The 1,153,433-nt window shown below is 42.2% G+C and overlaps 1 protein-coding gene across 1 annotated transcript; it reads right to left on the bottom strand.

Annotated features, from left to right (window-relative positions):
• Positions 1-295,224: 295,224 nt before the first annotated feature.
• On the bottom strand, positions 295,225-1,145,979 carry cdh22 (cadherin 22). The gene is made up of 12 exons (XM_043710157.2): positions 1,145,851-1,145,979; positions 1,006,387-1,006,791; positions 957,961-958,255; positions 757,953-758,072; positions 630,085-630,252; positions 618,448-618,635; positions 563,813-564,066; positions 538,754-538,890; positions 371,765-371,886; positions 369,150-369,267; positions 301,695-301,946; positions 295,225-298,327 (listed from the first exon to the last, which is right to left on the bottom strand). Exons 2-12 carry the CDS (start codon positions 1,006,606-1,006,608, stop codon positions 297,831-297,833), a joined length of 2,373 nt encoding a protein of 790 aa, XP_043566092.2. The 5' UTR covers positions 1,006,609-1,006,791; positions 1,145,851-1,145,979; the 3' UTR covers positions 295,225-297,830.
• Positions 1,145,980-1,153,433: the final 7,454 nt, after the last annotated feature.

Here is a 1,153,433-nt window from a genome sequence, read left to right as displayed (position 1 = left end):
TTCAGGCAAAAGCCCTTCATCAGGAATATTCCTGATGAAAAGCTTTTGCCCGAAACGTCGATTTTCCTGCTCCTCTAATGCTGCCTGAACTGCTGTGCTTTTCCAGCACCACTCTAATCTAGACTCTGGTTTCCAGCATCTGCAGTCATTGTTTTTACCACTTTTTATCAGTCCCCATCTTCCCACCTCACTAACCCTACAATGACCTCCACACTGCCAGGGACTGCTACTGTGGTTGCCAAGACAACCATGCTCCAACACCCTAGTTAGTGCCACTTTCCATGCCTCTGGCCCAGTTTACATTAACCAGGCATCAAACACCGTTACTGACGAGAGGCTGCTGCACCTTCTGCGTCTGTCTTACAGATACAAACTCACAAGCATCTGCCTTTTCTGCTGCTAGTTATGCAGTTTTAACTCTTTGCTCTTCCACATGAGTTCTCACTACTTCACGAAGTGCATTTTTCAACTCCTTCAAAATAATCGTCTAATAGTATTGTATATTTGAGCTATTTTCAATGTCCCTATCCACCTACCAAAATTACTTTGTTTGATTCTTTCAAGTCTAATGTACATTTGACCAGGTTCCCTCCTGAAACATGGTCTGTGGGCATCTCGCACTAGTTCACATGCACTTATGACGTCTTTCATCAACTCATCATACTCCGCAGATACCTCCTCTGATACTGATGCAAATACCTCACCAGCTCTATCTACCAGCTTTGTTTGAATTGACAATACCCGCATGTTCATTGGCCATTTCGTTTGTTTAGTCACTTCCTCAAATGAAGTTAAAGAAGGCTTCTTCATCCTTCTCGTCAAACTTTGACTGCAATGGGAACGCTGTCCATGACTGTCCTCATCACCACGCCTATGTTTCATCTCTACCTCTGCCATTTTAAGTTGATTTTGAATTCTCTGTTCAAATCTCTAAAGTTCAAAAACTCTCTCTTTCTCCCTCTTTTCTTTCTCATTTCTCCCTTTCCTCTCTCTCTTCCTCTCTTTCTTCTCTCTCTCTCTCTCTTTTTCTCATTCTTCTGCGAGGGACTTCTCCTTTTCTTGTGCTTTTAACAATAATTCAAACTGTTTCATTTCCTTTTCTTGTTCAAGCTGTTGTATTTTCAATTGAATTTTAAACATTTCCAAAGATTCCAATGGCATTCCTGGCAATTGTAAACGCTGCACAATTGTTACTACGATCTCCCTTTTCCTCACAGGCCTGGGGAAACCCATCTCCAGTTTATTTGCCAATTTGGAAAGTGTTGCCTTGCTCCCTTCCTGTAAAACTCCCAAAGTGACTTCTTCCAACCTCAGGACCCCCTTAATGACTGAAAGAGCCATTACTACATAAAGCACACCCTGTTTAAACCAACCGTATGCAACATCAGAAACAAAAGACACTAACACTTGCCACTTACTAACATTGACAGTCCTCAACCCCACCTGGAATTAGAGATTTTATTCCCAACAAGAGCCACCAATTTGTTATGGATTGGACTAGACCAGACCCCCTTAAAATATATTAAGATTTTAGTATAGATCCTAACTTATGCTTATTTTAAAAGCAAATGTAACGTGCTGTGTTCCAGATGCAATTCAACTGGTCAAACTAATCAACATTAAGCAAAGCACAGTTTATTCAAGTACTACAGTTAAAATATAACCAAAGAAAGAGGAACTCGAATAACTTAACTCTATTGGAAACCTTAACAGAAGGATAGACACAATAATTATTATTAATTAACTGTATCAATCTAGTAATAGCCTGTAAACACAATCCTTGGCAAAAAGGAAAATTCATAAACAGGTTTTCTCACATGCTATTCAGCTGCGGAGAGAGACAAAAATATCAATTAAAAGCTCAGAGAGAGTAGCAGCCAGGATGCATTTACTACAGCTTCCAACCCTGTTGCAAATCCAAAAACAACTGCTGAAAACAAACTAAAAAATCTTGATTTGTGAGAGTTTGGCCACATCAACTCAGGGTGCTTCTGTTGTTCCAACTTTAACAAAAAACAAAGCCACACACATTGTTTATCCCCTCATGGACTGCTTGGTACCTGTTCCTCAATCTCTCTCTCGAAAGGAAACCAGGACAAAACACACCTCTTAAAGCCACAGTATTGTCACAGCCTGTTATTACCCAGTCTCTGCAGACCAGTGATCGCTCATCTCCTTCCATGGACAGGTTAGTGGCTACCATGGTTAGACACACCTAACTCCACCAAGGATATGCAGATCTTTGGACTCCTCCATCGCCAGACCACAACAACACGACGGTTGGAGGAAGAGCACCTCATCTTCCGCCTAGGAACCCTCCAACCACAAGGGATGAACCCGGATTTCACCAGTTTCCTCATTTCCCCTCCCCCCACCTTGTCTCAGTCAAATCCATCAAATTCAGCACCGCCTTCCTAACCTGCAATCTTCTTCCTGACCTCTCCGCCCCCACCCCAGTCTGACCTATCACCCTCACCTTGACCTCTTTCCACCTATCACATTTCCGACGCCCCTCCCCCAAGTCCCTCCTCCCTACCTTTTATCTTAGCCTGCTGGACAAACTTTCCTCATTCCTGAAGAAGGGCTTATGCCCGAAGCATCGATTCTCCTGTTCCCTGGATGCTGCCTGACCTGCTGCGCTTTTCCAGCAACACATTTTCAGCTTAGACACGCCTAGCCCTAGAATTGACAGCAGTTGCACTCTGTTACCCCACACCTTGATCCTCAGCACTGAAGACAGGGCAAGTGTGGGATGGAAACCTTTACTGTAGATCAGCTGCTCCCTTTTTGTGAGGAGACAGGTACGTCCCTGAAGGTCAAAGGAGGAACAAGACACAGGCCCTTCCACAGTTTCCAGCCTTCCCAGCTTCAATCTGCCGACTCCTTCCCAACCTTTGGAAGGCCCAGCCAACGTAGGTCAACTTGTCTCCAACGTGGATCTCCTGGAGCAAGCAGAGAGTTCAACTCCCCACCCTGCTTTCGATGTTGAGTCTTCCTGATTGTTAGCATTCATAGTGATTTCATAGTGAGTTTGGTGAGGTTGAAACCCATTGTGAGTTGTGCTGTTAACCAGCAATAAGAGTGACATCTGGGCATTTGCTATGTCTTGGCAAGTAGCTCTATGTGCCACTTGAGCAAAGGGAGAAGTTATGACAAGATGAATTTGATATTAAAATAAACATCTTGCCTGCTTCTGCCCTCATTTCTCTACAGCCCACACTATTCACAGCCTGCTAAAATTCCACGCTTAGAACCTCACTGCTGCTTCTATTTTGTAAATGTTGGATCCCACAGGAACCACCTGCAATACTGTGAGTAGATCCACTCCCACCAATTCTTCTTATTGGTATGAGTCTAGATATTGCCCTATCTATTAAAGAAATATTAGTAGAAGCCTCTGGAGTGGGGTTAGGTGGTCTTGAATCTGGGCCTCCTGGCCAGAGATAGGAACACTACCACTGCATTTTAAGTGCCCTTGGTATGACTCTACAATACTGATGCCAACTGGGGAATGATGCCCATTCAAAGCCTTAGGTAGAGATGTCTCACTGTTGAAAACAACAGTAAAGCATTCTTATATATTACTAGCTAGTTCCATTTCGCCTGAAATACATGATGACATTTTGTTTTTATATTGGGCTCAGTTGAAGAATACGTGCACATAACATATGGTTGAAACATTATCACATAGAACTGATAACAAGTGCAGAGTTGAACAACGACAATTAGCTTCCTCCTGGAACAGTCTTCCATTGACATTTTCTAAGCAACCTGTTCAGACATGTTATTGCACACCCGTAGAGCAGATGGAACCTGAGGTTAGGCCTCCTGGCTCAGAGGCAGGGACACCGCCAAAGTACCACAACAGCCCTCCAGTCTTTATATCCAATGGTTTGAGCTACTCTCAGCAAGTCACCATGTGAGGTGAGAGTGACAGCCCTTGACATCAAGGCTGCATTCCACCGAGTGTGGCATCAAGGAGACTGAGCAAAACTGGAATCAATGGGTATCAGGGGGTAAACTCTCTGGTAGTTGGAATCTTATCCAACACATAGCAAGGTGGCTGAGGTTGTTGGAGATCAGTAATCTCAGTTCCAGGATATTTCTGCAGGGGTTCCTAAGGGTAAGGCCCAACCTTTTTAAGCTGTTTCATCAAAGACCTTCCCTCCATCATAAGGTCAGAAGTGGGAATATTCACCGATGACTGCACAATGTTCAGCAGCATTCACGACTTCTCAGATACTGAAGCAGTCCATGTTCAGATGCAACAAGATCTGGACAATAGCCAGGCTTGGGCTGACAAGTGGCAAGTAACATTTGCCAAACACAAAGTAAATGACTATCTCTAATAAGTGACAAGTTAATCGTTGTTGTGGTTCTGTTCGCCGAGCTGGGAATTTGTGTTGCAGACGTTTCGTCCCCTGTCTAGGTGACGTCCTCAGTGCTTGGGAGCCTCCTGTGAAGCGCTTCTGTAATGTTTCCTCCGGCATTTTTAGTGGTTTGAATCTGCCGCTTCCGGTTGTCAGTTCCAGCTGTCCGTTGCAGTGGCCGGTATATTGGGTCCAGGTCGATGTGCTTATTGATTGAATCTGTGGATGAGTGCCATGCCTCTAGGAATTCCCTGGCTGTTCTCTGTTTGGCTTGTTCTATAATAGTAGTGTTGTCCCAGTCGAATTCATGTTGCTTATCATCTGCGTGTGTGGCTACTAAGGATAGCTGGTCGTGTCGTTTCGTGGCTAGTTGGTGTTCATGGATTCGGATCGTTAGCTGTCTTCCTGTTTGTCCTGTGTAGTGTTTTGTGCAGTCCTTGCATGGGATTTTGTACACTACATTGGTTTTGCTCATGCTGGGTATCGGGTCCTTCGTTCTGGTGAGTTGTTGTCTGAGGGGAGCTGTTGGTTTGTGTGCTGTTATAAGTCCTCGTGGTCGCAGTAGTCTGGCTGTCAGTTCGGAAATGCTCTTGATGTATGGTAGTGTGGCTAGTCCTTTGGGTTGTGGCATGTCCTTGTTCCGTTGTCTTTCCCTTAGGCATCTGTTGATGAAATTGCGCGGGTATCCGTTTTTGGCGAATACATAGTATAGGTGTTCTTCTTCCTCTTTTTGCAGAGAACACCGAACGGAGAATTCACCACAAAGGTATACAGGAAAGCCACACACACAGACCAAGTCCTGAACTACGAAAGCAACCACCCCAACACACACAAAAGAAGTTGCATCAAGACACTATTCAAAAGGGCCACAACACACTGCAGTACACCAGAACTGCAAAAAGAGGAAGAAGAACACCTATACAAGGTATTCGCCAAAAACGGATACCCGCGCAATTTCATCAACAGATGCCTAAGGGAACGACAACGGAACGAGGACATGCCGCAACCCAAAGGACTAGCCACACTACCATACATCAAGAGCATTTCCGAACTAACAGCCAGACTACTGCGACCACGAGGACTTATAACAGCACACAAACCAACAGCTCCCCTCAGACAACAACTCACCAGAACGAAGGACCCGATACCCAGCATGAGCAAAACCAATGTAGTGTACAAAATCCCATGCAAGGACTGCACAAAACACTACATAGGACAAACAGGAAGACAGCTAACGATCCGAATCCATGAACACCAACTAGCCACGAAACGACACGACCAGCTATCCTTAGTAGCCACACACGCAGATGACAAGCAACATGAATTCGACTGGGACAATACTACTATTATAGAACAAGCCAAACAGAGAACAGCCAGGGAATTCCTAGAGGCATGGCACTCATCCATAGATTCAATCAATAAGCACATCGACCTGGAACCTGGCCACTACAACGGACAGCTGGAACTGACAACCGGAAGCGGCAGATTCAAACCACTATAAATGCCAGAGGAAAGATCACAGAAGCGCTTCACAGGAGGCTCCCATGCACTGAGGATGTCACCTAGACAGGGGAAGAAGCGTCTGCAACACAAATTCTCAGCTCGGCGAACAGAACCACAACAATGAGCACCCGAGCTACAAATCTTCTCACAAACTTTGAAGGCAAGTTAATCATCACCCCTTGACATTCAATGGTGTTACCATCACTGAATTCCCCACTCTCATCATCCTTCAGGTTGCACTTAACAAGAAATTCAACTGGACTCATCACATAAATACAGTGGCTACAAGAGCAGATCAAGACGCTGGGAATACTGTGGCGAATAACTCACTTCCGAACTCCCAAAGCCTATCCACTATCTACAAGCCACAAGTCAGGAGTGTGATGGGATACTCCCCGTTAGCCTGGATGGGGGCAGCTCCAACAACTCTCAAGAAGTGTGACTCCATCCAGGACAAAGCTACCCACCTGATTGGCACCACATCCACAAGCATCCTACTCCTTCACCACCGGGTATAGTCAGTGTGTAGTATCTACAAGTGGCACTGCAGAAATTCACCAAAGATCCTTACAGAGCACCTTCCAAACCCACGGCCATTTCCATGTAGAAGGACAAGGGTAGCAGATACATGGGAAGACCACCACCCTGCAAGTACCCCTCCAAGCCACTCACCATCATGACTTGGAAATATTTTGCTGTTCCTTTAGTGTCGCTGGGCTGAAATCCTGAAATTCCCTCCTTAAGTGTATTGCGGGTCAACCTGCAGCATGTGGACGTCAACGGTTCAAGAAGGAAGCTCACCACCACCTTCTCAAGAGCAACTAGGGATGGGCAATAAAATGCTGGCCCACCCCAAATCCCACAAGTACATTTAAAAAGTCTGCTTTATACAAGTCTGAGCATTGTCACAGCAGCATTCCTTGTAAATCTAGAAGGTTTGTTTTGTAGATAGTTTCAGGTAATTTCTTTGACTTTATTCTTCAGATGTTCATGGTGAACAGGAGTCACTCATAAATATATTCAGTTAGGATCATCCTTTCATCTCTCACCGTCAATATTGATATGTAATCCTTTTTGGCACTGGGATTGTCCAGCTGGGTTACATGGTGTGTGGGTTTAGAAGTTCAATATTGTCTGGTGCACCCATCCCGCTAACTCTGTGTATATCTTTTCGCAGAATTTGGTCCAGAATACAAAAGACCAAAGCTTTAGTGAAGCCCTGAAGAAGGGTTTATGCCTGAAACGTCGACTCTCCTGCTCCTCGGATGCTGCCTGGCCTGCTGTGTTTTTCCATTGCCACATTTTTCAACTCTGGTCTCCAGCATCGGCAGTCCTCACTTTCTCAAAGCTTTAGTGGCACAATCGATGGCATTGGCACAGATAAAGTGGTGAGATGTGGTTGTTAGCAGACCATCATTGTATTGGTTGAACAGGTTTGGAGCTAGCATGAGCCCTTTGGTAGTCCCTTGGCTAGTCTTCCTCATGCACCTTCTCCTTGCCCAATTATCTACTGTGAAGGTGTGTCTCAACAACTCTCCCAACAGCTTTAGGACCAGATCAGTGTGTCACACTGTACTGTAGACAGCTGGGAGATGTAGCAACACTATATCATAGGACCGTCATCTGGACCCTGATATAGGAGGTGAGTGCCAGAACCTGATCATGTGCTTCATCCCTTACAGAACGAGCTTAGGCTCCATTAAAAATGGCCTGTATTTCTGGAGATCGACATTGCAGATAATACACTTAAAGTTCTTAAAGCACTCAGAAAGCAATGAAACCAGTCAATTACTGACCTTTTCCAAGTTTCGGAATGGCAGTGATTTTGCGATACAACGTATGTTTGGAAGTGTGTTTGGGCAGGTGTTGAACTCAGTTAGCCAGGCACATGCATGGGGGCTCTCTGTTTCAGGAAATCTGGTGCAATGCCATCCACATCCCACTGATTTCCCACATTTCAGTCACTTTATTGCATTATCCAGCTCTGTCATCTCAAAGGAATCTGTACTGCGTGTTTTCTGTGACCTCACTAAAGATTTTACTCCAGTGATACATCTTATTGCTTCTTTTGCTTTTGCTACAGGAAGCAGATGACTGGAGATTTTGTACAGGGAGACTGATGCCAAGGTGAATTACAGAAGTCCTGATGAAGGGCTTATGCCCGAAACATCGATTCTCCTGCTACTCGGATGCTGCCTGACCTGCTGTACTTTTCCAGACCACACTCTCGACTCCCATGATGAATTACAGCAGATTCTTTGGCTGTAGCATGTCTGTCTGGGGTGAGCCTCAATGAAGCGATCTGCCACATTGGAGTCTTCAGAAAATCATATCAGTTAGGAGTGCCACAAATCCTGCATCAAGCTATAGGATGTAAATGGGTTCATTGTGCAAACAAGTTTGTAAATAGCACAACAAAGACACCAATGTAATTCTTCCATGAAGTGTAAGTATGATTAAATCTAAGATAGTGTCTCTGTTTGGCTTTGTGGAGGCTCCACTGCATCTTCCATGCACTGTTGGTGATTGGATGTCAAAAGTCAATGTGAATAGTCAATACCCAGTGTTAACTTTGTGTCCAGAACTAAGCACTGTACAGGCTGGATCCGTCAAGGAGCTGACCCAGCAGAGATCAGGTGAGTATTTCTGACTTGATCTGACTGAATGGGGCATTCCTTGTTGGGAGGGTTCATGTGTCAGGGCAAGGTCTTCTCTGCACACTCACTCTAAGAGGTGTTTGCCATTTCTGTCTGGTACGAAGTAATCTTGATCACTGTGATGACTATTGAAGTCTCCCACTTAGGTGGCTGGGTATTGCAGTATTGACAGGCCTCACCATTTCCAGGTAGCACTTGAAGGCTGGTATGCATTCACAATATGGTAACCACAACTTTTATCACAACGTGGCGGATGACAGACAACTGCCCATCAGACATTGTTGTCTTGCCATGTTTATCATGAGGGGGGTCACACAGGATGCCAAATAATACAATATAATAGTAATCTGCTTCTTCAGTTCCAGTATGAGTCTCTTGAAAACAAATTATCTTCCTGGAGTGTTGGGTGGGAAAACATCCTGTCATGATTTATTTGGGAAGAATGTATTAGATTAGATTAGGTTACTTACAGTGTGGAAACAGGCCCTTCGGCCCAACAAGTCCACACCGACCCGCCGAAGCGCAAACCACCCATACCCCTACATTTACCCCTTACCTAACACTACGGACAATTTAGCATGGCCAATTCACCTGACCTGCACATCTTTGGACTGTGGGAGGAAACCGGAGCACCCGGAGGAAACCCACGCAGACACGGGGAGAACGTGCAAACTCCACACAGTCAGTCGCCTGAGGTGGGAATTGAACCCGGGTCTCTGGCGCTGAGGCGGCAGTGCTAACCACTGTGCTACCGTGCCGCCCAACTGTGCCACTGTGCCGCCCAACTGTGCCACTGTGCCGCCCATTGATAATCATTTTCAAAATGTATATATGTTTTATATATATATATATATATATATATATAATGACTAATTTGACTGACTGACTGCTACTCACAACAAAAGCAGTTCTTGTGAGTTATAGTCAATAACTGTAAAATGACTCTGTACATCGTAGCATAGTCAACTTTAGCAAGAGCAGAGAAAGGAAAGGAATTCTAATCTGCTACAAAGCAACTTCAACTATACCCCATCAACCACCTCAAATACACACACTCAGCCAAGAACACCTTTACAAGACAAACAGTTTAACACACAGCCAATGGATGAGAAAAGAATATCTACAGAATCTAGACCAGAAAGAGGAAAGATATTTTCTCACAATCCTTTTGAATTTTGCACTGATGATGCAGTTATCTATAAGTTAACAATCATTCTTCAATTCGTTGATATAAACTGAAACATTGAACTATGGATGCTGGACATCTGAAAATAAAAAGAAATTTCTGGAGAAACCCAGCAGGTCTGGCTGCATCAATGGAGAGAAAGCAGAGTTAACATTTCAAGTTCAGTACCCTCAGTCAAAAACCTTCAATTAGATGATTGATCAGATGGATCTAAGTCACAGAATCATAGAGCTGTACAGCATAGAAACAGACCCTTCTGTCCAATTCATCCATGCTGACCAGATATCCTAAATTAATCTAGTCTCATTTGGCCATATCTAGCATTTGGCCATATCCCTCGAAACTTTTCCGATTCATATACCCATCAGTTGATTTTTAAGTGTTATAATTATACCCAGTCCACCACCTCAAATGGCAGCTCATTCCATGCACACACCATCTTCTGCATTAAAACGTTACCCCTTAGGTCCCTTTTAAATCTTTCCCCTCTCAACCTAAACCAAGCCCTCTAGTTTTGGATTACCCTATTCACCCTATCTATGCCCCTCATGATTTTATATGCCTCCAATGGTTCAGGGAAAATAGCCCAGCCTCTTCAGCCTCTCCCTATAGCTCAAACCCTCCAACCCTGGCAACATCCTCGTGAATCTTCTCTGAACCCTTTCAAGTTGCATTTTGGAAAAACGGATCTTAGCAGGACTTATACACTTAAAGGCAAGATCCTAGGGAGGATTATTGAACAAAGAGTTCTTGGAGTGCAGGTTCATAGCTCCTTGAAAGTGGAATCGCAAGTGATAGGATAGTGAAGAAGGCATTTGGTATGCTTTCCTTTATTGGTCAGAGTATTGAGTACAGGAGTTGGGAGGTAATGTTGTGGCTGTACAGGACATTGGTAAGGTCAATGTTGAAATATTGCATGCAATTCTGGTCTCCTTCCTATCGGAAAGATGTTGGGAAACTTGAAAGGATTCAGGAAAGATTTACAAGGATGTTGCCAGGGTTGGAGGATTTGAGCTATAGGGAGAGGTTGAATAGGCTGGGGCTGATTTTCCCTGGAGCGTCGGAGGCTGACGGGTGACCTTACAGAGGTTTATCAAATCAGGAAGAGCATGGATAGGGTAAATTGACAATCGGGGAGTCCAGAAGTAGAGGGCATAGGTTTAGGGTGAGAGGGGAAAGATATAAAAGAGACCAAAGGGGCAATATTTTCACGCAGAGGGTGGTGTGTGTATGGAATGAGCTGCCAGAGGAAGTGGTGGAGCCTTAGTGCAATTGCAACATTTAAAAGGCATCTGGATGGGTATATGAATAGGGAGGGTTTGGAAGGATATGGGCCAAATGCTCGCAGGTGGGATTAGATTGGGTTGGATATCTGGTTGGCATGGATGAGTTGGACCAAAGAATCTGTTTCCATGCTATACATCTCTCTGACTCTATGAATCTAAGTTTAACAAAATCCTTCCGATAACAGGGAGACCAGGATTGAATGCAATATTTCAAAAGTTATCAAGTCATAGAAATATACAGCATGGAAACAGGTCCTTTAGTCTGGCTCATCTCTACCAGCTAGATATCCTAAACTGATCTAGTTCCATTCGTCAGCATTGGGCCCACATCCATCTAAACCTTTCCTATTCATAGCCCCATCTAGATGCCTTTCCAATGTTGTAATGTACCCACCTCTACCACCTTCTCTGGCTGCTCATTCCATATACATACCACCCTCTGCTCCTCAGGTCCCATTTATATCTTTCCCCTCTCACCTTAAACCTATGCCCTCGAGTTTTGGACTCCCCTACATGGGGAAAAAGACCTTGGCTATTCATTCTATCCATGCCCCTCCTGATATTATAAACCTCTATAGGGTCACCCCTCAGCCTCCGACGCTCCAGGGAAAACAGCCCCAACCTATTCATCTTCTCCCTACAGTCCAAACCTTCCAATTCTGGCAACATCCTTGTAAACCTTTTCTGAACCTTTTCGGTTTAACAATATCTTTCCTATAACAGGGAGATCAGAACTGAATACAATATTCCAAAGGTGGCCTAACCAACGTCCTGTACAGAGCAACATGACCTCCCAACTCCTATACTCAATGCTCTGACCAATGAAGGCAAGTGCCAAATGTCTTCTTCACCACCCTGTCTACATGTAACTCTACTTTCAAGGAACTATTCATCTGCATCCCTAGATCTCCTTGTTCGGCAACACTCCACAGAGTCCTACCATTAAGTGTATGTGTCCTGCCCTGGTTTGCCTTTCCAAAATGCAACATCTCACATTTATCTAAATTAAACTTCATCTGCCACTCTTTGGCAGATAACACCAAACAGTGGGACCTTCATCAGATTGGCCCATCTGATGAAGGTCCCACTGTTTGGTGTTATCTGCAAGCTTACTAATCATCCCTCCTATATACACATCCAAATCATTTACATAAATGATGCAAAGCAGTGGACCCAGCACCGATCATTGTGGCACACCGCTGGACACAGGCCTCCTCTCTGAAAAGCATCCCTTTACTACCACCCTCTGTCTCCTACCTTCAAACCAATTTTGTATCCAATTGGCCAGCTCTCCCTGTACTGTATGTGATCTAACCTTGCTAACCATGCGCAACCTTGTCGAACACCTTGCTGAAGCCCAAATAGAGTTTTATTTTGTTAGAAGCCTTTTGTTAGAATGCTTTTCTTTTAAGCTTTCTTGGTTTTCTGTCTTTTTTCACAGATTGAAAAAGTGTGGGTTCGGCGGATGGTGACTGTTTGCAGGCTGTGGAATGCTGCCTCTACTCTGTTAAACACTCTGAAGCTCAGCCAATCAGAGCTGGCTTCAGACAGAATTTCCTCAACTATAAAGGCTCTTGTGCCACTCAGTTTTGAAATTGCCCTCTGATTGCGTCAAAAGGCAACAATATATCACACCAGAGCTCAACAATATGAAGTGCCTGATTGTCAGGTTGCAAAACCCTCTTGTTTTTTTTTTCAGTTATGGCAGTTAAAGTTCAATTTCAATCTTTATTTCCAAAGAAAAGGAAATATGCAGTGTCTTACCGTCCATTAAGAATGAATGCAGTTGATTGAAAGTTGAAAATATCTACCTGTTTTAGCAAACCTTGAGCTGATGCTGAGACAGAATGAATGTTTGTACTATGTGTGTCACGTATTGCTAGAACATTCCGATCAGCAATCCCACTGGATTCAATGAGAGGACTGTCGAACAAATACTAGAGTTCTCTTGGAGTCATAAAATCCCTATAGTGCGGAAGGAGGCCATTCGGTCCATTGAGTCTGCTTGAACCTCTGAACAACACCCCACCCAGACCCATACAACCACCCTACACCTTCCCATGGCTAACCCACCTAGCCTGCACATCCCTGGACTGTGGGAGGAAACCAGAACACACTGAGGAAACCCACGCAGACAGTTACCCAAGTCTGGAGTCAAACCTGCGTCCCTGGTACTGTGAGGCAGCAGTGATGACCACTGAGCCACCGTGCTGACCCAAAGATGGTAAATCTCTGTGAGGTTTCAGTCAAAATACCTGCAAAATGTCCTAATAGCTGAAAGGAACATATCTCCTGCGAGGTTCTGTTTCTCAACTCTGAACTGGCCAGCACTCCAGGAAGGGACAAAGAAAATACTTCAACATATTCTCTGAAGCTCTCCTTGAAGTGTAGCAGCATTAACCTTAATGACTAGGAAGATCATTAAAAATAATGACAAATTGTCCATTAAGATGTACCAAGCTTTGAGTCCAAATGCCATAATGTGAAGGCAGGGTATTAACAGAGAAAGGAAGCAATTCCTGCATTCCAGATCCCACTGCTTCATCAATCATCCTTTATGTAAAGGTCATTGCCTCAAACAGCCTGCTCTGTCCCATGAAAAAAGCAGTAGAAGCTTGTGACCCTGTGCATACATTATCTTCAAATAAAGTGACAGTCAATGGTCACAACTTCTAACTTATTAAAAACTACTTTCTACTCATAGGGAATTTCTGATATTCATAAAAATTGCCTTCAGAGTTTATAAAATGAACGTTTTCTGAACTGCGTTCACTTCTAAAACTATGCAAACCTCCCCTTGATTTAGTCACACAGTAAACCTCATATTTATTTACATGAGAATGGCTAGAAAGTGCAAATGGACATTTGTAGGAGCGTTGTCACCAGGCAATCAAATGCTAACTGTGTGTGTCTGAGATAGAGAGTCAAAACTGAACTCTGAAATGTCCAAATCAGATTGGCCAAGGCAATGGGTTGGTTCCAGCTTTTCTGAACTGAATAGGGAACATAATTCCTCGGGTTCTTGGATTGTATCTCCACTTTTGGCCCCATCTGTTTCTTGCCCTTCTTTCCATTGCCTTACACCAAAGTACTCTTCACTTCCAATTCCTCCCTCCTGCTTCCCTGGATCCCAATACTTTATTCTTTAAATAGATTGATTGCTTTCAGTTTGGCAGAAGTTAGTTCACTTTATTATTAAAAATAGGAGCATTGTCTTTAAATAAAGCTGCAAATCTGTCCTATTAGACCACCTATGACTGTCATGGACAGTGACATGCTGTCAATTAATGTACAATTAGCGAAGCCAATGATTAGGCCATCGAAATGACTGATTGTACTATTTTTCAAGGATGGATGGAGAAAGCTATTGAGTTTTGATGAAAATGATGTAGCTAGTTTTTCTTTTAATCTGTATTCGAGTTGGACAAGGGTGCATTCATATTTAACTAAAACTGTTAGAAATCTTCTTTATGCTGATTCTGATGAGTTTTGGACAGTCTGAATTAGCTGGAAGTGTTCACGGACACAGCACAAAGTTCCTTCTGAATAAGGGAAGCCGTAGTGGTGGCAGTGGGGATGTTGGTACACATAACAAAATCTGCCTCTTGGTCAGTATGGCATGATCCATGGATAGATTGGCCCCCACAAATCCTTTGTATTGGTACAAAGTAACGTAGGGCAGGACAGCCACACAAATTCTTCAGTAAAAGATAGGCTCAATCTTGGAAAAACAGAGTGGGTTATAAAAGCATTTAATAGCTTGTTACCTTATACCTGGGTCACATGACGTTACAAGAGACATGATATCTGTGAGACGTATCCTTGTTGCAAATGTTGTTTAAAATTAAATTTGCCTTTACATTCGAAACATTCTTCACTTGTTAATTAATATTGGAATTCTTTTCATTTCAATTAGTTTGTTACAGCAAAAGCTTTAAACAGTGGAATCTTGTCCAGCTTTTCATTAGCGTTGTGGAAATTGCTCTTTGCAACGTTAATGGTGTCATTGTGAATCATATCGTTATACCATTCCAAGAAAGTTTTGTCGAACGAGTATTTGAGTGTGAAACATGTACATTTTTGGTTTAACATTTCTAGACAAGATCTAATAATGGTATTCAGAAATTTGGACAAAATTGTCACTAAATCTTATTGGCATGTTGTGCAATTAGCATTGTGTTTCACCTTTGATCTGAAATTAATCCTTTCTACATTTTACTGACCCTCAATTGATAAGACATTTTGCAAGTCTTCCTTTGTTCTCCAAGAGGTACCTCAGTTCATGTTTGCTTGTTACTGGCCAGTATAATGTTCTGATGCTTAACCCTGCACACCTTTCCATTCACTTTCAAAGCTTTATCCCTCTCTTAATATTCTCTGTACCATTTTTAAGGCCTTCCTGTAAACCGCTGTTCTTGTGTTGACCGAAAGTTGGTTAAGGGAGCTCAGGGAACAGAGGGATCTTGGGGTGCTTTTCCCACAGCCCCCTGAAAGTGGCAGGGCAGGTTAATAGGATAATTAAGAAGGCATGGAGGACACTTGCCTTCCTCATTGATGGTATGGATTATAAGAGCAGGGAGGTTTTGTTGAAGCTGTACAGGACTTTGGTTAGGCCATAGCTGGAGTACTATGTGCATTTCTCGTCACCATACTACAGGAAGGATGTGATTGCAGTGGAGGTGCTGCAGAGGAGATTCACCAGGCTGTTCTCTAGGATGGAGTGGTTCAGCGATGAAGGAGTGGCTGGATAAACTCAGACTGTTTTTTCTGCAGCACAGAAGGTTGAGGGGAGACCTCATGGAGGTGCATAGAATTATAAGGGGCATGGACAGGGCAAAAAGAAAACAGCTTTTCTCCTTAGTTGAAGAGACAATAAAAAGAGGGACATAATTTTAAGGTGAAAAGCAGGAGGTTTAGAGGGGATTTGAGGAAACATGTTTTCACCAGACAGTGGTGGGGGCCTGGAATTCACTGCCTGGGAGGAGCTAAACTCACAATGTTTATAACATACTTGTTTAGCACTTAAAATATCATAATAATCAAGGCTATGGGCCTAATGGTGGAAAGCTGGACTAGTTTAAATTTCGAGGAGGTTTGGTAGTATACACTTGATGGGTGAAGGGCCTCTCCTGTACAGTAGGATTCTATTATTCTATGAGAGGCACACAACAGATGCAGCAGAGACAAAGCACACCTGGAAATGCTTCATTCTGGGTTCCTAGTACACAACTTTGGTAATTTCACAAGGTTTGTGAAGGTTTGTGACTCAGGTTGAGGTTTAGGGTGTAGGTTTGCTCACTGAGCTGTAGGTTTGATATCCAGACGTTTCATTACCTGGCTAGGTAACATCATCGGTGGCGACCTCCAAGTGATGCAAAGCTGTTGTCTCCTGCTTTCTATTTATATCTTTATGGCGTTGTGGTTGGAGTGCCAGGCCTCTAGGAATTCTCTGGTATGTCTTCGCTTAGCCTGTCCCAGGATAGATGTGTTGCCCCAGTCGAAATGGTGGTTTTTACACACGGATAGATCTAGATACTATCTATCAACCCCTCAGAAAACGAACAGGAAATGACATCCCACAAACCCCAGGAACCCCATCCAGGAGAAAGATATAAATAGAAAGCAGGAGACAACAGCTTCACTTCACTTAGAGGTCGCCACTGATGATGTTATCTAGCCAGGTAATGAAACTTCTGGATATCAAACCTACAGCTCAGCAAGCAAACCTACACCCTAATTGGTAATTTCAATCCAAGGACAAAAGACACACCAAAGAGGAAGAAATTAGAAAGAATAAGGTAGAAATACATTCATATTAGTTGGTGTCTGTTAGACAGTAACAATGTGTGGGCAGATCAATTACAAACATTTTGAACTGCCTGAAATTACACATCACAGGAAACAGAGAAGTAATTGGACTTCCCGAGGAATAATAAGCAGAAGAGGATTACCAAAACTACAGTAGTTGGATAAACTGGACTTAATCTTTCCATTTAGCAGTCTGTTGAATAGTTTCCCAATCATTTTCACTGAATACTGTTGTACATCCCCATCAACTGACTGCACAGACAGATCATACTTGCTAATTTCCCAGATTCTCATTGACTAGTCACATCATAATTCCTTTCTTTGTACCAACTTCGATTCGGTATCACAAATCTGCACAGCGAAATAACATTGCACACCAAGAATTCATTAGGCTGTGTTTGCTGAACCCCAGAAGAATGCAAAGTATCAGTGAAATCGCTAAAATAATTTGAGATAAAGAATGATTAAATCCAATAAGAAGCCCTTAAAAAGTTTAAAAAATAAATAAATGGTGGAAAGAAAAGATGCTAAATAAAGTATATTTCTTTTAAAAGTTTGAAAAATTGACTTTATGTTGTGCATATGCATTCATTAAAAGTTCAGAAGTGAGCATGCAGTTGAATTTAATATCAAATGGTTGATATCAACAGACACTTTCGACTCATCAAGGAATTATTTCCTTTTGTGGGGAAAGTTAAACGTAAGTAAATGTGTTGCTGGAAAAGCGCAGCAGGTCAGGCAGCATCCAGGGAACAGGAGAATCGACGTTTCGGGCATAAGCCCTTCTTCAGGAAGGGCTTATGCCCGAAACGTCGATTCTCCTGTTCCCTGGATGCTGCCTGACCTGCTGCGCTTTTCCAGCAACACATTTTCAGCTCTGATCTCCAGCATCTGCAGACCTCACTTTCTCCCTAAACGTAAGTAAAGCCTATTGTTCTGGTTAAAGTGAGTCTGCTCAAGGATGACTTGATTTGAATTTATTATTGTCACATGTACCTAAGTATAGTGAAAAGTTTTGTTTTGCATGCAGTACAGGCAGCTCATACCATACAAAGATCATAGGGTGCGTGGACAGAATGAGGAATTTAAAGTTACGGCTGCAAAGAAGGTTCACAAGAGCACAATCAACATGGGATTTGAAATTTGAGAGGTCCATTCAGAAATTTAATAACAGCGGGAAAGAAGGAGGTTGTATGGCATTGTGGTAGTATCCCTGTCCCTGAGCCAACAATCTCTGAGTTCAAGTCCAGCTCCAGGACTTGACGGCTGAAGAAAAGATATGTTCACATGATTGGGTATCAACTTGTAAACCCATGTAGCTTCCAGCTTCCAGAGAGAATGCTGATCAGTCTTGGGATTCACTTCCATGTGATGGAATGAAAATTGGATCTTCGACCATCACTATTCAGGAATATAACATACATGTTGATTGTATCATGGACTCCTTCAGTGGTGGAGGTGGATGTTGAATGGATTAGATCTGCATTAATTAGCATGGGGTTTATTCCCTTCTCAGGGCGGGTTTGGGATCTTCCTGCACCTGTGGTGAAGGATATTTTGCTGGTGATAGTGTACACCTTTGTTTAGAGAATTCAAGAAGTTTCTCACACAGAATGTTGTGGAAATTGAGAACTCTATGTTGTAGGTAGTGAATCAATGTAAAATTTCAAACTGTTAAGTTATATTACAATAAGACATTAAGGAGATTATTGCTGTGGGTACCCATTTTAGATGCTACCTGTATTACTCACCCTCATTTCCAGTACAGTCCACATTGACTGCTACCTTGGTGAAGGAGGTATGGCTATGAGCAAGAAATAAGCAGAACATGCAGGTTTTGATATCGGTCAGCTCCTAACACTGAATTTATGTTTAATCTGCCATTCTGGGCCTCGCTGCCATTGTCAATGCCTTCTACGAAGCTGACTGAACTCCTTTCAAAGAGATCATCATGAACTTGGAGGTTAGTAACTGATTACTTTCCACTGATTCTGTGCGAGGTTATGGAAAAACTAGGAGTTGGTTACATTTGGTGAACTCTGCAAAGAGTGGTGCTCCATTGAGGAGAAGGCGATACCTGTGATTGCACGATCTCTCAGCACACCACTTGCCCCTAGTTTAGGTAGCTCTTGGGCTGTAGTATGAGATTGAGATGGAGTAGAGATTGTAACTAAAACAAGCTATTCACAGAGGGGTGGAGAGGAGAGGGGCAAGATCTCTCAGCATGATACCTCGTCCACTTAATATCTTCCAGTAGTGGTTCTCTTATCTCTATCTAAACCAAGAGCAACATTCCCATTATTTATGGTTCATAAAAGAGATGTGCTATCATCAAGGCAGGCCTGTAGCCTTGGAACATGGTGAGGTCAGAGCTAGAAGTGGCAGTGAAGGTGATGGACTTTGTGTCAGATGGCAAATCTAACATCCTCCGTTGCTGAATCAGGGAGGTGATAATGGGATCCTTCTGCCAAGAGAATTGTATGCTCCCTCCGAACAGAGAGAGAGAGAGAGAAGCCAACAGAGAGGTCAAGTGGCCTTGTCAGGATAGTGTGGTGCTGGAATTCTGATTCCTGATGAATGGCTTATGCCCGAAACGTCAATTCTCCTGCTGCTCAGATGCTGCCTGACCTGCTGTGCTTTTCCAGCACCACACTCTTGACTCTGATCACTAGCATCTGGAGTCCTCACTTTCTCCTTGCCAGGATCATGCCAGGATGCCAAGGTATCATCAGCTTTGCAATGGTCTCATTTTAAATGCTGAGGCGTATCAGAACCACAATGGTTTCCACTCTGAACAACTTGCTGGCAACTATGCTCAGCTCTTTGCGCAGGTCAGTGCTCGGTATCCCAGTAACAGGATGATACCTCCTTTCTGCCCCAGTCCAACAGCTTTTGTCACCACACTGAACTGAAAGGCAGCTACTCAGTGACAAGAACTATCCACTCTACACCTGTCTGATGCCTCTCCACCTCACAACGCTGTCACATGTGGCTGGCATTTGCCCAATAGAACCACATTTCTCTGATCATTCTCCTTTTCCCTCCACAACTTTTATTTCACTGAACGTCTCCTGAAGAGTGATGAGTAGTAAGTTCAGCCATTTGGAAAAAGTGCTGGAGAGGCGCAATCAATTTTACATGAAAGCAAAACACTGTGGATGCTGGAAATCTGTAACAAACAAATCTGGAGACACTCAGCATATATGGAGAGGGAAACAGAGTTAATGTTTAGAGTCTGGTTTGACTCTTCAGAACAGAGTTCAGGACTCTGAAGAAGACTTATACTGGACTCAAAACATTAACCCTGTTAAGTGCACTGGCAATAGAAAGGTAATTTTATATACAAGGACAGACACACAGCTCACAGAATGGACTGAGATGTAATGCCTGGTTTCAGGAGGCAGTGAGAACAAGAATTTCAATATGGTGGCTGTCCATGTTGGAGGGGTTGGTGGAGATGGGCTGTGGGTTGTGCGCTGTGTGAGGTAAAAGGAGACATGGAGGATCGGGGTAAGGTGTACTCAGTGATCATGAAGGACTCAAAACTGATGGTGTCCACCACAAGTTGCATTTCTGGTCATCACTCAGCAAAGTGCTACTAGAAAGTGACTGGAATAATGCTAAGGGTAGGCAGAGAAAGTGTCAGTTGTATGGGTGAAAGTGCAGGATCCATATTTGCTAGATGCCAGTATGTTGTAGTAACAATGACAGTAAACCAGCCCTTGTGAAGTGCAGCTATCATTGCATTCCCCGTATGTTATGGTTGAGTGAGGGTGCTGGTCAAAGGCAATTGGTTGCCTGTCATTGGTGATGGCAAATTGAACCTCAGTACTTCAATGATGTTGCAGTTAGCAGCAATGACAGTGCAAAAGGCTGAAGGGAAGTAACTGTTTATTCAACTTCCTGTGTGAGGCACATAAGTCGAGGTTACATTAAGTATTATGATTGTCTGTGTGTTATTACATATACATAGAACATAGAACATAGAAAAGTACAGCACAGAACAGGCCCTTTGGCCCACGATGTTGTGCCGAGGTTTAATCCTAATGTAAAATATAATAACTTAACCTACGCACCCCTCAACTCACTGCTATCCATGTGCATGTCTAGCAGTCGCTTAAATGTCCCCAATGACTCTGCTTCCACCAGCACCGCTGGCAACGCATTCCATGCATTCACAACTCTCTGCGTAAAGAACCTATGTAGTGTGACAGCCAGTATTTGATACACAGGGTTTGGAAGGTGGTGTTGCACCTTTTCACTGACACTGGTTGTGGCCACTCAGTTGCCCTAAGGACTTTCCCTATGTGACAGCACATGCTGAGGTGGAACTTGGTTGCCTAACATTTGCCCCATTATCCATGATGACTCACTGTACATGGTGGAATGAGGGCCATATTACCAAACTGCTGAAATCACCAATGGGAAGGGGTTCCAATCCCTAATGTTCAAACAATTTGAGATCACCTTTACCACTTCCTGGAGGTGTGTGTCCACTACCTTGGCAGCTACCCCCAATACTACATCCTGAAGCTCTCTCATGTGCTGGTTGTGTGCGAGAGTCTGTGGACTCTGCAAGGCCAGTTATAGCGAGCCAAGGGCTACCCATAGTGACCAGGACTCATGAAAGCATTACACCCACCTCCTGGCTGATGTAGGGCACAGATTTAGTGCTACTTTTGCTTTGAGCAGGTTGGAGCAGACGATGGAGCTGCTAAAGATATGGGTTCTTTTGCTTAGATAGATTCCTCCAGAAAAGTCCAGTCAGAGTGTGTCTCATGATCCCATCAGTCTGTGCCCTGCAACAGAAAATGAGGAGGTGCCCCTGGGTGCTGAGCAACTGGGAGAATGGGAGTGTAGAGGAGGATTGGGGAAGGGCATGGTAAGTTGGGGTGGAAACCAGACTTGAAATATATGGTGAGTAATTATTGAGATGAGTTTGTTAAGATATGGCAAGGCAACTCAGTAGCACTCCAAATGTGGTGAATAGTCCTTCAACCAGCTCAACAACACTCGGATTTAGACAAAATAACATTCAATCCCATCTTTTATTGAAATGCATAAGATGGGCCGCACAGTGTCTCAGTAGTTAGCACTGCTGCCTCACAGCATCAGGATTTGATTCCACCTTTGGATGACTAGAGTTTGCACGTCCTTCCCGTGTCTGTGTGGGTTTCCTCCCACAGTCCAAAGATGTGCAGGTTAGGTGGATTAACTGTGCTAAATTGTGTAGGGATGCGCAGGCCGGATAGATTAGCCATGGAAAATGTACGGTTACTGGGATTGTATCAGGGAGTGGGTCTGGATGGGATGCTCTTCGGAGGGTCAATGTGGACTGAATGGGCCAAATGGCCTGCTTCCACATTGTTGGGATTCTAAATGACCTTGAAGGGGTAAATGCTGAGCTGCTACATTTTCTTTTCTCATGGGGAACCTAGAATCAGGGACACAATTTTAAAATAAGGATTTATTCCCATTTAAGGTGGAGATTAGGCAGAATATCTTTCTCTGAGATTGTCATTAGCATTTGGATTTATCTTCCCTAGTGAGCTGTGTAGATTGGGCATTGAATATATTTAAGCCTGAGTTTGATAGATTTTTTATTATAGACGTGAGAGTCAAGGGTTCAGGGAACAATTGACTAGAAAGGGATAGAAAGTACAGATTAGTCTAAAATCCCACGGACCATGATTCTATTGACTGATGGAGCAGCCTCAAGGAAATGAAGGTCCTACCCCCGCTCCTATTACATATGATCTTCTGATTTCATGAGGATGGAGGGATTTTATTTAAGGAGTATCTTCCTTTACAGGCAAGTGCAGCTCAAAAACCAAAACAAACACCTTCTCACAGTTTCGCCAACGAATAAGATAAAATTGCACTAAAGTATCACCACAAGGATAGCTTTACTTTTAAAGGCTTCTGACTATAATAATTATTCATGCAGAAGTGGAAATGTTTGTACAGATTTGAACTGGTGGCAGGCTAAGGCTTTAAATAAAGATAAGCAGAGTTTGTAAAATAGTGAGAGGAAAGGACAAAATAACAAATGAAATCCAAAGCAAGAAATCTAAACACACAACGTATGCAACCTTTCATCTGAATGCAAGAAGCTGTGTGGTTGAATTGCTTGAGGTAAAGGCAGTTTTCATAACAGGGGATTAAATATTCAAGGAAATGTTTTAAAAAGACTTAGCCCAGAGGTAAGAATGAATTCTGAGTGTATTATCACTCATCTCTCAGTCCTGCCTCCTAGGTAGTTCCCTAACTAATGTTAATAGATTTATAGAATCCCTACAGTGTTGTAGCAGGCCATTCAGCCCACTGAATCCACTCTGACCCTCCAAAGAGCATCCCACCCAGACCCACCCCCGATCTTAATCCTGCAACCCTGCATTTCCCAAACCACATAACCTGCACATCTTTAGACTGTGAGAGGAAACCCACGCAGATACTTGGAGAATGTGCAAACTCCACTCAAACAGGGGTTGGGATCGAACCTGGGCCCCTGCCACTGTGAGGCTACAGTACTAACCATCGATGTAAATTTCATAGATGTTCCATGTGCTCTCATTTATGTTCACAGTCTTGTATCAAATCTAATCAAGTGCCTCTAGAAATCGTATTAATTATATTGGTTGCCTTCTCAAAAATGTGCCTTTTTGTTCAGACTTACAGTCGCTTGATCCTTACAAATCCATGCAGGATCTGATTAATCAGCCGGTATGGTGGAACAGTGAAAACCAGGATGTTCAGGAGGCCAGGATTAGCAGGAATCTGTGAGAGTTGTGAGGATGGACCAAATTATTGAGGTAGACAGGGGGTGAGACCATGGAGAGAATTTTAAGATTGAGCCATTCCTATTGGCAAGAAATCTCAGATGGCATCTTTTATCAAATATGATCATGAGTGCTGTTTAAGACTCATCTCATTGAGCTCCTTGCCTCTTAAATATTTGTCCAAAATCTCCCACATTTTCACGGTGACAAAATGCAATATTAGCATAGTCAATTTTATAATACACCTATTTAGGGAGGTTAGTTTTCTTTTCTTTCTGCAGTTTGTTTGGAATATGGGTTTTTCTTGCAAATCTGGTCTTTGTTGCTCATCTCTAACTGTCCGTGAGGGTAGCTCAGAGGCAGTCACATGTTTGTGGGTCTGGAGTCACATTTAATCCAGACTGGGTAAAGATGGTAGATTTGTTGTCCAAAAGGACATAAGTTATTATTAGCAAAATAAGGAATTGGAGGAACCTTTACATCTTTAGCTGAGACAATGACAGGGTATGTGTTCAGGGGTCAACAGTCTATTCAGCTTCGTTGCCCTATCAATCCTCAGATTATCCTAACTTTATGCTGTAATATAAGGAGAAAATATAGGTCATGAGATGGTGATGTAACTCTGACCCATAGTTACATGCTGTTGAAACTCTGAGGTAAAGAATGGGAGAATTCTAAAACAGAGCAAGAATGAAAAGATCAGGATCCTTCATATTATTCTGAAAATGAAAGCACTTATAGGTACCCCTGTGAGAAAATAGTCACTCCTGTTGTACAAGGTCAGTTCATGGTTGGGTAGATTGCTGCCCCCATCCTCAGGTTCTGACTTGGTCATGGGACCTATCAGTCTACAGTGAAGGAGGAAATACAGTGGGTAATCTACTAAGAAGAGGCTTGTGTATTTAACAACGTGCAGTTTATTCCATGATGGCAACCAGTTCTAAGTTGCATTAGTAAGATGCGCAGTGTTACTGAGAATATTGAGAGATTGAGGACAGCATCTCTTTTTTTTTTGAAATCCAAGTACTTAGGACATCATCAGATTGTATAGCGTTTAAGCCAGTCTTTTCAGAACCATAACATTAGACAACATCTTCACACAAGCTTCTTTTCCCATAAATGTATTGATGTAAATAATTAAAGCTCCCTCGACACGAAATCCCCTCAAATCTCTGATTTCATTGGCGAAACGTTGACTCGGGATCCTCCAACTGACCTCTGATACAATCTGTAACTGCCTTGGGAGGGATAATGCTCCAACTCCGTGCAGCCTCTAGCTCACACTCGCCCCTCTGATTCTTTAACCAAGTTTGAAATGCTACACTGTTCCCTTTGATTGAAGATTCTACCTTGTAGACTCTTGCCCCAGGCTTGGCTGTTGCTGACTGACTGCCTGACCAAGTCATTCTTAAAGCTGTATCTAGTTTTCTTCCGCATTTGCTGGAACTCACCCTGCACTGCAAAATCAAATCCCAATCTACACCTTTACCTACCACATAGTTTGACCATTTCTGAGAAGATTTGTAGCTCAGATTGAGGTTCAGGTTGTAAATTTGCTCACTGAGCTGGTCGGTTTATTCTCAGATGTTTTGTCACCATGCCAGGTTGTGCCATCAGTGAGCCTCCCTTGAAGCATCACCGGAGGCTCACTGATGATGTCACCTAGCATGATGATGAAGCATCTGAGAACAAACCTACCAGCTCAGCGAGCAAACTTACAAGTTGAGTTTGACCATGCAATACCAACCACTGACAATATGTAGAAGGGAAGGGAGCTGACACCATGCTCTTTTTCTGACTAGGGTTAGGGCCTACAGGGCCTAAAGTGGCAGAAGAAACCACTAGCTAGTCAGATCAGAAGATGCAGTTGTCGTAAAAGATGTAGTTTATTACATGACAGTAATCAGATCTAAGCTCTGCAGTCCTGCCATACCCAGTCATGAATGATGGTGGACAATTAAACAGCTCACTGGAGGGGGAGGAGGCTCCCAAAATATCCCCCTTCTCAATGATGAAAGAGCCAAACACATCAGTACAAAGGACAAGGCTGAAGCTATCTCAGCAATCTTCAACCAGAAGGGCCAAGTGGATGATCCATCTTAGCCTCCTCCAGTGGTCCCCAGCCTGACAGATACCAGTCTTCAGCCAATTTGATTCACTCCATCGATATCAAGAAATGGTTGGACATATTGGATACTGACAACATTTCAGCCCTAGCCAAGCTGTTCCAATACAGTTACAACACTGGCATCTACTTGACAATGTAGGTATTGCCCAGATATGTTCCTTACACATAAAACAGGACAAATCCAATGCAGTCAATTACCACCTTGTCGGTCTACAGTCAATCATTAGTAAAGCGTTGGAAGGTCTCATCAACAGTGCTAACAAGCAACACCTGCTCAGCAATAACCTGCTCAGTGACACGCAGTTTGTGTTCCCCGGGCCATTCAGCTCCTAACTTCATTACAGTCTTAGTTCAAACATGGACAAAACAGTTTAATTCCAGGGATGTAGTAAATCCAACTGGCCTTGACAAATATGGAATCAGCGAGCTCGAGTAAAAGTGGAATCAATGGGTCTCAGGGGCAAACCCTCTCCTGGTTGGAGTCATACCTGGCACATAGAAAGATGGCTGTGATTGTTGGAGGTCGGTCATCTCAGCTCCGGGACAACTCTGCAGGAGTTCCTCAAGGTCGTGTCCTAGGCGCAACTATTTTCGGCTGCTTCATCAATGACCTTCTCTCCATCGTAATGTCAGAAGTGGGGATGCTTGCTGATAATTGCACAATGTTCAGCAACATTTGTGACTTCTCAATACTGAAGCAGTTTATGTTCAAATGCACTTAGATTTGGATAATATCCAGGCTTGGGCTGACAAGTGGTAAGCAACATCCAAAACAAAGGCCATGTAGTAACCATCTCCAACAACAGACAGTCTAACCATCATCCATTAACATTCAATAGTGTTGCCATCACTAAATTCCCCCACTATCAACAATCTAGGAGTTACCATCGACCGGAGCCTGAACCTATCCACCCATGTAAATACAATGGAAACAGGACCAGGTCAGGAGACTACTGCAATGAGTAACTCACTTCCTGTCTCCCCAAACTCTGTCCAGTATCAATTAGGCACAAGACATGAGTGTGATGGAATATTTGCTTGGTTGGGTGCAGCTCCAACAACATTCAAGGAGCTTGACACCATCCAGGACCAAACAGCCCATTTAATTGGCACTACATCCACAAACAAACACTCTCTCTGCCACCAATGCTCAGTAGCAGCAGTGTCTGCCATCTATAAGATGCATGGCAGAAATTCACCAAAGATTCTCAGACAACACCTTCCATACACACCTAGCAGGACAAGGGCAGCAGATACATGGGAACACCACTACCTGCAGGTTCCCCTCCAAGCCACTCACCATCCTGACTTGGAAATATATTGCTATTCCTTCAGTGTTGCTGGGTCAAAATCTTGGAGCTTGCTCCCTAAGTGCATATTGATCAAACTATAGCACATGGACTGCAGCAGTTCAAAAAGACTCCCATTGACCAATGGCCAGACCCTATGAGTGAATAAACAAAAGGAAGAAATTGCATTAATAAGATATACATTATCGCTTGTATTATTGGGAAACATAGGTTTGTCCTCTTTAAGATGTTCTACCGTTCTCCAACCAAGTCATTAGATCATTATAAGACTGAGTTGAACATTAATGTCATCTTAAGGATCATCCTTTCAGAACCATTACCTTACACAACAACCATTAGATAAGGCAGAGACAGTAATTCAAGCAGAGTCAGGCTGAGACTGTCTCATTTTAAAAAGAAAAAAATTGGATAGGATGTAATGTGTTAGATGGGGACTAACATGACAACCCACAGGTGAAATAATTGACCACATTGTGTCTTTATCAGCTCTTTAAAAGTTTCTTTAAGAGCTGATAGATAGAAGCACATTGACAAATGCCTCCCTCTATCAGGCTTTGACATTTGAACGTCCAGTCACTAGAAGCTGCTTCCAGTGAAGGCCCAGCGATTCTGGATCCTAGGACCTCCAGTCCTACTCAGAGAGAACCCAGCAGTTAAAAAAGATAATGACTTCTTTCTCCTTCTTGCAGTGTTCATTTGATAGGGACTGAGGCAAGGATAAAACATTGGTTTTCAGAGGTTGCCCTTTTGCTATCCTCATGCCTTCAATAGCCCCAAACTGGGGCATTGGAAGCCTACCCATCTCAGCATGGAGAAACTAGCTACCTTTCTTGCCTGTTGGGGAGGCAGGTGTCCATTAATTGACCATTTGACGGCCCAAACTGCTGGTGAGTTGTGAGGATTGCTTGTGAGCCTTCTTATCCAGCGCAGAGCTGCAAGTAACTCTGCGAAATTGAGGACTGCAGATGCTGGAGATCAGAGTCAAACTTAGAGTGGTGCTGGAAAAGCACAGCAGGTCAGGCAGTATCCGAGGATCAGGACAATCAATGTTTCGGGCAGGAACCCTTCATCAGGAATCATTCCTGATGAAGGGCTCCTGTCCGAAATGTCAATTTTCCTGATCCTCGGATACTGCCTGACCTGCTGTGCTTTTCCAGCACCAGTCTAATCTTGACTGCAAGTAACTCATTGAGCTATTTTCTCCTGTTATCACTTTTCTTGCATCTTCCAGGAAGGGGTGGAATTGGGAAGTCAAGTTGAGGTTGAACAGGATGTTAGTGAGACCTCTTCTTGAGTACCGTGTTCAGGTCTGCCTGTCCTGATATAGGAAGGATACGACCAAGCTGGAGAGGGTTCAGAAAAGATTGAACAGGATGTTGTCAGGAATGGAAGGTTTGAGTTATCGGGAGAGGGTGGATAGGCTGGGACTTTTTTCACTAGATCTTAGGAGGTTGTGGGATGACTTTTTCGAGGTTTATAAAATCATGAGGGACATAGGTAAGGTGAATGATGGGTGTCTTTTCTCTAGAGTGGGGTATTTCAAGTATAGGGAACATATTTTAAAAGGAATGAAGGGCAATTTTCTTTTATACAGTGTGGTTTGTGTGTGACATGAACTTCCAGAAAAGTGGTGGATGTGGGTACAGCAATGATGTTTAAAAGACATGTGGATAAGTAGATGAATAAGAGAGGTTTAGAGGGATATGTGCAGCGTGGGGCTAGTTTAGTTTGGGATTATGGTCTGATTGGACTGAAGTGTGTGTTTCCATGCTCTAAGACTCTATGAGAATTTTGTCCTCAGCAGAGTGTAGTCAATGAGCAGTCTCAAGAGCACAGGTCAGAACTGAAATGCTCAGTCTTCATTGTAGGCAGAATCTGTGAACGAAATAGAACAGAGGCATTGTTCCTTGAAAGTGGAGACACAGGTAGATAGAATAATGAAGAAGGCATTTGGTATGCTTTCCCTTCTTGGTCAGAGCATTGAGTATAGGAGTTGGAAGGTCATTTTGCAGCTGTACTGGACATTGGTTAGTCCACTTTTGGAATATTGTGGGCAGTCCTGGTCTCCTTCCTATCGGAAACTTGAAAGGGTTCAGGAAAGATTTATAAGGATGTTGCCAGGATTGGAGGGTTTGAGCTTTAGGAAGAGGATGAATAGGCTGGGGCTATTTTCCTTGGTGGCTGAGGGGTGACCTCATAGAGGTTTATAAAATCATGAGGGGCATGGATGGGGTAAATAGACAAGTTCTTTTCCCTGGGATGGGGGAGTCCAGAACTAGAGGGCATGGGTTTAGAGTGAGAGGGAAAAGATTTGAAAGGGACCTGAGGAGGAACACTTTCAATGAGAGGGTGGTGTATGCATGGATTGAGCTGCCAGAGGAAGTGGTGGAGGCTGGTACAGTTACAACATTTAAAAGGCATCTGGATGGGTATATGAATAGGAAGGGTTTAGAGGGACTTGATTAATTTGGGATATCTGGTCGGTGTGGATGAGTTAGACTGAAGGTCAGTTTCCGTCTCTATGTCTCTATTGTATCCATAGTTTTAGAAAAGCACTTAGAAACATTTTGAATTGGATTACTGGCTTCATAACATACAGCGAAGTAAACATTTTTGCCTCTGTTCTTTTTCTTAAGCAGAAGCTGTAAGTTCACTTCTAAAGTTCCACGGCATAAACACTCACAGGATCACCTCGAAGGAATCAAGCTTCAATGACCCAGCGAAGACATTTCTGTAACGAATATTAACATTGGTGAGACTTCTTTTGTATGTAATTGGGGAAAAGCTGCAGAGCTGCCCAGGATCAGTCAGCAATAGTGTACCAAGGGTCATCTTGCAGGAATAGAGCAGTCCCATTGTGAGTTATTTGGCGATGCAAAATGTTTCTTTTCTCAGGCAAAGGGAGCTCTCTTTTCTGTAATAGTTGTTCTTGAGATTTAGAATAAGAGGAAAGATCTGCTGCACCAAAGCACAAGTGACCACAGATTCAGATATCAGACCTTTAAATGCAGACATTGATAAATGGCTTCCGTGGTCGAACCCATTACCCGCAGGGACTGTGACACATTTGTGGCTCAACAAGCACTTACACTGAGAGGTTTGCTATGAAGGTCAAACAAAAACTAAATGATTCTGTCAGTAGCAAGTCAGTTTGCAACAAAGCAATCAGAAACGTTGTGAAATATTCTGACAGAATAATTAGAGTGCAGGCAACCTGCAGTGACTGAAATTAAATGGAATCTTTGAAGTATAATTATTGTTGAGAGGGTTCAGGTATTAGCTTTGAGTCCCATTCAGAAATTAACATCACTTGCAATAAAAGTAATCATGATATTTATGACTTTATGCACAGGAGGTATTAGCTGGGCCATAATATTACATACTGTAGCTTAACAAGAAAGAGATATTTATTGAGCTCATTTTGGGGTCCATTAGACCTAAAGTCCTATGATTGAAAATCCTTTCTGAAAAAGTCCCTGCAGCAAACAGCCTGCAGCATAAACATGCTTCTGGCAGAGTTGTGGGAAGTATTCTGAGAATTCTCCTTATGTTTGCTGTTTATTCTATTGATTGACACGTACTCTTAATCGCCTCGGTTTTATTTAAGAAAATGCTGAAGAACATAGCTTATAAGACCCATACCTTTGTCTGCCAGTGCTTGGCTTTGCAAGGTGCTTTTGAAGGAAGTACAGTGAGCACGTACACACTATTGTCACTGTGCCCCTGTGCCGGAGGGAGCGAGAGTTTCACATAATACATGGGTGCCTGTCAAACAGATTGCTTTGTCCTGGATAATGTCGAGCTTTTTGGTTATTGTTGGAGTTACACTCATCCAGGCAAGTGGAAAGCATCTCATCACTCTCCTGACTTGTGCCTTGGAGGTGGTGGGAGGCTTTGGGGAGGCTGGAGGTGAATTACTCACTGCAGGATTTCTAGCCTCTGATCTGCTCTTGCAGTTACAACAGGCTGGTTCAGCTCAGTTTCTGGACAAGTTCTAGCTCCCTGCATGTTGACAGTGGGGTATTCATTGAAAGTCAAAAGAGATGGCTTGATTCTTAATAATATGTTTGGTAAAGATATTCCACAAGGTATTTATTCATTTAATTGCTCTTTATGGGCTCTTCCTCTGTGTAACTTGCTGTTTCACTCACTGTCCTAGTGACTCAAGTTCAAAGATAATCCATTGAGCCTTTTGCCTTTTAGAAGATTCTAAAGAAAAGATAAATTATGCTGAAAATGTAAATTGTTCCTTTCTTGTTTTCTTTGTTTGTGTTGTTCCCGTGCTGTTTCATCTTACTGTTGCCCATTTTCTTTCCTTTTTGAACACACCTCACATATCATTTTTACTGAGCTTCAACCTACAGCTTACAAACTTTCCCAACACTGTTGCTTTTCCCAGTTATTCTCTCCAGTATTGGTCCATACCTTGTATAAGTAGATGTTCTTGAAATATCTTCTTGCTACAACACTGTTCGTTCTCACTAATTATAACCAATGCTATAGGTTTTTTAAAACATTTCTATATCTTTTGATGTATTAATCATGTTTTATACAGATTCACCATACAATGTACTTTTTGTCCTTATTTTTCCACAAAGAAGAACTGTAATATTAACTTACAATGCATTTTTAATTTTCTATTTATATTAGGAACAACAATGATGTTTTACATTTAACTTTGTTTCTCTTTGTTACTACTTGTGCCCACGTTTTGTACTAAGATGCCTCTGTAGGGCGGCATGGTGGCTCAGTGATTAGCCCTGCTGCCTCACAGCATCAGGGTCCCAGGTTCGATTCCAGCCTCGGGCGACTGTCTGTGTGGAGTTTGCACATTCTCCCCGTGTCTGCGTGGGTTTCCTCCGGGTGCTCTGGTTTCCTCCCACAGTCCAAAGATGTGCAGGTTAGGTGAATTGGCCGTGCTAAATTGCCCATAGTGTTAGATGCATTAGTCAGAGGGAAGTGGGTCTGGGTGGGTTACTCTTCGGAGAGTCAGTGTGGACTAATTGGGCTGAATGGCCTGTTTCCACACTGTAGGGAATGTAATCATGTACTTGAGAAGGTGCCGTGTGTGGCAACATTGTACACTTCTCGCTGTACTTCTGTTATTGAGCACGTGACAATAAAACTTCAATCAAAATGTGGCAATAACATTTGGTCGAAAAGTGTGGCTTTGAATGGGCAACTTTATCCCATTCCTGGTGAAGGGCTTATGCCCGAAACGTCGACTCTCCTGCTCCTCCGATGCTGCCTGACTGGCTGTGATTTTCCTGCACCCTACTTTTCGACTCTGATCTCCAGCATCCGCAGTCCTCACTTTCTCCTAGTAGGGTTCATCTCCCAGTCCAGTGTAGGAAATAGACTTCCATCATACTCCGTTGCAAATATTCTCTACTTCCATGGCTGTTTCATCAGTGTAATGACACAAACTCTCTCAGGTGATGCTACAACAGATGTTAAGCTCTATTCTCAGCAGCTTTACTTTCTTAACCCCTTATCAAATGCTTCAAGTTTAGCATATTTACAAAAGTATTCCACTCGATCTCCCTTTAAAGCTCATGTGAGATCATTCTCTGCAGGAATGCTGTCATTTTGAAAAGTTTGTAACTCATTTAATAAAAAACAAATAACATTTATTATCTGTCTGAGTCACCTACTGTGTCGATGAACCTGTTTTTAACTCCCATCACAGCCATTTTAATGATCTACCAGAATCTGAATAACCAATTAATAAAATTTACTGCCAGGTTATCAGCTGTACTCTGCTCTGTGCAACAGATCTGGTGGGATTAGCCAAACACGTTCGACCAGCATCTGTCACATGGAGCCACTTTCATCCTGTTTGTTTTGGCTAGAATTGAGCTGCACTCCCAAAGGTGAAAAGATGGCATTTTATTATTTCATTTATTTACCATTTGCACTTGGTACATCTATCCACTTGAGAGTGCAGTCAAAACATTCCAAGTTCTGCCAGTTCTCAAACTGGGAAATAATGAGGCAGACAGATGGGATGGGCATGGTGTTCTCTCACTCTGACAGCTATTAAGGGTCTTCTATCAAATGAGTCAGATGGGATAGATATTATGACTCTTACCAGCTGCTGGTGGTACAACATTGATGAAGATTGGAAGAGAACAGCTCAGTTGCTAGTCATGATGTATCTGTAACATGGTGCAGTACACGTGCCCAACATTAACATCCAACAATTCAGTATTGATGTTGAGCAAGTGGATGGGGAAATGGAACAAAGGCAGCTTCTAATGCAATTTATATCGCCTGAGGGAGTCTAGTTGAAGTTTAACACTGCTGGCATATTGGCCAGCAAGTATGCAGTGAGCAACTAGTTTGTAATGAAATGACATAACTTCCCAATGTAGCACTTTGAGATTACATTGATGGGCTAAAGGGCTTCTGCTGTTGTGTACTACTCTCTGACTCCATCATTTTTTGTTCCTTTGTCAAAAGGGAATGTATGGTGTTCATTCATTGAATATAGCATTTGATGTACTAAAATGATGCAAGGAACTTTAGAGGAGTATAATCAGACAGAATTTATGGGCATCGTAAAGCAGATTATTAAATGTTTGATCAAAAGGGTTAGGTTTTAAGCCACATCTTAACAGGTCAGAAAGAGGTAGAGAGGAGAGGTGTGAGGGAGGCTTTTTTGGAGTTTAGGGACTAGGTAGCTGCAGACTCATATATTAATGATTCTCCAAGAAACATTTTTAAAATTGTGAACAGAACTAGTTACTGTAGCTAATGCTGTGTGCCTAGACCAGAAACTGTGCACTTATAAAGATTCAGATGCACTCAGAGATTGAGAGTGTTTGCTGGTATCATTATATTGAAAAAGCGTGACCACAGTACCACCAGTTCCCAGGAGTTTTAAGTGTATTATTACTACTTGTTCTGTAGATGAATAGGCAGCAGTGCTGAGACCTACATGAGCTGTGCAGTAAAGGTTAAAACCACTCAAGCTCCTCCCTTGAGTTGGCTGCTTTCCCATTTCTCGTCTGCATCATGTGAGACATTTGGCAAAGTGATTCTCTGAAGGGTAATAAGCTTGCTGTGAACCTTGATAGCTGATATAGTGCCGACATACAAAGAGCTGACTTGTTAGATACCAGTTTTGAATTCTACAGAGTAAGGCAAGAGCAGAAGTGAAATTAGGAGCCGGGGGTGGGGAATCAGAATCCCAAGAAGGCAAATAGAATGAGGACAGTAGGCAGATCAGAAACAAATTCCTGGGTGATAGTAACAAGTGCATAGTACTCATGGATTTCTTTGATGTTGAGGCTGAGACCATCAGATCAGGTGTGTCTGCCATGTCCCTCTGTTCCAGTAACCCACTGAAACCCAGCACATTTACCCAACAGGACTACAAATTAAAGTGATGATTTTCATGGAAGCAGTGGTGACATGAGGAGAAACTTCTTCCTGCAGTACATGGTTTGGAATCACAGATGTATCATCCAGGGCTATGTTGGTGGCAGGTTGAAAGGGATAATTATCAGGATATAAAAGACTAGCAATTCCATGGGTAAACATAAGTGTGAAACGAGCGGAGCGAATCTTACGAACTGAATGGTCTCTCTCTGTGTTTCGATCCCATTCTGTGGTTCTATAGTTCTGAGATGTTATAAAGTGCTTCACTGCATCGGGCCTGCCTGATCTTGATCTTTTTTCAAATTTCTATCCTACCTCTCCTCATGCTGTCTCTGAATCAATTTCTCCTCAAGACCCAACTCCCTTTCTCTCGATTCTATTTCCACTAATCAGCTGTGCACCTCATTTCCCTTCCTGGCCTTGCTATTAGGAGGGACATTGTGGCTCAGTGGTTAGCACTGCTGTCTCACAACACCAAGGAACCCAGGTTCAATCCCACTCTCAGGCTACTATCTGTGAGGAGTTTGCACATTCTCCCCATGTCTGCATGGATTTCCTCCGGGTGTTCCAGTTTCCTCCCATAGTCCAAAGATGTGCAGGTTAGGTAGTTTGGCCATGCTAAATTGCCCATAGTGTCCAGGAATCTGCAGCTGAGGTGGATTAGCCATTGGAAATGTATGTTTACTGGGATAGGGTGGGACTGGGTAGGATGCTCTTCAGAGGATTTGTGTGGACTCTATGAGCCAAATGGCCTGCTTCCACATGATAGGGATTCTATGATTAAGTGATATTGGAAATGGTTCTCTGGCCTTTATATCTGCCATCATCAACTCACTCCTTAAAGAGCCACCACTTGAACCCAACTTCCTTGGGAATTATCAGCCTACTTCCATCCTCCTTTTTCCTCTCCAAATGGTCCACAGCATATTGTAACCTCCCAAACACATGCCCATCCTTCTCAACATTTCTGCGTCTTTTCACACAGTTGACCACATCTCTCCTTCCCCCAACTTGAGAGGACTAGTTCTGTTCCTCGCAGTCTAATCAGGGAGAGTATCAGTTGCAATGGCTTCCTTCCCTCTCTGGTATCTCCCAAGGATCAATTATTGGTTCTCTCCTGTTTCTCAACTATGCTGCTCCTCAGTGACATTATCTGGAAGCGCAGCTTTAGTTTTCACATACAGACTGATGCTAACCAACACCACCTTGATACCAACCCTCTCGACTCTTCCACTGTTGTTAATTTATCCAAAATCAAACATTGGATAGGCCAGGCGTATCTTCCAATTTAATATTTGGATAACTCAAGTTTTTTTTGTTTTGGATTAAGCATTTTCAAGGTTTTTTCTGATGTTCCATGCGTGGTGATTGGCACGGTGCCAAACATGGCATGACCTCCAGTTCCAGAAGTCACTGATGCATATTGCCCTCGAAGGCACAGGCTGCTGTTTGGAATATTAGAAGGAATGCTGATGTTAAATATCTTGGATACGATGTGCTTTATCCCAGGGTGCTGAAGGAATCAACAAAGATTTTATTGAATGGATTGATAGTTATCTATCCTAATTTTGTACGCATGCAGGTGCAGCAAGCATTGGGAAAGCAAATAGTATGTTGATATTCATTTCAAGAGATTTCAGTACAGAAGTTGAGATGCCCTGCTGTTGTTGTCTCCTGCTTTCTATTTATATCTTTCTCCTGGTTGGGGTTCCTGGGGTTTGTGGTGATGTCAAATTAGTTGTTGATGCAAATAAAATGAGGGCAGTGGCTTTAACTGATGGCCCAGGGACTCCCCTAGTGTTGCTGTATTGCTGAGACACACCAGCCAATAAAACAGAAGCTTTGATTCCTATACAGTCCAAGCCACCTGCCTTGATGCTGCATTAGAGTTGAAAGTGTGGTGCTGGAAAAGCACAGTCGGTCAGGCAGTATCTGAGGAGCAGGAGAATCGATATTTCCAGCATAAGCTCTTCATCAGGAGAGCTTGTGCTCAAAATGTTGATTCTCCTACTCCTCGGATACTGCCTGTCCTGCTGTGTTTTTCCAGCAACACACTTTCGACACTGATCTCCAGCATCTGCAGTCCTCACTTTCACCCTGATGCTGAATAATCCTGGTGCTCGGTCTAGTACAAAGTCTGAACAAAGAGACCTTGGAGTGCAGGTTCATAGCTACTTTGAAAGTGGAGTCACAGGTAGATAGGATAGTGAAGAAGGCTTTCCTTTATTGGTCAGAGTATTGAATACAGGAGTTGGGAGGCCATGTTGCGGCTGTACAGGACATTGGTTAGGCCACTTTTGGAATATTGTGTGCAACTCTGGCCTCCTTCCTATCAGAAAGATGTTGTGAAACTTGAAACATTTCAGAAAAGATTTACAAGGATGTTGCCAGGATTGGGGGATTTGAGCTATAGGGAGAGGCTGAACAGGCTGGGGCTGTTTTTCCTGGAGCATCAGAGGCTGAGGGGTGACCTTACAGAGGTTTATAAAATCATGAGGGGTATGGATAGGGTAAATAGACAGTCTTTCCCTGAGGTGGGGGGGAGTTCAGAACAGGAGGGCATAGGTTTAGGGTGAGTGGGGAAAGATATAAAAGAGACCAAAGAGGCAACTTTTTCACACAGAGGGTGGTACGTGTATGGAATGTGCTGCCAGAGGAAGTGGTGGAGGCGAGTATGATTGCCATATTTAAAAGGCACCTGAATGGGTATTTGAATAGGAAGGGTTCGGAGGGATAAGGGCCGGGTGCTGGCAGGTGGGACTAGATTGGGTTGGGATATCTGGTTGACATGGATGAGTTAGACTGAAGGGTCTGTTTCTGTGTTGTACATCTCTATGACTCTATGACCCTAGTAAAATGTTGGGGTGGGAAAATTAATGTGGGTGACAACTGGGCTCTTATGAAAGTTAGTAGGCAAAACAAAACCATGTCAGTGGCCAAATTGATTATATTCTTTCTCGAAAATATTTATACAAAATTAGAAAGGATTCACATGCCATTTGGCTCAATAGGTCCATTCTCAGTCCATGTAAGACTCCTCTCACCTTAATTCATCCAACGGTCTCACATTATCATTCCACTCTAGTCCTCCTCCTGTGTGTCCATTTAGCTTCCAGCTTCCTTTCAAATGCACCTTCACTGTTTGCCTCAACTATTCCCTTGAGGCTGTGGGTTCTACTTTCTAACTACTCTGTAGTTAAATAAGATTCCTTCTGTATTCCTTATCAGATTTATAAATGAGTGCTTCATCTTCATGATTCCTAGCTGTAGATTCTTCATAAAGGTGCACTTCATGGAATCCCTACAGTGTGGGAGCAGGCCATTCGGCCCATTGAGTCCACACCAATCTTCTGAAGAGCATACCACCCAGACCCACTCCCCCTACTCTCTCCCTGTAACCCTGTATTACTATGGCTAATCCACCCCAACCAGCATATCTTCGGACCGTGGGAGTAAACTGGGGCAACTGGAGGAAACCCACACATGGGGAGAATGTGCAAACTCCATACATTCCTTCAGGAGTGAAATATTTCCTCCATGCTTTTTGTAACAAAATCTTTCATAATTTCTATCAGGTCACCCATCAGTTTTCTCTTTGCTCCCTTTCTGAAGTTGTAAGGTGTGTTCTTAATGGGGAATGTGGGGTGGAACAGGGCGATGGATCATTTCCACTCCAGGAAGCAGTTCTTAAATAATCTATTGTACAGCCTGAATATTCCACTGGCTCCCTGTTATTTTAATCCTATGGCTCATCTGGGACAATGTTAATCAAATTTTAATGACTCTGTAAAGGTAAAATGATAACCAAGTTGAGGCAGTAACCAGAAACTCAGTGATAATTTGTGCTTAGTATAATGTGCCACATTTAGTTGAAATTGATGTTAGGTATGATTGTTCAGAACCTCGTTAGCAACTGATTGGCATCTAACGTACCTGCTGGTGCCCATTAATTAGACTGCATGGTATTTTCCCGGCCAGTTATTCAAACACTGTCCTCCTGTAATGGCTGGGAGTGATGTCAATTTCAAGTGGCACTTAAAGGGATACTCACAAACTCTGTGCTCAAGAACAGAGCCTTCTGAAGAGTCCTGGAGAGATTTCACTAACCCTCAAGTAATATTTATTTCAAAAACTCTTTGAGAATTTCAGCTACATCCACCTGTTTAGACAGATTCTATGAATCACCAGAGAAATGGCACTTGTTTTGGGTTACTCTTGGTCCCAAACAAAGCAAGGGAGATATCAGAGACAAACTTTTTCACAAGGCAAGTGGTTAGGGTCTGGAATGCACCATCTGGAAAAATGGTGGAGACAGGCTCAGTTGAAACATTCAAGGGAGCATTGGATGATTATTTGGGTAGAAATGATGTGCAGGGAGGACGTTAGCACTAAGTAACTGATGAAAGAACTCCAGGACCTTAGGCTCATCCGAGAGAACGAGATCTTTCTGGACAAGACCTTCAGCGAGGTTATTACACCAACCATACCAGAAGAGAGCAGAAGAGAGAGAGGATGAGGAAGGCAGAGAGGAGACAGGTGCAAGAGACCCCGGGGGAAGTACCTGTCAGGAACAAGTTGAATCTTTTGGAAACAGTAGAGACAGATGACACTGCCAGTCCGCGAGGCGGCCAGGTCTGTCAATCAAAAGTTGGTGCAGAGGCAGAGTGGAAGAGTCGGATATCGCACAGAGCTGTGGTAATATGGAACTCCATAGTGAGAGGAACTGACCAGGGTTTTTGTGGCAGCAGGTGGGACTTAAGGATGGTGTGTTGCCTTCCTGGTGCCAGGGTTAAAGACATCACAGACAGAGTGCAGGAAATCCTCAAGGACGAAGGTGAAGAGCCAGAGGTGGTGGTACATGTCGGCGCAAATGATGTCGGGAAGAAGAGGAGGAACATACCACAGCGGGACTTCGGAGAACTAGGAAGAAGGCTGAAAAGCAGAACATCCAAGGTGGTTATCTCCGGTTTGCTTCCAGTTCCTCGGGCTGGTGTGGCCAGAAACAGGGAGATAATGGACTTGAACGTGTGGCTGGGGAATTGGTGCAGGAAGCAAGGATTTAAATTCTTGGATCATTGGGGTATATTTTGTGGTAAGCATAAATTATACAAGAGAGACGGTTTGCACCTTAATAGGTTAGGGACCAGCATTCTGGCAGGCAGGTTTGCTACTGCAACACAGCTACGTTTACACTAAGTAGTGGGGGGGAGGGGACAAACTGGATGTTTAAGAAGGAAATTGAAGGGAAAGTTAGAACAAGGGAAGTCAAGAAAGACAACTGTATCAATGAAACAGAAAACTCAAAAAGGGATCATGCTGTAAGGTTGAGTGAAATAGGAGTTGATGGGAAGGGTGAGGGCAGTAACAAATTAAAAATACTATATATGAATGCATGAAGCATTAGACATAAGATGGATGAGCTTGAGGCTCTTTTGGAAATTGGCAGATACGATATTGTGGGGATAACTGAGACGTGGCTTCAAGTGGACAGGGCCTGGGAAATGAATATTCAAGGCTACACGTGCTATCGTAAGGACAGACTGACGGGCAGAGGGGGTGGGGTGGCCATGTTGGTAAGGGATGATATTCAGTCCCTTGCGCAGGGGGGCCTAGAATCAGGGGATGTAGAGTCAGTATGGATAGAGCTGAGAAATTCTAAGGGTAAAAAGACCCTCTTGGGAGTTGTCTACAGGCCCCCAAACAGTAGTATGGATGTCGGATGTAAGTTGAATCAGGAGCTGAAATTGGCCTGTCGCAAAGATGTTACTACAGTTGTTATGGGGGATTTTAACATGCAGGTAGACTGGGAGAATCAGGATGGTATTGGACCTCAAGAAAGAGACTTTGTGGAGTGCCTCCGAGATGGATTCTTAGAACAGCTGATGCTGGAGCCTATCAGGGAGAAGGCAATTCTGGATCTGGTATTGTGCAACGAACCAGAATTGATCAGGGACTTCAAAGTGAAGGAGCCATTGGGAAGTAGTGACCATAATACAATAAGCTTCAATCTACAATTTGAGAGGGAGAGGGTATAATCAGAAGTGACAATATTTCTGTTGAATGAAGGTAACTATGGAGCTATGAGGGAGGAGCTGGCCAAAGTTCAATGGTGCAATACCTTAGCTGGGATGACAGTGGAGGAACAATGGCAGATATTTCTGTGTATAATGCAGAAGATGCAGGATCAGTTCATTCCAAAAAGAAAGAAGGATCCTAGGAGGAGGCATGGGTGGCTGTGGCTGATGAGGGAAGTTAACAAACATATAAAGTTAAAAGAGAAAAAGTATAACATAGCAAAGATAAGTGGGAAAACGGAGGACTGGGAAGCTTTTAAAGAACAACAGAAAATTACTAAGAAGGAAATACGCAGAGAAAAAATGAGGTACGAAGGTAAACTGGCCAAAAATATAAAGGAGGATAGTAAAAGCTTTTTTAGGCATGTGAAAAGCAAAAAAATGGTTAAGACTAAAATTGGGCCCTTGAAGACAGAAACAGGGGAATATATTACAGGGAACAAAGAAATGGCAGAAGAGTTGAATTGGTACTTCAGATCTGTGTTCACTGGGGAAGACACAAGCAATCTCCCTGAGGTAACAGTGGCTGAAGGACCTGAACTTAAGGGAATTTATATTTGCCAGGAATTGGTTTTGGAGAGACTGTTAAGTCTGAAGGTTGATAAGTCTCCGGGGTCTGATGGTCTACATCCCAGGGTACTGAAGGAGGTGGCTCGGGAAATCGTGGATGCATTGGTGATTATTTTCCAGAGTTCGATAGATTCAGGATCAGTTCCTGCGGATTGGAGGGTGGCTAATGTTGTACCACTTTTGAAGAAAGGTGGGAGAGAGAAAGCAGGAAATTATAGACCAGTTAGTCTGACCTCAGTGATGGGAAAGATGCTGGAGTCTATTATAAAGGATGAAATTACCTCACATCTGGATAGTAGTAACAGGATAGGTCAGAGTCAGCATGGATTTATGAAGGGGAAATCATGCTTGACTAATCTTCTTGAATTTTTTGAGGACGTAACTCTGAAGATGGACGAGGGAGATCCAGTAGATGTAGTGTACCTGGACTTTCAGAAAGCTTTTGATAAAGTCCCACACAGGAGGTTAGTGAGCAAAATTAGGGCGCATGGTATTGGGGGCAAAGTACTAACTTGGATTGAAAGTTGGTTGGCTGACAGGAAACAAAGAATAGTGATAAACGGCTCCATTTCGGAATGGCAGGCAGTGACCAGTGGGGTACTGCAGGGATCACAGCTTTTTACAATATATATTGATGATATAGAAGATTGTATTAGTAATAACATTAGCAAATTTGCTGATGATACTAAGCTGGGTGACAGGGTGAAATGTGAGGAGGATGTTAGGAGATTACAGGATGACCTGGACAGGTTAGGTGAGTGGTCAGATGCATGGCAGATGCAGTTTAATGTGGATAAATGTATGGTTATCCACTTTGGTGGCAAGAACAGGAAGGCAGATTACTACCGAAATGGAATCAGTTTAGGTAAAGGGACAGTACAAAGAGATCTGGGTGTTCTTGTACACCAGTCAATGAAGGTAAGCATGCAGGTACAGCAGGTAGTGAAGAAGGCTAATAGCATGCTGGCCTTCATAACAAGAGGGATTGAGTATAGAAGCAAAGAGGTTCTTCTGCAGCTGTACAGGACCCTGGTGAGACCATACCTGGAGTATTGTGTGCAGTTCTGGTCTCCAACTTTGAGGAAAGACATTCTGGCTATTGAGGGAGTGCAGCGTAGGTTCACGAGGTCAATTCCTGGAATGGCGGGACTACCTTACGCTGAAAGATTGGAGCGACTGGGCTTGTATACCCTTGAGTTTAGAAGACTGAGAGGGGATCTGAATGAGACATATAAGATTATCAAAGGATTGGACACTCTGGAGGCAGGAAACATGTTTCCGCTGATGGGTAAGTCTCGAACCAGAGGACACAGCTTAAAAATACGGGGTGGACCATTTAGGACAGAGATGAGGAGAAACTTCTTCACCCAGAGAGTGGTGGCTGTGTGGAATGCTCTGCTCCAGAGGGCACTGGAGGCCCAGTCTCTGGATTCATTTAAGAAAGAGTTGGATAGAGCTCTCAAGGATAGTGGAATCAAGGGTTATGGAGATAAGGCAGGAACAGGATACTGATTAAGGATGATCAGCCATGATCATATTGAATGGTGGTGCAGGCTTGAAGGGCAGAATGGCCTACTCCTGCACTTATTGTCTATTGTTTATTGTAATCAAACTGGTGCAGGTACAAAGGGCTGAATGGCCTATTTGTCTCCAATATTAACTCTGTGATTCTTTGGTCTGGAAAAGGAATGGGAGATGGACCTGAGGCTAAGTACCAGGCACTGCAGGCATGTGGCAGGAGGGTGTAGATAATGAGGTGGCATTCTGCCAGTCCAAAAGCACAGGCTGTCTGTTCGCCTCTTCCTGAGGCCAGTCTGACAACCTGTGTTAGCCCTCCCAGTGTCATCTGACTGCAAATCCAGCCATGGCCATCGATCCTGCTGCCCAGAGTGAAGAATTGCTCACCCTCTAATTGGCTGGAAGCTATGAAGGTGCGTTATCTGCCAAAAAGAAATTACGTGAATTCAAGAAACAGTTGGTTATAGCACTTGAGGCTAAAAGGTCAAAGGATGAAAGGGAAAAGCAGGATCGGGCTCTTGAGTCAGATGACCAGCCATATTGAATGACAGAGCAGGCTCAAAGGGCCGAATGGCCTTCTCTTACTTCTATTTTCCATATTTCTATGCTTCCCTATTTTCAAATGATTAATTACTGGACGACTATGAACTCCTTTCATGGCTTCCAGGGCTGATGAAGGTAGACTTATCCCCTACTCTCCTTGTGTGTTAAATCCCAAACATTACATTCGATTGATACAGCCAGTGACCACTGCCAACACCTCCTTTAGTGCCTTCTCTATCTTTCCTGATTAACTTTTTTTCTGGGAACATTGACATTCCCTCCTCCCTTTGTTGGAGCTAGGTACCTCTGATTGCCTCTTTAGTTATAGTCCCAGGTGATGACTTGCAGCTTACCAACCCCATTCCCCATGCTCACCCCGAAAGTGGGTGTTATCTTGAATTTGCATGAAGGCCAATTGTACCATTAGGAAGATGAAGATGAAGAGGGAACATCTAACCAACCCCCTGCGACCAATGCTCCAAGGAACAGTAACATAGCAATTACTGATAACTTTGCTTTGTACCAAGAGTGCATCAACAGGTCTGCAGTGCAACAATTTGTGTTTATATAGTGAATTTAATGTTGCAAAATATCCTAAATCTCCAAAGGAGCTTTCTCAGGCAGTTTGTGACTGAGCCACATGAGATATTCACCCAGCTTATGTCAGCAAGGTAGGCTTTATCGAGTGTGGAAAGGAGGAGGTTTGAGGCCTTGGGTTTTAAGGAACAATTTCTAGCTCTTACAATGTTGGAAGCTGAAGGGAATGGACAGTTTTACTGGTGTGGGGATGGGAGAAAATGCTCAAGATGATAGAATTGAAGAAACAGAGGCCTGTTAAGCTGGATGAGCGTAAAGAGGTAGAGATTTTCAAAATAGTGAAAATCCTGTGTGTGAAATCTATTTAGCTTTCTCCATGTTTTAGTGCAGAAGGATTAGTTGCTGTCCATACATTCCTATTGTGGGTATAAGACTTAAACATACTGAAGGACTCAATAAGATTGTGTGTATTACAGTATGCATGTATATTTGGACTTTATATAAAATGGTTGACTTCTATGAAATGATCTTCTGTGAGTTAGTTTTTTTCAAGTGAATGTTTTTTCTAATGGGAGGGATAAGTCTGACTGGGAAATGCCCTGTGTATAAATCTGGAAGGCCTGAGTGATATCTACCTGCTTTTGCTGCTCCAGGCCCAGATGATTTGTCCTGGTCTCCTTGGCCATGGGGAATGGCACATGCAGAGGCACTCTTGGTAGGGGGGGGAGGGGGGAGCTGATACCAGTGTGAGAAGCCACTGCTTGCTGCTGTGCTGCTGCCTGCTGCTTGGGTCAGACACTGTACGTTTGACAGCATTCTGGGTGAGCATATTACATTGTGTTGTCCAAGGTCTCTGAACACCTACTTCTAAAGTTGTCTGCAATGTGTGCAGAAGTTCCCGACAGCCAGTGGCCTGAAAAGCATTACACTGAATTTACAGAGCGAGAACATACCTTTTAGTCCGAATGCTTTGTGCAGTTTTGTGTCTTCCATCATTTTTCTGTTTAATTTAACCCCATCAACACCTCAAGCATGACCCCCAAAGGAAGACATGTGCCTTGAAAGACCTGCTGTGTGCTTATGCAAGAAGTCTTATCTTCAATTGCCTGATATGTTCCTATTCATGGCAGGATGCAGGACAATGACCTGTTTCAGTCAATTGCATTGGTCTGTGTGCTATATTTGCTGAATGTAAAGCAATGGCTGCTTTGTCTTTTGCTCCTCATGGACCACCCTTCTTTTCAATGCAAGGTCTTTCCTGAATGGAATGCTGATGCTCCCTGCTCTTCCAACATTCTGTCTTCTGGAATTTGACATGTATCCACTCCATAATGCAACTCGTCCTCATTGTATCTTATCGATGATGACCCATCTTAATATTAGAATTACTTAGTGTATGATGTATAGCCACTATAAGATAAGAGGACATTTTAGCCCACTGTGCCTGATCAATACAGGCAGGGTATGCAGTTAAAGTTGTGTCTCATATTGACTGGTCACAGAACAATGTTGTTGTTAAATGTCTTTCTCCAAAGATTAATATAGTCCTTTATACGCATTTTGATTTGATATGGATTCTAGGAGATTGGGGTCAATAAACCAACTTTTCCAACCTTATTAGAACACAAAATCTGGCTATCTTGTTTTCCTGCAGAATTACATTTAACCCAACCTGTTCAGTAGTGGAGAGTAAAGTGGATATTGTCATATTCTGTCATTTGCACTGATTAAAATAATGGTCAAAATAGTTGTGAGATACTGAAGTAGGTTATAATCCCAGATTAGGATTCTGTGCTGAGGCAATTGTGGTGAAGGAAATGGAGACAAAGCCTGGAGGCATTTTGGTTGGTTACTGCTGACATTTTGTCTTTAATGTGCATTAGCAAGTGCATGCAGTAGTGATCTCAACTTGATTATCAACTTGATAGCCAAGTTGATTATTTAAAACATTTATTTATGCAACTATCTACTTTTAACCTGAGAGCAAGATACTCAAAGACTGGGCAACATGGTGGCTTGGTGGTTAGCACTGCTGCCTCACAGCACCAGGGACCCAGGTTTGATTCCACCTTTGGATGACTGTCTGTATGCGGTTTACACATTCTCTCCTTGTCTGCGTGGGTTTCCTCCGGGTGCTCCAGTTTCCTCCCTCAGTCTAAAGATGTGCAGGTCAGGTGGATTGGCCATGCTAAATTGCCCATAGTGTCCAGGAATGTGTTGGTTCAGTGGATTATCCATGGAACTACAGGGTTATGCAATAGGGAGGTGGGCCTTGGAGAGATGCTCCTGATGTGGACTATTGGGCTGAATGGCCTGCTTCCACACTGTCAGGATTCTATGGCTGCACCCCACTTAAACATTGCTTTGCTTGTTGTAATGTATGGGGCTGTAAGGTTTAGGAATAGTATAATAAACAATTAGGATGAAGAAAGTTGCTGTGTTACAAAGAATAACCAGGTAGCAAAGGAGCTCAGTAAGTTATTTTTGTTATTCTGCTATTGCTATCATCTGTTGCCCATCTCTATTTGCCCTTGAACTGATTGTCTGTCTGGCCCATTTCAGATGATTAGATTAGGTTCCCTACATTGAGAAAACACGCAACTTGGCCCAAAGTCCACACCGACCCTCCAAAGAGTGACCCTTCCCCTACAATTACCCCTGACTAAGGTACCTAACACAATGGGCAATTTAGCATGGACAACTCACCTGACCTGCACATCTTTGGATTGTGGGAGGAAACTGGAGCACCCGGAGGAAACCCACACAGACACAGGGAGAATGTGCAAACTCCACGCAGACAGTTGCCCGAAACGGCAATTGAACCCAGGTCCCTGGCGCTGTGAGGCAGCAGTGCTAACCACTGAGCCACCGTACGGCCCTAACGACGGTTATGAATCAAATGCACCATTGTGGGTCTGGGATCACAGGTAGGCCAGATCAGGTAAGGACCTATCCTTCTGTCTGTGCATTATCACAGGCCTCATGCTTATGAGGCAACAACACAAATATATGCACATTGTTGTGTCCAAAATAGAGTTTCTCCTGGTGAAACACAGGTCAAAAATTTCCAGGACTGTTTATCCAGAACTTTAAGAACTTAGTAATGTTTGTAAAAAAAAAATCTGTGGAATATGTAATCATTGTTCAGAATGTTTGAAAAGGACTTTCAAAGATTTGCATCAATTGTTCAGATACAACAAGATCTGGACAATATCCAGACTTGGGCTGACAATTATCAAGTAATATTCACACCACACAAATACCAGGCTATGACCATCACTGTTTAAGGGACATTCTAACTACCACCCTTTGATATTCAATGGTGTTATCATCATTGAAACCCTCACTATCAACATCCTGGAGGTTACATTGAACAGAAACTCATCTGGACTCACCACATAAATACAGCGACTACAAGATCAGTTAAAGGCTAGGAATAGTGTGGCGAGTAACTCACCTCCTGACTGCTCAAAGCCTGGCCACAAGGTACAATTGTGTATACTATCTACAAGATGCACTACAGAAATTCACCAAAGATTCTTACAGAGCACTTTCCAAATTCATGACCACTTCTATCTAGAAGGACAAGAGTAGCAGATACAGGGAACACTACCCCTGCAAATTCCCCTATAAATCACTCGCCATCCTGACTTGGAAATATATCACTGTTCCTTCACTGTCACTGGGTCAAAATGCTGGAATTTTCTCCCAAAGGGCATTGTGGGTCAACCCGCAGCAGGTGGATTGCAGCAGTTCAAGAAGGCAGCTCACCACCATCTTCCCAAGGGCAACTAGGGGCGGGCAATAAATGTTGGTCCAGCCAACAATGCCCATGTCCCACAAATGAATTTAAACAAAGGCATCCTGTGTGCCTATGCCATCTTTGAAAGGCTGCTGTTTACGTGGGCAGGGGTTGGCAAGCTGTCATTGCTGTTCACTGGCACTGTACTGCCACAATTCCCACAGTATATAGCCAGCATGGCTGACACTCCATCTCACATACAACCCCATTCTCTCACCTTTGTTACTGTTTCACCACCAGGCCACACAGCTGATTTGTCTTTTAACAACATCTCATGCAAAAACTTTGTCTCAGTCACAACTACTCAGATACCAATGCCCACCGGGCACCTGTGCCCTGCCAGATCACTCTAAACTGCGGCACTGTACCCTCAGCAGCCCTATTGTCTGCACCACTGTAGCCCTGATTGGAGAATGGGCCAACTTGGTGAAGTAGCACACATTGCATTCAAAAGGCAGTGCCTGCTGCATTCTGAGCCCCTTTCCCATCCAAGACCCACCTCAATCAGGCCATCATGCTCCCAAACCCTTCTCCCGACCCTGAGATCTCTGACTGACTTTGATGAACAGCCCATTGACATGCAGATCCCTGGCCCAATATCAGTGTAGCTCCCCAACTGATGAGATGCGACTTCCCTTGACTGTTGCCACTGCTTCTACATGACAGACCACACCCCAGACAGCAGTTGGACAGGTCTCCTGACTGTGAGTGTCCAAAGCTGACTGTGGCCAAGCCCCTGGACTCTATTCCTGACTAATGACGCTGCAACCCCGATCTCCGCCCAACTCCTTCACTGAACGAACTGACATCTTAGTGTGCATCAAGACAGACTCTTATTCACAAGTATCTTCTCCATGTGTCTGTGTGAAAAGACTATGTTAATATGTAATGCTGATAGCCTTTGGTTCTGGCTGAAATGCCAATGTGCCAACAAATATGGCATGACACTGTGAGGCATAGATGCTGTGAGTGAGCTCTAAAACAACAAGCAAGCAGCCCTAAGATGCAGCCTAGTCCAATCCATGAGCTGTAGGCCTGGTCCTCCATGTGGTTGCCCTGCTGCAGCTTTGCAATGCTAGTTGCTCAGGTACACTGTAGTGCACATCTGTGTTTCCCAAGCCAGTGGATCCGAGAGTGCCATGAGGATCCTAAGAGGTTGGCAAATGCCAGATGCCAGTGTCTGTGGGCAAGGGGTGCATGCCAGTTAGTATTCATGGATTTTGCCCTGAGATAGTCTGTTCAGTTTCGTGCAACATGGAGACTCCCTGCAGCCAGCGATGAGCTAAAGTGACCAACTACCCAGTCTGACTTCCACATCGAGACATTCAACAACTAATTCACTTGATAAGATACAAAGCAGAATATTAATGATGCTTGTTGTGTCAGTAAGATGTTTAACAAGCTCTAACAGGGAGGCAATAGCCTAATGGTATTATCGCTGGACTGATAATCCACAGAGATGGAAATGTGTTGCTGGAGAAGCGCAGCAGGTCAGGCAGCATCTAGGGAACAGGAGAATCGACGTTTCGGGCATTAGCCGTTCTTCAGGAATGAGGTCCCTCCAGACCTACCCCTCTCCGAGGATGAAAGATCAGTCCTCAGCAGAGGCCTCACCTTCATTCCCCTATGCTCCCGGATTGATGAATTCAACACGCGGCGTGACATTGAACAATTCTTCCGCCGCCTTCGCCTCCGCGCCTATTTCTTTAACCAAGACTCCCGCCCACCCTCTGACGACCCCTTCTCCCGCCTCCAACACACCCCATCCACCTGGACACCCCGTGCTGGCCTCCTACCTGCCCTCGACCTGTTCATATCCAACTGCCGCCGCGATATTAACCGCCACCTGAACTCCCCCACCCCTCTCACCCACTCCAACCTCTCACCCTCGGAACGCGCAGCCCTCCACTCCCTCCGTTGCAACCCCAACCTCACTATCAAACCAGAAGACAAGGGAGGTGCAGTAGTAGTTTGGCGCACCGACCTCTACACCGCTGAGGCCAAACGCCAGCTCGCAGATACCTCCTCCTACTGCCCCCTTGACCATGACCCCACCCCCCACCACCAAACCATCATCTCCCAGACCATCCATAACCTCATCACCTCAGGGGACCTCCCATCCACCGCCTCCAACCTCATAGTCCCACAACCCCGCACCTCCCGCTTCTACCTCCTGCCCAAAATCCACAAACCTGACTGCGCCGGCCGACCCATTGTCTCCGCCTGCTCCTGCCTCACCGAACTCATCTCCGCCTACGTTGACACCGTCCTGTCCCCCTTAGTCCAAGAACTCCCCACCTACGTTCGGGACACCACCCATGCCCTCCACCTGCTCCATGATTTTCGCTTCCCCGGTCCCCAACGCCTTATTTTCACCATGGACATCCAGTCCCTGTACACCTCCATCCCCCATCACGAAGGACTCAAAGCCCTCCGCTTCTTCCTTTCCCGCCGTACCAACCAGTACCCTTCCACTGACACCCTCCTTCGACTGACTGAACTGGTCCTCACCCTGAACAACTTCTCTTTCCAATCCTCCCACTTCCTCCAAACGAAAGGAGTAGCCATAGGCACCCGCATGGGCCCCAGCTATGCCTGCCTCTTCGTAGGATATGTGGAACAATCCATCTTCTGCAACTACACTGGCCCCACCCCCCACCTTTTCCTCTGCTACATCGATGACTGTATCGGCGCCGCCTCGTGCTCCCACAAGGAGGTGGAACAGTTCATCCACTTCACCAACACCTTCCACCCCGACCTCAAATTCACCTGGACAGTCTCAGATTCCTCCCTCCCCTTCCTCGACCTTTCTATTTCCATCTCAGGCGACCGGATCAACAAGGACATCTACTACAAACCGACCGACTCCCACAGCTACCTGGACTACACCTCCTCCCATCCTGCCCCCTGCAAAAACGCCATCCCATTCTCCCAATTCCTTTGACTCCGCCGCATCTGCTCCCAGGAGGACCGTTCCAAAAACGCACATCCCAGATGGCCTCCTTCTTCAAGGACCGCAATTTCCCCCCCGACATGATCGACGATGCCCTCCACCGCATCTCTTCCACTTCCCGATCCTCCGCCCTTGAACCCCGCCCCTCCAACCGCCACCAGGACAGAACCCCACTGGTCCTCACCTACCACCCCACCAATCTCCATGTACAGCGCATCATCCGCCGTCATTTCCGCCACCTCCAAACGGACCCCACCACCAAGGATATATTTCCCTCCCCTCCCCTATCAGCATTCCGTAAAGACCACTCCCTCCGTGACTCCCTCGTCAGATCCACACCCCCCACCAACCCAACCTCCACTCCCGGCACCTTCCACTGCAACCGCAGGAGGTGCAAGACTTGCGCCCACACCTCCCCTCTCACCTCCCTCCAAGGCCCCAAAGGAAACTTCCATATCCGCCACAGATTCACCTGTACCTCAACACATATCATCTACTGCATCCTCTGTACCCGATGTGGCCTCCTCTATATTGGGGAGACAGGCCGCCTACTTGCGGAGCGTTTCAGAGAACACCTCTGGGACACCCGGACCAACCAACCCAACCACCCTGTAGCTCAACATTTCAATTCCCCCTCCCACTCCACCAAGGATATGCAGGTCTTTGGACTCCTCCATCGTCAGACCACAGCGAAACGACGGTTGGAGGAAGAACGCCTCATCTTCCGGCTAGGAACCCTCCAACCACAAGGGATGAACTCGGATTTCACCAGTTTCCTCATTTCCCCTCCCCCCAGCCTGTCTCAGTCAAATCCATCAAATTCAGCACCGCCTCCCTAACCTGCAATCTTCTTCCCGACCTCTCCGCCCCCACCCCAATCTGTCCTATCACCCTCACCTTGACCTTTTTCCACCTATCACATTTCCGACGCCCCTCCCCCAAGTCCCTCCTCCCTATCTTTTATCTTAGCCTGCTGGACAAACTTTCCTCATTCCTGAAGAAGGGCTAATGCCCGAAACGTCGATTCTCCTGTTCCCTAGATGCTGCCTGACCTGCTGCGCTTCTCCAGCAACACATTTCCATCTCTGATCTCCAGCATCTGCAGACCTCATTTTCTCTTCTCTGATAATCCACAGAGCCAGCTTATATCTCAGGGACCTGGGAAATTCTGGGGACCCAGATTCGGACCCCACCAGAGCAGATGGTAGATTTTGAATTCGGTAAAGAATCTGGAACTCAAGATCGAATAGTGACTGTGAATTCAATGTCAATTGTCAGGAAAATCACTAATGTCCTTTTGGGACTGAAAGTGCCATCCTTACACCTGGTCTGACCTGTATGTGACTCCTGACCCACAGCGATGTGGTTGAATCTTATCAATTAGGGATGGGCAATAAATGTTGATGACCAGTGAGTTCGTCATCAGGTGAATGAAGTTTTAAAAAATCTATAGTCTTCCTTAATTACAAACTCATGAGTGAGAAACTTGCCTTGTCTCTTGTGAAAAGCATGGAAGCTGCAGTGAGATTCTCTGCCAGCAAGGTAGACCTCATTGGACTTCTCATCTAATTCCACCCATGTTTCCACACACAGCCTTAAATAATCACGCACACAGAACTCAGAACAGACACATGTAATTAAACCCAAAATAACAGAACAATTCAACACTACATGGCGGTTTACACATACTCGAAAAGTTAAAACCAGAAGCCAGCACATTGTCAACTCACAGCGTCAATCCTAAACCAAGTTCAAATGATCATGAAAACAGAGGTTTACCAGTGTCAAATAGATAATTGGCTCACCAATACATCTTTCTCAAAATCTATATCAAAATACAGTGAAGTATAAAAATAGCTTGACTTTGTTATACTCTGACATTCAAATCACATGTACTTCCATTTCAGGATCTCAGCAGGTCCCAAATTGTCGTGTGATTGTGAATCTCGCACCCATGCTGCCACTCAATGTTTGATGCATACATTCTGTTGCTCAGCAGGTTTGAAGTGGTGCTTTCAGCAATGTTAAATCCCTGACATTGAAGTGTGAAGACAAATAAGCCTAGAGTTCAGAAAACCTTTGTATTACATTCTGTCTCATCTTTGGAACTGAAGTCTTCCCAGGAAGAGTCTCAATGTCTCACTGGCTTGTGATTTGAGGCTGCATTTGTCAAAGTTTATATAATTGATCTCTGCCAAGTCACTTGTAAAATCTATGGGGCCATGGCCATGCGAACAGTCAGAAAGTGAAGCAGGAATAGGGGCTTGAGCTGAACACATCCTCCCAGAAGCTCAGGAGAAAACCCTTAATTTTAGATGAAAATCTTTCTAGTTTCATAAATCGCTTGTTAGTTTTGAGCGTGGAATTGTAGGGAACAGCCTAATGTGTATTTGTCACCTTTCTTCTGAAAACAGAACCATAGCCAGCAATCAGTGTCAGTGTCATTATCCGCAGTTGGACAATTCTTGCCAAAGTATGACTTGTGTAAAGCTTGACCACTTAATTTTGCCTAAAAGTTTGGTCTCAAAAATGTGATTCTGTTAGTTTTGGAACATTGTTCCTTCTGCAGCCCACATAGTGCAAAATGAACAGGACAAAGTGATGATGAACCACAGAAATGTTACAGCACAGGAAGAGGCCATTTGACCCATCATGATTTCACCAGCTCATCAAGCGAACATCTTTACCCAACATCAATCTCCTACTTTCCCCCTGCCCTTCCCTAGCACATCCAAATAATTAACCAATGCCGTTTTGAATGCTTCAATTGAACCTACCTCCAACACATTTCCAGGCAGTGCACTACATATCCTAACTATTCGCTGTTTTTCCTCAAATCACCTTTGTTTCTTCTGAAAATCACTTTAAACGTTTGTCTTGTCGTTGTGGATCTTTTTTGCAAGCAAGGAATGGTTTCTCCCCATCCATCCTATCCAGCCATGCATGACTCGAAAAACTTCGATCAGATCCCCTCTCAGTATTCTCTCCGAGGAGAATAGGCCCAATGTTTGCAATCTAACCTGTGACTGCGGTCTCTTACTGCTGGAACTGTTCTTGTAAATCTCTTCTGCAATCTCACACTCAAACATGCTCTCTCTCACACACACGCACATGCACATGCACACAGACAGACAGACGGACACACACACACACACAGGTCTATGGAGTAAATTTGCAATTGCAGATATATTCTATTTTATTCAAAAAGCACACAAACTGTAGGCAGTCACTCAATGTGACATTTTATACATTCCTACTTTGGAAATAAAATCAGTCTGACTCCAGGTTAGGAGACAGACAGACTCTAACCTCACGCTTTTAATGCATTGTCTGAGCTGAGAAGTCACGTTTTTTATCTACTGATCAAATCTTAAGTTATCTCGGGGCTGTGACTTGAAAGAAAAATTGGGATTTACATATTAATCAATTGAATCCTGCATCCCCATTCTAAGTGATTAAAGACTTAACAGCAATCTAGGTTTGTCTAATACATTGCAAGTGTTGTATGACACTTTGATCTTTTACTTATAAATTCTGTGCCCTACATATCCTGCCTTACTGGGTATCTGACAATGGAGCAGTGCCCCAGAAACTTGTACTTTCAAATAAACCTGTTGGATTATAACTTGATGTCGTGTCATTTTTAACTTTGTCCACCCCACTCCAACACCGGCATTTCCACATCATCACCTCATTCCTGTAATGTACAAAAGAACTGTGCAGAGTCCAGAAGGTAAGGGCCCATGGTGTCAGAGGCAAGGTGCTAGCAAGGATAGAGGCTTGGCTGTCTGGCAGAAAGCAGAGAGTGGGGATAAAAGGGTCGTTCTCAGGGTTGCAGTCGGTGACAAGTGGTGTTCAGCAAGGCTCAGTGTTGGGACAACAACTTTTCACTTTATGCATTAATTATCTACATGAAGGAAGTGAGGGCATTCTGGCTAAGTTTTCAGATGATACAAAGGTAAGTAGAGGGACAGGTGGCTTTGAGGAGGCAGGGAGGCTGCAGAAGGATTTGGACAGGTTAGGAGAGTGGGCAAAGAAGTGGCAGGTGAAATACAACGTGGGAAAGTGTGAGATTATGCACGTTGGTAGGAAGAGTAGAGGCATGGACTATTTTCCAAATGGGGAAAAAAATTCAGAAGTCTGAAGTGCAAAGAGACTTGGGAGTCTAGTCCAGGATTCTCTCAAGATAAATTTGCAGGTTGAGTCAGTAGTTAGAAGGCAAATACAATGATGGTATTTATTTTGAGAGGACTTTAATATAAAAGATGAGATGTACTCCTGACGCTCTACAAGGTCCTGGTCAGACCATGTTTGGAGTACTGTGCACAGCTTTAGGCTCCATATCTCAGAAAGGATGTACTGGTTCTGAAGTGTGTTCAGAGAAGGTTCATGAGAATGGTCCCAAGAATGAACAGCTTGACATATGAGGAATATTTGAGACCTCTGGGTTTATACTCTATGGAGTCTAGAAGGATGAGAATATTGAATGTCCTGGACAGAGTAATTGTTGGGAAAATGTTTCCATTGGTAGGGGAGACTAGGACCTGAGGGCACAGACTTAGAGTAAAGGGAAGACCTTTTAGAATGGAGATAAGGAGAAACTTCTTCAGCTAGAGAACGGTGAATCTATGGAATTCATTGCCACAGAAGACTATGGAGGCCAGATCATTGAGTTTATTTAAGACTGAGATAGATAGGTTTTGAGTATCAAGGGGATCAAGAGTTACTGGGAGAAAATGGGAGAATTGGGTTGAGAAATGTATCAGACATGATTGAATGGTAGAGAAGACTTGATGAGATGAATGTCCTAATTTCTGCACCTCTGTCTTAGGGTCTTATACTACAGCTGAGGCCAACGAGTGTTTTATACTGAGCAAGTCTCAACTGTGATCATTGATCAACCTCAAGTAGGCATGAAATAGTACAACTGAAGTCAGCACTCACTTTTGCTTAAAGATAAGAAGCAGAAGGAGAGCCTCCTAAATTTGTGAACTCACTCGGAGAGTCATGGAGATGTACAGCAGAGAAACAGACCCTTCAGTCCAACTCGTCCATGCAAACCAGATATCCTAAATTAATCTAGTCCCATTTATCAGCATTTGGCCCATATACCTCTACACCCTCCCTATTCACATACCTATCCAAATGCCATTTAACTGTTCTGATTTGGAGGTTACAGCTTTTAAACGTTGCAATTGTACTAGCCTCCACCACTTCTTTTGGCAGCTCATTCCACGCATGCACCACTTTCTGCATGAAAAAAAGTTATCCCTTAAATCACTTTTAAAGCATTCCCTTCTCTACTTAAACCTATGCCCTGTAGTTTTGAACTCCCCTACTCTGGGAAAAAGACTTTGGATATTTACCCTATCCACACTTCTCATGATGTTATAAACCTCTATAAGGTCACCCCTCAGCCTCCGAGGTTCCAGGGAAAGTAGCCCCAGCCTATTTAGCCTTTCTCTGTAGCTCAAACTCTCTAACACCAGCAACATCCTTGTAAAGATTTTCTGCACCCTTTCAAGTTTAACAACATCTTTCCTCTAACACTCGTTCATATTACTTTTGCTAAACTGACTCGCGTCTAACAGTAATTAGATATTTTCTGCTATATTTTCATGAAATGACTTATAATACTTTCCCCTTCCCCAGTTTCAGTCATGATAAGATAGAAAGCACTATTTTAGTTTGAAATGAGCTTCTTAAAAAGGCAATTCCTATATTTTGATAGTCTTTTCATAATAAGAATGAACAAAATGTATTTAGGGGATAGATATTTTGCTATGTAGAACCATGTATAAAGTTAGATGTCCTTTAAAGTTCGACATCGAATTGTTAAAGAGGTAGACACCTAAGTAAACGACAAGTTATTGCTCAGAATTGCCTCTTTTGAAAGGACTTGCATACCAAAGTCCTTCCAGTTTATTTATACTCTCAGGCTTTATTATCTTTATCTCCAAGTGCCTTTTGTTCAGCAAATGGGTGCTGCTGGAAAGATTGTACCATCTGTAGTTGCCCAGAGAAGGAGATTGTGGACCTACTTGGAGATCACCTTTGTGACTTGCTAGACCATCATGGAGGACAGTTAGAAACCCATTTACGTCATTAGGCGACAAACAACACCATCTGGGCCCAATAGTGAAAGCATGTTTCCATTAGTGAAGCAGTTGGGTTTTTATGATAACTTGAAAGCTTCATGGACACTTGTATTCATGCCAGCTTTTTAATTCCAGATATCTTTTTTAATTAGATTATGTACAGTATGGAAACAGGCCCTTTGGCCCAACAAGTCCACATTGACCCTACGAGGAGTAACCCACACAGACCCATTCCCCTAGCCTATATTTACCCTGACTAATGCACCTATCACCATGGGCAATTTAGTGTAGCCAATTCACCTGACCTGCACATCTTTTGGATTGTGGGAGGAAACCGGAGCACCCGGAGGAAACCCACGCAGACATGGGGAGAAAGTGCAAACTCCACACAGACAGTGGCCCAAGGCGGGAATTGAACCCGGGTCGCTGGAGCTGTGAGGCATCAGTGCTAACAACTGAGCCACCGTGCCGCCCCACTTAAACTTAATCTTAAACCAAATTAAAATTTTCAAGCCACCACACTGGGATTTGAATTAATCCCTGATAGCAGATTCAGTCACATAACCTCTATCTACTGCACGTGGACAATTCCTGTAAGACTTCATTAGTTGACAGGCATGGCAGTGGTAGTTGTAACCAAACTCAAAACTGGATTCTGGTCTCGATCAGATCTAGTTGCAATGGCAGGTTCCCTTTCCTGAAGTATGTTAGTGAAGTAGTTGTGTATTTATAACATTGATGTGTTTATTTTGCTCTCAACCACACCTTCTTTGTATCATCAGCAGCTTTCTTCTTCCCTACATTGGTGATGGCATGTTTTTCTCCTCCAGTTCACTGGACCCAGCAGTAATCCAGGCTGCACTGAAGGCACGTCCACTGAGAATTCATACTCTGGTGGTTAAAACCTCTAGCTCCTCCAACTTCAGGACTCCCCAGATGCGATCATGTCATGGAAGTCAGCACAATGCTGGTATACAATGACAGTAAACAGCAGCCAGTACTTGTCGGCTAGACAGACCAGTGGAAACCAAGATCAAAGAAGTTATAAAAGTTCAAGGGCAACCAGTTACAACCAACCCAAGGGTTTTATATTGGAGAAGTGTAAATCAGAGATCCTGGCATTTAAACTGCCTGAATATGTGCACTTTACACCTCCCCAGCATGTTAACAGTGAACGATGTTGGCATGATCTCATTGGATGATTTAATCCCAACTGTACACATATGTCAGTATTATCATAGCAGGGACTAAAGCATTGTAACCTCTTAATATCATTCCTCTCTCCGATGCCCCCTTTTTTTATATTTCTGTATTATTAATCCACACCTGTAACCAACTATTTTCCATTCAACCAATATGTCAATGACAGGTGTGCTAAACATGCCAGACTTGCCCCTTGACAGCAAGTTAAGGTGTGAATGATACTCTGAAATGATTAAAATTCAGTCCTGAGCTGAAATTCCGTGTGTGCAGTGCAGGATGCTATCTCAGTAAAGAAGCTGAAACCTCCATTTGGAACAGCCACGAGTAAGTTTTAAGTTAAAGAGATGCTTAAAGGGGTTCTTGCCATTTCACTTTGCCTTTTGGTTGGAGTGGGAGGCGGATCTACAAAGGAACTTAGGAAGCTTTCTGAGACATCCAGTTGAGATGTTGCCAAAGCTTAAATAACACCAGGGCTAATGTCCTCCCGAAGACAGTATATGGCATGGGCTGCATCACAATGTGCCAATGTGACACGCTTCCATTTTGATGTGGACATTTTAGTTGTTGCAGACCCCAATTATGCAGATTATATGCTTTAATGATCCTCAGTGTTAGGAAATGAATATGTATCTCTAAAGTATCCAGTTGTTCTGATGGTGATGTGGCTGTCTGTTCCCTTGTTAGATATTTGTACATCAGTGGAAATACCTGTTACTATTTACCTCTCAAAACCTTGCATAGTGCTGAAATCTCAGGGATGAAGCCAAAATATTCTCTGAGCTAATGAAAAAAACTTAAATTTTACAAATCTTACACAAGCCTACAACCCCTCAGTTCTTGTACTGAATCTTCCTGGGAAGCTCCCAGACCCTTCTTCCTGCATACATTTTCCAATAATGTATTATTGTCTTTATCAATATTTTACATAAAAAGTTTATGGAATGTATCTCCTGATGCCACTGGCCATAACTTTCAAACATAGCAGATAATTCTTAAAAATATCTCAAGCTAGCATTAAAAAAATGCAGTTTGAAAATGTGCACTCTACCAGCAAGTAGTTCTGCACAAATAATTGATTGTGTATTGCTGTGGTGCCTGGTCTCTCAGTCTACATAGCAATCTCAATGGATAACCACATTCCCCACTGGTTGACATAGGGGCAACTCTGAATGAGGATGAAAGTGAAAAATTCCACCAAATAATAAAACATCAGAATCAGCTCTTTTTTTTTGGACACATCAAACAAAAAACTAGTGAAATCGGACAAAGAGAATTTCAGTTAATGGTGTACTCTAACTCCCTCATGTATTATTGCCTTTCAATCTTCGCTTTGATCTGATATTCCATCTGTAGATCTTTGTATACCTTCTGTTTATTCAACATTAACTATGTTTTAGCTTGTTTTTTTTAGAATCAATAGACTGTGACCAAGTGACTACAGGGCCAAAATTGGACATTCTAAAGCTAGATAAATCAGGCCTCTCAGAAAAATGGTGAAACTAAATTATTAGCTACAAAGTAGAAACCAAGATCAAAGAGGTTACAAAGTTTCAAGGAGGACCAGTTGCAACCAAACCGAGGGTTGTGTATTGGAGGAGTGTCGATCAGACTTTCTGGCACCTTGACTGCCTGGGTATATTCACTATACACGTCCCAGCATGGTAACAGTGAAGGGTGTTGGCATGATCCCATTGGATGACTTGAACCTAGCTCATGACTCCATTGGCCAAAAGCCACAGAATTTTCTGGACGTTCAGGGGCTAGGTGGGGATAAGAACATATATACCTAGAAGCCAGCTGCTCAGTGAAGACTCAGCAAAACTTGCATCAATGACTCGACCAGGCCCAGCAGCAGATATCCGACCACCTGGAAGGAGGAAACGGGTGGCAGAAGATCTGGCCTGACCTGTGAGACCCATCTTCGTGGGAGAGAACGAGCCCTGCATCGAAGAGGAAGAAGATTCCAAAAGCCCCACTCAAACACATGGAACATTGCAGGTAATATCCCTTCATAGACAGATAGTGAGCAAATATTGGAGGAATTTGAGAAACGGTTCACATGATGTTTTGATAAGGAAAATTTTGTTGATAAAATTGAGTTGAACTGCAAACCTAATTATGTCTTTTTGTCCGTCTCTCAGATGGCGCTTAGGGTACTGTGGTTTTAATACATAAACTGCTCAAAACATAGAACATAAAACATTACAGCAGAATACAGGCCCTTCAGCCCTTAATGTGTGCCACACTATGAAACCACTCTGAAGCCCATCTAACCTACAACTACTCCATTCTTGTTTATATGCCCTTCCAATGACCATTTAAATGCCTGTAAAGTTGGCGAATCTACATCTGTTGCAGGCAGTGCATTCCATGCCCATATTACTCTCTGACCAAAGAAACTACCTTTGATATCTGTCCTTAAAACAATCACCCCTCAATTTGAAGCTATGCCCCCTCGTGCTAGCCATCACCATCTGAGGACAAAGGGTCTCACTGTCCACCCAATGTAACCCTCTGACTATCTTAAATGTCTCAATTAAGTCACCTCTCAACCTTTTTCTATCTAATGAAAACAGCCTTAAGTCCTTCAATCTTTCCCCATAAGACCTTCTTTCCTGATGAAGGGCTTTTGCCCGAAACATCAATTTTCCTGCTCCTCAGATGCTGCCTGACCTGCTGTACTGTTCCAGCATCACTCTAATCTTGATTCTGATCTCCAGCATCTGCCCTACTCACTTTCACCTAACATCCTAGTAAATCTCCTCTGAACCCTTTCCAAAGCTTCCACATCCTTTTTATTGGTCAACAGTATGATTTTTCACAGTGTTTAGCATAGAATAACATTCCAATATCCCTCACAGAGAAACAGGCATGCAAAGTGTAGGATTCAGGAGTGTGAGATCCAAAGATAGGAGGCTTTCAAAGGCAGGAACGAAAGGAGCAGGTTGAAAAAGATTCTGGGGTTTGGGGAGATCCTGATGGTCAAATGAGCTGAAGAGAGTCCAGTGGAAGTTAGAGCTGAAAGGAAATAAAGGAAGGCTGAAGTGATGTTGATGTTGATGTGTGGGTCAGAGCTTCAGAGGAAGTTTTAAGTAATCTCCAGGAGAGGAATTTGAGACACTGACAGACAGGGTCCCAGCAAAAAAAAAAGCAATCTGGAAATACTTCATAATTTTCAACAAAGACACCTTCCATTTGAAAAGAAAAACAGCTGAATAAAAATCCAACATCTGTGGCTAACGAAGGAAGTGAGAAATGTTATGAAATTGAAAGGAAAAGTGTACAATGCTGAAAGGATTAGTGAGAAGGTTCAAAGTATTTGATCAACCAACAAAGGATAACTAAAAGCTAATGAACAGTGAGGAATGGAGTATGAGGGAAAATTAGCAAAAATTACACAAAAAAAGTTAAAGCTTCTACATAAAAAAGGAGAGTAGCTAATATAATTATCAGTCTCTTCAGAGGGAATCAATAATTGGAAACAAGGGAATGGCAGACATTATTATTTATTTTTCATTTGTCTTCAGGTCAGAAGTCACTGAAGGCTCTCAAGGATTGTGGAAAAGCAGGAGGCAAATGGAGTGAGTGCAGTCAGGTGACCCATGACCTTCGATTGTAGTCATGATGTGGAGGAGCCGGTGTTGGACTGGGGTGGACAAAGTTAAAAATCACACAACACCAGGTTATAGTCCACCAGGTTTAATTGGAAGCACTAGCTTTCGGAGCGCCGCTCCTTCATCGGGTGATAATGGAGGACACAATTGTAAGGCACAGAATTTATGGCAAAAGTTTATACTGTGATGTAACTGAAATTATACATTGAAAAGTACCTTGATTGTTTGTTGAGTCTTTCTTCTGTTCGAATACCATGATAGTTTCACTTCTTTCATGTGTAAATCACAAAACATTTTTTAAAAGTTGCATTCTCAGGTTAACTGTAACAATTGGTGTTAGCTAGACAATATGTTGAAGGTGTTAGCCCCCTGTGTTCTCTGTCTGTGCCATGATGTTTAGATTGATGCTAACCTAAAAAGTGAGATAACAGAGTTTTACATGAATTCATGCAGTTTTTGAGCAAATTACAATTTAACTCTGCAAGTACAAATTCACCCCACAAAATATATGTGTGCATGTGGGTCTTTGTGTCTGAGTATGTGTTTGTGTGTGTCTGTCTGTCTGGGTTGGGGGGTTGTGAGTGTGAGAGAGTGTATATATGTGTGTGTATGTGAGTGTAGAGTGTCTTAACTCTGTGAGGGAGTGCATGTGTGAGTGTGGGAGTGTGTGTGTGTGTCTCGGGTGGGGGTTGTGAGTGTCTGTGAGAGAGTGTATATGTGTGTGCATGAGTGTAGAATGTTCTAAGTCTCTAAGAGGATGCATGTGTGAGTGTGGGAGTGTGTGTCTGCAAGGGTGTGTGTGAGTGTCTGTGTGTGTGTGTCTGTGTATATGTGTGTCCATGTATAGGAGTGCCTGTGTGTGTGTGTGTGTGTAGGAGTGTCTGTGTGTGTGTATAGTGCAATGGTAATAACCTGTAGTGTGAGATGAACCCAAGGTCCTGGTTGAGGCCCTCCCTATGGGTACGGAATTTAGCTATCAGCCACCTTTTGCTGCTGCATGTCCCGAAGTCTGCCTTGGAGGATGGTCACCCGAAGGTCTGAGGTTGAGTGTCCTGGGCCGCTGAAGTGTTCCCCAACTGTTGATTGTTGTGCGGTGCCCATTCATCTGTTACCACAGCCTTTGCTCAGTTTCCCCAATGTACCATGCCTCAGGGCAACCCTGCCTGCAACGTATACGATAGACAATGTTGGCTGAGTCACATGAGTACCTGCCACGTACATGGTGGGAGGTGTCCCCACATGTAATGATGGCATCCATGTCCAATCCGGAACTGCCTGGCAAGGTGCTAATGCTCATATTGTGGAGGAACTTCCTGATGAAGGAGCGGCGCTCTGAAAGCTAGTGTTTCCAAATAAACCTGTTGGACTATAACCTGGAGTTATGTGATTTTTAACAATGGCCACATTGTTTCTGTTGTTTAAATCTCCAGTAAATCTGATTTGTGAGAAGGATGTTATGCAGACTTGGTGGCACCAGCTCAGCAGGAGAATAGAAGCACAGCATGACAAAGACAGCACTGACAGTTGAAGGTTCAAAACCATGTTCTGTGATCTCCAAATGAGGAAAGGAATCCACGCATTGGATTTTCCTGCCCTGCCTGATGCCAGTATTGGACACAGGCCACAGAATCTTCGAGATGGGAATGGCCAGGGGGATCAAAGGGGCAACCAGGTACATCAGCTGTCCCTGCTTTTTACCATTTCTTCAATATCTCTGGAGGCCTCCCTCGACTGGCAACCGGGCTGCATAGCATCTCCAGCCACTTTCTACCTCAGGGCAAGCATCGTCAGGCTGATCAGACCCAGAGTGACCACCTCGGCGAGACAACCCGAAGACCAGTTCCAGCCCTAGACGAGATGGGAAGCTTGATTTAACGACTGAAGATCCTGAAACATCACCCAACTCGCAACGATTGAGGACCGGTTGTCCCAGCTTTATTAAACAGGAATTATCAATCCTTTCAGTCAAACAATTCAAATACAGCATTAGGGACCTGTGGATAGGGTGTAGTGAATCTTTGGAAGCATGTATCAGATGTAGATTTTGGCTTGTTTACTTAGAGATTTAAGGCTGTTTACTGAAGTGTTCTGTGAAGAGATTAATAGAGTTTAATTAAAGTCTGATAAATATTGTTATTCCTTGATAAAGTGTTGAAAATAAAGGTGTGTTGGGCCTGCCACCAGTTCTTGTCCTCTATATCTCACCATGATTTAAAACCGGTTCCTGCAAACTGGTCAAGATTAGTCAGGATGCATTTACCCACCCTCTCACTTTACAACAAGTGGAATGTAAAATAAGCAGGATCACTGCAGAAAGCATTCTAGACAAGCTAATAGCTCTAAAGGCTGACAAGTTGCTTAGAGCGGATGGCCTGTACCTTAGTTACCTAAAGGAAGAAGCATTATATAAAATGGATGCGCTGGTGGTCATCTTCCAAAGCTCCCAAGATTTTTGAAAGACTTTGTTGGGTTGGAAACCCACAAATGTAAGAGGAACTTGTTTTATGATGGATTCTATGTTAGAATCCATCATTAAGCAAGTTACAGCAGCACATTCAGAAAATCACAATAGAGCCAGATAGAGTCAACATGGGCTTGGGAAAGGAGAATTTTATTTGACAATTGCCTCACAGCGCCTGGGATCCAAGTTCGATTCCACTTGTCTGTGTGAAATTTGCACATTAGAGTCATAGAGTCATAGAGTCCTACAGAATGGAGACAGGTCTTCAGGCCCAAACTGGCCCATGCCGACCAAGATGTCCATTCTCGTTAACTCCATTTCCCTGCATTTGGCCCATATCCTGCTAATTCTTTCCAAGGCGTTCGACAAAGTTCCCCATGGGGGATTGGTGAGCAAGGTTAGATCTCATGAAATACAGGGAGAACTCACCATTTGGATACAGAACTGGCTCAAAGGTAGAAGACAGAGGGTGGGGTGGAGGGTTGTTTTTCAGACTGGAGGCCTGTGACCAGTGGAGTGCCACAAGGATCGGTGCTGGGTCCACTACTTTTCATCATTTACATAAATGATTTCGATGTGGGCATAAGAGGTATAGTTAGTAAGTTTGCAGACGACACCAAAATTGGAGGTGTAGTGGACAGTGAAGAAGGTCATCTTAGATTACAATAGGATCTTGATCAGATTGGCTAATGGGCTGAGAAGTGGCAGATGGAGTTTAATCTAGAGAAATGTGAGTGTTGCAAATAGACAATGTTTTTTCCCTGCGATGGGGGAATCCAGAAGGAGGGGGCATAGTTTTAAGTTGAGAGGGGAAAGATATAAAAGAGATTTAAAAGGCAACTTTTTCACGCAGAGGGTGGTACATGTGTGGAATGAGCTGCCAGATGAAATGGTGGAGGCTAGTACAAATGCAACATTTAAAAGGCATCTGGATGGGTATATGAATAGTAAGAGTTTGGAAGGATATGGGCCGGGTGCTGGCAAATGCGACTAGATTGGGTTGGGATATCTGGTCGGCCTGGATGAGTTGGACCAAAGGGTCTGTTTCCGTGCTGTACATCTCTATGACTCTATGACTCTTTCCATGTATTTGTCAAAATGTCTTTTAAATGTTAATGTATCTATCTTAACCACTTCCGAAAGTAGCTCATTCCATTTGTGTACCATCCTCTGTGTTACAAAATGTTTCCCCTCAGGTTCCCTTTTATTCTTTCCCCTCGAACCTTAAACTGATGCCCTCTAGTCCTCGATACCCCAACCATGGGAAAACGACTGAGTGTATTCACTCATGCCTCTCATGATCTTATACAACTCTATAAGATCCTCCTCAGTCTCCTACACTTTGAAGAAATAGGTCCCAGCTTGTCCAACCTCTCCCTGTAACTCAGACCCTTGAGTCCTGGCAACATTCTTGCAAATTTCTTCTGCACTCTGTTCAGTTTAATAACATCCTTCCTACAACAAAGTGACCAAAACTGAATGCAATACTCCAAGTGCAGCCTCATCAATCTCCTGTATAACTGCAATGTAACTTCTCAACTTCTATCCTCAATGCCCTGACTGATGAAGGCCAGTGGGCCAAAAGGCTTCTTCACTGCCCTGTCTACCTGGGACTCCACTTTCAGAGAACCGTGCACCTGAACATTTAATATAGTTCTGTATTGCATGTATCTATTCACAGTTTTAACTGTAAAATGTTGGAAAAACACAGATGGCACGGTGGCTCAGCGGTTAGCACTGCTGCCTCACAGCACCAGGATTCGATTCCAGCCTCGGGCAATTGTCTGTGTGGAGTTTGCACATTCTCCCCGTGTCTGCGTGGGTTTCCTCCGGGTGCTCTGGTTTCCTCTCACAATCCAAAGATGTGCAGGTCAGGTGAATTGGTCATGCTAAATTGCCCATAGAGTTAGATGCATTAGCTAGAGGGAAATGATTCTGGGTGGGTTACTCTTTGGAAGGTTGGTGTGGACTTGTTAGGCTGAAGGGCCTGTTTCCACACTGTATGGAATTATTCTAAAACATAGTAATCAGCTCCTGGTAAAATATGGATTTCATTGAAAACAACAAAATGACTGTTATCACACACCTTTCAGGGAAGGTGTGAAAATGAGGCCATAAGGTTAAACTAAGATAACATTAAAAAAAAGCTGGAAATCTGAAACAGCCCAAACCAGGAAGTGTAGAGAAAAAAACTCACTTAACGTTTCAAGGTCCAGTCCCCCTTCATCAAATGATGAACAATGAGTGAGGAGAGGCAGGGGGTCATAGCTGAAATATCAGAAATAGGGTTCGAACACAAGTCATTCTTTACACTGTGCTCACTGCAAATTGCTGGATGTGATTGCCAGCACACTGGAATAAATCCAAGAACATATAATAACACACAATTTTACTTATTCACTTGTTCTGAGTCAGCAGCTGTAATAATATGTTGCACATTTATGTTCTAAAAAGCAGCAATATCTTCACGACTCAAAGTGACCATTGAAGTGGGACATCGGCTCGTAATATAGAAATTTTATATGTGCATTCATTTGCTGCCTGTCACTCTGCTTTAGCCATCGCATTGTCTGCAGCATATTTGTCAATTCTATTCGTTTCCAATCCAGTGAAAAATTCTAGGAGCTTGTCAGAGAATCAATTTTTTTTTTAAAGGCGACAATATGCCTTTCATAAACTATCAGCTCTTTCTGAGGTGAGCAAAGTTCATGCTTGGTACATTTTTGAAGTGTTTACAATTGAAAGCAACAGCTTGCCATTATATCATGTAATTTTGAGACTGGGAATGTCCAAAAGCAATTTTTCAAGTAAAATGATTTGTTAATGCATCTGTTATTTCTTTATCTATCTAGCACAAGGAGGTAAAGAAAATGCTGCTAATTATCCAGAAGCCAATCTGCTATTTTTAACAGTTTGTTACAAACGTTTTACTCTGGTTTCAAGCATTTCTCTTGTTGTTTTGCTCTCCTTCTCAAGGTTAACTTCTTCCTATCTGCTCAGTCTTCACTTCTGCCCTCCTCCTCAAGATACTTGAAGTGTGTAGATGTAAAAATTCAAGTCTTTGTTTTTAATTCTCTCATTGGACGTGGACATTGATGGTTTCAAGCTTCATGGCTGTAGTTGAAGCTGCACACATTCAGACAAATGGAGTGTATTCTGTCACACTCCTGACTTGAGCCTTGTAGATTGTGAACAGGCTTTGGATAGTCAGAAAGTGAATTGCTCACCGCAGGATTCCCATCTCTGACCTGCTCTTGTAGCAACTGCATTTACAATGTATAGCCTTTATGGCCAGTTAACATTAACCGAGAGATCTCATCCCACTGCCAGAGGTACAATCAACATCAGGCAAGGGCTTTGCTAATGTGGAATGCAGTGCAAGCAAACCCTGATGTGTTTGTTTGTCGGCTCCTAGAATTATAGAATCCCTACAGTGTGGTAGCAGGCCATTCAGCCCAATGAATCCACTCTGACCCTCTGAACAGTATTCCACCCTGACCCACCCACTACTTGTAATCATGTATTTCCCATGGCCAACCTACACATCCTTGGACACTATGGGCAATTTAGTATGGCTAGTCCACCTAAGCTGCGCAATTTTGGATTGTGGGAGGAAACTGGAGCACCCGGAGGAAACCCACGCAGGCATAGTGAGAATGTGCAAACTCCACAAAGACAGTTGCGTGAGGCTTGAATTGAACCGGGTCCCTGCAGTGGTGGGGTAGCAGTGCTAACCACTGAGCCACCGTCCTGCTTTCTGCTGTTCTGGTGTAGAGTGTCTCTCATTCCAAGGCAGTCAGTGCTTGATCGAGGGACCAGCATCTGGAAAGGAAGAGTCTTTTGAGAACTTCTCTATGTCAATTCCGCTTCCCCTCATACCCCCTCACCCATCCTGTAGCCAATATCCTGCCATCCTTTACCTGTGCCATGGTATCTACTTGATCCAAAATCTTGTGTGTACTTAATGTTGGGCATGATCGAGGATATATTAGGTAGATTTGCTGCCACCATTCCTTTTCACTGGTATGAATCTTGGTTACTGTTATCATGAGGAGGAAGATGTTGACATGCCTTTCCCCAGGCAGAAAATAGGCTCAGTTCTCTAAAACAAAGAATAGTGTTATTCCATATCATTTAATAGCCAGTTACATTGCATCTAAGATACATGGTTATCTCTTACGAGGCATTAGGCTCAACGTAAGAATAGGTACTACTTTAGTTACATGCTATTGGACTAAGAACAGAAACTTGGAAACCAGTCAGTTCTTCCCAAAGAACAGGCCTTTATACCCTGAAGGTTCAGCTTACCTTCCAAAATCTGCTAACCCTCTCTGGCCCTGACTGCCTTATACATCGCTCCTCAAGAATTATTCCAGTTATTTGATCTTTTATACCTTTGTTTAAAATAGGTTATGCAAATTTATCACTGCCCCTTCTCACCCCCAAGTCTTTGGATGTATAAATCAGTGTGCTGCTGTTTGTGATGAGATACTCAGGTACAGCTTGTTATTACACTGAGATATTGATGGAACTCTAGATTCCTGGAAACTCTATCTTGATGACATCCTCTGGAATGGATGTTGCTACTGAGCATTTGTCTCCCACGGAGGATCTTTAGTTTCCTCAAATCTTGTCAGAAAAGAAATATGCATTTCTGAAGTAATTAATCTTAACTTTCTGATGCCATAGCAAGGCATATTCACATAGGATCTTTATTCTCTCACCTGTATTCTTTTGGTCAACATCATCATTTTATCAGGTACAGTCATAGACAGTAAAGCTGACTGTGCAGTTTTAGCTGCTTCTTCTCAACAGTTGTATTATCCATAGCACAAGTTCATTGCTAAATGCTGGTAGCTGAAATATCATGGATATCAAATGCTGAGGTTTTGAAGATTTATCAGTGATAGGAAAGCAACTGAATGATTCCTCCAGGCATGTGAAAATAGTAGCATCTTTCAGTCCTGAAGAGGTTTCACTGGCATGATTAATTTGTGTGTAACATGTTTTCTCTTAAGTTTAGCAAACAATCTTTTAAGACGTGTACAGTTCCTTTCTTGCTGAGCAAGGTTACATTCAATACTTATCTTTTTAACTGGTTGATATTCTTAAGCATACTGTAGAAGTTTTAGAATGAAGCACCGATTTCTGCTCAGAATTGAGAAGTGATGGTCTCTGATACAAATGTTCCACATTTTAATGCTACTCTCAACATTTATTTGATCTTGAGATATTTTCTGCCTGCACCATCCCTATCAGAAGACTACAGTTTCTATTCTCAACATAAGAACAACCACGGATTTGTTTCAACTAATACAGTAACACTCACCCCAGTTTGAAATTAGTTGTTTGAAGATCATTAGCCTGTACAATGTGTGTCAGATTTAGTTCAGATGAATCATCCATTACCCCTAAGAAAGATTGATTTGTAACTTCCAAACGTAACATATCATACTGATGTTGTGGTTCTGTTCGCCGAGCTGGAAATTTTTGTTGCAAACGTTTCGTCCCCTGTCTAGGTGACATCCTCAGTGCTTGGGAGCCTCCTGTGAAGCGCTTCTGTGGTGTTTCCTCCGGCATTTATAGTGGCCTGTCCCTGCCGCTTCCAGTTGTCAGTTTCAGCTGTCCGCTGTAGTGGCCGGTATATTGGGTCCAGGTCGATGTGTTTGTTGATGGAGTTTGTGGATGAGTGCCATGCTTCTAGGAATTCCCTGGCTGTTCTTTGTTTGGCTTGCCCTATAATGGTAGTGTTGTCCTCACAGGAGGCTCCCAAGCACTGGGGATGTCACCTAGACAGGGGACGAAACGTTTGCAACAAAAATTTCCACCTCGGCGAACAGAACCACAACAACGAGTATTCGAGCTACAAATCTTCACCCAAACTTTGAATATCGTATTGATTTGAGTGCTAGTGTAGGTACGGTTTCTATGCTTTCTTCTGAAGAGACTTGCTGAAAGGTGTGAATCTATTGTTGCACTTTAGCACTATTAATTCTGTGGTTGAACAACCATTTTTGGAAATGTCCCATTTTCTTACGTTACCATGAACTTTCCTTCAGTTTGTGTTTTGTAACTCCACATCTAAAACAGTGTGTTCTAACAGCAAAAGATGTCAACAGTTAGCTCTTCCATTTTAAAATTTTAAACTAAGATCTGGGACTGGATTTATAGTGGAGAAACGCATTGACTTTTTCTTTTCCGAAATTATTGTACAAATCTGAAGCAATGTTTTCACATCTTCCAGACAGTCCAGCATAACTGCCTGTCTGAAGGATTTGTGATGTTAAATTTGCATGGAGGTGTAACATTTTTCTTTACGGTTGTTAAATTTAACTGCTGTTTCCCTTATTTACATGATTCACTTGAAAGTACTTGCAGGAATTTTTATAATTGTTTCTACACGTTAATGATTTAATTGCTCAGTCTCTCAAATTATTGAAGCATTTCAATTGCATGAATCTTCTTCAGCCAGTCTTCTAAAGAGGATAACTGTTTTTTAAATTACTGCTTTAAATTTATCCTAAAGAATTTTGTTACTTCCATGAAAGTTTGTTTAAATTTTAATATTCCTTGCTCACCTGTTTCCTTTCCAAATATTCTCCTAAGTTGCTGTTAAATGTTGAATGACTTCAAAATGCTTCAGAATTACCCTTGCACTTTTTTTTTTCTGCAAGATTGCTTTCATATTTCATTGCAATGCTTCAGGCTGGACTAAATGCTATGCTATAGCTTTCAATGCATAGTGAAGGAGACTCTCTTATTTTTGATCCATTTTTCCACTTCCTCTCCATGACTTTCATGCCCTTTTTTTAACTCTGTGGAGAACTCCTGGCCTTTCTGCTTCTTGTAGAAGCTTTTGGTGTGTTTACATTAATAGAAATGGTTTGCACTTACCTTAAAACAATTAATTTAGTTGAAGAGTAGCAATTTCTTTTCCCTTTAAATGTTATTTCTAATAAATTCTTCTCTGCCTTTTTGCCCCCTCCCCATTTCTCTTCAATTTAAACTGCTATTTTCCTAATTTTCTTAACAAGTATCCTTTTTTGTGATTTAATAAAAGACGAAAAGAAAAACACTTGTTTGATTAATGTAGATTTTCAAGCATCTTTTAGATTCTCATCCTAAATGTCTCCTTTTAAATGCAGGATTTTCACCTTTCCTATAAAGGATTTAACTCATATTAGATATGCTAATCTGTGCACAAGGATTATAACTCAGAATTGTTTTCCCATGCATCTTTGGTGAGTTGTCAGTTGGTCTCTCAAGATATTTCAACATTTGTGACTGATTATAGTTGATTTGAGATTTTGTATGAAAGCTGCATTGGCTTCTGCTGCTTTTACTGCTGGCTGCTATTTGCGTAGAAGCTCTTAAGCTTTCGAAATGAAAAGAGATGTTTGCAGTTTTCAGACTGGACTTATTTTCCTTTGCATTGCTTGGCTTTTCTGATCTGGATATCATTCCAATTGGACACAGGCTGGTCAACGTCTGCACATTTTCTAAGTGAGATTGGTGCCCTTTGTTGTTCCCACATTTCTAAAATTTGGTACAATCTGGGATGTATTGGCTAGATTTACTATCACCATCCATCTTGCTTGTAATAGTTTGGGCTACTGATATCATATGGAGAAGCTTGCCTGTGCAATATCCCAGGAAGAAGAACGATTCAATCTACTTTGGGTGGCTCACAGTGCAAGGGTTTGATTCCAGCCTTGGACAACTGCTTGTGTGGAGTTTACATGTTCTCCCAGTGTCTGTGTTGATTTTCTTCGGGTGCTCTGGTTTCCTCCCACAGTCTAAAGATGTGCAAGTTAGGTCGGCTGGCCATGCTAAATTGCCCATAGTATCCAGGAATATGTAGGCTAGGTGGATTGGTTACGGGAAATGCAGGGATAGGGTAGAGGGGTGGGAGGCTCTTTGGAGCGTTGGTATGGGCTGAATGGCCTACAGGGATTCTGTGATTCATAAACAGTAATATGTTTATTCCAGAAATAGCTAGTTACATTACATCTAAGATACATGAGCTTCTCTAACAAGACACTCGGCCCAATTCAAGAACCAATACACATTTCTACTTTAGGTATAGACTAAGAACGTAACACTAAGAACAATTCAGAAACTAGTTAGCTTCTCTCAGGAAGAGTCCTTTATATCCAGGTGAATGGAGCTTATCATGTAATGTCAGTCAACCTTTTTGAATTAGAAGTATCTCTTAAATCTGGGTGGGTACCATACAGGGAGCAGCTACCACTGTCTCAGCATTGCTGAGTGCTCTAAAGAGGTAATGTGGGGCTCTCCACAGTACACACTCAGACAGCATTATTTAAGAATGAGGGTTGTTCTTCTCTTTCGAGTTGCAATTTTCAACTCAAATCCCAGCTTTTCAGGAAGCTGTCAAAATAAAAAATATGAATGAAATTACGCCGAAGGTATTTTATAAGAAGCCATTTTTGGTCAAAATGTAAAATTAATGTTGACATAACAGTTTCAATATTGTGATATGTCAATTATTAAGGTGGAAAAAGTGCCCAAAATGATTGACATTTTGAATGTTTAATCTTTGTTAAACTGCAGAATGTCCTCACTTCTCATAGTTTTGATTTCCCGCAGAAGTATAGGATATTTTTTTGAGATATTTGATTGGACTTGATACTATTCACAGAATGTGCAATTTAGACTAATTGCACCAAATTGACAGGCAGAACTTTGCAGAGAAACAGTTCTTTCAACTCATCTGAAACAGTAATGCCATTCCTCTCTCTCTAGACATGCTGCTAGACCTGCTGAGTATTTCCAGCATGTTGTGTTTAACCCATTAGTTGTGTTGGTCCATAGAACCTGACATGCTCATGACCCATCTTCTGCTGTCCACACAAAGGTTTTCCTACTTTATCACAGGCAAAGTAGACACTTTCTCAACCTGTCACAGCTTACGGTTTACCTCATGTCCCTCTCCCTGATTTTTCAAATAAACCTCTATGACTGCAGCCTTCATGAATCTTCCTGCCAAATCCAAGCCATTAAATTATATACCTTCTGATATTGATATAGTCATACAATTCTTCTAACTGCTGCCTGCGGTTAGTCTCAATCCTCAAAGTTTGTGAGAAGATTTGTAGCTCAGATGCTCGTTGTTGTGGTTCTGTTCGCCGAGCTGGGAATTTGTGTTGCAGACATTTTGTTCCCTGTCTAGGTGACATCCTCAGTGCTTGGGAGCCTCCTGTGAAACGCTTCTGTGATCTTTCCTCCGGCATTTATAGTGATTTGTATCTGCCGCTTCCAGTTGTCAGTTCCAGCTGTTCACTGCAGTGGTCAGTATATTGGGTCCAGGTCGATGTGCTTATTGATTGAATCTGTGGATGAGTACCATGCCTCTAGGAATTCCCTGGCTGTTCTCTGTTTGGCTTGTCCTATAACAGTAGTGTTGTCCCAGTCGAACTCATGTTGCTTGTCATCCGCGTGTGTGGCTACTAAGGATAGCTGGTCGTGGCGTTTCGTGGCTAGTTGGTGTTCATGGATACGGATCGTTAGCTGTCTTCCTTTTTGTCCTATGTAGTGTTTTGTCCAGTCCTTGCATGGGATTTTGTACACTACATTGGTTTTGCTCATGCTGGGTATCGGGTCCTTCGTTCTGGTGAGTTGTTGTCTGAGGGGAGCTGTTGGTTAATGTGCTGTTATGAGTCCTAGTGGTCGCAGTAGTCTGGCTGTCAGTTGGAAATGCTCTTGATGTATGGTAGTGTGGCTAGTCCTTTGGGTTGCGGCATGTCCTTGTTCCGTTGTCTTTCCCTTAGGCATCTGTTGATGAAATTGCGCGGGTATCCGTTTTTGGCGAATACATTGTATAGGTGTTCTTCTTCCTCTTTTTGCAGTTCTGGTGTACTGCAGTGTGTTGTGGCCCTTTTGAATAGTGTCTTGATGCAACTTCTTTTGTGTGTGTTGGGGTGGTTGCTTTCGTAGTTCAGGACTTGGCCGATGTGTGTGGCTTTCCTGTAGCCACACACTCAGATGACAAGCAACATGAATTCGACTGGGACAACACTCCTATCATAGGACAAGTCAAACAGAGAACAGCAAGGAATTCCTAGAGGCATGGCACTCATCCACAGATTCAATCAATAAGCACATCGACCTAGACCCAATATACTGGCCACTGCAGCAGACAGCTGGAACTGACAACCGGAAGCGGCAGATTCAAACCACTGTAAATGCCGGAGGAAACAACACAGAAGTGCTTCACAGGAGGCTCCCGAGCACTAAGGATGTCACCTAGACAGGGGATGAAACGTCTGCAACACAAATTCCCAGCTCGGCGAACAGAAACACAAAAGTCTCAATCCTGTAAATTGTTTAAGTTTCCCTTTTGTCAATTTGAATCTGCTGCAGCCTTGGAATAAATTAATTTTGTGCCTCTTCACTACACTCCTATAGCCTTGCCTTATGGTGGGTACTCATGGTGACAGCAACATTTACTGTCAAAAGTAAGTGCTCCTTTTTCTTCTATTTTCCCTTATCTTAAGCTTTATTGCCTTGCCTACTTCAGTGTCATCCTTACAAGCCAAACCTCAAATCAGGACTGCCACTTCAGACCCTTCCTTTGCTAAGGACTGTGTATCTGAAAGTGTGACATCTTTATTAACTCTTTTCCTAACCCCCATTTTCCTTTGTGCACCCCTGAGCTGAGGTTTTCACTTTGGAGCATTGTTACTGGTCTGCCCTGTCTTTCACAGGTCCTGGTTTTAGCTTGTCAGTTCTATCTATTGGTTGACTGTCTGAATATTCTTGAAGCAGTAATGTTTTTACTTCTCCTCTGCAAATATATTCTCCTAGATCAAACAGATTGTTTTCACCATCATTGCCCTCAGGTATTTAAGCAGAAGTCCCACCGCTGATTATTGTATTATGGAGTCGAAGAGTTGTAGAGATGTACAGCATGGAAACAGACCCTTCAGTCCAACCTGTCCATGCTGACCAGATATCCTAAACTAATGTAGTGCCATTTGCCAGCATTTAGCCTGTATTCCTCTAAACCCTTTCCTATTCAAGATGTCTTTTAAATGTAATTGTGTGAGCCTCCACCACCATCCTCTGCATGAAAACGTTGCCCCTGAGGTCACTTTTACATTTTTCTCCCAGCACCTTAAGTCCATGCCCTTTAGTTCTGGACTCTCCCACTCCAGGGAAAATATCTTTACTATTTACCCTATCCATGCCCCTCATGATTTTAAAAACCTTTATAAGGTCAACCCTCCGCCTCCGCCGCTCCAGGGAAAACAGCCCCAGCCTGTTCAGTCTCTCCCAATAGCTCAAATCCTCCAACCCTGGCAACATCCTTGTAAATGTTTTCTGAACCCTTTCAAGTTTGACAACATCCATTCTATAGCAAGGAGACCAGAATTGAATGCAATATTCCAAAAGTGGCCTAGCGAATGTCCTGTACAGCCACAACACGACGTCTTTGCGATCATTGGTAACTTTTGGTTGGGATTGGGTGCTCCCCCTTTTTAGTGCTAGATCAGATGATCTCTTCTTTCAACAGCAGTTGAGTCATCATGAAAAAAAAAATGCTTATTGTAGCAACAGAATGTCATTTATTGCTTGGTGTGTAATAGGTACAAGGAGAAAGTGAGGACTGCAGATGCTGGAGATCAGAGTCGAAAAGTGTTGCGCTAGAAAATTACAGCAGGTCAGGCAGCATCTGAGGAGTAGGAGAATCAACAGGATGATGGGATTTTGCCAGAAATGTCAATTCTCTTGCTCCTCAGATGCTGCCTGATCTGCTGTGCTTTTCCAGTGCTGCACTTTTCAAAAGTAATAGATACAAGTTACATTAGCTAGTTACTAAGGTTATCAGGAGCCAGAGATAATGTGTCTGATCCCATCGGGATCTCGAGCTAGACTCGTCATTGTCCCCTACGAGACAGTGAGGTCTGCAGATGCTGGAGATTAGAGTTGAGAGTGTGTTGCTGGAAAAGCACAGCAGGTCAGGCAGCATCCGAGGAGCAGGAAAATCGACGTTTCAGGGCGGAGTGCTTCATCAGGAATGAGGCTGGGAACCCTTGGGGGTGGAGAGATAAATAGAAGAGGTGGGGCTGGGGAGAAGGTAGATGAGAGTGCAATAGGTGGATGGAGGTGGGATGAAGGTGATTGGTCGGAGAGGAAGGTGGAGCGGAGAGGTGGGAAGGAAGATGGACAGGTGGGACAGGTCATGAGGATGGTGCTGAGCTGGAAGGTTGGAACTGGGGTAAGGTGGGGGGAGGGGAAATGAGGAAACTGGTGAAGTCCACATTGATGCCCTGGGGTTGAATGGTTCCAAGGCAGAAGATAAGGCGTTCTTCCTCCAGGTGTCGGGTGGTGAGAGAGTGGCGGTGGAGGAGGTCCAGGACCTGCATGTCCTTGACAGAGTGGGAGGGAAATGTTCAACCACGGGGCAGTGGGGTTGGTTGGTGTGGATGTCCCGGCGATGTGCTCTAAAGTGCTTTGTGAGAAGGCACCCTTTTGCAACGGATGCTCCTGATGTGATCTTCTCTACATTGGGGAGTCTGGACATCTTCTTGTAGAGTGCTTTAGAGCACATGCCATTTAATGTATCCGTTACTCCCGATGCGGTCATGCTCCATTGCCATTCCCTCACCAACTTCCCTTTCAGAGGCATAGGCTCACTTTGCCAAGCGCGGGGATACAGTAATTGCACTCGTTTTCCACTAAGTCTGGACCCCCACTCTGTAGGACACTGAATGCTTGATGCAGGTCCTAAAATGTTTCATGGGGTCAGTATCATAACATAATGTCTGTGCTCTTTATCAGATATTATTAAATTATTGCCAACTCCATGCTCAAGGAGCTGGGAAAGCAAACTGTAGAAAACAACAGGGTTTTAAAAAAAAGGTTCAATGATTTTTTTTCCTGATTATAAACTTGAATGAAATCTGATTTGATCTCTAACAGCTTGTTATATTTTGCAACGAGAGCATTTTCAGCACGGTGATCTGCTGGCGAGTTTTGAGTTGGCGCAAACAACTAGTTATGCGCAGTACTTTCAGCTCTAGCCATGTGTTGTATCAAGTGGATCAGGGACACAATCTTTTTCTCACCCTCATGACCCTTCTGGTTGTCTTCACGGCTTTGGTTGTTCTCTCATGAGCCATATTATGTACCACAGATCCCTCACCTAATTCTCTGTGTGCTGCAGTGTGTATGTGACGAATTTGTGGCATCTCTTATGTTCAGGGTATAAACCCATACAACAATGACTCAAGTGGTACAGCTGAGTTGCATTTAATCAGGTTGTGTTATTGGATGTGCTGATATAACTTGGCTTAGCCCTTGGAGTTGTGAGTTTCTGGTTGTTTCGGTACAGTGTCATCAAGTTAAAAACAAAATGGCTGGGAAAATAAATGTCCTAACTGCTTGACTGACTCCCTGGAAATTCCTCTTGCTGGATTGTGAAGCAATTACAGGGTAATGGGAGGAGGATGGGAGAGAAGAGTCACTTTGTTATTTGTGGACATGCAAAAATCAACTGAAAATGAATACATAGAATTTATGGTGCAGGAATAGACCATTCAGTCCGAATATACCCATGTAAGCTACTGGGGCAGCCTTCTGGCTGCTAAAGCACAGATAGATTGCTAACTTAGCCAAACAGCAAAAAATGCTGAGTACGTTGGCCAAGTTAAACTCTGAAATCACAAACCCACATACCAAAGAATGAAAAATAAAGAACATTACAGCACAGGAACAGGCCCTTCGGCCCTCCAAGCCTGCACTGATCCAAAGCCTCTATCTAACCCTTTCACCTATTTTCCAAGGATCTTGTATCCCTCTGCTCCCTGCCCATTCATATATGTGTCTAGATATATCTTAAATGATGCTCTTTTGCCCGCCTCTATCACCTCCGCTGGCAATGCGTTCCATGTAGCCACAATCCTCTGCATCAAAAACATTCCACGCATATTTCCCTTGAACTTTTCCCCTCTCACTTGTGACCCCTAGTAACTGAGTCCCCCACGCAGGGAAAAAGCTTCTTGCTATCCACCCTGTCTATACCTCTTATGATTTTGTAGGCCTCGAATAGGTCCCACTCTCAACCTCCATCTTTCTAATGAAAATAATCCTAATCTACTCAATCTGTCTTGATAGCTAGCTCCCTCCATACCAGGCAACATCCTGGGGAAACTCCTCTGCACCATCTCCAAAGCATCAACATCTTTCTGGTAATGTGGCAACCAGAAATGTACACAATATTCCAAATGTGATCGAACCAAAGTCCTATACAACTGTAACATGACTGCCAACTATTGTACTCAATACTCTGTCCGATGAAAGGAAGCATGTTAGGATGAGAGATCATAGTCTTAGGATAAGGGGTAGCAAATTTGAAACAGAGTTGCGGAGAAACTACTTCTCCCAAAGGGTTGTGAATCTGTGGAATTCACGACCCCAAAGTGCGGTGGATACTGGGACAGTGAGTCAATTTAAGGAGAAGTTAGACAGATTTTTAATTGGTAATGGGTTGAAGGGATATGGAGACAAAGCAGGAAAATTGGGGTGAGGAGCATATCAGCCATGTTCGAAAGATGGAGTAAACTTGATGGCCAAGTGGCTTAATTCTGCTCCTATATCTTATGAACTTATGAACTCTCTCTTGAATCTTGTCGAAGCCTTCCAAGGAGACTAACATGGCAAGTGGTAGAGACCAGCTGACCACCCAGTCAGAGAGAAAGAGAGGAAGAGAGAGAGCAGCTTCGTAGACCTACAGACAAAGATAGAGAGATAGAGAGAGACAGAGAGACAGAGAAAGACAGACTGCTTAAATCAATAAGAGACTCAGGAAGTGTTGTAAGCTTAAGGGGCCAAATTGGCTGCGAGAAATTATGTTTCTCCTGATAAGGTTGGAATTGTTTTGCATTGGTACCAGCTTATATTCGTATTGAATTGATTGCTTCAGTATTGTGGGGCACCTGGACAAATTCATTCCTAATGTTCTGGTTGGAGTTGTCAGACTTTTTTCAGGAGGAACTAGACAACATTACATTGTGGTCTTTCAGCATTGGCCTCATTCTACCATTAATCATTACACCTTGATTGAATGCGTAGTATAGAACAGCTTGGCAGGAACAGAACCAGGCATTCAAAAAATGAGGTGCCAAAGTGGTGAAGCTGCAACATATCACCACATGCACAACAAGGGAAGCAACATTTTATAAAGATGGAGGTAAGTGATCCCACAACCCAGAGATCAGGTCAATAGGCTACATAACATCACATTCAGTCAAAAGTGCTGGAGAACGTCAACCAGTTAACTGAAAGAGGAGGTTCCAAAAATAGGTTCATTCTCAATGACAGGCATGGAGACCTTAAATTCTTGGTGGTGCAGGTGGTAGAAGGTGCACTTGTAGGAACCTTGGGTGGCTTCGGCAGTGCATCTGTACAAGAAGGTTAATACCTGAAAGGGTTAACTGACACCATAAGATAAGCTTCATTTATTAGGTATAAAGACCTGTTGCTAAGAGGAGTTAACCATTGATGAAATGTTGATGCCAGTTCAGTGCTAGGTCTACGTAGCTAACAATAATGTCTGCCTACTTTTAAGTCAAGCATAAGTTCTTAGAAAAGGCTCTCCGTAACTCAGATGCAATGCAACTAGCTATTAAATACTATGTGATAAACCTTTTTTCCAGAAAGATAGAGCTCCATCTTTATGGAAGAAAAGGTTTATCACATAGTATTTAATAGCTAGTTGCATTGCGTTTCCTCTGAAGACATCGTGTGGGCATCTTTCGTATCAATAATTTAAACTGATACCAGTAAGAAGGATTGGTGGAAATTAGTCTAGCCAAGGCATGTCAGATAGTTCTGACAGACACGATTTACTACATTTATGCTGCTATTATCAGAAAATATACTATATGGTATGGACTGTGATTACTGTGTGGAGGGGGCAAAGTGAGTGAATATTGAAGGTATTGAATGGGATGGCAATCAAGTCAGCCATTTTGTCTTGGATGGAGTTCACTCCCTGATTGTTATTACAGTATACTGTAATATACTGTCGATGGAGTTACACTCCATTACATTTCTGACTTGAGCCCTTAGAAATGGTGGGCAGGTCGCATGGAATCAGAGGGATGAGCTATTCACCATAGGATTCCCAAACCTCTGACCTGCTCCTGGGTGGGATGCTCTTTGGATGATAGGAGTGGACTCAATGGGCTGAATGGCCTGCTTACACACTATAGAGATTCTGCAATTCTGCATTTGATCTTCTTTCCTTGGACAGGGCATAACTGGACAATTTTTCATTCTGCTGGGGAGATACCCTGTGTTGTACCTGTACTGGACCAGTTTAGCTAGGAATGCAGTTACTATCCATTCTTTCCCAGTATATGCAACACTTTTCCTTTCACCTCCTCCCTCCTCACTTTCCAAGTCCCCATACATCTTCCAGGTGAAACAGCAACTTACTTGTACTTCATTCAATCAAGCCTATTATATTCATAGCTCACAATACAGACACTCTATACTGGTAAGACCAGACCCAAACTGAATGGTCACTTTGCAGAATGCCTCTAAACTGTATGTGAGAATGACCCTAGTCAATGCACCACCTTGCTCTCATGCTCACTTATCATCATCAACCTGCTGCAATGCTCCATTAAAGCCCAATACAAGCCAAAGGAATAAAACCTCAATTTCAATTTAGCGACTGTATAGCCTTCAGGATTCAACATTGAATTGAACAACTTCAGACCATGAACGTTGTCTCCCACTCTGACTACATCCCCTCTCCTCCTCCCCAGTTGACCTATTTTCTGCTATTAACACCCATTGTTGACATCTGTTTATCAGGTATATCTCTCCTCTACTGCCATTAGCACCTCCTTTGGCTTTTATTCTGGGCACTTTTACCATCTGTATCATTTGGTAATCTCTCCTTTTCAAAAACTTAAACGCTATCACTTTCCCAGCCTCCTTCAGTTCTGTAGAAGTCATATTAGACTCAAAATCTGTTTCTCTCTCCACAGATGCTGCCTGACCTGCTGAGCTTCTCCAGCAATTTCATTCGTTATTTTGATCCACTGACGTAATGGGAACAGCAGTTATGCTGGGCCATGGCTTTATAGATTATGGTTGAATACAATTCTGTGCCTGCTGATGGATTACAGCACTCCCTGGGTACCCAGGATTTTGTTGCTAGATTTCTTTGAAGTTTATCCCATTTGTCCCAATGGTAGTGCTACGCAGAATGATGGATAGCATCCTCGATGTAAAGACAAGACTGTGTCTCCACCAAGACTATAGGACGTTAATTTTATCCTAGATTATCATTTCTAGTAAAATTCTCACCAGCAAGATTAAGTTCACTACTCTCTAATTGCTATTTTTATCTTAACAGTCTTTTTTGAACAGAGTATAGAGTTTGCAAATCTCTTGCCCTCTGGAACCACATTAGTATCGATCAAGGATTAGAAGATATGGCCAGGACCTTCATAACTTTCACCCTTCTGTCCTTAAGCATTATCGGATACACCTATTAGTTGATGGTGATGTGACCAGTTCAGTACAGTTAGCCTTTTAATAACCACTTTATCAACTTTTAGACGCCTCTGTGTCTGAGCTACCTACCCTTCTTACTTGGTAACGGTAAATGTAAAATGTTCATTTACTACTTCAGCCATGCCCTTTGCCTCCATGAATGGATCCCTTTTTGGTCCCTAACTGACCTAACAAATCCTCTGACGTCCTTTATATTATTTCTGTGCCTGTGGAGGACTTTTGGTTTTCTTTTCTTTTAACTGCCAGTCTATTTTTGTACTCTCTATTGCCACTTTTAATTTCTCATTTCTCTCAACTTTTAACCTGGTTGTCACTTTTGAGTTGTCTCTGTCGATTCTGCAGACAACGTGCCAGGAAGAATCTGGGACTGTTTTGCCTCTCAGTTAATCACTTTGGGTGACAATTTACAATACTAGGTCAGATAAAAACTTCCAAAAATGAGTACAATCTTTAGACTTTTTGTGCGCCTTGCAGCTGCCTAAAGGTTTACAGCTTCTGTTGTGAGGATTTACAAAGAAGTTTAGAATTTGAAAGATCACAATAATTGAAGGTTATTTCTTGAGAGTTAAACCAAAGCACCTTCCTCATTCTTGATGTAAATTAACCTCACACAGCAGCTTTAATAGGGCTGGCCGACCATCAGACTGCCTCTCTCCTAATAAAACACAGAAGTAAGTTTTGCATTTATATAGCATTGGTTTGGTGACCTCCAATTATCGAAAGTGCTTCACAGCCAATGAAGTTCTGAACAACCTATTCAATTGTAAGAGATGAGAGGAAATTGCAGGGTCTTGGGGTAAAATATCCTGGCATCAATATTTCATGAAAACAGGGACAACAAGGTGAGAAAGAGGAATCTAATCCCTACCACGTGCTTTCAATATTCAGGAGACCATCGGGACACAGAGTCTGACGAAGAACTGGAAATCCATTGAAGGTTAGTTTGGATTCACCCCCCAAAGATAAAGCGATGGTATTGACTCTTGCCCCCAGTACTCCTTCCAGTCTGATTTTCTCTTTATTCTTTGTGGGATGTAGTTATCATTGACAAGGCCAGTATTTGGTGCCCGTCCCAAATTGCTCTTGAAGAGCTGGTAGTGAACAGCCTTCTTGATTGGTGCAGTCTATGAGATCAAAGTGCTGTTAAGGAAGGGATTTCCAGGATTTTGATCCAGCAATAGTGAAGGAACAGTGATACAGATACAAATCAGAAGTAGAACATAGAACATAGAACAGTACAGCACAGGAACAGGCCCTACAGCCCATGATGTTGTGCTGAATATGCCACCAAAATAAACTAATCTTTGGTCTATTTCCCTTCATCCCTTGCATATTCATGTGCTTATCTAAAAATCCTTCAAATGCCACTATCATATCTGCCTCCACCATCACCCCCAGCAGCACGGTCCAGACTCCTACCACTCTGTGTGAAAAACTTGCCCCTCATATCTCCTTTGAACTTTCCCCCTCTCACCTTAAATGCACGCACCCTAGTTTTAGACATTTCAACTCTGGGAAAAGATTCTCACTATCAACCCGATCTACGCATCTCATAATTTTATAAACTTCTAACAAGTTTTCCCTCAACCTCTGGTGCTCCAGAGAAAACAACCCAAGTTTTTCTAGCCTATTCTTATAGTTCATACCCTCTATTCCAGGTTTGTGATTTGGAGGGGAATCTGTATGTGATGGTGTCCCCATGTATCTGTTGACCTGGGTGACAGAAGTGGTAGGTTTGGAAGATGCCATCTAAAGTACTTTGCAACTTGTTTCAGTGTGTCGAGTCATTGAGTCACAGAGATGTACAGCACGGAAACAGACCCTTTGATCCAACTAGTCTATGCTAACTAGATATCCTAAATTAATCTTGTCCTATTTGCCAGCATTTGGCCCATATTCCTCTAAATCCTTCCTATTCATGTACACCAACTAGCTTCCTTTTAAGTATTGTATTAGCCTCCACCATGGCTGGCACGGTGGCTCAGTGGTTAGCACTGCTGCCTCACAGCGCCAGGGCCCTGGGTTCAATTCCTCAGGCAACTATCTGTGTGGAGTCTGCACATTCTCCTCGTCTCTGTGTGGGTTTCCTCCGGGTACTCTGGTTTCCTCCCACAGTCCAAAGATATGCAGGTCAGGTGAATTGGCCATGCTAACTTGCCTGCAGTGTTAGGTGCAGGAGTAAATGTAGGGGAATGAATCTGGGTGAATCACTCTTTGGAGGGTCAGCGTGGACTTGTTGGGCTGAAGGGCCTGTTTCCACACTGTAGGGAATCTAATCTAATAACCTTTTGGAATTCATTCCATATGCGCACCAAGTTCTGCGTGAAAAGGTTGCCCCTAAGGTTCCTTTTATATCTTTCCTCTCTCTCCTTAAACCTATGCTGTCTAGTTTTGGACTCCCCTACCGTGGGAAAAAGTACCTTGATCATTCACCCCTCATGATTTTATAAATCTCTGTAAGGTCCCTTGCTGAGATAAAGTCTTAGGTAGATAGGATAGTGAAGAAGGCGTTTAGTATGTTTTCCTTTATTGGTCAGAGCATTGAGTATAGGAGCTGGGAGGTCATGTTGTGGCTGTACAAGACATTGGCTAGGCCACTTTTGGAATATTGTGTGCAATTCTGGTCTCTCTCCTATAGAAAGGATGTTGTGAAACTTGAAAGGGTTCAGAAAAGATTGACAAGGATGTTGCCAGTGTTGGAGGATTTGAGCTATGGGGAGAACTGAATAGGCTGGGGCTGTTTTCCCTGGAGTATTAGAGGCTAAGAGGTGTCCTTATACAGCAGAGGCTTATAAAATCATGAGAGGCATGGAAAGGGTAAATAGACAAGTTCTTTTCTCTGGGGTGGGGGAGTCCAGAACTAGAGGGCATAGGTTTAGGGTGAGAGGGGCAAGATTTAAAAGGAACCTAAAGGGCAACCTTTTCATGCAGAGGGTGGTGTGTGTACTGAATAAACTGCCAGAGGAAATGGTGGAGGCTGGTATAATACAACATTTAAAAGGCATCTGCAAGGGTATATGAATAGGAAGGGTTTAGAGTGATATGGGCTAAGTGCTAGCAAATGGGACTAGATTAGGTTAGGATATCTGGTCGGCATGGATGAATTGGACTGAAGGGTTTGTTTCCGTGTTGTACATCTCTGTGGCTCTATGACTCTATGACCTCTCAGCCTCCGATGTTCCAGGGAAAAAAAACCTTGCCTATTCAGCCTCTCCCTGCACTTCAAAATCTTCAGCCCTCCGAGTCCTTGTAAATCTTTTCTGCACTCTTTCACGTTTAACAACATCTCTCCTATATCAGGGAGCCCAGAATTGAATGCAGTTTACCAAAAGTGGTCTAACCAATGTCCTGTACGGCCGCAATATGATATCCCAACTTCAATACTCAATGCACTCTTGGATATTAAGTCCTATTCAACTTAAAGCATTGCCCACCTACAAAAATCCTCTCTGACATCTGCAACAATATCAACCAGTGCACAACAGAAGTTGTAACAATTTGACACCAAATTGCCAGTCATGTTTCGAGAATCAATGATAAATGTTCCTTGGAAAGATGATATTTCACAGCAGTAGTAACAGGGATAAACACATCTGGGATGAAGTAAGAAAACATTGTTAACTCTGAAGCAGAGTCGACTTTTGAGCACTTAACAGTGATGTTAGCCCTGGACTGCATATTAATGAGCACTAAAGCCATTGAAAAATTAAGGTGGTGGTTGGTAAATGTGGTGTCTGCCAGTATAGCACCTTGTCAACAGTCACAACAACATTTATAATGATCACATCAATCTGCTTCTGTTTCATTTACATCGACCTTCTCTGTGATTGTAGCCACATGATAAAACACTTCCAATTCTTCCATTTAAACTGGCAATCTTTACATTTATCAAACAGGATCAAAATTGTTTTTGTAAAACAAAAGATGGCATATTAGTATTCACATCCTATGCAAACTCCTAAGTGAGCAACACTGATAAGTGTCTACAATTTCCCAATAAATAGGTTCCCATGCTTAAGTAGCATTGACAGCACTTCTGAGATGAAAACTTAATAAATTGTGTTAAAAATGTATTCATTTGTTCGTATCCAGTGTGAGGGATTGCGTTTGTGTCTTTCTTTCTCCCTCTCAGCGGACTGTGCAAAGGCTGCCAACAATTAAATGAACTGATGTTATCAGTAATTGCAATCGCCAGGCTTTATAGGACAGCCCTCCCTGCAGTACATCGGTTATTCAGAGATGGTGCTATAGAATCAGAAACATCCACAAGCGATATCCCTAAAGCCTTCATAAGCACAAATTAAGCTGGATTCATCAGAAGCTTTTCCAATCTGTAATCTGCATCATCCTGAATCAAATAGACATATCACTGGACTTCCAGGTCACTTGATAATTTGTTTTTGGAGAGGAGGGGCAATTCATCAGTTGTTCTGAATTTTCATTAACCCTGAAAGAGGGATCATAATTGAAATGATTTGTGGTTTTTTATATATTAGCCCATATAACATACATAAAATTGGATTTGTATTGAGACAGCTATCTAGAAGTTTATTAACAATTAACTACGTACACTCAAAGGCTGCAGTTGACAGTCTGGGATGTCTGCTTTCATAGATTATTGTTACATTCTATACCTAGTTGATTGGCCGAGTGTAAGATGGTGACATCTTATATGAGTGTTACATTTTGTGATATCTTCTTGCTGTTTTAGAGGTATTGCAATTTTCTGAGATTTGTACAATAATACAAATTCCACTTTTCTTGAAAAATAGGAAATCCATTCTGATAAATATACAATAATATACATTGTTACAGTATTTTTATGCATTAAGATAATGCTTTGGAAGACATACAACACAACTGAATCGATTCACTCAATGATTGTCTCATGTGTTATAGATGTCTTATTGTTGTCAGGTGTGATACTTTCAATATCACAGTTAGCATTTAGTATGATAGGTAATTGGCCATGGTCTGTCATCTGCTTTATTTGAGCATTGTTTTTGACAAAGCCAATTGACATCAAGGTTGTAGAACCTTTTCACGAACACAGGTTTTTGTCTCACGATCCCAAATATTGTTGCTTCATTCTGGCTCAAATTGGACTAAATTGTTTACATGCTCATTGATCAGGCTGTTGTACTATTTTTACCTTTTTGTCAACAAGGTAGCATGTGCATGTGGTTTGGTGGTATAAGTGTGTGAGAAAAGTACTGTGAGGATCTGTCTTTCAAACAGAAGAGCTGCCGGTGAGGGTAAAGTGATGCCTAGAGAGTGGCAAGTAGATTTATCATGGCTATTTAAAAAAATCTTGGCACTAACTTTGCATTTAGCCATCACAGACTCCACTGTACAATGTGTTTTATGGGACACTACATTGAGATAGTGAGGAGAGGTAGAATGTTTTGAAATCCCTCACTTTTTGCACACCTCTTGGAAGGTGTGCTAGTGTACTGTGGACTGTTGTCACAAATGTACTGAGGAACACCAACCAGACTGATTATGGTGGTTGACGTTGCACTCATGGTAATGTTGATTTGTCTCAAAAAAGAAAGAGGATTTAGTGAAATAACCAGCCACCAGAATAGAATCGCATCCTTGGACTTGGAAAAGATCAGTTGCAACTTTATACTGTGGTGGAAGATATCTCATGTGGAATAAAAGTTTTTTTTTGATTCAGTTTAATGGAATTGACAGGTTTCTCATGAATTGATCAGTTGATTGACCTCCTTATGGATACCAAGCCAATAAATAGGCTCATTTGCCAATGTCTTGTTTAATTTCTTTCCCCATGTGACCTTTGTATGTATGGTCAAACATATCTCATCATAATGCTTACGGATTAATCACTTGCTCGCCTTTCAAAACACCATTCTTAGGGAGTCCTGGTTCTTCTCTGAATGAGCAGAAAGAACATACTAGCGAAAGGGCCTGTAGAATGTGTTTGGGCCATCCACTAATGATGATCGTTTTGATTTGTTACAAGTGGACACCATCAGATGTATTTTGGTGACTGGTGTGCTTGACTATGGATTGAGACTGATATTTGGACCATCTTCTATCTCAGATTTGAAAGCATACTCCTACGTCAGAAGGAATATCTTCATTCTTAGCCGGATTTGGAAGTTTACTAGCAGAATTGAGAGTAGCTGTCTGTGTCTGGTTTGTGTTGAACAATTAAAATCCTATCCTTGGATCTTCACAAACAGCTGTTGGAGTCATCAAGGTATCAATGGATCATCTCCAAAGATCTGTGGCCAGTATAAACAATGAAATAGTTGCTGCATGAGCGTGTGTGCAAACTTTGTATACCAAAATAATTAAACTGGGCATTTCCCTTATTATGTTGGAGTGGTTAGCCGGAGCTGTCATAAGAACTTTGAAGCATATGAACACAGAAAGTAAGAGGAGCAGTCGGACAGTCAGCCCCTCAAGCCTTCAATAATGTCATATCGGATCTGCCCCAAACCTCAACTCTTCTTTCATGACATATCCTTACAATCCTCAGCTCCTCAACATTTCAAAAATCTATCTTTAATTACTTTCAATGATTTAGCCTCCATAACTCTCTGAGGTGAAGAATTCCAGACCTGCCCTCTGGGTGAAGAAATTCCTGTGCATATCTGTTTTAAATGAATGCCCCCTTATTCCCTAACTTATTCCTTATTTCCACACAAACTGATTCCACATTACGACTTATTTCACCTGTATCACTAATCACCAATGCGTTGATACATTTTGTCTATTCACAACACTAGTCTCCTTTTGCCCTTTGGCCAATTGATTCCTCTTGAATATTGAGTTCTCAGTGTTGGTCATCTGGCAAACTTCATTTTCATAAAAGCTTTGTAAAAGTCACAGTCATTTATGTGTATTTGGGCCATCAACTCATCCGTCTTGTTAGGAATACTGAACGCATTTAGCTAAAGCGCCTTAGACTTTAATACTTTATGATCATTCCTCTCTCTGGTTCTAAATTCTGTTTCACATATATTTTCTGTCCCTTCTTAACATATCTTAATTCACCTCTTCACTGTACTGAACCTCTGTTGTCTCATTTCTTTTTTGATTTTTTAAACTTCCATTCAAATGAACTCTCCCCCAACTAATTATTTTAAAGCCCTTAGCTATAAGACTCAGTAGGACACTGGTCCCAGTGCAGATCAAATGATGTCACTTCCAGCAGAACACTCAGCAGCAACACCTCACTTGTTCAGCTACTTCTGTTCTGTTTAATTAATTAATGAGGAAATTAATGATTTCAAAAGGAATTTCTAAATTGTAGCTCCAATTCTGTCTCCTGTTTTAAACCACTTGGTCAATCAAAGGACACGCAGAAGAAATACTCACCTATTTTCCTGTGGTGTCACACTTCAGTGCTGACGGGTAGAAATGGGTTGACCAGACTCTCTGCCACTGGTTTTAATCTCCCACCGATGGCCTTCTTACAAAGGTCCGTTCTCCCAGTCTGCTTCACAGTGATGATTGTTGCACAGCCTTCCCAGTCTCAAATGCAACTAATGGCAAAAAGGCTGGTCATCTTTTAGTGCTTTCCTTGAATGGGTCTATTTCCAAAATGGTAAGCTCAAAGGGATGATAATATTGAATATACTTGATGTTGCTGTCTGGTGTCTTTGGTGTGTTATTTGAAGTGCTGCTTATCTTGTGGATCATGGTAATTTGTAGATCTGTGCAGACTAGTACATTTTTAACAGAGGGTCCTGCTGTACCAATGATGCAGTATCTTTCAGGTGTCTACCTTGAGGCGTTGTATTTGCAGGTGGTTCTCCTATAACATGGCAGTTCTGTTCCCACGTGACACCGTGTTATAGAAAATTGTGCAATATAAATAACGGGGCCTGTGGAAAAAACAGGGTTGGGGCGAACCACCAAAAATACCAATGAAAATCTAAACAAAACTAATAGTTAGCCTAACACAAACGATAGCACAGCCTACGTAAATTTTTAAATCATATATTTTAATGAAATAATACAGTAAATTTAACACTTTAACACTAAAATCACTGGCTACAGCCCTGTACCCTTCATGAAGCTCTCCACCAGAAAACACGTGAGCCAACTGACCATGTGATGCTGATGTGAAAGTCTAGTCCACTTCAAGATTCTCCTCTGGTTTGGAATAAAGTTCCTTCTAAACTCCCAGTTTCAAGCTAAGTTTCAAGGCTTGCAGAGCTGATTGCATTCCTGTTTTAGTTGAACACCGCATTTTGCAGACTGAGGCTAGATTTTGCTGTTCAGGTAAGTGCCGGGAAAGCAATTGCGTTAACATTCATTGGTTAAATTGCTTTGTAAAATAAAGGTCCACAATTCACAAATCGCGTTACAACCAAAGTGCATCTAATAAATACATGTTATCGGAGAACTACTTGAATTTTTAAGTGGATGATGTCAATGCATGCTATGTCAGACCCATTGCAAATAGTTAGCTTATTACTTATGCCATAGATTCCTTTTTTGTGTTCTTGTGTCTTTTCGGAGAAGCAAGATGGCGGAGTTGACTAATATCTGGAAATAGTTAAATTCTTTTTAATACCGCAAATGACTTTCTGGCTGCCTTTATTGGCATTTTGCCCTTGGGTTGCTTTCTTAAATTGAAATTATCCTTCAGCACATTTAAAACTGCTGCTTTATTTATAAATCAGATTAACAACAGTTGAGAGAGAGAGATAGAGAGAGAGAACGAGAGAGAGAGTAATCACCAACTGATTTTACTTTCGTACAATTGTCATCCTCAGTCTCCATGCCAAACATGAACAACAGCTTTGAAATTGGGCATACTGGACATAGTGGCTGTTAGAAAAAGATCTTTTCACAACTGCTATCACATTCTCAGCTTTCAAATCCAACTTGGTGTCATTAGCTTCCAGTACCGACTTACTACCAATGCTTTCTTCACGATGGGGTTTGTGACTTTCTACATGTTGGCTCATGTAACATAGCAATAGGTTCATATTGAGACAGTTCTTTAACAACAAATATGACAAATCATACTTACAGTCTGGCTGTATTAGCTCAGTCTACTATTGTGTTCCATACATGGTTGGCTGGTCCATGAGTGGACTGACCGTATGATTGACAGGCTGCTTTCTAATAGACTTGCTTATTGAATGACATAGTCAGATTAGTGCCCTTGTATGTGAGGCTGTGATTTGTAACTGTCTCAAAAGTGAGATGCCTTTCTGTGATCTGAACAAAAGCACATCAATAATCAAGAGCACAATCAGGAGGACTATTAAAGGGAAGATGAAACCTGGAAATCTGAAAACGTCTATCGATTCTGACATAATCAGAGTTAACAAGACTGAGACTGAAGCATTTCTCTTCAGTTAACTCACCAAGGAAGTGGAGCTAAAGAGCTCAAAGCAGTTAGGAACAGAGTGACATGGATATATTTGGAGTCATTGCCTGACACATAGGAAGATGGTTTGGTTGTTGGAGATCAGTCATCTCAGCTCCAGGATATCTCTGCAGGAATTCCTCAGGATAGTGTCATAGGCCCAACCATCTTCAGCTGTTACAGCAATGATCTTCCCTCCATCATGAGGTCAGAAGTGGGGATGTTTGCACCAGTCATGACTCCTCAGATACTGAAGCAGTCCAGTTTCCAATACAAGATCCAGGCTTAGGCTGACAAGTGGCAAGTAATGTTTATATGCTACAAATGCCAGGCTATGACCATCACCAATAACAGACAATCTAGAAATCACCTCTTGTTATTCAGTAGTGTTACCATCACTGAATCCCCCACGACCAACATCCTGGGAGTTACCATTGACCAGAAACTCAAATTGTCTTGCCACGTGAACACAATGGCTACAAGAGCAGGTCAGAGGTTAGGAATATTGCAGTGAGTATCTCACCTCTTGACTCCCTGAAGCCTGTCTACCATTTACAAGGCACAAGTCAGGGGTGAGATGGAATACTTCCCAATTGTCTGGATGAGTGCAGCTCCAACAACACTCAAGAAGCTTGACACCGTCCAGAATGAACAGCCTGCTTCATTGGCACCACATCCACAAGCATCCACTCCATCCTCCACCAACGCTCAGTAGTAGCAGTGTGTATTATCTACAAGACATCATCGAATCTCTACAGTGTGGAAGCAGGCCATTTGGCCCATTAGGTGTACACTGACCCTCTGAAGAGCATCCGAATCATACCCACCCTCCTACCCTATCCCTGTAACCCCACATTTCCCATGGCCAACCCATCTAGCCAGCACATTCCTGGACACTATGGGCAACTTAGCAAGGCTGATCCACATAACCTGTACATCTTTGGACTCTGGGAGGAAACCGGAGCACTCAAAGAAAACCCATGCAGACACGGGGAGAATGTGCAAAGACCTCCCTGAGGGTGGCATTGAACCCGGCTCCTTTGTGATGTCAGGCAACAGTGCTAAACACTGAGACACCATGCTGCCCTCTGTACTGCGAGATGCACTACAGAAATTCACCAAAGATCCTTCCAAACCCGTGCCAACTTCCACCTTGAAGGAAAAGGGCAACAATACATGGAAACACCTCCACCCTACAAGTTCCCCTCTGAGCCAGTCACCATCCTGACTTGGAAATATATCACCGTTGTTTCACTGTCGCTGAGTCAAAATCCTGCAATTCCCTCCCTCAGGGCATTATGGGTCAACCTCCAGCACATGGACTGCAGCAGTTCAAGAAGGCAGCTCACCATCAGCTTCTCAAGGGCAACTAGGGATGGGCAATAAATACTGCCCAGCCAGCAATGCCCCCATCCCGTGGATGTATATAAAAAGAATTGTAGGAACACCCAGGTGGGTATTAGATGAGGCCAAGATGAGGATTCAATGTGTTATTGCTCTTGGAGTCAACATTCATTAAGTTAAAGCATACACCTAGGGGTTCAACACTTCATTATTACAGTGGAATTCTTGTTTAAAAAAAATTGTCTTCAAAGACATACCTTTGAAGATCTAAATTCTCTTTGATGAACATTCTTATTGCTATAGGTCATTGAGATCCAGTTGATATATTCATGATATGTGGGTTTCAGTGACTGAATAATCTGTCTCATCTTATTTTCCAAATAAGGCAGCCAGTTCTTGCTTTGGGTGTGTGCTAACATTATACAGCATTACATTTATTTTAAACAGATGGCTTATGTTTGTCTGCTTCCATAAACTGTAATTCAGATTTATTAAAAACTAAATTGTACATTACATTCACATCAGTTACCCAACACAGCCTAAAAATATTCCCAAAGTTTTATTATAACAACGCATTTATAGCTTTGATAAATTTTGTACAAGCCTATTATAAAAAAGAAAGCAATGAAATGCTGCAGTCTTTGTGGCCATTACAGAACCAGTGTATATACATCATTAAATATTCTAAGTACAATAGGGAAGTTTTCTGTGAAGATGACAGTGTATTAGAAATGAAGTTATCATTATATAATTTTGAGTACTCTTGACATAGCATTCCATAAAATCCAAAGGGAAACTCTCTCATTAAATGTAATCTTATTTCAGTGCAGAATTGCAAGCGAAATAACAGGTAATTTTCCCAGTGCTTATGCAGAGAACTCAGAATAAATCTTCAGCATTTTACATTATGTTGGAAAGGTCAGCAACTATCTGAAGCATGTCGGAACTTTGCATGTATCATAAAAAGGTACATTTCTTCACAAAAGATGGTTTCCTCGAGATTTTCAGAGCAGTAACAACTTTCACTCAGTGCAACCCACAGTGAAGACACTGATTTGTTTATCAAATAGTTCCAGTTCCATCTGTTGAATCTATTAGCAGGGTCTGCTGATTTTGAAATGTTTTATTTTAATAGTTACGTCATACAGTTACAATTATTTTCATATGTACTTTAGATGTAAAGGCTCCTATTAAATAAAATTTGGACATATTTTAAAAAACTGTATTTTCAGTTGCAGATGGCTATTATTAATCTGTACACTTGTGAAAAGATCTGTTTGGCTGTCTAGTTCTGGATCTGTTAGTGGTGGGCAATCATGAGAGGAAGTTAAGAACATAATTAAAACCTAAAAGCTTAACTTCACAAGGTACTCTGTTTGGTCTATAGGTCTGATTGGTCTGTATTGATGATTATACATTCACTGAGTGTTAATTGTATGGAGGTAACCTGTGAATTACATAAATAGCAAAAGTAGCAACATCAAACTGTGATCCCTTCACTTTCTACTCCCTCACAGAAGACCAGCAGACACTCAATTGAAGGAGGAACCACATACAATATTTGTCCTGCAGAAGACTCTTCTAAGGACATTCCAGTAGTGCCTGGCATCTCCTCTTCTTCCTCAGGAGGCGTCAGAAATTCGACATGCCCACAATGACCCTCACCAATTGTTGCAGATGCACCATAGAAAACAATCTATCCGGGTACATAATGACCTGATATGGAAACTTCTCTGCCCAGGACCGTAAGAAACTACAGAAAGATATGTTCACAGCCCAGAACATCACAAAAGCCAACCTTCCACCCATGGACTCCAACTTCAGTTCTTGTTGCTGTGGAAATGCAGCCAACATCATCAAAGACCCCTCCCGCCCCAGTAATGCTTTCTTCCATCAGACAGAAGATACAGACACTGAACCAAGCACCAACAGGTTCAACAGCAACTTCTTTCCCGCTGTGTTTAGACTTCTAAATAGGCCTCTCAAATTTCAAATCTAATGTCAATTTTGCTTTTGTCCACCTCCATGCAGCTGTAAACCTGTATGCCTCACTTTGTCTAAAAACGCTATGATCTGTATGTCCTTTTAGGGTATGATTTGCCCGTATGCTCACAAAATAAACTTTTTACTGTGTCTAGGTACAACAATAAATCAGATCAAATCAAATCTTCCACCTCCACACTGCCAGTGACTGACAATCCTGGGGAAATTAAAGCTGAAGAAGCCTGCCTCTCGTGAGGATACTGTCAGCACGTCTAGGCCCTTTAGCCCTGGGGTCAGACACCTAAGGTCAGCAGACTCCACTATCAGGGAGTTTCCCTTCCATCCCAGCTGTCTAGCCTGGGACCACTCTCCATGTGGTGGAGGGAAAGGAAAAGGAAATCTTTCTGAGGAGGTGATGTACATGACACCTCTTTGGAAACTATGTTAATAAACTGGTACCTTACATCATTCCCAGTCTGAATAATTCACTTTTAGCTGTGGGTACAAGACCAAAGCTAATGGGGCTCCCCTTTCTTACTATCACATATCCATGTGAAGAAGTGCTACTCTTTCTCTAATACCCAGCTCTGTAATACATCATGTCATTGATGAATGTGGGAGATCAAATGTTGTGAAGCCTTCCAGCAGTTGTTCATGTTAACTTTTATTGCACAACAGAAAAGATAGTACACACCAAAAGAAATGCACTTGCATTTAGAAATAAGCAGGGGCTGTTTGTCTTTCCAACAACAATATATCTGCAGTCAATGAATGATGACTTCATGTAGTTCTGTTCCACTATGCTAGTCAAATAAGCCCTGTCTGGTTAGTTGCATCCAGTGCTGCTGCATTGTATTATAGTGAGGATGAGTTCCTCCTGTAGAATGGGGTGAGCATGGGACCTGGCAGTGGATTTGGCAGATGCTACTTTGGTGGAGGCAATGTCAATAAGGTAGGCCTAGTGGTGTAAGATGGTGCCTGAGGATCGGTGACTTCAACATTGGTTGGGTCTGGTGTAGACAGTAGAAGGAGGGATGGCGGTGCAAGTGTCATTGACGGTGATAAGCTGGCACAGGACTGATGGACTCTCTTTAATCTATGTCTTTATTTTTCGCTTATTCTTAGATTATTCAAAATAGCACTGGATCATAGCAAAATTGAAAAAGCTTTTCACTGTATTTTACTGTTCTTCTCATTGTAAGATACTTGTGCCAATAATTCATTCATTCATTCATTCATTCATTCATTCATTCATTCATTCATTCATTTCTCATCTTCCTCCTCTGAAGAATGCTGCTTCTTTCCCAGCTCCTCATTTGTCCAGCACACCTCCTTCTTGCTTGCTGCAGTTGCCCATAGTACCATGTGCAAGAATTATGCAGGGCACTTGCCTGTAGGGCACGACAGGGAACCCTGACACTTGGCCGAGCATTGGAAACTCATCTTGAGGAGGTCTGTCATCTGATCATTGCTGACCCTGGTGGATAAATGTGTTGCATTGTATCAGGAATTATATAACAAAATCATCCAACACTGATGGAGTGGGGAGCTGAGCAGCATCCTTGTCATGTATCAGCCCTTGGAATAGAGCAGGAGTCTGAATATACTTGTGAATATAGGCACCATGGAAGCTTCCAGGATACCTTGCACATGCTTTTAATGGTCGCAACAATCATAGATTAGTTGGACCTTTACTCAATGGAGGCCTTTCCTATTAATGATATTGATTGTACTATTTTATGGCATTCTCAATCCTATGTGTGTACAATTTATAGTACCCTGCACATAGAGTGTCACGGATGTCACTTGTTAAGGACAAGATCAGATCCTCTCAAAATATATTAAGAAGGTAGTCTCGACTCTAATGTTTTCTTATTTTAAAAGTAAATGTCAGGTGCTGTATTCCAGAGGCAATTTGATCGGTCAAACTACTTGACGTTCAGGAAAATACAATTTATTCAAACACTATAGTTAAATTACAACCAAAGAAAGAAGAACTTAGAATAACTTAGGTCAACTGCAAAATTTACAAAACAATAGGTACAGTAGCAATTACTAATTAATTGTTCCAATACAGTCACATCCTACTAACACAGCCATAGCAAAAAGGCAAATTCAGAAAACAGATCTGTCTCACATGCAATCCAGGAGCCCAGGAAGAGAACCCCCAGCTTTTGGCTGTAATTGGAATTGGGGAAAAAATAGCTTCCACTTCTTTAGGCCCACAGCAGCAACAACCGAAAGCTAAATAAAACTCCTTGAGCTTGACCACACCCATTCAGGCTGCTTCTATTGTTCCAATGTTAAAAAAAATTCAAAACCTCGCAAGTGGTTTATCTTCTCATGGACTATTTGTCACCCTAAAGTTAACAGGACCCCTTTAGTGCAAGGTAGTTGGCAAATGTCAAACCATAGGCCCTTATCTAAAGCTAACTAAAAATCCTAGATCTGTGGGAGCTTGACCACACCCATCACACCCATTCAGGCTGCTTCTATTGTTCCAACATTAAAGAAAATCCAAATCATCGCAAGTTGTTTATCTTCTCATGGACTGTTTGTCACCTGCCACTTCCCCCTCAACCCCCCATTGTCTCTCTAAAAGAAATCAGGACAAAACATGCTTCTAAAAGCCATAGCATTATCATATACTGCATTGGCCTTTAACACAGTAAGTCTGATCCAGATGTACGCTGCACAAGCCATGTCATGTAAATACATTAGGAAATTCTAAGTGTGGCAGAATCATGCCATGGCCCCCTAATTCCCATTTCCCACTTGACCTACAAAAGACATTAATGTATCTTGTGAAATACCTGTGTTTCAATGTGTAAAGAAAGGAGCTGTTGGTCATTACAGAGCTTATAAAACCTTCAAACATGTTTGTGAATTGTGGACCATAGGGATGCTTTATAGGTCACCACTTACTCCTTCGGCTTCACAGAGGTTCACAAACCGGTTTCATTTGTCATGGTCAATGACATGGTTAAGATGACTTGTGGTTACAATGTATAAGAATGATAGTTGGTCACTGCACCAGGTACACAGACAGAAATTTGTGATTTCAGATGTTGTTAAGGTGGAATGCATGAGTTTGTGATTTATACAACTGTCATCTAGGTGCCTCTCAAATCTTCATGTTCCCTTGTGGTTGTCAATCCCTTTGGATTTTAGCCTCTCAACACTGTTAAGTCTTTATCTCCCCTCTTTAGCTTCTGTGTCCCCAACCAACAGCTTTGTTATGTCAAATATTGTATTGCACTGTCCCTATTGAAGACACGGTAATGGTTCCCAGAGAAGATAGCTCAGCCATCTCGCACCCGTATATGTTGAATTGCTCGATTCACAAATACTGTCCCCTCGACACCACAGCATGCTATATTCATTGGGGTTCAGAAGAATGAGGGGGTTCTCATAGGACTACACAAGGTAAATGCAGGAGGGATGTTCCTGATGAAGGGGGTGGGTGGCCCAGGACAAGGAGTCTTAGTTCAAAGACATGAGGTAGGCCATTAGGATTGGGATAATGAGAAATTTCTTCATCCACAGAGTGGTGAGCCAGTGGAATCCTTTGTCACAGAAAGCAGTTGAGGACAGAATAGTGAATGTTTTCAAGATCAAGTTAGATATAGTTTGTATGCTAAAGTCATCAAAGGGTTTGGCGAGAAAACTGAAACAAGGGTCCGAGTTGGATGATCAGCTATGATCATATTGAATGGTGCTGCAGAATTGAAGGGCCGTATGGCTTACTCCTGCTCTTGTTTCTATGCTGCCTCAAATTCCACAATTGACTTGATTTAAATTGCAGAATGTGGCAATTATTGCTGTGATAAGGAGCTGTGGTTTGACATTTGCCAACTACTTTGCACTAAAAGGGACCCGTTAACTTTAGGTTGATGAACAGTCAATGAGAAGACAAACAACTTGGGAGGATTTGGATTATTTTTAACGTTGGAACAATAGAAGCAGCCTGAATGGGTGTGGTCAAACTCCCACAGATTTTAGTTAGCTTTTGGTTGTTGCTGTTGTGGGCTTGAAGAAGTGGAAGCTATTTTCTCCCTCTCCCAGTTACAGCCAAAAGCTGAGGGTTCTCTTTCTGGGCTACTGGATTGCGTGTGAGACAAATCTGTTTTTTGAATTTGCCTTTTTGCTATGGCTGTGTTTGTAGGATGAGATTATATTGGACACTCTAGAGGCAGGAAACATGTTTCCGCTGACGGGTGAGTCCCGAACCAGAGGGGTAGGCCATTTAGGACAGAGATGAGGAGAAACTTCTTCACCCAGAAAGTGGTGGCTGTGTGGAATGCTCTGCCCCAGAAGGCAGTGGAGGCCCAGTCTCTGGATTCATTTAAGAAAGAGTTGGATAGAGCTCTCAAGAATAGTGGAATCAAGGGTTATGGAGATAAGGCAGGAACAGGATACTGATTGAGGATGATCAGCCATGATCATAATGAATGGTGGTGCAGGCTCAAAGGGCAGAATGGCCTACTCCTGCACCTATTGTCTATTGTCTATATTGCTGAAGGAGCCATGATCAGAACTTGCCAGAAATCTGGAGTTCTGTCTCACTTTAAAAAAAAAGGAATGGAGTGGCTATTTGTGTGTGATTGCCTCTTGTCAGAAAAACCATACCAATTTATATTCGTAAAATATGCCTTTATAAATGTTTCTGGATATTGTGAACAGTGGACCATCTAGAACAGATCCCAGTGCAAACTTATTGGTCTCTACCATCTCACAAACATTGTTTTCTTGTTATTTATGATTCATTTGTCAATTAGGGTCAGAAGTTTTTTTTTTGCAGTGAAGCTGGTTAATTTGTCACTAATTCAATGAGGCTTAGCCATCTTTGAAAGTTGTATGTGTGTATGTGCGTGAGCAGCTTCATTAACCATCTTCTGAAATCAGAAATGTATTGAAAGCACTGCATTAACTCACTTGTATCCACTCTGGTTATTGAAGACACATTCTGTGGTTTATCAGAAGCAACATCACACTCCAATTTGACTTGAGAGTTCACTGAGGTGAAACACTGGAGCATCAAATTTATAAAACTATGAGGCTATAGATAGGGTTAATGATAGGTGTCTTTTCCCTCGGATGGGGAATTTCAAGAGGAGACAGCTTATTTTCAAGGTGAGAGCAAGACACTAGGGGCAAATCTTTTTTACACAGAGAATGGTTTTCTTGTGGAATGGATTTCCTGAGTAAGTGGTGAATGAGGGCACAGTTATCATGTTTAAAAAGACACTCAGATGAGTACATGGATGGGAAAGGTTTGGAGGGATATGGGTCAGGATCAGGCATGTGGGATTAGTTTAAAGTTAAAAATCACACAACACCAGGTTATAGTCCAACAGGTTTAATTGGAAGCACACTAGCTTTCGGAGCAACACTCCTTCATCAGGTGATTGTGGGTGAAGGAACGTCGCTCCGAAAGCTAGTGTGCTTCCAATTAAACCTGTTGGACTATAACCTGGTGTTGTGTGATTTTTAACTTTGTACACCCCAGTCCAATACCGGCATCTCCGAATCGGGATTAGTTTAGTTTGGGATTGTGTTCAGCGTGGACTGGTTGGACCATGCTGTATAACTCCACGACAGGATTTTAGAAGGATGCCTATGATTTTTGGGCTTGTACTGTGTATGTTGCCACATTGGCGATAATGGAGAGAATACCCAAATAAATTTTAGTTGTGTTTAATTATCCTGTTCTGATGCATTATAATGCCCTTGTGAAGCAGGTGGGACTTGAACCCCAGCCTTGCTGGCACTGAAGTGGGGATACTTTCACTTCACCACCCATGAAAGCTCATAGTCTGCTCATTCCAACATGGAAGTTATTTTTTATTATGTTGACCTGTTCAAACCTACTATGACACCTGTCTGGGTGGGTGGGATTCGAACTCAGAGGTACAAACGCCACCACTGCTCCACAAGACCCTCATTCTGAAGTCAAGTTTCACCATCTGCCAAAGTGGTATTCCCACTCATCTGTCAGGAGTAGGAAAGGGATGCTCATTTTTACCAGCCCATGTGTAGGTGAGGAGAGTAAGCCATGGTAAATGGGGAGTTCTGGGGGTAGGATGGTAGGGTGGGTCTGGATGGAATGCTGTACAGTGGGTATGTGCAGACTTGGTGGGCTGAATGGCCTGCTTTGCACTGTAGGGATTTTATTATTCTTATATTCCATGATGTTACCACCCCAGTGATTCATACATTGAGTTATTCAATTCTTAAAATTTTGAGATAACAAAAACTTTCTTGCCTCTGCTCTGCTGGTGAGTGTACAACACAAAAATCACAGTTTTTTCAGGAGATTCCCATTAGTTTTCAGTCAAGTGGGAGTCTAGCACTTACCAGGAGTCAGATCAGGGAGACATTTTCCCCCAAAGGTGACTTTCAAATTGCCTGCCTCCACAGTTGGACTATAACCTGGTGTTGTGTGATTTTTAACTTTGTACACCCCAGTCCAATACCAACATCTCGGAACGGGATTAGTTTAGTTTGGGATTGTGTTCAGCGTGGACTTACCACCCAGTGGAGCCCTGCGCTAGGAACTCTACAGCCTGGCACTTCCACCAGGAGAGGCAGCAGCTGCTGAACAGCTCAAAGAGTGTGTGAGGCTAAGATAGAATAAAATAATTGCATTGCATGCGGTGGCCAAGCGCATATCTGTCCCAATTGAATTGGAAGTCCCTTCAGTAGCAGTGGTTGGATTGTAGTTGTGTTCGCATCAATATAAACCCCTAATTTAAAGGATGGGACCTCTGGATCTGATGATCTCCCAAGTCTGCCTTCCCTAGGATCATCCCAAGTGGCTCTTTTGCCTTTGGTAAAATGCCAATGAGCCCTCTAAAGAGCCTGTCATTGGGAACTAAGTTAATTAAAGTGGCTGTTTGTTTCCGTTCAGCAGGAAGCATCCCATTGGCCTGTCAAGCTCCTTACTCGCCCCACCAGTTTCAATGAAAAGTGCACATTTGTTCCCAGGTTCCTGAACCCCCTTAGAACCACACCTTCTATTTTACATAGCCTCATCTCAACATGGGAGCATCACCACCTACAAGTTTCTTCCTAAGCCACACAACATCCTGACTTGGAATTATATCTCTGTTGCTTCACTGTGGCTTGTTTAAGATCCTGGAACTCCTTTATTGATATCCGTGATGGTACACCTATCCCACTATACAAGAAATAACTCACTACTACCTTCTCAAAGGGCACTCAGAATTGAGGAATGAATGCAGGCCTTGACAGACACTGACATCATAAGAATGAATTAGCAAAATAATTCCTATTGTGCTTTTGAGACCAATCCCAGGGGATTCCGGGACTGTCATCGCCTTTACTCTTCTTTCCCTTGTGTAATATTGATTTTAGATTCATGAATTTATGAGAGAAAGATTACAATTCATCATAATTCTCAACCAACGTGTGCCTGCCCTGCCATCTATCTTAGAAGAAAAATCATTCACAAGTTCTTGTATCTTTCCCTCATCCTGACATACAAATCTTAAAAAGCTAAATCTGAAAGTAAAGTAGAATTAAAATTGCAGTAAGCAAATAATTCACAACAATTTTTTTGGTTAAATCAGGAGCAAAAGTCCTTATTACATTGCAAATAAAATTGTGGGACTTAACTCTTCAGCTTTCTGTACACAAAACTCATTTCAAATCTCTCTATAATTCATCACCTGAGTTTTCTTCATTTGACTGAACACCTTCTGGTCCCTATCAAAGCTGCATCTTTCAAATTTATTTCTTCTGAAGTTTTTGACAAGAAATAAAATGTAAGTGGAAGGAGCTTACTCCTTACGAGAACATATTTGATGAGCTTATTTCTACAATCTATAATTGTTGAATTCAGTGAGGGGTCCAGAAGACTCTAACTTCCTCAAAATCAGAAGTAACTCCTCATTTTCTGACTCAGCACTCTGGATTCCATGTTGAGTTCCTGTAATTTTAAATTATAACGTTGCTTTGTACTTTTTTGTTGGTTTATTTAAAATCCTTTTAATCTCATCACATTAGGCTTGTTGTTATTCTGCCATTCACATCTTGTATTTTTGTTTCTTTACTCTGCCATTCCCTTTGGCTCTGTGCCATGAAATTCTCTATCATTTAATCTTTTCTGCCCTAATACAGGTCATTTCTATTCTCTTTTACTCATAGAAATATCTCTTCTCCACTTTATATCAAGGTCTATGCATTTCATTCCTATAAATATTCATTCCACCTTACCCCTTGTCACCTGTTTAAACTCTTTGCTTAGTTCCAATGAGTTTTCAGAAATTGAAACACCAGCCAGACTTTATCCTTGTTGGCCAGGCAACATGTACACAGGCAGTGGTCAAGGTGCAAAGCGAATTTATAGGAATGAAAGCAGAAATGTGTAGGCTTTGATATAATGTGGAGAAGATGGTTTCACTAGTAAGAGAGACTAGAACTTGAGGGCACAGCCTCAGAGTAAATGGACCACCCTTTAGAACTGAGATAAGGAGGACTTTTTCTGCCTTTGGGTGGTTAATCTGTGCAACCCATTGCCGCAGAGGGCTGTGGAGGCCAAGTCATTGAGTGTATTAAAGTTAAAAATCACACAACACCAGGTTATAGTCCAACAGGTTTATTTAGAAGCACTAGCTTTTGTGGTGCTGCCTCTTCATCAGGACAAAGATAGAAAGGAACTTGATTGATAGGAGGATCAAGGGTTATAATAGAAAGTGTGGACAGCAGATGCTGGAGTTCAGATTCAAAAGGTGTGATGCTGGAAAAGTACAGCCAGTCAGGCAGTATCTGAGAAGCAGGACAGTCGATGTATTGAGCATAAGCTCTTCATCGGGAATGCCTGATGAAGGGTTTACACTTGAAACGTTAACTCTCCTGCTTCTCGGATGCTGCCTGACCAGATCAAGGGCTATGTAGACAAGGCAGGAAAATGGGGTTGGCAAACATATCAGCAAAGCGTGGTTGAATGGTGGAGCAAACTCAATGGTTCAATTTTGCTCCCATATCTTGTGGTCTTATGGTCTGGACAAAAGGGGTCTCTTTCCTCTTGTAAAAAGACTGAACTCATCAAGTTCTTAAAAACTTTGGAATATTTTGAGAGAGTGAATACAGACAGAATAGCTCCATTTGTGGAAATAAGAGACTATTAACATAATCTGGTCACCAATTAATCCAATAAGGAATTGAGAAGAAAGTTCTTCTTCCAAAGAGGGATGAGAATGTGGAACTTGTTATGACAGGCATTGGTTGAAGAGAAGAAAATGCTAATATGAAGATATGAAATGGGAGAATAACGGATTTTGCTCAGAGAGTTAGATGAAGAGAAGTGACAAGAGACTTGAGTGGAGCTGAAGAACTCCTGGAACTAATTGGATCAACTAATGCCAATCTTCTATGTCATCCAATGATGGCAGGCGTTTGTCTTTTGGGAGATGGACACGTTGGAAGATAGGCAAAAGCTTCTGGTTTGTGATGAGCCTTTAATTCTGTATCCTGTTGTAGCCTGCACTGACACACTGCAAAGTGTATCATGAAACTCCATTGGAATTCTGTCTGCTCATCAGAAACTATAGTAAGCTCTCTCTCCTTTTCCTTCTTTTTGTAACTGAGAAAAAAACCTGCCATTTCCCACAATTCCTAACTCTGCCAGAGCTTCAGGTTGCAAGAATGAGTCAGAATTATGCTTTGATTGATCGAAGTTGACACTTAGGTTCTTTAAATTCTCTTTCACCTTCCCCATCTAGCTTTGCAACACCCTCTTAAAAATGCTGACGGAAAGAAATGAGGCAAATGGTTTGTCAGTGGAAGCAAATGGGGCATGTGGCGTAACTTCATTTGTACCCTCCACCTAAATGAGGCAGATATGTCTGACAGTTGTTGGAATTGACAGGCAGGAAGGGAAATGAGATATGAAAATGTTGCCAAAAAGAAATCCAGCCAGGTTTTCCTGTAAATCTGAACTGTCAATTTTCTTGTTTTGCAGTTTACTATAAAGACAGTCATAAAGGCCTGTACTCCTTGACATTATACATATTACAGATACATTGCAATGAGTTGCAACCTATAACTCCCTTTGAAATCCCCAGTGAAAAGCCATTGGTAGCAGTAGCAAAATTAGCTGAAAAAAAATTCCTGCACGCAGTGTTGAGGAAGGAATTGATATTTGCTTTGTCAAACACTGACAAAGGAAAAATTGAACAATAGGCATGATGAATAAGAAAGATTACAGACATCATAATACAGGGTTGCAACCCGAAACTAACATATTATTTTCATGCCATACTGAATATTCCTGAGAGAATGAATTCTGCACCTCACAGATATGTGAAGCTATTAACGCAGACACCTGAAGGCCAGCTGGCAAGTTTCAGATATAAATCGACAGTTATTATAATCACAAATATCTCTATCTTCCTGTGGCAATGTCAGAGAGAGATCAGCATCGCACTTGGTCAAAGGCTCTAAGACATGTCTTGCTAACTCCTGAAGCCTGCAGGCCACATAAAATCAGTCTATTCAGATTAATATTACAGCAGTGCCCTTGTATACAGGGAAAGGTCCGTGAGACAGCTAACTAGCTGGTGGCAAGTAATGTTTTATTCAGAGCACGTCAAGGTTGTCTGTTCTGCCAAGGTTTGAAAATTATATTTCTAATATCTGTTTGATTGGGATCATCTCCTTTGCTCTCAGCTGTCTGGTGTTTCTTGACTGGCAGTATATATTTTCATCAACATATTATGAGCAGCACACCGGGGCATACTCCCTTTGGAAGTTGACATTCAATAACCATCTGATGCCAAAAGGTTTTACAGCAGTGTTGAAAAAGTGGGGTTGTACCAGGAAAGGACAACTGGCCAAAATTTGCTGTCAATATAACAGTGAGGCTAATCGTGCGTGCTGCTTTCTTTTCTTTTATGGAGAAATGGTGCAACAACTTTGTGAACGCGGATATGAAAAATGTGCCATTCAGGTAGGCCTACTTACAGCTTTGGAAAATTGCATCTCAATGTCTGGCGCTCATTTGAAATGCATTGGTTGCTATGATATTGTTGTAGCTGTGCAGAATGTACAAAATAAACTTGACCGAAGAAGCTTGAGGCCGGTTTGAAGTTATGCAAGGAGCCTGCCTTGGCATCGTTTAAGGTCATAGAAACATCAAAAATAAGTGCAGGAGTAGGCCGTTTTGCCCTTTGAGCCTGCGCCGCCAATCAATATGATCATAGTTGAACATGCAATTTCAGTATCCCACTGCCGCTTTCTCTCCTGATCTCTTGATCCCTTTAGTCACAGGGACACGGCCAGCTCCCTCTTGAATATAGCTAATGAACTGACTCCAACAACTTTCTATGGGAGAGAATTCCACAGGTTCACAACTCTCAGAGTGAAGAAATTCTTCCTCATCTCAGTCTTGAATGGCTTACCCCTTATTCTTAGAGTGTGACCCTAGTTCTGGACTTCCCCAACATCTGGAATATTCTTCTCACATCTAGCCTGTCCAGTCCCATCGGGATATCATATGTTTCTATGAGATGTCCCCTCATTTTTCTAAATTCCAGTGAGTACAAGCCCAGTTGCTCCAATCTTTCTTCATATGTCAGTCTTGCCATCCCGGGGATCGCCGATCCGCACATTAAGATTAACTTTAAGCTAAGGAAACTTTTTTAACCAACAGGGATTCTTTGTAGAAATATTTATCAGATTTTATGTCATGTTTATGCAACTATTTATCAAGGCCTGTTAGACAATACAGAGGTTTGTTTAATTGAAGATGCATGCAGGCTTTCGTTGTTAATTATTTTTATTTTCAAAACTGTCTCTTCCATTAGCAATAAAAGATCCGTGAAGTCTTTTCAAACCTATAAAGCTTGAAAGCACATCTTCTTGCTTTAGGTAGGAGAATGGCATTAAGAAAATGCAAGGCACAGCCATACTTGACAATGTAAAACATGGCACATCACAATTATGTACCACAACATCAAACGATTACTCATTGACTTTTACTGTTAATGAATATCCCTATCGATTAAAGTTTCCCCTAATACTGACCAGTTTGAGTTTGAGTAATTGCTTTTAATGAATAACACCTATCTTTCACAGTGAATGTACATTATTGTGCTTTTTACAGTGCACTTAGAATGCTAATTTCACAAAGAAATCAAGGACATTGGTTAAGCTTGAACTTTCCCATTTGAATTCATGTTTACCTCTGGCTATTTGTTAACGTTACAATCTTCATGTTTACATTCAATCACCTAAAGTATTATTTCACATGGGATAGAGTGATGGATTTGTGACTGACAGAACTGCTTTGTTCACAGTTATGATGAGAAACTACCTTTTCAACCATCTTCACCTTGAAAATATCTCAGCTGATCACCACCTTACACAGTCATAGAGAACACGACAGATAGGTGAACGACACCATTGTATTGATCACTGGTGCCTGTTTCTCTGGGGGATTCCATTGAATGTCAAAGCCAGTGACACAATTAACATCTGGGCTTGAAACTACCTTCATTTCAGACTAAAGCTGTGAAGAATCTACAACAGGATCTTGACCAGATGGGCCAATGGGCTGAGAAATGTCAGATGGAGCTTAATTCAGATGAATGCGAGGTGCTGCATTCTGGGAAAGCAAATCTTAGCAGGACCTATACACTTAGTGGTAAGGTCCTAGGGAGTGTTGCTGAACAAAGAGACCTTGGAGTGCAGGTTCATAGCTCATTGAAAGTGGAGTCGCAGGTAGATAGGATAGTGAAGAAGGTGTTTGGTATGCTTTCCTTTATTGGTCAGAGTATTGAGTACAGGAGTTGGGAGATCATGTTGCGGCTGTACAGGACATTGTTGGAATAATGCATGCAATTCTGGTCTCCTTCCTATTAGACAGATGTTATGAAACTTGAAAGGGTTCAGAAAATACTTACAAGGATGTTGCCAGGGTTGGAGAATTGAGCTATAGGGAGAAGTTGAACAGGCTGGGGCTGTTTTCCCTGGAGCGTCGGAGGCTAAGGGGTGACCTTGTAGAGGTTTACAAATTTATGAGGGGCATGGACAGGATATATAGACAAAGTCTTTTCCCTGGGGTGGGGGAGTCCAGAACTAGAGGGCATAGGTTTAGGGTGAGAGGGGAAAGATATAAAAGAGACCTAAGGGGCAAGTTTTTCATGCAGAAGGAGCTACGTGCATGGAATGAGTTGCCAGAGGAAATGGTGGAGGCTGGTACAATTGGGATATCTGGTCGGCATGGACGGGATGGACTGAAGGGTCGTTTCCATGCTGTACACCTCTATGACTCTATGACTGTCAGTTTGCTGTCATAGATGAATTCTGTCAGGAAGCTACCAATAGAGAATGAAGCTAACTGCTGTGTGCTTTCCTGTATGTTAGCATCTCTCTTAAAGGATGAAAAGATTGGACCATAATTACTCCAATTTGCTCCACTGTGTAGAAAACAAATAACAGACTAAACAATAGGTTTTAGATTTGAGATTTGAAGGTATAACAGTGATTGCAAGGAGGAAAGATGGGAATTTCTGCTGGGAATTTGTGCCAGTGAATTGGCTGCTTTCTTTATGCCTTTCTCATGAATGGAAATGAAAATTGGGAGAGATGTAAAATGGACAGCTGATTTTCTATTACCCATTTAACACATGCACCAAGTCATATTCTACTTTCAAAGCCCTTACGCGAATCCTCCTGGATTCCACCAAGGGAATCTGAATGGTATTTGAAATAATCTGGTGTATTTGTGTGAGATGTTCTGTACAGATTGCAATTTGTGAATTTGCTGGTTTTGGGAGAACATGAATGTTTTCATTGGTTAGAAGTGTTGGCTAATTTTCTCCCATTGAATATAGTGGAAGTGAAAGTTAACCTAATTTCCTTTTAGCCTCTTTGGTGGCTCTCTTTGTTAATGGGAACATCAAGGGCCCTCGAACACAAATAATATCCCAGAATATCTCATTATTCATCGACTGCCTGCATAATGGAAAGTGTTATATTCTTATTCTTGTTGTGATACAAATAAATATATACAGAGTTTGTTGAGGTGAGGAAAACACTAATTTCATTTAAGAAACATCCTACTATGGCTTCATCTTGCACAAGTTTGCGAGAGAGATCAAGATCACATGACATAGGAAGACGATCGCAGGAAGAGATACAACATTGCATTAGCATATCACACAGTCAGACTGAGGTCCCTATACAACAGAAAACTCCATAAGCTGGGTTCATTGATTCTTCCAAGACATGTGCACCTGAAATGTAATAACATATTTCAGTTGCGGAACTAGTATTTATTTCAATCATTCTCAATCCTGTTCAAAATGTTTTCGCTATGCATGTTTTGTTTTGTAAAAATACAATCCTGAGAATAGTTTGCTGTCAAATCTTAGCATTAACAAGTTTCTAAAGTATTTCTTGTACCTTATTTTGATCACCTCTCAAGCTTCCAATTCTGAAGAAATACCTCCCAGTTTATTCAATATCCCAACGTAAATAAACTACCCCGTTCTTCATACTGAATATTTTGTACCTACTTCAGTGCTAATTTTTTTTGTAATATGACCAGTACAAAACAAACGCAGTGTGCTCTGTTCAAGGTTTTATTTAATCTTAAAACCATTGCATTCAAGTATGTGTTTATTTATTTTGCATTGTTATGTCTTTTTCTCATTACTATTTTTGCCGATTTATTAATCTTTACCCCTGAGTGCCTTTAACTTTTCTATCCCATTTAACATCTTGATTTTCTGAGCCATAAAACATCAAAACATGCGACCTCACACCCTCAGTTTTTCATTTATGTTGCTATATAAATTTTTATTGAGTTTTATTTTATTCACTTGTGGGATGTGGGTTTAGCTGGCTGGCCAGCATTTATTACCATCCCTATTGGCCCTTGAGAAGGTGATGGTGAGCTGCCTTTGTGAACTGCTACAGTCCACGTGCTGTGGACTATAGCTTGGGTGGGCCTTGGGTTGACCCTTAGAGAGGGAATTCCAGGATTTTGACCCTGTGACACTGGTCCTATCCTTCCTCTTCAGCTGCTCATAAGTGCCTTTCACTTTCATCTGCAAGAAGCAATAAGTAATCTGACTCTTTCTCAATATTAGTGATTGGTGTCATTCACAAATGTTGAAACTGTATTTCCAATCCTTAATTGCAAATCCCTTGTGCAAAAAGTAAACATGAATGACCCCGGATCAGATCCTTATGGAACTAAACTTCCTAAATTCCCCCAACCTGAGAAGCTAGAGTAAATCTTCATCTTTCTGGAGAGATTCGGGAGATAGATCCCTTCTTTCCAGCATTGTCCTGACTCCTGTAATCAGTGCCCACCCAAGCTATTTTCATGGAGGAGTGATGATGTCAGGACACTGTCTCTGGACCCATTCCCTGAGGCTGCAGTGGAGGCAGGTGGATGCAGACTGGGACTGTTCAAAAGGTCTGAATTTGCAGGGACATGGATCCAGTTTAATGGAGGTATCTGGTCCCTTAACTCTCATCCACATACCCAACTACCCTTTCAATCCTTATATGTCCCTCACCTGCATGCCCTCCTCATACCCATTCTTGCCACTCACATATGCTGCTCAAACTCTCCATGGTCTGCCATATTTCCCTCATCCATATTATACTGCCAAGGTCCCTAAATCCTCCCTCAGCGCTTCCTTACCTGATTCATCCATATCCCGCTTCATACTGCACCAACGTCCCTTTCCTCATATTCCATTCACCCTTGATGTTCTCCTATTTCCCACATATCGTCTCCCATTCCCATCCCCATTCCCCACTTACACAGTTCCCCATACCCCCGCAACACTCCCCCATATTCCATTTACTCAAATAGTATACAATATGCACAGGTCTCTCGAGCCTTATAATAATATTGGGAATTATTTGGGATAGTCATAAAAATGGAGAAAGTGAGGTCTGCAGATGCTGGAGATCAGAGCTGAAAATGTGTTGCTGGAAAAGCGCAGCAGGTCAGGTAGCATCCAGGGAACAGGAGAATCGACGTTTCGGGCATAAGCCTGAAGAAGGGCTTATGCCCGAAACGTCGATTCTCCTGTTCCCTGGATGCTGCCTGACCTGCTGTGCTTTTCCAGCAACACATTTTCAGCATAGTCATAAAAATATCAAGGTAACCACTTCAAGTTGATTAACAACTCAATGGTCATACAACTGTGAAACCAACAAAACTGAAAATAGCCTCTTTAACACGTGCTTATAAATTCTGTTTAGTGGAATTCTTTTTTTATTGATTCACAGGATGTGGGCATCACTGGCCAGCATTTATTACCCATCCCTAATTATCCCTAAGACTATTAAGAGTCAACCACATTGCTGTGTGTCTGGAGCCATATGTAGGCCAGACCAGGTAAGGATAACAGTTTCCTTCCTTAAAAGACCTTAGTGAACGAGATAGTCTTTTTTTGACTATCAACAATGGATTCATGGTCATCATTAGACTCTTAATAGCAGGTTTTCTTTAATGGAATTCAAATTCCACTATCTGCCATGACAGGATTTAAACCCAGGTTCCCAGAACTTGGGTATCTGGTTAAAAGTCCAGCTATAATACCACTTGTTCATTGCCCCCCCTTTGCAATTCATTTGTGGAGCTTGGTGCTCAGCCAAGCATGAATTATAAGATTTTATTGGATGAATATATCAACAATCTCTGCTGTTTTGGATACATTAGTGGGTTTTGAGCTCAGCCAAACACTTATAATGCGATACTATTGCACAGCTGTGTCAAGAAAACCTGCAGAGCTGAGTATTTTAATGTCATTGAAATCACTGAAGGAGCTCAGCCATGTGTTCATGCTTTGAAACAGGGGAACAGTTGTCTGAGCTGTAATTCAATGAAACCATTAAATCACGAAGGACAATTGATATTGTCCAATTTGATTATAGATGTTGTTCAATGAGGAAGAAGACTTTATCCTGAAAATAATGTATTTTAAAGCACGAGAAGACTTTTACCTTTTGCAATGTTGGTTAATTTAATGGTGACTTACATTTTGAAACAAAGTCAACTAATGCATTAAAAGTTGTCATTTAGCATTTCACGATAGCATGTCAATTTTGACAATACCTTTTGTGTTACCTTTAAAAATGTTCCCAACTCCAGATTAGGGTCTTCCTCCGTGGTTCACAATACCTCAAAGCTGGTGTGAATCCTTTCACCTTCAGAAATCAGCCTGACTTTATTAAAATTGTGGTTGAGTCTGAAATGCCCACCTTTACTGTAGGGACAAAAAAAACTGCAGATGCTGCCTGTCCAGTAGACAGGCAGGACGCTGGAAGAGAACAGCAAACCAGGTAGTACCAGGAGGTGGAGAATTCAACGTTTCGAGTGTAATCCTTCTTCAGGATTGGGGATGGGGGTAAAGGGAGCTGCAGATAAAGGGGGTGGTTGGGGCAGGGTGGTGAAGTGGGGGTAGGTGAAGACAGGTAGAGGATATGAGCTGATTGGTCAATGGGAGGAATGAATGCAATTGGTGGCAGGAAGGAGTGGAAAGGAGGGACAGGGTCGGGGAAGAGTGTCAGGGGATGGAAAGGGAGTTTATTTGAAATTGGAGAACTAAATATTGAGTCCTTCATTCTGAAGGCTGCCCAGGTGGAAGATGAAGTGCTGGTCCTCCAATTTGCGGTGTGGTTCATTGTGACAATGGAGGAGGCCAAGGATGGGCATGCCAGAAAGGGAGTGGGAAGGGGAATTAAAATGGGTGGTGATTGGGAGGTCCAGTCAGCCCCTACAGCTCGGCTGAGATGCTCAGCAAAATGTTTCCTAAGTTTAGTCTCGGTCTCTCCGATGTAGAGAAGACCACATCGGGAGCACTTAATGCAGTAGTCATAGAGTCATAGAGATGTACAGCATGGAAACAGACCCTTCAGTCCAACCCGTCCATGCTGACCAGATATCCCAACACAATCTAGTTCCTCCTGCCAGCACCTGGCCCATATCCCTCCAAACCCTTCCTATTCATATATCCATCCAAATGCCTCTTAAATGTTGCAATTATACCAACCTCCATCACTTCCTCTGGCAGCTCATTCCATACATGTACCACCCTCTGTGTGAAAAGATTGCCCCGTAGGTCACTTTTATATCTTTCCTCTCTTACCCTAAACCTTTGCCCTTTAGTTCTGGACTCCCCCACCCCAGGGAAAGACTTTGCCTATTTACCCTATCCATGCCCCTCCGATTTTGTTAACCTCTGTAAGGTCATCCCTCAGCCTCTGACGCTCCAGGGAAAACAGCCCCAGCCTGTTCAGCCTCTCCCTGTAGCCCAAATCCTCCAACCCTGGCAACATCCTTGTAAATCTTTTCTGAACCCTTTAAAGTTTCACAACATCTTTCCGATAGGAAGGAGATCAGAATTGCATGCAATATTCCAACAATGGCCTAACCAATGTCCTGTACAGCTGCAACATGACCTCCCAACTCCTGTACTCAATACTCTGACCAATAAAGGAAAGCATACCAAATGCCTTCTTCACTACCCTATCTACCTGCGATTCCACTTTCAAGGAGCTCTGAACCTGCACTCCAAGGTCTCTTTGTTCAGCAACACTCCCTTGGACATTACCATTGCTATGATTTGCTTTCCCAGAATGCAGCACCTCGCATTTATCTGAAGTAAACGCCATCTGACACTTCTCAGCCCATTCGCCCATCTGGTCAAGATCCTGTTGTAATCTGAGGTAACCCGAGATTGGAAGAGAGGCAGGTGAACCTCTGTCTCACCCTGAAGGACTATGTGGGGCCCTGGATGGAGGTGAGGGGGGTGGTGTACTGGCAGGTTTTGCATCTTTTCTGTTTGCAGGAAAAGGGACCTGAGGTTTTGGGGGAGGTTGATGGGGTGTAGTTGGAGTTGACGGGAGTGTTTAAAGATAATGCATTGGATGCGGAGACTGGTAGGATGGCAGGCGAAGACAAGGGGGACTCTGTCTTTATTATGTTGGGAGGGAGGGTTTAAAGCAGTGGAATGGGGAATGGAGGTGGTGCGGTGGAGGGCTGTCTAGATGATGTAAGGAGGAAAAGCACATTGTTCGAAATAGGTGGACATCTGGGATGCTTGGGAGTGGAATATCTCCTCGTCACAACAGATGTGGTGGAGCGGAGGAATTACAGAATACTGAGTGGGAGGAGGTGTAGTCCAGCAAGTTATGTGAGTCTGTGGGTTTGTAGTAAATGTCCGTCTGGAGACTGTTGCCAGAGTGGAAATGGAGATTGGAAGAGAGGCAGGTGATTTAAGGGGAGGTTGTCTAATAGGGACCTTTTCCGATACTTCCAGATAAGGGACTGTATACAAAGGAAGACCACGCTCCTGGTCCAGTCTTACAAATCAGATGTGAAGAAAAGAATACTCCGTTGTACAGGTTCTCTTTCACTCAGTACTTTATATCATTTACAGAAAGGTCATGCCCTGGGGGACATGGAAGGACTCTGTAGGACGTGGAATTGAGAGGAGAGGATATTTCATCGGAGGTATGGGAAGACATCTGGGGGAATGTAAGGAAAATCTCAGTATGTAACAGAGCGCAGGCCATGCAATTGAAGATCTTACGCAGGGCTCATATGGCACCAGAGACCCTAGCTAAGTTCAAGAGAGGAGTGTCATCAGAGTGTCCCAAATGTAACATTAGTATAGAGACTCTCACACACTGCTACTGGTCTTGTTGTAAGATCCAGAGATACTGGAGTACTATAGTAAGGGTGCTAAAGGACATCCCGGGGATTGAAATTAACGTGCATCCAGTAATTCTTCTTTTGGGGCTGCCAAATTTGCCGTCTCCAGGGGAACATGGGAAGAGATTGCGTAACATTCTTACCCATTGTGCAAGGAAGAACATTCTACTGAATTGGATGTCAGAAAAACCACCAGGTCTTACGAGATGGCATAAGCTGGTGATGGAGCATCTCCCCCAAGACCACCTCACAAATATGGTGCACCACAAAACAGAACAGTTTTACAAGATGTGGCAGCCCTTTTTAAATTATATTGATGCAGACTTATCGGCAATATTAATTAGGGCCATGGTATAGCTGTGGGAATCAGTATGGGTGCCTGTGGGGCCCGGGAGGAGGAGACTGGGGCAAAAGGAATATGGCTGAAAATGTGTTGCTGGAAAAGCGCAGCAGGTCAGGCAGCATCCAGGAACAGCATCTCCTGTTCCCTGGATGCTGCCTGACCTGCTGCGCTTTTCCAGCAACACATTTTCAGCTCTGATCTCCAGCATCTGCAAACCTCACTTTGGGTACTGTAGATGATGCTGCCAGGGATGGGAGCCTCAGTGGAGGTGTGATGAGTTAGACAGAATGAAGCACTGAGATATTATTTAAGATAAGTTATTTGAATTTAGTTTAAGTTAGTATTTAATTAATATGTTTGTAGTTTAGTTTTTGTTAAGTACATGTGTTTGTTCTGGTAGAATAGTAGGTCATTCATTAACAATAGTACTGTGTTACGGCTTTGTTGTACTATCGTTTTTTTCTGTTTTGGTGGTGTTATTATTTTGTTTTGTATATAACTGTTTTGTGAAAGATTTTAAAAAGGTTTCCAATAAAAATATTTTAAAAAAAAGAAAGGGGAAGGATGCATCTGAGATGGACCAAGTGAATTTGAGGGTGGGATGGAAGTTGTGGGTGAAGTCAGTGAGTTGCTCCAGTTCACACTGGGTGCTGGCCACTGCACCGATGCAGTCATCGATGTAACAGCAGAAGAGATGGGGCACAGTGCCTGTGTAGGTACTGAAGAGGGACTGTTCGAAATAGCCAACAAAGTGGCAGGTGGCCATCCCCTGGATTTGGAGGAAATGGGAGAGTTAAAGGAAAAGTTATTAAGGGTGAGGCCAGTACGGTGAGGCAGGGGAGGGAATTGGTGGAAAGGGGACTTGATGAGTCTGTTAGAGACGAAGAAGCAGAGAGCTTGGAGGCCATCTTGTAGGGTATGGATGTGTATAAGGACTCCATGTCCATAGTGAAGGTAAAGCACTGGGAGCCAGGGAAGTGGAAGTTGCTGAAGAGATGGAGGGTGTGGTTGGTGTTACGGATGTAGGTGAGAAGTGCCTGAACCAAGGGGGAGAGGATGGCGTCGAGGCAGGACGAGATGAGTTCAGTGGGGCAAGAGCATGCTGAGACGATGGGTCAGCTGAGGTAGTTGGGCTTATGGATCTTGGGGGGCAGGTAGAACCAGGCAGTATGGGTCTGGGAAACTATGAGTTTGGAAGCAGTAGGGGGAGATCACCAGAGGCAATTAGGGCATGGACAGTACGGGTGATTTTGGCCTGATCAGTCGTGATGGGGTCATGGGCAAGGGGGACATAGGACATGGTGTCGGGGAGTTGGTATTTGGCCTCTGCAACATCGAGGTCTATTCTCCAGCCCCACCTTTATCAGCAGGTTTGATGGTGAACCGGGGGTTGGTGCCCCCGGTTGGGGCACCCCGTACCTTCACTGTTGAGCTGATAAATTCAAAACTACTGCATATAGGCCTCCACCAATACTCTTAATCCCATGCTGCTAAGATTTGCTGGTGATTGGAACACGGGTGGGAATCCCAGACTGATTCCCCATTGCCATTTTTATTGGTTCCAACACAGACAGAGGGAAGAAATTCCAACTCATTATCCTTAACCAAATCTCATCTCTTTTTTTACGCGCACTTTGCAATGTATCCCTATCATCTAACTCCACATGCTCTGAACTTGGTCATGGACCATTATGCAATATTTCATTCAAGGGCCTTGCAAAATTTAACATGTTAAATTCACCACATTACCTTTGTCTACTCTTCCTTCTACTTTGTTAAGAATTCAGTGGGATTGATAATGGCAGTATCTGACGGCTACTCTCTTTTTCATTTTTCCAATTTCTAAATGTTTTTTCATTACATCCTTTAACAATGATTTCAGTATTTTAGCCACTAGTGAGAATTTACATGCTTTAGTTCTTGAAATTCATCCATTTCTGTTTTTAACTGCCACAATAATATTTTCTGTGCACTGGTCCACTGAAACTATCGTCTTTCCTAATATATGTATAAACTTCTGTAATATATTTCATAACTCTTTTAATATGCTCTGAATCAATCCATTTGACAGGAGGTATCCTTGCTTGGTCTTATTATCTTCTCAATTATCTAACCAATTTCCATATTAAATACCTTTGTATCTTCTGATGTCTGCTGCTAATGTCACTATATTCACCGTGCTAGTCTCTTTGGTAACTAGGAAGCAAAGCAATCATTCAATTTTGCTGCCATTTTGCTATCATATCAATTCATTATTCTTCTTTCCCACTGTGGTGGAGGCAGCGGTGATAGCCATGCTGACGGTCTGGCGCAATGCTGCTGGTGTGACGCCGCTGTGGCTTCTTCGAGGTCTGGAGCACGGAAGCAGCTTGGTGTTGCACCAAATCGGTATTCTGGCAATCTACAGTGAGGTGACGGGCAAGCCCAACTGGTGGCAAGGTGCCTGGTGAGCTGGGCTGGTCTCTCGCGGTCAGAGGTGGGATAGCATTGCAGAGGATTGCATGCCTAGTACGGGGAGATTGATTCATGCTGAGGAGGGATTGAGCCTAGCGTGGAGGAGTGTCTGCCTCATAGGGAATCCCAGCACAGACCATCTGCAGACCCATAGCTAAAGGAGATGTGTATTTTTTTTTTCTGCTTTGTACAAAAAGGGCTGTAATGTTTAACTTATAACTTATTTCTTTATTTTTCTACTTTGTACCTAAAATGGCACCAGGATTGGCGACTTTGTATATTTTTCACTGTACTTCTACATCCTGTACTTGAGTACACATGTTAATAAACTTAATTCCAATTCTAATTCTAATTCCAATTCCAATTCTAATTCTAATTCCAATTCCAATTCCAATTCCAATTCCAATTCCAATTCCAATTCCAATTCCAATTCCAATTCCAATTCCAATTCTAATGCATCTACTTGTGGACCTATCCCTATCTTAATTTGCCTTTTGTTCTTTATTTGTCACTTCACTGTTCCCTTTCATAATATTTTGATAGTTTAGTTTGGTAATTTCCTCTGTGTTCCTAATGTGTTATCCTAATTTTTTTGCTAATATTAACATTTATCCTAGATTCTTATATTTCCTTTAAAAGGAAAAATAATCTAGTCCCATTTGCCAGCAATTGGCCCATATCCCTCTAAACCCTTCCTACTCATGTACCTTTGATTGTCTATGCTTTTCTCTTCAGTTTCATATTTAAGCTTTGTTCATCCAAAATATTTCATGTTTGGCTAGTTTATTCCTGTTTTGTTGAAGGGATATGGTTCTGACTTCCATTAGAAACTGTTTCTAAATATTTCCCACCATCATTCTACCATGATAACTTGCAATTTTTGTTTCCAGTTTCTTTATCCTAGTTTCATTCTCTTTCCTTCAAAATTTGCCTTTGTCTAAAATTGGCTAATTTGGTTTACACTTAGAACCTTCTCAATCTTCATCTTTATCTTCCCTATGTTGTGGTCACTATATTTCAGTTGCACTTACTTTCCTTGACTGCTTAATCATGTCTTAAATGAGTTTATTTAGAAAGATTTGACAGCATCTAGCCCCCCCCTCCCCCCGACTGACCCCCAATCCAACCTCCAACCATTGATGAATCTCCAAACATCCTTATTCCTCACATCTATTGAGTCTTATTTTTTATTAAATGGCTGATTGCTAAATGTAACTTCTGGTGCTAGCTATTGATTGTGTGTCCCATAGCTGTCCATGTCTAATTTGTATTATCACGTTGAAATCAGAGCCAGAACCATGTTGGTGCGAAGAGATGGCATATAAATCAGTGTGTCGCTGGAGTGACATGCCTGAGATATTACAGAAGAGGGGGCTGGGCACATTACTTCCATCTGATTTGACTGATGGGACACTGACATAACCAGATCAGACATCTGTTTTGCAGTGAGACTGACTTTTATCTGCTGTAGTGAAAACTAAAATGGGGCAGTGTTTATAACAGAAAAGTGTTCTGATGGCACCATTTTCCCATCTCCTTGACAGAGACATTATGGAAAGACAAGTAGCATTTGCTTGAGAAGCAGCTGGTCTTTATTTCCTATTTTCAAACTGCCGACTATGTGGAAATTAAAAGCTTGCTGTTTCCATGACTATGACTGCAAAAATATTAGAGTCATAGAGATGCACAGCGTGGAAACAGACACTTCGGTCAAACTCATCCTTGCCAACCAGATACCCTAAATTAATGTAGTCCCATTTGCCAGAATTTGGCCCATATCCCTCTGAGCCCTTCCTATTCATATACCCATTCAGATGCCTTTTAAATGTTTTAATTTCACCAGCTTCCACCACTTCCTCTGGCAGTTCATTCCATACATACACCACCCTCTGTGTGGAAAAGTTGCCCTTTAGGGCCCTTTTATTTCTTTCACTTTAGAATTATGCCCTCTGGTTTTGGACTCCCCTACCCTACCCCTACCCTCCCCTACCTTGGCTATTCACCCTCATGATTTTATAAACTTCTATAAGGTCACCCCTCAGCCTCCAGGGAAAACAGCCCCAGCCTATTCAACCTCTCCCTACAGCTCAGACACTTCAACCCTGGCAACATCCTTGTAAATCCTTTCTGCACCCTTTCAGGTTTAACAGCATCAGTAGAGAGACCAAAATTGAATGCAGCACACCAAAAGTGGCCTAACCAATGTCCTTTACAGCTGACTTCCCAAAGTCTTGTTTACGTAGGGCAAAATGTTATATTTCTTTGAGCTGCGTCGAGTTACTTGGGGGCTATTTGCATCATGAGATCTAATGTGATTTCTCACCGTAGGTTACAGACAAAAAAGACTGCAGATTTTGGAATCCAAAAAAGACAGGCATGAGTCTGGAAAAACACACCAAGCCAGGCAGCATCAGGAGGTGGAGAAATCGACGTTTCGGGTATAACCCTTCTTCAGGGTTGCAACCCACATAGCTTAGCTAATCGGGCCAAAATTCCTTCATAGATGCAAATCCACCTTAGTCACAGTTTAACCACCAGGCCACATACTTTACCTACCTGTAGCTATATCCCATCTGAACACTCTCTCTAACTAACCACCACTCTATCTCCACTGTGGACCTGCAGTTTGTCGTTGTTCAGTGGACAAACATTGTGTGCATGAAAGTGATCAGCTAAGTTGAATTATGAGTTTTCATTTACAGGAAGCTAAAAGAATCACAAACAAAACTAAAGAGACTGAAGGTCATCTCCATATTGTAAACCAGATTTTAGCATCATGATCTATGTCTATTTTACACTGTCTGCTGCATCCAGCTCTCATCTAACGATAGTGGGTCTCAATGAGGTTCTGTCTGGCCTGAAACACCTGACACAATTTCTCTATTATAGACCTCGACAGCATCCTTCTCCGCACTATGTCTTTGTCCCCTGTCTTGGAAGACTGATCTCATTCCTTCAGTTCCTCAGCATCTATCACAGCGTCAAGTTAACTGATCCAGAGGACAGCATACTCTGTTCGGATAATACCAGAGCAAACACCCCAGAATGGTCTAAGCAGCAGAAATACATCTTCAGCATTTATTCATTTTTGTGGTATGTGGGTGTTCCTGGCAGGCCAGCATTTATTGCTTGTCCCTGGAGAAGGTGGGGGTGAGCTGCCTTCTTGAACTGCTGCAGACTCATAATGCCCTGAAGGGAAGGAATTCCAGGATTTGGACCCAGTGACAGTTCCATATATATGCGGCCCTTGTCCTTCTAGATGGAAGTGGATTTGAAAGCGGCTGTCTGAGGATCTTTGGTGAATTTCTGTAGTGCATCTTGTAGATAATACACACTGCTACTACTGAGCGCCGGTTGTGAAGGGAGTGGATGCTTGTGGATGCAGTGCCAATCAAGCGGGCTTTGACGGTGTCAAGCTTCTTGAGTGATACTAGAGTGGAATCCAATCAGGTAAGTGGGGAATAAACCATCACACTCCCGATTTGTGCTTTGTAGGTGATGGACAGGCTTTGGGGAGTCAGGAGGTGAGTTACTTGCTGCAGCATTCCTAGCCTCAGACCTGCTCTTGTAGCTACTGCATTTTTGTGGTGAGCCAAGTTGAGTTTCTCATCAATAATAACTCCCAGGATGTTGATAGTGGAGGATTCAGTGACAGTAACACTATTGAATGTCATGGGGCGGTAGTTAAATTGTCTCTTATCGGTGATGGTCATAGCCTGGCATTATTGTGGCACAAGTATTACTTGCCACTTGTCAGCCCAAGCCTGGACATTGTCTGCTCTCCCATGGCCCTGGTTGAAGCATAGACAACATTGTAATATTAATGTTCAGATCGCTTGAACATAAATGGAATGGAATCCTTTCCTACTGGTGAATTATTTTGTGTTGTGATAGGGTCCTCTCAGTGCCACGTGTGGACAGTCAATGGCACCCTGCACCCAGGGGATGCCAGTTATGTTCCCGAATCCTACTGCCTGATCTGCAGCACTGACCCCACTATGGGGAGTGCAATGATCCGGTGTGATCTTGCTCAGATGGTATTGGTCACTGTTCTGATGTCTCTGTGGGAGTGTGCCTCAGAGACCTCCCACAGATCACCATCATTCCCTGGAAAAAGCAGTTACAGAGAAGCTCAAAGCAATTGCCACCTCCGTAGACAATGGGAGAGGATGGTCTCCCACTCCTGCAACCCTCTGGTCCCAGTCCAGCATCTGGGAGAGTGTCCCAGGATATACACAGCCAGCATCAACACTGCACTCCATTCATCCACAGGGAATGGGACCCCAAGTATCCTGAGGGAGCCTGCAGTAGCAGCTTCTTCCTGAGCTGGTTGCTCCTTGTCCTCTGTAGGGGGGCTCACTGCTGGTCCTAGGCTCGATGTCAATCCTGGTCCTACTGGACCTGCCTTCACCTTCGCAGGTAGGCAGCCACAGTGAGCAGTACCCTACCAGGCACAGAACCCAGAACTCTCACTGGAAATGACCTAAAATCAGAGCAGAAGGAGTGAAAGAGTTTGTTAGTTACGGACTCATAGGGTTGTACAGCATGGAAGCAAACCTTTCAGTCCAACATGTCTATGCTGACCAGACATCCTAAATCAATCTAATCTTATTTGCCAACACTTGGATCATATCTCTAAAGACCTTTCCAATTCGTATACCCATCCAGATGCATTTTAAACATTGTAATGGTACAGAGCCTCCACCACTTCCTCTAGCAGCTCATTGCATACACATACCACCCTCTGTGTGAAAATGTTACCCCCTAGAACCCTTTTATATTTTTCCCCCCTCACCTTAAACCTACAGTCTCTGGTTTTGGACTCTCCCATCCTGGGGAAAAAACCTTGACTATTCACCCTATCCATGACCCTTATGATTTTATACACCACTCTAAGGTCATCCCTCAGCCTCCAATGCTACAGGCAAAATAGGCCCAGTCTATTCAGCCTCTCCTTGTAGCTCAAACCCTCTAACCCTCGCAACATCCTTGTAAGTCTTTTCTGCACCTTTTGAAGTTTAACAAATCTTTCCCAACTGCCGCCGGGACATTAACCGCCTCAACCTGTCTACCTCCCTCCCCACTCCAACCTCTCACCCTCACAACGCGCAGCCCTCCAATCCCTCTGCTCTAATCCCAACCTGACCATCAAGCCAGCGGATAAAGGGGGCGCAGTGGTAGTCTGGCGCACTGACCTCTACACCGCTGAAGCCAAACATCAACTCGAGGACACCTCTTCCTACTGCCCCCTTGACCATGACCCCACCCCCCATCACCAAACCATCATCTCCCAGACCATACAGAACCTCATCACCTCAGGAGATCTCCCACCCACAGCTTCCAATCTCATAGTCCGGGAACCCCACACTGCCCGGTTCTACCTCCTTCCCAAGATCCACAAGCCTGACCACCTTGGCCGACCATTGTCTCAGCATGCTCCTGCCCCACTGAACTCATCTCTACCTACCTCGACACTGTCCTATCCCCCCTAGTCCAGGAACTCCCCACATACGTTCGAGACACCACCCACGCCCTCCACCTCCTCCAATACTTCCGTTTCCCCGACCCCCAAAGCCTCATCTTCACCACGGATATCCAATCCCTCTACCTCCATCCGCCATGACCAGGGCCTCCAAGCCCTCCGTTTTTTCCTCTTCAGACGTCCCCAACAGTACCCTTCCACCGACACTCTCATTCGTTTGGCCGAACTGGTCCTCACCCTTAACAATTTCTCCTTTGAATCCTCCCACTTCCTCCAGACCAAAGGGGTAGCCATGGGCACACGTATGGGCCCCAGCTATGCCTGTCTCTTTGTTGGCTACGTAGAACAGTTAATCTTCCGTAATTACACCGGCACCACTCCCCACCTCTTCCTCCGCTACATTGATGACTGCATTGGCGCCACTTCGTGCTCCCGCGAGGAGGTTGAGCAATTCATCAACTTCACCAACACATTCCACCCTGACCTTAAATTTACCTGGACCATCTCTGACACCTCCCTCCCCTTCCTGGACCTCTCCATCTCCATTAATGATGACTGACTTGACACTGACATTTTTTACAAACCCACCGACTCCCACAGCTACCTGGATTACACCTCTTCCCACCCTACCTCTTGCAAAAATGCCATTCCGTATTCCCAATTCCTCCGCCTCCGCCGGATCTGCTCCCAGGAGGAGCAGTTCCACCACAGAACATACCAGGTGACCTCCTTCTTTAGAGACCGCTATTTCCCTTCCCACGTAGTTAAAGATGCCCTCCAAAGCATCTCATCCACATCCCGCACCTCCGCCCTCAGACCTCACCCCTCCAACCGTAACAAGGACAGAATGCCCCTGGTGCTCACCTTCCACCCTTCGCATAAACCAAATCATCTGCCAACATTTCTGCCACCTCCAAACAGACCCCACCACCAGGGATATATTTCCCTCCCCACCCCTTTCCGCCTTCCGCAAAGACCGTTCCCTCCATGACTACCTGGTCAGGTCCACGCATCCCTACAACCCACCCCCCCATCCTGGCACTTTCCCCTGCCACTGCAGGAACTGTAAAACCTGTGCCCACACCTCCTCCCTCACCTCTATCCAAGGCCCTAAAGGAGCCTTCCACATCCATCAAAGTTTTACTTGCACATCCACTAATATCATTTATTGTATCCGTTGCTCCTGATGCGGTCTCCTCCATATTGGGGAGACTGGGCACCTCCTAGCAGAGCGCTTCAGGGAACATCTCCGGGACACCCGCACCAATCAACCACACTGCCCCGTGGCCGAACATTTCAACTCCCCCTCCCACTCTGCCGAGGACATGGAGGTCCTGGGCCTCCTTCACCGCTGCTCCCTCACCACCAGATGCCTGGAGGATGAACGCCTCATCTTCCGCCTCGGAACACTTCAACCCCAAGGCATCAATGTGGACTTCAACAGTTTCCTCATTTCCCCTTCCCCCACCTCACCCTAGTTCCAAACTTCCAGCTCAGCACTGTCCCCATGACTTGTCCAGACTTGTCCTACCTGCCTATCTCCTTTTCCACCTATCCACTCCACCCTCTCCTCCCTGACCTATCACCTTCATCCCCTCCCCCACTCACCCATTGTACTCTATGCTACTTTCTCCCCACCCCCACCCTCCTCTAGCTTATCTCTCCACGCTCCAGGCTCACTGCCTTTATTCCTGATGAAGATCTTTTGCCCGAAACGTCGATTTCGAAGCTCCTTGGATGCTGCCTGAACTGCTGTGCTCTTCCAGCACCACTAATCCAGAATCTGGTTTCCAGCATCTACAGTCATTGTTTACACCTCAACGTCTTTCCCATGGCAGGGGGCCTAGAATTAAATGCAGTATTCTAAAAGTGGCCCAAAAATGTCTTGTACAGCTGCAACATGACCTCCCAATTCCTACACTCAGTGCATGACCAATGAAGGTACCAAATGCCTTCCTCGTTATCCTGCCTACCTATGATTCCACCTTCAAGGAACTATGAACCTGCACCACAAGGTCTCTTTGTGTGGCAACAACAGTTCTCAGAAGAGTCATCTGTGTGAGGCTGAGCTTCACCACAGAGTCAGGTATACATTTTTTCTTAAACATCCACACACAGGCTCAGAAAGCACAATAAATTGGTGAAGGTGTCAAGCCAGCTGAATGATCCCTCACTTCCACTAATCAAACTGAGAGTCACTCCATTATCCGTAGGCATTGCCTCGTGGTTATTCACATCTAGAGAATGAAAAGCAGTGCGGCCGAACACAGTGAACACCATCAACACTGGACTCCACTGGACTCACAAGGTACACCGTTCCCCCGCCAATCCTTGATGTTCCCCTTTACCTGACACTATCTGACAGCCCATTTCCAGCCATCCCCACCATAATGAGACCCACCACACTGAACGTGGTACATTACTGTCCTTCTTACTCCCTCCGTGTCAGAAATGCACTTGATTAATGCCAACCCTGCTCCAGCACAAGGTTGAGGCTGTATCTCTGATACTTACTCTCAAAGCATTCATTCACTCTGAGCCTCCCGTAAAAATCACATTTTCCCTGCTTGGTATTGTCCAGCCCCTTCAGCTGGAGATACTGATATTACTAATGTTTTGCTTGTCTTGAGACACAAAGGGCTTTTTAAAGTGGCTCTAGCAGCAGAAATACTGGCTAATTCTGAGTCCCTCAGTGAATAAGGCGTTCTGGAAATGCCACATGGTCAGATGGGACAGAAATTTGCTATTGGAGTGGCAATAGCAATTAAGGCTGTGAGTTTGATGAGATTTGGACAGAAAACTCAGACAATGTTACAGCAAGAATCACTCCGCCAGTCATGACATGACGTAGACATTATCAAATGAACCATATGAACCATAATTTTATTCAACTCATGTTCAGAGTGTTGCACAGCACTGTCAAGGCCAACATTTGTCACCCATCCTTAGTTGTTAATGGAAAGGTGTTCATGAGAGTCCTCCTTGAAACACTGGGGACATTGTGATGAAAGTTCACCAACAGTTCTGTCAGTCAGGGAATCTCAAAATGTTGACTAAATGATGCTGAAAGAACAGTGTTAAATATCCTCGACAGAATGATGGATAACGCGAAAGGGAACTTCAAGATAATGTTAGTTTATTCATGGCACCTGCTGTTATTGTCCTTCAGGAGAACATAGGTTTAGGATAGAGTGCTGAAGAGGTGTGATGTTAAACTATTTTAGAAAGGATGAATAGGCACCGTATGACAATCAACAGACAGGAATGTTCCCTCCCAGTTGGAGAACACTTCAGTGGTCCAGGACATTCAACCTCAGACCTTCGGGTGACCGTCCTCCAAGGTGAACTTCGGGACAGGCAGCAGCGAAAAGTGGCCGAGCAGAGGCTGATAGCTAAGCTCCGTACGCATTGGGAGGGCCTCAACTGGGACCTTGGGTTCATGTCACATTACAGGTGACCACCATTGCACTTTACACACACACGCACACAGGCACTCCTATACACAGACATTCACACACACCCTTGCAGACATACACTCACACATGCACCCTCTCACAGACTTAGACCACTTTGCACTCACACACATACACACACACATATACACTCTCTCTCACAGACATTCACAAACCCTCCACCCCAGACACACACCCCCACACACGCACACACAAAAACCCACATGCGCACACACACACACATACACGTTTGTGAGGTGAATTTGTACTTGCAGAGTTACATTGTACTTTGCTCAAAAACTGCATGAATCCATGTAAGACTCTGTTAACTCACTTTTTAGATTCGAATCAGTCTAAACATTATGGCACAGACAGAGAACACAGGGGGCTAACACCTTCAACATCTCAACATTTTATTTGTGCTGACACTAATTGTTACAGTTAACCTGAGAATGTAACTTTTTAAAAATGTTTTGAGATTTACATATGAAAGAAGTGAAACTATCATGGTCATTCTAACAGATGAAAGACTTAACAAACAATCAAGATATTTTTCAATGTATAATTTCAATTACATCACCCTGTAAACTTTTGCTATAAATTCTGTGTCTTACAATTGTGTCCTCCACAATCACCTGATGAAGGAGCGACGCTCCGAAAGCTAGCGATTCCAATTAAACCTGTTGGACTATAACCTGGTATTGTGTGTTTTGTAACATTTTAGAATTGGTTTAGCTCAGTTGGCTGGCTCGTTGGTTTGCGGAGCAGTGTGATGTCAACAGCGTGGTTTCAATTGCCATCACCGGTTTGAGGTTACCATGAAGGACGCTCCTTCTCAACCTCTTCCCTCGCCTGAGGTCTGATGACCCTCAGGTTAAATCCCCACCAGTCGCTTCTCTCTCAAATGAGAGAGCAGCCCCTATGGTCTGGTAAGATGATGGTGACACAACAAACAATCCTGAGTTGCAGTGATTGAATTGCTCCTATTTACCGTTTCACCTTGGAAGCTTAGATGAGTTGAGGCACAGATATTAGAAATGGCCTTTCTTTACTGAATGACAAAATATTATAATCTACCATTCTAATTCATTGGCAAACCAATGTGTTGATCAGGATTCAATTGCAGAAGTAATTTGGACGGCATCATGTAATGGCGCCAGGTTGAACAGAAATCTTGGGCACCTTTTAGAAGACCCTGACAAAAGTAATTATCCCTTTAAGTACACATAAGATCTAATCCTGCTGACACAGCAAACTGGATTCAGTCAATTAAAAGCCCACTCTCACAATAAAATCCAATCCCTTGCAGTACATGCCTGTTTGTTATTTGTACCCTAACCCATGTTTCAGTCTGCTTATAGATGTCATCGCAAATAACACCAAATTCTACTGAGAAATCTGCTACTGATATGAGAACAAATATCTTATCTATAGGTATTTAGGTAGCATATATTGGGAAGACCACTTAGGATTGCTGAGAAAAATCTGCTCATATCGAAGACTCCAGAAATATACCCAGTGAGCAGATAAATCATTGAATTGATCTCCAATTTGACCTCTGTTTCTATAACTCATATTAGGCACAGGTTGCACAGATTCCACAGGCTACAGGAGTCTTCTGGTTTCTGTCAACTGGCTGCTTTGTGTTTCAGAAGTACAAGTGTTTATCATCTTCTATGCACCATTGAATTGGGGAGAAGTGTGAGATAATGGTTAATTAACCAATGACTTCACCAATGGCCCAAACAATCTCTAAGTGAAGACCACCTGGAATTCTCTGGTTTTCAGAGGCAGAGCTTGCATCTACATCGATATCCTCAATACCCTACTAATTATGCCTGACCAAATGCACGTGTACTTAGTGTATCTTGAAATAAACCTCTTGTAACCTGAGAATGGTACCCCTTCTGATGATACTTTACAATGCTGGTTCCTTGATTACTAATCACAAGGTATGCACAAGACAAAGGGCAGTGGACAAGCTTAACAAGTGACAGAGACAGAAAAGATACCACAAGAGTGCCAGCAATAGCAATCTGGGAGGATACCACACGGTTGCAGTGGTGTACATCTGATCCCACCAAGAGGAGAATACATCCAGAAGACTCAGAGAGAAAAAAAATTGCATCATTTAATTACTTTATTGCTTTAAGAGCATTACTGCTTTAAGAAATCACAGAAGTCAGTACTGATAGAGAAAGGAAGCAGGAGCTATGGAAGCAGCACAAAGACAAAGCACTGCAATAAGAATGTGGCCTAGAAAAAAGGAGAAAAGTTAAGGGCGACACAGTGGCTCAGTGGTTAACACCGCTGCCTGACAACATCAGGGGCCCAGATTCAATTCCCACCTTGGGCGACAGTCTGTGTGGAGTTTGCACATTCTCCCCGTGTCTGCGTGGGTTTCCTCCCACAATCCAAAGATGTGCAGGTCAGGTGAATTGGCCATGCTAAATTGCCCATATTGTTAGGTACATCAGTCAGGGGTAAATGTAGGGGAATTGGTCTGGATGGGTTGCTCTTCCGAGAGTTGGTGTGGACTTGCAGGGTTGAAGGGCCTTTTTCCATACTGTAGGAAATCTAATCTTAGTCTCACTTAGAAAGTTCAGAGAGTTTAGTGAAGGAATCACCGATAAGAAGAGCTGAAGTCTCCAGGGAGGAATGTTAGATATTCCTAAGGGACAAGGGAATAAGTTAATGAGAAATAGTTTGAAGATATGAAAAGGAAAGCAAAAAGAAGACGGTTCTTATCTCTCACAATGAACACTGTTGCCATTGACATTCAGCTGCCCAAGAATTTATTTAAGCTGAACATAAGCGAATTTAAAGAAAACTGGTTGAGGAGTTTAGCAGAAGAAGAAAAGTATGGATAACTTCAAGATTTGAAACGACGTGTGCACAGTGATTATACCACAATTTTGGCTGGATGATTTATAAAGGCCATGGAAGGATAATTTTATTCAAAAAATTACGTTGAAGAAAATGTTTGGTGCTTAGGCCATGAAAGGAAAGAAAATAAAGACAGAAAATGCCAGAAGAACTCAATAACATCTGTGAAGAGAGAAACAGAGCAAGTGTTTTGAGTCCAGTACAGATTTTCTTCAGATAATTATGATTATATAAAATAAAATTTTACCTAGGAAGTGAAATAACTCCACAGAGGCCGGGATCCTTTCAGTAAGTCACCTTTTGTTTACATGTGCAAAGTCCTTGACACTGATCCAGCTCCCTCAGAGCCAGCACTCAGAGTGAACAGAACCTCTGACATTCTTGCTTATATTCTGGATCAGTGGTGCTGGAAGAGCACAGCAATTCAGGCAGCATCCAATGAGCAGCAAAATCGACGTTTCGGCCAAAAGCCCTTCATCAGGAATAAAAGCTTTTATTCCTGATGAAGGGCTTTTGCCCAAAACGTCGATTTTGCTGCTCATCGGATGCTGCCTGAATTGCTGTGCTCTTCCAGCATCACTGATCCAGAATCTGGTTTCCAGTATCTGCAGTCATTGTTTTTACCTCCACTCTTGCTTATATATCTGTCAGCCAGGGCTTCCTGATTGGACCAGATTAACAGCCCCAATCAGGGAACTCATATTCTATATGGATCACCTGGCTGACCTCATTACAATCACTACAGGAAGAAGTGGGAAGATGTCATCTTGAATATAGAAGATAGAAAACCCCTCGTAAAGAGAGGGTAGCCATTAATTTCACTGTTAAGAAAGATGGAACAACCTGAATATGTGGGAAAATCCAGCAAAAAAGGACAGCGATATAGATTTAAAAAACAGATTTAAAAATCTTGAAGGGCAAATTACTATTGAAGAGCTGGTCATGCGGTTTAAAGCTTTATTGAAAAAATATCAATACAGTGTTTCAGAAACACAGAGTTAAAAAGGCTGACAAATAAAGGAAATACTGAACATTGCTGTGGTACAGAACCCCAAAAAAACTTTAAAGCAAGAAAGTTAATGCAGCACTGAGTAATGCATGAATATTAGCTTATATCTATTATGTTTTTCCAGTACTTTGGTTTTTCTCCAGCACCACCTTATTATTAATAGCTTGTGATGATCTCTCCAACTCAATTAATCAGTTTATAAGTCATCCCCATGCTTGCTATTTACTGTAGACACTTTACTCACATCATCTGACACTCATGATCACCTGCAGAGACCTATTATTCAGCCTGTGACACTCCACTTGTACACATCATTTGTATGATCTTTTGGTCTCTCTAATGATAACGTCTGTGCCTGGGCGCTCTCTTCACTTTACCCGATGAAGGGGCAGCGCTACGAAAGCTTGTGATTTCAAATGAACATGTTGGACCATAACTTGGTGTCATGTGACTTTTGACTTTGTCCACCCCAGTCCAACACCAGGACTTCCACATCATTACAAGCTTAGACACAGCAAATTAAAAACAACAACTACTGTGAGACAACGCCAATGCTGTAAAACAGGAAAGCCTCAGAGACGTAAATGATGCTCAGCCAGGACAAAATAATTCCAATTCACTTGAAACATAGGCCTCCTTCACAGAATGTGAAAAAGCAGGATGGTTCTAGGGCAAAAATATGTTGAAGATATAATATGCAAACATATCAACACTGCTGACCTCCTGCTTCAAGCACATTCATCCTGACATTCCAACGGAGATTCATGATCCAAGTCATCCACATTTAACAGAAGCTGTTTAAAATAATGGACATCCTATACTTTAAAATTTGACACAGGAGCATGTGTCACTATCCTTTCAGACAAATTCCATGGCTGAAGGAGGCTGTGTGGGGTAGGAGAAATATCTCGCAACATTAAAAGAATGCTACGGGTTACAGTACACATAGAGTCATACAGCATGGAAACAGACCCATGCCAACCATAATCCCAAACTAAACTGGTCCCACTTACCTGTCCTTGGCCTATATCCTTCCAAACATTTCTTATTCATGGACTTATCTAAATATCTTTTAAATGTTATAATTCTACCCACGTCCACCACTTCTTCTGGCTGTTCATTCCACACACAAATGACTATCTGTGTAAAAAAGTTGCCTCTTGTATCTTTTATATAAAATCATTCTCCTCTCACCTTTAAAATATGCCCCCTAATATTGAAATCTCCCACCCTAGGGAAAAGACACTTGCTATTCACCTTTTCTATGCCCTTCATTATTTTTACACCTGTGTAAGGTCACCTCTGAATCTCCTATGCTCCATCGAAAAAAGTCCCAGCCTATTCAGCCTCTCCTGATAACTCAAATGCAAGATCTCTTCTGAACCGTCTCCAGCTTAAAAGTGTTCTTTTCATAACAGGGAGACCAGAACTGGACACAGACAAGAATGCCAGAAAGTAGAGTTATACCATTCAAAATGAAGAAACCTTCTCCTTGAACAAGAATTCATGTTTGGCCCCAAACATTATTCGAAAATTCAAAGTGCTGCAACAAAACAACGGTGAGAGTTCCTTTGAGATACAATAGACCATAAGATCATAAGACATAGGAGCACAAGTAAGTCATTCGGCCCATCGAGTCTGTTCCACCATTCAATCATGGCTGATAAGTTTCTCAACCCCATTCTCCCGCCTTCACCCCATAACCTTTGATCCCCTTAACAATCAAGAACCTATCTATCTCCATCTTAAATTCAAGATACCAAGAATTAATCACAGGATTAGGCAAATTCAGTACTTAATACAACATCATGTCAAGGAACAAAGCTGAGCCATTATGTCTCTACACATCCAGGAAGATTATCCCTCTCTTAATGAATCAAGTTCAGAAACAGCTTTGGGAAATGACTAGGAATAACTTCATTTCCTTGGTTATCAAGTCATGTCAGTGGTTCTTGGGCATGGATATTGCACCCAAACCCAATGGGTCCATCAGAATGTGTATTGGCCTTTCACAACTTGGACATGCACCTAAGGTGTACAGTTGATGGAAGTTGAGCCAAATTGTCTAAAGGCAGAATTTTTACTTGTGTTGATGCTAGATCACTTGAAACAGATATATAATTTATTCCTCAGTTAAAATCAAACCTGTCCATGAATAGATAGTCATTTACTTAAGCATGTTATGCCGAACATGCTAGATCTTTGTTAAGTCTTAATCCTGTCCTGATCACCACCATTTTTTAAAACATTTTTAAATAGTTATCCACTTTTACCTTAAAAGATACAGTGACATCTGCTTCAACTAGACCATATATCAAAGTACTCCATGCTCAAATAATTTTTGTTGACAGCATTTTCTTATATTTCGCTTAGTAACAATCACAAATTGATGACCAGTCATCAACAACTTTGTATTCAGAGGAAATAATCTTTGCTCATTCATTCGATTAAAAGCCTTGACAATGTTAACAGCCTGGAGTAACTCTCCTCTGCCCCAATAAAAATTATCCCAATATATCAAACCCTATCTCCTTTTTGGTAGCAGTTTCTTCTCTTAGGAATCATCTCTGTAAATAGCTTTAATTTTCTTCTATCACACAGTAACCCAAACAATGGACAATATTCGAACCATAACCTGACCATATTTTTCTTCTCTCTTCTTGTACATCACTCTTATATTTATAAGTTGACAATGCTCTTTTTATGTCTTTATCTATCTGCAATTTCAAGGGATTATGGATTTGAACACCTAAACTGTTCACTCACAGCCATCAGTGTCTATTAGGGGAATATTCCTTTCATTTGTTTTCAGAATGTATTCCTTCACACCATTAAGCATTAAGTTGCAAGTGCCACCCATCTATCTATTTATTAATTTATCATTTCTTTCTCTTGTTTTCATAATCCATCTCTGTGCTTGCTAAGCTGTCTAATTTTACATACATACCTAATTTCATTATGTAGTGCATTTTCTATGTCCAAGTCAAGAATCGTAACCAACTCTGAACAACACCTTTACCTGAATTCTATTTTTGTCTTTCATACAACTTTATTTTCAAGATGTGACAGTTCCGCTTACATGGCATACCTTAATTGTTGCAACAAGCCATATAATTTCCCAAGTCAGCCTTCGCTTTTTAATAAAGGTAATTTGTCACTTTATTTGCATACTCTTTTATGTGTTCTGTATTATTTACTCGCCATGTTAGACCTCTGATTCAGTTCTGATGTCCTGAATCTGTTCACTGTCAAACCTGGCTTTTTGGGGTGACATTTACTCATCGTCCTTTCATTTCAAAAGCTCAATTCTGTTTTAGTTTACATGACTTCTAATTTCCTCTGCTCTTACCGCCTCATGACATGTAACTCAGTCGCCTCCAACCTCCATCTCCTTTACTCCTATTTCCCAACCTGACTTCAATCTTCTCTGCAGCCTGAAAAAATACTCTTCTTTGCCAGCTTCACTACAAGACCATAGCCTCTCAGCTTCTATTGAATGAGAATTAGACTTTGGTTTATTATCTCGTGTACTCAAGTAGAAAGTACAGGAGTACAGCAAAATGTGTACAATGTTGCCGCACACGGCGCCATCTTAGGTACAAAGTACTGAGGTACACATTTTAGGTACTAAAATATATTAGGTACAAAAATAGAGCAATAAAGAGGAAAAACTAAGAGTTCTAATTGGAGTTCTGCACAGTACAAATTAGGACAATCAAGAAATGAAGTTAAAAGGTTACAGTCCTTCTACAACCAGCAGTCTCTCCACGCTGTGGGCTTTCCACATGTGCTCTCACTCTCCCCTCACTGTTGGCTTTAGGATCTGTGACAGTTTGACTGCATCGGGCCCCAGAGATTTAAAACTTTATTTGTGGAACTTGGGCATCGTTGGCTGGCTAGCTTTGATAAGGTGGGGATGAACTGCCTTCTTGAATTGTTGGAATCCATTTGCAGTGGGTTGACCCACAATGCTGGTAGGGATGAATTGTGGTATCGCTTAACTCTGTCTATCACCTCCACCGTACCTGCTCCCAGGAGGACCAGTTCCACCACAGAACACACCAGATGACCTCCTTCTTTAGAGACTGCAATTTCCCTTCCCATGTGGTTAAAGATGCCCAACGCATCTCGTCTACATCCCGCACCTCCGCCCTCAGACCCCACCCCTCCAACCGTAACAAGGACAGAACGCCGCTGGTGCTCACCTTCCACCCTACCAACCTTCACATAAACCAAATCATCCGCTGACATTTCTGCCACCTCCAAACAGACCCCACCACCAGGGATATATTTCCCTCCCCACCCCTTTCCACATTCCGCAAAGACCGTTCCCTCCGTGACTACCTGGTCAGGTCCATGCCCCCCTACAACCCACCCTCCCATCCTTGCACATTCCCCTGCCACCACAGGAACTGTAAAACCTGCGCCCACACCTCCTTCCTCACCTCTATCCAAGGCCCTAAAGGAGCCTTCCACATCCATCAAAGTTTTACTTGCACATCCACTAATATCATTTATTGTATCCGTTGCTCCCGATGCGGTCTCCTCTACATTGGGGAGACTGGGCGCCTCCTAGCAGAGCGCTTTAGGGAACATCTCCGGGACACCCGCACCAATCAACCACACTGCCCCGTGGCCCAACATTTCAACTCCCCCTCCCACTCTGCCGAGGACATGGAGGTCCTGGGCCTCCTTCACCACCGCTCGCTCACCACCAGACGCCTGGAGGAAGAAAGCCTTATCTTCCGCTTCGGAACACTTCAACCCCAGGGCATCAATGTGGACTTCAACAGCTTCCTCATTTCCCCTTCCCCCACCTCACCCTAGTTCTAAACTTCCAGCTCAGCACTGTCCCCATGACTTGTCTGGACTTGTCCTACCTGCTTATCTCCTTTTCCACCTATCCACTCCACCCTCTCCTCCCTGACCCATTGTACTCTATGCTACTTTCTCCCCACCCCCACCCTCCTCTAGCTTATCTCTCCACGCTCCAGGCTCACTGCCTTTATTCCTGATGAAGGGCTTTTGCCCGAAACGTCGATTTCGAAGCTCCTTGGATGCTGCCTGAACTGCTGTGCTCTTCCAGCACCACTAATCCAGAATCTGGCTTCCTGTATCTGCAGTCATTGTTTTTACCTCTGTCTATCACCTGCTGTTTATGCCATTTGGCACGCAAATTGTCCTGATTGGTAGTTTCACCAGATTGACACCTCAGTTTTTGGTCTGCTTGATGTTGTTCCTGGCATGCCCTCCTACACTCTCCATTGAAACAGGGTTGATCCCCTGGTTGATCTTTGAGGAGAAAGTGAGGTCTACAGATGCTGGAGATCAGAGCTGAAAATGTGTTGCTGGAAAAGCGCAGCAGGTCAGGCAGCATCCAGGGAACAGGAGAATCGACGTTTCGGGCATAAGCCTGAAGAAGGGCTTATGCCCGAAACGTCGATTCTCCTGTTCCCTGGATGCTGCCTGACCTGCTGCGCTTTTCCAGCAACACATTTTCACCCCTGGTTGATCTACCTATACTACAGAACCGCATTATCATAGCTCACATCCTCACCTCTAAATAAAGAAATATGACTAAAGAAATATCAGCTCCTCCATTACCTCTGTTCACTTCAATCTCGCAAACTCCCCACTGCAGCACACCTGGAGACTCCAGTATTACCGGAAATGAGATCCATGACCAGGTAATCTGTTTTCAGTGTGGTTGGCTGATAAATGAGCACTGACTAGGATGCCATATGATCTCTTCTATTCATCTTTGAATAAATCAATGGCGTCTTTGACATCCATTTGAAAGACCTTGGATTTAATTTCTCATATGAAAGACAGCACTTCTGATAATGTAGCACTTTATCAGTGCTACCCTGAAGTGTCAGCCTGGATTATGTACTCAATTCTGGATGGTAAATTGAAACCACTTCATCAAATATGTAACAATCGAGACAATTCTGCACATGAGTTGGATCCGCAGTTGCTTTTGTAGAGATGGGCTAATCCAGAAGACAGCTCACTGCCATTTTCGCAACAGCAACTAGAGACGGGCAATAAAAATACTTGTCAGCCAGCAATGCCCAAGCCCCATGAATGAATTTTAAATAAACAGTGGGTTCTGGCAAGTGCCATTAGATGAGCAATCAAGTCTGTTGATAAAGGCAGGAAATCCAGTAAGCAGGACAGAGTTACAGGGTGGAATCTTATAGGACAATAAGCAAAATGAATAGAATTCTGGGAAAATCACGAGAAGTCCAGTGAGGCTATTCTCGATACCAGGAAGAAACTTGCTGCACTTTCCAACTAAGATCCAGATGTTAAAACAAAGTTGGCAGTATGGTGGCTCAGTGGTTAGCTGAGTGCTGCCTCACAGTGCCAGGGACCTGGGTTCGACTCCAACTTTGAGTGACTGTCTGTGTGGAGTTTGCACATTCTCCCTGTGTCTGCATGGGTTTCCTCTGGGTGCTCCAGTTTCTTCCCACAGTCCAAAGATGTGCATGCCTGGTGATTTGGCCACACTAAATTGCCCATTGTGTTTGGTGCATTAGTTAGAGGGAAATGGGTTTTGGTGGGTTACTCTTTGGAGGGTCAGTGTAGACTTGTTGGGTCAAAGGGCCTGTTTCCACACTGTAGGGAATCTAATCTAAAATCATTGGTAGGCTCCAGTGAGTTGCTTATTAAATGAAGTTCATTGCTTGCTATCGGTTTCATTAACTGCACATCTCTCCTCATTTTTATGCAATTTCTTATCATACCACTCATCATGAGAAGAGAAGATGCCTAGAATGTTTGACATGAAAGTTTGAGTGAATGCCTCAACTCCACCTTCCCGCTTGCCCATCTGGGCTGACATCTTGGACACCTGGTAACAGCATCTCAGGGCAGGCTCCAGGGCAATGGCCAACTTATTTCCCTCCCCCGACCTCACCCACGAAGACTGGCATCCGTCATCTAGCAGCATCTCAGTTTCCTTGTGCCAACTCGCCTTTCCACTGAGGGGTTGCTCCTGCACATTCTTCACTGGGACACACTGACAAATCACCATGTAATGCTGCTGTAAGGACACAGTACATGCAGAGACACCAACCCATCTCCTGGGTCGCATCTGGCTGCATCTCAGGGCTGCTCACTTGCTCTCACCAAGTCCCCGACTCACCTTGAACTTACCAGAATGTTCACAGCCTCCCTATACTGCCTTTTTATACTGCTCCCCCTCAGCTAGAAATACGGGAGTCGTATGCCTCTGGTTAACCTTGAGTAAAGCTGTGACGCCTGTCACGTCGGCCTCGGTCGGGTGAAGGGAGAAACCTGCATTTAGGAGGTTCAGTAAGTCAAGAGCAGCCAGCAATGTTAATGCAGAGGCTACAGCACAGTCAGCATCCCCCTGTCATAACGGGTGAGGAACTGGACGTGAGAGAGCCCATCGCCTGTCTTGGCTCTTTCTGCCCTATTAGGGGACACTTTATCCAGGAATGAGAGAAAGGGAGTGATTCAGTGAAATTAAAATGAATGGTACAGCTGTTAGTGCAGGTGAGGAAATGTGCTGAGGGGGTGTAGATAGGGTGATTACCAAGGGTCTTTTCTCTACATTGAGGGAGTCCAAAATTAGGAGGGCATATTTTTAAGGTAAGAGGAGAAAGATTCGAAACGGAAATGAGGAGCAACATTTTACACAGAGGGTGGTTCATATGTGGAATGAACTTCTATAGAAATGGATGCAGGTACCATTGCAATGTTTAAAAGACTTTTGGATAAGTATATGAATAGGAATGGTTTGGAGGGATATGGCCAAATACAGGCAGGTGGTTCTAGTTGTTTTGGGAACATGGTCGGCATGGACTGGTTGGACTGCAGGCTCTGTTTCCGTGCTCTAAATGACTCTATGACTCCATGAGCAGGCATTGCAAAGGACATATAGGGTTAGGAAGGTGAGGGTTTGGAGTGGGCAATAGTAAGTGAGAGAAGATCTTCTGGATAATAGTGAGAGTGATACAGCCTGAGCCTTAGTACTGTAGATTGAGGGTGAGGTCACAGAAAGTGGATGATCCCATTTACACTGATGGAACAGAGAAGGACATTGAGCTTCTGGCTTCACTGCTGGGAATTCCTCCAGATAGTTACGATGGCACTGATGTCAATGTTGGCCAATGGACCGAGTTGGCAGAATCTGCTGGCCTGGTCTCCTCTTGGAGAGTGGAGCCAGAGGACATAATTTCCCTGCACCACCAGGATCTCCAGCTGCTTATCCACAAGGTTGGAGGAACTAACCTTCCCTACCTGCCAGGGCAAATGTCGTGATGTCAACAGAAATGGATCTCTTAGGTCAGGGGTTCGAGATAAGAGGCTGTGGTTGGATGGTCTCAGTCACAGCTTGAGCTGATCCTCACATTCCACTTGGGCAACAAGTGGCCATGTCTTCCCCAGCCTATTCACCCACAGTTTTGCCTGCATTTACCTCAGAAGGTTGAAACCCGGGACTTCAACATTCAGGTCAGTTCCTAGGTTGTAGGTGGTGATGTTTGCAATCAACCAGGAGGCCTGCCATTTTGAATTGGGGCTTCGCACATGTAGAGTGTTGGTTAATATTTTGAAGTCCTGTATGAAAGCAGGTGCTTTGTCAGTTTTCTGTTGGTAATGTTCTCTGAAGAGATTGTTTATCATGCTGACACTAGCAAGTTCAATGTTCATTGACACAGAGGCATACTTGAGTTGTGCTTATCTCAAAATAGAGCCATAGGGTCATAAGACACGGAAACAGACTCTTTGGTTCAACCAGTCCATGCTGAACATAATTCTAAACTAAATTAGTCCCACCTGCTTGCTCCTGGCCAATATCCCTCCAAATGTTTCCCAGTCAAGCACCTATCCAAATGTCTTTTAAACATTGTAATTATGCCCACATTCATCACTTCCTCACGAAGTTCATTCCACATGCGAACCACCCTCTGTGTAAAACTTTTGCCCCTCTCTCGTTTCACCTTAAAAATAAGCAACTACCATTAACTCTACCTATGCCCCTCATTATTTTATAAACTTCTATAAGGTCACCTCTCAACCTTGTATGCTCCAGTGAAAAATGTTACACCTATCCACGGAACATAGAACATTGAACACTACAGTGCAGAACAGGCCCTTCAGCCCTTGATGCTGCGCTGACCTGTGGAACCAATCTGAAGCCTATCTAACCTACACTATTCCATTCTCATCCATATGTTTATCCAAATGCCATTTAAATGCCCTTAAAGTTGGCGAATCTACTACTGTTGCAGGCAGTGCGTTCCATGCCTCTCTAAGTAAATAAAACCACCTCTGACATCTGTCCTATATTTATCACCTCCAATTTCAAGCTATGCCCCCTCATGCTAGCCATCACCATCTGAGGAAAAAGGTTCTCCCTGTCCACCCTATCTAACCCTCTGATTATCTTATAAGTCTCAATTAAGTCACCCCTCAACCTTCTTCTCTCTAATGAAAACAGCTTCAGGTCTTCCCTCCATACCAGGCAACATCCTAGTAAATCTCCTCTGCACCCTTTCCAAAGTTTCCACATCCTTCCTATAATGGGGTGATCAGAACTGTACACAATACTCCAGGTGCGGCCATACCAGAGTTTTGTACAGCTGCAACATGACCGTGGTCCCGAAACACAATCCCTCTACCAATAAAAGCTAACACACCGTACACCTTCTTTGTGGGCGGCACGGTGGCACAGTGGTTAGCACTGCTGCCTCACAGCGCCAGAGACCTGGGTTCAATACCCGCCTCAGGCGACTGACTGTGTGGAGTTTGCACGTTCTCCCCGTGTCTGCGTGGGTTTCCTCCGGGTGCTCCGGTTTCCTCCCACAGTCCAAAGATGTGCAGGTCAGGTGAATTGGCCGTGCTAAATTGCCCGTAGTGTTAGGTAAGGGGTAAATGTAGGGGTATGGGTGGGTTGCGCTTCGGCGGGGCGGTGTGGACTTGCTGGGCTGAAGGGCCTGTTTCCACACTGTAAGTAATCTAATCTAATCTAACAACTTTATCAATCTTGGTGGCAGCTTTCAAGGATCTATGTACATGGACACAACCAAGAATCTTACCATTAGCCCAGTATTCTTTATTCCTGTCACTCCTTCCAAAGTGAATCACCTCACATTTTTCCGCATTATACTCCATTCGCCACCTTTCAGCCCAGCTCTACAGCTTATCTATGTCCCTCTGTAACCTGCAACATTCTTCAGCACTATCCACAACTCCACCAACCTTAGTGTTATCCGCACATTTACTAACCCATCCTTTTATGCCCTCATCTAGAAGAAAGTGAGGACTGCAGATGCTGAAGATCAGAGTCGAGAGTGTGGTGTGGTCATAAGTCCTCCATCAGGAATTTCAGGCTTATGCCCGAAACATCAATTCTCCTGCTCCTCGGATGCTGCCTGACCTGCTGCACTTTGCCAGCACCACACTCTTGACTATGCCTCAACTCTGTCATTTATAAAAATGACAAACAGCAGTGGCCCCAAAACAGATCCTTGCGATACACCACTAGTAACTGAACTCCGGGATGAACATTTCCCATCAACCACCACCCTCTGTCTTCTTTCAGCTAGCCAATTTCTGATCCAAACTGCTAAATAACCCTCAATCCCATGCATCTGTATTTTGTGCAATAGCCTACCGTGGAGAACCTTATCAAATGCCTAACTGAACTCCAACATATTAGAAATTATCTTTGTGTTTTCGAAATTATCCTTGTGTTTTAAGACCAGAAACAGCAGAAGTAGGTCATTTGGCCCATTAAGTCTATTGTACCATTCAGTGCAATCCCCGGCTGATCTGATAATCCACATAACCAGACCACAGTCCTTTCCGAAATAGGAACACCTTGGAATCGTGTTGCACAATGCTAAAAGGACCAACCTCCTGTAATGGATGGGCCCCAACAATGACTCTGAAATTGGCAGCACTCTGAGAGATCGGTTTACCAGCCCGAATTGTGTGGCTTCTGCTGAACCATTAGTGATGCTTTTGCGCCATTACAATTAACCTCATTTGCTGTGCTCACAAATGATGATTTCGGCAAAATGGAGGGCTACTTGCCAAATTATTTTCTATTGTTCAGGAAAGAGTGGTGAAAACCTATGGAGAAAAAAAAAGAACACATTGCAATTACACTCATGATATTCAAGCAACGATCCTCTGGAAAATATACCAAAGCTTACAGTTTAAGACGAGCAAGCATCTCTCTTTCTCTTCACCCACTATTTATTTTTATTTTAAACAGAGCACATAGATCTGAGGCACAGAAAGACACAAAGGCCCAAACTAAGCATAAAGACCATTAGATAGAGCACAAGAATAAAGGTAAGAAGAAAAAGCCAATCAAAATTCTTGAAATACAGAGATGGCTGAAATGTAAACCGAGCAGCATGAATAGACATTGAAATAAATAATCTGATGAGATTTATGCTAAGTTTCAGTCACTGCATTGTCTGTTGAATAGATAGTTGACAATGTGGTGCTGGAAAAGCACAGCAGGTCAGGCAGCATCCGAGAAGCCGATGAAGGGCTTAAGCCTGAAATGTCGATTGTCCTGCTCCTCGGATGCTGCCTGACCTGCTGTGCTTTTCCAGCACCACACACTCTACTCTGATCTCTAGCATCTGCAGTCCTCACTTTCTCCCTGTTGAATAGGTAGACCATGTACGTGACTGCACAGATTCAAAGAAATCAACAACATATTGAACAAACTCTGTTGATCTCCCTAAATCAAAGCTAGCTTATGAATTACCAAATGTCATTACACTAGACATCCTGTTACTTAGTAAAGTTAGCAGCAGAACACACCACCATTGCTCTAACGGCATTGATATATGTGAAGGCACATTTTGCTCCTGAGAAAAGAATGAAAGAGATTTGTTTTATTTTGCAAGAGCTCTGTTAATAGACCTGCTTCCACTCTTGCAAACCTCGGAAAACTCCTTACGTGTGAATTCACTGCTTCTATTTTCATTGCATGAGAGAGATATTTGGTGGGGCGAGTGGGGTAGATTCTATTTCCAGGATGTATTAACTTCCAGGAGTCACAAGTGGCCCTTTAGAACAGAGAAACAAAGCCTCAATCATCCTTTGTCTTAATCATTCACAGTCTAAGCCTTACAAGAGAGAACAAGGGGAAGAGGGAGATAGCCCAATTGACGAATTTGTCTACCCTTTGCACCTTCTCAGATTTAAGATGAAATGCTCTATAGTTCATAAGATATTTGGTTTTGAAATGTCGGCATCATTATAGAAACCATTGCCCAGACCTACAAACAGCAATGAAATAATGACCAGATAATCTGGCTCACAACATGGGGCTCCAGGACATTTTTTAGCCACTAGGACAATATAATATGCCACCCAATTCCCAATACCAATTAATGTATGCAACAAGGAATTGTTTTCACTTCACGATTTAAAACTTTCACCAAGTTTCACACACTAAAAGAAACTTCAAATATTGCAATGGTAACCAGCCTCAGTTCACCAGTGTTGAATTGAACTGCTTTTCATTCAAGGTTGAAACTGTCTCTATTTTTAATGCGCTAACAATCACCATAGTAACAGGACTTATCCCTACTGTGTATAGGGGTTAATGATACACAGAGAGTGATGTGTCACATTGGCTTAGAGACAAGAAGATATCTGAAAGTCCCATGATACAATGACCATGGTGACAATACAAAGGCTAAGTAATCAGTTCTGGTAAAAGGAGCTGCAAATTCCTGTCTTGAAGGTGATGGCGTTACCTTGGTGATGTCTAATGCAAGTATATGTTTGATGGTCATTATCATGTGCAGGGTGTGCGTTAAGTGCTACTAAATCTTTGGTCACCCCTCCTAATATTACCTTTTTTGCATTCATATTAGCTTAGTTACGCTGCTATGAAGAAGCTCAAGACATTTTAAAGTGCTGTGTAAAATAACGTTGTTGCTATAATACATATAATTGGAAAGAAGGAAATTAAACTGACATAAGTTTTAACTTGATATTTAAGCAGCATGGTTTGAAAAGCTGAAAACAGTACTGATAGAAGATAAGCTTGTTTATTTGACTTTTAAAATTTAACTTGCGTAGTAGTTTGTGCTAATCTTTAAAACTAAAGCAATGTTAATGGAAAAGAAGAGAAATAGTGCAGCCAAACACAGCTTTTGGTATTTGAATTTACCTTAGAGATGGACCTTAGAAACCTAAATAAGATAGGTCCTAGTGTGTTACATAAAAACATAGGCCATTCAGCCCTTTAAGCCTGTTCCACCCATTCTGTGAGATCATGGCTGATTTGTGGCCTAACTCCATATACCTGCAAAAAATGAAAGAACTGCAGATGGTCTAAATCAGAAGTGAAAAGAGAAATTGCTGGAAAAGCTCAGCAGGTCTGGCAGCCTCTGTGGAGAGAAATCACAGTTACCATTTCCATTCGAGAATCTTCTGAGGAAGGGTCATTCAACCCAAAACATTAACTCTGATTTCTCTTTGCAGAGGCTGCCAGCCCTGCTGAGCTTTCCCAGCAATGTCTGGTTTTGTTTCATATACCTCTGTTGGACACGTATCCCTTAATACCTTTGTTTAATAAAAAAAAACTAACCTATATTTAAAATTAAAAGCTTATCTAGCATTGGCAGCCATTTTTGGAAGAGAGCTCTAAACTCCCATCATGCTTTGCGTGTAGAAGTGCTTCCTAACAACTCTCCCGAGTGGTCTGGCCCTACTTCTCAGACTATGCCTCCCAGTTCTAGAATCCTTAAGTGATGGAAATAATTTATCTTTATCTATTCTGACTCCTGTTAATATCTTTAAGACTTCTAAATTCTAGAAAAACACACCGTTTTGTGTAATCACTTCTCATAACTTAACCCCTGAGGTCTAAGTATCATTCTGTGTTATGCTCCTTCCAAGACCAATACATCCGTCCCATGGTGTGGTGCTTCAAGTGGGGTCTAACTAGGGTTTTGTAATGCTGCAGCAAAACTTCTTATCCTTGTTCTCCAGTCCTCTCGATGTAAAGGCCAGCATTCCATTAGCTTTCTTGATTATTTTCTGCACCATTAATAGGATTCTAAAGATCTATGCACCCGAACTTCCAAGTCTCTTTGGACATCCATTGTACTTAACTTCATAGTATCTAGAAAGTTCCCTGATCTATCATTTTTTGGTTCAAAATGGATAACCTCACAGTTACTTACACTGAACTCTATCTGCCACAGTTTTGATCATGCGCTTTAGTCTATTAATATCCTTTTATAATTTTATGTTGTTATCTACACTGTCTACAATGCTGCCTAACTTTGTGCCATCAGCAATTATGGATATATGACTTTCTATGCCATTACTTAAGTTGTTAATTAATAATGTGAATAATTGAGGCCTTAACACTTAGGGACACCCTTGAGGGACACCCCGGGTCACATCTTGCCTATTTGAGCACCTCCCCAAAAATAGGTGGGAAGGCAAATAGAGAAGTTGACACAACAAGTCTGCAGGTGAATATGGATAGGTCAAGGTAAATGTTCCAAAATTTGGCTGGTAGAATATAATGTAGGGAAATGTGAGGTGTGGTAGGAAGGACAGAAAGGGTGAATTTTATTTAAATGGAGTAAGTCTGCAGAAAGCTGAAACATAAAGCGATAAGGCAGTTCTCGTAAATGCATCACAAAAAGCTAACATCCAAGTTCAGTGGGTAATAAGGAAGGCAAAATTGTGTTTATTGCAAAGGGAAATGACTATAAAAATAGCGAACACTAGATAAAACTTGAAAATGCACTGGTCAGACCACTTCTGGAATAATGTGTGAACAGTACGCTCCTTCAGTGTAGGGCATGATATACAGTCGGTTCTGCTATAACGTGGTGATTCTGTTCTTGCGCAACTCCGTTTGAAACAATCATCATAGAATCCTTACAATGTGGTAACAGGCCCTTCAGCCCAATATGTCCACACTGACCCTCTGAAGGGTAACCCACCCAGACCCATTTCCCCACTCTATTATCCTACATTTCCCCCTGACTAATGAACCAAACCTACACATCCCTGAACACTATGGGCAATTTAGCATGGCCAATTCACCTAACCTGGACATCTTTTGAATTGTGGGAGGAGACCAGAGCACCCAGAGGAAACACACACAGACATGGAGAATGTACAAACTCTACACAGACAATCGCCCAAGGCTGGAGTCAAGCCTGGGTCTCTGGTGCTGAGAGGCGTAATGATAGCATCATTTAAACTAATGGATCAGAATTGTATTATAACTAATACAAGCTTTAAAAGTTCACACTTTAGAAACAGTGACCCCAATTCGTCAATTGTACTATAGAGAATTTACATTAACAAAACCCTTATTATAGCAGAATGACCTGTATTGCCATTGAAGGTATAGGGTGCTATGGACCAGCCCAGACCTCCTCAAAACATTTCAAGAAAGTAGCGTAGACCCTACTTTTGCTAGTTGTTTTAAGCAGGTGTAAAGTGGATACTCCAGGAGAGAATCAGCTGGTCAAACCACTTAGTTTTAAACAAAACAGCATTTATTTACAAGATTACTGAATGAAACACAAACAACAAAGACCAAAATACCGAATAACTTAACCTATCCAAAAACCCAGCAAATTATCCCAACTTAATGATGCTATTCCAAATACTTGCAACAATCCCCATAAACATCCCTTGGCACAGAAAATCAAACACAGGGTCTTACAGAAAAGATGTTAGAGAGAGAGAGAGAGTACGAGCATGGACCTGCTTCTTTGGGTCCAGCAGCTTTTTTTCATACTGCTGCTTAAAAAAAAAACAAACCAGAGATAAGCTGAGCTGGGAGAACTGGCCACTCCCCTTTCATTCTACAAGTGGGCGGCACGGTGGCACAGTGGTTAGCACTGCTGCCTCACAGTGCCGGAGACCCGGGTTCAATTCCCGCCTCAGGCAACTGGCTGTGTGGAGTTTGCACCTTCTCCCCGTGTCTGCGTGGGTTTCCTCCGGGTGCTCCTGTTTTCTCCCACAATCCAAAGATGTGCAGGCCAGGTGAATTGGCCATGCTAAATTGCCCATAGTGTTAGGTAAGGGGTAAATGTAGGGGTATGGGTGGGTTGTGCTTCGGCGGGTCGGTGTGGACTTGTTGGGCCGAAGGGCCTGTTTCCACACTGTAATGTAATCTAATCTAATCTAAAAAGTGTTTTCTTTAAAACTTGAAAGCCTCTGCCTGAGGCAGTATCTGTTAGCTATTATCACATTGGTCCTAAAACCCTTGAAGCTCCAGACGTTTCGGAGTCTGTGTCATTTACAACTTCTCTGAAAAAAAGCCAAAGACTTCACGCCATTGTTAACGGTGCAACTTCATCACAAGAGGCAAGGCTTTACTGGGTTGATTCTGGGTATATAGGGGTATTCATATGAGGAGAAGTAGAGTAGGTTGGGCTTATATCTGTCGTAGTTTACAAGAATGAAAGCTGACCTGATTGAAACATATACAATTCTTCAGGAACTTGACAGGGTAGAAATGGAAAGGTTGTTTCCTCTTGTGGGAGAGTTCAGTACCAGAGGGCATCGTCTCAGAATAATGGGTCACCAACTTACAGCAGAGGAGAGGAGAATTTTTTATTTCTCAGATGGCAGTGAATTTGTGGAGTTCTCTACTGCAGAGAGCTGTGGAGGTTGGGCCTTTACGTATGTTCATGGCTAAGAAAGACAGATGTTTAATCAGTAAAGCAATGGGTAAAAGACAGAAAAGTGGAGTTGTGGATTATTAGATCAGCCATGATCTCTTAAGTGGTGGCGCAGACTCAAAGGGCTGAACGGTCTTTTACTGCTCCTATGCCTTATGATCTTATACAATGTGCCTTCCACGCAGGGAGCTCTCCTAGTTTATGGAGTAGCACTTCATTATTTTGTCAGTGAGACGACTGATATGCACCAAAGTTCAGCACATTTAAAACTCTCCAAAGTATGTTGCTGGAAATGCATACAGGTAGAGTTTGGGTTTGCCTGGAATGGTGTGAAGACAGATCCCTACAATGTCCCATATGTACAGGGAGCTCAACAGAGGCAGACCCAGTGGAGTGTAGTGGTGAGAGTGGAAGAACCATTTCAGTGTAATTGCTTAAAGAGTCAGCTGTCCTGGGTTCTGGGTTATCTGACACGTTGTTGTATTGCTTACTGATGAAGTGCAGAGATCTAAGGTCCACTTTCAGTGACTAACCTTGATATACTTGTTTCAAAGTTGAGAGTGGGGAAGTCTTCTTTGCCAGCATTGTTCACTCTCAGAGGTGCTACTGACTTTGGCCTTTTGTGCAGGGTCATATTATATGATTTGACATGAGTACATCTCACCACAAAGTTGAATGACCTGTCTGACTGTGGAAGGGTGGATAGTCATAAAGTTTGGATTTTTTTTCTTTGTTCTTAATAATAGACATTCTCCAAGCAAACAAACATGGAAATGGAGTCTTGGAGTTTAAATTCTGAATCTGCATTAACATTAGCAGGAACAGTCATGGGACATGCTGTTTGTGTGTCTATGACTTGGTTATCTGAAGTCTCCACTGCAGATGTTATGAATATTATCACATCTGCATGATAGGCTAATGTAAGAATCAGAGAAAGTGAGGACTGCAGATGCTGGAGATCAGAGTTGAGGGTGTAGAAGGTCAGACAGCATCCGAGGAGTAGGAGAATCAATGTTTTAGGCATAAGCCCTTCATCAGGGCTTATGATGAAGGGCTTATGCCCAAAACTTGACTCTCCTGCTCCTTGGATGCTGCCTGACCTGCTGTACTTTTCCAGCACCACACTCTTGTTTCAAATGTAAGACTAACTCTGCTGTATAACACATGTAGGAGAGTGGAGATTTAGCTTTTTGAGTGCTTCCCACTCTGGCCAAGGCACCTTCCAATGCATCACACAAGGGGGTCAGTATACTGTCACTACAGCCTTGGTGATATATTATTTATAGCAGGTCTATCAAATGTCTGCATTTATATACAATTTAAAGTAAGGTCTCAAGCTTGTCTTATTGGTCAATGACTCATTACTTAACCAGTTCCTTACTAATGACGGTGACTCATCGTCATAGTTCCAGCTTCCAATACAGTTTTGAGTTTGCGCTGCTTCATTCACAGATTGCAGCAGTCACTTCCAAAGCCATTCATTGAGTGAAAGACTTGAATGAATTTCAACCTGTTAAGCTCATTAGAGATACAAGTTTCTTTACTCAGAGAGTAGTCGGGGCATGGAATACACTGCCGGCAACAGTAGTAGGCTCACCAACTTTAATGGGCACTTAAATGGTCACAGGATAAACATATGGATGAAAATGGAATAGTGAAGGATAGATGGGCTTCAGATTGGCTCCACAGGTCGGTGTAACATCGAGGGCCAAAGGGCCTGTACTGCGCTGTAATGTTCTACGTTCTATGTTCTAAAGGTAATTCTGATGCAGTGAGTTGATCCTTTAGCCAAGCGATTAGGATTTGGAATGCACAGTCTGAGAAGGTAGTAGGAGATCCAACTGTGGCTTAGTAGAGGTAACTGGATAAACACTTGACCATCCTATGGATCCTATGAGTACATGTTTCTGAGAGAGTGGAGGGGAGGAGTGAGTCAATGACAAAATGATGATGGTTCAGGTAAAAGGAAGTGTTGATGTGATAAGTATGAATTCAAAATAAAGTGCACAAAAACAGAAATTGCTGGAAAAGCTTAGCAAGTCTGGCAGAATCTGTGGAGAGAAATCGAGTCAACGCTTTGGGTCCAGTGACCCTCCCTCAGAAGGAAGAAAGTGCAAATGAGTTGCTTATATTAGAAGAGATGGGATCTCTGCATTGTTGGCACATATCTTGTTATACACGTGTACACGATCACGATGTGTAGATGCACTAAAGAAACATATGATGGAAATCTTGAATAATTAAAACAATACCTTAAATACCCAGAACTGGAAAATCTCAATAACTTTTATTGATTAATTAATAATTTAAGTGGTGAAACTCTGGCAAAGCCTGCCAAAGTGCTTCTTGGGAGTGATTTTCAAATAATATTTGACAGATCACACGTAAGGAGATATTAGAAACGCTAATGAAATGCACAAGGAGTTATCTTGAGGGGACATTTTCAGGGGAAAAGAGAGATAAAGAGCTGGAGAGCCTTAGGTACAGAATTGTACTTAGAACCTTGAACTGTACAGCACAGGAATGGGCCCTTCACCCCAAGATGTTGTACCGAACATGACACCAAATTAACTAATCCCTTCTGCTCGCCCTTGGTCCTGAAGACATTTGGTTTTTAAGACAGTTGAAGTCATGGTTCTCAGTGGCTAAATGATTAATTGTTAATGAATGGACAAAGAGCAGAATGGGTAGAGTGCAGTGAATTGTGGGGCTGATGGGGGCACAGAAATAAAGAGGGACAGGGGTTGGTAAACATGGATGAGAATTTTATAATCAAAGAATTGCCAGGTGGGCTGTCAATGTGGGTCAGTAACATAGGAACTAGGGACCAACACAACCTGGTCCGAGTTAGTATACAGGGAGCAGCGGGTTGGCAGGGTTCAGATTTAGGAAGAAAAAGACAATGAGAAGACAACCAAGAGAGCACTGGAACAGTCAAGTTTAAAGATAATCTCCTCTGCCTCTGTAAATAAAACCCAAATGTGCTTTCTCATGTCTTCCTCCCAAACAGAGATACTATTATATGGTTATAATGAGTAAGCAGTTCTTAAGCTGCATCCTGGTAAACTACTTCTGCACCTCTCCAAAAGCTTCACATCATTCCTGTGATGTGGTGACCAGACTGTAAGCAATACAATCAGCTCTGACACACTGAGAACTAAAAGCAGTGTGGATTACAACAGGGTATCTCATCAGGCTTATGACAGGGCATTTTTGTGTTTCATCATTCCACCTGCATCATGTAGTTGAAGATGGTTAAAGTTGGTCACTGGAGATGTGCCAATACAAGATGTGGTGAAGCTTGAATGGCAATGAGCGGTAGTGCATCTTGTGGAATGTCCTTTCCTACTTACAGATGTGATTTACCATTGACACACACAAATAATACAAATGGACAAACTGAGTGTTGTCGGGACTTGGTTGTATTTTGACTGAGAATCCTGAACTTGAGGCAGTCGGTGCTAACAACATTACACAGCTACAAAATCAAAATACTCCAGATATCCTGAAGAAAACAGACAATGTTAGAAATACCCAGCAGGACAAGCTGAATCTATGGAGAGAGAGAGAGATATGTCTGTGGGTAACAATTTTGCTGGATGTTTTCATTTTGCCTGCAATCGTGGCCTTTGAACTCTGATAGATTGCCACTTTAATATTCCATCCCAATTACAATCTAATTTCTCTGACCTCAGTTGCCTACGTGGTTCCTTTGAGGCTTAGCATTAGTTTGAAGAACCGCATCTTATATTTCAGTTTGGTGTTTTACAATCCTTGAGAACAAACATTGAATCCAACAGTAACTGACCCCATTTTTGTTTGAACTGCAACTGTTGATAATGTTTCTGCTATTTCTATTTAAACCTCTGCTTTCAACTTGTTACATTGTCATTTTATTTAGCACCATCATCTGATTAATTATTTTGTTTTGCTTCTCTTCCATCCTATCACAGACTCTCTCTTCCTGTTCTCCTACAATCCCCATTCCCCAATCCATGCCTCTGGAATTGTGTAAATAAAACCTGTCACTCTTCAAACATTTTCAGTTCTAATGGCATCATTGATCTGAAATAGTAACTGTGTTTCTCTCTCCACAGATGCTACCTGACTTGCTCTGTTCACCAGCTCCTTCTATTAACTTCTATTAACAATATTAAATTCATAATTATTAAAAAAAACCCTGTAATAATTGCTTATTTTGATTCTAGTTGATTTAGGTGTTCCAAAATGTACAGTTACTTAGAATCACAGATATAGGAGTGGGCCATTCAGCCCATTCAGAGCAAGCCTGCTCTGCCATTCAACTAGATCATGTTTGCTTACTTAGTTCAAGGCCACTTTTTCTTTCCATACCCATATCCCTGGATGTCAAATGCGTCCGGAAAATCTATCGCTTTCTGTCTCAAACATGCTCAGTGATTGAGTTTCCACAGATGCTTGGGGTAGAGAACGCCATATTAGTCCCTGTATTGGGGAATAAGCCTGGCCAAGTGATCAAAGTTTCAATTGGGGAGCATTTGATCTCAATCCCCTCCATAAGTTTTAAGATAGTTATGGAAAAGTTAAGAGTGGTGAAAGTGCTAAGTTGGGGGAAGGCTAATTACAACAGTAATTACAGTAGCAGTCTAATTACAACAGCACGAACTGGGAAAAAAAATGTTTTGGAGCAGCTGTTTGAAGGTAAATCCACATCTGACATGTGGGAGACCTTTAAAAACCAGTTTAGCAGAGTTCAAGATCAATAACTTCCTGTGAGTATGAAAGGTAAAAAATCCTGAAGAAGGGCTTATGCCCGAAACGTCGATTCTCCTGCTCCTTGGATGTTGCCTGACCTGCTGCGCTTTTCCGGCAACACATTTTTCAGCTCTGATCTCCAGTATCTGCAGTCCTCACTTTCTCCTGAAAGATAAGTTAGGCAAGATTCGGAAATCTTGGACGAAGTGATATTTTAAGTATAGTTTAAAAGAAAAAGGAAGCATATGTGAGGTAAGGAAACAGAAATCAAACAATATCCTCTTCAGGAGTATAAAAGTAGCAGAAATGAAATAAATTTGGAGGGTAGATGGACCATGGCATGTCTTTGGTAAGTAGGATTAAATAGAATCCCAATACATTTTTGTACATATATTAGGAGCAAGAGGATAGCTAGGGAAAGGTTGACCCACTAATGGACAAAAGAGGGAATTTATGTGTGGAGCTGATGGAAGTAGTGACGTTCTCAATGAGTATTTCACATCTGTATTCACCAAGGAGAGGGACATGAATAATGGTAAGATTTGGTAAGCGTATGTTGACATATTGGGACATGTCAATATTAAAGAGGTGGAGTTGTTGGAAAGCTTGAAAATCATTAAGTCCCCAGGGCCTGATAGGATCGATCCTTGGATGATGAAGGAGGCAAAGGAGGAGATTACTGGAGCCCTGACAGACATCGATTTATATTCTTTAGCCACAGGCAAGGCCCTAGAAGGCTGGTAGAATTGCCAACATTGTTCCTTTCTTCGAGAACAGCATCAAGGATAATCCAGGTAATTATAGGATGGTAAGTCTGATCCCAGCACTAGGGAAATTATTAGAGAAGATTCTTAAGGATAGTATTTATTTGTATTGGAGAAGAATGGTCTTTTTAGGGATAGTCAACATGGCTGAATGCAGGGGAGGTCTTGCCTCACAAACTTGACTGAGTTTTTGGGGAAATGATTGTTGACATTAAGGCAGAGGAATGTTGTCTACTTGGACTTTGCTAAAGAATTGGACAAGGTTCCTCACATTAGGAAGGTCCAGAAGATCAAATCACATGAAATTTATGGTAAGTTTGTGAGTTAGATTCAAAATTGGCTTGACCATAGAAGACAGAAGGTAATTGTGGAGGTGTGCTTTTATGACTGGAGGTCTGGGACCTGTGGAGTTCTGGAAGGATCTGTGCTTGGACCTATATTTATATAAATGATTTGAATGAAAGTGTCAGTGGTCTGATTAGTAAGTTTGCAGAAGACATGAAAATTGGTGGAGTTGTGGATAGTGAGGAAGGATATCAAAGGATAGAGTAGGATATAGATCAGGTGGAAAGTTGGGCAAAGAAATGGAAAATGATGTGATGCACTTTGAGAGGTCATATGCAAGAGGAAAGTGTATAGTAAATGGCCAGACTTTTAAGAGCATTGATATACAATGGGATCTTGGGGTCCAACTCTCTAGCTCCCCAAAAGTGGGAACACAAGTGGATAAGTCAAGATCGCATACAGCATGCTTGACTGCATTTGTCGGAGCATTGAGCAGATAAATTGGCAGGTCCAGTTGCAACTGTATTAGACTTTGGTCAGGCCAAATTTGGAATACTGTGCGCAGTTGTGGTCGCTGCACTCTGGGACGATGTGGAAGCTTTGGAGAGGTTGTAGAAAAGATTTACCAGGATGTTGCTTAGATTGGAGTGTAATAGCTATAAGGAGAGTTTGGATGAATTTGGATTGATTTCGCTCGAACATTAGAGGCTGAGGAGTGATCTGATAGAAGTATATAAAATTATGAGAACATGGATAGGTTGGATAGTTGGAATTTCTTCCAAGGAAATGCCAAATACTAGGGGGCATAGATTAAAGGTGAGAGAGGGGATATTTTTAAACAAATGTGAGGATTCTTTTGCCACAGAGGGTGGAATGTGGTACCAGAGGAGGTGGTAGAAGCAGATATGATAACAACATTTAAGAGGCTTTTTAGATAGATGCATGAACAAGCAAAAAATAGAGGGATATAGACCAGGTGCAGATAGTTGGATTTAGTTTATAATGGCATCATGCTTGACACAGACATGGTGGATTAAACAGCCTGTTGTATACTGTACTGTTTTATGTACTATTTTCTATCAATCTCAAATGGTCTACCACTTATTCTGAGAATATGACTGCTTGTTCTAGGTTCAGGGGAAACCTTCTATCTGCATCCATGTTATTATATCCCGTATGCATTTTGTACGCACTAATGAGGTAACTTCTGATTCTTCAAACCTCTAGAGAATACAAGCTCAATTCGTTCAATTGCTCCTCATAAAATACTGCCACCACTCTATCAGTTAAGCTGGTGAACCTCTGCTGCACTCCTTCTAAGGTAAATATTTCTTTCCTTGGGTAAGGAGACCAATATTTCTGCCAGTATTTCTTCCTTTGCAGACAAACAGACCAAACTGGAGAATCTGGTTAGCAACCATTGCTGCTCTTTTCCAACTGCTTTTGTTCCTGCTTTGCCCCTTTCCCAAGATATCTTTCTTTCACTGCCCTGACCCTGTTCCTAATTAGTTTCCCAAACCATTAACTGCACTGTGCCCAGAAATCATTTCCCCTTACTAAAAAAAGAAGTGCTCCCTTATTCCACTTCACTTGAAAAAATATTTTTGACATGCCTTTTGTACGCTCATTGAACTTTCTATGTAGAAAACGTGAGTTGTGCATCACTTTCACTAGTCAAACCCCATTTGTTGATTCACGGAGTTTAATGGCAGCTGAGTTGAGTGTTAAGAGTGTGTTGCTGGAAAGGCACTGTAGGTCAGGCAGCATCCGAGGAGCAAGGGAATTGACGTTTCGAGCATAAGCCCTTCATCAGGAATTGAGTACATAATCTAGATAAATATCCCAGCTTAACCAGAGAAGATAATATATAATTTACTACATTTCTACTTGCTTGCAAATATTTTGCTGGGTTTACTGAATGCATCTTTACCATTGTTTCTTATTGATTCAGAATCCATGGCACTTTCTGATGAGGTGAAGCCATTCCCCATATCTTCTGGCCAAGCTGCTTGACCCAACCAATGCCATCAAAACACACCAACCAGTCTGCCATCTTGATGCTATTTATTAGATCTGCTTATGGGCTGATGCTTATAACTGACTGCGGTTCTCGGTAGTTTCACAGGTGCGCTGAATTATTACAGAACAGAAGCCCATCGTGCCCACACCAGTTCTATTTCCTAGTGCCAATAATCTCTTGCCTTTTTCCCATACCCCTGCATAACCTTCTAATATGCTCTTGAAATCTTTGATTGAATCTGTCTCCCCTCCATTTTCAGATGGTGCATTCCACTCCCTAACTACACCCTGCGAGAGAACATTTTTGTTCTCACATCACCTTTCTTTTGTTTGCAGATCACTTTTAATCCATACCCTTTCATTCTTTTTTTTCTTTTAACCAGTGGGAATAGTTTCTCTCTGTTCAGTTCTGGTCTATTGCACTCAATTCTGGCCTCTATGCTATAGGAAAGATTTGGTTAAACTTGAAATGGCTCAGAAAAGATTTACAAGAAGCATGTCAGGGTTGGAGGGTTTGGGCTATCGTGAGAGACTGAATAGGCAAGGGTTTTCCATGGAGTGTCAGAGGCTGAAGGGTGACATCAGAGAGGTTTACAAATTCATGAGGATCGTGGATGGGATGATAGCCAAGGTCTTGTCCTCAGGGTAGAGCAGTCTAAAACTAGAGACATAAGTTTAAGGTAAGAGAGAAAAGATTTAAAAGGAACCTAAGGGGCAACATTTTCATGCAGAGGATGGTGTGTGTGTGGAATGAATTGCCAAAAGAAGTAGTAGATGCTGGTACAATTATAACATTTAAAACACATTTGAAGTGAATGAATAGGAAGGGTTTAGCGGGATATGTGCCAATTGCTGGCAAATAGGACTAGATTAGTTTAGAATATCTAGTCAGCATGGAAAAGTTGTCTGTTTCCAGGCTGTACATCTCTAAGGGGGAGAAAGTGAGGACTGCAGATGCTGGAGATCAGAGTCGAGCATGTGGCGCTGGAAAAGCACAGCAGGTCAGCCAGCATCCGAGGAGCAGGAGAGTCGACGTTTCGGGCATAAGCTCTTCCTGATGAAGGGCTTTCTCCTGCTCCTCAGATGTTGCCTGACCTGCTGTGCCTTTCCAGCACCACACTCTCGAGTCTGTACATCGCGACAACTCTATGACTCCATTCTGTCCAGCCTTCTCATGATTTTGAAAACCTCCATCAAATCTCGTCTCAACCTTCTTCTCTCCAAGGAGAACAGTCCTAACCTCTTCAATCTATAGCTTGTGCAATGTCCTTTCAAACGTGAGAGACTGGATGAGGTATATCAATTCCACCTCTATTTATTTAGCAATTGTTTTCTCCAATCCAAAATGTACTGACATTTCTCTGTAAAATGCTTCCAAGGATTTCTATGATCTATAAATTAAAAGCGACCTTTCTCAAATTTCATGAGGCTATTTTCTTCTAATGTCACAATTGGATTTGTGAACTTTTCAGCAGCAAAAGGCTCATTAGCCATGTGAGATGTGAAAAGGATCAGTTATTACACTATGGTTGGTTGCTATGATTTAATTTCCTTGAATTAAATCACATTCTCAAGAAGCATGAATTTTCCCTTCACAGCACTGGACAGAAAATAGCCATTAGCAGACTGGCAGTGAAATTTGCACCCAGCCTGGTTTTCAGTTCCATTGACCAGGGCAGTATTCATAGATAGGACACTTCATTCACTCCCTCCAGTTTATGCCTGGTGGTAAAAGTATAGACTTTATTTTCAATGGTGCATGTTCTTATAATGGGTGCAAAAGTGCACATTTCTCCCCCTGTCCTACCCACATTATGACAGTGCTGTAAAGTGCTTTCAGATATCTGATAGAAATGAAAGGCTCTGCATTAATGCACATCTTTCGCTTTCAGCAGAGATACTACCCACTTGTGAGGAAATCTGAAATTGGTGTTAAAACGTAAGAGCATCACCTATAAACTTAATAAAGAATTCAGGAGTACCAACTTTACTCAGAAAGTGGTTATAGTGTAGAACTTGCTTTTGCATAGAGTCATTCAGAATAATAACATAGAGGCACTTAAGGGGAAGCTAGGTCAGTACACGTGAGAAAAAGAAGGATTACTCAATTTGAATTTCATGAAGTAATGTGGAAGGTTGCTTGTGTGAAGCATAAGCATCACCTCAAATCTGTTGTGTCAGATAGCTTGCACTGCGCTGTAAATTCTGTGTAATTGATATATTGTCCAGATTTTGTCAAACATGGCTAATTAATTAATCATGACAGTTCAACCTGTTCAGTATTCACAGCTCACAATGTTTTCCTTTGCTGAAAAACGTATTTTCTCAGAACTGAAATTGTCAAGGCTCCCCCCCCCCCCCCCCCCCACCCCTACCAAGTGGGACCTGGACTGTTGCTTCTAACCAAGGTTTTACCATGTGATCGCACCTCTGAATTTGCAAGGCTTTGGTTAGCGTGCAGTTTCAAAAGCTCCCCTATTTCTCATAATTGGACAGAGACCCCACAGGAGAATCCTGCACTTCATTAGCATCACACTGAGGCAGGTTTCTAACCTAGAAACAATTGCCAACCCTATTATCCTCATGAGAGCCCAGCCCAAGTCTCTGAATCCACAAATATCTGCTTCTGAGGCAAGAGTGGTCACTTTGACAATGCTAAAGTGGATCTGCGTATGGAAAAGAGGATCATTGTGGCAGGCATAGATTCCAGATTTTCGGAAAGTCTCAACACTACCTTTCTTAATGATATGGAAGTGCCAGTGTTGGATTGGCATGGACAAGTTAAAAATCACGCAATACCAGGTTATAGTCCAATAGCTACCTGATGAAGGAACAGCTCTCAGAAAACTTGGACTTCCAAATAAACCTGTTGGAATATAACCTGGTGTTGTGTGATTTTTAACTTTCTTAAAGAGACAGACCACCTCAGACAAACTAATTGTTAATCGAGTTTCCAACTTTCACTCTTTTAGTTGAATTGACCTATACCTCTCACACAGTCGGCTGGTCAATGATAAACTGTCACAGCTACCTGCAGCAATTTCAACCTTTGGTTTCCCTGGTATCAACCGGTCCATATCTGAATGGTTTCTGTATTACATTGAATTGCTGCACAGCCTCAGCAAGCAGAAAGGAGCCCATTTGCACCTCTCCATCATCTCTTGACTGCTGATAATAAGGAGCTCTGGAATAAAAAAAAGTCCGGGCAGCTTTAACTGTGCCAGGACACAGTAAATGTGATATTGTAACATGTAAAACACAGTTCAGTCATAACGACTATTTGTAACGATTATTCAGGCAGGTGCAATCCCCTAAAATATTAAAGAGAAGAATATTATAGGAGGATTGCTTTTAAACTTGAGAATAATATTAGGTTTTACTAATCATGCTTTGACAGATTATAATGGGAGAGTGGTAGAAGCAGGTTTAATTATGGCATTCATGGGGCACTCGGTGACTAATTCAATGGGAATATTCAGGTTTTGAGGGAAAATGCAGGAAAAAGGCACAGGCTCATAATACTATGTCGAGAGCCTATGCAAACACAATGGGTTGAACTGACTCCTTCTACCCTGTAGTAAATCTGTGATAGAATTCTTTAGCCCCACTAAAATCTCTTTTGGTTTATAGACCGTTGGTTCAATGATAACATGGCTGCCACAGACACTGCCATTTCATTTGTCACGCTCCATTCTCTCCGATTTACCCTATTCCTCCTATAACTTGACAGATGATCCCGGAGTATTATCATCGAGGCTTTTTGGACTGCACCTTCCAAACCGGTAACCCTTACCATCTAGAAGGACAAGGGCAGCAGAAACACGGGGATATCACCCCCTGCAAGCCATTCACCACCCTGACCTGGAAATATATCGCCGTTCCTTCACTGTCACTGGGTCAAAGTCCTGGAACTCCCTCACTGTGAGTGAACCTACGCCGTAGGGACTGCAATTGTTTGAGAAGGTGACTCACTACCACCTTCTCGAAGTAAATTGCAATGTACTACAAAGGGTGGCCCAGTTGGTCCTGAGAAAGAATAAAAATAACTCCCTTCTCAACCTATGTCCCACATGGAAAAGCTCACACTTGATGAAGTGAATGTTAACATTAACTTTTAAACTTGTAACAGCCTGAGTTACTGAAAACAAGTGTGGGAAGTTGGGAAGAGAACTATCTTTCAGTTCCATGTACCCACTGAATTCATTCTGACACCATTGATCTGAAAGAATGGGCAAAGATTTGTTTTCCTGTAGTAACAAACAATTCTGCTCCATGAGCAGTAAACAGGTAGATTGAATTAACTACCCACCTCTCTCCACTGCCTTTTTAATGAAAACTGTAAGTCTGCACAAGTCAAACAAGACTCCATAAAAATCAATTGGAAGTCAGTAATTGTTACACCATCAACTTCGAATTATGTAGCATGTTTTAGTTTCGAAAAAAATGCTTAAATCCTCATATAAGACTCAAAGATGTTTACAGCGCAGAAGGAGGCTATTTAGCCTGCCATGTCCATGCTAACCACATGAATTAGATCTCACAGCTCTTGATACAGAGCTGTGGAGGCTATGCCAATGCAAGTGAATATCGAAATATTGTTTAGATGTTACACGAGAACAAGAACAAAGAAAACTACAGCACAGTAACAGGCCCTTTAGCCCTCTAAGCCTGCACTGATCCAGATCCTCTACCTAACCCCTTTCACCTATTTTCCAAGGATCTGTATCCCTCTGCTCCCTGCCCATTCATGTATCTGGATACATCTTAAATGACACTATTGTGCCCGCCTCTACCACCTCCACTGGCAATGTGTTGAGGGACCCAACACCCTCCACGTAAAGAACCTTCCAAACATATTTCCCTTAAACTTTTCCCTTCTCACCTTGAACTCGTGACTGATAGAAATTGAGTCTCCACTCTGGGAGAAAGCTTCTTGCTATCCACCCTGTCTACACCTCTCATGATTTTGTAGGCCTCAATCAAGTCCCTCCTCAGCCTTCATCTTTCTAATGAAAATAATCCTAATCTACTCAACCTCTCTTCATAGCTAGTGCCCTCCATACCAGGCAACATCCTGGTGAACCTCTGCTGCACCCTCTCCAAAGCATCCACATCCTTCTGGTTATGTGGCGACCAGAACTGTAAGTAGTGTTCCAAATATAGCTGAGCCAAAATCTTTTACAACTGTAACTGACCTGCCAATTCTTGTACTCAATACTCCATCCGATGAAGGAAAGCATGCCGTATGCCTTCTTGACCACTCGATTGATCTGCGTTGCCACCTTCGGGGTACAATGGACCTGAACACCCAGATCTCTCTGTACATCAGTTTTACTCAGGACTTTTCCATTTCCCATATAGTTCACCCTTGAATTGGATTTTCCATAATGTATCAACTCACATTTGCCTGGATTGAACACCATCTACCATTTCTCTGCCCAACTCTCCAATCTATCTATATTCTGCTGTATTCTCTGACAGTCCCCTTCACTACCTGCTACTCCAAAAATCTTAGTGTCATCTGCAAACTTGCTAATCAGACCACCTATACCGCCCCCCAGATCATTTATGTATATCACAAATAACATTAATCTCAGTGGGTCCCTGTGGAACACCACTGGTCACAGTTTACTCTCTGTCTCCTGTTGCCCAGCCAATTCTCTATCCATCTAGCTAGTACACCCTGGATCCCATGCAACTTCATTTTTTCCATCAGCCTACCATGGGGAACCTTTTCAAACCCCTACTGAAGTCCATGGATATGACATCGACAGCCCTTTTCTCATCAATCAACTTTGTCACTTTCTCAAAGAATTCAATTAAGTTGGTAAGACATGACCTTCCCTACACAAAACCATCACTGATAAGCTCATTTTCTTCCAAATGTAAATAGATCCTATCCCTCAATATCGTTTCCAGCACCTTTCCAACCATTGATATCAGCCTCATCAGTCTATAATTACCTGGAGTACCTCTGTCACCCTTCTTAAACAATTAGCAATTCTCCAGTTCTCTGGGACTTCACCCTGTTCAAGGATGCTGCAAAGATATCTGTTAAGGCCCCAGCTATTTCCTCTCTTGCTTCCCTCAGGAACCTGGAAGGGATCCCATTCGAACCTGGGACTTGTCTACCTTAATGCCTTTTAGAATATCCAACACTTCCTCCTTCCTTATGCCTACTTGACTGTGAGTAATGAAACATTTATCCCTAATCTCAACATTCATCATATTCCTCTCCTCAGTGAATACTGACGCATAGTACTCATTAAGAATGTCACCTGTTTTCTCTAACTCCACACATAACTTTCCTCCTTTGTCCTTGAGTTGGCCAACCCTTTCTCTAGTTACCCTCTTGCTCCTTATATATGAATAAAAGACTTTGGGCTTCTCCTTAACCCGTTTGCTAAAGATATTTCATGAGCCCTTTTAGGCCTCTTAATTTCTCATTTCAAATTGGTCCTACTTTCCTGATATTTTTCCAAAGCTTCATCTGTCTTCAGTTGCCTAGACCTTATGTATGCTTCCTTTTCCCTTTTAGCTAGTCTCACAATTTCATCCATGGTTCCCTTGTCTTGTCATTTCTCTCCTTCATTTTCACAGGAACATGTTTGCCCTGCACGCTAATCAACATCTCTTTAAAACCCTCCCATATATCGAATGTGGATTTACCATCAAACATCTACTCCCAATCCACATTCCCCAGCTCCTGTGGAGTTTTGCTATGGTTGGGCCTTCCCCCAATTTAGCACTCTTACTTTAGGAGCACTATCATCTTTGTTCATGTGTATTCTAAAACTTACGAAATTGTGATCACTATTCCCAAAATAATCTCCTACTGAAACTTCAATCTCCTGGCCTGGCTCATTCCCCAACACCAGGTCCAGTATGGCCCCTTCCTGTGTTGGACTACCTACATACTGCTCCATTAAACCCTCCTGGATGCTCCTAATAAATTTTAGCTCCATTTAGATCTCTAAAATTAAATGAATCCCAGTCAATGTTGGGAAAGTTAAAATTTCCCATTAACACCACCCATCTGTCTATATATTTGTACCTCTATCTCATGCTTGCTGTTGGGAAGCCTGTAGTACAGCCTCAACATTGTTACCACACCCTTCCTATTTCTGAGCTTTGCCCATATTGCCTCACTGCTCACGTCCTCCATAGTACCCTCCTTCAGGCCAGCTGTGATACCCTCTCTGACCAGTAATGCAACTCCTCCACCTCTTTTACCTCCCTCTCTATCCCGCCTGAAGCATCAATATCCTGGGATATTTAATTGCCAATCATGCCCTTCCTTCAACCAAGTTTCAGTAATAGCAATAACATGACACTCCCAGCTACTAATCCAAGCCCTAAGTTCATCTGTCTTACCTACTACACTTCTCACATTAAAACAAATGCACCTCAGACCACCTGTCCCTTTTCTTTCATCATCTGCTCCCTGCTTACTCTTCCCCTTTCACGCTGACCTCATTATCTGGTTCCTTACAGTCTTTAGTTACTTTATTTGTGTGTTTAAGAGGTTCTGACTCAATCACTCTTTGAGGCAGTGAGCTCCAGATTCTCACCACTTTCTGCATGAAAAAGGAAATCTCCTCAACTCTCCTCTTTGTCTTCTATTTCTTAGCAAAAATCAAAACTTCTGGTTATTGACCTCTCTACTATTGGAAGCAATCCCTCCCTCTTTATCTCTGCCTCTCGTAATCTTGTCCATCACTTTCAGGTCCCATCTCAATCTGTTCTACTTCAAGTAAAACACCCCCAGCCTATCCAGCTATTCCTCATAGCTCAGACTCCTCAGCCCAGGCAAATATTGATGCACACTCTCAAATGTAATCATATCTTTCCAATAATGTGGTGACCAGAACTCCAGTTGTGGCCAAATCAGCATTGTATAGTTCCACCATAACCTCTTTGCTCTTGTATTCAGCACCTTAGCAAATGAAGGCAAGTATCCCATATGTTTTCTTAACCACCTTATCGACCTGCCCTCCTACCTTCAGAGATCTGGGGATATACAAATCAAGGTCTCTCTGATGTCTTGCTTTGTTAGCCCAGTCCAGGCATGAGGATAAGGCAAAATCAAAACTGTAACCTCAACAGTGCCACAGTGTTTTCTGATACAAGGCTGTGGTTGCAAGCACAATTGGAGTTTACAAGGCTGCGATCTTGATATTTGTGTTGTTTAAGGGTATCAAGGGTGTTGTATCTGCTGTTGACTCAACCATTACTTGCTAATAGTTAGGATAGAATGCATTTACTGATCCTTTTTTTTGTCCGAAGTTCAAAGGCTTGTTTGGTTAAAGAGGGTCGAGGATGAGCCAACACTAAATCTTAACAAGGAGGCACTTTTCTGAACAGTTAAATATACTGTAATTCATGATAGCAACAGGCAAAAACTATTTGGCTAGTTAGGCTTATTTATGAAGATTCTCAGGTGACAGAAAAGACACGCCTGATTCCATTGGATCTTGAACTAAACTTCAAATCTCCATGCAAGGTTATATGGTACTCCCAGACTAGTTGAAAGATAGATGGGGCAGTCTCCACCATGGATCTGTTCAGGACCATCAACCCAAAACAATAGCATGTGCGGGAAAATGTAAGAAAGTGAAGTTCAAGGCATACTAGTTGTCATCTCACTGAATAATGATGTAGAGATGCTGGTGTTGGACTGGGTTGGACAGGGTCAAAAATCACATGACACTGTGTTATAGTCCAAGGGGTTTATTTGAAAACACAACTCAGGGCATGGTTAGGAACATGGGACTGGAATAGCATAGCAATTAGAGAGGTGTGGCTCATGGATGGACAGGACTGGCAGCTTAATGTTCCAGAATACAAATGCTACTGGAAGGATAGAAAAGGGGGCAAGAAAGGAGAGGGTGGAATTTTTGATAAGGGATAACATTACAGCTGCACTTGGGCAGGGTGTTCCTGGGAATACATCCGGGAAGTTATTTGGGTGGAACAGAGAAATAAGAAAGGAATGATCGCCTTACTGATATTGTAGCTGAAAATGTGTTGCTGGAAAAGCGCAGCAGGTCAGGCAGCATCCAAGGAGCAGGAGAATCGACATTTCGGGCATGAGCCCTTCTTCAGGAATGGGCTGAAGAATATCCTTACTGATATTGTACTATAGACCCTCAAGTAGTCAGTGGGAAATTAGGAAACAAATTTGTAAGGAGAATAACGTGGTTATGGTAGGGGATTTTAACTTTCCAAACATAGACTGGGACTACCATAATGTTAAGAGTTTAGATGGAGAGAAATTTTTGTTAAGTGTGTGCAAGAAAATTATCTGATTCAGTATGTGGATGTACCTACTTAAGAAGGTGCAAAACTTCACCTACTCTTGGAAGTAAGGCAGGGCAGGTGACTGAGGTGTCAGTGGGGGAGCACTTTAGGGCCAGTGACTTTAGGAAGGTAGCCTATGTGAGGAACTGCAGGAAATGGGTCAGATACTAAATGAGCATTTTGCATCAGCATTTACTGTGGGGAAGGACATAGAAGATATACAATGTGGGGAAATAGATGGAGACATCTTGAAACATATACATGTTACAGAGGAGGAGGTGTTGGATGTCTTAAAATGCATAAAGGGGATCTGATCAGGTGTATCCTAGAACTCTGTGGGAAGCTAGAGACGTGATTGCTGGGCCTCTTGCTGAGATATTTGCATTATTGATAGTCACAGGTGAGGTGCTGAAAGACTGAAGGTTGGCTAACATGGTGTCACTGTTTAAGAAAAGTGATGAGGACAGGCCAGGGAACTATAGACCAATGAGCCTACCATCAGTGGTGGGCAAGTTGTTGGAGGGAATCCTGAGGGACAGGATGTACATATATTTGGAAAGGCAAGCACTGAATAGGTATGGTCAACATGGCTTTGTGCGTGGGAAATCATGTCTCACAAATTTGATTGAGTTTTCTGAAGAAGTGACAAAGAGGATTGATGAGGGCAGAACGGTAGATGTGATCTATATGGACTTCAGTAAGGCGTTCGACAAGGTTCCCCATGGGAGACTGGCTAGCAAGGTTAGATTTCATGGAACATAGGGAGAACTAGCCATTTGGATACAGAACTGGCTCAAAGGTAGAAGACAGAGGATGGTAGTAGAGGCTGCTTTTCAGACTGGAGGCCTGTGACCAGTGGTGTGCCACAAGGATCAGTGCAAAGTCCACTGCTTTTTGTCATTTACGTAAATGATTTGAATGTGAACATAGGAGGTATAGTTAGTACGTTTGCAGATGACACCAAAATTGTGGTCGTCAGTGGAGAAGGTTACCTCAGAGTACAACAGGATCTTGATCAGATGGGCCAATGGGCTCAGGAATGGTAGATAGAGTTTAATTTAGATAAATTTGTGGTGCTGCATTTTGGAAGGGCAAATCAGGGCAGGACTTAGACATTTAATTGTAAGGTCCTGGAAAATGTTGTTGAACAAAGAGTCGTGGGCGGCATGGTGGCACAGTGGTTAGCACTGCTGCCTCACAGCGCCTGAGACCCGGGTTCAATTCCCGCCTCAGGCGACTGACTGTGTGGAGTTTGCACGTTCTCCCCGTGTCTGCGTGGGTTTCCTCCGGGTGCTCCGGTTTCCTCCCACAGTCCAAAGATGTGCAGGTCAGGTGAATTGGCCATGCTAAATTGCCCGTAGTGTTAGGTAAGGGGTAAATGTAGGGGTATGGGTGGGTTGCGCTTCGGCGGGTCGGTGTGGACTTGTTGGGCCGAAGGGCCTGTTTCCACACTGTAATCTAATCTAATCTAATCTAAAACCTTGGAGTGGCAGGTTCATAGCTCCTTGAAAGTGGAGTCGTTGGTACATAGAATAATGAAGAAGGCGTTTGGTACGCTTTCCTTTATTGGTCAGAGTATTGAATACTGGAGTTGGTAGGTCATGTTGTGCCTGTTCAGGACATTGGTTAGGCCAATTTTGGAATATTGTGTGCAAATCTGGTTTCCCTGCTATAGGGAGGATGTTGTGAAACTTGAAAGGATTCAGAAAAGATTTACAAGGATGTTGTCAGGGTTGGAGAGTTTGAGCGATAGGGAGAGGCTGAATAGGCCGGGGCTGTTTTCCCTCAAGAATCAGAGGCTAGGGGGTGACATTATAAAGATTTATAAAGTCATGAGGGACATAGATAGGGTAAATAGACAAGATCTTTTCCCTGAGTTGGGAGAGTCTAGAACTAGAGGGCATAGGTTTAGGGTGAGATGGGAAAGATATAAGAGGGACCTATGGGGCAATTCTTTCATGCAGAGGGTGGTGCGTGTATGGAATGAGCTGCCAGAGGAAGTGGTGGAGGCTGGTACAATTATAATATTTAAAAGGCATCTGGATGGGTATATGAATAGGAAGGGTGTAGTGGGATATGGGCCATATGCTGGCAAATAGAACTAGATTTGGTTGGGATATGTGCTCAGTATGGAGGTGTTAGTGAGAGCGAAAGACTTTGGGCAAAGAATTTGTAAGAAAAAGATCAAAGGATGATACAATCCATGCAAACGCATTGAAAACACATCAGATGGCTCTCTCACTAACACCTGATGAAGGAACAGCGCTGTAAAAGCTAGTGTTTTCAAGTAAATCCGTTGGACGATAACATGGGTGTTGTGTGGTTTATGATCTCACTGAATGGTGGAGAAGAGTTGGGAAACTACGCATTCTTCTCCTGTTTCTAATGTTACTAATGTCAGAAAAAATGACTGTGTAGTTGAATCTCTTGTTATCCAATGGAAGATCATGTTGAATAATTAAGCCTTCCCATTTTTGCATACATTGGCTGCTAGTATTCCTAGTTGAGGGTGAGGCTTGGCCAAGGTGCCAGATTAAACTCATTCCATACAATTAACATAAAAATAAATTACTTTGCAACAACAATAGCAATCCACATTTATACATCACCTCTGGCAAAGTAAAACATTTCAAAACACCTAACAGGATTGTAATCACACAAAATTTAACATTGAGTCACAGGGTTTAATACTGAAAGAGGATATTCAACAATTAGCACATAACATTTAAAGGTACAAGTGCAGAGGATGGAATGATAAAAACGGGAAGGATATTATTAAATTAGAGAGGGTTTTGAAAAGACTTTACAGGATGTCGCCCGGACTGAAGAGTTTGCATTATAAGGAGAGGCTGGATCGGAGAGGACTGTTCCACTGGAGCATAGGAGATTGACGGTGACCTTATGGAGGATTATAACATCATGAGGGGCATAGATATGGTGAATTGAGTCTTAGTCATAGAGATGTACAGCACAGAAACAGACCTTTCGGTCTAACTCATCCACGCGGACCAGATATCCTAAATTAATGTAGTCCCATTTGCCAGCACTTGGCCCATATCCCTCTAAACCCTTCCTATTTATATATCCATCCAGATGCCTTTTAAACATTGTAATTGTACCACCCTCCACCACCTCCTCTGGCAGCAAAGGTCTTTTCCCTGGCATCCAAAACTGGAGGACACAGGTTTAAGGTGAAAGGAGAAAGATTTAAAAACGACCTGAGAGGCAATGTTTTCATACAGTGGGTAGTTCAAAGTGGTAGATGCAGGTACAATTGCAACATTTAAAACACATTTGGACGGGTACATGAATAGGAAAGGTTTAGAGAGAAATGGGCCAAACGTGGACAAGTGGAACTAGTTTAGTTTGAGAAAATTGCCAGCATGGATGGGTCGGACTGAAGGGTTTGTTTCTGTGCTGTATGACCCAATGACTCTATGATTTCAAACTAGAATTTGAAGAATTCAATGACCAGAAAGGTTTGTAAGGCTGAAGAAAAATTCCAGGCATTGACTTGGAGATCACGCGTCACACTACTAATTGCAACAATTGAGGCAACCAGCCTGAGTGGCTGACCTGGTTTTTTATGTGAGTTTGTAATTGTTTTTAAAAGACTGACAAAGGAAAATCTGGAAATGTAAAGCATGCTAAGGTTGATAACAATCAGCAGTACTCAGGATTAAACATGAACAAATACAAGGAGTGGGAGGGGTTAAAGACCAGTAAGAACTAGAAGTGGAATGATGCTTTAAAGCAACAAGTGATGGGATTATGTCTGTGAATAGAATAGGCGTATCCAGTAAACCATCATCTATCTATGCATTATTGTTACTTGAATAAAGGTTGTTGTTTAAATTACCTTCTATTTGCAGTTACTGCGTTTTAAGTGGATAGCAGATCTTGCAGTGTGGCTTCATTGCTTTATTAGAGTAGCCATGAAATAGCCACACGATTAGCTCAACCCGTGTTACATGTGTTACCATCATGCACCCTGGTGAACACAGTGGGATCAGAAACAATATTAAACAGATGGCTGACAATTGACAAAAAAAATGGGTATTGATTGCCTCATGGTTGAAGATATGTAATCTCCAGCATCTGCAGTCCTCACTTTCACCGAGATATTCATTGAAAGGCCTATTCAACAATCATCCTCTCTCAGCAAGTAGTCTTGATTGATGGGAATATCAGTTAGATAACAGTGATGTTGTATTTTAATCAAGTCTATGTTCAATGCTCCCATTGAGTGGCGGGCCCACTATGACACTGTTGTCTGATATTCCCAGTATCAAACATGTGATAAAATGAAGGAAAGTATTCCGTGCTCCAATTCCCAGAGTGGGTTTGGATTTGGGGACCATGTGATGGGACAGGGAAGTATGAGGTGGAAATGTGCGTTGTAAAAGAAAGTTGTCCTGAAAGAGTTAACTTGAACACTTTGGAACAGCCCCACCCAGCAAACTATAAGTGACTGTCCTTGTGAGGAATTAGTCAGATTTTCAGTGAATCAGTTCAACCGTTTACAGGCATATTGGACAGATCTAGTTATTATCTCATTGGAAATTATTATGTCTCTTATCAAATGGTAATGCAGTTAACTAATCTTAAGCTCATGTAACCTGTCATGTAATAAATTACTTCCTGTCACTCAAGTACATGTCTCTTCTGCTGCAGACTTGCTGATGATTATTCTTTACTACCTTATATTAGTAATCCCCTCAGACAAATATTACAAGGAGGTTAGGTAGCCACAGCTGAGGGGTGACCATATAGAGGTTCATAAAATCATGAGGGGCATGGATAGGGTGAATAACCAAGAAAATAGTCCCTGTCCTCAGGCAGGGGAGTCCAAAACTAGAAGGCATAGGTTTATGATGAGAGGAGAAAGATTTAAAATGGACCTGAGGGGCAACATTTTCATGCGGAGGGTGTTGTGTGTATGGAATGAGCTGCCAGAGGTAGTGGTGGAGGCTGGTACAGTTACATGTATGGGTACATGAATAGGAAGGGTTTAGAGGGATATAGGATGAAATACTAGCAAATGGGAGTAGCTTAATTTAGGATATCTGGTCGGCATGGACGAGTTGAACCCAAGGGTCTGTTGTACAACCCCATCACTCTGTGACTCCAAATCTACCCAAAGGAGATCCTGGCAGAACCATGTGCCAGTGTAGGCATCTCTTAAATCAAACTGACAAGTGAAGTGAGCTGCTTCCCGATTGAACAGATCACCAGCAGCGTGAAAATCCACAGCAATCTGAAAAAAAAGGGGAGATGAAAAGTTCTACTCAACAATTAAGAAGTTTTATGAAGAATTCAGTAGCTTTTCAAAAGGAGCACATCTCCAGTGGCAATAGCAGCTGAAAGCAGCAGTGACCAGATCAGAACTGGAGAAGCTTTGGCAGTGGTTAGTCTTTCTCTAGAAGCTTAAGTCAGCCAGAATCAGGAAAAGAAGTGTTGAAAAGTCTGTGAGGGCTGGGAACAGTCACACTGAAGCTACAAAAGAGGAAGATCCAAAAAATCATGATCTAGGAAAGAAATAGATGGCACCATTAAACCTTTTAGAGAAAGGATGAAACCCTCTCTTAGGGAAAACTTCTGGGGTAGGAATCTGAAAGAAGGTTCAAATCAATATATTGATTAAATTAGCATATTTCTCATCATCAAAAATTGCTATTAGTTGCATGAAAGTTCTTTGAAAATGAGTCCATTGTTTAAGAAATTCTTTAAACTGCAACTACATTTTGACTTAAAAGAATATAAAAGTCAAAGATAAAAGAAGATATTGTTAAAAATAATTAGGTGAATTTCCATTTTGCAACAAAAATATTTATAGGCATCAAAATGTTGCCACAACAATTTGACAGCTAAAAAGGGCAGAATGAGCTGGAGAAGAAACAGAAATGACAACATTACTCTTTTAAAAACTTTTAGAGTTTAAACTGAGTAACTTAATTTCAATCAAGAAATAAAGGCAGTAATTACATCTCCAAGCTGGTTCAAGGTTGCATATTCTTCAGAGAATTAAATTAAGTTAGGGCGGCACGGTGGCACAGTGGTTAGCACTGCTGCCTCACAGCGCCAGAGACCCAGCTTCAATTCCCGCCTCCGGCAACTGTATGTGTGGAGTTTGCACATTCTCCCTGTGTCTGCATGGGTTTCCTCTGGGTGCTCTGGTTTCCTCCCACAGTCCAAATATGTGCGGGTTAGGTGAATTGGCCATGCTGAATTACCCATTGTGTTAGGGGAATAGGTCTGGGTGGGTTGCGCTTCGGCGGGTTGGTGTGGACTTGTTGGGCCGAAGGGCCTGTTTCCACACTGTAAGTAATCTAATCTAAAAAAAAAGAAATAAAGGCAGTTATTACATCAAGGTTGCATATTCTTCAGAGAATTAAATTAAGTTAACACAGAGAAAGAAAATAATTCACAAGGTACAGAATTGTTTCAGGTCTATGCATTAAATCATAAGCAGAACATGTTAACCCATTGCTTTAGTCTGTGGGATCATTTGAAGACCATGTTTGAGACAGGTAAAGTTTAAAGACAATGTTGATATCCTTGATGACGTCTTAAAGATATTTGACAGCTTTCTTTTGAAGAACCAATCATATTTAATAAAAAATACAGTTTCTGGGAAAATCTATTCACAATTCCATCAATAACCTTTATATGTCAACTGAATTTTGTTCATTCACAGTCAGAACTAATTGGAGACAGATCTGTCATCAGAATTTCTGATTCATATCTTCCAATCTTTTACAGTTGGAGGAAGATCTCGCACTGGAAGAGTGTCCAAATTGTGTTAGAAACTGAGATTCGCAAGACCACAACAAAACGTGGGGGAACAGCAGGACACATTTACTCCTGGAGGTCTCCAGGACCCTTCAATTTCATAAAATTCAAACACTCCAAACAATCACATGGTAAACCAACCCAAACATAAACATCATCCCTAATGTTTTGATACTAAGAGTCACTGAACATGATGTGAAACAAAAACAAAAGCAAAGTCCAGTTCTACCACAAAAATGTTACTTTTGCAAGAAAATGGGAAATTTCCAAAAAGCTTGCAGTAAAAGAAGCAATTGTGAGACATCAGAAGCAGTGATAGCAGCATCTGCAAGGAAGTCATTATTTCCCAGCAAATGCTGTTGGAACAAAATATAACTCCAAAGATAAACTTTCTTTGCAACATTTTTCTTTAGACGATGACATACTTTCTTTCCAAGGAGTTCCACAGCCCTTTCAAGAGGAAATAGGTGACATAGTTGAACCAGAGATGAAAGCCTTAATGGCAATATCAATGGGCATTCAACTTGACTCAGTCTTGATACAGGAGCAAGCTTCACTAAATCACTTGACAAAGTTCCTTGGTTGAAGAACATACAGCTATAACTTACTAATGGCATGTTACTGCGGTCAGGTAGAAAAACAATTACTTTTTCCCTTTAATAGTGAAAGATCATCAGTTCACAGAATACACTGCACAAGAAGAAGTCCAAAACTAGAGGGCGATTGCTAAGCGATGTGTAATGGATTCAAGTGAGGAGAAAAAAACGGTTTTGAGAGGAAATGATTTATTAGAGAGATAGTCTGAAAGGGTTCACTTGGAAGCTTTGGAAAGCTCCATCCACTCACATCTGAGTGACTACTTTTGAGAGAAGCTAGTCAGTTGTTCAGTTAGTTATTGAGTTACACTGTTTACGGGCAAATGGTACAGATCTAGTTATTATCTCATAGGACATAACATTGTCTCTTACCTAGTTTTAAAGAAATTAACCAGTTTTAAGCTAGTGTAACCTGTAATCTTATTATTATGTAATAAGATACATTGAGTCATAGTCAATGAGTCATAGAGCTGTACAGCACAGAAACAGACCCTTTGGTCCAACTTGTCCATGACAACCGAACTCTTTCTATCCATAAACTCATCCAGATGCCTTTTCAATGACATAATTGTACCAGCTTACACCATTTCCTTTGGCACCTCATTCCGTACATATACCACCCCCCTGCATGAAAAAGTTGCCCCGACGGTCTTTTCTAAATTTTTCCCATCTCATCTTAAACCTATAGTTTTGGACTCTCCTACCATGGGAAACAGGCCTGGGCCATTCACACTATTCATGCCCCTCATGGTTTGATAAACCTCTATAAGGTTTTGATTCTCCAGGGAAAATATCCTCAGCCTATTCAGCCTCTTCCTATAGCTTAAACCCTTCAACCCCATCTTGCTGCTCAAGTACTTGACTCTTTTACTCAAGCACTTGACTCTTCTGCTGAAGACGTATTGTAGTTAATCTTTCACCATTTAATGGTAGTAAACCCTGTAGATTGCTATTAGATGTAAAACTACCCGAGGAAGATCCTGGCAGAACCCAGATACCATCTGGGGGAACTTCTAACAACATTTAATATGTTCCCCAATCCTCTGATCAAGATCTGGTTTGTAAGGGTGGTAATAAGCTCCCCAGCCTGGAGGTCAATAAATACATATAAGTAACTACTTAAGACCTTGTCACACAATTACCACAATTCTCCCAGTGGCCAGTGGGGGAAGCTTTTGTGCAGGACAATCACTCAGAGAACTCTGAGGGATCCAGCATTGGGAAGTAGTAGGTAGGCCATGGGAAGGTAATTCCTGCCCTTGCTTGTGACTTCCATCTGGCCTTCCCACCAGTGTCGCACTCCCAAAGACTTGCTTCCTTCCCCACTTACTAGGGCTCCATTGATAATCCTTGTGCTAGCCCTCGCCGTAATGCCAGCAATGGCCAGCAGTCTTGATAATGCAGCTCGTGCTGCCTCTGACTGTCAGGGAGCTGTTAGGCATAGCTTTTCTCGCCAGAGCCTGGCTAAACTCAATGGGAGACTCAGTATTGCCTAAGCCAGGCCATGATTCTGACAAAATTATGGTGGATCCCCAAAAAAAAAGCTCATTGCAATGTTCCCATTGGTTTTACAGTTGAAAATTATCCTTTTTTATTCATACATGCGTTATTGGCACCACTGGTTAGGCAGCATTTATGCTTCCCTAATTGCCCAGGGGACAGTTGAAGATCAGTTATATTGCTGTAGGTGTGGAATAACATGTAAACTAGACCAGGTAAGGATGGCAGATTTTCTTTGCTGAAGGATATTAGTAACCCGGACTTTTACAGCAAACAACATCAAGTACTAAACTTCCTTAACAACTTTTACAATACATAATAAGGCTAATTTCTCCAAAAATTACCGTTAGACTAGCTTTTACTTGCTAGATTTTCACTGAATTCAGATTTAACCATTTACCCTGCTGGGTTTTGAGCTCATGTCCTTTACACATGAACCTGAGATTCTGGAGTACTAACCTGATGACATTGCCACTCTACCTCCACATTCCACGATTTTTATTGATCGTTATTAAAAATTGCTTTTTTTCTATTGTTTGCAGAGAATTACCAGCTTAAGAAGCAAATAGAACAAACCAGTAAGTGAGCTCTCTTAGCTAGTACTGCTCTGAACACAATGGTAGGTTCTTCTTTTGTTTTGTATTCTTTCTAGGGATCAGTGAGAAGTAACGATAGGTTGAGTAACAGTCTGATGTGAAGAGTGTAGTAGTTAGTAGGCTGGTTAATCCTATAACATAAAGGGGAGAATCAAATAGTTTTGTGAATGTAAACTCAGAATTGTCACTGCAGCCTGCACTAAATGGGACTGTTAGGAATGAAGTTTGGGCCCAGTACCTTCCTTTTCAGGGAGTGTTACCATTAGGTCAAAGTTTTCCTCTGGTTACCTGGCATTGGTAGACTACCTTACCCAATGAGCTGGGACTCTTCCTGACTATGTTAAACAATAATATGAATGCCTCACCGAAGGCTCACTGAAGATGTTACCTAGTATGGTGACGAAATGTTTGAAAACGAATCTTCAGCTCTGCGAGCAAACTTACATCCAAACCTTCTACATGAGCCACAAATCTTCTCAATACTGCTGAGTGCTGGTTACATTAAGATACTTAACCCCAAGTAGCAAAATTGTTCTGACCAGCTTGCTTGAATGATTTAATTCTTTGCTAAAATTTTAGTCCAACTAAGTGGAAGGTTAAGAGTAATGCCAGTTCCAACATAAGCAAAAGCTCATGTGACATGTATTCCTCTCTGACAGATATCAAAGTCAGTATACACATCAATAAATCATCTGGATACTTTTAATTTGTCTTCATATACAGGGGAACCTCGATTATCCGAACGAGATGGGCGGGCACTATTACGTTTGGATAATCGATCATTTGGTTAATTGATTAAATGCCTTTCCTCTGGGGCTCGGAGATTTTAAAGTCTGCTCCCTGTTCAGGAGACTGCAGAAGTGCACAGCACGCAAGACCCCGTCACCAACACTGCCCCCTCCCCCCACCTCCCAAACCCCTAAGCCCCGTCCAACATTGTCCCCGCCTCCCCAGAACAAAGCGCATGAGCCCCCGCCTCCAACACCACCCCCGCCCACCCCCAGACACTGTCCAACACCACTCCCCCACCCTCCAAAACAAAGTGCGCGAGCTTGTATTATAATAATGGTAGCTGTGATTGCATGACAATAATTTTCTTTGTAATGTGTAGGGGCCTTTAAAGCAAGATCATTTTCTACCTGTTCTTTCAAGTATTAGGATCCCTTCTCAGTTTTGCGATTATTAATAAGTTTAATCTCTCAAATATATTGGAAAACCCAAGCACTCTAGATCATCAATCGGTTTACATAATTTTATCACAAAGCCTGCAAATTTCTCACTGGTTTGTAGGGTGGGGAGATGATGCTAACAAAAGCAGAATGAAAAGCCCATGACATTCTGATGAGAACTACACCTTTCATTCCAATGACATTGATTACTCTCTGGTGTCTTACCCAAGCAATTGCTGTTAATATGCAAATGTCAGAAAGCTGATTGGTCCCATCAGAACCTGACTCAAATTTGTGATCATTTCTAGTGGAGGCCTCTGAACAAAGATCAGCAGTAAAACAGCAGCTGACGTTCCCTTCTAATACCAGCTATAACTCCATTTCAATTGCCTTGAATGTTGGTAAGCATGTGGGTGGCTAAATCATCTCAACATTGAGTGGCCACAGGCCTCTGTACTCAAGTCAAAGCTCTTCTATACCTCCAGGAGGGACGTGACACTAAAAGGGGTATATAAGTTTGCATATCAGAGAAACCTTGACCTTGCAGCACAAGAGAAACTTGAACAATATTGACTGTACATTGAATAAGTACCTAAACACTTTAGCCTAATATTTCTGGAAATGGAACTTTGACTAAAACCCCAAAAGATCAGCTGCCATTGCATTTCATCTTGATAACAAGAATCTGAACAGCATACCCTGGAAGTGACTTTCTATGATCACATTGTATGATGTGACATGTCCAACATAGATTGGAGTAAACCTGGATACAAACCACCCAAAAAATCTACCTTCCAAGAGGATTGGCCTGGTTGAGAATCTAGTATGACAAGCTCAGGACCATCAGCAAGTAGCCTCATGTATTCTGTAGCTGAAATGTGTTGCTGGAACAGCGCAGCAGGTCAGGCAGCATCCAGGGAACAGGAGAATCGACGTTTCGGGCATAAGCCCTTCTTCAGGAATTCCTGAAGGAGGGCTTATGCCCAAAACGTCGATTCTCCTGTTCCCTGGATGCTGCCTGACCTGCTGCGCTGTTCCAGCAACACATTTCAGCTCTGATCTCCAGCAACTGCAGACCTCACTTTCTCCTCATGTATTCTGTAACCAAGTACGGTCCTTGAACATAGCCCAGAAGTAGTCACATTCAGTTTGGGGATAGCCACCTGCCCACTGGGATTCTCACGTTGATGCCAACATCCTGCCTGCCTGTATTTTAGTTTATCTCTCCCTCCATTCATTGTTACTCTGCTGAAAAAAAACAGTCGATCCACTGAATCGAGCGATATAAAGATCTCTCCATTCACAAGCTACTCAACAATGTCCTCAATTGCTGTATGATGCTCTGCAGGAGCTTTTAGACCCAAGCACTTATGTTTCAAAAATACAACCTATGCCCTGATGAAGCCTGCAAATGGATTTCATAGGGAGACACAAATAAGCACCTTGTGCAGAACCAATGCAGAAAATCTCTGGCTTCAATATTTTAAAAGAGAAATATTAAACTGTACTTGGTGCTCATATGGAAAATTATAAAAAAAAACCTCTCTAGTGTGTGACTGTGGTCACTCAGAACAGACCACAGTGCACAAGTACAAAGGAAAAAACCACAGTGATATGCTACCACACTCCAGATTATCAGATTTAACACCTGAATATAAACTATGTGCTTACCCTAAACCTATATCATTGAAAGAAAATAGAGAGATACTCCAGGGATTGAACTCTCCATTTTGTCTTCCCCACCCACCCTCTTGGTCTCCTAACTTCAATATATATCAAGAGATTTTCTTGAAACTGTTATAAAATATGGAACTGCTTTGGGTTATCTCTAGAATGCATCATATTTATGCATAAGCAGCCTACTTACACTCTGGGTTACACCTGGGTGTATATAGTATGTATGATTTATAATATGTATTACTTACAGCTAATCAAAGCAAGACTGGGGGGGAGGGGTGGGGGGACATAAATCTATGAGAGGTATAGATAGGGTAGACAGAAAGAAGTGTTTTAGTCATGTTGAGGGATTAATGACCGGGTTGTAGATATAAGGTAAGGGACAGTGGGTATAGAGGCGAAGTGAGGATAATTTCTTTCACCCAGAGTGTGGTGGAAAATGGGATTGGAATAATTGATAAGATTAATTCAGACTAATATAATTAATTAAGATTAATTAGGGTTAATAATTATTTAAGTCAAGACTGCAGATGCTGGAGAAATCAGAGTGGATAACATGTGGTGCTTGCAAAAGCACAGCAGGCCAGGCAGTATCTGAGGAGCGGGAGAGTCGACGTTTCAGGCAGGACCCTTCTTCAGCACTGGGGAGGAGGAAAGGGGCTGAGAGATAAATGGGGGAGTGAGGCTAGGGGAAAGGTAGGTGAGATGGTGATAGGTGGGTGACAGTGATGGCGGTAGGGCGAAGGTAGGATAATAATTACCACACTTGCCTGGATGGATGCAGCTCCAAAAACACTCACGAAGATTGATACTTCATTTGATTGGCACCACTTCCACAGACATACCATCCTCCAACACCGATGCTCAGTAGCAGCAGTGTGTACTATCAACATAATGCACAGCAGAAATTCACCTGAGATCTTCAGGCAACAAATTCCTACCCCACGATCACTTCCATCTAGATGGACAAGGGCAACAGATACAAGGGAACGTCACCACCTACAAGTTCCCCTCCAAGCAACTCACCATCCTGACTTGGAAACAGTTCCTTCATTGTCACTGGGTCAAAATCCTGGAACTCCCTCCCTAATGGCATTATGGGTCAACCCACAGCAGGTGGACTGCAGCTGTTCCAGAAGGCAGCCGACCACCACCTCCTCAAGGGCAACTAAGGGCAAGTAATAAATGCTGGCCATCCAACGATGCCCATGTCCCACAAATGAACAACAAAAAGTGCTTAATATTGACTGGCACAGACTCAATGGCCAAATGACCTTTTTTTTCTGTGCTGTAGACATCTCCAAACCTTTGATATTTGTTTTAAAACTTATTTGGATTATATGATTGGTACAATCCAGTCCATGAGCCCAAAAGTAGTTCACTGTCAGTATCTGTAGCATCATAGTCATAATTCTTTGACCCACATGAATGAACTCACAAATCAATTCTACTGGCTGACTTTTAAAGGAATTATGATATTGTTTCTCATAACTGAATGCCTCAGAGATTTCAGACTAGTGTTGTCGGCCGTCATTGAGTTTTATTAGATGCAACTGCTTGATATTAGAACTTTTATTAAAAGGTACATGCTCTCTGCAGGCAGGAATGATCGATCCAAGTGCAGTGAAAGATTCTGGGATTCTGAGAGATGATGTGAGTCATTTCAAAAATGATGGCTTCCTTATCTCATTCCTGTGGTTAGGTAGAGATGTCAACTGTAAGTGATCAATGCCAGATTAATTTATGGCTGTCTTCAGAGTTAAATACACAGAAGTTTAACCGGCATCCTTCCCGCAAGCTCTCTGACATATTCGGCATGTTTCTAATATCCAGGGCTGTGAACACAAGCTGTGGGTCAGCACCTTGCACTGGAGTAAAAACAAGGACTGCAGATGCTGGAAACCAGAGTCTAGATTAGAGTGGTGCTGGGAAAGCACAGCAGGTCAGGTAGCATCCGAGGAGCAGGAAAATCGACGTTTCGGGCAAATCCTGATGAAGGGCTTTTGCCCGAAACATCGATTTTCCTGCTCCTCAGATGCAGCCTAACCTGCTGTGCTTTTCCAGCACCACTCTAATCTAAACCTTGTACTGGAGTGTATGCTTTGAAAGATATTTGGTAAAGACAAAATTGGAGTCTAATCCACAGAGGCACTTGACTGAATGCAGTTCATTTGATAGTGATTATAATCATAGCTCGTCATGGAGACATAGAATCACACAGTATAGAAAAGATCCTTCGACTCATCACGTCTGTATCGACAAGAACTTACTCTCAATCTACACGGGTCCCACTTTCCAGCACTTTTCCCATAGTCATGAATGTTATGATTTTCCAAGTGCTCATGCAAGTGTGTTTTGAAGGTTTTAAGGTTTCCATCTCAGCTACTTTCTCAGGCAGTACATACCGCACTCCCAGCAGAAAAAAAAAGTTGCTTCAAAGCTCCTCTAAATCTCCTGCCTTTCAACTTGAAATCATACTCCCTTGTTATTGACTTTTCAACTATGAGGAACCATTACTTTCTATCCACTCTCTCCATGCCCCTTATAACCTTAAACACTTCAATCAGGTCCCCTCTCAACTTTTTTTAGTCCAAAGAAAGCAACCCAAGCGTAACTAACTTCTCTTTATAGCTAAACTGCTTCAGTCTACGAAACGTCCTGGTGAATCTTCCCTGCACCTTCTCCTTAGCAATCACATCTTTCTGTAATGCAGTGACAGAAGTGCACACAGGACTCCAGCAGTGCCTGAACCAAAGTCCTGTACAACTCCAGAATAACTCCATGCTCTTATAATCTATACTACGACTGGCAAAGGTATATGCCCTGTGTGTTGTCTCAAATATCTCATTAACCTGTCCTGCCGTTTGAGGGATCAGTAGACAAACACCCCAGAAACATCTGTTCTTTGGAGCTTCCATTTCATGTGTCAAGGATGTTGTTATTAGAGAAGCGAAGGCTCAGGTGCAGCCTGATAATCATTCAAATTATGAAAAGGATTGAAAAAGTAGACATAAATTACATGTGGGCTGATGAAAATCAGATGTCAAAGGAATGAAATGTTTATAAAATATCTAATAGGGTTTTCTAGAAGCTTTCTACACTTACACAGGATAGCATGGATTTGCAGAATTCTTCTGAAGCTAGTTTCCTGGTTAAAACTGCATTGCCAACAGTAGTAGGTGCATTACATTCCACTACAATTTACAGCCACATACCTTTACTCTACCCTTCCCACCAAGCCAGGGATCACTCCTGGTTTAATGAATATTGAAGGAGAGTAGAATCTGATGTGAGTAACAACGCTGGTAGAGCTGCAACGCAGGACTGTATGCACATTAACCAAAGCCAAAATGCTATAAACAGAGCTGAGAAATCCCACATTCAGTGGATCATATCAAAGCTCTGAAGCCCTGTCACTTCCAGTTGTGAATTTTAATGGAGACTTAGCCAACTTGTAGAAGGATGAGGCTTCATGAAAATCCCCATCATTGTTGATGGCGGAGTCTATCACATGAGTGTAAAAGGAAAGGCTGACGTCAGTGGAAACATCATCAAACAAGAATGCACTTCTGAAGGTTGCCATTGTTGCAGAGATCAGTCTTCAGTCAATTTGATTACCTTCACATAATGTCAAGAAAAGTCTGAAGGCACTGGATAGAGTACCGTCACTAAATTCCCGAAACGTAGCACTAAAGAAGTTCTGCCTCAGAATTAGCAAGGCTGTTTTCAGTACAACTGCAACACTGGCATCTACCTGATAAAGTGAAAAATTCCCGAGGTATTTAGATCTATGAGAAGCAGGTCATTGCAACCCAATGAATTATCACCCCATCAGTCTACAAGCACCACAAGCAGGTCAGAGGATGGGAATTCTCCAGCTAATAATTTAACTTCTAACTTCTCAATTCCTGTGTACCAGCTACATGAAGAGTATGATGAATAACTGTAACAAAACTGTAGAAACTTGATACCATTCAGGTTAAACCTGAAATGGCATCCTATGAACTATCTTAAACATTCACTGTCTCCAACATACAATCAAGGAATGTGTAAACACAAGAGTATGGCAACTCTCCAAGACTCCTTCGATAGCATTTTTAAAATCTATTCACTCTGTTCAGAAGGCTAAGGGCAGCACTGCAGGAGAACTCCATCCTCCTGTAATTTGTCCTTCCAGTTACACACATCCTGGCTTGGAAGCACCTTGCCATTCCCTCACTTATAGTGGACAAAATACTGGAACTATGAGTTTACCTTCACTGCTCAGATTGTAGTGTCACAAGGATGGCTCAACATTACGTTCTCAGGGACATAATGTGGAGGTGCCGGTGTTGGACGAGGGTGAACAAAGTCAGAAGTCACACGACACCAGGTTATAGTCCCACAGGTTTATATGAAATCATAAGATTTTGGAGCGCTGCTCCTCTGTCAGGTGAAGTGTCTTCACTTGATGAAGGACCAGCGCTTTGAAAGCTTGTGATTTCCAACAAATCTGTTCGACTAGAACCTGGTGTCAAGTGATTTCTGAGTTTCTCCTTTTCAGGGACAACACGAGATAAGCAACCAATGATGGCTTTGCCGGCAGCAACCTGGATTCTGGTGATGAATTAAAAAGAAGACTCAGCTGCACAATTAGGAACTGCATTATCAGGAGGTCTATTAAACTTTAGCAGATTGTCAAACCATGGGAAACCTCAAGCGTATAGCATTGAGCTCTGCTGTAGCAATGGTCAATGTGTGTCACAAAACTAATCAGTAAAATTCAAAAATAGCAACAACTTTGTTCTGGTTAACAATGTCCTCTTGTAACATTGTCAATTCATTAGTGCAAAAGCCTTTCATGGCTTCAACTTTACAAGCCATCACACAAATGGTGAAATTCAAAACATATTGCAGTTTTTAATGATTTTAATTTTGGTAAGTGGGTTGCACTGTGACACTTTTCAAATTACTTCATTCTCATAAGACATGTTAAACCTAAATGATTGTTTTACAACGAGATATGTCCTAACAGAGTTTGGAAATTTCAGATCTGACGTTTTTCAGCCTAATAAAATCAGCATACAGGACTGTCAGAAATCTGAATGAAAGCAGAACAGGTTCTAAACTCAGCAGATCAAGGAACATCCGTGGAAAGAGAAACTGAGTTACCATTTAAAAGATGAAGGGAAAATGAGAGAGGAATTAAAGTTGGGTGCAGTGGAGGTAAACAGCAGAATTGTTACCAGCACCTATTATCAAAGAGAATGGGAGCAGAAACTACAGTTAAAGCAGTTGAACTCACTTTTGAGTTCCAGAGTGATGTATAATAAGCTCAACACTGGTGTACTTAGACATTACAAATGTCCATTCAGAACATTTTACATGTAAAATGACATTCAGATACATACTGAGAAAGTCATGATATGAAAACTAGCACCAATAAAAGCTGGCCATACTGCAAGACATCCAGAAGGTGTGGTTACGAAGGTCGTCCTAAAGGAAAAGACAAATATAAAAGAGCTCAGAATGGAGTAATTTATGTATACTCCATGAACCAAAAGGTAAAACATGCTTAGAAATTCAGAGGAACTGAATTGTGAGCAATAGTTACAGAGGGAGCACAGTAGCATATTTATTGATTACAAATAAGCAAGGTCATTGGGGACATTTAAGAGACTACTGGACATACATATGGGCACAGAAATTTGAAAATCACACAACACCAGGTTATAGTCCAACAGGTTTAATTGGAAGCACACTAGCTTTCGGAGCGACGCTCCTTCATCAAGAGTGTCGCTCCGAAAGCTAGTGTGCTTCCAATTAAACCTGTTGGACTATAACCTGGTGTTGTGTGATTTTTAACTTTGTACACCCCAGTCCAACATCGGCATCTCCAAATCATGACAGAAATTTGAGGGTGCATACATGAGGATCAGTGGTCGGCACAACATCGTGGGCTGAAGGGCCTGTTCTGTGCTGTACTGTTCTATGTTCTATAAAATCTCTTCAATCGTGGTACTCTCACTTTGCGAATGCATTAGCATCATAGTTCTGTGAGGTCAATCACTCTCAGGGTATTCAGAAAATCAAGAACATAAAATATAATTATTCAGATCTTCCTGTTCTTCATCTGGGTCATGGTGACTGATTAACTGCACAACGGAGATTGTCTGGTGAACATTGTCTGATGCTAGACAAGTCAGCTGTTGATATTTTCAAAGTGTCAGAAATAATGTCTTATACAGTGCAGCTGGTGGTTAAATTCTAATGCAGTCCTATACCTCTGACTCAATGAAGAATTGTACTGGGAAGATGTTTGTTATTTATTCATAGAATATGGATATCACTGGCTGGACTAACATTTATTACTCATCTCTAATTGCCCCGTAGAAGATGGTGGTACACAGTCTTTGGACGGTACAAAAGTTTCTATAGATACATAAAAAGGATAACACAAATGAGGATCGATTAAAGACAGAGTCAGGGTGATTTATAATGAAGAACAGAGAAATGGCAGAGAAGGTAAATAATTACTTTGTGTCTGTTTTCACTGAGGAAGATAGAAGCAATCTCCCAGAAATGATGATCCAGGTGGCTAGGGAGACTGAGGAGTTCAGAGAAATTGGATTTAGTAGGAAGATCACATTGGAGGAATTAATGGGGATGAAAGTTGATAAATCCTCAGGATCTGACGGTCTTAACTGTCTTAAGGAGGTGGCTATGGAATGAGTCAATGCACTGGTAATTATTTTTCAAAATTCTTTACACAATGCAGTGATTTTTGTGGTTATACAGTAGAAATGTCACTCTACTATTTAAGAAGGGAGAGGGAGAGAAAACGAAGAATTACAGGTCTGCTAGCCTTACATCGGTTATAGCAAAAATGCTGGAATCTGTTATAAAGGATGGAATAAGCACACATTTGGATGACAGTGATCAGATTGGGCTGCTAAGGATTTGCTAATGGGAAACTGTAATTGATGAACTTGAAGTTTTTTGTGAAAGTAACCACCTGCTCAGACGTGTTGAGAGAATGTGAGGACTGCAATATTGGAGAGTCAGAGTCGGAAAGTGTGGCACTGGAAAAGCACAGCAGGTCAGGTAGCATCTGAGGAGCAGGAGAGTCGATGTTTTGGGCATAAGCCCTGCTTCTCGGATGCTGCCTGACCTGCTGCTCAGACGTGTTATCTGCTGAGTTATTCCACTCAGTTCTATTTTTGTTTCTAATTTCTAGTATCCACAGTTCTGACTTTTATGTTACAGCATACAGCCTCAAGGTAGGGACACTACCACTGCATCACAAGAACCCTTCAATTCACATAGTATATTGTATTTAGATTTTTAGAAGTCTTTGAGAAAGTCTCTCAGCGGAGGATCATTAGAAAAAAAAAATCTAACGTTTGTAATTTACTTGCATGAATTAATGATTAAGAGGCAGAAAACAGACAGTAAGAATAAATGGACAATTATCTTGCTGGCAGGCTGTGCCTAATGGGGTAACACAAGGATCAGTACTTGGACCACAAACAACAAAGAAAATTTACAGCCCACAAACAGGCCCTTCGGCCCTCCAAGCCTGAGCCAATCTAAATCTACTGTCTAAACCTGTCGCCCAATTATAGCATCATAGAGTCATAGAGATGTACAGCATGAAAACAAACCCTTCAGTCCAACTCGTCCATGCCAACCTGATATCCCAACCCAATCTAGTCCCACCTGCCACCACCCGGCCCATATCCTTCCAAACCCTTCATATTCATATACCCATCCAAATGCCTTTTAAATGTTGCAATTGTACCAGCCTCCATCACTTCCTCTGGCAGATCATTCCATAGACATTCCACCCTCTGTGTGAAAAAGTTGCCCCTTAAGTCTCTTTCATACATTTCCCCTCTCACCCTAAACCTATGCCCTCTAGTTCTGGACTTGCCCACCCCAGGGAAAAGACTTTGTCTATTTACCTATCCATACCCTTCATAATTTTGTAAACCTCTATAAGGTCACCCCTCAGTCTCTGACGCTCCAGGGAAAACAGCCCCAGCCTGTTCAGCCTCTCCCTGTTGCTCAAATCCTCCAACCCGGCAACATCCTTATAAATCTTTTCTGAACCCTTTCAAGTATCACAACATCTTTCTGATAGGAAGGAGACCAGAATTGCACGCAATATTCCAACGGTGGCCTAACCAATGTCCTGTACAGCCGCAACATGATCTCCCAATTCCTGTACTCAATACTCTGACCAATAAAATAAAGCATACCAATCACCTTCTTCACTATCCTATCTACCTAATTCCTAAGCATCTGTATCCCTCTGCTCCCCACCTACTCATGCATCTGTCCAGACGCATCTTAATTGAATCTACTGTGCCTGCCTCTACCACCTCTGCTGGCAACGCGTTCCAGGCACCTACCACCCTCTGTGTAAAGTACTTGCCGCATGTATCCCCCTTAAACTTTTCGCCTCTTACCTTGAAAGCATGACCTTTGTTCACAACGTACACCAATGATTTGGAATTCAGACAAAATGTAATCTATGGATAATACAAAACTTTGTACGTTATGAGGAAAACGTAAGGTGGTTTCAAGAGAATTTGGACAGGCTTAGTGAAAGGGCAAGTAAATGGCTGATGGCATGTTGTGTGGAAAAAGGTGAGGATTTGGTATTTAAAAGCCACATCTTTTTTTATTTTGCTATAGTTTTCATTGTGATCTGAAAGGTGACTGCTTTAAAAGTCAAGGATTGTAGAAAGGATGACTATATGTTTTAAAAGCAACCTGACACTCATTGTCAGTGATGTTTACTCTGTTGTTTTTTTCATGCACTGGTGGAATGTTTAATTGCAGATAAATTGGAACCAAGGGGTATGTACAAAATGGGATTCATCTGGCTACAAGTGGCTGGTCTTGGAATGGTGGGTGGTTATCAATGACAAAGGCTTTCTGTCTACCAGGAACTATGTGCAAGGCTTCCATGTAGCCGAACAGCCGGAAGTCACTGAATCTTTGAAAACAAAATAAAGGCTGTCCTTTCTCTATAGTAAAACTACCTCAAACCTGCAGAAAACCAATTTATTTCCCACCATCAGTTGCTGTAAGCTGTGGCTTTTAACCAGAAAGCCATAGACTTTATGAGTTGAACCAATCATTCGTTGCCTTCTCTCAGCAAGTGAAAGTACCTGGAGAAGGAAGGAAGGTCAAGGACTAACAAGATATATCAAGCAAAAAGCATCATTTCAGTGTACCCTGTGAACAGGGATCATTGGTTTGTCTTCCCATTCTTTCCCTCCAACAGTAACACCTACCTTTTTTTTGTCAATCTATGTTTATGTCCATCTGTGTGTGTGTGTGTGTAGAGGGAGTTAGATGAGAGCATTAGAGTTTATCCAATAGAGTTATACTCAACAGTTCATAACTATTTACCAGTAACTAGAATCTATTTATTTGAAATAAATAATAATTCTTGTTAAGTACAGAAACCTAACCTGTTCCTTTTGTCACTTTTGGTTTAAAGGAAAGGACAATTGAAGAATTTTGCTTACTTTTATAAAACCTTTAACTGTTTTGGTGATTCCAGGAATAGTAGACTTTCTTTCCAGTACACTACCTCAATGAGTTATAGCAGGTAGTAAAACAAATGCATTGAGTGTTTTTTAAATGATAAGTGGTTGCAAAGGACGAATGTATCAAGAGATCTGGTGTTATTTGATACGTCACTGAAGTATAACTTGCAGATGCAACTAGCTATTAGGAAGGTTAATGGAATGTTAGCCTTTATTACGACAGGATTTGAATACAAAAATCAATGTATAGGAGCTTAATTAAACCGCACAAGGGAGTACTGTCTGCAGTTTTGGTTTCCTTTTTTCAGAAAGGATATCATCAGCAGACAGGAGGTGTAACAAAGATTTATCAGATGATTTGAATGTCCTACAAAGAGAGATTGGGCAAACCATACATTATCTAGAGTTTCAAAGAATGAGAAGAGGTCTCATTGAAACATATGGAATACTGAACGGGACAAAGTGTCGATGTTTGGAAGCTTAGCACCAAAGGTCATGATTTAACAATAAAGGGTAACACTGAGGTTCAAGACGGGGAGAGTTTTTTCACTCAGAACTTCGGGAATTCTATGCTAAAGATTTGATGTCTAATTACCTGCAATGCACAGGATTGTAGGTATGGGGTGAATAAAAGGCAAGGAACTACTCAATCAGCTGTGGCTCAGTGGTTAGCACTGCTGCCTCACAGTAAAAGGGAGTTGGGTTCAATTCCCACCTTGGATCACTGCCTATGTAGTGTTTGCACATTCTCCCTGTGTCTGTGTGGGTTCCCTTTGAGTGCTCTAGTTTCCTCCCACAGGAAAAAGTGAGGATTGGAGATCAGAGCTGGAAAAGTGCAGCAGGTCAAGGAGCAGGAGAATCAATGTTTTTGCCCGAAACGTCGATTCTCCTGCTTTTTGATGCTGCCGGACCTGCTGCGCTTTTTCAGCAACACATTTTTCAGCTCTTTCCTCCCACAGTCCAAGGTTGTGCAGGTTAGATGTATTGGCCATGTCCAGTTGCCCATAGTGAAAAAAATGGGGGGAAATCCAGGAACATGGTTAGGGATGTGCTTCTAGGTCGAATGTTCTTTGGACAGTTGATGGGACAAATGGGGGTGGCATGGTGGCTTAGTGATTAGCACTGCTGCCCGCAGCGCCAGGGACCTGGGTTCAATTCCCACCTCGGGCAACTGTGTGTGTGAGTTTGCACATTCTACCCGTGTCTGCATAGGTTTTCTCCGGGTGCACCGGTTTCTTCCCACAATTCAAAGATGTGCAGGTTATGTGAATTGGCCATGCTAAATTGCTTGTAGTGTTAGATGTAGGGGAATGGGTCTGGGTTGGTTGCTCTTCGGAGGGTTGGTATGGACTTGTTGGGCCGAAGGACCTGTTTCCACACTGTAGGGAATCTAATCAAAGCCTGCTTTCACACTGTGGCTTTTCTATATTGAATGGCAGAGTAGAATTGATAGGCTGAATATCTTACTTCTAATCTTATGCGATAACCTCAATTCAAAATGTTTAGTTCCCTCGTCCAGACAGATGGATTCGTCAACTCTTGATGCGAATCTTGAATAAATATTCACAAATTTATTGCAGACATAACAAAAATTGCAGTAGTAATTTGCCATTATTCTATGATATCTGATAGAATTCTTAATGGTGAAACTCTTTCAAAGAAACATTATTGCTAATCCATTTTCTCATCTGATGGTCAGTGAGCAACTATTTATTTGAGATGGCCTCAAATACAGTCTGAAAAATTAATGCTGCATGTTATAACTGCTAGCAGTTACTGAATTGAAGCAATCATTGAGTACAAAACGCTTGTACAAACTTATATAAGGCTCATTTAAGTGAAACAGTACTGTGCGTCTTCAAGGTGTCTGATTATTGTGTAGTAGCTTTTAAATTGGATTATTATTGAATTAAAAGAACTAATACCTTTTTTGTCTTCTCTAAAAGTCTTCTTCTGTAGCCTATGAACTATTCTGTTCCATTTCTTATGTTCTGTCTCCTGAGATCTGGCTGTCAATTCATTTCAGGATGACAATGTGCAGTAGAATGGTTTTAACGGGATTTGACATTGAATCCTTTGTTCAGTCATCCATTGAGATTTCTCCACAAATTATGTTACAGACAGGCAAAAGTGGTAATCTTTACACCGACATCTTGTGCACATGCCACAGGCTTCTCTCATTGTTACAGGTGGGAACCGATACATAAGTTCATAAAATATTGGAGCAGAATTAAGCCATTTGGCCCATCGAGTCTGCTCTGCCATTCGATCATGACTGATATGCTGCTCACCCCCATTTTCCTGTCTTCTCCCCATAACCTTCCGGCCCATTAACAATTAAACATCTGTCTAACTCTTCCTTAAATTTACTCACTGTCCCAGCATCCACTGCACTTTGGGTTAGCGACTTTCACAGATTCACAATCCTTTGGGAGAAGTAGTTACTCTGTAACTGTGTTTTAAGTGTGCTATCCCTTATCCTAAATGTCTAGATTAGAGTGGTGCTGGAAAAGCACAGCAGTTCAGGCAACATCCGAGGAGCAGGAAAATTGACGTTTCGGGCAAAAGGCCTTCATCAGGAATACAGGCAGAGTGCCTGAAGGGTGGAGAGATAAATGAGAGGAGGGTGGGGGTGGGGAGAAAGTAGCATAGAGTACAATAGGTGATTGGGGGTGGGGATGTAGGTGATAGGTCAGGGGAGAGGGTGGAGTGGATACGTGGAAAAGAAGATAGGCAGGTAGGACAAGTCATGGGGACAGTGCTGAGCTGGAAGTTTGGAAATGGGGTGAGGTGGGGGAAGGGGAAAATGAGGAAACTGTTGAAGTCCACATTGATGCCCTGGGGTTGAAGTGTTCCAAGGTGGAAGATGAGGCGTTCTTCCTCCAGGCGTTGGGTGGTGAGGGAGCGGCGGTGAAGGAGGCCCAGGACCTCCATGTCCTCGGCAGAGTGGGAGGGGGGTTGATGATGTCACTTCCGCCCCCCATCATGGCTGCTTCCAAGCCACTTCCGCCCTTCACAATTCCTCATGCACCACACATGATATCCACTTCTGCTCCTCACATCATCGCTGATGTCACATGCTCAATGACTTCTGCCCCCGCCTACTGCTGTCTTTGCCACCTCTTCAACCCCCACCAATGCCACTCACCTGCAATCTGCAGACATTCCCCCCACAGAACCCACTGTCACCATCCCCGCCCATCAGAACCCTGAGAGGAACACCACCCCTTCTCATGACTCCACCCCCATTCCCCCCACCATCACACCCACTCCAGTTACCGGCTCTGCCCCCACTCCCAGCTCCACACCCACACCCGATCCCAGCTCCCAGCCCTGCCGAGTTTTCACCATTCACCCTGACCTCTCTCTCACTGGGGACGAATGATCAGTCCTCAGCAAAGGACTCACCTTCGTCCCCCTCCGCCCACGCATCAATGAATTTACTACGTGCCGTGACATCAAACAATTCTTCCGTCGCCTCCGCCTCTGAGCTTACTTTCACAATCAGGACTCCCGCCCACCTTCCGAGGACCCCTTCGCCCACCTCCAACACACTGCATCCACCTGGACACCCCGTGCTGGCCTATTACCCGCCCTCGACCTCTTCATTTCTAACTGCCGCCAGGACATTAACCACCTCAACCTGTCTAACCCCCCCCCCCACTCCAACCTCTCACCCTCACAACGCGCAGCCCTCCAATCCCTCTGCTCCAATCCCAATCTCACCATCAAGCCAGCTGATAAAGGGGGTGCAGTGGTAGTCTGGCGCACTGACCTCTACACCTCTGAAGCCAAACGCCAACTCGAGGACACCTCTTCCTACCGCCCCCTCGACCATAACCCCACCCCCATCACCAAACATCATCTCCCAGACCATACAGAACCTCATCACCTCAGGAGATCTCCCACGCACAGCTTCCAACCTCATAGTCCAGGAGGCCTGCACTGCCCGGTTCTACCTCCTTCCCAAGATCCACAAGCCTGACCACCTTGGCCGACCCATTGTCTCAGCATGCTCCTGCCCCACTGAACTCATTTCTACCTACCTCAACACTGTCCTATCCCCCCAGTCCAGGAACTTCCCACATACGTTCGAGACACCACCCACGCCCTCCACCTCCTCCAAGGCTTCCGTTTCCCCAGCCCCCAATGCCTCATCTTCACCATGGATATCCAATCCCTCTACACCTCCATCCGCCATGATCAGGGCCTCCAAGCCCTCCATTTCTTCCGCTCCTGACATCCCCAACAGTACCCTTCCACCGACACTCTCATTCGTTTGGCCGAACTGGTCCCCACCCTAAACAATTTCTCACTCGAATCCTCCCACTTCATCCAGACCAAAGGGGTAGCCATGGGCACCCGTACGGGCCCCAGCTATGCCTGTCTCTTTGTCGGCTACGTAGAACAGTCCATCTTCCGTAATTACACTGGCACCATTCTCCACCTCTTCCTCCGCTTCATTGGTGACTGCATTGGCGCCACCTCATGCTCCCACGAGGAGGTTGAGCGATTCATCAACTTCACCAACACATTCCACCCTGACCTTAAGTTTACCTGGACCATCTCTGACACCTCCCTCCCCTTCCTGGATCTCTCCATCTCCATTAATGATGACCAACTTGACACCAAAATTTTTTACAAACCCACCAACTCCCACAGCTACCTGAATTACACCTTTTCCCACCCTACCTCCTGCAAAAATGCCATCCCGTATTCCCAATTCCTCCGCCTCTGCCGTATCTGCTCCCAGGAGGACCAGTTCCACCACAGAACACACCAGATGGCCTCCTTCTTTAGAGACCGCTATTTCCCTTCCCACGTGGTTAAAGATGCCCTCCAACGCATCTCGTCCACATCCTGCACCTCCGCCCTCAGACCCCACCCCTCCAACCGTAACAAGGACAGAACGCCCCTGGTGCTCACCTTCCACCCTACAAACCTTTGCATAAACCAAATCATCCGCTGACATTTCTGCCAACTCCAAACAGACCCCACCACCAAGGATATATTTCCCTCCCCACCCCTTTCCGTCTTCCGAAAAGACCGTTCCCTCCGTGACTACCTGGTCAGGTCCACGCCCCCCTACAACCCACCCTCCCCTCCTGGCACCTTCCCCTGCCACTGCAGGAACTGTAAAACCTGCGCCCACACCTCCTTCCTCACCTCCATCCAAGGCCCTAAAGGAGCCTTCCACATCCATCAAAGTTTTACCTGTACATTGACCAATGTCATTTATTGTATCCGTTGCTCCCGATGCGGTCTCCTCTACATTGGGGAGACTGGACGCCTCCTAGCAGAGCGCTTTAGGGAACATCTCTGGGACACCCGCACCAATCAACCCCACCGCCCTGTGGCCCAACATTTCAACTCCCCCTCCCACTCTGCCGAGGACATGGAGGTCCTGGGCCTCCTTCACCGCAGCTCCCTCACCACCAGATGCCTGGAGGAAGAATGCCTCGTCTTCCGCCTCGGAACACTTCAACCCCAGGGCATCAATGTGGACTTCAACAGTTTCCTCATTTCCCCTTCCCCCACCTCACCCTAGTTCCAAACTTCCAGCTCAGCACTATCCCCATGACTTGTCCTACCTGCCTATCTCCTTTTCCACCTATCCACTCCCCCCTTCCCTCTGACCTATCATCTTCATCCCCTCCCCCACTCACCTATTGTACTCTATGCTACTTTCTCCCCAACCCCACCCTCCTCTCATTTATCTCTCCATCCTTCAGGCACTCTGCCTGTATTCCTGATGAAGGCCTTTTGCCCGAAACGTCGATTTTCCTGCTCCTCGGATGCTGCCTGAACTGCTGTGCTTTTCCAGCACCACTCTAATCTAGACTCTGGTTTCCAGCATCTGCAGTCATTGTTTTTACCATCCCTTATCCTAAGACTATGACTCTCATCCTACAATGTCCCACAAGAGGAAGCATCCGCTCTACGTCTATTTTATCCATACCTTTTACCATGCATACTGTTCTGGCCTCCTCAATAATCAAAAAGCATAACATAAAACCTTACATGACAGAAACTGCGCAACCTTTAATGCTTTTAAGGAAAATTTGGCTAGATTCTTGATTACCAAGAGGATGAAAGACTAATGCTGGAAAGTAGAGTTAAGGTTAAAATGAGTTCCCCATGATCACACTTACTTTCTACTGCTCCAACCCAAGCAACTCCTGTTGTGAGTGAGAATTCTCCTGACAGTCTTGGAAGTGTTGGAATTCCTGCCCATGCTGTTTACCAGCCCTCAGAGCAATGCTCATGTCTGCCCCCTCAGGAGATTGGACAGAATTGCAGCTGGCAGCCCTCCTGCAGCCCAGAGAAGTTTGTTCAAAATCTCCAGATGTGGGTACAACACCAGGCCCTGCAGAGACTGCAGAGCAAGACTTGCCAAATGCAGATCAGGATGGAACCCTATGTGGGGTAGGCGAGCTGACATTCTGAGGTCTTGAGCTGTGACATGGTAATGGATGCAGTGGAGGTGTAACAACCGTGCTCCCACTCTACCAGACCCTCAATCATATAGTGCCCCCTCAGCAGCACCATCGCTCCATCCCACTCTGACAGCTCTCCTTCAGGTCAAGCCTCAGTATAAGCGGATTATGATGGGGAGCTCAGCTGCAGAGGCAAATTTCCAGAATTATTGATGAGGGACTTTGGTTATCATTATGCAACATAGTTCATGACTACTGCACATCTCATGGTATTTCCAATTAAATATTACTGAAATATCTTTGGGGCATCATGAGATTCATGTCAATTGTGTTCACACAATTCTGACACCAATAAAAGAGATGACACCAGTCTGGAATGAACACATGATGAGAGAGAGGTTAGTTAATTGTTCCATTGTTTTAGAAAGCCAGCAACAATAGGCCAGGTAATTATGGACCAGTTAGTCTGAGATCAGAGAAATTATTAGAAAAAGTTCTGAAAGACCATATTAATCAATACTTAGAAAGGCAGGGATTGATGGGGATAGTTAGTACGGATTTATTAGAAAGAAATCCTGTATGATTAATTCAATTGAGTTTTTTGTAAAGGTGGCTAAATATGTTGATGAGAACTGTGCTGTTGATGTGGTTTGTATTGACTTCAGTAAGACCTTTGACAAGGAAAGCTGGTCCAAAATGTGAGGGGCCATGGGAACCAAGGCAAGTTGCCAAATTGGATCCAAAATTGGCTCACAAATAGGAGGCTGAGAGTGATGGTGAAGGGTTATTTTTGTAATTGGAAGCCTTTTACCAGTGGTGTACCACAGGGATCAGTGTTGGGACCCTTGCTGTTTGTTATGCAATTTAATGATTTGGATGCGAATGCAGAAAATATAATGAATAAGTTTGAAGATGACACAAAAACTGAGCTTTTGTTAACAATGAGGACAAAGGTCTCAGGCTGCAGTCTGATACTGATCAGCTGGTAAATTGAGCAGAGCAATGGCTGACAAGTGTGAGGTGGTGCATTTTGGGAAGTCTAATAAGGGACATGTACAATGATTGGTAGGTCCCTCAGGATTACTGAGGAACAAATGGACATTGGTGTAAAAGGTAGAAATTAAGAACATGATGCCTGAGACACTGGTATTCTCACAACAGTCAAGAAACATCTGAATGAGTAATTAAAATGTCTGGACATCGTCAGTCATGGACCAGTTGCTATGGGGAGAGGCTGAGTAGGCTGGGGCTGTTTTCCCTGAAGCATTGGAGAGTGAGGGGTGACCTTATAGAGGCTTATAAAATCATGAGGGGCATGGAGAGGTGAAATAGGCAAAGTCTTTTCCCTGAGGTGTGGGAGTCCAGAACTAGAGGGCATAGACTTAGGGTGAGAGGGGAAAGATATAAAAGGGACCTAAGGGGTAACTCTTTCACATGGAGGGTAGTGCATGTATGGAATGAGCTGCCAGAGGAAGTGGTACAATTACAGCATTTTAAAGGCATTTGGATGGGTATATGAATAGGGAGGGTTTAGAGGGATATGGGCCAAGGGCTGGCAAATGGGACTACATTATATAATTGGCATGGACGAGTTGGACTGAAGGGTCTGTTTCTATCCTGTTGCTGATCTCCATCCACTACCCTTTTCCATGCTCCCACCCTAAGAGTTCAGTGCCATCATTACTCACTCATGCATGGGCACTTGTGATCCAAGGCCTAGAGTGGGTACATTACTGGCAATACTCCCACAACTTCTCCTTTTTATTGGCTAAATCCAGGTTGTGTCGAAGTTTTGTTTTTGCCATGAGGCCTAGTGAGTTTTGTTTCCCTATTTTGCCAAACTTACCACATTAATTACCCACCATGACCCTATCTCCTACGTCTGATTTACATCCTACCTTAGCACCCGGCAAGACATTCTCAGAACAAGTTGGCACTCAATGGGCATCCACTGAAAGACCAGCAACCTTGTACCTGTGCCAACAATGAAAGGCTGCTGTGACCCCAGTCAAGGGTTGGAATTGCTTCAAACCACCAATGTCATTGTACAGCGGCCACGCTCTCTCACATCCAATCTTAATCTTTCACTTTCGTTGCTGTTTAAACACCATGGTAAACACAGACCTGTCCCTGGGTACGTCTCATCTGTACACCCACAAAGCAGTGCTACTCTGTTCCCAATTCCAACTGTAGACCTGCAGCTTGTCATTGTCCAACAGAGGAACATTACAGACAAACAACTAGAAGATTCCAAGCACAAACATGAACTTTTATTTACAGAATGCAAATTGGAACAGAAACTAAGCCGACAGAGGTTGAACTGCATCTTTACATTCCCACCTAGATTGAGGCATTATGGCCTACAAATGTAACAGCCAATAATTGTCTCTTGCTCCCAGCTCTCATCACTTAGAAGCAGGCATCAATGAAGTTCTGTCTAGCTTGTAGCAGCCATTGCACCTGAATTCATGGAAAATGTCAGCTTCCTCCACCGCAATGTCCTTATCCTCCTGATTGGAAAACTGCTGGTGTTCACCCAGTTCCAGTACATCCAGGAGCTTGCCTCACTGCCTGCTCCAATTGTGCAGAGTACAATGCATCATCATGGTGCAGCACACTTGGTCTGGACTATACTGAAGGGAACCTCCAGACCAGTCTAAGGAATGGACCCACATCTTCAGCAGACTCAAGGTCCACTCCCCACTGCCCTGGCTAAGGAATCAACAGCAATGTATCAGTCAGGAAGTTACAACATGGTCACAGGTTGTTGTAGATAGCCCTTCTCTTACACAGCATCACTGCCCTCCCCACCCATAACCAGCCTGTAGGGCACACAGACCCCAAACACATGTTAATACTCCAGGATGTTGGAGTGGGGCAGCTGCTGGGGTAGCACCACACCTCCAGGAAGTGGTAATGGTGATCTCAGATGGAATGGAACCCCTTCCTATTGGTGAATTCTGAAGTGTTGTGATACAGCCTTCTCAGTGCCACATGTGGACAGTTAATGGTGCCCTGCACCCAGGGGATGTCAGTTATGTTCCTGAATCCTACTGCTTGGGCTGCATTTTTGACCCTATCACGGAGAATGAAGTGATATGGTATGACTTACACAGTTGGTATTGGTTACTATCCTGATGCATTGTGGGAGTGTGACTGCGTGATCCTACACAGATCACCAGTCACTTGTGAAGCCATTCACTGGGATAGAAATGTGTTCCATTCCTACAGCCCCTGGGCTTTCATCCAACATCCAGTGTATAAAGGCTTGCGTCAGCACTGCACATTGTTCATCCCCAAGAAGTGGAGCTGGGGCCAAAAAGCTCCAGGCCTAATGTGGACTCCATACATGCTGAGAGGCCCCATTGCTGGGGTTCAATCTGTAAACTCCAATGGCATGTAGCTAGACACTTTTGACCAGCATCTGACCCCTAAGCACTGTCACTCTGAATGCGTAAGAAATGGACAATGCTTTGATTTCATATCCAGTATAGCTGTGTTTTGGAAATGGCTGCTTCATGTTTTGTTTTGGTGCATGTTTGTCGAGGCATCCACCAAACATGGATGGCACACTTTTGGTCGCCAAAGCATCACTCCACTCTGGGCACTCTTCCAGCCATTGAATAGTAGCGGTTTGTCTCTAGAGAAAGGAAAGTTATTACTGGCAACACAGATCACACTGGACCCTGTCAGCTCTGGGTCAGGCCAAGTTGCTAGATTACTCCCTCTAGAGGCTTCTTGTCTCTATTGCCTCACCTGTTAACCCATCTCCACCCATGCCTTTAACGTGGAGCCATCCCACACTGAACTTGGTCTGCAGCTGTCCTTCCTGCTTCCTTCACCTTGGCATTAAAGGTTGATGTAGCCCAGCCTGGTCCTTCATGCAATTCCTGTGGGCATCGTGGTGGTAGTCACAATCAACAACTACCCCCTCTGCCCCTCATGCATCTTTCCCTTCCCTCAAACACTCCTGAAATATCAAAAACATACCCTCAGGACTGTATTTGTCCTAGACCTGTGACCAATATCAAAAATCAGTCCTCAGACCCTGACTGATGAGTTTGCAGCTGCCCAACTGAATATGTGATTCCCCTGACTGCTGACATGGCTGTACAGGACTGACTGCTGAACACTCCCTCGACTGGCAGTTCTGGGACAGATTCCTAATTGTGAGTGTCCCAAGTGGATGACTGACCATGACAGAGCCCCTGGACCCTGTGTGCTATCTCTGCCTGTGAATGGTGGTACTGGGACTCCGTGACAGGCAGTAGCCTTTCTGGATCGAGGGCCATCCCCAATCAGTTTCTGACAGTTTTGATTGGTTGAATGTGATTGCAGCACAGGAAATGGCACATGTTGTAGGTGTTTGATTGCTGATCGGTCATGCCATTCGCTCAGATGGTTCTCCATCCAGAATATTCAAATGCTGACGAACAAGACAAGTAGATTTTCTATGTTTAAAAACCTCCTAAACAGGCTTCAGCTCTGACTGAAGTGCCCACATGCTAAGAGGCAAGGCAGGGTATGGATACGTGAGCATGCAGGTAGGTGCTAAGCGAGTGAGCGCTAAGAGAGTGAGCGAGCAGCCCTGAGATGCAGCCTGGTCCAGTCTGTCAGGGTCCAGGCTAGAGTCCTTGTGGCGGCCTTCTCAATGCGAGTTGCTGCTGCTTCCCCACAATGTGCCTCACCAATGGCCTGCCAAGGTTTTGGAAAGATGCTGTGATGGTCTTGGGTGGCAGATGGTGGATGAAAATACCCATGGAGTAGGATGGCATTTGGCTGGTGCCTGGGGATCATGAGCTGAGATGTTGGAGCCCATCATTAAGGTCGCCAGGTTGATATTCTGGTTTCATTGTAGAGTTTACCTGATGTCTAACTGTTCTGCTGAGTTGCATTTAACAGAATCTCACATCATGCCTAAAGGGCATGATGTGAGATTCTCACTGGCACTGCCATCAGCTGGCAATATCCCATGTACATGCCCTGTGACTGACTCAACAAATCTTGCATTGTTTCTTGACCACCTTATCCACCTGTCTTTGTTATCTTCAGGGTTCTGAGGAAACACTGTCAAGTAAAAACAGAGAAGATGGTAAAGAGGGGGTGGTGTGGCATTATTAGTAAAGGACAGCATTACGGTTGCCGAATGTATGTTTGAGGGCTAGTCTACTGAGGTGGTATGGGCTGAGATTAGAAACAGGAAAGGAGACGTCACACTTTTGGGAGTTTTCTATAGGCCTCTGAATAGTTCCAGAGGTATAGAAGATAGGATAGCAAAGATAATTCTCGACAGGCGCGAGAGTGACAGGGTAGTTGTTATGAGGCCTTTAACTTTCCAAATATTGGGTGGGAATACTATAGTTCAAGTACTTTAGATGGGTCAGTTTTTGTCCAATGTGTGCAGGAGGGTTTCCTGAAGCAGTATGTAGACAGGCCAACAAGGGGTGAGGCCATATTGGATTTGGTACTGGGTAATGAACCCAGCCAGGTTTTATATTTGGAGGTAGGTGAGCATTGTGGTAATAGTGGCCACAATTCAGTTATGTTTACTTTAGCAATGGAAAGGGATAGGTATATACTGCAGGGCAAGAGTTAATGCTGGGGGAAAGGCAATTATGGTGCAATTAGGATGCATAGGATGGGGAAGGAAGTGAAATGTGGAGCTTATTCAAGGAACAGCTACCGTGGGAGCGGTTGTTTACTAAAGAAGTTGAATCTCTTGCCAAGAGGAAGAAGAAAGCTTATATTAGGATGAGATGTGAAGGCTCAGTTCGGGCACTTAGCGTTCCAGTTAGCCAGGAAAGAATCAAAGAGAGAGCTAAGAAGAGCCAGGAGGGGGCATGAGAAATTGTAGGCGGATAGGATCAAGTGAAACCTGAAGGCTTTTTATAGGTACATCAGGAATAAAAGAATGACGTGAGTAAGATTAGAGCCAATCAAAGATAACAATGGGAAATTGTGTGTGGAGTCAGAGGAGATAGAGGAAGCGCTACATGAATATTTTTCATCAGTATTCACACTAGAAAAAGACAATGTTGTCGAGGAGAATACTGAGATAAGACTTCTAGACTAGATAGGATTGAGGTTCATAGGAGGAGCTGTTAGCAATTCTGGAATGTTTTAAAATAGATAAGACTGCTGGGCCAGATGGGATCTATCCTAGGATTTTCTGGGAAGCCAGGGAGGAGATTGCTGAGCTTTTGGCTTATGATCATTATGTCGTCATTGTCTACAGGAATATTGCCAGAAGACTGGAGGATAGCAAATGATGTCCCCTTGTTCATGAACAAGAGTAGAGACAATCCTGCTAATTAGAGACCAGTGAGCCTTACTTCAGTTGTGGGTAAAGTGTTGGAAAAGGCTATAAGAGGTAGGATTTATAATCATCTAGAAAGGAATAAGTTGATTTGGGATAGTCAACATGGTTTTGTGAAGGGTAGGTCATGCCTCACAATCCTTAAGGAGTTCTTTGAGAAGGTGACCAAACAGGTGGATGAGGGTAAAGCAGTTGATGAGGTGTATATGGAGTTCAGTAAGGTGTTTGATAAGGTTTCCCATGGTAGGCTATTGCACAAAATACGGAGGCATGAGATTGAGGATGATTTAGTGTTTGGATCAGAAATTGGCTAGCTGAAAGAAGACAGAGGGTGATGATTGATGAGAAATTTTCATCCTGGAGTTTAGTAAAAGTGATGTACCGCAAGGATCTGTGTTGGGTCCACTGCTGTTTGTCATTTTTATAAATAACCTGAATGATAGCATAGAAGGATGGGTTAGTAAAGTTGCGATGACACTAAGGTCGCTAGAGTTGTGGATAGTGCCAAAGAATGTTGTAGGTTACAGAGATTCATAGATAAACCACAGAGCTGGGCTGACAGGTGGCAAATGGAATTTAATGGGGAAAAATGTGAGCTGATTCACTTTGGAAGGAGTAACAGAAATGCAGAGTACTGGGCTAATGGTAAGATTCTTGGTAGTGTAGATGAGCAGAGAGATCTCGGTGTCCATGTACATAGATCCCTGAAAGTTGCCACCCAGTTTGATAGGGTTATTAAGAAGGCATATGGTGTGTTAGCTTTTTTGGTAGAGGGATTGTGTTTCTCTGGTGCGGCCTCACGTGGAATATTGCATACAGTTCTGGTCACCGCATTATAGGAAGAATATTGGAAAGGTTTCAGAGGAAATTTACTAGGATGTTGCCTGGTATGGAAGGAAGGTCTTATGAGGAAACGCTGAGGGACTGGAGGCTGTTTCATTAGAGAGAAGAAGGTTGAGAGGTGACTTAATTGAGACATATCAGATAATCAGAGGGTTAGATAGGGTGGACAGCAAGGGCCTTTTTCCTCAGATGGTGATGTCTAGCATGAGGAGACATAGCTTTAAATTGAGGTGTGATAGATATAGGATGATGTCAGAGGTTGTTTCTTTACTCAGAGAGTAGTAGGGGCGTGGAGTGCACTGTCTGCAACAGGAGTAGACTCGCCAACTTTAACGGCATTTAAATGGTCATTGGATAGACATATGGTCAAAAATGGAATAGTGTGGGTTGGATGGGCTTCAGATTGGTCTCACAGTGGAACAACATCGAGGGCTTAAGGGCCTGTTCTGCACTGTAATGTCCTATGTCCCATGTTCTATGTTCTACATTTTATGTTCTATTTTCTAAGTTCCTCTGTTCCCCTACACTTTTCAGAATCTTACTGTGTATTGTCCATTCCCATGACTGGCTTGTCCTTCCCAAACGTATAGCTTCACATTCCCCAGATTCAATATTGTTTGCCACTTTCCTGTCCACAAACAAATGTTCAGAAATTACCTCATGCCTCCTGCCTCTAAACCAACGTTGTAGTCACCTTACCATTTGCCTCCATGAAATTTTAATTTACTGATGTTATTTTAATACGCAACTATTTTAACATGAACTTATATGATGTATTTGACTTTTGACTGCATTCTGATATGGTCTAGCAAATCTACCAGTTGCAACTAATTGCTGCAAAGAGTAATTAAGGATGAGAATTGAATGCTGACCGAGCAAACCATGTCCACAACCCCTGAAGAACATTTTAAAAATAATCAGTTTGACTTGTGAGACTGTGTCAAAAGCTTTGCTAAAATCCATGTAGACCACATCAAACATGCTGCTCTCATTGACCTAATTATTACTGCTTCAAAAATTAAATAAAGTTAGTCAGACATGACCTTAGCTTACAAATTTCTGTTCCTTGTCCATGATTAAACTAGGCCACTCAAAGTGACAATTAAATCTATGCCTTTGACCAAGATTTCCCTTATTCAGCTTGTTTGATAATCTGTCCTGTGCAGCTGCTATGGTAAAGGTGCTATTTGAAATTTGATTAATGCAAGGGTGTGAGAGATTTTGGTATCAGGAGAAATTGATTCTAAAGGCAGAAAGTTAATAGATGAAGAACACAGATTAACGATAATTTGAAAAAAGAAGTGAATCTAAGGAGAAATTTATTTATGTGATTAATTTGTTAGAATATGGAATGCTTCTGAAAGGATAAGAACATAATGGACCCGGAGCAACAGGAGGAAGTCATTCAATTGGATGACCCTGCTTGGTCATTCTTTAATATAATGTCTCTCTTCTCACAATTATACCTTCATTTCCCTGGCACTCAAGTATCAATCAACCTCTGTCTTGAAAATACTCATGATTAAACAGGCACACTTGTCTGGGATAGAAAATTGCAAAGATTCACAATCCATTGAGTAAAGAAGTTTCTCCTTATTTCAAGTCTGGCAGCATCTGAGGTGAAAGAAATGGTGTTAATGTTTTGTGTTCAGTAGGACTGCCTGACAAAACTGAAGAAATCTATGGGAAGGGAAAGTCAGTGGAAGCTTAGATAGCCAGCAAGATTAGAAACCACAGATGTCACAGAACTAAAGGCAAACGGAGCAGTAATGGTTGCAGACTAAAGCTTAAGATCCAGATTAAGTGTGAATATTAAGTGCTAATAACAGAACTTACATCAGCTCTGCAGAAAGCAAAACCTGATAGTAGGAAAGGAAATGGAAGGGATAGTTCATCATCTGAAGTTGTGGAACTCAATGTCGAGTCCTATAGCTATGAAGTGAATGAAAAGGTGCCATTTTTTCAGCATTTTCTGGAACACTTACAGGCCTGAGACAGCAATGTCAGCATGGGAGCAAGATGTGTTCAAACACCAAGTGCATGGAAGGTCGGGGTCATCTTTATGGACTAAGTGGAAATGTTCTGCAAAGTGGTCACCCAGTCTGCAGACTCAACTCTGTGTTTGAATATTACTAAAACTGTGCCAAACAGATTATTCCAAGCCTTTACCACTCTTGACTTGAGAAATGTCTTCACATCTTTATTCTACATTTATATTTCACCAATTAATATTTATGACCTTCAACTCCTGTGGTCCTGCCTTACTTAAAAAATGATGTTGAGGATTTATCTGAACCATGCCTTTAATATTTGATGTTTTATGGTGAAATCTCTTTAGGTATCAGAAATTGAATTTTATGACCGTTTAGCTCATCCTCCTTGTACTTGGAATCATTTCTTGCTGGTCTTTTCAGCTTGTCTCTGTTCTAACATACACTACTTATGCCTTTTCCATCTCAGAATGCATGCAGGCAGTATGTCGCATTGCCTCTGCAGGGCTCCATTCCACCGCTATGGCTACTTCTTCAGACACTTGGCTAGTGTTTTGGAAGTTCCTTGCTTGAATCTTTGCAAAGTCACAGAATTGTTTCAGTGCAGCCTATTGTGTTTGCACCAACTCTCTGAATGAATAGTTTAGCTAGAACCATCCTCCTGCCTTCTCCTCGTAACCTTGTCTCTTGTTCCTTTTTCAAACAAAAGTTTGTATTTCCCATTTCAATGTCCCAAGTGAACCTTCATCCCAGGCAGTGTATTCCACACCTGAACCACTTGTTGCATTAGAAGATTTTTTTTCTCATATCTGTTATGCTTCTTTTACCATTTACTTTAAATCTGTGTCTTCCCATTCTCAGTCCTTTTGCAAGTGGGACAATTTTTTTTTTCTTGTCTACTCTGTCCAGTCCCTTCCTGAATTGAACATCTCTTCTCAACCTTTACTTCTCTGAGGAGACAGCCCAGTTCCTCCAATCTATCTTCATACCGAGTTTCCTCATGCCTGGAACCATTTGTGTTCATTTTCTTTCTGCACTCTGTTTTGACATTGACAATGACGAATGAGAAATCTTGCATTGATATAGTGTCTTGGGCAATCCAAATCATGCTATAGCCGAAAAGGTAATTTTCGAGTGTACTGACTATTTCAAGTTTTGAGGAAGTTTGGAAGCCAATTTATTCATGCAAACTATCCAGAAAAAACTTGCTGCAACTTAGGTTCATAGAGTTGTACAGCGCAGAAACAGATCCTCAGTCCAACTTATCCACGCTGACCAGACATCCCAATCTGACTGAATCCCATTTGCCAGCATTTCACCCATATCTCTCTAAACATGTCTTATTGATGTACCCATCCGGATGCCTTTTAAATGTTATAATTGTTCCAGCCTCCACCACTTCTTCTGACAGGTCATTCCACACACATGCACCCTCTGCATGAAAAACCATTAGGTCCACTATACTTCATTCCGCTCTCCCCTTAAATCTATGCCCTCTAGCTTTGGACTCCTCTAACCTGACAAAAAGACCATGGCTGTTCACCCTATCCATCCCCCTCATGATTTTATGAAATCTCTACAAGGTCACCCCTCAGCCTCCAACACTCGAATGAAAATAGCCCCAGCTTATTCAGCCTCTCCCTCCAGCTCAAAGTCTCCAACTCCAGCAACATCCCTTAACTTTTTTCTGCACCCTTTCAAGTTTAACAACATCTTTCCTTCCACTTTGAGGCATCAGCAGAGTTAGGCCCTAAAGGATAAAATGCTAATTTTAACAAAAAACGGCATCAGATGGAAGACAAGGAACTGATGAGCTAAAATAATTCAACAATAAAAATTGCAAGGAGGGTCATTGTTTGTATATTGCTTGCAAGGTCAGCATTCAGTGTCCAGCTCTGATTGCCTTTGAAAAGGTGATGATGATCTGCCTCGTTACTCAGTCCCTGTACAGGAGGGACACTCCTCCTGCTGTTAAGAAGCAACTTCCATGTTTATGACCCAATCACGATGAAGGATAGCTACTATATTTCCAGATCAGAACTGTGAGACATGGGAGGTATCTCGAAGAAAATATGCAATCAATGCCCTTGTCCCTCAAAATGATGGAGGTGGTTTGAGGAAAGTGTTGGCAAGTTATTGCAAGTAGGCTTGGTTACTTTTGTTACCAAGTAAGTAAAAATGTCATCACTTTCACATTAACCAAGCATATGTCAGTAATAAACTATTTATGCTGCCATTTTACATAGTGCTTACAACGTATAACAAAAACCTTTTAATGGAACCTAGGCTGTGGAAATATAGGCTTTGACTGCTGTTAAAGCCACACCATTAAGCCATCCATGTTCATTATATCAGATGGTTCTCATGTGCCTTGTGAGCACTGAACCATGTGTTCTGTTGGAACTGGTTTGAGCAGGGAGGAACAATGTTTCATCAGGATCTGATGATTCATTTCAGATGGGCCTTTCATTTTAAGAAAATAAAAAGGCTCACTTAGAGAAAACAGCTCTCTATATGCCCCACCAGACTAATTTTGTGCTTTTGAGGTGAAGCAACATTTCCCATTGTCAGACAGTCTAAGGGAGTGACCTTCCGCCCATTTTAAGGAAAGCAGCTTTTCGGATTCAATTTCCTGTGTAATTGGCCAGGATTGAGAATGTCCCTGCTCCTCCAGAATTGTGGTAATGCCTGGAATATTTTTATCATCTAACAGCTTGCTCAGGTCTTCAGATTGCAATATTTTTTCCACTCATCTGATGAACCAACACCTCTAAGCTGCAGTGTTTAATTTTTGACTCCATTGCAAGACTGTTAGCAAACTACCCCTTTCAGCATACATTTCTGAGGAGAGTGGGATTGATAAAGGACATTCCTATTTCCTTGCGGCATTAAATTAGAGATTTCAGAGAAGATACAATACAGGAATAGGCCATTCAGTTCAGCCACTCACAGCTGCTTGACCAGTCTCTCGTCCTGTTGACCTGTCCTCCCTGTCCATCTTCCTTCCCACCTATCTGCTCCTCCCTCTCCACCAACCTAATCACAACTATTCTCCACCTGCATTCACCTATCGCCTTCCCAGATACCTTCCCCCCACTTTACCCCACCACCCTCCCATTTATCTATCAGCCCCCTTCCCCCTCCACATTCATGAAGAAGGGCTTATGCTTGAAACATCGATTCTCCTGTTCCTTGGATGCTGCCTGACCTGCTGCACTATTCCAGCAGAATACCTTACTTCATCTGACACCTCCTCACATTTTCTATTCTTTTCTTGTTGGTGAATTCATCTGCGTCATGCTAATCTTTGTGGCAGCAAGTTCCACATTCTAACTACTTTCTGTGGAAAAATACTTCATCTGATTTTTTTTGGACTATTGGTAACTATTTTACATTCATGAGACTTAGTTTTGAACTCCCTACATAGATAGTGGGTGACTTTGCATCAACTGCATCAAATTCCTTCAAAGCCTGAACAATCTCTACGTGCTCATTCTTCATCCTTCTCTTTTCCTTTCACAGGATTTTTAAGGCTTTCAATTCTGCAGAAGTCTGGATTGCATCAATATGTGTCACTCAGTGGTGGCATGCTTGATTCTCTATATATGTATATGAAGGTTCAGATCCAACACAAGAAATGTGTGCATAAAATTGAAGATGGCATTTTACTTGCTCACTGTCTGTACTGTACTGTCTTATATTCCTCTATGGCTTTGCCACTCACTGTCACTGAAAGCTTTATTGATCGTACTACGTTTTGAGATCTCTGCATTCTTCAAATCCTGGTCTCTTGCTAAAAGCCCTAAAGTCATTGCCCATCAGTCTTCAGTTGCATTGGCTGTAAATTCTGAAATATCCTTCCTGCATCTCTCCTCCCCTTAGCCTGAACTCCTTGAACAAGCTTTTGGCCATTTGCTCATTATTTTGGCTCTGTGTTAAAAGTCATTTGAAAATTCTCCCATGTTGATCATTAGGACCTCTCATTGCATTAATGGTTGCTTTGGTTTCTGTCTCATCCTTGATGCTAAACCAAGGACCATGTCTGCCTGTTCAATTGCAGGTAAATAAACCATAACATTATTTGCAGAAGAGTTGAAAGATTTATCCCAGGGTCCTCAATCAACAAGTAAAACATATAGCACAATGTTATTTGTGGCATCCTGTTGGGCACAGATTAAAGGCCATGTATTTACTCTCCTCAAGGTGATCGCTCTTCTCAAGTGCTTCTGAAATTGCAAAGTGCTGTGGGACATTCTGAAATTATGAAATACATCATAAATATTGAGGCTTATATTTCATTTTATACATTCAGAGAATGGGGCATCACAGGCTGGGCCCGTAGTTATTGCCTAACCCTAATTGTCCTTGAGAAGGTGATGATAAGCTGCAGTCCACATGCTGTAGACGGAGCCACAATGCTGTTAGGGAGGGAGTTGCAGGATTTTGACCCGGCGATACTGAAGAAACGGTGATGTGTTTCCAAGTCAGGATAGTGAGTGGCTTGGAGGGGAACTTGCAGATGATGGTGTTTCTATGTATCTGCTGTCCTTGTCATTCTAGATGGAAGTGGACATGGACTTGAAAGGTTCTATCTAACAAGCTTTGGTGAATTTCTGCAGTGCAGCTTGTAGGTGGTACACACTATTGCCACTGACAGTTAGTGGTGGAGGCAGTGGATGCTTGTGGATGTGGTGCCAGTCAAGCGGGCTGCTTTTTCTAAAAGGAGTCAAGCTTATTGAGTGTATTTGGAGCTGCTCTCATCCAGGCAAATGAAGATTGGTCAACAGGAGGTTTCCTTCTCCATATTTCATCCAATGCCATGAGAACCCACAGGGTCCACCATTGAAATGAATACCACTCTAGCACCATATCTGCTAGGTCTGCCTGTCATTGGCATCTGCTATATCCAGGGATGGTGATTGCCTGGGACATTGTCTGCAAGGTCTGATTTGTAATTATGACCAGTCTGTGAAACAACTCCTCCAATACTGCTACAACCCCCCCCAGATGTTAGTATAGAGAACTTTTCAGGGACCACAGAGCTGTTTGCCAGTGCCACCTCTGGTGCTGCGGCCAATGTCAGGGAGTCCATCTGGGTTCATTCCTTTGAGACTTGTAGCAGTTGATAAAACTGAGCGGCTTGCTGAGCCATTTCATAGGGTAGTTAAGGGTTAATCAAATCGCTGTGGATCTGGAGTCACACAGACCAGGTTAGGACAATCAGTTGGGCTTTTCCACAACTGCCATTAATTTAATGGTCACCATTAGATTTTTATTATAACTGAATTCAAATACCACAGGAAGGTGGTAAATTTGTGGTATTGTTCCTGGGCTGTTTATCTACGATCCCCACATTAATACTATGAAGACATGGGTTTGTATCCCATAACTGCAGATGGTGAAATTTGAATTCAATAGCAAATGGTGACCATGTATCCACTGTCGATCACTGTAAAAAAAATCTGGTTCATTTATGTCTCTTAGGGAAAAAAATCTGCCATCTTTACTTAGTCTGGCCCACATGTGCCTCCAGACCCACAGCAATGTGGTTGCTACTTAACTGCCCTCTAGGCAATTAGGGACGGACAACAAATCCTTGCCTACGCATTGATTCCCACATCCCTGAATAAATATATCAAAGAAAATTTGAACCCAGGTTCCCAGAAGCATATTAGGCTTGCGGTCATGGAGGGTCAAAGTTGGTCTTTGGACCAGAACTTTTTATCACTCATCATAGAATCCCCACAGTGTGGAAACAGGCCATTCAGCCCAACAATTCAACACCGATCTTCTGAAGAGCATCCCTCTCAGACCCATCCCCCTACCCTATCTCTGCATTTCCTGTGGCTAATGCACCTAACCCAGACCCTATGCACAATTTAGCATGGTCAATCCACCTATCTTGTACATCTTTGGACTGTGGGCGGAAACCGGAGCACCGTCCTGAATTCTAGTATACTGGACAAAATTAAAAATCGCACAAAATCTGGTTATAGTCCAACAGGTTTATTTGTAAGCACTAACAAATAAACCTGTTGGACTATAACCTGGTGGTGTGTGATTTTTAATTTTGTCCACCCCAGTCCAACACCAGCTCTTCCACATCATAGCATTTTGGAGTTTGAGTTTGAGTTTGATTTATTGTGGTGAAATGTACCGAGATATAGTGAAAAGTGTTGTTTTGCCAGCTATGCAAGCAGAACTTTTCACAGGGAGACTTCCATTTAAATCACAATCTTGATACAGTTACACGTTTAGCTGCTTATTTCCTTCACTTGCTTCCTATTAAGAAAATCGCATTGTCAAAATGTCACTTCTCTTGGCATCACGGAGACTCCAAATCAAATTCCATCAGCAGTACAGTGAATCGTAATCAAAATTTTTGAAAGAAATTCAGAATGTGCATATCCATTCATTAAGCATCTAACAGCTTCTTTGTGATTGATGATGAGAAAGTTAAAGCTGATCTATTGTACTCCATTGAAATGAATTTATTGTGAACCACAGCAGGATAAAAATATGCAAATCCTCCTGTATGGATCATGCTAGTCGCAGTTGCTCAGAGTACTTACATCTACTAATTCAGTTTGTGAAGAACATAATCAGCAGTCTTCATAAAAGGTCAGGATGCTTAGTTAACCACACACTAATGAAACTAAGCCTGCATCTCTTCTTTAAAATGCTTACATCGGCTACATTTCGAAATTGTCATTGTACAGCGCAGCCTGCAAATAATTCTTACAAGGCAACAGCTCATGGCCTGGAATGTACAGAACTCGAAAGTTCCTCATTAACACAAAGGAATGATGAGTCAGATCTATCAATACATGTCCTTGTTAACAAAGCATGCTTATTAGCAAAGATCTGCTGTGTTTACATTCAGTAATAGCACACAGCATGCCGGAGCATACTTGAACAGTTTATTTACTTATCTCATCGGAATGTATGAAACAAGTTTGTAATTTTGGTTCCAGTGCAATAATAGCAGCAGTCCTAAAGGCAAAATGTGAACACTGAGCAGACAGAATTAGCTGGAGAAAGTGAGGTCTGCAGATGCTGGAGATCAGAGCTGAAAAATGTGTTGCTGGAAAAGCGCAGCAGGTCAGGCAGCATCCAGGGAACAGGAGAATCGACGTTTTGGGGATAAGCCCTTCTTCAGCTGGAGGGTAACCTTTGTTTCAGGAACATAAGAACATAGGAGCAGGAGTAGGCCATTCAGTCCATTGAGCTTGCTCCACCTTACAAACAGATCACCTACTCCTCAGTACCATTTTCCCACACTACCTCCAGTTTGAGTTATAAAAATAGGCTGGGACTTTTTTCTCTCAAGTGTAGGAGGTTGAGCGGTGAAATTATTGAGGTATATAAAACCATGAGTGGCATGGATAAGGTAGATAGCAAAGGCCTTTTCCCAAAGGTGGGGGAGTTCAAAACTTGCTGGCATAACTTTAAAATGACAGAGGAAAGATTTAAAAATGACATGAGGGGCAACCTCTTTACACTGAAAATAGCTTGTGTGTGGAATGAACTGTCAGAGGAAGTGGTGGATGCAGCTACAGTTACAATGCTTTAGATACATTTGGATAAGTACATGAACAGCAAGAGTTTGAAGGGATATAAGCCAAACTCAGGCAAATGGGACTAGTTTAGTTTAGGAAAACTGGTCACCCAGGATGAGTTGGACCTAAGGTCTGTTTCCGTGCCGTATGACTTTATGACTGTATAAATCTATTCATCTCCACTTTACACATGTTCGGTAATTGAGCTTCTGCAGCTCGCTGGGGTAAAGAAATTCCAAAGGTGCACTCTCTAAGTGAAAAACATTCCTCCTTATCTCAGCTATAAGTGGCTAGCCCCTTATTCTGAGACTATGTCCCTGGTGTTAGATTCACAAGGCAGGGGTAATATTTCATTTATGACATCTGTCATGTCCATTAAGAATTTTTGAAGTTTCAATGTGATCAGCTCTCATTCTTCAAACCTCCAGTGAGTACAGCCACAGATAGATAAATGCAAGGTACTGCAATTTGGAAAGGCAAATCTTAACAGGACTTACACATTTAACGGTAAGGTTCTAGGCAGTGTTGCTGAACAAAGAGACCTTGGAGTGTACGTTCATAGTTCCTTGAAAGTAGAGTCATAGGTAGATAGGATAGTGAAGAAGGTGTTTGGTATGCTTTCCTTTGTTGGTCAGAGTATTGAGTACAGGAGTTGGGAGGTCATATTGCGGCTGTACAGTATGTTGGTTAGGCTACTTTTGGAATATTGCATGCAATTCTGGTCTCGTTGTGAAACCTGAAAGGACTTGAGCTAGAGGGAGAGGGTGTTTTCCCTGGAGCGTTGGAGGCTGAGAGGTGACCTTATAGAGGCTTATAAAATCATGAGGGGCATGGATAGGATAAACAGACAAAGTCTTTTCCCAGAACTAGAGAGCATAGTTTTAGGGTGAGAAGGGAAAGATATAGAAGGGACCTAAGTGGCAACTTTTTCACGCAAAGTTTGGTGTATGGATGGAATGAGCTGCCATGGTAGGTCACACGTCCCCAATGGTGAGGAGACCAAAACTGTGCAAAATGCTCCAGGTGTAGCCTCATCAAAGCTCTATACAACTGAGATGAGACATCTTTACTACTGCACTCAAATCGTCTTGTTACGAGGGCAACATGCCAATTGCTCATGCACTTGCATGCAAACTTTTTGTGACTTATTGAAAGGACACCTACACATCTGCCATTTTCTTGCCGATATAATTATCCTGTCCAAGTTTTCTTGAAGCCTTTTTACATTCTCCTCACAGCTTACATCAGTTTTGTGTCATCAGTAAATTTGGAAACATTACAATTGGTCCCCACACCTGGAGCATTTATTTAGATTTTGAACAGCCGTAGATTGAACACGGATCCTTGTGGAACCCCATCAATACCAGTCTGCCATCCTGAGAATGATTTATATATCCCTACTCTCTGTTTACAGGTGGAAAGCAGAGAGTGGGAATATATAGATCATTCTCAGGATGGCAGACTGGTACTGATGGGGTACCACAAGGATCTGTGTTGAGTTTACACTGTTCACAATCTATATAAATGCTCTAGATGTGGGCACCGATTGTAATATTTCCAAATTGTCAATCATACTTATACATTCATCCCAATCCCATGTGTCTTTTTGGGGCATTATAAAAAGCCTTTTGAAAAACCAAATTTAATATATCTTTTTACATCCAAACTATGAGTGACATCCTCAAGCAACTCCAACAAGTTCCTAAAACGTGCTTTCCCTTTCATAATTCCATGTCTATTCTTCCTAACTTTACCAATCTTTTCTGAGTGCCCATTTATTGCATTCTTTATAATAGGTTCTAATATTATCCCTCCAATCGATGTCGAAACAACAGTTCTGCAATTCTCAATTCTACTTCCATTTTCCTTTTCAAATTATGAATAATGGGGTTATGTTTGCCACTTTCCAACATGTGAAAATCTTTTCAGAATCTATAAAATTGTGAAATATAATCAATGTATAATTGTATTACAATCATGAAACCATATTATAACCAAGATAACCATGTTATCACCATGATAATCATGTTATTGCCATGATAGCCATGCATACACTATCTCTCTGGCCACTTCCTTCAACATTTCGGGATGTAATTCATCTGATCCAGAGGATTTAATAACCTTCAATATAGTTAACATTACAAGTACCACCTTTTTACAAATACTAATTTCTCTCAGTTCCTAAGTTTCACACGTCTTTTCATTATCTTGCATGTGGAGGTTCCAGTGTTGGACTGGGCTGGACAAAGTCAGAAGTCACATGACACCAGATTTTCATCCAACAGGTTTATTTAGAATCACAAACTTTCGGAGCACTGCTCCTTTGTCAGGTGACTGATCAGCGGATCGTGAACTTGGGACTTTTAAATATACTGCTTGGACTATAACCTGGTGTCATATGACTTCATCATCTTGTATACCTAGGAGATTTTCTATATTCTTTTCCACAAAAATTAAGATACAAAGTGTTTTTTTAGTTGCTTTGCCATTTCACTGTTCCCCATTATAACGCTACTTTCTCCATCTGTAGTGGGACACACGTTTGTCCAAAGTAATCTTTTATTTTATTCATATCTCAATAAATTCTCACTAGCTTCCATCCATATTTTCTTTCCTATACTGTATCAGTTTCTTGGTTTTCCTTTGCGGTGATCTAAATTGTACCCAGTCCTTGGGATTATTATTTTTTTCTAGCATTTCCATAAGTCACCTTCTTTGATGCAATGTAACAGTTAATTCTTTTGCAAGCCATTTTTGATTCACCTTTCCCCTTGTGTGTTTGTGCCTTAGAGAAATATACATTTGTTGCAGCCTATGCAATTTTTCTTTAAATATCAGCCATTGCATATCTACCATCAATTTGTTTTTGTGCATTTTCTCAATCTATCATGGCGAACTTGCTCTTCAGTCCATCATAGTTTACTTTGTTCAGTTTTAAGGACCATGTTTCAGCATGAAACTGGGCAGAATGTATATGGGTCTGAATGGCGTGGGCTGCGGTGTGATTTGAGAGGGAATTGGATGAGGTGAGGCCTATCTCAATATTGGAAGCATCTTGCTGTATCTCTTATGCTGTTAGGAGGTGCAGGATGCACCATTACCAATGCTTCCTCTGAGGCCTCTATACTCTTGTCATCAAAGGGGACTCCTGATGCAGTCAGCTATTCCCCATGGTAGTGGTGTTGCATATGTCGACTGTAGCTGGAAGACAAGGCGTTGTGGCCAATAGTTAGAAGTGATCTTTACATACAGATGAGGAAGGGCACCACTTCGACTGGGACAACACATCCACCCTAGGACAAGCCAAACAGAGATACGCGTGAGAATTCCTAGAAGCATGGCATCCCAACCGAAACTCTATCAATAAACACATTGACTTGGATCCCATTTACCACCCCCGGAGAAAAAGAACAGGAAATGATGTCAACACAGGAAATGACATCACCAATCCAAGGAACCCTAAACATATAAATAGAAACCAGTGTTTCACCAGAGGCTCACTGATGATGTTACCTAGTATGGTGATGAAATGTCTGAAAATGAAATGTCTGAGCTCACTTCCAGCTCAGTGAGCAAACTTTCATCCAGAACCTCAACCAGAGCTACAAATTTTCTCAAAACCCAGTTAGAAGTGATGTTCAATCACTGATGCTGGAGGCGGTGCAGAGAAGGTTCAATAGACTGATACCAGATGTGGAGGAACTGCCTTATGAGAAGAGGTTGAACAGGTTGGGCTTGTATCATTGGAGTCTTGAAGAATGAGAGATGACTCATTCAAAAATATACAAAAAAATCATAGGGTACTAGTCAGGGTAGGTGCAAAAACAGTGTCTCCCTTTATGGGACAGTCCAGAACGAGAATGCATAATCTCAGAATAAGAGGTTTCCCTTTTACGACAGTGATAAGGAGAAATTTCTTCTCTCAGACAGTAATAATTCTGTGGAATTCTTTACCAAGGATGGTGAGATCATTACATATACTCAACACTGAGAGAGACAGATTTTTAATCAGTAAAGTAATCAAGGGTTACAGGGAAATGGCAGGAACATGGGATTGAGGATTACCAGATCAGCCATAACCTCATTGAATGGCAGCGAGGACTTGATAGGTGCATGATTCCTTTATTTTATTCCACCCTAAGGTTTGATTCCAGCATCGGATGACTGTCTGTGTGGAGTTTGCACATTCTCCCCGTGCCTGTGTGGGTTTCCTCCAAGTGCTCTGGTTTCCTCCCACAGTCCAAAGATGTGTTGGTTTGATGGATTGTCCATGTTAAATTGTTCAAAGTGCGGGGATGTGTAGGTCAGCTGGGTTAGCCATGGGAAATGCAAGGTTACAGGGATAGGTAGGTAGGTCGGTGGGAGTGGGTTGAATGCTGTTTGGAGGGTAGGGTATTTCAATGGGTCGAATGGCCTGCTTCCACACTGTAGGGATTCTATTCTTCGAAATTCTATTTATTTTTGCTTGTTTCATCAGTGCTGATGCTAAAGTCTTAAGAAGTGACAAAAACAATTGAGATAAACTATGGAGCAGAAAAAAATCGTGGATTTAGGCTCCACTCTGGAAGTTGAGCATGTGAACTAGACTCAGTACACTGAGGGAGTGCTGTCTGTCCCAGTGTGCAGAATAGATGGCTGTCACATGAGAAATGGTCATGTCCTGACCTGTGATACATGAAATCCTCACAGAGCAAGGACAGAGACTGACACCATTCTGGCTACAAGATGCTGCTCCAAGCAGAATGTGTTGAGCTATAACCCACTTACTCATTCACTTACTGAAAACAGTTCTCTCATCGTTAAATCAGTGAAGGTAATAGCAGCAATAAGCTTCAACATTGAGCATTGATGCTGAGACCTGACTTATGTGCTAAAGAAAGACGAGGGGTAATGGGAGAATGATTCTGAGTATCTCAATGTCCCCTTCCCAACTTAGAGTTTTGCAAACTTGCATGTCTTCTCTTATGACCCTTTCTTTATCAGCAGGAACTGGAGTGGAACATAATAAGTTGGTATGATAACAAATATATGCAGATAGTGTTGAATTACAGTTATGTTGCTTGACAGAATTTGTTTATTCTTTATGTTTATTAATCAATCAAAAAGCTACAGCATTTATTCACTGAATAAATCTAGGCGCCATTCTGTCATTAAAGGGAACAAATACATTATATTTTACTTCTCCAATAAATCATAACACAAGCATTTAAATCTCATTTACATAATTCTTTAATAAAATAAATTACTAGTCCACAAAAATTGATGATGCAGTGCCAGAAAAACGTTATTTGTTTTAATTTTAAATGGCCAATTAATCTAAAGTCTCTCTACTTGAAAACAGGTTTGAACAGCCTATAATTTGCAAAATGGATAATAGATCTGAGGGGTCTTATCTGGGGTAACAGCAGACTTAACAAACACAAGGATAAAGTCAGCAACTACAGAACAGACAGTTAAACCTTGAGTTGGAAAGGTTACAGGAAGGAAGAAGTTATATTAACAATCAGCTGAAACAATTACAGGCTAATTAAGTAAAACCAGTCCAAATTTCTTAAAGGCAAATGATGTTGAACTAAATTCACTGATTTTTTTTTAAGAGGACAGAAAGGTTGGATGAATACACAATAGTTGATGTGACTAACATACATGAACTTCCAAAAGATATTTGTCAAAGTGTCACATTACTTAGCACATCAACAATCAGTGGCAACATGGAAACAAGGGGCTGAAAATGGAGAGTTTCAGAGCTGTTGTGAAAAAAATCTGCCGTGCTGTTTGAATTTCTGGTTTCAAATTAACTGTGGAGGTAGAGCTGTAAAAGTGGGAAGTACATCTGCTCAGGGCTGGGTGGGTTTGTCTAGCTCAATTGAGATCTTCTCAGCTCATTACACGTTCTTCTGTGTATAAAATAACAAATGTCATGGACAGGAAGACCCAGCAAGACCTTGCAGGTTCAAACATCCGGGCACCACATTTCAAAGGCCGGCTGATAACATTGTGCTCCTTTCAGTCCAGGAGCATCGTTCAGCCTCTATCTCACCTCCCCATCACCCCTGGAGGTGTCAGTGACCAAGGGAAAAGCAGTGCCCTGATTCAGGTCATTTCCTGAAAGGTGGTCCTGAGACAAATCCAGGAAAAAAGAGATATTCTCTTCTCGGTAGGTGGCATCCAGAGGCCATCCTAATTAAATTAAGGCATCTGGAACAGAGGTGGCTACAAAGCTCAGAGTCTGAGGGTGACTCAGGGGAACCTTGCTCAAGTTTCACCGGTGTATGCACCACCATCTATTCCAAAGGACACAACAAAAAAGGTGGCCTTCTGAGTTTAGTTTCCTTCAGAGTTCAGTCTGCTCTGGTCAGGTTTGCTGGCCTCACGAGGGCAGGCTTGTCAGCTAGGTGAGGCTTCACTCCCGAACCCTGTACATGATTAACAACAACTGGTCAGACTGCATATGGCTGCGACTTCTCATCAGCTGATCAACATGGACAGGCCTCACCCTTCATGCTGAAAGTATGGTTGTGGACAAGGCAAGCAGCAGAAGGAGTTTGTAATCTCCAGAGTTTGGAGGTAGAAGTCTATCCTGCCAGGTACAGGCTCCGTAGAAATAACCGGATTTTGTGAACATACAATGCATTTCCTGTTCTCCCCTCAGACTCCCAAACTCAACGCGGGCTTGCACTCCTGGCCTCAGCATGGACTTGGGCTCCTAACATCAGTGTGGACTCGATCACCCAGCCTCAGCGTGGACACGATCTCCGAGCCTCAGTGCAGACTCGATCTCCCAGCCTCAGTGCAGACTCGATCACCCAGCCTCAGTGTGGACTCAATCTCCCAGCCTCAGTGTGGACTCGATCACCCAGCCTCAGTGTGGACTCGATCACTCAGCCTCAGTGCAGACTCGATCACCCAGCCTCAGTGTGGACTCGATCACCCAGCCTCAGTGCAGACTCGATCACCCAGCCTCAGTGTGGACTCGATCACCCAGCCTCAGTGTGGACTCGATCACCCAGCCTCAGTGCGGACTCGATCACCCAGCCTCAGTGCGGACTCGATCACCCAGCCTCAGTGCGGACTCGATCACCCAGCCTCAGTGTGGACTCAATCTCCCAGCCTCAGTGTGGACTCGATCACCCAGCCTCAGTGTGGACTCGATCACTCAGCCTCAGTGCAGACTCGATCACCCAGCCTCAGTGTGGACTCGATCACCCAGCCTCAGTGTGGACTCGATCACTCAGCCTCAGTGTGGACTCGATCACCCAGCCTCAGTGTGGACTCAATCTCCCAGCCTCAGTGTGGACTTGATCACCCAGCCTCAGTGTGGACTTGATCACCCAGCCTCAGTGTGGACTCGATCACCCAGCCTCAGTGTGGACTTGATCTCCCAGCCTCAGTGTGGTCTCGATCACTCAGCCTCAGTGTGGACTCAATCACCCAGTCTCAGTGTGGACTCGATCACCCAGCCTCAGTGTGGACTTGATCACCCAGCCTCAGTGTGGACTCGATTACCCAGCCTCAATGTGGACTTGATCTCCCAGCCTCAGTGTGGACTTGATCACCCAGTCTCAGTGCGGACTCAATCACCCAGCCTCAGTGTGGATTCGATCACCCAGCCTCAGTGTGGACTCGATCACCCAGCCTCAGTGTGGACTCGATCACCCAGCCTCAGTGTGGACTCAATCTCCCAGCCTCAGTGTGGACTCGATCACCCAGCCTCAGTGTGGACTCGATCACCCAGCCTCAGTGCGGACTCGATCACTCAGCCTCAGTGTGGACTTGGTCTCCCATCCTCAGTTTGGACTCGATCACCCAGCCTCAGTGTGGATTCGATCACCCAGCCTCAGTGTGACTCGATCACCCAGCATCAGCGTGGACTTGATCTCCCGGCCTCAGTGTGGACTCGATCTCCCATCCTCAGTGTGGATTCGATCACCCAGCATCAGCGTGGACTTGATCTCCCGGCCTCAGTGTGGACTCGATCACCCATCCTCAGTGTGGATTCCATCACCCAGCCTCAGTGTGACTCGATCACCCAGCATCAGCGTGGGCTTGATCTCCCGGCCTCAGTGTGGACTCGATCTCCCAGCCTCAGTGTGGATTCGATCACCCAGCCTCAGTGTGACTCGATCACCCAGCATCAGCGTGGACTTGATCTCCCAGCCTCAGTGCGGATTCAATCTCCCAGCATCAGCGTGGTCTCGATCTCCCGGCCTTTGTGTGGTCTTGATCTCCCGGCCTCAGTGCGGTCTCAATAGCTCAGCCTCAGTGTGGGCTCAATCTCCCAACCTTAGTGTGGACTCGATCTCCTGACCTCGAGGTGAAGACTGGTGAGGTATGGGTTGGTATGACGGTTATGCTGAACTCTTATTTCTCTATTTCTCTAATTTATTACTGGACATATTATGTATTAATTTTTTTGTTTGTCTTTCCCTCAGAATTTGTCCTTTAGAATCTGTTACCTTGGTACCTAAGATGGCACAGTAAGTGGCAACTTGTAACCTTTTAACAAGATTGCACCCATGAAGATAATTTCAGCAGGATAGAGTGTTAATGAGGATTCATGACATGCTGATAAATGTAAAACAAGCTCCCAATCATGGAGTCAGGAGATCTAACTCTAAACCTAACCTTTAGATGCTGAGAACTAAATAGCAAAACTTTAACCTGCCAGCAACATAGTTGGAATTTTGCTTCCCACTCAGTTAAGCTTCCCTGCTTGTCTTTCTAAAAACTCTAGACCAAATGGAATATTCACCCATTTTTTTCTCCACAAATGCATCCAGATTTCAGCATTTTCAGTATTTATTTCAGATTTCCAACCTTAGCAGGTGTTAGGTTTTGTAGTGGTCTCTGATCCAGCACTGACTCCAGTGTGCTAGCAGAGTCAGAGTGTTTGAGTACAACAGCATCAGATTCAGCACCAAGATCATTGTTTACGGAGCTGCGCTAGTTCCTGCCCTGCTATATGGCTCTGAGCTGTGGACTGTCTACAACAATCATCCAAGGCATTGGTGCAGTTCCATCAATGCTGCCTGAGCAAGATCCTGCAAATCTGCTGGGAAGACAGATGCACCAACATCGGCATCCTCAACTAGGTCAATATCCCCAGCCTTGAGGCACTGAACCACCACCCCCCTTGATCAGCTGTGATGGGCTGGGCACGTCGTCCACTAGACACAACGGCACTAGACACCCCAAGCAGGTGCTGTACTCCCAGGAAGTGCTTCCGAGATACCCTCGAGACCTCACTGGCAAAGTGCAGCATTCCCACAGACACCTGGGAGGAGGAGTGTCCAGGAAGGCATCAAGCACCTCGAGACTTGCTGTTGGGAAATAGCGGAGGCCAGGTCTGCACAACATAAGGAGCGCACTGCCACACCAACAGCCCACCCACTCCTGCCCATGACCACCTGTGTAACAGTATTGGTCTGTGGACTCACCTGGAGAATGGAAGAGAGTCTTCCTCATCTGGGAGGGACGGCCAATGATGACGTTGGTGATGGTTTGTGATTCTTTTTGGGACTGAAGGAGAGAGTACAGTGGAGTTCCCTGGAGGTCAATATTATGACTACTGCTGTTCTTAATCTCCATTGATAACGTAGAACTAGGTGTAAACAGCACAATTTGGCATGTTGGAGATGATGTAAGATTTGGATGCATTGTGAACACTGAGGAGGATGATAACAGACTTCAAGAGGATAGAAGTAGGCTGGTAGAATGGGAGATCAAGTGGTTAATGAAATTAAAAGGAATGTGAAATGTGAGGAGATAAAATACAACATAAAGTGTACCAGATGTAAAGAGAATGCCAGAATGGAAATCTGGGCAATATTTGGGTATTAATCATTGAAAGTGACAAGGCAGCTTTAGAAAGTGGTTAAAAACACTTACAGCATGGAAACAGGCCCTTTGGGTCAACTTGTACTCGCCTCCACCACTAGCACTGGCAGACACTCACCAACCCCCTGGGTGAAAAAGAAATGCTCTTCTGGATGCTTTTGTATCTTTCCCCTCTCACCTTAAACCTATGCTATCTCATTTTAGTCTCTCCTACCCTGAGGAGAAAGTGAGGACTGCAGATGCTGGAGATCAGAGCTGAAAATGTGTTGCTGGAAAAGCGCCACAGGTCAGGCAGCACCCAAGGAGCAGGAGAATTGACATTTTGGGCATGAGCCCTTCCTCTCCTACCCTGAGGCAAAGTATAGATAAGCATGTTATCTATGCCTCTCATGATTTTATAGACCACGAAGATCACCTCTCAGTCTCCTAAGCTCCAGGGAAAAAAGTCTAAACTTATCCGCCTCACTTTATAGCTCAAACCTTCCAATCCAGGTAGCATCCTGGGAAATCTTTTCTGCACCCCATCTAGTTTAATAATATCCTCAGCTTTATAAACAGCTGAAAAGCAGAGTACAAAAGCAGGAAAATTGTGATGAACATACTAAACATTACTTCAGCCTCAATTAGATTACTGTGTGCAACTCTGGGCACTGCTCTTTGTGTGTAGCGAGTTTGAGGAGGATGTGGAAAGGAAAATGTTTCCCCAAATCACATTACCCCGATTTAAAACTATTTGACCACTTTGTGATCATCACTAGGACTTTTGCTCTCTCTGTACTATGGGTGCACCTATCTCACATGGAGTGTAATGGTTCAAGAGGCATTTCGCAACCATTTTCTCAAGATCATTTGGGGAATGGCAACAAAAGCCAACAATGGATCAGTTAAAACAAAAACAAAGGAAGAGATTTTGCAAGGATGGTTGCAAGTGTGAGGGACTTTGGGATTGAGGATGTGTTGAAGAAGCTGAGCGTGTTTCCCTCAGAGAAGAGAAGATTGAGGAGATTTGTTGGAAGCCTCAGAGAGCCAGTGAATCCAGATTGAACGCGAGTGACAAAAAAAAACCAAAGGCAATGAGAGAAAACATTTTTTTAATGCAACTATGATCTTGAATGCACTGCTTGAGGGTGTGGTGGGGTCAGGTTCAATTGAATCTTTCAAAAGGAAATTGGAAATGACTGCAGCATTAGGGGAAAGGGCATGAAGTGGTATCAATTGATGCAGAAATTGGGCACAAATGTCACGGGTCAAATAGCCATCATCTGTGCTGTAATTATGTTGTGATTCCATGTTTCTGTAGGTTACCTTGTTGAACATGACTTCCATGGACCAGCAAAAACAGCAATAGCTTGCTTTTATTTAGCACCTTTTGACTATTCCAATGCAATTCGCTGAGAGGTAATTAGAAAACGAAATCATGCCAGGGTCAAAGAAGAAGTCATCAGGATGCAGGACGGTGTTAAAGGAGATGAGAATCAGCGGGATGGAGAGATTTAGTGAGGTATTCCATAGTTTGGGCCCTATCTGGCTGAAGGTACGGCTGCTAATGATGGAGCAAAGTGGTTCCATTTCTGAAAGCCAGCCAGCTCAGTGACTACACACATGACCCCTTTCATTTGCAGATTTTATTAAAGACATGCACCTCCAAACGGATGCTACTATTAAGAATCACACTGCCACTCAGAGAACTACTCTGCCCACTAGATGATACAGCAGAGAGTTGTATGACTCTTCTATCCTTTGCTAAAGGAAGCATTTCCTGACTTCTCTATCAAATGGTCCTTCTCTGATGATGGGTTGTGTAACATTGTTGTGAGCTTGCTTAAAGATAGAGACCAGACTCTTGATACTGCTAACTCTTTATGAAGGCTGACTGTTCTCAAGCCTCAGCAGTACCCACCAACAGAAGTACTGCTCAGATAGATCAGATTGCTCAAGAGCACTGTGGCATGGAGCTATAAAATCAAATAAATAATTATGAGGGGCAAAGATTGGAATGTCTATTTGAGAAGATTTGTGTGGATTAATCGAGTTGCTCAGAGCCTCGTCATTGGGTTAGATGGCCATAAGGCTGGTGGCTTCCACATGTGGCTACAGTGCAGCTGCCGCTGATCATCTGCTGGTCAGCTCTGCCAACCCCTCCTTCATTGGGCTGGCAGCAACATTAAATGTTCCTAGCCTTCACGCAATGGGCAGATTATTCACTTCCCAGTGTGCTGCTGGGGAAAGGTTTGGGGATGCATTCTGATGTGACCCCCCACTGATTTCCCCACAATGCACCTCCAAGTCTGTCAAAAATGGGCCTGGAAAATTTAGCCCACTAACTTTGTTTCTTTCCCCACAGATACTACCTGATGAGCTGAGTATCTTCAGCAATTTCTGTTTTCATTTCACATTCTGCTATTTTTTGAAACAGTTAATTTAATTGAACACCTGTCAGCTCTTTATCACATCGCAAATGTTCAACTGGAAACATTCTGAATGTAATTTGAGGAAAAAGAAATAAACTGCCATCTTGATGAAATAATTTACTAATGAATCACTTGTCTGCAATCAATTAACTCTATGAATTAGATTAGATTCCCTACAGTGTGGAAACAGGCCCTTCAGCCCAACAAGTCCACACCGACCCTCTGAAGAGTAACCCACCCAGACCCATTTCCCTCTGACTAATGCACCTAGCACTATGGGCAATTTAGCACTGACAATTCACCTGACCTGCACATCTTTGTGACAGTGGGAGGAAATCGGAGCACCCGGAGGAAACCCACGCAGACACGGGGAGAATGTGCAAACTCCACACTGACAGTTGCCTGAGGCTGGAATTGAACCTGGGACCCCCGGTGGTGTGAGGCAACAGTGCTAACCACTGAGCCACCGTGCCACATTAATTTGAAATAGCAAATGACACTGTAAGTTATGAAGTAGACATTTTGGCACAACTGATTTCTGTGTGCCAACCTACCAACCCCTGCAAACCAACTACTAGGCAGAGTCACAGCATAGCACATGGAGTCAGAAGGTTAAAAATTGACTCTTTTCTACATAAGATCCATGGAGTTTTGTTAGCGCAGTTGGCTAGACAGCTAGTTTGCAATGCAGAGTGAGGCCAACTATGTAGTTTTATTGCTGAAACTATTCATGTAGAATTCTCCTTCTCAAAGTTTCCCTTTGCTCACTCATCACTCTCTAATGAGTGAGCAGCCCTATAGTCTGGTAAGACTATGGTAATGTTACCTTTATGTAACATAAGAAAGATCAAGGTCCAAAGTGCAGGACTACACCAGGAGTAATATTTTAATTTTTAAATTACAATTTCTATAAATGAAAAGGCAATGGCTGGAAATGAATAGGAGATGGCGGCTACAGGAGCATGATTTTGGTCCCCAGGCTTGAACATCTTGTTCCTATTTTAATGGCAGTCAAACTGGTACTGCAATCTCTAATTTCTTTGCTTGTAATTCCTCAAAGAGCAAGAAACTATTATTGATTTTCTCTTGTTCAGTTCTGAAGAACAGTTGTATTGGACTCGAAACATTAACTTTGCGTCTCTCTCTGTGGATGCTGCCAGACATCCTGTTGGGTTTCTCCAGTGTTCTCTGGGTTTGTATCACATTTCCAGCAGCTGCAGTATTCTGCATTTATTCAAGAGACAGAACTTATTTGATATCATGACTGAATGTTCTGTGACTTTAAGACAAATCCAGGAGTTGCAACAAAAACAAGGAAATAAAAAGATCCTCACAGGATTGATTCACTTTGGAAACAATGAAACTGAGAAGGTCTTGTGTTTTTGAGTCAACCAGCTGTTAAATGGGATTGGAAATGAAGCAGACCCATAATTTTCATGAATTGCTGAGATCTATTATAACCATATACCTGTAAACTGTCATCTGCCTGACTTAATTAGTAGATGCAGAGCTTTTTATATATAGTAAATTTTACATTCTCTCATCCAGCTGAAAGTTATAAGACTCTCAGTTTATTGATGCATCTTCTAGCTCTGAATGTTAGATCTGTTGGGATTGTGCAGATGGAGTGAAGCAGTTTTTACCCACTGCTGTGATACAGTTTGCTGAATAAACATGTGCAAAGGCAGGGGAGGTCAGTTAGACAGGACAAAGACAACTTGTTGATCCTCATTCATTACATTTCTTGTACAACTGTTTTGCAAAAGAAAGAAGTTTCCACTGAGTCTTTGCTGCCGCATCTTCTTCACCCTCTTTGTAGTTATGCAGCACACAGTCATAGAGTCATAGAGATGTACAGCACGGAAGCAACTTCGGTCCAACTCATCAAGTCAAAGCAGAGATATCCCAACCCAATCTAGTCCCACCTGCCAGGCCATATCACTCCAAACCCTTCCTATTTATATACCCATCCAAATGCCTCTTAAATGTTGCAATTGTACCAGCCTCCACCACTTCCTCTGGCAGCTCATTCCATACATGACCACCCTCTGTGTGAAAAAGTTGTCCCTTAGGTCTCTTTCATATCTTTCCCCTCTCACCCTAAACCTACGCTCTCTAGTTCTGGACTCCCCGACCCCAGGGAAAAGACTTTGTCTATTTATCCTATCCATGTCCCTCATAATTTTGTAAACCTCTATAAGGTCACCCCTCAGCCACCAACACTCCAGGGAAAACAGCACCAGCCTATTCAACCTCTCCCAATAGCTCAAATCCTCCAACCCTGGCAACATCCTTGTAAATCTGTTCTGAACCCTTTCAAGTTTCACAACATCTTTCCGAAAGGAAGGAGACCAGGATTGCATGCAATATTCCAACAGTGCCCTAACCAATGTCCTGTACAGCCCCAACATGACCTCCCAACTCCTGTACTCAATACTCTGACCAATAAAGGAAAGCATACCAAACACCTTCTTCACTATCCTATCGACCTGCAATTCCACTTTCAAGGAGCTATGAGCCTGCACTCCAAGGTCTCTTTGTTCAGCAATACTTCTGAGAACCTTACCATTAAGTGTATAAGTCCTGCTAAGATCTGCTTTTTCAAAATGCAGCACCACGCATTTATCTAAAATTAAACTCCATCTGCCACTTCTCAGTCCATTGGCCCATCTGATCAAGACCAATCAGTTTAGGGTTTTGAGAAATGCAGTGCATCAGTCTTCAATCTGTAATACTTTGCTTCAGCTTTCTGCTGTATGAGATATTAAAACTTGAAAGAGCTAACAAACATAATGAGACAAGTTCCACTCCTCAGGATATAAAGGACAGTTCCTGGCAGGAGCTAACCCAGTGTTCAGGTTGTTCAGTTGTTTTGATGACACGTGTCAGTGTTTCAATAACAGTTTCAGTGCTGACTCTTAAGTACAGTCGGAGGTTTTACACAGGACCGTCACGTAACTCAGTTGTAATATAACTAACTATTAAATACCATGTAATAAAATTATTTTGTTTGTTAACATCGAGCCCATCTTCTGCTGCCCCATTTAGTACAGTAAGCTAAATAATACAGGTTCTTAGTTCCTTGAAAGTGAAGTCACAGACAGACAGTGGGGTGAAGAAGCCATTTCGTACACTTGCCTTTATTGGTCAGTGGATTGAGTATAGGATATGGGAGGTCATGTTGCAGCTGTACAGGACACCAGTTAGGCTACTTTTGGAATACTGCATTCAATTCTGGTCTTTCTGCTATGGGAAAGATGTTGTGGAAAGCTTTACAAGGATGTTGCCAGGGTTGGAGGGTTTGAGCTATAGGGAGAGGCTGAATAGCCTGGGGCTTTTTACCCTGGAGTGTTGGAGGTTGAGGGCTGACCTCGTAGAGGTTTATAAAATCATAAGGGGCATGGGTGGGGTGAAAAGGCAAGGTCTTTTCCTCAGGGTAGGGGAGTCTAAAACTAGAAGGCAAAGGTTTCAGGTGAGAGGGGCAAGATTTAAAAGGGGCAACTTTTTCATGCAGGGGGTGGTGCACATATGGAATGAGCTGTCAGAGAAAGCAGTGGGGGCTGGTACAATTACAATATTTAAAAGACATCTGGATGGGTACATGAATAGAAGGGTTTAGAAGGATATGGGCCAAACGCTGGCAAGTGGGACGAGATTAATTTAGGATATCTGCTCAGCATGGATGAGTTGGACCAAAGGGCCTGTTTCCGTGCTATACAGTTCTGATCCAGAACACCTCAGATGGTTTTGGTGGACATGACCAATACAGATCTTATATGGGCTGAGCTGATATCTGAAAATATAGCACATTTTATTAAAGTTGAGGGATGTGCCCCACCACCTTTACATCCTGCTATTGCTACTGATGTTTTGGAATTTCTCTGTGGGTTGACCAGTTACTGCTTGCTCAGTCTCACTTGTCTTTACTGAGGCCTGCTGACAACCATGACAAGGTTCCTTCCTTTGCGTCTGTGCTAAACGGCAAAGTAAGGCAGCAGTACTGTGAGCCCGGTATCTCAGGATGAGAGGGCAACATTCAAGATGGCAAGGCAAAGTAGAGATGCTGTGAGCATCCAGGTATCATACCCTTAATTGACCACTCACTGCTGCCTATCAAGAAACCCACCCCACTGATCATCAAAACCATAAAGGATGGAGCAAAGTGCTCCCGACATTGAAATGGTTTTCACTGGACTTTTTGTCCAATTCTGTCATAAATTTTAAAAATTAAACAACCCCAGGTTATTGTCCAACAGGTTTATTTGGAAGCACTAGCTTTTGGAGCGCTGCTCCTTCATTAGGTAGCTCATGATGCAGGATCATAAGACACAGAATTTATAGCACAAGATCATAGTATCATGCAACCAAAACAGGATATTGAACAAATCTAGATTGCTGTTAAGTCTTTCATCTTTTAGAATGGGTTGCAGGTTTTGGTTCATTAAGGGTGACATCTCAGCTAGGACAATGCATTAAAGTTGTGAGGTTAGAGTCGGTCTGTGTTCTGATCTTGAGTCAGATTTGACCTCTTTCCAAAATAGGATTTATAAAATATTACATGGATTGAGGGATGACCTTATAGAGGTTTATAAAATCATGTGGGGCATCTGGATGGGTATATGTTTAGGAAGGGTTTGGAGGGATATCAGCCAGGTGCTGGCAGGTGGGACTAGATTGGGTTGGGATATTTGGTTGGCATGGACGAGTTGGACCGAAGGGTCTGTTTCCATGCTGTACATCTCTCTGACTCTATGACTGCCTGCAGATTGTGTGTTTTTTGAGCAAAATAGAATGTATCTGCACATCATAAATCTTGCCAGATTCACAGTGACCAGACTCGTATAAGATTCCATCTTAGAATTTCACTGAAAAGAAGGATTTGTGACAGACACTCTACTCAAAGCATCTCAGCTAGTTCTGATGAGCATCAGATACCATGGAGGAAGAGCTGTTATCTGAAAATATGTCAGAATTGACTCAAAAATTAAAAGATTAATGGGTGAGTTGATCAAAATTTGCAAGATATTAATGGGATGGGATCAACAGAGAAACATTTGTCCTAGTTGGGGAATCTAGGACTAGGGAGCATAGAGCAAATTAGAGCCAGACCTTTCAGGATTAAAATTACAAAACACTTCTACACACAAAAGGAGGTAAACGTTGGAATGTTTTTCCGCAAATGACACTTCACGCTAGGTCAATTATTAATTTTAAAACAGACATTTGTATGCACGAAATGTATCAATGGATAAGGAACCAAGAGCGATTTATAGAATTAGATCACACAACAATCCTGGTTTAGTTTTTATATGCCCCCACTAGGTGCATTTATGGCAGAGGGGATGTAATAGAGATCAGATGTCTAAACCTATTGCCTTCCTAGCCTCCCTCAATCTCCCCCAATTATTATCCTGCTGACAAATTCAGTGGTCAAGTGGGCAGGAAGGGGCAGCTCAAAGTTTGAAATGGTGGGAAGGAAACAGGGTACTATCCATGAGGGTTACTCTTTGTGCTATGAACCCACCCTTCCTCCTGAAACGCAGTGCAAAGCCCCTCACCACATGCCTCCAACCTGCCTTCTCTAACACCTCTCCATCCAATGACTCCAATGTACCTCACTGGATATCCACAGAGGCAGTCATCTCTTGTTTCAGTTCCAGCAGTGCCCATCACTGACCCCTGGTGTTGTTGGCAGGAGCTGCCTGTCAATCCAATTGGCTGGCAGCCTGAAAGCATTGTAGTTGGAAAGGTGGCTGAGCAGTCAGCTCCCCCCAAAAATATTGTCACATGACAAAAGAGTCTCGGTAGGCCACCTGACCAACTCATGTTGCGTCTTCAGGAATGGACTGGTGAATAGCATTGTATGTAAGTTGTTTAATACTGGAACAAAATTATTCATTTTTTTCAATCACAAAGTATGAAAAACATCTGAAGTAAAGGATTTATAACCTCAAATCTCAAGACATGATTCATTCTATTTTCTCAAGGAAGTGGAAGATGCCTTAATTACTTTTGAGGGAAGAATATTCTATATATATTATACTGTCATCTATCTATTACTCTGGAGGCAAACAATCTTCGCATTCATATATTGCTGGAGATGCTTATTAACAGTCAAATAATTTCACTAGTTTCTTCATTAATTTGTTGAAATTTTAAAGCCTGATACAGTCCCTGTTTGATTTGATTTTTTTTCCTGATGCATGCCTATGTTTTCATGTTACAATTCCTTGATTCTTTTTGAATTTAAAAAAAATTCTCATTTTAGAGAATAGAGATGAAGAATTAATTCAACAACTTTACCTTTTTTTTATTCCCAAAGACTTCAAACTCAGTCATCCATTCATGCCCCACCTAATATTTTAAAATACTGTCTCTTTTCCAGTAACCTTGCATATCTCTTAAAGTCCTGATAAACCAGAAAGATAGTGTAGTGATTGGAATGAGGTCAGTCAGGTGGACCTCATAGAAGAGCTGAAAATGTGTTGCTGGAAAAGCGCAGCAGGTCAGGCAGCATCCAGGGAACAGGAGAATCGACGTTTCGGGCATAAGCCCTTCTTCAGGAATGAGGAAAGTGTGTCCAGCAGGCTAAGATAAAAGGTAGGAAGGAGGGACTTGGGGGAGGGGCATTGGAAATGCGATAGGTGGAGGGAGGTCAAGGTGAGAGTGATAGGCCAGAGTAGGGTGGGGGCGGAGAGGTCAGGAAGATGATTGCAGGTTAGGAAGGCGGTGCTGAGTTCGAGGGATTTGACTGAGACAAGGTGGGGGGAGGGGAAATGAGGAAACTGGAGAAATCTGAGTTCATCCCTTGTGGTTGGAGGGTTCCTAGGCAGAAGATGAGGCGCTCTTCCTCCAACCGTCGTGTTGCCATGGTCTGGCGATGGAGGAGTCCAAGGACCTGCATGTCCTTGGTGGAGTGGGAGGGGGAGTTAAAGTGTTGGTCTACGGGGTGGTTGAGTTGGTTGGGCCGGGTGTCCCAGAGGTGTTCTCTGAAACGTAAGTAGGCGGCCTGTCTCCCCAATATAGAGGAGGCCACATCGGGTGCAGCGAATGCAATAGATGATGTGTTTGGAGGTGCAGGTGAATTTGTGGTGGATATGGAAGTGTCCCTTGGGGCCTTGGAGGGAAGTAAGGGGGGAGGTGTGCGCGCAAGTTTTGCATTTCTTGCAGTTGCAGGGGAAGGTGCCGGGAGTGGAGGTTGGGTTGGTGGGGGGTGTGGACCTGACAAGGGAGTCACGGAGGGAATGGTCTTTTCGGAACGCTGATAGGGGAGGGGAGGGAAATATATCCCGGTGGTGGGGTCCGTTTGGAGGTGGCGGAAATGACGGCGGATGATACGTTGTACATGGAGGTTGGTGGGGTGGTAGGTGAGGACCAGTAGGGCTCTGTCCTGGTGGCGGTTGGAGGGGCGGGGCTCAAGGGCGGAGCGTCGATTCTCCTGTTCCTTGGATGCTGCCTGACCTGCTGCGCTTTTCCAGCAACACATTTTCAGCTCTGATCTCCAGCATCTGCAGTCCTCACTTTCTCCTGGACCTCATAGAATATGAGTTCCCTGATTGGGTCTGTTAACCTGGTCCAATCAGGAAGCCCTGGCTGACAGACATAAACAGGAGTGTCAGGCGTTCTGTTCACCCTGAGAGCTGGCTCTGAAGAAGCTTGGTCTGGGTCAAATACTGTGCATATGTAAATAAAGGATGACTTGATGATATTGTACTGGCCTGTGTGGAGTTATTTCAGATATAACCAGTGTTCATTTGAGATACCATTTCTAGAACACCCACTTCAGTTAAATCCATCTCAATTCTTTTCTTGTTTCCTCAGCCCTTAAAGTAAAAACTTACATTTACATGAACGATTATATTACTCATCCTCACGTATTTCACACCTAACAAAGTACTTTTCATGTGTTGTCTTTTCACATGTAATATTAGAGAAATGAGATAACTAACTTATGGACTCTAAGTCGTTGGTCAGAACCTTGACTATTGGGGTTGGGATATCTTGTTGCAGCTATACAAGAAGTTGGTGAGATCACATTTGAAGAACTACATGCAGTTCTGGATGTCCTACTATAGAAAAGGTATCATTCAACTAGAAAGAGTGTAGAAAGGATTTACTAAGACTAGAGGGTTGAGTTATAAGGAGGCTGGATAAGCTGGTAGTTTTATCCCTGGTGTGCTGGAGACTGAGGGGTGACCTTATCGAGGTCCATAAAATCACAAGAAGCATCGATAAAGTAGATAGCTCACATCCTTTCTCTATGGTAGGAGAGTCTAAAATTAGAGGGCATGAGTTTAAGATGAGAGGGCAGAGATACGAAAAGTTCCAGAGAGACAACTTTTTCACACAGAGAGTGGTGAGTGCCTAGAACAGGTTGCCAGGGGTAGTGGTGGAAGCGAGTACAACTTTGTCATTTAAGAATCATGTGGACATATACGTGGATAGGATAGGTATGGAGGGATATGGACCAAACGCAGGCAAATGGAACTCGTTTAAATTGTGAAAACTGGGCGGCATGTGCAAGTTGGGCCGAAGGGCCTATTTCCATGTTGTAGACCTCTACGACTCTATGACTAATTCCCATTCACTGTGATCAGATGAATGATAAATTAATCTGCTTTAGATCCGAATTGGCCAGGACTCTCGGGAGACCAGACCCTGTTATTTATTCATGGGTTTGTTTGTATCAACCTAAGAGACCAGCTGGATCTTCAGTGTAACATCTCATCAACCGTATCTCTGACTATAGACTGTTCCTGTGACTTTTATGTTTACCAGCCCATGCACTCCTAATTAGATTAATTGTTAATTATTCAAAACTGCCATGTGTATGGCAGTCACACCATTGTGCCCATGGATGTATGTTACCTGTTGATAGAAATTCATTCCCATTTCAGCTTTATGCAACTATTTCATTCCAGTTCTACCAACTGCAGTAAAGCAGGATCACTCCTGCAAGGCCTGTGATTCATGACAGGCCCACTCACCAATGTGAACATCACATGCCACTTCACCCGACTTAACCGCATTGGGTGTGAGACACTTCCTGTCATGTCTTCAGGTGTCTCTTCATTCAGTGTTCGCTCAAAGAAAGCAACATGGTTATTTCTTAGAGTCGTGGCAGCACCGAACAAAAAGAAAGGAAAAATGCAGGCTTTGACAGATTTATTTCAGAAAGCTGAAGTATAATCTGAAATCAGACGTTTCCTTTAAGGGCAGCATTACCAATGGGAGCCTGCACCTTTTGGTAATCGCTGATGTGTGTTGATTAAACTAAGGTTTAATATTGAAGATCAGAGCTTAACATGTACCACATTCACCAAGTTCCATTTGGCATTGTTACATATGACCACTCCACACTGGAACGGACTGAGATTAGCAGGACATGACAGGGTAACAGCTTGTTTTACATTCACCAAAATAACACCACTTCCAGGAGCCTTGTTTTTGGCATGCAGGACTGGAAAAAGACAAGCCTTTGTGAGCAATTTCTCCTCTGCTCACATACTCATTCCCTCAAGCAAACAGAAGGTTTCTGTGGGCCTATCGACTGGGAATGATGCCAGTCATTAAGAAGATGGATGTGATGGTATTCGCTGCTCTCTTTAGCTCTGCCTCCCAGGCTGAGGTCGTCATGTTAGTCATCAGTTAATTCTGGTCTCCTTCCTATCGGAAAGATGTTGTGAAAGGGTTCAGAAAAGCTTTACATGGATGTTGCCAGGGTTGGAGGACTTGAGCTATAGGGAGAAGCTGAACAGGCTGGGGCTGTTTCCTGGAGCGTCGGAGGCTGAAGGGTGACCTTATAGAGGTTTACAAAATTATGAGGGGCATGTATAGGATAAATAGGCAAACTCTTATCCTTGGGGTTGGGGAGTCCAGAACTAGAGGGCATAGGTTTAGGGTGAGAGGGGAAAGATATAAAAGAGACCTAAGGGGCAACTTTTTCACGCAGAGGATGGTACGTGTATGGAATGAGTTGCCAGAGGAAGTGGTGGAGGCTGGTACAATTGCAACATTTAAGAGGCATCTGGATGGGTATATGAATAGGAAGTGTTTGGAGGAATGTGGGCCAGGTACTGGCAGGTGGGACTAGATTGAGTTGGGATGTCTGGTCGGCATGGACAGGTTGGACCAAAGAGTTTGTTTCCATGCTGTACATCTCTATGACTCTATGTTGACTGGGCTTGAAGCCTCCAGTATTCCCTCTGTGTTGCTTTGCAATGTTTCCTATAGTTTCATAAAATGTGGATTTTGGATTAATCCGTTTCGTAGTTCCTGTTTCACAGGTGCAGCTGTGAGCTGAGGGTAGGGTTCTTTAGGAGTCAGTCCCTGTCATGATCAAGTGGTCGGGTCAGGTGTGTCTCTGTGTGGAACACACCTGACTATCAAACACGGGTACACTTTCCAGCCTGGGGAATCTAGGCTGACACTCCAGTGCTGATCTGAGGCAGTGCTGCACTACGTGAGATATTGTCTTTTGAATGAGAGGCTACAGCCCAGCCCTGTCTCCCCACTCAGGTGGACCATTTGGAAGAAAAGCAGTGACAGCAGCCCCAGTCTATTCCACAACCAGCGCCACAAAAACAAGATGGCTAGTCCATGAGCTTGCTGTGTGCAAATTGGCTGACATGCTTCCCACCTCACAATAGTGACATTTCAGAACATACTTCATCAATTGTGAAATATTGAGGCCACAAGAGGTGCTACAGAAATGCAATTTTTGCTTTCCTTTCCTTTTCCTCCATCCAAGAATGTGGCCGACTGAGAAGGTGTCAGGATAAGTGTGGAGGAGTCGGCTAGATTCAATCCTGCCAGGAATCCCTCCACACAGATTTGTCATATGAGTGGCTAAATGAAGGTTGAGTCTCATGCAAATCCATGGAGCATGACTTCCACCCCAAATCACCAGGCTGGAATGAGACAAGGTCACAGAAAGAGATCTATATAAACAGCCTGGGACAACGTAAGCGAACGGCTGTGGGGACGACACACCCAGAGGCAAGGGAGATGTAAAGGGTTCCTTGTGGGACTGTGAGGAGTCCCGACTGACCACCTCCCCGAATGTGACCAGCACATTCACAGGTATGATCAGTAGCAGGCATTTTACCCATTAATGAGGCAGTTACCCACTGAAGGCAAGGATCTTACAGGCTGGCCAAATCAAACTTGTAAAATGGAACGAAGCCAGAGTGAACCACAGACCTGGTCCAGGCTAAAGCTGTTCTAATCTTCCCCATACCCCATCAGGACACTTTAACATTGTAAAGCAATATTAGAAACCGATCTGCCCATGCCTTCATGATCACACTGCCCAGCACAGAAATCAAGGTACCATCTCTCCTTGTTACCAGTATGCTATGATCTTGGGTTCTATGGGTGGTCACTCTGCCAGGAGCCATCTCAGGCTCTGAATGATGGGAGCTGTGGCAAGAAATTTGGGTGAATCACGAGCGAGGCAAGGTCTTTACCATTGTCGGGAGCAACAAGCCCCATTTTCCAACAAAGTTCTTGACATTGAGATAAAGTTCTCTCTGGTGAGTGGTGAGAGACCTGTTAATGGGTAATATCATTCATTATTACCCTCATTACTATCCAATCCTACCTCACTAATATATAGGTTCCCATTCAATTATCTGCTGGATACAAACTAGACACTAAGAGATCCTGAAATGAAAGCTGGACTGGTCTCCTCATGACTCCAAACCTGTCGTTTGCTCCTCCCAGGATGCCCATCTTTGGCACACAGCACCAATCTCTCCAGGGCAGTATCCACAGACTGCATCCAATACAGTATCAGGCCCTCTGCACCTACACAGCAAATCTCCAATGAACACACAATACTGCATTTCAATGCTGCACTTCTTAAGAAATAGCTTTAGTAGGACATTCAGCCCCGTAAACCTGCTTCATCATTCACTAATACCAAACTGATCTATTTGTGTTCCAAATTCCAATTTTCCAATTCTGACAATGGGTCATTGGACTAGGAAAGTCAACTCTGAGTTTTCTCTCCATGGATGCTGCCTGACCTGCTGAGTTTCTCCAGCACTTTCTGTTTTTTGTTTATTGTTTCAGATCTCCAGTGTCCACAGTTCTTTGTTTCACCTTATCGTTTTGGGTAAAAATTATCCATTTGATCTTGAAGTCTTATCTGCTCTCAAAAGGTGCTATCACAATGCAGGTGGAGCTGACTGGACTTGACAGAAACAGGTTTCCCTCGATTATCAATATCACGGGCATGGATAGTGAGATCCGCATTGCCAGAAGGTGAGTACACAGAGGACACTGATTTAAGGTGATTATTGAGCAAATCAGGGCAACATGAGAAAAAACATTTCTACTCAGACAGTGTTTAAGATCTGGAATATACTGCCTGAGAATGTAATGGAGGCAGATTCAATTGTGGCTTTCAAAGTGGATGGACATCTAAAGGAAAACAATTTTCAGGGCTATGGAGAGAATGGCTTTTAGCTCTGCAGCTCTTACAGAGAGCAAACACAGAAAGGCAGGCTGAATGGCCTCTCCCCATGTTGTAATCATTCTGTAGCTGTAATTTGGTGACAGAAGTCCCACTGCCAAGATTGAAAGTTGAAGTGTTACCTGACTTTGGCTGATGGTGGGACTTGGGGACTGGTTGGTAGCTCAACAGAGCCATCTCTGGGGAAAGTGTTCACTGCTGAGGGAGGCCAGAGTCCTGGGTCAAAATGTTGCAAGGTTGAGTTTTGAATGGGAAACCACTGGGATTACAGGTGCTGCTTTATCTGTCTGTGATTCCTCTTGGTTCAACAGAATTTATCCCCCGTACACACACTTCCCCATCATTGAAGACTAATGGAAGGTTCCTCCACTTAGGTGGAGACAGTGTAAACATCCAAATGAGTAATTTCTTCCAAGGGTAAAGGAGAAAATCCCAATTCTGGAGATTTGATTCCATTGTGGAATTAATACACTAATAAGGAGAAAAAAAGTGAAGTCACTACTGTCTTTCCAGACCATCATGCTACTGTCTCTTGGAGAGAAATGACTAATGGTGGTTTAAACTGAGGATCGCCACACCTCAGCCAAGGGGAGAGATTAATAAGGAGAGTCTTTCATGGTAAACTCAGGCTGTGTGGGTATTAACCCCATACTAGGAGAAAGTGAGGACTGCAGATGCTGGAGATCAGAGCTGAAAATGTGTTGCTGGAAAAGCGCAGCAGGTCAGGCAGCATTCAAGGAGCAGGAGAATCAACGTTTCGGGCATGAGCCTGAAGAAGGGCTCGTGCCTGAAACGTCGATTCTCCTGCTCCTTGGATGCTGCCTGACCTGCTGCGCTTTTCCAGCAACACATTTTCAGCTATTAACTCCATACTGTTGGCCTCATTCTGCATTGCAAACCAACTGCTTACTAACTAACCACACACTTATAGGAGTTACTTGACAGATTTCATCTCGTTTGTTGGGCTACTATGCTGGTACATTGACAATGGGATTGTTGACTAATCACAACAATCAATCAACTAATTTCTATAGTGATACAGTGGTATTGTCCCTATCTCTGGACCAGGAGGGCTGGGTTTCACCCTGAGTTATGTTATAACATGATTGAACAGGCTGATTAAAGTGACTAAAGTAGTGGCACAATGCCTCTCAAAACACTATCTATAATAGTGCAAGTTCAAAGGGGGAGCTTTCAACTTCGGAGCATAAGAAGCCAACTCAACCGCCAGCATTTAATAAGAAGCTAGCTAGTTTGCTTATGTCTCAAATTCCAATCTCCCATCTTGCCTGATAACCTTTGACACTCCTGCTTAAGGTATTGACTGAACCACTTTCTGAGGCAGAGTTCCAAAGTCACACAATCCTTTGAGAGAAAATAATCTCTCCTCATCTCTGGTTAAAAATGGTGACTCTCATCTATGGCTATCTCAAAGAGTTTCACAATCGGTGAAGTACTCTCTCAATGTGCCATCATTGTTGCAAAGTAGGTTGAACTCCCAAGGCCTTGCAGCAAGTCAGGGTCAATGATCAGCTAATCTACTTCTGTTGATTTTGGTCATGAGATAAATAATGGTCTTTCATGCCAAGAAAAACTTTATACCTTCAAACAGCACCTAGGGTTCTTTTATGTTGACCTGAACTGGCAGGCAGTAATTCATTGCATCTGTAAAACAATTTCTCAGTACGCCACTAAACTGTCAGGCTGGATTATATATTGATGTCTGAGAGAAGGGCTTGAACCTATGATCCGCTGACTCAGCAGCAAGATTTGCAACGAACTGAGACAAATTGATACTTAAAGAACATCTCAAAGATCCTTTGGGAGTGACAAACTAGTGCATAAGATGGCTAAATGCCTACCATCGACAGTCTTTTCGGTTGCTAGGTTCTCCATGTATTTAGCTAAGTCTGACACTGAAAGGTAGTTCAGTTATAGATGACTTGTCTGTTGCTAAAATAGCAAGACTAGCAATTCAATTATTTATTCATTGTAATTTTTAGTTTGATTTAACATAGGGGCTCCCACACAGAATTTTGTATATCAAGATGACAGACAAATTCTATCTGGTCCCTCAATTACACCTGGAAAGTTCAAATTGATTCCCTTCCTTAAATGGAACAGTCATGCGTAAGATATCTTGTGTAAAGTCAGTTATGTGGCAGCTTGAGAAAAGGCAACAGAGCTTTTCTCAATTTTAAGTCTCAAAGTTCTCTGTGCTGCATAAATGAAGTTAAGAAATGCACCATGAGAGTTCTATGTGACTGTATGAACATCGTTGTTTATTCCTGATATCCTGATCTTGCATAATTTATCTGTTTGATCCAAGTTCCTTTCAAACCAAGCCCATGGTGCATTGAGAGGAGACTGATTTAAATGACTGTAATAGACATTTAAAGTGCATGCATCACAAGGGATTGGGAAGGTATGATTGAACTGCAACATTTTTGACTCAATTTCCATTGCCGTTACACAAAATTAAGTTTTAAGCATAAGATGTAAAGCCTTACTGCCTTTAGCTGGGGACCCTGCACTCAATCAATGAAACTCTTGGACTGACTTAAAACACTTGTTTAAATTCCAAGCTATATCACAAAATTACAGAATGGTTACATCACGGAAGGATATCATTCAGCCTATCATGTCTATGCCAGCTCTCTGAATGAAAAATTAACTTAGTGCCAACCTCTTTCCTGCTCCTTGTAACCCTGTACATTCCTCCTTTTTGGATGCAGTTGAGTAGGGGGCAGGATGAGTTTGAAGGGATTTGCTTTTCATATAAGAAACTTTCATTTTTTAGGTTAGTATCTTTGAATTTGAGACATCTTCGCACTTTATCATTCATGATGGAAATGAACAGTGTGGTTCAGATGAAGCTGACATCAAATTGCTTAATCCCTACCGTCAGGATTGTGTGATGGAAGGGGGAGAGAGGGAGAGAAAAAAAAAGAGAGGTTTTATTGGATAGAAAATTTATTGAATTAAAAGAATGCTCATGTGTCAGTTTCAATGATGTTCATAGATGGTTAATCCTCCCACCTGGGCAGTTGGTGAGAGTGAGTATGTGAGGGGGAGGTTGAGTGGCTGAGTGAGCAAACTTCAGGATGAGAGGATGAGGATGAGCATGCAAGGGTGAGTGAGTGAAGGTGAGTGACTGAGTGAGTGAAGGTGAGTGACTGAGTGAGTGAGTGAGGGTGAGTGAGTGTGAGGGTGAGTTTGTAAGAGTGAGTGTGAAATGGTGAGTGTGAAGATGTGAATGAGTGAGTGTGAGTGCGATATGTGAGGGTGAGTTAGTGAGTGATGGGTGGTGAGGATGAGGTACTCAGTGAGTGAGCGTCAGTGAGTGGGTGAGTGGGAGTGAGCAAATGAGTGCAAACATGAGAGTGGGTGAGGATGAGGGACTCTCAGTGAGTGAGGGCGAGTCAGTGAGTGTGAGTGAGTGTGAGGACTCTGGGTGAGTGAGTGTGGGTAAGTGAGCGTGGGGACTCTGGGTGAGTGAATGCGAGTGTGAGGGGGTGAGAGGAATCTGGGTGAATGAGTGTGAGTGTGAGTGAGCGTGGGGACTCTGGGTGAGTGAATGTGAGTGTGAGGGGGTGTGGGGACTCTGGGTGAATGAGTGTGAGTGTAAGTGAATTTGGGGACTCTGGATGAGCAAGTGTGAGTGTGAGTGAGTGTGGGCACTCTGGGTGAGTGATTGTGAGTGTGAGCAAGTGTGGGGATTCTGAGTGAGTGAGTGCAAGTGCGAGTGAGTGTAGGGAGTCTGGGTGAGTGAGTGCAAGTGTAAGTGAGTGTGGGGACTCTGGGTGAGTGAGTGTGCGTGTGAGTGACTTTGGGGACTCTAGAGGAGTGAAGTGTGAGTGTGAGTGAGTGTGGAGGCTCTGTGTGAGTGAGTGTGAGTGTGATGAGTGAGGGTGAGTTAGTGAGTGACAGTGAGTGAGGATGAGGGACTCAGTGAGTGAGCATCAGTGAGTGAGTGAGTGGGTGTGAGCAAATGAGGACAAACATGAGAATGGGTGAGGATGAGGAACTCTCAGTGAGTGAGGGCGAGTAAGTGAGTGTAAGTGAGTATGAGGACTCTGGCTGAGTGAGTGAGTGTAAGTGAGTGTGGGGTCTCTAGATGAGTGAGTGTGAGTGAGTTTGGGGACTCTGGATGAGTGAGAGTGAGTATGAGTGAGTGTGGGGACTTTGGGTGAGTGATTGCAAGTGTGAGTGAGTGTGTGGAATCTGGGTGAGTGAGTGTGAGTGAGTGAAAGGACTCTGGGTGAACGAGTGTAAATGTGAGTGAGTTTGGGAACTCTGGGTGAGTGAGTGTGAGTGTGAGTGAGTTTGGGGACTCTGGGTGAGTGAGTGCGAATGTGAGTGAGTGTGGGTGAGTGAGAGGACTCTGGGTGAGCGAGTGTGAGTGTGAGTGAGTTTGGGGACTCTGGGTGAGTGAAGTGTGAGTGTGAGTGAGTGTGGGGGCTCTGGGTGAGCAAGTGTGAGTGTGAGTGAGTGTGCGGGCTCTGGGTGAGTGAGTGCAAGTGTGAGTGAGTGTGGGGGCTCTCGATGAGTGAGTGTGAGTATGAGTGAGTTTGGGGACTCTGGGTGAGTGAGTGCGAATGTGAGTGAGTGTGGGGAATCTGGGTGAGTGAGAGTGAGTATGAGTGAGTGTGGGGACTCTGGGTAAGTGAGTGTGAATGTGAGTGAGTTTGGGAACTCTGGGTGAGTGAGTGCGAGTGTGAGTGAGTTTGGGGACTCTGGGTGAGTGAGTGCGAATGTGAGTGAGTGTGGGTAATCTGGGTGAGTGAATGTGAGTGAGTCAGGGGACTCTGGGTGAGCGAGTGTGAGAGTGAGTGAGGGGACTCTGGGTGAGTGAAGTGTGAGTGTGAATTTGGGGACACTAGGTGAGTGAGTGCGAGTGTGAGTGAGTGTGGGGACTCTGGGTGAGTGAGTGCGAATGTGAGTGAGTGTGGGTAATCTGGGTGAGTGAATGTGAGTGAGTCAGGGGACTCTGGGTGAGCGAGTGTGAGAGTGAGTGAGGGGACTCTGGGTGAGTGAAGTGTGAGTGTGAATTTGGGGACACTAGGTGAGTGAGTGCGAGTGTGAGTGAGTGTGGGGACTCTGGGTGAGTGAGTGCGAGTGTGAGTGAGTATGAGGACTCTGGGTGAGCGAGTGTGAGTGAGTTTGGGGACTCCGGGTGAGTGATTGCGAGTGTGAGTGAGTGTGGGGACTCTGGGTGAGTGAGTGCGAGTGTGGGGACTCTGGGTGAGTGAGTGCGAGTGTGATTGAGTGTGGGGTCTCTGAGTGAGTTATTGTGAGTGTGAATGAGTGTGGGGTCTCTGGGTGAGTGAGTGTGAGTGTGAGTGAGTGTGGGGTCTCTGGGTGAGTGCTGAAAATGTGTTGCTGGAAAAGGGCAGCAGGTCAGGCAGCATCCAAGGAGCAGGAGAATCGACGTTTCGGGCATGAGCCCTTCTTCAGGAATGAGGAAAGTGTGTCCAGCAGGCTAAGATAAAAGGTAGGGAGGAGGGACTTGGGGGAGGGGCGTCAGAAATGCAATAGGTGGAAGGAGGTCAAGGTGAGGGTGATAGGCCAGAGTCGGGGTGTGGGTGGAGAGGTCAGGAAGAAGATTGCAGGTTAGGAAGGCGGTGCTGAGTTCGAGGGATTTGACTGAGACAAGGTGGGGGGGAGGGGAAATGAGGAAACTGGAGAAATCTGAGTTCATCCCATGTGGTTGGAGGGTTCCTAGGCGGGAATCTGGGTGACTGAGAGTGAGTGTGAGTGAATGTGGGGACTCTGGGTGAGTTAGTGTGAGTGTGAGTGAGTGTGGGGACTCTGGGTGAGTGAATGCGAGTGTGAGTGAGTGTGGGGTCTCTGGGTGATTGAGTGCGAGTGTGAGTGAGTGTGGGGACTCTGGGTGAGTGAATGTGAGTGTGAGTGAGTGTGGGGACCCTGGGTGAATGAGTGCGAATGTGAGTGAGTTTGGGGACTCTGGGTGAGTGAGTGTGAGTGTGTGATTGTGAGGTATCTGGGTGAGTGAGAGCGAATGTGAGTGACTGTGGGGTCTCTGGATGAGTGAGTGCGAATGTGAGTGAGTGTGAAGACTCTGGGAGAGTGAGTATGAGTGTGAGTGAGTGTGGGGACTCTGGGTGTGTGTAGGCAATGTAAGTGAGTGTGGGGACTCTGGGTGAGCGAGTGCGAGTGTGTGAGTGTGGTGACTCTGGGTGAGCGAGTGTAAATGTGAGTGAGTATGGGGAATCTGGGTAAGTGATTGCGAGTGTGAGTGAGTGTGGTGACTCTGGGTGAGTTATTGCGTGTGTGAGTGTGGGGACTCTGGGTGAGTGAGTGCGACTGTGAGTGAGTGTGGGGACTCTGGGTGAGTGAGTGTAGTGAGTGTGGGGACTCTGGGTGAGTGAGTATTAGTGTGAGTGAGTGTGGAGTTTCTGGGTGAGTGAGTGTGAGTGTGAGTGAGTGACTGTGAAGGTGTGTGAAGGTGATGGTTGTTGTTGGTCCTGTAATGCCTACTGTCCAGTAGCCAAACTGTGGCTCCTCCATATGATTCAGTCGTCACACCCCTTCCCCTGCCTCTCCCTCTCTATCTCTCTTCCTTGTCCTGAATGTCTGCAATACCCAGTTTTCAGTGACACTGACTGTTATCCAGGAGCAGCCTAACAATAAATTTCCAAGTTATTCCAATTGTTTGAGATGCCTGTGCTAATGAGGAGGCAGACTGCTTTGCTAGCATCCTGCATCAAGTGTGCACTTGTATTTGGTTTCCAGGCAGCCATCATCTCAGCCCATATCTTTGTGTACAGTTCGTTATGTGAGACGGTGTCTGTGTAATTTTGTTTTAAGTAAAAGAAATGACAAATAAAAATGTGAACATGTTTGAAACTCAAGCACAGCCTCAAGTAGAGTTTCACTTTGGAAATGAGTAACTTCCAAGCTGTAAAATCTGGGAAAAGAACAAAGGAACACGAACAGACCATTCAGCCTGCCAAACCGACCCTGCTGAGCGAAAGTGGGTACTGCAGGTGCTGGAGATCAGAGTCAAGATTAGAATGGTGCTGGAAAAGCACAGCAGGTCAGGCAGCATCTGAGGAGTAGGAAAATCAACATCTCAGGCAAAAAGCCCTTCATCAGGAATTTTTGATGACGGGCTTTTGCCCGAAATATCAATTTTCCTGCTCCTCAGATGCTGCCTGACCTGCTGTGCTTTTCCAGCACTACCTTAGTCGAAATTTACCCTCCTACTCAATACAATCATGGCTGATTGAACACCTCAATGACTTTTACACATCCCAATCCCCATCCATCACTGGTAATATAAAAATCTATGAATGTCTACCTTAAACAAGCTCAAAGACCCAAGCCTGCTCAGTCCTCTGTGATAGATAATTCCAAAGGTTCACAACCTGTGATGAAAAGTTAAAAGGCTTTGTATGGAAAGGAATATTTGGATTAAATGCTCATGCCATTGCTGTAAGCTTGTCACATACTTTGTTCTTGCAAACTGCTAACTTCATATTCAACATCAGAGCCACAAAGTAGGGAAGCTGCAACAATGCTCATACAATTGAGGGAGGTTGCAGTAGCTACTTCAGCCATTTCACAGAACAACCATTCCCAGTAAATCACAACCAGCCACAGTTGAGGTTGACTGATAGAATCGGTTGCAAGATGGTTTTTGGTCTGATTTGCCCATTGTTTGGCACATCATGGCTGGAGACAGGTCGCACCGTGCTGTGGTCTTCACTGTTTTTGCCCTTCTGAGTGGACGGTGGAAAATATCAGCCCGACAAAGCACAATGGCGCCCATTGCTGAGGTGGCCATTGTGCAGCACAAAGGCAGGAAGAGAGGAGAAGAGTGAAAAACCCCAGGGACAAGGCTGATTAGCATACTTAGATCACATGGAATCCAGGGGGAGCTAGACAACAAAATTGGCTTGAACGTAGGCGGCAGAGGGTTGTGGTAAAAGGTTGCTTTTTGGGCGAGAGGTCGGTGACCAGTGGTGTGCCACAAGGATCGGTGCTGGGTCCACTGCTTTTTGTCATTTATGTAAATAATTTGGATGCAAGTTTAAGGGCTGTGGTTAGTACGTTTGCAGATGACACCAAAATAAGTGGTGTGGTGGACAATGAAGAAGATTATCTCAGGGTACAATGTGGCCTTGATCAGATCTGCCAATGGACTGCTGTGTGGCAGATGGAGGTTAATTTAGATAAATGTGAGATGTTGCATTTTGGTAAGATAAACCAAGGCAGGACTGATACACTTAATGGTAGGGCCCTGGGGAGTGTTGCTGAACAAAGAGACCTAAGGATGCAGGTCCATAGTTCCTTGAAAATGGGTAGACAGGGTGGTGAAGGAGGCATTTGGCATGCTTGCCTTTATTGGTCATAACATTGAGTATGGGAGTTAGGATATCATGATGTGGCTCTGCAGGACATTAGTGAGGCCACTTTTAGAATACCATGTACAAGTCTAGTTGCCCTTCCATAGGAAGGATATTGTGAAACTTGAGAGAATGCCGAAAAAATTTACAAGACTGTTGCCGGGATTGAAGGGTTTGAGGTATAGGGAGAGGCTGAATAGGTTGGGGTTATTTTCCATGGAGCATTGGAGGTTGAGGGGTGACTTTATAGAGGCTTATAAAATCATGAGGGGCATGGATAGGATAAATAGGCAACAACTTTTTAGAGAGTGGGGAATCCAGAACTAGAGGGAATAGGTTTCAGGTGAAAGATTTAAAAAGGACCTAAAGGTTAATCTTTTTACACAGAAGGTGGTGCGTATGTGGAATGAGCTGCCAGACAATGTGGTGGAGGCTTTGTACAATCACAACCTTTAAGAGGGATGTGGACAGGTATGTGAATAGGAAAGGTTTAGAGGGATATGGGCCTTTATATCCAGAGATCTGGAGTATATAAAGTCAGGAATTATGTTGCAGGTGTACAAACCATGGTTATATCCCAAATGGAGTCATAAGGCACAGAAACAGACCATCGGTCCAACTCATCAAAGCCGACCAGACATCCAAATGGGGCAAGGTCAGATTGGGATGTCTGGTCGGCTTGGATGAGTTGGACCGACAGTCTGTTTCTGTGCCGTATGACTCCATTTGGGATATAACCATGGTTTGTACACCTGCAACATAATTCCTGACTTTATATACTCCAGATCTCTGGATATAAAGGCCAGCATTCCATTAGCTGATTTCCATGACTGCTCATGATGCTACATTGTAAAGGTACTGAAGCTAACTTAGATGACAGAGAATGAGGAAGAAAACTCTAATGGCAATGCTTTTGAGAGGGTATTGAGTAATGAGCAGCAAAACAAAAAAGTTGTTCACCAAGAGCCATGGAGAACAGCACAACCTGTCCAGATAAGTAAACAAATTCCAGATCAGCTATTTAAAATGTTCAAATTGAAGTTTGAATTATTAATCTTCTGAGTTCTTTTTTAACATGTTTATATAATTTTTTAAATTGACAGCACATGTCTGTCAATGATGTGTATCTGTTTGGAACTTCTTTAGGAAAGAGTGAGGTTGTATTGTGTCTGGAAGCAGATAGGCTGATAATATCATCACCATATCATGGCATACGACCTAATGATATAAGGGTTTCAGTCCCCATCTTACTGAACATGTAGCATGGTATGCTGAGGGAATTGTGCTTAAGTGCATTCAAATTGTTTAACTCAAGGCCAGATAAGTAAGTACCTGTGATTGTAATTTATGTATGTAAATACCTGGAATTATGATAAAAATTCATTGACTTCTTCAATACTTCATGACCCATATCTCATCTTTATGTTACAAGAGCTAACATAAGTATCACAATGTGATCATCAGTATGTTACGCAACATCACATCAGATGACTGTAGTCCTTTTACTGAAGCATAAAGAAAGTCAAATGGAAAATTCTGAATGTGGGTTGCATAAAACAAGACATGTACTTGAAACCAAATTAATGTAGCGTGTAACCAAACTGATAAAGATAGTGCATATGTGTGGAACCTATGTTTTTGCATGGAATAAAGGAGCATTCAATGAGGCCTGCTACTGATAATATGTTGCGTCCTTCAAGTGCTATAATTGGTTGGCAAGACTTATGCAATGAGCTTAAATGTGCTTCAATCAAAGATGAATCATTATAACCCTAGATGTGGAAGAGAAGCTAGATCGGTACAGTGCAATAGTGGTGAAAAATATCTGACAGAACCAGGAAATGAGAAACTGAGAATAGAAACATTAATCCTATATGTGTGCGTTTTTTTTTCTCAATCTAGTGACTTACACTAGTTCTCATTTCCTTGAAATTAGAATCTTGCTCGTAATATCTAGGAAAGAATGTACTGTTTAAAGGCATGTTTAGGACAATGACAATAGTTCCTTGGAAGCAATTTAGTAGCAACTGCTTCAAATGTTCAATACACCTTCTGATATGACTTGGGAAATGTGACACAAGTGAATAGCAACATTTTTACCAAACCCTCAACAAACTCGTTGCTTGCAAATTATGACACTTTTTTTTTAAATGTACAGTGGTGTTATAATTATGCAGAACTGCAAGATATGTTCTCTGTGTTGGTAGAAAACATTTTCCAAAATCAAGTTGAATCAGTGTTTATTTATGTTGAGAGAAATTTAGATTCTGTCAGGAAATATGATCTCAATTGGTTTGAGTGTATTGGTCCCAAACCTGGATTTAATGGCTGCATTATTCCTCACCATGTGTGTCTGTTCTCAACCTGCTGCTTTAGTTGCTGGTTCCTGACTGTGAACCTCATGAATTATCAGGAAAAGCCATGTTTACAGAAAACATTTGTTTTGAATAAGCACTCTGCCGATAATCAATAATGTGTCTGTAAAACGTGTTTTAAATTTTTTCTAACTCCAGTCCCTTACCAAGAAAGACTAACAAGTCGCCTTCTTTTGATAATTGCAGTGTACTTTGAAATCACTTGTCCACACAATCACTATATAACCCCTCTGAGCATTGAACTTGCCTGATGTATTTCCAAACAGTTAAGCTTTACTTTAGGGATTAAAGCACTGATTGTTATGACTCCATAGGTCGCGGAATAGTTCAAGAATGAAACACTTTGCATACATGATTATCTTTTTTGGAGCCAATTAATTGTCCAATTCAACAAATTGTTGCATTTTTATTGCATGCAGAAAGAGCATTTGGATACTATTTTTATGAAAAACCAAGGGATTCTTTTTATATTAAGTGCATTATATAAATGTAAATAATTGTTGCATGATGGCATTTCAGAGGAGACAGTCTGTTGAAGTGTTATAGCTCGAGGCTTCTTTGTAGCAGGTTCTGTGTAATTGCTGCCATTTCAATTATTCTGTAGTCATTTATTTTTAAGCATTTAAAGAGAGGTACAAGTCGTTCTGCTATAACATGTGTTTTGTTACCGCGAATCTGCAGCTATGCAATAGATGAATTGGGGACCCAGTTCCTTAAGCAAGAACTTTTAAAATGTGTTTTGGCTGTAACGGGATTACATCGCCAACACTTTAAGTGCTCTTTCTAACCCATAATATTTTTTCTATAATGTGGGGCTGCACAAGGATGTAATCATCACTTTATAGAAGAACTACCTTTAGAGGTGAATTTCTTGGTCAATGTTGCTAATGTAGCGTTCAGTGCCTGAAAATCATCATCATGAAATAGCTTCTGCCGAAAAAAAATCTGAGTTATTCATTTTTATTTGAGAAGTGTTGCATTTTGGTAAGGCAAACTCAGGCAGGATTGATGCAATTAATTGTAGGGTCTTGGGGAATGTTGCTGAACAAAGTGACCTTGGGGTGCAGGTTCATAGTTCCTTGAAGGCGGAGTCACAGGTAGACAGGAGAGTGAAGAAAGTATTTGTCACACATGCCTTTATTGATAAGTGCATTAAGCATGGATTTGAGATGACAAGTTTTGGCTGTACAGGACATTGGTGAGGCCAGTTTTGGAACACGACATTCAATTCTGGTCTCCCCGCTCCAGGATGTTGTTAAACTTGATAAGGTGCAGGAAAGATTCACAAGGATGTTGCCAGGACTGAAGGATTTGAGTTATAAGAGAGGCTGAATAGGTTGGGACTTTTCTCCCTGGAGGCTGAGAGGGTGACCTTATAGAGGTTTATAAAATCATGAGGGGCATAGATAGGGTGAATAGCCAAGGTCTTTTCCTGAGGGTAGAGATGTCTAAACCTAGAGGGCATGAGTTCAAGGTGGGAGAGGAAAGATTTAAAAAGGACCTGAGGGATAACTTTTTCATGCAGGGGTGGTGCATGTTGAAAGAAGTGCCAGAGGAAGTGATGGACATGGACATAATTACAACATTTAAAAGGCATCTGGATGGGTATATGAATAGGAATGGTTTAGAGGGACATGGGCTAAATGCTGCCAAATAGGATTAGATTAATTTAGGATATCTGGTCGGCATGGATGAGTTGGACTGAAGGGTCTGTTTTCATGCTGTATGACTCTATGACCATAATTCTATTTCAGTAGCTTGCTTTCAGGAAGAGAATAGAGGAAGAAAACAACATGGACTGATAACAGATGAGTATATGGCACTGGAAAAGCACAGCTGGTCAGACAGCATCCAAGGAACAGGAGAATCAACATTTCGGGCATAAACCCTCATCAGGGCTGATAACAACAAGGATACTGAAAGTTTCTTCTCTGGATCTCTCTGTCTCTTTCTCTCTCTGTCTCACTCTTTTCTGCCTCTCTCAATCCTCCTCAAGCTCAGACATTAGGCAATGAAAAACAAATCAAAACAATGATAAGGAATCACTGAGAACTCTACGATATCTGCAGCTTTGCCATTACAGAAGATAGAAGAAAATAGCTTGGAGGCAGTATCTGTTAGCTATAATCAAACTGCCCCTAAAAACCTTCCAAGCTCAAACTTTTTGGAGTCTTTTACAACCTCTATGGAAAAAAAATCAAAGAAAATATAACCTTGTTAAAGCGGCAGCATCATCACACTCATCACCTGGTTGTATCAATTCATTGTTACCATACCAGTTCCTTGGAAAAATGATCCACGTTGTCTTATTTCTCTGCATTTTACCTTTAGGCTGTTGAATTCGCATTTGAGAATATTTATTCACTTTCACTTTAAAAACAATGGCAGATATTATGCCTACTAATATGCCTGACACATTGTATTTTCATATGTTCATTGTATTTGATATGTCATTTGATTTTCTAACAAACTACTGTTTAAAAATCAAACTTCTCTTTTCACTCTTGTATTAGTGATCTGAAATGTATTCTATTTACTGAGTCATCAACAAGTGATATCTTTCTATGTTCCTTAACTTTGAATATATCTATCAGGTCTCTTCTTGCTGCAGTAAAGATCCTACTTTCTTGAGTCTCCTTCAGGAATCATGTTCCCCCCTGTATAATTCTGATAAATCTCATCGGTGCCTTTTCCAAATCTTTGACATTGTTCAAAAAGCTCAAATAACTAACATATTCCCAATTATATTCTACATTTAATAGGTTCCCTCCCCACAAGACTAAACATGAGTTAATGTGGGTTATGTTGTAAAATAAGATAATCACAAACTGTTGGTTATTTGATATGACAAATCGATGTCTGAACCCAGATGGAAAACCAGGAGTCTTTACCAAAATGTTGAAATTCCATTCCACCCATGAAAAGACATGTTGTTCTGAGAGAGATTAGAGGTCAAATAGCTGTTTGGAAGGAGGATTAAGAATCATAGAATCTCTACAGTGTGGGAGCCGGCCATTTAGCCTATTGTGTTCATACCGACCCTTTGAAGAGCATCCCACGCACATCCACCTCTGTAACCCTGTATTTCCCATGGATGATCTACCTGACCTGCACATCCTATGAGCAATTTAGCATGGCTAATCCACCTAACCTGCACATCTTTGGACTGTGGGAGGAAACCAGAGCACCCGGAGGAAATCCCCATTAGGTGATCTGCAACACTGCATTCTCAATACAGGTGACTAAGAATTATTGATGAATTAAACACAATATCCTTCTGTAACCCTACCTGCTGCAATGAAACAAAAGATTTTGTCCACTTATTAGGAATACAATGAGTCATATCTCAAAGAATACCAAACAACAGTCTGCTCACAGAATTAAAAATCACACAAAACCAGGTTATAGTCCAACAGGTTTAATTGGAAACACACTAGCTTTCGAAGCGACGCTCCTTCATCAGGTTGTTGCTCCGAAAGCTAGTGTGCTTCCAATTAAACCTGTTGGACTATAACCTGGTGTTGTGTGATTTTTAACTTTGTACACCCCAGTCCAACACCGGCATCTCCAAATCACATCTGCTCGCAGAACTCAACTCACTCATTCTCTCAGTGACGATGAGGCTTTCTGCTGTAACTTTGAATCTCAATTACATGCTTTATAGTGAGCTTTAACCATGAAGCTTTCACTCAAGATACAGCCCTATATTTTGAAAATTTAGTTCAATGATAAAACATCTTAAGAAGGAAAGAAGATCTTGTGCAAAACTCCTTCGTTTAAGCGAGCATTTCAGAGATGAACTCAACTTTGCTTAACAGGAAATGAATCAATTTAGTCTCAATGTTACTCTGTCATTAAATACGAATAGCTTCTTTTATTAATTCATGATCAAAATAAGTCTCCTGATGTAAAGCTTAAATAGATCTGATTCTACTGTGGAATTATCTTTGGGAAAGCAATGCCTTGTTGATTTGTGTTGGTTATGTATGCCATGCAGTTATGCAAAATGGTCTCCTTAACCAGTGTACATTAGATTGCATGTGTTGCTTCTTTGATGATGAGTTCCAAGTTTGAACCATATTTCAGAGTATGTCTGTGAATTGTAAATAAAGTCCTGTTCTGTAAAGTATGGAGCTTGAGACTTAGAATTGCTTAAGAAAGAGAGTCGGGACAACCCTAGTAATTTAGGCCAGTGACTCTTACTTTGGTTATGGGTAAGGTGTTGGAAAAAGTTATAAGCGATAGGATTTATAATCATCTAGAAAGGATTTTTAGATGATTTATAATCATCTAGAAAGTTTGATTATGGATAGTCAACACAGTTTTAGGTTGTGCCTTACTAACCTAATTGAGTTCTTCGAGAAGATGACAAAACAGGTGGATGAAGGTGAAGTGGTTGATGTGGTGTTTATGGACTTTAGTAAGGCATATGATAAGGTTCCCCACAGTAGGCTATTGCACAAAGTATAGAGTTTCAGGATTGAAGGTGATTTAGCAGTTTGGATCAGAAATTGGCTAGCTGAAAGAAGACAGAGGGTGGTGGTTGATGGGAAATGTTCATTCTGGAGCTCAGTTACCAGTGATGTGCCGCAAGGATCTGTTTTGGGGTCACTGCTGTTTGTCATTTTTATAAATGATCTAGATGAGGGCGTAGAAGGATGGGTTACTAAATTTGCAGATGACACTAAGGTCAGTAGAGTTGTGGATAGTGCCGAAGGATGTTATGGGTTCCAGAGGGACATAGATATGATGCAGAGCTGGGCTGAGAAGTGGCAAATGGAGTTTCATGCAGATAAGTGTGAGGTAGTTCACTTCAGAAGAAATATCAGGAATGCAGAGTACTGGGCTAATGGTAAAATTCTCGGCAGTGTAGATGAACAGAGAGATCTCAGTGTCCTGGTGCATAAATCCCTGAAAGTTGCCACTCAGGTTGATAGGGTTGTTAAGAAAGCAACTGGTGTGTTAGCGTTTATTGGTAGTGGGATTGAGTTTCAGAGTCCTGAGGTCATGCTTCAGCTGTACAATACACTGGTAAGGCCGAACTGCATGCAGTTCTGGTCACCGCATTAAAGGAAGGATGTGGAAGCTTTGGAAAGTGTTCAGAGCAGATTCACTTGGATGTTGCCTGGTATGGAAGGAAGGTCTTACGTGGAAAGGCTGAGGGAACTGAGGTTGTTTTCGTTGGAAAGAAGAAGGTTGTGAGGTGACTTAATCGAGACATAAGATAATCAGAGGGTTAGATAGGGTGGACAGTGAGACCCTTTTTCCTTGGATGGTGAAGGCTAACATGAGGGGACATAGCTTTAAATTGGGGGTTGGTTGATTTAGGACAGATATCAAGGACAGTTTCTTTACTCAGAATAGTAGGGGTGTGGAATGGCCCGCCTGCAACAGTACTAGACACATCGAAGTTAAGTGCATTTAGATGGGCATTGGACATACATATGGATAATAATGGAATGGTGTAGGTTAGAAAAATCAGATTATTTTTCACAGGTCAGCATAACATCGAGGGCTGAAGAGCCTGTACTGTGCTGTAATGTTCTATGTTCTATGTTCTAATTGTCTGGCAAAATAGTGTGAAGCTTTTTGCATGAAAAAATGCCCAGCGATTTATGGGAAGCAAAGGAGGTGTGATGAGCTGCAAATCAACACAAGCTATTGGATAATTTGCATCGCTCTGCTCATTGCAAACCTCCTGCCATGTAAGTGTTAAGAAATTGTTGGATTCATGCATTAAAAAGTAGCTAAACTTAATACAGGAAAGTAAAGCTGGTATTTCAAAATAGAAGGACATTTCTCCTGATGAGATCTATGTTGTTAAGCTGTTCAAAAGCTCCGGCCGTCAACAGGACAACCGAAACAGTGAAGTCTCATTCTTTCAGGTCAGAAATTATTTTTGCAGAATCCTGTAATTTAACAAGATTTTATTTTTCTTTCCCCTCCATTTTGTTTTTCTTTGTTTCTCTCTTAAGTGAAATTTGACTTCAGTTTTGGGTCTGGCCAAGGGTTTGTGTGGGAGCCATGGCGGTGTGAGGGAGAGGAGGGAAAGAAAGGCATTAATCAATAAAGAGGACATTATTTCCTTAATGAACCAGAGTGAGCCCTGCAGACTACAAGAAGTGCTGAAAAGGCGCATATATTATATAACTAGAAGATCCCACATAATTTCCCGGATACCAACAAACAGCATTTAAGTTTACATCCAACTCCCAACTGCACTGTGAGATTCTGAAATAAATATGTCAGAGAGATGCCTCCTCTCTCTCTACAAAAACCCAATGGATGGAATTTATTTTATTTCTCTTCCACTTTGAAGCAGAAAGCTGACTAAGAAAACAATAATTTTCTGGGTTTAGAAGTCTGGGCTTTATCAGTGAGAATCTTATAACAGGGCAGGAATAATTTCAAAAGAATGTTTGCAGTCATTTGGATCATGTCTGTGACAGATTCTAAAGCAGATAAAGGAAGTTCAGGGTGAGAAAGGCTTTGTTCAAAAGAGAAGCTTGCTATATGTAAACTCCCCAGACAACTACCATTGATACCAAACTACGAAGTATTTAACTTTCCTTGTTTCTTAATGACAGTAAAATAATTCCACAGAGATCAGTATCACATCACCAAGTCATCCTTTACTTACACATGCTTAATACTAGACACTGGTCCAGTTTCTTCAAAGCCAGCTCTCAGAGTGAACAGGATGTCTGATGCTCCTGTTTATCAGCCAGCCGGGCTCTCTGATTGGATCAGATTAACAGCCCCAATCAGGGAACTCATATTCTATGAGGTCCACTGGCTGACCTCATTGCAATCACCACAGACAGCAAAATTTACAAATGAATGGATGGTAGCTAATGATACAAAGCAGCATACCATCATTTTGAAATACATTTCCAAATTATGTCCATACTGATTAAGGTGATTAACCTATGCAGATTGAGAAAATGAGGAAATGAAGAGAGGGAAGATTATGAGACTGCCAAAATTAGCAGCAACTCGGAGGAGACGGTTAGAAGCAACAGCAGCTCAGAGGCACTGATAGCACACCAGTGCTATTGTGCCACAGCAGTGGTCAGTTGCATTTCTTTGACATAGATTTGACTTAAATGGTGTGAGGCAAATTCAATATTAAATAAGGGCAAAGCACTGGATAAATGCAATATACTTTGGTCAGGAATTTCAGCTGCTTCGGCAGTACTATATTGCTGTAATACATGTCACATGATTCTCAAGCTGATCAAAGGCTGGAATTTAGCTGTTCCCATGGTCACGAATCAGCAGATGCAAGATCAAACATCCTGAGGAACCACAGTGTTTAGTTACCATTATCATATTAAACCTGCAATACCAACTTATCTGATTCACTCTGAGTGGCTATGTAGCAATCCTAATTATAGTTTCAGCATCTGAAGAGGACGTTTTTGTTGGTAAGAGTTTGGAATAATTGCTAGTTACAAGAGCAAATCTTCTCTGGGCCTGTTATATACTGTTCCACACCACAAAAACGTTTGGTGCTCTGAGCAGAGTTCTGTAAATCTCCTTCACTTATAACTGTGCCAACCCCATTCTTCCACTAAATTGGTCTATTTTGCGAACTCTTGTATTTTTTCATGTACAAACATCAAACTGGCAAGGTCAGTGATTGGGGTCATCAGCTGTGCTTCAACATGGCAGTCACAGTAAGAAATCTAATGTCACACACAATAAAAATAAAAAATTTAGAAATATCATCACTTATCTAACACTTACCAAAGAGTCAGTGATCTTTGTTCCAACAAGGCAAGTGAACTGTGGGCTTTGGTAGACTGTTTAGCAGCCAGTGTCTGACTTTATAGCAGAGCTTCACACGAGTTAGATGTTGATGGAGTGGAATGTTTTCATATTGACACCAGTGTGCTGCTCATGAGCCAGTGCTGAGATCAATGTTCTAGTGTAGCCAATGGCCACAGGCATTTATATAAAAAAACAACTGAAGTTATGATTCAACTGATGGGCTACAGTGCCTGACATTAAAGAGACATGTACATGACTCTGCTGCTTCTCACACGTAAGAAAGCTTTCACTGCAAAAAATTACCATTTTTTAAAAACCCTTTGAAGGTGTAAGTAGTTTTCCATGGCACTATCTGATATAACAAGTTGAAAAAGGAAAAGAGGGAGATGTGAGGGCACATTTCTGGGAGTGTAATGGGAATGGAGAGGACATAAACCATGTTAGAAGTGGCTGACAGTAATGTGATCACTTCCATTTCCCATCTTTGCTTTGCCCCAGTCTTTCCAACCTGGAAAGATACCCTACCAGAGAATATTGCCATTGCTTTGTAGTCAAGTGTGTTTGTAATTCACTAGTGGTCATTTGACATCATAAGGTGTCATTTTGAACAAATTTTCATGAATCATCAGTACTCATATGTTTGTATAGACTTTCTATTAACTATAAAGGTAAAAGGAAATTTTCAGAGAAAAGGTTGTTTGGCAATTTTGCCCCATGTTGCAACCACTTCTTTCTAATGCCATTCAGTTGCTTATTTATATAAATATACTACTCCTTGAAACTTTTTGCAGTATGGTTAACCAACAAACATAATCTTTTTAACTGGATCCAAACTGGAAAAATAAATGCAGGGTCCATTTTTAACTTCCAAATAGTTAGAAATATAATTTTTATAGGTGTTTTGAAAATTATGCAGTTGAAATTTAGTCAACATTAAGCAAAAAGCCTTATTTTGTGTCTATGTGGAACTATATATATGTTTCAATGGTGAATCATTAGCTTCCCATCCTCTTACCATTATTCATCAGTGTCTATCCAAAGTAGCACAAGACAGAATATGTATTTTTCATGAATGATTGGTACTTGCAATGTGTGCCACTTTTTAGACAGTGATTGGTTAAAAGTCAATTTATAGTGTGTGCAACAAAATTGAACTGACTGTGCAAAACAGGTTGAGGTGCCGGGATGATTTACGGTGTATTTTATAGTCTTTCAGTTCTCTCACAATGTGAAGCTTGGCAACTTTTACAAGCCGTGAACCTAAGTGATTTCCTCAGCTGCCCGTGCTTAAACAAAAATATAGTCGACAGATCAGCCAATTGGGCAGCATAAAACTAAGGGATGGTGGAAGAAATCCTAATTCACTGCTGATAATTATTAAAAGTGTTCAAACAGACATTGATCATAGAAACAAATCTGTCCAGGGAACACTGACGCAATTTAATTACCCAAGCAAAATAGATCTGGAAACAAATTTGATTAAGTAAGTTAATTCCATTGGAAGAAAGTAAACCAGACTTGTAAATGTAGATTCATAAATCACAGGTAAAAGTGAAGGTTGAAAAATCACAAACAAAATTGCATAAATAAGGATCTATTGAAAATGAGAAATCAGTGTCAATAAATAGTTTTGGAGAAATTATTGGAACCGAGTGCCAAGATATCCCTGGTCCTGATCATTTCCTTTCACAGCTTTGAAAAGAGTTAGCTACAAGAATATTAGTTTTGACCTTCCAGAGTTCTTTGAACTCTAGAAGAGCTCCCAAGGATTGGAAGATAGCAAAAATGGACAAGTTTTTAGGAAGGAGGGAAAAGTGAAAATGAGAAAATATAGATCAGTAAAGAAAATGTTAGAATCTATGATCAATAATGTGGTTATAGGGCTCTAGAAAATCCTAATATGATTAAGCAGAATGAAAATGGACTTATGAAAAGGAAATTGTTTGAAAAATTCGATTTCATTTTTTCTTGCAGATCCTTATTGTCGGATGGATAAGGAGGAACCAGTAGATATGATGTATTTGGATTTTCAAAAGCATTTGATAAGGTGCCATCAAATAGACTTTACAGAAGATTAGATCCTTGCAGCATCCTTGAAAATCGGGGAGGTCCCAGAGGACTTGGAGAATTGCTAATGCTGTCCCTTGTTTAAGAAGGGTAGCAGGGATAATCCAGGTAATTACAGACCAGTGAGTCTGATGTCAGTGGTAGGGAAGCTACTGGAGAAGGTACTAAGGGATAGGGTATATACCCATTTGGAAGGAAATGGGCTTATCAGTGATAGGCAGTATAGTTTTGTGCAGGGAAGGTCATGCCTTACACACCTAATAGAATTCTTTGAAGAGGTGACAAAGTTTATTGATGAGGGAAGTGATGTAGGTGTCATACATATGGACTTTAGTAAAGCATTTGTTAAGGTGTTCCATGGTAGGCTGATGAAGAAGGTGAAATTGCATGGGGTCCAGGGTGTTCTAGCTCGATGGATAGAGGACTGGTTGGGCAACAGGAGACAGAGAGTAATAGTGAAAGGGACTTTCTCAATATGGCGACCTGTGACCAGAGGTGTCCCACAGGGATCCATGCCGAGATCACTGCTGTTTGTGGTCTACATAAATTATTTGGCGGAAGGTGTAGGCTGCCTCATTAGCAAGTTTGCAGATGACACTATAACTGGTGGAGTAGCAGATAGTGAAAGGGACTGTCAGAGAATACAGCAGATTGGAGAGTTGGGCAGAGAAATGGCAGATTGAGTTCATCTGGACAAATGCGAGGTAAAGCATTTTGGAAGATGCAATTCCAGAGCGAACTATACATTAAATGGAAAAGACCTGAGGAAAACCGATGTATGGAGAGATCTGGGTGTTCAGGTCCATTGTTCCCTGAAGGTAGCAACGCAGGTCAGTAGAGTGGTCAAGAAGGCATATGGCATGCTTTTCCTTCATTGGACAGGGTATTGAGTACAAGAATTGGCAGGCTACATTATAATTGTATAAGACTTTGGTTGGGCCACACTTAGAATACTGCATACAGTTCTGGTCACCACATAACCAAGAGGATGTGTATGTTTTGGAGAGGGTGCAGAGGAGGTTCACCAGGATGTTACCTGGTATGGAGGGTGTTAGCTATGAGGAGAGCTTGAGTAGATTTGGATTATTTTCATTGAAACGAAGGAGGTTGAGGGGGGACCTGATTGAGGCCTACAAAATTATGAGAGGTATAGACAGAGTGGGTATCAAGAAATCTTTTCCCAGAGTGGAGGACTCAATTACTTGGGGTCACAAGTCTAAAGTTGGAGGGGAAAGGTTTAAGGGAGATATATGTGGAAAGTTCTTTACTCAAAGGATGATGGGTAGAATGTGTTGCCAGTGGAGGTGGTAGGGTTGGGAACGATAGCATCATTTAAGATGTATCGTGACAGACACATGAATGGGCAGGGAGCAAATCCTTAGAAAATAGACAGCAGATTTAGATAGAGGATATGGATTGGCGCAGGCTTGGAGATCCAAAGGGTCTGTTCCTGCGCTGAAATGTTTTTTGTTCTTTTTTCTAGAACTTGTTGAATATATTAGGATTAGGGACTGAAATGAAGAGAAAATTCTTTATTCAGAGGACAATGAATCTTTAGAATTTTCTGTTCCAGAGGATTGTAGATGCTTAGTCGCTGTATATGTTCATGACAAAGATTGACCTTATAGCTGACTATAAAATCATGAGGGGCATGGATAAGGTAAATAACAAGGGTCTATTCCATAGGGTGGGAGAGTTCAAAACCAGGGGCATATTTCGAAGGTGACATGAGAAAGTTTTAAAAAGGAAATGAGGGGCAATATTTTTACACAGTGTGGTTCATATGTGGAATGAACTTCCAGAGGAAGTGGTGGATGCATTTACAGTTATAACATTTAGAAGAAATTTGGATAAGTATGTGAATAGGAAAGGTTTGGAGGGACATGGGCCTAACACAGGCAAGTAGGACTAGTGGGAACATGGTGGACCAGTTAGATCAAAGGGTCTATTTCCATGCTGTCTGACTCTGATTCTCTATGGTCAAAAGGATTTCTAAGTGAACATGCTGTCCTTTGTTAAATTCCACCTGTTTCCCCTGAACGTGTTAACCCTAACTGCGCCTTATAACAAAATTGAAGTGCAAGTTATGGATAGCAATGTTGCTACCATTGTCCAAATAGTTGAAATCATCATGACATCTTGCCAAAGGTTATTGAGATGACTAAGATGATTGTGGGATAATTTTAAGGCTACTGATTTTAGTTAAGAGGTGGTCAAAACAAGAGTGTGAAATTCCTTAATCATTATTTTAAATTCTGAAAAATATACACTCCCTTTTATGGGAGTTTTGAAGCTGCAATCTCTACCGTATAGAAAGACGAATGCAGCAGATTACATGGGGATCACATGGTCTTCAAGTCAACATCCTGACGTGGACATATGACACCATTCCTTCACTGTCACTGAGTGTAGGTCCTGCATAGTTTGACCTCATAAAAAACATTGAGAAAATATACCTTCACTGTGAAAGTAGTGGTGTTTGGAGATGAATGTCCATCACCACCTCGTCAAAGGTTAGGAAGTGTGACCTTGGTTGTGACTGCAAAATCCCAAAATTGAATGAACTAAAGGTAGTGCTGAAGAGGTAACAGATGTGGATTAAGATTCCCTGATTTATTCTGAACCTTTACCAAGATGATCAAGAACTGTGTTTTACATTCTTCCTTTCAAGGTTGAGAAACAGTTATAGCCTACATTGCCTGAGGTTTCTCTCAGCATGCGTCAACATTTGTGGATTTCCTGAATTTAAACCAAAACAAATCAAGTTAAATAGAAACACATTTGATTTTCTAATTCAAAATCAAAGCAAAACATTTATTGATAGGAAACATTAGTCTTTATCAGCAAAACCAATTTGGAATGGACACATGTGAGGATTGGTAGTCCCCTCCCTTCCTCCCTTCATCCTACGGTCAAATTAAGTTTCCCACAGTATTGTGCAAAACAACTCTGGAAAGGTGGCCATTGATATTGAAAAAGGGCACAAATCACAATTCATCAGAATTATAATCACCCTCTGAATACTTACAGATTAAACATTTCAAGTCCAGTATGACTGTTCTTTCACTCCTGTGAAAGAGTCATCATATTTGACTTGAACTGTTAACTCTGTTTTCCTCTCCACAGATGCTACCAGACCTGCAAAGTTTCTCCAGCACTTTCGATTTTTACTTCCAGCACCTGCAGCATTTTGCTTTTAACTAAATGCTTCCGCACCTTCACAAAATTCTCCAAGGGATGAACGTGAAGATATAAAAATAATAACAGAAGGAGACAGGTGACTGTGGCATTTAAAATAGCTTCTGGAAAGTTAAGCATCTTAATTGTTACTAATTAGTTGCACATTGTTCCCCAAAGGTTTAACAATAAGTTACTTCATTGCTGCATTCCCTGGCACCAAGAACTGCATTTTCACAATGCTGAATATACACTGTAGACTTAGGTAAAGGAATGTATGGTGTATTTTATTTTGTGCCATTATTTTTATTTTTGGGATTTCCTATTATTCTTATTTGGATAGCAGAAACTGGATACTCATCTTCTCACACCCAAACTTAATCTTCAGCAAGTTAGAAATGCCCTGAATCCTGATACTGGGTAGGCAATGCAACCTTTGTAATAACCTTTAATGGCTGCAGAGAATGGTTATATTCCTCAGACTATACTATTCTCCGATGTTACCAAATCCCTTTGTACTTCCTTCACCTGAATCGCTTCCTGCACCATTGTGCAACAGACAATTAACCTAATAACTCTGCATCCTTGTTCTTGGTCCACACAAATAGGAATACTTTGTACCTGTTGGCCAAAGTCCAGGACTGCAGCACCTCCATCATTCTACCTTCTATTTTCATGTGTGCCGGATTCATGGTTACATAAAGTCAGAGTTTTATAGTACAGAAACAGATCCATTGGTCCAACTTGTCCATGTTGATCAGATATCCTAAATTAATCTAGCCCCGTTTTCCAGCATTTGGCCCACATCCCTCTAAACCCTTCCTTTTTATTTACCCATTCAGGTGCCTTTTAAATGCTCTAATTGTACCAGCCTCCACCTCCTCCTCTGGCAGTTCATTCCATACGCATACCACCCTCTGTGTGAAAATGTTGCCCTTTCGGTTCCTTTTCAATCTTTCCCCTTTCACCTTAAGCCTATGCCCTCTAGTTTTCGACTCCCCTATCCTGGGAAAAAAGAGCATGGCTATTTAACCTATCAATGCCCCTCATGATTTTATAAACCTCTATAAGGTCATGCTGCAATAACCCTAGCCTGTTTAGCCCCTCCCTGTGGCCAACCCCAGCAATATCCTTGTCAATCTTTTCTGCACCCTTTCAAGTTCCTGTATCTCAACAAACTCTCCTCCTCTCTGATGCATGCAGTGTTGGAAACTCAGATTCCAGCTCAGCAACTCAGAACTGATTCTGCTCGAGACTCAGAACACCTCACGGAATTCATTGTCCAGTACTCTTTGTGCATTCCTAAATGCTGTAGATGCAGCATATCACCTACCTTGCCATTTCTAATTTTATTTTATCATTTATTCAGGTTAATTCATTATTAAATAGTTCAATTCAAATCTCAGCAAGGTACAATTTCTTAGCTTAGAGATGAAATGGAAGTACTAACCAGCTATCTGAAGGTTAGAAAATAAAATGGTAAAGGAATACTCTTCTTCCTCTGAGTTCCCACTCTGTTTACAGAAAGTTCGGTTCTCCAGTCACTCTGTGCTTAATAATTTCTGCCAACTTCATTACATGCACAAAGTCACCTTTCAGCTTAAATGAAAGCCCCTATTAAGGTTTGGTAAGATTCAGTGTGGACTCTTTGCATCATTAAGCCAAAATAATTCTGAAGCCAAAATAATCCATCTGATGTGACAAGAAATCAACAGTTCTAAAGACAGGAGAAAGTGAGGACTGCAGATGCTGGAGATCAGAGCTGAAAATGTGTTGCTGGAAAAGTGCAGCAGGTCAGGCAGCATCCAAGGTGCAGGAGAATCGACGTTTCGGGCATGAGCCCTTCTTCAGGAATGAGGAAAGTGTGCCAAGCAGGCTAAGATAAAAGGTAGGGGGGAGGGACTTGGAGGAGGGGCATTGGAAATGCGATAGGTGGAAGGAGGTTAAGGTGAGGGTGATAGGCTAGAGTGAGGATGGGGGCGGAGAGGTCAGGAAGAAGATTGCAGGTTAGGAAGGTGGTGCTGAGTTCGAGGGTTGGGACTGAGACAAGGTGGGGGGAGGGGAAATGAGGAAACTGGAGAAATCTGAGTTCATCCCTTGTGGTTGGAGAGTTCCTAGGCAGAAGATGAGGCACTCTTCCTCCAGCCGTCGTGTTGCTATGGTCTGGCGATGGAGGAGTCCAAGGACCTGCATGTCCTTGGTGGAGTGGGAAGGGGAGTTGAAGTGTTGAGCCACGGGGTGGTTGGGTTGGTTGGTCCGGGTGCCTACTTGCGGAACGTTTCAGAGAACACCTCTGGGACACCCAGACCAACCACCCCAACCACCCCGTGGCTCAACACTTCAACTCCCCCTCCCACTCCACCAAGGACATGCAGGTCCTTGGACTCTTCCATCGCCAAACCATAGCAACACGATGGCTGGAGGAAGAGCACCTCATCTTCTGCCTAGGAACCCTCCAACCAAAAGGGATGAACTCAAATTTCTCCAGTTTCCTCATTTCCCCTCCCCCCACCTTGTCTCAGTCCCAACCCTCGAACTCAGCACCACCTTCCTAACCTGCAATCTTCTTCCTGACCTCTCCGCCCCCATCCTCACTCTAGCCTATCACCCTCACCTTAACCTCCTTCCACCTATCGCATTTCCAATGCCCCTCCTCCAAGTCCCTCCCCCCTACCTTTTATCTTAGCCTGCTTGGCACACTTTCCTCATTTCTGAAGAAGGGCTCATACCTGAAACATCGATTCTCCTGCTCCTTGGATGCTGCCTGACCTGCTGCACTTTTCCAGCAACACATTTTCAGTTCTAAAGATAACCAAGACTGTATTTTGCACCATGCAATGAAGCAGTTCAAGGGCCTGGGAGATGGCCTTGCTCCCCAAAACTCTCAATGGCTGAGACATCTTGCCTGAATACTTCCCTCAATTTCGTAACATATACCAAGTTTCCTTTGAGAGGTCAAAATTCTGCCATATTCTGGGTGATCCATTTGCAAAATGGATTCATGAGTGGAACAATTAAAAAAATTGTAAGTATTACCCTGCATGCAGCTTATTATTTTTTGAATGAAACTTCATGCATTAAGGATTAAGATGTGAAATGGTTAGGAAACAATTTTACGATAAAGTCTTTAAAATTCTATTAAACCTCAATTTTCTTGTTAATTGTACAGGTTAAAGATTTTAAATGCATCTAATCGTACAACAATGGAAATTTGCTAATTTAATTATAAGAAACTAAAACTAAGTTTTAATTATTCAAATAAGCATCATGCAAGTTATTATCTTTAAAAAATCTCAGACCTTTCTATATTTATCATAGAATCCTTCAGTGCAGAGACAGGCCATTGACCAACTAGTCCACACCAACCTTCTGAAGAGTAACTCAGCCAGACTCATTCCCCTACTACTCTCCATTTAGCCTTCACTAATGCACCTAACCTACACATCCCTGAGCAAGTTCCCCTAACCTGCACATCTTTAGATCGCAGGAGGAAACTGGAGCACCTGGAGGAAACCCACGCAGACATGGGGAGAATATGTAAACCCCACACAGATCATTGCCTCAGGCTGGAAATGAACCCTGCTCCCTGGCGCCATGAGGCAGCAGTGCTAACCACTGACCCACCATACCGACCTGTCTGCTGAGTTCACCTCTGAAGAAATTAAAGCCTACTAGCGAGTTTTGAGAAGCTTTGTAGCTCAGGTTGAGGTTCTGGATATAGATTTGCTCGCTAAGCTGGAAGGTTCATTTTCAGACGTTTTGTCACCATACTAGATAACATCTTCAGTGAGTCTCTGGTTGCAGATGTTACCTAGTATGGTGACGAAATGTCTGTAAATGAACCTTCCAGTTCAGCGAACAAACCTACATCCATTAAAGCCTCTCTTCACATTATGTTTTAATAGATTGAGGAGGGTATTTCGAAATAACCATGCCACTGTATTGAACAGCAATTATTTTAACAGATCAGTCAAGATTGATTAAATAACCTGATTGAGGGAACACTGCTTTTTCTTATATGTTTGTCAAGCAGACACATGAGGGGATAGCCACTTTTGTCATACTAGTTGTGTAAGGGTTTTAGGAACATGGAGCAATCTTGTGATAATGTCATGGATCGGCTCTTCACTGGGTATAAATAACACATGTTTGGGCAAATTGAGAAATGCACGGAGAACTCGGCAGAAGCCTGAAGTCCAGTTTGGTGAATGTGAAAAACAAGTACAGAGAAGCACATGTAGTAGACTGACTAACATTACGTGATTGCATAGTCTGGATTGTATAGATTGTATAGGAGTTCATTGTATAGTTATTCAATAATGTAACTGTAAAATGTGAGACTGTTGAATCATGAGTACCTTGTATTATAGCATTTAGTCTTAATATGTAATAAACAGTATCATAAAGAAGCCAAAATCTGAAGATCATTCTTGACCTTGTATTCTCCTTGGCCAATCCAACTTGAATCCAAACTGATAGATATGAAAGAAAACTACATGAGAAAATAACAGGAGCAATTCCTTGTTCAAAAGAGAAAGGGAGAAGAATAGCTACTTTTAAACAGATGGCATTAGGATTCTGCTGGAGGTGACACACAAAGTGAAATAAACTGCAACATAATTACTTACTCTGGGAGATGTTTACCTTTTGTTAATGTGACACAAGAGAAAAAAAGAACACGTTTTTATTTTCATTAACAAAATGACAGAAACATATGATAAGGATAGGAAGCAGCAGTCATGCTGCCAGTGTAAAAACGAATTATTGGTTGAGCTGCTAATGAGCTGAATAACTGGTGTAAAAGTTGGTACAATTCAGTTACAGTGAATGCCATCTATCTTCAAAATGGCTGAACGGCAATGTGAGACGTCTTCTTGTTCAGGCTTACCTGCTTGTTCCTTTGTGCCATAATAAACAAGATTTGGTTATCAGAAGACTCATTATTTATTCCAATCAGTTGTATTGAATCATGGATAATATTGAACAATATCATTGTGTTAAAGTTTATTATTCCATGTTCGTGCTATTAATAAGGCTGCTTTGAATTGGGTAGTATCTAATTATATTGAAGGTGAGTGTTAATTGATATGTTCTCCCTATGCCATGCATTACATCCCATTCAGAACTGGGTTTGAAACTTTGGTGCTTATTCTAGCCCAGTTCCAGCACCATGCATGCAGCTGTGTGTGAGGGACAGATCCATCCCTGTTCTGTGGACAGGGCGTCGAGGAGAGTAGGAATTTGGCACCCACTGTGTGACCTCGTAATATAGTTATCCTGAACAAACCCAGCCACTATCTGTACACAGAGTGTCATGAACATTACGAATCTTTCAACATGTTAACAATCCAAACTTGCTCTATCTTTTGAAGAGGGAAGAATAAGCTTGACAGATTTGCCCACTGGTGAATCAAATATATTCTTGTTTAAGCATTCTGTCTCAACATTTGTGTCTTTTAAAACAAATGTAGGATGGATCCAAAAGTAGAACAAATCTCTCTTATCTATCTTGGTGTTGCTTCATGTAAGTGTTGTTTAGAAACGTTCATTTTAATTATTCTGTGTTGACAATGGCATGGAATTGCCACAGTTAATGGGGTGTAATTTGTTTATCGCGGGAATGCAAAATGGGTGACTACAGATATCAGAAGCTTTCTAATCAACCTGTTCAGAGATGGTGTTACTCAGCTCTGGAGCAGGTGGAACTGGGTTTCCTGGCTCTTCGGCAGGGAAAATCTCACTGCGCCACAAGAACCCTTCAGAAGCCAGTTCTACACTTAGTTCAATCTCCTTTTCTATTGAGTAAGACCATTGCGTGGAAAGTATATCAGCTATTGATTCACTGCTGTCTGCTGTTCATAACTATCCAGGATGATTTACGAGCCAATGTGCTTTCCAAACACATTTTTTGCTCGAATATTAACCTTTAACCCAATCTTAGATGGAATGTTCTACCATGAAGACTGTCTTTATGGACTTTCTGACTGAGACTGCCAAATTGCACCAATCAATGGGCAGGTTTACATTGTAGACTAGTTTTCAGTTTCCCAGGCTCATGCGTCGCTTATCACTAGCAGAGAACAAGAACTTCGTCATGTTAAATCACTTTGAGTGTTTCAACGGTCATGGGGTTCAAATGACATAAATATTCCTTAATAGAATTTAGAAATATTTTTATGTGCAGTATTTATTGCACCGAGTCAATTGAAAGGGTCACGTGAGCAATAATTCTGTTGTGACTTAGAAGAACACGATCTTATTGGAAACTTACTTCTGGTAGAACAAACTATACGGTGCTTCAACATTTACTGCATTTATAATGTCGTCTTTTTAATTTTTAAAAATTGCTTTTAGTAATACCTGGCTGGAAAAGAAGTGTTTAACTGCAAGATTGTGTAATTGTTTTAGGTGTTTAAGTTAAGTGTGAGACTTAGGCATAATATCTTTGGCTGAAATAGCCTCAAAAGCTGCTTTGCATTATTAGCAGTACTTGGATAGTGATTTAATTTTTTTTAAAGAATCGTAACATATTAGAGTGATCGGGTGTACTGTAATGGAGGGAAGAACTAGTGTGAGTCCAGCATCATCTATTATGTAAGAGATCTGTTACAACACGTTAAGAATGGTGATCAGCTCCTCTCATTTTAACTTCCTTTCAGTCAGCCATTGCAAATATTTCATTTCTTTTCTTGTACGTAGTTAACACACTTCAATTAAAACATAATGAACTGGATTAAAATTAATACTCCAAATTGCAATGCTTTCTTGAAGAGGAGTGAAAGTTTATTACATGTTTCATCTGAGAAAATAAGAAAATGCAGTATCAATTACACACAAAGAAACACATGTAATGATATTTTAAACTAAAGGGCCACAGGAGCTATCTCCACAGACAGGAAGACAAAGGCGAATACAGTTTAAAGTTTCCACAAGCTTTGAGACACAAGAGTGCAACCTGAGTGTCAAGAGTTTGTCTGTTGCCCTACTTCCTCAGGAGAGGTGAGGCTTACAGATAATGTTGACTTCTCAATGAATGGTGGTTTCACAAACTTGCTTAATTGATTCTGGATTTGAGATTGAGAGAGAGACTGAGAGATGGTGAGAGAAGAGCTTTCAGTGTCCTTGCTGGCATGAGTCCAGGTTATATTCTTTCTCCTTTGTTGCTCAAGGCTGCTGTTGGCTTACAGCTCTGTTGCAGATTCTTTGTCATCCACTCCTTTGTTTCATTGTGTCTTTCATTTCCCAATATGTGTAGCTATTGTGTGAATAAAAGAAGAGTTGCAAATATCTTTAACAACTCACTGGTTTTGATTACCTCTTTATAAAAATGTTAGTTTTGAAACAGCCAGTCTTATATATTCTACGTGGGTTATTTGGATTTGTCAGTTGACCACATCAACCACTTTAGGCCAGTAGCATTTTTACAAAGAATGTCTAGTCCATAAATGTATCAGGCATTAATGTCAAATCCTGAAAGTTGAATATTGATAGACAACTGTCACTATGATTGTAATAGACACACTGAATAAAGTGCTGATCAGACGTTGAACAGGCCAATGGTGGGCTGTCCACAGGATCAAGGACCCCAGGTCCTGTTTGCCGATAGCCATTTACAATCTGGCAGCTCACTTCACTACTGGAGGCAGAGGCTTCTGCTGGTAATACATGGACCCTGGACCCAGGATTATCAAGTGAATAATGAAACATGAGAGAGTGTGCGGCAGTGGTTTTGGGAGAGAATAGATGTCCATGCAAATTGCCTATTTAATAGCTTAAACTGGTGATGAGGAGGGTCATCCAAGTGCCTACTCATTATGGATTCAATCGGGGCAGAGATAGGAGGGCAGCAGCTTTCCCTATTTATGTTGTTGCTCCTCCTATTACAGGAGAAAGTGAGGTCTGCAGATGCTGGAGATCAGAGCTGAAAATGTGTTGCTGGAAAAGCGCAGCAGGTCAGGCAGCATCCAGGGAACAGGAGAATCGGTGTTTCGGGCATAAGCCCTTCTTCAGGAATGAGGAAAGTTTGTCCAGCAGGCTAAGATAAAACTTTCCTCATTCTGCAGAAGGGCTTATGCCCGAAACGTCGATTCTCCTGTTCCCTGGATGCTGCCTGACCTGCTGCGCTTTTCCAGCAACACATTTTCAGCTCCTCCTATTACACTTGATGTTTAGTTGGTGTGCAACCGTGGAGTAGAGAAAAGTGTCCTTCATCAAAGAGATGCTTGGTTTGTACCCTGACAAAAACCAAGGCAACTCTTTCCCAGCACTCTTTGCAAAGGCACAGGTTGGCAAGAGGTGGACAACATTCTGTTCCCTTCCACAGTCACTTCAATGGCAATTTGTGGAGGGGCTACAACTCTGGACGGATCATGACTTTTTTTTTAATTTATTCATTTGTGGGATGTGGCTGTGCTGGCTTCGCCAGCATGTTTTGCCCACCCTTAGTTGTCATGGAGAAGGTGGTCACTAGCTGCCTTCTTCAACCATGCGTTCACCAGCTTGGTTTGACTCACAGTGCCATTAGGGAGGGAATTACAAGATTTTAACCCAGTGACAGTGAAGGCACGGCGATATATTTCCAAGTCAGGATGGTAAGTGGCTTGGAGGAGAATTTGAAGATGGTGGTGTCCCCATGTATCTGCCGCCTTTGTTCTTCTCAATAAAAATGCTCATGGGTTTGGTAGTTGCTGCCTGAGGATCTTTGGTGGATTTTTGCAGTACATCTTATAGATAGTACACACTGCTGTTAATGAGGGTCGGTGATGGAGGGAGTGAATGTGGTGTCAATCAAGTGGACTGCTTTCTCCTTGATGGTATCAAGCTTATTGATTTGACTGGAAGAGAGCCTTTTCACCACAAGTGAAGTTATACCTTGTTGAACAACGAAGAGGTACTTAATAATAATCTGCCTAGAGAACCAACTGCCAAGACCACCATCTCCTTGTCCCACAGGACCTTGAGAGCATGCTATGCAGGACAATGCCTGACAAACTTGTGCTCAAAGGTGTTTATCCATGAGCTATATGTGGTATGTATTGTCCAAACAATTTGAGCCTTCCATAGCAACATGTGACCAGACCCTTCCTTCACTACCTTAGGAGTAAGTAGAACCTCAGCATGCTTCCCTCAAGTTCCCATACATTTTTCTCGAATGATGAATAACTTATGTCTAAGATAGGCCACCTACTATGCAGTATCGTGTAAAATAAATCTGACCCTGTTTTATCAATTTGCATTCTGGGGTTCAGCAGTACTGCTACACAGAATAAGTGGACAGTATATATTTTGGAGTCTGCCCTTAATGTGCAATACCTAACATACAATAGTGTAGACAGGGCCTTTGTGAGGTGAACTGAACATCATGTCATTCAGGGAGGAAGTGAGGACTGCAGATGCTGGAGATCAGAGCTTAAAAATGTGTTGCTGGAAAAGCGCAGCAGGTCAGGCAGCATCCAAAACGTCGATTCTCCTTCTACTTGGATGCTGCCTGACCTGCTGCACTTTTCCAGCAACACATTTTTAAGATCATGTCATTTATGCATAGCTTAAGCTGTTCTTACCCAACCCATAGTAGACAGACTGAGAACGGTTTTGTAAGACAAAGTTAGCCATGAATTATTGAGCTAATTTTTTTTTTGCGGACAGTGAGATGAACATGAGCAGTAATAAGTCCACTTATTCTTTGTGCATTTAAGAATACAGTATACCAACATATTGCTCAACAGGGACAAAGGTGTTATGGTGGCAATGTCACTAGACTGGTAATCTAGCAGTTTGTTGCTAATGATCTGGAGATGCATGTTCAAATCCCATAATAGCAGTTGGTGGAATTGAAATTTGATTAACAAATAAGCCAGATTCAGCAATAGTGATTAGGACAATTTTTATAAATGCCCATCTTGTTCATAAATCCCCTTCAGGGAAGGAAATCTGTCATCCTTGCCTACATGTAGAAGAAGAAGAATAGAATCCCTCCAGTGTGGAAACAGGCCCTTCGGCCCAGCAAGTCCATACCAACCCTCCGAAAAGTATCTCACCCAGACCCATTCCTCATTTACTCCTGACTAATGCACCTAATCTACACATCCCTGAACACTATGGGCAAATTAACATGGCCAATTCACCTAACCTACACATCTTTGGAGGAAACCGGAGCACCTGGAGGAAACCCATGCAGACACGGTGAGAACGTGCAAACTCCACACAGACAGTCGCCTCTGACTGGAAACAAACCTGGGTCCCTGGTGCTATGAGGCAGCAGTGCTAACCACTGAGCCACCATGCCGTCCCATCTGACTCCAGATCCACAGTAATATGTTTAACTCTTGTTATGTTTGCTCTTCGCAAGGTACAAAAACCTAAGAACAAGGTAGAAATAAATAAGGAACAACGTTAAAAGCTAAATATTACAGTCACATTTTTTTTCAATATACTGAGACTAACTGTAATGTTTCACTTTTAACATTGTTCCTTAATCTATTTTACCTTGTTCTTAAGGTTTTGTACCTAGGTACTTGTGTGTCGCTACATTGAAAACTTTTCACTGTACTCCTGTACTTCTGTACTTGAGTACACGTGACAGTAAAGTCTAAATTCAAATCCAAAAAATCTAAAAATGGCTCAGTAAGCCACTCAGTTCAAGGGCAATTAAGGATGAGCAACAAAAACAGGTCTTGCTAATGATGGTCCACATCCTGGGAAAGAATAAAAAGAAATGGTCGTGAAATTTGATTTTTTTAAAATGTTCTGCTGATGGGTGAGCTTTCCTCGGTCGGTCTGGGAGCAGAATCCCTCCCAGACTGACCTTTTCTAATTGGATAAAGCTGCCCTCCTCCTGCAATCCCAACAAGAAGCAGGTTTGTTTCTCAAAATACTGCTATTGGGATTTCACCATTCAGCATGTTAACAAAACCAGCTAAAGTACTCTACCCTTCTCCTAACCTTGCTAGGTGGACCTAGTCTGGGAATGAGAGTGACACTTCAAAAATCAGTCTGTCAAACATGTGTGTTCAATTAACAGTCAAAATGCAGCCAAACTCTTCTGACCTGGATTAGAATCCCTATTTTCAGCACAGATCAGACAAAAGGTTGCCCTACTTATCTTCACCAGTGAGGGAGTGTGTGTGAGTCAGTGGATGAGGGGTTCCACATGTATAATTTTAAAAATAGGCCATTCAACCCTTGACATCTCTCCGCTATTCAATAAGGTCATGGTTTACCTGTGCGTGTTATGAATTCCACATTCCCATCTTTCCCCAGTAACCTAAGATTCCCTCGGCTAACAAGAATCTTCCATCTTTAAAATGTTCAATGACCCTGCCTTACCCAACTTCTGAGGCAAAGAGTTACATAAATCTCTGAGAGAAAAGATGACCCCACATCTCTGTCTTAAACTAAAGGGATTGGACACTCTGGAGGAAGGAAACATGTTTCCGCTGATGGGTGAGTCCCGAACCAGAGGACACAGCTTAAAAATAAGGGGTGGGCCATTTAGGACAGAGATGAGGAGAAACGTCTTCACTCAGAGAGTGGTGGGTGTGTGGAGAAGGCAGTGGAGGCCCAGTCTCTGGATTCATCTAAGAAAGAGTTGGATAGAGCTCTCAAGGATAGTGGAATCAAGGGTTATGGAGATAAGGCAGGAACAGGAATACTGATTGAGGATGATCAGGCATGATCATAATGAATGGTGGTGCAGGCCCGAAGGGCAGAATGGCCTACTCCTGCACCTATTGTCTATTGTCTATTGTCTAAATGAGTGACTCTAATTTTAAAAGTGTCCCCTAGTTCTGGATTTAGCCGCAAGAGGAACCATCCTTTACACATTCATCCTGTCAGAACCAAGTCACCCTTCAATCTTTTGAATTCTAGAGAAAACAAGTGCAGCCTGTCCAATCCTTCCTCGTAAGACAACTTGCTATTTCCAGATATCTTTCTAGTGGACTGTCTGCAAAACATTTACGTCAAATACAGAGTATTTGTATTGTTGTCTCACTAATTCCGTGTGGCAGAAACATAACATCCCTATGCGTCTTCTCAAAATGGAGGATAATAATTCCAATAGCTTTCTTAATCACTTGGTATACTCACATACAAATATTACATGACTCAAACATTGGAACAACTTGGGCACTTGGGCTTTAGAATTCCTCAGTTGTATTATATTTAATTTTTTTTTAATTCTTCCTGGAAAATATCAACAACTTCTCACTTTCTAAATTATACTCCATCCATCATTTCTTTTTGCTCAATCACCTAACTTATCTATATAGTCATCATGCCGCATACTTTCCTATCTACCTTTACATCGTGTGTAACTTTAGCTACCATGCCTTTGAACTCCTCATCTAAGTCATCAATATAGATTTTAAAGAGTTAATGGCCCAACACTGAGCCCTGTAAGGTCCTACTTGTCATATTCTGACAGTAAAAAGGAGATCCATTCAGGCACACTCTCTGTTGTCCACCAACCAGCCAATCTTCTATCCATGCCAATATGTTGATCCCTGTACTATGACCTTTTACTTTGTACAGCTAACTTTTTGTGCAACTTGTCAAATGCCTTCTGGAAGTTCAAATGCAGTACATTAATGGGTTCCCCTTTATCAAAATTGTGTGTAACCCCTTTAAAGAATTTCAATAAATTGATTAGGTATGGATTTCCCTTTCAGGTTCCATGCTGATTAAACCTGATTTACCTTGTCTTTTAAGGTCCTGGAATGAAGTTCATCTGGGTCTGGATATTTATCAGCCTGCATCTTCATCAGTTTGATCAGTGCCACCTTTCTATTGATTGTAATTTCACCAAGTTTCTCTCATCTTTAACTGCCTTTTTTACAGTTATTACTGTGATGTTTTTGTATCCTCTATAGGCTTGAGGACAGAAGCAAAATACTAATTCCATCTACCATTTTTTCATTATCTGCTATTAACTCTGAATTTACTCTCTTCAGAAACCCAATACTCACTCTACTTATTCTTATCTTTTTTAGATAGCTATAGAAACTCTTGCTATTCATTTCTATATTTCTAGCCAGCTTCCTCTCATACTCTAATTAATTATCCTATTAACCTTTTTAGTCACTCTCTGCAGTTCTTTGTATTCTGACCTTCCACTCACCTCTCTGCAATTATTTACTTTTTCCATAAGTTTAATGCTCCCTTAATTTCTTTACATAGCCACAGATAGCATCCTTTATTTAAATTTAAAATACTTGCTCTGAGACCCACCTTCTCCCTTTCAAAGTAGATTTAAAAGTCAATTACATGATCACTGCTAGTTAGAGACATGTTTACATTTGAAAGAGATGACGTTCTAGTGGTGTTATCATTAAATTATTAAACCAGCAACTTAGGTAATGTGCTGGGGTTTGAACCCCACCATGGCAGATCGTGGAATCTGGATAAATTGAAAATCTGGAAGTAAGACTCTTATAACAACCCTGCAACAATTGCTGGGAGAAAAGCCTATCTGGTTGACTAATGTTCAATAATTGCTTTCTCTGCGTGGCAAGTACTCATTGTTTTTATGGAGGATTTCTAATGACCTAGTTATCCCAGGTGACTGGATCATGGTTTGTGATACAAAGCTAAGGCATTGCTTCAGGTTCAATTCATATTGAGATCTCTATGAAAACTTTGCTTTTTAACCTTGCCCTTTGCCTGAGGTATGGAGACCCTCAGGGTAAACTCACAACCATCTCTCTTATTGTGAGAAAGAGCATAGATTTAAGGTAAGGAGCAGGAGGATTCGAGGAAATGTGAGGAAAAAGATTTTCACCCAGAGGTTGGTGGGAGCCTGTAACTCAATGCCGATATGGGTAGATGAGGTAAGAACCTTCATGACATTTTAGGAAGATTTAGATGTGCACTTGCAATGCTAAGGCATACAAGACTGTGCATCGGAATGGGATTAGAATATTTAGGTAGCTGTTGTTGATTGATGCAGACTTGCTCGGCTGAGAGGTCTTTTTCTGTGCTGTAGATCACTGATTTTGTGACTCTAATGCCCGGTGTTTCATTACTTTTAATAGTGAATTAATGGTCATTGCATTCTGTCATCACTGTGGTACAGAAGATAATCTTCAAGTGTAGTCTCTAATACAAGGCAGTATCAATAGAGGAGATAATGGAGTTCTAGAATTTGCTTCAGTGGCCTGAATTGAGGTGAACAAAAAAAAGTCATGGATCACTCACTACTAATTGACTCATTCTTGGAAGTATTTGAAGGTTTAGTTGTGAGGAAGGACAATTAGGTTGTGATTCTTCCTGTAATTTTCCATGCCAATATTCAGAGTTTGGGTTTCACTCATTTGTGCCTTTGGAACTCGTCCCTCATTGATGAGTGGAACTATTTTTTTTAAGTTACTCAGATCCTGAATGGAATAAGTGGCCGTGTTATTGGAGCAATACATTGGGAGGTTAGAACACTCACCCATTGCAGTTCATACTTGATTGCTTACAGCCACCTCTATAACATAGCGCATCAATTGCTCCTACCTCAGCTCCTCTACTGCAGGAATCCTCACCCATAACTATTATTTCTTGGATCACCTGTTCTAATGTTCTCCTTCCCGAAATCCCCATCCTCCATCCTCCAGAAACTTCAGCTCCTCTGAAATTCTGCCGACGTAACCTCATTCACAAAATGTCTCATTCTACAATAGCTGATGACCAAATTAGCTCATGGCCTAACAATGTCTTGGGGTTTGAGCTATAGGGAGAGGCTGAATGGGCTGGAGCTATTTTCCCTGAGCTTCTGAGATTGTGGGGTGACCTTATAGAGGTTTATAAAACCATGAGGGGCATGGACAGGGTGAAGAGTGACAGTCTTTTTTTTCCCAGGATAGGGGAGTCCATAAATAGAGGGCATAGGTTTAAGGTGAGAGGGTAAGGACTTAAAAGGGGCCTAAGAGACAGCTTTTTCACACAGGCAATGTATGGAATGAGCTGCCAGAGGAAGTGCTGGAGGCTGGTATAATTACAACATTTAAAAAGCATCTGTATGGCTACATGAATACGTAGGATTTAGAGAGAAATGGACCAAATACTGGCAAATGGACTAGATTAATTTAGGATATCTGGTCAGCACTGATGACTTGGGCTGAAGGGTCTATTTCCATGCTGCACATCTCTAAGGCTCTGTGGTGTTCAGATCCTTCCATAACCACCATCCTTTCTGTAAAGAGCCCACATTTCTGATTGAATGTTTGCGCTACCATCCTAATAACTCTTTGTGTGTAACTCATTGTCACACTTTGTCTGATAAAAGCTTTGTCCTTGACTACATTAATGGTGCTATATAAATGCAACTATTTGCTTCCTTGGAAACAGCAGACATCTGTCAGTTCTACAGTGAGGATGCAAATAAGCTCTTGATGGCTTCATACATTTCTGAAACTCAAGCTGCAGAATATGGGTTTTCATGCTGATTCTGAATTGAACTTGTCTATAATGATCATGCGAGAACAATCCCAGGGGTGGTCAGACATGCCTTCATGTATTAGAGATTACATTTAATTCTTGAGGCTTAAAGGTACAGCATAAATTGGATGAAGGGCTGATTCAAGCTGCTGTGTAAGCACTGTTTCCATTAGGAGAAAATGCAGAGAAAGCGAGAGATTTTTATAGACTCGTAACTTTTCAATCCATTTAAGCCCTGAATAAGTAGCACCTGCTCTTTTTCTGTTTATTCACTCAAAAATACTTGCTTTCAGATAAGGGTGCGCATGTTGTGAAAACAAATCATATTAGACAGATATACAGTACCTCATAATTAAATTGAAACTACTATCAATTTTGGAGAGGAATAGTATGTTTCCTATCATAAATTCAGCCAATAAAAGTGAATCAAAGATTCTGGTTCCTCATAGGATATAGCAACTTTGAACATTTCCCAATGTGCAACATAAGCTACATTTCTCTTCTGACATGAAGACATCTGTTTCTTTTTAACATTGATTTTAGTAACATGATTACACCCTTACTTTAAATGTGTGCACATAATTTTGATTGAATGTTCAGTAGAAACTTAGCAATGATGTATTGAGTATAAACTGTAAGCTTGAAAAATCATTTCTACAATTTGGGCAGCACGGTGGCTCAGTGGTTAACACTGCTACCTCACAGCACCAGGGACCTGGGTTCAATTCCCACCTTTGGCAACTGTGTGGAGTTTGCACATTCTCCCTGTGTCTGTGTGGGTTTCCTACCACAATCCAAAGATGTGTAGGTCAGGTGAGTTGGCCATGCTAAATTGCCCATAGTGTTAGGTGCATTAGTCAGGGGGAATGGGTCTCGGTAGGTTGCTCTTCAGAAGGTCGGTGTGGATTTGTTGGGCCAAAGGGCCTGTTTTCATACTGCAGGAAATCTAATCTCGTTTAGCATTACTAAGAAAACCTCTGTCAGGATCAGACTTTGTGATCTGCTTACTTTGGCACCCCACCTACAATTCTGAAGATATCTAAATTGTTATTGTTCTGGTAATGGGAGCACATCATAACCTTTTTGTTAAATATATAATTGCCACTATATAACCCTGTAATGGATTAATAATCTTACATAAAAGGCTAGAAGTGAATATTGAAAAGCAGTTCAATTTTCAGGTGTACATACGTCAAAAGAAAGGAGAAACTCCACCTGATATTTTTCAGCTGATATAAGGCTGGATATTTCATGCCTGCTTCAACTTTCTAGAGACTAGAAAGTCCTTTGCTATTGCAATGTGTAGAGTGCCTTCTTCAAAATGCTGCTGCCTTCTTTGTTAAAGAACACATTATAATTGAACCATAAAGATGATAGTTTTGAGCTCCTCTACACTCTTTTAGACTTTGCAGTATAATACCTGCTATTCATCTTTATTCTTTTCCTATTTTCCTCCTCTCCTGAAAAAAAAAGACTTCTGCTTGGAGTTGCATCCAGTGACACCAGATCTTGCCCTTAACTAATGAGAAGAAACTGTGTAAGTGATAAACAGTGGAAATCCCAACTAGTGCCTCCCTCCCTCATAGAGATTCAGATCAACTGTATTTGCTTGTGTTGTCTGCTTTGAGACCAGGTAATTCAGCACATTGGCATCACACTAATTACTAACTGTTGCCTCTCTTACTTTATATAAGTTATTGAATTGAATTGAATTGAATTAATTGTCATGTGTACCGAGGCACAGTGAATTGTGAGCATTGTGAGCAATGCAGGCAGATAACATAGTTAAATAGCATAAAAACGTAAATAATAAGTAAACAGCGGCAAAACAAAAACATAGGTACAGGCGAATGCTAAGGGTTTGTGAGTCCATTCAGTGTTCTAACAACAGTAGGGTAGAAACTGTTTAGAAATCGACTGTGTTCAGGCTTCTGCACCTTCTCCCTGATGTCAGAGGATGTAGAAAAACACTGCCAGGTTGGGATTGATCTTTGAGAATGCTGGCGGTCTTTCCTTGACAGCGGGCATGGTAGATGGATTCTATAGATGGGAGGTTGGCCTTTGTGATTGTCCGGGTCGAGTTCACCACCCTCTGTAACCATCTCTGATCTTGCCATACCAGGTAGTGATACATCCAGACAGAATGCCCTCAGTGGCGCACCTATAAAAGTTGGCAAGGGTATTCACTGTCGTGCCAAATTTTCTCAGCTGCTTGAGGAAGAAGAGATATTGTTGAGCCTTTGTAACCAGTGCATCCACATGAAGAGTCCAAGAAAGCTTGTTGTGGGTGACCACTCCCAGGAGCTTGACACTCTCCACTTGTTCCACCTCTGTGCTGTTAATGTGTAGGGGGGCATGAGCAACATCCCGCTGAAAGTCAATAATGAGTTCCTTGGTTTTGAGAGATTGGTTGTTCTCAGTGCACCATTTTTCCAGGTCTTCCACCTCCCAGCTGTAGTCTGTTTCGTCGCCATCTGAGATTCGACCGACTATGGTGGTGTCATCAGCGAACTTGTAAATGGCATAAGTCTGGTATTTGGCAACATAGTCATGGGTATACAAGAGTACAGTAGGGGGCTGAGTACGCACCCCTAGGGCCTCCAGTGTTGAGTGAGGATGAAATATTGTCCCCAATCTTCACTGATTGCGGCCTGTGGGTCAGAAACTGAGGATCCAGTTGCAGAGAGTGGGGCTTAGTCTGAGATCACTAAGTATAGTAATCAGTCTCGAGGGGATAATAGTGTTGAAGGCTGAACTGTAGTCAATGAGTAGGATTCTTACATAGCTGTTCTTGGTGTCAAGATGTTCTCAGGAGGAGTGAAAGGCAAGTGAAATGGCATCTGACATGAATCTGTTGACCTGATAGGCAAATTGGAGTGGGTCAAGAGTAATGGGGAGGCTGGAGTTGATTAATGCCATGACCAACCAGTTAGCTATTGGAGAACCTCTTTCTTAAACACATTCTTAACAACGTCGCCTCTGAACAATAATATTTTCCTGATGAGCAACAGTTTAAATGCTAACATTATACAATGTAAAGCTTCAAAAACATACAGTGCATCGCACATACTATTTTTCCAGCTCAGTCACTAAGAATATCTTGTATGCAATTTATCACAAACCTTTGGGGCTTTCAATATTGACAAAATGTAATAACTGTGGTTACTCATTTATGGTAACTTAGCAACAAGTTTCTCGCAATGGTGCATTTTCTTATTTGTAAGTGCAATTAGGAACTGCTTCTTTGAAATCTGCCAGTGTCTGTCCCGGGGCACCACTCCCAATTACATTCACAAGTGAAGATTGGGAAAATTGCAACAGTCTACTTGAAAACTGTTTTCCCATTATTTCAAATAGCTAATTGATTAATATGCCAAAAGGTGAACAGCAATTGTTAAATGGGCAATTACTTCACAGAGAATGGGGTGAGGTAGAAGGATTGTGCAAAATTGTCAACTAAAATCATGGCAAGCCCAAACCTCATGGCTGTATTTAATGAGAGTTTATCACGTATTTCATTCCAAGGACTTTATTTTCCACTTGTTGGCTTCTGTCACTCAACTGAACTCACTGGTACTGGATGCCACAGGATTGTGACAAGTCATGGTATTCAGTTGTCCTTGCAAATGCATTTTGCCAAACATTCCATTTTCATTAAAAGAACGCAATTTACAGGCACTATTATGTGCAACTGCAAGTTGCAGAATTTTACAGGGTCTGTAAAGAAAGTTGCCACTCATAAATCAAAAATTGTGTATTCATTCCAATAAGTTCCAGTTTTGTCTGTTCCAAAACATGTATTTGATCTACAATCTCTGAAGCATTCAGGTTTTTGAACGGTAAGTATGCAAGTTGTTATCGGCTTTTTTATCGACTGTCAGCTGGTTGCTGGGTTATGTTTCTTCTCCAACTCTCTGGAACATTGTTCAGTTTGGGTTATCACCTTAAATGAAAATGCACAACTTCTCCATTGCCTTTGAGGATTGTTCCAAGTCCTGTCTTTCTGACATTATAATGCAATGTTACTTCATTATTAACACTGTAGAATCTAAACATTGGCATTCTTATGAGTAGTTGTTTGATTCTTGCTGCTTTTTGTCCTCTGCCCCAACACCACTGCATATCATTGCAGAGAATTTGCGTAGAGGTTCACATTTTGATGAGAAATCAGGCAAGAACTTTGCTACAAAAACAGAAATTGCAGCATAAGCTCAGCAGGCCCAGCAGCATCTGTGGAGAGAAAGCAGAGTCAATGTTTTGTGTCCAGTGATCTTTCTTCAGAATGTTTCTAGGTAGTCCGATTGAGGTGACATCTCTCCACGGCTGCATCTGTGCTACAACTCCCAGTTTATCAGGGTTAGAGCAACGTCCTTTCAGTGGCAGGAGATAATCTATGTACTAAGTCTCAGACATCTTTAATTGCATCTTCTTGTTAAGTTTTAGGTTAAAGAAAATACAAATGGAGAAACTCGGAGCAGGAGTAGGCCACTTGGCCCCTTGATCCTGCTCTACCATCAGTAGGAGCATGGTTATCCTCTTCTCAGTGCCGTACATTCATTTTCTTCCCATACCCCTGATGCTTCTGGCAATCACATTAGATTCTGATTGTGGTGCACGATAGGTTGTTTCATTGTATTTCCATATCGATAGACTAGCACATCAACCGTAATAGAAACATAGTCAAGAGTCAACCTTATTACTGTGGGTCTCCGGAGTCACATGTAGGCCACATCAGGTAAGGATGGCAGATTTCCTTTCCTACAGGTCAATAGAGGAACGCGACGTACACATGAAAGTTAGGAGGGACTGTTGTTTCATTTAAATCTCTGCCTCTCAGCACTGAACTGCAGTGTTAGCCTCAGGTCATGGGTCTTCATCCTACAAGTTGCTGCTAACTCAAGTGGAAGTGCTGGAGTGTAGTTGATTTGATTTGTAAGATATCAGTCCCCACTGAATTGAATTGAATTGAATTAGCTTTACTGTCATGTGTACTCACATGATTACTGTGAAAAGTTTTCAAGATGTCACATTATGATGCCATGTTAGGTACAAAGGTACCTAACTACGAACAAATTCTTAGGGAAAAGAAAACAAGAAAAGAAATGAAAAGTCCAGCATTGCATTTCTTGGAAAATAAAGAAATAAATGTTCAGAATAATGGAATAAAAAAAGGAAATAAAATGTTCAGAATAACTTGCAGTTCTTGTACCACACTGTATTTTTCAGAGTTCAATTCCTGCAGGTGGTTCTGTCCCACCATACTGCAGTGTCATATCCCAGCAGAGAGAAAAGTGGTTAATTAAGCCCTGTCTAACCACATATTTCAGCTTCACAACCCACACAGCAAATACTTTCAAATCAAATTAGAAATTTAGACATGAGTAACTGTGCAGATTCCATAGCTAAATAATTAAACGCTTGATAAATAATGCAGTCATAAAATAGAAATGCTATCCTTGGAAAAATCTGTAACTGAATTTAGACAAATGCTCCATTACACACGCTGTTATCCCTCATCTTGATGTCCTGGCATGTAAAGTTCAGATGGCTGGTTTGTACTTTCTAAAGAGTAATGACATTCCTTGATTTAGATATTAGTTTAAAGTCAGTTCGAAAAAAAATGTCAAAAGTCTGCTGGAAACAAAAAAGCATTTCATGAAAATTTTTATACCCCTTCAAAGTAAGCTGTCGTTAAACTGACTGGATAAAGAAAAGAGGATACCAGGTTAGTTTAGTAAAAGTCTACATTGTGGTTATGTGCAAAGTTTAATTCAACATAAACTTTTCTCATTATTTCTGTTGATGGAGTGATAGGTTACCTATAATTTTATTTAAGACTAATGTGTGCATATGGAGCTATGTCATTGTGATATCAGGTTGTATGAACAATCTGTAGGGTTCCAGAAAATGACCTCCGTTACCCTCCCTTCTACATAGTTATGATTAATAAGGCCTGTTAAAGTTCACTCAGATTTATTTACAGTCATAGGATGAGCTTGTGTGATTAACCCTCCATGAATGTGTTTTACTAGAATTGGCGATCTCATCCAAAAGGCTGTAGGCTTAATGTGAATGTCAAAGTGCGTAATTCTGATTCCATACATACAGCGATTCCACAACTATTGGAAGGAGGAATACTTTGAATAAGACAAAAACACACAGTCCCCTTTCAACAAAATTCTACCAGTTATGTCACAGTCGCATAGAGATTATGTTACCTAAATAGTAATTCAAACACCTGGTCTGATAGGAGTTCAAATCCCATCCCAGTGGCTGCAGAGTTTAAACTTGGTTAATTAAATAAATCTTTAATTAGAAAAGAAACTCATCTCAAGAATTGGTGGCCATGAAACTATTGTACTGTCATAAAAATCCAGCTGGTTCAATAATGTCCTTCAGGGATAATAACTTCTCAGCTCTATTCATCTGATCTGTATGCAGCCTCAGACCCACAGAAAGGTGGTTGACCTTTTGAATAGAACTAGCAAGCCACTCAGTTATACCACCACCTTCTCAAGAGGAATAAATGCTGGCCTTGCTATGACATCAACACTATGTCAATGTACAAAAGCCAAAAAAAACGACTGGAAGGATTTGTTTGTATAGATACTGTTTATTCACTGGCCCTTTCAGAAAATGTGTGTGTCAAATAAACTCACAGCATAATATAGGCAAAAGTGAGGACTGCAGATGCTGGAAACCAGAGTTTAGATCAGAGTGGTGCTGGAAAAACACAGCAGGTCAGGCAGCATCCGAGGAGCAGGAAAATCCAAGTTTCGGGCAAAAGCCCTTCATCAGGAATAGAGACAGGAAGCCTCCAGGGGGCAGAGATGCTCACACAGCATAATATGCTAAGTTTTAAATGAGACTTAATAGAAATGCATTGCAATGGCCCAATCCATTTCTTATTGTATAAATGTCTATTTGTAATTAGCAGTCAATCGTGGATTAATTTTATCATGTTAAATTTTTAAAAATGTGTGGAAAATTGAAACTGGGATTACAGTTCAGGAATTCTCACTAACTTCACCAGTTTGACACAACATTAAGTGCCTAATGATGTTTGGATATTTGCATTCACAGAATTATTTCATTTTCAACATATTTTCTCATTTTTCTTCCATTCCTTGTGTGAAACACAATTGACAATTTATCAAGTAAGTGTTGAAAGTGTGGTGCTGGAAAAGCACAGCAGGTCAGGCAGCTTCCTACGACTGGGAGAATCAACATTTCAGGCATAAGCCCTTCATCAAAAACATTCCTGACAAAGGGCTTATGCCTGAACTGTTGATTCTCCTGCTCCTCAGATGCTGCCTGACCGGCTGTGCTTTTCCAGCACCACACTCCCCACTCTGATCTCCAACATCTGCAGTCCTCACTTTCTCCTAATTTAACAAGTAAGTACCATTACGGATGAGACTGTGTAAGAGTTGCTTCTTTAATCAGTTAAACGATCCCTCGTGATTCAGATTTGAGTTTGTTGTGCAAATACAAGTTTATTATTGAGACAGAAAGTTGTGATAGTCGGTATAGTTCCACAATGCAATCATATGTCTGTATTTTTGCCAAGTGATTAGACTTGGCTTTCAAAGGTGTTTGCCTTTAGACTTCTCCTCAGCAGAACCCTCACTGTTCAATCGAAATCCTATATTTTTTCCCAATCACTAAAGTCCATTGACAATCTTCCTTGATATCTGATTGGAATCTTTGCTGACCAGCACAGACATCTTGGGTTGAAGGTCCTCCTTCTGTGTTGTAAACGTCTATGGCTTGTAATATTTTGTGGTAAGTGTCATTTTTTGTTGAGGTTCATGGAGGGTTTCTCTTCACCAAACCTTCACACTATCATTCCATCTAGTCTATCAACCACATTCCTACGGTACCATTCTCATCTGATGCTAGCTGAATTCCACCAATTGCCCTAGCCATAAGAACTTACTACTGTCAGGATATCCCTGAATAGAACGTCATCCCTGGCACTGACGCCATTTTTAATGCGGATATTATGCAACCAGACCAACTTTGGCAGCCCAGAGTCCCGTTGATGACATTTTCCCCAGACTTGGTGGAGAAAGGAAATTGTTGCCCTGCTGTATAGATAGGGACGTGAACGTTCTAGTGGACAGGGTCGTGCAGAGAAGACTTTTATCTCATGATTGGCAGAGACACGGGTTTGTTCGATGAGATTCTGTTGGACAGTGTGATTCCTCCAGTCCCAGGACCAGCAGAGGGGACCATGCTAGCACGGTCTGAGGTTGTAAACCAGTCTCAGCCTCTGGGGGAATGCACAACACTGCAAGAGGAAGGTCGATAATCTTCCCCAAGCTGCACTGGCCTAAGTGACACCAATTTGACCTCAGCACCTCAATCTCACTCCAGCTATCTTGCTCATCTACCTCCCACCTTGGCTCATGCTCTTACTATTCCCTGGAACATCTTCCCTCACTCGCCGTCATACACCCTGACCTCCAACACCACTAACCACTGATACCTTCTGCATTGATCACTCATTCATTTGGGACACCACCCCACTTTCAATGAAAGTAACAGCTGTACCATGCCCCCCCCCCCCCCCCCCCCCGGTATCACTTTACACTGACAGTGATTCATGTTTGGAATGAATTTCCAGAGGAAGTGGTGGATGTGGGTACAGTTACGAAGTTTTAAAGACATTTGGATAAGTACATAAACAGTAAAGGTTTGGAGAGATATGGGCCAGGAGCAGCATTGAAGTTTGTTCTGGACCAGGCCTGACCCCTCAAAACACTTTTAAGCAGGTAGCCTTGACTGTAAGTTTGTTATTTGTTTTTTGATAAGTGGATAGTAGATATTCCCGGAGGGAATCAGCTGGTCCGACTGCCAAGTTTAAACAAACAGAATTCAGTTACAAAATTAAGGAACAAAACACAAAGACCAGAAAATTGAATTCTGGATAACTTATCCTATCCAAACCCGACAGACTATCCTGACTTAATGATACTGATCCAAAGAAACTTGCAAAAATCTCCATAAACAAACTCCTTAGCACAAAGATTACAAATGACACAAAACGCTTACAGGTTTCAAGTCAGAGGACAGAGTCCAGCTGCCTAACTGCAACTAACTCTAACCTAAATGAAGGCCAACTACACAGCTAGCTGGCCACTCCCCTTTGATTATATTGTTTTTAAGACATGAAAGGTTTAGGCTGGAGGTGTTATCTGTTAGCAGTAAATAAAAAGCGCCCCAATGAACCTTTCAAACCCAGCCTAGTTGGAGCATTGGATCATTTCAAGCCTACCTGAAAAAAACCAAGGATAGTCTAACCTTGTCAAAGGAACAGGTTTGTCACAAGTGTAGAAGCATGCTGCAGGTAGATCAGGGATGAGCCAAGAGAATTCTTTGAAACTGGCACACGTAGGATGCCAATGACAGTGGGCATGGGTACATGGGATTTGATTTGATTTGATTTGCTTTATTATTGTCACATCTCCAGAGATACAGTGAAAAGTATTACTTTTCAGACAAATCATACCTTATGTAAGTACATCAGAATGCAGAATATAGGATCTGTCCCCCATGGAGTGTGCCCTGAGGTGTTATGACCTAATATCCAACATGACACACCTTCCGAGCAAGCGGCGGGCTGAATCTGCCAACTGTATCCCATGTGCAATGCCAATGGTTATTCTCAATGGAATACTAACAAAATGTACTATATTCTTTTTGCATGAAAGACATCCTAATGTCATTAAAATGAATCAAAACTCCCATGAAACAGATCGCTACAACTGGAACATTAGTTAGAAATGGCATAGTTCGTATAAAGTTAAGAATCACACATAAAAATTCTGTGAGAAACAGAATTTATAGCAAAAAGATTAAGCAAGCTGCTTCAGGTCCTGCTTCACACCCACCTGATGAAGGAGCGTCACTCCGGAAGCTAGTGCTTCCAATTAAACCTGTTGGACTATAACCTGGTGTTGTGTGATTTTTAACTTTGTCCACTCCAGTCCAACACTGACTCTTTCACATCATAGCTTGTATACTCACTCCAAAGTCAGTTGAACCCAACCATGTCTCCTGGCCACATGGTAGGGCACCGATATCCCCATGTCCAGGACAAATGTCAGCAACTGTCCAGAGCAGTTACAGTGACTACACTTGGCCAGGTGCACAACTTGCTTTTAAAGGTGATGCGGGTGCAAGTGATGTAGGCAAATTCTGAGCTATCTACTGACTGTGAGTTGTTCTGGGAATGGAGCATGGGGAGTTGGAGTCAGAATTGGATGAGATGGATGCCATAGCGGTGGGTTAAGAAATTAATGTGGTGACTTTGGTAAGATACAGCGAGAAAACACATTAGGCCTCACAGCACCAATCCTCCAAAAATCTTAACGTAATCCGGATTTAGCCAGAAAAATGTAAGATGCATCTTGTTGTATTAAGGAAAACAACAGAAGCATATGACCACTGCGAAGCCTAAACAATCAATCTTGGATGTGGAAAAAGGGCCTTTGTGCTTGTTGAGCATTGCTAATAACCACTGACCATGTTCTATAATGTTCCTTCCATGGATAAAGACATTGTCAAGTTGTTGAGCAAACCCTCAACATCTGACAAGATGGAAGAAATGTGACATGCTGGACTTAGTCCATAACGGGTTCCAGGAGACTGAAACACTTCTGTGAGTAAACGAAGCACCGCCAATATTTTCTGAAGATAACCCTATTCAATGTTCGCCCTCCTGTAGACTGAGAAGTCATAAAGTGATGCAAGTTGTCAATAGGAGGTGAATAATTGTTTGGAATGATCACATTGTGGACCACATTAAAGTCAGTCGATATTCCAATACCTGCCATGTTTGCATTGTGCGATGATGTTTGATATTCCTGAGAATCTGCCTCCAGAGCTTTCAGCTCCAGTGACTCTTCAATTTGGATTGGAAATGACAACCATCTCAAATTTTGCAAAGCTGCTGAAATTGATGTGTTGACATGAGGAATGAGTCAGCCCCACTTCTTCCAGTGCTTTACAAAACTTTATCCAAATCTGTGGCTTTTTTAATGTCTAAGATTCCATGTGAACCAACGTGATAATTCAGGAAAGGGTTAGGGATGGGATGGTTTGGGGTGGCGGTATTGGGGGGGATGGGGTGGGCTGTAGTGTTAGAATTATTGAGTGAGGGAGAGTTGTTGAGTGAGGTAGGGGGAAGCTGAGTGGTAGGATGTGAGCAAAGTGTGGGATTGTTAAGCAGCAGGAGCCAATTGCTGAGAGACTCAGGAAGAGTGTGGAGAATGTGGTTCAGAGTGAATGGAGAGAATTATTGAGTGGAGGTGTGGGAGCAATCAGCATTTGGTGCCTTGATTTTGAGTGGGAGTGTGGAGTGATCATATTTTTCTGTAAGCCTTTAGAAACCAAATGTGAAGAAATTGATTTGCAGTTCCAAGAAAAAGGTATTTTCTGTGGCTAAACCATCATCAATGTCCGTGGGGAGGCATTCCCTAATCAATGAAATTGAATGTTTTCAATGAATTGATTACAAATTAGTTCATTAGTGGATCTGCCCAATTTACACCTGGAAGTCACATCTTGTTTTATTTCCTTGGCGTCTCTAGTCAGATGTTCTAGAAGTGCCTAGGTTGTGTTCTGGAGTCCTTTTGCTAGTCAATTTGTATGCAAGTCAAGTGTAATGCAGGGCAATATAAAGCAGCTGCTCGTAAGTCGAGGTAATGATCATATGTTGGGTCTTTAAAATGACACCCTTGTAAGAGATCGATTTTGTAAGTATGAGCATTTTTTAAGTTGAACATTCATAAGTTGGGAATTCTTTGTATATCATTCTATCATCACAGCTTTCTTTAACCCAAAATATTCTTTGAGTACATTTATCACTGTATCAAAAGTAGATGTTTCTTATTTTGAACTGCTTGGATACTCACCATCTTCTGCACTGAGGCAATAAAGATTATTGCCTTCTTTTGTTACCTGTCGACTGTCCAGACCCATCACAAGCGACTATGTCTCAAAGCCTGAATTGCACTGATCCAATGGTAGGGGTGGATCACTTGGTGAAGAATGAAAAGGTGCTGAAGCCAAACTTTAGGCCATTCTCCATCATGTTGCCACCTGCTGTATTTTGTAACTTAGTGATATGCAGAGAGGACACACACCAGGTTTGATTCACAATCAAGACTTTATTATGACATTTACTTTTCAATAACTGAAGCTATGAGTTTACTTTCAGTTTATTTTCCCTCACTGATAAGCTTAACTAACAGTGCACAGAAGAGTAAAGAAAAATACACAATCACCAAACAATTTAGTGCGACAATTTAGACACTGACTCTAAGTCAGTGTATGATTTTTCTAACAGTAGTTGAGTAAGGGAAGGAAGATGGAAGAAATTCTTGGGGTCCCTGGGCTGTTGATGCTGAAATTAGAATGCAAAGAGGTTTAACTACAGCAGAAAATTCACGCCTGCCCTAGCTATTGAGAATTCCAATCATGTACAAGTTTCAAGATTCATTTTTGTGAAAGAGGCAGAAATTTGACTGGATTGATTCCCTGATTCCCAACAATGGATCAATTTGGATGATCTGCTTGTTCACAATTTTACAGAATTCCACATGTAAACAAGGACAAGGTAGTGCTCTAAGTTATCTCAGATCTCACAAAGACAATCTTCTTGTATACTGTTTCCTCTTGCACTGTGAGTGGATTTATAAAACAGCTATAGTGAAATTTCTCTCCACTCTTTCTTTGCTGAGTCCTTTAAGGGTCATTTGCTTGATTTGTGTGCAGTGAACGATCCCACTAATCAGATTTCTTCAAACGCTTTTAGGTTTGTCATACTTTTACCCCAAAAGGGTCTGGAAATGTGAATTAATAATGACACAATGAGGGCAAAAAGACATCTGAGGCTTTAGAGAAAAAAGTAGGCAGGGTCTCTCCTCAGTCTATGAGATGTTAGGGTTGTTTGTTAGTTTGTCGTATGAGCACAATTATGGCATTAATGTGTGTTTTTCTACCTTCTAATGCTATTTTCTTGGAGATTAATGACACAAGCATTGACCTCTGAGAAAACAACTCCAACAACACTCAAGTAACTTAACACCCTTCAGAACAAAGTCCCCATTAGTAGCTCCACATCCGCATCATCCATTCCCTCCATAAGTGACACCCAGTAGCATTATATTATCTACTAGATGATGTGGAGGTGCCAGTGTTGGACTGAAGTGGACAAAGTCAGAAGTCACATGACACCAGGTTATACTCCAACAGTTTCATTAGAAATCACAAGCTTTCAGAGCGCTGCTCCTTTGCGAAGACTTCACCTGCCAAAGAAGCAGTGTTCCGAAAACTTGTGATTTCAAGTAAACCCGTTGGGCTATAACCCAATAGGTGAAGTGTGACTTCTGACTTTATCTACAAGATGCGCTGCAGAAATTCACCAAAGGTCCTTAGACAGCACCTTCCAAACCCACTTCCATCTAGAAGGACAAGGGCAGCAGATACGTGGAAATCCCACCAACTGCATGTTCCCCTCCAAGTCACTCACCGATCTGACTTGGAAATATTTCACCATTCTCTCACTGTCATGGGTTCAAAAGCCTGGAATTCCATTCTTAACAGTATTGTGGAATATGTGAATTGATAATGACACAATGAGGGCAAAAAGACATCTGAGGCTTGGTTTACAAATGGATTACAGCAGTTCAAGAAGGCAGCTCACCACACCTTCTCAAAGGCAAGGGGACAGACAGTCCTGGCTGGCTCTGCCAGTGAAATTCACATTCACTGAATGAGTTTTTAAAATAAATCAGCTTTTCTCATGCATTGTTGTGTAATAATGCTACCCAGTCCAACTGATTGAATTCATGCCCTAATCTCCACAAAATCTCCCATTTGAAAATGCAATGTTCTGTTGTACACATTCACTTTCCTACCATCGGGCTAATCTCAATCTTCAGTTTACTATGGTCACTGTTGCCAAGATGCGTTCTTACTGACTTGCATTACCATCTGATGGGATTGTATGGAATAAGTTAGATGAGTTGGCTGATGCTAATTGCAATTTTTTCCCCCCCGAGGCTCTTAAAATTGTTGACATAATTTGATGATTTGGCATGTTCTAAGTTACGCGTTGGCCCTACTTGAAACACCTTGAACAGTGTGGAACCTACAAATAAAATTGTGCAGTACTTGTTGAAGAAAGCCAAGATATTTTTGGATAATGTTTAGCCAAATGTATGAGGAACAGATAAAACTCGAGCGGATTCTGACACATTCTCTAAGACTTTAAATATTTCTGTCATTCTTAATTATGACTAAGACTATTTTACAATGCCCATAATTGTTTGTCTTTTACTCTGTCTAAGGCTCCCATTAAAGACTGTTTCTCCTGTTTGATTGATAGCAGGAAAGTGATACTACTGCTGAATCCATCAGAATAAATGCGACAATGGAGCATATCCTACCAAAGTATGGAAATGAGATACCGTTCAAACCCAGAATGTAGACAGACAAATCAAGTGTGGGAATAATTCAGTTGAGGGATGGAATGTGTATGGGAGATATGAGGGAGAATAGGCAATGGGTGGGAGTTGAGAGGCATAAGGTGTGAAGGCTAGAGGACCACTTAGAGGGAGATGGATCTGCTGAGTCAGGGAATTGTTTTATTTCAGTTTGCTGCCTTCTTAATAAAGGTCTGGACTCTAATGATAGTTCAGTGCAGATAAAAACCAAGGAGTAGCTTGCTCGTCAGTGAGCCAAGTAAGTTGTAATAACTGAGAATACCTTGATGGTTACGAAGTTTTGCTGAATTCAGCTTTGGCAGTTCCAAGGTCCAGTACGGCTTTGTTTTGTGAGGGTAAAGAACTTGTCAATTTTCCAATGTTAATTGATTGTAAGTTAGATAGAAGAAGTGACTCTTATGAAGGAAGGATATCACCATTTAAGATCAAGGAGATTGTCAAGATTAGAAAATGCACAACCTCACTGGGTATATTTAAGGCGACCTCTCACAATTCCAACAATGAGGCTTGACACAAGCTGTCCAAAATGGTTACAAATATCTGGGTGGAACATTGCCATTTTTAAACTTCTCTCCCTGTCTCTGGATTCCACTGAATAATCAACTTAAAAAAATACACTTGAAAAGCACCTTTTATATCTTTAGCAAATCCCAAGTTGCTTCACAGCCAATGTATTGCACTTGCAGTATTGTGTGTGTGTGTAAGAGACCCAGCAGTTTGTACCTCGAAACATGAAATGAAGTGAAATGAGTGAGGAATTTCACTGAGGGAGAAATGTTAGCCAGGGAATCAGGGGAACTGGCTGGTCTTCTTCAAGTTGAACCACAGCCAAGCCAACTTCTACTGGGGAGTGGTATATTGACACTTCAGATTATTTGATTTGTTCTGCACTGAAAGCAGAATGGCATGTAAGGATGCAGCTTAAAGTCTAATCTATTTTTGGTCAGATGCATGTCAAATATGTTGAATTCTTATTGCTATGCTTTAGGTATTGGTTGCTGCTCAGTAATAGCATGGACGTGAGGAGTTTTATTGGTTCAAGTCCCTCACTGAGCCAATACTCCAGTACAGTACTGATGGAGTGTGGCACCATTATGGACCTGCTATATTTTGGGTGAGATATTACACTGACTGCCCTTACAGCTGGTGGAGAAGGTCATGGAACTATTTGAATAAGAGCATGGGAAATTTTCCTGGTGAATTAAAAATATTTATTCCACCATCAACATCACTGAAATAGGCTCCCTGCTTATTACTATGTAACCATCTGTGTGACCTCTCTGTCCATAAATTGGCTGCTCCATTTCCTGCATGAGAATAGCGAGTACACCTTATTGCTTGCAAAGAGCTTTGGGATAGTCCTGAGGTAGGGAAAGACAAAATGTGATTCAAATTATGGTTTGAAGTGCATCCATGCCATTGAGAAATTCATTAGAGTAGAGTATTGCTTCAGCAGACACAGAGAGCTGATACACAGAGCCAATCTCAACAAAATGGTCAAAAAAATACTGAATTTCTTAAGAGATGATACATACTTACACTCAAATTTGTCCACAGTCCTGGTAAATCTTAACCAGGTAAAATCGGCTTCATAGATCATTGGCAGGTTTTGTACTACTTGCTTAATGATGGACATATGTATGAGGTTGTTAATTTGCAGGGTTATGTGGAGTCAAGTTGTTTAACATCTAAACCTGACTTACAATGTTGCTCCTCCAGACAATGTGAGGTATTTGGTTAATCATTAACAATGGCCTGAGATCCCACTGATCTAGGCAAAAGTGAGGACTGCAGATGCTGGAAACCAGAGTTTAGATCAAGTGGTGCTGGAAAAACACAGCAGGTCAGGCAGCATCTGAGGAGCAGGAAAATCGACATTTTGGGCAAAAGCCCTTCATCAGGGAAAAGAACTTTTGCCCGAAACGTTGATGTTCCTGCTTCTCGGATGCTGCCTGACCTGCTGTGCTTTTCCAGCACCACTCTGATCTAAAATCCCACTGATCGGCCTGGATCAGGATATGGATATCCATCCAGCCACTGCCCCAGATTCAACTCCCAGTCAAGTCATTTTGGGGCCAAATTGAATTCCACTGTCCTTCAAACAGAAAAAAATACAATCTCCCATTTCTCCCTAATTTCCACCCTTCCAAAAAAAGGTCCCATTAAGGGCAGGAACTCAAATACACCATTCAGCACAAGTTATACTTAGTGACTCTGATGCTCTTTATTGAACTTGCGTCATTTTCCTAATTTCCAGTTGTCGATACTGTTGTTACTGGGCTTATTATGTGTGATTGATGTCCTCTCTTAACTGATGGAATGGATACCTCAGGATAATGAGCACTTTAAATCCCTGACTCAGCAGAAGTGTTAATTTTATTCCCAGGCACCATGTATGTATTCTTTATTCTTGATAGATACTGCAGCCTGTTTTTCAATTTAATTCATAATCTACTGGGGAAAAAAAATGGACACAAGATGGGAACAAAATCTGCAAAATGTTCCCTCTCCATCAGTTTGAAAACCATCAAATAATGATATTGAGGAAAAAATAAAGAAACAATTCAACTACATATGCTGGATTGGTGTTTAGAAACAGGAGATATGTTGAGAAACAGTCTCTGGGCATTTCAAACCTCGAGCTAGCAGGATAGGGCACTTGTACTATCTATATTTTTAAAATAAAATTGGTCAGTTTGATTATGAGAATTTTCTCTATATGAATTGCAATTACCTCATATCTTCAAAACCTATTTTGCAACTAACTGGAGATCCAGTTGCATTTTATTGATTATTCAAAAAATTCAACTTCCAGCATTGTAATTCACTCTCCTTGTAATGAAATTGTTTGCTCTTCATCTGCATTGAGATATGCCAGTGAGGCTTTCTGTTGTGAAGGCATTGTAATTGGTAAGTGCACACATAAAACACAAAATGCTGTTGTTTCTTCACAACATGAAGCTTGACTGAATAGCAGTAGATAATTCACATCACATACTAGAAGTATATCGGAAGATCAACTCTTGCTTCATACATGACCAGTTTGAAAAGTGATGTCATATTCTTTTAAGATAATATTTGCTACTAAAAAGAACAGCATCCATAGGAGTTTAACTGCATAAAATTAAATATAATCACATTATACATGAGGATCCAGAACCCTTGACTTATTGCCCTCAAGAATAACCCACCAGGTTTATCTCTCTCTTGGCAATTATATTTTTGTGTAGAATATAATCAACATGGCAAAGTAAGCCGACATAAATTGCCAAAACATAGCAATATAACACACAGGGACAGACAGTGCAGCTTGAATCCTATTGAGAATTTCCCCACTGGCAATTCTGTGTAGCAGTGTTGCATTGCCATGGGTACCACGCTTCAGACTATATATTAGGAAGGAATTTGCAGCACAGCAACAACCCATTTGTTTCAACAAATCCTTCCCTATGTTTATGCTCCACTTGAGTCTCATATCCCGCCTTCCTCATCTGACATTATCAATCTCCCATTCTGTTTGTTACTCCATCCTGTGTATATCCTTTTCGTGTATCCATTCCATTAATCTGATTTACTCCCTGTGGCTGTGAGCTTCAGATTCCAACCGTGTTCTGGGTAAAAATGTTTCTCTTGAATTTCTTATGGGATTATTAGTGACTATCTCACAATAGTACTTCGAAGGTCTTAGTCCCATCTGTAAGTCAAAATAAGTCCCCTACATCCAAGCTTTCAAATATTTTTATTATCTGAAACACATTCAATTAGATAACTCCTTAGTTTTTTTGTTTTCCAAGAGGAAAAGGATCTTGGTCTGTTAAATCTTTCCTGACTGGTTTAATTTCTCAATTCTGGAAGGACACTGGTATATATTTTTATGTATCACCAGTGTGTCAATATTGTCTTTTATAATAGAGAGCTTGGGGTGACACAGTTGCTCAGTGGTTAGTACTGCTGCCTCACAGCGACAGGGACCCAGGTTTGATTCCCACCTCAGACGACTGTCTGTGTGGAGTTTGCATATTCTCCTGGTGTGGGTTTGCTCCGGTTTCCTCCTACAATCCAAAGATGTGTAGGTCAGGTCAGTTGGCTCTGCTAAATTGCCAAGTCAGGGGTAAATATAGGGTAGGGGAATGGGTCTGGGTGGGTTTTATTTTTGGAGGGCCAGTGTGGACTTATTGGGCCGAAGGGTCTGTTTCCATGCTGTAGGGAATCTAATCTAATCACAGACAAAACTACATACAGTATATTATTCAAAGTGTGGACTAACTGATGTTCTTACCTATCTGGTTCACACAGAATTCCAATGAGAGAGATTATCTCCCTCTTAATTAACCTCAGTGAAATGGTAGATTTTTTTTGATGGCTTCATTAACATGTGCCGCTATTTTCTGTGATCTGTGCCTCGGTATTCCCAGATCCTTACGTCCCCCTATCAATTTAGATATTATCTTCCAAGGAATATTATTCTTAAGCAATATACATTAAACCTTGCTAATTATTATTTAAATGAATTGGCCATTTGCACATCCATTTTGCAACCTTGTTAATATGTTCCTGCAACTTGTTACATTACGCCTCCATATTAACTCTAGCTTGGATTTGGTGTTATCCAGAGTTTTAAACTGTATTTTAGATTCCTGCATCCTCAACATTTATCTAAAGTCGAAACGTTGTTCCAGCATTGACTCAACTGAGACACCCCTTCCCATCAATTCACATTGGAATAACTATTTCTAATCTCTACTCTCTCTTTCCTAATTTGTAGTCATATTTCAGTCTGTTCTGCAACTCTCCACTGACTGAACATGTTCTGACCTTAATCATGAGCAAATAACGCATTGACTTATAGAAAGCCTTTCGGAAATCCAGAAATATTACATCCACCTTCTCTATATACTTTCAGTTACTTCTTCAAATAATTCAATTAGTTGTTCAAGCAAGACATTCCCTTTTGGAATCTGTGATGACCATTCTTTATTCTAGTTACAATTCCAAGACTTTTTCTATTAAAGTTTTCAATCAGGATTCAATTATCTTTCTCATCAATGACATTAAGCTAAATCATCTATTGATCCCTTGGTTTGTTCTTTCTCCCTTTTTATTTAAAAGATTCACATTAACAGTCTGCTTGATCCAATGAATTTTTATACATACATAATTATGTTACTGCTATCTTTTTTTTAATATACATGACACAAGCCATAATGATCAAAAGCTTTATCCCTTTCTTGACTCTGATTTTAGTTTATCAATATCTCCCCTGTTTCTATCTTAAATCACTTTATTCCTTTTATGTCTGTTCTGTCTAATGTCATGTCCATTATGCTCGTATTCCTATGAATAAGAAGGCCAAGTGATTACTTAATATTTCTGTCATGTACTCACCAGAGAGTTTATCATGTGCGTTATGCCTTTATCCGGATTTATTCTTTTGATATTTATATTTCTGTACCGTACTATTTCTTTTTATGTAGCATCATAATTTAAATTTGCTCCCTTTGTCTATTTTAAAACATTTACTTTGTAAAATTTTCATATTCCTTTTCGCTTCAGCTTACGTATTTGTTATATAAAATGTCTTTTAAATTTAAATGTTTCCTTTATTTACTTTTTCATTCAGGACATATCATAACTGTCTATTTTGTTATTGCATTTTAGTAGGATCTGTTTTGCTTGAGCTCTTTGGTCACCATATTATATTGTTAACTTTGGATTCTATGGAGAAAGCTCAGTAGTGGACACTGCCCACTTTTGGGAGGTTAAATGTTAAGGAAAAGTATACAGTTAATGGCAGGACCCTGAACAGCATTGATGTACAGAGGGATCGTGGGCTCCCCAAAAGTAGCCATGCAAGTAGATAGGGTGGTAAAGAAGGCGAATGGCATATTAGTCTTTATTGGTCAGGGAACTGAGTACAAGGTTCAGCATGTCATGTTGCAGCTTTCTAAGAGTGTGGTAAGGCTGCACTTAGAATATTATGTTCAATTCTGGTCACCACATTTCAGGAAAGATGTGGACGCTTTGGAGAGAGTATAGAAGAGGCTTACTAGGATGCTGCTTGGATTAGAGAGTATGAGCTTTTAGGAATGGTTAAAAAAACTTGGGTTGTTTTCTCTGGAGTGATGGAGGCTGAGGGGAAACTTGATCAAAGTCTATAAAATTATGAGATGCATAGGAAGGGTTGATGGTCAGAATCCCAGTGTTGGAATGTCTCTCAAACTAGGGGGCTTAAAGTGAGAAGGGGGATGTTCAAAGGAGATGTGAGGGGCACGTTTTTTACACAGTGTGGAACGTACTGCCAGGAATGGTGGTGGAGGCTGATATGAAAGGGACATTTAAGGGACTTTTAGATAAGCACATTAATATGTAAGATGGAAGGGTGTGATGGACCAAGGGCAGTTAAAAGGGATTGGTTTAATTTGGTGGCATGTTCAGCACAACATCATGGGCTGAGGGTCTGTCTAAGTTCTATGCCAGGAAGACAGGAAGAGAGCAGGAAAAGAATGTGACTGGCTTGAGAAATAGGTCATGGGATTTCTCAGTACAGAGGGATTTTAGAGCTCAGGGAAGTAGGGGTTGGGAATGTAGAACCAGGTTCTGTTTGGTAGGCAAACCAAAAGGATGGGATGGCTTCACTATGGGGAGGGGGACACCTGGATAATTTTCCATATTCTGCCTGCCCCACCACAACCAAAAACACATCCAGAATTGGCCTGGAGCAGCCAGTCCCATTCCCCTGTTTGGCAATATATTTCTTATCTCCTAAAATCAACTTTTGTATAAAATAAGTATTTTGTCATGCTATGCCCTTCTTCTTAAGCCTTAATCATACTGTGATTGGTATCCCCTCACCTGAACTTCTGTCATCTGTTTTAACTCATCTACCAGTATTAGATTCAGTAGGGTTCCCTTTTGTGTGCAAGAACAGAAGTTACTGGAAAAGCTCAGCAGATCAGGCGGCATCTGTGGAGAGAGAAACAGAAGTAATGTTTCAGGTCAAGCGACCCTTCCTCAGAACTCCCTTTTGTGTGGGCCTTTTTACATAATCGGTTAGAGAAAGAAACTTGCATTCATTTCTGGACTTTCAAAGCTTCTGGAATTCCCAAATACTTGACAATGATATTTTCTTTTGAAGTGCACTTACTATTTCAGTGTAAAGAATGCACCAATCAATTCATGCACAGCAAGCTCCCACAAGCAACAAGGTGGAAGTGACCAAATAAACTATTTGCTTCATAGAGGTGTTTGGGAGGGGTAAATATTGGGCACTGGGGAGAATTCTCTTATATTTCTTTGAATAATGACATAGGACTTTCTATAGCCACTGGAGGGGGGAAGACCGGGCATTGGTTTAACATTTTAAATATAGTACCTCTCCTGGTACTGCACTCCTTCACTACTGCACCAGTGTGTCTATCACAATTTTGAGCTCAGCTGTATGGTGTGAGAATGTAAACTAACTGATTCAGGGCTGCCAGTAGAATGACTGAATTAAAACCTGACCTGCTTCTTTAGATAATAATAAATATTCCAACACCTTTCTCAGAAAGAAAGCTAGAAGATTTCCCCAGTTCCCTTCCTGGAAACAACTGTCACAAAAAAAAAAATCATTTTTATTTAGTCAGTGGGATATGCTTTGCATAGAGCCAGCAGATGTATTTGCCCAGAAAACAGCCAGTTTGCCACTGGAATTGATTGTATAAAGATCTCTGAATTATGAAACAGTCCTATTGAAATGGTTAGGTCTTTTATTCCTGCTGTGCATAGCTGAGAGCCTTGGTTAATTTTTCAAAGGCTTGTTGCCCATTTTTCATGGGAGAGAGTTAATGTACCTCAAGGTATTGGAGTATTTAACAAAATCTAATTTAAATTTAGTCAATATTTCATTCTTTGCTTTTCAGTACATAGATTTTATTCTCTTCAAACAAATTACAGGAAGAAGCTGGCTTTTTTTTTAAACAAAGTACTGCATTTTGTCATCTCTGGCCAAAATTAGCAGAAAGATTAGATGAGATAAATAATAGACCTCTTTTATACACCAACCAGAATTTCAGAGAGGAAACTGCAACTAGTTGAATTAATGATGATTTTGAGACATATTCCTGTAATTCTAGAGACTGAGTTGAGATTGAGGGAACTGCAATACCGGAGAATGTGGCGTGTATCACTCAATAATTAGCATGCATGCCAAAGAAGGTAATAGAGTTCCAAAGATCTATATTGGGAGTTATATCAAGAAATCTAGGGTGAAATTCAACTACAGAGAGTTGTGGAATCACCTGTCTATTACATATTTTCCCTTTCCACTAGCTCCATTTAGGAAAATTAGATGCGATGTGTAAAGGGTCTGTGATCTCCACTATTAAGTGAATTGAATAGATATTACCCTTGTTAACTCTTTTCAATTTCTTGATATAACTCCCATTATACATCTTTGGAACTCTATTACCTTCTTTGGCATGCATGTTAATTATTGAGTGATACATGTCACATAGTTCACAGGTCGGCACAACATCGAGGGCCGAAGGGCCTATTCTGTGCTGCATTGTTCTATGTTTTCTGGTACTGCAGTTTCCTCAATCTCAACCCACTCTCTGGAATTACAGGAATTGCTTAGGTGCTGTTAAACTCTCACATCATCCAGTTCTGATGAAAGATCTGAAATGTTAGCTCTCCTTGCTCTCTTTCTCCTAACATATGCTGCCTGATCCAGTTTCTAATTTTATTCCGTGACTCCAGCCTTCCTTCAGTCTTCCTCTCCCTCCTTCTAAAAGAATCAAGCAACCATTGCTTTTTCACTGGCCTCTACCTATCTTATACTTGCCAATTTTGCCAAATTTCTGGCCACCTTCATTCGGGTCAGGCCTCAAACAAAAAATTATAATTGTAAATAGTCAACTTCATGGTAAGAAACCTCATTCATCACATGAAAACGAGTATTGAAAGTTTTATTTTCTGATTATCGCATTTCAAAATATTGAACATAGCACCAGAAATATTTACCTTTTCACTACTTCCTTTGATCACTATACAGGGAGAGGGTCTGGGGTGGGTGGCAGTATAAAAATGTACCAATTCTGTCATATTTTACAGCAAAAGGAAAACTGATACAGATACTTGCATTTCACATAGTGGACCTTATAACAGCGTCTTTCTGTATAAAACGTCATGCTTTGCGAGCTCTAACTTGGCCTACAGCCAGAACTGTCAGGAATGTTCAGTCTATTTCTTTCTGTTGACATCTGACATTTATTGTGGAGGATGGTAGTTCTGTCTGTAGGGTATCCAAACTGGGGGAAGTTCTGTCTCCATTCCACACGCTTTTGATTCTTTGTGACACGAAGGATTGTGTTGGATTTTATAGCTAAAGAATACTACATTGTGAGCTTGTGACATTAAGCCTCAAATGTCCTGAGGTCCCAGCAAGAACAAACCAAATTTGGTTGACAGTGCTATCAAGATTTGATGGGGTAGTCTGCGAGGAACTGGGATAAAAGTCAATGCTCAAGCCACATTACGATCAAGAAAAGGAAGAATGGAACTCAGACCCAGTGGAAATTGTCACCTCAAGCTTCAACTTATTGCATTGGCGTCCTAGAAGCATTGAAGGTTGTTTCGAATGAAAGAATTCCTCAAATCAGTGAACTCCAGCAAAAGGACACAACAATGGCAGGTACAGCTGAGAATCTGAAGTGACAAGGCTGTGTTACGGAGGTCATTTGTTCTGACATAGCAGACCTGGAGGGTCTGAAGCTGCCAATGGTGTTTACAAGCTCTTAACCTCACTGCAAGTGTAGCAAACAACAACAAAAACACAAAATAAAGGTAACCTTCACAAATACAGGAAAAGTCACCCAACTATTTTTGCGTTGTAACCAAGGCCACTGGGTTGCGATTTCCAATTTGAGTTAGAACATAATCCATGATTCTCTGGTTAAAACTCCTAGATCTAAAACAATAAGAACATACTCTGGACTTGTTTGTTCAGTGACAGAGGAGCTCTACCTCTTCACACCTTACAGATACTGGGTTTTCCATTTCTGTGGAAAAACAGATTGGTTCACAACGCATGTAAAAGTCCTGGTATCCCAACTATTCAAAACAAACATTGCCTCATTCAAAGATTTGAGTGAGGTGTGGAACTGGCAGTCACCAAAAACCAGTGGCCCTGGTTTATCATTGTATTGTCAGTGTAAATCACATCGGTAGTTCTGCTTGCACTGCCCTTCAGCAAGAGTACAGAGAAGTGTTTACACTGGTACATTGAGCATACAGTGCATTACAGGGAAAAATGCACAAATCTTTGTGAATTACAAAGCCATAGAATTCTAGATTTTAATTTATACATCTCTTGACTGATCTGCCGATCATTGTGAGGCTATTGGGAATTCATTTTTTCTCATGGGTGTCAACCTGACGGCTAATTTCTCTATTTTCAACTCAAGCAAATTATCAAAGATTGTTTCAGGATCCTTTTTCTTTTGTTTCTTTTTTGATGAAACTGTTCCCAATCGATGTTTGCAAATTGGCTTTCATTCTGGTGTACCATGGATCAAGTACTTCCAAGCCAGTTAACTTAGTGGCACCTTTTGACCGCTGCTAGTTATCCAGCTGGATATGTTATTAATTAAAACTGGCACTGCCAACTTACTGTGCAATCAAGGATTGCAGTGATGCCAATGCCTCAGAACTTTCATTCTTTTTCTTCCCGAAAATAAAAGAAACCATGTAAGCAACAACATTTTGTAACAATTTTAACAGAACTATTTAACAGTCAAATCAATTAAATAATTTCAAAACAGCAAACTTGGCAGGACCAAACTGCAGCTTCATTGACAGTGACTCTTGGTTTCTACATCACTTCATAGACACCATTGCTACTTCATGGCCAGCAGTAACTTGATCTATTGTGTTCAAATTTGGACCATTGTACAATACTTCACTGTAGCTGCCAGGCTTTTTAATGCATTGACGTCTGGAGATTTGTCAAGATTCTACACTGTGTTCTATGTTGTGTTTACAATCACCATTTCACTGGCAATCTTCAGCCACAGTAACTGATTGAAAAAGACTTGCCAATTTCCAGATTGGGGACTTTAGTTGGAGAAGGTGATGTGTTTTTGAAGAGGAAAGTTTTCGGTTAGACTTTCCCAAGTGTCAGCTTTCAGGACCTAAGCTGCACTATTTTTGTTGGGAATGATTGTACTATTTTTGCAATAATGCAAGAGTAACTGGGAGTTTCACTGTTGGATGCTATGATCCGTCATCTGCCTGGTTTCCTGAGTAAAGTCCAGCGAGCTGCCTAAACCGAGGCCCCCAGTCACTGAGGTAGTTATAGTCCTGATCTGAGTCAGTCGACAGAGAGTTAATGGAGCTGAGTGACTGTGCCACAGAGCCTGTGCCTTCATATGCGTATGTTTGAAAAGAGTCATACGGAGGAACAGAGAGATCAGCATCAGCCTCTTCCAGCTTTTTACAGACAAAACTCCTGAAAATAGAAAAATCTGCATCTGGATTCTGAAACCATTGGGGCAAAGAATGCAGTTCAGGCGTCACATTTTCTCCATCTGTTTTGACTTCTGCAAAATCATATAAACTTCGCAATGTCGTCATGTCGTAGGCCTCAGTGTCTTCCTCACCTCCTCCCTCGTCGTTATACTTAATGACATTGTCACGCATGTCTTCCTCATCCTCTGAGACCATGTGACCCTTCCTGTGCCTCTTCAGAGTTAAGATGAGGAGGACAAGTACTGTATCAAAACAAAAGACATAATGTTAAGGAATTATTTCCTACTGCAAAATTATTTGTTTTAAGATGCTGAAGTGAAATTTGTTTACAGTTTCAAGTAACGTCAAGGTGGGGCTCAACATGCACATAGATTGTTAACACTTTTCAGAAGAATACAAGAAAGATGTGCATGAAGGAGGCCATCAGACTCATTCCAGATCGATAACACCAAAAGATATTCTATTTTTCCAGGTTTATTATCTAACATACAGAAGCATATAGGCCTGGGACCAGTAATAGAAGATTCTCTCCTTGTCAGACACTTTATGCCTGATGAAGGTATCCATGAGTGGGAACAGAGGGACCTGGAGAAATATCAATCTCACCCTGACTCCTCAATTGACCCACAAAGCCCTTGTTGGCTACATCACTCACACAGTCATAGAGTCATACAGCATAGAGACAGACCCTTTGGTCCAACCAGTCCATGCTGACCATAATCCCAAACTAAACTAGTCCTACCTGTCTGCACTTGGCCCATATCCCTCCAAACATTTCTTATTCATGTACTTATCCAAATGTCTTTTAAATGTTGTAACTGTACCCACATGAACCACTCCCTCTAGAAGTTCTTTCCACACACAAATCACTCTCTGTATTAAAAAAGTGCCTGTCATGTCTTCATTAAATCTTTCTCCTCTCATCTTAACAATATGCCCCCTTGTTTTGAAATCCCCCCCCCCCCTAGAGAAAAGACATGTGCCATTCACTTTATGTATACTTCCTCATGATTTTATAAACCTTTATAAGGTCACCCCTCAGCCCCCTCTGCTCCAGTGAAAAGACTCCCAGTCTATCCAGCCTCTCTTTACAACTCAAACCCTCCATTCCTGGCAACTGCCTGGTAAAACTTTTCTTAACCCTCTCCACTCAGTCCCAATAAATCCTGAAGAAGGGCTTATGCCCGAAACGTCGATTCTCCTGTTCCCTGGATGCTGCCTGACCTGCTGCGCTTTTCCAGCAACACATTTTCAGCTCCCAATAAATCTGGCCCACTCACCATTTTACCCTGGGTTCCATTGTGGATCCATGGTGCAAGACACATTGCAGTACTGGAAGAAAGGTGGCATTGCTGGTATTAGGAAGCTGCCAGCCTCTGACTGACTGGTAGGGCATAGGCCAGGGTCTCTGACAGGGATATTCCCTTCATAGCTGGCAGTGCCTAATGAGAACGTCATCCCAAAATGCTGACCAACAGTGGCTCTGCCACCTGTTTTTCCATCTTACCAGGGAGACAGCAGTGTAGTGACAGTCAATGGACTAGTAATCCAGACACACAGACTAATGTCCGGGAGACATAGCTTCAGTTCCTATCCTGGCAAAAAAATGAAAGTTGAATTCAATTTGTAAAAATCCGGAATGAATAATGGTCCATGTAGCCACCATTGATTGTCATAAAAACTCATCTGGTTCACTAATACCCTACAGGGAAGGAAATCTGCCATCCCCCTCTGGTGTGGACTGCATATGACTCCAGACCCACAGCAATGTGCTTGGATCTTACTGCCCTCTGAAATGGCAGAGCAAGTGACTTAGTCCGAGGGCAACTAGGCATGGTGCTGACAAATGTTGGCTGGGACAGCGAAATCACATTCCATACAAGAATTTAAAATCAATTAAATATCACTGAACAATTTTATAATTCGACCACAATTTCCTACTCCTTCACAGTGAAACAGAATTCATTCAATTCCTTACTTAGAACTCTGGATTTTGATTGCTTTGAAATCAGGGCAACACTTAACACTCCAAGAAGGAACCTTTTGGGGACTGGGGCTGGGTGACTGCTTAAGTTAAGCCGAGGACTGAATGCATGTTGAGATTGCCTTACATCCGCTAATTGTTTGTACCTTGAACTCAACATTTTCCTAAGATAGACACCTGTTAACTGTCTGAAGCTAAAGTGTTTGTAACTTTACTGTAATAGGTCTTCTGAAAATGGCTAAGAGTAAACCATGCATTTCCATATCCACGTTCACCCTACCCTATCCATGCCTCAGCCCATTCTGCAGCCAACAACCTCCTCCAAGCATTTTTTCCAAATTCCAGGTTTTCCTACTCCAGCACAATCCTGGTTGGCCTCCCTCCTCTGCTCTCCACAAACATGAAGCAGATTATAACTCTGCTGCCCCTGTACTTTCTTGCACCAACTCTCGTTTACCCACCGTCATTGCTACATCAGCTCACAGTCAAGTTGACATTATCCATGGTCTTGCCAAGCGTGACCAACTCTTGGCAAAACGTGTTTGGCATGTGGGCGATCCTGCAAGTGGGCAGTAGGGACAGGGGCACTTCCAGATTTGTGAGTGGAGTGGGGGGTGGTGGTAGTGGGAATGCTGACATTTAGGAATGGACGTTTGCGAAGAACAGTCTAGCAATAATACCACTAGGCCATTGCCTCCCCCTTATGGTCAGTGCAGGAATCCTCAGCGGAAGTAGTGAAAACTGTGTAGAAGCCTGCTCCCTTTGTACAAGACTAGCTGTTGTATTGTCGTTTATAAAGTATAAATGCCCATGAACCTCTCAGTGTAAGAGGGAGAGCATAGTAGTAAATAGATGAATGTATGGATGCCAGTAAGGGAGGGGGCAAGGCGGGTGAAGTATGTGAGTGAGAGGGCAGGCTGAGGTATAGGTAAGGGAGCAGAGCAGCAGGAGGATGAAGAGTGGCAGTGTTACAGGTGGGTTGGGTGAAATTCAGTTAAGGTAATCACTCAGTAGGGTGTGACATTAGGTCACCAATGGGTCTGGGAGAGGAAGGTGTTTATCAGAGAGTTGGGGGAAACATGGATTCAAGGGGAGGCAGAGTGCAATGGAGGGGCAGGGAGCATCAGAGGGGTCAACAGACAGCTAGATGTTTGAGGGACCGACGTGCTGTGAGAGAATTTGAGGATTAGGCTGAGAGTTGATGAGTCAGAGTGATTGGTGAGGAAGCAGTTGAGTAGTTGAGCGAAAACAAGGTGGGGCTTAATGTCTCGTCACTGGGAAGAGAGTCTACGGTTTTTCTTCTACAGTTTTCTGAGTAATTATCCAGGTACAATTCTCCAGAGTCTCTTTCTAAACTATTTGAAGGAAGCAGAGGGAATTCCCATTGGATGTTCATACTTCCGTGTCAATTCCCACAGATTCATGTTCATTATTACTGTTCCAATTTAGGATGTGCCTGATTTCCATCTGGAGAATGGAAGATCTGTCCATAGTCTATAGTTCAGCTACTGCCTGCTGCATTCTGAATGGATAAAGGTTGGTTCATTAAATCTTAAGGCTCCTAGTAGAACAACCAATAAATAACTGTTTTTTGTTTAATTTAATGAATCACTTTAATTGCTTACCTATCAGTATAAGAATGCAGACCAGCAGAGCTATTAGTGCTCCTGGGCTCAGCACTGCAGAAACAACATACGCTGTGGCACTGCATGACTGGATAGTACCATCGCTGTCACAGCCACACACCCGGACAGTGAGGGTACCTGTACTGCTCAGGGGTGGTGGTCCACTATCAACCACTAGAATCGGGAGAAAGTAGATGTCCTGTTCTTGGCGGTTAAAGCCATTTTTGTGCGTTAGAATTCCAGCTGTGTTTTCTAAAAGAGGCAAAATTCATCTGGTTAGCACCAACATATTTTAAATGTTGTACACAAATGAAAGATCACAGGCTGTTTTCTGCTTCAGAATTCTGCTTCAACCACTGCAGCAAGAAGCCTGCAGTTCTGTGGATACCAGCAGCCCATATAATTCGCCTGAATCTAAACACTGATAAATGTCTCCTCACTCTACTCAACCAAGCTTTACATTGCTTTTCAGTTTCAGTTTAGCGATGTCCAGCGCCAAATAAAACTAATATTCAATCCCATAAACCCATCTCAAGAAGCTGTCAGTTCTGCTCCATCTTAGCCTTGAAAAATTGACTCATCTGTATATGTTTGTGAGTGATTGTAGCAGAGCAAATCACACACATCTTTCAGCTCATTGACGGTGATAAATTGGATTAACTTTGCTTCTCGCACTCCATGCCTTCAAGTAGCATTTGAAATTAGTCTATTTAACTCCTCATTCCAAGTAACACGGTGCAAACATTGATAAATACATATTTAGACTTCTCTTCAATAACACCTTGCCAGTCTTTTTGGTTATGCCTTAATGCCTTTTACAACAACTCCACTAAGAAGATAAACACATCAACCAGAATGAGATAGCCTCTGCACTGTTTTGCAGCGATAACCTGGACAAGTGACTCATGAAGGGATGTTCATGCCATTAAATTTCAAGGCTCTTTGCTGTAAACTATTAAAATGTTTCATTGTGATGTTACTTTTAAATGTTGATTCTTTTTAAAAAAAAGATTAACTATTATATCAACCGTTTGGGTTTTGTACAACTCCACATCCTGAGGAAAATAAAACACGAAAACTGTTAGTACTTCACAGATAATGTCCAGATACTGTTGGTCCAGTGGTTGAATGGACAGGACCAATTGATTCCCAAGGAGAAAGTGAGGTCTGCAGATGCTGGAGATCAAAGTTGAAACTTTATTGCTGGAACAGCACAGCAGGTCAGGCAGCATCCAGGGAACAGGAGATTCGACGTTTCGGGCATAGGCCCTTCTTCAGGAATTCAACAATTGATTCCCAACCAGAATGTAAAAATTCATTTCTCATTGTTACTTTGGGTTTGAGGAGTTTGATTAGTTCTGGGTCATTATTTGTTTGTAAATTAAGATGTTCCATTTTGCCCTGTTACTCTGGACAGTACTTGAGTTTTGTTGTGATATATTCAGTTGGCTGGGTGGCTATTTGTGGTGCACAGTGATGCCAACAGTCCACGGTTCACCTTCTAAACTGGCAATGCCACCATGATGGAGCAGCCATTTCAAACTCACCCCTTACCTAAGGCTAACCTGGTGACCCTCAGGTTAAACTACCACCAATCATCTCTGTCTCTGAAAGAGCAGCCCAATGCTCCTGTGGAACTGTGGAACTTTACCTCTACATATGTCTTGAATTAAAACGTTGAGGAAATGATCATACAGACATTCACAGCAATATGTAGACATCAACATTTAACAGTTAATGAAAGAATATAGAAGTTTATCAACAATGTTTTTCATTTTTCATCTTTCTGTAGAAATTCCTGAACTTACCCCACAGTGAAAACATAAGGAACATCTAATGAATGTGTTAGTTTTTGCTTTGTTTTTGTCAAATGAGTCAGTAGTTTAGTTGAGCAGAGAGTCAGAGAAGTCTCCAACGTACAAAACAAACCCTTAGGCATGTGCTGGTCAGAAACAACTGCCTAACTATTCGAAACACATTTTCCAGCACTTGGCCTGTAGTGTTATGGCTAGGCATCATAAGTGTATATCTGAATACTTCTTAAATGTTATCCCCTCTTAACCTCTCACTCCATATTTCAAAAGCATAGGCTTTGAGGTTCTGAATGTAAGTTGAATGTAGCCTATCATTTAAAGAAAATGAACCACTAAATTCCTCCGGTCCTGACTTTACCACAAGACATGTGTAGTGACTCTAAGTTTAGAAATTGTGTTAACACAGGAGGTAAACTGAAAACTTGTGGTAAGGATATATTTTCATTTTTTACACAAGTGTGAAAAGTGAATAGACGTGATTTTCAGAGGACTGTTTTTAAATGAGGTACTGTATCCCCAGATGAGTGCCTGGCTCAGGAAATCTATCCTCTCATTGATCCATTTTATTCATCCTCTGAAAGTCAATCTTTAAAAAAAATGAATCAAAACACCTCAGATCTTCTGGATCGATCGGACAGTGGCATTCACTTGTCAAGACAATGACCCCTCGAGATAGGCTGCTCTTGGTGCGTTCACATGAGTTAGGTTCCAATTTGTAAGGAAGCAACTGTCCAGCCATTAGTGACTTGAGGTACAATGGATCATTCAATATACAGACACCCTCGAGTTGTAAATGAGTTCTGTTGTTGAATCTGTTCACAAGTTGACTTGCACAGAAGTTGGAATACAATACAGGACAATACACAGTAGCCGTTCATCAACACAGCAAATGGTTGTATGTCAGACCTTTAAAATTGCACCCTATATAGGATATAGTTCGGAAATACGAGTGTATGTAAGCTGGAGGTTCATAAGTCAGGGTCTCCCTGTAACCAAGAAGAGAAAATGGAGGAAAAGCTGAGGGCAGAATGAAAGTTGGGAGATTGAATTGATTTCTTTTACCTCAGAGAACAGTACAGTATCAGTAAACATCAGATCAACAAATATATTAAGGACAAAAGGGTCACTAGGGAGAGAATAGGGCCCCTCAAAGATCAGCAAGGTGGCCTTTGTGTGGAGCTGTAGGAGATGGGGTAAATACTAAACGAGTACTTTGCATCAGTATTTACTGTGGAGAAGGACATGGAGGATATAGAATGTAGGATATAGATGGTGACATCTTGACAAATGTCCATATTACAGAGAAGAAGTGCTAGATATCTTGAAACGCATAAAGTGGATAAATCCCCAGGACCTGATCAGGTGTACCCTAGAACTCCATGGAAGCTAGGGAAGTGATTGCTTGGGCCTCTTGATATATTTGTATCATCGATAGTCACAGATGAGGTGCCGGAAGACTGGAGGTTGGCTAATGAGGTGCCACTATTTAAGAGGGGTGGTAAGGACAAGCCAGGGAACTATAGAGCAATGAGCCTGACATTTGGTGGTGGGCAAATTGTTGGAGGGAATCCTGACGGACAGGATGTATATGTATTTGGAAAGGCAAGGACTGAATAGGGATAGTCAACATGGCTTTGTGAGTGGGAAATCATATCTCACAAATTTGATTGAGTTTTTTGAAGAAGTAACAAAGAGGACCGATGAAGGCAGAGCTTTAGACATGATCTATATGGACTTAAGTAAGGCGTTCAACCAGATTCTCCATGGGAGACTGGTTAGCAAGTTTGGATCTCATGGAATACAAGGAGAACAAGTCATTTGGATACAGAACTGGCTTAAAAGTACAAGACAGAGGGTGGTAGTGGAAGGATGTTTTTCAAGTTGGAGGCCTGTGACCAGTGGAGTGCCACAAGGATTGGTGCTGGGTCCACTACGTTTCTTCATTTGTGATTTAGATTTGGATTATAAATGATTTGGATACGAACATAGGAGGTATAGTTAGTAAATTTGCAGATGACACCAAAATTGGAGGTGTACTGGACAGCGAAGAAGGTTAACTCAGATTACAACAGGCTCTTGATCAGATGGGCCAATGGGCTGAGGAGTGGCAGATGGAGTTTAATTTAAATAAATGCGAGGTGTTGCATTTTGGGAAAGCAAATGATAGCAGGACTTATACACATAATGGTAAGGTCCGAGGGAGTGTTGCTGAACAAAGGGAGTGCAGGTTCATAGCTCCTAGAAAGTGGAGTCGCAGGTAGATAGGATGGTGAAGAAGGCGTTTGGAATGCTTTCCTTTATTGGTCAGTGTATTGAGTAAAGGAGTTGGGAGGTCATGTTGCAGCTGTACAGGACATTGATTAGGCCAGTTTTGGAATATTGTGTGCAATTCTGGTCTCCTTCCTATCGGAAGGTTGATGGTGAAACTTGAAAGGGTTCAGAAAATATTTACAAGGATGTTGCCAGTGTTGGAGGATTTGTGCTATAGGGAGAGGTTGAATAGGCTGGGACTGTTTTCCCTGGAGCATTGGTGGCTGAGAGGTGACCTTATAGAGGTTTATAAAATCATAATGGGCATGGATAGGGTAACTAGACAATGTCCTTTCTCTGGGATGGGGGAATCCAGAACTAGAGGACATAGGTTTCGGGTGAGAGGGCAAGGATATAAAAGAGACTTAAGGGGCAACGTTTTCATGCAGAGGGTGGTACATGTTTGGAATGGGCTGCCAGAGGAAGTGGTGGAGGCTGGTACAATTGCAACATTTGAAATGCATCTGGATGGGTAGATGAATAAGAAGGATTAGAGAGATATGGGCTGGATTGGTTTGGGATATCTGGTTGGCATGGATGAGTTGGGCCGAAGGGTCTGTTTCTGTGCTGTACATCTTTATGACTCTGACTCTAAATCAGATTTTTTTTGGTAGGCACTGAATTCTCACATTGCGAAGAGATTCTAAGACAAAGGGCAGATATGAAAAATCTCAAGTCTGTTTGCAACAGCTTTAAAATTGAGCATTATAATTACATACATTTATTTGTTTGCTTTTGTCAAATATCTCTGTTACTATTAAAACATGGACTGCTAAAACCTTTTACTTCATTTTCCAACCTGGTTATTTTGCCATGCTCTAATTTTATGTGTTGCTGAATTCAGTTCAGGAAACATGCTGAATCTTTCCTTGTAGTTCCTCGCAGTAATATATCGTCAAAGTATCCCAATATAACCTTCAATGCAGCTGATGAAGCTTCAGGGAAAATACATTGGCATGTTCAGTAAAGAGATGATTGACTTAATGCTAATTGCTACTTACCAGATCTGCAGTAAAACCAAGATGTGGTCCAACAAAAAGGTCACACACAATAATGATCCACAATTAAACATTCAGTTTGGAAAGTGCTATTGCTTTGTTTCAAACTCTTTCTAAAATGGTTCTAACTGACTGCGCAAAGTTTTAGTAAAAGAACTCAGAGAGAACTTGCACTTAGCACTTGTGTCCTTCACCATTTTTTAATTAAAATGCAAAATAATAAAGCATTCCAACATATAAATATGCAATTGATTTTATAACACTCTGCAATCTCTGAGGTACTGAATTGCGTTTTCAATGTATGGAACTTTGAAAACATTCACTGCTGACTTTTTCTTATTCTGCTCCACAAGTAAGTATAAAATATTTAGAGATCTCGACTTCTCTGCTGATCTTCTTACTAGGGCTAATTTTCTTCAATCTTATTTCTCAGCTTCAACATTTTGTTTGTTGGCCAAATTCATCCTCTAATTCCTTTGAAAACCAGTCGTTACTAGAACTACACACCTGGTCCCCGTGAATTCTCTCTTTTTGTTATTCTTTCATGGATGTGGTTAAGAGTCAATGAGATTGCTGGAGTAACACATAGACGACACCAGGCAAGGTCAGCAGATTTCCCTCTATGAAAGGCATTTGTATTACAGAAGGTTTTTGTGACAATTGATGCCAGTTTTATAGCCGAAAAAACTGCAGATGCTGGAATCCAATGTAGACAGGGAGGACACTGGAAGAACACAGCAAGGCAGACAGCATCAGGAGGTGGAGAAGTCAACGTTTCGGGTGTAACCCTTCTTCAGGACTCAGGGTGGGTGTAGGGGGAGCTGCAGGTAAAGAGGGTGGCAGGGCCAGGGTGGTGAAGTGGGGATAGGTGAAAACAGGTACAGGGTACCACCTGGTCGGTCAATGGGAGGAATTAATCCAGTTGGTGGCTGGGAGCAGTGGAAGGAACGGGGAGGGGATGGGAAGGGAGGTAATTTGAAATTGGAGAACTCAGTACTGAGTCCTCCAGGCTGGAGGCGGAAAATGAGGTGTTGTTCCTCCAGTTGGTGGTGTGGTTTGTTTTGGCAATGGAGGAGGCCAAGGATGTGATTACCATTATCTTTCAATTCCAGGTTTTAAAAATGTTAATTTCATTAATGAAGTATATTATCTCCCACTCAATCACTACTATCAAGGCTGAGGATCAACCCTGGTTCATTGACGAGTGCAGGAAGGCATGCACCAGACATACTGAAAAATGAGGTGTCAACACGGTGAAGCTACCAAACAGCATAATCAGCCAGCGATAGACAGAGCTTTGTGATCTCACAGCCAAAGCATCAAAGTTTAGCTTTGCAGTCCTGCCACATCTAGTTGCAAATGGTGATTAAGCAAATTACCAGAGGAGGAGCATCCACAAATATACCCACCCTCAATGATGGAAGAGCCCAGCATGTCACTACAAAAGATAAGGCTGAGGCATTTGCAACAATCTTCAACCAAAATCCAGAGTGAATTCAGTGGTCCTCAGCATCAGAGATGTCAGTCTTCAGCTAATTCAATTCACTCCACGTGATATCAAGAAACAGTTGGAGGGACTGGATACAGCAAAGGCAATGGGACCTGACAACATTCCGGCAATAGTACTGAAGACCTGTACTCCAGAACTTGCTCCTCCCCGAGCCAAGTTCTTCCGGTACAGTTACAACCCCCGCATCTACGTGACCATTTGGAAAATTGCACAGACGTTTTCTGTACAACAAAAGCAGGACAAATCCAACCTGTCCAATCACCATCAGTCTACTCTAGATCATCAGTAAAATGATGGAAGATGTCATCAACAATTCCAACAGGCAGCACCTGCTCAGCAATAACCTGCTCAGTGATGTCCAGCTTGGGTTCTGCCAGGGCTACTCAGCTCCTGACCTCATGTCAGCCTTGGTTCAAACATGGACGAAAGAGCTGAGTTCCAGAAGTGAGGTGACAGTGACAGCCATTGACATCATGGTCACATTCGACCAATTGTAGCATCAAGGAATGTGAAGAGGAGAATTAAAGGGGCAAACCAGGTGCCCCAGCTCTCTTTGCCTTTTGCATTTTCTTCAATAGTGTCTCCAAAGACCACCTCCAACTGGCAATGAGCTGCGCTGCATCTCCACACCCCCATACCTTGTTGGGAGCATTATCAGACCAACCAGACCCAGAGAGGCCGTCTCAGATGAAGATCCAAAGACCATGACCGAGGCTAGACAAGAGGGGAAATTTAAATCATGACTATCGATCCTGAAACATCAGCCAACCTTCAGAACAGTATGTCCAGCCTTAGTGAATGAGTAATGCCAGTCCTTTCAGACAAATCGTTCACATACAACGGTAAGGACCTGTGGATAGGATATAACGAATTCTTAAAAGCACGTGTCAGATGTTGATAGCTAGTGTAGGTTTGACACTGTCTATTTGGAGGTTTAAGACTATCTACTGAACAGTCCTGTGAAGAGATTGATAGAATGTGAGAGAGTTTAAATAAAGTACAATAGTACAGTCAGTTCTTCTATGACACGATGGTGTGTTCTAATGTAGCCCCGTGTTTGAGAAAAATCGCGCTTTAGAAACAGCGTTTGAAGTGTGGGCACTGTAGTCATGTTACAGTCAACACACATTTTAAAAGTTTGTGCTTTAGAAACAGCATCTTCAATTTGTCAATCGCATTACAGCGAATTTGCGTTTATAACAGAGCGGCCTGTGCGGTGTGATAAATATTGTTTTATCCTTGATAAAGTGTTAAATAAAGTTGTGTTGGACCTTCCCCTGACTTTTTTTCCCCTTTGTCTGTCTCTCTGCATAACACACCTGAGTTAAAAAAGTTAGTATAAACTAGTCAAGGTTAGTCAGGACACATTGACCCACTTTTCACCTTACAATATTGGCACACAGACGCCATTTGAAACCAATTTGATGATTGTAAATAAGTTTGATGTAAATTCCTTTCATTGTTTATTCTCTGAATAGAATTGCTAGTGTGAAAACAGGCTATTCGGTCCAACAAGTCCACACCGACCCTCTGAAGAGTATCCCACCCAAACTCATTCCTCTACATTTACCCCTGACTAATGCACTTAACTCACACATTCCTGAACACAATGGGAAATTTAACATGGCCAATTCACCTAACCTGCGCATCTTTAAACTGTAGGAGGGAACCAGAGCACCCAGAGAAAAGACACAGGGAGAACGTGCAAACACACAGTCACGCGAGGCTGGAATTGAACTTGGGTCATTGGCACTGTGAGGCAGCAGTGCTAACCACCAAGCCACCATGCTGCCTGTAAAGGCAAGGCAGAAACACAGAACATGAGCCGATAGTTTTACAGAGTCACAAAGGGCTTGTTTATTTATCAGTCTCCCACAAACATTATATACAGTCTGTGCTGAAGTTCCTTCATTGCCATGATACACGTGAATTAAAATGGTGTAGGAAAAAACTGCTCCATTAAAATCTCAATTTGAACAACTGGATTATTCACATTTTCTTCCAAAAAAAACCCATTTCTATCTTTAGAATATTATTATGCAGACAACTTGCTTATACCTAAGAAATTTATATCCTTTCAAGAAATTTTCTAGGGCACAGCTGGCTACTGTTTTTTTGTGAAGTATTTGTTCAGCGCAGTTTCTAACCGATTTTGCGAATATTTCTTGACATGAGACAATAAATGGGAATAGTTTTAATGTTTGACAATTGTGTGAAAATGGTTACTTGGCTCAGGCACCTATGGCAAACTTTTCTTGATTTTCCTTTTAGCGAAGGGAGAATAACCGCCACTGTCATTATTTGACAATTCCTAGCTCTGAAGTTAATATTGGAGAAAGGCACTGACAGCATGAGAAACAGGATCGAGGGAGAACAATGCTTGTGTCAGTCCTTTGTTCCACAAAAAAAAATAATTTCTGTGAACGAGGCAGCTCCAAATCATCAATGACACAAATCAAAAGCATGAAGCAAGGTTGTGTTTATTAAAGAAGTGATGGTAACGAGTAGCTAAAGCATTCACATAGAGGGCAGCAACTACCAAGATTTAGAAAAACATTAACCCAATCTTAGTCGGAATTTTTGGCGGAAGGGAGTCGGTGTCTATTTTCTGGGCTCCTACGTGAATGAGATGTTTAGCACATGGTGCAGAGTCTTTGACAAACTACAGATGTGACTTCACAAATTACACAGTTGTACTGTTGCTGTGACCCTTCAGTGTAGAAATATTAGATTAGATTAGATTAGATTAGATTAGATTACTTACAGTGTGGAAACAGGCCCTTCGGCCCAACAAGTCCACACCGCCCCGCCGAAGCGCAACCCACCCATACCCCTACATTTACCCCTTACCTAACACTACGGGCAAATTAGCATGGCCAATTCACCTAACCTGCACATCTTTGGACTGTGGGAGGAAACCGGAGCACCCGGAGGAAACCCACGCAAACATGGGGAGAACGTGCAAACTCCACACAGTCAGTCGCCTGAGGCGGGAATTGAACCCGGGTCTCTGGTGCTGTGAGGCAGCAGTGCTAACCACTGTGCCACCTTGGTTAAAATTTGTAACATTAAGGAATTGTTCAACTGCTCAAGATGCCCATTTCACATTGTAAACAAAGCTGCAAAAAGCGACCTTCTGTCAAGTGCATCATTAGCCACTGATTCAAATGGTCACAGGGAAATTCCTGATGTAGGGCTTATGCCGGAAACTGGATCAGTGGTGCTGGAAGATATGCCCGAAATGTTGATTCTCCTGCTCCTCTGATGCTGCCTGACCTGCTGCGCTTTCCCAGCAACACACTCTCGACTCTGATCTCCAGCATCTGCAGTCCTCACTTTCTCCGCAGAGAAAGGCATACTTGAAGGGATTTTGCTACTTGTGTAACATTGAAAACGTAACCTGTTGATGTCAGTCTGTTCTGGTTTGGCTTTGCATTAGCAGAATACTGAAATGCTAAAATTTTAAAATACATTTTTTTGATAGAACAAAGAGTCTTTCAAAGACTGCAGAAGTTTTTACTTAGCATGACTCCCTTGCAAAGGTTTATTTGATGGTTTTTCTCGGCATTTGTTACTTCCATTTACCAGTTGCAATTTGACACTTCAAAGAGAGGAATCCTATTTTTAACCAAGAGTAGATTTGGACTCTACTGAAGAAATTGTCAGGAAGGTTCACATATCAAGATTTCCTTTTGAAGTGCTGTGTAACAGGTGAATGTTTTGACCTCGAGCTTCCAAAATAGGCAACAGAGAAGAATACATTCAAATTAGCAGCATCCAACTGAAGTCAGCCAAGTAGACCCATTTTATTGGTCAGAGAGAGTCTCCTGAACAAAATACGGAGGAACCTCGATTATCCGAATACCAATTATCTGAAAATCAGATTAGCCGAAGGAGATCTCGAGGTCCCGATAGAAACATTACATCAAAGACGTGTTTCCAACAGTGATCGCGTCTTTTGCTTACAGTGATTAAACAGGCACCATTTCCAAATGACTGACCTCCCACCTCTCTCTCCCCATACTTTCTCTGAAGTTCTACAGAGGGGTCTACCCTAAACCCACCTCCCCCCTTCCCCAGTTAATCTGACCAGCATTGTCCTGTACAGGACAGAGGTGGAACCAGTCAAACAGTTGCAGTACAAGGTGTGTGTGCGCGCGCGTGAGTGCTATTTGGAGATTTACCCTATTTGGAGATTTACCCCACAAAGGCAGCAGCTGCAGCAGCAGCAGCAGCAGTCTTATTGTTAGTGTCTAGTCCGGCTGCCCCAGAGAGGGGTGGGGGCAGTGCTGGATGGAGATGGGTGGATGGGGTTGGACGGGGGCAGGGGAGTGGTCTTGGGCGAGGTCAGGGGAACAGTGCTGGACGGTTGGGGGCAGTGCCTGGGGGGGGCGGGGGGAGGTATTGGACGGTTGGGGGAGTGGGGGTAGGTGCCGGGGGGGGGGGAGATGTTGGATGGGATTGGGGGGTGGGACGCTTGGAATACTACGTTCAATTGTGGTCTCCCTGTGATTGGAAAGATGTTATTAAACTTGCAAGGGTGCAGAAAAGATGTACATGGATGTTCCTGGGATTGAAGGGTTGAGTTACAGGGAGAGACTGAATAGGCTGAGCGTTGTTTTTTCCTGGAGCATTGGGGGTTGAGGGGTGACCTTTTAGGGGTTTATCAAATTAAAAGGGGAATGGATAGGGGGAATAAGCAAGGTCTTTTTCCCAGGGTAGGAGAGTGTAAAAATAAAGGTCATAGGTTTAAGGTGAGAGGGGAAAGATTTAAAAGGTTCTAAAGGCCAACGTTTTCCAGTAGAGGGTGATGCATGTATGGAATGAACTGTCAGAAGAAGTGGTGGAGGCTGGTACAACGACAACATTTAAAAGACATCTGAATGGGTATATGAATAGGAAGGGCTTAGAGGAATATGGGCCATATGCTGGCAAATTGAACCATACTAATTTAGGATACTGGAAGGTATAGATGAATTGGACAGAAGGGTTTGTTTCTGTGCTGTACATCTGTATGACTCTAAGCAGTTGAGTAGGTCTGTACACATTGGAGTTGAGCTGAATGATAGGAAACCTGAATTGAAATGGATAAGCTTCTTCATGAGCTTGGCAGGATAGATGCAGAGTGTCTGTTTCTCCTTATGGGAGAGTCTAGGCCCAGTGTGCATAATCTTACAGTTGAAGACAGAGATTGGAAAAATTTCTTCTCTCAGAGGTGAGTGCCTCTGTGGAATTCATTCACACAGAGGGCTATAGAAGCTGGATCATTAATTATATTCAGAGCTGAGAGAGACAGATTTTTAATTAGTAAAAGGATCAACGATTATGTTGATAAGGCAGGAAAGTGGAGTTGAAGACAATCATATAAGCCATGATCTCATTCAAAGATCTTATGGTCTTACAAAGCATTCCTAGTCAATGGACCTTTCCCCTGGTAATGTTGGTAAAAAGCAGGTTTTAAGGTTTATCATGAAGAGCAAAACCATGTCAAAGAAAAATTGGAACCCTTCCTCCAATGACATTGTGTCAAATTAATAACTTCAGTGAAATAAAATACTTTAATTTCCACTTGATCAGGAAATGTTAAAAAGAGGAAAGTTAGAATCAAAAGAAGACACATTGATTGGGACCAGTCACAAATGGATATCGTGTACTTTAGAGACTTTAATTCTCTACAACCTCAGCTTCCTTTTCATTAATTCATTCACTCCTCTTCATGCTACACTTGCAGCTAGTAATGACAGAGTTTAACTGAAAGAAAACTGAAAAACTATAAAACTGACCAAACTTAGTCATTGGTTTACATGATTCAAATTCTGGAAGAAGCGAATTACTGCAGATGATGGAATCTGTACTGAAAACACCAAACGCTGGAGGTCACAGCCAGTCAGGCAGCATCTGTGGAGAGAGAGCAAGCTAACGGGTTGAGAATAGATTACTCTTTATCAATGTTGCTTTAGATGTTCTTTCTAGTATGGCATCGTTGGTTATGTCTATGAGTGGGCTGAGGACTCTGTGTGGAGGGATGAGTTTGTGCAGCTCAGCATCACATTCAATGCTCCCCAGATTGCATGCCCTGGCCCCCCATATAGAGTAATGAGATGGGATAATGAGGTGGCAAACTCTGAGGTAACAATGGCTACCCTGGAGCTGGAGCTGGAGCTGAAAGTTAAAGGCTCCTTTAAAAGCTTGTTCTGTCTTGCCATTGTTGAGTGCAGACTGATGGAGAGAACCACAGAGTCTGATCGCTAAAAAGAAAGTCTGTGAAAAGTTACAGTCAAAGTGTGCAGTTTACGAAGTGTGCAGTTGTTAATTCTTACCAGAGCTGTGCTTGTGTGATTAGACTTCAAATAAGCAGCATGTCTGTGTCAAGCTTACTGGATTAGATTTTCTAATTACAACTGATCACTACAAAAAAAATCACTGCGAGCTGCAAAAGTGAAAGCTTGTACCCTTTAATTTGAAAAACAACTATTTTTGATTGTGTTCTATATAAAGCATGTCCTAGCATGACAGAAAGAAGAATAATACACTGGCATTATGTGTGCTCACTAAAAGGCACCATGTCCCCTCATCAGTTCCCAGTCAACAACAAGTGCACTTTCTGGAAATTTCTCTTTGTAGTTGAACAAAGTCTGAGGCACCAAGAAGGGGACATAGCAACAATAAAGGTAGAAAGAATGACTCAAATTGCACAAAAGTAAATGTACTTTTACATTTTTCATGTTGTTCAAATGAGTCTGCAAGAAACTGCAATGAAAAAATGGGCTAATTTTTATTCCCAAATACGAGCTTGGGGGAGGTTAAAATGTTAGAAACCTGAAGGAGGAATTCAGTCCACCTCCATTTCTGGTTTTCACAGAAGAGATTAAGAGTAAACAAATAAACCACTCTCAGGAGCGAGGTCTGTAATGAAATCTTCAAAGGAAGCTACAAGCTTTCAAGTTCATTTTTTATGCATGGAGGCCAGAATTCCTGACCTTCAGGAACTCCAGCAGGTCAAAGGGGAGGCAAAGGGTTGGATGCACGAGGTAAGTGAATTATGGCACTTAGCCAAGCCTGGAAATCAGCTTACCTATGGAACGAGTTTCAGATAACACATAGGAACTGCGGAGTTAATGTTCTGTGGCACTTGTGATAATCACACTCTTCTAGGTTTCCCTCTCAACTCTGTCCCTTCACTCTGAAACCACTACCATTGAGCAGAAACACTTGTGCAAGCATTGTGACTATAAGAGTAGGTAAGGAACCCTGCAAATGGCAACTCCCCTCCTGACTCCCCAGAGCCTATCCACCATCTGAAAGGCATAAGTCAAGTGATGCAATACTCCCCACGTTTCTCAATGAGTAAAGTTCCAACAACACTCAGAAAGCTTGACATCATCAAGGACAAAGCAGCCCATTTGATTGACACCACATTCACAAGTATCCACTCCCTCCATCACTAACAAGTTTGAAACTTTCACCAGACGCACTGTGGAAATTCACCACTGATCCTTACACAGCACTTTCCAAACCCGCGACCACTTCCATCTAGGGCAGCATATGCTTGGCAACACCACAACCTGCAAATTCCCGTCTAAACCACTAACCACCCTCAGATGGAAATATAGCGCCATTCCTTTACTGTGACTGGGTCACAATCCTGGAATTCTCTCTCGAAGGTCATTGTGGGTCCACCTACAGCACACAGACTGCAACAGTTCAAGATGGCAGCTCACCATTGCTTCTCAAGAGCAACTAGGGATGGACAATAAATGTTGGCCCAGCCAGTGATGCCCATATCTCATGAATGAATATGAAAAGCAACTTGCAGATGGAAATCCCGGCTCAAGTCGTTCTTGCTTCCGCCTTGTATTCACTAACAGGGGAAAGCTGGCTCCCTTTCATGGGACACTGTTAAAAATAGTAGTAGGAAGGAACTACCATGTTGCGATAAGTTCCATTTGAACCAAAGTAAGGCCTGTTTACTGGAAAAGAGAGTAAAAAGTGCTCTTGATTGGACTTTAAGCTAGAAAGATGAGTGGAAGGATTTTAGTAATAAAAATATATGTCTGAAGGTAAGCAAAATAGGAGTTGAGAGGAGAAGTTAGACTTAATCAGGAACAAGATGAACAGGGGATCAAAACAGTTATAAATTCAAAATATTAAAGGATTTTTAAAAATAAAGTAAAAGAAACAACTTTTAAAGATGGGATGGCATGGTGGCTCAATGGTTAGCACTGCTGTCTCACAGCACCAGAGACCTGGGCTCAATTCCAGCCTTGGGTGACTGTATGGAGTTTGCACAATCTCCCAGTGTCTGTGTGATTTTCCTCCAGGTGCTCCGGTTTCCTCTCCCAGTCCTAAACTGTGCCGGTTAGGTGGAGTTGCAATGCTAAATTGCACATAGTGTACAGGTTATATGGGTTAGCCATGGGAAATGCAGGGTTACAAGGTGGGGGGGTTTGGGGGGGAGTGGGTGTGGGATCTGAGTGGCATGGAGGGTCAGTATGGACTTGATGGGTTGAATGGTCACTTCCACACTGTGGCGAGTCAATAATGCTATGATAAATTAAACTGCCTTATACAACAATGTAGACAGACTCTAAAATGAAATCGAGGGATCGGGGGATTGGAAACTGTGGACTGTTGATGATGTGGGGATGCCTCAATTGTGGCCAAGGAAGAACAGAAGTGAAAATTAAATGTTACAAATTCCAAGACAATCAGAAAAAAACTGGAAAGAAGGAAGGGACATGGAGCTGTGTTGATTGGAGATCACATAATAACAAGAGCAAAAAAGGTACAACTTGCAGAAGGACAGAAATAGAATCAAAATGGATTTAAATAATAGTTCAGGAGGGATTAGTCACATTTAATAGTGGTATGTATTAGACACCTGTTGCACAAAAGGAAATGAATGAAATGATATGCAAACAAATATGTGAAATAGGTTAAAAAATAACAATAACAACAATTACTAGCAGTTTTAACTTCTCTTAAATTGAATGGCAGGAAGGAGGAATGGGAGGGAAAAGAGCCTAAGAATGTTGTTATAGTTTATCTAGGACTCCTTTCATAACTAGTAGGCAATGCTTAATGTCACCCTACTTAGTTTGTCTTGTGTTAACATCACTCTTAAATAAACACCTGGACTTGCACTGTGCTTGTCAATTTGCTTTAACATTGCTGTATGATGGTTTGTTTCGACATAAGATCGTGGGAGCTGGGATTTGCATGAAGTCTTGCATATTAATTTTTTTATTAACCTATTTTTCTATTCAACTTGTTCAGAGATGGTATAACACACCTCTTGAGCAGGTGCGACTTGAACCAGGGCCTTCTGGTCTAGGGGTAGGGGCAGTACCACGGTGCCACAACACAGCCCTAATCATTATTACAGTCTGAGGAGGCTTTGAAGAGTTCTGAAAAACTCTGTGTTGTGCCAGTTTGTAGCACCAGTTTCACAATCATTTAAAGGTGCCATGCACTAGTTGAGTCAAAAAGTGTGGCGCTGGAAAAGCACAGCGGGTCAGGCAGCATCTGAGGAGCAGGAGAGTCAACATTTCAGGCAAATGCCCTTCATCAGGAAAGGTGGGGGAGGGGGAGGGGGCAAGGGGGCTGAGAGATAAATAGGATGGAGGGTGTGGCTGGGGGGGGGGGGTAGGTAGCTGGGAAGGCAATAGGTAGATGTGGGGGGGGGGTGATAGTGATAGGTCGGAGCAGATTGGTGGGAAGGAAGGTGGACAGGTAGACAGTTCAAGAGGGTGGTGCCGAGTTGGAGGGTTGGATCTGGGTGAGGTGGGGGGGGGGGGGCGGGTGAGGGAAAATGAGGAAACTGGTGAAATCGACTTTGCACTAGTTGAGTTTGTCTATTTTGATTAAAGTGAGTAATCTGTAGTACAGTGGATGGGAGCAGAATGCTGCCAGATTGGATGAATGATTTGGAGATGCCGGTGTTGGACTGGGGTGTGACAAAGTTACAAATCACACAACACCAGGCTACAGTCCAATAGGTTTATTTGGAAGCACTAGCTTTTGGAGCACAGCGCCTTCATCAGGTGATTAGCGGCGCTCCGAAAGCTAGTGCTTCCAGTTAAACCTGTTGGACTATAATCTGGTGTTGTGTGATTTGTAAGTTTGGGTGAAGGTTCAGGAGGGCTGATGAAGTGCTTATGCCTGAAACGTCGACTCTCCTGCTCCTCAGATGCTGCCTGACCTGCTGTGCTTTTCCAGTGCCACACTTTTCGAATCTGACTCTCCAGCATTTGCAATCCTCACTTTCTCCTGGAGGAATAAGAGATGGGGAGGGAGATGTGGCTAATGTCATAAAACAGGGGCAGGGAGAATCAAGGGAAGTGGAAGTCTGCAACAGGAAGGGTCTGATCTGAGTGTTTCCTGGTAGCCTGGAGGACAATCTGAAGGAAAGCCTCACCAAACCTGGGATGTTTCTCCGAACATCCTGCTGTGCTCCCCCCTCAACCTCTGTTTGTGGAATGGATTCTAATATACATCGTTCTGCATTGTCAGCTATATGGACATGTCAGCTCATATAAGCTGCTGCCATCATCATCTTAAATTGGAGGACATTTTACATGATTTGTTTGGTCTAGTGTTTGAGCTATAAGGAAAGGCTGGATAGGCTGGGACTTTTCTCCCTGATATGGGAATTCAATACTAGAGGGCATAGTTTTAAGGTGAGAGAGGAAAGATTTAAAAGGGACCTGAGGGGCAACGTTTTCACATAGCGAGGGGTGTGTATGTGGAATAAACTGCCTGAGGAAGTGGTAAATGCAGATACAGCTACAACATGTAAAAGGCATTTGGACAGGAACATGAATAGGAAAGGTTTAGAGGGATATGGGCCAAATACGGCAAATGGGACTAGATTAGTTTGGGGAAACAGACAAGTTGGACTGAAGGGTTGGTTTCCATGCTATATGACTCCGTGACTCTACAACTCTCATATGACAGGGGAAAACCACTTGCTGATCTAGCAGGAAGAGGCTCTTACAATTATCAAAAAATTCTCAAAAATCATTATAAAAATATATTTATTATATATTAACAGTTCGTTATATATTAACTGATATGACAGATACTTTTTACAGAGACTTTGAGAATGACCAGATGTTAAACCAGATGCTAAGTCCCCCGGGCCTGATGGTCTGCATCCCAGGGTACTGAAGGAGATGGCTCTAGAAATGGTGATCATTTTCCAATGTTCTGTAGATTCAGGATCAGTTCCTGCAGATTGGAGAGTGGCTAATGTTGTCCCACTTTTTAAGAAAGGAGGGAGAGAAAAAGCAGGGAATAATAGATGAGTTAGTCTGACCTCAGTGGTGGGAAAGATGCTGGAGTCAATTATTAAGGATGAAATTACGACACATCTGGATAGCAGTAACAGGATAGGTCAGAGTCAGCATGGATTTATGAAGGGGAAATCATGCTTGACTAATCTTCTGGAATTTTTTGATGATGTAACTCTGAAGATTGACAAGGGAGATCCAGTGGATGTAGTGTACCTGGACTTTCAGAAAGCCTTTGATAAAGTCCCACATAGGAGGTTAGTCAGCAAAATTAGTAGGCATGGTATTGGGGGTAAAATGCTGACTTGGATTGAAAGTTAATTGGCTGACAGGAAACAAAGAGTAGTGATAAACGACTCCCTTTTGGAATGGCAGGCGGTGACCAGTGGGGTGCCGCAGCTTTTTACAATGTACATTAATGATATAGATGATGGTATTAAAAGTAATATTAGCAAATTTGCTGATGATACAAAGCTAGGTGGCAGAGTGAAATGTGAGGAGGATGTTAGGAGATTACAGGGTGACCTGGACAGGCTAGGTGAGTGGACCGATGCGTGGCAGATGCAGTTTAATGTGGATAAATGTGTGATTATCCACTTTGGTGGCAAGAACAGGAAGGCAGATTACTACCTAAATGGAGTCAAGTTAGGTAAAGGGGCAGTACAACGAGATCTAAGTGTTCTTGTACATCAGTCAATGAAAGCAAGCATGCAGGTACAGCAGGCAGTGAAGAAAGCTAATAGCATGCTGGCCTTCATAACAAGAGGAATTGAGTATAGAAGCAAAGAGGTCCTTCTGTAGCTGTACAGGGCCCTGGTGAGACTGCACCTGGAATATTGTGCATGGTTTTGGTCTCCACATTTGAGGAAAGACATTCTGGCTGTTGAGGGAGTGCAGCGTAGGTTCACAAGGTCAATTCCCAGAATGGCGGAACTATCTTATGTTGAAAGTTAGGAGCAACTGGGCTTGTATACCCTTGAGTTTAGAAGGCTGAGAGGGGATCTGATTGAGACGTATAAGATTATTAAAGGATTGGACACGCTGGAGGCAGGAAGCATGTTTCCGCTGATGGGTGAATCCTGAACCAGAGGACACAGCTTAAAAATAAGGGGTAGGCCACTTAGAGCAGAGTTGAGGAGGAACTTCTTCACCCAGAGAGTGGTGGGTGTATAGAATGCTCTGACCCAGAAGGCTGTGGGGGCCAAGTCTCTGGATACTTTCATGAAAGAGTTGGAGAGCTCTTAAGGATAGTGGAATCAAGGGTTATGGAGATAAGGCAGGAACAGGATACTGATTGAGGATGATCAGACATGATCATAATGAATGGTGGTGCTGGCTCGAAGGACAGAATGGCCTACTCCTGCACCTATTGTCTATTGTCTATTAAACTCACTTCTTCAAAATTCTAAGCTGATCTGACGACACGTCTATCTGGCAACATCATAGTGGGTGGAGCCTCTGGCACTCCTCAATATTAACTCTTCCAAACCCATAAAAGATAGGATTCACCAATGAACATTTGCTCCTCCCTTGTGATCACAGGTGTCTAGTGTGTACAGTTTAACTTTGCATTTGAATCACATGGGATCTTACTGTGCTAAAACTGGCTGCTCTGTTTTCTACATTTAGACAGTGAGCACACTTCAAAAGTGGTTCAACAACTGTAGAGTGGTTTGGGATTGTCTTGTAGTTCTGTTGGTGTAAAGCTCTATTTTGTTCTTTTTGTAATTCCCTTTTATCCTGTATCATGCAAGGTCACTGTGTTTCAGAGAAATCAATTTGATTTGGGAAATGGGATTTCAGATGCAAAAGCTGGTTAAAAATCCTCCATTTGCAGTCCAGCATAAATCCATGTAATAAAAAGGAGTTTAATTTGTTCTGCCACTTTTGAAAGCGTGACTTTGCTTATGGATCTTGTTCCAAGCAGGCACTAAACTTTTGCACTTCTTTATTCTGACTTCTAGATGTGACAGGATGGAGTCATCGGCACTCATTGACGGATGAGGCACATTTGCCATTTTATAAGGCTGCTTTTAATTATCCTTTTTGTCTCTTCCTTCTTAAAGCCCTGTACATCATGTGCAATCCCTTGACAACAAAAGGCAGCCAGGTCAGCTGCTCACGGATTGTTGTCATCTTTTGGGAGTTAAAATGACAAAAAAGAAATGTCCTGATGACAGTATCTGTCCAATTTTCCTCTTCCCTCTAGGGAGGTGCCATATTTTGACCAAATGCTTCTTCTTAAATGCTTCAGTAGAAATAGGAATCCTCTGTGTGAATGATTGCGAAAGCATACACCATACAACAATACAGTACAGGGTTAAACAACGTCTTTCTCAGTTCTCCTAGGCCACAACCACACTGCGATTCCGTTTGGATTCTGTTTCTTCTAAAAATGGACATCCTTGCTGGTCTCACCAAGCGGCCATGACTGATCACATGACCACACTTCCAGCAGCTTCTAAATCCCCTGAGTGAAATAGGAGTTGATGGGAAGGGTGAGGGCAGTAACAAATTAAAAATACTTTATATGAATGCATGAAGCATTAGAAATAAGATGGATGAGCTTGAGGCTCTTTTGGAAATTGGCAGATATGATATTGTGGGGATAACTGAGACATGGCTTCAAGTGGACAGAGCCTGGGAAATGAATATTCAAGGCTACACGTGCTATCGTAAGGACAGACTGACGGGCAGAGAGGGTGGGGTGGCCTTCTGGTAAGGGATGATATTCAGTCCCTTGCGCGGGGGGACCTAGAATCAGGGGATGTAGAGTCAGTGTGGATAGAGCTGAGAAATTCTAAGGGTAAAAAGACCTACTTGGAAGTTATCTACAGGCCCCCAAACAGTAGTCTGGATGTCGGATGTAAGTTGAATCAGGAGCTGAAATTAGCCTGCCGCAAAGATGTTACTACAGTTGTTAGGGGGGGATTTCAACATGCAGGTAGACTGGGAGAATCAGGATGGTATTGGACCTCAAGAAAGAGACTTTGTGGGAGTGGCTCCGAGATGGATTCTTAGAACTGCTGGTGCTGGAGCTTACCAGGCAGAAGGCAATTCTGGATCTGGTATTGTGCAACAAACCAGAATTGATCAGGGACCTCGAAGTGAAGGAGCCATTGGGAAGTAGTGACCATAATACAATAAGCTTCAATCTCCAATTTGAGAGGGAGAGGGTACAATCGGAAGTGACAATATTTCTGTTGAATAAAGGTAACTATGGAGCTATGAGGGAGGAGCTGGCCAAAGTTCAATGGTGCAATACCTTAGCAGGGATGACAGTGGAGGAACAATGGTAGATATTTCTGTGTATAATGCAGAAGATGCAGGATCAGTTCATTCCAAAAAGGAAGAAGGATCCTCGGAGGAGGCAGGGGTGGCCGTGGCTGACGAGGGAAGTTAAGAAACATATAAAGTTAAAAGAGAAAAAGTATAACATAGCAAAGATAAGTGGGAAAATGGAGGACTGGTCAGCCATAATCATATTGAATGGTGGTGTAGGCTCGAAGGGCAGAATGGCCTACTCCTGCACCTATTGTCTATGTCTAAATGCTGCAACCAAAGCTGACACAAAGATGTTGGTGATGAGCTGACTGCCGCCTTGTCCAATCGTGATGGAGGTCATGGCATTGTTAGTGAGACCCTTTGTTCCTCATTCTGGAATTCAGCAGATCAGTCTTTTCCCACGTGCCCTTCTTCCCACCTCGAACAGAGTCTTTATTACAGTCATTAAACTACAGCTCTCATTGATAAATTGATATGTCTTATTTCATCAATTATCACTCTTGTAAAGTTTCCCAGAACCTACCAAATTAACATTGCCTAATATCTGTCCAAATCTCCATGTAATGTTTGGATTTCCTTTCTCCTCATCTATGGCAGTATCTTTGGATGTTCTGGTATGTTGAAGGCACTTTACAAGGTATCAATAGTTTTACAGTGGATACCCATTCAGCTTTCTCCCTAAGTTCTTGCAATTTGTCACATTACAAAGGCAATAAAGGAGATGCGAGGTCTGGAATGGCTTCCAACACCTTCCTGCCTCTGCTCAAATACATTTTGGGCAGGAGGCCCATGGCAGATCTTCCACTCTACCTCCACTTATGATCTTTAATGGATCAATGAATGACTACTTAACGACCTCCTCTTATCGTCCAGCACCAGGACAGGCAAATAGCAGGCAGTCATCTGAAAGCTTAACCTGCATGTCTCTTCAGGTTCAGGGAGGTGGGGGACCCCAATCTGAAATAACTTGTTCATGATCTATGGCAGACACAAAAGGTGAAGGCTATCCTCAGGTGGGAGGCAGTGCCCATTTATGTGTCTGAAGTGCACAAGGTTAAGCAAGCTTTCCTTCTAAGAGTGAGGCGGGTTGCCCCACTGTAAGCAACATATTGGAAACCCACCAGACTCAGAAGGTCCTGTCCAATGTGACTGGCAACACCATTGTGAACTCCTTAGTGTTCTTTGAGGATTTACAGGTACCAGTTTGATTTATCCAGCTAAACCAGAGTCACAGTTGCACAGAAATACATGGAATATACAGTACAGGAAGAGACCATAGAGCCCAATTGATCCATGTAAGTGTTCATGATCCACTCCAGTCTCCTCTCATACTTCCTTACCAACTCTATCAGCTTAAGCCTCTCTACATTTCTCCAGTTTACGCTCAACCATCCTCATTTTAAATGCATCTATACCATTTGCTTCAACCTCTCCATCGTATTGACTTTCATTTTTTGTCATTCTCTCAATATAAGGGGCTCTTCTGGTTACCTTCTCGATAACTGACTGAAAGTTGACAGTATCTAGTATTCCTCATAAGTAGCAAACTGATCAAACTCTTGCAGTATTTCAAAGGTCTCCATTAGCTCACACATCAAGCTTCACCTTTCAATAGAAAACAAAACAACCTCTTTATACTTTTAAGATTGGCTGAACCCCTGTATTTCTGAATTATCCCAGATAGTTTTCAGCACCATATTTCATGTCTCTATATCATTTGGTAACATGCCATTCTTATGAACCAGGCCAGACCCCCTCAAAATATTTTAAGGTCACCTAGACACTTACTTTTTCTTATCTTAAAGGCAGATGTGTAGTGGATGTCCCAAGTGCGATGTAACTGCTCAAACCACTCAGTTTTAAGGAAAACAGAATTTATTTAAACATCACAGTTGAAGCACAACCAAAAGAAAATGGAATTTAAAGTAACTATTGGAAAACATAAGTGACCTGATACAGTAACTATTACTAATGAACTGTTCCAACACAGTAACATCCCATAAACACACCCCTTGGCATAAAGATAAATTCAAACAAGGATTCTTACAGGCAGGAGAGCATAACACCCAGAGAGATATTTCAGAGAAAGTCAGAGGAATCCTCTATTGAAGTTTGCAACTCCCCTGGACTCTCATATCTTGCGACTGCTACAGCTGAAACAAACTAAAATAAACCAAATTAGAATAAACCTGAACTGGGAGAACTGGCCACTCCCATTCCATTGTTAAACTAGACTGTTTGGTACCTCTGCCTTTATGACCTCGCTTCAAAAAAACCAAGGATAAACTAACCTTTTTAAAGAGATGGCATTGTCACACCACTAACTGGCTGGATCCCATAAATCCCATCCTGACTCTACTTAAATCTTTCTACTCTTTTCCATCAACATGCTGTGAGATATATTAACCAGAAAGTGCCTTTTCCACCCTGAATGTGGGCTCTTGCACCTTGAAAAGCTCCTTCAGTTTTCAGATCTGAACAAAATCCTGGCAGACTGTCCAAATGCCTCCTAATGAGGACCTCAGCAATGCAGAATGCCTTGGAGCAGACAGTGGATGCACTTTCCTGCCATTCCCAGGGAAATCTTCCTCAGTAGCCGGAATAACTCAGGGATTCCTGTGTCAATTATATTTTGTTGCTTTGGCCCAACTGATTCCCAGTGCTCAAAGATTTGTGTTATGATTTCAGTAGAATAGTCCGTACCCTACTGCATGCCAAGGTGTAATTGTATTGCGCTGCAACAAATGTTCTGGTTGCAATAAAAGCAAATTGCACAGCAGTTGAGTGAACTAAGCAGTGGTCCTGATACAAATTATTGAAGAGTGCTCAAGACAGGTTCAGAATGTGAATTATCAATGACCAGACGCTATAAAAAATCCCCTCAGCTAAACACAACTCTCCATTGACCACATGTGGGATCACCTTGCTTCACCCACGATTCTCCACTTTACCTTACTGGGCAGACTGGACTCCATAGTGGACCATGTGAGCTTTGACTACCTCTGCAGTGGCTCTCCAACAAAGTGGTGATGGGATTGAAGTTGCTGGTTACACTGGGCAGGTTTCCAAATTAACCACCTTCCTGTTCCCTGATTCCCGCCCAAAACCAAATCCCTAGTTAATTCATATAAGGTGGTGGTGGCATCGTGGGCATTACCAGAGACCCAGTCTAATGCCATGGAGTTAGTGAGTTCAAATTTCACCTTAGCACGGGGTGGAATTTAACTTGAATTAATAATTGTTAGCTGGTCTCAGTAATAGTGAGAACAGCGATTTTTATAAAAACCCATCCAGTTAACTCATCTCTTTTAGGGAAGGAAATCTGCCATATGTCATCTAACCAGTCTAACCTACAGGCGACTGCAGGGTCAAAGTAATAAAGATGACTCTCAAATACCTTCGGAAATGCTGTAAGGAGCCATTGAAAGCTCAGGTGCATAAACACAGAGGGCAGTGGAGAAACTCAGCAGATCTGATGGTATTTGTGGAGTGAGAAACAGGGTTAACATTTCAAACATGGGGGTATGACTCACCTTCTGAAGAAGATTGTTTGGTTCAGATTTCCAGCATCCACAGAAATTTGCTTTCAATAGTTCAGGGGAAATGAGGAAAGGTCAATGAATGCTGACCTCGCCAGTGACACCTAAATCCCATGAAATAAAAGAAAGGGGATCCCTCTATCTTCTCTCGCACAAAGTTTTAATTATTTGTCTCACCTCTGCTTCTCTCATTGTTTCAGAAACAATTCCCTCTGGATCAGGAAAGCAGCCTCAACTCTTGCTCACCTCAAAACTCGAGTATGGACAAACTCCAAGCTGACAGTGAAAACAAAAATGTCAGTCTACAACGCCTGCGTCATTAGCACACTGCTGTATGGCAGTGAAACGTGGACTACAGCTGCGAGACAGGAGAGAAGACTGAACACCTTCCACTTGAGGAGTATCCGTTGTCTCCTAGGCATATCCTAGCAAGATAGTGTGTCCAGTGCAGCGGTCCTATCTCGCATTCCCAGCATGTACACTCTGCTCAGGCAGCAGAGACTGCGCTGGCTGGGCCATATCCACCGCATGGAGGATGGCTGCATTCCAAAGGATATCCTCTATGGAGAGTTCACATCCAGGAAGAGACCCAGTGGGTGTCCCCAGCTGTGCTACAAGGACGTCTACATGAGGACATGAAGGCGCTTGATATCATTATGGAGTCCTGGGAATCGCTTGCAGCTGACTGCACGAGATGGAGAAGCACCCTGAATCAACACCTCAAAACAGGGGAAAAGAAGCTGATGAGCACTGCAGCAGATAAGCAGGCACGCAGGAAGGAGTGCAGCAGCTCTAGCAGGTCAACAACCACATACAGATGTGACCTCTTCGACAGAGACTGTCACTCCAGTATTGGTCTCTTTACTCACAAGCGACATTGCTTCAGAGAAGCAGAAAGCTCGAACAATGAGGACGCAACCCGTGGTCAGCCATGACTGAAAGGGGCTGCATACACTAATAACTAAATTCAATCTCCCATTCAGGCTTAAATTATTGTAGGCAATGCAAGGATATACTTGAAAGGTTCCATTCTCATCTGAAAATCATGGATTTGACCTGAGATCAGGCTAGGCCAGGTACTCAGCCTCATTGTTGCAACCCCAGTTTCTCATTGCCCCTATTATGTCATCCTTAGGTCTGTGGGAATCTTCTTGCATTTAAAACAAAAGTTGACAGTTTCAAGCTCCTCTCCAGGGATTGGAAGTAGAACCAGTCTGACTCAAGAGTAAGATATAGACAGACTGACCTCACAGCTCTAATGCACTGTCTGAGCTGAGATGTCACCTTTTGTTATAAAACCTTGAGTTATCTCGACAAGGTAACTTAAAAGGCGTTCTGGGATTTACATATTAATGAACCAAAACCTGCATTCTAAAAAAATGAAAGACTTAACAATCCAGGTTTGTTCAATATATCACTGTATGACACTGTAATCTTTTCTATAAATTCTATGTCTTATGATCTTATTCTCCACAACAACCTGATGAAGGAGCAGCGCTCCGAAAACTGGTAATTCCAAATAATCCTGTTGGACTATAACCTGGGTTTGGTTGATTTTTAACTTTCTCCAGGGATTCACACATCTATGCTGCGTTTTAATTCCAGTGTAGGACTGAGTGACCCACAGCTCACACTCGTGAAGACAGACATGCCATGGGAATTGAGCCTATGTGTTTGATGGATGCTTGATAATTTGGGGGCTGTTGTTATTCTGGGAGACTCCATTACAGTGTTAAAAAGCTGTTAACCAAATATACACATTAAAGAAAAAAAAAATACCTGGGATGTTAAACTGTGTTCCCAGCGGTAAACAGATTAGAAATAGCTAAAAATCTGCTTCGATAAATTCTTTTCAAATTATGACAAATTCTTCACACCAAGCTTTGTGTTGCTAATTACATGTTAATTCTGCTGTCAAAATTCATTCTATCAAATGTAAATTTGTTTCCAGTCTTTTCATAAAAATGGCTAAAGTCCAGTCTGTTCCACATTTATGCAAAGCATTGCTTTTCCAGTCACATCCAGTGTTTATGCACACTGACATTAACACAGTTGGTTCCTGTGCTAGTAATTGATAATTGGATTTGACTTACAAACAAGCTACAATGGTTTGAAGTTCATTAGGTTTCAAATGAAATTTTGATTTGTTATTTGATCACCTTCCTTTTATTGGGCCAATAATAATGGGGCTAATTTTTCTTAACTCTTCCACGTTTCTACAGTGGTGATTGGAATTATATGGCACAGAAGGAGATAATTTAGTCCCCATATGCCTATGCTAGCTTTTGGAAAGAGGCATCCAATTAATCCCAACCAACAACAACAATAAGAACTTGCATTTATATAGCACTTTCAATAAACTAAAAGGTCCTACAGTTTTCAATGTTTATTGTTAGTCTATCGAGAAGACAATTGTGATTTTAAAATCAACAGCACTGGGTTAACTACAGGTCATGCATTGGCCGATAGTGAGGAAAACCATAGATAATGCCAACACATTTGACAGTGTTGTCAAAGGAAGATTGGATTCTTGAGCCTGTTCAGCAGCTTCTAGAGTTGTACAGCACGGAAACAGACCCTTCAGTCCAACTCATCCATGCTGACCAGATATCCTAAATTAATCTAGTCCCATTTGCCAGCATTTGGCCCATATCTCTTTACAGCCTTCCTATTCATATGTCTATCCAGATGCCTTGTAAGTGTCATAATTGTACCAGCCTCCACCAATTCCTCTGGCAGCTCATACACACTCCACCCTTTGCATGAAAACGTTGCCCCTTAGGTCCCTTTTAAATCTTTCTCCTGTCACCTTAAACCTATGCCTCTCGTTTTAGACACCCTTATCCTGGGGAAAAGATCTTGGCTATTTACCCTATCCATTCCCCTCATGATTTTATAAAATTATATAAGGTCACTCCTCAGCCTCCGGCACTCCAGGGAAAATAGCTCCAGGCTTTTCAGCTTTTCCAACACCTCAAACCCTCCAACCCTGGAAACATCTTTGAAAATCTTTCCTGAACCCTTTCAAGTTTAACAACATCTTTCTTATTGCAGGGAGACCAGAATCGAATGCATTAGTCCAAAAGTGGTGTAATCTAGAATAACAACTCGAAAATCAAACCTGCATTCCTCTAGCAGCTACACTTGCTCCACAGTTTGTGTCAGTGTGGTATGAAGTGCTAGGATGGGGGAGTGGAGAGATTCTGCACAAACCCCAACCAACTCAATATACCCCAAGTGCAGACTGTTCAGCAAGATGATGTCAACCTTGACTGCAAACCAGGCTTTTTTCATTGTGTTGAATAGCCATCCACACCAGGAGAATCCGTAATATAAAGAGATATTGGTCAAAGAAATATGTTTTAAATCATTCCTTAAGGAGAGCGGAAAGGTGAAGAAGCTGACAGGCTCAGGGAAGGAATTCCAGAACTGTGGCTGAGACAACTGAACACAAGGCCAGCAACTATGGAGAAATTAAAGTCAAGGGTGATGAAGACACAAGAAGAGGAGGAATGCAGAGGTCTCAGGGGTTACTGGAGCTGGAAGAATAGGTGGAATATTAGAGGAATTTGAAAACCAGGATGATGCCCTTAAAATTAAGATTGGGAGCCAACTTCAGGTCAGAGAGGAGTGGTGATAAGTGGAGGGTTCTACTGCATGTTCAGATCCAGGTGTTAGCATTTGAATGTGCTCACTCTAACATAAGGTGAGAGATGACAGGCTGACCAGATATGCATTAAAATAGTTGAGTCCAGAGATGACAAAGGCTTTCAGTGGTAGATGAGATTAAACAAGTATTGCTACAGAAGTATATATAGGTGGGCTTGCTCATAAAATTGATAGACAGTCAGAAACTCATTACAAGGTCAAACAGTAATATTGCAATGATTTGGTTTCACCCTTACAGTGATCACAGAGAGGGCTAGATTTGGTGGGTACGGAACAGAGAAAATTTCAGCCAATTTCGAAGTCTGTGGGGCATTCCCACAGAATTATTATAAACCAGAAGCTGGAATTCCCATTTAGGATCTTTGGAATTAAATCAGCAAAGCCTCTACAGCCACTGATTACTGCCTATACTCCATAATGTTACGGAGTAGGATGCCATTGGGTCTACATTGTCGAGCAGTCTTGTTAAACTCTTGTTGAATTGAAGCTGTCCAATTTGTCACACTCCTCTAAATCCACTTGCCCATAAACCTGTGCATTACCTTGCTCTTCAGGCATATGCTGGATATGTGTTGCTGGAAATGCGCAGCAGGTCAGGCAGCATCCAAGGAGCAGGAGAATCGACGTTTCGGGCATGAGCCCTTCTTCAGGAATGAGGAAAGTGTGCCCAGCAGGCTAAAATAAAAGGTAGGGAGGAGGGAATTGGGAGAGGGGCGTTGGAAATGCGATAGATGGAAGGAGGTTAAGGTGAGGGTGATGGGCCGGAGTGGGGGTGGGCGCGGAGAGGTCAGGAAGAAGATTGCAGGTTAGGAAGGTGGTGCTGAGTTTGAGGGTTGGGACTGAGACAAGGTCGGGGGAGGGGAAATGAGGAAACTGGAGAAATCTGAGTTCATCCCTTGTGGTTGGAGGGTTCCGAGGCAGAAGATAAGGCGCTCTTCCTCTAACCGTCGTGTTGCTATGGTCTGGTGATGGAGGAGTCCAAGGACCTGCATGTCCTTGGTGGAGTGGGAGGGGGAGTTGAAGTGTTGAGCCATGGGGTGGTTAGGTTGGTTGGTCCGGATGTCCCAGAGGTGTTCTTTGAAACGTTCTGCAAGTAGGTGGCCTGTCTCCCCAATATAGAGGAGGCCACATTGGATGCAGCAGATGCAATAAATGATGTGTGTGGAGGTGCAGATGAATTTGTGGCGGATATGGAAGGATCCCTTGGGGCCTTGGAGGGAAGTAAAGGGGGAGGTGTGGGTGCAAGTTTTGCATTTCTAGCGGTTGTAGGGGAAGGTGTGGGGAGTGGAGGTTGGGTTGGTGGGGTGGGGTGTGTGGACCTGACGAGGGAGTCACGGATGGAGTGGTCTTTTCAGAACGCTAATAGGGGAGGGGAGGGACATATATCCCTGGTGGTGGGGTCCTTTTGGAGGTGGCGGAAATGACGACGGATGATACGATGTATATGGAAGTTGGTGGGTTGGTAGGTGAGGACCAGTGGGGTTCTGTCCTGGTGGCGATTGGAGGGGCGGGGCTCAAGGGCGGAGGAGTGGGAAGTGGAGGAGATGCAGTGGGGGAAATTGTGGTCTTTGAAGAAGGTGGCCATCTGGGTTGTATGGTATTGGAACTGGTCCTCCTGGGAGCAGATGTGGCGGAGATGTAGAATTGGGAATATGGGATGGCATTTTTACAGGGGGCAGGGTGGGAGGAGATGTAGTCTAGGTAGCTGTGGGAGTCGGTCGGTTTATAGTAAATGTCTGTGTTGATTCGGTCGCCCGAGATAGAAATAGAGAGGTCTAGGAAGGGGAGGGAGGAGTCTGAGACGGTCCAGGTAAATTTGAGGTCGGGATGGAAGGTGTTAGTAAAGTGGATGAACTGTTCAACCTCCTTGTGGGAGCACGAGGAAACGCCGATACAGTCATTGATGTAGCGGAGGAAAAGGTGGGGGGTGGGGCCAGTGTAGCTGTGGAAGATGGACTGTTCCACATATCCTACGAAAAGGCAGGCATAGCTGGGGCCCATGCGGGTGCACATGGCTACTCCTTTGGTTTGGAGGAAGTGGGAGGATTGGAAAAAGAAGTTGTTCAGAGTGAGGACCAGTTCAGTCAGTCAAAGGAGGGTGTCAGTGGAAGGGTACTGGTTGGTACGGCGGGAAAGGAAGAAGCGGAGAGCTTTGAGTCCTTCATGATGAGGGATGGAGGTGTACAGGGACTGGATGTCCATGGTGAAGATAAGGCGTTGGGGACCAGGGAAGCGAAAATCATGGAGGAGGTGGAGGGCGTGGGTGGTGTCCCGAACGTAGGTGGGGAGTTCTTGGACTAAGGGGGACAGGACCGTGTCGAGGTATGCAGAGATGAGTTTGGTGGGGCAGGAGCAGGCTGAGACAATGGGTTGGCCGGGGCAGTCAGGTTTGTGGATTTTGAGCAGGAGCTAGAAACGGGTGGTGCGGGGTTGTGGGACTATGAGGTTGGAGGCGGTGGATGGGAGATCCCCTGAGGTGATGAGGTTATGAATGGTCTTGGAGATGATGGTTTGGTGGTGGGAGATGGGGTCATGGTCAAGGGGGCAGTAGGAGGAGGTGTCCGCGAGATGGCGTTTAGCCTCAGCGGTGTAAAGGTCGGTGCGCCAAACTACTACATGTCTGCTGGTTTGATAGTGAGATATATGCCTCTTCAGGCATATATCCATTTTCATTTTGAAAGGCACTATACAATTTGTTTCCATCATCCTTTCAACAAGAGGTTTCAGATATTAATAATTTGCTCCAGAAAAGAAACTTTTTCTTTTTCTGACTCTTTTGCCAATTCTCTTAAAAGTATGGATCTGCTTCAATTGCTCTGCCAATTCCTCCCCATTAATTCTATCCAAAATCTTCACTTTTGTCCATTTGATTCAATCTCCTCTTCATGCCGTTACCTGAACTGATCTAGAGAAGGCTTACTCTGAGGTGGACTCAAAACACTTATATTTTTGTGAAATATCCAGTAACATGATAAACACAAGGGATTGAAGTTTGGCAATAACAGAGAGCCGGTGCTTTATTGTAAAAATAATGGAGGAGATTGAAAACCGTAAGTTCTATCCCTGAATACCTATCATTTACCCAGAAACTGGAAAGGGGACAGATCGTGTTTTGTGCATGAGCATTTTGTAGAGTCACCCACCCATAGAAGTCAGCAATGCCTCTACTCGAGTGACTTTGGTGAATGGGAGTCTGTAACTCCAAGTGCACCAATTAATACAAGATGGTCTAAACTTTGGTGATTTGTTTGGATAACCAGGGTACTGTCAGGAGAGTTAGAGTACCCCTTTGGAAATGGTATGAGGACTGCTTTGGTGATCTCTTGTAGCTTGTGAGAGGTAAGCTGCCCTTTGAGATTGTTGAAAATAGGCATGAAAATGCAGAAAAAAGCATACTCATTAAAATTGTCTCATTCATTGGAAGAATCAAAAGCACTTCTGAAAGCATTAAGTGGAATTATCAATCAGACCAAAGTTTTGACTTTTAAACCTTTGCAAAAAATGTGTTTATGTGCTAAGAAGGTCATTGCTGTCGACGTAAGCCTTGATCTTCCCATTACTGAAATGCTACGACATGGCTGATGTTGTAACCAGAGTTGAAAAGTGTGGTGCTAGAAAAACACAGCCAGTCAGGCAGCATCTGAGAAGCAAGAGAGTCGATGTTTTGAACATAAGCTCTTCATCAGGAAATACTTATGCTTGGGACATCCACAGTCCGTCTCCTTGGATGCTGCCTGACCAGCTGTGCTTTACCAGAACCACACTTTTCGACTCAGATCTCCAGCATCTGCAGTCCTCACTTTTTCCTCCTTGATGTCATAACCACCCATTATCACAGTTGGGTGCCTACAGTTTGATTGTCAGTTACAACTGGTACTCTCTTTGTCTGACTATATTCCATTGCTTGCCTTTACAAGGCATTACATACTTGGGTGAAGTATTTATTATTTTACATTCTGGAAGGAATGTAAATGCAGTAAATGGATTTTCCTGAATGACAGTGCATTTTTCAACATAGTAAAGTCTGCAATACACACTCAGATTGCTATTTTATTTCACATTTGCATGAGTTTTGAGTTCTATGTTTGGTGGATGCTAGTTGAGTTGGTATTGCTTACGTTCAAGAGCAAAGAGTGGTTGGTGGGATTATGAGTTGATATGAGTTGGTGCAGTGGCTACAAAGGAGGTGGGCAGAGGACAATAAATTGGCACAGGATGTAAAAACGTTATAGGGTTGAACACAAGTATATAGGTTGGCCTAGGGGCTATAAATGGCAATGAGAGTTGGATACGGCATATGAGATGGCAACGTTTGGCATGGATAAGATATGTGAGAGCAAGGGGGACTCCCTTATGAGGCAGTTTTAATTTTAATGCTTTTTATGAAACTGCAATACAGTGCTGATAAGTGGATACAAACCTCCTGCCCAGTTGACCTCTGCACCAATGCATTCTCTCGACTTTTGCCATGGTTACATGGAATCATAGAATCCCTACAGTGTGGCAACAGGCCATTTGGCCCAACAAGTCCACACCGACCCTCTGAAGAGTTTTCCATCTCTTACCCTATTACTTTACATTTCTCCCCAACCAATGCACCTAATCTACACATTCCTGAACACTACGGGCAACTTAGCATGGTCAGTTCACCTAACCAAATCTTTGGACTATGGGAGGAAACCGGAGCATCTGGAGGAAACCCATGCAGACACGGGGAGGATGTGCAAACTCCATACAGACAGTTGCCCGAGGCTGGAATCGAACCCAGGTCCCTGGCACTGTGAGGCAGCAGTGCAAACCACTGGGTTATGTGCTGGCTGATCAGCCTGACTCATAAAGAACCCTGCCACACTGAGTGAGGTTCCAAATTCTGGGTCAATTGTCCCCGGGTTGGTTTTCTAAAGTCAGAGACTGTCCCAAAACTGTGCTTGTGACTTGGGAAGGTAAACCCAGGCAAAAATCTTAATGAATTAAGGATCAACATGTCTCAAAAATGCAGCAAATTTGTTTGGGCTGAGTACTTTTCTGTACCAGCCCATCTCACACATTAGTTTTCCCGAAAAAGTCTGCATTGTTTATAATTGCTCACAACGTTGGAGGAAAAGGTCTTCAAGGGGTGTATAATTCATTTTAATTAAAAAGAAACCTTTGTTCTCCTGGTTTTGCAGATAACAAGTAGACTAACCACTATTTCTTTTAGCTGCTTGGAGATAGTACAATTCAATGCGTATTTTTTTTTCGAATGCACAATATGTTCAGTGTTCTAACTATGCTAATAATTTAATGTTACGCAACAGTTTGAGATTCACAAAAACAAATATTGCTTAGAGGTATTGGTTTCGGAGAATCCCCAAGCTCAAGACATCCAACATTTGTCTTAAGAAAGGGCATTACAGAGCATACACTGATTTGTAGAAGTGAGAGGAGGGTGTAAGATGGAGCCTGTAGGGTGTATGAATTCCAAAGCACTCAAAGGCTCAGGGCAGAATACAGTATGACTTTCGTAAGTACCACTAATGGTTTGAAGTCTGAATTATAGCTCAGATATGAACCAAAAGATAAGGAACAAAACCATTTCTAATAGTATTTTAAGAGATCTGAAAAGACAGCTGCAAGGAAGCCTATCATTATCTCATGCAAAAAAGCTATTCTTTTCTCTAAGGCAATTTTACATTCCTGCTAGAGGGAAGGTTATCTCTTTTTGTCTAAAGTAGGCTATTCCTATCTTTGCAAGGAAGTCTAACCTAATTTAAGAAGATTAAGCTGCAGTGACTATATGAGAATGTACAAATCAGCAACAGGACTTCCAGGCCTTGAACAGATGCTGCTGGAAGAACTGTTCTGAAGAAGACTCAGATTGGATTCAAAACATTAACTGTTTCTCTCTCCACAGGTGCTGCCAAATCTGCTGAGTTTCTCCAGCGTTTTTGCTTCTGCATTTCAGATTTCCAGCATCCACATAATTCTGTTTTTATTCAGCAGTTTTGAGGTGGCAGTTCACAATCTTTGTTTCCTCACTCTCTTCGTCACCACACACTTTGGCTGTTGCATTATCACAGAATCTCTATACACGTGAAGCAGGCCATTCAGCCCATCCAAATCACACACCCCTACCCTATTCCAGTAACCTTGCATTGCCCATGGCTAACCCATCCTGCCTGCACATCCCTGGACATTATGGGGCAATTTAGCATGGCCAATCCACCTAACCTGCACACCTTTGGATTGTGGGAGGAAACCAAAGGATGCCTACTCAGACACAGGGACAATGTGCAACCCACACACAGGCAGTCATCTGAGAGTGGAATTGAACCCAGGTCCCTGGCGCTGTGACGCAGCCGTGTTAACCACTGAGCCACTGTGCTGCCTGTTTCTTTTTAACCTCTCCTAGCCTCTATCACCAATATTCTTCCTTGCTGTCTTCCTTCATTCATGGGTTTTTAAAACTCAAACATTTCTATTTCTGTTGTGATATTATAACTATCTGTCATCAGTCCTGTGTTCACCTTAAAGGGAATTAAGCGATGCCGATAATGTAACATCACACCATGGAATCTTTTTATATATAGGGATCAGCTCCATTGTGAAAAGATACTGCAGTAGTTTGTTACTCACGAGGAAACTCAGTTAGTGAACCAATGTCTTGTCATGGAATTCAATGTATTCAGTTCCTCTATGAATAAATTTTCTCATGTCTGTCCTCAGTAAGAACCCAGTCTCGGTGTTCTTGTTACCAGCATTAACATAACAGGAAAATCCAAATACACAATCAATTCCTTATTGTGGTTCTGTTCGCCGAGCTGGGAATTTGTGTTGCAGACGTTTCGTCCCCTGTCTAAGTGACATCCTCAGTGCTTGGGAGCCTCCTGTGAAGCGCTTCTGTGATCTTTCCTCCGGCATTTGTAGTGATTTGTCTCTGCCGCTTCCGGTTGTCAGTTCCAGCTGTCCGTTGCAGTGGTCAGTATATTGGGTCCAGGTCCATGTGCTTATTGATTGAATCTGTGGATGAGTGCCACACCTCTAGGAATTCCCTGGCTGTTCTCTGTTTGGCTTGTCCTATAATAGTAGTGTTGTCCCAGTCGAATTCATGTTGCTTGTCATCTGCGTGTGTGGCTACTAAGGATAGTTGGTCGTGGCGTTTCGTGGCTAGTTGGTGTTCCTGGATGCCAATTCCTTGGCAATTTTAATGAAAGGCCATCAATCTGTAATATCTCCTTTATTTCTCTCCATTGATGCTTCTTGATCTGTTGAGATTTTCCAGCTTTTTTCTTAATTTACATTTCTGACTTACACAGCATTTTGCTTTTGATTTTGGGTAACCATTTATCGATACCTGTTTAGGGAATTTGAGTTGGCCCACTTTCTGACAATGTGTGAAGGGGTGTGGGGGTGATTGGGGTAATGGAAGAAGTGGTGGTGCTGGAAGTTGGAGGAATCCAGACTCTCCTTTCTGTGAAAATAATATTTCTTGATTTCACTCATTAAGGTCCAAATTCAAAATTTTGAGAATACTTTTCTTCTTCTGGTTTCTCTGACTGAGAAAATAATCGCCCTGATTCTCTGGTGTGAAATCCATTTATCATTTTAGAAAGATGCAAGATCCGTGTTATTTAGTACCTTTCACCATCTCAGTGCATCCTAAAATGCTTTATAGTCAAGGGAGTACTTGTATGCATTATTGCTACTGTTGTAAACTGTTTAATAATGTTGGTTGAAGGATAAATTATAGCCAGGATGCCAGAGAGAGCTCCCCTGTTGTTCTTCAAAACAGTACCGCTGGATTTGTATGTCTACCTGAGAGGCCAGATAGAGCCTAGGTTTAACCTGTAACCGAAAGACAGCAGCACAGGCAGGGAAGCACTTACTCAGCACCAGCCTAGATCTTGTGGTGATGTCTTTAGAGTGATACTTGCAAATTTCTAACACAGAGTCAAGTGTGACTTACAGTTGTCGCTTTTTTCATTTGTCCACGGGATGAGGGATTACACCAGCATTTACTGTCCCTGCCTCAATGTTAAGGGCCAACCGTATTGTTTTCAGTTTGGAGTCACAGGTAGGTCAGACCAGGAAAGGATGGCAGATTTCATTCCCTAAAGGGACATTAGTGAACCAGATGTTTTTGTTTTATAACAATTGACAAGTGGTTCGTGGTTGTCATGAGGGATATTTTTTATTCTCGATTTTTATTGATTTGAATTTCACCACCTGCGTTGTTGGATTTGAACCCAGAATGCTAGCCTGGGATTCTGGATCATTAATCCACCTCCATTTAGCATAAAATTACAAAAGCATGGACTTTGCATGTGATGTAAGAGACCACATTATGAGGAAGCTCAGTGCCTTAAAACATCTGCAAGGTGTTGATAGATTGGATGAAATGGGTGCTCGTAACCTGGGCAGTAAAACCTTGAAGCTCTGGTTGTTATTTTTAAGGACATCTATAAATACAGGTGCTGTAATCAATGCTCAAAGATCATGACGCAAATACTTGTCAGTGTTAGGAAAAGAAGATGGACAGTCCGACTCTGTTCTGCTACCCTGATGCGTTTTGTATGGTACAACCTCCACGCAAAACAACACTTTTCACTGTTTCTCGGTACGTGTAACAACAATAATTCAAACTCAAGCTCAAATCAATATTTTTCTGGGTAAACTGTTCTTGAATAATAAGGCACAAAGTTCAACATTCAATTGACGATTGGAACTGGAACATTAAATGGAGCTGGATATTGAAGGACTATCTATACATGATTTGAAATTAGAGTGCACTTCTTAAAAATATCTGTGAGAATGGAATTAAGGATATACGAAGTGGTGATTAAATTTTATTTCAGCACTCAATACAGCATGTTTTAAAATGGAGTAACATATGTTTTCCTCGTAATTACCTTCAGTTGGAAAGAACTTACTGAGGTTTTACTTGAAATTTATGTTTTATTAGCAAGAACAGGTGACTTACGATCTGAAAGGTATTAGTCTAGCAGAGTTGGAGAAAAATAGGATCTCAGGGTACAATTACAACTATCTCCTATTTAAACCATGTTATAACAGTGCTGTTTTTTAAATTTTAGCATGTTTTATAAATGAGGGAAATTGGCTAAATAGTGCTCCATTTGTGTTTTAATACAGTTACCGAGCATACAGCAAAAACTGTGTTGTCACTGCACATGCACAGTCTGTTCTTGAAAACAGTGATCACCATCGGACACTCAGTGGTTAGCACTGCTGCCTCACAGCGCCAGGGACCGGGGTTCAATTCCACCCTCCGTGACTGTGTGGAGTTTGTACATTCTCCCGGTGTCTATGTGGGTTTTCTCCGGGTGCTCCAATTTCCTCCCACAGTCCAAAGATGTGCTGGTTAGGTGGATCAACCATGGGAAAGGGAGTATTATATGGATAAGGTAGGGGGGTGGGTGTGGATGGGATGCTCTTTGGTGGGTCAGTGTGGCCCTGATAGTTTGAATGGCCTGTTTCCACACTGTGATTCTATGATTTTGCTCCTCACTTCTCCTGACCACCTTGCTCCTTCTTACTCACAGCTTTCCTTTTCAATCCTTTCATTCCTTGCTGCTTACATTTTCCTTTCTTGATCCTCACTACCTCTCACTCACCATTTACAATTCACCACTTACCACTCCCTGCCCCAGACACGCCCTCACCCTTTGACCATGAAGTCCAACCTCTGTCCCCTGGTGATGCCTATCCTGACCCCCTCACCCCTTTCTACTCGAAGTCCCTCCCAAACCCATCACTCTTCTTGCTTCAAATTCCCTCTTCTGACCCTTGCTCTGTCCCACTCACCACTTACTTATCCCAGAACCTTGACTCCCTTCCTTGGATCCTGTCAACCCCTCATAACCTCTATCTTGACACATCACCTGACCCACTTACTCCCTCATATTTGATGCCCCTTGTACCCCATTGGCCACCAACCACGTCACTTCCTCCTGCTTGGTTCCCCTTTTCACCCCTCACTGCCCTCCAAATTCATGACCCTCCTAGTTCCCTCTCACCCTCCATCTTGATGTCCTTCCTGACCCCCTCACTCCCTCCCACTCCTTGATTTTCCTAACACTCCTTTACTACCTTCCACTTGATGCCCCCCCTGACCCACTCTTTCCCTCCAAGGTGTTGCTTTCCTCTCCAAATTCCACTCACCCACTTCCTTTTCCTCATTCCTCATTACACACTGTGAGCTGGCTATTGCTTGGAATGGTGTGGGAAGTGTTCCTCACAATTTTCAGGACACCATTATTTCCAGCTGAAATACTTTAATATTTCACAATTTGTATTTTAATCTTGTCACAAAACTCGACCTTTTTTTCTAAAAGTTGTCCCTTGGCTCAAGGAGACTCTGCCCTTGATTTTTTTTGTCAAAGGTGTAATATACCAGGCCAGGCTCCGATCAGACTGGTTTGGTACATAGATGAAAAGGATTTTGAAAGGCCTTTTGCCTTATATGTAAACTGATGACCAAAGTGGTCATGCTTTAGAAGTGACCTGTAGAATGAAAGGAGAGTGGTTAGCTCTCTACCTGAGCAGTCCAGTCCAGAACTGGTTGGTTGTTCAACAGTGAGCTATGTGGAAACTCTCTCTTCTGCCCTTCTAACTTCAACCTGTACGCATCTGACCCTTTTTTGTACTGTCTTTTAAAGGGGGTCTGCTTATTGGGACTGTTGTGTATATTTGGAACAGCATACTTAAGTCTAGTTTGGATAGACTAAGTTCTAAAGGGGTTCTTTATTCTGTTCTTTGTGCTTCATTGTGTAATATTGTGAATAAATGTTTAGTCTGTTTTAAACCTGGCCTTGCTAACATTATCCTAGTAATTTTCACTGCACATTTACCGAAACAAATTGCAAAGTTATGGTCTGGGCTACCTGCGTAAGAATGTTTTGAGTGGTCTGGCCTAGTCCATAACAATTTATATCAACAAAAGGAAATAGAAAGATAAAAATATCATCTCTACAAGTGATCTCAACAAACATATATTCCCTCCTTTCCTTTCAAACAGAAAGTACCAAAGCCCTTGGGTCTCTCAAATACCCAGCTGAAAATATGTTGCTGGAAAAGCGCAGCAGGTCAGGCAGCATCCAAGGAGTAGGAGAATCGACGTTTCGGGCATGAGCCCTTCTGTTGATTCTCCTGCTCCTCGAATGCTGCCTGACCTGCTGCGCTTTTCCAGCAACTCATTTTCAGCTCTGATCTCCAGCATCTGCAGTCCTCACTTTCTCCTCTCTCAAATACCCACCCCTGCACCCTTCACCGAACGCTAGATCCAGCTCCCTGTTTCGGGCTGGCAAATTGGGGAGGATGCCAATGCCCCCCGACCTCTCAGGTTTACTCTGCCTTTTAGATATCTTTTAAAATAACCTGTTCAAAGACGCTGTTCAAATGTCACTGGGCCAGGTGGTACTTGAACCCGTGCCTCCTACTCCACTCTTAGGCACACTACCCCATAGGAGTCCCTCACCATGACATTTCAGTTGGGTTAGCGGGTGTCGGGTGCATGGCCACCATTTCCACATGAAATTTAACTAATTTTCCTTCCACCCTGTCTCTCAACCTTGCTGGTTCATTTCCCTTTGCTTCCCGCTCATGCTGACTGTCCTCCACTATCTCCAGAACTTCTTGGTCAAGGTGACAGTGTGACTCCCTCTCCCGTCAGGTTGGCAGTCTCTTCCCACCCGGTCGTCTCTCAGTACCACTTGGTACCTTCTCCAAAAGTGCTTTTGTAGACCCCCCACCCGTGTTTCTACGGTAAAAGATTATACAATGCAGGAAATCATCATGCTGCAGCTGTACAAAACTCTGGTGCGGCCGCACTTCGAATATTGCATACAGTTCTGGTCACCGCATTGTAGGAAGGATGTGGAAGCTTTGGAAAGGGTGCAGAGGAGATTTACTAGGACGGTGCCTGGCATGAAGGGAAGGTCTTATGAGGAAAAGCTGAGGGACTTGAGGCTGTTTTCATCTGAGTGAAGAAGGTTCAGAGGTGACTTAATTGAGCCATACAAGTTAACCAGAGGGTTAGATAGGGTGGATAGTGAGAGCCTCTTTCCTCAGATGGTGATGGCTAGCATAAGGGGGCATAGCTTTAAATTGAGGGGTGACAGATAGAGAACAGATGTCAGAGGTGGTTTCCTTACTCAGAGAGAAGTAGGGCCATGGAACGTACTGCCTGCAACAATAGTAGACTCATCAACTTTAAGGGCATTTAAATGGTCATTGAATAGGCATATGGATGAGAGTGGAATAGTGTAGGTTAGATGGGCTTCAGATTGGTTTCACAGGTCAGCCCAACATCGAGGGCCGAAGGGCCTGTACTGTGCTGTAATGTTCTATATTCTATGTGCTATGAAAGTGTGTATGAAAGCCGTTGACCTTGCAGAAATACCCTTCGACAGCACATTCTTTAGCACTGATTCTGTGACTAACAATGAAAGTACTAAATTTCAACAATACTTAAATATGCTAAATAGCAATCTTTTCAGTCATGAAGGAATACTGAAGGGATTATTTTACTTCGAGAAGAATAAGATTTGGGAGAGTGGGTGAAACTCATACATTGAGTGTCAAAGCTTCTTGGTTCTGTCCCCTGGTGTGAAAAATCTATTGCACTCTTCCAACTTAGCATACCAGCTATTAGGTATTTCATCAGATGGCACTAGTGTGCTGTTAGTTCACAGGTCAGTGCTCACTATCCAATAAAACTACTGGGCACGGTTTTGCATTTGAGGTTTGATCACTGGCACAAGGAGCAAATCACCAAATTGTTATCGTGCAGAGGACGCCATTCAGCCCACTGTATCTCCACCTGCTCTCTAAATGAGTGAATCACTTTAAATCATTCTCCAGCCTTTTCTGTAAACCTACATGTTGTCCCTTTCCAGACAACAGTCTAATTCCCTTTTGATACTGGATCCTGACCTGCTTCACATCAGCAATTGCCAACTGCAGCAATGATCAGTGAAATTAGATGACTAAGGGTAGGGTGAAGGAGTGGGGGAACTGGGTGAGATTCAATGTGATGCTGAAGTGGTAGGCTTTCGAGTTTTGCATATGCTCAGGCCAGACTTCTCAGCTTTGTTTTCAGATAATGTTGAGAATGATAAACAACAGAGTTCCTTGCTCTGCATTACATTCATTCCAACCTTCCAGCACATGGTTTCGGAAATCACAGTAACATCACATTGTAGCTCAGAGGTGCCAGAGTCTACTGTGAAAGAAGAAATTTCCAACTGCCGTCATACCAACAGGCTTCTTAACTGAGACAATAAGGTCCCCAGCACTTTTCAGTACATACTCATCTTCGTCTAGGAACCACAAGGGATGAACTCAGGTTACTCCAGTTTCCTCATTTCCCCTCCCCCCACCTTGTCTCAGTCCCAACCCTCGAACTCAGCACCACCTTCCTAACCTGCAATCTTCTTCCTGATCTCTTCGCCCCCACCCCCACTCCGGCCTATCACCCTCACCTTAACCTCCTTCCACCTATCGCATTTCCAACGCACCCCCCCCCCCCTCCCTACCTTTTATCTTAGCCTGCTTGGCACACTCTCCTCATTCCTGAAGAAGGGCTCATGCCCGAAACGTCGATTCTCCTGCTCCTTGGATGCTGCCTGACCTGCTGCGCTTTTCCAGCAACGCATTTTCAGCTCTGATCTCCAGCATCTGCAGTCCTCACTTTCTCCCATACTCATTACAAGTCAAAGACGAAATATTACAAGTTGAGTGATGTTGATGCTACGTAACATAAGCAAAACCAAATGAAAACAGGATAAAGGCGCAACTGAGGACCCAAGAGAATCAAGGGTCAAGAAGATATTGTAATGATCAGAGAAACTACGGGTTATCTGCTTACTGTGGAATTAGATGTCATAATTAAGCATACACGCACAAAACATGATTGGAAGCTGTAATCTGCAGTTGGTAAAACTGACGAATGGCGATAGAAATGAATAAAAGGCCATGACATGTATCAGTAAAGAAATCGCCTCACATGATCAATAGAGGTTCTCTCTCTACCAAGTGTGAATAAAGTCTGCTTAAAACTTGACTGAAAACTGAAGATTGGTTGAGTGATTATTTAGTCATTGCCACATTCCTTTTACATAAGCTGAATCCGGGTTCCAGGAAAATCTGCCTGGAATCAGAACCAGCAAACTTGCCAGTGTCAGGAAATTCCATACTTTCTTGTCTCTTTACCAAATCTCATACTGACACCAAAGTTCTACTGAGTAACTTTGGTTATGAAATAAGACACAGAATTCTCAAAATTCTTTTGGACATTTTGACATTGATGTATGGAAAATAGCAAATTCTATTCTAATGCAAGAAAATTACAAACTTAGTAATGCTGAATTGCTCAAAACAAATTGTTCCGTAAATTAATGTCGATTTAATTGAATTCAGCCAGTAAATATCTTTGCATATCAGAAAACTGCTATCTTGGCTGCAATTCTTTCCCATGGCCTTGAAAAATTGAATAATCGAATTCTCTTCTAGTCCAATGACCCCTTTTCAGAACTTTTGAAGATGATTCACTGGACTTGAAATGTTAACTTTTTTTTTTCTCAGCAAATTCTGCTGGACCTGCTGCTGAGTTTCTCTCGCCATTTCTGTTTTTTTTGTGTGTTTCAGATTTGTAGCAGATCTCTGTTTTATTTTAATTGATTTCATTTGGCTGATTGTTGTGATAAGGTTGCAAATGGTTCTGGGAATGGATTTGAAATGAATGCTTCCTGTTTGTCGCAGTGATCTTAGCTTGACCACCCAGAATTATCCATGGATGCCCACAGGTTCTGAGGCTGTCAGTCCTTTAGTTTGGGCAGCAGTGGGTGATACTAATGGCTTTGGCAGACGGAAAGGAGGAAGCAAATGTCCGGAATGCCCACACCCTAAATGCCGTGCACTGGTCCGTTTTTGGAAAATTTTGGGTTCATGTCAGAAAGGTTTGGCCACAGTTGTGTAGTGTGCCAGCACTCAGTGTCTAAGATCACAGCAGGAGAGTTGCTGTTTGAGGTCAGATATTTATAGTAAGATGGGGCCTGTGGAACCACAACTGACCAGAAGCACTAGACTGAGGTGAGTAAAGGAACTGAAGAAGAAGTCATCTGTGAAGGACCACTTGAGTAAATGAAAGCATCACAAACTTTTTAATAATGGATAAAAGCTTTCTTCCCTCATATATATTACCCTACCCTATGGTAATTCAGCTGCCTGAGGAAGGTATAGGACCTCCAAATGCTTATGGTTTCAAATAAACCTGTTGGACGATAATCAGGGTGTCATGTGATTTTTGACTATGGTAACAAAAGCACCATACATTCTAATGCAGTAATAGATTTGAAGCCCCTTTGTTAGAATGCTGCTACGATCACTCCAGGCTGTTCAATTCTCTTTAATAACTCACTCTACGGTTTATAAGTGTTTTTATGTACTTTTTTTGTCTAACACTTGATCTCGGTGCAGTTCCATACACAATGGCGGAGAAACGCATGAACCTATTAAACAGCATAGTCTTTGTCAGCAGTCATTGGCTGTCCTTTCTGTTTGCACCTTGCAGACTGGCTTGTCAAATCAAATCATAGATTTTGAAGGCATCTTATGCCCTATTGTACTCACAGTGAAGAATTAATGCATATCATGTCACCATCAATGCCCCATTGAGAGTTACGACTTTCACAGTATGTATGTGCTGAAGTTTGGTAAACATTCATGAACAAACTCGTGCTTCATTTATACAGAAGGGAAAATACAGTTAACAATCTCCACTGCCTTTACAAGCCAAGCATGAAGAATGACAAATGGCATTCGTCTTGGAATGTAGCATTTCATTTTTTTTTTCTGGAAACCAGTCTTTATTAATAAAAATAGATTCCATCTGTGCTGGCATATATCAGTGTCATGGTTTCCTAGCAGACAAAGCGAGAAGTATTCATTATGTTTTGAGAAAATACATTTTATGTTTGTCTGGACAAATAGTAGGACTGCTGCCAACAGTTTATACAACGTGACAGATGGATGGGGGGGGACAGAAAGTGCAAGTGGGAGAGTAGATTATTGGACTAACTTCAGTAAGCCAAGCAATGCTTTCAATCCTGCAGCTGCAACCTACACCAGAATTAAATTATCAAAGTCTTTTCAGCGCGCTGCATAAAAATCACTACCTCCTTCGAAAGAAAATCATAAAGGGAAGGACCAGCCCTTATGGATAAATCCTGCATTTGTGTTAGGAATATAGAGTCATAGAGATATACAGCATGGAAGCAGGCCATTCAGCCCAACCCGTCCATGCTGACCAAGTTTCCTAAACTTAATCTAGTCCCATATGCTTGTGTTTGGCTCATGTCCCTCTAAACATTTCCTATCCATGTACCTTTTGTAATGTCTTTTAAATATTGTAATTTGGCAGCTCGTTCCATATATGCATCACTGTCTGTGTGAAAAAGCTGCCCCTCAGGTCACTTTTAAATCTTGCCCTGCTCACTTTAAACCTATGCTCTTTAGTTCTGGACTCCCCTACCCTGGGCAAAAGACTTTGACTAATCACCTTACTTTTACCCCTCATGATTTTATATCCTTTGACAAGGTCACCCCCTCAGCCTCTGATGCTCCAGGTAAAAAGAAAAGCCCCAGGCTATCCAGCCTTTCCTTACAACTCAAATCTTCTAGTCTCAGTAACATCCTTGTAAATCATTTTTGCACTCTTTTCAGTTTAATAACAAACTTCCTTCAGCAGGGTGACCAGAATTGTATGGAATACTCCAAATGTGGCCTTACTGGCATCTTGTGCAGCTGAGGAACTGCTTTACTCTACTTTCATATATTCTTCTCCCTTTGTATGGGTTATGGGCACGTGCTGAAAATCCTTTCAATGCAAACAGTCCTACTCAGCACATGGGATTTTTATGAGTATTAAGTCGAAGAACCCAAAAAAGAATAACAAATTAAAAAAACATTTTTTGTTTGTTGAACAAATAGCTGATCATGTTGGACATTTGCATACAGTTAAAAAATTGTGTGGAGGCAACTTGCACTATGCAAAGAGGGAGCAGTGGGGTGTGCTACTAGGGAAAGAATGCGTTGCTCAGGAACAGTAGCTTTGCAAGAGGGGCTAAAACATCTATCTCCCTGTAAATTACAATGCACCATGATCGAGATCATTTAATACCTATAATCTTGCCATAGATTTCTATATTCCTCTCCTATTCTGCTTTTGTGTGTGACATGCTGGAAAGACAAATATAGAGCATGGGAATTGATTTTATCGAGAAAAATCTTTGCTCAGAATTATTTTCTGTCATGTGGAAATATGACATAAAAAGGAGACGAATTGAAAATCAGCTGGCAGGTGATGTCTCCAGAGAGCTAAATGATCAATAATTTTAGCTTGGGATTTTTTTTCTGCAACTGCTTGGGGCAAGTTACCATGTGGGGGGAGAAAAAAGACCAATCAGCCCATCAAACTGGCATTTAAATTCATCCAGCCTTAGTGTTTAACTATGGTTTGAGCTCTCTTGGTAAATTAACCTTCAATTTGTGTGCGGTTATTCCAAAAATTTATCACATTGAAATTTACTTTTAACTAATTAAAGCCAGTCATTCTTAGCCTGACTAAATGAGTCTGAAAGCAATATTTTAAGTTTACCAGATCAATGCCACTTATTATTTTGAATGCTTCAATTAACACCCCTCTTCTATAGTGTAGGACCTTAACTTCTCAAGTCTTTTGTTGTATGTCAAGTACACAATGCATTATTCTTGCTCCCTTTTCTATACTGTTCCCAATATTACAATCTCCTGTTGAAGAGTGGACAACAGCTTGGAGATAGTACTGCAACTTACTTTGACCACATTTATCAATTGATCTGTTCTTGTGGGCAATGTAGTTATATGATAAGTCCAGTTGAGTTTCTGGTCAATTGTAATGCACAGGATTTTGATAGGTGGGCATTCAGGGATGGTATCACCATTAAATGTCTTTGTCTGGCATTTTTGCTGCTACAGAAACATTATCTGCCATGACAAAAATAAGGGTCCCAGTATTCCTACCCTTGAATGTTCTCTAGTCATGTTGTTCTCTTTTGTAGACAAGAAGGAATTATAATTTTCAACTTCTTAAAACATTTGCTGCTATATAACATACTGCTCTACAAGTGTGAACATGAAATCTGCTATGATTTTCAGGCCCATTGAAAGCTTGCTCTGCTCCCTTTATTGCAACATTGGTTTTCCTAGTTTTTACTTGTTGGTATTAGATCACTTAAGCACCAATTTAAGTCAAATTCTTTCCCCAATAACAGCTGCTTTCTCTTTCTCTGCTGCGCTTTGTGTTTGTGTTATGTATACATTTAAGAAGCTCACGATTAATTTTTTTTGCATCCAGGTTATTTAAGGAAATAAGAGTCAATGACGATACGATCAGCTGCCCCTGAAAAATGTAAATGATGAAAACCAGTGGACAAGTCCTTTGAATTTGTGGATGCCATGTGAATTATTATCAGAAACAAGGCAAGGGAAAGACACACTTGCCCATCAAGTGTGCTCCATTACAAACTTTGACAAAAAAAATCCTCTGTCAAATTCTGTAGCTCTGATTCTATCACAGCAGTTTACTTGGACTTTTCCAGTTCAAAGTGAGTTGGTTTCAGTTCACTGCATCCCAGTGATAATGAAATAAATGCTTCAACAATGTGGCACTTTATCAACCCAACATATCACACAGAATTGAGACAGAATAGGAGAACAGACATAATATGATGAATATTGTAATTCAGTGAATGTCACAAAGAGAAAGGCTGTACAATATATCATCAACAAAACTAATCATGGAATTTATCATTAGCATTTTAAGAAGAAAGTGCTTATTTTGAAGTCCATCGATATAACTGAAAAAAAAAGGCAAATTGAGACATATGTGAAACTGAATCGAAAGTGTGGTGCTGGAAAAGCACAGCAGATCAAGCAGCATCCGAGGAGCAGGAGAATCAATGTTTCGGGCATAATGCCTTCATCAAGAATGTGTCTCATTCCTGATGAAGGGGTTATGCCCAAAACATCGATTCTCCTGCTCCTCAGATGCTGCCTGACCTGCTGTGCTTTTCCAGCAACACATTTTTCAGCTCTGATCTCCAGAATCTGCAGTCCTCACTTTCTCCATATATGTGAAACTGACAACTAGTTACGCCATGCTTGAATTTTAAAAGCCTGTAGGTTACTGGAGGATAGATCGGTGAAGGTGTGGAAGTAGGAAAAATTAGAAGTCAAACGGTTAGAAGTCAAATCTTACTTCTCAATAAGCAACATGAGAGCATCAGTTCAGAAATGGAAATAAACGCAATAATTGTTTGAGGAAAGGTGTCAAATGTTGACATGAGAAACAAAAGCAGCAGATACAATGGGTGTAGTTCAGGATCTTTCAGACACTGAGAAACCTTTTGATTCCATGCATGATGCCAATAAACAGAAAAAAGAGAAAGGATAGAACAGTCTGCAAAGTCGCAAGTTATTCTTTGCAGGGTATTCTAAATTCACATAATTTACATAAAATATATTTTATGTTAATTTAACTCATCAAAGGATGTGAAAGAACGCTGAGAAAAGTTCCCCTAGGAATATGAGAAATATTCAGGAGTGATGCAAGCTTCTTGGAGAGTAAGGGAAAAAGAAGAGCTTTTCAAATCAAAGAAAAATAAACTACTTTTGTATGGAATCTTTTTTTGACCTATCGTGAAAGGGAGAACCAAGCCTCTTTGAGAATGCTGTAGATGTGAGCTGCACGTGAATGAAAAACCGTAACGTTGCTGGAGGAAAATGCTTGCTTGTCAAATAGCTTTCCTTCAGTTTGGCAGCAAAATAACAAAAAAAAGCAAAAGTGCACATCTGGCTGCAAAATGAGTCCTAATTGTTTAATGAAAATTGCACATTTAATGAGAATACATTTTCTTTAAAGAGGAACTGTACTGTTTACATATTTATTGGCTGAACAGATCAATGGTTATTTAGTTTGTTTTGTCCAGATCTGAGAAATGGACATTCTTAACAAAAATGGTATTGATTTGAAGACTACACTGGGCTGTTTATTTTAAGACCACTAACTAGTAAATGAAAAGTGTAGCAATGGATGGTGAAGACAATTAAAAGCTGTAATTGGCTTGGCAGAAATCCCAAATTGACATTAGTAAGGAAATTAAATTTGAGATTTGATTGGTCAAGACAGCTGGTATTAATGCACAATAAAGCTTGTATTCTAAATTGGTCATTATCTAGTAATGACAACAATTAACACGATACCATGTTTTATTCTCACACAGGGAATGCAGGGCTGATTGAGATACTGTGCTACGCCTCGTGCCTTGGTTTGCTTTCAGTTCATTCTTTCTGCTGAGAGCAAGTTAGAATCCTCATTATAACTAACAGAAGAGAAGCAGCCGCCTCTTAGGAACCAGAAAAAGGTTCTCATCCATCAGTACTGCTGAAATAGATGGACTAGTTTGGACTTGCCCCCTTCCTTGGTGCACAGAGTGGAAATCACATTGAAAATCGACGGTGTTTGTCTAATGTCCACATAATCGAGGTACTATAAGGAGGAGAAAACTGCATGCATGCAGTTTTAATTATCCCTTGTGTCCATGTGCTTTATGCAGTCCTTGAAATCTGTCTGATTGGGGAGATCTGGTAATGCTTTGTATTTTTGTTCAATTCCTTCTGATGCAGCATGACTTCTGTTGTGACATTAGGAATGGGGAGAGTTTCAATCGCTCACTGTCCCCGCTCATTGAGTCACTGGATTAGAATTCCAAGATTTTCCTGGAAATAGAATCAACGAAATCAATAAGCCCTCACACTTCCTCTGAGTGTTGACTGTTAAGTGTAAAATGGAGTAATAAAGATGAAATGTATGAGCCTGACATTGCTGTTGGAGGGAATCCTGAGGGACAGGATGTACATGTATTTAGAAAGCCAAGGACTGATTAGGGATAGTCAACATGGCTTTGTGTGTGGGAAATCATGTCTCACAAACTTGATTGAGGTTTTTGAAGAAGTAATCAAAAGGATTGATGAGGGCAGAGCAGTGGATGTGGTCTATATGGACTGCAGGAAGGCGTTCAACAAGGTTCCTTACAGTACACTGGTTAGCAAGGTTAGATCACATGAAATACAGGGAGAACTAGCCATTTGGATACAGAACTGGCTCAAAGGTAAAAGACAGAGAGTGATGGCGGAGGGTTGCTTTTCAGACTGGAGGCCTGTGACCAGTTGTGTGCCTCAAGGATCGGTGCTGGGTCCTCTGCATTTATATAAATGAATTGGATGTGAATATAGAAGGTATAGTTAGTAAATTTGCAGATGACACCAAAATTAGAGATGTAGTGGACAGTGAAGAAGATTACCTCAGAGAACAATGGGATCTTGATTAGATGGGCTAATGGGCCGAGGAATGGCAGATGGAGTTTAATTTATATCGATGTGAGGTGCTGCAGTTTGGTAGGGCAAATCAGGGAAGGACCTATACACTTAAAGTAAGGTCCAGGGGCATGTTGCTGAACAAAGAGACCTTGGAGTGCAGGTTCATAATTCCTTGAAAATGGAGTTGCAGATAGATAGGATAGTGAAGAAAGCATTTGATATGCTTTCCTTTATTGGACAGAGCATAGAGTGCAGGTGTTGGGAGTTCATGCTGCAGCTGTACAGGACATTGCTTACACCACTTTTGGAATACTGTGTGCAATTCTGGTCTCCCTCCTATCGGAAGGATGTTGTGAAACTTGAAAGGGTTCAGCAAACATTTATAATAATGTTGCCAGGGTTGGAGGATTTGACCTATAGGGAGAGGTTGAATAGGCTGAGGCTGTTTTTCCTGGAGTGTTGGAGGCTGAGGGGTGACCTTGCAGATGTTTATAAAATCATGAGGGGCATGGATAGGGTAAATAGACAAAGTATTTTCCCTGGGGTGGGGGAGTCCAGAACTAGAGGACATGGGTTTAAGGTGAGAGGAGAATGATATAAAAGGGAAGGGCAAAGTTTTCACACAGAGGGTGGTATACGTAAGGAATGAGCTTCCACAGGAAGTGGTGGAGGCTGGTACAATTACACCATTTAAAAGGCATTTGGATGGGTATATGAATGGGAAGGGTTCAGGTGGATATGAGCTAAATATTGGACTAGATTATTTTAGGATTTCTGATCTGCATGGATGAGTTGGAGCGAAGGTCTGCTTTCGTGTTGGGCAACTCTGTGACTCTCTATCTTCATGTTTCATATCATTATGTATGTAAATCGCTTGCAAACATTTAAACATCACTGAAACTCTGTCCAGCCTGGGGAAGAGAGAAGGAGTGTTTGTGTTGACAGGGTATTGATAAATCAGGGGGTTTGCTGATGCCTAATGAAGACAACCAGAATTGGCAAGGCCTGTAGAAGGGTTGCTTTGACTGCCAGACTTTCGTTCAAACCATACCCTGGTGCAGGACTGCACTGTACCCACTGTACACATGGCACCTTCTGCAACTGGTGGTCACCACAGATGAGTACCAAGTAGATACCAAGACCTGACGTGTTAATTAGATTAAAAGGGTCTCCGACATCTGCAAAATGACTATTGAACTTTGAAGTCATGCATCACTGTTTCATCAGAGTGGGGTTGGTGAAATAGGGTGGGGGGAAATAGGGCGGTGATTGTTGGACTGCGATACTTTGCACATCAGTGATTTACAGAAAGAGATTCACATGTTAATAGGCACAAGATTGAAGTTTTGCTATTGAGATACCGTAGGACAATTTTAGGAGAAGGTTTAAAATTGCTGGAGCTCTTTGAAAAGGTAGGGCAACTTGGAGAGCTGAAGTACATTGTTCATTGTTTACATTTTTCTATTGACATATTTGAGAAAGCTAAAACGCCCTTTGGGAGGGATAAAATGTTCATTAAGCGCAATTAAAAGGCAACAACATTTTGGCCAGACCAGGTAAGGATGGCAGTTTCCTTCCCTAAAGCTAGGAAAGCTTTTTCAGTGATTGATTCACATCATCTTTAGATTCTGAATTCCAGATTCTTTCTTTATTGAATTCAATATCCATCATCTGCCTGGTGCCATTCAATCCCAGGTCGCCAGAACATTACTTGAGTCATTGGAGTAACAGTCCATTGATAATACCACTAGGCCATCACCTCTCCTTAATTACATTTTTGATTAGTAAATTGCAAATGGACACCAGACACTGTAATTGGGAATGTCACTGTATGTAAAAAAGAACTCAAAGTACTGTTGATGCTGGTAGACAAAACAGGGATGGCACAGTGGTTAGCACTGCTGCCTCACAGCACCAGGGTCCCAGGTTCGATTCCAGCCTCGGGCAACTGTCTGTGTAGAGTTTGCACATTCTCCCTGTGTCTGCATGGGCTTCCTCCGGGTGCTCCGGTTTCCTCCCACAGTGCAAACGATGTGCAGGCCAGGTAACTTGGCCATGTCAAATTGCCCATAGTGTTAGGTGCATTAGTCAGAGGGAAATGGGGCTGGGTGGGTTACTCTTCGGATGGTCGGTGTGGACTTGTTGGGCCGAGGGGCCTGTTTCCACACTGTAGGGAATCTAATCTAAATGGCTGTGAAAACTCAGCAGGTCTGGCAGCATCTGTGGAAAGAAAGCAGAGTTAACATTTTGGACCTAGTGACCCTTCTTCAGAACTGGCTGCAGCTAGGAAAAGGTTGGTGTACACGCTAGTGGCATCCTGCTGGAGGTAGTAGAAAAAGCGGCTAATGATCCTTTGGTATCCTTTGGCAAGCGAGGATTGGGGGATCCTATTGCTGCTGTGGGAGGGAAGAGAAGGGGTGAGGGCAGAAGTACAGTAAATGGGTCAGACACGACTGAGGGCTCTGTCAACCGCAGTGGTGGGGTATCCTCTGTTGAGTAAGAAGGTGGACATATCGGAGGCCCCTTGTAGAAATTGGCCTCACTGAAACAGATGCAACAGAGATGGCGAAACTGAGAGAATGGAAGAGAGTTTCCCTTACCAGCCCACCAGCAGACATGGCCAAAGGAGCAATGGCCACCATTTCTGCCACTTCCAGCAGGATGCTACCACCAGAGACATCTTCCCCTCCCCTCCCTTGTCGTTCTTCTGCAGGAACTGTTTCCTCTGGGACAGTCTGGTCCACTCCTCCTCCATTTCCAACATCTCATCACACCCCCATGGCATCTCCCTCTTCAATCACAGTAAACTGCCTGTTTGCTTCCTGTCTCCTCAATATCTAAGGCTCCAGACACACTTCCCAGTGAAGCAGTGCTTTGCCTGCACCTCACTCGACCTACTCTACTATATTCGCGGCTCACCGTGTGGTCTCGTCTACATTTGGGTGGTGAAGAGCAAACTGGATGATGGCTTTACAAAACACCTACATTGTCTGTACACAAATGACCCTGAACTTCCAGTTACCTGCCACTTCACCACACCACTATGTTCCCTGGTCAACATCTCCGTCTCAGGCTTGTTGCAATGCTCCTGCAAAGCTGGGTACAAGCTGGAAGAACAACATCTCATTTTTCACTTGGGGACTCTGCTGCATTCTGGACTCAAGATCGAGTTCAATAACCTTTGACTTAGACACATTCTCCCATACCCTTATCCCAATTCCCATTCACCAAGCCTTGTCATCACATGGACTGCTACCACAAGCAACACATTGTCAGCTGCTAATGTTCCCTTTTGTAGATATTGATTCCCCAGGCTGGCCTTTACCCACTCCTTCTTCTGTCCAATGTTGTTCTCTCTCTTTGGGCTCTTTCTCTATCTATCATTTACTCTACCCCCCTCCCCTCCTACACCCCACCTTCAGCAACTCTTTCCTAGCTACAATCATTCTGAAGAAGGGTCACTAGACCCGAACTGTTAAGTCTGATTTCTCTCCCCAGATGATGCCACTCCTGCTGATTTTTCTAAGCAATTTCTGTTTTTACTCATGTTACCTTGTAAACTGACTTGCATAGCATACCAATGTGAGTTTTTACCTTTTTGTGTTTTTTGATTGAGAAAATTTTTGATCATTGTGTTAAGTAAATATACACATGCAATATATCATTCTGTACTGTATGATTGGTAACTTTCTAATAAATTGATTTAATATTTGGCACAGTAGTTCAGTGGTTAGCACTGCCACCTCATAAGACTGGGAGCTGGGTTCGATTCCAGCCTCGGAAGACTGTCTGTGTGGAGTTTGCACGTTCTCCCCGTGTCTGCATGGGTTTCCTCAGAGTGTTCCAGTTTCTTCCCACAGTCCAAAGATATACAGGATTACCATGCTGGCACGGTGGCTCAATGGTTAGCAATGCTGCCTCACAGCACAGGGACCCAGGTTCAATTCCAGCCTTGGGTGATTGTCTGTGTGGAGTTTGCACATTCTCACCGTGTCTGTGTGGGTTTCTTGCGGGTGCTCCAGTTTCCTCCCACAATCCAAGGATGTGCATGTCAGGTGAATTGACCATACTAAATTGTGCATAATGTTAGATACATCAGTCAAGAGGGAAATGGGTCTGGGTGGGTTACTCTTTGGAGGTCATTGTGGACTTGTTGGGCCAAAGGGCCTGTTTCCACACTGTAGGGAATCTAATCATCTAAATTGCCTGTACTTTCCAGGCTAGGTGGATTTGACATAGGAATTCAAGGTTACCAGGTGAGGGTGGGGGCCTGGATAGGATGCTCTTTGGAGGGTTGGTATAGACATGATGGGCTGAATGGTCTCTGAATGGGTTCTATGACGATTCTATATATGTCAACATAGTGGATCATAAGTAGTGGGAGCTGAAGTAGGCCGTGTAAAACCATGTCTTGCCTTGACTTCAACTGGACAATACTATTCAAGCAGTTTGTTAAGAATTAGTCCATTTGTAAATCCTAATCAATGAAACAAATGATATACATAAGATGGAAACAGTTGATTTCTGGGGGGAATCGACCTGTCTTCAATGATCGCTTGAAATTCAGTAAAGAGATTTAAGATACTCACTTCAGAGCTATACATCGGTATTATTTGGAAATAATCTGCCTTTTCAAGCTTAATCGTGGCTGCCTTAAGCTATTCTATCAGTCAGGTCAATTAGACAAATCCTTGGAATGAAGCACTTCATTAATATGATGGCATTTCAATTTTGCTGATTCCATTCTTAAGATGTTTGCACTTACAGAATACTAACAAATAAGTACATTGAAAATATAGTCGCTGAATGCAGTAGGAGAATCAGGAAAAATGTCTATACCTGGAGAGGATTGAGAAAGAGAATCCATTGATCAGGTGAGGTGGTTGAGGTAGGCAGCAGAGATACATTTAGGAGGAAGCCAGATAAGAAGCTGTGAAGGTGAAGTATAGAAGGATGTGTTGATGGGCTTAGAATAGGTCCTGTGAATTGGAGGCTTGTGTGGAAAGCAATTCTGTTACAGAGGTAAGTGATTGTAAGTCTACATTAAACCAGAGACAGCAGGCAAGAGGCATTCAGGCCAAGGAAGATGTCCCACTCAAGTGTGTATTGACTTAGTGGGTAGAAGTTACGTAGTGTTAAAATGCTGCAGAGGGATCTACAATCCCTTTGGACCAACTGGTTAAACTAGTAGTGTAAATGTGAACGATCAAGACAAGATAGAGAATTTCAAAAGAGCTCTGAAGCATTTTATAAATGGCCAATTTGCAAAAGGAACTAATGCAAAACCACAGCTAGGACCAAAATATTGCTGAAGGTGATCATTTTCAAACTAAACTGCAGGATTTGATAATTGGGCTGGTAAAATATTAAATGTCTAGTTCTTTGCAACAATGGATAATTTGAGCCAAATTATACTGGATTTTGACTAATTGCATGTTCTTATTCATCTTTTTTATTGCTAAGTGAGTGCTAAGGAAAAAATTAATTAAAGGTCACTTTAAATGATTTCAACTGAAGTCAGGAAACAGATTGTTAATTCACTATATTTAACTGTTTCAGATTCAGACTAATGTTGACAGCAAGCTGCTTCCCAGTCGATTTAACTTTTGAATTCATGTCGGAATTTGCAATCGACCTTGCTACAAGAATGTTCTCATTGCCAACTATTGATGAGATTTCAAGGGAACAGTTTATGCAATATTTGAGCTGATGTGATGAAGTCATGGCTTTGCACTTGAATGGATGGAGCTTTGAGCTCTCAAGGGGACTTCGTGATAACCTTGATCATGGGGTTGACAAAGTCCTTGTGACTTCAAACTGACAATCTACCCATCTTCCTGCAAGGTCCTTTGAAACAAAGAGTTGCTTAAAGTGAACAAACGTTCAATGGGTTATGTTTCTCTTAAGGGAACATTTTTACTTGACAGCCTTCTCATTCATTTACTTCGGGGGTTTCAAAGATTGAAGGAGAAAATTGATAGAAGGACTTGCAAGTTTAATAGCATTCATCATGATTGCTGTACTTTTTGAAGCACTTTACAGTCAATGAAGTAACTTTTGAAATATAGTCAAAACTGTAATCATGGAATTGCTACAGAATGGAAGTAGTCCACACTGACCTTCCAAAGCGCATCCCACCCAGACCAACCCCATTCCTGTATTTCCCATGGCTAATCCAACTCGTCTGTGTATCCCCAAAACACTACAGGCAATTTAGCATGGCCAATCCACCTAACCTGCACATCTTTGGATTGTGGGGGAAACTGGAACACCTGGAGGAAACCCATGCAGACACAGAGGAGAACATGCAAATTCCACAGTCACCCATGGGTTGAATCGAACCCTGTTGTGAGGCAGCAGTGCTAATTACTGAGCCTCTGGGCCAACCTAATGTCAGATAATGATAGGTTTTTCTCAAAGTCGCTCATGAACATTCTTTAAATGAATGAGTATTGCCCCCAGGATTATCCTGGCCCAGAAGATTTTAGGATATTGTGATTTTCCTTCTAGTCACTCAAGAAGTCAATAGACAATGCAGTGTCACATAAATGAGTTGCCCCACAGCCATTTAGTGGAGGAGGAGTGTTAACTGTATGGAGGGGGAACTTTAGCCCCTCGCTCAGGGGGTCCTGCATCAGATTGTCCAGCAGCTCCCCAGTTCCAGCACGTGCAATACTGCAAACGGTCCCCACCATCAGAATCTAGGACCAGATAAGTGATTGAGTCTCAGAGAAGGGAGGGGAAGTGAGACCTGGCGAGACTGGCAAAAGGGTGGAGAAAGTGGCTGGGGGGCTTGGGTACGGGGAATACTCACACGTTCGGAGCATATCGGGGTGAATGGGATATTGAAGATGCCACTCCTCCTTTCTCTCATCAATTCCCATTAACAGCTTTGAGCAGCATCATTTTCTGGGCTTCATCTCCTGCCCTTGGACTCCCCCACCAGTCTGAAAATTTAAACAGGCTCAGAGATGTTCTAGGAGAAAGTGAGGACTGCAGATGCTGGAGATCAGAGCTGAAAAATGTGTTGCTGGAAAAGTGCAGCAGGTCAGGCAGCATCCAAGGAGCAGGAGAATCGACGTTTCGGGTATAAGCCCTTCTTCACGAATCCTGAAGAAGGGTTTATGCCCGAAACATCGATTCTCCTGCTCCTTGGATGCTGCCTGACCTGCTGCGCTTTTCCAGCAACACATTTTTCAGCTCAGAAATGTTCTGTCAGAGATTATTAACAGGCCTGAATTGGGCCTGGGCAGGCAGACTGACTAAAGTGTCACCTGTTCCACCAGCAACTTGCAGAGTGGGGGAAGGCTATTCGCTAAATCTGACAAGAAGCTCATGTCTGTGAACCTGTCAGAAGCAGTAAATAAAATTCTGATGCAGGTATCTTCCCAGAATCTAAAGTTAAAATCTGAGACACTGCTGGAGAGAAACATATCGTGCAGCACTCAAAAGATATTGGGCATGAAGGCTAAAGGCAACTCGTTAAACAGTCAGAGGTCATCTTATTTGATAATGAGATACTTGTGGCTTTCTAGTTGGAAGACCGTCTGCTGGAAAGATGGACATGTTGATCATCATTGGTGAAAGGTTGGGAGGAGACAGAGGTAGGGGCTCATGTAGAAAGGTTGGGGGGAGCCAGAGGTCGGGGCTCATGTAATACAATCTTCTGGAATACTTCCAACCAGGATTGGTGATTATACACGATGCTGAGGTGAAGAAACCTAACTCAGTGGGACTTGGAGCAGTATTTGGTGAGCCTGGTGCAGAGTTTCAGTTACCAGGAATGATGGGATAGACAACTGCATGCGAATCTCAAAATGCTCCTTTCTTCCCATACCCTTGGATCCCGAAAGCCCGAAGAGTGATAGCTAACTCCTTCTTAAATACATTCAACATTATGACTCCAGATGCTTTCCATGTAGAGAATTCCACAGATTCACTACTGTCTGGATGCAGAAATGTCTCCTCATCTCAGTCCTAAATACATCCTTGTTCTGGTTTCCCTGGTAATCAGGAATGTACTTCCTACATTTATCCGTCTCATCTGGTGAGAAATTTATAGATTTCTATGAAATCTCCTCATTCTTCTAAACTCCAGTGAAAATATTCCTAATCTTTCCAATCTCTCTCTGTACGTCAGTCCTGCCATCCCAGGAATCAGTCTGATAAACCTTTATTGCGCTCCCTAAATGAACAGGACGTCCTTCCCCAAATAAGGAGACCAAAATTGCACACAATGCTCCAAGTGTGGTATCGTCAATTCCTGGTATAATTGCAGCAAGACATTCCTGGTCTTGAACTTGAATTCTCTTGCTTTGGTGGCTAACATACCATTTGCCACCTTCTTCACCTACTGCATCTGCTCACTTACGTCCAGGAACAGAATCCAGCAGAAGTGGGGAATTTTAGGGCTAGATTAGTCAAGGTTTTTAAGGGTTCCATACAAGTAGATATAGTTCAGAAACAGATGAGCCATGACAAAATTAAATGGTAGAACAGGCCTGGGAGACAGAAATCCCCTAACAAAAATTCTTGTGAAATACTTATGAGTCTCCATTGGATTCTCATGGAAGACAATGCAGGAAAAACCTTGCAGAATTTCAAGTGTTGTGTAAGTTGTGAGTCGCTGGTCTGATTAAAATGGGGAAGTGAAGGAAGGAGCACAAATGTTGGATTTCCTCAGAGGACTAAGATGGAGCTTGTTTGTGTTTCTTGCTAAAGCTAATGATGCGAGGTAGTGGTAAATATCATTATATAGACAAATGTACAACAATATGGGCGGCACGGTGGCACAGTGGTTAGCACTGCTGCCTCACAGCACCAGAGACCCGGGTTCAATTCCCACCTCAGGCAACTGTCTGTGTGGAGTTCGCACGTTCTCCCCGCGTCTGCGTGGGTTTCCTCTGGTTTCCTCCCACAGTCCAAAAATGTGCAGGTTAGGTGAATTGGCCATGCTAAATTGCCCGTAGTGTTAGGTTCAGGGGTAAATGTAGGGGAATAGGTCTGGGTGGGTTGCTTTTCGGAGGGTCGGTGTGGACTTGTTGGGCCAAAGGGCCTGTTTCCACACTGTAAGTAATCTAATCTAATAATGAGACAAAAAGGGGGCAGGCGATGTTCGCCCCGGGGACCCAGATTCGAATCCCTGGTGGATTTTGAACTCAATAAAAAACATCCATTATTGAATGTCAGGAAAACAAAACAGATCTGGTGCACAAATGCCCTTCAGGGAGGGAAACTGGCATTCTTACCTGGTCTGGACGACATGTGACTCTACACCCATAGCAACGTGTTTGTCTCTTACTGGCCTCTGGGCAATTAATTAGTGCACACTGACCCAGCCAGCAACAGTCTGGATTTAAGGAAAATAGAGCTTTGGGGTAAATGATGTACAGAGGAAACTCGATTATCCGAATACCAATTATTCAAAAAGCAGATTATCCGAAGGAGATCGCCAGGTCCCGATGGAAACATTACATCAAAGATGAGTTTCCAGCAGTGATCACGTCTTTTGTTGACAGTGATTAAACAGGCACCGTCTCCAAATGACTGACTGCCTGCCCTCTCTCTCTCCCCACACTTTCCCTGGAGTTCTACACAAGGCTGGACTGTAACCACCGACCCCCCCCCCCACCCCCAACTTCCCCAGATAATCTGACCAACATTGTCCTGTACAGGGCAAAGGTAGAATCTGTCAAAAAGTTGCAGTAAAATGTTGTGTGTGTGGCTGTGGCTGTGTCTGTGCGCTATTTGGAGACTTACCCCACAAAAGCAACAACAGCAGCAGTCTTGATGTTGGTGTACAGTCCAATTGCCCCGGAGAGGGGGTGGGGATGTACCGGGTTGGGGGGACACACAGGAGGCGGTGTTGGACGGGTTGGGGTGGGGGCCGGTGTTGGGTGCGGAGGGGCCAGTGTTGCAGGGGGCAGGGGTGCAGTGTTGTACGGTTTTGGGGGCGAGGGGGCAGTGTTGGGGCAGGGGGGGGGCAGTGTTGCACGTTTTTGGGGGCGGGTGGACGGTGTTGGGGGTGGAGGGGTGGTGTTGCACATGGGCGGGGGTGGGGGGCAGTGTTGCACGGTTTTGGGGCGGGGGCGGTGTAGGGAACGGGGGGCAGAGTTGCACGGTTTTGGGGGCGAGGGGGCAGTGTTGGGGCGGAGAGGCGGTGTTGCACGTGGGCGGGGGCGGGGGGCAGTGTTGCATGGTTTTGGGGGTGGAGGGGCAGTGTTGGGGGTGGAGGGGCAGTGTTGGGGGTGGAGGGGCGGAGGGGCGGTGTTGGGGGCAGAGGGGCGGTGTTGCATGGTTTTGGGGGTGGAGGGGCGGTGTTGGGGGTGGAGGGCCAGTGTTCCACGTGGGCAGGGGCAGAGGGGGCAATGTTGCACGGTTTTGGGGGCGGAGGGGCGGTGTTGCACGTGGGTGGGAGCGGAGGGGGCAGTGTTGCACGGTTTTGGGGGCGGGTGGGTGGTGTTGCACTAGATCGGGGTGGTGTTGGGGGGCGGTGGGGCCCCAGGTGCTGTGTGCTACTTCAGTCTCCTGAACAGGGAGCAGACTAAAAACTCCGAGCCTCAGAGGAAAGGCATTTAATCAATTAACCGAATAATCGATTATCCGAACGAAATAGTGCCCGCCCATCATGTTTGGATAATCGAGATTCCCTGCATAGGGTTGTAAGCAGCTGAAAGGGTTGATTCTGATGATGAGTAAAATACGCACCAACATGGACTTGATACATTTTAAGATCTTCAAGGACTGAGAATTATCATACAAATTCTACTTGTAATCACAATCAGATCAGTGTAACTTTACAAAGCAATAAAATTCAATAACATAGAATGTTCAAGACAAATGCCGCTTCTTATTAAACTAACAAGTTGCTTTTCCTCTATCACAACAGGCCGTGCAGACCCCGTAGAATTCTAACCTTAAAGTGGATGGTGGCTACAAACGTTTCTCATGCTGAATAACAGTGCAGACAGGCTTACACAATAACATGGCATGCAGTAGCATTGCTCATATGACCAGACAAGAATATGCAGAAACTCTGAGGTCATTAATCATCAGCTGAAGTATTTTAATATGAGAACAAATGAGACTTTGTGTGATGCTGAGAGACACTCCAGGCCAAATGTGAACAATATACTCAAAGTGAAGAAAGAAAATATTTGTAAAAGGACCAGCAGAAAGGTCAAGGGCAGAGTATAAGATGGAAACACTGTAAACAACGTCACAACATAGGTAAAGCCCTTCTCTAACTTCCAGAAACCAAATCATTTGCATCTAAATGATCACCCCCAAAGAAGCAATGCAAACCAAAAGAAAGGGCTTCTCAGTAGATTTTTGCTAACGTGCAGCTTTTTGCTTTTTTTAATGAGAAAAAGGATGTTTGGAGAAATACATTTGGACTTACTATACTGGCCGGTTTGCCAGTGGCATGTAGCGTCTACGTCTGCTGTGAGTTGTTTTGACTTTAGTTTGTAAAAGACCTTAGAAATATTAATTGAAACATAAGTCTTGTTAATATTTCCACATATTTTATGCTTGTTCCTACCACTCCCAAGTCCATATTGGAATATGAGCATATTTGTAGTTGAGGGGAAGCAATGAAAAGCCATTGAAAACCTTCAGAAAAAGACTTGCAGAGCAATTCTTGGCCTTCACAAATGTAGCTAATGAGATGCTTCAGGAATCACTTGAAAACAGATGCCACAGATGCAATAAACTCTTCTGTCTTCATGAGATTGCTACCAAATGACCATTACATCATTTAACTATGCTCTTTTTGTTTTACTGCTTTTTCAATTTAGTTGGAAAAATGATTGATTGTAAAGTTTAATTCAGCTCTCGACTATGATGCAAGTTGATTCTAAATAAACAAACTGTTGATGAGTTTCAACCACAACTCATTGCTTGACATCAGAAAGAAACGTTTCCTTCTCCCTCGGTATAACAACATCAAAAGCATGCTCTATCAACTATGTGTTCATATTGACAGATTTTATTAAATATATGAAACATGCAGAGGAATTCTTCTCTTCCTAATCCTCTCTAATCCCATTGATAAACAGAATAGCGCAGTGTAATGTGTGTGATGCTGCATTTAGTTTTCTCTTGAAGAAAGCTGACAGAATCCGTCTGCAATTGCAATCTTCTAGGCAGCAAGCTGAGGTCTTCAAATCCCTATTTGAAAGTTAAAGCTAAAACATTTTGGTTCTGAGGAGTTGGTACTAGATTGACAAGAAACAAAGGGTAGATGTCTCCTCAGGAATGAACAGCTCGGGTGTGCCAGGCAAGCACTCTGATGAATGAAACCATGTCAACATTGGACATTTCGGTGAATTTGCTTTCTCAAATTGCTAAACTCCTTACTGAGCAAGAAAACAATATTAGAAAAAAGCAAAGGCACCAAAGCCCAACAAATGCCCAGAACATAATGGGTTTCACCCTTGAAAGTAAGTGCGTAAAATGAAGATCCTCTTAACATAACCTTTAAAGGTTCTTTCAATGCACTTACAATTGGAAACTTAGAAAAGTAAACACATATTAATGAAAAGTAAAGGAGAGGAAGTGAACATTTAGACAGCAGTTATGGGAAAGGTTTTATTCTTTATTCTTCTGCCTTTATATTCTATGTTTAATTTTGTGTGTTTTAAGATGGCGCTGGAGAGTGGCAACACGAGAACACTTTTCACTGTATTTTGTAACAAAACATACATGACATAAATAAATAAATTAAATCAAATCTATTGGATCAAAAGTGTCTGAGTGCTTCGAGAAATATGGACTGACCAAAAAACATGAACACAAATTTGTGAAGGTTAGGTCATGTCTACCAAACCTAATTCAATCCTTTTTTGAGGAACTTGCTAAAGTAAATATCTGGGGAATATCTTCGATGTAGTTCATATGCTTTTCAATAAGCCATTTGTGGGCGGCACGGCACGCTGCCTCACAGCGCCAGAGACCCGGGTTCAATTCCCGCCTCAGGTGACTGACTGTTTGGAGTTTGCACATTCTCCCCGTGTCTGCGTGGGTTTCCTCCGGGTGCTCCGGTTTCCTCCCACAGTCCAAAGATGTGCAGGTCAGGTGAATTGGCCATGCTAAATTGCCCGTAGTATTAGGTAAGGGGTAGATGTAGGAGTATGGGTGGGTTGCGCTTCAGCGGGGCGGTGTGGACTTGTTGGGCCGAAGGGCCTGTTTCCACACTGTAAGTAATCTAATCTAATCTAATTTGATGTGGATCTGCACAGAAGTCATTGACTAAAATATAAACTCTCATGGTGGTAAGTAGATTACTGACCTGGTTATGTAGTTGGAAACTGAGAGTACGAATGTAGGAGTGTATTTCATTTGGAAAGCAGTGACCAGTTCTTTCTAACAAGAATACGGAGTCTAAACTGTTTTACATGATTTATTAATGACTAAACATGGCAGTTAGCCACGCAGAAGATTGCTGGCATAATAAGTAATGCAAAAGCATAAAATTACAGAAGGATATTGAAAGGTGCTTGGCAAAACTACAGCAAATGTTTTGAATGAATGCAAATATGAAATAATCTATTTTAAGCCATAAATAAAGGCTAGATCTGGATAGTGAAATGCTTGGAGCAGTAGAGGTCCATAGAAATTTAGAAGTCCATGTACACAAATCACCAAAATATGCTGTTCAGGTACTAACAAGACACAAGGGGAAAACATTCAGCCTGTTGAACCTGTGCAGATTATCTTTAAGAGCAATTTAGTTCCTTCTCCTATTTTGTACAATCTTATGTGTCCATTCTGGTTCAGTAATTGCTGCTGTATTTGCAAACAAATATATCTGTTGTACGATCAATTCTCACTGCTGATCACCATGTTGTATGAGGCTGTTCATACTATTGTTCACAATGTGGTAGATTTCCCGGTAGGATTTATAGGGCCTGATGCAGCAGAGGAAAACAACTTGCTAGTTAACAAGAATATCCTCTTAAACACAACATAGTTTATTGTTAACACCTATTACAAGATACAATGATGTGGTAAACATTTATACAAAAACTGTGAGGACCTAAATTGCAGTTTTTACTCCTTTGAGATCCTAAGCTATTCTCCTACCATGTTTATATGACATTATCGTAACACTGGTACTTCAGGCACTCCTCAGTTATAGCGTGTCACATTCTTACACCCTGATAGACAACAATGTAAAATCTCATTCTAACAATTGTCCATGGACCCACAACTTTAACAGTCTTTTTGTTTATAGAATGTTCCAAATTTCTTCCAGCACATGAAGTGCACCCTGAAAGTGTCCCTGAGTGACTCAGCTCTATTTTAAGGCAATTCCAGCCTTGATTTGTAATTCCTCATCAGCAGAAATAGTTTCTATTAGCTTATTAAAACATTCAAACATTTTTGTTCAACATCTCTTAATATCCCATAATCAAGGGGATACAAGCTTGGTCCATGTGACATGTCATTATAATACAACCCTGTGTAATACTGATCATATCTAGGTGTCATTGAGTCACAGTGACAAATATACAAAGAGTTTGGGAAGAAAAGCAGTTGGCGGAATCAAATTTAGATTTTTTTTAATCAACCTGTTCAGACATCCTACAATGCACCACTGAAGAAAGTAGGACTTGAACACATGCCTCCTGGCCCAGAGGTAGGGACAGTACCACTGTATTATCCGCTCCTCAGAATCAAGCTTATTGTTGTGTTTAAGTTATACACAGCTTTGTGCTCATTATGAAACCAAATCCAATTCTGCTGGCCTCAATGTTAATAGCCAAACATCTCTATAGTGTCACATGGGTGAATTCACTCAACCTGCAGGATATTGCTGACCAAGTGCTAACAGTTTAATGGGACAAATAGCCCTAATCCACAGCCACAATACCAATATCGCCAGAGAGATACAGACAAGCAGTATATTCATAGTTAATAGTAAAGTGTATACCTACCTCCACCTGCAAGTGTACACCATAATTTAATGGGAAAACAAATACCAGGTGAAGATCTTGGAATCCTTGAAAATGTATCTTCAAAACTCTTGATGTTAGAGGAAGGTGGAAAGTCATTGGCAACAGTTCTCCTCAGCACGCAGCATATTTTGACAGCAGTATAATAGGGAGCATAATGTCAGATCCAGTTCTGTATCAAACTGACTGCTAGCTAATTAATTGTTAATTCCTACTTTTCAAATGGTTGGCACTTACAGAGCCAGAAGAGCTGTTAATGCACGAATGGAATGATAAGCAAGGCTGTCATCTGTCAAAGTTCTGCACACTCACTATGCTTGGTGACATAATGGATAACTTTAATCATTCACTTGCAAAAACTATGCAGCTCCATCTGAACAATTGCAGCATGACCCCTGAAAAGAAATCACTTGTCCAACAGAACACTATAACTTTACAAACTGATTACTGTTGGACAATTCAAATATAATCCTTGCCTCGAACACAGCACCTACAGTGCAGAAACAGGCCATTCTGTCCAACTGAACCACGCTGATGGTAATGCTCTCCACAAAGAGTCGCAGGTTGACAGGGTGGTCTAGAAAGCATTTACCATGCTTGTCTTTATTGGTGAGTACATTAATATAGGAGTTGGGAGATCATGTTGTGGCTGTACAGGTCATTGGTTAGGCCATTTTTGGAAAACTGCATTCAATTCTAGGTCCATGGTATAGGAGTGATGTTGTGAAACTTCAAAGGGTTTAGAAACGATGCACAAGGATATTGCCAGGGTTGGAGTGTTTGAGCGAGAGGGAGAAGTGAATAGGCTGGGGCTGTTTTCCCTGTAGCCTCGGAGACTGAGGTTTATAAAAGAGATTATAGAAGTTTATAAATCATGAGGAGCATAGATGGGGTGAAAAGCCAAGTTCTTTTCCTCAGGATAGAGGGGTCCAAAACAAGAAGCATAGGTTTAAGGTGAGATTGGAATGATTTAAAAGAGACCTAAGGGAAATCTTTTTCATGCACAAGGTGATGCCTATATGGAATGTAATGCTAGAGGAGGTGGTGGAGGCTAGCACAATTCCAACATTTATAAAGCATCTGGATGGTCCATGAATAGGAAGGGTTTAGAGGGCTATGGGGCAAATGCTTGTAAATGAGACTAGATTAATGTTGGATATTTGTTCTGCACGGGTGAGTTGGACCGAAGGGCCTTTTCCCATGCTGTACAGTTTTGAGTCTATGACTCTGTAAACCTCCTTCTGTTCCTTTTATTCTAATTTTTTGTATAATGTCTCACTCCTCTATCGCTCATCTTCTTACCTAACTATACAGCTATGTTATTCAATCTCAATTACTCATTTAATCTTTCGTTTTTGATCGGTGCCACCTCTCCTTACAGGTAATGACTGAACAGAGGACATATCTCGGTCCATTGAAAAGAGAGCAACCAGAGGAGAGTCACCCTTTGGAGTCCCTTCGATGTGCAAGGTGAATTGGGAACAGGGATGAAATGAAGATTAAAAAGCTTGTGAATAGAATGATCAAATCCAGGATCATCATAAAAGCAAAATACAGTGGATGTCGGAAATCTGTAACATAAACAGAAAGGGCTGGAGCAACACAGTAAGTCTGGCATTATCTGTGGAAAGATAAACAGAGTTAAACTTTCAAATCCAATATGACTTTCTAAATCCATAAGAAGTAGGAGCAGGAGTAGGCCATTTGGTTCCTCAAGAAGGGCTAATGCCCGAAACGTCGATTCTCCTGTTTCCTAGATGCTGCCTGACCTGCTGCGCTTTTCCAGCAACACATTTCCATCTCTGATCTCCAGCATCTGCAGACCTCACTTTCTCCATTTGGTTCCTCAAGCCTATTCTGCCATTCAATAGGATCATGACTGATCTGACAATCTTTATTCTCACTTTACTGCATTTTTGTGTAACCTTGATTCCTCACTGATCAAGAATCTATCTATCTCAGTCTTAAATATACACATGAACTCTGCCTGCATTCTTCAGAATGTAGTTACATGTTTTTTCAACCTGTGAATGCATTCTTTTTGAACCAGACCTTTTACATCACATTAAACAATGCTGAATTTGGTGTAACAATGGGCTATTCAGGGCAGGTGGGATAGTTATTAAACTTAGATAGTTGTTATATAAGCGACTGCTTTATAGCGTTTTCATTCCACTACCTACAGTAACTATACTTAGGCCTTAAAGTTATGCACTGTGATGTAATTGTAAAACCACTTATTTTCTGCCTTGACTGAAATACTTGACCAAGGGACTTCAAATGAACATGTTAAATCTGCCTGTGACTCAATTGGTAGTAAGAATCACTGTCCTCTTTGACAATGACTGATTTTTCAATGTTGAATAATAGACTTACTGGAATTAACCATCAGATATGAAGAATGGGTGATATTACTTTCAAAACACTGATATAATAACTTCTGTCAAAACTCTGGGGTGAAAGTATGGCATACTGGAATAAATTTAACATTAGTCTTTCTCTGGATGTAATGTTGAAGCAATTTGCCTCAAGATTACATCTTATTTGCAATGTGGTACTGTGTACTGTTGTGGATACAAGTTTGAACCGTATTCTTCTTGCCACTTGCACCCAATTCGCCTTTCAGGTTTGCTACCTCTTGTAAAGTGGGTTTGGGAGCAAGGTGTACCTTTGATATCCCAGAGGGTGAAATGGCGACTGTCAGCTGCTTCAGGAACCAATGTGAAGTAAAAGCGATGGCCGCCCTGCGGTTCGTCCTTGTCCACCACGCTGACTGTATGGATCAGCTGTAACAAAGAACAAAGCGTCAAAGTCTGAGCTGTAGCAGTTCTTCCAGAGTGCTGACGATGTGGAACTCTGTGCTCGCAGGAATGCTGGCTTTCATCAATGCAGTCCCCAACACCTCCACTGTCCCTGACTATCATGGGCAGCATTAACCATCTGCTATTACTGTGAAAATTAAATACACGGGCCCTGCTTACAACACGTTAAAGTGACCGATTATTGCAGAGTATTCAATAAGCTTCTGCAACTTTGTTGTCGACTATAATTTGCATTTCTACAGCATCTTAATGTCATAAAATCTACCAAAGTGCTATACAGGAAAATTTCCCAGCAAAAGTGGGCGGCACGGTGGCACAGTGGTTAGCACTTCTGCCTCACAGCACCAGAGACCTGGGTTCAATTCCCGCATCAGGTGACTGACTGTGCGGAGTTTGCACATCCTCCCCGTGTCCGTGTGGGTTTCCTCCGGGCGCTCCGGTTTCCTCCCACACTCCAAACATGTGCAGGTCAGGTGAATTGACCATGGTAAGTTGCCTGTAGTGTTAGGTAAAGGGGTAAATGTAGGGGAATGGGCCTGGGTGGGTTGCGCTTCGGCGGGTCGGTGTGGACTTGTTGAGCTGAAGGGCCTGTTTCCACATTGTAAGTAATCTACAAAAAAAAGCTGAGTTACGCGGAGAGATAGACAGGTTACTAGGAGCTACATTAAAGAATAGGTTTTAAGTTGTGCCTGCAGATAAGAGAGGAAGAAGGGGTCAGAGAAGGAACTGAAAGACATACTGCCCAGGTAGCTGAAGGTACAGCCCCCAATGGTAGAACAATTAAAATTGGCACAATTCAATTAAAATACATGAGAGGGTAATTGGAGGAGTGTCAATATTTTGGAGGGCTGCAGAGCTGGAGGAAGTTACAGGGAGGGGCTACTGTAATGGGATTTGAAAGTAAGGGTGAGCTCTTTAAACCTGAGATGTTGTCACCATTGGGCTGAGGGATGAATGAGGCATCATGTGTATGGGGCCCACACATGAGAATTTTGGATATACTCAGGTTTCATAAGAGGAGAGGAAATCTGTCTTGTGTCTGTTTCTTTCTGGGATCTCAGCAAGTCTAATTAGGTTAGTTTTAGTGCTTGTCAGAGTTCACTTATTAGCTGGTACATTGAGGATGGAGTGATCCCTATGAGATGGGAACATTATCAATTCTAGAGGGATACTATCAAACACAGAACAGTGTAGAGAGAATCTTACGCTCTGGTAAGGAAGGGAACTTTAATAATGGCAGTAGTGCAAAGCCAAGTTCCAAAACCAATCCTGATGACCTACTCATTGATTGCAAACTCCATGACCCTTATATGATCCCACTCGCTTCCATTAGCACAAAAGATGGTGACCATCCAACATGTATAGTTGTGTAATTACATTAACAGCAACATGACTTCCAAAGTTTATGGAGAAAGGCAGAAACAGGTGACTGAACTGGATAATCAGCCATGACCATAGTGAATGGTGGAGCAGCCTCAAACAGCCTATTTCTTTTGTTTCTACACCTAGTGGGAATGGTACTCTCTTCCATCAACATGATACTCCAGGAGTTGTCAGCTCCTAAAGCATGTATGGAAACACTGTGATCTCCCAAACAGGTTGCTGCTGGCAACTGTCAGATATGAAACTGAGCAACTGTCTGTTACTCCAGAGATCTGAACATATCGTCCAAGTTCACAGTCACATTTCAATACTGAGGGAGCACTACATTGTTGGCAATGCTGTTTACGATATGATATTAAACTGAGCTACTGTCTCTTTTTTAAAGTAATATTTTTAAGAGAAACAGAGAATTTTGCCTTGTATTCTGGCCCTTAACCGTTACCACATTGTAGGACTTTGATGTGTGCAAATTGCTTTCTGCTCTTCGGACACCACTATAGTGACTACACTTCAAAAGTATTTGTGAAGAAATGTGTCTTATTGTAAAACTCACAATATAAGTGTACTTTAAAAAAATTAAGTGATATAAGCAACCACCTTGTAAATGTTTAACTTTAGCAATTTGACTGGGAATGCCTCTCTCACTGCTCCAAGCATAGTGTGGCAGCACATATTGAGAAAATCCACCCTCCCAGGCCTTAACTCTTCATCTTTAACAATTGCTGTCAGGAAACCTTTCAGTGGCAGAACTATCCTCTATGTGCTCTCAGTATGTAAATATCTGTCTGAAAACTCTTGGGAAAATCTTTATCATGCTGCATTTGCATTAATTATGTTTTCAGCCTCTGTGAAAACCTTCAGTCAGCAAAGCAAGCCTGGGAACTCAAAATGACTTGCATATTAGGCGGTTGTCAATGGGCCATTACCTCAAATACTTATTGATTCCCTGTTTATTGAAATCAATTGGATGGCTTTGCTTAATGAGGACCAGAATTAGCTTGTATCAACTGATGACTTGCTCTCGGAGAAGATTTAGCTGGTTGTATTAACCGAAAAATCCAATGAATATTGCATCTACCTGACCCGCTTTGGCATCTTCACAAATAGTAGCTTCGAATGGCATGGAAAGTTCTGGAGCATTATCATTGACATCCAGAATCCTGACACCGAGGGAGGCCTTGCTCACTTGGGAGTGGTCATCTACACAAAACACACCATCACGGAAACAGTTAGTTGAGGGTTATTTGAAGGAGAGAAGACAATACAACAGGATGACGCTCATTGCTTCTTGCACCTCTTTTGAAAGAACAGCATTAGTAGACTTACACCAAATTCCAATTTATTCCCTTGTTGCTTTCAGGAGGATCAGCATTGCCTTCATGATAAATCAATCATCCCTATACAAACAGGCTGGAGAGGTTCGATGTATGACAAGGATAGAGTTATTTCACGAGACAGAGATTCATTAAAATTAATATTTACACATCCTTCCAACTCCTCTGGAGTAAACAAACTTTTATTGTTGCAATACATCACCACATTATTCTTAGCCCATTCGTAAAATAAAATAAATAAGTAGTAGGACTGAGATTCCTGGCTGTGCTGTAGATTTATAAAGACATGGGCAGAATTTCAAACCACCTCTTGCTGGTGTTGCCTTGGGTACACGAAGGTGGATGATTGAAAGTGGTGCTCTTGAATGATGACCGTTCATATTTGATTAACTCAAGATTACCGTCAAGTATGCAATCACTGCAAAGATGATCAAATCACCTTCTTTGAAATTTAGAAATTAGCTCAAATGAAATCAACTGCTTCTTTCTAACACAATATATGTTTTAAAATGATGTTGGAAATCTGAAACAAAAGAAAAACAGAAAATGTGGCAAATACTCATCAAATCTGGCAACATCTGTGCAGAGAAAGTGCACTGTGTTAGAATTTCAGATCAATGACCTTTGACAAGTTGTTGCAAAAGGACCACCCCAAACTGGTTTACTGGCCTTATTTAGTTAGAGATAAAAAAAATCCCTGCAGAAGGTGGAATCCAAAGTAGACAGGCAGGACGCTGGAAGAACATAGCAAGCCAGGCAGCACCAGGACTGAAGAAGGGTTACACCCGAAATGTCGACTTCTCCACGTCCTGATGCTGCCTGGCTCGCTGTGCTCTCCCAGCCTCCTGACTGTCTTATTTAGTTAGAGAGCTGTTGACTTGGTTCCAGGCTAAACGGGTCAGAATGACTGCCAGCTAACATCCTCAAGGGTGGTGGGAGGGGTGAGGAAATTAAATCAGGAGTTGAGCACATAGTGGATAGAAGCAAACATGGAATGACGAGAGCATGTGGAATCAAATGTAATTCTTTATGGCTCTCCAACTGAATTTCAAACATATCAAAAGGAAAAGAAATAAAAACGCATCATGGTCTTGGAGAAATAGTATGGAAGTGGTACTCATTGACAAGCTCTGTTATGGGTTCTAGATTAGAGTGGTGCTGGAAAAGCACAGCAGTTCAGGCAGCATCTGAGGAGCAGGAAAATTGAATAGAGGCTCTATTCCTGATGAAGGGCTTTTGCCCAAAACATCGATTTTCTTGCTCCTCGGATGCTGCCTGACCTGCTGTGCTTTTCCAGCACCCCTCTGATCTAGAATCTGGTTTCCAGCATCTGCAGTCCTTGTTTTTACCTTTTACGAAGCTCTGTTATGGGCTTAGCATAAGCTAATAGGCTGATTAGTCTCCTTCTGTGATACGGAATTCTATAGGCTGCTTTTTTTTTAAAAGGGAAAGATTGGCAGCGCAGATTGGCAGCCTCAGAAACACGGTAGTAGGCGCTACCGGCACAGCACAAGAGAGCACAAGGGCTGCCACATGACTCAGAGTCGAAAGGTGTGACACTGGAAAAGCACAGCAGGTCACAGGCAGCATCAAGGAGCAGGAGAGTCGATGTTTTGGGCAGGAATGCGGAGGGTAGGGTGTGGGTGTGGAGGAAAGGTAGCTGGGAAGGTGATAGGTCGATGCAGTTGGGGAAGGGGTAACTGTGGTAATTCGGTGGGGAGGGTGGAGCGAATACGAGAGAAAGAAGATGGACAGGTAATGCAGGTCAAGAAGGCGGTGTCAAGTTGTAGGGTTGGGATGAGGTGGGGGGGGTGGAGGAGAGATTTGGAATCTAGTGAAGTCGATGTTGATGTCGTGTGGTTGAAGAGTCCCAAGATGGAAGATGCGGCAAGCTTCTTCCAGTTGTTGGGTGGCTTTGACTGGGCAGCGGAGATCACTCAGGACTTGCACGCCCTTGGCAGTGTGGGAGGGGGAGTTGAAGTGGTCGGCCACAGGGTGGTAGGGTTGTTTGGTGCGTGTGTCCCAGAGCTGTGCCCTGAAACATGTCAGGGCATTTCAGGGAACACCTCTGGGACACACGCACTAAATAACCCCACCGCCCTGTGGCTGACCACTTCAACTCCCCCTCCCACATGCAAGTCCTGAGCCTCTTCCACTACCCAATCAAAGACACCCAACAACTGGAGAAAGAACATTTCATCTTCTGCCTTGAGACCCTTCAACCACACAGCATCAATGCTGACCTCAACAGTTTCTAAGTCTTTCCTCCCCCGACCCCATCCCAGATATAACCCTCCAACTTGGCACCGCTATCGTTCCCACCTATCCGCTCCACCTTCCCCACCGACCTATCAAAATGATCTCCCACCTGTATTCACCTCTCGCCTTCCGAGCTACCTTCGCCCCAGCCCCACCTCCACCACCCCCCTCCCATTTATCTCTCAGCCCCCTTCCCCCCCATATTCCTGATGAAGGGCTTATGTCGAAACGTCAACTCTCCTGCTCTCCGATGCTGCCTGACCTGCTGTGCTTTTCCAGCGCCACAGTTTTCAGCTCTGACTCTCCAGCATCTGCAGTCCTCACTTTCTCCACATGACTCAGAGTTACTGGTTTTTGAACAGGGAGATCTCGGGGCTCGGGGGAGTGGGTTGTGAAAGGGCAACTGGTGAGGAAGTAAGGTTGGGGTGTGGGGAGGGGGAAGAGGACATGGGAGATGTTATGCAGACATGGAGACATCTCACCGAGCCATGCAGGGTCCCCCTGAAATGAGGCGTACCCCTTTCCTTCCCATCTCTTCTCATTAAGACATGAAGTGGCCTTTCAGTGTGACTATATGCATTATCCTGGTCAATAGGCTCGGGAACAAACTTAGTTGACCTTTAATTATGTATTTTAATATTACAGGCGGCCTACTGATTTCAGCACCCACCCACCTTGATTATTAGGAGGGTCAGTTCACACAGGTGGGTGACAGGCCAGCCACCTATTTTATACGTTTCACCCCCTAAACCTGCATAAAAGCTGTGGCTCAAAGTCTAATCACTCAGCAAGAAATGGATCCTGAACTTTCAAATCTTGAATCGTACACTCAGTGGTCATTAGATAACTAATAGCTCAGCTGCAGCCTTCAGAAACCTTTGTTGCATGTTTCAACATGGTCGTAACTCATCGTATAGCACTTAGACTCTTTTCGTACTAGCCTCATTGTCTCAGAATTGTGATCGTTCATTATGCCCATGCTTCTGTTTAAACCACACTCAAGTACCATTGCTTCATGGGGAACAATTACATGGATGGATTTAGAAACAGCTAATGATTAAATTATAGGCAGATAGCTATTCATGTGCAGTTGGTTTCACAGTTGTGAATTGGGAGTCTTGCCAATTTATCCTTATTATCTCATTCTTTACTGCACCCAAGTGTGTCTGCTTCACAGTAAAGTGAAGGGCCGAGCTTGATGTCTGATCCTGGGAGAGCACACATTCAAGGCTCCTGCGTCCTTCCTTATTGATGGTCAGTGATGGAGCTACTGTAGCTGATGAGCTGTCAGCCCTTTGGTTGTCCGGCAGTGTTTGAGGGGTTAAGGATGTCACTATTTTTCACAAGGGTAAAAGTACCAGAGGAAAACACACCACTGGCTGCCACTGTGAAGATGGACCCCCAGAATTTGGTATTCGCCAAACTGAGCTTGTCCAACTTTCATACTTTTGAAATCTAATGGTGAGTACATTCCAAGTACAATAACATCCAGCTGATTACTTCTACAGATTAATTTTGAACTTGGTGACTTTATAGATGTTTATAAAATCATGAAAGGTATAAATATGGTTAATGGCAGGTGTCTTTTTCCTCGGTCGGGGGATTTCAAGACTGGGGGCATATTTTTAAGGCACATGAGGGGCAAATATTTTACACAAAGGGAGGTTTGCGTATGGAATGATCATCTGAGGAAGTGGTAGATGTGGATACAGATATAGTGTTTAAAAGACACTTAGGTATGTACATGAATCAGAAAGGTTTGGACGGATATGGGAACGGAGCTGGCAGGTGCGATTAATTTAGTTTGGGACTGGTTGGACCGAAGGGTCTGTTACTGTGATGCATGACTCAACAATTCTACAACTTTTCCCTCTAGACCTTTAAGCAATAATTTTACATTTATGAATTTTGTGGTTATTGATACACAAGGTGAATAGTTTCCTTCTTATCTGCTTTTGTCAGAACCTCACCTCATCTTGCAAACTATCATCTTGTGTTATGATTGCACTGAAAGATGGACAATCAATTTCCAAACTTCCATCTGATTTCTATAACTGAAACATTAATGGATGAAAGCATTTTTGCAAAGGAAAAGGTAATGATGCAAAAATGACCACAACAATCAGCTTCCCATAGGTTATTCAGCTCAGGAAAGCTATAATAAAGAAAAACAATTCTGAGCCAAAATTAACCTTTGTTATTAGAATGCATTGGAACTCTGATTTGTATTGACTGTTTTTACATAAAGCTTCAAAGAGAAATTTCATGCACTGAGATGAACTGCATAAAACATGAATAATCCAGATTTGGGTGTGGGGGTGGGGGTGGGGTGAGAGGTTGGGAAACACCAATGAGGCCACATACAGGAATACATAAATGATCTGTTTTTCAATTGCCTACTTTGGTAGCCATGCAGAGTGTGACACAATGGATTTCTAACATCAGAACTGGAAAACACTCTCTCCTTCTTTTCACTCAGCCTTTTAAAAGGCAACATCCATGGATAAGGCACTTTAGAAAATTATCTATTTAGCAAGAACTCAAAGTCCTGCATCATTTGCTACAAGATATCAGTTCAACAATTATGGTTACAGATTAAAAACTAACATCTCAAGTAACTCTACTGGAACAGCTTGGCTAGGGGAATGACAAGTTCTGGAGTGTAAGTCTTCAGCACTATTGACATAATGTTGCTAGGGTCCACAGTTTTTGTCATACTCAGTACCTCCGACTGTTTCTTGTCATTAATGTTCTTTAGGGAAGGAAACTGACATCCTTACTTGGTCTGGCCTACAGGTGACTCCAGCACCACAGTAATGTGTTTGACTCTTAATTGTCCTCTGGGCTGTTAGGGACAGGCCATAAATGCTGGCCTAGCCAGTGACACCCTCATACCTCTAAATTAATTGAAACAAAAATCATGGAGTATATCAAATTGGCTGAAAACTGGTATCTCTGATGTCGCAAATCACTACACAGATAATAAATGTCCTCTTCTTTTCACTCAAGAAACCTTTTAAACATGTACCTTATTTGATTCTAGTGAGCTAGCATTTTTATTGGAGTCATGTGTAGCTGAGTGCGAAAAGGAATTCAAATCTTTGTGATGGACATGCGAAAAGAGCAGAGTCATAATCTCTCATCTGGTCAGAACACGCATCACCCCATTCCTTCTCTGTGCCAGGGAAAACTATCTTGATGTCTTCAAAATCTCTTCACAGCTGAACTCCTTTAACCTCAGTGAACTTCTGTACCCTTTCTCAAGCCTTTACATATTTTGCTGAAGTTTAATGCCCAGAAATATCCATAATACCCCAACTGATTAACCCATGATTTAGCAATGGGAATAGCAACCATAACATTGCTTTTATATTTGACATTTCTAGTTGCAAACTCAAATCACTCAGACATTTTTCTTGTTCAGATAGCAATGATAGTTTACAGAAGAATGTGAGTTAAATCTTGGAACTGCTTATACTCAATTTTACAGTAAGTACAACTAAGCGCAGTTTGTTTATAAATTTTGAGAAGTTCATAGTTTGTGTCTTTTCCTAAGGTGCTATATTATACAGGCTCATAGCAATTATGCTCATTGTTAGAGATCATCACTAGTGATTTCAGCTGATGTCAATGTAGGAACCTAGAGGTGAACTCTTGGTAAGGTCTGTCTCTGTAAGTCGAGTAAATAGTCAAAAATTATCATTTGTTTGCACCTGCCTTGGCTCCAGCTCTCTTCTAGCAAAGGCACCCAGAACTTGGTTGTGATAGGAACACAAATTTCAGTCTGATAAAGACATTGGCCGAGATTTGGCCAGTCCCAGGAAGAATTGGGAGAGTGTGAGACAAGGGTGTCACACCAGGAAGGTTCCTCTGACACAGACAAGCTGCTGGGGGTGGATTCCAGGAGGCAAGAATAACAGTGGCTCGGGTGTTGGCCAACAGGACACAGTGGCATCAATTTAAATAACTAAAGAGCTGCTTTGGCAGTGGCAGGGTACCTCCCCATGAACCTACTTCCACAACCAACACAATTGGTGGCTATCCACATCATGGGTACAACTTCACACTGGGATTTCTGATGGGGGTGGGGTGGTGGGGGGTCGGTGGAGGTGGGTGGAGGGGTGAAGCAGAGCTGGAGACTGGACAACAGAAGTCCCCCTGTTGGACCCCAGTTAAAATAAAAAATTAGCTCGCCCCCCCCCCCCCTCCCGTAAAGGTGCCTCATCACGCTCACACCCTGGGCTACTCTTTGCAGCTCCTGGTGGTACTGCCGAGCTGCTGTCTTTCTGACTGGGTTAACCACTTGTAAGGCCTGTCTACATTCCTTCATTAGCCACCCCTCCCCCCCTTTCTCCTTCAATGCACAGCACTAAACACATTGCTTCTTCACTTCCTCTCTCACCCTCCTACTCAACCTGTGCAACTGTGTCACAGGCAATACATTTCAAAGTGGGAAGTTTATCATTTTCGACAAAACTGAGGCTACTTCTGTTTTTGTCTCTTAATTTTATCAACCAAGTTCTTGTGGCACCATCTCAAACAACGTCTGAAAATCCATCAGGTGTGGTCTGAGTAACTTTCATCAATACAACTAATTATTTATTAAAAGTTCTTCTGTAAGTCAATGGCAGCTGTTTTTAATCAAGCTATGTCTTTCAAGGGACTACTAATTTAATCATTTGTTATGGACTTTGGCACCTCATTAATATTCAGCTGACTGCTCCATATGTGCAGGTTTCCTGCCCTTCCACAGGACATTTCTGTAACCTCCGAGCAAGCTACTGGTCAATTATCTCCACCATTCCTTTGTCCAGCCTTTAATTTTGATACATTAATGATCCTGAACTATTTATCTCTCTGGAAGAGAAAGTGAGGACTGCAGATGCTGGAGATCAGAGCTGGAAATGTGTTGCTGGAAAAGCGCAGCAGGTCAGGCAGCATCCAAGGAACAGAAGAATCGACGTTTTGGGCATGAGCCCTTCTTCAGGAATGAGGAAGGTGTACCAAGCAGGCTAAGATAAAAGGTAGGGAGGAGGGACTTGGGGGAGGGGCGTTGGAAATGCGATAGGTTGAAGGAGGTTAAGGTGAGGGTGATAGGCCGGAGTGGGGGTGGGGGCGGAGAGGTCAGGAAGAAGATTGCAGGTTAGGAAGGTGGTGCTGAGTTCAAGGGATTTGACTGAGACAAGGTGGGGGGAGGAGAAATGAGGAAACTGGAGAAATCTGAGTTCATCCCTTGTGGTTGGAGGGTTCCTAGGCGGAAGCTGAGGCGCTCTTCCTCCAACCATCGTGTTGCTATGGTCTGGCGATGGAGGAGTCCAAGGACCTGCATGTCCTTGGTGGAGTGGGAGGGGGAGTTGAAGTGTTGAGCCACGGGGTGGTTGGGTTGGTTGGTGCAGGTGACCCAGAGGTGTTCTCTGAAACGTTCCACAAGTAGGCGGCCTGTCTCCCCAATATAGAGGAGGCCACATCGAGTGCAGCGGATGCAGTAAATGGTGTGTGTGGAGGTGCAGGTGAATTTGTGGCGGATATGGAAGGATCCCTTGGGGCCTTGGAGGGAGGTAAGGGGGGAGGTGTGGGCGCAAGTTTTGCATTTCTTGCGGTTGCAGGGGAAGGTGCCGGGAGTGGAGGTTGGGTTGGTGGGGGGTGTGGACCTGACGAGGGAGCCACGGAGTGAGTGGTCTTTTTTGGAACGCTGATAGGGGAGGGGAGGGAAATATATTCCTGGTGGTGGGATCCGTTTGGAGGTGGCGGAAATGACGATGGATGATACAATGTATATGGAGGTTGGTGGGGTGGTAGGTGGGGTTCTGTCCTGGTGGCGATTGGAGGGGCGGGGCTCAAGGGCGGAGGAGCGGGAAGTGGAGGAGATGCGGTGGAGAACATCATCGATCACGTCTGGGGGAAATTGCGGTATTTGAAGAAGGAGGCCATCTGGGTTGTACGGTATTGGAACTGGTCCTCCTGGGTGCAGATGCGGCGGAGACGAAGGAATTGGGAATATGAGATGGCGTTTTTACAGGGGGCAGGGTGGGAGGAGGTGTAATTTAGGTAGCTGTGGGAGTCGGTCGGTTTATCAACACAAATGTCTGTGTTGATTCGGTCGCCCGGGATAGAAATGGAGAGGTCTAGGAAGGGGAGGGAGGAGTCTGAGACAGTCCAGGTAAATTTGAGGTCGGGGTGGAAGGTGTTGGTAAAGTGGATGAACTGTTCAACCTCCTCGTGGGAGCACGAGGCAGCGCCGATACAGTCTCAATTTATCTCTCTGACATTTTTCAGTATTTCTTTGTACTTTCTCATCGTATCCTTCTGAAACATTTTCAGTTTCTCTCTATTTTGGTTGAATTGCCTAATTTTCTTTCAAGATGCTAACCCCAACCCTAACCCTAACCCTAACCCTAACCCATCCCTAGATTGATCATGTGCACTGCTTACTTGTGGGAAGACATAGTGAAATTACTTGGGTTTAGCATTCCCGTTGTTTTCTGCCAAGTTGTTGACTTAATTATTTCTCAATGAGTTTGCTTTTTATGTTCTGAATTATTTGCTTTTTTAAAAAACTGGTTCAGTACTGCATTTGGTGAATGATGCGCAGTTTTACGCCCCATAACTCAAGAAGGATGTCCTGACCCTGGAGTGTGTTCACAGGAGGTTCACGGGAATGGTCCCAGGAATGAAAGGCTTAACATATGTGGAAAGCTTGAGGACTCTGGGTTTATACTTGGTGGAGTTTAGAAGGATGGGGGGGGGGGGGGGGTTGGGAGATCTAATTGAAACTTACAGATTACTGAATGGCCTGGACAAAGTGGATGTTGGGAAGATGTTTCCATTGGGAGGAGATACTAGGACCCATGAGTATAGCCTTAGAGTAAAGGGAAGACCTTTTAGAACGGTGATGAGGAGAAACTTCTTCAGCCGGAGAGTGGTGAATCTATGGAATTCATTGCCACAGAAGCCAGGTCACTGAGTATATTTAAGGCTGAGATAGAAAGGTTCCTGAGTATCAACATGATCAAGGATTGCAGGGGGAACATGGGAGAATGAGGTTGAGAAACTTATCAGCCATGATTGAACGGCAGAGCTGGGTCAATGGGCTGAATAGCCCAATTTCTGCTCCTCTGTCTTATTGTCTATATTTTAACCATTTTCAGTTCTTTCTCTTTTGAAATATTTTAATCAAGCATGTTTAAACTTCAAAAATAGACTTCATTCATAAAAATCTTTTAATATGCACACACAGTCACTGAAGAAGTTTGGTTCTGTACAGTAGCATATGAAGGATCAAGCAAGCATTGGGGTTTGACTCCATCCAGCAAAGAAATCAAAGGCAGTTTTTACTTGTACAAGATTATATTTACATATATATGAGGCAGTAGCAGAGTCCAATAACTGAACGGACTCCCATTTAACTTCAACAGAAAGACCTCATGTAGTGCTCTTTCCCCTCTGTGCCTTGGTGGCAGCTGCACACACTCCTGGACCTTGGAATGTGTCAGTCTACAACACTCGGTCATTGGTTGGTTTTGACTGCAATGATTCAAGAATATGGGTCATCAACACCTTCACAAAGGCAATGCTGGACTCTTCAGTGACTCTCCCTGTTACAATTAAAGTTACACAGTTATTACCTTTGCATTATCTTCCTGTCCCACTTCACCTTTGAGAACTACAGTGGTAGCACCTTTAACCTCATTCTTATTAAAGTAAAAATAGTGCACAAACTCCACATTCTTAAGAGGACAGGTTGTATAAACATGTTCTTATTCTCTGAAATATAAGAGACTGAAGGGTGACCCAGTCAAGGTTTTTCACAATGTTAAAAATAGTGCGTTTTGAGAAGATTTGTAGCTCAGGTTGAGGTTCTGGATGTAGGTTTGCTCGGGTAGATACAGGCAAACAATTTCATCTGCTGAGGTAGTGAATGCAGAACGTAAATTTAAAATGAGAGCTGGGCCAGTCAGGAATGAAATCAGGAAGCATTTGTTTTCACACAGTGGGGAGCAGAAATCTCTGTCCCTAATGGCTACGGATGCTGAGTCAATTAGAGCTTTCAAGGCTGAGATCAATAGGCTTTATGAGATGAGGGTATCATGGGATATACAGAGGATATAAACAAAGTTAAGATAGAAATTAGCCATGACCTAATTGAATAGCGCAGTGTGCTTGAGGGGTTGAATGGCCGAATCCTATTTCTATGTTTACATTTGTAAATTATCTTTGACCCATTATTTTTGGGTAGTTTAAGTCACATGCCTCTTTTTGCCATATTATTTGAATGGTAGCATATCTCGTTTCCATTCTTCAAATTGTAATGAAGTCACAGGACAATAACAGAACCCATCTCAATCCCCAAAATGTAACTATTCCCTGCAGTATTGCTGTGTTTGAATGTTGAAAAAATGTCCTTGGGTTATATTGCCATCACTCTTGTTTCTCCTATTTTCTCCATCTGAATACTATGTAACCAGCAACGCTCAATTCTGAGCAAGTCTCAGCCACATTCCTGTTAAGATGTAATTAAAACAGAAAATTTGAGAAAGCATAACAGGCCGGAGGGTATCGGTAGAGAGCAAAGCAGAATTAATATTTAAGGACCATAACCTTTCAATCAGAATTGTTAATATAGGTATTATTACTCTTTGGCTTTATGTGGCCTTCGCAATTCAAATTAATTTCAAATACTTTGTCCATTGTCTTCCTAAAGCTTAAATATCGTAATCTCTCATCAGCTTAAATCACCTATTAAGCTTATTAATCCTTTCTCCAACAATGTGTTTCATTATTATTTCCACTTTGTGGCCTTCCCATATCCCTTTCTGCTTTTGCTTTAATTTCTGCTTCATTTAATCTTTGTCTTTTCTTCCCTGAACTAATATGATTGAATCTTGCATTCTTCCCCAAATCTTTCTAAATTCATTCAAAGCATGTGAGCATCATAGATAATGCCAGCATTTATGCCAGTTTATAAACCCCTTGAGAAGATGGTGGTGAGTTGCCTATTTGAATCACTGCAGTCCATGAGGTATTTGCACTCCCACAGTGCTGCTAATGAGGGAGTTCCAGGATTTTGACCCAGTTACACTGAGGAAACGGTGACATAGCTCCAAGTCAGATGGTGAGTGGCCAGGAGGTGGACTTTCAGTGTTCTTATGTACCTGCTGTCTCTGTCCTTCCAGATCGTACAAGTTGTGGGTGTAACTCCAACAAAGTTCAGGAAACTCAACATCATTCAGAACAAATCACACATAGTGGCAGCTGTGTGCATCATCTAAAAGGTGTGTTACACTAACTCATCAAGGCTCCTCTACCTAATTGTCCTTGATCATATGGAAAAGCCAGTAGTGTTCTATTAAACGCCTGACATACAAGAGGCGATACATTGGACTTGTTGGCTCTCCCAGCCTGCTGGGTGGGACTTGTGTTGTCTCCACAAATTTCCACCCTAATGTGGATAAGAAAGAAACAGTTCCCTCTACTGGGGAAGAGTGTAACTGGAGGCCATTAACACGAGATAGTTATCAAATAATCCAGTCAGAACTTCAGAAGGAGCTTCCTTACCCATGAGAATGTGGAGCACACTACCAGCAAATAGTATAGGTGTATTTAAAGGGAAATTGGACAGCATATGAGGGAGAGGGCAATAGAGGGTAATATCCATAGATCTAAATGAGAAAAGATGGAGAAGACATTGAGGTGAAACATAAACACTGCTAGGGACTGGTGGGGGCTGTTTCTGTGCAGTATGTCCAATGTAATTACTTTGCTAGTGAGTTCAGTGTCATGCTACACCAGGTTGTCATCCAAGGTTTATTTGGAAGCACTAGCTTTCGAGGAGCTGCCTCTTCATCAGGTGGTTATCACAACCACCTGGTATAGTGTGGTTTTTAACTCTGTCCACCCCGGTCCAACACTGGCACCTCCAAATCATGTTTGCCAGTGAGGACACTAATCTTAATCATAGCCAATGCTAAAAAGAACTGCTGCTATTTTCCTGAACAGCTAAATCTTCTATCCAAGCAATGTAATTACCTCTCTACCTTGACATTTCTTTGCACCAATGTGACTAAAGCAATTTCACACTCATGATTCTTGCTTTAAAATCTAACCCTGACTTCCTAAAGCTCACGCTGAAGATCCTCATTTCTGCTTTCTCCGATATCATTTGATCCTGCATGAAATGGTAGTGGCATTATCACTGGACTGTTAATCCAGAGGCTGAGATAATGCTCTCGGGACTTGGTTTCAAATCTTGCCACAGCATATGGTGGAATTTGGATTTAATAAAATAGAAGGAAGGGTCAAATGATGACCATGACTCCATTGTTGGAAAAAGCAATCTGGGTTCCTTGGGGAAGGAAGCTGCCTTCCTTACCTGGTCTGGCCTACATGTGACTCCAGGCCCATAGTAATGTGGTTGACTCTTCAGTGCCCTCTTGGCTATTATGGATGGGCAATAAATGCTGCCCTAGCCAGCAACACCCTCATTCTGTTAATGAATAAAGGAAAATAGTACAAGAACTTTTCTTTGTCGAAAGCCTTTTGTCCCGATCTCATTATACCTGTGGTGGATGTTAAGGCCCATGATTGTCTTGATATATTCTCAAAGTCCTGAATGCTTGATGTAGTTTGGGGATGCACCCCTCACTGACTATGATCATGGTTTCTGAGCTTGAGGAATCATTTGCAATGTACTGTTAAGTCTAGTAATGCTGAGCTGAGCTGAGGTGAAAGGTTATCCAATCTTTTGTGAAACATGATTAATGATACAAAAACTCCTCTCTATCCTCCTGACTGTGGAGCCCTGTATAACCACCAATTCACATCCCACAGTCTAGGACTCAGATACTCTTGTTACTCTGCCTCATGGTAGTCCTCACACAAGATTAAAAGCTCACAAATAGCCTGTAATGATATGTGTTTGGCAATTCAATATACTCAACACAGAGCATTTCACAGTTTAAGGTGCAAACTTCTGACTGTGATTAAATCATTGTTTTGTCTGCTCTTTGCACAAATTCAAACCTCTGGAACTACTTGTCAACAGGTACAACGATTACAGAAAATTTCTGCAGGATGATTTCTGAGTGTGGCCAATATATCTTCCGAGACAGCTCTGAAGGCAGTTAGGGATATGCTTCCCAGTCACCATGGTGACCTGGATTGCTGTCTGATTGCCTATGGGAGTCAGAGAGGAATTTTCCTTCATTAGATCCCCAAATTAACCTAAAATTGTTTTCCTCAAAAGGCAGTGAAGTAGAATTGTTGATTTTTTTTAAGGGGAAGGGAGATTGATTCTTAATAAGCAAAGGGTTGAATCAGCGGTAGTCAGGAATGTGGAGTGATCTAATCTGTGATGATCTTATTGAAGGATGGTATAGGCCAAAGAGGAGGAAAAAGACAATTCCTGCTCCTAATATCATGAATGGCATATCATGTAAGGTAAGAGCAGGAAGACCATTTTGTGTGGGGAATCAAACATATGGAGCCATCGAACTGAGCAAGTCTAGAGACAGTTTTAGGAGAAATGTCTTCATGATGATAATTGGTGGGGTTTGGCTTTGGGAGTAGGAGTTAATTGAGGCAGGGACCACTTAAGTGGAGCTTGAATCAACAATTTAATGCAATGGATGAGAGATAGCCCTGGGTGAGGACCACAGCAGTGAAATTTGACCAGCATAGAGCTGGAATAGACACAAATTGCTAAGAGGAATCCTGCTCTGTTGCTGGGTTAATAATGAAAGTTACAAATAACAAACGGTATAGAAATAAGGTAAGAATTTAGGATCAGAAGCCTCCTGCCAAAGAAGGCATTTTGATTGAAAAATAGAAACATAGAAAATAAAACACGGGTAAGCCACTGGGCCTTTCGAGCCTGCACCACCATTCAATGTGATCATGGCTGATCACACAATCTCAGTATCCCTCTCCCACTTTCTCTCTATATCCCTCAATCCTTTTAGCTGCAAGGGCCACATCCAGCTCCTTCTTGAATATATCCAACAATCTGGCCCCAACAGCTTCCTGTGAGAAAGAATTCCATAAGTTCATAAGTCTGAGTGAAGAAATCCTTCCTCATCTCAGTCCGGAATGGCTTACACCTTATTCTTAGACTGTGATCCTTATGCAACAAACACTTCTGCCAGAAACACTTTTTCCTTTAAGGCATTACTCTAAAATTACAGAGTAGCAGGAACATTTGGAGAACAGATTGGACTCAAATGTTGCATCCCTGAATTGATATTTTGACTGACAAAATAAACAGACGGTACAGGCTGTGTTTGCTCCCAAGAAAAGAGCTGTTCAATTATACACAAACTGAGAAAGCAAACTAGTAGAGCTGACTAGAGTTCATCCTTGTGGCATTTTCCCAGATGATCACTGTTTAGCACCTTATATTTGCCACCTCCACCAAAATGCGATACTAGTTAAGGTTTGGTGTTTGCAGTTAACTGGCAACAATCCTCCTTTATCTTTGCTTTGTCACTACAAAGTAGAGGATACACTATTATAGATTATAAAATGTTCTTACACAACAAGAATTTTTATTGCACATCAGCAAAAATTAGAATTACAATTTGTCGGGCAAATTAAGACAATAGGGAGCTGGTACAGTTACATCGGCTTCCTCTGAAAGTACAGTGGATCTCCTTGTCTCTGCACAAGACTGTGTGTGACATCAGTAGGACTGTAGCTGATGTAGCTTGAACATTAACCCCATCAGAACCATTATCACATCTAACCATTCTGAACAGTGATGTCCTGACATTTGAAATACAGAGTTGGGCATCTTCACATATTAAGGTTTACAGTTTACTAAGGGTGAGGAAATCAGACAGAGCACAAGGGCTAGTGTGACTGAATTTTACTGAATCATCTCATGCCCTTTCTAAACTCATTTGGTCCTCAAAGCACGTCACATAGTCAATCAACCCCATTCCCATTAAAGTACTATTGACAACGCTTCCTGGGTTCTCTCTCTTCATGTGCTGTAATGTATTCTCAGTCTGAGTGAGGTGATGCTCTTGTTACATTGAACTCTGCCATCTTATGATGTCAAGCACAGTCATAAGGTGGAGACACAGAGTTTGACACTGGACTTCTTAGGGAGCAGATATTTTCTGTACAGCTCCATTGCATCTTAGTAATTATGTCTAAATAGTATTTAGATGTACTTATTACTATCCTGCAATAATCAGTTGCCATAAACTATTACAAACAATACTTACTTGGAACCATATACTGGCAGAGGTGATAAATACCATTCATTGCAATCGGAGTTTTTGACATTTTTCTCTGTTTCCAATCTAGAGTGATCACACTTCCACAATAAATTTCCTTAGTTTCCTTCATATTAGTACACAATCACCCTACCACCAATCTCCCTTTCTTTCCCAATGTCCTTTAATGTGTAATCAACTGGTTCCCAAAATCTTGCGCTTCTACTTTGGAAACATCGCATCCAAATCCCTCTGGTAAGTTTCCACCTCTGCGACAGTACTGACACAGTTGTAATCAGTCATGAATAGCATTCTCTGTAACTGACAAAGGGAATCTATTGCTTGCCCTTCTTGACCAGTTTGAAGTCATGGTTCAGTCTATGTGTCTGGTGAAAGCATCACTTGTGCACTTCATCTGGTAACAATGGGGGGATTATCCTGGTCTGTGATGACAGATTTGGATGTGGAGAAGGGAGATATGAAACAGTAAAATTAGAAAGAAAGGTGATGGACATATTATTTCCATCTGCTCCTGGTTTTTCCAGGGTCATGTTTTGTGCACTGTTGGTGCAAACCCAAGTGAATCAGTTACAAATCCAGCTGAGGGATTTTCCAATTAAAATTTCTCTTTCCCAATAGCATAGTTGTCCCATGCTGTATCCTCAAACTAGCAATGCGAAGCTGAGAGCAGGAGTAGGGTACAGGTAAAATAGAACAGCTGTGAAGGCTTTGATCAATTGAATGGAATGGCCAGAGGAATAGACAGGTTAAGTTGCTGCCTTGATGTGCATAGACTGGGCGATGCCTATTTGGTAGGTGAGTGGTAACTACTTGGAAGGCACTTTACCAGTCCAGAGTTTCACCTTCTCTCAGATACACTGTGAACACTGTACTAATGGAGTTGGCAACTTCAGAGCAAGCTGCCAGTTCAGTGTTCAATATAACACCAGGAGGCCTTGGCATCAGCAAGCATTTTGCCCTTGGTGAGCATGAGAGTTGCAGCACACAGGTGTGGTGCATATTTAATGAGGTGAGCAGCGGAAAATCGCATGAGAAAACTCAAGCAGGCTTACAGAAGGAAACTTTCCATGAAACGGCCCAAAATTGACAGTGGAAATTTTTTGGAAAAGATCCGCCCAGTGTCTTCTTGACTTAATGGCAGCACCTTGTTAGTGATGAACACACCTCTTGCGCCATTAATACATAACAGCAGCCTGAAACAGCTAGCTTCAGCCGTTGTTCAAACCAGTGAGCTCTCTTACCAGATCTGAGGTTGAGTAGGACCAAAAGTTATGGTCTTTAAGTGTGTTCAAGAGTTTGAGAGACAGGCAGAGAGAAAAGGTCTGGCCAGGGTAGCCAAAATCCTTTGATGCATCCGCTTCAGCATCAAATGTTCATAGTGAACAAATGGCTCAGACAAGGCCACTAATAAGGCCAAACCTATAGAAGGTGACATAGCAGCAATATTGAGCAGTAATGGTAAACAATAGTACAGAACCCCTTGGCCTATTTCTTAATTAGGACATTGAGGAAAGAGAGCTCACCTGCCTGTTCTGTTCCTGAGCACAGGATGGAGGTCATTAAGCCATGCAAGGAAATTATCTCATGGATCTCCAGAATCAAACATAGCAAATGTATCATCTATATGCTGCAAATATACTAAGGTTGGGAGGTTAGCTGCCATTTCATGAAAGATACATTTCTCATGCAACCCAACAAAGATGCTTGTGAGCGTTTGGCCTATCAGAGATCCCACATGCCTTAGTTGAGGAACTGACCAGGGGTTTTCTATTACCGTTTAACGCAAATATACCGTCAGTATACAGGTTGGGATTGCTAATAATAAATCGAGGATTGTTGGTTAAGCTTGCAGTCTGGCCCAGTTACATGCACTGGAGGTTATGTAATTATGCACACACCTCTTGTCTTTGCCAGTGGAAAGAACATATACACATACCGCACAGGTTTCAACTCCACACAATTCCAATCCATTTCTCACAGCAATGCTTTAACAAATCAGAGTCAACGTGTTTGGTTTAAAATTTAAAATTTAAACCAAGCTTGGCAGTTTATTATCAGTCATCATTAACTGGTGCATCCTCAATTACAAAGTCTCTACCTATCTGAGTTCACTTGCCAATTGGCTGTCACACAGTCTAAACGTAATTGCTTGTGAATTGTCCTGATGAGCGTAAGACAAAAAGATTCAACAAAATGTGTTTTCTCAGCAATATTCAATATCCGTACTAGAAAATGATCATTTGTCATTAATGTAGCAAAATGCCCTGATGCACTTCACAGGAACATTACCAATGACTATATCACATGAAGTTACATCAGTAGCAGTGTTCTTTCTAATTTCCAAGGCCTGTGCATGGCAACAACTTCTTAAACTGTGCAGTTTAGAGGGAATGTTAATAAGGAGATATTAAGACAAGGCTTGTTGAACAAATAGATCTTAAGAAGCATCTTAAAGGAAAAGAAAGACTTTGAAAGGTGAAGATCTTCAGGAAAATAATTCGAGAGTTTCGAGTAAAGAAGCTACAGGAATGGTCACCAATGGGAGGTTGAAGGGAGCAAAGATTCACAAGAGATCACAGGACACAGAAGTGTTTCTTCTTATCTACTTACCTCTTTAACAGGCCTTTTAGCATCATCCTTACTGCAGCACCAAGATCAACTCACTTAGCATAGAGAAGGGAATAAATCTGAAGTAACCTTAATCTAGGATTCTGTACTACACCACAGGTAAATTTATCAGGGAGCCATAAGTAGACTTAGGTAGCGGTTCTTATAATGTTGAAGATGAACATTTATCCAGTCAGACTGTCTCCTGCAGTACTTAATAAATCATCTTGACTTGCAAATATTGCTGAGCATTACTGCCTTCAACATGACTTAACCACATCTGGCAGATTCCAATTATAGCTGATGTTACTGACTGCAATAACTACCTCCTAATTCTAGTGCTCTAATGCTTACATTTCATCCTGAACTGCTAAAGCCATAGATATGCCCTATTGGATTCAGACAATAATTAATATGAAGGATTGAAGGTACTCTAATAACTGCTAAGACGTTGGATTAAGAGAACAGTTCTTGTAAATTTAAAGCGAACCAATTAATTATATTCTGCAGCAACTGCAATGGAAACATGAAGTGAAATAAAAGTTCATTTTGGATTAATTATTTCATTAATATTTAATATTATCAGAAAAATTCTAGCTGGAAACCATTTGCTGTCCAATGTTCAGATGAATTTAATTTGTTTTATTTTTCTAATAGGAAATTCACTCCCAAGTTCCTTGTTTATTGGTTTTACTGCTTTCATGAAGTGGGAAGAATAATAATCTTTAGTATTGGCTTGGAGGCCATTGTGGATCTGATAGAAATACTTAAGTGTTTCACATGATTAGCTATTGTTTTATGGTAGCGCTCATATGTCTGAGACAGAGGCTTGAGTACCAACATTTAAGTTGACACTCCAGTGTAAGCACGGTGGTTCAGTGGTTAGCACTGCTGCCTCACAGCACCAAGGACCCAGGTTGGATTTCAGCCTTGGACGACTGTTCTGTGTGGAGTTTGCACATCGCCCCGTGTCAGCATGGGTTTCCTCCAGGTGCTCTAATTTCCTCCCACACTCCAGGATGTGGATTTGCCATGCTAAATTGCCTATAGTGTCCAGGGATGTATGGGTTAGGTGGGTTAGCCATGGGAAATGCAGGGTTAAAGATAGGGGATTGGGTCAGGGTGAGGTGCTCTTCAGGGAGTTGGTGTGGACTTGATGGCCGAATGGCTATGGGGATTATATGAGTGCTGCACTATTAGAGGTATCATCTTTCAGATGAAATGCTAAATTATGGAAGAACAGCAGGCACATTCTCCTTGGCACAATGTCCAATATTTGTCCCTCATTCAACATCACTAAAGTAAATTATCTCATGATCATTGAATATTGCTGTGAATCATTTGGATCCTGCATTGCTCACATTATAACAGCAACTACATATTAAAAATATCCTTTCATGCCTTTTCATGAAAAATAATACGAGTGAATTTCCCTAAGGGCATCTTTTAATGACCTTGCTGTAAACTAGGATAGGGTTTCTTTCTAAACTTGGATCAGTCTCATAGAGATTAACCATTCTAGACACATTACTCTAAGTGCTATTGCTGTGTTGATTTACATGAACAATGCTTACCAGTTAAATGAAGCAACTCTTCTCATGGTATTTGAATATTCTTAAAGAGAACATTTTTCTTGTGAATCATGAATTCACAAAATCATTTTTTTTATCATTGTTTATCTACTACAATAAATTTTAATCTACTTTCCTGAATCAGTCTTGTCCAATTTATCCCAAATACCTGCCTTGTTCAGATTTAAAACTCTTACCTTGCACTCAACTCCATCGCGTTCATTCTTATACAATCATTTTTACACAAGAACTCCTTGACTATAAAGTTTTTAATTAACCGTTTCTCATTACACAATACTGAATCTAAGCCAACCTGTTCCTTAGTTAGTTCCTTGACACATTGACCTAGAAAGTTAACTTGAAAGCATACCATGAACTTACCCTCTGTGTTACCATTACTAATTTGGCTTGTCCCATCTGCATGAGGGTTGAATTCCTCAATGATTGTTGTGTTACCAATGTTATGTGCATCTCTAATTTTCTGCTTTAAATCCTGCCTGACACAATGACCACAATTTGGGGGCAAATGAACTATTCCCACCAATACTAACCCTTGTCATTACTCAGCTCCCTCCAAACTATCCTACCTCTTGACTTTCTCAGTGGAGGTCCTTCATCTCTATTTTCTTTATTCCTCCTTTGTTACTTGGGCTACATTCATCCTTTCTCATTTGTCAGAAGTCCAGTGTTTTGGAATGTTTTGTTCCTCAGCCTTGGTCAGCCTGTATTCGGGTTTCCATCATGGACACTGTTTAATCTTATTCAGTTCTACCTGTGGTATTAATTTCCCTACCTTATTGTGAATGATTTTCAAGTTTCAATATTTTGCTGTTACCTTGAACATTTCCCCATTGATGTCAGCTTTATTACTAATGCTCTATTAACTTCTGTTCAGCTCTGTATCCCTTTGCTCAATGTCTATCAATTCCCATTTCTGATCTATAGACTTACTGCTTTTACACTCCTACTGCTTTTAATTTTACAATTACATGAATTCACCTGCTTCCTTCACTCTTGTCCCATTTCACTAATTTAAATCCCTATATATAGGTCAGTTATTCAATTCACCAGGACACTGGTCCCAGTCCTCCTTCACTGAAGCATGTATCAAAGAATCAAATCCCTCTTTCTTAGGTGGGCCCATAAATCAAACTCTTATTCTGCAGATTCCAGTCTTTCAGCTAAACATTTAACTATTTAAGGAAGGATTCTGAGGAAAGGTCACTTGACCCGAAGCGTTAACTCCGCTTTCTCTTCACGATTTCATCTATTTATTTCTACAGTGATTAGCTTGTGGTACAGGGCACAATCCAGAGATTATTATCCAAGAGGTTCTTTGACTTTATTTTCACAAGCTCTCTTGCAAAATCTTCATCCTAGTTTTACCTTTGGCATCAGTTCCTATGAGGTCCATAACGAATGAATCTTTCCCTTCCCACTCTGAGCTGATCTCCAGGAGATGTCCTGCATCTTGTCACAAAGCAAACATCACAACTTTCAGAATGGTTGGCTGTAGCTGCAGTAACTATTCCTCACACAACTGTGTCCTAGAAAGTCTGTCCCTCCTAAGTGAATGGCCTCTTGCACCAAAATGCTCATCCACCTTGCAGACTTTGCCCTTATCCGTACATGCAGCAGGAATTCCATGCCTGGCAGATAACGACAAAGCAGAGATTCCTTCACTATTGCATATACCAGGATCTCTTTATTTGCAGATACATATTCATACTAGCCTTCCCTGATCACTAACCTGATCTGTACTACTGCATGCAAATGTCTCCTGGAACAAAGTATCCTGACAAATTACCACTTCTCTGATGCTCTGCAATGACTGCACCTTGAAGTCGCATTCAACAGCTCTGTACTGAATGAACATAGTTGCAGATGCGAATGTGTTGGTCTGGAATCACAATGCAATCCACAAGTTGAAATTATGGCTCACAACCTTCTCTCCCACCCCTGTGTAATCTTATTTCATACGTTTAGTTAGTTCAGATTGCTTTTTATTTAACATATTCATTTCTCAAGGCGAAGTTAGTGATTCAATCAAGAAAAAATTAAGTTTGGAGAGAGTTGTACACTTGGTGTCAGCGTTCCTTTAGCAGGGAGCTGAAAAGCTGGCAGCATTTCTAGTTAGGAAATGTATAAGATCATGATGAAATCCCAGTTGTCATCAGTCATTGCCACAAATTGCATGAGATCTTTGACAACCACATCAACCTGAGACACTGTATTTAGGGAAGGAAAGAAAATTGAAGTGAGAATATGTGTCACATGGATTAAGCCACGAAACACAGCTTCAGTTTCTCATTGTCCTCACACAACAGTTTACACAGAAACTAATTTGTCACTAGCTCTATTTCACAAAGAACTGTTACTGAACAACACAGGAGTAGCAAACAGTAAATTTGTTGAACCCTAAATCAGTAACAATGAACCCAGGAGTGAAATTCATGCGTAATGCAGAATTAAATTTGATTTTCTTCAAAAAGCATGTGATCGCCTCTGCAAATTTTCAGACTTAAAACGGTGAATTAGCTCCAGGGTTAATTTCATGGGTTTACCTATTTATTTTTAAACTAGCCCATCATTTGACATTTTCCAGCATGTGCTTATTTTATCTAGGTTAATGTCTCGAAATTGTAATGTTCTCTGAAAACGAGGTACAAGTTTTATTGTGCAGAATTACATGTGGGCTTATCCAATGGACAGCAGAAGATGCATTGATTTATTTTATGAAACTGCAGATAAATGATTTCTCTCTAAGGGCTGCTGAGAGTTGCAAGTAAAATTAATTCTTATAACTTCTGGCAGTTTTCATTTGAATTCTAATTGGAGAAGGCATACTGCAGAAAGCCGTGATCAGATTCCAACCCTGTTCGTCAAAGGTGTCAGAGAAGGATGGGAGATTTAAAAAATCCTCTTCTGAGAATGAAGGAGAGATGACTCTCATTCTCTTTATTACAGTTAAATAATAATCTACAACTCATCAAACACCATTGCCCTTGATCAGAAGTCAGAATAGACTTCTCACATTTGACATCCTATTCGCATTCTAAAGCTCAATAGCGAATTCTAAATTCCAAAATTTTATGAAGTATAAACAGAAAATCCTGCAAGTACTTAGCAGGTCAGACAACACCTGTAGAGGGAGAAATGGAGTTAAGGCTTCAGACTGACCACCTTTCATCAGAACTCGGAGACTGGAAACATTAACTCTCACTTTCTCTCCTTAGATGGTGCCTGATCTGCTGAGTTCGATCAACATTTTCAGTTTTGGATTTCCAGCATCCTCAGTACCTTTATTGTTATGTTGCTGTAATGAAACCCTGGGAACCCTAATTCAGATGGGTCGGTAGCTATCCCTCAGATTCTCAAGGACCTGCGAACCAGATTTACTTTTGCCAATAAGATATTCTTAAACTCTGATCAATGCGCACTAGATGTTGTGTATATCCTTCAGAATAAACCACTTAGATTTTAATAAATTAATTGGGAAATAGCCACGACAACCATAAAGCAGACTGAACAAAAATTTAAACTGAATATTGATCCTCATAGATTTGGTGAAAACGGTTTGGTTTGAAGAGCAAATAGAATTGTAGCTCTTTCCCATTCCATATTGTGTTAGTTTAACCACTGATTGTGATGGTCTAGCATTTTACAGTTAGGTACATTCATATGCTATATGTCAAAGTGACAGCAATGGTAGGTTTCAGGAAGAAATATCAGAGGGAAAAGGAGCAGAGTTGAACTTACACCCACTGAGTTTACTCTGCCATTCATGCTTGTTAATGGGCAGAGAGCGTTTAAGGGGGTGAGGACCCTGCAGCAAGCTTGTGATGCTGTCACAGAGACTCACATCCCTGAGCATCAACAGCACAATATGGGTGGAGTCAGAACATATCAGAAGAACTTGCTGGGAGTTCCAACGGAGAGTTCAACGGAGAGTTCATGGGTTTGAACACACACGCACACACACAGCACAGAGTAGTCTTGAATCAATGTGCAGATAACATGGCACACTAGGTTCTTTTAGTTGTTCAGGGAATGTAGGCATCAAAGGCAAGGTAAGCATTTGTCACCTGTCCCAAATCGCCTAGGCACGGGTTAAGAGTCAAGCACATTGCTATGAGTTTGGAGTCACACATGTATGCCAGATCCTGTGGCTATTAGACTGTGATGGAGGTGGGACTGAGCTGGCTGAAGGAAGAAAGGCTCATGCCTGGATTTTTAGCTGATGGGTGAAGTCCCGAGCTCTGGGAAATATTCTGCGTAATGTTATAAAAACACATACCTGGGTGAGGCAGAGGGTTGGAATACTAACTTTTCAATTCAAGTGTCAGAATTTGAATCCAGCTCAAAGTCTCCACAGAATCCTTGCAGCCAGGAGATGATGTTGCTGCATTTGTATACGTGCATTGCAATTTCCAACAGGAATGTGACCAAAAAGAGAACCACCCCTGTTTTTGTTAAGCATTTAGGTTTGGGTGTAATTTGTGAAAATATCTGGCAGGATGCAAAAATAAATCCTCTGGTAGGCACAGTCCTCATGAAGCCTGGTGAAATGGTGATGAATCTCTTTGTCAGTCCAATGCTGAGGTGGATCCTCCGTCCCACCCCGGTTCAAGGACTCCTGGTTGCAGTAGGCCCAAATCAGGATTCCTGGTGTTGGTGAGGTGACAGCATCAGTGTGGTGTGCCTGGAGTGGGGATTCCTGGTGTTGGCAAGGTGGCATCAGTGTGGTGTGCCTGGAGTGGGGATTCCTGGTGTTGGTGAGGTGGTAGCATCAGTGTGGTGTGCCCAGAGTAGGGATTCCTGATGTTGGCGAGGTGGCAGCATCAGTGTGGTGTGACGGAGTAGGGATTCCTGGTGTTGGTGAGGTGACAGAAGCAGTGTGATGGGCCCAGAGTGGGGATTCCAGGTGTTGGTGAGGTGGCATCAGTGTGGTGTGCCTGGACTGGGGATTCCAGGTGTTGGCGAGGTGGCATCAGTATGGTGTGCCCGGAGTGGAATTTCTGGTCTTGGTGAGGTGACAGCATTAGTATGGTGGGCCAGGAGTAAGGATTCCTAGTGTTGGCGAGGTGACAGCATCAGTGTGGTGTGTCCGGAGTAGGGATTCCAGGTATTGGTTAGATGGCAGCATAAGTGTTGTGTGCCCAGAGTAGGGATTCCTGGTGTTGGCGAGATGAAAGCATCAAGGTAATGTGCCCGGATCGAGATTCCTGGTGTTGGCGAGGTGGCACCGGAGCCAGGGACTCCTGATTATAAACGAGACAACAGTGGCAATTCCTCGTTATGGTAGGGCTGGATCTGGGGATTCCTGGCTGTGGGGCGAGTGTGGGTTCATCATGGAACCTGACATTAATGGTGGCAAGGTGTGCCCAATGGCAAAGAGATTGGCTGCTCCAACATTGGTGGGTCCAGAGCAGGTGACGATGAGGCAGGAGAGGACAGGCAGGTTTGTTGGTGAGCTCAGGCCTCACAATGGAAGCAGAGTAACGAAGACTGACTCTCTTCCAGTTCTATCCTTTTATTCTTAAACTCTTCAAAATGGTGCCAGATTGTGGAGACTTTTGAAGCTTTTCACTGTAGTTTACAGTATTGTTCATCATAAAATGCAAGTGAAAAAAAATCATTCAAATTACTTCAATTTAATTGGGAGTGCTTAATGGTGGCATTTGCTGATTAAAATACCTATTTTGCAGCAGTTAGAACCTACAATTGAAAAACATGGATCATCTTTATTGTAATGCATGTCAGTGCTATCCTGAACAAGATTATATACTCTAGAGAGGTGAACACATCAAAAATCCTGCTCCCTGCATCCACCGCATCATCTCATTCAACCATCACCCTCCTTTTCACTGAGTTCCATTGGCCCCCAGTCTGTAAGCACCATGAGAGTGTATTCAGACACTCTCCATAATCCCATCCCTTCATATCTCTATAATCTCTGCCAGCTTTGTGTCCCTGAGAGATGTGAGTTCATCCAATTCTTATGCACATACCTTTTCTTCCTTGCTCTGTCAGCAAGCATGCATTCAACTGTCTAGGCCATAAATTATCAAATGTTCAACCCTAACCTCTTCACTGCATTATTCTCCTTTCAAATCCCTTTTGAAACCTCATACTTTCCCACATCTAATATTGATTCTTTGTCTTTGGCTTAGTGTCAACGTTAATGTGAATGCACTCTTGCAACAGTTTACTGCATAAAAGATTCTGTACAATTTCTTTATTGTTGTGAAGGAGAGAGAACAATACAGTGCATGTTATGCACCAACTTGAGTAAGTGAGTAGCTTTAGCTAAGTGAATAGTATTTATTTAAGAAGTTTAATTGAAAGATTTATCACGCAATTGACTGGTTGCTGCAAACACCAGTTTGCCTGAGAGTTGGACCAATTAAAACATCCTGTTAAATGAATATTGCACTGACCAGTGACAATACCCACACAATTCATATTTAATTACTACTTCATGATTAACTATGCTGTGAAAGTGTAGAGACATTGCAAGGACTCTGAGCAGAAGTTAGTAATCAAGACATAGGACCAGCAGAAAACCTACAGATCACTGCAGGAACCCACTAAGATACAAACTATTACTCCTGATGAAAGGTCATTGACCTGAAATATTACCTCTGCTTCTCTCCACAGGAAGATGCCAGACATGCTGAGTTTTTTTTAATTTCAGATTTTCAGCATTGACAGAACTTTGCTTCCGTACCCACTTGGGTATGACTGGAAATCATTCAGTTCCCTTTTGCCTGAGGTTGAACAGCTCAATGCGCTATGAGCACATTGTCCGACCAACACTTAACAAAACAACTACTGCCTTGTTCTGACATTGCTTCAACGTTTGCTTTGGGCAGCTGATCCTATCTTTCAGGATATCGTGCTGAAATGAGAACAGCTCAGTGTTCGGATGAGGATCCTGAATATTGAGGTGAAAGAGAGTACTTTCTGAAATTAGGAAATCCTGTCTTAAAGCTGCAAAAATCACCTCATCCTGAAATACATCTTGGACATTAAGTAAAAAGACAATTTCTGATCTTCCCAGTTGTAGTTAGTAAAGGGGGTAGGACAATAAGGCAACACCATACAACTTTTAAGACAAAGAATTTTAAAGTGCTTTATTCAAGAAGTATGAAAGGTAGGTGGAAAGGCAGATTGTGACAGGGATACAAACAGAGTACAGAGCGATATTGATAGGTTAAGTAATAGGGCAAAAATGTGAAGTTGTTCCTTTTGGAAAGGAGAACAAGAAGAACAGCATTATTTAAATGGAGAAAAAAGAAACAAAAGTAATTGAAACACAGAAAGCTAACACAGAGGAATTGGGAAGGCTAATGGAATGTTGGCCCTTATTTCAAAAGAGTTGGAATATAAGAGTAGGGCAGTCTTACTGCAAATGTACAAGTTGCTGGTGAGACCTCAAGGGAGAGTCTAGGAACAGAGGGCATATTCTTAGAATAAAGGGGCACCAATTTAATACTGAGATGAGAAGGAATTTTGTCTATCAGAGGATCAAGAGTCTTTTGAACTTCTTGCCACAGACAGCTGTGGAGCAGAGTCCTGTGTATATTTAAAGCTGAGATACATTCTTGATCAGTAGGGGAAAGCGAGGGATTTGGGGAAACAGCAAGAAAATGGGGTGAGGAGTGTGTAGGATCAGTCATGATCCAACTGAATGGCAGAGCAGGCACAAGGGGCCGAATGGCCTACTTCTATTCCTGTATTTTATGGTCTTATGGAAAGTGTTAAGGTTGAGGAAGGACTTGTGTCCCAATGATGCTCGGTTTCTCTGAATATCCAAAAACCTTTGAAGTCTTTGAAATTTAGTTTTGACAATTGTGGATACAAAAACTCTTTACATACTGTTATCCCAATGTCGATAACTGGTAGCAAAAGTGGAATTTTTTGTAGCTCAGCAAAAATCATGGAAAAACAAAGGACTGATGCCTTAAAGATGCAAGTCAAATTCAACATGTTCAAACGCTTTCATGCCTTGAAGGACGCTGAAGGACACACTGCCATTTAACATTCTTTACAGCTATGTTGTACAAGGAATCAAATGCTCAAATACAGCTCAAAATAATGAGCACAATTTATTACAGATTAATTCTGCTCCATTCTCAACTTAATACTTGCTGTTCTTTACACTTGTCCACTAATATTGACAGGACTAATTTCCAGCCCAATTAATTTTAATAAGTTTGGATAATGAAGCAGTAATGGGTGCTGATTTATATACATTTAGTTTACTTTTGTTCCTGATAAATGAGTGTTTTTTCAAAACTACATGAGGATGCGAAAAAAAAGGATATATTTTGAAAGATACACTCTCCGCTGTCGCAAAAGTATTCGATAGGTTTCTCACATTAGATTGCTGCATAATAAATATCTGCTTATTTTGCATGGGTCAAAGATATTAATGCGGCATTTACATGCAATGAGCCCATTTATAGGTCACATAATGATTTTCTTCCATACTTATTTTCTTCCATCCTATTAACCTCTGCCCTCTATTCCACCCCATCCTTTTCAGTCATAAAACAGGACCATCTCAAGTCCCAGTAATGGAAACTGAACCAGATTTTCTGCTTTAACATGGTGACTGTAACTTCAACCAGAGTCAATGCTTGTTAAGAGTCTTAATTGTTTAATGGATTAGATAGCGTGTAAAAGTTTAAAAGAAAAGAACATGCACCATTTCAAAGTGCTACAATTGAAAACTAGTTACATTTTCTCTTTCTTGCAATAAGATTGCTTCCTCGAAGAAATTGCTAATTATGATGAAATAGTCCAATTAGTGGGACATGTGGAAATAAAGGGATAGGAATTTGCAGTTACTCCTAACTATCCATTGCAGGTTATATTCACTGTTTTGCTGCATTTCAAAATATTAAAGGCATGAAATCTGAAACTCTCTGGTGTTCCTGAAATAATGGAATTATAAAGTGACACCTTACAAGCTAAACTATCATCATAGATTCCCTACAGTGTGGAAACAGGCCCTTCAGCACAACAAGTCCACATCAACCCACCCAGACCCATTCCCTCCCACCCCCATTGTCCTACATTTACCCCTGATAATACCCTAACCTACACATCCCTAAACACTGTGGGTAATTTAGCAAGGCCAATTCACCTAAACTGCACATCTTTGGACTGTGGGAGGAAACCAGAGGACCAGGAGAAAACCCACACAGATACGAGGAGAATGTGCAAACTCCATACAGACAGTCACACGAGGCTGGAATTGAATCCGGGTCCATGGCGCTGCAAGCAGCAGTGCCAACCACTGAGCCACCGTGCCGCCCATGGGCAGAATCAATAAAGTGTGGGGCTGAAAGAAGCACAGCAGCAAAGCAGCAGGCAAGTCGATGCTTCGGGTCAGGGCAATCATGGGCGATCAGCATTTTAACTGGTGTGTCAACGTGTCAGTGTTTCATAATAGGGTAGGGGAATGGGCCTGGGTGGAATACTCCTTGGAGAGTCGGTGTGATCTCATTGAGCCAAATGGCCTGCTTCCACACTGGAGAGATTCTATGATTACACGGAAAAATTAATCTGCTCGGTACTGGAACTGGAGGTTCTCAAAGTAGTTCTCTCCCCTTAGACAGAGAGGGACGACTGGTGGAGTTTAACCTGAGGGTCACCATGCCTCAGGTAAATGTTGAGGTTGAGAAGATGGGACTTTCAATGGTTACCTCAGCTGGTGCAGGAGATGAACCTGCGCTGTTGGCATCATTCTGTATCACCAAACAGCCAACAAAGCTAACTGACCTCCAGGCTGTCAACATAAGACAATCAGATCAGTCGGAACTCATGACTGGAAGTTATCAGAACCAATCACATTAGTTGGAAGGCAAAACTGATGGTTATAAAACCACAGTCCTCTTGTGGCAAAAAGCAAAATACTGAAAAGAAATACTAAGTGCTTGAGATACTCAGCAAGTTTGGCAGCATCCGTGGGGAAAGAAACAATTCTTGCATTAGGTCTGTGGCCTTTCTTGTGAGACTGCTGAGTGCTTCCAACATTTTCTGTTTGCATTTCTCTCCAGTGGTCCATTTTCGCATTTGAAGGACAGAAGTAAGCAAATATTGAAGAGAGGTTTTCAAAATTAGGGGGGTGGAAGTGATTTTGATTAGCAAGGTGGGGAGAAACTGATTCCATTCAGGGGAGGATTGATAAGAGAAGACATTGGTTTAAGGTGATTGGCAAAAAAAAAAACAAATTGTACAGACTTGTGGAAAACCTTTCAATGCAGCAAGTTTTTAAGATCTGGAGTAGACTTTCTGAAGGGGTGATGGAAATATGACCTATAGCAACTTCCAGAAGGGCATTTAATATCCTTGGAAATACTTATGAAAACTGACCTGACACAATTTTTCTGTTATATTTGGTCATGTCACAAGATGGGCATCTGACCACATAGCTGCACCACCTCTGAGGCTGCTTATTTCTGCATTTAGCACACTAATGGCTCTATATTAAGTGATCATTGTCGTCAAAAAAGTGAATAAGTAGTATTGTATGCACCACAAATATGCAGAAGACGTTATCAGAGACAATCATTACAGTTTCTCAAAAAGAAGGCTGTGTCTATAGATTTTGGCTGAATTATTTTGAAGGTGACAGAAATGTGAAGTGATACATTTTGCTAGGAAGGACAGAGGAAAGACAATACAAAGTTAGCAATACAAAAACCTAGGTTCTGGAACAGAGGGATCTGTAGATGTCTGGGCATAATTTGTTGATGGTGATAGAGCAGGTTGAGAGGGTGGTTTACAAGGCTTCAAGGATCCTGGGCTTCATACATTGATATGTATAGTATAAAAACAAGGAATTTATGCTAAACCTTTACAAAATGTTGACTCGGCTTCGGCTGGGGTGCTGTGTCCAATTCTTGGCACAAAACTTTAGGGACGGTATAAAGGCACTGATTTAATTTTATTTATTGTCACAAATGGTGGCTCAGTGGTGAGCACTGCTGCCTCACAGCACCAAGATCCCAGGTTCAATTCCAGTCTCAGGCGACTGTTTGTGTGGAGTTTGCACATTCTCCCCGTGTCTGCATGGGTTTCCTCTGGGTGCTCCGGTTTCCTCTCACAATCCAAAGATGTGCAGGTCAGGAGAATTGGCCATGCTAAATTGCCCATTGTGTTAGGTGCATTAAGTAGAGGGAAATGGGTTTGGTGGGTCACTCTTGGAGGGTCGGTGTGAACTGGTTGGGCCGAAGGACCTGTTTCCACACTGTAGGGAATTTAATCTAATCTAATCATGTATCTTGTCACAAAATACAGTGAAAAGTATTGCCACTCTCCAGATCCATCTTAAAATACCGAAAAATGAACAAAGACGTAGAATAAAAAGGCAGAAGAATGAAGAAATAAGGAAGGTGCCCAACTGTACAGTTCTTCTTGTTAAGTGCTCCATCATGGGCTATGGAGCTAGTGGCCAGGCGCGAGCTCCCTGCACCACTGCTGCTGGAGTGAAAGTTGCCCACTCTTTGGTGCCATCCCATTGCCACCGATGCCCTCACCACTGAGTCCTCAGTGGACCTCACCAATGCAGGCGCCACTGATGCTGCCAGTTACTGCAGCGCCCCAAACTCAAACTCAGCCAGCACTATGCATCTGCTTTGGGCCCAACGTGCCAATGTATTCCCTGCTAATAGGGCCAGGTTGAAACATGCTCCCGCCGCCACCCCCGTGGGTCTAGAAGATGCGGAGGTCACTGGGAACCTCACCTCACCTCCAACACCACTGCCATGAGACCACCAATACTGTCGCCATGACCGAACTGTTCACCAAGAGAGGGCCATGCTAAATTGCCCATAGTTCTAGGTGCATTAGTCAGAGGGAAATGGGTCTGGGTGGGTTACTCTTCGGATGGTTGGTGTGAACTGGTTGGGCCGAAGGGCCTGTTTCCCACACTGTAGGGAATCTAATAATAAAACAAAAAAAAAGTAAAAAAGATAAGTGAAATAAAACAAAAGAGAAAAAAGAGAGAGAAAAAGGAAACAAAAAGAGAGCAGATGGAGTGGACAAGCCTGGGCTCAGAAGCACTCCACCACTGCCATTGGGTGAGGGTACAGGAATCAGAACAGAAAATAATTACAGGGTGACAGCTAGCAGCTGGGTTGCTCTTTCAGAGAGCTGGTACAGACACGTGGGGCTGAATATTCTCTTTTTGTGCTGTAACTGATACTTCTCAACAGACTACTTTAAATGATAGAATCTTGTGAGAGCAGCGATGACCTGCTGTGGTGGATTAAGAATTGGCTGAAAGCCATTTGCAGAAACCTCCGGTCAACAGATTTGGATCTGTTTGAAGCCAAACTACCGTCAGAGTTACAGAGAGCCTGGTGTCAGGATGATTGAAATTTGCTTTGGTTCATTAAAGAGTTACATGTAGGTGTTGTGGAAATGAGGTAGGTATCTATAATGTCCCAGACTAGCTGTGATCATCTGAAGGTGTTGTGAAAGAATTTCCCAGACAATTTCTTCTGAATCACCTGAGGTTTCATCATTCTTTTTACCTCCTTCTGATGATTTCATGGTTCTGTTGAGTGAAGACTGTATGCAAATTATCCAGCAGAAATTGCAGCTATATGAGAGAGTCTGGATAGGCCAGTGTGTGTTTTTGTATCTGTCATTCTCATATTTATATGATTGTATGCCTTAGAGCTTGCTTGATTAATAAATTCTGAAGACACAATATGCAGGCACTTTTTAAAAGATAAGGATAATGTTCCCTGCTATGAATGCATTATTGAGTATTCTCTTGTTCCAATGGTGATGCTGACAGAGTTTGGAAATAGAATGGGTTAGAAATGGTGATGAATTTCACTGAAATAAATTACACAGAGGCTTTGATTTATAAGGTTTTACAATGGTGTGCGACCCTGATATAGGAGTGCAGGCTGTTGACTTGCTTGTGAATTGCGACTTTGCTTAAGTAAGCTGTTGACAGTTTATTTATACACATACACAGTTGAGATTCTTTTATTACCATGAATTAACTGGCAACAGAGTCCATTCAGAATATAGCAGCATCAGCCGTGGCAAGTAATGAGATGTTTTAATCATCTTGAACTGGAGTCCAATAATCACTCCCTGACTAGAGGCAAAAGGAGGGTGCCTCTAAGGGCACAACACTCAATTGTGTAATTTCCATGTTTCCTTGGAGCTTGTCTTCTCCAGTTGTCTTGTGTTGACAATGGGACTTGTTGAACCTCTAGCAGTGAGAGACCATTGAGCAGCTTTCTCGGCCACTTCACAGGGCATTAGAAATCAAATTCACTAATGTTGAACTGCAGTTCTACACACAGACCAGACCAAGTAGATTAAATTCAAATTCTCATACACTCAGCTTGAACTCCCGTTCTCTAGATTATAAACTCTTCTGGCAGTAAAAGACCTTGTATCTATGCAGCAACTTTAAGTGTTCCAACTGGCATTTGCGAAGAACATCCAATGACAGAGTCATCACTCTACTGCATCCAATACGTCTTATGTCGCATGGAGAAATAGTAGAGAAGGGCCAATTCATCTAGTTGGATAGATGTGACTGAGGGAGAAATGTTGGGATCTTGGGACAACTCCTTCCTCATCGAAACATTGTCAGATGGGATCTTTAATTTATTTTGGATTTGATAATGACATTCATTTTAATCAGACTACGCAGAGACTTGGGCCATTACAATCTGTATCTTGCTGCCAGGCCCCAGGTCCCTCTCATCCTGTAGTGGCTTGAAATCCATTTCCTTTTACTGGATGTTGCAATTCAATAAACCAAGTGCAAAGTTTGGGTGAAGATTTGTAGCTCGGGTGCTCGTTGTTGTGGTTCTGTTCGCCGAGCTGGAAATTTTTGTTGCAAAAGTTTTTGGGTCCAGGTCGATGCCTAAGAGAAAGACAACGGAACGAGGACATGCCGCAACCCAAAGGACTAGCCACACTACCATACATCAGGAGCATTTCAGAACTGACAGCCAGACTACTGCAACCACTAGGACTTATAACAGCACACAAACCAACAGCCACCCTCAGACAACAACTCACCAGAACGAAGGACCCGATACCCAGCGTGAGCAAAACTAATGCAGTGTACAAAATCCCATGCAAGGACTGCACAAAACACTACATAGGACAAACAGGAAGACAGCTAACGATCCGCATCCATGAACACCAACTAGCCATGAAATGACACGACCAGCTATCCTTAGTAGCCACACACACAGACGACAAGCAACATGAATTCGACTGGGACAACACTACCATTATAGGGCAAGCCAGACAGAGAACAACCAGGGAATTCCTAGAGGCATGGCACTCATCCACAAACTCCATCAACAAACACATCGACCTGGACCCAATATACGGCCACTACAGCGGACAGCTGGAACTGACAACCGGAAGCGGCAGGGACAGGCCACTATAAATGCCGGAGGAAACACCACAGAAGCGCTTCACAGGAGGCTCCCAAGCACTGAGGATGTCACCTAGACAGGGGACGAAACGTTTTCAACAAAAATTTCCAGCTCGGCGAACAGAACCACAACAAACCAAGTGCAGCTTGTTCCATAAATAATTATTAATTCGCTTTTGAAATAGTTGTCCAAATGTGGCCATTCCTGCTTATAACGAGCATTAATCCATTCAATTTATTGAGGTTTCAAGTATTGGTCAATCTTACTCAGTGGAAATCAATATGTATGTCGATGGATATTTTCACACCTTTCAAACTGGTGAACTACAATTCCTTGCTGGAAGAAATGGGAATAATCAAAACAATGACCGTGAAGTGCAGTTCTTGCTGACTCAGAGGTCCTGGCAGAAAATTTCAAGAAAGTACTATTAACTCAAGAAGCTATCACGTGGTTTCAAAAACGGAATTGGAAATTCTTTACCCTCTATTTGAAAACAGACTACATGTACTATTTGAATGTAACAGCTTAAAATTGTAAGGAAAGTACACACTGATTTGCTGACAAAGCTACAAATCTGAAAAGATATTTTTCCAGAAGTTCCAAGGGTTCTGTTTAAACTTCCACTGTGCAAAACACAAAAGGAAAGGTAACTGAATAGAACAGCGCAGCTATTTTGTTAAAGCATACTCATTGTTCCAATGGTCTTGAGATCCAGTTGTAGTGTCCCTACACTAAGCTAAAAGGTTCAAGTTCCAGGATTTATATCATAACATGTCCTGACTGGATCGGAGTACTAACATAAGTACTCTCCTCCACTTTGCCTTTGGTATTGCCAAGGGGTCAGGCTCCAGATAAAAGTATGAGGCAATGGAGTTCAGAGGCTACTTACCAGATGTAGTTATAATCAACTGGGAGAAAGTGAGGACTACAGATGCTGGAGATCAGAGTCGAAGAGTGTGGTGCTGGAAAAGCACAGCCGGTCCGGCAGCATCCGAGGAGCAGGAGAATCGATGTTAGAGCATATGTTAGTGACTCAGGTCATGCGAGTGGCAGTACAGCTTTGAGTAGCTTAGTCATGTGATGAAATGCACTAAAATCAACTGAGGTCTATCAAGTAATGCAGGATGCTGGTTGCAAGGAACTGTAGTGCCTTAACGCCTAAATCAATGTCCTTGTAGACCTATTTGCACTGTGCCTTCACCCTGTCGCATCTCAAATATCTGTGGAAACTTATTCTTCAATGTGCTGAATTTGCCTTTGTCAAGGGTGTGTTTAAGGGATGCTGTTATATTGGAACAGCTGATGAGTAGTAGTTAAATAATATGTTATTTTGTTAAGCATTTTGATAGAGCTAAAGTTATGCCTTTTGTTTTGTTTGTATTTTTCCTGTGGTGTAAAAATAAAGTGTGCTTTGCTTCAAGCTCAGTAGTTTGACCAACTGAACCACATTGGAATGCAACGCTTTACAATTGCCTCTCACTAAGATAAACATCAGGGTCTAGGTTATTTCCTTATTGTGTTTTGATGGGAGTAGAGGGGTCCAGAACAAATGCACTTGTAGTGTAATATTTTACTGGTCCTGATAGTTGTGGTGGCGCAGAGAGCTCAATATATTTGGTCCACTCACTTAATGTGAAGAACTTAAATGTATTTGTGCCAGAAAGGAGCATTTTAAAAGTTTTATCCTTTCTAAGCAATTTGCAGCTCAAACAACATTTGATAACATAACTATAAGGAGGAAACAAAAACACATGGGGACCTATGTACATGCATTTTCCTGTTATGTGACATCCCTTTGAGAACAAAACAGAAAAGGGGAGTGTTTTGAAATCAGCTTAATCAGTTTCCTGACTATGACATAAATCTATCCCAAATAACACCCACATGGTCAAGGATTGTAATGGGATGAATAATAAGAAGGGAAGGATAAATCAAAAGCTAATTGCAGTGGAGGTAGAGCTGGCTGTTGACAGCAATGGGAATTGGTGCAGTGAGAAAGCAGGCAAGGCTCTCTCCAAAGAGAACAGGTTTCTGTTTGGGAATCTTCAATGAACTCCTGGTATTGAAGCAGCCCATGGATGCTGTGTTACTGTTTGCAGTATTCAGTTGGAAAGGAGAAACAGTGAAGAAGGAAATGTGAGGTATCATGGGTTGAACATCCACTTGTGTTGTCACAATGACGTCAAGGGGTCATTTTGAGTCAAAGGAGCTGATGAAAGAATCTCTGGGAATTCTGTGCTGTCAGGTCTGCCATTGCCTGAGTGGCAGAGACTTGAACCTTGTTGGAGGTAACAGTGTCCAGGGGCAATGGATGGGGTACAGTCACTGCCAATGTGATACAACAGGTAGGAAATAAGAGATCCTACAAAAAGATAATCAAGTTTGAAAAGTTGTGAAATTGGATGTGGTTGCAGGTTTGTGCAGAACATTATGCAAGTTCCTTAACTGAATGAGACATTTCTTTGTTATATAAATTAAAATCCTTTTATTAATGGCTGAATTATATTGGTTTTAATTTGTTGCAGTAAAGTAAAATTCTGTCCATAGTTTTTCTTTCCACTGGCATTGTGAGGATTCTTTTCTTTTTAAAATGTTATTAGCTTTTGGGGGGGATTTTAAGATATGCATTTAGATTAGATTAGATTCCCTACAGTGTGGAAACAGGCCCTTCGGCCCAACCAGTCCACACCGACCCTCCAAAGACTAACCCACCCAGACCCATTTCCCTCTGACTAATGCACCTAGCACTATGGGCAATTTAGTATGGCCAATTCATCTGACCTGCACATCTTTGGACTTTGGGAGGAAACCGGAGCATCCGGAGGAAGCCCACGCAGGCACAGGGAGAATGTGCAAACTCCACACAGACAGTCGCCCGAGGCTGGAATCGAAGCAGGAACCCTGGAGCTGTGAGGCAGCAGTGCTACCCACTGAGTCACTGTGCTATTTATATAGCATTATTGATTGCTATCGAATGTCCCCTGAAGTGATACAGGCAAATACATTAGAGGTGTAGTCACACCAACCTTTGACAACAATGATGTAATCATGTCAAGGTAATCTGTCTTTCCTTATGTTGTTTGAGAGCCTAGTCATCATCATCATCATTGATGGTGCCTCGCAGATGAGAGTGATTCTCTTCCACTCTCAGGGTGAGTCAATAAATGGCTGTATAGACCAATGCAGCTACCACAGGCTCTGTTACACTTGGGACCAGGTGGTGGTTACGGGATGGGGTGGGTGAGGCGTTGCCGAGGCAGTGCACTCCTTACGTCGTTTTCACCTGGATGCTCCTCCTCCACTTCGGCCAGTGATTCCCAGATGTCTGTGGGAATACCGCACCTCATCTGAGGCCTTCAGGGTATCCCTGAAGTGCTTCCTCTGTACACCTGGGGCTCGCCTGCCATTTTGAAACTACATCTGCATGGGGAGTCTTGTGTCAGTCATATGGACAACATGCCCAGCCTCTCTTTAGTGGGGGGGCGCTGGGGGACAGTGTATTGATGCTGGGGATGTTGGCCTGGTCCAGGATGCTGATGTTGGTGCATCTGTCTTCCCAGCAGATTCGCAGGATCTTGCGCAGGCAGCGTTGGTGGGACTGCTCCAATGTCGTGAAATGTCTGCTGTAGACAGTCCACTTCTCAGAGTTGTACAGAAGGGAAGGAATCACCACATTTCTGCAAGCCATGAGCTTGGTGCTGGATCTGATGTTTTAATTATTAACAAGATAACTGAAAGAGTCCCTGATTAAAACTGTAGTCATGAGAATGTGAGATAGAATTCAATGTGAGATAGATACACCAGTATTTCAAAATTAAATAAAAAGCAGTTACATGTAGGAAGTCAGTGGTGTTTGACATCTCCTGAATACCTTGGTACAAAAGTTCCAATCCCTTTAAACAATCTGGGGAAGAGAAGCCAGTAAACGGCTAAAAAAATCTCAATTGAAAGAAACAAATAGTTCACATTTAAATAGTTCCTCAGAATGTCCCGAAGTATTTCAACTCAGTTATAGCATTGTCTCCTGTCCACACTAAAATCCCTCCCTATTTTCAGTGCCATCAGCAAAAAGTTTTGAAATATTTTTACATCATGATAAAAGTCCATGAAAGACATCATAAAATGCCACATAACAGTGCCTTTTCCACAGGTTATTATTAAACAGTGAGTTTAGCTTTGGTAGAAAATGGTGCAGTGTTTTCAATTGCAATGGGGAAAACTATAATGGACATGAAACTCTCAAGTCTGTTACATGATTTCATTAAACTGTGGAGCGATCAGCATCTTAACTGGCCTGGACACAATATGTCTTGATATACATAGCTGGCAAAAACCTAACAATTCTCATTTTCAACTGACCTAACAACAATGTTGTTTCAGCTGTGATAATTCCAGATTTCCACCACTCTACTAAACAAGTGTCTCCTGACGTCAGCCAAATATCTAACCTCTTTCCTAAGTCTATGCCACGTTATTCGACTACATCTATTGTACAATTCCGGTCCCCTCACTTGAGGAAGGATGTAAATGCATTACAGACAATTCAGAGAATGTTCATCAGATTAATTCCAGAGATAAAAGGCTTGCTTCATGAGAAGAGATTGAACACCTTAGGCCTAAACTTGCTAGAGTTTAGAAGAATGAGAGGGGATCTTATTGAGGCACGTAAGATGCTAAAGGAGTTTGACAAAGATTGATGCAGAGTGGGTATTTCCCCGTGGGGCAACCGAGAATGAGAGGTCCTAGTTTTAGGACAAGGGATGGCAGATTTAAAACAGAGATGAGGAGGAATTACTTCTGTCAAATGGTCGTTAAACTGTGGAATTCATTCCCCAAGAGTGTGGTGGATGTCAAGACACTGAATAACATTAAGGAGGAGATTGACAAATTTTTAATTAGTAATGGGTTAAGAGCTATGTGGATTGAGGTTGAGGTGAGATCAGCCACGATCATAATAAATGGCAGAGTAGTCTCAAGCAGCTGGACTATCTATTTCTGTTCCTTGTTTTTTTGTTCTTATTTTCTTCTTATCTGCCTTTCAATCCTTTTTTTAAAAAAAAATCTTACTACCTGAGTTGGTTTGCTGCTTAATCTTCAAGAGTCAAGGAAATATAACCTTGGTCAGATTAACTCCACAGCTCTGGACTTAAATATAATGTATTCCATAGCACCACGTGAGCAGGCAGAATTTTTTTCCTCATATCTCCATTACTCTCTTTCTCCTTCTCCAAGAGGTATAGAGAGGTGATGGCCTAGTTGAATTATCACTAGATTATTGACCTGAAGCTCAAGTAATACTTTTGGGACCTGGGTCTGAATCCCGTCATGGCAGACGATGGAATTTGAATTCAATAAAAATTTGAAATGAACAGTCTAATGATAACCATGAAACCACTATTGATTCTTGGGAAAACCCATCTGGTTCACAAAGGTGATCTCTCACCTTACCTGGTCTAGCTTACCTGTGACTCCAGACCGACAGTAATGTGCCTGACTCTCTACTGCCCTCTGGAATGGGCTAGCAAACATTTAGTTGTAATAAATGTGACAAAGTCTCAAAAAAGAAATAAAATAGGGTGGATCATGTGGTCTTGATCGAGACACTTGATCTAGTGACAAAGGCAAAAACAGCCCTGTCAATCTTGCAAAATCCTCCTTATTAACATCTAGGACCTAATGCCGAGATTGGGAGAGCTGCCCCACAGACCAGTCAAACAACAGCCAGAAATAGTCATACTTGTGTAACCAGACCTTACAGACAATGTCCCAGATACCTCTATTAGTACTATCACACCAGCAGGGCAGACCCAGCAGACGTATTGGCGTAGTGGTGATCAGTTAGGAGGGAGTTACCCTGAGAGGCCTCAACATTAACTCCAGAAGGCATGAAATTACATGGCATCAGATTAAGCAAGTTCCTGATGATTGCCATTTACTGTCATCCCTCAGCTGATGACTCCATACTCTATCATGCTGAATAACACTTGGAGCAAGCACTGAGGGTGGCCAGGGTGCAGAACATACTCTGGATGGGGGATCTCAACATTCACTACCAAGAGTGTCTCGAGAGCAGCTCTACTGATCAAGCTGGTCAGGTCTGAAAGGATTTAGCTGCTAGACTGGGTCTGCAGCAAATGGTGAGGGAACCGACAAGAGGGAAAACATACTTGACCCTCACCCTTATGAATCTGCCGGCTGCAGATATGTCTGTCCATTACAGGATCAGTAAAAATGACCACCTTGTGGAGACCAAGTTTCACATTCACAGTGATTCCTGAAGAAGGGCTTATGCCCGAAACATCGATTCTCCTGTTCCCTGGATGCTGCCTGACCTGCTGCACTGTTCCAGCAGCACATTTTCAGCAATGTAGAAAATTACCCAGTTATTTCTGTACACAAAAAGCTGGACAAATCCAACCCAACTAATTCCCACCCCATCAGTCTATTCTTGATCCTCAGTGAGGTGATGGAAAGTGTCATCAAAAATGCTATCAAGCTGCAACTGCTCAGCAATAACCTGCTCAGTCCCCTCTTCCTAATCCTTCCTCAGAAAAATCCATCACCTTACTGTTCTCGATATTAAGCTTTGTTAATATTTGCCAGCCTATTCTGCTAGCCCATCTGTCTCACGTTACAGCCAACTCATAGCATCCTCATTGTTTACTACTCTCCTAAGTTTCATACTATTGGTAGAGCAGAAAGTCTACTCTGAATCGCAAGATCCAAGTTATTGATATAAACCAATAAAAGAGCAGTGGCCCTTATCCTGACCCTTGGGAACAGTACTGTCTAACATATCCAGGTTTGAAAAATAACCAGTTCTGATTGTTTGCTGTCCTTAAACCATTTTTTAAGCTAAATTGACCTCGACTCTCACATTCCACAAGGCTCAATGTTGTCAGCTTTATAATATCTGCGCAATTGCATTCCTCTTTGGATCACCTTTAAAGCTGTTAATTTAGAGATGGTACAGAAACTGATATAAACAATTATGCCAAAGCAAATAACACAATTTAAATGGAATATTTATTATTCTTGATTTTCTAGGGAACACGGTTACATAATCAATAATGTAATGTGGAGTTTATTTAGATGAAACAAAAGCAGAAGCTGCTGGAAAAGCTCAGCAGGTCTGGCAGCATCTGTGAAGAGAAATCGGTGTTAATATTTTGGATCCAGTGACCCTTCCTCAGGAGAAGGGTCACCAGGCCTGAAAAGTTAACTCTAATTTCTCTTCACAGATGCTGCCAGACCTGCTGAGCTTTTCCAGCAACTTCTGCTTTTGTTTCAGATTTACAGCAGCTCCAGTACTTCCAGTTTTTGTTTCGATGAAATTCTATGCAACAAACGATGAATAAACGACAGCATTTGCAGGAAGATTAATGTTGTCATTTTTTGCCAGTGCAATGCACAGACAATATGGAGGACCCTAAAACATTTCACTGATTCCTATCAGTGATTCAGTTGTCACATAATCCGAATAAATAGAATTTTGAGATCAATCAGACAAATAAAGGAGAATATTGTAGGGAGTTCATTTTAAGGTCATTTCACTTGCTCATTTATCGAGTCATATTGAACATTGGATGAGCTTAAATTTAATTTACAATTACTGTTCATTGCAGCTATTTGCCTTTGATCATTATGAATATAATGGAAAAAGAATATTCTATTTGTTAACAGATCTGTGGATTACAAATGACATTGAAGCAATTTGTGTCAATGGACAAGAAAGTTGATGGGTTGCATGTTTGGAGAGAGAAAGGTTGAAGAATGTGCTTACAAGGCAGAGTAAAGGTGATCTCTCGAAAGAAAAATTGGATCAGTCTTGGAACTAAAGGGATGTCCCAATCAAAATTTCTTAGTCTAATGTAATTTAAACAACATTCTATGTCATATTTTCACCCATTACAAGAAGCTGTGACTTCAAACCACCATGCCACACATCAAAGGGAAGCAAGATCTAATGCACAGTCAGTTGAGATTCCTCCTGTCATAGGCTTATTGAACAGTGCTCTAGATTGACTGCTATCAGTTGATTTTCAATAATGAAAAGAATAGCTGAATACATTTCATCAGTACAGTCCTTGCTAACCTAGACTCTGAACTTGATCTGATCTGAAACATCAGATATGCACAAGGCAACGTAGAATCAAAGCAAACAAATGTCTTCTCAGCCAATAAAGATTTTTAAGCATTGGTGGGATATATTTAGGATATAGAAGGCAAAATATTTGCACTATGTAGGAGCAACTTACTGCAGATGCTGAAATGTGTACTGAAAACAAATATTGTTGGAGGGGCATAAATGCTGCCTTTCCACCCTTCACATCAGCACTGATGATAAGTCATTCAGACTCAAAACAGAAGCTTACTTTCTCTCCATGGACACTGTCCAACCAGCCTCTTGCACTTTCTGTTTTCAATCAAAATATTTGCATTAATTTTTATCTCCTTTGATTTTTATACAATGTGGTGATTAATACAATGTAGTTATCTGCAATGGCATCATATGATTTATAACTAGAATCAAATTCAGTGTGAACCATCTGTTTTCTACAGCTTTTGTTGTCAAGGGCTATATTCCTTTGACACACTTTTCATTGCTTCCTCAATTGGTAACACACTCACCCCAAGGACAGAAAGATATGCAATCTGGCCTCACCACAAGGTAAGGAAATTCAGGACCAAGGGAGAGATGTCGTGTGAGATTTGTAAAAACTCAGTCTCTGTCTTAAAGCAGTACAGGATTTTTCTGACTTCTCCCTGTTGCTGTGTCAATCCTTTCTCCACTTGGTCTTGTATCTTCTCTTATTTCTTTTCATGGAGATGTAACTCCCCAGTATGAAAACTGCGAGTTTTAGGAGGGTATCTTAATGAACTGCAATTTAATATTTAGCTGTCCTACTTCTTGTCAAAATGGAATTGAAAAAGAGCTACGAACTTTTCACACAAACACATAATAGAGGTACGTTGCATATAAACAAAACACTTACAGAAGTGATCATTAATGGCGACTCACTTATAGTGCAGCTGATGTAACTCACAACTGTGTTGCTTAAAGCTTCCATCTCAAAGTTTAGATTAGATTAGATTAGATTACTTACAGTGTGGAAACAGGCCCTTCGGCCCAACAAGTCCACACTGACCCACCGAAGCGCAACCCACCCAGACCCATTCCTCCACATTTACCCCTTCACCTAACACTACGGGCAATTTAGCATGGCCAATTCACCTAACCTGCACAGTTTTGGACTGTGGGAGGAAACTGGAGCACCCGGAGGTAACGCATGCAGACACGGGGAGAATGTGCAAACTCCACACAGACAGTCGCCTGAGGCGGGAAATGAACCCGGGTCTCTGGCGCTGTGAGGTAGCAGTGCTAACCACCATGCCACCCAGAAATTTGCCATGTTTATTTGCCACTGTGACCCTCTGTGGGGCAAGAAACCATTATTCTGTTTGAGTTAAACTGGGAGACAAATACATCTAAATAGGGAGTGATTTAGTAAATAGCAGAATGTTAGAGATCCATCTGTAACTATACTGTGCTTCTACAGTCACATTTCAAAATGCCTGAGGCCAGCCTGCAGTGCACAGGACAGCAAGTGAATAGGGTGAACTGACTAATTCTTTCTCGGAGCTGGAAATGGCATGTTAGACTGAATGACTTCCACTGCGCTGTATGATTCTATGGTAGGGAAACTTTAATGCAGCTGCCTGTTCACAACAAAACAATGCAGTGCTCACATTCTCTGTAGCCTTGACAATATGCTGGTGAATAGATTTATGCTGCACTTAACCCATTTACTTTAAGTGAGCTGACACTTTTGATAGACCAGTGGACAAAGAATACATTAAGCTTTTGAAAATAAGTACACTTGATGCAAGTTCCCTGCGCAGTAAATGGTAGTTCATGCAACTTTGATATGGAAAAAAAGTCATTTCACAAATTAATCACAGTGATCAAACTTCTGGGAAATGGGGGGTAATTGGGGACAGCTGATTTGCAGTGATTTACTCATTGCTCAACTACTTGTAGGTAGAGAGAGGGCATAATTAAATTCATATTGCCGTCAGTGGAAAATAGTGGATGGAGTTTAAAAGCTTTCCTCTGATCCTCTGAACATCCCACCAGTTGAATAAAATAAAATTAAAGCAGACTCTCTCTAGTGCTCCTAAAACTTCAGATGATTCAATTAAAAAAGTACTTTTGCTCTTGGTAGAATGGTAATATCTGAAATGTGACTCACTCTGTGCCAGCGTTTGAATAGGTTTATCTTATTTATTGCTGATCACAAACGCTAATCATCATAGGCTTGTTTTTACTGCATCTTTTTGTGTGTTACTCACAGACAGGTGGTAGCGAAAACACACCATTGCATTCAGTAAAATCTATAAATCAACCGTGTCTGTAGATGTTTTCAGGCAATAATGAAAAAGCCGATACTTTGGTGACCGGATTAGCCTATTGTCAATGCCAGCAAGATCTTCCAAATGAAATAAAATGACAATACCATTCCCACGGCCTTCTCTTATATCTCACGCATTGAGAGTACAGGAATATATTTGTTCCAGGAGGTGTTCACGCTCTGTAGGACAGCATTTCCTGTTTTGATCAATGGCCAGCGATAAGAAAATGTGATTGTGAGTGAGGCAGTTAAGGGGACCTAGCGGATAGGAGTGCTGGACCGTCAGCCTTCACAGTCAGGCAACGGGTTTGAAGTTTTCTCAAATAACAGCAAAATGCTGCAGATGCTGGAAATCTGAAACAAACACCAAGCATGCCAGAGAAACTCAGCAGGTCTGGCAGTATCTGTGGAGAGACAAACAGAGTTAATGTTTTGAGTCTGGTGTGACTCTTCATCATAGTTTTAATAGGTTCACAGGGAGCTAAGAGCTGAAAATGTGTTGCTGGAAAAGCACAGCAGGTCAGGCAGCATCCAAGGAGCAGGAGAATCGACGTTTCGAGCATGAGCCCTTCTTCAGGAATGAGGAAAGTGTGCCAAGCAGGCTAAGATAAAAGACAGGGAGGAGGGACTTGGGGGAGGGGCGTTGGAAATGTGATAGGTGGAAGGAGGTTAAGGTGAGGGTGATAAGGTGAGGGTGATAGGCCAGAGAGGTCAGGAAGAAGATTGCAGGTTAGGAAGGTGGTGCTGAGTTCGATGGTTGAGACTGAGACAAGGTGGGGGGAGGGGAAATGAGGAAACTGGAGAAATCTGAGTTCATCCCTTGTGGTTGGAGGGTTCCTAGGCGGAAGATGAGGCGCTCTTCCTCCAGCCGTCGTGTTGCTATGGTCTGGCGATGGAGCAAGTTTTGCATTTCTTGCGGTTGCAGGGGAAGGTGCCGGGAGTGGAGGTTGGGTTGGTGGGGGGTGTGGGCCTGACGAGGCAGTCACGGAGGGAGTGGTCTTTTCGGATCGCTGATAGGGGAGGGGAGGGAAATATATCCCTGGTGGTGGGGTCCATTTGGAGGTGGCGGAAATGACGATGATATGATATATATGGAGGTTATATACATATACGATACATATACGATGTATATGTATATAACTGCGAGAAATGCAAAACTTGCGCCCACACCTCCCCCCTTACTTCCCACCAAAGCCCCAAGGGATCCTTCCATATCCACCACAAATTCACCTGCACCTCCACATACATCATTTACTGCATCCGCTGCACCCGATGTGGCCTCCACTATATTGGGGAGACAGCCGCCTACTTGCGAAACGTTTCAGAGAACACCTCTGGGGCACTCAGACCAACCAACCCAACCACCCCGTGGCTCAACACTTCAACTCTCCCTCCCACTCCACCAAGGACATGCAGGTCCTTGGACTCCTCCATCGCCAGACCATAGCAACACGATGGTTGGAGGAAGAGCGCCTCATCTTCCGCCTTGGAACCCTCCAACCACAAGGGATAAACTCAGATTTCTGCAGTTTCCTCATTTCCCCTCCCTCCACCTTGTCTCAGTCCCAACCATCGAACTCAGCACCACCTTCCTAACCTGCAATCTTCTTCCTGACCTCTCCGGCCTATCACCCTCACCTTATCACCCTCACCTTAACCTCCTTCCACCTATCGCATTTCCAACGCTCCTCCCCCAAGTCCCTCCTCCCTACCCTTTATCTTAGCCTGCTTGCACACTTTCCTCATTCCTGAAGAAGGGCTTATACCTGATACGTCGATTCTCCGACTCCTTGGATGCTGCCTGACCTGCTGCGCTTTTCCAGCAACACATTTTCAGCTCTGATCTCCAGCATCTGCAGCCCTCACTTTCTCTCAGAGGGAGCTAAGTAAACTTAGCATGCAGGTGCAGCCAATGGTTAAAGCAGCTCATGAAATTATTATAAGAGATATCGAGCATAAAAACAAAGATATAGTTTCCAATTGTATAGAGATTGGAGCGATCATATCTCAATTACTCTGTGCAAGTTTGGTCTTCTTATTTCAGCAAAGGTATAAATACATTGGAGGAAATTTAGAGTTAGTTCACTAGATTGATACTTGGAATAAACAGGCTGCCTTATGATTGGCCAGGTTGGGCTTGTTTCACTAAAGTTTTGAAGAGTGGCAGGTGACTTGATTGAAGTTTGTGAGATTGTGAAGGGTCTTGACAAGGTGAAAACAAAAGCTTTCTTTTGTGGGGGAGCCCAGAACGAGGGCACTGTTTTAAAATTACGGCTTTAGGACAGATATGAGAGAAATGTCTTCTCTCAGAAGACTGTATGACTTTGGAACTCTCTGCCTCAGAAGAAAGGCTTATTGAATGATCTTAAGGCAGAGCTGGACAGGTTCTTGTTTGGTAAGGGAAACAAAGACTATTGGGTTAGATGGGAATGAGAATGTGGAAAATAAATAGATCAGCCATGACCTTACTGAATAGTGAAGCAAGCTTGAAGGGCCAAATGACCTGTGTCTGCTCCTAATTCAAGATTAGATTAGATTCTCTACAGTGTGGAAACAGGCCCTTCGGCCCAACAGGTCCACACCGACCCTCTGAAGAGTAACCAACCCAGACCCATTTCCCTCTGACTAATGCACCTAATCCTGTGGGCAATTTAGCATGGCCAGTCTACCTGACCTGCACATCATTGGGCTGTGGGAGGAAACTGGAGCATTTGGAGGAAACCCATGCAGACATGGGGAGAATATGCAAACTCCACCCAGACAGTTGCCCGAGGCGCTGTGAGGCAGCAGTGCTAACTACTGAGCCACTGTGCTGCCATATAATTCAAAAAGGCAGCTCACTAATAACATCTCAAGGGCAACTTGAGATGGGCAATAAATACTGACCAGCTCGCAACAACCATGTCTATAGTGATTGGAACATGGTCCAAGTGGATTTCATTGACTATGAGATCCTTGATTTGGCCTGTTAACCTGGGCCCATCAGGGAGTCCTAGCTGACAGATATAAACAGGAGATTCAGAGGATTTCTTCATTCTAGGGACTGGCTCTGAGCTGGCTAGTCAGACCCCTTGTACTGCGCACATGTTAATAAATCGTGACTTGGTGACAGGATACTGGCCTCTGTCCCTTTCAACGTCCCATAACAGAATTTTTTTTAAAAATCATGAGTTCAAATGTTTAAATCCACTTCCCACTTTCTTCCCAAAATTCTGTTACTTCTTCTTTTCACAATCATCTGGGCTGAACTATTTGGTCCTGTTAGAGCAGGCACAGAGTTCTGTGTCATTGGTTGACATGCCAGCATCCCAACACCATCCCGCACCCCCACGTTCTCCCAATCCTACTCTCTGCCCCATCCCCACTGCCACCCCCATCACTCTAACTTACCTTACCAGGGCTTTCTCCCCACAATTAGCAGGTAGCTAGATAAAACTGTTTACGAGCCTGGGTTCTCAAGAAGTAGCCCAGTCATCTCAAGCACTGACCCAGCAGGAGGCCTAGATTGGGGGAAGCAATGCTCCAGGCAGGCTTTGAGGGCCACCCTGGTTGCCCAACATAAGTCACAGCCATCGGATGCTGTTTGGAAGGATTTCCTCATTTGCCATGGTGTCTTGGCTTTAAAAGTCTTTTTTTGTTATTTTATCTGATATGGCAATCTTCAGGGTTGAGGGATTGCTGACTGGCCCTCCCTTTTCAAGAGTCCATTCATCATCCTTAATTGGACTGCCTGTGCTGGGGCCACTCATTTGCCAACTCAATAAAAATCAATAGAAAGTGATCCCCACAGCGTGTGTTCTTTTGATTCCATTTGACCCTGGTGTTAGAGTCCTGAAGCATATTGGAGAAGTCCTATTGCCAGCATTTTCTTTCAAGACTATTGTGAGCTCTGTAGTAGTAACAACAAGGTCAGCTTGGTGGACCATATAGAATATGAGTTCTCTGATTGGGGCTTTTCACCTGGTCCAGTCGGGGAGCACTGGCTGACAGATAAGAATATGGGTAACAGGCATAGTTCATGCAAGGTCAGGTCAAGTGATGAATAAAGTTCGGGTAGATGTGACTGTCCTGAACAAACACCTAGACTATATAAAAGGTGCAAACTCGCAAATGGTGCAGGACCAAATTGTGCCAGGTTCATCGGCAGCCTTCGCCACTGTTCTGGAACCTGCGGGTTCTCCCCCTCCGTCATTCGTTGAAGATACTTCGGAATCTGAGATGGACATAGTAGATGGTGACGCCTTGACGCCTTTACCTGCTGAAGAAGAGAATAAATTGCTTCTGCGATGCTTTGAGTGCAAGAGACAAACTACTGTATGTTACACACTGCCTGTATCACAGGCAGAGTTGGAGGAGCCTGAACCCGTACTAAAATGCCCAGGAGGAGCTACAAAAAGGACTAACCTTTATCCTCGGACACAGAGAGGGAGGGATGTAGTGATTGTAATGAAGTCAGCCAGGTGGACCTCATAAAGTATGTTTTTCCTCCTTCGAACTTACAACAGTTCTCCACATTGGGCCAATATTTAATCTTTCCAGCTTTTTGAACAAGAATGAAATATTAAATTGCCTCAAGTCCTTTGGTACCATTTCAATTTCCAAAAAGCTTTAATGTTTTATAGTCCATATGTCTGCTACTTCATCTGTGAAACCTTAATAAATGTGATCTAAATTCAAAATTCTGTAGCTTCACAGAGCATTCATGAAAATAGCATCGTAGCAAAAATCTGTCCAAGTTAGGAATGTGCTTCAGAGGGGAAAGGAATGCTTTTCTTTACTGCTGATACTTGTATTTGTATGTGTGAGCTTGAGTCATCAAGTATTTAACATTTTTTTCTGTATTTTAGAGCTCATTGCAAATTAGATTGTTAACAAAAATATTGCAACAAACTATCACGCAGATATAAATAATAATTATTTTCAACTGTAACAGCAGGATTGATTATGAGTTTGGACTGCAGCTTCTTGGAGTTACAATGTCATAAGTGAACACATCTGCAGTTGCCATCTCAGTCTCGAGTCTCTGCTTCTGAATTACTGAATCAGACTGAGACATGGTAAGGAGAGCAAAATCTGGACAGTTTCCTCAGATGTCAGTCACACCCCGTACATTGATGGTGTGCAGAGATAAAGGGAATCGAGGTGAGGTAGAGATTGAGGAATTGCAGAGATTCTTCCTGATGAGTAAGGTCGATGTACTTGCTACTTGAGGATGAGGATAATGACTGCTGGAGAGACAGTCAAAGGATGACAGTGCCATGATGGAGCAGCAAGTTTCAAAGGGGGAAGAAGAAAGAGGGGAATTGTCACATGGCAAATATCTTAGATGGAAGCATCCCTTCACAAAGGGATATTGCTGGATTGATTGAATGGGAAGATTGTGGTAAATGGTTTCAGTCGTGGCAAATATAAAATCAACCAATTTGTACATTGAAATAATAGAAAAGGGTATTGCCTAAATGGAGAAAAGCTAGAGAGTGGAAATCCAATGAGGCCTGTGGGTCCATGTACAGAGATCATTAGAATTTCATGAACAGGAACTGACATTAATCAGAAAGGCTAATGGAATGTTGATTGTTATTGGATAACTAGAATATAAAAGGATACAAGACACGGTTCAAGCTGTACATTTGTCTGGTTAGACCATACCTGAGAGCACTGAGTGGAACTCTAGGTATCATTGAAAAGGAATGAAAGGACATATTGGCTTTGGATGGAATGTAATATTGATTTATCAAAATTATATGAGGCTTTCAAGATTAAAATTACAGTAAGAATTAGAGAAATGAGGGCTGTAGATCCTGACTAAAAAGCTAAGCCATTATTTGATTGAGGTTTTCAAGGTATTTAGCCAGACATTGGGAGGAGGTGTTCTTGTTGGCTGGAGAGTCAAGATTAGGATGCATAATCTAAGATCTAAAGCTAACCTGACCACTTCTACACAGAAAAGGTAGTAATTTGGACATTTCTTCTGCAAGTGTTAACTGGTTATTTTAAAGATGAACTTGTTAGATATTTATTAATCAAAGTGGATGAGGCAAGTTTATGGAGTCGGATTACAGATCAACCATGACCTTGTTGAATGCACATTAGGCTTGAGGAGCTGAGTGGTCTCCTACCATTCCTATATTTCCAAAAAGATACGTCTTCTCTCCAGTTCTCACTCCCACATGATGCTCAAAGCCACCGTTCTGCTACTTTTGCAAGTTCATATTTTTGAACCTTTTCCAGCCTTACACAGATCATTTTGACACCAACATCTCCAATTACTCCCTTCAATGAGTCCCAAGTCCTTATGCCTTGCATAGTGTCAAACTTTGTCTCATATTGCAAAAAGCTTTCTTAGATTGTATCTTGAAAACCCACAGTAACAGGCAATGGGCTAATTACATGGCTCAGTTTCATCTCATTCAGCTTTCAATGGCAGTATACCATCACATCAGAGTTTAAATATTCTACAAAAAATGCAAAAACCAAACTAGTAATCTAATTATGTATTTGCAAAAGACATCCATCTAAACTAATTAATTTGTAATCTCCAAGTTAATGATAGAATGGTTACTTCTGCATTTCGATCAACATACCCTTTCAAATAAAGAATTATTGTCAGTGTCTGAGGGAGTGGAGTACTGACTGATGAGCTACTACAAGTGTATTATATTCTATTGCTGATGGTTATAGCACATTATACCTGGCTAACTGTCTGTATGTGACGTGTCATAATACACCTGCCTGGTCCAATCATTGAAGAATACATACAGCTTTGGGCAGATGCATTTTATCCAGGATGTAGATTCAAATCCCACTTTAGAATTCTGAGCACAAAAAAGGACTTGACAGTCCATTAGAATATGGAGGCAATGTTAAATGTATCTTCAATGGGTGAGATATTAAACCAAAGCTGCACCAACCCAGGTAGATGTGAAAGATACCCATAGAACTATTTGTTGAACAGCAGCATAATGTTCTCCCATTGCCTGATCAATATTTATTTCTCAGGCCATTATTACATTGTTATTTCTGGGAGCTTGCTATGTGCAAATTCTTTTTTCGTTTGTGCATGGGATTGCTGACAAGTTTCCCATTCTCCAAAGTTGTCCGTTGCCCATACCAGATTACAACATAAGAACAAAAGAAATATGAGCACTAACAGGCCATTCAGTCCTCAAGCCTGATCTCCCCAGGCCTTAACTCCTCTTTTGTACCAGCTCATCTTTACCCTCACTTCTCTCAAATTTCAACCTCCTCCTTAAATAGTTTCAGTCGTCTAATCTCCACAACTCTGTGTAATAGAGAATTCTCTGGGAGAAGAAATTCCTTCACAGCTCAATTTTAAAGGAGTTGTCTCCTTATTCTGTTATTATGTCTCCTAGTTCAGGCTACCCCCACTAGTGGAAATATCTTCTCAATATCTTCCCTCTCAAGCCCTTATAAAAGCTTGTTAAGTTCCAATAAGATCACCCTGTATTCTTGTAGACTCAGAGTCATATAGCATGGAAACAGATCGTTCGGTCCAACTCATCCATACCAATCAGACATCCTAAACTGATCTAACCTCATTTGTCAGCATTTGGCCCTTGTCCCTCTAAACCCTTCCTTTTACATATGTATTCAGGTGTCTTTTAAATGTTGAAATTGTATCCATTTCCACCACTTCCTCTGACAGCTGGTTCCATACACTCACCACCCTCTATGATAAAATGTTGCCCCTCAGATCCTTTTTAAATCTTTTCCCTCTTATGTTAAATCTACGCCTTCTAGTTTTAGTCTCCCCTACCCTGGCAAAAAAAGACCTTGGCTATTCACCTACCCACACCCATCATGACTTAATAAACTCCTATAAGGTCTCCTCTCAGCCTCTGCGCCAGGGGAAAAAACCCCAGCCTGTTCACATTCTCCTGAGAGCTCAAATGCTTCAGCCCAGCAGCATCATTGTAAATCTTTTCTGCAGCCTCTCAAGTTATAGAAGATAGATCAGAATTGCATGCAACATTCTAAAAGTGTCCTTACCAATGTCCTATACAATTGCAATATGATGACCCAATTCCGACACTCAATGTTCTCACCAATAAAGGCAAGCGTACCAAATGCCTTCTTCACCACCCTGTCTATCTGTGACTCTACTTTCAAGGAACTATGCACCTGCACCCCTAGATCTCTTTGTTCCGCAACACTCCCCAAGGCCCAACCTTTAGTTGTACAAGTCCTACCCTGATCTGCCTTACCAAAATGCAACGCCTCACATTTATTTAAATTAAACTCCGTCTGCCGTTCCTCAGCCCATTGTCCTATCTCATCAAGGTCCCGTTGTACTCTGAGATAACCTTCTTCACTGTCCATGCACCACCAATTTTGGTGTCATCTGCAAACTTATTAACCATGTCTCCTCTATTCACATTCAAATCATTTATATAAATGATAAAAAGCAGTGGACCCAGCACTGATCCTTGCAGTATATCACTGGTCACAGGCCTCCAGTCCAAAAACCGTCTGTCCTCTGCATTCAAGCCTATTTTGTATCCAGTTGGATTCCATGTAGCCTAACCTCTAATGAATAAAGTCCTAACCTGGTGAGTCATTCTCGATATGCCAACCTTTTCATTCCTGCAATCAGTTCAATTAATCTCTTTGAACTGCCTCCAAAGCCAATGATCTTTTCTTTCGGGACCTAAATTGTACATAATGTTCCAGATGTGGCCTCACTAACACCCTGCACAATTGTCACAGGATTACTCTCATTTTAAAATCCAACGCTTTGCAATAACAGACAAAATTCTACTTGCCTTCTTAATGACTTATTGCACCTGTGTGTTAATATTTATGTGCTTTCTGCACAGAACACCCAGATCCCTCTGTGCTGCATTGATGTGGAATCTCTCTCCATTTAAATGGTAGTCTGCGTTTTGATTCTTCGCACTTTTCTACATTAAATTCCAAATGCCACTTTTTGCCCCTTCAACCATCTAGATCCCTCACAGAATCATTATGTACTCATCACAACATGTCTTCCCACCTATATTTTCATTGTCAACAAATTTGGATACATTACACTTCACCTCCTGCCTACTCAAGTCATGAAAAAAATAATAATTGAGTTCTCAGGATCGGCCCTTATGGTACTCCACTCGCTATATCTTTCCAAAATGAAAAAGACCCATTAATTCTAACTTTGTCTTTTATGTGTTAATCAACCATCACTCCATGTTAATACATTATCCCCAACACCACAGGGTGGAACAGTGCCTCAATTGTCAGCACTACTGCCTCACGGTGCTAACGACCCGGATTCAATTCCATCCTCAGACGACTCTCTGTGCGGATTTTACATATTCTCCCCATGTCTGTGTAGGTTTCCTCCGGGTGCTCCGGTTCCCTCCCACAATTCCTATGTGCAGGTTAGGTGGACTTGAAATGCTTGAATGCCCCTGGTGCCCATAGTGTCCAGGGATGTGCAGGCTAGGTGAATTACCCATGGGAAGTGCAGGGTTACAGAGATAGAGTGGAGGGTTGGATCAGGATGGGCTGGTCTTCAGAGTGTCAGTGTGAAATTGATGAGCCGAATGGCCTACTTCCACTCTAGGGAGTCTATGAGCTTCTATTATAGGCAATAATGTTTTTAGTATCTTGTCGAATACGTTTTGAAAAAAAAAGCATCTAGTGGTTCCCTTTATGAACTCTGCTAGCCATATCCTCACAGAACGTTTGCAAATTAGTAAGCACGATATCCTTTTCACAAAACTATGTGAACTCTGCTTGACTGTTTTAAGCATCATTTTAGATTTCCTGATTTTATTTCCTTAATAATGGATTCCATTAAAGCAAACCTAATTTTAACCAGCACCTTATTAACTGGTGTACTCGATAAACCAGCTTGATAAAGTTTACTGTATTATTTTGCCCAGTTGTTATAGTTTTTAATTTATTGACCTCAATTTAAATATGTTGTTGTTCAATGGTGAAGGCCACTTGACATAGCAGCAGTTGATTCAATTTTGAGTCAATTTCTCCTCAAATACTGCCATCTCCGTGGTGTCCGAATAGTCAGTTGAGGGTGTGATTGTGAAGGCTTTCTGCTGATAAGCTTTATTTAAGGCACACTTGCTTTCTTATTTAAGTGATTTATGTTGTAAGTAAAGTATAACAGTGATGTATATACACCCTACATAACGTTTCTATTAGTTAGTTTGTGTCCTTGCACTGATCATGTGGACTTCTTGATTTGACTAACCATCATGCTTCCGGGCCCATAGGTGCTGGAAAATCAAAAAAAAACGTTTGCTGTATTTTCAAAACTACAGATGCTTTCTGCTTTCTGAAGAAGGGTGTCATGTCAGCTGTTCTCCAATCTGCTGAAATCCAGTGATTTGTGAAACATTTCAACCAATCCCTCCACTATTTCTGCTGCCAGTTCCTTGAACGCAGGCTAATTAGATTCTGGTAACTTGTCTGCCTTTAGTCCCTTTAGCTTGTTGAACACTTTCCTTGTCTATTATCTTTGGGAGATTTTAATGTCCTCCACCCTGAAGATCCAATGCTAAAGTTATGGTTTAACTTGTATATTATTTTTCTGTCCCCCAGTTGCAAACTCCAAGAGTTCCACACATATCTTTCTCATCCTCATTTAATTTGCCCTCAGAGATTTCTACTGCTTATCATATTGCCCATTTTCCATATAATAGCTTTTTAGTTATTTGCTGCTGGTTTCTAAAATATACCCAATCCTCTGGTCAGCCAAAAGGTTTCGCCACTTTGTGTGCATTATTTGAGTGGAAACCCTCCTTGACCACTTTTGTTAATCACAGATACAACATCCTTCTCATCAAGTTCTTCCTTTTTAACCAGAACAAATTTTTGCTGAATATGTGCTTAAATGTCTTTTACTACTCAACCACTGATTAATCCCTCAGTCTATTTTCATTGCTCTCTTTATACAACACTTTCTTCATACCTCTGTAATTGCCTTGCTTAAGTTGAGGATGTTGTTTGAGTTGCTGTCCATCAAACTGGATTTGAAATTCTGCCACGTTATGATCACTATCCCCTGGAGAATCCTTAACTCTGAGATCTCCAATAATCGTACTTCACTACACGGCATTGCATTTAAGATAGCCTATACCCAGCAAGATATTTTCAAAGAAACAATCCCTGACGCCCTCTACAAATTTAACTTCTGTGTTACCTTACCTATCTGATTGGTCCTGAGAGGATGCAGATCAAGCTTACCCATGATGATTGCCATCGGAAGGATATTTTAAGCCCTGGAGGGAGTTCAAGGTAGGTTTACAAGGATAATATCTGGACTTCAGGACTTAAGTTATGAAGAGAGATTAGACAAATTAATTCTATATTTCTTAGAATTTAGAGGGTTACGGGTGATCTAAATGAGGTATTCAGGATATTAAAAGGGAAAGACAGAGCAGATAATGATAAACTATTTTGACTGATTGAAGATTCTAGAACCGAGAGGTATAGTCTAAGAATTAGGGGCCAGGCCATTCAGGAGAGATGTTGGAAAGCACTTCTACACACAAAGAGACTTGGAATTCTCTTCCTTAAATGACAGTTGATGCTAAATCAATTGTTAAATTTAAATCTGAGTCAGATAAAGTTTTGTTAAGTAAGAGTATCAAGAGATATGGGCTCAAGGTAGGCTTATGGTGATTGACCACTGACCAGCTATGATCTTACGGAATGGTAGGACAGGCTTGAGGGGCTGAATGGCCTACTCCTGTTCCTATGTTCCTAACTCTTCGTGAGCTTATAGATGACTCTCTTGCATGACTCAAATTCCCAGCTTATACCCTTTCTTTACACCCAAACAGAGTGCACATCATAATTGTTTGCTCCTATATCATTACTCACCATTGTACTGATACCTTCCTTTATAACCAAAGCCACCTTCACCTCTTTTTCCTTTTTGCCATTCTTCAGGAACATGGAATGCCCTTTGAACAGCTCCCAGTCTTGGTCACTGTGCAACCAGATCTCTGTAACAGCTATCAAATCATATTCCTTTATTTCTATTTGTACTGCTAACTCATCCACCTTGTTACAAAAGCTGTACGCACTCATGTAAAGGGCTTTAAACTGTCACTTTCTATTGCTATTATTGTCTCTACTGCCTAAATCCTGCTGCACTCTCCTGTGCATACGTTCTATCCTTTTCTGTCACACTGTCGTTTATCTCTTCGTGACCCTGCTTCACTGTTTTCTTATTTCTTTTTGAGTTTTTTAACATCATCCCCCACTATCTGAGACCTCCTTTTCCCCACTTCACCCCCCCCCCCCCAAATTTAATAGCTTAAGCCCTATCAACAATGCAAATTATACAATTCACCAGAGCTTTGAGTTCACCATGGTTGAAGTGAAGCCTCTCTCAATAGAACAGCTCTCTTTTTCCCCCCGTACTGGTGCCAGCGCCCATGGATTGGAATTACTCTGGTGAAAGTGTTGGTTAGTTGTATTCTTAATCTACTGCAGTCCATACATTTACAGTGCTTTTAGAGAGGGATTTCCAGGGTTTTGTTGCAATGCCAGTGAAGGAACAATGATATTTCAGGAGTTAGATATAATTTAAGTGCCATAAAATTCACAACCTCTAATCTCTCTGGTAAAAAAAGGTTGCATATTGTTAATGAACTTGTCAGTGGATGATATTGATGGTGGGTTATTCATCAATAATCCAACTGAATGTCAAAGGGAAGTACTCAAATACTCTTTTTGGAAATGGCACTTGGGTGGTGTGGATGCGATTTAACAGCCCAAGCCTGGGTTTTGTTCAGCTTTTGCTGAATGTGAGGACAGAGTTGAGAGTGAGGTGCTGGAAAAGCACAGCAGGTCAGGCAGCATCCGAGGAGCAGGAAAATCGACATTTCAGACATACACCCTTCCTGACAAAGGGGTCATGCCCGAAAAATCGACTCTCCTGCTCCTTGGATGCTGCCTGACACTGCGCTTTTCTAGCACCACACTCTCAACTCTGATCTCTAGCATCTGCAGTCCTCACCTTCTCCTGCATATGGGGACAGATTGTTTTAACATATGAGAAGCCATGAACGGCAATGAATATTATGCAATCATCAGGAAACATCCACTCTTCTGACCTTAGGATGCAGGGAAGATCATTGATGAAGCAACTGAAGATGGTTGGGCTTTGAACACTACCTTGGAGAACTCCTGCAGAGATATCCTGAAGCTGAGATGATTGATCACCAAAAACCACCACTACTTTTTGTGCTTGGTATGAGTCCAACTAGTGGAGAGTTTTTCCATTGGTGGGTTAATATTATCCTTAGTCAGAGTTCTTGGTGTTAAGGATAGTCACACTTACTGAAATTGAGTTCTCATCCATGTTTGGACCAGACTATGATGAGGTCTGGAACCAAAACGTTTAATTTACTGATAGAGCTAGTTAAGAGCCATGTCAGTTGCTGAAAAATAAGAGTGGACTTATGGAATTACACGTTTAGGTTTGCCAAGATCGTTACGTCAGGACATATCTGGGCAACTTTCCTCATTGTTAATTGGATTACAGTGTCGTAGTTATACTGAAACTGTTTAGTTTTGGGGGCAGCTGGTTCTGAAGAAGACAGCACACTGCCATTTTCTTAAGGGCAACTAGGGGTGGGAAATAAAGGCTGTGAGACATTTTAGAGGTAGTTAAGAGTAAAGTCTAGTATTCTGCATTTGGAGTCAAGACCGTGCAAGAACAATAAATATCCTCTGAATCATATTCCCTTCAACCACCCAATGAAGGAGCAGCGCTCCAAAAGCTAGTGCTTCCAATTAAACCTGTTGGACTATAACCTGGTGTTGTGTGATTTTTAACTTTGTACACCACATTCCAACACCGGCATCTCCAAACCTCTGAAGGATATTATTGAAGCAGACGAGTTATTGCAATAGTATGATAGTTTCATGATCATTATTGTACTGAGTGGCTTTTTTTTGTAATTTGCAAATTTATTATTGGAATTTAAATTTCCCCAGCTGATGTGGTGGCATTTAATCTCAAACCGTCAGAGCATTAGCCCAGGCCATTCAATTGGCTCAGTGCTGCTGCCTCACAGCACCAGGGTCCCAGGTTCAATTCCAGCCTCGGGTGACTGTTTATGTAGAGTTTGCACATTCTCCCTGTGTCTGCGTGGGTTTCCTCTGGGTGCTCCGGTTTCCTCCCACAGTCCAAAGATGTGTAAGTCAAGTGAATTGACCATGTTAAATTGCCCATAGTGTTAGGTGCATTAGTCAGAGGGAGGGTGGGTTGCTCTTCGAACTTGTTAGGCTGAAGGGCCTGTTTCCACACTGTAGCTAATCTAATCTAATCATTATCGACCCAGTAACATAAACACCATGTGATTGTTTCTTGTACTGCAGCAGTGACAACAGCTTCAAAAATTCTTCAAGTACATGTTGAAAATCTGAAACAAACAGAGAGAATGCTGGAGAAACTCAGCAGGTCTGGCAGTACTTGTGGACCAAGAAATAAAGTTACCTTGTGAGGTTTAATAAGACGTCTTCAGAACTGAAGCCTACAAGACCATAAAAACTTAGGAAATATGAACAGGAGTAGGCCATTCAGTCCATTGAGACTGCTCCTCTGTTCAATAGGATCATGGCTGATCTGCCATCCCTCATGATCCACTTTCCTGCCCATTCCTCATATCCCTGGATGATCAAGAATCTATCTACCCCAGCCTTAAATGTACACAAGGACTCTGCCCTCACAACACTCTGAGGGAAGAAATTCCTCCTCATCTCAGTCTTAAATTGTTGCCCCTTAATTCTGAGACTATGCCCTCCAGTCCTAGACTCTCCCAGGATAGGAAATAGCCTCTCGGCATTTACCCTGTCAAGCCCCTCAATAACTCTCAATGTTTCAACAGAGTCAACTCCCATTCTTCTAAATTCCAATGAGTAGAGTCAAGACCTTTTTAATCTTTGCTTATAAGACAATCTCTCCATACCATGGATCGTGCTACTGAACCTTCTTTGAACTGTCTCTGTTGAAATAATTTCTTTTTTATTAAGTAAGAGAACAAAAACTGCTCGCAGTACTCCTGATGTGTTCTCACCAGCACCTTGTACAGTTGCCGTAAGACTTCCCTACTCTTATACTCCAATCCCCTTGAAATAAGGGCCAGCACTCCATTAGTCTTCCTTATTCCCCACTGTACCTATGTGCTATTTTTAATGTGTTTCACGTAGAAGTACCACAAAGTCCCTTTCTGCAATATTTCTCTATTTAAATAATATTCTGTTCTTTTGTGTCCCTTTCAAAATAAACAACTTCACATTTTCCCACACTATACTCCACTTGCCAACTATTTTCTCACTTACTTAACCACTGACAGACAGAAGTTCCATTTTCACCATGTTAATGCTGGCCATACATGGAATGGATGCAGGGTGGTTGTGATCTCTGTTGGTCAGTTTTCCAGCTAACTTTTTAGTCAGGGCAGCAAGCTGTCCACACTGCTATAAAATGCAGCCCTTTATTTCTGTGCTACTGACCTTGTTATTAATGTGGTGCTTGACATTTCAATTCAATTACGTGTTTCTTTATTTCAACGAATACATGGGAGACACCATTGATAACAATTCTTCAGGTTAGATGAGTTGAACTTACAATGTGGAGCATTGTGACCAAATAATTTGAGTCTCTTGGTGGGAGGTTTGGAGAGAAACCACTGCAATGCTGCTCACAACAAACCTGAGAACAATTGAAGATGTTATTTCATAATGCATTGTTATAGACCAGAGCAGACCCCCTCAAAATGTTTTAAGAATGCAGTCTAGATCCTAACTTTTTCTTATTTTAAAGGCAAATGCAAAATGTCATGTTCCAGATGCAATTCAATTGCTCAAAGTGCTTGACATTAAGCAAAACACTATTTATTTAAACAGTATAGTTAAAATACAACAAAAGAAAGAAGAACTTAGAATAACTTAACTCTATTTGAAAAGTTAACTGAGTAATAGATACAGTAACTATTACTAATTAACTGTTCTAATTCAGTAACATTCCATAAACACACCCCCTTAGCAAAGAGTCAACATCAGAAAAATAGATTTGTCTCACAAGAAACCCCACAGCAGAGAATCACCTTAGCTGCAATTAAGAAAGGGAAAAGAAAACTTCTCTTACATCAAAACTCCAGCAGCTTCTGTCTTGTTGAGACTCCAACAGCAACTGCTTAAAGCTAAAGCTAAAATCTAAAGAAAAACTAGAAATGCTGGCCTGTGACAGCTGGCCATGCCTATCCAGTCTGATTCTACTATTCCAACTTTATGTAAAAAAAGGCATCTTTACCACCGACTGCTCAGTACCTCTTGTTCAATCTCTCTCTTAAAAGAACCAAGACAAATGCATCTCTGAAAACCACAGCATCATCACAGCACCAGTTCTGAAGGGGTTAATGTTCTTGTTTCCTTTCCTCTCCACAATTTAGTAATGCCAAACACAGTGCAGAGATGGCTATAAGCTGATCCACTCTAGCTTTCAGAGGAAGCAAATATGCCTGTACCAAGTTCCGAAAGTCCTTGTAATCACGTATGACCATATGTAGTTGTATCGTTGACATAATTTAATAAAAATTATCTAAGAACCATATCTTTTCTAAAGATGCTTTACAACGGTGTACCCTCAGGTACTAATCATTAGAAACATCCAATAAAAAACAAGAACAAGGGAGGATTTTATTGCAGCAAGCTGCCTCAAACAATCCTCTCCCAGTATCACATTCTAGCAGAGGTGACAAATATCAAACTATAATCATCTTGGAAAATACTACAGATATTACTGACTGTAGAGTGGAGGAGAAGTGAATGTATTTGCCAACACTGTCGCTCTTTGCTTCAATAAGTACATATATTAATGTCAAGAGATATCTTGGAGAAATTGAATACAAATTGGATATTGTTTTAAAAGTATTGAATACAGCAATGAGCAATTTTGGAATTGGATTGTGACGTAAAGAGTGTTAACACTGGTTAGCATTAGCACTTTATGGTAATAACATTTCTATTTCCCTCACTGCATTTCGAAGGACATCTATGGAAGAATATAGTTAGAAAGATAGTCTCATGGGATTTCCATTTACAAAGTGGATGGAAGCAGAATAAATTAGTACTGATATCATTCAACATACACAATCGTTCCACACTTTAAATTCGAGGTGGGAAAAATATCGGGGAGTGTATTACTCCCCTTCAGAAAGAATTGCTTAATAATGGCTTGCTATAACCTACTTTTGCAATATTATTAACTGTAACTTGGAATTTTTCAACATAATGACCAAATTACTATCTCAAATGGAGTTTAAACATTGCAGAGGCTTTCAGTATAGGGAACACGTTCTGGCATTTGATTCCAATGTGCCATTGCTCTATATTATTCAAGGTTTTCTTGATAATTTAAATCTGTGAGTGCCTCTCTTCCTCGCAGGATTTCCATTAGCTTGAAAGCAAGTCGACAAAACCAGCCATTGCTTTCTATAAGTTCAACAGCAGGCTAAATAATCTCCACTTGATTTTATTTTTCCTTTCACAGACTTCCTTTAAAATAATGTATAATGTATCTTCAAATGGAAACTGCAGAAGCTTAGAGATTCTTGGCAACCTTAGGAAAGATTTACAGAAGGAGGTCAGCAGTGTTGTGCCTGTGCTGCTTCTTTAAGAGCTATCAAACAGACCAGTTTCTATAACTTTTGACACTGATGCTTACATCTGTTTCACCACTACTTTTACTGAGCATTCCATATCCTAATATTTGCTGCACAGAAAAATATTTTGTCCAGCTCTTCTAGGTTTATGTCAATTACTTTATTTTCACGCTGCACTGCTATGAATCACCGAGCCAGTTGAAAGTTTCTTTTCAATGACTCTCTCAAAATCCTTCATTATTTTGAACACTGCAATTAAATTCAGTAAAGCAACTTTTCAAGGTCTTGACTTTCTCCCTACATTGTGGTGCTGAGAGTTGGAAGTAATACTCAAGCTGAAAATTATTAAATGATTTTTAGAGGGTTAGTGTAACTTCTGTGCTTTTGTAATCTATGCCACTATTAGCAAATTCAAGGATCCAGGATGCTTCCTCCATATGTCTTGTTGCTATTAATTGGTTGTGCATTTGAATCTCTGTTCCTGAATTCCATTTAAGGATGTACCATCATACAGTCTTACTGCATTTTTCTGTACTGTATTTGTATAGGGAAATGAGCCAAGAAGTATATGGATGCTAAAACAAATTGCTGCTTAATCTTGTGATGTGGAAAATGAGGACAATCTACAACTTAGATATATTCGTCTCAAAGGGTATGCATTCCCACATAATTTTTCGAATACACTCTCCAAGCCTCTGACCCACATACACTTTGTCAAATAGAATTGGTCAGGGTTGGATACTGCACTTTATGACGCCAAGCTGATAATCTGTAATGTGATTACATTTGTGGGGCAAAGAGATATTTCATTGATAAGTTAACATCGTGTAATTCCCCTAAGAGACAAAGATCTTTAAATTATAAAATTGTTACAAGCATGTGAACATTTAAACATCTGTTTGAAATTCCCTCTCTTGCTGTTTTATTGGAAACACTAACAATAGTTTAAAGCAGTGGAGACAGAACAGTGAACAAAGGCATTCAAATTTGACTTGGTAGAATTTCAAAATTCAATTTTGGGACACTTTAATGTTACATGAGTTATTTACTCCAGCAAATTGTTGAGGCAAGTAGACTCTTATATATAAAATAAATCATAGGTCTGATGGTTTCTGATGAAGAGTCACCAGCCTAGAAACAATTCTGTTTTCTTCCCACAGATGCTGCCAGACTTGCAGAGTTTCTCCTGCAATTTGTTTTTATAGCATCTTACAAATATCTATTTTCATAGAATAGCCACACTCAAATACTTAATCCACAAATGGATCTTATATTCGGTTTAATGCACAAAATTCACTGGTTATGAGGAAGACAAAGTAGGAAATAAGTCTATGCCTGGAAATCTTATAAAACCATAGAATCGCACTCAAAGAAGGAGGCAATTCAGCCCTATGATTACTGCTGCCTCTTCGAAAAGGTTACCTAATTAATTCACTTCTCTGGTCTTTCCCCAGAGCCCTTCAAAATGGTCTTTTGTAAGTTATTTCCTATTTCTTTTTGAAAATTTCTATTGAATTTGCTTTCACTACAATCTCAGTCAGAGCATTCCAGACAATTTCCTGCATAAAATAATGCTTCACAGCTTCTCCTTTGGCAATCATTTTAAATCTGCATCCTCCAGTTACTGATTCTCTTTATTTATTCTATAAAAATACTTAGTAACTTTGGTAAAATCGGGAATGAATTCACAATGCTATATAGTCATCACTCACTAACAATTCTCATGCGGCTTCAGAAAAGCATGCTAAACTAAAATCAGTTTTCTAAAAGAGATCAGATAATAGGTAAGTTATGTTCCTGACTAGTAAATGTTGCATTAAAAATCAATTGGCTACCTTGAGCCACCAGAATCAAAATCATCTTACTAACTCTTAACTACTTCCTAACTTGTACGACTTGCTTCTTACTCACCACCTTTCCTTAGCCTTCCACTTGCAACTTCCATTCCCTCACCTTTCTGCTCACTGTGCTCGTGCTCTGTCCTTCCCATTCCCTTCCTCCCTCTCACCATACCTATCTGGAAAGCTATCACTCAGAGTGAAGGAAGGTGCCAAACAGGATCAAGTACTGAAACTAAAATGGAAATAACACTATTTGAAGAACAACCCTATTTCAACCATTGTGTTAAAACAAAAAAAAATTTGAACCATCTTTGAATGGAGAATACCCATTCTCCATTCTCTCTCCATATCGTCAATCATTCAATGTAATGCTCCTTCCTATCGAGGTCAAGTTTAGGTACATCTATAAATTCATTGCCGTAGCCAATTATAGCTGCTGCTGTTGACCATGTTAAAAAAAGTGACATTGATTTTTAAAAATAAAACGCACTGTGCATCCCCTTTCCAAAATCCTTGACCCAGAGGCATGACTGCAATAGAATCATTTACCTCAGAGAGGGGAGGAGAGGTTTGCAATTTGGTGACCACGTTGTAGCAAATATTGACTTACTTCTCAATTTGTGCCTTTCCTCAGCTTGTTGCATTTTAATCACTACTTTTACAGTCACATCTTGAAGTCTCTCAGCATCCACATTAAAAATCTCTAGACACAATGGAAGACAGTTGTATGTTACCCGTTACTTGACCTAACCATATTTCAGTAAAGGTTCAATTAAACACAGGAGTTTCTGTTTCCAAGAAGGTGCTATAACTACTTCTGCTGTCACTCAATGGTGATATACTTGCTCCATAAAATTACAGAGAAGAATATATGATTCACAGTCTGCTGCAAGGGAAGTGGTTTCAGGTTTATGGGGCACTGGCACTAATACTGGTGAATTGGAAGCTGCATCAAGATGAGATCAAGGTGATGAAGTGGAAACCGTTTATCTGATAAGAGAGACAGAGGAGTTTAGACCCATACTCTCTGGTGTTTAGAAGAATGAGAGATCTAAATGATGTTCTGGATGTAGGTTTGCTCGCTGAGCTGGAAGGTTCATGTTCAGATGTTTCATCACCATTCCTAGGTAACATCTTCAATGAGCCTCCGGACGAAGCATTGCTGATGAGTCCTGCTTTCTATTCATATGTTACCTAATATGTGATGAAAAGTCTGAACATGAACGTTCCAGCTCAGTGAGCAAACCTACATCCAGAACCTCAACCTGAGCTACAAATCTTCTCAAAACTCGCTAATCTAATTAATGTATATTAGATGCTAAAGGTGGATTGACAAAGTAGACATAAAAAGGATATTTCCTCATGTGGTAGCAAATTTAAAAAAAGATGAGGAGAAATCACTTCTCTCAAAGGCTCATGAACCTGTGGAATTCACAATCTCAGAGTGCAGTGGATGTTGGAACATTGAATAAATTTAAGGAAGAGGTAGACAGATTTTTAAAATGAATAATGGGTTGAACGGTTATGGGAAATAGGCAGGACAGTGGAGTTAAGGCCATGTTGAGATATCAAATGGCAGAGCAGGCTCGAGAAGCTGAATTGCTTGCTCCTACTCCTCAGTCTTGTGTTCAGTGGGATGGTTACATCTGCCCAGTGATGTAATAAGTGTTTAAGGGAACTGCATAATGAAGAAAGCAGAAAGGGCTTTAAACTAAATAGTGGGGACAATGGCTCAAATGTGACGTAATATCATCTATTGAAATGTAGAATCAGAATGAGAGATGAGAATATTAATATGGGAAATAAGAATTAAAGAATGGCAGGAAGGGACAGAGAGAAAGAAGTCCAAGGAGTACATCAGTAATCAAGACTAACTATTGCAGAAGTAACAACAAGACGAAACTAAAGTGTATTGCATTCAGAACAATAACATAGGTAATACGCACTGAATGAAGTAAAGATGATATGATTGCCAATGGGGACATGTGGATGCAGGATGACAATGAGTACATCTTGAATCTTGAGGACTATCTAATATTCAAGGAGAGTTGGAAGCAAGGTAAAGTTGTAGGGGTAACACTATGAATAAAGGGTGCCATTTGTCCAATAGTTGGAGGTGATTCTGGTTCAGGGGATGAGGATGTAGAATCCACATGGTTGGAAATGTAGATCAGTAAGGGTAAAAAGTCACTACTGGGAGTGACTACAAGCCTCCTAACAGTTAATCACAAGTAAGACAAAGCAAACAAGATGAAATATTACATGTCCTGATAAAGGATTGATAATAATTATGGATGACTTAAATCTATATATAAACTAGAAAAATCAGTCTGGTTCTGTGGCCTGGATGATGATCACAGAATGCCTTTAAGATAGTTCCTTAGAACACTATGTTCTGGGACTGACCAATGAGCAAGCTACATTACACTTCACATTGTATAATGTGACAAGGATTGTTTATGAACCTGGAGAAAGGGCAACTCTAAGTACCAGCAATCATAATTCAGAAAGGGAAAAGATTAGACCTAAGGCTAATGCATTAAACTTAAATAAGATCAACTTTGTGAGCATGAAAGCTGAGTTACCTGAAGTGAATTGTCATACTGGGCCTGGAAATAGATGAAAAGAGACACAGCGGCTAACATTTTAAGGGGATATTTCAGAATGCTATATTCCACCCGAAAAGAAAAATTCTAATGGCCAGAGATCTCCATCTCTGGTTAACTAAAGAAGTTATGGAATGCATCAAAGTTAAGGAAAAAAAACACATAATTGCCCAAGGATGAGGGATAGGTCAAACATTTGGGCAGAATATAAAGAACAGCGTCAAATGATAAAAAGACAATTCAAGATAAAGAAAGTGGAATAGGAGGGGCAACTAAAAATGGATACCAAGTATTTAAAATAGTAATTGCCCAATGTGCAAGGAAGAACATTTTACTAAATTGGACATCAGAAAAACCACCAAGTCTTATGGGGTGGCGTAAGCTGGTGATGGAGCATCTCCCCTAAGGTTACCTTACAAATATGGTGCACCACAAACACGGATCAGATTTATAACATGTGACAGCCCTTTTTAAATTGGATAGAAACTGACTGGTCGGCAATATTAGTCAGGGCTGTGGTATAGCCGTGAGAACCTTTATGGGCGCCCATGGGGCCCCGGGAGGAGGAGACTGGAAGCAAAAGAATATGGGTACTGTAGGGGGTACTCCCAGAGGTGGGAGCCTCAGTGGAGGTGTGATGAGTAAGGCAGAACAAAGTAGTAAGATATTATATAATTTAAGTAACTCAAATGTAATTTAAGCTAGTATTTATTTAATATGTTTGTAGTTTAGTTTTAGTTAAGTAGATAGTTTGTTTTGGTAGAATAGTAGGTTGTTTAGTAACAATGGTACTGTGTTATGGCCTTGTTCTTTGTACCTTTTTTTTCTGTTTTGATGGTTTTTTTTTCTTTATATATAAATGTTTTGTAAAAGATTTAAAAAAAAGCTTTCCAATAAAAATATATATTAAAAAAAGTAAAGAGCAAGTATAGTTTTTTAGAGAGACAATAGGGAGTTAGTAGTAGATAATAAGACAATAAGATTTGGGGACAGATTAGGCCATTTGGCCCATTGAGTCTATTTCAGCATTTTATCATGGCTGATATGCTTTTGAACTTAATTCTCCAGCCTTCTCCCCATACACTCGATCCCCTTAATAATCAAGAACCTATCTATCTCTATCTTAAATTCACTCAATGAAGGAAATGTTGGATGAAATGAACAAATACTTTGCTTCTGTCTTCCTTACAGAGGATTCAAAAATCATTCCAGTGATAGCTTTAAATGAGAAGGTGGAAGCAAGAGAGGATCTTATTAAAATTACAATCACGATGGAAGTGGTATTAACCAAACTGATGAAGCCAGTCACTGAAAGTAAGCAGGCTAGTGCAGCAGGCAAGAGGATTCAAGTACAGGAGCAGGGATGTCTTGCTGCAATTGTTCTGGGCCTTGGTGAGATCACACCAAGAGCATTGTTGGTCTCCTTATCTGAGGAAGGGTGTTCTTGGTACGGAGAGAGAGCAAGAAAGGTTTTACCCAGATGGGTGAATGTGAAAAGATGTTCCCAATGTCTGGGGCTTCCTGAACCAGGGTTCGCACTCTAAGGATACAGGGATGCCAGTTAGGATTGGAATGAAGTGAAAGCGGAGAGCATGTGGAATTGTCTGTCACAGAAAGCAGTTGAGGCCAAAACACTGAATGCTTTCAAGAAGGAATTAGATATAGTTGTTAGGATGAGAGGGTCCGAAGAGTAAGGGGAGAAAGCAGGAATCAGCATGATAGACTGAATGGCACAGAAGGGCAGAATGGCCTACTCCTATTCCTGTTTTCTATTTTGCTGACACGTCTCCTAAACCAAACAGACTTCATCCTAGAATCATTTAAGATGTGGCCAATGAGGTAACATATGGACAAGTATTAATTTTTCACAATTTCCCAGATTTAGGAAAGGTTCCATCAGAATAGAAAATAGTAAATATAATCTCTCTATTCAAAAAAGGAAGGCTCCAGAAAAAGTATCAGCCTGTTCACCTGAAATCTGCCACTGGGAAGAAGGTAGAGGTTAAGATTATATTAGGGCTCTTGGAAAAACTCAACACAATCAGGAAAAATCAGCATGGTTCTGGGAAATGGAAAGGCATGTTTAAATAATTCATAAAAGAGTTTATTGAATGAGCAAAACATTCTTTGAATAAAGGGGTGCATTTAGATATACTGTACTTGGATTTCCAGAAGGTGGGTGATCAAAGTATATTGAAGAAAATGAAAGCTCTTGGTATAGGAGTAACATATTAGCCTGGATAGAAGGTTGACAGAAAACAGAGTATGCACTCAACTCCTGACCTCATTATAGTCTCATTCAAACATGGTCAAAAGAGCTGAATTCTAGAGGTGAGGTGAGTGTGACAGCCTTTGACATCAAGGCTGTATTTGACCCAGTGTGGCATCAAGGATGCCAACAAAACTGAAATCAATGGGTAACAGAGGGCAAACTCTTCACTGGCTGGAGTCATACTTGGTACATAGGAAGATGGCTGTGGTTGTCAGAGGTTAATTCTTTCAGTTATAGGATATCTGTGCAGAAGTTCCTCAGGGTAGTGTCTTAGGCTCAACCACCTTCAGCTACTTCATCACCTTCCCTCCATCACAAGGTCAGAAACGGAATGTTGGCCGATGATTGCACAACTTTCAGGACCATTTGTGACTCTTCAGATACGGAAGCAGTCCATGTTTAAATGCAACAGGACCTGGATGATATCCAGGCTTGGGCTGACAAGTGACAAGTGACAAGTAATGTTTGCACTACAATGACCTTTGTGATACCAGGGAATGACCATTTCCAATAAAAGACAATCTAACTGCTGCTCCCTTACATTCAGTTGTGTTACCATCCCTGAATCCCCTACAATCAACATCCTGGTGGTTACCATTGACCAGACACTTAAATGGACTCACCACATAAACACAGTAGCTACAAGAGCAAGTCAGAGTCTAAGAATCCTGCAGTGAGTAACTCACCTCCTGACTCCCCAAAGCCTTTCCACTATCTGCAAGTCACAAGTCAAGAAGATACATGGGAATACCATCATCTGCAAAATCCCATCCAAGCTACTCACTGTCAGCCTTGAATATAAAATGGAGTTCTTATTGTCACTGGGTCAAAATCCTGGAACACTCTCCTTAATGGCATTGTGGTCCACCTCCAGCACATGGACTGCAATGGTTCACCACTGTGGGCAGCTCACCACCACCTTCTCAAGGGAAGCTAAAGATGGACAATAAATGCTGACCCTGCCGGTGATGCCCATGTCCCATGAATAAATGAGAAAAAAGGTTATTTTATTTATTATATTGCTGTTGCATGTCAATTAGAGACTATGTTTCATTATAACACTGCAACACTTCAAAATTAACTGCTTAGGGTTTATGCCTTCTAAAGTTGTAAAGGGTGATAAATAGGTGAATGTCTTTCTTTCATTATTATTTCATTTACGCCACTGTTGGAATATTGCGTGCAATTCTGGACTCCTTCTTATTGGAAAGATATTGGGAAACTTGAAAGGGTTCAAAAAAGATTTACAAGGATGTTGCCAGGGTTGGAGGATTTGAGCTATAGGGGGAGGCTGAACAGGTTGGGTCTGTTTTCCCTGGAGTGTCAGAGGTTGAGGGGTGACCTTATAGAGGTTTACAAAATTATGAGGGGCATGGATAGGGTAAATAGGCAAAGTTTTTTCCCTGAGGTCGGGGAGTCCATAACTAGAGGGCATAGGTTTAGGGTGAGAGGGGAAAGATATAAAAGAGACCTAAGGGGCAACGTTTTCACGTAGAGGGTGGTAAGTGTATGGAATGAGCTGCCAGACAAAGTGGTGGAGGCTGGTACAATTGCAACATTTAAGAGGCATTTGGATGGGTATATGAATAGGAAGGATTTGGATGTATATGGGCTGGGTGCTGGCAGGTGGGACTAGATTGGGTTGGGATATCTGGTTGTCATGGACGGGTTGGACTGAAGGGTCTGTTTCCATGCTGTACATCTCTATGACTCTATGACTCTAATTAGTCAAAGTTAATGCCTTTTCGATTTGAACATTCATTACATCATACAACCACCCTGGCCACAAACATATTCAAGGCTCACTTCTCGATTTAACTCATACCCTGCAGCCACTATTGAAATTCTAGTTTCACAACGCATCACTGACAGTTGAAATTAGTGCAGGGAAAATGTTTTCAGATATTTTTACTTCATCATTTCTACTTTCAAAACAGATTACCAAATCCTCTCTTTTCCAAATTGCTTGCATTCCTCTTAGGATATTAACATTTCTGTAAGTGCATTGTGTTTTATAGAACAGCTTTTTATCATTATATAGGACAGAATAGAATAATTGACATGATTTGGATAATGAAGTGGTTTCGATCTTTCGACTGTGGTTTTATCCTTTGAGTATTCTACTTGTGGGTCTGTTGTGGTACTGGCAGCTGGTAAAATACTCCATGGAATTAACTAAAGTTGTAAGATCAATTCTGCTGAGTATTGCTGGCTGCAATACCGAGTCAGTTGAATCTCTCTTGCTATTCTCATCATCTATTCAGATGCTTCACTGCGCAGACTCTCATTCCTTAATGCAATTGATTTTCTTCAGGTTACTCATGTCACAATATCTGTGGCTCTTTCTCCAGCGTGATGCTTTTGTCAAAGACCAGTGTGCTGTAATGTGATCAGATTGCAATAACCTTTTATTCGGCAACATTCCCAAAGCCAAGGAGTTCAGATGACTTCGCAAGCGACTTGAATTGAGAACATTGTTTAAACTTATTGTTATTTAATTATAACATGATACATGAGCTACAGTCACTGCCCATTTCTGATTTTCCTGAGAAGGTAGTTTACACAGAATTACATCTAACAACACAGGGCACAATCAGGCTATTGCAGTAAACTGCTCTCTGCTTGCATTTAGCAGAATATGTGGCTCATCCCATCCTTTTTCATCTCACCCCAGCAACCTATCAATTCCCCATTCCCTTTCTCAGTTTCCTTTAAATGCAACTCTTCTGTTTACCTCAGGAACTCCATGTGATAATGAGTTTCACATTCTGACAACTCTCTGGTTAAAGAAGTTTTCCTAAAGCCCTTAGAATCTCTTCAGTGTGGAAGTCAGCCATTCAGCCCATTAAGTCTGCATTGACCCTCCAAAGACTATCCCACTCAGACCCACTCCCCCACCCTATCACTGTAACCCTGCATTTCCCATGGGTAATCCACCTAGTCTGAACTCTGCGGACACTATGGGCAATCCACCTAACCTGCATATTTTTGGACTGTGGGAGGAAACCCACGCAGACATGGGAGAATGCGCAAACTCCACACAGCCACCCGAGGGTAGAATCAAACCTGGGTCCCTGGTGCTATGAGGCAGCAATGCTAACCAGTGAGCCACTGTTTTTTTGTTTGGTATAATCTATCTTACACTTATTGCTCCAAGATTTGTATTTCCATACATATTCTTTCACATCTAAATTTCACCATCTTAAAGAACCTTATCAGGTTACCCCCCTCAGCCTTCTCTTTCTCGAGAAAAAGAGCCCCAGACAGTTGGGCCTTCTCTCTGAGGTACTGAAATCATGGAAGCAAAAAGTATCTATGACACAGAAGGAGACCATTGTGTCTGTGCTGCTTGACCCACCTCCCAGCTGCTGGTGAAAAGATTTGGGAGTTTAGAGAGCCTCCATATTCAACTGTTTCTGAAATGCACCAAAGGTTTCAACATCACAAGCAATTTCTGGACTCCTCCACCCTCTGAGTGAAAGTAATCATTTCATAGAATCCCTACAGTGTGGAAACAGACCCTTTGGCCCAACAAGTCCACATCGACCCTCCAAAGAGTATCCCAACCAAACCTATTCCCCTACCCTTATACTCTACATTTACCCCTGACGAATGCACCTAATCTCAACATCCTTGAACACTATGGACAATTTAGCATGGCCAATTTACCTAACCTGCAACTCTTTGGACTTGGGAGGAAAGCAGAGCACCCAGAAGAAACCCATGCAGAAATGGGGAGAATGTGCAAATTCCACACAGTCGCCCGAGGCTGGAATGGAACCCAGGTCCCTGTGAGGCAGCAGTGCTAACCACTGAGCCACTGTGCTGCGCCTCTAACTCTTTTATCAATTCCACAAATTAGATATGCCTACAGTTATTGGCTAAATCAATCAAGCTTTCTTCATTAACTTTCCTGTTATTTCCATAATCAAATCAGGTTTAATTTTTTTAAATATCACCTTCTCTTAAAATTCCATGCTGATTATCCTTTATTAAAGCCGTACCTCTGTAAATGATGAGTTCCTCAGATTTTTTTTCAAATAATGAGCCCACCACCAAGGATAGTCTGAATATTGAGTACAGGAGTTGGGAGGTCATGTTGTGGCTGTACAGGACATTGGTTAGGCCAGTTTTGGAATATTGCTTGCAATTCTGGTCTCCTTCCTATCGAAAGTATGTTGTGAAACTTGAAAGAGTTCAGAAAAGATTTACAAGGATGTTGCCAGCGTTGGAGGATTTGAACTATCGGGAGAGGTTGAACAGGTGAGGGCTGTCTTCCCTGGAGCATCGGAGGCTGAGGGGTGACCTTATAGACCTTTATAAAATCATAAGGGGTATGGATAGGGTAAATAGACAAGATCTTTTCCCTGGGGTGGGGGAGTCCAGAACTAGAGGATATAGGTTTGCAATGAGAGGGGAAAGATATAAAAGGGACCTAAGAGGCAACTTTCTCACACAGAGGGTGGTGCATATATGGAATGAGCTGCCAGAGGAAGAGGTGGAGACTGGTACAATTGCAACATTTAAAAGGCATCTGGATAGGTATACGAATAGGAAGGGTTTAGAGGAATATGGGCCGGTTGTTGGCAGGTGTGACTAGATTGGGTTAGGATATCTGGTAGGGATGGATGAGTTGAACCAAAGGTTCTATGACTACATCTCTATGATTCTATGTCTGTTCTACAGTTACTTAGTCAGTCTGATCCGTGAGACAGTGTCAGAGCAGCACAGAGGTGGTTAACAGAAATGGCACTGAGGTAGAGTCAAGAGTTGTCAGCTCACACATGTAGACTTGCTGTAATACTGAGAGTTGCTTTCTGACTAAAACCAACTGGGGCAAGAACAGATTCTTGTGAAGCACAGGGGATAATGATCTGGGAAAAGGAGAAGAATTTGCGGAAGGTGCTGTTTTAAGGGAAGGTAGAAGGATAAGGCTTTGACCACAAGGGGAAAATGGCTGGGTCGATTTATTGACTGTCATTGAGAGGTCAAGGAGGAAGCAATAAAGAAACTTACTGAGTCCTTTTGAAGCAGAGAAGGCCAAATTTGCCTCACACATTTGTCAGCAGTTGTGTTACCTTCACAAAAGTGTCGAATTCAGCCTTTTTATTCAAACCTCCAGTTTCCACTGTTATACTGTATGCAGAGCAAATGCTGCCTCTGTCCATTGACAAAATAATTCATGGGAGTCACGCTAAAATTGAAGTTTTGAGGCAATGAATCCAATTGCAAAACACATTAAAGAGAAACTGTACAAATTAATCATCCAAGAACTAAAAAGGGGTCTGGTATCATTCAAGGAGTATTGCAATACTCAGTTAGACAAGTTAAAGAGCTTCATAACTCACCTTCACATTCAAGTCATGATCACTTTATTTTATTTACTCTCTGTTGCAGGTCAGGCAACGTAAAGGAGGGGGGCGCGGGGTAGGGAGAGGTGTTGAGGGGTTGGGGGGTGTGTAGGCCTGTTTGCAATTTCCACTAACAGACCTGGTGTAATGGTTTTGGATTCCTGATCCATTATTTGTCTGATTTCTGTTTAAATCGTTTAACATAACCAACAAAACTGAATAGCGATCAAATATATTTCTTTAGGGGAGGGAATGGATTTAATCAGAACATGAATCAGAAAAGGAACGGTGATTTTGTTCAGCATCAACAGACTGACTATTTTTCAGCAGACGTTCCATATTGCTACCATTATCAGTTTTATTTTCTGTTATCTCCTATATTTCCCTGATTACCTGAAGGTCTTTTATTTTTAATACAAGTTACAAAGAGTGAAATTATGTAATTAGTCACTGGATATTTTGTTGTCCAAATATTAAACATGATTATAGATGCAACAATCCACTATTAGATTGCCTGGACTAACTGCCCTGAACATCAAGGCAGGATTTGAGTTCATGTGGCTTCAGGGAACTCCATCAAAGCTTCAGTCAATGGGGTTTTACTGCAAAAGAAGATAGTTATTGATGTTAAACTTCAATCAGCTCAGCTCCAAAATCTCTGTTCAGGAGATCCTCAATCTATTTAGAGATGTAATGAAACACTGCTGGAATGTGTGGGTTTTGAAACCAGGTCTCCCAGCTCAAAGTGCCCTTGACCCAACTATCTACTGCTGCTTCATCAATAATAGATCCAGGCCAGAATTGAGGACATTCACTGATGTTTGCACAATGTTCTGTGCCATTCACGATTCCTCAGATACTGACGCAGCCTATGGCTGGATGCAGCAAGACCTAAACAATATCCGAGCTTGGGCTGATACATTGCAATTAACATTCACACCACATCAGGCCAGACAATGACTATCTCTGACAAGAGAGAATCTAACCACTGCCCATTGACATTCAAAGGTAATACCATCACTGAATCCCCCACTATCTAGTCTTTTACTTAGTCCAGCGGGTTACCATTGATCAGAAACTGAACTAATAGCTACATAACTATAATGGTTACAATAGCAGCAGGTCAAAGATTAGAAATTTGCAGTGAATAACTCACTTCTTTTTTCAAAACGCTTGTCCAACACCTGTCAGGAAAGTGATAGAATACTCTCTACTTGCTTGGGTGGGTGTAGCTTCAGAAAGCTTTACAGTATCTGGGAAAATGCATCCCACTTAATTGACAGCCCTGTGACCACCTTTAGCAAGCCAACTCTTTCACCAATGACGCACACAAATAGCAGTGTGCAACTGTGTATATCTGTACGATGCTCTGCAAGAACTCCCTAAGACTTTTCTGACACCATCATCCAAATCCATGGCCCACTGCGAGATAGAATGTCTAAGGAGTATATGCAAGACAGCACCGTCACCTGAAATTTCCCACCCCCCCCAAGGCACACTATCCTGTATTAGAGTTAATTAATTTGATTTATTATTGTCACATGTACCAGGATATAGTGAAAGGTATTGTTTTGTGTGCTGACCAGACAAATCATACCTAATGTAAGTACATCAGGGTAATAGAACAGAATGCAGAATACAGTGTTATAACTATAGAGAAGGTGTAGGCAAAGATCAACTCTAATATATAAGAGATCCATTCATAAGTTTGATAACAGTGGGGAAAATGTGTTCATAAATCTGCTGGTACATGTTTTCAAATATTTTTACCTTCTACCCAATGGAAGAGGGTGGAAGAGGTTATAACCGGGTTAGTTTGCAATTATGATGGCTGCTTTCCTGAGGCAAAGGAAAATATAGGAGTCAGTGGAAGGAAGGTTGGTTTTCATAATGGACTGGACTATATTCACAAATGTCTGTAATTTCTTGCAGTCTTGGGAGAGCAGTTGCCATACGATGTTGTGATGTATCTGGATTGGATGCCTTCTATAAAAATTGTTAAGAGTCATTGTGGACATGCTGAATTTCCTCTGTCTTCTGACAACGTAGAGGTGTGGGTGTGCTTTCCTGACTAAAGCATCGATGTGGATGGAATAGGATAGATTGTTGGTAATATTTACTCCTAGGAACTTGAAGCTGTCAACCATTCCCACCTCAGCACCATAGACAGGGGCATGTCACCCATGCCACTTCCTGAAATCAATGACCAGCTCCTTCATTTTGCTGACATTGAGGAAGAGATCATTGCCGATACACCACATATCTTATATAACCAAATCCGCTGTGTCAAAATCCAAGAATCCCTTCCTAACACCACTGTTTTTGTTCCCTCTCCTTAAAGACTAGTGCTTCAAAAGGCAACTCACCATCACCTTCTCCAGGGTAATTAGGGGGAATGAACAATGAATACTGATATAGCCAGCAGTACCAACATCCCATGAACAAATAAGAAAGAGCCTGAAATTTCAACTGCGATTCTGACTTGCATGAACATGTAGATTTAAATAAGCAATCTTTTCATAGCCGGGATTCTGTATTAAAGCAATTCAAATTGGTAGTGGTCTGTCTCTCCTAACGTTAACTGTTAGAGAATCAAAGTAAAAAGGGCTTTACGTGGAAGATACATTTCTCCCCTCAGGGTCTCACCTTTCACATCAAGGCCTCTCAGCTCTGCCTCTGTCCGCAGGGCCTCACAGTTCTACATCTTGAATCTGCAATCTACCTCTTCAATTGTTAGCTCAGGGATTAATTTCCTGGCTCTTTGTCTTCATCATATCAACAAATCTTATAACTGTAGCTCTTCTATTGCTGTTTGTGCTTCCCTCCATTTCATACAGATTTCCAGTCATGAGAACGTATGCTAATTTTTTCAGATGCATAGAACTTGTCATTTGCATTGTCTGATATAAGATGTGTGTGTGCATATATATATACACACACGATATATATTTTTATATCATTTGTATTAAGCTTGACATTTTGAATCTGAACTGATGGCATATGCATCTTCTGCATGTCTGAATAGGTTTAATGATTAACATCTGTAGCTATGGTGTCATTTCTTTAAAAAAAAACAATATGAGGGAGTGACTTCCTGATCAGTTATGAGTTTTTGTTTACATTGGAAGAGCTTTATGAGCAAACAAAGTAAACTGTTGTGGGTTAGGCTCTAGTTTACAAGGTCAGGGATGTGTTTTCTTTTGGTTAGTGGAAATGTTCACAGTGTTTAGTTTTGATTGATAGCTTTAACATTAGTTTGAGTTTGGGCAGTTTTGCAGAGTTCTTGATTGAAGCTAGATGTGTAAAGCAGTTGACCCTGAGAAAGGGAGAATTTAGAATTGTTATAAATATTACCTCAGTGTAAGAAGTTTAATAAAAATTCCAGACCAGAGATATTTGGCTAAACGTTTAGTTGTATGAAGTCACCAGGAAGAGGCTTATCAGGTTCTCCAGGTTGGGAGTTGAAGCTATGCTTAAGTCAAAACTTATGTTTGATAGATAATGAAACTCACTCTGACATGAGTACTGTAAAGGAGTGTTATGTTATTGGAATTAATGGGATTATATTTTATGTTGTGCATAAAAATCTTTACATGTATTTTATATGTAAATACTTTGGTTGCTTCTATTTTATCTTTATTTCTTTTAGGTAATAAATTTCAGTTTTATTGTTAAACGCAAATCATCAGCATTGGATCTTCATGTTTTAATGAAAGATCACTTCGTTAAAATGAAAAAAAGCTAAAAAGATAATCTAGCCAGCTAGATTTCAGTCTGGGATGTGACTTCTCCATTAATAACATCAGCTGGGATCATAACAACTGTGATATTTTATATGGCAAATTACATGCTCCCAAATGCCAGGCAATAACTCCAATTGTTAATAGTACTGATAGTCCTCATTTGCTCAAATAGATTTTTACAACAGTAGGCAGTGAGGTCAGCTACTGCATAATTGCATTCACCTCAGTGACTTTACCAGAGGAGAAAACTTTAACTGGGAAATAAACATTCTTTGTGGACAAAGTATGAATTAGAAAGCCTGCTGTTCGTTTCGTAAAGTAGGAGAGGTTTCGCCACATGTGGCTATTTGAGATTGAGATAAATAATGTTAATTTCCTGCCAGGTGAGAAATCAAGATAGAGAAATAGAGGTATGACTGTCTGGCTCTCAAACATTTTCTGTCATTCAACGAGTTAATGGTTGATCTGTAGCTTAACTCCACCTACTTGCCTTGCTTCTATGACCTTTAACCTCCCTTATTCCCAGAAAGCCTGTTGCAAATTCTTGACCATTCAATGCTTGCAGAAATGATTGCATTAGTTGTGGAAAAGTCATTTAACTACCTCAATAAAGTATATTTATAATTTCCAGGCAATGCATTCCTGACATGAATACTCATTGTATGAAAAAGTATTTTTCTTACATAACATCTGGTATATTTGCAAACCACTTTAGATCTGCACCCCTTTGTTCTAGATCCTTTCATTGTTGGGGACAATGTCTCTCTCTACCTACTTTACCCAGCATAACTATGATTTTGAAAACTTCTATCAAACCTTCTCTTTGCCTTCTTCTCTCCAAAGAGAATGGGTTCAATCTCTCCAATCTATCCTCATGACTGAAGTTTCTCATCTCTGAAGCGCTGTTTGCAAATCTTTTGTGTCCTGTCTGATGAGTTCCCATCCTTCCGAAAGTTAATGCCCAGAACTGTTTATAAAATTCAAGTTGATGTCTAACAAATATCTTATGCAAGTTCAGCATTGCCTCCTTGTTGTTGTACTCTAGGCTCCTATTAACAAAGCCAAGTCTGCTTCATTAATTGCTCTCTCTCTCTCTCTCTCTCTCTATTTGTCCTCCAATTTTTCAATGATCTGTGCAGATAAAGACCAGGTCCTTCTGCTCCTGCACCCCTTTTAGGATTGTGTCATTTCTATTTAATATTCACCTTCCTATCAAAATTCTTCACCTTACAGTTCTCTGCATTACACCTCTCTTTTACACTACACCTGCCACTTGTGCATCCAACTTGTCAATGTCCTCTTGATGTTCTTTACCATCTGCTCGTAGAAAAGTTGTAAGAATTGAAAACTATTACCTGCAAACTTTCAAATTTATTCCTGCACGCCAAGATTTAGAATATCAATATATATTAGAACAAACAATGATTCTAAAAGCAATCAGGGAACTCCACTTCAAACGTTCCTCCAATCCAAACAATACCCAATGACACTCTCCGTTTCCTGTCCCTGAGTCAATTTTGAATTCATGTTGTCACTCTCACTTCTATTCAATGAACTATAACGTCTTTCATACATCTGCTCTGTAGCATTGCACTGAACACCTCTGGAAGTCCAAGTACATCACATCAACAGTATTACCCTCATTGACACTGTCTCTTATCTCTTCAACAGTTAGCAAAATAAAATTTCCACTTTAGAAATCTTTGCAGACTCTTTCTAATATACCTACTTTTATTTCCATGTGATTACAACCCTATTCCAAATAATCATTTCCAGACATTCTCCCACCAGTGAAGATAAATTGATACTTGTAATAAGCATTCTTTCCTTCTTTGACTTAATTTCCATCTCCTTTGTCATTCAGAGAGTTCAAGGTTTGTTTACCTTATCTTTCCTTTTGAGGGGATGTATCTTGACTATACCCAAACTATTTCCTTTTCCAAGTTAACTGATTATTCAGTTTCATTTACCCTCTAACCTTTATTCCAGTCTATTCTGAACAAATTTATTTCTCCTTGTTGCAGTTGGCTCTTTGTCAACTGATTTGTCCTACCTTGGCTTGACTTTTTACCACGTGCGATAAAATGGTCATTAACTCCTAAATGATTCTCCACTGACACTTGATCTACTTGGTCCATCTCATTTCCAAGATCCAGGTCCAACAGTGTATCCTTTTTTGTTGGTCTCAACATGTGCTGCTTTCAGAAATTCTTCGGAATGCAATGTATGAACACTTGCCCCACATTGTCCCTTACTCTACCAGTATCCCAGCCTACATTTGGGTAATTAGAATCTCCATCATAACTACTCTACAACATTGGTATCCCCCTAATTTTCCTGCAGAATTATTTCTCCACATCCTTCCCATCAGTTGGTGGCTTATGGACTACATCAAGCAATGTAACTGTTCCTTCGCCCCATCCAAATTTGCTATGCTCTTGAACCCTCTGGGACATCCTCTTTGTCCAGTACTGCACTGCTCTTCTTAATCAATACTGCTATTTCCTGTCCTTTCCTTCCTTTCTTTTCTATCTTTTCTGATATTTGCTATCCAGGAAAATTTAGCAGCTAGTCTTTCCCTTCTTTGAATCAGAATATCACATGTCCAGATGGCAATCCTATAACTCCCTATTCTTACTTAGCATACACTGTGCATTCATTTACATGCATTGTAATGCTGATTTAGACTTCATGACTTTCTCCCTTATTCTGACTTCGCCTCTTAACCTCTATGCTATCTATTGCTCCAAGTATTTTGTGAACCCTGGCAATCTTCTTTAAAGTATTGTTTATTCCCACAACCCTACCAAGTTCATTGAAAGCCCTTCTCACATCACAGTTGAAACCTCCTGCATGGAGATCAGCCCCAGTTCTATTCAGGTGCAAACTGTCCTGTACAAGTGCCATCTTCCCCACAGTCAGTCCCATTGTCTCAGGAATCGAAAACCTTCCCTCCTGCACCATCCTTCCAGCCACGCATTCACATGCCTTATCCTATTTCTGAACTCACTTGCACGTGGGACTGAAAGTAATCTGAAAATTCCATTTGAGGTCCTACTTGCTAGTTTTACTACCTAACTCCCTAAATTCTGATGGCAGGACCACATCCCCTTTCTGACCCTTCCTCAGGGCTTTTCCCCGAAACGTAGTTTTTCTGGCTCCTCGGATGCTGCCTGACCTGCTGTGCTTTTCCAGCACCACACTAATCTTGACTCTAATTTCCAGCATCTGCAGTATCCGCTTTTGCCAAATTCTTTTTCACTCTAGCCGGGGGCACCCTGACTGTGAAGAAATGGGAATTGTATAAAAATATGTGAAGAGAAGATATCAAAAGGGGATGAGAATTAAACAGATCCAGTTGAAAAGCAAGTACAAGTGGAATGGGTGAAATGACCTCATTTGGTGCTGCAAAATGTGAGATTCTACGGAAAAACAAAACTTCACGGTTCAAACCTGTGATATATACTTGAGGCTCAGGTACCAGATCCAAACACACTGGCACTTGCTCAAGATTTATGACCTTGTCTAAAACACTTGATTGTCTTAACTGGCTTGAAGCTTTTTTTATATCCACAGTGCCTATTACAGTGATGATTGACAGACTGTGTAGCTGTCGAGTAGTTTGTGACCGAGGATAGGTGGTTTGATTGAAGGTGGAGACTACACATCCTTCCATCAAATTGTCATTCTCAATAACAAACTTCTCACGACCAGGAGTTCATTGGGTTTTGATTTTTTCATTGTTCTTATGTTCTTGTCAAAGTGAAGGATGTCACCACCAAGGAACTGAATCATTTCCACTTTAAGCACTCTCTTTCAGCATTCAACAGACCTACATCAGGAACATTGCAGCCAAGTGTAAAATAAAGCACACTCACTCTCATACTCCCTTGGACTCCTCCTTTTACTCATTTGCCCTTTAACCCCCTCAGATACTGCACTGTCTCACCTGCATTTCCTTTCTAACTCTTGTGCTCTCTCTTACATTCATATTTTATTGGTCTCTCACTCAATCTCCTACGTTTTCTTTTCCCCTTGCTGCTCAATTGCTTTCTTACTTGAATGTGGTCTCTTTAACACTTAAGAGGCATTTAACATTTGAACCACCTCACACCTCATGTATTTGGCGTTTCCCAAGGAAGTGAGTTCTCTTGTTCAATTATAATTTCCCAAATGAATTGCGCTCCTGTCTCCAAATAGATCCCTATCCATCTTTGCTTCAATATTTATCAACTTTTTATTGCAGTTTAATCAGGCAAGAGGCTGTGTGAGTTCCTGTTTTAAATCAGAACACCAGAAGCGTCAGAAAAATATGGAACGTGCTGCCTGAATGGAAGGGTGCTGGAAACAGGTTCTCTGGTAACATCAGCAAGTATCTGGGTGAGCACATAAAATGCCAGGACTGTAGACCAAGTGCAGGTAAATGAGATTACATTAGAATACTCAAAAACAAATAAAAGGAGCCCAAACAAACTTCGAAAAGTTTCAGGTTATGAACCATTCACTTAAAAGCCCTGCTGTCTCCACTGGATTTGGAGTTCTTGGAGTTTTGAATCCAGAGTACGTAGACTAGGTAAGAGCAGCAACTTTCTTTTAGATAGCCAGGATACCACTTTGCAGGGCTGAGGTATCCCTGCGGATTTGGTTCCAGAACACTTTCAGGCTTTTGGGCCGACGTACCCAAATCCTTAGCCTTGGTGTCTGCACGACCAGTCCAGTGATAACGCTGCTATGTACCATCACTCCTTCTATCCAGGAACTGTTCAGAAACAAGTATGGAGTTAAAACAAAACAGTACCAAGTATTTCAGAGTGCCTGGTAACATAGCTATTATAGACGTTGTGTTGCATGACCAATTTCCCAAACTATAATTTTCACAACCAGATTAAGCATTTTTGGCCAACTCCAAATGTTTATTGAATGGAACAAATTATTTACATGAGGAATGAGGCATTTGGGAATAAAGTTTCAAGAAGGATTATTGACAGCATGTTTGTTCGTTTCCTGTGATGAATATGAGATGAGTTGACAAGGAGAAGGCAGGGCAAAGGCTGGTAGAACGGGGGTATGAGTTGGCATGAATTGCAATGTGGGCTATAGAAATTTAAGGGGATTATTGGAAGTATGGGAGCACAGAGTTGAGGAACTGATAAAGATAGTAAATGGGCATTGGCTGTCAGTGAAAGTTATAAAGGGCTACAAGAGATGGATATATGGGCATTGAAAAGCATGGGGAACTGAGGAGTCAATGATAACGGGTAGAAGAAGATACAGTGGTTTGGATGGAGCATGGGTGCATATAGGATTGAGGAAGAGTGAGCCAGGTGGACATTTTATGTTTTGATCTTTTAAATTTTAACCACGATGCTGGGCCCCTAAGGCAAGTGGTCTCTCCAGTCTGCCTTGACCACTAGCGACATCTTAGGCTTTTCCAGGGCTGACTCCCAGTCCAGCCCTCCCATGGGAAGTGTGGCTGGCCAGTTTTAAAGGCCAGGCCTGTGGAGCTGGGATTTTTCCCACCACTGTAAACCTGAACTAGAATCAAACGTTGACACCCAAGTATCTAATCATGGGGTCTTGTTTGGAATCAAGTTGGTAGCGCATCTCAAGAAAATTGTGGAATGTCTACAAGATTTCTTTCTGGAGGAACTTGTGGTTGAGCCCACTAGGGAACAGGCAATTCTAGATTTGGTGGTGTCTAATGAGTCAGACTGGATTAGGTGAAGGAACCCGAGGGGCCAGTGACCATAAAATGATAGAATTCACCCTGCTGTTTGAAAAGGAGAAGCTGGAATCAGACGTAATAGTAATACAATTGTGTAAAGGTAACTACAATGAGAGACGAGCTGATCAGAGTTGATTGGAAGGAGAGCCGAGCAGGGAAGACAGTGGAGTAGCACTGGCAGGATTCTCCGGTGGTAATTCAGCAGAAATTCATCCCAAGGAAGGATAAACATACAAAGGAAGTCACGGACGGCTTAAAAGCAAACAAAAAGCAAACAATATGGTGAAGATTAGTGGGAAGCTGGAAATTGAGACAGCTTTAAAAACCAGCAGAGGACAACTAGAAAAGCAATAGGTGGGGAGAAGATGAAAAATGGGGGTAAGCTAGCTAGTTAATAAAAGAAGATTGTGAGAGTTTTTTAAAAATATAAAATAAGTAAGAGAAACAGATGGATCTCTGGAAAATGAGACTGAAGTAGCAGTCTAGGAAGGATGAAAAAAAAACAGGTGGAGGAAGTAAATAGATACTTTGTCTCAGTCTTCATAATGGAAGACACTAGCAACATAGTAGGACTTCAAGAGAGTGAGGGGGTAGAGGTGAGCATAGTAGCCAACAGTAAAGTGCTGGGAAAGTTGAAATGTCTGAAGGTGGATAAATCACCCAGATCAGATGGACTACAGCTCAGAGTTTGAAAGGCGAAAGCTGAGGAGATTGTCGAGGCATTGGTGGTGATTTTTCAGGAATCACTGGAGTCAGAAAGATTCCAAAGGACTTAAAATAGCTAATGTAATATCTTGTTCAAAAATGGAATGAGGCAGAAGACAATAAACTATATGCCAGTTAGCCTGACCTCATTGGTAGGATTTCAACTTCAGAGTCCATTCATTAGGTTGAGACTGGGGAGTACTTGGAAGTGTATGGTAAAATAGGCTGAGTCGGCAGGTTCATCAAGGGAAGGTCATGCCTGAAAGATCTGTTGGAATTCTTTGTGGAGGTAATGAAAAAGTTAGATGATGGAGAGCCAGTGGGCATGTTCTATTTGGATTTCCAGAAGACTTTGACAAGGTGTCACTCAGGTAGCTGCTAAATAAGACAACAGCCTATGGGGTTAGGCGCAAAGTAGCAACATGGATAGAGGATTGTCTGACTGGCAAAAGGCAGAGGGTGGGGATGAAGGAGTCTTTTTCAGAATGGCAGTCGATGACTAGTGGAGTTCCATTGGAGTCACTGTTGGGACCAGAACACTTCACATTATACATTAATGATCTGGATGAAGGAACTGGGGGCATTGTTGCTAAATTTGCAGATGACACAAAGATAGGACAGATAGTGATGAGAAAACGGAGAGGCTGCAGAAGGACAGAGACAAACTAGCAGAGTGGGTAAAGAAGTGGCAGACGCAATACATTAAGGGAAAGTCTGAGCTTATGCAATTTGGTAGGAAGAATAGAAGCATAGATGGTTTTATGTTAATGGGAAGAGGCTTCGGAAATCTGAAGCATAAAGGGACTTGAGAGTCCTAGTTCAGGATCCTCTTCAAGTTAACGTGCAGGTTTAGTAGGAAGCCAGGAAGGTAAATACAATGTCAGCATTCATTTCAAGAGGGTTAGAATACAAGAGCAGAGATGTACAGCTGAGTATGTATAAGGTTCTGATCAGGTAAAAACAATGACTGCAGATGCTGGAAACCAGATTCTGGAGTAGAGTGGTGCTGGAAAAGCACAGCAGTTCAGGCAGCATAAAATCCTCCACCCTTCAGGCATTCTACCTGTATTCCTGATGAAGGGCTTTTGCCGGAAACGTCGATTTTCCTGCTCCTCGGATGCTGTCTGAACTGCTGTGCTTTTCCAGCACCACTCTACTCCAGAATAAGGTTCTGATCAGACTGCACTTAGAATATTGTGAGCAGATTTAGGACCGGTATTGAAGCAAAGATGTGCTAGTGCTGGAGGGGGTCCAGACGAGGAAGAAGAATGCTCCTGGGGATAAAGGACGTGTACTCGTTGGAGTTTTGAAGGATCGGGTTGGGGGGAGGGGTGGGGGGTGGGGGGGACAGCGGGAATATTATTAAAGTTTGCAGAATACTGATTGGCCTGCATAGAGCAGATTGGAGAAGATGCTTTCACAAGTAGAAGAGACTAGGAACTGAGGGAACAGGCTCAGAGTAAAGGGATGACCCTTTAGAACTGGAATGAGAAGAACATAGGGTGATGAATCTTTTGAACTCATTATCTTAGAAGGCTGTGCTGGCCAGGTTATTTTAAGAGACAGATAGATAGGGTCTTGATTATTAATGGAATTAAAGGTCATGGGAAGAAGGCATGAATGAGAATAGAGTTGAGAAACATAACATCCATGATCGAATGTTAGGGCAGAATCGATGGGTTGAATGGCCTAACTATGCTCCAATATCTCATAACCTAATGGATCTGCTGCTTATGTAAAGGATCCCTTCGTACTATTCAAAGGATATATGAATTTTCTCCAACTTCCTGGCCAACATTACTTTTCTCCACAAGCACAATTAAAACTAATTATTTCATCATTATCTCATTGTGCAGCAAAAGGCTCAAACTGGCTGCCTCATCTCCTACACTGCAACAGTGTCTACAGCTCACACGAACTTCACAAGCAGATATCATGAAACACATTGCAGTTTTCAAGGAGAAGGTGTTAATGAGATGATGTTCATGGAGATTACATGGGGAGGCAATAGCCTGGTGTGTTCTCATTAGTTTATTAATCCAGAACCTCAGCTAATCTTCCAGGGAGCTGGGTGCAAATCCTATGATGGCAAATCCTAAGTGTCTGATGATCTTGAATACATTGTTGATTGTCAGAAAAACCCATCTGGTTCACTGATGTCCTTTAGGGAAGTAAATATGTCATCCTTACCTGTTCTGGCCTACATGGCTCTACACTCACAGCAATGTAGTTGACTGTTAACCTCTGGGCAATTAGGGACAGGCAGTAAATGCTGGTTTAACCCAAAGATGTCAATATTTGGTGAGTTAATGAAAAAAGCATAAAATTAAGGCAAAATTAATTATGATCATGTAAATTAAATTGCAGAAATAGTACATACAACAATAGATTGAAGAGGTAATCAAATGTAACTTCAATTCTAGTTCCAAACGGTTCACAGAGAATAAAGATTATGATGAACGGACTTCTGGGTAGAGTGGTTAAAGGTGAAAACCGTGGATATTTAAAATGGAATTAAGTATTTTTCTGGATGGATGAACAGACGGGGATTTAAAGTTGCGTTCAACTGTTATTATCTTTAGATCTTGTTAACGCTTACTTTGACCATTTGACCTTGAGTTTCTGTTGCATTTTCTCATCTTTTAAACTTGGGGAAACTATTGCTTGTCTCCATCTTCTATTCTATATTGCTCAGTTTTGTCAACTAAGGCGATAAACATCTTACCACTCAAAATAATGTATTGTGTGTGAAGTTTTAACTCATTAAAAATCTCCACACTTAGAGACCTTAATATCAGGCTCATGTCAGTCACAGAAATTGGTGCAGATTTTCTGATGGTCGGACGGTCATTATTCTGGTATTGATGGGATTTGTGCATGGGAATTCCATTACAGTGCACTCCAAAATAGACTTCAGACCTGGGAAAATGGAAATTCTGCTGGAAAATCCCCTAAACCATCCAAACACATCCAATCAAATCAAAATTTGGACAGTTCTGCTGCATTTATATAATTAACTAATCAGGAGAAATTGGACGATTATACAACTAGTCTAACTCCTGAGTAACTATTCAAATAGCCCACAGACTTACTATACACTCTTAACTACATGTAATCCACCCTTTCAATACCCGATCAAACCCTGACACTTCTTCCTCTGTGACCTGGCACAACTTCCACCACTGCGCCCTCCAAACTCCTTTCCCCCAAAGGACTCAACTTGCCCTTGCTTTGAACTCGATACTCTATTCCTCTTCCCTGGTCTTGACCCCTTCCTTGCTCTGCTCCTGGATCTGACACCACTAACCATCCGACCTCCCAACAAATCCCCTGCCTCCAGACCCAACCCCACTTGCCCTGCCTCTGGATCTGAAACCTTCCCCTCATTGAAGACCTAAGACCATCCTCCCAGTCTGAACCTGACACCTTCACCTTTGCTCTAATCATGACACATTTCACCCCAGATTATATCTCCCATTGACACTGACCCAGCCTAAACATGCAATACATACCTCACCCCATTGCCACTTGTACCCTGTGCACCCTATCAACCTGGCACTCGGTCCTTGTCACCCTACTAAAGGCCTACTCATCTGATATTTTACCAACCTAGCACCCATCTCCATCACCCCACAACCATCTACCATGGTATCCTCTGTGTATCTTAACCTCACATTTACTTTATGTTCATAGCCTTTCACAGGAACTGTCAAAGTGGCTATGATACTGCCTCTTTTAAATGACAGAACACAGCACCTGAATACTGCTAAAGGGGGAAGGGGTTATTTGCCTTCCGCCACCTGTACTTCTCAATGATGGGCTAGTAAGGAACCCTGATCAGAATCTATCAGATGTGAGGAACTCTTTCATTTAGTAAAAACAGAGCAGAAGGCAATGTGTGTGTGAATGTCATTACTTGGAAAACACTGCCCAACATTCTCTGCATGACAGATGAATTGTGATTTTATTTTTCAATGGACTTTGAATGTGCTCGTAAGGTGTGTGTTCACCCTAACCCTAATCTAACCCTTTTGTCTCAGATAGTGTTCTACCACCTTTGAGACTTGAGTTCAGGTTCTTTACAAGGGCTCAAACAAGTGATAATGACAGTCTGACCAAATATATGAAGTTATCAAGCTAATCTAAAAGTGAAGTATGGACTAGCATATGAGTCAGAAGTGACAGCATTTTGCAGACTGATAGCCATAATGTATGAAAGCACTTGCAGTAAAGTTCTGATACATTCAACTATTGCACAATTAACTCTCAATCCTTACTGCCCTGGTAAACTGTCCATTTTGTTCCCTATTTCTGTTTGTGTTTCGTATAATCTTTTACTTTCACACTGTGGACTGAATTTTCATATTGCTGTTCATGTCAGCATGAATATGAAATTAATTAAATATAGTTCAAGAATTCTCATTACATAGAATTTTAATGAGTCTGGGATAGGCATGTTCGTAGCAATGTGACATTACAACTTTAATTTATTATCTGGGCCTAATTATTTGGTTGGTACATTGAATTAAAGTACAGATATCTATTGAACTTTTGAAGTTGATAAATAAAATCCTGACATCTTTGATTAACAGGCTATCTGCTAAACCTTTGAAAAGGTAAACAAACAAATTTCAAAGACATGATAGCATTGAGCTCTAGAGGGTTTGTTTGTTCAGCTGTGCAATGGAATCTCATTATAAACACTGGATTGAGTTCCAAGCTTCAGTAATAGATTCAGATCATTTTGCTGTTTACACAGCCATGAAAGTAAACCAGGGCTGTGTTACACTGGGAATAGAAGGACAACCAAGTACCCTCGCTGTACAACTGGCCCCTAAATAAAGTGAATATAAATCACAAGAACAGTCCTAACCAGGTCACATTGAACTATTAAATATTTTGCCTACTATTCCCATGGAATTTAAAGCAATGCATCATGGAACTGCATGGAATGCCAACCACTTTTTCCCCTATTTTCAGATCCTTCTTTTTTAAATAAATCACACTTCCAATCTATTTATCCTCACCTACAACGAGTTGGTCTTTCTTTGCAAGTAATTAGGAGCACTGGCTGTCTTTTGCTTTGTTCCCATTCAGAGTGAGAAACAACTCATGTAAGTGTGAACAGCTTTAAATGCAAACTGAATGAAGATGCAGGTGACAATTAGAATCTGGTTTAATGTGACATCAATAAATTGCTTTATTTATAATTTTTACTTCCTTTACAACTTTTACCATTATTTAAATCTGCTTTTCAGCACTTGTTAAAGTTTTAAAATGCTTGCAGAATTGTGCATTTTATTAAGCACAGCAGGGTGTGTAATTGGAATTTATTTATCAATTCTTGGATAGTGAGGTAGACCAATTCGATGCTGTTTTAACACTTCACCTGTGATCTTAAAAATACACAAATACAAGCACAGTAATTGCAAATGATTCATCGACAAAAGGATAAAGCTGAAACAACGTATTCACTGCAAAATCTAGTAATTTTTACATATTATACAAAACAAACACCATATATGTGTAAAGGAGGGTGAGATTGGCATGGGCTAAGGGAATAATGGGTGTAGAAACAGATAAAAACCCCTCACAATATATTAAGAAGATAGCCTACACCTCAACTTGTCTTATTTTAAAGGTAGCTGTAAGGTGTTGCATTCCGTATGCAATTTGATTAGTCAAATTAATCAACTTTAAGCAAAACACACTTTATCTTATACTACAATTACAATACAGACAAAATAAAAAGAAAGGAAATAAAATGGCTTAATAGTAAGTCTATTGAAATGCTTAACAAAATAATATATGTTAACTACTACTAAATAACTGCTCTAATATTGTAAAGTCTCATAAACACCCCTTTGGCAAAAGCAAATTCACTAAAACGGATGGTCTCACATGCAATTCTAGCAGCAGGAAGAGAACCCCAGCTTTTAGCTGTAACAGAGAAAGGATTAAGAGCTTTCACATCCAGGTTCAAGATCCCAGCAACTGCTGAAAGTTAAAATTAAAGATCCTGTTCCGACAAGCGCTTGACCCTATCCATTCAGCCTGCTTCGATTGTTCCAATGTTAAAAAAAACAAGGCCTCACAAGCTTATTTATTGGCTTTGAGCAGACTGCTTGCCACCTCTGTCTCAATGTTTCTTCATGGAGAGAACCAGGGCCAAACACACTGTTAAAGCCCCAATATTGTCACATTGGGGAATTCAAAAGTTACAAAGTGTAAAAAGGTTATAGGGCGGGAGGTTATTATGGAGGCATGTAAATTATTAGCAGTATAGGGGAGGGACAGAATTACAGGGCAATTTGGTGAGGGCTAGGGAGCCACACACTTATGTCCAGAACTGGGCTGATACCTCAGTGAAAATAGATGGGCCTTTTAACCTGGTTGTTTGAACATTGGATCAGCAGTGACTTTGCTTTGGATTAGCTGCTATAGATGGCAAGGCCAGGATTCTCTGCCATGAAAATAGTATCAATGGTGCTGTCAATCAGGAGTCAGGATCATGACATGGAGGAAGCTCTTGCCTCCTAAGTTCAGCCTCAAGATGGAAATGGAGCCCAGATCCAATGCCTTAAAATAAGAGAAAGAATCAAGAAGTGTAAGCTCTTGAGACAATCCTTGAAAAGAAAATCTTGCATTTCAATATCGCCTTTTACATGATTTTCAGCCAATTATATATTTCTGAAACACCATCATTGTAAAAGGAGGGCAGCTATTTTTGACACAGCCAGAGCCTACAAGTAGGAACGTGAATAGATCTTTTGATTTAGAGATGTTGGTTATCTGGACCCCAAGAAAAATTCCACTGCTCTTCTTTGAAGAGTGGCATGGAATCTTTTTATCAATCTCAAAAGGGAAATAGAGCCTGGCTTAAAGCTGTCTGAGAGACTCCATCATCAATAATGAAGTACTGTGTCAGCACAATATTTTATGTTCAAGTTTGGAGAGCGACTTGAATTCACTATTTTCTGACCCTGAAGGAAGTGCGTTCCCAACTGACCCATATTGATCTGTATTAAGTTCAGATTCAGAAATCTAACATATCGCACATGCTAGGTACTTTGAGATCTATCTCAACTGTTTAACATACACAGTAAAATGAGAAATACTTGGTTGTTCCATATCATCTGAATCTCTTGTGCACCCTATTATCTACTGTTTGAAATAGGATCATCCCTTAGGATCAATGATTCCATCACATTTATTCTGAAGAACAATTTATTTGTATGTGGACTAGAAACAAAGGTGCTTTTAAAAGAAAGAGACAAAATTTATGTTTTTGTGAACTGTGATGGGTTAATCCTGTTGTATTAAATATTCCCACCCTGTCTTCCTCTTCAAATTTTGACAATTTTTTTGCAGCCATCATTTCAAAACTTCTGAAGTGTGCAATGTCCAGAGGATGAGACAGATGCTACATAAATGCAAGTTTTCCAGATCTTTCTGTATCTGTCTTTAACTTCCTGCTGGCTTATCCTTCCTCTCTGTTCCAATGTGAATGAAGATCTGCATCCTCACAAAAGTTTCTCTTCTTCCAGTTCTGTCAGTCCCACTGAACACACTCTAAATAGGCACTGAATTAGAAGCCGTGGAGCACTATCAACTTATCTTTAGAACAGCACATAAGTGCTGTGGATGAAAATATATCAATGAAATCTGTAGTACAAATAGAATGAATATTAATCACAGAGTACTTGGGATGGAGACAGCTGCAATGAATTCAGTCCAATTTATAGTCTTCAATTCACAGCTTCCTGGATTGCCTCCTCCCCATAACCCACATTATGCTGGAATGAAAAGGGTCTCTGTGCTTTTTATCCTTCCTTCATAAATCTTGATGCTTATGCCAAAGAAAATCTGACACTGCTTCTTATAATAACGCAGCATATGTAATTCACCGGACTCCATGTCATTTAAATCTATTCACCTTCCAGGGCTGGTATTTATGAGTGTCAAAGTCATGAATTCCTGGAACAGTGAGCTCTGTGAGAAACTACCACATACCTGATGGTCTGACTAAGTTTTCAAAATATGTTTTACCTTTTAAAAACTGGAAGGAGTTACACAGTAGGATGTTCATACAAAACACTTGAATGGTAGTTAATATTGCTGCAGATTTATGGTATCTTTCAGGACCTTACAGTCAACAAAATAAGTCCAAGATTTGTGCTTATTAAGGTCCACACAACTGATATTACTCAAATCCCACACAAAGTGTCTCCGCAGGATTCAGTTGTGATGTGACCACATTACACAGGTCATGTGTAATGATAACAGGAAAACTTACAGTCTACATTCAACCATGCATTCCATTGGAAGATTTGCTACTGCATGCATTTCTGACTTGTCCATTCATGGCCAATGGTAAGGTTTTGTGACCACAATTAAGCTTTCTTACTTCCTGCTCCTTTTTTCCAATTGTCAATTCAGAGAAAGTAATGGGCAGTCGTGGGAGGTGGGACCACCCTAGCACCAATACCTCAAGGGAAGGAAACAGCCAATCAATACCTCATTTCCTTCAGCCTGAGGCAAAATGCCAAGAGTGGCCTATAGTCATTGAGACTGTGGACCTGAATACATACCAATGAGTAACAGTCATTTCTCAATGGTCATCCCAGAGAGAATAATGTCTATCTACCACATAAATGGAACTTGAACATCGATTCAGTGAAATTAGTTAATTTTGTTATTTTCAATTTCCTCAAATTACACAGCATTTTCAGGTCCAGCATTAAGTAACCCCAGAAAAAAATGGAGTCAATGATAATGAGGAAGCACCTGTTGTAGCCATTCCTAGTCCAACGAAAGAAAGTTATGATTGGAGGTAAATTACCTCAAGAGCATGACTTCCCTACTGTGAGAGGATGAAATGGGTAATTCCAATTGTAATGGCTGTTTCAATCTGTGGTGAGCTAGTCACGACAGATTAAAGAGCCATTACAATTGACAATGACACATGGCATCTGCAATGCAAAGTTTCAATAGTTTTGGCCAGAAATGGAAGGAGTCTTTACACCTCAGTCAGCTTCAAGCATTAGAAGAGGTTCACATTTTCTTTTTGTTATGTAAAAAATAAGGGAGTTGTCTATGCCCTTTCAGTCTCACATTGGCCAGGACACCAGAAAGGCTGAGATAAGGAGATGCAAGGGCCAAAAAATCCAGTGACATGATGGGATCCGTGCTGGAGGCCTAGGTATATGGTAGTGCAACTTGAACACTATGAAAAAAAGGGACAACACTGACATAGTCACTGTGGTCAGAATAAGGAGGATGGAGACCTGGCTATCTCCAGATCCAGGCTGATATTTAACATCACTAACAACCAGCTAATTAATTTCAATCAAAATGTAGGAGGAACCAATAAACTAAGAAATCTGAGGATGAGTTACATCTTGTCACTGCTTGTAGTTTTTCTCTTGCACTTCCAGGATCCAAGAACCATTACAAGAGGGAAAGGAACAGAATCTCTTTTGTATTGCAGCTCTTGGATTTCTTTTGCAGGAGCTCCTCAGGGTAGTGCGTAGGCCCAACAACCTTCAGATGCTTTATCAATGACTCCTTCCCTCCATCATAAGGTCATAAATGGAGATGTTGACTGGTGATTGAACATTGTTCAGCACTATTCTCAATTCCTCAGATACTGAAGCAGACAATGCCCCTACTCAACAAGATATGAACAACATCCAAGCCTGGGCTAACAAGTGGCAAGGAACATTTGTACCACATAAGCCAAACTAAAACCACCAGGCAATCGAACCATCACCCTATGGCAGTACCATCACTAAGCCTTTCTGATATCAACATCCTCAGGGATTACCATTGGCCAATACCTGAACTCAAACAACCTTATAAATACTGTACATACAAAAGAAGGCCAGAGATGAGGAATGGTCTGCAATGAGTAACTCAACTCCTGTCTTCCCAAAGCCTGTCCATTGTCTGTAACATATAAGTCAAGAATGTGATGGAATACTCTCCACTTGCTCCAGCAACACTCAAGCGGATTGGTACCAACCAACACAAATTATCATATTCACTTCCTCTACCACCAACGCTCAATTGTATCAGTGTCTGCCACCTGCAAGATGCACTGCTATAATTCACCTGGGTTTCTTTACCAGCATCTTCCACATCTGAAGCCTCAACCACATGAAAGGACAACAGCAGTAGGTGTACGGGAACACCACCACTTGCAAATACTGTCCAAATCAAACATGATCCTGACGTGAAACCTTATCACCGTTCCTTTACTTTGGCTGAGTCAAAATTGTGGAAATTCCTCCATGATAGCAACCTGTATGTACCACCAAACCACGGATTGTATTGTGCAAGGTAACAGCTCAGCCTAACAAGTCCACGTCTCAAGAACAAATTAAGAAAAACTCAAAACGAGGACTGTATTTTCTAGTGAATGGGAGAGGTGACCTTATGTCAGCTTGCCACTTAAGCACAGTTGGACTATTGAGGGGTGGTAATGGTAATATCATTGGACTAGTAATCTAGAACCCAAGTTAATATCTCGGTTTAAATGATGAAATTTGAATTCATTGGAGAAAAGTAAACAGAAAACATGGAAAATGTCATAAAAACCCAAGTGGTTAACTGATGTGAATGTTAAATGGACACTAATCTCCTTTAGGTAAGGAAGCTGCCACCATTAGCTCGTTTGACCCCAGACCTACAACAATGTGGTCAGCTCTTAAACTGTCCTTTGGGTAATTATGACCTATCTGGTTAGCATGCAAAACAACAGTTTTCACTCGGTACATGTGACAATAATCAATCAAATCAAGTGAGGGATGGGCAATAAATGCTGGTCTGGCCAGTGATAATTAAAACAGCGAATGAATAAAACAATCAGCTTGTGAATGGAATTCTGCCCTCCTCAGAAAGCTGACAGAAGACATTACTTTTCCAACAATGCCAGTGGGAGCAGTGGCAGCTGCTGAAATTGCAGCTGATTCCCAAAAAGGTATTCACTGAAGACACTCAAATTCTAAGATCAGTTTGGGGTCTCACTGAGGCCAGGCTGAATGGGTTGGGCAGGGTTGGTAGATATGTGGAGGATATAATGGAAGGGTTGGGGATGGAGGGGGGCGGTAGAAGGAATTGAAAGGGCTAGTAAGGTGGGCAGTGTTTCTCAGCTGGGATCTATAATGACAGTACTCCTACTCTTAACTGGCCATCAGTTGAAATGGCAAAATGTGTCAGCCTGGACAATTGGCACCAGCTTTACCTGCTATGGGTAAATTTCCAGGTGTGATGGGGATGGGTCACTTTATGGTTAACAATAATTAAGTTAATAATTAGGAGGTAGGTCTCTCGATGTGTCCTCTGCCACTGGTAAAATGGCGTTCGGGTGAAGTTGGGTGCCCATAGCATACTGTCGTGTCCACCTTTGCTTACCAACCCACCCTCAGGTATGTAAATTCCAGCCTTGCGCCTTTTGGTCGAGCAGCTTTATCAGCAGTGTATTGCCAAAGCAATTGTGTTCTTTGTTTAAAAAGGATTGGCTTAATTTGGTAGAGCATTGAGAAAAATCAAAGCATCCTCTACTATTGGCATATTGGTATTGCATTCTTTACAGATTAAGACAAACCAGTTAGGGAGCTTTGCCATTGAAAATTCTAGAAAGTACTGGATGAGAAATTTGAAGAAGTAACAAAGAAGATTCATGAGGGCAGAGAAGTAGATGTGATCTGTATGAACTTCAGTAAGGCGTTCGACAAGGTTCCTCATGGGAGACTGATTAACAAGGTTAGATCTCATGGAATACAGGGAGAACGAGCCATTTGGATACAGAACTAGCTCAAAGGTAGAAGACAGAGGGTGGTGGTGGAGAGTTGTTTTTCAGACTGAAGGCCTGTGACCAGTGAAGTGCCACAAGGATCAGTGCTGGGCCCTCTACTTTTTGTCATTTACATAAATGATTTTGATGCAAGCATAAGAGGTAAGTTTGCAGATAACACCAAAATTGGAGGTGTAGTGGACAGTGAAGAGAGTTACTGCAGATTACAACAGGATCTGGACCAGATGGGCCAATGGGCTGAGAAGTGGCAGATGGAGTTTAAATTCAGATAAATGCAAGGTGCTGCATTTTGGGAAAGCAAATCTTAGCAAGACTTTTAATGGTAAGGTCCTAGGGAGTGTTGCTGAACAAAGAGACCTTGGAGTGCAGGTTCATAGCTCCTTGGAAGTGGAGTCGCAGGTAGATAGGATAGTGAAGAAGGTATTTGGTATGCTTTCCTTTATTGGTCAGAGTATTGAGTACAGGGGTTGGGAGGTCATGCTGCAGCTGTACAGTACATTGATTAGGCCACTGTTGGAATATTGGGTGCAATTTTGGTCTCCTTCCTATCGGAAAGATGTTCTGAAAGGGTTCAGAAAAGACTTACAAGGATGTTGCCAGGGTTGGAGGATTTGAGCTACAGGGAGCGGCTGAACAGGCTGGGGCTGTTTTCCCTGAAGTGTCGGAGATTGAGGGGTGACCTTGTAGAGGTTTACAAAATTATGAGGGGCATGGATAGGATAAATAGATAAAGTCTTTACCCTGGGATCAGGGAGTCCAGAATTAGAGGGCAGAGGTTTAGGGTGAGAGGGGAAAGATATAAAAGAGACCTAAGGGGCAACTTTTTCACGCAGAGGGTGGTACGTGTATGGAATGAGCTGCCAGAGGATGTGGTGGAGGCTGGTACAATTGCAACATTTAAGAGGCATTTGGATGGGTATATGAATAGGAAGGGTTTGGAGGGATATGGGCCGGGTGCTGGCAGGTGGGACTAGATTGGGTTGGGATATCTGGTCAGCATGGACAGGTTGGACCGAAGGGTCTGTTTCCACACTGTACATCGCTCTGACTCTATGACTCTAAAAGGTCTATCTAGTTTGCTTTCTGTATTGGAACTTTCCCTCTAATAGGAGTCTTGACACAATTGCACCTTTGTTTGGACTTGTCAATGGAGAGAGGGCACAGACATAGTGAGGGGGACACTAGAAACGGTGAAGGGGACACCAGAAACAGCGAGCGGGACACCAGACGCAGCTACTTACTCAGTAGCAGCAATTACGTGATGAATTGTGGGCAGATTGTGGATGTTGCTGAGACTTTGCTGGTGGCAAATGGATCCAAGAAGAGGCCAAAACCCAGTAGGTGACTGGAGGCAGCTGCCAAAAGTTCTGGCTCATAACCTTTCTGGAAGAGCAACGTTCAGGGGACTACAGCTGAGACTGTGGGAATTCTGTGGAGAGCTCTATCCTGGCAGCTGTGGCAATCCTTTATATAATAAAATAAAAGCAAACTTAAAGATGGAAGTGTGCTTGTAGTCTCAGTCCTACTATGGCAGAACCTATTACTTGCAGTAGGCTTTTATCATACTGTCAATGTGTCATCCCGTGGACTGAACACTAACACCTTGCCTAGAGTCGTCTACTGGAAAAGAATGGAGATGGCCAGTTATGAACCCCATAAGATGGCAAGGGGAGTGGGCTGCCAGGAAATATGAGACTGGCGGCATTAAATGGGCCCAATCTAAAGGACAAGAGATTCTGCTTTCTATGCTACATTGCATAGTGTTATTATTGCTTAGTAGTTTAATGAGTTTTAGTTTAGATAAAATTTTACAAACTCAATAAATCTATTCAAGCTTGCAGTTTAAAAGACTTTGAAATAACATCAAGATCCATGTTAAAACTCTATTATTTATATTAAACACTCACAGAGGTTTTTAACGTTTTCACAGGATGTGGGTGTCACTAACAAGGCTGCAATAACTGCTCTGGAACTGAATGGCTTGCTCAGCCATTTTAAAAGGCAGTTAAGAGTCAACCATATTGCTGTAGTCACATGCATGCAAGACCACATAAGCATCTCCTCTCCTTAAAGCAGATGGCTTTTTACATTAATCAATGATAGTTGTCATGTTCACTATCTATGAGGCTCCTTAAGCCAGATTTCTCAGCAAACAATTTAAATTCCACCAGGTGCCAGGGTAGGACTCGAACCTCTGTCTTCACAGCATTAGCCTGGACCTTTGGATTGCTAGCTAAGGAACATTCCCACTTGGCCTAATGCTCAAAAGTACACCTTTATATTTGTCGGTACTGGAATTGGCATGTGTTATTGTGCCCACAAGATAGGTATAACACAGGAAAGTTATGCAACAGAATTTCCCAATAACATACTGTAGCTAATATTTCAGGGGAACATCCTCTACTCTGACACCTCAATGCTTCCCACATCAATCACCAGCCCTTCTATGGACTCTGATTAATGGCAGCAATTTAGGAGTTGGGCTGCACTGTCTGTCTTTAAAAAGAAATGTGAAAATAACTCAACAAATGGCAATTGTGTGTGTTGTATTGTCACAAAAATTGTAAGTGGAACAACACCGTGTGCAGGTCAATAAAGTGCATTGATGTAACAGGTTTAATATGGTAAAATTTCACTGATGTGTTATCAAACAGAATTTGACATTGTGCCAAAGGTGGAGATACAATATTAGAAAAGGTGAACAAAAGCTTTGTCGAAAGTGTCAGATCTGAAGAGTCTTCTCAAGTAGAAATGTGTGGAGTGGAGTAGAATATTATCACTTACAGCTTCAATGGTGGGTTAAGTGGGCCAAAAATGGGCGAGCCCAATTTACACTAAATACTGTACTTTCTCATTTCAAAGTTGGGCTTTTGTGACCAAATCATATTCAAAATGTAGAGGATCGACATATACACAAGTAATATTTTCTGTGGGTTTGGGGAAGGGGTTGGAATACATGTCAGCTCTTCAGAATGGCCAGTGTTCATACCAGATTGCTGGCCATGGTCCTGAATTACATGTTGTCTCAAGGTGTCAATATTTAACAATTACAATGAGGAAAGCGCAATTGTGAAAAAAAAACACCTTTTTGACTGTTCCTGTCAAGTCCACTCCCTAAACTAGCATGAGGTTTGTGAAAAAATAAATATTTTGTGACAAAGGTTTTGGTGACAACTGACAAATGCAAATCAAGAAAACATTACAATTGTTTGATCAAATGTTCTGACTTTTACATGAAATCAACTATTATTCAAATACACACAGTAAGTGAGGTAAGGCTGCTGTAGTTCACGATGTGTGCTGAACCAGTTGCAATGTTGGAGAAAGTGAGGACTGCAAATGCTGGAGATCAGAGCTGAAAATGTGCTGCTGGAAAAGCGCAGCAGGTCAGGCAGCATCCAAGGAGCAGGAGAATCGATGTTTCGGGCACGAGCCCTTCTTCAGTTGCTATGTTATCAATTTTATAATAAACATTAGTTTATTTGAATTTGGAATTCCAGGTCATTCCAGATTAAATGTGTATAGGGTATAAGTCTCCTTCTTAACGATTGTTTGTTGTGATTTTTGTTTTTACAACTGTCCCTTTCACTTTCAGCTTTTTTTTTCCACCAGAGGAGTAGCTAGGAATTAAGTTATAAAAAGAAAGTACTGCAGATGCTGGAGATAGCAAATAAAAACAGAAGGTGTTGGAGAAACTCAGCAAGTTTGGCAGCATCACTGGACAGAGAACCAGTTAACGGTTCAAGTTCAGTATGATTCTTCTTTGGAAATCAGCTTTGGAGTGGTTCTCCACGAGATAGCATCTTTCCCTGAGGAAGAGTGTGTCATCTGTCCTGGAATCAACAACTCACCAGGCTGAAGTGCTAATATATGTTGTACATTTGTACTGGGTAACCAAGTCCACTATGGAATTAGTACACTGTCATTCCACAGAGATCTGTAATGATTTTAGAAGTAAGTACTGGAAAACTAATTACTTTTGTGTCGAAGTTTTGTTGCATTTGCAAATTGCAGCAGTCTCACAAAGTGTGATTTATGGCAAAGATTATTCACCAGGCCATGTTACTCACTGCTTGCCCATCTCAATGCCCTGTTCCTCCTCATTCATGGAAGACATTCTTGGGAGAGTCAGGGGAACCAGTTAGTGTTCTGACAAAATGTCATTAAACTGAAATATTAACTCGATTTTGCTCTCCATAAATACTGACTGAACCGCTACGGCTTTTCTGGTTTTTATGATAGAGTTCCTTCATCAGCAGTATTTGCTTTACTATTTGCTGTTGCCATCAATATGTTCTTCCATTATTAGCATTTTAAGAGCATTCTTGTTCAGAATTAAAGTCCACAACTTTAATTGTAACCAGAGCAGGTAGACCATACAAACTGCCACCTCCATCAATGTGTTCTACACTCATGATTGTGAGCACATTAACACTTACTTGTATGATTAGATCACAGCTCATCTCACCCGGAAATAAAAACTGCTTCAAGAAACTGTTGTTTTACAATACAGAGGTTTACTAATCACTCTGTTGGTGCTTCACATATGCTGAATTACATGTTGTGAATTTTGGTATGCAGGTGAGCCTGGGAGTCATGCTATACAAAACATGATTCTGCAAATAGTGGTGAGCTGATTTGATTTTTCTTAATGCTCTTATCAAATAGTTCCATGTGATCTTTAACATCCACCTAAACATCAGAGATTTTGTTTAACATATCATTGGAGATAGTGTAATGACAACCTATCACTGTAGCGTCAATCTAGGCTGTGTGTGCAAGATCTTAAATTGTCCTGGACACGTTTGCTTCTGATTCAGATGTAGATGCCACAAAGAGAATTAAGTACAATACCAAACCTTACTTTGAAATGTGAGTTCTTCCATCAATTGAGCAACAATTCTGTGCTCAAGGTTATGTCTTTTGGCACCAGTCTCTGAATATCCAAGTTAGCTTCATGGTTAGGAACATTAAAATATGCAAGACTGCAGGATGTTCCCTTTAAAGTACCAATGCTGGCAGTAGTCTTAAATAGAGAACTCTAGCAATAATTGGACATGTTTTTCACAAGCCATTCCACATCCCTTTGATGTAACTGTTGTGAATAAGCAACATTTTCTGATAGCAGCATTGTTTATAATCAAAGAATGTTTGTTATTTCATGCTTGCAATTGCAGTTTTGTTGAACATGTGGTTATTGCAGGAACATTGCTGCCTTCAGAGGAATGGCTATGTTGCCTTGTCCTATCTTTATTCACTTGTTTCCTGGGGACCGAGGTAATGTTCTGCATTATTTTGTCAACCTTTTACCTTCATAGACACTTTTTTTTTAGTATGGTTATTGACAAGTTAGAAGAATGATCAATAGAACCCCATTGTACTATTCACAATCATCAGGTCCATTTAAAACCACTTATATTTTGCCTGAGTTTCTTTTGATGGAAATACATAGAATTCATGGGAATAGGCCATTTGGATCAACTAATCTGTGCTGGCGTGCATACTGCACATGAGCTTCCCCTAACTCTATAAGCAGATTCTTTGGTTCTTTTATCCTTTATGGGCTGACTAAGCTTCCCCTCATAGACAACCTGACTGCTTGTTTCAACCACTCCATGTGGGGGCATGTTCGACATTCTCATCACCTTCTGGGTGAAGACATTTCTCCTATAATCCCTTTTGGATTTATTATGGATTATCTTATGTTCATGACGCCTAGTTTTCCTTTGTCTTAAAAATGGAAGCATTTTCTGTCCATTCACCCAGTCAAACCTTGTGCGTAATTGATTAATTTTAAGGATGTCCATTCCGTTACCTTCACCTTCCTCTCTCCTTTAAGAGACATTTGTTCTGTATCTTAATACAGTGCTAAACTGTCAATGTACGGACAGTGCATCAAATTTGCGACAAGAGGCTTCCTGAATGTATTGCTGCACTTGATTGGCAATCAGTACACAGGGGGTGACCGATTCTACAGTAGCTAGGGATCAGCTTCTTTAAATAGCTGCCTCATCCCTCTAGGGACAATCCAACATCATCAGTCTATGCTTAATCAGATCTACCCTCACTCTGCAAGCCTTTGTTGGCCGAGGTAGGCAACAAGATTTATAATATTGATTATCTCAAGCAGAGCAAGATCTGAATCTTCATCACTCTCACTCTGCTTGAGAACTGAAGCAGAATTGCTAATATTAGACCAAAGAAAATAAACTCTCTGTTTCCAAGGCAAGCTTTATTTGAAAAACAAATTGAAAGGACAGTTTTATTTTGGTTTAAAGAGAAGGTTTTTGCTAACTGCTGAATAGTAAGTGTTATTGTACACACACAACATCAATTACTATTTCCGTTAATAAGATTACACAGATTTTCTATTCAATAAAAATGAACCGATGGTGGTATTCCTTGATGTGCCATACATCAAGATTGTAAAACTGAAGGTAACTGTCAGAGACTGGTCAGAATACTGTAAAGGTCAGTTACAGTGAATATGACACAAAGCAACCTGCTCAATTGACACCCTATCCTCCAATGTAACCATAGCCCTTTTTCCACTGCACACTGGCAGCAGTGCATACCATCTACAGGATGCATTTCATAGAATCCCTACAGTGTGAAAGCAGGCCAGCCCTCCAAAGAGCCTCCCACCCACTTACCCTATCCCTGCAATCCTGCATTTAATGTGGCTGACCCACCCAGCCTGGACACCATGGACAATTTAGCATGGCCACTCCACCTAACCTGTATATCTTTTGACTGTGGAAGGAAACTGGAACATCCAGAGGAAACCCACGCAGACACAGGGACAATGTGCAAACTCCACACAGGCAGTTATCCCTGGGTGGAATCGAACCCGGGTTCCTGGTACTGTGAGGCAGCAATTCTAACCACTGAGCCACTATGCTGCTCCTTTCTTCCAATAAAGTTGCAGACCAAAGTTATGTTCAACACTTCAGATCTGCAGTTGTAATTCCAGAATTAAACTGCATGGCAGCAATTCATTCTAAATTGTGTAGTGCAGAAGGTGAGGGCAGAGGTGAGCGATACAGAAGAGTTGGAAGAGGAGGAATACATATGTCACAAAAGTAAAATGACCAATAGCATATTTGTTCTGTATCCAAATAATGATCAGCTATTTAATATTAGTTTTTACAAGTTAGGTACATGTAATATCTGAAAATAAAAAAAAAACTCAACTATGAACTTAGAGTGCATCCAATAAAGAGTTTTTGCCTCATAAATTAACCTAGCTTTTCTCACTCTGAAGTGGTGCCCAAGACTGGGCTCTTGCTTCAGATTTCCTACATTAGCAGCTTTCTCTGGTGAGCTATTTGAAATAAACAGTCAGTAATGGATTTTCATTCTGAGAAAGGAATGCTTCACATTGAAAAAGAATGATCTTAATGATCAAAGTAGAACTTCATTGCACAGAGGTGATAGATTATTCCATTTCACTAATCTAGGAATCAAAGTGTACCTTTTTACTCATGATGTACACAACCTTAATGACTGTCCAGTATTAAAATGAAACTCATTTCACATAAGTTTTCATTTTTAATGAACTAGTGGCAGCTAGTATTTCAAATACTGACAACGACTCAGCTGGTAACTAGAGCTTGCAGAAAAAAGCAAAATACTGCGGATGCTGGAAACTTGTAATAAAGAATATGTCGGAAACACTGTGCAGGCCTTGAATCATTTGCAAACCATGAAAAGTTAATATTCCACATCTGTGACCCTCTATTAGAAGTTCCCGTGGAATATTTCCAGCATCTTCCATTTGTGTTCAACATCAAAAGCATGTCAGGCAGCCTCTGCAGGGAGAGGAATAAATAGGCTGAATTTCCATCGCAAGAGGTAGTCCGTTTGGAACTGGGTATATTAGAAGTTCTCACCACCAGCCTGTGAGTCTGTGTGCCAACACATTCCCATCTCTGTCTTGTTTTCAAGGAGGAAACTTCTGGGATGGAGCTCTGTACTTGTTTCTCAGTGGTGGGCATTAAGGTGTAAGGTGTGTGATCTACATTCTAATATTGTATATTTTAGAATTTGGATTTTGATTTGTTGGCATATAGGTCTTGGTGTGTCTGAGGGTGTTTGACAATTGTTTTTCTGAAGCCCTGATTTTTAAATCTGCAAATGTGAGAGTTCAGGACCTGGAGTGAGAATGGGAATTTGCTTGCATGTTGATAGTTTTACAATCAAAGAGGGTAAGCATTGAAAAGCATTATCTTGATTTAGGCAAATGGGAAATTGATTTTCTTTTCATTAAGGGAAAAGGTTTTGGTTTTAGTTTGCAACGAACCTGACCAAAGTTGGATGTTAAGTATGATGTCCCTTGGAGAATAAAGTTCAGAACTTAAAAAATAGGTTACCTCAGCGTAAGGTGTCAGTTTGACAATTTCAGACCAGAATTACATGGTTAGAACCCTGAAGGGGCTGTGTGAGGCTAAGAAAATTTGTGACAGCAATCCAGAAGTAGGCTAACAAACTCTCAAGACTGGGAACTAAAAGAAACAGTTAAGTCAAATTGATAGATTGACAGAGAATGGAACTTTCACTGATACTTGAGTGCAATAAAGTAATCGTATTGGAAAGAGATGTGATTTTATTTTACCATATGCTTTGACATCTTTCAAATTGTTTTATATGCAAATAGTTCAGTTTGTTCTATTTTATCTTTCTTTCTTCTGCATAATTAAATCCTATTTTAGTGTTTACACAAAGTCTGCTGCATCTGCCTGTTTGTATTTCAGTGAAAGACCTTCTCATTAAATAAAACGGAAAAGAAAAACCACCAGGTTCTGTTCTTGGATCTAATTTGGCCAGAGGTAATATCAGCTGGGATCACATGCAATTAATTAGGCCAATCAAACTGGATTTTCTTTAGGTTATGAGTTAGCTCACTGAGCTGGAAGGTTTGTTTCCAGATGTTTTATCACCATGCTAGGTAACATCATCAGTGAGCCTCCGGTGAAGCATTGGTGTTATGTCCCACTTTCTATTTGTGTGTCTTGGTCTCTTGGTGGGTGATATCATTTTCAGTTCTTTTTCTCAGAGGTTGGTAAATGGAGTCCAAATCAATGTGTTTATTGATGGAGTTCCGGTTGGAATGCCAGACCTCTAGGAATTCCCGTGCTTGTCTCTGTTTAGCCTGTCCCTGGATGGATGTGTTGCCTCAGTCAAAGTGGTGTCCTTCTTTGTCTGTATGTAAGGATACTAGTGATAGTGGGTCATGTCTTTTGGTGGCTAGTTGGTGTTCATGTATCCTGGTGGCTAGTTTTTGCCCATCTGTCCAATGTAGAGTTTGTTACAGTCCTTGCATGATATTTTTTAAATGACATTTGTTTTGCTGGTTGTTTGTATCAGATCCTTTAGGTTCATCAGCTGCTGTTTAAGTGTGTTGGTAGGTTTGTGGGCTATCATGATGCCAAGGGATCGGAGTGGTCTGGTATTTTCTTTGTTGTGGCCTGGGTCCCCAGATGGGAGTGCAGCCTGAAAATGATTTGCTGGCAGGCTTTTAGTGTCAGGAGTCACACAGCGTGCAGAACAACCTTTCATGGGTAGGCTGGGCCGTGAGAACAACCAGCCACTGCTGAAGATCCCCTTCTGCAGTTATGCCCTGACAGCCATACACCCTGTATATTTGGTATTGAATGCGAGTCTTCAGAGACAGTTGGCAGATATGGAGGCACCCTCATTTTCTCCCACCTACATTGGCAGCATCCATCTTTTCTGGTGGAGCTCCTAAGCATTCAAACCCCCCAACGGACACGTCACACTGTCCCGTCACCATCCTCAGCTGGATTGGTTTTCCAATGATGGTCTCTTAATTCATTATTTCTTCAAAAGTCTCCAGGTCCCACCACGGCCATTGGTATGGGCACTCCTGAATGAAAATTCAGTTCACCGGTTCATGGCCAACCCTCCGTAAACTTAACACTGTTGTTTTCTTTGTAAAGGCTGCCTGGCCCTGATGAGTTTCCTGCATTTTCTGTTTGACTGAAAAATTGAAAGCTCTCAAGTTTCAAATGCCCACCCACGAGGCAGAAGTATTGTCATCTTTACTATTTACTTTAATTAAGCTGCATGAAAATAGATCTTTGTTAGATAATGGTGTAAAGGGATGGAATAAACATGAGTAAATGAAGCTGAGATATAGGCTAATCATTATCTAATTGAATGGTGGAGCAGTCGGATTTGAAGAGGTGGATTTCCTATTTCTGTTTTTATAAGGGGAAACATAGCGTGGAACTGATTGCTTTTTGCTGTTGCAGTCTAACCTTGAAAGGATTGCATTTCCTTGAATTGAGATTCTTAAGATTACATTCTGACACTAAATGCCTTGCAGAAAGTGGGACTAATGAAGGAACACAAGATACTGATTGGAAAAGCAATCCTGGTTAGCGTCTTGATTTTCAGTCCAACTGTGGAAACATTACAGTCAATGTCTGGATGTTGCCAATGAGATGGTCAGTTTTGACAGTCATTGCATCATGAGCTGCTCCTAATTAGCTGGTGAAGTAAAAAGGTGACCCAATGTACGTGAAAAATACACCCTATAAAGTGACCTTTAACACTGTGAGTGTGTCAAGTTGCAATATACTGAGCTAATATTGAATGAAGAAAGATTGGTTCTTGAATTACCTTCCAGCTCGTGAAAATAATTCCCAGCAAGAATGAGCAAGGAGAATGCAGTGGTCCAGGAAACTGGGCAAAGTTCACAATTGTCTGCCCTAATATCTCTTGATATAGCTCAGTGTTATATTTCATTTTAAAATGTGATTGTAAGAGAGTTTAGAACGCTTTATTATGTTAAAGGTGCTGGATAAGTATAAATTATTGGTGACACCGGGGAGTAATAAATTATTGAAAAACTTAGCCATTGTGTTACCACCTGGGAACTTTATGTATTATGAATGTCGAACAGGAATTTGGGAATGGGGTCCAGTCCATTTTAGTTGGAAGAGAATCTGGCCTTTATGTTCTGGTTTCTCATCAAGTAGAGTATCTTGTTAGCAGTGCTAATACAAACAGTATATAAGGAAAATGCAAAGGTATATAGGTCAGAAGGTAATAAGGTTAAGTGAATGGGCAAAGATCTTGCAAACATAATAGAATATGGGAAATTGTGAAATAACCCACAATGGCAGGATGAATAAAAACGGATCATATCATCTATGAGATAAATACTATTTCAGTGCTCTGAGATGCAAAATGGTCTGGATGTCTCCATGCATAAGTCACAATAGGATAGTATACAAAAACAATAATGCTTGTATTATGCAGGGCACTGGTGAAATCACATCTGGGATAATGCGTCCAGTATTAGTCTCCATATTCAAGTAAGGATGTCAATACATTGGAGTTAATTCAGCAAAGACTTATCAGATAATACTTAGGATGGATGGATTATCTTATAAGGACTAATTGGATTGGTAAGGATTGTGTCCACTGGAATTTAGAGCAGCAAGAAGTAGCTTAATTGAAACATATCAAATCTGAGTGGTGTTGATAGGTTAGCAGTGGAGATGTCTCTATGGGAGAATCTAAAACAAATTATCATTGTGTAAAATCAAGGGATCTTCCATTGAAAATGGACATGTTTCTTTTTTAATAGATCACAGATGGTTCTAAATCTTTGGAACTTCCCTTGAATAGATGGTGTCAGCAGTCTTTGAGGCAATGGTGGATAGATTCTTGGGAAGCAAGTGGGTGAAAGGCTATCGGGATAGGTGAGAAAACAAAAAATGCTGGAGATCACAGTGAGTCATGCAGCAACACTGGAGAGAGAGCAAGCTAATGTTTTGAGTTGAGATGACTCTTCATCAGAGCTGAAGGTAGGTGAGAGTGTGGATTTGAGATTGCAATCAGATCAGTCACGGTGTATTCCTGCCAAATCACATCCATTGTTCAAAAGCTTGTGCAGTAACTACATGAGCGAATGAGGGGAGAGGTAATAAGCATGTGTTTAAAGTAGATTAATTTACAATGTTAGGCTCTTGTACATTGGTTATTCAAGAATTCAACAATGTGAATTTTAGATTCCATTCTTAATTTAATTTTTAAATTAGGCTACTTAGCAAAGGTAAGTTCATTCTGTGCCTTGAGGTCTATTTTTACTCAGGACTTAAATGCAAACATATGTATTTAGAGGTCAGCACCATTTTGGAGCGATGTTACTTTTTTTTATCGTTCATGAGGTGAGGCCATATCCTCTGTGCTATATGATGTGGAGGTGTAGTGTTAACTGTGGGTCCTGCCTTTAGATCTCAAGACTGCAGATGGTGTGTCCAAGGAATTAGTTTGTTTTTGCTTAACATTTATACTGTTGCTAATGTTGGTTGAAGAAGTGTACATTAAAATTAAAACCAAAGAGAAATCAAACATAAGATGTTCGGCTATAGAGCTTGAGTTCATTCCCAGCCGGAGCGATCACAGAGTTTGTGTGCAACCTACTAAAACAGCACCTATGGAATACTCCAGCTTATTTGATTTGTTTTATTTGATTCATTTATTATCACAGTAAAATGTGCTGTACAGTGTTGCCAATCTCAGGCTCCATCTTAAAACTCAGAAAAATAAATCCAAACATAGAATATAAATGCAGAAAAATGGAGAAGTAAAAATGTTCAACTTTAAAGTTCTTCTTAAGTGCTCTACACTTCAAAAATCTGAAAGGTATGCCAATTTGTTTGACTGTTTATTATTTTAATAGTACCAATGAAGAGGATAAATTGGAACGGTGAATGATCTTCATCCAAAAACATTTTAAAACATCTAGGGTGATCTTGCTGCTTGAAAGGTATAACAGACCTTTCAACATATGCTACAGAAGCACAAGTCATTGCTGTTCTCTGGGAATTAGATGAATCTTACATCTACAATCAATGCTTCTTTCGGTACTTTGAAATTATGCATTAATTTTAGAGTAAAGTGTGATATTTTAACCAGTACACTTCAGACTCACATTTAATAAAATTGCTGTTTTCCAGCCTGATGGAATAGAATGATTGAGTTAGTTTTCAAATGTAATTTTGTTGGAAAGGGAAGCAGACCTCTTTAGAAGTGTACTCCTTTCTCATGGGGAATTCTTATTGGTATTATGTATGAAACAGAATGTGGCAGTTTGAAGGTCATTGTATGATAATGAGGTTTAAAAACAGTGAAGCCAGCAACGGCAGAATTAAGGTGTTTGCTGATCCTGACATTTGAGTTCGTCCATTCATGTGATTGTTGAGGTTGTTCAGCACTGTGGCGCCTGAAGGAAAAGAAAAGTGATGCAAAACAATTGGGTCAGAAAATATGGAAAGCCCTGCAATTTCAAACGGATTTTGAAGAGCAGCATAGGAGATTTTATTTTTGATAAAATGAACTTTCTCAGGTTTAGATGGATAGAAAGTTGAGTATCAAATTAAAAATACAATTGAATAGGTTACTGGATGTAACGGAAGGGTTTCACCAGTGGTGTTTCCATCGTTTATTGTTTGGGTGCCATTACTTTTCGCAATATTGCTGTATTAGAGTATAAAATACACTGAAGAAAGGAATCATGTTAACCACGAGGAGAGCTATGGTTCCTTAAAGAGTGCCCAACCAAATTAGCAGATTACACAGATGGATTCCAGGTTTAAATTAAGTAGAAAAATGTGAGACAATACATTTTGGAAGGATAAATAAGGAAGGGGTATATACTCTAAAAGATAAAAGTTAAAAGAAGTAGGGGAGTAGAGAAAGTGAGGGACCAGTTGGTGAAAATATAACACAGAAAGGTTTATGGGAGGAGAGGTGTCGAGGAGAAAGTGAGGACTGCAGATGCTGGAGATCAGGGCTGAAAATGTGTTGCTGGAAAAGCGCAGCAGGTCAGGCAGCATCCAAGGAGCAGGAGAATCGACGTTTCGAGCATGGGCCCTTCTTCAGGAATGAGGAAAGTGTGTCCAGCAGGCTAAGATAAAAGGTAGGGAGGAGGAACTTGGGGGAGGGGCGTTGGAAATGCGATAGGTGGAAGGAGGTCAAGGTGAGGGTGATAGGCCGGAGTGGGGGTGGGGGCGGAGAGGTCAGGAAGAAGATTGCAGGTTAGGAAGGTGGTGCTGAGTTCGAGGGATTTGACTGAGACAAGGTGGGGGGGAGGGGAAATGAGGAAACTGGAGAAATCTGAGTTCATCCCTTGTGGTTGGAGGGTTCCTAGGCGAAAGATGAGGCGCTCTTCCTCCAACCATCGTGTTGCTATGGTCTGGCGATGGAGGAGTCCAAGGACCTGCAAGTCCTTGGTGGAGTGGGAAGTGTTGAGCCACGGGGTGGTTGGGTTGGTTGGTGCAGGTGACCCAGAGGTGTTCTCTGAAACGTTCCGCAAGTAGGCGGCCTGTCTCCCCAATATAGAGGAGGCCACATCGGGTGCAGCGGATGCAATAAATGATGTGTGTGGAGGTGCAGGTGAATTTGTGGCGGATATGGAAGGATCCCTTGGGGCCTTGGAGGGAAGTAAGGGGGGAGGTGTGGGCGCAAGTTTTGCATTTCTTGCGGTTGCAGGGGAAGGTGCCGGGAGTGGAGGTTGGGTTGGTGGGGGGTGTGGATCTGATGAGGGAGTCACGGAGGAAGTGGTCTTTTTGGTACGCTGATAGGGGAAGGGAGGGAAATATGGTGGTGGGGTCCGTTTGGAGGTGGCGGAAATGACGATGGATGATACGCAGTATATGGAGGTAGGTGGGGTGGTAGGTGAGGACCAGCCCTCTGCTCAAAGCCCTCCGCTTTTTCCTTTCCGTCCATACCAACCAGTACCCTTTCACTGACACCCTCCTTCGACTGACTGAACTGGTCCTCACCCTGAACAACTTCTCTTTCCAATCCTCCCACTTCCTCCAAACCAAAGAATTAGCCATGGGCATGGGCCCCAGCTATGCCTGCCTCTTCGTAGGATATGTGGAACAGTCCATCTTCACAGCTACACTGGCACCACCCCCCACCTTTTCCTCCGCTACATCGATGACTGTATCGGCGCTGCCTTGTGCTCCCACGAGGAGGTTGAACAGTTCATCCACTTTACCAACACCTTCCACCCCGACCTCAAATTCACCTGGACTGTCTCAGACTCCTCCCTCCCCTTCCTAGACCTTTCCATTTCTATCTCAGGCGACCGAATCAACACAGACATTTACTATAAACCGACCGACTCCCACAGCTACCTAGACTACACCTCCTCCCACCCTGCCCCCTGTAAAAACGCCATCCCATATTCCCAATTCCTTCGTCTCCACCGCATCTGCTCCCAGGAGAACCAGTTCCAATACCGTACAACCCAGATGGCCTCCTTCTTCAAAGACCACAATTTCCCCCCAGACGTGATCGACGATGCCCTCCACCGCATCTCCTCCACTTCCCGCTCCTCCGCCCTTGAGCCCCGTCCCTCCAATCGCCACCAGGACATAACCCCACTGGTCCTCACCTACCACCCCGCCACCTCCAAACGGACCCCACCACCAGGGTTATATTTCCCTCCCCTCCCCTATCAGCATACTGAAAAGACCATTCCCTCCTTGACTCCCTCATCAGGTCCACACCCCCCACCAACCCAACCTCCACTCCCGGCACCTTCCCCTGCAACCGCAAGAAATGCAAAACTTGCGCCCACACCTCCCCCCTCACTTCCCTCCAAGGCCCCAAGGGATCCTTCCATATCCGCCACAAATTCACCTGCACCTCCGCACACATCATTTATTGCATCCGCTGCACCCGATGTGGCCTCCTCTATATTGGGGAGACAGGCCGCCTACTTGCGGAACGTTTCAGAGAACACCTCTGGGACACCCGGACCAACTAACCCAACCACCCCGTGGCTCAACACTTCCCACTCCACCAAGGACTTGCAGGTCCTTGGACTCCTCCATCGCCAGACCATAGCAACACGACGGTTGGAGGAAGAGCGCCTCATCTTCCGCCTAGGAACCCTCCAACCACAAGATTTCTCCAGTTTCCTCATTTCCCCTCCCCCCACCTTGTCTCAGTCAAATCCCTCGAACTCAGCACCACCTTCCCAACCTGCAATCTTCTTCCTGACCTCTCCACCCCCACCCCCATTCCGACCTATCACCCTCACCTTGACCTCCTTCCACCTATCGCATTTCCAACGCCCCTCCCCCAAGTCCCTCCTCCCTACCTTTTATCTTAGCCTGCTGGACACACTTTCCTCATTCCTGAAGAAGGGCTCATGCCTGAAACGTCGACACTCCTGCTCCTTGGATGCTGCCTGACCTGCTGCGCTTTTCCAGCAACACATTTTCTGGAGAGGTGTCGAGACTGATAAACTATACACATTGAAAACAAAAAGCGCTGGAGATCACAGCGGGTTAGACAGTGTTTATGGAGAGAAAACAAGTTAACATTTCAAGTATGGATGATTCTACATCATACAGCATGTAGATTCGACACGTTAGCGTTCTCTATCTCCACGGATGCTGCCTGACCCGCTGTGATCTCCAGCATTTGTTTGCTTTCAGTACAGATTCCAGCATCGGCAATAACTTGCTCCTAAACTATACAGGTTACCTCATTCAAGCTGTGTATAACAACATTGTTGCTAAATTGGGCAGCTTAATTGAGGAATTAACAAAGAACAAAGCAAAGTATAGCACAAGAAAAGGCCCTTTAGCCAACCAGGAATGCGACGACAAATGATGCCTTTTCTAAACTAAAAACCTTTTGCCTCCACGCAATCTATTTCCCTCTATTCCCTCCCTATTCACGTATCTAACTCAAGGATATGGAAAAGGCAGGGAAGAGTTTCAATAAGTTATCATCAGGAAGTCCTTATTAAAGAGGAAAGGCAAAAACAACTGGGATTGCTTTCGATACATAGAAAGTTGAAAGGGAATGTAACAGAGGTATTAAAGCTAAGTTTGATGAAGCAAGAAAAAAATAGCAAAGAAAGAATCCTTACTTGAAAACTAACCAATTACAACACATATAACTTTATTTTGTTTCTAAATGTTGTTGTGTCCTTGTGTGAGTAATCACTTTGTGTGTGATGTGCTTGTGTCGGTGTGTGGGTATTATTCCAAAGGCTTTTTCTATGATCAACGTTACTAACAAGCCCGGTAACCTAATATACTAAATTATTAATATTTCTCGCAGAAGGTAACAAACAACAATCCATTTATTATAAATCTTACTGGAATTTATTTGTAGGTAGAAGTTCTGATGATGGAATATCAACTTTAAAGACTGACTTTGTTTCCCTCTTCATAAATGCATCAAACCTTATTCCTCCTTTCATTTCAAAAAGGATCCAGCCTGCTGTCCACTGACAGCTGGGAATTCGGAACTAACAAACAGGAAGCATCATATGCAGTGTTAAAATTTAATTTTAATTACTTCACATGCCTAATTCAAATCAATTTAACTCTGTGCACAAAACAAATTATTTAACCTAACTTGAGATTCCACAATGGAGAAGATGGCTGCAAAATTGTCTGTATGAAAATCAGAGGTTGGAAAAATCAAATTGCATTCCAAGATTGGAGTCATGTCCTTATAAAAGAAAAGTCCACGAAATATCACAATAAATAAATGACTTAAAACCCATATAAGACTGCTAACCATTGTTGAATACATATCAGAATGCTCGATGTCGTGGGAATTTTATTCAACCATCTCAAGGGATCGAGAAAAGAGAATGTGTTATTTAAGATTTTGTCAGTGTTAGTCACGTTTTGCAAGAGGTTAAATAAAGTATGTATAATTTAGTATACTGTAGACTGTTTGTGAGATTGGGCTTGTTCGTGAAGTCACTCATAGGATGGAACTAAACATTTGATCTTCTCTCGTCACCGCCTCTCGTCCCTGTGTTTTTTTCTCTCTCTCTCTCTCACACAACACACACACTTCAAGAGCAAATAAAGTTAATGATTCAGAGACGGATCAATATATTTACATTTGCTGATGATATAAAGCTAGATGGGAATACAAACTGTGAACATGATACAGAAAGGCTCCAAGGGTTGATTAACTGGGCAGGAGGGTACAGTAGTTGAGGTTCACTGATCAGGGAGCACAAACTTCAGGCTAAGCAAGTACTGGAAGCCACACCCTTCTCCTTGCTGCTGCCCATGTCCCTCTAACTGCCCATGACCCACACTCATCAACCCCACTTACCACCATGACCTCACATATGCCCAGCTCCCCTTCAATGGGAAATCTCGGATGGGTGTACTATCAGGTGCAGCCACCCACCTCCAGGTACCGAACAGCTGCCAGTCTCTGCTCCCTGCAGGAGAGGCAGCCACTAGCCTGCAAAGTGTCTGAATGACACCAATGTGTGGAGGCTTCCCCAGAAAGAGGCACTGAAGGTGCTCACCAACTCTCCAGCTGGCAGCTGACATGCTGTGGGAGATGGAGTATAACATGCGGGTAAGTGTAAAGATATTCATTTTGCTCATTGGAATGGAAAAGCTAAATACTTCTTTAAAAGAATGTGAAACTTGCACATATTGACGTTCATGGAGACGTGGGTGTACTCACGAACAAGACGTTAGCATACAGTTGTTGCAAGTAAAAGGAAGGCAAATGATGTTTTGATCTTTATTGCACAATGAATGGAGTACAAGAAGAAGGAAGTACTGCTATAATTCTAAAGGGCTTTGATAAGAGCACATGCAGAGAAGTGTGCACAGTTTTCCATATTTAAGGAAGGTTATATTTGCATTGGATGCAAAAATGACAAGTCACTGGACTGGTTGTTGACAAGACAGCATTGTCTGATGACGTGATGCTAACTAAATTAGGCTTATACTCCTGGCAAAATGTGATTTGAAATATACAAGATTTGGACATAGCTTGACATGATAGGCATTGAGAGGCTATTTCCCCTGTGGGGCTGGGGAGTCCAGAGCAGTTCTGAGATAAAGGGCTCATCACTTAGACCGAGATGATGAAAATCTCTCACTCAACAGGTAGTGGAACTTTGAAATTCTCTAGCTCTGAAGGTTGTGGATGCTCCATCACTGAATACATTTAGGAGTGGGCTAGACAGATTTCTGGTCTCTCAGTGTATAACGGGATGTAGAGTAGGTGGGAGAATGTATTTGAGAGTAAAGATCAGTGATGGTTACATCACTGCAGAGCAGGCTTGATGGACCATGGGGTCTACTCTTGTTCCTCTTTCCTACGATGTCACGTCGTAGCGAGTATGTTTTGATCAAGAGCACTTCCAGTCCTTTAACTTGCTTATTTCTCCTCTTGCATCCTACTAACTTAAAATTCCCTTTGGCCACAACTTAAAATTACAAGAGTTTTGTTCCTTCAAACCTGGTGTGCATTTTGCAATTCTCTTCTAACTCCCTTCTCCTTGTAACCTCTTTCCCCACTTGCAGATTTGTACTCACAGCCTCTCTCTCTGACCATGTCTTTTGTTTCCTCCTATGAACATGTCACACTATACTGAGGGTGTTATATACAGTGGTAGGAGCTACAGTACACAAAGAGGTTAATGGTCGAGACAGTCTGCATTTACAAGGATGATACCAGAATTGAAAGGATGTACATAACAAGAATGGATCATAGGATGGGTCAGTTCTGTCATGAAAAGGGAAGGGGAGCCTTTTTGAGGTCTTTAAAATTATAAAAGATTTTGATAGATTATGAGAATGTTTCTCATACAGAGAAGGGCATAGCTAGAAGCCACCAACATTAAAATTGTCTAGATTAGAAATCTGGTCAGGAATTTGGAAGAATTTTTTAACCCAAAAAATGTTGAGAATATGAAACTTGCCACAAAATTAGTCTCGAATGCCACTGCTGACACCTCATGGTACCTGACATCCCTGCCAGTGTGTGGGATAAGGTAACCATACATTGACTGAGGGAACTTCTTGATCTATGATGTGCCCTGACCTTTTATCATGATCAATGGTAGAGGGTAGACCACTGGTAAGTCCAAATAGAATAGGCACTCTCCTTAGCTCAGAAGACGGTTTATTGCATGACAGCAAAAACTACAACTACGTTACAAGACAGGCACAATTACAAAGGCCTCAGGACTTGTACAGAATATCTTTGCATCCTGTAAGGGCGAGAGAAGAGCTCTTGCCTCTTCCCAAAAACTGTGCATTACCAGATTGGGTGGAGCTCAAAGTAGTTCAATATTTTGATGTAGATTTAGATGAAGCAAAATTGAAATAAGCTCAAATTGAGCAGAAACAGTAGTATGACTGGCTAGGATGATTGATGTGTTTTTTTTGTCATGTATCATATTGCAATCCCATGTCAAGTTGTTGCTTGGTGTCCATCCATTCCAGCTGCTTTCAAAATATTGTCAAAGCGAAAGTTACTGTCACCACTGTCAAATACTAGCTACTTCTCATCAGAAAGCTGCTGAATATCATTGATCCTACAACAAATAATTGATAGAGAAATGTAGAAGTATTATACTTAGTTTTCTCTTCATTTTGAATTGTAGGTCCATTAATTGCTACCACTTATTGAAAGGTTTTTTTTCAAAAAAACGAGTGTGAGTACAGTATGAAAAGGCCATGAGATTGTTTGAAGCGCAGAGCAAGATGATTGCCTGGTTTAAGGTGATGCAGCCATTAATACAATCCTTTTAATACAAAGTTTTCTAATTGTTTCCAATTCATCATTTACAAGCAGTATTTGGATTTAAGCAAGATGAAGTCATATTCTATGAGGCAATTATGAAAGGCCCAGGAAGGTCAATGTTAAATGTATTCAGATGTCACAATAGTTTGGCATTTATAGGAAATATTCATGGTCCTTTTATTCCACAAATGATGCTATATCACGGATTAAATAATGAAGCCTGGCAATTTATAATGGGGATAATTTGATTTTATATAAAAAAAAAGAGGGTCAAAGTATTTTCTGACTGAGGTGATAATAGCTCTTCTTATATGAAAGTGACAGAGAAAGACTGAAGTGAGATAGCTGTGGAATTTTGAATTATTTTAACAATGCCACATTTCACTATGAAGAAGTGTGAGTTGATGTAGTTTGGCAGAAGGGTTAGGAAGACACTGTGTACATATTGGCACAGTTCCAAACAGCACACAGGGAACAGAGGCACTCAGGAGTTCACATGCACAGATCTTTGGAAATGACATAAGATACTGAAATAGCAGTGGGAGGATGCCATTCAGGCCTCTGAGCGAGTTTCTCAAGCCTTCAATCAGGATGGCAGTGCCAGCATTGCAGGTAATGTTCGGGCTGAGCCCATCCACTCAGGTTGTCTGAGTTCTTTTCCTCTTTCTTCTTATTGCCATCTTCCTGATGTCGCGCAGAGGCTGGAGCGGTATGCCGTTAGTGACTCCTGGCTTTATACGCCTGATGCACAGACTCACGGAATCAGCAAGGTGTCAGCTGCGGTGATGGTGGAGCGGAGACTCCTGGCTATAGCAGGTTCGGGGCATGGACTCTTTTGGCAGCAGCAAGTCATTGACTGCAGGTGGCATCAGCTCCCAGGGCGGGGGGGTCCTGAGTGATGTAAGCCTGGGGCAGGGACCTTGCAGAAGTCCTGGAGCCATGTTCGGGATCCTGGCCAATGGAGATGAATTCTATTTAAGTACTTACTCTTTATTCTTTTGTACCTCAAATGGTGCCGGATTGTAGAGACAGAAAGAACACTGTTCACCGTATCTCCCTGGATATATTTGACAATAAATCATTCATTCATTCAGATTGTGGCGGATCTACTTCAACAACACATTCCTTTACTATTCCCTTTTTCCCTTTATGTTTTTCATGTGCGGAAAATTATCAATCTCAGTTTCAAAGACGATGAACTTCTACAGCCCTCTAGGGTACAGAATTCCAAAGCTACACCACATTCTGAAGGAAGAAATTCCTCTTCATCTAAGTTCTAAATGACCTGTCCTTATTCTAAGACCATGCAAAACCTCCTTCCTGCATTTACCCTTTAGGAATTCTGCATGCTTGAATTAGATCACCATCCCAGAAACAGACTGGTGAACCTTTACTTCATTCCCTCTGTGGTAAGTTTACCTTTCCTTCGGTAAAGACACTAAAACTGCACACAATATTCAGCGCATGATCTCACCTAGAGTCTATGCAATTGCAGCAAGACAACTTTTTCCCTGCATTAAAACCTCCTTGTCATTATGCCAACATAGCATTTACTTTCTCAATTGTTGGTTGTACCTGCATGTTAACCTTAAGTAGCTCATTATCAAGGACAAGAAAAGACTCTTTGAAATACAACATTTCAAAGTGTCTCACCGTTTAAGCAATATTCTGCATATTTGATTTTCACACCAAAGTGGATAACTTCACTTTTCTCTACACTATATTCCTTCTGCTGAATATTTGCTCACTCACATAGCCTCTCCAAAGCACCTTGAAATGTATTTGCATCTTCTTCACAATTCCCACTGCCATCTCATTTTATGTCATCTGCAAATGTGGAAATATTACATTTGATCCTTACATCCAAATCGTGCAAACACGTTGAATCCTGGACTTCAAATATATTAAACAAGAAAGCAAGGAAGTTTAACCTTTTTAAGACCCTAGTCGAGGCTACAAAGAAGTATTATATCCATTATGGTCACCACACCTTTGGATGGATATGCTGGTCATGGAGAGGGTGCAGAAGAGATTTACCAATGTGGTGCCAGGGATAAAGAATGTAGCAACAAGGCTTGTCCTCCTTGTAATAAATGAATTTGTCAGAGAGAATCAAGATTTTGACAGATATAGATCAGAAAACATATTTCCCTGAAATGATGGTACGGGGGACATGAATTTAAGGCAAGGAGATGTGATGAAGCCATGTTACAGTCAATTGAAGTGTAGTGAGATGCTTAAGGATTTCAAATTGAAATGGATTGGCACATCAGAAAAATAACCTTTCAAGATTAATGGAGTAAAAGATGGAGAAAATTGAATTGACTGGCTGGGTCGGGATGTATCGCCTACCCTCAATTGCCAGAGAATGTCGTGGGTCTGGAGTCACATTTAGGTCAGACCAAGTGAGGACAGCAAATTTCATTCCTTTAAGGACATTGTGGACCAGATAGGTTTTTATGACAATTGATGGTTGTGAAAGTAGCTTTATTTTCCATGTATAAATTGAATTCACAATTCAATATCTGCCATGGTGGGATGAGACCCCATTTCTCTGAACACTTGATTGGGATTCTGAATTAGTAGCCCAGTGACATTATCACTGCACCACTGCCTTATAAATAGCTGGCATGGACTCAATGGACTAAGCAGTTATTTATTTATGGATGATTCCACGAGTTAAACAAATAGATTTATCAGCTTTCTAATATTTTCTAACTTGCTCATGATGTATGTAATAAAGACAGACTTTTACCTTTAATGGTCCTTAAATTATATATTACATTGCCAAATATTGTGGATAGAGGTCTGGTCAGACAATGGGTCGCAGCTGAATGAGTAGCTCTGGGATTCAAGGTCCAGGTATTGATGGACAAAGAAGCTACATTCAAAATGTGGCAAACAGATTTAGTATCAACTTGTAAATCCTCCCACTATATGTCAGTGGCAGGCCCTAAAAAAGCCTTGGCTTTACAAGGGACCATGCCCTGTTTGGTCATCACCTCACCCTTACCACCAGACACTGGGTGATGGAATGGGAGATAGAGGAGCTGAAATCTGCAGAAAAGTCACATGTCTGTGGTGTGGATCCAATAGGTAGTTGGAGTCTGTGTGCATCTGTGTGCCCTGTGCGTCCTTCGAATATATCACAGAATCACGCTTACAGCATGAAAGAGGTTATTCTACCAATTGCTTCTGTTCTGGGACTTCCAATAAGCAATTCACACTTATTTCCATTCTTCTGCTTTCTTCCCACAACCCTGCACATTTGTCCTTTTCAGACAACTGTGCAATTGTAATTGTAAAATACGACTCAGGCCATTCATTTAACCCCTGCTACCCTTGTATGAAACTACCTCCTCTGTCCAGCCCTCATCATTTTGAAAACCTGATTTTTGCCTTGCCAGTGATGACTTGCGTGCCTGGTCTGTCCTTGCCTCCATATGTCTATCATTGGAGGAGGCATCGCAAATCATAAAAGCATTGAAAATGCGAGTCAGAGTAGGCCATTCAGAACAGTGACCCTGCTCCATCATTCAATATGATCATGACTGATCATTCAACTCAGTCCCGTGTTCCTGTTTTCCCCCCGTACCCTTGAGCCCCATCTAACTCCACCTTGAAAACATTCAATGTTTTGACCTCAACTAAAAATGTCTTCATTTTTTAATAGTTCTCCTGTCTGCAGGCCAGGCTCTGCAGTACATAGCAGACTTCATGGAAAGGATGACCATTTCCCATTTGATTTAATTTATTATTGTCACACGTTCTGAGGCACAGCGTAAAGTTTTGTTTTGCATGGTGTTTGGTCAGGTTTCACCATATAAAGTGCATGAAGGTAATAGAACAGAGGGAGGAATAGAATGTTACAGCTGCAGGGAAGGTGCACAGAGTGAGATCAATATTGAATTTAAAATTTGAGATGTCCATTCAGAAGTCTAAAAGCAGTGTGGAAGAAGCTGATCTTGAATCTATTTGTAGGCAGATACCAACTTTTCTATCTTCTGCCTGAAAGAAGAGAGTGGAAGAGGGATGGGAACGGTCTTTGATTATGTAGGTTGTTTTCCTGAGGCAGCAGGAAATATTGATGGAGTCAATAGATGGAAGAATCTTGCTACCTGCTTTTTATGGAAATAGTTGGAAATTGAAAATCAGGGCTTCAAAGATGGTAAAATCTGGATTATTCTTGGTCCCATGCAGTAGTGAGTATAGGAGCAGAAGAATAGAGCATATGAATGCATGGACATATAGATGGTGCAGGAGAGGGTGAGGGTTTAGATTCCTAAGGCACTGGGGCTATTACTTGGCATGGATGTGGTGGGGAGATGTTCAATATCAATGGGTGACATTTAAACAGGAATGGGACTGATATCTTTGTAGAGGGGTTTGCTATGCTGTTGGGGCTAATTTTAACTAGATTGGCAGAGGGATGGGATCCTGACAAGTAATTCAGAAGAGAGAAGCTGGAATTCAAAGTTAAAATGTGAATAAGTGAGTCTGGAAGACAGAGGAAACATAGACCAAAAAACAAAAAAGTGAGATTATCAAGGCTAAATGGCATATTTTTAAATACAAAAAATCTGAGGAATGAGACAGGTTAGCTGAGGGCATAGATAGTACGTGAGAGTGCGATGTCATTGCTATGACCGAGACTTGGCTAAGATGAATGGGATTAGTAGCTCACCATTCCTGGTTACAGGGTATTCAGTCAATTGGGTGGGGGTGTAGAAGGGGATTTGGGGGTTGTGGACAGAGTAGGGTAATGTGTGCAATATTGATCAAGGAATCAATTATAGCAATGAAGGATCATCAACTGATGCCATTATTGTAGAATTGAAAAACACAAAAGTGGCAAACACATTGCTGAATATGTACAGTAGGCCACAAACAGGTGAAGGAGAGAGAGAGAGAGAGGTCGGCCCAAATGTGTGATCAAATTTCAGAAAAAAATTATGAATAATAGGGTAGTAATAATGGGGGATTTTAACTATTTAAAATTGATTGGGACAGTTCTGGCCTGCAAGGTAGAGAGGGAGCAAAACTCTTAAATTGCATCCATGAGAACTTTTTAGCCAGTACATAGGAAGCCCAACGAGGGAGAGGACACATTTGGACCTAATATTTGGGAATAAGGCCAGGCAGATGGAAGGCACTTCAGTTGAGAAGCATTTTGGAGATAATGATCGTCAAGTCATAGAGATGTACAGCGTGGACCCTTCGGTCTATTGTCTATGCCGACCAGATATCCTACCTTACTCGAGTCACATTTGCCAGTATTTGGCCCATATTCCTCTAATACCTTCCTAATCATACATCCATCCAGATGTTAAATGTTGTTATTATCCCAGCCTCCACCACTTCTTCTGACAGCACACATTCCATATGCGTACCACCCACTGTGTGTAAACGTTACTCCTTAGGTCACTTTTAAATCTTTCCCCTCTCATCTTAAACCTATGCCCTCTAGTTTTGGACTCACCCACCCTGGGTGAAAGATCTTGATTGTTCAACTTATGCATGCCCCCCTCATGGGTTTTTAAATTCTATCATGTCACTCCTCCAGTTAGATTTGAGATAGCTGCGGAGAAGGGTAAGGGTGGACCGGGAGTAATGATTCTAAACTGGGAAAGATAAGATAATATTTTGACCATAGTGGAGTGAGAGGAGCTGCTTGGAGATAAAACTGTGTCAGAACAGTGGGAGGCTTTCAGGGAGGAAGTGGCTAGTGGACAGGGCCAATATGTTCCTGTAAAGGCAAAGGGTGGGATCAAGACCAGAGAACTCTGGATGACAAGGGACATAAAGTTTAAAATCGAGAAAATAAGAGAAGCTAATGGCAGATACAGAGGTCTCAATACAGCAGAGTACCTAGAGGAATGTAAAAATTGCAAAGGGGATTCTTCAAAAGGAAATGAAGAAACAAAAGAGAAAGCATTGATGTGGTAGAATAGAGGAAAAGCCAATGACGATTTTTAACTATGTGATAAGCAAGAGAATATCTCGGGATAGAGAGGGCCCATTAGGAACCACAACGGTTATCTGTGCTTAGACTTGCGCACAGTCTCAATGGAATTGGAGAGTGCAGACATCTAGGTGGAGCACAGTGAAATATTAGACACTAATGTGGAGAGACGGACAGAGAGAGAGAGAGAGAGAGAGAGAGAGAGACAAAGAGAGAGAGAGAGAGGGAAAAAGGGAGAAAGAGAGAGAGAGAGAGAGAGAAGTACACAAAAGTTCAAGCAGACTTAATAGTGAGTAAATCTGCCTACTCTTATTTAAGATATATCCCAACATATTGAGTGACACAGGGCAGGAGCTATCAGGAACCCTACCAGTAATTTTCAAATCTAGCCAGAGGTATGGTGTCAGAAGACTGCTAATATTAGCCCACGATTTAAAAAGGGAGGGAGGGATAAACTAGGAAATTGCAGACCTGTCAATCCAATTTGAATGGTGGAAATGTTTAGAAAGAATTGAGGGACAGCACTTGTGGATATGTAGACCAATCAGGGGTAGTTAGAATGGATTTAAATAAAATTAGTGTTTGACAAATGTGATCAAGTGTTTTCAGTAGGTAACCAGGAGTTTGAGGATGGTAATGTATTTAAGGTGGTTTGCGTGGACTTAGCAAAGCTTTTGATCAGGTCCCTCATGGCAGATTGGTTAAGAAGGTAAGAGCCCATGGGATACAAGACAAAGTGACACATTAGGTCCAAAATTGCTGAGAGACAGGAAGCAGATGGTAGAGAAATGTTTCTATGATGGAAGTCTGTTTCCATTGGGGGTTGACTGGGTTGGGAACTCGGCCTGTGAACATTAATGATACAAAAATTGATCCTGTGCTAAATAGTGAGGGGGTTGGTAAAGGTGCATTATCAATGGACTGGTCAGCTGAATACAGCACTAGCAAATGGAATTCAACCTGGAAATATGTTGGGTAAGGCCTCTGGGGACGACAAACAAGGCAATGGATTATACTATGAATGGTAGGTTGCTGAAAAATAAATGCATTTATCTCTCCACCCTTCAGGCACTCTGCCTGTATTCCTGATGAAGGGCTTTTGCCCGAAACGTCGATTTTCCTGCTCCTCGGATGTTGCCTGAACTGCTGTGCTTTTCCAGCACCACTCTAATCCATAATTAGTAAGAGCAAAGAGGTTATGCTGGAAATATATACAATGCTGATTAGACCTTGACTGGTGTAGTGTGATCAGTACCATGCTATAAGCTGGTCACCATATTATAAAAATGACATGATTGCACCAAACAGATTTACCAGGATGCTTCCTGGGTTGGAGATTTTGAGTTCTGAGGAAAGATTAGATAGTCTGGGGTTATTTTCCTTGAAGCAGCAGAGTTTGAAAGATTAAGGTTCTTGTTACAAGGTGCTTGGATAGGTGAAATAAGCTTTCCATTAGTAGAGGGGTCAATAACTAGGGCATATTAATTTAAGTTAAGAGGTAGAAAGGTAAGAGGAAAGTCAAGGAACAAATATCACTCAGAGGGTGGTGGGGGTCTCGAACTTGCTACCTGAAAGAGTAGATGAGTCCGAACCTCTCATCACACGCACACAGTAATTAGATATTCACTCATGTTGCCATAACCTTCAGGGCTATGGGCCAAGAGCTGGAAAACAGGATTAGTTTAGAAATCTTTATTGATGACCGTTGTTGAGATGGGCCAAATGGCCACCTTCTGTCTCTGAGAAACGTAAGTACCTTGGTGGAGCACACTGAATCAGACCGATTGAGTCACCCTCGAGTGGGCCGACCATCTGTTCAATGGCTATCTGTGCTTGTTGTTGAGGTTGTACTTCTCCTTTGTATCCACAGGATAGGAGTGAGCTATCCTCAGTGAGATTCCTGTTTCCCTCGGCATGCATCATCATGGACAGAAGGGGGGCAGGGTGCGGAAGAACAGTGGCATCTGGAACAGTGTTCAAGCCTATACCTTTTTAGTTAAAGTGTTAATTTAACTTAATAAAGTTAACAATCTTCATTACAAGCAGGTGTGGCATGGTGGCTTAGTGGTTAGTACTGCTGCCAAGGACCCAGGTTCAATTCTACCCTTGGGTCACTGTGTGTGGAATTTGCACTTTCTCTCTGTGTGAGTTTTCTCCCCACAGTCCAAAGATGTGCAGGTTAGGTGGAAATTGCCCTGAGCGTCCACGGATGTGCAGACTAGGTGAGAAATACAGGGTTACAGGGTGGGGGTGCTCTTTGGAGGATCAGTGTGGACTCAATGGGTCCAAAAACCTGCTTCACACTGTATGGATTCCATGACTTGTTTCTTAAATGATGTTATCCCATAGGACTCTGGCTGCCCCTCCTAAGAATGCAAACAGCTTAATCCACCCCCAAAACTGAAGGTTCTTGTTCCACGAACAAGTTGTTTCTCTCAAAGTCAGAGGGAACACACAAAGATTGCACTTGCTTTGGTTTCCACTTTTCCTTGCCAAGGCTTTCATGATTCCCACAAACCAATTGCAAAGAACAAAATCTGTTCCCCCACCCAAAAATCAATGCCAATTTGCTAAGTCATTGCTTTAATGACCTCCACATCCGTGTGTGATGTCCTCCTGTCAGGTCAGCCTATCAGGAAAGTGCCAAAATCAGATGCTGATGCCACAATTCCTCAGGTGGCATTATCAGCCCCGATATTTCATCCACAGTCATTCCCAAAATCAATGCTTCCAGAATTACAGACATTTAAACGCATTTAGAAAAAGGAAGAGGAAATAGGGAACTGTAGACCAGGTTGCCTAACATACAAAGAGATTTTCTTTTTAGCCAGCTCTCAGAGTGAACAGAATGTCTGGCACCCTTGTTTATTTTTTTTTAATAGAACCCCTAACACTAATCTCCTGCTTTTTTTTGTTGCGTGTGTGCAGGTGTAAGACACAGTGAAAGATACAAGGTGTACGAATCTTTATTCAGTTTCCACCACCAGGAAGAAATGAAACACCCGAATGGCCAGTGACAAGCAGTGAAAACAGACAATAGACAATAGGTGCAGGAGTAGGCCATTCTGCCCTTCGAGCCTACACCACCATTCAATATGATCATGGCTGATCATCCTTAATCAGTATCCTGTTCCTGCCTTATCTCCATAACCCTTGATTCCACTATCCTTCAGAGCTCTATCCAACTCTTTCTTAAATGAATCCAGAGACTGGGCCTCCACTGCCCTCTGGAGCAGAGCATTCCACACAGCCACCACTCTCTGGGTGAAGAAGTTTCTCCTCATCTCTGTCCTAAATGGTCTACCCCGTATTTTTAAGCTGTGTCCTCTGGTTCGGCACTCATCCATCAGCGGAAACATGTTTCCTGCCTCCAGAGTGTCCAATCCTTTGATAATCTTATATGTCTCTATCAGATCCCCTCTCAGTCTTCGAAACCCAAGAGTATACAAGCCAGTCTTTCAGCGTAAGGTAGTCCCGCTCCAGTCTTTCAGCATAAGGTAGTCCCGCCATTCCAGGAATTGACCTCGTGAACCTACGCTGTACTCCCTCAATGGCCAGAATGTCTTTCCTCAAATTTGGAGACCAGAACTGCACACAGTACTCCAGGTGTGGTCTCACCAGGGCCCTGTACAACTGCAGAAGAACCTCTTCACTTCTATATTCAATCCCTCTTGTTATGAAGGCCAGCATGCTATTAGCTTTCTTCACTACCTGCTGTACCTGCATGCTTACCTTCATTGACTGGTGCACAAGAACACCCAGATCTCTTTGTACTGCCCCTTTACCTAAATTGATTCCATTTAGGTAGTAATCTGCCTTCCTGTTCTTGCCACCAAAGTGGATAACCATACATTTATCTACATTAAACTGCATCTGCCATACATCTGACCACTCACCTAATCTGTCCAGGTCACCCTGCAATCTCCTAACATCCTCCTCACATTTCACCCTGCCACCCAGCTTAGTATCATCAGCAAATTTGCTAATGTTATTACTAATACCATCTTCTATATCATTTCAAAAGCATTACATGTCCAGTTCTCTCTGCTCCAGTATCTTCATTAGAATTGACTCATATTAACTACATATTAACCACATCAAAGGGCAATGCAGTGTGGTTAAACAGTGAAGGGGAGGGCAGGGATTAAATCAAAATAGAGTTGGAGGGGGAAATAATGCACTCCACTCCCTGTGGCGCCCACCTCTCCCTGAACAACTCCAGGGTGTTGGTGGAGACGCGTGCTCCTTTTCCAGAGACACCCGGGCTCTAATGTAACCGCAGAAGAGGTGCAGGCAGTCGGCCCTAACGACCCCCTCCATGGCCCGCTGCCTGGACCTGTTTATGGCCAGTTTGGCCAGGCCCAGGAGCAGACCCACGAACAAAAAGATTTTTAACAACATCTTCCTCAACAACCCTTTTGTTATCTCATCAGAAAAGCTTAATCAAGTTAACTGAACACAATCAACTGCATTTCTCTCGACAACCCACTTGTGGTTAATATGTAGTGAATATGTAGTCAATTCTAATGAAGATACTGGAGCAGAGAGAACTGGACATGTAATGCTTTTGAAAATTGATTAAAATTAATTTGGTAATACAGAACCTGAGCCAGGATGATGTGAGTATGTAGGGCACATGTCCCAGAGATTGGCAGATCATATCAAACAGCGTATCCCTTCTGCTTTTCAAAACATGCAGGGTACTGACCACAACTCAAACACAGAGTCCAACATTTGATATCATTCTGCCATTAGACAACATTTATGAAATAATCTTTAGTATTTTTTATTCATTCGTGGGTTGAGGGTCTTGTTGGCCAGGCCAGCATTTATTGCCCATCCCAGAAGGGAGTTAAGAGTCAACGACAAGTCACATGTAGGCCAGACCAGGTAAGGATGGCAATTTCCTTCCTTCAGGGGCATCAGTGAACGAGATGGGTTTTATCCTGACAATCGACAATGGATTCACGGTCATCATCAGAGCCTTAATTCCAGATTTCTATTGAATTCACATACCACCATGTGCCATGGCAGAATTCGAAATCAGGTCACCAGAATATTACCTGGATCTCTTGATTAACAGGCTAGTGAAAATATTACAAGGCCATCATCTCCTCATAGTGTACAAATAATTATGCTGATGACCAATTTAGTATTATTAATTAAGCCTGTGGTCTGTCGAACTTTTGCACACTGGAAGCGACATATCTCTATGTTCTTTCTGGACAGAAAAAAACATGTACGCACACTTCACCTATTTCAACACTACAACCTAATGTGATACACATTCTCAGAGTCATATCTTGACAAATTGAAGTCAACCTGTCTGGCTTAAAATTTAATTAAAACTTGGTAGTTAAGTGACATTCTCCATGTCAATGCCTACACCTATCAGGGCCTATTGTTAACTAGTCAGTACTCTCCTTTCAAAGTCAAATGCTTTATTCTTACATTGATTTACAATTCTTGCAAATTGATTTGATGGTTGCAAGATGACAAGTTTTGACAAAATCTGATTTGTTTCAGCTTCAGTAAAATAATAATTCATTAGCTAGTTGACAGCCAATAAAACAATTTCTCCCAAGGCTTTACCCCTCCCTCCAGCCAGAATCTTTAATCATCACATGGGCATGGGATTCCACTCAGCCTTTGGTAAATACCAACTGCAATGGGCAGAGGTTCTTGAGCAGTCATCAAGTTGCCACATAGGAACCTAACTTGGCCCAAGGATGGGTGGTCTAACAGGTAATTAAAAAGAAAAGAGAACTAAATTCCAACTGAAACATAACAATTGGAAATTACAATGTTATTTTTCTGTGGAAGTGTGGAGGTAATGCATTCCAGCCCCTGCAGTTCCCACTGGTCGCGGAGGATCTCAAGCATAAGAGCATAGAACATTACAGCGCAGTACAGGCCCTTCGGCCCTCAATGGTGCGCCGCCCTGACATACTAATCTGAAGTCCATCCCACCTACACTATTCCACATACGTCCATATGCCTGCCTAATGACGACTTAAATGCACTTAAACTTGGCAAATCTACTAACGTTGCAGGCAAAGCATTCCATACCCTTTCTACTCTCTGAGTAAAGAAACTACCTCTGACATCTGTCTCATACCTATCTCCCCTCACTTTAAAGTTGTGTCCCCTCGTATTTGCCGTCCCCATACTTGGAAAAAGGCTCTCCCTGTCCACCCTATCTAACAGCAGACATTGCAAATTCTCTTCCTCAGGTCAAATGAGCACAGATATAACAGGAGGAGAGAGGAAGGCTGTGGCTCGAACAACCAAGGCAGGGTTGCCGCAGGGCAGGTTCAGAAAGTTCATAAGGTCCATGCATTTTTGGGGTATATAAATGGAGATATGGTGTACCTTTATATACCACTGGGCCATGACAGCATGCCAGGAGCAGCACCAGACATACCCAAAAATGAGATGTCAATCTGGTGAAATAACAAAACAGAGCTTCTTGCATGCCAAACAACATAAGCAGCAAATAACTGACAGAGCTAGGTAATCTCACAACCAATGGATCAGATCTAGGTTCGGCAGTCCTGCCATGTCTAGCTGCGAATGGCGGTGGATATTTAAACATCTCACTGGCGGCTGATATTTAAACATCCACATGCGCTGTGATGGGCGAGCCGATCACACCAGTACACAAGATAAGGCTGATACATTCACAAAAAAAAATTCAGCTGGAACAGCCAAATGGATAGTTCATCTTGCCATCTTCCAGAGGTCTCCAGTATCACAGATGCCAGTCTTTAGCCAATTTGATTCACTCCACGTGATATCAGGAAATGATCAGGGGCACTGAATACTGCAAAGTTATGGACCCTGACAACATTGCGGCAATAGTAATGAAAATATGAACTCCAGAACTTTCCGTGCCCTTGGTCATGCTGTTCCCATGCAGCTACAACACTGGTATCTACCAAACAATGTGGAAAATTGCCCTGGTGTTTCTTGTACACAAAAAGCAGGAAAACTTCAACCTAGCCAATTAGATCTCCATCAGTCTACTCTCAATCGTCTGTAAAGTGATGGAACGTATATCAACAGTGCTAACGAGCAGCTCCTGCTCACTGACATTTTGGTTTTGTTTTCTTTTCGTGAGGGCTACCCCGCTCCTGTCCTGATTACAGCATTGCTTGAATAGGAGCAGGAGAGTCCTCCCCATTCCCAGACAATATCTACCTCTCAATCAAAATATAAAACCAGACTATCTGGTCGTCTTAAAATTTGACACCTTTTTTTCCTACCTTATACCTCATTGTCTGTAAGCATTCCAAGATGCCCTAAAGTCATGAACACATCAAAACTCTGCTATCTGTGCCCTAACTCACAGCATGGCTTGCTTCACCTCAGTGACTGCAGGTATGCACTGGCTCATTGTCCAGCAAGACATTCACTTCAAAACTCTCATCCTCAATTTCATATTTCTCCCAAGGCTTTGCCCCTCCCTACAGCTGGACTCTTTAGTCATCACATGGGCATGAGACTTCCACTTGGCCCTTGGTAAATACCAACTGTAATGGGAAGAGGTTCTTGAGTGGTCATCAAGTTGCCTAACTTGGCCAAAGAATGGGTGAACCACTCAAAATATAGTCAATCACTGGTAAAGTTTCAGAAGAGGAGTGCAAATAACAGGCATGGCACTCCATTCTACAATCAGATTCTCCTGTCCCCTCCACAAGCCAATGTGGTCCTGAACAGGTAGGGCCTCTTTAAGGGCATGTCTTTAACCTCTTGCTGAGCTATTATTGTCCACCAGTGACACTAACTTTTGAGGCACCCAGGTCCTAACTCTGGGAAACATCCACCTCTCTATCCCGTTTCAAATCTTTTCTTAAGAGCAAACCTTTGTTTGCCCATCATATCATTTTCTATGTAGCTTTGATGTCACATTTTATCGAACAAAATAGCTTTGAAGAGGCTTGGGGTGTTTTTCTATGTTAGAGGCTCTACGTAAATGTACAGCATTGTCATCGTTGGACATTGCTAGACGAGCCCTATGAAAATGAGATTTGAGCATTGCTTGGAAAAGAGAGATGCCACCAATTGCTTTTGTCTTGCACTCATCAGGACATGTATAAAAGTACCAAATCTCAAAGGGAACAATAAATTTTACAGTATTAAACAACACAATAATAAAGTGCTGATTGTGTGATTTATCAGAGTGGGTCTCCAATGAGTAGGGATGTTTCTAATACTGAATCATTTCTAATAACTTATTTGAAATGCAAACTTTTAAAATTTCTTCAATTTCATTTGCATTTTGAGATGTAGATCAGCCATAATCTGATGACAAAACAGGCTCTGCACAGCCTGTAGAAAAAAAAAATATTTATATCTCTTGCCTCCCTGAGACTGATGACATTCAGTCAGCAGAACAACTCTGACAGACTCAAAAAATTCTTTTCACAAGCATACAACACCATACCTGGAGAAAGAGTGTTAAAGTTCGTCGAGGGAAAGGAGAGAACAGTGAAATATCCAAGAACATTTGAAGCAGATGTGTTCAAGGTCTTGACAATATTCACTGAATACTGATTCTTTTACAATTATTTCATCGCCATTAAGAAGGGCACATTCCTTGTTATAGTAAGAAATAAACTGAAAAGCTACTTTTCATCAAAGCATAGTGAGAGGAAAACACATCAGAAAATCCATAATATTTGGAAAAATAAATATCCACCAACATTATGTTCCACATAATGTTCTCCTTCACAGGTGATGGCATGATAATGCAGAGGGAACAAGCAATTACGAGATGTAAGACGACAGGAATGGATGACTTGCCAACTAAATTCCTTGTCTTCATCCACCTTCTTCAAATAATATATTAATGGAGATTATAAATTGTTAAGTGTTAAGTGAATGTATCCTTAAATTCTTAATTTTTACTCATGTTCTTCCATTTTAGTCGAGGGGAGGTGATAGACTAGTGATATTATCATAGGACTCTGAATCCAGATACCCAGACAATGTTCTGTGGACCCAGGTTTGAAACCAAATCCAATGAAAGAAATATGGAAGTAAGAGTCTAATGATGACCATAAATAATTGTTGGAAAAACCCTTTGGGTTCACAATGTCCTTTAGGAACGGAAACTCACATCCTTACCTGGTCTGGCTTACATGTGACTCCAGACCCACAGCAATGTGGTTAATTGCCCTCTGGGATGATGCTGCCTGACCTGCTGTGCTTTTCCAGCACCACTCTGATCTAAACAAATGCTGGCCGTCAGTGACATCTGTATCCTATGACTAAATAAAAGAGACATACACCAATGTACACTTAAAATGAGGTGAAAAGATGCCAATTGGGCTTTCTTGAGAGATCAGGTTAGAGGTGAGATAAAGGCCAATTTTTTTCTTGTTGTTAGGATACTGAACAACAACTACTACGTTCTCAGCGAATGTGTGCCCTCAGGTCTTATTTTGAACATTAGTTTGTGTTTACTGCCTCAGATCCCTCAGGACGTTTTGGTGGGATGTAGGGTCAAGGTGCTTTGTGCAACATACGAAGTATTTCCATCCCCTTTCAATCGACCATTCAATTGAAAAACGATTAATGGCTTGTTCAATTCAGCGACATGTTTCTTTTCACAGATGTCTATAGTTCACTGTTGCCAAGTAACAGTATGTGTGGGTTGCTGAACACCTGTGCTAATTCTACAATCCAAAATTTATTGATGTAATCTCATGGTCGTGATTGTAACAGCTTCTCCTTGGGAGTACATGAAAATAAATACATGGGAGTGAATATTTCAGTACCTCATTGCGAAAAGAAATGACCCTGAATAGTATTTCACATGTTCCAGTGGAGAGCTTCAAATGATCTCAGCACAAACTAAAAAGAAATCTGCATCAGAAAATATCAATTGTATCAGAGAAAAAGAATGACAGAGAAAATCAAAATATAATTAAGGAAAATTCAGGAAAGCAAGTAAATTTAAAGCTCCAATCAAACAGGCTCTAAGGAGGGTCTTAAAGAAGATATTTCATGGTTAGGAGTGGAATTTTAGAATGTACAGTCTAAACAGATGAAGGCATGGCCTCCAATGGTCACTGAATGGCATGGGTGGTTGCAGAAATGGCCAGAGTTAGAGGAATTGACAGTTTGCGGATGGGAGAAGGGTCCGGTTAAACACACAGTTGACTTACAGAAATAGCAGAGATGCAGAATGCATTTAAACAGGAGGACGAGGATTTTAAATTGGAACATTTTCGGAAAGTTAGAGTTGGCAAGGAAGGTGTGCAGGGTAAATAGAACATGGTATAGGATAAGATACAGGCAGCAAGTTGATCTGAAATTTGTAGAATGATGAGACAGGTCAGGAAGGTAATGGAACAGTCAAGTCCTGGATTGACCATGCCAAGGATGAGTATTTCAACAAATGGCCTGAATCAAGCCAAAGGAGGGCAATGTTATAGAGCAGCAGGTGGGAGGCAGTTTGCGGAGGAGATTTAAGTTAATCTGGGCACTGGGTCCTGAACAATCTAGCAGAGCCTGAGACAATGGTCAGCCAGGGGATGAAGTAGCTGACAAGGATTTGGAACTTTTTTTTGGCAGACATCAAAAGCAATGAAATTTGCAAACCTAAATGAGGTGGACTCTATCACATGAATTAAATTTTGATAACACATCTAGATTTATTTTGATTTCTGTACTATCCAATTACAGCAAACTGAAGGAGACAATCTGATTTTGACGATTAATAGTAGTACTTGAGAAGATAAATATGATTTAGAACGAACCATTAAACCAGTCCAGAGACCCTACCTTTCTCTCTCATCTGCACTTGTGTACTCCAAAATTAATTGCTTTCAAGTGGTCAGTTAAAGTACTTGTTTCCAAGTTTGCTGATGACACAAAGATGGGAGGTATTGAAAGTGGGATAAATGGAATCTGAGATATTAATAGATTGAGTGAATGGGCAAAACTGAAAACTTTAGGCAAAAGTGCTGTCTTCCACTTTGGACTAAAAAAAGCTAGGACAAGCAAAATGGCAAAACACAAGAAATAGTTTTGATGCAAAGACTGGACTGTGGGTACATTAAAATATGATGACCAGAAAATAATCCAAAGATATGGAGAGCTGGCCTTTACACCTAGAATATCACAGGATAAAAGTTTTGCTTCAGCTATACAAAGACCTGGTTAGACCACATCTGGAGTATTCTGAGCCATTTTCAGTCCCTCATTTCAAGGATATATTAGAGGGAGAGCAGTACAAAATTACTAGTAGGAAATCTGAATTCTAAGGATTAAAACATCTGGATGCACTGCACAGCAAAGGGTTTATTTCCTAGCAATTTGAAAGAGATGGCTTTGCAGGGTATTTAGTGGAACAAATATAGGAGATCAGATGAAAATAATTTCTGCTGGCAAGGTAGTTTTAGACATTTGTGCAAATTCTGAAGATTACAATCTCATATTCGAGCAGTGACATTAGAAAGATTAGGAGATGATTGGTAACTAATTTTCTGGAGATGATCACTGACTGGTACTTCTATAGTAAGAATGTTATTGAAACTTAGCCCAAATGTTGTCCAGTTCTGTAGCTTGCAGACATGGAGTTCTTCCGTAGTTCAGGAGTCACAAATTGTGCTGAACGTTTTGCAACCACCAGCAAACATTCGCAATTCTGGCCTTATGGTGAGGGGAAGGTCAATTATGAAGGAGTTCAAGATGGTTGAGTCTTGGACAGCGACCTGAGGAGCTGCTGCAACAATATCCAGGGATTGAAGTGTTTGGTCTCCAACAAACACGACCATTTCCTGTTTGATTCCAACCAGTGGAGAGCTTTTCTCCAGTACCCATTGACTTCAAATTTGTCACACCTCCTTGATGCCACATGAAACGTTAAGGACTACTTTAATGTCCAAGGCAGTCACTCACACCTCACCTCTGAAATTCAATTCTTTTGTCCATTTTTGGACCAAAGTTATAATGAAATCAAGTGTCAAGTGGCTTTAGCACAACCCAAAGTAAACATCAGTGAGCAGGTTATTGCTGAGCAAACACAGATCGATAGAACTACCAACAACTCCTTCAATAACTTCGCAAGTGACTGAGTGTGGATTGACAAAGTGGTCATTGACTGGATTGGATTTGAATGGCTTCCTGTTGCCAGGGTATACTTCCACACTGTTCTGTAGATTTTGCATTGTAGCAGTACTGAAAAAGTTTGACTAGGAGTGCAGGAATTCGTGGAGCACAAGTATTCTGCATTACAATAGAAATGTTATCGATCCCATGGCATGTTTTGGTAACATTGCCATCAGCCTTATCTTAACAACATATGCAGAGAATTGAATTGGATGGAAATTGGCATCTGAGATGCTGAGATGGATTATCTACAGGATACTTCTCGCCAAACATTTTTGCAAATGCTTCAAACTTCATTTTTCCACTGTCATGCTAGGTTCCCTCATCACTGAAGTCGGAGATGTTTGTGTCACCTCCTCTTCCCACAAATTATTTAATTCTCCATAACCATTCACAACTATATGTGGCAAGAGACTAGTACATTAATTTGATACATTGGTTGATACTTGGACTGTTTAACTCTACCAAGACATGCTGTTTCTGTTGCCCAAACATGTCAACGATTCTGTTATAGAATCTTACAGTACAGAAACAGACTGTTGGGTCCAACTCATCCATGCCGACCAAGTTACTTAAACTAAATGCAATTGGCCCATATCCTTCTCAACCTTTCCTCTTCATGTATCTATCCAAATATCTCTTCAATGCTGTCACTGTACCTGCATCTGCCATTTTCTCTAGCAGTGCACCTCAGGTCCCTTTTAAATCTTACTCCTCTCACCTTAAAATTATGCCCTCTAGTTTTGAACTCCCCAACTCTCGCGAAAATACCCTTGCTATTCACCTAATCCATGCCCCTCATGAATTTATAAACCTCTATAAAGGTCACCCCTCAGTCTCCTCTGCTGCAGTGAAAAATGTCCTAGCTTATCTATCTTCTCCTTATAACTCAAACTCTCCAACCTCGATAACATCCTTGTAAATCTTTTCTGCACCCTCTTCAATTTAGTAGCATCCTTCCAAAGGCGGACAACCGGAACTGTACACAGTACTCCAAAAGGGGCCTCACTAACATCCTGTACAACCGCAATAATGAGGTCCCAGCTCCTAAAATCAATGGTCTGAGAAACGAAGGCAAGTTAATTCACCAGATTGGCATTTCATACCCGATAATGCTTTGAACCAGGTTAGTCCCCTGGCTTGACAGTAATGATACAGGGAGAGATGCAAGAGGTATTAAATTATCAAGGAACATAAAACAAAATAGTAATATGTTCCACGTTCACAAATAATAATAGTATGAGAATAGAGTCACTAAGTGATGGACAATTTCAATCAGAAACAATGATAATGAAAATAGCAGGAATATTGGAGTAATTACTTTACTTCAGTGTTTACTGGGAAGACAAATCAATTGGCCTTGACATTAGAAGATGAAATTAGAATAACATTTAAAATAAAAAGACAAAAAAAAATAACCAGTCAAATACCAAGAGGACAAATGGTCTGATCTGAATGGACTGCATCCATGCAATTCAAAAGAATCCAGTGTAGAGTTTGCAAAGATTTGATACCACACACTTCATCGGTCATGAGATAAAAGATGTCATACCAAAGGACATTCTGATAATTAATGCGCTATCTGTTTTTAAGAAGAGAGATGGAAATATGTCTGAGGATTTGCAGACTAGGAAAAAGTGAAGTTTGCAGATGCTGGAGATCAGAGTTGTGTGTGTGTTGCTGGAAAAGCACAGTAGGTCAGGCAGCATCTGAAGAGCAGGAGAATCAATGTTTCAGGCCGGAGCCCTTCAATCAGGAACTTACAGACCAGGCAGATTATCATCGGTGAGACAAAGAAAAAGTAGTCAAAATCCTCCTTAAGTAAGACATGGCAAAACAAATTGAGATGAAAAAAAATGTTGAAGAAGTCAACATGAGTCTGGAAAGGAATTGTCTTGTTTGATCAATCTCACTGGTTTCTTTAAAGTAACATCAGAGAGAACAGGCAAGTAGCATGCAGGAGAGGATAAGGCTTTACTGTGGGCTTTTGCACCCTGGAGATCAGGAACATTGGCAGTCCAGAGACTGATAGCGAGACTGGCTCAGCGATATACCTGACAGTGACCTCCAAATTGCTGCTTCCATGTATGTCATAATCAGAGGGCAGGTAACTCTTGAACTATGGCAGCTCCATCAGAAGACGTGGGTGCTACTGAGCCAGGTGAGTGACCTTAAGACTGCCTCAACATGGAGGTGCCTCAGAGCTTTAAATTAAATTGATAAAACAGAGACGACAGCCGTCAGGTCAAAGGGCAAACTCCTTCCAATGGAACATTAGGAGAGGGCCAGGAGACCTCTATGCCTGCATGGCTTGTCTTGGGTGATTGAACCTTGGGCTTTGAGACCCCTCCTTGGATTGCCATAGAAGGACGTGTCCATCAACTTGGCTGACACATTGTGAATCGGCATTCTAAATTAAACAGATTTTGGGTCATAAATATAGAAATTGGCTTGGTCCTTTTTCCTACAAGAATCCTAACTGTTTCCCAAATTACCCCTGAGACATTCGCCTCCATGATCAAGGAAGATAGATGTCTCAACTTGGTTCCACTGGCAACCTCGACCCAGCACTCCACTACCACACTTCCCCTTCCTCCTAACAGCCTTCCACTACCACTCCCCTCCTCCACCTCTTGACCACCCAGACCACTAGGTCAAGAGAATTCAAATCTTTTCAAATTTGTTCATGGGACGTTGGCGTTGCTGGCTGAGTCAGCATTGATTGCTCATTTCCAAGTTCCCCTGAGAAGGAAGTGGTCAATTGCTTCTTGAACAGTTACAATCCACGTGGTCCAGATAGACCCACAAAGCTGTGTTGGGTAGAACGCATTCCAGTTCCCAACCGCTTGCTTAATGCAAAGTTTTTCCTCATGTCTAAGTAACTTGTTAATTCTTTGCTCTGAAGAACCCAAATACTTCATGAGTCTGCTTCTTGAACTTCAATCTGGTTATCAGTGGTAGAGGATCAACAACAAATTCTCCCTGTGTCTGCGTGGTTTTCCTCCGGGTGCTCCGGTTTCCTCTCATAGTCCAAAGGTGTGCAGTCTAGGTGGATTGGTCATGCTAAATTGCCCATAGATCCAGGGTTGTACAGGCAGGTGGGTGAGCCATGGGAAATGCAGGGTTACAGGGAGTGGGGATGGGGGTGGGGGATGGTGGATGGATCTGGATGGGATGCTCTTCAGAGTGTCAGTGTGCACTCAATGGGCCGAATGACCTGCTTCCACACTTCAGGGATTCTATGACTTTATGAACTGATGAGTCTTAACATGAAGAGGAACTTGGCTCAAATCACAGGAGATAGTTTATTATCTGATAGCAACAGGTACATGTGGCACTAGTTAGCCATAATTACTTAAGATGATCATATCTGACATAACTAACTCCACTAGTGTCTCATGCACAAATTCACCTTTATTTTCCACTTCAAGATTGTATGACATCATCAGATTGAGTAAAGCTTAATGCAGCTTTAACATTAAATCAGTCAGAATCATTACCTTATGCAATAGATTTCACTCCTTTTTGTTTGTCTATATGATGTAACCAATATATCTTGAATGCACTGAATGAATTTGAATAAAACTGTGCACACACATCATATGGTTCAAGGAGAAACTGATTAAGTGTGAGTGAAAATGCAGATCTGGTTCCTGGAGTCTGTTAAAGTGTCTTTTAGCATTGGGAAATAGGTGAAACTGAATTTTCTTTTAGAATGTTCTTTTCTGTTTTATTGAGCATCCTGTTTGTTTTAGAATTGTGGAGATTGCCTTAGTTGCTATGACAGAATGTGTTGTGGCTGTTGAAATGTGAGCAGTGTTTTTGGAGCAAGTTGCTGAGTGTGAATTGGGCTGAAGCCTCTTTAATAAGATGGAAGTTTTTTTCATTACAGAACATAAACCAGGTATGGAAAAGCCTCTAGGAAGAGCTGCAAAATTTCAATAATGTTGAGTAAACACTGCATGGTGAAGGTGAAGAATTGCACACTACTGAGTCTGCTCTTCAATTAATTCACAGGGACTAAGTTAATTTTTCTGGCTCTAGTATTCATAACTTTGATGAATAAAATAGGGAGAAATGTGTTTGGTTTAACTTTTCTGCAACCACTCCATTTATTCAGTTTGAGGCATCTAATTGCCAAAACCTCCTATCTAAAGTAACAATGATTCACAGCTACATTCAAGAATTTTGGCAAAAGATCAGTATATACAATAAAGTTAAATACAACAATAGGATGCAACCATAATCCCACAGAATTGTTGGTCTTGCTTGACTTAGTAAGAGTGGAATATTGGATTCTCAAAGACATCAGAGATAAATCCATTCAAAAACAGAACTGACTTGATTAGCTCTGGCCAGAAATAGACTTTAATTAGCTCAGTTCTGGTTCAAAATACTTTTTATTTGTGTCACACTTAAAAGTTTTCAGTTGTTTCCCTACTACACACAGGCCCCTTTCAGAATTATAACTGTTCCATCAATTTATCAAAGCATAGCCAATTAAAGAGAGCAGCAATATGGAACAGGTCATAATTTAGAAAATATTCTGTAACTGTGTTATAAAGTTTATAAAGGAAGTTTATAAAGGAAGCTACTCTGAATAAGTGAAAGCAAAATTCATAATTCACAATCTAAAATAACCTGGCAATGCAGCGCTGAATTCAAAGGTACGACATCAATCAGCATAATACATTTCTTAACCAGTGGAACAAATAGAAACCATACTCTACAAGAAGAATTTACATCTGCCCTATAAATAATTCTGATGGCTCTCAGTGGATTTAAAGAGCGTAGTCCAATTTTAGGATTCAGATGATAAAAGAGGATCACTGTCCATTAATTTTCAGAGAACTGTTCAGGTTTTCTATTAAATAGAGTTATTTACTTAAAAGAAGATTTGACCTCAGTCAAACTTCTGATTAAGGTCAACTGACTGACTCAAAGCCTTATGCCTACGATATGGTACGGGGTGTAATGTAATCTCCTGTATGCAGACAATGTAAAATTTCCTTATTGTGTAATCTCTTTACAATGGACAGATGGCCAAACATTTGGATTATAAAATCAGAAATTGCTGGAAAAGCTCAGCAAGTCTGGTAGCATCTGTGGAAAAAAATCAGAGTTAATGTTTTGGGTCAAGTGACCCTTCCTCAGAAGTTTTGGAATATCCACAGTTCTTTCGGTTTTTATAATTTTGGATTATTTTCCTTTAGTTTTGAGAACATTACTCATTTTGGGTCTGAGCACTACACTGATGCCCATTCTGTTTTAACAAAATTTGTGAAAAAGATATGCACTTTCATATCCATGTATAGTTCATATCAACTACAGTAACAGCAATGAATTACTTCCCTTTAGTTACGTTACAAGTTCCTTGGCCTCCATCTATTTCCCATCCACATGCCGTATCTTTTCAATGTCACTCAAAGACTGAAAAGTCAGTGCTACATATGCACAGAGAATGTCCAGCTCCACTTCCTCAGTGTCTCTCTTATTCCTTTCACTGAACTACTGTACTATTTGTTTGACTTCTAGTTTCCTCCTGCCAAACATTGGGAGATCCAAAGCTACTATCTTTGAATCCTACACAAGCCCCATTACTAGCCTTGAACTTCACCTATCTCTGTGGTTATTGTTTGAGCTGAACTAGACAATTCACAGCATTGACACCCTCTTCCACTCTGAGGGAAGCTGCAATCATGTATCGTTTACACCAAAAGACCACCACATTCCATCTCCATAACATTGCCAGATTCTCTCCCTGTCTCCGCCCATCTGCCATTCAAACACTCAGACTTGACAATGTCAATAGCGTCATGAATAGCCTCCTATCCTCTACCCTCCATGAACTTGAGCTTATTCAAAACTGCTTTGTATATCCTGACTCACACAAGGTGTGGACAAAAAGTCACTCTTGCACACTGATCTCCAAATGGATACCGGCCTGGCAATGCCTCAATTTAAAAAAAAATCCCATTCTTCATTTCAAATTCCTCCAGTATTTATTGCTGTCACATGATCTAGCTCTCCAACTCTCCGTGGACAGCTCTTCAAATTTTCGGCTCTGGCACATCCCCAGTCTTAAAGGTGCTACAACTGGTGATCATTCATCAACCTGTTTAAGTTGTGAGCTATGCAATTTGCTTAGCAAACCTCTCTGCCTCTCCCTCCTTTCATAATCTCCTTCAGTGCTAAATTTTTGGTGACCATCCCAAATGTCTTCTTACCTCAAGGTTTGTTTGAAAACACTTCAGTGAAATGCCTATGCTGCTACACAAATGTAAGTTGTTGTTGTCAATGTATGCTGTTCCTTCCTGGCGAAATCACAACTTATTTACGCCAAGGAGATTTCCATTCTGAAGTGAAGACGATTGGTGTGAAACTCAATTCATCAGTCTGATCATTTAACCTGAACAATCACCATACATTTTGCATTTGGAATATCTGTTCTTTGTACTAAAGTACAGAAGTTCAAAAATCCATACACGCTTATAATTGTGCAAGGAAGGCAATGGTCTAGTAGAATTATCACTAATAGACCACTATCATACTCTATTGATATCACTATTAATCCAGAAATCTAAGTATGGAATGAGCTGCTAGAGGAAGTGGTAGAGGCTGGTACAATTGCAACATTTAAAAGGCATTTGGATGGGTATATTAATAGGAAGGGTTTGGAGGGATATGGGCCGGGTGAAGGCAGGTGGGACTAGATTGGGTTGGGATGTCTAGTTGGCATGGACGGGTTAAACCGAAGGGTTTGTTTCCATGCTGTACATCTCTATGACTAGGACTCCAGCGTTTTGGAGGCCTGGGTATGAATCCCACCAAGATATAGATAGGGGAATTTGAATTCAATAACAATTCCAGTATTAAGAGTCTAAAGATAACCATGAACTATTGTCAATTGTTGCAAAAACTCATTAGGTTCACTAAGGTTCTTCAGGTAGGGAAACCACTGTCCTGACTTGGTTTGGCCTACATGTGACTCCAGGCCCACAAAGTAATGTGATAGGGTAGTACAGTGGCTCAGTGGTCAGCATTGCTGCCTCACAGCACCAGGGTTCAATTCTAGCCCCAGATGATTGCCTGTGTGGAGTTTGCACATTCTCCCTACATCCGCATGGGTTTTCCAGGTGCTCCGGTTTCCTCCCACAGTCCAAACATGCGCAGGTCAGGTGGGCTGGCCATGCTAAATTACTCATAGTGTCCAGGGATGTGCAGGTTAGGGGGATTAGCCAATGGGAAATGTAGAGTCACGGGGATAGGGTAGGGGGGTGGGTCTGGGTCGGATGCTTTTTGGAGGGTTGTTGTGGACTCAGTGGGCCAAATGGCCTACTCCAACACTGTAGGGATTCTATAACTCTTAACTGCTTTGGGAAAAATTAGGAATTACCGACATCCACAACCCATGAATAATACAAGAAATCTGCTTGGATTAACATAGATCTGTCAATGAAACTGGTATGTCAATCAAAATGATAGCCGTATTAGACAGTTAGTATAACGTATGTTGTTGAGGTAATTGAGTAATTGCCCTGTTTACTGTTCAAGAAAGAGATGGCAACCTCCTGTGTCCAAGAAGCAGAACTAGGCTTGTGATATATCTCACAGTAGATATGCAAGTTACCTTTAATGGGCATGCTCACAACGTTATCATCTTAAATTGGCATTTGACCTAGAGGTGAAGTTCTCAGTCACCATCTTATTAAGAGCTGACTTCTTGCAGCATGACATGTTGGGGAAATATGCTGCTCTTTATATCCAAATTGCTTACCTTGAGCCCAGATGTGCAAGAACCTGTGATTGTAATGTGCATATGTAAGTACCAGGAGCTGTAACAAAGTTAATTGAATTCTTCAGTGTTACATGAATCATGTCTCGTCCTTATGTTAAGTGAGTGAATATAAGTGTCACATTATGGTATCAAAGATCATCAGCTTTGTTGCTGTATCACATCAACTGGTCTATGGGGTCACAAGTCAACAGAATCTTCCAGTTATTTCTCTCTTCACCAAAGTATATAGAACTCCATAAGAATGTATTCCATCCATTTTAAATAGATTCCTGCTTGCATTCAGCATTAGCAACGTCAAAGCTTTAAGTTGTTGTTGGATAGCTTTTAGCTGCTGGATTTAATCTTTTATTGAAAACTCAGCAAGAACATTATATAATAAAGCTTAACCAGTGAGATAGGTACTTAAAGAATTTGAAGTCATTCTATGGATTGAAGTTTCTTTGGATTCGGAGAGAATTCAATCAGAATGAGGAGTTTTTTTTAGCAAGAGGATTCTTCATTTTTATCTCACTTTAATGACTGAGGGCAACCAATGAGCAAAACATGAACTGATGAGCAGTATAAGTTTAGCTGCAAGTCAGGAGAACTGAGCTGGAGAACATAAGTTACTCCTTTCCCTGTTCAGTTTACCATTTTTCAGCCTAACTCTGAAAGTATATTAATTTTTTTTGCACATATGTTCATGTTTTTGTTCCATCTAATTTTATTTTTCTAATGTTCAGCCTGGCTCCTTTCCAATCAACCATCATCCATAAATCCGGCGTCATCAAAAGTTCTACTGGCCAATCCTAAATTGCACACATTCTCATTTGCCAACCTTTGACCCACTTTGACTTGCTGTTCTGCAATACCTCGACTGTAAAAGTCTTCGCTGGTGTTCAAATCTCTCCACGGGATTGTCCCTTGCTATCTCTAAAACCTCTTCCAGCACTGCTATCACCCAAGAATTTTGCATTATTCCAGCTCTGAATCATAGAACATTACAGCACAGAACAGGTCATTCGGCCCTCATTGGTTCCACAGACCTGTGGAACCAATCTGAAGCCTACACTATTCCACTTTCATCCATATGTTTATCCAATGATTATTTAATAGCCCTTAAAGTTGGCGAGTCTACTACTGTTGCAGGCAGTGCATTCCACACTCCTAATACTCCTGAGTAAAGAAGCTATCTCTGACATCTGTCCTATATCTATCACCCCTCAATTTAAAGCAATGTCCCCTCGTGCTAGCCATCGCCAACCAAAAAAGTGTCTCACTGTCCAACTTAACTAACCCTCTGGTTATCTTATAGGTCTCAATTAAGTCACCTGTCAACCTTCTTCTCTCTAACGAAAACTGCCTCAAGTCCCTCAGCCTTTCTTCATAAGACCTTCCCTCCATACCAGGCAATCTCCTCTGGACCCTTTCCAAAACTTCCACACCCTCTCTAATATTGTGGTGACCAGAACTGTACACAAATATCCAAGTGCAGCTGCACCAGAGTTTTGTACAGCTGCAGCATGACCACGTGGCTCCGAAACTCAATCCCTCTACCAATAAAAACTAACACATTGTATGCCTTCTTAACAACCCCATTAACCCGGGTGTCAACTTTCAGGAATCTATGTATATGGACACCAAGGTCTCTCTGCTCAACTACAATACCAAGAATCTTACCTTTGGCCCAGTACTCTTTATTCCCGTTGCTCCTTCCAAAGTGAATCATCTCACACTTTTCCGCATTAAACTCCATTTGCCATGTCTCAGCCCAGCTGTGAAGCTTATCTATGTCCCACTGAAACCTGCAACACCCTTCAGCACTATCCACAACTCCACCAACCTTAGTGTCATCTGCAAATTTACAAACCCATCCTTCTACGCCCTCATCTGGATCATTTAAGAGAATGACAAACAGCAGCGGCCCCAAAACAGATCCTTGCGTTACATCACCAGTATCTGAACTCCAGGATGAACATTTCTCATCAACCACCACCCTGTGTCTTCTTTCAGCTAGCCAACTTCTGATCCAAACCGCTAAATCACTCTCAATCCCATGCCTCCGTATTTTGTGCAATAGCCTACCGAGGGGAACCTTATCAAATGCCTTACACATTCCATATACGCAACATCAACTGCTTTACCCTCATCCACCTGTTTTGTCACCGTCACAAAGAACTCAATAAGGTTTGTGAGGCACGTTGTACCCTTCACAAAACTGTGTTGACTATCCCTAATCAATTTATTCCTCTCTAGATGATTATAAATCCTATCTCTTATAACCATTTCCGACACATTACCCACAACCGAAGTAAGGCTCACCGGTCTATAATTACCAGGTTTGTCTCTACACCCATTCTTGAACAAGGGGACATTTGCTATCCTCCAGTCTTCTGCCACCATTCCTGATGACATAAAGATCAAAGCCAAAGCCTCTGCAATCTCCTCCCTGGTTTCCCAGAGAATCTTAGGATAAATCCCATCTGGCCCAGGGGAGTTATCTATTTTCACAATTTCCAGAATTGCTAACACCTCCTCCTTGTGAACCTTAATCCTATCTCGAATAGTCATCTGCATCTCAGTATTCTCCTTGACAACATTGTCTTTTTCTAGTGTGAATACTGATGAAAAATATTCATTTAGCACTTCCCCTATCTCCTCGGATTCCATGCACAACTTCCCACTACTGTCCTTGATTGGCCCTAATTTTTTTCTAGTCATTCTTTTATTCCTGATACAGCTATAGAAAGCATTAGGGTTTTCCTTGATCCTACCTGTCACCTCCTGGCTCTTCTTAGCTCTCTCTTTAGGTCTTTCCTGGCTAACTTGTAACTCTCAAGCGCCCTAACTGAGCCTTCACATCTCATCCTAACATATCTTTCTTCCTCTTGACAAGGGATTCAACTTCTTTAGAAAACCATGGCTCCCTCATTCAACAACTTCAGTCCTGCCTGACAGGTACACCTTGATCAAGGACACGCAGTAGCTGTTCCTTGAATAAGCTCCACATTTCGATTGTACTCATCTCCTGCAGTTTCCTTCCCCATCCTGTGCATCCTAAATCTAGCCTAATCGCATCATAATTGCCTTTACCCCTTAATAACTCTTGCCCTGCATTATGTACCTATCCCTTTCCATTGCTAAAATAAACATAATCCTTGTGCATCCTCTATTTCCCTTGCCGCAGCAATAACAGTCCTGCTTTAAGCTATCTAGATTCTCAGCCCAGAATTTCCTCCCTCAACCTGTGGCCTCTCTCTGCCTTCAAAACCTGCTCAAAGGCTACCTTGTAATAGAGGTGTACAGTATAGAAACAGACCCTTCAGTCCAACTTGTCCACACTGACAAACATAGTCCCATTTGCCAGCATTTGGCCCATATCCCTTTAAACCATTCCTATCCTGATGCCTTTTGCACGTTGTAATTGTACCAGCCTCCATCACCCCCTCTGGTAGCTCATTCCATACACTCTCTGTAAAAAAAAACGTTGCCTCTTATATTCCTTTTATGTCTTTCCTCTCTCATCTTCAAGCAATGCCTCTAGTTTTGGACTCCCTTACTCTGGGAAAAAAAGACCTTGGCTATTAGATGAGATGAGATGAGATTCCCTACAGTGTGGAAACTGGCCTTTTTGGCCCAACTAATCCACACTGACCCTCCGAAGAGCAACCCACCCAGACCCATTATCCCTAACTAATGCACTTAACTCTACGGGCAATTTAGCATGACCAATTCACCTAACCTGCACATCTTTGGACTGTGGGAGGAAACCCACGCAGACACGGGGAGAATGTGCAAACTCCATACAGACAGTCACCCGAGGCTGGAATTGAACCCGGGTTCCTGGCGCTGTGAGGCAGCAGTGCTAACCACTGCGCCATCCCATATTCATCCTATCCACGCTCCTTATGATTTTATAAACCTATTATCTACTTCAATATTTCTTTGGCTGTGGATCAGCTTTTGGCTGATTGTACTGTGACATTCCTGAGGCAGTTTTGCTATATTAAAGCGTCACTATAAATGGAAGCCTTTATAAATATGGGATGACTTTGCCACACTCTTGTCTTAGGTTTCAACAAAAAAGAACATTCTTTTAAACTCTCATTAATCTATGGTTTAAAATCTGACTCTGACTAATAAATGGTATTTTAGGATTACTGCTTTGGGCTTGAACAGTTCAGCTCCAATTGATTAACATAATATGGCTCATGGGAAATCACATATAATTCTAACCATGTTGCTCTGTCTAATCCTGAGGTTAGAATGTCAGGTTGATAGACCAAGATCTAACATGGTGACAGATACATAAAAACATTTAGTTTCTTTAAAAGGTCATTAAAATTTTACTGTGGACATCAGAACATTTTCTTTGAATGAGGCTTCTTTGGAAATCACACACCTTGTAATCACTGCTTGTTTAGATGGAGACCTGGGGCTGCTTGAAAGGTGTTGAGTTTGTTCTGATATTCTGTGGGCTAGGGTGAGGGGTATGGGGTGGGAAGGGAGAGGGTAGAGGAGTTGCCATGTTGATATTTCCTGTTTCTGGAAAATCCCTTTTGTTCAGCATGTAACTTGTTTGTTCTTCTAGAACCGTTAGTGAAACAACATCTAAGTCTTGTATTTCATGAGCAAGCTGTGTCTGACAAGACTTCATAGACCACTATATCAATTTAGTCACCTGACTGTGAGTACCAGACCACTGGATCAGAAGATGATAGATTCCATACTTGATTTTATTCCTCAAGATCCAAAACCCATTGACCAAAGTGTTTTTTTTTCCTTTGAAAGTCAATCTGCAGAGAAATCTGTTCTTTATCTTTTACCTGATGTATGAAGTTGTGTGCTTAAAAATATGTGTTGTGTTATTTCAATGGATTAACATTCATTCTCCCATATTACAGACTATACTAGTTAGCAAATTTTACATCTTAATTTGAGTAGGTTTGGCTGTTTAATAAATAATGTTGCATTTAGGAGGAAAACAAGTCGATAATTCTTTCTTAATTTAAAATCTGATTGTGGCAAGTTATTTAATTGGTCATTGCAGTAACTGGGAACTTTTGTTTTTATTTGATGTTGTTCTACAGGAAGAAGTGGGATTAGAGCAATAATACACTCCACCAACCTCATTCTTAACCAAACTGAATCAGTACAACCATCAAAACTGATCATTTGGAATAAGTCTCTTCAGGTAATCTTTCTGGAAATGCTTTTAAAGTTTTTTTTTATAAGCAGTGGAACTTAGGATGACATGAGTGGATTTATCCCTTGACAGACTTTTGAGGTGAGATGATACAAAAATATTAAGGGAAAGCTTACTTCCCATTATTATTATTATTCCATAGTTCTTGCGCTTCTCTACAATTTTCTTGCAAATTTGTTCCCTATACCCTTCCCATTAGTTCACAGTCAATAAAATACACCATGCAGTGTAAGTAAATCTTTTTTTATTCCTTAGCTCTAACCAAAAGGTTTTGATCCTTGACCCCTCTGGAATACTCTCTTTCTGATTACTGTCATCTCCCCTTAATTTTACTGTTATACCTCTTCCTCCTTTCCTACCTTTTCCTGAACAGTTTGTGTCCACAAATATTTAATATCCAGTCCTGCCCTTTTTTGGTCCACGTTACAGTTTTCTTCATATTTCCACATGGCGATTTACATCTGCAATTTACCAAACTTCTTTGTAATATCATAAATCCATATACATTCACACTAACCCTAATTTAAACTTTATGACTTTCCATTATACACTGAATGAAACAAATAACTGCAGATGCTGAAGATGATACAAGGTAAGAGTGAGAAACTAGGTTAACTGTGCTGAATGCAAACCATATAATGTGATAATGGGTATATGAGTAGGTGAGAATGGGTCTCTGTGCTAAAAGCAACTCATGTCATCACAGAAACAAGAGCAAAAATTGCTGGAAAGGCTCAGCAGGCCTGGCAGCATCTGTGGAGAGAAATCAGAGTTAATGTTTATTTTCAGTGACCCTTCCTCAGAACTCCTTGATTTCCAGCATCTGCAGTGCTTTCAGTTTTTTATTCCATGTCATAACAGGAACATGGAAGGATGGAATCATGCTGTAAAGTTATTGAACTCGATGATGAGTCCTAGAGGCCACTGAGTCGGCAAGTGAAAAATGAGATGCTGTGCTTCGAGCTTGCGCTGAGGCTCATGGGAACACTGCAGCAGGCAGCATCTTGGGAAAATAGTGTCATGGACTATTTTCAAAATGGGGAGAAAGTTCCGAAATCTGAAGTGCAAAGCAATTGGGAGTTCTAGTCCAGGATTCTCTCAAGGTAAACTTGCAGGTTGAGTCAGTAGTTAGGAAGGCAAATGAAATGATGGCATTTAATTTTAGAGGACTTGAATATAAAAGCAGTGATGTACTTCTGAGACTCCATAAGGCTCTGGTCAGACCACATCTGGAGTATTGTGCACAGTTTGGACTCCATATATCAGGAACGATGTACTGGCCCTGGAGCGTGTTCAGAGAAGATTTAGGAGAATAATCACAGGAATGAACAGCTTAACATATAAGGAATGTTTGAGGATTCTGGGAGTATACCTGATGGTGTTTAGAAGGATGGGGGGGGGGGGGGGGGTATCTAATTGAAACTTACAGAATACTGAATGGCCTGGACAGAGTAGATGTTGGGAAAATGTTCCCATTGGCAGGAGAGACGAGGACTCGAGAGCACAGCCTCAGAGTAAAGGGAAGAGCTTTTAGAATGGAGATATGGAGAAACTTCTTTTGCCAAAGAGTGGTGAATCCATGGAATTCACTGCCACACCAGGCTTTGGAGGCCAGGTCATTGAGGATATTTAAGACTGGGATAGATTGGTTCTTGAGTATCAAGGGGATCAAGAGTTACTGGGAGAAAGTGGGAGAATGGGGTTGAGTAATGTATCAGTCATGATTGAAAGGCGGAGCAGACTCGATGGGATGGATGGTCTAATTTCTGTTCCTACATCTTATGGCTCTGTTTCCACCTCAGAAGAGTCAATGGACTCGAAATGTTAAATCCGCTTTCTTCCCACAGGTGCTGCCAGACATGCGGAGTCTCATCAGCAATTTCTGTTTTTGTTTAATAACTATTTCCTCTCCTCGTAGTATCTGCCTTCCCTAATATTGTTTGCCTTTTGGTGCCATTCTCTAACATTTCTTCTTGGTTTCCATACCTCTGACAAGTGAGTTTAAACCCTCTTTTTATAGAATCCATACCATGTGGAAACAGGCTTTTTGGCCCAACAAGTCCACACCAACCCTCTGAAGAATAACCCACCCAGACCCATGCCCCTACCCAATATTTACCCCTGACTAATGCACCTAACACTATGGGCAATTTAGCATGACCAATTCACCTGACCTGCACATCTTTGGATTGTGGGAGGAAATCGGAGCACCCGGAGGAAACCCACTCAGACACTTGGAGAATGTGCAAACTCCACAAAGACAGTCACCCGGGGCTGGAATCGAACCTGGGTCCCTGTCACTGTGAGGCAGCAGTGCTAATCAGTGAGCCACCTTGCCGCCCAATAGTAAAAACAAGATTCTGTCATGCCACCCTCACACCTCTCATTCAGGATTGTTTTCATTTGTGCAAGAACATACATAAATTCCATTCAGCCAATACTGTCAAGTTAATACCAGAGTTTGTCAACCAACTTACATCCTTTCCAAAACTGATGCAAAAGTCTATTGCAATGTTTCACAAATTTCTTGGAATGAAGGTCTTCTTTTCAAAGGGGTTACTAATCTTGACATCACCCCATTGAAGAACATGTCACAAAAAAGTTGCATGTGAAGTGTTGTGATGATGCTGTAAGAGATCAGTGAGATGAGGGGGGAGGCATTGGCCTAATGGCTTTATCACTGGACTGTTAATCCAGAGACCCAGGTAAATTCCTGGGGACTTGGATTCGAATCATCTCACTATAATCACAAATCCATTGTCAAAAAATACCCACCTGGTTCACTATTATCCTTTCAGGAAGAAAAATGCTATCCTTATCTGGTCTGGTCTACATGCGACTCCAGACTCAAAGACATGTGGCTGACTCCAGTCTGGGCAACTAGGGATGGGCAATAAATGCTAACAAAGCCAGCGACACCCTACTCCCATGAATAAAGATGGGTGTGACTGTTTCACTACTGCAGGGAAAGCAGGAACCTGGAATGAGTAGAGGCACCGTCAAGGAGGAGCACAAAGGGTAACTGAAGGAAGAACAGAGTAGCCCAGGTAAGTAAACTACTGCATCTGCTGAACAATTGCCATGTTGCCCACTCCTGGCACTGTCACAGACCCCAGTTTCAGAACTGCTGTCCTATTGCAAGTTACTGAATCAGAAAACTTCAAGTGCACTAATGTTTACTGCATTAGTAATCATTATTGTCATCAAGACCTAAAATCCCTCTGTTTTATGTGTACAATATTTGCTCCTCAACTTAAGACCATAAGACCACAAGACATAGGAGTGGAAGTAAGGCCATTCGGCCCATCGAGTCCACTCCGCCATTCAATCATGGCTGATGGGCATTTCAACTCCACTTACCAGCATTCTCCCCGTAGCTCTTAATTCCTTGTGACATCAAGAATGTATCAATCTCTGCCTTGAAGACATTTAGCGTCCCGGCCTCCACTGCACTCTGCGGCAATGAATTCCACAGGCCCACCACTCTCTGGCTGAAGAAATGTCTCCGCATTTCTGTTCTGAATTTACCCCCTCTAATTCTAAGGCTGTGTCCATGGGTCCTAGTCTCCTCGCCTGATGGAAACAATTTCCAGCGTCCACCCTTTCCAAGCCATGTATTATCTTGTAAGTTTCTATTAGATCTCCCCTCAATCTTCTAAACTCCAATGAATACAATCCCAGGATCCTCAGTCGTTCCTCGTATGTTAGACCTACCATTCCAGGGATCATCCGTGTGAATCTCTGCTGGACACGCTCCAGTGCCAGTATGTCCTTCCTGAGGTGTGGGGACCAAAACTGGACACAGTACTCCAAATGGGGCCTAACCAGAGCTTTATAAAGTCTCAGTAGCACAACGGTGCTTTTATATTCCAACCCTCTTGAGATAAATGTAACTTGGTTTCATCTTGCAATTCAATAACATCACAAGATAAAGCCGCAGAAAATAGGCCATTCGGCCCATCAAGTCTGCTCCACTATTCAATCATGGATGATAAGTTTCTCAATCCCATTCTCTTGCTTTCTCCCCGACCTCTCCCTCCCCCGCCCTCCCCACCGTAACCTTTGTTTGCCTTGACAATCAATAACCTATCTATCTCTGTCTTACATTTTCTCAATGACCTGGCCTCCATAGCCTTCCCTGGCAATGAATTTCATAGATTCACCACTCTCTGGCTGAAGAAGTGTCTCCTCATCTCCGTTCTAAAAGGTCTTCCTTTTACTCTAAGGCTGTGTCCTCAGGTCGAAGTTTTTCCTGCTAATGAAATCATCTCCCCAATGTCCACACGATCCAGGCCTTTCAGTATTTTGTAACTTTCAATTAGATACCCCTTCATCTTTCTAAACGCCAATGAGTGTAGACCCGGAGCCCTCAAATCTTTCTCATATGTTAAGCCTTTCATTCCTGGGTCCATTCTTGTGACCCTCCTCTGGACCTGCTCCAGAGCCAGTACATCCTTCCTGAGATATGGGGCTGAAAATTGTTCACAATGTTCTAATTATGTTCTGACCATAGCCTTAAAAAGCCTCAGAAGTAAATCCCTGCTTTTATATTCTAATCATCTTAAACTAAATGCCAACACATTGCATTTACCTTCCTAACTATTGACTCAGCCACCAAATTAACCTGAAGAGAATCCTGGACTAGGACTCCAAATCACTTTGCACCTCAGATTTCTGAATTTTGTCCCTATTTTGAAAGTAGTCCATGCCTCAATTATTCCTACCACACTATCCCACGTTGTCCTCCATCTGCCACTTCTTTACCCACTCTCCTAACCTGTCCAAATCCTTTTTCAGCCTCCCCGCCTCCTCAATGCTACTGCCCCTCTGCCTACCTTCGCATCACCTGCAAACCTAGCCAGAATACCCTCAGTTTCTTCATTTAGATCATTATGTTTTTAAAGTGAAAGGTTGTGGTCCCAACATTGACCCTCATGGAGCCGAATTAGTCACCAGCTTCCATTCTGAGGAAGACCCTTTTATCCTCACTCTCTGCTTTCTATCAGAAAGCCAATCTTCTATCATTGGTAGCACCTTGCCTCTTGCGCCATAGGCTCTTATCTGACTCAGCAGCCTGCTGGAAGTCCAAGTAGATCACATCCATTGGCTCTCCTTTGTCTAACCTGCTTGTTACCTCTTCAAAGAATTCTAACAAATTTGTCAGGCATGACCTCCTTTGATGAAACCATGCTGACTTTACCATATTTTACCATGTACCAAGTCAGAAAATCTCAGCCTTCACAATGGACTCCAAAGTCTTACCAATGACCAAGGTCAGGCTAGTCAGCCTCTAAATTCCAGGAATTCTTTTGCCTCACTCCCTTCTTAAATGGGGGGTGTTAAATTAGCAATTTTCCATTCCTGACTCCAGTGATTCCTAAAAGATCAGCACTAACACGTCCACTATCTCTTCAGCTATCTCCCTTAGAACTCTGGGGTGTAGCCCAACTGGTCCAGGTTAAATATCCACCTTTAGACCTTTCAGTTTTTCTCATACCTTCTCCTTGGTGATGTTCACCATATTCACCTCTGATCACATCCCCACCCAACGACTCTCTTAAATTGTTTGGGATGTTACTCATGTCTTCTACTGTGAAGACTGACACAAGGTAGGAAGAATAGAGGTATGGGCTATTCTTCACAATTTCTTTGTCCCCATTACTACTTCTCCAGTGTCATTTTCTAGCAGCCAAGTGTCCACTTTTGCCTCTCTTTTGCCTCTCTTTTGCTCTTGATATATCTAAAGAAACTCTTACAATCTTCTTTTATATTACTGGCTAGCTTATCCTCACATTTTAATCTTCTCCCTCTTTGATTCTTTTTGATTTGCTCTGTAGGTCTTTGTAGACTTCCCAATTCTCTAACTTTCACCACATTATGTGCTTTCTTTTTGTTTTCATGCTGTCTCTGACTTCTCTTGTCAGCTTTAGTTACCTCATCCTCCCTTTAGTATGCTTCATTTTCCTGGGGATGAGTTTTTGCTGTCTCTCTCAAATTACTCCCAGAAACTCCTGCCTTTCCTGTTCCCCTGTCTTTTCCACCAAGCTCCCCTCCCAGACAATTCAGCCCAGCTCCTTCCTCATGCTTCTGCATTTGCCTTTATTCAACGGTCATAACATTATGTCTGATTCCAGCGTTTCCCTCTCAGATTGCAGAGAAAATTCTATCATATTACGGTCACTGCCTCCTCATGGTTCCTTCACCTTCAACTATCAAGTCTGGCTCGTTGCACAACACTAAATCCAGAATTGTCTGTTCCCTAGTGAGCTCCACCATAAGCTGCTCCAAAAGATCATCTCATAGACATTCCACAAATTTCTTTCCTTGTGATCCACTACCAACCTGATTTTCCCAATCCACCTGCATATTGAAATCCCCCATGATCACTGGAACCTTGTCTTTGTGTACCTTGTGCCCAACATCTTGACTAGTGTTTGGAGGCCTGTAGATAACTCTCATTATGGTTTCCTCACCTTTGTGTTTCCTCAACTCTCCCCACACAGATTCTACATCATCTGACTGTACTTCGTTTAATGTTATTGATTTAATTTCATTTTTTTTACTGACAAGACAACCCCACCCCTTCTGCCCACCAGCCTGTCTTTTCAATAGGATACATATCCTTGGATATTTAGTTCCCAGTCCTGATCCCCTTGCAGCCACGTCTCTGTGTTGCTCATCCCATCATACCTGCCAACTTCAGTCTGCACCAGAAGCTCATTTACCTTATTTCGTATATTGCGTGCATTCAGATACAACACCTTCAGTCCTGCATTTACCACCCCTCTTCTTATTGTCATCCCTTTATCTAATATGCTTGAAGTTAGATTTCTAACCCTTTCCAAACATTTTGTCCTATTGTGAGTTCTTAAGACTTTAATAACCTCTCCTGACTTTTCCATTCTGTTCATTGTTTTCATACTTTTCCATGGAGTTGAATCCAACCAACAGCAGCCCCAACCTGCACCCCACTAGCCACTATACTTCTTGCAGTTTTACCCTTCTTTTCCCCATATGTTAAAAAAAATCTTCTGGTTGTTCAAAAACATCCACAAAAGGAAGAATTAAATTGCCTTCCTTAAGATACAAATGAATAAAGAAAGGATATTTAACCCATCAAAGTGACCTATTCTAACAAAGCCATTTGTATTATCATAGATGACTGACAAAATCTTTTCTGTTTTGAAAGTGGAAATTTTAATTTATCTTCCATAAATTATCTTGAATTTATTTGAACATACTTGGTCTCTTTGCAATTATACAAATAACCAAGCTCATTTTGTTCCATTAGAAATTGTGTTTTGAGGAGAGGAATAACAATCGTGTTATAATTTTGCTGCAAGTCAATCACTCATGCCTTTCCAACTCATATCAATTTGCTTATTCATTATATATTTACACTGATTCAAGTGCAGAACATGGAAAATATACTAGCAACTAAGGTAAGTTGAATGAGAGTGTTGCTGAAAGCCTTTCAGATGCAAGGGATCAAGAATCATTCAGTAAGATCAGAGTTTTGATAAGAATCAAGACCCTGAGAAAGATGACCAAGATATTTTGGAAATGTTTCAAGAATGAAAACGGCTGGACCACCTTCTGTGACCATGCATGAAACAAGCTTTATTTTTATACGGACAAAAATCAGAAGCTGAGAAAGACAAGCAAATGCTAAATAACCAATGTCGGTTCACAATCAATAAAGGGGGAGTGAAGTCATTGCTGTTACTGAGCCAACTGAATTAATATATTTGGACAGGGAAGTTGTACTTTAACTCATTCACCACACATACAGCTATGGTGATATCATTTGCTCTTTCTCACAACCACTCAAGTCTGTTCCAATACAGACACCATCTGCTGGCTGCCCAGGGCCACATATGGCAGTGACAATAATGTCAAATTGCATCCATTTCAATGAATGATTTTATATCCAGCATTTTATTTTTTAAAAAAAATCTATATTAAAGAGAGACTCTTCTGTTGTTTAAACATTACATTACAATGTGAGAGGTAAGGATAATTGTTTTTAACATCTTAAATATTTATGATCTGGAATGCACTGTCTGGAAGGATGGCAGGGTTGGATTCATTTATAACTTTCAAAGAGGGGAAGAGGCTATGGAGAAAGGAGCAAAAGAGAGAGACTAATTGTACAGACCTTTCAAAGAATGTACAGTGCAGGCACTATAACCTGAATAGCCTCGTTCCGTGTCACACAATTCTCTAATTCTATTATTTTTATCTAATGGCAATTATGCACCTTATACCTAAAACTGTATGGGATTCTGGTAGAATTGCGGTTTGCAGTCTTTCTGGCAGACATGTGGAAAGATTGATTTAGCATTAGTTAGATCCAATAATACCATCCCTCCTGCAGCCAATTAGAGGCTGTATGAAGAGGCAATACCACAACTTCAAAAGGAGCTTTCCCATCACATGGTGCAAGTTATCAAGGCTACAGGTACTGGCATTCAAAAGAAATAAATGGAAATGGGTTGCACATACATTTAATGACTAACATTTCAGGATTGTCCAGCTGTTAGTCCAAGTCTTCATTATTGGTGACACCCCCACACAAACGCTGTAACTTCATGTAATGCAGCTAAACATCAGATTCTTTCATTCATTCTAGGATATGGGCATCATAACAAGCCTGTCATCCATCAACCTCAACATTTGCTCTTAGGATTTGGTAGCCCTTCATACAGTTTTAACTTTAAAAAAAGATTTAATAATAAAAAGGTTTATATTATTCTCAAGTAATGAAAGGTGCTACATAAATATTAGTCTTGATTACTGACATGTTTTGTAATTAATTGACAGTTACACACAAACAATACGTCTTTAGACTCAGTGATGGTTCTGTGACCGTACTTTAAATAAACAATTCCAGGTGGTAATCTGTGACCCAGATTCAATATCTTAAAAGAACAACTTGTTTGTTACAAGGCAGACATAAGAACAGAGCTGGATCCACTCCTAATGATAACCTGCCAAATAGTACACGTTTCTTACATTATTTAATTAAATGTATGTCTCAGCAGGAGAGCTCAGCATCTGGCAGTGCCATCTATGATCCTGCGGGGCGCTGAAAGCTCCACACCTGACAAGTTTGATGGCCTGAGGGGGAGGGGTGGGTAAAAAAGAAGCTAAGTTGGGAAAAGAAAAGGCTTTTGGTGTTGGGGGGGGGGGGTGCAGGGAAACAGCAACTGCATTATGGTGACATTGTTGCACTGGTCACTCCTATTAGGAACAAGATGGTCTAATACATGTCAAAGTGCTTTGGACTTTAGGCTTCAATCTGTGGAATTGTAGAGTGGCAGGTTGTTTATGGAATCCCTGGGTATTTTTAATATCAATTAGTAACTGTAATTTAAATTATACTGTCATTGCCAAAATAGATATGGGGCTCTTTTTCTGCACTTCCACCTCCTCCAAAGGCCAATGCGATGGTTTTAAGTTTCTTACAAGTCAGTCAGGAAGGCACTATTCCAAAAACAATGCAAGCCTTGTAAATTATTTGCGAAGGATGTTTCACCGTATTTTATTACCTTAGAGAGTGGAAAATATAACATCACAAAAGTACTGTCTTCAACTGAAATCACTTATGAGTTTTTAAAAGTTATGATCTTGGAATAGACTTGGTTAATGTTCTTTAAAGAATCTGAAAGACAAGTTTATTACTAAAATGATGAAATGTCAAGATTTGTCATTTTAGTCAAAATAATTTGACAAAACAGAAATCAAAAAAACACACATTAATAACTACACTATCGCAAAGGGGCAGATAAAGTAAAGATCTTCAAAGTACAAGGAACTGTTAATATTTTCTAAACTGAACTTCTTAAATTAAATTTCCTTGTCCACGTACTTGACTTACATCCACAGAATTCAAGACAGGTATTATTAAAATTTGAACAGTTAAACAACTGACAGCTGTGAGAATTAATACAAAGGTTGACATTTCTTGGACTTACTGCTTGCTTCTGGTAAGGTTTTCCCTTGGAAGTTCTTCCAACGATCCCCCAGTTGTAAATATCCAGTTCAACACGAGCTGACCTTTTTAAGTATAACCATCTCAGGTTAGCACTCTCCTGAAACTCTCCAACTCTGGAGTCTTAAATCTACAGCTTTCTCTATTCTCAGCATGGCTATCCAAGATGCTTAGTTCACTATAACATGCTGAGTTTCAAGTGTACATTGCTAGAAAAGAAGGTTCCTTGGTCTTCAACCAGATACATTTAAGAACACAAAACCTCGGTTAAGAACAGTCACAACTATAAGTCACTCACCACTTTTATGAGCTTTTTTGTTGAACTCTTGTTTTTCTGCTGTTTATTTTCCAAACAACTTGGCCTCGTGATTATTTACTGGAAGCCAGGTGCTTCGCCAGAAATGAACTCTCTAGCGGAAGCAACTTCTTAAAGATAGTATCTAACCACTCGCCCTTGACTTTCAACGGCATTATCATTGCTAAATCTCCCACTGTCAACATCCTAGGGGTTACCATTGAAGTGAACTAGCCATATAAGTACTGTAGCTACAAGAGCAGGTCAGAAGCTAGAAATCTGCATCAAACTCACCTTCTGACTCCACAAAGCCTACCTACCACCTACAAGGTACAAATCAGGAATGTGATCGCTCAAAGCCACTTGCTTGGCTGAGCGCAATTTCAATAACACTCAAGAAGCTTTACACCAACCATGACAAAGCAGCTCACTTGATTGGCACCACATCCATCAGCATCCACTCCATCCACCACCAACCCTTAATAGCAGCAGTGTGTAACATGTACAAGACACACTGCAGAAATTGATCAAGAGTCCTGAGACAACGTATTTCAAGCCTATAATCATTACCATTGAAAAGGACAAGGATAGCACTTGCATGAGAACACCATCTGCTGCAAGTTCCCTCCAAGCCACTCACGATCCTGACTTGGAAATATATCACCGTTCCTTCAGTGTCACTGGATCAAAATCTCGGAACACACTCCCGAACAGCATTGTGGATGCACCTATTACAAATGTGCTACAGTCAATAAAACAGCTTACCACCACCTTCCAACTAGCGATAGGCAATAAATGCTGGCCCAACCAACTTACCCAACCCTTCCTGAAGAAGGCCTCATGCCCGAAACGTCGATTCTCCTGTTCCTTTGATGCTGCCTGACCTGCTGCGCTTTTCCAGCAACACATTTTCAGTTCTGATCTCCAGCATCTGCAGTCCTCACTTTATCCCCAACCAACTGTGTCCCATTTATGAATGCTTTAAAAGAAATCATCCCCCAAAATCTGCACTTTCATTCCTTCAAAGTAATTACAATTGAAAATAAGCACAATATTACATTAGCATAAGCTTGCAGGCCTGCTTGCTCCTCATCCCAGAGACTTTAGCACAACCAAAACGTTGCTGCTCATATCCTAATGAAAACTTAGCTCCACTTCACACTGACCTATGATCTAACAAGATCTTAATCATAAAATTCTCACTTTGCAGCATCTAAGGAGTGAAAAAAAACAATTAATATTTTGAGTCCAGTGACACTTCAGAACTGGACTCAAAACATTGACTCTACCTTCTCTCCGCAGATGCTGTCACACCCACTGAGTTTCTCCAGCAATTTCTGTTTTTCTTTCAGATTTCTTCAGTCCTTTTTTTTAAACATACCTAATGGACAAATTGTACTGCCTGTTTCATAACGTCATCGTTTTCTGATGGTAAATTTGCAAGTTGCCTCATTATAAAGCTCTAGTGAGCATCTTTGTCAACTACAACATCCCATTGAAATCTCTTTGAAGATTCTCCTTGATTATCATAAATCTAAACAGGCTGATATTTCAACAAATATGAATTAATGGCCTTGGAATGATGTCATTTTCCAGTGGCTTTGTATATTTCAAAAATAGGGTTGATTAGATTCCCTACAGTGTGGAAACAGGCCCTTCGGCCCAACCAGTCCACACCAACCCTACAAAGAGTAACCCACCCAGACCCATTTCCCTCTGACTAATGCAACTAACACTATGGACAATTTAGCATGGCCGATTCACCTGACCTGCACAGGGTGTGTGCCTGACCTGCACATCTTTGGACTGTGGGAGGAAACCGGAGCACCCGAAGGAAACCCACGCAGACATGGGGAGAATGTGCAAACTCCACAGTCAGTCGCCCAAGGCTGGAATCGAACCTGGGATCGTGGTGCTATGAGGCAGTAGTGCTAACCACTGAGCCACCATGCTACCCATGGTAACGGTAGTTGTCTTTTCCCTTGGACAGGGGATTTCAAGACTACGGGATGTGAGAGGAGAGAGCTTTTGAAAAGAAATGAGGCACAAATTTTTTTTCACAAAGGGTGGTTTGTCTGTGGAATGAACTTCCTGAGGAAATGGTGGATGCTGGCACAGTTACAACATTTAAAAGACATTTGGATAAGCAATGAATAGGAAAGGTTTGGAGGGATATGGACCAGGGGTGGGCAGGTGGGACTACTTTAGTTTGGGATTATGTTTGGCATGGACTGGTTGGTCCGAAGGGTCTGTTTTCATGCCGTATGACTCTATAACTCTAAGATTGGATGTAAACGCTACACAGAAATTGTACTGTTAGATTGCCAGTTAGGTGAATTAATGTCAGAGCTCTGCTTGAGAATTAAAAAAAAAAGGACTGTGCTTTTTTATAAACCAGACACACATCCAAAATCCAGTTTGAAATCTAAGAGTATATTTACTTCAGACTGTTGCATGAGCTGGATATATATCCTCCTGGGTATCATAGACTCATGATTATGGTTTTGATTTTTGAATTATACAAGATCACCTTGTCTTTCTCAGCATATATCCTGATGCAATATGTACTGCTACCTTAATTTGCACAAGTGCAGGTTATCTTTTCAAACCTTCCATTGGAAGCTATCTTTTAAGTGCAATGATAGTGTGTGTTGGCAGGGAAATTCAGAATGGAGGTTTTTATATTACTTTTTGAGATGACCATTTCGTTGGCAAGGCTAGCGTTTGTGTTCATCACTGTTTGCCCTTGAGATGGTGGTGGTGAGCTGTTTCCTTGAACTACAGCAGCCCATTTGGTGTAGGCATGTGCACAATGCTATGAGGAAGGTAGTTACATGATTTGGGCCCAGAGACAGTGAAGGAACCATGATGGATTTCCAAGTCAGAAAGATGAGTGACATAGACAGAAACTGCAAGTTGTGGTGTTTCCGTGAATCTGTTGTCCTTGCCCTCCTGGATTGTAGTTGTGGATTTGGAAGATGGTGTCTAAGAGGCTTTTGTGAATTTCTGATTTGCATCTCATTGATGGTGCATGTTGATCAGACTGAGCAGCGGAGGTAGTGATTAGACGCTTGGAAATAGGAGCAAAAAGTGTCAGTCTAGAGAGCTTTGTCCTGGATGGTGTCCAAAGTCATGGGAGTCAAGAAAAGTCCCAGATGATTGGAAAATTGCTGTTGTAACCCCCTTGTTCAAGAAAGACAAAAGATGGAAAATTATAGGCGAATTAACCTAACCTCCGTTGTTGATAAAATTTTAGAATCCATCGTTAAGGATGACATTTCTAAATTCTTGAAAGTGCAGGGTTGGATTAGAACAAGTCGGCATGGATTTAGAGAGGGGAGGTCGTGCCTGACAAACCTTATAATTCTTTGAAGACGTAACAAGTAGGTTAGACCAGGGAAACCTAGTGGATGCTATCTATCTAGACTTCCAAAAGGCCTTTGATGAGGTGTCTCAGGGGAGGTTGCTGAGTAAGGTGAAGACCCATGGTGTCCAAGGTTATCTACTGACATGGGTTGAGGATTGGCTGTCTGACAGAAGGCAGAGAGTTGGGATAAAAGGTTCGTTTTTGGAATGACAGCTGGTGTCAAGTCGTGTCCCGCAGGGTTCAGTGTAGGGGCCGCAGCTGTTCACGTTATATATTAATGATCTGGATGAAGGGACTAGGGGCATTCTGAGGAAGTTTGCTGATGATACGAAGTTAGGTGGACAGGCAGGTAGTACTGAGGAGGTGGGAAAGCTGTAGAAAGAGTTAGACAGTTTAGGAGTGGTCCAAGAAATGGCTGATGAAATTCAACGTGAGCAAAATGCAAGGTCTTGAACTTTGGAAGAAAGAACACAGGCATGGACTATTTTCTAAATGGTGAGAAAATCCATAAAGCTGAAGTACAAAGGGATCTGGGAGTTCCAGTCCAGGATTCGCTAAAGGTTAACTTGCAGGTTGAGTCCGTGATTATGAAAGCGAATGTAATGTTGTCATTTATCTCAAGAGCGTTGTAATATAAAAGCAGCGATGTACTTCTGAGACTTTATAAAGCTCTGGTTAGGCCCCATTTAGAACGCTGTGTCCAACTTTGGGCCCCACACCTCAGGAAGGACATACTGGCACTGGAGCATGTGCAGCGGATGATCCCTGGAATGGTCGGCCTAACATATGATGAACGACTCAGGATCCTGGGATTGTATTCATTAGAGTTTAGAAGGTTGAGGGGAGATCTAATAGAAACATACATGATAATGCATGGCGTGGAAAAGGCGGATGCTGGGAAGTTGGTTCTGTCAGGCGGGGAGACTAGGACCTGTGTGCACTGCCTTAGAATTAGAAGGGGTCAATTTAAAATGGAAATGAGGATACATTTCTTCAGCCAGAGAGTGGTGGGCCTGTGGAATTCATTGCCACGGAGAGCAGTGGAGGCTGGGGATGTTAAATATCTTTAAGGCAGGGATTGATAAATTCTTGATCTCACAAGGAATTAAGGACTACGGGGAGTGAAGTTGAAATGCCCATTAGCTATGACTAAATAGTGGAGTCGACTCGATGGTTAGAATGCCCTTACTTCCACTCCTATTGCCCATAGTCAGGGGTGAATATGGAGAATGGGTCTGGGTGGGTTACTCTTTGAAGGGTCAGTGTGGACTTGGGCTGAAGGGCCTATTTCCATACTGTAGGTAATTTAATCTAATTCCCTTTGGCCCAACCAGTCCACACCGACCCTCCAAAGAGTAACCCACCCAGACCCATTCCCCTCTGAGTAATGCACCTAGTACTACGGACAACTTAGCATGGCCAATTCACCTAACCTGCACATCTTTGGAATGCGGGAGGAAACCGAAGCACCCGGATGAAACCCATGCAGACATGGGGAGAATGTCTGTGTGGAGTTTGCACATTCTCCCGAGGCTGGAATCAAACCTGGGACCCTGGTGCTGTGAGGCAACAGTGCTAACCACTGAGCCACCGTGCCGCCCTGCACATGCAGTGCGAAAGTCAGAGCAGAGTGTTTTTGGAGCTACATTCATCTAGAGTATCTCACTCCTGCCTTTTGTCTCATAAATTGTAGACAAGTTTGGGGAGTCAGAAGGTAAGTTTGTTGCTACAATATTCCTAGCCTCTGATCTATTCACTGTATTTGTGTGTCTGGCTCAGTTCAGTTTCTGGTCAGTGATAATGTCCAGGATGTTGACAATGGAAGATTCAGCCATTGAATGTCAACGAGTAATGGTCATGTTGGATATGATCATTGTATGACACTTGTACAGCATGAATGTTTCTTGCTAGTTGTCAGTCCAAGCCTGGATATTGACCATGACTTACTGTGTTTGGATGTGAACTGCTTCTGTACTTTACGGGCTATGAATGGTTCTGAATGTTGTGCATTCATCACGAACATCTCTACTTCTGACCTTATGACAGAGGGCAGGTCATTAATGAAGATGGTTGGACCTATGACATTACCCTGGCGAACTCCTGCAGAGATGTCCTGGAGCTGAGATGACAGATCTCCGACAATCACAAGCATCTTCCTATGGGCCAGGTATGGCTCCAACCAGCAAAGAGTTTTCTCCAGATTCCCACTGATTCCAGTTTTGCCAGGGCTCCTTGATGTCACACTCAGTCAAGATGTGGCCTTGATGTCAGGGGCTGTCACTCTTATCTCATCTCTGGAATTCAGCTTTTGCTCAAGTTTGAACTGACGCTTTAATAAGGTCAGGAGCTGAGTGGCCCTGGCGGAACCCAAACTCTGGGCAGGGATGAGTAGGCTGCCATGAGGCAGGTGCTGCTTGATAGGACTGTTGGTGACACTCTCCACCGCTTTGGCCAGGGTGAACTTTACCTCTTTTTTTGTGTACACGATGTACCTGGGCAATTTTCCACACTCCCGGGTCGATGCCAGTGTTGTAAATGTACTGGAAGAGAGTGTTTAGGTATGCGGCAAGTTCTGAAGTTCAAGTCTTCAGAGCCTTTGCCACAACATTGTCAGGGCCCAAAGCATGCAGCTGAGTTTAGTTTTCTCTTCATTTGACATTCATGGACATCTCTTTTGAACCATCACTCAACAGTAAAAAACAACAGATTAATGCATGTCACTCAAACTGGTGGAGCATTCTACCTGTATGGTCTAGATCTACGCTGCATGTGCATAGAGTACAAAGTAATCAGGGATCTATGAAATCTGTTCCATATTTTAAAAAACCCTTTATATAATCAAGGGCTGCAATTAAGAAAAATACTTCATGTTGACATTTCTCTGGGTGTAATAAGCTATGAGCAAAGTGTGAGAGATCACCCTCTAGTGGCGAAAGTTAAACATCATCTCTCTCTCTCTCAAAATGAAATTCTGTCTTTCAACTATTCTGAAATTCATTTTTACTGCGTGGATGAAATGAGAAAAATGGATTAGTTGCCACGGACCAGATGTTATAGGAGCATTGTGTGCATTAAACAGAAATTGTTTGGCGTAAGGAGATATGCTGAAGTGAACCATGGGTCAGTTATTTCATTCAAAGTCACCCACCTCTATGCATTCAAATGCAGTCTGACAGAATGCTAGCCAGGAAATAGAATTATTAAAATAACATTTAACAACCACAAAAGAAATGTACAGCACTGGCATAGAATGCAAAGTGCAAAAGAAATAACAGCAGTAGAAAGCTATTACATAGAATTTACAGAAGAGAAACAGATCATCCAAACCTGCCCATTCTGGTGTTTAAGTTCTGCATTAAAATTCCCCTAGTCTTTCTTCTCGAACATTTTCTTCCTTATGTGCCTACCCAGCCTACCCCAAAATGCTTTTATCCAAATTTGTCCCGGTTATGTTCTTACAACGCACTGGGTGAAGGCGTGTCCCATGAATTTCTATCTGGATTAATTTGTGACTGTCTTATGCCTGTGGTCAAGAGTCTGGTGCTGGAAAAGCACAGCAGGTCAGGCAGCATCCAAGGAGCAGGAGAGTCGCTGTTTCAGACGTAAGCCCTTCATCAAGATGAAAGGCTTGTGCTGGAAACATTGAATCCCTTGCTCCTTGGATGCTGCCTGAACTGCTGTGCTTTTCCAGCATCACACTCTCGACTCTGATCTCCAGCATCTGCAGTCCTCACCTTCTCCTTATGCCTGTAGTCACCAGTTTTCTTTACATTTCTCCACATCTACCCCAATAACTCGTTTCATAATTTTAAAGATCTCTACCACATCTAGCATTCAAAGTCCTATATCAAAATACAAGAGGCACCAAGCGCAATGTACATTTGGAGTTTTATACTTGGTGGCATAGGTGATGATCACTTAAGAGAAAGTAAAGACATGAAAGCAAAAATAAACTGCTGAGAAATAAATACTTGCCTCATCAAGTTCATTCTTAAGAGCAATGTTATTTTCAGGAATGTGAATTTGTACTGCCCTGTTTGGAATGCAAAACTGTGGAAAATTGGTAAGGTAACTGTTTGGATGTGAGATACTAGTCACAATGTCAATGTTTATTGGCATTATTAGATACATCTGTGAAACTTGACACATTTGACAAAAACTGTGGCAATGTAAAAAGAAATGGAAACACAAGGCTGCATAATGGAACATTCGATAATGTGTCTCTCAAAGAGATCTAAATATTTAACTCTTTGCTCAGCAAACTCATGAAGGCTTCAAAACTCATGCTTACACCCTATCCTTTGGATTAATTTATCCAATATTGAATGTTAGCTTTTCTCTTCATCAGCTTTTCTCACACTGTGTTACACTGGTTACTTGGGTTGAATTTAATGATGGAGAGGGCCCTTACAGCAGGCTGGGAATTGGGGTAACTGTACTGTGGTTGCTTCCAGGAGCCCCAGTGTAATCTTTGCTCAAGATGCAATTAACTGTTTTACATTTAAGGTGTCAGCCCTTCGAAGGCTGAGAACTTGCCTCCCAGAACAACTGGACAGTCAAAAGGCCAGCACTGGCTCTGTGGAAGTGAAGGTTGCTGCTGGTAATGTAGCCAGCCAGGAGAAACCACCAAGGAGGAAATCCCAGAACTAAATAACAGCCCGCTACGCTGTCCGTCACATCCAAACACTACAAACCACCACCCCACACCGGAGCCCACTGAGGACTGCCAGTTTTCACTTGATAGTCTGTCCATGGGACATCTGGCAAACCCACTACTGGTGACATACCAGCACCAGTCCGGTGCCACCCTTCAGTGACCTTCAATTGGCAGACGGGTGGCATCCTCAATCTCCTCTGCCCCTGACAGAATTACAGGGATCTGGAAAGGTGAAGAACAGCCCACTTTCCAATTTCCTTTCTGACTCTAACCCCTGCATCCATCCCTTCACCTCCTGCAAATTCCTGTGGACTGGATTAACCTTTAACCTTTGTATGCATTATTCCACCCTTGTTCTTTATGTTCTCAAGCTGGGCTCCTCTGTTCAGATGCCCTATGTCATATATCAGTGTGGCTAAAAACATTTTCAGCATGTAAACCATGACCAGACAAATGACTCTCTCAACCTTTCCATTGAACAAAAGCCATTGAAAAGCAAATTGATCTTATAAATGTCATCTACCTGCTTCCATTGCTATCACGGTGAGATTATGCCATCCTGCTGTCTCCCGGTCCAGCCTCTTAGCAATTGTAATGTCTCCAGTGTTGGCATCCATATTAAATATTCTCTCCAAGTCAGTGTTACGATCAATAGAGTATCTGTCAAAGCACCATCGAACAACAGTGAATAAAGAGCATTAGTGAGAATACAGCACATAATTTAGATAGATCATTCCAACCGTGTGACTAACAAACACAAATCCTTGCATGTATATATAAAATATAACATCTTAAAGTACTTTTGTAACCAGTTAAAGTACTTTTGAAATGCGGTCATTTTTTAAAGTGGGAAATCTAGCAGCCACTCTGTGCACAGCAAATGCCCACACACAGTAATGTGATAACGGTCAGATAATCTGTTTATGATTAAGAGGCGACAGCCAAGTGGCATTATCAATGGACTGTTAATCCTGAGACCCAGGTAAAGTTTTGGAACCTGGGTTTGAATCCCGCCATGGGAGACAGTGGGATTTGAAGTCAATAAGATCGGAAATTAAGAGTCTAATAATGACTATGAATCGATTGTTGATTCTCAGAAAAACTCATCTGGTTCACTAAAGTCCTTGAGGGAAGGAATCTGCCATCCTTACCTGGTCTGGCCAACACGTGACTCCAGACATACAGCAATCTGGTTGACATTCAACTGCCCTCTGGGTAATGCAGGCAAGAAATGCTATGGTGTCCTCATCCCATAAATGAATTTAAAAAAACCCTCCTGGATCCACCAGCAGTGGTGGAGAGCAAACAGAGCCTGATCTAGCCCTCACTTCCCTTCAGCTTCCCGATTTTCAAAAGACCATCAAAATTAGCCTTCAGTTTCAACTCGAGGTGAAACAGTGGAGGTGTCATTAAACTGATTAAATGAACAACCTGGGAGCATGTTGGTTATCTGGCCCCATCCATTTTTATTGAAAGGATGGATGCAAGTTGAAACAGGTTCAGGTTTGAGTGTTTTAACATTATAGCATTCCACTTCACCCATTCGGGGGAAGAGGGGGTTAAAACAACTCTCCCATTTGCCTTCAAGGATTGTTTGTGTGACAGAAACAAAAGCCCAGTTCAGTTAAATTCAGTTCTCTGACATTAATTAGACACTTGCATCCAGGGAACATTAAGACAGTTACTCCTGAGGTTCTGGGCAGAACAATTAGGCATGAAATAGAAAAACGAATCAATCTTGAATTATGGCCAGTTTTTGTGCTGTCAGTTGTGACCAAATTGGTTAATTAGCACTTCACTTCAGTTCCTTGCAGCTGAGAGATCGAGATCTTATTTATCCCACCTGCTTTAATCTTGCTTCATTAAAGGGAGAGAATAGCTGTTGTGCCTTGTCTGCATCTAGTTTCTTCTCTCTGTATTTGTAATTCCCAAACCGTTTGTATTCGCAGAGTCTAGCTTCTTTGCCTTTTTTTCCCAGTTTATTGTGATCTGTAAGTATTTGTGTTTTTTTTCCCTACAATTTCCCAAGTTATTTATTTCTAACAATTTCAGAAACAGACTGCAATATTTTGAATGGTTGGTGTCCAAGCACCTTATCTGTTATTCCTACTGGCTGAGGTAATCTCCTCAAGAGAAGGCACACCACTTAAATAACCTCTTGACCTGAAATTTATCAGTGAAGACTCCACTTACATACTCCCTAAAAAGACTGAGATTTGGCACAATTTACCCAACAAACCTGCCTTGCATGATTTGCATAACAGGAAAAAAGTTGCAATCTCATTGTTTAGCTTTGAAGAACATTCTATTTGCAATGAATGAAATAATTTTGAATTCATAGTTGAATTTTTAATTATCCACTCACAACTTCCACAATGTACAACAATAGATATTGCATTTCAAATGAAATTTCTTTGAGACTGTTTGAAGTTTTATGATGGCTAGTTTGTGATGCAGAGTGATACGAATAGCGCAGGTTCAATTCTTGCACTGGCTGAGATTAACTTGAAGGACTCTCCCTCTCAACCTTTAATTAAACCACCACAAGTCATCTCTCTCTGAGACAGCAGCCCAATCATCCTCTGGGACTAAGGCAATTTTATCTTACAATATCTCACTATGTAAACTCAACTATTATGCTGACTTTTCAGCATTTTAACGACATGGAGCATCAACCTGTTTTACTGAAATGAAACATTTTCAAATTCCTGAGTTTCTGCCTGTAACTCGATGGTCTGTGCACTGAGATTATGACTTGTTTCCTCATCTTCTTGCACTATAAAGTTGTCTTAAGTGCTAATTAAGTGCCCAACTGCACCTATCAGTTCAGGAGTATCATTTCAAAAATCTCTTTCACTGGACCTGGGTGTCATTCACTAGGTCTGCATTTACTTCCTGTCCCTAATTGCCCTTGAGAAGGTAATGGTGGGTGCATCTACCGTCCACATGAGAGTCGGAGTGTAAAAACACACACATTGGTGTTAGGCAGGGAATTCCAGGACATTGACTGAATCACAATGAAGCATTGGCAAAGCAGTTGATGTTTGGCTGACAGGGGACATTGCAGGTGGTGTTGTCAAGCATCAGCTGCCCTCTGCCAACTAGAGTGATGTATCTAGAAGATGCTGTCACGGGTGATTTGTTGCGTCCTGTAGACGGCACACATTGCTGTTGCTGTATGTTGGTGATGGAGGGACTAAATGTTCAAGGTGATGGGTGGAAGTTTGGTGTGCCACAAGTAAAAATGGGGAAAATAAAACCTTTTGTGTTTTAAAAGTAACTTGCATCCAAAAATAACATTTAGTCAATAATGCTTTTAGTCCAGTATTACAGGAAAGGTCATAAAGTATAAAATCTTCTTGGTTTGTCCTTTAAGATATTAACAGAATGTTCAAATTTATTTTTTGTCAAATTCATAATCTCTACAGCGATCCTAACAGTATTATTTATGTGCATATCGTGTCAACTGTGGTTCAGCAGTACCACTCTCTCATGCTGAGTCATAAACTTGTAGATTCATTCCTTCTCAAAGACTTGAGCACAGAATCAAATCTAATAACAAGGTACTGAGGGAATGCTGATGGAATAAAAGCTCTTTATTTGCCGTATTAGGGTCTTATTTTCGACACAGAGGTCCATTATTTTAAAGTTTACAGGTGTCACAGCAAGAGCGTGAAATCATCTTGAATCACAATTACAATTGTTTACAGATTGATATTGTTAATGATTTCAAGAACACATTGGGAAAACATTATCTGCACACCATTCATAAACAGTACTGAGCTGAGTCACAAGCACTTAAGTCAAGGCAAGACTGAGTTTCTAAAACTTTACTGGTGCAAAATTGATTTCACCTGATGCTGACCTTGTGCAAAAACTCACCACTAACCACCAACTCAGACTAAAAGCACAACGATGACCAGTTATGTCCCTTTGCAACTGCTGAATCAGACCCTTCAAATTGAGCTCAACTTCTTTGGAGCACAGGTAATAGTTCTAAAACTTCATGCACCTTTAAATGCACTTAATTTTGTAAGAAACTGATCATTAAGACTAACATTTTAAAACGGATGAGTTGGACCAAAGGGTCTATTTCTGGGTTGTACAACTCTGACACAAGTTCAAAAGGTAATATGGCAGCTGTTGGAATTCAAAGTCAAGTATTAAAACAAATCTGGAATATAAAGTTAGTCTCAATTCTGTTGACCACAAAACTACAATCAATAATTGTAAAAACGAATCTGGTTCACTATTGTCCTTTTAGGGAAAGAAATCTAACATTTTAGCCTGGCCTATGAGATTCCAGATCGATGGCAATGCAGTTGACTTTTAACTGCCCTCTGTTCAAAGACAATTGGAAATGGGCAAAAAAATGCCAGGCATATCCCATGGAAATAAGAGAAGTGGTTATTTGCTATGACAATCAAATTTTTAGCTTATTAATAAAACCTCCAGGGCATTTCCACTCTTAAGGAAACTTTATGTTAAATTCTAAAGTTCTATTATATTTATTAAAGATCATAAATGTTATGATCATTAATGTATCAATAAATAAAGATGTTTCTTTTGTTGTTGTGCAAACACTTTTAAAGGCGAACTCATAACCTAGCCAGAGCAATCTTGTGTGCAATTTCTCATCACATTTGTGGGTATGTTTTTTAGAAGTAGGACTCCACATTTCATTCCCCACAGAGTCAGGTGCATGCTGAGATCGATGCCTTGAAGTGTTAACCACACTAACTGCCGACATGGCTATAATTTCTCTGATTCACAGAGACAACCTGGGTTTTCTGATTACTGGTGTCCCTCTATGTTGCAACTGACTGACTGAACACATTACACTGACTCCATTACATACAGATTGTCAGCAAGTAAGGCAGGCAGCTTTATACCAGAATGTCACATGTTGCGATGCATTGTAACTTTCATAAAATTACAGGACAGCCTGGTCTGGAATCTATGCCATAGTGCAACATCCCCCTTTTATCTTGGGGAAAAAAATAAAAAAAAACTTTCCTATAAAGTACAAAGATGCATATAGCTGTGTTGCAGTTTTACATTCAGATGACACCTTGATGGTCATACAAGACCAGGTCTAGTTCTTGCTCAGAAAACATGACTCAGTATTGTAGCTTTAGCCTGCCATGTACTCTCTATCATTGCAGAAAGATTTGTTGCAGATGTGTGGTTGCTGTCTGGCATGAAATCGTCAATATCTGTGTCATCTTACCATTTGAGGGGTTGCTGATGAGATATGTTTCTATTACTTTGCAGGACTTGACCATTGCTCATAACAACACCATATGACTAAGCTTGATACGGCGACAAAGTATTGTTTCATGCATTTGTGCAAAACTCTCAAACTTATGCATTAGTCCAAAGATGTGCAGGTCGGGTGAATTGGCCATGCTAAATTGCCCATAGTGTAAGGTGCATTAGTCAGAGGGAAATGGATCTGGGTGGGTTACTCTTTGGAGGGTCGGTGTGGATTGGTTGGGCTGAAGGGCCTGTTTCCACACTGTAAGGAATCTAATATCTAATATCCTGGACCAGGTTGGGATAACTGTTTTCATGCTTATTGATTATATTCTTCTGCCCTTTTCCTCTTCTTTCCAACAGCGTTTCATGCAAATATAGTTAAGCTGTGAGTCTGTGGGAGGGAAGAATTGTGTGGGTCCATCTCCTAAACGTGAGAGCTGGTGGTGAGACTTAACTGGTACCGAAGGAGTGGAGCATAAAATTAACCTGGCTATCTGCAGATCTTGGCAGGTGCTTTACATTTAATGATTCATGATTTTATGGCAGGAACAGTTCTGTGGAATCACTTGACTAAGGGCAATGAGGAGAAGAGATAATAGAACATCCCATCTCCTGCATATCTCGGAAGAGTGCACTAGCGTACTGTGGACTGTTGTGAAACACCCATTGCTGAGAAACACTGAACATAATGAAGATGCCAATCAATGTGTCAATGATTGCAGGAGTGGTATCTTTGATTTGACAAACTAAAGGGAATCTGATAGTCACATATCAAAATGTAATGTTGAACAAGCGAAGTATCAGTTACAAACTTTCCCTAGAGGAGGCTCAGAAGGAGGAGATATTCTGTTAATTATTGAAGTTAATGGAATTGATATTTTTTCACACAATGATGAGTTGAGCATGTCTTTATCAATGTGGGACCAATCTATGGATTTGTGTGTCAATCTCTTGGGTTTTTCAGTTCCCATGTGACCTATATGGTCTAGATTGTCTTTATGTCGAGCTTGTAGAATTATGACTTGTTTTTCTTTGAAGATTGTTTTCCTAGAGAGATCTAGGTCATCTTTGAATGAACAGAATGAAGACATCAGCTCACAGACCATTTTGATGTGTTCACTGATGATCATTTTGAGCTGTTGCAGTTGGTCACCATATGGTGTAGCTTGGTGAATCTGCCCTGATCAGCTGAGACCAAAGTGCATTAGATCAATGTTGCAGTCTAGAATGTTCAGTTTGCAACGCATGGGTTTATTACATCATGGATCATAAAAATCCACAGATCCATGCATATGGGCAGACTGTTAATTTGTTTTAATGATGTAAAAAGTTTCAAATGTCAATACTGTGGAGGCAGATTGACATTATCCAACTTAAATGTCAATGTATGGAATTTAGATTAGATTTTAGATTACATTACAGTGTGGAAACAGGCCCTTCGGCCCAACAAGTGCACACCGACCCACCGAAGCGAAACCCACCCATACCCCTACATTTACCCCTTCCCTAACACTACGGGCAATTTAGCATGGCCAATTCACCTGACCCTGCACATCTTTTTTGGACTGTGGGAGGAAACCGGAGCACCCGGAGGAAACCCACGCAGACACGGGGAGAACGTGCAAACTCCACACAGTCAGTCGCCTGAGGCGGGAATTGAACCCGGGTCTCAGGCGCTGTGAGGCAGCAGTGCTAACCACTGTGCCACCGTGCCGCCCACTAATATTAGACCCATTTTGAGCAGTTAGCTCACCTTTGTCAATTAAATCACAATGTGCCTGTTTCCTGAGCACACCTTTGTCAGGTGTATAATGGATGCATCCACTCACACCAGTGTCAATTTTGTCATAAAGCATATTGTCTATTCCTTGTGGGATATACACTTGAAATGAGGCAAACAATTTAGGTTGTTTTTTGACAGCATCCATGTGGCATCTCAAGTTGACCACACATTCTATCTGACTGGGATCTGTAAGCTGTACCATTGTAGTTGCCTTTTGGAGTTTGTTGACCTGCTTGTGTGTCATAGACAGAACTTTGCATTGTACCTTCATATGTCACTGTGGAGTATTGTGTTGAACTTTGAGTTCCTATGAACATAGTTTGCATACATTATGAGATGCTGAACACCATCTCATTGGAAAAAAAAAACATATTTCATGCAAGATTTTGATATTCTACTGAACCTGTTGATGGCTGCAGTAGTTGTTCCACACTTGAGTCCTTGCAGATGATGCCGGTCTACTCCAATGTTTTCAAACTTGCATCCTTCTCCTGGTCGTTTGGGTTTATAGAATCATATAGCATGGAAACAGATCCTTCACTCCAACCAATGGCAGCCAACCATATGGTTTTTCAAAAGTATATGGTAGGTTAAAGGCAGAGGCCAGTTTCGCAAATCTTTCAGCTAAGTTAACTTCTGTAAAATCACATTCTGTACATTTTGCCTTAATATCTGCCAATGAATTAATTGATTGATTTTGTTGGCTGTTGTCAGTATAAATATGAACTCAAATCTGAAATTGACTTGAACTTTAAGTTGTTATTCTAAAATCTGAAAAATTTCTCAAGACCTTTGTGATGATCATCAGAAATATTGGAAGGTTTTATTCTTCAGTCTTCAGTGCCCAAAATGAGAAGAAGTTTGCCTGTTGATCCTTGTTTCTAATCTTCCAATCCATTAAGTAATAAGTGATTCTTTCTTTAAATAACTGCAGTTCAGGGAGCGTGTCAATTCTGATAATCAATTTGCATCTTTCTTGTGTAGCTTTATGCTCTGTAAATATTGCCAATATAAGAATCTGTATTACATTGTAGTTCTTCTGTTTTTTTTAATTTGTTTTGGCTTTTATTCTCTTTTTGTATTATTATCAGTTGTTCATAGAATCCCTACAGAACCAGGCCATTTGGCCCATCTGCTCCACGCCGACCTCCCGAAGAGCATCCCACCAATCTATCCCTGTAACCCTACATGGCTAACCCACCTAGTCTGCACATCCCCAGACACTATGGTCAATTTAGCACAGCCAATTTAATTAACTTGCACTTATTTGGACTTTGGGAGGAAACCCACGCAGATGTGGGGAGAATGTGCAAACTCCACAGTCACCCAAGGGTGGGATCGAACCAAGGTCCCTGTGCTGTGACGCAGCAGTGCTAACCACTGAGCCACCGTGATGCCCCATTAAAACTTGGAGGCTTGTGTCTATAGGTGGCAATTACACCAAAAAGCAGCAGTGATGATGTCACATGTGGCTTTTAAAATTTGTTTTTTTTTAATTTTCATGCCATTTTAAAATGCTGGAATAGACTGATGTCTGGACACAGGTAAACCCTCTTTAACATTGAAAATGTGACTTCCTATTGTTTTGAGCTGTATTTTATTCCTGGATTGCTTTCTTAGATCAGGGACGGTCTTTAACATTTTTAACTTGCTGATCCTTTTCTCTTTAAATTGATGTTGTCTGTGCCTCTCAAACTCTTAAATTTTGAAAGTGAGTTAGAATACTCATTGTGTTTCAGCATTTTTTATTCAGATTGATGGATGACTGTTGTTTGTAACTGCCATGTTGCTGTCACCTTTCATTGTTCTTTGGTATCTACTTGCTGCCAATAACGAGCATTTAGCAGCAGCTTTTAAGTCCTCCTTGCTGTCACTATAATGAACTTTGTGGGTTTCCGATATGTTGGCCTGCATTACATGTGTTCATGCAGAGACAGATGTCTTGAAGTTACAGCTGACAAGTTACAATACCACAGCTTTATACACAAAATTTGAGTTCTGTGTTTATTGATGTTACTGTATATTACATATACACAGCTGACTGACTGAACACACTACACTGATTCTCTGACAGAGAGTTTGATTGAAGGCAAGTACATTTACTTCCAAACTTCAACTGTCACGGTGCCATGTACCTGTTCTAATTAAGTCTGACATCTATGCCCCAGTCTTTTCCCATTTTCAGAATTGTGACCAAAACTCTACTATAATTACTGTCGCAACATTTTAATTTAAATCTAAATTTACCTTAATAAATATTCTGTTACTGAAATTATCCAGCAGAGTGGTATTCAAATTCTTGACCATATTAGCAAATGAACAACTATTATTTCCTCACATTGGAAAATAACTTTTAATTGAGCTTTTGTGATTCCTGTAATAGTTGGCTTCAGCAAGGGCGATATTTGGGAATTCTACTGTTTACTTCAACACACCTGACCCATGAGAGGCCAGTGTGAAAAACAGACACCAGGGTAATATTTCCATCACTGTTCTTTCAGCCTGCCTGACTTTTATTGGAAAGAAAAAAAAAGACTCTTATTTAGAAGCCCACTGAAATATGTACTTTTGGCTCTCATATGAAGAGCTGGCACTTGGCTAAGATATTTAGAAGTCAGTCAATGACCACAGCCATGAATCACTGGAAGAAAAACTCACTGTGTGCAATGTGGCAAAGGAAAAGAATAGAATGACAAAATAAAATCATGTTGTGTTGCATCGATTCTTTCAGTTTTGGCATACATGAGACAATCCAAATGCAATTAAATTTTATCCCACAGTTCTGACCACTGATGCAGTACTCTCTTGACACAAATAAAGGACATTTATCCTTAGTAAAAATCCATCAAGTATAAATATAATTGTTTTGGGAATTTCTTGTTGGTTATTTTGTTAATTGTGTCTCAATGCACTTACCATTAAATAACCTGATCCCAAGATGAGTAAGGCAAGATTTTATGCAATTCAACACTTGATAGCACAAGAGATTATTTCTTAAACTGCTGTTAAATGGTAATGATAATTAATTGCTAATTAGTTCTGACTGTTAGATTACCCTTGTTATTAATGCTAATATAAATCTGTTACTGACAGCTATTAAAATACAAATAGGAGAACTGTTCATTTGGGCACAATTTAAATTAGTTATACACCACAGAACAGCATTGTTCCGGTTTCTTTAATGTTGTGAACATTATTCATTCCTCTCATATTTTGTGTGATGACTTAAGCACAAAGGAAGAGGGAACACCATAAGAAATTGGAACAGGAGTAGGCCATTCAGCCCCTTGAGCTTGCTCCACCATTCAATCGGATCATGACAGAACCAACATTCCCTACTTGGTTACCCAACTGATTAAAAATCTATCTCAGCCTTAAATATACGCAAGGACTCTGTATCACAGCTCTCTGTGGCAAGGAATTCCCAGCACTCTTAACCCTCTGAGAGAAGAAATATTTCCTCATCTCAGTCTTAAATTGGTGCCTCTTTATTCTGAGTCTATGCCCTCTGGTCTGAGACTCCCATGAGGGGAAGCATCCACTCAGTATTTACCCTGTCAAGCCCCTTAAGAATTGAATACGTTTCAATGACATCACCTTTCATTCTTCTAAATTCCAGTGAATAGAGGCCCAACTTACTTAGCCTTTGTTCAATATATCAATCTCTTCATATTAGGGATCACCTTAGTGAATGTTCAATGAACCACCTCCAGTAAAATGGCTTATTTTCCTAAATCAGGGAACCAACTCTGCTCACAGTACTCCTGATATGATCTCACCAGTACCTTGTACATTTTCAATAAGGCTTCCCTACTCTTATATTCCAACCCCCTTGAAATAAGGGTGAACATTCCAGTTGCTTTCCTGATTACCTGCTGCACCTGTGTGCTAGCTTTCTGTATTTTGTGCACAAGTACAATTGTGCTGCATTTTTCTGCACTTTTTCTCCATTTAAATAACACTTTCATTCTCCTTTCAAAATTGAACAACTTCACATTTTCCACTTACTTCACCTATCAGTATCTCTCTGTAATCTGTATTTCTCTCACCTACTTTTGTCATTTGCAAATATGACTGCAGTACATTCTCATCTTTCCTCCAAGTCATTAATGTATACTGCTACAATATAATATAATATAATATAATATTGTTGTGGTCCCAGCACAGAACCTTTGGAACCGTATGAGTTACAGGTCACCAAAGTGAAAAAGAACCCCTTATCCCCCACTCACTGCTTCATGGCCATGAGCTAATTCTCTATTTGATTAGATTACATTAGATTAGATTCCCTACAGAGTTGAAACCAACAAGACCACACCGACCCTCCGAAGAGGAACCCACCCAGACCCATTTCCCTCTGACGAATGCACCTAACACCATGGGCAATTTAGCATGGCCAATTCACCTGCACCTGCACATCTTTGGACTGTGGGAGGAAACCGGAGCACCCAGAGGAAACCCACGCAGACACGGGGAGAATGTGCAAACTCCACACAGTCAGTTGCCTGAGGTTGGAAATGAACCTGGGATGCTGGTGCTGTGAGGCAGCAATGCTCACCACTGAGCCACTGTGCCACCCCATCTATATGACTATACTATCTCAGGCACTGTGGGACTCATATCTTGTGACTTTGCTTTTTGTGGGATATGTTGTAGAACACCTCTGGGAATCCAAATACAACAAATCTACTGGTTCCCCTCTCTCCACTATGCTGGGGATTTCAGGCTGAAGAACAGAAGGGATGGGAACTGAGTGGGAGCGAGCACAGAACAGTCTGGAATGGGAAGGGACTACAAAAACTTGTGGATTTGGGGCCTGCACTTCAGGACCAGAGTTGAGCAGGAGCGAGTAGAGAGCAGTCTGTGAAGGTAAGAAATTCTGATTCTGAGGGGGAAACTGAAAAGTGACATCACAGGAGGGCTGTGATTTGACTAGCTAATAAGGGGTCTGCTAAATTTGTGTCTGTGTTACATTGAATCTTGTTAATTTATTGCTTACAACATGCATAAGCAGAGATACAAAAACATTAAAAAAAATTTTAAACAATCAAAACTAATTAAGAAAAACAAGGATGGAGGGTCATGTGATGTGTCATTGCTGCATGATGTGGGAGCTGGTGGACCCCATTCTGATTCCCAGTGACCATGTCTGTCATAAATGTTGGTTGCTGGACGAACTGGAGTTCAGAATCGATGAGCTGGAGTCTGAGCTTCAAACATAACGACACATTGTTGGGGGGGGGCGTGGGAAGAGTTATCTTGATGCTGTGTTTCAGGAGATAGTCACACCCCTTAGACTAACTAATTCCAATTCAGTCAATGGTCAGGAACAGCAGGGCTGTGGCTGTGAGTGAGGCTGGTGGAGGGATCCAGGAGGGAGAGCCGCAGGAGCTTCAGCCCCTGTCCTTACCCAGCAGGTTTCAAGAGTATTGCTCCCTGTGCGGATGGGAATGGGGACTGCAGGGAGGATGAGCTGACTTGGTACAAGGAGCCATTCAAATGGGAAGAGAGAATAGAAATGTTGTAATTGGGGATAGCATAGTTAGAGGCATAGACCCTACTCTCTATGACTAGGGCAGAGATTCTACGAAGGGAGTATGAACAGCTGGGGTCTAAAAAAGCAGAACCAAAAAGGTAATAATCTCTGGATTACTACCTGAGCCAGGAGCTAATTGGCACAGGGTCAATAAGATTAAGCAGGGAAATGTATGGCGCAAAGATTGGTGTGGGAGAAATGGGTTTGAATTCCATTGGACATTGGCACCAGTACAGGGGAAGGAGGGGCCTGTTCCAATGGGACAGTCTTCAGCTGAACCGTGCTGGGACCAGAGTCCTAGCGAATCCTGTAACTAGGGCTGTGGGGCAGGGCTTTCAACTAAATGCGGGGGCGGGGAAGAAGGTTCAATTGTAGGAGAAATTAGGAAACCTGAATTAAAGGATGAGGTAAGAGTACAGACCTCAGGAAAGGTATTAAAATATTCAGCACAGATATAAATAGGACAGAGTGTTTGGAAAGGATTAACAATCAAACTTCAAGCACTCTGGACAACTGAATGACAATGAGAAGAGCGATGGTTAATACAGGAGTAAAGGTGTTACATCTGAATGTATGGAGTATAAGGAATAAGGTAAGTAGGCTTGTGGCACAGATCAAAATTGGTAGGTATGTGGTGGGCATCACGGAAATGTGGTGGCTCGGGCATCAGGATTGTCAGCTAAATATTCAAGGATATACATCCAACTGAAAAGATAGGCAGGTGGGCAGATGGTGTGGGTTTGTTGTATGAGCAAGAAATGAAATTAAATCAATAGTAAGAAATGAAATAGGGTAAGATGGTGTAGAATCTGTGGGGGTGAATTGAGGAACTGCAAAGGTAAAAAAAAAAGTCATAGTTGGAGTTACATGTAGGTCTCTAAATAGCAGTCAGGAGCTGGGTGCAAAATACATCAGGGGAAAGGAAAGATAAGTAGGAAAGGCAAAGTTACAGTGATCATGGGGGATTTCAATATGCAGGTGGACTGGAAAAATTAGGCAGTGGATTGCAAGGAATGGAATTTGTGGAATGTCTATGAGATGACTCTTTGGAGCAGCATTTGTTGGAGCTTACTGGTGAACAGGCAATACTGGATTCAAAGTTGTGCTATGAGGCAGACTTGATAAGGGAGCTTAAGGTAAAGGAACCCTTCAGAGGCAACGATCATAACTTGATTGAAAATACTCTGCAATTTGAGAGGGAGAAGACAGAATCAGAGGTAACAGTATTACAGCTGAATAAAGGCAACTACAGAGGCATGAGGGAGGAGCTGGATAGAATTGACCAGAAGAGGAGCCGAGCAGGAAAGACAGTGAAACAGCAATGGCAGGAGTTTCTGGGAGTGATTCAGGAGACACAGCAGAGATTAATCCTGAGGTAAAAGCTGCATGGTACAGGGAGGATGAGGCAATCATGGCTGACTAAGGAGTCAGAGTTAGCATAAAGAGCAAAAGAGAAAGCATATAATGAGACAAATGCGGATTGAGAAGCTTAGAAAGACCAACAGAGGTAAACAAAAAAAGAAATAAGGAGGGAAAAGATTAAATATTAAGGTAAGTTAGCCAGTAATATAAAGGAAGACTGTAAAGTTTATTTAGATATATAGAAGCCAAAAGAAAGGCAAAAGTGGGCATTGAGCCACTGGAAAATGGCACTGAAGAGATAGTAGTGGGGAACAGGAAATGGCTAAGAAACTGAATAATTACTTTGCATCAGTGTTCACAGTGAAAGACATGAGTAATATCGCAAAAAAATTGACAGAGTGAGATAGAGTCAGAGCTAACAGTATTACAGCTGAATAAAGGCAACAACAGAGGCATGAGGGAGAAGCTGGGTAGAATTGACTGAGAGAGAACCCTAGCGGGAAAGAACTGGAACAGCAGTGGCAGGAGTTTCTGGGAGTAATTCAGGAGACTATATAATTAGTTTGCATCAGTCTTCACGGTGGAAGACATGAGTAATATTCCAAAAAATCGACAGTGTGAGGAGGCCGAAGCGAGTATGGTGGCCATTACCAAGGAGAAGGTGTAGAAAACCTGAACAGCCTGAAGGTGGAGAAATAACCTGGGGCAGATGGACAACACTCCAGAGTTCTAAGGAAGATAATTGAAGGGATAGTGGGGGCATGATGTGCTAATCTTTCAGGAATCTCTAGAATCAGGGAGGGTCCCAGAGGACTAGAAAATCACTAACATGACACCCCTGTTTAAAAAGGGAGTAAGGCAAAAGATTGGAAATTGCAGAGCAATTAGCCTAACCCCGGTTGTGGGTAAGATCCTGGAATCTGTTGTGAAGGATGAGATTTCTGAATACTTGGAAGTGTATAATAAAATAGGGCAAAGTCGGCATGATTTAATCAAGGTTAGGTCATGCCTGACAAATCTGTTAGAATTCTTTGAGGAATTAGTGAGCAGGTTCGACCAAGGAGAGCCAATGCATGTTATCTAACTGGACTTCAAAAATGCCTTTAACAAGGTGCCGCAGAGGAGGTTACGGAGTATGATAAGGGCCCATGGTGTTAGAGGCAAGGTGCTAGCATGGAAAGAAGCTTGGTCATCTGGCAGAAAGCAGAGAGTGGGGATAAAAGGGTCCTTCTTAGGAATGACAGCTGGTAATACGGGGTCTTCTGCAAGGCTCAGTGTTGGGACCCCAACGTTTCACTTTATACATTAACAGTCTGGATGAAGGAACTGAGGGCATTCTAGCTATGTTTGCAGACTATAAAAAGATAGGGAGAGGGACAGGCAGCATTGAGCAGATGGGGAGGCTGCAGAAGGGTTTGGACAGGTTAGGAGAGTGGGCAAAGAAGTGACAGGTGGAGTACAATGTGGGAAAGTGAGGTGATGAACTTTGGTAAGAAGAATAGAGACATGGACTATTTTCTTGATGGGGAGAAAATTCAGAAATCTGAAGTGCAAAGAGACTTAGGAGTTCAAGTCCAGGATTCTCTCAAGGTAAACTTGCAGGTTGAGTCAGTAGTTAGGAAGACAAATGCAATGAAGGCATTTATTTTGACAGGTCTTGAATATAAAAGCAGGGATGTACTTTTGAGGGTCTGTAAGGCTCTGGTCAGACCACATCTGAAGTATTGTGCACAGTTTTGGACCCCATATCTCAGGAAGAATGTACTGGCGTTGGAGTGTGTTCAGAGAAGATTCGTGAGAATGGTCCGAGGAATGAAAAGCTTAACATGAGGAATGTTTGAGGACTTTGGGTTTATTCTTGATGGTGTTTAGAAGGATGAGGGGAGATCTAATTGAAACTTATAGAATACTGAATGGCCTGGACAGAGAGGATATTGGAAAGATGTTTCCATTGGTAGGAGAGACTAGGATCCATGGGCATAACCTCAGAACAAAGGAAAGACCTTTCAGCAGGGAGATAAGGAAAAACTTCTTTAGCCAGAGAGTGGTGAATCTATGAAATTCATTACCACAGAAAGCTGTGGGAGCCAGGTCATTGAGTATATTTAAGACAGAGATCTAAGAGGTTCTTGAATATCAAGGACATCAAGGGTTATGGGAAGAAAGCGGACAATAGGGTTGAGAAACTTATCAGCCACGTTTGAATGGTGAAGCAGACTCAAGGGACTCCATAGAAATGAACACAGTGTAATTCAGTAACCTTGTGCAAGACTGTAGAGTACGATGGGCCGATGGGCCGAGGTGTGGCAGATTGAATGTTATAGAGTCATAGAGATGGACAGCATGGAAACAGACCCTTCGGTCCAACCTGTCCATGCCGACCAGATATCCAAACCCAATCTAATCCCATTGCAATTTGGTAAGGCAGATCAGACCAGGAAGTATACACTTAGTTGTCACGTCTTGGGGAGTGTTGCTAAACAATGAGACCTTGAGATACAGTTTCATAGTTCCTTGAAAATGGAGTCACAGGTAGACAGGGTAGTGAAGAAGACATTTGATATACTTGTCTTTATTGGTCAGTGCATTGAGTATAGGAGTTGGGATGTCATGTTACAGCTTCTCTGGTAAAGCCACTTTTGGATTACCATATTCAATTCTGGTCTTCCTGTTAGGAAAGGTGTTGTTAAATTTTAAATGATGCAGAAAATATTTACAATGATGTTGCCAGTGTTAGAGCTGTAGGGAGAGGCTGAATTGGTTTGGGCTATTTTCCCTGAACCATCAGAGGCTGAGGGGTGACCTTTTAGAGGTTTATAAAATCATGAGAGGCTTGAAAAGGGTGAATAGCCACAGTCTTTTTCCCAGGGTATAGAAGTCCAAAACTAGAGGGCATTGGTTTAAGGTAAGAGGAGAAAGATATGAAAGGGACCTAAAGGGCAGCTTTTTCACTCAGAAGGTGGTACATGTGTGGAATGAGCTGCCAGATGAAGCGGAGGTGGCTGGTACAATTTCAACATTTAAAAGGCAGCTGAATGAGTATATGAATAGGAAGGGTTGGGACTAGATTAATTTAGGATATCTGGTCTGCATGGTTGAGTTGGACTGAAGGGTCTGAATGCAGAATTACTGTTTGAAAATTCCCCAAGCTGTGCTGGCAGTCAATTTATAAAACTGTGCCAAAGTACTGAATTTAGCTTAGTTTGGATGGCAGCTAAATTTTCAGATAAAGACACACACACTACCAGAATAAATGTTGGAAGAACTAAAAAAAACAGTTATGAATTCCTTCTCAGCATTTTTCACAGTGAAAAGGGACAATTTATAACATGGCAGAAAATCAAAGATACAGTACAAGAAGAAGAATTTTAACTGAGACATTAGGAAAGAAATGTTTTGATAATTTTGACAAATTAAGAGAATTTTTGGATTTATGACAAACGAATTGACCTCAGAATTGTGAAGGGTATAGTTAATTGATGTTTCAAGTGTCACTCAAGTTATTGTTATGCCAAGAACTGTCCCAAATTGTATGATAGAGTATTTGAAACTAAAAATGAAGTAATAAATTCATAAGAACACAATGGAGATGTGGATCAAAGAGAGGGCAAAGCACTGAACTTATGTTTCAGCCCAGTGATAAACAGATTGGTGACAGAACTTTTCAACTGTGCAATTCTGATTAAAGATGTGCAATTTATACTTGTGCATGTATGTATACGTATGGATTATATTTCAAAATAGTGGAATGTGGGTGTTGGTTACTTTTGTGAAGGGTTTTTTAAAATTAAAAATAAGCTCAGCCAGTTCTTATGAGGTAGTTACTAATTCTGTATGTGTCAGACAGCAGATGATTGCAAACTTCTGAATGTTAATGGAAATGTGTTTATAATTGGGTGCTTTATGACAGGCGGAGTAAACATTGAAGGCCAACAGTTTTTTTTTGTTTCACAGTAATCAAGAATTTATTTTATGCTGGGAAATCAAGAGATGGCAAGTTGTTTAAAACAGCAGTTACCTCAATAGAAATGTTTAGTTTTGCACATTTCAATCCGGAGTGTGTGGTTAAAAATCTGTAGATTGTTAGGAGCTGAGAAAGTCTAAACTCTTAGTTTTGTTAACATTAATGTAAGAAGATGGCATAGTCCACAAAGCAGAATCTGGGGAGAATCTGTTTAATTTATTTAATATAGTGTGTCTGGAGGTGCAATTTCTCTGGGTTTGAAATGTTATAAATTGATAATGTTGGGGAATAGGTTGAAACTTTGGTTTGGATCTTTTACGATTTTTCTAGCTACTCTTTATTGTTTTCTTTTCTATCTTTGGTACAAAATATGTGTTCTATTGTTGCAACTTGTGACATGTGTTTCAGTGAATGAACACCACGTTAACTAAAATAAAAACAGCTATGGTCGATCAAGCCCAGTTTCATTCTGTGATCTGACTTGTCTAGTCGTATCATCAGCTAGGATCATAGCACTAGTACTAGATACAGTACAAATCTGCTGTGTGTAGAACAGGCTGGCTAAAATGTTATCTAGACCTTACAAATTATACCAAACATAAAGAACGTAAAAGAGAATTGAAAATTGAATGTTAGGTTAAGGGGCTTTTGTATACATTAGATTGGAAATCAGGCAGAATCAGTTGAGTATTGCTTTGCAGCAGTAATGCTATTGGAAACATTGTTCGCCCCATTGCGATTGGTCAAAGTAGCATCTAACAAAAAGATGCAGTCACTTCCTAAACTGAAATAGAGGAATTGCAAAGTTTAATTAGAGACCTGAATTGCCTGGGGAAGCCAGATGCCAGCTTTGTGGTTTTACAGAGTGAAGTGCATGACAAAGCCCAAAATGGAAGATATTATTGGGTGAACAAAACTTCAAAAATATTAAAAGGAGAGTATTGTGTTTTGAAATTTCTAACAGGAGGGGATGGCAGGACCTTTTCATTTCTAATAATGCTTCTTCTAAAAGTCTGTGTGATGGATTCTCAAGTGCAATGTATATTTTTTCCTTTGGGAAAAGAGAATTAAGTGTTGCCCTTTAGCTTGCAACTAAAAGGATCAGAAGAGCAATAAAAAAGTATTTTAGTGGCAGAAATGCCCACTCCTGTTTAAATTGTAGATATGACTTGCTATTTAGTGAAAACATTGGAGGAAATTTTAACGAGGTATCTTACAGAAATTTATATTACATTCATAATAAGCAATTTTTTGGAGAAAGTACATTCAAAGGGACTTTAAAATGAAACAAAGACTAGGATTGATATTACCATTTTAAAACAGATGGTGGAACATGGAGAAACTTTCAAATTGAAATGGATGGAAAGGAGCAGATAGCTACCTAATTGCTTTACAAAATAAAGCAGATGTTGAGAAACTATTATAACTATTGAAGGAAAATAAAAGGAAGTTTAGTGGACACTAAAAGTGGGAATATAATTGATTTATTTTGAATTTTTTGTTATGTACCATTATTATTACATATATCCATTTTAAAACAAATTAATATAACTGGGAATCGATTATCATCCAATATGGTGTGGCTGATATGCCTGGGACCAAATGAAATTAGGGAACAGATAGTTAAATGTTAATTAAAGGATAGTTTGTTGAGAACTGGGAGTTACACAAGAGTGATCTATGGGAAAGAGGTAACCTTTGTGTTGTAATTTTTTGTAGAATCTCTACAATGTGGAAACAGGCCATTTGGCCCAACATGTCCACACCGACCCATTCCCCTACCCTATTTTTACCCCAGACTAACGCATCTAACCTACATGGGCAATTTAGCATGGCCAATTCACCTAACCTGCACATCTTTGGATTGTGGGAGGAAACTGGAGCACCTGGAGGAAGCCCACACAGATACGGGAGAATGTACAAATTCCACACAGACAGTCAACTGAGGCTGGAATTAAACTATGGTCCTGGCGCTGTGAGGCAGCAGTGCTAACCACTGAGCCACCGTGCCATACTTACTTGTAATGAAGATTATTAACTTCATTAAGCTAAATTAACACTTTAATTAAAAAGGTATAGGCCTGAACTCTGTGTAACCGATCTTCCGAGAGGATAGTGTGAAATAATCCAGTTTGGAGAGATGAAAGAAAACAAGGCTGTACTTAGAAAGATGAGAGATTAGTAAATGGTCAAATTCAGAGATTTGTTGGCGGGTTCCACCAAAGGTGGTTAACACATGGACACCAATTAACAAAGTGAATGGCTTATAAGCCTTAGTAAAAGGATTACTGTATGAAAAAAAGGATGACTTGTTGCAATTGTGCAGTATTTGCTGCAGCACACCTGATTATTGTGTAAAGTTTGATCTTTTTAACAAAGGAAGGACATGCTTGGCTTCATTGGTGAGTAACAATAAATCATTAGATTTTTTCCTGAGCTACTGGAACAACCTATGAAAACAAACAGAATGAGCTCCATTCGCTGGAATTTAAGAGTGAGAAGCAAATGCTGGGTATTGAAAGTAATTTCTCTTTGCTAGAGAATCCAGATCTCTGGGTTTTTGTCTCAGCATAAGGGACTTTAGAAAAGAGATTCGGGTGGGGGTTTGCGAATCTTGGGAATTCTGAATTCCAGGAGGCTGTGGATGTTCACTTGAACATATTCAGTACTGAGATCAATAGGTCTACAGATACCAAGGGAATTAATAAATGGAAAGGTAAGACAACATGAAAGTGATGTAAAATAAAAGTAGAAAATATTGGAAATACTCAGCAGGCTTTCCTAATAAGGGGTCACAGATGATTAGATTCCCTACAGTCTGGAAACAGGCCCTTCAGCCCAACCAGTCCATGCCAACCCTCCGAAGAGTAACCCACCCAGACCCATTTCCCTCTGACTAATGCACCTAACACTATGGGCAACATAGTATGGCCAATTCACTTGACCTGCACATCTTTGGACTGTGGGAAGAAACTGGAGCACCCGGAGGAAACCCATGCAGACACGGGGAAAATGTGCAAACTCCACACAGTCACCTGAGGCTGGAACCAAACCTGGGACCCTGGTGCTGTGAGGCAGCAGCGCTAACCACTGAGCCACCGTGTTGCCAGTACGAAGATAAGAACTCATCATCCTTCTTGTTCACAATTTTAGGGGTGGCACAGTGGTTAGCACTGCTGCCTCACAGCACCAGGGTCCCAGGTTCAATTCCAACCTTGGTTGACTGTCTGTGTTAAGTTTGCACGTTCTCCCCGTGTCTGCATGGGTTTCCTCCGGGTACTCCAGTTTCCTCCCACAGTCCAAAGATGTGCAAGTAGGGTCAACTGGCCATGCTAAATCGTATATCATGTTCAGGGATCTGTAGGTTAGGTGCATTAGCCAGGGGTAAATGTAGGTGAATGGGTCTGGGTGGGTTACTCTTCAGAGGGTTGGTGTGGACCTTGTTGGGCCGAAGGTCCTGTTTTCACACTGCAGGGAGTCTGTGGAATTCTATGGAAATGGTGTGAGATCTGCAGAGATTTTCCAACACTTTCTTTTCTTATTTCAGATTTCCAGCATGTGCAGCACTGATATAGACATTGAGCCATTTAACATTATTGAAGCACGTTCACTGTGTCAAAATGTCTGCTCCTTCAATATCTAATGGAGATATGAAAAAACATGGAAGCGTAGAATTTTACAAATGTCTACTGCTCATACATGCTCTCCTAGGAAGAAACACTATGATCTTTATTTTGAATTGAATTGCATGAGCTTTATTGTCACATACACCCAAATGAGTGCAGTGAAAAGGTTGCAATGTCACCACTTACGGCACTATCTCAGGTACAAGATACCTCGGTACAGATACTTAAGCATTTGGTACAAAATTGAAAGAATAATAAATACGAGTCCAGCATAAGAATAAAAAGGGAAAAGGAAAGTACTTGATTTAAAGTCCTTTCATCCCAGTCTGTGCCGGCACTGAGCCTCCAGACCACACTAGGACAAATTTCCAGCTCACACTGGGCTTTAAAACTTGAAGCCTTGCCTCCCCCACAGCAGCCTCCAGTCCAGGAGCCGCCTCCCCCACAGAGGCCTCCAGTCCGGGACCCGCCTCCCCCACAGAGGCCTCCAGTCCGGGACCCGCCTCCCCACAGAGGCCTCCAGTGTGGGATCCACCTCCCCACAGAGGCCTCCAGTCTGGGACCCGCCTCCAGTCCGGGACCCGCCTTCTCACAGAGGCCTCCAGTCCGGGACCCACCTCCCCACAGAGGCCTCCAGTCTGGGACCCGCCTCCTCACAGAGGCCTCCAGTCTGGGACCCGCCTCCTCACAGAGGCCTCCAGTCTGGAACCTGCCTCCTCACAGAGGCCTCCAGTCTGGGACCTGCCTCCCCACAGAGGCCTCCAGTCTGGGACCAGCCTCCCCACAGAGGCCTCCAGTCTGGGACCCGCCTGCCAGCGACAGACTCAAATTACCCTAATGATCCTACTTGCTGTTCTCAGCCTATGTGAAAATAGCTCTAAACTTGTCACTAAAATAGATGAATAAGTCCAATCATTATAACAGACTTATTCTGGTGACTTAACAGATTCTTACAGCACAATGAAGAGGAGGTGGTTCATTCTGGGTGACACGGAGCATAGAGTATGATGGCGTGCTGTAAAATGGCTGAATATACCAGGCTGAATTGCATGATATTCTTTATTGGGATCTGATTTTGGGTTTACCTTGTTTTATACATTTCCCTCCATTGGAAGCTTTGAAAAGGCACAACATCCTGCGTGCTAAAATGTCAAAATAGGCAATTAGAAACATCTGTCATTTTTAATGTGCTATCAATGATCTGAATATAGCAATTCACTTTACAACCAAGAAGTACTTTTGCAATCACAATTGTAATATAGGAAGCACAGTAGTTTATTTACACACAGTAAACATGGAACAGCAACAAATTAATGATCAAATAATTTGGGATAAACATTGGCCGGGTCACCCAGAACGACTGTTCTTCACCAATGGGATCTTTCTGCCTGCCTCCGAGCACAAACTAGGCCTGAACAGATGGGGATGGCCAAGACCCAGATTTTCACCAAGGTGAAGAGGCCCTCCATTATGGTGGAAATGGTACAATCACAAACACTATACCTACCATTTTTACAGGGGCAGGAATGGAGATGTCTTGAGATTCATGCAGTTGCTCATTTAAGTCATCAGCAGCCTCTGTTCCTGCATGCAATTGCTGAGGTAACCGTCTGGAACCTGGAGTGTCCAGATTATACTACGTGAAGCCAGGTCTTAACCTTGTCTATTTATTTGAAGTAAGCATTCCTTTTGCATCTGAGACAACTTCAGGAGAGGTCACCTGCCCTCTGGTGGAAGCAATGCACCATCGTAAGAGGATGTACTTCCTTGGAGAGGGAGGGCACGCAACAACAAACCCAAATATGAGCTTCTTTGGGCAAATTATAAAAGAACTGTTAAAGCTGTCAAAGAAACCTGCTAAAGATGGCAACAGGAGCTGTCAAGAAAAGTAAAAGAGATGTGTAAAACCGTTCAGGCATTTAAAAAATAATGCTGCCCATTAATCTTTGAAAAATATCTACTAAGCCAAAGCAAGTTGTTTTCCTTTTCAATCTGACCATTGAGATGAGTATGGGAATTTTATTTCTAGTTCTCCACAACTGCCTTGTTTTTTCCAGCTCCACATTTTACCAACTCTGACTTTCCAGTCTCTGCAGTCCTCACTGTCTCCAACATAATCAAAAACCTTCCCCACCCTCTTCCATCCGACAGAAGATATAAAAGTTTGTATCCATGTACGATCAGATTCAAGAACGGCTTCCTTCCTGCTATTATCAGACTCCTGAATGGACCTCTTTAATGTTTATCTCTCCTTGCCTCTTCTCGGCAGCTGTAACAATGTATCCTGTACTCTGTTCTGTTACCCTAATGCACTTGTATAGTACAATCTGTCTGTAGCACATGTAAGACAACATTTTTCACTATATATCCGTACATGTGACAGTAATAAATCAAACCAAATAAAATACATGCATAAGAAAATACAAAGGAGCAGGAGTTGACCTGGCTCCACTATTCAAATACTATCATGGCTGATCTCACCTCTACTTCAAATTCACTTTCATGTCTGATCTCCAAAACCCTTCGATCTGTTACTAATTAACAACCAGTCTGTCTCCTTCTCAAATTTACTTCATGTTGGAACATCCACCGTACTCTGAGGTAGTGAATTCCACAGATTCACAACCCTTTGAGAGAGGTAAACTCTCTGCACCTCCATTTTAAACTCCTTATCCTAAAACAATGATCTCTCATTAGAGATAAAACAAATCCTCTCTTTGTGTACATTGTTAATCCTCTTTACCATCTTATATACTTCAATAAGATCTCCTCTCATTCTTCTCAACTCCAGAAAAGGTATAAATTACTCAATTTCTCTTCATTAGACAAACCCTTCATCTCTTAGATCACACAACACCAGGTTACAGTCCAACAGCTTTATTTGAAATCACAAGTTTTTGGAGTGCTGTTCCTTCATCAGGTGAAGTGGTGCATCTCTCCAGTTCACCTGAAGGGGCTGCGCTCTGAAAGCTTGTGATTTCAAATAAATCTGTTGGCCTATAACCTGGTGTTGTGTGACTCCTGACTTTGTCTACCCTTGTTCAACACTGGATTTGTCATCTCTTATATGGCTGGGCATGTGAATGAAATAATAAAGCAATTTCATGTTCTGAACGCTTTATAAATTAAGCCAGCAAGGATTTTTCAGTTGGCTTATTTGCAAGGATGAAACTTAAAAAAAACAAGGTTTGGCAAACACGCTTTAGCCTACCTTAGTAAGAGACAGGAATGAATCAAACAACAACTGGCTTAAGAGCAGGAAAGTAATCATTGTGTAAACTCACTACCATCCTCCCTTTGTGCATGACACGGGTGAGAGCTAGAGGGATTTTGTCTGTTAATCTTTATAGTTAAACCGTGGACAGTTTCCCAGCCATCCCACCTCACATTGGGTACTCTCGTCCAGGTCTTCCCAAATCATCCACCTTGACTTCTACCTCCACTTCGCACTACCCCTCCCCTATCACCAAAAATTCAGATAGCCACTTTAAAGGTAGGGTTTGCAGAACCAGGAATTATCCTGTCTCTGCACAGCAGGCCACTGAATGAAAATTAGAGTCAGTGACAGTTTTGACACTGTGCCAAAGTGTCCAGAGTGAGATTTGAACTTGCAACCATCGGACATAGAGCAGAGTGGAATCCACTGAGCTGACAGTGACCAAAGTCGCAAACATGATGAATAAATGAGTATCTGTTTAATGAGGCATTTCCAGCACACAAGTGCATAAAAATATACATGCATGTGAATAACACAACATATAGTGATGGGAGTTGGTTAGCTCAGTTGGTGGGATAGCTGGTTTGTGATGCAGCATGATGCCAACCATAGCTACTGTGAAGGACTCTCCTTCTCAACCTTTTCCCTTGCCTGAGGTATGGTGACTCTCATATTAAACCACCACCAATACTCCCACACTCCCACCCTCCTTCTCTCTATGATGAAAGACAAGCCCCATGGTCTGGTAGGATTATGGCAACTTCACTTGACTTTTATTTATCACAAGGTCTATTTCCATGCCTAGTTAAGTCAAGCAGAATGGAAAGGTTTGTACCTGATTGGACTGTTTGTGATGTCAGGATCCCGTGCAGTTATGGAGCCAATGACACTCCCAACATGGACGTCCTCTTGAACGTCAATCACATTTGCCTGCGAGATGAACACTGGAGGTTCATTGACATCTTTCACCATCACCCTGACGCTGGTCCAGTCCTTAAAAGATCTGAGGTTCTCAAACTGAGGGTCAACATGTTTATTCACTGCCTCTAGCAGCAGACTGTGTATCCTCTTGGTTTCAAAGTCCAGTGGCTGAAAGGAATACAGCAACAGCTTAATTTTAAGAAGAAATGTTATTGTTCATTTACATGACATGTACCATTCCTTTTATCATCACTTAAATTACTAATATGACACAGAGGATCTCCTAGTGAAAAGATGCACACAATCCTTTCAGGGTGAACTGTGTTACAGTTTGTCAGATATCAAGTAAATTTGCAAAGATTTTTTAGATGTTATACTGTCTCTAATTATTGAATAAACATTTATTATCAAACACTGGATGTTCTTGCATGTAAAAAAGCAGCTAGCACTATAAGAGACAGCCAACCATATTACTTTTGCATAAGCGCACGCTGTGCATCAAGTTGGTCATGAATTGACTCATTTCATTTTGTTCATCGTGACAGGTCACATGATCCACCTGCCTCAATGAACATCCACCATACACAACATTGCAGCTAAGATAGCTTAGTTTGAGTCTCAGATTCTTGGAGCCTTAATTATTAACTACTGTAGTGAAATTTATAATTCAGTACTGAGCAAAATTGTCCATTATATCCACCCCTGATTTGAAGCTTGAGATTTGTTATGTCTCTTCAGTGAGAGTGAGGGTGGGTGTCGGAGGGCCCTGTGGGAGCAGGGATGGGGTGCTGGAGCTCCACTTTTCTTTCTTTACTCTTCCATGGGATAGAGGCATCACTAGCAAGGCCAGAATGTGTTGCTGTTCACTAACCCCCCACAAACTGAATGGTTTACAAAGCCATTTTGGAGGGCATTTAAGAGTCAACCACAATGCTGTGTGTTTGGAGTCACAAATAGGCTGGAAAAGGTAATGACAGCAGATTAAAGGATATTAGTGACCCAGACATGAAGGGTTTTTACAACAATACTTTCATAGTCACCCTCAGACTACATTTTAAATCCCAACTTCTTAACTGAGTTCAAATTTCAATATTTGTTGTGGTGGGTTTGGAACCCATGACTTCCAAGCATTAGCCTGGGTCTCGACCATTGCCTCCCCTCTAGGGGCCTCCTTTTGGAACCCTCCTTTAATTAATATTGGGTACACGTGTTAGGATTTCTCTGTTAACTGATTGGGAATGAGCAAGGAATCCATCTTGAATGAAGGCTGAAAGCCTGAAGCACTTGGCTGACAGTGGGAGTCTCCAGAGGCCCACAGTCAGGACAATCCCAAGATAAGGCATACTGTGTAATAAATCATTCCATGCTGCACTGACTCCCTGTGTAAGGAAACTTTTACCTACTTTGTTCAGTCATAATTTTTAATTACTGACTCCTCACCATAAGGAAATATTGTAAGGAAATATGTTTTGCCTTTTAACTATTGTATAAACAATCATAATTTAAAATGAAAATCTCTTAAATCTTGTTTAGTCTTTTTGCGCTGTTGGATATAACAGGCCTAGTGGAATGAGCCAACAGAGGGCATGGGCAATCTCATGTTAGTTAATACTTTCCTCCAGGTGCTCTGGTTTCCTCCCACAGTTCAAAGATGTGCAGCTCAGCTGAACTGGCCATGTTAAATTGCCCATAGTGTTCAGGGATGTACAGGTTAAATGGATTAGCCATAGGAAATGCAGGGTTACAGGGAATAAGGTTGGCGGGGGGGTTGGGTCTTGGTGGGATGCTCTTCGGATGATCAGTGAGGACTTGATGGGCTGAATGGCTTGCTTCCACACTGCAGGGATTCTCTGAGTTGCCAGCCTTTCTTTCCATTTGCATTGTGTCCAAATTTGGAAGCTGCACCATCATGGGAGAAGAGACTGATCCTCTGCTTCAGAGACTCAATATTCTGACAGTCCACCGTGAATTTCACTCCTGGGTCAAGTGAACAGAGGTGGGACATTTCCAGGGTCCATAAATCAAACCAGAGTGGGAAACGCAGCCAATGTGGGCTGGGCAGAGAGCCACACTTAGTTCCCACTCATGCCATCGATTAAGCATTGCCCTAACCCCTCCACACCAAATTAACTTTTATCTACCGCTTCAAATGCCTGGCTGACACAAATGAGTTTGCTAATGAGATCGGTATTATAAAAAAAAACTCATTGACAAAAGAATCAATGCACTGAAATTCTTTCAACTAATCTCCTATGAAAACAAATACTTTTATTCTAATTTAGATGGTAGCTTTGGCAGCTTTGCTGCTTCCGAAGGGTTTATGCAGTTTTTAGGCACATTATTGTGTAGTCATTGAAATTCCAAAGAGTACCTATAGACCGACAACCTCCTGACAACGTTGCCTACCCATCCAATTCCCGCCATTAAAAAGACCATATCCACAAGAGTACCTCTCCTCTCCAGAAGGGTACTCTGGCTATCCAAAATAAATGCCGTCAAACGGATCTGTTCTGACCAGGTCTGCACTGTGCACACTGGGCTATAGAAAGTGGGGCAAGTCCAAGCTCGATAAAGACAGCTGGCCATTTAAATACCAGCTCCCTTTGTATCTCACATTTTAAAATAAGCGGATAAGATTAGTCTCAACTCTCAGTACAAACTCTGATGACACATTAGAGAAACATAATATGGTTGTAGCTTCACTCTCTGACTCCCCTGGTTCACCACATCTCAAGATGTAGGCCGTTGGCATAAAATAGCTCAGTGACAGATTATTCCCCAAATGAACAAAATCAAGAAAGCAGCCTCAAAATGATGCAAACAGAACTAATTTTATATTTGCATCAAACAAATACTTTGGAGTAATGGTGCATTGTGTCCAGTTAGAAGGTCCAGGAATGGACACCAGAGTCAATACTAAAGGGCAAAGACCAATTGGCACGTTAATCATTTTCTCTTTGGCCCAGGGTGCTATATTAGCTGATCCATCCAACTTCCCACTCTTATCAACCTAATAATGTTGAATTCTATTCACAGGTGGAAATTTCTCAAGTCTCTTTAGTACTTTATGTAACACGGAATAGGCCAAGTACTGGCCTGTAGAGGGATTCACATAAAAATGTGTGTGCTGGGAAAGTAGCTGACACTTTGCAATAATGTTGGAGACTTACTGTAGACGAGCTCCACAACATTGCTCCTAAAATGGGCTACAAGCCATAATGTTGAGGCAGAAGGGGGATGGAGGGGAAATATTTAAAGTTCCCGAATGAATTGAGATGAGAAGTAAATGTCAAATAAAGAATGACATGACAAGTGTCGTTTAACTTCTATACTACAGGAAGAATAAAGTCACGAATGTGGTGCTGGAAAAGCACAGCAGGTAGGGCAGCATCCGAGGAGCAGGAAAATTGACGTTTCGGGCAAAAGCCCTTCATCAGCCCTTCCTTCGATTTTTCTGCTCCTCCTTTGCTGCCTGACCTGCTGTGCTTTTCCAGCACCACACTCTTGACTCTAATCTCCAGCATCTGCAGTCCTCACTTTCGCCTACAGGAAGAATAAGTCAGATGAAAAGCAGGCTCACCCTTTGTTGTGTGCATTGGATAAGGAAGCAATAAAAGTGTGTTTTATATTTATGCATGTTATCGGAGGGGATGAATAGAACCTATACGTGTTTATGGAATATTTCACACTTCAAAATGTTGCAAACAAAAGAACCAAGATTCAAACACAGGGGAAAATCATTGCTCACCAGTCAAGTTCCGGATTTCAGTTTCCTTCTTTTTACAAAAAAATTATTTGTCTCTAAATGAGATCTTAAGTGCAATTTCACAATTACTGACAGTTGGAAATCAAGCTACAATATGATGATATCCTGTAGATATGAACCTTAAATTTGCAATGTCCGCTGAAATGAAAATAAATGAAATTTAATGAAATAAGGGGAAAAACACACACGAAGTCTGGCAGTTACCTAATGATTTGAAAGATCACTGGTTTAATATGTTGCTGTAGGAATGTGTTTGTAGTAAGTGGTGGTAATTCAACAGTAACGGACTAACTGGTGTAGTAACTCTGAAAAAGTTAGGAGTTCTGTTTAAAACAGACACCGTGAATTCAGATGTGATAAGAACTATTTACCAGTTAACAACTTGTTATCGTCATGGAATTGTGCTGCATAAATAGCATACTGCTAACAAGATAGAGAATTAGAACTGTATAGCACGGAAACAGATTTTTCGGTTCAACTCGTCCATGTCGACCACATATCAGAAATTAACCTAGTCCCATTTGCCAGCATTTGGCCCATATCTCTCAACCCTTCCTATCCGATCCAGATGTCTCTTAACTGTTGTAATCATACCAGCATCCACCACTTCCTCTGGCACCTCATTCCTTACGTGCACCACCCTCTCCATGAAAAAGCTGCCCTTTAGGTCCCTTTTAAATCATTCCTCTCTCTAGTTATGGACTCCCATACCCTAGGAAGAAGACGTTAACTATTCACGCTATCCATGCCCCTCATGATTTTCTACAGTGACAGGCAGCAGCGAGTCTGTGGAAGCTGGTCTGAGGTCCAAGTTTGATAATTCCAAGAGATAAACCTCTTTCCAGGGAGAGAGAGAGACACGGTCTAATGAGCAATTGATCAAACTGGCTGTTGTAGATGACACTATTGTGATGTTTGACAGTAATTAAATGATCATTTGCTGGAGACTTGATAGTTAAAAGTTTGAATACATGGCTTCTATGTCCAGAAAGGCTGTAAAGAAAGCTTTCCTTGGAGCATAGTTATCTAGCCCTGAATTGGGAGTCATCTGATTAGTGCCTCGAGTTGGGGACAGAGGAGGTTGATCATCAGCTATTGTCTGACTCTTGTAAAAGGGTTCACTTATGACAATAAGCATTGTATGGGTAAGATACTTTGCAGTATTTTGTGTGAATAAAGAACATTGAATATATTTCGTTGTTAGAACTGCTTTGGGTTATTGATATCCATAGTAAATCCAATAGACCAGGGAAAGTGGGAATAAATTCTATATTTCTATTCTCTGATTCATGTTATTTTCTGTTACTCCTTGCATCTACAAAGAACCATCAACATTTATGACAGGACAACACGGTTGCTCAGTGGTTAGCATTGTTGTCCCACAGCGCCAGGGATCCGGGTTCGATTCCAGCCTTGGGTGACTTGATGTGTGGAATTTGTACATTCTCCAGTGTCTGCGTGAGTTTCCTCCAGGTGCTCTGGCTTCCTCCCACAATCCAAAAATGTGCAGGTTAGGTGGATTAGCCACTCTAAATTGCCCATTGTGTTCAGAGATGTGTACGGTAGATGTATTAGTAAGGGGCAAATTTAGAGTAGTAGGGTAGGCGATTGGGTCTGGGTAGATTACTCTTCAGAGGGTCCGTGTGGACTTGTTGGGCCGAATGGTCTGTTTCGAAACTATAGGGATTCTACGATGATTTGCAAAGTAGCAAAAACAGTAAAACAAAGTTGGAAGATCAAGTGTAGTTGATATACTTTTATAATTGTAAATAGTGAAGTTTGACAAATGAAATCAGTGTCCAGCTGAACTTTTTTAGTTACTTTTGTTTAATGGATACATTTCAGTCAAGATTAAAGGAAAACTCCTCTAATCTCTTCAGATATTAATGTGGGAGTGATGATGTCCATTTGCATAGGCAAATGGGCCTTAAATCCTGAAAGATAAGAACTCGAATCATGCAGGACTCACTACCACTGGGTCCAAATCCTGAAATTCATACCTTAATACTATTTTTGGGTCAATCTGCAGCACATGGACTGCAGTGGTTCAAGGCTGCCCATCACCACTTTCTCAAGGGCAACCAGGGAGAGACAGCCAGCAATGGCTACATCCCACAAGTGAATAAAGAAAAAATCCTTCATTGCAATATAGAAGTGTCAGCCTAGGTTGCATGTATAAGGTTGGCAGTGGGTCTGTCCCATTTCCATTTTCTTCTATTTTACTCAAGAGAAAGCTTCGAGTAGACTACTACTTTTGAAGTTAAGGAAGGACAAAGGCAGCAGATTCGCAGGAAGACTAACTCCAGCAAGTTTTCCACAGTCCTGACCTGGAATTATATTACTGTTGCTGATTCGAACATCTTGCAACTCCCTTCTAACACTTTGGAGGAGGCTGCAACTCACCACCAGCTACTCAAGGGCAATTAGGAAAAGGTCACAAATACTGGCCCAGCCAACAATACCCACACCTCATGAATTAAAAAAAATCTGGAAATATAATAATCTAAGACTTTTCATTTGCTGCTGACAAAATGCCTTTATTAATAACGTTACTAAATAAGTCTGACTAGCCTGCCCTTTTGAACACAATAATGATGAATAACTTCATTATAATGTCCTATATTTGTACTTTGAGAATGGGCAACAAAACTAAATAAAAGAGCACCACTTTCTGACATGTTAATCCCTGAGTAAATGGTAGCAATGTCAGGGGTGTAACAATTTAAACATACTCCTCCCTGTGTTACAGGAACAGATGGAGACAAGATAAATGAGGAGCGGTGTTGACTCTTAGTTGACATATTTAACTGGAATCAGCAGTGCTCAATGACAAGAAAGCAATTTAAATTCTTTTTAAAGAAGCAAATTGCTTCTACATTTGGCTTCAATGTTTGGATTTCCAAATGTGTCTGTGGTCGAACATTAACATTGTCAGATGAATTGTGTTCTGCAGAGAGAATTATAATTTTTAGAACCATCAAATTCAATAGTAAATGACTGTCATTTTATACTTTGCAGTGTCTTGTGATTTTACAGAAGGCTCATTGTTTGCTAATTAGAAAACTGATAATTACAGTAAGGCTAGAAATCTTTCTGCTCGATTAGCAATCTGAACCTCATTTCTTGGTATTGCAGTGCAAACACTATCAGTTGACATGCCTTGTGTGAAATGGTTCAATATTAACAGAGTAATATGCCATCATTCCACAGAAGTTTTTTTTAATAAATGTTTTTACTAAAGTGCAGCATTAGTTTTCACATTTATATTGTTGCCACACAGTTCTACCTCACCACCATTGAGATCGAATTCTCTACAATTGCTAAATTATCAGACTTCTTATGCAACATTGAATCTGGGATAAACAGAAATTTCATGCAATGAAGTAGTGAAATAATGAAAGCTACTGCTTTCTGTTGCCTCCTGTAAACACTCATCTCTTGCTGTCAGTTCCAGTCCTTTCCCTATCAAAGATCTGAGTTAAATCAGACATTTTGCAACACTGGAACCACATTTAACTCTGAGCTTCATTTTCGTTGATGATATGTTTGTGAAATCCCTAAAAATGCCTATCTCCACCTTTGCAGTAATGCCTGACTTCGCCTCTGTCTCATTATGTTTTTTTTTAATCCATTTGCAGGAAGAGGGCATCACTGACTAGGCCAGCACGTATTACCCAGAGGGCAGTTAAGGGTCAACGACATTGAACAGTGTGTGCTGCTCCATTCCCTATTCCTGCCTTTTCTTTCCCTAGACTTGACTATCCCAATACATTTAGGCTGGTCTCTGATATTGCACACTCTCTAATCTATAGGTCACCCAATTTTCTATTGGCTATGTCTTCATTTCCGACAAGTCTAATTACCCTATTCCTGTGCTTGCTTACTTACATTAACTCTTGACCTTGATTTTAAAATGCTCACCTTTGTTTTCAAATCTTTCCAATGGACTCTCCTTTCTCTATCCTTTTCATATAAACTCACAATTCTGCATGATATATGCACTCATCCATTTGAAATCTCTTGAGAAACCTTGATTTTAATCACTCTCATCATTGGTGGCCATGCCTTCACCTTCCTTGATCCTTAAGTTCTGGTAAACACTTCTGTCATTTTCCTGCATGCCCTCTAATATGTGAAGAAACCTACAGATCCGTTTGGAATATAATGATTGAGCTTTCAAAATCCTCTAGGGCAGAGGTGAACAGGAAATCCTGTTGTTCAGAGGTCAGTAATATTTGGAAGTTTCTACCCCAGAGTGCTGTGGGATTGAATCATTGAATATACTTAAGGGTGAAACAGGCAGAACTTGAATGATAGGTGAGTCAAGGGGTATGAGAAACTGGCAGGAATGTGATATTGAAGTCTATTCAGATCAGCCATGAGCTTAATACTTGATCAGGGTTGATTGATTGCTCCTATGTACAGGAAATACTCTTAGGAAATCATTTCAGATAAGGTAACAAACTGCTTACTGTGGGAGAAACAATGGCGAATGAGCATCTTCCATCTTTTACCTAGTACCCGACAAGAAAATCATTAGGGCCTGTCTTGATGGTAGCTTTAGGTTAAAACGAGGACTGCAGATGCTGGAAACCCGAGTCTGGATTAGAGTGGTGATGGAAAAGCACAAAGCATTTTATCTCTCGACTCTGCAGGCACCCTGCCTCTATTCCTGATGAAGGGCTTTTGCCCAAAACGTCGATTTTCCTGCTCCTCAGATGCTGCCTGACCTGCTGTGCTTTTCTAGCACCACTCTGATCTAGACTCTGGTTTCCAGCATCTGCAGTCCTTGTTTTTACCTGGAAAAACACAGCAGGTCAGGCAGCACCAAAGGAGCAGGAAAATCGAGGTTTTGGGCAAAAGCCCTTAATCAGGAATAGAGGCAGGGAGCCTGCAGGGTGGAGAGATAAAAGTTTTCCTGCTCCTTGGTTGCTGCCTTGATGGTAGCTTTATCCAGGTCCATGATACAGAGATACGTCCAAACACAATCTTGAAATGAATCAACAACTGCTTCTGAAGATGCTTTACTCAAATGTCTTGCGGGCTTTATTAAAGCAAGTAGCACTATTCCCGGAGCACTGAGTCTGGTGCTTTTTTCCAATGTTATGCTCAAGAATTATGCCCTTGCATGAACAGTTAGTGCTAAGCCATCGTAAAGTGTGCATCCTTTCCTTCAATATCCTGCTATGTTATATCTTGTGTCCAGAGACCTCCAGGAGAGCCAGTCCTTAGCTGTAAATCGATCATGTCTATCATTTTGCATGCAACAATCAATGGCCAAATTAGTTTCTCTGTCACTTTTCTACTCATCAATTTTGCAATTATTGTGGCCAGATGGAACTTATGAAACAATGCCAATCAAACTCTGATACATCATAATAAAGACATGACAGTGGAATGGAACATTCCTCCCTCCCATCCCCTGTTCCTGGCTGAAGTAAGCTCTCTTAGAGACTATTGTATTTAACACCTGGTCGAACAAACCTCTTGAAGGGAAACAGATTAGCAGCTCTATCTTTTATGAATTTTTAGTCCAACTATAACAGACTGCAAAGCAGCAAATTGTATTGGCTGAGTGCCATCAGAATCTGCCCACATACAATTTTAGCACAAGGTACAGTTGAAGAATGGCATGTGACAGAAGACTGTCCTTCACGTCTGGGATATGGGATAAGAATGGATGGTCAAAGCTAAGCCAGATTCTAATGAAAAGTTCTACAGCTTTTCTTCAGGATATTTCACTATGATGGGTTTTAATTGTACTGATGCCTCCCCTGGAAAGTGCACCATTGCAGCAATAGTCAGTTATAAGCCAGCAGAAGAAAACCCACAAGGTGAATTTTTGCCCTGAATATTGAACATTAAAATCTGGATGAGGCTGAGGTGATGTTAGGATGAATAGCAGCAAAGCCCATACATCACAGCTAAAGTTAATTACTGACAGTTGTGCTGATTTACAAATGAGACTGCTGAAAAAAAAATTGATGAGTGCAGTTTATTTTCTACTTGATTGGGAGTAGATTTGGACAGTATTCCTTGACTTCTAACTTCCACCCGAGTGCAAAAAAAAAACAGTATAATTGCCATCTCTGACTCATTATAGCATTATATCTGTGGGAGTTACGGTACACACTGGAACACAACAGCCATTTTTTAGTTAATTATTAATACTGTTTGAGTGGCATTGCTCATGGTAAGTCAGAGGATAAGGTGTATCTGTCATTATCAAACATCATACTACACAATTCATTACTCTGCTGTTAGGAAGAGCATAATAGTTCAGTTCTGTTTCGAATTGCTATAAATTGGCACGAGATTAATTAGACGCTTATTGTTGAGGCAGCCTGATATTACAGACTGACAGTTGTGTTGGCACTGCCTTTTAAGTAGTAAAATAATACAAGAAATAGGAGATTTTCTTTCAAATTAATGTTCGTGTTTAACGATTGACACCTCTCCATTTAATTATAATTCACTGGCTGCTTTATATCAATATGACATTTTGTCCAAATCATGTGCAAGCATTACTGAGTCTTATATGTAATGCTTTCAAGTGTGTCAGACACAGTCGGCAATCTTTTTTATGTTTTCAATGAAAACACTGTAGTCACTTAGAAACTGCTTTATAAAAGGTCCAAATTAATTAAAATGCTAAATGTGAATAAACTGTTTTAATTTGTATGCTAAATTTATATAGTTCAATCCCTTTCATTTAAGTTGCACCATCAAAACTTTGACTTGGCAAGTGCTTTACAAAGCAGGGCACAATATGTTCTTTACTGATTCAATAACCAAAGGGTATTAACATTCCTGCCAAATGGTCCTTACCCTTCAGTATGCCTCCAGGGTAGGTACATTTTATGACTAATGCAATACCTAGATCCTGTACTTGTCCTCGAGTCAATAAACAATGATAACTGGGATAATTAGTTCTTCTATCAGCACAGGGAACACATGCATGTCTCATTATTCTCCAGCCCTGAATTTCTTATTCCCTCCCTTTTTAACAACACCTTCTAACGTGTTCATTATTTGGAATTTTTGAGCTGGCAGGTAATTTAGTGCTGCTGCTTTTGTTTAGTAAAGATGCACAGGTCTGGACCCCCAATAATAAAAATATGTCTGCACACAATGTATTGTTTTTGTGATTCAATTTTTCATGTTTTGCAGCCGCTTTCATTCAATGGTACTGCCTCTATCTCTGAGCCGGAAGGTTATGGGTTCAAAGCCAACTCTAGGACTCAAATACATAATCTAGACTGACATGCCAGTAAAACACTAAATGGGAGTGTTGCATAGTTACAAAGAAATTAGGACAGAGTTTTACGGTTCCCTGATGGGTAAGGTTCCTAGTGACCTGTTAAAATTTTCTAGATCACACTTCAGGCACTTAGTCTCCCACCCCTGAATTTGCCATGATTTCACAAGTGGCCTGAGGTGGGGTGAGACCCATGGCAGTCCTAATGTGGCCATTTCCTGCCCCATTTACAATTTTTCAGTTAGCAGGAAGTGGTAATTTTATGTGCTGTGGAGGGTTTGGTTGCTACTTCTAATCTTCCTTTCTACAACATGTTTTAAAAATAAATCATTCATGGGATAAAAGCAGCACTGGTGCAATGAATATGTATTGCCCCAGAAGAAAGTTAAGAGTCAACCACTTTGCTGTGGGTCTGGAGTCATATGTAGGCCAGACCAGGTGAGGATGGCAGTTTCCTTCCCTAATGGACATTAGTTTATTTGACAATGGTTTCATTGTCATTATTACACTCTTTATTAATTTTTTTAAAATTCAAAATCTCCCATCTGCTATAGCAGGTTTCAAATGCAGATCATCAGAACATTACCTGGGTCTCTGGATTAACAGTCCAGTGATAATACCACTAGGCCATCAGCTCACCTACTAGCTCTAACGATCTGTTTCATTATAGACAGGATAGAGAGCAAGAAGCTTTTTCTCAGAGCGGAGGACTCAATTACTAGGGGTCATGAGTTCAAGGTGAGAGTGGAAAAGTTTAAGGTAAGTATGTGTGGAAAGTTCTTTTCACAAAGGGTGGTGGGTGCCTGGAACACATTGCCAATGGAGGTAGTAGAGGCAGACATGATAGTGTCAGTTAAGATGTATCTGTCCAGATACCTGAATGGGCAAGGAGCAGAGGGATACAGATCCTCAGAAAATAGGCAAAAGGGTTAGATAGAGGATCTGGATCAGCGTAGGCTTGGAGGGCCGAAGGGTCTGTTCTTGTGCTGTAATTTTCTTTGTTCTTTGTATTAACAATGGTGAACTATGAACCAGTGAGTCCCAGCAAGAAGAGACATTTGGCTTAACACTAAGATCTAGTTTATTGCAACAGGTGTAAGTTACATTGTCTAGTTAAACATAATTACTAAGATTAACAGGAATCAGAGATAACATGTCTGACCCCATCAAGATCTCAAGCCAGACTCTGACTCTCTACCATCAGATTGGTTGGAGTTCAATGCATTGTTGAGCATCAATCCTGACAAAACGAGTCCTTTATATAACAGGGAATCCTGCAAAGGCTGGAGAGGTTGTGTGGGGAATTCTCGGCAATTTAGCCACATTGGACCTTGTGTGAAAAACAGGAAAGGGTCTTCTTCATGGGCCCCCATCCCCTTTTGAAAACAGAGAGGGTCTCCCTTAGGATTTGGCCACTCCCCAAGTGCCCCCATTTCCAACCTGCCACTGTCCCCATCACCTCCCAGTGGGATGCAGCCCTCTGCTTCTGGTGGCATTGCTAGAAGCAAAAATACATGAACAGAGAGATCCAAGATCCATGAAAGCAGGACGTCCTCCCAAAATGAGTGATGGAGGCCCATCACCAGCCAATGAATGCTCCTCAGGTTGTTTAGGGCTGCCCACCAGAGTGAGGGTGAGTTCCTACAAATCTTTCAGTGATACGGTGAGAAACCTTGCTAGCTGTTAGCCGTCTGAGAATATGCCAAAAAATCTAGAACAAGAGCTGATTTGCTTATTCACATGTGTGCAAAATTTTCCCCTAGACTCTATGAGGAAGTATTGTCCTTGTATCCTGGTTAACATTTATGACACCATTGCAGCATAAGATATAGGAGCAGAAAAAGGCCATTCAGCCCATTTATTCTGCTCCACCATTCAATGGAATCATGGCTAATCTCAATACTCAATTCCATTTTCCTGCCTTTTCCCCTTGATTCCCTTATTGATCAAAAATTGCTCTATGTCAGCCTCAGATATAATTCACAACTCAGCCTTGACAGCCTGCTGGGGCAAAGAATTCCCAGACGCACTAACTTCGGACAGAAATTCCTTCTCTTCATGTTCATGAACCACAACCATGAAAAGAGACTAACTAGTCATTTGTCTAATTGTGGGATAAAACACAGAGCATTTGCATTGGGTCATCTGTCTGTATGAAATCAGATACTAAGTCCCAAATCTTCTTTAAATACAAGCTCGTTCTTTCTTTATCTAAGCTGCTTATTATAACCATTGGATAAAGGAGCAGTGATGAATAAAATCAAAACGTTCATACACTAGCATCCCACCTTTCTATTTCTTACCATGCACAAGTGGGATAGTTATTATTTAAATGGTTCTAACATCAAACACAAGACATGCATAAAGAGATGGTGAGTACATTGAGATACTGTATAAGATCTTATTAGAGACAGTCCAATTATCATATATTTTCCTTATTCAAGTGAACTGATTGACTGTTGGGAGGCTGCAAAAAGAGACAGATGATTACACACACACACACACACACGTATATCCAATTTTCATTCCTCATTTGTATTCTTCTGGATCTAAGGTTGGCCAACATTTTGAAATCTACTGTTGGCAACACATGACATGAGCATTCTCCTAAGCTCTCACTATGTGCTTCTGCACTACAACCAGTATTCTGATGTCTACAGGACCTTACATAGCCAAAGCAGCTCATACAGTGTTATGTGCTCCCATTATTCAGCACTCCCTACTCAATATTCTGACACATGCCTGTTGTACAGTGATCACTGAAGAAAATTCCAATGTGTTACAATTGTCTGCTCTTCTTAATAGAGGATTTTCCCAGCTGTAAAATTCTCTGTGAACATCGCTTTAATTTGTGAACCTGACATGATTTGCTCAACACCCAATATTCCAAAATCCTATTTTTGTTAATTCCCATTGTGCATTTAAAAAAGGAAGTTCCACCCCTTTGAGCCCATGACAGTGAAGAAACAACAATATAGTTCCAAGGCAAGACAGTGTGTGGCTTGGAGGGGAACTTGCATCACTTGTTTTTGTGTGACCAGGCATGTGCTTTCACAGGTTTGGAAGGTGCTACCATAGGATCCTTGGTGAGGCACTGCAGTTCATCTTGTAGATGGTACCCACTGCTGCTACTGAACATTAGTAGTTTAAGGAGAAAATGTTTAAGGTGATGGATGACATGTTGACCTAGGGTGGCGGAGTTCAAAGCTAGGTGGCATATTTTTAAGGTGCCAGTAGAAAGATTTAAAAAGATCATGAGGGGCAACTTTTTTTTTTTTTTACAGATAGAGTCGCTCATGTGTGGAATGACCTGCCAGAGGAAGTGGCGGATGGGGTATACTTCCAACATTTAAAAGACATTTAGACAAGTATATGAATAGGAAATGAATGGAGGAATATGGGCCAAGCACATGCAGATGGGACTAGTTCAGTTTGGGAACATGGTTGGCATGGACTGGTTGGATTGAAGGCTCTATTTCCATACTGTATGACTCTGCAAGACCAAGAGAACTTCTTTCATCCTGGACGGTTTTAGCTTTGAGTGTTGCTGGAGCTGCACTCAGCCAGGCAAGTGGCTCAATTCCCACCTCAGGCAATTATCTGTGTGGAGTTTGCACATTTGCCTGTGTCTGCATGGGTTTCCTCCGGGTGCTCCGGTTTCCTCCCACAGTCCAAAAATGTGCAGGTTAGGTGAATTGGCCGTGCTAAATTGTGCTAAAGTGTTAGGTGAAGGAGAAAACGTAGGGGAATGGGTCTGGGTGGGTCGGTGGGGGCTTGCTGGGCCAAAGGGCCTGTTTCCACACTATAAGTAATCTAATCTAATTACTTACATCACACTCCTGACTTAAATCTTCTGGGTGGGGACAGATATTTGAGTGACGGACAGATATTTGGGTGTCAGATGAGTTATGTGCCATTAAATTCCCACTCTCTAAATGGATCTTGTTGCATTTGGTATACTTTCCTTCATTGGTCAGAGCACAGAGTGTAGGAGTTGAGAGGTCATGTTGCAACTGTACAGGATATTGGTTAGACCACTTTTGGAATAGTGTGTGCAATTCTGGTCTCCTTCCTATCGAAAGGACATTGTGAAACTTGAAAGGATTCAGAAAAGATTTACAAGGGTGTTGCCAAGGTTGGAGGATTTGAGCTACAGGGAGAGGCTGAATAGGCTGGGGCTGTTTTCCCTGGGGCGTCAGAGGCTGAGAGGTGACCTTATAGAGATTTATAAAATCATGAGGGGAATGGATAGGATAAATAGACAAGGACTTATCCCTGGGGTGGGGAAGTCCAGAACTAGAGGACATAGGTTTAGAGTGAGAGGGAAAAGATATAAAAGGGACCTAAAGGACAACCTTTTCACACAGAGGGGGATGCGTGAATGGAATGAGCTGCCAGAGGAGGTGGTGGAGGCTGAAGAATTACAGTCTCAATATCAGAAGCTTGGCCGTTTGTGCTACATTCCCCTGAGAATCAAATACCCTCCCCCACCCGACATTTTCCACACTAGCTCAACTGTTTCATGAAATCCCTTTGACTGAAATTAGCTAGCTAAAAACCACCATCTGTGATGCTGGAGACATCAGGAAGAAACTGACATTATTGGGCACTTTTGGCTCAAAATGTCTGCAAATGTTTCAGCTTTGTCTTTTGTGTAATGAGCTCCCATACCATCTGTGTTACGGCTCCTCTTTGGAGTGGCTATTTAATTGTCTGCTGCCATTCACAACTAGACATGACAGGAATACATATCCTTGATTGGATCAGTTGGTCATGTGATCACATTGTTCTTTGTATGCTGGTTCTATTACTTGGCATGTAAGTAGTACGATTTTACAGTCGCACTAAGTTGGTAGCCTATTCTTAAGTGCTACATGGGCATGCTCTCCTGTGCTCTTCATTGAGCCAGGATTGATCTCTTGACTAGATAGTAATGGTGTAAGTGAGAAGAGAGGAATGGACCAGGCCAAGAGATTATTGATCATAATTGAGAAGGCTTCTGCTGAAAACAAATGGAGTGACATGTAAAACCCACTCTTTGTAACTGCTGTTGATACGGCTTTCAACTTGGCCAATAAGTAGGTGTTGATTGAAGTCAAGAATGTTGTTAGCCCGCTCGAGTTAATTAGTTTGCTGAACTTATATTTTCACAGTAAAATAACTCCATAGACATTATCTCCAACTGCAGCACTCGTATTGACATCAGTGAAAACAGTGTGGCAATGAAACACAAATGAAGCCAGTTCTCAATAGAAATGAAAGCAAGGCTCCCAAAAAGACTTTTTTTTAATTTGCCACCAGTCCCACACACTGAATTTTGCAATCTATTGCATAAAGGATAAGAGAAGGGGTCTAAAATGGATAGGCACTCAATCCCACTCTCACTTTAAAAGCTTTGGATAAACTTTATACACAAAACTTTTACATATCTGTCAAATGCACCAATACACGGAACATCAGTGCAATATTCTGCCCCTTGCTCTTTCTTAAATAGTAGCCTTTAAAATTTGTAATTTTTTATCAAATGCGGCACATTATCTCGTAGGAGAGGAGATAATGAGCAATAGACACAGAACACGGGAGACCTAGGGCACAGCTAACAAGAGGGAATTAAGAAGCCATCGAGAAAAGAGAGAGGCAGCATGTCAGAGTAATGGAGGGAGGAACAATGTTTATCAGACTGACGTGTGGCTGCAGTGATGTTTGTAACATTTTTAAGCCCCATGTTTCCAATGAAAGCAGTCTTTTGTGATTAAATCTAATAAAAACAGTCAAATCATGTGAAAATCAGATTGTGCATCAGTTCAGTCACAAATAATTTAAATAATGGAATAGGTATGAGTCAAATGGAAATTTTTCCTCTCTCTCTTGGCTTCCCATGCATTGTGTCATGGAGATAGGAAAGCCTAGGAAGCAAGGCTTTAAACCTGCTGTGATGTTTACTTCTGCTTAATAAAAGGGATTTATATAAACACTGGATCATTGATTCTGTCACATAATCAAACGCAATGATTGCTGCTGTTGTTCAAACAGTACAGTACTGCCAGCCTCAATCCAAGTATACTCAATTCGAGTATACTCAACCTTATAGTGCGGAATCTTATCGTGTGGAAGCAGGCCAGTTGCTCAATGTGTCCATACAAGTTGACAAAGTTGAATCCCACTTTCCATCACTTGGGGTTTGTAACTTTGCAGATTATGACATTTCACAGGCATAGCCAACTCATGTTTTAAATATCATGTAGGTTTCAAGCTCAAACATTCTTTTGAGCAGTGAATTCAAGATCCTCAACATGCATTTAAAAACTACCTTAAAACACCTCTCCAATTCCTTCTTCTTCTCCTACATCCATTTGATGTACTTATAAAGGGGAGTGTGCCCTTTTAAATCTATATCTCTCATAATTTACCCAGACCCATCCTAATTTTAAACACTTTAGTTAGGGCTCCCCTTAGCCATCTTCATTCCAAAGAAAAGACCTCTTAGCGATCCAAACATGCTTTGTAACTGAGGTTCTCCAGCCAAGGCATGGTCTTGGTAATTTAGCTACATTTCCCCTCTTTTTCATTATGTAGTAAACACAGGCAGGTGGTACTCCAGCTGTTGAGGTTTGAGCAGAACCTTCCTGCTCCTATATTCTATGCTTTCTTTCCCACCTTATCTATCTGTCCAACTACCTTCATGTTGTGTGTAGATGCACTGTAACCTCCTTCTGTTCCCCAATAATTCTCAGTATCCTTCTGCATATTGTGTATTCCCTGGGCTTCCTAACTTTCCCCATATGCATTATCTCACACTTGTCTGGACTGAACTCCATTTGTCATTGTTCTACCCACCTGACCGTTCCTGAAGTCTGCAGCTTTCATCTTTCTCCTCAATTTGTTTCATCTTCAAACTTCTAATTTCCTAATCAGAGGGCTGACAATGTGCTAGTAATACATAGACACAATGGAAAGGGGGTACACCACTCCTGCCAGTCTTTCTCTTGTGGCAGGAAAGCTTCCTGTTAGTCCAATCCTATCCAGCCACCAACATTAAGTGCCATGAATGTCATAGGAAAGGAACTGTTCAAGACATTTGTCAAGGCAACAATCGGACCTTTTCATCTGAGATACAAAGTTTTGAAAATAGACCAATTCAATCTGGATTTGTACAAATACTAGGTACTCTTGAGGTGAACCCGAAGCCACTTTCATCATGCACATACAATAAGAACATCCATTAACTCCATCTACACTTCTCACTGCCTCAGAAAGACAGCCAACATTATCAAATATCCCTCCCAGCCTGGTTAAAGTCTCTTCCATCGAGTAGAATATATAAAAGCTTAAACAGACGTGCCAACAGATTCAAGAATGGCTTCTTTCCCACTGTTACCAACCGTCTGAATGGACCTCCCAAATTTTAAATTTAAATATTGATCTTGCTCCTTGTACACCTCCGCAGCCATAACATTGTTGTCCTCACTCTGTTCTATGATCCTAATGCACTTTGTGTTGTATGATCTGCCTATACTGCATACAAAAGGTTTCACTGTACCTAGGTACTGTGGCAACAACAAATTAAATTAAATCAAGAAATGGAAAGAAAAAAATTGAATAAAGGGGCAAGCATTTCCATTCTTTCAGCTATATCACTGTGGTTGAAAACAGTCTCAATTTTTCCAAAAGTCTTCTGTTAAATTGCAAGGTACAGGAGGAGTAACATTAACAGCACAAGGTCAGATATAATTAATTCTTAGTTGCAATGAATGGGAGATTATTGACACCCTGTCAGTCATTATGAATCAGCCTCATTTTTTGTTTTATTAAAAATGTGGAACTATGAATTGTTTTACTCACCAGCTAGAGCAGAGACTGCAGTTGACTTGGTCAACTTCAAGGAAATCAGACTTTCTCGATGAAATATCTTTGAGGACCATGGGAGATATTTTTCATCTCTTACTGAAGAAGGGCTTGAAATAGTAGAAATAGGACGCACATTTGGGATTATAGTTATCAGCTACAATTTGGTCCTTTCAGGAAAAAGTGGAAGAGATCACAGAGATCGACAATCTGATAGATGAAGAGGGACTGGATCTTACAACACTCTTTGCTGAGAGTTCTAATAATACTGAAGTCTCTTCTGCATCTTTTGAGGGATCATAGTGCAAAAAAAAGATGAAAATGTCAATTTAATGGCTGGATAGCTGGTTAGTTATGCAGAGTGATGCCAACTGTGTGGGTTCAATTCCCACACCAGCTGAGGCTACCATGAAGAACTTGCCTTCTCAATTTCTCCCCTTCGCCTGAGGTACGGTGACCCTCAGGTTAAACCACCACCTGTCATGTCTTTCTCTAAGGAGAGATCAGCCTACGGTTAGGTAAGACAATGACGACCTTATTTTTACTTTACCTTGCCAGTGATGACATGCAACAACCATTGCAAACAACAAAATGAAAGTTACCCAGAGAAATAGAGACTCGAAGCCCAAAGTGGATCCAGCTAAAATTATTTCATCTAGAGTTTAGATAAAAACCCATAAATATCAACTGGAATTAGAACTGAAAATATTTTCCAGTAATTATTGCCACCACTGAGGTTGGAATAACTGGTTTGTAATAACTTGGCCCATATTTGTCTCCTTGTTTAAAACAATGCTACAATAAAGCAAGCTGAGTACTCTACTGAATTTTCCCCCGAAATGTCCAGTGTCATTCCATTTGTTCTTTTTGCTCCTTGTTTTCTCTTTAGTAAAATATTTATGATTTTGTCAACTTTCTAATTCATTCAAAAAATGAAGATTGCTGTTCTCCACTGTATTTGCAATCCTCTTACACTCTATAGTGTTATAGAGATGTACAGCATGGAAGCAGACCCATCGGTCCAACTTGTCCATGCCAACCAGATACACTAAATTAATCTACTCCCATTTTGCCAGCATTTGGTCCATATCCCACTAAACCCTTCCAACTCATATACCCATCCAGGTGCCTTTTAAATGCTGTAATTGTACCAGCCTTCACCACTTCCTCTGGCAGTTCATTGCATACATTCACCACCCTCTACATGAAAAGGTTGTCCCTTTATAAACTTTGATAATGTCACCCCTCAGCTTCTAACACTCCAAGGAAAATAGCCCCCACCTATTCAGCCTCTCCCAACAGCTCAAGCCCTCCAACCCTGGCACCATCCTTGTAAATCTTTTCTGAACCTTTTCAAGTTTACAACATCCTTCCTATAACAAGGAGACTAGAACTGATTGCAATATTCCAAAACTAGCTTCACCAGTATAGGCTTGTGAAATCCAAGCTTAGTGTCTTGCAGTCAATAACATTAGAGTTACCTCATTTAGGTTTCCTTCCTAACTTTTAGTAGCACTCTTCAATACATCCCTGAACTGCTTTCTTATAACCAATATGTCTCAATATAGAAAAACAAAAAGCAATTTGTCAAACTGAAACCCTTCTGTGGCCTCAGCAATTACAAATATCCGTTTGATTTCTTCCATTAATTTTGCTTTTAATTTAATTTTAGAGACCCAAGCATGAACATGTATCTGTTCACTACAAGGATGGTTTTGGTGGTGAATGACATTAAAGGTGTAACTGGAGTCACATATAGGACAGGCTGAGTAAGAACAAGGGGCTTCCTTCCCTCAAAGACATTAGCAACTTCTGTGGATTTTCACAAACTGGAAGCAGCAGGCACAAAACCAAATAAATTCCAACGGACACAATACAGCAACACTTCACAGAAGGCTCCACAGCACCGAGGATGTCACCTAGAAAATGGACAAAACATCTGCAAACCAACTTCCCAGCCCGGTGAACATACCCATAACAGCACCTGAGCTACAAATCTTTGCACAAACCTTGATTTTCACAAATATTTCACTTTTACTGTTGACATTGATTTTTTTTCAAATGGTATTTTTTAAATATTCTAAATCTGACATGGACAGACTTAGATCACTCTTTCCGGATTTTTGTCACACACACATCATCTTTGGATTCAGTGGTTTACCCTCGCTTGGACAAAGAGACGGCAGATAAAGTGCATGTGGATTGTTAGGTGTGGGTGAGCCATGACACTTACAGGGATGATACATTGATCCAGTTATTACAATGAGAAATCATCATCAGTGGAAATTGCATGGCAGAAATATAGACTGGCTCTTCCAGAGAGACACACCATGTGTGCACTCAATACCTTTATTATTAATGTCTTGTGATGGTCATCAAATCTCTCCATCACTCCATGCAGTAGCATGTCCATGGTCTCAGAAGATCTCATTCAACAAATTCAATCTGGCTGTTCTTCCTCTCGGATGTCCCTCTCTCTCTAGGTTGTGCAAAGAGCGCTGCACACAAATACCAGCAGGGGGAGTCTGCCTGAAGCATGATAAGCCACGATTGAATAGCGGAGCAGAATTGAATTGAGTTTATTGTCATGTGCACCGAGGCTCAGTGAAAAACTTTGTCTTGCAAGCAATACAGGCAGATCACCGAGTTAAATAGCACAGATAAGTAAATAATAGGTAAATAGTGGCAAAAACAAAATCACAGGTACAAACAAATGTTAAGAGTTTGAGTCCATTCAGTATTTTAACAACAGTTAAGTAGAAACTGTTTTAAAACCGGCTGGTACATGTGTTCAGGTTTCTGTACCTTCTCCCCGATGGTAGAAGTTGGAGAAAAAGATTGCCAGGGTGGGATGAGAATGCTGGTGGCCTTTCCTTGACAATGGGCCTGCTAGATGGATTCTATAGATGGGAGGTTGGCCTTTGTGATTGTCTGGGCCGAGTTCACCACTCACTTGAGTGGTACAGTTGCCATACCAGGTTGTGATATATCCAGGCAGAATGCTGTCGATGGCGCATCTATAAAAGTTGGTAAGGATATTCGCCGTCGTGCCAAATTTCCTCAGCTGCCTGAGGAAGAAGAGACGTTGTTGGGCCTTTGTTACCAGTGCATCCACATGAAGAGTCCAAGAAAGCTTGTTGTGGATGACCACTCCCAGGAGCTTGAAACTCTCCACTCGTTCCACCTCTGTGCTGTTAATGTGTAGGAGGAGAATGAGTAACATCCCACCGAAAGTCAATAATGTGTTCCTTGGTTTTGCTGGCATTGAGAGCTAGGTTGTTCTCAGTGCACCAGACTCGATGACTGAATAGCCTAACTTCTGCTCCTATGTCTTATGGTCTTGTAATGCTCCTTATCTCCCGCCTAGGCAACCTACAGCCCAGAGGACTTAACATTGGAGAACTCAATGTCAAATAACCTTCCTACCCAGGCCCCGACTCCTGTTCCAGACCCACCTCCTCCTTCCACTCCACCTATTGACTTTCCTTCCAGCTACCGACCGAATTCATTCCTCCCATTGATCAACCATTTTATACCCATCACCTGTATTCACCTATCACTACCTCACCATTCTGCCCCTTTCTCCACCCATTACCCTTCCCCGCCCCCCCCCCCAACTTAATGTGCAGCTCCACCTACCCTCACCACCATTTACCCAAAATGTGGACTTCTCCACCTCTTCATGTTGCCTGGCTTGCTGTGCTCTTCCAGCCTCCTCCTTGTCTACTTTGGATCATAATGCATAGCTTCTTCTGATTTGCTGAGGCATCAAAACCTCAGACTTACAGTCTACTCAATGATAACCCTCTTTGTGCTGTGGCTGTCAAGGTGCCTTTGCTCAACTTCTGTTGACAGGTGTCATGAGTTATTCCTTAAAATGATAGCCCTCATTTTCTAACAGCTATCTTTCTAAAACATCAACTCTGACATCCAAAGGTTCCTCAAGTTATATGAACCATGGCTGCCTTCTGGCATGTACATACAATGTTCATTGTTGGTGGTGACACCCTAGTTGAGCATTCATAGATGATAGCCTTATGTTAATGAATATGTAGGGCTGGTCTGCCAACATTTTCATGCTGACCTGGGTGCAGTCAATAACCCTGTGATCCTTTGACTAACTTGACACTACAGCAAACCTCCTGGCTATTGTGATTCATTGTGAACTCCAGGAATTGTTCAGCTCGTTCAAACATCTGTCGGAAACCTGATGGGTTGAAAGCTGGTGACTCAACAGGTAGCCTGAAAAAAAGCCACATGCAATGGGAATTGTGGGCCACAATCATCTCGAGATCCACTTGCATTGGATGCTGCCTTCCTCACATAGTTAGAACCTATCGCCACAGCCAGTATGTGATAAAGAGATGTTACTGTTGACATGCTAAGCCCAAGTCTCCTCCAGCAGTGTGGCTCCGACTTTGTCAAAAGGCACATTCAGATCCTCTTGCAAACTACTTTTTAAGATGACTCCGAGGCTCAACTATTGTGCCCCTTCACTGGTGCCATTGGAGTAGTATCAACCCTTCCAGGTGGCTTCTCCACGTGAGCTTCTTTCCTTCTCCCTCTTCTCATTCTCCTCCTCTCCCTGTCCTCACTGAGGGACTGTGACTCCTACTGAGACCACTGATCTCATATTCCCCAAACACACAGGGTGCAGAGTGGATGAGAATGTGCTGCAACTGTCCAATCTTCACAAGTGGGAACGTATCATATTTTCCAGCAGACTGTCTACAATTGATCCCAGTTGCTGCATTAAAATCTACCCTGACAAACAAAATTAGTCAAAATCCTAATGATTGGCTGCAGTTTTGGAAACAAACATTTTATTACAACCTAATGAACTGAATAATTGAATTGACATTTTTAATATGGTGATCAGTTTCCCAATTTTAAGGACCACCTTTTCATCACATTATAACATGCCAACGTGATGACACAAGATACCTATTTAGTATGGCTGCAGAATGATCTGGAATGGTAATTTTCTACTCAGTACTTTTCCCAGAGGTACTGCCACTGGTTTCAAATTGTCGGTTTTTTTGATTGCTTACTAACCTCAAGAATGGTGAACAGAAATCTTCGCAGCAAAGGCTTTCGCCCTATCTCATCAAGGGGGAAGGTACACAAAACAAACACTTCTAAAGTATTCAGCACTGTCTCACATTATTATACACCTGGAATTAAGAAATGATGGGAACAACATCCAAGTGGTTGAACCTCTTTTGATGTTGAACTCCGCCTTGGTGCAGCAATCATTCAAGTTGAAACAGACATAGCTATACACATTTAATATTCCGTATGAGTCGACTAAATTAGATTTTTGACCTAGCAAACAGACGGTCGTTACTGTGCACATTGATGGTGCAAACAGGCTGATTTTGAGTGCATTTATGAGATTGTTGCACATAACAATGTGAGCAGGTGTCATTTAGGTGAAGGGGCACTGATTATAGAAACAAACTTATATTTTGATTGGGGACTTTACAGCCTGCAGTCTTGACATTAAATTCTGAAGCTCATCACCACTGCCTCATTCTGTCAGGTAGCAGATACTAGTAATCATTCCACTGTTACAACTTTACTTCTCCAGAGTCCATCCTTTGGCTATGTATTGGCCCATTAACAACACCTGTTGTGTTTGCCCATCATTCCCGTTCTCATTTCGAACTTCACCCCTGATGCAAACCTTGCTTTGATCATTACCCCCACCCCTCACCTTTTACTCTGGCAACACTTTTGCATTTGAATTATTTGATGATTACTTTTTTCCTTTTGTGATGAAGTGTCATCAGCCTTAAATATTAACCCGTATGCTCCCGTAGGTTTCACCAAACCTGCTCAGTGTTTTCAGTATTTTCTGTTTACACACTTCCTCAGGACTTGCACAAAAACTTCATGTTGAATAAAAGTGGGGAGAAAATGTGTGTTCATTGAGGAAAGAGTGTTGGTACTAGGAATGAGAATAATTGACAATTTTGAACGTTCAGTAGTACCATGGCATAGGTACAATTTTTTGCTAATCCTTATTTCCATCGAGCCGTCGTTACTAGCCAATCCTAAGGCAGAAATAGTTAGACTTTAAATAAATAAGGTTAGTGAGTGTCAGCAGAAACACAGAATACAAGGGCCTCTTGACTTACCAAACTTACAAATGCTCATACATATAGACGCAATCTTACACAGGGATGTAATTTTGAAAACTTTTCATACGAATCATTTCCTGTCCCTACAATTGACTGCTTCTCGACCTTTTGGCTTGGAATATGTGTAGTTTCTGTTCTTATCCTTTATATTATCCTCAATTGTGCTCTGACTTGTGTATAAAATCACTTGCGAACAGACTCCAGAGTGGAACTCATTCGCAACCTGATGTCTGGTAATAATTTGATCAGCTGTGGTCTTCAATGAAGTGCAATGTACTGTTGGCCTTCTCCTCTTCCTAAGACATGCATGCTTGCATTTCAATGAAGTTGATCAACAGTGTTCAATTAAGGGAAAGATTTGTCCTATGTCCACAAGACGTTCAGTTGAGGTTGTCACAAAATCATTTCATGTGGGATCATTATTATCCTATGAAAACAACATTTTAATTCTGTCTGCCTGAACTGGATCACTGGGCCAAAATGCTGCAGCTTCCTCGCAACATACAGCACATAGACTGCACAGTTCAGTAAGGCAGCTCACCACCACCCTCTCATGGGTGACAAGTGACAGACAATAAAGGTTGGCCCAGTCAGTGAAGACCACATCTCATGAACAAATTTAAAAAAAAACTGTTTTTGAACTTGGCCCATATAAAACATTTTTGAATTCATTTGTGGGACATGGGCGTCGTTGGCTGGCCAACCGTTATTGCCTGTCCCTATTTGCTTTTGACAAGATGGTGGTGAGCTGCCTTCTTTAACCACTGCTCTCGCTATGGGTTGACCCACAAAGCTATTAGGGAGGGTAATCCAGGATTTTGACCTTGCGTCAGTGAAGAAACAGCAATATATTTCCAAGTCAGGATAGTGAGTGGCTTGAAGAGGAACTTGAAGATGGTGTGTCCTATATATCTGCTGCCCTTGTCCTTCTGGATGGAAGTAATAGTGGGTTTGGAAGGTGTTGTCTGAGGATCTTTGGTGAATTTCTGCAGTACACCTTGTAGATAGTACACACTGCTGCTGAGTGTCGGTGGTGGATGGAATGGATGTTTGCGGATGTGGTGCTTTGTCCTGGATGGTGTCAAGTTTCTCAAGTGTTGTTGGAGCTGCTCCCATCCAGGCAAGTAGGCATCTAGGCATCACCCTCCTGACATGTGCCATGGCCAGAGGGCATGAAGAGAAATCTTGAAGACAGTTATATTCTTGTTACATTTTCATGTATAAATCCTGTTTCTTTTAAAATGGACAACCTTGCTGAGTTCAAAATGGCCAAGGCTGATAACATTTCCTGAAGCAAGGACTTAGAGATGATGCTTCCAGCCACTCTGGACAAAGGAAAACATCAAGTTCCATTATATCAAAATGAGTATCAGTGCTTTTACAGCTACTCCATCTCCTCACCATGGCAACTCCAACAAGGGAGGTAAAATCATCAGCCTTCCAATTAGCCCATCAAGATAGGTCATCACTACACGGAATATCTGCTTTTGACACATGACTGAAATTTAAGTTCGCTGAGTTCAGAAATTCTAAGTCAGTTGCTGACCTAACATCATGAGAAAAGCGGTTCAAGGCATTAGCAGATGAAAGGGTTACCCTCTAACCCCCTCTCAACTGTCTTAACTCCAGGAAGAATTTCAGATTTGGCCTACCAAACAGGATTAATTCTCTGCATACAAGAAATATTGTTGTACATTGGACTGCATTTATCCATATCCCTATTCCCATGAAAGTACAAGATTAGCCACTCCTGATTGAACATTGAATCACAGGATTCTAAATAATCTCAACTGGTATCAACAACTTTGATTTTTCTAAAAAAAAATGGAAATTCATACATTGCAATGTCCTTCTTCCCTTTTCTCTTTCAACGCTGTACACTTGTGTGTGTGAATGAAGTAGCAAAGCCATTCCCTGCATTGTGAATATTTGCTAATAAGCCGTACCCTTGATCTCATCTTAAAGGATTTTGCTATGGGTTTATTTCAAAAGTTACAATCTGAAAACTAGAGTTTGAGGATCACCTTTGGATATGCGACCTAAGATAATAGTCAAACAATACTTCATTGTCTTAGGCTCAAAACAGGAAAAGCAATCATAATTTAAAACCACCCATTCCCCTTCGGTCCATGACAGTAGTTATCCAGCTAAAAAACATGGAGACCAGAGTCATCCATTCAGCCTGCTTCACCATTCCATTAGCCAAGGTAGCTTACTTTTTAAAAACTAATTGACCTGATTTAATCCTTCATTCTTCAATGCCCTAGTTCCTGAAATAAATACCTGCCTTACTTTTAGCAAGACTCTTTAATAATTTCAGAATCCCTTGCCTTCTGCAGCAGAATATATCACATTTTCACAACTATTTGTGTATTGATTTCCCATCTGGTGTCACTTTTAACCTTGTTTAATGGAAATTGAAGATGTGTGTCTGAAGGGGAACTGCCTGAGAATATACCCAATCCTTCACATTGGGGTCACCTAAAATTGGTCTCCTTGGAGATTGATAGTTGGCCATCCTTCAAAAATCTCAGTACCCGTCAAGCATTTACTTAGGAGAAAGGAAAGGCCATGGGATTTGCTCTGAAAACATTAGTGTTAGTGATAAGGAGTCAATGTCTCCATACTGCCCTATTTGCCCAAAACCTTCATTGTGTCCCCTAATCCTGGTGCCATCAGCTCACAGAAACAGCTTTTCTTTGTCTAACTTCTCTAAACCTGTCTTAATCTTGTACAGTTCTACCAATTTTTGTTTTGTCAATCTTCTCTGTTCCAACAATAACAACCCCCGTTTCTCCAACGTAAACTTGCAGCTAAATCCCTCATCCTTGGCACTATGCTGGTAAATTGTTTCTGCAACCTCTTAAGGATAACTGCATCCTTCAAGTACAGTGACCAAAACTTAATGTAATAAGATAAATGTAGCTTAACTAGAGCATTCGGACAAGTCCAGCATAAATTCCCTGCTTTTGTACTCAATATCTCAAGTTAGGAAGCCAATGATGCCATATGCTTTGTTAGCTTCTTTCCAGATATGTTGAGCCACCTTCAGTGATCAATGCACATAAACCTCCAGGCTATCTGTCCATGCACAGTTACAACTGCACCATTAAGTCTATATTTCCAAACGCAGCATCTCACTGACACCTCTATTAAATCCATTCTGCCACTTGCAACCCATTCTGTTAGTAGGTCTAATAGCTTGTTGCAGTCAGTTTGAATTACCCTCACTACTCTAAGTTTGGAATTATCAGCAAATGTTGAAAACTTATCTGTGTTTTATCACCCAAATCATTTACATACAATAAAAAGAAAAGTAATGAAAAGTGTTATATCGTGGTGCAGGAGATTAGTGACACTATACAACACTTTTCAATGTATTTTTGTAACAAAATGCACATGACAATAAATGAATTCAAAAATCATTAAATCAAAGATTCCTACTTCACTTACATTTCCTTTAAAAAACAGTCAATACAAAACTAATTTAAAATTAAATTTCATAAAATACATCTTTTTCATTGCAAAATGGGGTTGATATATCATGGGTCAGAGCTCAGGACGCTTACAGGATGGACAACAAAGAATGAAATAAAGCAATTATTAAATGGTGTCAAATTTATTTTATTAAAGGGGGAAGAGATTTTGAGGGAGGTGAGGAATTCTCAGCTGAGATTTTGAGAAGGAGTGAGTTACTGCAGCTACAGGCTAAGGGAAAATACTTGGATAAATAGCTGGAAAGATAGAACAGGAGCATTTAAATTAAATTATGAACAGAGACTATAGTTTAGAAATGTGCCATTGACGATTGGAGTAGGTGAACACAAATTATTCACAGAGAATTGTCCTCTGTATTGTTAATGGAGGAATTTACCTGTTTATTCTAAGTAGCTTCATTTTGAAACAGTTAGCAGGAAAACTTCACCTGAACACACAGATTCTCTGCACATCAATGTCACGGTAGCAATATCCAAGTTTAAACGTGAGCCAAAGTAAAAACATATACTCCCCATATAAAATGAATCATGCAACACAAAACATGTTTGCCTCACAACTTTTCTCTCATTAAGTCTATGAATTTTATTAGAACCTGTCACTCATGCTACCTTGTTAATAGGAGAATCTCTGCCCTTCCTGGCTGATAAACTGCCCATCTCCCAAGCAGGGGTAATGAACACAACAGAGGGTGGTGAGCCAGGGAATTGGATGAGGAAGACTGCATTCTCACAAGGATCAAAAAAGCAGAGAGCAAGAGAGGAAAAGTCAAAATCAACAAAGAAGCTTTCTCATCATTATCACAGATGCATAAGTTGTAGTGCCCAGTGCCAATCTGTTATTCTATACCTACGTCTGATGCAGAGCAGAATAGAATCTTAATTAGAATTCTCCCCTTGTACATATGCAAGAACTGCTTGTCAGGGTTTGTTGTGGTGCATTGTTTCCTATCTGGTCTGATTAATAGCAATGTGTAGGAGGACAGTAAACTGCATCCCACAGATTGTCAACTGTGGCTCAGTCAGTTGCACTGTTGCTTCTGAGTCATAAAGGGCCAGGTTGACGTCTTACACTTGAAACTTTAAAAAGGAAGTCCAGAGTAGCACTGTGTGTAGTACTGAGGAAAACTGTCAGAATTGGAGGTATTGTCTTTCTGAAAAGACTTCATATGGAGAACCCAGCTCCACGCATTTTTTTCAAAGATCCCATTGCACTATTTGGAAGAGCAAAGTTCTCTCTGCTTTTGTGAATTAATATTTGTCCTTCAACCAAGATCTAAAACAGACATTTTTTTTTATCTTTATGAAAACTGTTTTAATGGGTTTGCTGTGTATAAATTGACTGCTGTTTCCTACATTGCAGCTGTAACTACATTTCAAAAGAACTTGATTGGCTGCAGAGTGATGGAAGAATGTTCAATACAATGGAAATACATGATTTCATTAATTATAGCTGTTAGTCATGAGAACTACATTCACCTGAAAAATCAACTTGAGAATTGGACAGAGCTGAGAGTCACCTCTCACTGTCTGAGACTATCGGGAGGCACAGTGGTTATCTGCTACCTCATAGTGTCAGGGATCTGGCTTTGATTCCAGCCTCAGGTGACTGTCTGAATGGAGTTTGCACATTCTCCCCGTATCTGCGTGGATTTCCTCCGGGTGCTCCAGTTTACTCCCACAGTGTAAAGATGTGCAGGTTGGGTGGATTGGCCCTGCTAAATTGCCCATCATGTTCAGGGATGTGCAGGCCATGTGGGTTGGCCATGGGAAATGCAGGGTTACAGGTAGGGAGATGGGTCTGGGTGGGATGCTCTTCAGAGGGTGGTGTGGACTTGATGGACTGCATGGCCTGCTTCCACACTGTAGAGATTCTATGAGTTCAAATCCAGTCCAGAATAACGGAATAGATGTCTCATCTATCTGCTGGCTATCAGGATACTGTGTGAGATTGGAGAGCAACAGATTCCATTACATGTAAAGAAAAGGTTGCAAAAGCCATTAACACCCTGACACTAGAGATGGACAAAACTAACCTACGGGTTACAAAAAGGAGATTGGTATTTCTTTTAATGTCACAGCCCTCTATCGGCATATAAATAGCAAAAAGGCAGATAAAAGGACGAGTAAAGCCAATTAGGGACTGACAGGGATTTATACATGGAGGTAGAAGGCTCAGAAGATGTATTCATTGAACACTTTGCATTTGTCTATACAAGGGGAGAAGATGTTACCCAGGTCATGGAGAAAGAGGAGGTAAGTTAAACATGAAATGGGTTTAAAATTGTTAAGTAGGACATAATGTGTGGGCTTTGTGCTTAAATTGAACAAGGCATAAGAACTGGGTCAGATACATCCAAGGATTTTGAGGGAAACAAAAGTGAAAATTGCAAATACACTAGAAAAAAAACATTTTTCAATCTTCTTAGAATCAAAGGGCGATGCTACAGAAAATTGCAAACATTACACGCTTGTTTACAAAAAGGATGGCCCGACAAACTCAGCAGCTCCAGGCCAGCCCATTTAATTTCAGTTGAGAAAACTTCCAGAAACAATAGTTCAGGATAAAATTAAATAGTCACTCGCACAATTTCAGGTTAAATTAAAATAGGAAGCCTGCCTGGATTTCATAAACCTGCTGGTGCTCTGAGGCAATGGAGAGAGTTATTGAAGGAGGAGAGATATAAAGGTATTTGTTATGTTTCTCCAAAAACAAACTTGTTATACATTCTGGAATAGAAGGGTAAACAAAAACATGGAGACAAAACTGGCAGAGTGACAGGAACCAAATAGTAATGGTGAACAGTTGTTTTTCAGGTGGTTTGTAGTGGATTCTCCAAGAAGCAGTGTTGGAACTCTTGCTTTTCCTGACATTTATTACAGACCTATACCTTCGTGAATAGGATAAAATAAAAAATCAAATTTTGCAGATGACAGAAAGCTTGCAATCGTTACGAACTGTGACGAGAATACTGGAACTTGAAGGGACACTCACTGATAAGTGTGTGAAATGGGATAAAAAGATGGCAGATGAAGTTCAGGGCTGAGAAATATGAAGTGATTCATTTTGGAGGGAAAAGCGTAGTGACAAAACGAAGGACACAATTCTAAAGGGAGTGGGGGCAGGAACAGAAGGACATTGGTGTAGGCGTGTCTAAGACATTGAACGTAGGTTAATAGAATGGTGAACAAGGCATACTGCATTCCAGGCTTTATTATATGTAATTCAAATACAAATGTTGTGTGAAATGTCAATGGGTCACAAAATCAATCTCAGCTGGAGCACTGCATCCAGATTGGGCATCAAACCATTGGTACAATATGAAGGCATAGGGGAGGGTGTGGAAAAGGCTGATGAGTATGTTTGCAAGGAATAGGGTCCCAAATTGCACAGATAGATCAGCAAAGAACTTCTTCCCAGGAATAAAGGAAACTGAGAAAAGATTTGACTAAAGTGTTACAAAATCATGAGGAGTGAGGACATAGTCGAAAGGGAAAGAAACTGTTCCTGACTTGCAGCAGTATTGCCGTTCCTTCACTGCAAATGGAACTGAGCACTGTGAACTCATCAGCAAAAACTCCTCCTTGCTTCATTCATCGCACTTAATTCTTCTTTCTGTGATGAGGTCTGGAGCTGAGTGGTCATGGTGGAACCAGTGTTAAGTTAATATTGAGAACTGAAATCTTTGATTAACATGGGAACCAGTGTGGAAATGTTTAATTCATTCACAACTCTAAATTGATTCTTAACCTTGTATTATCTAGTCTGCTTAATAGTATTAAAAGGTCCAGTTAAAAAAAAAGAACGTTAGGTTATTAAAAACTGTCAAAGGTGCTGCCTAATGATGAACACAGACATTTTGATGACCAGGAAGGTCCTTCTACTTGAATCCCTAGCTAATCCCAGCTAGAAAAATCCATAGACATTAGTTGGGAACAAGAAAGCTCAGTGAAACCTTGGGTTTTCTTAAAACTTCGAGGAGAAAGTGAGGACTGCAGATGCTGGAGATCAGAGCTGAAAATGTGTTGCTGGAAAAGCGCAGGTCAAGCAGCATCCAAGGAGCAGGAGAATCGACGTTTCGGGGCTCATGTCCGAATCGTCGATTCTCCTGCTCCTTGGATGCTGCCTGACCTGCTGCGCTTTTCCAGCAACACATTTTCAGCGCTTTTCTTAAAACTTGTCTTGCTTACTGTAAAGTCTCCTGTATGAAAGAGAAGGACCCTTGGTGGGTTATTCATTGTGTTCTGGCATTTCTGGAACCTGTCCTCCATAAAAGACAACAAAGGAGAGGGGTAAGTAGATTTAATTTCTTTCTTAGCAATTTAACAATATTTATACATCATGGAAAAGAAAAATAACCTCCCTCTTCAGCACGATGGCTCAGTGGTTAGCACTGTGGTCTCACAGCGCCAGGGACCCGGGTTTGATTCCCACCCCGGGTGAATGTCTGTGTGGAGTTTGCACATTCTCCCTTGTGCCTGTGTGGGTTTTTCCGGGTGCTCTGGTTTCTCCCACAATCTAAAGATTGTGCAGGTTAGGTGAATTGGCCAAGCTAAATTGCTCATAGTGTTCAGGGATATGTAGGTTAGGTGTATTATAGTCAGGGGTAAATGTTGGGTCATAGGGTAGGGGAATGGGTCTGGGTGGGTTACTCTTCAGAGGGTCATCATGGCCTTGTTGGGCCGAAGGACTTGTAGAGATTCTATATTAAAGTAACAAAGGTTTTGACGCTTAATTTCTTCATGAGGACAAGTTTGAATTCTCACTGCAGTAGCTGGAGGAATTTAAAATCAATTAATAAATCTGGACTATAACTAGTCTCAGTTTCATAGTCAACATTACTATCATTAAATGATAGATAAAAAGAATCCATCTTATTCACTGATGTTCATGAGGGAAGGAAACCTATTGTCCTTATCTGGTCCTGTCTACAGACCCACAGCAATATGGTTGACTCTTACTGATAACAAAGAAATGTTGGAAATTACAGAGGGTCAGGCAGAGAGAGGAGCTAATGTTTCGAGTCTAGATGACTGTTCACCTAGAGCTCTGTTAAAGAGATATCTAGACTCAAAACATCAGCTTGCTCTCTCCCCACGGATGCTGCCTGACCCTTTGTGATTTCCAGCATTTTATGCTCCTATATTCTGGTTGACTCATAACTGCCCTCCAAAATGGCCTAACAAATGCAAGGGCAACTAGGGTGGGCAACAAATGCTCGGCTCATCAGTGACATACTTTATTTCTTTTATGGAATATGTGTAAAATTAGCTCCTCTTTTGAATTGTGGTCAGTGTTCCAATATCAAAAACATTTTGCAAATAGCTTTAATAGCAAATCAGTCTGTTTTTAGGTTATGGTAGATGAATAAATATTGGCTCAAGACACCAAGAAGAATTCACCAGCTCTTTATAAAATAGGATCAGATCATTTACTTCTCCCTGAGAAGTGGTGGGCGGGGGGGGGGGGGGAGGAGCCTGGTCTACAATCTCATCTGCAACACCCCTGCAGGTCATGTTCTGCTGCAACGTCAGCACACAATATTCTGACTCCGAGACAAGAGTTTCTTGGACCACTGACCCAACTGGGGGGCAACATGCTACAGCAGGCACCAGAAAATCAATAAGTTGAAAGAGAATCAGTTTGACACTAGTATGGACTAAATCTACTGGGGAAAAAAGGAAAAGAAAAATTAAGCAGTTTGGAAAAATCATGAACCTTTTTAGAATGTATGATAGGCTTATTCCTGAAGCAAAACCTTGTCTTTTGATTGAACTGTTATTGTTGCTGGGATTATACTTGAATCATTGTGCTGTCTCCTTTTCCAAAGGCGCATATTGTCATTAAGGTCAACTTCCTCTGGGTATCCAAGTTGTGTCAACAAAATCAAATCTGTTTAACATCTCAAATATTTTATCACAAGAAGAATACTTTTAAAAAAGCCCTTGTACTACTACTTAATGTTAAATTAACATGGAAGCTAAACGACTTGCAGAAGGACAACAGAACATTAGAGTTGGGGAATTATTCAGAATGCACAGTTACTCTTTTTAAATAGGAGAACGTTGTAAACTAACTTGACCAGAAAAAGATCCTACAGACATTATACTCAATAACGTATGTGCCATCTTAACCCTAAGTCTATTTGAATTAAATTCCAAAAAACAAGGCATATTAAGGTATTTGTCTAAGCCTACTGCTTTATATTTAAACCAACATGGAGCTGTGAGCTGCTATTAGCTCTGCCTACCAATCAATAATTCAATACCACCTAGTTGATATGTTCACCAGTCAAGTCCTATTGAAACCCAAGTATCAGACTTAATGCCAGAACATAAAGGCAGACTTACAGGCAGTCAGATTTAAAGACAAAAACTGCTAAGTTTCTCCAGCAACTTCTGTTTTCGTTTTAGATTTCTGTTTTATTTAAGTCTGAATTAGAGATCATGGTACTGAGTCAGAAGTAATGCTGTTATGAAGTTGCAAGGAAGCTGTTGGTGAGAGAAAAAAATCATTGTCAGGTTATCCCCTGCTTGAAGAGCCAAACCTTGTAGTGATTTAAAGACCAAAAAGTCACCAGATGGTGCCCTGCAGCTGGGATTGTACTCTGGCATCAAATGAATACTTTACCAACAAAGGGAAAAGCTGCCAAAGCTCTGGTGACAGAGGCAGACAATAGAAGGGTTTAAAATTGATTAGGAGGTGGGATTGGATAGGCTGTCAGTACTTAAAGTTGTGAACACAGATGATTCCAAGCTCATTAAAGGTAGCATAAGTGGAAATTTGCAGAGGGACAAGCCAAAACCTTTTAACCTTTCCTAGATTCAGGGTGCTGCCAAAGGTTGAGAAATGCAAACATTATAGCCTTGTTCAAAAAAGAGTCTACAATAGATTGTCAAACTTGAAAGGGTGCAGAAAAGACTTACAAAGATGTTGCCAGGGTTGGAGGATTGGAGATATAGGGAGAAACTGAATAGACTGGGGCTGTTTTTCCTCGGTGACTGAGGAATGGCCTTACAGAGGTTTATAAAATAAGGGGTGACCTTATAGAGATTTATTAGATGAGGGGCATGCTTAGTGTGAATAGCCAAGTCTTTTCCCAAGAGCAGGGATGTCCAAAACTAGAGGACATAAGTTCCAAGTGAGAGGGTAAAGATTAAAAACGGACCTAAGGGGCAATATCTTCATGCAGAGGGTGGTGCCGGTATAGAATGAGCTGCCAGGCGGCGGAGGCTGGTGCAATTACAACATTCTTAAGGCATCTGAATGGGTACATGAATAGGAAGAGTTTAGAGGGATATGGACCAAATGCTGGCAAATGGGACTCGATTGATTTAAGATATCTGGTCAGCATGGACAAGTTAGACTCCATGCTGTACAGCTCTATGACTCTAACCTGAGCAATTACAGACCACACAGCTTTTCTTCAATGACAGAGAAGGTGGATGGAACAATTATTCAGGATGGATTTAATCGTCATATGGTTGAAAAAAAATAGGTTAACTCAGAACACTTATGGAAAGATCATGTTTAAATAACTTGCTGAAATTTTTTGAAGAGGTAATGTGGATAATGTGGTTGATGTGGTATACTTAGCTTTCGACAAGGCATTTGATGCAATACCACACAACAGATTTGTGAGGAAGGTTATAGGTCATAACATAAGTGGGAGCTGAGAAGCAGATACAATATTGGCTGAGGATGGAAACAGAGAGTAATGGTTACTGGATATTTTTCAGGCTGCAGAAAGCTTTATAGCGGAGCACCCCCCAGGATCCTTCCTTTTCCTGATTTGTATTAATGATCTAGGTCTTGGTGCGCATACGTCACCAAAAGTGACAGAACAGGTAGACCGAGCAGTTAATAAAGCATACAGTATTCTTTATGTGTATTATGTACATATGAGCGAGGAGATATGGGCCAGGAGCAGGCAGGCGGGACTAGCTTAGTTTGGGATCATGGTCAGCATGGACTGGTTGGACCAAACGGTCTGTTTCTATGCTGTATGACTCTATGTATGAGACACAAGTTGGACCTCAGCTGGAGTATGGTGTACAGTACTGGAGGTCACATTTTAGGAATGATGTGAAAGCATTGGAGAGTGGGCAGAAGAAAATTATGAAAATGGTTACAAGATAAGAAACTTCAGTTTTAAGGATAGATTGGAGACATTAGGACAGTTTCCCATGAAGAGAACACAAGGAGGGGATTTGATAGAAGAATCATGATAGGTATGGATAGAGTTATATGGTTGGGAACTTTTCCCTCTCATCAAAGAATTATATGGCATAGAATCAGGTGATTTGCAAAAGAAGAAAACATGATCTGAAACAAAACAATTTCACACACGTAGTTAAGGTTTAGAATGCACTGCATGGAGTTGTGGTGGAGATATTATTTGCTGGGGCATTCAAAAGGATTTTAGATGTTAGTTTCATAGAAACAATATGCATGGTTATAGGGAAAGGGCAGGAGAAAGGCTCCCCTCTCCTGTTCAGTATTCTGCTCTCCATCTCACCTGCTGTCTCCCTAGTTGCCCCATTCTTGACCCCTCACTGCCCCACTTTCACACATTGCCCTTCTCTTTCACTTCCAGGAACAGTGACGAGTGAGGCAGCAGGGCAGTGAGTGGGAGGGAGGCAGGCAGGAAGAGTTCCAATTGAGGTGGCTAAGTGTTTGGCATTGCGCAGTGAGCAAATTGCAATCCCAAGATTTGAATTTGTTTAAAACTTTTGAAGAAAGAGTCATTTTGTTGCAGATGCTTCTCCTGATGCTTGTTCAGACAGCAGGTATGATATGAAGGGCCGAGTGACCACCTTCAGCATAGTATCAGTTCTGAGAAACGAGGTAGTTTCAGGAGGATCAAATCTAGGGGCTTTTAAAAGGACTATGGATGACTTAGAGTCATAGAGATGTACAGTATGGAAACAGACCCTTCGGTCCAACCCGTCCATGCCGACCAGATATCCCAACCCAATCTAGTCCCACCTGCCAGCACCCAGCCCATATCCCTCCAAACCCTTCCTATTCATATACCCATCCAAATGTCTCTTAAATGTTGAAATTGTACCAGCCTCTACCACATCCTCTGGCAGCTCATTCCATACACATACCACCCTCTGCGTGAAAAAGTTGCCCCTTAGGTCTCTTTTATATCTTTCCCTTCTCACCCTAAACCTATGCCCTTTAGTTCTGACCCCGGGGAAAAGACTTTGTCTATTTATCCTATCCATGCCCCTCATAATTTTATAAACCTCTATAAGGTCACCCCTCAGCCTCCAACGCTCCAGGGAAACCAGCTCCAGCCTGTTCAGCCTCTCCCTGTAGCTCAGATCCTCCAACCCTAGCAACATCTTTGTAAATCTTTTCTGAACCCTTTCAAGTTTCACAACATCTTACCGATAGGAAGGAGATTAGAATTGCATGCAATATTCCAACAGTGGCCTAACCAATGTCCTGTACAGCTGCAACATGACCTCCCAACTCCTGTACTCAATACTCTGACCAATAAAGGAAAGCATACCAAACACCTTCTTCACTATCCTATCTACCTGCGACTCCACTTTCAAGGAGCTATGAACCTGCACTCCAAGGTCTCTTTGTTCAGCAACACTCCCAAGGACTTTATGATTAAGTGTATACGTCCTGCTAAGATTTGCTTTCCCAAAATGCAGTACCTCGCATTTATCTGAATTAAACTCCAACTGCCACTTCTCAGCCCATTGGCCCATCTGGTCCAGATCCTGTTGTAATCTGAGGTTACCCTCTTTGCTGTCCACTACACCTCCAATTTTGGTGTCATCTGCAAACTTACTAACTATACCTCTTATGCTCGCATCCAAATCATTTATGTAAATGACAAAAAGTAGAGGACCCAGCACCGATCCTTGTGGCACTCCACTGGTCACAGGCCTCCAGTCTGAAAAACAACCCTCCACCATCACCCTCTGTCTTCTACCTTTGAGCCAGTTCTGTATCCAAATGGCTAGTTCTTCCTGTATTACATGAAATCTAACCTTGCTAGTCAATCTCCCACGTGGAACCTTGTCAAATGCCTTACTGAAGTCCATATAGATCACATCTACTGCTCTGCCCGCATCAATCTTCTTTGTTACTTCTTCAAAAAACTCAATCAAGTTTGTGAGAGATGATTTCCCACACACAAAGCCATGTTGACTATCCCGAATCAGTCCTTGCCTTTCCAAATACATGTACGTCCTGTCCCTCAGGATTCCCTCCAACAACTTACCCACCAGCGAGGTCACGCTTTCCGGTCTATAGTTCCCTGGTTTGTCTTTACCGCCCTTCTTAAACAGTGGCACCATGTTTGCCAACCTCCAGTCTTCCGGCACCTCACCTATGACTTGACTTGGTGAAACAGGAGAAAATAGTGGCACAGTGGCTCAGTAGTTAGCACTGCTGCCTCACAGCGCCAGGGACTTGAGTTGAATTCCATCCTCAGGTGACTGTCTGTGTAGAGTTTGCACATTCTTCCTGGGTATGTGTGAATTTCCTCCAGGTGCTGTGGTTTCCTCCCACAGTCCAAAGGTGAGCAGGTTAGGTTAGGTGGATTAACCACGGCAAATGCAGGGTTACAGGGCTAGGGTGGGGAGGGAGTGGATGTGGATTGATCTGGGTATTATGGTCTTTGCAAGGTTGGTGTGGACTCGATGGGCTGAATGGCCTGCTTCCACACTGTCGGGGTTCTATGATTCTATTGAAGTGCTGGACGAATTAGGGACATTAACAACAAGCCTACTATCCTGTGGAGAGTGCAGCATAACGTATAAACATGACGTGGGTCCATCTATCATATTTAGGCATAGAGTATTAGAATGGAAATTGTGCTTCATTGATGCCAGTTTTATAGTGTTGATTAAAGTGAAAATATTAACTGTTGTGCAATCAATTACATTGGTCACTGTAAATTCAAATCCCTTTTAAAAGTTTCAAAATCTACCAGAATTGTAACAGCTGGAAGTGAATCATTGTTTGCTGCACTTAGTCTGGATTGGTGAATAGAATGCACTTGATTACTCCTAATGGATTGTGTACGAGACACATAGACCTACATGTTCATACTGGAATCATGAAGTATGAGACCTGAAAAGACATAATGGATCCTGCAGCCTGCTGTCTCATTAAAGACTTGTTTCTGCATTTTAACAACTGCACGTGCTTGTGTGCAAGGAAATAACACGATAAAGCTGAATAAGAAAGCATTTCAACACATCCCACAGTACTATGGTTGTGTATCCTGGCAAACTATGCTGCATTTGATGTCATTTTGAGGATGATTCCTAGGAAGTAGACAGAAATGTCTGAGACATCCATGATAGTAAATAGTGCTAGATCAGAAGAGAGATTGTCACTCCCACCATTCCAATGAGTCTAATGCTTGCATCTTCCATGTTTCTGTGCTATCCCTACATTTTACAGGCTGGATCTTGATATGAGAAAGAGGTAGGAGATCACTTACTCCAAATGTCAGTAAGGATATTAAACAGAATACCTTGTGTAATTCACTGCATTATGAACCTTGTGCCATCTGGAGTGAAAAACACCTTGACCTACAAAGATAATGGATATGCTGCACATTTCACTTTCCTATTTAAGAATAAGAGAAAGCAAAAACAAGGAATTATAGACTAGTTAACCAAACATCTGTTGTCAGGACACTATTTGAGCTGGAAATGTGTTGCTGGAAAAGCGCAGCAGGTCAGGCAGCATCCAGGGAACAGGAGAATCGACGTTTCGGGCATAAGCCCTTCTTCAGGATTCCTGAAGAAGGGCTTATGCCCGAAACGTCGATTCTCCTGTTCCCTGGATGCTGCCTGACCTGCTGCGCTTTTCCAGCAACACATTTCCAGCTCCGATCTCCAGCATCTGCAGACCTCACTTTCTCCTCCAGGACATTATTTGAGTCTATAATAAAAGATGGAGTGACAGAACACCTTGAAATTTTGCAGCTGGTCAGAGAGAGCCAGCATACAGTTGTAAACAATAGGTCATGCCAGAAGGAGCTGAGAAATTCCTTGAAGAGCTAACTAAGGTAGTGGGTAGGGGACTGTTTATGGAAATTATTTACATGAACTTCCAGAGAGTATTCCATAATGGAGTAGCTCCCAGCGAAGCATGGGCAGAGAAAGTTGGCATCACTGGCGCCATGATGTATGCCTAGAGAAAGAAGCTGCTGCTGACACACCCCATGCACACATGCAGGGTTGTGTCACTGACACCCAAGGAATCCTCGCTAACCTCACTCTGCCTGTAGCCCTGTTCAGCATTCTGGTTGTCATGCAATTCGCTTCCCACCTACTCACCCCTTCACTCAGTGCTTCCCCCTCTAGATCAGTATTCTGCTCGCCATCCCACTCGCTGTCTCCCTAGTTACCCCACTCTTAACCCCGTCACTGCCCTTCTCTTTTGAGGGACAGTGACTAGTGAGGCACCAGGGTAGTGAGTGGGAGGGAGGCAGGCAGGAAGGGCTCCGATTGAGGTGGCTAAGTGCTCGGCATTGGGCAGTGAGCAAATTGCAATCCTAAGATTTGAATTTGTTTAAAACATTTGAACAAAGAGTCATTTTGTTGCTGCTTTTCTTTGATGCAGCCACCTTACTAATGTGTTGTATGCAATGATATCACAGGCATTGTGACTGCATCAGTGCTGAGCAAAGTCTATGTAGTTGCAATATCAATAAAGTTTGTCATAAGATACTATTGGTTAATGTTCAAGTGGGCAAATCACTGTTCTAGTTGGATGATTGGCTCAACAGGAGGAGACTGAGGAAACAGATGCTAATTGATAGATTACGTCCAGTGGGCATCCCATGAGGATCTATGTTGGGGCCTTACTTATAGTCTAGAGAAAAAGCTACTTGTCCAACTTTACATGAGGATTAGCAGCTGTGCAAGCAGTCAACACAAAATTACAAAGTGCTATTCCTAGATTCAGAGAATAGACTAAACTATGGGCAAATAGGTTCCCATATGGGGAAGTTTCAACACTTTGAACTGAAAGAGGGTTAACAAAAATACTTTTGAATGGTGAAAAACTACAAACACGAGAAGTCCAAAGTGCTAGTGGACCCCGTGTACACAGAATATTAAATTGGCACACCTTGGAAAAGTACAAATACAATCAGTAAGACAAATGAAACTCTGCCCTTGAAATCTAAAGAACTCAATTACAAAGAGATAGAAGTCATGCTTCAGCGATACAAGGCTCTAGATATGCCAGACCTGGAGACAGTGAGCAGTTCTGGGACTGAGAGAGGAAGTACATATTGGCATCAGACCTCTGAACTCTGAAGGTTAACTTACAAGGACAGATTGCACAAACTAATGCAGTATTCACTGGAGTTTAGGAGGGTAACAGTGATTTGATTGAAATTTTCAGAAACTTATAGGATGGAGCAACATGATTTGCCCTGTTCCGGGACCCAAGGGTTATAGAGTATCACCAATGTTTACATGTTAAGCCTATTACAAATTCTCTACGGACCCCCTAATATTTTCTACAGACCTCCCCTAATAGCAGTAGAGAGATTGAAGAACTCATAGGCTGGCAGGTTTTGGAAAAATGCAGATGTAACAAGGTTGTTGTTATGGGTGATTCCAACTTTCCTAATATCGGCTAGAACTTCCTTAGTGCAGATGGTTTGGATGGAGCCATTTTTGTCAGGTGTGTTCAGGAGGGTTTCCTTACTCAGTATGTAGACAGGTTGATGAGGGGAGAGGTTGTTTTGAATTTGATGCTCATCAATGAGCCAGGACAGGTGTCAGATCACGCGGTGGGAGAACACTTTGGTGACAGTGACCATAACTGCCTCACATTTACCATAGTCTTGGAGAGGGAAAGGAGCAGTTACCAAGGGAAGATATTTAATTGGGGAAAAGGAAATTATGACGCTATCAGACAGGAGTTGGGAAGTACAGACTGGGAGCAATTGTTCCACGGAAAGGGCACAGCAGACATGTGGAGACTATTTAAGGAGCAGTTGTTGTGAGTGATGCACAAATTTTTTCCTCTGAGACAGGTAAGAAGGGGTAAGATTAAGGACCCTTGGATGACGAGAACAGAGGAGCTTGTCATCAAAAGGAGGAAGGCAGCTTTCATAAGATGGAGAAAGCAAGGATCTAGCACAGCTTTATAGGATTACAAGCTTGCTAGAAAGGAGCTCAGAAATGGACTGAGGAGAGCCAGGAGGGAGCACGAGAAAGGCTTGGCAGGAAAGATTAGGGAGAACCCAAAGGCATTTTACTCATATGTGAGGAATAAGAGAATGATCAGAGAGAAGGTAGGGCTGATCAGGGATAGCATAGGGAACTTGTGTGTGGAGTCTGAGTAGAGAGGGGAAGTCCTAAATGAGTTTTTGCTTCAGTTTTGACTGAGGAATAGGACCTTGTTGTGAATGAGAACTTTGAGGAGCTGGGATACGGGCTTGAACAGATCAAGATTGATGAAGTTGATGTGCTGGAAATTTTGGCAAATATTAAGATTGATAAGTGCCCAGGGCAAGGTCAGATTTATTCTCACTTCTTCGGGAAGGAAGAAAGGAGGTTTGTAAGCCGCTGGCAAGGATCTTTGCTTCCTCACTCTCCATGGGAGTCGTACCGGACGATTGGAAGGAGGCAAATGTTGTTGCTCTTTTCAAGAAGGGTAATAGGGAAATCCCTGGCAATTATAGACAGTCAGTCTTATGTCTGTGGTCAGCAAGGTTTTGGAAAGAATTCTGAGGGGTAGGATTTATGACTATTTGGAAAAACATAGCATGATTAAAGGCAGTCAGCATGACTTTGTGAGGGGCAGATCGTGCCTCACAAATCTTATTGAGTTCTTTGAGGAAGTAATGAGACATGTTGACGAAGGTCGAGCAGTGGATGTGGTGTATATGGACTTCAGCAAGGCTTTTGATAAGGTAGGTTCATTCATAAAGTCAGGAGGTATGGGACATAGGGAGATTTGGTTATCTGGATTCAGAATTGATTGGCTGACAGAAGGCAGAGAGTGGTTGTAGATGGAAAGTTTTCTGCCTGGAGGTCAGTGTTGAATGGTGTTCTGCAGGGCTCTGTTCTTGGGCCTCTGCTCTTTGTAGTTTTTATAAATGACTTGGAGGAGGAGGTTGAGGAGTGAGTTAGTAAATTTGCAGATGACGTAAAGGTTGGAGATGCTGTTGATAGTATTGAGGGCTATTGCAGGCCGTAGCGTGACATAGACAGGATGCAGAGCTGGGCTGAGAAATGGCAGATGGAATTCAACCTGGATAAATGCGAAGTGCATTTTGGAAGGTCAAACTCGAACGTTGAATATAGGATTAAACAGGATTCTTGGCAGTGTGGAGGAACAGAGGGATCTTGGTGTTCAAGTACATAGATCCCTCAAAGTTGCCACCCAAGTGGATAGGGTTGTTAAGAAAGCATATGGTATTTTGGCTTTCATTAACAGGGGGATCGAGTTTAAGAACTGCAAGGTTTTGCTACAGCTGTACAAGACCCTGGTGAGACCACACTTGGAATATTGTGTCCAATTTGGCCATCCTACTATAGGAAAGATACAGAGGCTTTGAAGAGTGTGCAAAGAAGGTTTACCAGGATGCTGCCTGGATTGGAGAGCTTGCCTTATGAAGAGAGGTTCACTAAGCTCGGACCTTTCTCTCTGCAGAGAAGGAGGAAGAAAGGTGACCTAATCGAAGTATATAAGGTAGTGAGAGGCATGGATAGAGTCAATATTAAGAGATCTTTCCCCAGGGCAAGATTGACTGGTGCAAAAGGTCATAGTTTTAAAATATTAGGAGAAGTGTATAGAAGGGACGTCAGAGATAGGTTCTTTTAGCAGAGAGTTGTGAATGCATGGAATATGTTGCCAGCGATGGTGGTGGAAGCAGAGTCATTAGGGACATTTAAGCGACTGCTGGGCATCCACATGGACAGCAGTGAATTGAGGGATGCATAGGTTAAGTTATTTTATTTTACGTTAGGATTAATCCTCAGCACAACATTGTGGGTCAAAAGGCCTGTTCTCTGCTGTACCTTTCTAGGTTCGATGTTCTAAATGAAGTCAAGGAATAGTTCTGCATGAAAAAGGTGGCAGAGCTTGGAACTCTCTCCTGCAAGTGCACTTTCCAGGATTAAATTCCATGTGCCACTCTTCAGCCCATTGACATCTAAGGCGTTCCTCCTCTCTGACTACCATATCGCCAATTTTCCTATCATCTGCAAACTTACTGATCATATCTCCTGCATTTATGTCTACGTCATTAATGTACTAAACCCTGTGGTACACCACTGGACCCATGCTTAGCCACAAAAACACCCTTTGGCCATTATATGCTGGCTTCCTGTCACAAAGCTCATTTTAGATTCAATTAGACAAGTTGCCCCATGGATTCCACGGCCTCTCAGTTTCTTAACCAGTCTCCCATGTGAGACTTTGACGAAAGCCTTACAGAAATCCATTAAGCATTAAGCTCATCTACATATCACCTCAAAAAATTCAATCAAATTTGTTCGACATGATCTCCCCCTTACAAAATCATGCTGACTAGACTTTACCCATTCATGCCTTTCCAAGTGAAGATGAACCCCTAAGTCTCAGAACATTTTCCAATAGTTTCCCTACCACTGAGGTTGAACTCACTGGCCTGTAGTTTGCTGTCTTATCCTTTTTTCAATCATGGTACAATGTTAGCTGTCTACCAGTCCTCTAGCACTCCTCCTTTGGCAAGAGAAGACTTGAAAATTAATGTCCCAGCCTATGCAATCTCTTCTCTTGCCTCCCACAGCACTGAGGGATATACCTCATCTGGGCCTGGAGATGTCTTGATTTTCAAGCCTGCTAAAACGTCCTTCCTCTAAAAGCTGATTCATTTAAGCATATCAGAGTCTCTTCCTCTTTTTGAGGCCTACTTTGTCCTTCTCTATTGTGAGAGATATGGCATGATATTTACTCATGAAACATTATAAATGAGGCAGTGTGTTTTGTACAGGCTTCAAGGTATTCAAGATATTCACAATTCTGCAAAATGTACTCACAATGTGAGTCTTGGCAGTATCCAAAGAGTTTTTCTGCACTCCAGATGAGGGGATCACGGGACCTTGCATCCTATACCGTAATCAGATATTCTCAAGCAGCTCATCAGTGAGAAGGAAGGGTTAAAACTTCATTTATTTAAGAGATTGTGTCACTTTGTGAGATGAAGTGAGCAGTCACCATTCCAATCCATAGTCCAGTTTGTTAGGGCTTCAGAAGAAAATGTAACTATTTTCATCAGTGGGGTTACAGGCTATCAGTCTCAAAAACATTAGACAGAATAGGTGGGAAAATGTCCAATCAATTAGGTCAGTTTGTTTTTGAACCTAGAAATCAGCTTGGTTTAGGGGCAGGAGTGACAGCTGTCAAAACAAATCTTTGCTAATAGCACACAAGCATCAAATCAGAGAAAGCTGCTGGTGAATATGAGAGAGAAATTCAAACAGGAAACTTTGACAGCGTTGCCTTCAAGATCACTTTGTAAAGGCAAATCTCATTATTAAAGAAACGGAAAACACTATATGTATAGAATCTTCCTTTTATAACTCGAGGGCCTCAATGAAAACCTCCTGGAGAATATTCACTGTTGTAATGTAAGATAAATCAATGTATCATTCTGACCAATTCTATTGCTGATTCCAGGTAGGTCCTAAATCCAATTCATTTGTTCAATTGATAGTCGGAGGCTATTTTGATGAACAGGATGCTTAGAACAAGTATCATAAATTCATAATGGGGACATTAACATTTAGGATTGAAATGAAGAGAAATTTCATTGCTCAGAGGGCTAGAAATTCTCCATCACATGGTACCATGGATTTGTCATCAATAAGTATATTTGAGCCAGAAACCAATATGGCTTGGGACCTTAGAGAGCAAGAAGGAAGGAAAATGCAGTTCTTGTAGAAGTTCAACTTGAATCATATTGAACATCGAAACAGGCTCAAGGGGCCATTTGGTTTCCTCCTGCTCTGATTTCTCATATTCTCACACAACATAGGAATTGATACTTTGTGATTGTGTCAACTCTTTGAAAGAATAGCTCAGCTCATCCTGTTCCCTTGGTCTTTACCCAGGCTCTGCAGTTTGTTTTCCTGTCTAGTATTTATTCAATTCCTTTAATAAATGTGTTATTCATCCTGTTTCCATTACCCTTTGGGGCAATGAGTTTCTCAGCAACAGATTACAGAAAACAACGGTGTGGATCTCCATTTTTGTTCTGTTCTAATTTCCCTTAAATCTATACTCTCTGATTACTAATCCTTTTGCTACAATCAGTCCTAATTCACTCTATCAAAACTCTTTGCAACTATGAGCGCCTCAAATTTTACCTTCACTTTCTCCATTTAAAGGAGAGCAATCCCAGCTTCTGAAATCCCTTATCACTGGCATCAGTCTTAAAAATCAGCTTTGCATTATCTCAATGTCCTTGGCATCTGTCTTAAAGTGTAGGGCCTTGAATATAATTCTCCAGAGACTTACCTTTGTATGCCTAGCTCAGATTTATTAACATTAACTACTTTATTCAAAGATTTTTGCACCTGTGAAACTCAGGGTCACTGTCCCTTAAAATAAAGAATGAAAACACACCAAATAAGTTGTCCACATTCAAAGATTTTGACATTCTGTCTTCAGAACGCATATCCCTTTCTGAACATTTCTGTAAAGCATTGCTGAATCTCTTATGTTTTCCTACATTAAAGATGCTACATAGTAGCAAATTGTTGTCATTTCCATTCTTTCAGTTGCAACAAAAGAACGATGGGCTGCAGGGAAACCTAATGCTGGTATTACAAACAATTGTGTCCTGCTGAGCTCTCATTGCAATTCTTTGTCTTCTTGTTCAATCAGTCTACACTTGGGTCAGCTTTTTCAGAGCCATTGATCATTTTCTGCTCACGGTCTAGGAAGGCAAGGACGTGATTGATTATCCCTCTCGGATGTGCCATTCAGCACGCGACCTACGTAAAAGTGTCTGTCGAATGTGACTGGGTTAAAGAAATAGCTCGAGTGTTGCCTTCAAGATAACTTTGCAAAGACCAGCTTCATTATTAAAGTTGCAGAAAACACTGCACATATACAGCACCTTTTTATAACTTCAGGGTCTCAATGAAATCCTCTTGGAGAGTACTCACTGTTATGATGTAAGATTCTATTGCTTTAGGACTATGAAACTGATTATGATTCCAGGTAGGTCATAACTTCAATTTATTGTTTCAATTTCAGCATGCAGACACAAGATGACCAACTTGTGACTGAAAGTTCCCTTTACTTACAATCACAGTACAGATGATTATTCCATAGCTGAAGGTAATCAGTACATTTATCAAGCTGTTGCTTCAGTTTTCCCTTCGTCTGTCGACCACAAGAGCTCGCACCAATCGTTCATCTGTTCCAAATGTTTTCCTCCTCTGTGAAGCTAAGTGGATGTTCCGTTCAAGCAAGACTGTTAATCAAATATACAGGGCCCATCTGTTTGAAAACCACTTCTTTCATTGCAATTTCCATTCCCCCAACAGTGCTCAATCCTTTGTGCATCTTTTTATTGGAATAGGTGCCTGCAAGTCTCGACCATTGTACTCACCACTCTGCTGTGGAAAATGCTGAAATGACGTCTTGTCCCACTGATCACCACTGGAAATGTCCACCTCCCATGTCAGATCTCCTAGAAAATTCCATTGGATCTTCCTGGTAAAATCATGCTCATCTTCTCTTGGTCATTTAGCACTCTCCTCACCAAATTTGGCGGCGGCTACTTTTGTACAAAAATGCCGCAGCCAACTGATGTGCAGCAAGAATCCGTAGGCTGCAGTATGAGACAAAAAGAGTAATTGCTGGAAAAACTCAGCAGGTCTGGCAGCAGCTGTGGAGAAACATTAGAGTTAATGTTTCAGGTTGAGTGACTCTTCCTCAGAACTGACGGTAGGTATGATAGTAATCGCATAATTTGTTCTTGTGATGTTGGTTGAGTGATCATTCTGAGGGGAGGCGGTCTCTAATAAGATGTGGGAAGATTTACAAAAACCTGACAGGGCATATAGGACTTGAGTTCATTGTATAATCCAAAAGAAAGCACTTTCCACTGACATGAGATAGCATGATGAAGTGATATGGCAATACATACTGATGATCAGCCACTTTCACATTGTGATATATATGTTAGCTCCTGTAACATAAAGATGGAGCAGGGAGACACATAGTACTGAAGCTTTAATTACAGCATCCATCTACATCAGTACATTACGTCAGAGACACGTCTTGGCTCAAACTGGATTTGAATTGACCGTTCAGCATGGATGTAGTGTAGCCCACTTCCCTGAGTGGGTCATGCTGCAATAGGACATGGTCAGTAAGATGGAGACTGAGACCCTTTTCACATTAGAGCATATGCCTTATCTGCTGATGTCAGCATGACCATGCCCCTTAAAGGTAGATTGTCCAACCGCTTCGTGACATCACCACCCCCACAATGCAGCTCTCTGCCAGTACTTCAGTGTCAGCGTGGGTGAGATATTCAACGTCCCTGCAATGGGGCTTGAATGCACCATTTGTTATGCATGAGCAACAGGAACGCTACTGATGAAAATACAACTAACATGCATCTGTCTCAAGTTACAGATTCAAAATACAAGGACTGTGACTATGTTTTGTCTTTGTTTCATGCAGAAATGTTACTGTATTCCACAAATAGTTAAAGGCCTGGCCCCATTCACAGGCAGCTTTGATGTGTGTTGTTGTTGTTGTTGTTGAAAACAAGCTGATGATGATGGAATGAGATTGGACACAAATATCCTGAAGAAAGTACACAAGTTGCAGAACCCTGGAATCAGGCAAACTGAGACCTCAGCAAATCTTTCCAATGTCACTTATCCCTTTAAGCAGTTCCTTTGATGCTACCAATGGAGGTACTGGGAGCTTTTTTGAATAATGAAAGCAATGCTATTTTTGGTGATCCCTGTCACTTTCAATCTTTAGCTGTCCAACACACTGTGTGCACCACTCTATCTGCCATAGGTTCTGATAATTTGCTTATTTCATAAACAATCAGTTTGAGAAATCGCCTCAGTGCAGATAATACAAACAACGAAACCCAATATTGATTCTGGGAGCTTTCAGACATTTAGAAAGTTTGAAAAAAACCACAATTTGCCAGGATGTCGGTGCTGTACCTGTGATAATGGTGGCTGTCATTAAGGTCTCTCAGCAGTAGCACCCAAGCAGAGAAACAAATATATTTGTAAAACTCCAATTAGAAGAATTTTCTAATTCCATAATGTAATAGATTCATAGAGCAGAACCAAACTGAAACAAAATTCAATAAAACCTGTTGAAGCTCCATTACGTAGCCTGCCCAATCTATGCACTTTGATTTGTTTTGTATGATAAATAATTATGGCAACTTTATCTGCATATATTTCTTCAATCTTATATGGTGAAATATGGGATGAACCTTTGTTTGCTCACAAGTATATTTCCAAACAGGCAGCATCTGAGGTGCTGGAGAATTGACGTTTCGGACATAAGCCTTTCATCAGGAGTGCGACTTGTCGTCCAAGGGGGCTGAAAGATAAGTGGAGTAGGAGGGAGGGGCTGAGGCTAGGAGGAAGGAAGCTGGGAATGCAACAGGTAGATGAAAGTGGGAGTGAAAGTGATAGATCGGAGAGGAGGGTGAATCAGATTGGTGGGAAGGAAGATGGACAGGTAGGACCATTCAAGAGGGCGGTGCCAAGTTGGGGGTTTGGGAGTAGGATAAGGTGGGGATGGAGAAATTGGGAAACTGGTGAAATCCACTTTGGTCCCGTGTGGTTGGAGGGTCCCAAGGTGGAAGATAAGGCATTCTTCTTCCAGGCATCAGGTAGTTAGGGTTTGATGATGGAGGAGGCCCAGGACATGCATATTCTTGGTGGAGTGGGAGGGAGAGTTGTAGTGTTCAGCCATGGGGCGGTGGCGTTGGTTGGCGTGGGTGTCCCAGAGATGTTCTCTTAAATGATTCACAAGTAGGTGGCCTGTCTCCCCAATGTGGAGGAGAATACATTGGTTGCAACGGACAGAGTAGGTGACGTGAGGAAGTACAGGAAAATCTCTTTCGGATGTGAAAGGGTCCTTTGGGGCTTTGAACAGAGGTGAGGGGGGAGGTGTGGGTGCACGTTTTGCCGTGGCAGGGGAAGGTGCCGGGAGGGGAGGGTTGGTTGGTGGGAGGGAAATGGACCTGATAAGGGATTAGATTAGATTAGATTAGATTACAGTGTGGAAACAGGCCCTTCGGCCCAACAAGTCCACACCGACCCGCCGAAGCGAAACCCACCCATACCACTACATTTACCCCTTATCTAACACTACGGGCAATTTAGTACGGCCAATTCACCTGACCCTGCACATCTTTGGATTGTGGGAGGAAACCGGAGCACCCGGAGGAAACCCACGCAGACACGGGGAGAACGTGCAAACTCCACACAGTCAGTCGCCTGAGGCGGGAATTGAACCCGGGTCTCTGGCGCTGTGAGGCAGCAGTGCTAACCACTGTGCCACCGTGCCGCCCACAAGTTGCAGAGGAAATGGTCTCTCCGAAACACAGATAGGGGTGGGGAGGGAACTATATCCCTGGTGGTGGGGTTTGTTTGTAGATGCCGGAAATAGCGGAGGATGATGTGATGTATATGGAGGTTTGTGGGGTGGAAGGTGAGGACCAGGGAGGTCCTGTCCTTGTTGCAATTGGAGGGATGGGGTGCGAGGGCAGAGGTGTGGGAAGTGGAAGAGATGTGCTGGAGGGCATCGTCGACCACGTGGGAAGGGAAATTGTGGTCTTTGAAGAAGGAGGCCATCTGGGATGTTCTATGGTGGAATTTGTCCTCCTGGAAGCAGATGTGGCGGAGGCAGTTGAATTGGGAAAAAGGGATAACAGTTGGGAGGCAGGAACTCCCAACTCCTCTGCCAATCCACCGACTCTTGCAACTACCTGGACTACACCTCTTCCACCCTGAGTCCTGTAAAAGCGCTATTCCTTATTTCCAATTCCTCTGCCACTCTTGCATCTGCTCCCAGGAGGACCAATTGCACCATAGAATGCCCCAGGTGGCCATGAGAATAGAGTGGTTCTGGTTCACTTTAGTGGAGGAAACTGTCCTCACCTGATCTACCTATATATGACTCCAGACCCACAGCAATGTGGTTGACTCTTAACTGCCCTCTGGGCAATTAGGGATGGACAATAAATGCTGGCCTGGCTAGTGATGCCCTCATCCTGTGGATAATTTTTTTTTTAAATCTGTACTTGTGTGCTCCTTCTCCAATGGAAGACAGATGTATTATACTTACTTAACTCACTACCAACGTTCTTTGGCTCCATATGTAGATGGCCCCCACGGTGCGGAATGAAAACTACTCTTTCCCTGGTTACCCACTTCCCCTTGACACGCTTACAAAATGATCTGGAGGGATTCTTCCTAATTTTACCTGCCAGTGTTTCTAATATCTCTTCATTACTCTCCTCATTTCTTTCTTAAGTTGACCCTTGCACTCTCTGTGCTCCATTGGGGCCTCTGTTGATTTGTTTCATCAGTGATCAACATTTCTAGACAGTTTGAACATATTCCTAGTGATACTGAAACCCTTTTGGTTTCACAATGTTAGCATTTTCCCAATACTGTCAGAACAGGTTGGGGGAAACCCAACTGCAGCCAGAGCTGGAACAACACAAAGTGGCTGTTGGAAATCACTCTGATACTTAAGAAAGGATTCCAGATGAGTAGTTGATTGAAGAGGGAGTAGAAATGCTGAGATAAGTTAGATGAAGTGGGAGATGATAAATGGGAAAGTATATGTGTCGTTCAGACGAGCTGACCTAACAAATTATTTGTGATCTGTGCATTGCAGTATTCAATTTCAGGAAGATTATGGCTGTTTTAGTATTCTAAATGTACTCAGTCATGATGGATTGAGTCAACTGGACCAAAGTAATAAAACCACAGGCCCACCTTCCTCATTGATGGGAGGGTTCTTGTCATAGTGGCCTAGTGTTCCTGCTTCTGAGCTAAGTTCTGGGTTCAAGTCTTGTTTCAGGACGTATTGGCCATGGGGGGGTTAGTTCGTAACACGGCAAAAAATTTGATTGTCAGCCTGTAACTCCTTCCAAGACACCTACGGCAAGATGTAAGGCCAGGAGAAACTCCGAGTGAGTCATGCTTGATGTAGAGAGATACCCCAAGAGCTACAAGCATCTGACTTCAGGGAAGTGACCCATTCCAGGGAAAACAAGCCAAAGAAAACAGCAGTAGGTGGCTACTTTGTCTGGTTCATGAATCTTTAAATGTAGGAATTTCTCCAAGTCAAACTGGGATGGGGATAAATTTGCAATTCACGATTGTGGAATTCAACAGGGATATCAATCACCAAAGGCATTGGCTTCCTGTGCAGACCTTGGAAGCAGATAGCAATGATTCATTCAAAACAAAATGTAGTCTATTCCCTCCAGGGTGAGGTGGGGTGTGGGGGGTCGGGGGGGACCGGGAATGTGGGGAAGGATATATGTGGTAATTGGAAGATACTTAGGAGCAGAAAGGTACCTTTCAAGCTATGGCTTCCATAGGCTCCACACATCCTGTCAGGGTCTGTTGTGGAGTGTTGACAGACAGTGATTGTTCTGACTAACTGACAGCTATATTATAGGCATACTACCAGCCAGACAGTGGAAACTTGTCAGAGTGTATCTTTATTTTGCCTGGCACTCCCTACACACCACCAGCAGATGTATTTTACCCTCCCCACCCCTATCAGTGTTCTGGAAAGACCATTCCATCGGGTCTCCCTCTTTAGATCCACACCCACCCACCACCCCTCCCCCCCCCCCTCCACACCCGCCCACACCTCACTCCCAGCACCTTCCTCTGCCACCTCAAGAAGTGCAAAACCTGTGCACACATCAGTCCCCTCATCTCCATCCAAGGCCCCAAAGGATCCTTCCACATCTGACAGAAATTTACCTGTACACCAACTTAATCCACTGTATCCATTGCACCCGATGTGGTCTCCGCTACATTGGGGTGACGGGACGCCTACTTGCAAATCATTTCAGAGAACATCTCTGGGGCACCACCACCCACTAACCCCACCGCCCTGTGGCTGAACACTTCAACTCTCCCTCCCACTCGATCAAGGAGGTCCTGGGCCTCTTCCATCACCAAACCCTTACCACTCGACATCTCAGGAGGAAGAACACCTCATCTTCCACCTTGGGATCCTGCAACCTCATGGGATCAATGTGGATTTCAACAGTTTCCTCATTTTCCCTCCCCCCACATTATGCCAGTCCCAAGCCTCCAACTCAGCACCGACCTCCTAACTTGTCCATCACCTTTCCCATCTATCCGCTCCACCCTCCTCTCCGATCTATCACCGTCTCCCTCACCCTCATCTACCTATCGCATTCTTAGTTACCTTCCCTGCAACTCCACCCTGCTCCCAGTTATTTCTTAGCCCCCCCAGCCCACAAGCCTCATTCCTGATGAAAGGCTTATGCCTGAAACCTCGATTCTCCTGCTCCTCGGATGCTGCCTGACCTGTTGTGCTTTTCCAGCACCACACTCTCGACTCCTGACACATTCAGGTGTTCATGTCCATCTGAAACCTATTTCTTTTTACTCTAGACCATGACAGTATAATTACCTGAACAGCATGGTGTCTGCTTTGAATGTCTCTTTACCACAAAATAATACATAACTTGCTCCAACCTACACTGGAGTGATTATGTAAATGTTTTTCTCCAAAGTGCATACATTCATTTATAATACATGCCCAGTTATTATTTCTAATTTTTTCGATATTGAGCTCACAGAGGTTCATGAGCTAAGATGGTGAATTGAACACACTGTGATTGGAATTATTTCCAACCTGCAAAGTCAAAGGGAAATCTCAGCAGATATCCTGTGACTCACTCGCTGACCAAGGCTCATTATGGAATCAGATCAGTCCTCAGGTTAGAGAGAGCTCCAGGGCTCTGGGAAGGGAGCTCTTACCTTTCTCAAGATGATAACCCCTTCTTGTGCCTCCATGTCCGTGATAACGCTGAACCGATCAGAACCGTCTTCCTCTTTCAAGGTGTAGGTCATTTCTGAGTTTAGGCCCAAATCGACATCTTCAGCCTTCACCCTCCCCACTGTTGTTCCAACAGCTGTTGACTCAGGCATACTCAGCTGGTACAGCTCTGCAAAAGAGATTGGAGTGATTCTAGCATTTTACCCATGCAATGAGGCATCAGCTGAGATTTCACCCCCTTCCCCTTCATGTGTTCACACACCGTGAGCTGAAAGGGTGCTCTGTCAGCATCCTTCTCCCAAACTAAAATCAATAACACTTCTTTGCAAATAAAAAGCCAGAAAATATAGAGTCATAGATTTGTACAGCACAGAAACAGACCCTTTTGTCCAATTCCTTCATGCCAACCAGATATCCTAAACAGATCTAGCTCCATTTGCCAGCACTTGGCCCACATCCCTCTAACCCCTTCCTATTGCTACCCACCAGATGCCTTTTAAATTTTGCAATTGTACCAGCCTCAACTACTTCCTCTGACAGCTCGTTCCATAGGTGTACCTCCCTCTGGGTGAAAATGTTGCCCCCCATGTGCCTTTTAAATCTTTCCCCTCTCATCTTAAGCCTATGCCCTCTAGTTTTGGGCATTCCTACCTTGGGAGAAAGAGTGTCACTATTCACTCTATCCATGTCCCTCATGATTTTATGTACCTCTATAAAGTCCCCCCTCAGTCTCTGACACTCCAGGGAAAATAGCCCCAGCATATTCAGTCTCTCCCTTTAGCTCAAACCCTCCAATCCCAGCAGCATCTTTGTCAATCTTTTATGAACCCTTTCAAGTTTCACAACAGATGAAAGGCTGGTTTGTGTGTTGGATTGGGCTGTGCTCACAACTCTGTTGTAGTTCCTTGCAGTCTTGGGAGGGGCAGTTGCCAATCCAAGCTGTGATGCACCTAGATAGGATGCTTTCTATATTGCACTTGTAAATATTGGTGGTAGTTGAAGTGCCCATGTCCAATTTACTGCAGCTCCCACAACTCAAAAGACATGTACATAATTCCAATCCAATTATCGATGATCCATAGGTTTAATAAAATAGTGGAATTCATACAAAGAGCCATGACAGGATGTGAATTCTGATCCTAGATTTGAGAAGGAACTCTCAAGAATCTCAAAGGTGAACTATTTCTCCATTAACATTCATGTTCTTTCCCATTACAGATCTATTTTGCATCTTGTTTCATTACCTTATCTAATAGACTGTCTTCTACCATAGACCAATATATTATAGGTTGACAATATTTAGTTCCAACAGTGAATTCAATGAAACTGAATCTGGGGTTTTTTTTAAGGTCAGAAATAAATGAGCAAGAATTAGGTAATGGTTCCTAAATGACACTGTAAATGTTTGAAAATATACACAATGAACTATAGACTTATTATTAACTGCTCCCTAATGGGCGATTCCACTGCCTGGCACTGCACCAATATCAAAGTGCCACCCGATGTCGTGGGTCATGCACAACAAATGGCACATGGATGAATTCCTGGATTGTTGCCAGGAACAATGGAATCACACATCAGCACACAATGGTACCTTCAAGAAAGCTTAAAAATGAACTTCAGGAAAAGTTTCAACTGAAAGATATTATTAAGCTGGACAGGGTTCAGAAGAGATTTACCACGATGTGGCTCGCTATGGAAGATTTGAGTTAGAAAGAAAGGATGGACAGGCTGGGAACTTTTTCCCCTGGAGCATAGGAGGTGGAGAGGTGACCTTATAGAGGTATATAAAATCATGAGGGGTATATATAGGGTCAATGATAGGTGCCTTTTCCCTCTGATGGGGGATTTCAAGACTAGGGGACACATGTGAGAGGAGAGAGATTTTCAAAAAAGACATGAGGGGCAATTTTTGTTCGACAGAGGGTGGTTTGCGTGTGGAGTGAACTTTCTGTGGAATTGGTGGGTGGGCAGAATTACAAAGTTTAATAGACCTTTGGATAAGTTCATGAACAGGAAAGGTTTGGAGGGATATATAGGTTTGGAGGACCAGACAAGTGGGACTAATTTAGTTTGGGATTAGGCTCAGCATGGACTGGTTGGACAAAGGGTCTATTTGCGTGCTGTGTGACACTCTGACTCTATGATGGTCTTTCAACCCAGCTTTGAGAAAACCATCTTCCGGTAACTGAAGATTTGTCACCTCCCAGTTGTATGGAAATCAATAATAATTATCCAGAGAGAACAAACAGGATAGTTTATTTCAATTTTTTGTAGCATGTGTTCAAATAATTTCTGAAAAGCTCAAGTGAAAAATCAAAGCTTCTACTTTTATTGGAAGTAACACCAGGAAAATTATGATATGGAAAGGCACAGTCTAGAGAGTCCACATTGACAAACACTCCAGGCGTTTGGAGTCAGAATTTCTATTCTTGTGGAAAGAAGTCAATTCGGGCCAGTGTAGGATTCTCACGGAGTGATCATACTTAACCAACTTTCGAGATGATTTTGAAGAAATACATGGTTTATAAGAATCTCCAACATGCATTTGTTACATGTACAGAGTTGTGATACACGGCACTAAAGACATTGTGGCAACATGGATAGAAAGATGGCAGGAGGGCAAGCAGAGAGAAAGCACAAAGCCCACTCAGTGGCTAGGTATTGGGAGTTTGCTGCAGGTACTCCTGTTCAAATTGTGCATACAGAATCTGGATTTAGAATTTCAGGGATACTGTTGACCAATTTACGAGGTGGATAGGGTGGCAAATTATCTTGAGAAAACTATAGCAGGAAAATCAACATACATGTGGGAGCAGTTAAGTACAAGGTAGGTAAATCCAGGAAGAGAAGTCTAATTGTGCTTAGTGTGATGACATTACTAATTCTGACTGAGTTATAATTTCATCCAGAAGTAAATTGTATAAGAAATGGATATGGATAACTTTTACTGTAGGGTTTGTCATGTGGTTGAGACAGAGGTGCACTGTTGCGATAAAGTAGAGGGAGTGCCTTTACATTACTTCGAAACACGCAGCACATAATCTGAATTTCTATGATTTATGTCAAACATTTTGCTCAGTAAAAATCATTTAAAAGAACACACTTATTTTATATAATTGCAATAAACTATCCTGTTTCTTCAGAGGCTTTGTTGTTCTCCCTGGATAATTTTTTTTCAATTCCATATCAGTGGGGGAGTGGAATCTTCAGTAACCAGGAGGTAGTTTTCTCAAAGTGGGGTCAGAAGGTCATTAGTTGAAATCTTGCCTGAAGTTTATTTTCAGCTTTAGTGTGATTAAAATGTGTAACTTGTTACCACGGCAAATGATTGAAGCAAATCAGGTGTTTACGTCCAACAGGAAAGCAGATGAGTACATGAGAGAAAAAGGAATAGAAAGGATTGCTGCAGGGCTTAGAGCAGGCAACCAGATGGTGAGGAGATACCAGTGGGATATAATGACCAATACAGATGGTGAGGAGATACCAGTGGGATATAATGACCAATACAGATGGTGAGGAGATACCAGTGGGATATAATGACCAATACAGATGGTGAGGAGATACCAGTGGGATATAATGACCAATCCAGATGGTGAGGAGATACCAGTGGGATATAATGACCAATACAGATGGTGAGGAGATACCAGTGGGATATAATGACCAATACAGATGGTGAGGAGATACCAGTGGGATATATTGACCAAAACGATGGTGAGGAGATACCAGTGGGATATAATGACCAATATAGATGGGTTTGGCCAAAAGGAAGTCACAACATTACAATTATCAGAGTCTCTCACTGAAATGGTATATTTGGAGCAGTGTCGACAGTACATGCGACTGCGTATGTAGAAATGAGATTAACAGCGACTTTTGCAGTGGGGTTGTCAAGAAAGGTAGAAGTTGCTTCTTGATGTGCATGGTCATGGGCTTCAGAGAAGTGAGTATTCAGGAATGACACTCGTGTGTACAGGAGTGGGATACAGAGCGCAGGTATAGGAGTGGGGTACGCAGCACAGATAGGGGAGTGGGGTACACAGCAGCGGTACAGCAGCAGGGTACACAGCATGGGTACAAGGGTGGGGTACACAAGATGGATAGGGGAGTGGGGTACACAGCAAGGATACTTGAGTGGGTAACACAGCACGGGTACGACAATGGGGTGCACGGCGCGGCTATGGGATTGGGCTACACGGCGCAGGTATGGGATTGATATACACGGTGCGGGTACGGGATTGGGGTACATGGCGCGGGTACAGGAATGGAGTACACAGAGCGGGTACAAGGCTGGGGTACACAGTGCAGGTACGGCAGTGGGGTACACAGCACGGTTATGGGATTGAGGTACACGGCACGGGTACGTGAGTGGGGTACGTGGCGTGGGTATTGGAGTGGGGTACACAGTGCGGGTACGGGAATGGGGTACACGGACCGGGTATTGGAGTGGGATACACAGCACGGGTATGGCAGTGGGGTACACAGCACAGTTATTGGATTGCGGCACATGGCGCGGGTGTGGTATTGGGGTACATAGCACAATTATTGGATTGCGGTACACGGTGTGGATATGGGAGTGGGGTACACGGCATGGTTACGGGATTGGGGTACATGGCACGGGTACAGGAGTGGGGTACAAGGCGCAGGTACGGCAGTGGGGTACATCGCATAGTTACTGGATTGGGGTACATGGTATGGTTACAGGATTGGGGTACACAGCGCTGGTATGGCAGTGAGGTACACGGCACAGTTACGGGAGTGGGGTACACAGTGGCGGTACGGGATTTGGGTACACAGTGCAGGTACACGAGTGGGGTACACAGCGCAGGTACGGGATAGGGGTACACAACACGGTTACAGGAGTGGGGTACACAACACGGGTACGGTAGTGGGGTACACAGCACGGGTACAGGAGTGGGGTACAAGGCGTGGAAACAGGGGTGGGGTATAAAGCGGGTGTTGGGGAGTGGGGTACACAGCATGCGTACAGGAGTGGGGTACACGGCATGGGTACAGGGGTGGGACACAAGGCGAGGGTACAGGGGTGGTGTATAAAGCGGGACTTGGGGAGTGGGGTACACAGCGTGGGTACAGGGGTGGGGTACACGGCACAGGTACAGGAGTGGGGTACACAGCACGGTTACGGGAATGGGGTACACAGTGCAGGAGTGGAGGGGAGAACACAGTGCAGGCACATGAGTGGGGTACAGAGCATGGTTATGAGATTGTGGTACACAGCACAGGTAGGGGAGTGGGGTGCAGAGCATGGGTACACTGTGTGAGTATGGGAATGGGCTACATGGTGCGGGTATGGGATTAGGTACACGGCGCATGTATGGGATTGGGGTACAATGCACGGTACAAGGGTGGTGTACACAGCACAATTATAGGAGTGGGGTACACGGCTCGGGTACGAGAGTGGGTTACACAGCATGGGTACAGGTGTGGGGTACATGGCAGGGGTACTGGAGTGGGGTGTGCTGCATGGGTAGAGGATTGGGGTACATGGCACGGTTATGAGAGTGGGGTACATGGCACAGGTATGGGAGTGGGGTACACGGCGCGAGTAGGGGTGTGGGATACACCGCACAGGTAGGGGAATGGGGTACACCACGCGGGTAGTGGAGTGGGGTACACCATGCGGGTAGTGGAGTGGGGTACACAGCGTGAGTGCGGGCGTGGGGTACACACAGCACTGGTAGGAGAGTGGGGTACACATTACGGGTACGGGAGTGGGGTGCACAGTGCTGGTAGGGGAATGGGGTAGACAGCGTGGGTGCTGGTATGGGGTGCACACACAGTGCGGGGTGGGGGGTGGGGTACATGGCACAGGTACAGGAGTGGGGTATACAGTGTGAGTATGGGAGTGGGGTACACATCACGGGTACAGGAGTGGGGTGCACTGCGCGGGTAGGGGAGTGGGGTACACAGCATGAGTATGGGAGTGGGGTAACAGCACGGGCAGGAGAGTGGGCTACACAACATTGGTACAGGAGTGGGATACACAGCACGGGTATGGGAGTTGGGTACACAGCACATGTAGGGGAGTGGGGTACACAGCACGGTTAGAGGAGTGGGGAACACAGCACGGTTAGAGGAGTGGGGAACACAGCACAGCTGGAGAGTGGGGTACACAGCATGGGTAGGGGAGTGGGGTTCACAGCACGGTTAGGGGAATGGGCTACACAGCACGGGTAGGGGAGTGGGGTACACAGTGTGGGTACACAGCACGAGTATGGGATTGGGGTACATGGCGCGGTACAAGGGTGGTGTACACAGCACAATTATAGGAGTGGGGTACACGGCTCGGGTACGAGAGTGGGTTACACAGCATGGGCACGGGCGTGGGGTACAGGGCAAGGGTACTGGAGTGGAGTGTACTGCACGGGTAGAGGATTGGGGTACATGGCACGGTTACGAGAGTGGGGTACACGGCACAGGTATGGGATTGGGGTACACGGCACGAGTAGGGGTGTGAGGTATACCGCGCGGGTAGGGGAGTGGGGTATACAGTGTGGGTAGGGGAGTGGGGTACACAATGTGGGTACGGGAGTGGGGTACACACGACACGGGTATGGGAGCGGGGTACACAGCGCGTGTAGGGGAGTGGGGTACACAGCGCAGGTAGGGGAATGGGCTTCATAGCACGGGTAGGGAAGTGGGGTACACAGCACGGGTGCAGGAGTAGAGTACACAGCGCGAGCATGGGAGTAGGGTACATAGCGCGAGCACGGGAGTGGGGCACAGCACGGGTAGGGGAGTGGGGTACACAGCACGGGTAGGGGAGTGGGGTACATAGCGCGAGCACGGGAGTGGGGCACAGCACGGGTAGGGGAGTGGGGTACACAGCACGGGTAGGGGAGTGGGGTACACAGCGCGGGTACGGGAGTGGGGCACAGCGCGGGTAGGGGAGTGGGGTACACAGTGCGGGTAGGGGAGTGGGGTACACAGTGCGGGTAGGGGAGTAGGGTACACAGCGCGGGTAGGGGAGTAGGGTGCACAGTGCGGGTAGGGGAGTGGGGTACACAGCACGGGTAGGGGAGTGGGGTACACAGCGCGGGTACGGGAGTGGGGCACAGCGCGGGTAAGGGAGTGGGGTACACAGCACGGGTAGGGGAGTGGGGTACACAGTGCGGGTAGGGGAGTAGGGTACACAGCGCGGGTAAGGGAGTGGGGTGCACAGTGCGGGTAGGGGAGTGGGGTACACAGCACGGGTAGGGGAGTGGGGTACACAGCACGGGTAGGGGAGTGGGGTACACAGTGCGGGTAGGGGAGTAGGGTACACAGCGCGGGTAGGGGAGTGGGGTGCACAGTGCGGGTAGGGGAGTGGGGTACACAGTGCGGGTAGGGGAGTGGGGTACACAGCACGGGTAGGGGAGTGGGGTACACAGCGCGGGTAGGGGAGTGGGGTACACAGTGCGGGTAGGGGAGTGGGGTGCACAGTGCGGGTAGGGGAGTGGGGTACACAGCACGGGTAGGGGAGTGGGGTACACAGCACGGGTAGGGGAGTGGGGTACACAGTGCGGGTAGGGGAGTAGGGTACACAGCGCGGGTAAGGGAGTGGGGTGCACAGTGCGGGTAGGGGAGTGGGGTACACAGCACGGGTAGGGGAGTGGGGTACACAGCACGGGTAGGGGAGTGGGGTACACAGTGCGGGTAGGGGAGTAGGGTACACAGCGCGGGTAGGGGAGTGGGGTGCACAGTGCGGGTAGGGGAGTGGGGTACACAGTGCGGGTAGGGGAGTGGGGTACACAGCACGGGTAGGGGAGTGGGGTACACAGCGCGGGTAGGGGAGTGGGGTACACAGTGCGGGTAGGGGAGTGGGGTGCACAGTGCGGGTAGGGGAGTGGGGTACACAGCACGGGTAGGGGAGTGGGGTACACAGCACGGGTAGGGGAGTGGGGTACACAGTGCGGGTAGGGGAGTAGGGTACACAGCGCGGGTAGGGGAGTGGGGTGCACAGTGCGGGTAGGGGAGTGGGGTACACAGTGCGGGTAGGGGAGTGGGGTACACAGCACGGGTAGGGGAGTGGGGTACACAGCGCGGGTAGGGGAGTGGGGTACACAGCACGGGTAGGGGAGTGGGGTACACAGTGCGGGTAGGGGAGTAGGGTACACAGCGCGGGTAGGGGAGTGGGGTGCACAGTGCGGGTAGGGGAGTGGGGTACACAGCGCGGGTAGGGGAGTGGGCTACACAGCGCAGGTACGGGAGTGGGGTACACAGCGCAGGTACGGGAGTGGGGCACAGCCCGGGTAGGGGAGTGGGGTACACAGCCCGGGTAGGGGAGTGGGGTACACAGCCCGGGTAGGGGAGTGGGGTACACAGCACGGGCAGGGGAGTGGGGTACACAGCACGGGCAGGGGAGTGGGCTACACAGTGCAGGTATGGGAGTGGGGTACACAGCACGGGAAGGGTAGTGGGCTACACAGCACAGGTAGGGGAGTGGGGTGCACAGTGCGGGTAGGGGAGTAGGGTACACAGCGCGGGTAGGGGAGTGGGACTTTAATGTTTGTATGGGAATGGGTTTCAAAACAAGTGTACAGGAGTGGGGTTTCTAGTGTCTATAGGATAGTAGTCAACAGTGTGTTCATGTATGAGAGGAGGTCTCACAGCGTGTGTATAGGAGCGTGTCAGTATTCTGCCTGATAACAGCGCATTACACAGTAGAGGTGAATGTTCCTCTGAGCTCCGATAAGCACAGATTCTTGCAAATGTAAGCTTGAATTGCTCACATTTGCATTCGACAGAACAGCACCATAGTAGAGATGTTATGTTGATCATCACCTTGTGCAAGCCACTGTTGGAAGTGAACCCAATTACATAAAACAAATATGTTCTTTTAAATGTTGTTTTGCTTAGAAGCAGTTAAACATAAATCATGGAAATTCAGATCATGTACAGCGTGGTTTGAAATAATGTAAAAGTTCCTCCTCTATTTTATCCCAACAGTGCACTTCAGTCTCAACCACAGGACAAACCCCCACATTAAAAGTGTTCCATATCCATTTTTTAAACCAGTCATCACGAGGTGACATTAAAACTCAGTCAGAGTTTGTATTGCAGTTCTGTCACAAATGGAATTATAAAATGCTTACAGAGAGCTGGCAGGGACAAAGAGTGAGGCCCACACTAAGGCTGACAGCAGCAGCAACACAATACCAGTAACAGAGAGATAGTGGCAAAGAAAGAGACCTGTAAGGGTGATAAGTGCAGTATAGAGGTAGTGACTATACCATCTGGAGGGCAGAGTGCCACTCCCACCAGGAGCCACCACAAACAGTAACATCATAGGAGATCGGCTGAGTGTAAAACTGTAAGAAGACAGGCAGCCAGGGCTGGTTAATATAACGGGCAGGGCAGGGACAGGGGGTGGATGGGATGGGGAGGCTCAGAGGTTGACCAATGGCACTATGACAGCAATGGATCTTTGCTCATGTTACACAGTGGATCAATGTGGACCATGCTTATTGCTTTGGCGTAGACCCACAAGCAAGCAGGACTACCAGCTCTGAGGATAGGACAGGGTAGGGTGGGGACAAGATGCGGCAACAATATGTACATACATGTTAATCCCCACTGGTGCCTGGTCTCCAGTTGTCTTAGCTATCCCTCACATTAGATAATGACTTTGCTGCATCAGGTCAACATGCAACGACTATCCCACTTTAAAAGATTCCATGTTTAGGGATATTCCACCATCTAAATATGAAGCCTGGGGCCTGCAGCTTTGAGATCTCAAAGGTAACCCCAGCAGTGACGGACATCACACCACTACCACAGCTAGGGAACACTAGCACTGTGGCATTCACCCCTCCATGGGACACAGCTAGTAGGCGGTGGTCAGCAAAAAGGACAAGGTGATGGATAAACCTTCTTCTGAAGGACAATTCGGAGGAAGAATGTCAAGTCCATGAAGTTGGGTTTGTCTCAGAAAACGTGAACTGGTTGACTATCTCATTGAGCCCCACTGAGGGTCAAATGGATGCCTCAATACCCTTCAGTCTACCTTGATGCAGAAGCAGTTCATCTTCGGCACCACTGTGTATGCGTTGAGAGTGTGTTGCTGGAAAAGCACAGCAGGTCAGGTAACATCCGAGGAACAGGAAAATCAATATTTCGGGCCAGGACCCTTCATCAGGAAGAAATTCTGATGCTGCCTGACCTGCTGTGCTTTTCCAGCAACACACTCTCAACTCTGATTTCCAGCATCTGCAGACCTCACTATCCCCACCACTGTGTAAGCCCCAACACTTAAAGCTTTCTTCAGCAACAGTCTTGAGTTCCAAAGGGAGACAAGTTGATTCTCCTTTGTGATTTCAATCCCAGAGTTGAGAGGAACACAAACTTCCGGGTAGCTTTGACTGCCAGGATAATAATTGGGAAGGCAATCAACAACAGAGTGCACCCCCTGACAAAATGCCAAGAGCGTGGGCTGGTCCCGATAAACACCTATTTCACCAAACAAGCAAATCGGAAACCTCATGGTAACACCTGGCTTCCAGACATTGGTACCTGCATTAGTTACATCATTGTCCAAATGAGGGACCACAAGGATGTCCACATCACCAGCACCGTGGCAAGAGGTGATAACTGTAGGACCAGCCAGCACCTGGGCTGCCTGGCCCAGAATTGGCAATGCTAGGGCAGGCACTAATGCAAGAAATTCAATTTTGATGGACCCTAGGACCTACTTGGAGAGTACCTCACAGCTAACCTGGCAACACCCAACATTCAAGGACCACAAATATCCCACTGGTCTGTCTTTAAATCCATCGTAAGCAGTACCTGCCTGGAGAATCTAGATTCCTCCAAAAGGAAACATCAAGATTGGTTTAATGAGAATGACCAGGATATGCAGAAGCTACTAAATCATAAGCACACCAAGTTCTTAATCTGTGCAGTTGAGGGCTAGAAAATCACTCCACAGGCAAGTGAAGGCTGGGGCTGAACAAAGAAATTCATGTTCTAAAGATGGTGGCAGAAGGAACATGAGAAAACCAACAACTTGCTGGATAACACACATAGATTCTCTAATGTACTCAACACCATGAATGGCCCAAGCACCCAAGGACCCACCCCACATGCAGCTAAGAATGGAATGGAGTGGAGTGGTACTCATCAAGGACAGCGAGGCAGGGTAAAAACAATGACTGCAGATGCTGGAAACCAGATTCTGGATTAGTGGTGCTGGAAGAGCACAGCAGTTCAGGCAGCATCCGAGGAGCAGAAAAATCGACGTTTCGGGCAAAAGCCTTTCATCAGGAAACAGCGAGGCAGTCAGCTCTGATTAGAAGGAGCATACTGAGAATCTCCTCAACCAAGACTCAGTCCACAACATGGATGTCCTGGACTACATGCTTCCTATCCCTAGCTCAACACAACCATGAGGCTGACAAACCATCCAACAGTTGAGATCCAGAACAGCCTTCAGTCCAGACAGATCCATGCAGAGGTATTAAAATACAAGGGTGAAGCACAGTTAACATCATTACGTGAACTCATCTACATCACGTGGGAAAAGGAAAGTGTGTCAGGGAAATCTTGGAGATCCTGTAATTGTAACCATCATTAAACAAAGAGAACACCTTTCATCATTGTTGAGAGAGAAGATAGCTTACTCTGGTTGAATCGAGGAGGATTGTCATTAATGTCGGTGATGGTGATTGTAACAGTAGTTGATCCAGACAGTCCACCTAGCTGTCCAGCCATGTCCTTGGCCTGAATGACTAAGACATAATGGTCCTTCTTTTCACGGTCCAGGTTAGCTACAGCAGTTCGGATTATTCCTGCACAAAGCACAAAGAAGGGGAAAATAGATAAATTGTCAAACTTTGTAGTTTCTTTGTTTTTTAAATGGTACGAATCCTTCACAAAGCTTAAGAACTTAGCCGAGTTTAATGGTTTCTGGGAAACTGACCAGAACAGCGACACTGCCTTATAAGTGTGACATTATATCAGATAAATTTATTAAAAAAACAATTGATTTCCAAGATTGATGTCACAGAATGGCAGACAATCAACCTATCTTATTCATTCATACAATCTGTGAGGATGGCTGAAAAGGGAAGCATTTTGTTAAAGTTGTTCACTTTGTGATCAGTACGTTTGCAAGATCACCAACGTAAAGGAAATAACACTTTTACACTACTTGGGGAGTATGTGCTTAATGGTTGAAAAGTAGATTCTGATTGCTACAGGTCTTTCCATGGAGAAAGCACCAGTTAGGTGATGATTAACAGTTAACTGTTTTGTTTAAATTTAAACCAGGCAGGTTGACTTTGATTGGTCAAGTCATTGCCTGGAAGAATGAACGAGAGAATGATGGTCACCTGTTTTGTTATATTGTAACAATTGCAATCCATGTATGTGTCCTGTCTGTAAAGAATAGAACCATCTGTATTCATGTATGTAGCTTAAGTGTTGTGTCAATTCTTCAGTGTTAATCCTTAATACACTTATGATTATTTAATGAATTTTGCAAAAAATCACATCTAATGTTAGACATTGTGCTGAGTTTGACCAGCACTGGTTAGCTGGGTGTGGTCGATATCATTCTTGATAAAGGGCTCCTGCCTGAAACATCGATTTTCCTGCTCCTCGGATGCTGCCTGACCTGCTGTGCTTTTCCAGCACCACTCTAATCTTGACTGTGGTCGGTATTATGCCTGTTGTGAAGGGACATACTACTTGATATGATCCACCAGTTTTTGCAAAATGCCGCTTAATGTGTGTGATAAGCAAATGGCAGAATCTTGGTAGTGATGTTGACCACTAGGACTGTTGCAGAGTAACAATGTGAAAAAGAAAGCTAGCTTCAACTGTTGCTTTGAAATACTAAGAGATGGAATAGGTACTTTGCAGGACTGAAAGAGGCCTCTTTTGGCCTGTTCATTGTGTGGTTTATAGCAAGTAATTATCTGATCAGGATACCCAGTACCTTGCAGGATATCTTGGATGCACCAGCTAATTCAGCAACAAACTTGCAGAGTGAGCAAGCGTCTTGGAGATTACTTGTACTTTTGCTGATGAGATCAATTTTATAGCCTGTGGAATTGTCAGACCGTCAGTGCTTACATTTTCCAGTAAAGGTAGGCATTCAGTAGACAGCTATTGAGAATCCTTAGCACCAAGCTATCAAAGAAAGGAAGCTGGTCTGACTGCTCCATTTCAAAAGAGGACTTGGGTGCAGGATGTAGCCCAATAATTAAATCTGGTCATTATTATGCAAATCAGAATTCATTGAACTGATGACAGAATCATTGAATCCCTTCAGTGTGGAAGCAGACCATTCAGCCCATCAAATCCACACCCACCCTCCAAAGAGCTTCCCACCCATATCCACTCCCCTGTAACCATGCATTTGCCATCACTAACCCACCTGGCCTGCATGTCCCTGGACACTATGGGCAAATTTAGTATGGCCAATCCACCTCACTTGCACACCTTTGGATTGTGGGAGGAAACTGGAAAACCCACATAGACAGAAAGAGAATGTGCAAGCTCCATACAGACAGTCACCCAAGGGTGGAAGTGAACCCGGGTCCCTGGCACTAAGGCAGCAGTGCTAAATACTGAGCCACTGTGCTGCCCCTAGATCTCCTTAGCTTACACATAGTCAAGTTAAATTTTAAAGACATATGTATTCCGAAATGGGTGGTGTTATAACATAATTCCCACGGTGTCTAAGTTTCACAAACATCTTTGTTGGGATCCAAGAGGAACATGTCTTTGATGAAATGACACCTAATCTCATCGCACCTGCATATTTCCAGTATGTGGAGGATATGTTTGTTTTATTGAATTCACAGCTACATGCAAGTATTTCCTGGCACATCTATAGCTGTCAAGTCAAATAGACATTATTCCTCTCACATAAGAGGGTACTATAGTATGTGACTACGAGGATTGTGGTGTGATGCCAGGTTAGTCGGCCACATTTCTTCTGATTGTGCTAAACAGCTTGTTCTTTCTACTCTTCACTACAGGCCACTGTTAATCACATTAAGCCATGGTGCAAAATGTAAAACACAGTGCTCAATATTAGACATAATTCTCCAAATGGACAGCACTTGCTAAACAACTCTGAGTGTGCAAAGAGAAAGATCACGTACCTATATTGTACCTGTTCAAACTTAACAAAACAATGGCCACCCTGTGACCCTGACTGACAATCTTCATATGCTAAAGCTGGCCTGAAAATTGGGTGTCAATGTAATTTTTAGCATGTTCAGGGTTGTTCCTCAGGATCATGCCTTGTCCAATCAATATCACGGAAACAGAATTTAAACAAAACCTGACGGTTATCTGTCAGTCAGTCCAGGGCAACACCTCGACCAATCACAGTTCACATCTCAACCATTCAGCACATGTATAATCAGCGATGTGATTCCCCGTATCATTGACTTTCTTGTGAATGTCTGAGGAGTACAAGACAAAAATATTTAATAAAAAATGTACACGTTTTTCAGCAACTCTCAGGTCCAGTTCTACCAAACTATTTGGACACAACTCCCACAAAAACAGAACAGCCGGTCTGAAGGAGCATGACAAAGGAGCTTCATGTTGGGATCTGACACAGGAACGAGCTGCTAGCAAAACTGATCAGACCATTTTCCAAACTCGAGCAGTGTCCATCTGTTAACATCTCGCTCCTTTGGACACCATCTCATCAGTTCTTCAATGACAACGTGTGACTGGGGAGAGGTTGCTCAATCCTAGACATATAGCTTTGTTTTCCGGTGGACACTAATTGTAAAACCACAAGCTGACAGTTCCATACAGACTGCTCTCTGCTGCTGACTTGCCAAGGAATATTCTGTTTCTGTGAACTTCAAAAACAGCCAATTAATTAATGAAAATGATACCACTGATGAGGCCAATGAAACAAAGTGTGGTATATGTCAATTTAATGCATCAATAGATGAAATAAGGGAACAGCAACCCCCAGATTTAAATGAAAATCAGAAAGTGCACACAGAAATAAAGTTGACATAGTCTGAAGGTAGACAAGCAGGAGGCTGGAAGAACACAGCAAGCCAGGCAGCATCAGGAGGTGGAGAATTCAATGTTTCAGGTGTAACCCTTCTTCAGAACTGGGGGTGGGTATAAGGACAGCTGCAGATAAAGGGGGTGGGGGGGGTTAGGGTGGTGAGCTAGGGATTGGTGAAGACAGGCAGAGAGTACAACCTGATTGGGCGATGGGAACAATAAATCTTGTTGGTGGCTGGGAAGAAGGGTCAAAGAGAAGAATGGAAGGGAGGGGGAGGGGCTTGGAAGGGAGTCGGGAGATGGGAAGGGAGGATATTTGAGATTGGAGAATTCAATGTTGAGTCCTCTGGGCTGTAGGCTGCCCAGGCAGAAGATGAGGAGTTGTTCCTCCAATTTGCGGTCTGATTTGTTATGGCAATGGAGGAGGTCAGAAAGACAGTGGGAAGGGGAATTAAAATGGACAGTGACTGGCAGGCCTGGTCGGCCCCTGTGGGCCCACTGAGATGCTCAGCAAACTGTTCCCTAAGTTTACGTTTAGTCTCCCTGATGTGAAGAAGACCACATTGGGAGCACTGGATGCAGTAGACTAGGTTAAAGGAGAGGCAGATGAACCTCTGTCTCACCTGGAAGGACTGTTTGGTGCCCTGGATTGAGGTGAGGGGGTGGGTGGGAGATAATAGTCCTAAGGTCAGTTTTGTCTTCAATAACAAGATAGTTCATTAAACTCTCCTATTTGCCAAGATCTCAGAGATATTGCCAATTTATCTCACAGCTGTAATGACATGGAGTCCTGGGTGATATTCAGATAAGATTATTGAAATTGCATTACAAATGTCAGAACACCTCCACATCTTTACCTGAAGGCTAGTGTCAAATTTCATGGGTTACAATGATTTCTCAGTGGTGTATTGTACACCGGGGAGTGGGGGTGTTTGGTGGGAGGATGTCAAGGTGTTTAAGAGCGTGGGAGTACAGGATTTATGCAGTTTCAGTTCAGGAATTATACAAGTTGGTACCAAGCCCTGATTGACTTGACTGATTACCACAGGACTGCTTTTCAAGGTCTGAGAGCACACGCTCATTCATGCACCCCCAAACAAACAACCACAAGAATGTACATACACCCACACACATACACCTCAAACATCACACACAACACCATAAATGACATGTGTTCATATGGTATTCACATCCACAAAGACATTGCTCACCTCTTCATTTCCTTTGACATTTGATTCTAATCAAAGTAGCACATTTGTAATGAGGTCAGAACAGGTGAATCCTGTAATTCTTTTGAAAATATAACTAATCCAGAGGCCCTCTTTCCTTCATTGATAGTGCCCTTGCCTCGAGACTGGAGAGGCCTGAGTTCAAGTCCCACCTGCTCCAGAGGTGTGTAATAAAATCTCTGAACAGACCGGTTCAAAGCAGAAAAAGAGTGCAACTAATCCAGGGATTAATTTGCTCAAGCTCATAACTTTGAAATTGAGTCTATTCAATATGTAACTGCTTCTGGGATCATAACAAGCGATCCAGAGGATATTTGACCTCAAAAAGAGGTTCACTTGACTGGAAGTTTTAAATTGGCTTTCCCATCACAGATGCTGCCAGACCTGCCGAGTTCCTCCAGCTATTTATATTTTATTTCTTTCAGATCTCCAGCATCTGCAGTTTTATTTTTGTTCTATACTACTCAAATTAACATTCAGGCAAAAGAGATCTGTTATGGAAGTTAAATAAAGGGATTATGCTTTTTCTGACACAGGTAGACTCTCAAAATCTGCAATTCTGACCATGCTGTATTTTCAGATTTGTCAAATGTTGGGCTGAGTGCTTTGGGTGGTGGGCAATTTGGGTCAAACTGGATTGTGGATGGTCAAGAGACAAGGTTAGAGAGTAGGAACTGACCAGCATACAAGCTATGAAATAGATAAGAGATTTTTGGGGGTAGATGGGAAAGTGAAAATTGAAACATAAGCAGATCAGCTCGGACCTTATTAAATGGCAGAACAGGCTCAAGGGGTGGACTGCTCCTTTTGTGTATGCAAGACACAAGTTTCAAATAGTGTAACACAATGAAAACTGGCACATCTGTGTAGTACCGTGGGAATGCTGAACTATTGAGTTAAAAATCACACAACACCAGGTTATAGTCCAACAGGTTTAATTGGAAGCACACTAGCTTTCGGAGCGCCGCTCATTCATCAGGTGGTCACTCTGAAGCTAGTGTGCTTCCAATTAAACATGTTGGACTATAACCTGGTGTTGTGTGATGTTTAACTTTGTACACCCCAGTCCAACACTGGCATCTCCAAATTAGAACTATTGAGTCCTGGGCAGCTGTGATGTCCTTTGCATAGGATACTGAGTAGTGATGTCATCTTCCCAACAGAGCCTCATCAAATTGTTCAGAAAAGTCCCATCTTCGTTACGTTAAGGGGTGCATGGCACATTCTAAGTATGTCTTCTCAAATGGAGGTGAAATATCTCATGGTGCTATACAAAGAGCAAGAGAGTTTGCTCTGATGCCCTTGACAATACTTATCTCTGAAATAACATTTACCAGATTATCTGATCATTAACAAATTGTTGTTTTTGGATTCATGCCATGCTTAAATTAGCCATTATGCTTTCAACAATAATACAGTTCACTGGTTTCAGAGTGCTTTTAAACTTGTGAACAGTGCTGTATTGAAGTTTTCTCTTACTATTCCTATTTGCTTTTATTTTGGAGGTAATCAAATTGTCATCAGAAACAGAGCAGCTCAGATCCACACATCAAAGGTCTCTGGGATTTTAAGTTACAATGCTGTTTGATTGTCCACCAATACAGACCCACTAATTGAATCTGCAAATGCAGTTAGAATGAAGGGCTCAGCTCGAATTGTTGAGCACTTCTGCAGGTGCAGTATTAATTAAATTATGTGTTAGACATGCAAATACACACGTGTGCAGATGGAAAATTCCTTTTGCAGAGTTTCCAATAGAAATGCCTGAGAAGGCTGTATGGCATTTGGCAGCAGCTGAGAGCAGCAAATTAGAAATTCAAAAGATGGAAAAGTGAGTAAACTGAGAGCAAACAGATTTTGCTCATCAGGCGCAATCCATCATTTGAAAAAGTCCATCTGTGTGGACACAAACGCTCGGGATTTGCATAGCTACAAAGCACAATATTGGAGGGACATATTGCAGCTCAATAGGTAGTTCAGTGACAACTGAGTCAGAAAGTGATGAATTCAAGTCTCACACCAGATATCTGAACATGTAATCCAGGCTGACATTTCAGTGCCGAGGGAACTCACCCTGACTCTGTTAGATTGCCAAGGGGCTTTCGGCTCTCTTGAAGGGAGGAGTGCATGCAAAATAATACATGGCATTATTCTGAAGAACAATTGAGTTCGTCCTGGTGTCTGGGTCAACATGCATCCCTCTCCTACATCACTGATCATTGTGATTGTCTGCAGTGTAATTGTGAGTACACTTAAAAAATTCATTGGCTGTAAAATATAAGCAGGAATGTGGATTTGCATGCTCCACTGGAATCCATTTACTTGGGCCATTTATTTAATATTTACTCTCAGGATATGGCATTTATCACCTATCCCTAGATGCATTTGGGACAATGGTGCTAATCCTACTTCCTGTACTCAGTGATAAAGGTAAATTGCCCAAGACAGTTAAGGAGGGAGGTTTGGGCTTTGGCTCAGCAACAGTGAAGAAGTTGTGATAGACATCAAAGTCGGGGCAGAATTTGAAGGTGATGGTATTTCCATTCGTCCCCTTTGGTGCCTGTTCCTCGACGCAGTGAAAATTGTAGGATTAGAGCTGATGACGAAGAAGTTTTGGCAAGGTACTGCCAGGCAATTGGAAGAGAGCCACCTACCTTGCTGATGCCCCACTATAAACGACAACTGTCTGACATGACATACTGTTGCTACTCGATGCCTGTTGTCTCTCTTAATCTTCCATCTGCTTGACTTTCCATAAGCATCAAGCTAATTTAAAATAGGTTCACCACCATCCACATGCGCTTCCAGATTGCTTCCCTCATCAGCTGAGGAAGTACATTTACAAGAAATATTCAACTGACTGTGTAAGATTGCAGTGTTTTCTTTGTTGTAGTACCACTGGTTGATATACTGCAGACAACATTAACTTATCCTTATCTCATCTCAAACTCTGCCCACACGACAGGGAAATACTAGAATACTTCGGCCCAGCACAGCCAATAATGTGGCACTGTAAGCCATCAGCAGCAGCAGAATTGTACTCCAGCACAATCTGCAACATCATGATGCTTCCCCTTCCAAGATTCACAGCATTTTCCAAACCCACAATCACTTCAATTGAGAAGGACAAGGGCAGCAGATACAAGGGATACCACCTCTTGCAAGTTCAGCTCCAAGCCATTCACCACCCTATCTTGGAAATATATCACTGTACCTCCACTGTCGCTGGGTCAAAATCCTGGAATTCCTTCTCCACGGACATCAGGGGTCTATCCACAGTTCAAGAAGACAGCTCCCACCACCTTCTCAAGGAAAACTAGGGATAGGCAATAAATACTACCAGCCAGCCACTCCCATGCCCCATGACTGAATAAAAAATAATTCATATTTTCAGTCATCAGTGGCTATTTTTTAAAAAAATGCAGTGTGTGAGGCACAGAGCAGAATACAATCTATCCAAATTAAAAGTATTAATATTCTGTGATGATGTTGCTCCTTTAACAAGGTTATGTTGTCTGAGGTTTGTTTGTCAGAGGGGTTGTCAAGATAGAGGTTCTGATGTGTCTGGGTTTATCTACTTGGAAAAGCTTTCAAATTAAAACAAAAACACTTGTACAATGAAAGAGGAATGGTCAGTTCTCCGAGTACAGCTTTTCTCTCGTTTGTTTTGGTTTCAGCAGTCGGACTGTTCTGTTTGCAGCTGGTCAAGTTCAAGCGGTGAACCCAGAGAAACTGCTGGACCCAAAGAAACAGCTCCATGTTTATCCTCTCTCTCTGTCTGACATCTCTCCTGTAAGAACCTGTGTTTGATTTTACGTTTTTTGCCAAGGGGGTGTTTATGGGATGTTGCAAGTATTTGGAACAGCATCATTATGTTGCAATACTCGATTGGGGTTTCAAATAGTTATGTTATTCTATAACCTGTTATCTTTTGTTCGCGTATAAATAAATTCTGATTTGTTTAAGACAGAGTGCTTGGGCCATCTGCACCACTCCTGGTACATCCACTTTCCACCTGATTAAAACAGCAGGAAAAATTAGAGTCTGGGCTACCTTCTTGGAACACTCTGAGGGGTCTGGCCTGGTCCATAATAATTCTCAGTAGCACTATACTGGCAATCAAACAGCAAGCTTGGTTATTCTGAAATGAGGAAGAAAGAACTCTTTACAATCTACTCAAACTTCCAAAGAATGAGCAACTAAGCCCTTTTCATAATTGCTTGGATGATTGATCCGATTTGGGGAAACATTAGTTTGCCATTTTGCTGTTCTGACAAGGTACTTTTTCTTTTTCTCCCTCAATTGTCCATCTTTCTTGCTTTTCAATGGCTTCTTCAAGAGATATTTCAGTCTTTGTGCACTGTTGTAGATCAATAGCTTTCCCTTTGTCCAAATGTCCCTTCATCACTCTTGCAGATTATCTGTGTCTCCATCCTAGAATTGATTTGGACTCTCCCTGCCTTCCCTTTGGATTGATCATTTGTAATGATAATCAGCATTCTTGACTGGTAACAGTTAATCTTCCAGTACAAATACAGCAATTCCATTTAGCCAACTGAGTGGAAAATTTCCAGGTATGCCATGGTCACAAAACAGCAGGACAAATCCAACCTGGCCAATTATCATCTCCTCAGTCTCTTCTCGATCACCAAAGTAAGTAAGGTGCTAGTGACAGTGCTATCAAGTTACAATTAGTAATAACCTGCTCGGTTTTGGTTCCTTCATGATCACTTGGTTCCAGGCTCACAGTTTTGTCCAAACTTGGACAAGAGTTACTTTTTTGGAGGGGAGAGTGATTGCTCTTGACCCAACGGAGCCCGAGCAAAATTAAAATCAATGGGAATAGGAAAGAAAACTGGTTCGAGACGTAACTAGAACAAAATAAAATTGTAGTTATTGGATGCCACGCACCTCAGCCCAAGAACATCGCTACAGAGCTTCCTCAGGGGTCCTGTGCTCAATGATTGCCAGTTTTGGCAGTTTTATCAATGGAATGTTCACTGGATGAATGCACAGGTCTATTCACAAGTTCTTAGTTAACTGAACAATCTATCCCTGCACGCAGCAAAATTTGACCAAATTGCAAACCAGGGCTGGCAACTAGCAGATAACGACAGTCCCAAGGAAATGTCCAGCTATCTTCTTCGATATTCAAGACTATTTTTACTGTTACTGAAGCCCCCAGCTTCAACCTTCTTGGGGTTACCATTGAGTTGAAATTCAGTTGGCCAAGTCATGTAAATACTAGCTGAAAAATGTGTTGCTGGAAAAGCGCAGCAGGCCAGGCAGCATCCAAGGAGCAGGAGAATCGACGTTTCGGGCATAAGCCCTTCTTCAGGAATGAGGAGGGTGTGCCAAGCAGACTAAGATAAAAGGTAGGGAGGAGGGACTTGGGGGAGGGGCGTTGGGAATGTGATAGGTGGAAGGAGGTTAAAGTGAGGGTGATAGGCCGGACAGGGCGTGGGGGTGGAGAGGTCGGGAAGAAGATTGCAGGTCAAGAAGGCGGTGCTGAGTCCGAGGGTTGGGACTGAGATAAGGTGGGGGGAGAGGAAATGAGAAAGCTGAAGAAATCTGCATTCATCCCTTGTGGTTGGAGGGTTCCTAGGTGGAAGATGAGGTGCTCTTCCTCCAGGCGTCGTGTTGCCATGGTCTGGCGATGGAGGAGGTCAAGGACCTGCATGTCCTTGGCGGAGTGGGAGGGGGAGTTAAAGTGTTCAGCCACGGGGTGGTTGGGTTGGTTGGTCCGGGTGTCCCAGAGGTGTTCTCTGAAACGTTTCGCAAGTAGGCAGCCTGTCTCCCCAATGTATAGGAGGCCACATCAGGTGCAGCGGATGCAGTAAATGATGTGTGTGGAGGTGCAGGTGAATTTGTGACGGATATGGAAGGATCCCTTGGGGCCTTGGAGGGAAGTGAGGGGGGAGGTGTGGGCGCTAGTTTTGCATTTCTTGTGGTTGCAGGGGAAGGTGCTGGGAGTGGAGGTTGGGGTTGTGGGGTGTGGATCTGATGAGGGAGTCGCGGAGGGAGTGGTCTTTCCGGAACGCTGATACGGGAGGGGAGGGAAATATATCCTTGGTGGTGGGGTCTGTTTGGAGGTGGCGGAAATGACGGAGGTTGATACGATGTATCTGGAGGTTGGTGGGGTGGTAGGTGAGGACCAGTGGAGATCTGTCCTGGTGGCGATTGGAGGGGCAGGGTTCAAGGGCAGAGGAGCGGGAAGTGGAGGAGATGTGGTGGAGAGCATCGTCAACCACGTCTGAGGGGAAATTGCGGTCTTTGAAGAAGGAGGCCATCTGGGTTGTTCAGTATTGGAATTGGTCCTCCTGGGAGCAGATGCGGCAGAGGCGAAGGAATTGGGAATATGGGATGGCGTTTTTACAGGGGGCAGGGTAGGAGGAGGTGTAATCTAGGTAGCTGTGGGAGTCAGTCGGTTTATAGTAAATATCTGTGTTGAGTCGGTCGTCCAAGATAGAAATGGAGAGGTCTAGGAAGGGGAGGGAGGAGTCTGAGACAGTCCAGGTGAATTTGAGGTCGGGGTGGAAGGTGTTAGTAAAGTGGATGAACTGTTCAACCTCCTCGTGGGAGCACGAGGTAGCGCCGATACAGTCATCGATGTCGCGGAGGAAAAGGTGGGGGGTGGTGCCAGTGTAGCTGCGGAAAATGGACTGTTCCACATATCCGATGAAGAGGCAGGCATAGCTGGGGCCCATGCGGGTGCCCATGGCTACTCCTTTGGTTTGGAGGAAGTGGGAGGATTGGAAAGAGAAGTTGTTCAGAGTGAGGACCAGTTCAGTCAGTCGAAGGAGGGTGTCAGTGGAAGGGTACTGGTTGGTTCGGCAGAAAGAAAGCAGCGGAGGGCTTTGAGGCCTTTGTGATGGGGGATGGAGGTGTACAGGGACTGGATGTCCATGGTGAAGATAAGGCTTTGGGGACCGGGGAAGCGAAAATTATGGAGGAGGTGGAGGGCGTGGGCGGTGTCCCGAACGTAGGTGGTGAGTTCTTGGACTGAGGGGGACAAGACCGTGTCAAGGTATGCAGAGATGCGTTCGGTGGGGCAGGAGCAGGCTGGGATAATGGGTCGGCCGGGACAGTCAAGTTTGTGGATTTTGGGTAGGAGGTAGAAACGGGCAGTGCGGGGTTGTGGGACTATGAGGTTGGAGGTGGTGGTTGGGAGATCCCCTGAGGTGATGAGGTTATGGATGGTCTGGGAGATGATGGTGGGGGATGGGGTCATGGTCAAGGGGGCAGTAGGAGGAGGTGTCCGCGAGCTGGCGTTTAGCCTCAGTAAATGTAGAGATCGGTGCGCCAAACTACCACCGCGCCTCCCTTGTCTGCCGGTTTGATAGTGAGGTTGGGGTTGGAGCAGAGGGAGTGGAGGACTGAGTGTTGTGAGGGTGAGAGGTTGGAGTGGGTGAGAGGGGTGGACAGGTTGAGGCGGTTAATGTCGCGGCGGCAGTTGCTATGCAGAGATCAAGGGCAAGTAAGAGGCCAGCACGGGGTGAGGCCTCTGCTGAGGACTGATCTTTCATCCCCCTCTCTGAGGATGAAAGATCTGTCCTCAGCAGAAGCCTCACCTTCATCCCACTACACTCTCGGATTAACGAGTTCAACACACGGCGCAACATCGAACAATTCTTCCGTCGCCTTCACCTCCGCGCCTACTTCTTCAACCAAGACTCTCGCCCACCCTCTGACGACCCCTTCTCCCACCTCCAACACACCCCATCCACCTGGACACCCCGTGCTAGCCTCTTACCTGTCCTCGATCGCTGCACAGCCAACTGCTGCCGCGACATTGACTGCCTCAACCTCTCCACCCCTCTCACCCACTCCAACCTCTCACCCTCGCAACGTGCAGCCCTCCCCTCCCTCCGCTCCAACACCAACCTCACCATCAAACTGGCAGACATGGGAGGCGCGGTGGTAGTTTGGCGCACCAATCTCTACATTGTTGAGGCTAAACGCCAGCTCGCGGACACCTCCTCCTACTGCCCCCTTGACCATGACCCCACCTCCCACCACCAAACCATCATCTCCCAAATCATCCATAACCTCATCACCTCAGGGGATCTCCCAACCACCGCCTCCAACCTCATAGTCCCACAACCCTGCACCGCCCGTTTCTATCTCCTGCCCAAAATCCACAAACCTGATGCCCCGGCCGACCCATTGTCTCCGCCTGCTCCTGCCCCACCGAACTCATCTCTTCATACCTTGACATGGTCCTGTCCCCCTCAGTCCAAGAACTCCCCACCTACGTTCGGGACACCACCCACGCCCTCCACCTCCTCCTTGATATTCGCTTCCACGGCCCCAAACGCCTTATCTTCTCTATGGACATCCAGTTCCTATACACCTCCATCCCCCATCACGAAGGTCTCAAAGCCCTCCGCTTCTTCCTTTCCTGCCAAACCAACCAGTACCCTTCCACTGACACCCTCCTTCGACTGATTGAACTGGTCCTCACTCTGAACAACTTCTCTTTCCAATCCTTCCACTTCCTCCAAACCAAAGGAGTAGCCATGGGCACCTGCAGGGCCCCAGCTATGCCTGCCTCTTCGTCGGATATGTGGAACAGTCCATCCTCCACAGCTACACTGGCACCACCCCACACCTTTTCCTCCGCTACATCGATGACTGTATCAGTGCTACCTTGTGCTCCCACGAGGAGGTTGAACAGTTCATCCACCTTCCACCCCGACCTCAAATTTACTTGGACCGTCTCAAACTCCTCCTTCCCCTTCCTAGACCTCTCCATTTCTATCTCGGAAGACCGACTCAACATGGACGTTTACTATAAACCAACTGACTCCCACATCTACCTAGATTACACCTCCTCCCACCCTGCCCCCTGTAAAAATGCCATCCCATATTCCCAATTCCTTCGTCTCCGGTGCATCTGCTCTGAGGAGGACCAATTCCAATACTGAACAACTCAGATGGCCTCCTTCTTCAAAGACCACAATTTCCCCTCAGACGTGGTTGACGATGCTCTCCACTGCATATCTTCCACTTCCCGCTCCTCCGCCCTTGAACCCCGCCCCTCCAATCGCCACCAGGACAGATCTCCACTGGTCCTCACCTACCACCCCACCAACCTCCAGATACATCGTATCATCCTCCGTCATTTCCGCCACCTCCAAACAGACCCCACCACCAAGGATATATTTCCCTCCCCTCCCGTATCAGCGTTCCGGAAAGACCACTCCCTCCGCGACTCCCTCGTCAGGTCCACACCCCCCACCAACCCAACCTCCACTCCCGGCACTTTCCCCTGCAACCGCAAGAAATGCAAAACTTGCGTCCACACCTCCCCCCTCACTTCCCTCCAAGGCCCCAAGGGATTCTTCCATATCCATCACAAATTCACCTGCACTTCCACACACACCATTTACTGCATCCGCTGCACCCGATGTGGCCTCCTAAACATTGGGGAGACAGGCCACCTACTTGCGGAACGTTTCAGAGAACACCTCTGGGAAACCCGCACAAACCAACCCAACCACCACGTAACTGAACACCTTAACTCTCCCTCTCACTCTGCCAAGGACATGCAGGTCCTTGGCCTCCTCCATCGCCAGACAATGGCAACACGACACCTGGAGGAAGAGTGCCTCATCTTCTGCCTAGGAACCCTCCAACCACAAGGGATGAATGCAGATTTCTCCAGCTTTCTCATTTCCTCTCCCCCCACCTTGTCTCAGTCCCATCCCTCGGAATCAGCACCGCCTTCCTAACCTGCAATCTTCTTCCCGACCTCTCCACCCCCACGCCCTCTCCGGCCTATCACCCTCACCTTAACCTCCTTCCACCTATCGCATTCCCAACGCCCCTCCCCCAAGTCCCACCTCCCTACCTTTTATCTTAGCCTGCCTGGCACACCCTCCTCATTCCTGAAGAAGGGCTTATGCCCGAAACGTCGATTCTCCTGCTCCTTTGATGCTGCCTGACCTGCTGCGCTTTTCCAACAACACATTTTTCAGCTCTGATCTCCAGCATCTGCAGTCCTCACTTTCTCCTCATATAAATACTGCAAGTACAAATCAGGGGGTTATATTATCCATCTCAAGTGAATCACCTCCCAACACCCCAAAATCTTCTGACACCGACAAGTCAGGGTTGTGATGGACTCACCATCCTTAACATTCAAGACTACAGACACTAAGGACAAAGCACTCTGCTTGACTGGCACTCATCCACCACCTTAAACATTCACTCCCACCACAAACAGAACACTATGCCTTACAGCCTGCATCATTCACAAGATGTGTCACAGCAAGCCACCAACATCTCTGTGATAATGCTTACCAAACTTGTAACCTTCTCTAGCCAGAGAGATGAGGGCAATAATACAAGCTCCCTATTCCCGTGAAAGTCTCACCTCGTCCTGACTTGGAAATATATTACTTTGGTTTTTATTTGTCATTTTTGTAATGCGTAGTAAAATCCATTTTGTATCAATATCCATATGTGTTGTGGGAGCTAGCAGCTTGTTGACATTGTAACATTCAAAAGCACAAGGATGGTCCAGTGTTTCAAACATTTATTCCTGCATATGAACAAGCATGGGACTCCCTCGGAGAGCTTTGAAGGTGACCCAGATCATTTAAAAGCTCAGTGAAAAACAGTTCAAGGGATACTCTGCCTCTGCCAAGTGAAAAAAATTGTTTTAGTGAGGAGCAGGGAAGAGGCTACATGCAGCTAATGGCTGGTTTTGGCTTTACTGCCAACAGTAGCTCTGGGAACCATTTGATAGTTTAGTGCAAGGAGACAGGAGGTTAGGAAGTCTATAAACTGCATTTGTTTGATGCAGTTGAAAAGGATTGGTGTTCAGAGAAATTCACGAGCCATGCCAGCCTTGCCAATCTAAATCCTGTGGTTGTCCTGTGGAGCTTGGGATGCAGCCTGGTGAAGCTAATGGGGACAACCTTGAATATTGGGCAGTACCAAGGCCAAGTTTTACCCCCCCCCCCCCAACAAGCCATTGATTGAGAACTATTTACAGGCCAAAGATTAAGCAGGAAGGCCATTAGGCTGAGTGGAAGTGATTAGCGAGAACATTTCACAGATAGATCTTTAAAAGTGAATAAGAGGAACCTCAATTATCTGAACAGGACATGGGTGGGGAATATTTCATTTGATTAATTGAATGCCAGATAATCAAATGCCAGATAACATAGATAATCGAGGTTCCTCTGTAATTGGAATCCCTTCTGAAGGGATTCTATGTTATGGAATCATAGAATCCCTACAGTGTGGAAACAGGACCTTCGGCCCAACAAGTCCAGACTGACCCAAGAGTAACCTACCCAGACCCATTCCCCTAACGTCTTATCCTATATTTAACTTTACTAATGCACCTAACCTACACATCCTTGAATACTATGGGCAGTTTAGCATGGCCAATTCACCTAATCTACACATCTTTCGATTGTGGGAGGAAACCGGAGCACCCAGAGGAAACCCACGCAGACACTGGGAGAATGTGCAAACTCCACACAGTCAGTCGCCTGAGGCTGGAATCGAACCCGTGTCCCTGGAGCTGACCTCATGATTTTTGTTACATAATGTAGTCTGCAGGAGAGTGTGACCATTGCTTATCTATTAACATAAATTTACCTCATTTCAGATCTGACTGTCAGAGTGTTAATCGCATATATATATATTTTAGAATGCTTTTCTTTTGTAACTCTGTTTCAAACATTTAATTTATTGAATTTTGTGGCTGTATTCTGTTAGTAAGCATCTGGGACTGAAAAATTGTCAACTTTTAACAAAACAAGATTGTTACCTAATTTGACGTTAGGCGATTGTTACCTAATTGAAGCTGCACTCATCTAGGCACGTGAAGAATATTTCATCACAATCCAGACTTATGCCTTGTCTATGATGGACAAGCTTTGGGGTGACAGGCTGCAAGCAACTTGCTGAAGAATTCTCAATCTCTGGTTTGTTCTTAAAGGAACTGTATTCAGATGGTAGTTCCCAGTTCTGTTTCTGGTCAACAATAATCCTGGGATGTTGATAGCTTGGGATTCAGCAACAGTAGTGCCATTGAATATTAAGAGAAGATGGCTTGAATTTCCATTTTGTCGATGGTCATTGTCTTGCACTTAATTGACATAATGGTCACTGGCTGCTTATCAGCCTAAGCCTGACTGTTACCCAGATCTTTGTAGGCACAGATTGCTTTATTATCAGAGGTTTTGTAAGTGGCGCTGATCTCTGTGTTTTCATCAGTGAATATCCTGATTTCTGAATGTATTGGAGGGAAAGTCATCAATAAAGCATTTGAAGATGTGTCTAAGATGCCACCCTGAGGAACTCCTGCACAGATGTCCAGGAACTGAGATGATCAGATGCCAAACACCACAACAATTATGTATTGTGCTAAATATGACTCCAATCAGCAGAGAATTTTCTAACTCATTCACATTGTTCCATCATCAGTGCTGTATTTACATCTTGGAATCTCCTACCAAATAGCACTCAATGTAATTCCACCACACAGACTGCAATTGTTCAAGAAAGGCATTGTCTCCAGAAGGCAAGTCAGAATTTCCCAGGAACTCCCAGGAGCCTTAAATGAATAAGAAAATTAATTTACTGCCCTGATTGTTACTGTAATATTAGCACCTGAAAGAGGGCATCAGACAAGAGTTCAGACAGACCTTCAGATCAAATGAAGTGTCATTTACCAGATGAAATCAACTTAATCCATTGATACTCACTGAAACTGTGCCAGCCCACAGAATACGTCAATGGTCCAACGTCTGGCATTTGCATCTCTAAGTCAAATAATCAAGGGGTTTGAGTTCCCATTGACTTAAGACTCAAAACCTCAGCTGACATTCCTGAGGGAATTCCGCTCAGACAATCTTTTGAATGAGACATTAAGCCGAGGTCCAGATTTCCCCGTTAAGTAGATGGCCAGATTTCAGCAAAGGGGCTGTGGAGATTATTCTGGTGTTCTAGCAAATATATATCAGTCAAGCAACATCCCAATTTACTATAAGCAAATTAACTGCCATGGTTCCTATATAATAGCTGCGAATACACTTCAAAAGTAGTGTAAAGCACTTTCCAATATCTTGAAATTATTATAGGTGTCATGGGAGCATAAGTTCTTCCTCTATATCACGTTCTGACATATAACCGGTCACCTACATATGTAATACAATTCTCCAGGCCTCTCACAACTGGTCCCCTCTGCTTCCATTCTCCACAGTTTGTCTTTATTTCTTGACATTCATCCAGATTTTCTTTTCACCTGGTTGTAGTATGAGGCCATAACTGTTGCTAGGAGACAGTTTTAAGGGCACTGTTTCCAATGCTTCCTCATCCAAGTGGCTGCATTCTCAAGCAGGAAGTGACGGCAGTTGCTAATTATAACTCTGCTTTTCTATTGCTTTCAGGGAGACTTTGCAAAGCGGTCACCAGATGGGGAAGGAAAGATTATTCCAGCTCCATCATTGCCACCTACCCATTAATAGTCCAATTTCATTCAATGTTCTCTAACTAACTGACTTGTTACAATCAGTTCCTCAGTACAAGCGAAGCCCACATTGGATGGTTAAATATCTCACCATGTTATTCATTTATTCACTGATATACCGTGGCCATTTAATCTCATGGAAAAACATCTGGCCACACTTGTCCATGGCAGAAATTCACTTTGCAACTGCAAAGCTGCCTTGCTGTTAGCTGATTCCTCAACAATGATTCCTGCCACCCGGATTGAGCCTAAGTTATAACTTAGCCTCAGTGTAAATGATCGCTTCTTAGCTTTAATCAATCAACAGTCTTGTCATTGCTGAACTGTAATATACTTGAAACACATTGGAAAGTGCCTTATGTTCTTTTATTGTATTAACCCTTATATCCGGTGTGTGATAGATACCTAATCATTGCTTTCTCATCTTTTTGAAGTGCAGATATTTAATTTCCAAATGATTGCCCTGCTTTCTAGAAATGTTAAATCTTGCGACTGCTGTTCGGGCTTGCATATCCTGCTGTGTAATTCCTATAATTCATGGCTTATTAGTTCAGCAATCTGTTTATCACATATCCTTCAAACCCACGTGGAAGCACAGCTTATTTCACTGTGTGGCCTCACATTTCAGAGTATTTGACGCAATCATGACCAATGTGGAGCATCCCAATGAAATCAAAAAAGATGCAGCAATTGGTGATTAAACAAGTCAAACAAGTAATATGACAAATAGTTCTGAGTTCATCTATTACAATCTTGACAAAGTTAAGCTGGCCTTTCATCCATACCCATGAACTGTCTTAAATGGAAGGAAGGCAGAGATGCCAATCCATTTCTAATTCAGCTCGTATAAATTAAATCCAAATGTATGTTGGGCTATGACAAAACTGAGATTATATTCTTCTTTTCTCTTCACAAAACTAGTGATGCGTGAGGCAGACAAGTAAACTTTTACGTCTGTTTCCAAGGCTAACATTTCTAGGAACTGATCGCTGGCCTTCTGCAAAGTGTGCAGTTTAGGGGCACCACACCACATCAAACATGTTGAAACTCTCCCACTCTCACCACCTGCCAAAAGCACACCAGAAAGATGTATAGGTTGATAATCAACTTATTTGGCCAAGTGACAAACAATCCTTCTTTGCTAACTACAACCTGGTGTGCACTCGAACTGAGAGCTTTTGGCCCAGAGATGGGGCTGCTCCCCCCGTGCCATAAGAACTCCTTAGAATACATTAACGCAGATGACAGTGAGCTTTATCAATCCAAACATATCCATGAATTTATTGTGAACTGTCCTGCAGCCCCACAGCAATGAAAAGACCCATGCTGTTGTCAATAAGTACACCAAGGTAAGCTGCCCGAGCCTAAGCCCTCTTCGATGACTAGGTTCAGGAAATCATGTCTGTGCTGTTCACTCTGTGGATTGGTAGATTAAATTCTACAGACTGGTCTTGGATTTATGGCATTTTGGTCCTATATTCAGCTTTTTTCAATACATCCCACAATTTCTTTGTCATTTAACTGCGTTGAATAGTCTGCTAGCCTTGTTTCTGTGTTGTCCTGTTGAAGTTACCATAATCAAAATTGAACATCTTAAAGGATTTGCTTTACAACTTTAGTATTTGAACTTCATCATGTTTTCTGATTACTATTAGATGAACGTTGCTTTATTGTTTGATTCTTAAAAAAGGCATGGGAAATCAGCAGCCGATTGGCACTTGGTCGCGATGCTGTTTGAATGAGCCAGTGCAGGGCTGATGGACTGAATGGCATTCTTCTAAACCGTAACAACATTGACAGGTCAGGCTCATCACTGAATCTGCACTGACCTAGTCTATCATTAGCTCCACAGCATATTGTGCCAGAAAGCTATCTTAATCACTTTCGGAAAATTTGCTCGTGACTCTGCTCTTATATTGTAATTCTTACAGATATTTTTATATCAACCTGTTCAAATGTGCAATGACAGGACTGGCAGCTTAATGTTCCAGGACACAAATGCTGAGGAAGGACAGAAATGGAGACAAAACAGGAGAGGGAGTGGTGTTTTTAGTAAGGGATAGCATCACAGCTGTACTGAGGGAGGATATTCCCAGAAATACATCCAGGGAAGTTGTTTGTGTGGATCTGGGAAATGAGAAGGAGATGATCACCTTGCTGGGATTGTATTATGGACCCCCTGGTTGTCAGCAGGAAATTAAGAAGCAAATATGGAAGGAGATCTCGCTTGCCTGTGGGAATAGTGCGGTGGTTATGGTAAGAGATTTTGGATTTCCAAACATAGACTGGGGCTACCATAGCATTAAAGGTTTACATGGAGAGAAATTTGTTGAGTGTGTACAAGAAGACTTTCTCATGCAGTGTATGGATGTGCCATCTGGAGAAGGTGCAGGGTTTGACCTACACTTGGGAAGTGGGGCAGGGTGGGTGACGGAGGTTGTCAGTGGAGGAGCACTTTGGGGACTGCGACCATAATTCTATTAGGTTTAATAAAATAGTGATGGAAAAGGATAGACCAGATCTAAAGGTTGTAGTTCTAATTTGAAGGAAGGCCTATTCTGATGGTATTCGGCAAGAACTTTCAAAAGCTGATTGGCAGCAGATGTTCACAGGTAAATGGTCAGCTGGAAAATGGGAAGCCTTCAGGAACAGAGACGGGTCCAGAGACAGTATATTACTGTCAGGGTGAAAGGAAAGGCAGGTAGGTGTACAGGAAATACTAGGTGAAAGTGTGGACTGCAGATGCTGGAGATCAGAGTCAAGATTAGAGTGGTGCTGGAAAAGCACAGCAGGTCAGGCAGCATCCAAAGAGCAAGTAAATCAACGTTTCAGGCAAAAGCCCTTCATCAGGAATGAGGTAGAGAGAGGAGAAGTTCTTCAAGTTAGGCATCCTTGCAAGAGGATTCACAGTGTATGACTAAAGAAGTTGAAGGTTTGGTCCAGAAAAAGAAGAAAGCTTATATCAGTGATAGACAGGACAGATTGAGTGAATCCTAAGAAGAGTATAAAGGCAGGAGGAGTATAATTAAGAGGGAATTCAGGAGGGCAAAAAGGGGACATGAGATAGCTTTGGCAAATCAGGTCAAGGAGAATCTATAGGGCTTTTATTAATACATTAAGGACAAAAGGGTAACTAGGGACAGAATAGGGCCCCTCAAAGATCAGCAAGGCGGCCTTTGTGTGGAGCCGCAGAAAATGGGAGAGATACTAAACAAGTATTTTGCATCAGTGTTTACTGTGGAGAAGGACATGAAAGATATAGAATGTAGGGAAATAAATGGTGACATCTTGAAAAATGTTGATATTATGGAGGAGGAAGTGCTGGATGTCTTGAAACGCATAAAAGTGGATAAATCACGAGGACCTGATCAGGTGTACACTAGAACTTGACAGGAAGCTAGGGAAGTGATTGCTGGGCCTCTTGCTGAGATATTTGTTCATTGATAATCACAGGTGAGGTGCTGGTAAACTGGAGGTTGGCTAACATGGTGCCACTGTGAAAGGTAATAAGAAACAAGCCAGGGAACTATAGACCAGTGAGCCTGACATCGGTAGTGGGCAAGTTGTTGGAGGGAATCCTGAGGGACAGGACGTACATGTATTTGGAAAGGCAAGGACTGATTAGGGATAGTCAACATGGCTTTGTGCATGGGAAATCATGTCTCACAAACTTGATTGAGTTTTTTTGAAGAAGTAACAAAGAGGATTGATGAGGGCAGAGCAGTAGATGTCATCTATATGGACTTCAGTAAGGCATTCACTAAGGTTCCCCATGGAGATTGGTTAGCAAGGTTAGATCTTATGGAATACAGGGAGAACTAGTCATTTGGATACAGAACTGGCTCAAAGGTAGAAGACTGAGGGCGGTGGTGGAGAGTTGTTTTTCAGACTGGAGGCCTGTGACCAATGGAGTGCCGCAAGAATTGGTGCTGGGTCCACTACTTTTCATCATTTATATAAATGATTTGGATATGGGCGTAAGAGGTATAGTTAGTAAGTTTGCAGATGACACCAAAATTGGAGGTGTGGTGGACAATAAAGAAGGTTACCTTGGATTACAACAGGATCTTGATCAGATGGGCTGAGGAGTGGCAGACAGAGTTTAATATAGATAAATGCGAGGTGCTGCATTTTGGGAAAGCAAATTTTAGCAGGACTTATACACTTAATGGTCAGGTCCTAGGGAGAGTTGCTGAACAAAGACTTTTGGTATGCTTTCTTTTATTGGTCAGAGTATTGAGTACAGGAGTAGGGAGGTCATGTTGGGGCTGTACAGGACATTGGTTAGACCACTTTTGGAATATGGCGTGCAATTCTAGTCTCATTCCTATCGGAAAGATATTGTGAAACTTGAAAGGGTTCAGAAAAGATTTACAGGGATGTTGCCAGGGTTGGAGGATTTGAGCTATAAAGAGAGGTTGAATAGGCTAGGTCTGTTTTCCCTGGAGTGTTGGATGCTGAGGGATGACCTTAGAGGTTTACAAAATTATGAGGGGCATGGATATGATAAACAGACAAAGTCATTTCCCTGGGGTGGGGGAGTCCAGAACTAGAGAGCATAGAGGAAAAAAAAGAGGAAAAAGAAGAGACCTAAGGGGCAACGTTTTCATTCAGAGGGTGGTGCGTGTATGGAATGAGCTGCCAGAGGAAGTGGAGGAGGCTGGTACTATTGCAACATTTTAAAGTCATCTGGATGGGTATATGAATAGGAAGGGTTTGGAGGGATGTGGGCTGGGTGCTGGCAGGTGGGACTAGATTGGGTTGGGATATCTGGTCAGCAATGATGAGTTGGACTGAACGGTCTGTTTCCGTGCTATACATCTCTATGGCTCTAAATATAGGGTGTTCCCATTAATATTCCATTCATATTTATGGAGAGTCTGTACACTCCAATATCTCATTCTGCAATGGCACAACCCAGGAAAATTGCAACAGTCTCCATTCCCATCCAAACTACACATTCTAACTTTCATGTGCTGGCTTCTTCATTCTCTGAGAGGCAGGCTCAGAAACCACTAGAGCCTTTCTCCATGAAGTTTCTTTATTTCACTCTCTGTCATATCAATTTTGGATTGGCACTTCCAACATCAAATTGGCAGCTTGTGGTTTCATGCACAATTCCACAAACCAAAGCTGACAATCCAGGTTGAGTGAATGTCTACATCTCAATGATCCATGGAGACAGTTTGAAGAAGACCAGTGGAGATGTCTTGACCAACATTGAACCTTCAAGCAGCATTAGTGAAATAGGTTAACTTATTAGTTACTTTGGTATTGCTTCTGAAGAATATGCAATTTCCAAGTTTTATTGCTGGATTTCACTCCACCAATGACTGCGCCTTTTTGGCTGCTCAGCACTTTGGATGCATAGATGTTGTGAAAGGTGCTATCTAAATGCAACCCTTTCCTCCTTCCTTTCTGTACGAACATACTGAATAATAATTAATGTTCAGATATAATTTGCCCCAAGATGACAACTTTGTAAAATACTGAATAAGATTTTTTTCTCCATGTCAGCTATCATCTTGACTTAGCAAAATAAACTGCATTGTTCTGCATGCATGACTCATAAAAACATTTTATTTGAAGACTTGACTGATCACATATATTTTTAATCTCTATTTTCTTTAATTTCTCGCCAATCCTTATGGAAATTGTCGTCAGACTTTTATCATTCATCAATAAATCGTTTATAAATTATAGCCTGGATCAATATGAAAGCTCAACTGATCAGCCCTTAGCTACCTATCATTTCAGCTTTCTTAACTTACATGAACACACTGGGGCAAAATTTGGATAACGCTGAAAAACAGTCCAGAAATCCTAATAAGCTATTAACCCATGCTTACTCTTCTCAGGTTCATATTCTGCAGACCCTTACATCATAATTGCAGCTGGCTGCATGTTATTATGTTGTTGAAGGGCAGAACAGCTGATTAAAGGATGCAGAATCATGAAAAGGAGCAGCAGTTATATTTTGTCTGCATTATTTAGAGCAAGCCCCCGCTTACTTAAGAACACAAGGATCTTGGGTATCAGCATGGGTGTCTCAGACTCATCCTTAGGCATCCGAAAGTGGCCCTTGTGGATTGGATACAACATTGTGAGTATTCAATGATGTCAGCCTTAGAAGAGAGGCAGCTTCCCAGGTAAGGGAAAAGTACAATGTTTGGGAGGATTGTTCCATTGACCTTAATGGATGGATGGACTGGAACTTGACTTGGGACGGGTTAGCAAAGGTTTTGAGTCCCCTTGAGGATGAGGCTGAGATCAATTCATCAATATGGTTCCGCAAAGGTATGAGGTGAGACTTGAAGATTCTCTCCTGAGGGAGCAGAGATGCCATTGTGATCAATATATAGAAGTTCCACAAGCGAGGTCAATGTCAATTACTTTTGGGATTTCAAACAGGTGAGGTTGAAGAGTTTTCCATCCATCCTGTAGATAATATCCACACCACAGGGAAACTTGTTACATGGAAACATAGAAACATAGAAAATAGGTGCAGGAGTAGGCCATTCGGCCTTTCGAGCCTGCACCACCATTTTATATGATCATGGCTGATCATGCAATCTCAGTATCCCATTCCCGCTTTTTCTCCATACTCCTTGATCCCTTTAGCCACAAGGGCAACATCCAGCATTCTCTTCAAAATATCTAAAAAACTGGCCCCAACATCTTCCTGTGGTAGAGAATCCCCCAGGTTCACAACTCTGAGTGAAAAAATGTTTCCTCAGCTCAGTACTGAATGGCTTACCCCTTATTCTTAGACTGTCACCCCTTTTTCCAGATTTCCCCAACATCAGTAACATTCTTCCCACTGTGAGAAAGTGAGGACTGCAGATGCTGGAAATCAGAGTTGAAGAGTGTGGTGCTGGAAAAGCACAGCCAGCCGGGCAGCATGCGAGGAGCAGGAGAATCGATATTTTGAGCATAAGCTTTTCCCGATGAAGCGCTTATGCTCAAAACATTGATTGTCCTGCTCCTCAGATGCTGCCTGACCAGCTGTGCTTTTCCAGCACCACACTCCTCAAAATTCTTCCTACAGATAGCCTGTCCAGTACCATCAGGAGTGTATAGGTTTCTATGACAACCCCTCTCATTCTTCTAAGTTCCAGTAAATACAAGCTCAGTTGGTCAATATTTCTTCATGTGTCAGTCCTGCCATCCCAGGAATCAGTCTGGTGAACCTTCCCTGGATTCCCTCAATAGTAAGAATTTCCTCCCTCAGACGAGGAGACCAAAACTGCACACAATACTCAAGGTGAGGCCTCACCAAGGTCCTGTCTAATTTCAGTAAGACATCCTTACTCTTGTACTCAGACCCTCTCACTATGAAGGAGAACATGCTATTAGCTTGGCTCACTGCATGCGGCATCTGCATGCCAAACTTCAGCATATGTTCCACCATGACACCCAGGTCTCATTTCACCTTATCTTTTCCTAAACTGCTACCATTCAGATAATAATCCACCTTCCTGGTTTTGCAACCAAAGTGGACAACCTCACGTTTATCCACATTCTGTTTTATTTGTCAAGTATTTGCCCACTCAGCCAATCTGTGCAAGTCACCCTGCAGCCTCTCAGCATCCTCCTCACAGCACACACTGCCATCCAGCTTAGTGTCATCTACAAGTCTGGAGACAGTGCATTTTAATTCCTTCACACAAATCATTAACGTACATTGGAAACAGCTGGGGTCCCAGCACTGAACACTGCATCACCCACTCATCACTGCCTGCCACCCTGAAAATGTCCCATTTATTCCAATTCTCTGCTTCCTGTCTGATAGCCAGTTTTTTATCCATGCCTCCAATACCATGAGTTCCAAGTTTCCTTACTAATTTTCCTTTGTGTGGAACCTTGTCAAAAGCCATTTCCTAATACACCCCTGTCCACTGCACTGGTCACATCCTCAAATAATTCCAGAAGATTTGTCAAGCATGATTTCCCTTTAGTGAATCCATGCTGACTTGGTCCAATTTTGTCACCCCTTTCCAAATGTTCAGTTATTAGCCCTTAATAATTGACTCCAGCATTTTCCCCACCACCCCCCACAGCTAACCAGCCTGTAATCCCCATTTTCTCTCTCCCACTTTTTTAAAAGATGGGATAACATTAGCTACCCTCCAGTCCATTTGAACTCTTCCAGAGTCTATAAAATGCTGAAAAATTATCACTAACGTGTCTGTTATTTGTAGGGCCACTTCCTGACGTACACTAGGATGCAGAGCATCAGGCCCTGGAAGCTTATCAGGTTTTAATCCCATCAAATTCCCAGTACCCTTTCCTGATTAATAAGGATTTCCTTCAGTTCGTCCTTCATGCTTGACGCTCTGTCCCCTTGCACTACCTGAAGGTTATTTGTGTCTTTCTTAGTGAAGACAGATCCAAAGTATTTGTTGAACTGGCCTGCTATCTCTTTGTTGTCCCTTATGAATTCACCAGATTCTAACTGTAAAGGACCTACATTTGTCTTCACCAGTTCTTGACAAGGTGGAGAATGGTAACAATAACTCATGGAAGATGAGGACAAAGGAAGAATTTCAAAGATTCCCTGAAGGCTTCCCTCAAAAAATATATCTGAGATACCAATGCATGTGAGACCCTTCTTGAGAAGAAACTAACTTAGAGGAAACGCCTGTAGGAAGGGATTCAATTAATTAAGAATACCCATTGGCAAAAGAGTGAAAGAAAAGAAATACAAATGATCTCAAACCAAGGACAGCCTCAACCTCTTGGGAAACATCTCCCAAATGTGTGGTCAGAGATGCAGCTCCAGGATTGGGGTCATCATCCACACAAAGACACACAGAAGCTGATGGGCAATCAATCATTCATTAACAAGCGATTGTCAACGATGAGTACCTAGGAACAGGTGTAGGTCATTCAACCCCTTGAGCCTGTCCTGCCATTCAACGAGACCATTCAACAATCTGTAGTCTTTCTCCATATCCCTGCCTTTGTCCATATCCTTTAACAACTTTGATAAAGTTTTGAATAGCAATCTCCAATTTGAAACTAATAACTAATCCAGCATCAAATGCTATGTGGAAGAGAGTTCCATGTCTCTACCATCTTTGTATGTAGCAGTGCTTCCTAACATCTGTCCTGAATGGTCAGGCCTTGATTCTAAGACAATGCACCTTAGTTCTCAATTCCTTAACCAATGGAAATAATTTATCTTTATCTAGCCTGTCTTTTCCTCTTATTATCTTTAAGACTTCAATCAGATCACCCCTTAACCTTCTTAATTCTAGAAAACACAGACTTAATTTGTATAATTTCTCCTCATGGGGAAAGTGAGGTCTGCAGATGCTGGAGATCAGAGCTGAAAATGTGTTGCTGGAACAGCGCAGCAGGTCAGGCAGCATGCAAGGAGCAGGAGAATCGACGTTTCGGGCATAAGCCCTTCTTCAGGAATGAGCCCGAAACGTCAATTCTCCGGTTCCCTGGATGCTGCCTGACCTGCTGCGCTGTTCCAGCAACACATTTTCAGCGCTAATTTCTCCTCATGACATAATGCCTGAAACCCAGGTTTCATCCTTGTCAAACTATTCTGTACTCCCTCCAAGGCCAACGTATCCTTCCTAAGGTGCTGTAATCTGCTCACAGTAATCCAAGTGGGGTCAGTCAAGGTTTTGTGTAACTGCAGCATAACCTCTGCACACTTGTACTCGTGCCCTCCAGGTCCTTTCCAGAAGGATGATATTTTTTGGTTACTGCACATACAGGAATCAATTGTGTGAATAGTTTTAAGTTGGAAAAGACACAGGAATGTCGCACAATCGCTGTGTACTGGTGAATGACAAAAAGAGAGGTCTTCTATCCACACAGGGAAGCAAGTTCTTCAGACTAATACTGTGAAGACAATAGGAATGGTTGGGTGGGCCTTTCAATGTTAGCTATATCAATCAAGGACCTCGATGAAGTGTCAAAACATATTTGTGCGGAGTTTGGAGATCACATTTTCCACCATGGAAACAGGAAGCAACTTGGTAAGAACATTTATGGACACAGTTTGTGCGAAGATTTGTAGCTCGGGTGCTCGTTGCTGTGGTTCTGTTCACCGAGCTGGAAGTTTTTGTTGCAAACGTTTCGTCCCCTGGCTAGGCGACATCATCAGTGCTTGGGAGCCTCCTGCGAAGCGCTTCTTTGATGTTTCCTCAGGTGTTTATAGTGGTCTGTCCCTGCCGCTTCCGGTTGTCAGTTTCAGCTGTCCGCTGTAGTGGTTGGTATATTGGGTCCAGGTCGATGTGTTTGTTGATGGAGTTTGTGGATGAATGCCATGCCTCTAGGAATTCCCTGGCTGTTCTCTGTCTGGCTTGCCCTATGATAGTAGTGTTGTCCCAGTCGAACTCATGTTGCTTGTTGTCTGCGTGTGTGGCTACTAAGGATAGCTGGTCGTGTCGTTTTGTGGCTAGTTGATGTTCATGTATGCGGATTGTTAGCTGTCTTCCTGTTTGTCCTATATAGTGTTTTGTGCAGTCCTTGCATGGTATTTTGTACACTACATTAGTTTTGCTCATGTTGGGTATCGGGTCCTTCGTTCTGGTGAGTTGTTGTCTGAGCGTGGCTGTTGGTTTGTGTGCCGTTATGAGTCCTAGGGGTCGCAGTAGTCTGGCTGTCAGTTCCGAGATGCTCCTGATGTATGGTAGTGTGGCTAGTCCTTTTGGTTGTGGTATGTCCTCGTTCCGTGGTCTTTCTCTTAGGCATCTGTTGATGAAGTTGCGCGGGTATCCGCAACAGAAGAGACACAACAAACAGTGAGACAAACTGTCGTACCTATGATAATAAGGAAAAGACAAACACATAACCTCAACACCAAGGAGAGGGAAGCACTGAAATCACTAAAAAACGATAAGAACATAATCGTACTACCAGCAGATAAAGGCAGAATGACGGTCATCCTAGATAAATCTGATTACATCCAAAAAGCACAACAACTACTTGCAGATATCAACACCTACCAAATGAAGGAATTTGACCCCACCCCACAGCTCACCAATAGGATAAATAACACACTAAGGAATCTACAAAAAAACGGACAGATAACCAGAGCTGACCGACAAAGAATGAAACCGGAAAGCAACAACACCCCCAGATTCTATGGATTACCTAAAGTAAACAAACCAGACATCCCACTCAGACCCATAGTATCACTGCCAGGGACACCATCATACAAACTAGCCAAAGAACTACAACAGAAACTGAAACACCTGGTCAGCGGATCCAAACATTCTATGCAATCAACACAGGAATTCTTGGACATCATCAGAAATATACACATAGACAAAGAAGAAACCATGATATCATTCGACGTGACTGCACTGTTCACTTCGATTGACAAAACCTTAGCCAGAGGAACAATAGCCAACCTACTGGACATACAGAACAGAAAACAGGATGCTGAACCTATCAACAAAGACGGCATATTTAAACTACTGGACTTGTGCCTCACAACACACTTCACATTCAACAACCAGATATACGAACAAATCAATGGAACACCCATGGGATCTCCAATCTCGGGACTCATAGCAGAGGCAGTTATGCAATGGTTAGAACAAACAGTCCTACCACAAATTCAACCCAAACTCTGGGTCAGATATGTCGATGACACGTTTGTAATCATTAAAAACACGGAAATAGAAAAAACACACCGGATCATCAACGCCACACTCACAGGAATCCGATTCACGAGAGAAGAAGAAAAGGATAGCCAACTCCCATTCCTAGACGTGATGGTACAGAGAACACCGAACGGAGAATTCACTACAAGGGTATACAGGAAAGCCACACACACAGACCAAGTCCTAAACTATGAAAGTAACCACCCCAACACACACAAACGAAGCTGCATCAGGACACTATTCAAAAGGGCCACAACACACTGCAGTACACCAGGACTGCAAAAAGAAGAAGAGGAACACCTATACAAGGTATTCGCCAAAAACGGATACCCGCGCAACTTCATCAACAGATGCCTAAGAGAAAGACCACGGAACGAGGACATACCACAACCAAAAGGACTAGCCACACTACCATACATCAGGAGCATCTCGGAACTGACAGCCAGACTACTGCGACCCCTAGGACTCATAACGGCACACAAACCAACAGCCACGCTCAGACAACAACTCACCAGAACGAAGGACCCGATACCCAACATGAGCAAAACTAATGTAGTGTACAAAATACCATGCAAGGACTGCACAAAACACTATATAGGACAAACAGGAAGACAGCTAACAATCCGCATACATGAACATCAACTAGCCACAAAACGACACGACCAGCTATCCTTAGTAGCCACACACGCAGACAACAAGCAACATGAGTTCGACTGGGACAACACTACTATCATAGGGCAAGCCAGACAGAGAACAGCCAGGGAATTCCTAGAGGCATGGCATTCATCCACAAACTCCATCAACAAACACATCGACCTGGACCCAATATACCAACCACTACAGAGGACAGCTGAAACTGACAACCGGAGGCGGCAGGGACAGACCACTATAAACACCGGAGGAAACATCAAAGAAGTGCTTCGCAGGAGGCTCCCAAGCACTGATGATGTCGCCTAGCCAGGGGACGAAACATTTGCAACAAAAACTTCCAGCTCGGCGAACAGAACCACAGCAATTTATGGACACACCATGATGCTGCATCTCATGAGAAATTCCATGGTAGCACAAGTAAAGCCACCCAAAATGAGAGTGGTGCAGTGGAAGTTCAGATCAAAACCATACAAGCAATGATATTAGTCCCGGGCTGATGCCACAATGGCTGAAAATGCCAGTACTGAAAGGAGCCTTCAGGGTTTTGCAGATACTAGAATTGATGTCCTGCGCACTCACTTATATACGTACGATGGAAAGTGTACACTGTTCCCACACACAGCACCATCCTAGGTACAAAGTACCTAGTTACAAATCTTATGTAATAAAATAGATTAGATACAAAAACAGAGAAATAAAGAAAACAAAAATTAACATTTCTATATTATAGTTCTTCACAGTATAATTAAGGAAAATAAAGAAATCAAATTAGAGGTTCACAATCTGTCTACCAGAAGATCAGGAGGATTGTGATGACACTGTCCCAGGGTGTGTGTCTGTGTCACCCTTGGAGCCTTCCACTCCTGCACTCGTCCATTGGCTTTACAGTCCCCTTTCAGGCAGCCAGCACAGATTACTGACCCCCCTGCAGGAGGTAGTACAATCCAAAGCTTACCCTTGCAGCTGCTTGAGAAGGACTTGTGGTGTCTCCCCCACTGAGGGTCAACAGTATTCCAACAAGCAAGGTACAGGGGTACCACTGACTAGGTGTATGAGGTGACTAATGTGCTTTTATATGGAATATTGGATTAATTATTTGATACAGGTGGATTGGATTGGATTTTTATTCGTATTAGCATTTATTCCAGCATTGCAGCTAACACAATACTTCAGATTGCATGAGAGAGAGAAGATAAGGTAGAAGATTATTAGTGAATGGGAAGATGGTTGATAGATTGATTGTCATGTGTACCAAAGTACACTGAAAGCTTTGTTTACAAGCAGTACATGCAGATCATAGTATCAAGAATGTACAGATCAAAATGACTTAGACAGAGGCATACAGATTACACAGCTCAGAGCATGTGCAAGGCAAGATGAATGCTGGCAAGATCAGCACTATTTGAGGCTATTGACTGGTTCTATTATTTGGATAAACCAGCTAGGTGTGTTGATTCTCCTTCCTGCTCTTCCTCAGCTGTTCAACAGAGGACTCGTTGCAGGAGTTATTCCCTGAAGATAGGAGGTTGTACAAGATGTAGTGAACATGACATTTGCTCTAACCAGCACTGTAGGCTCCTTCTGTGTGGTCCAGACAGTGAGAATTCTGCCTCAGAACAGCACTTTGTGTGTTAGCATGGCTCCAAATGCAGGATGCCCATAGGTTCTTGAATCAGCAGACAGAACATTTCGCTCAGTGGTTACTTTCTTGATTCTCAGTGCGACAAAGCAGACTGATTCAGAATAAAGGAATGCTGGCTGTTGCCCAGCAACTGGGCACACTGTGGGAGAATATGCAGAGCCTGGTCGCAGCCCATCTGCACACTTAAAGAGCTGAACCCTTTTCAATTGCTGTACACTTGTGAATTTAGAAGCAATACCTAAAAGGCAGTCATGATAGCCAAACAAACATAGGCTCACATACTGCTTGCTTCTCTCGGGAAAGCGAGACTGCTATATCCTCTACCAGAGGTATGCACACGTGGAACAGATGCAAGTTTACACCCAATATTGCACCCTTAGTGCCAATAAAACACTGTCTATTCAACTGAATTTATCACCATTCTGTGTGAAATTTACAACATAAAAGATAACTTGAAGAAACAGACAAATGATTGGAGAAACTCAGCAGGTAGGCAGTATCTGTAAAGAGAGAATCAGAGTAAACGCTTTGAGTCTGATATGAATTCTGGATGTGAAACTTTAACTCTATTTCTCTCTCCAGACTAGCTGAGTTTCTCCAGCGATTTTTGTGTCTCTCTCCCATTTCCAGCATCTGCAGCATTTCATTGGAGATAGGGTGACATGGTGGGTCAGTATTTAGCATTGTTGCCTCACAGCGCCAGGGACCTAGGTTCGATTGGGCAACTGTCTGTGTGGAGTTTATACATTCTCCCCGTGTCTCCCTGGGTGCTCTGGTTTCCTTCCACAGTCCAAAGATGTGCAGGCCAGGTGAATTGGTCATGCTAAATTACCAATAGGGTTCGGTGCATTAGTCAGAAGAAAATGGGTCTGGGTGGGTTACTCTGCGGAGGGTTGGTGTGGACTTGTTGGGCTGAAGGGCCTGTTTCCACACTGTAGGGAGTCCAATCTAATCTAATAACTTCCACCTTACTGAATCTTCTCAGCATAAAAGTGATTCAGAACCAGGAAATGCCAAATAAAAGCATGTGGTGCAATGTCTGATTTACAAATGACTGATGTGCTGCATTAGATGTCCAATACCAGGATTATTATGTTGTAGCTGATATCAGGCATTTTCTGATCTAAAAATGTGACTTTCAGAGGGAACAGGATAAAACAGCTTGTTAGAAATTAGGTGGCTCTGTGGCAAGAGCTCTGATCTTTGGACCTGTATTAGTCTTACAGACATAGAGCTGTACAGCCTGGAAACAGATCATTGAATCCAACTCATCCATGCCAAACAGATATCCTAAATTAATCTAGCCCTATTTGCCCACATCCCTCTAACTATTCCTAGTCATATCCCCATCCAGATGCCTCTTAAATGTAACTGTACCAGCCTCCATCACTTCCTCCGGCAGCTCATTCCATTCATGCATCACTTTCTGCATGCAAAAGTTACCCCTTAGGTCCTTTTTAAATTTTTCCCCTCTCACCTTGAAACCATGTCCTCTAGTTTTGGACTCCCCCCAACCCAGGGAAAGGACCTTGGCTATTCACCCTATCCATGCCCCTCATGATTTTGTAACCCTCTATAAGGTCAACCCTCAGCCTCCGATACTAGGGGAAATCAGCCCCAGCCTTTTCAGCCTCTCCCAATAGCTTCGACCTTGGCAACATCCTTGTATACCTTTCCTGAACCCTTTCACAACATCCTTCCTACAGGAGAGAGACCTAAATTGCACGCAGTATTCCAAAAGCAGTCTAACCAATGTCCTGTGCACTGCAACATGACCTACTGAGTTGGTCCAGAATCGGTGAGACTCTTGCATCCAGAGCAGAAGAATGCTCCTAATTCAGGGTTGGAGCGGCAAGCTGAATAAGGAGGCAACATTAATCCCCACAAGCAGATGTGGATGAATCACTATTTTGAGAGCTTTGTCAAGCACAAGTGTGTTAAAATTGCTGCCCAACTGAGGAGATAAAAGTGCCTGCTGTTCAAGTAGATAAAAAAAAAACATCTCTTAACTGTTGGCCAATACACCTGTTCTTTGTGTAAGCTGCATGGTGTAATGAGGAAGCAGGTCAATAACCCCAAGTGTCAAGCTGGTACAGAAAGCCATCATGCTAGCTGTATATCTGAAGGAACTACTGGGATCTCTGGGGAAGACATAAAAAAGAATTGTCTGATCTCTTGAAAGCTGCCAAGTAAATAGTACGCTTCTTCAGCTGTATTGAGTAGCTGAATCTATTTAACCTGAATTGATGTACCAGCTTGCTGCAATTGCAATACAAAGGGAAATGGTGAAGTTAATTGAGAATTACTGGATCTGGCCAAGAAACGATAACTAACAAAAGGAACAATTGAGAATGATTGAAAGATGGAGATAAATATTCACACACACGCTTGGCTTTTGGAGTCCATTCATCATGGCCTTAATACTTAAAAATGTGACTCTGAATTGCCAAGTAATGAATCAATGATTATCTGAACCCTGATGTGAGGAATGATCCGTGAAAACAGGAAATGGAAACAGCAGTGACCAAAGGAGGCTATTTAGCTCGTCATCCCTTTGCTGGATATCTGGTCCCATTGTGAATCTGCTTCAATCACTCTTGGGGACAGAGGACTCTAGATCTTCACAATATACTCTGTAACTCAACTTTGGTTCTTTTTACCAACTACCATTCAGGCAGTCCCTGGATACACATGAAATAAGAACAGGAGTAGGCCATTCAGCCCCTCAATCCTGTTCCACCATTCAACAGGATAATGGCTGATCCCACACTCCTCATATCTGCTTTCTTTCTCTTTCCCCATAATTCTGATTCCTCCACTGACCAAAAATCTACCTCAGCCTTAAATATACACAAGGGGTCGGCATGGACGGGTTGGACCGAAAGGTATGTTTCCATGCTGTACATCTCTATGACTCTGCCCCCACAGTTCTTTATGGCAAGGAGCTTCAAAGACTCACGATCCTCTGAAACGAGAATTTCCTTCCCATCTCAGTCTTAAATTGGTATCCCTTAATTCTGAGATTATGCCCTCTGATCCAAGACTCTCCCATGAGAGAAACCAACCTCTCAACATTAACACGGTTAAGCCCCTTAACAATGCTATATATTTCAATGAGATCACCTTTCATTCCTCTAAATCCCGGTGAGTAGAGTCCCAACCTGTTTGGCCTTTGTCCCTACATACCATGAATCACCCCTAGTGCACCTTCTCTGAACCACCTCCGATGAAATGATACATTTTCTTAAATAAGGGGATCAAAACTGCTCCCAGTATTCCAGATGGGGTCTCACCAGCACCTTGTACAGTTGCAGTAAGACTTTCCTACTGTTACACTCCAACCCCCTTGAACTATGGGCGAACATTCCATTAGCCTTCCTGATTACCTGCTGCATCCATGTGTTAGCTTTTGACTAAATACCCCCAAGTCCCCTTGTGTTGCAGGCTTCTGCAGTGTTTTCCTTTTAAGTAATATTCTGTTCTCCCTTCCAAAATTCACATTTTCACAACTTCACATGTTTCCACATTATATTTCACTTGCCAATTTTGTGCCCACTTACTAAACCTATCAATAGCTCTCTGTAAACTGTATCCCTTACACAAGCTGCCTTTCCACCTATTTTTGTGCCATCCGCAAATCTGGCTGCAGTACACTCACTTCCTTCCTCCAAGTTTTAACATACATTGTAAACAGTTGCAGTCTTAGCACTGAACCCTATGAAACTCATTGGTTATAGGTTACCAACTTGGAGTGAAGAACCTCCTATCCCCACTCACTGTTTCCTGCCCATTCTCTATCCATGCCAATACACTACCTACAACACTATGGGCTCTTTTCTTATGACTTAACCTTTTGTGAGGTACCTTGTTGAACACTTTTTGAAAGTTCAAACACAGTACATGTTCTATTTGCAAGTCAGAACACAATGCTGCCTGATCTGCTGTGCTTTTCCAGCATCACTCTAAAGTCAGAAGTTACACAACACCAGGTTATAGTTTAACAGGTTGATTTGAAATCACAAGCTTTCAGAGTGCAGCCCCTTTGTCAGGTGTAGGGTAAACATGATGTGGAGTTTTCAGTGCTTATGTTTTCTTCTTTAACATAAGAAACTTGGAAGTAAACAACATAGTATTGAAGATTCCTGCAGATGTTTATTACAGCTGTTTCTAAGTCCAGGACATGACAGTATGCCAAACATCTAAAATTCCATCCCTACATGGGATCATGTTGAACATTCATAAATTAGGGATATCCAGTACATCTGATTCCTCTGGATAATTGCCCTCTCTGCCACATAAATTAATTTGTACTTATTTAGTCTATCAGAGCCCTTCATGGTTGTGCACAGTCTACTTTTTCCAGTTACTGTCAATGAAAGGCAATGGCTGACATTTCTCACTTTGCCAATCCAGCATCCGAAGGATACAAAGTTTGCCCCAGGTTTTCATGGCAAGGCACAAGGTTCCTCAGAAAAGGAGGTGGTTATTCTGTCGCCTGTTAATCTCCATTGTGTAAACTCAAAACCACTTGAACATTCCTGTTCGATCCTCCTCTTTCAAAACATTTGGAAAGTTTCCCGATTCATCTTTATTTCATAATGTCTGTGCTCAGTATGTCAGAGCAACTTTTACCTATGTGCTTGTGAAATCATCATGATATTAAGGCAAGTAACCTAAGTTAGAGAGATCACATTCTCCATTGAAGCATGACACACTCATGGAAGCGTTCCACGATTTGTGACTGAAAAGCTTAATTTGGAGACCAGACGGTTTGGTGTTTTAGAAAAGTAATGTTTGTATATAATGGCTAGCTGTAATAAACATCTGCAGGAATCTTCAATACTATGTTGTTTACTTCCAAGTTTCTTATGTTAAAAAAGAAAACATAAGCACTGAAAACTCCACATCATGTTTACCCTACACCTGACAAAGGGGCTGCACTCTGAAAGCTTGTGATTTCAAATCAACCTGTTGAATTATAACCGGGTGTTGTGTAACTTCTGACTTTAGAGTGATGCTGGAAAAGCACAGCAGGTCAGGCAGCATTGGAGGAGCAGAACAATCAATGTTTAGGGCAAAAGCCCTTCATGAGGAATGATGAAGGGCTTTTGCCTGAAACATCGATTTTCCTGCTCCTCCAATGCTGCCTGACCTGCTGTGCTTTTCCAGCATCACTCTAATCTTGACTCTAATCTCCAGGATCTGCCATACCCACCTCCGCCTAACTTCTGACTTTGTCCTCTCCAGTCCAACACTGGCACATCCATATCATGGTTAGCAATGGTAGCTGTCTATACAATAGATTTGAAGATCTCAGTGGTAGACATTTAGAAAACTGACTGAAGACCGACTGATCAATAGCATTGGTCATCAGAAAATTAGGCAACCAGCAAAATTAGTTTCTGACAGCACAAAGAACTATATAAATCTGCAAATAGGGCATTGGTTAGCCAGAAGACAGAGGTAATTTCTTTTTGATTAAAATCTAATGTCTTTCAAGATGCAAGAAATTTCTAACAGTCCCTTTACTTAAAGAAAAAGCTGAAGTTATGAACAGAACCAGAACTAAACTATGCAGGCTTTTGCAGGAACACAATGATTCTCTCTTTCTTTCTCTCCTTAGAAAGAAAGCCAAGAGTCTATTAACCTAATTTGTAAAAAAGAAATCAAGTGATCCGTAAAACTCAGCTCTCCTCAACAAAAGCAAAGCTTAAGAAGTTTCTAAAAATATTGCTTTCTACTCTAAGGGGGATGACCTGTGATAGACCTTGGTCGATTCCACTATTTACCTTTTCCAAATCAGCAGGAACACAGAGGGAAACCCATGTAATGTCACATACAGGAGAAATCCTGCTTCTATAAAGCTGATTCCTGATGAAGGGCTCTTGCCCGCAGCGTCGACTCTCCTGCTCCTCGGATGCTGCCTGACCTGCTGTGCTTTTCCAGCATCACACTCTCGACTCTGATCTCCAGCATCTGCAGACCTCACTTTCTCCTCTATAAAGCTGCAGCACGGAAAGCAAAGTTTCTGGGGATCCAGGTCAGCAAAAGAGCAGCAACAGGAAATAAAAATGATGGAAAACCAAAGGAAAAATAAGAGAAAAATTTAAAGCAGCAAAAAGCAAAATCAATGTAAGTAACAAACACATAATGCACTCTACTTCAAAGATAAAAACCTGCTAAGTGAAATGGGTGGTAAACAGTCAAGGCTTAACCTTACTTCTTTTGGCCTCAGTGTCAGTTTTGTCAAGTTTCACATTGGGTTTCTCTCTGTGAGACTTTGTCGGTTTTCTCCACCAATCTTATTGAACCTGCCTAATCAACTATCTACCTTTACCCCCGTGCATGATTTTACCACATACTCTTCCTTCAGTGTGCAGTCCCTCGTAGGACTCACCACCAAAAGACCAATATCCCTGACACCTGCTATCTTTGAGAAGTCACTATGTAGGAGAAAGTGAGGACTATAGATGCTGGAGATCAGAGCTGAAAATGTGTTGCTGGAAAAGCTCAGCAGGTCAGGCAGCATCCAAGGAGCAGGAAAATCGACATTTCGGGCATGAGCCGAAGAAAGGCTCATGCCCGAAACGTCGATTCTCCTGCTCCTTGGATGCTGCCTGACCTACTGCGCTTTTCCAGCAACACATTTTCAGCAAAGTCACTATGTACTCAACAAAGTGTTGGTAATCTGACATTTTTCCCTCACCACCTTCGGAGTGGTACAGTGACTCAGTGGTTAGCATTGCTGCCTCACAGCCCCAGGGACCAGGGTTCATTTCCAGTCTCTAGAAATAGTCTGTGTGGAGTTTGCACATTCTCCCCAGGTCTCTGGGTGCTCTGGTTTCCTCCCACAGTCCAAAGATATGCAGTTAGGTAGAGTGGCCATAGGAAATGCCAGGTTATAGGGGAGTGGGTTTGGGCTGGATGTACTTCCAAGTTCAGTGTATACCCAGTGGACTGAATGGCCTGCTTCCACACTGTAGGGATTCTGTATAATGGCACAATAGCCATAATGCCATGATGATCACAGCTCAAAGTTGGCATGGATGACATTCTCCTGCACAAACAAACACACTCTCTCACCTTAGTCATTTGTTAACCATCAGATAACACAGGATGTAGCTCAGGGTGGTTAAACTGTCTGCAATCTCACACAAAAGCACCACCATTCTGCACCCTGTACTCATTGGAGATCTGTAATTTGTGATTAAAATAAAACAAAAGAATTGCAGGTGCTGGAAATCTGAAACGAAGGCACTAATTCTTCCAGATCACTGGACTCAAAATTTTAATTCTGCTTTTTCTCCACAGATGCTGCCGCACCTGCTGAGTTTCTCCAGCAATTTCTGCTTCGGTCGCAACTTGTCTTTGCTCAGTCAGGGAGTGCCACATACAGATAAGCCATTGGAGAATTTCAAACATGAGCTTTTTAGTTACAGCCTGAATAGGTGAACACAACCAAAACGAATAGAGGCTGCAGCTCACCCCCACTTTGCAAACCAAATGCTGGCATGGTGAACAATGACTATACTATATTCCACAATTGCCTGTTGTACCCAGCTGTCATCTGATGCAACCGGAGTGTCAATGTGGTTCTGTCTGCTTTGTAGTGCCTGATGCAGCCGGAGCCCTGTCATGGACAAGGAGAGATTCCTCATGTTCTCTCAATCCTTCACCTTCCAACATATCACCTTACTGCCTGCACAGCAGGATGGTGTAGTACACAGTGTAGAGGCTATACTGGAAAGTGCCCTCCACCCCACCCACCTTCCCCCCACCAGACTGGTCTAAGCAGTGGAACCACATATTCAGTAGCCCCATTATCTATTCCCCCATGGCCCTGGTCGAAGCATGGACAGTATTGTATCTGTGATATGCATGAGTCAGGAGGGGTATGTAATTTTGTCATCAGCCTTGGTCACAGTGAGTTGCCCTTGTCCCCTAGTAACCAGCTTGCAGGGCACATGGATCCTTGCACACACCTGGTACACAAGAGTGCTCCAGGATGTAGGAGTGGGGACAGCTACCAGGGTAGTGAGCATACACCTCCAGGAAGTGGCAATGGTGATCCCAGATCAACTAAACATTAATGAATTGGAACTTTTTCCTATTGGTGAATTCCACAGTGTTGTGATCCAGCCTTCTCAATGCCACGTGTGGACAGTCAATGGCACTCTGCATCCAGGGGTTGCCAGTTATGTTCCTGAATGTTACTGCCTGTGCTGCAGCACTGACACCATTGGCAACAACATGACCATTGAAAAACCAGTGTGATTTTGCACAAATGACATTGGTCACTGTGCTAACGCATTTGTGGGAACATGATTGAGAGATCCCACACAGATCATCCTTCACTCTAGGTTGATCTGTTACACTTTGGTCAAAGTCAGTGTGAAAAGCTCAGTTGCTACCAAAAATGAGTAATTACGAGAGTTGCAAAAAATAGTAAAGAGGGATATGCTGACAGTATTAAAAAGATATATGTGAAGATATGTTCATTTCAGCCATTTGAAAATGAATTTGCATATCATAAAAAAAATTAAAAGGATAGAAGTGCTAACATTGAAAGTATTATGCCAGGATACCATGCCCATATTGCATCAGGAACACATGGGTGTGATTGCACAAGACAACTGGGGCATGAATCTAGCCAAACGTGAATCAAAATGTTCCAAAACCTGTGAATGCATGCCAAAGGATCAACTCTGGTTAGAGACAAAACAACTGCAGATGCTGGAATCCAAAGTAGACAGGGAGGAGATTAGGTCAGCTCTAGCAGGGTATATACATATTGTTCTATTCACTTCCTTGCACAAAGGTAGCAACAGATCTATTCACAGTGCTTAAGGAACTAGTGAAAGATTATTTCTTTCACTTTCCCTTTGTTTGGTGACTTAGCAATACAGCAAGCATGACCATTGCTGACAAGATGAGCACTGTCTGTGCTTATTTGGTGTCCTTGAATGAATAGTGCCCGATGTTAGACCGCAGTTGACCCACAAACCATTAGACGATATGCGTACTAAGTGGATCATGACTTATATAACTACAACAACCACCACCACCTACTATCATCAAATGATGCTGGCCATCCAGCATTAAGTAAATTTTTAAAAAAGAACATATGGCGTCTACTATCAAATCAATCATCATCAAGTGTCAAGAAACAAAGCAAGATTTTCACATTATATTGTGACATTTTTGTTTAACGCCAATAGAGAAGGGATTAACATCCTCAATACAGCATTGCTTTGGAAGGAAAGTGTAAGGTCATTTGCCAGCAATGAACCATTTTGTGGCATTGGATATTCATTTTCAAAGACAGTGAAGAACGAAAGAGGTACATGATTGAGCAAGCAGGGAGAGAACTAACATGGCTGGATATTGGGCAGAGAGTGTGAGTCAAAGGTTTAAACGTCAATACTTAGATACAAGCAGAGGTTTCTAAAATATGCAACTAGCCCATATCATACAAAGTCAATCTTGATCATGGTGCTCCATTGTGAAGGGGCAGAGGCTAGGCTATACCATTGCACACTAATTCTGCATGACAAGATCAGAAGGAAAACTCCGACAACGTGCAGTGATGTTGATGGACAAAACCAGCAATAGGACAACCAAATGCAAAAGAGAATAACATGTCCTTCCCCAGACGAGTATCCAATCACCAGATTAGGATGAGTTGTCAAACTTCCAAAACATTGCATTGAAACTTGAAATGTTACTTTTGTGAACGCTGTTTCACCTGTTCGTATAACTATTGAAGTGACAACATGTGCCCACAAACAAATTTATGTATCTGCTTGGAATAATTTTTATCTTTTGGAAAAGGGGGGTGTTGGATGATGTTTCCTGGTCAGTATAAGTTTGACAGGCTTGCTCAAGACATCATTATGTCCCAGCATATTACATTATTATATATTATTCAAAGACATAAAACCTGTCATCATAACTTACAGTATGACACACTAATTGACCCATGATGTTCTGCATAACTGAATAGCTTAATATGAGAACAGACACCTAGGTTTCTAAGAACTACAATATTTGTATAGCTTAGCTAATAACAATGAACATTTACTGGATTTTTCAATGCCATGTTATCCATGCCTAGTTTTCTGTATTGGTTTAGATATGCAAAGTTTGCCACATCCAGGTAACATATGCTGTTACAAGCAAAGCCAACATCAAATCTTTAGATTGAAACAGTGGAGTTACTCTTCATAGTATTACAGTGTTTATATCCAAATTGCTTCTCCACACTAATTAACACCATTATGTTAATATTATTAGAACTAATCATGGAAAGATTACCATATTGTTGACGGGCAGGCATGAGCAAACATGCACATTCACCTTTAACCGGTGCTTAACAAGTCAGAAAGGAATATTAATATTGTATGCATTAACCCAGATTAGTTCTCAGGGGAAATTAGAAGCATGGACAGAAAAAAAATCAGACCCCTCTTAAATTATGAAAATTTCTAAACACTAATCAATCTTTGTAGCAATGTGCACAGGGAGTCAAAGCTATATGCAATCTGGCAAATTACAGTTAGAGATGGAGAATAATTGAACAAATGCATTGGTATTTGAAGACAATACGAAGATTGGTGGAGTTGTGGATAGTGAGGAGGGCTGTTGTCGGCTGCAAAGGGACTTAGATATGATGCAAAGCTAGGCTGAGGAGTGGCAGATGGAGTTCAACCCTGTCAAGTGTGAGGTTGTCCATTTTGGAAAGACAAATAAGAATGCGGAATATAGGGTTAATGGTAGGGTTCTTAGTAAGGTGGAGGAGCAGAGGGATCTTGGGGTCTATGTTCATAAATCTTTGAAAGTTGCCACTCAGGTGGATAGAGCTTGTAAGAAGGCCTATGGTGTATTAGCGTTCATTAGCAGAAGGATTGAATTCAAGAGTCGTGAGGTGATGTTGCAGCTGTATAGGACCTTGGTAAGGCCACATTTGGTGTACTGTGTGCAGTTCTGGTCGCCTCACTTTAGGAAAGATGTGGAAGCTTTGGAGAGGGTGCAGAGAAGATTTACCAGGATGTTGCTTGGAATGGAGAATAGGTCGTACGAGGATAGGTTGAGAGTGCTAGGCCTTTTCTCGTTGCAATGGCGAAGGATGAGGGGTGACTTGATAGAGGTTTATAAGATGATCAGGGGAATAGATAGCGTAGACAGTCAGAGACTTTTTCCCCGGGTACAACAGAGTGTTACAAGGGGACATAAATTTAAGGTGAAGGGTGGAAGGTATAGGGGGGATGTCAGGGGTAGGTTCTTTACCCACAGAGTGGTGGGGGCATGGAATGCGCTGCCTGTGGGAGTGGCAGAGGCAGAATCATTAGTGACCTTTAAGTGGCAATTGGATAGGTACATGGATAGGTGCTTAAGCTAGGACAAATGGTCGGCACAACATCGTGGGCCAAAGGGCCTGTTCTGTGCTGTATTATTCTATGTTCTATGTTCTATGTATTTGTCCAGTCAGACATTGTTATAATGGAAACACTGGACAAGTCAGATCTCAGAATGAAAGATAGGTAGATTGCTTGATAGATCATATGCTTGGATTTTGCAGCTGGTTATCATGGTGGTTAGTCACTTAAACATAGTCACACCGGCTGTAGATGTTCTTTAACAACAGAACAAAAGCTTATAATACAATGAAAGCAAACAAACAAAATCTATTTGTACAAAGGTCAGTTAGAAAAATCCTAACACAAGATAAAGTTTCATCCTGTTTTCCAATATTTTACATATACTTAATCCCTCCCAGAGAAATATTGCTCCTGTCTTAAATATTGTAGCTCTTATTGACCTGACCTATCCCAGTTCTTCTCCATGAGTGTTGAGACAGTATTATTTTGGTGTTTGTGGGCACAAACCTTTTTAACATGCTGATAGTCAAACCTACTTTCATTTGAGATAGCTGGAACACTTCTTGTTGCATTACATTTATTTACACCACAGATATCCTGCCAGGCACTTGATTAAAATTACGTGCCTTCTTAGATATTTTATCTTTCAATCATTATTCCAAATTACTCTCTGACCTTTCTAAAAAAAAGCATTACCTTCACAGAATTGAACAAAGTCCACCTGCCTCTACTTTAAAGTCCAAATCACGAGCGAAAATAATAGAACTTTTTTTTGTTCAATGCTTATATTATTTATAATTAAAAAATAGACATTAACAAAGCAAATGGACGACCAAGAAAATAAGGTGGATTCATTTCTCTGCCACGACAAGCAAAAGCAGGAACAGTCAAAATAGTGATGCTACAGCACCACCTGTGTTGGGAGGCTGTAATTACAATGGGATGTGTTTACATCATCAGTTCTTATCATATATACATCTCATTCCTGATGAAGGGCTTTTGCTCAAAACATCGATTTTCCTGCTCCTCAGATGCTGCCTGACCTGCTGTGCTTTTCCAGAACCACACTCTCGACTCTAATCTCCAGCATCTGCAGTCCTCACTTTCGCCTAGTTCTTATTATACATCTGGGCATAGCATTGCTAATGGAAAAGACAGGATTGTGAACAAAAGGTCAAGTCTCGGTGAAGGAAGCTGCGTGGATATGTAAACTTTTAACTCATCCATAAAAATCATTTGTACTCATCAGATTGAATGTTAGAATAGGCCAGCTTCCTATCCTCCTAAAATCATAGAATCCCTACAGTTTGGAAGGAGGCTGTTCAGCCCATTGAATATACACTGACCCTCCATTGTTATGTCAACATGCTTTAAACAACAGGTTAAAATTTCTGTTTTTCTTTCCGTGTATGATAATGCTTTATTTTAATTTTTGGCATTAGATGTGAAAGCACAAGGTTTGCTATATATTTTTAACACATGAAACAAAACCTTGGATTTAAACAGTGCTTTTCATGGTAGCAGAGTGCGGAGTGACTTACACTTTGAAGAGTGGTAACTGTCATTATGCAGAAATTCATTAAATATATGAAGGAAAAATTGGCTTTTTGAGCAACATTGGAGACATAGGTTATTGAGGGTGTTGTTGGTTGGACAGAAAATTGGAGTTGAGGCTCCAATTATGGAATTGGAGTAGCCATAATCTTATTAAATGGCAGAGCAGGTTTCAGGATCCAAAATGTCCACTCTTGCTCTTAACTCTTGTCTTCACTCGACAATGCCCACATTTGTCTGTAATTGCATTGGGTCCTTTAGACACATGTGAACATTGCTCAGGGATAACGTTAGAACTATTCAACTTTTGGGCTGATAAAGATACCCCCAGTTGGATCCAGTTCCCATAGAGAAAATGAGGTCTGCAGATGCTGGAGATCAGAGATGGAAATGTGTTGCTGGAGAAGCGCAGCAGGTCAGGCAGCATCTAGGGAACAGGAGAATCGACGTTTCGGGCATTAGCCCTTCTTCAGGAAGAAGGGCTAATGCCCGAAACGTCGATTCTCCTGTTCCCTAGATGCTGCCTGACCTGCTGCGCTTCTCCAGCAACACATTTCCATCTCCAGTTCCCATTATCCATCAATGGTCAGCCTGGTCAGTCTGAGAATGTTCACAATTGCTCATGCATGGAAAATGCTTTCTCAACAACATGCCAATCATCCTCAGTTGAATCTTTATATCTAATGTGTGTCAAATGAAGATTGGTGCCTCTTGGGCAGCACAGTGACTTAGTTAGTAGCTGCTGCCTCACAACACCAGGGGCCCGGGTTCGATTCCACTGTCAGGCAACCACTGTGAGGAGATTTCACATTCCCCCCACCCCGTACCCCCATGGTTTTGCTGCAGTTTCCACCCACAGTCCAAAGATGTGCAGGTTAGGTGGATGAGCCATGGGGAATGCAGGAACAAGATAAGGGATTGGTCTGGGTGGGTTGCCCTTCGGTGAGTTGGTGTGTATCAGACAGGTCAAATGGCCTGTTTCCACACTTTTGGGATTCTACGATTTCTTGGATTCCTCAATAGCCAGTTTGTCTGAGAACTTTGTCCATCTATATTTGGTATAAAAACAAAAACAAACAGCACCACCTATGCGTGGGTATCCACATGAGATCAAGATCAAGAGATTTTTGAGTGCGAGCAGCAGCAGAGTGTAAAGGAAGGCTACAGCTAAGGTGAGGAGAAAGTGAGGTCTGCAGATGCAGATGCTGACATGTCCAACTCCGCCCCCACGCCGACCTCTGTCCCCGCCCCCAGGCCTAACCCCGCCCCCACATCCAGCTCCAGTCCCACACCAGGTCCTAGCTCCCCGCCCTGCCGTGTGTTCACCATCCCTCCAGACTTGCCCCTCTCTGAGGATGAAAGATCAGTCCTCAGCAGAGGTCTCACCTTCGTTCCCACACGTTCTCGGGTAAATGAATTCAATACACGGAGTGACATCGAACAATTCTTCCGCCGCCTTCGCCTCCGTGCCTTCTTCTTCAATCAAGACTCTCGCCCACCCTCTGACGACCCCTTCTCCCACCTCCAACACACCCCGTCCACCTGGACACCCCGTGGTGGCCTCCTACCTGCCCTCGACCTCTTCATAGCAAACTGCCGCCGTGACATTAACCGCTACCTGAACTCCCACACCCCTCCCACCCACTCCAACCTCTCACCCTCGGAACGCGCAGCCCTCCACTCCCTCCGTTCCAACCCCAACTTCACCATCAAACCAGCTGACAAGGGAGGTGCAGTAGTAGTTTGGCGCACTGACCTTTACACCGCTGAGGCCAAACGCCAGCTCGCAGATACCTCCTCCTACCGTCCCCTTGACCATGACCCCACCCCCCACCACCAAACCATCATCTCCCAGACCATCCATAACCTCATCACCTCAGGGGACCTCCCATCCACCGCCTCCAACCTCATAGTCCCACAACCCCGCACCGCCCGTTTCTACCTCCTGCCCAAAATCCACAAACCTGACTGCCCCGGACGACCCATCGTCTCAGCCTGCTCCTGCCCAACCGAACTCATCTCTGCATACCTCGACACGGTCCTGTCCCCATTCGTCCAAGAACTCCCCACCTACGTTCGTGACACCACCCACGCCCTCCACCTCCTCCAGGATTTCCGCTTCCCCGGTCCCCAACGCTTCATCTTCACCATGGACATCCAGTCCCTGTACACCTCCATCCCCCATCACGAAGGACTCAAAGCACTCCGCTTCTTCCTTTCCCGCCGTACCACCCAGTACCCTTCCACCGACACCCTCCTTCGACTGACCGAACTGGTCCTCACCCTGAACAACTTTTCTTTCCAATCCTCCCACTTTCTCCAAACAAAAGGAGTAGCCATGGGCACCCGCATGGGCCCCAGCTATGCCTGCCTCTTCGTAGGGTATGTGGAACAATCCATCTTCCGCAACTACACTGGCCCCACCCCCCATCTTTTCCTTCGCTACATTGATGACTGTATCGGCGCTACCTCGTGCTCCCACGAGGAGGTTGAACAGTTCATCCACTACACTAACACCTTCCACCCCAACCTCAAATTCACCTGGACAGTCTCGGACTCCTCCCTCCCCTTCCTAGACCTTTCTGTTTCTATCTCAGGCGACCGAATCAACACGGACATCTACTACAAACCAACCGACTCCCACAGCTACCTGGACTACACCTCCTCCCATCCTGCCCCCTGTAAAAACGCCATCCCATTCTCCCAATTCCTTCGTCTCCGCCGCATCTGCTCCCAGGAGGACCAGTTCAAAATACGTACAACACAGATGGCCTCCTTTTTCAAGGACCGCAATTTCCCCCCCGACGTGGTCGACGGTGCCCTCCACCGCATCTCATCCACTTCCCGCTCCTCCGCCCTTGAGCCCCGCCCCTCCAACCGCCACCAGGACAGAACCCCACTGGTCCTCACCTACCACCCCACCAATCTCCATGTACAGCGCATCATCCGCCGTCACCTCCGCCACCTCCAAACAGACCCCAGCACCAAGGATATATTTCCCTCCCCTCCCCTATCAGCTTTCCGTAGAGACCACTCCCTCCGCGACTCCCTTGTCAGATCCACACCCCCCACCAACCCAACCTCCACTCCCAGCACCTTCCCTTGCAACCGCAGGAGATGCAACACTTGCGCCCACACCTCCCCCCTCACTTCTCTCCAAGGCCCCAAAGGAAACTTCCATATCCGCCACAGATTCACCTGCACCTCCACCCACATCATCTACTGCATCCGCTGCAGCCGGTGTGGCCTCTCTATATTGGGGAGACAGGCCGCCTACTTGTGGAGCGATTCAGAGAGCACCTCTGGGCCACCCGGACGAACCAACCCAACCACCCTGTAGCACAGCATTTCAACTCCCCCTCCCACTCCACCGAGGATATGCAGGTCATTGGACTCATCCACCGCCAAACCACAACAACGCGACGGTCGGAGGAGGAGCGTCTTATCTTCCGACTGGGAACCTTCCAACCACAGGGGATGAACTTGGACTTCACCAGTTTCTTCATCCCCCCTCCCCCCACCTTGTCTCAGCCGAATCCCTCCAGCCCGGCACCGCCTTCCTGACCTGCAGTCTTCTTCTTGACCTCTCTGCCTCCATCCTACTCCGACCTATCACCCTCACCTTGACCTCTTTCCACCTATCACATTTCCAAGGCCCCTCCTCCAAGTCCCTCCTCCCTACCTTTTATCTTCTCCTGCTGAACACTCTCTGCTCATTCCTGAAGAAGGGCCTGTGCCCGAAACGTCGAATCTCCTGTTCCCTGGATGCTGCCTGACCTGCTGTGCTGTTCCAGCAATAAAGTTTCAACTACAGCTAAGGTGAGACAGTTTGTTTTAAAATTACTTACCGGTAGCGGGCAGCGGTGTTTTTTTTTTCTCTCTTCACAGAAAGAGCGGGAGCAGCAGGGGGAAGTGACGAAGACCAGAGGGGCAGCCGGGTACGTTTTTTTCCCTATAAAAGCGCGCAGGAGAAGAATCCGAGGCACTACAGAGGTAGTGCCTCCCACCCTCCCTCCTCCTCTAACCTAATAATAAGACCCATTGTGGTAAGTAGGTAAGTGCTGCATTTTGCTTGTTCTATTCTTTAGACCTAGTTTTTTTTAAAAAAAGGTTACTTTTAGAGGGATGGCAGTGAAGGCAGTGCAATGTTCCTCTTCAACATGTTTGAGGTGAGGGATGCCATGGTCGTCCCTGCTGATTACACTTGCAGGAAGTGCACCCATCTCCAGCTCCTCCAAGACCGTGTTAGGGAACTTTCCAAACATAGACTGGGACTGCCATAGTGTTAAGGGTTTAGATGGAGAGGAATTTGTTAAGTGTGTACAAGAAAATTTTACGATTCAGTATGTGGATGTACCCACTAGAGAAGGTGCAAAACTTAACCTACTCTTGGAAAATAAGGCAGGGCAGGTGACTGAGGTGTCAGTGGGGGAGCATTTTGAGGCCAGCGACCATAATTCTATTTGTTTTAAAATAGTGATGGAAAAGGATAGACCAGATCTAAAAGTTGAAGTTCTAAATTGGAGAAAGACCAATTTTGACGGTATTAGGCAAGAACTTTCGAAGGCTGAATGGGGGCAGATGTTCGCAGGTAAAGAGACAGCTGGAAAATGGGAAGCCTTCAGAAATGAGATAATGAGAATCCAGAGAAAGTATATTCCTCTCAGGGTGAAAGAAAAGGCTGGTAGGTATAGAGAATGCCGAATGACGAAAGAAATTGAGAGTTTGGTTAAGAAAAAAGAAGGAAGCATACTTAAGATACAGACAGGATAGATTGAGGGAATCCTTAGAAGAGTATAAAGGCAGTAGGAGTATACTTAAGAGGGAAATCAGGAGGGCAAAAAGGGGACATGTGGTAGCTTTGGCAAATAGAATTAAGGAGAATCCAAAGGGTTTTTACAAATACTTTAAGGACAAAAGGGTAACTAGGGAGAGAATAGTGCCCCTCAAAGATCAGCAAGGCGGCCTTTGGAAATTGGGGAGATACTAAACCAGTATTTTGCATCAGTAGTTACTGTGGAAAAGGATATGGAAGATATAGACTGTAGGGAAATAGATGGTGACATCTTGCAAAATGCCCAAATGACAGAGGAGGAAGTGCTGGATGTCTTGAAAAGGGTAAAGGTGGATAAATCCCCAGGACCTGATCAGGTGTACCCTAGAACTCTGTGGGAAGCTAGAGAAGTGACTTGTGGGCCTCTTGCTGAGATATTTGTACCATCGTTAGTCACAGGTGAGGTGCCGGTGCGAGCATAAGTACAGTTAGTAAGTTTGCAGATGACACCAAAATTGGAGGTATAGTGGACAGCGAAGAGGGTTACCTCAGATTACAACAGGATCTGGACCAGATGGGCCAATGGGCAGAGAAGTGGCAGATGGAGTTTAATTCAGATAAATGTGAGGTGCTGCATTTTGGGAAAGCAAATCTTAGCAGGACTTATACACTTAATGGTAAGGTCCTAGGGAGTGTTGCTGAACAAAGAGACCTTGGAGTGCAGGTTCATAGCTCCTTGAAAGTGGAGTCGCAGGTAGATAGGATAGTGAAGAAGGTGTTTGGTATGCTTTCCTTTATTGGTCAGAGTATTGAATACAGGAGTTGGGAGGTCATGTTGCGGCTGTACAGGACATTAGTTAAGCCACTGTTGGAATATTGTGTGCAAGTCTGTTCTCCTTTCAGTTGGAGGAACTGAGCTATAGGGAGAGGCTGAACAGGCTGTGGCTGTTTTCCCTGGAGCGTCAGAGGCTGAGGGGTGACCTTATAGAGGTTTACAAAATTATGAGGGGCATGGATATGGTAAATAGACAAAGTCTTCTCCCTGGGGTTGGGGAGTCCAGAACTAGAGGCCATAGGTTTTGGGTGAAAGTGGAAAGATATAAAAGAGACCTAAGAGGCAACGTTTTCACACAGAAGGTGGTAAACGTATGGAATGAGCTGCCAGAGGATGTGGTGGAGGCTAGTACAATTGCAACATTTAAAAGGAATTTGGATAGGTATATGAATAGGAAGGGTTTGAAGGGATATGGGCCGGGTGCTGGCAGGTGGGACTAGATTAGTTTGGGATATCTGGTCGGCATGGACAGGTTGGACCGAAGGGTCTGTTTCCATGCTGTATATCTCTATGACTCTAGTGAAAGTGGAGATATGGACTTGTAACCATTAAGTAGAAACTGGTCCCATGGCTAAAATATTGATTGTAGGATTGTGGTTACATCTCATATAGACTGTACTTCAATTAGAAGATCAAATTTTTAAAGGTGGTCTCAAAGCAGGCTTAGTTCTTTGTTCTGGGTTGGTCCTGAATATCTTTGTACTTTTAGTAATATGGCAAAATCCAACTAGTGTACTGAATACTCAGTGCCCATTTTATAACAGAAGTAACATAGTACTAATCTCATACCTTTGACTGGTGTCACCGAAGGGCAGAATGCAGGAGATACTTTGGCTAAATCAGAACGAGGTCAGAAGTCACAGGACACCAGGTTATAGTCCAACATGTTTATTTGAAATCACAAGCTTTCAGAGCGCTGCTCCTTCATCATTTGAAGTGTCTTCACTTGATGAAGGAGCAGCACTCTGAAAGCTTGTGATTTCCAATAAATCTGTCAGACTATAACCTGGTGTCTTGTGACTTCTGACTTTTGTCCACTCCAATCTAACACTGGCATCTCCACATCATAAGCCAGAATGGTACAAAGGTAAATTGGTTTCAACTGGCCTGGACAATGGAAGACAAGCCTTGAAAGAGGGTAATATTGTTGACCATGTGAAAGGCTGTAGTCACAGATAAGTACAGTTTTGATGTGTAAAGTTGAGATAAGTCAGAAATATTACTGTAGACTGGAATCCAGTGTTTATCTCCATATAAAACAGTAAACCTAATTACTGGAAGCGCTGCTTTGTGTTCTTTTATTCCTGCCCTGAGTTAATAAAATCTTGTTATGCTGTCAGAGCCATTTTAGTTTAATGTCTTTTGCCTGGTAATAGGTTTGTTTTAACTTTGAAGAAGCCCTATTTTATGAACTAAATTGCTCAGTTAACCAGCACAGAGCTATGAATTACCCATAATGCACCATGGTGCTCTCAAAGCACTCATGAAAATTAATACTTTACTTCAAAACAATATGGCAGCCCACAGAGACCAAAGAATCAAGCACTTCAGAATTTACAAAAAGCTAATTTAACTGTCAATCAAAGACAAAATTAAAGGGTAACTGCAAAATAATTTCTGTAGTGTATCTGAGATATTCATATGATAGTTGAATCACTCAATGTCTTGTATGTTTAACTGATTTGCAGTAAAGTTGATTCTGAAGTTACAATACAAAAACAATTTACCTTTATCGCAACAAAAACACTCTACCAAGAACACAATCCATAATTAAAAATTTGATTGGCTCACAATGGGGAAAGGAAAAAGTAGTGCCTACTGGAACCAAAGGAGTTAAAGAATGGAATGAAAAGCCATTCATCAATAAGCACTGCAATGCTTTCAGGTATTATGATAAGATTTGGACTGTGACGGTGACGTTGGTTGCCTTTGGTTCAAATGGTGAGGGGAGTAGAGAAATTACCTCCCTCTGAACTGACTGCACTCTGTGTTCTCAGGTCTAATCCAAACCTTCTTATCAAGTCTGCTGACAACTGTGGTGCTCTTATTGTCTGGCATACTGACCTCTACATTATAGAGACTAAGTGCTAGCTCTCAGATACCTCCTCCTATTTCTCCCTGGACTATGACCCCACCATCGAATGCCAGGCCATTATGCCCACAACAGTCACAAAACTCATCTCATTGCGGACATACACCCCACCCCACCCCAACCACCTGGTAGTCCTCCAAACCCATCCAGCCTGCTTCTACCTCCTTTCCAAATTCCACAAACAGGACTATCCAGGCAGACCTGTTCCTGTACCACAGAATTTATTTCTTCCACTTGATTTGTTTGAGCTTGACATGATTTTTCCTCTCCTTGTCCAGCCCCTTTCCACTTACACCCACGATTCTTCTGACGCTTTATGCCAATTTCTGAATTTCCAGTTTGCGGGCTCCAGTGGCTCCTCTTCCTCACCAAAGTGCAAATCTTTCACAAGTCCATCCCAAATCAGGATAGTCTCCAGGCTTTCCTGGAAAAAAAGGCCTGAACTGTTACCATCCCTCGCCACCCTCCTGCACTTGACTAAGCTCGTCCTCACTTTGAGCAACTTCTCCTTCAACTCCTCTCATCTTCTTCGGTCAAAGGTGTGGCTACGGATGCCTATCACTGTGTGTGATCCATGGAACATTCTTTGTTCCAGTCCTGGTGCCTACCCACAATTCTTTCACTCGTACATCAATGACATCATTGCTTCCCTTTCTCATTCTGAATTAGAAAAAATTAATCGATTTCACTTCCAATTTCCACACTGCTTTCACCTGCACCTGGTTCATGTCTCACCCCTCCCTTCCCCTTCTCAACATCTCTGTTTCCATTTCGGGGTATAGGCTGGCCATTGATATTAACTACAAACCCACTGATTGCCACAACGACCCACACTATACGTCCTTATACCCTGCTTCCTGTCCGGACTTTACCTCATTCTCCTGGCTTCTCTGTCTCTGTCACATCTATTCTGATGATGTCACCTTTCGCACAGGGACTACAGAAGAATCCATGTACTTCCTCAACCAGGATTGCCCAGCACTGTGGTTGATCCGTCATGTCTGATTCATCTCTCGCACTTAGGCCCTCACCCCTTTTAGTCCTCAGTTACTACCGACCAGCATCCACATCCCAAAAATAATTAATCACCATTTCCATCACTTCCGGCGGGATGCCACATATTCAGCATTCTGCAGAGACCGTTCCCTGGTCCATTTGTCCCCCATTCTCAGCACCTCCTCACACCCCCACAGCACCTTCCCGTGCATTCACAGAAGGTACAACGCATGTTTACTTCCTCTCTCCTCGCTAGCCAAGGCCCCAGACACATCTTCCAGATGAAGCAGCGATTTCATTCAATCTAGTCGACTATATTCGCTACTCGCAATGTGGTGTCCTCTACATTGTGGAGATGAAATGCAACTAGGTGACTGCTTTGGAGAGCACCTACATTCTGACCATTAAAATGACCCTGATCTTCCTGTTGCCTGCCACTTCAAGATACCACCGGTTTCCCTGGCCAACATCTGTGTCTTGGGCTTGCTACAGTGGTCCAGCAAAGCACAATCTCAAAGAACATCCCATTTTCTGATGGGGCCCTGCAGCCTTCGGGACACAACAGAGTTTAATAACTCTGGAGTCTGCTTCCACCTTTCTTTGTTTCTTACCCAGCCCCACACCCAGTCCTGTTACAGCAAGGGTTACGTTTAGCACAGCCAATCCATTTTCACCCTCTGCAGAGTTTGCTTTCCATAAGACTATCAGATATTAAAGCAAAATTAGGCCATTCGGCCCATCTGGTCTGGTCCGTCATTTGACCATGGCTGATCTGTCTTCACACAAATACCACATCTCCTGGCTGCTATCAGTTCTGGAAAAGGGTCATTAGATTTGAAACGTTGACTCTGCTTTCTTCCAATGGTTGCTGACAGACCAGAGTTTCTCCATCAATTTCTGTTTTTGGACCAACTTCCCATTTTCTTGCACTTGCTCCACAGTCTACTCGGCTCTGCAGATGCTTCTTAAAGATTGCCAAAGTATCTGCCTCCACAACCCTCTGAAGCAGTGCAGATTATATATCTGCCATTCACTGTGCATTTGCTTAAGTCTCCTCTAAATCACTTACTCCTCACCTTAGACATGTTTGCCACGGGCAAAAGGTTCTCATGATCTTCTTTCATAAATTTGTACACCTCAATCAGATCCCCCCTCAACCTACTCTGCTCCAAAGAAAACAAACCCAGCCTAACCAGTCTGTCCCCATAACTGAGACTTTCCATCCCAGGCAACATGCTGGTGAATCTCCTGTGCACCCTCTACTCACAGAGTAATCATGCCCTTCCAATAGTGTGATGACCAGAACTGCACACAGTATTCCATCTGAGGTCTAACCAATATTTCAAGAAGTTTTAACAACTCTTCTCTGCTCCTATATTGTACACCCCGGTTAATGAAGGGGATCATCCTGAATGCCTTCTTCCCCAACCTGCCTACCTGTGCTGACACCTTCAGGGACCTTGGACACCAAGGTCTCTCTGTTCCTCAGTACTCCCAAGGGACCTTGAATTCATTATGTTTGTCCTTCCCTTATTACCAAAATGCACCATCTCACACTTATTAGGATCAAATTCTATCTGCCATTGCTCTGCCCAATTTACCAGCTGATCAATATCAGATTGTAGCCTGAAACCCTTCTCCTCACTATCAACAACACCACCAATTTTCATGTCACCTGCAAACATTTTACCTTTTACATTCATATCCAAGTCATTAATATAGACAACAAACAGTAAATGTCCTGGCACCAATTCCTGTGGCACACCACTGATCATAAGCTTCCAATTACAAAAATAACCTTGCGCATTCAACATTTGCCTCCCATTTTAGAGACAATTTTGGACCCAGCTTGTTGACTTGCCTTGCATCCCTTGGGCTCTTACCTTTTGGACCAGCCTTCCATGTGGGACCTCGTCAAAAGTCTTAGTGAAGTCCATGTAAATCACATCAACTGCACTACCCTCATCGATATACTTAGGCACCTGTTCAAAAAACTCAATTAAATTAGTCAGATGGGATCTCCCCTTCTAATAAATCTGTACTGACTATCTCCGATCAATCTCTGCTTTTCCAAAAGTTGATTAATCCTGTCCCTCAGAATGTTTTCCAATAACTTCCCTAGCACTGGTATCAGAATAACGGGTCTGTAATTACCTGGCCTATCACTTCTGCCCTTCTTCAACAAAGAAACCACATGAGCTATCCTCCAGTGTTCTGACACTTCACTTGTGTTCAGTGAAGTATTAAATCTACCCAGGGCCTCCATCAATCTCCTCCCTTGCCTTCCCATGGCAGCCTCGTACATCTCATCAGGCTCTGGGGATTTATTCACTTTATCAGCTAAAATATGTCATATCTCCGCCTTAAAACCTTAACATGCTCTAGAACCTCACAATCGCAACTGAAATTCTTTGCTACAACATCTTTCTCGTTGTGTTTACAGTTGAAAAATATTCACTTATGACCTTACCCGTATGCTCTGGCTCTATGCAGATCACCCCTTTAATCACCAATAGGTCGCACTACTTCTCTGGCAATCCTCTTGCTCTTAGCATATTGTTAAAATGCCTTGGGTTTTCCTTAAACCTATCTGCCAAAAAATATCTTGTAGCCCCTGTTTGCACTCAATTTCTTTTTATTAAGAACCTTCCTCCACACTACATTTCTGAAGGGTCTGCCCTGTTTATAATGTGCTGCACCAGACACATACTCTCTTCTTTTTCCTGATCAAACTCTCAATATCCTCTGTCATCTAGAGTTCCCTGGTCTTGCAGTACTTGCCCTTCGCTCTTTGAGGAACACCTCATTTCTCACTATTAAAAGACTTGAAGAGAAGAGAAAGAGTCATTTGCCGGGTTTTACTTTGTGGGGCCTGAAATGAAATCATTGCTAAACAATTTGTACAATACAAGTTTGACTTGGAATTAGCTAGTCACGGAGTATGACATGAACATTTATCTTTACCATCGTTGATCGTACCACAACATAGTTCTTTTAGCAGAATCCACCATTACACTCAGGCAACTTATAGTCAGATTGAAAAAAATTTAAGTATTTATTCCTGTGTAATAGCTTTGGTAACAAAGACATTCTTAACATAAATCAGGTCTTTGAGTCCTTAGATTTTCAGAGGGGTCAATGATTGTTTTGATTCCAAAATGATCAAGATTTGTTCAGCTCCCACATTTCCTTGTCAGCATGTTCGAGTCCTTGCTGCCTGTTGTAGTTTCCAGTAATTGACACAATGACTTATAGAATTGACTGAAGTACCTTCAGAGAATGCAATGTAAAATCCCAGGCAGGGATTGATCTAAAAGCAAAATACCACAGATGCTGGAAATCTGAAACAAGCACCGAGAATGCTGGAGAGACTTAATCGATCGGGCAGCTTCTGGGGAGAGAGCCAGAGTTAATGTCGCGAGTCCAATATGACTGCTCTTCAGGCTTCAGCATTCTGTGCGTTTATCCAGATCTAACATGGTTTCAATCAAAAGACTACAATTTCAATTCAAAGGATAGATTAATGGCATTAGGAACAATTCCACAGTAAGGTCTTTGGAGTGCTTTCAGTAATCCACTGATAAATGTTAACCACTGCCAAATCAAATGGGCACTCATGTCTAATCTGATTCTATTGCTCATACTGAACTCTTTACTAGCAATATAGCTACTTTAGGTTTACCTTTTGGTGTCAAAGGTAACCATCAGTCAGACAGTAACTGCTATAATGTGGCATTCATGTTTATGGCAATTGCACTATCAGAAGGGAAAGAAGCAAATAGCCAGACAGGAAAACAGATAAAACGATGAAAATGAAACAAAGACAGAAAAAGTCATAGAATGAAAGAGGCAGAAGAGGTTAAGCAGCTGAGGAGAAATAAGAGCATTCTGTTCTCCATCTTGCCACGGGTGTGTGTCCACAGGCCTCACTGCGGATTGACAAATGACTAGACTGTTCAAGCTGTTGGTCATTAAGTCTGAAGAAGGTCTGAAACATTCGATTGCTTTCTTATTGCCTTTTATACTTCTTAATCCAATCTTTCTCCTTGGAAGATACTGAATAGGCAGTGCCTTGTAGCACAGTACAAGTTACATAAAGTAAATTGCAGATTGTGCACAGCCAAGAATGCACTTCAGTTGAACACTGACCTCCTTAGAAACGTATGATCCAATTTATTTGAAGTGAAGATTATTTTCTCTAAGAGCTTTCTCTTAAGGAAAACAAAAAGGTGACGGAAAGGTTTGAATAAGGAAAGAGCTAGAACTGGCTTTTAAAGAATTGTTCATTTTTTAAACAAGAATGCTGTGAAATGTAATGGAAAGTGAACAGAGAAGCTGTTAGAGGAATTGTACCTCATAGTGCTGTGGCTTGAACTGGGGGAATCTGGGGAATAGGTGGTTGCCACACTGGGATGAATTCCAAGGAGCAGCTTGGGAGTAGACCTGACTGTCCATTCCATAGAACTTGGCAGCCAATTAAGATCTTTAACATTCCCAATTAGGGGTGACTTTATATGTTCACTGTGATTTTGTGGAGTGAATCAGAGTGTGGAAGTAGGCCATTTGGCCCATCGAATTCATGCCAACCTTCCAAAGACCATCCCATCCCTTACCCTATCCCTGTAACCCCGCATTTCCCATGACTAATCCACCTCGGCTGCTCATCCCTGGATGCTCTGGGCAATTTAGCCTGGCCAATCCACCTAACCTGCACATCTTTGGACAGTGGGAGGAAACCAGAGCACCAGGAGGGAACCCACGCAGACACAGGGAGAATATGCAAACTCCACAAAGCGTCGTCAGCTGAGAGTGGAATCGAATCTGGATCCCTGGCACTGTGAGGCAAAAGTGCTACCCAATGAGCCAGCATGCTACCCAAGAGAGGTCTCTGTTTGTTTCTGCATCTGGGGATCCCTGGATCAACAGAGGCTGTCTCCCTCAGTGCTGTTCTTCAAAGCTTATGGCAGCATCAAGCATTTGCTTAATATCTTTAACAGGATTGCAAACACAGCGACAACCTATTAGGAGGCCATATCTGGAAAAGTAATATGATACAGAGTACATTCTTGAGGCCCCAATTTTGCCTGACTCTGGGGTCCCAAAGCCTGCAGGAAAATCCAACTCAAAATATGGCAATGGGAACTGAAACTCATTCTTGAAACAACTCTTCTTTTTTTTGCTAGTCTTTAATAAATACTATATCATTTTAGTGTCTATTAGATGATGGTACAGATACAATTTTCCCAAGTGTTATCAATTCAAGATTTAGATTGGAAAATTGCAAATGTAACTCCATTATTTAAGAAAGGTGAAAGAAAGAAACCAGAAAATTATAGGCTTGTTAATCTAACATCTGTTATATAGGTTATTGCAATCTATAATTAGGGGCAGAATGACTGAGTACATCAACAGTGCTTCAGCTGATTGGATACAGCCACAATACATTTGTAAAGGATAAGTCATGTGTAGCAAACCTAATGATATTTTTTGAAGATACAACTAATGTAGCAGACAGAGGAATGTTTTTTATTAGAACTGTCCTCTCAAATTGATATTGTCCCCCTATTACTTAAGATCTTTTCAAATGGAGACTCACCCACAAATTCAACACAATATTCTCCATTACAACTTTATTCACTGTACCATTACAATTTGCCCAACATGGCCTTCACCTTCATTCCCCTACTTGAGCAGATTAAACGAGATAACCTGCTTAGCTTTTCATTGGTAGATGTGTATTATTGGGTCCTGTTCTACACTATGAAAACTGCTCTCTTTCCAGGATCCTTCTAGACTGCAAAGGAGAATCTCTAGTCTCTTATCTCTGTCACAAATTACTTTCTAACATCTCTTTCCAGCCTTCTTTGTCATCAAGGTTGAGAACATTCAATTAGCCGGTTGTCACGTAAATGGTTTCGCCCAACTCATCAGGCCAAACTTCCTCAAAGCTCCTTCCTGCCCTTGTCCCAAATTTCTTACTTTCTTCAATTTCTCTCCTCTCCTCACTCAAACCCTCTCTGAACTCATCTTGTCCATAAGACCCATCTCCTGCATTCTCAACTCTAATCCACTAAAGCACTAACCACCAAACTTCCCTTATCAGCTCCACACTAGTGAGATCATAAACTGTTCTCACTCCTCACACTCTGTCCCTCTCTCTTACAAATCCACCATCTTTGTATTTCTCCTCAAAAACCCAACCCTTGGTCACTCTATCCTTGCACACTACTCCCTGAAGGAAAATCCAGGAAGACTTGGAAATGAATGCATTGGTTGTACGGAAGACTTGAATTGAAGTATAGACTGGTGACTGACTCAACACAGACATCTACTTCAAACGCACCGACTCCCACAGCTACCTGGACTACACCTCCGCACACTCTGTCTTCTGTAAAAATGCTATCCGCTACTCCCAATTCCTCCACCTCCACTGCATCTGCTCCCAGGAGGACCAATTCCACTCCAGAACAGCTCAAATGGCCTCCTACTCCAAGGACTGCATTTCCCCTCCCACATGGTCAGCAATACCCTCCAGCACAATCCTCCACTTCCTGCACCTCGGCCTTGAACCTCACCTCTCCAACCACAAGAAGGATAAAACCACCCCTGGTCCTCACCTTCCAGCCCACCAATCTCTGGATGCAATGGATCATCCTCTGCCATTTCTGCCACCTACAGACAGATCCCGCCACCAGAGATATATTTCCCTCCCCACCACTATCTGCATTCCACAGAGACCATTCCCTTTGCGAGATCAATGCCCTCCACTAACCCACTCTCCACCCCTGCACCTTCCCTTGCTGTCGCAAGAGGTGTAAAACCTACGCCCACACCTCCCCCCCTCACCTCCAACCAAGGCCCCAAGGGATCTTTTCACAGCCAGCAGAAATTTTCCTACACATCCAAACACCTCATCTATTACGCAAAAGTGAGGACTGCAGATACTGGAGATTAGAGTTAATGGTTTGGTGCTGGAAAAGTACAGCAGGTCAGGCAGCATCCGAGGAGCAGGAAAATGGATGTTTCAGGCAAAAGCCCTTCATCAGGAATTTCTGATGAAGGGCTTTTGCCCAACATGTTGATTTTCCTGCTCCTTGGATGCTTCCTCACCTGCTGTGCTTTTCCTGCACTACACACTTGGCCTCATCTAATGTGTCTGTTGCTCCCGATGTGGTCTCCTCTACAATGGGGAACCCAACTCACGGAATGGTTCAGGGAACATCTCTGGGACACACGCACCCAACAACCCTAAAGCCCTCTAACTGAATACTTCAACTCCCCCTCCCAGCCCACCAAGGACAAGCAAGTCCTGCACCTCCTCCACCCCAAATCCAAGCCTAGAGGAAGAATGTAGGGGAATGGGTCTGGGTGCGTTGCCCTTCAGAGGGTGGGTGTAGATAGGTGGCACAGTGGTTAGAACTGCTGCCTCACAGCATCAGAGACCAGGGTTCAATTCCCGCCTCAGGCGACTGACTGTGTGGAGTTTGTACATTCTCCCCGTGTCTGCGTGGGTTTCCTCTGGGTGCTCCGGTTTCCTCTCGCAATCCAAAGATGTGCAGGCCAGGTGAATTGGCCATACTAAATTGCCCGCAGTGTTAGGTGAAAGGGTAAATGTAGGGGTATGGGTGGTGTGGGCTTGTTGGGCCGAAGGGCCTGTTTCCACACTGTAAGTAATCTAATCTAAAAAAAAGCCTCATTTTATGCCTCCAACCACATGACATCAATGTCGACTTCACAAATTTCCTCATCTCCTCTCCCCACATCTTATCCCCGATCCAACGCTCCAACTTGGCACCACCTCTTGAACTGTCTTACCTGTCTATCTTCCTATCTGCTCTATCCTATCACCATCACTCCCCACCTTCATCTACCTATCGCCACCATTGCACCCTCCCATTTATCTCTCAGCCCCCTTGTGCCCAGTCTACATTCCTGATGGAGGGCGTATGCCAGAATCATCAATTCTCCTGCTCCTCAGATGCTGCCTGACCTGCTGTGCTTTTCCAGCACCACACGTTTTGACTCTGATCGCCAGCATCTGCAGTCCTCACTTTCTCCTTTGAAGTATAGATGTTGAGTGTGATCAATATCCCTCAGTTACAGCTTTTGCTAATTTTGTTTTGTTCCTTTTTGGGTACCTCCAGTTTCCTTTTACTTTCCAGAATTCTTGAATGTGCACCCACCATCCAAATCCATGATTATCTTTCCAAAAAATTCATGCTAGAGTCTCTCCAAACAGGTTTCTGTCACAACAACTCTTCCCAAAGCCACAAGGAGCTTCCAAGGGTTTGGAGAGTGAGCCCCACATGGAGGAAGCAATTTTTTTCGGAAGCTTGCGACAGCACCAATTGTGGGTCCAGCGGTGAATGATGTCACTGGAGCAGGACATCTTCGACATTGGTGGGCCCAGCACAGGACTTGAGGCGATGGTGGTGGCATCAACTTTCAATGGCAGGGCAGTCTCTGTGGTCAGCGTCGGTCAGCTGAGGCAATGCGGTAGGCCCGAATTAATACTCTGGGTGGATCGACAGGAGCGACGGTTGCATGGTAGGCCCGATGTGGGACTGGAATGGACTGTGCAGGGAAAGCATGGAAAATGAGAGGAGATAAAGCCACTGTAGGAAGTGCGGTCCCAACGTGGCTAAGCACGTTCAAAAGTGTGTAATGTTTGACTTTTAGCCATATTTAAATTTTTCTACTTAATACTAAGAATTACTGTAAAGTTTATCTTTCATCTTTGCTCTTTTTCTACCTTGTTCTTATGATTCTGTACCCAGGTACTTGTATCTAAGATGGCGCCTTGTGTGGCAACATTATATACTTATCTTGTGATTTTCAAGTGTACTCAATTATGAAAGTACAGGAGTACCAAGCTAAATCTAATTCAGGGTCCAGGGGCTGGCTACCTTCATGCCAGAAGGCTTGGGTTCAACTCCGACCTGCTGCAGAGGCATGTAATAATATCTCTGAACAGGTTAATTAGAAAATATCTACATGACTGTCAGAGCAGGCTTGAGCAGCTGAATGGTCTTATCTTGCCTCTACAATAATACAGGTACTAATGTTGCAGAGCCAAGAACATCACAACCATTCTTTTCCATTCAGAGGCAAAGCAAATTCTATTTTTATTAAAATGCATCTAGGGCTTTTAACTAATGCTTTGCAGATTGAATTCCCCATTATTCTGTGAAAGCTAACATCTATTTTCTTAATAAAACAGAACATACAGAAACTCTCTAATTCTGTTTCCCCATTGTACAAAAGATTCAAGATAATGACATTTGATTAGAACAGATCAGAACCAGGACTTTGTGTTTCTCATTCAGATTTCCATCATTTGCAGCATTTTGATTTCTTTTAATATGTATTTTCCTTCCTTAAGAGTTTGATTTTTATCTCAACTCAGTTCTAAAGCTGACTGCGCAGAGTAAATATCTACCAGTTGTTATTCAGTAGAATTGCCATAAGGGGTTCTGAAAAGCTTGACCGAGAACGTGGATGGGAGATTGGCATAAATTGTTTTGGTCCTCGTGCAAAACTTGAACTGATCTTCCGCTGATATGAGGGCAGGAGAATAAATGAACTCTGTGGAGATTCCACTCACTGGTAATTCACACATGGCAGGGGCTGAGGGTTTCCATTGGACTGAAATAGCCCTATGCTTTGACTAGACTACTTACAGTGTGGAAACAGGCCCTCCAGTCCAACAAGTCCACACCGTCCCTCCAAAGAGCAACCCACCCAGACCCATTCCCCTACATTTACCCGTTCACCTAACACTACAGGCAATTTAGCATGGCCAATTCATCTAACCTGCACATTTTTGGGCTGTGGGAGGAAACCGGAGCACCCAGGGAGAATGTGCAAACTCCACACAGAGAGAGTTGCCTGAGGTAGAAAGTGAACCCAGGTCTCTGGCGCTGTGAGGCAGCAGTGCTAACCACTGTGCCACTATGCTGCCCATGACTATAGCAAACAGAAGCCTGCATTTTAACAACAATAGGAGATGGCCCACATTTTAGCACAGTAGGTAAGACCTGGAGTTTTAGAAGCTGGACAAGCTAGATCCTAGATTTTTGCAGATTTGGGATCCTGCCATGGACTTTAACAGCTCTGGGATAGTATTCCTGAATTTTGGAAACACTGTGGATTGGCTGCTGGGTCAGTGTTAGGATTTGCTGGGATTTAAAATTTAAGGTCCAAACTAGAATAACCGCGAAGTAGAATTTGAGATTCGATAGAAATAAAAACAAGAGAAAGTGAGGACAGCAGATCAGAGCTGAAAATGTGTTGCTGGAAAAGCGCAACAGGTCAGGCAGCATCCAAGGAGCAGGAGAATCAACATTTTGGGCATGAGCCCTTCTTCAGGAATGAGGAAAGTGTGCAAAGCAGGCTAAGATGAAAGGTAGGGAGGAGGGACTTGGGGGAGGGGCGTTGGAAATGCGATAGGTGGAAGGAGGTCCTTGGACTCCTCCATCGCCAGACCATAGCAACACGACGGCTAGAGGAAGAGCGCCTCATTTTCCGCTAGGAACCCTCCAACCACAAGGGATGAACTCAGATTTCTCCAGTTTCCTCATTTCCACTCCCCCCGCCTTGTCTCAGTCCCAACCCGGGAACTCAGCACCACCTTCCGAGCCTGCAATCTTCTTCCTGACCTCTCTGCCCCCACCCCCACTCCGGCCTATCACCCTCACCTTATCCTCCTTCCACCTCTCGCATTTCCAACACCCCTCCCCCAAGTCCCTCCTCCCTACCTTTCACCTTAGCCTGCTTGGTACACTTTCCTCATTCCTGAAGAAGGGCTCATGCCCGAAACATCGATTCTCCTGCTCCTTGGATGCTGCCTGACCTGCTGCGCTTTTCCAGCAACGCATTTTCAGCTAGGAATAAAAACAGACAATGCTGAAAATACTCAGCAGGTCTGGCACCATCTATGGTGCGAAAAGGAGATGTAATGTTTAAGGTCAATCATCTTTCATCCATTTGGCTATTTCAGATTCACAGTATCATTTACTTGAATTTTGGGTGAACTGGGGTGGAACATTGGCTCACTAATGGATACTTGATATCCAATGTAGATTTTGAGGAGTTCTGTCTGTGCAGACTCTAGGGCCAAATGGCCTCTTTTGTACTGTGTGTTTCTATGATTCTTTGACTCAAGGCAAAGGGCCTGACAGTAATTTAGATGGGTGTCCTTAAACTGGCAGCACCCGAAAAATCTCTGCTCACATTAAATTTGATGTTTTGTAACAGTTCTCAGAAATCTTTCTCTGACAGCCTCTATTTATGTGCCTTCCCTCCACTACTGTCTACCAGAAAGATTATGTGTGATGCTCACTCTCATGTCTCTCTCTCTCTCCCCCCCTCATGTCAAATGTCTAATCAATTAGAATATTTAGATTTTATAACCATACAAAACACAAGCATTAATTTGAGATTTTCAATTTGCTTTCAAGATGCAACTATGACTTAGAGGAGCTGGTGTTGGACTGGGGTGGACAAGGTTAAAGTCATACAACACCAGGTTATAGTCCAACAGGTTTATTTGGAAGCACTAGCTTTCAGAGTGCTGCTTCGAATATTCCCCACAGCCACCTGAAGGAGCAGCGTTCCCATTTCCCATCTATCTACCACTGGTCGCCAGTGCATTTCCTTTCCCTTTGTCTCCTGACCTCCATGGCTTGTAACTCATTCCCTAAACAATTTCTCCTCTCTGTCTCTCTCATCTTTTTGGAGCCTCCTTGGCCAAACTGATGGTCACCCCCAAAACCTTCTTTGATTTAATGTTCATTTTTCCTTCAGTTTCAGCAAAGTACTTTGGTATTTAGTTTTCCTACATCAAAAACACTACTTAAACGTGAAGTATTGATTGGAGAGAAAAGTCCCTCAGAAAGAAATACAAATGTATACTCACTCACGTGAGTAGGCAGCATGTACTTCAAATTCACCTCATAAGATCCTCACAGGAATTCATTTTTACATAGGATAGCTGAACAAGCCAGCGAAGAATCAGTGACAGGATTAACTTTTCTAAATTAACCTATTTTACTAATCAACCTATTCTGAGATGTTATTACACACCTCTGGTACTTAAATCCAAGCCTCCAGTTCCAGGGTAGCGACACGACCACAGCACCACAGGAAGGTCCCTCAGGATTAACTGTTACCTTGACCATTGTGGTACAAGGGAGAATATTGTAGCCCATCAAGAAATAGGATGCTTTTTAAAAGTGATTGAACTGTGGAAAGCAGCAAGAAATCAAGACAACGTAATCTTTCAAATTAAGGAACAGTAAAGGCTCAATTAATGGATTTGCAGGGCTAATGACATTTAATCATGCAGCTGATTGAATTTAGATTCCATTTAATATCTGTATATTAATTATTTTGCCTTGTAGATGTGGACTATAGGTCTACATGTTTTTGTTTTGGAAAGTTGTATAATGCTCATTAATGAATTGTGCATGAAATATGACATTGGTTCAATGATGAGGGCTTGTATTTTTCTTCCTTGGGTGGTTTTTACTGCCAAAGTATCATTCTCCACCCACTGTCATAGATACCATTTACTCTCTACTGCATTTCCAATCCTGCTCCTCCATCTTATAGTCTTTATCAAGGGTTATAGGGATATGACAGGAAAGTGGTGTCCATCATTATCTAATCAGCCATCAGCTCATGGACTGGCAGAGAAGACTAGATGGGCTGAATGGCCTACCATTGGTCCTATGCCTTATGATCTATGTTGTACATGTGAATCTGGACATTGATGATTACCAAGCCGTTCAACAGCACAGGGCTTTACAGGACAGCCTCAACCTGATCATACTCATGGTTAAAGTAATTTATTTTCCTGTTTCATCCCTCAGTGGTATAGAGAGATGATAAGGTATCATTAGGAGTTTAGTGTTTTCAAAATATCTGCTCTCAGCCTACAACTGCTTGCTCACAGTTTAGTTTCTCTTTCTCTGTCTCCACATCTCGGTTTAAACTAATCACACACTATGCAAAGCACACACACAGATACATTGAACAAACAAGCACTATAAATTCCGGCCGGACTTTGCATAGTAATCCAAATCAGAAATGCTGGCTGCATCTGTCCCTCCCTGGTGCCTACCTGCTGCCAATGATGTAAGATCATTAAACATGGTGCAGGCTGGGACACCAACTTGGGAACTTTGGTCTGCATGACATAGCATCACATCATGTGCTTCAGTAATCCACTTCACATAAAACAGTATGGTATGGCAATTTCTTTTCTCAAGACCAAAAGAAACTACAAGGAGTTGTGAACACAGCCTGGTCCATCAAGCAAACCAGCCTCCCATCCATTGACTCCAACTATACTTGCTGCTGCATCAGGAAAGCAACCAATATAACCAAAGACGAAGCTGAAACTTTATTGCTGGAACAGCACAGCAGGTCAGACAGCATCTAGGGAAAAGGAGATTCGACGTTTCGGGCACATGCCCTTCCTCAGGAATGGCAAAGACCCCTCCCACCAGGTTATATTCTCTTCCACCCTCTTCCATCGGACAGAAGATATCTATATATGTATACACGTACGAACAGAATCAAGGACAGCTTCTTCCTTGCTGTTATCAGACTTTTGAATAGACCTCTTTAATGTTAATGTTGCTCTCTCTCTGCACCTTCTTGGCAACTGTGACACTGTATCCTGCACCCTGTTCTGCTACCTTGATGCACTTGTACAGTACAATCTGCCTGTAAAGCATACAAAGCCACATTTTTCACTATACCTCAGTACATGTGACAGTAATAAATTAAAGCAAATGATCATAATAAATTAAAGCAAATGAAGTACCTGTTATCATTAAGCTTCACATAAATATTCCCTTCCATCCAAGGTATGTGGACGGCAATGAAGACTTGAGATTCTGGCTACACTGGCCTGTATGAACATTGACCCTTCCTTATGCAATCGGCTTAAATCTTTATTGAATCCTAATTTTGCATTGCTAAAATTTTATTTTTAATTTTTTCATGGACATGAGCATCAATAGCAAGGTCAGCATTTGTTTTGTTCCCACTACAAAGCCAGCCAACTGTGTATCTCTGGAATTTAGAAGAGAAGGAGATGTTGTAAAGGGGACTTGGCAGGGTGGATGTGGAAAGTATGTTTCCTCTTGTGGAAAAATCCAGAGCCAGGGGATCAACGTATAAAAATTAAGAGATGCCCATTTAAAATGGAGATGTGGAAACAGTACTTTCTTCTCTCTTGGATTATTGAGAGTCTTCGAAATTCCATTCCTCGAAAGGCAGAAATATTTTTAAGGGAGAGCTGAATAGATTGCGGATTACGAACGAGATGCAAAACTATTGATTATATACAGGAAAGGGAGTTGAAGTTAAAATCAGATCAAAAACAGAAATTGCTGGAAAAGCTCAGCAGGTCTGGCAGCAATAGTGGTGAGAGACAGGAGTTAACGTTTCTGGACTGGTGACCCTTCCTCTGAACTGCAGGTCCAACACCAGACGCAAAACATTAACTCTGATTTCTCTCCACAGTTGCTGCCAGACCTGCTGAGCTTTTCCAGCAATGACAAACCAGGTTTGAAGGATGGAATGATCTGTTTTTGTTTGTAAGTGAACTAAGTGGCTGCAGCTTGGTCTGGCCAGGTTTCTTAATTAATGAGCTCAACTTCCTATGCTCCACACTGGGGGTCTATGTTTGAGTCAGTAAGTCTGGGTTCAACTTCCACCTGCTCCAGGGGTGTGCAGTAACATTATTGAATAGGTTGATTTTTTTTTAAATGACATTAACTTGTGCCGAAATTCAGTTTGTGTGGGAAATCTGATTCAAATCTAAAGCGATGTACCCACTCAAAAAGAGAGGCGGCTGTGAGGAAGTGGGAAGATTTGGCCATAGTCTATAAATGTATTCAAAATAGATCCAAAACATGTTCCAAACTTTGACATTGTGGGTGGGTGGGAGGCGGAACAAATAGCACTAGGGGAATTAAAGCAAAGAAATTCGAGCATGAAGGCACAACATGAAGGCTTTGCAAGTGATGAATCAGCATTTTGCTTTTACATGTTATCCTGCCAAAGAACAATAATGCACTCCACCTGTTTGAATGTTATGACCTGGGTCAATGGTTCATGTCGTCCATGACTGTGATCGGAGTTTTGTTTTACTTTGAAATCATTCCAGTTCTTTTCATCTTTTTCTCCTTCCCTTAGAGTCATGTAATTATGGCTTTATTACATGAAGTTACAAAGGTCATTGACGGAGTTTTTTAAAAAATTCATTTAAGGAAATGGCACTTAGTCAACACTTGTGGGCTATTCCTAATTGCCCAGGGGAAGGTGGTGGTGAATCTACAGGACACTGTGTGTAGACCTCACAGGTCTATGGACATACATAATGGTGGTCAGAAAGAAATTCCACGACTTTGACTCTGCAACAGTGAAAATTAGTGATGTAGGTCCAAGGCACGATAACGCGTGACTTAGGGGAAATTCACAGCTGGGTGATATACCCATACATCTTCTGCCTTTATCATCTAGATGGTAGAGGTTATGGAGTTGGAAAGTACTGCGATGGAGCTGTGGTAAGTTAGAGTAGTCTGTCTTGTAGATGGAATACACCGGTGTCGCTGCTTATCTGTGGGTCAAGAGAGTGAATGTTGAGGGTACTGGAGAGGGTAGTTATCAAATGGGCTGCTTTGTACTGGATGATATCAAAGTTCCAGACTGTCTTAGGAATGGCAACTTTCCAGGCAAGTGAAGTGTATCCCATCACATTCCTGACTTGTGCATTGTGTTGGTGGAAGGGCTTTAAGGAGTGAAGAGGTGAGTTTTACACAACAGGATTCCAGGCTTCTGACCTGCTCTTAGGTCACGATATTTATTGCTAGTCCTGTTCTGTTTCTAGTGAGTAATAAGCCCCAGAACGTCGACAGTTCAGAATTCAACAATGGTAATGCTATAGAATATTAAGGAGTAGTGGCTAGATTTTCTCTTGCTGGAGATGGTCACTGCATGATACTTGTATGGCACAAATGTTACTTTCCATTTCTTGACAATCCTCAATATTGTCCAGGTCTTGTTACATTAAAACATAGACTGTTTCAATATCTGAGGAGTTATGAATGGTGTTGAACATTGTACAATCCTTTTTGAACATCTCCATTTCAGATCTTATGGTGGAGGGAAGGTCATCGATGAAGCAGCTGAATTGATCTAGGTTGATCCTAGGACACTACGCCGAGGAACTCCTGCTCAGATGTACTGAAGCTGAGGTAACTGACCTGAAACAACCACAACCACAACAATAGCCATGAGAGAAGTTTCTCTGATACCCAGTGACTCCTGGTGTACTAGGATTCCTTGATTCCACAAATACCTCTTGGATGTCCAGGACAATCAATCTTATCTCACTTCTGGAATTCAGCTGTTTTATCCATGCATAGATCAAGGCTGTAATTAGGTCAAAAGCATAGTCAGCCTCGCAGAACCTAAACCAAGCACCACTAAGCAGATTAATGCTTTCCAACTGCTGCTAATACCACAATTGATGACAACTTCCATAGCTTTACTGAGAGTCCAGAGTAGACTGATGGGATGGTAATTAACTGGGTGGGATATGTCCACCTTTTTGTGGGCAGGACATACTTGGGTAATTTTCCACATCGTCAGGTAGATGCCAGTTTTGTAACTGTACCTGAACAGCTTGACCAGAATGTAGCTTGTATGGAGCACAAGTCTTCAGTGCTGTTGTCAGAATGTTGTCAGGGTCCATAGCCTTTGCAGTCTCCAGTGCCTTCAGTTTTTCCTTAATATCATGTGCAGTGAATCGAATTGGCTGAAGGATTATGTCTGTGATCCAGGGATCACTGGAGGAGATAGATGCAAATGCTTCAGCCTTATTTTTTCTATTCATGTGCTGGGATCCCCTATCAGCGAAGATGGGAATATTTGTGGAATCTCCTTTCCACGACTGGACGGGGGATGACTGCAGAGCTCAGATTTGTTCCATTGTTTTTTTTTTGGGATCACTTAGCTCTATCAATTGTGTGCTGTTTCTGCTGTTTGACATGCAAGTATTTCTATGTAATACCTTCACCAGGTTGACACCTTTTTTCAGGTTGTGTCTGGTGCTGCTTGCGGCTTGCATTTTTCATTCTGGCTGAATGGTAATGATGAGTGGGGGACATGCTGAATGTCAGGTTGCAGATTGTGGTTGAATACAATTCTGCTGCCGTTGATTGGCCACAGCAGTTCCAACTACTCAATTGTTGGAACTGTTCAAAATCTCTCCCATTAACCAGTAGGGTTGTGCCACACAACACAATGGAGGGCAACTGCAATGTAAAGATGCAACAGAAACTGTATCCTCAATGTAAAAATTGAACAGAAACTCTGCTGTCGAAAGCCAGACTTTCATTCACCCGTCACCCCTCTTCTCATTGACCCACATTTGCTCCCAGTCCTCTCACTCTTGTTTTAAAGTTCCTCAGAGGCCTCAGCCCTATGTACTGCTGTAAATATGTGAATTGTTGTCGAGCTGCAGGCTCTCTCTCCTGCTGTAATTGTGGCTTTGTGCACATTCTTCATTTTCATTAATTGATGGCTATGCCTTCAGCTGTTAGGTCCAGAACTCTAGAATTCCCTTCCTAAACCTCATTTTTCCCTCCTGTTTTGAATTTATGCCATTGCCCAATGTTTTGGCCATAGTTTTTAAAAACTCGATGTCACGATATATCATATTATGCCTGTTAATTTTTCTACCTTTTCTTCTTTCATCTATGGGATGTCTGTGTGCTGCTGGCTCAGCCAGCATTTATTGCCCATCCCTTGTTGCACACGGGGTAGTTAGGACAGCAGCGATCACATTACTGTGGGTCTGGAGTCACATGGATGCTAGACCAGGTAAGGATGGCAGTTTCCTTCCCTAAAGGACATTAATGAAGCAGAAGGATTTTTCTGACAATCGACAATGGTTTCATTGTCACCATTAGACATGTTGTTGGTCCTGTAAGTCAGTGCTCCCAATAATAACATTATAAAGTAGTCGGTTGCCTGACAGCCATTTCTGGTAGAGTGCTCCTTGCTGGGTACTGTGAGATTGTGGAGGTTAACTGTTACATTAATGGATTCAGTGAGGTGAGTCAGTCCCATATGTGGCCTGAACATTGAGTGTTCAGCATAAAGGCTTGACCAGAATTAATCCATTATCATTTGTCATGGCTCTTGAGAGAAGGAAGAATCTCTATAGTCATAAAGAACACAATGTGGCATCTCACAGTCTTTAACCTCATCAAAAACATTCTCTAAACTGGAACAGAAGACTTCAATGGCTTAACAGTAAACAGATTGTAACATTGAAATGCTTGGGCAGTGACATCAACATAATTTGATATTTCAACTTGAACACACCCTGCTACTTACAGCACTATCGAAGATTTCAATTTGGTGTTTGTTTTATTCACTGCAATGTTGCAATTTCACACATGGGTGACACATTTGTGAATGAAATTTATGCTAGTCGATTGAACTGCAAACACATATGAACAGGAAAATCATTCAACAGGTTTTCCAAATTTACATATAACAGGAAAGGTTTGGATGCACCATTGTAAAATGTGTTGGTGGGCTCTGGAGGTTTGGGTGAGGTGGGGGAGCGGTGGAGAGAGATTAAACCTGTAGCAATTGTGTAACACGTGGGTAGAAATTGTGACCTTCGGTTTTCCTGAGTTGCACCACAGAATCTGGTTCCTGGTAAAAGACAATACCACCTTTTTGATTTCATGAGGAAGGCAATTCCTTTAAAAACATAACTTCAGTGGAGACTGTGCGCACAGCCTGGGCCTGAAACAAACACATCCACAAAGAATTGGCGCAAACTAGCTTTTTACTCTTTACTGCCAGTGGATTTGAACACGGATTATGGAGGGATGGTTGAGGACTAGTACAATGCAGCAGAGGGTCTTTGCCACTGCCTGCCTGTCCAACTGCACCAAACTGTCTGGACATGTTACTGGAAACATCAGAAGAAAAGGCAAGTGGGAGTGGGAGGATGTGATTGTTGCTGTCTTAACTACCCTCTGGGCAATAAGAGATTGGCAATAAATGCTGGCTGAGCCAGCAGCACACATATCCCATGGATGAAGTAAAAAAGGGGAGGAGGAGTTTCCCATTTTTGGATCTATTAAGGTTCTAATGTGGCCAATGAATGAATAATTAAGGGCCTCATCCAGCACACCCTTGATAACTTCCCCATGACAGGGGAAATCCATGTCAAGCAGGTAGCTATAGTCCGGTAAGGTGTGATAGGGCTGGGGAACCTTCTCTTGTGGGCCCATTGCATACATCAGAGGCACTCCTATCCAAGATCACATTTTGCATTTACCCTCCTCTCTGACTTTTGAGAACCAGCCTCCAACTCCTCAATCTTACAGTGAAGATTCTGCAGGACCCCCATGGACAACTCCCAGCTACACTGGGAGGACAACCATCTGGTTATTGAAAAATCTAGACCATTATTGTTATTCAGATTATATTTGGGTAAGATTCTTGAGGGAACCACTAGATCTCAAAGCTTCCCATTGGGAGACTGGAGTTTCATTGCGTCATCGAGTCATACAGCACGGAAACAGACCCTTCAGTCCAACCAGTCTCTGCTGAATATAATCCCAAATTAACCTAATCCTACCTGCCTGTGCCTGGCCCATATCCCTCAAAACCTTTTCCATTCATGTACTCATCCAAATGTCTTTGAAATGTTGGAATTAAAAGCACATCCACCACTTCCTCTGCATGTTCATTCCACAGATGAACCACACTGTGCAAAACATTCGCCCCCTCGTGTCTTTTATAAATCACTCTCCTCTTAGCTTAAAAATGTGTCCCCTAGCCTTGAAATCCCCCAGCAGAGGGAAAAGACCATTAACTCCAACTATATCCCTCATTATTTTATAAACTTCAATAAAGTCACCTCTCAAACTCCTATGTTGCAGTGAAAAAAGTTCCAGTATATCCAGCCTTTCTTTGTAACTCAAACCTCTCATATCCAGTAACACACTGGTAAATCTCTTCCGAACCCTCTCCAGCTCAATAATATCCTTCCTGTTACTTGGTGACCAGAAGTGGACACAGTATTCCAGAAGAGGCCTCATCGATGTCATGTACAAGCTCAACATGACTTCCCCAACTCCTATATTCAAAGCTCTGAGCAATGAAGGCAAGCGTGCTAACTTGCCCTTTTAATCATCCTAATCTATATGTGATGCAATCTTCAAAGAATTACCTGAACCCTGGGTTCCTCTGTTCTACAACACCACCCAAGGCCTCACCATTAGTTGTTTAAGTCCTACCCTTGTTTATAGTACCTAATGCAATACCCCTCAATACCTCGCATGTTTGTGTCTGTTGTGAAATAACTGAAGAATGTCAACTGCTATGATTTGGCAATAATTCAATGGTCACAAAGTGTAAAAAACAGGATGGAGGAAAGCAAAGCAAACAGAAAGTGCTGGAGAGACTCTCAGTTCTGGCAACATCTGTGGAGAGAGAAACAGAGTTAACATTGAGTCCAACGTGGAGAAAAGCAAATTGGACAATATTGATCTGTCTTAATTTAGCAATTCCAATGTTCATTTGCAGCACATTGCACAATACTGAGAAAATAAGAAAGGACAGAGGGACTCTCCTCAGTCCTTGGTCAATCTGCTTTGGAGAACATTGTGCTATCCACCATATCGCCAAATATACTAATTTGATCGATGCAATAGACAGCAGGTAAGCACAATTTCTTCATGATCAGCCAAAACATGGAGTCACAAGTCAGTACTTGTTTATAGTAGCTTCATCTAACCAGTGGAAAGGGTTCAAGTCACGAGTGTGGTGTTGCATTCTCATACTTAAATGATGGAGATTGCAATAATGGAAAGCTTGTTCATTCGGAGTTGAATGCTTTAGATTTTGGTTATGCATTTCCACATTTTTCTTTTGATGGAAGCTAAATCTGATCACTTTCTATCTAATCAGCAATGCCATTGCTACAGCTATTCATCAGGCATCAAGTCTCTGCTTGGTTTCATTTTTGAAAAACAGAGTACCCTGGGTATAAATGCCACTTCTTTGGAAATCTCCAGATGTTTTGACAAGTTCTGAGATCATGTCATTTTAAACTAATTACCAACAAATCACCTTGGACCAAAAAGGTACACTCATTGTAGTTGCCTTCCTATTAAATGGTGCAGATGTGACCTTACCCTCTGACTCATTCTGCACTGCCCTATAGCTGGTAATTTTCTTTCTCCCTCTTACTCTCCCTAGCCATCCTTTCTTTACATCTTTAGAGTGACTTAGCATCATTCATTCCACTCCTATACGGCATGTGATAATGGAATAGGAATAAGCTGTACACACCTTACAGTCAGAATCATCATCATAGAATCCCTACAATGTAGAAGCAGGCCATTCAACCCATCGAGTCCACAGCAACCCTCCAAAGAACAACCCACCCCTTTCCCTATATTTCCAATGGCTAGTTCACCCCGCCTGTGCATCCCTGGACATGACAATGCAATTTAGCATGGCACACCTTTGGACCATGGGAGTAAACTGGATCACCCTGAGGAAACCCATGCAGACACTGGGAGAATGTGCAAACTCCAGACAGACAGTTGCCGGAGGCTGGAATTGAATCCAGGTCCCTGGTGCAACGAGGCAGCAGTGTTAACCACTGTGCCACTGTGTCACCCCATTAGCAAGATCAGGGATAATTTCTATACTCCTTCTTCCACTTTTCTGCCTGATGTTTACATGCGTTAATTCTCTGAGTATCCAAAAGTCTCATCAAAACCAGGTAAATATTCAGTGACAGGGTATACACAAATTTCTGGGTTATAGAATTCCATAGAGTCATAATTCTCAGTGAATAAATTTCACCCAATCTCTGTATAAAATAGCCAAAAAGTAGTCAAAGAGTATGTCCCTTGTTTTAGACACTCCAGCCAGGCAAAACAGCCTCTTGGCAGCAACTCTGTCAAGCGCTCTCAGAATCTTGCATGTTCCAATGAAGTCTTATTTCTGTAAACCTAAGTATGGTAGGTTCATTTTCGTTGAATCCTAGATTAGTTCGAACAGAATTCTGATCTGTAGTGTTCACGCTAGCTCTCTACAAAAACAACACAGCCACTCCCTCCATCCAGTTCTTTCCTCATAGCCCTGCAAAATCATTTTATTCTGGAGATGTTTATTCAAATCACTTGGAAGCTGAAATTCAATCTGCCTTCACCCACAGTGCATTTCAGATTCTAGTGCCTCTATCAAATCCATTAACAACCTTCTCTTCATGAAGTAGAATGGTCCCAGCGTCTCTGATCTATCCATGTAATTCATCCTGAAATCATCCTCCACAAACCTTTCTATAAAAAGCTTTTACATCTTCCCAAAAGTGCAGTGTTCAGAATTGTACTTAATACTCCCACTGAGGCTGCATTCATATTTTCTAAAGCCTATCATGGCTTCCTTGCTTTTGTCCTCTATGTTTCCATTCATAATGCACAGAATCCCATATATTTTTATTAACCACCTTCTCATCCTTTTCTACCACCTTCGTTGAGTTTTGCACATGCATATCACCAGGTCTTAGTGTTCGTACTTGCTCTTCAGAATTTTATCTGCATTTCATAATGCCTCTCAGGAGGCATTTTACCAAAATGCATCACTTCATAATTGTCTGCAATAAGTACCTTCTGTATGTCCATTTCCTCAGCCTTTCCATTGCCTAAAGTCGATCACTATCCTCTTCCATTACAACCCACATGGAAGCGAAAGTTTATTCTTCTGTTCTATCACCCTCAGACGTTGGGAAAGTCAATGATTTAATCACAGCACGCAAAGTCTGTTTTACCTGACTGATAATATTCAATAATGATATCTTTAAACTGAAACTATGTATTTACAAAGAAATACTGTTAATTACAAATAAAAAAATTCTAATCATGGCTATAAATATCAACACTTAATTGATTAATTAATTTATTGTCACACAGAGTCATAGAGATGTATGGCACGGAAACAGACCATTCGGTCCAACTCATCCATGTCGATCAGATATCCTAACCTTATCTAGTCCTATTTGCCAGCACTTGGCCCGTATCTCTTTAAACCCTTCCTATTCATATACCCATCCAGATGCCTTTTAAATGTCATATTTGCACCAGCCTCCACCACTTCCTCAGGCAGCTCGTTCCATGTACGCACCACCCTCTGCATGAAAATGTTGCCCCTCAGGTTCCTTTTAAATCTTTCCCCTCTCACCCTAAACCTTTGCCCTCTAGCTCTGGACTCACCCACCCCAGGGAAAAGACCATGTCTATTTACCCTATCCATGCCCCTCATGATTTCATAAACCTCTATAAGATCACCCCTCAGCATCCGACACTCCAGAGAAAACAGCCCTAGCCTATTCAGTCTCTTTCTATAGCTCAAGCCCTCCAACCCTGGCAACATCCTTGTTAATCTTTTCTGACCCCTTTCAAGTTTCAAAACATCCTACCTATATGAGGGAGACCAGATTTGCACACAATATTCCAAAAGTGGCCTAACCAATGTCCTGTACAGCCGCAACATGACCTCCCAACTCCTATGCTCTAAGCTCTGAGCAACAAAGTAAAGTATACCAAATACCTTCTTCACTGTCCAATCTATTTGCGACTCTATTTTCAAGGAAATTTGGCCCTGCCCTCCAAGATCTCTTTGTTCAGCAACGCTCCCTAAGACCTTACCATTAAGTGTATAAGTCCTGCTAAGATTTGCTTTCCCAAAATGCAGCACCTCACATTTATCTAAATTAATCTCCATCTGCCACTCCTCAGCCCATTGGCCCATCTGATCAAGAGCCCATTGTAATCTAAGGAAACCCTTTTCACTGTCCACTACACCTCCAATTTTGGTGTCTTCTGCAAACTTACTAACTATACCTCCTATGTTCACATCCAAATCATTTTTTAAGTGATGAAAAGCAGTGGGCACAGCACGGATCCTTGTGGCAGACCACTGGTCATCGACCTCCAGTCTGAAAAGCAACCCTCCACCACCATCCTCTGTCATCTATTTTTGAGCCAGTTTTCCCTTTATTCAAGGTAATCTAACCTTGCTAACCAGTCTATCATGAGGAACCTTGTCAAACACCTTACTGAAGTCCATATAGACCATGTCCACTGCTGTGCCCTCATCAATCCTCTTTGTTACTTCTTTTAAAAAAACTCAATTGACTTAGTGAGACATGATTTCCCATGCACCAAGTCACGCTGATTATCCCTAATCAGTCCTTGCTGATCCAAATACATATGACATTAATGAATCAAATCAACCCTAAATTTAAAAAAAAAGCTGGCAGAAACATAAAGCTGAGATGGTGTGGCATGGTGGCTCAGTGGTTAGCACTGCTGCCTCACAGCGCCAGGGACCCAGCTTCGATTCCAGCCTTGGGCGACTGTCTGTGTGAAGTTTGCACATTCTCCCCGTGTCTGCGTGGGTTTCTCCGGGTGCTCCGGTTTCCTCCCACAGTCCAAAGATGTACAGGTTAGGTGAATTGACTGTGCTAGGGTAGGGTGGGTGGGTTACTCTTCGGAGGGTTGGTGTGGACTTGTTGGGCCAAAGGACCTGTCTCCACACTGCAGGGAATCTAAAAACAAAAAAGATCTAGGGCAGATCAGTGATGATTTTGTTGAATGACCAAGCAAATCTTTCTTTCAATCCCTGAACAGGATATGAGAAAACTCACTGTCTGATAAGTTATTCTTTTACCTTTAGACTAATCCCATTTTTTAAATTCTCAAATTCTCTTCCTCATTTCTCCTTTATTGCAATGCAATGGTTATTCCTTCCGTAGAGTTCTGTCTTCTATTACCTTTAAGATCTATATGCAATCTTGCTTCTGAAGCTGTTTGTTTAAAATCAAGGTTGCTTGCACCAGTATCTTACTCAAATCTTTCCTTTCCAAGCAAAGCACAGAAGCGCAGAACATCCCACTCCATATAATCTTTGGACTTTTAAAACCCAAGCTTGATAAAATCTGATCAACATCTTCCATTTCATCTCTTTTCACTTACATTTTGGGTATTGTCCTGTGGTCAGACTCAAATTATTTATCATTTAATCACTGAAAAAAATCCAATGGTTTGTATTTCCTATATTCCTTGATATTTCATAGGAGTCAGCATTGAACAGGCTCTCAGCTTAACATCAGTGACCACGCTCACTTTATAATGCGGGTTGACGGATAATGATGTTCTTTGTGACATGCTGATTTTGGTATAATTAATTGAATTCTTTTTTAATCACTAATGCTGACATCATTGAATTTAACATTTGCAAAGATCCACACTTGGGTATGAATTTGTGTGTAGTGGGAGTCATGGGAATCAAAGGGTGCAATCAAATGCTAAAATTAGAAGCATATTTATGATCATGATTCTTGTTGTACTCAGGTCATTGGCTAGCTAATTCTCATAGACCTTCTCAGTCCCTTTACCCATAGTGCCTGTGGGTTTGTGGCCATAGGACTACTAATTAGTTGCTGTAGAATTTTTACTGCATATAAAAATGTTTGATAATTATCGGTTAGAGACACACTGAGGAAATACCGCAATAGCATTTGGAAATCAGTATAACAGCTGTCTTTTTTTAATTCTCATGTTAATGAACTGAAATATGTATGTGTCAGGAGTGAAGGTCAGATTATTTAAATGTGGCATTTGTCTCTTCAGGTGAAAATTAGCTTAAAAATACATTTTAAGAAGAAAATCATCAATGCCTGAGATTTCCCAAGAATTTTTACCAGTGGCACTTTCAAGGAACAAAACAGAACAATATGATCATTACATACACTTACTTGTTCACTAGAGTGTTAGGGGTTGAATGAATTACTGTTTCTTCCAAAGGCTAAGTCCTATGCCCTTTGGAGGTTTTGGACCATTGTGGTTAGCTCAGTTGGCTGGTTTGTAATGCCAGCAGCATGGCTTCAATTCCTGCATTGATTAAGGCTGCAATGAAGGACATTGCTTCTTAACCTCCTGCTGAGGAGTGGTGACCCTCAGGTTAAAACACCACCAGTTCTCTCTCACTCTCTCTCTCTCTCTCTCTCTACTAAGACTGCAATCTTATGATCTGGTAGGACTGCAGCAACTTTACCAATGACAAGACACATTGCAGCAAACATCAAGGTTACAATGACAACATCTTCCAAACCCGTCACCTAGAAGGGTAAAGACAACAGATACATAGCCACACCACCCTCTGCAAGTGCCCCTGCATGCCACAAACCATCCACTCTTGGAATTATATCTCTGCCCCTCCACTTTTGCAGATTCAAAATCCTGGAACTCTTCTCCAGTAGGTATACCTGCAGCGGTTGAAGGTGGCAGTTCACTACCATCTTCACAAGAGCAAATAGAGATGAGTAACAAATACTGTTATGGCCAGCAATGTACACATTCCTCAAAAATCTTTTTTAAAAAAATAGCAAAGCTGCTGTCTTGTTTTCAGACATATCCTACTAGGTGAATGGGAACCAATATCATTACTAGCAGCAAGGTATTCTATGTTTCATTTGTATTTTTCCTCTCTTGACGTTAATCTTCTGGAATTCACAATTCTTTAATTCAATAAGCAACATGTGTGACAATATACAGTCATCATTGAGTGAGGTAATCATTTATTGCATAACATTCTAAACTATCAATTATTATAGTGGGGCTGGAATATCCCAGAGCCCAAAGTGAAGGACACCCCCACAGGAAAGAGAAGCTGTTAAGAAGAGGCGACAATGCAGGGTAATAGGATTAATACGAGAACCATGTATAATGACATAATAAGGTTGCCAGAATCATACAATGAAGCGGCGAGAACTGAAACAGGGAGCTGAGTTTATAAATGGACGCTGAGGAAATGTGCCTCAGGAAAGTTAGCAAGTCAATTGTACAGTTCGTACTAAGGGCATAAAGAAAAATAAATAATTCCATCTATATTGTGTCTTTCAGAATACAATGTCTCCAGGAACAGACAGAAATGACCCCAGGAGCTTCACAATCAACTTGATGAAAACAAAACGCTATGGATGTCAGACATCAGAAATAAAAACAAAGTTCTGGAGAAACTTAGCAGCAGTCAGAGCATCTGTGGAGAGAGAAACAGAGTTCACATTTCAGGTTCCCATGACCTCTTCACAACAGAAGTTCAGGAGTTGTGGAAATCAAATGTGAACTCTGTTTCTCTCTCTCCCCACAGATACTCTCACACCTGCTGAGTTTCTCCAGTTCTGATGAAGGGTCACTTGATCTGAAGCATTAACTCTGATTTCTCTTCACTGATGTGGTCAGACCTGCTGAGATTTTCAAACAATTTCTGAGTTTGGGTTTCTCCAGAACTTTGCTTTTACTTTAGTTGCCTTTGATAGCTCAGATTAAGCTGAGAAACAGGTGACACTGGGAGTAACACAAATGCTACTTTGCAGTAAATACATAGCAGCACTGTCCAATACAGGAAACTGCTAGTCTATCCATCATACAAATTAATATGGTGTACGGACTTCAATGCTAATATGAAGTCATGAACGTTTTCCCTATGTTCAGTAAGAGATGGACCATATCAAGCAACATGTTCCTTTGACTGTCCATAGTGAGAAACATAGGAGAAAATGAGGACTGCAGATGCTGGAGTACCAGAATTGAAAAATGTGGTGCTGGAAAAACACAGCAGGCCAGGCAGCATCCAAGGAGCAGGAGAATCGACGTTTCGGGCGTAAGCCCTTCTTCAGGAATGAGGCTGGTGTGCCAAGCGGGCTGAGATAAAAGGTGGTGGGGGGGGTGAATTTGGGGGAGGGGCGCTGGGAATACGATAAGTGGAAGGAGGTGAGGGTGAGGGTGATAGGCCGGAGAGGGGGTGGGGGCGGAGAGGTCGGGAAGAAGATTGCAGGCGGTGCTGAATCCGGGGGTTGGGACTGAGGTAACCATGCCAACCAAACTCAATTAACTCATGCTGGTAAAACTCAGAAGTTAATATCTAATGTTCAATATGATGCTGCTGTTGGACAATATTTACTAAAGAATTGCAACTGCAAGAGAGAGAGAGAGAAACTAACAGTGCTGTTTGACACAGAAATGAATCCGCACAGTTACTGCCTTTGTTATTTGAGTACAAGTACTTCTGGACATCAGAGTGCATCCAAGAAAAATTAACAAACAGTGAAAATCACAGCTGACCTTGGAGGAACTTGTGTGGGAGGAGCACAGAAGCAGATAAGTGCATGGTTTTTAAGTGTAACCTTGCTGTTCATCTTTTTGTAAATCTACAATAGTGATTAGAGTGGATTATTTTTGATTATATGTTTTATTGAGATATGTTTCATTAAAACATAGGTATTAAATTAGCCTGAAGCAGTGTTTTTCAGAGCAGTAAGACTGTGCTATTTTCCAGGTCTATAGATTGTTAAGGTGTAAAGATAGCCATTAGTAGAGCGATATCCTCTTCCTGTCGGATATGGGAGATTAAGGAGAATTTCCATGTTACTGATGATAATGTCTGCAGTAAGAGTGGTTGGTTGCATATCCTATCAGATTGCATGGATCAGTTGGAGCGGCAGTTACAGGCAATGAGGAATTTACAGGAGCTAGGGAGTGTGATAGATGGCAGGTACGGGGAGGGAGGGAGAAAAAGCTGACAGAAACAGTCAGGTGGATTATCACCCAGAAAGGTCAGAGAGGGAGGCAGGTAGTGCAGGAGTCTCCCGTGGCTTTCCGCATCTCCAGCAAATATGTTGTTTTGGAAAATATAGGAGGTGATGGACTCTCAGCAGAATGTAGCATGGACAGCCAGGTTTCTGCTACCGAAGCTGGCTCTAATGTAATGAAGGGAACACCAGGTTCAAAGGTTCAAAGTGATTGTGATTGGGAACTCTCCAGTCAGAGGCACAGACAGACCTTTCTGTGGCCAGCGGTGAAAAATCTGAATGGTATGTTGCCTCCTTGGTGCCAGGATCAAGGATGTCTCAGAGAGGGTGCAGAATGTTCTCAATGGGGAGTGGGACCAGCAGGAGATCATTGTACACATTGGACCTAATGACATAGGAAGGAAAAGGATGAGATTCTGAAGGGAGAATATAAGAAGTTAGGCGGGAATTTAAAAAGGAGACCCTCGAGAGTAGCAATATCTGGATTACTCCCAATGCCACGAGCTAGTGAGGGCAGGAACAGGAGGATAGAGCAGATGCATGGCTGAGGAGCTCGTGTATTCACATATTTGGATCATTGGAAGCTCTTCTGGGGTAGAAGTGACATGTACAAGAAGGACGGATTGCACCTAAATTGGAAGGGGAGTAACATGCTGGCAGGTAGGTTTGCTAGAGCTGCTTGAAAGGATTTAAACAATTAAAGTGTGTGTGTATGTTGGGGAGAGACCCAGGGAGATAGTGAGGAGGTAGCTCAGTCTGAGGCTGGTACAGTTGGAAAAAGAAGTGAGTCAAACAGTCAGGGCAGACAGGAACAAAGCAGAGAATGAGATAGGACTAATAAATTATAAATGCATTTATTTCAATGCAAGAGGCCTAACAGCGAAGGCAGATGAACTTAGGGCATGGTTAGGAATATGGTACTGGGATACCATAGCAATTACAGATTTGTGGCTCAGGGGTTGAAAGGACTGGCAGCTTAATACTCCAGGATAATGCTATAGGAAGGATAGAAAGGGGAGTGGCATTTTTGATAAGAGATAACATTACTGTTGTACTTAGGGAGGATATTCCTGTGAATACATCCAGGGAAGTTATTTGGGTGGAACTGAGAAATAAGAAAGGGATGATAACCTTATTGGGATTGTATTATAGACGCCCTCCCCCTCCCCGCCAATAGTTAGCAGGAAATTGAGAAACAGATTTGGGAGGAGATTTCAGCTATCTGTAAGAATAGCAGGATAGTTATGGTAAGGGATTTTAAATTTCCAAACATAGACTGGGACTGCCATAGTATTAAGGGTTTAGATGGAGAAGAATTTGTTAAGCGTGTACAAAAAAAAACCTTTTGATTCTGTATGCGGGTGCACCTATTAGAGAAGGTTCAAAACTTGACCTACTTCTGGGAAATAAGGCAGGGCAGATGACTAAGGTGTCAGTGGGGGAGCACTTTGGGCACTGCGACCATAATTCTATTAGTTTTAAAAAAATTATGGAAAGGATAGACCAGACCTAAAAGTTAAAGTTCTAAATCAGAGGAAAGCCAATTTGACGGTATTAGGCAAGAACTTTCAAAAGATGATTTATGGGGGATGTTTCAGGTAAAGGGACAGCTGGAAAATGGGAAGCCTTTAAAATAAGAAAGCAAGAGTCCAGAGACAGTATATTCTTGTTAGGATGAAAGGAAAGGCTGGTAGGTGTAGGGAATGCTGGATGACTCGAGAAATTGAGGGTTTGGTTAAGAAAAAGAAGGAAGCTTATGTCAGGTATAGACAGCAGATATCGAGTCAAATCTGAAAATAATCTCAAGGCAGTAGGAGTATACTTAAGAGGGAAATCAGGAGGGCAAAAAGGAGACATGAAATAGCTTTGGCAGATAGGGATCAAGAGAATCTAAAGGGATTTTATAAATACATTAAGAACAAAAGAGTAATTAGGGAGAGAATAGGGTCCCTCAAAGATCAACAAGGAAGCCTATGTGTGGAGCCACAGGAGATGTGGGAAGATAACAAATGAGTATTTTGCATCAGTGTTTACTATGGTGACGGACATGGAAGATATAACATGTGGGGAAATAGATGGTGACATCTTGAAAAATGTTCATATGCAAGAAGGGGTGGTGCTGGATGTCTTTAAATAGATAAATGGTTAAATTGCCAGAACCTGATCAGGTGGTCTCTAGAACTTTGTGGGAAGCTAGGGAAGTGATTGCTGGGTCCCTTGCTGAGATATTGGGATCATAGATAGTCACAGGTGAGATACCGGAAGACTGGAGGTTGGCTAATGTGGTGCCACTATTTAAGAAAGGTGGTAAGAAAAATCTAGGAAACTATAGACCGGTGAGCCTGACATCGGCAGTGGGCAAGTTGTTGGAGGGAATCCTGAGGGACAGGATGTACGTGTATTTGGAAAGGCAAGGACTGATTAGGGATAGTCAGCATGGCTTTGCGCATGGGAATTCATGTTTGACTAAGTTGACTGAATTTTTTTAACAAAGAGGATTGATGAAGGCAGAGTGGAGAACATCATATATGTGGACTTCAGTAAGGCATTCGACAAGGTTCCTCATGGAAGACTAGTTAGCAGGTTAGATCACATGGAGTACAGGGAGAACTAACCATTTGGATACAGAACTGGCTTGAAGGTAGAAAACAGAGGGTTGTTTTTCAGACTGGAGGCCTGTGACCAGTGGTCTGCCACAAGGATCAGTGCTGGGTCCACTGCTTTCTGTCATTTATATAAATGATTTGGATGTGAACATAGGAGGTATAGTTAGTAAGTCTGCAGATGACACCAAAATTGGTGGACAGCAGAGGTTACCTCAGGAGTACAATGGGACCTTGATGATTTGAGCCAATGGGCTGAGGAGTGGCAAATGGAGTTTAATTTAGATAAATGTTGAGGTGCTGCATTTTGAAAAGGCAAATCAGGGCAGTACTTATATACTTAATGGTAAGGTCCTGGGGAGTGTTGCTGAACAAAGAGACCTTGGAGTGCAGGTTCACAGTTCCTTGAAAGTGGAGTTGCAGGTAGATAGGATAGTGAAGGCGGTGTTTGGTATGCTTTCCTTTATTGGTTAGAACATTGAGTAAAGGAATTGGGAGGTCAGGTTGCAGCTGTACAGTCCACTTTTGGAATATTGTGTGCAGTTCTGGTCTCCTGCCTATTGAAAGAATGGTGTGAAACTTAACAGGGTTCAGAAAAGACTTACAAGGATATTGCCAAGGTTGGAGGGTTTGGGTTATTTGGGAGAAGCTAAATAGGCTGGTGCTTTTTTCCATGGAGAGTCAGAGGCTGAAAAGTGATCTTATCGAAGTTTATAAAATCATGTGGGTAAATAGACAAGGATTTTTTTTCCATGCGTTGGAAAAGTTCAGAATCAGCAACATGGTGGCTCAGTGGTGAGCACTGCTGCTCCACAGTGCCAGGGATCCGGATTCAATTCCAGCCTCGGGCAACTGCCTGTGTGGTGTTTGCACATTCTCTGTGTCTGTGTGGGTTTCCTCCTACAGTCGAAAGATGTGCAGGTTAAATGGATTGACCATGCTAAATTACCCAGAGTGTTCGGAGTGCATTAGTCAAGAGAAATGTAGAGTAATATGGTAGGGGAATGGTTCTGGGTGGCATACTCTTTGGAGGGTCAGTGTGGACTTGTTGGGCCAAATGGCCTGTTTCCACACTGTAGGGATCCGAAGATCCTATGATTCTATGGTTTGGGATGAGACGGGAAAGATTTAAAAGGGACCTAAGTGGCAACTTTTTCATGCTAATGGATAGTGCGTGTATGGAATGAGCTGCCAGAGGAAGTAGTGGAGACTTGTGCAATTACAACATTTAAAAGGCATTTGGATGAGTATATGAATAGGAATTTAGGCCAAGTGCTGGCAAATGGAATTAAATTAGGTTCGGATGTCTGGTCGGCATGAGCAGGTTGGACCGAAGGGTGTGTTTCCGAGCTGTACATCTCTAGGAGTCTAATATGTCCACACATGGCATCTATTAGACTTAAAAGTGAGCTATAGAGATATTGATCCCTATTGTAGATAGTTTTTGATCAATCTTTTCAGAAATGTGATGATCCACCTCTGGAGTTGTTGAGATTTGGTCCCAGATGTTGTCCCTTAGTAATTCATTGACCAATCAGATTTGCCATGCTGCGTTTGAATTGAATCATTAGTTCACTAACTAGCAGTGTTTGCTGCATTTCCACATCTACATTAATCCAATCAATCAGCACTCTCTTCTCAAGTGGGATACTTATGAAAATACAAATTAGCAGAGGAACTCAACTATTGGCTTGCTTATTCTGCCATTCAATGGCTGATATGATTATGTCATTTTGCTGCTTACTCAGAGAAAGCATTCATCTCTTTAATCATCAAATATCTACTTATCTCAGCTTAAAGAACTGCAAATGCTCTGCATCCAATGCTTTTTAAGGCAGAGTTCCAAAGACTTTCAAACCTCTGTGAAAAGATAAAATTTTCCTAATCTGTGTCTAAGATGGATGACTTCTTTATTTTCAAACTGCCACCTAGTTCAAGAGAATCCATGTTTCCATGTGTATCCTTGTCAAGACATATTTTACCTCTTATGCTTCTAAATAAGGTTCTGTATATAAGCTTGACCTTCCAACCTTTGCTCATAAGACAACTCAGCTGAAAATGTGTTGCTGGAAAAGCGCAGCAGGTCAGGCAGCATCCAGGGAACAGGAGAATCGACGTTTCGGGCATAAGCCCTTCTTCAGGAAGCCCTGAAGCATAAGCCCTTCTCCTGTTCCCTGGATGCTGCCTGACCTGCTGCGCTTTTCCAGCAACACATTTTCAGCTCTGATCTCCAGCATCTGCAGACCTCACTTTCTCCTCATAAGACAACTCATCCATTCTGGGTACTAGTCCAATAAATCTTCTCTGAACTGCTGCCCATAAATTTATATCCTTCCTGAAATAAGGTGACAAATACTGCATTTGTGAAACCACATTTGCATCGCATAACTGATGCATAACCTTCCTACTTTTATTATCAAAATCTCTCATGATAAGTAACAAATTTCCATTAGTATTTTCAATCACTTGCTGTACTTGTACACATATGATTCATGCACTAGGACTCTTAGGTCCCCCTGCACCTCCGAGCTCGACAACACCACACCGTTTTGATAATATGCATTTTTTTTTCATTTTTCCATGCCAAAATGAATATTTTAACATTTCCCCTATTGTATCTATTTGCCAGATCTTTGCCCATTCACTAACTTATCTATGCCCTTTTGTAGGCTCTTTATGTCCTCTTTACAGCTGACTTCGCACTTACCTGTGTGTCATTAGTAAATATCGCAACCATATCTTTGGTCCTTTCATCCAATTCATTTATATAAATTATAAAGTTCAGGCCCCAGCAAACATCTGTTGCACACCACTCCTTCCATCTTTTCAACCAGAAAATGTCCTATTTATGCCTATTTTCAGTTTTCTGTGAGACGGCTAATTTTCCATCCATGCTACTATGCCACCTTCCACACCATGAACTCTTCTTACCTTCTGCAATAAACTTCAACATTTTTCCTTACTCAAATCCTTCTGTAAATCCAAGCACAATATATTCATCAGTTCCCTTTTATGCACAGCACACAATATGTCTTCAAAGAGCTCCAGTAAGTTGGTGAAACATGACATCCCTTTCACAAAACTATGTTGACTCTGCCTGATTACTATAAAGTTATCTAAGTGCACCACTGAAACTTCCTTAATAATAACTTCTAATACTTTTCCTACCACACCTAATTGATTTGTTAAATTCTACTTTTTGTCTACCTTTTTGATTTCTGGGATATTAAATAAACACACTTACAGTCCAACAGTCATTTTTCCCAGACCAAAGAGGTATACAGGAAAGCCATACACACAGACCAAGTCCTGAACTACGAAAGCAACCACCCCAACACACACAAAAAAAGTTGCATCAAGACACTATTCAAAAGGGCCACAACACACTGCAGTACACCAGAACTGCAAAAAGAGGAAGAAGAACACCTATATAATGTACTCGCCAAAAACAGATACCCGCACAATTTCATCAACAGATGCCTAAGAGAAAGACAACGGAACGAGGACATGCCGCAACCCAAAGGACTAGCCACACTACCATACATCAAGAGCATTTCTGAACTGACAGCCAGACTACTACGACCACTAGGACTCATAACAGCACACAAACCAACAGTAACTCTCAGACAACAACTCACAAGGACGTAGGACACGATACCCCGCATGAACAAAACCAATGAACTGTACAAAATCCCATGCAAGGACTGCACAAATCATTACATAGGACAAACAGGAAGACAGCTAACGATCCGCATCCATGAACACTAACTAGCCATGAAACGACACGACCAGCTATCCTTAGTAGCCACACACTCAGATGACAAGCAACATGAGTTCGACTGGGACAACACTACTATTATAGGACAAGCCAAACAAAGAACAGCCAGGGAATTCCTAGAGACATGCAATTCATCCACAGATTCAATCAAAAAGCACATCGACCTGGACCCAATATACCGGCCACTGCAGTGGATAGCTGGAACAGACAACCGGAAGCGGCAGATACAAATCACTATAAATGCTGGAGAAAAGATCACAGAAGCGCTTCACAGAAGGCTCCCAAGCACTGAGGATGTCACCTAGACAGGGGACAAAACGTCTGCAACACAAATTCCCAGCTCGGCGAAAAGAACCACAACAATGAGCACCTGAGCTACAATTCTTCTCACAAACTTTGTGGTTTATCAGCATTTGGGAGTCTAGTCAGTCCACAGCTCTATCAGCTTGTGCACTTCCCAAGTCATTGCACTTTATTTTTTAATGCTTCCCACTCTTCCATTTCCTAAGTTAGTGATCTTTCTAGGATGTCCCTTATACACTTTATCATGAAGAAAACTCCAAAATATTTGTTCTTCTGCTAGCTCCTTGTCTTCCATTATCAAATTCCCAATGCTCATTTTCAACAGGACCAACACTCACTTCTTTTAAAATTCATTCATTGGATATGGGTGTCATTGGTTTGGCCAGCATTTAATGCCCATCCTTAATATTAAGACTTTACTTTTTAAATATCTATAGAAACTCTTATGACCTGTTTAAGATTTCTGGTTATGTTTCTCTCTTGCTGTAATTTTTCTCTCCTTTCTTTTTTAAAAGTCATTCTTTGCTGTTCTGAATATTCTGTCTAATTGTTTGACCTGCCAAAATTTTATGCACAATTATCGACTTTTCTTTAAGTCTGATACTAATGTTAACTCTATCGTTAACCATGGATGGTACTTCCTCCTCCTTGGAAATTTTATTTCACATTGCTATAAGTTTGTTCTGTACGATAAGAAATATTCCTCAAATGTCTGCTAATATTTCATTATTGACCCATTTCTGCAGTGAATTTGCCACTTTGCTTTAGCAAACTCCGTTTTTAATGGTTTGATAATTGCCTTTATTTAAATTTAAAATGCTAGCTTTAACACACTCTTCTCTCCTGCAAACTGAAGATCCAAACATAGTAAGATCATAGCTACCTAGGGACACATACACTACTAAGTCATTAATTCATCCAATCTTGTTGCACAACACCTGGACATTGCTATTTCCTGTTTTGTGGTTTTACACCAATTGCCACCACTGGCACCCATGATAACTGCCAGTATGTGACACAGAGGAGGAGGTATTTCAGGTAGTTCACTGACACCAATCCTGCTTTTGTGATTCTTTGTCTCAGGCCTGTCTAATGATCAGGGGTAGGGTATACACCACAGTAGATCTTTTTCAGAAGAGTCTCTGCACCTAGTTAACAACATGGTTTATTGGAGGGTGACAATATATACTATTGCATTGGTTATCAGGCATAATTACTCAGACTCTCAGGAAGTGAACAGGGGATCACTGGTCCCTACAAAGAGGACTGTAGAACTCACTATCTCTACCTATAGGCTGTAACATCATCAGAATGAGCAAAGCTCAATGTAACCTAATCATTTACTCCTTTATACAACATCTTCTAAAATTAAAAAAAAACTAAAGAACTTTGGATGCTATAAATCTGAAACAAAACCAGAAATTGCTGGAAAAGCTCAGCAGGTCTGGCAGCATCTGTGGAGAGAAATCAGAGTTAACTTTTTGGGTCGAGTGACCTTTCCTCACAGCATTCTGAAATTAGTTTTCTCGCATTTCAGTCCTAAATTTTGCAAGAAAATCTCTGACTTGATGAACTATTATTGAAGACAAAAGTTATTATATTTTGAAGTGCACTCACTGTTACAATGGAGGAAACAATGGCCAATTTTGAAACAGCCAGCTCCCACAAATGGTGATGTAATAATGAAAGGACATTTGTTTTGTAATCATTTTGGCTATGGGATAAATATCGGCTCGGACACCAGGATGGACAGTCTTCCTCTTCTTTGCTGTAAGGCATCGGGCACTTTGATCCATGAGTGGGCACACAGCCCCATGGCTTGGCATGTACGTTATAACACTGCACCTCTGGCAGTGCAGCATGCCTCAGAACTTCACTTCAGTGTCAGCCTGCACATTATGTTTAGATTCCCAGAAAGGAAGAGAAAGAAGATTGACAATAATGTATCTGGAGCTGAACAAGTGCAAAAGCAGCCTGTGCGGAGGACCAATATTCACAGTAATGTTAATACAAGAGATAAATTGACAAGAAAGTTCATGAAGGATGGACTGATGCAAACAATGGGTGCCTGATGGGCAAGGTTTGTTCTTTTTCTATAAATACTTCTGGATAGTTTGAAAACCATTAATGGACGAGTAACTAAATGGGTGGCCAAGAAGCATTGTGTAGGCCTTAAACATGGCATTACATCTATGAAGTTATAGGTGAAAGTGAGGACTGCAGATGCTGGAGATCAGAGTCAAGATTAGAGTGGTGCTGGAAAAGCACTACAGGTCAGGCAGCATCCGAGGAGCCAGAAAACCAAAGTTTCAGGCAGGAGCTTTTCATTCTTCTCTCCATTTATATAATGGAAATATTCACAAAGTTAAAATGAATTATCATAGAATTTGATCAACGTGGAAACAGGCACTTTGGCCCAACAAGTCTACGCTGACCCTCCCAAGAGTATCCCACTCAGACGCATTCCCCTACCCTATTACTTGACATTTCCCCTGACTAATGCACCTAACTGACACATCCCTGAACACTATGGGCAATTTAGCATGGCCAATTCACCTAACCTGCACATCTTTGGATGGTGGGAGGAAACCAGAGTGCCCAGAGGAAACTCACACAGACACGGGGAGAATGCGCAAACTCCATACAGAAAGTCACCTGAGGGTGGAATCGAACCTGGGTCCCTGGTGCCCTGATACAGCAGTGCTAACCATTGAGCCACCATGCTGCCATTATACCATTACATTCCCTGCAGAATTATGTGAAAAAGCACTTTGTATTAGAGATATGGATGAGGATATTAAATAGGCAAAAGTGAGTACTGCAGATGCTGGAGAGTCAAGGCTGTGGTGCTGGAAAAGCACAGCAGGTTAGCCAGCATCTGAGGAGCAGGAAAATCGACGCTTCGGGCAAAAGCCCAATATCAGGAATGAGGCTGGGAGCCTTGGAGGTGGAGAGATAAATGGGAGGGGGTGGGGCTGGGGGGAAAATAGCTGAGAGTGCAATAGGTGGATGGAGGTGGGGGTAAGGGTAATAGGTTAGATGGGATGGTGGTGCGGATAGGTGGGAAGGAAGATGGATAGATGGGACGGGTGGTAAGGGAGTGGCGATGGAGGAGACCCAGGACTTGCATGTCCTCAGTAGAATGGGAGGGGAGTTGAAATGTTCGGCCACAGGGTGGTGGGGTTGATTGGTGTGGGTGTCCCAGAGTTGTTCTCTTAAACGCTCTGCGAGTAGGCGTCCTGTCTCTCCAATGTAGAGGAGACCGCATTGGGAGCAACGGACACAGTAAAAGACTTGTGGAAGTGCAGATGAAACTTTGATGAATGTGGGAGGCTCCTTTGGGGCCTTGGATGGAGGTGGGGTGGAGGGGGTGGGGAAGGGGGGTGATGTGAGCACAGGTTTTACAATTACTGCAGTGGCAGGGGAAGGTGCCAGGAGGGGAGGGTGGGTTATTGGTTGTGTGGTCCTGACAAGGCAGTCATGGAGGAAACATTCTTTATGGAAAGTGGATAGGGATGGGGAGAGAAATATATCTCCAGGTGGTGGGATCCGTTTGTAGGTGGCAGAAATGGCGGAGGATGAAGCGATGTATATGGAGGTTGGTGGGGTGGAAGGTATTTAGACGATATTAAATGTTTACCAATAATACTAAAATTTAGGGCAAAGCCAATTTTCAACCAGACTCTCAAAGATTCAACATCTTCAGAAATTAGACTGTTAGATTGGGATGGCAGTACAACACAGGGAACATGTAAATCGTGTACCTACAATAAATAAAGCAGAGAAAAAAGCATGTATTGAATGAAATTCTAAACCAATGTGTTCATCTGAAAAGGGATCAGAAGTTATTATGGAACTGACTACTGATATTTCTAATCGAGCACAAAAAAATATTAAAGCATGTTAAAGAACACAAATCAAAGAGATATGATTATTTCCTAAGGGCACTCTTTGATCCATTTCTAGTATTTGCTGCAGTTCCAGTAACCATAACAACAGGAATGCCATTCTTTGGCATCAAGGTTAGTTCCAAACTTTTAGAAATTAATTTGTAAAGAAAGGTTCAAGTACCTGGACATCTTAATGAAGTATTACAATTCATCCTCTTATTACATTACTTTCTCCAAGTCATTGATTTTGTTTGGAGTGTGATGCTGTTCTGTAGGCTAATGAAGCTCTCAAGACAATAAATCATTGCTCTGGGTGATTATGAAAGGAGTTCTTGATCAGCCTGTTCGCAGAATTCACTCTTCTCTTTGCAAATATGCCACGAGATCTTTTGCATCTGAGTATTTCTATATAAAGCCAAGCTTAATTTTTCAGGGAGTTTACAGTTTAAATGTGAGCCAATGCTCTAGAGAGAAATAGTTAAGATGTGGACAGTCCACCTACAGCTATTAAACCCAAGTAGAAGTGGTACCAATTGTATTATGCAGACACAAAAATACAGAACATCTACAGCACTAAAGTTGCCTTTCAGCCACTCATGGCTAGCGTAGCCAAGAGTGAGCTATCCAATCAAAACCCATTTTTGATTGGGGCGGCACGGTGGCACAGTGGTTAGCACTGCTGCCTCACAGCGCCTGAGACCTGGGTTCAATTCCCGCCTCAGGCGACTGACTGTGTGGAGTTTGCACATTCTCCCCGTGTCTGCGTGGGTTTCCTCCGGGTGCTCCGGTTTCCTCCCACAGTCCAAAGATGTGCAGGTCAGGTGAATTGGCCACGCTAAATTGCCCGTAGTGTTAGGTAAGGGGTAAATGTAGGGGTATGGGTGGGTTGCGCTTTGGCGGGTCGGTGTGGACATGTTGGGCCGAAGGGCCTGTTTCCACATTGTAATGTAATCTAATCTAATCTAATCCATTTTCCAAATTTTGGTCGGTAGCACTTCTAATCCATTTCCAAGCATTTTCTTTCCCAAACGTAAAAAGAGGTTCAAATCTGACATCCTTTCAAAATGGGATTTCCAGACCTATATCCCTTAGTACTTTTACTTATTATCTATCGATCTCAGATTTAAAATTAACAACGGATCCTGCATCTATTACCATTTGTGGAAGACAGTTCCAAACATCAAACACCATTACTATGCAGAAATGCTTCCTAACATCCCTCCTGAATGATCTGGCGCTCACTCTCAGACTATGCCCCCTCGAATCATCAATCAGGGTTTTTATATACCCTCTCTTTTCTTGTTGAAGTCGTCAAGACATTAATCAGATCATTCTATAATCTTCAAATTCCAGAGAAAACAGGCCTAATTTGTACAGGTAAAGTCACCATAATCCTACCAAACCATGGTGCTGCTCTCTCATTAGAGAGCGATGACTGCTCGGGGTTTACCTGAGGGTCACCATATCTCAGATGGGGGGAAAGGTTAAAAAGGACACTCTTTCATGGTAACCTCAGCTTATACAGGAATCAAGCCCACACTGTTGGCATTACTCTGCATTGCAAACCAACCATCCAACTGAGCTAACTGATCCATAATCCCTGAAGTCTAGGTTTCATGTTTGTCAACCTATATTGTACTCCGTCTAAGGCCAACATATGCTTCCTAAGGTGTGTTGCCCAGATCTGCTCACAGTACATCAAATATGGTGTAACCAGAGTGTTGTATAACTGCAACACTACTTCTGCAGCCTTGTACTCCAGTCCTCTGTATAAAGGCCAGCAATCCATTAGTTTTCTTGATATGTGCTGTGACTGATGGCTGATTCTGTGCAGTTTGGCTGTGTTTTCTCGTACTTATCAGAACTTGATCACTGATCATTATAATGTCATATGACCTGGGCTGCCCATAACAATGTAATATCTTTCCATAAACTCATGAGTTCACGCAACAATTTCAAATGTTTGTGCTTTGTCCAGATTCAAGTTGGAATAACTGACAGTATACTTCTTGATCATGTCCCATTCTCTTCCTTCTTCCCAATTGTGCATGTTTAATTCAACAGTGTAGGAGTGAAGAACTGTCTGAACCTGTCTCCTCATCATGACGGCTGCCAGTGAGGGTAAGCCATCGCCTTGAGAAGAATTTAGATTTAATACACTATCTGAAAATCTTGGCAGTTCATTTTCCATTTAATATGCAAGTATTTGTGGTAAAAACAGTGCATTCTGTGACATCATTCAACTGGTAAGGCGAAGAAGTAATATGCTAAACATTGTACACAAGAAATGTGCAGGAAACATTCAGGGTATACAAAACCCATAACAATTGTCATCGATGTATCTACAATTTTTGCTCTACTGGTATCTTTGCATTGCCATACAAAAAAGAACTTGGTGAAACACTCAGTCACTAATATGGAGTCATGACCTTAAAGACAGAAAATGTTGGCAGCAGTGGCTTGGAAGGAAGCTTGCATGAAAGAAAAAGTATTCTCTTTCCGTCACATCCAGGAATTTTATCATGTACAATTGAATAGTGTTTTTCTCCAGTCCTATAGTCACCATTTCCCCTCCTCCCACTGATCCTCTGGATGTAGATGCAGTTGCGATGATAGGTGAGGACAAGGGGAACCCTATCGCTGTTGTGGGATGGAAGAGAAGGGATGGGGGCTGATGTGGGGGAGATGGGTCTGACCAGGCTGAGGACCCTTGCCACCTCCAGTGGGATGCCACAACCAGACACATATCCCCTCCCCCTCCCTTGTCAACCTTTTGCAGGGACTGTTCCCTCCAGGGCACTCACTCCTCCTTCACTTCCAACACTCTTACCCCCATTCCACAGTGCCATGGCATGTTCCCCTGCAACTGCAGAAGCTGTAACATCTGCCCGTTTACTTCCTCTCTCCCTCCCCAGTATACAAGGGCCCAGACACACCTTCAGGTGATGCAGAGCTTTACCTACACTTCACACAATCTGCATGTGCTATTCACAATGTGGTCTCATCTACTCTGAGGAAACAAAATATAGACCGATGATTGCAGAGTCTGGGTGCTGGATTTGCAGAACACCAATGTTGTGTGTGCAAAACATGACCCTGAGATTCCAGTTGTTGGCCACTTCTACACACCGCAGTGTTCCCTAGCCAATGTCTCTGGCTTGCTGCAGTACTGCAGTGAAGCTCAGCACAAGCTGGAGAACAGCATGATGGCTGGGGGCTGCTCACACATTAGAAACAGCAGCTTATGAACTCAAGTTACCTGAGCCCCAGTCACAGACTTGTGCTGGCTGAAACCAGTTTGCACCAGGTCAGCTCAGAGGACAACAAGGGAAATTTATCCCATAAAAGGTATAAATCTTTACTTGGGGGAATAATATTGAGGTTATGCTAACAGTGTCCTTCGGCTGGTCAGATGAGCCAGAACCAATTAAAAGTAAGGCATCACAGTTCAAGAAGACAAGAAAAAGGATAAAAGTGAAGGATTTTGGACATGCTGGCAGCAAAGGTCCAGGGATATACTTTCGCAGAAGTGGAGGTCCCTATAATGGCAAAATGGAGATTATATCGAGGAACTGAGTGATCACCTGGCCAGCATACACTCCTAATCTTGGGTTTTAGCCTTTATACTCTGTGACTGTTCAGGGAACATCTGTGAAACCCAGTGGGTGTGCACATAGAGTTTTAGTCTTGTATGAGTTGCATGCCTGCTTTTAACTTCTTCTTAACAAAATGGTGTGAATTGTATGTCTGTTTTAACTAACTAATGAAGCTGATTGATTGTTGATACAGATCTGACTCTTTCCTTCTTTTATGACAAGCCATAACTGTTGTCAAGGGCGGTAATGGGGTAACAAGCATCCCATTTTCTGCTTGGAAACTCTACAGCCATCTGGACTCAATTTCAAGTTCAACAACCTTAGGGCTGGAGGCAACTTCTCCCACGTCCTTACCCCAAGCCCCCACACTAGGCCGTTATCGCATGGTTTGCTATTACGCACAACCCATTGTTAGCCACTAATAGTCCCCATTAGTAGCTATTCATTCTCCCAGGCTGACTGCTATCCACTCCGTTGTTTAGATCAGAGTGGTGCTGGAAAAGCACAGCAAGTCAGGCAGCATCCGAGGAGCAGGGAAATCGACGTTTCGAGTAAAAGCCCTTCATCAGGAATAGAGGCAGGAAGCCTCCCGGGTGAAGAGATAAATGGGGGCGGTGGGGCTGGGGAGAAGGTAGCAAAGAGTACATTAGGTGAATGGGGGGGGCGTGTGGGGATGGAGGTGATAGGTTAGAGAGGAGGGTGGAGTGGATAGGTGGGAAGGGAGATTGGCAGGTAGGACAGGTCATGAGGACAGTGCTGAGCTGGAGGGGTGGAACGGAGGTAAGATGGGGGGGGAGGGGAAATGAGGAAACTGATGAAGTCCACATTGATGCCCTGGGATTAAAGTGTTCTGAGGTGGAAGATGAGGCGTTCTTCCTCCAGGTGTTGGGTGGTGAGGGAATGGTGATGGAGGAGGCCCAGGACCTGCATGTCCTCGGCAGAATGGAATGGGGAGTTGAAACGTTGGGGTCACAGGGCGGTGGGGTTGATTGGTGCGGGTGTCCCAGAGATGTTCCCTGAAGTGCTCTGTAAGGAGGCGTCCAGTCTCCCCAATATAAAGGAGACCGTATTGGGAGCAACGAATACAATAAATGACATTGATGGATGTGCAGGTAAAACCTTGATGGATGTGGAAGGCTCCTTTGGGGCCTTGGATGGAGGTGAGGGAGGAGGTGTGGGCGCAGGTTTTGCAATTCCTGCGGTGGCAGGGGAAGGTGCCAGGACGGGAGGGTGGTTTGTTGGGGGGGCGTGGACCTGACCAGGTAGTCACGGAGGGAACAGTCTTTGCGGAAAGCTGAAAGGGGCAGGGAGGGAAATAGATCTCTGGTGGTGGGATCCGTTTGGAGGTGGCGGAAATGTCGACAGATGATATGGTTAATGCGAAGATTGGTAGGGTGGAAGGTGAGCACCAGGGGGGTTCCATCCTTGTTATGGTTGGAGGGGTGGGGTCTGAGGGCGGAGGTGCAGGATGTGGATGAGATGCGTTGGAGGGCATCTTCAACCGCAAGATAAGGGAAATGGCCTCTAAAGAAGGAGGCCACCTGGTGTGTTCTTTGGTGGAACTGGTCCTCCTGGGAGCAGATACGGCAGAGGCGGAGGAATTCAGAATACGGGATGCATTTTTGCAGGAGGTAGGGTGAGAAGAGGTGTAATCAAGGTAGCTGTGGGATTCGGTGGGTTTGTAAAAAATGTCAGTGTCAAGTCGGTCATCATTAATGGAGATGGAGAGGTCCAGGAAGGGGAGGGAGGTGTCAGAGATGGTCCAGGTAAATTTAAGGTCAGGGTGGAATGTGTTGGTGAAGTTGATGAATTGCTCAATCTCCTCGCGGGAGCACGAGGTGGTGCCGATGCAGTCATCAATGTAGGGGAGGAAGAGGTGGGGAGTGGTGCCGGTGTAACTACAGAAGATGGACTGTTCTACATAGCCAACAAAGAGACAGGCATAGCTGGGGCCCGTACGGGTGCCCATGGCTACCGCTTTGGTCTGGAGGAAGTGGAAGGATTCGAAGGAGAAATTGTTAAGGGTGAGGACCAGTTCAGCCAAACGAATGAGAGTGTCAGTGGAAGGGTACTGTTGGGGACTTTGGGGAAAGGAGGAAACGGAGGGCTTGGAGGCCCTAGTCATGGCGGATGGAAGTGTAGAGGGATTGGATATCCATGGTGAAGATGAGGCGTTGGGGGCCGGGGAAACGGAAGTCTTGGAGGAGGTGGAGGGCATGGTGGTGTCTCGAACGTATCCACTCCTTTGACTATCCAACTCTTTGTCTCTCTCTCTCTCTCTCTCTGGGCTCTATCTCCACCTATAAATTTAATCCTTACACCGTCCCCCTCACCTTATCTTCTGCATAAGAACCAAAATTTTCAGAGCTACAATCAGCTCTGAGAAAGGGTCATTGAACCCAAACATTAACTCTGATTTCTCTCCTCAGATGTTGCCAGACCCGCTGAGATTTTCCAGCAATTGCTGTTTTAGTTATTCACGCCAGACCAAAATATGCATTCATGCAAAAATCACTTGTTTTTCTTCTGCACCATGACCTGTATTGGTAAGGTCTTGCATGTCATGATGTAGAGCTTGCAGACTTATGACACATTTACTGTTGCAATTTACATTCTTGGGGAATTCTATTTGGTCTGACTAACCAGAACGAACATTAGCTCAAAGACCTCTTGGGTGCGTTCAAGCCACCAGTTCAGATTGATCTTCTTTCACTGTTGCAGATGGTCATTTTTGTTTTTAAACTTGACCAGCTTTCTGATTCTGATCTGCTCAACTGTGAATAAAAACTATTAGACCGGTGTTACATTTTGGAATCTTTAGTGTCACAACTCACTGCCTTTGCATTGCACAGTGGGTCAGTGGTTAGCACTGCTACCTCAAAGCACCAGGGACGGGGGTTCGATTCTGGCCTCGGGCGACTATCTGTGTGGAGTTCCCTCTGGGTGCTCCAGTTTCCTCCTGCCGTTCTAAGAACTACAAGTAGGCCACCTGGCCCTTCGAGCCTGCTCTGCCATTCAATAAAATCATGGCTGATCCTTTCGGACTCAGCTCCACTTACCTGCATTTTCACCGTATTTCTTTATTTTTCAAAAAAGTATCTACCTTGGATTGAACAGTGATTACTGAAGTAGCATCAACTACTTCCCTGGGCACGGATTTCCAAAGATTAACAACTCTCTGGGTGCAAACATTCCTTCTCAGTTCAGTTCCTAAACCTGCTTCCTCTACTGTTTAGGCCATGCCCTTTTGTCCTTGTTCCACCTACCAGTGGAAACATACTATTTACTTCTATTTTATCAATTCACTTCATAAATGTACACGCTTCTATAAGATCCCCCCACAATCTTCTGAATTCCAATGAATATAATCCCAGTCTACTCAGCCTCTCCTCATAGGCCATCCCCCTCAACTCCAGAATCAACCTAGTGTACCTCCAGTGCCAGTACATCCTTTCTCAAGTAAGGAGACCAAATCTGCACACAGTATTGCAGGTGTGGCCTCACCAGCACCTTGTACAGCTGCAACATAACCTCCCTGCTTTTAAATTAGCAATGAAGGACAAAATTCCATTTGCCCTCCGAATTACTTGTTGTACCTGCAGACCAATCTTCTGCGTTTCATGCACAAGGACACCCACGTCCCTCTGAAAATCAGCATGCTGCAACTTCTTACCTTTCAAGTAATCATCTATTTTGCTGTTACTCCTGCCAAAATGCATGACTTCACATTTACTAACATTGTATTCCATCTGCCAAACCTTTGCCCACTCACTCAATGTATCTCTGCAAAATTTCACAGTTTTCTGCACACTTTGCTCTGTCACTCATCTTCATGTCATCGGCAAATTTTGACACCGTACATGTGGTCCCCAACTCCAAAATAATTGTGGTCCCAACACCGATCCCTGAGGGACACCACTAGTCACTGATTGCCAGCCAGAATAGCACTCTTTTATCTCCACTCTTTGCATTCTGTCAGTCAGCCAATTCTCTATCCACGCTAATACCCCAAACATCATGCATCCTTATTTAATGCAGCAATCTCTTGCGCAGCACCTTGTCAAAGACCTTTTGGAAATCTAGGTACACAACATCCACTGGATCCCCATTGTCCACCTTGCTTGATATGTCTTCATAGAATTCCAAAAGATCTGTGAAGCATGGCCTGCCCTTCATGAACCCATGCTTTATCTTTATAATGGGACAATTTCTTTCCAGATGCCCTGCTATTTCTTCCTTGATAATAGACTCAAGCATCTTCCCCAGAGCTCACTAGTCTATAATTCCCCATCTTTTATCTGCTTCCCTTTTTAAGCAGTGACATCCCCGAGTCCAATGAATTTTGGAAAATTACCACCAGTCCACCTGCTATTTTTCCCACCATCTCTTTTAGTACCCTGGAATGCAATCCATCAGGGCCAGGAGACTTATCCATCCTTGGTTCCATTAGCTTACCCAACACTAGCTCTTCCATTATAATAATTGTTTCCAGGTTCTCACCTACCTTCATCTCTTTGTCACTTACTGGCATGTTATTAGTATCCTCCACTGTGAAGACCAATGCAAAGTACCTGTTTAATGTCTCAGCCATTTCATCATAATCCATAACTAACTGCCCCTTCCCATCCTGTAAAGGATCAACACTTACTTTTGCCACTCTTCTTCATTTTATGTATTTATAGAAACTTTTGTTATCTGTCCTCATATTTCATGCTAGTTTTTCTTATACTCTATCTTACTTTTCTTTATAGCTCTTTTTGCAGCTTTCTGTTGACCTTTAAAGTGTTCCCAATCTTATAGATTCCTGCTGTAGTTGGCCACTTTCGCTTTGATAGCCTGCCTTTTTTCCTGAGACACCCATGACAATTACCCATCCTCTTACAGTACTTCCTTCTCACCCGAATATACTTTTGATGAGCACTTCGAAAAATTTCTTTGAAGATCCTCGACTGCTCGTCAACTGTCTCACCATAAAGTCTCTGTTTTCTCCCTCATTCTATCACAGTCGCCTTTATTCAAGAGCAAGACCCTGGAATTGGATTTTTTCTTCACACTATCTAGCTGTATTTTAAATTCAACCATACTGTGATCACTCCTTCCAAGAGGATCCCTAACAATGAGGTCACTAATTATTCCTGTCTCATTACACAGGACCAGATGTAGGATAGCTTGCTCCCTTGTCGGTTCCCTTACATACTATTCAAGAAAACTAATCACTGATACACTCAACAAACTCCTCCTCAAGGCTACCCTGACTGAGCTGGTTCAACCAATCTACATGCAGATTAAAATCCCCCATGATAATGGTTGTACAGGCTTTAGTTAAATTCTTGTTTATTGCCTGTCCCAACGTGATGTTATTATTTGGTGGCCTATAGAATCAGTGACTTTTTCTACTTGGAATTCCTAATTTCCACCCAAATGGATTCGACCTCACGCTCCATAGAATCTATATCATCTCTCAGCACCTCCCTGATGTAGTCCTTGAATATCAGAGCTACACCACCTCCCTTGGATTCCTGTCTGTCTTTCCAAATACCCCTGGATACTTAATTCCCAGTCATGACCATTCTACAACCATGTCTCCATGCTGGCTACCAAATCATATTCACTTGCGATGATGATTTGTGCTGTTAACTCATTAATCTTGTTACAAATGCTATGAGCTTTCAGGGTAAAGTGCCTTTATGCTAGCTTTCTTGCCATCATGATTCACAACATCTCTAATATCTCCTGAGTTACCCTTCATTTTTACTTCTTTCATAGTCTGCCTTGAACTTAAACCCTCCTGCATACATGCTAACTTGCCGCTTACCTTTTAAATTTACCATCATACTTCCTGTTGCTTTCCCTTCCCTTCCCGCTGACTCACAAGTTTAAAGTCCTAGTGACCACCCTATTTATCCTTTTCGCTGGAACACTAGTTTCAGATTGGTTCAGGTGGAGACCACCCCATCGATACAGATCTCCCCTAGTTCCAAAACTATTGCCAATAACCCATGAAATGGAACCCCTCTTTCCTACACCAGACCCTTAGCCACATGCTTACTTCCCTAATTTTCGTGTCCCTAAGCCAATTTGTATGTGGCTCTGGCAGTAATTGGAGATTATGACCCTTGAGGATCTGTTTCTAGTGCTTGATAATCTCCAGCAGGTCCTGAATCTGGCCCTTGCTTATGTTGTTAGTCCTAACATGGACCACAACAACTGGATCCTCCCCCTCCAGCTCCAATATCCTTTCAAGCCGGTCCTGCACCCTGGCACCAGGAAGGCAACACACCACGTGAGACTCCTGATCCGGCTCAGAAACGATACTATCTGTCCCCCTAATTATAGAATCCCCTATAACTACCACTTGTCTTTTTGCTCCCTCCTCTTGAATGGCCTTCTACACCATGGTGCCATGGTCAGCTGGTTCATCCTTCCCACAGCCCTTTTCCTCATCCACAAAGATGTGCAGGTCAGCTGGATTGGCCACACTAATTTGCCTGTAGTGTCCAAGGTTAAATGGATTAGCCAAGGGAATGATTTGTGAATGACCACAAAGGTGTGTGCACTGCTGAGGACCAGCGATTCATCTTCAGAGCAGATAACAAGGCAGCCCTAACAACAGCGAGGGCCAATCTGACCCAGGGCCATCAAAGACGCAAAGATACAGAGATTACACAGCCACTTTCAGGACAGCAGCGATACACGGAGCATGTAGAAGGGTATTCAGGCCATTACCAATCACATCACATCATTGTCTGCTTATGCAAGTGATGCTTCTCTCCTGGATGAGTTGAACAACTTCCATGCACTAGTTTGAGGCACAGAATGACATGGCAGTGAGGACCCCCAGGGTGTGTGCTCAGTCCACTGCTGTTCACCCTGCTGACACACGACCGAGCAGCAATGTCCAGCACAAATCACATCAGGTTCACCGATGACATGACTGTAGTGGGTCTCATCAGCAGGAACGACGAGTCATCATACAGAGAGGAGGTGCAATGGCTAACAGACTGGTGCAGAGCCTACAACCGGTCTCTGAAAGTGGACATGACTTCTAGAGGGCATGGAGCGATCAGTCTCCACTGGATATTGACAGCTCCCCTGGGGAGATAGTGAACAGCACCAAATTTCTTGGTGTCCACCTTTGGGAGAATCGCACCTGGTGCCTCCACACCAGCTCCATAGCCAAGAAAGCCCAGCAGCGCCTCTATTTTCTGTGCAGGCTGAGAAAAGCCCACCTCCCATCCCCCATCCTCACCACATTCTATAGAGTGTTCATTGAGAGTACCCTGAGCTGCTGCATCACTGCCTGGTTCGGGAATTTCACCATCTCAGATTGCAAGACCCTTCAACGGATAGTGAGGACAGCTGAGAGGATCATTGGGGTCTCTCTCCCCTCCATTACAGACATTTACTCCACACACTGCATCTAAAAGGCTAAGCGCATTGTGGAAGACCCCACACACCCCTCACTCAAACTCTTCTCCCTCCTGCCGTCTGGCAGAAGATATCAGAGCATTCGGTCTCTCATGACCAGACTGTGCAACAGTTTCTTCCCCCGGGCCATCAGGCTCCTTAATATCGTGTGATCAGACTCTACTCCATCTGAAACTCTTTGCATGACCACAAGTTGCTGCTAGAACAATGGTTTAATAAGTATCATTCCATTATTACACTGTAATTTGTACATCACTGTGCCTATTGTCCTGACACGTCAGGAATTACTGTGCTGTCTTGTGTGTTTTGCACTTCTTATACATTTTATGCTGCCCTTTGTATGATCATATAATTTGTGCTGTCCATGTAGCACCTTGGTCCTGGAGGAACACTGTCTCATTTTTACTGTATCAGTTGTATAAAAGTTGTACAAATAAAGCTACTCTTGACTCTTGGAAATACAGAGTTACAAGGACAGGGTAGGAGGGTGAGCCAGAGTGGGATGCTCTTTGGAGAGAGTCGGTTTGGACGTGTTGGGCCGAATAGCCTATTTCCACACTGTAAGACTCTATGGAAGAACATGTCGATCAATGCATGCTGTTAGACCCGTGATGTGGTCCATCTGTCACTATAATACCAACAGTTTCAGGCAACCAGCCCAAGGATCTGTTTTGGTATCATTCATCTTAAATGCCAATGTGTGGGATTTCAATCCTGTTATAAGAAGTGTGCAGACTGCACCACATTGTGCCAGTTCCTTAAATAGTTCTTGTGCAAGTAAATCACAGTTGCATTTGCACTAATTTCAGTTTTGGTAACAGTGAGATGTTGTCCATGATGGTGGTGGATTGAGGGAGGAAGTAGTAATTTTCTCCCCTTGACCAGCCAACTCCTCTACTAACATTTCATATTGATTTCAATATTTCCAGTTAAAGGGCAGTAGCTGTCTCTTCCTCCCTTTTAACATCCATCCTCCATCAGGATGGTCTTAGGGATCCCATCCTCCTCCTGGAAAATAGGCGTGAACCATCTGCATCTGCCATCTTTGCCTGGCTGAGTTTGTCCTCAATTTGAACAACTTCTCCTTTAACTCCTGTCACTTTCTTCAGATCAAAGGTGTGGCTACAGGTAACTGCATGGGCCTAGTTAGGCTTGTCTCTTTGTGGGGTATGTGGAACATTCCTTGTTCCAGTCCTACCCGGGCCCCCACCAACAACTCTTTCTCCGGTACTTCGATGAAATCATTAGTGCTGTTTCCCTCTTTCATTTTAAACTGGAAAAATTAATCAATTTCATTCCCAATTTCCACTCTGCCTTGGAACCTTGGGTAGTGAAAGTGAAGAAAGTAAATAGGCAGGTGTTACACCTTTTGTAATTGCATGGGAAGATGCCATGGGGGTGTGGGAATGTGTTGGGAGAGCAAGGGGATTGGACTAGGGTATCCCAAAGGGAACGGTCCATGTGGAAGATTGACAAAGGAGGGGAATGTGTGTCTGGTCATAGCATCCCATAGAGGATGGTGGAAATGGTGGCTCACAGTCAGTTAGATGTGGATGCTCAACACTCACAGTTTCAATTTGTAATGTCTGAGGAGTGAAGCATTTAGATTTGACTCAATATAATCTTTGAATTAGAGTTAATTTTATAACAATGTGCGTGTTTAAGTTTATAACAGCACTGTGCTTGAATTTTATTATTCAGGATGATGCAATGACTGAATGTGTAATGTCATCTCACTACTGCAACCACCATATACACAGTTTGTATTAGTTTGTTTATGTTAGCACTTTGTGATCTTCTGCATTGATTATACCTAGCGTTAAAGTTATAAGCAACTTTCCCACCATGGCCTTTAATGCAGACAAATTGTAAGAAGCTCATTTGAGACATCCACAACCACAAAGACAAAGAAAATCACCTTCAAATCAGGGGGCTTGGCAGTGTAAACATCCCTGTAACAAATGGGCAAATAAGATATTATAAACTGTCCTCATGTCTTAGCAAGAAGTCATAAAAGTAAAAGTAACAGCATAAAGCAATTATGAAGAGGATGAGCTTATAGCTAATTGACTGTGTGAGGAATCAGTCAGGAAATGGGGATTGCTGACATCGGTCAATGTCAATTATTATTAAGAGCCAATTAGAAATTGATCATACACCCATTAAACCAATTAAAAATAGGTCTCGCCTGACTGAGGCCAATCAGAATCTGAAGATATAATTGATCATCCTGTGGGTGTTGAAAAGGGTGAATAGGCAGCAGCTTTCAGTGACCAAGGAGCACACTAAGCTTGAAACTGGTGAGCCTGCTGTCCAATTGGAAAGTGCTGAACAGAGACCAGATTGTGCTTTGCCCCTGATACTTAAGTACAGCTGGAAAACAAGAGTTGTAGTGCACCTGTAAAGTTATTGCCATGCTTTATCATTTAACTTTCCTCAGTTACTGCACATACTGACTTTAGTTGCCTTATTGGTTTGTCTCAAACAAATTTACATTGGAATTTGAGTTCAAATTCTAACATAAAACTGATAAATGGGAATTTGTCTTTGAAATCACAGCCAGCACAAATGAAGATGGTTGTGATGGTTGGAGGTCAGTCATCTCCAGGACTCTTTGTGGGAGTGCCTCAGGGTAGTATCCTAGGTCCAACCATCTTCAGCTGCTTCATCAATAAGCTTCCCTCCATCGTAAGGTGAGAAATGGGGATGTTCGCTGATGATTGCACAATGTTCAGTACCATTTGTAACTCCTGAGATACTGAAGCAGTCCATGTTCTAACGCAGCAAGATGTGGACAATATCCATGTTTGGACTGACAAGCAGCAAATAATGTTTATATCATACAAGCGCCAGTCAATGACCAAGACAGAATCGAGCCATCAACTTTCATATTAAATGACATTCCTATTGCTGAATATTCCATTATGAGCATCCTGGAGTTGCTGTTCACTAAAGGTTGAAATGGACTAATCATATAAATAATGCGGCTTCAAAATAAGGTCAGAGGTTAGGAATCTTGCAGCGAGGAACTCACCCCCTCATTCCCCAAGGCCTGTCCATAGTCTATAAGATATAAGTAAGGAGTAGGAAGGAAAACTTTCCACTTTCAGGAGGGTAGCACCAAGAGCTCAAGATGCTTGAAAGAACAAAATAATCTACTCGATTGTTTCCACAACTGACACACTGTAGCAGTAGTGTGCACTGTTACAATACGCACTGCAGAAATTCACTCCACCACAGAACACACCAGATGGCCTCCTTCTTTAGAGACTGAAATTTCCTTTCCCACGTGGTTAAAGATGCCCTCCAACCCATCTCGTCCACATCCCGCACCTCCGCCCTCAGACCCCACCCCTCCAACCGTAACAAGGACAGAACGCCCCTGGTGCTCACCTTCCACCCTACCAACCTTTACATAAACCAAATCATCCGCCGACATTTCCGCCACCTCCAAACAGACCCCACCACCAGGGATAGATTTCCCCCCCCACCCCTTTCCACCTTCTGCAAAGAGCGTTCCCTCCGTGACTACCTGGTCAGATCCACGCCCCCCTACAACCCACCCTCCCATCCTGGCACCTTCCCCTGCCACCGCAGGAACTGCAAAACCTGCGCCCACACCTCCTCCCTCACCTCCATCCAAGGCCCTAAAGGAGACTTCCACATCCATCAAAGTTTTACCTGCACATCCACTAATATCATTTATTGTATCCGTTGCTCCCGATGCGGTCTCCTCTACATTGGGGAGACTGGACGCCTCCTAGCAGAGCGCTTTAGGGAACATCTCCAGGACACACCGCCCTGTGGCCCAACATTTCAACTCCCCCTCCCACTCTGCTGAGGACATGGAGGTCCTGGGCCTCCTTCACCACCGCTCCCTCACCACCGGACGCCTGGAGGAAGAATGCCTCATCTTCTGCCTCGGAACACTTCAACTCCAGGGCATCAATGTGGACTTCAACAGTTTCCTCATTTCCCCTTCCCCCACCTCACCCTAGTTCCAAACTTCCAGCTCAGGACTGTCCCCATGACTTGTCCTACCTGCCTATCTTCTTTTCCACCTATCCACTCCACCCATCCCCCCGGCCCCAACCTATCACCTTCATCCCCTCCCCCACTCACCTATTGTACTCTATGCTACTTTCTCCCCACCCCCACCCTCCTCTAGCTTATCTCTCCATGCTTCAGGCTCTCTGCCTTTATTCCTGATGAAGGGCTTTTGTCCGAAACGTCGATTTTACTGCTCCTCAGATGCTGCCTGAACTGCTGTGCTCTTCCAGCACCACCGATCCAGACTTCCTTTGCCAAGGCTAAGCATCTTCCAAAGCCATGACCACTAGAAAGATGAAGGCAGCAGCTAAATGGGGACATCACTACCTCCAGTTTCTCTTCCAAACCACTCACCTTCCTGGTTTGGAAATTATGTTGCTGTTCCTTCAATGTCATTGGGTCAAAATCCTGGAACTCCCACCATAAAAGCATTGAGCATGTACTTTCTTGCCTCCCGTGTCGTTATACATTATATACACACAGCTAACTGACAGAAGACATTGTCTTGAGTAACACCCTGTGTAATGGAGTCAAAGTTGGTACGTTTACACTGGAACATGATGTGCTCAGATGTCATATAACTGTCTTAAAAGTACAGTTTTTTCTGGTCGAGAATTTACGTCATAATACAACATAAAGCAAGGAGCCCCATAGATTCAGATTTCTAGTCACAAGAAACAGGCGTTGATCATAATCATAGTTTGCTTTCAACCAAAGAGTCAGTTTTGGATCCAAGTTTCTACTTGCCACAAATCCAGTGATGGTTTGCAACTGTAACAATTCTGTCATGGGGTACCTTCTTGCTGAAATCAATGTAGATTGTATCAAACCTGCTACCCTTACCAATCCTTTTCGTTTTCTCAAGATTCAAACAAGTTAGTCAGGATTAACTGTGCCTCAAGTTCATGCTGACTAATATTGATTAAATAGTGCCTAAGTGCCAATTAAAATGGCCCATCAGATTTTTTTTTCTTTTCAATGGTTTGCACACAATAATGGTTAGGTTGACTGGCCTATAATTAATCTGTCTATTGCTTTTCCCACTCTTAAACAACTGCAGAAAATCTTCTAGCACCATGCCTGTAGCTGAAGAAAATTGGAAAATGAAGGACAGAGCATACATTATTTCCGTCCTAATTTCTCTGAGCAGCCTGCGGCCTATATCATCTGCATCTGGTTATTTATCCACTTTCAAAAATGCTGAACTCTTTAATATTTTCTTTCTCACTAGGTTTATGTCATCCAATATTTCACACACCTTCTTAACTGAAATGCCAGCATTGTCCCTCTCTTTGGTGAAGGCAGTCAGAGAATATTCATTTGGAAACATGCCCACATCATGTTTCTCCACACGTTACTTTTCTTGTCTCTAGTTGAATCTACTCTGAGTTACCTTCATTACTACAGTTCTTCATATGGTTGAAACATCGATGGGATTTTGTTCTTTTATGTGTCAATATTTTTAATGCTCCCTCTTTGTTTTCCTAAGGGTGCACTGTGGCTCAGTGGTTAACACTGCTGCCTTATTGCGCCAGGGACAGGGGTTTGATCCCAGTTTCAGGTGACTATCTGTGTGGAGTTTACGCATCCTCCCCGTGTCTGCGTGGGTTTCCTCCGGGTGCTCCGGTTTCCTCCCACAGTCCAAAGACGTGCTGGTGAGGTGGAATTGCCATGCTAAGTTGTCCATAGTGTCCAGGGATACGTAGGTTAGATGGATTAGCCATGAGAAATGCACGGTTACGGGGATAGAGTAGGGGGGGGGGGGGAAAGACTGGGTGGCATGTACTTCAGGGAGTTGGTGTGGACTTGCTGGGCTGTAGGGATTCTGCAATTCTAATTTCCTTCTTTGTTTCATGCCTTTATTTTTTATAGTGCTCTAATTATTCTCCAAGATTGTGCTCTCAGTCTCTGATATAAGCTTTCCTTTTGTTCTTATCAGAGTCCACAGGCTCTTTGGAATCAGGAGTGGGGAGGCTGGCTAGATTTGGGGGTGCAATTTGTTACTTTCTGGGAACATGTTTGCTATTAGTGTTCTTGAATATTATCTTCTTTGTCTTCTCAGACACTGAATTACCTTCAAACATTAGCTTCCAGTACACTTCTGTGAAAACACATCACAGCTTAGTAACATTGAGAAATTCCCAGGATAAAACATGTGCTGATGGTTGTCCTTTTCCATAAATTAAATTGACGTCTAAGTGAAACAAAAGTCACCAAAGTCCTAGAGGACTTTCTTATTAGAGAGAGATAACTGGTGGATAAGTTTAATTGGAGGGTTATCACACTGCAGTTGAGGTTCAGAAGGCATGGAGACCTCAGCAAGCATGAGAATTGCTCCTGTGCTGTTGGCACATTCTGCTTTGCAAGTCGGCTTTTCAGCCAACTGAACTAACAAACCCCCATTACGTTATAAACATTTCAACCAAATTCTTCCCTCACTGGTACTCCTTCCAGCCACCCATGCAGTTTTGTCTCCTGAACAAAAGGCAATACTGTAACTTCTCTTCTTGGCCTTGCTGCATACTGGATAAACATTCTGAGGGCATTTTAAGAATTCTGTGCCCTCTATGCCTTTTACATTGACTTTATCCCTTTTGCTGTTATTCAGGTTGTTAAAATGTTCTATTATTATTGTTCTATCTTTTCTGCACTTCTCTGCAATTTACTTGCATATTTGCTCTTCTCTCTAACTGTGAGGTCTATAATACTCTCTGAGCAAGTGATTACTATTTTTCTGCTCCTCAATTCAACCCAACTGCTCTCATTTGGTGATCCTTCCAGCACATCAACCTTTCTGGGATTGCTTCTTCTTCCAGGACCGCAATCCATTCTCGGTTACTCTCCCCCTTTCTTTCCTGCCTGATAACTCCATGACCAGGAATTACCAGGCTGCATTTCCAACTTTGTCTAAACAATGCTCCAGCAATAGTAATGATCCAGAACATTCAAATGTTCAAAACAAATATAAATAAGAGACTAGAATACACATATAGAGTAGGTAAATGTTCAAAAACAGAAGTTACCAGAGAAAACCATTTACTCAAATGGGCGGACCACATTAAAGATGGAAGGGAATTGTTCTCTAAAAATATATATCATGTTGGGAGAATGTTTGAATCAGTCAAAAACTGCCCAGTTTCTCTGTCTAAATATTAATTGTTTTCCTATTTTCTGGTTATAAAAAAACAGATAATGCTGCAAATAGAATGTGCATCATTATAAAGCCATTGTTCTGAATGTGAAATCACCAAGCAATCAGTGCTGAGAAAAAGTTCCCCCAAGCATGACATGGCACTATAACGTGCTAACCAAGGTGCCCAACTCTTGTAACATCTAGGCCATTGTGCAGCTTGCACTATTTTGTTGGAGGTAGATAGCTCCTCATGTACTTTGGAAGAAGAAACAAGGGAGTATTTAATGATTAGCACGACTCTGGTTAGGTTAGAGGAAAAGAGGGACCTTGGGGTAATTATTCAGATCCCCGAAGCTGACAGAGCCAGAGTCGCAGAGATCTACAGCATGGAAGCAGACCCTTCGGTCCAACTTGTCCAAGCCAATCAGATATCCTGAATAAATCTAGTCCAATTTGCCAGCATTTGATCCATAACCCTATAAACCCTTCTTATTTATGTATCCATCCAGATGCCTTTTAAATGTCGTAATTGCATGAACAGCATAATTAAGAAGGCATATGGGACACTTGCTTTCATCAGCCATGGCATACAATATAAGAGCAAGGAGGTGTGTGTAAAATATGTCCCAATACATGTGTGAATCATTATGCAACACATGTATTGGGCCAAGCAGTGGAATGTGGTGAAAGGGTTAAAATTGTGTCCCAATACATGTGTGAATCTAACCGAAAATGGAAGGTGTCGCTTAGTATCTTATTATACACCTTCCCGTGTGAATCTTCTTATCTGTATGTAACCAGAATGGAATGTGTTTTTTAGCCTTGCTCTGCTGTTCACATGAATGTTTATATCTGGAAAAGAGTATATCAGCTGGAAAAGTCTCCAGTTCGGTAGAGTCTGCTCCGGGGTTGCGTTTAACCGCCGAGCGTGGGTTGTTGGCAACCGCTCTACGAGAACTGACGGCTCCCAGTTCCGGTAACACGTAGAGTGAGTATAAACCAGACCCGTTGTGAGTACGAGACTGGTTGTGGCGACGCTGCGGGGAATAAAACACTTATATTCTAGCAGATTCGCCTCTTGGCTGTTTGTTCTGTGTCAGACTACTTTCCTGCGAGCCTGGTCCTTGACCTTGAGAATTTTTTAAAACAGGAGGTAATGTTAGAGTTAAACAGAGCATTGATCAGGCCATAACTGGCGTACAGGGTACTGTGTGCAGTTCGGGTTGCCTCACTACAGGCAGGTTGTGATGAGCTATAAGGCGAGACTAGATAGGCCTGGATTATATTCTTTTCAGCAGAGAAGACTGAAGGGGCACAAGATTGGGAGAGATAAGATTGAGGAGCATGTCCAGTGTGAGAAGAGAGCAGCTGTTTACCTCGGTTCAGGATCAACCATGAGAGGGTTTGGTTTTCGGCTAAGGGGTAGGAGATTCACAGGGAATTTGAAGAAAAAACGTTTTCACTCAGCGGGTGCTAGGAATCTGAAATGCACTGCCTGGGAAGGTAGTGGAGGCCAGAAACCTTACAATCTTTAAAAAATATTTGGACGAGCACTTCAGATGTCATAACATTCAAGGATATGGGACAAGTAGAGGAAATTGGGATGAGCACACTTTTAGTAGTAGAATCTGTACTGGTGTAGATTCGATAGGCTGAAGGGTCTTTTCTGCACCAGTACAGATCTATGAATCTTTTCCTTGCAACATAGCAATTTCGCCTTCAGACAATGATGTCTCCCTAGTTTAATGACATCCATAAAATCATTCACTGATCAGCCAACAACTTTGCAAGAGTAACTAAAAATATTCACATGTTCGAATTTGATCAAAGTGACACCGCAAGTAAAAAAAAGTACAGAGTAGTGTAGAAAACAAATTAATTTGATTTTGTCTGAGAATTAATAGGAGCTGGTTGAATTGTACAAGCAAAGATTATATCATTACTGCTCTGCAGCACACCATAAAAATCTCCATCCTTAATTAAACACAAGAAATGCTCACCAATGTTGAAGTGTGACAAGGTCATAAAAGTCTTATTGCAAACTGGCACTACACCAGCTACATGTTAGAGGTGAACTACATATTGATTAAAGTCATAATTCAGTCTCTACCCTTTACATTTCATTTCAATGCACAGTGCTAAAAGTTTGGAAACTACAGAAATTATCCCCTTGACACTTTCAGCAGCCTCTGGATCATGCAATCCCTTGATCCAAATTGGCCGTTTTAAAAAATGGTATCATACTGAGCTTTCACATTAATAAAAAAATCCCAGGAGTAAAGATCACCAACAATCTATCCTGTCTATCCATGTCAACAGACAGTCAAGAAAGCACATCAATTTGTCTACTTCCTCAGAAGGCTAAGAAAATTTGCCATGTTCGCATTGGCTCTTACCAATTTTTTTTGATGCACCATAGAAAGCATTCTATCCAGATGCATCACAGCTTGGTATGGCAACTGCTAAACCAACTCCTGTAACATCTAGGCCACCAAGCTGCTTGCACTGGATTGTTGAAGGTAGGTAACTCCTCATGCACTTTGGAAGGAGAAACAAAACACAAAGAAGAAACAAGGCCACAAGAAACTACAGAGAGATGTGAACGCAGCCCAGTCCCTCATGAAAACCAGCTATATTTCCTGCTGCATTGGGCAAACAGCGAACATAATCAAAGATCTGTCCCACTCCAGTTATACTCTCTTCCAGCCCCTTCCATCAGGCAGAAGATACAAAACTTTGCAAACACATACTAGCAGATTCAAGAACAGCTTCTTCTCTGCTATCATCAGACTTATGAACGGGCCTCTCATATATTAGAGTTGATCTTTCTCTGCATCTTCTTTGTAGCTGTCACACTATATTCTGCATTCTGTTCCAATACCCTGATGTACTTATGTAAGGTATGTTTTGTTTGGTCAGCACACAAAACAATATCTTTCACCGTATCTTGGGACATGTGACAATAATAAGTCAAATCAAAAATCAAATCAAATCAAAGAGACATATGCCAGAGCTATTTCATTTTGCACCCATCAGGACGAATGTAAGATGCCAAATTTCAAAGATCACAATTTATACATTAGAAGAACAGCATGCAAATTGTCCAGAGATAATGCCATGAGACAGTGACTTCCCATTGGGATGTAACTTACTGAACAATCCCAAATGCCAATGTTGACTGTCTGAACAGCCAATGCAAAATAATCAGACAAGTTTTTCACATGGCTCATTTACTGCTGCCAGGACAACATACATAAGTACATTTTCTCTACAAACTGAACACATTTAAACCTATGGCCTTTATTCTCAATTAACTGGGAGCTTCAGGAACATAATGTTTCCCATTGTTTTCTCTGAGAGAGCAAGATGCAAAGCTTCAGCAACATTTTTCTCTTGGCAGTGATATTCACACATCATGTCGGTGCTATTAGCATTCTTGATTGAACTTAACTTACTCAGTTTTGATGTATAGACAATTACTAAACCCACAAGCTTAGAAATGACTGGTGATATTAGCATGCAAATATTTAATATATTTGTACAACATTCTTCAATTTTAATGCCCATTTTTTAAAAATATGTTAACAGCTCCATTAAGCCAGCAGGCAGTGGAATGCCATGTGAAAATGTCAACTCTCAGATGCTAATATTCAATCACACTGTTTCCCAGAAACAAAGTTGGTGTGAAATTATATTGCTGATAAATGATACATTTTGTCAAAGCTTTATATTGTACATTGATCAGAACATTTCACAAGAATATACAAATAAAGGGGAAAACAAAAAAATATATATACTGTATACAGCAGGGTGCTGATTATTTGGCAAATGGACTTTGATTGATAGAGGCATTGCCGCAGAGAATGTAACAGTTCTAATGATTGATGACTGAATACAAATGGCATTGGCCACTAACTATATGTTGCTAACAGCTGAAAGGACGTGCTGTTTACGGAGAAACCTCAATTATCTGACATTCAATTAACTGAAATTTGGATTATCCGAACAAGATCGCAATGTCCTGATGCTTGACTAACTTTGTTACCCAGCACTCGATTACCCGGCATTTGATTAACCAAACAAAATACTTGCCAAAATATCAATCCAGAAAAGATGTTTTGCCTATCTGATGAATGGGCAATGTGATATTTTAGTACCACTGTGATATAATTAGAACATACATTCCAAAGATTGACCAATCATATTACAGAAGAATCTTGATTATCCGAAGAACATGGGCAAGGAGTATTGTGATCTTGTTCGAATAATCCCAAATTTGGTTAATTGAACGTCAGTTAATCGAGGTTTCTCTGCAAACAGCATATCCCTTCAGCTGTTCACAACAAGTAAGGCATTAACCATAGCAAACAAGCCCATGCCTGAAAACTCACAACATAGTATGTTAACATTAGATGTATTTCTATAGTTAGACAACATTGGCTGGATAATCCTGAGTGTGCAGGGAGTCATGCTGACATTAGGGCCCATAATGTGGCACAGTTATGTGAACTGGAAATAACATATTGATACACAGAGTCCCTGTTCTTTCAGACAGAACATGTACAAATATGGATCCTGTTTCAACTCAACAAAACAGGAGGCAGCCATTTGTTGGTGCATTTCTCAGGATAATGCTCTGACCAACCAGAACTAATCTACTGAATTAAAGCAAAACAAAATTTGGCAAATACCAGTTAAACATCAAAACTGCTGCTTTCTCCATTCAACACCTGCTAGAGACAACCTGCTAACACACAGCACTTCCCTCTCTTACTGAATAAATCTGGTCTTTCCCTCTTCATTGGTATTCTTGTCTATTCTCCTGATGAATGGAAAGTGAGAAACTCTGACAAAATGCATCTTTTTTTAATAATGCAGTAGTTCTGAACGAGCAAATGATAATTAGCAAATACTATTCTTGAAACTTATAGAGGATCAGTTTTTCCCATTGTCATAACATTTTATAGCACAGATGGAGGACATTCAGCCACTGTCCATTTGCCAGTTCTTTGAAAGTTCTCTTCAAGTAGTCCCACTCCCTTTCTTTCCCCACTAGCTCCCCAATTAATTGCTTTCTTTCAAGAATTTATCTAATTTCATTTCAAATGTTATTGGTTCTGCCCATTATTTTAGGCAGTCATTCTCTGACGAGTGGAGGAAGAGGTATTCAAGATATTTTCAACAGCCTATCATTACAAAGCTGACTCCTACAGTTGTGTCCATAACAGAAACTGGAGATTCTGAACTGGAAAGGCTAAATTTTACATGACAAAGTCATGTAAAGTTTCAAGCACATTAATGGTGGCAGTACAATATTTTTGGCATATGATTAACATTACAACTTTACATTAAAAAAAAACAGCCACTTCAGGATCAATGTTATTCACAGTGGTCATTGAGCTACTGTATGGTTTCGCTATAGTGCCAAATCAAAGTGAAAAGTGTATAATGTTGCCACTTTTTGGCACCATCTTAAAAACATAGAAAATAAACTAAGATGCAGAAAATGAAGGTTATATCTCTGCATCAAAACTGAGGTACAATAATTGCCAACTTTTAAGTAGGACCAAAGAAACCTGGTTGAGTAGGAAAGCAAATGGCTTTACACAACTGACCTCAATGAGAAGGAATTATGGTTTACATGTTTATACAGATGATCTTCGGTCTTTACCTCAGGTTTCCTTCAAATCACACAGTCACAAACCAAGATGAAGGTGGCAAGTCAGGCTTGCAAGCATCAAAGTTCTGTTTTCCAGAATTTGACAACCACTGTGAAAGCTACCTTTGTAACAAATGATGCTGGTAAGTACACATTTAATTGGTAAGAAGCCTTCAGCTTACAACTATATGTCAACAGAAGTGATTGGGTTTTCAATGGTGTAATAGCAAATTCCAACATCAATCATCTGCTCTGTAAAGGTCCAAAATGGCAGTAGCCAGGAAGACCTAAGCTGATGTCTGCAATTAAAGTAATTCAAGATGGTAGCAGAGTAAACAATGCAGAGTTTAGGCTCCTTGAGCCCGAGAGCCCAGGCTTGCCTGATCCATCTGTTTTTCCCTTTTTTCTATTTTGCATTTCTTCTCCCCTTTGCTTTTTATACTTAACCTTCTTGCAGAGACCTCAGATGGTATTAGGAGTGGTGAGGTGTCCACAGCGTCAGAGACAAGTTTGTGCTCCTGGCAGTGGTAGAAAGAGGCAGGTTTGGGTGCAGTGCCTGGAGCAGGACCCGACATCATCAAGCAGTGGCTGCTTCAGCCTTGTGGGCCCCGAGTTAGGTTTGGGTCCCAGCAGTTTCAGCTACATGCAGATGCATGGCGGCAATGACTTCGGTGGAGGTAAAGTGGCACCGAAGAGCGGCAACATGGTTCCAGTGGCATCAGCACGGCAAAGGGATCAAAGCTGGCTAATGCTTTGTGCTGGTGTTGGACTCAGCATCAAGGTGGAAGAGCCTGGATCCAGCATAGTTAAGGCATCTAACAAGAAGGACCGTAATACTGAACTTTTAATTTTATTTCTTCCCTTTTCTTTTAACCTTTATATTGTATGCCTTGGTTTATTTTCTGTGTTTTTAAGGTGATACCAGATAGCAGTGACATTATACGCTTTTCACTTGATTTGTAATAAACAGGATAAGTAGACAAGGTCTTTTCCCTGGGTAGGAGAGTCCAGAACTAGATGACATAGGTTTAGGGTGAGAAGTGAAAGATATAAAAGGGACCCAAGGGGCAACGTTTCCATGCAGAGGGTGGTACATGTATGGAATGAGCTGCCAGAGGAAGTGGTGGATGCTGGTACAAATACGGCATTTAAAAGGCATCTGGATGGGTATATGAATAGGAAGGGTTGAGAGGGATATGGGCCAAGTGCTGGCAAATGGGACTAGATTAGGTTAAGATATCTGGTCGGGATGGACGAGTTGGACCCGAAGGGTCTGTTTCCGCTGTACATCTCTATGACTCTAAATAGATGTAACAAGTACAAGTGACAATAAATAAATAAAATCAAGCAATTACATCAATTCAAACAGTGTGCTCTTCATTGGAATCTTGCATTTGAAGTGCACAAAAGAGGATTTGTAGTGAAAGCCAGGAGTTAGAGAAGAGATTAATAGCATCCTTATGACTGAGAAGGAATTGGCAAATTTGTTGGATTTGGCAAAAGGTTCAAGGTAAACCTCCATCAGTTGCATTGCCTTCGTTAATCCCAGGAAGCCATTTACTTTGTATAGTTGAGTGCTCGGCAATAAATATTTTAAAAAAAAAACAAGGCTTAACTCCTGCACGGTTAATAATCGAGGGATTGAAATCCACACCGTTTCTGGTAAAAGCCTATTATAACAAAGTCCCACTGGTTACTGGCCATGGTCCTGAATTCAACAGGAGTCTACTGGACAAGGAAATCTACTTCTGACAGTTTAAATGGGAAAAAGCCAATTGTTAAAAATAGATTCATTTGACTATTCCTATCAAACCTGCTCCCAAAACTATAGGAAGAAAATTAAGGACTCTGGGGCCAAAAGTCAAGTATTTTTCTTTACTTGAGATCTGCTAATAGTCGAGTATCTGCAGCATATTGCAAATGCCGTTCACCATTTATTATTATAACAGGCATTAATTGCAAAGTTACCACTTGAACGGTACTGAACACATAGGCTATTCCAGATAGGTCAAGTAGCTGCTGCATCTTGCAGAAGTGTGATTACCTATCGTTACATTCACTGTATTACTATACCCTCTAACTTTCCACTTCTCTTTTGCTTATTTTGACTTATGCAGCTTGATTAGGTTTACTATTTGCTGACTTTGCAGATGTACATGGCAGTAATTAATATCTAATTACATCCCACAGCAAAACACTCTTCTGGCAGTTTCACAATGCCAAATATTTAACATTGTATAAACCAAGAGATGATAATCAACTGAAAAAAAAAGACAAGGCAGAAGATACAACTTTTGGTTTCCCATAAACTGCTATCGAAACAAAATTCAAAGTAGACATGCAGCTCAGTTCAATAATTAGGATTTAGTTTGTGTGAAATATTAAAGAATGTTAAACATCGCAAAAGAATGGCAATGTCACTTACTTACCAATTATCATGAGCTTAATTTTAAAGAATCAAGTACAACAGGACCTTGATCAGATGGGCCAATGGGACAAGGAGCGGCAGATGGAGTTTAATTTAGATAAATATAAGGTGCATCATTTTGGAAAGGCAAATCAGGGCAGGACTCATATACTTGGTGGTAAGGCTCTGGGGAGTGTTACTGAACAAAGACCTTGGAGTGCAGGTTCACAGTTCCTTGAAAATGGACCCACAGTTAGAGAGGGGAGTGAAGGTGGCATTTAGTATGCTGGCCTTTATTGGTCAATGCGTTGAGTTGGGAGATCATGTTGGAAGATCCTAGAATGATAATGTCAGCTTGTATAAGGGGCATAGCTACAAATTGAGGGGTGACAGATTTCAGACAGATGTCAGAGACAGGTTCTTTACTCAGAGAGTGGTAAGGATGTGGAATGCCCTTCCTGCCAAAATAGTTAACTCAGCCACATTAGGGAGATTTAAACAGTCCTTGGATAAGCATATGGATGATGATGGGATAGTGTAGGGGGGATGGGCTTAGATTAGTTTGCAGGTCGGCACAACATCGAGGGCCGAAGGGCCTGTTCTGTGCTGTATCGTTCTATGTTGCAGCTGTACAGGACATTGGTTAGGCCACGTTTGGAATACTGTGTCCAATGTTGGTCTCCCTGCTATAGGAAAGCTGTTGTGAAACTTGAAAGAGTTCAGAAAGGATTTACAAGGATGTTGCCAGGGTTGGATGGCTTGAGCTATTGGGAGAGGCTGAATAAGTTGGGGCTGTTTCCCTTGGAGCGTCGGAGGCTGAGGGTGACCTTATAGAGAGGCTTGGATAGAGCGAATAGCCAAGGTCTTTTCCCTGGGGTGGGGGAGTTCAAAACTAGAGGGCATAGGTTTAAGGTGAGGGGGTAAGATTTATAAAAGACATAAGGTGTAACTTTTTCATGCAGACTATCGTGCATATATGGAATGAGCTGCCAGAGAAAGTGATGGAGGCTGATATAATTACAACATTCAAAAGGCGTCTGGATGGCTATGAGTAGGAAGGGTTTTCAGGGATATGGGATAAATGCTAGCAAATGGGATGAGACTAACTTAGGATATCTGGTTGGCATGGATGAGTTGGACTGAAGGGTCTGTTTCCATGCTATAAAGTTCTATGACTCTACAAGTTAAAAATCAGGAAATTACAAGATGGGATTTTGCCTGGAAAAAGTTTATCACCAAAGTAATGAGACCTTTCAAGTAAGTAACATGAAGAGCAAAGTAAACAGTATATGTGGTTTAGTAGACAATTAGATATGTTTTTGGACATGGACATTGAAAAACCTGATGAGGAGATGGGTTGGTTAGCTGGGGGTGGGGGGTGGAGCAAGCTCATTTGAGCACAAGGATCACAACAGAATAGAGGGTGTGGTGAATGGGCTATAATGCATGGCTTGCAGGCAGATCTTGCAAGTCACTGCAGTGAAGGCAAAGTCAAAACCTTACTGTATTGATCCAAAAATCAACAGCCACCAGAGGGGAGGTAATCTTTAGCATGAATCAGGATCTACATACTACAATACTCATCTCGGAAAATGATTGAAAGCCAGGTCAGAAGATGACTAAGTATGTACTGAGTAATAGTCTCACATTTATGCCAGTTGCTGGACAAGTACTTGCATTCATAAGGACTGGGATAATTGCATTCTTGGCTCCATAACGATTACAGCAACACTTAATTTATTTGTTAATGGGTCATCGTAAGGATCTACCAGAGACATCTGTGCATTTTAAAGTCCTCAGCCCATAAGTGCATCCAAGTTGTTACTGATGCAATCTTCACAAGAGCTTAAGATCTTGTTCCCCTTACTGTGGCTGCCAATGAATGATGGGATTAGGATTCTCAGCCATTGCTGGATTTCCACAGGTATAGCGTGCAACCAAGTAACCCATATAGCAATCACAACACTCTGTCATCCAACCTTTTTCTCAGTAACAAAATCTATCCCACTTCCTTAATATTCAACTCATTTGGGAGCACAGCAACCAGATGTTGAAGGTCTGTGCTGCAGATCCAGGAAGCTGCAACAACTCAGACATCCCGGACTACTCACAGCTGCCAGACCCTTGGCCTATACAAGGATGGTTGCCAGGTAAGGAATGGTGCCCCCCTCCATTCATGACTGATGGCAGCTCTAACACATCCTCACACTTCCACTGAGGGGAGGTACAAAGCGCCCCATATTTCAACCAGGACCATTGCAGAACCAAAGACCCCCTGAAGATAATGTTCCAATGCCCAGACTGGTCAGGTGGTCCTGCACAGTATTCCCCGGACAAGGTAGTAACTGCATCATAGTTGTGTGCTGCACATTCTGCATTCTCAGTCACCATAGGCTTAATATATTGGCTGACATGGAGGTACAGGAGCTTTCTTAAGGTACACATTCTCCTGACTTGTTCACCATAGACATAGCCAAATTCAACAATGCCTCCAAAACAGCACCATGGAAATATGTCATTAACATATTGACTGCAGCAATTCAAAAGATTACTCCTTCTCATGTACAATTAGGGATGGACTGTGAATACCTGTCAATGTTTCCCACATTAAGTCAATAAATCGAAAAAAGACACCTTCTGTAGTCACTGAGAACAATTTTGGGCACCATATCTTAGAAAGGTTGGATGAGCCTTAGAAAGAGTACAGCATAGATTTAACAGTGATAGTGTGCAGTTTTGGGCCCCATATCTTAGGAAGGATGTACTGGTACTGGAGCGTATTCAGAGGAGGTTCACAAGAATGGTCCTAGGAATGAAAAGCTTAATACCTGAGGAATATTTGAGGACTCTTGGTTTATACTCGATGGAGTTTAGAAGGATGAGAGGGGATCTAATTAAAATTTACAGAATACTGAATAGCCTGGACAAAGTGGATGTTGGGAAGATGTTTCCATTGGTAGGAGAGACTAGGACCTGAGGGCTCAGCCTTAGAGTAAAGGGAAGAGTCTTTAGAACAGAGATAAGGAGAAACGTCTTCAGCCAGAGAGTGGTGAATCTATGGAATTCATTGCCACAGAAGGCTGTGGAAGCCAGGTCACTGAGTATAGTTAAGACTGAGATAGATAGGTTCCTGATTCTAAAGGGGATGAAGGATTACAAGGAGAAAACAGGAGATTGGGGTTGAGAAGCTTATCCACCATGATCGAATGGAGGACCAGACTCAATGGGCTGAATGGCCTAACTTCTGTTCCTACACCTTATGGCCTTACAATACCTAGATTTCAAAAGTTAACGAATGAGGAGAATTTCCAAAAGTTTGTGTTTCATTTCATGGAAATTAAAATGCAACACCAAGGCTGAAAGCTCAAGTTGAGAAAGTTTCTGACTCAGCAGATTCACTCTATACACATGACCCTTCTTTGAACACTATTGCCTTTAGGAGGCAGGATCAAATTAGACCCATTGACTATCGAAGCAGAGGCAGGCAGTGCCGAAATACTGATGAGAAAAGACTTTTCCCAGTTCTCTAGCACTTCATCCCAATATACTAAAGACTGTTAGGTGCTTGAACCCATACCTCTTCCATTATTTTCTGCCTGTTCCATGGATCCCTTCCACCCTCCATACCAACTCACCTCATACGCAGTATATAACCAATCAAACATACAAAGTTTCAACTACAGAAGCTTTACCTCACTTCTCATTTCTTAATTTTGTCAAAGTAAATGCACATGTATCAGCAAAAATGAATCAAAGAAAGAATACCTTATTTTAACCTCAAATTTACAAAGCAAAACTTTCTTTCAGGTTGTGAAAATAAATCCCTGCTGAGATTAATCTTGGCGTTAATAATGTGAACTGTTGCGGATACCACTGCAGCTCAGCACTGCTACCACACAGCACCAGGGACCTGGGTTCGATTCCAGCCCCTCAGGCAACTGTGCAGAGCTTGCACATTCGCCCTGTGTCTGCGTGGGTTTCCTCCGTGTGCTCAGTTTCCTCCCACAGTCCAAAGATGTGCAGGTCAGGTGAATTGGCCAGCAGTTCAATGCCTTTTCCAGGGAATACTGTACAGTACTGTCTGACCAGTCTGGGCATTGGAACATCATCTTCAGGAGGTTTTTGTATCTGCAATGGCCCTGGTTAAAATATGGGGCAATGTTTTATCTCCCCTCAGTGGGAATATGATGGTGTTTTAGAGCTGCCATCAGCAATGAAGGAGGGGGGCACCTGACAACCATTCTTGTATAGGCCAAGGGTGTTTGAAAGAGTCGGGCAGCTGTGGGTAGTCTGGGATGTCTGAGTTGTTGCAGTTTCTTGGATATGCAATACAGACCTTCAACATCCCAAATGGTCCCAAATGAGTTGAAAATTAAGGAAGTGGGATAGGCTTTTGTTACTGAGACAAAGGATCGATGATAGAGTGTCCCGGTTGCTATATGGGTTACCTGATTGTACCCTATACCTGTGGAAATCCAGCAAGGGCGGAGAATCCTAAGTTGCCCATTGTGTTCAGGGGTGTGCAGGTGAGGTGCATTAGTCAGGGGTAAATGCAGAGTAATAGGGTAGGAGAATGGGTCTAGGTGGGTTACTCTCCAGAGGGTCAGTGTGGAGATGTTGGGCAGAAGGACCTGTTTCTCCAGATGCCTTCCAGAGTCAGGGGAAGTACCTAAGTGCTGTTCAGGAAGTTTTGTTGTTTTTTCTTGACCACTGGTGTCTTCTAACAAAAGGTGTAATTAAAATCAGGAACTTAGTGGAGATCAATCAGAACCTTCAAATACTATGGGCATTGGGGTACTGATAGCTTTCATGTTCATATCACTTTAATCTAATAGGTAGCATGCTAATTAGCTATATAGGATGAGGGACTAGATTTACACCTCCTTATTAGAGAGACAATCGTTTCTATCCCTTGAGGGGCACCACATTGTATCAAGCATGGGCCAGGCACCGAAAGCAATTCCCAGCTCCCAGGTCTACATCAGTCAGAATGCACTCGTCATCAAGCTGACCAAGCTAACCAGTCTCCCCCAAATGATTAAATGATACAAAAATATTGACATCTGTCTTAATGGCTCAGTGGTAAATGCATCAATCAGCTTGGGGCTGAAGAAAGTCCCAGGCTCCATATCTGCTGTGGGCTGAGTTAGATGAACACAGGCAGAGAAATAACAGGCACTGGAAGATAAAATGGTTGGTTCAGGCATCGCTGGACGAAGGAGGGAAATCACCTAGATTCCTGTTTCTGCTGGTTGCTGGTTTGTTGCTGTTTTTATCTCGATTAATATTTATTTCTTAACCAACATCATTAAAAAGCAGATGATCTGGTCATTATCATTATCACATTCATGTTTGTGGGACCTTTCTGCTTCTTTCTTTTGTTGCTTGATGCAAATAATTAAATGCTGCCTTTTTTATGATGTGAAATGCAACTCAATTTTCAGGAATAAACTGTAATTAGTGCTGTTTAGCACATTATTGTCGTGAAACCACAGATTTCACACCTCATTGAAGAACAGTGTTAACTGAGTAGGTGCTAATTTGGATCATTTCTTTTATTTTTGGCCTTGCAGTACTTGCAAATTTAGGTTCACTTTGAATTTGATTTGGCCGAACATTTATTGAAGTGTTTATCTCTGTATGTTATACTGGTATTGCAATTCCACTGAACCACCCCTGTATATCTCACAAAATCAAAAGATCACATACCTTACAGTCTTCAAACACAAGTGTGGATTAAAAACAGAAAATGCTGGAAATACTCAGCAGGTCAGCAGCACCGGTAGAGAGAGAAATAATGTTTCAGGTCAAGTGAAGGTATTGACTGAAACATTTACTCTATTTTTCTCTCTCCACAGGTCTTGCCTGACCTGCTGGGTACTTCCAGCATTTTCTGGCTTTATTTCAGAGTTATAGTATCCACTGAATTCTGTGATTCTTAAAGATACTGATTATGTCTTTCAACCTTCGAGGGAATATGGGTCAGAAATCATATCAAACAGCAAATATTCTTCAGTATTACCCGAAGTGTGCAGACATTTTACAATGAACAACTTGTATAGTATCATTAACATTGAAAAATAAATTTTCAACAAAAGCAATAGGCTAAAGGGGATATGAGGAGAGGTAAGAAAAAGTTTGATCCAGGAGGTCTAATTAATGGTTGTCCTGAGGGTTGGAACCTTTTTCATATTGCAAGTAATATATATGTATGGGTGGTACGGTGGCACAGTGGTTAGCACTGCTGCCTCATAGTGCCAGAGACCCGGGTTCAATTCCCGCCTCAGGCGACTGACTGTGTGGAGTTTGCACATCCTCCCCGTGTCTGCGTGGGTTTCCTTCGGGTGCTCCGGTTTCCTCCCACAGTCCAAAAATGTGCAGGTTAGGTGAATTGGCCATGCTAAGTTGCCCGTAGTGTTAGGTGAAGGGGTAAATGTAGGAGAATGGGTCTGGGTGGGTTGCGCTTCGGCGGGTCGGTGTGGACTTGTTGGGCCAAAGGGCCTGTTTCCACACTGTAAGTAATCTAATCTAAAAAAAAAATATACAGGCTGTTGTTCTTGAAGGGAGAGGTACCGAAAGGCTTGGCTAGGGAACTGCAGAGCTTGAAGCCAAAACAGCTGAAAATATACATGGCCTCTGTTTGTAAAACATAGGAGATAAATTACTAATAGATTCAGACCATGACAATATGACATCAATATGTGTTAATTTTAGATTAAATCATCAAATTCTGGTTACTTTTGGCAATTGCTTTTGATTTTCAGGTCTCTCCATAATCTGCTGGTGCCACACGGTTACTAGCCAGTAATTAACCATTGAAATTTCTCTAAAGTAGAACTCCAGCCCAGGGCAATAATTTTCTTCCTCATTTAGTCTGGATCTTTACAGCCAAGCTTGGAGCTGTTATACAGTTTTGGTTGTAAGTTTTTTTGCTGAGCTGCAAGATTTGTTTTTGGATGTTTCGTCACCATGCTCGGTAACATCATCAGTGAGCCTTTGCTGAAGCGTGATGATCCACTTTCTAATTGGGTGTCTTGATCTGTTAAGGTGGGTGATATCATTTCTAGTTCTTTTTCGCAGAGGTTGATAAATGGGATCCAAATCAATGTGTTTATTGATTGAGTTCCAGTAAGAACCCCAGGCCTCTTTGAACTCCCATGCGTGTCTCTGTTTAGCTTGTCCGAGGATGGATATGTTGTCCCAGTCGAAGTGGTTATACTGTTATAGGATTATCCCAAAGCCAAGTGGGGTCTCAGGCTGAGGTAAGAAGTGAAACCTGAGAGTGCATTAACAATGGATAGTTGGTCTAATCCTTGTTATGCAATGACAATTTTATCTGTCAGCAATGGTAAATGCCAGATACTAAATGCATTGAAATATTTGAAATGGGATTCGTATTTATCAATGACATGCAGCAAGCTAGGTGATATTTTCAAATTACAATGAGTGATATGCCATCCTTATGAATGATGCTGGATATTTAAGTAATCCAATAGCTACTTGTTGTCATAACAGTCACAATCCAATATTATAAAGTATTAATCTGATAGTGTACAGTGAAGATTCATATTCAGGGAAGGTGTAAATGCTTACAACTCTGCAACAATTTATGGTAAAATGGTTTAAGCTTAGTCAGTCTTGCATTGAATGAATAAACTGTAGATGAGCTTTTATTAAAATAAATCAAAATTACAAAATACATGTGTGAATCCATTAGTCCTGAATACCATTGGGAAATGAATATTCCTCCAATTTTTTTAAATGTGAGTTGAGTTCACCACATCTCAGCACAAGGTAAATCATATCAAATTTCTGGAAACAAAATGGCTGCTCAATTGAAATAAATCTGGACATCGCAGCATTTGTGAGGGGCAGTATTTAAAATCTGGAGGCAAACATTATGCTTGATTGATTTTCATTGCTAATGAGGTTAGGTGCTTCATTGATGTACAAAAGGAAATGGGTTAATCATTTCATAGAATGAGGTTGAATGCTGCTTGTCTCACTCCACAATTCTCAGGGAAAAGAGGAAGAAAGTGTAAGGGACAGGAAAGAGAGTGCTATGGAAAGAAAGATAGGTCAGAAAAGAGGGAAAGAGGCCAAGGGTAAAGACGAAAATCAGTTGGGTGAAAAAAAGGGAAAGTAAATTGGGTCGAAAGAAGAGAGATTGCCAGAGAATGAAGAGAAAGGAAGAATGAGAGGCAGGAGAGATAGACAGCAGTAAGATGAATGAGCACACAATAGAAATTAAGTTTAAAAGGAAAATAATTGAGAATTGGAGATGAAGAAACAAAAAAATAGAGTTTAGGTAAGTGAGAATAAATAATAAGAAAGATTGAGAGAAGATAGAGTAAAATACAAGAAGAAAGAATGATGGGTATAGTCAAAAAGAATAAATTATCGAAGATACACTGGAAGCATTTTAGAAAAAGATTGTGACCTAATGTGAAATTATGTCAACATGCTGACAAATGTAATGTCTGGCGATTGAAACATGCCTTCGGCCTTTTATAATAGACTGTGGTAACAGAAGAGTGAAGATAAATGCTCCTGAGGTCAAGATCGCATAGGTGTGCTTGCTGAAGTCTGCCTGATGCATATCCTGGTATTTTCTTCTGAGAAGGAAAACTGTATTCAGGACAAGGTTCAGCTCCTACCTACCAGTCTTGAGGTCCACTGTGAACTGGTCTTGTTCCTCCACCAGCGTGTATAATAACCTTGCGCTGCTGCCATACGTTGGATCATCAGCATCTGAAGCAGTCACCTGCATCACGGAGGTCCCTGAAGACAAAGAGACAATTGGGGTAAATTTCTGAGCTGAGCATGACACATTTATTTCACAAAATAAAGGCAAGAAAATAACGTTCCATCACAAAGGATCTGTTGAGGCAGGAGCAGTGAAGCAGAAAGCATGGCTAATGATGTGTAGAAGCATCACCTATGTCTAGAGTTTTGAAGGTACAAATTAACATCAACACATACACCCAGGGTGCTTTTGCAAATGTTAAACTCAATTCAATAAATTTCAGCCTGTTATCAGAGACAGCCATTGCTGCTCCAAGCCAGTTTTCCAAGATTTAATTGGCTCCCTACTGGTTAATCAAAACTTAGTTGAAAAATTACCAGTAATTGAAAAAAGGAATAACAAAGGGAATGCTAAAGTTACTAAGTATTTAAAAAGGGATGAATAGGTAATTAAGTTTAAAAGCAATAAATTAAAAGCAGCCTTCTCTGTAGGTCCAACAAAGTGTCCAATCTTCTCATTGGTAGAATGCTTGAGAAGATCCCAATCAACTGCACCCTGGAGATTTGCCAAACCATCATGGCATGAGGTAAATTGGCCCAACAACTACAATGAGTCCAAACACTTACCTCCATTGCCACTTGATGTCAACAAATAATTTGTGATAATTTTCAAAAGAAACTACTAAAGTCAACACCGATACGATTTGTCCTCAAAGCCATTGACCCACAATGGAGTGGAAAATTGAGTGGACTATTTTTGTTCCACTCAAGCTCCTGAGCCAAAAGTCACAGATAACCAGAGATTTCAATATTTATCATGGTCCTGTTTATCATAATTTCAGATAGATGTCCTCCATTCTAAACCGATTATCCAAGCCCCCTCACTTCACATGGAGACTGTTCCAGTAACTTATACTATTATTACAAGATCTCCTCTTCCTTACTCATGCTTCAAACAGTGTATTTGTCAATCCTGTCACAGATGTAGAATGAAATAAGAATTTTCCTCACTCTTATCACCTGAGACAATAGCACTGCCAAGTTTCATGCCATTGCTACCAACCTCTAGGTAGGTAGCTATGGCTTATTAACACTAGACTGTTAATTTAGAGACTTAGGTCTGGGAACCTGGGTTTGAACTCAGCAATGGTAAATAGAAGAATTTGAATTCAATGAAAGTCTGCATTTAGGAATCTAAAGATGACCATGAAACCATTGCCAATTGTTTGGGGGAAAAAAAAAATCTGGTTCACTAATTGAGAGCAGGAAACTGCCATCCTTACCTGACCTGGTTTACATGTGACTCCAAACCAACAGCAATGTGATTAACTCTGAACTGCTCTCTGGGCAATTAGGGATAGGCAATAAATGTTGACCTGTTGTCCTCGTCCCATGAATGAATAAATAACAACCTCTGTCGGGCCATTAAGCAACCCATCAGACTTCCCTCCAAACCTACTATAAATCTAACTGGAAAAACAAACAGAAGAATTGAGCACAATTCAGAGATGGTAATGAGCAAAAAGCCACATGTGGAGAATGATGTACAATTATCATCAGCCTACCACAGCAAAAAATATACAGGAGCCACTGAAAAACTTGGCAACAAAGTTAAGACTTAATTTGGCACTGGCCAACAAGCCTATATTCCTTTGATTTCTCTATAATAATGATCAGTCAGATTTCTGCTAATTAACATTTTCTAAATTGCAGTCCTTGCTTCCAAATTGGAAGGTCTTCCTACCAGATTGAATGAATTAGAATCGTTAAGGGAACATTCTTGAACCAGTGACAGCCCCAGAGATGATGGCACATTGATAAATAATCAGGAGAGACTGCTTCAGTTGATCCTCAGCATTGACTAGAAACTCCACAGAATCAAGCCAAACATCAATACCAAATCTTCCTTAAATTTAACACCTACCATCCTCTCACAGTTGAAGAATCAAAAATCCTCCATGTTGAACAGCACTTAGATGAAGCACTGAGGGTAACAAGGTCTCAAAATGTATTCTGGGTGGGGGACTTTAAATGTTCATCATCTGGAGTGTCTCAGTAGCAAGCTGGCTGAGGCTAAAAGGACATAGATTGGGTATGTGAAAAATGGCGAGGCTACCAATTTGGGAGAAACATATGCAAAACCTTGACCTCACCAGTCTGTCTATCACAGTATTGGCAGGAATAACTATCGGGCAGTCCTTTTGGAAATAAAGTCTGCCCTCCCACTGAGATAATCTCTTCATGTCACGTGGAGCCAACACTGTGCTGTATGGGACACATTCAGGACAGATCTACAAGCTCAAAACTGACCATCCATGACACATAATTGCTTATAATCATAGAATTTCATCACAGATACGTTGTCGCTCATAGAAGTGTATTTAAACACAAGCTGTACCTCAAGGCTTAACATATACTTCACTATACCCTCATTGAGGAGAAAGTGAGGACTGCAGATGCTGGAGACCAGAGCTGAAAATGTGTTGCTGGAAAAGCGCAGCAGGTCAGGCAGCATCCAAGGAGCAGGAGAATCGATGTTTCGAGCATGAGCCCTTCTTCAGGAATTCCTGACGAAGGGCTCATGCCCGAAACATCGATTCTCCTGCTCCTTGGATGCTGCCTGACCTGCTGCGCTTTTCCAGCAACACATTTTCAGCTCTATACCCTCATTGAACCAGAATTGATTACCTGATTTGACAATGCGTGTAGGAGAGCTCGCAGGAGAGACACCAAGCATAGTGAAAAATGATGTGTCAACTCGTAAAACTACAACTTACAACAGCATGAATACTATACAGCAGAAGTGACATTCTACAGACAGAATTTAGTGATCTCACAACAATGGATAGGATCCAAATGCTGCACACCGACTCCATCCAGGCATGAATGATGGTGGACATTAATACTACTGAAATTGAGGCAACTTCATCCTCCATGTGAGGGGAGGAGAACCCTTCCAGGTGAGAAATACAAGGGGTCACATGGTGGGAATTCTCAGGTGAGTAGCTCACCTGCCTGACATTCCAAAGCCTGCCATGCATCAATTGCAAGCCTGAGAGAATTCTCCTCCCTTCCCTGGTTGAACACAGCTCCAATAACTCAGAAAATGCATGACAATAATAGATCGACAAAGCAGCCCACATCAAACACTGTCCATCACCTTAATCGTTCACTGACTCAATCACTGGCACACAATGACAGTAGTGTGTACCATGATCAAGACGCACTGCAGCAACACATCAGGACTCTTTCAAAAACTCCTTTCAAAACAATGAACACAACATCGCAAAGGACAAGGGTAGCAGATTCACAGAAGCACCACTGCCTGGAAATTCCTTTCCAAGATTCACAACACCCTAATGTGAAACAGCATTACTTCACCATTGTTAATACAACATCCGCGGACTTTCCACCTAACAGCAGGGCGTTATCACAATTTCATTTTATATTCAAGTATGTTGAACCCACCATACTTACAAGCCCAGCAAAAGAGTAGTAATTCTGTAGAAGTTGCAAGGCCATCAAGCTGACCTTGTGTGCCACTCCCACAAACTACATTTTAACAAAACAAAACCTCAGCCACTGGTAACAGCACGAAGAAATTATCATGATAAAAAAGCAAAGCAGCTGCACTGCAGAATCTCCACACATACACATACCCTGAAAGTCTTGCTACCATAAATCATTGATACATTTGAAAAATTCAAGGGAACATGATACGAGTACCAAACTTCCTTGAATGAATTGGAAAGCCACAGATGTTCGATCTGAATATTGAGCTTTTAAACAAAGGCTAGAACCATGCATTTTAGGTTTAATCACAACAACAGGTAGTGAAGGTAAAAGTAGCTCTTGGAGACAAGTAGTTGGAGAGTTTGAGCGATAGGGAGAGGCTGGAGAGGCTGGGGCTGTTTTCCCTGGAGTGTCAGAGGCTGAGAGGTGACCTGATAGAGGTTTATAAAATCACGAGGGGCTGGGAGACGGTAAATAGACAAGGTCTTTTCCCTGGGGTGGGGGAGTCCAGAATCAGAGGGCATAGGTTCAGGGTGAGAGAGAAAAGATATAAAAGGGACCGAAAGGGCAACCTTTTCACGCAGAGGGTGGTGCGTGTATGGAATGAGCTGCCAGAGGAAGTGGTGGAGGCTGGTACAATTGCAACATTTAAAAGGGATCTGGATGGGTACATGAATAGGAAACATTTAGAGCGATATGGGCCAAGTGCTCGCAAATGGGACAAGATTAGTTTAGGATAGCTGGTCGGCATGGACGAGTTGGACCCAAGGGTCTGTTTCTGTGCTGTTCTTTTCTATGACCCTAGTTACAGCAGAGCCTGAAGAGGACCAGAGTGACCCTGCTTTGTAATGGGAAATGCTCAAAGAATCACTTTGGGTAAAAGTGAACCTTACAATTCAGTGTCTACAGTTGAATACTCATAGGCAGCAGCTGTAATGATAAATTGATCAATTTGTCAGTAGGTGCTTTGACAAGGGCAAGGACTGATCTTGCAGAGGCTGAGCGGACAGTGCAACTGGTTACAGCTTCAAAAATGATCAAAACTACCCAAAAGGATCTCTTGAAGAACAAAGAAGAGTCATGCACTAGCATAATGCTAAAGGGTGGCAAAAAAATATTTATTTGGACACCAACTTTTGGAAGGATGAGATTCAGTTACCAGAACAGCGACAGTAGTCAGCATACGGCAAGATTGCTTTTTAATTTCAAAAATATACTTTATTCATAAAATTATTTTGATATCTACACAATTGGTCATGCCATTCTTATGCACTCATTGCATTCCTTTACATACAGAGATCGGAATTAATCATTTGTATATACAAGTCTGCACATTGACCATCCAGGTATTTAGCTGAGGCATCAGCGGGGCCCAATTTCAGAGTGGGCCCCCTGTTCTTTAGGCAGGCAGACCTTACACGGTGGTCTTTCCCCACCGCGCCTTGGCGGCAGCTGCCCCAAACTTCAACACGTCCCTCAACACGTAGTCCTGGACCTTGGAATGTGCCAGTCTGCGACACTCAGTCGGGGTCAACTCCTTCAGCTGGAAGATCAACAGGTTTCAAAGAGCATCTTTGACCGAGTTGATGATCCTCCAGGTGTTCATCTCGGTGTGCTTCCCAGGGAACAGACCGTAGAGCACGGAGTCCTGCATCATGGAACTGCTCGGGACGAACCTCAACAAACACCACTGCATTCCTCTCCAGACTTCCTCTGCATAGGCACATTCCAGAAGGAGGTGTGTGACAGTCTCGTCCCCGCCACAGCCGCTTCGAAGGCAGCGTGTGATGCGGCAGAGAGTCCAGGTGTGCATAAAGGATCTCACAGGCAGAGCCCTTCTCACCACCAACCAAGCCATGTCTTCAGGATTGTTGGAAAGTTCTGGCAATGAGGCATTCTACCAAATGGCTTTGACAGTCTGCTCAGGGAACCGCTCGATAGGATCTGCCCTCTCTTTTTCCCGAAGGGTCTCAAGGACACTACATGCTGACCACTTCCTGATGGACTTGTGGTCAAAGGTGTTTTTCTTCATAAATTTCTCCACGAAGGACAGGTGATACAGAACGGTCCAACTACTCGGAGCATTCCGCAGCAGCGAGGCCAGGCCCATCCTTCGCAACACCGGGGACAGGTAGAACCTCAGTACGTAGTGACACTTTGTGTTTGTGTACCGGGGATCCACGCACAGCTTGATGCAGCCACACACAAAGGTGGCCATCAGGGTGAAGGTGGCATTGGGTGTGTTTTTTCCCCCATTGCCCTGATCTTTATACATCGAGTCTCTTATGACCCTGACCATCTTTGATCTCCATATAAAATGGAAGATGGCCCAGGTGACTGCGATGGCACAGGTTCTGGGAAGAGGCCAGACCTGTGCCACATATAACAACACTGACAGTGCCTCACACCTGATGACCAGGTTTTTTCCCGCGATGGAGAGCGACTGTTGCTTCCATCTGCCCAGTTTCTGCCTCACTTTCCTGATACGCTCCTCCCAAGACTTGGCGCTCGCCCCAGCCCCGCCAAACTAAATACCCAGCACCTTCAGGTGGTCGGTCCTGACGGTGAAGAGGATCGAGGATTGGTCAGCCCAGTTCCCGAAGAGCATGGCCTCGCTCTTGCCTCGGTTTACCTTGGCCCCCGAGGCCCGTTCGAACTGGTCACATATGCACATGAGTCTGTGCACGGACAGTGAATCCGAGCAGAAAACGGCGACATCATCCATGTACAGGGAAGCCTTAACCTGCAGGCCCCCGCTGCCAGGAATAGTCACCCCTCTCAGGGTCGCATCCTTCCTGATGGACTCGGCAAATGGCTCTATGCAGCACACAAACAAGGCAGGGGAGAGAGGGCAGCCCTGCCTGACTCCAGATCTGACTGGGAAGCTATCTGATTCCCACCCACTGATTGAGACTGCACTGACAATATTGGTGTAGAGCAGTCTGATCCAACTGCAGATTCCCTCCCCAAAGCCCATTCTGGAGAGATCATCTCTTATATACGTATGTGATATCCTGTCAAAGGCTTTCTCCTGGTCCAGGCTGATCAGGCAGGTGTCCAACCCTCTGTCCTGCATGTAGGCGACCGTATCCATGGGGAGTGCGAGACTCTCAGTGATCTTCCTGCCCGGCACAGCACAGGTTTGGTCAGGGTGAATCACCGACCCTAGAGCAGACCTGACCCGGTTGGTGATTACCTTTGACAGAATTTTGTAATCCACAATCAATAGTGAGATTGGTCTCCAATTTCTGATTTCCTCTCTCTCCCCCTTCCGCTTGTAGATGAGGGTGATGATGCCTTTCCTCATGGATTCACTCATGGTAGCTGCCCGAAGCATACTGACATACACCTCCAGCAGGTCCTGGCCAATCAAGTCCCACAGAGCAGGATAGAGCTCGAACAGTAAGCCATCGCTTCCAGGAGTTTTATTCTTTTCGAAGGACTCGAGGGCCTCGGTCAGCTCGTCCAGAGATAGCGGCTGGTCCAGCCTCTCCCGTGTTCAGTTGTCTAAGACCTCCATGATAGAGGACAGGAATGACTGGGAGGCCGCACTGTCGGTTGGCTTTGAGTCATACAGACTAGCATAGAAGGATTTGCTGATCCTCATGACGTCAGCCTGAGATGACGTTATGGAGCCATCTTCTTCCTTCAGGCTGCTGAGCACGGAGCTCTCTTTGTACACCTTCTGAAAGAAGAAACGTGAGCACGTCTCGTCCTGCTCCACCGAGCGGACCCTGGACAGGAAGATTATCTTGGAGGCCTCCGAGGCAAAGAGCGAGGCTTGCTGGCCCTTCACCTCCTTGAGGTCCTCCGTGACATCGACACCCATTGTCTGCAGCAGGAGCAGGTTCTGCATACTTTCCTGGAACGGGGACAGTTTTCCCCGCCTCTCTCTCACCTCCTGAACACCTTTGATGATGAAGAACCTCTTGATGTTCCCTTTTACTGTTTCCTACCAGTCCGCTGGAGACTCAAACAGGAGCTTCACGGTTCTCCAACCTGCGTAATACCTCTTGAGTTCCTCAATGTTTCCCGGGGTCAACAGCTTTGTGTTCAGCTTCCATGTTCCCTTACCAGCCCGCTGCTCGTCCTGTAGGTGACAGTCAGCCAGCAGGAGGCAGTGGTCAAGGAAGAACATCAGCTTGACGTTGGTGGATCTGACCGAGAGCGTCCGGGACACAAACAGGTAATCTATCCTTGAGCGGATAGACCCGTCTGCCTGTGACCAGGTGTATCTACGCTGCGCTCTGTCTGCTGAAGACGTCGTGCAGCTTTGACCATTTTCATCAGGGCTCTGGACGTGGTGTCCAGTTTACTGTTGCCCCCGCCAGATCGTCCATCTGCATCAATGATACAGTTGAAGTCTCTGGCCAGAATGACCGGCCTGGACGTAGCCACCAACAGTGGAAGCTGCTGCAGGACGGCCAACCGTTCACTCTTACCCACTGGGGCGTACACATTAATCAGTCTCAGGGGAGCATTCCTGTACATGACGTCGGCGATGAGGAGGCGCCCGTCCACCACCTCCTTAACCTCGGAGATGGTGAAGTTGCCTCCTCGCAACAGGATACCCAGGCCGGAGGCGTGGCTATCGTTGTCCCCCAACTGAACTGACGGATGGGCCCACAAGCTCGACCATCTCCTGTCGCTGCTGGGGTGCGGTATCCCACACTCCTGCAGAAACATAACATCGGCTTTAACGTTGGCGAGGAAGGCCATCGTAGAGACACATCGCATAGCAGACTTAATGCTACGCACATTAATACTGGCAATTTTTATCCCCATTTTAACAGTTTATCAGGTTACCAGTGTCCATTTGCTGCTGGTCCTACCTCTCTGAGGTAGCTATCTGCATCCCTGTGATGAATGTGAACTGCTGCACACTCGCAGGGCTGAGGTAGCTGTCCGGCTCCAGGCTGCAGGCCTTTCCCTGCTCTGGTGTCTTCAGGTCGGGACCAGGGTTCGCACAGTCCCATTCTCTGTCTGACAGCGGGGCTGTCCGAGGATCGCTGCTCCCAGTTACCTGGAGCTGTGGGACGGTGGATACCTCCTGGTTCTCACCAGGTGGGGGGTGGTCTTTACCAGCCCCCTCAGGCTTTGTCATTCCCTGTTTGGGGGGGTGCTGCCCTCCTTTCTCCCCGCGGCACTCTGTCTCTTCCTCTGGTGATGACCCTCCTTACGCCCATCCTCACTGTCTGAGGAGCTGGCTGTATCCTCCTCATGCAGGTGTCGTTTCCCCTTTGCTGGGTGGCTTTGGGGACCTGACCAGGTTTCCTCTTCCTGTTTTTTTTACAGGAATCCACTCCTCTGCCTCCTTGGTTTGCTTCTCCTCCATTTCCTCTGTCTGTCCTGTGGGAGCTTGGATTGGCTGCTACACTTCCCCGCTGGCTGCCGTCTGCTCTGCTCCATCCTTCTGGGTGCCCCCAGACATTATCTTTCGCACTCAGGCACTAGGCTCAGCCTTCATTGAAAGTGGGGATATTTGTATTGTCACCCACCGTCGATCCTCGTCCGTCCCCTCACCCCGTCGTCCCTTGTCCGTCTGTCATACCTCATCCTTCATCAGTCCCCTCCCCCCCTTCCCTCGTCTGTCCACGCCCACCCCCACCCTGTGATTGTCCCCCTGCTGGCTGTGCCTCGTCCATCCATTTGCACCCCCCCACCCCTCCACCCAGTCATCCCTCGCTCTCCCCCACCAGGCAATTGTTAATTGTCCACTATCACGCACGACCAGATGTGACAATGCTGCAGAGCTTAAATCTGATTCATTGTTTTTGCATAATCGCTTACCTCTGTCAATCATTTGCTGCTTATGCTGTTTGGCACACAAGTAGTCCTTTTTGGTAGCTTCTTCAGGTTGACATCTCCTTGCTGGTGATACTGGGTGCTACTTCTGGCATGCCCTTCTGTACTCGCCATTGAACCAGGGTTAAAACCCTGGCTTGATTTTAATGGTAGACTGGGGGATGTGCCATGTCATGAGATTGCAGATTGTGTTGGAGTGCGATTCTGCTATTGTTGATGTCCAACAGCACCTTATGAATGCCAATTTTTGCATTGTTAGATGTGTTCAAAGTCTGTCCCATTTAGCATGGCAGTGGTGCCACACAATGATGGAGGTCAGTTCCAATGCAAAAACGAGATTTTAACTCCACATGGACTGTGCAGTGGATGCTCTTATTGATACGGTCATGGATATGTCTGCAGCCAGCTGAATGGTAAGGATGACGTCAAGTTTCCCTCTTGTTGGTTTCCTCACCATCTGCTACAGACCCAGTCTAGCAGCTACGTCCTTTTGGAATTGAACAGCTCGATCTGTCGTGCTGCTGCCGAGCCATTATTGATGGTGGACATTGAAACCCTTCACCCAGAGCACATTCTGTGCCCTTGTTACTCTTAGCATTTCCTGCAAGTCATGTTCAACATTGAAAAGTACTGATTCACCAGCTGATGGAGAATAGTACGTGATAATCAGTAGGAGGTTTCCCTACCCATATGTGATATGATACCATGAGACGTCATGGGATCCAGAGTCAATTTTGAGGACTCACAAGGCAACTCCCTCCTGATTGTTGTACCGACCCACATCTTCTGGGTCTGTCCTGTTGATGGGACAGGACATAACCATGGATGATGCTGGTAGCATCTGGGATGTTACCTATAAGGTATAATTCTGTGAGTATGACTATGTTAGTCTGTTGCTTGGCTAGTCTGAGAAACAGATCTTGCATTTTGGTACCAGTCCCCAGATGTCAACAACAATGAATTTACATGGTTAACATGGCTGTGTTTGCAGTTGTCTTTTTCTGACTAGATTGATGCCAAGAGGTCCCCTAGGTTTTACTCCTTTCTTTTCGACATTTTAGGTGTTGATGCGATTGAATGGCTTGATAAACGATTTCAGGGTAGTTAAGAGTCAACCACCATTTCTGTAGGTCTGGAATCACAGGTAGGCCAGAGCAGATAAGGGTGGCAGCCAAATCAGGCATAACTCATCGATCGTCTGGCGGGTCAATGTATGACATCCAGATCCAATTGTTTCACTGAGTGAATGGTTTTCACCCTTAAAAGTACATCATGAAATGCAGAATGACAAAACAGGACTTCTATATTGATATACTACAAGGAAGAACTAGACTTCTGGATATTGGAATACTATTACCAGCAGAGATCACAACAAAGAAAAGTTGGGACAATTCTGCCAAACAGTCACCCTTCTAATTTCTCAGAAAAAACAGAACATACTTATGGAAAAACAAGAGAGAATCAATATGGTATATAACCAACATGCAGGTGTGGAACTACCTAATTTACACTTTGGACAATAGGACAGAGTCATACATCTTATCCAAGGAACCTAGTTACTCTGAGATATCTAAATTACACAGTGCATGCAAACTTGCAACTCCAAATTGAGTAATATTGTAGAGAACAAGAAGCAAAATCAAATAATTGTACAATGTACCAACCGAGCAAACAAAGATATGCTTAGATAGTGAAAGTGTGGAAGACCATTATGATAAAAACCAACTTTGCACTTGCAAAGACACTAGGGAGCAACACACATAAAAGTTGAGAACAAGCAAGTATGAAATATGGGTCACTGGCAAAGTATGACGAGTTCTGAAAAGGTTGTCAAGCCACCCTATGTCATTGTAGACTCAAACTTAAACTTTGCAGTCCTTGTTTCTGCATAAATAGTTGTACAAATACCTAAAGCATAAGCATTCTCATTCTTCACATTCAATGTTATCTTGGGAGAGAAAAGGAGATGTTGTGTGATCACTTTAAGAGCTGAGAATGCAAATGAGCCAAGGACCAGGATGACAGGACATGGCAGCAGCTATGAGGAGTCTGAGTGGCAGTGTACTAAACTAGGGCTGTGTGTTTAAATTGCTGTGCGGATATAAGCTATTAGTTTGTTTGTTTTTTATGTGAACCTGTTTGAGATGTTCAAGTAAGTTGAACATGCACTATGTACCAGAGTAGAAACTCTGAGTCAAGTAATAAAACACAAGAGGAGGACAATGTCCACATCACATGAACAATTAATAATAATGAAAAAATATTGGTTTTTTTGGTAGACACACTACATGTGACCCTCAGATGGACAATTATTATGCTGATTGTAGGGGTCTCATGGATGCAAAGCAGTGACATTTTATGGAAAGGTAAATATAGGAATATATAACAGTTTGATTGCTGGCATGTTGCATTAATTGCTATTCTAATACGTCTTTCTTCTTACTAGTTTGTAAGGGCTTAGGCTCCTGAAGGCTGCAAACTTGCAGCAAGAAACTGCTCATAACTCAACACTAACTGATGGTCAAAGAAAACACAGGCAATGTACAATATCAATAAAAAGAAATTTAGAGAGGTGCAGTTTTAGAGGTTCTTACGCCAGCACTGGAGAATATAAAAGTGTAGAAGTACCTTCACTGTCAATTTGTTTGATAAGTACTATACCTGACCTGGGAGTACTTCGTCTAACACTGGACAAATATCATTCCACTCCCAACATTGACAGCTCCATCAGCACAATAAATAGGACTAACAAATGCAACAACTCATCTTGAAGCAGCCAACAAACTTGTTGAAGTACTGAAATAAAATATTCTTTTTGCTTGAGGTAACTGAACCCTAATTGGCCTCCTGAGGAGAGTAAGCACATTATTGCAATCACAATTGTCTTGTTGTACTTGTTATTTTTGACAAAATATTTCCAAGTGAAGGCAGACCTAAAAATCATGTGTTTGCTGAAATCATGTGACCAGATGATGGAACTTGTATGAAATACATCAGTGAAGAAATGAATTGTGTCACGAGATAAATTGTAGCATGGATACTCTGCTCAATGACCAAAGTGGAGTCTCCTTAAGCAAATATATTCATGCAGTTTGCAAAGGCAATTCAAGAATTACTTCTATTTAAAGAGTTTTGAGATGTGCTAATTGATATCCTATCACCATCATTCCAGTAAGTCCCAATTCTTAGATCATACTGTCCATCTTGGTGAGGAAAATGTAATTGTTTGATCTGCCATCTGAATTATTATGTTGCAGTTGTTAGAGCCAGAAGTGCAAGTAGACACTTTACTACGTATTATTCCAGTCTACCACCCATTACACATGCTTTATATAGCTGGTCACTACAGAAAGATTAACCCAACTGGTACTCCAAAGTGTTGATAGTAACCTTAAATTTACTGGGTCAACTGAATTAAGGAAAAAAAAAACAGATGAAGCCTGCACTATTGAAAGATGAATTGATTGGATGTTGACATAAACACAGGGCTATGTCTTGAGCAGCTTCTGAAGGGATCTGTGCGTGTTTAAATTAAATGCTATAACTCAGCAAAATGACACAATATGCCTGGGTATGTTCTATTAAAACCAGTTGCAGGGCACTAGATGTGATAGCTGATCATTTGTGAGCAAACAAAGTGCGGTTGACCACAGGGTCGTGTTGTGTGAATATGTTATAGTTGATTGGATGATACAAAAGTTGCAAGGAAATGACCTATATGAGCAATCCCAACAAGCATGGCTTGGGGTCAAGGTTAATTAAAATGGAGAGATAGCCCTCTTTCAAAGGAAAACAAGCAGATGCCCTCATGACTTAAAAATCAACTGGCATTTAATAGATGTGATACATTTGGGATTTTTGCCAGTGGTCAAACTGATCAATCATTGGAGACTGGTCATTGACAAGGATTGATCATGCAGGCTGAATGCATGGAAAGGAGGAGAGAATGTACCTCAGAATGATGGCTAGCTAGCTCAGGAACAGAATCATCAGATCAATGACTGGAGGATGGGATAAAGTAGGCTGATCATCTGTTTTGGTTTGATCCTCAGACAAGTCCAAATACATCAGGTCACTTGCAATCAAAAGCATTGTATGTGTAAGCTCATATTACCATGAATGGAATATTTTTGTAGTATTCCTTGCTTCAATAAAAAAAACCAAGTGTTGGGAACACCTTGGGTAAACCCAATAGATAAAAAAAAATGCAAATTAGAAGCCTAAAAAAAGTAGCATTACTTCAAAAAAGTACTTCATTGACTGTAAACTACTTTTAGATATCCTGAGGTTGTACAGTGTCTGGTATAAATCAAGGTCTTTCTTTCTTTTTCCATTTTCCCTACACTTAGCTGTGAAAAGTTAAGACATCAGGGATTGGGAAAGCTATACCATCAGCCTTTCCTGGTATGAAAATACCAATAATGCTGAAACAATGACTTAGCACATTAGTAATAACACAAATTAGAAACATTACCTGTGTGCACCTTCAGTCTGTAAAATTAAATCCTGTGCAACATTCTTCCTGTGTGATGCTCTGACTTAAATTACTACAAACTGATCTGCAAATATCATTATTTCACCCCAACCTTCTAAGTCCCAAAATATTTTCTTTTGTTAATAACCAAGAACAAAAAGGCTTAACACACGCCATATCCAGCAGTCTCACAGCCGATAACTCAACTCACTAAATACCCTTTCTCAGCACCTTCCAAACAGATAACATCCACCATGTAGAAGGATCAGCATTGCAGATGTATGGGAGTAACAATATTCACATGTTCTGGTACAAAAGTGACTCACTATTCCCCAGTTATCACTGGTCCTTTATTGTCCCTGAGTTAAAATGCTCGAAGTCCTCCACAAATTACACTGTGGGTGTTCCTTCACCAGGCAGGTTGTGGAAGTTCAAGAAGACAGTTCACCGTCACCTTCTGATGAGCAATTATAGAGGTGGACAAGAAATAATGGCCTGGCTAGCACTACGCACATCTCAGGAAAGAATAAAATAAACCTGGCTTAGCTGTAGACAACTGCAGAATAACTCAGTAAAGATAGCAAGATAGCAAAGAGAGTCAAATGGAAACATCACTTATTTCTAGAACAAGCATTTCAAATTACACTCGATTGTATCATATAAATCATTAATCAGTCACAGCATCATTGCTTATTTATTCAGAATAATATGTAATTCATGTAATTTCCAAAAAAAAAAGTCACAAATCTTTTAAGGGCTAATTATGAGCGATTAGAAAATGGATATGTTTCACGTGGAGGTTAACATTTTGTGTTCTTATTGGTTATAACATCCTTTAAAAGGTGATCCAGGAGCTTCTGTCTGGTCTAATCTTCAGCACTTTTCTAACCTTTAATTTTTTTGTTGGATACAACGTGTAAAATGTCCCAGCATCAGCTCAGCCATTGCTCAACCTGATGACCTGAAAGCTCAAACAACAAATGAACTAGAATTGAGCAGGTTATCCTTTTTCAGATCAGGCCATGCTCACACGCAGCTGCCCTTTCTGGAAGTGATTAGTGGCTTCAGTCCCAGATCATGCTTCATACCCTGAACCACAGAGTTACTGAGGAAGATATAACTTTCTGCCCCAGCCCGACAGTCAAGATGAAAGTCAGTACAGTAACAGTTGTGTGCAGCATATTATCCCAATAAAGTATTCACACAAACATGTCAATGCCCTTTCTTTGTAATCCATCTACATGTTACCTATTACTGGCTTCTTTCACACATTTTCATCTGTCCGTTCTTCACGATTCCATGCTCTGATTTTTGACCTTCAAGATACCTGTACACCCAGGACGAGGAGAAAGTGAGGACTGCAGATGTTAGAGATCAGAGTCAAAAAGTGTGGTGCTGGAAAAACACAGCTGTTCAGGCAGCATCCGAGGAGCAGGAGAGTTGATGTTTCGAGCATAAACTCTTCCTCAGGAATGTGGGAGAAGGGCCCAAAGAGGTAGAGAGAGAAATGGGAGGGGTTAGGGTTGGGGGTAAGGTAGCTGGGAACGTGATAGGTAAATGAAGGTGGGGACTGATGGTGATAGGGCAGAGTGGAAGGTGGAGGGGATAGGTGGGAAGGAAGATGGACAGGTGAGACAATTCATGACAGCAGTGCTGAGTTGGAAGGTTTGGATCTGGGATAAGGTGGGGAAAGGGGAGATGAGGAAACTGGTGAAATCGATATTGATGCGGTGTGGTTGGAGGGTTCCAAGGTGGAAGATGAGGCGTTCCTCCTCTAAGCATCGGATGGCTTGGATTTAGCGGTGGAGGATGCCCAGGACTTACATGTCCTTGTCAGAGTGAGAGGGGCCATTGAAGTGGTCAGCCACAGGGTGGTGGGGATGTTGGGTGCGTGTGTCCCAGAGATGTTCCCTGAACCATACCATAAGTTGGCGTTCTGTCAACCCAATGTAGAAGAGACTACATTGGGAGCAACAGACACAGTAGATGAGGTGTTTAGGTGTTCAGGAAAATCTCGGCTGGATGTAAAAGGATCCTTTGAGGCTGTAGATGGAGGTGAGGGGAGAGGGATGGGCACAGACTACACACCTTTTTCTGCTGCAAAGGGAAAGAGCTGCGAGGAGAGGGTGGGATGGAGGAGGACATGGACCTAATGAGGGAGTCACGGAGGGATTGGTCTCTGCAGAATGCTGAAAGAGGTGGGGAGGGAAATGTATCTCTGGTGGTGGGGTCTGACTGTAGGTGGCGGAAATGGTGACGGATGATGCGTTGTAGCCGGAGACTGGTGGGGCAGAAGATGACATCCAGGGGAGTTCTATCCTTGGTGTAGTTGGAGGAGTGGGGTTCAAGTGGAAAGTGGAGGAGATGCGCTGGACTGTTGTTGTCAATGTGGAAGGGAAATTGCGGTCCTTCTAGTAGGAGGCCATCTGGGATGTTCTGGAGTGGAATTACTCCTCTTGGGAGCTGATGTGACGGAGGTGGAGAAATTGGGAGTACGGGATAGTGTTTTCACAGGAGGGCAGTTGGGAGGAGGTGTAGTCCAGGTAGCTGTGAGAGTTACTGGGTTTATAGTAGATGTCCGTGATGAGTCGGTCGCCGGAAATGGAGATGGAGAGGTCCAGGAAAGGGAGGCAGGTGTCCGAGAATGTCCAGGTGAACTTGAGATTGGGGTGGAACGTATTCGTGAAGTTGATGAACTGTTCAACCTCCTTGTGGGAGCACTAGGTAATGTTGATATAGTCATCAATGTAGCAGAGGAAAAGGTGGGGAATGGTGTCGGTGTAGCTGCGGAAGGTGGACGGTTCCACATACCCGATGAAGTAGCAGGCATGGCTACCTCTTTGGTCTGGAGAAGGTGAGAGGACTCAAAGGAGAAGTTGTTGAGGGTGAGAACCAGTTCAGCCAAACGATTGAGTGTGTTGGTGGAGAGGTACTGGTTGGGTTGGCAGGAGAGGAAGAAATGGAGGACTTGGAGGCCTTCGCCATGGTGGATGGACATGGTGAAGATGAAACACTGGGGGCCAGAAACCAAAAGTCATGGAGGAGGTGGAGAGTGTTGGTGGTGTCCTGAATGTATGTGGGGTATTCCTGGACCGGGGAGACAGGACGGTGTCATAGTCTAAGGAGATAGATTCACTGGGGCAGGAGAAGGTGGAGACAATGGGTTGACTGGGGCATTTGTGAATTTTGGGTAAGAGGTAGAATTGGGCAGTGCGGGGTTCCATGACTATGAGGTTGGAGGCTGTGGGCGGGAGATTCCCTGAGGTGATGAGGTTGTGGATGATCTGGGAGATGATGGTTTGGTGATGGATGGAGGTTGTGGTCGAGGGAGTGGTAGGAGGAGGCATCTGCAAGTTGGCAGCTGGCTTCAGCAGTGCAGAGGTCAGTGCGCCAAACTACCACTGCACTCCCCATGACTGCTGGTTTGATGGTGAGGTTGGGGTTGGAGCAGAGGGAGTGGACGGCTGTGTGTTGCAAGGTCAAGAGGTTGGAGTGGGTGAGAGGGGTGGACAGGCTGAGGCCATCAATGTCACAGCAACAATTGGATATGAAGAGGTTGAGGGAGGGTAAGAGACCAACTCAGGGGGTCCAAGTGAATGGAGTAAGTTGGAGGCGAGCAAAGGCATCCTTGGATGGTGGGCACATCCAGAACTATCTTGAGAAGCAAGGAACCCATCTCCCATTGTCCTCAACTAATATCACACATACAAATTGTCTGGTCACTGTGTAGCTCAGACAGCTCACTGCAGACAGAATTTGACTGAAGATCTAATTTACCATGAGGCTGTTATGGCTCAGTGGTAGTGTTCAACCCTCTGCATCAGAAGATTCAAATTCAAGTCCCATCTACCCCAGAAGGATGTCAAAATATATCCACTTTTCCCTGGTTCAAGCCGGGGATTCAGCACATTGCATTTACTTCAGTGCCTGAGGTGTCTCCATTCTTGATTAAGATTCCACATCTGTGCAAGTAAGGTGAAGGTAAAGTTGTCATCATCCCAGAGGACCGTAGGGTTGCTCCTTCATCAGAGAGAGATGACTGGTAGGGCTTTGTAAAGAAGTATTCCATCACACTCCTGACTTGGGCCTTTAGATTGGTGAACAGGCTTTGGGGAGTCAGGTAAGGTGAGGTGATTACATATATACATATATAAAAAAAATTACTGAACAGCAGTAATTTGGATGTGTCAAGGGAAGGTTTAAATGATGTAGTATGCCAATAATGAAGGTCAATAAGGATAATACACTTGATGTGGTTCAAAAGAACCTTCAGTTTTTGGAAGATTCCATATGACTTGCTTTCTCAACCTGTTCAGAGACACTATAATGCACATGGTAGATTGATCACAAAAATAAACTCACATTTGATCCAAGCCCAAGTGTCAACTTGTATTCAAAATCAGCTCAGAGGCAGAAAGTAAAGGAAACGGATCAATAGGTGCTTTTATGAATCAAGGAGGTGTTTCTGGTTGGATTTTGCGAGGCTAGGTACTGGATCCCTGGCTTTTCCTGATCTATATCAGGACTTGATTGTGAAGTGGGTACGATTCAGAAGTTTACAGAGAATACAAAAATTGTCCGCACGGGTGATAATGAAGAGGAGAGACTGGGCAGAATAACAGCAATCGGAAGAACGGAGAAGTAATGCATTTGGGGAAGACTAACTAAATCATGGAGTACACAGTAAATGGAAACATACTGAGAAATGTAGAGTAACAATGGGACCTTGGAGTACACTTCCATTGATGCCTAAAAGCAGTCGGACAAGTATATGATGTGGTTAAGACAGAATATGAAGTATACACCTTTATTAAGAGGCTTAGAATACTGGAGGACGGAGGATATGTTGGAAATCTGTAAAACACTGCTTTGATCACAGCTGGAGTATTGCATGCAATTCTGGTCACAGCAGAAGAGAAAAGGATGTAAATGTTCAAGAGAAGGTCCCAGAGGAGATTTACGAGAATGTCACCTGGCCTTGAGTATGTTCGTTATGAAGAAAGATTGGTCAGACTGGGATTATTTTCCTTAGACCAAAATAGGCAAAGTAGGGGGAACTCTAATTGAGATGCATAAAATTATAAAAGGGACCCAGATAAAGTGTATTTTGAAAAATCTATGCATCACTCAGAAATGGGGAATAAGTAGGTGCAGATTTGGTGGAAGTGTTCCAAGATTTAAGGAGAAATGTTGGCACACAGAGGGATGTTGGGGATTGTTAACTCACTGTTTGGAAGATTAGTAGAGGCAGAAACCCTTATAATATTTAAAAAGATATTTTGATATGCACTTAAAGTGCTGGAAACTATAAGACTATAGTCCAAAACCTGATAAATAGTTTTAGACTGGATGGCTACTCATTAGCCAGTTGTGATGGCTCACATTCTGTGCTGTAAACTTATCAATATCAAATGCACAGCACTGACTCTCGCAGTAGAATGGAAGCACTGCTAATCCTCACTTGCCATATCCATGCACTTCATGCCCAACTTAAAAAAAACTGCCACTCTTCTCGTGAGGATAACTCCAGCATCTCAAAACTTCTGAAGCCAAGTTACGAAGTTTCTCGGGCAGCATCGATTTACTTCATTCTCCACTGGAGGAAAAGCATAAGGACTGACTTGTGACCAGTGAGGACAACATTGAAAATGACAGAACACATCTGCAGCCCTAGCCCTCAACGAATGCCTCCCAGGAGTGAAGCAGCTGCTTCCCTGTCAGTCCCTGAAGGTAATAGAAATGCAATTAATGAATAAAATTTCACTGTGCGAATCAATAAATCTCGTCTCGGCTGTAATGAGTGCTATGGGCACACGTCAGCTCTGAAAGTCCTCTGCATGACACAGAGGAAAGCTCGGAACTCAGTGCACGATGTTTTGTGCTGTAGGGATATGTACAGAAGGTGTGACAGCTGAACGACCAGTTGTAACTCACCCTCAAACACAGCCACTCTTAATGGTCAGACTACATAATGTTTTGAACGTGGATTGCCGGTTCTCATTTTTACATATTGTATGCAAATATTGAATTCCTGAACAATAGGGTGACCTGATTTAGAACAAACAGCATTTGATAGGAAAGAGTGTGCCCAATGTCCCACAACAAACACTAAATAAATGAGGTCCCAGCGAGGCCACCAAGTTGACTACTGCTGACTGACTGACTGCTACACAGAGCAAAATCAATTCACACTATTTATCATTATTAAACAAAAGTAAGTATTTATTACAACACACAACTTTAATAAAATGGCAGTAAAAAGAAAGATTTCTGAATTCACTACTGCCTCAGTTAAATGTGTTATTTTTAAAAATCTCAGTCACCTACACACACATACTTGCAGCTAAGTCAGATAAAAAGACAAAGTTTGACACAGATATTATGGGTGGAAAAAGACAAGTAACAAGATTTGAGAGAGTGAGAAAGAAAATTTCTCTGTCTTAAGGTATCTCCCCTCAGTCTTTTGTAGAACAACAATGCCTTGCAGATCTGAAAAATGTTGAAAGCTATTGGGAGGTGATGGTATAATGACATTGTCACTGTAATGGTAATCCAAAGGTAGACTGATGTTGTGGGGACCTGCGCTTGAATCCTGCCATATTAGATGATAAAATTTGAATTCAATAAAAATCTGGAACTAGAAATCTCTAATGATGACAATTAATCATTGCCAATTGACAGAAAAACTCATCTGGTTTAATAATGCCCTTGAGGAAAAGGAAGTAAGTTGCTGTCCTATGGCCTACATGTCATTCCAAATCCACAGCAACATAACTGACTCTTAACTGCCCTCTGAAATATCCTGAAGAGTCCTGAAAACAGGTTACGCCTGAAACATCGACTTCTCTATCTCCTGATGCCGCCTGGCTTGCTGTGCTCTTCTAGCCTCCAGCGTATATACTCTTATATAGCCTAGCAAGCTGCTCAGTTGGATCAAATACTATAAAATCTCAAAAAAGGAATGAAACTGGACTGACCACCTGGGACTGCTCTCGGCACCAGCAGCTGCAGTCCTCACTTTCTCCTAGGCACCAGATATGACAACAAACAAATCCCTGTCAACTTTGCAAATTGTGCCTCATTAACATCTGGGGACTAAATTGGGAAAGCAGTCTCACAAATTAATCAAGCAACAGCCTGACATAGTCACACTCACAGAATCATATCTTTTAGACAATGACCCAGGCACCACCAATAGCTGATCAGAATGTTGTTGCCAAGCAGTTTTGTCATTAATTCAGAACCTATTGGCTCTGCAGTGTCTATCTTTTTACTCCTTTTGTTTCAGAGGAAAGCAACATTGTGTACAACTCTCGGTGTGCTCTAGTGAACATGCTTTTTCAAATTATGGCCATCCTTTATACACAGATTCCTTAATCCAATGTTTAAAAATGAAGGCAATAAAAAAGAATATGGTTTTTATGATGATATTCCCAATAGTAATTTCTAGGTGGAATAAATTATATAGAGAGAACATAGTGATATATAGTATAATAACAAGGCCAGTACTGAAACCAGACAGATCCTGTGTGAGGCTTATCATAAAACATTGCATCCATCATTTGTGAATTCCCTTGTTATCCTCATTTGTGCTGACATCAATCTCATCTCATGACTTCTCTATATACATTCGTAATATTATTTTTAATGACAATATTCCTCAGCACTCAGGAGTGACAGTGAAGTTACAAACTCCAACCTTATGACTATATCAATCATGACCACTGTCTCAGGAGTCAAAGTTTCTTCAATTGCCCGACATTAAATGCAGAGTAATGGTAAAGGGCTAAGGACTCTAGAACAGGACACCACCCCATTTTGAAGATCATAAAACTGAAGCTAAGACGAGTGAAGGGATAGTGGTTAAAATATGATGGTGGCAAAGTCCTGAGATTTTGGATGCTCAGAAAATAAAATTGGATCTTGGTGCGAGCACAGATGGTACAAATGGGGTGATGTATTTGCAATTTAAGAGAAATATGGAACAATATTTGAGAAGTAGGACAGGTTGACTCATATAGTTAGACTAGAACAACTGAACCTCCTTGAAACATTTGTTTCACAACACCACAGATCATGTACATGTCAACATTGATAGAACTACTGCCTATCACTTCTGTGAGAAATGTCTTACAAAGGAACAAAACCAACCACCTTCAGGATATATTGTCTGCTTTTCATTCTCAACATAATGAGGCATTACCACCATCCTCCAGCAAGCTTTTTTTGCAGTTAGGACATTCCATTTTCCCAATTTGATTAAAGGAATGCCCTGTGATTAAAGTATCACTTTGAGATTGAATTGCAGCTTATTGGTGTTCTAGTACGAATCTTGCAGGCTGCAGATCTCCAGGGGCTAAACAAAGCATGATGTTGTACGTTTCTCGATTTTACTCTCCCACCACATCCCAGTTATCTGTACTTCCATTGCTTGAAAAAAAAATGTTGTCCTTTTTCTAAAATGCTGTCAAATCAGTTTTGCTTGTATGAATTGGATATCTTTTACTCGAGAGCAATACCACGTTCCTAATCGGTTTTAAGTGAGAAAGCATCAAGAAATTGTCGTCCTTCTTTAGTTAGCCTTCATTTTAATCAAACAAAACCTTTTGTTTTGCTGATCCAAACTCTTGCAAAATGACTCAAAAACATTACAGAAAATTAAGATTTCCCTGGGTAATTGCAGACTCCAGATTTTGAGTTTTTTTTATATATTAAATAGACTACTTTGAAAAGATTTGCATCTGTTCCCTCAATATATGTGCAATTAAGATTACTCTCTCAAGAAAAGCAACAAAGATTTTTTTAAAAATGGAAACATCTAATGGAATGTTGGCTTTTCTCTCCAGGGATCTGGAATGTAAAGGAACGGCATTTATGTAACAAATATTTAAAGTTCTATACGGTCCCCATATGGAGTATTGCGTTTCACTTCTGAACACCTCAATTTAGGAGATTCCAGATTGTTACCTGACCTAACATAGTTAAATGATAATGATTAATTGCATTGTATAGACTCACTTCAGGCATGGAGTGAACAAATTGCTGTTTAAATGATTAAACAACTTGATGGGTGATAGAGACAAATTATTTTGCGTTGGAGGAAATTGAGCGTAAGGGTGGGATAGATGACCATGGAAATACCGCAAAATGGTTCAAAGATAATATCAGCAATGATGTCTTGATATAATGATGACTGGAAATCTAGAACACTCAGCCCTAAAAAACCTTTGAGGAAATACTCAATTGAAAATTTCAGTTTTATGATTGACAGACTTTAGTTGGATAAGGTTGTTAAGGGTTATCAAACCAAGATGGGAGTTAAAATGTCTTACATATTCAATAGAATGGCAGAACAAGCTTAGGTGGTTGAATGGTCTCTCCCCATGCCTCTGCCATGCACTGTGGATATATCCATGCCTAACAGCTATACTCTTGGAACACTGTAATATTTTGAGCATTTATTTTACATATAACACTAAATGACTTATTCCTTTTTAACCAAACAACTGGCATCCACAGAAATACAGGTATCCAAGATCCAAAACATATTACGCTCCATAGCCTTAATTAATTGTCTCACTGTTCAATATTACTTGAATCAACTACACCCTCAAGTAACTTTGTTCCACACATTTCTCCAAGTGTAGTAACTACATCTACAGCATTTATTCAGCTTCCTACTTATGACTTCAAGTTTATTGTCACTATGAAGAACTGGCCCCACATCCAATCCAAATGGTTCCTGTACTACTGCTTAAACTCAAAGCAAATAAAGATAATTTCTCTGTGTTGTAATCAATAAATGATTGACCTTTCAGTTTGCAGTGACCTTGTTGAAACTATAGGAAAATCAATAGCCTGCAAGCAGTAAATGATACTTAAAGGGATCTGTCAATTTTGAAATGTTAACTAATCCTTATGAATGCTACGCTGGGTGAAATAAGCAGTATCAATTTTGGGTTGATTACTGTGGTGGTGGGGTGAGGTGTTGATCTGGGTTAGTGACAAGTATTAATAATTTGAAAAAAAGAGTGTTTTTGAACAGACAGTGAAAAACTTTACAAAATATCACTAAAATAGTGTTGGAACTTTGTTACTGAGAATGTATATGACTTGCCGAAATATCGCCATAAGTTTATTAGTATTTTAATACATTTAAAAAGTTATTTGATTTTTCACAAAAATCAAACTGCTTATGTTATTTATCAAAAAAACAAATTTTACTGTTTCTCCCCAGTCTGGTTTACTTTTGAGTCCAGACCCACATTGATATGACTGACTCGCAACTGTCCTCTTAAGCAAATTTTTTAATCACTTAACAGAAAGTAGCCTGGCATTATCCCCTCAGAGCAGCTGGGGATGAACAATAAATACGAGCCTTGACAATGATGCCCACACCCGAAAACACAAAAAAAAGATGGAGACTAACAATTTACTTGGGTGAATTTTGCAGTCAGGAGAGGTCAGATCACAGATTTCTTTTTTCTAGATACTAGCAGATTTCTGTCAGCCAAATCTCAAATGAGTGCCTCTGGGACTTGCAATGAACAGACCATTGTATGCAAGTCCTTATCCAGCCAAATTGAAGGTTAATGAGCAACACTGCATCTGTAACAGGAAGACGGTTGCAGCATTGAACACAACGTCAAGCTAAACACAAAGTAAAATAGAAAGGGGAAAAGAAAGCGGTGATCAAGGCAGCGAGCGAGAGAGAAAGTCAATAGCAAAAGTTGAGATGTTTAAAGTCTCTCAGTTTTTTTTGAATTTCCAGCAATACCTAGAATCCGATTAATAAATTCAACAATATTTAGAACTTCTTATACTATTAAAAAGTTATTTTCACTGGAATGAAGGGGCCTACATTGCCAGAAAATCTGCCATGTGTTTCAATCATGGAGCAAGACATAATTTTTGTACAGCCTTTGAAGCAGCAAAGCATGTTACACAGCAATTTTCTGATTTGCATATTTAACTATAACATGTGTCATTGGTGGAACTTGCTATTCTAGGTCCTCGCTGATACAAGATGAGTTAGCTGCACTGTTGTTTCGAGCAGAAAATCCAGACCATATACATTTTTCCGTCTGTAATTTTACTTTCCAGTTACTTTCACTTATAGAAATCTGACTTTGAAAACACAGGCTATGGAAACTATGGAACTGCTATGTTATTTCTTTTAGACTTAAATAAATGGTGAAATCAACAGGGAGAATGTGTGAAATCTCCAGGAAAAATGATGCAGAAGATCATTCTGTAAAACTGGGACTGATTGTAAGAAGGTAGCAATCTTACTGAAAAATAGAAAAATCTGTCATCTGAGCCTAATTGTTGGGTTGTGATTAATGCTTTGAAATGATTCACAGCGATTTTTATCCTCTGTTAGATACAAACGTTTTTTTATTTAATGCTTATGGTCAGTTATTTTAGACTGTGAGGGAAGTGAATTCCTCAGTAAATGAAAAATGAGAGTTTTCCCATGTATCATCTGATGTATCCAACATATTACAGATTTCAAAGCCACTCATTTCCGCAGTTTCATTTGTGGGTCATTAATTCTGCCGAAAAGCTGGTAGACATCAATGACCAAACTGTTCACATAGTCATTGAGTGATGAAAACTTCACTGAAGGATTAATGACTGCAGTGTAATCAATGCAGGTTTAATCATCAGTTGTTTACCAGCAAATAACACAATATGTTAGTCATCATTAAATGTTAGAACATCCAAATTGACTTTCACATTTTCCCATTTTCTTTCATTTCTTATGTTTGTTTCCTTTGCTTTTTTATTACATTTTTCAATTACAAACATAGGTTCCCTACAGTGTGGAAGGAGGCATTTCAGACCATGGAGTCTGTACCAACTCTCTGAAGAGCATCCCACCCAAACCCAGTCCCCTACCATATTGCTGTAACCCCACATTATTACCATGGCTTACCCAACTAGCTTACACAACCCTGGACACTACAGGACAACTTAACATGGCCAATCCATCTAACCTGCACATCTTTGGACTGTGGGAGGAAACCACAGCACCCAAAGGAAACCCACACAGACACAGGGAAAATGTGCAAACTCTACACAGACTGTTGCCTGAGGCTGGAAACAAAACTGGGTGCCTGGTGCTGCAAGGCAGCAGGGCTAACCACTGAGCCACCTTGCCACCTCCAAAATAATACCTTGCCTGCATTCAAAATGTAGCAATTATCAAATGCTTGGAGCATCAAAATGCAGAATCAGAGAGAAAAGTAAGAGATAAGTTTGAAATTGATTGAGACTCCAAAGCATGCCAGGCATTGTGAGGAGCTGTCTGGCAGATATCAAGTGAACAGAGAGATAAAGGCTCAATGGGCACTTTATGATTTAAGTGATGGCTTGGTCACTGCTGCTTTTAGGGAATGCTTCAGGAGAAAGCACTCTTCTCAGGTTTTGCCTTCTAATCTCATTTCATTATTAATGCTCACTTGGTAGTACAGAACTTGACTACTGGTAAACAGTCGTCTTTTAATCTTCCAGGAGTGATGCAAGGATTCCAAATTCCAAAAGGAGCAACAATTTAGGCTGCGTGAGAAAATGGTGCTGATTGGTTGATCAATCAGCTCCAATTGCCTGAAGAATCAACCGGGGGAGGGGGGAGGGGGCACTGACTCTTGAAACTTTGTTTGATTCAGGAGAAAGGACAATGTCGGGACATGTTCTGTTCCTCTGCAGAGTACAGGTCCCTGTATCTGAATATGTCAAGCTTCATATAAGTGGGCCACTGATCATCTCAGATCTGTGGTTAGTACAATTCTTAGCAAACTCGGGACTGTCCAGCAAGTGATATCAAATTGCAGAATTTCAGAGATTACAAAGTGGCTTTTGCAAGTATGGTCTGATTGAGTACTGTCAGTACATACCCTGCTATGCTGTTTCACCAGTCAGTTATTGGGTTTATGCCCGAAACGTTGATTCTCCTGCTCCTTGGATGCTGCCTGACCTGCTGCGCTTTTCCAGCAACACATTTTTAAGCTCTGATCTCCAGCATCTGCAGTCCTCACTTTCTCCCTGTAGTTTTTACAGTAAACATTTTATTACTTCCATGCAAATCTTTGCCTGGTATTTTGCCCTCCCTCCTTTGTGTTTTCTATATTTCATTTCTTACTGTGATTTTGTGCTGATGTCTATATCTATTATGCTAGCATTGTGAATCTGCAATCTGGTCCACTGAAGCAGAATATGAAACATAGACTCATATGGTATTTCACAAACCAAAAGCTGCCATGATTTACATAATATTCCTACTCACTAATCAGATTAATACCACAGGAAAATATTCAGTTCAGTCCCTTCTCTAATGAGTCCACTTGAGCCCACCTGCATCCCTGATCTAGTTAAATGTTCAAACAGCTAATATTCCTGTCGAACATTCAATGATCTCACGTCAAACATTTCAGTATTGAATCATGGGAGGACTTTAGTAAAATGTTAACTAAGATTAGAAAGGAAATTTTAGTGCTCAAGAAAGGACCCTGGAGATGCTCAGAGCAAAAAGGATTATGCATAACAACAAAATAGGAGTTAACAACAAAATAGGAGTTCACAAGATAGTTATAAGGTACAACTTGTTCATCAATTAAGGTGAATCAGCCTTAGTTGAATTATCATGTATTTCCACTATCTAGAGAACTTTGACTTTAGCCATACAAATAAAGTTGATAGACTAAAGTGCTGAGGACTAATAAATTCCTGCAAAGATAGTGCCGAATACAAAATTGGAATAGCAAACTAATTTATGGGGCTCTAATCTCAAGACATTCGAAGTCAGAACGTTGTAGGGTGAAGTGTTCTTTTACATGCTACGCGCTGACAAATAGAAATTAAGCTGCAGAATGATTTTTGTTTATATTGTGCAAGAGCTAAAGATGAATGTCTTCATGCTTACATCTAAAAACAAGAGAATAGTTTAACCAAGGACCATAAACTTAAATTGACAGTGGGCAAATTAAAGAATGGTGTTTTCAGGAGGAATCATATTGAAAAAGCCAAATGGCATGTGCCTTCCTTGGCTTGTATTGCATTCCAATTCTAAGAACAGAATTAGCACCTAACTCAGATATTAGCACCTATTGTCAAAACTTATAGATGGATAAGTTAAGCAGTTCTGGGGAAATAAAACCAAAGGCTGCTGGCAAAAACCAGGCAGGAGGAAATCAGTTGGAAGGGGTGGATGCAGGTAGAGTGAAAGTTAGTTTAATCATGTTTTCCAATAATTCAGTCTTACGCAGATGCCACCATGCACTCCCTGGAGCATTTGTTGCTTTTTCACTGCATTATTTAATTGTGAGTATTCTTTCTTGACTAAAAGGTGTGAAGACAAATTTGTCTATTAATCCTGGCTGAGGTAAGCGCACACTGGAACAGGGCATCATGCTGGGATTTGGGTGGGGTCGAGGATTCCAAGCAGTGATGGAACCAGGCAGTAAATGGCCAAGTCAAGTTAGACAATTAATGCCGGGTGCTGACAGTTTCCTCCTTATGAAGCATTTTAATTATTTGTTAAAGATTACCCTCCAGCCTCAGCCATGGAGTTACCCATCTCTTCCCTTCGCCTCCTTGTGGCCGAGTGAGCCAATGATACAGCGTATAAAGGTGCACGGCACTCGTGCACAAAAATCACAGATACTCAAGCAGCAGCAAGAGGTGACTCGCCAGTAATCTCCCAGTCACCACCTGAGAAATATGGAACGCATGGAGTACAGGAGAGTGAACAAGTAGGAGGTGGGATAGATCATTAAATTAAGAGATGCTTGCATAAATTATGGTCAGCGTGCCCTTGAAGAACATCTTGATTGAAGCATCGTCTGCTAGGGCTCTTGTGGTGCAGTATTAGCATCCCTACCACTGTGCCAATAGACATGAGTTCAAGTCTCACCTGCTCCAGAGGGTGTATAATAAAATCTCAGGACAGTTAGGTTAAAAATTATCTCCCATCCTGTTGCCTTTGTCAGTGGAGCAATCTTCCAGCACAAGTTACCACAGTGAAAGTGGATTTTTAAAAAAAATACGAACAGGTTTTAAAATCTAAAAGAACTTTAATGTGGTTATCTTTTCATGGTGACAGCTCATGACAAATTCACATAAATGACTTTTGAAATGTAATTAATATTTGCAGAAGAATTGGCAGCGATTTTGGGCATTACATGCTCACATGAATAGCAAAATGATCTATTAATCTGATTAATGAACAATTGAGGGCTATACATAGGCTAACTCCAGGGACAATTATTCAGAACTTTAAATAAGTTCAAAGTTTTTTTTTTCTTAACCAAAGTTCCTTAATTGATCATTTAATCAGAAAAGCAGCACCTCTGACCAACAACCACTACCTCAGGATGGCAGTTTGAAAATAATTTTCTGAAATGGAACTTAAACTCTCCAGCTTTGTTACAGAGGTGAGAATTCCACTCTAAGTCACCACCAACTGCTAAAAATTGAAATTTATAATTGATATATTCCTTTGACTGTCATCTTCTGATGTTAAACATTGAAGGGAATGAATAACACTTTGAATTACAAAGTGGATAACATTTGTAAACCATAAATAGAGGGCCTCATCACTTGGTTGATTCACATTGGAAGCAAATGCAAGGTTTTGGCAATGCACTGTGCATGTAAACAATAACCATCATTACCCTTCACTGCGATGCTTCAGTGATTTCAAAGTGTTTGATTGTCCTAGCTGCTGCGGTGACGGATCACACTACAGGGAATCCTTTCATGACGATACTTTGTTTATTGGCAATAACAGACCCCATGACGAGGAGTTGGTTTATCGAGTGTTACTGACTGATGGCTTGAAGCACTGGAAACAGCAACAAGTTTAGGATAGGTTGTATATGGCAGGCAACTCAGTTTAAACACGTTACATTCTCAACACTGAATGGAAGAGTCCTCTACCCTTTGAAAGGTGCCTGATTGAATGCCCTGTCTCATTGAGACATCAATCTGATATGAAACTGACTGCACAGTATTGTAATTTTCAGATTAACCATTTGCGGCATACGTAATTAAAAATACTGTAGATGGGGTGTATCTTAGAACTTTGTGGGGAGCGAGGGAAGTGATTGCTGGGCCCCTTGCTGAGATGGTTGTAATAGTAGTCACAGGTGACATGCCAGAAGACTGAAGGTTGGCTAACATGGTGTCTCTATTTAAGAAAGATGGTAAGGAAAAGCCAGGGAACTATAGACCAGTGAGCCTGACATTGGTGGTGGGCAAGTTATTGGAGGGAATCCTGAGGGACAGGATGTACATGTATTTGGAAAGGCAAGGACTGATTAGGGAGAGTCAACATGGCTTTGTGCATGGGAAATCATGTCTCACAAACTTGATCGAGGAGTTTGAAGGAACAAAGAGGATTGGTAAGGGTAGAGTGGTAGACGTGATCTATATGGACTTCAGTAAGGTGTTCAACAAGGAATACAGGGAGAAACAGCCATTTGGATACAAATCTGGCTCAAAGGTAGAAGACAGAGTGTGGCGGTGGAGGGTTGTTTTTCAGACTGGAGGCCTGTGACCAGTGGAGTGCCACAAGGATCGGTGCTGGGTCCACTACTTTTTCTCATTTATATAAGTGATTTGGATGTGAAGATAAGGAGGTATAGAACATAGAAACAGACAGCACAAAAGAGGCCCTTCAGCCCACAATATTGTGCCAAGGATTATTCCTAATCTAACATAAAATAACTAAACCTACACAGACTTCAATTCACTGCTGTCCATGTACGTGTCCAGCAGTCACTTAAATGTCCCTAATGACACTGCTTCTACCACTACAGCTGACAATGCATTTCATGCATTCATAACTCTCTGCGTAAAGAACCTACCTCTATACCTTCCTCCTAACACCTTAAAACTATGACCCCTTGTGCCAGTCAATCCTGGGGAAAAGTCTTTGGCTATCAACTCTATCCATGCCTCTCATTATCTTGTATACCTTGATCAGGTCACCTCTCTTCCTCCTTCTCTCCAGAGAGAAAAGTCCGAGCTTAGTCAACCTCTCTTCGTAAGACAAGCCCTCCAGTCCAGGTAGCATCCTGGTAAACCTTCTTTGCACCGTCTCCAAAGCCTCTGTATCTTTCCTATAGTAGGGTGACCAGAACTGGACACGATATTCCAAATGTGGTCTCACCAGGGTTTTGTAGAGCTGCAGCAAAACCTCACGGCTCTTAAACTCGATCCCCCTGTTAATGAAAGCCAAAATACCATATGTTTTCTTAACAACCCTGTCCACTTGGGTGGCAACTTTGAGGGATCTATGCACTTGAACACCAAGATCCTGCTGTTCCTCCACAATGCCGAGAATCCTGTCTTTAATCCTATATTCAGCATTCAAGTTCAACCTTCCAAAATGCATCACTTCTCACTTATCCAGGTTGAACTCTATCTGCCATTTCTTAGCCCAGTTCTGCATCCTGTCTATGTTGCGCTGCAGCCTGCAACAGCCCTCAATACAATCAAAGGTACCTCCGACCTTTGTGTCATCGGCAAACTTACTAACCCACCCCTCAACCTCCTCATCCAAGTCATTTATAAAATCTACAAAGAGTAGAAGCCCAAGAACAGAACCCTGCAGGACAACACACACCACTGACCTCCAGGCAGAATACTTTCCATCTACAACCACTCTCTGCTTTCTGTCAGCCAACTAATTCTGAATCAAAACAGTCAAATCTCCCTCCGTCCCATATCTCCTGACTTTAACAATGAGCCTACCGTGGGGAACCTTATCAAATGCCTTGCTGAAGTCCATATACACCACATCCACTGCTTGATCTTCGTCAACATGTCTCATCACCTCCTTAAAGAACTCAATGAGATTTGTGAGGCATGACCTGCCCCTCACAAAGCCATGCTGACTGTCTTTAATCACGCTATGCCTTTCCAAATAGTCATAAATCCTATCACTCAGAATTCTTTCCAAAACCTTGCTGACCACAGATGTAAGACTGACTGGTCTGTAATTGCCAGGGATTTTCCTATTACCTTTCTTCAAAAGAGGAACAACATTCGCCTCCCTCCAATCCTCTGGTATGACTCCCATGAAGAGTGAGGAAGCAAAGATCTTTGCCAGCGGCTCAGCAACCTCATTTCTTGCTTCCCAGAGCAACCTAGCATAAATCTGATCTGGCCCTGGGGAATTATCAATCTTAATGTTTGCCAAAATTTCCTGCACACCAACTTCATCGATCTTGATCTGTTCAAGTCTGTATCCCAGCTCCTCAAGTTCTCATTCACAACAAGGTTTTTTTCCTTAGTGAAAACCGAAGCAAAAAACTCATTTAGGGCTTCCCCTATCTGCTCAGACTCCACGCACAAGTTCCCTACGTAATCCCTGACCGGCTCTACATTCTCCCTGATCATTCTCTTATTCCTCACGTATGAGTAAAATGCAGTTGGGCTCTTCCTAATCCTTCCTGCCAAGCCTTTTTCGTGCCCCCTCCTGGCTCTCCTCAGTCCATTTCTAGCTCCTATCTAGCAAGCCTGCAATCCTCTAAAGCTGTGTTAGATCCTTGCTTCCTCCACCTTATGTAAGCTGCCTTCTTCCTTTTGATGAGAAGCTCCTCTGTTCTCATCATCCAAAGTTCTTTAATCTTACCCCTTCTTGCCGGTCTCAGAGGAACAAATTTGTGCATCATTCACAACAACTGCTCCTTAAACAGTCTCCAAATGGCTGCTGTGCTCTATCTGTGAAGCCATTGCTCCCACTGTGTAGTTCCCAAATCCTGTCTGATAGCATCATAATTTCCTTTTCCCCACTTAAATATCTTCCCATGGTAACTGCTCGTTTCCCTCTTCATGGCTATGGTAAATGTGAGGCAGTTATGGTCACTGTCATCAAAGTGTTCTCCCACCCATAACAATAACCTTGTTACATTTGCATTTTTCCAAAATCTGCCCGCCTATGAGTTCTTCAATCTCCCTACTGCTATTAGAGGGGTCTATAGAAAACCCCCAATGAGGTGGCTGCTCCTTTGCTGTTCCTAACTTCCACCCATACTGACTCAGTAGACAAACCTTCCTCAACAAACTTCATTTCTGTAGATGTGATGCACTCTCTAATTAGCAATACTACACCCCCTCCTCTTTTTCCACCCTCCCTTTGTTTCATCACATGAAAAACCTTCCCGATAGATTCATTACAGCCTGTCACTGCCCCATCTACAACAATGTCGCCCCACCCCCCCCCCCCTCTCAGATGTGTAGCTCTGGTTCCCACTCCTCTGCCAAATTAGTTTAAACCATCCTGAACTACACAAGCAAATCTCCCACTCAGGACATCTGTGCCCCTCCAACTCAGGTGCAACCCATCCTTCATGTGCAGGTCCCACCTTCCCCAGATGGTATCCCAATGGTTTAGGTATCTGTGAGCCTGGGATACCAGGCTCACAGCCATGTGTTAAGCTACACTCACTGACTGTTCCTCACCTCACTATCTCCTGGCACCGGTAGCAATCCTGAGATCACTACTCTAATCGTCCTGCTCTTCAGCTTCCAACCTAGCTCTCTGCAGTCACTTTTCAGATCCTCAATCCCTTTCCTGGCTATCTCATTGGTGCCAATATGTACCATGATTTCTGGCTGCTCACCCACCCCCTTCAGTATCCTGTAAACCCGATCGGCGACATCCCAGACCCTGGCACCAGGGAGGCAACATATTTTCTGGGAGTCCCGTTCCTGACCACAAAAATCTCCTGTCAATCCATCTAACTATTGTGTACCCTACCACTAGCGCTTTTCTATTCTCCCCTCTTCCCTTCTGAACCACAGTGCCAGCTCAGTGTCGGAGACCTGACAACTATAGCTTTTCCCTGGTAGGCTGTTCCCACGAGCAGTATCCAAAATGGTAATCTTATTGCTGCTCTGTCCATCAGTTCCCTCTCCTCCCCTGACTGTAACCTAGCTGAACTTATCCTGTGTCTGAGGAGTGACCACCTCCCTGTACATCCTCTCAATTCCCCCTCAACCTCCTGGATGTTCCGCAGTTCATCCAGCTCCCGTTCCAGTTCCCTAACATAGTTTTCGAGGAGCTGGAGTTGGGTGCACTTCCCACAGATGTGGTTGGCGGAGACATGTGTTGTGTCTCTTACCTGCCACATTCTGCAGGAGGAACATTCTGCAGGAGGTTTAGTTAGTTAGTAGTGGACAGTGAAGGCTACCTCTGATTACAATGGGATCTTGATCAGATGGGCCAAAGGGCTGAGGAATGGCAGATCAAGTTTAATTCAGATAAATACAATATGCTACATTTTGGAAAAGCAAATCAGAGCAGTTTTTATACACTTAATGGTAAGGTCCTGTGGGGCTGTTGCTGAATAAAGTGACCTTGGAGTACAGATTCATAGTTCCTTGAAAGTAGAGTCGCAGATTGGGTAGTGAAGAAGGCATTTGGTATGCTTGCCTTTATTGGTCAGACGACTGAGTATAGGAGTTGGGAGGCTATGTTATGGCTGTACAGGACATTGGTTAGGTCACTTTTGGAATATTGCATGCAGTTCTGGTCTCCTTCCTTTCAGAAAGATATTGCCAAATAAGCAACTTCATTCTTTAAACTCAGTGGAAGCACTTACAATGTAGGTTAGCAACTCCATTCCATTCTCAGGCTTGGCAGAATTGTGTTTCCAATGCTTGGCTCCTTCCTGGCTTCAACTCCAATGCATGTCCACCCAGAGACAGCTCAACACATACCTGAACATTTCACACCCACTGCTTTCTCTCAAGAGTTAGAAATGTAAATGTTTAGAGGCGGAAAATCTAAAGTGGCCACACAGGAAGTCCAACAGAAGTTTGGGCATAAACACAAGAGATGAATCCTGCAGCATTGCATTAATAGAGGGGCATATGTTCAAATGATCAGGCTGCCTCCTGTTCACTTCTCACTCACTGTGGGTGGGCTGAGCTGCATCTGCTGTTGGCTGCAGTCTGATGTATCTTGACTTCAAACAAGAGTCACATACTGCCCTGGACAGGTGAAGAGTACACTGTGTCTGTTCTGCAGTGAAGTGGTCACATTGTTTGAGGAACATTCATGGACAAGTCTCCATTTAAGCCACTGAGTGCCTCCTGCCTTTCTACCACTATCAGATTTTAAAGAACAAAGAGCTTTATCAAATTATAGCGCACAGAAGGTCACATTAGTTCTTAATAGTCACACATCCACCAGCCCCAATCCTTACATTCCAATATTTACCTAATTCCCTTTTGAAAATTATTATTGATTCTTCACCCAGCATTTTTCCATCCCACATCAATTCAATTTACTATTTGTAAACTTTGCCTCACCTCCCCCTTATTTTTCTAAAGCATTTGCTTTGTATTTCTCTCCTTTAGTTACCAGTTCTTCTAAACATGAGAAATAATACATCCAGGCTGAATTTAAGAGAGGTGATAGGTCTCTTAAGCATTGTCTGTCTATTCAGCCAGCTGGCACTTTCTCTTCCAGGGAAGGCTCAATGAATTAGATGACTCTCAGGCAGCTAATTGGACAGCAGCAGTACTTCCCAGGGATTCAGGACCCCAAGAGCAGGAGTCCAGCTCACTAAGCACTTGCTGGCCATTCAGAGGTAGGCATGTCTATTGAACAGCAGCCTCACTGGAGAGTAGAGGCCAGTGAGAGTATTACAGCTAATCAAAGCTTTCATTTGTTGCTGGATGGTCACAGTTGAATGATAGTAAGATATGGGTTGGGGATTGGAGTTTATCAGGTTTTTATTCCAGTCCAGAAAGGGGTCCTTTAGCCCCTTGTGTCATGTCAATCATCAAATGTCCATCTATTCTTGCCCCATTTTTCAGCACTTGGTCCTTTGCCTTTGTATGTTATGACATTTCAAGTGATTGTCTGAATAGTTCTTAAATGAGAGTTCCCACCTCTACCAACCTTTTAGGCAATGAGTTTCTGATACTTAAAACCCTCTGGGTTTATTTATTTTCCTCAAGACCCCATCAAGCCTTCTCCTTTTCATAAAACATTCCCCAGCCCCCACCACCAGTTATTGACCCCTCTACTAAAGGGAAAAGCTTGCTGGTTCTTGTGGAGGGTCATGACCACTCATTCATAGGCACTCAATGCCTGATCGAGGGAATCAGGAAGAGGACGCCTATTGTGATCCAAACCTCTCCCTCTCAGCCCAACACCTTTACCTCCTTCATTGCTGCATCATCACTCATCCATTGTCGGACCATCTTCAGCTGGGTGCAGTACCATCATGGACAGGCAGGAGCCTGGAAGACCACAGCAAGCCAGGCAGCATCAGGAAGTAGAGAAGACAACGTTTTGGGTGTAACCGTTCTTCAGGGATGGGGTTAAATGGAGCTGCAGATAAAGGGTGGGGTGAGGGAGGTTTTTCGGTGGTGAAAGGAGCGGGGTGGTGATAGGTAGAAGGTATGGCCTGGTTGTTTGATGTTTTTCCAGCCTCCTGCTTGTCTACCTTGGATTCCAGCATCTGCAGTTTTTTTGTCTTGAGCTAAAAGCTTCCTGAAGAAGGGCTTATGCCCGAAACAACGATTCTCCTTCTCCTTTGATGCTGCCTGACCTGCTGCACTTTTCCAGCAACACACTTTTGAGCTCTGATCTCCAGCATCTGCAGTCCTCACTTTCTCCTAAAAGTGCAGTACTATCAGCAGCCACTGCCTTCCAGGTGATGATGTTGTACAACGGAGCTTCTGGCCTCTGTTTGGTAGTTCTCGGTGGGTAGAAATCACCCCCATGGTTCTTGCGCGAAGACCTGCTGCTATCCACTTAAGATGGCAGTGGGCCATTCCTGATAGAGATGACACCTGTCTCTACAGACACTGGCTCTCCAGCCAGTGAATGAGATCTCCATTGCTTTAGGAATGGAAACTCAGACATCATTGCAAATGTGCTAACTAATACTAAAACAGATTTTACATTCAACCTCAATATTTTCCTTTGAGTGCAAACAATACTGAATATGTTATGAGGCACAGGCAAGAATGTTCATCGACAGTTTAACATCTGCTTCTCTTTGTATGTCAGGCACACAAAGCTGCAAATTAGTAATTAGAAACAGAGTTTAAATGAATAAACAAGCTCTCTGAAGCTGCAGTAAATAAACTATTGATTTTAGTCAATGGTTCTCCAATTAATTTATTTGCTTTTCTCTGTGGCACAATTTGCTGAACGATCATTTCAATCGATATGCAGAGGAGCTCAGTCAGAGTTAACTGAAACCCAAATGGGTATGGGTAGTGCTGGGTTCAATCCATTGTCCTACATGAGTTTCCTCTACCTTCTGATTAAGGAAGTTTTAATGAGTAATCAAGGTTAGACCCCACAGGCGCTCTCGCCTTGTAATGTGGGATACTTCAGTTCATTTTGCAATCTCTAGTGCCATAGAATCATCATGCAGAAGAAGTCCTTCAGCTCATTGAGTCTACACTGACATGTGAGATACACCCGAACTTCAACCAAGCAAGACTTGCTCTTTCGCCTTGAATGCTAGAGGTACCAAGTGATCATCTAAATACTTGTTAAAGAATGTGAGGCAATTTGCCTCTTCCACCCTCACAGGTACTGCATTCCAGACTGTCGCCACTCTCAGGGTAAGAAGATTTTTTTCCTCACATGCCCCCTAAACCTCCTGCCCCTCACCTAGAATCTGTGTCCCCTCATGACTGACTCTTCAACCAAGGGCTCACTCTGTCCTTGTCCCTCGTAATCTTGTACACCTCAATCTTCTCCAACTATTACAACCCAACCTTTCCTTATAACTTAAATTTTCCCTCCCATGCAGCATCCTGGTGAACCTCCTCTGCAACCCTTCCAATGCAATCATATCCTTCCAGTAATGTGGCAACCAGTACGGCGCACAGTACTCTAGCTGTGGTCGCATTAAAGTTCTATATAACTCCATCCTGTAGGAAGGGTTTTGTGAAACTTGAAAGGGTTCAGAAAAGATTTACAAGGATGTTTCCGAAGTTGGAGGATTTGAGCCTTAGGGAGAGGTTGAATAGGCTGTGGCTGTTTTCCCTGGAGTGTCAGAGATTTTTAAAATCATGAGGGATACGGATAGGGTAAGTAGACAAGGTCTTTTCCCTGGGGAGGGGGACTAGAACTAGAGGGCATAGGTTTAGGGTGAGAGGAGAAAGGTTTAAAAGGGACCTGAAGGGTAACTTTTTCACGCAGAGGGTGGTGCGCACATTGAATGAACTGCCGGAGAAAGTTGTCAAGCCTGGTACAATGACTATTTAAAAGGCATCTGGTTGGGTACATGAGCAGGATGGTTCAGGGGGATATGGGCCAAGTGCTGGCAAATGGGACCAGATGAATTTAGGATATCTAGTTGGCCTGGACAAGTTGGACCAAAGGGTCTTGTTTCTGTGCTGTACTTCTCAATGAATCTATGACTTCCCTCCTTTTGTAATCTATGCCTCGATTGATAAAGGCAAGTGACCCATATACTTTTTCCCCACCTTGCTAACATGCCTTCAGAGATCTATGGGCAAACACGCCAAGATCCCTTGTCCCATGGAACTTCCAAGAGTCATACTATTTATTGAGTGCATTCTTGTCAAATTACTCCTCCCAAAGTGCATCACCTCACACTTTTCGGGGTTAAATTCCATCTGCCACTTTTGATCATTGTGTAGCCCAAGACATTCAACCTCACTGTTAACCACCCGACAAATGTTTGTGTCATCCTCAAAATTAATAATCCAATGCCTCACATAGACATCTATGTCATTTATATTAATGATGACTAATAGGGCACACAGCACAGACCCCTGTGGTGTGCCTCTGGACACTGGCTTCCAGTCACTAAAGCGGCCTTCAGTAGTCACTCTCTGTCTCCCACAATTGAGCCAGTTCTGAATCCACTTTATCAAATTGCCATGTATCCCATGTGTATTTGCCTTCGTGTCAAAGGGTTTGCTGAAATCCATAGAATCTACATCAACTGCACTACCCTCATCTTCACACCTGGCCACTTCCTCAAAAAGTTCAGTCAAATTTGTTGGGCATGACCTTCCTCTGATGAAACCATGCTGACTATCCCTGATCAAGACTTGCCTCTCCAATCGGAGATAGATGCTCTCCTTCAGAATTTTCTCCAATAGTTTCCAATAGACTGATATGAGATTCACTGGTCTGTATCTTGGCTAGTATCAGCAGTCTTGTGTCTTAGTTTCACATCTGGTCAGGTTCTTAGTCCCAACTGAACCATTGACTGTTTGTGTTTATGCAATGTACCACACATGAATTCTGATGCACTGAGATTTTCAAGTGGAAAGACAGAAGTTATATATTCGTGATGCCCAATGAATTGCATTTTGTACACTGGACTGTGGTTGTGCAGAATTCTGGCCCTGTCAATATCTGCACAAAGTGAAAAACTGACAATAGCCACATGCTTAATCTTAAATGACTGCACACTTTGTCTGCAGTGGCTCTGATTGTAGTGACCTATGAGCCTCTGGAAAGCCAAACACCAAGAAGGCAGCAGGATGAAAAGTCTTCGACCTGCAATGTTGGCCAGGACTTTTCTGACTTTGTGAGGTGCACTGAGAATGTGGGTGGGGGATTGTGTACTGTTTAAATTTTGCAGAGTCACAGCAGATCAGATCCTGGATATGATCCTGTCACCGGAGCATTACCAATGGAGGAGACAGGAAGTCAAGAGGCTGCCGGCCCCAAGCAAGCAAGAAGCCAACATCCAGAATTTAAAACGAGGGGACATTTTACAATGAGGGCCACTCTTTGACACAGAATAGTACAGGACAGGAACAGGCCCTTCGGCCCACAATGTTGTGGCAAACATGCTGCCAAATTAAACTAATCCCTTCTGCCCGCCCTTAGTCCATATTCCGTCATTAGGGCTGGCACAGTGGCTCAGTGATTGGCACTGTTATCTCACAGCACCAGAGACCCGGGTTCAATTCCACCCTCAGGCAACTGTCTGTGTGGAATTTGCACATTCTCCCCATGTCTGCGTGGGTTACCCCCGGGTGCTCCAGTTTCCTCCCACAGTCCAAAGATGTGCAGGTTAGGTGAATTGGCCATGCTAAATTGTCCATAGTGTTCAGAGATATGTAGGTTAGGTGCAGTAGTCAGGGTAAATGTACAGTAATAAGGTAGGGGATTGGGTCTTGGCAGAATACTCTTCGGAGGGTTGATGTGGACTTGTTTGGCTGAAGGGCCTGTTTTCAGACTGTCGAGACTCTAAGAAAATATTCTATGATTCTATTCCTTGCAAATTTATGTGCTTATCTAAAAGCCCCTTTAAACACTCTATCTTATCTGCCTCCACTACCACTTCTGGCAAAGCATTCCAGATTCTTACCACTCCCATCTCCTTTGAATTTTCCCCCGCACAACTTCAATGCAAGCCGCCTAGCATTAGATGAGGAAAAAGATTCTGACTGTCAAACCAATCTATGCATCTCATGATTTTATAGATTTCTATAAGGTCTCAACCAACTTCCCCACCCCCAGCCTCCACCACTCCAGAGAAAACAATCCTAGTTTTTCTATCCTCCCCTTATAGCTCATCCCCTGTAATCCAGGAATCACCCTGGTAAACCTCTTCTGCATGCTCTCCAAAGCCTGCATAGCTTTCATGATGGGTATGTCAAACCACCCCAACATGTGGGGAAGACACCAACAAAATGGAGGCAACTTCTCAGCACTAGCCAAAAAAGGGGCTGTTGGCGGTGGTCCCAAAAATACTTATGTCAATAAAGGGGTTGTGGGCAGAGAAGGCAACCTGCCCTGAAAGAGGTTTCCCTTTAACAGTGGGTAAAATCTTTTAACAATACATTTCCCTTACCTGCTCAAGGCCTGAAGTCCTCTACATTATTCCACAGGGATCACCTCTCCCAAAGACCCCCTGGCTGGCACAATCTTCATATGGCAGGTCTGCAGGTGGCCAATTACAAGGCCAAATGGGGCAAAATTCTCTGTTAACCAAAATCTCAACAAAGCGGTCCTGACTCCCCTTGAAAAATTCAGCCCATTGAGATTTTCCATTTTGATTTCAGTATTTATAAGTTGACATATTATCAGCTCCGTAGGGCAGTGTCAGCTATACCTGTACAAGTAAGGAAGATCTTAAATCCAAGTGGATTATGCACAAATCCATCTGTATGTGGACTTTTCTGTGGGTTCAATGACACAATTTGCCCAAATTAGGTCCAACTTCCAAAGCTAACCAGACCCTATAGGTCAATATCCTGCTGATTGGGATAGTTTGGGAAGAAATGGTGATCAATTTCATTCCCTAATAAGGCACACTTCAAACAATTGTCCTATAAAATAAATATTTCGTTAAATAACAGACTGATCACTGTCCATCAATGAATTGAACAGCTGTTTCAGGAAAATGTTTAAAAAGTCAACTTCAGTGATTTTGATCACAGTTGATGGTCTTGGTAAGAGCTGACCTTGATTTGAGCTGAATTAATAAAACTGCACAATGAAGCAGAATCTCAGGTAGGATAGCCTTAGACCATCCTCAGGACCTTAATGTTATTCTTACTTCTCTAAGACTGTAAGCTGTTCTGCCACCAAGTCCGTTATTCTAGTGGGTGATGCTTATCGGACTCCTCAGACTTTTTAGACCCTGACACTCTTAAATAATATGGCACTTCTATGGACTTGTTTCCTACCCCCTTTAAAGTCCTTCTTATATACCAATTTGAATCACCATTGAATCACAGAATCCCACATCGACTCTCTGAAGAGTAACCAACCCAGACCCATTTCCCCTACCCTATATTTTCTACTGACTAATGCACCTAACCTACACATCTTTGGATTGTGGGAGGAAACTGGAGTACCTGGAGGAAACCCACTTAGATACATGACGAATGTGCAAACTCTACACAGACAGTCGCCCAAGGCTAGAATTGAATTCGGATCCCTGACACTGTGAGGCAGAAGTGCTAACCACTGAGCCACCATGCTGCCCCACGTACTGAATATCAGCCAGAAAACCACAGAAATTTTCTCTCTTTCCTTTTAAAGATGTTTTATGACCTTTCACCTCAATGACAAATCCCACTGAGGGAAATGGAATGATTCTGTGGCCTACCAGTCCTGTTCAAAATTCAGAAAGGCCTGATCTTGGGTTTTTTGATGGATAGTTGGGTTCCTGCACCATACCCTTTACTGACCCCTAAAAAATGGCTCCCAGCAGCAACAGAGGAGGGAGTCTGCCTGTGCCACTAGGTGGTCATTTTATTGTGCTGGTTGCTATTGACCTAGTTTGCGATGGCAGGGTTCGATTTCAGCCTCAGTCGACTGTGTGGAGTTTGCAAATTCTCCCCTTGCCTGCGTGCGTTTCCTCTGGGTGCTCCGGTTTCCTCCGACAATCCAAAGATGTGCAAGTTAGATGAATTGTCCATGTTAATTGCCCATGGAGTTCAGGGATGTGTAGGTTAGGTACATTAGTCAGGGGTAAATGTAGGATAATAGGGTAGAGGAATGGGTCTGGGTGAGTTACTCTTCGGAGGGTCGTTGTGGACGTGTTGGGCCAAAGGGCTTTATTCCACACTGTAGGGATTCTATGATTCCATGGCAGATTCTGACCTGATTGTAAACAAAATGGTAACCAGCAATGTATTTTTTCAAACAATTTGATTGGTTGCTTCCTGTTACTTTTTAATTGAAACATGTGCCTTTTTAGTCCATTGCTTTATCAGTTCTTAATCATGTCTGCTGATTGAATAGGGGTGTTATGAATCAGAGGCCAACACCCCTCTAATAATTGAAACCGAAACACCCAGAGAGGATCACCTTGCCTCATAATGTGACATGTGGTATATCCTATCTCTTACCCCACAAACTATTATAAAGAGGTGGTTAAATGAGATGAAATCCTTTCACTCACTCTACAATTAATGGGTAACAATTTATTTATCTAACTCCAACAGTGAACAAAGTAACAGGATTCTTATTGATGATTCCATAACTACTACTTATTCCCTAACTGAACTAAATTCTGTTTTCAATAACACAGGTCCCACTTATATGAATCCAGCTAATAAGAAAACAATACATTAAAACTTAGTCCCTCAAAGTTCACTCACAACAGATCCTCCAGAATGTTGCTTTTCCTCTCCTCTGATTCTGCTGTTGGGGATATTCTGAACACCTCTCTCCATTGTCTCCTTCTATCCAATATGCTTTCTCACTTGCTTTCTGGAGTCAAGAATATTCGCTAAACATGCCATGAACCTTTACAGATGGATAGTGTTATTTAGCAAACATGGCCATTTCTCAGATGGCAGATTTGTGCCCCCTTCAGGTGACACTGGATTCTTCCCTCTCTGTCTAATTGCCTCTCTGTTTTATACCCCCTATGACATATCAAATTCCTATAATATGATTGGTTTTAGGTGTCAATACCATCAGATTTGAATTTAATTGGTCCTTAGTCTCTATTTTAAATTAATTGGCTAAATTTAAACTGTTGTCTGGGTGAAAATGCTGCTTGAGTCTACTAACTGAACAGCTTTTAGATACATTGTGCCAATTCAAGCACCTGACGTTGCTTACAAACTACATTTAAAAAAAACTCTAAGAATAAAAAAGCCCTTTATCTTAAAGGGACATCATAATGCTTTCCCTGATTTACAATTTTACTATTTTTACATACCAACTTCCTGACAGAAGCCATTCAATCCATTCATGTTTAATCTTATCTTGATTTAGGCTTGCAATAATAAAAATTGAGGTCAATTGCCCACTCTCAGAATTGTTGGAGAATGGGATTCTCTGTTATCTAGTGTAGGTGTGGCAGGAACCACCACATCTTCACAAGGAAGTTGAATGAGTACTTAAAGAAGAGGAAGATATTGGGCTTTGAGAGGTATTGGAGAATGGGGCCAGTTTTTGAAGGCTCCAGCAAAGAGGTGACAACAGATGCAATAAAGTGGATTGTTTTCCTCTTTGTTGTCGACATCTATAAATTTGCAATCCCTCTAGTTTTGATGCCTTTGAAAGGCATGATGTAACTTATTCATGAGATTCAAGACTTTAATCCTAGTATGAATAAGTGTCCTTGAAATTCATTTGAGAACATTGCAATATTTTATGGCTCTGTTTGAAGCTACCTTCCTGCCCTTTCACATTTTGTCAGTGTTCCTTCATGCATCCATGCACTGCAGTGGACACAGTGACTTCTTGTCACGGATAGAAAGGTCTGTTTCTATAATTAAAGTTGGTAAATTATCTCTGCAATAATAAAATAGATCCAAAGCTCAGAGTTGTGAGGTTGCCAAGTTTATCAATTAATTTTCATAAGTGTGGGATATCACTCTGGTCTTTGACAAGATCATTCCCATCTGTAAAAAGACATGAAAAGTAATTTGACTCAAAGCTAATTTGTTCCACAGTTAACATAGGAAAGATACGTTTTAGGCTAAGGAGTAGGTCATTTGATCCTGCCAGCCTGTTCCACCATCCAATGAGACCCTATTTGATCTGGGTGGTGTTTCAACTCCAAGTTGTTGTCTTCCTCTCGCAGCACCCCTCTACCCCTTAGCCCCTGACTTCCCTGAAGATCAAAAATGCATCAATGCACAGTTCAATGAGCAGCCTCTACTGTTCTCTGTGGAAGGTAATTCCACACACTAAACTCGCCTTCTCAGAGAAAAAAAAACTCTTCATCTCCATCTGCAATGTCAGACTTCTTATTTTGAAACTGTGTCCCCTCATGCTTGCTTCCCAGTATCCCCTTTTTCACGTAATCTCAGCACCCTCTGTTTCATAAACTGTTTTCCAAACTGACATGGGTATGACAAGACATGCCCTTCATTCCAGAAACGAGTTGGGTGAAACTTCTCAGAACTACTTCCAAATTTAATCATATCCTTTTTCAAATAAGGGGACCAAAATTGTACTTTGTAGGCCAGATGTGTTATCACTACGGTCCCTGTATAGCTGTAGCAAAACTTGCTTCTATATATTCTATTCCTCTTGTAATGAACGCTAACACTCCATTCCCCTTCCTAATCACTTGCTGTACTTGCACACTCACTTTGTGATTTGTGTATCAGGACACACAAATCTCTCTTAAATGATGTTATCTCTTCTAATCTTCTTGCTAAAGTGGGCAAGTTTACATTTTCCCATAGGATACTACTTATGCTAAATTCTTGCCCATTTACAACTTATTTATATTCCATTGTAGACACTTTACAAGTTACTGTCTTCTATCCTAGCACCAAAAACAAATGTAGTATTACACATTAAGCCCTTTCATCCAAACCGTTGACAGATTGTAACTGTTTGAGTCATGATCCCTGTAGCATTCCATCAATACAGATTGGCCACCCAATGCCTATTATCTGCTTTTTGTGAGTTAACCAGTCCTTTATCCATTTCAATATATTACCTCTACATATGTGCTTTTAAATTGTGTCTTTTCCCAACATCTTGTGATGCCTTATTAAATGACTTTTGGAATTCCAAGCAAAACACATTAATGTGTCCAAATTACTGCTGGACCCATGGTGATCTTTAGTAGCTTTTGTTTTCATCACATTAATAGATCCTCCCTTAACAACTAAGATAAAACTGGTTAAACAAGATTTCTCTTTCACAAAACCATGTTCACTCTGCCCAATCCTATTATTAGTTTTTTTAAGTCTCCTCCTATAACTGTCTGAAAAATAGATTCAAGCAATTTCCCTACGGCAGGTGTTTGACTAACTACCCTCTAGTTCTCTGCTATCTTCATCTCCCTGACTGGAAATTCCTTATCTCTTTGCAATACTATAAGATAGAGGGTTCAGTAGGCTGTATTAACTGCAGACTGTAGCATTCCATCTCAACAGTCCCAGCAGAAGATTCTCACCTTCAGTAGTGAGATTATCTGGTATACTTTGTACCGTTGTTAACGGCAATCGGAGGTATTGCTATCACTCCTCTCCTGGGCTTTATATATTCTGAGGAATTAGTTTGTAGTCATCACAATCCAGCTGCACATTAGATCATAAAACCATAAGATATGGGTGCAGAATTAGGCCATTCAGGTCATCAATCTGCTCTGTCATTCAATCATGGCTGACATGTTTCTCAACCCTATTCTTTTGCCTATCCCTGCAACCCCTGATCCCCTTACTGATCAGGAACCTACCTAGTTCTGTCTTAAATGTATGCGATGACTTGGCTTCCACAGTCTTCCAGGGCAATGAGTTCCACAGATTCATTGCCCTCTGGTGGAAGAAATTCCTCCTCATCTCAGCTCTAAAGGGTTGTCCTTCACCCTGAGGATGAGGGGTCCTACTTTCTCCCACTCGTGGAAACATCTTTCCTGCATTCACTCTATCCAGGCCTGTCAGTATTCCACAAGTTCCCTCACATCCTTCTAAATTCCATCAAGGACAGACCCAGAATCCTCAATCCCTCCTCACATGACACGTCCTTCGTCCTGGGATAATTCTTGTTCACTCCTCTGGATCCCTTCCAATACCAGCTCATATTTCCTTCGATGCAAGACCCAAAAATTGCTCACAGTATTCCAAATCTGGTCTGACCAGCCTCAGTAGTATATCTCTGCTCTTGTATTCAAGCCATCTTGAAATGAATGTGAACATTGCATTTGCCTTCCAAATGCCAACTGAACCTGCATGTGAACATTTATGAAATGAAACCCCTTGCTGATGGCTGATCCTAGGGAGCGCTCAGTACTGCATGTATACAGTCAATTACCCTTTGTACTTGTGGAAATCCAGGCAATCCAATATCTCGGGTTGCCCAGTTCTCCTGATCTGTGAGGAATCACACAAAACATCTTTCTATGAATGCAGCATTCATGAACTCCCTTCTCCCTCTGTATGCGAGAGAGTTGGAGATGCCACGCATGTCATCAGTGGTATCCTGGAACCACCCAATGATGTAAAGATTCAAGGCAATGGTGGCATTTAAGATTTAACATCATTGCCTATGATTGTCTCCTATTCCATGAAACAGTAGGTCTTCCTGCAGGAGCTGACATAGGTCCATGACTGACTGCTGTGACACCCTCAGCTCTCTTCGTCATTGGCTGTTGGATATTTGCAAGTAGTCACTCCTCTGCAGCAAATTCTGGATTGCTCAGTATTCCACTGGGATGCCTGACCTTCTGCTACTGGGAAGGCAATTGCCTAGTGGTATTAGATTAGATTACATTACATTACAGTGTGGAAACAGGCCCTTCGGCCCAAATGGTCCACACCGACCCGCAACCCACCCATACCCCTACATTTACCCCTTACCTAACTCTACGGGCAATTTAGCATAGCCAATTCACCTGACCTGCACATCTTTGGACCGTGGGAGGAAACCGGAGCACCCGGAGGAACCCCACGCAGACACGGGGAGAACGTGCAAACGACACACAGTCAGTCGCCTGAGGCGGGTATTATCTCTGGACGGTTAGTCCAAAGACATAGGTAATATTCTGTGGACCTGGCTTCAAATCCCACCACCACAGATGGTGGAATTTGAAGTAAAAAAAAATCTGGAATTAAGAATCTAATGATGACCATGAAACAATTGTGAGAAAAACCCATCTGATTTACAAATGTCCTTTAGGGAAGGAAAGTGCCATCCTTACCTGGTTTGGGCTACATGTGTCTCCAGACCCATAGCAATGTGGCTGACTCTTAACTTTCCACTGGGCAATTAGGGATGGGCAATAAATGAGATGCCTTCAGCCCGTGAGTGAATACAAAACATGCAACCCACTGTTCTGCATTGACATGCTTCAGTCTCCACCATGGACAACTCCCTTCTGAACCAGCACCCTGACTCCCACTTCCTGCTGTCACTGCCACGTCTCCAGACTCTCTTCCTCTGACTCTGGACCTACAACCCGATGTCCTTCTTCGGCCACCTTTCACCTCCTCTCCATCATCCCAGTCCTGGCCTCTGGAATTTTGAGCCACTCGCCATCACCCTTGATCAATTGTCAAGAGCATGAAAGTGTTCATTCCCTCCCCATTTAAACTGAGCTGCCCTTGCACTGGGAACCTGCCAACCGTCAAACTCTAGACTCCCGCTAACACATTTGACTTCCCCTCTGTTTCCCTCAATTTTCACCTCACCATTCTCTTCTTCTCAATCACCCTTGATCTCTCCTCCAGCATGCTTCTAATGCTGTCAGAATGATTGACGTACCCATTTCTCTTTGCTACTGAATACAATTTCATTTGGTGGTCATGTATTTCAGCGACTGTGCGTAACTTGTTAATATATTAGAAATGTGTTCTTACTGTTTTCTGTCAGAAACTATGATGTGCCACCACCAAGCTAATTGCCGATTTTCATCCTGCTGGCTGGAAGCTGATGTTTCGTCTCTTGTACAATTAATTGCCAGCAGCCACCTAGTTTATCAACTTCACTACAGCCTGGCCATTGTTCCAGTTACTTATTCAGCTGGTCTAAAATAAACATTTCCTGATGGGTTTTTTTTATATCCATATCCACCATCCTGTAGGAAACACAGTTTGATTCTTGATGTGAGAAAGTAAAATATTTAACCCTTTAACATGTGAGGGCCACGAACAGGGTGGAGAGTAAGCCGCTGTTCCCCTTTGTTGAAGATTAATAACTAGGGGCGGTATGACTTAAGATGGGGACAGGAGGTTTACCGGGGTTTTGAGGAAAAAAACCTTTCACCCACAGGGTGGTGGGAATCTGGAATTCACAGCCTGAGAGGGCAGCAGAGAAGGGAACACTCACAACCATTAAAAAGAGCATAGATGAGCACTTGAAATGTCATAATATTGAAAGCTGCGGGCCAAGAGCAGGGAAGTTGGATTGTGCGCAGATGGGGCAGTGCAGACTTGATGGGCAGAAGGCCCTATTCTGTGCTGCAAGACTCTATGACTCTACAATTGTTGAGAAGCTCTACAAAGCTCACTGAAATGAACACTAATGTTGAAGTAATAATTTTACTCGAAAATCCTCAGTATTGTGATTCAATTTATTTCAATCTTATAATTATTATCTGAGTTTTAAAACAGAAATATTGTGGGAATTATTGCCTTGTGATAAATATATTAAATTGGTTAATTTCACTGGTAAAGTCACAATGAAATGTAATATTGACTATGATATTAAGTGTTTTTATGGTGCTAGTATACATTGCATATCATCTGTTTTCCCTTATTCACTTTATTTTGGCAATATTTTTGAGTTTTAGTATCAATTGCATTCTATGCTATCCCTTCATTTTCTCTGACCTCTCCTTCTACCCTCCTCCTACCAACTCATGTTTTTTTACCTTACCTTCATTTATTCCGTTTCCTCCTAGCTCCCATGGTGCATCTTAGAATTGAGAGTAACTTTACAACAAATTGGATTTTCATTGATTGTAAATCAGCATCCTAGGACAGCTTTCCAGCCAATTGTAAGCAGAAAGAGCTCAGAGATTGACCAGTTCAATTTCTGATGCTTTTACTCATTAAACCAGCAAGACAGCCAGTGAATTAATAACCCTGTCGAGTATTCCTGGTCAAGCAAACATGAACTGAGAGTGAAGTGGCCGTGTCAGAATACGAGTGGGAAAGTGCCTGAGGAGAAAATGTTGCGGTTCATTATCTCCTAATTGTCTGTTTTCCTTTTTCTCTCTATTGCTATCTTTTTGTAGTATTTAGCGTTACAGCTGATGGAGAAAAGTCCATTAGAATTTACTGATGAATATGAACACTTGTGGTGCAGTGGTAACGTCCCTACTTCTGAACTGGGAGACTTGTGGTTAAATCCGAATGCAATAACATCTCTGACCAGATTGACTGCAAAATATCTCAAACTCACTGATGAGCCATGGATATGACTATAGCGGTACCAATTAAATCCCCACACTAATTATGGTCAAAAATGCCTTTCATTCACTGACATCAGTGAAAGTGAGGTCTGCAGATGCTGGAGATCAGAATCGAAAAGTGTGGCACTGGGAAAGTACAGCAGGTCAGGCAGCATCTGAGGAGAAGGAGAATTGAAGTTTCGGGCATAAGGCCTGATGAAGGGCTTACTCCCAAAACGTTGCCTCTCCTGCTCCTCAGGTGCTGCCTGACCTGCTGTGCTTTTCCAGCATCACACAAACCACTGACAGCGTACAGATACTTCATAAGTCTATATATTAAATAAACATTTACCACCACTCAACCAGCAAGAAAGTAAAGCATGCATAATGATTAAAAATATTCTTACACTTTGCCTTCTGTCTGATGTTTTAATGCATGAAAAACTCACACGTTATTATCACAGAATATAAACATAAATGTCCAAATTATTCATTAAAAAGAAAGTAGTTAGCCATACAGCATTTCCAATTAGCCAGAAGTTGCTTGTTGTGTTGGGCAGTACTCATCCGTACCACTTGGTTTCCTATGACCTGTTGTCCTGTTGAATGCATGACATTTTAATGGTGCAAGATCAGATGGGCCAATGGGCTGAGGAGTGCCAGATGGAGTCTAATTTAGACAAATGTGAGGGGCTGCATTTTGGAAAGGCAAAATCAGGGCAGGATTTATACACTTATTGGTAAGGTCCTGGGGAGTGTTGCTGAACAAAGAGACCTTGGAGTGCAGGTTCATAGCTCCTTGAAAGTGGAGTCACAGGTGAGATAGGATAGTGAGGAAGGCATTTGGTATGCTTTCCTTTATTGGTCAGTGTATTGCATACAGGAGTTGGGAGGTCATGGTGTGGCTGCACAGGGCATTGGTTAGGCCACTTTTGGAATACTGCATGATATTCTGGCCTTCCTCCAATGGGAAGGATGTTGTGAAACTTGAAAGGGTTCAGAAAAGATTGACAAGGATGTTGCCAAGATTGGAAGGTTTGAGCTATAGGGAGAGGCTGAATAGGCTGGGGTTGATTTCCCTGGAGTGATGGAGGCTGAGGGGTGACCTTATAGAGGTTTATAAAAGCACAAGGAGCATGGATAGGGTAAATAGACAAAATCTTTTTCCCAGGGCAGCGGAATCCAAAACGAGAGGGCATAGGTTTAAGCTGAATGGGGAAAGATTTAAAAGGGACCTAAAGGGGCAACCTTTTCACACAGAGGGTGATAAGTGTATGGAATGAGATGCCAGAGGAAGTGCTGGATGCTGGTACAATTACAATATTTAAAAGGCATCTGGATAATTACATGAATAGGGAGGATTTAGAGGGATATGGGCTAGGGGCTGGCAAATGGGACCAGATTTATTCAGGATATCTGGTCAGCATGAACAAGTTGGACCAAATGGTCTGTTTCCATGCTGTACATCTCTATGAGGTAGTCAGTGAACACCTCTTTATCTCAGAGATAAGAAGTTATGGGCTGCTCAGTCTAGTGATTTGAAGTCAACCTTAATGAAACACCTGCTGCGAAGTTCAGTGAACTTGGTTGACAGAATCATATTCATAGTCCTCTGGCCAATAGCCACAAAACCCAACAGTGATGGATCTACCCAACCACCTACTGTTGCTTTCATCAGTTCACTGGACGTGCAAACAAATTGACTTCAAAACTGCTCAGCAGTTCAGATGACAAAAATATTTATCACTTCCCTCTCAAAGGTTTGTCTTAACAGCCTATCTTTACCACACAGGAGTGACTAACACTCTCAAACATCAGAGATTAATTGCAGGTACTCACATAGAGTCAAACAGCATGGAAACAGACTCTTCAGTCCAATCAGTCCATGCCAAACATAATCCCAAACTAAACTAGTTCCCCAATGCCTGCTCCTGGCCGATATCCCTCCAAACCTTTCCCATTCATGTACTTATCCAAACGTCTTTGAAATGTTGTAATTGCATCCACATCCACTGCTTCTTCAGGAAGTTCATTCCACACACCAACCACCCTCTGAGTAAAACATATGCCCCCTCATGTCTTTTTAAAATCTCTCTTCTCTCACCTTAAAAATGCTCCCCCAGTCTTAAAATTCCCCATCCTAGGGAAAAGACAACTACCATTAACTCTATCTATCTCTCTCATTATTTTATAAACTTCGGTCGGGTTGCCTCTCAACCTCCTATGCTCCAGTGAAAAATGTCCCAGCCTATCCAGACTTCCCTTCTAACTCAAACCTTCCATACCTGGCAACACCCTCCTGTATCTCTTCTGAACCCTCTCCAGCATAACAATATCCTTCCTATAACTGGAACCATGGGTTTCCAATTGATAAAGGAGTCAGAAGACTTTATTTTTTGTAGTTGGGTCTTTGCTGGGAATTGTATAAACTTGCTGCTTGGAAAGAAGCCATTCAGCCCATTCCCATTTCATTCTTGCCTACCTTTTGTATAAGCAGTTCAAAGCTAATTACGTCGTCCTATATTATTCCACCTCCATTATTTTATAGTTTTTTTTCTGCTTTAGGTTTTATGCAGTCCTTCATAGAGGACATGATTTCTGTTTCAAACATTCTCTTTCAAAAAGTGCAATGAGATTTCTCCTAAATATTTCACTCATTCTCTTAACGTTCATTTTAAATTGATGATTTGCTAGTCACCCTATCAAACCTTTCCATAATTATAAATGCCTCCACTAAATCTCCTCTCAGCTATATCTGCTTGTATGGAAATAGTTGCAGAATCTCAGTCATTTCCTGATTAACTAAAGTATACCATTCCTTAGATCATCCAAGTGAATCTATAGTAATTACCCTCTATGGTTTTAATGTCCTTTCTTTAATAGATAGACAAACTATTGTGGCCTAATCAATATTTTGTGTAACTTCATCAATACTTCCTGGCTCTATGTCCTTGTGCTTAATGGCGTCATTAACCCTCATCTTCATGGAATTTATGCAATTGAATATCTCTTTAACAAAACAATAATACTTAAGAAAAGTAAAATACCTGTGGTTACTGAAAATCTAAAGTAACTGAAATTTGGAACTTACTTCTTAACAACCTGCTGTCATTTTTTTTCATGATATATCGCTCTGCCCATATTTCTGGAATCTGCCCATGTAAACACATTGTGCTGTAATTGCATCCCTCTTGCAATAGCATTACTGCAGCTCCTCTGCTCCAGCCAATTCTACTCTGCTTCTCAAATTGCTGTAAATTCTATAATTTAATTATAAATGATGTTAAATCTAATGATTATACAAAACAAAAGGATTGAAGTATGGTTTTGAAATAGAGACTGAATAATGTGCAGTCTGGATCAATTTTCCTCCTGCCCTTGAACTTCAATTCACCTGAAGATTATGTTTCATTTCAATTCCAATGCTACAGGGCCTGATTAGATATTACTAATCAATCCTCCTAAAATGCAAATGAAAGCTTCATTGGTATTCAGGTATCAAAATAAAGCTGTACAAAATTCTTGTAAATTAAGATGTGGCATTCTCATCTGGAACTCAAGAATATTAAGTTTTATTCACTAATTAAGGAGCCAGGTCTTGTGTCACAGTGCCACACCTGTTATGATACACACCATAATCAGACAACAATTTCAGGGGATTACTGAGACCAATAACAATTCTATTTCTGCAATTAACGTTGAAAGTATGTGTCAGACATTGCAAGTGTATGACATCCCCTGTCATGCTCATGGATAGAACTCAACACTTACTGTTCAAATTATGGTGGCTTCACCTTTTGCACAAATTTCAGAGTGAAGAGAGTACAAATAAAGTCTAATTAACAGGGTGCAGCACAAGATGCCCTATTTCAGTGAGGGCCGACTCATATTTTGAACACATCATCGCGGACATGGAACTGTTACCATAACAGATAACTGACCTTCATTGAATTGCTGCACACACTGGCATATTGTTCATTCATTCCACGTGGTCTCTGTTTTGCTGCAACACCCCAACGACACAGTAGAGGAGACCGGCTCCTCCTAGTGACAGGTTTAAAAGGAGAAGAGGAGGGAAACATTTGGGTCTTTCAAGCTGTTAGATTGTGATAGTGCCAACAGACAGGTTTACTGTTATACTGCCAGATTGGTATATTTGTGTTGCTGTTTTGGGTATTGCACAAGCAAATAAAATTCAGCAAGCCGTAAAGAAGAATGATGTTTTGTGTATCCGGGCCTGTTGTTAGGCAATTTTAAACATGTGCTTCTACTAAATACTGCTTGATTTCGGAAGATGTGTTTGTCACATGTCACAGCTGAACACAACCGATAGGGGAGGTTTTAGAAGAAGAACATAGCCTGGCCCAGGATCTCAAATCAACCAAAATTTAGTCAGGATTTCTCTCTGGTTAAATTATATGAACAGTGTTCTCAATTTAAGAGAGTCCAATATTATCTTAATGCCTTTGTAAGATAACATCTATAGATGCTGTGTAATAAAAGCAATGGTGTCAATTGCAAAATTGGAAATATCTTTGAGTATTTGTTGATTGATAAATGTAGGATGGAGGTTACAGCACAGTTTGTGCCAGTGCAATCTCTTCTCTTAATGTCAATTAAAGTATCATGAGAGTGATGGCTAACAGCTTGTGTAAAGTCAGCTTCACTGCAATGCAAGGGAATCAGGTGTGTGTTCACAGCCAACAGTGTGTCTTTGGATAATAAAAAGAACTTGATTAATGATTTCCACACCCCACATCTGTACCATTTGATGGTTGACTGGATGCAATTTGTTCTCTATGCCCTGGCATTTCCTCAGTCTTACGGGGATTTTTATTCAGCACACCGAACCTCCTGAGCTGATTGTAACTAAACTTTGTATCAATTCCACATTCAGGCAGCTTTGAAACAAAATCAGATGCCAGCGAATGTTTGTTTCTCTTGATTTCCCTTTCATTGGAACCCAAGCTATAGTGGCCAATCATTACTGGAACTGCATGAAAAGGCCCAAAGAAGATCACAGCAGTCACAAGAAGAGAGGTCCCAGGAATTTAGGATGGTGAGGGATCCCAGAGCCCAGGGGATAGACTAAGGGTTGGTGACGATGGCAGATTCTATTGGGCGGGTGGCATGGAAGCAAGGATGGGGTTACACATTTGAGGAAGGGTAGGAGGTGCCCGCACTGCTCCTCTTGAATGAGAAACCCTCATTTCTTCCTGCCTTTAAAAGTGGCCTACACGGGCAGCATATCAACTTCCTTTAAGCTTTTTAACAAGCTCTATTGACCCATAATTATTTATTTACAACTGATGGCTGATCTTGACAGCCGCTCACCCTCCATATTATGCTTGTCAGCTTGGTGGATAGATGTGAGATGATGGACAAGCAACCAGACTCGTTCTATGTGGTATCACAGCAAAGATATAACTGGCAGGGTCATATAATATCTAGCTCTTTGTGTTATCATTAATAGTCCAGTTTTAAACAGCAAGCACATGATTTCTCCATTAATATTTAACTGAATTTGGATGACAAAGCATGTCATCTAAAGGATGTCCATAGTGCCATTACCAGCTCCACTATGACTCTGCAAATTCTTTGTCCTTTAGTTAAATGATGTAATTTTCTTTCTCAAGTGGTTATCTAATTGTTGAATAAAGACATAATGAAACATCTCCAAATGGGGTAATGTATTTCATATTTTTAGGACAAACCTCTTTTTTTCTCACCTTACTTTTTATGTTTCTATCTTGATTGTAATCTTAAGGGCCAGTGCAAGCCCACTGAGTGTGAGTAATCTTCCAGAGTTTCCCCTGTCAAACCTTTTCAATCATTTCACCATCTATCCTCTGGCTGCTCCTTTACCATTCTATGCTATTGTGAGGCAAAACTAATTTACTTCATTTTTTTAAAATAAATTCCCCTCACATCTGACATTGCATCTTTAATATTGCTACAAAGTAGCATTGAGTGTGAGCTTTGCATTCTGCACTTGTCAGGACTGGACACAAGAAACCAAACTTAGGGAAATACAATTCCTACAAGTTATAACAATTTATAATGAAAAGAGAGTGCTGATTGGTTGGAGCATGGATAGCAAGGAGATGCAGCAGGATCTGTGAACTGTCAATCTTAGTTGGATGACTTAAACCCAGACCAGACAAGTGGACTCTGATTGGCTAGAGTTTTACCATGGGGATTGCGACAGAAACTGGCGGTTCTACTGTTCACTGTTCTATTGAGTACAAGGTAAAAGTTTTGACTTTGCCTCGTGTTTTGGATTGTTTAAGTTCTATACTACCAATGAATTAATTGTATCTTACCTGTATTTTCTATATACTACCCATAATAATATCCCAAGCATTGTTCTAAGAATGTTTTACACAAATTGTTAGTCGATTTGGTGCTCCTCTATCTCACAGCAGATGCCTACTTTCCCAACATTCCATCTCCTCTTCAAGTGCAGATTTTTCCTATTGACAGCATTTATTCATTCTGGTTTCCTCAAAACTATTACACATTTATTTACTTTGAACTGGATTTGCTGCATGTATATCTGTTCTCTCACTAATCCAGTCCCCTGTATTGTCCTTCATTGTTTCCAAAATGTACTTATTTGGTATTGTCTGGAAAATAGTATTGTTGCCAACTATAAGTAATGTTGTATTCCTTGCCATTGACCAGGTCCAATGATTACCCTAGGCAGGTAATAGTACATTCAAGGTTAAGGATATTTGCTATATGTGATTGTCATTTACTCAGCCCCCTCAGACTTGCCCATTCACACAGATCTTAAAGCAAGCCCATAAATGGAGGCAGAGGCGAATGTGCATGCACACAGCACGATAAAATAGGAACAGAGGAAACCAACAATCAGATTTTAAACATTCCATAACTTATAACTTTATACAGAATCAACATAGGGCCTAGGGATGTCTGGTCCTCTACCTCCTTTTTTTTTCAGTGGTTACTCCAGTGGTAGGGAAGATGAAAATCTCTGCTCTTGCTCTTCTAAACAGACCAAAACAAACCACTGTTACTAAATAACACCAAATTAATCCTATTGTTTGCTTTCTATCCACCACCATGCCATCACCCTGTGAGACTTCTGGTGTCCAATTTCACAAACATAAATTTGCATCTGATTTTGTTTCATGACTGGCTCAACGTAGAATTAATACAAAGTTTAGTTACAATCAGCAAAGAATGTTTGGTGTACTGTAAGAATGAGGAAATGGCAGGGTGTGGAGAACAAATTGCATCTAGTCAACCATTAAATGATGGAGATGTGGGGTTATTTACCAATTGCCTTTTCAAAATTTTAATGCTCCCAAAGCATTGCATTTCTAACAAACTGAAGGTCTGATTTAGAGTTTCCCACCATCAAACTGTAAAGAACATCTGCAACTTTTCCACATCTACCTAAAGTTTTTGACCCAGCTGTAGGAAAATATAGGAGCATTGTTGAGGCCTCTATCCTGACTGGGAGGATGATGATTCAAACAGAACTGCGGTTGGACAACCCTCACTAACATGTTGAGTTTAAATGATTAACAGAGGGGAAGATTATTGCTGAGACAGAAACAGAGTCAGGGCGTCCTGGATGGAGCAAGAGGAAGTTATTGAAGATATCAGTTATTTTACATTTCTTCAGTGTATCTGAATAAACCAGAAAAACTACAGTGATTTCAGACCTACTACAGCCATTTTTAAATTAACTGTCATCTATAGGTGTGTTGATTAAATATTCCCTGACCAAGCCAAGCTTCAAGACATCAATGTCCTTCAAAAAAATCTATGTAAAAACATCAACACACCTTGTAAAATCAATGTAAAAATACACAAGAGATAATAGAAATATAATGCAGGGGGTATACACGTCACTGTTATACTTTAGTTACAGCTTGAATACTTGGACACTGCGGTGGATCATGGTATTTGAGGTATATATACGTTTTGTCTTTTTGTCCCAATTGATAAGGTGCTGGGTTAAAATAAATTTTGCTGTATTTGCCTTTACTAGTCTCCATAACTGTTCTCTTATTACTTTTGGTCTTTAATCGTTTTTAATGAAAAAATAATATTTGTCTCTCTTTAGTCATTTGGCCCAATTTCTCTTTAACAGCAATAATGGTGAGAAAAATCAGCATAAGCAGTTGGGTTAATACAGTAATATCTGAACAATTGACCCTTTGTACTACTTTCTGTTGAGTTTTTAGGATCCTCACTTGAGCCAGGGAGGGTCCCAGAGGACTGGAAAATTATTCATGTAAAACCCCTGTTAAGAAACGAAGAAGACAGAAGATGGGAAATGATAAGCTGATTAGCCTGATCTTGGTCATTGGTTAAATGTTAGAGTCTGTTATTATGGGTGAGATTGCAAAGTACATGATAAAATAGGGTTGAGTCAGCACGGCTTCATCAAGGGGAGGTCATATCTGAAAGAAGTTGTTAGAATTTTTGAGGAGTTAATGAGTAAGTTAGACAAAGGAGAGACAAAGTGGACATGATCTATTTGGACCTCCAGAAGGCATTTAACAAGGTGTAGCAAAGGAGATTGCTTATGATAAGAATGCATAGTGTTAGAGGCAAGGTACTGACATGGCTAGCAGATTGGCTGACTGGCAGAAGGCAGAGAATAGGGATAAACGGGGCTTTTTCAGGATGGCAGCTGGTGACTAGTGGAGTTCCGCAGGGGTCTGTGTTGGGACCACCATTGTTCACTTTATACACTAACTCATGAAGGAACTGAGGGCACTGTTGCTAAGTTTGCAGATGACACAAAGATAGGTGGAAGGACAGTTAGCGATGAAAAGATGGGGAGGCTGCAGAAGGACTTGGACAGGCTAGGAGAGTGAGCAAAGAAGTGGCAGATGGAATGCACTGTGGGAAAGTGCACTTTGGTTAGAAGATTAGAGGCATGGACAATCTTCTAAGTGGGAAAGGCTTCAGAAAACAGAAGCACAAACTTATCATGCAGGTTATGTTGGTAGTTCAGAAGGTCAATGTAATGTTAGCATTCATTTCAAGAGGGCTACAAGAGTATTGATGTCCTGCTTAGGTTGTATAGAGGCTCTGGGTCAGACCACATTTGGAATACCGTGTGCAGTTTTGGGTCCCATATCTAAGGAAGGACGTGTTGGCATTGGAGGAGGTTTACAAGAGTAATCCTGAGGTTGATGGGTTTGTCATTTCAGAAGCGGTTAAGGACTCTGGGTCTGCACTCAATGAGTTCAGAAGAGTGAGGGAGAATTTCTTGGAAACTTGCAAAATATTGAGACACCAGGATAGAGTGGATGGGGAAAAGATGGTTCTGCTGGAAGGAGAAACTAGGACCTGAGAGCACAGCCTCAGGGTAAAAGAACGATCCTTTAGAACTGAAATGAGGAGGGATTTCTTCAGCCAGAGGGTGGTGAATCTGTGGAACTCATTGCTGCAGAGGGCTGTGGAGGCCAAGTCATTAAGTGTATTTAAGACAGAGATAGATATTTACTTCATGAATAAGGGAGTCAAAGATTACAGGGAGAAAACAGATGAATGGGGTTGAGAAACATATCAGCCATGATTGAACAGTGGGGCAGACTTGATAGACTGAATGGCCTAATTCTGCTCGTGTACCTTATGACCTTACAATCTATTATTAACAACTTTTACCCCCCCCCTCACAGGTCATCCACTATCTTTGTGGCTCTTCGCTCCCCCTCGATGAAGAGCCGTCCTTGTCATTTGCTAGGATAGGCGTGTAAACTTAATCCCTTCATGATCCCCACCTTTTATGGCCATCCTTTTGTTTGGAAGGTGGTTTTTAACACTCTTAATGTTGACACAGTGTCAAACATGTAACTATTACTTCCAATTCCTATTTTTTTCCATTCATTTCTGTCGTCTCGCTTTTGATATGTTTCCTGATTGTGCTCCTCACTTTATTGACAACATGTACCTAGTCCTTACACCACATTTGTGGCCGCATTGGATGATCTATTAATCAATTTTCTCTTACTAAACCCCTTTTAATTTTTCTCAGATTGTTTTCAATCTGTACCTTATCCACTTTACAATTGAAGATTTGTCACTACTGGGCTTCACTTACCAAGTTTTCTATTCAATTAGTTTGGACTATCGGAATATTTTAGCTCAGTTAGGAGCTCATTTACCAAGCATCGACTGCTATTCTTTAATGTGAGTATTAACAGCTATGACAAATCCAGCTAAGGATGTAATGCTGCAATTTGGAATTGAGTTATGCAATGTTATATTGAACAGTTCATGCTAATTCAGAAATGTCGGTTATTTTATTGCAATAGTTGATAGTTGTCTTATCCTGGGTGAATTAGAATTTGCGTAATGAAGTATTTTGCCAGTGGGGTGTCAAATATAGTCCTTTTCAATCACTGAGGGAATCAAAAGTTAAGTGGACATATTTATGATTGTGCTTAATACCTCTTGTGACTGGGCTGAGGTTGAATCCTTGTATTTGGATTTGTGCAGAATTACTCCAGCCAAACTGAGTATCGCATTTAAAAATAAGGGAAAAACCTATTTCATTATGTCGACAAACCACTACTGAAGACTGAATTAATTTATTTCTCCTTTATAAAAACTTGTGATAATTAATTCTGTAATCCAGTACAACTCAACCCCCATAGAGAGTAGAGTAGATTTTATTTGTCATTTCTACCTTATACAATTGATACAGTAAAAAATGAGAGAGTGTTCCTCCAGGACCAAGGTGTAACATGGACAGCACAAACTACACGAACATACAAAGGATGACATAAAGTGCATAAGAAGTACAAAACACTTAAATTACAGTGTAATAAAAGAATGATAATTAATAAAACATTGTTCTAGCAGAAATTCGAAGTCATGCAAGGAATTTCAGATGGAAAAGCGTCCGATCATACTGTGTTAAGGAGTCTGATGGGCCAGGGGAAGAAACTGTTGCACAGTCTGGCCATGAGAGACCGAATGCTCCGATATCTTCTGCCAGATGGCAGGAGGCAGAAGAGTTTGAGTGAGGGGTGTGTGGGGTATCCAACAATGCGCTTAGCCTTTCGGATGCAGTGTGTGGTGTAAATGTCTGTAAAGATGGTGGAAGTAGCATCATGAGTTGAGCAGTTGGGACGATACGCGAACTGCAGGGTGTCCAGTGACAGGGGGCAGCAGGGTCTTAATATGCCTTCTCATGATCCTCTCAAAGCACTCCATGATGATGGATGTTAGCACAATGGGACAGTGGTCATTGAGACAGGACACTGAAGACTTCTTCAGCATGGGGACGATGGTAGCAGCATTGAAACACGGAACTATGCCGCCGCGCAGGGAGATGTTGAAGATGTCCATGAGAACATTTGCCAGTACGTCAGAGCATCCTCTGAGCACTCTGCCAGGGATGTTATCTGGTCCAGCAGCCTTACATAGGTTGACTCTGCATAGGGATTTCCTCACAGCAGCCATGGTAAGACACAGTGCCCGGTCATTGGGGGGGGGGGGGGGGGGGCGAAGGGGTGGACTTCCTCGCTGTCACGTCATGTTGTGCCTCAAACCTGTGCATAGGAGTTGTTCAACTCATCCGGGAGGGAGGCATCACCAGCACAAGCAGGCGCTGCTGTTCTGTGGGTGCTGATGGTCTGGATGCCCTTCCACATGCTCCGTGCATTTCCGCTATCCTGAAAGTGACTGTGTATTCTCTATGCGTGTGCACACTTTGCCTCTTTGATGGCCTGGGTCAGGTTGGCCCTCGCTGTTGTTCGGGCTGCCTTGTCATCTGCTCTGAAGGCGGAATCACAGGTTCTCAGCAGCACACACAACTTTGCGGTCATCCACGGCTTCTGGTTGGGGTGAGAAGTGATGGTCTTGGACACAGTGACATCGTCAATACATTTGCTAATGTAGCAAGTCACTGACACTGTGTATTCCTCTAAGATGATGGAATCACCATCGGTTGCTGCCTCCTTAAACATGCGCCAGTCAGTGCGCTCAAAGCAGTCTTGAAAAGCAGAAATGGCTATACACTCAACAGTGGATCAATGCTTTGTAACCAAAGGACAAATGCAAATTGCAAGTAGTTAAATTCTTGCGATTGGGATTTATAAGATTGTTATGTTTGGGGACTGCACCTTTAAATTTTGGATATAATGAAGGGCCTGTACAAAAGTCTACCTGACAACTGGCCTGGGTGAGGGGATTAAAGAGAAATGGAGATTGTTTTACTTGTTATAAGGTGCAAAGTATTTCCACTCATACACAGTAAGAAAGGCAGCTCTGGAACCGATGGACAGATAGTCTCCAAAATCCCAGAAATTACTTGACAGTTTCAAGTTACATAGAACATTACAGCACAGTACAGGCCCTTCGGCGCTCAATGTTGTGCTGACCTCTGAAGCCAATTTGAAGCCAACCTAACCTACCCAATTCCATTTTCATCCATATGTCTACCCAATGACCGTTTAAATGCTCTTAAAGTTGGCGAGTCCACTATTGTTGCAGGCAATGCATTCCATGCCCCCTACTACTCTCTGATTAAAGAAACTACCTCTGACATCTGTCTTATATCTATCACTCCTCAATTTTAAGTTATGCCCCCTCATCATAGCCATCACCATCTGAGGAGAAAGGTTCTCACTGTCCACCCTATCTAATCCTCTGATTATCTCATATGTCTCAATTAAGTCACCTCTCAACCATCTTCTCTCCAACGAAAACAGCCTCAAGTCCCTCAGCCATTCCTTGAAAGACCTTCCCTCCATACCAGGCAACTTCCTAGTAAATCTCCTCTCAATCCTTTCCAAAGCTTCCACATCCTTCCTATAATGCAGCGATCAGAACTGTACACAATACTCCAAGTGCAACTGCACTAGAGTTTTGTATAGCTGCAGAATGACCTCATGGTCCCTAAACTCAATCCCTCTATCAATAAAAGCTAACACACTGTATGACTTCTTAACAACCCTATCAAACTGGGTGACAACTTTCAGCGATCTATGTATATGGACACCGAAATTCCTTTGCTCATCTATACTACCAAGAATCTTACCATTAGCCCAGTACTCCACATTCCTGTCCCTCCTTCCAAAGTGAATCACCTCACACTTTTCTGCATTAATCTCCATTTGCCACCTATCAGCCCAGCTCTGCATCTTATCTATGTCCCTTTGTAACTTACAACATCCTTCGTCACTATCCACAACTCTACAAACCTTAGTGTCATCCACAAATTTACTAACCCATCCTTCTACGCCGTCATCCAGGTCATTTATAAAAATGACAAACTACAGTGGACCCATACAGATCCTTGCAGTACACTACTACTAACTGAACTCCAGGATGAACATTTCCCATCAACCACACCCTCTGTCTTCTTCCAGTGAGCCAATTTCTTACCAAATCCGCTAAATCACCCTCAATCCCATGCCTTCGTATTCTATGCAATAGCTGACCGTGGGAAACCTTATCAAATGTCTTACTGAAATCCATACACCACATCAACCACTTTACCCTCATCCACCTGTTTGGTCACCATCTCAATAATTCAACAAAAACTATTCCAACTCAACGTATTCCTTTCTCAATGATTATAAATCCTACCTCTTATAACCTTTGCCAACATTTTACCCACAACCGTAGTAAGGCTCACTGGTCTATAATTACCAGGGTTATCTCTACACCCATTCTTGAACAAGGGAACAACATTTGCTATCCTCCAGTCTTCTGGCAATATTCCTGTAGACAATGACAACATAATGATCAAAGCCAAAGGCTCTGCAATCTCCTCCCTGGCTTCCCAGAGAATCCTAGGATAAATCCCATCTGGCCCAGGGGACTTATCTATTTTTACACTTTCCAGAATTGCTAACACCTCCTCCTCATGAACCTCAATCCTATCTAGTCTAGTAGCCTGTATCTCAGTATTCTCCTCGAAAACATTATCTTTTTCTAGTGTGAAAATGAAAAGTATTCATTTAGTACTTCCCCTATCTCCTCGAACTCCACATACAACTTCCCACTACTGTCCCTGATGAGCCTTAATCTTACTTTCATCATTCTTTTATTCGTGATATACCGATAAAAAGCCTTAGGGTTTTCCTTGATACTATCTACCAATGACTTCTCATGTCCCCTCCTGGCTCTTCTTCGCTCTCTCTTTAGGTCTTTCCTGGCTAACTTGTAACTCTCAAGTGTCCTAACTGAGCCTTCATGTCTCATCCTAACGCAAGCCTTTTTCTTCCTCTCAACAAGAGATTCAACTTCCTTAAGTAAACCATGGCTCCTGTGCTTGACAACTTCCTCCCTGCCTGACCTATACATCCTTATCAAGGACCCGCAGTAGCTATTCCTTGAATAAGCTCCACATTTCAATTGTGTCCATCCCCTGCAGTTTCCTTCTCCATCCTATGCATCCTAAATCTTGCCTAATCATATTGTAATTGCCATCCCTCTAGCTATAACTCTTGGTCTGCGGTATATACCTAACCCTTTCCATCGCTAAAGTAAACATAACCAAATTGTGGTCACTATCACCAAAGTGTTCACCTACCTCCAAATCTAACACTAGCTGGGTTACCCAGTATCAAGTCTAATGTGGCCTCGGCCCTTGTTGGCCTGTCTGCATACTGTGTCAGGAAACCCTCCTGCACATATTGGACAAAACCTGACCCATCTAAATTGCTTGAACTATAGTATTCCCAGACAATATGTGGAAAAGTTGTAAGCAATCATGCATTTACTTCCCAGCTGTAGTGGAGTTTGGTTCTCCATGATAGTTAATCAGCATTTCTACCCAGATACCAGTTATACAGTGAATCAAAAAAATTACAGAACAGGAACAGGCCCTTCAACTCTCCAAGGCTGTACTGATCCAGATCCTCTATCTAAACCTGTTACCTATTTTCTAAGGATCTGTATCCTTCTGCTCCCTGTCCATTCAAGTATCTGTCTAGATACATCTTAAATCACACTATCGTGCCCATCTCTAACATTTCCGCTGGCAACATGTTTCAGGCATCCACAATCTCTGTGTAAAGAACTTTCCTTGCATATTTCCCTTAAACTTTTCCCCTCTCACTTTGAACTTGTGACCCTGGGTAATTGAGTCCCCCACTCTGGGAAAAAGCTTTTTGCTATCCACCTTGTCTATACCTCTCATGATTTTGTAGATCTCAATCAGGTTCCCCCTCAACCTTTGTCTTTCTAATAAAAATAATCCTAATCTACTCAACCTCTCTTCATAGCTCGTGCCCTTCATACCAGGCAACATCCTGGTGAACCTCTGCACCCTCTCCAAAGCCTCCATATCTTTTTGGTAATGTGGCGAACAGAACTGTACGTAGCATTCCAAATGTCGCTGAACTAAAATCTTATACAACTGTAACATGACCTGCCAATTCTTGAACTCAATACTCCGTCCAATGAAAGAAACCATGCCGTAAGCCTTCTTGACCACTCAATTGAACTGCATTGCCACCTTCAGGGTACAATGGACCTGAACACCCAGATCTCTCTGTACATCAATTTTCCCCAGAACTTTTCCATTAACTGTCTGGTTTGCTCTTGAAATTGGATCTTCCAAAATGCATAACCTCACATTTGTCCAGATTGAATTCCATCTGCCATTTCTCTGCCCAACTCTCCAATCTATCTACATTCTGCTGTATTTTCTGACAATCCCCTTCACTATCTGCTACACCATTAATCTTAGTCTCATGTACAACCTTGCTAATCAGACCACCTATATCTTCCTCCAGATCATTCACGTATATCACAAACAACAGTGGTCCCAGCATCGATCCCTCTGGAATACCACTGGTCACGTTCTCCATTTTGAGAAACTCCCTTCCCACTACTACTCTCTGTCTCCTGTTGCCCTGCCAGTTCTCTATCCATCTAGCAAGTACACCCTGGAACCCTTGCGACTTCACTTTCTCCATCAGCCTACCATGAGGAAACTTATCAAATGCCTTACTAAAGTCCATGATGTGACATCTACAGCCCTTCTCTCATCAATCAAATTTGTCACTTGCTCAAATAATTCTACTAAGTTGGTAAGACATGATCTTCGCTGCACAAAACCATGCTGCCTATCACTGATAAGCCCATTTTCTTCCAAATGGGAATAGATCCTATCCCACACTATCTCTGCCAGCAGCTTCCCTAGTACTGACGTCAAGCACAATGGTCTATAATTACATGAGTCATCTCCGCTACCCTTCTTAAACAAGGGGACAACATTAGCAATTTTCCAGTCCTCCGGGACCCCAGCCATGTTCAAGGATGCTTCAAAGATATCTGTTAAGGCCCCAGGTATTTATTCTCTCCCTTCCCTCATTAACCAGGGATAGATCCCATCTGGACCTGCAGGCTTGTCCACCTTAATGCCTTTTGGAATACCCAACACTTCATCCCTCCTTATGCCGACATGACCTAGAGTAATGAAACATCTGTCCCTAACCTCAGCATCCATCATGTTGCTCTTCTCAGTGAATTCCGATGCAAAGTACGCTTTAAGAATCTCACCCATTTTCTCTGACTCCACGCATAACTTTCCTCCTTTGTCCTTGAGTGGGCCAACCCTTTCTCTAGTTACCCTCTTGCTCCTTTTATATGAATAAAAGGCTTTAGTATTTTCCTTAACTGTGTTTGCTAAGGATATTTCATGACCCCTTTCATCCCTCTCAATTCCTCATTTAGGATTGGTCCTACATTCCTGATATTCTTCCAAAGCTTCGTCTGTCTTCAGTCACCTAGACCTTATGATTGCTTCCTTTTTCCTGTTAGCTAGGCTCACAATTTCATCTGTCATCCATGGTTCCCTAATTTTCCCATTTGCATCACTCATTTTCACAAGAACACTTCTCTGCTGCACTCTAATCAACCTCTCTTTAAAAGCCTCCCACATATCAAATGTGGATTAACCTACAAACAGCGGCCCCAATCTACATTCTCCAACTCCTACCGAATTTTGGTATAATTGGCCTTCCTCCAATTTAGCACTCTTTCTTTAGGACCACTCTCATCTTTGTCCATGAGTATTCTAAAACTTACAAAGTGTGATCACTATTCCCAAAGTAACTTCTGACTGAAACTTCAATCATCTGGCTGGGCTCATTCCCCAACACCAGATCCAGTATGGCCCATTCCTGAGTTGGACTATTTACATACTGCTCTAGAAAACCCTCCTGGATGCTCCTTACCAATTCTGCTCCATTTAAACCTCCAACACTAGGTGAATGCCAGTCAATGTTAGGAAAATTAAAATCTCTCATGACCACCTTCCTGTTGCTCCTACATCCTTCCATGATCTCTGTACATATTTGTACCTCTATCTCATGCTTGCTGTTGGGAGGCCTACAGTACAGCCCCAACATTGTTACCACCCCCTTCCTATTTCTGAACTCTACACATATTGCCTTGCTGCTCTAGTCCTCCATAGTGCCCTCCTTCAGCACAGCTGTGATATCCTCTCTGACCTGTAGTGCAACTCCTCCACCCCTTTTACCTCCCTGTCTATCCTGCCTGAAGCATCAATATCCTGGGATATTTAATTGCCAATCATGCCCTTCCCTCAACCAAGTCTCAGTAATAGCAATAACACCATGCTACCAGGTACTAATCCAAGCCTTAAGTTCATCTGCCTTACCTACTATACTTCTTCCATTAAAGCAAATGCACCTCAGACCACCAGACCCTTTACGTTCATCATCTGCTCCCTGCCTACTATTTCCCTTGGTCATGCTGACTTCATTATCTAGTTCCTTATAGGCTTTAGTTCTACCTCTTTACTGTCCACTAACCTCCTCATTTGGTTCCTATCCCCCTGCCACATTGGTTTAAAACCTCCCCAGCAGCATTGGCAAAACATTGGTTCCAGTCTGGCCCAGATGTAGAATGTCCAATTTGTAATAGCACCACCTCCCCCAGAACCAGTCTCAATGTCCCAAAAATCTGAACTCTTCCCTTCTCCACCATCTCGCAAGCCATGCATTCATCCTGCTTACTCTTTCATTTCTAGGCTGATGAGCACAAGCATCAGAGTAGCACCGGCAGCAACCCTAAGATTACTACCTCTGAGGTCCTACTTTTTAACTTGGCTCCTAATTCCTGAAATTCTGCTTGTAGGATCTCATCCCATTTTTTACCAATATCATTGGTGCCCATATGTACCACGACAACTGGCTGTTCACCCGCTCCCTTCAGAATGTTCTGCAGCCAATCTGAGGCAGCCCTGACCCATGCACCTGGGAGGCAACTGACCATTCGGGAGTTTTGGCCACAGAACAGCCTACCTACTCCCCTTACAATTGAATCTCCTATGACTATAGCCCTTCCACTCCTTTTCCCACCCTTCTGTATAGCAAAGCCTGCCAATGGTGCCATGAACCTGGCAATTGTTGCTTTCCCCTGGTGAGCCTTCTCCCCCAACAGGATCCAAAATGGCATACCTGGTTTTGTAGGAGATGACCACAGGGGTCACCTACACTGCCTTCCTGCTCTTTCTCTACCTTTTGGTCCCCCATTCCCTTTCTCCCTCAGCAATTCTAATCTGCGGTGTGACTAATTCACTAAATGTGCTATCCACGATCTCCTCAGCATCGCGTATGCTCCAAAGCGAATCCATCTGCAGCTCAAGAGCTGTCATGCGGTGTAATGAGATCTTCAGCTGGACACATTTCTTGCACATGAAGGAGTCAGGGACATCAGCTGAGTCCCTGCACTTCCACATTGAACAAGAGGAGCATAACACGGGTCAGAAATCTCCTGCCATTTTTAATCTTAAACATAACTTAAATAAGATAAATGAAATGGGAAAGAAAAGTTTTTACCAATCACATGAGAAAAAAAAGAAATAGAAAACCCTTACTTTATCAACACACCACAGAGTCTTTGGTTTTTTTGTCAGAGGAGGAGGGCTTGATACCATAGTTCATTGTACTGGAGCATAGGTGGGAGCTTGTGCTATGTTTGGTATGAGCAGCTGATGGAGAGAGGAACCCACTTGCAATCTATGGTGTGACCACATACAAAGTCAGAGAATCATACAGTTTGGAAACAGACCCTGTCCCAGACCCAACCAGTCCATGCGAACCATAATCCCAAACTAAGCTAGCCCCACCTGCTTGCGCTTGGCCCATATCCCTCCAAACATATCCTATTCATGTACTAATCTAAATGTCTTTTAAACATTAAAACTATACTTGCATCCACCACTTCCTCTGAAAGTTCATTCCACATGCGAACCACTCTCTGTGTAAAAACAAAATGCCCCTTATGTTTTTTTTAATCTTTATCCTCTTGTCTTAAAAATATTCCTCCTAGTCTGGAAATCCCCCACCTGAAAGACACCTGTCATTCACCTTATCTATACCCCTTATAATTTTGTATACCTCTATAAGGTCACCCCTCCACCTCCTACACTCCAATGAAAATGTCGCAGCCAATCCAGCCTCTCCTCTTAACGGAAACCCTCCATTCCCAGCAACATCCTGGTAAATCTCTTCTGAATTCTCTTCAGCTTAATAATATTCTTCCTGTAACAGGGAGACCAGAAATGGGCACAGTACTCCAGAAGAGCTTGGTTGGTCTTGTTGCTTGATTGGGTAGTCTGTTGTGGTTGTGGCCTGGCTACATTTTCTGTTTCCTTTAATTGTGGGCTTCAAAATATGTTTCCAAGAGCACTTCCTTGTTGAAGCACCCTTCTAATTCTCTGGAGCTGGTCTGTTCCAGCTTCAAGAACCACCTGTTTGCTCTTAATCTTCTTGTAGATTAAGCTCATCCAAGGGAGTTTTGAGAACTCTATCAACAAACCCATCGAGTTAGACCCCATCTACCACCCCCTGAGAAAAGGAACAGGAAGTGGCTTCACCACAGGAAATGACATCACCAACCCAAAGAAACCCAAACATATGAATAGAAATCAGGAATTTTCAGCATTGCTTCGCGTGAGGTTCACTGAAGATGTTTAGATCAGAGTGGTGCTAGAAAAACACAGCAGGTCAGGCAACATCTGAGGATCAGGAAAATCGACATTCAGGGCAAAAGCCCTTCATCAGGAATAGAGAAGACGTCACCTAGTAAGGTAATGAAACGCCTGGAAATGAGCCTTTCAGCTCAGCGATCAAATCTACATCCATTAAGCTCATCCTCTTGAAAATCTTAGCTTTAACCAGTTTCCACCCAATGCAACATTTTGACCCAAAAACAAACATTGATGCATTTGCCTGTCTCTGTTGCAAACTTCAGCCCTTAGACTTTATGTTGCAAAGTATACTTTACATAACTGCATTATATCTTTGAACTCTTTGGTATCGTCTCTCAATAGATAATATTCTCACCTCTGCACCAAAGGTGCAAATCCTGCACTTGAGTGTAAAATCTAAGCACTTTATCGGTCCATCATTTCACTGTAAAGAGATTTAAGATTGTCTGAGTTTGAAATGGACTACATATGTGCAAGTCTTTATTTCTTAGCATTCAATGCACTCAGGACTTTCTGATGTATGACATCTATTCGCCTTTCGAAGGTACAAAATAATTAGAGCAAGATCTGTACTGCTGCCTGGCAACAGAATAATGGACTTCATCACTGAATTAAAAGTAGGACTTGATATCTTAGGATCAGGTGGATTGTCATGATTAAATTGCTAATAATCTGCACTGTGACTTATCTAATCAAATTGGATTTAGTGGAATTAATGTTTTATTCCTTAATACCATGAGATTAAACTCCTATTAAGCCTTCAACTGTCGGATGTCTCGCATCTTAAAATATTTTAGTATATTGATGATCAATTTATATGGTTTTCCCAAGCCCCAGAATTGTGTACCTTTGCAATGGAGCAAAGTGAGAGGCATTTTCCTCTCTATTTCCAGCTATCACTACATTCCCCAGACTCCCCAACCTCTGTTCCCACAAGAGCCAATGCAGATTTTAGGGTTTACATTTCCACTGTGCTCTTCACTGCTGGTAGTGACTGGGAATGGTAAGTCATGGTGATAAAATTGACAGAGCACACTCACCAGTTCAGGATCTCATCTAATCCTACCTTTGGTTGACACTGGCAATGAACCAATACATTTTATGGACTGGTGACATTTTGTTCTCACAACGAGATTTATATCTACCACTAAATATCAACGTACGTGCATGTCCTGACATGCCGTTATGAACTGAAATAACTTGACACGCTATCTCCTCTTGCAATAGTAATGGAGCTCAACAACACTTGTCTTTGTGAAGGGATTATGGTCCAAATTAACTACTGTAAAAGACTCCAATGTAAAAATCTCATTTGATTGATAGAAGTTTATTTAAGTACCTTCACCAGCAAGGAAATTTAGACTAAGTTAAGCAATTTTAGGATGAGGCAGCAACAGTAAATGATGCAGATGTGAACCAGATGTATCCCATATTTTTTGCTTATTGCTCTGATGAAGGATGAATGTTGAAAACGTGTGAAGGAGTGCTAGTATATTTTGGTATTGTAAAATGCATCACAACACAATTGTTGGATGTGCACTGGCACTCATCGTTCATAGGATGCACAGTCCTCTCTAGTGAAAGAAAGAAGGGCAGGTGCTTTCAGAGACGCTCCAGACGATGTGAGCAGCATGATACATATTAGGGTCAGCAAAAGCTTAAAGCTAGACTACTTGTTGACACAAGCTCTGACACAGTGATGATGATGCCCTTTAATTAATGAGAGGCTTTAGGATCTTTTTTCTTATCTGAATGTTCTTCTATGCTGATTCTGAATGTCAAGAAATTTATCATTACACTGGATGTCAATGCCTGAACTTTTGCTTGATTTTAACCCCTTCCAACTACTCTCTAATTTATTAATTGCTGACGTCCTTTTCTTTTATAAATGGCTTGCTTTTATCATCCACCTTGTCTTGTAAAAAATGGAAATGGCCATCGCAAGTCCAGGATGACAATTGGTAGCAGTCCCAAACAGTTAAACAATCCATGTTTTAACTAACAACCTCATCTATATCTGACAAGTAGCACTAACCATCTGCCACTATAATACAGGACAATTGTAAAAATGCTGCTGACAGCAAATTAACAATGTTATTTAGGACAATTCAACCAGCATTTCCCACCTTCTGTACTGTATTATATTTGCAGTTAAGTCTCTTTGTGAATCAGTCCATGCATGCTTCATTTCAGGCCTCAGGATTTATTATTAAGTTAGATTTGGCCCATCATGTTTATCAGTATTCATATTACCTATTATTGACAGAAATGATGAAGCTGGATAAAGAGCTCTGTTTCACAGGGGTTTGGCTAAACACAGTGCAGTGTGGAGACAATTCCACCTTCTGATGAAAATCACAATGAGTCCAGACAGAGTAGATAGGGAGAAACCAATCCCATTTACAGAAGACTAAGTGGACACCAATGAATGGTGATTGGTAAAAAGAGCTGGAAGAACACAAAGAAAAAATAATTTGATGCAGCGAGTGTTTAAGATTTGGACTATACTGCCTGAGAACATGGTGGCGGCAAATTCCATTGTTGTCTTCAAATTTGTATTGGATGATAATGTGAAGAGGAATAATTTCCTGGACTATGGAGAAATGGAATGGGCTGAGCTCAGTGGTTCTGACAGTGAAACAAGCATAGACATGATGGGCCAAATGGACTCCTTCTGTGCTGCAATCACTCGCTGATCCTAATCGATGTTTTTGTAATAGAAAGAACTTTCACAGTCAAGTGTAGAATCATGCTCAGCTGCATGGACAAGTTTTGTTGACCCATTCATTAACCTCAACTCTCCTTTAGTAATAGGGATTCCAGACATGAGGTGAGAGTAACAGCCCTTGACATCAAGGCTACATTTGACTGAGTATGGCTTTAACTGAAATCAGTGGGAATTGGGGCAAACTCTCCACTGCATATTTTTGCTTCTATAAATGATTTCAATGTAATAAAGGGGGCATGGAGTGAGTTTTCAGATGATACCAAGTTAGGTGACATAGGGGACAGTGAAGAAGCTGATCTCAGAATACACTGGGATCATGATCAAATGGGACAATAGCCTGAGGAGTGGCAGATGCAGTTTAATTTTGATAAAAGATAAGGTTGTGCATTTTGGTAAGGCAAATCAGGGCAGGACGTACACAATGAATGGCAAGGCCGTGGGGAGTGTTGCTGAACAAAGAGACCTGGGAGTGCAGATGCTTGAAAGTGGAATTGCAGGTAGACAGGTTAGTGAAGCATTTGGCACACTTGCCTTCATTGGTTACAACTTTGAGTATTGCAGTTTGGATGTCATGTTGCAGCTGTACAAGACATTGCTTAGGCCACTTTGGAATACAGTGTACAATTCTGGTTGCCCTTCTGCAGGAAGGATGTTGTTAAACTTGAGGGAGTGCAGAAAAGATTTATAAGGATGTTGCCAGGACTGGAGGATTTGAGCTACAGGGAGAGGCTGAACAGGCTGGGGCTATTTTCTTTGGAGCATCGGAGACTGAGGGGTGATGTTATCGAGGTTTATAAGATCATGAGGGGCATGGATAGGATAAATACACAAGGTCTTTTTCCCAGGTTGCGGGAGTCCAAAACTAGAGGGGAAAGGTTTAAAAAGGACCTGAGGGGTAACTTTCTCATGCAGACAGTAATGTATGGATGGAACATACTGCCAGAGGAATTGGTGGCGGCGGACACAATTACAATATTTGAAAGACACCTGGATGGGTACATGAATAGGAAGGGTTTAGAGGGATATGGACCAAATGCTGTCAAATAGGACTAGGTTAGATTGGGATGTCCAGGCAAAAGAGAGGACTGCAGATGCTGGGGATTAGAGTCGAGAATGTGGTGCTGGAAAAGCACAGCAGATCAGGCAGTATCCGAGGAGCAGGAAAATCAACGTTTCAGGCAAAAGCCTTTCATCAGGAATGAGACTGGGAGCCTCAGGGATGGAGAGATAAATGGGAGAGGGGTGGGGGCTGAGGGGAAGGTAGTTGAGAGGGCAATAGGTGGATAGAAATGGGGGTAATGGTGATAGGTTAGAGAGGAGGGTGGAGGGGAGAGGTGGGAAGGAAGATGGACAGGTAGAACAGGGCAGTGCTGAGCTGGAAGGTTGAAACTGGGTTAAGGTGGGGGGAGGGGAAATGAGGAAACTAGTGAAATCCACATTGATGTCCTGGGGTTGGACGGCCCCAAGGCTGAAGATGAGGCGTTCTTCCTCCAGGCATCGGGTCATAAGGGAGTGGCGATGGAGGAGGCCCAGGACTTGCATGTCCTCAGCAGACTGGGAGGAGTAGTTGAAGTGTTTAGCCACAGGGCGGTGGGGTTGGTTGATGTGGGTATCCCGGAGGTGTTCTCTGAAGCGCTCTGCGAGTAGGTGTCCAGTCTCCCCGGTGTAGAGGAGACCGCATTGGGAGCAATCGATACAATAAATGACAGGTGTGGAAGTGCAGATGAAACTTTGATGGATGTGGAAGGCTTCTTTGCGGCCTTGGATGGAGGTGAGGGAAGTGGTGTGGACGCAGGTTTTGCAATTCCTGTGGTGGCAGGGGAAGGTGCCAGGACGGGAGGGTGGGTTGTTGGGTGTGGTGGTGGGGGGGGGGGGCACGTGGACCTGATCAGGTAGTCACGGAGGGAACGGTATTTACAGAAAACAGATAGGCATGGGGAGGGAAGTATATCCCCGGTGGTGGAGTCCATTTCTATGTGGCGGAAATGGCAGAGGATGGTGCGATGTATATGGAGGTTGGTGGGGTGGAAGGTGAGTATTGGGGGCTCTGTCCTCATTGCAGTTGGAGGGATGGGGTTCAAGGGCAGAGGTATGGGAAGTGGATGAGATGCACTGGAAGGCATCATCAACCAGCTGGGAGGGGAAATTGTGGTCTTTTAAAAAGGAGGCCGTCTGGTGTTTTCTGTGGTGGAACTCATATTCCTGGGAGCAGATGGGGTGGAGGTGGAGGAATTGGGAATAAGGGATAGCATTTTTAAAGGAGGCAGGGTAGGAGGTGCAATGCAGGTAGCTGTGGGAGTCAATGGGTTTGTAGAAAATATCAGTGTTGAGTCAGTCAACGATGACGGAATTGGAGAGGTCCAGGGAAGGGGAGGGAGGTGTCTGAGATGGTCCAGGTGAATTTAAGGTCAAGGTGAAACGTGTTGGTGAAGTTGATGAACTGCTCAACCTCCTCATGGGAGCACGAGGTGGCTGAACCCCCCACTATCAACATCCTGGGGAGGTCACCACCAACTATGAACTCAACTGAACAGGCCATATAAACACAATTGCTACAAGAGCAGGTCTGAGGCAAGGTAACTCACCTCCTGACTCTCCAAAGCCTGTCCACCACCTATGAGGCTCAAGTCAGGAGTGTGATGGAATATTCCCCACTTGCTTTGATGGATGCAACTCCAGCAACAGTCAAGACATTTGACACCATCCAGGACAAAGCAGCCCATTTGATTGGCAGCACATCCACAAGCATCCATTCATTCTACCACTGACGCTCAATATCTGCAGTGTTTCCTATGTATAAGATGCATTCCAGAACTTCACCAAAGATCCTTCGATAGCATCTTCCAAACCCACAGCCACTTTAGTTTGGAAGGACAAGGAGAACAAATACATGGGAATGCTGTCATTTGTAAGTTTCCTCACCATTCAAATATTTTGTTGTCCACTGTCGCTGGGTCAAAATCCTGGAATTCTTTCCCTCAGGGCATGGTGGGTCTACTCACAGCAATGGACTGCAATAGTTCAAGAATGCAGCTCACCACCATCTTCTCAAGGGCAACTAGGTATGGGCAATAAATGCTGGTTCAGCCAGTGATACCCACATCCCATGCATGAATAAAAGAAAGCCTTAGTTACTTAAAATTTTAATCAAAGTTTGTGCGAAGATTTGTAGCTCGGGTGCTCGTTGTTGTGGTTCTGTTCGTCGAGCTGGAAGTTTTCGTTGCAAACGTTTCGTCCCCTGGCTAGGCGACATCATCAGTGCTTGGGAGCCTCCTGCGAAGCGCTTCTTTGATGTTTCCTCCGGTGTTTATAGTGGTCTGTCCCTGCCGCTTCCGGTTGTCAGTTTCAGCTGTCCGCTGTAGTGGTTGGTATATTGGGTCCAGGTCGATGTGTTTGTTGATGGAGTTTGTGGATGAATGCCATGCCTCTAGGAATTCCCTGGCTGTTCTCTGTCTGGCTTGCCCTATGATAGTAGTGTTGTCCCAGTCGAATTCATGTTGCTTGTTGTCTGCGTGTGTGGCTACTAAGGATAGCTGGTCGTGTCGTTTCGTGGCTAGTTGATGTTCATGTATGCGGATTGTTAGCTGTCTTCCTGTTTGTCCTATATAGTGTTTAGTGCAGTCCTTGCATGGTATTTTGTACACTACATTCGTCTTGCTCATGTTGGGTATCGGGTCCTTCGTTCTGGTGAGTTGTTGTCTGAGCGTGGCTGTTGGTTTGTGTGCCGTTATGAGTCCAAGAGGTCGCAGTAGTCTGGCAGTCAGTTCCGAGATGCTCCTGATGTATGGTAGTGTGGCTAGTCCTTTTGGTTGTGGTATGTCCTCGTTCCGTGGTCTTTCTCTTAGGCATCTGTTGATGAAGTTGTGCGGGTATCCGTTTTTGGCGAATACCTTGTATAGGTGTTCCTCTTCTTCTTTTTGCAGTCCTGGTGTACTGCAGTGTGTTGTGGCCATTTTGAATAGTGTCCTGATGCAGCTTCGTTTGTGTGTGTTGGGGTGGTTACTTTCATAGTTTAGGACTTGGTCTGTGTGTGTGGCTTTCCTGTATACCCTTGTAGTGAATTCTCCATTCGGTGTTCTCTGTACCATCACGTCTAGGAATGGGAGTTGGCTATCCTTTTCTTCTTCTCTCGTGAATCGGATTCCTGTGAGTGTGGCGTTGATGATCCGGTGTGTTTTTTCTATTTCCATGTTTTTAATGATTACAAATGTGTCATCGACATATCTGACCCAGAGTTTGGGTTGAGTTTGTGGTAGGACTGTTAGTTCTAACCATTGCATAACTGCCTCTGCTATGAGTCCCGAGATTGGTGATCCCATGGGTGTTCCGTTGATTTGTTCGTATATCTGGTTGTTGAATGTGAAGTGTGTTGTGAGGCACAAGTCCAGTAGTTTAAGTATGCCGTCTTTGTTGATAGGTTCAGCGTCCTGTTTTCTGTTCTGTATGTCCAGTAGGTTGGCTATTGTTTCTCTGGCTAGGGTTTTATCAATCGAAGTGAACAGTGCCGTCACGTCAAATGATATCATGGTTTCTTCTTTGTCTATGTGTATATTTCTGACTTGTGCCTCACAACACACTAGAAAAAACACACCGGATCATCAACGCCACACTCACAGGAATCCGATTCACGAGAGAAGAAGAAAAGGATAGCCAACTCCCATTCCTAGACGTGATGGTACAGAGAACACCGAATGGAGAATTCACTACAAGGGTATACAGGAAAGCCACACACACAGACCAAGTCCTAAACTATGAAAGTAACCACCCCAACACACACAAACGAAGCTGCATCAGGACACTATTCAAAATGGCCACAACACACTGCAGTACACCAGGACTGCAAAAAGAAGAAGAGGAACACCTATACAAGGTATTCGCCAAAAACGGATACCCGCACAACTTCATCAACAGATGCCTAAGAGAAAGACCACGGAACGAGGACATACCACAACCAAAAGGACTAGCCACACTACCATACATCAGGAGCATCTCGGAACTGACTGCCAGACTACTGCGACCTCTTGGACTCATAACGGCACACAAACCAACAGCCACGCTCAGACAACAACTCACCAGAACGAAGGACCCGATACCCAACATGAGCAAGACAAATGTAGTGTACAAAATACCATGCAAGGACTGCACTAAACACTATATAGGACAAACAGGAAGACAGCTAACAATCTGCATACATGAACATCAACTAGCCACGAAACGACACGACCAGCTATCCTTAGTAGCCACACACGCAGACAACAAGCAACATGAATTCGACTGGGACAACACTACTATCATAGGGCAAGCCAGACAGAGAACAGCCAGGGAATTCCTAGAGGCATGGCATTCATCCACAAACTCCATCAACAAACACATCGACCTGGACCCAATATACCAACCACTACAGCGGACAGCTGAAACTGACAACCGGAAGCGGCAGGGACAGACCACTATAAACACCGGAGGAAACATCAAAGAAGCGCTTCGCAGGAGGCTCCCAAGCACTGATGATGTCGCCTAGCCAGGGGACGAAACGTTTGTAACAAAAACTTCCAGCTCGGCGAATAAAATTTTAATTTACCACCCAACAATTAATGGGTTCATCGTGTTAACACAAGAGAGCACCATATACGTGATGTAGATTATACTGCATTGGGTGTATTTTAGAATAAACCAATTAACTCGTTCATCAAATAACAGAGCATTTATTTGGCTAGCAAAAAGTGCAGATTTTTGTGATGGTAAAAATTGAATTTATCGATTAATTCATTTTTGTGCTTCCCAGAATGTGGTGAGTATATTGTTAAATAGGAGCCCAAGGAATACTGGTGGTAATCTGAGGGTTGACAAATATTCTAAAGCTATACCTGCGTCTTTTGGAGTACATAACATGGTTAACGATTATCTTGTGTTATTTTGAAATTCTGGTGAGATTCCCAACTGTCCCCTGACAGCTAAATTGTTACTTTTCTAATTAACATGGTTTTCCTCAATAGGCTTGTCAGAGGAGTTTAAATCTGATGGGAATAACAAAGGAGGGCCTTTATAAATTACAAGACAATAAATCAGAATTGAGACATCTCAATTGGCCCTCTTAATTAACAAAGTTCCAAACTGATGTCGAGTGGCTAGGAGGCATTGGGGAGAACCTAAAGTAGTCTCAGATCTGAGGACCAGACAGTGAGGGTAATATCTGTACAAGTCACTATTTGCTTTCTAAAAAGGTTTTCTGCAGTGATGACACATTTTCATTCCCTTTCAGTAACTGATGTTGCTTCTCTGAAGTTAGGAGATGGGGTATTTGGGCATGTACCAGTGTTTTAACACTGTTTCCCACACAGAAAGTTATGTTTTGTGGAATACTTTCAAATAATGTACAGTGATTATAAGCTGAAAACACTCCGTTATAATCACAATAATTATTCTTGGGTGTATGCTAAATTTATCATGTACTTTTAATGATTTTCTGATAGTTTCTTTCGTTTAAAGCATGTTTTAACTACTTATTGCTTATGCAATTCTGTGAAACTTTGGTTTGTAACTTGACACTTTTTCCCTTTGAAACAAAACACAATGATAAAAAGTAAATGCTAAATACAGTTCTTAGATAGCTAAAATAGCTGCCTTTTTATCACAGCTTGTTCTGCTATCATTGATCAGCCTGATGTAACCACCTACAGATTAGAACCCACTGACGGCTATAATTTAAAACCTGCACATGGCAGATCTATTATCACTGCTGCTCAGTATTATTCCCCAGAAGAACTTCAGGATTACTTTGATTTTGAGTTGTTTACAAGTGTAGAAGCCTGATCTGAACAAATTGCAGAGGGTGCTTGTCTCAAATGTAAGAGATGATTTAACCCCAATTAAAGTTGTGGCCTCCAAAATGATGCCAAAAAAAATGTTCGAGCTTTTATGTTGGCATGAGATGGTTAAAATGACCAACTGTTTGTGGGAGTAGGGTTCTCTATTCAACATTAAAAAAAATTGTATAAGAATGCATTGTTTTTTGAATGCACTGTCTTCATATTTTCCTAAGATTTACTCTTGCTATATAAATAATATTGTAAGCCAAATATTGGGATGATAAACATTCAAAATCCAAATAACTACCTGGTAATTTTTCTGTTACTGTTGAGTGGATGGTTATTTGCCATTGAAACACAGGATCACAAAGTGTTACCATACAGAAAGTGGCCACTCAGCCCATTGTGTCTGAAACATCTCATTAAATGAACATCCTTATGTACTGCCAATCAATGGGCGGCACGGTGGCACAGTGGGTAGCACTGCTGCCTCACAGCGCCAGAGACCCGGGTTCAATTCCCGACTCAGGCGACTGACTGTGTGGAGTTTGCACATTCTCCCCGTGTCTGCGTGGGTTTCCTCCGGGTGCTCCGGTTTCCTCCCACAGTCCAAAGATGTGCGGGTCAGGTGAATTGGCCATGCTAAATTGTCCGTAGTGTTAGGTTAAAGGGGTAAATGTAAGGGTATGGGTGGGTTGCGCTTCGGCGGGTCGGTGTGGACTTGTTGGGCCGAAGGGCCTGTTTCCACACTGTAAGTAATCTAATCTAATCTAATCTATTTCTTCCCCATTATCTAACATATTTTTAAAAATCTAATAATGATCCAATGCCCTTTTGAATTGAACCTGCTCCACTAATCTCCCAGGCAGTGCATTCAATACTCTAACCACTTGCTGAGTGTTTTTTCTCTCTTCATTCTTGCTTGAAATCTTCATCCCTTCACCCTAGCTTCTTTTGCTTTAAATCTAAGCCATCTTGTTCTTCTTCCTTTTATGAGCGGGAACAGTTTCTTCCTATCTATTCCATCCAGCCCACTCATGATTTTTGGAAACCTCTATCAGATCCCCTCTTAGCCTTCTTTTCTGTAAGGAGAAGAGTCTCAGTGTTTTCAGTCTATCTTCATAATGAAAGTTCTTATTCCTGGAAACATTCCTGTAAATCGTTTCTACACTCTCTCCAATGCAGACTTATCCTTATTATAGTGTAGCAACTAGAACTGTACACAATATTCCAGCTGAGATCTAACAAGTGGCTATTTCCAGATCAATATCACCTCCATCCTCTTGTCCTCTGTGCCCCTACCAAGATATTATATTATTTTACTTACAATCTCGGCCTGTCCTACTTTCAATGGTCAATACACAACCAAGTTTCTCTACTCCTACAACCCCATTCCCCATCTTTCGCAACGTACTTCGTTTTATTTTGTATGATCTTTCAATGTTCTTCCTACCAAGATGCATCATCTCACATTTCTCTGCTTTGAAACTTACCTTCCACCTATTTGCCCAGTCTGCCATTTTGTCTATCTCCTTCCAGAATTCTACATTGTCTTCCTCACAGTTGACAAGTCTTCCAGGTTTTGTCATCTGCAATTACTGTTTTTCCTGGCAACCTCCCATTCTAGTCTATCATGTATTTCTGCAACTCCTCTGCTAGCTGGGCATCAAAAAGATTCTTGACTACTGTCATGGATTTTTTGATACCTATTCAAAAGCAAGAGTGCATCCTTTCTTGTTGGACTGGAAACATACTGCTGCAGGAAGCGCACAATTCAGGAGCACTTGCCCTTCACTGCCCTGTACACTGCAAGTATCCCAGTCTATATTTGGGGAACTGAAGTCTCCCATGATAACTACTCTGTAACGTTGGCAGCTCTATGTGATTTCCCTCCAGATTTGTTCTCTGACATCCTTTCCACTAGTTGGTCACTTCTTGACTATACTAAACAAAGCAGAAGTACCATTTTTGTTCTTTAGTTCTAACCAAATCTGTACTTGAACATGTGAGGCTTACTATTTCTCCAGTATTGCAATGCTGTCCTTAACCAATACTGTTACTCTCGTCCTTTCTTTTTTTGAACACTATGTACCCAGGAACACTTAATAGCCAGACTTGTCCTTCCTTGACCTAGGTCCCTGTTATTGTCACAGCATCATGATGATCTGCACCTATAACTCCTCAATCTGATTTACTATATTCCTTGCATTCACATACATACACAATAATTCTGATTTAGACTTCATTCTCCCTTCCGCATTCTGACTTCGTCTACAAACTACCTATTGTCTATGCTAGGGCCTGTTGCACTTCTATGTATTTTGTGAACACCATTCTTCTCTCCTGGTATTTTCCCCTGGTTCCCACACCCCTGCCAACTCACAATCTCCCTTCCCCATTGAAGGGAGATCGAGGCAAGGATGGCATTTGAATAGATATCAAGAAATATTTGGCAGTAATCAGGAATCCTTTTGATGCCCAGCTAGCAGAGGAGTTACATAAATACATTAGCCTTTGCAATTGAAGACAACAATAGCATTATAAAATTACTAAATATTCAGGTGGCAAAAGGAAGAGAGGAAATAAAGGATAACTATTACCAGAAAAAAAGTGCGCGGGAAATTGATGAGGCTAAAGAATTAGGGATTATAGGAAGAGGTGTAGGCCATTCAGCCCTTCGAATCTATTCCACCATTCAATGTGATCATGGCTGATCTGTGTCCTAATTCCATTTGGAACATATTCCTCAACATCATTGCTTAACAAAAAATACTACCTCAGATTTAAAATGAACAGTAAGTCCCGTTCTAATTGATCCTAGAAGATAGTATTCCGAGATAGTGGGGACACTGGCATTAATTTTCCAGGAATCCTTAGATACTGGAAAAGTTCCAGAGGATTGTAAAGCTGTCACTGTAATACCTTTATTCAAAAAAGGAAAGGGGACAAAAATATACAGGCAACTATCGACCTGTTCACTTAAGTATCATATCAAATGCATTCATGATTTTCCTCCAACCAAGGTACATTGATTTAAGCTGTACTTAAGCATAAATTCCAGATCAACACTGAAGTACAATATCAAGAGAACACTGCATTATCAGGTCGTGATGCCTTGAACGAGGCATTGGATCAGGGCTCTGAGTCCTCTTTGATCTGGTCAGATGCATGGTAAGGTTTCTATAAGGCATTACTCTGTAAAGACCAGGGAATTCTCTGGATGGTTTACCTGATAGTCTTGCTGAAACAATACCTTCTAAAAGAGAGTAAAGGATCGTGTACCACATTTGCAATTGTGGAATCTTGTTTTTTTTTAGCAAAATATCTGCTCTCAGTAAGAGAGTACAGCAAAGTGTGACTCCGAGAGAGCTGTTTCTACAAAATGCCTTGCTCAGTGCCACGAGTGCAAGATGATAATTGCTGTAATAAAATGAAACTACCTTCTGGCTATCAGAAAGCAAGACGTACAAAGATTTATAATCTGCCCTGGGTTCAGCCCAACCATCTCAGCTAAGACTTTTTCAATATCTTTAAGTATACATTGTCCTAGGCAGACTGCAGTGCCCTACAAAAAGCTTAAAGACCATATGGTTTCAACCCAAATGATTATTGTAAATGAATAAAGCCTCTTACAGAACATATCATCATCTACAGTTACACTGCAGTCAATCTGACGCCACTGTCACTTGCCTCATTTCCAAGCAGGTATTAGCCCATTGATACCTTTTAACTACAGCTCCCATTTTTCTGGTTTGAACCATATCTGAGTAGGTACAGTTACGCAGATCTCATGAGCTCAAGATTGGGAGTGGGGAATGGACAGGAGTGTCTTATTAGCAAAAGTGCGAGGATGTCTTAGTAGTCCACTGAATGTACTTTGACAGTACAAAGTGAGGCTACCTCCTCCAAAGACTGATGTTGGTTTGTTTCAGAACCAAGCTGAACCTTGTGTCTGGTTTTCCTCAGTCTGTGATTGATTATGTGAGTCTGTTCACTATTGATACTCACTGTGCTCGACTGGTGAAGTCTGGGTCTAGACTCAGACAAAAGTGAACAATCTACAGAAGCATCTTCAATCTATAGCTAGAGAATGGTGTAGATATGTGCAAGTACATTGAGTAAAACCTATTTCACATATAGAATCTGTATTTCTTGCGTGGATCTGAGATATAACTCATATAACACAGCAACTTGAGCAGCTCAGTGGCCTGATAAGACATCAATGTGTGTACGAAATGGTGATTTGGAAAAGCATAACTCATTTAGATTTTCTCTGCATGGCGTTACTGACAGAAACTTTCAAGTCAAGGCAAGTGTCTACAACTGTTGTATATAATATTCAACTGGTTCTGTTGTATAACTTGATTTATTTTCAGTGTTTTTTTTGCCCAAAACTTTGGGTATGGCTAAGATCATTAGTTCAGCGAATTATGAAAAATCTAAGAAAATATCAGAATAATATAAATTGATTCAAAAACAATTGTGGCCAACAAATAGGAACTGCTGAATAGAGACAGAGAACTTCTTTACATTTAAAGGTTTGGTAAAGTTGCCCAGTGTCACTCAACAGATTGATTCTTAATATATGGTTGGGGAACTGATCTGATGTAAATTCAGGGGGAATAAGAGGGTTCATAGAATCATACAATCCCTACAGTGTGGAAGCAGGCTATTCAGCCCATCAAATCCACACCAACCCTCTGAAGAGCATCCCACCCAGACCTACACCCCCTATCCTATTCCCCCGAACCCTGCATTTCCCATGGCTAACCCACACATCCCAGGACATTATGCAGTAACTTAGCATGCCCAATCTACCCAACCTGCTCATCTTTGAACTGTGGGAGGAAACCAGAGAAAATTTACACAGTTACCGAGAGATTATGCAAACTCCACACAGACAATCTCATGAGGGTGGAATCAGACTTCAGCCCCTGGCGCTGTGAGGCAGCAGTGCTAACCACTGAGCCACTTGCTGCCATTAATTTAACTTTTATTAAAAATAGAACTTGTTTTACAGTGTAGACGAGGCCATTCAGCCCATCAAGTCATTTACTTGATCTCTGTAAAAGCCACTTAGATAGCTTTTGCCTTTTCCTAATGTTGTGCATTTCTCATATTCAAGTGCTTTCCCCAGTTCCCATTTGAAAGCCACAATTATATCTGCCTCCCTCACACTCTCAGATGTTACATCTATTTTTTTAATAACTGAGCGATCAAAATTTCTTTCCTTGCGTTGCGCTTTATTTCATTTTGTTAATCTGCATCCTCTGACTCTATTAATGGGATTCATTTTCTCAAACTGTTCTGTCTTGTGCTGCATGATCTGCAACAACAATGACAAATTTCCTCTCAAAGGAGAAACTAGCTTCCCTGGTAGAAATTTCCGCAGTAGAAATCCATAATTCATGGAATTGTATGCCCCAGGAGCAATCACACAGCAGGGGAAATGGAAGAAATGTCCACCTATGCTAATAACTCTCTAAATTTCAACTTATGGTCTAAGAGGCCCATCTCTGCAACCATCCAGTTTCTGAAGGCAGGGAGCACTGGTGCCCTTTTGTAAAGCCATCTTTGACTTTTTTTCAATGACTCACAGACTCCACCCTCCCCTTGACACCCTCAACATCCAACAATGGGAGCTAATGGGGGTCAATTCAATTCACAACCTAATCTCGGTAACGGTGACCGTGATAGCTGCTAATGGCTCACTAATGCCCTTCAGGGAGGTAAATCTGCCGCTTTACCTGGTCTGGCCTACATGTGACTCCAGACCCACGGCAAAGTAGTTGACTTTTAACTACCCTCTGAAATCAAGCCACTCAAATCAAGGACAATTAAAGAAGGACAACAAATGCAGGCCTTGCCTTATGCACTCACATCCCATGAAAGAGTTTTTAAAAAATGTGCCTTTCATCATTTGCTCCTTTATTTACTAATTTATGTTCTTAGAACACCATCACTCACCACTTTGATTCCCTCCCGCCCCTCCCCCCACCCTGCAACATTACCTTTTTGGATCCCTCCCATTGTTTTGCTCCACATTGTCCCATTTCCCAAAATGTCCTGTCACAGAGTTAAAAAGTGGCGCCCACAGTTTATTCTATCTCTTTATTCATTCACAGGAAGAGGGCGTCACTTGCTGGGCAGCATTTATTGTCTATCCTAATTGCCCATAGGACAGTTACGAGTGAAGTACATTGCTGTGGGTCTGGAGTCACATGTAGGCCAGACCGGTTAAGGATAGTAGTTTCCTTCCCTAAAAAGCATTAGCGAACCAGGTGAGTTTTTCCAACTGCTGACAATGGAATCATGGTCATCATTAGACTCTGAATTATTTTTAAATTGAATTCAAATTCCACCATCTGTTGAGGTGGGATGGAAACATGGGTCCCTAGAGCATTAACTGGGTCTCTGGATTACCAATCCAGCAATAATACCACTAGACCATCACCTATCCTGTGATATCTCCCTGTGGCTTCACGTCCAGGCCATCTGAGAAAGGCGGGAGGTACTCATCCTCTGGGATGTGGCGAGGAATCCCATCTGGTTGACCCATGGTGGTTTGGATGAGGATCACAGAGATGGTGAAGAGAATTGAGGCTTTCCCAAGATCCTGAGTCTGATGCTATGAGCAGATAAACGACCTCTTGTGATCAGCAAGGATAAGTGGTAACGCTTTGTTTCACCAAAGAAGGGTGAAAGAGGAAAATTAGGGCATTGAAGACCACTTAGTCTTGGGAAACTGTTAGAGTCAATTATCTAGGATGGGGTAACTGAACACCTCAAATTTTCAGATAATTAGGAAAAGCAGAATGGGTTCATGACAGATAGGTCATGCCGAACAAACCTCATTGAATTTTTTGAAGTGGTGACTCAGGTAGTGGACAGGGTAATGTCTATGGATGTTGTTTATATGGACTTATACACTTAATGGTAAGGTCCGAGGGAATGTTGCTGAACAAAGAGACCTTGGAGTGCAGGTTCATAGCTCCTTGAAAGTGGAGTCGCAGGTAGATAGGTTAGTGAAGAAGGCGTTTGGTATGCTTTCCTTTATTGGTCAGAGTATTGAGTACAGGAGTTGGGAGGTCATGTTGCGGCTGTACAGGACATTGGTTAGGCCACTGTTGGAATATTGCATGCAATTCTGGTTTCCCTCCTATGGGAAAGATGTTGTGAAACTTGGAAGGGTTCAGAAAAGATTTACAAGGACGTTGCCAGGGTTGGAGGATCTGAGCTACAGGGAGAGGCTGAACAAGCTGAGCTGTTTTCCCTGGAGCGTCAGAGGCTGAGGGGTGACCTTATAGGGGTTTACAAAATTATGAGAGGCATAGATAGGATAAATAGGCAAAGTCTTTTCTCTGGAGATGGGGAGTCCAGAACTAGAGGGCATAGGTTTCGGGTGAGAGGGGAAAGATATAAAAGAGACCTAAGGGGCACCTTTTTCACACAGAGGGTGGTACATGTATGGAATGAGCTGCCAAAGGATGTGGTGGAGGCTGGTACACTGTGACATTTAAGAGGCATTTGAATGGGTATATGAATAGGAAAGGTTTAGAGGGATATGGGCCGGCTGCTAGCAGGTGGGACTAGATTGGGTTGGGATATCTGGTCGGCATGGACGGGTTGGACCGAAGGGTCTGTTTCCATGCTGTACATCTCTATGATTCTATGCTCTATGACTTCCAGAAGGCATTTGATAAAGTCTGACATTAGAGACTGCTAAGAGAGAAACCCATGGAGTTGAGAGCAAATTCCTGATATGTCTGTGAAATTGATTGAGTGGCAGGTGACAGAAAGTAGTGATAATGGGTATTTACTCAAATTGGCAGGATATGACCAATGCTGTTCCACAAGGATCTGTGTTACAGCCTCAGTTATTCATACTATTTATTAACAACTTAGATAACAACACAGAAAGTCGTATGCCCAAAGTTGTAGATGACACAAAGTTAGGCTGCATTGTAAACAATGTAGATGATAGCATAAAATTATAAAAGGATATTGACAGACTAGGTGAATGGGCAAATCTGTGGCAGATGGGGTTCAATGTAAGAAAGTGTGAGATTATCCATTTTAGACCAAAAAAGCATCAGGGAACTTTCTGGATAGTATGGGGTTAAATACACTGAATGTTCTAAGAGACTTTTGGGCGTCAGGAGCAGAATCTTTAAAATTCCAAGAGTAGGTACAGAAAGTAATTAAGAAGGTTACTGGAGTGCTGGCCTTTAAATCTGGAAGACTGAAGTATAAGGCAGTACAAGTTATGTCACTGCTATACAAACCCCACAAAGTCATCGGTTTTCAATGCTGGTAATAGGGGCACCCTGCTTTGCTGGTCTGTGTTTCCTAAGTGGCTGTAAGTGGAACACACACATGCCGTGAATGTGAGGCATTGATAAATGCCAACGGATGCCAATGTCCATGGATGAGGGTGTGTACAACTGATGTTCGTGGTTCATGCCATGGGGCAATAGTTGATCCTAATCAACACAGAGGTCATTCAAAGCAAGGACCGAGCTGAAATGACCATTTCCATGTTGAAATTTCACAATGTCTAGTTTGTTTGGCGCATATGGTAAGGCAGGAGGCTGTAACTATTGAGGTAGGTTGGGTAATTAACAGGGTTTCTTACGGTTTTCCCAAGATCCTGGGTCTTGTGTCAAGAACAGATAAACGACCTCTTTGGTAAAACTTTGTTCCACCAAAGGGTCTTTTAAGAAGGATGAAAGAGGAAAACCAGGGCCTAACAATCCCTCTAAATTGGCAATTCACTGCTGTTTGGCAAAAAAAACCTCACCTCACTGCCTGTGAACAGCTGGACTGAGATGTTTTGATGTTGAAATAGGCCTTGCCGCATTTCACCACATATCTTGTCATAGTCCATGTTGCTCAGACCACAGAAATATTCTATGCACAAAACCCAGGTCATTCCCAGATAAAGTATTGAGTCTGGACTGTAGTGATTAGATTAGATTAGATTATTTTACAGTGTGGAAACAGGCCCTTCGGCCCAACAAGTCCACACCGACCCGCCGAAGCGCAACCCACCCATACCCCTACATTTACCCCTTACCTAACACTGCGGACAATTTAGCATGGCCAATTCATCTGACCTGCACATCTTTGGACTGTGGGAGGAAACCGGAGCACCCGGAGGAAACCCACGCAGACACGGGGAGAATGTGCAAACTCCACACAGTCAGTCGCCTGAGGCGGGAAGATATTGAAAGAGAAGTAGCCAAGCTGTTTGATTTGAAATCTCAGTTATGATGAAAGGCTCAAGTGATTGTAATGGTTTATACTGAAGAAAAAAAAATGCTGACAATCATTTCCAAATATTCAACTTTCCAAGTCTTTTAGGTAACTTCAATTGGAATAATTCATTCAGTACTAACACCATCACAGGGATCGTGAGTTCAATGACAGAAGAGCATCATGTGGTTTAGAATTAACTACAGAGAACACAACCCGATAGAGGCATTGGCGATGGATACTGTCAGCAAACAGAAGAGGAAATTGGCAGGCAAAACAGACTCAAAGAGTGTGAGAGAATGTAAACAATAGCGGCATGTTGGCTTGGTGGTTAGCACTGCTGACTCACAGCGCCACGGACCTGGGTTTGATCCTAGCCTCGGGTGACTGTCTGAGTGGATGTTGCACATTCTCCCCATGTCTGCACGGGGTTCCACCAGTTTCCTCCCACAATCCAAAAGTGTGTAGATTAGATGAATTGGCCAAGATATATTGATTATTGTGTTCAGGGATGTGTAGGTTAGGTGCATCAGTCAGGGGTAAATGTAGAGTAATAGGGAATGGGTCTGGGGGTTACTCTCCAGAGGGTCAGTGTGGACTTGTTGGGCTGAAGGGCCTGTTTCCACACTGTAAGGATTGTATGATTCAATATGTGAAATCCTTTAGCCATTGATGCCAGTGTCTGAGCTGTAATCAATTTCTATAAACTGTTACATTCATTTTCAAAAGATTAGGATGAAAATCTAGTGCAGATTGCAATATAAAAGTTGTGTGACAACAAGATTGGAGTTTTAAAGGAGGGGTTAGAGAAAACTGAGGTAAGGTTTTTCCACGTTGGTGTGTTCCACGTTGTCTCACAGGGATGTGTGATATACCTTTAAGGGGCATCCTGATGCTATCATCTCTATCAAGGCATATGACTTAATGGTAAAACACACTCAGTCTCCATCTTACTAAACTCTGTCCATTTTGCAGCATGACATGCTGAGCAGGTGTACCACACTACTGCTGAATTGCTCAGCTTGCGCCCAGATATGCAAATAATGTACATTATGTAAGTACCAGGAGTGGTAATAAATGTTTATTGAATTCTACAATTCTGTGTGACTCACTTTAATGTCATGGGAGCTAACCTAATTATCACAGCTTGATAGTTGCAGAACATCAGTTGTCCCACTACACTATCATGCCAGTCCATGGATTTTATTTGCTGAAACAGAGTACGTTAACAGCAAGAAGACTGCATGCAGGGAAAAGGAGGAGAAGTGGATAAACAGAATACTTGGGGGCTAGGTGGAAAAGAGAGCTGACCCCTGTGGAACACTTACCATTGCAATGCCTCTAAACCACAGACACTGAGCAGGAGTCACTCCACAGAGAAAAGTTCTGAACACTGAAGATGATGCTGAGACATGCGATTAGATAATTAGCTCTTTGCTCGAAGTTACTGTGAGAGCTTCCTCAGATCATTCCAATTCTGGACAAGTTATGACTTTGAGGGGACTAAAATAGTTATTGTGGCATGGTGTGTGAGAGAGCCAGTCTGTCAGTGCTCAAATTTTGAGTGGACGTTAAATTTCTTTCAAGCTTGAGGTCATTAAATCCCTTGCTATCTTTTCATCCTAATGATTACAAAAGCTTATCTTCAGGGTGTCTGGCCAAGCCAGCAGCAGAGACTGAGAGCTGGTATCACTTTTCTGCTCAGTCTCTCTCCAATCTATCTGCTTGCTTCTTCGAGGGTGAAGGGGATGTTTGAGCATCTCGTCCCATTTGGGGCTTATTAATTTTGTGCTTTTCTTCTCCAGGATCTTTTCAGGTCACAGTTTGAACACCTCGCTTCCAGATTTTCAGGTAGTGTGTAAAAGAAGATTGCTGTTCAAGTCAAAGGCGTAGCTGACGTTTACCCTGGCAAGCTGCTGTTTTCCAGTCATTTGCCTTTCCTGGTGCTGACATGTGTCTTTTCCCAATTAAATATGGCTTAAATCAAAGAATCAGGGGTAAACTGTGAAAATAGCAAACCTGATTTTTTTCTTCCCTTTTGCAAACCCATAAAAATGTTCTCGTGGGCATTTTGACTGCAGTGCTTGAAATTAATTCATCCGTCACTTGGAAGTTGCTGACGCTCATGGTGCCTCACACTGCTCTCTAAGATCAGCAAGCTTCTGATGCATCGAAAATTCAAGCGGTTGACAAATGGGCAGAATTTTGGATGATTCAGACCTTCACCCTCCCAACAGAACCCTCTTAATCAATTCTGAATCAAATCAATTCTGATACATAATTTTTTGCAAGGGGAATAAGACAAATATGCAGTCAGTCACAAAGTGCAGCCAGTGCTTTAATTGTTATCTTCTAACATGGGTGGCACAGTGGCTTATTGGTTAGCACTGCTGCCTCAGAGCACTAGGCACCCAGGTTCAAGTCCAGCCTTGAGTGACTGTGCAGACTCCACACAGACATTCTCCCCGTGTCTGCGTGTGTTTCCTCTGGTTTCCTCCCACAGTCCAAAAATGTGCAGGTTAGGTGGATTGGCCATGCTACATGGGTAAGCCGTGGGAAATACATGGATAGGTAGGGTAGTGGCGGTGTGGGTCTGGGTGAGATGCTCTTTGGAAGATTGGTGTGGACTAAATGGACCAAATGGGCAAAAGTGAAGAATGTAGATGCTGGAAACCAGAGTTTAGATCAGAGTGGTGCTGGAAAAGCACAGTAGGTCAGGCAGCATCCGAGGAGTGGGAAAATTGACATTTCGGGATAAAGCTCTTCATCAGGAATAGAGGCAGAGAGTCTCCAGGGTGGAGAGATAAATGGAGGGGGGGGGGGGGGGGGGTGTGGGTGGGGCTGGGGAGAAAGTAGCAAAGACTACAATAGGTGAATGGGGATGGGGATGGAGGTGATAGGTCAGAGAGAGGAGGGCGGAGCGGATAGGTGGGAAGGGAGATAGGCAGGTAGGACAGGACTGAGCTGGAAGGATTGTACTGGGATGAGGTGGGGGGAGGGGAAATGAGGAAACTGCTGAAGTCCACATTGATGCCCTGGGGTTGAAGCGTTCTGAGACGGAAGATGAGGCGTTCTTCCTCCAGGCTTCAGCTGGTGAGGGAGTGGTGGTGGAGGAGGCCCAGGACCTGCATGTCCTCAGCAGAGTGGGAGGGGGAGTTGAAATTTTAGGCAGTGGGGTTGATTAGTGCAGGTGTCCTGGAGATGTTCCCTGAAGCGCTCTGTGAGGAGGCGTCCTGTCTCCCTAATGTAGAGGAGACCGCATCGGGAGCAACTGATACAATAAATGATATTAGTGGATGTGCAGGTAAAACTTTGATGGATGTGGAAGGCTCCTTTGGGGCCTTGAATGGAGGTGAGGGAGGAGGTGTGGGCACAGGTTTTACAGTTCCTGTGGTGGCAGGGGAAGGTGCCAGGATGGGAGGGTGGGTTGTAGGGGGGCGTGGACCTGACCAGGTAGTCACAGAGGGAACGGTTTTTGCGGAAGGTGGAAAGGGATGGGAAGGGAACTATATCCCTGGTGGTGAGGTCCATTTGGAGGTGGTGGAAATGTCGGCAGATGATGCAGTTAATGGTAGGGTGGAAGGTGAGGACCAGGGGTGTTCTATCCTTGTTATGGTTGGAGGGGTGGGGTTTGAGGGCGGAGGTGCGGGATGTGGATGATATGCATTGGAGGGCATCTTTAACCAAGTGGCAAGGGAAATTATGATCTCTAAAGAAGGAGGCCATCTGATGTGTTCTGTGGTGGAACTGGTCCTCCTGGGAGCAAATACGGCGGAGGAATTCGGAATACGGGATGGCATTTTTGCAGGAGGTAGGGTGGGAAGAGGGCTAATCCAGGTAGGTGTGGGAGTCGGTGGGTTTGTAAAAAATGTCAGTGTCAAGTCGGTTGTCATTAAAGGAGATGAAGAGGTCCAGGAAGGGGAGGGAAGTGTCAGAGATGGTCCAGGTGAATTTAAGATTGGGGTGGAATGTGTTGGTGAAGTTGATGAACTGCTCAACCTCCTCGTGGGAGCACGAGATGGCGCCAATGCAGTCATCAATGTAACGGAAGAAGATGGGGTGAGTGGTCTGTTCTACGTAGCCAACAAAGAGACAGGCATAGCTGGGGCCGATACGGGTGCCCATGGCTACCCCTTTGGTCTGGAGTTAGTGGAAGGATTCGAAGAAGAAATTGTTAAGGGTGAGGACCGGTTCAGCCAAACAAATGAGAGTGTCAGTGAAAGGTACTGTTGGGGACGTCGGAAGAGGAAGAAATGGAGGGCTTGGAGGCCCAGGTCATGGTGGATGGTGGTGTAGAGGGATTAGGTGTCCATGGTGAAGATGAGGCATTGGGGGCTGGGGAAATGGAAGTCTTGGAGGAGGTGGAGGGCGTGGGTGGTGTCTCGAACATATGTGGGGAGTTCCTGGACTTGGGGGGATGGGACAGTATCGAGGTAGTTGGAAATAAGTTCAGTGGGGCAGGAGCATGCTGAGACAATGGATCGGCCAGGGTGGTCAGGCTTATGGATCTTGGGAAGGAGGTAGAACCAGGCGGTGTGGGGTTCCCGGACTACGAGATAGGAAGCTGTGGGTGGGAGATCTCCCGAGGTGATGAGGTTCTGTATGGTCTGGGAGATGTGGTTTGGTGATGGGAGGTGGGGTCATGGTCGAGGGGGCGGTAGGAGGAGGTGTCTTTGAGTTGGCATCTGTCTTCAGCGGTGTAGAGGTCAGTGTGCCAGACTACCACTGCACCCCCTTTATCTGCTGGCTTGATGGTGAGGTTGGGATTGGAGCAGAGGGATTGGAGGGCTGCGCGTTGTGAGGGTGAGAGGTTGGAGTGGTGGAGGGGTTAGACAGGTTGAGGCAGTTAATGTCTCGGCGACAGTTGGAAATGCAGAGGTCAAGGGCAGGTAGTAGGCCAGCATGGCGTATCCAGGTGGATGGAGTGTGTTGGAGGTGGGTGAAGGGGTCCTCGGAAGGTGGGCTGGTCTCCTGATTGTGAAAGTAAGCTCGGAGGTGGAGGTGGCGGAAGTGCTCGATGTCACGATGCGTATTAAATTCATTGATGCGTGGACGGAGGGGGATAAAGGTGAGGCCTTTCCTGAGGACTGATCGTTCATCTTCAGTAAGGGGAGGTCTGGGGGATGGTGAAAACTCGGCAGGGCTGGGAGCTAGGACCTGGTGTAGGTGTGGAGCTGGGAGTGGGGGCGGAGCCTGTAACTGGAGTGGGTGTGGTGGTGGAGTCATGAGCAGGGTTGATGTCCCCTCAGGATTCTGGGGGGGCGTGGTGGGGTGGGGATGGAGACAGCGGGATCTGTGGGGGGCATGCCAGCAGATTGCAGGTGAGTAGCGTTGGTGTTGGTGGGGGCGGAAGTGGTGGTGAACACGGCAGTAGAGGGGGTGGAAGTCGCTGGGCATGTGATGTCAGCGATGACGTGGGGGGTGGAAGTGATGTCACGTGTGATGCATGAGGAATAGTGAGGGGCGGAAGTGGCTGTAGAAGTGACCATGACGTGGGCGGAAGTGAAGTCATCGATCACCATGGGAATGGTAGCTGCACCAGCCGCCTGGCTAATGGTGTCCGAGCAGTTCCAGAGGTTGGGGGAATCTTCTGGAGTTTTTGAGGAGTGCTGGTTGTGGAGGTGAGTGTGTAAAAGTTTGTTGTACTTACAGTTTTTGATGTTTGAGGTGGTGTTGAAATACTCTTTGTTGAGAGTATGAATTCTTCTTGCAGTACAAAGTGGGTCCTTTGCAGTTCTGAGACAGTGTGGCCCTCAGCTGAGGCAGGGCTGACTGTAGAGAGGTTAGGTGCTGGCGCATGGCTGCGAGAATGGATTGAAGGATCCTGAAGGAGAACCGTTGCTGGTGGTTTTGAATCTGTAGTCTGTACTGGTTGTCCTGTTCGATTCCGAACTGTGCTGGGTTGAATGTAGTTTGGAGTCCATGTGGGATCAATTGGTTACGGAGGCAGGCACTGAGGAAGCAAATGTGGTTGTGGTAGTGAGTCTCTTTCAGGACATGGTTGAAGAGCTTCAGGGCAGAGGAGATGACCTGGGGGTTGCAGTGAGAGAGGGAGACTCACTGACATTCTTATGGAGAGAGGAAGAGAATTTCTTCAATTTGGCATCCTTGCAAGAAGATTCGCAGTAAGATTGGAATCACCTAGGCAAAGGTGAGGACTGCAGATGCTGGAAACCAGAGTTTAGATCAGAATGGTGCTGGAAAAGCACAGCAGGTCAGGCAACATCCGAGGAACAGGAAAATCGACGTTTCGGGCAAAAGCCCTTCATCAGGAATAGAGGCAGGGAGCCTCCCGGGGGGAGAGATAAATTGGGGGGGTGGGGCTGGGGAGAAAGTAGCAAAGAGTACAATAGGTGGATGGGGGTGGGGATGGAGGTGGTTGGTCAGAGATGAGGGTGGGGGAAGGTAGCAAAGAGTACAATGGGTGAATGGGGGTGAGGATGGAGGTGATAGGTCAGAGGGGAGGGTGGAGTGGATAGGTGGGAAGGGAGATTGGCAGGTAGGACAGGTCAAGAGGACAGTACTGAGCTGGAAGGATTGTACTGGTTTGAGGTGGGGGGAGGAGACCAAATGTTATCAGATCAAAGGGAGAATCTGAGGAGGGAGGGGGTTGTCAGCAACATCAATGAGGCAACCTGATGGATATATAGCAAGAATATTGCTATATTGATTATCTAGTGTATAATTAGATCTCTAGATGACCTGATTAATCTTTTTAGACTTTGTTATTCAAGCCATTGCAATAATTGTTCTTCTGTTCCTACCTCACCATCACTTTCATAATAACATAGCAGATCCATTGGGAACGCATTACAATGTTCTGAATGATTAACTGAGCAAATAGCACAAAATAAATACATTGATTGGAGCAGGACCACCTTCGCTTAAAACATCGACTGGTGTTGGTTTCATAAAAGCTTTCCTTTTTAGGTTATTGTGCTTGCTTCTCCCATCATTTGGGAATTTCTGTAACAATGCTTTAAGGATTGAATGGCTAGGCATTGAATGGATATTCGGAATGGATATCTATTTCTGAATAGATAGAAAACCTAGTCCTTAAGATTTTATTTTGACATTTGCCCTCGCTAGAGATCTTGAAGCTTGAAACCGAATTTTTATTTTTATTAATTTCACACTTCAGTGGTTCCCATCCGAGTGAGTAAGATGGTTCAGTTTCTATTGTCAATGTTCTGATACATTGGTCAGAGGTGAAAGCAGAAACCTCACTAAAGAGTATGTTTCGCTTACCCCTTTGTGTGACTACTATTGATTTTTCAGAGAGAAACAGCCACCTTGTGACTATACAGATCCATGGTTCAAATCATCAGGCCCTGCTCTGTGGAAAGCTATCCCAGAAAGACATGGTCATTAGCAGAAAAAAAAGGGAATGAGATATTGGGTTAGAGTGCAATAGATTGACAGAGCAGTCCTGTATCACTTTGATTAAGTGACCATTCCCGAAGGGCAATGATTTTTGAATACAAGTCCTGATACCATCCTCTCACAACAGGCACTCTCTCCAGAATCCTTGCCTTTACCTTGGCTCAGCTCAACTAACGCAACACAAGGCAGCAAATTTGCAACCTTCATGCTCTGCACTATTCAGTGCTACTTGTGGGCCTGCTAATCTTTTGAAAGTGAGGTAGACTGTCCATTGCTCCTTTGTTGGGACATTTTCACTTGGCAGTTCTGGGATGGAACTTTGATTAATAGATTAATTTCTCTGAAGGCTTTTGTCACTGTTGTGCTACAGAAACAGCAGATATAAGAGAAATAGGCCATCTGGTCCGTTGAAACTGTTTGGCCATTGGAGGAAACATGGCTGATCTGACAACCCTCAACTCCCCTTACTTGCCTTTTCCCAACCTTTGACCCCTTGATGATTAGGAATATGTCTACAGCAGTCTTAAACATAATGATTCGGTTTCAACAGTCCGCTGCAGGAAGTAACTCCAGACTCTCCCACAAAGAAAGAACCTCTCAGTTTGTGCCCTGTCTAACCACTGAAGAATCTTATATGACCCAATAATTACCTCTCATTTTCTAAATTCCAATGAATTCAGGCCCAACCTACTCAACCTCTCCTCATCAGAAAATCTGGCTGTTCATTCATCAATCTCGTGAATCATCTTTGGATTGCCTTCAATGCCGGTATATCTTTTCAAGGGTAAGAGGAGCAAAATTATTTCTAGTTTTCTGGATGTGTTCTAATTCGTGCTTTGTGAATTAGTAAATTCATTTTTATTGTCATGTGTACTCAAGCACATGGATACAGGAATACAGTGAAAAGTGTACAATTTTGACATTCCCTGCGCCATCTTAAGCCCAAAGGTAACAAGGTACAAAATCTGAGGTACAAAGTAGAAATTGAGGAAATAAGTAAAAAATTGAACATTACACTCCGTAAGTGCTTAGCCATAGGCCTAGAGTTGAGCCTTCCACCCTGAGGCAGAAAGCAACACGAGCAGGAAGCAGTTGGCCACTCTCGAGTCCCTTCACCAAGCTGGCCATTACCATCTTGCCTCTACCAATGTTACCACCGTGAGACCACACCAGACAAATCGCAGCAATGCAGCTGGCACTGAAGCTGTTGGTCCGACACCAGGCGCTGGGCCCATCTCCACCACTACTGCTGGGCAAAACATTCTAACCTCCCCCCTCCTCCACCACCAGGAACACACACCCAAAAAGACCCTCCTCCACTGTTGGAAACACACTCAGCACCGCCCTCCTCCATCGACAGGAATACACACTCACCTCCCCCCTCCCCCACCACCAGGAACACACTCTCACCTCACCCCCCCTCCATCACCGCCAGGAACACACTCTCACATCATCCCACTCCCACATGGCCAGGCACACACTCTCACCTCCCTGAACCCCTCCCCCACCGCCAGGAACACACTCTCATCTCCCCCCCTCCTCCACCACCAGTAACACACTCTCACCTCACTCCCCCTCCCCCACCACCAGGAACACACTCTCACCTCACCCCCCTCCCCCACTGCCAGGAACACACTCTCATCTCCCCCCCCTCCTCCACCACCAGTAACACACTCTCACCTCACTCCCCCTCCCCCACCGCCAGGAACACAGACTCACCTAACACCCGTCCCCCATTGTCAGGAACACACTCTCACCACCCCCACTCCCCCACAGCCAGGAACACACACTCACCTCCACCCTCCTCCACCGCTGGGGACACACTTTTACCTCCCCCATCCGCCGCCGCCAGTAACACACTCTCACCTCATGCCCCCTCCCCCACGGCCAGGAACACACTCTCACCTCAACCCCCTCCCACACTGCCAGGAACACACTCTCACCTCACCCCCCCTCCCCCACCACTAGGAACACACTCTCACCTCACCCCCCTCCCCCACTGCCAGGAACACACTCTCATTCCCCTTCCCCCACCGCCAGGAACACACTCTCACCTCCCCCCCCCCCTCCTCCACCACCAGTAACACACTCTCACCTCACTCCCCCTCCACCGCCAGGAACACACTCTCACCTCACCCCTCCCCCACCGCCCGGAACACACTCTCACCTCCCCCCTCCCCCCCCACCAGGAACACACTCTCACCTCCCCCCTCCCCCACCGCCAGGAACACACTCTCACCTCACCCCTCCCCCACCGCCCGGAACACACTCTCACCTCCCCCCTCCCCCACCACCAGGAACACACTCTCGCTCCCCCTCCCCCACCACCAGGAACACACTCTCACCTCACCCCTCCCCCACCGCCCGGAACACACTCTCACCTCCCCCCTCTCCCACTGCCAGGAACACACTCTCACCTCCCCCCTCCCCCATTGACAGGAACACACTCTTACCTCACCCCCCTCCCCCACCACCAGGAACATAGTCTCACCTACCCCCTCCCCCACCGCCAGGAACACACTCCCACCTCACCTCCCCTCCCCTACTGCCAGGAACACACTCTCACCTCCCCTCCCTCCTCCACCACCAGTCATACACTCTTACCTCACTCCCTCTCCCTCACTGCCAGGAACACAAACTCATCTCACCCCCCTCCCCCACCGCCAGGAACACACTCTCACCTCACCCCTCCCCCACCGCCCGGAACACACTCTCACCTCCCCCCTCTCCCACTGCCAGGAACACACTCTCACCTCCCCCCTCCCCCATTGACAGGAACACACTCTTACCTCACCCCCCTCCCCCACCACCAGGAACATACTCTCACCTACCCCCTCCCCCACCGCCAGGAACACACTCCCACCTCACCTCCCCTCCCCTACTGCCAGGAACACACTCTCACCTCCCCTCCCTCCTCCACCACCAGTCATACACTCTTACCTCACTCCCTCTCCCTCACTGCCAGGAACACAAACTCATCTCACCCCCCTCCCCCACCGCCAGGAACACACTCTCACCTCCCCCACTCCCCCACAGCCAGGAACACACACTCACCTACACCCTCCTCCACCGCTGGGGACACACTCTTACTTCCCCCCTCCACCGCCGCCAGGAACACACTCTCACCTCACCCCCCTGACCCCCACTGCCAGGAACGCACTCTCACCTCACCCCCCTCCCCCACCGCCAGGAACACACTCTCAATCCCCCTCCCCCACCACCAGGAACACACACTCACCTCCCCCACCACCAGGAACACACTCTCACCTCACCCCCCTCCCCCACTGCCAGGAACACACTCTCACCTCACCCCCTCCACCACCACCAGGAACACACTCTCACCTCCCCCCTCCCCCACCACCAGGAACACACTCTCACTCCCCCTCCCCCACCGCCAGGAACACACTCTCACTCCCCCTCCCCCACCGCCAGGAACACACTCTCACCTCCCCCCTCCCCACCACCAGGAGCACATTATCACCTCCCCCCTCCTCAACCACAAGAACATACTTTCAGCTCCCCCCCTCCCCTCCCCCGCCACCGCCACCGCCAGGTACATACTGCCTTCCCTCCAACACCAGGAACAAACTCTCGCTCCCGCCCCACGCCCCACCCCCCCCACCCCCCACCACCACCACCACCAAGAATACTCTCTTCACTCTCTCTGTACTGCTGCCAGTGAGAATCCTGCATCCGACAAGTTGGTAATCTTGAAGCTGCCTAAGCTTCCACAGAAGGTCAGTAAGGTTAATGTAAGTAACAAAGCATAGAGAGAAGAATTAAAAGTAAAAGCACATGGAGCAGTCCACTGTCATCTCCTTGTTAAAGTTGTATGACGTAAGCAGGACTTCCCTATTTTTGTATTCCACTTGCTTTGAAAAAAAGACCAACCTTCCGTTTGCCTTTCCTATTACCTGCTGAACCTGTATGACAGGTGATTCACCCCTGAGTACCCCCAAATCCTTCCATGTTGCAGCATTCTGCAGTCTTTCCCCATTTAAATAAGAATGTCATTCAAGGCATTGTGCAGAAAATGTTGTCATAGTAAAGGAATTATCTTGGATTGCAGTCTCAAATTGGATATGACTCTTTCATTGATGGCTGTCATTTTCTTTGGCAAAAAAAACGATAGAACAGCAGGTGGTAGGGGTGAAAACTTCCATTTTACTGACTCGATCTTTGTAAATTACACTGAACTACAACGGTTTTGAATGCGTAAAGTTTAACATTTTCATTCATAATGGAAACATTTTAAGAATTCTTTCACAGGAAGATTTGTCAGTGCCACTGGCAAGGTCAGCATTTATTGTCTTTCCCTAATTGACATGGAATGGACTGGCTTGCTAGGTCATTTCAGAGGGCAGAGTCAATCACACTACTGTGAATCTGGAGTTACATGTACACTACTCTGTGTGTAAGGATAATAGATTTCCTTCCAAAAAGAACATTATTGAGTCAGATGAGTTTGTATGATGATCAATTTTAATTCCAGGCTTATTGATTGAATTTAAATTCCACCAGCTGTCATGGTTGGATTTGAATATATATCCCAGAGGATTGGTCCAGGCTCCAGACTATAAATCCAGTGACAATACTGCCCGGCATCATCTCCCCATCCACTGAATTTCTACATTGGGTCATGCATTGAGGCAGGTGGGGTCTTTAATCTGCTTTCACTGCTGCAACTAGATTTCAATCAGTCCAAATAAATGAGATAAAAAACAAAAATTGCAAGAAAAACTCAAAGTCTGGCGGCAGCTGTGGAGAGAAAGCAGGGTTAACATTGCAAGTGCGGTGACCCCTCTTCAGAACTGATAGATGAGATACTTAGTTCCTTCATTGAATAGTTTTGACTTGGCTCCCAATAGACAAAAACGAAAAGCATAACACTGACCATAACTTGCCGCAACATTGGCAGTATGACTTTTTGAGCTACCATAGTTGTGTAGTGGCATGTACTTCTGTTGAGACTACATAAAGGAGATTTTCCTTTGCAAACTCCTGGATACGTTTGATGCTGACAAAGACAGGTATAACTTGAACAATGGTTCTTGATAAACCTATCATCCCTTATATTAATCAACTAAAAAGTATAGATTAATACTTTGTTGCTGGGACAGAAAATCTGCAGAATTTTGTGTTCAACCAACCATGCTAATTTTCAAATGCATCATGTTCTCTCCGATGGCAAACATGAATATAAAGTCACTGCACTAATTGCATTAAATTCCCTACAATCCATTAATAAGCGCGTTAAATTCACTTGTTTCTGCCCTCATGGAACTGTCATAGGATTCAGCAAGTTCGCTGGCACACAGTTGCTCAATGTGTGTTCAATGCTCTCTGTTAGATGCTGTCAGGACTAGACTGTTCCAATACCAAGCACAAATATGTTTTGCAGGCCAGATGTTATTGCAGGTCAGAGGACTGCTGTCACAATCCTTGCTATCATGAAATACTGACAAGAAGAATGTAAAATCAGAAAGGGAAGAGGAAGTATTTATTTTGGTCATGACATTTTCCTGTAATATAATCACCTCAACAAAGTACTTTCAGATCTGAGCTAACCTACAGCACAACAGGGGTCAGCTATGGTTGACCACTGTGTTCCAGTGAAGTCCTGTTTTGCTACGTCACATAATATTATGTGGTATGTTAATATGTATTTTCGCTACAGAAGTATTATGCTTACCAGATTATTCAACACGACTAATGAACAATTTGAAATATTTAGAGTCATATAGCATGGAAATCAGTCAAACCAGTCCATGTCGAAATAATCCCAACTAAACTAGTCCCACCTGCCTGCTCCTGGCCCATATCCTTCCGAACATTTCCTATTCATGTACTTATCAAAGTGTCGTTTAAACATTGTAACTGTATCTGCATCCACCACTTCCTCAAGAGGATCATTCCATACTCGAAACACCCTCTGTATAAAAAAAATTGTCCTGTCATATCTTTTTAAAATCTCTCTCCTCTCACCTTAAAAATATGCCCACAATCTTGAAATCCCCTTCCCTAGGGAAAAGTCACCTACCATGAACCCTCTCTCATGATTTTATAAACCTCTATGAAGTCACCACTTAACCTCGTACGTTCCAGTGAAAAGAGTTCCAGCTTATCCAGCTTTCCTCTTTAACTCAAGCTTTCCAAAACAAAAAAATCATTCTGGAGACAAGAGTGTTCTTGATATTTATTGACCATCCAAGTGATGGTGGTGAACTGTCTTACTGAATTGCAGGTGGCTGGTAAAGGTATCCCACTGCACCCGGGAATAGGATTTTGATTTCATCAAAAAATGTTTAAGTTTGTTACTTTCCAATAATCACAACTGTCAAGTGCAAAGATTTGCATATATTTTAGGAAAGAAGAGAAGCTGACCAGGTTTGATTGAGCCTGGCCCTCCTTTTCTACTGTCTTCCCCATTCACGTATAATAGTTACACTGATCATGTTCTGTGTCTGGATATCAAACTGGTCCTCTTCCTTCTTGTCCTACATGCCTTCCTCCCCATGATTCACTTGAGAATGTAACATTTTTAAAAAATGTTTTGGGATTTACATATGAAAGAAGTGAAACCAACATAGTCATTCTAAAACTTGAAAGACTTAACAAACAATCCAGGTCTTTTTCAATGTATAATTTCAGTTACATCACACTGAAAACTTTTGCTATAAATTCTGTGTCTTACAATCTTATTCTCCACAATCACCTGATGAAGGAACAGCGCTCTGAAAGCTAGTGCTTCCAAATAAACCTGTTGGACTATAACCTGGTGTTGTGTGTCTCAATTTTACACTCACATTCCAAAATGCCTCTTTCAACTCCTGCCACTGTGCCCTCTCCCTTTTTTTCCTCATTCATTCGTCTCTTTACTGTCCTCAGTTTCACTTCTTCTTCCCATTCCATGCATTTTTAACCTTCAATCTTCTGCCACCCTGTCACTCTGATCACCAAACGTAGGAACAGTAATGCACAGATCCTATCCCTCCTGTCCTTGCACTTCCAATAATAAATATAGAAAACAGATTTTAGAAGAGTGTTATTGGGTGAGATCTGTCATATTGCTTTTAATCAGCAGATATCGAGACAGCCACTAAGATGCTGCTGATGGCAATAGAACCATCATTTAGCAATAACCCAGGAATTCTCAGGGTCTGTCTCAGATTCTACATGATCTGGATTTTTTGCATGCCAGTTGGATTTAGAAGTGAAAGGCACTTTTAAGACAAATGGTGACTTTAGGCTCATTGAAGACCTTAATTGGCATTTTATTGGCAATTTAAGTCCCTCATCCCAATCTCACTGTATTTGAACCCATGGTGAACAGGATCCTGTTCATGCAGAAAGCCCAGCAGCTTTAACGTTGTCTAGCAAAGTCGTGAGGAACTTGCTTTGCCAGTCGCCTGTGCCCATGGGAGGCACCCCTTTAAGAACCAGTCTCTCACCCCAAAACCACCCCCCATCCACCACTGGGTCCCCCAATCCCAGGTTTAGCTGGGCTCCTCACTGTGGTGGGACCACCTATCCTGGCTATCATTGCTGGAATAACAGAGCTATTGGTTTTCCGATTGTCAGGGACTTTCAAAGGTGGGACACCCCAAATGAAAATTGGATAGTAAATTTCTTGCCTTACAGGAACTGGCACTGACCCTTGTGTGAAATTGTTGTGGAGATGGCACCCAGTTGTAGGTGGGTATTTCTGACCCACCAAATGTTTGTCTTTGTAGCCAGGAGACAGGAACTGTGCTGTAAAATTCAGCCTAAAAGAGCTGGGAGAGAAGTCAGCCAAGGGTCTTGTTCTAGATTGTAATGCTGAGATTTCACTTAGAGTTTGAATGTTGTAAAGTGCAATGTAATAGGTGCAAACGTCAACATAAATGGAAGATATAATGAGGTGTTTGATTTATGTGTTCTGCCCCTTCCTAAAAGCATTAACTCCTGCTGGGTTTCAGCAGCTGGAAGTCTCTTGCCACTGCAGCTGAAGTGATATTCTTGAACCCTGACACCCAGCTATTAAAATGTGGAAGATATCACAGTTATGTTCACTCTCTTCTTCACCCTAGGTCAGAAGGTTGTAGGTTCAAGTCTCACACCAGAGAATTAAGTATGTAATCCTGTCTGACACTTCAGTGGAACCTTATGCTCTGCAATTTGACTGCCATGTTTCTTCACATTACAGTTTAAAATACTTCATTGATTATGAAGTGCTTTAGAATGTCTTGAGGTAAATACGAGTTCTAATTTTCTTCCTATCTGCTGTCAGGCTCAGAGTCACAATTCAGTAACACCAATCAGCTTATTAAAGACCATTCCACTGCGAGCTGCTAAAAGTATATTTTAATATTCCAAAAACACAATTGGCTAAATAATGTAATAGTCTTATGCAATTTTACAATATCAAACATCTGAAGTAATAATTGTTTTATATATACTGCATAGTAAAATTGTGCTCTGGAAATTTAATATTGAGATTATTTTAATTCCTCACAGCTTTCATGATATCAGTATTAAAATTTCTTGGATTTACTGAATATTTCAAATGTTAAATGCAATAAATGGAAGCCATTAAGCAAAATTAATATTCATAGCATCCAAGGAAGAAGAGATTTTGATTTTGGAACTGTGATATTTCTTTTATATATTAAGTGGATAAAAACTACTTTAAAATCTTGTGGGAGGGAAAATAATAGCAGGAGCTTTTTAATGAACTGTGTCTATTGCGATGAGATAGGAATTAATTTTTATTCAGTAAACAAACCACTAAAATGTACAAATTCTCAGATTAGTTTGCTATTTCTGTTCTGTGTTACGTTAGCTTAACCAGGTAACCACTTGATACACTAAACCTTGGACTGGGTAAATAAATCCTGATCATTATCCACTGACCCTGATTAGCAACCTTTAACATTTCTGCTTAGTGGCCTTCTTCTCGCTTTCCATTAACCTCTATTCATTCTCCATTGGTGCCCTGCTTATTTTCCATTGATCTTCCAACCAGTCTCAGCCAACTACTTGCTTATTCTCTATTAATGGTACTTTATCTAACTTTGTCCATTCTCAATGGATGACCTTCTCAGTCATCATTGTTCCCTGGCATTTGAACCCTGCTTACTTCCCAATGTCAGAAGGTATCACAACAGACTTATTTGTAGTCCAACAGACTTATTTTAAATCACAAGCTTTTGGAGCGCTGCTACTTCAACAGGCAGGTGAAGTCACCTGATGAAGGGACAGCAGCATGAAAGCTTGTGATTTCAAATAAAGCTGTTGGACAATAACCTGGTGTCGTGTGATTTCTGACCTTGTCCACCCCAGTTCAACACCAGCATCTCCAGATACTTCCCAATGACTTTCGAACATGATCCATTGTGCCTTCTGCTCCCTCTCTGTTAATACTGACTCATTATTTACAGACCCGATTGTTGACCCTAGTTGACTCTCCATTGACCCGAACTGACTCCTGTTTAAGACAAAATATTTGGATAGTGGAGTGCAGCTCAGTTGTGATTCCACCTCCATGTGAGAGTATATTAGCAAGGATGGGGGTTTGCACATGAAGATGTACAAATTGTAAATATGTAAACAAGATACAGGAGGCTGGCTGACAGAATTAACATTTTAGACAGGGGCACATCACAGCAAAGAGTATGTAAACAAACCTAATGCTTTCATGGTGATTTGTGGGTGGCAGGAGAGAGAGGTTGGTGGTTAAGCGGACAGTGGTAGGTTTTACTATTGGTCATTTTGGAGGCAGTGGACCAATAGCGATTCAAATGGCATTGACTATTTTAGTAAGCATTATTATGAGTGTTAAATTATAAAGTGCGAATCAATTTCAAATGCCTGACAGTTGTAATACACCTCCCCCTCTTTTCCTGATGTTCACTCACTGCAATGATATTGGTATAATTTGTTTAATTGTGTAATTTCAGTATTTCAATTTTTAATGATCATGACATGGAAACTGGGGACATCAAAATCATTTGTGTGTTGCATACAATTTAAAAGTAAAATAGAACACAGTAAAGAATTCTGTTGAAGTAAGCATTTTTTAGAAAATACTATAAATTTTCAATTGGTCCCCCGTGCAAATAGTTTCTTGGCTGAGCAGCCACATCCGAAATGTATCTATCACTTCTTAAATTACCAGCAGAGCAAGAGCCATTAATTTTATTATAACAGTTTGTATTACATAAATTATTACAGATATTCATTATACCAGCACAGCCAATTTTTTTTTTATCCTTGCTATCACTTTTTCATGAATTTTCCTTAAAGTGTCCACCCTTCTTATGCCCAAACAGATCAAATTTTCCTTGCTTCCAATTGGCTTGTAGAGTTTCTATTGTTACGGTCCTGATGAGGTCACCAGATTTGCTATTGTAACTGATTAAAGCTATGATTAAAATTATGATGTTTGCACAGAGAAAGAACACTTTGTAAGATTCTGTCACATGACTGGTGGTATTATACTGTACTTGAGTACATGTGACATTATAATCTAAATCCAAGCTGCATGTGCCATTGAGCAATCTCTTATGGACCTCACTGTGGGTTTGCTTCCCTCATGGTCCCTGCTGTCTCCAGTCTGATTAGAGTGTTGTAACAGCTGTGCGAGGACTAGGAACAAATCCCCCTTCCATCCCACTCTTGCCCCTTTTGACATTACGTAAGGGCTTATTCTCAACTAGCCTCAGTATTGACACAATTGTCAGGATGTAAGAGATGGTGGGAAGGTGGGGGAAGGAGGATCTATGAGGAAAATGTATTAGCAGAGACCATTGTCACCCTTTCCCGATCACGGTGAGAGGAGTAAAGGGATCATCAATTCTGTTTGTCTCTTGCAATTTCTATTTTAGTTTCAGATTGCTGAAATCCACAGTGAAATAACATCACAGAGGCTGGAATCCTGTCACTAAAACCCTTTGTTTATGTGTGGACAGTCCTTGACACTGATCCAGTTTCCTCAGATTCAGCTCTCAAAGTGAACAGAACCCTTGACACTCCTGTTTTTTTTAAAAAAAATTTTTCACCTCTTGTTCCTTTTTTTTTATAAATTAACCCCCACACTACCACCTAAGTGCGGTAGTGCTCATTTTTTCCCCGGCACCCATGGTGTGTGTGTGCAGGTGTGAGACACAGTGAAGGACACAAAGTGCACGAATCTTTATTCAAATTCCACCACCAGGAAGATAGGAAAACACCCGGGTGGCCAGTGACAAACGCTGCCCTTCACATCAGAGGGCAGTGCTGTGTGATCAAAACAGTGAGGGGGAGGGTAGGGACTAAATCAAAATAGAGTTGGAGGGAGAAATGATGCACTCCACTCCCTGCGGCACCCACCTCTCCCTGAACAACTCCAGGGTGTTGGTCGACACCGCGTGCTCCTTCTCCAAGGACACCCGGGCTCTAACGTAACCGCGGAAGAGGGGCAGGCAGTCGGCCCTCACGACCCCCTCCACGGCCCGACACTCCTGTTTGTATCTGTCAGCCAGGGCTCTCTGATTGGACCGGATTAACAGTCACAATCAGGAAACTCATATTCTATGATGTCTACCTGACTGACCTCATTACAATCACTGCACACAGATTTTTTTTTAGTTTTAAAACAAATTTAATGTTAGAGAATTAAACAGGATTAAAACAGAGGCTGAGGGGTGACCTTATAGAGGTTTATAAAATCATGAGGGGCATGAATAGGGTAGATAAGCAAGGTCTTTTCCCTGGAGTGGGGCAGTCCAGAATGAGAGGGCATAAGTTTAAGGTGAGAGGGGCAAGATTTAAAAGGGACCTAAGGACTAACGTTTTCATGCGTGATGCGTAAGGAATGAGCTGCCAGTGGAAGTGGTGAAGGCTGGTACAATTACAACATTTAAAAGGCATCTAGATGGATATATGAATAGGAAGGGTTTAGAGGGATATGGGCCAAGTGCTGGCAAATGGGACAAGATTAATTTAGGGTATCTGGTCAGCATGAATGAGTTGGATTGAAGAGTGTGTTCCTGTGCTGTACATCTCTATGACTTTATGACTGGAAGAGGGCCCCCTCTCTGGGCTCTTCACTCACTCTTGTAGAGCTTATTCTCTTTGGCCAAAAAAAATATTCCATTGAAAATTAGAAAGTCTCCACATCATTGTTGAGTGTTTAATTTATATACTTTTTTTTCTATTTTATTGTTTTTAATTAAGGTGTCCTAAATAATAACACCCTTAAAACCACAATTTAACCTCTAATGCTTTCTGTGTCTACATTCACACTGCGGAATAAAAACTTTAATTCTGCATAAAGTATAGGTGTAGGCAGGTCCCAAAGCAACATTTCCCAGCAAAGTTAGGAAGCACCAATGACATGATAGAATAAGGCAGAACTTATCCTTTGGCCCATCAGTCCGAGGATAGTGAGTAAAACAAACTAAAAAGTAATTGCCTACATGGAATGGCTTGATCTTCCATGTGAATAAATCCAGAGACAAAACGTTTTGGGTTGCTGTATTGGTGTGTCTGCACTGTATGTCAGGGATAAGGAAAGATATTCCTTTGCACAGGCAAACACAGAAATAACTGAGGAATATTTAGCAAAAATATTTTGTATTGAGAGGGAAGCCAGAAGATTCCCATAAAATAAGTGTTGACACTGCATCAATCCTGACCACTAGTGACACCATTTTGTAAGAGCTACTTCAGAGTCGATAAAATGTGGAGCTGGGAAAAGTGCCACACACCCAGTAGCATCTGATGCTGCTTGATCTGCAGTGCTTTTTCCAGCTCCACATTTTATTGACCCTGACTTTCCAGCATCTGCGGTCCTCACTGTCTCTAAGTACTTCATTCTTGATTTGAATGTAACCTGCCTGGTCTCTGATCCAGACTTTTCTTTGATAACAGTTCCCAGAATATGACAGTAGATGAACTAATGAGAAAATGAGAACAGCTGGATTGAAATTACGGAGATGGAAGTTGGATATTTCATGTTCCGCTCTGCAATGGGGTGTCAAAGAGTTACCCAATCATCACCCAAGCAATAAGAAATCAACTTTGTCCAATAAAAAAAAGAGTGGATGAAGGATCTGTTGAGGTTGTCACTTTGATTTTCAGCACAGAAACAAGCATTGTGGTCCAACTGGTCTGTGCTGATAGATATGCTCTGCATTAACCTCCTCCAATTCATTCTCATTTAATCCTACCCTGCTATTCCTTTCTGCCCAATCTATCTTCCTCTTATAAGCATCTATGCCTCTTGCCTTAAGTATTCTTTGAGAGAGGGTGTCATGTTCTGAGCATACTTTTGTGATAATTGCTAGAAAACCAGCTGGAAAATCAAATCTAAGATGACATGATGTTCAATGCTAAGAAAAAGGATACATGTTTAAAGCAGACAATGGATAGACAATCACAGGAATTAATCCAGGGAAAACAGAACAGTCAAGTCTTACGGCATTTGTAGCCAATTTGTTTATGATGGTTGTCTGACTGAAATAAACCTCCTCTGAGTTCACAGAAAAATATATTAGACAGTTTAAAGAAAGCGATTTCCATAAATAACACAGTTCTGAAACCATTTAAACATTTCTATTGTAGAATTGTTAGTTTAACTCATCTGTTGCTTTCTCTATTAGTAAACAGATCATATATAGTAACAACATGGTGCTTCATATCCAAATGTCAGTCCTTTGTTGTTAAAATAACTAGGGAAGATTTTCCACTGACCAGACAGTAATTATTGTCAGCATAGATGGGAATTGCACAGGGGTCTATTCAGAATCCTCATTATAGCACATTTTGAAGGATATCAAATTTTCTACTGGGCAATTCCTCGATGCCAGAGACTTTGCATTGTTCCGATGAAATTAAGTAAAATAGTTGTGGAAGAAAAAGTAGATGATTAAGACAGTAGTTTTATTCCTCAGTAAATATTCAACTGATCCCATACATATCCCATCAATCCTTAACAACTGCACATCTCCCAGACAATGTCCTAACTGCAATACTCACCCTGCTCCAGACCGGACTCTCTCATTCCTCCACTCTGGAGCTGACACCCTCTTTTCCTGCTTCAGTCCCAACCCTTCCTTATCTCCCAGGAATTGGAACATCTCATCCATTCTTGACCCAGCCCCTTCATTTGTTCCATATGTGACCCGCCCTTCATCCACCACACAACCCTCAAATTTGGAAGCAAACCTCACTTCACTCGCTCTGGCCCCAAGACTCTCCTTCACCCCCAGGCATCCAATCTGCCTTAACCGACTTAACTGACACCCCTTCCCCTGCACAAGATCTGATCCACACCCTTCATTTACTCTAGAACCAAATGTGGCAATGTGTTCTCCTCGCCATTGGGAAGATGAAATGTAGACTGGGTGACTGCTTTGAGGAACACCTATATTCTGTTTGTAAAAATGACCTTGCACTTTCGGTGCCTGCTACCTCAATATACCACCATGTTCATTGGCCAACATTTCTGTCATGGGCTTGGTGCTGTTTACATATCACCATCTTCCTAGCTACAGCCAATTCTGAAGAAGGGTCACTGGATGTTGACACTGCTTTCTCCCCACAGATGCGCCAGACCTGTTGAATTTCAACTTCACTTTTTGTTTTTGTTGCAGTCTAAAAGGTCTGTAGTTCCCATTTTTTTTCTCTCTCTCTCATCTCTTCAACCACAGGGTTACATTTGCAGCATTTCATTCTATAGTCATCATTGCAGAATTAATAGAATTTAGAAAGAGATCTCCATTGCATCCAGAACCTCTGCAGTCAAATCTTGCAACTCTTTCACGTGAATGTCATCATGTCACAGGGATTTATCAAATTTCAGTTCAGAGGATTTGATAGATTGGACAGTGAGAGCCTTTTTCCTTGGATGGTGATGGCTAGCATGAGGTGACATAGCTTTAAATTGAGGGGTGATAGATATAGGACAGATGTCAGAGGTAGTTTCTTTCACTTAGAGAGTAGTAGGGGCATGGAACATACTGCCTGCTACAGTATAGACTCACCAACTTTAAGGGCATTTAAATGGCTATTGGATAGGAATATGGATGAGAATGGAGTAATGTAGGTTAGGTGGGCTTCAGATTAGTTTCCCAGATTGGTGCAACATCAAGGGCCAAAGGGCCTGTACTGTACTGTCATGATCTATGTTCTATAATTTCTCTAATACTATTATTTTTCTGATACTACTTTTCTAGTCTCCATACTTGCTAGACACCTGGATCTTAATTGTTTCAGGGGGCACGTCTCACGCCTACTCAGGTACAAAGTATTTCCTTCACTTTTCTGCAATGTAATTTTCTTGTCTCTGCTTGTAATGGACCCACAATTATATCTGCCAATATTTTGCTTTCTTCCTACCTAAAGAACATTTTACTATCCGTTTTTATCTTTCTTGCTAATTTATGTCCATATTTTATCCTCCTTCTTTTTCGATTCCCAGGTACCCCTTCAGAGTTTACCTTCTTTATTTCCTTAAGACTCCTTTCCAAGATTTCCAAATTAACTTCCAACTTCTATCGTCCCTTTTCTTGTGTAAATAACCTTCACTTTTATAGTGGTCTTTATAGCTTGGATGTATGATGGGTGGCCTTCACACTTTTTTTTACATGATAATGTTCTTGTGATATGGCAATCACAACAGCACACAGCACTTATAGCTTGTAACTCTGTTCTATTTTATATGCTCCATAATCAGACTGCTGGCAAAAAGCTCTTGTCAAAGAATCCATTTATTGTCAAGATTCCATTTTGTAGCCAGTGGACAGTTTTGTAGAATCTACTCAAACAATTGATAGGATGGCATGGTGGCACAGTGGTTAGCACTGCTGCCTCATAGTGCTAGAGACCCAGGTTCAATTCCCACCTCAGGCAACTGTCTGTGTGGAGTTTGCACATTCTCCCTGTGTCTGCCTGGGTTTCCTCCAGGTGCTCCGGTTTCCTCCCCCAACCCAAAAATGTGCAGGTTAGGTGAATTGGCCATGCTAAAATTGCCCGCAGTGTTAGGTGTAGGGAAATGGGTGTGGACGGGTTGCTCTTCGGAGGGTCGGTGTGGACTTGTTGGGCCAAAGGGCCTGTTTCCACACTGTAGGGAATCTAATGTGTCTAACATCAAAGAAAATCTGGTTTTTCAAGGCCTTGCAGATTATTGACAAATGAGATAGCCTGGAGGAGTTCTATTCACTTCGTAAACAGATCCAGTTTTTGGATGACTATAGTGTTTCTGTATTTGAAAGAATTTGTTTTGCTGGGAGGCCACTTTCTGGAATGCCGAGTTGATGTTAAGTCAGAGTAAAACAGAGTCAAAGTGGGTGGGGGTAGGGTTTGAAGTTAAGCTTAAAAATACAAGATGATCTTTTGGGAAGTAGGGATAACTCTGCACTTCAACTCGGTGACAGTGATGTGACCGATCGCACAGTCTTCATCTCATTGTATGTTTCTTGTGTTTAATTTCCTTTAATAAATTCAGAACACTACGACACTGCATTTGGACCTCTAAATCTAGGCGACAGGAAAAATCACTAAGATAGTTTATTTTCGTGTGTTAATGAATACTACACAAGGTCTGACATTTACCGTTGCTGAACACTAATAATTGCCAATGTTCCTACAAGCTTTACCAGTGCACATAAATAGGAAGACAGAAGCAGGAGTAGGCCATTCAGAGCCTCAAGCTTCTCTGTCATTCAATTAAATCATCGCTGTTCATTTTCCTCAAAATCACTTTCCCATGCTTTCCCCACATCACTTCATACCATTAAAATCCAGAAATCTCAAATCTATTTCTGTCTTGAATACATTCAAGAATATTCCAGTCCACTGGGATATAGAATTCCAAATATCTACCACCCTCTCAGTGAAGGACTTTCTCTTCTTCTCTGTCTTAAATAGTCTACTCTTTATCTTGAAGCTATGTCCCCTGTTTAGATTCATCAACCATGGGAAATAACTGTTTACCCCCTGTCAAGCTCTGCAATAATTTTTGAAGGCTGAATTAGATTACCTCTCATTCAACGAAACTAGAGAGAATATAAACCCAAATTCCTCAATCTCAAAAGACAATCCTGATTTCCCAAAGATTACCATGACTTGGAGGTGCCGGTGTTGGATTGGGGTGGACAATGTCAAAAATCACACAACACCAGGTGATAGTCCAACAGGTTTATTTGGAAGCACTATCTTTTGGAGCACTGCTCCTTCATCAGGTGGTTGTGGGGGTTAAGATCATATTCACAGAATCTATAGCCAAAGGAGTCCAGTGTCATGGAGATATGATACAATAAATAATCTTACATTAAAACTTCCATCTTTTACAATGGGATACTTTGGTTTCTGTTCTTGATATATAAATCCCAGAACTTCTTTTAAATTACATTCTCAAGAAAGCTCAACTTTTCAAACATAGGTGTGAAATCTGTCTGTGTTCCAATGCTATGTCAGACTGACAAACCTTCTGTATAGTTTTACAGAGTTTTACATGGATTCATGCAGTTGTTGAGCAAAATAAAATAGAATTCTGCAAAAACAAATTCACCCCATAAGCTTATATATGTGTGCATGTAGGAGTGACAGATTGAGTGCGCATGTGGGTGTGAGTGCATATGATGTGTGTGTGCAAGCTTGGTTAAGTGTATGTGTGTGTGTGTCTGATAGGGTATACGTGAGAGGTTGCGTGTGTTGGTCTGAGTGTGGGTGTATGTATGTGCATATGAGAGAGAGCTTGTGTGTTTGTGTGTGACAGTGTATTGTGCAATGGGGTCACCTGTAGTGTGACATGAACCCAAGATCCTGGTTGAGGCCATTCCCATGGATACCAAACTTTGCTATCAGCTCCTACTCAGCCATCCTGTGCTGTTGCTTGTCCTGAAGTCCACCTTGGACAATGGTCATCCAAAGGTCCGAGGCTGAATTTCCCGGACTGCTGAAGTGTTCCCCAACTGGGAAGGAACACTCCTGCCTGGTGATTGTTGTGCCGTGTCCATTGATGTGTTGGTGTAGCATCTGTTCGGTCTTGCCAATGTACCATGCGTCAGGCATCCTACCTGCAGGGTATGAGACAGACCTTACCAAGGATTAGTCTGGTGAACTTTTGTCACTCCCCCTCTGTAGCAAATACATCCTTCCATAAATAAGGAGACCAAAACTGGTCACAATACTCCAGGTGTGGTTTTACCAAGGCTCTACACAAGTGCAGCAAGACCTCTCCTGCACTCAGAGCAGCACAGTTGCTCAGTGGTTGGCACTGCTGTCTCTCAGTGCCAGGGACCCAGTTTGATTCCACCCTTGGGCAACTGTGTGGAGTTCGCACATTGTTTCCATGTCGGCAAGGATCACCTCCGGATGCTCTGGCTTCCTCGAACAGTCCAAAGAAGTGGATTTGCCGTGCTAAATTGCCCATAGTATCCATGGATGTGTAGGCTAGGTGAATTAACCATGGGAAATGCAGGGTTAAAGGGATAGGGTAGAAGGATGGGTCTAGGTGGGATGCTCTTAAGAAGGTTGAAATGGACCCAATGGGCTGAATGGCCTGCTTCCATACTATAGGGGTTCTATGATTCTATTCTATGAAATACCTTTGTGAGGAAACCCAACATACCATTTGGATTCCCAATTGCTTGCTGCATCTCATTCTAGCTTTCAGTGACTCATGAACAAGGATACCACGTTCTTTTGGACATCAACACTTTCCAATCTGTCACCATTTCAGTAATTAGACTTTTTCTTTTCCACTAAAGTGGCTAACATCATACTTATTCACATTTATTCACATTATATTCTATCTGCCCATTCATTTAAATTGTCCAAGTTCTCTCAAAGCTGCCTCCTCACAACTACACATCTGTGTTCTCAGCAGATTTAGAAATGTTACATTTGGTCTCTACTTTCAAATCGTTTAATAGATTGCGAACTATTGTGGTCCATAATCACTGGCCTTACTGATCCTTGTAGCACCTCACTAATTACAACTTTTCATTTTGAGAACGACCCATTTAACCCTACTCTCTTCTTTCTGTCTGTTCACCAGTTTTATATTACTCCCAATCAGAAGCTTTCTGAAAGTCCATTGCTCACGCTGTATCCAACACACTAATAACATTTTAGTTTATAATTCCAAGATTTATTCTCCTTCCTTAGTTTGATCATTCTGCTGTTGGCTCTGATATTCCTTTACCATTATTTAGTCCAATGTCTCAGTCCCACTGGACTCCTATTTGCTCTAGCCCTCCATCAGTTCTTAATAATTAAAAATTTACCAATTTCATAGGTTTAAGACATGTTGACAGTTAATCTTTTAGCTATTCCCATTTGGAATTATTACTAAACAGTGTACATCAATATTGATGCAACGGTCACCCAACTACTTACTTCACGACATCACATCACATCACATCACCATGCATGGTAACATCCATCTCCTTTAATGTACTCAGTTACTAAATCATTTCAATATCTGCACACTATGATTGCCAACATCAGGTTACAGCTATGAGTAAACGAGGACATTAAGAGGAGAACTTTTATAAACTATCCATTGAAAATCAGCAATATCTCTTACATTTGATACTTTTAAGGGAGTAAAATGTCTCCAGAAGCTTTATAGGAGAGTTATCAAGCTACATTTTACAATATCACAACCAATGTGTTGTACATTTCTATGACTCAATGACTCTATATTTCAATATATCACACAAGTAGATACCAGGTGGAATTTTGTGTAATCAAGTCATGTTCAGTGCATATCAGAGATTAGGTGGGCAAACCACATTGCTTCAGATGCACATGCCTGATTGAGTTTACTGCCGAGCATGCATTGAACTAGGTGGCATAGCACCTTCAGCGAGGTTATTACACCGAGCATACCAGAAGAGAGTAGAAGGGAGAAGACGATGAGGAAGACAGAGATGAGACAAGAGCATGAGACCTCGGGGGAAATACCTGTCAGGAGCAGGTTGAATCTCTTGGAAACCATAGAGACAGACGTCATTGCCACTCTGAGAAAAGGTCAGGTCTGTAAATCAGAAATTGGCGTGGAGGCAGAGCCGAGGAATCAGACGTCACACAGAGCCGTGGTAATAGGGGACTCCATAGTGAGAGGGACTGAAAGGGGTTTCTGCAGCAACAGGCGGGTTTTGAGGATGGTGTGTTGCCTTCCTGGTGCCAGGATTAAGGACATCGCAGACAGTGTGCAGGAAATCCTCAAGGGCGAAGGTGAAGAGCCAGACGTGGTGGTGCATGTCGGCACAAATGACGTCGGGAAGAAGAGGAGGGAAGAACGCTGAAAAGCAGGACGTCCAGGGTGGTTATCTCCGGTTTGCTTCCAGTTCCTTGGGCTGGATAGGACAGGAACAGGGAGATAATGAACTTGAATGTGTGGCTGGAGAACTGGTGCAGGAAGCAAGGATTTAAATTCTTTGATCACTGGGGTATGTTTAGCGGTAAGGATAAATTATACAAGAGGGACGGGTTGCACTTTAATAGGTGGGGGACCAGCATTCTGGCAGGTAGGTTTGCAACTGCAACACAGCTACGTTTAAACTAAATAGCGGGGGGAGGGGAGGGGACAAACTAGAAGTTTAAGAAGGAAGTTAAAGGGAAAGTTAGAACAAGAGAAGTCAAGGAAGACAACGGAATCAGTGGAGCAGAAAACTCAAAAAAGGATCATGCCATAAGGTCAAGTGAAATAGGAATTGATAGGAAGGGTGAAGGGAGTAACAAATTAAAAATATTATATATGAATGCACGAAACATTAGAAATAAGGTGGATGAGCTTGAGGCTCATTCGGAAATTGGCAGTTACGATGTTGTGGGGATAACTGAGATGTGGCTTCAAGTGGACAGGGCCTGGGAAATGAATATGCAAGGCTATACGTGCTATTATAAGGACAGACTGACTGGCAGAGGGGGTGGGGTGGCCCTGATGCTAAGGAATGATATTCAGTCCCTTGAGCAGGGGGACATAGAATTAGGGGATGTAGAGTCAGTATGGATAGAGCTGAGAAATTCTAAGGGTAGAAAGACCCTAATGAGAGTTATCTACAGGCCCCCAAACAGTAGCCTGGATGCAGTGTATAAGTTGAATCAGGAGCTGAAATTGGCCTGTCGCAAAGATATTACTGCAGTTGTTATGGGGGATTTCAACATGCAGGTAGACTGGAAGAATCAGGATGGTACTGGAACCCAAGAAAGGGAGTTTGTGGAGTGCCTCCAAGATAGATTCTTAGAACAGCTTGTGCTGGAGCCTACCAGGGAGAAGGCAATTCTGGATCTGGTGTTGTGCAACGAACCAGATTTGATCAGGGACCTCGAAGTAAAGGAGCCATTAGGAGGTAGTGACCACAATACAATAAACTTTAATCTGCAATTTGAAAGGGAAAGGGTAGAATTGGAAGCGACAATATTTCAGTTGAACAAAGGGAATTATGGAGCTATGAGGGAGGAGCTGGCCAAAGTTCAATGGTACAATACCCTAGCAGGGATGGCAGTGGAACAACAATGGCAGGCATTTTTGGATATAATGCAGAAGATGCAGGATCAGTTCATTCCAAAAAGGAAGAAAGATCCTAAGGGGAGGCAGGAGTGGCCATGGCTGATGAGGGAAGTTAAGGACCATATAAAGACAAAAGGGAAAAAGTATGACATAGCAAAAATGAGTGGGAAAGAACAACAGAGGATAACTAAAAAGGAAATACACAAAGAAAAAATAAGGTACGAAGGTAAACTGGCCAAAAACATAAAGGAGGATAGTAAAGGCTTTTTTAGGTATGTGAAAAGAAAAAAAAATGGTTAAGACTAAAATTGGGCCCTCGAAGACAGAAACGGGTGAATTTATTACGGGGAACAAAGAAATGGCAGAAGAGTTGAATTGGTACTTTAGATCTGTCTTCACTGGGGAAGACACGACCAATCTCCCAGATGTAATAGTCGCTGAAGGACCTGAACTGAAGGGAATTTATATTTGCCAGGAATTGGTGTTGGAGAGACTGTTAGGTCTGAAGGTTGATAAGTCCCTGGGACCTGATGGTCTACATCCCAGGGTACTGAAGGAGGTGGCTCAGGAAATCGTGGATGCATTGGTCATCATTTTCCAATGTTCTATAGATTCAGGATCAGTTCCTGTGGATTGGAGGGTGGCTAATGTTGTCCCACTTTTTAAGAAAGGAGGGAGAGAGAAAAAGAGAATTATAGACCAGTTAGTCTGACCTCAGTGGTGGGAAAAATGCTGGAGTCAATTATAAAGGACAAAATTACAACACATCCGGATAGCAGTAACAGGATAGGTCAGAATTATGAAGGGAAATCATGCTTGACTAATCTTCTGGAATTTTTTGAGGATGTAACTCTGAAGATGGACAAAGGAGATCCAGTGGATGTAGTATACATGGACTTTCAGAAAGCCTTTGATAAAGTCCCACATAGGAGGTTAGTGAGCAAAATTAGGGCACATGGTATTCGGAGCAAAACACTGACATGGATTGAAAATTGATTGGCTGACAGGAAACAAAGAGTAGTGATAAACGGCTCCCTTTTGGAATGGTAGGCGGTGACCAGTGGTGTGCCGCAGCGATCAGTGCTGGAACCACAGCTTTCTACAATGTACATTAATGATATAGATGAAGATATTAAAAGTAATATTAGCAAATTTGCTAATGACACAAAGCTGGGTGGCAGGGTGAAATGTGAGAACGATGTGAGGAGAATACAGGGTGACCTGGACAGGCTTGTTGAGTGGATGGATGCATGGCAGATGCAGTTTAATGTGGATAAATGGGTGGTTATCCATTTTGGTGGCAAGAACAGGAAGGCAGATTACTACCTAAATGGAGTCAAGTTAGGTAAAGGGGCAGTACAATGAGATCTAAGTGTTCTTGTACATCAGTCAATGAAAGCAAGCGTGCAGGTACAGCAGGTAGTGAAGAAAGCTAATAGCATGCTGGCCTTCATAACAAGAGGAATTGAGTATAGAAGCAAAGAGGTTCTTCTGCAGCTGTACAGGGCCCTGGTCAGACTGCACCTGGAGTATTGTGTGCAGTTTTGGTCTCCAAATTTGAGGAAAGACATTCTGGCTATTGACGGAGTGCAGCATAGATTCACGATGTCAATTCCCGGAATGACAGGACTACCTTACGCTGAAAGATTGGAGCGACTGGGCTTGTATACTCTTGAGTTTAAAAGGCTGAGAGGGGATCTGATTGAGATGTATAAAATTATTAAAGGATTGGACACTCTGGAGGCAGGAAGTATGTTTCTGCTGATGGGTGAGTCCCGAACCAGAGGACACAGTTTAAAAATAAGGGTTAGGCCACTTAGAGCAGAGTTGAGGAAAAGCTTCTTTACCCAGAGAGTGGTGGGTGTATGGAATGTTCTGCTCCAGAAGGCTGTGGGGGCCAAGTCTCTGGATACTTTCAAGAAAGAGTTGGATAGAGCTCTTAAGGATAGTGGAATCAAGGGTTATGGGAATAAGGCAGAAACAGGACACTGATTGAGTATGGTATAAACAATGACTGCAGATGCTGGAAACCAGATTCTGGATTAGTGGTGCTGGAAAATCACAGCAGTTCAGGCAGCATCCAAGGAGCAGTAAAATCGACGTTTCAGGTAAAAGCCCTTCATCAGGAATACAGGCAGAGAGCCTGAAGGGTGGAGAGATAAATGTTCTCTTTTATCTCTCCACCCTTCAGGCACTCTGCCTGTATTCCTGATGAAAGGCTTTTGCCCAAAACGTCGATTTTTCCAGCACCACCAATCCAGGTACTAATTGAGGATGTTCAGCCATGATCATAATGAATGGTGGTGCTGGCTCAAAGGGCAGAATGGCCTACTCCTGCACCTATTGTCTATTGTCTATTTAGTTCAAATGTTAGGTTTTAAGCAACATCTCAAAGAAGAGAGAGAGAGCTGGAGAGATGGAGAAGCTTTAGGTTATTGCAGGAGAAGGCATGTCCATCAACCATGGAATGAATGAAGTCCACAATGTTCAAGAGACTAGAATTGGAGGGGCACAGATATCTGTGATAGCTGAAGAACTGGGATATATTGAAGTGGTAAGGAGGTGTGAGGCCATGGTACAGAATGAAAATAAGGATGAGAATTTTAATATTGTGGTGTGCAGTAGGACATAAGTGCTCCTGAAGGGTGGACAGTGTCTTTTGAAAAGTGATACTCTTAAGTCTTTTTATTTAAATTCCCAATTTCTTAACAAATGAGGAAACCTACTGTCAGTGAGAGTTGAAAAAAAATACTTGTCTGCTTTTATCAACAGGCCATTAGGTGTAGGTTAGAAAGTAAAAAGTAGCATCCATTCAGGCAGTTCCAGTTGAGTTCTGTGTCAACACTTTCCAAGGATTTTTATGTCATTATGAAAGTTTGAATTTTAAATGCTACACTTTTATCAACAAGGGATTCTGAGTACACTTTTTGATTTCCAGTTTGAAAGAATGAAGAGTTTGAACTTTAAAATTTAAATATTTAGAATTGGTTTCATGAGATAGTTAATTCTGTGTGTAAATGTGCAGAGCTAAGAGTTGTATTAAAATGTGGGATGTTTATATATTTGTTAAAATCCATGTGTTCCTAGTTTCTGCCCAGTTGTGGACACTGTCTGGGTGGCTGTTGAGGTGGCGTGGCAGTATGAATGGCCAGGAGAATGAATGAGGGATGATGGGATGTGAGGGATAGTGGATCATGCTTCTCAGAAAAAAGGACAGAGAGCTGAGGCCAAACTTTTCATCATAATGCCACAGCACTTGACCATCACCAAGGCCATTTTTGACCCTGCTCCTAGTGTTGACAGGTCCAACTTAATCCTGCTCCCACCTTGCTGCGGCAAAATTTGGGTTTAATGATGCGTTTTAAACTGACCACCGCTACATCTATGTTTCTCTCCGAGTTACATATTATCGTGACTTGGAACTATGTCACTGTTACTTCAGTGTCATTGGGTCAAACATCTGAAATGTCTTTTCTAACAGGCTGGTAGGTATACCTATATCACATGATCAACTGGGCAGAAATCAGGGAATTAAGGGTTATGGTGAGCAGGTGGGTAAGTGGAGCTAAATCCAGAAAAAATAACTTATGTGATCTTATTGAATGCTGGAGCATACTTGAGGGGCCAGATGGCCTATCCTGCTCCTATGTCTTATGTCTTTATGTCTATAAAGCATGCAAAACATTACTTTTCACCATATCTCGGTTCATGTGACAACAATAAATCATTCAGTCACTCTTGGCTTGGGGTTTCATCCTGAACTGACCCCAGCACAGCAGCCATCTGCCTGACCCTTGACCCCAAACACAGTAATTCCATGTTCTCTGAGCTGAGGACAATATCTCCATCCCACCTCTTGAACAGAGCACAGCATCTCTCCACTAACCTGAGTGTGGTGACCCCAACTCCTCATCTGAGCACAAAAGCTCTACCCCACCCAACCCCAGAACAGAGGGTGTTTCTATCGACTTAGATCCTGGTTGTTGGACTGGGACTTACAATCACCTCACCTGTCTCAGCCCCTCAGCGCAGCAGTTCAAAAAGATAGCTCAGCACTACCATCTCGAGGAAAATTAGGACCAGGCGACAAATTAATGCTGGCCTAGCCAGTGACAGCGCCATCATATGAATGAATAAAAAGTTCCTATACCAGGCCATCATTCATATGACGTGAGCATTTCACATTGGCTTATTTTACTCAGTTGACCTTGCAGAAAAACTGAAGAAAATTAATGATTGTCTTTTGTCTGAAGAATCATGTAACCACTGCTCAAGTTTGAGACATCATTTGTATAAGAATCCAGAAAAGTCACATGTGTGCTTTACCCCATGCTGAGGGATTTATGTTGAGATTAGTTCTTTCTCACTGGATTCATCTCACCATATTAGCTCAGAAAACTGATATAATGGCTGAATTTATCATCTGTCACGATGCACCAACAGCAGGTTGGAGAATTCACTATTTGTACAGTATTTAAACCAAAGATTTATTCACTGGCATTAGCTTCACTTCAGAGTTATGCGTTTTAACTTAACTCCTGTACCTTCAGTATTTGTCTTAGTGTTTTATCTAATTCTCTTAAATATCACAATTAATTCAACTTTTGTGAGAAGTTATTGTATTGCATGAAAATAATTTTCTCTTTTTCACTTCTTCACGCCTTATCAAGCTAATGTGTACACTGACTTTTGTCCTGTAATCACTGATCCACACCACCTCATCTGAGACAAGTGCTCGAATCCCGCCATTCCCTGAAATCACCATCTCTCCCAAGACACCTAAGGTTTCTCTACAAATCCTCCATCACTCTCTCTGATCTCTTTCTAAACCAGGTTTTCAAATGTCCTCATCTCTGCCCCAGTCTCTCACTGACTCACTTGGTGACCACATGCTATTCCTTGAAACTGTGTTGACTACATCTTCCTTGTTATGATCTCCTCCAGAAGCAAAAAATCCAAATGCTCCTGAACTGTAGCCTCATCTTTATTTGATAAAAAAAATTCAAGTGATGTGAATGTCACTGGCTAAGCCAGCATTTATCAGAGAGTCATATGGCATAGAAGCAGACATTTAAGCTCAACCCGTCTGTGCCGATCCAAGTTTCCTAACCTAAACTAGTTCCACTTGCCTGCATTTGGCCCATATCCCTCTCAACCTTTCCTCTTCAGGTATCTGTTTAAATGTCTTTTAAATGTTGCAACTGTATCTGCATCTACCACTTCCTCTGGCAGTTTATTCCACATACAAACAACCCTTTGAGTGAAAAGAATCATTGTCCGTCTCCAAATGAACTTGAGCAGGTAATGAACTGCCTTCTCAAACCGCTGTTGTATATTTGGTGCAGGTACACTCACAATGATATTAGTGATTTTCACCCAGCAACACTGAAGGAGCAGTGATATATTTCCAAGACAGACTGTGAGTGTCTTGGAGAGGAATTTGCAGATAGTGGGGGGTTTCCATGCATTCGCTGCTCTTGTTCTTCTCTCCACAGAGGTCTCAGGTTTGGAATTTGCTGTGAGATTTGTCAAGTTACTGCAGTGCACCTTGTAGATGGTACAAATTGCTGCCGCTATGTATTGCCAATAAAAGGACTGAATGTTGAAGATGATAACTTGCATGCTAATCAGTTGCTCTACTTTGTCTTGAATGAGATGAGCTTCTTAAGTGTTTTTGGAGCCGCACCAATACAGAAATTTTGAGGTTATTCCATTGCATTCTTGACTTGCTACATACAAAAAATTGGACAGGCTTTGGGAAATCAGGAGCGGAGCTTGTCTTCACAGAATTCTTAATCTCTGATCTGCTCTTGTAAGTTTAGCATTTATGACTGGTCCAGTTCAGTTTCTGGTCAATGGTAACCCACTGGGCGTTAACAATGAGGGTTCGCCAATGGCAGTGATAAGTCAAGGTATTATAATTAGATTCTCTTGACAGAAGTGGTCATCACCTGGCAGTTGTGTGGCACAAATATTACTTGTCATGAATTGATCCCAGTCTCAATGTTGTGCAGGACTTAGTGCATATGAAAATGCTTCAGTGTCTGAGGAGTCACAAATAGAACCATATGCTAGGGAAAAAGTCATTGATGGAGCACTTTATAGATGGTTGGATCGAGGACACTATCCTGAGGAACCCCTGTAGAGATGTCCTGGAATTGAGATGGCTGACCTTCCACATACCACAGCCACCTTCCTTTGTGCTACATCTGATTCCAACAGATGGAGAGTTTCCTCCTGAGTCCTGTGGACTCCAAATTTTTCTCGAGCTTCTTGGTGACACCTTTGGTAGAATGCTGTCTTGATGTCAAGGACAGTCACTCTCTCCCCTCACTTCAGCTCTTTTGTTTGTTTTGGGGCCACGGCTCTATTGAGTCAGGAGCTGAGTATCAGTGAACAGGATATTCTTTATAAGTGGTGCTTGTTAATACTGTTGAAGACCACTTTCATCAGCTTGATGATGATCAAGAGTGGACTGATACAGCAGCACTTGGACAGGTTGAATTTGTCCTGTTTTTTGCCCTGACAGGACATACATGGGCAATTTTTGTCACTGTGGATGGATGATCTAGTTTCCTTAGGATAAAATACTGCTGCTGGTATGATGTAGTCTGAATGCTTCCTTATATGTTAACCCATGCTAACATATAGGTTGTTGAAGTTTATTAATAATACTCACTATGTACACTAGTATAATATCACAGACTTATAAGTTTGTCTGGTTTCTATTTTTGTAAAATATTACTGTGACATTATATACATAGCAAACCTGGTTGACTACCCTGCACTAATCTGTGCTGCAGTGGAGTGATTACTGAACTGAGAATTAGATGACAATGCTTTATACTAGAGTCTCATACCATGATTTCATCTTATAAACATAGAGGCACAGAAAATAATATCAGGAATAAGCCATTTGACCCTTATAGCATGTTCCAACATTCAATATGATCATGACTGATCTTCCTACCCCGTACCCCCGTTCCTGCTTTCTCCCCAGACTCTTTGATGCCTTTAGCCATAAGAACTATATCTACCTCCTTCTTGAAAATAGTCAATGCCTTGGCCTCAACTGCTTTCTGTGGCAAAGAATTCCACGGGCTCACCTGTCTCTGGGTGAAGAAATTTCTCCTTATTTCAGTCCTAATTGGCTTGGCAGCATATCCTTAAACTGTAACCCCTTGGTTCTGGACTTCCCAGTAATCAGGAACATCCATTCTGCATTTTCCTATTGGAATTTTACAAGTTTCCATGCAATCCCCCTCATTCGTGTAAACTCCAGTGAATATAGTCATAACTGATCCAGTCTCTCCTCATATGTCAGTCCTGCCATCCCAGGAGTCAGCCTGGTAAACCTTTGCTGCACTCCCTCCAAAGCTAGAACATCTCTCCTCAGATAAGGAGAGCAAAACTGCCCATAATACTCCTGCTGTGATCAGTGCTGTCCAATTGCAGCAAGATATCCTTAGTCCTGTGCTTGAATCCTTTCACTATGAAGGCTAACACACAATTTGTCATCTTCAATGCCTGTTGCACCTCCAAACTTACTTTCACTGACTGGTGTACACCCAGGTCTTCTTCCATCTTCTCCTTTTCAAATTGTCATTCAGAAAATAATCTATTTTCTTCCTTTTGCTGCCAAAGTGCTTAATTTCACAGTTATCCACAATATATTTCATATGCTATGCATGAAACATTTCACTCAACTTGACTAAATCACACTGAAGCATCTCTTCATCCTGCTCACAGGGCTGTCACTCCACCAAGGAATTCCTGAACATCATCAAAGTCACCAAGGTAGAGGATGATGAAGTCATGGTTTCCCTCGATGTAACCATCATCCTAGCCAAAGAAACACAGGCCTCACTGCTAGATGAACCAAGGGTACAAACACCTGACAGCACCAACTCCATCAGTAAGGATAGCATCCTCAAACTAGTAGACTTGTGCCTCACAAACCACTTCACCTTCAACGATAAGACCTACAAACAAATCAATGGGACGCCTATGGGATCACCAGTATCAGGACTCTTAGCAGAAGCAGTTATGCAGAGGTTAGAAAGAACAGCCCTTCCCATGATCCAGCCCAAGCTTTGGGTCCGTGATGTGAATGATACCTTTGTCATCACGAAGCGCAACAAATTAGAAGAAACCCATAAACACATAAACAACATTCTTGCTGGTATAAAGTTCACCAAAGAGAAGAGAACAACAACAAACTCCCTTTCCTAGATATCATGGTAGAATGCAAAGCCAATGGAGAGCTTCAGACCAGCGTTTACAGCAAAGTCACACACACTGACCAGATATTTAACTACAGGAGCAATCATCCTAACACCCACAAACAGAGTTGCATCAGGATGTTATTTAAATGAGCCACAACACACTGCAGCACCCAGGAACTAAGACAAGCCGAGGAAAAACATGTGTACAATGTATTCAGGAACAATGGGTACCTGATAAGCACATTCCACAAATTCCTACACAACAAACCTAAACAAGAAGATGCAACATGCCCAGAAGTTCTAGCCACCCTGCTATACATTAAAGACATCTCTGACATGGCGACCAGACTACTCTGGCCTTTCGGTATCATGGTAGCCCACAAATCTACCATCACACTGAAACAGCTCCTAATGAATTTAAAGGACTCCATACCCACAGCCAGCAGTACGAACATATACAAAATACTTTGCGCAGACTGGAACAAACATTACTTTGGACAGACAGGTAGGAAACTCGCAACCAGGATATAGGAGCACCAACTAGCCACCACAAGACTTGACCAACTATCACTAGTGTCCATACACACTGATGAAGGGAGCACCAGTTCAACTGGGACAGGCTCAACAAAGACACACAAGGGAATTCCTAAAGGTCTGGCATTCAAACCAGAACTCCATTAACAAACATATCACTTTGGACTCTATTTACCAACCTCTCAGAAAAAGGACTGGAAGTGTTATCACCCACCACAATGGACCAAGACGGATAAATAGCAAGCGGGACAGAACACCAGTGCTTCACCAGAGGCACACTGATGATGTTACCCAGCACGGTGATGAATGGTGGGAGAACAAATCTACCAGCCCAGTGAGCAAACTTACAACCCAAACATTATATTTCATCTGTCATGCATTTGCCCACTCAGGCAGTTGTCCACATTACACTGAAGCATCTCTGCCTCCTCCTCATTGTAAATCCCTCCACCCAGCTTTGTGTCATCTGTAAACAATGATAGATATAACATTGAATTCCCTCCTCCAAAAAATTAATGCATTTGTTAATGGCTGGAGTCTAAACACTGATCCCTATGGTACTCCACTGGTCACTGCCTGCCACTCAAAAAATACTCTCAGTCTTTGTTTCTTTTCAGTCAGCCAGTTGTCTGTCCATGTCAGTATACGTGGGGGCAGGAAACACGAGTGGGGAATATTTCTGGGTCCTGTACCCACCCTAGGGTAGGAACGCCATTGATTTTGGATTTTCATGGAGGTACTTTATTAATCACCAGGTTTCCAACTTATATGGAAGGTGTGGACTCTTGAAGTTAATGGTTATTCAGAAGCCTTCCAGATGTTGTAATTGAGAGACTTGATTCAGCATGGAGGTGCTCTCTCATCAACATTTTAAAACACAGAGAAGGAGCCAGGCCACCAATAGCTTAGTTGGGGCTTGGGGAGGAGTTGTGGGCTGTAGTAGAGTCATTCTTCCCACCTGCCCTGACTGGACCATCCCCCAGCAACTTAGCAAGGCTCTGCAGACCTGATGAGAGCACTGCCCACATGACCAAAGCTACTGCTTCTGTGTCCCCATCTTTGGGCAGTTAAACTGCTGGAAGATGACTGGAAATTACTAGTCAGCCTCCCTGAACCCTGGTCAAAAATAATTATTCATCTATTTTTTTCATCAACCTATTCAAAGATGTTATTACAAACCTCTGGGGCATGAGTAGGACTCAAACCTCTTGGTCTAGGAGGAGGGACACTAGTACCACTGTCAACGGGGGTGGTACCAGGGGACTGGAGAGTGGCGAATGTTGTGCCCCTGTTCAAAAAAGGGAATAGGGATAACCCCAGGAATTACAGGCCAGTTAGTCTTACTTCGATGGTAGGTAAAGTAATGGAAAGGGTAGTGAGGGATAGGATTTATGAGTATCTGGAAAGGCACTGCTTGATTAGGGACAGCCAGCACGGATTTGTGAAGGGTAGGTCTTGCCTTACAAGTCTGATTGAATTCTTTGAGGAGGTGACCAAGCATGTGGATGAGGGTAGAGCAGTGGATGTAGTATACATGGATTTTAGTAAGGCATTTGATAAGGTTCCCCATGGTAGGCTTATGCGGAAAGTCAGGAGGCATGGGATAGTGGGAAATTTGGCCAATTGGATAGAAAACTGGCTAACCGGTCGAAGTCAGAGAGTGGTGGTAGTTGGTAAATATTCAGCCTGGAGCCCAGTTACAAGTGGAATTCCGCAGGGATCAGTTCTGGGTCCTCTGCTGTTCGTAATTTTTATTAATGACTTGGATGAGGGAGTCGAAGGGTGGGTCAGTAAATTTGCAGATGATACGAAGATTGGTGGAGTTGTGGATAGTGAGGGGGACTCTTGTCGGCTGCAAAGGGACTTGGATATGATGCAGAGCTGGGCTGAGGAGTGGCAGATGGAGTTCAACCCTGCCAAGTGTGAGGTTGTCCATTTTGGAAAGACAAATAAGAATGCGGAATACAGGGTTAACGGTAGGGTTCTTAGTGAGGTGGAGGAACAGAGGGATCTTGGGGTCTATGTTCATAGGTCTTTGAAAGTTGCCACTCAGGTGGATAGAGCTTGTAAGAAGGCCTATGGTGTATTAGCGTTCATTAGCAGAGGGATTGAATTCAAGAGTCGTGAAGTGATGTTGCAACTGTACAGGACTTTGGTTAGGCCACATTTGGAGTACTGTGTGCAGTTCTGGTCGCCTCACTTTAGGAAAGATGTGGAAGCTTTGGAGAGGGTGCAGAGAAGATTTACCAGGATGTTGCCTGGAATGGAGAATAGGTCGTACGAGGATAGGTTGAGAGTGCAAGGCCTTTTCTCATTGGAACGGCGAAGGATGAGGGGTGACTTGATAGAGGTTTATGAGATGATCAGAGGAATAGATAGAGTAGACAGTCAGAGACTTTTTCCCCGGGTACAACAGATTGTTACAAAGGGACATAAATTTAAGGTGAAGGGTGGAAGGTATAGGGGAGATGTCAGGGGTGGGTTCTTTACCCAGAGATTGGTGGGGGCATGGAATGCGCTGCCTGTGGGAGTGGTAGAGTCAGAATCTTTGGTGACCTTGAAGCGGCAATTGGATAGGTACATGGATGGGTGCTTAAGGTAGGACAAATGTTCGGCACAACATCGTGGGCCGAAGGGCCTGTTCTATGCTGTATTGTTCTATGTTCTATGTACCGTGCTACAAGGGTTCTTCACAAATTCCAACCAGGCCTGAAAACAATTTAGCACGAATGGCCAACAGAGTCTTAGAGATGTGCAACACGGAAATAGATCCTTCAGTCCAACTTGTCCATGCCGACCAGACATCCCAAATTAACCTTGTTAGGTTTGCCAGGATTTGGCACATATCCTTCTAAAACCTTACTATTCATATACCCATCCAGATGGCTTTTAAATGTTGTAATTGTACCAGCCTCCACCAGTCTAGCAGCTCATTCCATACACATATCACTCTCTGTGTGAAAGTGACTTAGGTACCTTTTAAATCTTTCCCCTGTCACCTTAAACCTCTGTCCTCTAGTTCTAGACTCCCCCACCCCAGGGAAAAGACCTTGTCTATTCAACCTATCAATGTCCTTCATGATTTCATACACCTCTATAAGGTCACCCCTCAGCCTCCGTTGCTTCATGGAAATTAATCCCAGCCTATTCAGTCTCTCCTTATAGTTCAAACCATCCAATCTTGGCAACATCCCTGGAAGTCTTTTCTGAACTCTTTTAAGTTTCACAATATCCTTTCTGTAGCAGGGAGACCAGAATTGATCACATTATTCCAACAATGGCCTAACCAATGCCCTGTACAGCTCCATCATGACCTCCCAATTCCTATATTCATTGCACTGACAATAAAGGCGAGCATACCAAATGCCTTCTTCATTATCCTGTCTATCAGCGACTCCACTTTGACGAAACTATGAACCTGCACTCTAAGGTCTCTTTGTTCAGCAACACTCCCCAGACACTTACCACGAAGTGTATAAGACCTACCCTGATTTGCCTTCCCAAAATGCCTCACCTCATATTTATCTAAGCTAAGCTCCATCTCGCCAGACAATATTTGGCAATTGGGCATGCTGGCTGAGGCTGTACTCTTCGGTGTCCATAATTCTCCATTTATGATGTCAATGGGTCACAGAACATCAGCCCTTTATCTCACTTGGGGGCAGCATGTGAACATTGAAAAGTTGTTCGACCGTCCATGGTCTAAGAATGAGTTTATATTCTTTGAGACCAAAACTGGAATTGCTTATCATCCCTACTTAAAAATTCTGCAGACATTTATTATTGAGCCTTACACTGAGGAATGCTCCTGAGACAACATACAGAAGGTGCTTGAGTTTGGGGATTTGCATGTACCAATATACAGTGATAGGTGGTGTTTTGCATGTTATAGAGGCAGATTGTACCATACAAAGTGCATCAGTGTAGCAGAATGGAGTACAGACATAGTATTAAAGGTGCAAATAGAGGGAAATCAATACTAACATTTTAGAGGTCCAGTATTCTAGTCTCCATTTCCTTTAAAGGAATGAGAGAGACTGGGAAAACGGAAACATATAAAATCATGTTTTATGCTGATAGGTGATGATTAGCACTTAGTCACAAATAAAGATTAGCAGAAATCCAAAATTCAAAAGTCATTTTGATGCTGGAGGCAAGTTAAAAATGCCAAAATGGAGATTGAGGAGTTTCTACTTTAAGGAAGGATATCAAGGATTACAGAATCAAGATTGGTAGATTGAGTTAAAATACATTTTAGCCATGACGTAATCAAATGGTGGAGTGCTGGTCTGGCTCAGATTTCAGATTAGACAGGCATGTACCTTTCAGACAGCTATAGTTGTCTCTCACATCCTGTTACACTCTCTGCAACATGAAGTCAGTCAGTTATGTTTGCTGTAATATACAGTAGCACAGTAAGCATAGACCCAGACTATGTCTGAAAGTCTGTGATATTGTAGCTTTGCAAGTAGCAAATATTGTAAATAAACTTCAAGATAGCTGACTCAACAGAATCCAATAGTTTCTAATGTTACATGGATTCACAACAGGAAACAACCAACACCGTCGGCTGAAATAGACTCATGAGGCTGAATAGTCTCTCCTGTTCCTTTGTCATGAGTGTATAACATTTGTGGCACATTGCCATGCAATAGTGCAACAATGTCATTAGAATCCTGTTGATGGTGGGATACACGGCATTAAACAAATCAAATCCACTTCCCTAGTGGCTCCATTTATTTGCAAAACAATGACTCACTAAGCAATGGTTTCAGATTCGTTCTCTAGTCTGATCTAGGTCAGTTGACATCTGCTGAGAAGACAATAAGGCATTTGGCCGCACTCTTATATTTAGGAGAGAAACTTGGGTTTTTTTGTTTCTGATTACTACCTAGTAAACACCTTTTGCAGAACAAGGATATAGATATCAAATGAAGACAGAATTAGAGTTGGTTGGCCATCCTCACCCCTCTACCATAATCTGGTACAATAGTCCACAAATAAACATCATTACTCAGGTATCAATAGGGACCACTTTGACAATGTACTGTAACTGTTGGCTGTGCCCTTGGAAATATATGCTATGCTGAAGTGAATGAGTCAATGCATTCTGAAGAGGAGAGTTGAAAATAAAGCCTGACCAATGGATGTTCAAACTTTCATATTAATGGTGAAGTGCAATTTGTAATGAAGGGTCTAATTGATTATTGTACCCAGCTTCTGATACATTAATCAACTATAATATTATTAGTTATCAGGTTAATGGGTGGAAGTGAATCCTTCAGATGCTGGAGATTAGAGTCAAGAGTGTGTTGCTGGAAGAGCCCAGCAGGTTAGGTAGAATCCGAGGAGCAGGAAAATCGACGCTACGGGCAAAAGCCCTTCATCAGGAATGAGGCGGGGAGCTCGGGAGTGGAGAGATTGTATTGCATGCATCTTCTGATTATTCCATGGGTTTGAGCATAAAAGTGGCATTTCTGCAGTTATTTGAAGTTTGCTCAAAAAAGAGACTTGTCTTGACTTTTGTTGTCTGTCAGAAAATGAACAAAATGATATTTTTTGATTGAAAATCAACTGAGGTTGTGAATAGCCAGCCTTACTCAGGAGACCACTCATTCGCAGGTTTTGCCATTCATAAGTTACTTAGTCAGCCTTGTAGTTGGAGATATTCATCATTGGTAATGGCTGTCATGACAGCCTCGGTGCAAAAGCCCTGCAAATTCAGAATAATGATGGATAAAATGACGTTTAATGTGAAAAAGTCTGGCTTTAGTGTCCTTTCATGCCATCTTTCCTCTGCTCACTGAGAGACTGAGAGAGATAAACTATTTGATTACAGACTGTGAGGAACTATTGAGATTTCAATTTGTTTGGAACACACTATCCTGCAACACTTGGCAAGTTTCTTGCTGCAGAGTTCTCACTGTAAGCATAGCGCTGACTGGCTGTCTATATAATTTTTGGCTCCCTCCTTAACATCTATCTGAGACTGATCCCAAAATACCTTGCTGTTTCTGTTCGCATGAAAACATTTTCATTATGTAGAAGAGATCCCACTGATTTAATACAAATCATGAAATTATAGAACAATGCAGTGTAGAAGGAGACCGTTCAACTCACATGACAGCCAACTCTTTATAAGAGCTATCAGATTAATTCCGTTCCATTGCCTTTGCCTAATAGCTTTACAATTTTTCCCATTCAGATATTGTTTCCAATTGTCTTTTGAAGGTTACTTTGAATCTGCTTTAATCTCCTCCTTTCACACAGAGTTTTTCATCATTATAACATGGTGCTTCACTAATTTTTCCTTGTCTTTCCCTTGTTTTTGTTTGCAAATTGCCTTAAATCCATTGTCTCCTGTTACCAGAGGAATTTGTTTTGTTGTCATTAATTTTGCAAGAACTGTTTATGATTTTGAATGCCCATGTTAAAAACCCCTGTTTACTTTCTCCAGAGAGAACAATTTCAGCTTTTTCAGTCTTTCCACTTATCTGAAGCCAAGTCTCTCTAATAACATTCCAGTAAACCTCTGCATATTGACAAGGCTGAACTGAAATCTTTCAGAAAGTGTGATGCCTAGAATTGGCCACAATACTCGGACTGAGGCCTAACCAGTCATTTGTACAGATTAGCATAATTTTCTTGCTTTTGTATTCTTGCCTTGGTTGGAAAGCCAAAGAACACGTGTGCTTTTTGTAAACAGCCTTCTGTCCAAATATACTTCTCAATTTTTTTGTATTCAATTTCGTTTACCATGTGTCTGTCCATTTCAACAATCTGTCCAGGTCCTCCAGAAGTCTGTCACCATCTTCTTCAGTTTTTACTACGTTTGCCAAGTTTTGTGTAATCTACAAGCTTTGTAATTAGGTCTTGAACATCCAGTTTTATACGGGATATATAATACTAAAGATACAGAAACAGCCAGCAAGCTGAGAGCTTCCTCTTAACTCTCTTCATCAAAATTATTTTTTGATCTTTGAACAAAATAAAGCACTGCAGATGCTAAAAATCTGAAATCGGTTTAGCATAACATCCTTCCTTTACGATACACCCCTGAACAATAAAGTCCAGTGTTTGGTTTGCTTTTGTTTCATACCTTGCTAACTTGTAGTTAATTCTCTCACAATTAAAGACAAAGTGTAAAATTGTAATCGGAGACACCTCAATTACCAGTCCTTTAATCAACATTTACACTGTTAATTGTTGCAAATTTTTCAACACTAACTTTTAAAGTACCTATTGATGTCGTGTTTTGGCATCAAATACCACTGCTAGAATGATCTGGTTGAGTAAAACGTTTTATGTTAAGTCACATTACATATATCACGAAGACCAGATTCTGGTTACGAAAACTGTCTTGAAGTTTACTCGCAATTCTGCTGTAATATCACAGACTTACACATAGTCTGAGTCATGGGTTCTCTGATGTAACTGTACATTGTATATAATTGGCTGGCTGAATGCACCAGAGTGACTCCATCACACAAGATGAAAGGTGAGGCAGGTACTTTTATACCAGAATTTCACGTCATGATGTCCAATAACTGCCTAATTGGTCTGGAATCTATGAATTAACATTACACCTGTAAGATATTTTTTCTTTTTATTTGTTTTCTTACAAGTTCCTCCTTTGCCATATCAATGATAGCATTTGCTCCATTCAAGGGAGAAGTCAGTAGTGTTGTAGTGATGTCACTGGTTGAGTAATGCAGAGGCCAAGGCTAATGTTCTGGAGACATAAGTTCAAATCCCACCACAGAAACTGGTGGATATTAAATTCAGCTAATGGAGCTGGAATATAAAGTTTGTAGCAATGATGATAACCATAATACCTTATCATTGATTATGTTGTAAAATCCCATCTGGCTCACTAATATGTTTTTGGGAAGAAACTTCAAAGGAACCTGGATTTGTACACCAATCATTGAAAGCAAGCATGCAAGTGTAGCAAGCACTTAGGAAAGCATTTGTTATGTTGGTCTTCATCGCAAAAGGGTTTGAGTACAAGATCAAGGATATCGTACTGCAACTATACTTGGTAAGACGACATCCAGAGTATTATGTGTAGCTTTGGTCATATTACCTAAGAAAAGACAAGCTTTCTTCTAAAGTCCAGCCCTCCACCCCTTTTATTTGGACTCTAAGATTTCTCTCTGTTATAAAACCTTAGGATTTACCTCTCTGGGGCAGAAATAATCTTCCTTGTGCTCCTCCTTTCAGACCTCGCAGCATTAGAATTAGTTTGGTTGTTCCATGTGCTCAACTGAATACAGTGAGAAGTTTACGAGTTTCCACTTACAGCATCACCTTAGGTACAAGGTACCTAGGTACAGATACTTCTGTACCAGTTCTTAGGAAAAACAAATTTAAATAAAGAAGTAAAAAGTTCAGCATTAACACATCAGAGGAATAAATTAGAAAATAGAGAAATAAGAAGTTCAGAACAACAATCCTTCCAACCCAGTTCATGCTCACACCTCCTTTCAAGTCCACACTGGGCCTTGGCTTTAGACTGGGCTAGGCTTCACCTCAAGACTCCTGAAGCCAGGATACCACTCTGAAATCACCTCAGAAGTCCCATGCTGGGCCAAAAGAAAGCCATGGGCCTCCAAAAGTAAGCCATGGGCCTCCAAAAGTCCTACAGCTGAGCTCTTGTGTCCCATGGAGCTCCTGGAGATTTCTTTTAGCGTGCTTGACTTCGATCCAGCTTTCCCTCCAGAAAGCTGACCAGCCTACCCACCTACCTCCCCCATAAGTAAGACAAAGAGCAACATAAGGCCATTCAGCCCAGCAGGTCTGGTCCATCAGACTGAATATAATGCTATGTCGAAAGTTTCAGCAATACCAATGGTGCACACTACCGAATGATTTATTTCAATCCAAATGATTGGGACAATCTAGTTTAGATGAGGAGCAGAATGGGTTCAAAATATAATAATCTGCAGAATGAGATGCCAATGCAAAGGCTAAATGTTATGGATCTATTTGTTCATGTCACTGCTTTGATCAAACAATGAGCAATAAATAGTGAACTGTTCTTGGTTTTTCTAGTGACTATTTATGATTTTTACTCTAAAATACAATTTGAACTTTTCTTTGAGCTTTCTCAATGGTTCTAAATTGTTTTGCCCTTCACATTCCCCTGTCACAAATTTAACGGCCCAGATTTCCTGATGGGGAGATTGCCATTACAACTGGAATCTTGCATTAGGAACACAGAGAATTCCTGATGCATTGACTCTGTGAAAATTACTTGGCAAGTTGAAACTTCCATTGGGCAATTGTACCTGGCATGTGGAACCCTCTGGAAAAGTTGCCAACTTAATGTTTACCCAGGAAGAATTAGAGGAATTAAAAACTGCTCGAAATCCTGGTTAACTCTAACCCTGATTCTCCATTCATCACCCCCACCCTTTCAAAAGCTCATGGGTAAACCAAAATACACCACGTCCCCCAGGTCTGAATCCCTCCAACACCTCGCCTCCCCCAGACATAACTCTCACCATGCTTATTCCTCAATGGACTCAACTTGATCCCCTATCCTGCCTTGAACTGGATTTGATTGACCCACCACCCAACTCTCCATGAACCGTCACAACCACCACCACCACTACCACCTTCCTCCACTCGGACCCATCTCTCCCTGCACCCTGAAAACATGACCAGCCTGATTCTCCAACCCTGACTGAGCCTAAGTCTCACCTACCTCTCACTCTACCTCTTATCCACCTCGCAACCTAACCTCCAGACACTGGCACCCTAGTGACCCATTGACATGGTGCTCTACCCACTCACCCACCTGGTATCTGTACTCCTTCATCCATTTGGCACCATTCCCACTAACTTACATCACCCATCCACCATCCCTCAGTGGTTGGAAAAGTGGTTTCAAGACCTCAAATCAATTATTTGATTTGATTATTTGATTTATTACTGTCACATGTCCCTCGGCACAGTGAAAAGTTTAGTTTTGCCGGCAGTATATACCATACAAAGTGCATTAGGGTAATAGAACAGAGTGAAGAATACAGCTGTAGAGAGAGTGCACAAGGAGTGAGGTCAACATTAAATTTGAGAGGTCCATTCAGAAATCTAATGACATGGAGAAAAAGCTGTTCTTGAATCTGTTGATCCATGTGTTTAAGCTTTAACCTGGCAATACAGCGGGAATTGTTGTGGAAAAACAGCACGGTTTCACTGCTGATTGACTCTGCTGCCAGTGGTGTGACATTCCAGAATTTACCAGGCTGCTTCATCTGAAATGGATCTGGCCTGGAGACTCCCATGCATAATCCCCCCAAAGGTAATCATGTAGTTTTTTTTTCTCCGATCAGGATTGGAAAAGGGGAGTCCAATTTTCCTTAATGTAGAATCAGATTTATTGCTCTGTTGCCTCCAGCTAATGGCGCCCTTGCTTAAAGCATCCGGGAGCCTGTGCAAAGACATAAACTACTGTTCTTTTCTTGACACACTCCAACAGATTAGAGGTTGACTTGTTCTATTCCTTATGCTCCCTTTTAATAAAGTATCTCATTTTGAGTCGGCAGAAAGCTGATCTGTGGAACATCATCAGCATGAACATTTACCTTATCAATCTGTGCCTCTGAATATTAGTTCATCAATACATTGTAGTACAGAGCTCCTTCACTGTGCAGATTGATGAAGCATAAATATTTAATGTTTGAAAAAGCGATTTCTATGACTATATGACCATAAAGCTCACTTAAAATGAAAGGATTTTACTGAATTATTTCTTATCTTCCTAGGATTTTTCTGGCAGTGCATTCTTGATGTTTCGTATAATGCTTTCATAGAACAGAGAGACAAAGGAAGGCTATTTAATCCCCTGAGGCAAATCCACAATTATACAGTCATAATGGCATACAGCACAGAAACAGACCCTTCGGTCCAACTTGTCCATGCTGACCAAGTTCCCCAAATTGAACTAGTCCGATTTGCTTGCATTTGGCCCATATCCCGATGCAGTGTCCTCTATACTGGGGAGACAGAACACCTACTTGCAGAATGCTTCAGAGAATATCTCCAGGACACATGCATGAAGCAACCCCACTGCCCCATGGTCGAACACTTTAATTCACCCTCCCACTCCGCCAAGGACAAGCAGGTGCTAGGCCTCCTTCCAACGCCTGGAGGAAGAACACCTCATCTTCTGCTTTGGGACCCTCCAACCCCATGGCATCTTTTCCCCTCCCCCCACCTTATCCCAGATCCAACCTTCCAACTCGGCACCACTCTCATGACCTGTCCTACCTGTCCATCTTCCTTCCCATCCATCTGCTCCACCCTCCTCTCTGATCTATCACCATTACCCCCACTTTCATCTACCTATCGCATTCCCAGCTACCTTCCTCCCAGGCCCACACCCCTCCCATTTATCTCTCTACCCCCTTGGCTCATCCACATCCTTCCTATGAGGTGACCAGAACAGCACACGATATGCCAAATGCGATCTAACTGAGCTTTATTGAGCTGCAGAATAAACTTACTGCTCTTAAATTCAATCCCCCTGCTCATGAAAGCCAACCCACCATATGCCTTCTTAACAACCCTATCCTGATGAAGGGCTTATGCCCGAAATGTTGATTCTCCTGCTCCTCGGATGCTGCCTGACCGGCTGTGCTTTTCTAGCACCACACCCAATACTATCAACCTGGGTGGCAACTTTGAGTGATCTATGGGTGTGAACCCCAAGACTCCTCTGACCCCCTGCTTATGTATCTTGGCTTTTTTTGTAAATGCACTTTGCATTTCAAAATACACCAGGTACAACAGCAAAAATTTTGCAATTAGAAGAAAAAAATTATCTTTGATGGAGGCATTGAGGTTGCAATACTTAGAGGTCACATGACCCAAGTGTTTGATAAAATACATATATTTGAACGCAGGTTGTGCGAGAGTCGGAAATGACTTGCCTCAGGAAGAATAGCTTTTGCCTAATCTCTCTTTTTGTGGAAACTCTTTCATCGAGTTTATGATTTCCAACCATTGGAACTCCTCATCACCATAAGTCGAGATTTCCTGAAGGGAAAACCCAGAACCAACCACCATTGTCTCTCGAAAAAAAGGTGTATTTAGTGAGCCATAACTGACCCAAGAAGAAATCCCAGTGTCAACAGTTTGTGTGGTAAAGACTCCAGCTACAAACCAGGATTTGGGACAATATGTGATTTTTGGTTTTTTTTCTGAATTTAACTGTAATTTTTAAGATAATACACAACAGAATTTTACATTAAGAGTATATATTATTTTTCAAGAAGCATCATTGTATATATTTGCACAGTTGACATCATTCATTAATAACCTTTACATCATTGAATAAGTTTTGATTGCAGTAACGTAATTCTTTATTTATGACTTAAGGAACCTGGTTAACTTGTTTCTGATACTGAACTGTATGCAGTCTGGTAGCAATGCCACCAGTGGAATACTACTTTTTAAAAATCCAAACTTTGTTGTGACAAGTGGAGGATTGACATAAAAGGAACCTGTTCACACCCGCCCTAATTAGGATCACAGTATCTAGGTTGCATTCTGGCAGTGCACTTCAGAGATCCAGCTGGAAGCATACAGAATTTACAAACACTGTTACTGACTGAGAGTTTAAAGGAAAGATAAGGCAAAGGTGAGACTCTGTGTTCATTCGTTGCTCTTGCACATCAAGAGCAGCAATGCATCAAGAGGTGGTTGGAATTACATAGTGTTTACAACAAATGAAGAACTTGGCTCTTCTGTCTGTAAAATCCAATGAAACCATGTGTTTCCACCTAGTCTACTACTTCTCACCTGATCTGCAAATCATTCTCTTCTTTCTACGTGATTTACTTATCCAGTTGCATCCTAAATACATTGTTATTTGCTTCAGTCCCTCCGTGTGGTAGATAATTCCATATTTTCACCATTACGCCAGTAAAGAAACTCTCAAACCTCGCTATCAGTAAAGATGTTTCTCCTGATTCCCTAATTGGATTTCTTCATGACTACCTTATCTTTATAGCTCACAAAACCATCTCCTCCACTCGTAGAATATGTTGAATTACAGCAGCTCATTTAAACACCAGCAAGTTGACCAATGACCTTGTCGTAGTTGCAAGGAACAAGGCAGTCACATTGTTTGCCAGGGTTCTAAAATAATTGCTGCAGTTTGGGATAAATTTACATTCTGAGCTTCTATTCAGCACTAGTACAGATTTCATGGATATGCAAGCCATTTTGAAGAACTATAATGCAGCTTACCAATACATAGATAGTCAGCTTGGAGTGAGTCTTTTATTAATTCCTGGGTTATAAACATTAATTGCTCATCATTAGTTATCCAACAGAAGGTTTGCCCCCTTTTTGAACTGCTGCAGGCTGTGTAGTGAGGGTTCCTGCCCAGTGCTGTTAGGTAGGTGGATCTATCTATTTGATCCAGAGAAAATGAAGGAACGGCAATATATTCCCAAGTCATCATGGTGTGTGATGTTGAGGAGAACTTGCAGTTAATAGTGTTTCCGTGGCCCCTGCTGCCCTTGTTTTTCGAGATGGTGGAGCTTGTGGGTTTGGAATGTGTTCCTGGAGAAGTGTCAGTATGTTGCTGGGGTGTGTTCTGCAGGTAGCAGATACTGTACATGGGCTGACAGCGAGCAAGTGAACAGTCGACGGACTGCTTTCACCCACACAGAATCAATTATATTTGACAAATTATTTCAGAATATTAAAGTATTCAGTAGACAATAGATAAAATAAGAGATCACTTTGATCAAACCGGGAGAGTTATGATGCTGGGGCTGGAACAATTACTGAAGTAGGAAGTTTGCAGCACTATCCATGTGGGTCACAACAAACTGTGATTGCTGGTTGTTGAAATAACTTACATAATCCACACTTTTTCACTGGAACTAGAAGTGGTAATGAACCTTTGAGACAGCACAGATGTTTAAGAATGCCCAATGGCAGATGAAATGGTGAATGTCACTTATCTCTTACAGCACCAAATGGCTCCAAGTAAGGAACAAATTTAGCATCACTGGTGATGGGAAAACATTAGTGAACTCCATCACAGATCTGATCAATCTACTGCTAAATCACCTCTGTAATGAGTGCTGCTTGCATTAATTCAGACAATTTTACAACCATATAAAGAGTCAGATTTCAACTAAATGCACCTCTTCTAATGAAATATAACACATTTGCAAAATTATAGAGATTGGATGACAGGCATTGAATTAATTAAAAGTCTCTTTGAAGTTATTTCAATTAGGTTATTGATTTCAAGGAATATAAAATTAAGGTGAGACAGTAAATTAACATGACATTCTCTGCAATGTATAACCTTCCACTAAACAGACATTGGCTTTATGGATTAGATTTTAAAAGCTTACTATATTCACTGTTGGAGAATCATGAGCATTGAATTTTATGCCATTTTCAGCACATAATTTTATTGTATTGAGCCTTTTGTCAGAAGCTTTGTTCTTCCAATCATAGCCATTAACCTCCATGCATTTTATTACATGAAAGGGCCGGCTAATGGTCTTTGAATCCGCTGACTTTTCAACCAATGTCACCATATCTTCCCTGTTAGATGGTGCATGCGTAGTAGAGGAAGAGGGATAATGCACTCACGAATTTTAGAAAAGTAATCTACTGGTTCGGTGCTTTGTTCTTTGAGCTGAAAGTCAAGTGGGTTACTTGGTATCTCTAAGCACAAGCTGGGTTTGATATTCTCTGTAACTTCCTTTTCACTAATGAATACCACCAGCATATAATAGCATAGAGAAAAGTAATTCTTTTCTGTAAGCCTGTAAAATGCATATTTTAATTGGCACAAAGTCCCATTCACCTATCACCCTATGTTTGCCAATCTACCCTGGCTCCAGAACAATGCCTAGAATTTAAATTCTGAGCTCGGTGTTCATTCGCTCCATGATCTCACCTCCTCCCTATCTTTAGAATCCCTTCCAGCCCAACAGCCCTCAATCACTATGTTCCTCCAATAAGATCCTCTGGGCTTATCCTAACCTTGTCGGATTTACTAAGCATTAAGTTCTAGAATAAACTTCCAAAAGTGTCAAAATTTCCACTTCTTTGTTCCTTTGGAGACATGCCATAATGCTTACATTTGTAACAGCACTTTTGATCAAATCTGTTGCTGTTCATTCTGTCTGAGAATGCTCTTGTAAACTGGGTTGGAATATTTTTACATCATTACAAACTTTATATAAATGAATACAATGTTCAGATAGCTGTGGCAATAATTTAGAAGACTACAAGCTATACATAATAATAAATACATTACTGCTACTGAAATATTTTGGCCACATGACATGATTGGCCACTCATTAATTCCTCCCAGAAACACTAATTTATATCCCAGGAAGCAAAGCTTATCTCGCTACCATTTATCAGTAGTTACAAGAGTCATAGAGATGTACAACAGAGAAACAGACCCTTCGGTTCAACTCATCCATGCAGATCAGATATCGTAAATTAATCTAGTCCCTTTTGCCAGCACTTGGCTCATATTCCTCTAAACCCTTCCTATTCATGTACCCATCCAGATGCCTTTTAAATGTTGTAATTGTACCAGCCTTCACTACTTCCTTTGGCAACTCATTCCATAAACGTACCACCTTTTGCATGAAAAAGTTGTCCCTTAGGTCCCTTTTTAATCTATCTCCTCTCACCCTAAACCTATGAATTCTAGTTCTGGACTACCCCAACCCGGGGAAAAAGCCTTATCTATTTATTCTATCCATGTCCCTCATGATTTTATAAACCTCTATAAGGTCACCCCTCAGCCTCCAACACTGCAGGGAAAACAGCCCCAGCCTTTTCAGTTTCTCCCTTTAGCTCAACCTCTTTATCATTAATTCCCCCAGTCTTATCTTCAAATGGACCTTCATTTATTTTCTTCCTTTTTATATACTTCTGAAAGTTCTTTTCCATATTTCTTATTAGTATGTTCCCAAAATTTAATTTACCATTTTCAATTCTTTTAGCCATTCTTTCTTGGTTTCTAAAATATACCTAATCTTTCGGATTATTAATAGTCTTTGCAACATCATAGTTACCATTTTCAATTTAATTCAATTCTTAACTTCTTTAGTTATGTTTCTTGCTAACAAAATTATTGTGAAGATAAGCCCAGCAATTACAAACCAGTCAGTTTAACTTTAGTTGGGCAAACATTTAAAATAAATAATTTGGATTAGAATTAATGGGCACATGGACAAATGTGGCTCAATTAGGGAGAGCCAGCACAGATTCCTTAAGGGGCTATCATGGTTAAATAAATCTATCGAGCTCTGAAGATGTTACAATGAGAGTTGATGATGATAATGCTGTTGATGTAATGTACATGGACTTTCAGAACATTTTCCGTGCAGTACCATACAACAGACTTGTGAGAAAAGTCAAACCTAATGGAATAGAAGGGACAGTAGCAAAATTGGCTGAGTGGTAGGAAACAGAAAGTAAAGGTTGATGGATATTTTTTAGGCTGGATTTGTAGTGGAGTGACCAGGGGGTCAATATTGGGACCTTTACTTTTTCTGGTATGTACTAATGATCTAGAGCTTGGAGTATTGGGGATAATTTCAAAGTTGGTGAATTGTGCATGATTTGGATGCATTGTAAACTGAGCAAAGTACAACACTGAACTTCAAAAAGACGTTGGCAAGTTAGTGGAGAGGTCTGACAGGTGCCAGAAGAAATTCAATGCAGAGAAGTATGAGATAGTACATTTCGACAGAAAGAACATGCTGAGCAAATCTAGAGTAAAAGGTACTATTCTAAAAGATGTGCAGAGCAGGGAGACCTGGGTGTATGTATATGTCAAAAGTCATCAAAGATAGGGGAACAGATAGTGAGTGTAGTTCATGAATATACAGTACCTTAGGCTTTATCATTAGGGGCATTAAGTACAACAGTTATGTGGTTATGTAAAGCCTACAGAAATCACTAGTTTGACCTCAGCTGGCATATGTGTACAGTTTTGGGTGTCACACTATCAGTAGGATGTGAATGCATTAGAGAGGGTACAGAAGAACTTTATGAGATTGGTCCCAGAGATGAAGAGGGTTAGGTATGAAGATAGATTGGACAAGTTGGGATCAATTTCCTTGAAGAAGTGAAGACTTATGGAGATTTTAGTGTAAAACTTTCAAAGTAATGAGCAGTCTGGACACAGACAGGGAGAAACTGTTCCCATGAGTAAAGATTAAGAAAAACACTAGAGGTTTCTGATTTAAAATGATTTGCAAAGAAAGTAAATGTGAGGTGGAATAAAAATAAAAACTGTACACAAAATAAGTGGTTCAGGTCTGGAATGTGCTACATAGAAGTGTGGTGGAATTTTAATGAAAACATTCAAGAAGCAATTAGGTGATTATTTTAAGAAAAGAAATAATGTGTCAGGTTATGGGAAAGGATGTAAGAATGACACCAAGCCGTGATGCTCATGCAAAAAGCTGGTGCAGACATAATAGGCTTGTAGACTTCTTCAACATCATACCAATTCTGTGATTCTATGTTACACAAGTTTGGCCAAACTTTCTCTCGATTCTTTCTTTTCAATTGAATATATTTTTGATGAGAGTTATATCATGATGGAATTGCTCTTTTAATGTCTGTCACTACTTTTCCATGAGTTTAAAAATATTCCAAGTTGAAGAGTGCGGTACTGGAAAAGCATAGCAGGTCAGGCAACATCCGAGGAGCAGGAGAGTTGAGGTTTTGGGCAAAAGCCCTTCATCAGGAATTCCTGATGAAGGGGTTTTGCCTGAAACATTGACGCTCCTGCTCCTCGGATGCTGCCTGACCTGCTGTGCTTTTCTAGCAGCACACTCTCAACTCTGATCTCCAACATCTGCAGAGCTCATTTTCACCCAAAAAAAAAATCCTAGTCCACCCAAGCCAACTTTGTCTTCATAATTTAAAAATGCATTTATTTAAGGTATTATTTTTAGACCCACATCTTTCATTCTCAAATTGGATTGCATTTTTTCAAATTATGATCACTCTTCCTTCACAATGAGATAATTGATTAATCCCATTTTTAAATATATCAATAGGTATAAAATAACCTTTCCCCTGGTTGGTTTAGCAATGTAATGTAAAAGACTGTTTCAATTATACTCTTTGAATTTATTCTCAATGCCACCTTTGCCACTATCGTTTGTCCCATCTATATGAAGAATTAAATCACCCACAGTTAGTGCAGTATCTTTCTGACAGGCTTCAATGATTTCGTTTTTCTGAGCCAAGATTATGTCTTACTCTTGTATTGATCTGTTCCTTTATTAATAGAGTTAAAAATCACAACAACATCAGGTTATAGTCCAATAGGTTTATTTGGAAGTACTAGTTTTTGGAGCACTGCTCCTCCATCAGGCTATGGACTATAACCTTGCGTTGTGTGATTTTTAACTTTGTCCACGCCAGTCCAACATTGGCTCCTCCACACCATCTTTATTAACAGAGAGATCCCATTTATTTTTCTCAATTTTTTTCCTATGTTTTTGAAGTATTAAATACCTTTGAATATTGAGTTCCCAGTACTGGTCACATTGCACCCACACCTCTGTTATGGTGATCATATCATGTCATTCGTTTCTGTTTGTGATATCAATTCAGTTAAATTCTTGCAAACACTTACAGGCATTCAGATAAACGGCCCTTAATTCTGTCTTTTTACCATTTTTTTCCTTCTGTGACTCATTTGAGAGTATACTTTCATGTTTGTATACTCGGTACCTTCCTGTCATACTCTGCTTATCAACACAGCTATCACTGCAGTGAAATATTGCTTTGTCTTTTTCTCTTTAACTTTCTAAGTTTCCACTCACCTGAACCCTCTGTTCCATTATTTCATTAGATAGATAGTGTGTATTATGATCTGCTGAAAGTGATATGTTGCCGGCTTCCTCGTTGCTGTGAGCAAGACTTCATCTTTCATTAACTCACGTCTGCAATGTTAATGAATTTCAGCCTTTTATTTAAAATAAACCCAGGTTCACTGCTCAGCATCAAATGTATTCACTTTACTGGTTGCTGTTCTATTGCTCATTTCTTGATTTTGTTCTGTTCTGTTTATTATGTTTATTTTTTGCCCGCATATCTGTAAAGTCATGAAATCCACACTTGGTATGATTTTAATCAGAACGTAACTGTCTGCAACTGTGCCCATTCACTTTTAATGGTGGATGATGCCTTGAGGCAACTGTTAACAGATTAGAACCATACCTTTAATGTGCATATGTGTTTAAACCAGAGAATTTATATTATGATTGAGCAATGGCCTATGACTCCTATTTGGTGATGTATAATGTTGCTAAATAACCATCAATCAGATGGATCGTTTTCTGTGCTATGTGTGATCTTGCAATTTTCGATGTCTAAAATATGCTTTCAACTTAAATTTAGATCACTATCCTGACCAAACGAAATTCTACATTTTTCCAAGTGGTCTTCGAGGTGCACAGATACCATTCCATTTTGCTGTGCCACACTCAGATCACTGGAGCTGGATGTGTAACATCTAATATAACAAAGCTTTCACTCAAGACAGAAAAGTGAGTTTGTTCTTCCCAGGTTAATCACAAACCCTGCAGTGAAACCATTGCAAATTAAATTGAAAAGCATGCTGGTTTAAAACCTATTTGATGCGTCTTCATGTTTGAAACTTTTGGAAACTATATTCTGTATGATTAATCTTGCTCTACATGTTCAGGACTTTCTATAAGAATTAAATTGGGGACTTTAAAATAAACAAGTCTATGAATGTAGGAGGATTAAAAAAGGAATTCAATTACTCAAACTTGCTCTGTCTTTCAATTTGATTACTCCTGTCCATGCCTCATCTTCATTTTTCCACTTTTGTTTCATAATACTTGTTACACTCACCCTCTAAAAGTCTCTCTCTCTCTCATTACCCCAGCAATATATTTCATTGCATTTCAAAAAGTAGGAAGAATCTCAACCTCTTTATGGGCTGAGATGCACATTTTAAAAATTATGTAGGCTGTTGAGATAATTAACAGTCATTTGCATATATAATTCAACTAGCCAACTGTAATAAATGCCATAAAGCCCCCATTAACAACCTATTTTTGCTTTCAATATGAGAATCTCAAACTGTTTTAAAAAAGAATCACTAAGATGCCACCTTCTTCTCTGCAAATAGTTTGCAAATACACAATAAGTGAATTGAGAAACCTCCTTGCATCCCTGCTCAATTCAAGCCATGTTTATATATACAACATTATGTTTTTCCAGTATACATTTTATCTTTTTTAAAATGTCCCAAACTGATCAATAATAAGAAAACAGGACAAACATCAACTAGTTCATTAGTTTTCAGAATTTCAAGGTTATTGCATATTTTTTCAAAGCACAATTAACACAATAAAGAACATATATTTGTCTAGAATTACCTTTCTCTGATCAAATGCTCACAAAGCTTCTCCATACATGGCATCAAAACAAAACTGTAGCTTTGTATTGACAGGAGATTAAACATATTGTTCTTTTTGAAGTAACAAAGCAGAAGAAACATTTTTAGATACAGTAGATGAATTATTTTAGATGTGATATATGGCAACAGCAAGCATACTTTGCAGAAACAAAGCGAATACAAACTTCTGACTCCCAGCATTCTTCATAACTAAGGTTTTATATTAGATTCCCAATAGTATGGAAACAGGCCTTTCGGCCCAACAGATCCACACTGACCCTCCGAAGAGTGACCCACCCAGACCCATTCCCCTACCCTATATTTACCCCTGACTCATGCACAGAACACTATGGGCAATTTAGCTAAACATCTTTTGGATTGTGGGAGGAAACCAGAGTGCCCAGAGAAAATCCACACAAACACGGGGAGAATGTGCAATCTCTACACAGTTACTCAAGGCAGGAATCGAACCCATGTCCCTGGTGCTGTGAGGCGGCAGCACTAACCACTGAGCCACCACGCTACCCCACCATTTCCTTGTTATGGATCTGTTGTAAGCTAATTAATGTCAATGGTTTGGTCAACAGTGCGATTATCACTGCAACATGTGACTACCACATTGACTGAAAGTGGACTCTAGGTCTCTTTTAGCACAATGGTATCGTCCCTGCATCTGCACAAGGGGACCAAGTCCCACCTGCTTGGGGTGTGTAATAACATCGCTAAACAAGTTGATTAGAAAATATCTAGGAAAACTATGTTTCGGTTGCAATGTTTCTAGGATCATCATTACTGCAGAGCACCTGCCTGTTCTCCATTAGATACAAAGACTGCCTTGATCTTATTAATAAACGTCCTTAGAATTCTTCTTCTGTAGAGTGTTATCATCCTCAGCTTGTTCAAATTTATTGTGTTCCACTTCTGTCTGGGCAGATTCTTAGCAGTTGCTGAATGAGGAGCTGTGAAATATTCAATAAGATGCCAACCTCAGTTGAGGGAGTAAAACACAATCTGCCTATATTCTTAAATTTTAGATTAGATTAGATTAGATTACTTACAGTGTGGAAACAGGCCCTTCGGCCCAAAATGTCCACACCGCCCCGCCGAAGCGCAACCCACCCATACCCCTACATTTACCCCTTACCTAACACTACGGACAATTTAGCATGGCCAATTCACCTGACCTGCACATCTTTGGACTGTGGGAGGAAACCGGAGCACCCGGAGGAAACCCACGCAGACACGGGGAGAACGTGAAAACTCCACACAGTCAGTCGCCTGAGGCGGGTATTGAACCCGGGTCTCAGGCACTGTGAGGCAGCAGTGCTAACCACTGTGCCACCGTGCCACCCACAAGTGTTCTTATGCAGCTGAAGGCATGGCATTGCTGGAGGGTAGGGCCAGGACTTGTCATGAAAGGTGTGAGATGACCCAGGAGGGAGCACAACTGTATTAAAATCTCAGAATTATAAAGTGATTACAGCACAGAAACAGGCCATTCAGCCAGTCATTTTTATGTCCGAAAAAGCAATTTACTTTGTGTCTCCTTTTCCACAGAGATCTCCATATTCTTCCTTTTCAGGTAATAATCTAATAGCTTTTCTAAAACATTTTGATCAGGGCTTCTTCAGAACTACAGAGTCGTACTTCCATTCTGACAGTTCTCTCCTGCTGTCAAAGGTTAAGTAAATAGGGTAGGTGTTCTATTAGGGTGCCAGGTAAGTAGGGTGTCAGGTGGATAATATGCCAAGTGGGTAGGGGTCAGGATGCCAAGGTAAGGTAATTTAGGTGCTAGTTAAGCAGGTTGCCAGGGTACAAGGAAGCCAAGAAACTGGTAGAGAATTTAGGGCTGATCAGGGGGGATGAGAGATATCAGATCTGGTGAGGTGAGTAGGAATGTCAGGTCCACCATGAGAGTAGATGTTAAAAGGGTGAGGAGGAGGGTACCGGGGGTTAAGTGTCAGGTGTGTAGGGTACGAACATGGAATGGATTGGGTCCAGTAGCAAGGGTGTTTCAAATTCTGGGGAAAGAGGATATTATGCCAGGGTGTGGGGGGGTGTAAAACATCTTTGGGAAGTGTAATTTGAGGTGTGTAAGATTTGTTGGGCTTCAAAGCTGGACTATGTATATAATAGCTGAAAATGTGTTGCTGGAAAAGCGCAGCAGGTCAGGCAGCATCCAGGGAACAGGAGAATTGATGTTTCGGGCATAAGCCCTTCTTCCTCCCTATGTATATAATAGTCTAACTTTTCCAGAGTAATTGCTTACACAACTTGAACGGAACCTTCTAGATTCTTTGATTTGACTGGAGACTTTCAGAAGGTTCCAGGCTTTGGGGACTGGCCCGGTGGAATCTTCTGAGCAATTCATTCAGAGTCTGCTATTATGGGGATTTTGCAGGGTCCTCATGTTCATCTCTCATCAACGCTGAAATAACGACGTCTGGCCATTAGACAATCTCGGCAATCTACTCTGACCATACCCTTAAATACCCTTCATCCTTTTCTTTCCTGAGGTAAGCAGTATTGCTTTAATGTTTTTCATGAAGCTAAAGTTGATCAACTTTAGAGCCATTTGTCTGACTCATTTTTTTGCTCTCTTACATTTCTTATCCATCTTAAAGTCTGGTATCTATAATGGGGTGCAATACTCCAGTTAAGGACAGAACAATGTTTTATCAAAGTGTGTGCCCTTTGAGATGCAGATATAGCTTGAAGAGGTGCTATCCAGTCCACTTCATACATGCTATTCAAATCTTTTATTTAGAAAAAAGCAAGATGAGGAAAATGAACATCTTTTGTGACTGTATTGCTGCTGTGAGTGGCAGTAAGAGAGTTTGGGACAGATGGATTTGGCAGTTAGAGTTGCAACATGTTTATTGGAATGGTAAACTAAGGTTAAATGCGCTTGCTTTCGCAATGTACAATGTCGAACTACCTGGGGAAACACAGAGTACTCTGAACAACTCTTTCTAAGACAGGTTGACTCTTCAACTAAAGATTTGATAAATTACAGATAAATAGTGGGGAGATCATTTAAGGGAAATTATGATTATACTTGCTGAGGGAGTATTCCTATGACTATTTACCCTGCAGTTTTGGGGCCAACCTGATAAGATTCATGACTCAAAGTTGTTGAGAGATGCAAAACTGAAGATGGGTATGTGTAGCACTGAACGAATATTTAGGAACCATTTTTATGTCAGTGATACATAGTCTGAATGCACACATTCCAGTTGATGTTATGCAGAGCACTAGCTAGCCAACAACATTTTGGACCAGAATGATTCAGGGTCCATGGAGGAGGATTCACATTTTCTTCAATGTGGCATCTGGGATTCTTGTGGAGAAGACTGGGGAATGTCCTGCAGAGTACACTGGATAAGGAAAGTGAACTAACAGAAGCAACTAAGTAACAGGTGTGCAAGAGCTCACCTGTGAGATCCCAGCTAGCAGTGCTACACCCAAGAGATATCTCCAGTGTCAGAACAAAATGAATAATTTGACCCAAGTGGTGAAGGCAAGAATCTGTATCACAAACAATTGTACCCACCAACAGCAACATCACAACATCTTGTATTCAGTCTAATAAAGCATGCTAAAATGTTAACAGTGGCATTTTTGAACAAATCTCCAGTGTGACTGAAGTCCCTCATGCCTAGAACCATTTTCAAGATTTCTTTTATGTCCTCTCTAATCTTCCACATCATTTGAAACCACTCCTTCATTAAAATGAGGGTTTGCACTAAAGGTGGGCTAAACAACTATTGGGTCTCCACATCTGTTATAGGAAGGATATTATTAAGCTGGAGAGGGTTCAGAAAGATTTACCAGGGTATTGCTTGGAATGAAAGGCTTGAGTAGTAAGAAGAGGCTGGATAGGCTGAAAATGGAGCATTGGAGGTTGAGGGGTGATCTTGTAGAGGTTTTTAAAATTACGAGGGGTATAGATAACATAAGTAGCAAGAGTCTTTTCCATAGGGTGGGGGAGTTCAATAATTTTAAGATTTAAAAAAAGACAATTTTGTTTTACACTCAGAGTGGTTCGTGTGTGGAATGAACTTCCAATGGAACTGGTGGATGCAGGTACAGTTACAACGTTTGAAAGACATTTGGATAAGTTCGTGAATAAGAAATGTTTGGAGGGATATGGGCCAAATGCAAACAGATGGGACTACCTTAGTTTGGGATTATGATCGGCATGGACTGTTTGGACCGAAGGGTCTTTTTCTGAGTTGTATGACTCTATAACCTGAAACTAGCCACCTGAGAAAATGTTAAAAGCCTGAACAGGGTGGCATGGTGGCTCAGTGGTTAGCACTGCTGCTTCACAGCACCAGCACCACCGTGAGACTGTGTGGAATTTGCGCATTCTCCCCCTGTCTGCGTGGACTTCCTCCGGGTGCTCCGGTTTCCTCCCACAGTCCAAAGATGTGCCAGTTAGGGGGATTGGCCATGCTAAATTGCCCATAGTGTCCAGGGATGTGTAGGCTAGGTGGATCAGCCATGGGAAATGCAGGATTACAGGGATAGGTTAGGGGGTGAGTCTGGGTGGGATGTGATGTGTTGAATGGAGGAAGCAGCCCTCTGATAGTTTCTCAGGGAAAAAAATAGAGAGGCTGAGCTCTGACATCAAACTTAGCTGTTGCGTAAAATATATCTCAATGTTAGGAAAATGATGTGTGCACAGACTCACAGGAAATAAAAAGGAAGCTTGACTGAAGGTGACTTTCCAGCTGTATGAGAAAGACTAAACCTGTGACAAATCACCCAGGACCAAAATCTCCATTCGAGGTATGTGGCAACGGAAATGCCTGATACAAACAGAACACTCTTTGGAAAGATTCAGGGCTGAGTGAACTGTAACGTATTCTGCTCAAAGGACTGACCAAATGGCCACATTCAAACAACTGTTTGATGGATCTCTGGGAGCCACCCAGTTGTTTTGTGTCACATGCTTACCTTAGCCAAAATCAAAAACCCTTTCTTGTCTGGCAGTGTGCCAAGTACTTGTTTAGTTTAATTTTGAAAAGCCAAAGTAAGACAGAAATCAACATAGTATATGCAGTATAGCGTAAGTTACCTCATGGAGCTTGATGATACAACTGCCAAGATCAGACAATGCACCAAGTAGTAAAAGTAAAGCTACAAATGGGAGAATGTGTCATCTTGTTGGTGACACAAAAACAAAATCCTGTCAATGCTAGAGATTTGAAATGGAAAGTTCAAAATTTATTCAGTAAGTTAGTGGAATTTGTATTGAGGTCAGAGTCATAGAGTCATACAGTATGGAAATAGACTCTTTGGTTTAACTCATCTATGCTGACTAGATATCCTAAACTGAACTAGTCTCGTTTGCCTGTGTTTGGCCCATATCTCTCTAGACCTTCCTATTTATCTCCCTGTCCAAATGTCTCTTAAATGTTGTAATTGTACCAGCCTCTACCACTTTTCTGTTAGCTCACTCCACACCTGCATCACTCTCTGTGTAATAAGTTGCCCCTCAAGTCCCTTTTAAATCTTGCCCCTCTCACCTTTAAACCTATGCTCTCTCGTTTTGGACTTCCCTACCCTGGGAAAAATATCTTAGCCAGTCACCTTCTCTGTATCCCTCATGATTTTATAAACCTCTATAAGGCCACCCCTCAGCTTCCAACACTCCAGGGACAAAATAGTCCAACTCTATTCAGCCTCTCCCTGTAGCTGAAGCCCTCCAATGATTTTTTTTTCCTCTGTGCCTTTTCTAGTTTAACAATATCCTTCCTATAGCCGGGTGAGCAAAATTGTATGCAGTATTTCAAACTTAGCCTCACCAATGTCTTGCACAGCCTCAACATGATGTCCCAACTTCTATATTCAGTGCTCTGACTAATGAAGGCAAGCATGTATGTACTATAACACTGGACCACATCCTCTGATATGAAGACAGTTGTTGCTGAAGCATGGACTAGAGTTGAGTGTCAAGATCACTTGAAGATCCCAATGCTGTTGACTTCCAATGGGCAATTACCTAGCATCTGGAACCCTCCAAAAGCACACTCAACTCTGAGTTAGAGTCGGGACATTACAGTGTGTTGGCATTCTCATCTGAGTAGTTAATCAGGAAAGGTTAGAGGGGTTAGTCCTGGCTAACTAGGAGACTGACCTCCTCAATTCTCTATAGGTAACCAGAACTCTAAAGGACAACATGGTGGCTCAGTGGTTAGCATTGCTGCCTCACAGCACCAAGGACCCAGCTTCAATTCCAGCCTCGGGCAACTGTCTGTGTGGACATTGTACATTCTCCTCTGCGTGATTTTCCTCCCACAGTTCAAAGATGTGCAGGTTAGGTGAATTGGCCATGCTAAATTGCCCATAGTGCTCAGGGACCCGTATGTTAGTGGGAATGGGTCTGGGTAAGTTACTCTTTGGAGGATCAGTGTGGACTAGTTGGGCCTGTTTACACACTGTAGGGATTCTATGATTCCCCCCTTGCAATCTCAGTAGCCATGATCATTCTGTATTACCAGAAACTGGCAGGATGGTGTTGGATTGCTAACAACCCTGGGGAAGGAGGCTGCCCAATACAGAGACATACAATACAACGAGTGTACATTTTCACTGTTGACACATAGCAGATAGGACAGCTGGCAGGCAGCTGGCCTTGACTATTTGTCCAAATATCATAACTCAGTTGATGTGCTTTTTCAGTTTTCCAACTTTTTTTCTCATTCTTGTGGTATAAACACAAAGGCTGCAGTGTGACAGGGCCAGAAGAATCCACTCAGTCATTACAATGGATGTGGTTCCAAATCTTCTGTTTACATCCACAGTCCACCCAAATTTTACTTGTGGAAATGGATAATGCAAACCAAAACTATTGCAGGTCTACAGAGAAGGAAATAGAATTGATGGTTGGGATTCTGTGGAACCCATTGGGAAAGTTGAGGTAGAACAGGAAGTAGGTCCTGCCAAGACTTCCTGCAACGACTCTCTTTCCCGTAGCAATCTTGTGCCAGTCAGCCAACTAATGGCCAACAGGATGAATGTCTGACCAATCAGTATGTTATAGTTAGCATTGAGGAGGCACTATGCTTAAAGAGCTGTCAATCTTCATGCCATGATGTGGTTTTGCTTTGCTGTAGCACTCGTCACAGCAACTATCCTGCAGCCAGACCTGTGGTCTTCAATAGGAGAAAGTGAGGACTGTAGATGCTGGAGATCAGAGCTTAAAAATGTGTTGCTAGAAAAGCGCAGCAGGTCAGGCAGCATCAAAGGAACAGGAGAATCGACGTTTCGGGCATAAGCCCTTCTTCATTCCTGAAAATGCTGCCTGACCTGCTGCGCTTTTCCAGCAACACATTTTTAAGCTCTGTGGTCTTCACTGAACACTGAACTGTGCTGTACCTCCCTCCCCTCTGCTCTGCGCAACAGCCTTTGTCCAGAAAGACCTGTGTATTTTTGGGCACCTATTCCAAGCTATTCCAATCCAGTCTGCCATCAACACTGCACCCTGCTCCACTCCTCTACTGTCCTCCCCGTCAGGGACAGAAGGAATCAAGGCAGAGGAGAGCTTAATCCTAGAATGGAAGACTTCCCGAACTCCTTCCAACCTATGAAAGAAATATATTTCACTCTATGGTTGATAAGTCCAGCAATAATGTCAGTGTTGTCCCATTGCCACTCTTCAAAATCAAATGTGGCTCCAATTCCCCAAGACCTCATGCATTGACTGCTATTAATTAACAGGATATGGGTGTCAGAATTTATTGCCATTCCTAATTATCCAGAGGACAATCAAGAGTCAACTATATTACTGTGGGCCTGGAGTCACATGTAGGCCAGATGAGGTAAGGATGGCAGATTTCTTTCCTTCAACGATATTAGTGAACCAAATGAATTTTGCAACAATGGGCAATGGTCACCAAACTTAATTCCAAATTTTAATTGAATTTAAATTCTACCATCTGCCATGGTGGGATTTAAATCTAGGTCCCCTGGATCTCTGGATTAATGGTCTAGCAATAATACCATTAAGCCATCACCTCCCCATAGCACCCAACAAGGCATGCAGGTACTGAAATTCACAGTGCACCCACCATTTTGAAATTGTTCATTAGCAATTATAAAGCTTTGTTTGCAATCTAATCATCCTCAACCTTTTGTTACACGCTGCACTTTTTGAGCATCAGGCATGAATACATTTGGGAGTGTTACAGACAAGGGAGACAAGGGAGAACTGAAAACCCAATTCCCTTACCTGACTGTCCATAAATAGTATTGTTTTGAAAAGGAAGGTGTTCATGTTTCTTAACATGTGAGAGGACGGTCAATTTGATAACCAGCAGCAAGCCGTTGTGGATTTAAATAAAGAGGATTATGTTTACACATTTGCCCTGAAAGGCTGATGCATTGTCACCCACTCAGTGGAAAAAATATATTTAAATTGAATCATGCATTTTTGTAAATTTTAAACAAAAAAAAAGTGAATAATTCACATGTTTGACTCATCTGAAGAAAAAACATCTATTATGGGTTTGATGAAGAAGGGTTTTCACTCCTAAAAGGTAACCTAGGTGAATTTAACAAGCTGGAGTCTAACGTCAAGTTTATTGCAGGGTTTACTTCAAAAGACGAATTTTCAGCAGGTCACAAAGTTGGTTGCTCTTAGTCTTATTACTAGGATATCAGTTTCTTATAGTGGCACGCTTGAACAGGAACAGGTTGGGAGAACTTGAGTAATGACAAGTTTCCAATTGTTCAAAAAGTAGATATTACTGTCCTCTCTGCTACTGTTTCTGCAGTTGACTAATTTGTTTTTTTTATTCATCCTTGGATTGTAAGACGTGTTAGCTGAAGATAGTTTCAACTGGGTGAAAAGCCTTCTCCTAAATCCATACTTTGACTGTCCATCCAAAATCCATCCAACTGGACTACTCAGTTTCTACTTTGCTTCCTTCATCTCTTGAAGAAACAATCTATTGCTAAACAAAGGGGAAATGGGTGGGTTATCCACACCTATCTGTGATGAATTAGTTTCTGCACAGCTCTATTTGTTACATTTTGAATGTTGAAACATAAAATCTGCACTTGACTTCCAGCTAACACCTACGAACTATTTTTGTATGTGCACACCACAAAGGGTTTCCATCTCGGTGTGTTGATTCAATGGGAGGCATCCCACCCATGGTCACTCAGATAATAACTTCCTAGAGATTAGAGATACTTCAGAGTTTATGTAGAAATTGCAACTGTCAGCCTAAGCAGCCTTTCTGTATCAAGTTTGAAAAATGGTTAGCTCCAGACGACTCCGAGCTGATTGTTTGGATATTAAAGTTATGCATAGACATGTTTCCATTGTGAATGAGAGGAAGCTCCTTAATATCAGCTTCGATAAGGCAGCGCAAGGGTGAGTGAAAAGGCCTGCCCCAGGGACCATGGTTGAATTTACTGTCAGATTCTGCTCACAAAGATGGTGATGTCTGTAAACTTATTAAAGATATTTTCTTCACAGCTTTTTTGCAGCTTTAAAGAAAAGTAAATACTGATTCTAAATTTGGAGTGACTTTACAATTCTAGTCATGACAGACTTCCAGACTGTGATTATTCCATCTACAGCTTGGATTAGATATGGTAACCTCTTTACATTCCTGTTACCATAACCTACCAGTTACACAGTCACACCCAATATGTCCATTCACACTGGAATATGATTCACATTCAGGGTGTATATTTACAGGACAGATATTCAACAAGGAATGTAGCTGCAATAAAAAAAACAGTTACTTTTAATGATAACTCAAAGTTGCATCATCAGGTTTTACTGTCACACCTGAAATCAGGCATGTAGTAGTAGGCCTAATGATGGTAACATTGGATGGGAGGAAGTGGAAGAGTTTGGAGATGGAGAGGAAGCTTCCTTTGTTGCTCCAATTGGCTTCCTTCCCATAAATTGGTTACTAGCTGGCAATCGGGTGCTTGCTTGTACCTGTAGAGATGTTCAGGGCATAAGTAAGTGGACTACTCAGTTTCTACTTTGCTTCCTTCATCTCATCAAGAAACAAATCAAGTCTAGTGACACTTGTCAGACTTGTGTGTATTTTTTTTTGCAATTGCCCAGAGCTTTAATGAAGAACTCCTTGGTAATCAGAAAGGAGAAACACTTCCAAATATTTAGTCTTTTTCACAACTTCAGGAGATTTCGAACATGCTTACAGACAGTGAAATACTTTTGAAGTGTAGCCAGTTTTCACACAGCTTCATCCCACTATCAGCTCAGAGTTACTGAATTGCCAATCTGTTTAGTAATGGTAGCTGAGGAATAAATATTGCCTTTGACCAGGAATATTACCCTGCTCTTGGAAGAATGGTACAAGATATCTTGAAAGAGACAGAACATCAGTTTAACAGCTCACTTGAAAGATGGTGCCTCTGACTATGTAGAACTCCCCCAGTCCTTCACTGGAACTTTGTGACTGTCTGGGATTACATGTACATGTCTCCCAATTAGGATTTGAAATCACTTGCAACTCAGAGACTAAGTGCTGCCGTTAGTGCGTGGTTAACACAATGTAATTCAGTATGGCACTCTGCAGGTATTTGGCCAAAACAAATATATATTGCATGTTCCTTTCTGTTCAGTGATTTTGTTTTTTGCCTTGATTATATGACGAGTGAAACTAATAAGCACTCTCAACAGTTCACATTTCCATCTGACATTGCAGTGAACATTACTGCAATTGTATGCCAAATACTTTCCAATGACTACACAGTGGGCCATTTGCAGTTTTGAGACCAACAAAGTGATCAGCTGCCTCTGTAAAATAAGTCTCATTTCCATTCCATTAATTTCAGCAGGCAGCAATTATTGCCTAGGTGATAGACTTGAAAATGCCCCTCACTCATTGTCCATGTTGCCGAAGATAGGTAATAGCTACTGAGTGCACTCCCATTTCTGTTACTCCTACATCTCTGAATATGGTCCAATTTTAATACAACCATTGTGTACACCAGAACAAAGCTCTGACTGACTCACTGAATGTATTTATTACCTATACAAATAGCCCCTTTTGATCTCTGCCTCATTTAACCCTCTGTTAAGTGACTGTTCCAACCTCACCAAGCGAAATAGGAACAGAAATAAACCATTCAGACTCTTAAGCTCACTTCACCATTCCAGAAAGATCCTGGCTCCTCTACTTATGTTTGCAATTCCACATTCCTATCTATCTCCCATGTCCCTTTGATTCTTCTTAGAGTCACAGAGATGGACAGCAGTGAAACAGACCCTTCAATCCAACTTGTCCATGCTGACTGGATATCCTAGATAAATCTTACCCCATTTTCTTGCATTTGGCCCATTTCCTTCTAAACCCTACCTATTCATATACGCATCCAGATGTCTTTTAAATGTTGTAGTTGTACCAGCCTCCACCACTTCCTCTGGCAGCTCATTCCATGCACTCACCACACTCTCTGTGAAAAGGTTGCCCCTTAGGTCCCTTTTAAAACCTTTTCCATCTCACCTTAAATATATGCCCTCTAGTTTTGGACTCACCCATCCTGGAAAAAGACCTTGCCTATTCACCCTATCCATGCCCCTCATAGTTTTATGAACCTCTGTAAGGTCACCTCTCAGCCTCCGACACTCCAGGGAAAACAGCCCCAGCTTCTCCAGCCTCTCCCTGTAGTTCAAACCCCCCAACCCTGGCAACTTCCTTGTAAATCTTTTCTGAACCCTTTCAGGTTTCACAACATCATTTCCATAGCCTGGAAACCAGAACTGCGCACAGTATTCCAAAAGTAGCTTCACCCATGTCCTGTACAGCCACAACACTGTCCAACAAGAATCGATATCTCTGCTTTAAAGGTATTCACTAAACCCACCTGAGGCTTGTACAAAGTCCTACACTGGATAAAAAAAAAACTGTTTATTTTGTCAAGTATAGACTGATTCACTGTATTTTTCAGCTGCAGATTATCCACCCAGAAAAATAAATGAGAAGAAGCAAGAACAGATTTTGCTGCAGTGTGCATCTAATGAAACATCTTGGGCTTGTTCTGGCTCTTAGGATCGAGATTTGGAAGCAGATTTTTTTTAATATTGGCTGGTTTTGAATTTGTTTAGGGCAAGCTGGTGTTTTCAAGTATAGAAGTTGGATTTCCACAAGATGTGGCAATCTGTTGTGTTAAATCTGAGCAAATAAGCTGTTACCAGTACCAGTGCACTTTCCCAGCTTCAGGGATTCTTTGTCTTTTATTGTGAATCCACAATGTGGCCTGATAAAGACTCTCTGAAGAAACTGGGGCTTGGGACTGGTAACAGCAAACCATAGAAGTGTGCAATGTCAATTTGGGAGAATGTGGGGAAGGTGGCGGGATCAGGGTGTTGTGAACAGAGATGGTCAGAGAGGTAAACTTGTTGAATAGATATGCAACACCAGCATTCCTGTGGGAAGGATATACAGGTGGACAATTGTGAATAAACTTAACTTTTAAATTGCAAACTCAATTGAAGCTGATATCTTTTAGTGCAACCCTCAATGATGTTGACTGCCTCAGAGCAAGAACAATCTCATCGAGTCTCAAATACTTGCAACTTAATACCTGCTGGGTAAAGAATGTCCATATTTATTCCTCTCAATATGTGGGAATGTATTCCAAATGGAAATGTACAGATCCTGTGGGCGCCAGAGTAGCTCAGTGGTTAGTACTGCTGCCTTACAATGCCAGGGACCCGGGTTCGATTCCACCCTCAGGCGACTGTCTGTGTGGAGTTTGCACATTCTCCTCGTAACTGTGTGGGTTTCCTCCAGGTGCTCTGGTTTCCTTTCATAATCTAAGAATGTGCACGTTAGGTGAATTGGCCAAGCCCGTAGTGTCAGGTGCATTAGTCAGGGCAAATGTAAAGAAATCAGGAAGTGGGTCTGAGTGGGATACACTTTGGAGGGTGGTGTGGACTTGCTGGGCCGAAGGGCCTGTTTCCACACTGTAGGGATACTAAGTAATTCTGGATCAGTGGTGCTGGAAGAGCACAGCAATTCAGGCAGCATCCGAGGACAGGCAAAATCGACGTTTCGGGCAAAAGCCCTTCTTCAGGAATAAAGGCAGAGAGCCTGAAGCGTGGAGAGATAAGCTAGTGGAGGGTGGGGGTGGGGATAGAGTAGCATGGAGTACAATAGGTCAGTGGGAGAGGAGATGAAGGTGATAGATCAGGGAGGAGGGGGTGGAGTGGATAGGTGGAAAAGGAGCTGGGCAGGTCGGACAAGTCCGGACAGGTCAAGGGGACAGTGCGGAGCTGCAAGTTTGAAACTAGGATGAGGTGGGGGAAGGGGAAATGAGGAAACTGTTGAAGTCCACATTGATGCCCTGGGGTTGAAGTGTTCTGAGGCGGAAGATGAGGCGTTCTTCCTCCAGGCGTCTGGTGGTGAGGGAGCGGCGGTGGAGGAGGCCCAGCACCTCCATATCCTCGGCAGAGTGGGAGGGGGAGTTGAAATGTTGAGCCACTGGGCGATTTGGTTGATTGGTGCGGGTGTCTCGGAGATGTTCCCTAAAGCGCTCTGCTAGAAGGCGCCCAGTCTCCCCAATGCAGAGGAGACCGCATCGGGAGCAACGGATACAATAGATGATATTAGTGGATGTGCAGGTAAAACTTTGATGGATGTGGAAAGCTCCTTTGGGGCCTTGGATAGAGGTGAGGGAGGAGGTGTGGGCGCAGGTTTTACAGTTCCTGCGGTGGCAGGGGAAAGTGCCAGGATGGGAGGGTGGGTCGTAGGGGGGCGTGGACCTGACCAGGTAGTCACGGAGGGAACGGTCTTTGCGGAAGGCGGAGAGGGGTGGGGAGGGAAATATATCCCTGGTGGTGGGGTCTGTTTGGAGGTGGCGGAAATGTCGGCGGATGATTTGGTTTATGCGAAGGTTGGTAGGATGGAAGGTGAGCACCAGGGGCGTTCTGTCCTTGTTACGGTTGGAGGGGTTGGGTCTGAGGGTGGAGGTGCGGGATGTGGATGAGATGCGTTGGAGGGCATCTTTAACACGTGGGAAGGGAAATTGCGGTCTCTAAAGAAGGAGGCCATCTGGTGTGTTCTATGGTGGAACCGCTCCTCCTGGGAGCAGATACGGCGGAGGCGGAGGAATTGGGAATACGGGATGGCATTTTTGCAAGAGGTAGGGTGGGAAGAGGTGTAATCCAGGTAGCTGTGGGAGTCGGTGGGTTTGTAGAAGATGTCAGTGTCAAGTCGGTCGTCACTGATGGAGATGGAGAGGTCCAGGAAGGGGAGGGAGGTGTCAGAGATGGCCCAGGTAAATTTAAGGTCAGGGTGGAATGTGTTGGTGAAGTTGATGAATTGCTCAACCTCCTCGCGGGAGCATGAGGTGGCGCCAATGCAGTCATCAATGTAGCGGAGGAAGAGGTGGGGAGTGGTGCCGGTGTAATTACGGAAGATCAACTGCTCTACGTAGCCAACAAAGAGACAGGCATAGCTGGGGCCCATACGTGTGCCCATGGCTACCCCTTTGGTCTGGAGGAAGTGGGAGGATTCAAAGGAGAAATTGTTAAGGGTGAGGACCAGTTCGGCCAAACGAATGAGAGTGTCGGTGGAGGGGTACTGTTGGGAACGTCTGGAGAGGAAAAAACGGAGGGCTTGGAGGCCCTGGTCATGGCGGATGGAGGTGTAGAGGGATTGGATATCCATGGTGAAGATGAGGCGTTGGGGGCCGGGGAAACTGAAGTCTTGGAGGAGGTGGAGGGCGTGGGTGGTGTCTCGAACATATGTGGGGAGTTCCTGGACTAGGGGGGATAGGACAGTGTCGAGGTAGTTAGAGATGAGTTCAGTGGGGCAGGAGCATGCTGAGACAATGGGTCGGCCAGGGTAGTCAGGCTTGTGGATCTTGGGAAGGAGGTAGAACCGGGCAGTGCGGGGTTCCCGGACTATGAGGTTGGAAGCTGTGGGTGGGAGATCTCCTGAGGTGATGAGGTTCTGTATGGTCTGGGAGATGATGGTTTGGTGATGGGGGGTGGGGTCATGGTCAAGGGGGCGGTAGGAAGGGGTGTCCTCGAGTTGGCGTTTGGCTTCAGCGATGTAGAGGTCAGTGCGCCAGACTACCACTGTGCCCCCTTTGTCCGCTGGCTTGATGGTGAGGTCAGGATTGGAGCAGAGGGATTGGAGGGCTGCGCGTTGTGAGGGTGAGAGGTTGGAGTGGGGGAGGGGGGTCGACAGGTTGAGGCGGTTAATGTCCCGGCGGCAGTTGGAAATGAAGAGGTCGAGGGCAGGTAATAGGCCAGCGCGGGGTGTCCAGGTGGATGCAGTGTGTTGGAGGTGGACGAAGGGGTCCTCGGAAGGTGGGCGGGGGTCCTGATTGTGAAAGTAAGCTCGGAGGGGGAGGCGACGGAAGAATTGTTCGATGTCACGGCGTGTATTAAATTCATTGATGTGTGGACGGAGGGGGACGAAGGTGAGTCCTTTGCTGAGGACTGATCGTTCGTCCTCAGTGAGGGGGAGGTCTGGGGGGATGGTGAAAACTCGGCAGGGCTGGGAGCAGGGAGCTGGTGTGGGTGTAGAGCTGGGAGGGGGGTCGGAGCCAGTAACTGGAGTGGGTACCTCTTTTTACCTATACTAAGTAATTCTGCCTACCATTCTGAGGATCATTATACCTGAGGCACTGTGGCTCAATTTATAGTTCTCTAACTCTCAGTACTGGAGATAACCTAGAAGATATAACAGAGTGATTGATCCGAGATTCACGACTGGGATCAAATGAGCAGGAATGGGCACTTCACTGTGCTGGGATAAACCGAAGGGAATGTAAATCTCAGGTATGCAACAGGAAGGACTCTAAGGCCAAGATAATGACTTGCGGGGAGGCAACAACATTTGGCACAGGGAGGAGGACAGGGAAGGAAAACCATTTCCGTTGAAGGTGGGGCTTGGGGTGTTTAGTGGCACAGTGGGGTGAGCCACATCAGCACAGTGGGGTATTGGGACATGGGGTGAGCCACATCAGTACAGTGGGGTATTGGGACAGTGAGGTGAGCCACATCAGCACAGTGGGGTATTGGGACAGTGGGGTGAGCCACATCAGCACAGTGGGGTATTGGGACAGTGGGGTGAGCCACATCAGCACAGTGGGGTATTGGGACAGTGGGGTGAGCCACATCAGCACAGTGGGGTATTGGGACAGTGAGGTGAGCCACATCAGCACAGTGGGCTATTGGGACAGTGGGGTGAGCCACATCAGCACAGTGGGGTATTGGGACAGTGAGGTGAGCCACATCAGCACAGTGGGCTATTGGGACAGTGGGGTGAGCCACATCAGCACAGTGGGGTATTGGGACAGTGGGGTGAGCCACATCAGCACAGTGGGGTATTGGGACAGTGGGGAGAGCCACATCAGTATAGTGGGGTATTGGGACAGTGGGGTGAGCCACATCAGCACAGTGGAGTATTGGGACAAAGAGTTAGCCACATCAGCACAGTGGGGTATTGGGACAGTGGGGAGAGCCACATCAGTATAGTGGGGTATTGGGACAGTGGGGTGAGCCACATCAGTACAGTGGGGTATTGGGACAAATAGTTAGCCACGTCAGCACAGTGGGGTATTGGGACAAAGGGGTGAGCCACATTAGCACAGTGGGGTATTGGGACAGTGAGGTGAGCCACATCAGCACAGTGGGGTATTGGGACAAAGAGTTAGCCACATCAGCACAGTGGGGTATTGGGACAAAGGGGTGAGCCACATTAGCACAGTGGGGTATTGGGACAGTGAGGTGAGCCACATCAGCACAGTGGGGTATTGGGACAAAGAGTTAGCCACATCAGCACAGTGGGGTATTGGGACAGTGAGGTGAGCCACATCAGTACAGTGGAGTATTGGGACAGTGGGGTTAGCCACATCAGTACAGTGGAGTATTGGGACAGTGGGATTAACCACATCAGTACAGTGGGGTATTGGGACAGTGGGGTGAGCCACATCAGCACAGTGGGGTATTGGGACAGTGAGGTGAGCCACATCAGCACAGTGGGGTATTGGGACAAAGAGTTAGCCACATCAGCAGAGTGGAGTATTGGGACAGTGGGTTAGCCACATCAGCACAGTGGAGTATTGGGACAAGGAGTTAGCCACATCAGCACAGTGGTGTATTGGGACAGTGGGGTGAGCCACATCAGCACAGTGGAGTATTGGGACAGTGAGGTGAGCCACATCAGCACAGTGGGGTATTGGGACAAAGAGTTAGCCACATCAGCACAGTGGGGTATTGGGACAAAGGGGTGAGCCACATCAGCACAGTGGGGTATTGGGACAGTGGGGTGAGCCACATCAGCACAGTGGGGTATTGGGACAGTGAGGTGAGCCACATCAGCACAGTGGGCTATTGGGACAGTGGGGTGAGCCACATCAGCACAGTGGGGTATTGGGAGAGTGGGGAGAGCCACATCAGCACAGTGGAGTATTGGGACAGTGAGGTGAGCCACATCAGCACAGTGGGCTATTGGGACAGTGGGGTGAGCCACATCAGCACAGTGGGGTATTGGGAGAGTGGGGAGAGCCACATCAGCACAGTGGGGTATTGGGACAGTGAGGTGAGCCACATCAGCACAGTGGGGTATTGGGACAAAGAGTTAGCCACATCAGCACAGTGGGGTATTGGGACGAAGGGGTGAGCCACATCAGCACAGTGGGGTATTGGGACAGTGGGGAGAGCCACATCAGTATAGTGGGGTATTGGGACAGTGGGGTGAGCCACATCAGCACAGTGGGGTATTGGGACAAAGAGTTAGCCACATCAGCACAGTGGAGTATTGGGACAGTGAGGTGAGCCACATCAGCACAGTGGGGTATTGGGACAAAGAGTTAGCCACATCAGCACAGTGGGGTATTGGGACAGTGAGGTGAGCCACATCAGTACAGTGGAGTATTGGGACAGTGGGGTTAACCACATCAGTACAGTGGGGTATTGGGACAGTGGGGTGAGCCACATCAGCACAGTGGGGTATTGGGACAGTGAGGTGAGCCACATCAGCACAGTGGAGTATTGGGACAAAGGGGTGAGCCACATCAGCAGAGTGGAGTATTGGGACAGTGGGTTAGCCACATCAGCACAGTGGAGTATTGGGACAAGGAGTTAGCCACATCAGCACAGTGGAGTATTGGGACAGTGAGGTGAGCCACATCAGCACAGTGGAGTATTGGGACAAGGAGTTAGCCACATCAGCACAGTGGTGTATTGGGACAGTGGGGTGAGCCACATCAGCACAGTGGAGTATTGGGACAGTGAGGTGAGCCACATCAGCACAGTGGAGTATTGGGACAAAGAGTTAGCCACATCAGCACAGTAGGGTATTGGGACAGTGGGGTGAGCCACATCAGCACAGTGGTGTATTGGGACAGTGGGGTGAGCCACATCAGCACAGTGGGGTATTGGGACAAAGAGTTAGCCACATCAGCACAGTGGAGTATTGGGACAGTGGGTTAGCCACATCAGCACAGTGGAGTATTGGGACAAGGAGTTAGCCACATCAGCACAGTGGTGTATTGGGACAGTGGGGTGAGCCACATCAGCACAGTGGAGTATTGGGACAGTGGGGTGAGCCACATCAGCACAGTGGTGTATTGGGACAGTGGGGTGAGCCACATCAGCACAGTGGAGTATTGGGACAGTGAGGTGAGCCACATCAGCACAGTGGAGTATTGGGACAAAGAGTTAGCCACATCAGCACAGTAGGGTATTGGGACAAAGGGGTGAGCCACATCAGCACAGTGGAGTATTGGGACAGTGGGGTGAGCCACATCAGCACAGTGGAGTATTGGGACAGTGGGGTGAGCCACATCAGCACAGTGGAGTATTGGGACAGTGGGGTGAGCCACATCAGCACAGTGGAGCATTGGGACAGTGGGGTGAGCCACATCAGCACAGTGGAGTATTGGGACAGTGGGGTTAGCCACATCAGCACAGTGAAGTTTTGGGGCAGTGGGGTGAGCCACATCAGCACAGTGGAGTAATGGGACAGCAATATATTTAGCATTTATTCAGCCTCAAGGGTGACTGACTGATGGGTGATGAAAACTATTAATTCTGGTTTAAGAGTTAATCTGACTGAGTTGAAAACTGATGCATGTTGAGCCGATGGGGAAAATACTTCTCGCTCATGTAATTTCTGACTGGGAATGTTTGATTGAAGCACACAAGAGAGAAAAGCATTTGAATTCCTTAGGATTGATATTCCTTCCTGGTGCATTTGTCTATGAAAGCAAGTGTCCTCTTAACAGACTGTTCTGTCTGTTTGACAAAAACAAACATGGAACATGCACTGTTCTAATGGCCATTCCCCAAAAATGTTGATAGTACTTTTGTTATGCATGTACTTGGGGGGCCTGCCCCTTTAAGACAGCTGGTCAGTTGACCCAGAGAGGGGATGATTGGGTCCAGTCTACAGGATTACTAATACAGTTTTCTTATGCAGAGTTACCATTGATCGACCTGGGTATATAATTCCTGGTTCCAGAGGCGGCACTGACATACCAACTTCCCCTTTCTGAGGAGCCAGTTTGACAGCTCCTCCTGTACTGGTCACGTGACCTTTCACAATGAGGTGACAGCTTAACTTGAAAGGGGTGACAGCTTCTTTTGGCAAACAACATCTATTCATCATGCATCTCTGAGCTCATCAGACACCTCGCTCTGCAACCCAGCTGGGCGCTTTGTGTTTGTCTCCGCAGAGAGTGACACATGCAAGCCCATTCTGACTGGATTGCCCAAGCTCTGGATATGGGCTTTTGTCTGCCGAGACGCCTAGAAATGTGACACAACCGATTTCGGATCACTGGCCTGTGGGACAGCCCCTCCCTGTCCACCCGTTTCCCTTATGGTTTGATTTGATTTCAATGGGTGGGTCACTTGTTAAGCCAAGGGTTCCTGATTCGGGGGGCAAAATTAATCAACAAGACAAGAGCTCTGAGGAAGAGTCACTGGAACTGAAATATTAACTCGGATTTCTCTCCGCAGATGCTGCCTGATCAGCTGAGCTTTTCCAGCAATTTCTGTTTCTGATGCTGGCATTCCCAATTCTTCTGGTTTTTAATCAACAATATGGTTGTCAACTATGTGAATAAATCTATCCCTGGAAGTTTCATCACATATCTCATCCCTTACGTCATACAAACAAATGATTATGAGAGAAAAAGTAGGCCCTTCAGCTCCTCAAGCCTGCTCCATTATTCATTAGGATCATGGCTGATTTGTTTGTGTTTTGAATTCCACTTTCATTTGGTCTTTCCCTTGCCTAACAACACTCTATTCATCTTTGTGTTAAAAATATTCAATGACACCTCCTCCACTGCAGTCTGAGGCAGAGTTCAAAAGTCTTACAATCCTCTGAGAGACAAATTATTCTCCTCGCCTCTGTCCCAAAAGGCTGACCCCTAATTTTAAAACAGCGTCCTACTTCTGACTGACTTACCCCTAATGTTTTTTTTCCACATCCAACTTGTCAAGACCATTCAGGATCTTACACACTTCAGTCAAGTCAGCCCTTACTCTTTTAAACTCCAGTGGGCGGCACGGTGGCACAGTGGTTAGCACTGCTGCCTCACAGCGCCTGAGATCCGGGTTCAATTCCCGCCTCAGGCGACTGACTGTGTGGAGTTTGCACGTTCTCCCCGTGTCTGCGTGGGTTTCCTCCGGGTGCTCCGGTTTCCTCCCACAGTCACAAAAGATGTGCAGGTCAGGTGAATTGGCCATGCTAAATTGCCCGTAGTGTTAGGTAAGGGGTAAATGTAGGGGTATGGGTGGGTTGCGCTTCGGCGGGTCGGTGTGGACTTGTTGGGCCGAAGGGCCTGTTTCCACACTGTAATGTAATCTAATCTAATTCCATGTAATCTAATCTAAACCCATCCTGTCCAACATGCTCAAATCTAATAAACCTCCACTGGCTGTCTCCAATGCACTTGCATGCTTCCTTAAATAGGGTGATTTAAACTGAACCAGAACACCTAAACGTTCTGCACCTCAGAGTTTTGCAGCCATGCTTTGTTTAGGTCATATTCTACTTTTTTTATTCTTCCTGCCAGCGTGAACAACTTCACATTTTCCCCACATTATCCTCCACCTGCCAGATTTCTGCTCACTCACCCAAGCTATCTACGTCTATCTAAATTTCCTTAAGTCTTCTTCACAACATATCCATTTTGTGTCATGTGCAAATTTAGTTGCCATGTCTTCACTTCCTCATCTAAGTCATTGATGTTAACTTGATATAGACCCCTGCAGGATTCCAATTCTCATATCCTGTCAATCAGACAAATTTATACACACTATTTTGTGTCAGCTAACTAATCTTACAGCCATGCCCAGACATTACCCCTACAATGTAAACAGTTATTTTCTCCAATAAACTTTGATATAGTACCTTATCCAATAGCTTCTCAAAATCCAAGTACAGTATACTTACAGGCTCCCTTTATCAACACGGTGTATTACCCCTTCAAAAAACTCCAGTAAATTGGTGAAACATGATTTCCTGTTGATGAAACTGTGCGGACCCCTCCGAACTACTGTGAGATTTTCTAAACATGCACTTAAAATCTCCATAATATCACTTTCCCTTGACAGACATCAAGCTAACAGGCCTGTTGTTTCTTATTCTCTGCCTCCTTTCCTTCTTCAAAAGAGGCATGAGATTTGCTACTTTCCAGTGTGAAGGAACCATTCCTGATATAGAGTGAATTTTGAAAGAGTACCATCTATTACCTCATGAACAAAATGTTTTAAGACCCCAGGATAAAGTCTATCTGAACTCAGAGACTTGCCTGTCCGCAGATCCATCAAATTGCTTTATATTGTTTTCCTTGTGATTATAATTTTGCTTTGCTTTTCCCTTCTACTTTCTAATTTAAAACTACTATTGTGATTTTTTGCACTCTCTGTAAGAATGTTCAAAATGTTTATTTATTTCACGTCTACTTCTCTTTTCATCTACTGTTACCACTCCATTATCACTTTCTAGAGAAACAGCACTCATTTAATTTACTCTTTTATTTACCCTTTAAATAAAAAGAGAACCTCTTGCAATTTGCTTTAAATTCCAAAGAATCTAGGAACAGGAATAGGCCATTCAGTTTTTCAAGCCTGCCCACCATTCAAAATGGTCATGGCTGATCCTCTATCTCAGAGCCATATTCCTGTTTTCTCCTCTTGGTGTCTTTAAAATCTAAAAAAAAGTTTCTCTTTCTTGAATATGTATTTTTCTCCTGGGCAACCATGTGCACTTGGTGTTCAAAAGAAAAATAACATTTCATATTCTAAACGTAGATCTCATAATGCTTCACTTTCCATCTCTCCCGTATGACACAATTTCAAAACTCACTCTAAAGTCAATTAATTTTTGGGACGCCCACTAGCCTGAAGTGAAATGTAATTGATAACGAATACCTGTGAAGATCTGTCGATCAGAATTGGTGATGCAGAGGCCATGCCCAAAAGCAAAAGACACTAGAAGGTGATCACAAACTCCTCCCATCTCCACTACAAACCATCTCTTCCCAGCTCTCCTTTATCAAGGTGATCAGACAATCTTGGAAATCAATCACACCTTCCAAGTTGGGGACTTACCCCTTGGGACTATCCAAACACAATGCCTTGTGGCAAATTGTCTGTTTCTGTGCTCTGTGATTCTATGACTTAAGCCAATCCCCATGTTTCCCACATTGATTAAAATTCGGAGGTAATTCAGTCACTGTAACAATCATTAGGAAACCCTGAGATTATGAAATTAACTAAATAAAGGCTACCAAGTCCAATCCACAATACCAGTTGGACACTCAGGTTGTACGTTGGGGATTGTAGGATGCAACTTAAAGAGTACTTGTAAGTTTTGCCTACACATCATTGAAAGATGTGGAATGGATAGGAAGTGAAAGGATAATGAAATTCTTCCCTTTTGAATACAGGTGATTCCACTGCACTAAATGATCAATAGAAAAACACCAATTAGTAGTGAATGGAAAATTATTTCCAATAAGATTTCCATTCATTTCTTTTCATTGCCTCCATCATGAAGCATTCAACTTCAGTCCCTAATTTTTCTTACACAAGTCTTTTTTTAGCTCATACTTAATGCTGTTGATGTTTCTGTGCAGAGTGTAGTTCCAATCACATCAACAATCCAATTTATCACAAGATGTGGCAATTCTCAAAGAAAGACCTTTGGCCAAGAAATTGGCAGCAAAGTGGCTGAAACTGTCACCTGGGCAATCAAATGCTGCTCACGTAAGGATGCTTAATACCTTTTTCAGACCTATTCCCTTCTAGAGAGGAGCCTTTACCAACCTGGCAAGTAATCTATCTCTGGCACATAAATAGCATACATCAGCAGCCCCCATATTAAATCCTTCCTTCGCTGCCTGTCCACACCAGCAACGAATTCACAATGATCAAATGTCAAAACCAACATGTTAACTACAGAATGACAGAAGGTCCTACAATAGAGAGGTTTTTGCACAGGTTTGGCTGTCAATTCTTCATCATTTGTTGTTCTGCTTTAGTTAGGGAGGAAAATGAACACCCACTTAACACCATCTGCTTCAATTTGCCAGCAGCATTTTTCCAGGTAGAACCACGGAATTGTAAGTAGCACATCAGCTATGCTTCTTTATTCAATGTAACATTGAATGTGTGATCTGTTTGGGAAACCGTGATATCTGATTCTGATTCATTTCTCACTGCTTCCCTTTACTCCGTTTCCCTTTCCCCACCATGTAGTTCCCCTAGTCAGCAAAGACTGAACTGCTAATAGCTAAGACAAGTTTGGTAAAAGCTGAGTCCACAGCAAAATGATTGACGTCTGTTTAGCCATGAGTAACTATCGAGACTGTACATTTGAAATTGCATCCCTTAAACTCTTGTCTCTCGACCTCTGTCTCCTCCTTTCAGAGTCTTTTACAAACAGACTGCTTTCACCAAGCATTTTATCCAATTATAGAAAGATTACAGCACAGAGAAGACTATTTGACCCATTGCAATCCTGTCTGCATGAGTGGCAAACCTCTTGCCACTTCTGCTTTTTCCTCGATCCCTTCAAATATTTTCAGATATGTCATTTAATTCTCTTTTGAAAGCCTGAATTGAATCAATCTCCAACACCATCTTAGTCAGTGCAAGCCACTTGCTGCTTTAAAAAAACATCAGCCACATTGCCTCTTTTTTTAATTCAATCATGGGAAATGGGTGTCGCTGGTTGGGCCAACGTTTATTGCCTGTTCTTAACTGCCATTGAGATGGTGAGTTGCCTTCTTGTAGCACTGCAGTCCACATTCTGCAATGCCCTTAAGGAGGAAATGCCAAGATTCTAAGTCAGGATGGTGAGTGGCATGGAGGTGTACTTGCAGATGGTGTTCTCATATATCTGCTGCCCTTGTCCTTTGAGACGGAAGTGGTTGTGGGTTTAGAAGGTGCTGTCTGAGGATCTTTGGTGAATTTCTGCAGTGCATCTTGTAGATAGTACAAACTGCTGCTATTGAGCATCAGTGGTGGAGAGAGTAGTTGCTTGTGGATGTAGTATTAATTAAGCAGGCTGCTTTGTCCTGGATGGTGTCAAGCTTCTTGAGTGTTGTTGGAGCTGCACCCATCCAAATAGGTGGAGAGTATTCCATCACACTCCTGACTTGTGCCCTATAGATGGTGACAAGGCTTTGGGGATTCAGAAGGTGAGTCATTTGCAGCAGTATTCATAGCCTCTGACCTGCTTTGTTAATCATTTTAATTAGATACCCTTTGGTTCTTTCTCCTTCTGCTAATGGAAACAGTTTCTCCCTATCTATTCTATCCAGGCTCCATGTGATTTTGGCTGCCTCTGCAAAAACTCTTCTTAACCTTTTCTTTCCCAAGGACCTGCCTGCCATTTCAACACACCACTGTGTTTCCTGGTAAACATCTCTGTCTGGGGCTTGCTGCAGTGATCCAATTAAATTCAGCTCAAGCCGGAAGAACAGCATCTCATTTTGCTCTGGGGGACACTACAGCCTTCAGGACTCAATATCGAGTACAGTATGTTTAGTGTGGGAGCACCTTCTTCCATGTCCTTTACACTGAAACAGACTCATCCTGGACTTCCTCATCCTGGAACCATTCTCATGAATCTTTCCTGCATTGTCTCCAATGCCCTCACATCCTTCCACAAGTGCAATGCCCATCCTTTGTCCTGTCTCCTTTGGTTTGACATTTTTTTATGATGACATTCATTTGCATGTCTCCAGATATTTTACAACATTACAGGGCTTTAGAAATATAAGCTTTTGCTGCTTGTCACTCGTGGTTCTCTCTAGAAGAAGCAAAGTTCTATTTGGTGCAAAACTGAATAGTCCTTTTCCTTTCTAACATGTAATTTAATATTTGATTGGACTGCCTTCACTCTACCTGAAGAGAGTAGAATAAAATTGTTGCTTGGCTCAATTATCAGATAGAGCAAGGTTGGAAGTAGGTTGAACAGAACTGCAAAGTAAAAGAACAAATTACTTTCCAATGCATTTCATAGGATCTGTCAGCTGATATGTCTGGCAGGAGAAGGATGATGTAAGTTCCAGCAGTTTGGATACATCAACAATGGATTAATGAGGGTCTGGTCCTACAGCAAGGAAATGACCCCTCCAAGAACTCTCCCTTTCCAGACAATTATACTTCCCTGACCTAACATATGCTAAATGGAAGGTTCAGGAGTATAGGATTCTAAAAGAGGGAAAGCCTAAATGTGTACTGGGTGGCATTTGTTTTGTTAAATGTGCATTAAAAATTATTCAGAAAGTTTGCCTGTTCAAGGATTGCTACTTGCAAAGGAAAGTCAGCACTGAGAAGCACAAACTCCAGATAGAACATACCAATCTGCTATGCCAAGATGTTCCCACTGTAATTTCCTGCCTCCGCACAGTCAGTTTGCAAACCTGGAACCAAACAGGGTAGAGAAGGCAATCTACTTGGACATAAAAAGTTACATCAGTCAAACTTGAGCTCCGTCAAATTCATAGACAATTATCTAGGTCCAAAGCAAACATAAAGGATTCTGAAGAAGGAGTCATATTGGACTCAAATGTTAACTCTCTTTCTTTTTCCACAGATGCTGCCAGACCTGCTGAGTTTCTCCAGCATTCTCAATGTTTGATTCAGATTTCCAGCACTTGCAATAATTTGCTTTTATCAAAATCTGAAAACTAACCTGGTCGACCAAGAAAAGAATTTATTAGACATTTCGCGAGACCATGGGGATGTTGATTTTGGGAGGGATGTGGCAACATTGGTTAAGGTGGGTGGGAATCATTCCTCAGGGTGTTCTGTGACTGCTACTATTGGATATGAGCAGGCCCAGAGGATGTCTTGGCCTGCCTGGAGTGCTGTCGGCTTCCAGGAAATCACCTCCAGACAGCTCAGTTATTCCGACCTCTGGCACCTGCAAACATTTGGAGGCCAGTTGGAAAATCCAAGTCAACCTCCTTAACTGGGCCTCAATAAGCTGCAAATTGCTTCACTTGGCTCCTCACGACTTGCAGTCAGGCAGTCCTATTTTCTCAATGTCTGGGAAAGCAACCTATTTTTAGCTTTACTAAAGACTCTATTCCTGGATCTGCTGGGGCCTAAGATTCAAGGTAATAGGGTACAAATGCTGAGGTTATGCTGAGCTTTTATAGTTGGGCCTCAGCTGGCATACAGTGTTCAATTCATAGCACTACACTCTCTAAAGGATATCCAGGCCTTGGAGAGGGTGCAGAGGATGTTCAGTAGAATGGATTGAGGGCTCCACATATATAGAGGAGAGCTGGGATTGCTCTCCTTAGGACAGAGATGGTTTCGGGGATGATTCAAAATCAGGAATGGTAAAAGTAAGGAAGGAAAAATGCTTCCATTGGCAGAAAAGTACCCCCTTTGGCTACCAATATTTCTGTCCCTGCAAGCATTTTGTTTTTATTTAATTTCCATTGATTAATAAAAGATCCAATGGTGACACGAGGGATTTTTATAAAATTCTGTGAGTAATTGCAAGCTGCTCTATACGTCTGGTGGAGACAGACTCAAAAGTAAGTTTCAGAAAAGTGAATTGGATCAATATTTGATAAGATAATTGTGCAGAGCTATCAGAGTTCAATTAATTAGATACCTCTCTCAGACAGATAACACAGGCATGATGGGCGCAATGTCTTTCTCTGTGCCTTATCATTATCTGATTCTAAGTGGAAAAAGCTTTCTGTGGGATGGGACAATTGGAGATCCACAGGGATCTATTGTACATTGTCTGATAGTCATATTTATCTCTCAGTGAAAGCTTACTCTTCGGCTCAGTTTTAACCGCTGAGGAGATTATGGTATGGCCAGCTCTCACACACAGTCTGCATTCTCATTCTGGGAGCCACCTGGACAACTTCCTAGGGAACTTTGCCACCCAGAATTAAAATCTGCCTATCCGGGGCACTATTCCTTGGGTCGAGTTTGTGGAAAGCAGAAATGCTCTGTCTCTGTGAAAATCTTAGAAAATGGGAACAATAAATAAAGGGAGGGAAGAAGTTGTGTGTATCTAAAGTGACTATAAAATCAATGAATCGTTACTGACTGGGCAGGTATTATTCATGTCTTTGCCCTTTCAATGATTTCACAATTTCATCCACTGTTGGGCCAACCTTTGCCCACATTAAGAAACTGCCAAATTTGCTCCATGTCAGGGATAGGGTCAGGTGATGTGGGTGGGGGCAATCCTCCTTTTCTTATATTCCTTGGTCCATGGAGGAGCCTTCCCCAACAGTGATGACTGTCTCTGGGATTAACCTTATCGAGGGTGTGTGGAATTAATGGAGGACTGCCTAATCTCTCCATTTCTCAAGGAGCTCTTGGCCAATCATTATTGAGAAATACTGAGGAGATATATGATAAGGAATGTTTATGGCCTGAACTATCAGAAATAGTCACCACCTTGTACTCCATAGGCCATCTGGACACAACCTTGCTGATTCTAAAATGCCTTGGATATTGATTTGCCCATTCTGGGGGGGTGAGAATTGAATCGTAAATAATTGCTCTCAATTGCACTTGAACGTAGGTAGACTCTTAACATGTATATTGCGTATTCTGTGTAGCCTGTAAAATTCAAAGTCTTTCTGCTGTATAATATGAAATAGATACACCAAAAGTGATAAAATGTTCTCACTTTGTATTCAGGAAGTGAAACAAATGGAAGGCCTTGTCTTTTTCTTCTAAGTCAAATGATAAACTTAATTCTTAAACAAAGGACTGTTGTTTTAATTAATTTTGATCTTTCAGCTCCACTAACTGCAGACTGTGGAGAGCATCTGAAGTCAGGCTCTTGCACAGGTTTACTGAGTGCCAGATGTGTTTGTTTTATGGATGACTTCATTACAGCTGTTCTGATCTGGGTTACGTCCTTTTAATTATTCCACAGAGGAAAGCAGCCGTGTGAAATTCTCTCAATCAGCCTGGGGTTGACAACAAGAGTTCATCTCAAATAGAAAGTAATACTCTCAGGGACAGGAAGCATCTGATTAACTTTGTGAATACCAATTATGCCCACAGGATTTGACCTGACATTGTTGATGCATCTCTCTACAAGACTGAGGTGAAAAGCACAATAGTTGAAGTCGTCAAGAATGACATTAGTCCTACAGGCAACCTAGGAGACATATACAACATTTTCAGGTCAATGATTATTGCAGAGTATAATACCCAGGGCGCCAAATTCACTTCTAATTCACTACCTGGGACATTGATCCTCAGTTCCATGAATGCTTTTAGAGTCAGAGAGTCATACAGCATATTGACAGAACGTGTGTGCACAAACAGGCACACAGGAGGCTTATTAAGGAGATGGAAACCCATGGATTATAGGGAAAGTGATGTTGTGGATTTGTGGTTCTGTGACAGGAAACAACGGGTGGTGTGGAAGGGTATTTTTCAGACAAGGAGGAGTGGTTCAAGTTTTGCAGTGATTCTGACTCTTGCAGTTATTCAGAAGTCAGTTTTAGTGTTTGTTCACTTGTGATCTGTACATACTGGAGAAAGTGCATAACTTGATCTATTCATGGGAAATAAGGCAGGGCAGGTGACTGAGGTATCAGTGGGGGAGCACTTTGAGGCCAGCGACCATAATGCTATCAGTTTTAAAATAATGAGGGAAAAGGATAGACCAGATCTAAAAGTTGAAGTTCTAAATTGAAGAAAGGCTAATTTTGACGGTATTAGGCAAGAACTTTCAAAAGGAGAAAGTGAGGTCTGCAGATGCTGGAGATCAGAGCTGAAAATGTGTTGCTGGAACAGCGCAGCAGGTCAGGCAGCATCCAGGGAACAGGAGAATCGACGTTTCGGGCATAAGCCCTTCTTCAGGAATTATGTTAAGGACAAAAGGGTAACTAAAGAGAGAATAGGACCCCTCAAAGAACTTTCAAAAGCTGACTGGGAGCAGATGTTTGCAGGTAAAGGAATGGTAGGAAAATGGGAAGTCTTCAAAAATGAGATAACGAGAGTCCAGAGACAGTACATTACTGTTAGGGTGAAAGTAAGGCTGATAGGTGTAGAGGATGCTGGATGACTAGAGAAGTTGAGATTTTAGTTAAGAAAAAGAAAGCAGCGCATGTCAGGTACAGAGAGCAGAGATTGGATGAATCCTTAGAACAGTATAAAGGTAGTAGGAGTATACTTAAGAGGGAAATCAGGAGTGCAAAAAGGGGACATGAGCTAGCTTTGGCAAATAGTGTTAAGGAAAATGCAAAGGGATTTTGCAATTAAGTTAAGGACAAAAGGGTAACTAGGGAGAGAATAGGGCCCCTCAAAGATCAGCAAGGCAGCGTTTGTGTGGAGCCAAAGGATTTGCAGGAGATCTTAACAAGTATTTTGCATTAGTGTTTACTGTGGAGAAGGACATGGAAGATATAGAATGTGGGGACATAGATGGTGACATCTTGAAAAATGTCCATATTACAGTGGAGGAGGTGCTGGATGTCCTAAAACACATAAAAGTGGATAAATCCCCAGGACCTGATCAGATGTACCCTAGAACTCTGTAGGAAGCTAGGGAAGAGATTGCTGGATCCCTTGCTGAGATACTTGTATCATCAATAGTCACAGGTGAGGTGCCAGAAGACTGGAGGTTAGCTAACATGGTGCCACAATATAAGTAAGTGGTAAGGACAACCCAGGGAACTATAGACTGGTGAGCCTGACATCAGTGGTGGGCAAGTTGTTGGAGGGACAAGATGCACATGTATTTGGAAAGGCAAGGACTGATTAGAGATAGTCAGCATGGCTTTGTGCATGGGAAAACATGTCTCATGAACTTGACTGAGTTTTCTGAAGAAATAACAGGGCAGAGTGGAGGCCATGATCTATATGGACATCAGTAAGGCCTTTGACAAAGTTCCTCATGGTAGACTGGTTAGTAAGGTTAGATCTCATGGAATATAGGGAGAACTAGCCATTTGGATATGAAACAAGCTCAAAGTAGAAGACAGAGAGTGATGGTAGAGGGTTGCTTTTCAGGCTGGAGGCCTGTGACCAGTGGTGTGCCACAAGGATTGGTACTGGGTCCACTGCTTTTCGTAATTTATATAAATGATTTGGATGTGAACATTGGAGGAATAGTTAGTAAGTTTGTAGATGACACCAAAACTTGAAGTATAGTGGACAGCGAAGAAGGTTACCTCAAAGTACAACGAGATCTTAATCAGATGGGCCAATGGGCTGACGAGTGGCAGATGGAGTTTAAGTTAGATAAATGTGAGGTGCTGTATTTTGGAAATGCAAATCAGAACAGGACTTATACACTTAATGGTAAGGTTCTGAGGAGTATTGCTAAACAAAGAGACCTTGGAGTGCAGGTTCATAGTTCCTTGAAAGTTGAGTTGAGGGTAGATAGGATAGTAAAGAAGGTGTTTGGTATGCTTTCCTTTATTGGTCAGAGCATTGAGTGTAGGAATTTGGATGTCATGTTGTGACTGTACAGGACATTGGTTAGGCCATTTTTGGAATATTGCATGATATTCTGGTCTCCTTCCTATCAGAGGGATGTTGTGAAATTTGAAACGGTTCAAAAAAGATTTACAAGGATGTTGCTGGGTTGGAGGATTTGAGCTACAGGGAGAGATTGAATAGGCTGGGGCTGTTTTCCCTGGGCCATGAGGCTGAGGGGTGACCTCATCAAGGTTTATAAAATGAGGGGGATGGATAGGATATGTAGACAAATTCTTTTCCCTGGGGTAGGGGAGTCCAGAACTTGAGGGCATAGGTTTAAGGTGAGAGGGGATAGATATAAAAGAGACCTAAGGGGCAACTTATTCACGCAGAGGATGGTACATGTATGGAATGAGCTACTAGAGGAAGTGGTGGAAGCTGGTACAATTACAGAATTTAAAAGGCATCTGGATGGGTAGATGGATAGGAAGGGTTTAGAGGGATATGCTGGCAAAGGGGACTAGATTAAGTTGGGATATCTGGTCCGGCCTGACCAAGTTGGACGGAAGGGTCTGTTTCAGTGCTGTCCATCTCTATGACTCTATGACTGGATGACTTTGATTTGGGTGTAGGAAACAATATTAGAAAACTTACAATGATAAAACCTTGTCAAAGTAATGGATAATGATGTTTAATCAGGGTAAATATCCAGAAAATAAACAGGACTGTGAAAGGGGCAAAACATGGCAGATAAAATCTAATGTAGACAAGTGTGAAGTGAGGAACTGTGAAAGGAATAAAATGCGAAGACCCTAAACTATAAATATTATAGATTTGAAAGACTAAGATGAATAAAAAGATTTTACTGTGCTTACAGAATTTCCTAAAGATTAAAAGACAAGTTAAAAAGATGGTTTAGTAGGTGATTAGTTGGCTGTAAGATAGTCGAAATTTCTAAATCATTGGTTAGGTATCAGCTGAACGGTTGTGGACAATTCTGGCCATCCCACTTCAGGGAAAATGTAAAGGTCATAGAAAGTGTTTTTATTCACTCATGGATCATGTATCTTTGTTTGTTCCAACATTCATTGCCTGTCCCTTGTTGCCCTTGAGAAGGTGGTGGTGAGCTGCCCTCTCATACCACTGCAGTCCATATGATCTAGGTAAACCCACAATGCCACTATGGAGGGAATTTCAGGATTTTGACCCAGTGACAGTGAAGGAATGGTGACATATTTCCAAATCTGGATGGTGAGTGGCTTTGAGGGGAATGTGCAGGTGGTGGTGTTCCCATGTATCTGCTGCCCCAACCCTTCTCAATGGAATTGGTCATAGGTTTTAAAGATAATGTCTAAGGATCTTAGGAAAGTATCTTTAGAGCATGTTGTAGATAGTTCGCACTACTACTGAGAGTCACTGGCAGAGTGACGGTATGTTTGTGGATGTGATGCCAAACATGTGGGTTCTTATGTCCTGGAAGATGTCAAACTACTTGAGTGTTGTTGGAGCTGTATCCATCCAGGCAAGTGGGAAGCATTCCATCACATTCCTTACTTGTGCTTTGTAGATGGTGACCAGGCTTTGGGGAGTCAGGAGGTGAGTTCCTTATCACAGTATTTCTAGCTCTGACCTGCTCTGTAGCTGCTGTATTTAAATGGTGAGTCCAGTCAGTTTCTGGTCAATGGTAACCTACAGGATGTTGACAGTGGAAGGTTCAGTGATGGTAACACCATTGAATGTCAAGGGCAGAGGTTGGATTGTGTCTTACTGAGGAGAGATGGTCATCGCCTGGCATTTGTGTGGCGTGAATGTTACTTGCCACTTGTCAGCTTGAGCCTGGATATTGTCCTGATCTTGTTATATTTGGACATGGGCTATTTCAGTATCTGAAGAGTTGCAAATGGTGCTGATGAGGATTACCAGGATGTTGCCAGGGTCTAAGCAATCTAATTGTGAGAAAAGGTTGGTGAATTTAGGAACATTTCCCTTGAAACAGAAGAACAAATGCCGACCTAAGATAACCTATCAAGATGATGAGAGGTTTGATCAGGCAGACAAAGCAAAATTATTCCCTCTTTTGAGTGAGTCACGAACCAGAATTTGGAGAACAAATACAATGGTATTTATTCAGTGGGACGATGAGAAAAAGCTTCTCAGTGAGAGTTGTACAGATCTAGAATGCGCCATCTGAAAATGTGATGGCAACTGATTCATTAAATCATTATAAAAGCATCATTTTTGAAAGGCTGCTGTGCACCTGGACTAGCATTGGCAATCTAGCATTGTCCCTCATCGGCAATCTCTTGGCACAGCAACCACAAAGTCATGGCTCACAGCAGGTAGGGTTGACACTCCCTCGCATGTACAACCCTGTTCCCTCACCCTCATCTCTGTATAACCACCAGGCCACATGGTTAACCTGTCCTGAGTTACATCCCAATGAGTCACCACTGCTTTGCCCCCAGTGCCCAATGTAGGGAACATCACTTACAGGTAAGATAATTCCAAACATGAGCTCATGACCAACACTCATTCTACAGTCCATATTGAAGAAACTCAGCAGGTCTGGTAGCATTTTTGGAGAGAGAAACAGAGTTAACATTTCAAGTCGAATGTGTGTTCTGAAGGGGAGTCATTTTTGATTCAAAGCATTAACTCGGTTTCTTTCTCCACAGATGCAGCCAGACCCATTGAGTTTCTTCAGTATTTTCTGTGTTTGTTTCAGGTTTCCACGAATTTGCTTTTATTCTACAGTCCATGATGCTCAGCTGCAACTAGTAGCATTAATGAAGTTTTGTCTAATTAGTAGCACCCGATGCAGCTGAGATCTTCATGGACATTGCCAGCTTCCTCCTTTCTCCTCAGTGGTCTTCTCCTCCTCTCTGGCAGATTACTCCTGATTGCCTAGTTCCTCTGTCATATCGTCTCATCTTCTACCCCAATTGTGCAAAGCACAGAGTGCCAGGGTGAGGTGGCACACTCTGACTGGACTATACTGGACGGTCTTCCATACCGGTCGCAACCACATCTTCAGCAGCCCTACCATCTGCTCCATCATCGGCCTTGGCAAGAATTTTCACCAGCTTGTTGAAGGTGCCACCCCAGCTCAGTGACCTCCACCTTCCATCAAAAAGGGAGTGCTTGCTGCACCCTTACCCTTTGCCATTCCAAACCCCCCGACCATCATTCAACTTACCATTTATTCAGGACAGTATTATCATACTTACATGACAGATGATAAAATAATGTTCCCCTCATCCAAGAGCACCCTTGGAAGTTTCACAAGTGATGGGATATTTTTTTCGCCAGCATTCAACTAATTTCTAAGTCACTGCCATGAACCCCTAATCACTGAGATGCCAGTGTTAGATTTGCAATGGCATGGTGCAATCTACCTTTAACCAGCATTTGAGCCTTCAACATGTTCACTCTGCATGCAATGTACATTGTTGAAGATGACAAGTTTTGCTCACTGCCAAAAACACCCATTGCGAAGCATATCATGCCCTTCAATGCTGTTCCACGTACACACCTCATACACCTTTGGTTCTCTCCAATCAGCATGTTCATCCTGCCTCCATTCCAGCTTTTACTCCCCCACCTTTCATCAGTGATCCCTCCATTAACAGAACAAGTCACTTTGCACCCTTCTCAGTAATCAATGGACAAAGCTGCAGGCTCTGACCAACTTCTATGAATGACTCAATTGTTGATAGCTGGTTGCAGATCCATGACTGACAATACACAATTCCCTTACTGTTCATGATGGTCCTACAAGATTTATTGTTGCCCACTCCTTATATTATAGTCAAACATAACTCCTGACCTATGCTGATGACTGATTATGGCTAAGACCCTGGACTATGCCCATAACTCATGGTAATGGGATCCTGATAGACATCACCCATCACCATCCCCACCTCTGCCCACTGCCCAAATGGATTAAGGTCAGCCTGGACCCCTTTCCAACATGGTCATTTGAATGAACATGCAGTATGCTTGTCACAAAGGAAGGTGGTAAGGCAAGGCTGTGAGCATGCAGGTCAGTACTAAGAGAGCAAATGAGAACATTCAGATGCAATCCAGTCCAATCCATGAGCTGTGTGTAGCGAGCCCTTGCAGCAGCTTTATAATGCTAATTGCCAGAGCACCCTGCGATGCAATTCTGTGCCACTGATGCTGTGGGTCAGAGAGGTGCCATGAGAGTCCTCATGGGTTGGCAAATGTTTGATACCAATGTCCATGGACAAGGAATGCATGCAGTTGATTCCCATGGATCATGCCCTGAGTTGGTGTTTGGTGCTGAGCAACATGGAGGCTCCTTACAGCCAGCAGCGAACTAAGTCACCACCTGACTTCCATGCTGAGAACTCTCAATGTCTAGCTTGTTCTGTGCATTTGGTAAGATAGGAAGCTGATTTTTTTTTCTTTTTTTTTTCTTTCTTTTGTTTTCTTTTTTTTCCCCAGCCCCCATGTTGTGTGTGTGTGCAGGTGTGAGACACAAGGTGCACGAATCCTTATTCAAATTTCCACCACCAGAAAGAAAGGGAACACCCGAGTGGTCAGTGACAAACAGTGCCCTTCACATCAAAGGGCAGTGCTGTGTGATCAAAAGGTGAGGGTGAGGGCAGGGATCAAATCAAAATAGAGTTGGAGGGGGAAATAATGCACTCCACTCCCTGTGGGGCCCACCTCTCCCTGAACAACACCAGGGTGTTGGTGAACACTGCGTGCTCCTTTTCCAGAGACATCTGGGCTCTAATGTAACCCCGGGGAAGCTGAATATTAATGAGTCTAGCCATTATTAAGACATTTAACAATAATACCCCTTAATTGTCCCAGCGTAATAAGAAACTCACCTCTCAGCTCTGCCAATGCAGCAAGTTGTTCCTATTATTGTGATAGGTTTCACTGAACTTTTCATAAGATTTTGCATCAATCTAACCAAAGTGCAAATCCATTCAGGTCCTTATGAAATTCTATATCTAGGTGGCCAAATCCTTTTAAACACCATGATCAGATCACTTGACAAATTTCCTGAATTTAAGACAGTACACAAGACGTTGGTGAAATACCGCAAATGCTGTATATACAATAGGAATTGCCTTCATAACCTTTCAAGCCCTGATGTCATTGTAGTGAATCTGCTTGCTCCAAGGCCAACTATCTCTTTTCTGAAGAATGCGGCCACTAAAGGAATGTGGGTTGTGTTGGAAGTGTGGTTGTGAATACTCCTTGCTGCTCGCTAACTGTCAGTTGGTTTATTTCAAAGCTCCTGAACCTGCTGTCACCTTTGGAGCATGAAGCTTCAAACCCCATTTAATCAGACAGTGGGACAAACATGTTAAATTTAAGTGAAGTGTCAGCACTGTTTTGTGTTGTTCTATAACTTCAGTGTCTGTCACACGCTGTTACTTTTAACTTATTTCAATTTACTTTGTGATTTTTGACATTAGCTTCCCAATACACTGAGTCAAAATTAAATCAGTTAAATAAAATGCACACAGACAACTTTTGCTGAATAAGTATGTATCAATGAGAAGATAATGAGAAAGATGTGCACTCCCAGTTACCATCATGAATCTAATGTACATCAGCTATTGTCACTTTGCATTGTCAGCCACTAATGACAAATCAGAGGTTTTTCATTTGAAATGATTGGTGTAAAATAATTATTTGGCAACAGAATTGTTTCATTATCAATTGTAAATCATGCAGAATAGCTTCAACAGTAAAAAATTAATGAAATTATATTGGAACCTATGGAAAATGTGATGGAATGTGATGGCCTTTGGACCTGATTAATCAATTTCTGTCCCATCAAACACTGTGTGGGACAGTGTTAATTTGTCAAATTTGCCTGCTCTTTCACGTTTTCAATAAATATATATTTCAAAGCAAACCTGAACTTTAAGTGAAGCTGTAATTATGCAAATCTTGATGGAAGAATTGCATCTTGTGTGTTTAGGTTACTGGCCCAGATTTTGCTGCAATAATAACAGTGATATTATTATTATTATCATAACCTTTACTGCACTGGAACTGTCAGCAACACCAGGCATGGTGCATTTCCCTCTTTGGTTTGTCAGGACTAATGCTGAAGAAGATGGTGATAAAATAGGGTGAGCATGAAGAATTCAAGAAAAAAAAAGTTTCCAATTTTTCCTTCAAGCCATAAATGGCAACTTTAGAGTCTCACCCTTGAATGACAACCACCTTGTTTCCAGACATTTCCATCCCTTCCAAGCCCCAACTTGTTCTGTTTACATCCTCTTACAATTCTCCGCCCATCCACCGAGAAGCTAAATGGCACAAATTCTGGACAGCTAAATCAGACTGTTGTTCATGTAACTGCTTCTTCTATCCAAAAATCTTGCATGCTCCGTGGCTAGAGTCCTCCTTGATTCTTCATCCACACAGCTCCATCTTGGCACCACTAGCCTCATTAGATCATCATGCATGCTCTCGGACTAACCCAGACTGCCCTTCATGCCTTCATGGGGCTGGCTTATACCCGCATGCTTTAGCTAGATTGCTCATGTACACATGCACACAAGATGCTTTTGCATTAACATGGGCAGCAATACTTTATGGCTTTGAGCTTGCTGACTCACTACAGCACTGTGCTATGGTCTGTCAGCCCTTGAGTGGATCACGTTGCTTTCTTGGTGCACAAAGTTTTGAATGCTCAAATACAAGCTGTCTGCCTTTATATTATTAGTACGTTGCGCAGAAGGAGAGGCAGGCAGCTTTTGAAGGTTGGGAGCATGGAAGAGGAACTGTTTCAGTCAGAAAATGGGTGGGCTTCTCCACCATTTAAAACCATCATGGTTGACCTCATCTTGGCCTCAACCCCACTTTCCTGCTCATTCCCCATAGTCCTTAAACTGATTGTGAATTAGAAATCTGTCTATCTCCTCCCAGTGTCCATCGTCCTCAAGGGTACTTAATTTCACAGATTTATGACCCTTTGACATAAGAAACTACTTCTTATTTCTGTTTTAAGTCTGCTACCCCATATCTTAAAATTATGGCCTGTCATTTTAGGTTGTACCACATGAGGAAACATTCTTGCTATCTACTTTGTCAATCCCCTTTGGCATCGTGTAGGTCTCAATTAGATCTCCTCTCATTCTTCTAATGATAGACCTAAACTGGTCAATGCCTCCTTCATCTCCGGAATGAATGCAGTGAACCTACATCTCGAAAATGATTAACGTTCTGGTGGCTCTGCTGGGAGCTCCACTTCACTCTGGACACTGCATTTAGCCATGCTGTAAAGTCTGTACAGCCTGGTTGGGTCTCATTAGTGGTCAGCAGAGAAAAGGACTACCCTGTCCTCTCTCATTCCATCTACCAGCACCTCCAGAGCCCTGTCAGGGCGTGGGGAAGTCCATTACCTTTCCTCTGCGACACTGCCATGGTTGTGCACTACATGCTCCAATGACCTTTGAAAGGTAGTTGCTGGCTTGTAGTGTCCAAAATGGTATGTAGCTGGTCTTTAAATATGATGCCAGAGGCACAGAAGCCAAAGACCTCACTAGTGGTGAGCACTTGCACTTCACTAATCACACAAATCTGGAGAAATGCATCTAATAGCTCAGTTGCTTGGAAAGTTCTTCTGGGGCTATTACAAATCTCACTCATCACCACACTTTAACTGTACTTGGGAAAATTCAAGCCCCAGAGAATAGAATGCATGGAAATTCATAAATTGCTGTCAGTCAGACAATTTTGATCCATAATGCAAGACTCCTCTTGTTCTTATCGCTATTATAATCACAAATCAATGAAAACTTCCATTTCTGCATTTAAAACCTTAAAAATCCTGATTGAATGATGTGTAATCATTAATCATTACTTGGAATCATTATTTGCAATCATTAATCATAATCATTACTAACCTTCCTGAGTGGCCCTGATAAGTATTGTACTTCTGGCATACCACATTTTTCTGGCTGAAAAAAAGGCATATTTCATTCAGATATTTCACAAGAATACCAATTCAAAGGAAAACCAACATTGATACTGCAAAAAAGGAAAATGCTGATTAATTGGCAATTGGATTCTGATTAGTACAACTGTTGCAATGGAGCAAACACTCATTAATATTGATTGACAATTAACTGCCAAGCTTATTTACATTTCAAAATGGCAGGTCGACTCTGATTGGTTAGGACACTGCCTTGAGAAATGAACCAGTGAATGGTGGTTAGCTATTTTTGATGAAGTGGCAGTGTGTGAACATGTTCTTTCTTCATCACTAACAGAATGCTGCCATCGAGCCAAACAGATGTTCAGCCTACCTTGCAAATGAGCAATGTGGGATAAGTATTTCAATGGCTGTGTGATACCATGTATCTCAGCCTTATATCCCAAAAACTGATTATGTTCATTCCTCCAGCTGTTTGCAACAAGCAAGGTATTGATAGTACTCCAAAAACCCATACTTGTAGAAATGTGTGACACATTATTCGATATTAGATGTAATTCTGCAATTGGACAACATTTGTTGAATATTCTAGAGTGTGCAAAAGATTATGCTAGCAACAAGCTTGCACAGTTACATGTATTGGAAGCTACATATATTAATACACAGGGTCCTGTTCATTGCAGACAGGAAGAAGATGTACACATACTGCACCAGTATAAATTCACCAAAATAACGGACAGTGGTCCCCTTGCTTCATTTATTAAGTTAACCCCTTGATCGAAAGAATTAACCACGTGTTTAAAACCTAAAATAAGCCAGGTATATAACTGTCACTAGGCATTAATGGCTGCATTCTCCAAACAATGCTTCTCCCATGCGAGTCACTTGTTAGCCAGTCAGCACTATCCACTCACTCAGCATAAATGTTGGCTTTTCCCCTTAAATTAATATTCTTGCAAAATGTTCTAATGAGAGCAAAGTAAACAACTTTGACAAAATGTGTCTTTTATTTTCAGTGATACTCTACTTCTGTATGACTAAATGACTCTTGTTACATAATAATCATACAAATTTCACACGCTTTCCATCAAACACTATTTTCTGTTTTTTTGAAAGCTTGTCTCTTTATTTTAGCTCTGCTTTAATAAAATCTTGAGTTTCTTTTTCTAACAGCCTGAGTTAAAACAATTTTAGGTGCTTTTCATTTCCTGATCTGTTGTGTGTGAATGCCTCAATTCTGGTCACTGAATGCAATATCTGGCCCATTAACATGCAGTAAGAGATGAAACATAATGGGATGAATTATACAAGACACTGGATTCTCCCCTCACCCCAGCTGCAAAAGGCAGATTGGAGAAGATTGTTAAGGGGTAGACCTTGGAACCTCACAAGCTCATTCATTCATTGGCAGTCCCTCACAGATGAAGATGACTCTCTTCCACTCCAAGACAAGTCTGTAACAGTCCATAACAGTCCTCACAGACCACCCTGCAGTTATATAACTACTCATTGGTTATTGTAGGCTGGAGGTGCAATCTTGGAGACACCATTTCAGCATCAGGAAGTCCTTCCTCACAGAGCTTCCAACCAGAGGACAACTTAACTCCAGCACTTTGGGACAGAGCTGTGGGGTGTTGGATCAGGGTTTGAGAAAGTGTATTGCAGTATGTCTGTGTGCCAAGCTGGCAGGTCCTGGCAAAGAAGACTGGGGGTGTTTGGTATATGGTACTGTGGAATGAGGTGCACCTAGCGGTTTTACATCTTTGATAGGTCAAAGTGACCTATTAGAGTAGCAGCCCCACTCACTGCCAGCCCACACAGAGAAATCTGTCAGGCTGGCCACTTGGCTGGCTTTAGTTGTCCACTTAAGATTGGGAAGCGGGTTGTCCAACACTATCCTCGCCACTGGTAAAATTGGCATGAGGTGGGGTGGGCATGCAGTTACTGGGTGAACAGAACAACCATTGGATTTATCAATACTTCAAACTCATTGGGTTCAAATCTCGGATTTTCAATTCAGCTTATTACATTGAAGTTTTGATCTATTGGATTATGCACCACTCTCTGCATGGAAAAGTTACCCCTTAGGTCCCTTTTAAATCTTTCCCCTCTCACCTAAACCAATGCCAGAGGAAGTCATGGAGGATGGTACAATTACAATATTTAAAACGCATCTGGATGGATACGTGGACAGGAAGAGGTTAGAGGGATATGGGCCAAGTGCTGGCAAATGGGACTGGATTAATTTAGGATACCTAGTCAGCATGGATGAGCTGGACCAAAGGGTCTGTTTTCATGCTGTACATCTCTATGATTATGACCCTAATTTGTGCTCAGTTTACCAAATTCCTGGTTATTAAAAGTTCTGAAGCAGTGTCACACTGGACTCAAATAATGTAAGCTCTGTTTCTCTCTTTACAAATGCTGCCATGTTTCTCCTGCTTTTTCTGTTTCTATTTCAGGTTTTCAGCATCTGCAATAATTTGCTTCTGACATTTGTTGTTTATTTTGCTTAGGGATGGTCAAAATATTGTTATGAAGTTGAAGGTGTGTACAGTACCTTTAAGAGAGAGTGAATGTTGTTCTGAACTGAGAGCTTACGAACACCTATCTGCATATGACTAGTTGGCAGTCCCAAAGTGTACTGAAAAATTGAAGTTAACAATCACACAACACCAGGTTATAGTCCAACAGGTTTAATTGGAAGCACACGAGCTTTCGGAGCGACACTCCTTCATCAGGTGATAGTGGAGGGCTCGATCGTAACACCTCCAGTGTTACAATCGAGCCCTCCACTATCACCTGATGAAGAGGCATCGCTCCGAAAGCAAGTGTGCTTCTAATTAAACCTGTTGGAGTATAATCTGGTGTTGTGTGATTTTTAACTTTGTACACCCCAGTCCAACACCGGCATCTCCAAATCATGAAAAATTGAAAGTATGTAACATTTGGCTATGAAATGGATACCTGATTTGGTTGGTGTTTTGATACAATTCAAATGTAACTAATCAGTTTAAATTATGTGTCTAGAGTGTGGTGCTGGAAAAGCACAGCAGGTCAGGCAGCATCCGAGGAGCAAGAGAATCAGCATTTTGGGCTTGAGCCCTTCATCAGGAAATGTTGATTCTTGTGCTCCTCGGATGCTGTCTGACCTGCTGTGCTTTTCCAGCACCATGTTCTCGACTTTGATCTCTAGCATCTGCAGTCCTCACTTTCTCCTAGTTTAAATTATGCCCCAAGATACTTAAACTCAATCAGGTTTGAATTTATTGTTTTAAACCAATGAAACGATCTGATGTTGGGGATGTAAAAATGTGGACATTTTGAAAATTAGAGAGACAGCAACTGCTATCCAGACAGAAAAGCCTGGAGGTCTAACATCTTGCTCTCAAAGAAATTAGGAAATACTCTCTATCAAAGGTACTTTTTCATGTGTAACATAGTCACAATAAAAAGGCAGAAGACGACCCTGGGAGATTCCTGGCCGGAAGAAGAAAAATGACAGCTGCTGTGTGGTTTTGAAATTCAGTTGATGTATTTTTTAGTAAGTGTCTTATTGGAACGACACATTGTTATAGAGTTGGAGGTAGATAATAAGCAGTTAAGAGAAAGGAGGGCTTAGAGTTGTGAATAGTTGTTTGATGTTAATTTTTTTGAGTTAAAAATTAAATTGATGTTATTTTCTTAAATAATGGAATTTGGGAGTTCTCTGTCACTCATACTTTAACAGATTACAAGGTGAGGTGAGCTTTTCTGGCTGTTTGGTTTAATTAACAGAAGGGTTCACCACCATGTCATAACAATATTTGTCCAATTTTTAAAAGTTTCAACCAAAACCAAGTTCTCTTTCTTTCCCCCTCCAAACAAATGACATGTATTTTTTTAATCAGTCGCCTCAACTGAGTAGATTCTAATTTCCTGGTTCTTTTTTTAAAAAATGTTTTACCCTCCAAACTATTGCCTAACTGTGGTAGTGCTTATATTTCCCCAGCACTCATGATGTGTGTGTGCAAGTGTGAGACACAGTTAAAGACATAAGGTGTACAAATCTTTACTCAATTTCCACCATCAGGAAGAAAGGAAACACCCAAGTAGCCAGTGACAAGCAGTGCCCTTCACATCAAAAGGCAATGCTTCGTGATCAAAAAAAGTAAAGGGAAGGCAGGGATTTAAATCAAAATGGAGTTGGAGAGGAAAATAAAACAATTTAATCTCTGTGGTGCCCACCTCTCCCTGAACAGCTAAAGGGAATTGGTAGACACCGCGTGCTCCTTCTCCAGAGACACTGAGGCTCGGACATAGCCGCGGAAGAGAGTCAAGCAGTCGGCCTTAATGACCCCCTACATGTACCGTTGCTTGGACCTGTTTATGGCCAGTTTGGCCAGGCCCAGGAGCAGACCCATGAGGAGATCCCCTGACCTACTCTCCCCTTCTGCACAGGGTGGCCAAAGATCAGGAGTGTGGGACTGAAGTGCAGCCAAATGCGGAGGAGAAGGTTCTCTAGAAAACTAAAAAGGGAGTGCAAATGCTCACACCCCAGACAAACATGGTCCATGGATTCCACAGCACCACAGATAAATGACATGTATTCATTGCCAGGATTAAATGTATTTGACCATGGAATGTGAGGAGCTTTGGCTGGATCATTACCCATTCTGAAATGTTCCCGAAATTTTCAACAACTCTTCAATTTCTATATCCACATTATGACACCAAAAGTTACTTTAGATTAGATTAGATTAGATTAGATTACATTACAGTGTGGAAACAGGCCCTTCGGCCCAACAAGTCCACACCGACCCGCCGAAGCGAAACCCACCCATACCCTTACATTTACCCCTTACCCAACACTATGGGCAATTTAGCATGACCAATTCACCTGACCCTGCACATCTTTTGGACTGTGGGAGGAAACCGGAGCACCCGGAGGAAACCCACGCAGACACGGGGAGAACGTGCAAACTCCACACAGTCAGTCGCCTGAGGCGGGAATTGAACCCGGGTCTCAGGCGCTGTGAGGCAGCAGTGCTAACCACTGTGCCACTGTGCCGCCCATAAACAGAAATGCAGCAGGGGTCGAAGCAGCATTTTTACCAACTGCATCGTTGGTTGCGATGGGATTGGAACCCACGCTTCTGTCGAGACTGGAGCCTTAATCCAGCGCCTTAGACCGCTCGGCCACACGACCTGCCCACTTGTATCTCCTGCTTTAATTTTCATGACATAATTAAATACTTTGCTAATCAGTACTTCTTTGCAATTTCCTTCATTGATCTTTCTGGCAGATGCTTGCTTGTTGTTAGTATATGTAAAGTAAATCAAGGTGATCCAGTCACTCAAATCAAATTCGCCTTCTTGCAAAATCTTGGAAAAACATGCAAATTTTCCACTTAACTTCTGATATTTAATATTGTACTGATGGAGTATTGAGGCAAACATCCCTAAAGCCATAGTGCCATTAGGGACGCTACTCCCTTCTTTGAATCAAATATTATAGTAAGGATTTGGTGATCAATTCGTAAAGTGAATTTTTTATTTATTCACAGAATATGGACTTTGCTGGTTGGGCCAGACTTTAATACCCATTAATTTTTGTCATTGAAAAGGTGGTGGTGAACTGCCTTCTTCAAGTGTTTCAGTCTGCTTGGTGTGGGCAGACCTACAATGCTGTTGCCGAGGAAATTCTAGGATTTTGACCCAGCAACACTGAAACATCAATGATGTATTTCCAAGTTAGGATGGTGAATGGCTTGAAGGTGGTGATGTTCCCATGTATTTACTGCCCTTGTCATTCTAGATGGTAGTGGTTATTAGAAGATGATATCTGAGGAGCTTTGGAAAATTTCTGCATTGCATCTTGTGGATGGTATGCACTGCTGTTATCATATGTTAGTGATAGAGGAAATGAATGTTTGTAGATGTGATGCCATTCGAGCAGGCTGGTTTGTCCTGGATGGAGCAGTTGTAGTGGTGCTAAATATCGTGCAATCATTGGAGAACATCTGCACTTACAATGTAGGAAGTCATTAGGAGTAGCTGAAGATGGTTAGGCCTAGTACACTACCCTGAGGAACTCCCGCAGAGATGTCTTGGAACTGAGTTGACCAATCTTCAACAATAACAACAACCTTCATTTGTGCCAGTTATGACTACAACCAATAGAAAGCTTTCCCCTGATTCCCACTGAGTGTAGTTTTCTTAAGGCTTCTTGATACCATAGGGGAAAGTGAGGACTGCAGATGCTGAAGAGTCTGAGTCGAAAAGTGTGGTGCTGGAAAAGCACAGCAGGTTAGGCAACATCCAATGCCCTCGTATCCCCGAAATGTTGAGTCGCCTGCTCTTCAGATGGTGCCTAACCTGCTGGGCTTTTCCAGCACCAGACCTTTTGACTCTTCTTGATTCTACATTCAGTCAAACACAGCCTGATGTCAAGGATAGTGACACTCACCTCACCTCAGCCCTGGAGTTCAGCTGTTTTGTCATGTTTGAACCAAGGCTGTCATGATGTCAGGGGCTGAGAATCCTAATAGAACCCAAGTTGTCTACCACACAGGCTATGGGGAAATTAGAAATACAATATATGATAATCAATGCCTCTTTATCAATCTGTGCAATTCTGTTCTCATTTCATTGAAGTAAAGAAACATATACTCCAGGCCCCTCTACACTAACTTCCATTACGTTAGATAACATCTTGCCCACCCTAATGCTGAGGCATTGTATACTAAACCCAATAATTTTTCTTAGGATCATAGTGGGTCAAAACAATATCACTGCAGTCAAGGCTTTCTTTGTTTCTTCAAATGCTACCTGACATTTCAAAGGCCACTCTCAATTTTTTTTATCTTTGAGCATTTGAAACGTGGAATGAATGAATCAGCAAAGCTGAGAATGAACACATTAATGCAAAATGATCTCTGGAAATGTTCAAAACTCTTTTTTATTCTTTGATCTCTTTAGATCCAAAATTCCCTTAACATTTTCTGTGTTGGGAAGATACTTTCATTTTCTATTTGGCAACCCAGTTATGTTAAACTTGACATCTTGAAGAAAAACGTGTGCTTTTGAACATTGATGCCATATTTTTGCAGTCAAACTAAAATGGTTCAACCTTACTCTTAATTAACCTAAGCAGCAATACTCTTCCTTCAGACCTATTACTCTCTGCAACATGTGGGGACAGTAGACATTCCAGAATAATAAGCTTTTATTTAACTGGAAATATGGTAAGCAGTTCCTTGTTCTTGCCAGGCAATTCTGATTGTAAATACAAATTTGAAAAATGTTTCTTACTGGACACTGTTGCATAAGGTAATAGTTTTGATGTGGTTAATATTCATATTACATTAACTCCAGTCATTCCACTGATCACCGAGGACAATGTGTGTGGTGGAGACAAGGAGGCCTACACTTACACTGGAAGATGCAGAAACACATACATCAACTCTGTAAGATCTTTAAGCCATGATCTCATCGAATGGTGGATCAGTCTTGATGGACTGAATGGTCTTCTTTTGCTCTTAGTCTTATGATCTTGTAGTTAATGGTCTTAAAGATTATGCCTGATCAGATGTGGTTGTAGTTAATGCTACCACACAGTCAATTTTCTTTTTAATTGAAGAATAGTGTCTGTTTCGTGAACATTCTACAGTCACTATTCTCTAATACCGATCACTAGCAAGGCCCAAAAAAGTGAAGAGAAAGAAGGATTGGTATTAATGAAAGACCACAAACAACCCTTCCCCAGTATCACTTAATGGATAAGGTGGCAAGTAGCACATGGTTGCAGTAGAGTGAGTCAGACCCCACCATGAGAAGAAGGTCCAGAACAAAGTGAAAATTTTTAAACAAGTGAATTTATGGCTTTAAGATCCACTGCAGCTTTAAGAAGACACAGACAGTTAGAAGCTGAACAACAATTACCAACAAGCTCAAGATGCTTACACATCCAGAATTACATAAATGGTTCCTTTTAAGTGTGCCACTATACCGGACCATGACAATGTTGAACAGTCTGATTTTGCAGAATTTCAATGAAACTTTGACATGTTAAATTTTCGTCCCGCTATCTATAAATAAAATTTACGACCAGTAGTTCATTCTTGTTTCTTTTGCTTTTATCGGGTAATTACCTTTACTGTAATTCATTGTGTTTTTCTTCTTTAACCAGGATTAGTTGAGAGATCAAATCAACTTTTGCTAATAATGCAGTACTTCAAACTGCAGTATGAATTTCATAGCCTCAAGACTAGTGCCCATGAAATAGTTGACCCTATAAACTGAACCTTTAAAAATAGTCTAAAAATTTGCTCGAGTGTATAAGGTAAATTTAAAGCAATCTAACATTATTTCATCAAAACAACAAGTCAGAAAAACACTAAACATTTGAAAGAATCAGATCTGTCAGGGATAATGTTGCAATTTCAGAGGGAGATTTGTAAAGATCGCAGTCAATGTTTAAAAATTAAGTAGAATAACATGTTTGTGGTCTGAGACTGTCTGACAGAAATTGTTTATATGAATGACCGTCCAGATGACTTTAAGGTTGGTGTTAATGCTGAGATTACTCTTCGAATGAATCTGTTGGCATGGCTGAAGAAGACAAAGCTATAGTCTACAGGTAGGACACGTGACAAAAGTGGATCAATTGTTCCACAAGTGCACAAGTATGCTACAAGTTACACTACAGCATAAGGAATGTGTGAGTGCTGAAAATGTTTATATATTTCACAAACAGCATTCCTGATGTTTGAGGCAGCCTGCATGTTTGGACCTTACTTCTTTATAGATCAGAAGGAATCCCAATAGTTCCAAGAGAACAACTGGTCCAGTAACAGGCCATGACTGAGCTGCTGATCAAAGAGAAACAAGTAGAAGGTGTCACTTGGCTTACCACCCTCATGACAGAGCCCAGAAAGAAGCAAGAAGCTATTGAGATTATCTACAATGGAATAAAAGTAATGCTACTTTGTGACCAAGAAGCAACAGTAACCACACACCAAACGACGCCTTCAAAATTCGGTAAAGACAAAAAAGTGGCTAATTGCCAAATATAGTAACGATGAGTCAAAGAATGCATAATTTGAGCATTGACAGCATCTCACAGTCATGGGCTACAGTAAGACAGAGGTTTAGTTATTGCAGTTTCCTTTGGGAAGATATATGGAAGAGAACACTGGAGAAACTTAGGCATTATCACGTGTACATTCATAGAGTCATAGAGATGTACAGCGCAGAAACAGGCTCTTCTGTCTAACTCATCCATGCTGGCCAAATATCCTAAACTAATCAAGCCCCATTTGCATTTAGCCCATAACCCTCTAAACTCTCCCAATTCATATACCCATCAAAATGCCATTTATATGTTGTAATTGTACCAGCCTCCACCACTTCCTCTGGCAGCTCATTCCATATACACTCGACCCTCTTCATGAAAAAGTTGCCCCTTAGGCCTCTTTTAAATTTTTCCCCTCTCATCTGAAATCTATGCCCTCAAGTTTTGGACTCGCCTTCCCTAGGCGAAAGATCTTGGCTATTCTGTCCATCCATGTCCCTCGTGATTTTATAAACCTCTGTAAGGTCACTTTTCTCAGCGTCCAACACTCCAGGAAAAAAAATCCCAGCCTATTCAGCTCAAACCCTTCAACCCTAGCAACATCCTTGTAAATCTTACCTGAATCTTTTCAAGTTCAACAATATGTTTCCTATAGCAGGGAGACCAGAATTGAACATAGTATTCCAAAAATGGTCTAACCAATGTCCTGTACAGCCACAACATGGCTTCCCAACTCCTATACTCAATGCACTGAACAATAAAGGCAAGCGTACCAATCACCTTCTTCACTATTCTGTCTACCTGGGATTCCACTATCAAGGAAATATGAACCTGCACTCCAAGGTCTCTTGGCAACACTCCCTAGGACCTTACCATTAAGAGTATAAGTCCTGCCCTGATTTGCCTTACTAAAATACAGCACCTCATATTTATCTAAATTAAACTCCATCTGCCACTCCTCGGCCCATTGGCCCATCTAATCAAAGTCCAGTTCTATTCTGAGACAACCTTCTGTGCTGTCCACTACACCTCCAATTTTGGTGTCATCTGTAAATTTACTAAACATACCTCTATATTCACATCCAAACATTCACATGAATAACCCTGCTGGTCAGAGGCATCAAGTTTGAAAAGCAACCTTCCACCATCACCTTTGAGCCAATTTTGTATCCAAATGGCTAGTTCTCCCAGTATTCTATATGACCTAAACTTGTTAATCAGTCTACCATGTGAACTCTTGTCGAGAGTCTTACTGAATAGGCAACGTACACCTCTCTGCCTTCATCAATCCTCTTTTCACTTCTTAAAAGAACTCAATCAAGTTGGTGAGACATGATTTCCCCATAAAAAGCCATGTTGACCATCCCCAATCAGTCCTCGCCTTTCCAATACATGTAAATCTCATCCCTCAGAACAGTGTGATAGCCAGGGATCTCAAAAGTGATTGAGACTCTCAGAACTCATTGTGAAATCTGCGACTATTTAAGAGGTTGTCTTGACTGGAAAGCACTCCTAACGTGATGGAAGACTGATCAGAAGATAAAACTCAGCAAAGTTTGTGGGGGAAGACATGCTGAGAACTGAGACAACAGCACAGTCCATTCCAGCTCATTCAGGCGTCTTTAACTTCAGCAACAGAACACTCTGTGAATAAACTAATCCAGCAGAACAGACAATGCCAGTAACAATGGAAAGTGTTGGGTGAGTAGCAATCTTTCAATAATAGTTCACCAGACAAATAACCATAAAGATAAAGTTACCATAATTCCAGAGAGCTGCTCTCTTGCTAGAGAGAGAAATAACTGGTTTAAACCTGAGGGGTGAGGTTGAGAAGGCAAGACCTTCATGTTGATTTCAGCTGATTCAGGAACTAAACCCATGCTGTTAACATCACTCTACATTGCAAATCAGCTGTCTAGCCAACTGAGCTAAATGAGGATCCTACTAATTATGCCATCCAAATGTGCTTTATTACCATCATGCAACATACATTCTTTCTTGTTATCTATGAACAGTGCCTCTCCTGTAAATACACTACGATGGCAAACCCTCTATCACCAATCTCTAGAAAAACCCAGGATGAAGCAAAAACAAAAAAAGGACTGCTAACATTGAACAACGATTAGCCAGTATCACGGACTAATAAAGAGGTGGCAAATACCATAATTTGCCAAGCGTGAATATCAGGGAAAAACAATCACAAATAACCTTCTGGTGGGTAAGTCAGAAAATAAGTCTTCACTGGGAGACAGTGGGTAACTTTCATTCTGATCACGATTTGCATATATTCTTCACAAATTCAATTCAGCTCTTCTGCTCGTTGAATTATTACAATGGCTGTGGTTCATTTACTGCTCCTCACCTTCTTAGTTGCCCTGTTCTTTCTCCTTAATATATTCAACTCTTTACATATTGCTTCTTGCACATTGTACATTCTCCTTAATTTCGACTTTAGACTTTTATCATTTTAGGTCTCTTTGTTTGATGACTACTTTGTGCTCTCAAAGCCCCTCCTCAATGTCAGGTATACTCTTACTGATCCGTTCTCCACTGTAAATAGCTTACCCCAATTTAACCCACCTTATTAAACCGATTCCTTTTTATTGGGTAGCCTTTATTCCTTTATTTTGCTACGAATGACAAGTAATTGGATGCACCATCATATTCTACTTTAACAGTAATTTCTACTCACAATAACTTCACAGATACTGAAACAATGATTAGAATAACTAATCATGTTCACGATTTGGAGATGCCGGTGTTGGACTGGGTTGACAAAGTTAAAAATCACGCAACACCAGGTTATAGTCCAACAGGTTTATTTGGAAGCACTAGCTTTCGGAGTGCTGCTCCTTCATCACTTGATTAACCACCTGATGAAGGAGCGTCGCTCCGAAAGCTAGTGCTTCCAATTAAACCTGTTGGACTATAACCTGGTGTTGTGTGATTTTTAATCATGTCCACAAGAGAGTTGTTTATGGGAATGTGACTCCTCTCCTTTAATGCTAATAGACATGGTTGCAGCTGCATCATTGAGGAAAGTAAGTTATGAATCTTTGAATTTCAATTCCACTGAGAGCACTGGAAATGATATTGTCAGTTCTTTTAATTTAAACTTCCATATGCTTTTGTTTTTCCATCAGGCCCCGTACAACTGCTGATCTCCTTGCTCAATTACATCAATGTCTATTTCCATACCTATTATGTATTTGAGGACTTCCAGATACCTGGACTAGGACTATGATCTTCATATAACCTTGTCCTATAATTACAAATGTTCTCTTTTGTCTGGGTTGAATTCTCCCACTGTCCCCAATGTGTCTTAATTTATTTCTAATTAAATTACTATGCTGACCTGCTGTGGTGGACAGAACAGAATGTGCATACTAAGAGCAATATTTCAGATTGTTCAAATATTCCAAGATCAAATTTACAGTTGCTGCAAAATTTATTGCAATCTTCATCGGTCTTTAATTTTGTACTTGAGATGTAAGAGTGCCATTCATTCCCAAATGCATTGCTTTTTTTCTGTTGTGAACCGCACTGAGAAACGATTAACTCAAAGCAGCCAGCCACTGTCAAACTAAACTTATTTACACATCCCCAACAAAGAGGGTAGCATAACATAAATCCACCTCTTGGAATATAGTTTATTGATATTCTACCAAAATGATCAGCAGTTTTGATACTGAAACCTGGGGTACACTAATCGATACTCTGGTCCAGCCAGCAACTCCCGTATCCCATAAATTAATAAAATAAAACTTGCCTCAATTTTTAAAAACAGCTGTTAACTACTATTCTCTGCTTTCTGTAACCAATTTTGTACTCATGCTATCACTGCCCCCATTCCATTAGCTACAAATTTATTAACCATCCAATTATGAGGCACTTTATCAAATACCATCTATGATAGTTGACGTCAATGGCAGCAGCTTTATTAACCCAGTATACTAACTCAAATCAAGTCAGTCACAAATTAATTGATAGAGCATTCACTCCCATCTGGGATAGAGAATGGAGTGAAAAAAATGTCTCCTAATCTCCATCCTGAAAAATCTGACTCTTATCCTGAGACTTTTTCCTCCAAATTCTCAATTCCCCACCCTGGGGAGGTAATACACTTTGCTTCCCCACTCCCCACATATATTTTGTATATTAATCGCATTTCAGATTTAAATTTTACAATTGATCTTGCATCAGTAAACAAATAAGAAGAGAACTGTATTAATTTTATTCATCAATGTTTTAGAGTTAATAATGGCAATGTTGTAATCAGGAAATTTGAGAAACTTGGTTCTTAGCCAAGAGGAACAGAACAGTGGAAGGAAACAGCAAGTTTGCAGTCTTTAAGAGAAGGAACATTGCCTTTTATGTGAGCTAACTGTTAAATGGCAACACAATATTGCACCAGATTTTCAACTTGGAATTGTCACTCCTATTCCTGGGTAACTTCTGGGTTCTGACCCTCTGCCCATCTGATTCACTTTTAAAATGTAACTGCCTGATTTGGGCAGGAGGTGACCTCACTATCTAATGAGTTGCATCAACTAACTCCAGGGGGCAGGAGTTGCCTACAAGGCACAAGTAGCAAAGACACACAAGCAGCCATAATGCACCCTGGTGCTATCTTGCTAAAGAGAGCAGTAGCATAACCATGCATGGCAGTGGTGATACTGCTGAAAGAGATGCAAGGTGATTGATCCAGAGTAAGGTTCCTGAGGTCCTGACATATTTCACCTTACAAAAAAAAGTGCTGTCATTTCTGCTCACTTTGTATGCAGCAATTATGCACTGACATGCACTGTTCAGGTTTGCTGAATTCACGATTGAAATTTCCCCTCTCATCCTGGTTATCCATTAACCAGCTCCCATAAGAGTTTAACAGATGGTTAAATGGAGGCAAACAGCTTCCCCATTACCCCCTCTCACTCTCTGTTTGAAAATCAGAGTGTGTACTGAAGTCCAGATATGCCAACTCTGATTTTCAAATCACACACATTCCTGATCTTGCTAACTATTGAAAATCCAGCAAAATGTATCTAAATTTTCTGGTTTACTAATTTAACCAAAACAGAAACCAGCCGCAGAAAGTGTGTGCCTTCATATTTATTGCTTTCCACAATATGGTTTACTTCACAAGTTGTAGATCAAACCATTCAAAAGGAAAGGATTTGCACATAATTCAGTGCAATGTTAGTCAAACCAAAAGTCAGCCATTTTGAACTGCAATGTAAACTTAAACCTCATTGAAATCCAATTATTCGTTCAGTTTGTTCAACTCTGAAAATACATCACTCCAATAAACATTTCATTAGGGTGGTTGACCGAAGCTTCCCTTCAAAGGTTTGGTAAATAATTTTCCTTTTATCTAAGACAAGCATGTTGACTGTTGATGTGCTAGACTGCACAAGTGAATGCCCATTATTGACAAATGTCATACTGTGCAAAGACATAATCATGAACAAAAATAGGATTCCGAGCTTCCAGCTGCACCGTGAAAATGCATTTGGGGTCTTTGTGAATCTATGGTTCAACTTCAAGAGCAATCAATGCACAAATGACACATGAAAAAAATAATCTTTCCTTACCTACAGGTGACAACTCAGGCACACTACCAACGTATGGTCCATCTAGGAATTTTGGCTCACTATCATTAATATCCTGGACTTTGATAATAAATTCCGATTCAGGCTCCAGAGGTCTATCAGTCAGCCTGTCCCGTGCTTGAGCACGGAGTGTGTAGTAGGTTTTCTCTTCACGGTCCAATCGCTCAGTAGCATGGATATCCCCCGTAATTTCATCAATAATGAATACTGTCCCAGCACCCTCTCCTGATATGGTGTATTTTATGGAGCCATCTCCCTTGTCCGAGTCTGAATGAATCTAGAAAAGAGTAAGAAACCATTGTTAATTAATCTGGTTAGTTAGACATTTGGGAACTGTTTGTAACTGGATGAAGCCAGTTTGTGGCATAGGAAACATTCCATTCAGATAGACCTGAGAGACAGATTCAGAATTGCAAACTTTTGTCTTGAAAAGCTTTTTTGATGGACAAAGGTACTCAAGACAAATGAAGCAAAAGCAGGAAAATGGAATTGAGGTTCTAATCAGCTGTAGTCTCATTGAATTGCCAGTTCAAGTGGTAGTTGAGGTGAATGGAAGAGATGCAGTTAAGAGGAAGTTAGATATATATATGAGGAACAAAAGAATAGGATGATATGCTGATTAGATGAGATAAGGAGGAGTGGGAGTTGGCTCATGTGGAATATAGATGAGTTAGCCAAATAGCATGTTTCTATATTGTATGTCAATCTGTGTGAATCCTTGTAACAGATGTGAGGGTTATTCTTATTCCTCATGTTCTTCAGCTAGCATATGGGTATCAAGAAATACATAGGAATATATTAAAGTATAAGACTGGCAGAAATCAGGATGAGTCAGATTTCCATGTGGAAATGAACATACATGATGTTACTGAGTTCTACCAGTGTGCAGCCTGTGTCTGATCATGTAGTATCCTTTGTTCATGAGGATGACTCCTCAGTATGAACTTTTAAAATACATTAATAAATGGAGAACTTGCGTATGCTGAACTTGACACAAGCCTACATTAGATTTCAAAGTTTTTCTTCTCTGAGGTTGAAATTAGCTTGGCATTTTCTTTACAATTTCTCAATGTACTCTGTCTAAGCAAGTGTCTTAGCTCGACTAGCTGCTGATTCTATGGCTGGATAAAACACAAGATACTAGGGTGTGGCAAACGTCCTCTTTTTATTGCATGGAGTGGAAACTTAAATTACTTTTTTTCTTCTTCTTCTACAACTGTGTCCATTTAGTTTTGGGCACAGTTATTTTGATGACTTTACAGGAGGAGGTGCCATTGCACTGATGCCCTGACAAGGCAGTTTCTTAGCAATGGGTCAGGCAGCATCCAAGGAGCAGGAGAATTGACGTTTCAAGCATAAGCCCTTCTTCAGCTTATGCCCAAAACGTCGATTCTCCTGCTCCTTGGATGCTGCCTGACCTGCTGCACTTTTCCAGCAACACATTTTTCAGCTCTGATCTCCAGCATCTGCAGTCCTCACTTTCTCCTAGTTTCTTAGCAATGGCTGACCAGGAAACTCTCCTACTCTCAGTGCCTTTCAATGGTACAGGAAAGATGAGCGCATTGATTAGAACTACCTTGGCTGCACATGAACACTCTTTCCATGACCAACAGGAACTAGAGTGGGGCTTGCATCAGAGGCATGGTCACTCCCCTCCCCAGGAAGTCAGCACAATGAGCACATGTGCTAATAATTTCTATGAAAACAGTGCACAAGGGTAACTTTCTACATCTCTGGCTGGACTCGGCACACCTGAGGTACTTAAACGTAGCAACATTTGGGAATGGGCTAACTCTAGAACAGTAAATTCTTTCAAATGAGACAGCGATTGGATTATGTAAGTTATGCATTCCGGGCAGCACAGTAGTTAGCACTGCTGCCTCACAGCGTCAGGGATCTGGTTTCAAATTAACCCTCAGACACTGATCTGTGTGCAGTTTGCACATTCTCCCCGTGTCTATCCTTTGGGTCCTCCAGTTTCTTCCCACAGTCCAGGTTAGGTGGATTGGTCATGCTAAATTGTCCATAGTATCCTGGGATATGCAGACTTGGTGGATTAGGAATGGGAAATTGTAGGATTACAGGGATCGGGCATGGGGTGTGAGTCTGGGTGGGATGTTTTTCAGAGTGTCGGTGTAAGCTGGATGGGCCAAATGGGTTGCTTCCACACTGTAGGGAATCTATGATACAGCACCACAGCACTCCATTCAGCCCAAACAATCCATTTTGAGGCTTTTTGTTTCTCTGTTTCCTGCTTAACATTTTTGCTAAACACTCAAATTCACTGATGAATTGAGATAGACCAGCTTTTAAACTTCCTCACCTGGGGGTGCATTAAATGAGAGTGGAGGGTTGCTTTTGCCAGTCTGATTGCAAGGCTACCCAGCTCAAGAAAGTCAGGTCCTCTTTAAAGATAGGGCAGGATTCAGTTCCTGGCTTAGGTGGGTCATTAAAACATTTTGCTATCGATGAGGAACAGGAGTGAGTGGACTCAATATCAGTGTCTAACAAGAGGGTGGCACAATGGTGACCTTATCTCTGTCTTTACTGAGAGAAATCAGTTTTAAGTGGTCAACTGAGCATTACAAACTTTGATTGATTCAGCATCATTAATGCAAAAATGTTCATTAGTTTCAGAAGTTGTGATAAAAGAAATGGACACTGGGTTAAATGAACAAATAGCAGAAGGTATTCTTCTTCTGCAAGGAAGAAACTGAACCAAGTTATCTGTCCTGATATTATAGCAGTTCTGTTGATCCGGTTCAAGCCACTATGAGCTGAGAACATTCCAATATCTGGGATTGTCACTCTTTCCTATCATGTCCAGAATGCAGCTCCAGAAGTCAATGAGACCCTGCAGAGACTCTTATGTTGCCAGTTCATTATCCATATGGGGAATGATTATGAGTTTATGATGAGAGGAGACTGGATTACAACATTTGAATTTTCTCCCCTCCACACAAAGCACAATTAAAGATTTCTCAACCATATCTGCACAAAGGATTATGTTTTTAAAAAAAACTAAGGTCAACTTCCAGACACGTTCTGTTACCAAAACAAAATAGCAATGAGTTGAATTCAGATAGAACCAAATTCCAGTTGTGTCAAAGATGTCAGCTATTCCAACTGGCAGGGGCTGATGGGAAGCCATCCATTTTACAGGTCAGTGACTGGAAAAAGTAAAATTCGACCCTATTACTTGTTACCTCTTGCGAGAAGCCTAGTTTCAAGTGGTCAACTTTGATTGATATAGCATCATTAATGCAAAAATGTTCATTCATTTCAGAAGGTATGAACAAAAAATGGACACTGGGTTAAATGAACAAATGCCAAGAGGGCATCCAAAAAATGGATCTTAAACTATACACTTAAGAAAGATTAGGAGGCAAAATGTAGAAGGATATAGAAATTTCAGATTTCTATAACAGATATGACTGGCAATGGTGAGAGAAAATGAGGCACAAGTTACCAGAGTGAGGAGAATGGACAAGGGTGATGCAGTTAGGGTTTGTCGGAGGCCATGAGGGTTTATTTGAGATGCAGAAAATTTTAAGTTTGCAATACTGGGGTGATGGGAGCATCTGTAGAATTGCAAAGACCGTTGGTAGCAGACAAGCAAATGGAAGAGGAGGTTCAAACAATAATTAAATGCTTTTAGTAACTTCTGACTCTATTCTTCCAGTTCATTCATAAATAAGAGACAAGCATAGAAGTGTGGACTGAAACCATCTGAGACCATCTGACCCATTGTACAATCATAATGTCAAAGTATTCACAAAGATCAAGCACCAGAATATACCAGTAATGAGTAGTTAGGTTCTGGAGCGAACTACCTGGCAGTATGATGGATTCAATCATGGATTTAGAGGTGAATTCTAAAATTACCTGAAGAAATACATTTGCAAGCTCAGGAGAAATGGCAGGGAAGTGAATTTGGGTGAGTTGGGCTTGAAGTCAGCCAGCACAGGCAGGACAGGTCGAATGGCCTCTTTTGTACTGTAAGCATTCTATGGTTCTGATTCTGTGACCCATTCCATTCCCAGATTTCTCAGAAGAGGTTTACTTTCAACCAAGTAAACTTTTGCCATGTGCTGAATAATTGACAACAAACTGTTATGTAAACTATTCAATCAGTTTGGCCTAAATCTATCTCTAGAACCTAGAATCAAAGATAACATAGCTTGTTTGACAGTCATCTAGGGTTTCAAATGTGCTCCGTGAATTTGCACACGGACTGCTGGAGATCCATTCCACATAAACAGGACAACACACACACATTTGAGGTTTAACTTTTTGATCAGAATCCTCTTGTCTTCCAAACATAATTAAAGGTCAAGGAAAATAAAGTTCAATTATCTGTTCTATGTGTGTCATCTATTATTATTCTTCCAAACACTAGTGATGTTTGTTTCTAAGGAGACAAAGAAAAATGACCATTATATATTGTTTCTTTTAGAATGTGTAGAATATTCAAATGAACATCTGCAAATTGCAGGAACTCAGCATCAGGAACTCAGAATGTTGTTATGAAGGTAAGGTGTACTGTACCTTTAAGAGAGTTGAAAGTTAGCAAGGACTGAGAGAGGCACAGAGTCTGGAACAAGGTAACAATGTAACACTTGGTCAGAACAGCTAGCACTGGGCTGAGTTGCTATGAGACAAAAACAAATTCAAATTCAAATTCAGCCAATCTGTTTAAATTAAGCACCAAGATACCAAACTCCAATTAAGTTTGAATTTGGTAAACTGACGATATTAAAACCAATGAAACGATCTGATGTTTTGGGATATTAAATTTGATACAATTGAACAGTTGAGAGAGAACTGCCAAAAGACCAACAGATGTAGGTTGCTAGTCAGAACTCTTTGAGCGGTACCTGTCCAGAGAAGGAGTTTACACAGAAAAAAAACATCAACATCGACCTGGAGAGCAAATCTATAGAGGAAGACACAAAGAGAACATTCGACATCTGGTTGATTTTGAAATTTGAATTTTTCATTAAATCTTAATTGGGACAGTGTTGTACAGGAAAATTTAATAGATAGGTTTAGATAAATGTGTTGTAAATAGTTGCTCATTAATATTCTTTTTTTGACTTAAAAAGAATAAAGTTGTTAATTTTTACTTTAAATAGTGACTTAAAGGATAATTCTTCGCTTCTCGAACTTTCACAGATTACCACACGGGGTAAATCTTTTCTGTGTTTCTGGTTTGAATTAGCTGGGGTTTATCTTGTGTCGTAACAGTTTGGAGGTTCATCACCAGGATTTGAACAGTTTGGGTCTCGGATTCATGAGTTGAACAGGTTTAGACAGAGTTGAATAGATTTGGGGTATGAGAAAGCCCAGCATATTTAAACACTTGCAGGTAAGTGTCCTGGATCTTTGAATAAAACACAAGTGAGGCAATTTGTTTAATTTCGGTGACTTGTGGCTGATTAACTGAAAAGTGAGAGAAATAGCTCTTAAAATTGCTAAAGAGGTTCTGGGGTTTGAAGATGATTCTCAAATTTGCCAAGAATGTTCAGAAGGAAAGAAAAAGACCATACTTTTAGAATTAGCAAAGAAATTAGATTTAGGTTTAACCAAGGACCAAAGTAAAGATGAAATTTTAACGGAATTAGTCAAACACTTCGGTGTATCAGAGAAACAGACAAGTGCAGTCGAGGTAGAAAAACTTAAATTACAATTGAAGAAAAATGGACTGAGAAGATAAAGGGAGAGGGAAGAGAAAGAGAAAGAGAGGGAGAGGGAAAAGAAAGACAGAGAAGGTTCTTAGCTGATCAAAAAGAGAAAGAATTTGAACTTGAGAAGTTGTGACTTAATCAGCAAATTCAAGTTAACAGGATGGAGATTAAAAGAGAAGGTATGTCAAAACTCTGCCACATTTTGAAGAGAAATATTTTGAAGTCTTCTTTATTTCATTTGAAAAATTGGCTAGGCAGATGGAGTGGTCTGAGGATTTATGGGTAATGCTAGTTCAAACTAAACTGGTAGACAGAGCTGGTGAGGTATTTGCTGTGCTGTCAGATCAGGGGTCAAGAGATTATGAAGAGGTTAAAGAGGCTATTTTAAGTGCTTACGAATTGGTACCAGAAGCATATAGACAGTGGTTCAAAAACAGAAAGAAGGAACCAGGTCAGACTTAATTTGAGTTTGAAAGAATTAAACATAGTCATTTTGATAGATGGATGCATGCTTTAAAAATAGATAGGATCTTTGAGGCTCTGAGAGAGATTATTCTGCTGGAGGATTTTAAAAACTCAATTCCAGAGATGATAACAATTCATGTGGAGGAACAGGAAGTTCAGGAAGTGAGAAGGGCAGCAGAATTACCAGATGAATACAGTTGGTGCAGAAAACAAGCTTCCAGCCAGAATTTCGTCCTGTGAGGGATAGAAGTTGGTATAAGGGGAGATCCTACAGTATGAAACCAAGAGTAGAGAGCACTGCTAAGAACTTACCACAGGTTTAAAAAGAAGCCTGTGAGGATGGAAAGGAAATGATAGGCCTCAGGTATTTTCACTGTAATGGCGAGAGACACAAAAAATTACAGAGCCAGTGGTTTCAGAAGGGCACTGGGAATAGGTGTTTTATCTCTGCCAAAAGGTGGGACAAGTAAAATCACAGTGCTGGTCATTCAAGAAAGGCACTGTAGGAAAAGATGTGGTAAAAGAAGCTAAGCCAGTGGCATTATTGAAGGTAGTAAAGGAAACCCCAAGAAGAATTGAGGAGCTGCAGGAGAGAGCACAGCCTTGGCAGGGACTGGGTATGGAGTTAGTACATGATTTCTACAAACAATTCACTTCAGTGGGCAAAGTTTACTCAGAAAGAACAGGGGGAGAAGGACGAGAAGTTATAATTTTGAAAGATACAGGATCTAACCAGTCACTGATAGTAAGGGATGAGCGAATATGCACTCTTTCTGATCTGTTACCCGAGAGTGTGGTAATCTGTGGGACAGATGGACGGACATTTAACGTACCCGTATTTAAGATCGGGTTGGAGTGCCAACTCAAGACTGGGGAAGTTACAGTGAAAGTTATTGACAAGTGTCAGTTCCAGGAATTCACTTTGTTCTTGAGAATGATTTGGCAGGATCCAAGGTGGGAATGACACACCTTAATGTTGAGAAGCCCAAAGAAAAACAAGAAACTGAGGTGTTAAAACTGAAATATCCTGGTATTTTCCCAGACTGTGTCGTGATCAGATTCCATAAGTCACAGCACACAGCGAAAACTAAAGAGAAAGATGATGGAGTTGAGGTTCATTAGCGGATACCCTGTTTGACGTAAAGGTGCAGGAGAAACCTGAACAGGCAGAGGGTCAGACCGAAGTATTTAGTCCTGAAAGGCTAAGAGACTTGCAATAGCAAGACAAGACAATAAAAGATATATATGGGTATTCGCACTCCGAAATCTGCCTCTGACAGGTGGAAGAGAATATTCCTGAGGGCTATTATCTGAAAGTTGGAACCTAAGATGGAATTGGAGTCGACGACAAGTTAGTGCAGAGAAGAAATAGGCCGAAGTGCACCAGTTTGTGTTGCCAGTAGCATACAGACTGGAAATGTTACAGGTAGCACATGACCTACTTGTTGGAGCTCACCTAGGGGTACGACAGACTCAGGCTAAGGTACAAAAACACTTTTATTGGTGTGGAATGCACAAAGGTGTGGTTAACTTTTGCCATATGTGTCATTCATGCCAAATGGTAGGTAAGCCACAGGCGGTAATAAAACCAGCACCTTTGTTGCCAATTCCCACATTTGAAGAACCTTTCATGCGGATTATAATTGATTGTGTAGGTCCCCTGATCCCTATTGGCTTAATCCTTTCAAAGCCAAATCCAGGTCCAGAAGGAAGTGGAGGCCATGCTTGACGAGGATATCATCGAACCAAGCCAGAGTGAATGGAGTTAGCTGATTGTCTTAGTTCCCAAACCAGACAGGACTCATCGTTTCTGCATGGATTATCGGAAGGTCAACGCCATTACAAAATTGGACTCACATCCAATTCCTAGATTGGAGGACTGTATCAAGAAAATCAGATACGCCAGTTACATCATCAAGTTGGACTTGCTGCATGGTTACTGGCAGGTACCTTCATCAGAGACGGCGAAAGAAATTTCATAACCCCAAATGTGCTATATCAGTTTACAGTGTTGCCCTTTGGAATGAAGAATGCACCGCCACATTCCAAAGAGTCATGAACAGAGTTGTGGCTGGGTTAACAAACTCCGCAGTCTATTTGGGCAATGTAGTGATCTTTAGTAAGTCCTGGACAGATCAATGGTACAGTTGGCAGAGCTCTTTGAACAACTACAAGAAGCAAAACTGGTAATAAACATAAACAAAACTGAATTCGCCAAAGCAGAGGTGATGTTCTTGGGATATAACATCAGTCATGGAAGGTTGACCCCACGGAACACAAAGACGAAAGCTATCGAGGAATTTCCACAACCAACCTGGAGGAAAAAGGTGCTTCGATTCTTGGGACTAAACGGATTCTATCGGAAGTTTGTTCCAAATTTCAGCAGTGTATTAGCACCGTTAACTGATTTGCTGAAGAATTCAAAGTTTTGGTGGACAGAACCATGCCAGGAGGCATTCGACCATTTGAAAGCAACATTAACCACAACACCAATTTTAGCTACACCAAACTTTTCAGCACTTTTTAAAGTTGCCATCGATGCTGGTGACATAGGAGTTGGAGCTGTACTGCTACAGAAAGATGAGGACAGGATGGAACTGCCAGTTGGTTACTTTTCGAAGAAACACAACGTCCAACAGAGGAAATACCCCATGATCGAAAAAGAACTATTAAGTTTGGTACTGGCATTACAACGTACTAATGTGTATGTCACGAACAATGTTTCGGAGATGATTGTGTGCAAGGATCACAATCCCTTACATTCTTAGAACACTTTAAAGACAAGAACACGAGACTATTTCATTGGAGTCTTATGTTACAGACTTTTAATTTTAAAATGATAAATGTTATGGTCATAAGAATGTAATTGCGGATGTGTTATTGTGGATTTAACTGATAAAGTTTAGATGAGATTTGTATTTATCCAATGTTATACATGGGAAGATGTTAAGGTGAACTTAGTTATCTGAACGTTATGGTAATGGTTTAAAGAATAGAAAAAAAATGAAGCCATCTTTTCATTGTGATGGTTCATTTTTTCTTAAGGTGGGAGGTGTTTTGAAGGTAAGGGGTCCTGAACCTTTAAGAGAGTTGAAAGCTAGCAAGGACTGAGAGAGGCACAGAGAGTCTGGAACAAGGTAACAATGTAACTCTTGGTCAGAACAGCTAGCACTGGCTGGGTTGCTGTGAGACAAAAACAAATTCAAATTTGGGCAATCAGCTTAAATTATGCCCCAAGATACCAAACTCCAATCAAGTTTGAATTTGGTATTTTGACAATGCTAACACCAATGAAATGATCAAATGTTTTGGGGTATAAAACTGGAAAAAATTGAACTGTTGAGAGAGAACTGCCAAAAGACCAACAGATGTAGGTTGCTAGTCAGAACTCTCTGAGATGTTGGTCTAGAGAAGAAGTTTGCGCAGAGAAAAAAAAACATCGACCTGGAGAGCAAATCTACAGAGGAAGATACAAAGAAAAGATTCAACAGACAAACCTGTTAGAAACCTTTGAAGGGGTAACAAGTAGGTTAGACCAGGGAAACCTGGTGGATGTTATCTACCTAGACTTCCAAAAGGCCTTTTATAATTTGCCTCAAGGGAGGTTGTTGTGTAAGGTGAGAGTCAATGGTATCCAAGGTTAGCTACTGGCATAGATTGAGGATTAGCTGTCTGATAGAAGGCAGAGAGTTGGGATAAAAGGTTCTTTTTTGGAATGGCATTTGATGATAAGTGGTGTTCCGCAGGGTTCAGTGTTGGGGCAACAGCTGTTCACTTTATATATTAATGATCTGGATGAAGGAACAGGGAGTATTCTGGTGAAGTTCGCTGATGATACAAAGTTAGATGGACAGGCAGGTACTTCTGAGGAGGTGGGGAGGATGCAAAAGATTCAGACAGTTTAGGAGAATGGTCCAAGAAATGGCTGATGAAATTCAATGTGAGCAAATGTGAGGTCTTGCACTTCAAAAAAAGAATACAGGGACAGTCTATTTTCTAAATGGTGAGAAAATTCCTAAAGCCAAAGTACAAAGGGATCTGGGAGTGCTAATCCAGGATTCTCGAAAGGTTGATTTGCAGGTTGAGTTCATGGTTAAGAAAGCAAATGTAATGTTGTCATTTATCTCAAGAGCGTTGGAATGTTAAAGCAACAATGTGCTACTGAGACTTTATAAAGCTCTGCTTAGGCCCCCATTTAGAATGCTGTGTCCAGTTTTGGACCCCACATTTCAGGAAGGACATACTGGCACTGGAGCATGTCCAGCAGAGATTCACACGGATGATTCCTGGAACGGTAGGTCTAGCATTCAATGAACGGCTGAGGATCCTGGGAATGTATTCATTAGAGTTTAGAAGGTTGAGGGGAGATCTAATAGAAACTTATAAGATAATGCATGGTTTAGAAAGGGTGGACACTGGGAATTTGTTTCCATCAGGCGGGGATACTTGGACCCGTGGGCATAGCCTTAGAATTAGAAGGGGTCAGTTTAAAATGGTAATAAGGAGACATTTCTTCAGCCAGAGAGTGGTGGGCCTGTGGAATTCATTGCCAGGGAGTGCAGTGGAAGCTGGGACTTTAAACGTCTTCAAAGCAGAGTTGATAAATTCTCAATCTTGCGAGGAATTAAGGGATGCAGGGAGAGTGCAGGTGATTGGCGTTGAAATGCCCATCAGCCATGATTGAATGGCGGAGTGGACTCAATGGCTGAATGACCTTACTTCCAGTCCTATGTCTTATGGACAGCTGGCTGGTTTTGAAATTTGAATTTTTCGGTAAATCTTAATTGGGGGTTTTATCGAACTAGTATTGTAGAGGTGAAGGTAATAGGTAGGCTCAGATAAATGAGTTGTTAATAGTTGTTAGTTAATATTCTCTGTTAGACTTAGAAAAATAAAGTTGTTAATTTTTACTTTAAATACTTTTTTAACTTTTGGGGAATATCTTTTCTGTGTTTCTGGTTTAAAGTAGCGGGGGTGGGGGTGTTTTTTATCACAGAAGATGCAAAGAAGTATGGCTTGTTGTAGCTTTGCTGGTTCTCTGTATACAGGAATCAGCAGGCCATTCAGCCTTGAATTAGTTCTAGTATATAGGCCAGAGCCCTCCATACACCTTGGTTTTGTAGCTGGCAAAGTCATCGTCCCATAAAAGGCAAATAATTGTTTTAAAATCTTTCAATTGTCTTAGCCTGAACAGGTTTTTTCCTTTGCAAAGGAGAACACCTATTCGCGTGACTTGGTGATCTAGTGTTCACAATCCGAATGTATCTGAATAAACCTCCCTCTCAAGAACTCTTCATGGATTTCTGAAAGGGTTATCATGAACCCCTCCACCATTAACCAACTTCAGATTGACAACAGTTGTCTCTGAGACAATAGTTACTCTCTGGTATCTAACCTGACTGTCTATGGAAGATAATTAGTAGTTTCCATAACAGCCAAACTCAATGGGATTTTTATGATGTAACTTTAAGATGTAATCTTTCACAGGTATTCATTATTCACATTCATTGACTTAAAATTCAATTTCTGTTTGAAGTCCTAATGCTGGGAATGATTTGGTTGTGACTCACCTCATGATTCAATGAAAATATGCTTCCCATTGACTGTGTAAGTGCAGAATAATGCATAGTGAGACACAGGCATGTCAGCTGGTGTTCTGCTTCAGCAGATCCTCAGCATCAGGTCAAAGGAAAAGCAGACCTTTTACCCAGTCATCTGTCTTGATGTTGACCATGAATGAATTTTTGGCAGCCTTCCCATCAGCTGAGGAGACTACATTTGAGAGGAAGGCAGTGCTGAATAAGAATGTGTTTTTTTCACAATTGTCCAGGCTGAATGAATGAAGATCTCCCTTCAAGAGGTGATATGTAGTTTAATCTCACCTCTTCATCTGTCCTGACAATATATCAGTCAAGGTAATAGTTATATAACACTTTCCCTGTCACCCATTGACCACATATGTACCCACATTCTCATATTGCAGAGGGCATTTCCAATGTCTCTCGTTCTTCTGGTGAGACACACCAATAAGAGTAGAGTACAATAATAAAACTACCAAATTGTTCAGTCCAGTTCTTGTTCAAAGCCACTTTCCTTGAATTAAAATCAGGTTGCTCACAGACAGAAGCCTGGAGAGTCTTTGCCAGATGCTTTTTTGGTTTCTTTATTGAAATGCTTGTCTAGGTCAATACTCTAAATACATATGGAATAATTCCTATTGCAACAAAAAGAAACATTTACTCCCAATTAAACTGCCTGATTGCACATTCATTGATGATTTGACATGATTATGCAAATAACTTTCAGCATAATTCTATGCAATTTCGAGCACAATTTCCAGATTGTGCTTAAAGCGGAAAATCAATCCCTCTGTGCTGTGTAAATACAGAGTATAAAACTCCACATCCTGCCCTTCTTAACAATTCTATTGATTTCCCTGTATTATTTGGAGACCAGAGTAGATCATAGAATTTACGATGTGGAAGCAAGCCATTCGGTCCATTGAGTTTCCATTAACCCTCCAAAATGCATCCCACCTAGACCCACCCCCTACCCTAAATTTTCCATGGCCAATCCACCTAAGCTGCACACCTTTGAACTGTTGGAAGAAACCGGAGCACCTGGCCAAGTGCACGCCGATGGGAGAATGTTCAAATTCCACACAGACAGTCGCCTGAGGGTGGAATCGAACCCGGACCCTGATGTAGGGCAGCAGCACTAACCATTGAGTCACCATGCTGCCCCTTGGATTCAGAAGGGCAGTCTTTCAATGGTAACCTCAAATGGTGTGGGCATTAAACACCAATTAGTAAGCCAATCCTTCAGCCAACTAAGCTAAATCAATCCTCACAGTTGATGGGAATGTTCTGAGTTATCCTGACAGTGTAGTCTGGAACTGATCCAACGCCGCGGTCAATCCAGAAAAAGGATGACACTGCACAAAATGGTTTAACTTGTCTACTTTTCCAACATTTGATCGACAGAGGCATACAGGAAAGAATAAATTGAACTTTGAGAAGGTTTGCTTTTACCTGTTCACATTTTGTCGAGCTACTTAGTGGCAGGGGCCTTGCAATAACACAGCTGAACATTATTGAAAGATTTTTTTTGGAACAGTAACTCTCCTATTTTGTGGACACTTTGTAAAAGACAACACAGTAGAAGATAGGTCACCATGGTAATGAAATTGACTCCAAGGTGCCTGGAAATCATTTTGAACACCTCCATACACGTGAGATCATAGATAGAGAGCAAACGAGTATGTCACTCAGTCATGGGTAATATTTGTAGGAACCGACCGTTGACAAGCTGCCTTATCAGTGTTGCATGATTGGAAAATTAGACAGTTCAGTGTAGAATAGGAGACAATGCCAAAAACAACTTGGATTGATATAGCACCTTCAATGTAATAAGATATTCCATGATGGTTCTTTACAAACATTACCTTTGGTGCTGAACCACAGAAGGTAATATTAAGAAGATGAGCAAAGGCTTAGCCAAAGAGGTTGCATTTAATCAGAATCTTTAAGCAGGAATGTGAAGTAGGGAGGCAGAAAGGATTAGAGGGAGAGAATTTCAGAGCTTATGCCCTAAGTCGCTGAAAGCATATCTACAAAAGGTGGAGGAATTAAAGTCAATTAAATAATTAGGAATGCTGAAGAGAGCAGGTTTGAAGAAGCAAGGATGTCTTTCATTGTTGGACAAGATCATATTGGAAATCTGAAGGCATGATGGCATTTGAAATTAAAGATGAAAATTTCCAAATCGAAGTGTTGTTTAGCTGCGCACTAATGTCGGCTCTCCATTGCCATAATTTTGTTTTCCAGTGGCGAAATGTCCTGATCTGTCCTCACTGCTTACCACTGTCTTCCTGACAAACTCAAACCGCGAATTCAACTTTCATTCTGATGTTAGTCAAAGACAAGAATTACCTTTGGCAAATAGAATTAAGGAGAATCCAAAGGGTTTTTACAAATATATTAAGGATAAAAGGGTAACTCAGGAGAGAATAGGGCTCCTCAAAGATCAGCAAGGCGGTCTTTGTGTGGAGCCACACAAAATGGGGGAGATACTAAATTAATATTTTGCATCAGTATTTACTGTGGAAAAGGATATAGACTGGAGGGAAATAGATGGTGACATCTTGCAAAATGTCCAGATTACAGAGGAGGAAGTGCTGGATGTCTTGAAACATATAAAAGTGGATAAATCCCCAGGACCTGATCAGGTGTACCCAAGAACTCAGTGGGAAGCTAGAGAAGTGATTGCTGGGCCTCTTGTATTTGTATCATCGATAGTCACAGGTGAAGTGCTGGAAGACTGGAGATTGGCAAACGTGGTGCCACTTTTTAAGAAGGGCGGTAAAGTCAAGCCAGGGAACTATAGACCAGTGAGCCTGAACTCAGTGGTGGGCAAGTTGTTGGAGGGAATCCTGAGGGACAGGATGTACATGTATTTGGAAAGGCAAGGACTGATTAGGGATAGTCAACATGGCTTTGTGCGTGGGAAATCATGTCTCACAAACTTGATTGAGTTTTTTGAAGAAATAACAAAGAAGATTGAAGAGGGCAGAGTAGTAGATGTGATCTGTATGGACTTCAGTAAGGCATTCGACAAGGTTCCCCATGGGAGACTGATTAGCAAGGTGAGATCTCATGGAATGCAGGGAGAACTAGCCATTTGGATTTGGAACTGGCTCAAAGGTAGAAGACAGAGGGTGGTGGTGGAGGGTTGTTTTTCAGACTGGAGGCCTGTGACCAGTGGAGTGCCACAAGGATCAGTGCTGGGTCCTCTACTTTTTGTCATTTACATAAATAATTTGGATGGAGCATAAGAGGTACAGTTAGTAAGTTTGCAGATGACACCAAAATTGGAGCTGTAGTGGACAGCAAAGAGGGTTACCTCAGATTACAACAGGATCTGGACCAGATGGGCCAATGGGCTGAGAAGTGGCAGATGGAGTTTAATTTAGATAAATGCAAGGTGCTGCATTTTTGGGAAAGCAAATCTTAACAGGACTTATACACTTAATGGTAAGGTCCTAGGGAGTATTGCTGAACAAAGAGACTTTGTAGTGCAGGTTCATAGCTCCTTGAAAGTGGAGTCGCAGGTAGATAGGATAATGAAGAAGGCGATTGGTATGCTTTCCGTTATTGGTCAGAGTATTGAGTACAGGAGTAGGGAGGTCATGTTGCGACTGTACAGGACATTGTTAGGCCACTGTTGGAATATTGCGTGCAATTCTGGTCTCCTTCCTATCAGAAAGATGTTGTGAAACTTGAAAGGGTTCAGAAAAGATTTACAATGATGTTGCCAGGGTTGGAGGATTTGAGCTATAGAGAGAGGCTGAACAGGCTGGAGCTGTTTTCCCTGGACTGTCAGAGGCTGAGGGGTAACCTTATAGAGGTTTACAAAATTATAAGGGGCATGGATAGGATAAATGGACAAAGTCTTTTCCCCTGGGGTCAGGGAGTCCATAACTAGAGGGCATAGATTTAGGGTGAGAGGGGAAAGATATAAAAGAGTCCTAAGGGGCAACCTTTTCACGCAGAGGGTGGTACGTGTATGGAATGAGCTGACAGAGGAAGTGGTAGAGGCTGGTACAATTGCGACATTTTAAAGGCATTTGGATGGGTATATGAATAGGAAGGGTTTGGAGGGATATGGGCCAGGTGCTGGCAGGTGGGACTAGATTGGGTTGGGATATCTGGTCAGCATGGAATAGGTTGGACCGAAGGGTCTGTTTCCATGCTGTACATCTCTCTGACTCTATGACTCTATTTCTAAAGGTGAGGAACTTTGGAATGTGGTGCCATGAAAGCCATTTTATGTTGTGCATAAACCCAAGATTCTGTTCAGATTCTAGTGAAGATGTATAAATGTGATAACAATGAATGCTTGTTCTCTTTATGGAGCCATGGCTCACACCCAACCTTTCTCTATAAAGAAATCAGGTTAAATAAATCATGTGGGCACAGAGACATAACTCTGCAAAGTAAACTGTGGAATCCCTTTGTGTCTTGTGTTTCTATTTCTGTTTAATATTGTCCTCTTAGAAGGTATCTACTACAGAAGCTGTAACCTGTAACCTGAATATGGATAGCAAATAATAACTTTAAATATATGTAGAATCTTCAATATAAAAGAAAAGTCCAAAGACATTTTGCTGATCATAGAATCTCAACAGCGTGAAAGCAGGCCATTCAGCCCACCGAGTCCACATCAACCCTCAGAAGACCATCCCATCCAGACCCGTACCCCTATTCTATGCCTGTAGTTCTGCATTTATCCACTGGCTAACTCAAATAGCCTGCACCTCCCTGTACACTACTGAGCAATGCAGCATAGTCAATCCATCCAACCTGCACTTCCTTGGACTGTGTGAGAACGTGCAACCTGCACACAGTTACCTGAGGATGGGATTGAACCTGAGGCCTTGGTGCAGTGAGACAACAGTGCTACCCACTGGGCCACGGTGAGAAATGAACATCGAGTAAGCTTCAGCACCCTGATGACAGGGGATTACAAAATAGGCATGTGCTGGTACAGACTTGTTCACACTGTTCTTCAATGTTCAGCTACCTTTCAAAGAAGGTATATTGCTATCACATCTCTGTCAGCAAAACAATGTGCCGGAATGTTGCCGTACATTAACCACCTAATGAAATGCAACAATTTATAATAGACATTGCGCTACAAAAAGTTGTGTGTGGCTTGATATGTGATGCTTAGTTGTTGGTACATCTATCAGTGCGCCCAGCCAAAGCTGTTAAAGTTTCTGTAAAGTGAATTAGTAGATATTGGAATGAACATTTGAACAAAACAAAACAGATTAATAATGCTGCCATTACATCTATTACATTACATGCCTATAATCAGTCAAATAAAATTATCGAGAATCAAATTGGTCAAGTGGGAAGTGCTGTCGACAAAAATGAAGCAGAAAACTAATTTCTTTCAGTTCCACACTCTAATATCCTCCTTGGATCTTTGGGAAGATTTCTTTACTTGTCTGCTGTGCTGACAGTCTTAAAATAACTGTTTAGTTTCTCTGCCATTTCTCTATTTCCAGTTACAATCTCTCCAGTCTAGCTAGAATGGAGCCATATTTGTCTTTTGCTAACCTCTTCCCTTTTACAAAGCTATAGAAGCTTTAACAATTTTTAAAAAAATGTTTGTTCTTATTTTACAGTGTAAGAAACCAAATGTTTTCTTTTTGGGATGTCAACAAAGAAATTAATCCAGATGGACTACCTAGCATTGACCTAGGCACCAGAATAGATAATGGCAGAAACTGCCCTATCGACTCTGTAAAGTCCTCCTTACTAACATTTGGGGGCTAGTGCTAAAATTGGGAGAGCTGTCTCGCAGACTAGTGAAACAAGAGCCAGACATAGTCATACTCATGTTATCATATCTTACAGCCAATGTCCCCGACACCACCATCACCATCCCTAGATTTGTCCTGTCTCACAGACAGGACAGAGCCAGTAGAAATAGCGACACTGTGGCATACAGTCAGGAGAGAGTTGCCCTGAGAGTCCTCAACATTGATTCTGAACTCTCATGAAGTCTCATGGCTTCAGGGTAAACATAGGCAAATTGATTACCATTTCCTGCTGATTATCATGTGGTTGATGAATCAGTGCTCCACCATGTTGAGTAACACTTGGAGGAAGCACTCAGGGGGCTGAGGATGCAAAATGTACTCTGGGTGGAGGATTTCAATGTCCACCACCAAGAGTGGCTCTGCAGCAGCATTACTGGTCAAGTTGGTCGGATCCTAAAAGACATATAGCTGCTATACTGGGTCTGCAGCAAATGGTAAGGGAACCAACAAGAGGCAAAAAACATAGTTAACCTCATCCTTACCAATGTGTCTACTGCAGATACATCTGTCCATGAGAGCATCAGTATGATACAATACAGTGTGGCACTATCACGGGGCTAAATGGAACAGACTTTGAACAAATCTAGCAATTCAAGATTGGGAATCTATGAGGCACTGTGGGCCATCAACAGCAGCAGAATTATACTTCAGCAAGATCTACAACCTCATGGTCTGGCATATGTCCCACTCAACTATTACTATCAAAGCAGGGGATCAATTCTGGTTCAATGGAGAGGGCAGAAAGGCATGTCTGGAGCAGCACCAGGCATATCGAAAAATGAAGTGTGAACCTGGTGAAGCTACTGAAAAGCTCTACTTCATGAATAGTAAAAACAGCAGTGATAGACAGAGCTAAGTGATCTCACAACCAAAGGATCAGATATTAACTCTGCAGTCTTGTCACATCTAGTCGTGAATGGTGGTGGACAATTAAACAACTCACTGGAGGAGGAGGATCCACAATTATCCCCATCCTTAATGATGCAAGAGTCCAACACATCAGTGTAATCTTCAGGTAGTAATGCCGAGTGGCTGATCCATTATGGTCTCCTCCAGTGGTCTCAGCATTACAGATATCAGCCTTCAGCCAATTCAATTCACTCCATGTGAGAGCAGAAATGAATGGAGGCAGTGGATAGTGCAAGGGCAATGGGCTCTGACAGCATTCCAACAATACTACTGAAGACATGTGCTCCAGAACTTTCAGCTCCACTCGTCAAGCTCTTCCATTACCATACAACGCTGGCATCTTCCCAACAATGTGCAAAATTGTCCAGGAATGTCCTGGACAAAAAGATCAGGACAAATCCAACCATGCCTATCATTCTCCTCTCAATCATCAGTAAAGTGACGTAAGGTGTCATCAACAGTACTATTAAGCAGCACCTGCTCAGCAATAACCTGCTTAATGACGCCCAGTTTGGGTTCCACCAGTGTCACTCACCTCCTGACCTCATTACAGTCTAGAGGTGGGATGTGTGTGACAATCTTTGACATCAAGGCTGCATTCTACAGAGTGGAGCATCAAGGAGCCCTAGCAAAACTGGAATCAACGGGGAATCAGGTCAAACTTTCTACTGGCTGGAGTCATACCTGGCACATGGGAAGATAATTGTGTTGTTGATGTCATCTCAGCTCTCCATGACATCTCTTCATGGTCGTGTGCTAAACCCAACCATCTTCAGCTACTTCATCATAAGGTCAGAAATGAGGATATTCACGAATGATTGCATACCAATGTTCAGTACCATTCACAGCTTCTGAACTTCTGAAGCAGTCCATGGTCAAATGCAATAAGATCTGGACAATATCGAGGCTTGGGATGACAAGTGGCAAATTATATTTGTGCCACACCAAATGTCAGGCAATGACCATCTCCAATAAGAGCCAATCTAACCACTACCTCTTGACACTCAATGATGCTACCATCGCTATCAATATCCTGGGAGTTACCATTGATCAGGAACTCAGCAGGATTCGGAACTTAAACACACAGGTTTCAAAAGCAGGTTAGAGGCTAGGAATAACTCACTTCCTGATTTCTCAAAGCCTGTCCACCATCTACAAGACACAATTTCAGGAGTATGATATAATACTCCCTACTTGCTTGAATGGGTGCAGCTCCAACAAACATTCAAGAAGCTTGACACCAGCTATGTCAAAGCAGCCCACTTGACTGGCACCACCTCCACAAATATTGACTTCCTCTGCCACCAATACTCATTAGCAGCAGTGTCTACCATCTATAAGATGCATTGCAGAAATCCACCAAAGATTCTCAGACAGCACCTTCCAAACCCATGACCACTTTCCATCTCGAATGACAGCAGATACAAAAGAATATCACCACCTGCAAGTTCCCCTCCACACCACTCACCATTTTGACTTGCAAACATATCACTGTTCCTTCACTGTCGCTGGACAAAATCCTAGCATTCTCTCCCTAATGGCATTGTGGGTCAAACTACAGAACCTGGGCAGCAGCAGTACAAGAAGGCAGCTCATCACCACCTTCTCAAAGGCAACAAAGATGGGCAATGAATGTTGGCCAGCCAGCGATGCCCACATCCCACAAATTAATTTTAAAAAACCTAAATGGAATTTGGACCTTATAACTGAAATACGAAAAAAAGAGTATTGCAACTTAAAAAAAAAATCTAGTGCTTCAAGTTGCTGGAGTGGCACTGACTTATGGAAATTCTGCCTGTCAACAGCTGTCTGATTGGTTCAAAATGTTCAAACACTGTATCTGCCAGGGTAACAGTGGAGAGGAGAAACTGACAGAGCTTGCAAATAAAAGATATTCACCTCTCTCTCTCTCTCTCTCTCTACCGCCACACGTGAAAAAAACCGCAGAAGGAAAAGAAAAGATAACAAAAAGAATTCTAAAACAAGAAACATCTTGGCTCGTGCCATCAAACATCAAAGCAATGAATGGTCAACACCCTATACACAGCTGTATGGTAAAACTAAAGTCATCATAGCGTTACTAGACCATAGGGCTGCTTTCTTGTCGGAGAGAGACAACTGGTGGGGTATAACCTGAGGGTCCCCACCCCTCAGGCAAGGGGAGAGTTTGGGAAGGAGAGTCTTTCATGAACAACAATGTGCCATTTTTCTAAAATGAATTAACTATGAGAAAATAATTATCTCTCTAGTGGTCTGGACTTCTGATCTTCAGAATTTGCTTACCCTGTTAAATATTCTTCTTCAACCCATAACAAAAGTCCTAAACTGTTTGTATTTTGTCATCTTAATCATGATCGTGTTTTTAGGTTTTTACACTGGTATTGTTTAAGTTGTATAAGTTAAAATCCCACAAATAGAACTTATCAAACAGGAGACAAAGTGTTGATGTTATTACCTTTACAAAGTGAAGCTTTGAAAGTGAGATTCAATGGGCCATACAAAGTTGTTAAAAAGATAAGTAGAGTAACTTATCAAGATATGCCAACTTGCATGAAGAAAAGTCAATTATATCATCCAAACCTGTTCGGGGATATCTTCATAAGATTTAAGAGAAGAAAGAGCAAGTATGTGAGATGGTAAGGGGAGTAGAGGATATGGAAGATTGAGTTAGAAGGACAGATAAATAATTTGTGTTCTGAATCTCCCCCAGTTTAACTAGCCAATATTGAAGAATTGGGACAGTTTTTGGACTTAGAGGGAGGTAAATGGGATGATCTAATAGGATTACTTGAGATATTCAAGAATATATATCGGTACATACTGAGTGTTAGCCAGATGTGATGTGGATGGAGGGGAAAAACATCTTTATCAATAATGCCCGTGAAACAAACAACTCAAGTGAAAACAGAGATTCAATATAGACTTGAAATCACCTGACTGAACAAAAACAAGGCAGTTGAAGTTTATCGATGGTGTTAGTTCTTAAACCAGATGGGTTAACTAGATTCTGCGTGGATTACAGAAAGGTAAATGTAGTTAAAAAAAATTGATGTTTACCCAATTTCATGGCCAAAAGATTGTTAATGTTGGCAATACTTCATACTTTTCTAAGATTTACCAACTGACAATATCCTGGCAAGCACCATTAAGATCAAAAGTTAAAGAAATATCAGCCGCTGTCAAATCAGCATTGAGTGATACTACTGGGTTTGAAAAACTTACAACTGAAGTTGCAGCTGATGTGCCAAATTGTGTAGGTTATTTAGAGGACGTCATAATATGCAGTAACACCTGGGAATAATATGTAAAGTGACTCAAAGACTTGTTTTAGCAATTCGTTAGCTATCTTAGCAATAAATCTCATCAAAAGTGAATTTGCAGAAAAGAGTGTAACTTACCATCAAATTATGACAAGTGCAAGTGAAGGCTCTAATGAAATTCCCCATTTCCAGAACTAAATGGGAGATCATAATATATTTACAAATCTGTGGCTTTCATCTGCACAATAGCTGTACCTTTAATAGATTTGTTATAAAAACAGGTAAAGGTGATCTGATCAGCAGAGTGCCAAGCAGTTTTTGAGAAATTAACAGCAATTCTAAGAAATGAGCCAATGTTGCTTACCCCAACTTTATGAAATCTCCAAAAATGGTAATGGAAAATGCCAGTGACTTTGGGGTTGGTAGAACTACAGTGACAAAGGAGACTTTGGGATTATTATCGGTTCTTCAATGTTTCAAAGTCATTGTCTGTGCAAAGAATCACAAATATATAATGACCACAATCTATTAACTTTCACAGAGAAATTGAAAATTTGAAATGCAAGATTATTCAGATGGAGTTTGTGCATTCAACATTCAATGAAAAATTGTTCACGCTACTGGAAACCATATTGGGCAAGAAAACCCAGAAAAAAACTTGCAGTTTTCCTTTCTTTGCTATGAAAGAAAGGAGCTTCCCAATTCTGACAGGAGATTCCACACATATCACTGTCCAAAATGAGGAGCTGCAACTCCATCTGACAGAACTGGTCTCCGGAGAATGTCAGGTCCTGGGGGCAAGCAGGTCAAGCTCCCTGACGGCTGATGGGTCCTGGGGTGGGGAGGTGGGGTTGCTGTTGAGACCATGGGTGAATGTGTCAAGTCCCCGGGCTGGGATGTTAGTTCCCAGGGATTGAATGGAACATATTAGTTCTTGGAATGAGAGTATTGGGTTCCTGGAGTCGGGGAGGCTTGATGAGGATATTGTGGCATCATGGTCTATGGAGTGTAGGAGACCTAGTGGTGATGTTGGTCTGTGTGAGATAAATATGAGGTCTGTTTAATCATTACTCAGGTCTTAGACAGTACATTTGGTTGTCAAATTTTTTTCGCAAGTCACTATTTTAACTAATTTTATTGGGACCATTTGGTGTCTCCAATTATTATGGAGGTTTTTGAAGAGTTCCAGTTAAATTTGGAGTTGCCCAGTGGAAAATTCAACTTCCTTGGTAATTCCTTCAGGGTCTGCTACAATGGGCATTCCACAGGGTCCCCATAACATCTCCTATCTACACTGGAATAACAACTGTCTGGCCAGTGGAAAATCCACCTCAATGTAATAGTCAATGCATTGACAAAATTCATTAACCATGGTACTGGTGCAGCTGGACCCCAATGTAAACCTAAGGACACTAAAAATCAAGGGCATAATTAATTCCAATTGTGCATTTCCCCCAAGGTGGAAGTCATCTACAATGTGTATTAAACTGTTTTTACAGGGCACATTCAGACAGAAGGCTCATTTGTCTCAACAATAAATAAATCATTTGGAAAGTCTTCCTATTTTAAAAACTGGCAAAGTAATAAATTATTGCCATTGATTGAGAAAACAACTGAAGGGAAATGAAGTGATTAGGAATTCCAAGCCCTCTTCCCAGTGTTTGACTTTGTTGTTGCTGTGCCTGTAACTGGTGAAAGACATGGTGACTGATGCCCTTAGTCTAATTTTTGACTGAACTACAATATTGAAAGGGTTTCCTTAATTGCTAACAACTGATGTGTCTGCACCAAAAGCATGCAGTATTAGCGGAGATGCTCTCACACAGAGCTAGTACTGAAATGATGGGACAAATGTACTACTGCTACAACCATTCTATGATTCCAGAAGGTTTTAGCACCTTTAAGCCATTATGGCTGGTGTAAAGCTCTTTTGGTGAAATCTTGTTATGAATGTCGGCAGATCTGCCATATTACATATATATTGTGGTTAGTTTATCAAACTAATGAACAAAAATTAGGATAAATCATCCAGAGAAACTGTGCCATGATAGCATCTTGAGCATACGAATTCAATTAACAAGATGAATAAAATGCTAAAATCATTGAAAAAAATCCCTGAAACTCCCTAATAATAATAGAACAGTTCATTCATGGCTATTTCAGAAGGAAATTGCAATATGTGCTTTGTTAGCCTAATGGCACATGTGACCACAGTCCTACACACACACGGTTTGCAGAAGTATCCAACAAATTGCACTGGCTCAAGAAGATGTGTCATCATCCTATGAGGATTAGGCTCTTTGATAGCTTCAAATACATCCAAAGAATTAAGTTAAGGAAGGTTTGACTGATAATAGCGATTTTTAAACTGGACAGGTATGAAAGGATCAGCTTCCTCTCTTCCTACATAACACCTCCCCCACCCCCTCTACTTATCATCCAAGTCTGTCCAATAACAAAGGATACAGGTGATAAACTCATTTGGATGCTTCAGAGATCTGGAATGTTTGCTATACTTAATAATGGAACACTTTGCACAGAAAAAGATACCTGCTAGAGCAGCAACAGTGCTGCATTTTGACAAGTTGTTTCGATGGAGACAAAATGGAATTTGTGGATGAGGAAAGGATAGTAGATTTGAACACAGAAAGTCTGAGGTAGTTTGCATCAGGAGCTGTAACTTTTTTTATGTTCTCTTTCTCTGAAATTTCCTCTCATCCAAGTGTATTACTTGGAAATCCATTGGAAGACCTCATCACCACAAGTGGAGAGTTCCTTAAACAGAATTCCACATCGATCTCCAAAACAGGTTGTAAGGAAAGTGATTTCGGCTGCAGTGCAGTAATTGGAATAATCTGTAAAAAGTGTTATTTTTTCTGAATTTGACTGTGGCTCGGCCAAAGTATTTTTCAGACAACATTTACAGATCTCCATAATTTTTTCCAGTAGGTTTTGTGTGTTGTAGCTGCATGTATATGCAATATAAAACTTCATTCATAACCGTTACATCTTTGCTTGAGTAACATTGCTTGCAAAACGAATTTGTTCTTTAATTGTTACTTAAGGAACATTGCTGATATGCTTCTGATACTGAACAATTTACAATCTGCTTTATGCATCATACACACACACACACACACACACATATATACACTTTTATGTGTATAATTGGCAAAATAATTTCTCTTTTGAGATTTAACTCTGATAAAGCTGAATGCTTTTGTGAATGAAAGTGTTTTCACCAGGAAATGAGGCAAAACTTGAGCATGTCACACAACGATTGGACTTGGAATTATAACATTGAAATGATCACTTTGATGTTAATTGGAATTTCTTAATGGTACAGCCAATTCTGGAGTATTATTCACTAAATTGCTTAAATTTCCATCAGTGGGTCACTCCTTCTTCATGAAGCAGAGAAGAGCTTTGAATTAAAGGATGAATGAACGTTACTGATGGAAGTGAGGACAACCCCAACTCTATGATTCACAGATTTCTATGAGAGTGCTATGGGTTAAAAAGTCCATTGTTGCTTATTTAGAAAAATGGGAGCCAGAATCAAATTTTGCAGTTTTTCTCTCTCCTATGAGGCTGTACCTATTGCAAATTACTATCAGAATGCTTCCATGAATGAAAATCAGTCAGAAATTGAGTGATCAATAGATAGGGCTCAATGATCCAAAGACTTGAAAATGTTGCAATCCACTTCGATTCAGTTCCCACAGTTCAGTAGCAAACATATGTCTGAACTACAGCTTCTGTGTAGATTCTGGATATGACATACATATAATAGGTGTCAAAACCTCCTTATACCAACGCTAGATTTTACTAGCATACAATAAGGTCGAACATAATGTTTGAACCTGGGTCAAAGAACTGTTTAAAATATTGTTTGTCTTGTGAATTCTCCAAGATTCATTGAATTAATCTTATTGAATCATATGTTGAAATACATCCTGTTGAACATCTGTGAACACTTACATTTGAAGTTTTGTGTCTTTGGTTTAATTTGGGTTACATTGATGATAAACATGTGGCACAAAAGGTGCAAGCTGAATCAGTTCCAATTTAAAATTCATTTTACTCAGGTTGCTGTGTTCCTGTTCTTCATTGATGTGCGAGCATGTTTCCTTTGGCAAATATTGCACAGCGCAAAAGTAAATGACAGGAATTTCTCATTGCAGTGACTTTGCTGACATAGTGTGATTTCAAATACTGAAGCCGTCACTGACCTGGTAAACTCTCTAAATCACACCGCCTCAAGATAGCTATTGCATACAGCATAGCAATACCTGAGCGTATTAGAGTGCCAATATGTTGCATGATGGCTTGATGGATCATAGGGATTTGTCTTTACAATTCCATTGCCTCAAATAGAGATTAGGTGGATTTGTCTGACGGTCCTACAGTCTCAACCATGGGATACAAGGATTTGTCCTGACGATCTCATAAATCCTGAGGTTAGATCATGGGGATTTGTCCTGAAAATCATATCAAATCATCAATGACATTGCAAGCAGCTATCAGGCATTTCCCTGACATGGTATAGAGAATTAGTAAAGGAGGTCATGTTCATATGAACCTTCCTCACATGCAATGAAATGTATTAATAATGTTGATTGTAGTTTTATATTTGAAATTCAAACTAGAGTCAAACAGAATAAAAACTTAAAGTGCTGGAGAAATTCAGTAGGCCTGACAGCATCTGTGGGGAAAGAGGTAGAGTTAACGTTTTGAGCCCAAAGACCTCTTCTGAACTGAAAGAAACTAGTAAATGATGGGTGTTATATTTTTGACAAAGTGGGAGGGATAGTGAATGGAACAGCTAGTGTGGATGTACACAGCAAAAAACAAAGTGAATGTGAATGGTGGTAAAAGAGTGATTTAGATGTAAAACTGGTGTTAATGGCAAGTATGAATAGTAGAAAATAGGTCAAAACTGCTGATTGCACACTAATGCCATCAAGACACTTAAATGGGACGAGTTGGGGTGAAGGGCATAATCAAAATACATGTCCTGAAGCTGTTGAGCTCAATGTTAAGTCCTAGAGGCTATAAACTCCTAAGCAGAAAATGAGGTATTATTCTTCCAACTAGAGTTGAGCTTCACTGGAAGATTGCAGCAGATTTAAAATGGCAATGTGGAGTTGTATGCTGTATTGAAATTGCAGGCAATTGGAAGGTCGAGGTCATTCCTATAGACAGAGCGAAGATGTTCCACATAGCATTCACCCAGTCTGTATTTGGTCTCTGCAACATAGAGGAGATCTTATTGTCAGCAGCGAATATGGTAGAGGCCAGATGATAAGGGTACAGTCGATGTCAACGTGAGGAAACTTAGGAAAACTAACTCAGTGGCAGAGGTACCCCTGTGGAAGATAGCATCAACAGAACAGATGTAATGAAGATGAAGTAGCTATAAGAAATGGAATACTGTCCTCACAAGAAGTAGAGTGTGAGACAAATGGATGTGAGTTAGAGCTGTAAAGGGTTTTTTTTTAAAAGTCAAAATGCCACTCTGGCACAGCAACTAAATTGTATCAGTACCAAAAACAAATCTAAATGCAATAAAATGCCCCGTAGATCCTTGTGGTGATAATGGAATAAGATGTTTGCACTGTGTTTATGATATGCAGAGTAAACAGAACAACTTATTTAAAATATGATCCATCTTGTGATTTACCTAAAACCAAGCCATTATCTTTGCTTTAATTTGTTTAAATTTGAAATTAGTTAAAAGGGAACAGATTTTCTCTTAGCAGGAGTTTTTTTTTCTCATCAGTCTAGTTCAGTTCACTGAACTGAAGCAGCAGTATTATTCTAGTTATGAAGCATCCAAGTCAGGTGTGCTGAGGATCTTTATCTTGTAAGAAATGAAAAAAAAATCATTAGAATTGTGAAAGAATCACGACATCAGACATGAAGGCTCAGAAAGGAATCATAATTTGTCTACACTGTTTAAGAAAAAGAAATTTCAAAGAGTAAGTTAAGTAGAAACCTAGAGTTGAGATAAAAGTATAGTTTATCTGGAATTCAATCCCTTATTGGATAGTGCTGGGAAACAGATCCCTTTGATATTTATATTAAAATCTTTTTTACCCTAATATATATAAGTGCAGCTTGCTTTGTCTATTTTCTTTCTATTTGTAATAAGGTAATATTCTATTGTTATACAATATCTACAGTCTCAAATGAGTGTTTCCATGACTAACCACTAAACAAACTCAACAAAAAATGTCAACATGTGATCTACAAGCCAGATGCTATTCCAGGCTATGACGTGCCCAGTGGTACCATTCATTGTAATCATAACACACATGATTATCAGAGGAAAGGTTACTCTAGGAATATGTTAGTGACTATAGCAACTACCATTGATAATTTTAAAACCCATTTAGTTCACTAATGACTTTTAGAGAAGGAAATCTGTCATTCTCATTTGTCCTGCATGTTATTCCAAACTCATAGTAATATGGTTAACTCTTAACTGCCCTTTCAAATCGCCAATGAATTCAAAAGTAATTAGAGATGGATAGCGAATGGTAGACTTGTCCCGTAGAAGAATAAAGAAATTGCTTTCATCTACTTCCGTGTTGCCAGCTCAGAGTGACATTGGACGATGCCTGGCATTAGCCTACTTAGCATACACATGGATTACATATTGAGTATTTAGTAAGAATAAGCTCAATTGTCTTCAGAGATACAAATTGATTTACAGACATCAATAGTGCTTGAGATCATGTACAGATCAAGTTTCAAGCTTTAACTAAACCTTAATTTGACAATGTCTGTTGTCACTACAGAAGTTGATATCAAAGAGATTAGTCTGTATGTATAAAGACACAAAAAGAAGATTCTTGGTCAGTAAAGATGGCAGGTTCACAATGATGTTCCAATCAGAGGCATTAGCAACACTTCGCCATGATCAGTTGTGCAATACCAGATCCTAGAACAATGTTTACTATAAAGTCAACTGTAACAAAATAAACTAGGATACAAATTGAGGGAATTCATTGTAAATTATAGTGTAACCATGTAAAGACGATAAAGTAACCAATTCCCTTCGTAATATATTCATTAGATAAATGTTCTGTTCACTAATGTTAGTAGACAAGATAGTACCGTACAGTGGAAACCTAAAACCTATCAACCCTTGCTGAATTCCATGCACATTGTTTAATGTAATCATTAATTAGCTACTCATCACAAAAAGATGATACATTATATTTCCCTGTCTTGCTGTCAAGCAAACAACATACCATAGTTAATTAGCAACTCTATTGAACATGAGATGACCTTTGGTGAGAGCTGTACACACCTAGACTGTGTAATTATTTATTATCATCATGGCTACATAAAAAATGCATAGATCTCAGAGTACAACAGGACCTTGATCAGATGGGCCAAGGAGCCGAGGAGCAGCAGATGGAGCTTAATTTAGATAAATGTGAGGTGTTGCATTTTGATAAGGCAACCAGGAAAGGGTTCATACAGTTAATGGTAAGGCCCTGTGGAGTGTTGCCAAACAAAGAAACTTAGGGGTAGAGATGCACAGTTCCTTGAGTGGTGAGACAACTTTTGGAATAATGTGTACAAGCCTGGTCACCCTATAGGAAGCATGTTGTTAAACTTGAGAGGGTGCAGAAAAGATTTACAAAGATATTCCCAGGACTGGAGGTTTTGAGCAATAGGGAGAGGGTGAATAGGCTGGGGCATTTTTCCCTGGAGTATCAGAGGCTGAGGGGGGACTTTGTAGAGGTTTATAAGATTGTGAGGGGTGTGGATAAGCTGAATAGCCAAAGTCTTTTTCCTAGTTGGGGGGAGGGAGGGTTGACAATTCCAAAACTAAAGGACACAGGTTTAAGGTGTGAGGGGAAAATTTAAAATGGATCTGAGGGGTACCTTTTTCATGCGCAGGGTGATGTGCAAATGGACAAGCTGCCAGAGGTAGTGGTGGATGTAGATAAAATTACACCATTTAAAAGGCATCTGGGTGAGTATATGGATAGGAAGGGTTTAAAGATATGAGCCAAATGCTGGCAAATGAGACTGGGTCACATTGGGATATCTGGTTGGCATGATAAGTTGGATTGAAGGGTCTGTTTCCAATCTGCATGACTTTATGACAAGATTCCAAAAGTGGTAGGAATCTTGAATAAGAGGAAACTGTTACAAACTAATGGGACACTCATTTAAAAATTTCTACAGCCAGAGACCAGTGAATGTTTGGAATTCTCTACCCCAGAGAGATGTGGAGGCTAAATCACCAAAATAAGGTGGTAGATAGATTTTTGAACTATCAGGGGGTTGATGGCTGTGCTGAACTGGCACGGAAGTGGAGTTGAGGCCTGAGGGAGATCAACCATGAACCTGTTGAATGGCAAGGAAGGCGAGAGAGGTCGAATGACCAACTCCTGCTTCCGTGTCTTATGTTTTCATGACTTAGGCCCAGATCTTCCAATGGGAGGAGAGTCATTTCTGCAGTGTGGACAGGGGTTGTACACTGAGGCCATGAGGAAGTCCCAGAGCAATTGATTCCCTGAAAATTTCCCTGGAACTTAAAACTTCCAGAAGGCAATTACCCAGGATCAGGAACCATCTGAAAAAAATGGCTAGCTCTGTGTTATACTCAAAGATTGGGAAAGGTTCCAGTTGACAATTTAACAGTTGCCCCAGAAAAGTTAGCAGGATTAACATCTAATTTAACTCCTGGGTAACTATTAAACTGATCCCTGCAACCCCTCCCCCCACACACCCCCTATCCCACTCCAGCTCCCCCATCCCCATACCAACCTCTAACACCTCTCACTTGAATTCGCAGTACTAAATGGAGGTGCCAGCAATCTATAAAATAAATCTAAAAAAAAAGTAGACAATGTCTGGGGAGCAGAAAGAACAGGATACACTATTAAGAATGCATATTGCCCAAAATAATGGACCAGAAAATGAATGTAGAGATTAAAGAATGGGAGAACTGAAGCAATGAGATATGAATAAATTGAAATTGTATAACCTTAATGTCTCAGTAATAAATCTATATTTGAATCCAGTTATTGCTCTCATATTACAGTTTGTTTTAAGCTCACAATAAATGAGCTAAAAACAAATTAAAATTAAATTGGCTAAATTACATACAAATGGATGATAAGTATTTCTTAAATACTTGTTCTTATAATATTCTATTATGTCGAATATGGTATAGGTCAGTGTTGCAATTTGTGCGAGGTCTGAAATGGAACATTCTAGAACAGGATGTTGAGTGTGTTAAGGTGGCTGAACTCCTTACACGTCTGTTGGTGTCCCTAAAACAGTGGAAAAGACCTCGGGTGAAAACTGTTGGCTGCCCCGACTTGACAAAATAGAGTCATAGAGAGTATTTGAGTTATGGGGAGAGGCTGGAGCATAGGAGGTTGAGAGATGACCTTTTCAAGGTTTACAAAATTATGAGAGGTATAGATGTCCTTTTCCCCAAGGTGGGCAATTTCAAGAGTAAGGGATATGTTTTAAAAGTGAGTCGAGAAAGATTTTAAAAAGTGTTGAGAGGCAATTGTTTTACACAGAGAGTGCTTCAGGTGTGGAATCAACTTCCTGAGGATGTGGTGGATGCTGGCACAATTACAATGTTTAAAAGACATTTAAATAAGTACCGGAATAGGAAATGTTTGGAGGGATATGGACCAAGTGCAGGCAGATGGGACTGCTGGCACCTCCATTTAGTACTGCAAGTTCAAGTGAGAGGTGTCAGAGGTTGGTATGGGGATGGGGGAGCTGGAGTGGGGTAGGAGGTGTGTGGTGGGGAGGGGTTGCAGGGATCAGTTTAATAGTTACCCAGTAGGATTATGGTCGGCATAGACTGGTTGGACCAAAGGATCTGTTTCCATGCTGTTTGACTCTATGACTCTAACTAATGCTAGTTACTTGGGGACAGGTGCAGTCTTCTTGCAAGATGATGAGTTGGGAATAGACAAGCCAGTGTGGTACTTTTCTAAGAATTCCAAACCATGTCGATGGAAGTATTCCATAGTGAAAATGAAGGTACAGAAAAACAGAGTTATACAGCATGGAAGTAGACCCTTCAGTCCAACCCGTCCATGCTAACCAGAGATCCTAAATTAATCTAGTTCCATTTGTAAGCATTTGGCCCAGATCCCTCTAAGCCCTCCTATTCACATACCCATCTAGATGCCTGTTAAATGCTGGATTTATACCAGCCCCACCACTTCCTCTGGCAATGCATTCTGTACATGCACCCCCACCCTCTACATGAAAAAGTTGCCCCTTAGGTTCCTTTTAAATCTTTCCCCTCTCACCTTAAACCTATGCCCTCTATTTTTGGACTCCTCTAATTTGGGGAAAATGCCTTAGCTCTGCTCCTCATGATTTTATCAACTTATAGAAAGTCACCCCTCAGCTTCCAATGCTCCAGGAAAAATATCCCCACCTTATTCAGCATCTCCCTATAGCTCAAACCTTCCATCCCTGGCAACATACTAGTAAATCTTTTCTGAATTCTTTCAAGTTTGATAACATCTTTCCTATAACAGGGACCCCAGAATTAAATGCAATATTCCAAAAGTGGTCTAACCAATATCCAACTCTTGGCCTATATCCCTCCGAATCTTTCCAGTTCATGATCTTAGCCAAATGTCTTTTAAATGTTGTGACTGTACCTGCATGCATCAGTTCCACATATGAACTACATTCTGTGTAAAACAAAAATTTGCCGCTCGTGTCCTTTTTAAATCTTTCTCTCCTCTCCTTAAAAATATGCCCCTGTGTTTTGAACTCCCCCACCCTAGGAGAAAGATTAAATTGCCTACTGTGTGGAAACAGGCCATTTGGCCCAACAACTCCACACTGACCCTCCAAACAGTAATCCACCCAAACCCATTTCATCCTGACTAACGCGCCTAACACTATAGGCAATTTTGCATGGCTAATTCACCTGACCCACACACCTTTGGACTGTGGGAGGAAACCATGGCACCCAGAGGAAACCCACGCAGACACAGGGAGCATGTGCAAACTCCACTCAGACAGTCACCCAAGGCTGGAATGAAATCCAGGTCCCTGGTGCTGTGAGGCAGCAACAATAACCACTGAACCACAGTGTCACCCCTTGCTATTCATTTTATCTATGCCTTTCATGATTTTATAAACTTCTGTAAGATCACCCTTCAACAGCGTATGCTCCAGTGAAAAACGGCCCAATCTATCTTTATAACTCAAACCCTCCATTCCTAGCAAAAAACTTTGCAAATCCTTTCCGAACCCTTTCCAATTTAGTAATACCCCTCCCATATCAGGATAACCAGAACTGTATACATTTCTTACACTTTCTTTGAAAGTGACTCTTGGGATCAGAGACAGCAGAATTCGAGACAAAGATTAACATTATCAAGTCAACAGTTCAATTTCCTGCATTTTCACATGCTTAAGATTCTCCAAAGATTCAATGAGCATCACTTGATCTTGTACTGTGACATTCAGACCCTGGTCTAATCTGCATGGAGAGTGATGCTACAATGGTCCTGGACAGTCTGAACTAATACAATGATAATCAGCCAAAGCTCCCATTCCTCCTGCGATCCCTGCTTGCAGCTGTTTACTTACAGCTTCTGGTGTAAGGACAGGGTTGGATTTAACAACGCCCCATCATTATAAATCAACCAAGAGTGAGAAACTGGAATCATGTTCTCTCCAGGGGGTCACAGGTTTCCTTACCTAAAGGAAAATTTGTGAACAACTAAATGTTTAACAGCATGACATACATCAGATAGAGGAGCATTTGATTTGACTATTGATTGTTACAAAACATTCTCTGGGATTATTATTGGCTCTTCACCATGTATCTTGTTACAAAACATTCTCTGGGATTATTATTGGCTCTTCAACATTTCAAAGTCTAAATCAGACATTGTTGCCAAGAACATTAAAATGAACTGACTATAATCCACTAGCTTTTGTTGAAAATTTTGATCTCAAAATGCAAAATTGTTCAGATGGAACTTATTGATTCAACGATTCAGTGTAAAAACTATGCACATTCCTGGAAGAGATAATGTTATAGCAGATACATTGAATATGATACAAGTTGAGAATTTGAGAGAAAAATGAAAAGAAAATGTTCAAATACTGTAGAGGAAATGAATGGAGATGAATAGCTAACGGTTTTGTGTATTTTTAATTTCTCGTGGGACATGGGTGTTGCTGGCTGGCCCAGTATTTATTGCTTGCCCCAGTTGCCTTTGTAAAGTAGGACATGAGCTGCCTTCTAAGTAGCTGCAGTTGGTCTGCTGTAGGTTGACCCACAATGCCCTTAGGGAGGGAATTCCAGGATTTTGACCCAGTGACATTGAACGAATGGTAATATATTTCCAATCAGGGTGGTAAATGGCTTGGAGGCCAAGTTAAAGGTGGTGGTGTTCCCATGTATCTGCTGCTCTCGTTTGTCTAGGTGATAGTGGCCGTGTGTTTAGAATGTGCTATCTAAAGATATTTGGTGAATACCTGCAGTGCACCTTGTAGATCGTACTCTGCTGCTACTGAGCATCAGCAGTGGAGGGAGCAGATGTTTGTAGATGTGGTGCCAATCAAGCCAGTTGCTCAGGCCTGGAAAATGTCAAGCTTCTTGAGTGTTGTTGGAACTACAATCATCCAGACAAGTGGGAAGTACATCATCTTGACTTGTGTCTTCTGCAAACCCATTCTAAAAGTTGAAAGACTTTACAGTCTAGGTTTGTTCAATGTACCATTGTATCACTGTAATCTTTTGCTATAAATTCAGTGTCTTATGATCCTGCTTTACAACCACCTGATGAAGAATCAGTGCTTCGAAAGCTAGTGCTTCCAAGTAAACGTGCTGGCCTATAACAGGTTGGACTATAATCGGGGTGGCATGGTGGCTCAGTGGTTAGCACTGTTGCCTCACAGCACCAGGGACCCGGGTTCGATCTCTGCCTCAGGCAACTGTCTGTGTGGAGTTTGCACATTCTCCCTGTGTCTGTGTGGGTTTGCTCCGGTTTCCTCCCACAGTCCAAAGATATGCAGGTCAGGTGAATTGGTCATGCTAAATTGCCTATAGTGTTAGGTGCATTAGTCAGAGGGAAATAGGTCTGGGTGGGTTACTCTTCAGAGGGTCAGTGTGGACCTGTTGGGCCAAAGGGCCTGTTTCCACACTGTAGGGAATCTAATCTAATCATAACCTGATTTTTAATTTTAAGCCTTGTTGGTGGTGGACTGGTATGGGGAGTCAGAAGGCAAGTTACTCGCTACAGATTTCCTAGCATCTGATCTTGTAGCCATTGTGTTTATACGGCTAATCTAGTTCAGTTTATGGCCAATGATAACCTACATGATTTTTACAGTGGGGAATTCATTGAAGGTAACACCACTGAATGTTAAGATGCGATAGTTCAATTGTGTTTTACAGGAAATGGTCATAGCCTGGCATTTCTGTGACGCGAATGTTATTTTCCACTTGTCAGCTTGTAGCCTGGATATTGTCTAAATCTAGCTGCATTTGGACATGGCCTGCTTCAATATCTGAGGAGTTGTGAATGGTACTGAACATTGGGCAAACATCAGTGAATATCCCCACTTCTGACATTATGATGGAGGGAAAGTCATTGATGAAGTAGCTGAAGACAGTTAGGCTGAAGACACTACCCGGAGGAACCCTTGCAGAGATGTCCTGCAGCTGAGATGACTGACTTGCAACAACCATGACCATCTTCCTATGTGTCAGGCATGATTCCAACCAGTGGAGATCTTTCTCCCAATTCCCATCGAGTCCAGTTTTGCTCGGGCTCCTTGATGCCACACTTGGTCAAATGTAGTCTTGATATCAGCCTTTGTTTATCTCTGGAATTTAGCTGTTTTGTCCATATTTGAACAAAATGAGATCATAGCTGTGTTGCCCTGGCAGAACCCAGACAGAGCATCACTGAGCAGTTAATCACTGAGCAGGTACTGCATGATAGCACTGCTAATGACCGTTTCTTTCACTTTACTGATGATCGAGTGTAGACTGATGGGGCGGTAATTGATCAGGTTGGATTTGTCTTGCTTTTGTGTCCAGCTCATTTTCCACATTGTTGGGTGGATGCCAGAGTTTTGGTAGAACTGGAACATTATGACTAAGGGTGCAGCACCAGAGTTGATGGTAGTGATAGAACTGGAGGTATAACAGATTCTGAGGTCATAGCTTGTGTTGGAGTGCAATTTTGCTGCGGCTGATGGATGCCCAGTTTTGAGTTGCTCAATCTGTTTGTAGTCTGTCCCATTTAGTACAGTGATAGTACCACACAACATAATGGAGAGTATTCTCAATATGAAGGTGGAACTTTATCGCCACAAGGACTGTGTGGTGGATACTCTTAACGTCATGGACAGACGCATCTGTAGCAGGTAAATTGCTAAGGATGTTATCAAGTATGTCTTTCTCTCTTGTTGGTTCCTTTACAATAGACAATAGACAATAGCTGCAGGAGTAGGCTATTCGGCCCATCCACCCTGCAGCACCTTTCATTACGATCATGGCTGATCATCCACAATCAGTATTCTGTTCCTGCCTTATCCCGATAACCCTTGATTCCACTATCTTTAAGAGCGCTATCCATCTCTTTTTTGAAAGTATCCAGAGACTTGGCCTCCACTGCCTTCTGGGGCAGAGCATTCCATATATCCACCACTCTCTGGGTGAAGAAGATTCTCCTCAACTCTATTCTAAATGGCCTACCCCTTATTTTTAAACTATGTCCTCTGGTTCGGGACTCACCCATCAGCGGGAACATGCTTCCTGCTCCAGAATGTCCAATCCTTTAACAATCTTATACGTCTCAATCAGATTGCCTCTCATCCTTTGAAAGTTAAGTGTATATAAGCTCAGTTGCTCCAATCTTTCTACATATGATAGACCCGCCATTCCGGGAATTGATCTCATGAACCTACGCTGCACTCCCTCAATAGCCAGCATGTCCTTCCTCAAATTTGGAGAACAGAACTGCACACAATATTCCAGGTGCGGTCTCACCAGGGCCCTGTACAGCTGCAGAAGGACCTCTTTGTTCCTTTCGTCTTGTTATGAATGCCAGCATGCCATTAGCTTTCTTCACTGCCTGCTGTACCTGCATGCTGGCTTTCATTGACTGATGCACAAGAACATCTAGATCTCGTTATACTTCCCCTTTACCTAACTTGACGCTATTTAGATAGTAATCTGCCTTCCTATTCTTGCCACCAAAGTGGATAACCACGCATTTATCCACATTAAACTGTATCTGCCAGGTATCTGTCCACTCACTTAGCCTGTCCAAGTCACCCTGAATTCTCATAACATCGTCCTCATATTTCACCCTGCCACCCAGCTTTGTGTCATCAGCAAATTTGCTAATATTACTTTTAATACCTTCATCTATATCATTAATGTATATTGTAAACAGCTGCGGTCCCAGCACTGAACCTTGTGGTATCCCATCTGCGGCAAACCCAGTCCAGCAGTTATTTTCTTTGGGGCCCGACCAGCTCGATCAATAGTGAGACTGCTGTGGTCAAGCCACCACAGGTCCAATATTGGACATCCTAAATTATTCACGTCCGGAGAAATCAAGCCAAACAGAAAATTGACCAAACAAAATTAAACAGCATCGAATAGTGATAACCTATAGAGAACAGCAAGGTCAAAGATGTCACAGAGGTTCGGGCCAAAGGCCACAGAACATTTGGGAAGGTCCAGGTGAGGGGAATAAAATCATAAACTTGGAAGTCATCCCTTCGGTGAAGACCCATGGAAGGAGACCGTCCAGCAACTCAAGGAGATCCAGAAGAAGATCCACCCTGACCTACGACACCGACCTTTGAGGAAGAAAGCCAGCCCTACACCAGGGAGGGATGAGATTCCAATGTCCTGGCTCAAACACATGGATCATTGTGGGTATTATCCTTTCTCATATGGATAGGGCTTTGTAGAGAATAAATATTGTGGGAGGGACTAAATAGGTGTAGTCAACAAAATGGAAAGCATCCAACTTCATTGGTCACAGTTCATGGTAGTCTTTGATAACCTGGATCAGACTGCACTGACCCCGCAAAACAGGGCAAATTGGATCCAAACATATTTCCCAAATGTCGCTGAGGCAGTGAGGAAAGTATGTGAAGCTGTTATTCCAACAGACCACACCCACACAACAATGGGTGATAATTTTGGCCCTTGCTCCAGATGTTAGTAAGGTGGACTTTGCAAGATTGATGGGGATTTTTTTGGCCATTGTCATTTCTGGCACCTAGGTCAATACCCAGTGAGCCACCTAGTTTTGTTCCTTTTTTCCCTGATACAGGTAAACAACTTGCTAGGCCATTTCAGAGGGCACTTAAGAGTCAACCACTTTGCTGTGGGTCTGACTGCAGACCCACAGCAAAGTTTCCTTTTTCCAGATTTTTAAACATTCAGTTCAGATTTTGTCATCTCCCACGGTGAGATTTGAACTCAGAACATTATTTTGGTCTCTGAATTAATAGTCTACTGATAATATCATGAGGCCATCACCTCCATGTTGTCTATGTGCCATATAACTTGTAATAAAACAAGTTTATAATGGCTTTTCATTTATTTACAGGATTGAGTTATATAAAAGATGCCCTTTTTTTGGACAGCAAATTGAAAATGAGAAAAATGGTTACGACTTACAAGGGGAAAAAGATACAATGAATTATCTACTTCTTGGAAAAGCAGATGGAGCTAAATGCTGGCTAGGAAACACTGTTATGTTTTGGAGATGTTGTAGGCCTGGAGATGTCCAAGCATATTGGCACTATTCCTTGTAGGTTCTGGAGAGCTCAGCATAGGATCAAGTTTTTAATTGGTCAGTTTAATCATGGCAGGAGAAGGACACAGATAGCGAAGCAAGGAGACTTCCAAAATTAATCTTTTTCTCTTCCCTTCTATGTAAAGTTGCTTCTTTAATGTTCTGAAAATCTCTTTCTGTATACAGAAAAAGCATGTTTTGAAATGCTGAAAGAAATAACACTAATACTCAAAGTCAACAAAAATGACCCTGTTTTGGATTAGAACAGACCTTCTCAAAATATTTTAAGAAGGTAACCTAGACCCTAACTTTTTCTTATATTAAAGGTAGATATGAGATGTTGTGTTCCAGATGCAAAGCAACTGGCCAAACTATTTGGCATTAAACCATGCAAATTTATTTAATCACTACAGTTAAAATGCAAACAAAAGAGGAATTTGGAATAACTTATCTATTAGAAAACTTGGCAGAAAAACAGATACAGTAACTATTACTAATTAACTGTTCCAATACAGTAACATCCCATGCTGAGCAAAAAGGCAAATTCAGACACAGATTCTCACATTCAGTTCTCCAATCCAGGAGGAAAAAAACATCGAGAATATTCAGAGAGTGTCGCAGCCAGGATACAGTCACTGAAGCTTTCATCTCTTTTGACACCTCAAGAGCTTCTGATGTTACTGGAAAAAAAGCAAATCCCAGACATCTAGATCTGTGAGAGCTGGCCGCACCCCTACTCAGGCTGTTAAACAAAACCTCAAGGGCTCACAAGTCTTTTACACAAGTCATCTGCAGTTACCGGTTCGGCACCTCTGCCTTAAAACCTGTCTTCATAAAAAAAAGGACAAAATAACCTTTTAAAGTGACAGCATTGTCAGAGTCCAAATAAGCCAATAAACTACAGACTGGTCATTGAAGAATGGAAAAGCATTGTGGAGCTAACACATCTGATGCAGAGCAGTGAGTCGTTCAACTTTTTTTTCCCTCCATTCCGCCCACATAGTTAAGCTTCTCATTAACTATGTGGGCGGCACAGTGGCACAGTGGTTAGCACTGCTGCCTCACAGCGCCAGAGACCCGGGTTCATTTCCCACCTCAGGCGACTGACTGTGTGGAGTTTGCACGTTCTCCCCATGTCTGCGTGGGTTTCCTCCAGGTGCTCAGGTTTCCTCCCACAGTCCAAAGATGTGCAGGTTAGGTGAATTGGCCATGCTAAATTGCCTGTAGTGTTAGGTAAGGGGTAAACGTAAGGGTATGGGTAGGTTGCGCTTTGGTGGGTCGGTGTGGACTTTTTGGGCCGAAGGGCCTGTTTCCACACTGTAAGTAATCTAATCTAATCTAATAATGTGTTCATTTGAGCAGGGGTGTGTGTGTGTGTGTGTGTGTGTACATGAACTAGAAAATTTGGTTAACATTAAGAGTGTCATAGTTATTTTATTTTGTTATTCAAGCAAACTTGTCGGCTTTGATTTTATTGTGGATAGCTCTCTCTTAGAGGCAATTGGGATTTGTGGCAGATTCATCGAACCTTCACACAAGTGACTGGGACTGTCATGGTATGAAGGGCTTGGATGGGGATGAACTTGTTAAATGTGTATCAGAAAAGCTTCTCATTAACTATGTAAGTGTACCTGCTTGAGAAGGAGCAATATTTGACCGTCTGTTGAGAACTTAAATAAGTGACTGACGTGTCATTGAGGAGCACTTCAGGGCAAGTGATCATAATTCTATCAGTTTTAAAATAGTTATGGAAAAGGATAGAACTGTTCAAAAAGCTAAAGTTCTAAATTGGAGTAAGGCCAGTTTTGATGGTATTAGACAAGAACTTTCAAAAGTTGATTGGGGAAGCCTATTTGCAGGTAAAGGGATGAATGGTAAGTAGGAGGCCTTTAAAAATGAGATAATGAAAGTTCAGAAACAATATGTTCCTGTCAGCGTGAATGGCAAAGTTGTTAGGTTTAGGGACTGCTGATGACAAGAGAAATTAAGGCTCTGGTCAAGAAAAAGGAGACATTTGCTCATTATAGCTGGGATTGAGTGGAGCCCCTAAAGAAGTATAAGGGTAGTAGGACTCTTGTGGTTCTGTTCGCCGAGCTGGGAATTTGTGTTGCAGATGTTTCGTCCCCTGTCTAGGTGACATCCTCAGTGCTTGGGAGCCTCCTGTGAAGCGCTTCTGTGATCTTTCCTCCGGCATTTGTAGTGGTTTGAATCTGTCGCTTCCAGTTGTCAGTTCCAGCTGTCCGTTGCAGTGGCCGGTATATTGGGTCCAGGTCGATGTGCTTATTGATTGAATCTGTGGATAAGTGCCATGTCTCTAGGAATTCCCTGGCTGTTCTCTGTTTGGCTTGTCCTATAATAGTAGTGTTGTCCCAGTCGAATTCATGTTGCTTGTCATCTGTGTGTGTGGCTACTAAGGATAGCTGGTCGTGTCGTTTTGTGGCTAGTTGGTGTTCATGGATGCGGATCGTTAGCTGTCTTCCTGTTTGTCCTATGTAGTGTTTTGTGCAGCCCTTGCATGGGATTTTGTACACTACATTGGTTTTGCTCATGCTGGGTATCGGGTCCTTCGTTCTGGTGAGTTGTTGTCTGAGAGTGGCTGTTGGTTTGTGTGCTGTTATGAGTCCAATGGTCGCAGTAGTCTGGCTGTCAGTTCGGAAATGCTCTTGATGTATTGTAGTGTGGCTAGTCCTTTGGGTTGTGGCATGTCCTTGTTCCGTTGTCTTTCCCTCAGGCATCTGTTGATGAAATTGTGCCGGTATCCATTTTTGGCAAATACATTGTATAGGTGTTCTTCTTCCTCTTTTTGCAGTTCTGGTGTACTGAAACTCACACAGACCAAGTCCTGAACTACGAAAGCAACCACCCCAACACACACAAAAGAAGTTGCATCAAGACACTATTCAAAAGGGCCACAACACACTGCAGTATACCAGAACTGCAAAAAGAGGAAGAAGAACACCTATATGTATTCGCCAAAAACGGATACCCATGCAATTTCATCAACAGATGCCTAAGGGAAAGACAACGGAAGGAGGACATGCCACAACCCAAAGGACTAGCCACAAGACCATACATCAAGAGCATTTCCGAACTGACAGCCAGACTACTGCGACCATTAGGACTCATAACAGCACACAACCCAACAGCCACTCTCAGACAACTCACCAGAACGAAGGACCGATACCCAGCATGAACAAAACCAATGTAGTGTACAAAATCCCATGCAAGGACTGCACAAAACACTATATAGGACAAACAGGAAGACAGCTAACGATCCGCATCCATGAACACCAACTAGCCACAAAATGACACGACCAGCTATCCTTAGTAGCCACACACGCAGATGACAAGCAACATGAATTCGACTGGGACAACACTACTATTATAGGACAAGCCAAACAGAGAACAGCCAGGGAATTCCTAGAGGCATGGCACTCATCCACAGATTCAATCAATAAGCACATCGACCTGGACCCAATATACCGGCCACTGCAACGACAGCTGGAACTGACAACCGGAAGCGACACATTCAAACCACGACAAATGCCGGAGAAAAGATCACAGAAGCGCTTCACAGGAGGCTCCCAAGCACTGAGGATGCCACCTAGACAGGGGACGAAACGTCTGCAACACAAATTCCCAGCTCGGCGAACAGAACCACAACAACGAGCATCTGAGCTACAAATCTTCTCACAAACGTTGGGTAGTAGGACTATATTTAAGAGGGAAATAAGGAGGGCTAAAAGAGGACACAAGATTTCTTTGACAAATAGGGATAGGAGAATCCAAAGAGATTCTAGAAGTACATTAAGGGCAAAGGAGTAACTAGGGAGAGAATAGGGCCCCATAAAAATCAATATGGCTGTCCATGTGTGGAACCACAGGAGATAGGTGAGATACCAATAAGTATTTTGTGTAACTATTTGCATTGCAGAAGAACATGGAAGATCAGGAACTTGGGGAAATAAATAGTGATGAAAAATGTGTTGCTGGAAAAGCGCAGCCAGTCAGGCAGCATCCAAGGAGCAGGAGAATCGACATTTCGGGCATAAGCCCTTCTTCAGGATGCTCCTTGCTTTGCTCCTTGGATGTTGCCTGACCTGCTGCACTTTTCCAGCAACGCATGTTTCAGCTCTGATCTCCAGCATCTGCAGTCCTCACTTTCTCCTTAAATAAATAGTGATGTCTTGAAAACAGTCAATGTTACAGAAAATGAGGTGCTGGAGGTCTTGTCATGCACAAAGGTAGATAAATCTTGGAACCTGATCAGGTGTTTCCTAGAACTTTGTGGGAAGCAAGTGAAGAGATTGCTGGGCCCCTTGCTGAGATATTTGTATCATTGACAGCCACGGGTTAGGTGCTGGAAGACTGGAGGTTGGCTAATGAGATGCCATTATTTAAGAAAGGCTGTAAGGAAAAGGCAGGGAACTATAGACTGGTGAGCCTTACGTCAATGATTGGTAAGTTGTTGGAGGGGATTCTGAGGGACAGGATTTACATGTATTTGAGAGGAAAAGGAGTTATTTAGGATAGTCAACATGGTTTTGTATGTGGGAAATTGTCTATATGGACTTCAACAAAGAAAGATTCCGCATAGTAGAATGATTAATAAGGTTAGATCACATGGAATCTGGGGGAGCCAGCACAATGGATACAAAATTGGCTTGAAGGTAGGAGACAAAAGATGATGGTAGAGGGTTGCTTTTTGGGCTGAAGACCTATGACCAGCAGTGTGCCCAGAGAATCAATACTGAGTCCACTGCTTCTCATGATTTATATGAATGATTTGAATGTGAATACAGGAGGCATGATTAGTAAGTTTGCAGATGACACCAAAATATGTGTTGAAGTGGATAGTGGAGAAGATTATCTCAGATACAACGGGACCTTGATCAGATGGGCCAATGGGCCAAGGAGTAGCAGACAGAGTTTTAATCATAGAATCCTTACAGTGTGGAAACTGGTCATTTCACTCAACAAGTCCATACCAATCCTCTGAAGAGTAGCCACCCAGACCCAATCCCCTACCCTCTTACTCTACATTTACCCCTAACTAATGCACGTACCTGCACATTCCTGAACACTATAAGGAATTTAGCATAGCAAATTCACCTAAGCTGCACATCTTTGGACCGTAGGAGGAAACCGGAGCACCCGGAGGAAACCCGTGCCGACACGGGGAGAACGTGTAAACTCCACACAGACAGTCACCTGAGGCTGGAATCAAAGCTGGGTCCCTGGAATTGTGAGGCAGCAGTGCAAACCACTGAGCCACCATGGTGAAATTTAATTAGATAAATGTGAGGTGTTGCATTTTGGTAAGGCAAACCAGGGCAGGACTTATACAGTCAATGGTAGGGCTCTGGGGAGTGTTGCCAGACAAAGAGACCCAGGGGCGCAGAGACATACTTCCTTGAAAGTGGCATCAGAGGTAAACAGGGAAATGAAGAAAGCATTTGGTATGTTTGCTTTCATTGATCATAACATCGAGCATAGGATTTGGGGCATCATGTTTTGGCTGTACAGGACATTGGTGAGGCCACTTTTAGGATACAGCCTTCAAGTCTGATCTGCCTATGAAAGGAAAGATATTGTCAAACTTGAAAGGAAGCAGAAAAGATTTACAAAAATATTGCCAGGAGTACAGGCTTTGAGATACAGGGCGAGGTTGAATAGGTTGGGGCTTTTCTACGTCGGGCGTCGAAGACTGAGGAGTGACTTCATGGAAGTTTATAAAATCATGAAGAGTATGGATAGTGTAAATAGACAAGATCTTTTTTTCTAGGTTGGGAGTGTCCAGAACTTGAGGCCCCAAGTTTAAAATGAGAGGGGAAAGATATGAAAAGGACCTCAAGGATGACTGCAGAGTGTTTTGTACATGGAATGAGCTGCTAGAGGAAGCAATGTAGGCAGATTTCTTACAATTACAACATCTAAAAGGCATCTGGATGGGTATATGACTAAGAAGGGTTTAGGTGGATATGGGTCAAATGCTGGCAAATGGGACTAGGTCAGATTGGGATGTTTGATCAGTGCGGACGAGTTGGACCAAAGGGTCTGTTTCTGTGCTGTATGACTCTCCTCTGTGACTCCAGGAATAGTAGCGTTTGATTTCCAGCACATTACTCCAGAGTGTCATGGCCACAGCTAAAACAGATGCGACTTTCCACAGATCCCCTCTTTTCCCTTACCCTCGCCAAGAGAGTGCAACATGTCTTCAGGTCTGGCCTCAGGAATGGTGAGATGATGGGAAACCTCAGTCAGAGGTCATCTGACTGGTTAAGAACCCGACAGATTCAGAACCAAAGAAATTGCAAAATTTAATATTAGCTTGAAAGAAGTGGTGCAGGCTGAAGGCACTGTGGAAAGAGCTTTGAAACAGTGTGGTTTTCAAATCACGACACTCTCCAACTACAGGCTGTAGAAGAAATCTATTATGATCAAAGTGTATCAGGCTCCAGGCTGTGTGCTACTGGGAGTTGTACTAACATTTCCAGAACTAATTTCCATTTTCAAAGCTCAGTATTCATCACAGCCAGGAAACTTTCACCATAATCACTAAGGGCTGAATCAATGTAAGATGTCCAAACATCCTTTGGTATCTTCTCTTGCCCCAAGCATTCTACATCATTGAGGTTCACTTTCAATTAGTTTTGATGAATGTGATGCTGCGTTAGCAACAAGGCAATATTTGTTAAACTCCTGTTGCGAATGAAGCTGCAGCCTATTCACACAGTGAAACATTATGACCTAACTCAAGCCTCCCTCAATGTCGACAAGTTATTTATGCTCAGGTAAAGACCCTAGCAATGTCCTCCTCCCATATGTGGTTAACCACAACAGATAAATAATTCATAATGTTATCATAATGATAATGCAGCAATCTGGACTCAATATGTTTCTTAGATTAGATTGCTTACAGTGTGGAAACAGGCCCTTTGGCCCAACAAGTCCACACCGACCTGTCAAAGCGCAACCCACCCATACCCCTACATTTACTCCTTACCTAACACTACGGTCAATTTAGCATGGCCATTTCACCTGACCTGCACATCTTTGGACTGTGGGAGGAAACCGGAGCACCCGGAGGAAACCCACGCAGACACGGGGAGAACGTGCAAACTCCACACAGTCAGTCGCCTGAGGCGGGAATTGAACCCGGGTCTCAGGCGCTGTGAGACACCACTGTGCCACCGTGCCGCCCACAAATGTCATTAAACTTTGCAGGATGTTTCACAGGAGCATTGCAAAACTCAATATGACCCTGAGTAGCTGGGTGATCTACAGCTTTGTTGAAGATGTAGATTTTAAGCAGCATGAGATAAAGATGTGAAAAAAAGTTTAGAAAAGGATATTTTGGTGCTCGAATCAGTTGAAGACTGTCATCAATTGTGGAATGATTGAAATCTGAGATGATCAAAAGGCCAGAATAAAAGGACTGCAGGTATTATTTAGGGTTGTCATGATGGAGGGGATCACAGAGATAATGGCTAGGCCCTACAGGAATGAGCATTTCAAAACTTGTGGCATTGTTCATCTGGGAGCTAATGTGTGTCAGCAAGTCCTGGTGTGATTCAGTGAACAGGACTTTGTGTGAGTAAGAATATGGATGTCATGATATGATATCAAAACCCCAAATAATTTATCGACATTTTTTCACTTAAAATTCCAAACTGTGTTGCTTTTAAAGGAAGGCTGCAATGGGAAAAATGCATATTTAAATTCATGACTGCTTGTAAAGTTATGGGTGAAGCCCATGGAGTATCACACATCTACATTGTCAGGGAAGAAAAAGTGCTAGAAATCATAATGGGTCAGGCAGCAACTGTGGGCAGAGAACAAGCTAGCATTGTTTTTGTTTTCAGTAATGTTATTGCTCCCAAAATGTCAGGGCAGCTTCAAACAGAGAGATGCTGAACAAGAAGAGGTGTGTGAAGCCTGACTATCTCACCCTCCTCTGCAGAAAAAAAACCTCTTGTAATTTTACCCTCCAGTATATATAGAAAAAGTTAAAAAGTCAGTTTCAACTCTACTGGAGTAGGCAAGTAGGACCTCTTGTGTGTACCTACCTGGGTTTCAGCATTAGCATGCAGTGAAGGTCACAGTCAAGGAACTATTTCCTGTTCCCTCGGTTTTGTAGGTGAAGGAAGACCTTCTCTCACTCTGAAGCTGGAAGCCAGTTCAGAAAGAATTCTGGAGAAAGGTACTTCAATCAAACTACAAAACCTGGAATCTCAAAAAAAAACAAATCAACTCCCAAGCTTAAAGCCACTGGTATGATTCCTGCAATTATTCAATGATTCGCTCTTTCCAAACAATTCAAAGTCTAATTGGTATATCTGCTTTCTTTTCAGTTTTATCTTTATATACTTTCCTCTTATTTTTAATCTTTATGCATGTGTATTGCACCACTAATTCTTTTCAATTTAAGCAATTGATAAACTTACTATTTATGTTGATTCAAGGAAGCCTGGTTCAATTGGCTCCAAGTTCATTTGGGTCAGAGAAATGTATCCACAGAGGATCTATCTTAAATTAATGTTGCTAAAGCCAGCTGAGGGAGAAGATGACTAAAGAAGGACAGTTCATTCGTCCTCCTCCAGAAGCTTAACAAGTTGGGGTAATTCATTTGAAACAGTAACAAATCGGGGAACTTTGCCCAGGGACCTGTCATAACAAAAGGCAGCTGAGTACTGGATGGCAGCAGCTTGACAGAGGGTGGGAAGATCAGCTGGAAATACATTGGAATAGTTGCGTAGGAGCTAACAAAAGGGTTTCAGCAGTAGATGAGCTGAAGCAGGCTTACAGTTTGGTGTTATGTAAATCACTGACATATTCTCAGTGTAGAGCCAGGACATCATATAGTGTTGATTCCTCACTATTGTAGTTTCTGAGTTCTATTGCTGAAAGGTCATGTTTGGAAAATCTAACACAACAAATGATCTCCTTCAGTGTTCTGCCTGATATGTGATATATCAAGTTGTGTCTACATGCATCTTCTGGCTTTCTTAATCATAGACATACTGTTTAATTTTGCCACCACCTTCTGTTCTTTCTGCTAACTAAAACAATTTTCTCTTGCGAGCTGTTGTATGTTAAATTCTTCATCCTTGTCTGTAATTACGATAATCTCACAGCAGAGCTTCAAGCTCCAATATCAAATTAAGTTTTGTTTATTGAGAAAGAAGCACTCCTGACCTTTGTTTGAAAGGTCAATGATGTTGGTCTGAAATGATATTCTATATGGAGATTTTCATTGATTCCCCTTGTCCCTGGTTGAAGAATATCAGATGTGATATTGTACCTTAGATCAAACTCCGATCTATGTAGAGCTCACTGCACTTATGGTAACAAGAGAAGTGTTTCATTTTCTCCACCATCCTGAGCAATTAGTGGACCCAACTATCCCTTTGTAACATGGCTCAGGAGTCATTTCTCACTCTGTGGGAAACCCGAGTGATTGGGTAAAATGTCAATTTTACACCTAACTCAGTAATCATCCTCTCCATTCAGAGGTGAAATTGAAGAGTTTGGACCCAGTCTTGTCATTTTTCAACTGGACTGGACAGAAGAAAATATTGAAAATAACTCAGTTTTACATTGGGGGGGGGGGCGCAATTTGTAATCAGTGTCACTGGACAAGCAATCCAGAACTTGCAATTAAAACAGGTGAAGAAAATGATTAGTTTCAGTAAATATTAATAGCTAATACTATTCATTTTGCAGCACGTGTTGAGATTATTCTGACTTGTGCAGTTCTACAGTTTTACAAAAAGGTTCAAAGATGGCAGAAAAATCGGTAGGTATCTGCTTTTAAGTAAAATTCAGCAGCTTCATGTCAACTGGCACCAATCTCTTGAAAAACAAAAGAAAGTCTTACAGGTTAACCTCACCTTTCCAACATAGAGTGGCTCTGTTCCAGTGTACTCCTCCACAATGAAGAACTGGTTCCACACCCAGCCACGTTTTACACGCCGATGGGTTACTAAGCTTGCTTTTGATTGTTCCATCTTCCATTTTCGATGTTGCAAACTCTTCTGGGTGGAGTTGGTTCCACAGTAACACAGAACACACAAAACCACTGACGTGAGCCACAGAGAAGCGTGATTGACCATTTTACCCAGTCGTGTGTCAACCTATAAGTGTTCAGGTAAGTCGATAGCTGCACACTGTGCCCATCAGAAAGTGGATCCTTAAAAGTCTCATTAATCGCTGGTGCAAATTGAAAATCAGACTCTGAATTTCTGAGTGATAGCTTTCACTTCTCAAGCTGCTTGTCCTTCGGCTTAACAGGGAACCTGAAAAAATAACAATAGACACCATAAGATGGAATAACTGAACTACAGTTCACTAATAATAGTCAATCCATATCTATAATACAGTAATGACAAAAGTACTTAATTGGCAATGAAGCTAAGTAGTGTCCCAATGTTTTGACTGATGCTTATAAACTGTAAGACTTTTACGAGTTTAATTTCTTATTCATTCATGAGATGCGGCTATCAATTGGCTGGGCCAGTATTTATTGCCTGTCCCTTGTTACCCTTGAGAAGGTTGTGGTGAACTGCCTTCTCAAACCACTGCAGTTCCCATGCTATAGGTTGACCCACAATGCCATTAGGGAGGGAATTCCAGGATTTTCACCCAGCGATACTGAAGGAACAGTGATATATTTCCAAGTCAGGATAATGAGTGGCTTCGAGGGGAACTTGCAAGTAGTAGTGTTTCCATATATCTGCTGGCCTTGTCTTTTTGGAAGGAAGTGGTTGTGGGTTTGGAAGACACAGTATGAGGATCTTTGGTGAATTTCTATAGTGCATCTTGCACATAGTATACACTGCTGCTACTGAGCATCAGTGGTGGAGGGAATGGATGCTTATGGATGTGGTGCCAATCAAGCGGGCTGCTTTGTCCTGAATGTTGTCAAGCTTTTTCCAGTGTTGATGGGGTTGTACCTATCTAGGCAAGTGGGGAATATTCCATCATACTACTAGCTTATGCCTTGTTGAGGGTGGACAGATTTTGGAGATGAGTTGTTTGCTGCAGGCTTTCCTAGGCTCTGACCTGCTCTTGTAGCCACTGTGTTTAAATGGCTAGTCCAGTCCAGTTTCTTGTCAATGGCAACCTCAAGGATGTAGATGGAGGGAAATGGTGATGCCGTTGAACAGCAAGGGTCGCTGGTTAGATTCTGGCTTATTGGATGTGGCCAATGCTTGGTATGTGTATGGCATGAATATTACTTGCCACTTGTCAGCCCAAGCCTGGATATTGTCCAGATCTTGCTGCATTTAAACATGGACTACTTCAGTAACTGAGGGGTGATGAACAGTGCTGAACATTGTGTAATTGTTCGTGAACATCCCTATTTCTGACCTTATGATGGAGGAAAGGTCATTGATAATGCAGCTGAAGGTAGTAGCTGAACTCCCAGGACATTACCCTGAGGAACTCCTGCAGAGATGAACTGGAGTAGAGATAAATGATTTCCAACAACCATGACCATCTTCCTATGTGACAGGTACCATTTTAGATAATGCTGATAAGAATTGAGCAATTTTAAAACATGGAATCAGTCAACAAAGTCTGAAAAATGCATCCATTAAGATCAGTCCCAATCAGCATTCGTACTTGTTCCTAGCTCCCATCTTTCAAACAATTGTCGCTCAAAGCCACCTTCTTCTGTGACAAGCTGGGGGTATTTAGGAAGGTGGGAGGGTTGGGAATGGAGACCCCTGTGCCATCCTGCTTCCATTCCTAAGAGGTCTCTGACAGGAAGCCCCAAGGATGGTCTTTTCACCTCATTAATTGGCATGAACCCAGTGGTAGGGTGATGGGTGTAGACAGGTATGCCACGTCAGGCTTACGACTCGCAGATCCTGACACATTTGCTTGTTGTCTCTTGCAGTGCTGCTGGAGGAGCATCTTTTTCAAAGGGACTCTATATCTGATCGAGAGACTAGGCTTTGCAGGGCATGGGCTGAGACCCCTGAGTACCACTCCCTGTCCTAACTGCTAATGGCCCTCCTACATGACCCCCACCTCACGACTCTCCTCTAACCATCAAACCATTCTGGCCAGAGGTCCAGGAACAATCCCAGGCCATGAGTGAGTGTGGTACCAACAACAGCCATTGTCTCCCCACTGGAATTGCTTTTTAATACAATGTTTCTTGGCAGGTGACACTACTGTGTCTATAATCTTTGCTCTCAAGAAAGGCCTGCCAGTGACCTCTTAAGTACCTTCATGAGATTCTGCTTTTTATTCAATGACAATGTATTCATTAACCCACTTTTCCATTGTCTTTAGAGTGTAAAAAAAATCTGCCTAAATTTCTTTTCAACTTACTAGCTGCTAATTTTTGACTTTGGTATTTAACCCTTTCCACAATGTCCAGTATGTTTGGTGCAAGTATTATTAATTCCTTTCATCATTTCAAAATGTTGAATTTCTCAGAAATAAATTATAATGCCACGTTATGTAGACTCATGTTCTAAAATAGTTCATGGTCTTGGCAATTTCTGTTGTTGAATGCTCTTGCAACAGCAATATCCTGAACATTTTCATATCTTCATATCTTAAATGTAATGCTTACAGACCTGTTCAGTTTTACTCAATAGGATTCCAATTACTCATCCTCCCCCTTCTTGTCAAATATCAGAGTTACTCAGAGCTGTGTTCTGAGATTGCTTTAACTTGGCTGTCAACCTTGTTACATTTATATCATATGTATTGTAATTGGAAATTCATTACAGTATGATTTCACAACCTGAGGGCACTTAGCTGCTGTGAAACATGTTATAATGAGTGTCTGAGAGAAATATTCGGCAAAGTTCATGAACTGATGTTCCTAGAGGTCAGCTTTCGGCACCGTCCAGTTATCAGCTCCAGCCAGCAGACACTTGAGGTTGCTTTCCCTTCCTAACTGCACTGTGCCTGTATCACACAGACTGCAACAATTTGATACTTGAACCTACACAACTTACAATACTACCTACCTTCAAGGGGTAGGCACATTTTGATCTATGGCTTTCGATCAAAATCACTAATGGGTACAGTGAATAGTGATGATAGAATCCAAACCATTATGGAGCATTCCTAGTCATCCAGTCCACTGAATCTTTGCCCATTATTCCTACATTCTGGCTGGGACATTTTGGATGATTGGATTTTCTGCTCCATTACCTGAAACAGTCAGTGGGGAACACAACCCTGCTGATATCAGCTGCTCCACAGCAATTTAATGTTTCAAGAATTTTGAGTGGGTCAGTGGTGGTATGTTAGTCCCTCACTCAGAAGGAAGTCCCGTTTCAATGCACCAGCAGGTCTTCAGTCACAGTAGTACGTCACGGCACCATTCCCCCACTCCCCCCCCCCACACCCGCAACTCCCCCCCGCACCCCCCCCCCCCCCACAACCCCCTACCTCCTGTCTTTTCCTCCCTCAGTAACTCCTTTAATATACCCCTTATAGGATTGTTCCCAAACAATATTAATACAAATATTCGACAAAAGGTTTTCAATTGTTATAAACTCTACAGAAGCAGATTCAAAATTCTTTCTGTTTTAAATCTTGCATGTGGGTTTTGATGACAAGACTAGCATGTATCACCCACTCCTAATTATGATGGACAATGTGGTAGTGAGCTGCCTCCTTGAACCTCTGTAGTCATGTGGTATAGGTTCACCTAGTGTTGCTAGGTAGACAATTTTGATAGTGAAGGAAAGCCTTTAGTTCCAAGTCAGAAGGGACCATTATTGAAGGGGAACTTGTTTCCTTGTATCTCCTGCCCTTGCTTTTTGAGGTGGTAGACAGTGCCAATTTGGAGACTGCTGCCAAAGGATAAATTGGAAATAATACACACTACTGCCACTGTGAGGCAGAGGTGGAGAGAGTGAATGCTTAAGATGGTGGATGAGGTATTAATCAAATTCAAAAGAATTCAGAAGACATTTACCAGGGTGTTGCCAGGACAGGAGGATTTGAGTTATGGACAGACGTTGGATAGGCTGGGATTTTTTTTACTGACATGTGCAAGGTTGAGGGGTGACCTTATAGAAGTTTATAAAATCATGAGGGATATAAATAAGATGAATAACCAAGATCTTTTCCTGGGGGTGGGGGATTTTAAATCTAGGGGGCATATTTTTATGATGAGAGGAGAAAGATAAAAAAAACATGAGGGGTAATTTTTCACACAGAGAGTGATTTGTGTGTGAAATGAACTTCCAGAGGAAGTGGTGAATGTGGGTACAGTTACAACATGTGGAAGTCGTTTATTTATGTATATGTATAAGAAATGTGTGGAGGGATATGAGCCAAGCACTGGTAGGTGGGACTAGTTTAGTTTGGGATTATGGTCAACATGGACTGGTTGGATGAAGGGTCTGTTTCCGTGCTACATGACTCTTAATTGGTTGCTTTTTCTGGATGATGTGACGTACCTTGAGTGTTTTTGAAGTAGCATTCATCCAGGCAATTGGAGACTATTCCATTGTATTTCTAACTTGTGGAGAAAATGAGGGCTGCAGATGCTGGAGATCAGAGCTGAAAATGTGTAGCCCTTCCTGAAGAAGGGCTTATGCCCGAAACGTCGATTCTCCTGTTCCTTGGATGCTGCCTGACCTGCTGCGCTTTTCCAGCAACACATTTTCAGCTCTATTTCTAATTGTGTCTTGTGGAACGTGTACAGGCTTTGGAGACATGAAAGAAAAATGAATCACCGCAGAACTCACAGCCTCTGACCTGCTCTTGCAGTCACTTTACTTTAGCTATGACATCAGATTGGATTCACCAGGGTTGCTTTTCTCAGAATCTCTGAGCGGATGGCAGGAATGAGGTGTACACATCAGTGAGGGGCTTAGATAGGATATACAGTAGAGACGTCACTTATCAGCCTGCAGAGAGTTAAAGTAATCAGTAGAACAATTAGAGGGAGATGAAGAAGATCTTTTTCACCCAGAAGGTGGTGGTTTTCTGCAATTTAATGTCCAGTTTGGTGTTTGAAGCAGAAAACATTCGACATGTTTAAAAGGAGCCTGGACGTGCATCTGGAACTCTGTCACCAGCAAAGTGACGGACTCTAAGTGTGGGTAGGATGAGATGACTTTATTCAGCTGGCACAGATGGGATTGCTGAACATTCTCTGTGCCATAACTTTTTTTGTTCTGTATGGTTCTAATTGTGGAATCATCAGTGAACATCCCCTCATTTGGCCTCATGATGGAGGGCAAGTCATTAATGAAGCAGCTGAAGATGGTTGTGCCCAGGAAGCTACCCTGAGGAACTCCTGTTGTAATATACGAGGCCTGAAATGATTGGCCTCTAAGAGCCACAATCACCTTCACTTGTGCCAGGTATGACTCTCATCAGTGGGGAGTTTCCATTTGAGACTCCAGTTTTACCAAGGTTACTTGATGCATTCAGTCAAATGTTGTCTTCATGATAAGCTCAGTCACACACATTTCGCTCACCTCTGTATTTGAGCTCTATTTTCCATGTTTAGACTAAGACTGCAATGTGATCTAGAGCCGGGTGTCCCTGGCTGAAACTCAAACTGAGCATCATATTAAAGAGGTTACAAGTTGATTTGTTATAATCACGTACTGAGATGCAGCCAAAATAGATTTCCACCCACGCTATGAGTAAAGAAAGAATTCCCAACATCACCATAGTTCTGATCATAAGATGCATGCTCAGTTTCACCTGATGTTCACTCAGCAAATAAACAGAATAAACCTGGAAACATCTTGTTCTCCAAGAGAAAGAAATGCAGCATCAGAGAGCTATTCTATCACCATCATGCTAATGGATAGCTGCCACTGATACATGAACATTCAGGAGAAAATGGAAATATCTCAGCCCTTTCATTTGGATGATTTAACACTGTTCTGGTTACTTCATATGATTAAGCTAAATCAATTCTATTACAAAAGAACTGACCTTGTAATTACTGACACAAATTTTACACTGCAGGTTTTAAAACTTTTTTTTTCACAGTTGGTTCATATTGTCTTGTCGATATAGACAAACATCGTTTGCAATAAGGCTTCTCTGGGGTCTCTTTCATTTTTGTGCTGTTTTCAATAATTTACAATACACTGACTGCTACATATAATTCCTGTGGCACATGAGTAAATTTCTTCACTGGTTTAAGAATATGGATCAGCAATGAATTTATTATGAGTTATTTGAAAGAGGAAAATGAGAGGTTGAGTGGCTATTTGAGGTAAAAGTGCTCTTGTACTAACTGAGAAACAGAAAGGCTATTGTTATACATCACCTTTCATGTACAAGACAGTCCAAAGTCCTTTAAAGCCACTGAAGTAGATGTGAAGTGTAGTCACTATGTGATATGCACAGTAATCAGGCAATATCTAGAGAAATTGAGATCAAAACAGAAAATGCTGGGCAGAGTCAACAGGTCTGGCAGCATCTGTAAAGGAAAATTAATGTTCCCTTTCTTCAATTCTGACGAAGGGTCATCACCACACAAGGTCAACCATGTTAGTATAGAAACAGTAGGTGCAGAATTCATATGAGGAGATGCAAGCAAAACTGACCACAAAGATAGCAGTCTTCCTTCTGGCAGTAAGCAGAAAATTTTTTTTCGAAGTTCTTTGAGAAGCAATGCATGAGCAAGCTACGAGAGACCAAATCTTAAGTACGATATGAATGGCTCAGGAATGCAAAACAGTTGAATGATTGTGCTGACCATCAATTTTGCCATTACATTCCTTAGAAAATGTTTCCCTCAAAGCCCATCTCTCTTTTTCTGACTGTTTCTGGCTAAGCCAGCATTTAATACCTATTGATAGTTCCCCGAGGGAAAGTGGTGATATGCTGCCGTTTTGAACTGCTGCAGTCCATTTGGTGGAGGAGTACCCATAATGCTGTTGAAAAGGAAGCACCAAGACTTTGAGTGAGCAACACCAAAATAATGGGGATATATTTTCAAGTCGGGATGGTGAATTGCTTGGAAGGAAACTTAAAGGTGGTGGTATTCCCATGTATCTGCTGTCCTTGTCCTTTTAGATGGTAGTAATTGTGGGTTTGAAAACTGCTGTTGAGGAAGTCTTGGTGAATTTCTGAAGTGCATGTTGTAAATGGTACATCCAGCTGCTACTGAGCGTCAATGATGGAAGGAATGTAGATCAATTAAGCAGCTGATTTCTCCTGGATTGTATCAAGCTTCTTGAACTGGAGCTGCACCCATACAGGCAAGTGTGGAGTTTTCCATCACACTCACAATATATGCCTTGTAGTTGGTGGACAGGCTTTGGGGAGTTAAGAGTTGAATGTTTCCTTAGTGCACCTTCTTGTTGCAGGTTTCCTCACCTCTGACCTGCTATTATAGCCACTGGGTGTATGTGGTGTGTCCAGTTCAGTTTCTGCTCATTGTAACTCCCAGGATGTTGATACAGGGGAATTTTGTGATGGCAATACTATTGAATGTCAAGGAGTGAATGTTACATTCTCTCTTGTTGAAGATGGTCATTGCCTTGCATTCATATCATGCAAACAATACTGCCACTTGTTAGCCTAAACCTGGATATTGTCCCGGGTCTTGCTGCATTTGGACATGGACTGCTTCAGTATCTGAGGAGTCGTGAAAGGTGCTGAAAATTGTGCAATCATCGGTGAACTTCTGACCTTACAATGAGGGGAAGGTCACTGATGAAGCAGCTGAAGATGGTTGTGCCGAGGACACTACAGTGAGAGATTCCTGCAGAGATGTCTTGGAGCTGAGATGACTAACCTCCAGCAAGCACAATTATCTTATTTGATGATAGTTATGAGTCCAACCAGCAGTGAACCTCTCCCCCACCACTCAATTTCCATTGACTCTGTTTTGCAGGGAAGCTTAATGCTCCAGTCAAGTGCAGTCTTGATGCCTGGAACTGTCACTCTCTCCACGCTGTTGGAATTCAGCTCTTTTGTCCATGTTTGAATAATGACTGTGTGTGGTCAGGAGATGAGTGGCTCCAGTGAGCAGATTATTGTTAATCAGGTATGCATGCCAGCATTGACCATGACATCTTCCATCACTTTATTGATGACTGAGAGTCGAGTGATGTGATGGTAATTGGCTAGATTGCTGCTTTTTGTGTTGGGGACATACTTGCACAAGCTTCCACATGGTCGAGTAGATGCCAATGGTGTTGCAGTACTGAAACAGATTAACAAGAGGCACAACAGAATCTAGAGTATTTCTTCATTACTAACACCAGAACATTGTCTGAGTCCATAAACCTCTTCAGTTTCAAAATATTGTGTGTGGAGCAAATCGAATTGGCTGAAGACTGGCGCCTGTGATGCTGGGGATCTCTGGAAGATATCGAGATGGATCACTTGTCACAAAGCTAGTCCCTTTTTATTCTAAAAGCTGTTCCTTGGCTCAAGTATACTCTGTCCTTGATTTTGTTTCAGAGGGGCAATAAACCGGCTGGGGTCAGATCAGTCTGGTTTAGTACAGGGATGAAAATGATTTTGAGAGGCCTTTTGTTTATATGTAGATAAATGAGATTTCAGGCCAAAGTGGTCATGTTTCAGAAGTGACCTACATAATGAAAATGGAGTGGTCAGCTCTGTAGCTGAGCAGTTTGGTTCAGTCTTGAACTGTTGAGGAGTTCAATAGTGAGCTGTATGGAAACTCTCTCTCTCTTTCTGCCCTTCAACTTCAACCTGTAAGCATGTGTTCCATTTATACTGTTTTTTAAAATGAGTTTGCTTATTGGGACTGTTGTGTATATTCAGAACAGCTTAATTAAGTCTAGTTTGGATAGACTGAATTCTGTATGGGTTCTTCTTTTCTGTATTTCATTGTGTAATTTTGTGAATAATTTTTTTGTCTGTTTTAAAATCCATTAGTCAATTTAGCTAACTTAATCTGGGTAACTTTCATGTACACTTGCTGAAACAAATTGCAAAGTTATGGTCTGGGCTGCCTGCTTAAGAATGTTTTGAGTGGTCTAGCCAAGTCCATAACAGATGGGGGGCTCGTCCGGGATTTTCAAGAGTGAGCGGTAGGTGCTAGTGTCTTTATTTCGAGTGTTGATATGGTTGGGTAGACAAAGCCTGAAGTAGGAATGTCTCTTTCAGTCACCAAAAGTTTTCTGGAAGAGGATGCGGTGACTTTGAAAGTTTTACAAAAAGTGAATACGACCAAGATACAGGAATTAGCAGAGAAGCTGGAATTAGAACTTCCTGCTTCTGTGAGAAAAGGAGAGATAATTACAGTAGTAGCTCAGCATTTAAACTTGCTGGCGAAACCATCAGAATCTATAGAGATGGCAAGAATTCAATTGCAAATGAAGCAGCTTGAGTGAGAGGCAAGAGATAAGGAAAGGGCAGCAGAAATGAAATGGTTTGAGTTACGATTAAAAGCAGAAGAGAGGGAAAAGGAGAGTGTAGCAGAACAGAGATAAAAAGACAGAGCAGCAGAAGAACTTTTGAACTTTTGAACAGCAGCTTTTGAACTTCAAAAACTGACATTTAAAAAGGAAAGTCAGCTTAAAAGGCTAGAGATAAAGGCTGAGGGTAGGCGAAGTGAAGAAGGAGTGCAAACTCATGGGGAAGAGCAGAGAGTTAAAACAGCAAAATGGATGATGACTATGAGCTGGTCCATAAAACATGGTTTGGCTTCCAGAATAAATTTCAGTCCACAAGGGTGAGAAATTAGGGCAAAGAGAAATCCTCACGTGGAAAGAGAAAGGTAGATCTCAGTGAAGATCATAAGGAGAACTTAACACAGGGTAAAAAAGAAACCCTTGAGGGGGACAAAGAAGTTAAATGGTTCTGGTGAAATCACACTGCTGATGGGCTAGCAGAAAGCCAGATGTAGGAAAACCAGACAAACCTGGAAGTTTTGTTGGACTAGTAATAAAATAGCACAAGGAAACTTAGGCAGCTTCCTCAGAGTATACAAAGTAATCAGAGGTTGATTAAGGAGGAAGTGCCAGATCTGCTTAAAAAATATACATGCAAGGGTAAAGTTTATTCACATAGCCAGGAGCAGTAGGTAAGGAGGTTACAATATTAAGGGACCAAGGATCCTCTCAGTCAGTATGTACTCCTGAGGGACTATTGCCAGAAAAGGTACCAGTAACAGGAATTCATAGTGAGACAAAAGGTGTACAGTTATGTAAAGTAAGGCAAGAGAGTCATAGAGTCATAGAGTCATAGAGATGTACAGCATGGAATCAGACCCTTCGGTCCAACCCATCCATGCCGACCAGACATCCCAACCCAATCTTGTCCCACCTGCCAGCACCTGACCCATATCACTCCAACCTCTTCCTATTCATATACCCATCCAAATGCCTCTTAAATGTTGCAATTGTACCAGCCTCCACTACATCCTTTGGCAGCTCATTCCATAAACATACCACTCTCTGCGTGAAAAAGTTGCCCCTTAGGTCTCTTTTATATCTTTCCCCTCTCACCCTAAACATATGCCCTCTAGTTCTGCACTCCCCGACCCAGGGAAAAGACTTTGTTCATTTATCCTATCCATGCCCCTCATAATTTTGTAAACTTCTATAAGGTCACCCCTCAGCCTCCAACACTCCAGGGAAAACAGCCCCAGCCTGTTCAGCCTCTCCCTGTAGCTCAGATCCTCCAACCCTGGCAACATCCTTGTAAATCTTTTCTGAACCCTTTCAAGTCTCACAATATCTTTCCGATAGGAAGGAGACCAGAATTGCATGCATTATTCCAAAAGTGGCCGAACCAATGTCCTGTACAGCCGCAACATGACCTCCCTACTCCTGTACTCAATACTCTGACCAATAAAGGAAAGCATACCAAACACCTTCTTCACTATCCTATCTACCTGCGACTCCACTTTCAAGGAGCTATGAACCTGCACTCCAAGGTCTCTTTGTTCAGCAACACTCCCTAGGACCTTACCATTAAGTGTATAAGTCGTGCTAAGATTTGCTTTCCCAAAATGCAGCACCTCGCATTTATCTAAATTAAACTCCATCTGCCACTTCTCAGCCCATTGGCCCATCTGGTCTAGATCCTGTTGTACTCTGAGGTTGTCCACTACACCTCCCATTTTGGTGTCATCTGCAAACTGTACCTCTTATGCTCGCATCCAAATCATTTATGTAAATGACAATAAGTAGAGGACCCAGCACCGATCCTTGTGGCACTCCACTGGTCACAGGCCTCCAGTCTCAAAAAACACCCTCTACCACCATCCTCTGTCTTCTACCTTTGAGCCAGTTCTGTATCCAGATGGCTAGTTCTCCCTGTATTCCATGAGATCTAATCAGTGTCCCATGGGGAACCTTTTGAATGCCTTACTGAAGTCCATATAGATCAGATCTACTGCTCTGCCCTCATCAATCTTCTTTTTCACTTCTTCAAAAAACTCAATCAAGTTTGTGAGACATGATTTCCCAAGCACAAAGCCTTGTTGACTATCCTGAATCAGTCCTTGCCTTTCCAAATACATGTACATTCTGTCCCTCAGGATTTACTCCAACAACTTGCCCACCACCGAGGTCAGGCTCACCAGTTTATAGTTCCCTGGCTTGTCTTTACCACCCTGCTTAAACAGTGGCATCACGTTTGCCAACCTCTAGTCTTCTGGCACCTCACCTGCGACTTTCGATGATACAAATATCTCAGCAAGAGGCCCAGCAATCACTGTTCTGGCTTCCCACAGAGTTCTCGGGTACACCTGATCAGGTCCTGGGGATTTATCCACTTTTATATGTTTCAAGACATCTAGCACTTCCTCCTCTGTAATCTGGACATTTTGCAAGATGTCACCATCTATTTCCCTACAGTCTATATCTTCCATATCCTTTTCCACAGTAAATACTGATGCAGAATATTCATTTAGCATCTCCCCCATTTTCTGTGGCTCCACACAAAGGCCGCCTTGCTGATTTGTGAGGGGCCCTATTCTCTCCCTAGTTACCCTTTTGTCCTTAATATATTTGTAAAAACCCTTTGGATTCTCCTTAATTCTATTTGCCAAAGCTATCTCATGTCCCCGTTTTGCCCTCCTGATTTCCCTCTTAAGAATACCCCTACTTTCTTTATACTCTTCTAAGGATTCACTCGATCTATCTTGTCTATACCTGACATATGCTTCCTTCTTTTTCTTAGCCAAACCCTCAATTTCTTTAGTCATCCAGCATTCCCTATACCTACCAGCCTTTCCTTTCACCCTAACAGGAATATACTTACTCTGGATTCTTGTTATCTCAGTTCTGAACGCTTCCCATTTTCCAGCTGTACCTTTACCTGCGAACATCTGCCTCCATTCAGCTTTGTTCTAGCAAGTTCTTGCCTAACACCATCAAAATTGGCCTTTCTCCAATTTAGAATTTCAACTTTTAGATCTGGTCTATCCTTTTCCATCACTATTTTAAAAAGAATAGAATTATGGTCGCTGGCCCCAAAGTGCTCCCCCACTGACATCTCAGTCACCTGCCCTGCCTTATTTCTCAAGAGTAGGTCAAGTTTTGCACCTTCTCTGGTAGGTACATCCACATACTGAATCAGAAAATTGTCTTGTACACACTTAAGAAATTCCTCTCCATCTAAACCTTTAACACTGTGGCAGTCCCAGTCTATGTTTGGAAAGTTAAAATCTCCTACCATAACTACCCTATTATTCTTACAGATAGCTGAGATCTCCTTACAAGTTTGTTTCTCAATTTCCCTCTGTGAAGAGTAGAGAATTTTTGGTAGGAGTACTGGACAAACTCTCAGCTCCAGGAATACAATTTGTCCTTGCAAATGATATCGCTGATTCACTGGTAGGCGTGCTGCCTACTCTAGTTGAAAAGCCAGTGGAGATGCTGGCAACTGGAGACATAAAGAATGTTTATCCAGGAATTTTCCCTGATTGTGTGATCACAAGATCATAGAGGCACAATTTGACGCAGGAGATATCAAAAGGCACAGATAAGGAAGCTGACATAGCATTATCCAATACCTTTTTTAATTAGATAAGTGGAACAGAGAAAGAACAAATAGGTAAACATGCAAGTATCTTTAGCTCTGCTAAGCTGATTGAATTACAGCAGAAAGATGAGAACTTAAAACAGTTATATCAAAAAGCATTTACAGAGAAAGAAAGTAAATGCATCCTTGTGTGTTATTATTTAACAAATGATGTCTTAATGAGGAAATGGAGACCATCACACATTCAAGCAGATGAGAAATTGGCAGAGATTCATCAAATTGCTTTGCCAATAGGATGTAGAAAGGAGGTGCTGCGAGTGGCGCATGAGCTATCACTTGGAGGTCATTTAGGGGTGAGGTAAACTCAGGCTAAAATACAAAGGCACTTTTACTGGCATGGACTACACAAGGATGTAGTTGAATTTGACAAATATGTCATACATGTCAGCTAATCAGTAAACCATAGGCAGTAATAAAACATGCACCTTTCATACCTATTCCAGCATTTGAGGAACCTTTTACAAGAGTCTTGATTGATTTATATGTCCCCTGCCTCAAACAAAAAGTGGGAGCAGGTATTTATTAACAATAATGGATGTGTCGACTAGATTTCCAGAGGTAAACCCATTGCGCAACATCACAGCTAAAAGGGCTGTAGAAGAATTATTTACATTTTTTACTTGATATGGACTACCAATAGAGATCCCGTCAGATCAAGGATCAAACTTCACATCCAAACTATTCAAGGAGGTTATGGATAACTTGGGATTAAAGCAATTCAAATCTATTGCGTACCATCCAGAATCGCAGGGAGTGCTAGAGATGTTGTCAAACACTGAAGACATTGTTGAGGACTTATGGTCAGGATTATCCAGATGATTGGGATAAGGGAGTTCCATTTGTACTTTTTGTGATCAGAGATACACTAAATGAATCAACCAAATTCAGTCCATTTGAATTAATTTTTGGGCATGAAGTAAGAGAACCATTAACATTGATTATGAAGAAATTAATAAGTCAGAATTCAGAGACCATCCATTTGGACGATATGTCAAATTTTTGAGAACAATTAAATAGAGCTGGAGACTTGGCTGGACAATATTTAAAAATATCACAGCATACAATGAAACAGGAAACAGATTAGAAATCACAAATCCACAATTTTGCAAATGGGGATCAAGTATTGGTGTTACTTCCAGTGACAGGTGAGCCTTTAAAAGCAAGGTTTAGCGGACCTTACCAAATTGAGATGAAATTGAGTGAGGTGAACTACTTGACAAGGACTCCAGACAGGAAGAAATCTCACAGAGTGTGTCATATGAATATGCTCAAAAGGTATTTTGATAGGGAAGGAAAGCAAGAGGAGAAGGTGTTAATGATTACAGCACAGAAGGAAGATTCAAGTTCAGTGGATTCTGACTTGGACATTCCTCAAAACATATTGGACAATGAGGAAGTTGTCAAATATTGGGATAAATTATTGAGTTACCTTCCAGAGGAAAATCGAAATGACCTGAAAGTTATTACTATCACATAGGGAGATATGTGCTAGTAAACTGGGAAGTACTAACCTAATTGTACATGATGTAAATATAGAAGATGCTGTTCTAATTAAGCAACATCCTTATAGGCATAACCCTCTAAAGTTGGCACAGGTTCAGAAGGAGATAGAGCGCACGCTCCAAGATGGCATAATCAAAGTTAGTTACAGTGACTGGAGCTCACCATAGTTATGGTGCCAAAGCCAGATGGTACCCAACGATTATGTGTGGACTATCACAAAGTCAACACCGTTACAAAGACTGATGCATATCCAATTCCATGGTTGGAGAACTGTGTCGAAAAAGTGGGACAAGCAACTTACATTTCTAAGTTGGACTTGCTCAGAGGCTACTGATAGAGAGAGCAACAGCAATTTCAGTTTTTGAAAAACTCTCCAGACACATTTCAGAGACTGACTAATAACATAATTGACGGATTACCCAACAGTATGGTGTATATTGATGACCTGGTGATTTTTAGTCACTCATGGAAGGAGCATTTACAACATTTATCGGACTTGTTCGATCGGCTTCAGAAGGCAGGCTTGGTGGTAAACCTAGCTAGAAGTGAATTTGCCAAAGCCCAAGTCACCTTCCTGGGCCATGTTATTAGACATGGTCAAATGGCCACACGAGATGCAAAAATAAATGTAATTGGAGAATTTTCCACACTGTTGAAAAAAAAGCAGTACTACGATTCCTAGGGTTTAGCGGATTTTCCTGAAAGTTTGTGCCGAACTTTAGCATTTTGACTGCTCCACTCACTGAATTGTTAAAAAAGGGCAAGAAGTTTCAGTGGACAGCATGTCAAAAGGCATGTGACAGCCTAAAACCTGTGTTAACCACTGCCCCTGTATTAGCCACACCCTATTACACAAAGCCTTTCGAGGTGGCTATCGATGCCATTGATGTGGGTGTCAGTGTGGTGCTCCTGCAGGAGAATGATAAGAGAAAAGACCCATCCAGTATTTTTCCAGGAGGTTGAACATTCATCAATAGAAATATTCAACGGTGGAGAAAGAGACTTTAATCTTGGTGTTGGCATTACAACATTTCAGTGTCTGTATTACCAGCACTGCATCTGAGACAATTGCGTGCACTGATCACAATCCATTAACAGGTGTGGAAAAATTTAAGGACAAAAATTCCAGACTGTTTAGATGGAGCTTGTTGTTGCAGCCATTCCATTTGACAACTGTGCATGTGGCAGATCACGTAACCGTGATAGCTGATGCGTTATCGAGACTCGAATGAGGTATGGAGACATTTGGTGGTGGGTGGACCGCAGCCTGAATTTGCATGTAGTTGTGCATTTTGCATGTTGATTGTTCGTACAGTATAGTGTATATGTGTGGTTAACTGGGTTTTGAGGGGCTAAAAATGAAGCCATATTTTGGTATTGATGTTCATTTTTTTTTAAGTCGGAGAGATGTCGCAAAGCTAGTCCCTTTTTTTCTAAAAGCTGTTCCTTGGCTCAAGAATACACTGTCCTTGATTTTTTTTCAGAGGGGTAATAAACCGGGCCGGGCTCCGACCAGTCTGGTTTGGTACAGAGATGAAAAGGATTTTTGAAAGGCCTTTTGTTCATATGTAAACAGATAAGACTTCAGGCCGAAGCGGTCATGTTTTAGAAGTGACCTGCATAATGAAAGGGGAGTGGTCAGCTTTCTAGCTGAGCAGTTTGGTTCAGTCTTGACCTGGTGAGGAGTTCAACAGTGAGCTGTCCAACAGTGTTCAACTTCAACCTGTAAGCATGTGTTCCATTTATACTGGGTTTGCTTATTGGGACTGTTGTGTATATTTGGAACAGCATAATTAAGTCTAGTTTGGATAGACTAAGTTCTAAAGGGGTTCTTTATTCTGTTCTTTGTGTTTCACTGTCTAACTTTGTGAATCCATTTTTGTCTGTTTTAAAATCTAGTAGTCAACCTAGCTAAGTTAATCCAGGCAATTTTCACTGTACACTTACAAAACACATTGTAAAGTTATCGTCTGGGCTGCCTGGTTAAGAATGTTTTGAGTGGTCTGGCCTCATCCATAACACACCCACTCGGCACTTTTGACTAAAGACAGTTGCAAATGCTTCAGTCCTATTTTTTAGAGTCATAGAATCATAGAGGTGTATAATATCAAAACAGATCCTTCGGTCTAACTCATTCATGCTGACCAGATATCCTAAATTAATCTCGTCCCATTTGCCAGCACTTGACCCATATCCCACTAAACCCTTCCTATTCATATACCCATCAAGATGTCTTTTAAATGTTGTAATTGTACCAGCCTCCTTGCACCGATGTGCTGGGTTTCTCTATTATTGAGGACTTGGATATTTGTTGAGCTCCACTTCCAGCGAGTTGGTTAATTGGCTGTCCAGCTGTTAGTCAGCAGGAGGTATCCTTGCCTGTGTTCAATCTGATATCGAGGCTTCACGGTGTTCCAAGTCAATGTCGAGTACCCTAGGGTGACTCCTTCCCATCTTTATACCACTATGCCACCACCTTTGCTGGGTCTGTCCTGCTGGTGGGACAAGATTTACTCTGGGATGTTGATTGTGTTGTCTGGGTCATTATCCACAAGGCATTTTCCGTGAATTTGGCCATGTTTAAAATCAGAAGGTGCTGGAGAAACTCTGCAGGTCTGATAGCATCTGGGAAGACTGAAACAGAGTTAACACTTTGAGTATAATCTTCTAGGCATTCTGAGGAAAAGTCAGATTGGTCTTGAAATGAGTTTTTGTCTCCACAGATGTGACCAGACCTGCCGAGTTTCTCCAATATTTTCTGATTTTATTTCTGATCTCCATCATCTGCAGTATTTCGATTTTATTTATATCAGGTTATCATCAGATGAGCCTGTGAGATAGCTCTCTCAGTTTTGCCACTTGTCCCCAAATGTTGGCGGGGGGGTCTTTGCAGGGTTGCTATTTGGCCAGTTAAGTCAATGCCTAGTCGTCCATATGGTTCCATTCCTTTTATGATATAACCAAATGACTTGTTACCAGAAAGGAGGGATTCTCAGGATCAACACAGTTGCTTTTGCCATTGTCATTTCTGCTGCCTAGGTCAACGTTGGGTGGTCCTTCATGTTTCATTTCTTGGTTGAGACTCTGTAGTGATTGATACAAGTGCTAGTCCTTTTCAAAGGATAGTTTGCTGTGGTTCTAGGCCAAACCAGGTAGGGATGGCAGTTTTTCTCTCTGAAGGACATTAGTGAACCAGATGGGGTTTTACAACAATTGACGATGGTTTCATGGCCATTATTAGATTTTATATTCCAGTACTGAATTTAAATTCCTCCATCTGCTGTGGTGGGATATAAACTGAGCCCCCAGAAAACTACCTGAGTTTCTAGAATACTGGCCCAGTGATAATAACACAACCTTCATCTAATTGCTGACTTAAAACCTTTCCAACATAGTTTACCTCATTTTCTGTCTGGCATGTCTCAGTTGGAAACAAAAGAATGGGTTTTCATGAGCCATACTAAAGGCGTAGACAAACATGCTAATTATGGGTCTAGGATGGCATTTGTCGAACACCAACAATGCCAGACCGTTAACACTTCAGTGCTGGAGGGTGGAAGAAAGATAGGGTGGCACAGTGGCTCAGTGGTTAGCACTGCTGCCTTGCAACACCAAGGTCCCAGGTTCGATTCTAGCCTCAGGCAATTGTCTGTGTGGAGTTTGCACATTCTCCCTGTGTTTGTGTGGGTTTACTTCTCGGTGCTCCGGTATCCTTCCGCAGGCCAGGTGAATTGGCCATGCTAAATTGCCCATAGTGTTAGGTGCATTAGTCAGGGGGAAATGGGTCTGTGTGAGTTACTCTTCGGAGGGTTGGTGTGGACTTGTTGGGCCAAAGGGCCTATTTTCACACTATAGGTTATCTAATATCTAATACATTGCCAGCAAACTACAGAAATAATATGATACAAGGTCTTGCATCCACACGTATGTGGTATCCACTGGAGAGCAATAAACATGTCAAACAATATGGCAACAATCAAGCATGGGAGGTGATGACCTAATGATATTGTCACTGTACTGTTAATCCACAGACCTAGGTAATGTTCTGTGAGACAAAAACTGAAATTGCTGGAAATTGCAAGTCTGGCAGCATCTTGAAGAGAAATCAGAGTTAATGTTTCGGTTCGAATGACCCTTCCTCAGAATGTTCTGGGGGCTTGGGTTCAAATTCCAACACAGAAGAGAGTGGAATTTGAATTCAAAAAAATGCTCCTAGAGAGAGACAGTGTGACAGAGAAGTGTAAGGTATAGGGTCAAGGTACAGATCAGCAATGGTGTGACCATTACATTGTGAGCAAATCCAAAAGAAAACTATTGGACATCAGCTCATCTGATACAGGCAGTGTACAGGCCAGCTAAAGAAAACCCTGATCTTATTCTATTGGATCAGACGAATGGCCACGCAGATAGTCACTGTACCAATAACTCAGGAACCTGGTTTGATACCAGAAAACATGATTTTGCATCTCAACATAACAGCTCGATAGACCAAATTCAATTCATTGAGTACATTTGGATTTAAAAACCAGTAATGTTGACTGTGCAAGTACTGTGTTGCTGTAAAAGTCCATCTGGTTTAGACATGTTCTTTAGGGGACGGAATCACATCATCCTTCCCTATTCTGTCCACATGTGACTCCAGATCTCCAGCCCTGTAGGTGAGTCTCTGACATAGCCTAACAAGCCTTTCAGTTGTCAATAGGGCTGCTCACCACCACCTTCAACATGATAGAAAATACTGACCTTGATGGCAACATGCACATTCCTTGAAAATGAAAAATATGGTCAATTTCCAGGGAGCATCATACTGAGCAATATCTGTGTAACATCTGAATGTAAGAGTGGCATGACCAGAAGTTATAGAACATAGAACATAGAACAGTACAGCACAGAACAGGCCCTTCAGCCCACGATGTTGTGCCGACTATTGATCCTCATGTATGCACCCTCAAATTTCTGTGACCATATGCATGTCCAGCAGTCTCTTAAATGTCCCCAATGACCTTGCTTCCATAACTGTTGCTGGCAACGCATTCCATGCTCTCACAACTCTCTGTGTAAAGAACCCGCCTCTGACATCCCCTCTATACTTTCCTCCAACCAGCTTAAAACTATGACCCCTCATGTTAGCCATCTCTGCCCTGGGAAATAGTCTCTGGCTATCGACTCTATCTATGCCATCATTATCTTGTATACCTCAATTAGGTCCCCTCTCCTCCTCCTTTTCTCCAATGAAAAAAGTCCGAGCTCAGTCAACCTCTCTTCATAAGATAAGCACTCCAGTCCAGGCAGCATCCTGGTAAACCTCCTCTGAACCCGCTCCAAAGCATCCACATCTTTCCTATAATAGGGCGACCAGAACTGGACACAGTATTCCAAGTGCGGTCTAACCAAAGTTTTATAGAGCTGCAACAAGATCTCAAGACTCTTAAACTCAATCCCCCTGTTAATGAAAGCCAAAACACCATATACTTTCTTAACAACCCTGTCCACTTTGGTGGCCATTTTAAGGGATCTATGTACCTGTACACCAAGATCCCTCTGTTCCTCCACACTGCCAAGAATCCTATCCTTAATCCTGTACTCAGCTTTCAAATTCGACCTTCCAAAATGCATCATCTCGCATTTATCCAGGTTGAACTTCATCTGCCATCTCTCAGCCCATCTCTGCATCCTGTCAATGTCCCGCTGCAGCCTACAACAGCCCTCTATACTCAACGACACCTCCACCCTTTGTGTCATCTGCAAACTTGCTGACCCAACCTTCAATCCCCTCGTCCAAGTTATTAATAAAAATTACAAACAGTAGAGGCCCAAGGACAGAGCCCTGTGGAACACCACTCACCACTGACTTCCAGGCAGAATATTTTCCTTCTACTACCACTCACTGTCTTCTGTTGGCCAGCCAATTCTGTATCCAGACAGCTAAGTTCCCCTGTATCCCATTCCTCCTAACCTTCTGAATGAGCCTACCATGGGGAACCTTATCAAATGCCTTGCTGAAGTCCATATACACCACATCCACAGCTCGACCCTCATCAACTTTTCTAGTCACATCCTCAAAGAACTCGATAAGGTCTGTGAGGCATGACCTGCCCCTCTCAAAGCCGTGTTGACTGCATTTAATCAAGCCATGCTCTTTCAGATGGTCATAAATCCTATCCCTCAGAATACTTTCTAACACCTTATGCTTTCTAAAGTATTTTTTAAAGACTCCTCTCATGGGATGTGAACATTGTGGCACAGCCTGAATTTGATATCAGTTCCTAATTACCCTTGAGGTGAGTTGTTTGCCAGGGCAATTAAGAGTTCACCAAATTGCTGTGTGTCTAGAGTCACATGCAGGCCAGATTATGTAAGGTCAACAAGGACCCTTCACTCAAGGAGATATTAGTGAACTGAAAACCTTTTTACAACAGCCAACTGCAATTTCTTGTTTACCATTGCTAACACAACCTTTCAATTCTGTTCATGGCATTTGAAATTTCACCAGCTGCCCTGGTATGATTTGAACACGTGCTCAGGGCATGTAGCCTATATCCTAGTCCAATGACAGTACCACAGTCACCATCTTGTCCACAGAGCTGAATTCAAGCTGCTTTCAGGGGCGGCACAGTGGTTAGCACTGCTGCCTCACAGTGCCAGGGACCTGGGTTCAATTCCCACATCAGGCAACTGTCTGTGTGGGGTTTATACATTCTCCCCATGTCTGCGTGGGTTTCCTCGCACAGTCCAAAGATGTGCAGGTTAGGTGAATTGGCCGTGCTAAATTGCCCGTGTGTTAGGTGCATTATTCAGGGGTAAATGGGGGGGGAATGGGTCTGGGTGGGTTGCTCTTCAGAGGGTCGGTGTGGACTCGTTGGGCTGAAGAGCCTGTTTCCACACTGTAGGGAATCCAATCTAATCATCCGCATATGAATTGGTCAAAAATCCCAAAACACAGAAAACCCAGGTAAAATTAAATGACAAAAAGTTAGGAAACTAACTTTGACTGAAACAAGCCATTCAATAGATTATTCTTTTCAGTTACATTTGATGTTCTCTTTGTTTGTTTTACAATTGTAATTCTGAACCTGAGCAACTTTTTAAAATCTGTATACTTCAATAAAGATTCCATAGCTCAGTCTAGTGCCTATGCTTCAAGTATGATCAAAAAAATGATTTTCAACTGCCAATTCATTGATCAAGATTTCACATTCTGTCCTGATCCTATCTTTGGATCCTGTCCATACATCTGTACTGGTCAGGAATCTCAACATAGTTGCAAGGCAAGATTATATTGAATGATGGACAAGTCTCAATGGGCCATTTGATTCACTCATGCACCCATTTTTCATGACCTGTTGTGGTAATGGATATTCTGACAGAAGGTACTTCCCTCACCTCCATCTGGGGTTGCGGCAGAGAATAGTTGTTTCCTTCTCAGTAATGTTTCACAACACTAAGAGTGCACATTTATAAGTATGCGATGCATTTTGAATCTGGAATATTCATAATAGGTGTCGATAATAATGTTTTATCCTAAAGACTTCTAATATTTTGGTATGGAGGTAATTTTAACGAACTATCCTTGTGTCTGTGAGTTGTGCTCAATGTCCAGTCAGGTTTGTAATTGAATTTAAAACGTTGAGTTTTCATTAACTTCTGCAATGGCCAGGAGAATATTTTGAGCCAGAGCAAGTTGAATAAAAATGATAAAGCTATCAATACAGATTGAGCTTTATTGTTGTACTGAGTTATTTCATGACTTGTAATGCAGCTACACTTGATGAAATGTTCTTCATAAGCAGGGGCAAACTCTAAAGTACAGACTATCCCCTCCCTGGAACTGGCAAGAAGGACCAATAATTGGGTGAATTAGCCCTGGTGAGATAAGTGATCTCTACTTGCTACCTCAGCAATTATGTGCTGGGTGACAAGCTACTTTGGAAGCCTCCTTAAACTGTCACCAACTAATAGCCTACTATTTGAGAGGTTCAGTTCATCTCCCGTCTGATTACCTGCCTTCTCTGTAGTCAAGAAAAGTGGCTGGACTAGGAAACCAATGTGAAGTGCCTGCTGGGTTTGAACAAGGTGGGGAGGAACATATATTTGACCTCATCTGGTTGCCAGTTGGGCCATGGTCTGACACCATTTCTCTTTCCTGTAACTTCCACCTCACAAATCCCAAAAGACAACAATCCACCATCTTGGTCTGGCTCCCCCAAAGCCTGAGCCTCCAGCAATGGTTTCAAGGATCTAAAAGCCACTGGTCTCTGATTGGCTGACAGCTTCTGGTGAGGTGGTACTTCCATACCTAGGCTTGTGATTTAGAAGGAAACTCACTGGCTAGCTCTTTAATACTTTATTGGAGCTTGATCAGGCAAGATTCCTCATCGTGCAGGATGGGGAGCTAGTCACCTCTACTATGTCCAAACCCTTCCGAACTCTTTGTACATGAAGTATTGTATCTCAGTCTGAGTTCCTATATGAGTATCTCAGTCTGAGTGTCATGAAATGTAATTGATGAATTTTCAAACAGTAAGGGCTTTTTTTTAAACGTACGAACCATATCCAGTTGCACCTCTTGCTTTAACCTACTGAGTACTCATGCCCACTCCCACAGGTGGACATACATTGTAACTGTTGCTTAAATACACATTAGCCTCTGAAGCATCATGAGCCAAGACACCGGAGACCCACTAATAAATTATAAGAAATCACAAATGTAAATAGTCACATACACCCAGACTGCGTTTTACTATAAAATTGATGTCTACAGAATGACTGGATGCAATTTAAATGCCATCTTTACCAGTTAAATTATCTTGATGTAGTCTCTAAAACCAGGATGATTTATGTTAATGCACCAGAGTCATTTAGGCTGTCTTCATCCTGCACCTACAGTGAACTGAGTGATCAAAATTAGCATGCTTGCAGTAAGGAGACAGTAGAAAGTTCACCAGAATGAATGAATGTTGGTAAAAGTGACATGTCCTCTGTCCGTTCCTTTAATAGTTCCACTAGTTTGATTTTCACACATTTCTGATAAAACGGTTTGAGTATCAGAGACTTTTCATCAGACACAAGTTAGCTGAAGGGAATAAGCTAAAACTGATCTTTATGGAGCTGTTGTTGCACTTTTGCCTCTGATGCTGGAATACTGGAGCTTCAAGTCCTACCCCCTGCCAATAAAACAAAAATGTAGGTAGACACTCCCAGCGTATGACGTTTCTTGTGTATTAGTGACACTGTGCTATACTAGCAAAGGTGCTGACTTTAACGTGAGCCATGATGTGGAGGTACTGGTGTTGGACTGGGATGGCTAAAGTCAAAAATCACATGACACTATGTTATAGTCCAACAGGTTTACTTGAAAATGTAAACTTTCAGAGCACCTGCTCCTTCCTCAGGCAGTTAGTGAGAGAGAATACATCAGGCACTTAATTTATAAATAAAAGATCAAAGAGTCATACAACTTATGCAAATGTATTGAACAAACTTAGATGGCTATTAACTCTTTAATCATTTAGAATGGAGGAGCAGGTTTCGATTAATATCGAAATCCCAGAATTTCTTTCAAGTCACTGCCCCAAGATAATTTAAGGTTTTATCAGAATAAAGGTGACACCTCGGGTCAGACAACGCCTTTTAGATGTGAGGTCATGTTTCAAGTCTGTTTGTATCTCAACCTGGAGCCAGACTAATTTTAATTCCAAAGTGGTACATTTGGCCTTGGATCTCTGGGTAAACATCCTGCAAGGCAGACTTTAGGACATGCAACAATGCAGAGTGACCGAGCAGAAGCTGATAGCCATGCTTGGTACCCATGAGGATGGCCTCAACTGGGATCTTGGGTTAATGTCACACTATAAGTGACCCCACCACACTATACACTCTCACACACACACACTCTCTCTCACACAAATGCACACACTCACACAGACCCTCTCACATATACACACACTCGCAATCACACTCTCTCACAGACATATACTCCTTCACACACACACATACTCTTGCAACACTCACACGCACACTCTCACATACATATATATACTCCCTCACACACACACACTCTCTCTCTCTCCCTCTCACACCCACAGACCCTCTCTCATATGCTCTCTCTCTCACACACACACAATTCAATGGGTGAATTTGCATTTGTAGATTTGTATTTGCAGATACATTCCATTTTGTTCAATGAGAATCTGTAGACAGTCAGTCAATGTAGCATTTCATCAATTCCTACTTTGGAAATAAAACCAGTCTGACTCCAGGTTGACATATAAGCAGATTTGAAACATGGCCTCACGCCTAAAATGCATTGTGTGACCTGAGGTCAAAGAATCATAGAGACGTTAATGCACCAGAGTCATTTAGCCTGTCTTCATCCTGCACCTACGGTGAACTGAGTGAACAGAATTACGAGCACACTTGCAGTAAGGAGACAGTAGAAAGTTATCAGAATGAATGAATGTTGGTAAAAGTGACATGTCCTCTGTCCGTTCCTTTAATAGTTCCAGTACTTTGATTTTCACACATTTCTGATAAAATCAGAGACTTTTCATCGGACTAAAATTAGCACGGAAATAGACACTTTGGTCCACTCATTCATGCCGACCAGATATCCTAATTTAATCTAGTTCCATTTGCCAGCACTTAGCCCATATCCCTCTAAACCCTTCCTATTCATAAACCCATCCAGATATATTTTAAATGTTGTAATTGTACCAGCCTTCACCACTTCCTCTGGCAGCTCATTCCAAACAAGCATCACCCTCTGAAAACGTTGTCCCTCGGGTCCCTTTTAAATTTTTCCCTTCTCACCCTAATCCTACACCTTTAGTTCTAGACTCCCCCAACCCAGGGAAAAGACCTTGTCTATTTATTTTCTCCATACCCTTCATGATTATTTAAACCTCTATAAGGTCACCTGTCAGCTTCCCATGCTCCAGGGAAAAAATCCCCAGCCTCTTCATACTCTCCCTATAGCTCAAATCCTCCAACCCTGGCAACACCCTTGTAAATCTTTTCTGAATCCTTGCAAGTTTTGCATCATCCTTCCAATAGGAGGGAGACGAGAATGGCATGCAATATTCCAAAAGTGGTCTAACCAATGTCCTGTACAGCCGCAATATGACCTCAGAACTCCTATACTCAATGTACTGACCAATAAAAGCAAGCATACCAAATACCTTTTTCATTATCCTATCTACATGTGACTCCACTTTCAAGGAACTATGAACCTGCACTCCAAGGTCTCTTTGTTCAGCAACACTCCCGAGGACCTTACCATTAAGTGTATAAGTCCTGCTCTGATTTGCCTTTCCAAATCACAACATCTCACATTTAATCTAAATTAAACTCCATCTGCCACTCCTCAGCCCATTGGACAACCTGATCACGATCCTATTTTACTCTGATGACGTGTCCACTACACCTCCAATTTTGGTGTCATCTGCAAACTTACTAACGATACCTCTTATGTTCACATCCAAATCATTTAGTGTCACCTTTATTCTGACAAAACCTGAAGTTAATCAGGAAAATGACTTGAAAAGAAATTCTGGATTGACGTACTAATCGATCAAAAACTGCACCTCCATTCGAACTGATTAAAGACTTAATAGCCATCTAGAATTGTTCAATGTATTTGCAAAAGTTGTATGACCCTTTGATCTCTTACATATAAATTCCGTGTCCGATGTATTCTCTCTCATTAGTGAGGAGAAAATGAGGAATGCAGATGCTGCAGATCAAAGTCAAAAAGTGTGGCACTGGAAAAGCACAACAGGTCAGGCAGCATCCGAGGAGCAGGAGAGTCAACATTTCAGGCTCAAGCCATTCATCCGGAATGTGGGGGTGGCTCAAGGGGGCTGAGAGATAAATGGGAGGAGGGTGGGACTGGGGGAAAGTTAGCTTGGATGGCAATACGAAGATGAGGGTGGAAGTGATGCTGATGGTTGGAGCGCCACCTATCGTCTGAAGGAGGAATACCTCATCTTCCACCTTGGAACCCTTAAACCACACGGCATTATTGTGGATTTCACCAGTTTCCCAAACTCCCCTCCCCCCACCTTATCCTAGATCCTACCCTTCAACTTGGCGCCACCCTCTTGAACCATTCTACCTGTCCATCTTCCTTCCCACCTATCAGCTCCCCCCTCTTCTTGGACCTATCACTATCACCCCCCCACCTTCATCTACCTATCGCATTCCCAGTTACCTTCCCCCCAGCCCCACACCCTTCCCATTTATCTCTCAGCCCCAATGAGCTCCCCCTCCTGCCACCCCACATTCCTGATGAAGGGCTTATGCCTGAAACATTGACTTTCCTGCTCCTCAGATGCTGCCTGAACTGCTGTGCTTTTCCAGCACCACACTTTTTGCCTCTCTCACTAGCTGCCGGAGGAAGGAGAGGAGGCTCCGAAAGCTTGCTGTTTCAAATAAATTGAATGGACTATAACCCGGGTGCCATGTGCTTTTTGACTTTAACTTGATCAATCAGCCTGAAGCTGCCTGCATTTTCAAGTAGTTATTAAAATCTCCACAGTGCTATCTCAAAGAAGGGGGTGAATTTTCCTTCATGTCCTTACACTTATCCCTCAATCAACATCATCAAAAAAAATGATGATTTGCTCATTCTTATGTCATTGTTTGTAGGAGACTGCTGTGCATAAATTGGCTGCTGCATTTTTTTCATTATCGTGCTGACTATAATTCAAATGGACCTGAGTCATAGAGTCATAGAGTCATGGAGATATATAGCATGGAAACAGACCCTTCAGTCCAACCCATCCATGCCGAACAGATATCTCAACCCAATCTAGTCCCACCTGCCAGCATCCAGCCCATATCCCTCCAAACTCTTCCTATTCATATTTCCATCCAAATGTTGCAATTGTACCAGCCTCCACCACTTCCTCTGGCAGTTCATTCCATACACGTCCCACCCTCTGTGTGAAAAGATTGCCCTGTAGGTCTCTTTTATATCTTTCCCTTCTCACCTTAAACCTATGCCCTCTAGTTCTGGATTCCCCGAACCCAGGGGAAAGACTTTACCTATTTACCCTATCCATGCCCCTTATAATTTTGTAAACCTCTATAACATCACCCCTCAGCCTCCAATGCTCCAGGGAAAACAGTCCTAGCCTGTTCAGCCTCTCCCTATAGCTCAATTCCCCCAACCCTGGCAACATCCTTGTAAATCTTTTCTGAACCCTTTCAAGTTTCACAACATGTTTTCAATAGGAAAGAGACCAGAAATGCACGCAATATTCCAAAAGTGGCCTAACCAATGTCTGTACAGTCGCAACATGACATCCCAACTCCTGTACTCAATACTCTGACCAATAACGGAATGCATACCAAACGCCTTCTTCACTATCCTGCGACTCCACTTTCAAGGAGCTATGAACCTGCATTCCAAGGTCTCTTTGTTCAGCAACACTCCCTAGGACCTTACCATTAAGTGTATAAGTCCTGCTAAGATTTGCTTTCCCAAAATGCAGCACCTCGCATTTATCTGAATTAAACTCCATCTGCCACTTCTCAGCCCATTGGCCCATCTGGTCCAGATCCTGTTGTAATCTGAGGTAACCCTCTTCACTGTCCACTACACCTCCAATTTTGGTGTCATCTGCAAACGTACTAACTGTACCTCTTATGCTCGCATCCAAATCATTTATGTAAATAACAAAAAGTAGAGGACCCAGCACCGATCCTTGTGGCACTCCACTGGTCACAGGCCTCCAGTCTGAAAAACAACCCTCCACCACCACCTTCTACCCTTGAGCCAGTTCGAGTGGGACACAGGATATCCCCGGATATGACCGCTGCTGTATGAATGCAAGAATTTCCGACCTGCCAACCCTACATTTTGATTTCTTTCTATTGTTCATATTAGCTTGGTTCAATCATGATTCCTGCTGGATTTTTCTGATAATATGAACGTGAAATATTTGCAAAATGTACAAATGAAGGCAGAGCTTATTTGAATCGTTTATTGTCACATGTATTTTACAGTGAGAAAAACATTAAAACACAGCAAACGTATTTCCACTGTTGCCACGATCTCACACCATTTTGAATAGTTTTAAGAATAAGAGAAAAAATAGAAAGCTCTCCGCTGCCATCTACATTGGACTCAACCAAGTCACCCACTCTCCAGTTGTCACCTTCTGTTTCCAGGCTGATTCTCTTCCTCCAATGACCTGCTGTCAATGGCGCCGGACACACCAACATGATAGCCGCATCTCTCACTGCTGGGCTCACCGACTCAATGTGACTGTGGTACCCTTCTGCCATCCCTTTGCCGCTGCCTGTGCCAAACCCAACCAAGGAGGAAGTCGCTGATCCTCTGGCACTATCTTTCACAGCTGGACCCACTTCATCAAAGTCGCCTCTGGCAAGGTAGCAGCCGCTGATCCCGATGCCAGACCCTGTGCTCGCCCCAACAAAGTAAGATGGGGCTCCCTTGGCGCTGCAACAAGGTCTGCGCTGGGGTTCCTTGCCGCCGTCCAAGCTCACAACAAGAGGTAAGTAAAATTCAAGAGAAAAATGAAAACAAAGGAAAGAAAAGTGGTTGGAGTGGACAGACCCTGGTTCAGGGGCCCTGCTCCGCCACCATCTTGATGATGGAACCAGGTTCATATGTTGTCCCACTGCCACATAGACCTCCCATGAGCATCACCATTTGCAGTCTCGAGAGCTTATTCTGGTAAGGTAGCAGGGGTGACTCTGGGCTTCAAATAGGTCCATTGTTTTCAATTGGAGAAAGTGAGGACTGCAGATGCTGGAGATCAGAGCTGAAAATGTAGTGCTGGAAAAGCGCAGCAGGTCAGGCAGCATCCAAGGAACAGGAGAATCGACGTTTCGGGCATAAGCCCTTCTTCAGGAATCCTGAAGAAGGGCTTATGCCTGAAACGTCGATTCTCCTGTTCCTTCGATGCTGCCTGACCTGTTGCGCTTTTCCAGCAACACATTTTCAGCATTGTTTTCAATTGCAAGCCTAAGTTTTCAAAGATAAATAAAACTGAAAGTGCTGGAGAAATTTATGATGTGGAGGAGCCAGGGTTGGACTGGGGTGGACAAAGATAAAAATCACACAACACCAGGGTATAGTCCAACCGATTTATTTAGAAGCATTAGCTTTTGGAACGCCGCTCCTTCATCAGGTGGTTGTGCTAACCACCTGCTGAACGAGCAGCGCTCCGAAAGCGAGTGCTTTTAAATAAATCGGTTGGACCATAACCTGGTGTTGTGTGCTTTTTAACTTGGAGAAATTTAGCAGGTCTGGCGACACCTGTGGAGAGAGAAAAATAGATTTAATGTTTCCAATTCATTCTTTAGAAGTCCTGTAGATGAGTCATATTAGACTTGAAAGGTTAACCTGTTGCCGTCTCCACATAGCAGCTGCCAAACCTGAACATTTCCAGCACTTTCTGTTTTTATTTCAGATTGCTAACATCTGCGATAGTATTATTTTTAGTTCGTAGATTGTGGACTACTGATTAACAGCATCCATGGTATTAGCCCAAGTACTTCATTCAGCAATAGTGCTGCTTTACAAAGGAAAACAAATGCTTTAAATCAAACCAGGTTATAATTGTTTGTGCCAAACAGAACAGACATTGTCAGTATTGATCCAGCAAATTGAGTTACTTGTGATACTGTCAGATAAAGGAATTGTCTAGTAATTGGTTATGGTTAATTTGTGGCCACTTCTTCTGATTATAACACAAAGCTTTTCTTTGCAACCACTCCACCCACTTTCCCCCATAAAAGGATAGCATGCGGTCTAAAGTAATGCATCACAGGATAAAAAGGTGATGAAACCCAGAGAGAACAACCTGAGGTAGTCTGCCAAGTGTCAGAAAAGTGCAGAGGAAAGAGTGTTAATAGCAATTCCATTAATCTCTCGCAGAGGTGAAATGATTGTAAATTTGTTATCACCTCATTAGATCCAGGAGGGAAATGAAGAGACTGCTAGTGGTTTTATGAGGGAAAACATTCATAAGGCTTATACTTTTTTTTCTCTCTTTTGCAAATTGCCTGAGTAAAGGTTGTCCCAGTATGGTGTACGTGTTCTGAATGCACCCAGTACATCCACTACCTGTCAGGACTCTATTAACTGAGGCAGGCATGTACAACTCATAAGGGCCTGGCAAAAGGCATTTACAAACTCAGGTATTTTTCATTTCTCCAAAAACATTTTCTTTGTAGCGTATTTAACTGAAGTGGGCAGCACGGTGGCACAGTGGTTAGCACTGTTGCCTCACAGCGCCAGAGACCCGGGTTCAATTCCCGCCTCAGCGGCTGACTGTGTGGAGTTTGCACATTCTGCCCGTGTCTGCGTAGGTTTCCTCCGGGTGCTCCGGTTTCCTCCCACAATCCAAAAAATGTGCAGGTTAGGTGAATTGGCCATGCTAAATTGCCCGTAGTGTTAGGTGAAGGGGTAAATGTAGGGGAATGGGTCTGGGTGGGTTACGCTTCGGCGGGTCGGTGTGGACTTGTTGGGCCGAAGGGCCTGTTTCCACACTGTCAGTAATCTAATCTAATCTAAAATATTCAAGGGTGCATTTTAATCACAGTCAGAGGTATCTTGGTTGATTGTGTTGAGAATTCCAATATATTTTTGAAGCCAGAGAGACAGAAGCTAGGAGCAGGAGTAGGCCATTCAGCCCTTCAAGCCTGTTCTGCTAGTTAATACAACCATGGCTGACTCTTTCTCTCAGTGTCACACTGAGGTAGAGGGAATGGATTAAACCTGTAGCCAAAACCAAACCTGGCTTTGGAAAGAGCTTTCTCACTCACAGGAGAGCAAGCTGCAGTTTATTTACACAGGATTATAATTATGTTCACTTGTTATGAAAGTCAAATGAAGGAGAACTTAGCTTCCTTTAAAATTTCATTCACAAAAGCAGTCAGCTTGCACAATCAACCCATGGGATAACAGCTGAAGATGTTCCTCTTTGTTCTTGAAGTTCTCAATGGTTTGAGTTATAAAGACAGACTCAATAGGCTGGGACTTTTTTGACTGGAGTACAGGAGATTGAGAGGTGACCTCATAGAGGTTTACAAAATCATAAAGGTTATAGAGAGGGTTAATGGCAGGTGTCTTTTCCCTAGGATGGTGGATTTCAAGATTAAGGGGCATATGTTTTACACAGAGGGTGATTTAGGTGTGAAATGAACATCCTGAGGAAGTGGTGGATTTGGGTAAATTTACTATGTTTAAAAGACATTTGGATAAGCACATGAATGGCAAAGATTTGGAGAACTATGGACAGGAGCAGGCAGGTTGGACTAGTTTAGTTTCTGATTATGTTCAACATGGACTGGTTGGACCAAAGGGTTTGTTTTTGTGCTGTATGACTCTGACTAACCACACTCATGTGCACTCACTGAATCTTGCACACCTCCCACACACACACACCCATACACACACTCTCACACACCCCATAGACACTCTCTCAAACATCCTCATAGATACACAGACCTCCCTCATACACATTCTCTCACATGCACATACACACACTCTCACACGCACATACACACACTCCCACACACCCATACACACACACGTATTCTCTCAAACACCCTCGTATACACACAGGCCTCCACTATTCATATGCACATACACACATACTCTCACACTCCCATACACACATACACACTCTCTCAAACACCCTCATGCACACACAGGCACACACTCACACACCTCCCCATCCACACATACACACACCTTCCCACACACTCCCACAGTTTCCCATACACTCACACACCTCCTCCATACACACACACACACTAACACCTCCTCCATACACACACACCTCCCCAATCCACACTTTCACACGCATCTCTACACACATTCACACACACTCACCCAATGGGAATGAAGTGTTTTCGCAGAGAGACAGTCGATTTCTATGTCTGAGGAGCTTTTGATCTCCTGCACAATCATGGACTGAGAAGCACAGTCAGAGAAAGCCAAGTGTTAAAATATCAGTCACTTACTTCACTTCCCTTCAAAAGTACGTAAACTTCTCTAAACAGCTTTGCTGCTATTTCCGTCTATGTTATTTTCCCCTGCATTTTTATTTGCAGCTTTGAATCCAGTCTGCAGGGAATTTCTTACCACAGGAGATGAAACATCAAAGATGAAGGACATGATTGCTTCTTCTCCGCCCCCCCACCCCCTCTCCCCTTTGAACCTGATGATCCTATGAACCACTTAATTCTCACCATGTTCAGGAAAAGCCATGCTGGGCTTATTGCTGCTCTCTGGCACGACCTTTTGAGGCCCCGATTCACATTCAGTAACTACGTGTGAGCTTCTCACTTTCCTTACAACACTTCACTCCGTGTCAAAGTAGATCACAGAGCAGCTGGGGCACAGAACTCGTGTGAAAAATCCCATACGACTTCAGGAAAATGAGGGTGGATAGTGAGGGACACATTTTCCATTGTTTATTACAGACAAATGAACCACAGGGAGACTGGAAAATAGATACTTTTCATCTTTTACAAAATAAAAGACAATCCTAATGTTCCAGAAATTACGAATGCTGTTAGTTTAGTATCAGACAAGACAGGATTCAGTGCCGTATCGAGTGACTGAAAGACAAGTTGAAAAAAGAATGAAAGACTTACATTTATGTAATGCTTTTCATCAACCACAAAGTGCTTTGGAATCACTGTCGTTGTTGTGATGTACAAAACATGAAAGAAACACACAGCAAATTCCCCAACCAGCATTTCTGTTATCTTTGTGATTTTTGTTTTGAGGGATAAGTATTGGCTCAGACATTGGATATTGCTCCCCTTGTATTCTTCACAGTCATGTCATGGGATCTTCCTCATCTACATGAGCCAGCAAATGGAACTTCTTCTTTTATATTTCTTTATTTTTCTAATTTATTACAATGATTCTGTATTTATGATGGTCTGTGATGCTGGACCTATTATTTCTTAATTTTTTGAATTTTTCCCTAAGAATTTATACTCAAGAATCTGTAGCTAGGTACCTTTGTATCGAAGGTGGCACTGTAAGTGGTGATTTGTAAACTTCCCACTGTACTCAGGTGAGCACATGTGATGATAAGCTTAATTCTATTCAGATGGACCCTCTAACAGTGCAGTAAGTGAACCAGTCCTTCAGTACTGTTCAGAAAACATTTATCAGGATGTTTGAGGGTTTGAGTAGGGGGAGAGGCTGGATAGGCTGGGACTTTTATCATTAGAGCATAGGAGGTTGAGGTGTGACCTTATAGAGGTTTATAAAATCATGAGGGATATTGATAAAGTGTATGGCTTATGCTTTTTGAAGTTTACGGGACATATTTTCAAGGTGAGCGGGGAAAGATTTTAAAAAGACAAATGGGGCAACTTGTTTTTACACAGAGAGGGATTCATGTGTGGAATGCAATTCCTGAGGAAGTGGTGGATGTGGATACAGCGACAATGTTGAAAATACATTGATAAGTACATGAACAATTTGGAGGGATATAAGCCAAGCGCAGGTAGGTGGGACAAATTTAGTTTGGGATTATGGATGGCATGGACTGGTTGGACCGAAGAGTCTGTTTTCGTACTCTATGATTGTATAGTTCTACTGCACTAGGATGTCAGCTTTGATTCTTGTGCTCAAGCTCTGGTGTGGGACTTGAACCTAATACCTTGTGACTCAGAGGGGTGAGTTCTGCCAAATAATCCAAGGCTGGCAACATCATTGAACAAATTAACACATTTCAATTTTTTTGTGATTAACACATTCCTTGATTGTGCAAACAAGTTGGTGAATGAGGTTAATGAGTATCTCAAGCTAGAGCTTGAAATACAGTCCAAGGCTAGTGGGAGTGCAGCTACCTGCAAAACAGACTAATCAGCTCAGTAGATAATTATCAATTGCCTGATTTAAGAATTGTGCAGTTGCTATCGTTATCCATTCTATAATACGTGGATATCATTATTAAAACAGGGCACTGCGATGGGTGTTATACAACTCAACTTTTGAAGGTGTTAACCAATGCATTTGTCAAGACATTTGTGACGATTGAACATTCAAAATGAAATGAAGTGGGAAACAATGAATGAATAATAGATGTAACAGTATTACAGAAAAAAGAACTCATTTCTGCCACATATTTCACAATGTCTGAATCTCAAAAGGACTAGTACTTTAGAAATGTAGTCAGTGCAAGAGAGAAAACATGGTAGCCAATATATGCACAGCAAGGGGCCTTAGTAATAAACAGTAACATGATAATAACTACAAAATTTGTTTTAATGGTTTTAGCTGAGGAACAAGTATTGGAGAAAACATTGGCAAGAAATACCCTGCTTTACTTCACAAGATTGGTATGGAATGTTTTATATCCAACTGAGAGGGCAGACATGGTGTTGGATTAATAAAAATCCCTGAAAGACAGCTCCTTCTTAGTACCACATCCAAATATCAGGCTAGGTTATGTGCTGAACTGTCTGAAGTCTGCAACCTTCTGTCTGAGAGGTGAGAATGCTAAATAAAGTCCCATGCCCAAGTAAATACAAAAGAGTCAGAGATGATCATTCTAATTGAGTTGCAGTGACCATCATACTTTGGTTCGCCATGGATGCTTTGTTGGGGAAAGAAACCAGCCTCAAATGTCTGGCATCATTTTTGTGGACTCTCAGAATTCTCGAAGATGATGATTGTCGCTGGCCGGAATTTATGTCCAGGCCTGTGATGAACAGCTGAGGGGGAGCAATACTAATACCCCTGTCAATGAGGTACAAAGGCTTCAAATCCTGATTTAATAACAGATGAACAATCTGAAGGAATAACCAAGAGAGGAAGAAAGGTCCGAGTCACACCGCACCCAGTCTTGGAAATATTCCATTTGTGGCCCATCATTGCTGTTAGATTAGATTCCCTACAGTGTGGAAACAGGCCCTTCAGCCCAACAAGTCCACACCAACCCTCCGAAGAGGAGCCCACCCAGACCCATTCCCCTACCCTACATTTACTAATGCACCTAACACTATGAGCAAATTTAATATAGCCAATCCTCCCGACCTGCACATCTTTGCATTGTGGGAGGAAGCCAGAGCTAACCCATGCAGACATAGGGAGAATGTATATAAACTCCACACAGACAGTCGCCCAAGGCAGGAATTGAACCCAGGTCCCTGGCTGTGTGAGGCTGCAGTGCTAACCATTGAGCCACCATGCCACCCTAAAGGAAACAAAGGAGCATGGGAACATATGAACAGAAGTAGACAATTCAGCCTGTAAAATTACTCTGTCATTTGATGTGATCATGGCTGTTTGAACATTTCACTTTCACCCATGCTATCATATGACCCTGTATATACTGATAATCAGAAATCTACCAATCTCTACCTGAAAGATTGAACTTCCACAGCTCTCTGGACTAGAGAATTCCAAAGATTTGCAACCCTCTGAGTCAAACAATTTCTTATCTGTGTCCTAAGTGGCATGCCCCTTATTTTTAACTTGAATCCCCTGGATCTATACTCCCCCAACCTAAGGGGAACATTGACTATGTTAAGGAGTTCAAGCAGAAGTCCTAGGGTTGGAGCCCTAAGTAAGCTCTACATGAACCACCCAGCAACTTCACTTTCCTGGGCAAGAGACACAGTTTGCTGCTGCATAATTTTGAATTAGGGTGGGTGGAAGTTCCTGCTGGGAAATGTAAGGATCAAATCTGAGTGGAAGAGCCTTGTAATTATAAAACACTTCAATGTAAAAATGCCCCAAGGCACTTGGACAGGTGTAAGAAAACTGCATCAGGAGTAGGGAAACGAGCAGATGCAATAATTGAAAGCTTGTTCAAAGAGATCAAATTTAAGGTTTCTAAAGGTCACCAGAGTTGAATAAGCAGCCATGATCAGAGTTATTAAATCTAAAATTAGATTGATGTACAGGCTCATTTTGTGCAAAGCCAAGAAAGCAGGAGAGGACATAATGATAAGGTGATGTAACAATACCATCAGCATCAAATTGTTGAGTGGATGGGAGATTGTTTTCACTAATGGACTCTCAGTTCAAGAAATTGACTTGATGTCTCATTTCCATAAGAAAAGGAAGACAAGTTTGGGATTTTGTGAAGTAGCAATGTAAGCTTTCTGATATTGTTCTCTCAGTATCTTGGCATAACTCAAAATGAACTGGAGGGAAATAAAGGATTGGAGTTTCAGCTCCCAAGGAGGTGTGAATTGGACAGTGAGACATTGAGGCTATGACCATCTCCAATAAAAGACAATCTAACCATCACCCAAAGATATTCAATGGTGTTACAACTGGACTTGCCATGTAAACACAGTGGCTACAAGAGCAGGTCAGAGGCTAGGACTACTGTGGCAAGTAACTCACCTCCTGACTCCCCAAAGCCTGTCCACCATCTATAAGGTACAGTACAGAAGAATGATGGAATACTGTCCACTTGTAGCTGCATCCAAACTCTTTCCAGGACTGGTGTTCATCGCTCCAATTTTTACCTGCACCCCACTCACTAACCCCCCCCCCCCCCCCCCCGCAGAGAAATTAGACACCAGCCAGTGCAAGGTGTGTTTGTGGAGCTCTGAATTATCCCAACTTGAAAATTTAGGGCATTGTTACTGCTTTGGTTTGACTCTGAAAGTGAATTCTGCAGTCTATAACTTTAATATTACAGGTGTGAATAGTAAATTAATAATCAATTTCAATCACACTACAGACATATTCAGTTATTAGACACTAAATGATATTGAAATAGTATAATTAGCAGCTTGGTAGCACACAACTCCAAATTGCCAGTATTACTGATGTTTGTCAAAGAGATGAAACACACTTTCATTTCCTTTGTTACTTTAGTTTAGATATAAATGCAACCTAAATCACGTTACTCAATTTAAACAGAGCGATGACTCACGTATGAAACAATTACATCCTTACACTTCTTCAAGGTTCCTGTCAAGTGTTGAGATCAAAATTCATCCACAGTGAGCTGAGGATTTATTATAATGGGAGAAAGAGAGTTATGAATATACATTATTGGCCTCATTACGATTCACCCAGGCTCCTTCAACAGCATCTTCTAAATATTTGGCTGCCGTCACTTAGAAAAATAAAAGCAACAAGTGTGGAGAACCCACATGCAAATTCTCCTCCAAGCTATACATCATACTTGAAACTACAGATCCATTCCTTCATTGTTTTTAGATCAAAGTCCTAGAGTATGCCCTCGAAAGGCATATCTTCACTGGGTGGACTGCAGTGAAAATGGCTCACCCACCCATCTTCTCAAAGTGAATTTGGGATGTGTAATAAACTCTAGCTCACAGTGCTTAACAATTGCATGTCACTCTTAGATCATCTGCCAATTCTTAGGACCAAGTCAGATACGGTCTGATCTTTCTTGGTTGACAAATTTTCAAATTAAAATGAGAAGGTGGAACACCATGCTGTCTCTATTCAAGCTAATCTCACAATGTGTACCTGACCTCAGTGACCATGGGTTATGAATTGAATTTTCAATAAATTTGGTCATTTGTGTGTTCACATACGAAAAATAACCATCAAAAGAACGGATTTGTTGTGATTAAACCTAACCTGTTTTCTAAGGCCCGACAGCTAAGGGGATGTATGTCTCTTTTTACTTATTTGCTCATAGGATATGGGCATCACTGTGTGGGTCAGCAGACAGTCCATCTCTATAGTCCATCCTTAGTTGCCATCTGGAAGGTGGCAAAGAGCTGCCTTTTTTATTTGATTTGATTTATTATTGTCACACGTACGTGATTATTTTGTGTGTTATCAAGTCAAGTCATGCCTGACATAAGGACATTATGATAATAGAACAGAATGCAGAATACAATGTTACAGATACAGAGAAGGTGCGGTGCATCGTAACTTTAATATATAAGAGGTCCATTCAAAGATCGGATGCCGATAATGAGCTGTCGACCTGGTGATGCAACAATGTGGGACTGCTTGCATGGAAGAAGCTGTTCTTGAATCTGTTGGTATGTGTTTTCAAAGTTTTGTATGTTCAACCTGACAGAAGAGAGCGGAAGAGAATATATACAGGGTGGGAGGGGTCTGGGCTTATGATGGCTGCTTTCCGAACTCTCTGTAATTTCTTGCAGTATGAAATTATGTAAGATGATCCCAGAATGCTGATCAAGGCAGTATTTTGACCTATTAACAGTGAAAGAGCAGTGATATATTTCCAAGTCAGGATGGTAAGTGGCTTGGAGGGAACTTGCAGATGTTGGTTCTCCATGTATCTGCAGCCCTTTACAATTTCGAAGGTAGTGACCAGAAGCTGAATTGGGCTAGCCATATAAATACTGTGGCTACAAAAGCAGGTCAGAGGCTAAAGGTGGCATGGTGGCTCAATGGTTAGCACTGCTGCCTCATAGCACCAGGTTCCCAGGTTCGATTCCAGCCTCGGGGGTGACTGTCTGTGTGGAGTTTGCACATTCTGTGTCTGTGTGGGTTTCCTTCACATGCTCTGATTTCCTCCCACAGTCCAAAGATGTGCAGGTTAGGTGAATTGGCCATGCTAAATTGCCCATAGTGTTAGGTGTATTAGTCAGGGGGAAATGGGTCTGAGTGGGTTACTCTTCGGAGGGTTGATGTGGACTGATTGGGCCAAAGGGCCTGTTTCCACACTGTAGGGAATCTAATCTAATCAATCTTACAGCCAGTAATCTACCTCCTGACTCTCCAAAGTTGTCCACCATCTACAAGGAACAAATTAATAGTTTAGTGGAATATTCTGATTTATTTGGATGAGTACAACTCCAATAATACTCAACAAGCTTGAGGATATTTAGAACAAAGCAAGCCACTTGACTGGGGCCACATCCACTCTCTCCATCACCAACACTCAGTACCAGCAGTATGCACCATTGACAAGGTGAATTGCAGAAATTCACCAAGGCTCTTATAACAGTACCCTGATACCATTGAATGGCAAGGACTGATGGTTAGATTCTCTTTTGTTGGAAGTAATCATTGCCTGGCATTTGTGTGATGTGAATGTTACTTGCCACTCTGGGTATTGTGCAGACCTTGTTACATTTAGGCATGGAATGCTTCAGTCTCTGAGGAGTCATGAATGGCAGGAACATTGTGTAATTATCAGTGAACATCCCCACTTCTAACCTTATGATGGACGGAAAGTCATTGATTAAGCAGCTGAAAATGGTTGGCCCTTGGACACTACTATGAGGAACTCATGCAGAGATGTCCTGGAGCTGAGATGACTGATTGCAAAAACCATGACAATCTTCATGCCCGAAATGTCGATTTTCCTGCTCCTTGACCTGCTGCGCTTTTCCAGCAACGCATTTTCAGCTCTGATCTCCAGCATCTGCAGTCCTCACTTTCTCCTATCCCTAATAAAATACATGTAAGCCCAGTCCCTCAGGATTCCCTCCAAAAACTTGCCCTCCACCGAGGTCAGGCTCACTGGTCTATAGTTCCCTGGCTTGTCTTTACCGCCCTTCTTAAACAGTGGCACCACGTTAGCCAACCTCCAGTCTTCCGCCACCGCACCTGTGACTATCGATGATACAAATATCTCAGTAAGAAGTCCTGCCATCACTTCTCTAGCTTCCCACAGAGCTCTAGGGTACACCTGATCAGGTCCTGGGGATTTATCCACTTTTATATGTTTCAAGACATCTAGCACTTCCTTCTCTGTAATATGGACATTTTTCAAGATGTCACCATCCATTTCTGCATTCCATATCGTTCATGTCTTTTTCCACAGTAAATAATGATGCAAAATCTCTCCCGTCTCTTGCGGCTCCATACAAAGGCTGCCTTGCTGATTTGTGAGGGGCCCTATTCTCTCCCGAGTTACCCTTTTTTTCCTTAATGTATTTGTAAAAGCTCTTTGGATTGTCCTTAATTCTGTTTGCCAAAGCTATCTCATGTCCCCTTTTTGCCGTCCTGATTTCCCTCTTAAGTATACTCCTACTGCCTTTATACTCTTAGAAGGATTCATTTGATCTATCCTGTCTGTAACTGACATATGCTTCTTTCTTTTTCTTAACCAAACCCTCAATTTCTTTAGTCATCCAGCATTTCCTACACCTACCAGCCTTTCCATTCACCCTAACAGGAATATACTTTCTCTGGACTGTTGTTACCTCATTTCTAAAGACTTTCCATTTTCTAGCCGTCCCTTTACCTGCGAACATTTGCCCCCAATTAGCTTGAAAGTTCTTGCCTAATCCCATCAAAATTAGTCTTCCTCCAATTTAGAATTTCAACTTTTAGATCTGGTCTATCCTTTTCCATCACTATTTTAAAACAAATAGAATTATGGTCACTGGCCCCAGAGTGCTCCCCCACTGACATCTCAGTCACCTGCCCTGCCTTATTTCCCAAGAGTAGGTCAAGTTTTGCACCTTCTCTGGTAGGTACATCCACATACTGAATCAGAAAATTGTCTTGTACACACTTAAGAAATTCCTCTCCATCTAAACCCTCAACACTTTAGCAGTCCCAGTCTATGTTTGGAAAGTTAAAATCCCATACCATAACCACCCTAGTATTCTTACAGATAGCTGAGATTTCCTTATAAATTGGTTTCTCAATTTCCCTCTGACTACTAGGGGGTCTATAATACAATCCCAATAAGGTGATAATCCCTTTCTTATTTCTCAGTTCCACCCAAATAACTTCCCTGGATGTATTTCCAGGAATATTCACCCTCAGCACAGCTGTAATGCTATCCCTTATCAAAAACATCACTCTCCCTCCTCTCTTGCCTTCCTTTCTGTCCTTCCTGTAGCATTTGTATCATGAAACATTAAGCTGCAGTCATATCCATCCCTGATTGGAGTAGAGTTCTGCAGCTGTTATGGATGCCTATTCTTGAGTTGCTAGACCTGTTCAAAGTCTATTCTATTTAATATGATGATCATGCCACACAACACAATGGAGATTATTCTAAGATGAGACTTTGTCTACACAAGGAATGCATGGTAGTAACTTTTACCGATCATGTCATGGACAGTTGCATTTGCAGCCAGCAGATTGGTGAGGATGAGGTAAAGTATATTTTTTCCCTCACCACCTGCCACAGATGCAGTCTAGCAGATATGTCCTGTCAGACCTGACCAGCTCAATCAGTAATACTGCTGCTCAGCCACTCTTGATAGTAGCTATTGAACTCACTCATGCAGAGTACATTCTGTGTCCTTGCCACCTTTAGTGCTTCCTGCAAGTGCTTTCAACATGGAGGAGTTTTTTTAATTCAGATATATGATGTGGGCACCATTGGCATTTATTGCCTACCATAGTTGCCTTTGGAAAATGATGGTGAGCTGCCATCTTGAACCACTACAGTCCTTGTGTTGTTGGTTGATCCATAATGCCCTTAGAGAGGGAATTCCAAGATTTTGACCCAGTGATAGTGATGGAATGCTGATATATTTCCAAGTCAGCATGGTGACTGGCTTGGAAGGGAACTTCAAAGGGGTGGTGTTCCCACGTATCTGTATTTGTCCTTCAAAAGGGAAGTGCTAAATGGGTTTGGAAGGTGCTGTCTGAGGATCTTTGGTAAATTTCTGTAATGCATCTAGTAGGTAGTACATGCTGCTGATACTGAGTGTCAGTGATGAAAGGAATAGTTGCTTGTGGGCATGGTGCATCAGCTGAGGGTGGACGGTACATGATAATCAACAGACATTTCCCTTTCCCAAGTTTGATCTGATGCTCTGAAACATCATTGCATCCAGAGTCAATGTTGAGGAGTCCCAGAGCATTTCCTCACAACTGTATGCCACCGTGCCTCCATCTCTGCTGAGTCTGTCCTGTCGCTGAGACAAGACATATCCAGGGATGGTGATGGTAGGGTCTGAGACATTGCCGGTAAGTTATGATTCCATGAGTATGACGATATGAGGCTGTTTGCTTGACTCATCTGTGAGACAGCTCTGTCAGCTCTGACAGCCCCCATATGTTAGCAAGTTGGACTTCATGGTGTCGACACAGTTGTGTTTGCCTTCATCAATGCTGGATGGTCTGTCTGTTTTCATTTCTTGTTCTCTTCTTTTGTGATCCCAGTCCCACATCATCTGGCTGAATCTTAAAACCATTGTTTAACTAGGGATGGGTCCCAGAAGAGTCAACTGCATCCGAAAAGCCAAATAAAAAATACATTCCAATTGAAAAACAGCATAAGTTTAGATTAGATTCCCACAGGTCATTTGGCCACACACGTCCACACTGACCCTCGGAAGAGTAACCCACCCAGAACCATTTCCCTCTGACTAATGAACCTAACACTATGGACAATTTAGCATGGCCAATTGACTTGGCCTGCACATCTTTGGACTGTGGGAGGAAACTGGAGCATCCAGAGAAAACCTACACAGACACTGGGAGAATGTGCCAACACCACACAGTTACCCATAGGCAGGAATTGAACCCAGTTCCTTGACATTGCGAGGCAGCAGTGCTAACCACTGAGCTACCATGCTGCCCATGAGGGGCATCTGAGGGAGCTGCACCTGACACATCTCAATGACTTCCCAAAGTTATTCAAACCAAATTATTATATTTCTGAACTGATGGCACTGCTTAGGAAGTACATATTATGACAGGTAATCTGTCCACAGCCCCCACCAACAGCATGTCAGCTGAATAACCAGTTAAATTGTTGATTTGATGTGAGGGTTGAGGCTTTAATCCTGTCTCCTTGGAGTCAGCTGTGTTTCATTATCAGTGTGAGAATTTGGAGGTAGATTATTGATTATTTTTAGGTCTCATTAATGTGAGTTAACTCATTAACCTTGGTCTGGGAATCTAATCTCTGAGGAGGGAGTAAAAGTTGATATAAAGAAGCTGAGCACTGTGTCATGGGAGATTCATCAACAGTGAGTAGCTTACCATCAATGGTGTAATAGAGAAGCCAAACCCATGGTAGCTCATTGTTTAGCACTGCTGCATCACCAGGGACTCGGGTTCGATTCCAGACTAAGTCAATTGTGTGGAGTTTGCACATTCTCCCCATGTCTGTGTGGTTCTCTGGGTGCTCTGGTTTCCTACTACAATCCAAATATGTGTAGATTAGGTGGATTGGCCTAATGCATGATTACGTGGATAGGGTAGGAGGACGAGTCTGGTTGGGATGCTCTTCGGAAGGTCAGTGTGCACTCAATGGGCTGAATGGCCTACTTTGCACTCTAGGGGTTCTATCTCTCTCAATTCACTAATGCTGCATTCAATTCTGTGCCAAACTATAAAGTTTCTTTCACCAGACTTGGCAAGGTAGATCTGGAAAGGTTGTTTCCCCTTGTGAGACAGTCGAGGACCAGAGGATATAATCCCACAATAAGGAGTTGCATATTCAAGACAGGGACATGGAGAAATCTTCTCTCAAAGTGTAGTGAAACTGTGGAAGTCTTTACCGGAGAAGGCTGTTGAGGTTGAGCCATTAAGTATATTTAAGGCTGAGATAGACAGATTTTTAATCAGTAAGAGTAATGGGGAAAGGCAAAAAAGTGGAGTTGAAGATCATTAGTGCATCGTAGGTGGCACGGTGGCTCAGTGGTTAGTGCTGCTGCCTCACTGCGCCAGGGATGCGGCCTCAATCCCAGCCTCAGGCGGCTGTCTGTGTGGAGTTTGCACATTCTCCCCGTGTCTGCATGGGTTTCCTCCAGTACTCCAGTTTCCTCCCACAGTCCAAGGATGTGCAGGTCAGGTAGGTTGGCCATGCTAAATTGTCATTAGTGTTCAGCGATGTATAGGTTACATGCATTAGTCAGGGGTAAATGTAGGGTAATAGGGTAGGGGAATGGGTCTGGGTGGGTTACTCTTCCGAGGGTCAGTGTGGACCTGTTGGGTCAAATGGCCTGTTTCCACACTGTAGGGATTCAATGATTCAGCCATGATCACACTGAATGATGGAGAAGATTCGATGGACTGAATGGCCTACTCCTCTCCTATCTCATGATCTTTCAGTCAAGTTGGCTATCATCTTGTCATATCTTTGATGTTTCCTTGTTGAATATATGTCCATTTTGTACAGTCTTGAGGAGAGGTTTTACATCTTCGTGTGTTGGTACAAATGGAACATGCTTTATTTGCTGTTTTCCCATTGCAGCAGCAGTGTGCTTATGGGCACAATCTATGCTTTCTGTTAGGTTTCAGGAAATACGTCCATCAACCTTTGGGATCAGATCTTTGGAACTGGCCATGGGAGTGGCTGCATTTTGCAAACTTGAGCCAAAGCAGGAAATCAGATTCTGCCTTTCAGAAAATGGATTGAAGAAAAATGAGTCAGAAGTAGTATTTCTGGTCAAAAATCAATAAAACATTGAAGAGTCCAAACTTAAGCTTCCATATAGTTTCTTAATTTTGCCATTAGATCATACAAAGTGTGTCAGTTCTGAACTGAGTTAAGTCAAGCTGAGAAAATCTTTATTGACCCTATTTAATATTCTTAACTCAGCTCTTTTCTTCATCATTCTGAATCCGGATACACTTATTTGAAGTTACCTAATATTAATTATCAATCAAATATTCACACATATGAAAAATATTCATAGACAGGTTAAGATCTTGAAGGTTTTCATGATGGGGCTTTCAGCAATCAAAGATTCTGTATATGGAACTTAATCAGATTGGAAATAACAAGCAGGATGCGGTGTTCATGATCTAGTCGAAGGGGTTGCTTAGTGGATCCTAGATATTCCTACGTCCCCAAAATCAGTTACTGCTAACTGCTGATACATGGTGAGTGAACAATGCCATGTAACCCTTGTTACAATTTCATGTCTCAGTGTGATTATTGTCTGACACAATGACATGTTGACAGTCTGTGATTACAAGTTGTACAGGTTAGTCATCATCTCTGCCAAGCTCACCTTCCAACATCTGTTGGCAAGGGATCTGAAGGTTATCAAGCAGAGTTGAGAATCTGCAACTCAAAACACACACAGATCAACCATGATCTTACTGAATGGTGAACCAGGCTCAAGGGCTGAAGGGTCCAATGCTGCTCATATTTCATGTATTCAAAATACAAACTGCACTACTATTTCTATAAGATACTGAGTTTCATGTACTTTTTTTAGTTTTAGAGTTGTAAAACAGATACCGGATCCTTTTCACTTGTAAAGGTCAATGCAAAAGAAGCATAAGCATAATCTGTCACCTGAGGTAAGTAACACACATTTTGTCAAGTTCTGGCAGGTCTCTAATTGTATTCTGCTAACATGGCAAAGAAACTAAAATATGCTCTTTTTTGGAAAGGTTGAAATCTTTGGGGTGAGCCATGCATAAATCCAGTTTCTAGGCTAAAGCTCTGCATTGCATAAAGGATATGGAGATGGAAGTAGATGATTGCTACTGGCTGTGTTCTGTTTCATTCAATCTCCTTAGGACCCAAACAACATTTCTGGAGCAATTAATATAAAGAGTGTAGATAAAGTTTGACTTCACCTTTGCATTATGAATAACAGGCTAATAGTGCTCACAGATGCAATTCACTGTGATGGTCTTCACTGACATTTGCAATTTGTATAGTCATCAGGAGTCAGCCCCATGTTAAGCTAATGGAAACCTTTCAAACAACAAAAAAGCTGTCAATATTCAGGAACAGTGCAGAGCTAATAGAACAAGTCTTAAAATCAAGCCAAGAAAAGAAATAAGTGGAACACTAAGTACAAGGTTGAAAACACATAATAAATGCATAAAGTTGAATATTAAATGGACAAATATCAGAACAGCAGGGAGATGGATATCAAATGCTATAACACCTAACGAACTGGAAAGCCATGGATTCCCTGTCTGAATTCAGACATTTTAAACAAAGAACGCAACTACGCTTCATAAATCAGGCAGTTACAAAATCAGTTATAGAGTCATAGAGATGTATCGCATGGAAACAGACCCTTTTGTCCAACACGTCCATGCTGACCAAATATGCTAAATTAATTTAGTCCCATTTTCCAGTATTTATCCCAAATCCCTCTGAACCCTTCCTATTCATATATCCATCCTCTGCACTGTTCCTGAATGTAGACAGCTTTTTTGTTGTTTGAGTACCCATCCAGATGCCTTTTAAATGTTGTAATTGTACCAGCCTCCACAACTTCCTCTGGCAGCTCATTCCATACATGCACCACACTTTGCATGAAAAATTTGCACCTCAGCTCCCTTTTAAATCTTTCCCCTCTCAGCCTAAACCTAGGCCCTCTAGTTTTGGACTCCCTTAACCTGGAAAAATGACCTTGGCTATTCACTCTATTAATGCCCCTCATGATTTTATAAACCCCTATAAAGCCTTCCCTCAGTCTCCGATGTTCCAGGAAAACTAGCACCAGCCTATTCAGCATCTCCCTATAGGTCTAATCTCAGCAATATCTCATAAATTCTTTCTCAGCTCTTTCAAGTTTAACAACATTATTCCTTTAGCAGGAAGACCAGAATTGCAAGCAGTGTTCTAAAAGTGGCCTCACCAATGACCTGTACAGTCACAATATGATATCCCAACTCCTATATTCAATGCACTAACCAATAAAGGCAAACATATCAAACACCTTCTTCACTATCCTGTCTACCTGCAACTCCACTTTCAAGGAACTATGAACCTGCACTCCAAGGTTTCTTTGTTTGGCAACACTTCAGGCAAGCATGTGAAAATGCTCACAGCAATTGATAATGGGGTTGCCATAGAGTCAATACTTGGGGCTTATCTGAAGAGGACCAGAAAGCTCCTGCAAAGATATGGAACTGTGAGAAGACCAATTGCGTGCAAGAGTCAACTTCAAATCTAATCATAAGTTGATGTCCTATAGAAAAAGCCATGGGAATCATTAGATCAATTTGTTAGTAAAAGGTTTTACAACCAACGTGACATTTCAGAGCAGAGAATGGAATTGGTGATTACCTCAATACCTATTGAAACATTGTAAAAAATGCTCTTTGAGAAAAAGAGCAGTCACAATAGTGATTTAATCCTAGCAGATGGCAGAAAACACACAGCCACTGGTGACAGACAATGGCACCCACAAATAAATAATCTTGACACTAGCCAGGACACAAAAAGTAAGCAAATTGTGTGGCAAGTACAGTCAACTGCATTGTGAAGCTGTCCTACATTCCAAGGTCCGTGCAAGGTGTGTGGTGCAAAAGGACAATGAGTCCACTTATTCAAGAAATTTGGCTTGAAAGATGGAGCCAGCGGCTACAACAAGGAATAACCAAAACGAAGACAGACCTAGCAGAGTGACAGCATTTGGCAAGGTGGGACCAGAGGTCTGTATAAATATAAACTGATACACCAAGTTCACAGCATGACAGATGCAAATGAAGACCCAGAGTGGAGCAACCTTCAAGCAGAGGTACAATAGGCTCTCCACATTATGAATATAACACACTGTGTGGGAGCAGTTAACCACCTCAAACATTTTTGCCACATTTGATTTTATTTGCCCAAAGAATACTGACACACTCAAAACCAAGGTGGAGATGATAGCTAGAACAAATATCCAACAGGTCTAAATTCTAAAGCAAATGCACCAGGATCATTGGAACTCAATAATACAACTGATGACCACCAGGATTCCTGATGAAAGGCTCCTGCCCAAAACGTTGGTTTTCCTGCTCCTCAGATGCTGCCTGATCTGCTGTGCTTTTCCAGCACCACTCCAACCTTGACTCTAATTTTCAGCATCTGCAGTCCTCACTTTCACCTGCATACAATGTGTCACTAATTTTTTATATTGTTACTTTAACAATACAATGCAGCTATGGCAATTCAACATAGATACCACAAATACTCTGCCTCATTGGCATAATTGAAACAGCAGCAGCAGGATCACGGGCATGTACAGATCTTAATATTATGAGAGCACCATGATGGCCATGATAGCAGAAGAAAGCCAGAAAACTATCATGGAGTGAGTCCAGGATTTAGAGCAATTGTATTGTTACCTGAATGGCAGCAGATTGGGAAAGGTGGTAGTGCAATAAAACCTGGGTATCCTTGTACACCAGTCGCTGAAAGTAAGCAAGAGGTGTTGAAGAAGGCAAATGCACTATGACATAGAGGTGAACCTTTCTGTTAATTAAACCAAACACCCAGAAAAGCTCACCTTGCTTCATAATGTGTTAAAGTATGAGTGACAGAGAACTCCCAAATTCCACTATTTAAAGAAAATAACATCAATTTATTTTTTAACTCGAAAAGTGAACATTAAACAATAATTTCACAACTCTAAGCCCCTCTTTCTCTTAACTGTTTATCTACCTCCAACTCGATAACAAAATAATGAGACACTTATTAAAATTGCATCAACTTAATTTCAAAACTACACAGTGGCTGTTGTCTTCAGTGTCTGTCTTCTTCTGGCTGGAGATCTCCTTGGATCGTCTTCTTTCTTTTTACTGCGAATATGTTTCATACAAGACGATACACTTGATAGAAAGGATTTCCTAATTTCTTAAGTCTCTTTTGGCAGTTCCTCTCTCTCTGATTTTCAAAATGTGAACAATTTTATATCCCCAACATCGGATCATCTCATTGGCTCAATGTTGGTGAAACAATAAGTTCAAATGTGATTGGGTTTTGGTATCCTGGGGCATAATTCAAACTTATTGGTTAAATTCGAATGTTTGCCAAAACAACAACCAACTCGGGTACCCATTTCACAGGCAAATGTTACATATTTTCAATTTTCCAGTACACTCTGAGACTGCCACCTAGTCATATACATAGGTGCTTGGCATCTCTTAGTTCAGAACAGCATTCACTCTCTCTTAAAGGTACAGTATGTGCATTCAACTTCATAACAAATGGTGTATGAGAGGATTCAAGCACAGGAACAGGGAGGCTTTTCTGAATTGAATATGGTCTTGGTGAGACCAAACCTGTGCAATCTCCTTATCTGAGAAAGAATTTTCTGGCAACTGAGAGAGTGTATAGAAGGTTTACGAGACTGATTCCTGGGATGGTAGGACGGATGCATGCAGAGAGACAGGATCAGTGAGCACTATATTCACTGGAATTTAGAAGAATGAGGATAGAATCTCAGAAATCTATACAATTTTCACAGAATTAGATAGAGTAAATGCAGACATGATGTTCTCAATGGCCGTGGAGACCAGAACCAGGAGTCACATCTGAGGATAGGTCTTTTAGGACTGAGATAAGGAGGAATTTCTCCACCCAGAGAGTGGTGAGCCTATAGAATTTATTGCCACAGAACGTAGTTGAGGCCAAAACATTGAATGCATTCAAGGAAGATGTACATGTAGTTCTTTGGACTAAAGGGAATAAAGGATATGGGGAGAAAGCTGAAAGACCGTACTGAGTTGGATGATGAACCATGATCATATTGAATGGTGGAGCAGGCTCGAACAGCTGAATAGCCTACGCATGCTCGTGGATTAAACATGAATGGAAGTTTCAAAGGCAATGCTGTATCGAACTTCAGAACAGATGAAATTCTGGGATTAATGCCCTCTCCAGAAAATGTAATGCTTGCATCGAAAGAAAGATTTATGTGTGAGCTGGATGACTAGGATCCAATGGAACAATGCAGATCACCCCACAGACTGGTGCCGTCTGTGTACTATGTGTACACAGTCATATGTGTACTAATGAAAGACAGTGCAATTCCAGCATTGCAAGGTACAGATTTATAATTCTCTGCTTAAAGAGATGTCCACATTTTATCATGACAGGAATGAAATTCCAAGTTGACAGGAAACAAATTCTTCCCCAAGCTAGATGTCTAACATGGATATTGGTTGATACATAAGCCAAGAAATCTCAAAAAGCCCTGAATTGGAATAAAATATTTGACAAGGATACAGGGAATAGGCTGGAAATTGGCACCAGGCAAGAGGACCAGTGTAGGTGCAATGGGGCAGGCATTTGTCTTACACCTTTGACTTAATTTGGGCCAGAGTACATTTCGCAACCTGAATGGATAGAGCCAAAACACAACTTACATGATCTCCTTTTGTACTGTAACAATTCTGAGATCTAGTGAAATCATTACCTTCAAAAACAGCATTTGGAAAATATTGCTTCCTGAAATTACATAGTATAGACAGGGTGGATAGTGACAAGCTTTTTCCCAGGGTGAATGATTCAATAACGAGAAGTCAAGGTGAGAGGTGGAAAGTTTAAGCGGGATACACGCGGCAAGTAATTCACACAGAGGGTGTGCGCGTTTGGAATGGGTTACCAGCAGAGATGGTAGAGGCAGGCACGGTAGATTCATTTAAGATGCTTCTGGACAAATGCATGAGTAGGTGGGGAGCAGAGGGATACAGATGCTTAGGAATTGACCGACATTTTTAGACAGTGCATTTGGATCGGCTCAGGCTTGGAGGGCCAAAGGGCTTGTTCCTAGGCGGTAAATTTTCTTTGTTCTTTCATTGTACATTTTGGGTTACTGTCAGTTAATGTCTATTGCAGCAACAAATGGACAGTTTCACAGAAAATGTACCTGGGTGTGTGGATGATATGGTGGTAACAGGCAAACCTAAGAAGAGGATGATCAGAACTTTCATTCACCGATGGTGGCAACTCACCATAAAGGGCTCACCTTTAACAGCAAGAAGTACCAGGTGCATCTAAGTCAGGTCAGTTTTGGCTCTCCATGTTCAGATTGCGACATGTACCCTGGTCCAAGTTAAGTCTAGGTGTAAGATAAATACTTGCCTCACAAGATAAAGATGACCTACGGCAATGCCTTGGTTTCTTCAACTTACATCCAACAAACATTCTGAACTTTTCTGTCAAAGCATCATCATTGAGAGAGTTATAGAGTTATGAAGTCATAGAGTCATACAGCACAGAAATATAACCTTTGGCCCAACTCATCCATGCTGACCAAGTTTCCCTACTTAAACTAGCCCCACTTGCTTGCATTTGGCTCATATCCCCCCAAACACTTCCTGTTCATGAAGCTGTCCAAATGTTTCTTGTATCTACCTCTGTGAATAAGTTGCCCCTCAGGTCCCTTTTAAATCTTATTCTTCTCACCTTAAAAATATGCCCTCAAAGTTTGAACTCCATACTCTATTCACCTTAAAAATGTGCCCTTCATGATTTTATACACCTCTGTAAGGTTACTCCTCAACTTCCTACGTGCCAGTGAAAAAAGTCCCAGCCTATCCAGCCTCTCCTTATTAAATTAAACCCTCCAGTCCCTTGTAAATGTTTTCTGAACCCTCTCCAATTTAATAATAGCCTTTCTATAGCAGGGTGACCAGAACTATATACAGTACTACAAAAGTGCCTTCGCAATCGTCCTGTACAACCTCAACAATGATGTCCCAATTCCTAATCTCAATGGTCTGAGCAATGAAGGCAAGTGTGTTAAACACCATCTTCACCATCCTGTCTATCTATGACTTAACTTTCAAGGAACAATGTGGCAGAATTGTGTTGCCCTAGTTTCACTTATGCTCCTCAGAAAAGATGTAGTATAATACCATCAACACATTTGAAAGAAGTGCACCCTGCAGTCCCAGGATCCAAGGAAGAAATGATTCCTGTAAATTGGGACTTCATGAATTATGATTCAAAACTGTTGTAAGTGCATTTCCAATTATTTTAACACAGAATCTGAAACATTTGCACTGGAATTTGGTATCATATAATTCACTCCAGAAACTGTTCACAAACCATTGGAAATGATTTGCCACAAATGCCTTCCAATTGTTCCTTCTGGATTACAATGATAAAAATATGATAAGACCTTGATGCCTGCTTCAAAACAGGTACCACATTAGTCAACTCCGGTATACTAAGCAACTTTCCAAACTCGAGCAAGGACACACATGTTCCGCTGGATCTAAAAACCAACAGAACAGACATCGATCTGGAAGATGAACTCAAACTTGACCTATTGCATAAAACGTGACCAGCTTTGATCAAACAAACCATAACTGAAGGCAATGCAGAATGTTATTGTCGAAGGGTGATCTGACACAACACAAGAGATGCCAGACACGCTCAAGTGCTCTTAACCTTAGAGAGAGATGAGCTCAGTACCTCAGGAAGCATTATTGTCAAAGGAAAGTAAGTACTTGTGCCTGAAGCTCTCTGCAAGGACACAGCCTCATTAGTACACGAGTGACATTTGGGTACAAAGCAGAGGAGACAGAAAACATGAGATACAGTCTATTGGCCAGGTATTAAAAGGTTAATGAGAATGTATGAGTCATGACCGAACCACAAGCCACAGCTACATGGAGACTTTCTACACCAGCAGGAATACAGAGTGTCTCTTAGTCCAAAATTGCCACTGATCTATTTTCTGTGAACAGAGATAACTTGATTTTGCTCTTTATTTCCAATGATCTGACAAGTAAGAAGCACTTCAACTCATCAATGGCAGACACATTGAATATGGCACTCAGTCTGTAGGGTTAAGAAATCAGTTCTGACAATGGACCGCAGTGTTTGTGCAAAACGTTCACGGATATGTGTGCCAATTAGGCATGAACCAACTGAGGTTCTCATCTTCTTACACCAGATTAAACCTTTTGCTGAGCAGCTTGGGATGACATGGTGGCTCAGTGGTTAGCACTGCTGTCTCAGAGTGCAAGGGTTCTGGGTTTGATTCCAGCCTTTGACAACTATCTATGTGGAGTTTGCACATTCTCCTTGAGTTTGTGTGGGTTATCCCCAGATGCTCTGGTTTCCTCCCACAGTCCAACGATGTGCAGATTAGGTCAATTGGTCGTGCAAAATTGCCCATAGTATGCAGGCTGAGTGAACTAGCCATGGGAAATGCAATCTTACAGGGTAGGGTGTTGGTCTGGGTGTGATGCTCTTCGAAGGGTCGGTGTGGACTCAAGAGACAAAATAGCCTGCATCCACTCTGTAGGGATTCTATGAAATGGTTTGAACCATTAAATCACTCATTCCAAAGTGTAAAAGAACAGAACTAAATTGTTGTGTAACTGTGTTACACCTCAGAGTTGCATCTCGAGATATTAGCAGAGAATGATCTTGTCAGGCCTCTAACCATCTGAATTCTCTGAGATGCAGGAGCAATCCTTGACAAAACAGGGAAGATGAAATTGGTGTATGACCACCATGCAGACACAGGATAACCTCAGCTACATATAGGACAGAGTAACACACCTCATAACGGGAACATAATTACCTGCAGAGTCTACTATACGTGCAGTGAACCCAGCATTTATGGAGTCACAATACCTTACAGGGCAGCACTAGGCAGGAACAAAAGCCACTTAAGGGACACGTATAACCTGTCAATTGTATACACTCAGATGATGATAGAGTGTTCGAACATCAGGGCAGTAATTAATGCACCGACAGCACATCCGCAAACCAAGAACCATGAAGGATGAAATGCATATCTCCAGAATGTTACACCATAACAAGATCTGGAAGAGTTGCTGAAATATGTGGCCTCTTAGACTTCTCTGCTTGTACATTTTACAATCCCTCTCACTGGGGAGTAGCAAGACAAAAGTTAGATCATGTTTATGTGCTTTTACTTGAAGTATACAAGAGCTATCATTGAGAAGAAAAAGGTTATGCTGGCCTACCACCTTTGGCGAGATATCCCTTTAAGACTTCAACATGCCAACTGTCCCAATACCAAATGCTATCATATGGCTGCGAGCCACATGCTTTCTCAACATGAATCCTTGAGACTGAAGCTATATCTGTATTTTATATTTGAGTTTAGCTGTAAATGAGCCCATCACAGATTTTCAAGTAAATGAATTACACGTACTTCATTTGTTTTTGAGATATCACAAGAATATTATTATATGGATCTTAAATCTGAATTCAAGGTTTGCTTGTGTCCATCAGGATCTTGAGGCAGTCCAGCACATGCAGTTGCACTGTAATTGCCAGGAAATGTAAATTTCCAATGGACCTATTCGCGCTATTTGGAATCCACCATGAATGTCTCCAATACTGAAGGAAATGGGCATGTAAACAGGTCTTACCCATTTTTATTCTGGAAAAATTGGGCTGGTTAATGTCTGGTACAGCTCAGTGATTAACAAGCAATTCTGCTCTAGGGACCATAAGTAATCATCAATTAGCCATCCCAAATGGAACTGACTATCCACCAAATCAACCAACTCCCGACTCGAAGTCAGTACCCCCTCAACCTTACCTGCCTATAACCCCTGACCTGATTACTCCCTTACACTGATTACCTCCCTGATCAACATGACTACCCACTCACAAGATCCAACAAACACACAGATCTGACTGCCCCACAACTCAACATGAAAATTCCCCAATGACCTGACCCGATCCATCCAGAGAATGCACTTCAGCCAATTACCCAGTTGATTCAATCTGACTACACCCACTCACTCACCCATTGTGTTACACATTCATTCCTCCATTCACCCACTCACTTATTCATAGAAGATAGAACAGTACAGCACAGTTTAGGCCCTTCGGCCCTTGATGTTGAGCCAACCTTTTATCCTGCTCTCAGGTCAAACTAATCTACGTACCCTAAATTTTACTATCATCCATGTGCCTATCCAGGAATCACTTAAATGTCCCTAAAGTATTTGACTCTACTACCACTGCTGGTAGTGCTTTCCATGCACCCATCACTTTCTGTGTAAAGAACCTACCTCTAGCATTTCCACTAAACCTTCCTCCAATCACCTTAAAATTATGGCACGTCTTAATAGCCATTTCCACCCTGGGAAAAAGTCTCTGACTATCCACTCTATCTATGCCTGTCATCATCTTGTATACCCCTATCAAGTCACCTATCATCCATCTTCACTCCACTGAGAAAAGCCCTAGCACCTTCAACATTTCTTCATAAGACATGCCCTCCAGTCGAGGCAGCATTCTGGTAAATCTCCCCTGCACCATCTCTAAAGCTTCCACATCCTTCCTACAATGAGGTGACCAGAACTGAACACAACATGCCAAGTGTGGTATAACTAGGGGCTTTATAGAGCTACAGCATAACCTCACGGCTCTTAAACTCAATCCCCTTGCTAATGAAAGCTAACACACCATATGCCTTCTTAACAACCCTATCAACCTAGGTGGTAACTGTGAGGGATCAATGGACATGGACCCCAAGATCCCTCTGTTCTTCCATGCTGCCAAGAATCCTGCCTTTAACCCTGTAATCTGCATTCATATTCAACTTTACAAAATGAATCACTTCACATTTTTCCAGGTTGAACTCCATTTGCCACTTCTCAGCCCAGCTCTGCATCTTGTCAATGTCTCATTGCAACCTACAACAGGCCTTCACAATATCCACAACTCCACCAACTTTCGTGTCATTGGCAAATTACTAACCCACCCTTCTACTTCCTCATCCAAGTCATTTATAAAATCACAAAGAACAGAGGTCCCAGAACAGATCCCTGTGGAACACCACTGGTCATCGAGCTCCAGGCTGAATATTTTCCATCTACTACTACCCTCTGTCTTCTAAGGGACAGCCAGTTCTGAATCCAGACAGCCAGATTTCCCTGTACCCCATGCATACTTCCTTTCTGAATAAGTCTACCATGAGGAACCTTATCAAACACCTTGCTAAAATCCAAATACACCACATCCACTGCTCTGCCTGCATCAATGTGTTTTGTCACATCCTCAATGAATTCAATAAGGCTTATGAGGCATGACCTGCCCCTCACAAAGCCATGCTGACTAACTCTAATCAAGCTATACTTTTTCAAATAATCATAAATCCTGTCTCTCAGAATCCTCTCCAATAATTTGCCTGCCACTGACATAAAACTAGCTGGTCTATAGTTCCTAGGGTTATCCTATTCCCTTTATTGAACAAGGGAATAAAATTTGCCACCCAACAATCATCTGTACTAATCCAGTGGGCAGTGAGGACGCAAAGATAACCACCAAAGTTGCAGTAATCTCTTTCCTCGCTTCCCATAAAATCATAGAATCCCTATAGTGTGGAAACAGGCCCTTCAGCCTTGCAAGTCCACACCAACTGTCCTAAAAGTATTCCACCCAGACCCATTCCCCTATGAATCTACATTTACCACTGACTAATGCAGCTAACCTAAACATCCCTGAACACCAAGGGCAATTTACCTAACCTGCACATCTTTGCATTGTGGGAGGAAACCGATGAACCTGGAGGAAATCCATGCAGACAAGGGCAGGATGTGCAAATTCCACACAGTCGCCCAAGGCTAGAATCAAATCCAGATCTCTGACGCTATGAGGCAGTAGTGCTAATCACTAAGCTACCATGCCATCACTTATTTCTCCCTTTCTCTGTAACTACTCAATCCATAGAAATCTCCCAATCTTTACTATCTCCTCCAACCCACAATGTTTGTACAAAGTTAGTGCGATGAATAGCAAGCACAAAATTTACTATACAAAGGAATTCACACTTCCTGCTTTGCTACCTGTGTCCTCATAGAGTACACAGCAGTGATTTACCTCTGAAAGGCAGTCACTGTTTTATAGGCATTACAATTGCTGACTTGAACATAGAAAATCCCACAGATAACAAAATTCGATGAACATCAGTTGATCTGTTTTGCTGGTGTTGGTTAGGTGTAATTATTGACTGTATGTCAATAATTACACCTGACAACCACCTGATGAGGGTGTCGTGCTCTGAAAGCTAATGATTCCAAATAGACTTGTTGGACTATCATCTGGTGTTGTGTGATTTTTAATGTTGTTGACTGTAGGATTACAAGATTGCAAATAGAACATCCTGCTCCTATTCAACTAGAGTCACGAGATCCACCAAATCCATCTGAATGGAAGGAGACAACCTCTGTTTAATATCTGAAAGGTGGGCTCTCCAACAATGTAATTCTCAGCTGTGTGTCAGTTTGCAGTGTGGAACCCATAATCTTTCCCACTCTCAGTGTGACACTGAGCCAAGCTAACACTTGATTTAATGATTCTGCCACAAACTTAGAAATAAATTCAGCTGTGATTGCAAAAGTTCTCTCACAGAAAACATGAACGTTTTCAAAGATTCGGAAACAAGGAAAGTGAAGAATGAATGTTTTGTTCTGTTATCAAACTGGAATGTATGCACAGGGATGTATCAGTTTAACAGAAGTGTCATTTTTCAGGAAAGTAATACGTTCCTGTCAGCTGGCAGGTTGCATTCCAGGTTTAGAGACTGTAAATAGCCCATCAACCAACAAAAGAATCTTAGAACTTCACATTGCATTACAGTTGCAGCGATTTGGGGAATAAAAAAAGTAAAAATGACTTGGTTTCCTGTCGTGTTTTGTATTTAATGATAGTCTCAGTAACACTTGCCAGAATTGAGGAGACACAAGCATTTCAACACCAAGTAATGCTCTTATCTTGAACTTGTTTTCAGATCCTTTATTGTTCAAGATCGAATGAAAAGGAATAACATCTTCAATTCTTCTACTTCATGCACATATTGTTCAGCCTCCCTGCTGACTTCAAACATTGACTTCAATTGAAATAAATGTTTCAGTTGAAACATTAACAGATGTTAGCACCTGGACATTTAGAGTCTTAGCTATCAATGGTGGGTACTAATAGATTGAACACAGACATAAAACCAACTCAACTCAGAGACCGTGATAATCTTTTTCAAATCCAGATGGAGTTCTCTCTGATAATGTGCAAGAATTTACTTCTGGTCTTTTCCAATTCTTTGTAGCCTCATATTGATTTTTCCACTTTACTAGTGCACTGAGATAGCCTCAAGGGGATGATGAGGAAGAGAGTAAGGTATGAACGATGAAGAACCCTCTGTGAAAGAGTGATGACTTTCCTTTAGCCCTAGCCATGACTTTCCTTACCACACTGCTCCAGAGAAGCTTTCCCCTCACTAACTGTTGGTGGATTGAAGGTTTCAAACTCAACTTCCTTTCCTTAGGCATAATGTTGAGCATTACAATGAAGGGCCATGAGCTAGTACAACAGAGGAAGGAACATTACAGGATCAACAAGTAGACTTTCCACCAGCAACACAGTGATCACAATCAGCCAATGCTGAAAACAAGATCCCAGGACTGGCTTCAGAACAAGGAAGGCATATTAGCAAGGTTTCAAAGATCACAACTTGTTCATGCACCAAATGGCATCATTTATAGGAAAGAAACACTTTGTTAAAGGACAAATGAATAGCTGGATTGTCTTCATACTTTGGACCCTCAAGAGTAATAACACAGCTGAAAATAACTGAGACAAGGGCTGAAAACACTCAAGGCCTCAAACAGACATGCACTGATCCTCCACAACCTACAATGGAACATCATCCATGTTCTGACAGGTTACTCCAACTGCTTTTCAGACTTTCCCTGTGAAGTGATTCCTTTATATCCCATCCTTCTCCAAGATGTGCTGAAAGTAAGGTCGAAAAGAGACTTGGTGTGTGTTGAATGGGGTGGGTGTTGTTAGCAGTGATTTGTGGAAGTAAGAGAAATATAAGTCGCTAAATGTTATTGGAAATTATAGTAGTAAATGATTTAGAGGCTTGAGAGGTGGTATAGGATAATGGCTAAGTCCTAGTATGCTAATGAATGGAATACATCTTCAATGATACCTTCTGGCACCTAGACATTTCTGGAACTAGAACTGAGCCAGCAACTCTGCTTACGTTATATAGTGATTAAAGGTTCCTGTCCGCCAGGTGAAGGTTGACTTGTGTCTCTCTGTACAATCTCAATACAACCTCACAACAACTGGGGATCAGTGGATCGCATTTGACGCTCCTGATAGTTAAGGGAATGTCTCTAAATTGCACAGCAACATCAAAACAAATCAATCTTACTGCTAGCCCATGGTTCAAGCTTTAAATGTTGTTGGATCACCTTGAAATACTGATAGTGTCCATTTATTTGTTAGAGAAACCATCTTTGGGCAACACAAAAGTCCATTCAATCCTTTCAATGTCTTCTAATGCCTGTAATTTAAGCCACTGTATATTCACCTTTGCATATTTGTTTTAGACAAACTGTTTCTCTTTTCTGGCAGAGGAGAGGGTAGAAAAGCAGCCTGGTAGTTGCTTAGGTGATATTTGGCTTGCATACTTCAATCAACCTCCAGCCTCAAATAAAATAAAGTCTAAAAATGCTCATACTTTATTGTTGTGCTTTCTCACCTGTTGATTAATTGAATATTTTGTTTAAGTAATAAATGACAAGCGCAGAGAGGGATGAACTGATCTGTGTAGTGACACTATAAACATAAGCATTGTGCACACACGTTGCAATCACCTCACCATTCCATTTCTCCTTCTATCAATACCTAGGAGCAAGAGTTCCAGAAATTGAAAGTAACGGATGCTAATGTAGGGCAGCAGGATAGTTGCAGCTGAACACCTTGCATTTATGACCTTTTTGTCTGCATTCTCAGAATAATTCAGTTCTAACACATCATCTGGATCAGTAACACCTCTGTGCCGCATACTGATGGCGACATCTTTGCTGAAGTTCCAAATCATTCAAGAAAGTTTACTTATGATCTTCTTTCACCCTTTTCCTAAATTAAGATAAATATTTGTTCTATTTTTTTAAATGACTAGGAGGATTGGAAATGCCAGTAGAGACCTTTTGAACAGTGCTGTGCATTCTATCTAATTCTATACAATATAGCCTCATGTATAGAGTGACAATAATTGCGTCAACTTTACTCTTAATGTCACCCTTAGCTCCATACTTACTGAGCAGACTGCAACTTACCTGTAATTGCAGAACAGCGTGACAGCTCAATCCTTTGCTACACATGCGGCTATAAGCGACGGCCCAGCCTACTGTTCCTTTGTGATACCACTTCCCATGAATTTTCTTACAAAAGGACGTCAAAACCTGAATCTCAATTCACTGCCACAGCAACGAGCAGGAAAATTGCCAGTCTGCACAAAAGATCATAATTGCCAAACAACACATGCTGGGAGGAGAGATTAAAATATCTCAGTGTGAGTAAAAACTATGTACTATAATGGCAACATGTGTTTGAATTTTGCACTTAGGTGGTAGTACCCCTCTTATCTCATTAATTCAAATCGGCTCTTACCAGAACTGAGAAAACTGCAGTAATAAAGAGAGCAGTAGCCTCACTTCCTGTGATTGTTGCTGTTGTTGAGTTGTACTTCATGTGATTATAGTTGTCTATGAATCCACTGTTCACTCAGCAGTGTCAGAGGCAGAGTGTTGATCCTGCAAGGAGGTTTGTTTCAATCTTTGCTAAAATGAAAGGGAAATTAAGGCAACACTAAAGGAGGGGCATGGATAAGCTGAATAGCCAAGGCCTTTTCCATAGGGTTGGGGAGTCCCAAACTAGATGGCATGGATTTGAAGTAAGAGGGAAGATTTAAAAGGGCCTTAAGGGACAGGTTTTCATGCAGAGGGTGGTACCTGTATAGAATGAGCTGCCAGAGGAGGTGGTAGAGGCTGGTACAATTACCAATATTTAAAAGGCATCTGGACAGGTGTATGAATAGGAAGGGTTTGGAGAGATATGAGCCAAATGCTGGCAAATGGGACCAGAATAACTTAGGATATCTGGTCAGCATGGACAAGGTGGACTGTAGGGTCTGTTTCCACGCTGTATAACTCTATGAATTTGACAGAAAAGTACATACATCTATAACAGTAATTATCTCAAATAATTAACCAGTATCATATTGTGAGGTGAAGAACAATGTAGGATGAGGGTTGGTGAGAAAATCTGCTCTTGTGTTGAAATGATAGAGGTTTTCTGCCTAGTTTACCTCTTTAATTTTCTTTTACCAGTCAAACCATTCAAAAAATAAGGGGTCCAGTCCAGAACTGAGATTGCAGCAACTCTAAGCACCAAGAAGGCTCATTTTCAAAATGTTAGCTTGCTCTCTCTCCATGGATGTTGTCTGCTATGATTCCCAGCATTTGTTGTTTTCAGCTCAGGCTCATTTTCAGCATTGCAACCTGCCAAAATGGATCACAAAACTTGCTGTATTGTTATAAAGACTCCCAATACTTCATGAAGATCCTTCTATCTGCTAATCTGATACCTAAAGTCATTCTAGTCCCATTTCGTGCAATTTACTGTTTGCATACAATAAATGTTACCTTATCACTCTTACCCACATCGCAACAGTAAATGAATTATTCTGATCATTTGTATGCCATTAAGTGTTCATCTTATTGAAACAGTTAAACTGGAAAACGGAGGAGAACCACATTCTAATACAGGGACAGAAAATGTTGCAAGTTAACATGTCAGGCAGTAGCAGTTAGAGAGAGAAACCTAGTTAATATTTCAGCTTGAAGACCAGCTGAGGTCAAGATACTGTTTAGCATTTCCAGTTTTTATTTTGAACAACAGATGGGCTTAGTAGGGAATTAATGCAAGTGTAATACCCCTTAAGTTGAGATGCATGAGAGAGATAATAGAAGCAGTTTGACAATGTGAGGATCATGTCAACAACATATTAAATGCAGAAACAGTACTGTCTCTACATCCTATCTCCATCTCTTGAGGGCTATTTTCAAATAGGTAGTTTCAATTGACTTTCTTGTGTTTGATCCCTATCCTCAAGATGGTAAAGTTGCAAATAAACATCAGCTTCAGGGAAGACATATAGAGCACAGGAAATGTATATGCTTGGAGGATCAAATACTTTGTAGAACATGTTGCTTGTTGATCAATAGGCAACTTGTGAGTGTCTGGCAACGTAGTCAGCTAATCAAAGAAGATCTATGTTTGGTATGGTGTCGCATAAGCATTCTAGAGTTGTTAACCTTTGACAAGCTTTGCAGAAGTGTACATCAGGGCTGAAATTCGATGGGTAGTTATTCCAGAGTCAGTGATCAATGAACGGATTAGATAATGAAGGTGGCATGGTGTTTTTTTCAGGCTCTACCATCTGCTGAGAAGCTGTGTCAGGACTTGAGAACTAAATGATTAAATACAGGGAGATTGGTGATGTCCACTTCCAGGTATAAGGATGCACTGAGGTTTTTTCAGCATCACTTAGCAATTTGATGTCTTGCATGACTGCCTTGGAATCTATTTGCTAATATTAGTAGCATCAATACTTCACACATGCCCGCTCCCACCTCAGTTCATCTAATCTACAGTATTTTCTTTGCTTATCTATTTAATCAAAAGACATTTACACGCAATGCTGGTTCTTCAGGTGTTAACATATCATTTTACAAAGCCATTGATTGTTTTATTTATTCACTTGCAGCATGTGAGCACCAATGCCAATCCTGGCATTTTTTGCCTGTCCCTAGTTGCCTTGAGAAACTGATGACAGACTGTCTTCTTACACCAATGTCATTGGCTTACTACAACTCAGATTACCAGACCACTTCAGAGTCAGCCCTGTTGGTCTGGGGCTGCAGTCACATTCAGGCTGGACCAGGTTAGCACACTGTTTTGTTTCTCAGGAGAACATTGACAAGGCTTTTGGGTGCTGAGTGACAATTACACACCACATAAATCAGTGGCAGAAATGTACACTGCTGATGGATAAAGCCAGAACTGGGAGAGTTCTGACTGCCTGATATATAGGCTGTAGGACTGGCTCACTAACTCAACACTGTTGATATCACTGCTAATTCCTGAAGAAGGGCTTATGCCCAAAACGTCGATTCTCCTTCTCCTTTCATGCTGCCTGACCTGCTGCGCTTTTCCAGCAACACATTCTTAAGCTCTGATCCCCAGCATCTGCAGTCCTTACTTTCCACTGCTACTATTAGTGGGCGGCACGGTGGCACAGTGGTTAGCACTGCTGCCTCACAGCGCTAGAGACCCGGGTTCAATTCCTGCCTCAGGCGACTGACTGTGTGGAGTTTGCACGTTCTCACCGTGTCTGCGTGGGTTTCCTCCGGGTGCTCCGGTTTCCTCCCACAGTCCAAAGATGTGCAGGTCAGGTGAATTGGCCATGCTAAATTGCCCGTAGTGTTAGGTAAAGGGTAAATGTAGGAGTATGGGTGGGTTGCGCTTCGGCGGGGCGGTGTGGACTTGTTGGGCCGAAGGGCCTGTTTCCACACTGTAAGTAATCTAATCTAATCTAATCTATCATACACAGATTGGAGAAAACTAATCTTTGATTCATTAAATACAGTGCAGCCAAAAAGGAATGGAGGACAATTAGACAAACATATTCCTGGGCAGCACGGTAGCTCAATGGTTAGCACTGCTGCTTCACAGTGCTAGGGACCTTGGCTTGATTCCAACCTCTGGCAGGCAACTGTCTGTGTGGAGTTTACATATTCTCTCCATGCCTGTGCAGCTTTGCTCCTGTTTCCTCCCACAGTCCAAAGATGTGCAGGTTAGGTGGATTGGCCATGGGAAATGCAAGGTTATGGGGGTAGAGGGTGTTGGTCTGTGCGGAATGCTCTTCGGAGGGTTGGTGTAGACTTGATAGTCTGAATGGCCTGCTCCCACACTGAAGAGATTCTATGATATTATGACTCAATGCCCTTATAGCTGTCACACCAACAAAGTTATCCCTGTGGTTTGATGGTGAATGGACACTTTTAATTTTTCAAAACAAATGGAGAATTTACAATCTGCTTGCAAACAAGTTGGGGTTGAGCAGTCACATGACCCCTCTCTTTGTTTGCGGGTATGCATGGAAATGCACAAGACTGAAAGTTAGTTTGATTCTTTGGATAAGACAATAAAATATACACTTTTGGGTCATTTTTTTTAAAGTAAAATTCAGCAGGTCCTTGTGGATTTTATTGCTATTATTGCCTAAGCACCTGCAAAATCTATTGCCTGAAAATGGCTATTTTAATTGATGCTGGCATAAAGAAACTCAATCATTTCCAAGAAGCTGCAAATGGCATAAAATTGGGAAAAAAAGAGACGATAGTTGCCTGTAAGAAACCAACTTGCTATAAGGAATTATCAATTTTTGACAGCAGTCCTTTTGATAGAAAAGGCGGCTGAGGGAAGAAATCCAGCCCAAACAGAAGAAAGACCCAGGCTAAAATCTACTCACAGACTTGAATTTGTTTTTTACTTTCATTTGTTCATGAGACGTGAGTGTCATAGGCTGTGTGAGCATTTACCGCTGAACCATAATTCGCCTTGAAATAGTGCTGCAGTTCCTTGGATGTAGGGGCACTCGCAGTACTTTTAGAAAGGGAGTTCCAGCATTTTTACCCAGCAGCGATAAAGGAACAATGACATAGTTCAAAATCAGCACGGTATGCAGGTGGTTGCATCTGCCACACCTCTCCCGCAATGTAGTCGAGATCGCAGGTTTGGAAAGTGCTGTTGACGGTGTGTAACTGCAGTGTAACTTGTAGATGGCAAACTTTGCATTGATGCTGAGTGGCGTGAATGTTGAAGATGGTGAAGGAGGTGCCAAACAAGCTTTTTGAGTGTTATTGGATGTTCATCCTTTCAGGCAAGTGGTGTGTACTCCATCTCACTCCTGACTTCTGCCTTCTCAACGGTGGACCAGGTAATGGGGAGATGGGAGGTCAGCTCGTAGCCTCTGACCTGCATTTGTAGTCATAGTATTTATGTGCTAGTCCAGTTCAGTTTCTGGTCAATGAAAACTCTCAGCATGCTGATGGTGGCAGATGCTGGAAAGGCAATGCCATTGAATATCAAGGAGAGCTGGTTAGATTTTCTCCACCAAATTCCAGGCTATTTTCATATTGTCAAAAATGACAGTAGTCCCAACACTGATCACTAGGGAAATCAATTGCACATCGCCCTCCACTCAGAAAGAGTATCTCTGCCCTCTGGCTCTTAACCAATTTAATATCTCTTGCAGAACCTCCTACTGCTCTTCTAATCAGCAATTTTCTAAACAAATCTATTATATGGTAGTTATAGAGTCATAGAGTCATACAACACAGAAACAGACCCATCTGTCCAACCAGTCCATGCTGACCATAATCTCAAACTAGTCCCACTTGCCTGCACTTGACACATATCCCTCAAAAGCGTTTCCTATTCATTAACTTATCCAATGTCTTTTAAATGTTGTAACTTTCCCTGCATCCACCATTTCCTCTTGCAGTTCATTCTACACATGGGTCACTCCCTGTTAAAAAAGTTGCCCCTCATGTCTTTTTCAAATGTTTCTCCTCTCATCTTAGAAATATGCCAGTTTTAGATGCCCCTACCCTAGGGTAAAGACACATGCTATTCACCTTATCTATACCCCTCATGATTTTATAAACCTCTACAAGGTCACCTCTCTACCTCCTAAGCTCCAGTGAAAAGAGTCCCAGCCTATCCAGCCTCTCCCCATAACTCAAATCCTCCATTCCCAAATTCTCAAATCCAACATCCTGGTAAATCTGTCCTGAATCCTCTCCTGTTTAATAGTATCCTTCCTATAACAGGGTGACCAGAACTGCATACAATATTCCAGAAGAGGCCTCACCAATGTCCTGTATAAGCTCAAAATGGTGTCCCAGCTCCTATAACTCAAAAGATCTGAGAAATGAAGGCAAGCATGCTAAACTTTATGAAATATCTTTTGAAAGTCTATGTACACAGCATCAGTTGTACTACCCACTTCGTTACTTAATCAAATAATGTGTTAATCTATAATCTCTCTGTAAAATACTGTTTGAGAAAGGATGAGCTTAATGCAGTTGAAGATCAAATTAGCTTTAGAGTAACATAGGCAGCAGTGAGGACTGCAGGTGCTGTAAAGCAGAATTTAGATTAGAGTGGTGCTGGAAAAGCACAGCAGGTCAGGCAGCAGAGGAGTTGACCTGGGGGTTGCAGTGTGAGAGAGAGAGACTCACTGAGATTCTTGTGGAGAGAGGAGGAGTACCTCTTCAAGGTATGCATCCTTGTAAGAGGATTTGCAGTAACATAGTCACAGAGTAACATAGTCAGGTTCACAAGAACCTTAAGCTGAAACAAAGTCGATTACGTAGGCATGAGCAATGAACAGAGTAAATGTGTGGTGGGAAGTAAATAGTGGAAATATTTTTAGAAATGATTCAAAATTTTATACAAAATATCCTCCTTTGAAAAGCAAAAAAATTAATGAGATAGCGACATCCAACTAGGGAGCTGAAGACAAGATTGAAAGAAGAAACTTATCATGTTATGCAGAACAGCAATAAACCCAGAGTTTGATACAGATTTGGAAACCAACAACAGGGCAGCCTGAAGATTAGTAAAGAGGGAAAATTAGGAAATGAGGATGAAGTAGCCAAGGTTTTTACAAGTAGTTAAAATTGAGAAAGGTAGCTGAAGGAAGTGTTTGTCACTTTGAGAAAAATACAGGAGAAATTATCAAGGGAAATCAGGAAATGGTAAGGATATTGAAAAAGTATTTTTGTCTGCCTTTGAGAAGACAAAATTATGTTCCCGAAATAGAGGGTATATTCTTAACCTGACTGCCACCCACAGTCATATAGATAATCCTACACAATACATGCCTTTTTCTAAGAAAGGTTTAGTCCTCTCGCAAGCTGAATTTCCAATGACAGCAAATATGAGTTTATTGCATAAGAAATATGCACAGTAATTACAGGAACACAAAATCTTTCTTCTCTGTGGGTTCAGTCAGTTTTTAATGTCATTTTCCATCAGAGTCTATTAAAGAAAACATTTCCCAGCATCTCTGACAAACTCCCCAAATATATGGAAGCTGATCTGAATTGCTGAATAAGGACAGCTCAGAAAAAAAAATTCTTTCCTTTGCTCCTTTCTGAGCAAAAGCCATCGGCTAAGCCAGTCAGAAATATCAATCTGTGAGAATAAAATGGAGCAAATATAAAGGGTACACATCAAACCCCTGTCCAGCAGAAAATGTTAACCAAAAAGAAACCCTATGCAAACAACAGAGGATGATGAGTAAATTCGCCACTCAATATCAATACCACTTGTTCTCCCCCATTACTGTTAGATGTGTAGGGAACTGAATAAATAGGGTGCAATATGCCTTGGGTGACAGGGTGAAATGAGTAATTACCTGTAAAATTGAATATATCAGGCAGAGAGTAAAGCAGGTTGCTGATTGGTTAGCATGTTACATGCAAATGCCCAAGTTAGTTCCTTCATCATGTAATGCACCTTATAACAAACCCTTGCTCACAGTCATATGAATTTGGAATAAGCACATGGAAACGATCCATTGTTGCTCAATTGTATCCCCTCCTCTCCCAACCCTCTCAAGGCAGTTACTTAACTTCAGGTAACATTGCCTTTGCTCCAGTGGAGGCATTCAGTCAGCCAAAACAAATGTCATGGACACTGTATTGAAACTACTTTATAACAACCTGTTGTAAGGGATCGACAGTAGACAAATCTGACCAGGCCAATTACTACCCTATCAGTCTAGCCTCGATCATTAGCAAAATAATGAAAAGTGTTATTAAGGCTCTTGTGGTGCAGTGATACCAGGGGCCAAGAGGTCTGGGTTCAAGTCCTACCTGCTCCAGAGATGTATCATGACAGCTCTGAGCAGTTTGATTAAAAATATCTGAAAAGTGTTAGAGACACTGCTATGAAGTGACACTTAAACTACAATAAGCTACTCAATTTGAGGTTTGTGCCAGAATCACTCAGTTCCTGACCTCGTTACAGCCTTCGTGAAAATGTGGACAGAAGAAGAGCTAGACATAAAATGGTATGTGAAGGTTATGGACCCCAACATCAAGGTGTCATGTGTCCAAGCACAATATTGAAGAGACCTAGCAAAACTGGGGTCATTGGGAACCACAGTGAACAATCTCCACTGGTCAGAGTCATATCAGAGTGAAGAAAGATAGTTGTTGGAGGTCAATCATCTCAGCTTCAGGACAATGGTTAAGGAGTTCTTCAGAAACTAACCTAGCCCCAACCATCTTTAAAAGTCATCTTCCTACATGATCTCCCTGGCATACTTAAGGGTGGAAGTGGGCTTGTTCCCTGATGATAAAACAATATTGCAACCGAAAGAGAAAATGCTGGAAAATCTCAGCAGGTCTGGCAGCATCTGTAAGGAGGGAAAAGAGCTGACGTTTCGAGTCTAACTGACTCTTTGTCCAATATTGCAAATCATTTGTGGTTCCACCCATACTGGAGCAGTCCACGTACACATGCAGCAAGACATGAAATTTTAGGTGGCAAATAACATTTGCATTCTACAATTACCACACAAAGATTACCTCCAAGGAGTGAGAATCTAATCATCTCCCCTTGACCTTTAATAGCATTACCTTCACTTATTCCCAATCATCAACTTTCTCAGGGTAAACTGAACTGAGCCAGCAATATTAATACTATGGAAGTCGGAAGATCGGAATTCTGTGGTGAGTAATTCACCTTCCAAATTCCAAAGTTTCAAATTCTAAATTCTAAAATCCACAAGACACAATTCAGGAGTGCGATGGTATACTCTTCAATTGTCTGGGTGAGTGCAACTCCAAGAATATTCAAGAAGCTTGACACCATCCAGGCCAAAATAGCACACTTGATTGGCATCCTGTCCACTACATTCAAGATTCACCTCCACCAACAATGACGTGCAGTGGCCACAATGTATACTATGTACAGGATGCCCTGCAACATCTCTCTAAGTCCCCTTTAACAACACCTCCTAAACGCATAACCTTAAACACCTAGAAGGCGGACAGCAAATGCATGGGAGCACCACTACTACCATCTGCAATTTCATTTCCGGGCCACACACCATTTTGACTGGGAATAATACCACTATTCCTTCACTCCCAATAAGTCAAAACCCAGGAATTTCTTCCTAACAGCACAGGTGGATGTATTTAACCACCACAGACTGCAACAATTGAAAAAGCTAACTCACCACCACTTTAGATTAGATTAGATTAGATTAGATTAGATTACTTACAGTGTGGAAACAGGTCCTTCGGCCCAACAAGTCCACACTGACCCGCCGAAGCGCACCCACCCAGACCCATTCCCCTACACCTAACACTACGGGCAATTTAGCATGGCCAATTCACCTGACCTGCACATTTTTGGACTGTGGGGGGAAACCAGAGCACCCGGAGGAAACCCACGCAGACACGGGGAGGATGTACAAGCTCCACACAGACACTTTCCTGAGGCTGGAATTGAATCTGGGTCCCTGGCGCGGTGAGGCAGCAGTGCTAACCACTGTGCCACCATGCCACCCGCCTTTCTCAAGAGCAATTAGGGATTGGATGCCACTCTTTGCAAGTGACTTCCACATCCTGAACAAATAAACCACATTTTGCTGAGAATTACCTTGGCTCCTTGTTATTTCTCAACCCCCCTCAGAATTTGTCCATTTGTACTCCAAGTCGTCTTGAAGTTTTCAGACCCTAACATCAGTCTGATTCCTATTTTGTTAATTATTATTTTCCTGCCTTTACCAAAGTATTTCCTAGGCCTCCTCCAACCTCTAAGCCCTTCTCCTTATAAAAAAACATCTCTCCCAGAATGAAACTGGGTTCCATTGACCTTACCTAATATCTTAAGGCATGCAATATGCTTTTGGACACTTTGGTTTTAAATGTAAGCCTTTCTGCCTGCGCATAGCACATTCAAATGCTCTAAGAAAGTCATAGAATCCCAACAGGGTGGAAGCAGGCCATTCAGCCCATTGAGTCCACGCCAACCTTCCAAGCAGCATTCCCACCCAGACTCAACCCGTCCACCCTATTCCAGTAACTCTGCATTTCCTATGGCTGACCCACCTAGCCTGCACATGCCTGGATACTATGTGCAATTCAGCATGGCAAATCCACTAAACCAACACATCTTTGGACTGTGGAAAGAAACCGAAGCACCCAGAGGAAACCCACATAGACATGGGGAGCATTTCTAAACTCCACATGGTCAGCCACCCAACGCTGGAATCAAACCCAGGTTCCTGGCACTGTTAGGCTGCAGTGCTAATCACTGAGCCACGATGCTGTGCAGTAGAACTTACTGTAGCTCCTTCCTAAGTTGGGGACCAAAGACTTATTACTGATGGAATTTTAAGATTACTACTGAAAATGAACTGATATGGAATATATCTTCCTACTATCTGCAACAAAATCTTACCATGGTTAGCCCAGGCTAGAGAGGATAATAATTTTATGTTTGGTGGATCTGCCATTTTTTATGAACTATTTTGTCTATAACTGCATGGTTCCTTTAACATAGCCCATTGATAAAAGGGCTTCTGATTGTGATCACTACACTTATGTTTGTATATATATCTCCAAGGTAATCATTACCAGTTAACAATGCAGATACACTCATGTGCCAGTTTTGGTATTTTAGTGTCAGTCTGATTTAAGTGGTTTTATGAACATAAAAATTGGGCTTTACTTTTGTTCAGCATCATGATGTCTGAACTGAAAATTGAAAGTGTATCATCCCTTTGGAGTTCAAATATGGAAACATTCGCTTTGCGAGGCAGCTGTGCGCTGTATGACTATCGAAAATTTCAAGAAAGAAATTATAGCAAAGCAACCTGGAAAGTATAAAATGGAAATAAACAATGAAAAACACAGGAGCAGCATGAAATGGGAAGCACAAATTTCCATTACTCTATATATAAATGGAAGCTATCCATCAAAGAGCCGAGGACACAGCATGTAAAGAGGAAGCAATAATAGGAGAAACTGAGAGCAAAACACAACAAGTGTGGAAATTAGATAAGAGGTTAAGATGAGCATTGTAATAAAATGCCATGGAATAATACTGAAAAATAGGAATAAGGAAGGAGGTAAACACAGCGAGTGACTGATTTAGATACAAAAGTACCTAGGCGCAGCTTCTTTAGTTACAAGGCAATAGAGAAATATAATGTCCACCATTACAGAAATAGAAGTTCAGTACAACAGACCACGCTGCCACTTATCTTCCAGTCCGCACTGGACCCTGGCTCCGAGATGTGCTGGCGGCATGCTACACACAAATGAAACCACAAAATATTCCCATAGAGAGGGTTTGTCATTTGACCACATACAATGTCCGACAGAGGATAAACATCAATTGGAGAACTGAGCAAAAATAAGGTCAAGTGTCAGTGGAATGAGATTGGATGGGAGGACTGCTTATCATCCCTGAGAACGGCGATGGTCTTTCCTACCCCAACAGCAATATAAGTGGTAGCTGCCAGGAGCAACATGGAGCACTGGTTTTGGCTTGGGGATCGGGAAAAAGACGCTAATGTCTGATCATTGACTAACCTTTCAATGGTCAGTTGACTGGTCCACATTGAATGATTTGGCCACTTGGCCAGTGGGAAAAATGGAGATGGTGATGTTTCCACCTATCTGTTATTTTGCCTTTCAAGAAGGTGAAGGCCATGATTTCACAAATTTGGGGCAACTGCAGGGCAGAACAATATCGTGCCCACTCATCAGGTGATTTATATATGTCAGTATTGCTTAAAATGTTAAATGCAAATGGCTGGAATGCCTTAGAGATAGACGTGGTTATAATTTCCACTTTCTTAGTTGATGCATGATCCCAAACAATGGACAATGACCTCGCGGTGTAGGCATGGTGACCTCCCGAGCTGGTGCAGTGACCTCCCAGTGTTGGGATGGCAACCTACTGGCGTTGTAACCTCCCTGCTCGGTGATGCCTCTTCCCCAGGGGTCTCTCAGTGCAGTGTGGCAACTTCAAGTGCTCCTGCAGCAGCCTCCCTGCATGGCATGTCACCAGCACAGCTTGAAGCCAGGGTCCAGAGCGGACTGGAAGATAAGTGGCAGCGTGGTCTGTTGTACTGAACTTCTGTTTCTGTAATGGTGGACATTATATTTCTCTATTGCCTTGTAACTAAAGAAGCTGTTCTTAGATACTTTTGTATCTAAGTCAGTGCTGTGGTTGGTGATGTATACATTTTTCACTGTACTTATTGATTATATGTGGCAATAAAGGCTATTCTATTCTATACTGTTGATTTCTTGTGTATTTTTGAGCAGACACTTCCTGCACCAGGCTGGAATGTCTGAGTGCCTTTTAATGATTCATGACTAGATGCATGAATACAAATTTTAACTCCCTTGGAGTTTTGCTATAGTTAGGACAGACAAGATAACATGCTTGAATGCAGCATGACTAACTTTGGAAGGACTTGTTAATAAAACACCCATACCGGGACACAGCTAGCATTCTTTTCACCCTTGTGGATTTGATTGCAGATGGTTGAGGGTTAGTGAGCTGACGTATCTTTTCATTTTTGCATTAGCAGCCAGAACATTATCACACAGGAGTTGGTTACTGAGAAGGAGAAGTAATAGAATGGTTGGAATAAAGATGATTTCCCTCAAGCTTTCTGGATCACGTAGTTCACATCATCCATGTTAGAAATAATAATTCAGAATAAGCAAGAAGGGACCTTCATGCTCTCAAAAGCTAATGGAGAAAAAAGAATATAATCAAATTGCTGAAAAGAATGCATCGCATGTAGCGAAATAAAGAGAAAGATTTGCATTTATATAGTGTCAGTTGTGACCTCAGGATTTCAGAAAGCATGTATAGCCAATGAAGTACATTTGCAGTGTTGGCACTATTGTAATGTGCAAAATGTCATAGAATCCCTACAATGCAGAAAGACGCAATTCAGCCCATTGAGTCTCCACTGACCCTCTAAAGAGTATCCCATCCAGATCCACCCCATCCCATAACCCCACATTTACCTTGGCTAATCCATCTAGCTTGAACACTCTAGATCACTATGGGGCAATTTAGCATGGCCAGTCCACCTAATCTGCACATCTATGGACCGTGGGAGGAAATGTAGATATGGGGAGAATGTGCAAACGCCCCACAGGCAGATATCCAAGGCTGGAATTGAATCCTGGTCCCTGGCAGAGTGAGGCAACAGTGCTAACCACTGAGCCATGTTGCCACCCAGTTGTAGTACATTATCTCACATAACATCAAATCATTGAAGGCAGGGTCACTGAATTTTTTAAGGTGAATAATGTAGATTCTTGATTGACAAGGATGTCAAAGCATATGGGGGTAGACAAGAAAGTTGAGTTGAAGCCACAATCTAGTAAGTCATGATATTATCAATGGAAAAGCACGCTCAAGGATCCAAAAACCTCCTCCCATTCCTCCTCTGGAGGTCTCCATATCACAGATTACAGTCTTTGATTCACTTCACATGATATCAAGAAATGGCAGATAGGCATTAGATATGCAAAGGTTATGATCTCTGATAATATTCTGACAGTAGTACTAAAGCTTCACACTCCAGAAATTTTCAAAATGCATTGCCAAACTGTTCCATTAGAGCTACATCACTGGCATCTACGCGACAATGTACAAAATTGCCCTGGTACGTTCTGTACACAAATACAGGACAAATCCAATCCAGCCAATTACCACCCAACAGTCTACTCTCAATCATCAGTAAAATGAGGAACATGTCAGCAACAGTGTTATCCAATGGCATTTGCAGAGTGATAACCTGCTCAGTGATGCCCAGTTTGGGTTCTGCCAGGGCCACTCAGCTCCAGACCTCATTACAGACTTGATTCAGACATAGACAAAAGAGCTGAATTCCAAAAGTGAGAGGAGAATGACAGTCCTTGCGACCCAAGACACATTTGGTGGAGTGTGGCATCAAGGGGTCCAAGCAAAGTTTAACTAAATGAGAATCAGAGGAAATCTGTGCACTTGTTGGAATCATAGCTGACATGAAGCAAGATGGTGGGGTTGTTGTAGGTCAGTCCTCTCACCTTCAATGCAGTAACCCCACCTTTTTGTCCCAGTGCGTGGATGTCAGCAATTTCTAAACATGGAAGTCAAAGCATTAGCACATTGATTGGCATGAGTGGAGCCTCCAAGGAATTCTGGAGCAGCTGTATGGCTTAAAGGAAACATTGCTCCGAGGTATCTCGAGAGAAATTCCTCAACATAATGTCCTTGGCCTAGCAATAACCTGCCCCCAATATTACGTCAAAAGTGGGAATGTTCATTAAGGACTGCACAATGTTCAGCAGCATTTGCAATTCCTCAGATAGTGAAGCAGTCCATCTCCAAATGCAATAAGACTTGGACAATAACCAGGTTTAGGTTGATGACTAACATACATGCCACAGAGATTCTAGAGAATGAGGTGATCAAATGAAAATTCAATGCCATTCCATCACCATGCTATCACTATTAACATGTTGGGGGTCACTTTTGAATAGAAACTGAACTGGACAAGCCACATAAATACTGTGGCTACAACAGCCCATCAAATGCTGGAACTCCAGCAGTGAGTAACTCACTTCCTGACTCCCCAAGGCCTGTACAATGTCTTCAAGGCACAAGTCAGAACTGAGATGGAATATGCCCTACTTGCCTGGATGAATGCAGCTCCAACAACACTTAAGAGGCTTGAAACCATCCATGACAAAGATAGGCTTGATTGCCAAAACATCCACAAAGCACTCACTCTATCCACCACAGAAACACAGCAACAGCAGCTGAGTACCATTTACAAGATTTGCTGCAGAAATTCATCAAGGTTGCTTAGCACCTTCTAAATTCACAACCATTACAATCAATTGGTATGGCAACTGTACCATTCAATATCGGAGACGGTTACAGAGAGTGGTGAACTCGGACCAGACAATCACAAAAGTGAACCTCCCATTTATAGAATCCATCTACCAGGCCCGCTGTCAAGGAAAGGCCGCCAGCATTCTCAAAGATCCATCCCACCCTGGCAATGTTTCTCTACAACCTCTACCATTGGGGAGAAGGTACAGAAGCCGAAACACACGCACCAGTCTGTTTTGATGCAGTTTCTACCCTACTGTTGTTAGAATACTGAATGGACTCACAGACTCTTAGCATTTGCCTGTACCTATGTTTTTGTTTTTCCACTGTTTACTTATTATTCACTTTCTATGCTATTTAACTCTGTGATCTGCCTGTATTGCTCACAAGGCAAAGCTTTTCACTGTGCCTCGGTACATGTGACAATAAATTCAATTCATTCAATTCAAAGGACAGGACCTGTAGGTAACCCTAATTTTAAACTATGCCTGCAAATACACCTCCAGGCCACTGACCATCTGACTTGGAAGTATATTGTCATTCCTTCAGTCTTACTGGAACAAATGCTGGAACCCCCTCCCAACAGTCCTCCAGGGATATTTGCTTCAAACAACTGTGCAGATTCAAAAGGACAGCTCACTACCACCTTTGAGACATGGGCAAGAAATGCTGGTTCAGCCATTAAAGTCCATATGCCGTGAATTAACTTTGAAATTGTGTGTTTTTATGTTCCTATATTATCATAACTGGATTACCAGGTTTGGTTTAGATGATTGTTGAGGAAAAGGTATTGGCATAGACACAGTAATGAATTCCTCTGGTCCTATATGAGTACTGCCACATGATTTTCTATATTCACTTAACAGGACAGATAAGAACATATAACATAGAACATTTCAGCGCAGTACAGGCCCTTCGGCCCTCAATGTTGCGCTGACCTGTCACACCAATCTGAAATGGAAATGTGTTGCTGGAAAAGCGCAGCAGGTCAGGCAGCATCTAGGGAACAGGAGAATCGACGTTTCGGGCATTAGCCCTTCTTCAGGAATGAAGAAGGGCTAATGCCCGAAACGTCGATTCTCCTGTTCCCTAGATGCTGCCTGACCTGCTGCGCTTTTCCAGCAACACATTTCCATCTCTGATCTCCAGCATCTGCAGACCTCACTTTCTCCACACCAATCTGAAGCCCATCTAACCTACACTATTCCATGTACGTCCATATGCTTGTCCAATGACGACTTAAATGTACTTAAAGTTGGCGAATCTACTACTATTGCAGGCAAAGCATTCCATACCCTTACTACTCCCTGAGTAAAGAAATTACCTCTGACATCTGTCCTATATCTATCACCTCTCAATTTATAGCTATGCCCCCTCGTACTCTCCGTCACCATACTTGGAAAAAGCCTCTCCCTGTCCACCCCATCTAACCCTCTGATTATCTTATATGTCTCTATTAAGTCACCTCTCAACCTTCTTCTCTCTAACGAAAACAGCCTCAAGTCCCTCAGCCTTTCCGTGTAAGACCTTCCCTCCATATCAGGCAACATCCTAGTAAATCTTCTCTGCACCCTTTCCAAAGCTTCCACATCCTTCTTATAATGCGGTGACCAGAACTGTACACAATACTCCAAGTGCAGCTGCACCAGAGTTTTGTACAGCTGTAGCATAACCTCATGGTTCCGGAACGCGATCCCTCTATTAATAAAAGCTAAAACACTGTTTGCCTTCTTAACAACCCTGTCAACCTGGGTGGCAACTTTCAAGGATCTGTGTACCTGGACACCAAGATCTCTCTGCTCATCTACACTACCAAGAATCTTACCATTTATCCCAGTACTTTGCATTCCGGTTACTCCGACCAAAGTGAATCACCTCACACTTGTCCGCATTAAACTCCATTTGCCACCTCTCAGCCCAGCTCTGCATCTTATGTGCAGATAAGGCTTTAATATAATACCTTACCTAATTGTCAGTACCTTCAGCACTCTGTCAATCATGCAGTTTCGTGCTTATTCTCTGGAGAGGAACCTGAACCCCTGACCATCTGAATCAGATGGGAGAGACCCTCCAACTCTGTTTGGACTGGTTATAAAGGATGCTTCTCCACTATGTTCACTCTGGGTAGTAGAGTTCGTTGGTATACGATGATATTTTTCAACTCAAGTTGCCTGAAATTGACCACACCAATACAAAAGATTGTCGAACTTTTCACACAAATTGTATTCATTGCAAGTGAGTATCTGCAATATTTTCTATTATTAAAAAAAAATCACACTAGATGTTGGACCCACTCAGAACTGACTACAGCCCCAGATCAAATGGATCGCCATGGCGAATTTTAACTAATCTGCTTTTTAAAGAGGTTCCAAATGACAGGCTGCATTTTAGGGCAGAAGGGTCAGGGATGTACACATTTTAAAATCTTTTGTAATTTTTTGAAGTAATTTTGAGTGACTAAATATATGCGCATTTACAGGTAGTGATTGGGAATGCTTTTTTGGCTGAAGCTCCTTTAGAGGGCTTTCACTTCTTTGGCTAATATCATTGCATAAATGTTTTTTGAAGCATATTTTCCTTCCTTCAAATTATGGTAATAGAAGTTAGTTTAATACATTTTGACACACAATTTGTTTTTACAAGATTTTGGTCTTTTCGATTTGTTCAATCCATTCCATTACATGATTTTTCATAATTGGAGTCTCTTATTTCATTTGCCCCCATGAAGTTGGCTACACCAAGTTGAAAGTATTAAAAGAAATGCTAATGAGGTCAGATGCTTTCCTGTAAAACCCTTGCCTTTCATCAGCTGAAGGCAGGCAATAACTGGAGGATAGTGGGATGATGAGAAAACACCCTGTGTTTGTGGTGTTCATCAGTAAAGTGACCGCACATTCCATGTAGAGAGTTTAGCTGACAATAGTGTTAGACTTCAGTGCAATGCCCTGATGCATGAATGGCTCACTGCATCTGGAATCAAGCAGGAACAATGGTGAAGTACTAGGAGGCAATTTCTATTATTCCTGTAATAGCAAACATGCCCCTGAGTCCGAGGGCTATGGGTTCGAGCCCAGTGGTAGGAATCAATCATGAATAATTCAGTGTAGTGTTGTGCAAATTCTGCATTGAAAATTGAGCAAGTGCTGCAAGATGTTCATTTGAGGTCTCATTTTGTCCTTTCAAGTTGGAGTGAAATCCCAGGAATCTGGTAAAGGAATGGCACAGCATTTTCCTGTTACCATTCCCAGCACCTGTTCTTCAGCCACCCAAATTATTGTTATTCATGGGAACATGAATGGACAAAATATTTGCTTACAGTTGGAAATTAATGAGTTGACTGTGAAGTGCTTTGGGATAGCTAGGGCTCTTTATGCTATTACATGGATGAATTTTCAATTTCTGGAAAGGGACTCTCAGATGAATATAGAAGAATGCACATTCAAAGTGACTTTCTTTTCTTGTCCAGAAAATGTTTTCTTTCCTCATACTTTCTGAGTACAAAGGACAATAGTACATAGAACATAGAAAAATACAGCGCAGTACAGGCCCTTTGGCCCTCGATGTTGCGCCGATCCAAGCCCACCTAACCTACACTAGCCCACTATCCACCATATGCCTATCCAATGCCCGTTTAAATGCCCATAAAGAGGGAGAGTCCACCACTGCTACTGGCAGGGCATTCCATGAACTCACGACTTGCTGAGTAAAGAATCTACCCCTAACATCTGTCCTATACCTACCACCCCTTAATTTATAGCTATGCCCCCTCATAATAGCTGACTCCATACGTGGAAAAAGGTTCTCATGGTCAACCCTATCTATACCCCTAATCATCTTGTACACCTCTATCAAGTCACCCCTAAACCTTCTTTTCTCCAATGAAAACAGCCCCAAGTGCCTCAGCCTTTCCTCATACAATCTTCCTACCATACCAGGCAACATCCTGGTAAACCTCCTCTGCACCCGTTCCAGTGCCTCCACATCCTTCCTACTGTATGGCGACCAAAACTGCACACAATACTCCAGATGCAGCCGCACCAGAGTCTTATACAACTGCAACATGACCTCAGGACTCCGGAACTCAATTCCTCTACCAATAAAAGCTAGTACGCCATATGCCTTCTTCACCGCACTATTTATCTGGGTGTGCACATTGTAGAGATTCAATGAACCTTTACTGCAAACACATTGAGAAAAATATAATAGAAGCATCAGTTAGCAGGGAGTTAGATAAATATCTGAAGGAAAAACATTACCAGGACTCTAAGGGCAAGCAGGGGAGTTGAACTAATTAGCTAATTTAAAGAGCTGGTAAAGACTTAATGGGCTGAATGGCCTCTTTCTATGATCTTTACCTTGAAAAGTGATAGGAAAACCTTCTCATTGATACTTGCTAATGATTTAAAATGAGCTTTCTTTTCTATGTATATTATGCTATTCCTGATGGATCTAAGCCTGCAGCAAAAACAGCTCTTAATTTGGCACTAATTGAGGAGTCTCACTAAGTCAGCTGCATTGAAGCAGTTGGTGCAATATTTACAGAGTTGTAGTCAAAGTCACAATTCCCACAGTTAATACATTTTATGTTTAATTTGAAACTCCTCATCCTGCAAGTTACTACAATTTGAGCTTAATTGAAGAAAATTCGATTCTTCAGTTTGGATGTTGGAAGGACACTACAGCCTCGTTCACCAATTATTGATCACCTCGTCAATTCTCACTCCTGCCCAATAGAAAGGGAGGATTTGACGGGATTGCAGTTGCCTTCAAAAGGGTATCTTTACCTGATGTGGCAATACTTATATTATCCTTTATAACATAAGAAACTAGGTGTGGTGACGTGGTATAGAAGGACTCAATAGATGTTTACTACAGTTGGTTATACTATACTAATACTATATCCACAGCCATAAAAGAGAATGGGCTAGTCTTAGGCTATTCAGTAACAATAGCTTCAAGTAATTCAAGTTAAGATGGTGGCTGAGATCTTTATACTCTCAGGTCACTTGCTCTGATGTAGTTGTGATATCATTAGCATGTCACTTAAGGTGTCTTGATAAATCAATGCCCTTCTCTACTCTGTCAGCATAAGCATCCCTATCTTTTCACTGACAATTTAAACTCACTTTCTCTGCTACTTCACCTGACCACAATGCTCATGATTGCATGCAGCACTTTCCCCATTCACTCTCAGCATCCCACCCCCCCCCCCCCCCACCTCCCCTGGCAGCATTAACCCTCTGCGCTGCCTACACACTCACTTGGTACACTGCTCTACATTCACCAAAAGTAAGAGCGATGTCACCCATTTTCATCTCTCTTTAATAATCTGCTCCTCTCTCCCATGCCAGGAGGGAAGCAGCACAAAGCAAGGCAGTAAAAGTCAAGATGGGTGCATTTCCTCACACTTTCTGTGGACAACATCATGACTGTGACTAGCCCAAGTGGCTGACTGATCATGTCCAAACATCTGGACTGGTATTGGAGGCTATTCTTGATTTAGTATGCCAGGACTCCTGTCTAAAAGATATCCCAGTTGATGACTGAGGAATGCTGACAACCATAACAAGCTTCCTTATTTTGTATCTGCACTAAATGGTAATGCAAAATATAAGTAATGTGAGTCTGATATCTCAGGTAGAGAGGGTGAAGAGCAGACAAGCAATGAAATTAATTATTTATTGTCACATCCATTTTACAGTGAAATACTATAAATACAGTGAAAAGCCTTCCCTTGTTGCCATAATTTAGTGCCATTTTGATAGTTTAAGAATAAGAGAAATGAAAAGATATAGCTTACAGAGAAGTCTATCTATGTATGGGTATCAGACCCAACTAACATTGAAGTCACCAGTCCTTTGACACCACTTTTTACCGCCGAACCAATTTATCATCACCACCACTCGCTCCGGGCACACCAACTTTGGAGACTATCACCACATTCGATGTTGCCATGGTGCCCTCCTCCCATTGCCAGCACCGGACCCAGCCAATGGTGCAGTCAAGGCAGGAATGCTGTGAACATCTAGATAGGCTAAGAGAGAGTGAGTGCTCTTACAGCAAGTAAATAGTCCAGAGATACAGCTCAGTCCAGTCCATGCGTGTGTATCCCTGAGTGCACGGTGTGCTTGCTGCAGCATTACAATGCAACCCAGGGTGCAGCACGGAAGTACATAAGTCATCTGCATGTGGATTGGAAATGTGCCGTGAGGGTTGTAAAGAGGCCGCCACATATTGGATGCCAATATCCATGGACTTGGAGTGGGTACATATGGTTGGTGTCTGTGGTACGTACCCTTGAGATATTGGTGCCCACTGTTGAACTGGATGTCCTTTGAACCAAATAACTAGCTGAATTGGAGAGTGTGGTGCTGGAAAAGCACAGCCGGTCAGGCAGCATCTGAGGAGCAGGAAAATCAATGTTTCGGGCATAAGTTCTTCGTTAGGAATTCCTGATGAAGGGCTCTTGCCCGTAACGTCAACTCTCCTGCTCCTCGGATGCTGCCTGACCTGCTGTGCTTTTCCAGCACCACACTCTGACTCTGATCTCCAGCATCTGCAGTTCTCACTTTTTCCTAGATAAGCGCTGAACTGGATCTGCTTCTCATATCAAGCTTTCTCAATGTCTGGCTTATTTGGTGAGTACGATGAAATTAAAAACTAATGAGGTAAGTTGGGCTGTCAACAAGGCATTGAACAAGCAATAAATCCCCTTTAATTGGATGACGGCAGAGTAGGACGCTCCAGCCAGAGCTTGTCTGCTCTCTGTTCCTTTGCTTTTTTTCTCTTTTTCTTTCCCTCTTTTGTGTTTTTTTTCTCTTCTGTCTTTTTCTTTTTCTGCCAATAGCTCAGAGCAGAACAGGGACAGCAGCCAGCTGGGCAGAAGCAAAGATGGCTACTGGTTGGGAACTAATGGCACCTAGTCTGACCATGTGGAAGCCCTTATAGAAAGACTGTAATGTCTACCTTTTTAGTTTTTGTTCTTATTTTCCTAACTTAGACTATGTACATTCGTCATGCAGTTTAACTTTTCTTTATTTTCTCTATTTTTTGTATCTATGATTTGTAGATGCTGTGTGTTGGTGATGTTTTACACTTCTTACTGGACTTCTGTTCTTTTGCAACTTGAGGACATGTGACAATAAACCTAACTCTAACTGAGTAAATATATAAGTATATGCATAAAGAACACGCTAATGAAATCCCTGTAAACATTGACAAATTCTTCTGCCCTACCCTATCCCTCAGGGAATCAGTAAAATTGATTGTGGGTGGTCACAAAACATTCTGGTTTGGAGCTTTCTTTAAAAGCTGTACCCACCATGTCCTTTTCAAGGCAGAATTTGCTGCACATGTTCTGTATGGAGTTGTTGGGGTATTTGTGATAATGGGCCAGTGATAGTCAGTAGCGAGTAAGGCAACTCACTGTGGTGACCTTGGAAGAGTGAGGTGAAATGCAGCGATTATGTTCTGTGAGATTTCACTCAGGCAACTATCGTGATGATCTGGATTTATCAGTCCAGGTAGTGAGTACTTTTATTTGTATTACCTAATAATTTTATTGTCTCACCACAAGTTGTTAAAATCACAAAGTGGAATCTTGTAAAGGACTGAGCAATGTGAGCTTTGTTGAGATGTCAGAGAATCAGACAGCAACTTCAGCAAGGCCTATCTCAACATTGAGATCATCTTGCTCCATCTTTATTGCTTTTCACAAGCAATGTGGCAAGATATTTGCCAGGTGAGATGCTAATTGACAGCAATTAATGCTTGTTAAAATGTCTTGTTAATGCCACAACTCACCACAGCTTTTCATCTTACCAAAATGCCCCAAGTTTGAAACTGTAATGATTATGTTAACTCTATGATATTCTTATGTGTCAAATTAATACTTTATCTCTGAGTCAAAAAATGAGGGACTTAGGTCCCAGCTGACATACTTGAACAAGTTAGGCTGACACTTAAATGTGAGGTCTGAAAAGCAATGATTTGAGAAGATATCTGGAAACACTATGACACAATATTGTTTTCATTTACGCCCACAGATACAGTCATAGAATCACAGAGATGTACAGCATAGAAACAGATCATTCAGTCTAACTCATCCATGCCGACCAGATATCCTAAATTAATCTATGCCCATTTGCCAGCATTTGGTCAATATCCCTCTAAATCCTTGCTTTGTAATTGTACCAGCCTCGTCTGGAAGTTCATTCTATGCACGCACCACCCCCTGCATGGAAAAGTTGCCCTTTAGGTCCCTTTTAAATATTTCCCCTCTCAACATAAGCCCATGCCTTCTAGCATTGGATTCCCCTACCCAAGGGAAAAGATTTGATTATTTACCCTAACCATGCCCCTCATGATTTCATAAACCCCTACAAAGTTACCCCTCAGCCTCTGACTGTGACAGTCCAAGATACTGAACTCTTCTATTCATGCACCTGATATAAAATGTTAATTACCCAAACAGCTCCAACACTACTGCATGGTTTTACATTTTCTGCAGTCAGAAAGCTGAACCCAGTACAATTGCTTGATGCAGTCCATGGATCATCAGAAACCAGCACTTGAGCAGATGGTCTTTAGGTATCATGGTGGTAGGACATGAGTTTGTTCTCAGAAATACAAATAAACATCATAACTTTGCCCCAGCACCACCTAGAAAAACCAGCATGACATTTGTGGGAGAACACCAGTGGGCTCCAATGTTGTACCAGCCCAGATAGAGGAAATATTCTTGTTCATTGCCCATTGTCACAATCTTGAATCTCTCCAACTAGCAGTGTTATGAACATTGACGCTGCTTTCCTTCTACAGATGCTGCCAGACCTGCTGGGTGTCTCCAACATTTTCTGATTTTGTTTCAGATCTTCAACACCCGCAGATCTTTGTTTAGGGTATTGCTGTAAGGGTACATTCTCTGCACAGAACACAGTGAATCAGCAAAGTACTTCACCATCATCTTCTCAATGGATGGACATTTAGATGCATATTCTCCGAGAAGAATTGTGAAAGCGGCTATATGCTTTAAACCTTTCTTCAATGTACGCAAATTCAAGTATATATATCTTGCAAATATCCATTTTGTTTTGTATTTTTCAGCCCAGTATATATTTTATATATTCTAGTCTATTCAAAAAAGTGAAATTTTCATTTATTTATTCAGAGGATGTTTGATTTGTTTTGGTGTAAGCATTATTGTCGTGTTTACTCAAGTACAGGAGTACAGTAAAAAGTACAAAACTTACACATAAGTAATAACATAGAGAAATAAAGTTAAAAGTAAAGCATTTTTTCAGTATCAGTAGAAAAGTAAACTTTAGTCTTTCCTATTATTAAGTTGAAAATAAGGAATAAAGGTCAAAGTTCAACAGTCACTGTACACAATTCCCTGAACAAGTCACTCACCATTCTGACCTGGAAATATATTGCCATTCTTTCACTGTCCCTGGGTCAAAATCCAGAAATTCCCTCCCTAACAACATTGTGGGCATAACAACAGCACATGAACTGCAGTGGTTCATGAACAGTCCCTTCAAGTGCATTCCCGTCATTCCTGATGAAGAGCTTATGCTCAAAACATTGACTTGCCAGCTCCTCGGACGCTGCCTGACTGGCTGTGCTTTTCCAGCACCACATCAGCTCTGACTCTCCAGTATCTGCAGTCCTCACTTTCTCCCACTGCCTTCAAAGGGCTCACTCTCAAGGAAACCTCAGGTTTCATGCTGTTGACACTGCTGATGCGGAATGGTGGGGGTGGGGAGCTTTTCTGGCTGAATCATCATTTATTGCCCATCATCATTGCACTTGAGAAAGTGGTGGTGAGCTGCCTTCTTGAACCACTGCAGTTCATGTGCTGTTGGTATGCCCACAATGATGTTAGGGAGGGAATTTCTGGATTTTGACCCAGGGACAGTGAAAGAATGGCAATATATTTCCAGGTCAGAATGGTGAGTGACTTGATCAGGGAATTGTGTACAGTGACTTTCATCCATATAACCCTCTCCTTATCCTTCTACAGGCTGATGGTCATAAGGTTGGAAGATTCTGCCTAAGGTACATTGTTAAATTTCTGCAGTGCCTCCTGGAGACGTACTCAATGCCACCACTATCAGTAATAGAGGGAATAATTGTGTGGGGATGTGGTGATAATTAAGCAGGCTGCTTTGTCCTGGATGGTATCAAGATTCTGAAATATTGTTGGAGCTGAACACATTCAGGCAAGTTCAGAGTACTCCATCACAATCTTGAAATGTTCCTTGTAGGTGGTGGACTGATTTTGAATAGGCAAATTATTCATGATTCCTATTCTCTGACCAGTTCTTATATTCATACTATTTTTGTGGCTGGTCCAGTTCAGATCTGGTCAGTGCTTTCCCCAGGACGTTATCAATGAGGGATTCAGTGATGCTATTGTCATTGAATGTCAAGGGGTAGTTCTTATATTCTCTCTTTTAAAAATTGTCATTACCTGGCAGTTATGTCATATCACTGTTATTTTGTCACCTATCTGCCCAAGCCTGGCTATTGTCAAAGTCTTGCAGCATTTTGGCATGGACTGCTTCGGTATCTGAGGAGTAATGAATGGTGCTGAATATTGTGAAATCATTGGCAAACATCCCCACTTCTGACCTTATGATGGAGGGAGAAAGTCACTGACGAAGCAGCTGAAGATGGCTTTAGAAGTCTCATCAGTTTTGGTAAGATCTGAAATTAAAATGTTTTCTGTGAAGCCTGTGCCAATTAAATTGCTGAAAATATGTTGTCTGTGTAATAAAGATTTGAAAACCATCATTCTTTTTTTGTCTGCTGCTCTTTATAATCCATTTAACGTGGAATTCAAATTCAAGTGTAAAATCCCTCAGCAAAGTAACCATATATTTATCAGGTTATAACTGCTTTCTGTCTTCATGCTTTTACACTGGGTTTGGAATACTGTGGTTTCCCTTTGCCTGCACATTATTATCTTTCAGATAGACTGAGGCAGCATAAAATTACCTTCTATCATGGTATTGACAATGACTTATAGCCAATCAGAACACTCTGACTTAGCCATAATGAATGATCACCATCAATAATTGCTCAAAATAAACTTCAAACACAATTGCTATACTAATTTGGCTCAACAGGGACTTATAATGGTCTGTACTTCACATTTTCCAAGCTGTGTTACAAGGAATAGAATTCACTCAGAAATAGATAGCTGAACAAAGCTCTCCCAGTCACATCGCCTATTGTGATGTCACATTAAGGATACAGCTTCTCTCAAAAGCATTAAAGGCAGAAATGGGTGAGATTAGAGAGGTTCCTATAGGAATATATAGATCTCTATTTGGAAGGTGTTGGAATATATGGTATTCAACAGAGATTTTTTTAAAGAAACTCAATTTCTCTTCAAATTTTCTTTTTAGACTCTTAATACAGTTCCTTACTCTTAACCTTGGGCTCTGTATAAATTGATCCAACCATCACGGTGGCTCAGTAGTTAGCAGTGCTGCCTCACTGTGCAATGGACCAGAGTTCGATTCCAGTCTCAGATGACTGTCTGTGTGGAGTTTGCACATTCTCCCCATGTATGCGTGGGTTTCCTTCCACAGTCTAAAGATGTACCAGTTAGGTGGATTGGCCAAGCTAAACTGCCCAGAGTGTTCAGGGATGTGCAGGTTAGTTGGATTAGCCTGGGAAATACCAGGTCACAGGGAAGGGGTGGTGGGGTGGGTCTGGGTGGGATGCTCTTTAGATGATCAGTGTGGACTCTATGAACTACATAGCCTGCTTCCACACTGTAGAGATTAATGTGATCACTGTATATTGCAGTCTGCAACCAAATTGCCATTAGCTTCTGTCAAAGGGCCACTTTGAATGATTTTCTTCATTGACTTGCAACAGAACATGGGAAAGTTGAACTGCAGACATTTTAAGCAGCGAGCTCAAGTGATGGTCCCTATATGTACAAAATATTATTGTTGGAATTGGAACAAATTTGATGGTGATAAAATCTTTACATTGATTGTAGATCTGTGTTTGATAAGCCAAACTCATTGCATTGCAGAACGTGGATTTTACGTGGGCTAGTGGTCATTAAAGGGCCATCTCATGACTGGTTTTATTAATGGTTCTAAATCTTTAAGGTATGTTCCTGTTTTCTTGGCAGAATATTGCTGGATGGAGCTCACTCTACACCAGGATTACCCGATATCCCTCAACTCGTGCCCTCCCCGGCTCACCCCCAACCCTGCATTGGCAGGTCCAACCGGTCAACCAGCACATTGCCTCTGTCACAGCAAGCAACACTGTTAGGCAACAGTGCCATGGACCTACTTCCCCGGCCTCTTCCTGATGGTCACCCATCTAATGTCCTGAACTGGTACTGCCCCTGAGGTGATCACTGCCTGAGACATACAATCCAGGAAAATCAGCCTCCCTGATGCTGCTCAGTGAATCCAGGTCTATCACACATTTGGAAATCTTGGATTTGAAATCAAACATTTCAAGGCACCTCTGACCTTTGTGGTCTCTAAGACACAAGCAGTGCCTCTCACAAAATGCAAAAATTGCAAATCTAGTCAATTTCTTGTTTAAATGAGTTATTTTAATTCATGCCCTAGACCTGTTCTGTGCTAGTACTTATATTAATTTACATGCGATTGAAAGTTTTAATCTTTCAGCTCTGATTTGAAATGAATGTTCTAGCTCAGAAAAAAAATAGAAATAAGTATTCCTCAACCAATCTCTGGTTCACTTTCCTTCGACATTACATCTAGAGTTTTTCTGATCTTTTTTATTTTGAATGAGCTCAGACTGACGCCTACTGACTCTCCATCACAAGCTCAAAGAACATCATCTTATTTTCCACTTGGGGACCGGGCAGCCTCTCGAACTCAACATTGAGTTCAATAACTGTTTATATCCTTCCTTGTTTTTTAACCCACCCACACCCTGATTCTGTCATGACATCGGTAGCTTTCAGCATAGTTTACACATTTTCTGCTCTTCTTATCTCTCATTATCACACATTCAGCTTCTCTTTTGTCCTGGATTACTATCAGCAATCCCTTCATCTGTCTATTCCTTTCATATCTCTCTCTGTCCATGGGCTCCATCTCTTCATATCTGCTCATCCCTTTTTCCAACCTTGTTTTCAGTATAAACACCACTTTTTCCCAGTTGTTATCAATCCTGATAAAGAATCACTGGACTTGATATATTGACTTTGCTTTCTCCCCCAGATGCTGTGAATCCTGCTGAGTTTCCCTTGAAATTTCTGTTTTTGTCACATGAAGAGAGTTCACCTTGAAGGACTCTGTAGGTTATGCATACACAATGTTGTGATGTTAGTCTGTTGTGGATCTGCACACAAACAAATCAGTATGTCTGCTTCATGACTTCATGTTTTACTGTGTTTAGTAAACTAACCCACACAGTTAATCAATCCTTTCCAAGTGATTGATTAAAAGACCACAGTCATTAATATGTTAGTATAGTCACATTTTCAGGAACTAGGGAAGATATTAAAAAGTAGGAATTTGAAGGTAATACTGTCTGTATCACTCCTCGTGCCATTCCTTCATGAAAATACCAATAAGAAGACTTGAGGATAAACATGCAGCCAGTGGCCTGGTGAGGAAGGGAGGCCTTTAGAGTCCTGAAGCATCAGAGCCAGTTCTGGGGCAGGCACATATTCAAAAAATGCAGGTTACAGTTCAACAGGACTGGGGCCAATGTGGTAAAGTTTACTGTTGTGTTTGAAGTCATTAAAACTCAACTAGCAGAATGGTAGACATCAGCATACAGCAATAAAAAAGAGAATTAGGAGTGTCCTTGAATGATGCACTGGAGATTTATGAGAATAGTCGCAGATATGAGGTGTTGTAGTTATAAGGTTGTATTGGAGAAGCTGGGGTTGTTCTCACTGGAAGATTGCAGGGGAATTTGATAGAGGCATACAAGCTTAAGATCGATTTGGTTCAGGTAGACAGGGAACAACTGTTCTCATTTAACAGTCCAATAACTTGTGGAGATACATGTAAGGTTTTAAGAAAGCGATGCAGTAGGATGGGAGGGAGTATGAGAAGATCTTTATGCAGTTACGGTCCAACTCGGGACCATTTAACATTTAACAAGAAATCAGAATACCTCATTTCAATCAATAGAACTATGCCACAAAATTACATTTTTTTCAAAGCACAAACTTCGTTGAATATAAAAGAGTTAAAACAAGAACTATTAAATTTAACAATATGGTTTATAACTACGTATGTTATGCACTCAGGTTCACTTCAAAATTTCCCTAAGAATTATCTGATAAGACACATGGGACCAAGTGTGTCAAAGTCCTCTGGAGAATTCTACTCAGCTCCAGTCATTGGCAGTCTTAATAAGATTCAAATTGAGATTAAACCTCACTCAACTTCCACACTGGCAATGATAAAGTCAGTGGTTCTCTCAGATACAGTAGATGACATACTGTAATCTTTGCACCTGATGTGGTCTCCTCTACATTGGTGAGACAGCACATCAACTTGCGGATCATTTCAGAGAACATCTCTGGGACACACACACCAAACAACTCCACCGCCCTGTGGTTGAACACTTCAACTGCCTCTCCCACTCCACCAAGGACATGCAGGTCCTGGGGCTCCTCCATCGTCAAATCCTAACCACCCAATGCCTGGAGGAAGAACGCCTCATCTTCCACCTTGGGACCCTCAAACCACATGGGAGTAATGTGCACTTCACCAGTTTCCTCATTTCCCCTCCCCCTCCCCCCACCGTATCCCAGTCCCAAGCCTCTAACTCAGCACCACCCTCTTGATCTATCCATCGTCTTTCCCATCTATCTGCTCCACCCTCCTGTCCGACCTATCACCCCCACCTTCATCTACCTATTGCATTCTCAGCTACCAGCCACCACCCCCACCCCCCCAGCCCCATACCCGTCCCATTTATGTCTCAGCCTCCACCAGCCCACAAGCCTCATTCCTGATGAAGGGCTTATGCCCAAAACATCGATTCTCCTGCTCCTCGGAAGCTGCCCGACCTGCTGTGCTTTTCCAGCACCACACTTTCAACCTCAATCCAATTATGCCTCATTTGTAATTTCTTTAACTTAGTCTACTTTCCCTTCAGTAATTCTTTCTCTTCTATTCTGTCTGAAACAAACCTGCTGAATTGCTTTCTATTAGACATTTTGTCAACCAATATAGTCACGCATTTTAATTCACTTACATTTACAGCAATACTTTTCTCAATATTAAACATTCCCTTTAAAATATTAACTTGAACTAGATAGTTGCAACAAAATGTTGAATGGTAATAATTTGAATTTACTGCTCATGAAGTTGGCAGAAGCAGAGATGGTTATTAATTTCAGTAGGAAAGTGGTAGGGCACTTGAATAAATTATATTTTATTCACTCATTGGATATGGGTGCTGCTGGCTATCAGTCTTTATTGCCTATTATACTAATACATCAGAAAACCTATGAAAATACAACAGGAAATGGAACTACTATTGGAGAGCTGGCATAAACTCTGTGACTTCTTCTGTGCCATTTATAACTCTTTGACTCATAGTTCAAATCTGAAAATGTTTTAATGCTACTGACAGTGGATTTGGACAGATGCTGGCAAGTTTCTGCTGAAGAATGCATATAAGTAGACAACCAGTGTGAATAACCTTTGATCTATCAATGGATGTACAGCTTGGTTCACCATCATGCTTGCACATGGATGAAAAATTGGCACATGACTTTTGGCGCTGATAACATTGTACCCCAACAACTATCAGAGAAAGAGGAAAAAAAGTACTTACAGAATGTTTAGGAATGATCTCTGTCTATCATCATCATTTTTTTCAACATCTTTACACCAGAGAAAATCTTACTTCATTCATGATATTCATGAGTATATAGCAGAGGTAGATCATCCTCATTAGCTACAATACTTCTATTTACTGATTATACCCAGGTCCACATTTCTTCTGGTTTCATCTTATTAAACATGTAGCCCATTGGCATTCATCAATCCTCATTTGTTTACACAATGTTTCTAGCCACTTACTCTGACAAATGCACAGACTTTATTGATATTCATTGTTCTTTGATTTGACTGCATTTGACTGTTGTAATATCTTTGTCAAAATGTACTTATTGTTTACACTAGAGCTTACATTTCTCTCATCCTGTAATTTGCCAGCAGTCACTCATTGTTATCTCACTCTTAAGAGTTTAAGTGATCTTCCTTATGTGAAGACCTTTTATCAATGACCGAGCCAGTTTGTCCCAGCAAAACAACTAGGGAGGAAACAATCTTTTGATGGCAATATATTTTCAAAGATTCTGTGGACATTAAGTGGAGGAGCCTGCTCTGAATGCAGATATTCCCACAAGTGGAGAGAGGGAGCAGCACTCGAATCACATGACTGGGAAGTCTTGATACAGCAGGACAATTTGAACATATTGCTGAGTTCAAACAGACCTCATTTTGGTTATTGCTGGAGCCACAAACTGCAGTGTAACAGTTATGAACAGATAGGGCAGGCATAAATATTCCTGACAGATAGACAAGATCTACTTAATTATCATAGTTTGTGTAACTCTAAATTCTACCTCCTTAAGCATGAGAAAAAAAAAACAAATTAAAGCTATCATTGAGAGTTTAAATAAGAGCAACCTTCTTTGGACTGTTTTGCTTAACAGGCCATCTGGTGTAGCTTCAAAGAAGCATGAACATCTGTTCATGCTGCTTCAGTAAAGTTCCCTGGCATTTCCCAAGGACTATTATTGTGACTTGATGCACACAAGACTTTGTTCTGAATTGCCATAATTATTTCAGCCTGGACCTACGTACAAGGAATACTGGGGAAGGGGAAGGAAAGTTAATGATCTTCTGCACTACACAAAGGTAAAGGCTACCATCTGCTTTCTCAGTCTCACACGGTCACTACTCATTAATTCTGCACATACATTGATGCTTAAGGATTATAGCTCTCATGATTGCTGGCATCATTCCACTCAAAGTTCTCATGTTCCCAATCTACTGATCACTACCCTCTGTACTTCCAAGTCACTCACTGAGGATCTCATCATCTCTGCTGCTCTGTATTACCACTAAACACCCTTCCTTACACTTCCAATGTACTCAATCCCTCCCTTTGTCTCGTTGAAGGAAGAATGGGTCCCACCTCCGACTGATGCCTCCACAGCACCCCAACTAATTTGCTTGCAATCCCCAGTCAGACTGCAAGTAAGTGCTTACCAGGACCAGCCTTTGGATTGCATACGCATGAATTCTCAGACTCTGGAAGGATCACATGCTGGACTGATGTGGCCAAATTCCTGGACTGGAATTAGATGAACCCCTTGGTTGACTGTGGCAGCAGGACCTGAATAAATGGAAACTGTTCCCCTTTGACTTTCCAACAAGACCATTTGCTTGATCCACATGTTGCATTTCTGCCCTGTAAGCCGTTGGCACATGCTGCCAGTGTGACACTGATGTACCCTAGTGCTGTACAGCAACACACCCACTCTTTTGACCGTTCAGAGCTTCCCCCCACCCCATGACAAACTGCCTCCTTCTCCCTTTTTGCTAAGAAACAATGCACAAGCCACAGATGCTGGCAGCCTATAACTGAACACCCCATGTCCTAAAACCAAATGCAAGGTACAGAAGCTGGAAGCCCAGAGGTAACGAAAAAGTGAGTTATTATGAAATGAGCATGCGATGCAGATGGGTGAGATGAGTTTGTGTCCTGCACACAACATTACCTGGAAGAAGCATGCAGGACATAGATGTCTCTGAGCTCTGAAGTGAAGTGCTGGCTGCAGTGATGCAGGAGTTGGTCTGGGAGTAGAGGGCATAATGATGTGGTGAGGCCAGTTATTTGCCCCTGCCAATCTGCACAGATGAATGGTTAAGGAGAAGAGCACAGTGGTTCGGTGGTTAGCCCTACTGCGTCACAGTGCAGGGACCTGGGTTCAATTTCACCCTTGGGTTCTGTCTGTGTGGAGTTTGCACGTTCTCCTTGTGTCTGCATGGGTTTCCTCCGAGTGCTCCAGTTTCCTCCCACTGTCCAAAGATGTATTGATTGGCATTGTAAATGCTGGGTTAAAGGAAGAGGGCAGGAGGTTAGGTCTGGTTGTGATGTTCTTTGGAAGTTCAGTGTGCACCTGATGGGCCGAATGGCCTGCTTCCACACTGTAGAGATTCTGTGATTGGCCAGGGAGCATGCAGGGACGTTGTGCTGTACACTGTTGGATAATGGCTGGGACAGGCAACAGCCACCAAGTTTCTGCTCTGATATTCATAGCAGAAATTTGTGCCATCTAATTTCTCCAAGGAAGAGAAAAGAGGAGGAAGAAGAAGAGAATTGAAGGTAGTTAATAAATAACTCAAGTCAGTCTTAATGAGATGTAAATGCATGAAAATAAGATAGTCATCAATAAATGGTGAAAATTTGAAGTCGCCATTTAAAATTGAAGGCAAAAATAGGAAAAGATTTTATTGGTGATGAGGGTCTAATGTTTTCATTTTCCCAATTTTCCCAATCAGTGACGGGAATACTATGCACTTCTTTTTCTTTCTCTCTACATAGGTCACCTGAGGTCTGCCCATGATTTGATCAATCAATCCAATCCGATCCCAAACCCATTTCCCTGGAGTGAGAATCAGCCCCAACAGGCCTCTTTAAACTCAAGGCAGATCTGCAAGTTGGGAAATTTCTCAACTGGAGCTATAACCTATAGCCTTTAACTTTACTACAGTGACATTTTCACTGCATGCAATGTCCTGCAAATGTCAATGTGGAAGTTAAACTTATTACGAGAAAAAAGTTCCAATACGTGCATCAGCAACTATATGTAAAAGTGTACAGTGTTGACAACAAAAGGTTTGGACATACATGCCTGTATTGGCATCTGAGAAGGACAAATGATTGGCTGATGTTTCAGCTGGTGAAATATTAATATTAAATTCTCTTTAGTCTTTACAGTGGCTACCAGAAATCTGAATGTTGCCTTTATTTCAGCTTTGTAGTGTTTTCTTTCCTGATGTTCTGCTGAGATTTGTTTTGATTTGATGGCATTTTTATTGGAGTCAGTTGTGGGACCATTCTGATCTCTATCGTATGATGGACCTCATTTTACTTCAGCACATGAAGTCTTCAGTCACCTTGTTCTTTTGGCTTCTGTGCTTCATCCCAGCAGGTTTTCACGTTAATTCTTCAAGTGCAAAATGCCAATTTTTCAACAAGTACACCACTCCCCCATTTCTGACTGTCCATTTGTCTGAACCGCCTCTGTAAGATTGCTCAATTAGTGATAGATTGTGGGCTGAAAACCTTTTCTCTGTTATGTCAACCTTACTCATCATTTTAAACAAAAACATTCCAAAAATAATGAAAGAATAGACCGAGCCTCAAAAGGTGGTAAACTAATAAATGGTTCTGTTGGTGTGTTTTAATCGATTAGTGTGAGAGGAGGCTGAAGTGGAGCATAAACTAGTTACAACATGATCTATGCTGATAGCATATAATCTGTGTACAAGTATACTCTGTAAATTTTAGATCATTTAATAATCTGGTGCATGTCCTCTTACAGGTAGGCCTCAATTCCATATTGCCCCTGTACATGTTGTCTTATATTGGCTTCTTATAACATAAGAAGTAGGAGCAGGAGTAGGGCATCTGGCTCTGCATTAATGAGATCATGGCTGATCTTTCAATGGACTCAGCTCCACTTACCTGCCCGCTCACCATAAGCCTTAATTCCTTCACTGTTCAAAAATCTATCTATATTTGCTTTAAAAACATTCAACGAGGGAGTCAGAACTGCTTCACTGGGCAGGTAATTCCACAGATTGATAACCATGTGGGCGTTGTTGTTCCTCCTCAACCTAGTTCTAAATCTGTTCCCCCTTAGGTTGAGGGTATGCCTTCTGGTTCCAGTTTCACCCACCAGTAGAAAGAATCTGAGGTTGTTCTGAGGACATTCTGAGGAGCGGTTACTGGTCCTGACTCATCAACTCTGATTTCTCTCCACAGATACTGCCAGATCTGCTGAGCTTTTCCAGCGTTTTCTATTTTTTGCCTCTGATTTACAGCATCTGCAGTTCTTTCGGTCTTTATTTAGTGGAAACAATCTCCCTTCAAGCAACATATTGTTTTTAAAATTCTCACCTTTAGTTTCATACCTTTCCATAGTTTTGCCCCTCCCCATCTCTGTAATGTCCTCCAACTCCATAACCCTTTGAGACATCTGACTCTTCTACTTTGCGTTTCTTGTGTATACCCAATCATAAATGATCTGCCATTGTTGACTATGTGTTGGCTCCACTCTCTAAAATTCCCAACTAACACCTCTCCATTTCATTTTTTCCTTTAAGGCACACCTCTAGTCTTTTTGTCATCTGACCTCATAAATTCCTTTGTGGCTCAGTGTCATACCCTTTAAATGTTCTGATATAGCACTTTGGAACATTTCATTATCTTAAAGGTGTTATAGAAATATAAATCATTGTTTTTCCTGTAATAGTGTTATGCACCAGACTAAAACCCCTCACAATATATTAAGAAGATGAACTAGTCCCAAACATTTTCTTATTTTAAAGGTAAATGTGAGGTGTTGTGTTCCAGATGTAATTTGACCAGTCAAAATGCTAGATTTAAGGAAAAAAACACTGTATTCATACCCTACAGTTAAAATACAAAAGAAAAAATAGAGAAAAGAATTAGCCTAACTGTAGCTCTATTGAAATGCTTAATCACATAATCGATACAATAACTAATATTATTAATTAATGGTTCCAATACATTAACATCCTGTAAACACCCCCTTGACAAACACAAATTCAGAAAATCTGATTATCTCACATGTAACTCCAGCAGCAGGCTTAGAATTCTAACTTTTAGCTGTAACTGAGAGTAGATAAAATAGGTTGCACATCCAGATTCAAGAACCCAGCAGCAACTGCTGAAAATGAAAACTAAAAATCCTGGTTCTCTTAACACCACCCATTCAGGTTGCTTCTATTGTTCCAACTTTAAAGAAAAACCCAAGGCCTCACAAGCTGATTACTCCAGTACCTTTGCACAGACTGCTCACCATCTCTGCCTTAAAACCTCTCTTCAAAACAAAAGAACAAAATACACCTCTTAAAGTCATAGTATCATCACAACACAAATCACAAAAATGACAAAGGCTATTGAATTCCTTGAACTCCATGGGAACTGTCTACTTTAATTCAATTTCTCTGCTTATCCAACTCCCTTTGTAGGAGTAGGAACTGCATGTGATATACAAAATATAACCTGTTTCTGTGGGGCAAGGCTGTGCTTCACCATCACTCATGCCATATTTTGTGGCCTAATAAACCCACAGTACCCAACACTTTGTAGCAAAGGTGGTGTATTGCGCTCCGTCAATATACATTTAAGATCACGTACATGACAGTACCACTTGATCACTGTACATGCCTTGAGGGCATAAGTGTTCCAGACTCCATATTAGCATGGGACCACTTGAAACATGACATGCTACATAAGGCATGCTCTTCCACTGTAATTGCACAGCCAAATACTAGCCAAGACACAGATGCGTCTATGAATGCAAAAATTGTATGTAATCACCAGCTGTCAGAAACATCTGATGGATTTATCAATAACAGGTTATTCACATCCAATTTCTCATGTTATGAGGGATAAGATAAGCACTGTTACATAAAGTAAAACAACTTAGTAAAATTCACATCGGTTGGCATTGATTTATATCTTCCTCACACATTAAATAGGTTGATGTCAGATGAAAGTGATAGCTGAAGGAAAGATGTTGCCGACTTATTGAAAAGCATACTCATTCCTCTGAAACAAGGCTCTGGACAATGCAGCAACACCTGCTCAGCGAGATTATATTCTCATGTCCAAGCATAGAATCTGAACCATCACTGTCTGACTCAGAGTCTTGCAAACCGAATGAAGCTGACACAACATTCATCATGCTAACTTCTCTCATCCAAGAAGATTGATGCTTGAGAGGGAATTGAGATGTGAAGGGTCTGTCTCCTGGCTCTTACGCTTCTTGTTCCTGGCATTTTGTCATTTTTATAAGCACAAATCATGGATTTCCCACTAAAGGCAGGCAGGCACTTAACCTAACACTCAGAAGCCATGATGCAGTGAGACCTTTGGCACTGCATTTGATGTCAGCAAGGTGATGGTGATGGTGAGGGAGTAAGGACACAGGATCTGGAGGGAGAGGAACATTCAGGTCGGCATTAGAAATACAGCAGGAAACGCCGACTGACAAAGGAGAAGCAAGATGAAATTTCAAAAACTGTATTGTTTAAGCATTGTTTAAGCCAGGGGTATGAAGACCCTGCAACAAATCTTTAGGTTACACCAGCCACAGGCAGTCCACCCCCAACTTGAAGGAAGCTCCTGAATTAGTCAGAAACACCTCTTCCCACTAATGGCCAAAGGTCTTTTGTAGAATTCCTAGTTTCTGGGGCTGCTTCCCTCTTCAATTTTATTTTGTTATTTTAAACGCTAGAGTACATACGCATCAATTTAACAAGCACAGAATCAGGTTTTTATTGACCTCATATTCCACAACTCAACATGAATTCTTTGGTAAATAAATAATTCCAATATGAATATAAAAGTTTTTATTATTACCTTTACTATTCACTCAAACAACTCAGGTGCATCACACTCCTCAGTTATAAAGATCGTATCTTTTTATTCCTCAGTATTTTTAGTTGTGGATTGCAATGGAAAATCAACTGCTTCAAAATCTAAGAATTGTGGAAAGGATGACTGCCTTTTTAAAAGCAGGTTGCAGTCACTCATTGTAAATATTTTCAACACTGCTGTTTGTTCAAGTAGAGAGATGTGGTTTAGCTGCAGACAAGCTAGACCCAGGCTATTCAGGCCTTGCAGCCTGCTTCACCATTCAATATGATCATGGCGGATCATCCAATTCAATAGCCTGTTCCTACTCCCCCCCAGCTCCCTTTAGCCCCAGCATTAAATCCAACTCCTTCTTGATATTATACAATGTTTTAGCCTTGATTACTTTTTGTGGTGGCAAATCCCACAGGCATGCCACTCTCTGGGTGAAGAAATTTGTCCCTATCACAGTCCTAAGTGCTTTGCCTCATATCCATACACTGTGGCGCCTGGTTCTGGACTCCCCAGCATGGGAGAACATTCTGCCCTATCTAGTCCTGTTAGAAAGTTATAGGTTTCTATGAAATTCCTCCCCATCCTTCTTTCCCCATCTTACTGTGATCGTAATCCTAACTGATTCAACCGCTCCTCATGTATCAGTCCTGCCAACCCAGGAAGCAATTTGATAAACTTTTGCATCACTCCCTCTATAACAAGAATATCCTTCCTTGGATAAAGAAACCAAAACTGTATACAATATTCCAGATGCGGTCTCACCAAGGCCCTGTGTAATTGCAGCAAGACATCCCCATTCCAAAATTGGAATCTTTCTTTACTGCCTGTTCCCCCTGCATGCTTACCATCAGCGACTGGTGTACCTGTACAGCCAGGTGTCATTCCACCTTCCCCGAACTCAAGTTATCGCCATTCAGATAATATTAGGCCTTCCTGATTTTGTTACCAAAGTGGATAATCTCACATTTATCCACATTACACTGCATCTCCTATTCATTTACTCACTCCCTCAGCCTCTCCAGTCACACTGAAGCATCTCTGCATTCTCCCCACAGCTGACCCTCCCACCTAGCTTTGAGTCATCTGCAAATGTGGAGAGATTACACTTAGTTCTGCCATCCAAATAATTAATATCTGGGGTCCGAGCACTGATCCCTGTGGTACCCCACTAGTCACTGCCAGCCACGTGACCACAGCATACAATGTTTCAGTCTTAGACCACATCATTCTCTGAACCCTGTAGTTCATGTATGCTACCACTATTTCACAACCGATACATAATGGGATATAGAATATATAAACATGGAATCATCAATATGCACTCAACCAATATCAGCCTTTCTTAACATCCTGTTACCATGGTTATATGGTTCACGGTATATCTTCTAATTATTGTGTGACAGGAAACACACTGACCAGAATATCATCTCCTAAACCATGAAGATATGAATGTATACATTCAAGGGTTCCTTCTGATCCTCATCCTTGTCTTAGATCTGCTTCAGAATGCATCGCTGCCAGCAGTTTTAATTCAGTGCGCGCTAATTCCACAGACAATAATATACACAGGTATTGTGAACACACAATCCCATACACATCTATACACTCCTTCCACAAAGTTCATGCTCCCACCACAGACAGATCTGACAAAATGTCAGGCAGGACTCCGGGAAATGTTATTTTATTAAGACTGGTCTTTTCAGGGTCCCCATGACCCCTTCTCTCCACCTCTTTTAAAATGGAGTCGTACATTTCTGTGAGATTTCTGCAAATACATTTTTTTCTCCCATGACATGGTCAAACTCACATCATTTAAGTTTGCATTGTATCTGTATTCAAAATTCACAATCAATACTGGAATCAACTAACATAGATCACACAATAGCAAAGAAAAAGATTGTGTTTTGAAGAAGCTGAAAAGAAACATATTTTCTTCAAGGTTAAGACAAGCTGCTATGGAGACAGCATGAGAAATGGAAGATGTTTTGCTTGAAGAGACATCAAATATGACAGATATGGACAGGGCAATGAATAATAACATTGTCCTCTGCATGCATAATGACTCCAGCATCACAACAAACATTAGAAGGATTGTCTGCATCCAATGTGGAAACAAAAATAGCTATATTGCAAAGGACAAATTCAGAGGGATACTGGTTTCAGTACAGCTCCATGGACCTAATGTCATTTTGTTGTTGCGATTAAATAATGTGAAGCACACAAGCTTATTGTTTCAATGCAGGATTTTTAGAGTTTGTGATAGAGGCTTCAAAATATTTTCTTTGGCGAAGCTAAAAAACAATGCTTATAAAATGCTGAAGACGGTGTTTTGTAGGCTTGCCTTTATTGTTCAGTGCATTGAGTATAGGAGTTGGGATGTCATGTTGCGATTGTACAGGACTTGGGTTAGGCCACTTTTAGAATACTACATTCAACTCTGGTCTCCAGCTATAGGAAACATGTTAAACTTGAAAGGGCTCAGAAAAGATTTACAAAAATGTTGCAGGGATCACCTCGGCAAATCTGTTTTAGTCACACCTGAGTGGACAAAAGGAAATGATTTGCTCATTTACTCAATTCATTTAAATTGTATGTCTTATTTCTTTCTCTTTAAATTCTGAAGGATAAGGTCATTGTACTAATTTGAGTTGCGAAGCAGCAATCTTGGAACATTACCTTTTTCTTTTCCAGGGGATTTGTTTGTATCAAGCATTAAAGCAAGATTCTGAGCTCTGATGAAGAGTCATCTAGACTCAAATTTCCTCCGGGTGCTCCGGTTTCCTCCCACAGTCCAAAGATGTGCAGGTCAGGTGAATTGGCCATGCTAAATTGTCCGTAGTGTTAGGTAAGGGGTAAATATAGGTGTATGGGCGGGTTGCGCTTCGGCGGGTCGGTGTGGACTTGTTGGGCCGAAGGGCTTGTTTCCACACTGTAATCTAATCTAAAATCTAAAATATTAGCTTGCTCTCCTCCACGGATGCTGTCTGACCTGCTGTGATCTCCAGCATGTATTGTTTTCGGTAGAGATTCCAGCATCTGCAGTAATTTGTTCCTACGTTAAAGCAAGATTCAGTCTATCTGCTCTGGTGAAGCAGGTAGCTGTCAAAGTGTCTCTTGTAGCTTCTGGAAAGATAAAGTGCTTTATCACGATGTCCTGCAACCAATGCCATGAAAGAAACACTGAAAAATACTTGTTCTGAGATCCTGGTTATTTGTTACACATACACACCTTGTTTTTCTGAGGACAAGGGAGGTGACTATGCATTGCAGAATGAGAGTCACACATAGGCCAGAGGTAGCAGGGATTGCGATTTAAATTCTCTGACAGGCATTTATGAACCTTTTTTTCACAACAATCTAGCAGCCTTCAAGTTCATTTTATGGTTTTAGCTCAGAAATTACTTGACGTGTTTTCTAGACAATAATATGGAATACTTGCTTTACATGAAACACTATCATTTGAAAAACGCTTGCTGTATTTGTTTACTTTCATCGTCTGTATTTGAAAGCAATTCTTTGTAAACGAAGTATTTTTAGATAATGCAAAGACATGTGATATTGCAGAACTGCAGACTGATACATTGCAAGATCTAGGAGTATGTACCGAGGGATTCATTAAAGCGTGGGACAGTGGGGAAATACAATTGTTTAAGGTCTTTCTGCTGAAGTTAAATGGGGCTCCATTCAGTTATCAGACCCTCCTGGTGCCTCAAATGTATGTAAATATAGTCTGGTATCAGTAGGAAATGCTTTGAGTCTGATGTTGGATAGAGTCAAACTTCAATGTTTGTTTCCCACATGCCACTGCACAGAACCGAACTGCTTTAGGGACTATGTAAGTATATAAAGATACTTTTATGAATAAAGTATATTTTTGAAATTTTAAAAAATGTAAAGTTAGGTCTTCCTGTTTCTCTTGCCTTTCCCTGAGAAAAAAAATAACATTTCAATCAGCTGCCTTGCTCGGCCAAAGCAATTTTTTTTAAACAATGTCGGAGGAGGCTTGCAAGATTTTTCTTTCAGTAGTTTGTGGGCAGCTTCCTCTATAAGGGATTTCAAAATTATGTTTTTTATTGATATACAGGATGTGGGCACTGCTGGCTAGGTCAATATTTATTGCCCAGAGGGCAGTAAAATTTCAACCACATTGCTGTGGGTCTGGAGTCACATGTAGTCCAGAATAGGTGAGGTAGTTTCCTTCTCTAAGGGACATTAGTGAATCAAATGGATTTTCCCAAAAATTGACAGTGGATTCTTGGTCATCATCAGATCCTTAATTCAAATTTTATTTTAAAGCTTGGGACAATGGGGAAATACAATTGTTTAAGGTTTTTCTGCTGAAGTTAAATGGGGCTCCATTCAGATATTGGACCCTCCCAGTGCCTCAAATGTGGCACCGTGGCAGGATTTGAACCTGGGTCTCCAGACCCTTACCAGGGTCTCCAGATTAACACTCTAGCAATAATACCACAAGACCACTGTGCCACCATTGGGCGGCACGGTGGCACAGTGGTTAGCACTGCTGCCTCACAGCGCCAGAGACCCGGGTTCAATTCCCGACTCAAGCGACTGACTGTGTGGAGTTTGCACATTCTCCCCGTGTCTGCGTGGGTTTCCTCCGGGTGCTCCGGTTTCCTCCCACAGTCCAAAGATGTGCAGGTCAGGTGAATTGGCCATGCTAAATTGCCCGTAGTGTTAGGTTAAAGGGGTAAATGTAAGGGTATGGGTGGGTTGCGCTTCGGCGGGTCGGTGTGGACTTGTTGGGCCGAAGGGCCTGTTTCCACTCTGTAAGTAATCTAATCTAAAAAAAAAACCATCACCTCCCCCAGCTTGATGTGACTTATTATGAAACATTAATAATGATTAATAAGTAGATTTGCTGTTTATCTTTGAACACATGACTTGTGGGTCCGGATCACAGACCACATATCAAGGAACCACATCAACATTCAAGCTTCATACAGATAAGTGGATGAAGTAAAAAACTTTGAAGAGGAAAGAATACAAGAACATGACAGATAAATGTGATAATGACAATGCATGCATGGGAAGGAAATGCTGACTTGGACTAATCGGTTTCCCATGTTGTACCTTCTCAGTAATCCCATATCAGCTTCTTCCACTTTCTCCGGAGATTGGAATGGCTTGCTTCCATTTGGTTTGCTGAGTTCTGAGGTTATGCATAAAATGGTGGCAGCAGAGTTCACTCTCCTTTCTGTCCATTTTTCTTTTTCTTCTCCTTGTCTCATTTTTCATTCATTTTTAGTTTTTCAGTTTGTTTCTTTTTCACTTACCTTCTGGAGAAAGCTCATTCATGGGGGCAGCAGTGGTGATGGCATCGCAGCTTGATGGGGTCTGCATTATGGCAGTGTCTGAGGACCTGGGTTGGGACTATGGTGAACTCTTGAGAGCTTGAGCCATAGATCAGCCTGACAGAGCTGAAAAAGCCCCGGATCTCTTTGGAGTCTGAGTTGTTGGTTCTCTTGCACTCTTTTTATATTGTACCACTACCTTCAGCCAGCTGTAGAACTGCTGCTTTTCTCTTCCAAGTTATAGTCCAACAGGTTCATTTGGAAGTACAAACTTTCAGAACCTGGTTCTTTCATCAGGTAGCTACTTGACGTAGGAGCTGCACTTTGAAAGCTAGTACTTCCAAATAAACCTGTTGGACTATAATCTTGTATTGCGTGATTTTTAACTTTGCCCATCCCAGTCCAACACTGACACCTCCTCATCATGACTTTTCTCTTGGGCTGTGGTGAATTTACCAATCAATGAAAAGTTTGTGCTGAACTTCGAATAAGTTTGGTATCACGTGGTCATTTTTGTCCAATCGGTCATGATGCTTCTTCAGGGAGATACCAGGGTTTGACCAAGACTATGGACACACTCTAGCTCCTGGTGGCTGGAGGTTGTCAGTAAAGTATTCCTTGAGACTGACCACCTTGGTGGGATCTGAGAGGCCTTCAATCTTAATCATCTTCCATCATTGCTTGGGTTGCTTCTGCTGTTCTGGGGCTTTGTAGAAAGGGGTGGTACTGCACCAGTGCTTGTTTGGATACATTTCTAACGTTAATTCAAATACTGAAGCACATTAGATAGAATGACACACAGACATTGCGACACAGGAATAGGAACTTCAATCCAAGTGATTGAACAGAGTCTTTATGTTCCACATGATCATTCTCCCCATGCCCCCCACTCACCCTTCCCCACTGCATCTGGGTCTACCACATTATTTTTCTCCTTTTTCCTGCTTGCTTATTTCAAACCTTCTGATGGCATTTCTGCTATTCATCCAACTGCTCAGTTCCGCTGCACAGTTTGGTGCTACAGCCTCTCTCCATTAGTGACTAAACATATTTCATATATCGAGAGAGAGAGAGAGAGGGGGAGAGAGAGAGAGAGAGGGGGAGAGAGAGAGAGAGAGAGAGAGATCTTAAGGTCTGTGAACTCACTTGGTTTGTAACAATGTCCCAGAGGAAAGAATGACATTTCCTTGTTCAAGTTTCAATTAATTTTTACAAGAAGAAGGTTAGTTTTATCATTTGAGATAAAATGTGTCGTCTTCATACTGAATAGAATATATTGGTTGTGCTTCACAAGTTGGATCTTATTTTTATCTCACAAAAAAAAAGATACTGCTCATGGTCCCTGCTGATTGCAGAGTATGGTACTGAGTCAGAAGAAGACTGCAATCTGCCGTGACTGTGATCAGATGCTATGTTCCGTTTGTTTGTTTTGGACAATACATTTCCTCTTGACGACATGCGATATCCCTTTCATAAACCAAGCTCTGGCATTTCACAGCTAACGTAAGATTGCCTTTAAGCGTTGGTGTGTGGAAATGAAAGTGACATAATAGCCGAGTTGTTCTATTCATCAGAGTCAGTGTGAGAAAAAGTAATTTTCCATATCCAGATTATGTGGGAACGCAGCACTGAAACATGCCTGTGCACAGAGAAACCAGAAAAGAAAATTTACATATCCAAGGGAAATAAACTCATCTGCATCCAGTTATTGTACTGAATTGTGTGGCACATCTCTGTATTTAATGGGTTTGCTGCACAATCGGAGGTCTGCACAAGTGGGAGGGCAAAGCAATGAAACTTCCAGATTCCTGGCTTTGATATTTAAGAGGCCAAAATGGCATTGGAGGAATTGGTTGGCAGTAGCAGAATAATTTGTGATAAGAACAGAGGAATGATCATTAATGGCGGCAGCATGCAATACAGTGAGGAAAGTTAAATCCTGGAAGTTGAGAGAGTGAAGAGCATTCATTGAGAGAGGGGAGTCCTGGCCCAGTTAATGAGGAGTGTTGGTAGTTAGAGAGAGAAAGAGATGTGTAGTGGCTGTGAGAAAGGAAGGAGCATAAATTATGAGAGAGGGAGGAACGGTGGTCAACAGAGACAATAGAACTGTCACTTTTAAGAAACTGGCAAGCAGGGAGATGGAGGAATATGATATTGATATAAATCAGTGGCATTTGGCTTTTGGCTTGCAGTGAAAATTTCTCTGTTTCTGAACTACAAACAGATGAGACTTTACAATACTGTGGGATGTTTATAAATCCCCTGCTGTGTTTTTGTACAGGTTGAGCTCAGGACTCTTTGTTCTCCATTTTCCTTTCATTTTCCTTCTCATGCTGTGCACCATCTGAGGCTGAGCAGGAGACGGTGTTGTCATTGGATCTTTCAATTTGATGCAGACGTATGGAGTCATAGCAAGGAGCATTCATGGCATTAAAGCAACAACAATCCACTCCCTAGTGGAAGAAGAATGTTTGAAGTCTAATCACCATTGTAGTGGAGGAAACACAGCAGCAGGATTTCACAAACAGCACAGAGATAATGACCAGATAACATGCATTTAGGTGTTGCTTGAAAGACAACAATTGGTCTGGGCCATGGGGAGCATTCCCCTATTCTCCAAAATACTGCCATGGTATCTTTTTACATCTATTTAAAAGGGCAGAGAGCATACTAGTCTAACACTTCACCTGAAAGATCCGTAAACTATTAAGTATAGGTGCAGGATTAAGCCATTCAGTCCACTGAGTTTGCTCTGCTATTTGATCGTGGCTGATACTCTCTTGGCCCATTTGCTTGCCTTTTTCCCGTTACGAATCAAGAACCTATCTCTATCTTAAATAACCTGTTGACTTGGCCCCCACAGCCCTCCGCAGCAGTGAGTTCCACAAATTAACCGTCCGCTGGCCGAAGGAATTCCTCCTCATCTCAGTTCGAAAGAGTCATCCCTTCACTCTGAGGCTATGCCCTTGAACCCAGTCTCTGCTACCACTGGAAAATGTTCTCCACATTCACTCTATCCAGGTCTCTCAGTATTTGTGCTTGACTTGCAGGAAAACAATTACAGAACATTCCCACAAAAAGTGATGGTCAAGATGTCAATATCGAGGAACACATTAGCCATGATTGAATGGTGGCAGACCTGATGGGCCAAAGGCCTAATTCTGCTCCAACATCTTATGGCAAAAGTGAGGCCGGCAGATGCTGGAAACCAGAGTCTAGATTAGAGTGGTGCTGGAAAAGCACAATAGGTCAGGCAGCATCCGAGGAGTCAGAAAATCGATGTTTCAGGCAAAAGTCCTTCATAAAGACTGAAGGCAGGGAGCCTCCTGGGTGGAGAGATACATGGGAGAGGGGTGGGGGTGGGGAGAAGGTAGCAAAGTGTACAATGGGTGGATGGGGGTGGGGATGAAGGTGATAGGTTAGAGAGGAGGGTGGAGCAGATAGATGGGAAGGAAGATTGACAGGTAGGACAGCTCATGAGGATGGTGCTGAGCTGGTAGGTTGGAACTGGGGTAAGTGGGGGGAGGGGATTTGAAGAAACTGATGAAGTCCACATTGATGCTCTGGGATTGAAGTGTTCCAACGCAGAAGATGAGGCATTCTTCCTCCAGGCGTCGGGTGGTGAGGAGTGGCGGTGGAGGAGGCCCAGGACCTGCATGTCCTCGGCAGAGTGGAAGGGGGAGTTGAAATGTTGGGCCACAGGGCCTTGGGGTTGATTGGTGCGGGTGTCCCGGAGATGTTCCCTGAAGCGCTCTGTGAGAAGGCGTCCAGTCTCGCCATTGTAGAGGAGACCACATCGGGAGCAACCTGACTTGCGCATCTTTGGACTTTGGGAGGAAACCGGAGCACCTGGAGGAAACCCACGCAAACAACATGAGAATGTACAAACTCCACACAGACAGTCACCCGAATCGAACCTGGGTCCTTGGCACTGTAAGGCAGCAGTGCTAACCACTGAGCCACTGTTTGTAAGCAAACACATCTTGCAGAGGGAAAAGCTAAGAAAAATATATAAAGGTATGAACACACAAACAAGGAATTAGTGTGGCTCACTCAGCCCTTTGAGCCTGCTGTGTGATTCAATAAGATCATGATGATCTGATCGAAACCTCAATACCACATTTCTACATAACACCTGAAAATCTTTCATGCCACCAAGAAATTATCTCTCTTTTTAAAAATATTTACAGGTTCTGGCATCCACTGATTTTTGGCATTTAGGTTGGTGCAGCCCTTCTTCAATGCAGTTGTACCTGTTATGTGTTACCATCTACGAGAATTATAGGAGCAACTCAACAAGGTTTCTTTAAAAGCACCTTTCAAACCTATGACATTTACCACCTAAAAGAACATGAGGTGAAGGCAGATGGAAACACCACCTCCAAGTCACCCTCAAATTAACAGCATCCTTTATCATTACCATCTTCGGGGTGAAATCCTGGAACTCCCTTTTTAACCACACTGTCAATGTATCTACACCACCCAGCTTGCAGTGGTTCAGGGAGGCACACTACAACTGCACTGACTGGATAGCAACCTGCTAGGAGAAATTACCGACTCCTATCCCAATCTAGATATACTGTATTTTTATTTGTGGGTTATACAAAGTCTGTGGTAAAGCCTCACCTATTTCTCACAGGAGCTAAGACGTTAAAAATGAGGTGCATAGGTTTGAAATGGATACATATAGCCTTCAATATAAAGTATTTTAAATATTTTAAACAGATTTGCATCTTGACATAGCTAACCATTTCCAGTGATATGCAGCAAGACTACAAGCACAGCTCTCATCCAGAGTTACAGAAAGCCTTTGCTTCATGAATAACACTTTCAAAATCCTCTACCTATTCATTTGGTCCAATGTCATTTGAGTTCATACAATCCTGGAAGAGGGAACCAGTGATGAGTAACAACAACCAACATTAGTAAATGAATTCCAAGGCACATTGTTCAGTGCTAATTAAATTCTTGAGAGGGCATGCCACCATTGCTGGCACCTCCAGTTATTTAATCACGGCTTCCTGGGCATGAACTTGATTAATTGGGTTGCCACTCTGTTTAATCAACATGCTGATCATTTCTCTCCATTGTCGCTTGTCTATCAGGGTGACAGAATGCAAGGGACAAGGGCTGGATGTACAACTATAATTGCTGCTGACAGACAAAATGTCAGAATGTATCACCTCTTCACTGCACTTAGCTGCATAATTAATGAGATAATTTGAAATGTAGAGGCTGTTCTGTTTGCCTCTCTCTCAGGAACCATATTCAACTCACTTTCAGTTTGCAATCATCAGTGTTAAACCAGCTGAAGATTGTAGCTCCAATCCTGATTTTTTTTCATGTTTAGTTCAAGGAATTCCATAGCTTTTTTACTTTCCTCATTGCACATGTCCATGTGTATAGATAATTTCCCTTGTTCTTAGAAACGTTTCCACCATTTTGTTCTTTAAAGATTGATTGGAGTTTTCAGTGTTGTTATTGGCTGTGATTTTTGGTGATGATTGGCTTAGGTATTCAGTGATGGGATTGGCTGGGGTTTCTAGTGACATGGTAGGTTGGGCTTTTCAATGATGTGATTGGCTGGGGTTTCCATGATGGATTGGTTGGAAGTCTTCAGTGATGGGATTGGTCAGGACTTTTCCACAATGGGATGGGCCATGGGAAATCAGTGCTGGGATTGGCTAGGATTTTCAGTGCAGTGAATCACTACAGTTTTCCCAATTGTGCAAACTAGCACATTTCCTCCCATGCATTCTAATTCCTAGGTTCTTGCTAGATCAGATTCTTGATATATAGTTCCAGCATAAAAGTATTCAGTATATTAAATGGATATGCAAGGTGATGCTTCAGAATCCACCCTCTCCAACGTTATGTGGAAAAACAGAATCATGTTCAATGTGAAGTATGACACGTTTTATAGTATGCTCACCTCTGAAACACAAAATTCAAAGAGATACCAGTATAGTTGGGTCAGGGAGTTGTCTTTCAGACAAGAGCTTAAATTAAACAATATGGATTATCTGATCATGATTACATTGCTATTTGTGGGAGCTTGCTGTGCATACATTGACAGCTGCATTTTCTGCATTACAACAGTGATTGCACTTCATAAGTATTCCATTGGTTGTAGTGTACTTTGCCACATCCAGTGGTTGTAAGAAGCATGATAAACGTGCACCCAATCTGGGACATAGGCAACCTTTGGCTTCTATAACAGGAATGCAAGGTCATCATCATTGTAGAAGAGCTCAGAGCCGATGCCTCCACAAGGTGTTTTTCCTAGCAGGAAAGCCCAGGCTGCTGGGGAGGGGCTGAAACCATCCTGTACCACAGTCAAGTTGTCCTTCTAGGTGAGTCAGCATAGACATTGAGAGATGGACCAACAGATAATGGTGGTGAAGAGACACTGATATGTGACAATGATCTTATCCAAACCATTCATAAGTACATAAGTAGGTGAGGGAGGGACAGTGATAGTGGGAAGCCAGTGGGCATATGTGTATTGGTTCCAATATTATTGGCTTTTACAACCCTAACAAAGTTCAGAGTTTTACTGCTTTCCATAAGATGTCAATTAATATTGATTAGAAACCTTAGATAATGTTCTCTTTATGAGGCTAGAGGTATAAATGCCATTGGGAGCCTCCTGTCATCACAATGCTTTAAATCAGATAGTACCAAGCAGACTGGTCATTGAGCTCAGATAGTTATTTCCATGGAAGCCACCTTCAGCAGTATGTTTTAACCCCTCAAACACAGAGGACCAAGGCTGCACACCACTCCCTGAAGGTTCCCTCCAAGCCATTCACTAACCTCACTTGGAAATGTATGGCTGTGCCTTCAGTGTGGCTAGATTAAAACCTTGCATCGCCCTGCCCAAGGGTATGCATCATGTACTCATCTCAAATAGACTGTAGCAGTTCAGATAATGGTTTACCACCTATCTTCTCAAGGGCAATCCGGGATAAGAAATAAACATTCACCTTGCCAGCGATGCACAGAATCCTATTAAATCAGGGACAGCACAAGGGCTCAGCGGCTAGCACTGCTGCCTCACAGCGCCAGGGACCCAGGTTTGATTCTACCCTCAGGCCACCGTCTGTGTGGAATTTGCACACTGTCCCCATGCCTGCGCGGGATTCCTCCAAGTGCTGTGGTTTCCTCCCACAGTCCAAAGATGTGCAGTTTAGGTGGATTGGCCATGCTAAATTGCCCATAGTCTCATGGGATGTGCAGGTTAATTGGTTTAGCCATGGGCAATGCAGGATTACAGGGATCGGGTTGGTGGGGAGCGGTGGGTGTGGGTGAGATGCTCTTTGGAAAGTCGGTGTAGACTCGATGGGCTGAATGGCCTGCTTCCACACTGTGTGGATTCTGCGAACAAAACTGTATTAAACAAAAAGAGTGCCAAAGACACCCCACTTTCTAAATGTTGCTGGAACATTATCCTTGGTTTTCTCAGCGGAGGTTATAATGTTGAGAAAATGCAGATTGTCCTCTTTCAATGTCTCCCTGACTGAAATAGCATGCAGTGATGCATTGCACTAAATGTCAGGCATAACTTGTAATGAAATCCAATAAATGGGGGCAGATTGTTATTAGGTCTCTATAGAATTGGGAAGGCTTGAATGCTGCAACAATTAAAAATTAAATATTTTACTGAAATTCACAACATATCTTTTAAGCAATTAATGCACCTCACAGTTTCTTTCTAGCATTGGGAATAATCCTGCTGGACACCAGCCTGATGGGAGAAGAGGGCTGTGTCTTACTGTATGGGCAAGTGATTGTGAGGGAGGAGTGTGGGTACAAAAGGTCATGTAGTAACTACAAGTATGACAGAGAGTAGACCTAGGACTAGAAATGATCATGGAATGCAGTTGGCGGTTGTCAGGGAGACATTTGATGATGTGGAGCGACGCCTAGTTCAACTGCAGTCCTGATGGCACACATGTTGGAGATAGCCATTCTGGTTTTGGCGTATTGGACAGAAGAAAGAGGGCGGGAGGCATGTTTAAGTGGGTATGGGATGGTGAGATCAGTGCAGACATATTTAATGGAGCAGGTCAGTGGTTTTAGGTAAAAAGCATACGAGCTTCATTGGGAGGTGGGGTTTCCTGGATGGAGCAGAGCAATCTTGTCCCCCTGTTCCAGAGGGCTTGGAAAGACACTTTCTCTTCCATACTGAGGGTTGCAAAACATGCAAAAGATTTAGGGTGTAGGTTTGCTCGCTGAGCTGTGGGTTTGATATCCAGACGTTTCATTACCTGGCTAGGTAACATCATCAGTGGCGAACTCCAAGTGAAGCTGTTGTCTCCTGCTTTCTATTTATATTTTTGTCCTGGATGGGGTTCCTGGGATTTGTGGTGATGTCATTTCCTGTTAGTTTTCTGAGCGGCTGATAGATGGTATCAAGATCTATGTGTTTGTTTATGGCGTTGTGGTTGGAGTGCCAGGCCTCTAGGAATTCTCTGGCATGTCTTTGCTTAGACATCACTACAAACCCCAGGAACTCCATCCAGGACAAACATATAAATAGAAAGCAGGAGACAACAGCTTCACTTCATTTGGAGGTCGCCACTGATGATGTTACCTAGCCAGGTAATGAAACATCTGAATATCAAACCTACAGCTCAGCGAGCAAACCTACACCCTAAACCTCAACCTGAGCTACAAACCTTCACAAACCTTGCATGCAAAAGATTGTATTTAAACTGCAAGAGAGTTCAAAACTAAGGCAGATTATCTCAATAATATATTTAATTTTGAGTGTCTCCCCTCCTGGGAGCAGATTGGTTGCCCTTCTCCTAACTTAATTGAACCTGGATTTACAAAATGAAATTCTGTTTTGAACAGTTTTGAATATGAATTACATTGGAAACCAAACTGATTTGTTGGATTTTGACTTTAGGGACTGGACGAAACAATTTGCCATCATTATGAGAAGTCACCAGACCATGGGTATCAACACATTGAGCAAGCAATGTTAACCATGTGGTGAGAGTAGGAATTGGATGGTTAGAGACAGCTGGTTGTGAGTTGACCACCTCCTGAAATATGTCCAAGAGAAGTGTGTAATTCTGAGCGGGCTACAGGAATGGAAACATAGCAGAGAAGTTTAAGTTAATGACACAACAGTGAAATATGATTGAAAACCATTTCTTTTGCTTCCCTATTGAATAATTGTTAAAACAGTTAAAACAAGAGGAGAAAACATAGCTATTATATAACCGTTTATCAAGGTGAAGTTAAACTTGAAATTAAAACAAAAATACACAATGATCAACGTCTGCCTGTGAAGACAGAGAACAGCTAAAGTTTGAGGTTGGTTACACTAAACATAGCAGTAATGAACAATACTTAGTGCATCAACCAAAGCCATCAATGTGTCAGCACCAACAGTGGAGAATATACAATGTAACAATGCAACATTACAGCGCAATATATATTAAGAGTGTCGATATTAAATAATGTGCACTATAACAATACTACAAAATAATACTCAGAATACAACAGCAATGACATTGCAACAGTCTAATAACAACCTTATAGAAAATTACACAATGTAAAAAGCAGTACCATTACAGAAGAATTAGTATAGTTCACAGTGTCAAAAATACAGCTTGCAATTGTGTTAACATTGCAAGGCAGCTGGAATAACACACCTCACAGAACAGATCATGAACCCAGAGCTTCCAACCTGTGAAAAGTTGAAATTCTCTTTAAAACTGCTCTCTCGACCCAACTGCAAGCTGTTTGACAGTACAATGGGCAAATCCCCCATTCTCCGGCACCCTCTACCCAGGAAATGTGAAATAGATTAAAACCATGTCTAATTCTGAGTTAAGTATATGACTGACCTCTTGACTCCTTTCCCTGCCAAAACGCTCCCTTCAACCTTCCACCATAGCCAACTTCCCCTCTTTCCCAATGACCCCAGCCCCTGATTTCTCCCCAGACAGAACAACACCTGCCCAGTGAAATCTTACCCGAACTCACCATCCTAAACATTTACCACCCTATCTAGCTGGCACCCTGTCACCCAAACCATTCACCACTTTACCCATTTGGCGCCCTACCATTTTACTCAACTGACATGCTATCACATTGTCACCTTCCAACCCTACAATCTTGCTAATCTACCCACCTCTCACCCTCCCCACTTACCTATTTAGCTCACTCATATTCAGGAGCGCACTCAAAAGCTTTGTCAATGAACTAAAATTTTTCAGTGTGAATCAATGAAAACTGAACAGAATATGGCTGCTGGTGTTCTAAAAAAGGGAAGGAAGGGGCCTGGATTGGCTTCCTCCATGATACAGAACTTTGAAATAGGAATTTGACACAAGCCTGGTGTGCATTTCTGAAGAGGCAGGGTTTGAAAGTCTCAGCCAGAAGTGCAAAACTCTGTAATTGTGGAAAAGGTTTGAAGTGGAACAGCGATCTGATAGTGATTGCCATTCCTTAAAAAGAGCCATAATGTTACAGTATCACTGTTACAACACAGAATGTAACATGTCACTGCTACAGAATAGGATCTAACAATGTCACTGTTTAAAACAGATTGCAATAGTGTTACCATTATAAAACAGGATGCAAGTGTCGACGCTGCAGAACACCATGAAGCACCAGCTACATGACACTACACTGTCTGCAGCACAATGATACCAAAATTACCGAACAGAGTAAAAGTGTGAACTTTGCAGAACCAGTTTGCAGGTGAATAAACAAAGGAATTCAGTTTCAGAAATGTAACAATATAAATGGCTTTGATCAATACATACAGGGCAGTATCTGGGCAGACAAAGGGGAGATGGGTGTTGGGTGACAGGGGTGCGAAGGGGCAAGGGGCGAGTGTCACGTTGTGGGAGGAGTGGTGTCTGTTGGATCCCAGGTCTGAAAAGTGATGTAAGGGATCTGGAGGACGTGCAGCAGTGGGACCGGGGAGCTTACGGTTTGTTAGTTTATGAGAGGTTGTTAGATTGCCTTCTAAATAGTCTAACCTTTCCTGAGCAACCACTTACTCAACGACACCAGGACCCCCAAATTCTTTAATTTATATGGAGACTTTTAGAGGATACCAGGCAGAGGAAAATTGCCAATTGAAATCTTCAGTTTTTGGGCAATTCCCATGGAATTTATTATGTTAGCAATATCAAAGGATTCCCATTTACATAGACTCCCATTTCACTGCAGAAATGATTATCTGGTCAGTGAAAAATCGAGACCATAGTGTTTTGGTGCCAACAATAAACACAGAGTAAAACTCTCAATATGACTGAACAATGCACACATTTATAGTCTCAAAACAATGTGAACTGTTACAATCTCAGCATTAAGAGTTTACATATTCAGTATCACAGAATAAGAGTGTGTCAAAGTGTTAATATTACAAAATGCACTCAAATCAAAACTGCATGACAGAAGAACGAAAACCATTGTAATAGTCCCAATGTTTCAGAACAAAACGCACGGTGTTACCATCTCATTATTTACACTTCAACATTTGAAACTTTAGAACATAGACCATTACAGCGCAGTACAGGCCCTTCAGCCCTCGATGCTGCGCCGCCCTGTCATACTAATCTGAAGCCCATCCCACCTACAACTATTCCATGTACAGAGTCTAACACTAGCAACATTACAGAACACTCATTGTGTTGGTATTAATATTACAGAACACAGTGCAACAGTACAAGCATTACAAAACAACACATGCAGTGCAACTGTGTGACCATTATAGATCAATACACATGGTCCTGGATTATTTGATAGGATGGTTGGCCCTTGGTGCTTCTAGTCCATCCATCTGTCCAATTGTCTGGCCACTATAACCTTCTGGGAGATGGCCTTTTATTTGGATGCAGGTGGTCTGCCAAAGCTGCAGATGCAACAGAGTGCCTATAGCAATGTTAGAACAGGAGGCATGGGCTCTCCACGGCTGATAGGGGGACATGAGAACATGTCAACGTGGAGGTGCACTTGATTACCTACTGTGAATTTATGAACAAAAGAAATTTGAAGCTTTTACGGCCATCAGGATGGAGGTGAAATCCCTCCAGAGATATGATCAGAGATCGATTTGCAGCGTTTCCTCCATTCAGCGCTATCATGAGGACTGACTGGTACTGACTGTCCCCTGACCCACCATCGAAGGCCACTTCCATTGAGTTGCTGACTGTAGCAGGTGGATCAGTAAAATAGAGCATCAACATCACAGGTCACGCTGTGACAGTACTAACATTATGGAGCCATACACATAGCTTAACAGTGTGAAACTTTCAAATCAATGCCGTATTACTGTCATTGCAATGTAATGCATTGTTCAATTAAAAAAAATTGCAGTGATGGCAAGTTTATTCAAAATGTGTTTGATTATCAGATAAATTGACAAATGATCAATATTATTTTCTGATTAATTTTTTCCCCTCACTCCCTCAGCTAAAAACTTCTAGAAGATTTCAGTTCTGAATCACATGGTCTATTTGAATGAGGCTGCTTACAAATGCAGTACTGTTTGTCTCTGTAGATTTTAATATATATTAATAGGACATATTGGCCAGTTTTATCAAACCGATCTCAATACTATTGAAATACATTTGATGAGATACAGGAATATGCTTTGGATCTAGTTTATGGCCAAACAAAATACTGGCAGCCACTGATCTCAAATCATTCATGTGGAATATCCCTTTGAACAATATAATGAGGATCTTTAGTCCAAGTCCATGGAAAATGCAAATACCCCCGAAAACAAGCTGAACCTTCAGAAGAGTCATTCAGTGGAGAAATAATCACTGAACTCTCAGAATGCTACAAATTGTTCAGCGGCTCAAAATACTTTGATGTTCCGATCTTGCTGATTTCAATCACAAGGTTGTCAGTGCGGAACACAGAAACTGCAGGCAATCTGATTTTTAATGTGGGAAATTGACCAGAAATTGACAAGTAGGTAGTTGAAAGAGAAATATTACAGCTTTAACTGGGAAGGCTGCAGGAAATTGGTATGTTGCATGTATTTAGCGACAAGAAGGTTCCAATTATTTTTAAAAAGTGTTAGTTTAAACCGATGTTATTTTGCGATTGCAGGCAATGTCTGGATATATTGAAATACTGCTCAACTGTATAAACCCTCGGCTTAGCATATGCGTTTTCTTACTGTGTTATCAACTCAGTGTTACTTCGGATTTTCCTCTTTTTTCTTTACTTTATTTCCCTAACCAGTCTGAAACCACAGGAAATCTAGAACCCATCGCACATCCCTGGAATGTATGTGATGCTACCAACATCACCACACTGTAACCTGTTGTTTGGCACACCCTTCTTCAACCGCTGCTGGTTTGGAGTTCGGGAGCTTCAAGATCCAGATGGTGTTACCACAATCACAAGAAGAGAAATGGATGGGCTTTTTTTTTGACTTAGCTGACATTTGAACATCCTCCATTGGTCTATGTCCAGATGCTTTAGGGCCCAGCAGGAAGTTTGAATCGCGAGGTTCAGGTTCAGGATCTCACATGTTGGCTTCTTATGAAATGGTATTGTGATGAAGGAGCTCATTCTTTGACAGAATTATATCATTAGAAACACCACACCTGTTTGTCTCCTTTGGACCTGAAAACACTTTCTTTACAATTTCATAGCTATTTTCCATTTGAATATTGTTATTGAATCTGCTTTTATCTTTGAGAAAGTGTATTCCAGATGAAAATCACTCATTGCATTAAAAAAAATCCTAATTTCTCACCTGGCTCTTTTGCCAATTATTTAAAGATCTGGTGAAACTCAGGTCTAGCATCATCTACTGAGAGGAATGACATTTCAATGCTTCTTTGGAACTGAAATCTCTGTCCTCTGGTAATGGACTGGTCCTTCAGTGAAAGCAATTTCTCTTTACTCACCACAGTAAAGCCTTTCACAATCTTGAGCACTTTAATTAAAAATGTGATCTCCTTGTCATCTCATGGTGGAAGTAACATGCTGGGGGAGAATCGATAACAGGGAGAAAGTGAGGACTGCAGATACTGGAGATCGGAGTCAAGAGTGGGGTGCTGGAAAAGCACAGCTGGTCTGGCAGCATCCGAGGAGCAGGAGAATCAATGTTTCGAGCATAAGCTCTTCATCAGGAATGATGATAACCTCTAAAAGTGGAATGTCTTTGCATTGCAACCATCATGAAGATCTGAATGTAGCAGCAGTGCCAAGGGAAAACTAACTTACAGAGAAGACTCTGGGACCCAAATGATTACAATCTCTCAAAGGAAGTGAAACTCTCACTCCCCTTTCCATCTGCTTTGCTCTCTGGCCTGCATATCAATGTCGTACACAAGAAAAGAAAATGAAGGGTGTTGGGAAGAATATGCTGGACGTAAAGCGATAAAGCTTTCTCCTCTATTTCTCGGGAAGTATTTCTGCAATTAGTGGCTGTGGTGTGAGGCTGATGAGGTGCTGACAAGTTCATCGCAAGGTTTCCATCTTGAAGTAGGTTTGTACCATACCAGGACAACATATCAAATTACCCAATCAGGACCAATAGAGTTGTAGAGATCTACAGAACTGAAAAAGGTCCTTTGGCCCTCATGTCCACACCAAACAATTCCAATCCCATTTTCCAGCAATGACAACATTTTGTGTAGTGTTCTGATTTGCAGAGTTATTTAAAAGGACACCCTCTGTCCAAAGATAATCACTGTCATTCATGACTGAAGGAAAATGCTTGATTCTCTCTCTCTCTCTCTTTCCCTTTCCCCCTCTTTCCCCCTCTTTCCCCTGTGTTTCATTTTGAAAGATGGGTGCTCATTCATTAACTGTAGCTGTGTTTCCTTCAGCCAGGCATTCCCCATGATTGAGGAGTTCTGAACATTTTTGTAGTGAAAAGGCATTTTTCTCCATCAAACCAGCTCTCTGTTGTGTCACATGAGATAATTCGCTCATTGTAAGATCTTTGTGATTCTTTTGTAAACTTTTCATTAGTAGCCTACAAGATTTGTTTACGCTGTTTGACTGCCAATAGCTGAACTTTCAGTTCAGTCACCTCACTGTACTGATTGTCGCTGATGTCCAAGCTAATCAAGTCCATTGTTATACACAACTTTAAACTCTGCAGACACATTCCATACCTTCAGGACCTCAATATTCTGATATTATTAGTTTTGATTGAAAATACTCTGTAATGCTCCCACCTTTAATGTTGCTAATGAGGTTATTGTGCAGCTTCCAGTAGCTATCTATAAAGATCAACAATTTATGTACACTGAATATTAAAACAATCCACTCTGATCTTTGATCTTATGATCCTTGGATAACTTTTTATTTGTTGAATTTTCTGTATATCTTCTTGATGGGTCTTTGCTCAGTATTGAAGTATTTTCTCTCAACATGTCTAGCTCAGTTGTTTGTACACAACTGCAAAGATTTACTGCAAACAACTGACTTCTGCCTGACATCCTGAGGAATGATGACTCTGATTTCTCTCCACAGATGCTGCCAGACCAGCTGAGCTTTTCCAACAATTTCTGTTTTGGTTTCTGAGTTCTGCCTGCACAGATTTGGCACTGTCGACACTAATCAAAACTTGAATGGTCTTGATTTGTTTTCTGAAGCAATGAAACAACTTTCTTCCAATGACTGAAGCTCTTTCTTCTAAATATATTACTCTTAACATTTCAGATTTTGTGGTCACTTTATTGGCTGCAGTAATTTCTGATGTTTCACTTGCTTTCACTACTAATTGATCTAGCACAAAGTTACTTATTTCCTTCCTAGCAGTGATTGCGTTTTCTATTCTAGAAGGAACTTTTGCACCAAACTAGACTTCAGTTGCTGTTGCTGCATCTCCTGAGCAAGATCTGTGCAAAGCGTAGACAATTTTACTTCACCTTTACCTTCATTGCAAGTGATTAGCTCTCATTGAAAGAGACAGTTAGATGTTTAGGAACACGGTCCCTTGAAGTAGAAATCGCAGTAATGTCTGAAACTACCGATTCAAGCAAATGAACAACTTTTGTGCTGGTTTCCTTCTTTGTGACTATTCTGAAAGAGCAGATGAATGCCCTCTGGTGGCTGGACATTACTTCCTTTGGCACCTTTGTCAACTATTATTTCCAGTTTCTGTTTTGTGAGAAATGCAAAGTCTGCTCCATGTTAGTGCAGTTCTGAGAGTGAAGTACCTTCAATGTTTGCTAACCACAGGATGAATGTAGCTACATAAGCAGCTCCACTTAGTAAAGAAATTTAATGATTAGAAGGCACGTACAAGGCATCATCAACCTATTTTCTATCGTTAACAAAACGTATGTCATGATGCAGAGGAGCCAGTGTTGGACTGGGGTGGACAAGGTAAAAAAAAATCACACAGCACTAGGTTAGAATCCAACAGGTTTAATTGGAAGCACTAGCTTTCAGAGTGCTGCTCCGTCATCAGGTGGTGAAGAGGCAGTACTACAAAAGCGAGTACTTACAAATAAACCTGTTGGACTATATCCTGGTGTTGTGTGATTTTAAACTTTAACAACATGTAGCATGCATCTGGTCTTTTATTCTGACCTTTGTATTTCCTGATACCAAAGTGTAATGAAAGATAAGCTGAGGATCTCTGGCCTCAAATATGGCACAGAATCCAAACCTTATAAGGATCAAAACCTTATCTCCAGTATCCAGCTGAAAACCAGTTTCTCTGTCATTTACAATAATCTCTGCGTAATAAAATTTAACCTGCAGATTTGTGCTGCCAAGGAAGTTGAATTTTTACTGTGCGTCTCTCTTTGGAAAAGTTCATCCTATCCCTTAAATCCAAGTTCCCACAGACTGCTGCAATCTGAATTTGATTTTCTGCATTGCAATTGCAGTCTTATCTTAGTTTCTCTCAGCGGACTGATGTCTTTTTACAAAACGGGGTTTAGTTTAGTTTGTAATGGTGGAATTCCTCTGTGGCTTGGACTACTCCTTATTGCATAGCAGGCTTGCTTTTGGTATATTCTTTCAAGACCTTGGCTCTTCCCCATCACTGTACAGTAGCTATTTTGCACAGTGGCTGATGGATTTCTTTCTGTTGCTCATACTCTGCCATAGACCATCAGCAGCTCGTTCTTCGGTTCCTGCACAGGATTCCACAGTTAAGTGCTCATGTAGATGCAGAAGCTTGTAGCTGGCCAGCTTTTATTACCACGGAGTTTCACTTTAGGTATTTGCAGTACCTCTGGATTTGCGTTGCTAGGCCGGCCTAATGGCTATCCATCATTGGTTTCTCTTCAGATTAGTACAGAATGCCTCTATGGTTATCAGTTTATCATGTAGCAACATGAGATCCACATACTTTTGAGTGAAAACAACAGACTTTGTTGCATGTATCTATATATTGGGGATGATATCTGTAGTGATTATAATGAGGTCAGCCAGGTGGACCTCATAGAATATGAGTTTCTTGACTGGGGCTGTTAATCTGGTCCAATTAGGGAGCCATGATTGACTGGGGCTGTTAATCTGGTCCAATCAGGGAGCCATGATTGACTGGGGCTGTTAATCTGGTCCAATCAGGGAGCCATGATTGACTGGGGCTGTTAATCTGGTCCAATCAGGGAGCCATGATTGACTGGGGCTGTTAATCTGGTCCAATCAGGGAGCCATGATTGACTGGGGCTGTTAATCTGGTCCAATCAGGGAACCATGACTGACAGATATAAACAGTAGTGTTGTGGAGTGCATTATTTCTCCCTCCAACTCTATTTTGATTTAGTCCCTACCCTCCCCTTCACTGTTTTGATCACATAGCACTGTCCTTTGATGTGAAGGGCAGTGTTTGTCACTGGCCACCCGGGTGTTTTCCTATCTTCCTGGTGGTGGAAATTGAATAAAGATTCGTGCACTTTGTGTCTCTCACTGTGTCTCCCACCTGCACACACACACCATGGGTGCTGGGGATAAAATAAGCACTACCGCACTTAGGTGGTAGTGTGGGGGTTAAAATAAAAAAAAAAGAAAAAAGGAAAAAAAAAGAAAAAAAATAAACAGTAGTGTTGTGGAGTGCATTATTTCTCCCTCCAACTCTATTTTGATTTAGTCCCTACCCTCCCCTTCACTGTTTTGATCACATAGCATTGCCCTTTGATGTGAAGGGCAGTGTTTGTCACTGGCCACCCGGGTGTTTTCCTATCTTCCTGGTGGTGGAAATTGAATAAAGATTCGTGCACTTTGTGTCTTCCACTGCGTCTCACACCTGCACACACACACCATGGGTGCTGGGGATAAAATAGGCACTGCCGCACTTCGGTGGTAGTGTGGGGGTTAATTAAAAAAAAAGTAAAGAAAACAAAAAAAAGAGAAAAAAAACAGTAGTGTTGTGGAGTGCATTATTTCTCCCTCCAACTCTATTTTGATTTAGTCCCTACCCTCCCCTTCACTGTTTTGATCACACAGCACTGCCCTTTGATGTGAAGGGCAGTGTTTGTCACTGGTCACCCGGGTGTTTTCCTATCTTCCTGGTGGTGGAATTTGAATAAAGATTCGTGCACTTTGTGTCTTTCACTGTGTCTCACACGTATACACACACACCATGGGTGCTGGGGAAAAAATAAGCACTACCGCACTTAGGTGGTAGTGTGGGGGTTAAATTATAAAAAAAAGAAAAAAGAAGAAAAAAAAAGAAGATAAAAAGCTTCAATACGAAAAAAATAAATAAACAATAGTGTTCACCAACACCCTGGAGTTGTTCAGGGAGAGGTGGGCGCCACAGGGAGTGGAGTACATCATTTCTCCCTCCAACTCCATTTTGATTTAGTCCCTCCCCTCCCCTCCACTGTTTTGATCACAGTGACTTTCACTGTGTCTCACACCTGCACACACACACACCATGGGTGCTGGGGAAAAAAATAAGCGCTACCGCACTTAGGTGGTAGTGTGGGGGTTAAATTATATAAAAAAAGAACAAAGAAGAAATAAAAGAAGATAAAAAGCTTCAATACGAAAAAAAAAGTCGTGTTCACCAACACCCTGGAGTTGTTCAGGGAGAGGTGGGCGCCGCAGGGAGTGGAGTGCATCATTTCTCCCTCCAACTCTATTTTGATTTAGTCCCTACCCTCCCCTTCACTGTTTTGATAACACAGCACTGCCCTTTGATGTGAAGGGCAGTGTTTGTCACTGGCCACCCGGGTGTTTTCCTAACTTCCTGGTGGTGGAATTTGAATAAAGATTCGTGCACTTTGTGTCTTTCACTGTGTCTCACACGTATACACACACACCATGGGTGCTGGGGATAAAATAAGCACTACCGCACTTAGGTGTGGGGGTTAAATTATAAAAAGAAAAAAAAAGATAAAGAGAAGTGTCAAGGCACTGCAAAAAAAAGAAAAAAAAACAGTGCATAAAAAAAATAAACAGTAGTGTACCGCAGTTGGACGGTAGTGTGGGGGTAATATAATAAGAAAAAAAAGAAAAAAAGGAGTCTCCACCTGCACACACACGACATGGAAAAGAAATAAACAGTAGAGTCAGAGATCCTGTTCAGTCTGACGGCTGTCTCTGAGGGAGCTGGATCAGTGTCAAGGACTCTCCACGTGTAAATACAGGGGGACTTGGTGACGGGATAGAGGCTTCTGTGGAGTTATTTCACCCTCCAAGCCACTCATCGTCCCGACTTAGAAATATATTGCCAAACTCTCACCATGGCTGGGTCAAATTCCTGGAACTCTCTCCCTAATGACATTGAGAGTGTATCTACTGCAAATGGATTGCAGCAGTTCAGGAAGGCAGCTCACCACCATCTTATCAAGGGCAAATATAGGTAGGCAATAAATGCTACTCACAGCCAGGACTGGATATGAAAAAATACAGATCCTCAACCACATCAATGTTGATTCCCAAAAATAAAATTCATCAGTCAACAAATGCACACAAATAGAATAACAAATTTGTCTCTGAAGTGAGCTGCAATAACTTCTAACTCTTCCAAGCACTGTGCATTTGCGATAATTATGTTTGAGATACACGACTATGCATTTTCATCTATTCATCTGTACATCGAACATTGCTTCATAGTTTGGTTCCTTACACTGGCACTTGACAAAGCAGCATTGCTGCTTTTAAAAATATCAAAGTAACAGTTTGCATTCAAAGTATGTTGATTAAAAGCCCATCACCTGCACATTGCCTGAGTTTATATTTTTACATCCAAGTTCCTGGTGCTGATTTTACAAAGTAGACAGCACTAATTATACCTTTAAATCGTACAAATTACAGGCTGGCTAATTAAAAGTATTCTATATATTGCTTCATTGAAGTTTAAATTGAGTAGGTACAGTACTCACAATGTGTTTTGTTTGTCAGTTCATCATTAATATTTTCACATGATTTGACAGGAAACTTTCCAAGATTACCCATTCAGCAAAAAAAAAATCGGTTTGAAAAGAAAAAGTCTGCTTTAAATTAAGTGTCAAAGACTTCAAGCTCCTCAGCAGGCTGGCATCCAAGCACTGACCCTTCCTAATAATAAACTACTTACATGAATTGCAGAATCCATGCCCTCCCCCACCCACATCCCTTACTGTCTCACTTTTCCGCCTAAAGAAGTATTCCATTGTCCAATAAATATGTTTCGTTGCCACAGGAATCAGAGGGAGTCGATGCATAAACTTGGCATTGTTGTCTGTGCCCTTCTAGCCACTGGTCAAACTTCAAATCCCACATGCCTCAGAGAGGTTGATAGCAACTCTGAACAGGTTGACATAGGGTGGCATGGTGACTCAGTGGTTAGCACTGCTGCCTCACAGCACCAGAGTCCCAGGTTCAATTCCAGGGTGACTGTGTGGAGTTTGCACATTCTACCTGTGTCTGTGTGGGTTTCCTCCAGGTGCGCTGGTTTCCTCCCACAATCCACAGATGTGCAGGCCAGGTGAATTGGCCAGGTGAATATTGCTAAATTGCCTATAGTGTTAGGTGCATTAGTCAGAGGGAAATGGGTCTGGGTGGGTTACTCTTCAGCAGGTTGGTGTGGACCTGTTGGGCCAAAGGGCCTGTTTCCACACTGTAGGGAATCTCATTATAAATGACAAAGAAGGCCATGAGGTAATGTTTGAGTGGAGGCTGTGTGAACCTCTCCTATCAGGTATTAACCAATTCTAATTCAATCTTCCTCCAGTCCCAACTCCAAGCTTGAATTGCTGTTTGCCATTGTGTCTGATGACAGCAGAGTTAGATTGTCTGGTGTACAGTTTGGTTAAGCCAGGAGGAAGGATCATCTAACATTCCCAGGCCACAGGACTAATTTGATGGGTTAAAATGTCTGTTACTTTTTGAGATTAACTAAAGGTAAAATGATTGAATCAGTCAATGTGTGATCTCAGCGTGAAATTATATTTGGGTTGTGTCCAAATAGGTATTGCTTTATTTCATGTATACAGCAGCGACTGAGAGATTTGCACAATTAGAGGGTGTGAGGATGTACACTTGCACCCATGTAAATATGTAAATTTATACGTCCAAATCCCCAGGAATCCAATTGGAATCAGATATAGCAATATGGAATTGTCATTTTTCACATAAAGGGTTAGAAAAAAAAGGCAATGCATACATTTTTATATTCTATTCCCTGAAAAATCTGAATGTGTACTCACTGTCACACATGAAAGAATTCATACTCAATACACATCTTGGGAAATTTCCTATAATACTCTTCCTAAATTATATCAGTAGTAATATGAATTCTCCCCCTTCCATCTTTGACACCTTTCCACGCAAAAGCATTCCCTCCAACACAATTTGATCAAACCCAAAGTGATCTACTACTACAGATGAGAAATAATCTTAGAAATAATTGAGTTTCTGTGCAGTCAAATGAAGCCAAAACGCACAAAACAATTTGTCAAATGATCTGACCACTTAATCAACTGTTAGTTAACATCTCAACTCGGCAATCTTAAAAAGAACTTGGGCTAAGTTATGTCTCTGCACACAGGTTTGATTATTCTACCGACCTACAATTGAAGTCTATAGCTCGTCATGAATCATGCCAAATGCTTTGTCGCCCTAATAAATAAACCAACTGATATATTTCTCATTGGCATTCATAGCATAGAAAGAGGCCATTCAGCTCATCATGTACCAGTCAACATAGATCTGACTACACTAATCCCATTTTCCAGATTTTGGCCCATAGCCCTGGAGGCTATGGTAAGACAAGTGAGTTCCTAAACATTTTGAAGGTTTCTGACTTAGTCACCCTTTTAGGTAATGAGTTCAACACTACCACAACCCTCTGAGTGAAAAACTTTCTTCTCAAATCCCTTCTTTGCCTTTCCCTCTTTGCTTAAATCCACACTCCCTTGACATTCACTCCTCCAGTATATTTCTACCTTTTCTATCTATGCCTCTCATATATGCCTCTAATAAATCCCTTCTCAATCTGTGCTGCTCCAAGGAAAACAGTTACAGCCTATCCAACATTTCCTCTCAGCTCAGACACTCCAGCCCAGGCAGCATTCCGGTAAACCAAAGATCCTCAGACAGCACCTTCCAAACCCATGATCACTTCCATCTAGACGAACAAGGGATATATGGGAAAACCACCACCTTCAAGCTTCTCTGCAAGCCACTCACCATCCTGATTTGGAAATATGTAGCCATTCTTTCACTGTCACTGTGTCACAATTCTGGAATTCCTTCCCCAGTGGCACTATGGTTCAAACCACAACACATGAACTGCAGCTGTTCAAGAAGGCAGCTCACCACCACCTTTTCAAGGGCAACTTGGGATGGGCAATAAATGCTGGCCAGCAGTGACACCCACATCCCACAAAAATGAATAAAATAAAAAAAACCTACTGTGCACCTCTCTTGTACAATAACATGCTTCCTACAATATAGTGACCTGTATTGTACACAATACTCCGATTATGACCTAACCAGTGTTTTATTCAGTTCCAGCATAACCTCTCCACTCTTGTATTCCATGCCCCTACTAACAAAGGCAACTATGACCCATATGCCTTCTCAAGCACTGCATCTACCTACATACATACATAGGGAAATAATAAATTCTATACAGTCTTTCTGTATCTTATGCTTATAGTTTGGTAAATGTTTCTGCTTTGGGTGTAATTAGTGACCTGAGCACTATACTGTCAGAGATCTCTGGATATGCACAATGAGGTCCCTCTGATTGTCAGTGTTCATTCATAGTATAGTATTTTGCCTTGTTTGTGCTTCTTAGACGCAGTAGCTCATATTTTTCCAGGTTGATTTCCAACTGCTCCCATTTTGTTCAGCTGACCAGTCTGTTGATATCTACCTGTAGTATATAGCTTTTTATCACACAGCTTTCATGTCATCCTTAAACATCTGGAACATTCTTCCAACTTTTAGGTCCAAATCAATAATATACACCATAAACAACAAGTGCCCCAGCACTGGGCCCTTTGGAACCTCACTCGAAACAGACATCCAATCTCAGAAACAATCCTTTACCATCACCCGCAGCTTCTTAACTCTCAACTAATTTTGGATCCAATATGTCACTTTGCCTTGGATCCCATGGGCTCTTAGTCTACCATGAGAGACGTTTAGCTTTGCTTGTAGACCACATCAAATACAGTACACTCATCATCAATCTTGGTTACCTCCTCAAAAGGTTCAATCAAATTTGTCAAATGTGACAAGTCCTTAAAAAATACATGCTGACTATGTCTGAACAGTCCAAGTGCATACTTTGTTTTTATCCTTCAGAATTCTTTCTAACAGTATTTCTGTCAGTGAGCTTAGAGTTAGGGTTAGAGTTAGGGTTAGCCTGATGACCCATAGATTCACTTCCTCCAATTTTAGTAATGGAAACAATAAATTCTATCCAGTCTCTCTGTCTCATATGTTTACAGTTTGGTAGATGTTTCTGCTTTGAGAATAATTAGTGACCTGGGCACTATACTGTCAGCCATGCATAGTGTGTTTCACTCCAAATTTCCAAACAATCATATCTGCAGATTAATGTCTATAAAGTCTGCTTGCAGCCTATTTTTGATAAAAAAATTCATTTAAGAAAATGTTACAGTTTATACTAACATGGCTAAAAATACACTCAATTCCTGAATTCTACTTTTTAATCAGAGCATTCAGCCTACCATCTATGAATATGCCAATTTAAAATACATTAAAAAACTATTTAAAATCTTTGGAACATTCATATCATGTATAGCGAGGATTTTGTCTTGCATTCCCTGAGCAATGTTTCTGGTGCTATATTTCTCATGTATCAATGTAATTCCAAATTGTTTTATTTGCTTATGAGCAAGGTTTCATAGTTATAAAACATCAGTGTGTAATGTGGAAATATAATGCTATACAGATGATTAAAAAATAACCAGGAAGCACTATTAAAGATCTTTATAAACAATAGATCAAATGTGATGCCAGTAGGACACTGCAAGAATTCAATCTTTAAATAGCTTTTCACCGTATCTTTCAACTGCTATTTGAATTTACAGTCTACCCATTAAATATGAGTGTAACAAAATACCACTTATCATCTAACAAATGATTAATAATTCTTGGGATATGGGTATCAGACCAGCAGTTATGATTGGGCGGCAGTGGTTAGCACTGCTGCATCACAGCGCCAGAGACTTGGGTTCAATTCCCACCTCAGGCGACTGACTGTGGAGTTTGCACATTCTCTCCGTGTCTGCGTGGGTTTCCTCCAGATGCTCCGGTTTCCTCCCACAGTCACAAAGATGTGCAGGTCAGGTGAATTGGCCATGCTAAATTGCCCATAGTGTTAGGTAAGGGGTAAATGTAGGGGTATGGGTGGGTTACGCTTCGGCGGGTCGGTGTGGACTTGTTGGGCCGAAGGGCCTGTTTCCACACTGTAATGTAATCTAATCTAATCCCTTATTGCTCTTAAGAAGGTCCTGGTGAGCTGCCTTACTCAATGCAACTGAATTGCATGCTCAGCCATTGCAGAAGACCATTAAGAGTAGACCATATTAAAAATTTCAAGATACATGGGGATAATGAGAGGAAATGGCTTTGACAAGATCAGCCACGATCTAGTTTAACGAAAGAGCAAGCTTGAGGGGCTGAATGGTCTATTCCTGCTCTGATTTCCTGTACTTCTATGGCTGGAGGTCTGGATCAAATATTAGGGATTCTATGATAGTCCAGGCCAAGTAAGAGGAGCAAATGTTTTTTCTCTGAATTCCATTAGTGAACCTAGACAGATTTTTACAGTAATCTAACAGGTGATCAAAATTGTAACATCGGCAATAGCACAGATTGCAATACTCTAGCTGTGACCTAATGGATGCTTTATACAAATCTCACTGCTCTTATATTCGAAGTGTCATCCAATAGGAGAAAACAACCCGTGTGTCTCCCTAACACCTTATCTGGGTGTCTTAGTGGTTTTAGGAATTTATAAACGCTCCCAGTTTCTGTTCCTCTATATATAATAAGTCTCTCATTTTTTTGCCTCCCCCAAATATGTCACTCCTCACTTCTTCAGATTGAATCCAATATGTGCCACATTTTCGTGTACCTGACTAGTCCATCATCAATCTATGTTATTGCATCATACTGAGTGAGATAGTGGGGGATCCAGACGGATGACTAGTACCATAAGCAGAGGTTTGATATCAAAACTGTTCTCTTAGAACTAAATACTGTTGGAAATAGTCACCACTTGATACAATATTACTCCTAGGTTGAGTAAATTTGACTTTTTTATATTCAAGGAGAAGGTGAGGACTGCAGATGCTGGAGATCAGAGTCGAGACTGTGATGTTAGAAAAGCACAGCAGGTCAGGCAGCATCCGAGGAATCAATTCTCCAGCTCCTCGGATGCTGCCTGACCCACTGTGCTTTTCCAGCACCACACTCTCAACTACATTTTATATTCAATACTTTTTAAATGTATGCTTACTATCTGAATGGTGAAAGGCCTAAGTGGCTTGGGCTCCATTTATGCTCTATACCTATGTGTCTATGAGCATTTTAGAATCAGATTATTTTCCTTATTCACAAAATTACAATTGTTAACCAGCATAACCTTTGTTATCTTGTGATAAAGGAAATGGTTCCTGTCTATCAGCTCAGTCAAGGCCCTTCTTAATTTTATACAATAGAATTTTATCCTATTCAATCTTGCCTCCAGGTTAAAAATCTTCCTTAGCCTATATCATTCACAGCGTAAAATGTTCAAGCTTAAAACCTTCAATATTCTACTCCTTACCAACCTATCCTTTCCCTGCTCTGACCTCCCTCCCTCATCACATTTAAGGGTGCATATTGTATTCTCTTCATGACTAGGAGAAAGTGAGGATTGCAAATGCTGGAGGTCAGAGTCAAAAAGTGTGGTGGTGGAAAAGTACAGCAAGTCAGGCAGCATCCGAGGAACAGGAGAATCAACATTTTGGACATTTGACATTATGCCCAAAACATTGATTCTCCTGCGCCTCAGATGTTGCCTGACCTGCTGTACTTTTCCAGCACCACACTTTTCATCTTTTTATGACTATCAAGGTTTTGTAGGGGAAAAGAAAATGAGACAGAAAGGAGTTAGAAATTGAGATTAAAAAATCCGAGTTGAGATAAAATATATCATAGCCGTTTGGAAAGAGAAATGTAAAGCAATCAAGAACAGTGCACATGATGGAAAGATGCTAGAAGCTGGGCAAAGAATTCAAGCAGAAAGCTACTGGAGAGAACATTACAGAATTACAGCAGCAAATCTGTTTTTGAACTTCAGCAGTGCCACAGAGAGAAATGTGAATACATTGAGAGTTCAGAAAATATAATGAAGGGATGTTAAAGGGAGCAATTTTTTTTTGAAAATGTGAATAAGATATAAATCCTCAAGAATTCAATGTGTTGGTACAGTTTTTGGAACTGGGAAATTACTGCCTAGAATTCTAATGAAAGTAAATCCACAAAAAGCTGAGAGTCACAAATAAAAATAGAAAATGATGGAAGTATGTGGCAGATGGCTCAGTAACTGAAAACAAAAGCAAGCTAATACTTCGGGATATAAAGGCTGGTGTATCCATATTGGGCCATTTAGAAAAGTTTCCCTTTTTAAGTGATACTGCTGGATGTTTTATTTGTTGGTATCCCTGATGCTTCTGTTGTAAAATTCAGCACCATTGCACTGAATGGCATTACACCCACATGAAGCTGCATCTGAGGCTCTAAACTCGATGCTTCTGTCACTCAGTGCCAGAGGGGAGTTTCTTCCTCATTGACCTGAGCTAAAGTTGGTCTGGAGTCCCTCGAGGTGATAAGCACTGCCTCTGACAGTTTTGCCTTAAACTGCTACGCCATCTAGTGCCACTTCAGCAACAACCTAGACTTCTTGAATTCTCTTAATAGCTAGAGTTGCTGGATAAGATCAAAGAGATCAAGCAGGCTGTCAATTTTGAAATTGTTAATTTTTTACAAATTCATATTCAATTATTGATGAAGTGGGTCTGAGCGAATTGGGTTTTAGGACCATGAATTAAAAATCTTTAACATATTTGAATTTTGAACTTGTGGGGCTACATTCTGAAACGTATCAATTTGCTTTTATTCTAATTATTAATTTTGGCCATTAACAGTCTCTTCACTATTTTGCTTTCACACTTCTGAACTTTGGTCTTTATTTTCTTGTTCCTGCACTTGTGTTGTCCTCCTTCTGTGACAATGATGAGCAACTACGGAGAGGAGTTCCAGGCGAAGGTGCCAGTTTGAAGACTTACAATTGAGATTCAGTGCTTTTCAGGAGAAATGAAACTGGTTTAGATCCAAGATAAAGCTGCCATTTTGAAATAGACAATCAGACATGTTGTGATAGCAGCAAATGAATTGAACTGAATTGAATTAGCTTCATTGTCAAATGCACAGAATTGGATATTTAAAAACAAAACATTCACAGGATGTGGGCTTCATTGTCCTGGCCAGATTTGTTGCCCAGAGGGCAGTTAGGAGTCAACTGCTGTTGGAATGGACTCAAATGTAGACCAGATCAGGTTAGGATGTACATTAATGAACCAGTTGGGTTTTGAACAACAATTAACAATGGTTTAATGATCATTAGTGGACTCTTAATTCCAGATTGTTACTGAATTTAAACTCCTCCATCTGCTATGACAGAATTTGAACACAGATTATTATTTAGCTCTCATGATTAGATAGTATATTGACCAATACTAGGTCATGTTGTGTTTGTGATTATTCAGGTGATACCTCATTTCAATGAATATTTTTGACTTAAAATGATTGTCTTGATGGGTATCAAAGCCAAGTTTCATTCCATTAATCCTCCCTCAATATGTTGATGTCACAAATAATATGGTATATCTGTCATGATATTTGCTACGATGTTCCAATACATGATTAAACTGCTGCTTATATCCCTGCAATCACTTCAGTGTCAAACACCAATAATGTGGTTATCAAACATTTAAACCCCTCTTCCAATAGTGTGTGAAGTGACAGTCAGATGTCAGTCTGTGTGGTTCCAAATAAAGGTTTCATCTTGAAGAAAGGTGACAGCAATGCTTTCAATGATGGAAAGTAGCAGAACATGCTAAAATAAATCCAGGGACTGAGGTAGTATTGCTGTAACTGAGCACAGTATTGAGTCGAAAAATTCTGAATTGTGCCCTCATTTGTGGCCATTACTGACTTCAGTGGGGGATTCAGTTGGCAATAACTGGATTGGCTTCAGTACTTCTCAATTGTTCAGATACCTTTGCTTCTGATTATGAACCATTGAACTTACTGTTACAAAACGCACATATAAATGTGATGTGTAAACTAATTCATATTGTCCATGAGACAAACACACCCCTGTTTCCTGAACCTTCCCCTCAGTAAAATCATGATCACAACTCGCTGTTAAATCTGCCATTATCTTCCACCTTCAAGACCCTGTCTTGATGCTCTTTCTTCTTGAAATTAACTGCACTTCTCCAACTTGCACATCCTCTCAAAAGTCCTGGAAGACATCGTCTCCTTCTGAATCCTTGGTCATCTTTCTTATAATGGCATTGGCTCCTACACCAGCAGAGGCAATGTTGGCAAGGTAGGCACAGCGGTGAAGGATAAGGAACAGCGACTTTGACATTGGTTGAGTCCAGCGTAGACAGTGGCAAAACAGTGGCAGGAGGGTTATGGACTCTCTTTAAGCTATATCTTTTTATTTTTAATTGATATTCTTTAACTGTTCAAAAAGTACCAGTGACGATGGAAGCTTTTCATTGTAGTTTTACCGTCATTTCTGGTATAAGGCGATAGTTCAGTTCCAGTGCAGCACTATTTAAACTAAAGGGGCCAGAAACGCATTATGGTCAATACAGGTAATTATATCCAATACAGGCATTCTACAAATAATGGTCTACATGCTTCAATCGCATTGTAGACAATTCGTGTTGAAGAAATGCACATTGTAGCAGAACCAACTGTACTGTATTTTTCACTGTAAAACACCCATGACAATAAAATCATTTGTTCATTATTCATTCAACTGCTTGATCGAACCTTGTTGATCAGGTTTCCACAGAGCCAGCACACTGGAGCAGCCACTTGTCAGTATCAGTGTTACTTAAGAGAAGTCATCTCTCTACATCCACCCTGCAGTCTTACCATGTTTGACCACACCATCCTCTGCAAACTCCTTCTATTTTTCAGTTGAGTGGATCAACTCTCTCTGGATTCTGTTCCTATCCATCCAGTCACTGTTAACAGATCTCCATTAATGCTCATCTTTCATATCTAGAGCTTTCCAAGGATTTCTCCTCTTTCTCATCCATCTTCTGCTCCTGAGTAACATTATCTGAAAACACTGGTGCTACATTAATCCAAGGTGTTATTGTTATGGAGAGAATAGTACTCAGCTTCCCACTTGATTAGCCCACCAATGTTCTCAGTCTGAGAAAAGAGTGGCTAAGTTTCATATTCCAAATAGAGTCTGCACATTTAAGAAATGGAAGATGACAAACTTAAAAGGAAGAATCTGCTGCTACAGCAAAAAACACTCATTGGAGCAGCCATGTTCAGAAACATGAAGAATATACATTGTAAATAAGAAGAGAAAGGGAAGTGCTTTGGCACCTAGATCATGAGCATAAAAATTTCTGCTGACTTTTGTAAAGTGCTTTAGCTGCACCATCATAATTTATGATGTCAGTGAACCCAAGGTTATTCTACTGTTTGGTTTATCTGAACACAAGATGTTAGAACCAACATGCTGAGCACATTGTACATCTTCAGATAAAAATGGAAGTGTTCTTTTTGTGATTACAACTTTCCAACATTTGATGCTTCCTGATTAACAAGCACTAAATGCAAGACAGTGTTTCTGCACCAGCACGCCAAAGAATGGAAAAGTTTGAGTTGTCTGTTTGCAAAGTGAATCTCATCTTGGTCTAACAAACACTTATGGAGCGAGGGGCTGGGGAAAGGAGCCACCTTTGCATCTCTGATGCATTTTCCACCTGGTATTTAGTGCATTAAGCAATAAGCTAGATAGAATAAGATTGAAATTTACAGTAGAGAATCAGGCCATTTGGTTCAATCGGTTTATATCAATGATTATGGTCACCATGAATCTTCTCCCATCTTTACTTAACCCTAAAAACCAAGTCACAGAATCATAGAGTTGTACAGCATTAAAGCAGACCCTTTGTTCAACTCATCCATGCTGACCAGATATCTTAAATTCTATTCTTTATCTCTTCATATAGTTCAAAGTTTGTGCGAAGATTTGTAGCTCGGGTGCTCGTTGTTGTGGTTCTGTTCGCCGAGCTGGAAGTTTTTGTTGCAAACATTTCGTCCCCTGGCTAGGCGACATCATCAGTGCTTGGGAACCTCCTGCGAAGCGCTTCTTTGATGTTTCCTCCGGTGTTTATAGTGGTCTGTCCCTGCCGCTTCCGGTTGTCAACCGGAAGCGGCAGGGACAGACCACTATAAACACCGGAGGAAACATCAAAGAAGCACTTCGCAGGAGGCTCCCAAGCACTGATGATGTCGCCTAGCCAGGGGACGAAACGTTTGCAACAAAAACTTCCAGCTCGGCGAACAGAACCACAACATCTTCATATAGTTAACTTCCCTTAAAATGCATCACTTTGTATTACCAAATTTTACATACTAGACAATCTCTGGTTATACAGGTTCTTCTGGATTCCTCACTGGTTTGATTAGTGACTATATTATGTTTCTGGTGCATGGCTTTATTTTTTCTACAAACACTGACAATACCTTTTTGAACTGATTGTCACTCATCGTGTTAGTTTCTTTCCAATTGGCAGCACTTTGGGGTTGCATTAACTTTGAAGTGAGAGAAAAGTGAAAATCTGGAATGTTGGCCATGGGGCTGAGCTACTGATAGTGGCAGTGCCTTTGAAGTGAGGAAAACTTCAAAGGTGCACAGTGAAATAAAAGATTCAATCACATTTCACATTGGTCATTATTACGTGCACCTTAATATAAAGGTTTCTTCAGTGTGACATCTTAGATACAATAAATCACTAAAAACCCATTCAACCTTCATAATTTCCCATCCCCACCCATGCAAGACATACTAGTTTGATTCATATTCTGTTTTTTAAACTAGTAAATTTGTTTCATATTCAATTCCCAGTATAAATAATATTATTGGTTAGGTGTATGGATATTAGTTTACTCAAGGACAAATACTAACAGAGCTGGGACTTTGTTCTTAATCAATATGAGAGTTGCTGACTTTGGGATATTAAAGAAATTGAGTCTTGTGTTTCTGCCTGATGTTAGTTGGCTGAAGAAGAGAAGAAGGTGTTTAGTCATGGTGCATTGGCCAACATGCTGTGGTTGACCAGTTGTCCCTTTCCCTTGCTCATCAATTTTCTATTACATGTTGGCACTCTTAACTGTGTTGATATCCAGCTCATAGGCCAGAACTTGGGACTGAGGGTAAATGATCCTGTTATTAGTTTGTGGTGTGGCTGACATAATCTGATACCAGTTCCTGGAGGCTGAGCATCCTGAATGTCATGCCAATCTGACACAATGGCATCAAGAAAGATTGCATGTACTTCTAAAGTTATGCCACTTGTATTGACTAAAGATAATCTGAATAAACAGCAAACTTCCCTCTATTAACCTATAGCATGCTGCTTTGTGCTTATGGTTATTGTGCCAAGCCCATGTAACTTTTTTTAAAATAGGGTGAGGTTTATCTTATGGTCAACATAAAGAAAGAATTGATATTGTAAAATTAGATCTCAACATCCCTATGGCAAACTTACCTTATATTGCGAGCCCCCTAAGTTTGAGAACAGTTCCTTCCGTGCTGACGGGAATAATTTAAATTGGAAGTAGAAGTCAACAATACAACAAATATCTGATGGCAACAATTACTTCACCAACCTCTTTGAACCCAAAATAATAGTCTCCTACTTACTGCAAATGAGGTGACAGTGAAATGCAAGTCACAGTGCAAAAAACAGTTGAGCAATTTGAAGCATAAATGAAATCCTTTGCAAATTAGAATTCTACAATCTTTAGCATTGCTTTAACAACACTGCTTGCAAAATGACTACCATCACAGATCGAATTAACTAATATAGAGAACTTTTGCTAAGTGTAATCTTTTGTTGGTCTTCAGGGAGGCTCTTAAAATTGAAGCCGCTCAGTTTAAGGACAAAGAAATCATCAGGCACATTTTAATAGCATTTTCTTTTAGTTTACTGAGAATCTAACTACTGTACACCAACATGGCTAGAAAATGGCTCTGTTAAGTTATTTAAAGCACTTTTCTATAATTTAAAGTCAGGTTCCTGGCAGATGGTGAACTAGACACAAATGCTTGTTTGTTGTGGTAAACCCATATTCAGCTGTACTAATTAAACTGCACCAAGTTGTTGCTTTTCAATATGTCAAAGAATACTTATAAAACATTTCTTTTTTAAAGAATAAAGATCTTCTAAAACATTTCTTGAATGTGCAAATTGTACACTTTTACTTTTGCCAACAAATGGATGAATTTGAAAGGAAAATTGAGAAAAAAAATCCCTTTTTAAAATGAATGAAATTTTGAACACATCTACTACTTACATCCAGAGCAGACATACATAAACTGAAGGGAGAACAAAAGTTCTATTACAACAAATTTAATGCCCATTCATAATGAATGTTTCAGTACTATTTGAAATGGATTATTCTCGTAAAATATTGTATTACCCTGTCGCTGTAGCAGGTTTGCTGGCCTCATTAAGAGTGCTGGTTAGTTTGGTCACGACCAGGCTTTAGCAAATCACTCTGTTACAAGAAGATGCTCTTAATTCCTTTGTGGACAATGGGGATGGCTAGCCAGGAAGAGGAAACAAGGTCTGAAGGTGATTTTAAAGTATTTCTGTGAGTTACAATGCACACAATAGGTGAATTAGATTTGCAAAAATAAATGAAAAAGTAAGAAATTTGGGCAAAAACTGCTGAGCAAACACTATTAACATATTATGTGTTATTTTCATGAAAAATGGCTTGCCTTTATTTCTCTGTATATAATGAATGTGATACGACTGAAGTTACTTCTGGCATTCGAGCATCTATTATTGCTATTTAATATAGTTTGTTTCAGTGTTACAATGTGCATGCTGAAGTAACAGCTGGTACAAAGAGATTGCATCGCTCTAGACTTGTCAGCAGATGAATGATTAAGAGCATTCATTCCAGTTGAGCTATAGGAAACAGACAATGGCAATTTATTTTACAATAGTATGCAGTCACTTTCAGATCAGTCCCACAATTTCCAGAGGTAGATGGTCTACCTGCTTCCTTATATTTAAGTTTGAAAATTAACATGCAAACCTTTACTGTCTTTATTGTTTCCTGCAAATTAGCTTCATCATACAGTTTTTACTTTTTTCATTCAAGCAAACTGCAGGCCCCATTCTTTCTGTGACTGTTTGGGGTGAAGGGCATTTAACTCCTCTCTGTGAGAGGGTTCCATTCTACCACTCAAAGGAGATCACAATTTTAAATGCCTTCTTTCGTATGTCATTTGCTTATTTTTGGTGCTACCCCCTCCAATCCCCTAATCCTGTTTGTGCTAACTGCGGCTGAGGAAATGATAAAGTTCAGCCTTCAGACTACCAAAACGATAAGGCTTCCATTCCAATTCCTATGTCTTACCAAAAATATACATTGAATAGTACAACAATGGACTTCCATCCCCAACCCCCTCTACTCAAACTATGCCAGTTTAACAATTTGATTTCTCTCTTCTAAACACAGAGCAGAGAATGAGCTGAGAACATTCTGTCTAGTGGGAAGTAAGTGTCTCCAGAATGGTTTTCAACTCAAACCATCGGATTGGGAGTCCTTAATGCAGTGCAGCTGAATCAAGAACCAAGGTACCTTTTCTTCACTGAGGAGTTGATGAATTATCTCTTCATTGAGGAGATTAGGTACCATCTCTTCTCTGAGGTACCCTCTATGCACTGAGAAACCATCCCTTCACTGAAGAATTGAGTTGCCATTTGCTCACTGAGGAACTGAGATCATCTCTACACTAAAGATCTATGGTATAATCTTTTCACTGAAGATCTGCACTTGTTTCTTCATTAAAGAGCTAAGATACCATCTTGACAAAGAGGAGCTTAGATACTATCGCTTCACAGAGGAGCTGAGGTACCAACATGGCTCCCATTGGATGAGAGCAGAGCTTCAATGCAGAGCTGATCGAAAATCCCTTGAGGTTGTCACCTCTTCACTGTGGAATTGTGGTACATTTTCTAATGTGGAGTTGAGAGCTTATCTCTTCAATAAGTACCTCAGGTCTTATCCTTTCACCAAAAGGCTGGGGTACCATTTGTTCACTGAGGAACTCAGGTCCCACCTTGTTATTGAGGAGCTGAGGTATTGTCAATTCAATGAGGAGTCAGCAATATTCAGGCTGAAGTAAAGATAGCCCTTACCACCCAGTAAAGCAAGCTGTAACTATTCAAGATATCACCATACAGCAGCAAAAATTACAATTGATAAACAAAAACTGTTGAACCTCATAACTGAGCACAGAAAAAACTGATTCCTTTGAAAATGGTTTTCTTTTAAAAAGAACCGTTTTTGAAACAAAACCAAAATGCCTGCTTTCAGGTTTATGATACCAGGAAACCAATTTATAAGTAATTCTCCTACTCAGCTCCACATTTTAACCAAAAGACGCTCAGAAAAACAAAACATTTATTTCCAAGCTATGTGAAGTTGATGTATTTCGGCTGGGATACTTATGGATACATTCTGACCAGATTAGAATGAAGTCCCTTACCCCCACTGAGTACATCCCTTTGCACACAGATTTTCTGCTGCAGCATCTATCTTTTTTCAGTAATAATCAATTAATATATTGATACCTTTTTTAAAAAAAAAAGAATTGGCAGGTAACCCAAGTTTTATGTGCTGGGCATGGATACCCCGTGCAGGTAAGAAGGTAGGGCGTGCATCATAACCCTTAGGAGGCATTTGCTGCATCTATGTAACATGAAATAAAAGATGCAGAACTCAACAGCTAATTACAAATGCAGGAGATTAAGAATTTGGTGTTGTTACTGACAGTTATCAATTAAGAAACCGAGCTGAAGCTCACTTATCAACCATGCACGTTTCTTCGCCTCTTAAACCTTTTCAAAGCATTTTAAAAATGTGCAATCGGGGATAATTTTTCATCAATCTGCTTACTATTTTGCTCGTGAAGAATTCTTACTTGTAAATGCTATCAGCACCCAGGACAGCACATTGTGAGCACATCACTAACAGTCCGTTTCATTGCCACATACAGCCTCAATCTAAAAGTCATAGATCTTTCCCTCCGACACTTGCCTGCATACTAAACGGAATTTGTCAGAACGGACAGCTAACTAGTGGAAACACATGCGAATGTATTCTGTCTGCTACATTGGAAGGCTCAAGTCTTGTCAGGACCGGAGTTGTGATGCTAACTTGCCTGCCCAGAGACCCCGGGAAACCAGCTGAGCAGCTGAGTAGCTGATCTGAGTGGATTTTCGGACTAAACTGACCGCGAGAAAGTAGCGGACTTGGAAATGTTAAGACAGAAGGAAAGGTGCAAAGTTTAACAAATATCCCAATAAAGTAACGCTCGGTGATGTTTCTTTTTTTAACCCTTCAACTGAAACGGGCAACTCAACACAGAAATACCAAAACACAGTTTCTCAAATCTCGCCGCTGTCACAATGTTAGCCTTAACTTGAAGATAACGCTGGAGCGCACTTTACTGAATACTGGCTGCATTCGGAGTTGTCAGGTATCATAATCACAGCTTTCTACAGTTTCTATTCTGTCACAGGCATCAGTTTGTTAGCTCGTGTTCCAAGGGAATCTGTTGAAATACCTTATTTCCTTCCCCCATATCACTCGGACTTAAAACCTGCAGTAAATACCCTGATTTAAAACAGTCTTGCATTTATTCACACCAAAACCTGGAGAAACCTTGTCCAGCCTCAATCCCTCGGTTAACAGCAATAGTCTAATTTACCTCTCTGCGCCAGCTGAGAGAGACAACCCGCTTGTCCTTCTGTCTTCCCACCCTAGTGGCTGGTGGTCTTGCTGGAGTAATCCCCCTACAACAGGAAAAAAAAGGTTCCCCTCGTCAGCTGTGGTGCTAGCTCCAGTCCCTTCCTCGAACGCAGCGTGAAAGACTGCAGCTCCAGCCTCTTGCGCCGTGAAAGAGGAGGGGGATTGAGTCCAGGCGAACACTGACAGGAGCTTCGCTCGTAGCGAGATCTTGGATCCTTTCATTTCATCCCCTGGTGGCCATTCAGGGAATTAAAAAAAAAGAAGGAATCTCCTTTTAATGAAATGCTTAAGAAATGCAAGGGACCAGCCAGACGTTGCTCAAGCGGGGCGCTAGATGAAATGTTAACCCTTTCACCTCCGCTCTCAGGGTGGTGTGGGAATTGACCGGCCACCAACTGTGGAGTGGCGGCTCGGGTAATGCAAAAAGGGACTGCGAATTTTTGTTTTGCCTAAAGTTATCTCGCTTCACTTATTGCTGTTGAATATCATTAAGGTTTGGGGAGGGTACTTGTCCACACCAGTTCAGGTGGTAGGATTTCAAAGTGAGCTGTGGGGCTCTGCGAGCATTTCAAGCGGACAGATGGCAGAGCTGACCGACTGGCTGACTGAAGCTGCAGTTTACCTTGCTTTTATTAAAGCCAACCTGATCGCGTTCTGTGTCGAGAATTAACGTTTCTAGTCTAAATTCCACAGATCTGCTGCATTATTCCTCCTTGTTTGATTTACTGCCAGACTTCCAACATCTTCGTTGCTTTTAGCTGATCACATTCTGAAGGGGACCTGCTGGTCCAGCGGTATGGTCATTATCCACTCTGCCCTTTAAAATGTTGCTATTTTGACGCCACTGATTGATCACTGTTTTACTTTATATCATTTGTTTCCAATTTGATTGAAACAAGTGGGAGTACTGGTGGCAATCTGAATTCGGGAGTTTATTATTATGTTGCATGATCTGCTGGTAGTTGCTTCGTATCTAACACTACGTCCTGCACGTTAAGCCTGTGTGTTTACAAACTCGGTTTTATTATTAATCTGGCTGAACTAATCGGGCAGATATTGCACTAATCTGCCCAGGGTTTTGAGAGAACTCCTTCGTTTCTTAAATCTCAGATAAAACCAAACCACCGCAGAATCAGCAAAAAAAAAATTCCTCTAATTAAACGCTGGGAAAATTGAAGATCTCAGGCTGGGCTAACCACTTTCTCCACTGTCGATCTATCTGTGCTTGTCGCCGTAATACCAATGGTAGGCACAGCCAGATCGGGGTGTCAACTGAGGCCCATAAATGGACAGGTAATTCCCACCGCAAGGCTTCAGCACCCTGCCGTTGCAAAGTAATCAGTACTGGGAGACACTCATACCAAGTGGATCCAGGCCAGCAGGTTTCTCAGCCTGGACTGGCGGAAATTAGAGGGCAGGTCCGAGTGGGAGTGTCACTGTTAGCTCAATGGGCCGAATGGCCTGCGTCCACACTGAAGGGATTCTATCATTTCTATGATTAAAGTTGGAGGGTGCCTCCCCTGACCCTATTTGAGAGCCTCTCCTCAGAGGTCAACCCACACCCCACCCCGCTCCACAGCTCCCCCCACCCCTTTTGATGATTTAGTTGGAGGTTGGGGGTAGTTTCAAGGAATTTGTTGCTTCAGTGTAAGGCAGCTCATTAATTTCAGTCCCTGCTCTGAACTCCATTCCTGAGACACCAGCTCCATCCCTCACCCTAAGAATGAGCCAAGGTTCAGCCAGTCTTGGTGTTGACACAGTGGCTCAGTGGTTAGCACTGCTGCCTCACAGCACCAGGGACCTGGGTTTGATTCCTGCCTCAGGTGACTATCTGTGTTGAGTTTGCACATTCTGTGTTCTGCGTGGGTTTCCTCTGGGTGCCCCGGCTTCCTCCCACAGTCCAAAGATGTGCAGGTCAGGTGAACTGGCCATGCTAAATTACTGGGCAAAAGTGAGGACTGCAGATGCTGGAAACCAGAGTTTAGATTAGAGTGGTGCTGGAAAAGCACAGCAGGTCAGGCAGCGTCTGAGGAGCAGGAAAATTGACATTTTGGGGAAAAGCCGTTCATCAGGAATGGAGGCAGGGAGCCTCCAGGGTGGAGCTTGTGGAGAGAGGAGGTGAACTTCTTCAAGGTAGGTATTCTTGCAAAAGGATTCGTAGTAGGTTAAAATCAATTAGGCAAAAGTGAGGACTGCAAATGCTGGAAACCAGAGTTAGATTAGAGTGGTGCTGGAAAAGCACAGCAGGTCAGGCAGCATCCGAGAAGCAGGAAAATTGACATTTTGGGCAAAAGCCCTTCATGCTAAATTACCCATAGTGTTAGGTGCACTAATCAGGGATATATGTAGGGATGGATTACCCTTCGGAGGGTCAGTGTGGATTAGTTGGGCCAAATGACCTGTTTCCACACTGTAGGTAACCTCATCTAGATGTTAAAACCAGGTTCTGATCACATCTTTGTCCTTTGATTAAGGCTGTCAATTTTCACTTCTCCAGACTGCCCCAATTCATCTGCTGCAAAAGTCCTCAAACGTGCCTTTGATCCTTTTAGACTTGGCTCTTTCAAAATCCTTGTGGTGAACCACATTCTAACTTTTGTAAAGAGGTTAACCAAAAATCCACTGCTTGACTTCTAGCTCACACTTGCTTCTTTTTTTCTCTGCCTCCCTTCCTTCATAGAACATAGAACATAGAACAATACAGCACAGAACAGGCGCTTCGGCCCATGATGTTGTGCCGAACATTTGTCCTAGCTTAAGCACCCATCCATGTACCTATCCAATTGCCGCTTAAAGGTCACCAAAGATTCTGACTCTACCACTCCCACAGGCAGCGCATTCCATGCCCCCACCACTCTCTGGGTAAAGAACCCACCCCTGACATCTCCCCTATACCTTCCACCATTCACCTTAAATTTATGTCCCCTTGTAACACTCTGTTGCACCCGGGGAAAAAGTTTCTGACTGTCTACTCTATCTATTCCTCTGATCATCTTATAAACCTCTATCAAGTCACCCCTCATCCTTCGCCGTCCAACGAGAAAAGGCCTTCCTTCTCTCCTTTCCTTCTTCCTTTCTTTTATTTTTTCTCTGTCTTTCGCTCTCTATTTTTCTCTTCTTTTCTCTCTCTTTCTTTCTCTCTTATTTTCTTTCTCATCCTCACTTCTTTCCCATGTAACTATTAAATTCCACTAGCACAACATTCTATTTGCCATCTAGCTCTCTGCGTGCTGGTGACAAATGAGTCAAACTCTAACGTGAATTTCCATCAGGACCTGAATTTTTCAGCCTGAGAGCTGGGGCCACTCCCTTCTCCAGATGGAGTAACAAACAGCAAAATAAAAACACAAATAAGAGAAAATTGAGATTGGATTGAGAGAAAATCAATTTAAGGGCAGGAAGGAGAAACAGATTGCAGAAAGGGAAGTGAAGGAAGAGGATAAATAAGAAAAGTCAAAGACTGGCAGAAAAAAGAGGAGACTGAGTCAGAAGTAAAGGGAGAGAGCAAGAGCAGTAAAGAGGTATGAGTGAATAAAGAACAAAAGACAGTAATATATGGGAAGGAGGAGAAAGAGCAAGAAATGGGGCAGCATGGTGGCTCAGTGGTTAGCACTGCTGCCTCACAGTGCCAGGGATCCGAGTTGAATTCCACTTTCAGACTGTATGGAGTCTGCTTGGAGTTTGCACATTTCCCCCGTGTCTGCGTGGGTTTCCTCCGGGTGCTCCAGTTTCCTTCCACAATCCAAAGATGTGCAGGTTAGGTGAATTGACCATGCTAAATTGCCCATAGTGTTCAAGGATGTGTAGGTTGGGTGCATTAGTCAAGGGTAAATAGGGTAGGGGAATGGGTCTGGGTGGGTTCATCTTCAGAGGGTCGATATGACTTGTGCCTGTTTCCACACTGTAGGAATTCTAATTCTAATTCTAATAAAATGAAGGAAGAAAAAGAATTAAGGTAAACTAAAGACAAGAGTGAGAGTGATAGGTCGGCTATCTATAAAAACGATTGAGGAAAGATGACAGGAAGTGAATGAGGAATGAAGTTGGAATGTAATGGAGAACTGAACCAGATTATGTGAGAAATGGAGGAATGTGAATGAGTAAAAATAGAGAGTGAGCTCAATGCAAAAGAGAGGACTTAGTGAAAAATGACGAAAGAGAGAGAGATGTGTGAAAGAGGAGACACATGTGGAGTGAAGCAGAGAATTGGAGTGATGCAGAGGTGAAGGCATGAGAAATGAAGAAGGATAGTGAGCACTGAAGGAGAGGTGCTGATGAGAAATGATGGAAGAGAGTGAATAAGCTGAAGAAAGAAACCAAGGTGTGAAGGAACAGCATGTGAAGGAAATAGTGGAGGTGAGTCACTACGAAATGAAGCTGAGAATTAGAAGAGCAGGAGAAGGGAAGGAGGAGAGTGAGTGAAAATTCAGAGAGTTGGCTGACTGAGAAAAGTGAAGGATGGACTGAATGAGAATTGTATGTGGAAAGAGTAACAAGTAAAGGAGGGTGACTGAATATGCAGAAAGATGATCATGATGGAGGAGAATAGGTAAACTGTGAAGAGGAGAGTGAGAAGTCAAGATTGAGAATGAGTGAAAGCTGATGGAGTGGATTAGGAAGTAAATGCGGTGAGTGATAATGAAGTCAAGGGTGAGTGAGGAGTGACAAAATTCAAGGGGACAGTAAGATGTGAGTGAGAAATGGGAGTGAGGTTTGAAGAGTGTCACAAATGAAAAGTGAAGGAGGAAAAATGGAGAAATCCAGGAAAGAGAGAGAGAAGGAGGTGGATGACTGAGAATTGAAAGAAGAGGGTATGTGAGAAGTAAAGGAAGAGGTGGAGGAGAGTAATTAAGGAGTGAAATGGGAAATGTGAGTGAGGATTGAAAAGGAGAGTGAGTGAGCAGTGAATGAGAGTGAATGTCACATGAAGGAGGATTATTATGGAAAAGAAGAGTGATTGAGAGTTGTTGGAGAATAAGCAAGGACTGAAGGAGAGGAATAAACACAAAGTGAAGAAGTAGAAAAGCCCACAAGCGATGGGGGAGTGAGAGTGAAAGTTTAGAGATAGGTGACTGCAAAGTGAAGAAAGAGAGTGAATGAAAAATGATACAAATGCAAATTTTGCAAGATTTTGTATGCTTTAAATGATCATTGTACTTCAAGATAAAACAGAATAACCTGGAAAGAAGGTTGTATAGCTTTATTTAACAAAAAGCCAGATAGTTTACTTACTCAGGAAACAGATTGAGATTTGTGGAGCAGGGGTCAAAGTTCTCAATAAAGACAATGGCAGTTGGGCAGTCTTGTGTCTCCAAAGATTTTGATAGAAAGAGAGGGAATGAGAGAGAGAGAGAATGAAAGTGAAAGAGAGAGAAGGGTACCACAGACAGATAAAAGATAGCATTTAGTCCACAAGCAGCAGAGAAGACAATTTGCTTTTTCTGTGGGCTACCAAGCAGAATATAGAAGGGAATATGCTCTGGTTAAAGAGGTGCATACCATGGCATCTTAAGGATTCCACGATGTTTGTCCTTTGTGGGAATGGGAAGAAAGATCCCATGTAACAGGCCTGACTGCTCGAATTCAATTTTGGACTCCTCTGGAAACTGAGAAAAGTATGGTTTGATGATTACTAAATGGTATAACTGAGTACCACAGGAAGATGCAAGCCCATTGGAAGCTAGGAATAGTTGTAAACTATTCTGAAAAAGTCTGGAAGCACACAGAGAGCATGTTGTACATATGTGCAATGTGTTTTTACTGAATACACTAAAGCATTAATAAATTGGTTTTTCTGTTGTTTAAAGTATTAGTTGCCTAAAATGTCAGATATGCACAATATTGTTTTTACTTTATTTGTTTCAGTGCAAGTGTTGAAACTTGCAAGGTCACAGGGAGTCAAATATTTTCTGAAAAGTTATAGGTCTCTACGGAGATGGTAAGAAAAAAGATGTAATGAATGGGATTGAAGAGTGAAGAGAAGGAAAGAGACAGAGCAGTGAAAGAAAAGAGTGAGTGAACATTGAAAAAACATGAGTTAAGGAGGAGATGGAGAAGTGAAAGAGAAGACAGACATAGTGAGAACTGATGAAGGAGTGAGCAAAAAAAAAAGATAGAGGAGCATTGATGAAAATTGAATAAGGTCAAGTGAGAAGTGAGGCAAGTGAGTAGGAATTGAAAGAAGTGAAATTTTGAAAGGAGGAGTTTCAGTGTGACCTGAAGAAAGAGAGTGAGTGAGTGAGTGGGTGAGTATTGGTGAAGCAGTGAGGGAAAAAGTGAATAAAATTAAAGGAAAGGAATAAAATGAAAGACAGAAGAGGAAGACCTGAGAAAGAACACTGGCAGATGTGAAATAACCGAATTGAAAATAATAAAAAGAGAAAGAGGTGCCTGAGAAGAGAGACAGAAAGGTTAGTGAAGGAGACAACCTGATTTAAAAGTAAAGGAAACAGAAGTGACATGGTTCACTGACACCAAGAGGTGAAAATTAGATTGGATGTTGGACATGTTTAGTCATTATTCTGCCTGACTGAGAATGATTTCATCATTCTTGAGATACTCACTGTTCTTGTGCACAGATCCAGTCCAGTACTCAAAGTTGTTGAAGGTCTCTGGCTAATGATGAATGGCTTCTTATCTGAAGACGTTGATATTTTACACATGAGGATCAAATGAATGCACAAATTATAGCTCTTATTTTCAACATCGGCACGGTGACTCTGAGGTTAGCACTGCTACCTCACAGTGCCAGGGATCCGAGTTTGAGTCCAGGCTCAGGTGACTGTACGGAGTTTGCATGTTCACCCCGTGTCTGTGTGGGTTTTCTCCAGGTGCTCCGGTTTGCTCTCACAGGTTAGGTGGATTGGCTACGCTACTCTATCCCATAGTGTTCAGAGATGCACAGGCTAGGTGGTTTAGCTGTAGTAAATGTGGGGTTAAACGGAAAGGGTGGGTGGCTGGGATGCTGATCGGAGGGTTGGTGCAGACTCGATGGGCTGAATGGCTTCTTTCCGCATTGTGGGGAATTTATGATTCTACTATTACACCAAACCCACCCTCCATCTCCAATCTACTGTTTCTTCACAGTTTTGCCTAAAGATGGTATTTTCTGCAAATGGTTCAGTTCCTTCCAGTTCCATATGTGGAATTGATAGTGAGGTATCACAATGAATCCCAAATTTATACTCACCCAATATCCCCAAATAACCAGGCTGCAGTAGATGTCAGTGGATAACAATGAGGAACAGGAACCCTGGCTGATTGTTTTTCCCTATCCCAGTACACTGAGATCAATTATGCTGCTGTGACTACCATCCAGAACAGATTGGTTAAATCTGCACCAGTGAGTGATTGAAGTTAGAATGTCTCTAAATGTTTTGCAACTGATAAATTGCTTTTCAAACAAAAAAACAGAAAATTTCCAGAAATGCCCAACAGATCAGACTGCATTTGTGAGGGAAGTAAGGATAATATTTCATATTGCCCAGAACTATTTCAGAAGTGTGTGTGAACAATAATGAGTTAAATTTTCATTTTCAATAC

Source organism: Chiloscyllium plagiosum, unplaced genomic scaffold (assembly GCF_037043375.1).
Source record: "Chiloscyllium plagiosum isolate Xiang-an unplaced genomic scaffold, Cpla_swu_hap1 HiC_scaffold_15, whole genome shotgun sequence".
NCBI lineage: Eukaryota > Metazoa > Chordata > Chondrichthyes > Orectolobiformes > Hemiscylliidae > Chiloscyllium > Chiloscyllium plagiosum.
This window is presented reverse-complemented; position numbering and strand designations above follow the sequence as displayed.

Excerpts from the sequence above, each read along its gene's own strand:
- cdh22 (XM_043710157.2), bottom strand. The coding sequence starts at position 1,006,608 with ATGGTCAATCACGCTTCTCTGTGGCTCACGTCAGTGGTTTTGTGTGTT. Across the intron at positions 369,268-371,764 it reads AAGATGCCAAAGCGGGTCAG|CTGATCCATACAGTCAGCGT; the intron begins GTAGATGCAATA and ends TCTTTGTTACAG. Across the intron at positions 298,328-301,694 it reads CTGCATTCTTATACTGATAG|TACTTGTCCTCCTCATCTTA; the intron begins GTAAGCAATTAA and ends GTTTTGATACAG.